General features: G+C 42.0%; 8 protein-coding genes and 7 long non-coding RNA genes across 44 annotated transcripts; 6 read left to right on the plus strand and 9 right to left on the minus strand.

Annotated features, from left to right (window-relative positions):
- The first annotated feature begins 11,355 nt into the window (after positions 1–11,355).
- Positions 11,356–14,494, plus strand: LOC310852459. 2 transcript variants are annotated; one of them, XR_014568105.1, is made up of 3 exons: positions 11,356–11,615; positions 12,896–13,018; positions 13,973–14,494. It is a non-coding gene; the product is annotated as an uncharacterized lncRNA (long non-coding RNA). The 2 variants fall into 2 exon arrangements; XR_014568106.1 differs by having other exon boundaries at positions 12,901–13,018.
- Positions 14,495–129,202: 114,708 nt separating this feature from the next.
- On the minus strand, positions 129,203–131,669 carry LOC310851307. Its single transcript, XR_014567700.1, has 2 exons — positions 131,573–131,669; positions 129,203–130,592 (listed from the first exon to the last, which is right to left on the minus strand). It is a non-coding gene; the product is annotated as an uncharacterized lncRNA (long non-coding RNA).
- Positions 131,670–171,094: 39,425 nt separating this feature from the next.
- On the plus strand, positions 171,095–172,881 carry LOC310851177. The gene is made up of 2 exons (XR_014567605.1): positions 171,095–172,332; positions 172,451–172,881. It is a non-coding gene; the product is annotated as an uncharacterized lncRNA (long non-coding RNA).
- Positions 172,882–172,908: 27 nt separating this feature from the next.
- On the minus strand, positions 172,909–200,271 carry TPCN2 (two pore segment channel 2). The gene is made up of 25 exons (XM_083750278.1): positions 199,956–200,271; positions 195,070–195,131; positions 194,564–194,640; positions 192,515–192,692; positions 192,064–192,180; positions 190,063–190,169; positions 188,951–189,023; positions 187,370–187,469; positions 186,603–186,668; positions 185,341–185,405; positions 184,572–184,669; positions 184,395–184,476; positions 184,203–184,289; positions 182,566–182,685; positions 181,757–181,816; positions 181,543–181,671; positions 181,080–181,129; positions 180,239–180,338; positions 180,050–180,121; positions 178,314–178,387; positions 178,081–178,165; positions 177,847–177,929; positions 176,755–176,836; positions 175,529–175,614; positions 172,909–174,676 (listed from the first exon to the last, which is right to left on the minus strand). Exons 1-25 carry the CDS (start codon positions 200,128–200,130, stop codon positions 174,598–174,600), a joined length of 2,307 nt encoding a protein of 768 aa, XP_083606404.1. The 5' UTR covers positions 200,131–200,271; the 3' UTR covers positions 172,909–174,597.
- Positions 200,272–209,454: 9,183 nt separating this feature from the next.
- Positions 209,455–239,386, minus strand: NADSYN1 (NAD synthetase 1). The gene is made up of 21 exons (XM_083750291.1): positions 239,089–239,386; positions 237,076–237,136; positions 236,038–236,154; positions 233,652–233,705; positions 233,285–233,374; positions 231,979–232,030; positions 230,382–230,470; positions 228,860–228,977; positions 226,906–227,037; positions 226,398–226,472; positions 226,081–226,205; positions 223,983–224,031; positions 221,848–221,950; positions 220,071–220,239; positions 218,859–218,994; positions 218,056–218,162; positions 217,126–217,257; positions 216,302–216,371; positions 215,264–215,392; positions 213,998–214,174; positions 209,455–210,495 (listed from the first exon to the last, which is right to left on the minus strand). The coding sequence occupies exons 1-21, from the start codon at positions 239,315–239,317 to the stop codon at positions 210,442–210,444; spliced, it is 2,268 nt and encodes a 755-aa protein (XP_083606417.1). The 5' UTR covers positions 239,318–239,386; the 3' UTR covers positions 209,455–210,441.
- A 2,342-nt stretch (positions 239,387–241,728) lies between these two features.
- Positions 241,729–266,693, plus strand: DHCR7 (7-dehydrocholesterol reductase). Of its 2 annotated transcripts, none has more exons than XM_083750865.1 (8): positions 241,729–241,747; positions 253,906–254,009; positions 255,627–255,849; positions 256,545–256,632; positions 261,194–261,407; positions 262,294–262,498; positions 263,089–263,220; positions 263,795–266,693. In XM_083750865.1, the coding sequence occupies exons 2-8, from the start codon at positions 253,912–253,914 to the stop codon at positions 264,257–264,259; spliced, it is 1,425 nt and encodes a 474-aa protein (XP_083606991.1). In that variant the 5' UTR covers positions 241,729–241,747; positions 253,906–253,911; the 3' UTR covers positions 264,260–266,693. The 2 variants fall into 2 exon arrangements, with proteins under 2 accessions (XP_083606991.1, XP_083606992.1); XM_083750866.1 differs by lacking the exon at positions 241,729–241,747 and adding an exon at positions 241,793–241,903.
- A 663-nt stretch (positions 266,694–267,356) lies between these two features.
- On the plus strand, positions 267,357–289,479 carry ZDHHC13 (zDHHC palmitoyltransferase 13). 2 transcript variants are annotated; one of them, XM_083750743.1, is made up of 17 exons: positions 267,357–267,819; positions 270,585–270,727; positions 271,088–271,210; positions 272,989–273,066; positions 274,592–274,736; positions 275,760–275,824; positions 276,679–276,841; positions 278,949–279,074; positions 280,128–280,261; positions 281,208–281,317; positions 282,836–282,951; positions 283,581–283,643; positions 284,406–284,499; positions 285,038–285,121; positions 285,673–285,830; positions 287,668–287,765; positions 288,842–289,479. In XM_083750743.1, the coding sequence occupies exons 1-17, from the start codon at positions 267,784–267,786 to the stop codon at positions 288,978–288,980; spliced, it is 1,875 nt and encodes a 624-aa protein (XP_083606869.1). In that variant the 5' UTR covers positions 267,357–267,783; the 3' UTR covers positions 288,981–289,479. The 2 variants fall into 2 exon arrangements, with proteins under 2 accessions (XP_083606869.1, XP_083606870.1); XM_083750744.1 differs by having other exon boundaries at positions 267,562–267,819; positions 281,208–281,308; positions 282,827–282,951.
- Positions 289,480–292,137: 2,658 nt separating this feature from the next.
- On the minus strand, positions 292,138–308,788 carry CSRP3 (cysteine and glycine rich protein 3). 2 transcript variants are annotated; one of them, XM_083752928.1, is made up of 6 exons: positions 308,632–308,788; positions 301,707–301,849; positions 297,499–297,667; positions 295,871–296,003; positions 293,424–293,517; positions 292,138–292,591 (listed from the first exon to the last, which is right to left on the minus strand). In XM_083752928.1, exons 2-6 carry the CDS (start codon positions 301,816–301,818, stop codon positions 292,521–292,523), a joined length of 579 nt encoding a protein of 192 aa, XP_083609054.1. In that variant the 5' UTR covers positions 301,819–301,849; positions 308,632–308,788; the 3' UTR covers positions 292,138–292,520. The 2 variants fall into 2 exon arrangements, with proteins under 2 accessions (XP_083609054.1, XP_083609055.1); XM_083752929.1 differs by having other exon boundaries at positions 301,707–301,832; positions 308,628–308,762.
- Positions 308,789–312,681: 3,893 nt separating this feature from the next.
- Positions 312,682–331,439, minus strand: E2F8 (E2F transcription factor 8). Of its 3 annotated transcripts, none has more exons than XM_083750106.1 (15): positions 331,256–331,439; positions 328,975–329,079; positions 327,579–327,839; positions 327,092–327,248; positions 325,605–325,910; positions 324,439–324,600; positions 322,485–322,622; positions 321,888–322,100; positions 321,217–321,295; positions 320,435–320,951; positions 316,869–317,087; positions 315,618–315,750; positions 314,375–314,742; positions 313,066–313,377; positions 312,682–313,016 (listed from the first exon to the last, which is right to left on the minus strand). In XM_083750106.1, the coding sequence occupies exons 2-14, from the start codon at positions 329,020–329,022 to the stop codon at positions 313,201–313,203; spliced, it is 2,778 nt and encodes a 925-aa protein (XP_083606232.1). In that variant the 5' UTR covers positions 329,023–329,079; positions 331,256–331,439; the 3' UTR covers positions 312,682–313,016; positions 313,066–313,200. The 3 variants fall into 3 exon arrangements, with proteins under 3 accessions (XP_083606232.1, XP_083606233.1, XP_083606231.1); XM_083750107.1 differs by lacking the exon at positions 331,256–331,439 and adding an exon at positions 330,959–331,046 and having other exon boundaries at positions 324,439–324,516; XM_083750105.1 differs by lacking the exon at positions 331,256–331,439 and adding an exon at positions 330,959–331,046.
- A 49,332-nt stretch (positions 331,440–380,771) lies between these two features.
- NAV2 (neuron navigator 2) lies at positions 380,772–936,262 on the plus strand. Of its 19 annotated transcripts, XM_083748518.1 has the most exons (39): positions 380,772–381,073; positions 387,479–388,101; positions 739,840–739,957; positions 751,427–751,479; positions 768,964–769,036; positions 772,865–773,174; positions 775,084–775,152; positions 779,650–779,804; positions 801,920–803,033; positions 805,995–806,113; positions 808,645–808,753; positions 810,975–811,364; positions 837,750–837,872; positions 870,610–870,748; positions 875,146–875,437; positions 877,129–877,831; positions 878,644–879,108; positions 881,244–881,309; positions 882,738–882,782; positions 885,483–885,643; positions 889,705–889,893; positions 893,955–894,007; positions 894,255–894,278; positions 895,720–895,794; positions 897,067–897,150; positions 898,952–899,063; positions 900,018–900,163; positions 909,375–909,547; positions 912,490–912,643; positions 914,548–914,707; positions 915,840–915,940; positions 917,897–917,992; positions 919,433–919,601; positions 921,898–922,133; positions 923,166–923,320; positions 924,222–924,490; positions 924,944–925,062; positions 928,845–929,048; positions 930,278–936,262. In XM_083748518.1, exons 2-39 carry the CDS (start codon positions 388,027–388,029, stop codon positions 930,401–930,403), a joined length of 7,224 nt encoding a protein of 2,407 aa, XP_083604644.1. In that variant the 5' UTR covers positions 380,772–381,073; positions 387,479–388,026; the 3' UTR covers positions 930,404–936,262. The 19 variants fall into 19 exon arrangements, with proteins under 19 accessions (XP_083604644.1, XP_083604646.1, XP_083604629.1 ...); XM_083748503.1 differs by lacking the exons at positions 380,772–381,073; positions 387,479–388,101 and adding an exon at positions 651,656–652,900; XM_083748519.1 differs by lacking the exons at positions 380,772–381,073; positions 387,479–388,101 and adding an exon at positions 702,208–702,502.
- LOC310839590 lies at positions 424,254–429,495 on the minus strand. 3 transcript variants are annotated; one of them, XR_014561545.1, is made up of 3 exons: positions 429,404–429,495; positions 428,874–429,097; positions 424,254–424,692 (listed from the first exon to the last, which is right to left on the minus strand). It is a non-coding gene; the product is annotated as an uncharacterized lncRNA (long non-coding RNA). The 3 variants fall into 3 exon arrangements; XR_014561546.1 differs by having other exon boundaries at positions 428,874–429,039; positions 429,404–429,479; XR_014561547.1 differs by having other exon boundaries at positions 428,874–429,152; positions 429,404–429,445.
- On the minus strand, positions 718,921–756,739 carry LOC310851156. Of its 3 annotated transcripts, none has more exons than XR_014567596.1 (4): positions 756,277–756,739; positions 746,740–746,901; positions 721,529–721,607; positions 718,921–719,180 (listed from the first exon to the last, which is right to left on the minus strand). It is a non-coding gene; the product is annotated as an uncharacterized lncRNA (long non-coding RNA). The 3 variants fall into 3 exon arrangements; XR_014567597.1 differs by having other exon boundaries at positions 756,081–756,739; XR_014567598.1 differs by having other exon boundaries at positions 755,938–756,739.
- Positions 843,536–844,906, minus strand: LOC310851359. The gene is made up of 2 exons (XR_014567724.1): positions 844,636–844,906; positions 843,536–844,543 (listed from the first exon to the last, which is right to left on the minus strand). It is a non-coding gene; the product is annotated as an uncharacterized lncRNA (long non-coding RNA).
- A 5,941-nt stretch (positions 936,263–942,203) lies between the features above and the next one.
- On the minus strand, positions 942,204–949,095 carry DBX1 (developing brain homeobox 1). Its single transcript, XM_083728780.1, has 4 exons — positions 948,510–949,095; positions 947,737–947,838; positions 945,081–945,280; positions 942,204–943,653 (listed from the first exon to the last, which is right to left on the minus strand). Exons 1-4 carry the CDS (start codon positions 948,895–948,897, stop codon positions 943,279–943,281), a joined length of 1,065 nt encoding a protein of 354 aa, XP_083584906.1. The 5' UTR covers positions 948,898–949,095; the 3' UTR covers positions 942,204–943,278.
- A 10,690-nt stretch (positions 949,096–959,785) lies between these two features.
- On the plus strand, positions 959,786–974,588 carry LOC310851113. 2 transcript variants are annotated; one of them, XR_014567572.1, is made up of 4 exons: positions 959,786–960,260; positions 960,441–960,715; positions 972,330–972,394; positions 973,544–974,588. It is a non-coding gene; the product is annotated as an uncharacterized lncRNA (long non-coding RNA). The 2 variants fall into 2 exon arrangements; XR_014567573.1 differs by lacking the exons at positions 972,330–972,394; positions 973,544–974,588 and adding an exon at positions 961,286–961,332.
- Positions 974,589–1,000,344: the final 25,756 nt, after the last annotated feature.

Here is a 1,000,344-nt window from a genome sequence, read left to right on the forward strand (position 1 = left end):
CTCAGTTCATCATATTTCAACAGTTAGGGCTTCAGTACCCAAATGTATTCAAAACTGATAAGACTTTTTTTTCAAACTAATCTAAGTTGATTAATGAAACCATGATACAGGGTGCTCCTGAGACATATGTGAAGGGCAAGACTATTCCCTATGCTGCAAATAAAAAGAATGGATGCAAGAGTGCCAAATGACTCTTAACACTATGACTATACCCATTATTTAGCTAATAAAAATATTAGTTAAATATGCACCATACAACAGCAGCAAAGTTGGCATTAACCTGCGTGAAGCAAAGTTACTGGGAGTCTAGTGGAGCAGGGAGTCTAGCAAATTGTTCACCTTCTGCCTTCAACGCAGAAAAGATAGAAAATTAATCCCAGCAATTAAAACCACATGCAATCAGCTTTGTATACCCCTAGAAGCAATTGATGAACTTAAAAACATTATTCCAAATTATATTTAAATGGGAGAGATCAAGCTATTCATTCATTCCTGGCACAAAACAACTTTCTCACAATTAGATCAATCTCAGGCAGACTTGAAGTTGAAAAAAGCAGAACTAGCAATAAAAGATATGAGTAGATGGCAAATCCCCAGGACCAGATGGTTTTCAAGCTGGTACAAGCAACACCTTGACCCACTTGCCTCTAAGCTACTTGAGTTATCTAATGAGGCCCTGGAGACAGGCACCTTTCCACTGTCACTCAAGGAAACTTACATTTCAGTGCTTCATCAAACTAGGAAGGAACCATTTTCATCTGTTAATTATTGGCCTATTTCTTTAATAAATGTAAATTTCAAAATATTGACAGTGAAGCTAGCCAAACAGCTTTATACACAAGTACTAAGGTGCTAAGGAGGATGGTGACCAAGATCATCAAGGGTCTGGAAACCAAGCCTTATGAGGAACAGTTGAAGGAGCTGGGTAAGTTTAGGATAGAAAAGAGGAGAGTGAGAGGAGATATGATAGACACCTGCAAATATCTGAAGGGCTCCCACATGAAAGAGGGAACAAGCTTGTTTTCTCCTGCTCTGGAGGGTAGGAACATGGAACAGACACCCTTTGAAGGCAGTGGACTCTCTTTCGTTGGAGGATTTTAAGCAGAAGTTGGATGTCCCCCTGTCCTTGATTATTTAGTTGAGATTCATGCATTGTAGGGGGTTGGACTAGATGACCCTTCCATCTCTACAATTCTGTGATTTTAAGTATGGAAATATTCATTCTGATGGGCATTTAATCAGAGTGAGTTATTTCCCTTGAGCACTCCCGTCACAGTGATTGGAGAGAGGGTTTTAAAATGTGGGTTGTATCCAATGTTAGTTAAACTCTGTCTAAAGTTGCTGCCATCCGTCTTGTCTCTGGAGAAAATGGAAGAGTGCACTTTGGGGGCGGAGTTAAACCGCTGAAGAATCACAGCACCTGCTGTAGCCGTAGAGACAGATATGGGTGAGACATGTTTTATTGCAGGTGGGGCAGATGAAGGCATCCTGTTTTACTACTTCAGCTGTTTGTTTCTCTCTGTGCTCCTTCCTGTTCTGGCCACAGCTGTGGATACACGACCTGTCTGTCTCGAGGCAAAGCGATCATCTGCAGGGTTAATGTTGCCAGCCTTCATATCATGTTTGCAGACATCTTTGTGATGCACAGTTGACCCCCTGAAGTGAATGGAAATAACTATATTAGGCCCATTAATTTCAGTGGGTTGACTTTGTTGGCTACATCTTTGTTTTTGTTTTTCATGGGGATCTATACCTTCCCCTATGCAAGCAATGAAGAAATATTCACTGTGCCCCCCAAAATTCAGAAGGAAGTTAGAACCACCCCCTCCACCCAGTAACAGGATCTTTTCCAGGAGGTGAAATTTTCCCTACTCCACTTTCCTCGGGACATATGCTATATTTCCACCATCCCCTTCCTCTGTTGGATCTCTCTCTCCCAGAAAGAAAAGGCTACATCCCCCAAAATTTACCAATGGGTCATGTGGGCGCTCTGAACAAATGGGGATTCAGCATTGGAAGGAGAAATCTGTTGCCTTCCATACGACAATGGATTACCAATGTGCGCTCCCTGTCCTTATTTGAACTGGCAATGTATTGACATGAGTACAAATAGAAGAAATTTAAGAACATTGGCAACACAATTATCAAGACATAATAACCCTTCTTTTTCTCTTCTTTTTTCTGTATGTTGCTTTCATTGTATTATTTAAAAAAAATGAAAAATCAGCAAAGAACAGCATAGCAATAATATTCATATAATGGACACAAAAGAAAGCAGCTAATTTTCAAAGGCTACCTGAATTTTTTTTAATTGCTCTTTTCAGAAAATTAGCATGGAAGATGTTCTATGACTCATACCATAACACTGGATCTGCTCCAAAGAAAGTCTGGCTTCTAGTAGTGGCTAACCCAGCACTCTCATTGGATAAAATCCGGAGTAACTCCGTTGAGTTTAGAACTACAAGGACTTAAAAGCATACATAAATTCCGAATCTGCATGCTGAAGTTATAATTCAAATGTTCAAATTTCAGATTAGCACTGGATGTCTAAATATATTTCTCTATCAAACTCAGTGCTCGTGTTCATTTTGGGGGTGAAATTTTAGCTTTTTTGTGAACATCAATTCTCAAATTAAGATTTCACAGCAGTTCCATTTGAAAATAAATATATCCCAAAAGGCATGCCTTTCTTATTCACTCTTGGCCAACGAAGCAATTTTCTGCTACTGTGCATTTTATTGGTAATATTGTTTGCTTGCCAGATTTCAAGCTGAGGACATGAGATGTATGAAATCATCAGGTACAGACTGCTTTTTCATTCATGTATTAAGGAAAAGTGTAGAAGATATCTGACCAACTTTAACTTTATTAATCTGGCCCACAGTATGCTTGTTCTATAATGGACAGTTTAGCCATTTCTTCAATGGCAACTAGGAATTAATTGGCGGACCATAGAGATAGCCATTTTTAGTGGACAAAGATAGTATAACGGGAGTGTATTGTACTCTCGTAGATTGTGATCTGCACACCATTCAAAGTTATTGGAATTTAGCCAGATGGATTGGAAGTGCACAATGAATTAAATGGATTGTGGATCATAGCAACTTCTTTACACTTTTTGAAACAGTAATTTCAAAACAGTGTAATGAGTTACATAAATCTAATTGCTGAGGTTTTCAGAGGTTATTGGCAGAATGATTTAAGAAAAATGTACTCACACTATTTGCTGCTGTTAATAAAAGTTCCAGTTTATCAAAAGACTGATCCAAGTTTGCAGATCAAAGTATTCAGGCTTAACTGGTTTGTTCACTAGGGTACTAATAACTTCCAACAGTTTTTCTTCAATGTTCTGTGTCTTAAGTTTATGTTAATCTTGCCTGCACGAAGTGTTTTTGGTAATAATGCTATAATATCTTCCCTGTTAATCAGCATTTCTATGCTGAAGTTTAAGTTTTATGTCATTTTTTTCAAAGAAAAATCTTGCTGAATGCAAATAGGGTTGAATTACCTTGTCTCTCTTTCACTTTTGCTATCTCAAATCTTTTTGTTTCTTGTTTGTTTACCTCTGTCAATGCCATCTGTGAAAGTACATCACACTATATCCTGCACACTGATATCTTTATACTCTCAGATAGTTCTGAGTCCCTAAGGATAAAAAGATCCACTGAATCTTTCTTCCTACTTAATAATTATTTCTCCTGGCTGGACTGTTCAAGCTTGCTGTAAAAGACACAATGGCACCACCTAAAGGAAGTACTTTGTACAATTAATGGTACTTTTGTATCTTCCAGTATTCTGTAGTGTTATAAAGATTTTTTTAAAAATAAATAAATGATGTGAACCTTGCTATATTTAGCAATATGCTTTTAAAAACGAGATCAAGCAGAGAGAGCAGTAATAATGATAATGATAATGATAATGATAATGATAATGACAATAAATTATTTATACCCCACCAATCTGGCTGGGTTTCCCCATAAAGACAATGAAGACAAATACTCTTATTACCAAGCTGGAAATGAAGACAGACAACTTCTGTGATATAAAAATAATGTGTCACTTAGTGGGGTGAGGGGAAGGGAATTATTAACCAATGAAACTGAACGAAAAGGGGATATTTTCATCATGCAGTCAGGTTTCTAAAACATAAATAAAGAAGAAAAGCTTTCAGCCAAGCATGCCAGTTTGTATTTTACACATTTAGGACTCAATTCTAATGGTGCTAATTCAGAACCTTGTGCTGGTTTGTATGTAACTTCCTACTAAAAAAAAAAAGTCCCAAAGCAATTTACAAGTAAAAATAACACAATGAGAACATATTACTAACAGATTTAACAATACAATTTCATCTCATTTGGTGCTGCTCAAGTACCCATAAAAAACGAAAAACATTTTGTTTGCTCCTTTAAGGAAAATGTAATCTCATTCAGAACAGGATGCATTCAACTCATCTGGTCAGAGGAACCACCCACTAACAGTGTTTTGGTTTTATCTAGATTGAGCTGAAGTTTGTTGGCTCTTATCCAGTCCGTTAGGCACTGAACCAGCACATTCACCGCCACACCTGCTTGAGCTGTAAAGGAAAAGCTGTACAGGACATGTGGAGTTGTGTGTCATCGGCATATTGATGTGAAAACACACTCCAAAACGCCAGGTGACCTCACACAGAAGTTTCATGTAGATGTTAAGCAATGTGGGGGATAACATCAAAATCTGTAGAACCCCTCATTGAAGCCCCCATGAGGCTGAAAGAGCATCTCCCAAGCATCACCTTCTGAAAACCATCATCCAAATGGGAGTGGAAGCACTGAAATACAGTGCTGCTTGGAGAGTCTTCCAAGATGAATGCCATAGTCAATAGTACTGAAAGCTACTAAAAGGATCAACAGGGGCACACTTCCCCTGTCCATTTCTGGATGTATGACATCATCATATAGTGCAACCTAGGTGGTCACAGTGCCAAAACCAGCCCTGAACCCAGATTGATCTATAAAACCAGTTTAGAGTGCCTGGAGTTGGTGTTACATGTAAACTGTCGGTGACATCTTATACTTATGTATCCTAAATTCATTAGATCTCGTTCTATTATATGGTGACCATTTGTTGTGGTTGGTTCACTTGGTGGAAAACATTCATGTGTTGTTGTTTACCAGGTGGATTGCCATCACTATGTATTCCATACCACGGCAAACAACTAACAGGAATATGGAGAAAAATATATAGCAGAAGGAGAAGGGGGTCATATTGGATCACTTGCCTGTAAGTTGTTTATTTTCAAATTACTGTGACTTCTTTGTATTGGGTCAGATTGTTATTATTAATGTTTGATATGTTTTTACATGTGTTAGAAACAGTGGCTGGGGCGAACCAGCCAGATGGGTGGGGCACAAATAATAAAATTATCATCGTTATGATCATCATCCATCTCTGAAGACCCATTAGTTATGGTGGAAGTTCAAGGTGTGGTGCATTGCAACCTTAAGCTGTGTAAAGGTTCCACTGAATTGTTTGGAACTTGTACCAGAGTAACTGCCACAGGATTGCAGGCTAAATATATACTTGGAAGGAAGAACACACTGCAGAGCTTCCCAGAAATCTCAGCACTAATAGCTTATCCATTTAGTTAAAAATAATTTTGACATTGTCACAGCCATGGTAAACATATATTCGTTTGATTTGACCAAATGGTAGACTATCATGGCAAGCACACTAATTATGCTATATCTAATGGTAGATAACATGGAAGTTGCTATGAGTGTTCCACATCTATTAAAATCAATGGGCAGGGATGCCAATGGTGTGGATGAGAAAGGGATTCCATCCTGTGTTTTAGTATTAGAGCATTCATTGGCCTTGGCCATGTGAACCACTGAACTGGTGAATAGACACATCTCATCTGATACTCTGAAGAAGCAAGTGTACCAATTTATGTGCATCAGAAACGAAACAGATATATCTGTTTTAATTTAAGCTTTTTGACACAGCTTGCTCTGGATAAAAAACACATCTAGTATGTGCAGTATAAAGAACTGAGACTCACCACACTATGGAATATCAATGGATTACATTTCACACAAAAGGAAAGTGAGCTGTAAGACTGAGCGACTTGTCCAAATTATTAGCCTGTATTAGAAATGCAATAGAAGCCAGGCTTCTTGATGTCTGTCTCTGTGGTTTAACCACAAGAGTGCTAGCAATAGAAGACAATCAAAGAGAGAATAATCTTTCTTCATATCAGTCTGAAGTTTTATAATCAAAGCCAGAATGAGAAATTAACATCCTATCTCTTCCTGCCCTGTGACTGAATAACCCTTGGGAATATTTTACAATACTGTTGACTGTTGGTTCCCAAATGCTGGGCTGAGGACAATTAAGAGATGGTTGGATGTTGACGTGCCAGAAGTTGAAACCAAATGATTAAGGGTGAAAGTTATTTGGTGGAGATTGGGAGTACATCGGGCCATGCATGAAAAACAGCTTGCCCTCCATCTCAGGTGCTAATAAAGACTGGAGAAGAATACCAGCGTATTCCATAGAAGCATTTTTAACAGGGAACAAAAAGCACTCAAATATCTAGTACTTTGTTCATCAGAAACAAAGCAAGATATATTTGTTGATTTGACTTGAAATGTTCCTTTTTCGTTATTCAAGAGGAATCAACTGAAAAAATAAACTTTCTGTCAAGAATGACCATCATTTCAATTAACAATCTCTAGGCATATATTGCGATCCTATCAGATATTTGTACAACATGCCACCCGTCAATTGCAAGCACGGTTCAAAGCAAAACTAAAATGATATTTGACTGGACGTGAGAGAAACTCAAGTGCCAATAGGGCTAGAAAGGTTTATATGCACAGTCCAGTTCTGCTAGAACTCAGTGGTGGTGCATTCATGGGTTGCATCCAATGGTGTCTTTGTTCTACTTGAAGATGCTTCCACTTTCCTAAGGGAGGGTGCCAGTTTTCACTGTCTCCACACCTGAACAAGCCACATTACAAGATGCCATGGCACTAGTGAGTGAGGAAGCATTGATGGAAATTGGTGTCTTTCCTTGAACAAGCAGAAGTCACCATTAGACATTGGCCATTCTAACTGGAGCTGATGATATTTGGAGTCCAATAAAATCTGGAGGATTCCCTACCCCTGGTTTCTAGCCTAGTTTAGTCTAGTCTATGTTTTGGATGGGGTAGCACTCTGTCCAATGAGCAGTATGCAATTTAGAGTATTCCTTGATCCACAATTGTCATTGGATTCCAAGAGGGCATTGATGGCAAGGAGTGCCTATTTCCAGCTACGTCTGGTTTGCCAGGTATGGCCCGCGATTGATAGCCCTAGACCAGGATAGCCTGCTCTAGTGACCTTGCATATGTATTATTGCAACATGATCTACATGGGGCTGCCCTTTGAGAGTAGATCAAAGCTGCAGCTAGTAGAGAATACAGCTGCCAGTTTATTAACTGGGGCAATGAGATGGGATCAAGTAACACCTATCCTAAAAGCTCTGCACTGGCTTCCTGTGTGCTACTGGGCTCCATTCAAGATTATCGATGGTTAAAAAAAAGTCTATACATCCCAAATATCTGTAAAAACAACTCCTTCAATGCCTACATACTTTATCCTTAAGATCAACCCACTCATACTCCCTGCCAGGATTCAAGATGAGGACATAAGTAGAGTGGCTTTCTTCATAGTGGGGTCGTAATTCTGGAGGTGTATCTATCTACCATACTGTTAGTTTTCCAATAACAATTTCAGACATCTTTCATTTGCCCAGCCCCTGTATAGTTTGATAAATAAGAGATCAGCAATGTCTGTAATTCTGTTTTAATTGATTTGAGATAGACAAAGATATAGAAATGTATATTTTAAAATAATGTCATTTTATTGTATTGTGTATATATGCTTGATGCGCAACACCCTGGGCTCTTTCTGAGGAATGGCAATTGGAAAGGAAAAGAAAGGAAAGGAAAGGAAAGGAAGAAGTCCTAACAACACAAAAAAATTCAGTAATTTACCAATAACATTTCAGTACAATGTCTAAAAGAGAAAATGCACTGAGTTTGTAAACATAAAACTGATGCATTCCTAATCATTATCTATATACACCTTCCCAGCCAGGAATGATTGATAGGATGGGAGATTTCAGAACTAATAGATTCCATGTGAATGTAAAACAAAATGGAATGACAGAGAGGCATGAGAATCACATATGAAGAAAAGAGAAATATGGGTAGAGTATAAACTTATTCTAGTGCTGGAGGGGGTCTTTAAAGGTTTATCTCTCCCCCCTAAAAAAAACCCCAACAACCTCAAAACGCCAAGCAGTAAGGTTAGGATCGACTCTAATAAATGCATGGACTTCCTTTACGAGTGTCATGAATCTATTCACCATCAATTTCCGACAGCCAAGATAAGATACATCAACAGTTTTCCCCCAGCTTTTTCACCTGCCATGTGCATTTTGAAGACCACTGGTGCAATATGTTCTTAATCCATTTGCTTGTTTGCCTGTACCAGCCTACAATAAGAATCTCAGACATAAATAATTACCTAGCACAGTGATCAACACAATGATCATGAAAGAAAATAGTGGTTTAGAGTTGCATTTCAGAGACGGATAAGGTTTCCTCTTTTGGTTCATTGGGCAAATCACTGTCGGGAAGCTACTGGCTTCTGTTTCTTTCCTGAAAAGTGTCAATTGGGTCTTGTCCATTTCAAAAACAGTTCCTGCACAGCATCACAATATCAGGGCTAAGTGCTAGCTTGAGAAAACCAATGACACATATACTACATCTCTGAACAATATCAACAGCCTCTGCTTATCTGCCCTTGTTCTTTCTTCTACCACTTTCTTCTACCATTAAAGCACTCAAAGCACTTGGAAGGATAATAATGGAAAAGTACATGTGTACAACAGGGTATCTGATGCACTCTGTCAGCTGATGGTCAGAAGCCATTGATTAGAGAAGAGTTAACTCTAAGGAATGAGTTGGTTCCAATCCAGTTATCAAATGCACTATGTATTTTATGGGTATGCACTATTTATGTCTGCAGATCATATGTAATCACTGAGATAGTTTTATGCAACCTGTAGTGTATGCCTCTAGCCCTCATGGTTTCATCTGTAAGATTTATTTATTCATATTTGTCTCTTAACTAAGGGACCACCTCGCCCTAGCAGCTGCAGTTCTCAGGTGAAGCACTGCTGAGAGTACCAGGTGCCCCAGAGATGTGCAGTGTTTATTAGAAAATGAGCTTTTAGTGTGGCAGCTCCAGTTCTCTGAAATTAATTGCCAGCTGAAACTACAGTAGACAAATGCCTAGCATTCTGATGTTTAGGCACCCACTGAAGATGTTTTTGTTCAAGAAGTCTTTCCCTTCTTAACCAGTAATTTATGGATTATTAATTGTACATCTATAGAAATAGTTCTATTGATTTAGTGTTTTCAGAATTTGTACATTTTGTATTTTATCCCCTTTCTATCTTGTTGTACATCACTTTGATGGACATTTAAGACATCGTAGTCGCTGTTCTGCCTTGTGTTATGCAGATATATATATTCTTTTTGCAATAATGCATATTTCACGAATAGGGTGACCTGAATCTTACTGCCAGGTCCAACATTTTAGGATCGCACCTTGAAGGTGTAGCACTCTTTTTTTCAGAATCCATGCAGACTAAAGTTTCTGCAAGATTAAAAGAAAAGAGGAAGGACAGGAGTAATAAACAAAGAAAGGGATTTCCTTCATTTGCACCAGGGGGATCAGAAGAAAAGGAAGGAAAAATAAGAGCCTCGTACATGAAATATTCTTGTGCCACCACGAGACTGCAGAGATGCTCAGATTATGGCCCCTTCAATTGTCTGGCTTTGGAAAGACTATTGATTCCAAGCAATGCTGGATGGCCCATTGGGCTGTACTGCTGGGTAAGGGAAAGTGGAATTAATGGTTCCCACTGGCCCCAGTGAGGCATGGAACTGGAGCTGGAGCTCAAGAAAACTCATTCCCACATGATATCAGAGAGCACACTTTGTCACTCCAGGAGCAAATGACATCAGTCCAGAAGAATATTACATGCAAAGTCCACAGTTCAATGGCAGAATATATATTTTGCATGCCAGTTCTTGAGAAAGGTTCTTAAGTGACTGCTCAGTCTGCTGTCCAGGTGTTAACTGTTGATGGGCAGCTTGAAGGCACCTGCTCTCCCTTAGGGTTCTTTATCTCTGAGTTGAATATTCCTCTGAATGGAAGATTCCTTCAAATAGAGGACTTTCCTATAACAGCTCTTCAGATAGAGGTCTGTCCCCTGCAAAATAGGACACATGACCAGCCTAGCCCCATTCTTGGACCCCTCTTACCAGTTGCCTGTTTCCTTTTCTCTGCCTCGCTACTCCCCTCCCAATCCTCTCAGGAGTCATACTATAGAGAACAAAAGGGTATATTATTACAAAGAGGGAGGGGAGAAGAGAGATTAGGGCAAGTTATCAAATGCTTGATTTAACATATACAAAGTCAAAATTCCCACCTCATAATACACCTGACTGCAGCTCAGGTAGCAAATGGAGATAATCTTTATCCCTTACCTGAGCAGGATGCGGCTGGCAACTTATATCTGGATGCTGTGGGGCACTTACTTCCAAATTTTGGATGGCCAAACAAGTCCACTCCTTTGAAGCTGCTGACCTGTCCAGACTTCTCCTCTGAGCATGGAGGTCAGGTCTTAAAGGGGGTTTCTTCCTAATGGGCTCTTTTCCCTCGGCAGTGCTCCCAACTGCTCCCAGGAGTCTTTCTCCCAAATGACCCAACAGATGTCAGCCTTCCTTGGTTTACTATTCCCAAAGGTTCATTCCCAGAGAGTCACATTGCCCTCTTTTCCCCCAGGAACATGTGAGACTTTAACTCTATTTGCCCTGTATATGCCACTCTATCATCATCATCATTATCAATTGATTAATTGGCTTCTATACAATTGCCTTGAGATAGATTCAGTTATGAGGGAAGTTCTGTTACAAGTTCAGTTATGAGGCAAGTTCTGTTCTGCCCAGCTAATGTGTGAGTAATATTGGGATAATCAGGTTTCCTGCTAACATTGAGGGAGTCCTACATGCATACATCTTCACATCGCTTCGGATTAACACTGACTGCACATTGACCAGTTTCAGAATCCCCTTCGGTACTAGAATGCATGGTTTTTATACTGGTTATTATGATTATGAGCCAATGTGGTGTGGTGGTTAGAGTGTCGGACTAGGAGGCTGGGAGGCCAGGGTTCAAATCCCCACTCAGCTATGAAACCCACTGGGTAACCTTAGGTTAGTCACTCACCCTCAGCTGAACCTACTTCACAGGGTTGTTATGAGGATAAAATGGGGAGAAGGAGAACTGTGCATTTCACCTTGAAGTCCTTGGAGGAGAGGCGAGATGTAATGATAAATAAACAACGATTGGTTAATACCAGTCCCTCATAGACCATTGCTTAGTGGTAGTGCACAGAGACGTTCCCAGAAGTTCTATCCCATGGTGTCTCCAGGCAGGTCTGGAAATGATTCATGTGTGAAACCTTGGAGAGCCACTGCAAGTCAAGACAGTGCGGCAAGACAATATTGAACTAGGTGGGTAAGGAGAGTTTCCTCTGTTCCTATTTCGTATAACTGGGAGGCCTTCATTGTGCTGACACTGACATCTTGTTTCACATGACAGCATAAATCACAAGCTTGTAATGTCAATTAAAACATATACCACATTCTTTTCACACACACACCCCATAATGTTTAATCCAGGTATGACAGGTTCGTTTCCTTTGAGGTCGGGGGTATCATCCATTCTCCACTTGCCAAGATCTAGCGTGTCTGCATGCAACAATTGTGTTTTATGAGTTTAGCATTATAATTACTGAAGTATCTGCGAGGGTGACAATCGGTTTCTTTGTTTACCGATAGGGATGTCTTTTTTAATGATATAACACAGACATTTCAAAAGGATTTTAATAATCTGCTGGGTCTGGTGCTATATAATTTAACAAAACTGCCAATGGCATTATGTCAGCAAACTTACTCATAGTGAATCTATCTTTTTACTCTGACTCAAGCAATAGTTGTGACTCGTATTTTGCAACCCCTGGCTAAAAGAAGCTCAATTACTATTTTTTAATTACAACGTATGGGGGAAACAGTATGTATCTATAGACATACAACACAGCCTACAATACCAAACTGGACACATGGCATAAATTTCCTTAGAGCCCATTTGGTGTATTTTCTTGGTGGATGGAATCTGCTGCAGCACTTCTCAATCCTTCACTGCCTGATCCATGTAGGAAGAAGCCATGATGAGACTCCTTCTCCATCTGATACAATACTGCCACAACAGTAGTATCAGAATGTAGCCTTGCTTACTTATCAGTTGGGATTAACAGATCTGTCAGTTTCAGTTCTCTCAGTTTCTCATCCCCCCCCCCCATCTTAAAGTCCATTTTTATGCAGCAATTTCTGATATATATGTTTTAATCTTCATGAAAACTCATATAGCATTTTGGTGCAATGTTGTCTAATGAACACAGTTTCGCCTATTGTGCACATTTTTTTTGCAAAGCTGTTTCCCCTTATATTGCAGTTTTATGCCTGTATTTCACCCTATTAATGTATTTTTGTAGATATTCCTTGGTTGGAGAACTTCATTACAAAATTCATAGAAGTCCAAATTGGAAAAGTGGTTGTGATTTAGTTTGTTTAAAGGCAAGTTTGCATTTAAATATTAACTGAATCAGTTTCCCCCCACCTATCCCTACTTAGCAGCTATGCAGTTTCTAAAAGAGATTATGTTTGTTTGTTTGTTTGTTTGTTTGTTTGTTTGTTTGTTTGTTTGTTCTATCCCGCCCTTCCTCCCAATGGAGCCCAGGGCAACAGCAAATCCATCTCACAGGAAGAAGAGCATGGTTTCTCCAATCTCAATAACTCTCCAACAAGGTGCGTAGACAATAGCAACTCACCAAGTGGGAGTCTCACGAAGCAAAAAGGTACTAGACAGAATTCAACACAACCCTACCTTTCATGATAAAATGTTACAATATGGCTTGGTAATGTGGAGTCCTTGCATCCAATATGAATTAGAATGAATCACAGAATACAAGCATGTGAAGTCACCTTGTACTGGGACCTTCTACATAGCTCAGTATCACCTACTCTGATTGGCAGTGAGGTCTATGAACTCTGGCAGATAACATTCTCATCCCCATTACCTGTGTTGCTTGGGGAGATAGAGCTTGTGGCTTTCTTCATGCACATCATATCTTCTAGGGACATAAGAAGCTGTCTTCTACTATGCCTGTACTCAGATGGGCTCATCACGTTAGTTTTACTAATTTTAATGCTACTGCTTCTGTCTCCATTTCTGCCATTGGTTTTACACTGGTGTATCTTGTTGTGGTATGGATCTGTGGGGATTTTTTTCACCAATATACTGCCATGTTGTGCTAAATTTTAAAAGGTAGGAAAGAACTGTCAGCACTAAACTCCCACAATTTTTCGAGTTACCATGGGTACAAACAGATTTCTTTTGGAAACATTCAATGCAGAAAGTAGTGCTAAATTTCTGCTGGTTTTCCACTAGATTTGCAGAAGTGGCTTTTGCATCGTGAGAAATATCACATAAAAAGTAAAAATGAACAAGTATGTAAGCATCATGAGGATGAAATAAAATGATGTCTAAATGCAGCCTGAGTCAAAGTACTAACCTATGTTTTTCAGTGACTCCCTGGGGTTTTAGACAGGGAAAATTTCCAGCCCTACCTAGAGATGCTTAGGTTTGGACTTTATGAGGCTAATGCCCTGCTTGTGAGCTACTGCTCTTTCTCTGTACATCAGAGGAAAAACCAAAGTGATATCAATCTTAATTATATGGTTGCCACCAAATTATACCTACTGCAAAATTTGGGTAATTGATTATTGGCATTTAACATTCTTGCTGACAGTTTGCTTCCAGAAACCGTCCAGAATGAACAAATAAATAGGTCAAAGCACTCAACACTCCTTCAGCCTCATCCTTTGACATATGAACAGAGACTGAAGCTGCAAGCAATCTGTGTCCATCAAATAGGAAAGTGGCTTTTGGTTGTACAAAGGTACCTATTAAGCTCCTCTAACCTACCTGTTTCCCTTGCAACGTCTTATCCACCCTTATGCAGAGGGAACATTGGGACCCAAGTTCCAACTGTAATAAAGTAGACGAGGTGGGCAGGGAGAATGCCAGGGCCTCCAAAATAGTGTGTGATACTATCAGCCCCACATCTTCAAAAAAGGAGATGTGTAGTGGGGAAAACTTGGGTGCAACAATAGAACAGCAAAAGAAAAACAAGGCTATATCCGATGGGGAGGAAGAATAAGCGGAGGAACCAAAAGAAATATCGCAGATGAATATAGAATTTAAGATACGCCTCCAAGCACCAAAGTAGGAGGAGGTGGAGTCCAATAAAGTAGTTTTCCACTGGAGAGCACTTAAGAGTCTCTCAGACCTGTCTCTGGCTGCGCAGTCTGGGCGTGGAATGCAGCTGTAGGCGTCAGTCTCAGTCATTCTTTGGCTACAGAACTGCTGCTGGAGGAACACTGTGTGAGGGCAGAAGGCGGTGGCTACTCTCTGTCTCTTCTGCTTGCTTCTCCGGGTGGCTCTTCTTACTACCCCCCCCCATGTAGCTTCCTCAGTCTCTCTTTCCTTCTTCAACTCTTCCCTTCCAAATGTCTGGGAGTGGGGACCCTCTGAACCTCCTCAGAACTCTTTCCCAGTCTCCTTAGGTAGAACACTTCCATGTTCTCCTCAAAAAAACATTTCCACTCCAAAAGTGCCCAAAAGGGCTGTGGTCCAGACATTCCCCAGAGGCTACTCTGCAAGGGGCTGAACTGCATAGAGCTACACCTCTCCTAGAAGGCTTAGAAGGCCACAACATGATCCAAGGTGATTTGCAGCAGCAGTACTAAAGGTAAGGGTAAAGGTACCCCTGCCCGTACGGGCCAGTCTTGACAGACTCTGGGGTTGTGCGCCCATCTCACTTAAGAGGCCAGGGGCCAGCGCTGTCCGGAGACACTTCCGGGTCACGTGGCCAGCGTGACATCGCTGCTCTGGCGAGCCAGAGCCGCACGGAAACGCCGTTTACCTTCCCGCTGGTAAGCGGTCCCTATTTATCTACTTGCACCCGAGGGTGCTTTCGAACTGCTAGGTTGGCAGGCGCTGGGACCGAGCAGCGGGAGCGCACCCCGCCGCAGGGATTCGAACCGCCGACCTTTCAATCGGCAAGTCCTAGGCGCTGAGGCTTTAACCCACAGCACCACCTGCGACCCCTGATTACATTTCTTACCTCCCACCAAACTCCGACATATGGGAGCCGAACAAAAGAACTCATAAATACAGGCAATCATGTCCCAAGGTGGACATCACAGCCCTGTTTATTTTCTTTCCAAGAAAGCATGAAAAGTTTTATGTTAAGTCTGCCTGAGAATTCCTGGTTGCATGGTAGTGTTGGGGAGGAGCGGAGTCTCCTACAAGCTTGTAATTCTGCTATGGGCCAGCAGCAAGCTGGCAAACATCCTCTCTCCCCAGTATCCAGGAGGAAGTACTTTGTCATAAGTGGCAGAGAGCATTAAATGGTCAGTTCAGCCGCCTTACATCCAATGAAGGCTACACATATGGAAACCGCCTCTTGCTTGCCATCAGGGAGCTGTTTAAATGAAACCTAGACGTAATAGTTTCCAGTCTTACATTCACGTTAATTGCTCCACCTATACTGCAGTAGCTAAAGTTTATTCATGCTGATCTTTGCTGACCCTCAGGAATTAGATGTTAGCTCTATTATTAGTCATTTCACTTGGACACATATTCAAAGGGATTCCAAGGAGTCCTCCCCATTATAACACTATCGTCTTTTGTTGCATTAACTTGGGTCCAGACTACGCACACATAGATATAAAGGTAAGATCTGCAGCTCCATCAGACAAAAAGAAGCCAATTCTGTAGGGGGGCCATCAGGGAGGGGGCAGAGGAGTGGGTGTTTAACCCTTTCTGCACCTGCTTTCTCCCTGCTCCAAATTGCTCCCAATTGGCTACCACCCTCCCAGATGATGTAACTGCAGATGGAGAAAAGATTAATAATCTTTGCCAGCTCCCTCTCCTCTTCTGATCACTCCCGCTGGAAGGGACTGTTCCTCATTTAAAGGTGTTGTCTTCTTACCATTATAGCTATGGCATGTAAAGGGTAGCTTGAGCCTTGAAGTAGATGGGAAATGAAAGCTTTAGATTAGATGAAAACTTTAGAACCTTTTTCATAAGGTCCCAGGGCAGGTTACTACAACAAATTATACAAGTATAAAACAAATAAAAGAGTTACAATCACGAAGCAAGAAAAGTGCAAAAGCAATTAAAAAACCCAGTTCATATATAAATCTCTTAAGAACAATTTCATATATAAAAACAATACTTCACACACACACACACAACCAAACAGTTAAATATAGTATAGATGCAGACGCAGACTGGGATAAAGATCTCCACTTTAAAAAGTTGTTGCAACAGAGACAGTGCCTGTGTACTATGTGTTGGGCAGGAATTCCAAAGGGTAGGTGCCACTATACCAGGCATAGGCAAACCCTGGCCCTCCAGATGTTTGGGAGTACAGTTCCCATCATCCCTAGCTAACAGGACCAGTGGTCAGGGATGATGGGAATTGTAGTCCCAAACATCTGGAGGGCCAGTTTGCCTATGCCTGCACTATACTAAAGACCTGATTCCTATATCATAAAAAGGTAAAGGTAAAGGACCCCTGACAGTCCAGACGCAAACAACTCTGGGGTTGTGGCACTCATCTCGCTTTACAGGCTGAGGGAGCCGCGTTTGTCCTCAGACAGTTTTTCCAGGTCATGTGGCCAGCGTGACTAAGCTGCTTCTGGTGCAACGGAACACCAAAATCAAAGCAGTGCACAGAAACGCCATTTACCTTCCCGCTGGAGCAGTACCTATTTATCTACTTGCACTTTGACACGCTTTCAAACTGCTAGGTTGACAGCCTTATCCTCCGTGAATTTGACCAATCCTCTCTTAAAGCCATTCAGGTTGGTGTCCATCATGGCAAATTCCAGTTTATCTATGTACTTTGTGAAGAAGCACTTTCTTTCATTTTCCTGAGACCAATGTCCACAAGTTCTAGTGTTCAGAGACAAATTACAATGATTGATTTGGGTTCACCGAAGGGTAGGCACTTCAAATAGGTTTGAAACTGAGTGAAAATATAATACACTTAATTGGAATGTTAGACATCATATTATAACTTGCTTATCGTTATAACAGGTTGCTTATTGTCTTCAGTTCATCCTATTTTGTTGTGTTTTTCCTTTATGTGGTTTCCTTGTTGGCATATTTACATATGTTAGACGACTTATCTGTTAGAATACAAAAAGAGGAAAATGAAAGCTTTGCAAACAAGAACTTTTCAAAGTCAACATCATGCCTGCCTGTCAAATCTGCTTATAAGCACATCTGCTTATAGGCAGATTTGGCTTGGTTTTGTTAGTCATCAACTGGCCATATTATGATTTTTCCAATCCTGTTACAAGCAGCAACCATTAGCCATTCAGAGCTGTTACATTGAGCAGATATTGCCTGTTCTTGAGCACCTGGGTATACAGCCTGTGGTTGTCATGCACAGTTTAAACTAGCTCAGTAATATTTCATGGCAGTTGATGGAGAGACTGATAAATGAGGTGATTTGGTACATTTCCCTAAGGGTGCTCAAGCTTGCTGAGGAAGGTACTGGAGGCAGGGATATCTGGTTCTGTCTCCAGGGTGAAAGATGTGAGTTCCCCCAAGCCACAGCCCAAGATCTTTCTATCTTCTCAGCTTTGTTACCTTTCTCACTCACACTGGTTTTGAAGAGGAATCTACATGCCGACAGACAGAAATAGAGAGCATCTATACAGGGGCGCCGACTTATAAAAAATATTGGGGGGGCCCATACCGGGGTCCTGCACCGGGAAGTTTTCTAAATTTTAGATGAAAATTAGTGAGTTTTAAAGTTTTTAAAAAGTATTTTAGAGTCATATGATCAACATTAGAACCCCGAAAACTCGACTCTCTATAACTCCACACTCCGGGAAACTCGACAAGCCTGAAACACTTTTTGGCTTTGAAAAAAGAAACAAAACATAAACACGCACGGTATTTTCGTAAAAAGCTAATTTAATTTACAGTAACAATTATGCTTATAGACTATTACAGAGCAGTGAATATATAGCTCTGAAAAGACTGAAATGATATTTAAATAAATCCTAAACTATCATTAAAAGAATAAAACATAAAATATTGCTGTCGCACAGTAATAGCACTTTGATTAATAAGTGAAATAGCTAATTTAAGCTTACTTTGAATAAGGCTGAGGGTTCATTAAATAAAAATAATATCTCAAAGTTAATGCTTTAATACAGTTAATAAAGTTAATACAGTATGCCTAATACTGTATGTAAATACTGTAATACTGTATGTAAATAACGGGCTTTAATTGGGTCTTACACCCTAAAAATATTTAAATATTTGAAAATAACTAATACAGTACTATGGTAATATAGAAATACAGTACTAAACTAGTACTAATATTTCGAAACTGAAAATTTAACATTCTGTATGTATTTAATTCTCTATTTTATAAAGATTTTTAATATCTGACAGTGAGTTTGGAGTAGCCCAATGCAAAAATCCTGAGGATCCATGTGGATCCATGCTTTGTAACCACGTTTTTGCACCACTGTGACTCTAGGCAACAGTGGGTGCGTGATTTTTTTGGTGCAAGATGTAGCCATGAACATGCTATGTGATCTGATGGTGAATTTGGGGTGACCCAATGCAAAAATCCTGAGGATCCATGTGGATCCGTGCTTTGTAACCACGTTTTTGCACCATTGTGGCCCCAGGCCACAGTGGGTGCGTGATTTTTTGGTGCAGGCTGTAGCCATGGACATGCTATGTTATCTGATGGTGAATTTGGGGTGACCCAATGCAAAAATCCTGAGGATCCATGCTTTGTAACCACAGTTTTGCACCATTGCAGCCCCAGGCAACAGTGGGTGCGTGATTTTTTTGGTACAGACTGTAGCCATGGACATGTAATGTGATCTGATGGTGAATTTGGGGTGACCCAATGCAAAAATCCTGAGGATCCATGTGGATCCGTGCTTTGTCACCACGTTTTAAATGGGGAGGGAAGGAAAAACACAGAAGGGACAAGAAGCACAAGAGGGGTGTGCGGAGAAGCAGCTGGCTAAGAATGCAGGGGAGGAGTTTAATGGGGTGGGGGGAGGAAAGGAAGGCAAAAGTCCCCGTCCCCCCAAGCCAGCCCTCTCTCTCTCTCTCTCCCACCTGCGAGTCCCTAGAGCACGGAGAGGAGGAGGTGGTGGGCTGGAGCCTGCACGCAGTGTGACTAGGAAATAATTAGAAGGAAGGACTCGATCCTTTCCTTAACCCTCTGCTTGCCAGGAGGGCAGGGGATTCCCTGCTCTTTGTTGAGTTTGAGCAAACGCAGCAACAGAAGCGGGTGGGCAGTAAGACCCTGAGGCAGAATGCAGAAAAGCAGCAGCTTCCGCCTTCCCTCCGCCCACCCGCCCGATCTTATTTTTGCCTGATTTTTGCCTATTTTTGCCGCTGCGCTCCGGTGAGTCAGCTCCAGGGACCACACATTCGCTCAATAACACGCACAGACATTTCCCCTTACTTTTTAGCAGAAAAAATATGCGTGTTATAGAGCGAAATTTACGGTAATAATTTTCTTAAATTATTGGGGGGCGGAGCCCCCCAAAACGAATTTTTGAGGGGGCTCGGGCCCCCTCAGGCCCCATGGAGTCGGCGCCTATGCATCTATACATGGGTCATTATACTGACCAAATTTACATCCTAAATAGAAATCTCACCAGTTTCTTGCAGCAGAATGAGTTGTTTAAATGACAGATTCATGGCAGCCCAAGAGGCACAATGGGGGGGATTAACCAAATATTTTATTAAAGGAAGGACCACACCCTACTTAGGAATAGTTCCCATATGAAACATAAACACTGCAAGGAGCAGAAAAGCTGCCATAAAAGCTTAGTTTACCTTCTGTTCTCTGAATACTCTGCAACTTAAAGGAAATTCACCTTGCCACAAATAGCTTAAGAGATGTGAATATGTTATTGCAGAGCTTTCTTGATGAGTTTCTACGTGTTTGAGTTGGGTCAAAGATGGAAAGACAGTGTGTGTGACATAATGGGACAGCTTTCTTTTGCCTTGTTGCCTTTTATTGCTTCAGTTAAAAACATGTTAAGCTAACCTCTGTTATGAATACAATAAAAACTGTAAAGTGGTATATACTGTACTTGATAAGTAGCTATGCCATTCTGCATCTGCTTTTTGAAATGCCAGCTTATTTCACAGTGGAGCTGATGGCATAAACCAAATATTCACCCCACCCCAATGTACTCCTGTTTCACCAAGCCAAAGCCATTCAGTCTGTACATGATTTGTAGCCCACGTAATACTTCTTGTTGAATTGTCTGAATATGTACTTTGGCATCTGGAAAGCGTACAGCATTTATGCAACTCAGGATGCCTGCTGGCATGCATACCTAGAATCTATATTACTATGTAGATTAGAGAGGCTCCTTTGTGGCTGCTGCTACTATCTATTAATATAGGTAAACATGCATTTTGGGGATACATTTGAATTTCAAAGCACATAACCATGTTTCTTCAAGGGTTCCGCTCAAGTGGATAAGCAAATGAGTTTTTTTAGGTTAGGAATACCAAGCAAATACATTACTTTTGTTTCAGATGAATTTATTTCAAATTATTTTTCAACACTCCTACCTCCTTATACAAACTTAGCTAGCCATGATGGCTATGGCTCTGCCTGCAGCATCCCTCTGAACAACAGTTTCTGGGGAACACAAGTGGGAAGTGTGTTGTTGTGACCAGGCCCTGCTTTGGGCTTCCTGTGGGCAACCGGTTGGCCACTGTGAGAACAGGATGCTGGACTAGAGGGACTATTGGCCTGATCCTGTTATATTCTTTTTTGAGCACACCCGAGAGCCAGTGTGGTGTAGTGGTTAAGAGTGGTAAACTCGTAATCTGGGGAACTGGGTTTGCATCCCCGCTCCTCCACATGCAGCTGCTGTGTGACCTTGGGCCAGTCACACTTCTCTGAAGTCTCTCAGCCTCACTCACCTCACAGAGTGTTTGTTGTGGGGGAGGAAGGGAAAGGAGAATGTTAGCCGCTTTGAGACTCCTTCGGGTAGTGATAAAGCGGGATATCAAATCCAAACTCTTCTTCTTCCATCCATTTAGAAGACTTCGTGCCCTGCCCTTCAACCTAGGAATTCCTAAAATAGCTATCAATAATAATAACCTGGGCTTTTTTTCTGCCAGAACATGCTGGAACTCAGTGCCGGAACCTCTCAGTTGGGTGCCATTGCATAAGAGAACGAGGGAGGTGTTCGTTGTGAGTTCTGGCACCTCTTTTTCTAGAAAAATAGCATTGAGAACAACAAATTAAAACATACTAAAATGTTGCATTAATAGCAGAGCAGCATAAAACATGTTAAAAGAAAGTTAAGAAAATGTCAGAGACACACCAAGAAAAAAATCAGAAGCCTAAAACAAGAATACTTAGAAGACGTAGGCATAGAGAAAGATGCTGAGGCAAGTCACTCCAGAGAGTATTCAGATACAGAGCACCATAATTGAAAAGGTCCTTTCTTGGATCACCATTGTCTCGCCACTGAAGGAAGTAGGGTCTGAAGAACAAGGACATAAGGAAAGAACTTAGTATTTGGTCAAGGACTATCTCACTGAATAATCCAATACATGTATACTCTGGAATAAGTCCCATTGAACTCAGTGAAACTTACTCCAAAGGATGTGTGTCTAGGATTGCAACCTAACTTGATTTTATAAGCAGTAAAAAGGCCTTTTTTTCCAATTCATGTACTTTAGCTTTGAATTATTGTTCTGAATGTCAGTAGTGGGATGGATGTTTTTTGTTCAATGCCTTCAGAAGTAGTATGGGAAGTGTGTGTACCTGCCAGGTACTGACACTAATTCCTCATTGTTGCAAAACCTTCTGGTGAAATTTGATGAGAGTGAAAGCAATCTCCCCCAGAGGTGGCAACATCAAAGGGTTTTGCAAATATGAACTAGTTCGCTGTCACAATCTTCCTCAGATGGAGATTCCAGGCTCAAAATTAGTACCCCCCTAATTATCCTGAGTGCAAAACAAATTCTTACTTGCGGTACACTGTCCCAAGAAATCAAACCATTTCACAATGACATCAGAAAGAATACTTGTTTTAAAGTGCCCCATATTGAAGTCTATTTGTACATGGAAATGTTACATGATAGTTGTCCTACTGAGGTGTCAATCTCACACATAAGCAAACAAATGAGAACGCGCGGGGGGGGGGGAGAGAGGCTCCCTTGTGCCCTTGGCAAGGACCTGTATTGCCCCCCCCCCCGTTCCTTGTGCCTGCCTTAAAACCCTTGAGAGCTGCTGCCAGACAGTGTAGATGAGCTACTTAGCTAGCTAGCTAGATGATCTAACTCGTTTTAAGACAGCTCCCTATATTTACAGTGGTACCTTGGGTACCACAATTCGTTCCGGAGGTCCGTTCTTAACCTGAAACTGTTCTTAACCTGAAGAACTACTTTAGCTAATGGGGCCTCCTGCTGCCGCCATGCCGCCGGAGCATGATTTCTGTTCTCATCCTGAAGCAAAGTTCTTAACCCGAGGTACTATTTCTGGGTTAGCGGAGTCTGAAGTGTATGTAACCTGAAGCGTATGTAACCCGAGGTACCACTGTACTTAATTATTTAGGGAGGGCGTTTACAGATGGGCTGAATGATGAATGAGTCTCTCTTCTTTTTCCTTTACTTTACACACACACAGTAAGAGGACATTGCCAGTTGGAGGGGAAGGCTCAATTTCTCCAGGTGTTTCAAGCAGTGCAAGAGGGCCCAGTCATGTCTATCCATCCCCGCTAGGGGCAAAGAGGAACCCAGTTTCCCCACCCTCCCCTTCATGGCTCTACCGTCCTCTCATTTCAGCGGGTCAAGTTCCCCAGATCCTGAGCAGAGCAATGCCTCCCAAGTTCTGTCTTTCTCCTCCTCCTCCTCCTCCCCTCACACCGGTGATACCGTAATGCATGTAGTATGTTACATGGCGCACACGCATGCACACACACAGATAGGGGAATGTGTCAGCAGCTGCTATTACTGCAATTGCAGTCATGCTGGAGATAAGCACATCCCCTCCTGCTGTCTGGGGTGTGGTGCTGGTGGGAGCAGTGATCCCTAGAGAAGCTTTGACTATGGTCCCCGTCTGTAGCCAAGTTTGGGGTGGAACCTGGAAGAGGGTGGATTCACACACTTATCAGTGGCAGGATTTTTGTTCCCCCCCCCACCCGGGCCTGCAGCTTGGCCGCAGCCAACTTTGCCAAAGGCTTGGTGTGCCCCTGCTGGGGGAAGGACATCTCTACTCTCTGCTAAGCCCTGCTCCCTTTACTATAAGGGTGTTTTTTTAATCATCATCATCATCAAGCAGTGTATAAATTTTATGAAATAAATAAAAGATATGTAGTTTACCCACTGGACGCGGGTGGCGCTGTGGGTAAAACCTCATCGCCTAGGGCTTGCCGATCGTATGGTCGGCGGTTCGAATCCCCGTGGTGGGGTGAGCTCCTGTCTTTCGGTCCCAGCTCCTGCCCACCTAGCAGTTCGAAAGCACCCCTAAGTGCAAGTAGATAAATAGGTACCGCTTTATAGCAGGAAGGTAAACGGCGTTTCCGTGTGCTGCGCTGGTGCTGGCTCGCCAGAGCAGCTTCGTCACGCTGGCCACGTGACCCGGAAGTGTCTCTGGACAGCGTTGGCTTCTTAAGTGAGATGGGCGCACAACCATAGAGTCGAACATGACTGGCCCGTAACGGGCAGGGGTACCTTTACCTTTACCTTTAGTTTACCCACTAGTTGGCCACTGCTTGGCACTGACTTTGTTGCATCTCAGTGGAGTTGGGAGTTTCCTGTTGCTGTTGGAGTGAGACAATAAAGTTCTTGTCTAGCTTCTTGACTGATGTTTCTATGTCAGTAATCCTCAACCTTTTCAGACCTGGGACCCACTTCAAATCAAAACATGTATTTGGGGGCTAGTTTCTTGATTTATTTCTAATATTTGTATGGTGGTAGTACTGCTGCTGGACGCGGGTGGCGCTGTGGGTAAAAGCCTCAGCGCCTAGGGCTTGCCAATCGAAAGGTCGGCGGTTCGAATCCCCGTGGCGGGGATTAGTTGTAAGGTTTGATTGACCTGCTTAGTTGTATCATGATATGGTCTTTTTGTTAGGATGGTTTTAAATTAGGTCTGAAAACCACTTATATGGTTATAGGGATGAGTCAAAATATATTCAGATGGATGGGTTGACAAGATAGTCAGTTGGCCCTTACACTTTCAGGCATATTTCTTTTATTTCACATTTATTTATTATTACATTTACATCTCATCTTTCATCCAAGGTGGTGTACACAGTTCTCCCCTCTCCATTTTATTCTCAAAGCCCTGTGAGGTAGCTTTCACTGAAAGACAGTGTCTCGCCCAAGGTCACCTGTGAGCTTCACAGTTAAGTGGGAACTGGAACCCTGGTCTCCCGAGTCCTTCCTCAGCACTCTAACCATCTGAACCAATCTGATTTAATTTGCAGTCAGATTGTGCTGGCCCCACTTTTCACCATTATCTGCTAGAGCCAACCCCTTCAAGTCCTTTAACCTCAGCCCTGGCCCTACATAGCAACTCCGATGTTGTTGTTTAGTCGTTTAGTCGTGTTCGACTCTTCGTGACCCCATGGACCAGAGAACGCCAGGCACCTCTGCCCTCCACTGCCTCCCGCAGTTTGGTCAAACTCATGCTGGTAACCTCGAAAACACTATCCAACCATCTCGTCCTCTGTCGCCCACTTCTCCGTGTGCCCTCCATCTTTCCCAACATCAGGGTCTTTTCCAGGGAGTCTTCTCTTCTCATGAGGTGGCCAAAGTACTGGAGCCTCAGCTTCATGATCTGTCCTTCCAGTGAGCACTCAGGGCTGATTTCCCTCAGAATGGAGAGGTTTGATCTTCTTGCAGTCCATGGGACTCTCAAAAGTCTCCTCCAGCACCATAACTCCTATGTAGAGCTTCCTAATTTTCACCTTTGCCATGTGGGATGCTTTGGGCAACATTTGGCAACATTAAATGAGAGAATGTGCAAATGAAAGTGACCTTCAGACAAACATGAAAAAGTCAGCTTGTGGTGAGCTTTCGATAGTTCCATTGAAATTATTTGACCTCGCTAACAAGAAAATGTGTTTCAGAGCATCACACAAGCTTTCCTTCATGTAAGGTAGCACATTCCCACCACACCTCTCCGTGGAAATGATCTGTTCTTCCTGAAATCATTAATACAGAGACTTTGTGTTTTATGTACCAACACCACACCTTTATTGTATTTGCTGCTAGGACATATTTCTCCCCAGACCAACATTCCTGGTGATAAGGAAATGCAGCAAGAGTGGCTTTATTATTAGCATGCAGCCTACACCCCATAATAATGCCCATGCCATCCAGAAGGGTTAACACTTGTCTATCCAGTGCTGCTTTGTATCATTTTCCAAAAACTCACAAGGGATTATCAACAGTGGTTTCAAATGCACAATAACATCAACAACAATTTCAAGGCACAATAAACAGATATTGCCTAGTAATGTTCTAACTAGATAATATCTATTGCACACGCACACACGCACACACGCACACACACACACACAAGCATGCATTATGCTTAACAATATCATCTCCTGGGCAGATGCTTCTGTCCTTTGAAAAATACGCTAATACAGATAAAAATCTAGAAAAATATATATGTTCCTTTACACCACTATATTCAGCTGGGAGTAAGCACCAATGAATTCAGTGGAACTTATTTTAGAATAGACATGTATAGGATTTTGATGTCCATTAGCTAGGTGCTATTCCTGTTCTGCTCAAAATTCTCTCCTTCCCCAGATTTGTTTTTTTATTTAAAAAAATACAGTAGCAGCCAGTGTGGTGGAGCCTTCCCAACACCAGCATAATTACAGGTTACTTGAAGAGAGGTAGAGCAGGGCAATAGTGAGGCAAGGGCACACAAACTGGTGGGACTCCCAGATTGGCTCCACATGTCCCCAATCTTGCCACCCCCTGCCCCATCTGGGTGAGCTGTATCGATGCAACTGTTGGGAGAGCAGTTCCACCCATTCTTGAGAAAACACCAGTCATGGCTTTGTTATACACAAAGAGCTTGGCTTGAAATTCCTCAGTATGAGTAATGGCTATGATAGATCTTAAATATTCTCCTTTCAGAGAACATCTAGGCTTCCCTCTTTCAAGGAGGTAGTGGTCTACTTTACAAATATTTTTCCAAATCTTTCTTTGTTAGATTGTTACTCAACAGGAAACGTATGGATCCTTGGAATATAATCATAGTTTGTGGTTAGGGATGGGGGAGAAATTTGTTTCAGTTCACATTTAAAGGCAAACTGACAGAATTCTCACTTTCCAAAACAATATCCAGCTACACCTTGCAATTTGCACTTCTCTGAATTTTCCAATTTACTTCTCTGGGCAAGTAACTTGTACAAAAAATTACATGCTGCAGGAAAGTGCCCATAATAATGCATATATTGGTGAAAATAACATATAGAATAGCATCATATTAGGGGAAATTGATTTGCTAAAATATTTATTTTAAGAGAATTCCACCCTAAAAAGCTGGTACATTTTGAGAACTTAAAAAAAAAAAAAAGCAAGCTGGAAAAATGAGAAACTGAGAGACACTGAAATTGTCAGATTTGCTATCCCTGTTTGTAGTATATTAATGGCATGGATTTTTAGTACATTATGGCTCACATTCCTCAGTGTTTACACTTAAAGGAATAGAAGAAGAAGGGAGGCTATCCTTGAAGCAACTTTAGAAACTGCAGCTAGCACCAATTGTGACAACTCATTTTCCACACAGGAGAAAGGAGAAGGACCTATATAAGACCAATTCTCCATCAAACAGCTGGCCAGTTCCTAGCCACAATTTAAGATGAGAAGAAGTCCATTCTTTTATTAACTCATTTTCCTATTAAGACAAAGCCCTGTTCTTGAGTCAATTTCTCCAGGAAGTCTGGTCTGTGAAGATATGGAACAGGGCCTTCTCAGCCATTTCAGCTCAGCACTGGACCTCCCTTATAAAGAAAGCTCACATTCTCCTCCAGCCAAATGTGGTGTCTGGTTTTGGAGCTGTTCCCCTGAGAACTACATGCTTGACAGCTCTCAGATTTGGCCTGGTCTTACATTGTTAGGCAAAGTATGAGCTATAGAATTTGTAGGGAATTTCCTTTTTCAGGTAGGCAGTGTACCTTTTTTGTTTGTTTTGTTTTTTAATTCCTGTGTGCTGTGTTTTATATTTCTCCTGGCATAGATACTAATGGCAAATTTCTTGCTCAGCCTCCAAGCCATTCAACAGCTGGCAGTTTTCCTAACCTGTCATGCTCCAACCATCATTGCTCTGAAGGTGCAAGCATTAACATTTACAAAAGGGAACAAGGAACTATTTCCTTAACCTTTGAAAAGCCACGGATATATATCTGCTTCATTGGGAACATGGCTTTGGCCTTCAGCTTACTTATATTGTCAAAAGTCACTGTCTTCAAACAGTGAATAGGCAAGTCCCATTGATTATTGGCTTACAGCAAGGTTGTCACAGTATATTAGAAGCCAAGAAATGTTACTGAAACCATGGTATACTCTCTGTTATCTGTGCTAATCTTGCCACTGGATCACATAATCTAGGTGATCCCAGGGTCACAGCTGTCCCCCAACACTTTTCTCCATATCAAGCAGGAAGAGGGATGTTGCCAACTTGGCAGGTTCCTCTCTACCCCCCCCCCCAACATACAAAATAGCATATTTGTGACACACACCCACAGCATATTTGTGGCACACGTGTCATGATACCTTAGCTTACAAATGGCTCAGAATGTGCATAGTGTTTATCTCCATGCAGCACCCCAAAGCATCTCCTTTCTGTCCCCACCCCCAATTGACAAGATATCTAGAGTGAAAGTTGTCCTGAACGGGCTTCACATTTTAGAAAGGGAAAGACTCTCGTTATCACTATCTCATTATTAAGGATGGAACAGTGGCATGGATGAAGGGCATTAAAATAAATTGGTCCAAAGTAATAGTGGAAGGTGCTTTAACAGAATGCTTTAACAGAAGACAAACAGAACCAGGGCCTCGTGCCTCAAGCCCCAAAGGGAAATGTTAGTCAGAGACAGCTGAAGGCAGGATACTTGGTGGAGTATCCCACATTCTGCGTCAACTCTTCATGCCATTTTCAGTGATTGATCAAGGGGAGATGAACTGGGGCAAACATACACATTGGAAGAGAACACCATCTGAAAGAAGCAGCATTAATGGGTGAAGTTCAGCTACCATGAAGTGCATGTTCATGTCACCAGCTTCCGAGGGAATAAAGCTGAGCACATGCTTAATGACACTGAGAAGTGCTGAGGTCTGGCTAAATGCACACCAGCCATCAGTTGCAATAAACTTTATGTTCCAACAGCTGAATCAAATGCACAGTAACTTCAAAAAACCTTTGACTTCAACAGAAATGGCTTTCAAGGTTGTGTGGTTAGGACATTGCTCCTTCACAGTCGTGCAACATCCCAATTCCTCTTCTTCCTCTTGTTTCCATTTCATTACCATTCACTTGATCACAAACCTTCATTCCATTTTTTTTTTAAATTTTAGTGCCTTTGAAATATTAAGAGCTTCAAATGGAATGTCTCCATTGTGAGCCGTCACATTGCGTAGTGGCATTTTTCCCAGCAGTGCATGACTGTGCAAGTGTAGTCATGCTTCTTATTCCACAGCCTGGGCAGACATTTTATAATGCATTAACTAAGGTGTGTCCCTGATATCCCATTTAAGGCCCTGCTTGAATCCATGGGGAAATAAAGAACACTGATATAGCAAATAAGGGAGCCAAACAATCGCCTGGATTGTCAAGAAATCAAGTCTCAGTCCACAGAAGAATGCATTAAAATCTCTGGGCTTTTGTATTAAAGAGATAAAGTGACTGCTAACCATTCTCCATAAACAAAGGTTTTGGCAAATGCTAGTCATGTCTTTACACTATGCTTTACATACCTTGCATTTATTGACTGGCTTCCAAAAACGAAGCTTTCCCATGGGAAGACAAAGAAACAATGGCAATTTTTTTTCTGAATGAAACACTCTTTACAGGTGAAGGGTAAACACACAGTGTGCAGCCTGAGAGTTTGCTTTTAGTTGCTGAAGTGGCCAATTACATAACTATTCCAAATAGCTTTGAAGTGAATTCCACGTGGGAAGGTGGGAGAGGAGAATACATCAAAAAGGGAAAGTGCCAGGTAGGCACATTGGCCCCCGTATAAAGAATCGCCTTTCAAAACTGAAAGTATATGGCACTGGAATCTATATGGATTGGCACATGATTGCCAAATGTGCACATGGGCAACTTTCCAGCATAGGAAGGTGATGGTGGTGATTTACACCCCACCTATCTACAGTGGTGCCTCGCAAGACGAAATTAATTCGTTCCGCAAGTTTTTTCGTCTTGCGAGTTTTTCGTCTTGCGAAGCACGGTTTCCCATAGGAATGCACTGAAAATCAATCAATGCGTTCCTATGGAAACCGCCTTCAGACCAGGTCCGGGGACAGTCTGTCCCCCAACCTCTTCTGAAGGCTGGGGGGGGGACAAGGGCTTTTCTTCCCACCCACAGCATTTTAAAAAACCCCGGGACAGCAGAGGACTTCTCCGCTGTCCGGGCCGATCTTAAAATGCTGGCGGGCGGCAGCGCTGCCGCCCACCAGCATTTTAAAAAACCCCGGGACAGCGGAGAAGTCCTCTGCTGTCCCGGGGTTTTTTAAAATGCTGGGGGTGGGAAGAAAAGCCCACCCGCCAGCATTTTAAAATCGCCCCGGGACAGCGGAGGACTTCTCCACTGTCCCGGGGCGATTTTAAAGCCCCCGGGAAGGCAGGCAGGGGGGAAGCAAAGACTTTTGCCCCCCGCCGGCCTTCAGAAGAGGTCCAGGACCTCTTCTGAAGGCCAGCGGGGGGCAAATGTTTTTGCTCCCCCCGCCTGCCTTCAAAAGCCGTCCGGGATAGCGGGAAGCACTTCCCTGCTATCCCGGACCGCTTTTAAAATGCTGGCGGTGGGGAGCAAAGCCTTTCGGCCCCCGCCGGCCTTCCTGGACCTCTTCTGAAGGCCGGGGGGGAAAGGCTTTGCTCCCCACCACCAGCATTTAAAAGAGGTCCCCGGAGATTTCCCTATGGGCTTTCTTCTTACGAAGCAAGCCCATAGGGAAATTTGTCTTGCGAAGCAACTCGCAAACGGAAAACCCTTTCGTCTTGCGGGTTTTCCGTCTTGCGAGGCATTCGTCTTGCGGGGCACCACTGTAGCTGGGTTTCCCTAGCCACTCTGGGCAGCTTCCAACAAAATATTAAAAATACCATAATGATCGCTCTCCCCATCAACTGGAGGGCACCCTTTGCGTAGCCACGCGCAGCACCCCCAATCCTCCATGGCTCCCGGCAGAATGCTCCTGGTCCACCTCCCCATATCACATTCCTTGAGGTTCCCGCCAAACCTCATTTCAGAATGAACCAATTGTGACGGGCTGAGGTGAAGCCAGGAGAGTGGACCAAGAAGGGGTAATCTTCACTCCAGTCCGCTCTTTGCATATGTAAGGGGGTGGAGCCTACCTGGGAGCCCAATCGGCTCCAGAACATCACCTGGCCTACCCTCTCTTTGTTTATGCTCTATATTGAAGGTTAACCTCTTTACAGGTATGTGGGTGTTGCTACAGTCTTTCAATGGTTGCTGTTAAAGGACCAGGAAGGAATTTTCCCTGCATTGGCAGGTTTCACCTTCCCCGTAGCAAAACATCACAACTTTGATGGTTCTAGGCCTTGGGCAGAATCCTTTAGTCTATCTTCCCTAAAGAGGGGGGGGGGGATGAAGCGGTGATACACGGCTCCGTCCGTGGTGGCGATCCCAGGGTTCCCCGTTAAAGGGGCTGTGTTGAAGGGGGTCACTGGCCATACGCTGAAAGGTTGTCAGTGCACTCTCCAATATGGTGTAGTGGTTAAGAGCGGTAGTCTCATAATCTGGGGAACCGGGTTCGTGTCTCCGCTCCTCCACATGCAGCTGCTGGGTGACCTTGGGCCAGTCACACTTCTCTGAAGTCTCTCAGCCTCACTCACCTCACAGAGTGTTTATTGTGGGGGAGGAAGGGAAAGGAGAATGTTAGCCGCTTTGAGACTCCTTAAAGGGAGTGAAAGGCGGGATATCAAATCCAAACTCTTCTTCTTCTTCTTCTTCTTCCTGTGTTGCGGCAAAATGGGGCAGCCTCTCTGCTTAAACATACATCTTCCAGAGCCAGCCCATACCCCAGACAGATCTGTTAACCCTGCTGTGCCTCAGATCCCCGGCTGGGGACTGGGAGGGATAAATGCCTAATGCCTAAGCCAAGGTCTTCCTATATCTGAAAGTTTAAATAAAGTTGCGGCCAATTTTAATCCCATAACACGCTGTCATGTGTCATTAATTTCACCCGGGTGGGTCCTGGGGTCAGGGGGTCTCCGCCTGGCCACGCAAAACATCAGACATTAAACACTTCCCTAAACAGGGCTGCCTTCAGATGTCTTCTAAAAGTCAGGTAGTTGTTTATTTCCACAGGGTGGGCGCCACTACCGAGAAGACCCTCTGCCTGGTTCCCTGTAACTTCGCTTCTCGCAGTGAGGGAACTGCCAGAAGGTCCTTGGAGCTGGACCTCAGTGTCCAGGCTGAATGATGGGGGTGAAGAGGCTCCTTCAGGTATACTGGGCTGAGGCTGTTTAGAGCTTTAAAGGTCAGCAGCAACACTTTGAATTGTGCTCGGAAACATACTGGGAGCCAATGTAGGTCTTTCAAGACTGGTCTTATGTGGTCTTGGCTGTTTGAAGATAGTGCTCGCTTCGGCAGCACATATACTAAAATTGGCTGTTTGAAGATACTTTCAATAGAGTCTTCTCTCAATTTGATCAATTGGGAAGTCTTGCAGTGTTTTAGTAGAGCCCTTGAGAACAAAGGGTTAGAAGAAAAACTCAGGAAATATTTTAGGGCAGAACTTGGGCAAATGCTAGAGCATAGAAATGGGGCAAGAGAAGATGAACCAGAAGCTAATAGGACACTAAAGCACAGCTAATATGTTCCTAATATGTTTCACTGTGCACTTTAAAATAAAGTTTTGAAATTATACAGGAATTTAAAAGAAACTCATTTCCAAGATTTAATATCAGTTGGGATTGAGTTCCATTACCTGTTTTCAAGGACAAAGTTCAGCCTTGACATATATTAAATACTTGGAAAAGAAATTATTTTAAAATCAACCATTGTTCCTCTGTTGAAAATGGCAGAATGCTTTGTGCCTTTGGCTAAAAACAAGGTACAGTGCCTACTCTAAAGGAGAATCAAATCTCTGTTTAGCATGGAACATGATTGCAAAATGAACAAGACATTCTGGATCTCACTCAGCATAGTCCTCTGGCTCCAAAAGTACCCCCCCACACACACACACACACCAGCCAACATTGGGAAGCTCACCAACAAGGCCTACTGAAGATAGATATCTTCTGTTGTTCTCCACCACAGCCCATTGCTTTATTATGTAACAAAAGTAAACTCCACTCAATACTGACAGTCATAGCTAAGATCCTGCTTAATGCCTGACATTAAAATCCAGCCTTAACAAAAAAATAAAATTTTGTTCTACATCCAGAACATGATCGGGTTCAGGTTTTGGGTAAAGGAAGTTAATGCCAAGGTTATAGGCATCCTCTCTAGGTGTTTTCATGGTGCAAGGTTGGAATACAAATTTGGTCAATCAAGAAAATGTTCTTGATCTCGAATGCTGCAATGCGAGATGAGCAGGAGGCAGGGAACAGAAGGTCCAAGAGTTTAGGATTCCCCTCATACATTTGCCTGGAGTGCTTTGTTAGTTTTTCTACAGGTTTAATAGAACAAAATCAATGCTTGAAGAATTGTGCCCATAAAGTGCTGGGATACATCCAAGTTGCTAGAACATGGATGTAACATGCTCGGTAGGTCATGGAACTATGCACCAGCTAAACTTTCCTTATGCTTGGTAGCCTGCACTCATACTCAGTCACAGTGGAGTGATTAACATTATCCTGCCAATGTATATTGACTTACAATCTAGCTATCAGGAGTGGTGCATTTGAATGGGACAAATGGCTGTGGTGTCTTTCTGGCAGTGGTGGTATCATCACCAGGACAGGGATGGGATGGGATGAGGAGAAGTGAGCCAGCAGGAAGGTCAGGAGAGCACTGGGTTAGTGGTGGTGTCCCACAGGTGCTCCACCAATGAACTCTTCCACCAATGTTGGCTTTAAAAAGCAATGTGATGGAAATTACATCATCCCTTTCTAGGCATCAGCAGATTCCATTCTGACAAAAATAATGGGAGATATTTAAATTAAGCCAGTGTGTTTTCAACCTTGGTTCCACAGCTATTGTTGGACTACAACTCCCATCATCCCCAGCCAGTTTAGCCAATAGTTGTGGATGATGGGAGATGTAGTCCAAGAACACTGGGGATCAAAGGTTGAAGAACACTGGAGTAAGCCTTCAGGTCACAGAATGTAGCATGAAGAAAGGCTTGTTCCACACTCGCTCTCTTTTCGGAAATTAAATAATGATAGATAGACAGACAGACAACAATTATGAAAGGAAACTTTCTAAGGCCTTTCCCATCTTTTTTTCAATGGATAACTTTCATTTCCTTCTGACTTTTGCAAGACCCCCAGAAGTGTTAAAGTATTTCTCAAGGTCTTCCCAATAAAACCAGCTATGACAAGGTCTTTATTATCTCTCCCACATGCCATATATGCAAATCTCTGAACTGTAGGTTAACTACCAGACATTACATATATTAAGATATGCTAATTTCAGGCCCTGGCGGGTTTATTTTTTTAAAAAAAATCTTTTGAGAGATAGATACAGTTGTCAGGCAACTTATAGCTCCAAATATGCAGCAGATCAGAGCTTTTGATAGATATTTGCCCTTTTTAGTAATGAAAGGACTTACTTATAGCATCTTGAAATGACTGTCCTTGAAGATATCAAATTGAAGGAGGGGAGTGAAGGAAGGAGGAACGGATTAAAAAGCTGCTACACAGAATATACATATTACATCCAAGAACAACTTATAACACCAGATAATTAGGAACAATGTTAACAAAATTAGCTTACTGCAGGGTTGTTTTGCATACATTACAGGATTAATAAAATAAACACTCTTCAAATGCTCTGTTCAGACCCACAGAGAAAGATCACATATGTGTGAAGCTAAAGAAGTTCTTTGTGTTTTGTTTCTCTAAATTGCAATGGTAAAGAATCAATAACAAATATTCATTAAAATAAAATAAAAACTTCTCCAGATGTTAACTGTTTGAGAAGATTAAGTCACTATCAACTATTCTTAGGTTTTTGTTTTCCAAAAGCACTCTGTTCATATTTATAGACTGGTTGGTTCTTAAGTTCGACACTGGCCAGAAATGGACTTATCCATACAATTACAGAGTGTCTTTTCTTCACATTAGTTGAAGTAACGGACTTCATACTGATTGTCCTTTATACACTACCCTCTCTTTTCTTCTTCTAGCTTCAAAGGACATCACCCTGACCAGTCCACTGCCCCAGGCACATGAGATGTTCACATGAGACACCCATTGAGGCACTTTTCATGTCTGGGGCTGTTCTTGTGGTCCTGCCTATCCTCCTTGTGTAGGGAACCTCCAACCAGGTCACCTGAGGTGAAATGTAATGTGCTGCCTCTTGGTGCTCTGGCTGCCCCACCACCACCATGCACAGGCAGACCAGTGTCACTAGTGTCAGCATACCTGCACCACAGCAAAGTGAGTTATGGGGGAAAGGGGTGGAATGGCTGCTCTCTGCAGCAGCTCCAGGCTCTGAAGTGCAAAAGCTCTTCCTTCCTCTTTGCTTTTGTTCCTGGCTTGTTCTGCTTAAGATTTCAGGCGGGGTATCTCATGGCTCTTTGGGAAAAGATCATTGAGTCTACATGGAAAATTAATGTCACTAAAAAGGCTAGACTATAATATTGTCAATGATATCTAGCTTTCTGTGTGCAAAGGAATATATACCCTTGAAGTAGTCAGTCCTTAAATATTTTCCACCTCACCTGTTTGTGAAAATGAGATGCTTTCAATCCATCCAACTGTTAAATTGGGACCTATAATGAGCGCAGGACTATTATCAGTGCTTTACCCATCGCTGGCCCTGGACATTTTACCACTACAAGCAAAGTGGAAAATGCCACGCCTGCCAGCCTCCTCTACTGCACACCTATGCACCCACTGCCAGGGTCACCAAGAGAGGGTTCAGGTCCTGATGAAAGTATTTTTTCCAACCCCCTCTTGTCAGCCCTGGAATTTGATGGTGCGGCCACTTAGCTATGACAGAAAGGCCATGCTTTGGGCAGGTACATGGGACCTCGAGACCCACTTGCCTGGGTTTTAACAATACTCACTTAGCAGGAAGTGAAGCTCACTGATGAGTAAACATGTATAGGCACTTACACTTCGGAAGGAGGGGTGGATTTCCCCCAATGGATTCAGAATTTCTGTCATTTTGCATATTTACTGAAAAACAGAAATGAGCTATATGCCAAGCAGCAGAGCACTGCATATTATATTAATCATAATTTTCTCTACCTTTACTAACTCTGTGGTTCAAAAGACCCTAACAGACTTTGCCTTCATTATTATACGCTAATAATATCATTACCTAAAACCTGTTTTAACCAGCATGATATGTAAGTTAATTGTTAACTGATTTTATGTTATACTTTCAGAAAAGAAGGTTGAGAGAGATTTTATTCCTTTCTGACATGAACACAAGAGCCTTGCTGGATCTGGCCAAAGGTCCATTTAGCCCAGCATCCTGCAATTTCCAACAGGGGCTACTCATGTGCCTATGAGAAGTTGGACATGAAGTGAAGATGCTTCCCCATCATTGCTAAACAACTGGTACTCCAAACCTCGAGGTTCCATATAGCTGCTATCATGACTAGCCATCAATGGTGTCTATTCATTTTGGTAATCCTCCTCCAAAGCTATCTACAGTAATATTGTGGCAGCAAATGCTGCAATGACCTCTGGACATACCTGCCCTTTCTAGCTGGTTAAAGCTAGCTGAGGTGGGGTGGTCTGGCAGTTCCAAAGCCTTATGATGGCTTGATGCAAAGGTGCCACCTGCCCTTAAAGAGGTGGTGGGGCACAGCCACTCCTTACAAAGCCCACCCTAGGCCAACAGCGTGTAACAGCTACCAGCTAGTTGCCAGTACCCTTTTCTTGGGGAAGACGCTGGAGAAAGTGGTGGCGACGCAACTGTAGGTGTTTTTGGATGGGCAGAGGTTATCTGGATCATCTTTGATATGGGCTTGGGCTTGGTTTGGGCACTGAAACTTGAAGGCAGCTTCTCTACTTTCTTGGTAACATCAAGGTTAGATTACTGCAATGCATTATACGTAGGGCTGCCTCTGAAGACGGTTTGGAAACTTTAGCTGGTGCAGAATTCAGCAGCCACATTGCTCACTGGAACAAGACAGTTTGAACATATTACACCGATCCTGGTCCGACTGCAGTTTCCCAATTCAAAGTGCTGGTTTGTGCCCTGTAAAGCCTTAAATGGCTCAAGACCACAATACCTCAAGGACCGCCTCTTTCCATATGAACTTAACTGAGATCATCTTCTGAGGCCTTTCTTCGTATGCCTTATCCTCGAGAGGTCCAGAGGGTGGGAACACAAATTTGGCCTTTCTGCAATGGAATGCTCTCCCCAGGGACGTTTGCCTGACACCTTCATTATACACCTTTTGGTGCCAGGCAAAAACGTTCCTTTTTAACCAGGGTTGATCTGATTGATATCCTATGCCCTTTTAAAATATGGCTCTTTGGGGGGAGGAGTCATTGGGTTTTTGTTTTTATTTTGACTATATATATATTGTGGTTTTTAATGCTGATCTTTTCTGTGAACCGCCCTGAGACCTCCGGGTATAGGGTGGTATATAAATTCAATAAAAAATAATTATATAGAGACCTTTCTCTTTAAATCAGACTCGGATCGCTTTAAAGGAGGAAACATGGCAATTACAATCTAGTTATCTATATGCTTATCTATGATTTTCTTATTTAATTACTCCACACATTGGTATTGCCACATGAATAATGCTTGTAATCAAATTCAGTTCCCTTTCTTTCCCACAAAGCATTGTTCACCTTCCAGGTTGACTTACACACCATAATAGATCCCTCCAGGGATTAAGCCATCCTAACCGAAGTGATAGTGAATTAACAAAACAAGCTGATGAACCTACATGGGCAAATGGAATCTAGAAATTACCCATGCAAATTACTGAAGCAAGATAAACAATTAAACATGTCCTCAAAAACTCTGTAATTTATTTTCCCAGTGTGTGCTGCAATTTCATCCAGAATTGGGATGCTTAAATTCCATTGTATGTGGTTGGACTTCAGAAGCCTATACATTGTTTTTATCTTTGAGAATGTTTTCTTCCTTCATTCCATCCTTTTTATCCCTTTGCCCTTTAGATTTTTTGAGCACTGGAGATGCTTGAATAAAGAATACTTTCTTTGCTAAAAGGAAATGTCCAGATGCATAATGCTAATGTTGTCCTTTTGTCGTTGATAAGACATTCCAAGCATTTCTTTTTCTTTTAAGAAATGTCAAAATATCCTACCATGACAGAATGACCAATTCTGTACAATGGTTTCTATGATAGTAATGGACACAGCAGCAAGCAGTAAAATGATAAAAAGAAAAAGAAAAATGAGAACCACAGTATATTCTTTTTCCAGCACTGCTGCTTAGCATCCTCATAACTGCTTTAAAAAGAAGTTGGCATTCTTTGGGTTCAGCATATTTTCAGATATTGGTACAACTTTGAATGCACCTTAGGCAAGCTTAATTTTTGCTAGGTTCTGAACCAACAGAAAATAATAGAAAGATACAACAAAGGAAGATCTAACCACCTCACTCAACTGGAAATTAAAGAGTATGAGGAAGGGAAAGTTTTACTATGTGGAAGTTATGCTTTGACTTAAAAAAAAAAAGAGAAAAAGCAAGAAGACGACATTTCTGAGCCTTGTGGCCATAACATCACATTGGAAAGCGAATAGCCAAAGACTGGTAAGATATAAACATCAGTAAAACCAGTGCTTTTTTTTTCTGAGGGGACACAGGGGTACTCATACCCCTAAACATTTTGTGAATCCAAGTTTGACCTCATTGAGGGGCAGTATTTCAATATAAGTAGGAAAATGAGAGTGCCCCTAAACATTTTTTAAGGAAAAGCACTGATTGTTGTCAAGGAAGGATGGACTAAAAAGTATTCTCAAATAAATAATTAATATTTGTATGAAGTCCTGTGATGTCATCACTTTACTTAATGTCTTCCAAATATCTCAAGTCTTTATCCATCTGCCACTGAGCAATTGTTTTGTATGTTTACTACTATAGTGGCTATATTAAGAAATGCAGAGTTTAAGAGTTCAATGCACATTGGGGAATCTGTCCTTGCTGGATCAGACCAAAGCATCCTGTATGGGGAACCTACAAGCAAGGCCAGAGTGTAACCACACTTTCTCCAGTTGTGCTCCCCAGCAACTGGTATCCAGAGACATACCACCTTTGATTCTGGAGGCAGAACACAGCCATCATGGGTAGTAGCCAGTGAAAGCCATATCTTCCAGAAAAGGGTGTGCAATCACATTTGTAATGAAAGAAACATTTGAATGGGGCCCATTTGTTTCACTCCATGCTATTAAAAACAACAACAGCATTTTAAGTTATCATTTGTTATGGTAGGGAGCAGATTGTAAGTCATATAATTGTTCAGAACTGATGCTGAGCCATTTCAGCTGCTGTCTTCTACTAGCCATCAGAATAGGCAAATGGACATTTTTTAAAAAAGGTAAAGGACCCCTGGACAGGGTGCGGCGCTCATCTTGCTTTCAGTGTTTGTCCACAGACAGTTTTCCAGGTCATGTGGCCAGCATGACCTAATTGCTTCTGGCACAATGGGACACCGTGATGGAAGCCAGAGTGCACGGAAACACCGTTTACCTTCCCCGCCACAGCAGTACCTATTTATCTACTTGCACTGGCATGCTTTTGAACTGCTAGGTTGGCAGGAGCTGGGACAGAGGAATGAGAGCTCACCCCATTGCGGGGATTTGAACTGCCGACCTTCTGATAGGCAAGCCCAAGAGGCTCATTGGTTTAGACCACAGTGCCACCTGTGTCCAAATGGACAATGCAGAGCAAAAAAAGATAGACAGACATTGTCAAGCATGGGCAAACTCCAGATGGTGGGCCAAATTATTTCATTTCCCCCAAGCCATACCCCTATGAAATCTTGTGATGTCATATGTGTAAAGCAGATGCAGAAACAGCTGCAAAAGGAACAAACCTTAAAGTGCACTGCTGGTGGTTTCTTAACATTCAGCGCCTTTTCAATTTGGCTATGAAATCTATGGTAGCTTCCTAGATTAGAATTTAGCTTCAAATACTGAGTTCCTTGATTTATGCTGTGAAGTTCTTCCAGCAACACTGTTTGTGAAGTGCTGCTTGAGCTACCAGAATACAGATGCAAAATCATTTATTGACTGTCATAGCAGGATTTTTCATGTGCAGTGCAAATGCAGAAAATCTAGGAAGTCAGTCGGAGAAACCACATATGGATTACACATTGAATCCAGAGAACCATGCCATTTTCTAAATGAAGGCAACACTTAAAATGCCTAGATGTGCTCAAAGTTATCTCAAAATGTAGACCTCAAGGTGTTGGTTCTACAAAACATTGTATATACAGTGGAACCTCGGTTCCCGAATGCCTCCGTTGCCGTACATTTTGCTTCTTGAACACTGAAACCTCGGAAGTAAATGCTTCCATTTTTAAATTTTTTCAGAACCCAAACATGTGACGCAGCTTCCGCTGGGTGTAAGAAGCTCTTGCAACCAATAGGAAGCTGTGTCTCAGTTTTTTAACGTTTTGGAAGCTGAACGGGCTTCCGGAATGGATTTCGTTTGAGAACCAAGGTACCACTGTATATATAAAATATTCACCTATTATCCACGGAAAGAAAAATGGCAGGCTTGAACTGGTTTGAGAAAGTGTCTTTTCATGGGTGGCAAGAGGCCGGGAAATCATCTGCTGTTTGGACTCTGCATACAGGCATATTTGCATAAGGAGGTACTAGAAGGAATTCAGTAGCACTGATGCAGCCAATGAATACACCCCAGCTAGGTTGACTTTCCCTACATCTTCCTCCCTTTGTGTGCCATTGTTGTTTTTGTTCCTTGTTTTCTCTGTGTAACTTTGTGAAATGGGGGGGGGGGGGTTCACTTAAAACCAAATTAAAAGTATTACTTTTTAAAAAAAGAAATCTATTAAAAGCTGCAAAGCAATTGTGCAAGAATTGACTTGCTTTTTAAACTGGCGATTTTTTGTTTTATGGTGACTGCTTCAGGACACAGAAAACATCTACCAATGAGAAAGGGGCTCAAATATTACAAGGCATTAAAACAAAAAAATGTCAGGGGGGAAAACCTTACAAACAAATTGATGTGCACAAGAGCATAGCCATGTTGCAAGGAGATTCTTATACACCTTTATCCAAGGGTATTCTAGAAATTCTTTTATATGGCATTAAAAACCCTGGCACAGTCCTTTGTTTGCTTAAAGGCACCAGGTGTATGCATAAGCTGCTAAGAAGCAACATTAAATATTTGTATGTATCTACTGCTTCCTTTTGCTATCTTAATCTGCACACTGGTGACTCATCCATTCATAAACTTTTCTTCTTTGAAAAAGTAGGAGGTAATTGGTGCGTGTTCTACCACAGAAAACAATGTTAACAGCAGTTTTATGAATTAAATGCCACATCATTTGATAGAGCCACCCAGGTGTTCAGGGTGTTAACTACAACAAACTCATTCACTGGGCCATAAAAGAAGGCAAACTAGTATGCACATAATGGAGGAATATGACTGAAGTCCACTGCTGAATAACCTGCACACGCACAAAAAAAATTAAATATGGATGACTAAACACATTTTTCCAAGCAACTTTTAAAGACCAATTTAAATTCAAACAAAACACGGCAGATACTTTGAACTAAAGGAAGCAGATGCCTTTACTGCTGTGACATGCATTTCCACCCAGCAGTTACATGGGCTGAAATCCGGTTATATCGGGTCATTAATGAGACCAAGAGAAGCCAGCAATAATAAGACTTTCACATGGAAGTCACATGTTTCAGCTATTTCATCTTTTATTTCTCTTAAGATGTGCTGCTGAACATTACATTACTATCGGAATGCGTGCAGCCTTTTATTGTTAATTCATAAATACGGTGAATCATCTCCATCTTAACATCTTTTCTGTTGAATACCGTAGGTACACACAGCAAAAACCCTAATAACTACCTCCACTGTTGGGATGCAGCATGTCTCTTGGGAATCACAACTGGGAGAGTTTTGTTGTGTTCAGGTGCTGCCCATGGGCTTCACTTAGGCATCTGCTTGGCCCCTGTGAAAACAGGACGCTGGATTAGATGGGGCCTTGATCTGATCCATCAGGCTCTTCTAATGTTTGTTTTGTCAGACCTAGATAAATTGCGCAGTCAACCATTTCAGACTGAGCCCCTGCATCAGTTCCAAAAACCACATTTGTATTATAAGACATCAGCAAGGCCATAGCTCAGTGGCAGAGCATCTCTCGCTAGGACTGTGATTTTGTGGGTGTCCCCTGCCTGAAACCCTGGGAAGGAGCTGCCAGTCAGTGTGGGCATACTGAGCTAGATGGACCAATGGACTGATTTGGCTTCATATGTTCCTAAGGGAGTTTTCAAAACTAATGTTGAACCCATAGGGATCCTAACGGAAGTTAAAGTCATACATTTTTGGATTATGGCTTAGGATCGTAATCAATGCATAACTATAAATATCTCCATTCAAAGACCAAGGCTGCAATCCTGTACACATTTCCCTGAGCTCTGTGGCACCTACTTTTGTGCAGACAGGCACAGGATTGCACTATAAACATGTACATTTTGTCAGGGAAAGATGGCTAGTATATTGAGGAACAGTTTTAATCATAGGAAAGAGACCTGGGCAAAAGTCACTTACTTGGCAGGAAAGAGGAGCAGCCCCACTCCTAGTAGAGACAGGATGCAGGGTCTAGCTGACATTTAAATGTCCACAGTGTAGTATCATTCATGCCATTGTCACAAATTAAAATGACAATACCTAGCGGTCAGTGGAGGTGCATGCCAGCATGCTGTGGTCTAGGCAGCTGCTCAAGGATGCTAGGTTTTGAGTAGCCCTGCTACCGCCACTGATTTGCCAATGTTCACCCACTATTTTAGCCACTGCTGTCTAAGGTGCACAATGTGAAACAGGACATGCTACTCATAAAGATGCTTAATTAAGATATTGCCATGCAATTTGGTGGCGCCCATCAGTTTAGATTAGGCAAATTCCAGGAGGATAGGTCAACCAGCAGCTATAGGTAAAAGGAATTCCTTGAAAAGATGCAACACCATCCTTAAGTCATACAGTAGGTGAGAGACCTGTGGCTCAACATGTGTTACTGAATGACAACTCCCATCATCCTTGACCACTGGCAGTCCTGGCTGAGACTACTGGGACAGCTGCAAGTCCACCCACCCATGATTCAGGGATAGTCAACATGGCACCTTCCAGACATTGTTGGACTACAAGCACCATCATCTCAGATTATTGGCTGTGCTGATAGAGGTCAATGAGATTTGTAGTCCAACAACATCTGGAAGGCACCATTGGCTATGCCTATACTGGATACTAGGGACAAGCAAAAGAGGGTTGCCATCTTAATCTCGTGGCATGTGAGATCCTCAAGACATCTGACTTGCTACAATTGGAGACACAATGCTGGACATGGTGTGATCTGGCAAGGCAATTCTTCTTTTCTCCTGTTTTTAATTGCAATGACAAATACATTCTCCTGTTCCTTAATCTTGGAATAATCATATCTCACTGTTCTGAGCACTTACATTAGGACTGCATACTGCAAAGTAAGGTTGGCTTTTGCTCTGTGGTGATATTCAGCAAACAGTAGTCCTTTATTAAGGAAACTTTAAGGAGGAAATGAAAGGCACATTCAATGAAATTTAATGTGATATAGAGAGAAGGGAGATTAAGAACACCACACATTGGAATCCCTTGTTACTTAATTTGCATGTAAGCTCTGGTTTCATAACCAAGGTCTAAAGGAAGGAAAAGCCCACTACATAATTTTATTTTTCTTAAGAACTGGATAGGTCAAGATAGTGGGCTAGGATTAATTAATATTTGCAAAGAGGCCTTAAACCAAAAGCCACAATAAATCAATCTCTCTGGATTTATAAATCTCTCAAATTATTCTGCCTCTATCCAAACATCTTCAGCAAATGGGTCCTTTAAAAGGACCTTTTCAGCCTTTTCTTGACTTTTACAATATACTCAGTGTTGCTGCAATCAATTAGGGCTTAATTTATGAGCAAGAAGCCACATTTGTTGCTCCTGTGGATCTATCAAACCAGAAAGATTAAAGTTTATTAATGCAAACGCAGACACACAACAATGTCACAGGGGTTCATGGTCAGGGTTAAGACAACTGTGGGGTTGCCACTAATTCTGAGGTACAGAGCTAGCTGGAGCTAATGCACAAGGGCCTCTAGCCAAAAGGAATCAGAGCACATTAAGACTGAATTTCCATAAACAGGCCTACAGTCTCCTTCCTGAATCAAAATAAGGAAGGCCAACTCCAAGATGGAAAATACGTGGGATGGAGCGCCAAAAGGAGAAACATTTTAAAAATGTAAAACCCACCAGGATTTTGCAGGAGGTATCCATAAGCAGGGATGTAAGAATGCATAGATTTCCATCCCATCTTCTTGCACACAGCACTGTTTCCCTGCCACTGCAGCTTAGTTTCTGACAAAAACATTATTTGCCTCACTATGGTGAAATTTCACCTTACTAATTATGTTATTCCACATCAAATCATCACAAAGCAAAGGAAACTCAACGCAAATTGGGAGGAGTCATCAATTATGTATTCTTACATAATATTTGCAGACTGAAAACAAGCTGCCCACTCTAGCAAGGTAGAGTTGGATTGGTCTGCCACTTGAGTAAGCTTGTTTAGGGTTGAACAGTTATATTCTTATAAAACTTATCCAATGTATCTGTTGCAAAGACTAGAGTTGGTAACAGGCAACTTTATACGGAGAGGAGATTTTTTTAAAAGTTTAGAAGCTATCAAAGCATGGACACTTCCACTTAACAATTCAATGAAGGCTACTGCCTTACGATGTTTGCATTTTGGATAGAGTGAAGATTTTGAAAATCAAGAATAACAATCCTACCACTGTTCACAAAAATTGAATGTCTGAATTCCGATCTCACCCATCAGTTTTTAAAACTGCTCCTCCTCGCTTCCCCGCCCCAAAAAGTCACCCTGGCAACATATAAGTTGACCATTAATGTTTATTGGTCATTTATCTCATTTCCTATAACTATATTTGCACTCACATTTTAAACACGGAAGGGTGTATGCCTTTTTCCAATCTTATCAGTTAACTATACTGAAGTGCGAACCAGTTGGTAGGTGTATAAAAGCAATGACAAAGTAGTACATAATTAGAAATAGCTCTGCTTTGTTACCTAAAATGACTCCCCCTAAAAAAATGAAATATGATAAAGAAAACTAAGCATCAATTGAAGATTGTTTTCTACTAATACGAAACAGATTCCACAAATGTGATTTTTACCAATTCAGTGGAGTCCATGCTTACATAACGTGTTGAGGATCAGGACTTCACTTCCGTAACAATGAGTGCAATGCAAGCTAAGTAAAATGCATTTAAGTTCCATGTGGATTAATGGGAAACATGCAGGACTTTCGCTTGGCATTTTAAACAGAGGCAGTGATCTTGCCCAAGTTCTTGAAGTTCTGTTCATTTCAATGAGAAAGATTTGAGCACATTTTAATTCTTTCATTGAAATTAAGGGCAGCAAACTCCTTGGAGGCAGAAGAAACATATAGAGCAAAGCACTAATGAGGAGGAACAGGCACAGGTAAAAAGAGAACTCTTGTCTATCCTTGTACTTAAGGATAACTATGGTTGAGTTCAGAGAAGAGCCAGAGTACATACTTAGGAGCCACACTTCTCTTTAAAAACATTACCAGCATCCAGATAATGAAGGGCGCAGAAAATGCCAGTTATAATCACTAATAGCAGGCTGAGTTGTTTCTCCTTTGCAAGGCTGACTCCCTTTCCCAACCTCACAATGCAATTGGTGGTGTGCCTTTGCCACCTCTTTTGAATTAGCCAATGAAGGGGGTTCAGTCTCTGCAGGACTATATAAGCCAAATCTGCTTCCTCTCCTACTTTCTGACTATGGACCCGCCATCCTTCCCTTGTAGTCCAGAAGGCTAATGCTGGTCACTGTTGGGGGACTAAGTAGGATTCCAATACACACACATATTTTGGATATTAGAGGGGGGCTACTGTACACCACATAATAATATTAATCAGCTGAGAAGGATAGAATTTTCTTTATGTATGCTACAACAGCAGCAAGAATACTTATTGCAAAGTACTGGAAGACACAAGATCTACCCACCCGGGAAGAATGGCAGATGAAGGTGATGGACTATATGGAACTGGTGGAAATGACTGGCAGAATCCGAGACCAGGGAGAAGAGTCGGTGGAGGAAGATTGGAAGAAATTTAAAGACTATTTACAGAAACATTGTAAAATTAATGAATGTTAGAAGGATGTGGGAATTAACTTATGTGGTTTTAGCAGAAATGCAATAAAGGATTAGAAAAAAAACAGACTGTTAATTGGTGAAAGGAGGGAAAGTAAAGTTACATTAGATCAAGATAAATTACAGGACAAAAATTGGAAAAGATGGAAAGGATTTGCTGAAATAGTTATCCGAACTAGAATACAAAAAAGGGAGGTGTGAGGAGGTCAAGGAAACAAGCAAATGAAAGATAAGTTATGGGAAGATTCGCCGTGTTTTTTTAATGGATTTTATTTTTCTGTTTTCTTCTTTTTCTTTTTCCTTATTGTGATGTGTTGTTTTGCATTTGTTTAATATGGTGTTTTTACTTTTTCTTTTTGTAACCTTTAAAACCTTAATAAATATTATTTTTTAAAAAATAATAATATTAATCAGCTGAAGTTAATTGTAAATGCCTTGGGGCCAGTTACCCTACCGAGACCTTAAGATCATGTTCAGAGTCCCTCTCCAGTGGTGCAGTGGTGGCTACTAGGAAGCGAGGTTCCTGGCTTTGGAATATTCTCCCCAGTGAGACTCACCTACCCTGAACTCTGGTCTTTTCAGTACCATGCAAATACTCCCCCCGCCCAGCTAAGGTTTCTTAGCCTTTTCCATGTTGACATATTTTATAACAAATTCTGGAAGTTTTTAGATCCACAAGAACTGCAGTGGGGCTGTCAATTTTCATTACATTGACTTGGTTTCCCCTAAAGAATAATGGAAACCGTAATTTGTTTAAGGGTGCTGAGAGTTGTTAAGAGACCCCTTGCAGAGCTGCAATTCCCAGCATCCTTAACAAGTTACAGTTCCCAGGATTCTTTGGGGGAGGCCATGACAGTTAAATCGGTATAAGAATGCTATAAATGGATAGTGTGGATGTAACCATAGGCTGCAAAACCTCCCCACCCCAAATTCAGCCAGAAAAGTTGTGCCTCTCTGATTCCCCAATATTTGAATTTCCTCTACAAATTGTCCACGCACAATGACCAACATAATATTTGAATGAAGAGAACCAGTTCCAGTTTACTAGGTGTTTGCTTTATTCGGCATGCATTCCCTTGTTCTCTGAAACCAATCATCTTAGCCTGGTACAAAAAGAGAGAAGCACATTGCATATTGGGAGTTGCCCATGAGTAAAGACGTCTTGAGGAAAAACTTGTACCTCCAGCATTGGAAAAATCCTTGCAGGAGTTTCGTCATGTTGAATGCCAGATATAAAAGAAAAGATATACTCATTAAACAATAGATAAAGTCAGCTCCTTGCATCATCACAATTGAGCGGATGCCTTTGAAGCAGCCCTGCTTTGATCCAAACAGGTGATAAATGTATCCCGATTTAAATGGGTCATATACATCATGTTAAACTCCCTGACAGGTTTGAGCCAGTGAGGTCCCAGGGTGACAAACAGCAGTCAAGTGGAAGGTTCAGATTTATTCCATCCTGTGCAAAGGAGAACAAGACTGTCTGGAGATTTCTGTGTTAATAGCTGGAGAGAGAGAGAATGTGCCTAGCAAAGCTGACAGATTAGGCTTTTGAAAAAGCACCGTGAGCCTTCAGTCTTGTTGGGAATGAAATATGCAGTTCTAAAGTAAATATACTGAAGTAAAATCACTGAAAATATGACCCAAATGTCAAGTTGTAGAAGGAAGTCTGGTATGTGGCAGACTCAAAATAGTCCCTGGAAGAAGGCAAGGGGAGATTTCCTGCATAGTGGATGATTAGAGATGAATGAATCTGTCAATGTTGGTTTTTCCCATGTTCCTCAATTTTCCAAACTTAAATTCAGTTTACCCCATTTTTTGCAACAGTTTGCAAGAGAGGAAGAAAACACACAAGCATTTTTATGACCATTTCTCCTTTTCACCATTTTTGTATGCAATTTCCCCTAATATATGCATTTTGCAAGCTATTTTACTTAATATCATGCATTTTTGTATGCTGTTTTCACTAATATACATCCTAATATACTTTCCCCCCTAATATACTATTTTCTTTTCTTTTCTTTTCGGTATGCAGTATACGTGCAAATGTGTATGTGAATCCGGTCTTGGGTGTTTGATTTTCGTTGTTGTGTATACTGTGTATATATGGACAATGACAATAAATTTATCTATCTATCTATCTATCTATCTATCTATCTATCATCTATCTATCTATCTATCTTTGTTTGGAGAACTATATCACCAAAGGATAGCAGCATTTCAGTTCGTTTATTGGTTCAGAATGTTGAAATTAAGATGGGGGTGCAATAAAATGTGAACCAAACTAATTTCACAAGCCAGCCCTAGTGGAGAAAGCATCTGTTTGCTGTTTTTGTGCTGTTATCTGTTTTTGTGCTGTTATCTGCACTGGTCCTATAACAACAGAGGAACATAAAAAGCGTGTTGCATCTGACAAAAACATTATTTCCAACTAGTACAGAATTCTATTCTCACAGTGGCCAATCAGATGCCTGTGAGAAGCTAGAGTACAAGCTCCCCCAGCAACTGGTATTCAGAAGCACACATATTCCAACCATCTATGGACCTATCTGTGCTATATATTAAAAGTGGGATTTTACCACTTTAATAGTCATAGCTTCCTAAGCCTGACCAGGGGATTTTGCCCCATCACTACTAGCCCCCTGCCTGACTCCCAATAGTGGAGATGCCAACAGCAGGACCTCAGCTGAGGATCTCTAGTTCTGAGTGAAAACTGAACCTGAGCCCCAAACTGTTCCCACAACAATGCAGGACCATCCACAAACCACTTCCCACCATCAACCCCGTCAGCCCTTTTAATTCCAGACAACAGTGTGCTATAGTCAGAGAGCTTGTGCCTTGGAGAAAGGTGCCAGTAAGACAAATGACCCAAGCGAGTTAGCTATGCATGGCAGGGGTGAAAAGGTCGCTAGAAAGGCGATTCATATACATCTTCAGGAAAATAGCATTGTAGTGGCATGACTGTGAGATTACAGTGTAAGTGAGTGAGTCAGTGTTTTTATCGGCCTTTGCAGACCATTGAAGAGTCCGGCTGCTTAACGGGCATGGTATAATGATTTTGCTTCTCTTTGCAGGGAGAGAGAGTTTTCAGGCATGAAAAAGCAAATGCAAAATGCTCTGTCTTTTTACTGTCTTCTTCACCGCAAAGTGGTACGTTGCTGAGAAACCACAATCTAACAGACAATCACAAACTAATCTACTTTCAGTTTTGTGTTACTGCTTTTATATGGCACATTCTGGTAGCTTATGCCCTAGTAAATATGACTCTCCCCCCCTTTTATCTCCTACACCTACCAATCAAAGGGCCGACTCTGTGAACTGTTTCATAGTGCAAGTACAATCTCAGTAACATTCTCCACACCCTACAAAGGGCAAGTAGGCTGTAAAGGAGTGAGAATGGACATTCCTGAATATGAAAAAGCTTCTTGCAGTTACAGTCTAAAGTCACATGGGTGTTCCAAGAAGCACCCAAGAACAAAAGACGGGACATTGATTATTGCTAGGCTAATGAACAACGTCATGTGCAGAGAACTATGGGAATGTGAACTTTGGTAATCTGATGCTGAAGTGCATGCCTAGACACTAAGGGTGTGTTCATACAAATGTAAGAAAACAATATTAGGTATCTTTATTAAGATTTAGTGAGGAAGCAAAGGGAAGATAGTACAGAAGATTAAAGAAATTTGTTATTTAAAGGTATCTTACCAATGCCAGGATGCCTGTATTATCAGCAACTGTTTTCTGTGAATGACCACTATTAATATAATTAACTATATTATATTAATATAATTAATTAAAATATAAAATATTAATTAGACATTTGATTTTAATATAATAAAATATAAAGCATTATTTATAACAATATAATTATATATCAATATTAAAATTAATTAAAATTATATATTATAATGAATATTAATTATCCTTGCCTTCATTGTTTCTGCAGGTCATTTTCCACTGACCTCGCTGTTTATAATTCCCTTCCCAACCACATGTATATATGCCTGCATTTCAGGATAACACTTCACATACCTGATGAAGTGAACACCTGGTGAGGTGAGGTGAGGTGAGCATGCATCTCATGTAGTCCAAAAATGTTTGTGCCATATTTTGTACAGCTTTAACACACTACAAGACTCTTTTGTTGTTTTTGCTGCAACAGACTAAGATGGCTACATAAGAAGAGCCTGCTGGATCAGGCCACCGGCCCATCTAGTCCCAGCATCTTGTGTTCACAGTGCCCAACCAGATGCCTATAGGATGCCAAGCAGGATTCAAGCACAAGAGCTATCTTCCCTCCTGTGGTTTCCAGCAATGGTTATTCAGAAGCATTCCTGCATCTGATCATCGAGGCAGAGAATAGCCATCATGGTGATTACCCATTGATAGCCTTATCCTCCATAAAGCTGCCTAATCCTCTTTGAAAGCCTTCCAAGTTCATGGCTCCTGTGGGAGTGAGTTCCACACTTTAACTATGTGCAGTGTGAAGAAGTGCTTTCTTTTGTCTGTCCTGAGTCTTCAGCTTCATCGGTTTTCCATGAGTTCTAGTGTTATAAAAGCGGGAGAAAAACTTTGCTCTATCCGTTTTCTCCAGAAATTGTTACCTGGGTACTGTTCACCACACTTTTTAAGAACAGGGAAACATGTTGTTTTCCTCTTAGGAGGGCATCCTGGAATTCTTCTTGGCCTTGATTCCTTTAGCGCAAGCAGCCATGCTGTCTTTGGGGTACAGAGCTATCCCGAGAAGGCAGGGTGTGTCTTACAGCACAATCATATACATGCATTGAGTGGCAAGGTCCTGAACCCTCCGCCATTGTAGAATAAAGACACTTGACAATAGAATTTAGGTTAATGGGTTGAAAAAGGCCACAACTTTATTGATTACAGAATGTGAGTGGTATTGGCTTAGGCATTGGAACCAATTACTATATCTGACTCCTGCCCGCCTGCCAGGAGTCTAGTAAGGGTTAACCACCGATAGGGGGAGCCCTGTTGATGCACATCAACTAGAAATTCCCCCAGGGTCACCGATAGGGGTCTTGCTATGGCCTTGGCCCCTGTCTGGGCTTTGGACACACACCCTAGATTCCTTTAATGGAATACCCTTGAAATAGGAGGGGTAGGTGATGGCCGTCACATCCCCTCACCTCCAACTGAATACTCCCAATGCCTAACCGCCAAACCTTACAAAGTTGTGATGATTTGCTACGAGGTAGGCAAGAAACCAGGGACGCAGGTGGCGCTGTGGGTTAAAGCCTCAGCACCTAGGACTTGCCGATCGAAAGGTCGGCGGTTCGAATCCCTGCGGTGGGGTGCGCTCCCGCTGCTCGGTCCCAGCGCCTGCCAACCTAGCAGTTCGAAAGCACCTCCGGGTGCAAGTAGATAAATAGGGACCGCTTACCAGCGGGAAGGTAAACGGCGTTTCCGTGTGCAGCTCTGGCTCGCCAGATGCAGCTTTGTCACGCTGGCCACGTGACCCGGAAGTGTCTCCGGACAGCGCTGGCCCCCGGCCTCTTAAGTGAGATGGGCGCACAACCCCAGAGTCTGTCAAGACTGGCCCGTACGGGCAGGGGTACCTTTACCTTTACCTTTAGGCAAGAAACCAAGTGGCTGGTGCCAATTTGCCAAGTGGAAAAAAATCCTACCAGGCGCCCTGGACAACCAAGGTGACCAACCGAAGTCCATAGCAAGGTCAAAGGATAAGGACCTAACCTTAGGGAGGGAGGGAGAACTGTGCAAGTAGGAGCAAGGTAAAAGAGGGTGAGAGCCTGGCCACGGCTTATTTAAATGGGCTAAGCCACACCCCCTTTGGCCAATCAGATTGGCCGATATGAAAAGACGTAGCCAAGAACTCCCTGTGAAACAGAGCTACCTAAGCTCATGATCTGCCCCCAAGGTCGATTCCCTGTGAGGGAAATTGACTTCCTCAGACATAAACCACACTAAGTTCAGTGGGACTTACTCTGAGGACTGCATGTACAGGATTGCATCTATAAGAGTTGCATGAACACATGCTTCAGGAATTAGGATCTTCTTTGAAAAAAGAACCCAGACACCATGAAAGTTTAATTTTCTCTAATGTTGCTTTTCTCAGTGTCTGGCAGTCAAACAGCTTTACAAGTGGAACCTGTTGGAAACTGAAAACCAAATTCAGCTGAAATGACTTGTCTTTTCTTTTCCCACAGCAGATAGGCTTGGTAGACTGTGCCTAAACGGATCTATAAATATTACTCCTTATGGCGTTGTATTGCTGGATTGATTTCTTTCCAAGCTCTGCAGAGCTAGTAAGAAAGGATAAAATAGAGTTCAATCATATTACAGCCACAGCTGTTCAAGCAAAGATGGTGAATCAAGTGCATCTCTGGGAAATGAGGAGGAAGCTGGAAAAGATTATATATTATATTAATATGTAGCTATTTGTTGTTACAAACCATGGTCAGCTCTTTGATCTTCGGCAGCAAGAGGAACACAGTAATCACTGCGTGGTTCACGGCTTTAAGCCAATTAATGAAATATTCTCTTCTTGTGTATCCAGAATAGTATGTAAGAGATGAAACACAAAGTGATCTTCTTCCACTGTCATAAGGCATCTGTGTTTTGCTTGCAAGAGCTTTACTCCAAGCCTAAGGCAGCTCATATGGTTTCCTGATTGTATAATGCAATTATGACTATACTTGTAGCACTTCTTTGTCCCCCTGCCCTGCACTGTAGTAAAAATGCTCTCCCTGGTCATCACCTGCCTAGCCTAGAAGGCAGGGACACCTGGGCAAGGGCATCCAGAGAGGATCGTAATGGAGGTTCAGGGTTATATCGCCCAGTCTCAAATCTGCCATTCTTGGGCAAGGTGATTGAGCGGGTGGTTGCTGAACAACTCCAAGCACACCTGGAGGAAACGGACCATTTGGATCCCTTCCAATCGGGATTCAGGCCTCACCATGGGACTGAAACTGCCTTGGTTGCGCTGGTTGATGATCTCTGGCGGGCTAGGGACAAAGGTGAGAGCTGTTTCCTAGTTCTGCTGGATCTCTCAGCGGCCTTTGACACCATCGACCATAACATCCTTCTGGACCGTCTAGAGGGGCTGGGAGCTGGGGGCACTGTTATACAGTGGTTCCGCTCCTTCCTCCTGGGCCGTGTCCAGAAAGTGGTGTGGGGGGTGAGTGTTCAGACCCCTGGGCTCTCGCTTGTGGGGTGCTTCAGGGTTCTGTCCTCTCCCCCATGCTTTTTAATATCTATATGAAGCCGCTGGGAGAGATCATCAGGGGGTTTTGACTGGGTGTTCATCAGTATGCAGATGACACCCAGCTCTACCTCTCCTTTAAATCAGAACCAGTGAAGGCGGTGAAGGTCCTGTGTGAGTGCCTGGAGGCGGTTGGAGGTTGGATAGCAGCTAACAGATTGAGGTTGAATCCTGACAAGACAGAAGTACTGTTTTTGGGGGACAGGAGGCAGGCAGGTGTGGAGGATTCCCTGGTCCTGAATGGGGTAACTGTGCCCCTGAAGGACCAGGTGCGCAGCCTGGGAGTCATTTTGGACTCACAGCTGTCCATGGAGGCGCAGGTTAACTCTGTGTCCAGGGCAGCTGTCTACCAGCTCCACCTGGTACGCAGGCTAAGACCCTACCTCCCCGCGGACTGTCTCGCCAGAGTGGTGCATGCTCTAGTTATCTCACGCTTAGACTACTGCAACGCGCTCTACGTGGGGCTACCTTTGAAGGTGACCTGGAAACTGCAATTAATCCAGAATGCGGCAGCTAGACTGGTGACTGGGAGTGGCCGCCGGGACCACATAACACCGGTTCTGAGAGATCTGCATTGGCTCCCAGTACGTTTCCGAGCACGATTCAAAGTGTTGGTGCTGACCTTTAAAGCCCTAAACGGCCTCGGTCCTGTATACCTGAAGGAGCATCTCCACCCCCATCGTTCAGCCCGGACACTGAGATCTAGCGCCGAGGGCCTTCTGGTGGTTCCCTCATTGCGAGAAGTGAGGCTACAGGGAACCAGGCAGAGGGCCTTCTCGGTAGTGGCACCCGCCCTGTGGAACGCCCTCCCATCAGAATGTCAGGTAATAAAGAATTACCTGACATTCAGAAGACATCTTAAGGCAGCCCTGTTCAGGGAAGTTTTTAATATGTAATGCTGTACTGTATTTAACACTGATTGGGAGCCGCCCAGAGTGGCTGGGGAAACTCAGCCAGATGGGCGGGGTATAAATAATAAATTATTATTATTATATCTAACCAATGTCCCTCAATGGGCCACAGGAGCAGTGCAAACTGGGGCTGTTACTGGTTGCCACTTAAAATAGACCCTTGCCTCCCTGTTCACTGCTACATTGAGACTGCTCAATCCACAGCTACTTACAGTAAAAGGTCATGCAGCTCACTGTGGTCAGATGAATTCACCTCCACGCAAGTGCGCATAGGATTGCAGCAGCAGCCCCATATCATTTCTACCCTGCCACAGTGAAAAAGACAACTGGAATGCTAGGAATGATTAAGGAAAAGGATCTCAAATAAAACAGCAAGTGCCATTAGACTGGTGTTTGATGTGTCCACGTCGCTGGCATAATGAGCTTAGTTCTATGCAGGCCACTTCGAAACACTGGGGAAGGTAAAAATAGTGGCAATTAAAGTGGTCCGGGGAGTATATCGCTTCAAGTAAAACACTGGACTTTGGTAGGTAGGTGGTATTTTTTTAAATACCTGGAGTTGAAGAGATGATTTTGAGTAGAATTGCACTCCCCTAAAGGTCCAGTTACAAATAGGTAGCTGTGTTGGTCTGCCATAGTCAAAACAAAAAAAATTCCTTCCAGTAGCACCTTAAAGACCAACTAAGTTAGTTCTTGGTATGAGCTTTCGTGTGCATGCACGAATCTGAAGAAGTGTGCATGCACACGAAAGCTCATACCAAGAACTAACTTAGTTGGTCTTTAAGGTGCTACTGGAAGGATATTTTTTTTTGTTTTGACTCCCCTAAAGGAACAGGCTAATTGTTTCTTTAGCCTGTGGAAATCACTGATGATCTAATTTGCTGCTAGATTCTTTCTGAATTCTGTTTTTTTATTTTCTGTTTTATATATTTTGTTGGTTTCGTGATATTTGTGTTGCAGATATTTTACTATTTTTATGCCCTGCCTTTGGAAACTTTGGCTCCAAGGGCAGGATACAAATTAATAATAAATAAATAAATGGTTAAAGAACTAAGGCTGCAATCCTTGACACAATCTGGGAGCAAATAGTGAATTCAACAGAACTGAGTAGACATATGCAGGACTGCGTTGCAAATTACATTTCAAAATACATCTTCTGAACTAGAATTTAAGAGATGAATGACCTCGTGCTGGAGTGGTACCACAAGAGGAGCACTCCTTTCTTAACCCAAATTCAAAGAATACAAGAGGTTTTTAATTTTTAAAAAAATTACAGTCAACAGAGTGTGTGACTGGACACATGAGAAGCTGCTTTGTGAATGTGCTCTTTCAACTAAAAAAAGAATGCCAAAATGAAGAGAGAGAAATCTTGCACCAGCATAGGCTCCTATTTGGGGGTAGAAGTGCCTATGGGCATCCATGCGTATGCACAGAGGAGTGTTGAAAAATTGCAAAGGGAAAGGTATAGAGTGAACTCAATCAATGAATTTGTGCAATCCATCCAGAATGCCTGAAATGGGCTCTAGTTGCAAAAACAAAGTGGTCAGGGCTGTTAAGGTGCTCCAAACAAGCTCAAAAGAAAGAGACGTTTGGGAACTCTTGAGAAACATGTCACCCCCCTTCCTTTCCCCTCCCAGCCCCTTTTTGTGATAATAATAATAAAAAGGTTTGGCTGAACATGCAGTACAGCCCCAGTTAGTACAAGCCGCTAAACACGTCCATTATTTAACATATAGACAATATAGGCAACAAAGTTTAAATTTTCCGGCTAGGGAAGGTGACAGGTTATACTAACAATTCCCTATTGAAAATAAGCAGAGAGCTTTGCAGAATCTCCTTGAAGACTCTAACCCACGACGGACATTCTTAAATCTTCCTTTCTTGGAAAGGTATTCACTAAAGTAGTTGTAGCACTAGAATATACGCACTGTGGAGATAAATGAATTGGTTCCTGGGAACTTTGATTCACATGGTCTCTGAATGGCTTATAGGGAGAAAATGCATCTGAGGCCTCTATATACCTATTTTAGATGACCTTCTGCTTATGTCAGGAACTGGGGACCAAATTCAACTCAGCTGTTGTGCCAGTAGAAGCTATTAGAATGAGTCCCCCTAGTGGAATGGGACTTTTCCCCCACTCCCCCTGCGTTCTCCTCAGATCTGCTTGGAAGGGTCAGGAAAGCCCCCAGAACAGCAAGCAAGGGGAGCAGAGGTGAGATGGTTCTGTCTGTCAAGCAAAGATACCTGCACTGATGGAACGATCCCCAGAGTCACGGTGGTTCATGCGTAGAGTACCAAAGAACCCAAAATTCAACACACCTTCAAAACTATCATAGGAACATAGGTAGCTGAGTCAGATCCTTGGTCCATGTCACTCAATATTATCAACACCAGTGTTTCCCAAACTTGGGCCTCCAGCTGTTTTTGGATTACAACTCCCATCATCCCTAGTTAGCAAGACCAGTGGTCAGGGATGATGGTAACTGTAGTCCAAAAACACCTGGAGACCCAAGTTTCGGAAACACTGGTCTGTATGGTGTGGCAGTGCCTGGTTCTCCAGGGTTTCAGGCAGAAACTCTAGACTGAGATACCAGAGATGAAATGTAGGATCTTCTGCATGCAAGGCATATGCTCTCCTTCTGAAAGGTGCTTATACAAGGCGTCTTCACATCATTATATATTGAATGGCTTGCAGTGGCTCATCGCTATCATCACAAGAGAGGACTTCAACTGCTGGGGACCGGATTTCTATGAACACCTGTGACCTAAATCTGGACTTATTCAGGTTTCTGATGAATTTCTCACCTCTGCTTACCTAGAAAGGAATTTAATAAAAACAGCTTTTAGTCACACTTGCAAGCAGTGCTGGAAATGGAGAGTTCTCTAGCATCCATAACCAGCTTCACACTAGGCAAAACCATGAGCACCTTTAGAGCAGGTGCCTGGCGGGGGGAAGACATAAAGGGTTTAGTGAATGCAGTAGTTGTCACATGACAACTGCTGCATTTGCTGATCTCAGCCAGGACCAGAAGAACTACACAGAATTGTGGCTGCTACAGCAGAGATTCTTCAATCGATCCAGTTGGTGTGTTTTGTTGATATTCCTGATGACTAGAGATATGGGCAGTGGGCAAATGAATACAAGAATGACACATGGGATCAGATGTAATGATTTCAGTCTGATAAAACATGCTTTATTGGACTAATAAGGTGCATTGCACCTATACTCTGCTTCTTTCCCTTCTCTCCTGCTTTCCCTCTGTGCCTGAATTAAATTCTTCAGAGGTTTCCGAAACCACAGACTGCAACCCATGGTTCATCAGACCAAGGTCACTATGGCCTAGTTCATATGTAACACTAAGCCAAGTTATGGTTCAGCATGTTGTCTCAACTCAGGCTCATGGTTTGTGTTGCTCCAGACAAACTACGAACTGTAGCCAAGGTTTGTTCCATGGTACTCATGGTTTGCCTGGAGGAGATGAACCTCAAGCCTGCATTCAGATGACACGCTAAGAGAAACCACTCAGACTAGCTAACAGTGGCATAGTGGCAACACGAATCAAAGAGGAGCTCAAACAGTCAAACATTCACGGCAAGCCATGGTTTAGCATATTGTTACAAGTGAACTGGGCCAGTGTCTGAACCATGCTATTGATTTCATTTTGCAAGTAGCAAGTTTTACCACTGTGGCATTTAGTACCTTGTGCCTTTTGCAATGCATTTTTGTCAGACTCGCTTCAGAGGAGTGGAGCAAACTGGTCCAAAAATATTAGAAGAGGGGCGATGAGCAGACAGTAAACCACAGAAAATGATGTAAGAATAGGTAAAGATTGGACGGCGTCATTAATAATGGTCTCTCTTGGGAAAGAAGTGGGGAGGGAAAGGTTGTGCCCTCCTGCCTTCTAGCTGTGCTTGTATAACTCCGCTATGTTCATTCAGCATGAGCAAAGTAGCACTAACCTAGGCAGTTTTTTTGTTTTTTAAAAAGGAGAAGGAAATCCTGCTGGGCTTTTGAGTTGTGATTAATAGTAGATCTCCAGACACAGGCCAACTCTGCTGTTTGACAGCTTTCCCTTCAAAAACGCTGAAAAGTAATTGGCCATCTCACTTTGTGAAATTTGGGTTTAAACTCTGCAATAATCTCTCTTGCACACATGCTCATTCCCCTTACTTCCTGCCCCCTGCCCCCCTCCCATCTCCGCGGGATGCCCTCCTAGTTCAAAACCATCAAGGAGGTTTTGTATGAAGATGCCATTATATAACCTACATTCTTTTACTATCTCTAGCAAATATTTGGACCACAATTACATAATTTGGACTAGTAAGTCTCCTAGACACAGTACACATTTTTCCCCACTACAGTAGCTGCTTGGTATAAATAAGGCAGACATTTGCTTGTTATTTTCCTTTTGGATTCCCCCTTTGCACGATGCTTGCTAAATGGATTTACAACCAACATTTATGTATGTTTACGCAAAAACACTATTCAGTTATTTACATCCAAGAAAGTGTACATCGAATTAGACCCGTAATGTGTTTAGGTTTTCAGATCTGGCCTTGGAAGATTTGGCACAAATACATGATTCATTTCCGATCTTGAAGATTTTGAAAAGATTAACACTTTCCCTATGACTCACACAGCACACAAAACAATAAAACAGAGCCCTTTTCTGAAGACGTTGTTTGACACAGATGAAGAGCCTATTAATAATATATATAGATCTATATTAATGTTGCTCTTTAACAATGTTATTCCTATTATTAGCTACAAAGAGTTGGTGTTTCCATCCTTTCGAAAGGAAATCAGTGAGGTTGCTGTTCCAATGAAGCAAACACCAAAAATAACGAGAACACTGTAGACTATATATAGGATGAGGAGCTGGCTCAGAACTATGAGAACATATGTGAATTATATAGCTAAATTAGAGCAGGGGAACAACTGACCCGGCTTTTCAGCACAAAGCAAGAACAGGCCTGTGGCGACTGTGATCTGTCAAGTCAAATACAACACACCATCCCTGTATAGCAGACAAGGTTAGGCTGTCTAGTTCAGGGCAGAGATGGGAGAAGCACAGAGTCTCCAAAGATTGTAAGCTAACCCAGGCTAGCCTAAAGGCTCACCATTCTTGAGAAAGGTGCCTAGAAAGCTGAAAGCTGCATATGGCATGGATTTCTGCATTTTGCTGCTAACATCAAACTCAGAGGTGGGGTAGCCAGAACCATGAGTGCCCTGTACCCCCTACACTAGTCTGCTGCCCTCAAATGCAGTGAAAGACACTATATTTTTACCAGTGTTGCAGTAAGAATGAACTACCAGTCCAATTGGTTTATGTGCTTTGGGGCAGGACGCCATCTTGCCTTCACCTCAGGCAGCAAAATGTATTGAGCCAACCCTGCAAACACATTTGGTTCAGACCATTGATTACATTTTTAGGTATGTATTTAAATCATTGTATCTGTTTATGTACAAAGGGATTTGGGCCAGAAATACTGAGTTGGACCCTAATTTGGCCTTTGTTGGCTGTGCCTGGTATGATTATAAGTGAAATTTCATTCACTGAATGTCTAGGAAGGCACCATTTTGGGTTTCTGATTCAGTGGGAAGCACCATGCACTGAAACTCCAGTTCCACCTTCTCAAGTGATTCCCTAGCAAACATGATTCTGGTGGTTAACCTGGCAGGTTTTCAACATCAGTGTTTGCCTGTCCTTTCATAAAATGTCACATGCAATTAAAACAACAGATTTTTATTCTGGATATAAATTGAAAAAATAAATAAAAACAAAGATAGCTGGATGTTCATTTATTATTTACTCTTCTTCCTTTGAAGGTGTTTGTTGAGGCCTTGTCTAGGAATCATAAATTGGCCAGCAGTGGCGGTAGTGGTGCTCAGTGGAAAGCTGAAGAACACCCCCCCTCAAATGCACGCAGGGCACTGAACAGCCAGCCACCACATGGCATCAGCCGTGGCTGCCTCATACAGTAATGAAAAGATCCACGCCCCATTTATTCGTCCTCTCCAAATAGCCCAGCCTCTCCAAGCTGTTGCTTGTTTTCCAGCTTTTGTCCAGTGTTCAATGAATTTTGCAAGCAGTACATAATGGTGTTTCTCGTGACAGATGAAGGATTCTTAAGTGACTTTACCCAATTTCTGTGAATTGTTTCATAAGCCATCTGTTTTTAAATTGTGCCTATTTTTTTCTTTCTGCCAAGGAGAAAAGAGACTATGAGGCTTTGTCCTTATGCAAATAATGAGCTCAGCAGCCTGTTGGTATTTGCATCGCGGAGCTCGCTTTTCACTTTTATCGGTGTTTCTTAAAACTCAGCACGGAAAATTGAGCTGGTGCTGTCCGGCCAAGTTTTAGCACCCTTCTGTCAGAAAGAGTTGGAAAAGCCGGAAACGCTTCTCAGGGTGAAGTTTGTTCTTTCTATTTAACATTGAACTTTGGTGCTCATAAAAAAAAAGCACACGGCTGATAAGCAGCAGCTGAAGCTGGCCAGGTGTCATGGCAGCAGGTGCTGTTACCCAGGCTTTCCCCAGGCAGCTTTTGCAAGGTGGAAAAGGCAAGGCTTTTGGCATGACTTCGGGTTGTCAGGTGCAGGGAAGGAAAGCAATATAAGTACACTACAATGGCTGTGGACACACCTAGGATGAACTCTGGCAACTCCATTTCCATTCATAAAAGAGCTAAAAATTAATGTAGCAATGCAGCTCTCCCTGCTTCCCATTCCATTTGGTCTATACGCTTCTCCTACTGAGCCCCTTCCCCAGCCAGTCCCTGGCATGTACACATATGGACACCTTATGTCTTCAGCACCATATCTGTGCAAGAAAGGCAGCCTATATCATCACTCCCCTCTCTCCCCCCCCCCTTTGCTGACTGTTCATGTCACTAGCAAGAAGCTTAGAAGGGACTCAAATGTTGAGTTGAGATTCCAGCATTGCAGGGGGTTGGACTTGTTGACCCCTGGGGTCCCTTCCAGGTCTACAATTCTATGATTCTATTACGGGTTTTGTTTTATTGTTGTTTTATTGTACCCAGTGCTTTTTTCTGGGGGATGCAGGGATACGCATACCCCTAAACATTTTGTGAATCTAAGTTTGGCCTCATTGAGGGGCAGTATTTCAACATGAGTAGGATAATGAGAGTACCCCTAAACATTTTTTTAGGTAAAGAAAAGCATTGATTGTACCCCACCATAGGCTTGTTGTCAAGGAGGGATGGACTAAAAAGTATTCTCAAATAGATAATTAATATTTGTATGAAGTCCTGTGATGTCATCACTTAACGTCTTCCAAATATCTCAACTCTTTATCCATCCGTCACTGTTTTGTATGTTTACTACTATAGTGGCTATATTCAGAAATGCAGAGTTTAAGAGAACAATGCACATTGGGGAATCTGTCCATTTTGGTTTCTCTCAGCTTCTCATGTCCTCAAATTTAATCTTGTTTCTTCACATCAGTTTGTGATTTAAGTCCCTATGATAATTCACCTACCTTTCAGTGCAAATTTCTCCTTAAAAACACATTTATGTATGCATTTTTTCATATTATGCACATTTTTGCAAGCAAATTTCCCTATTATAACACATTTTTGTACGTTATCAATACATGCATTTCTAATGCTCATTTCAGCCTAGGGACTACAGTTATGTACACATACTCGGCATGATAACTGTACTGCAAAATTCGGGAAACAATGAATTTTGAAGGACGACTATGTTTCAGTTCACATCTTGTTCCAGGAAAGGCATATGGCATATGCTCACCTTTAAACCCCCTAATGAACCAGATTCCTCCCCCAGTCCTACATCTATGGAACCAATGGTTTCACTATTTCCAAAATGAGTTTCTTCAAGATAAATTTACACAAAGGGTTTAATTCACACCCCTGTGCAATCCTAAACTTCTGCATTTCAGTTTGCCTATCTAACCAGCTCTAGGTCTCCCCTATCATCAGCATGACCCTTGTGTTTTGTTTTTCTCCTGCGGGTTGCCTGACAAACCTGGATGCTGCAGTCACTGGCAACATGCCTCCCTCTTACTTGTTAAATGCACACACCCTTTCTGGATACTTGAGTAACTAGACCCACATTCTCAATCCTTGCAGCTGGACCTCTTGCCCTCCCTTCCCTTTCTCTGCTCACTTTCTTCCTCATCCATCTTAGAAATCCACAGTTACACCTCTCCTCCCACACAGCTGCCAGGCCTTTGTCCATTTCTTCTGAGAAGCTAATGACTTTCATATGCCATGCTTTTGTTTTCTTTCTGCAGACACTTTCCTCCTGGGCTCTTTATAGCTAGATTTACTGGATAGATTACAGGAATAGCCTACTGGACGTCAGTGGGTCCGATGTGGCAGTTTTAGTCAGGGTGCAGTAAAGATGTTGGAAATGATCCAGTCAAAAAGTTTACATCTAAGGGTTGCATTCCACTAACTTTTACTCAGGGTAGATGCATTGAAACTAATGGTCATGACTAATTTAGGATCATTAATTTCAGTGGGTCTACTTTAAGTAAGTTGGTGGAATGCAACCCTAAGTTTCACTGAGATCCACTGATTTCACTTGGGGAGATTTTAGCATGGCCTTATATCTCCATGGCATTATTTCTTTTATAACATTAGTCTAGCATCCTGTTCAAACATGGGCCAACCAGATGCATGTGGGAAGCCCACAAGCAGAATCTGAATGCAACAGCACTTTCCCCTACTGGTGCTTCCAGCAACCGGCATTTGGAGGCATACGACTTGTGACAGCCGAGTTAGGACACAGCCATCAGGGTTAGAAGCCATTGCTGATCTTTTTTTTAAAGCCATCCAAGTTAGTGGCCATCACTGCCTCTCGAGGGAGCAAATTCCAAAGTTTACGGTAATCATCTTCCAACAAAGTTTACGGTAATCATCTTCTGAAGAAGTGTGCATGCACACGAAAGCTCATACCAAGAACTAACTTAATTGGTCTTTTAGGTGCTACTGGAAGGAATTTTTTTTTGTTTCATCTTCCAACAGGTTTTTAATTGCTCTTGATAGCTAATGGAACACATATGTGTGTTTTAACTACTGTTGTGACTTTTACTGTACCTCATTGGACGAGTGCCTTATCCTTTTCACGTCTGTCTCCTTGTGAGGGCTTTGCTCTAAATGGCAATCTAGAAACAATAAATTAAACTGCTCACCATCACAGAACCAAAGTGACAAGAGAACTTGCAACTTGAAGTTTTCATTTAAAACGTAAGAATAAAAAACAATGGGATCATTAACACACACTGGCTGACTCCAAGCATGGTCATCCTTAGAGAACATTCGTTGACATCAATAGGAATTAAGGCGGTCATGATACCAAGATCCATTGATGTGTATGGGTCTACTCTAAGCATGATGGAAGTCTGGATCCACTTTCAACATCTGAGTTCTCTGGGCATCTTTGGCCTGCAAATATTTCTTCCCACCCAGAGATACTTTGCAAACAAAGAAAGGTGGAAACCATTCTGAAATGAGTTCCTAATTTGATTGTGTTGTCCAAGTGCGTTTGTTAATGTTCCGCAGTCTCTGCTTCTTGTCAGAGAAAGGGGAGGGGTGAAGAAAAGGAAAGGCAAATTTCCCTTGATTCCTGGATGTCTGTTGTACTTGAAGCAAGAAACAGGATAGCTGTAGCAGTGGAATGCAGGAAATGTTGTGATGTATTTTCACTGCAGCCACTTGAAAGCTGACTCAGTTGATTCAGTGGGGAGGGGGAGATGAGAAGCCAGAAATTCTCGGCCAACAGGGATACTAAGCTGCGTCTGCTCTCAACACTGATGTAATGTAGAGTTGAGCCACATATTACTCTGAATATAAAGCACAAAAGTTCAATATAAGATAACCCACTTTTGCTGAAATTTTGGATTGACTCAGTAAAGGGGGAGGCAGCATCACCACTAGACAGAAGCTGATAGATGAACTACACATTGTTCTGCATGTTCTCAGAAGTGCATCACATTGGCTCAGGGCCTAAGTTCCTGTGGGCAGAAGTCTGCTCATGGGATACTCTCACTGGTGGAAGTGGGAGGAGGTGAACCCCTTGCAGCCCAGACTTCTGAGAAAATTTTCTCTGGAGAGTTATGAAGGCCTCCAGAACAGTATTAAGTGATATTGGGGTCTGCAGAGTGAATGCAAAACTCTGTTTTCCCTCCTTTTTGACAGACGAAAGCTCCACTGGATCAGAGGAGTCCTCGTCCCTCACATTCACCAAAGAGGGCTACTCAGGATCCAAGCCACTGAGTTCAGTTGTGCTTACTGCCAGGTAACTGTGTATATAGATACAGCCCAAGGACTGGGACCATGGAACCATGTAAATCCACAAGGTTTAGGTGACAAGGAGTCAGTTTTGAATTCTCTCCATTCCACATTTTTCCAATCTTAAATTCAGAATTGCACAATTCGACATCAGATTTCCTACTCCCCTAAAAGTCTCAGTGAATATTCAACAACATTTTTGTGTGGATTTATCCTAATATATACTGTCTTGCAAAGCAATTTTTCATAATATAGCGCATTGTTGTACGTTATTTCCATACATTTGCAGACACACTTTACCCTATTACTTCCTTTTTGTACAAATTACTTGGCTGGAGAAATGCACTGAAAAATTCAGAAGGATGGCTTGTGTTTCTGTTCGTGAAATGTTTGGGAAAGGGTAAGTGACATAGTTTGCCTTTAAATGTGAACTGAATTAAAATTCTCCCTAATGCCTAGTGACAAAGAATACATCACTTCCCTTGCCGATAAAAAGTTGGTAGCAGGGACCATCTTGTTAGTTCAGGGTGAATATAACCCCTTAGTCCAGAAGTTTGCTTCCAGGTTTGGAAACAGCTCAGTTTACCTGGTCTCCATTTGTTCCCCCTTCCTCTGTCCATATCACATTTTAATTGTGATCTCCACAGGGCAGAGATCTGTTCTCTTTTACTTCATGCATGCATGTCCAAAACACCATGCATGCTGATGGTGCAACAAAAATAAATATGGTTACAGCTGTGCCCTGTTGTTTATCCACAGTGTCCAATACTCAGAGGTACACTGTAGTTGAACATGGAGGTTCTGTTTAGATATTGTGGCAAAAAGCATAGAACAGGCCTATCTTCCATGTACAGGCTGCTAACGGAGAAGTCACCAATTTGCTGCAAAGATGAAAGGGAGGACAGTAAAGCAGATTTCTAAAAGCCAAAAAATGTGAATGTGATGATTCCTTAACTTGAATCAGATTTCCATTTTCAAAATGGAAGATATAGCAGAGTGGTCATCTCTGGACCCCGTTTTAACAATTTCCTGGCTTGTTGAGAATGGAAAGAAAATAGTGACAAAGGCAAAGGAACAAAGACTTGTGATTAAATGCAGACTAGCCACACATATAAGAGTGAGGGAGCAGAAGAGTGAGAAACAAGTGAAGAAAGGGAGAAGTGTCTCAAGGCCAGATGGAATCAGTGTGACTTATTGGTATTTCTCCATCTGTAATTTCCATGATTCGATGGAAAACAGAAAAAAACATGAGTATATAGGGGCAAGCATTAACAGATGTAACTTTAAAATTAGGGAAATTGGGAACACAAAGTGAGTTTAGACAGAGCAGCTTGACACAGAGGATATCCAACATGTGGAGTAAGTTACTAAGAGGAAATACTGCAATAAAGAGTATCCGTGAGCTCAAGAGAAGAGAATATTGTGCATTTCTAATCTAAGAGAGGATCGGGGAGACACCACCCAAAAAAAATTAATGAAAACCAAATACCAAGAAGCGAAGGATAATGCTTCCAAGGTCTTACATTTTTCCTAGAGATTCTTGGTGATTCATGTGCTGCATCTGAAAAAGAAAGAAAAAAGGAGGGAGGCACTTTTCGTGGTTGTAAATCTCTCTTCGTTCCTTCATCCTGCTGCTACCATTAACTCATATACAGTACTTACCCTCCAGTGCAGAATAACATATCCAAGGCTGAAATCCTTACAGAAGTCCCACTGAAATCAATAGGATTTATGCAAACACAACAATGTGCTGGAATTGCAACCCTGATAATAAGACCTATGAAAAGAGCATGGGGCACTCTGGACTTCTGCATATGATCATTGGGCTCCGCTAAATAAATATCATAACTTGCACTCTTTGTTTGCACAACTGGCTAGTTAATCGAAATCTCAAAATGGATGGAAGAAAAGAAATGAGTCCCTGAATAAATTGGGACTGTTTACACCTGTGTTTTTTTTTCTGCAGGGGACTCAGGGAGACCCCTAAACATTTTGTGAATCTAAGTTTGACCTCATTAAGGGGCGGTATTTCAATATGAGCAGGAAAATGAGAGTACCCCTAAACATTTTATTTAGAAAAAAGCACTGGTTTATACCAATTCTACATTAAATATATCAGTCATCAATTTGTTGCCAGCCACAGTTTAAAGTGTAGATGTGAAGTCCAAAGTGACCTAGGACAAGGGCAACCAGGACCATTGCCCACATGAACTTGCCTGAGCCTTAAGATTATATCAGTGGCACTGGTTTTCTGCTCGTTGTAATGAAACATTCATAGGAAGGGAGGGCGGTCCTGGAACATTGCCTTTTCAGTGGTGGCACAATAGCTGTAAAAAAAGCTGAAAACCTTATATCCTCTTATTTTTAAGAAATGCAAGGGGTAAAAAAATAATTATGGAATCAATTTCTGCTTGTTGCTTGAATAAATTGTTTCTGGGGTGGAGCTGGACTAGATTACCCATTGGGTCCCCTCCAGCTCTACAATCCTATGACTTGATGTTGCTATGGTTTATATTATATATCTGTTAGCAATTTTAAAAGCAGGAACATTAATCTCCTTTTTGTCATTCTCTTGCATTCCTTCTGAAGAGGAAAAGGAGGTCTGGATTATATGGGGGATGTGCAAGTTTAGTTTGGGCCCCAATTTGGAGATCCTGATTGGGCCCCCATTCAGTCTGGATCACTCTGGACCCCCAACTGAATTGGGGGACTTGCACAGCCCTAGGGTCAGGCGGTAAAGAGAGGGGAAGAAGGAGATGATGCAAGGAAGAGTCTTGCCTGCATCATCTCCTTTTCTCTCCTCGCCCATCTCCTTGCCACCCGCATGTTTTAATATCTTCCTTCCTCCATTGACAGCCCCAGATCACTCTGGGTGGTCCTGACTTGAACCAGGGCAGTTTTTCCCAACCTGGTTTCCTCCAGATGTTGCTGGACTCCCGTCTCCCACCAACCTTAGACAGCACGGCCAATGGTCAGGATGATGGGAATTGTAGTCCCAAATACCTGGAGGGCACCAAGTCGGGAAAGGCTGCCAGTCTCTTCTCTAAGCAACTTTCCTTTAGCAGGAGAATCTCTGTTCATAGAAGTAACTAGGATGGAAAGAAGCATGTAGGTTTTCCAGGCACTGAAACAAGAACTCCTTCTGGTGAGTATGGCTGATGCTCTTAATAGCATGCATTAAGGTTAGCATGGCTTACCTTTGCTAAACCTTCTATAATTTCTATTTCCCATTTCAGCAATGTGAAAAAACAATGGGGAAGATTTCAGTGTTTGACCAAAATGTGCTCCACTTTGTCTAGAGCAAACATTGACTCCAAACTTCACTCTGGGCACTGAAAACGGGCCATAATTCTTGAGCTGTCAGGCACAATTAATTCTGGGAATGCTTACGCACAATACCCATACCTGTAACCTTTCCCCAGCTCCTATGTGAATTAAAACCCACCTAATATTGTTCTTCACCTATAGTATTACTCATGGTTCAAGAACCATATTGGATAAGGGGGCAGGAAATCCTACAAGAGCAGACCTACACGTTAACACTTTATGTTTCTATAAATGAATACATGTATGCTATATGGCCAGTTCCAGACTGAAATGGCAAAAAGGGAAAGTTGCATACTGTTTGCTAGTTGTTTGACAATGGCAACATTTTATTTGCAGACACACACAGTCTGTTAATTTCTGTTTTCTGTTAGCAGTTGTAGGACAGCCTTTGGACTAAGCAGAGAATTTTCATTCCTTTCACATGATCATTCTTGAACCTTAAAGATGTAGAACATTGGAGAAATAAACTAAATTCTGTCCAATGACATCTATCTCCAAATACCATTTTTAATCAAACCATTTGTAAAATAAAAATAAATACACACTTACACTTTCTATATCCTAAAGACCTTATTTTCTATTGCCTGCCCATTCCCGGAATCCCACTTTAGTAACTGTAGAAACAATGTACTTGCAAGAATCAAGTTTATTGGGGATATCCTTTGAAGCATTTTACAATGCCACCCTGCATATCCTTGAGTTGATTTCTTATCTAAGCGATAAACAGTTTACTGGGACCAAGTTCCGTAACTTCAAAGAAAAGCATGGCAAAAGTTTATGGAAAATCATTTTTTATAACAGTAGATACACATTTAATGGCCGAGATTTCAGAGCAAGGTTCTTCAGTATCTGCTATGGGTGGTTCATAAAAGAACAATCACTTATATACATGGTTAGTTTCTGACTTAAAAGTGGGATGACTAAATATTGTGTGGGGTCAGGCTCTTCTTTGTTCCTGAAATGGGGTGCAAATTGTACACTCTGCTTTTCACATACCCTAAAATATTAAAAGCATAATTACAGAAGCCTGTAATATGGTGTTGTGAAGAAGCCTGGAGTTCATTCTCCTGTGTTTCCAGAGTTTGTAATGGAGGTTAAAACCAAGATGGTGTAGCCTGTTTATGAGGGTCCAGAGCACAAATATAGTCTAGTCAAGATGCTGCAAAGCTTACCCTGAGATATGTCAGATGCTGTATATCTGCTCAACTTGAGGTATGATGTCCAGGTGTTTTGTGGATCTTCTTTTGACTTCTATTTTGAATTGCATTTAGCAGGATATGCCCTGATGAATGGATCCCAGGGATGATGCATGTCAATCTCTTTTCCAGAATATTTCAACCTATGTCCAGCTCACAAGAAGTCCTCAGAATGTTGGACTATCCACAGCAATAGGAACAAATGCACAGCAAAAAAGTCACCGTCCTAATGACCTAACATATGACTGTGTGAATCCAACTTCAAAATAAATTGGACAGGTAGAATTTTCTTGACTCATATGACTATTAAAGCAAAGATGGCTTATATCTGGAAATTGTATACATATCTGACGTGCCGTTAAAAAAATGAGGTGATCTACCAAGAATAAAACAAGTCTGAATTTGTCTTTTTTCTATGTACTTTCTCCCTTTGTACAGCACACTTGCAGGGATTTGAGGCCACATACAGTGAGGTAACTGAGCAAAAAGGATACATGAGGGGCAAAGTGCAGTAAGGCCACAATCCCCAACCCACTTATGCTGAAGTTGTTATTTGTATTACATACGAAAAAAGAAGTGTGACTTGTCCATTGGTTATTACAGAATTAGAACATATGATCGCTGTTATGTTGGCACCCAAATCCCAGAAAAAAGAGGCTAGATATGTGTGATGGGTAAACTAAGGTCCACAGCCTAAGAGCCTTTTCTGTGATGGCTCCTCCATTTTGGAATGCCCGTCCCCCGGGAGGCCTGCCTAGAGGCATCATTACTATCATTTAGGTGACAGGCAAAAACACTGCTGTTTCCCCAGACTTTAAAGAACTGTTTGATGACCATCTATATGCATTGGTTTTCACTGTTTTAGTATGCTGTTTTAATGGGTGCACGATTTGAACTCTTGTTGCTTACTACTCTATTTGCCACTCTGGCAACATAAATCTATGTCAAAGTTGCAGGATAGAAACTGCAAATAAATACAATTATGTGCAGGCTACTGTGAACACAGGAGTAGCCTTGCTACTCTCTCCTTACCTGTGTCTTAAAGGTAAGCTTAACCCTGTACTGAGCTCAAGCAGGATATGGTCCTGGCCTGCCACCTCTTGGCTGAGGGAAACCCTTCTGACATGCAATTTCTTCAAGCCACACCTTAGGTACATGCTCTGGGTGAGTCCCAGAGGAGGTCCAATCCTCCATCCCTGAGCTCCCCATCCCTTTAGCATAAGGTTACCAGACGTCCCCATTTCCCGGGGACAGTCCCCGGATTTACAAATCAGTCCCCATACAAAATCCATTGAAGTTGAAAAGTGTCCCTGGATTCATTGGTAACTTTAGCATAAAATAATAGGAATCCCTCTATCACCATAAAGGTTCTTCCTTTTTTTCTTTCCCCCAAATCAAATCACCGCCATGTGATCAACCTTTTTAACCTGGCTCCCTCTCAATCAAGCTCAGTCAGGCTAACTAGGGGAGGCAGGATTTCTACTCAGCCCCAGAGAGCCAAGTAACACCTACAATGCCTCTTCCAGAATGGGAGCCACAAAGACCTGGCAGAAGTCTGACATGAAGATCTGCCCTAAGACCAGCTGGTGTACACACACAACTTCAGCCATGCTCACTTCATTCTGGGAGTGACCCAATGATTATTCCCCCACCCTATTCCTTCAGTCAGGCTTGGGGAATGGGAGCTCTCATAGTACTAAGCCTATACTGGAGAGATATTGGTGGACATTCCTTATCTCCCATAAACATGAGTGTTATTGGGTAAGTCATTGCGTGCTGGCCTCACTTCACTGATTACAAGATGAGACTATTAGGTGTGTAACTACAGTTGAATCTGATGGTGTGTATGCTTTGCGTACAGAAGATCCCAGGTTCAAACCCTGACATCCTCAGATAGGGCTGGGAAGGATCCTAGAGAGCCACTGTCACTCAGTGCAGACAATACTGAGGGCTCATCTACACTTCCACATGTCTCGCTGCTTTCTCTCAGGGGGAAAATGCTCTTTAGTGCTAAATCGGCGCAAACAGCAATTCCGGTTTTCTCCAGATTGCCATTTGCTTCGTTTAGCACTTAAGGAGCAGGTTTTCTCTGGGAAAGGAATGGGGCAGGAGAAAAATCACTCAGACCTGTGCCAAGGAAGTGTGGGTCAAGCAGGAAACTGCTCAGACCCATGCTTTCTAGGTGCAGAACAAGCTCTGAACTAGATGATCTGACTCACCATAAGACACCATAAGAACAACTCTGCTGGGTCAGGACAGTAGCCCATCTAGTCTCGCATCCTGTTCTCACCGTGGACAACCAGATGTCCATTGGAAACAGGACCTGAGCACAATAACACTCCTGTCCTGCAACTGGTATTCAGAAGCACATTGCCTCCATCCATGGAAGTAGAGCAGAGCCATTGTGGCCAGTAGTTTCCTAATATGAAAAGCTTGGTGTGGTTTTGGACAACCTGCCCCTCTGTCTGCAGTCCTGTCCCATATCCAGCGCTGTTCACAAAGACCTTCTGACTCCCATGAGTAAATTTGGAGGGAACATAAAAGGATGAAGGGGAAGAGAAGGAAAGCCCCATTCCATGAAAATGGAAGGAAAGCTGGGGTCCATACCACATCTCAGGGTTTGTTTGTTTGTTGTTGTTGTTCTATACCACCCTATACCCACAGGTCTCAGGGAGGTTCACATGATACAATTACAATGTAAAAACACAAAATTCATAATCAAATAAAAAACCCAATAACCCCCCCCCCCAATAATCAGAGAGCAAAACCAGAATTTAAAGCACACAATATTTGTAATAAAACATATGAAAATAAGCTCCCATCAGGTATTGTCAAGGAGTAGATTAAAATACCAATTTAACTGTCTTTCAAATCAAAACATGTTAGCCATTGGGTCCCCGGCCCCCAATTGCAAACATTCATAGAAGCTCTTTGATCCAGTGGAGGCTTCCATGAAGGGACACTGGGAGGCATTTTTCTATTTATTCCCCTTCCTTCTGCAGCCCTTACCCCATCCCCAAATCTGGGACAGCATCTGTTGGGAGCAAGGGAGGTAACATTGAGGGCTGCACCATGTGCCCTGCTCTTTCCAAGCAGAGGTCTGTGGTTTAATGCTCAGTGTTTGAGCGCTGTTGTTCTTTGCCCTGAGCTTTCCTTGCGGAAACCCGCTCTTTAAAGCTGAATCGGAGAAAACATCCATTTGGGTTTTCCATGGATTTATGTTTCCTCCTATTGAATTTTAAAGAGCGGGTTTTCACAGGGAAAGCTGTGGAGCAAAAAAGGGGGGGGGCACTCAGACATGGAGCTATAAATCTCAGACCATGCCTGGATAAGCCCTCAGGGGGGATTTTTGTGAGAACTACTGACTATGATAAAGTTACTGTGTTATTATTGCTATAATACTTGTTAATGTGCAACATGTGCTGCAATGTACACGTTGTATATTAACAAGTATTATAGCAATAATAAGGCTTGATTGCTTTTATACACTTGTTATCTTAAGAGGGTGTAGGGCAATGGACCCTCTTGAGGAAGCCTTCTACATTTCAGGTCCAGCACTATGCCTGGCTCTCGCATGGATTCTCAAGCCCAAATCTCTATGCAGTTTATGGAGTCCATACTTTTTTCACTTCCATAAAGCTATTTCACATTAACAATAACAACAACAAAATATAAAAATGCAGTTGAAAAAAGTGCTGAAAGGATCTGTCCGATATGTAATTGAAGGGAGTTTCAAAGGGTAGGTGTCCCCAAACTAAAAAGTTGTTTCCTATGTCCAAAGAGCAGAGCTCCTGATGTGATAGTATCTGCAGGAGACCCCCTCTTTCAAAGTGCACTGACTGATTGGGTGTATAATAGGTGAGACAATTCTATGTCAATGGCAGTCAGTAGCTACCAGTCATGGTGGCCGTGTTTTGCCTCCACAGTTCTGAATACCAGTTGCTGGAAACCCTGGGAGCAGATATTGCTCTGGTGCTCAAATCCTGCTTGTGGGTTTCCCGCAGGCTGGCCACTGTGAGAATAGAATGCTGGACTTGATGGGCCATTGGCCAAATTGAGCAGGCTTTCCTTGTGCTCTTAAGTTTTGTTGCACCTTCATTGTTGAGGCTATATGCCTTTGGACACCAGTTGATAGAGATGGCAGGTGAGGAGAAGGTTTCTGCACTTAGGTTCTGCTTAGGACCTTCTATGGGCATCTGCTTGACCACTGTGAGAACAGAATGCTGGACTAGATGGGCCTTTGCAGATATTTTCTTATGTTCTTAGGTATGCTGTCAACAAGCTGTGTAAGGTTTCATACACCTGTACCAGGCCCTTAATCACAGTCTGGTGGTTTACATCTCAGATAGTTCCCTCCAAGGAGCTCAAGGCAACATACTTGCTTCTCCAACCCTGGTGTCCTCACAGAATCCCTGTTGGGCTAAACCAAGGTTAGATGGAGAGTGTGTGTGACTGCCCATGGTCACCCAGTGATCTTCGGTGGTGGGAAGGGATTTCAGCTAGTCTTTCTAAGCCTACTCTGCCGTTCTAGCTGGCCCTGCACTGGTTCTTTCTAAAACCTTCTCTCCTTTCTGGGGGTGTTTTGGAGCTTCCTTAATGAATGTGGTTCAAGTGTGCTGTGAGATCATCTAGTGATCTACAGAATTCCAAAGTCTGATTATTTTCCCAAAAGGAGTATTCTTAATTAGTTGGGTGTGTGTGTGTGGTTCTTTGAATTGAATAACGGGCTGCAGTTTTCTGTGGAACAGATTATCTGTTCCTTGGCTATGAACAATGTGAAGTTAGGCCCCTTTCTTCCCACATTTCAAGTCATTGAATTTTCTTGAAAAGGGGGGGGGAGGGCGGGTTTGAAATCCCTACAATCGTAGGAACTCCCCATTTTGAAGGACCCACAGGCTAGAGAGGAATTTGCATTAAAACTTACTCCAGATGAAAACATACTGCACGAATTCATCAAACAAGAAATCTCCCCCTGAGAATAATGCCATGATTAGAGAATGAATAATGGGAGAGGCAGGCCTATAAGCCTTTCAAGACAATGTACGTGACCCTGGAAGCAACTCTCAAACCATCCGCCCAGGGGCTGAAGTGATTATACAGTCATCCATATCTTTCATGAGCTTCACATGTATGGCATGCTCTGCATTTTTCTGAGGAGGCTCTAGGATGGGAGGGGGAGGCGGGCAAAGACCCACAAATGGTTTCTTCATTCAAAATTAAAAGCATTTCCTCGCCTACTTTAACAAGAGAGGAACCTCGCAGCCCTTGGAAGTTCCATTTGGATAAGACTCTATGAACATCACATCTTCTAAGCAAAGACCACCTGGCTCTGGACAATTAGGATGGAAATCTCATGACAACGGGGAGCTGAGGGAAGGAGGGCATATCCAAGGATTTGCTATTCTAAAACCAGAATAATAAGCTTTTTCAGACTTAAAGTGTTAAATTAATGCTATAGAAACATATGAAAGAAATCAAGTATGTATTCACTTCTGTATTAAAGGAAATTATCAAACCCCAGAGCAGACTGTGGCTCCCCCCCCCCCCAACAATTTCTTAGGGCTTTTCATATTTGTGTGATTATTGCTTGATTTCTCTACATTTGATTACTCAGCACTTGAGCCTGTGAAGGAAATAGAAGGGGATTATACTTCCAACGCCATCAAACTGTAAAGGTTTGGAGAATCTTTACACAGCTCCCCAAATGTGTCTAACTTGCTAATTTTTCTGCAAAATATGCATAAATTCTGCAGCAAGAAAAGCTGAAGTCACGTGCATTGGAGGATATGTTCTTCTTATAGGCAGAATGTAGCATTGTAAGGAGAAATGTAATATACCACATTTTTCGCTCCATAAGACGCACCTGATCATAAGACGCACCTAGTTTTTAGAGGGGGAATGCAAGGGGGAAAAAATTCTTTAAAGGGAATGCTGAGCAGAGCCTGTATGCATCCCAGGCTCTGCTCAGCGCTCCCTTTCACGAGCCGCGTGGAGCGTGTATGCGGCTCTTGGGGGCTTTCCCCCAAGGAGGGAGAAGGGCAGCCCGTCATAAGATGCACACACATTTCTCCTTACTTTTTAGGAGGGGAAAAGTGTGTCATATAGAGCGAAAAATATGGTACTTGGTTTGCAATTGCCAACTTATCACTTGAAATTCTCCTCTCTCACACACACACATACACACACAGACACATAGAGGGATGGAAATTTGTACACTTTAAAAAATGAAAGCTGAGCTTCTCCAGATACTGAGTGCTGTGCCTAGCACCAAGTTTCTCAGCACTAAATCATGAAATCCAGGAACACCTTTGGACAATTTAAAGGGCAAGATCAGCCCAGAGACTTGTGAGCAGTGTGTGAGCCATTCAACAGTAAACAAATTTTTAAACAAACAGTAAACAAAAAAAGTCACTCAAAATTTAGGACATGATCTATTGTGACCTGCTGTGGGCCCCATCAGCCTTAGAAAACCCCACATATAATTGGGGTCAAGATACCGTATGACCCACAGGCCATGCAGCAACACCTGACACCACTGTGACCAATGGCAAAGGTCACCATATTGAATGGCCAAATGCCTGAAGCTCCAGGTTGCTCCATACCTGGCACGGAGCATTTGCTAATGGTCCAGCCAATCACATCAGTTCCGCCACTTGTTGCTAATTGCAGAGAGATGGGGCAAACAGAGGGGTGGATCAACTGCTTTGGTGGGTAGCATCAGTGCAGTGGCATTTTAAGGATCCCACCCTTTGACATCAGGAACCCACCCAGCCTCCCACCCCGAGTATTTCAGAGTACTGACAAAAATGTTTTGTGTGTGTGAAGAACGAAAATAAAAAATATGTACATATAACTGAGCGCTTCTGTATAATCTTTCCAAAGGGCAAGTAGAGGGGTGGAGACTGCAATTGTACTCTGAACACCTGTCCCTAAGGATTTCAAAGATCTTTTAGCATATCTTCCATTGGGATTGAACCATAGCCCTCCAGATGGGGCCCAACCAATACCACATTGAGTAATAATATATCTTTCTTTTGGCTGTTATTCTATCCCTCTGCTTATGCCGTTTAAGTTGCTTCTTTAGGGCTTAGCCATTCACTAGACAGGAGGTTTGCAAAGATAAAAGACCTGTGAAATGCCTTATACACATAAATATAGATTTACTTCATCACACATCTTTTCTAGTTGTGATGTTGTTTTAAAAAGCTGAGCAAAACTATCTAGGAACAGGGAGAAATACAAAACAAATCGAAGTTCAACAAGTGTGATTTTTTTATATCCCTTAAAAAAAAACCTTCCTACTTAAAAATTATGGCCTCAGATTTCAGCACAGCAGCAGAAAATAAGAGGTTTCAGGCTTTCAGCCTATGATATTAAATACCAAGCAATGCAGACGGCTGACAAAGCCTGTAAATGCATCTGTGAATCAGAGCCCTAATGGAAATGCACTAATGAATGATCAGTAACACAAGTAATTTGTAGGAAAGGTTGTGTAGGCTTCTGTTTTTTTCAAAGCAGAATATGATTTGCAAAATGAAATAAAAACTTTACCACTGATATACAGTGGTACCTTGGGTTAAGTACTTAATTTGTTCCAGAGGTCCGTTCTTAACCTGAAACTGTTCTTAACCTGAAGCACCACTTTAGCTAATGGGGCCTCCTGCTGCTGCCGGGCTGCCGGAGCATGATTTCTGTTCTCATCCTGAAGCAAAGTTCTTAACCCGAGGTACTATTTCTGGGTTAGCGGAGTCTGAAGTGTATGTAACCTGAAGAGTGGAGTCTGTACCCTGAAGCGTATGTAACCCGAGGTACCACTGTATGTTTCAATGGGCTATTTCAATGGGCGAGAGTTGAACAGACACTTAATTTTCCCTTTTGAAATCAATGGGACATCAGTTTGGCGGGATCTTGTCAGTCGTTGGCACTGTATTAAATACACATTTCCAACTTATTTCATTTGAGGGGAAAGTGTGGTATTTTATTTACTTACAGCACATGAACAACAATACCAGCGGAGCAACAAAAAGGATATACATACTATGTTATGTATTGTGGAAAATCTGTTTTGCGTGCATTTCATCAAAACAAATTATCAAAGCTTTCCTGTCCATGATTATTACTGCAGCTACTATTGCTGTTTTCTGTGATCCAAAATGAATACACAGAAACAAAATTGGCAAAAATAAATTGAGGGGTTGTAAGCTTATTAGATTACATCCTAAAACTGAAATATCCTCACAGACACCAGGTTCCGCCATTAGGCTTTGTGAACACAAACTGGAGATTTCTTATTGTAACCACACAAAACGTGGGCTTGGGTTCACCATCATTTGAAAATGTTGGGTGATAACACCGAGGCCAGAGTTTCCCCACTAACACAGCATCGCCCGGGATTCATCCCTCCGGTCTCCCGCCACACTGATGTGACCCATATCCAAGGACATGAGCACACGACTAGCAGAGTCCAAACAGACGCTTAGCCTTGAGGTGTAACATCTCAGCCTAATTTATTGCAAATTAAATCAAACGTGACAGAACAAAGAAAAACATGGCTTCTCTCTCTGTCTTTCTTCCTCAGAGAGAGAACTGTAAAAGCAATAGCTATACAGAGCGGAAACAGCGTATCTCCCTTTCCGCTCACAAGACTCCAACAATCAGTGCTGGAATGTAAACAGACATGTGGCATGTAACAATCCCACACATCTGCAGCACGGGAGGGATAGAATTCCCAACAAAAAAATTGGCCATTTGCACATACAAATTCACATGGACCTACCCTAATATTTGGGGGTTAAGGGGGAATGGAAAAGAAATCTGTTTTAGCCACACATCTGACGCTGCACAGCAGCCTAAGATCAAATTGTCATTGTCAGCTTCTTAGTCTAACATCCTTTGAGTACAACTTGGCTCAATTAATTAATCAATTTGACCCTATCAATTCATTGACAGACCTTTCTCTTTATATGTGTGTGTCTTCCTTTGGCTTTCCAATGCACTGCAATATGAAGTGATAAATCAGAATATCTGATAATTATCACTAAATGGAATTCAGAAAGGAGGTGAGCAAACTTGCACCCACCTTCCCTTTCTGCATTTCACTGCTTGAAGGCATTTTCCCTCAGTTGCCTCACTTCTGGGATTGGAACTGGACTAGAGGGGAAGTACCAGTTTTGCCTTCATAACCAACCATGTTCTCCATTTGGTGGTAACAGCAAAACCCTCCACCTCACCTTATAAACAAGAAATTATAGGATGATGGGAGATGTAGTTCAGCAACATCAGGAGAGCTAAAGGTTTCCTACACCTGATGTAAAATAACCAAACACACACATCTGGTTTGGCCATTAGTCAGTCATTTAAGGCAACTTCTAATCATTAGTGCACATAATAAAATTTACTTTTATTCTAATAATAACTTGTTAATAATGTTTATATTAATTTGCAAACCTCAAAAGGGTAACTATATTAACAGAATAATTGCTTGATTTTAAGAGGCAACATTTAATCAGCTGAAAATTCTTTTATCAGTTGACACATTTTTACCAAAGTTTAGGTGAAACTATGGCCAAAATTGCCCAGGTTTTAAAGTAAGCTTTTACTCCCGAGACTGAAGAATTTTACCTAAAGTTTGTCATGATACTAAATGTGACCTTGCAATTGTTTCAAAGAAAAGTGAAACCAGCATCACAGGATATGAAGGAGATTAGGATCATATTGTGGTGAGTAGAGCACCTTGAAATTCCAGCTATAATTAAGCATTATAAACTGATCACTGCCAGCATATCTCAGAGGGTTTGGGGATAGCTTTCTTATTGGCCGATATATTCCTTCAAGCTAAGCTTTATCCAAGTGATAATGAATGAATGGATATGAAAGTAAAAGTCAATGCTAAAATGCAGACATATTAAAAAAAATTAAAAAATAGAAATGAAGCAAAATGTTTCTGTTAGGATTTATTCTGAAATTTGTAGAAATAATCAGGATGTTTTGAATCTTGTTAACTACAGATTCATTTTGCTCCCAAACTCAGCTGCCACAATTCAACACACATTCCAGCAATCTTAAGCCTGCTGATTTCAATGGCAGCAAAAAATATTCCTCTCATGCACTATACACAGAAATTGTCCATGAGGAATCTTTATTAATAGGATAATTTGGTCTTTTTAGATTGCCTGCACCTGCCTGATCCATTACCTGAACCACCTCACGGCTCTGCTCCCCCTTTAGTGAAACTGACAAGATGACTATGGCGGGGGCATTGCCAATTTCACCATCTTTTTTAAAAAAATTAATCATTACTGTGTGCTCCAACATTGATGTGCATGTATATTCTTGTGCACGAGAGAGAAAAGAACCTCATGGAGCAGCAACAACGGTGGGCAGGGGAATGGTACAGACAGCTGCCGGGGCAGGGGGAAGGTGGACCACCCAAAAAGTGGACCACCCAACCCTTCCTTTCTTCAAACTGGGTCATCGATAGGATTGCCTGCCAGATATCTCTCCCCCACCACCACCATCACCCTTCCCTAAACTCATTCACTGCAGCAACTGTCCCAGCCGCCACCTCTTACCCCATGCCACTCAGCAAAGGAGACCATAGAAGTAACTTGTCAAGCAAGCTATAAGAATGGTTAGAGCACATGAGCATGACCATTCACTCTTTGATATATGGTGGAGAGAAAGACTGAATTCAGGTAGGTAGCCTTGTTGGTCTGACGCAGTCAAAATATATACTAAATAAATAAATAAATAAATAGTCCTGTAGCACCTTAGAGACCAACTAAGTTTGTTCTTGGTATAAGCTTTTGTGTGCCTGCACACTTCTTCAGATACACTGAAACAGAAGTCACCCGACCCTTATATATAGTGGGAGGGTGGCGTGGGGTTTTTCTTAGAAGGGTAGAAGTCTCCCTTGAACCTGCTTTTAAGGCTTCTCTCCTGCCCTTCCATGAAGTGTTGCAGAACCTATAACCAAATGACAAGGAAGGAAGGAAGGAAGGAAGGAAGGAAGGAAGGAAGGAAGGAAGGAACTGTCATTAAAGGTACCCCTGACCGTTAGGTCCAGTTGCAGACGACTCTGGGGCTGCCGCGCTCATCTCGCTCTATAGGCCAAGGGAGCCGGTGTTTATCTGCAGACAGCTTCCAGGCCAGCATGTGGCCAGCATGACTGATCGGCAAGCCCTAGGCTCTGTGGTTTAGACCACAGTGCCACCCGTGCCATTAGTATAGCACTAATACAAAGTTATGGACACAGGTGGTGCTGTGGTCTAAACCACTGAGCCTAGGGCTTGCCAATTGGAAGGTCGGTGGTTTGAATCCCCAGAACGAGATGAGCTCCCAGCTCCTGCCAACCTAGCAGTTTGAAAGCACGTCAAAATGCAAGTAGATAAATAGGTACTGCTCAGGCAGGAAAGTAAACAGTGTTTCTGTGTGCTGCTCTGGTTTCGCCAGAAGCAGCTAGGTCATGCTGGCCACGTGACCCGGAAAAACTGTGGACAAACGTTGGCTCCCTCGGCCAGTAAAGCGAGATGAGTGCTGCAACCCCAGAGTCGTTTGCTTAATTGTCAGGGGTCCTTTACCTTTTTAATACAAAGTTAACCAAAATAAAAACAAAAAAAAATTCCTTCCAGTAGCACCTTAAAGACCAACTAAGTTAGTTCTTGGTATGAGCTTTCGTGTGCATGCACACGTCTTCAGATACACATCTGAAGAAGTGTGCATGCACACGAAAGCTCATACCAAGAACTAACTTAGTTGGTCTTTAAGGTGCTACTGGAAGGAATTTTTTTTGTTTTGACTATGGCAGACCAACACGGCTACCTATCTGTAACTTAACCAAAATAATTATTCTTGTTGTTACTGGCTGAAAGCATCGCCCCCCCCCCTCTCTCATACACACACACAGAGAGAGAGAATTCTAAAGACCTCCTATTGAAGGAAGAGTGTTCTAGGAACTGCACAAATTAATAAATAAATATGCATGATTTTTACTAGTTCAGTTATGTTTGTTTTTTCTCTTGGGATTTGCATTTCCGATCCCACTCTTCCTCCCCGCTGTTTGTTGAAGGGGAACACATTGTAATGTTTTGTCTAAGTAAATAAATCTACATGAACTTTTAGTCCTCTGAATTGTCTTTTTAAAGGGGAGAGGTGGCTGGCTGGGTGCAGCATGCAAAGCTTATGCAAAGTTCTATATCCTTCGCATTCCTCTGTGGAACATGAGTCATCACAAGGTTGATTGCAGAGAGCCTTTAAGGACTAGTTCATACTGCCATCTAGTTTCCAGTTCTTTGTTTCTAACCACCTAGACGGTGCCGTTTCCCCAACTCCAGGAAGATATATTGCTATAGCTAGGAGAAGCTAATTTTAGCCACATACCATATACATTCTGTAACATGTATAAACAGAACAAGCATGTGCCATCATAAGCCCTTTTAAAGGATAATGCTTGACATAATAAAGCAGCTATAGGACATAGCTAACTTGGGAGCCAACTGGGGGAAGCGCAACTGAGTGCAGCTTTTACACAAAAGAGAGGCAAAATGAACATCAGAGATCTGGAAATTCTAATTATTTGGGACAATCCAGATCCAGCTTGTAAACTGGCAGATCTTCAGAACCTTTGCATTCTCATGTTTTGTTTCCACAGGCATGGCTGGTAGTCTGAGAGGCAGTAGGTAGCAATGTTAGGAAGCTGCATAGCTTTAAGCTGATCAGCAGGCTGTGAGCATCTCAGGTCAAGGAGCTGCTCAGAGTCAAGAGCCATGGAGGACCAAGTGGAATATCATTGGCCTATCCTATGGCTGGACCCCTGCAAAAATAGTGGCAATACCATCCTCTGCTGGGCCCCAGTGGTGGTATTTAAACTGATAACATGTCAGCAGGTCCTTCCTCTGGTGAGCCCTACAGTGGCTTGGTCATCATCCAAACCGGCTTCCATTACTGCATCTATCGACTTCCTTGCGCACGCTTTTGCAAACATTCCTCATTCATTTCAAAAGCAAGGTCAAAGCAACAAAGGAATTGCACCCCAGTGTAATTTCAGTGAAATTTTCTCTCTGCTTTGATCATTTTCAGATGCAATTTCTTTTCTCATCTATTGATGGAGAATAATAATAATAATTATTATTAATTTATTATTTATACCCTGCCCATCTGGCTGGGTTTCCCCAGAAACTCTGGGCTGCTCCCAACAGAATAAAAAAGCATACACACACACACACACACACACACACACACACACACACACACTGGGTGGGTGTGGGTGGGTGGGTGGGTGTGTTTGTGGGGGATGTAACTTCCCTAAACAGGGCTTCCTTCAGATGTCTTCTAAATGTCAGAAAGTTGTTTATTTCTTTGACATCTGATGGGAAGGCGTTCCACAGGGTGGGTGCCACTACCAAGAAAGTCCTTTGCCTGGTTCCCTGTAACCTCACTTCTCGCAATGAGGGAACCGCCAGAAGGCCCTCAGCGCTGGACCTCAGTGTCCGGGCTGAACTATGGGGGTGAAGACGCTCCTTCAGGTATACTGAGTAGAATGGTTAACACACACACAGGATAACCTTTCTGGCATGGCAAGCTATGTGTGCAAAGCTCAGAGTTCCTCAAAGGAAGGATGGGAGACAAGTGTTCTGCCTGCCAAAATGAATTGGTGGAGAGGCTACAGGACCAAGAACTTGTTCTCAAAACACCTTTAGTAACAAACATCAAAATGCTGACCAGTTATAATGACTGTTTTTAAAAAATAAAAAAGCAAAATGATGATGTGAGCTGGTCTTATGACTAGAAACATGAGAAATGGAAATCAGTGGAATTGCCCATCCCTGTTCTGAGCTGCTCAGGTGCTTCATGCAAAAAGTGAGAGCCGACCGCACTGTTGGGGAATTGGGGACAGTACAGCACGAAGGCAAGTGGGGCTGATGGGCTTCAACTGCCATTGACATCTTCACCAGCAGTCAGTCTACTGAGCAGGATTGCCGTAACCATCCCTGCAGTTTATATATGTGTGTGTATATATATATATATATATTAGTGAGCTTTTGGAAAAAATGGGGAGGGAGCGGGGGAAGCTCATGAGCTAAAAAGGTCAATTGGGGCACAAACCAGAAATAAGTGGATAAATTAAACCCAAAATGAAACAGCCCGCATTGTGGCAGGTTGATGGGTCACAGATGGTCTGCAACATTTCTCCTCTCCACCCCCCCAGCCACCGCTTCCCCCTTGCTTTTGTTTTAATTGTTACTGAAAGACGAGATTCCATTTGAGCTCCAGTGCTAGGCCCCTGAGCTTAAAAAACATATTGTGCGCCCCCCACAGTGCCCAGGTTAAGTTCATTCAAACTGTGCTATGTTGCGACTGTAAGGATCAAAACTTTGCTCCCCCCGCCCCCATCCTCCCCAACAGGTTTGTTTCTGGTCATAAATTCTTAATCAGTGAGCAATCTAGGTTGTACAAGTTAGTAAATGGTGTACTTAAAACATGTTTGAAGCCAGAAGAAAAAAGGGCCTTACAATGGAGCGTTGTCGTTTTTTGCAGCTCTGAAGTGCACCTTCTTTGATTCCCTAACCTTGCTGCACTTTCGTATGAAATTGCCCCTTTTCTGTACACCGGGCCTGCATTTAAAGTGCTTCATTAGCATCTCTTGCAGTATCGGCAGCGATTCGGCAAACCCCGACATTCATTTTAGTCAAGCCACCGTGCTTTTCTCTCTGTGTTTAACATCTAAACCTTCTTGACAAAGTCCTTTCTCAAAATTTACTTCTTTTGTTTCGCCTCGATTTCTCTAAAAAGCTCTTTAAACTTCGATGTACTCCAGGATGACTCCTGAACAAAAATCATGTCTGGCTCAGCTAGTAAATCTAGTCCCCATTCAATGGGATTAAATAAGTGCTTCACGTCTATTGTAAAAGGCTCTTAAAAGATCCTGCATCTTTAAGAGTTTCCTACAATAAATTAAATGCATCTCACCCATTGTGAAACAAAACAAAAATCTAGCATAGGAGAGCTGGTGTAGGTCTATAGAAGAAGCACTGTGCTTCTAATTCCATAAAGGACTCAGTGATAAGGGAGCCTATGTTAATCACAATCAAAGGGCACAGGAATTTAATTCCGTTCACTAGACCATCCACAAGGATTTGCATATGCTTTGACTGGCACTGATTGCAAGTCAACAGTTGGGTGTAGGTCAGCATTTCCTAATCTGCAATTTTTCCACCTTGAGATTTTTAAAATTTTATGTTTGCTTCTTTGTTTAACTGCTGAATTTATATCCCATACCTACAGATCCTAGATCACTCAGGATAGAAAACTATATATACATGGTATTTTAACAGCAAAACATACTTTAAAAAACCTAACCAAGGGAGCATGTCATCTCAGAAGTAAGTTCTATTATGTTCAATGGGGCTTACTCCTAAGTAAGTGTTAATGGGATTGAAGCAGTGCAGAGTGCACTGCAATGGTTCGCATGCTTTTTCCAAAAATCAAATCAAATCTGAGGTTACTAAAAGATTCATTGACACTTCAACTAGACCTAAAAGTAGTGTTGAAGAGGGGTGCTTGTATCTCAAAATACAAAGAAAAAGAATAGTACCTTCCATAGTACTATGAAAGGTACACACATTCCAGCTTGTCAATATCCCTCTTAAACTGTGGCACCCAGAACTGGATACAGTACTCCAAGCATTGTCTGACCAAGGCAGAACAGAGAAGTACTATTACTTCCCTTGTAAGCTGCTTACGCAGTCACACTGGTTTCTTTATATGTCTCCGACGTTTTCTTCCTGTTGGAATTGTCTGCATTTGTCGCCTTGAGGAATCTCCCTTCCACCTTGGACTCTCTTCTTTTTAAGTACAGTGGTACCTTGGCTTTAAAAACTTAATTCATTCTGGAGGTCTGTTCTTAACCTGACGTACCATTTTAGCTAATGGGGCCTCCTATTTCTGGGTTAGCAGAGTCTGTAACCTGAAGCATCTGTAATCTGAGATACCACTGTATTTCTGACCATGGGATCTCACCCACTAGCTCCTTAAGCTTTTTGAAATCGGCCTTCTTTAAGTCAAGAGTGCATGTCCAACTACACTCACCTTCCCTTGCCTCTGTATGATGAAACCCAAGAGGACATGATCACTTCCTCCCAAGGTCCTCAGTACTTCCTGTTCATCAATTGGTTCTACTCTCTTGGTGAGGACCAGGTCTCAGATAGATCATCCCCAAGCTGAACGAATGGGCCTTTCCTTTTAGCTATGAAATCATTTCAGATGGTTTAAGCCCTCCTCATGCATTGCTCAAGCATGAAGGGGAAGTGTGTTGAAGGGGGCTTTGGCTCTGGGATTTAGTCCCACCTGCAAAGTCACATTTGGTCCTCCTAACTCTATTGCTGTGGAATAACGTCTGCAGTGGGGAACCTTCTTTATACATGAAGGCTCTCTCTATGATTAAAGCACAGGTTGCCCAGGATTCTAAAAGGCTCATTTTGCACCTCCCTGCATAAAAAGGCTCCCTACTGAATGTGTTATTCTCAGCCCAACAACCACAGTGGGGTCAAGAGGACCAGCACGACTTTTGGAATAGGGCTACATAATTTGATTTGACTCTGCAGATCAGTAACATACAAAAAGGGATTTGTTGAGGTGTACAAGTACTTTTACTCTAGGCTATGACAACTGCAGCGGCAAGATTTTCTATTTCTGTAAATTTAGTAGTTGCTTCCAAGCAACAAACAGCCTTTCCAAATTTCCAAATACGTAAGAACTCTAAAACGGCAGGAAATAACTAGCCAGATGAGGAAGAATTGTGGAAATCTAAAAACTAAGGAGTGTTTTTCCCCAACACACTTATTCTTGTTTTTAATCCACTGTGCATCTATGGATTTGAGACGCAGCCGAGTACTGCACTTATAGCCTAATATTCTTCAGTGGTGTTTCCACCCTAGTGACTGCTTCCTGAGAGTGCCAAATGTAAATATAAACTCAGTCCCCCAGATACCTTTCGGATTTTCCATGGTGTCATTGTTTTGTTCTGCTCTGTTAAATGCATGGCCCCAAATTAGCAATTTATCATGCTGACCGGGGTGGCGGCGGGGGGTGTTAATGTGACTATACAATGAGAGGGCTCCACTGCTCTTGCCAAATTGTTTATATCTGAAATAATGTTTTTGGTCTATGTATAGGTGTGCGTGTAGAGCTTTGCAGAATCTGAAAGCTACAAGGGAATATCAAAAGCTGATATCCAAATGCTTCTGTTTTTTGCTATGATTTTTTATTCTGCTATTCATGGCTTTCTTTCTTTATTAGAACTATTTCTATACCACTAATTCATAAAGAAAATATCAATGCAGTTCAAAACAACCATACATAAAATCATACAATTAAAATTTGATAACTATTATGAAGACATAGGTTCTTAATTGCATGCATGGGCCTGGTGAAATAGAAAAGTTTTAAGTCGACGTTTGAAAGTTGAAACAGAAGGAGCCTGCTAGATCTCTGTTGGTAGAGTATTCCACAGGATGAGGCCAATGAAACAAAATACTCTGGACTCAACTACATTAGTAAAGAAAAAGTGCTTTGCAGTGGACCCTCAGGTTACATTACCTTTGGGTAACATAACTTTTGGGTTGCGAATGCGGCAAACCTGGAAGTGTATACTTCCGGGTTTCACTGCGCATATGCACAGAAGCGCTCTGTGCACCGCCCGCATGCGCAGAAGCGCTCTATCACGTTGCACACGTGCGCAGAAGCTGCGCCTCATGTTGCGGACTTTTTGGGGTACATATGGACCCCCGGAACGAATTTAGTTCATATCCGGAGGGTCCACTGTGACACCAGATGGTGCTGTGGAGTCCCATCTTTTGCCAACATGATTTCCCTGTATGAAGTTTACAGTGTGTTTTCCTGAAACACTTTTTTGATGTGTCTAGAGCCAGCCTTGGTTTTTTGTTGTTGAGCCCTGCCAACTCGGGGAATGACCAACGACACTCCTGTAGGTGATCTCAGTGATCGAGTTGTAATATATGGGTTCCGACAGTACCAAGGACCTAATTTGTTCAAAGCTTTGTAAATTAATACAAGGACTTTGAACCTAGCTCAGTAGTAGATGGGCAGCCAGTGCAGCTGCTTTAACAATGGTGTCACATGCGTGAGCCAGATTCCCCCATCAGCAATCTGGACACTGCATCTAGCACTTGCTGGAGTTTCTGAACCAGACCCAAGGGCAGCCCCACACAGAGCACATTACAGTAATCTAGCCTTGAGGTTACCAGTGCACAAACTACAGTGGCTTCCTGTTATACTATGTGGACCTCTCCAAGCTGTTTACTGTTAGTTTGGATTTCTGAGCTGGATTCTACCACAAGCGACCTTTCTGTTTTGGAAATTTATTTGTTCAATTATTTTTTCATATAATTTTTATGCTGCATTCTCTGATGTGTGCACAGGCAGCACTCAGAGTAGTATACAACATAGTACAGTCATACCTTGGAAGTTGAACACCTTGTAAGTCAAACATTTTGGTTCCCAAATGCCACAAACGTGGAAGTGAGTGTCCCAGTTTGCGAACGTTCTTTGGAACCTGAACATCCGACGCGGGTTCCACGGATTCCAATTGGCTGCAGGAGCTTCCTGCAGCCATTCAGAAGTCACGCCTTGGTTTCCAAATGTTTTGGAAGTCGAACGAACTTCCAGATCAGTTCCATTCAACTTCTGAGGTATGACTGTAGAAGCATAGAGCCAACAGCAGAATATGACAAAAGTAGAGTAACTGGTGATCAAGGCGTTTTTGACCAGGGACAGGGCCAATGCATTTTCCATCCAGCTGGGATCAGAAAGATCATCTCTAAGACTGCATTTTCCTGTTTCCTTTCCTGATAATTGTCATGTTTTATGTGATCTTTTTCACAACATAAAAGCCGCTTTTGTAAATCTAGCAGGATCTAGTGGACATTTGGTGCTTATATCCATGCTAATTGCTTCCAGGAAAAAAAAATCCATTTGCAACCCCTTTAACCCATAAAATTATGGGATGAAAGTTTGGGTGATGTGGCAGCATACTATTCTTTCCCGATGTTTTCAGGGGGAAATAATGGGAGAAGAGAAGCACACATGCACATGAGGAGCGGAGAGATGTCTGATGACATCTGCTGGTGTGTCACATCATCCCCACTGGTGTGAATGGAATGTAGCGCGACATGGCAGTATATTGGTCAAAAAGCCACAGTTCCACAGTGCAACTGGTAATGCAGTACAGTGCTACCTCGGGTTAAGTACTTAATTCATTCCAGAGGTCTGTTCTTAACCTGAAACTGTTCTTAACCTGAAGCACCACTTTAGCTAATGGGGCCTCCTGCTGCCGCCGCGCCCCCGGAGCACGATTTCTGTTCTCATCCTGAAGCAAAGTTCTTAACCCGAGGTACTATTTCCGGTTTAGCGGAGTCTGTAACCTGAAGCGTATGTAACCCGAGGTACCACTGTATAAAAGAATGTTAGAAAGCAGGACAAAAGTATTAGCGTCATTATAGAAAATTATTACAGGAAAATAATGCAATAATCCTCATGTCTAAGTGCACCCTAAGTGTTGCCAGAAGATAACAGAGCACTTACTCTAACCCACCATTGTGAAGCTAAGATGACTCTGTACATAATGGGCTAGAGCAGAACCACTGAGCCTTAAGACAGTCATGCTTTTCTGTAGGTCTACTCTAAGCATTACTAACTGTGGGTCCACTCCTAGTCTGGGCCCAACCCATCATTTGATGCTACCCAATTCTGTGATCAGGGACGTGGGTGGCGCTGTGGGTTAAACAACAGAGCCTAGGGCTTGCCAATCAGAAGGTTGTTGGTTTGAATCCCCGCAACAGGGTGAGCTCCCGTTGTTCAGTCCCTGCTCCTGCCAACCTAGCAGTTTGAAAACACATCGAAGTGCAAGTAGATAAATAGGTACCGCTCCAACAGGAAGGTAAACAGCGTTTCTGTGCACTGCTCTGGTTCGCCAGAAGCAGCTTAATCATGCTGGCCACATGACCCAGAAGCTGTACGCCGGCTCCCTCGGCCAATAAAGCAAGATGAGCGCAGTAACCCCACAGTCGGCCACGACTGGACCTAGTGGTCAGAGGTCCCTTTACCTTTAATTCTGTGATCAGGGTTTAGATGAGAAAGCCCTTGAGATGTTTGGTGTGAAGCAACAAGCTTCCTCTCGTATCTGTGGTGTTTGAAAGAACCCCAATCTGTGACATTCTGTTCTGCATCATTCTGATTTGATTTGTTATTCAGGTCCAAATCTTTTCTGTTAAATCTGAAGCTCTGTTTTGTTCCTGTTGTTTGTAATGGCGAGTTTAAACACTGCTATCATATTTGCCCCTCTTTTCACATAAGTGGATGTGAGGTGCCTCCTCCAGAGTGGACTAAAACTCCCAAAGGGGGGGGTATTGTTTCGCTTAATTATTTACTTGTGTTTTATCGTGCATTTCATTCCATGAACCACCCTGAGATCTTTTGATGAAGGGTGCTGTATAAATTAAATAAATTAACAAATAAATAAATGTCAGGAAGATTCATCTAATGGTTCAAAGTACATTTATTTGATTGTTTTTTAAAAAGAAAATGTCTCTAACATCTTTGTTTTCTGCCAGAACTGGGTGTAAATTGTGGGCATGGTTGACCCTTTCAGAAAGTACAGCATTTTTCGCTCTATAAGCTGCACCAGACCATAAGACGCACCTAGTTTTTGGAGGAGGAAAACAAGAAGAAATAAAATCTGAATCCCAGAAACCAAAACAGCAATAGGGATCGCTGGGCAGTGAAAGCAGCAATCCCCCTTGCTGTTCTGGCTTCTGGGATAGCTGCACAGCCTGCATTCGCTCCATAAGATGCACACACATTTCCCCTTACTTTTTAGGACGGAAAAAGTGAGTCTTACAGAGCAAAAAATACAGTAAATGGCCTGTGCTATTTTTCTAGAAAAAGAGATGTCAGAACTCACCATGAAGACCTCCCTCATTTTCTTAGAATGGCATTGGCACCCAGCTGAGAGGTGCTGGAACTGAGTTCCAGTGCGTTCCTGCTGAAAAAAGGCCAGGATATAGCCAAAATTCAGAAATACAGATGCAGCAGTTCTCTCACAAGGGCAGATATTACTGTCTTCATTCATGGTGTGATTGAATTTGGTAATGTAAGATAATGACCCAAATCCCCCCTATTTCATAGAATCATTGCATTTTGGAGTTGGAAGGGCCCAACCCTGTGCAATGCAGGAATCACAGCTATTTGTCTTGTTAGATGGGGTACACACCAAGCCACAGGACACCCTTAATATATGCTTCTGTCCAAACATACACAGCCTATGGTAAATTAAAGGGCATTCCTATATCACCTAGAAGCAATTTGTGCCACTGCTGAAACATCTGGTGAGCTGTGATGGGGAACAAAACTCTGGATTGAACGAACTTTGGCCTGGTTGCACAAGACAATCCTTCTGGACTGGACCTTAAGTTGCTCCTCCATTCAAATAAGGAGGAAACAATTTCCTTCCATCTGTGGCCTCCCAAACACATTATATCCCACAATACTCACAAAGATCCCCCAGCCCCCAGGAGCAGCACATTTGGTGGGTGCAAGGCGTTGCAAAGGAAACGGGGAGGCAGGAAAGATGTCCATAAATGCAAAGTCCATTTTTCTGTTCCTCTGCACACTTCCCTAGTTGCCCACCAGCAGCCCAGTCGAACATTTATTTTAAAGCTTAAAGATAACAAGGTTGAAATGAAGGCTATTGGTCAGTTAAGCAAACGTGCATCAAGTTTGGTCCTTGCCTATTGTGGCTGCAACAAGATTTATTAAAGCCCAGCATGTGTTCACTTCTTCGCATCCAAAAATAGACAGAAAAACAGGTTACATATGTCCCAGCAAGAGAAAGAAAAGTTTGCTCATTTGGCAAACGCCTTTTAAAATCTGTTTCTTCCAAAAGTTTGTTTGCCACTGCCATTTGTTTGCTGTTTTGTTTGTTTGTCCTTTAGCTGTTCCCCAATTTCCCCATCTGTTGATTTCACTTTATCACCTGATTCTCCATTTACTTTGCCAAAAATAAATAAATGTATACAGCTAGGGGGGTCTGCTCCAATTTGTCTGTGACTTACAAAGTTCTCTTGTAATTCAAAAGATGCTTCTGTTCCATTTGTTCATCCATATAGACTTTAAAGCAACTACTCTATTCTGAACTTAAAAATGGAAAACGCAATGCTGGTGATCAACAAAAGAGGCTTATAGACTCTCTCAAGGCAAATCTAAAAAAATGTAGTATAAACACTGACAACTGGGAAACACTGGCCTGCAAGCACTCCAGTTGGAGAACAGTCTTCACCAAAGGTGTCGTGGGTTTTGAAAATGCTCAAACTCAGGATGAAAAGGAGAAATGTGCTAAGAGAAAAGCATGCTTGGCAAACCCTCACCATGATCAACTACCGCCTGGAAACCTACAGTATTTTTAACTCTATAAGACGCACTTTTCTCCTCCTAAAAAGTAAGGGGGGATGTGTGTGCATCTTATGGAGCGAATGCAGGCTCCATGGCTTCATGTTGCTTTCGCTGAAGCCAGGAAAGCGAGAGGGGTCGGTGCACACCAATCCCTCTTGCTCTCCTGGCTTTGCTTTGCTGGAGAGGCACCGCGCAGCTCCTTCTCTAAAACTAGGTGCGTCCTATGGTCTGGTGCATCTTATAGAGCGAAAAATACGGTATGAAAAATACACTGTGGAAGGACGTGTGGATCCAGAATTGGCCTCCACAGTCACTTATGGACTCACTGTTAAAACCAGTTTATGGAACACAATCTTACTTGGCTACAAGTGAGCGCCACAGAAGAAGAAAAAGACACTGCAGAGTAGCAAATTTTGTGTGGAAACAATAAATGGGCTTTATTTAAGAAGTTTGTTGAAAGCCAGTGTGGTGTAGTGGTTAAAGTGTTGGGCTAGGACTTGGGAGAGCAAGGTTCAAACCCCCACTCAGCCCTAAAGCTCACTGCCAGTCACTATTTCACAGCCTAACCTATCTCACAAGGTTAATGTGGGGATTAAGTGAGGAGGGGGAGAACCATGTACACCACCTGCAGCTCCTTGGAGAAGAAGGTGGAATATAAATGCAATTCACAAATAAATGATACGTGAAAAGCCAGAAGGACACTAGAAGTCCAGAAGTCCTTTTGCAAAACAGCATCCTATTAACAATATGACAGAGTAACGTTTTCCTTCTCATCTCAAAGGAAGACACAAGACCCCATGGCTGGCTGTGCTGAGACACATGTAGCAGGACTCCAATGAGTGTACTGCAACCACTGTTGCAATTCCCACAATGCCCTATAGTGATGCTACATTGATCAAGACCACTTGGGCAATTACAATGACATCTGCCTCCTCCTCCCCCTCCTGCATTTGGCCCTGCCCACACACCCTTCATGTCTAGCAACAATAAATATAAGTGGGCAGTAGCAGCCAGCATGGCAGGGCAGCGATGCTCGCCTGACCTCAAGTCAGTCAATTGCACTGCTGCAGCTTACCAGGAGGTAGGGAATGAGGCATGGTGCAAACATGAGGAGAGCTAATCCAGTGCTCCCAGTGATGTGTTTGCACCACGCGACCTAGGCACCTCCTTGCCCCATCCATTCTATCTCCCATAAAGGTAAAGTAAAGGTAAATGACCCCTGGGCAGATTAAGACCAGTCAAAGGTGTCTATGAGGTGTGGTGCTCATCTCTCTTCAGGCCGAGGGAGCCTGCATTTGTCCACAGACAGCTTTCTGGGTCATGTGGCCAGTGTGACTACACTGCTTCTTGCACAATGGAACACCATGACGAAAGCCAGAGTGCATGGAAACACCATTTGCCTTCCCGACACAGCGGTACCTATTTATCTACTTGCACTGGTGTGCTTTCAAATTGCTAAGTTGTCAGAAGCTGGGACAGAGCAATGGGAGCTCACCTTGTTGCATGGATTCGAACTGCCAATCTTCCGATCGGCAAACCCAAGAGTCTCAGTGGTTTAGACCAAGTGGCGTAGCGTAGGTTGTCAGCACCCGGGGCAAGGCAAGTAATTTGCGCCCCCTAACCCATGGATTTTAGCACTCGAGCCAGGTAGGGGCAGAGAGCTGTGAGTGCAAGCGCGCGCCCCCATGTTGCGCCCGGTGCGGCCGGCCCCCCTGCACCCCCCACGCTACGCCACTGTTTAGACCACAGCGCCACCTGCTTCCTTACCTCCCATAAAGCAGCAGCATAACCAAACAAAGGTCAAGTGAGTGTCGCTGCCGCCCTGTCATGCTGTCTATGCGCTTAGGTAGACAAAACAACACCACAAACACACACGTGTCTGCAGGCTTGAGGTAACACCAAGGATTCTCAGAAGTACGAAATAAAACTTTAGGGGGTGGGAATCCAAAGGAGAAAGAAAACCAGAACAGCTCAAGGAGGACTGAGAATACTCACTGGTCACAGAATGCTGATAGACTGAGGGCCAGGCAAGAAAAGATGGGGTGGACAATAGAATGTTGCAACTGGAAACCTGAATGAGAGCACTCCATGCTGCAACATTTTGTTGCAGATCTCATGTGTTAAACAATGATCAGCTATATCATTTGCCCTTGTAAAAGTAGCAACACTGTTTTCAGTATATTAACATTAAATATGCCGGAGAGTTACAAGCCCTTCTCCTACCACTGGACGATAACATCCCAAGACTGTTTATAACCTGTTCTAGAAGTTAAGGATTAGGTTGTGCCAGCCTAATGAATAAATGATAATAAAATAATGGCCTGCCATGAATATAATGAGGTCACTGACGCAATCACCCAGGGTGAACCACCCCACAGGGAAGTTAAGACGCTTCACATTAGTGGCACCCAGAGAGTCGTTAAGGCAGTTGAGTGGATTGATGACCTTTTGTTATTCACTTATAGCTCTGAAACGCTTTTGTGTTGCAAAGATGGAGGAGGACCAAACGACAGGGGTGAACAGGTGGCCGCAGAGGAGTAGTCTTGGACTAGAGAAGAGGCACAAGGACAAAAAAAAAAAAGCTGGCAAAAAGCTGCTCTGTGTTTAGCTGAGTGTTTGGTTTTGCATCAGGTATGATTGTTACAGGGAAGGAGAAAGTGAGTATTATCCATCCGCATGTCATAGCTCCACAGCCCCCAAATAGCATCATAGATACAGTTCACATGCAATGGATGGGGAGATGGGTTTCTTAGAGGTGTGTCAGCTATACAGGTTTTTGTCTCATTTGCAGGGAGGGAGCCGGTGTAGATGGGCTCTCCAGCACTACGGAGGGAAAGGGATTAGCTTTCAAAGAAATAAATTAAATACAAACAAAGGCAACGTTCATGAGAATGTGATGCACTATGAAAGGTGACGAAGTTTGTCACTATATGAGCATTCTCTCTCATTCGCTCTCTCTCTATGTTCATTTTGTTACTCGGTTAATCATTTCATTATTTTTAAAGACCTGTTCATTTCATCGCTCTTTCTTCAATTGCCATCTGTTTAATTCCTCATGTTCCTTTTTTCTTCTTCTTTCTTTTGTAATGGGGGAATAGGGAAAAGAAAAGTGTGGGGGGGGGCGATTAATGGCTTTTCCTCCCCTTGGAATGCCCCCAAACAATGCAATATTCAAGGCGCTATGGAAGAGGGGAGGAAATGAAAGCCACCATATCAGCTTACAAAGATGAATACTAAGAAGACATTCCCTGCCCTCAGGCTCTGAAAGACACAACACAAAAGGAAAAGGGGTTGGGAGGGAGGAGGAAAAGACCAACACAGGGAATAGTTCTTAGCTACCAAGTGTGGAAGCTAAGCAATGAATATAAATGTTGCCTTTGTTCATTTGGTTAGTTTTCTACACACACCCCTCTCTGCCCTTCATCCAGGCAAGCAAGAGTCATTATCAGAGTTCAAGGGCCCATTCCAGCCAGGCAAGGACACTCAAGCAGATGTGAAACAAGGCAACAAGAGATATGGCCCGGGCAAAGAGCATCTGACTGGAGATGGGGTGTGGCTTAGGGAGAGTCCCAGGCATCAGGCAGAAAGGTGTACAGGGCAACATTTGGCCCCTAGGACTGACGTTCCCAACCTCTTGTTTTACTGGAAGGAAGGATGAGAGGAAAATTTGTATGCAGTTCTAAGAGGATTTGTTAAACCACAGTGGTCAGGAATGATGGGAATTGTAGTTCAGCAATACGTGAAAAAGGGACACAGGTGGCGCTGTGGGTTAAACCACAGAGCCTAGGACTTGCCGACCAAAAGGTCAGCGGTTCAAATCCCCGAGACAGGGTGAGCTCCCGTTATTCGGTCCCTGCTCCTGCCAACCTAGCAGTTCGAAAGCATGTCAAAGTGCAAGAAGATGAATAGGTACCACTCCGGTGGGAAAGTAAACGGCATTTCCATGCGCTGCTCTGGTTCGCCAGAAGCGGCTTAGTCATGCTGGCCACATGACCCGGAAGCTGTACGCCGGCTCCCTCAGCCAATAAAGCAAGATTAGCGCCATAACCCCAGAGTCGGCTGGACCTAATGGTCAGGGGCCCCTTTACCTTTACAATGCCAGCTCCAGGTTTGGGAGAGCCCTTAAGAACATAAGGTCCATGCAGCCCAGCACTCTGTTCTCATGCTGGGCAACCAGAGACCCATGGGAAATTCACAAAAAGAATATGAGCACAACAGAACTTTCTCTTCCTGTGTTTCCCAGCCACTGCTTCTGATAGTGGAGGCAGAACCTATTGTTGTTGCAAGCAGCCACGGATAGCCTTATTCTCCATGATTTTGTCTGACCCTCTTTTAAAGCCGTCACCCAAGAGGGTGGCCATCACTGCCTCTTGAGGGAGCCAGTTCTGTAGATCAGCTATGCACTGTCTGAAGAAGTGCTTTATTTTGTCTGTCCTGAAACTTCCAACATTCAGCTTCATTGGACGTTCCCGAGTTTGTCTGTCATAAGCTCCTATTGTTGATCTAAAAAAAGTAATTGTTCCCAGCTATTTCAAAAAGACATCAAACATGCTCAAAGCAACATCTGTGTTTTCTGATTTTATTAAATCGTTTTATCGTCGCTGCGCAGAAATCACAAAGGTGCCCGTCCCTTCCCATCAGCATTCATGAGCCTCCCTTTTTATACAATACCCTCTGAAAGAAAAAATTCCCTTGGGGGAGAAAAAAAAATACTTTCTTCATAGATATTTAGAGACAGAGATAGATAGATATAAAAACAGATTGTGAGACAGATGATTGCATTGTTTCATCCAATTTCCATCTGAAAACTCTTCTCTTCGCTGTAGATTTGGCTCGGCCCCTGAGACACGAGCTCAGAAAGGCACGTGGAAGCCGAGAGCAGAAACCCCTCCATGTTATTATCTCCCCTGAGCTCTGCAATTGGCACATGAAAAAGAAACTGGGGGACAAAAGTACTAGACATAAATTAAGCCCCTGCTTTTTAAAAAGTTCAAACTGAATTTTCTTTATTTTTCTACAGCTGTCAGATCAGCAGAGGGGAGCCACCAATGCATGTTTAATGTGCAAAAACTCATAATGTTCAGTAGTACGACCTCCTTTGGAGATATTAGTTCAGGCCAGTGAACTCGGAGCAAGCCAAGTGTGGAAATGTGGAACTGGGCCAGTGACCCCCACCAGTGCCTGTCATATCTGCTGAAAGCAAACTTGTCAAATATAGATGGGGCAGAAGGAGGACAAGAGTATCCTTAAACTGGGGAGCAGCAACAAAGCAACGATGCCCACCATTTATTCACTTTTGTCTGTTGTTCAGTAATGGTCCCGGTTGTTTCAGGAACAAAAAGTCTAGTTATGGGCAACCTTTTCACCCTGTCCAGTCTGTGGTTCTTCTCGTTTATGAAATTCCTCTCCCATCCCCAAAATTAGCAAGCATCTAGTGTTTCTAAACCCATTTTGAAATTTTGCTTTGAAAGGATGATAACCTTTTCATATGATCTTCTCTGTTTTCATTTCATGCCTTTTCACTATCTAGAATATACTATACAGTGGTACCTCAGGTTAAGTACTTAATTCGTTCCGGAGGTCCATACTTAACCTGAAACTGTTCTTAACCTGAAGCACCACTTTAGCTAATGGGGCCTCCTGCTGCTGCTGTGCTGCCGGAGCCCGATTTCTGTTCTCATCCTGAAACAAAGTTCTTAACCTGAAGCACTATTTCTGGGTTAGCGGAGTCTGTAACCTGAAGCGTATGTAACCTGAAGCGTATGTAACCTGAGGTACCACTGTGTGTGTGTTTGTGTGTGTGTGTATCCTCAATGTGATAATGTGTCAAGACCAGAGCATTTAAAATATTGAGCATTGCCAGGATTATGTACCATATTTACTAGCCAACACTTAATATTCATAGATTTCACTCTACTGGTGAAATGAACTGGTACGTTTCATCTGTTGGCAGCATGATCAATCCAGCCAAACCACCCATCAAGCTAGATTTTAGTGTCATTGGCTTCCCAAGCCAACTTCATGCATTCAGCCGCAAGCCACATGGGTGGGCACTGGGCATGGGTTCACATATGCATCCCTTGATTTATGCCCAGAGGGAATTTGTAGAAACCCAAGGATAATGTGATTTTTAAACGGGCAGTGTGATTTGTTTGTTTCATATTTTGGTCTGGCATTTTGATTCAGAATTGTACCTCATGAAACTTCTAGTGATGGAACCTGTGAGAGGTAGTGGTGCCCATGCCAAAATATTGATGAAGTCATGACAAAGTCCCATTTAGATCTGCCACATTGTATTAAAATGATGGCCAGTGTCCAAACGTCAGCAATGACCCCAGCTCAGAAAACCGTATGCCAAGGTTGGTGATGATATCTTGAGAGGAAGCTAAACCTATGGAGAACAGAAAGACAAAATAGACAAACAAACCACTTTCCATCATATATAGTTGATTTTTATTGTACACAGATATTTCAACAGTTTTATGGCTATTAAGCAGCACTAGAAGCCATGGATGCAGTGGGGATTTGAAAATGTTATTGACTGGACTTACAGAAATTGATAAGATGGCTTCTCTGTGCTCCAGATTTCTAAGAATCATCTAGTTTTCAGCATTTGAATAATCATAAAGTGGAGAAAGTGAAATTCTCAAGATGAGATCCTACTGAAATATAACAATATGTCGAGAAGATATTTAGATATTTAGCATATCTTTGGTTAATCCCAGTGTTTCAGATGAAGAACATTTGCACTGCATGCAGAAGATCTCCAGTCCTAGCTTTAGGTAGGCAAGAACTCTCTGAAACCTTGAAGAGTCACTGCCATTCAGTGTAGACCAGGGGTCAGCAAACTTTTTCAGCAGGGGGCCAGTCCACTGTCCCTCAGACCTTGGGGGAGCAGACTATAATGAACGAATTCCTATGCCCCACAAATAACCCAGAGATACATTTTAAATAAAAGGACACATTCTACTCCTGTAAAAACATGCTCATTCCCAGACCGTCCACAGGCTGGATTTAGAAGGCAGTTGGGCCGGATCCAGCCCCTGGGCCTTAGTTTACCTACCCATGGTGTAGACAGTATTGAACTAGATGAATTGATTGTCTAGATCAGTATAAGGCAGCTGTACCTATATTCCTTCCTATGAAAACTATGATAGTACAGAATAAAAGCTACATCACCATTATCATTTAAACTTACTGGTCTTTAGAGACAAAATTAAAACATCCCACCCACAGATAATTAAAAGTCAATGGCCTGGCGGAAAATAAATGTTTTGACTGGTGCCTAAAGATATAGAATGACTTTACAGCTGACATATACAGTTGTAGTGTTGCTAATAAGCTAATATATATAGTCCAGGTTGGTCAACTGTCCTCATCATGAATATGTCCAGGAAAGAACAGGCATGGGCTATCTAGCCATAGCACTCCTAGAAAGCAGTTACCCTCAACTTTCAGTCCCTCAGCTTTCCATCCCAACTTTATTCCCCCTGTTCCTCTTACCTCTTGACGCTCTTCCACACTGGCTTTCAGCATAGTAGGTAATGGATCGATACAACTTGCCTCCCTTCCTTTCCTCCAGTATGTCAGATTCCTAGTGGACCCCATTAACGTGCTGAGAACTGGAACAACCAGATTAGCGGCATTTCATTCCCATCTATAAAAAGAAGGTCATGGCTGGAAGTCTGCTCTTTGGATAAGGTCAGATGCCCACAATCACAGATGTTCAGATCCTGTAGCTCACAAAGCACCACCATGGCCTTTGCCTTTGTGGTCCATTTTGGACTCTCTGGATGGGTCAGAGCCCTACCAGGTGCTCATAGACTTATTTCTCAAATTGAGCAATTCAAGCATATTTCCATGTGTATGGGATTAAAACAACCCTTAACCATGTACCTTAATTGTCCACTTATTGGGTGAGGGTGATTGCCATTGAATTTCTCTCTATTTTTTGATGTGACAGGTACTAATTACCCAAGTATATATTATAATTAAATGCATTGGAAACATGGACTTTAAAAAAATCCACCCAAACTCTCTTTACAGTTCATTGGCAATGGCTAATACTTCTGTATCTCCAATTACAGATGATACCGTTTTTCGGCACTGATGTAAGAGCATTCTCCTATGCAATTATTGTAATTTTGGAGGAAAAGAAGAAGAAGAAGAAGAAAAACCTCCTCGGTTGCATTTGTCAAATCCAGCTGCATTTGGAAGACTTTAATAGTCATTAAACTATAATACCCCTTAATCAGTTTTCAGTCTCTCCTCTTCTTTAATCTTCTTATATGTTTCAGATATTTGGGGATTTTCCTCCCTTTTCTAAAGCCCAGTTCCCTCGATCCCCATAGCTGCAGCAACAGAAAAGTTGGCTTGCGCTATCACAGCTACAGTGGCAATTTATGTCTGCCAAGCAAGACAAAGCCAACTGACTCAACCTCCTGCCAATGCAAATACACACAACCTCCAAAACATTCTATCGGAAAAGCTGGGCACCAAATCACAACTGTTTAACCTGCCTTTGCTGTGCCTGACATGTCCTTCTATGAATGCTGCACAAAGAGACATGGTTGATGCTTCGAGATGTAGCGATGGCCAGCGACTTGGATGGCTTTGAAAGAGGATTAGGCAAATTCACGGAGGAGAGAGCTATCAGCCACAACGCTATGTTCTGCCTCCTCCTCTGAATAGCAATTGCTGGAAATCACAAGTGGTGGTAATGCTGTTATGTTCAAGTCCCACTTGCAGGCTTCCAGTGGTTGACCAGTTACAGAAAGCATCAGTGAAAACAGCTATGCATCTGATCCAGCACATGGCTTTAATGCTTCCACGACTCCAAAGACTGGGCCACAAGGCTGCAGTTCTGAGCACACTGCATGGATCAGGGACTCTGGCACACAAGCAGTTTCCCCATCCACTTCTGCCAGGAAGGTTACATTGGCAGGAACTGTGATGTATGCATGGGAGTATGGCTTGAGCTGTGTCCCTATCATTCAGCTATTATAATCATTACATTGCTGCTGCCATGATAATGATCTGCATTTAGTCCCTGTGGTGCAACGGGTGAGTATGTCTGGCTATTAACAAGAAGGTTGGTGGTTCATGCCGACCAAGGAATGGCTGTGGGCCGGATTCCTGCATTGCAGGGGGTTAGACCAGATGACCCTTAAGGTCTTTTCCAACTCTACAGTTCTATGATTCTATACTACCAATTTAACCTACTTTGATTAAAATTGTCATGGGTCCTGAACAAAGAATCCTACAAACTGTAATACTATGATGGGGCTAGGGAACCCTGATTTGCACACACACACACACACACACACACACACACACACACACACTGCTTCCAACTAGTAATACAGATGTGTTCTAAGACACAACTTTCCTTGAAGAAGTACGGTGGTACCTCGGGTTACATACGCTTCAGGTTACAGATGCTTCAGGTTACAGACTCCGCTAACCCAGAAATGGTACCTCGGTTAAGAACTTTACCTCAGGATGAGAACAGAAATCATACACTGGCGGCATGACGGCAGCGGGAGGCCCCATTAGCTAAAGTGGTACCTCAAGTTAAGAACAGTTTCAGGTTAAGAATGGACCTCCAGAACGAATTAAGTTCTTAACCCGAGGTACCACTGTACAGTTTAAATAGTAATCATCTTTCAATGATTTTCATTTTCATTGGATTACATTCCCTTTTGTGCTGAAAATGGCCAGTGTCCATATGAAAGCGCAGTTTAAATTCCTCATGGTGTATTGACTGCACAAAACAAAATGATTGTTTACCAAAGAGGATTCTTGGTTTTGTTCAGAGGAAGGCAAGTGTCTACAGAATGAAAAGTGGAACAAAACAATGAGTAAAACAGAAGCAGATGTATTATGGCATGACCTTATTCGCTCCCATAACAGAAGCAGCACTGGGTAAAGCCAGTACATTAACAAATAGTGTTCACTGGGCTTGAATTGTTTTTTCAAACAAAATCTTTCATGTTATTTTGACAATACTGATTTTTATTTTTATTTTTATTTTTTACAATAAAGGGCTGTAGCAAAACTTGTTGGAGTTGCTGTATTCAGAAAGAGCTCTCTGCTCAAAAGCAATAATCCCTAGTGGTGTTGTTGTTTTAAAAAAAATGTTAGTGAAATTAATTAATAAGCATTATATCAATGAACTCAAGTAGGTTTTTGAATGGCATTTTAAAGGCGTAATGTCGGGATCACTGGCGGCTGTCAAGCCCATATTAGCAGAGTAAACATTAAGTTATTATGTTCCCTTCAGAAAGTACAAAAGTTACTTTAGCTTGGAGCCATATGGCTTAGCAGAACATTGACATATCTTAGTAATAGAGGCAGGGGGAGTGTTATGTTACAGAAGAGGCTATGCTGCGGATATCAGAAAGGCTAGGCTGGACACTTGACCAGTGTCACATCACAGAACCATGCAGAAAGAATCTGAATGAAACGACATCAACTCATCTGTGACCACTGTCTATGAGCGGGGGCGGATTTTAACAATGGGAGCACCTGCCAGAGCGCCGTCCTGTTCCTCAGTAAGAGCCACCAACAGCCCTCCCTGTCCTGTCATGTGTCTGGCACAAGGCCCCTATTGTTATGATCCACTCTCACTCCAATAATTTCTCCTCAAAATGACACTGCAACATCACAGGTCAATTCAAGGGGACTGGAAAAGAAAGATTGGTTTTTTGCACCAAAGAGAAAGAGGAGGAGGGAGGGAGGAAAGGGGTGGGGTGGGGGCTGGCAAAACCCTTGGGTAGCTGGCAAATGGTAACCACAAAACGTCTCTATTGTTTGCGCCTGAACAAACAAGCACCCTGCATGAGAGTTCGTATTGTCTTCAAGGCAATCTGCCACCAGTGCTCCTCTTCGCTCATATGCTACAAAGCAGGTGGAGTGGGAGGGGGGGGCAGGCAACCTACCACAATGATGATAGTTAGGAAACATTAGTGGGAGTTTAATGACCTGCTACTCACTAATGGATGGCAAGGAGCATATGGCACCGCATGTGCCCTTCACATATCGATTAAAATCACCCGCAATGTAAAGGTAAGTTTGTTTAAAAAAAAGGTCACTTTCAAAATGCCTCTTTCTGCACTTGTGGGGGAGAGCCTTTAATTTAACACACACACACACGGGAAAAGGGATTCCAAAATCATTCTCATGTTATATTTGTTAGCCTGTGGCATCATTTCAAAATTAATGTATACCAATTTTGAAGCTTCTTTCATAACTTGATAAGTTTTATCTGCTACATGTAATTTTGGGGCACTTCCATTTTTTTTTTTGAAAAAATTATAATAATAAACAAATAAAAATAAAAATGTGCACCCCACCACTGAGACCATTCCATTGTAACTAACTTCCAAAATTTCAACACCTCTTGCGATGGTTTGACTTATTTTTATTTTTAACAACAACAACTTAATAAGAATAAGAATAAGAATAAACAAATAAGAATAAAAATGGCTTCCGTATTTTAGATTGTAACTATTGTAAATAATATTGGTGGCTCAACATCAATGAAACGTACAACAGAATAAGGATTTGCAGAATCATACTTGTATGTTCCCAGAGAAAGTTGTCCTTGGATCCATTGCCTTGAAAGAAATTCAGACCAGTTTCCACTCTTTCTGATTTAGGTAAGTTGTTGGAGTGGGTCACGGTGTCACAAACAAAGGAGTTCTTGGATTATAATTATTTAGAGAGTTTTCAGTCTGCCTTCATATCTGGTTTGGGGATGGAAAATGCTTTAGCTGTTCTGGTAGATGACCTGATTCTGTCCTGAGCTGTCGACCAGGGCTACCTTCTAGAATCTAGACCACCTTGAAATTATTGGGTGTTGTTTTGTAGTGGTTCAAATTCACCACAGAGGGCAAATTCTGAAAGGCAGATCACGTTTGCAACCCGAGCATCCACTGTATTCAACATGGCACTATGCTTATTATGATGAAATTTGTTTCCTTGTGAATTTCTTTCTTTTTTTAACCAAATGGTGAAATATGAGCATTTTAATTAATCCATTTATAAGAGAGAAATCCCTTGGAAGGTAGCTGTTCTAGATCTTGATCTCTTTCAATAGTAGAAAAGGAAGATGATCAATGGATAGAGGTCATCGCAGACATGGAAAGCTCCACTGTCATTGCTGCCCACCACTCCTCACAGTGTTCTGAGGGTGGTGGGGTCCAAAATGGAGCAATTCAGGGACATGTCAGGGGCAGCTTTATATCTGTCTAATCTAAAGCCCTCCTGATTCCTTGGTCATGTTCCCAGAAGATGAAATCAATGGGAGAGGAAGTGAAGAAAAAGAAAAAGCAACAAAAAGGAGGGAAGGAAGGAAGGAAGGAAGGAAGGAAGGAAGGAAGGAAGGAAGGAAGGAAGAAGGCAGGCCACACACCTTCTGCCCTGATCAGAGCAAGCCCAGAAGGGCTTTGGAAATGGCAACTTCTCTGCCATGTTCTCTCTCTACTCCCACCCCCAAGCCAGGATTGCTCTGCCCAGGAAGCATAGGCGCCGACTCCATGGGGCCTGAGGGGGCCCGAGCCCTCTCAAAAATTCGTTTGGGGGGGCTCTGCCCCCCCAATAATTTAAGAAAATTATTACCGTAAATTTCGCTCTATAACACGCAGATTTTTTCTCCTAAAAAGTAAGGGGAAATGTCTGTGCGTGTTATTGAGCGAATGTGTGGTCCCTGGAGCTGACTCGCCGGAGTGCAGGGGCAAAAATAGGCAAAAATCAGGCAAAAATCAGATTGGGCGGTCGGGCGGAGGGAAGGCGGAAGCTGCTGCTTTCCTGCATTCTGCCTCAGGGTCTTACTGCCCACCCGCTTCTGTTGCTGCGTTTGCTCAAACTCAACAAAGAGCAGGGAATCCCCTGCCCTCCTGGCAAGCAGAGGGTTAAGGAAAGGATCGAGTCCTTCCTTCTAATTCTTTCCTAGTCACACTACACCTCCTCCTCTCCGTGCTCTAGGGACTCGCAGGCAGCCGAAAAACAGGTGGGAGAGAGAGAGAGGGCTGGCTTGGGGGGGGACTTTTGCCTTCCTTTCCTCCCCCCCACCCCGTTAAACTCCTCCCCTGCATTCTTAGCCAGCTGCTTCTCCGCACACCCCTCTTGTGCTTCTTGTCCCTTCTGTGTTTTTCCTTCCCTCCCCATTTAAAACGTGGTGACAAAGCACGGATCCACATGGATCCTCAGGATTTTTGCATTGGGTCACCCCAAATTCACCATCAGATCACATTACATGTCCATGGCTACAGTCTGTACCAAAAAAATCACGCACCCACTGTTGCCTGGGGCTGCAGTGGTGCAAAAACATGGTTACAAAGCATGGATCCATAGGATCTTTGCACTGGGTCACCCCAAATTCACCATCAGATCACATAGCATGTCCATGGCTACAGCCTGCACCAAAAAAATCATGCACCCACTGTGGCCTGTGGCCACAATGGTGCAAAAACATGGTTACAAAGCACGGATCCACATGGATCCTCAGGATTTTTGCATTGGGTCACCCCAAATTCACCATCAGATCACATAGCATGTCCATGGCTACATATTGCACCAAAAAAATCACGCACCCACTGTTGCCTAGGGTCACAGTGGTGCAAAAACGTGGTTACAAAGCACGGATCCACATGGATCCTCAGGATCTTTGCATTGGGTCACCCCAAATTCACCATCACATCACATAGCATGTCCATGGCTACATCTTGCACCCAAAAAATCACGCACCCACTGTTGCCTAGGGTCACAGTGGTGCAAAAACGTGGTTACAAAGCACGGATCCACATGGATCCTCAGGATCTTTGCATTGGGTCACCCCAAATTCACCATCAGATCACATAGCATGTCCATGGCTACATCTTGCACCAAAAAAATCACGCACCCACTGTTGCCTAGGGTCACAGTGGTGCAAAAACGTGGTTACAAAGCATGGATCCACATGGATCCTCAGGATTTTTGCATTGGGCTACTCCAAACTCACTGTCAGATATTAAAAATCTTTATAAAATAGAGAATTAAATACATACAGAATGTTAATTTTTCAGTTTTGAAATATTAGTACTAGTTTAGTACTGTATTTCTATATTACTATAGTACTGTATTAGTTATTTTCAAATACTTAAATATTTTTAGGGTGTAAGACCCAATTAAAGCCCGTTATTTACATACAGTATTACAGTATTTACATACAGTATTAGGCATACTGTATTAACTTTATTAACTGTATTAAAGCATTAACTTTGAGATATTATTTTTATTTAATGAACCCTCAGCCTTATTCAAAGTAAGCTTAAATTAGCTATTTCACTTATTAATCAAAGTGCTATTACTGTGCGACAGCAATATTTTATGTTTTATTCTTTTAATGATAGTTTAGGATTTATTTAAATATCATTTCAGTCTTTTCAGAGCTATATATTCACTGCTCTGTAATAGTCTATAAGCATAATTGTTACTGTAAATTAAATTAGCTTTTTACGAAAATACCGTGCGTGTTTATGTTTTGTTTCTTTTTTCAAAGCCAAAAAGTGTTTCAGGCTTGTCGAGTTTCCCGGAGTGTGGAGTTATAGAGAGTCGAGTTTTCGGGGTTCTAATGTTGATCATATGACTCTAAAATACTTTTAAAAAACTTTAAAACTCACTAATTTTCATCTAAAATTTAGAAAACTTCCCGGGGCAGGACCCCGGTATGGGCCCCCCCAATATTTTTTATAAGTCGGCGCCCCTGCCAGGAAGCACCTAGTCTACTCTCAACTTGCCAAAACCATCCCCTATTCTTAATGCATCCCCTTTTAGCAGCTTAATTCATATTGGCCATTTGTGCAATTGAGACAATCCTTTTGATGGAATTGCTTTAGCTGAGTATAATTGTGTTATTTGTTTTCTCCTTTTAGCAACAACAAGCAGATCCACTGCAGGGGGCATTGTGGTGGTGGGAATATAAAACAGCAGAGAACTGCAGGCCTCGTGTCTGGAAAGACTTACATAGGCAGTGGCACAAGCAAACATGCTAACAGACACAAACCAATCATGGATATGTGGTTTCTCCCACCCTCTCCCTGGTTCTTCTTCCTTGGAATGCAAAACTGAAGGGAGTCAAGACCACAATCTGAAAGTCTGGCTCAAAAGTGAGATTTGGAATACAAAATGAGATGTGTGCCCTGGAAAGCCAGGAAACTGGTGAGAGTATGTTGCGGCCTTTGTGGGCAAGACACTTTCCCTTAGAAGTCTCTCTTCTTCTCTAGTTTAGATGGCAGAGTATTTGGCTGTCTTCCAAGAACAGCCTTTCGTACACCAAAAACCAAAAAGACACAAGGAATCCTGTACACTCAAATTAATGGGTGTGGCTAATTTAGGACTATTAATTCCAATGGTTCTACTCTGAACCATTCTATTTTTTAATTTATTTTTTATTTGTTAAATTTCTTCATCCAAGGATCACAGGGTGGTTTCAGTATAAAAACACAAAAATACTTAACATAGTAACAAACAGTTGCATACACCCAAACATTTATCCCATGAAAATAAGAATGTCCTGGTCAATAATAATAATAATAATAAATTTTATTATTTATACCCAGCACATCTCACTGGGTTACGCCAGCCACTCTGGGTGGCTTCCAACATAGTTAAAACTATACAGGGCTGCCTTCAGATGTCTTCTAAAGGTTGTATAGTTGCTTATCTCCTTGGCTTGGGGGTTACATAACTCCATACCCTCCAACATTTCTCTGATAATAATAAGGACGTCCTAAGGAAAAGTGGGACATTCCAGGATCAAATCAGAAGCTGGGACGGCTTCTGTGAATCCAGGATTATCCCTGGAAAATAGGAACACTTGAGGGTCTGCAGTTGGAGGCAACCCTCTACATTTGCATGGTCAGTAAGAAAAATCTCCTTGCACCTCTGCAGAATGTGTGGGCATGTTCATATGAAGTCTGTGCTCTATACTAAGCCTAATGGCTTTTTCACATGCGTAGAACAATCAATTCAGGGATATCACACATCAAAATGATGGGTGCTCATGCTTGAGCAACGTCTGTGCTCATAGGCTAGGGTCAAACTGAAGCTTCTCTGCAGCATCCTCTGCGATCCTTGCAACCTCCATTGAAGGCATCTGGGCACCACTTTGGGTCCAAATGGGCCACTCTGCAAAAACAGTGTAAGTCAGGAAAGAGTTACTTTCATCTTTCATCTCCAAAATAATAAATAAATGTATGTGGACTGAAATCCCATGAATCAAACCTCACATTTGGCCCTTGGCCCTTCTCTGCAACTCTCCTGGGTCAGCCTCATCCCAGGAGAGGCCCAAGACAACAATATTCATGGACATAAGGAAGGAAGAAAAAATGAGCAGAGGACAGGCAGTACAATTGAAATGGGCTCTTAGCAAAGCACTGTGTACCAAAAAAGACACAAACCAGCCCAGGGATTTCCTGTAATGCAAATATGCCCTTGCTATAACCTCATTGCATCAGTGCATTTTATCTGAGAAAGAATTTCCACAAGAGAAACATTCCTGCAAAAGGCACAATCGCTTGGGAATACTTTGCTGCATTTGACTTCCATCTATCTTTTTCTCGATGCTCCCCTACTTTATTAGGCCTAGTCAGACAAATTAGCCTGGGAACAGAATATGCTTTTCAGAAATTTCCCACAGATGACAAGCAGGTGGCTCTTGCTCTCTCTCGGTCTCTCTCAGTCATTCCCTCGCTGTGGAAAGCTGATTTGTCGAGCTTACCATCATAGCAACCGTGCCAAGCACCATGGGAAATGCAGGCCTAGGCGAATAAATTGCAGCAGCGAATGACACTCTCTCACTGAAGCCTGGCATTCTCCCATTATGACAGGGGCTTTCTCACACAACATGTCATGGAATGTTTCGTTCTTCATGCGTTGTGAGGAAAAGAGATACCATATATGAAGCTGTAGACTCCAGAGTAGGGAGACATAACCTCCAGGGGTCCTGATTTTCCAGTGACAGTCTCAGAATTACAAAAGCCATTCTGGCTTCTGATTTGATCCCGGAATGCCCTGTTTCCCCTGCCAGTGCTGCCACCACTGAGCTCGGATAAGAGAATGAGCTAGCATTTGTCCCTAGCAGTGGTGGCAGCAAAGGAGCATCCTGTTGCCTCTCTGGGGCTGCTGCTGCTGCTGCTGCCAGCCTCCTCCCTTGGGCTGCTGGGGAGTATGAGGAACAGAGGCTGCCGCCGCTGAAGTCCAGCCCCAGATGACGCATCGGCTCTGAGGAGCATGCAGACGGCAGGGCCACCCTGGATGGAAGAACGGGGGAGCACAGCAGCGTGCAAGGTGTCTTGGCTTCAAAAATAATAATACCGTATTTTTTGCCCTATAGGGCGCACCGGCCCATAGGATGCACCTAGTTTTTTTGGGGGGGGGAATAAAGAAAAAAAATTATTTCCCCCCCAGAACAGGCTGCTATCCGCAAGCCTTGGGAGCCCGGCGGGAACTCCCACCGGTCTCCCCAGGCTTGCGGAGAGCTGCCCAAAGCCCGGGGTGCACTCCGCTGCACTCCCCAGGTTTCGGGCTGCAGGCTGCTGTCTGCAAGCCTTGGGAGCCCGGCGGGAACTCTCGCCGGGCTCCCAAGGCTTGCGGATAGCTTCCTGAAGCCTGGAGAGCGAGAGGGGTCAGTGCGCATCGACCCCTCTCGCTCTCCAGGCTTCAGCGAAAGCCTGCATTCGCCCCATAGGACACACACACATTTCCCCTACATTTTTGGAGAGGAAAAAGTGTGTCCTATAGGGCGAAAAATACGGTACTTTGTGCATCCACATCTAATCTTGCCCCTTTCTAAAATTTATTTATTGGTGTGTGTTTTTCTTTTTATAAATCTACCAAAGAATAAGATAACGTCCCTATTTTCGTCTGAGATATGTTGGAGGGTATGGGGAGGGCACCCTCCCAGCTGCCACCACTAAATGGTACTGCTTTTTGTACTGTACCAGCCAAATGTTCATGAATTCAGACAGGCTTTCTCCCATCCCAGGGGCCAAAATGTATATCACTGTGAATGAGGGGCTTTCAGTGTCTTGCAGGACAGCCCTCACTTGGCCCAGGGAGAGCTGATCATCTCACACCGCCCTCTGCCATATCTAAAAGTTCTTCTTTCAGGGATCCCTTACGGTCATGAAAGGCCTTTTTCATCCTCCGCTTTTATGGGATGTCAAGTGCTGGGCTGTTGACCTGAACTTTGCTATCTCTCCTGGTGATCTGATTAACATATGGACACACTCTGCCTCGCTCAAAACAGGAAATCAATTTGAAAGGCAAGACAAATATTATTTGCTCCCTTCCCATCTGCTGTGATATGGGAACACGCCTGCTTTCAGCAGCGATAGAGCCTTATTGATTGAGGGTATTTATAGAGCAGTCACCACTATCAGCAGAGCTATCAGAGGACCAAAGGAAGCAGCGTTTGACCCTACGGGCTGTTTAAATGTGTCGCTGCTTCCAAAAATGTTGGCTTTTCTCATTCAAGGTGACAGCCGTACTATTTCATGTTGCGCCTAAAGATACATTTCCTGTTTGTCATCTACTTAGGGGCTGATTGCTGCTAAATTAAGTGTAATTCTAAGAGGTCTCTCCTGCCTGCACAGTGACCCCGGTCTACTTCCGAGCTACTGCTTTGACCTTCCGTGTCCACAGGCAGCTTTTATCAATAACAGGGCCAGATCACAAGAGGGGATATTGCCTCTCTCAAGGCTTCTGCTCATTACGGGATTTTACCGCCTGGCCTTACTTTCTAAAAGCAAAAGGTGCAGGGGCTCAGCCCTTCCACGAGTGTCATGCTCTCTGCCCTGAAAGACTGCCCTCTAAGCAAAGATGTGGAGGGGGTGAGCGTCACACAGGAGAGGAGGGATCTATGAGTCATTGAAAGTGAGAAACCATACAACCCTAACAATGCCTACTCAGAAGTAAGTCCTATTGAATTCAGTGGCTTTTGTGCCTAAGTATGTGGGCTCCACATTGCAGCCTGGCTCCAACAAATGATTCCCCCCCTCTCCCCCCAAAAATGTTCCTTTGTTCACCCAATTTAATCTTAAATATATCTCAGGGCCGGACTTTTTATTTCTTCCAATGACGCAAAGAGAAAAACTTTGTGCGTTCTTATCCACTCCTTTTCATGATAAGGCTCCCCATCTTCTCAGTAAATAAAATAAACAAGGTTCTCCCACCACTCGACCCTGAAATGGTGCTGCTGTTATCTTAAGGACAAGATTTAAGGGTGAGTCTAGGCAAGAGAGCTTGGAGATGCTCTGTGGTAAGGACATAAGAAGAGCTTGCTGACTCCCATCTAGTCCAGCATCCTGTTCTCACAGTGGCCAACCAGATGCCTGTGGAAACCAGCAAGCAGGATTCAAGCACAACACCCCTCTCCCCTCCTGTGGTTTCAGAAGCATTGCTGGAGGCAGAGCACAGCCATCATAGCCAATTGCCATTTATCTAAACCTCTTTTAAAACTCTCCAAGTTGGTGGCCATCACTGCCACTTTTGGGAGAAAATTCCATAGATTAACTATGCACTGCATGCAGAAGTACTTTCTTTCATCTGTCCTAACAATCAGGTCTCTGTCGCTATTTTAAAAGGGTGACTTCAACCTGCAGGGAACTTTGATTGAGATGAAGGCACCTGGGGCACCAGGTGAATAAAGTTGTTGTTTCCCCCCAAATTCTCCTGTACCTTTTGGAAAATGGGTTTTCATGCTTTCTAGATCTGCTGTATTGCTGTTTCCTCTGCCACTGGGTCATATTCCCTTTTACATTGTGCTATTTTGCTGTTTCAGAATTCATGTGCATGTATTATCATATAATCTTGTTTGTTTGTTTTTATCACAACTTCAGTTATTGGGCCACACAGAAATGAAAGAAAAAGTGGTAAATCGTTTCCCCGGATGCCAACTTTCCAATTCAAATTTCACACACACACATCCCCCCCAAAAAAACACATAACCCAGCTTTATGTGTCCCATAGAAAAATATCAATGGAATCTGGGCCAGTCACTGTCTTTCAGCCCAACCTACCTCCCAGTGGTGTTGTGATGATAAAATGGGGAGGGGAGAACCATGTAGACTGACTGGAGGAAAAGGTGACGTTTGTGTGTGTGTGTGTGTGTGTGTGTGTAAATAAATAAATAAATAATGTTGGGCGCACACAAAATTTGAAACAGCGGGGCTAAGAGGGATGTGGCAGACTCAAGCAGACAACAGTGTTTGCTGTTGAATCCTTATGGGATGCAGGGGTTAGAGTGTTGGACCAGCACGGATGAGTCCTGGGTTCAGATCCCCAGTCAGTCAGACCAGTCACCAATTCTCTGCATAACTTACCTCAGAGAGTTATCGTGAAAATAAAATGGAGGGAGGACACTGTTAGCCACCATGATCTCCTCAGAAGAAAGGCAGGATATAAATGTAACATAATAAATAAATAAATTGGCAGGCAGGAGTAAGACACTGACCATAATTTCCTTGTCCATAATTTCTTTCCTATAAACTTTTGATGAAGAGGGGTGCATAATGGCACCCAAAGGCAAAAAGCTGCTTTTTAAGGCAGCTCAAGGTGGGAAAACACAGACTTGTGAGTGTGGGAAGTATTATACCCCTCTGCCCTGTCTTGCTTTGCTTTAACTTCCACCCTTGGCCACTCACTTTATAGGCAATTGGCTGGTCCTGCTGCTGTCCTGTCTAGTTGCACCCTCACAAGACTTTGGATGGGTGCAGAGCAAAAGATCTGGGTGTTTCTTGGCTTCATTTTTAAAAGCATCCAGGGCTATGGGAAGCCTCTCCTTCCTCCTTCCCCCACATATACAGAGAACAGGAATTAGGCCGTAATTGGAAATCCTAACATCTGGAAGAGTGAGCATCTGGAAATCATCACTCCGGCTGAAATGCTTGCAAGTTGACTAAAGGTCCTTATCAGACTTCCGTTCTCCAGATTCCTTTCAACTGCCTCGTTTTATGACCCCCATCTTTACAAGGTGTGTCCACCTCTACTCTATTTTATACTCCGTAGCAACAGGCATTACAAGTCACTTTTGCCCAGTGAAATTTTACAGTCGTCTTTGGAAACCGTGTTGAAGCGAGCATGACTGACCGGGTTGTTGGTACACAACAGGGCCCTGTATCAGCAATAAACTTTGGGAAGCTAAACCTGAAATCATAAATATATAAAGCTGCCTTATGCTGAGTCATATCATTGGCCTTTCATCCTGGTAATTGTCTATGTGGTTCCAGGTTACAGTCTGGACGCACATGAGGGCACCAACTTGCTGAAGCTAAGCAGGTCTGGCTCTGCCTGGGATATGTAGCTGCTTCCTAAAACCATTTTCAAGTTGTTCATAAAGTGATCAGCACTCTGTCACAAGACAGCAAGCAGCAATAATCGAAAACCAAGTAAGTCTTCTGCAGGACCATTATTGAACATCTCCAGAGTTGATAGGGCTCATCTGTTACCATCAAAAAGCTGAGCCTTTGGTGTCATTGGCCCAAGCACCTTCTGTTTTAACCCTTACATGTCTGCTGTAAACTTTTTGATACTGCCAAATTTATGCAGGCAATTAAGAAAATATCAGTACAGTGGTACCTCAGGTTAAGAACTTAATTCGTTCTGGAGGTCTGTTCTTAACCTGAAACTGTTCTTAACCTGAAGCACCACTTTAGCTAATGGGGCATCCTGCTGCCGCTGCGCCGCCGGAGCACAATTTCTGTTCCTATCGTGAAGCAAAGTTCTTAACCTGAGGTACTATTTCTGGGTTAGCGGAGTCTGTAACCTGAAGCGTATGTAACCTGAAGCGTATGTAACCCAAGGTACCACTGTAATAGTGGATGACTTTAAATCTTATGTGGTTTTTATTGTGTAGATGTATGGTTGTAAACCACTTTGATTTATTTATTTTTAGTAGAGGTATCAAAAACAATTAATAAACACATAAGAGTAACTTTTAACGTCTTTCTCTTTTTGAACATCTCTCCCAGCTAGTGAGCAATTCCTTTCCTTCACTCCATCAAAATATTTGCCATAGAGATGAGAAAAGGCCGTGGCTCAGTGATAGAGCATTTGCATTGCATTTGAGAGGTTCCTGGTTCAATCTCTAGCATCTTCAGTTAGAGTTGGGGATGTTCCCAGTCTAAAATTCTGGATTGCTGCTGCCAGTCAGTGTAGAGAATATTAAGCTCGATAGACCAATGGCCTGGTTTGGTATGAGTCAGCTTCATATATTCTTCTTCACTCTCATACTCTGAGGATTGTAAGCTGAGCAAGTTCAGAGAAAAGAAGGTATGGAATACAGAGGTGAACTGTGCGGGTTTCTTTTAAGCTTTTTGATCCACTGCTGCCAAAAGGATTGTAATAATGATCTCAGTATAATTATACAACATTGATTGGTGCAATCAGCCCTGGACTTGTGACTCTGTAATCCCATGTAATTCTCTCCACAAATTACCTTTTGAGCATCAGAGCCTTGAAGTTCCAAGAAATGCCAGGCATGCTTTCCTTAGCTCAATGTGTGTTCCTTGTTCAGACAGAGAGCATTTCACAGGAGTCAGTGGAACAGAAATATAAACAAACCTCTGTGCCCTGAGTAGGCCTCTGGAATGCCAAATACCTCCCCCTGCTCCCTGTCACTGATACCTGCAGCCCCATGGGCCACCACTGGTGGCTGCAGTTTTGAAAAATTGCACGCTGGGTTTCTCTCCGGTGATTTATCACCCTTTAATAGTTTTTCTGTTGAGGATTCCCAGTTAGCTGCTTAACCTTCCTAGTGAAATGCAGCCCTGGGAGAAAAGCAAAAGGGAAAATTTCAGCCATGTGGAAAGCAAAAAGAGGAATTAATGCCGTCTGAAGAAAAATATCTGTCATTGACAAGAGTTTTTCAGCAAATAATTAGTGGGACCATAAATGTCTGAAGGGATTATTAAAGGGTTGGAAAGTTCAAATATTTGAAGACCGGTCTAATATTCTGAACAGTGAACCCTTTTAGCTATCATTTTCTGCACAGGGCATTTAAAAAAACAACACAGAGTGACTCAGTACATTCTATCTTAGAGTGCGTCCCACTAAGGTGCCATTTTGAGGGAAGCGTCAAGTTACTTCTGGGCAATGCAATGGATTTTCTTTCCAGTTAGTAGAGAGGAGCTCTTTTTCCAAGGGCAAGTTTGGTCTCCTTAAGACAACATGAAAGAACCCTTTGACAGTGATTTCAGTGGGGCCAGGATTTTACACATGATAAAGCAAACTTACTGAAGACACACACTTTCCTTCACCTTAACATTCTTCAGTAGTAAAAATTGTTATCCCTAATTTTTCCACAGGGAAATGTGGGGAATTATTTGCTTACTGCCACACTATTAAATATCAACTGTTGTTTCAGCGTATGTCCTGCAATTGCACCTAAAGCGAACATCAGATTGCTACAAAATGTGCACATTTTTGGACACTGTTTCCCAAGCTGGACGAAAATATGCACAGAATTAGCTGGGGCAGGAGAATAATTTTTGCACTCACTGAATCCTGTTGTTATAAGTGCCTAGTGGTCAATGATACAGGACCATCCATAGGTGAAATGCTATGAAGGCAGCTCCTGTCCAAAGTGATTCTTGATACTAGGCTAATGTACATTCTACCATGATGAACCATTTGAACAAAAAGCCAACCTGGCTCTGAGCATTTCATTGAATTTTGTTTCCAGTTAGTGAAAAGGAGCTTTCACTTATCTTGCTCCCCACTGCTGTCTGCACAACAGAATAGTGTTTTTACCCAACCAGCTGTCTGCAGTTCATCACCCAACCAGAAAGCTATAATGGTGCCAGGTTTAGAATCAAGAGGCCTTGGCCCACATTTTAATGTTCAGAGCCATTTCTTTACATATATAATGCTTCTGTTTACAAACAACAAAGAGGAGATACATGTTCTGGTGGATGAGGGGTGCTTTTCTTGGCTGCTTCGTATCCTCACCCCACCGCTATCTGCTCAGTTTCTCTTGGCTAAAGAGGGAGCAGAGCTATCAGAATAACAACTAGTACTCAGTTCAAACTGATGCAGAAGACCATTTGTCTAAGTTAGCTTTTGCCTTCTCCATCAATTACTATAAAATCAGAGGTGGCCTTTAGAACAGCTCGCAGACCACACCAGTTCAAAATGTCAGTGGTAGAGATGACTTCATACAGGAAAACCAGGTGAACTATTGCTAGCCTATGATGTGTGATAGGTTGTCTATTACACATTTCTTTCATCTTTGTTAATGCCGAACAACAGCTAGCAGGCTCAGCAGCAATTCTTGGTGAAGCTACTAGAGATTTTTTTAACTAGAAGAACAGACATGTAAGGCATGACAGATAATAATAATAATAATAATAATAATAATAATAATAGAATAATTACAATACTATCTACCCCTTCCTTCCAAAGGGGGGGGGGAATTGAACCCATCAGTGATAAAATAATAGGGGGGGGGGGAATTAAAACATCTTAAAACACGCAATCCTATGCATATTGCTGCTGCTGCTGCTACTACTATTACTACTGAATTTCAGCCAAAAAGAGTTGCAAGACCCAGAATGTATTTGGGAATAAATCCTCTAGAACTGAATAAGACTCGGACATGGGATTTATTGCCTTAATGTTACTGTGTATAATGCTAATGCTTCTGTCCTAATTTCTAATCTTCCTTTTAGACTGCAGTCCTGCTGCATCATGGAGCGGTGGCTTTTTGACCAATATACCCGCCATGTCACTCTAAATTCTAAACAGCAGCAAAGAACTGCACACCAGGACATTACAGCAGATTGTGTCAAGTGAGCGGCAGCGGCATGGTCATGAAAACCGTGTGGAAATCGCAACACAAAACTCCTGCGATTTTCTGAGTTCATGGTGTTGCAAGTGGATTTGTTTTCTGGGGAAATTTAGCATGGAAATGAGAGCTAAACTTCTTCTAGATTTCCAGAAGCAGCTTTTACATCATGTGAAAGATTGCATAAAATGTGGAAATGATCAGGTAAGGAAAAATCAGGAAGATGGAATAAAGTCTGAATGGAGCCTAAAAGTCAACGGGCTATTGTTGTTGTTTTTTAAAAAGCCAATGCAAATAAATGAAAATCCTCAACCAAAATGTGTTGGGCCAATATATGATGCAATCTGTGGGCAAGAGACCTGGAGGGAAGAGGAATGAAGACCAAGTTGCCCATGGAACAGCATGATTCAGCTCTACCCAAAGATGCATGGGAAACCTTTTCAATATGGTATTTAGTCAAAGCTGTAAAGCTTTAACCAAGCCACAATTAGAATGCAGGAATTCTTGGTTCATAGCCTTATGTTCGGTGTTACTATTTCACACATGTAATCAATCAGCAAGTCTCCAAACGTAATAATCATGGCTTAGATGTGCATATATTATCAGCGATATTTCAGGGTTAAGGCCTCACACAGTAACAGGTGCTGAATGAATGCAGCCTATGCATAAGGGTGCAGCCTGATCCTGACAAAGCGAATGGGCATATTCTTTGCAGATTTACTGCTCTCCCTAGGATGAGATGGAAGTGCTAAAAGCTTAAGCTGATACACAGGAGGCTTGTTTATTGCATTGTACAGACCAGAGAGGAATTTCCTGCACATAGTGCCAAAGACAGAGCGCACAAAAATGCCTCTGAAGTCTGTGGATAGCATTGAACAGGCTCCCTTCTGTATTAGCTTTACTCCTCATATATCTGGGTTTCAAATTTTAACACAGCTGTATAGGAGGGGCAACCCTAATGCCAGTCTACAGCCTGGCCAATTGCGAGCCAGAGTTTGAGAAAGAAGGGAATCGATTGGACAGCAAAATGGCTGGAGCGGGGGGAGCTCGTCTACTGCGGGTCTGTAATGACATCATTCCCTGCGCTGTCTCCATCACAATTTTCTAGAACAGGATTAAAGTGCTGACAGATTCCATTCCAAAACTCCCAGGCAGCTCTTTACATAGCTGTTAGCAGAACAAAAGCATTACACGAGATTTCCTCTCTCCCTCCAACAGCATTTGATGCTCTCTAATCCTCACCTTGGGAAAAAGCACGGGAGAGCCAACTGCACTTGCTGACATCACACAGGATGTGTTGTCTCTCCGCTGGAATAAATGGATTGGGGGAGCCATGGGGGGTGCAGAAAAGGGAGGCTGTGTCTTCCAATCAACCGCTTTGGGTCCAAGGGGGAAGGTCATGTCCACAATCCAAGAGCTAATGTCTGCAGTTAGTAGATTCTGTTTGGCAGACCACACATGCAACTTTTACAGGAGCTCTGCACAGAGCGAATAAAAATAATGGCCACATCATGTGTTTTCCCTCCAACAGCTGGACAAAGTGAAAGGAGCATGCTCATTAAAACAGCACCACTGCAATTAACACCAAATTGGGCATGATACAATCCTCTTTCTTTCCATACTTCCCCACTGCTGTTTCTTCTGCAGGGCACAAGCCTGACCGTTGACGTTTTGAGTAAGCATCACTGAATGCAACGGGATAAGTCATCGTGTATAGGATGTGTCATTAGTCTATCTGTGACACATCAGGGCTTCTGTGACATGCTGGTGGCATATCTGGACTTGCTAAAAAGGAATCCCTGCATGTGGAAAAATTGGCTTGAAAATGAACAGAAGTACACCGGTGCTCTTCTCATTATTGAACAATTCAAAGTGTTGGTGCTGACCTTTAAAGCCCTAAACAGCCTCAGTCCTATATACCTGAAGGAGCGTCTCCACCCCCATCGTTCAGCCTGGACACTGAGATCCAGCGCCGAGGGCCTTCTGGCGGCTCCCTCATTGCGAGATGTGAGGTTACAGCGAACCAGGCAGAGGGCCTTCTCAGTAGTGGTGCCGGCTCTGTGGAACGCCCTTCCATCAAATGTCAAAGAAATAAACAACTATCTGACATTTAGAAGACATTTGAAGGCAGTTTTGAATGACTTTAATCTTGTTGGAAGCCACCCAGAGTGCCTGGGGAAACCAATCCAGATCGGCGGGGTATAAATAAATTATTATTATTATGATTATTATGATTATTATTATGGATGCAACACTTTGGCATTAAAAAATTAGCCATTTAAAAAATGGCTTGAAAAAATAAATTACAAGCTATCTGCCATGAATGATCGCATTCAAAATAAAGCTTTTGTGGACTCTTCCCTTGATGGACCATAATGAACATTATGGCAACAAATGAACCTGTGGTTTCATTTCAGGCACCAAGGGAATAATGGACTGGAAGCGGCAAAGAAACAGAGGGAAGAATGGAGAGATCTAATGAATGTTTTCCCCTCTTTGAAAACTGATCTCTGTAGCTGAGATTTAGACTTGCCACACAGCTAATGGCTGTTACAAATGGTTGTAGATAAGATAGATAGCATCAAGATTGATGGTTTGCTGTTGTTGGGCCTAGCGCTTTAAGCTGTGCTCTTGCTGGAATGCAGAGTTCCCAGCAACAACCCAATTATAAGAGGATATAAAGAAGAGAGAGAGAGAGCACTGTGGTATTTGCCTATTTTTCAGACATCCCAGGAAGGGATGGCTTGCAGTCACATGGCAATTTGTGATCCCCTTGCCCCATTTATTTATCGTTTAGATGCACAGTGTCTTGGAAGTAACATGTTTCCTCACCCTGAAGAGGATTCTCCAATACATTGTTTTCCTCTCTCATTGATCCTGTAAAGTTAGGGACTTCATTATTTTCAAGCACTCTGCTCCCACTAGGTAGGAGAGAGAAATTCAATGCAGTTCACATTCAAAGGCAAACCTACCTAATTCACACTTTCTGAAACTATACAGGAACTAGAACACAGCCATCCTTTGAAATGTGCATGTCTCTGAGTTTTACCATGCAGTTCTCCAGCCAAATGAGGTGTACAACATGCATATGCAGGCAGAAAGTGTGCATTACAATTCATATATTTGTCAAAGTAAAGTACAAAAATGCATTATTTGAAGGGAAATGGCTCTCCAAATATGTGTATATGAGGCAAAATGTCATACAAAGTGTGTACATTAGGAGAAAGTCACAGTAAAATGCTGATGGATTTTCATGTGGGCTTTTAAAAAATAAAATTACAAATGCAAATTATGTGGAAATGTGGAGAAGTGAACCTAAAATTGGAAAAATTGTAAACGAGGGAGAAACCAAAACTGACAATCCCTTGTATCACTCAAACACACAACAGTTGAATGTACAGGAGAGTTTATCTTCCCCACATAAGATAAACAGGAAGTCCAGCTGGTCTACAGAGGCCCAGCAGAACACTATATCTGCTTCATTACTTAGCTATATATAGAAATTTATATTATTTAGCCTATTGCATCCTATTAAAGCACAGCAAGGGCTGGGAAGGGATTATTGGTTTGTTTAGCTTTTGTTTTATTATGTATTTTGTGTTTTCATTTTGTATTTTTATGTTGTGAACTGCCCTGTGAACTTTGGGTGAAGGACAGTATACAAATTTAATTAACAACAACAACAACAACACCCAAACTTGTTTGTCTGTTACTAAGGTGATGACACTAGTAGTTTAGGATTCTGTGGTTATTGTGTATCCCTGTTTAATAACTTCACCCCTCTGTTGGTACTCCAGTTTCAGAAATTGGGTCTCTTGCATCACTGGAGAAAAACCCTTCTTTATTAAACGTTTCTTTCATGTCTTTATAAATGAAATCGGGGATCATCCCGACATCCTTACATAAGGAAAACCCATTAGCAAATATAGAAGCAGTACTGAGAACTCTTCACGGTCCGTTGGATTTTACCACATTCCTCTGTAACCCCCTTCATCCATAGCTAGCCAGATGATAAACAGAGAGCTCTCTAAGAAGCTTTTGAGAAAAAATGAGGTTCAGAATGTTACACTAGTCCTAGCGATTCCACAGGTGATTGTTAAAGAATACAGAGTTCGTGCTTTAAAAATAAAAAATTAAAAAGAGTCCATAGAAGAAGAAGAAAAGATATGTGAATGTAGGGCAGGCTAGTACCGTATTTTTCGCTCTATAAGACGCACCAGACCACAAGACGGACCTAGTTTTTGGAGGAGGAAAACAAGAAAAAAAATATTCTGAATCTCAGAAGCCAGAACAGCAGCAATCCCTCTTGCTGTTCTGGCTTCTGGGATAGCTGCGCAGCCTGCATTCGCTCCATAAGACGCACACACATTTCCCCTTACTTTTTAGGAGGGAAAAAGTGGGTCTTATAGAGCAAAAAATACTGTACTTTTCAATTATTCAGATATTTTAATGATTATTTTGTGTCATTTTTATAGTATTTTATGTTTTCTTGTACCTGCATGTGAGGTAGAACCTAGTCACTTTGGCTAGTTGCCAGTGATACCCTTATCCTAGCAGTTTGTCTAATCCTCTTTTAATGCTATCAGAACTGGTGGCCACTACTACCTCTTGCGGAAGCAAATGTCATAGTTTATGCACTGTGTGAAGAAGTGCTTCATTTTGTCGGTCCTGAAGCTTCCAACATTCAGTTTCATTCGATAACCCTGAGTTCTAGGTTTGCAGGAGAATAAAATATTTTCTCTATTGACTTTTTCCATGTGAAACCTTACGCATTTCTATTGTGTCCCTCCTTAGTAAGTCCTTGCTGACCTTTTCCTTCTAAACTAACAGTCTCCTGATGTTGTAACCTTTGCTTGGGGGAATTGCTCAAGCCCCATGATCATTTTGGTTACCATATTCTGAAACCTTTTCAGCTCTACCGTATCATTTTTGGAGTGAGGCAGCCAGAACTGGACACAGTGTTCCAAGTGCAGTCGCTCCATTGAGTTGTGTAATAGACTCATGGTATTTGAGATTTTATGTTCAATCCTTTCCCTAATGATCCCTTATCTGGAATTCACCTTTTTGAATGCTTCTGCATGTCTTCCGGAGAGTGAGTTCATTCATTTATGTGCTTCCAAAGTTCACAATACGTTTGGTCATAATCCACAGTAATTTTTGTTGTTGTTACTTGCATTATAAATTGAGATTTTACTGGGAAAAGTGGCTACTGTGAACCATAAAGCAATTGCCTCAATCAAAAGCATTTTTGCACATTATGTGTAAGCACTGAAAGGATCGAATTGTTGCATTTATGCTTTTCGCACATTACCGTGCATTAAACCTGGGATGCCTGATTTGTAGTACCTCACTCAATGTTGTTGGACTACATATCCCATCATCCTTGCCAAATTGCCATGCTGACTGGGGCTAATGGGAGATGTAGTCCATCAACATATGGAGGTTACAGTCTTGGCTACATCTGCCTACGTAAGCCTATTGAAATCAATGCACTAAAGATGGAAAATAGCACTTTTAAATATTTTGAAAAAGAACGAATTGTATTCCCCATTAAGTGCATGTTACTAGATATTTTATCCCATAAGGAACTAATAACAAATCCGCTTCAGAGAATGTGGATCTAGACTGGCCTCAGAGACGACATGCATCCAAAAAGATCCCAATGCCTTCACAACTGCTGGAGAATTGGAATAAAGTAAGAACACATTCCTTAAAATATAAAGTGTGTGCATGTGTGCGTGAGAGAGAGAGAACAATTTTATGTCTCTATATTAAAAGTATTAGATATAAAAAATATTAAAGAAGAAGAAACATTGCAGACAATGGTCTTTCATTGGTTGGGTAACAGCATCTACTTCTCTGCTCCAAGTTTCTGAGACAATATCTGAATTAAAAGCACTTCTCATATATGTTAGCAGCTCTTGTCAGTTACAGCATTTCCCCTTAAGCTCTCATTTGTGACGGGGAGTTTATTGTATGCAGTTGGCAGACAAGACACTAGGCCCCCAGCTGTTCAGATTCCTTCTATGAGTCAACATAATTGCACCCCCCACTCTAATATCTTCAGCCTCTCTTTGCTGTTGGTTGGTTGTAATGGACATACCTAAAGTAATTGAGCCACCTGTTGCATCGCCAGTTCTGTTTATGGAAGCCCCGCTGAACACTCGGTAACTTGGTTTGACACTAATTGTTTAAGAGCATGCCATTGTGATGGCATTGTAAATAAAGTTGTAGATTTCTTTTAATCAATAATAACAACTTGCTCACTAGAGTATAAGTTCATGGCTTTGTTACCCTTTACCTTAGGCGCTTAATGCCAATTTTAAGCCCATTATAAAATCTGTGCATTTGAAAATAAGTTTATTTTTACAATAATGTACTCTTCCAGCTCGCATTTTTCAGAGTCTTAGAGCAAATGTCAAAATAGAAATATCTACAATGAAATTCATATTTCTACATGGTTTGAGCTATCTGTTTGCTGTTCATTAGGGGGTATATGGAAAGTTAAATGATATCAGCACAATCCTTAGTAGGGAAGAGTAAATAGTGAATCATAGAATAGAATCATAGAAGAGTTGGAAGAGACCACAAGGGACATCGAGTCCAACCCCCTGCCAAGCAGGAAACACCATCAGAGCACTCCTGACATATGGTTGTCAAGCCTCTGCTTAAAGACCTCCAAAGAAGGAGACTCCACCACACTCCTTGGCAGCAAATTCCACTGTCGAACAGCTCTTACTGTCAGGAAGTTCTTCCTAATGTTTAGGTGGAATCTTCTTTTTTGTAGTTTGGATCCATTGCTCCGTGTCCGCTTCTCTGGAGCAGCAGAAAACAACCTTTCTCCCTCCTCTTTGTGACATCCTTTTATATATTTGAACATGGCTATCATATCACCCCTTAACCTCCTCTTCTCCAGGCTAAACATGCCCAGCTCCCTTAGCCGTTCCTCATAAGGCATCGTTTCCAGGCCTTTGACCATTTTGGTTGCCCTCCTCTGGACACGTTCCAGGTTGTCAGTGTCCTTCTTGAACTGTGGTGCCCAGAACTGGACACAGTACTCCAGGTGAGGTCTGACCAGAGCAGAATACAGTGGCACTATTACTTCCCTTGATCTAGATGCTATACTCCTATTGATGCAGCCCAGAATTGCATTGGCTTTTTTAGCTGCCGCGTCACACTGTTGGCTCATGTCAAGTTTGTGGTCAACCAAGACTCCTAGATCCTTTTCACATGTACTGCTCTCAAGCCAGGTGTCACCCATCTTGTATTTGTGCCTCTCATTTTTTTTTTGCCCAAGTGCAATACTTTACATTTCTCCCTGTTAAAATTCATCTTGTTTGTTTTGGCCCAGTTCTCTAATCTGTCAAGGTCGTTTTGAAGTGTGATCCTGTCCTCTGGGGTGTTAGCCACCCCTCCCAGTTTGGTGTCATCTGCAAATTTGATCAGGATGCCCTTGAGTCCATCATCCAAGTCGTTGATAAAGATGTTGAATAAGACCGGGCCCAAGACAGAACCCTGTGGCACCCCACTAGTCACTCTTCTCCAGGATGAAGAGGAACCATTGATGAGCACCCTTTGGGTTCGGTCAGTCAGCCAGTTACAAATCCACTGAGTGGTAGCATAGTCAAGACAGCATTTTACCAGCATCTTTACAAGAATATCATGGGGCACCTTGTCAAATGCCTTGCTGAAATCAAGGTAGGCTACATCCACTGGATTCCCTTCATCTACCAGGGTTGTAATTCTGTCAAAAAACGAGATCAGGTTAGTCTGACATGACTTATTTTTCAGAAATCCATGCTGACTATTGGTGATCACAGCATTCCTTTCTAGGTGCTCACAGACTGTTTGCTTAATGATCTGCTCCAGAATCTTACCTGGTATTGATGTCAGACTGACTGGGCGGTAATTATTTGGGTCCTCTCTTTTCCCCTTTTTGAAAATAGGGACAACATTTGCCCTCCTCCAGTCTGCCGGGACTTCGTCTATTCTCCAGGAATTCTCAAAGGGATGGGAGGATACAAAGATTATGTCTAGGTTCACCACGGCTGCCATTGGGTCATCATCCAGAGGTTGACCAGATGCACAATTCCATCTCATCCAGGGAAGGGAATGCTACCAGTTGATGGAAACCACAGGAGGGGAAAGTGCTCTTGTGCTCGAATCCTGCTAGCTGATTTCTCATAGGCAACTGTTCTGCCATTGTGAGAACAGGATGCTGGACTAGATGGGCCATTGGCCTGATCCAGCAGGCTCTTGTTATGCTCTTAAATAGTTATTTAGATTATGGTATGTCTGCACTGACGGCACGGGTAAATGACCTTACACCAACCATAACATACCATGGAGACAATGGTTCTAATCTGTTTGCAAACATGCCATTTCCATTATCTTCTAGCCAGCCAATCCATAAAAGCCGAAGCATCTAGAACTGTCACTGGATTCAAGGTTTTCTTCCTAAATCAATGGAAGGGGCTGGTGTCAGCTCCCAAAGGTAAACTTTTGGAGGTTTTCACAGGGCCTTTATTAGGCCTTTAAAGTGTTTGGGAAATGGATATACAGTGGTACCTCGGGTTAAGAAGTTAATTCGTTCTGGAGGTCCGTTCTTAATCTGAAACTGTTCTTAACCTGAGGTACCACTTTAGTTAAGGGGGCCTCTCGCTGCTGCTGTGCTACCGCCACGCAATTTCTGTTCTCATCCTGAAGCAAAGTTCTTAACCCGAGGTACTGTTAGCGGAGTCTGTAACCTGAAACATCCGTAACCTGAAGCACCTGTAACCTAAGGTACCACTGTACAGATGAATATAACTGAAAAGAGGTGGCATAAACTATGGTTATCTAGACTGTATTGGTCAGCTTCAGCATACAGAAGGGAGAGTACATTCAAAGTCACCCACAGGAGCACTGCACAGTGGTGCAACTTTCCTGAATGACATCAGGGACTCTCACCAAATTGCTGGTGCTGATGTAGAGGTAAAGGTACATTCCACCATTTATGGTGGGAATGCCCAAATGTTGGTCTGATATCTATAAGGAAATATCTAATGTCTGTAAAACTGATTGCTGTGTTGTATTTATGGGATGGGCTTGTGGGTACTCCATTCACAAAGGATTTAGTAACATAGATGCTGACAGAAACTCATATTTCAATTGCATGAAAATGGAAAGGCATAAAGGATTAGCAAATCATGCTCTGGTATAAGAATGTGTGGGCAACTGTAATTAAATATATATATATATATATACACAAATCATTTAAAAGTTTCCACTGGCACAGACAACCCAGAACACTTTTAAGCCATTTGGTGGGACTTCATGCACAAACTGGACCCAGTGCACAAACTTACCTGTCTGCATCAATGGGGGAAATTTGGCATATCAAAGGTTGTTATCCGCACTGCTCCTGTAATTGTCAGCTTTGTATATACAGTGTTAGCTTCTTATTAGTGCTAATGTGTCTCAGTTCTGCTCAGAGTGGCTCCATTGAAATTAATGGATCCAAGTTAGTCATATCTGTTTCAGTGTGTTTACTCTGGATGGAGCTAGCATTGAATACAATTTATTGAGCTCAATGGGACTTAGATTTTTTTTTATTTTTTTTAAAAAAAGTAGATAACTAAATCCTGGGGCCATTTGTCACACAAACTGCATTCCATGAGATTTATGGTATATCAAATATTTGTTTTGCCAATGTGGGAATTTGCTGCCATGGCTCAGGATGAGTCTTGCATGCCTTGCTACTCTGTTATGTAACACCATAGTCTGCGATTAGGAAATTTCATGGAGCTCTATTGTTCATTTTCTTATCTGAATGGTATTTTTTAATGCAAGTACATATGCTTCACTGCCAGAAAATCAAGGTCAGACAGAGACAACAGCTACAAATCAGACAGAGTATCTTCTGTGCCAGACATTGGGAAAGGGATTCTAAGCAAGGTTTGGATATCAAACCATTCATGGATGACTATCGAAACCAAAATATGTGACATTATAAGTTTCTCAACCTGAACTGGCTTGCAATTCATTTCTGGGTCCAATTCATGGTCCTGGTCTTGACCTATAAAGTCCTATCTCAGTACCGAATGGTACCTAACCATACCCCAAGATCATAATCAGAGACTATTCTCCAAGTGCCCCCTAAATCACTGTATTTTCAATGCCAAGCAACTACTTCTTCTTTTTTGTGCCTTTCAATATTTTTAAAATCATTTTAACATCTTTTTTGTCTCTGACAAATTGATGGAGCAAGGAAGATCTGCTGTTGCTGCTCTCTTTAATTGTTTGTTGCTTCTTTTAATTATTATATATAGTATTTTATTTTATTTTATTTTTATTATTTTATTTTTTGGTAGGGAGCCACCCTGAAGATATTTTTTGATGGGCACAACTCACTTGTGAGGCAGATGTGTGGTTGTCTTTTTTTCTGAATCAAGGGGGAAATGATAGAACTCTCTAGGGTACCGTATTTTTCGCCCCATAAGACGCACTTTTTCCCCTCCAAAAATGAAGGGGAAATCTGGGTGCGTCCTATGGGGCGAATGCAGGCTTTCGCTGAAGCTTGGAGAGCGAGAGGGCTGGGTGCGCACCGACCCCTCTCGCTCTCCAGGCTTCAGGAAGACATCCGCAGCCTGGGCAGCCCTGCAGGAGGTCAGGAAGGGATGTCTAAGCTGCGGATAGCAGCCTGCTTCCTGGAGCGTCGGGCGCCCTGAAAGCAGAGCGCCCGGCGCTTCGGGAGCGCATCTGCAGCCTGGGCAGCCCTGCAGGAGGTACAGCAGGGCTGTCTAGGCTGCGGATAGCAGCCTGCTTCCTGGAGCGTCAGGTGCCCTGAAAGCAGAGCATCCGGCGCTTCGGGAGCGCATCTGCAGCCTGGGCAGCCCTGCAGGAGGTCCGGCAGGGCTGTCTAGGCTGCGGATAGCAGCCTGCTTCCTGGAGCGTCGGGCGCCCTGAAAGCAGAGCGCCCGGCGCTTCAGGAGCACATCCGCAGCCCGGGCAGCCCTGCAGGAGGTCCGGCAGGGATGTCTAGGCTGCAGATAGCAGCCTGCCACCCGGCGGGCGGGGCGCCCTGAAGCAGAGCGCCCCGCGCGCCGGACAGACATCCGCAGCGTGGGGACTCCTGCAGGGCTTCCCCGCAGGGTTCCCCACGCTGCGGATGTCTGTCCGGCGCGCGGGGCGCCCTGAAGCAGAGCGTCCCGCCCGCCGGACAGACATCCGCAGCGTGGGGAGCCCTGCAGGGGTTCCCCGCAGGGCTCCCCACGCTGCGGATTGCAGCCTGCCGCCGGGCGGGCGGAGCGCCCTGAAGCAGAGCGCCCCGCCCGCCGGACAGACATCCGCAGCGTGGGGAGTCCTGCAGGGGTTCCCCGCAGGGCTCCCCACGCTGCGGATTGCAGCCTGCCGCGGGCGGGCGGAGCGCCCTGAAGCAGAGCGCCCCGCACGCCGGACAGACATCCGCAGCGTGGGGAGCCCTGCAGGGGTTCCCCGCAGGGCTCCCCACGCTGCGGATAGCAGCCTGCCACCCGGCGGGTGGGGCGCCCTGAAGCAGAGCGCCCCGCGCGCCGGACAGACATCCGCAGCGTGGGGAGCCCTGCAGGGGTTCCCCGCAGGGCTCCCCACGCTGCGGATTGCAGCCTGCCGCCTGAGGCAGACATCGGCCAGCCCCACAAGCTCAGGGATGTGCAGCGCCCTTCCTCGACCTGGTTTGGTTTCCCCGACCTGCTTTTGGGGGGGAAATAAAGGAAAAAATTTTTTCCTTTATTTCCCCCCCAAAAAACTAGGTGCGTCCTATGGGACGGAGCGTCCTATGGGACGAAAAATACGGTAATTCTAACCTAGAGAAAGAAATGCCCTTGGGGAATAAGGGAAGGAGAGTATCAGACAGCTCTGAGTGAGCCCTGAGAAACAGGCAAAAGTAGGAGCCGCCTTGAGTCTCTGTCAGGGAAAAGGCAGAGAATAAGAATAAGAATAACAGGAGTAGGGCCAATTCAAAAACTGTAACTAGGGCAGAGAATCTTAGAAGATGAAGAACCATTTAGCACAGCAGTTAAATCATCTGCTTTGCATGCAAAAGTTGCAGGTTCAGTCTCCACCATCTGCAGGTAGAACTAAAATATACCCTCACCTGAAACCCAGTACAGCCACTGCCAGCTGAGCTAGATGAACCTATGGTGTAACTCCGTATAAGACAGCTTCCTATCTTTTCCTCTTAGGCCAGGCATGGGCAAACTTGGCCCTCCAGATGTTTTGAGACAATTCCCATCATCCCTAAATACTGGTCCTGTTAGCTAGGGATGATGGGAGTTGTAGTCCCAAAACACCTGGAGGGCCGAGTTTGCCTATGCCTGTCTTAGGCAGTCAATGACCAGAACCTTATTCATGAGTTACTCATGTGTAGGGCCTTGCTATGTTGACAGAGAAACAGGGCTGCAATTTTAGGCCCCCCAATATGTCACTACACCTTTCTGTAAGAAATGGATGTTGCTTTTGGTGGTCTGCAAAGAATATCCAGCAGGCTCTGCATCATGGCAGCATCCATGCAGTGGACATCTGTGGATGCATACTGGCAACATCTATCAAATATATAGGTGATAAAGCTCTGCATGCAGAAAATCCCAGATCTTAGCACCGGCATATCAAAGGATCTTACAGCACAATCCTAACCATGTCTACTCAGAAAGGAGCCTTGTTGAATTCAATGTATCAGATTTCCAGAGATTGATATTTTAGTTTTAGTTAGCAGAACTGGGCAAGACCTTTGCCCTAAAGACTTGGGGAGCCATTGCAGGTCAGAATAAGCAGTCCTGGGCGGGATGGACCAATGGTTTAACTCAGACCAAGATCACTTCATTGGTATTGTACCACTTAGTCAACTTCTGAATCCCTGCAAATGAGGAAGGAAAAGAAGTATATACAGCAAGCCAAGCCATTTATTCACAGTCACTATTGAGGTTCATTTTAATTAAACAGTTTTCGAGTGGCATGTCTTCAAAGCCCAGATCCATTTAGAATGTTGAGATCTAAACAATCACTTCCAAACATGTCCATCTTGTTTTTTTAGAAGCAACTATTTACATCAGAGCTTCAGAGGGATGCTGATCTTCCTGATTCAAGTTGGTATGGGTGAGTCTTTGCATATAGGCAGCTGTTGTAGACTCAGGCAGCAGGTCAGCAACTTGTACAACAGGAAGGAAGTCATCTCACTTTGTCAAGACAGTGGAATTGTCCAACTGGCTGCCTGGATTCAATAAGATTGCATTCAGCCTATCCAAATACTTAGGTAGCAAATGGCTACAGGTCTGTTCCAGCAACAACTTCATGAACACCAGTTGACTGGACTACTTTGCAATTCGCTGCTTATTATAATCTAGGCCTATTTAAACAAATGGACCCTAAACTCAGTTGACCCTATGAAGAAAAGAATCATTAACTAGCCCCTTTGAAAAGTTTTTTTTTTAAAAAAAAAAGAGTGTCCTGTTCTATGACATTGTCCAGTAAGGCACCATTTGTTCATTGAAAATGCATATGAGCTCTTTCAAGAGTCCTTCCTCTTTTCAGGAAACCTACGGGACAGTTTGTAATCTAAATAAGCGCTGAAACAGGACCATAAAATGAATCGCGTTAATATAATTACAACCACTAAAATCATCAAAGGGCCTGATCCCATATTTAAGCTACAATAATGAGGTAACGGGGTAGGGGGGGATACTAATCCTACTACTATCACTGCTCTGGGAGATCTAATTATATAATGTCGTATTCAGGGCTGTGTGGCGGATGGAGCCATTCCTGTAACATTCCAATCAAAGTGATCTCACTAGCATGTGAAGGAAGAGTCCAGCTGACAGATTTGGGACATGTACTATTTAGTCAAGAGGCCCCATGTACTATTCATAAAGAATTAACAACTCTTATATTGACAATGACATTATTGTCAGAAGATCTTTGGAAGGGGAAGGGGGGGGAGCCTCCATAAACTCTCTCTCTCTCACACCCTGTGAAGTTAGACTCTCTCTCTCTCTCTCTCTCTCTCTCTCTCTCTCTCTCTCTCTCTCCAGCCTCTTTTTTCCCAATGCTGATGTAATCTCCAAACATCTCCAACAGCAGCTGCTTAGCGAAACCGGGCACCTTCTCCCTAGTCCTTTTCAGAAGCACACGCGGCACTTTCCAGTCCCCTCAAGACAATTGGGGCCTTTCTTTTGCCAATTAGCTATCACTTCAAGAGCCCCCGCGCTGTCCAACGGGCTCTTAAGAACAGTCTTTGCAGGAAACAACACTGGAGGGGCTTTTTCTTTTCCTTTCCTAGACAAATTAAAAAGGGAAAAGGAGGGAGGGAGAAGAAGGGGGAAAGCAAATCAGAGCACAGAAACTTCCCAAAATGCATTGCTCATCAATTAGTCCAGGGCCCCATGCAAAAGCACCCATGAGAGTCAATCTCATAGCGAGGAAGAAGGCGGCCGGTGGTGGTGGCGGTGGGGAGGGAAATGCTCACTTTCTCTTTGGGAGACTGTTTCGGTCAGTATGTTAAGCAGATGTGACAGAAAAGACTGTTTGTTATAGCAAAGCTCAGAGTTACAAAAACTGTACAAGAAAAGGAGTTCTTGGAAGGCTGGTCTTTGCTTCTCTGTGTTAGGGGCATTGTTATTTGTAGCAAAGTGAAATAGGAAAACGAAGCTTTGTGGGGCTTGATTTTGCTAACTATTGGTGGAGATAAATAGGAGGGGGACTTTGCAAAAGCCCTACTGTAGACCAGTGCAAATGAGACTCAGCTACTGTGCTTTCAAGAAAATAAAACAGGTTGGGTTCATGGGAAACTAGATATTGAGGCAGAGGCAAATTGAACCGTAGTTATTGCCTCAGTTGGTCTGCCATGGTAGGGTATGATACAGCTACTTGGCCCATTGAAGTTTCAATTCCTTGAAAGCAATGGAGCTGAGGGATACGGCTTTGGTTTATTGTAGTACTTTACTCCAAACAAGGTGCCTTTTGGTCCCTGTCAGGACCAAAGGTCACTAGTTACCTAACTCTGATTTATTATATATATATATATATATATATATATATATATATATATATATGCAGGTTTTGGTGTCCTCGGGTGTCTTCCCGTGTAAAAGGACCCGAGGACACCAAAACCTGCATTCCTGTACCCGTGAAAATCTACGAAAGCATATATATATATATATATATATATATATATAAAATAAATCAGAGTTAGGTAACTAGTGACCTTTGGTCCTGACAGGTCACAATATATATATTCTTATAAAAATCGCCCTTACATCAGGGATGGAGAACCTCCAGAAGTTGCAGGAGTGCAATTGTTGTCAGCTTTGATCATTGGCCATGCTGACTGGAGACTCTGCTCGCTGGGACTGAATCTTTTCTTCACATATTGACCAAACTCACAAACTGAGGTCAAGTCGGCTGGGCCTGTTGTTTACACTGTCATTTTGACAGGTTCAGATATCATCAGCTAAAGACTGAGCATTTTAACTGGAGCCCCAAGCCATGAAACCTCCCAGGCCCGTGTAGAGCTTGTCTGAGGACCAGTACAGGGGTCTTGTTTTAATAAAGTTATAAACGCAAACAAAAAAGCAGAGGGTCTCTGATGGGACCCCCTGGCCAGCTTAGCCCTCCAAGGCCTGGGGCAAGTGTACCCAGCAGCCCATCCCGTCCCATTCCCGCCCCCCACACAGGCCTGGAGCTTCTCAAGAGGTAAGGAAGATTCATCTCCACTGCCCTTTCACATGGGTTGTAAATCCTCTCAGTTTCATCAAGGTTTCCAAAGAAGTTGTATTCATTTTGGTGTTTCGTTTCATATGCAATATGTACTGGTTTCAAATAATGTTTTGGTCTTGGCAATTTTGGGTGGTTGTAACTGCTTTGAGTTTAAGAAGCATGGGATCAAATTATAAATAAATCATATTTATTTACATATACAATTTTATTACGATAAAGTTTCAGAATGATGTAACATACAAGAAAAAAAGTCAATACATACTACAATTTTATGGAAGTACAATAATCTATAGCCACCAGTCCAGTACTAGTCACACTTTAGCAGTACTTAGAAAACTCATTTATAAAAGGTTCTAGTTCATCCTGTCCCAAAAGGAACTAGTTCAAGTTAAAGCTCGTACTTTTATAAAACAAACTAGTTTGGTTAAGTTCATCCAAATGGACTTTTTAGTTCATGAAAGACTAATTCTTTGGAGGTGGGAAATCAGCATTCAGAATATGATAAACTGAAGTATAGGGTCCAAAAGTAAATCAGGGGCTACACACAAGTAATGAGATGTCTAAAAGACAGAATTGTCTTTCCCCATAATTCTATTTCTATCTAGGAAAAGGCTTACCTGTTTAATTTCTGCCTGCCACACAGCAGGCACAAGACAGCATTCACTTTGTTATTTTACCTGTACTTCACACTGCAAGCTTCCCGTTGGAAGAAAATGAATCTCTTCAGCAGAGAAGATACTGGAAATGCCTCATATTCCTTCTTTCTTTGCTTAGCAACAGTGATTTTGGTGACTGAGTGACCATAGCAACAGCAATACCTCCATATCTGCCTAATAAGACACATAATGTTGTCTCCATGTTTTGTTTTCTAACTTTCAACTGACACTTTAAAAAATATATATGAAAGCTTCCAAGCCTCCTACTGGAGGCAAGGGGTGGAACAGGGGAATGAACATGAAGATTAACTAGAAACCATTCAAAGTTCCACCCCAAAATAACCTTAATTCACCTTTAACTCATCCAGCAATAATGGGAACTATTTTCAGGTGTAGTTCAGAGATTTTTGAACTAGTTCAGTGAACTTCATTAAACCAAACAGGTTTATTCCAACCGCTGCACTTTAGTCTATATCTAACCCAGAATGACGGTACTTAAGCCAACAGAGTTATGCAAACTTAATTCTGGGTTCGATTTAAGCCTCTGTTTTGTGTGGCTAGTCGCCCAGTTGAGGGGAAGGGGATCCCTAGATGCAATAAACACAACAAACGCATTGTGCTTAATGGGGATCAGATGAGAATTGTATTAGTTCTCTATTTCTGTGTCAGGATAAATTCTTCTTATAACATATCAGTGTTGACCTCATTATTCACAATTATCCTGGGGGACGGATTATAACAGGCAGCGTTTTACAGTAATGGATCAAGTTACTTTTCGGGGGGGGTATATTCTATGGCTTTTGCACCACAGCATGTCTACTCAGAAGAAAATCTCATTAAGTACAATGAATTTCCACCCAAGTGTATAGGGTTGCAACCTTAATGTCCAGCATTGACTTTTGCCTCACACCTCCCTCTTCTGGAATTGAAGATCCTTCCTCTGCTTCACCATAAGAAAGAAATATTCCCAATATACTATGGTAATTTTAGCTCCATGTATGAGATGGGAAATGCACACACTGGGAGATTCATGGGATGGGAAGCCCCATGCTGTACATCTTTGTCCAGATCCAGTAAGGCAGATCCGCGTGCACAGCTGATTTGAATGTGTATCTTCATCTGGATGGACTGTGAACATTATTATGCTTATCCTATCGAACTGGCTGAGTGCATCTTTTGATGCAAATGGGGCTGCATGTCGCCCCCATTCCAGACCACCAGTTGTTATGTATAACTAGTTCTCCTTGACTACAATGGGACTGTGGTCAATGTATGTCGTATACACCTCTGTGAAAAATGGTGATATACTCATAACTAATATATTGTCATAGTATCTTGATTATATGCTTTTTAAAAAAAAAAACAACCAGATTCAGTATTTTTGATCTTCATGACCTTGCAATCAGGAGGAAGATACTTGAACAACTAATCAGAAAAATAATAATTACATTTTAGGTGGCCTCCAATTTGCAAACAAAAATGACTGACATTCAATATCAACAGTAAACAAGGATTATGTTCGGTATCAACTGCAATGGGTTCTAGTCCATAAAATTGTGTGTGTGCTACAATTTTTCCCCCCTTCTTTGTATTGAAATATTTACATTCTGCCTTTCCGCCTCATTTAAATTACCTTCAGGGTGCTTACAGCTCATAAGAAAATGACAATTAAAACATCCTAACCATCACCACAAGCTAACCCCTATAGGAAATAAATAACGTATGAAGATGGTGAAAATTATATCTTAACACAAAATTAAAAGAATAAGGAAATAGGATACTTAACTTACTCTTATTAGTCACATATTCAGAGAGGGTGGAAAAGGCAGCAACACAAACCTAGCAAGGGCCTTTTGACTAATACAGAGGTCTCGAAGTTTTCTTTTAAAGATTTTTAAAATTAAAAAAACCCAGAGATCGCCAGTGCTTATCCCTTAGCATCACAGGTTTCCTACATTTATCAGACTGGAAAGGTAAAGGCATCTCTTTTCAATGTATTTACCTAAGGTCCCACAATTCCCTGTACAATGAAGTGAAAACAATACAGCCTTTTAGAGGAGTCCTGTTAAAAGCCAAATCAAGGAGTTTTATCTTTAAAGGGCAAAATCTGAAATGTTGACAAAGTAAACAACTGTTTCAAGACCTTGTGATTATATGCATGCTCCAAGTTCTTTCAATGTTACATTGTGCCGAGAAGGACACAAACCACATGCCTCTTACTTACTCGTCGGCAACGAAAAATGTCACAAAAGTACTGAGAGAACAGGCAAGCATTGATAGAAACTAGAGGAGAAACTATGCAAGAGTAGCTTCCCCCTCAACCTCAGATTTAAAAAAAAGAGTTCATTTTAATATCGTCCTTGCATTTTAATCAAATTTGCATCATATTGTGTGGGATGCTGATCAAACCTGTGACATCAATTCTGAGCTGGTGTGGTGGCAAGGACTGTTCAATTGCTTCAGGAGTGCATCAGCCTTCATTCCATTTATTTCTGTGAAGGAAGGGGATGCTGTCAAGATGGCTGGGATTAAAGTCCCCCAGTGAGGGAGGCTGAGGACTGAGAGGTGGTCCCGGGATGTAGCATAGCTAAGGGACAGGAAACCTAGAATTAAGGAGGTTGAAGGGAGATTACAGAGCAGGCAAAGGACTTAGAGGGACATGAAGGAATAGTAGCTTGCTTGAGAGAAAAGACAGCAAGGAATGGAAATGAAAAATGGGACTAATCAGAGAAGGAGTCACAGCATTCAGTTTCAAAGCATTTAAGGTTGAGGGAGCTATATGCTTTGATGAGAAAAGAAAGGCATACTAGGAAGGCTGGTCAAGATATAGAGTGACTAATTGCTACATCCAGACTATGCCAAGGGATTCTTCTTGTTGTGGGTTGGCCAGTATAACTGTCAAAAAGCAGGGGGGCGGGGAGGCAAATATTATTTGAACTAATCAGCCAATTATCTCACAGTAGATGTCTAGCACTTACTTGACTATGGAATAAAACATTTTGATAGAATGCCCAGATGCCATGTACTAGAATTCCAAAAACTAATTTGGAACCGGTTCTGAGTTTGAAGAGGTATTTTACTAGGCCTCAGACCCAGAGTTGGTTTTCAACATGACAGGCACCAGAAGGTAGTCCACCTGGCTGTTGGCCCATAAAGGTAGGAGCGGTGACAGAGAAGAAGAGACCTCAGATGCAGCTCTTTGCCCTCATACCTACAGGGTGAAAAGGGGAGTATTGAAAGGGGGAGGAGGAAGGGAAAACAATTTTGGGAAGGGAACAATTTGGGAGTCAAAATGGGAAAAGGTTGCATTCTTCAGTAGCTGCAACTTCCAAAACCAATGTAAGGGGAGCCCCACATAGATCACATTGCAATGATCCACGTTACAAGGTGACCTGGGCATGGGGCACTGTAGCAAAGTTATCTCTATCCAGCAACAGTCAGAGCTGGCATACCAGCCAAAGCCGATAAAAACCAATCCAGTGGCAATGATAGATGAAGGCATACTCACAGCCTATATACTTGTTTCTTCAGAGGAGTGCAGCCCCATCCAGTGTGGGAGATTTTAGTCAAATCCAACATTGCATTTTCTTGCTTTTTAGTATGTTTTGGTGCTGATGACCACAGAGCTGTATTGCTGTTGGCAGAGACTCAGACCATAGAAATGTAATTGATAGAGAGGGTTCTATGTGATATCATTCATAGGCGCCGACTCCATGGGGCCTGAGGGGGCCCGAGCCCCCTCAAAAATTCGTTTGGGGGGGCTCCGCCTCCCCAATAATTTAAGAAAATTATTAATTATATTATGCTTTGTAAAATCACAAAATTATGTTGGTATTTTTTATTTTCCTTGTTTGACGATAGTTACCTTTTAAAATACATTCAGTAATGAGTTAAAACAAAGCCACTCCCGATCTAGAGAGGGGGTGGGGTTGCGGGCTCTCGACCCATCAACAATCTCGCGGGGCTGGCGTCAGCCCCGCGAGAAGCAGGGATTCCCCCTAGCTCATTAATATTCACCGCCCCCGGCGGCAGCCAATCGGCTGCCGCAAAGGGCGGGCCCTCACAGGTTCACTTAAGGTCGGGGCAGCCCGGGGCTTGCCCCTTTCGTTCCCCCAGCAGCAGCGGTTTGGAGGTCTTGGGTCCCCCCAATATTTTTTATAAGTTGGTATGGGCCCCCGCCCCCCCCATATTTTTTATAAGTCGGCGCCCCTGATATCATTTCCCCGTGTCTCTTGAGTAGGAAGAATCAAAGAAGTATTTCCTCCCTCTCTCTCTCTTTCTCCCTCCGACCAGAAATGGGGACAGACATGCCCTCTGCTTGGTTCATCTCAGGCTCATGCCTGAGACTGTTTTGACTGTAAAGTAGATTTCAATTGATCCAAAATACAGCCGCCAAATTACTGGCTGGAGCTCCATTTAGATCACATCTAACCCCCGTTTTAAAACAGCTGCATTGGTTGATAGTTCATTTCCAAGCCCAGTTCAAGGTATTTAAAGTCCTAAATACATGAAAGACAACCTATTGGGAGTTGAAATCAGTCGTGTTGGTAGTTCCACCACCCTCAGAAGTTTGCGGGTGGGGTGTGAGAGGCTGTTCTCTGTGACAACCCCTAAGTTGTGAAACACCTCCCCTGTATATTTTCAGGACCTACCCTATTTCTTGTAATTGCTTTTTTCTGTAATTGTAAGTTTTTAAAAACTGCTTTTAATGTTGTGGTTTAAATTGTTGTAACCTGCCCTGGGACCTTAGTGTGAAGGTTGGGGGTAATAATAATAATAATAATAACAATATCCTTTAGGGAATTAATGCACCACCCATTTCTGATCTTTTATTTAGTATTAATGGTCTATCTAGATTATGTTTACGATCTCTTTGAACATGGAAAGGAGGGCAGAGAGGAAGGAAAGAAAGTCCATTTCAGCAAGCTCCACTGAAAGCTGATATGTAACTTTGTTCTGGCTGATCAAGCTGTTAACCAGGAATGCTGTCAGGAAGCAGGAAGCATGTTCTGTTGCGTTTTTTGGAAAAACAGTATACCTGAATGATTTTTCCTCATTCCCTTTGAGAACATACAAAATCAGTCAAGGAGGTGAAAAGTAACTGTATCGCCTTACAGACAAAAGCAACTTTCTGATTGCAGCTATTTCAGATACTTGGCAGTCTAAGGAAAGAAAGAAAGAAAGAAAGAAAGAAAGAAAGAAAGAAAGAAAGAAAGAAAGAAAGAAAGAAAGAAAGAAATCAGACTGCATTCACAGGTTTACAATGTGACAAACACACTTTTGTAAAAATTAAGAAGGCAAGGTTTGTACTAGCCATAGCTTATGAATAAGACTACCTTAAACTGATTAGAAGTCTGAAGAGAAGCGTTTACAGAAGGATGATGTATTTGGATTGTAAAGAGGCCAAAATAAGCATTTTGAAAATAATCTCTGACTATGGGACATTTTATTTTTCATAAGAAGGAAAGAGCTGTTGCTGCAAGAGGAAGAAAAGAATTACTCTTTTATTTAAGCATTTTCTTTTCTTTTTTTTAAAAAAGACAATTTTGTAAAGGAAGGAAGTGATCATTAGGCCACAATCTTAACAAAAAAAATGCCCGCATGCTGAAACACCATACAAAACAAGGATTCTACAGAGAAAATGAGGAGATGACCTAATGATTCAGAGAGACAGAGAAAACACTGATCAAAGATATAACCAGCTCTCTACAGTTCCTCCTCACTCTGTTTTAAGTGAGAGAAGTGAAGCAAGATTCAAGAGAAGGTATTATGGGAGGAGGAAAGGATGTGATCACACAGATCCAGTTACAAATACCCCACTCCTCCCTTAATTCAGTCTTTAGTATTGACAAGTTTAATATTATTGTGACAAGCCAATAAATAAATAAATGAAAGAAGACAATACTGAAATTCTTTGTGTGTGTGCGTGTGCGTGTGCGTGCGCGCACGCGCACACACACACACACACGATACCTGAAGGATATCCATTCTAGAGAAGCACAAAAATTATCCTCTTAACATTCCTCTCTCTAGGGTTAAATATATTGTGCACATTGCATGAATTTCACACTGCAAAAGAACAAGAGTCTCCTTATATTGCTTTCTATTACATGTCTAATTTTGAAACCAAACAGCCACATGCAACATTTTCTTTCACTTAATTATCAGAGCATTGCCCATAGCCGATTAGGTATTTAGGTCCAACTCTTCTGAAGATTCATTAGGGAAGACTTGCCTGTGGGGAGAATGAAATCATTTCCTTCCCCTTCCTCTCTTATCTCCCTTGTGCATATGTCTAGATTGTAAGCCCTTTGGGGCAGGGAGCAGTCTTTCACTCATGGAAAAGTGCCAGGTCATGTACATGGGACTATATAAGTAATAAATAATGACAATATGAAGGAAGTGAGGCTTGGCTACAATAGTAGTCAGGACTGTCAATGACCAAACCTCTGGATGGCCCAGCAAGTATCCAGCCTGATGTTTTAAGAAGCTGGTAACAGAGGTGGCCAAAAATAACAAAGTTACTGCAGCATAGGTAAAGGTAAGCCTTTTTACCATTTACCTTGGAGTAAGAGCCACTGAAATCAATGGGACTTGTTTCTAAGTCAATGTGCATAGGGTTGTGTTGTAATATGTCTCCTTGGAAGCAAACCCCATTGTGTTAAATGGAACTTACTCACAGGTAGGCGTGAACAGAATTGCAGCCTAATGGCAAAAACGGGATAAAGCTTTGAGGACTGTAGATGTATCCTGATGGCCCAGCAGCCCACAACCATGGTGTATTAGGTACCGTAAGTTGTAGCATCACAACTCACTGCTTTCCAGAAACACCTAGTTCTACTCTGAGGGCACTTGCAGCACAATCCTAAGCATGTCATAAGTAGAACCTATTGAATCCTGTAGGGCTTATTCATAGAATCATAGAATTGTAGAAGGGACACCAAGGGTCATCTAGTCCAACCCCCTGCAATGCAGGAATCTCAGCTACAGCATGCATGACAGACCAAATTCCAGGTAACTGGGATTGGGATTGCCACCTAATTCTCACTGAGTTCAGTACAGAATGCTCACAACAAATTTTGGTTGAACTAGAAAGAGGGGGGCAGTAATACAGTAATTAAAACTGCTTACAGCCTTAAGCAGGATGCGGGTGGCACTGTGGGTTAAACCACAGAGCCTAGGGCTTGCCGATCAGAAGGACGGTGGTTCGAATCCCCGCGACAGGGTGAGCTCCTGTTGCTCGGTCCCTGCTCCCGCCAACCTAGCAGTTTGAAAGCACCTCAAAGTGCAAGTAGATAAATAGGTACTGCTCCGGCGGGAAGGTAAACGGCGTTTCCATGCGCTGCTCTGGTTTGCCAGAAGCAGCTTAGTCATGCTGGCCACATGACCCAGAAGCTGTACACCGGCTCCCTCGGCCAATAAAGCGAGATGAGTGCCGCAACCCCAGAGTCGTCCGTGACTGGACCTAACGGTCAGGGGTACCTTTACCTTTACAGCCTTAAGCATGCATAATGTTGTAATACCACACGTCTAAACAGTCAGACAAATGCTCATGAAAATGACAAACACTATGAAGAAAGAACTCTTCATGTTTGAAGCACTATAACACAGTGTGATTCTAGAGAGTCTCCCTCTACCCTGAAAGAAAGAGCAAACAGAGTGGCCGAACCTCCAGCATCCTAGAAAGAACATAAAGCCACAAATGCAATCAGCACTATATTGAGAAATTAGGTCCTCTGCATGTTTTGAGTTTTGTTCTGTATCAGCAATAAAATAGGCAAGGTTTATTGCATAATTTTCAATGATTTTTTTAAACAGACTTTAGAAATGGGTACTGTATAATTTACATTGTTTCTGTTACTAAATGTGGAGCCCTTCCTTTGCAATTGGTCATTTTACCCAGAATATATTCCATGGGTTGGGTTTAGTCTAAGTTAGTCACGAGTTAGTCCCATGTGGATCACTGGATCCAGTTAGTAATGTCGAAGTGCAGTCCCATTGCTTTTAACGGAACCCCAGTGTGACTAGTCTGGACCCAACCCCAATGAATGCAATTTGGATTGTTTATGTTTTGCAAATCTATGATTAGAACCAGAGAAACAGTGTGATATAGTGGTTAGAGTGTTGGACTAGGAGCTGGGAGACCAGGGTTCAAATCCCTACTTGGCCATGAAGCTCACCCTGGGCCAGTCATGGCCTTTCAGCCCAACCTACCTGATGAGGTTGCTGTGGGGATTAAATAAGGAGGCAGAGAACCCCATACATCTCCTTTTATTCCTCCTGAAGAGCCTGCTGGATCAGGCCAATGGTCCATTTAGTCCAGCATTCTGCTATCCCAGTGGCCAAACAGGTGCCTGTGGGAAACCAGGGAACAGAATTCAAGCACAATAGCACTCTCCTCTCCTGTCGCTTCCAGCAACTGCTATTCAGAAGCTTGACTGACTTTGACTGGGGAAGTAGATAGAGCCCAGCCACTGTGGCTAGCAGCTGTTGGAAGCCCTCTAAATCCATTCAACTGCCTCCTGTGGGTGCAAGTTTCATAATTTAACTACGTGCTACATGGAGGAGAAGAAGAAGAAGAAGAAGAAGAAGAAGAAGAAGAAGAAGAAGAGGAGGAGGAGGAGGAGGAGAAGGAGGAGGAGGAGGAGGAGGAGGAGGAGTTTGGATTTGATATCCCGCCTTTCACTCCCCTTCAGGAGTCTCAAAGCGGCTAACAATCTCCTTTCCCTTCCTCCCCCACAACAAACACTCTGTGAGGTGAGTGGGGCTGAGAGACTTCAGAGAAGTGTGACTGGCCCAAGGTCACCCAGCAGCTGCATGTGGAGGAGCGGAGACACGAACCCGGTTCACCAGATTACGAGACTACCGCTCTTAACCACTACACCACACTGGTGTAGTGATTCTCCTGAATCTTCAAACATTCAGCTTCATTGGATTTCTATGAGTTCTGTCTTATGTGAGAGAGAAACTTTCCTGCATCCTAGTAGCCCGCCCTGTGGAACACCCTCCCACCAGATGTCAAAGGAAAAAACAACTACCAGACTTTTAGGAGACATCTGAAGGCAGCCCTGTTTAGGGAAGCTTTTAATATCTGAAGGACTATTGTATTTTAATATTTTGTTGGAAGCTGCGCCAGAGTGGCTGGGGAAACCCAGCCAGATGGGTGGGGTAAAAATTATTATTATTATTATTATTATTATTATTATTATTATTATTATTATTCATATAACTGCGATAAAGATATAAGGTTACCTTAATTGTTAAGCCTATTCGGAAAAGGGGGGTGTTCCAGGTTTCAAGCTTTTAAAGTGAGGTTTCATCAGCCTTTTTGAGACATAGGCTGCATCGCTAGACGCAAGAAAGAAGCATTTCAGTTAAACACGTTAAACTTTGTATGAAAAATGGCATTGGCAAAAATAGAACTCCACAGCTCCACACCATCTGATGTCACAGGGTTATAATGTATATACAACGCATGTAAAACACTTTTTCTTTACCAACCTAGCTGAGTCCCCAGTGGTACAACCCAGACAAACTGGGGTTTGAATATGGGAAATCAGGTTCAGCTTCAAATAATTATGCACCTATATGTTTACTGATCTCGGGCAGCCAAACCTACCTCATAGGGTTGTTGTGACAGGAAACTGCCTCTGTCAGCGAAAATGGAAGGAGAAAGGGATGCAGATGGGTGTTTTTGATGCTATGATGTCTATACACAACAACAATCCCCTTCCATCTTCATGTGGGGATGTGGCCATCACGTGAAAAGGACCACCACATTTTAAAGAGTCAAAAGTGACTGTTGCTGAGTAAAACTTCCTTAAAAATTAACACGCTGACTTCCCTACATCGGATGAAAAGAAATGTGTGAATCAGATACAAGTCACTTAAATTACGAACGATGCAGCCTGTTAATCAACTCGGACATGTGGTCCGATTAATGTTTGCGCCAGTTTCCTGTAGGGATGTCTTGCTGTTAGTTATTGCATCTGTCAGTACAGCTTATCTTCATCCTTGGCCCAAAAACTCCATAAAGTCCAGAGAACAGCAGCCTTCCTTGAGGGAAATGAAAAGACAATCACATAATTAACTTATATGGGTAAAATATGAAATAGGCAGAGGGAATCCTTTAGGAATGTTTATTTCCTTCCCTTGGAAGAGCGAGAAATTTGCTTCTACTACGTGCAAGCTGTGAGGAAGGGGCAGGGAGGTGGGGGGCGGGGAGGGGGATAAAAAAAGAGAGAAGAATTTGGACTTCTCCAAGTTGTGGATCACAGCCCTGAGTTAGCAGCGAGTCTAAACAAGGCCGACGTTAGCATTCAGAGCACACGTTGCCGCAGAGTATGGGAAAAGGACAGAACAGCCCAAAGAGCTGGCGCCACTAACTGACGAGCAGAGCGCAAGTGATCAAGATTTACTGCAAGAGAGGAGGAAACAGTCCGCTGGCCCGATTAGAGCTGTGAATACCGAGTTGTTCAGGGAGGATTTTGCAGCTGACTGATCACAGGCTGGCGGAGCAGGCCTCGGACAACAGCTGCAAGGCTTGCTGGGCTGCGAAAACAAAGAGCGCCTAGCACAGCGCAAAGAAAGAGCTGACAGGTTGTTGTTAGCAGTGGCAAATGTGTGAGGTATGGCGCTGTGTGTGAGACACGGTGGGTTGCTGTAAAGGAAGGAAGGAAGGAAGGAAGGAAGGAAGGAAGGAAGGAAGGAAGGGGAAAACAGAGAGCAGGCAGACCTCAGGGAACAGGGACAGGAAGCAGAAGAAGGCAGGGAAAGGGAGAGAAGGTCAAACATGCTCCTAAAACCAGGCCAATGTTTATATGGGGGGCAGTTGCAAGGCCCATTTGCTGCTGCTTCTGAGATGAATTAGCCCATCATCGTCTCATTGATAAGAAAGAAATCCAGTGGCACCCACTGCACAAGTATCTACTTAGTCATTTAAAGAGACCAATTACAGCCCATTTGAATTAAGGCACAGTTTTTCTCCTTTGGCAAGCAGAACTGTAGGGGCCTAGTTGCAGGCAACTTTCCATTTTCATTGCTGAGGGCAGAAGGACGAACTAACCTGTGGAAGTACTGCTCTTGCTGGCTGATTGCTTTTAGGGGGTTGTTCTCCAGCCTAAGCCTGGTCCCACTTCTCCAGCATTAAAAGTGAGCTCTCCCTCCTCCCTCCCTCTCTTTTAGGTGTTTACACACACACACAGTTTTTCCTGCAGACCAACAGATAATGCGCTAGGAAAAGCTTCATCTGCTTAATTGCTTCATGTAGCCTGCTTTAGTTTTTCTTTTTAAGTTTAACAGTTTAAGTTGAACTCCCTCCACACAGTTACTTACTTTAGCTACTTGAATTGCATCCCACAACAGACAGTCCTGAAGCAATTTGCAAAAACAACATGCGACAACGGTAGAAAATATATAGGCATGTTCAAATCAGCATTGTCTCCAACCAAGTCTTGTTCATGAAGTTGCACAATGGAACTTCCCCTCTCTATCCACAGACACACAAACCTATTCTGGGGGTTCCTCAACCCTCTGGAGCAGGTGGGGGGCACAAGGAGACAAGAGAGAGGGGGGTGCCATTGCATCCTGGAACAAACAGGATGACTTCATTAGATACAACCCATAATCAGAGTAAAAACAACCAAGCATTGGTGCTGCCCAAATGCCCGAGAAAACAAAAAAAAAAAGTGTTTACCTAGTGTCAAAACTCTGATAAAGTTGGCATCAGGTGGCCTTCCCTGGGGAGAACCTTCCATAGAAAAGGCCTGCTCTCTCTCTCAACCTCCCTCAGAGGTGACATGCAGAGAAGAGTTTCAAATTATGACATTGAGGTCCCTGTTTAGACAAAACACAACCACAGTGTTCTTGAAATGATAGAAATGACATGTTTAAATGAAGGTTGTGGCCCTTGTGTACTGCTCACTCAGTGGCTTTGCATGTTACACCTAAGTAGCAATCATTTCAGCTAAACTGTGTCGCCCATCTCTTCTGCCTCCGGCGTAACATCCAGAGAGGGTCCCTGAACATTTGACACCAAGGCAAGAAAACCATGAGCTACCTAAGCCTTTGAAACTGATGCAGAACACTGCAAGAGAGCTATCCTAGGCATGTGAAAAGCTGATGTGTAGAAGTGCACCTCAGTGTTCAGTGTCATGTTGCAATATAGCAAAGCTGAAAAGACATTCTCGTGTCTTTCTGACTTCTTTCAACATGTTGTGGTGAGGAGCACGGATGGATAAGGGTCAAAGAAGCCTGTGTTAAGATTGCAGGGCAGCGATTTGGGAGGTTAGCAAGGGCTAGGATATGGAGAAGGAGGATGAAGCTAGAGTTCTTCATCACTTGACCATTCCATCTATCTATCTATGAGAATGAATAAGGGCTTGATTGTCTGGACTGCAATATGAACTTTCCTATTTACTTCTCTATCTGATGACAAAGAAAACAGCCTCTAAAAAGTGACAGCCTCCTGTTGGAATGTAAATAAGAGATATTATGATGCAGTGGAATAACAAAATCCAGCTCTCCTCCATGAAGGATTGTTTTAATTCAGAAATATCAGCATTATGCCGCGTAAGCAATAAACAGCAATCATTTCATGGGGTATGTTGCTTACCAAATAATGGAACTAGATTGATCAAGCAGTTCAGCTCAGATAAAAGCTGTACTTTCTTTTTTCCAAGGTTTTTTTTTATGAATAATTCTAAAATAAGAGGAGTTTCAGACAAGAAACATCACAAGGCTTCTAAACACATTGCTGTCTATGTTCTCCCAAAATGTCAAAAATTCCAATGTGCAGATTACTCCATCTAGGGGCAGAAATTTCATCTTCTTCCCCCTTCCCACCCCAAGCCTTGCTTTGAGTTGTGGCACAGTTTTAGGAAGCCAGACGAGACATCTCTAGGCTCACAATTTTCCTTAATATCAGCTAAGTTAAGGCAATATACAGTGTTACATTCCACCCCCAGCACTATGCTTTCTGTGCATAAACTTGCTCTTCTTCGGTTCACACGAACACCTAACCATGGATATGTTTCATTCATGTTAATTTTTCCAGTAGTGAATATCCATGCCTGGTACCTATGCTGCATCCTTCTCAGAAATTCACCCAGCTGTTTTTCTTAAAGGATTTTTCCATCTCAGTTTTTATGTCTCCTTTTTTTATTTGGTCATCTTTACAAAAAAAAAAAAATCTGTATTGCAATGTTGTTTTTTTCATTCATTCCATTTGTAAAATGCCCTGGAAACTGTTGTTGAAGAGCAATATAGAACTAAATAAATCTGGGGGGGGGGCGAGGGGTTGGAATCCATGTTGTCATATGCTAAAAGAAAACCAACAATTGCACTTGACTGTCATCCCAAGCTGCTTTCCCAGAGACAACTGAGGGTTGGAGGGAGGGAAAGAGAAACGCAGGAAGACATCTGAAGAAATGATGCCTCTATCATGCCAACTTCAGGTGGCACAGTTCAGGTTGGGAGACGTTCGCAACCCCCTGTCTTTCGAGCCAACCACAACTTCAGTACCTTGGGCATAATTCCATGACATAATCATCTGCATATAATATTGGCATCTCATACCTATTTGCATTTTCTCCCTTTTGAGGAGGCGAATAGGCCAACGGCATTAAAGCCTCTCTCTCTCTCGTTATTTTTCTTCTTTTTTAAAAAAAGCTTGCCATGTTTGCATTGCTGGACCATGGCAGTGTGGAAGCCAGTTAATTCCTCATGCAAGCAGTAAGATCACAGCTTTCCGGCATACTGTATTTTGGTCCTTTGTCTCACACATCTGCCAGCATAGTCAAGTGGATTCAGAAGCGGCATTATAATATTCTGGAAGGTAACCAAATGACTTCTTTTTAAAATGCCCCTCTTCTCCATCCTCCTCCGAGGAGTCGGGCGTCGCGCACAGCTTATTTTCTGCCTACTCTGCCATTTCAACTGCAAAAACTTTTTTTTTTTTACACAAAACGCAAAAGGCTCCAGAGACCGTGTTAATTTTTCAAATAGCAATCCAATTACTGAGCAAATTGGCACAGGTGCCTAGTTACATAGTGACTTGGCACTGGCTTCGTTCTCTCTCTCTCTCCTGGCAGTGATGAATGAGCTCGCCTTCGCCCTCCTCCTCTGTCTGCTCTTGCCTCGGAGCCAACATCAGTGACCACATAAGGAGAGTGCCTGGCAGCTGCAAGTCCTGGGTGCCAAGAGGCAGATTGTATTCGGTGGCAGCAGGATCAGGCACTGCGACTGGCTTCCTGGCTAGCCTTTTGTCAAGGCCCTCTCTCCCCCGAGCCTCTTTGCTGGCTCCAAAGTATAAAATGCCAGAGCGGGGCCAGTACGGAAGCAGAGGATTTGCTTTCCAAAAATGAGAGGGGTTTTAAGTTGGCACACACACACACTTTTCAACAACTACTGGGCTCAGGGTCCATGACAGCAGTACCACCAAACACATCACTGTCCTTTGAGGCTAGAGTTGGGCGGTCATTTTTGAGAGACCTGTGCGCTGCCCACAGTGTCCGCACGTGTTTCTTTTGTCCTGTGGGCACCTCTGATCCAACAGATTATGTAGGCTTTTGAAACACTACAAAACCCTGCAAAACCTAATTAACCCGTGGTGAAATTGGGCTAAGTGTGCTCACCAAAAGCAGCCAGCGTTCATTCAAATGGCTGTCAGCTCTCTCATTACCTGCCTCCAGCCTTTGCATCAGTCGCTCTCCACTTGCTTGGGGGTACATTTCTGGTTCCTGAAGGGTACAATAGAACTGAGGTGATAGAAAGAGCAGCTGCCCTTCAGTAAGGAATGTGTTAGAGTGGAATTACCTGTGTTTCTTTGAGTTGCCTGCATATACAGCATTGCATGTTTGAAGCTGCTCAAGTTGTGCCGAGTACTGGCCTTAGGCATGCAGCTCCCATTGAAGCACAGGAGAAGAGAGCAGGGAAATGGGATTTTAGGATTGTCATGAAGGGGGGGAAGGGACTTCCCAAGAATAAAACTGTCCGGGCCATCATGCGCATAACAAGGATCACACAGGTGACTTCATTTGCTTCTTCATTCATTGATTTATTCATTTACATACCATTTTCTTTAGCCAGAAAAATTCACAGAGTGACTTGCAAATCAATAAAAATATCACTGTCTCTACTTCCGGGCTTACATTCTAAAAAGACATGATACCAAGGGATAAGGGGATGGGGGAAGAGGAAAACAAGCAAAATCAGGCACCAAATGTTTAACACTATGAAGTTGTTGCTGTTGTTTTTTAAATAACCACCTTGGATGGAAATGATCCACTTTCACAAAGCATTTCACAAAGCAGGACTTGGTAGCTCCTAAAAAAAATAGCCTAACAGACATATCTACACACATATGCACTCTGTGACATCAAAATATATAAGATGTAATGTTAATTTTTAAGTCACTCTCATTTTTGGCTTAGAGATGTCTTGTGAGCCCGGCCTATTAAAAAAAAAAGAGGGGTGGACTGGGTCAGTCCTTTTTCAGAAACACGCTCCTGGCATACCTAGAAGCCACTGAAGAGAATCCTAGTCATCTGACTGGCTGCTCTCAGCTGTGGACGTCAATCTTGAAAACATCTGACTGGACTCTGAACTGCACATGCTAGGATATTAATGCACAAGTCACTTGCTTGGACTTTACCTGCAAATCCAGCTGTTACCAGCGGAATTTTGCATAAAGTTCTTGACCGATAAGGAGGTAGCTCACAAACAGGTGGGGGTGGGGAAAATTCTGATTGGAGCCATGGCAGCAGTAAAGGGTTAAAGCATCCCTCCCCACCACAAAATCGTCTGAATCAGGCTCAATTCCTCCTTTTGCCAGCTATCTTTTCTTTTTTTAATGAACAGTTCACAGTCCTTCCTTTCAGAATTTTTTAGATAGGGTGCAATAGGACCTGTTGAAATCAATGAACTTAAAGCAGACATGACTGGTATCAATGTATTTTGAATATTGGATGGATCTACTGTATTGCTTAGTTGGATACAATCCTCTTCATTGATGGTTTTTCTTTTTCTTTCTTTTTTTTTCTTACTTAAGGTGCATTCTAACTTCTACCCAGCTAAGAGTAATGAGGCCATCACTGCATTCGCAGCCCTACTGCTCACAGCAGCCCTGGTGGAAGAATCACCGGGCCCAATCTGGACCCGATCACTGCATCACCTCCAGGGTGGTGCAGTGATCAAGGCCAAATCGGGCATTTTGCTGTCATGCGATGGTTGTGAGACTGGCTCAGGATCCAGTGGATCCTGGGCTGTCTCAGCCTGCTTTCCCTCCACTCTCTCACAGAACTGTAGAGTTGGAAGGACCCCAAGGGCCATCTAGTCTAACCCCCTGCCAAGCAGGAATCACAGTTTAAGAATCCCTGACAGGCAGCCATCCAACCTCTGTTTAAAACCTCCACTGAAGGACAGTTCACCACCTTCGGAGGTTGTCCATTCCACTGTTGAACATCTCTTACCATCAGAAAGCTCTGTCTCATGTTTAGTCAGAATCTCCTTGCTTGTGATTTGAATCTAATGGTTTGGGTCCTACCCTCTGGAGCATCAGAAAACAAGTTTTCTCCATCATCCAGGTGACAGACCTTCCGATATCTAAACCTCATTTGGGGGACCTTCCACTGGTTTCCACCGGTAAGAAACCTACTGCCAGCATAATGTAGTGGTTAAGAGCAGTGGACACGTAATCTGGTGAACCGGGTTCGCTTCCCTGCTCCTCCACATGCAGCTGCTGTGGGCTAGTCACACTTCTCTGAAGTCTTTCAGCCTCACTCACCTCACAGACTGTTTGTTGTGGGGAGGAAGGGAAAGGAGAATGTTAGCCGCTTTGAGACTCCTTAAGAAGAGTGAAAGTCCAAGTTCTTCTTCTTCTTCTTCTTCTTCTTCTTCTTCTTCTTCTTCTTCTTCCAGATTTCCTCATCCACACCCACCCATTTTGCTCGCAGGAGGACTGCTGCTAAGCCAGGAAAGCTGAGTAGAAGGACACATCCTTTTAATTCAACCCCGGCCCCAACCCAGGATAACAAGGGTTTGGATTGCTCTGCCCCTCATTTATTTTAAGTGAGCTTTAAATGTTTTCTTTTAAACATCTCTGTAATGCCCATTAAGCATCTCTTTAATTATCACCCAAATTTGAGATTCGAAGTTATCTGGTGGTATTGTTGTTTCAGTTGGCAACTGTAATTGTTCTGTTTAGGCAATGCAAACTAACTGAGTATGAGCACTGTGGTAGGTGGTACCTATTTCAATGAATTTCATAAGCAATTTGTGTCCTGTTTTAGGCTAAATGGCTATGCTCATTGTCTACTCAACCAAATTAACTCATGCACATGAAATTTTGGATAAAGAATTAAGACTGAAGTGCATGATATACTGAGCCATAAGATGGCCAACCTTTTTAAATGATGATCTGGATTCCTTTTTTATGTAAGGTAACTTTTATTTTTTATGATGTATTGTCCTCTAATTAGCTGGTACATGCAATATTTTGCCCCTTAGGTTATTTCAATCCTTAATTTTCAAAGCAACTCAATCAATTGACTATATAAAGTTTAATGAAAATCTGGCAGCAGCATTCATCTTTATCATTACATCTTGGGCTTGGTACCTTCACATGTTTTCTTTGGGTTTACACATTCATGCTTAATGATATCTGTCAGAAACAATTTAATCAAGAACTTCTTTTCTCTTTGGGGATTGAATTGTTGCTAACAGGTATAATGAACAAACAATTAACAAACATGAGAGCCTTGTAGAAATGCTTTGGAAGTTCTTAGTAGTCTTTTCCAATCTTGTGACAAACAGAAGAGTAGTGGATTCCACAAGTAACTGAATTAGAGTTGACTCAAAATGGCAACAATCATTACAAAACCATTTCACTGACTATGAAATGGGTTATTCTAAATTACCTTTTTTATTGTTGGTGGTCAAATGGTGAATTTTTTTTTTTAGAACAGGTGTGCTGAACCTCCAGCCCACAGGTCAGACTTGGCCTATCTGAGGGTTCAAAATGGCCCATGAGGCCATTTTACTGGTAGGAGGGCAGGGTTCAATTTGCTCTTCAATCATCTTTGCAATCAGAGGCTCATTCCACTGCAGCTTCTCCTGCTGTCCCATCACACATCAGCATACAGTATGAATGCAGAATAAACCACAGGGCCTTTCAATATTGCAAACAGCTTTCCTAGAGGAGAGAAGGTTTTTTTTTTTTTTAAGGCTTGCTGTGAATCTGTGCATTTGCTGAGACAACATCTTCCAAAAGGTAGATAGTAGGACCCACTGGGAGCTGCCCAGGGTCCTGATTTGTCTGGTCAACATCCTTGTTTTCATCACAGCCTCACTGCAGGTCTCTGCAGAACAGAATAGAGGCTAGAGAACTGCTGAGGGAGCAGGAGGCAGGCAGGCAGGCAGGCAGGCAGGCAGGCTGGTTCTTGCCTGCTCAGTTTCTAGCTCACAAACAAATATGGCAATGCCAAAACCCATGAGTTGCAATCCAGTTGTCATGGAAGATTTAGAGGCCACACCAGTCAGGAAGTAAGATAAGAACTTTATTGTCTCCCTCCAAAAAGAACAGAACAGAAAACTCCTGACTATGCACAGATTCAACTAGATCTAGTGATCTCGTAACATCACAGATCACTTGGAACCTCCCAGCCATACAGATACAACTATCCTAGCACTGGCTTAATTTGAACCAGGGAGGACAGCTTTGGAATCTCTTCTGAGTGCCCCACAATAGGTGAATTCATTAAAGATTGCATTTGAAAGACCACCTCAGGTGTTAAGATGGCAAAAGGGGTCCTCTTGGTAGTTCAACCACCCTAAGAAGTTTGGGGCAGTGGCCCAGAAGTGGGTAGTCTCTGTGGCAGTCTATAAACCATGGAATTCCTGTCCCACAGAGGTGTGTCTGGCAACTTCATTATGTAGCTTTAAGAACATAAGAACAGCCCTCCTGGGTCACACAAAGGGCCCATCTAATCCAGCATCCTCTTTTCACAGTGACCAACCAGCTGCCTCTGATTACTAGCAACTGGTATTCAGAGATATACTGCTGTAGAGGTAGAACATAGCCACCATCAGAGGCTAGTAGTCATTGATAGCCTTATTCTCCATGAATTCGTATAATAATAATAATAATAATAATAATAATAATAATAATAATAATAATAATAATAGAATTCCCGGAGTTCCCTGAGAAGAGGGATTTACTATTAAACCATTCTTGCAATTGAAGCTCTGGGAGGGGAATAGGGGTCTCCTAATAACTCTCAGCACTCTTAAAAAACTACAGCTCCCAGAATTCTTTGGAGGAAGCCACGACTGTTTGAAGTAGTATCATGCTTTAAAGGTATGGTGTGCATGTGGACTATATGCCTTCCCCCAAACAGGGCGCAAATTATGAAGGGAATGTTAGGGGACTTTAATAAAATCCACAGCCCCCAACTCTTCATTCCCCCAAATTTTGGCTAAATCATGGTCTTCTTATAGACTTCTAAAACTAGAAGGGGGGTGGGCAGCACAAAACATAGGGACCTAGTCCCCTCCCCAGCTCCCTGTATTTCCAACGTTCCAAAGATTCGTTTGTATTGTTCCCTTACAACAGCTTTGGTATAGTGGCATAGATTAGGGAACATCGGAAGCTGCTTTCGTCCATCTAGCTCAGAATTGTCTACACTGACTGGAAGCAGCTGTCCTGGTTTTCAGGAAGTGTTCTCTCTCAGCCCTAACCTGCTGGTGCCAGGAACTGAACCCAGGATCTTCTGAGCTACAACCCCTCCTCTAGAAAAACAACAAGTGGGTGTGGTTAAAGCCCGCTCCTTCAGCCATGCTGCTCTGATCACATTCAGTGCTCCCAAAGCCAGGAGAAGAATGAAAGACACCAGGAGACCCAGTCACTGATCGCCTCTGGAAAATGCCCTCAGGTTTCACAGTGCAGTCATAGGTTTAGCGCCTCATCTGCTGTTTGTGAGGGCTAGGCCAGAGGCACATGAGCAGTTTACTGCAGTGGGGTGTCTCTCCCCAGCCCACAGCACAGCCACTGCAAATCCATTGCAAATGCCAACTTGCAAAATGCCTAACTTGGCATTTTAAATTCCCCATGTAAATCATCATCTTGCTTGAGGAGACGCATTAAGGCAGCACGCTTGTTTTTCCATTCCTGCTAGCGTGTAAAAGCAGCCCTCTGCCAGGCAGCAATCACATGGCTTCGAGGTGCTAAGCTGGCAGAGAGGTTCACCTGGTATTTGGCATCTCACCTTCTTGGCAACCAGCTCGGCAGTTGCGCAGTTGCCTGTGGATCTGTCAGGCAGTCAGATTCCCCTGATAGCCTATCAGACGCTGTGTCCTTGGGACACAGTTTTCACTGGAATTATCTTCCAAGGAAGAAAGGAAGCAAGGAAGAAGGTGATTGTTGCAAGAGCAGAGTGTCCCACAAATGTTTAAAATGTTAAAATATGTGTTCCATTCATTAACATTGCATTAGGAGAGCAAGCTCCATACCCCACCTTTAAAAGAAGGAAGGAAGGAAGGAAGGAAGGAAGGAAGGAAGGAAGGAAGGAAGGAAGGAAGGAAGAAAGAAAGAAAGAAAGAAAGAAAGAAAGAAAGAAAGAAAGAAAGAAAGAAAGAAAGAAAGAAAGAAGCCACCACTGAATTCATCCATAAATTCAGTCGATTCATCCTGATCTAGGGAAAAGCCAAGGAGAGCAATAATCAGGTGAATTATTAGCTCTAGCCTAAGACATTCTTGTATTCTTGAAGAACATCTCAAGCTGTGACTCCCCAAACTAAAGCCAGCATGTTATTAAAGAAGGCAAGCAGTCCTGTCTTTTGCTTGCACAAAGAGCATTCTTTCATTCAGATGCTTTGGGGAAACTTGCTAAAAATAATATTTCCATGAGATCTTTTGAGTGGGCAAAACTGATAAGCATTTGTGCCTTTTTGATGTTACGGCATCTCTAGGAGAAATTCAGTGAAATGGTCCTTCCAATTCCTCTGTTTGCAAATAGAGTGGAAAATTTGGAGAAGCCATTTGCACAGAGCCCTAATGTGAGTGATACCGAGCTAGATGGACCAATCAGCATACGACAGATTCCCACTTTACATCTGTGCCAAATTATAAAAAGAGAGTTATACTACCAGAGCTTAATTTAAAAATGGGAGAAAATGCATTTAAGAACATGAATATTTTTTAAAGCAACTATTTATGCTTTTGAATAGGAGTACTCTTCAGATTTAAAAGCCAGAAACTGACTTTTTTTAATCCTGTGACATCACACTGCTTAAAACACTGTGTGTGTTTTGTACTGAGCTTAAGACTGAGAAGTCAATAGAGTCCCCAGCATTTTACATTGCCTATTTCAATATTCACACAGAGCAATGACAGGATAAGAGGTTGCTGAAGCTAATAAACATCCCCCATTAATTAGAAATAAAAAAATAAAAAAACAGCAATTGTGCCATAATGCAGAACTAAAATGATGTTTTGGAAGGCAGCTACCTCTGGCCCATTCATATGTTGGTTTTTGAACTGCTTCTTCCTACAATCAGGTAAGGAGCTGAGGAATGTTCCAAAGGTCTGGATCCAACTCATTATTAACAGATTTGTTAGATCTGCATTAGTACTAGCTACTGGTTTTAACACCATGTGACCTTTACTCCCTGCACCACAATAAATTGATTTTACTTCTGTGTTTTCTAGCTCACTTGAGAATATGTAAATGGTTTGGCTTATGAGACCTGCTCCTGACATTCTTTTATATTTTAGTAAAATTAAATGGTATACTTAGGGAATCTATCACTGAGACATTTCCAAGGCAGGCAATTCTGGCTAATTTGGAAGAAGAAACAGCAAAGGTCATAATATATGTTAAGTTAAAGTCTCCCTTGAAATTTCCCATTCGGTGAAGGGGTTAAGCTACATCAGCTTGAGTAACCCTCAGGGCACTGTGTGTGACTTGGTGCATATGGCCTCCACACATTTTTGCACACTGCATGTGCCAGAAACCGAAATTTCTGGCTTTCAAGAATGTAAGCACTTGGCCATGTGTCTCTAACACATCTATTCCTTGATTTGAACCATCAGAATGTTCACATTGCCTTGGGTTAGTTTGAGGTTGGTCCATTCCAGTACATATACATTCTTGGATGAACCAGATTATCTATCTGGGACCATTTCAAGCCATCTTCAAACAGATTTTCAGGATTGAGACAGCTCTGGCTTCCTTGGGAAATGATCTCCACAAGGAACTAGACATGGGGGGTATGTCCTTGTTGGTTCTGCTGAACCTCTCAGCAATGTTCATTCCAATCAATGTCTGGACATTTTGACAGGAATAGTCTTGAGGGTTGGTTCCAGCAGGTGGCATTGGAAGATTCCTGCTCAGAACATTGGCCATTGGTTTGCGGCACTCCACCACATTCAGTGTTGTCCCCCATGGAACTGCTGGGAGAGATCATCTGGGGACTGGGCACACTTTGCCACCAATGTATAGATGACATATATTATCTTTTTCCATCTAATACCAAGGAAGCTTGGTGTTTTGAATTGGTTTCTGCAGAACACAATGGGTTTGTTGTGGGCTAGCAAATGGAGGCTTAATCCTAAGGAGCTCCTGCATGGGAAGGAGAGGGTCTTTGGAGTGGGGATTTGAGCTGTTGCGGATGGGTGGGTGCTTCCCTTGAAGTATCAGGTTTGCAGGTCATGTTCAGTGGGGCCAAGCAATTGCCATTGCCACTTGCCATTGCCACTTTCTAGAGCTATCCAGTGGAGCAGTGTCTCCAACACCCAGCCCTCAAAAGCACTCCTGGGGACACCATGGTCAATGCTATCGAATGCTGCTGAGAGGTGAAAGAGAATTAACAGGGTTGCATTCCTCCTATCTCTTTCCCAGCAGAAGTCATCAATCAGGGAAATCAAGGCAGGTTGCATTTCCCAAACTAATACGCAGATGAAAATGTAGTTAGTCTTCAGCTTTCACACTTCTCTGAATTTTGTACTACAGTTCGCAGCTAAACAAAAAAATACTAAAATATGTATATAAATGCACATTCTTTGCACTGGAGGCAAATTCATAAATAATGGAAATTTTCATGACGTATAAGGAAGGAAGGAAGGAAGGAAGGGAGGGAGGGAGGGGACATAACAGACATCACAACAGACTTGTGGACTTAAGCAAAACTGACACAGGCCAGAAATCATCCATCCATCCATCCCTATAGACTGGGATATTTATCAATACTCAACTGGGCCCAAAATAAAAAGTTTGGGGAATTTAAGAAGACTTACAACAACATTTACATGAACACATGCGTATGGAGAAAATACGAACTAATGAGGGCTTACCAGGAAGGGTCTATGTGATGACCTTGGCTAATGATGAAGCAAAGTATGAGCTTTCGGCCTACATGTGGTTTATGGCGAAATGTTTCAGAATCCATATAGCCCCAAATCTAGTTGAAATAATGTAATACTTCTACTAGCTTTTCTCTGCAGGTACTTTTGTTACATGGGGTGTTTCTTGTGGGGATTACGTAATGAAAAGCAGAGGCAAGCATCTCCAAAGCTGTGACAGACACATTCTAGGGAACCCCAACCTTTGCTGCTTCCTGGGTGCATGCCTACTGTCTGTTCCCAAATGTTTAGAGATACACAAGTGCCCTTTATGAGAAACACTGGTGTAAAGAGAGAGGTTGTATCTAGTGTTAGTCAACCTCAGTGTAGACCCATTGAAATTAATGGACATGGCCAGTTTAGGTCAATTAATTTAATTGGTCTACTCTTGAGTAAACCTGGGTTGGCTGCAACTCAGTGTGCATTACCTTATATTGTGTTGGACAAAGCAGCATTTGGCAGTAAGATCTGGGCAACAGCTAAAATCACAAGCGAGTCAGGAACACGCCTTCCTATGCGTTAGATACTTCAGTCAAATGAATCCTGATAATGATCTATGATGGTAAGTAGGCAGCCAGATGATGGAAAACCTCCAAACATTACCTCCACACTGCAGAAATGAAGAGGATATGTGCAAATGCAATGCTTGGCAAGGAAAGGCATATTGTTTTTAGTGCTGTGGGAAAAAATACTTAATGCTCAAACATTTCCTTAAAATGAGATTATAATGAAACATTAGAGGCAACGTTATTAAAGTTAATCAACTCTGCTGGCTAGATGAAAAAAAAAGAACGTCATTCTAAGCCTATGTCCTGTCCTCAGCCTACAAAATAAATCCAGTGTTTCCTACCATCATGTTTTATCTGAATGCTAGACAGGAGACATTTACCTAGAGAATGAGCTCTTGTGTGCCTTGACTCTTGAAATTCAAGCATGTTCCTGAATTACCTGAGGTTTCCAAATGAATGAAGAAGTGATTAGCTAAACCGTGAAAGGGTCTGGCTATGTAACACCAGTAATCTAACCTTACTTTGGCTGAGCTGATCCTGTTTATAAAAATTTCTCCAGAAAATTTGCATTTATAAACAGAAGAGCCCTGCCATCTCAGCTCCCTCACATGCACATGTGGGCACCCATACACCCCTGGGTTGAGGGCACCCTGTAGCTCAGTACCAGTGGAGTATCATTTCACAGTCCATATTTACTGGTGGCTTTTCAGCATCAATTACTGCAGGCAAGAAGTGAGTACTGAGTCAAGTAAATAGCATGTTGGCCAAATTCTAGGAGCTACCCATCCTTTTGAGGTCCATTATTCAGTTGAAGTTATATTCTGACCTGAAGGAGTGTCTCCACCCACATCATTCGGCCTAGACACTGAGGTTCAGCTCCGAGGGCCTTCTGGTGGTTCCCTCCTTGCAAGAGGTGAGGTTACAGGGAATCAGGAAGAAGGCCTTCTCAGTAGTGGCACCCGCCCTGTGGAATGCCCTCCCAGCAGATGTCAAGGAAATAAACAACTTAGAAGACATCTGAAGGCAACCCTGCTTAGGGAAGTCTTTAATGTTTGATGTTTTATCATGTTTTTAATATTCTGTTGGGAGTCGCCCAGAGGGGCTGGGGAAACCCAGTCAGATGGGTGAAGTATAAATAAATAAATTATCAGCAGCAGCATTATCATTATTATGTCAAACATCAGAAAATACCAGTCTACTTTAGAACTTTGGGTTATTTCGTGGCTGAAAAAGAGAAATCCACTAAAAAGGCCACTGATCAGTAAATAGTCTGAGCGTATGATATTTTGCTCCTTGGGAGTCTGGCCAATTGGAATATGGGGAGAGAAAGATCACAATTTTATGCCATTTTATGCATGGAATAATCTTTCCCCCCACACACTGCCAGGCTGTGCCTTAGTTAATACTACCCCTTCAATCAAAGAGCTGCCTAGAAAGAAGAACTTTCACAGATGAAGCTGTGGAAATTTCCGCCAGCTTCCCTTTGCCAAAGCCCAAACCAGGGGCATTCAGTGCCAAATTGCAATAGCCAATTTGTTTTTCATAGCTTTCTCTGAGCAAGCAGGTAAGATTTTTAAGTTGCTAGATGGGTTGACACCCTCCTATGTGGCAGAATCAAGCATTTATTGTTCATAGCATTTTGAATACCTATTTTAATTACAATAGTTGTCAGGGAATAGGCACATACTTGTTCGGGATTACGGCTTAAACATATACAGAAATGAAATAATGCTCATATCCTTCCTTATCTAAACTGTTCCATGTTTAATCTTGCTCTTTTTCATTTGTAAGCTCCTCAGGGCAGGGTTTGCCTATGTCTCTGCTTGCAAGCAAATGCACAGCATTATATAATGTTGAGAAATGGGCCTGTTAATATGCTGTGCTGTGTTTTTAGTCACCTGTAAAATCTTTTTCCTCTGAGAGCTCTTCTTGTCCCATCTCTTTTTATGCCATTGGCGAACCTGCTCTGATGTCACAGCAAGCCAAGGCAAACAAAGGATTCACTTCCTGCCTCTGACTCCTGTTGGATTAGATGCTTTTAATATCACACAAGTCCTGAGTGTACTAAAGCCAAACAGCAGAGACCTTAGAATTTAAACGCTACAGGGTCATGGAAAATTTTGGTAAATTAAAATTGCCCTTTTGCAGCATTTGCAATTGGGAACACCTTGTAGATTTCAATCATTTGAATAGTTTTAAAGCCTCTTGAAAAGCTCAATCAATGCTTGACATTTACAGGTATACAAGTGATGCCTCATTTGTACACAGAATTGCAGGTGTGGTTTTGGGTTTCTCTGGCTATTCCTTTTATCTGTTGCCTGGCATGCCTGACTGGGTGAATAAGAGTGAGCAGTGCCAACCACATTGTTCCTTACTAATCTACTCCACAGATTTCAATTTATCCGTTGGCCAATTTATCTGGTGGGAGTCTTGTAAGTGACACACAGAAATTAAACGGGCTGGGCAGCCCTGACAGCTACTGGAAGTACAGTAACCTTCTTTGGTGACGGAGGCAGCGATTTTCGAAGATAGAGGACCCTAAATAGTTGGCTAACAGAGGCTTATTATGACAGTGCTTGAGAACGGCTCATTCAAAATCTTTCTGTTGTATGTCAGAGTTTTGAGCCAGCTTAGGAGTTTGGGTCCACAGTCTCCAGCTCGCTGACTGAGAGTCGCTGGAACGTCACCATGTGGCACTTGGATGTGCCAGGTGTTTATGTGTCAAATGCTTTGCTGCCATCCAATGACGTTTCTTGGTATTGCCCCATCTCTGAAGCCTCCCACACACTGGTCAGGTGGAAATCTATCCAGTTTAATTAAAAGATAGCACTCACAGCTGGAAGGACTTTGCATACCTGGCAGTGGCTTGGACTACAGCCTTGCCTCACCTGTATGCAAATACTCTGTTCTTTTCATCCGCTTGCCAAGAGAAGCAGAGCTTTATCTGAATTCCTAAGTCACAAAAACAGCATTGTGCTCTGGCAGTTAATTTTTACCGGTTTACAATGTACTTTCCTTTGCAAAAAGAGATAATGCCAGGTAACCACCACAAACCTTCTCAACACAGCTGTTATTCTTTATAGCTGATCAAAGCATTGATTTTTTTCCACCCCCTTTTCTTTTTTGCAGGTTGTGTCTATGCCAGACACAGATATTCCCTCATTGCTTTCATTTCAGAATGGTTCTGTTTTCTCACAAAGGCCAACCTGTTTGTGGTACCTCAGTGAAGCTGGCAGTGGTATATTTAAGTACAAGTAACATCTTGTAGGCTGAAATGACAAAAGGGCATTCCGAAAAGAAAGTGACAACAGGGGAAACAATTCCAGCTCTGAACCCACCAACCACAACGATAAAGTGGGCGAGATGTTGCTGCTGGATCTGGTGTCTTGAGCTTCGGGATCTCAGACCCACTGGGGGTCAAAACTACCCATGACTTCAGAGATGTGGGGATGCATTCCCCCCCCTTGGTAGCTGGTGTTTGTGTCTGTGTGTGTTTACACACATGCACACAATTTGCATCATGCTGTGGCACATGAAAAGGAGTGGGCTATCCTTTCCCCAGCACATTGCCAAACTGCACATTGGAAACATACAGGCTGAATAATGTCAACTCCATGGGATGGGTGACATGGGTCACAGATGCAACATGGGGAGAAAAGATCAACCTTCCATCATGCCACATCCCCAAATTGGAAGGCAAGCTAAAGAATTTGAAAGATGGGGAGCTGCCCTACACCAAATCAGTGCACAGGTCCAAAGTGCTAAGCATTATCCATACTGGTTAGCATCAGCTGTCCAGAGTTTCAGATAGGAGACTTTCTGGAAATGCTGGAGATTGAACTTGTGACCTTATGTACGGTATATAAAGTATGTCCTCTACTACTGCAGCCCTTCCACCAGTGGGAAGCTGTATTTCTACCACCACCACCACCTGGACCAGTGTTTTATCACAGGGGTGTTCTGCAACACATTCATGACATAATAATAGTGCATCAGTGGTGTATTGCATAGAATCATAGCATTGTAGAGTTGGAAGGGATCCCGAGGATCATTTAGTCCAAACCCCTCCAATGCAGAAATCTCAGCTACAGCATCCATGACAGATGGCTCTGTTTAAAAGACTCCAAGGATAGAGAGTCCACAACCTCCTGAAGGAGGCCATTCCACTGTCAAACAGCTCTTTCCGTCAGAAAGTTATTCCTGATTTTTAGTCAGAACCTCCTTTCTTGAATCCATTGGTTTGAGTCCTACACTCCAGAGCAGGAGAAAACAAGCCTGCTCCATTTTCCATGTGGCAGCCTTTAGATATTTGAAGATGTCTATCAGATCTCACACTCTCCTCTCATCCAGGCTAAACATGCCCACCTCCCTCAACTGTTCCTCATAAGGCTTGGTTTCCAGACCTTTGATCATCTTGGTCGCCCTCCTCAACACACCTTTGAGCTTGTCAACATCCTTCTTAAATTGTGGTGCCCAGAACTGTTGACTCCTGTTAAGCTTGTGGTCTACTAAGACTCCTAGATCCTTTTCACATGTACTACTGGCAAGCCATCTTATATTTATGCAGCTGGTTGTCACTGCCTAACTGTAGAACCTGGCATTTGTTCCTATTGAAATCCATTCTGTTTATTTGGGCCCACTTCTCCAATCAGTTAAAGCCATCCTGAATCCTAATTCTGTCTTCTGCAGCATTAGCTACCCCTCCCAGTTTGGTGTAATCTGCAAATCTGATGAGCACCCCCTCAATTCCTTTGGCCAAATCATATATAAAGATGTCGAACAACAATGGGCCCAGGACAGAACCCTGTGGCAGAACCCACACGTCACTTTTTTCCAGGCTGATGAGGAACCATTAGTGATCACTCTTTGGGTTCAGGCAGTCAACCAGCTACAAATCCACCTAACAGTTACCTCTTCCAGCACACATTTCACCAGCTTCTTCACAAGAATATCATAGGGAGCTTTGTGAAAAGCCTTACTGAAATCAAGATGGACTACATCCACAGCATTCCCCTACTGTTCTGTGATGCTTGCCCAATTCTACCAGATTACTGCTGTCCAGAGAGTCTATAGTGCAACAGACTAAAACAAAGTAGAACCTTACTGGGTTTCAGCAACAAATTTCGAGATATCCACTGATCGGAAATGAATCCTTTTCTGACATTTAGATATCTGGGAACAACTGTAGCATATCAGTACAATCCATAAGTCCAAGAGAATGTCCAGGCAATTAGCTTTTCCAGGGGCAGTTCTCATGTCTGTAGCTGCATGCTATAGTTTCCAACAAGAAGCACAGGTAAGTAACCAAACTGATTTTGCTTTCAGAAATAAGTAGAACATGTAGAGAATCAATCAAGTGAGTGCACAATTGCATGATAGAATTTAAACTGCCGTGCTTCCAAAATGGATGTGCCAACTCCGTGAAAATGTCCTAGATAAGAGGCCCAAAGGATTGCACCATGGAAAGTTCCAAGAAAACAATTTGTGTCAACAATTTCTAAATTCAAAACACATTTAAAGTCCATGGCATCTTCAACAAACCCTGGGAACTGTAGTTTGTTAAAGACGCTGGTAATTGTAAACTGTGATTCCCAGGATTCTGCGGGGGAAGGGCAGGAGTCATTTTTGCTGCCCATACATTTTCTCAGGGAGTGCAGGCTTGGAAGGTATGGACTCTGGAGGTTCCTATTCAGGGTTCTCTGCATCCAGCCCCCCCCCATCCCAATCTGCTGATCAGCTTCAGATCTGGATCTCATGGTGATGAGTTCTGAGTCAAAGCCCGGACTGCTGCTCAGGTTGGGGGACCCAACAGACAGAGGCAATTCCATATCTACAGATCTTTGGTTATGTGGCCAGCCAACCCCCAAAATTGGTTTGGCACCAAACACAACTCCACCCTCTTTACTACTCAGCGAGCACTCAGGATAAGTGAAAATGCTTTGATGTAAAGAACAGCACAAGCCCTTCATGGCGGCAATGCAGAAAGCCAATTACATGAATCAAACCCACATTTCTCAATATTCTTTCTGGTAAATGCCCCGTGGGCAGAAATACTTGAGTTGCAAAGGCGTTTTTATTTTGTTGCATGGAAGCACCGCAATTACTTTTTGATTTGCACAGCACTTTAAATGTATTTAAAAGAGATAGTAATTAGGGATCTGTCTGTGCCAACAACATACTGGCATTCCGCAGAATCTTGGCTAAAGACAGAACCAACTTTAAGGCGACATCTCCCAAACTGCATGTGACCCTTTCACTGCAGTGGCACTTTTGGATCACAGGAAGGCAGCACCTGCTATGTCATATGATTGGCGATAAATAATATGAACCAGGTGACCCTAAAGAAATATTCAGGGTATCTTCTGTAACACGGAGCGCTTTCTGATAATTGTATTTGCACAGTAACATTATGGCAACCATTCAAAACAGAGGGGAAAATAATAACCCCATGCGGCAAAGTACAAAGCAAGTGGCAGGGAAAACTCTGGCTTCCAGAAACCTAACTCAGCAGAGCCTCAGGCCTACAAATCTAGACATATGATGTTCTTCCCTAGATATGAAGTACCTGACCTTAAAACCAGAATAAAGGTGGTAGTTAAGAGAGTGAGGTCTGAGCCAAGATATTCCCTGGTTCAACTGAGTTGAACCGATGGGTGGAGTTAAATAAACCACAGTATTTCCACCTTACCCTGTTCCTTGCAGTGGCACCACAAGGGCCAGTCTGTGAGACCTTGGTCTGGGGCCCTGCAGTCGAGAGGACCCCAAACTACAGGACCCCAATGGCAGCAGTCGCCACAACATCTTTCCTTTATTTTCTTTGTTTTGCTTTTTACAGAGCAAGCGCCTTACTCCAGGCTGAGGGTCTATACAGTTGTGGCTGCCACCATCATTTTCCCAGAGGCACAGAAGCAACTTCTGTAAAACGTAGAAAAAAGAGAAGATGATGTTCCACACATTTCTGCCACTGCCCTGGTGGGGTGAGAAGGGATGGGCCAAGGGCCAGGAAAGTAGCAAAAGGGTCTCTTTCTCTTTCTTCAAAACTTTTTACAGAGGATGTCAAGCACACTAGAGTCAGCACATTCACTGGACATCCTCTGTAAAAAGATTTGGAAAAGGGGACCAGATCCTTCCCTTCCTGCCTGGTATGCAAGAGACAGGAGAAGAAAGGAACCCTTTTTCTATCTTTTTGAAAAAGGGAACCCTTTGTGTCCATCCCCCTTATCAGGCAGTGGGGTGAAACAAATGGGTACTTTTCCCCCGTTGCCTGATAAGTGGGTTGTCAAATAAGTGGTGCCCTCCATGCATGCCAGATTCCAGGGTGTGATCTCAAGGCCCATGAGGCCACCACTTTGTGGATGCTAAGCAGTTCTGGGTCTGGTCAGTTCCTCAGATGAGTGAGTGTGCCTAGAAACCACATTCATGCTAATTTGGGTGTGAAATGAATGTCAGGAAGATAAAATAAATGGCATCCAATGTGTGGAGAGGTGAGCGAGTTTCGTGGCGAGTCCCACTTCAAAATGTTTGAAAAACACAGGTCTAAGGCCTTCCTTGCATGCCAGCATTCAGGAGCCTTCTTCATGTAATCCTTATGGCATGCAAGATCAACAAACTGCCCCAGCATCAAGGCAGCTACCGTGAGCATGAGCCATCAAGTTCTTGTCCCATTCATGCAAAGACTTGTGCTTGCACAATCAAATTTCTCCTCCTTCTCCTCCCCCAGAATAGATTGGGGGAGTGCACGGGGAGAGGAAAAGAGAGGAAGTTCAACTGAACAAGCAGAAGTCCCTGCTCAAACAGGATGACTCTGCAGGATATAAGCATAAAGATTTATTTTTGTGCCGAGAGTTTCAGCAGATTAAAAGCCTCGGCAGATTTATTGTCACATAAGCTTCCATGGACTGAACTCCACTTCATCAGATGCAGGAAGGTATTATCTTTGCTTGGCTATATATACACATCATGGATACAGCAGTGTGTGAGAGAGAGAGGCTGCAGGGGGGTACTAAATGGCAATGAAATGGGGGGGGGATAAGTAAGTGAATATATCTATCTGCCAACTGACAGTGTGCAAGTACCAGAAGGGTGGAATTGACATTTTATATAAAATAAATAAATCTGCTGGTCGAGCTCTTCATGAATATGTGACCCAACATGAGCTCCAACTAAATTATGCCAAGACCAAAATAATGGTCTTTGCCGCTCGACCGAAACCTAATTTATGGTCAATTAATGGTATTCCTTTAGAGCAGGTCAGTTGCTTCAAATACCTGGGTCAGGTTGTTAGATCAAATAGGTCCTTCTTGGCGCACAGAGAATACATAGCCTCGAACGCATCGAAAGCAGCCTTGGTGATTAGAACCCTGTACTCTAAGAAACAGGCACAAACTGTCAAAGTTGCCTTGCGACTCTTTAAAATGAAAGTCCTCCCTCTTCTACTGGTGGGCATTGCCTTGGGCTCACGTAGGGACTTTGAAAAATTGGAATCTATCCAAACCCAATTCCTCAGGGCCATACTCAGGATCCCCCCCTCCGTGGCAGGTGCGATCATGAGACTGGAAACCAGTTGCCAAGCCTTTAGGTATGTGGCCCTGAAAGCGAAGTTATGGCTTTGGCTTAAGCTTTGTTTCAGACCGGTAGGTTTGGCCCCCTTGATTCTGAGGGATAACTTTAAATCTCCATGGGAAGGGGAGATAGTGGAGGAAGTGCAGAAGTGCGGGTTGTCCTCCCTTTATATAGAGTCCATGACGTATAGCCACGCAAAGGCGGTGATCGCCCAAAGATTAAGGGATATTGCGAGACAGGAGGACATAGCCCGTGTGAAACCAGGGCTGTTTCTGGGGGAACAGATGTACCGAGCTGCTCCAGCTCACTACCTGGCGGATATCCACTACGTGGAATACCACAGACTATTTACCGCGGCTAGGCTGAATGTTCTTGACTCGGCGGTTCTGAAGGGAAGATATGGCGGAGTCCCATATGACCAGAGATTATGTCATTGTGTGTTGGGTGAGGTAGAATCCACAGAGCACATTTTACTGAGCTGTCCCTTCTACAACGATTTAAGACAGTATCTTATAACCCCATACTTACCCTAGCTTAGTCCTCGACAAAGAGGAAAGCAGACAGCATATCTGCTAAATAAGTCTTCTAGGAAAACAACTTTGTCAGTGGCTAAATTCCTTTTCCTGGCACTCAAGCGTCGGAAACGTACAATTGAATGCCTTGATGTGGGTTATCTGTGAGAGGTTTAGTGCTGTGGCCCTACCTTATTCATGTACCCCTATGATGTTTTAGTTCATAATTCTGTATTGTGTTTTATTTCTGTGTTTTATTTCTGACTATCGGTCGAATAACCCCCCCCAAAAAAAAAAAAATCTGCTGGTCTGCAAAGGAAGGCAGTTTATCTGTGTCTTCAGGAGACTGGAGAATAGTTAGAAAAGATGCACAGTTTCTGAAATTTCAGAAAGCATCAGCCATACCTTTAAACATGCCTTTAAAAGATAGGTATCTGCTTCTTATTTAAAATGAAAACTTTGACTCTCAGGAAGCTGAATTCTGAGTTACCGTATTTCTGTACTTCCCCTGCATTGCAGCATATGTATATGGCCTATAGAGGCACTTCCTTCTTGGTGGGACCTATGCTGGGTTAGGGAATAAATGAATAAGTCTCTTTCCAGTTCGTGTTAGCTTTGGATGTGTTCAGTCATTATCGATTCCATCCCTTTTTTAAAAAATTGCAGAAAATTTGCATTTTTATTGTAGTCACTTCCCCTAAACTTGACCAATAATATGCATTCTTGTATAATTTCCTCCTAAACCATGCATTTCCCTATAAGTTTCTTTGAGCTGAGAACTACATGACACAATCTGAAGAATAACTGTATTCCAGTCAGCATAATAGATCAGGATGTTTTAATTAGTTGGTTTGCTCTGAATGAGGGATTCCACCTTCCATATTTAGCAATGAGGTAAGAATTGTATCCAATAACTATTGCTAAAGAGTCTGATAAAATATTCAGGCTTTCTCCAGCCAATTTAAGAACATTTGCCTGGCATCGAATCACCCAAACCTCAGTAGCTGTAGTCAAGAAGTTCTCGTAGATAAAGCTGTGCCCTACAGAGCAGCCATCATGCTTGAAATACACTGAATAGGGACAGTGACAATTGCATAAATGACAGACCAACAGAAGCATTTATGGAAGCAAAAAGGATTTCCACCAGCAGTCTTTGTATTAGAGATGAGCCTATCAATGAAGTAATAATAATGTGGGGGCGGGGCATTGTGTGTGCATTTTAAAATATCTGTTCTGTTTTCTTGCAGGCAGTCCTCAAATATCATTTTGCTGACCTGGTCAAATGCATGACAGGATCTGAACTAATAGGGGTAGTATTCGATTGTCAGCTGCGATAGCTCAGTCAATACAGCATGAGACTATAAAGCGCAATATCATGGGTTCGAGCCCCACACTGGGCAAAAGATTCCTGCATTGCAGGGGGTTGGACTAGATTACCCTTGTGGTCCCTTCCAACAGTTCTATGAGTCTATGAGTTAGGTCCATTAATTTCAGTGGGTCTACTAGGAGTAAAATTAAGTTGACTGTCACCCGATGGTTGTGTGAGCATGGTTACAGGCTGTTCCCTCAGGCCCTGATTGTAGAAGGCAGAATCTAGCAACCAGGCCCAAAACAAAATGAGACTTGTATTGGAGAATATTCTCCATCCATATGATAGATCATGCCCAGAATAATTCCAGTTTGTGAACAGACATTTCAGCCTTCTATTTTCCCCCCATGTGACCAAGTTTATGGCCATACAAAAAAAAAGCCATTATCAACATTTATGGTCTTGTGCTATTCAACTCTCCTGCAGCCGACACAGCTGGAAGGATGAACGTCCTTCACAGCATAGTTACAGAATCCAAAACCTGCCTAATATGAACTGGGTTAACAGCACACTTAGGCAACAGGTGTTGTTGCTGCCCCCGCAAGCTGGGGTAGTGGATTAGCCAACCCCCATCAGGCCAGGAGGGTCTGCAGCCCAAAATCTAAAGCAAACAAAGCAGGTGCTCTCCTTGTCGATCCAGCCAGCGGCCCGATTGAATTACCTTTCGAAAGAATGGCTTTGCCTCTTTCATGAAATTCAATTACAAAAAGAGAGAGGTGGCACCTTCTGTGATGTGATGGAGTCGAAAGGACAATCTGCTCTTCTTGTGGCCTCCTTCTGTTGGCTACTTTGATCTGAGTTTTATTGTCTGGGTTTAACACCTTCACCTTTAATTCCAAACAGAGAAGGTCTTTAGAGCCGTTTTTCTATAGCAAGGATTGTTCAGGTCTTTTTAATAGGAACCCTCAATTATCCAGGAAGCCAGAAACTAAATACACATAGGTTTGGTGAAATATAAGATTATTCTCACCAGTATTAAAACAGGTAGGAGAGGCCACATTAAAGACTCGGGTTTTACTTTCTAAGACCATTGCTTAATAAAAAGCGCACTGGCAACAGCTCAGCAGCACATTAGGGCTGGAACCGGTTCAACCCAAAATGCAGAAAGGAGATGTAACTGAGTAAAATAATACAGGTTAGACAGGCTCTCCTGCTCACCTCAATGAGATCTTTATTGTAAAGAGCTACCACCATATTGACATGACCCAAGGCCGTGGCAGTTCAACACTATAGTGTTACAGATTTGCATCACAAATCTCCGTGGAACAAAACCACACTCCTCTGCTGGATAGAAATGCAACCCAAGCTGCCAGGACCCAATCCTGCACTACGGTTCTCACGTACATTTCAGGACCAGAAAGAGAACGGCCATCTAGCCAAGCTTCCATGCTGACAAAGGGAAAAAGAGGGGGCGATTCCACTTGTTTATTCTTTCACTAGACAAAATATGTCTCTTTTAGGAAGTCAACTTGTCTGTCTTCTAGACTGTAACAATTTAACATATTTCCCTTCTTTCTTATGTCAACTTTCAGCTGACATAGCCTCTTAAGGTTTCATGAATAAGATTGTCATCATCCCCCATATGTTTTCTAGCCGTTTCTGTTTTAGCTGTAAGCAGCCATGAGTTCCTGTCAGGGGAAAAGGCAGGATATAAATAAATAAATAACATTCCTAGGTTCCTTTCTTTGGCCATACCTGATTGCTGGTTCACTAGTTTCCTATTTTCTAGTAGTTGGGAGTCCAAGATGATGAAAGAGAAAATGGAAATTGTGATTAACAGGTCTACTTTTGCAGAATTATAGATATCGGTCTTGCAGTCAATTTCAGATGTGGAGTCATCTTGGGAAATGCACAGATGACTGCATGACTGCTATGAATTGGGACCTTTGGTATAATAAGAAAAACAGAAAATGCAGAAACACTACACACCCCTGGCATGTCAACCTGACATACACACAAGTTGGGAGAGGTCATCTTTTGCACTAGATTCTATCCCCATGGTTGAACTTGTTCTGTTCTATCAGATGACAATGGGGTAGACAGTGAAAAGAGCAATGTTGATACAAGATGATACCTATGCACATTTACTTCCGAGTCAGCATAACTGAGCTTAATGACCCTTGTTTCTGAGTAGATGAGGAGTCAAATAAAATAAAATATTTTTTTTATTACGGTCATAGACCAGCATAAGTAGATGGGGAGATTATGGTAAAAACTGATAATGATTTTCAAGCTATTTCTACAGGGCATGAGGATGGATCTGTTGGGAGATTCCATTCCACTTTTTGTTGCAGATATGTGGGATTGTTACATGTCACATGTCTGTTTACATTCCAGCACAAACTGCTGGGTCCCGTGAGCGGAACTTCCGCTCTGTGTATTGCTTTTGTTTTTAGTCTCTCTCCGAGAAGACGGCAAGGACAGACGACATGTTTCTTTGTTCTGATTTATGTAAAATAAATCCGTAGTTTTAGTATGTATCTACAGCCTCAAGCCTCTTCTGTTGTGCAGTTTACTGTGCTAAGTAAAGTGTGCTCAAGTCAACAAGCTTGAGTCACTGATTTACGTCAGAGCCAGAGGTCGATGAATCTCTGCAGCGCGAAGGCTGAGAGGGAGACGATCCAGCTGGAGCCAATCAGATGCCCCCAGATGCCAACAGGATCATGTTGAATAAACAAGGTGAGAAGTGTCTACGCTGGGGGGGCTCACAACATTAACACCCCAGAAGGCCTTGTTTCTCCCATAGCCACAGCCGGATTCAAACAGAAATCAAATCTCTCTCTCTCTCTCTCTCTCTCTCTCTCTGGCTTGCTGCTTTTCTTCATTCGTTTCAATGGGTCTACTTTGTGACTACGACTTATAACACCTGCATGCAGATTGCATACAAAACTATAAAACCATCTTGTTTCCCTAGGCAGCAATATTGTACCCATTACAACAAAGGAGACATACTTTCAAGTATACATGGCTGACAAAGGCAGGGGGTTCTCTTTGAATATGACATTTTGTTTTGCTATCTGCAAATCTAACATTAACATGAATCTTTTCAAGGCCTTGAACTGTCATTTATTGTACAGTTCATCAGTTCCCTTCTGGTAAAAGTAACACAACACTTATCCTCATTGGGCTCTGTTGTGTTGAGTAGTTTTCTGTTCATTAGATATACAGTGGTACCTCGGGTTAAGAACTTAATTCTTCTGGAGGTCCGTTCTTAACCTGAAACTGTTCTTAACCTGAGGTACCACTTTAGCTAATGGGGCCTCCCGCTGCTGCTGCACAATTTCTGTTCTCATCCTGAAGCAAAGTTCTTAACCTGAGGTACTATTTCTGGGTTAGCAGAGTCTGTAACCTGAAGCATCTGTAACCCAAGGTATCACTGCACAGTAAATAACTGCACTGGTCTGACATTATCAAAGTCATTCCCCAATGAGAGCCCATGCGATGTAGACTAGGACACAGGAAGCTGCCTTATACCAAGTCAGCGTATTGGTCCATCTACCTCAGTACGGTCTGTACTCATTGGCTATGGCTTTCCAGGGTTTCAGGTAGCACACATTTTCAACTCTGACTAGACGCATTGAACCTGGGACCTTTCAGATGCAACGCAGGAGCTCAGCCATTGAGCTATGCTCTTCACCACACTGGGAAAGCCTTGCTTCCATTCCCTGATGAGCGATAAAACTCACTGAGTGACTCTCAGCCTAGCTTACCTCAAAGGATGTTTTAAGGATATAGTTGATTTGGCAAGCAGGGGGGGAGATGGTACCCTGATTTCCATGGAGGAAACACGGGATAAAAAAATGAATGAGCAAATATTACTCTGTTGCTCACTTGTGTAATCCGACTCATAAGGCAAGAATTTAAGCAAAAATATGGCAACACCAACTGAGCTAAACAATGCACGAATAAGAGGTTGACAGTAACCCACCTCAGACAAAACTGCCCCCGAAAATCTAGATGCTCAAAATGTTCAGAAAACCAGAGGACAGCTTAAGATTTCAGACAGCCCAATTTCAAACAAGCAGTCACACAAAATAAATGGGAGGATTCCAGTTGTTTCAAAAATATTTTACTATATTAACAATTACATTCAAATTTTTGTGCTCTCAGTAATGGACTTGCATTGATACACTTAATTTTTAATGCATTTTTAAAAATGACAAAATACACAATCCTAGTTTTTTTTCTATAAAACATCCCAGAGCATAAAAGGTATGTTGCATTGATATATTGGGAATATTGTACTGGTCAAATGGCACTATTTTATCTTATTGAAAGTTGCATAAGAGGAACTTTTTGGGAGCCCCAACTGGTGTTAAGAGTATAGAAAATTTTACTCATTTTACTTGTAATTTGAAAAGGCAAAAAATTACAGAGACATACTGTTCACAACTAAAGGTGAAACTAAGTTAAGACATGCCCTAGCCATTATTAGATGGAGGAACATAAAAAACAGTCCCAAAGTTCCCATGAGTTTATTATAAATGAAGAACCGGGTAAATTAATCTGGCATGTCACAGAGACAGCTATGGTATGTTCATTATTCCCAATGCGCTAGCCTTGCACACACAGGCATATTTTTATTTGATTTTTGTATGAGGGGAGCATTCAGAACTGCAATCCTTTATGTGCAGTCTGAAGTGGTTCAGTGCTGGATGTACGTATAAGCTAAACAAGCTATAGCTTAGGGGCCCACTATCTTGGGGGCCCCAAAAAAATGTAAAGGGAAAATGTACTTGATGTACTGGATCAAAAACTTTGATAAAATACATATTTTGTTATGTGCAAATGGCTTTAGATACCTATTATGTCCATAAATTACCATATAGCATATATTCAAAACAAAAAACAGTGGAAATTTGTTGTTGACAAAGGACAGCTGGACATATAATGGGCCCCATTACCTTCAGTAGCTTAGGGCCTCATCAAACCTAAATCCAGCCCTGGTTGGAAGTATTCTACCATATGACTGTACTGAACGCGTATGTTGCCCTGAAAGGGCTCTACTGATGCTAAAACAGGAATAATCCCAGGGCTGGTATAATGGAGCATACATGTGAAATTGCTACAAATGGATCACTACTCATTGCTTCTTTTTTACAATTCCATTTATCTTTGCTCGTCAACTGCAAAGATTGGAACTGTTTTCCTGAGGAATGAACTTGGTATGCCAGTTTCTCTAATTTGTGCGGCAGGTTACTCAACACATTCTGATGTCCCTGTTCAATTCTCTGTACACTCCCCCCCCCACACACCTGTTGTCATTTGGGGGACAAGTGGCACCTCTCAGGGGTCTGGCACGGGACCTCCAAGTTACTAAACCCTCAAAGCTATGCACAGCATGTCTAAAGAGGAAAAAGGATCCCAACAGACAGTTTAAAGAAATTAAAAATTCAGGATTGCAATGGCCAAGAGGTTACTTGGTTTAGAACTGCTTATGAATCTAGAATCTACTTGCTAAGACTGTAGATGAAGTTCACAGGGAGAATGGGGAAAAGGGGGCAGAGGATGCCTTATGATGAAAATAACAGAAAGGGGCTATTTAATAGCTGTTGCTGACTAAATGAATCACAGGAATGGATATCAGAAGCAATGTGTCACAACACAGAACTCCTTAACCGGCAGGGATAGTCTCCATAATATCTGCTGTCTGTATCATGGTGTAATGAACTACTTTTATTTCTAAAACTGTATTTTTAGGACTCTTTCAAGGACTCACATCCCAAGGTATTGCACACATGCTGTGATGGAACCACAGCTCATTCCTGCACAAGAGAATTTTGTCTAAATGCCCAAGACAAATATTTAGACTACTACTACTACTACAATTAAAAGTACTGAGATTTTCCTACTGTAATTCTCTTGTTTTAAAAAAAAATGATGGCACAACAGCCTTGAATTCTCATTTTACTAATATAAAATGGATGTTTGTTTCACCGTTGTCTAATGGGATTCAACAGCAATGCAATAGTCCAAATACCAAAGGCTGTCTAGAAAGTTTTATTTCACACTGCCAATAACTTCAGAGTCTACACTTGAAACATGGCTTTAAGCACCAGTCTTTGTAAGCATGGCAATGTACGGAAGCTACAGCTCCATGCAACCTCAAGATCCCATATGTAACGTTCTAGCAAAATACCAAAGCCCTGAGAAACAAAAGGATGATAATGGGAATAGCCAGAACTATGGAAGGGTAGTACAATTAGGAATGAAACATGCGCTCGGCAGTCTAACAATTTTATGAATGTGTAGAAGCCAAACCCCTAAGAGCAAAGGGGTGCTCCCTCGCATCTTCTACTTGCCATATAAAAACCATAGTGGTGCTAATCCAGAAGCAGTCATGTTCCACAAGGCATTGTGCATGATCAGATAGCGGCCTAAGATAGCAAATGAGGCTGTGTGTTCTCCTCCACGCTGCAAGAAAGAGGTGGCTCCTCCTAGAAATCTGGTGAGCATCAAATTTGCCCACAGGTTTCCCAAACCAAGACATGGCACATGTGCACAGAAGCCTGCTTCAATGCACATGTCTCCCTTATTGCAACAAGGCATATAAATATACATATATCTGTATATCAATAACAAGAAGGAGGCACAATCCATCACGCTCAACTATTGTGAAACTGCCAATCCATTTAATAAGGCATGTGTGGGAATTTAAAATAGGGAGAGCAGGTCTGCGGTTCTCAAACCGCTTCAGTGTAAACCCAGCAACAGGAACAACTGAGTGCAATTGCTATGAAGATGCTGTACTGGCACTGCATTATTCTTCATTCTAACCTAGGCTGCATATACACTTTACCGTTAAAGCACATTCAAAGCATATTTTCCTCTCAAAGAATTCTGGGCACTATAGTTCATTCATCGATGATAGGAAACGAAGTTCTCTAAGGGGTAAACTACAGCACCTAGAATTTTGGAGAAGACTGTGTTTTTGATGTGCATATAGAGTCATAGATTTACCACTTTGGAGCAGGTGATATTGGAAAAGAATTCCCAGGATAATGGCATCTTGTTTCAATCCTCATGCTTTTGCATTAAATATTTACTTTTTAAAAAGAAAAAAGATGCTATTTTCCAAGAACTTCCCCATTATCAAGGCATTGTCCGTGGCACATCACACGCACAAAAATAACAGAAAAAGTTAAGTCAAACTATCTACAGAGTTTATGTTTTCAAATGCTAGCAGCAAGCCAGCATAGTAGTTCTACATCTTCCACAGTTTCCATTCTAAAGTGCAGTGTCATTAATGCATTTCCCTTCTTTAAAAGACTTAATTGCTCTGTCACATTATTTCCCAGATTTTTAAAGTTCTGTATTTTTAATGTGACAGTGCCATAAGCTTATAAAAGTCAACTTAAAATAAAGTCAAATTAGGATTTTTTTTAAAAAAAATTAAATGAACTATTTAAAACAAACCTTTAAAGACCATGTACTACAGGCACCATTCAAAAATAAAATCAAAGATATAGAGTACTTCTTTCAGAAAGATTCCCGATATCTTTCCTTCTGCTACAAAACCTGCATGCAGGCATGACTAGGAGAAACTGCTGCTTCCACCTGTGTCATCTACATAGATGCATATGTGGGTGCTGGTGAAGTTTTTCAATTAGCTCTTCTTCTGTAGGTTCTTCCAAAACATCCCTAGAAGGACAAAACAGGAGCCATTAGAAGTCAACAGAGCTAATGTCTCAGCGCAGATTTTGCACACATTTATGTACTCTTGATATGAGGGACGCAGGTGGCACTGTGGTCTAAACCACAGAGCCTAGGACTTGCCGATCAAAAGGTTGGTGGTTCGAATCCCCGCAACGGGGTGAGCTCCTGTTGCTCAGTCCCTGCTCCTGCTAACCTAGCAGTTCGAAAGCACGTCAAAGTGCAAGTAGATAAATAGGTACCGCTCCGGTGGGAAGGTAAACGGTGTTTCCATGCGCTGCTCTGGTTCGCCAGAAGCGGCTTAGTCATGCTAGCCACATGACCCGGAAGCTGTACACTGGCTCCCTTAGCCTATAGAGTGAGATGAGCGCCGCAACCCCAAAGTCGTCCACAACTGGACCTAACTGTCAGGGGTCCCTTTACCTTTACATATTCTAGATGCAACTTCTACAGTTGCTTGAACATCAATAACCTCTGTGGTGGCACACACTTTCTAAGTTGGTCTTCAAGGTACAGTTCACCCACAAAATGTTTTACAGTTATCCCATATGCCCTTGCAGAGAATATAAAAGAATCCAACATCAAAAGGGGATTCACTCTCTTTCAATCAGGGAAAATAATACATCTTTCTAAAATCTGGTACCACACTGTGTCTTGACCATACTGTGTTTATAAGGTTGGTCCCTATTGAATATTCTGATCTTTAATAGAATTAAGAAACAATCACTTGTGGAACACAAACTTTGTAGCCCTTAGGGAAATTCTAGTGTCAACAGCCATTCAACTAGTCCTTAAAAAGTGTTTTAAATCAGGAAATAAGATTAAGCACTCCATACTCACCGGAACATGAGTTCCATTGTCATCTGGTATTCAACTTCTGAGAGAGATGGTCGATGGCAGAGACGGTCCCATTTATGGATAAAATTCTGCCAGTCAAGAGAAAGAATGGAAAGAGGCCTATTTCAGGTGGTCTTTCTGAGAGGTGCTCCTCTCCACACCCACCAGGCAAGCATGACTCTACTCATGGAAGCAACCATTCACGGAAGCCTCAGCTGAAGGCCCCAGAAAAGTGAGGTGCACCAGGAGCAGTGGAAATCTGCTCTCCCAGATTTCATGGAAATTGGTGGTGAAACTTCCATGACTTACCTGCCCCTAATCACCATAGCAGCCTTTCTGCCAGCACAGAAGACAGACAATTTGAACTGGCTCTAAGTCTCAGGATTTAAGGTGGCCCAGGCAAGGACAAGGCTTTTGAAATCAGTCTAAATATTGTTTGGGAGAGGTACTGTAGGGCTAGACAGATGTGTCTAAATGGCTATCAGAAAAATAAAATAAAAAAAATGTTTTCATTGTATTTGGGTGTCAAGTCATTTAAGGCTTTGTACACTGGTTCTAACACTTTGGGCCTAGTAGTTCATGTGAAGGCAATGCAGTTCCCTGAGGAAGGGGGCGGTATATCTCTTGCCATATCATACAGCAAGTGGGCAACAGTGTTCTGCACTAACTGCAGATTCCGGGCCATCTTCAAAAGTAGTCCCATGTAGAGGGAATGGCAGTAATCCATCCAGGAACATGGGTCACTGAGGCCCACGGAGGCCTCTTGGTCTAGGAATAACCACAGCCAGTAAACCAGCTTTATCTGGGTATATGTGACATTCCTTGCCTCCAACAACTGCTTAGAATTGAGTAGCCCCAAGCTACATATATGCTTTCTCAGGTGATTTGCTACCCTGTCCAGAACCAGCTGACAGCCCTGTACCTGGACCTGAGCCCTAAGGACCAACAGGGCATCCTTCTTGTCAGGCTCCAGTTTCAGTTTACTGACCCTCATCCAGCCTGTTGCTGCCTTTGGACACCAGTTCAGCAACTGACAGCCCTTTCTGATTCCTTTCAGATGGAATGGAGAGAAAGAGCTGGGCGTCATCCGCATACTGACAACATTGTGTTCCAAATACTGCCTGTACGATAGCATAGCTTGCCTATTCCATTTATCCATCAGAGGGTTTGCTACTTCAAGAAGAACAAAAAGTGAATTCTCTTGGAATAATTAAGCCCATCGGCATTACCTCCAGAAGCAAAGCAATGAACAGATTGACCCAGATGACAGAGGAAATCAGCCACCAGGAGACAAAGTATAATTTTGACCATCTAGGGAGGGAAACAGATACATATATTTAAAGATAATCAAACAGCACCTATTATTCCAAATGAATGGGTTGGATCCAGACTTAATCATGCTTAGGCTAAGCGCGTTGAAATAAATGGGATTTAAGTTAGTCAGGCATGATCAACTCTAGATTCAAGCCAATGTGGGCTGCTCATGCAGGTGGACAGGCGGCCCACACATACTGGCAGACCTTCAGAGGAGGTCATTCAAAAAACACCGCATTGCAAGTTCCACAATCAGGGCATATTCCAATCCCAGCTCTCCCCAGTCATGAAAGATGAAGCACAGCATTCCAAGAATTCTTTCTTCCAATACGTATGTCTGTGTGAATAGGCATGAGCTTCAAAACATACAGACCAGCCCTGGTAAGTGACATGAAGCAGATTCAAGTTCTTTTTTGTCTAGCAGACTAGTCACCTTTAAGACTATCCCATTTCTCTTTATTTTTGTTCTGGACTTCACAAAGGATCCATGTGTTCTACTGGGGATAAGTCTCCTGGCTTACACATTTTCAAAAAATGAAATAATAGCCATGGTCCCCATAACCCTGGGTGCAGCCTGATCTCCATTAGGGGGTTATCCTACACTGCTTCTTAAAACTGCAGATTTTAGAGCTTTCCTATCATGCCCTGATATGTGCCTCTTTCACCCACCCCACTCGCCCGCCCACCAAACAGTACAATTTGTCTCATTCTGCTGTTTCATTTATCATCCATAAAAGTATTTATTTTTTAGAGAACAAAATGTTCTAGAGAACTTTAAGAAACCTCACTCGCTTGGTTGGTTCTGATAAAGGGACTATCTGCTGGTTGCTTTAGGGTTATTTCCAAAGGGCCTACAAAATGCATCTCTCTGTGCTGAGTTTCTGAAGCAGCAGCACATGGCACTCTCCATACTGCAGAAGCAGAGCAAACCTCTTCCCCCCAAAATGCAAAGATCTTTTTTGCTTTGGAGACATCTGCCAAATGTACAGCTTCTGCCCATTACTTACGGAGATGAGTATCTGGAATATGCATCCAAGAAAACCTGCCAGTTGTTCACAACCATCACATCCCACAAAGTCACCAGGGATGCCTGATGGACAAGAATGAAAAAATGAGCCGTAATGGAGATTATTCTAATTTGAGATTTAGAAGCAACAGCAAAGAGAGGAAACTGGTAGGCCTCAAACAAGCCAACGGGTAAATGTTGAAAATGACAAGCAATCCCTAATGAAAACACTCACCGCAAAGTCATCAAAGTTGTTTGGCCAATACTGCAGCTGTTCAAAGGTGCCACACTGCAAAGTGGCATTTGTTGCATTGACACCGCTATAAACGGAAAATAAGTGTAAAGTTGTTTCATTATTGTGCACAATGCATCGCAGGACCAGATTAGATGCTGCTCTGCAGCTGGCTATGTTTGCACATGGAAATTACAACAAATTCTGCCTTAAAGCCACATTTAAGTGAGACTTACCTGGTGCTTCCCGTGGGAGTAATGGCACCCCTAAACAGCTCCATCCCTACTATTGCAAATGCATAGAAAACCACCTGGAGAAGAACGAATTGGGCATCAGTTATTTTCTATTGCTAAGCTACCAGTGCAAAGTCACTGGCAAGACGGTAGTCATTTTATAGGTAAGCTCAACATTTTCCAGAGCACGCTAATCTTTGATCACTTTTGAATTTTAATATAAGCAGTTTGGAAAAGAAGCGAAGACAGCAAAACCTCAAAGCACCTGCTCTGTAGTTATCTCACTGAAGCAAAATACAAGCCCTAGGAGCAGATTCATACACGGATGGGTGGCTCGCGCCAGGATCTTGGTGCATCCTCCTTCATGTGCCTTATTCATGTGGCTTATTCAGATGACAGCATCATGTGCCCTTTCTGAATGCCTGCCTTGCTTTTCTAATACAGCACAACAAACCCCTGTGTTGCAAACTTAACACAACAAACAACACAAGCAACACAAAGACCAGTATACTAGATAGCACTGTAGTTCTTACTGCATAATATACATGATTTAGTACAACAAAAACAAAATGTGTACACTTATAAATTCTCTAATATATTTGAAAACAGATGAACACACGTCTGTCAATCTTTGAAAATCCGTAAAAGTATAATAAGTCTATGGTTGAAACAAAGTTATAGATGCTATCCTGTGGGCTGAGCGGTGTTGTTTGTTGCCTTGCTTTTCTGGCTTTGAGGATCGTGGTCAAACTTTCTAAAAGCCCTAATTACACCCACTGGCACATACAGATACAGACACATAAAGAGGAAACTTGTGCTTGTCTGCAGCACATAGCTTATGGTTCATGGAACAATCATTGGCCACATTATGATTCTCAGTGTCCTGACACCCACTATTGCTTTGCTCAATTTTAAGTAAATAAATAAATCATAGGAACATTTCCAACAGCTATCTGTGTTCAGATCAGAGACAACAGGCCCCTTTCCTAAGCGATTTGCCATCTAAAATAGGCACATTGAAACAAGAAAGGAAGATAGGAAACAGGCAGTTGGAGAAAAGTGGCTATTTAAAACAAAAACAACAAACTTTTGCTTCTGGCCTTACTGGGATAGCTATCTGTTCCTACGCTTCCGTGATAGAAAACTCCCACAAAGCTATTTGAGAGATTTATCTTCACCTTGCAATTCCTAAATATGTCAACAGATGGCACTTCACCCTTTAGGACAGAGCTTTCCAAACTGTGTGTAGCAACACATTAGTGTGTTGGCTGCAGCATGTAAGTGCTCCTCCCGGGGCTGGAAAGGGGTTAGTTTAACCTCCAGTTTGTTAGTAAAACTGAGTTGCTGTGTCGTGAAATGATGCATGTCTAAAAAGTGTGCCATCAAGGTGAAAAGTTTGGAAAGCTCTGCTTTACGACAACTCTTATTTGTAGCCAATTAAGTTTTACTCTGATTACCCAATGGGTTTGATCACTTCAGTGGATTTACTATGAGTAAAATTTAGCTGACTACGACCCTTTACTTTTATATAAGCATCCTGTATATTAAAAAAAACAACAACCATAAATGATGCCACACATTATTATAGATAATGCTGTGATAATGGTGACCATACTGATCCCACTAGGGTGGCCAGAGTTTGCTTGCATATATTCCATTGCCAAATAATTGTTTTATAAATCTATTTCATTAAGATGAAACATAGAAGGAGAAATGAATCTTTCTTGGCTTTCACTTACCACTAAGATCCCTGCAAAAGATCTTATGTTTTTCACAAGGTCCAACAGTGTACTGGCAACTAAGGACATGAACTGGAAAAAGAGATGGAATCATTAGGATTTTTTTAATTTTAAGAATAGTTCGTATACCTATGAGAACAGAGACTATAACCAAATTCAGATAAAAGCAACACAGTGAAGCAGAAGTACCTTTATGTTAGGGATGATCCGCAGAAATCGGAACACAATCAGCATGTTTGCCAGGCGAACCATGTCCCACAGAGAGAGCAAGCCCAACATTTCAGGTCTCCTAGAATTAAGATACAAACAAAACAAAACAAAAACCTGGGAGAACAAACCAACACTATAAACTACGACTGCTTTTCTAAGCCAACTAAAAGTGTGAACTTACTCAAGCAAGATGTTCATGCCAGTACTAGAAAAAGGAACACAATGCCACACCTTTGCCTTAAGAGTTATAAGCTGATAATGGCACGGTCATTTCCCCATCCTTAGATCACTGGGATCACACTCATCGTGACTATTTCAAGTATTAATATGGCAGTGGGGAGGGTGCAGCGAGGAAAATCATGCCTATTTCTTATCAATGTTCCAACTGGCCTGCAACCCTCTTATCAAACTCCATTTTAAAGGGGCTTGAGACTGAAGAGAAATACAACATTTTGGCTATGATCATACAAAGCCCCATGGCTCTAAGCCTGCTCTTTGCTCTAAAAGGATTTTCCACTGTCCATTGCAGATACTTTCAGATCCCCATGTAATACAGATTATAAACCAGTATGTCCCTCCTTACAGTGCTACATCATCATAATCATCAATATATTCCTACAAATAAAGATATCAGAATCAACCACTATCAGGAAAAACAACAGTTGATTTTAGAGCTGGATGTGAGGCAGCTCCTGGTCACGAGTTTCCAGCCCCACTTTTCCCCAGCAAGAATTCTAGCAAGAAGCAAAGTGGATGTTGGTTAAAGCATCAAAAGTTGCTGGTTTCTGGATAGCTGAAATTGCTTACAAAGAGCACATACCAGCCTCGATGAGGAAATCCATAGACAGCAAATGTCGACACCTCCAAAACCTTTGAGAAGAAGGAACAGAGCAAAGCTATAGGAATTTCAATTGTTATTCAGTAACTGAAATTTAAGTAGTAGAAAATATCTGTTGGAAATAAATGTCCTATTAACATGCCGGGGAGGGATCTTTATTACAAGCAAGGTCCTAAAAGTTTTGTTTCTTTCCTCTGCATCCAACAAAGTAGTTTTCAACCATGAAGGAAATATAACCAACACAGTCATACTTTTAAACTCTTACAAACAGGAAGTTATTTTCTGATTTGACTGTGCAAAACACACACACACGGCCTGGGTGAAGTCACATGTACATTCTCTTTTCCTATCCTATCCTGCAGCCAACAATTTGTGGTCAGCGGTCATCTTTACAGTAAAAAAAAACCAAAAACAAACAGAATGGAACTTGTGTAGCAATACTCACCATCAGAACTACAGTCAGAAGGCCATCAAATATGTTGCTTGGATAAGATATGTATCTTTTTAATCCCAGTGCTAGAATTTTCAGTGACATTTCCAGGAGGTAGTAGAAAATGAAGACACAGTTTATAACCTTGAAAATTTAGAATTGAGATGCACATTAAGAATTGAGCATTTGGAAGAGCAACTACAGATAAATCCAGAGAAAGTGGCCTTACCCCTAAAAAAAAGTCATCCCGTGCAGCAGGTTGCTTATCTGCATCTAGTACCATGACCACCTTAAGGGGAAGAGAAACAGATACTGTTCAGTTGGCACCAGACTTTTAAACTACAACATTATGAAGTGTCCAGAGCAAAGTTGTTCAGAATTGATGCCTAGCACATAAAGCAAGATAGAAAAAGGACCAGACCGTAATTATGTTATAAAGACTGCATTCTCGCCCACTGACCATGGCAGCAGTCAAATATTTTGAGAATCTTCAACAGTTAGGACATACCTAACAGTATATCCATGCATCTCTCATTTCCTTCCTGCAATAGATTCAGGCATCCCCCAATAGGAAGACAAGAAATCTTTAGCTGTAGAAGCCACTGCGCTTCAAGGGCCAGCAAGAACAGCAGCTATCTGTTTTGTTTTGTTTTGTTTTGTTTTGTTTTGTTGTAATTTGTTGTAATTTACACAGAGATACTGTTGGACTCCCCTCAACCTCAGCCAGCATGGCCAATGGTCAAGGCTGATGGAAGTTGCAGTGTGACAACATCTGGAGGGCCACTGGTTCCCCACCACAACATTATCAGTTACTGGGGAGAAACAACAGGAAAGGGCTATCGCTGTGCTTCCTAAGAATATCTGCCTGGCTGCAAGTGGAATCAGGATGCTTCCTGGAGTCTTGGTCTGATTCAGCAGGGCTTTTCTTATGAGAACAATTGCATCACAGAAAATGACAAGAGAACTGGGCTACTAAACTGCCCTGCTAAAACTTGCCTTAATGTAAAATCACTACTATTTGACACATGTTATACTTACGCACACAGACAAAACGTTTGCTACAGCAACTGCATTCCCTAAATAGCCAAAGTAACGGTGACCAAAGACAATTTGGATTCTCTGTAGAAAAGGTGACTGATAATCTGGCCTGGGAGGACGCTGAAAGAAAAGGATATGAAAGTCTTGTCAACATGACCTGCTGTTTCTTCAATAACGGCCTTGAAGAGGCATCTCTTTGACTTAGGATACGTATCCCTAAGGCCTGCTGCAACCACACTGTGACAGCTCCACACCTGCATGCAGAGACCAAGAAGAAAAGGATGACAGGGAAACTGTCCCCACCCAGAAATCTCTGAGTGCAACAAGATTAATTCCCTGGCCCAACACAATACCCGCTGGCCCAGTTAATCATTTATTTGCTTAAAATGTCAAAAAAACACCCCAAAATGCAACAAAGGTCCAGTTATCAGCACTGATCATCAATCAAAGGGGTACAGTTAGTAGAAGATGATCTCGCTCAAATGATAGACTGTACAAATCTCTTGCATCAGTTATGGAATATTTGTTCCAATCAGTAAACAAAAAACCACTCTTACCACATTAAGCCAGCTCAACATTACTACTAATTGGAATCTTTAGAAGTCTTTCTCTGGGAACCTTATATAACTGGTGGAAAGGTGTATTCTGAACAGTTTTCATATGCATAGGGCATCTTTGTCTGATATCTTCATTTTGTATTTTCTGCACACTTTTTGGAGCAGTGAGACCCTATTCAGAAAGCAGGGATTCATATCTCACTGACCAGCTATAATATATTATGTTCAGCTTTGCTTTCTTTTATTGGTAGGGGAGCAGCGATTTTCCAAATATGCTTTGAGATTTAGGATACACAGAAGCCCTATGCATTTGTGAGCCATATGTAGAACACTCCTGTGGGACCACACATCTATTCCCATTGCTGGTGTTATGGCCTTGCCATTAAACTGTTCTCAACCTTCACATATTGAGCACAGAGGTCTGAAAAGGGAACCCTCTGTAGAAGAGCAGCCCACACACAGAGGCTCTACACAAGCAGAGAGCCATTGGGTGTCCCAGTTGCATGGAGCTTAGATGTGTGAGCAGCTGCTTGCCTGAAGGGCCCATTGAGGCAGACACAGTGATGCCCCATCAAAGGCGGGGCTTGAAGTGCAGCCCCACTCTAACTGAGGTATGGGAGTGCCCTACACTCAAGTAGACACATCATTAGAGCTAAGAGGAAACAAAAATTGAAAGGCTACTGTTCTGCAGAGAAGCAAATGCACCAAAAAACAAACAAACCTCTATTCGCAACTATTCCCATTAACTTTATCCAAGCAATTCTTTATTAGAACAACTCAGTATTAACTGCAGCTCCTTCAAGAGTTCTCAGACTCAACAAAGCTAGAAAATGTGAATATTGAAATTCTACATTTTAAGCCAGCTAAAGGGAGAAAAGTTACATGCATGATTCAGACGCAACCTTCATGACTAACACATAGCACGACTCTCAGTGAACTTGTACACCAACCCCAAATGTATAATCAGCATTTGCCAGGCTGGTACCCTGCAGATATTTTGGGCCACAGCTCCTATCTGCCTCAGTCACCACACCTGGAGAGAACCTGGAAAGCTGGCATAAATGAAAGCCAAGTCCATACCTCTTTAACTTTGTGTTTGTCCAGTTCATCAAAGAGTAACTGAAACTGAGCAGAGGTCAGACCTCCTGGGGGACACAACTCAAGGTTCTGCATATACAAGAGAAACTGGAAGTTAACACACCAATGTTGTTGTTCAAGAACATTTTTTGAATGAAATCCACCTTCTCATTAAGTTAAAAAGGTGATTCCTACCCTAAAGATTGCTTCCTTGCAGTCAGGATCCATTTTTACTCTAAGAAGAACTTGAGCTAGAGTCTCTGCCGGGACACGCAAGCTACATAAACAAAGTTACAATGTGTGAGAAGGAATCATTAACCTTCTGTTCCTTGTCTCTACCCACCCTATGTGTGCTTGACGCCTTTCACTCACATGTTCTTATTGAGAGAAGTCTCCTTCAGAGAACAAAGAACTTCAAAAGCAGCCCGGATTCCTAAGCGCCTTCGGAAAAGTGAGGATTGAACCGATTTCTGAAATGGGAAGAAAAAATATATCTGCCAACACATAGGAGAAAGTTACAGGCATGAAAAACACGAAGAACTAGAGAAGAATCTCTCTGTTTTGAAAGTGTCACATGAAGCAGAACACAAATCAAAGGCGCAAGTCCAAGACAAAAAGTCACTGGGAAAAAGTCCATCATGACCTCCTGGCCTTCAGAACATCTTCATTGGCTGAACTGATTTTCTCACTCCTGCAGGTGAGGTGGCCAGATAAGCATCTCCTTGGGAAATGTTTGCTCACAATTTTGGTTTATGAAACGTTAAAGAATACGATTCTACCTCCATCACACAAGACAGCTGCAATGTGTACGTAAAAATCACAACCATGTATATGTGGAAGGGAGCGAATCGTGTGGATATTCCTCACTCTGCCATCTCCCTCCTAAGTGGCAATCACATGGGAAAGACCCTAACCACCCACTCATGTGCTTGAAGCAGCAGCCACACATAAAACACAAGCACATGAGAGCCAACTGTGCCGCAGCTGTATTCGTCCATGCCATAGCCAAAATCTTCTACCAAAGACTCCCTAAAACCCAGATTCCTGAAGGCTGTTGAAATACCCCAACAGCAGGAACTTCCTGCGCAGTAGCCCGTGCTAGGTTTCATCATTTCAACAATGTCATTTAGGCTCTACGTACCAGAAGATAGCCACGAAACTGATTGTATATTATTGCTGTCAGCAAGTTCATCAGAAATAAGTTCCCTTAAGAAAAGAAACAAATATTTACTTTAAGAAATATAGAAGCTGTGCTGTGTTTGTTCAACTGTAAACTGAACAGAGACCCATATGAATGCCCTAGGAATTTGCATCAAAACTGCAAAAATAAGCAGAATTCCCAAGGTAAGCTGGTAAAATGAGAATTTGCTAGAATCAGTTTATCACACGTATGAATGCCACATTTTAAAACCTGTTCGTGCTAGTGCACTCTTTCCAAAGGAAGGAAGGAAGAAGGTACCTTGTTTTTTTAAAGACTGGCTTAGATAACTTTACGATGTATGAAAGTATAATGAATTTTAATCAGGTGTATTTTAAGTGTCACTAGCGTATGGGAGGTAATTTCTTCTGTCCCTAAATGTTATTTTATTTTCCCAGAGAAAGCCACAACTTCGGTAGAATACAGGGGAGGATGGGGCGTATAGTTAGGGTGCTTTCAAACAGAGGCTTAATTTGCAAGCTGGTTGTGTTTGTGTGTGTGTGTGTGTGTGTGAGAGAGAGAGAGAGAGAGAGAGAGAGAGAGAGAGAGAGATTTCTCCCCCACTGGTCAAAAAATTAAAATCTGAGTTGAAATGGGGAGAGGGAAACAAGACAATGACAATAACAATAACCCACCAACAGCATACAAATCAATATGGCTAACCTGATCCAAAACACCCACCCCACTTACACACAAAAACAAAGATCACCACAGCCAATCACAAACAAACAACCACACCCTAGGCCAACCCCAACCTCTCTCACCACCAAAGGAACACAAGTGAACAGCACAAGAAACGCTGACACCAAACCCTACATACATTAAGCATAACAGAAATATTGCCGCCCGACCCCACCCCCACCCATCTTCCCTCCTTCCACCCCTTCTCTCTCTCTTTTTTTTCCTCCCCCTAATGTCTCAACAAATGAAACAGATTTGTAAAAATGTTACATGGAAAAAATATGAGAGATATTACACTTACTTCTGTAAAACAAGAAAATCTTTAATAAAAAAATTATTTTAAAAAATGGGGAGTGGGATATTTTAATGCCAATGATGTCCTGTGGATGCTGAGGGGAAAATGCATGAATGAGGAATACCAATCTCACAGAAGTCTGGAAACACCCTTATATAGAGACAAATAAAACAAAGGTCACACTGAATGACTTGCAAAGGGATCTTATTCAAATGAAGCGGCAGCTTACCTATTACAGTGAAGAATATGAAGAAGATGGAATATGCTCGATTCTTAGAGTAGGCAGGAATCATCACTGTACAGCAATTTTTAAGAAGGTTAGAAAGTAATAATGAATATATAAAATGCTGAAAAAGAGAAGCACACACACTGCTTTTGTTGGGCCAATGAAGAAGTGCGCTCATTAAAACATGTATACAATTATTTTTCAGATAAAGCTCAGGGTGAACCTCTACTTATGAGGGGGGGTTTGCTAGAAGCCAGATTTGCATAATACTAAATGGCCAGCCCTTATGCCAGTCACAAAGCCAACTTCTTCTTCTCTCCAAACGGTGTTTAAAAAATCAAGGCAAACACCAAGGAACACCTATCAGGGAAACATGCTAGGTGTCTGAAGAGACAAAAGAAGCAGTTAGTCGGCATGAAACATGGGGAAGAGAGGCAAACTGAAAAAGGCAATCAGAATTCAATTTATACTGGGGTAGATAAGAGCTTACTTTACAGGTCAAAACCCATTATGAACTCCAATCCGTAAGTAAATAAGTTTAAAGGAAAACTAGAGTGGGGGGAGGGGGGGTCTTCTGTATTTCTATGGTAGTCAAATCAGGCCTGAGACACAGTGAAAATGAATTAATTTGCACTCATACTCCTAGCTATATGTCTCAAAGTTTGCACCACCATGAAAAACATGAATTTGCTCAAATCTTAATTCTCTTAACAGTAGAAAGTAAGAGGGGGGGGGGGAGAGAGAGAATACATTTAGAAAGTTATGCTTACCATCTGGATTATTTGCAGTTGTCAGTAGTACCAGCAGGGAAGTTAATGAATCTGGCAAGTTGTGAAAATATCCTTGCCATTCCTTGTCCTGCTGGGCATCCTAGTCACAGAGAGCCAAGCCATTAGCAAAGCAATGCCAAGAGTCTGCCACAACCATTTAAGAAGCATGCACAAGTCCTGGGATCACAGTGTCTGACCCAAGTGCATGATGTGATGCCATACACACACACACACACACACACACACACACACACAACTAGCTTATCAGGCAGAATAGGACTGTGGAAGATTGGGGCCACACATCACAATGTTACAATCAAACCAGTTACTTCTGACTTCAGATAGACAGGTGAGTACTTCAGAAAAATATAATGTAAAACATGATATTCGTTAAATTTCCACAAGACATACAACTAGTCTCAGGTGGCACTTTTTCTACTCTACTTGCACATAACAACATCATATATGAGCATCTTCCCAAAGTGGTTTTGTCTGAACTGGTGTATGAATACTAAGATGACTAGAATTAAGCTAGAATCTCAAAAAAAGAGAAAGAATATTATTGATATAATATTGCATTTTAATATCTATATAATTCTTCAACATTTTATCATTTTTGTATCATTATCATAAACTGGCAGATTTGCAAACTATAACCCAAGAAAACCACTGGACTTTTATTTTTTCCAATGTTGTATTTAGAAAGCAAACACATTTTTAAAAACCTGAGGGAAGGAAGGCAGCTGGGGGGGCACCTAGAATAGAAAATATTCAAGCAGCAAAATGGTTAAGTATCCGCTTCTGCTTGAGAACTGGAGCGGTGTTGCAGAGATTTGTTCCTTACAAGCAGTCAGCTTCTAAGTGAATATGCTGGAAGAGAATTGGTACCAAACATATATTGGTACTATATACATGGGCTTGTGTGTGTTCGCACATACACACACATATACCCACAGGAATAAGACTTCTATATTTAAATGCACAAGGGGGAAAGCACAGCAAAGTTCAGAGTGCAAAGATTCAAGAAAGACACAGTGAAATGAAGACATCCGTCTTCTACACAGGCATTTATTTTGGAGTTTGTGGTGGTTTGCATGTGGTAACTATCACCTCAGTTTTTCTTAGAGGGAACAGTTTGTGGGGAAAGCTATCATGCTGGAGCGTTTCATATATGTAATTTCTCTTATATGATTGGTCATGATATGGCAAGGGGGATTACCACTTTCTCCCGTGGAAAGTGCAAAGAGCTGAGGGAGGGAACTGAAAAGGGGAAGCTGGAGGAGTGATACTCTTTCCCACTTTTTTCAGCTCTATCCGCTTTTCAGGCTAATTCTGCTGGATCCAACTTTTACAAAGATCCTCTGGGAAAGCAAAGTGTGTACACAAAAGCTTTATTTCCTTCTGATAAAGGAGGGAAATAATCCAGACCTATCATAACACTATGTCTGAAACACAGAAAAGATAGCAGACATTTCAGAAAGGGGCAATACTTTTTTCCCCAAAAACTTATTACATTTGCCAACATTTCTGACAATGCTTTCAAGACAACCAAACCCTACATGAATCGTTCACGTTAGTTACCTTTGTTCGAGCAAACAGCAGCATGCCAAACATGGTAAAGAGAAACAGGTGAACAGCTAATAGCAGCATAACACTATTAGGGAGAAAGCACAAATGCCAAAATTAGTTATTTCATTAAAATATAAGAAGGGTGCAAATGGAGAGATGTCAGACTACAACATTCAAATAAACCAGAATACAGCATTTTTGAGGAGGAGGAGGAGGAGGAGGAGGAGGAGGAGGAGGAGGAGGAGGAGGAGAAGAAGAAGAAGAAGAAGAAGAAGAAGAAGAAGAAGAAGAAGAAGAAGAAGAAGAAGAAGAAGTTGCCCTCTATTCAGGAAATAATTTCTTTGGCTGAGGCATTTAAGTTATAGCAAATTTAGTCAAATTTATTCAGAATGAGGACATAGTACTAGAATAAGAACATAGTACTTTCGTACATCTTCCTATGGTAATGTAGAACTTTTCCTTGATAGATCCCTCTCAACAGGTTTCCACTATACACCAAAGACCCCAAAATTCACCCTCAACTTGCAAATGTTGTGCCAGAAGATTATCATCAAGATGGTTTTCCTGGCTTCTCCCCACTTCCAACTGATTCCCAACCAGTCATTCCTTCAGGCATTTCCCAATTTCTACCCTTAGTTATGGTAGTGTGGTGACCCAAGTCATACTTTATGGTAAATCATAATTAACAGTTTACTGCCATCCAGATGTTGCATGGCCTATGGCCAAGGATGATGAGAGGTGTAGTCAAACAACATCTGGAGGGCCACAGGCTCCCCACCGCAGGTTTACCATGAACACAATAATCTGGGTTGTTTTCTCACTTCCCACTGGTTCATAGAAGACAAAACCATCTTCTGTCCCTGGCTTAGTGTTATGTCTGAAGTGGGGACCATGGTTTGTTTTGCTCATACAAACCATAATCATCATTCCAAAAACAAATCGGACATGAAACGTGGATTGTTTTATCCACACACTATGGGCAGGAGCAAAACATCCCAGATTGACATGTCATGGTAAACAACTGTGGTGTGCAAACTGGGCCACTATGGGGAAGTAAAGCCTACAGTATTTATTGATTTCTTATCTGCAGGCTGGAATATAGTTGCTCTATTACTCCTTATTACCTTGTAATTTCTGGCAATGTCCTCTTGATGCTTTTTAGTGTCTTTTTCATCATTGAAGAGTTCTGAAGGAGGAAGAAAGGACGGAGGATTCGCCGTATTCTCAGACTCTAAGATTGAAGGGGATAAATTTTGCACTTGTTAATGACAAAAAAGCCAGCATCCAAACCAGAGAATGAATTTGCTTTTTAATGCAATGTCCACATGGGCTGCTCAAGCTGAACAGTAAAATTTAGTTTTGCAAAATATAATGCAAGCACAAAAGGGAATAATTTCTTTATTTTTTTAACTGGAAGGCTGGTAACGAGACAAACAGGCAACATTTGATCACCCACATGATGTGATGACTACCAATGTATAAATGGATGACAAGAAAGAAAAACAAGGTTTGAACAAATTAACTGGGGGCGGGGAAAACATTAACGATTAACCAAGGTGAATGCTCATTTTGGGGCCATCTCAGTGATTGTGTTCCTTGTGGAATTCCCCCGTCAGAGATATCCAACAGGTGGCAACAATGCTATCATTTAAGGGCCATGCAGAAAACTTTTGTGTTCTTTCAGGTGTTTTAATGTATTTCCTTTTTTTAACAGATTGCTGCAGAGAGGGGAATTGGTTTTGGGGTATCTTGGTTTTGGGGGGTTTTATGTAAACTGCCCTGGAAGTTCTACTGAACTGTGGCATAAAAATGTTTTCAATAAATAAGTAAATAGACACTTTCCAACTTAAGACTTCATACATTAGCTCAATGCCACTAGAAAACTCTTTGTTGCTGTTATTGCTAGAACAGGTTAACCTGAGAATTCTTCAGAATGCTTTGAAGTTTGACAGAAGGAAAAGATGGTTTGCTTCAGCTGCACCTGTTTTCACTGATATTGACAGTGGCATACTGAACCCTCACACAGCTAGCCAAGGAGAGAAGGACCTCAGGCCTTCTCCAAGCGATCAGCTCATCAGATGCAAAGTTTATATCTTTTGCAATCGTTGAAATAATAACCTTGGCACAAAATTCTGCAGATGGAGCAAAGCACAAAACTCTTCCTCTTTAGTTCCTCATACCTTTACATAATGTTAACATTTGGTTATCTTCATTTCCGGTGTGGGAGTTCTTTCTAGTCAGCATACGTTCCAGGAAGAAAGTACAGGTACCAGAAGGGATGTTCCAAAATCATTTTTAAAAATGCAGCAAGTAGAAACACCACTGAAATGAACATACTTCCCAAAGAAAGCAAACTTCAAACACTCATACCTGGCTCAGCTGTTATATAACTGGGTGTTAACCGCATATTAGTGATGCCTTGTTCCAACCTGGAATCTTCTGCATGCAAAGCGGAAACTCTGTCACTGAGCTATGGCCACTCCTTGTGGGGTTTACAGGCTAGTAATTCACAGCTTGGTTATAATGTATTATTGTTTACAGTGGTTTGAATGACATTGTGTTGCTATTATGGGCATTTTGTTGTACTGTGTTTATATATTGTGAACTGCTCCAGCATCATGTCAATGAAAAGTAGTATAGAGATATTTTAAATATAATAAAATTAAAAAGTTAAACATTACAAAGTTACCCAGTGTGCTTCAGGACTGAATGGAGATTTGAACTTTCAGTTGAGATGCCAATATGGTATGAAGGCTAGAGTGTTAAAATGAAATGAGGGAGACCCAGATTCAAGTTCCCACTTAGATAGGAAGTGCAGTGGGTGACTCTGGGCCTAACCAACCTCACAAGGTTGTCATGAGGATAACATGGTGGAGGAAGAGGTTAGGAGGAGGACAGGATAAAAAGGCCAATGACAACAACTTCACAGCAGAGTGGGACTTTGAGCTGTGCTTGCTCCAAGTTGTAAGTATATAAGCAGAGGATGCTCTCAGACTACAAACTCAAAAGTTTTGCAAAAGTAAAAATGTTTTTGTTGCTGCTCAACTGCAAAGTGCTACTTGCTCAATCTGACCCTCCTTCTCTGTAGCCCCTACCTCAGTGACAAAAACACATATAATCCTTACCTCACCACAGGAAGAGCTCAGTGAAACAGTCCAGTCTGCAAGGGAGACTACTAGCACCAGGATATAGGCCATCAACCACTTGGTTTTCCGAAACTCTTCCCATCCTATTAAGTAACTCTGATGAAGCAATACAATACATGTTTAAACAATCACTAGATCACTGTAACATTTTCTTTCACAGAAAGATCTACAAAACTAAAGTGCGACTAATTTTGATATACTCTTTCTAAAAACAGCTGGACCAGTCATCGTGAAAATGAAGCCTTCACCGATGGGGAGGCTTTTCAAAAGAACCATTTCCTAATTTTCCCGTTTCTGAAGCACAGAGCCCAGAATCATGTTGGAATTCATTGGTTATTCCATATATTCCACATAGGGAAGTGTGGGCAGTTCAAATGCACCTCATGAACATGGAGATTTTCCAAGTGGCATTAAATGTGTCATCGCTCACCTTTACAGAGACATCTGCTATAAAGACAAGGAAGCAAAGCAGTTCAATGCTCTCCGTCAAGCCACAAGGAGGCTCCCAGGGCTCCAAGCGGTAGCGTATGTCCGACGTGACAGTAAATGAAGAAGGCGTTTCGATGAAAGCAAGAGCCAGGATTAGTGTAATGGTGGCAATCAAAATCCTTTAAGAGCAAAGGAAGATCAATGTGAATACTGAATGAAAAACATATCCTCCTAAATGTTACTTGGCCAAAAGGAATATACAGTCATACAATCGCTTAATATCAGGAGCAGTCAAAACGCATAGTATACGGGATTGAGCCTTACTGGACAACTGAAAGCCTTTTTATAGCATGATGATGTGCAATAGTTACCTCCTCACTTTCAAGCCATGAGGATTTAAATTATCACCAACACGTTTTGGCATTCTTGCCATTTGCAACTAAGCTTGTGATAGTGAAGATCTGGAAATGTGACATTTCCCTAGCTTAGGAGATGAAGGTTGACAAAGTCGGGAACTGGTGCTGAACTATGACAGGTTCCTTTCAGTAGCAACCCATGACCTATGGAACGCCCTTGGGGGGGTGTCATTGGCCTATTTTATTAATGTTTAGGCAGGATTTTAAAACATTCCTGTTCGCTCACGCATTTGGTGGCTGAAAAATACATTCGGGCAGCTTTCAAATGATTGTGAGGATATTTGGCTTGTTTCTAAACAAGTAAATTTGTTTTGTTGTTTGCCACTCTGGAGTACTTTGGGAAGAAGGGCAGGAATAAAGGATGATTAATAACATGGAATGTATCACAACTTAAAACAGGGTAGAGGGTATCTGCATTTATTTTTGTAATCCTGGGAATTTTTCTTAAGGATTTCTTTTTTAAAATGAATTGACAATATGACAACACTCGCAACCTGTGAACAGAATGCTTACAGATACAGACTTTGCTTGGATAAATATGATAATATTTGGAAGGACTTTATGCAAAATGTAGTAGGCTATTAACATTTACATACTGTAAGTATTAAGGATAATAACACAATACCAATTTATATAAGAATGTATGGAAATATAATATATTCATTTTTGCATATCTGTCTATCTATCTATTCTTTTCATATGTGTCTTTGTTGTTATTTCCCCCTTACTTTCCCTTCTTTTTTCTGTTTCACTTTATTTCTTTTAATTGAAATAACTTCCAAAAAAATATAAATAACCAAAAAAAGAAAAAGAAAGAAGAAATGTAGGTGGTATTCACTTAAACAGGATTAACACCACCACAAAGGGATTGCCCCCTCCTCCCCACGCTATCCCCAAAGCTGCTCTGGAGGGTTGGGGGATCCCCCAGAACAGATGCAGGGGGGCACAGAGGAGGAGCACATTCTGCTTAACATTATGTTGAATTCAACTCATGGGTTGAAATCCTATGTATACTTTCCCAGGAGTAAATTCTTTTGAACGCAGTGGGTTGTATTTCTGAGTAGACATTCATAGGATTGTGCTATTCAACCATTTCTGGTTTCTCATACCTCTGCTTTCATCCAGTGGGGTGTTATGCTATCACAAGAGCAGGCAAAAGTGCAAATTCTGTTTCATCTTATAAACATCATTTTAAATAAAGATTTAAATTGTGCCTGAAATACTCTAATAAGGCCTCTGACTAAAGGTTGGTGGGGAACAGCAGCTGTGGAGTGCTGCTGCACTCACATTCTGCTTGTGAGTTTTCCACAGGCATTTGGTTGAACAGGGGTGATTTCATATCTGTGATGACCAGCAATATTTGTAGCAATGTCACATTGTTTAGCAAAAGGTCTCTTTCTCCAGCCTACCAACTTGGGAATGCTGGAGAGAGGCTTCATGGTTATTGCTGCAAAATGAAAGTGGCCAACGTAGCTGCTGAATTGTGGCAGCCAGATAGGAAATCCCAAGAGGGATAGTTAGGAAAATACAAAAATGCCTTGGATTGACAGAGGAACCAAGGATTTGTGGAGTCAGAGAGTGACAGAGGCTCTAAGCATCAGAGATAAGCAAGAGAAAAGAGCCTAGTTTCTCACCATTGGCAAACTTCTGAGTAATACCGCCTATAAAGCCACAAGGAGTAAGAATCCACACGGTGATTTATGGAACGATACTAGAGAGATGAAAGGCAAGATTGATCACTCAGGCATCCCAATTGCTCTGTTATTCAAAGTCAAGCCATATCAATTTATACAGGCATGCACTATTCAAGGCAACATCCACTAACCTTTAAACAAGCTGATTTCCCAACACGGAATGGCTCTTACAAGTGTCATGAGCAATAATTATGCAATCCCGGTTGTCCAAAGAGATGAAAACAAAAATATGCAGAAATCAAGCTTCCCTAAAATTATTTAGGGCAGTCTCTTACTGCACAGCTGGTAAGACCGGACTGCTGAGCCTAACATTAATTTAACTGTGTGCCATAAACTGGCAGCTCACCAGGAAAACAGAATACTCAAGTCCTATGCAATAGTTTATTTTGCTGGGCACTAATCAGTTATCTCCACTTTGGCCATAGCCTGGCAGATGAGACATTTACCTGAATTGCATCTTCAATGAACACTACTGCTTGGTTCAAGTAGGGATTTTGGTCATCGGCAACTGCAAAGATACAACAGTCATTTCTGTGATCCCAACAAAGCTAATAGATAGTTTCATTAGTCATGAAGATCCCACACAAAGTGTTGGTATTGCTTAATTTAGCCTTTTGGCTGCTGAGGATGTCAGACTATGTGTCATTACATCTCAAGCATCTTTTCTGTGAATACAATAGGAGAAGGAAGGAGGAAAGGAAGCTGAGAGCCCTTCTACTGACCGACCATCAGGATTAAGGCAAGGCTCTGTGAATTAATCCAAGCACTGAATTTTAGGTTATCTAAACCAATATAACAGCAGTAATGACGTGAACATTCATGGGTTAGCCTTATACCTATCTCTGCTGTGCTGAGCTTGCATATATTAGGAAGGAAGACTGAAGATGCCACCAGTGCCAAATTTGTGCTAAAACAAACAAACAAAAATCAATTGAGGAGAAATCTGTACAGTAATGTTCCCCTTAAAGCAGAGATGGAGAACCTTCAGCCTTTGGGCAAATCATGGTCCAGCAGGGGTTCCAATATGGCACATGAGACCATTTTTCTGAAATCATGGCCACCTGACAATTTGTTAACATTATCCTAATGGGTGGGTGACATCGCCTTAACGGCAGGACACCATACTGCTTCGTTAGTTTCCTTTAGAAATGGTCCAGAGTTTATTGCTAATGTGCCCAAATAGTCCTCTTTTTCTAAAGAGCCAGAATCCTATATAGTCATATTTCAGGAACTTTGGCATCAAGAAAAAAAGTATTTTTGAATTACAGTGGTACCTCGGGTTACATACGCTTCAGGTTACAGACTCCGCAAACCCAGAAATAGTGCTTCAAGTTAAGAACTTTGCTTCAGGATGAGAACAGAAATTGTACTCCGGCGGTGCAGCAGCAGCAGGAGGCCCCCATTAGCTAAAATGGTACTTCAGGTTAAGAACAGTTTCAGGTTAAGTACGGACCTCCGGAATGAATTAAGTACTTAACCCGAGGTACCAATGTACTGGCTAATCTTCAGCTTTTTTTGTGTGGCTGAACCTTCAAAAACTAATGTTAATTGAGTGGTCCGGAAGGAATATGAGGGGCCATTCACAATTACCCTTTTGATCATGATTTCAGTCATTTTGGACAGTTTCCTGGTTAACAGGATGCGACAAGAATGTTCTGGCTCCCACCTATTTCCTTTCTGATTTCCAGCTGCGATCACATCTACATGCTAAAGCATGTCCAATGCGAAATTTCACGTGCAGCGCAATGCTCTGCATATTTGCTCTGAAGTAATTCTCACTGTGCTCCTCAGAGCTTCCTCCCTAATATGTCTTCTCAGGCTTGCAACCTAAGACACTCTTGATTTACTTCAAAACTGCCTCATACATGAGGTAATTTTCACATTGTTTACCACTTCCCTCGTTTAAGATGAAAGGGTTTAAGTCAAGGAAACAGCAGCAATTGTAAATAGAGGGTTGCAGCAGATTACCCCTCATTTGGTGCTGTCCTTACTTTCACTCTCCTCCACCAAGGGCATGCAGGCAAGTAAATTAGCAGAGGGAGTACTGACAAATCAGCATGGTGAAACCAATTACAGGAAAGCAGCAACAAACCATTCCTGTAACAAGCAAGTCTGAGACTTTTGGATACAAAGTTGCACCCAAAATAGGCAGTGAGCCAACAAGCAAGATCACATATCAGGCTCTATGCGATAAGAAGCTCTAGAAGCAAACATGCATGTTAAGAGAACAGCTGTGCTCTTGCATCACTCCCATCCATTGTAATGAAGCTTGTGAAGAAGTTTGTGGTGGACTGGGGTCCAAATCCTAAAAGTAGACACCAGGGAATACAACAGAAGCACTCAAGAGACAAGTGTATGCATTGCCCTTCTAAAGCTGGAATAGCTCAGAAGGAACCTGCATCCCAGACATAGCCAACATGGTACCCTTCAGATGTTTTGGACTGCAAATTGCATCATCAATGGTTAGGTATAATGGAATTTGTGATCCACATCTGCAAGGCGCATTGACTTCCCATGTTCTAGCTCCTTGTCTGCAGGAGATAAAATTTTGGAACATACTGCAAAGCTCACAGCAGGCTGCCCAGCTCAGATACCCAGTGAGCTTCCCTTCCTTCCAGTTTTGCAACTGAAGTGACAGCTGTATATACCAAGAAACAAATGCCAATGCTGCCATGATGGGTCTTGTCCCTATGCTGCTTTGAACAGGCTGTCTGATATTTCAAAAAGCACCATTTGCAAGTTAATCTATTCAATTAATATTTTTTAAAGGAAATGTTTTAAAGTGCAAAATTGCCCTGAAGATGGAAAAAGAGGAAATTGGGAGATAGACTATGGCCATCAGTCAATCAGTCTTGTGCAAACAAACTTCTGCTGCAAACTTGCAGAACTACTCCCACCACCACACAAGTTCCACATTAGAAGGAATGGTGCATCTGAACTGAACACTTCAGTGTCGAAGGTGGTATGCCTCCAGTGTTAGAAACTGGGTTAGAAAAGCTAGGAGCCAAATGACTCCTGGGACCTGAGTTGTGGGTGCCAAAACAGAATGTCTAGTCATGGGGGGTGGGGGGGAGTTGGCAACACTTTTTATTTATTACTTTGATAATATGCAATTCACATAAGTAACACATTGTTAATACTACATTTTTAACATAAATTGTTAATACATGTTTAATTTGGTGTTTACATTAAAAAATATTGGTACCATACTTCTGTTTTCAAAACACTCTACTCTTTATTGTTAAACTCCTTAACATATTGTCTATCCTTAACATATACTACGAAGCTTCAAAGAACGTATATTTCAGTAATCCTTGAGTGTCAGCCAGGTGCAAAAAATGGCACCCAGGCTTTTGGAGGTGCTCGTAAATGGAGAATCTTTAGGTGCAAAATGCACCTGACACCCTGCTAATTTCGAACCCTGTATGCCTCTGAATACTAGTCACTGGGGATGCATATAGGGAGAGTGCTGCTGCACTCATGCCCTTCTAGCAGATTTCCTGTAGACATTTGGTTGGCCACTGATGCTAGACTAGATGGACCTTTGGCATGATCCAGCAAGGGCTCTCTGTATGTTCTTAGATGCTTCAAACGCAGCCCCCCTGTTCTAAAAATGTTGTGCCCTTCTCTTAAGCCAAGTATTCACGTTGTCCAGGAAAGTATGAACAAATGATTTCCAAATGTTATTGTGGGTGGAACTTGGGTGTGCCCTAGAGCAGTGTTTCCCAACCTTGTGCCTCCAGATGTTTTTGGCCTACAACTCCCATCATCCCTAGCTAGCAAGACCAGTGGTCAGGGATGATGGGAGTTGTAGGCCAAAAACATCTGGAGGCACAAGGTTGGGAAACACTGCCCTAGAGATTATAGGGAGAGTGACTACTCAAGATGTGGAACTGAATGACTAATCCCCAACACAGATGAATCGTCTCAGTTAAAAACTTGGATGTAAATGGTGCCAGTCACTATGCTGACATTTACCATAGCACTGTGCATCTACAGTACTTTATAGAGTTCAAATAATTCAGGGGAAAGGCACAAAACTCTGAGCTAGACTTAGCTATTGCAAATGCAAATGACTGATGGGAGTGCATGGAATCTTTGCTGAAACAATATGTAAACATGTTCTATGAAAATTGATTGCTTTCCTACTGTTATGTGAACTGTGGAGTTCCTGTTCTGTATTTATTGGGAGGGTATCCCTGGGGATGTGGCACTGGACCTGCAACATTCCAGGCCATGGAATTGTTTGTACGATTTAATATGGATGGATTAGTAAATGGCTCTGTAATCCAGAAATGCAGACAGTCAATTAGCAGATATGTTGTACCACTTCCATCACAGAAGCTGACACAAGGCACAAGAAGTATGTATCCAATGTTGATGTTTCATTGTACCATCTAAAGTACAGGCTCTATAGGTATTGTCCTACATGCTGTAAATGTAATTTTTTCTCTCTCTCTGCTCTTTCTTGCAACTCCAGCTTACCCAACAATATTTAAGCAGGCAAAGAAGTAAAACAGAAGGAATGCTGCCACACCTACCCAGCAGAGACCGTCATAAACAGGAGGCTAAGGTTACAGCACAGCAAATGGTGGGGCAAAAGCCTGTAACAGCGATTAATTTCTAATCCTGAGAAAGTTGCATTTGCTGCTCTGAAAATGCCTCACGAGGTCTCTTGAGGTGCTGGTAGCGGACCTTGAGTCCTCCTGTCTGCACATGTTCAGGGGCACTTTAGAACCCATGCAGGCCTTACTGACCAAGGGCGCCCATTTTCAGTGCAAGGGCTCCCTGAGCAGGAACAAACTCCTCTGTTGTGAAAGCTACGCGATCCCACACCTGCGATCCCACACCTACTTACCGGGGAGAGGAAACCCTATTGAGAGAAAGCATACAGAGATGGATGTAATAATGGAATGATGAATGGTTTAGTTTTTGTAAAAGATGCAGGGATTTATGGTATACAAAATGAGCCATGGAAAGAGAAGAAGGAAAGTCACTGGTATTTTAAGGATGTTTAAATGAGTATTTAAAATGGTAAAACAGAAAATTGAATAAAAATGAGAGAGAGAGCGCGCGCATGCGGAGGCTTGTGCTGCAGGCGCCTCACCCCCCCCCCCTCCAATCAGCCCCCTGCAGGTGAGGATGAAGGGACGGCTCTTGGGCATCACAGGATGCAACTTCGAGGTTGGCTCAAGCCTGGGCACCTCCAGGGTCAGAACTCGAGCCCTGCAGTGGACTCGCTCTTGCCCCACCAGCCCTGCCCTTCCCGCGTCCCTGGCTTCAGGATCCAGCAGTCGATTCCCCACCGACGTCGACGCCCCCCTGGGCTCACCGTTCCCGCCCGGGGGAGACCGGGAGGCCTCGGTGCCGCCGCCGTATCCTCCGTCGCCCGAGGCGGCGCTGTCCCCGCCCGAGTAGAGGCGCCCCAGCCCTCGGGGGCCGCCGGGAGCCGCCGCCGTCGGCGGCGCGAGCAGAGGCTCTCTTTCGGGGTTGCCTGCCTCCTCCATGACGAGCGGAAGCGGCTCCCGAAGCTGGAGGAGGCGGAGGCAGCCGGGCGAGCCGAGGGGGCGGGACTCTGGCGCGGAGCCCGGGGCGCTCCGTCCGCGCCGCGCGGGGGGAGGAGCCGCTTTCCCCACAGGGTGGGCTGTCGCCTCAGTGCCGCTCCGGCTGTGGCGCCCAATAGTCAGGAGCGGGGCGGGGCTTCCTCCGCGGGGGGGGGGGAGAAGGGAGCAGTTCGCGCGGTTGGGGTTCGCCCGTTTCGCAGCGCTGCTGAGCCGCGGGCGCTCCTCTTCTGCGCGGCCGTCGAACTCCCGTGCGATTCTGGTCTTGCTGAGAGCGGGGCTAAAGGGACAGACCCGCGGGAGCTTCCCTGATCCGAAGAATCTTCGGTCGATAGAGCATGTGGCTCTTAATCTCAAGGTTGCGGGTTCAAGCCCCACGTTGGGCAAATAAAGAGCCCTGCATTGCAGGGGGTTGGACTAGATGACCCTCGCGGTCCCTTCCAACTCTACCGTTCTATTCTGCGATTCAAAGAGAGGAGCTCCGGAGCTCAGGCCTGTGTTAAAAAGCGGATGCAACTTCCCAGATGATTCCAGGCGGGCTGTGCTCGGAGGTGCTTTCTGTTCATGCTCAGAGGAACTCTCGTCGTGTGACCAAAGGCAGAAAGCTGTAGTCCCGCACAGCTGTATACCCCACCCAGTCAGTGGCGAATTCCACGGGGGGTGTTAACCTCCGTATAAGTATCTGCTCCATCCTATAATGCAGGTACCCACCCACTCATCCGCCGACCGACTTAATTCAATAGGGTAGATATCATTGCCGCAGCGATGTGCTGCCCCAGCCACGCATTAACAGCAGTTCCAAACATCCAAATCCCACTGTGTTCTTTGGGACTTACCCCTTTGTGCATGTGTCTGGGATTGCAGTTCTAGGAGCGCTTTCTTGGGAGTAAGTAAGCCCCACTGAACACTCTAGGACTTACTACTCTGAGCAAGCATGCATAGGATTGCGCTGCTAGAGGAGCAACTGTATGGGAGTAACTAACTGTAGAGGAGCAACTAAATGGGAGTGAATAGAGACGAGTTATGTGCTCATTAAAGATCGTTGTTTCTGAGCAAGTCTGCACCATGCATTTCAAGCACATGACTTCCCCCGAAGACCCCTGAGAACTGGTTGGTTTAGGGGGTGTTGGAAATGGTAGCTCTGGGAGGGTTCTTCAGAGAAAGATGCGCTCTAAACACGAACTGGATGTCATTTATGTGTGTGTAACTGGAGAAGTTTGCTGCTGATTTATTACTGAAGGTCATGTCAGTAATTTTTCCATTAATTTAATTTTAGCAACAATGTATTTCATTTTCACACATGTCACCCTTAGTGGGCATTAAATTGTGGTGGTTTCCCAGAAGGAAACTTTACCAAACTCTCTAAGGCTATGGCAGAATGAATTACCGGTACTTTAAATTCCACACATTATCCCTTTTACTGCTGTTTTCTTGAGAATGCTCAGCCCAGTATATTTCTGTTGAAATTTCCTGTCAAAGGTATGGGAGCCCTGGCAATCATTTCTCACTGATCACACTTGTCCTTGCATGCAAAGTGGTTTTGTTCATTTACAGTATCTTATGTCCACAGATACAATTCTATATGCCAGCCTTTTTTGTTGTTGCTGTTGCTTATGCTGAGCAACATTGTAAAGCATTACTATGCAGTTACCTCCTACAAGGGTATCTAGCCAGCATAAGTAGAACACATTCTCCAAGGCATAGAAGTCAGCAACAAAAAGATAACTTTGAAAAGAACAGAACTGTAATATTAAATAATTTAAAAGGAATTGGAAAAACAACTTTTGCAATAAGAAAAATGAATAGCTTCATTATAAAATTAGTATTAAGCACCTGGTTGGAGCAGAGTGGATGAGCTCTTTGCCTCTTATCCATCTAGAAAATTGGAAACATGATCCATTCTGCAGGGGTCTTTTGAAAATTAGTGGAACAAAAATGGCAAAGCACATGTTACCACAAATTTTAAATAATAATGCTCCCAAGAGGTAGGGTAATTGTGAGTGGCTAAACAATCTGGTAATATATCTTAATTCCTATATTGCCAAAGTAAAAAAAAACAAAAAACCTCTGCCTTTCAGAACTTCACTAAGATCTTGTGTGACCTTTAGCTAACAATATTTTAATATCAAACTAGGAAAGCCTCATTTTGCTTTCTAGACATCTGTTATCATTGAGATCCAAATTAGTTTAAGTAACTATAAATGATTTTTCTTATTTAAATCTGATCTAACAGAAAAGCAAAATGGACCCATTCACTGGAACAAATAAGGACCATTAATTTCAAATGTGTCAGGCTAGTATTTCTTACCACTGTAATAAAATTTGAGTAAGTTTAAGCCTGTACATGGTGAGAAACTCTTAGGTTTTCCTTTCTGGCATTTTAAATTCATTTTTTTCTTATATAATAGCCAAAATCCCATTAGTAATTAGGCCTATAGTGATTTTATTTCATGCAATAATCATAGTTTGGCTATTGGTTTATAAATGATGACATCATTGTTCCCATGATAACTTACACAATAATTAGGAGTTTAAAAAAAAGTTTACTGCTGGACACGGGTTATATTGTGGGAGTTAGTAGTGGAGTTTTCTTCGTTCATTATGAAATAAGTTATAATGAGAAGTTACTGAGGAAGAGTTCAGCTACAGGTCAGATTAGGTAATGATTTTTATTTTTTTTAACCCACACAAGAGTAAAAATACTCTTACACTGGTGGCCTGATAACCAGTCAAGATTTCATCAATGAAAAATGGTTCTCTTGATAGTTGGGGATCTCTGCCCAGTGTTTAGAATCTAATCTGACTTTGAAAGGTAACAATGTTCAGTTACTGAGAGGGGACAGAGTACGGTTTTGAAGCAATCACAAGAGGTAAAGAGAGCTTGGAGTTTGGTGAAGTTCAGAATCTTATACAAGATTTAGCGGCTGTGCTGTCAGCTGCTGGAGTAACTGTTTGCTTCAAATATGTGCAGCTTGTACATTTTAAAATAAATATTACAAAGACACTACCAAGTAGTGTCAACCCTGAAACTTCTTATAACTTTGGGGAACGCAGGTTATTTAATATTTAATATTTGATATTTTAAGAAACAGCTTTTCTGATGTAAACTAGATCTTGGCTTTTTTTTACATTTTGGTAACCAGATAATCTGCAGGAAGTTTGGTGTTTAATTCAAGTACGGCACCATTCTGAAAACACCATTTGTGGGGCTTTTCTCACACTCATTGTAGCCTAATACCATTGTAGTCTAATGCCACACAACCACCCTATTTGTAACTCAGGAGATGTTATTGAATAGAGAAATGAAAGGAAGGGAGCAAAAGTCTCACTTGGGCTTTGTTTTGCACACACCATTACAGTGGTAGCTTGGTTTTAGAACAGCTTAGTTTATGAACAACTTGGAAATAGAAGGCTGCAAACCCGGAAGTACTGTAGGTGTTCTGGTTTGTGAAGTTTGCCTTGGAAGCGGAACATGTTCCGCTTCCTGTTGAGTGTGTTCCGTTTGTAAATTGAGTTCCCCACTGCTAATCAGAGGCTTCCTGTTGAGTCTGTTGGCTGCTGAGTCTTGAGCACCCACGCAACACAGAGGTGATATTTGGAAATTTTGTTTTTGCTATTATTATTATTTTGCATTTTTGTTTGTGCGGCTTTTTCGGTTTTTGGACTGTGACTTGTTCTTCGTTTTATGGGACTGACTTCTGACTGTGGCTTGTGACTCCATTTTTGTGACAGTGTGGAACCCAGTTCAGCTAATGATTGATTGATTGATTGATTGATTGATTGTGCAACTGCGGAAATGGATAAAAGCCCTCCATCCAAACAATGACTATCATCAGTGCACGTAAGAAAATAAATAAATTTTAATTTCTACCATCTACAATACTGTCTTTTTTTATAGTACAGTACATTGATTATTGCTTTAATTTTATGGATGAATGGTCTTGTTAGATAGTAAAATTCATGTTAAATTGCTGTTTTAGGGGTTGTTTTTAAAAGTCTGGAACGGATTAATCCATTTTGCATTACTTCCTATGGGAAAGCGTGCCTTGGGTTTGGAACACTTTAGTTTTGGAGCAGACTTCCGGAATGGATTAAGTTTGGGAATCAAGGTACCACTGAATAATTTGTGATGCATGTATGAGAGCCATTATGTAAATTCAGCTTCTCTGCCTCCACCTTTATAAAAGTCTACTATCTCAAGAAGTAAATATGTATATATATGTGCTAGAAACAGGCTAATATTAGCCCTGAAAGGAGGAGGAATAAAAGAAATGGGATGAGGCATTATTACATATGCATTTTTAAGTCAACATGGGCTTAAAGAGACCGGCATTATATTTGATGATTTGGCATGTGTAAGGTGACATTAATTTTCAGCAAAGTGGGATTTCTAACACTGCTTGGGTGTGGTTGACAGAAGCAGGTGTTGGGAGGTTTGTGAAAAACCATGTCGTTTAAAAGTGATTGTGCATATCTCCCAGCAGGGCAGCCAAGTTACGGTAATCTGCTGCAGCAAAGCCAACAAAGTCTTGTGGTATTTTAAAGACTTAACAGCTTTACATGTATCTTTATTGGGCCATCCTCATAAAATACATTTGTTGACTGAAAAAAAGCACCTTTGTTAAACAATTATTGCCTCATCTGAGACCAGGAGAACAGACCAGGTATCGCCTTAGCTGATAGGAAGGATAAACTGCTCTCTAGTACAAAAGCAGTAGCAAGCAACTAATTGGACTGCCCAAAAATAGATTATCATGAGAACTTTATGTTCCTTCTTTATCTTGAAGACACACAGTGAGGACATTAACAAAACACTAAACTTCTGTCTCTGAATTCTTCTTCTTTGCAAGAGAACAAAAAAGGGAGACGCACACAGAGAGACTATCTAAGTCAGGTGGGGAACCTGTGGCCCTGTGTTGTTGAACTCCAATTCCCATCTCCTCCAGCCAGCATGGTCAGGGATGATGGGAGTTGCAGTTTAGCAACTTCTGGAGGGCCACAGGTTTGCCAGCCCCAAGACTGGCACAAGACTTCAGGTGTTCCTTGGTATGGCACTTCCCATAAAATGACTGGACCATACTTCAGGGAAAGCCTTCTTTAGTAGCAGGTAACCTTAAGCCCCATTGCTTTTTCACTTTTGCAAGCCTCTAGTTACATGAAGCAGCTGCAGGATCATTAAAAAAAAAAAAGATCAGGTTCAGAGGCTGGTTCTTAATTGCTGACCCTTCAAAGGGGATAAGTAAAATCTTATTTACTCATTCCTAATCCTTTGTGTCTGAAAACAATTAGAATTAAAGTAAGAGCCAAGTGCACATAAGGACTCACCACATGGATATTGTTGCCCTCCCGCAGCTCAGCCACTCTTTCCACACAGCAAGCCATTCAGGGGATGGATTAGGCAGGAGATTTTGCCTACACCACCAAAAGAAACTCTCTTTCACTTATGGTCTGGGACAGAATCCTTCCATCTACACTGCAAACTGCTGCATGCAAATAGGCTACTGCTGCTGCAAAGAACCAGACACTAGTGGGAGTGATTTAAAATGTATTGTGTGGCCTATACTGTACACATTTACCCGAGTCAAGTCTATGGCACTTTTGAGGAGAAACGCACAGGATTTCATTGATAGTGGTCATTTTATGTGACCACTAGATCTGTGGATAACAGTATCACAGCTATGGGTACCTGCAAGATATAAATTCCGGTACGAATTGCTCTGGCCTTCATTAGACAATTCCTCACACAGCGCATAGTTAAACTATGGAACTCCCTCCCACAGGAGGCACTGGATGGCTTTAAAAGAGGATTATACAAATTCATGGAGGTCAGGGCTATAAATGGCTACCACCCATGATGGCTATGCAGTGCTTCTGAATACCAGTTGCTGGAAACCACAATCTGGTTTCCCACAGGCATCTGGTCAACCACTGTGAGGACAGAATGCCATACCCGCCAACATTTCTCTGATGAAAATAGGGATGTCCCATTCCAAAATACTAATTTTACTATATATACCCCACACGTCTTACTGGGTTGCCACAGCCACTCTAGGCAGTTTCCAACACATATAAAAACATAACAAAACATTAAACATTTTTTTAAAACCTCCTGATACAGAATTGCCTTCAGACAGCTTAGGGGTTGGATAACTCCATACCCTCCAACATTTCTCCAATGAAAATAGGGACATCCTAAGGAAAAGTGGGATATTCCCGGTTCTTATCTTTTTCTTCTAGAAGGCATAAGATTATTCTTAAGATGTTTATCATAGAATACATTTTTTAAGCCTCTCGGGATCTCTCACTATTTCTGTTCAGCAACCATATCTCTCAAACACATTGCCCCCGCCCCCAAAACTGTGGTTTGCCATATCATGAGGGCTTTGAACTCTTATAATCTAGCACTGCAGCATACATCACCCTAATCTAAAATACACAATCACTTGAAGTGAGACTGCCTCAGCTATTACATGAAGATGGAACAGTGTGGTGTTCACACCAGATCATGACTAGCACAGGTGCCACATTAAGGGGAAATGTGTTTGTTTCAGTGTTCACTAGCTGATAAATTAAGGCCTAGAACCAGCCCCTCTCCAAATTCTCTCTCTCACCCTCTGCATAGCTCCTACCTAATCCCATGCCCCCATTATGTACACCAGCCACTTCCTCCAAAGCAGAGACAAAGGCAGAAGGCACTTAAATCCTTTCTCCGGCCACTGCAGGAACAGATAAAAGCATCTCTTTACCCAAAAGGCTATTTTTCCAGTCAACAAACTTATGAGATGAGCAAACCAAAACAGCCTTCCAAGTTGCCACAAGGCTTATTGTTTTTAGTTCAGCCAAAAACACTTTTGCTCATGCCAAGACATAAGAAAATGGCAGTGAGGCACTGAAGTAAACAAAGCCAGTGCCTCTGTTTCTGTTCACAATGGGGGGGGGGGGAAAGAGGGTTAATGAGCTTTTTGCCTATGTCTCAGCTCATACAAATGGGCCAACGTTGCTGGCTATTCTACCCTTATTCAGCTAAAAAATATAGCCCTCATTAAAAATTAGCTGGCCTCCAGGCCCCTAAAAAAAATCAAGAGAGACTATTTCATTCCCCTTTTCCTATAATTTTGGCCACACACTTGCAAGACACAGATGACACTGTGAACCTTAGCACAAGTAAGCTAAAAACAGTGAGCGAGAGCCAAGAGGAGAGACTTATAGAACTTTCAAAAGAATCTAGCTTTATATGAATCATAAATGTCTCAGAATGCAACATATTTTTTAAAAATGTAATGAGGTCAATTCCAGGAAGACAGCATAGCCAAACAATGGTGTCATATGACCACCTTATGACTTACAGTCTGTGTAAGTGACTGTGGAAATTTTGGTGAGAACACTTGGTCACAGTCTCCTGAAGCAAACATTTCACACATCTGGGCTATTCTTAAACATAAAAGACCCATTTCATTTTTTTCCCCTTCATAGTTCTGGCACATCACCTCTTAAACATTTTTGACAAGTTTTTTATTTGATGAAGACCAAAAAGCAAATGAATATGAATGACTGCTTCCATATCCCAGCTCTCTAGGCATTAAATATGGAAGAAGCAGAGACAAAAGTCCTTGCCAGGTATGTGTGCCAATTGCATGAGGTACCTGCAGGTCCCACATACAAGGGTGCCTGGCTGACTGCAGAGGTGTCAGTGTAAACGCAATCAACATGGGGATGTAGACATGAGGAGTAGGTGTGCAGGTGAAAAGCAAGGACCAATCTGAGCATTACAGGCTGTGCACAGCGGTTGCTAAAATCTGCTTCTGGCATTTAAAGCCCTGTTACACCTCTGTAACATCAGCCCCCAAGAATTTGAAAATGCCCTTCTCATGTGTTGGCCTAATACATGCATGGACCAGTGTCACTCACAACATTAAGTGTGACCCTGGGGAGAAGCTGTTTGGAAGCCATCCCAATAAGGCCTGCAGCATTTCAATGGGCCAACTTATGAGTGTTCATATGTGGAGTTACTTGAGAGGGAGAGTATTATGGGTACAGAAACCGCAAAGCTTTTCAGACATTCCAAACCTGTCTCCTCCTGTCAAAGTAACTCCACTGTCTTTTTTTTTAAAAAAAAGTGTGGCAAATAGGCAAGTATGGAGCGTGATGGTTTAGAAGCCACAGATTAGTTTCTACACAATTTTACAAGGGACAAGAAGACCATTCAGGCCGAGAATGGGCAACCCTGAAAAGCCGGAGTTTAGTTTAAATGAGCTTTGTTATTCATCATCTCTTTCCTGTTTATGTACATATTATGAACAAACAGACAAACTCTATACCATGATCTCTCAGTGGGTTTTGAAATGCTTTTCGAGTCTCCAAGCTCCCCACTCCTACTGTGAGAACTTGGCTCTTTTCTAAATCTTCAGTTGTTCCACACTCTTGCCCCGTTTCCTGTGTGTGGGGAGACTTGCACAACCATATTCTGCCAACACAGTAGTTTACTTAAGCACAAAGACTCTTACCGGATCCCCCCGCCCAAGCCTATTGGTAAGCAAAACCTTCTACATAAATTCTCTGGAAAAGTCCAGTAACAAATTGTTTTTCTTCAGAATCTGGTTGTCCAGTCTACAGTCCCTGGTGTTCATTCACAAATAAGGCCATGAACCGAATTCATACCCACTGTGGAGAGACTTTCCTTTTGTCTCCAAAGCATATTATGTTTTCTTGCACGCTATATGGTGTTCTAAAGCCTAGAGGTGAGTCTGAGCTGAACCAATTTTTAGTGGAAATGAAAAGCTAAGGGACAGAATAGGGTAGGCAGATGGTTAGAGTAGGTGGGGAAGAGAGATGTGGCTATGCTGGTAGCCAGAGATGAAGCACCTGGGGGCCAAATCAAGCCACCAGACCTGTAACTAAAAGGCAATAACTTATATGCTAGCCTTTAACTACTATGTAAAATTCATCAGAGATAAGCACTGTAACATAAAAATGGAGGCAGATGGGAACTACCCTAGGTAGCAATGCAAAAATGCAATGCAAGGGCAAGCTCTCAAGGGTTTTAATGTTTAACTAAATTATTAAATATCAAAAGTGCCAAGCAAAGAACCCAGAAGTCCCAGTTTAGGCCATTCTGACGTCAGCAGGATTATATCCGTGTTTAAAGTTAATCACATACTCCACTACCAGGCTTAATCAGGGCCTCTATTTGCTGTCCTAGCCACCAGACCAGAGCAGTTAAACCTATGTAAATAACAAAAAATATGAAAAATAAAAACAGAGCCAATTAGATTCATTAAAATGTGAATTTATTGCACAGTAAAATGAAAAAAAAAATCATTTTTCACGTCCACATGTGCCAGTGACTGTAAAATTTTATGATTTCAGTTCAACAAGTTAAAAGAGAAAAATCATATGCAGACTGTTCATTAGAGGAGCAAATATTTTCCCAAACTAAAGATTGAGTTGCTATGACTGGTGTTGGTCATATTAATTATTTCCATATATTCCGATGGTTTCCAAGTATTGAACATTTTATGTTTCATCCAAAACCTCTGACACAGCTACTACTCGTGTTCTAAAAGTTGCCACCCCAGCCAGAACACTGCAATAAATCCAGGCAACTTAAATGGCCAAATCATATTATATGACCCGTAAGTAACCAAAGTTTTGGAACAGTCATCCAAGATGTTGATCCATCTTAAATCTGTAATGTATACAAAAAGTGCAACTGAATTATTACTTTGTTGGTCTTAATTCTGCACATGTTACTGATTATAGTGAAGAGTCTGACCAACTTTAGAATTCGTAAACTTGGCGCTTCTATAATCTCACAGGTTCATGACAGCAAGAGCAATTTCTTAGAAAATAGACTGATTCAATTCAATCCTGCAATTGTATTCTGCATCAGTGCTTTTTCTTCTTTTCTGTTTAAACATTTAGTTTAATTTATTATTCGTGATTGTTGATTTTTCTAAAAAAAAATAAAAGCTATTGATTTTAAAAAAACAGCTGAGACTGTCTCATGTCAAACTGTGGAGAGGGATGATTCAAAACAAGGACTAAAATGTCCTTAATAAAGAGACAATCAGAAACCAAGAAAACATACTAAACTATGTAACTGGAACAATTTTATAATCATAATCATACTTTATGTGTTCAGTTTGAATTGTTTACTACTGTTGATATTACAGTAACATAAATCAGTAACATAATCAAAATAATTCAGGGAACCTGCAGAACTTCTGATCTTCAAGATATCAACAAGAGTGAGAGGAATCAAGCCACTTCTTCAAGCTTGGAGTTCGCTTCCTTGGATTCTACTTTTGAAACCTGCAAATCAGAAGTTCAAGCAACCATTTAACCTTTCATCAAGATCCAGGCAGGACAAAACTCCAATTAAGAGCTGAACTATACGTTATGCACAAATAACTGCATCAACTCCCCAACCCTTGTGGCTTTTTCTTCCAAGAAAAAGTGGAACAGAATCAGCAGGTGGGGTTCTTAGCCCTTCCAGCCCATGACTTCTCTACATTGTCTCCTGAAAGCTTGTCACCTAACACACTTTGCTTGGAAGACAAACATATCTCAACCTTCAGTTTAAAGCAAGGAGCCTGGAATATCTCCCAACAAACAGATCTGCTTGTGGGTAAAATATCACAACCAGTATTCCAAGCAGCAGGGAAACAAACTGAGAAGCACAGAAATGATTTTGTGAGTCAATGGACCCAATATGCTGTTCCAAATGGCAGACTGGGGTGCTTCCTTGTGAGCAGAACTACTGGTAGAGAAGGCAAACAAGCACCCCAGGCTGTTTGCCATAGCAGGCTGTGGCAATTCCTCTTGTGTGAAAATAGCTTAACTCATATCACACAAGTTCTGCCCTGTCTGTTCTCACCAATGGCCACTAAAAAACCATAGAACACTGGTCCTGAAAGACCTACATTGGCTCCCAGTATGCTTCTGAGCACAATTCAAAGTGTTGGTGCTGACCTTTAAAGCCCTAAACGGCCTTGGCCCTGTATACCTGAAGGAGCATCTTCACACCCATCGTTCAGCCCGGCCACTGAGGTCCATCTCTGAGGGCCTTCTGGTGGTTCCCTCCCTGCAAGAAGTTAGGTTACAGGGAACCAGGCAGAAGGCCTTCTTGGTAGTGGCACCCAACCTGTGGAACGCCCTCCCAGCAGATGTCGAGACAATCTTACTTTTAAAAGACATCTGAAGGCAGCCCTGTTTAGGGAAGTTTTTAATGTTTGATATTTTATGGTGTCTTTAATATTCTATTGGGAGCCGCCCAGAGTGGCTGGGGAAAAGCAGCCAGGTGGGCAGGGTATTATTATTATTATTAATAATAATAATTATAATTAGAAAACACCTTTCTCCTCTCCAACTCCCATAATGGTCACTATACATGCCCCCTCATCATGATGAGCATGTTCCCAATGAGCCACAGTTTCCACACTAAATGGGTACTTCCTTTCAACATTTCATAGCGCTGTCGTGGCGACCCATAACTGGAGCTCATACACTAGTGGTAGGAAATAGACTAGTATTCAGGATCTGAGCAGCTGCAATTGAAATTGCTGTACCAGGGTGTCTCCCTCTCTCCTACCCAGCAGTTACATCCCTTAAAGTCACTCCATGGCTCTGATAGGAAGAGAGCAGAGCAGTCCTTCTACGGCATCCCAAGGACCACGAGAGAGGCCTAGAAATGGTTTCATGTGAAAACGTGCACCTCGCTCACACCAACAATTCAACTCCATGCCAGTTGTGGCCTTCAAAGGGACACGGGCAGGGAAGTAGCCAGGAGTGAAAAGGGAAATACCAAGAGTTGCAGGGGTCTGCAAACGCATGGAATGTGGCTTTAGCTTGAGCCCCAGAAACTAGTTGAGTGAGTGAGTGGGGCAGGGAATAGGAAGAGGAACACTGGGCCTGCAACACAAATCATTCTGGTGTTCTGTCATGGATGCTTTAGCTGAGATTTTTGCATTGCAGGGGGCCGGGCTAGATGACCCTTGGGATTCCTTCCTACTCTACAATTCTAGCCTCCTGAATACATGAGGTATTAGGAATGTCATCCTTCCTGACAATTCAAACTGCTTAAGTTGAGCAATCCAGCTGCCAGCATAACACTTGTGTGCAGTCCAAGCTCCACATAAGGCTGCAAGACCTGGCAATATTGCCTAGGCATCTGGCAAAGGCTAATGACTACACCAATATACCGGGTAATTAGATACTTAAGCCCCGATTAATCATGCCCATAAATTATTACAGGCACAGAAAGATTTTAAAAATATGACCCAGCAATAACATCCAAACGAGCTCTCACTGAAGCAAGTAAGGTCCCCCCCCCCCTTTTGACTTCAATAAGACTGGGTCAGGTCTACGTTGTGGAAAAAATGATGGAAAAACAATACAACGCTTAAAAGAAAGAAAGAAAAGAAGCAGGGACCACATGGCATCTTTTATCTTGCGTTTCCAGGAAGTCAGATACTATTACAGCATGTCTGGCATTTCAGGGAGGTGGGAATTAGCATTTTATTGCATGCATAAACATACTATTAAAGGCAACCAAGGTGTAAAAATCTTTGGCAGGGAAAATGTGAAGGTGTTAACATTCCTCTGTCCAGCAAAAGAAAATACATTAAAATAATGTTACGGCTGTGACTGAAGACCACAAGCAAGTCATAATTATGATGCCTGCTTGATCTTTTCCATACCTTCCAGTACCTTGTCTTGGAACAGAACCATATCCAGGTCTAAAACTCCACTGACCAGGCTGAATGCTGCTGCAAAGAAGGACTTCAGCTACGAACCTAATGAACCTTGCTTTGGGCAAGAAAGCCAGTTCAAGCCCCACAAACGCTTATTATTATTATTATTATTATTATTATTATTATTATTATTATTTAAATCAAGGCCTTGGCTGGGGTAAGCTCACATTTATCCAGGTGTGAGAAATAGTATTGCAAAAGACAGAGGCAAAGAGGGAGCATGGCCATGAATGCCCACCACATTCATTACAGGTAAATTCAGGAGGGAGCCTAAGCTTTGCAAGACACATGTCTTCTCCCCACTCATGTACCCAAAATTGAAGGCTACATAAAGCTATCCATTCTGCCTGTACTGGAGGGGATGGACAATGGCTCAGAAGCTTCCTCACCCAATGGTCCCCACAAAAAAAGCAAGTTAGGAAATGGGTTTGGGACCCCTTAAAAGAGGTAGTTTTGACATCCACAGACATCAACCTTTGCTCCGAAAGCTAGATGATTGTAAACAAATGCCATTACTAGTGTAGGCTTGAACAGTGAGGAATCTGGACTACAGACCCCATCCCCCCTTTTTTTATCCCTGGCCATGCTGTCTGGAGCTGATGGGAGCTGGAGGGCCACAGGTTTTCCACCTCTGGGCTAAACTGTTGTGCAAGAAACCCAGATTCCAATCCCTGCTTGGCTATGAAATTTGATGGTAATGTCTGCCATGCTGACCAGCCTCAAGAGAAAGGGTGCCTATAAGATGCACAAAAGAATAGCTCATACATTAAATGAACTTCTGCTTGCTTATAAGGGTCTCCATAACACTTAACTACTTCAATATTTTGACATCCATTTCTATAGAATATTTTAGCTCCTTGTAATGGCCATTGTTTTCCCTCTACTGGAGATGTACATTACAGTGGTACCTCGGGTTAAGTACTAAATTCATTCTGGAGGTCTGTTCTTAACCTGAAACTGTTCTTAACCTGAAGCACCACTTTAGTTCAGCAACATCTGGAGGGTCAAATGTTCCCCGCACTTGGGCTCTGACATTAAATAAAGAACCGGCTCCCACTTACCTGTTCATCTATGCACCTGAATTGCCATGACCAGGCGGTATTATAAAGAAAGGGCCTTAGATCAAATCGGTTGTCATCAGGGCTATAGTCTGCAGCATGGTAGGATGGGGTGAGAATTGTCATTTTGTGTCGATTGATAGAATACATTCGGAAGAAATGCTTAACCTTGGACGCCACCTGGTGTACAACACACAAAATTTCAAGAATAAAACAACCTGAAGGTGCTTCACAACTGCAATCAGAATCCCAGATGAGAAAAGGGCTCTTAAAAGACGGATCTTTTTAGTATAGCATACTAGATTCAGCAAGAGAATGAGAATACATATCAGAGTATGTATCAGAACATACTGATTCCAAGCTTCCTCAATCGTGACTTGGCAAGATGTCTGAATTATGCCACTGCATCTCTCAGGGTTGAATTGATTTCACCTTATATATTCTTGGTCAAATTTTAACAATCTATAAAGTTCTTAAGCCTCAGTATCTGTGCTGAAGGACCTGCCAATGACATGTGCATAAAAAATGGACTCTGTCCAAAATGGTGGCCAAATTCTGTCTGACACACACAGAAAAAGAGAAAGTCTCCAACTCACTCCCAAATTCCCATAATACATCAATCTTGGGCCAATTCATTGATAAAATTGTCTTCCTCCAAATACTCATCAACCTCCTTTCTTCTGAATATATATAGCACTCAATAGGAATGGACACATCAGTCCATTTCCAGCCTGTGTCAATTTCACATATATATTTATAAATCAATTCTATTCTGTTTCCATGATAATTTGCTATTTTTAAAATATGTTTTTACAAATAATGTATTTAAATATGCAATAAAATGCAACTTTAAATATGTATTTTATCTCAACATACACATTTTAAAATACATTTCATCATAAAATATGCATTTTTAAATGAATTGTGGTATGTTTGATCTTAGAACAATTTGGAGAAATACAACATCTGAAAGATAATTATACTCTAATCAATGTATTAGTCTGGGAGTTGAGAATTAGGTCCTGCATTTGCTTAAAAATGCAGACCAAATGGAATTCTCTTCCTCCTCTACACTCAAAAGAAAACAAAACGACAACCTCAAGTCCTTCTGCCATTAAGCTTTTCCTGCAGCTGACAATTTCATTGCTGCAGCCTTTGAACACCATGCCCAACATTAGCACCCTGCCTGCAAAATATCATGCCACTCATCTCCGCAGCATCCCAACTCCCAAATCTCACCTCCCAACATGGGACAAGGGTTCTCATTACCTCTCTTGGAGTACAAATATCTTTCCACATTGTGATTAGCTTGCAAAACATAGTGTATGGTCCAGACTTGGCTATTTTCCTTAGTTTGCCATATACAGAGAGTTCAGCATACGTCATCCCCATGTCTTCCTGAAATCACACGGATTAAGATAAAAACCGTGAATTCCTAAGGAATTCAACCGAATCAGACCCATGATACATGTAGCCCAGTTATCATCTGTTCTGAGGTTGTCCGGGGACTTGGAAAAGAGACTTTTCTTTATACATGGCAGAATAAAAAGCAATTTGAATGCTCTTTCACGTATAGACCCAACTCTTTTCAATAAAAAAACACTAGCAAAGCAGAAAGAATGATTCCCATCCAACCATCATTTGGCTTCAATGGATGTCGACAAGTTTCTGAGGGGAAAAAACATCTTCTCTAGCCACTTTCTCCATAGCATGCATAATTTTCTTATCATGTCACCTCTTGCTCACCTTTTCTCTAACTAAAAATTCTCCAATTCTGCAACTTCCCTTCATAGGGGAGACGCTCTATCCATTTGATCATTTTGGTTGCCTTTTCCCGAACCTTTTCCAACCCTACAATATCCTTTTTGAGGTGAGGCGACCAGAATTGTACATTGTATTCCTGAAGGAGTTGTGGTGTAAATTTGCATGATGACACTGTGATGTTGGCCGTTTTCTTTTCAACTCCTTTCCTATTGATCCAGAGCATGGAATTTCCCTTTTTCACAGCTGCCACAAACTAACTCAGAGCTGTCAGACCAAGCCTTCTCGGCTGCGCAGAAGCTTCTCTCACTGACATCATGTCCAATACAAGATATTATAATTGAAATGCCTTATTGGTTTGAAGAAATAATTGAAGGAAAAGATGTGATGTTTGCACATTTGCATTGATTTGTTTGTGCTGCCTGAGTCACAAAACCAACACATAATGTAGAGTAATCAGGAACATTAATCAATCAAACAAACAAACAAACAAACAGCAGCTACACATCAGGCTTCCAAGGGGTTTTTGTAGTTGCTGTCCTTTACCTCATCTAATTGAGTGACCTCTCCTTTTATCAGGGGCTCCAACTCTGCTGTTGGTGGTGCAGACACAACACTGAAAAAGAAAAAGAATCCAGTCGGATTAGTTTTTTGGTATCCTTTGAAGAATTAGCTCTTCTTGCAAGGGGGAAGCTTACTTACATCAAGGACTCACTGTGTTTCCCTTTCCCCAGAACAATTATCAAGAGGGAGATATGACTTTCCAAGGACAGGTTTAAGTGTGAAGTCAAGGAAGGCCTTAAATCTTCTGTAAAGACTGTTGGTTTGAAACAAAGTGCTGTGCCGTTCAAAGGTAACCACTAAGCTATAACTCCCCTTCAAGTGTAAACAAATAAAGTTCTAGTTTTGTTGTAAAGGTGCCTCAATCTTACTTAGGTCCTCTGAGTTACATGAAAATGTCTGCTGTGGGAATACACAGAGGGTTTTTTCCAATAAAACATATTACCCAGCACCTATTTTAAGTGCGGGTGTCTGTCACATGCAGTTCCCACTATTATCTCCTTTGTGGTTTTGTTACTACTGAATGACAAGCATACATAAATTGTCAATCAATGTCAAAATGATGGAATACAGTTGGCCTCAGGAAACTATTTCCCATTGGTCAAGTAAGCTCTCAAATACAATCGTTCTTTAGGGTAAGCAATACTGTTTCTTGCTGGCATTCAAAAACAGATTGAAATTTAGTCAAAAGTTCTAATTGGGGTCAGACTTCAATCATACTAACATGCAACCATCATGGGAGAGTTTGTGGTGTCAAGAGTGTAGTCCAGTTTAAAGGAAAGTCTAAGCTTCATCACTGCATGTCTTACCTTCTGAGCGACGTTAGGTGAAAATTATTGATGCAATACTGGATAAAGCTGATCAAGTCTGTCTTCCTAATTCCACCAATAGGGTTGATGTCAGCACTGGAACAGTCATACTTTGTGAAATATCCACGAAGGCTGACAGACAGAACACAAGTATTTTTACTTTGATTTAATCCAGAAAGGAAATGAGAGAAAAAGGTCCAGATTCTTACACATTGTCATGCAACAGTATAAACATTTTAGTGGTTGTGTTCAACTAATGTTTATCCAGAGTAGACTCACTGAAATTCACGACCATGACTGTCTGAACAACTCCTTTCTTTGAAATTTCCACAGAAGGAGAATCTATTAGTTGCTTCAGACAAAACATGAGAAACCTTAGTATTCCTGGAATGACCCACTTCCCACTTTTGGTCAGCCCTGAACAGCTGGATGTTGTGCCATCATGGTGAGTAATAGTTGACAGATATTACATAACTGAATTAATGGACTCTACTTGATCAGTACAGTTTGCCATCCATTTTTAATCAGACATATCAAGCAAACATATTGAGAAAGTAAAAGGTGTGTACTACACGCACAACTTTCTCAATCCACTTCCTATATCCAATTAAATGGTTATGTATATGTTTTCAGTAACTGTTTAACTGATGTTAACAAAAGTGGAACAAAAGATAATGAGAAAGCAGAAACAAAACCCACAAGCTGATTGTAGAAAACCAAAATGCAGAGCAGGTAAACTAAATGATTGCTGAGGCACCAAACTGGAATATAGAAGAAAACTGGACAAGTTTTTGTTGTTGTTTTTTGAGATTAGCACTATGTTTTGTAACAAAACCCAAACCCATCAATGATATTTTTGTCTCTACCAGCATTTTAGATATCTACTGAAGTTATTTAGAGAGCTTCATTCCTAACCCCTAAGATGCATACCTTTCATCCACATTAGATGTTCCAAGCACTAGCAATCCACCTGGCATTCCGCGACTCCATAGGCACAGCTGTGCAAACAGGTAGGCAAGTACCATTCTTATCCTGGCCTAGAAGTCAAATATAGACAACCAGGTTTTAAGGAAGAAGGAATTCTCAAGTGGCAGGTTGTGGCAGGTCGAACAGTCTCAGCAAGAGGATATTAAGAACAGTATGAATTACATAAAGCCTGCGGGCCACATTTCCTTCTGGGGAACCTTCTGGGGGCCACATGCCTGTGGGGGGCAGAGGCCAAAGTGGGTAGGGCAATGAATGTCAGTAGGCTGGTGCTTACGCATAAATTCATTCACCCCTTTCTATCCTCCATCCAAGCAAGCAAGAGGCACTATCAGAGTTCAAGGACACATTCCAGCCAGGCAAAAACTCACAAGGACATGCCTAAGGAGGATGTGTGGCCGGGGAGAGTCTCAAGGAACAGACACAGAGGCCTGAAAGGCCATATTCAGCTCCCAGGCATGAGGTTCCTGACATAACAAAGTAAGTGGGAGCAAGGTCAGTTATTGGAATGTTTAGTAGATTACTCTGTATTGTAAGAAGTGCAAAAGAGCCAACTCCTCTTCCTAAGGACAGTAGGTAATAGATGTTGCTAGCGAAGAAAGAGAACTAAAATTGCGAGAAAGAGAAATTATATGATGTCAGTCTAAAGCGAGAGAAATCTGACTTCAGCAGCTAAGTCTACCATAGTCAGAAGAATCACCAAGTCTCCAGTAAATCAGTAGGAAAAAAATAAATATAGATAAAATCACCTGCACATTTTGTAGGGCCATATTTTCCGTGGCACTTCCTCCATGTACTTTATACTGGGGCAATCGTCCTGTTACGGCATTGAAAATGCTCCAAACAGCCTTCACAGCTCCATCTATGTTTATGTTTATATGATAACTGAGAGAAGAAACAAATACTTACCACCAAAGAAAACCTCATCAAGACAAAATTCATAAGTTTGCTTTAACATACTTTACTGTCTAACAAGAATTAAAGGCTTGGAGCCAAATATAAGTTAACCTAAGGAAGTTCATAGAAGGAAAGCTTCCTGTCTCCTCATCTAACCTGCAGAGGCCCCTGAGAATCACGAAAAGCCTGGCGAACAATGTTCCCCCCAGAGGCTTCTGGGGGAAGAGATTCCTGTGCAAAACTAGTCATGGTCCCCAGATGGCTTATTGAAGTTCACAGAATGAACACTTTCCATCCCCACCTCCCATAACAGTACCTCCTTCTACAATCTTCAAGACAACCCCCCCCAAAAAAAACCTCCAGAGAGATTTTAGGGGGCTCAGGCAACAGCTGTAGGGGAGAAGGCAACAATAAACTTTCATTTCATGAACTTCCTTAAATTCACTTAGCTCAGGAACCAAGCCAAAGTTTGTCAGGTGTTTAACTCACTGAAGATAGACAAGTTAGAACTGAATGTCACAGAAGACACTTTAGATTTCTGATTAAACTACCAAGTTCTCTAGCCTTGCTGACCTTTACAAAAGTTAATGTGCTTCCCCCCCGTCCTGCCCAGTTCTTACTATTTACACTTACTAAGTATTTGAGGCAGTCTAGTAACCAACCTTGAATTTCTAAAATACACCGATAAAATAAAATACTGAAAAACCAACAATACATAAAAAATACAAGCCAGAAGATGAAAATAAAAGCCAGAAATAATCTAGCAACATCTCTGACTTTACATCAACGATTTGCGGAGGTCTGAAGAAACAAATGTATCTTGACTGATGCCTGGAGACAGCTAACGTAGGGGCAACTATCTCCATGTGGAGAAAATCCCATACCCATACAAGGGTTGGCTCTTCCCTCCTGCGATTTCCAGCAACTGTTGCATACGCAACATGGCTAGTAGCTACTGCAGATACGTATCTGAACATAATGCCCCTGTCTAATGGTACTGCTAGATCTGTATCAAGGTTTTTAATCACAACCTACAGTTTATCATACATTTATCATTCATATACCTGCCTATCTCTTCAGCCAAACATTTGGCTCTGTTGCATGTTTCCTGAGAGGAGTTTTCACTAGCCATGTAGCAAGTTGTTAAGACACGTCCACAAAGTTCCTGAGGCTCCTTTGGTGTGTAGGCCTCATCATTTACTATTTTGCGCACATCGTCCAGCACACTCTGATCTGAAAACGGTAAGAAAGGAGGGAGGCGGGAAATGAGAGATGAACTGAGTGTATCAGAACTAAAAGCAGTTGCATCATTTCATAAAGTAACATAATTCTGTGTTGGTAAGTATTCTGAATACAGTTTATTGATGCTGGTAAGCTTACTTTAAACTGAAGGGCAAATATTTAATTTAAAGATGAAAATGCATACTTTGGGGGAAGTTATTTGAAGTAAGCATTTCTCCCTTTTTTGGAAAAGTTTGGACTCTTTACCACTCCTTGGTAGCAGAATAGAACTTCTTAAATGTGATTACATTTGTTCCAAACAATGTAAGTGATATGAAATTAAACCTGAGGGTGACAAGGCTGAAAATCAGATGGAGGTATTACTGTATATGCAGCTAATTAAGATGTACAAAGAAATGTCATGGGATACTGGGTAGGGAATCCAAAAGAATTATTGAACAAGAATGTAAAATGATAAGAGCGTATAACTGAAAATCTATAAATAAAATAAAGAAATTAAACTGAGAGAAATCAGGTAAACAGCCTTGGTTCAATAAAGGAGATCAATTTGCTTTTGGTTCTAACACACCAACAACACAATCCTATGCATGTTTAGTTGGATATAAATCCCACTGTGTTCAACAAGACCTACTTCCTTAGTTGAGTATGTTTTAAGATTGCAGTCTTAAGCAATTTGGGAGTATGATTCTAAGATGTGCTGATTACAGCCTAACACAATGTGTGACTCAAAAGATCAAAAAGAATTGTTTCCATTATTTTGAACACTACAAAGGGGCTAGGCCAAATTAAAATATTGACTCACTCTTGTTCCAGAGTCTTGGAATCTGGTTCCCGCTCTGTAAAAACAGATCCCCCCTTTATCTAAAGATTAGACTCTAAGTGCAAGACATACTTTGAAAGACATTTTCAAAACTGTTTTGCTTAGAACGCTGAGGTTTCTTGAAAGCTCCTCAGGAGCATCTCAGTAAGAAGACCACTAATGCGGGACTACCTTCTCTGAAAGACAACATGCTCAGACTACTGAACTTCCTCTGCAACATACAACTTCAGGGGAATGTTAAGAGTACACTCTCAGTGCTTGCCATATGCTCTAAATGAGCGGTGTGTGCGACCTAAGATAAGCCACATGATCCTCTGTAACATGCACAGGTTCTGGGCCAGCTGCTCAGAAAGGTTGCAGCTCAATAGTAAAGCACATGATTTGCATGCAGAGGATTCTTAGCATCCTCTGAGGAAAGTCCTCTCTTTGCCCAAGACTCTGAATGTTGGCTGTCTGTCAGTGTTGACAATACTACTGACCTAGACAGACGAGTGGTCTGACTCAATCTAAGTCAGCTTCATACATTCAACCAACGGATCGGAACTGGAAAGAGTTCCTGGAAAGTTTGAAAACAAATTATTTGTAAAAACATCCCCAGCATCTACAGCAGGGATGGGGAAGCTGTGGCCCTCCAGATGTTGGTGGACTACAACTCCCATCATCCCTCACTAGCCATGCTGGCTAGGGCTCATGGATGCTGGAGTCTAACAACATCCAGAGGATCACATCTCTGATCTATAGCTAACCTCTGGTCATCACAGCTATTCAAGTGCACTTACTTCCATTCTGTACTGCATAACAAACCTGAAGACACATGGAGTACACAACGCAGGCTGCAGAAGAACTGTCCACGCCACCACTAAGTGGCAAAAGAAATCCTCCCTTAACGAATTGCAACAGAGTGGGGGAAAGAAAGAAAACAGAACATTGTTGGCAACCAGGTATCTGACTATTCAGCCCACTGCTGCACAAACTATATATCCACCCTAATCTTATTCACTTCTGGCCAGCTGTGGTCCCAAGTCTCCCTTCTCAGATCAGAATTAAAATGCATAGCTTTTCTCATATGATTTTGGAAAGTGCAAGGGGAGAGGTGACAGAACAAGGCCCCTTCCGTCATTTGGCTGAGAACAACTCCCATTTGACTCTACCCTTCTCAGAATTTATTTCTCCTGTGCTCCTTCCGGATAATAATATTGTTACGTAATGACTATCATCATCATCATCATAATCAATTTATCATTCACCTTCTAAGCAACCACCTCAAGGTGATGTACACAGAAGATAACAAAAACATCCAATATGTTTGTGAACGGCATGAAACAGTTGGTACCGGAATGCCTTCCTCATTCCTTTCTCCTTATGCATCACGTCTCTTATACTGTAAGGCTGCGATCCTAACCCTAATAAAACTTACTTCTAAGTAAATATGGGTAGAATAGCACTGTAGGCCTTTTGTCTTGTTTCTGGCTGATTTACTTGGAAGCAGCCATATTACCAGAGTGTACTGAACATGTGGTTCTGAAGTAGGGGTGGGAAACTGGCACAATGATTTCCACCCATAGACTCCATATTTATTATCAGGCAATTCAAGGTGCTAGTGCTTTCCTTTAAAAACTCATACCAACTCAGGCCCCAAGTATCAGAAGAGGCACCTCCTCCCACACCAAGTTGTCTATGCACTATGATAGTCCAAGGTGGTCCTTCTCTGTATTCCATCTTTAGGAAAAGTACATCATATATATGAAAGAGAGGTGGCTTTGTCTATGGTGGCAACACAACTATGTACAGTGGTGCCTCGCAAGACGAAAAGAATCCGTTCTGCAAGTCTCTTCGTCTAGCGGTTTTTTCGTCTTGTGAAGCAAGCCCATTGACGGATTAGCGGATTAGCGCTATTAGCGGCTATTAGCGGCTAATCAGATAAGCGGATAAGCGGCTTAGCGGCTTAGAAAAAGGGGGGGAGGGAAAAAAACCCGCAGGAACTCGCAATACATTTTAGTCTTGCGAAGCAAGCCCATAGGAAATTCGTTTTGCGAAGCACCTCCAAAACGGAAAACTCTTTCGTCTAGCGAGTTTTCCGTCTTGCGAGGCATTCGTCTTGTGGGGCACCACTGTAATGCCTTCCTGAGGCAGATATGCATGGCATCAACAATGTATTCTTTCCGGCACCGGATTAAAACATTTTTACTTACCCAGACATTAAAATTTTTATTTTTGTCCGGTTAAGTGGTTTTATTCCTCTTAAATTTTGTTGTTGGTTTTTTTTTTTTTTATAATTGGGTGCTTTTTTAAAAAGTGTGCACTGCCTTGTAATGCATTTTTGGACAAAGGGCACTTCATTGATTTTTAAGATAGAGTAATTATATAATAAAGCTGCCTGCATATGAATATACCGGTAATTTTAAAAAATAAAAGAAGTGTGTCAGCACAGCAAATCCCTATTCATGGCAAGCAAAACTGTGTCCTGCTTCCAAGGCAATTCACCAAGTTTATCTTTACTGATTTCCCCCAGCTGTCTCCTTAACTTTAAGACATTAGGGGCTGTGGAATACTATGAATGGGGGGAAATCAAGCAGATCAAATTAAGTCAAAACATCTTTAAACAGTAAAGAACACTCCATAAATACCAGTTTTGCTACCTATTTCAGAAAGAAACAAGAATGGGCAACCTGCAATTCTAAGCTAAAAGTATCTTCATCTCAAAATCCATGCAGACTCTCCATTAAACTTCTTTAAATAAAAAAATCAGCCTTCCCCAACCCGGTGCCCCCGAGATATTTTGAACTCTGACCTCTGATCAGTTCATGTCAGCACAGCTAATAGTCAGGGATGATGAGTTGTAGTCCAATTTTTTTTGAAGGGCATAAGATTGGGGAAGGCTAATTTAGTTGAATGAGGGAGTAGAAGTCTTTACCTGTTTACTGCGCCGCAAATAGTCCCAAAGCCAACATGCAGGGCCAAGGCTGAAAGCAAAAGAGCACCTGTTTCAAGATGACTGAGGAAAGAAGGCACATTCTCACAAAATCATTGGAGCTTCCCCTGGGATTGCACCTTGGCAGCACCTATATTCTATTTTGAATTTCATGGTCTCTATTTACATTACACACACACACACACACACACACACACACACACACACACGACAGCACAATCCTATGCATATTTACTCAGAAATAAGCTCCAATGAAATAAATGAGACTTATTTCCAGGTTCCAGGTAGGTGTCACAAGGTTACATAGCAAGTTACTTAAACCGGGTCAATGCTATCAAGAACCATGAAGAGGACTAGGAGAATGAGCACGGTCACACTCCATCAACAAATGTCTTCAACCTGGGTGACCAAGGCAGTATAGTGTCGTGACAGGGACATGAATTCAGACTGAAATGGATCCAGGCATTTCATATCAGTTATGAAGGGCACATTTAGATATAAACCACAGCTTTGCTCTTTCAACAGATATACCAACAGTGAGATGGGCTGGGGGAACTGTTCCTTTTCCAGAGCTGAGCAATGATTGCATCCTATCCATACCCTAGTGCTAAAATCATGGAAAAAGAGGCCTGCAAGATGCTTATTTTATTTTATTTATATCCTACTAAAGGAGCTCAGGGAAACATACATGGTTCTCTCACACACGTGTGTACACAAATAAACAATTTTGTCCTCACAGAGTAGATTATGCTGGGTCAAGGTCACCCACTGACCTCCATGGTTGAGTAGGGATTTGAACCTGGACTTCCCAGTCTTAGTCTGATATGATAATTAATAATAATAAAAATAAATAAATAAATAAATAAATAAATATAATAATAATAATACCCCACCCAACTAGCTGGGTTTTCCCAGCCACTCTGGGCAGCTTACAGCATATATTAAAAATTGTAAAACATCAGACATTAAAAATTTCCTGCTACAGGGATGCCTTCACATATCTTCTAAAAGTCAGATAGTTGTTTATTTCCTTAACATCTGAAGGGAGGGTGTTCCACAGGGCAGGCACCACTACCAAGAAGGCCCTCTGCCTGGTTCCCCGTAAGCTCACTTCTCGCAGTGAGGGAACTGCCAGAAGACCCTCAGAGGAGGACTTCAGGGTTTAATGATGGAGGTATACCCACTATATTCCCAATTATTCAACCAAATCCTTAATCTATGCTACAGAACGACCTTACACTGTTACATCAGACATGTGCTCTTCAGAACTAGGTTCAGATCACAGTCCTGCATATGCTTGCTTAGAATTAGCACAAATGAGCAGAAGCTCCTGGTAGCAAGGGTCTGAAATGTCCAAGCAACGGATACTTCACGTGTGGCTTCTATCTGTATTTTATTTCAGGAAGTCAATTCCTCTGAAATAAATTCCATTTAAATGTGTCTAGTATTGATGTGCCTGTTCATTTTCATTTTTAGAACTTTTGAACACAATGGGAAAGGGTGAGGGAAGGCTATAATGTAGTACATAATTTTCACTTTCCATAAGAATACTTAAGGCATTAAAAATAATAATAGAAAAATGGAATTAGAAGGTAGACTGTACAAAAATGAAGGTTGGAAAAAAGTCTGTAAGAAGGATTCTGTCATTGTTCATCACATTTCACCACAGAGAATCAATGTGCACTTAGCAGAAGGCTGAGGCTCAACAGTGTTCAGTTATGGAGAATGAAAATGTTGCTTGCTATTAAGTTCCAAACTGCTCCAAATCTGTTTACTAAGCTATCAACCTTGGAGGGAAGCTTGCAGAAATATCAGCCTTGAAAATGAGCACACTTTGTAGAACACTTTGTTCAGAAGTTCAATATCTCGTTTTTAAATCTCCAATAAGGATTTCTTTCCCTGCTCTAAAGACACATGGCTGACCTAGTAAAGGGGGTTGGGGAGCCCAGGAGTACAAACTAAGGCTTTTGGGACTGATCATGGAGGGGAAAAGTGGAGTGGTGTGGTCCAACTCTGCTCTGTTTGCATCAGACAGGGAGATGTTATACAAGGAGACAGGCTTCTTCCTAATTTTGCCTACCTGATCTCTTCCTCAGGACTATGATACCTCCACTGGATTGGCTCGCTCACAGGTGTACATACGTCATCAAAACATGACAGGGCAAAATTTACTTTTATTCTATGGTAAGGAGTCACTCTGCTTCCCTGCTCAATTAAAATGGAAAAAGAGAAGGTTCAGAAAACGAGAGGCATTTTACCTGTAGAAAAGCAGGCTGTTTTCTTATGCTCTGGAATACAGTATCTGTCTGGGTGCTTCAGTTTTAGCTCACATTGGCTGTAGTTTCTAACCTAACAAACACCTTGTGGGGAGGGGAATCACATATAAGAAATTCTTACTGCTAAGTTTCGAGAGGATATTTCCGCCCTGTAACTTCTGACATCTTCCAAGTCCAGTGTGGCAGTCAACACTTCCTAAAAAATGACAGTGATATCAACCTGTAATAAGGTACTGAGTTTACAGAACCTATTTTGATGTGTTTTCTTATTTATACTAAAGGCATAAGAATTTCTAACATACTATGTAGTAAATAAAGCTCCCATTATGCACTCACACTAACACACAGGTGTGTCCTTTTAAAAATATTTTGCAGCACTCTCAAGCACAATTCCTAGAAGTGGGCACCTTCTGTGCCAGCATTTAAACACCTACTGAAAACTTTTGTAGTCCACCAGGCCTATGCAGGCAATTAAGAGTACAGTACATCTTCCACAACTGAAGTTTGTTATTAACTTGTTTCTTTATGGTTTTATTGTTTTGTTTTGTTTTATACTGATGAAAACCACTGTGAGATATTTGTATGATACATTAGCACTTTAAAATTTAATGAATAAATGAATGCATTACCACATCATCCAGAGAAAACTGAAGTCCTTGAGCAACAGTGTCTCCATTCATAGAAATCATAGCACAGCCATCATAATACAGACGATCTCCATCACAGCCTTTCTGGTTAGCCATGACATATATCCCACCATTCTAAAAAAAAAGCATGCACACACATATTATTAAAAAGACAATTCAGCCTATATGTCACTAACTGCCACAATAACATTAACCTTTTAAATAACGTAGCAAAAAAAATGCTTTCCATTCTACTTTTAGATAGCTGCTGTGAGCAACTTATGGGAAGAATGCTTCATCAACAAGTGCCCTCAAAGTAATTTCTATAACAGCAAACAAAGCCATATTCTTAAAAATTCACAGAACACAATTAAAACATCAACATTAAAGCATCAATAACAGGCATAGGCAAACTCCGGCCCTCCAGATGTTTGGGACTACAATTCTCATCATCTCTGACCACTGGTCCTGTTAGCCAGGGATGATGGGAATTGTAGTCCCAAACATCTGGAGGGCCAGAGTTTGCCTATGCCTGATCAATAACAAAGCCCCCCCACACACACACCAGTGGTATAATACCAGGCAGACTCAAGGCATGCTCAAAACAATCTAACCACAACTCCAGAAGCTAGAGAAGACAAGCAAGTCTTCACCAAGTTTTACAATCTCTATCAGTGTTGTGGCCACCTATGCCTCCAGGGCAGGGAGCTCTGCAGCTGGCACACTACTACAAAGAACGGCCTACTCTAAGATCCCTGCACAGCAAGCTAAATGTACTGGTGAGACCACAAGCAGGAGTCCCTGTACCATATCTCGGAGCTTGGGCTGGCTGATATGGGGAGAAGTGCTCTGTCAAATACCTAGGCCTGGAGTCATTCAAAGCTCTATGCATTAAGAGTTATCACCCTGAACTGGGCCTGGTAACACAGAGGCAGCCAGCGCATATTGCACAAAGTAGATGTTCTATGAAATTGCATACAAGTACCTGTCAGTACTCTGGTGGCTGCATTCTACACTAGCATCTTCAGACTGTCTTTAAGGGAGTCCTGCCTTGTCTAGTAGTCTAGCTCCAATATGTTTAATAGGAGCATCAGTGTCAAGGCAAGGCAGTTCTCAACAAGTCCTTACAAACAACTGGGGCCGCCCATGCCAACCCAAGTTAACAAGCAGTGGGAAGTTCTTTCACAATACCAGCTCTGCAAATATGAAAGCGAAAAGGCCTAGTATTTTGCTTTCACCCACACAACTCAGCCACTTACTTCTTCCCACACAATCTGCTCCTGGTTACAGAATTATGTAAAGAAGTTGGGGAGGTTGTGGGAGCCAGACATCAAATACAGATACTTTTCAAAGAACCATAGCTCATTTCCATGATCAAGAGGGAAACTTTGCCAAATTGCTGCGATCAGAAAAATAACTTCTGGCCACTGCAGAGTATCTCAGTTTACAAGAGAATCCATACTGAAGGAAGATATTAAGTAATCAGTTTTTTTGTGGAAATTTATCCTGTGTTTCCTTGTCAGGGTTCCATAAACTGATCATCTGCTTAAAGCAGTGATGGCCAAACTTGGCCCTCTAGCTGTATTGGGACTACAATTCCCATCATCCCTGACCACTGGTCCTAGGGATGATGGGAGCTGTAGTCCCAAAACAGCTGGAGGGCCAAGTTTGGCCATCGCTGGCTTAAAGGTAACTACCATGGCCAGGGTTTCTTTCTTTTCACAAGCACTAAAATCAAGTCCCAGGTTATAAAGGATAATTCAACATGTCTACGCTTTACAGATTATGATCTGAAGACAGATGATGAAGCAGCCTTGTGGCCCCAAGGAAGTCTGACTCGGAACAGAGACTTTTGGGCAACACTACATTTGCCACCTTTAATTATATTGATTAGATATCAATGTCACACACACCGTTTAATAAAAAATCAGGTAAAATGTGGGGATATTTGACCTACCTTAGATGTTGCAAAATTTACCAATTCCACTCGGGTATTAGCTTTTCGCAATACATGGTGACTCGCTGAAGAATTTGTGAAGATCTCCACTCCATCAATTCCCATTTCAATGTGAGGACTATGAAATTGAGGAACCACAAATTAAGTGAAAAGATTGCAGCTGTGTGTCATCCAAAATTTGCATTGTGCTACTGGATCAAAATTTAGCGCAGCAACAGCTTGCTGTTTGACTGCATGGAAAATGCAGTTTCGCTGCCGCCAAAGTGCTCTTCTAGGGAAGAGATGTTCAGGTACAACTAATATACCCATACAGAAAATGCCACTTACACCATTACTGCATGAGTAGAGTACGCAGCAAGACGAATGAAGTCTTCATTTGGAAACCCTCATCTATGTGAGTGTTGCCCACTCTTTGGTAAGAGTGCCTCTCGACAAGTCCAATGTATGAGATAGTGCCACCAATCCAGAGTGCTGCAGCCGGTGTGCAACGTCCCACATGCCTTGTAGCTTTACACCAGGTTTAAGCAAACTCCGGCCCTCCAGATGTTTGGGACTACAATTCCCATCATCCCTAGCTAACAGGACCAGTGGTCAGGGATGATGGGAATTGTAGTCCCAAACATCTGGAGGGCAGGAGTTTGCCTATGCCTGCTTTACACTGAATCAAATGTTTATGGATGACTGAGCTCCATATATTGACTTTAGAAAAGTCAATTTACGAATGCCAAGCCCATGCTTACATTATAAAGTAATTAAGAAAAACTATTGTGCAAAAATGGAATGTAAACTGAAGCTCTGGTAATAACATGGGTATAGCCTATGAGCACCTCAAGCTACAGGAATCATAGATACCCTCTGATTTAATGATTTGCTGATGCTTGTTATCAGATTTCTTTTTATGCATACAGAGTTATCGTTACTACCATCATTCTTTCTATGATTATGGTTTAGGTTTGGTATTTATGATCAGTGACTTTGGATATGAACATATATTTCCTCAAATTAGAAAAGCTCAACCGCCCCACCCACCCCCACGCAATTACTAAATACAGTGGTACATCGGTTTAAGAACAGCCCTGTTTACGAACTCCGCAAAACCAGAGGTAGTGTCCCAGTTTGCAAACTTTACCTCAGTCTAAGAACGGAATCCGAACAGTGGAAGGGCACCGGCGGCGGGAGGCCTCGTTAGGGAAAGCGTGCCTTGGTTTAAGAACAGCTTCGGTTTAAGAACGGACTGGAACGGATTAAGTTCAAAAACCGAGGTACCACTGTATTCAGTGTATAAAACCAGCAATAAACAATTTAAGGACATTTGTGGATACAGAAATATCTACAATGAAAGTTCTCCATATTGCCATCTTACTGATTAACCTGACTTGTTCTCTAGAATGTTCCACAGAGAGAGAGGGGGAGAGAGAGAGAGGATGAAGGGGTCTTCAATGTTAACTGCAAAATTGTTTTGGATTTTATTTATTTTAGCAGTTTTGGGAATCCTCTCCAAACCTTAATTCACCTCTCTTACCTGACTGGTGTCCACAGTTCTTCACAGATTTCACTTCCTATGCAGGTATCTAAAGTTGCCAGAACTGCATCACCAAATGGGACACTTTCCTAAGACAAGCAAGGAGTGAGGATGGGCCATTGGAATAGGAAAAAATAATCCACGACCCAGTGATTGACCAACATACAAAATTATCCATCTAAAGCTGTGTTAAGTGCATTTATCGTATGCAATTTGACTCACAACACCCTAATAAAAACACCTCTCAAAAAGGTTATGAAACTAGTGTTTACATCATTTGTATTTTTTTAGTTGGAACATACTGTACCATAACACAGGGATGGCCAATTATAATCCAAGTCACAAGATGTAATATTGGGCACAGTAGCTCTCAGCTACAAAACATGTCAGGAAATTAAGCTCTGGAAACTGTGCTTCTGAAAGGCATGTTTCTGATCCTTTAACGAAGGTAAAGGGTATCACAAGTAGGCTATGGGGTTTCACAATTCCTCCTCACTGGGTTTCCTGCCCTTCTCTCCAATCAGTCCAGTGTTAACTTTTAATGTTAAGCAAGGTTTTAGTTTAAATCAGATAATTTAAACTTGCTTCACACCCTGGTTTGGAAGTGAATCCGGATGAGCAATACCGATGGTTAAGGGCTATGCTAACATAACCGTTGTTTTAAGGCTAATGGAATTAAATGAGAGTTGCCAACATGACAACCACAGAGGCCTTCGCTGTTACCCTCAGGGTCCCCTCTTCCTGCAGAATCTAGCCAGAATAGAATATGGTGTGGTACCCACAACAATTCACCTGATTTGCAAACGTGCCCATGGTCCCCAAAAGGTCCTATGGCTTGTTTTAGATGATCCTTAATTTTAAATTTGTACACTGCAGAAACTGCCTTTTTGGCAAGAGAATACAGTGTAGAAATACTGAGGTAACGTTTATTCAGGAAAATCTGAAGTGCAAGGCTATGCATGTCCCATTAACAGTAATAATACATGAGTTTTCAATCAACTTTAGTTTTTGAATTTATTTATATTCCAAATATAAGAACATAGAAAGGAGAACAAAAATCACCAGTTAGCACCTGTAACATCAAACCGCTAGTATCTAAACCTTGGGACTCGGCAACATTTGTAAAGATAAAGCGCTTTATATGCATTATAACACCAGATGGCGCTGTGGAGTCCCATTTTTCGCCAACAGAACTTCCCTGTATGAAGTTTAAAGGTAAAGGTAAAGGTACCCCTGCCCGTACGGGCCAGTCTTGACAGACTCTGGGGTTGTGCGCCCATCTCACTTAAGAGGCCAGGGGCCAGCGCTGTCCGGAGACACTTCCGGGTCACGTGGCCAGCGTGACATCGCTGCTCTGGCGAGCCAGAGCCGCACACGGAAACGCCGTTTACCTTCCCGCTGGTAAGCGGTCCCTATTTATCTACTTGCACCCGGAGGTGCTTTCGAACTGCTAGGTTGGCAGGCGGTATGAAGTTTACAATGCGTTTAATTGAATCGCTTCTTTGACATGACTAGATCCAGCCATGGTCGACAGTCAAAGGTGGTGGATTTTATTATTATTATACTGCTATCCCCCATATGTATCAAAGCATTGTACCTGAACTGTTATCTTTTGTATCATCCTGGGAGGAAAATACTCTTCCACGTGCCTAAAGGAAGGGTATGGGGGGAAATTATGCGACAAATAAGCACTTAAACACACTTTTCAATATACTAAATTTTAACACACTGCCAAACCTCTTCAGCTAAAACTCTGCGACCAAGAGGGATTAAAAAAAAAAAAATCAAGTTAAAGCAGAAGCTTTTTATAAACGAGGCCTGCACAACTTGCAACCTACCAAGCCTGAGATCTATGGGTATAGGGTGGTATGCAAATTCAACAAAGTCAAATGAAACTTTAATAATAATAATATTATATTAATAATAAATTTTTATTTGTATCCCGCCCTCCCCAGCTGAGGCTGAGCTCAGAGTGGCTAACATCATAAAAACAACACAAGCATAAAAACAGAAATCAATTAATTAAAATCCATCTTAAAATTAATTCAGACAAGTTAAAATCTGGGCAGGTGGCAAATATCAGGGTGGAATTGAGAGTGGTTAATACTTGCCAGGACCAACTGTTTCCACTGATCATACAAGGACCTGTGAATGGGTAGGGGGCCTCCTTCCGGCTTGTTTTAGACAAAGGAAGGGAGTCAGGCTGCGCCCTGCCCAAAGGTCTGGCGGAACAGCTCCACCTTGCAGGCCCTGCGGAAAGATGTCAAATCCTGCAGGGCTCTGGTCTCTTGTCGGAGAGTGTTCCACCAGGCCAAGGCCCTGGCTCTAGTCGAGGCCAGTCTAATTTCCCTGGGGCCTGGGATCTTCAAGGTGTTGTTGTTAGCAGACCATAAGGTCCTCCATGGGGCATACCAGAAGAGGCAGTGCTGTAGGAATGAGGGTCCTAGGCCGTATAGGGCTTTAAAGGTTAAAACCAGCACCTTAAACTTGATCCTGTACTCCACTGGGAGCCAGTGCAGCTGGTATAGCACTGGGTGAATGTGATACCGCAGCGGGGACCCCATAAGGAGTTTCGCTGCAGCATTCTGCACCCGCAGGAGTTTCTAGGTCAGTTTCAGGGGCAGCCCCAAGGGCAGCTTTACAGCCTGAGAGGACAACCCTCCTGGCTTTGCAGTCCCATGCAAAGGACAAACACAGCCTTGGCGGACTGCCATGCATGGCTAGCATGCCACATGGTGCTCATGACAAAGTATTATACCAGAATGCAATGTCAGCATGGGTGCAATTCTGGCAATGATTTAAAAAAAATATGTTTAAGACAAGCCACACAACAAAGCCTGATATACGTCAAGGAGCAACCCAATTCTCTAGAATGCCTATCACAATGAAGTATAGGAACTTGCCGTGATCTACTCCAAGGAGTGAACCATCGCATCTCCCGGTAGTTTCCTGTATTTGCCAGTGCCATCTTTGGTCGTATCAGAAGTATTTTCCTTGAATAAAACAAATAAAGCTACCATGAGGACATGCAGCGCAACAAAATGAAAACAAGGCCCTTGAGAAATGTTCTTTTACTGCAACCCAGCCAAAGTTAAGGTATTTTGAAATCTGTTTATTTCAACAGAGAACAATCAAACATATACTTAGGCATTAGTTTTTCCACTTTAAAAATGGGGATTAAATCTACACCTAAACACAAGCACACAGAGTATCCCAGAGAGGCACATTCTGAAAAAGAGAGGAAGAGTACTTTGGAAAACAGTCACGTACTTATTTAAGAAGATCACTCTGCAATTGTAGCGAACATTTCGGTGCATAACAGGCCTGCAGAAATAATAAAAATCAGTGTAATCAAGAGATGACATTCACACACATATATATATGTATATGAGAGGATCTGAACAAAATAATGGAATTTTGAGTATCTTTCACACACATAGTCTCTGATGCACTCAAAACATCTCAGTTCTAGCACGCACCAGAAATATTTCTCACTGTTGTCACGCTTCCTATTATAACCCCACCTTGCCAGAAACAGCCAATTCAGTGCTGCATGCCCATCATCTAGGCAAGGCAAAACTAGATTCTAGCCTTCTGCAGATACCACTTCATTTATATATGACTGAGCTTGTACAAATGTGCTCAGTACTGGAGAAGAGGAATCTCTGTTAATCATTTTACATATATATATATATATATACCTTTTAAAAAACCCAAATGGCTTCACCTTTTCTCATAAGGGAGTTGCTCCAGCCCCTTCATCATTTTGGCTATCCTGTTCTGTACCGTTTCCAGCTCTACAACATCTCTGCTGAAGTATACTGACCAGAAGTGTACACAATGGGCCATATTTAACTAACTACACTAGGGGAAGCCAGCACAAGGATTCCTACCAACATGGTGGGAATTCCCCCTCCCCCTCCCTAAATCCACTCTGAAGGGTTGGGGGAACCGCTGGAACAGATTTAGAGGATGTGCGGCAAGAGGAGAGGGGAAGGTTCAGCCACGGAAGGAAAATCCTTGCATTGACAGAACCATACCCTCAGCACTACATTGAATACAACCCAGTACTTCAAATGAGGGTCATATTGTTATGAAACAAACGTATGAAATAATGGAATGAAATACGACACAGATGGGTGAACATGTATTTTTTCCCCTTTAACAAGGCTAAAGGGGTTAGAAGTCTAGTACTACCAAAAACTGCTGGAGTTGCCAAAAAACCAACCGGAACAGGAAGACCAGGAGATAAGAACAGTGTGTACTTTGAAGGAAACAGCTGCAAAAAGAGAATGGAATGTGGAAACAAGGTCATGAAAAATAAAAAAGTCTAAAGAGCTATGAGAAGCCTACATCCAGTGAAGAACAGAACCAAGTTAAAGAAGATGAAGTATATTGCCAGGACTTCCCGCTTTTAATCAAGACTAGTCATGCAAGGGCTGCCCCCTCCATGTGCTTGCAAAAGTATGAATGAAATGAAAATAGCATCATGTACTGCTACGTTGTTAAGAGTTAATAATAAGTCAAAATTGTCCTTAGCTTCCTTCTTTACAAGACCCATACACTTTCAAGGCAATGATTTCATCACTCACTGGGATAAAATTGGCCACAATATCATACTTTCATATAAAAGCATAATCAAGTTGCTGGTTTCAGTCCCAATCCCTTTGCTAGTGATGCCTACCACATAATTTGTTTGTCCCCCCCCCCCCACAGGGGCAGCAAACCAGGTCAACATTTTCACTGAGCTATCTACCACAGCCCCAATATTTTGCTTCTGCAATGTTACCAACCCGTTAGGGCATGTGTGAAGTCAGAACAATTGAGGGTTGTTGTTCTTTAGCCCCCACGTGCATCCTTTGCTTACAATGAACCACATTTGACATTTTAACACCCATTCACAGAGTTTGGAGAGATCTTTGTACAGCTCCACACAACCCCTTTTTACTCTATCTTTACCCTAAAGAATCTGGTATTATCAGCAAACCTGGTCATTTCACTGCTCACCCCTAACTCCAGACCAGTTATGAAGAAGTTCTGCTCCCAATATATTATTACTTCTTTTTCTGTTCACAGAATAGCATGGAGGAAATGAGGTCACAGAAAATAATTGAGAGGTGGTGCTGCATAGCAAAACAGGACATGCATGTGGCTAGGAATGCTACACATAGAGTACACATTTGTGACGAGCAGAGCATATGCTCAGCTTTGGCTGGGTCACTAGCTACAGCCATTCCTGGACCAGGGCAGCCTGACCTCAGTTGTCCACGTTCTAGTGTTCTGCTTGGACTACTGTAATGGGGCTGCATTTGAAGATGGTGCAGAGGCTGCAACTAGTACAAAATGTGGCTGGTATTTGAGGCAGCCCAATGGGAACATCTGTCACCGATCCTGAAAACACTCCACTGGCTGCAGGTGAGCTACCAGGCCCAATTCAAAGGGTTAGTACTAGCATATTGTAACTGTTTTTAGGTATTTTTAACTGAAACTGTTGTTAGAATGTTTTTCCTGTTTTAGAATCCTTTTTTAAAAACAAATGTGGATGTGTTTGCTACCCTGGGCTCCTTCGGAGGAAAGATGGGGTATAAAGCCAATAAATAATCAAACCATGGATCTCAAGCTAATGTACGTACATTGTAATTGCAAGGTAACTTACATTCCAACATCACAGATTATGTCTTGAGTAACAGGAGATTCCAAAAGTTTGGCCAGAACTTGAAATGAATGTAGAAGTGTATCAGACTCATAGTAATGATCAGAGCAGCCATATCCACTGCATGAAAACAAGAATCATATCAACAAACACATATTTTCATACCAAGAAGGAAATTATGAGCTTTCGCAAGAGAAATTACCGGTACCTAACGCAGAACCCCTTCTTTATAGGCAATTGTACATTAATTGTACCAATTAATGTGAAGCAACCACTTGAACGAAGAGTATATTATTAACTACATTTATATTACTCCAGTGGTAATTGACATTAAAGATATAAGTATGTAGGATACAGAATTATTTCCTTTTTGTATTAAAATCTCTATTCCATCCTTCTGCTGTCCACGATCAAATCTGCTACTGGTTATGCTATTGGCATGAATGAGATGGCTCTCTTTCCCCTCCAACTACAACCCCCCCCCCTTTGCTCCACAAATGGACAGAAACAAGTTTACACATTATTTCAGAAGGTAGAAGAGAAGTGTTGAGGACAATTAATCTTTTAAGGATAAATGTTTCAAACATTACATACCCCAACTAAAAAACCAGTAAGCATGGCAGTGTGTGTTAACACTGTCACCTTTAAAAGTGCTGATCACCTGTCTGAAGAGGTGAGCAGATGAAAACTGGCTTTCCCTTCTCCCATCTAAAGACAGGAACAAGAGGGTAGAGTGTGATTCTGGTGACTAGTCGACTGCTCTGGATGCCACCCCTGCTAAGTTTGCACAGCACTGTATCTGAACAATTTTCAGAAGCAATGCAAAATAATATTTTACTTAAGTATGATTACAATAGCTATAGCTATGTACAGAAACATTTCAGTTACATTTACTTTGACATATTTCTAAGATACTTGATATCCTTACTCCCCAAGGTTATGGAGGATTAGGAAAATCATATTTCTCTTTTTCCCTGCAAAAGGACTACATGTCTTTTCAGCAGGGTAATAAAATATATGAAATGGTTAAGCAATTCTCACCAAATTTCAAGTTCTGGCCCAAGCCGGTATCTTGCTCCCTTCTGTTTAGCAATTTCAATACCTAGAATATCAAATTATAATTATTAATCTTTGGCAATCTCATGGAAGGGAAGAATCCTACATCTTCAAGTATAGCAACATGAATGATACAACTCAGTAGAGCACAAAAAATGGCAGCATGTGATGCCTCAATACAGCCGCATCAGAATCTCGGGTTTTTTAAAGCAAATTCCCAGCCCTTATGGGAGCACTCCATACGTGAGCACTCCATTTTGAAATCTCAAAAACCAGAGACTATCAAGGATTCAATAACTGAGAGGACGTGCTACATGCAAATTGTCATCAGCATCAGTTTTTCTTGGTACAGAATATTTTCTTTTTCCAATGGGGTACTTACTGCCCTATGTACAACTCAGATTCACAGAACAGTTTTAACTGCAATCAGTGGAGAACACAGGTGCATGAAATGGCTATCACAGAGCAATAACTATGCACAGAGCTCTCTTACAGCTTACACAGAACATACAAGCTTTACAAATTATAAGAAATGTCCTTCTGGATCAGACCGAAGGATTAGCTAGTCCAGCATCCTGTTCCCCAGTCACCAACCAAATGCCTGCAAGAAGCCTACAAACAGAACTTGACCACAACAGCCTTTTCCTGCTGTTGCTTTTCAGCAACATTATCCTTAGAACCAGGGCTTTTTTCAGCCAGAACTCGCTGGAACTCAGTTGCAGCACCTCTCAGGTGGGTGCCATTGCTGTTATAAGAGAACAAGGGAGGCGTCCATGGTGAGTTCCGGCATCTCTTTTTCTAGAAAAACAGAACTGCTTAGAATTGCCACTTGAACCAGTCTGTGCTGGGCTAGCCAGCTGGAGATCACAGTAGTCCTGCCTCTGTGGTCCACCTGATGTCAGTGTCACCCTCCACCTTGGGGGGGAACAAACGCTAACCAATTCTGCCATAACTGGAGTTTGCAAACAAAAAACAACAGTGTTTCAATTAAAAAATAATAATCCAGCTGAGCCAATCAAATATGCAGGGCCCAATTCGACAACATGATGAAGAATCATCACTAGGTATCCCATTTCTCTGGCATTTAAAGAGACAGAAAATTGAATCACGGATCTTAATCTCAGCTATTGGAGACTCATACCAGCTTCATGCCTTACAGAGCCACTGTAAGAGGTGCAACAAAGAAGCCTGGTAAGTCTTGAGCAGGATTTGAGTTATGAACAACGGAAGTTAATTCATTATAATATTGTGATTATGATTTAATAGATAGAAGATAGGGTGCAGAAGAAGGGGAGAAACAACAACTCCATGGAAAACGGGGTGGGAGAAAAGATGAAAATGTGTTTTGATTGTATATACTAAAAATGTTGAAACTTAATAAAATATAATTGAAAAAAGAGAAAAGAAACAGAATCCTGGAAGGGGGAAATCTGCATGGCACCCTGAACAAGAGCACCTGTGTCTGAAACATCTCATTGCATAATTTTTCCCCCCATTGCATTTGTTATTTCATCTCATTGCATAATATATTATAATTTATTACCACTTGCATAATTTATTGCTATGCTGCTGTGGGGCACAGGGCAAGCTAACTCCACCACAACCACAGAGTAAAGAGAAGAGCCGGCCTTTCATAGAGTTAGGTATTCACTGCAGAGTTGGAAGGTATTCATTGCAGAGTTACATCTTTGGTAAAGGCTGTTCTCCAATTGGAGCGCTCGCAAGCTAGTGTTTCCCAATTGTTGGTGTTTATACTACATTGTTTAAAATTTGCCTTGAGACAGTGAGTCTTTGAACCTCTTTTGTTGACCACCAGCATTACGCTTTCCATTTTTAAGTTTGGAATAGAGTTGCTTTGGAAGACGATAATCAGGCATCCGCACATGACCAGTCCAATGAAGTTGAAGAATCACTGCATGCATATATATGAATACACGTGCGCGTGCACATGCCCCCCCCCCCACCCAAGAAACACCAGCGCTCTTTGCTTTGCCTTACTTCTCAATATCCTTTCCAGGTTGCCATCAAAATCCAGCGCCCATTGATTCAAGGCACAAGTGGCCACAGTCACCTTCCTGCCCATGGTGCTTCGGTGCCTGAGGCTTCGCTTCTCCCAGGAGCCCTTTGGCGACAGTAGGTCGGCTGTAAACAACACACAGCGACAGCCCGAGCCCAGAGCAAAAGCGGACCCTTTCGCTTCCGGGGGGGGGGGCGAGAATCCACACATAAGCCCCGCGGGGCACTTCCGGGATAAATCATAGAGGTAGGAAGGGATTCGAAAATGGAACTAAACCTCCCACTCTCGTTATCCCAGCGCCAAGCATAGGGCTTTCACCACAGAGATGAGAGAGGATAGAGCGACGCGACGCCATTAGTAACGCGTTCGTGCGCCCCCCGGCTTCCTTTGGTATTTCAGTTCTCTCCCCGCACGGCCAGAAATGGTTGACAACTGTAATGCGGTTCCCATGTAAATAAATGAACGGAGTCTTTATGTTCAGTTGAACTCGCGTCTGTATCCTGTAGAGCGCTAGATTGGTGGGTCGGGGTGGAGAGAAGGTTTACGGGGTTGATGGAGGGGGCCATTTAAACCAGATTGGCATTTTTGCTGCGATTTTAGGTCTAGGGTTTGTTTTGGCTCACCCCCCCCCCCGGTCTCCTTCAGCATCTGTACCGTTTTAAGCATGATTGTGCGAGATTTCGGTTCAATTAAATGCACTTAGAAAAATGAGTGTGCTTGAAATATATGCATATCCTATGATGTAGTTGTTTCAGTAGTGTCTATGTTGCATCATGGTTGGTTGGCGTTCGTCTGTCTTGGTCTCGTAAAACAATTTCACCAATCAAAAGTGAACAAGTCACAGTTACAAAGCCATTATTATAAAGTTGTAAGGCGTTTAACAACCACAGCCTGTATCTGAAATAAAGAAAACATAATATAACATAGCTGCATTGCCCTGGAGGGCTGTTATTATTCTAAATTACCTGCTCTTCATCCTAAGGTCCCAAGGCAGGTTTACAGCACTAAAACACAATATTAAAACAGTGCAATCCTACTTTTACATGGAAGTAATTACAACTGTGTCCACTGAGGCTTGCTCCTTGTGCAACTTCTTCTCCTGCATGGATGTTCCTTGGTAGTTCTTAAAAGGAGACAAATCTGTCTAAAAGCAGTGTTTTTTCTAATTTATATGTTCTGGGGCTGCTGTGATAGTGCAAAAAGAGTCACATATGTTCTCCTTTACTAAGAATCCCCCATTTTATGTGGCCTTTTTTTCTTGTAACTGACAGCAGTTTTGGGATGACCATGACTCAAGTTAACCTTAACCCAAATCCCCCAGACTGCTATGCTCATGTCCCCCATATTTTCTTCTATAGATGTAGAACAGCTGCTTCCAGAGCTGGAGTTATGCCGTCTCACACGGAAAAACAAGGAAAGAGCAAAAATTAACCTGTTGAATTTATGTTTGTGATGTAGAAGTTATAACTATAGAGCCCATGTAAGGGGAAAAGATCCAGTTAACATGCAAGTCAAGACATGAGCTCAGCAGTCCAACTTATGAATCACATCAATTATACTGCCTCTCATGGGTGTAGTCAGGATTTTTGTTAGTGGGGTGTAGGCCTTTTTTGGGGAGGAGAACCTCAGTTAGCTATGTATTTTTATTGACATTGATTTGGGGAGGCAACTGCCCCTCCCTGTCCCCCATGGCTACACCCATGCTGCCTCTCATCTTGGAAGTAAAATACAGCCATTGTTCTCCCCATGAATTTGTCTAACTTACTTAGAAAGCCATTTGAGCTGATAGCCACCACATATTGTGGGAGAGAATTCTGAGGTTTAGCTGTGCATTGCATGAAGATGTGCTTTGTCTGGGAAGGAGTTTATTAGCTTGTTGGTGGGGGTGGTATGTACAGTAAGGTTACCAGATGTCCCCGTTTCCTGGGGACTGTCCTTGGATTTACAAATCAGTCCCCACACAAAATCCTATCATTCCTACTGAAGTTGAAAAGTGTCCCCGGATTCATTGAAAAAAATCTGATAACCTTAATGTACAGTAATTTGTGTCCTCATGTTGGTCATTTATGTTGTGAACTGCCCTGTGATCTTCAAACAAATAATACTTTATTTGGTCTTCCCTGAATCGTCCAACATTCAGCTTCATCAGACGTTCTCGTGTCCTAATATTTTCAAAGAAGCCTGTTCACCTTTCGTGTCCTGTCTTATTTGTTTCCGGCGCCCTACTTTTCCTTTAAGCGCCAGATACTGTGCCAGATACCTTTTTTTGCTCCTATGGGAATTTCTCCTGTCCCTTGACCATTTCAGCTGCCCCTTTCCTGAAACTTTTCGGGATTGTAAGCCTTTTTCTCATTCCTAGAAAATGCCACACCAAGAAGCATGTTTTTCTTAGTGATTTGCAACACGTGCAAGGAGGCTTCCGTTGGATTTCCCACATTCCTTTTTATGAATACCACGGCCAAGCCGCTCGCTCGCTCGTGCGCGCGCGCGCTCTTTATCAACAAAGCGTTTCTTCCTCCGCTTCGCAATATTCATCAGGCGGCTGCTGCCATGGTGACTGGCATCGGCTCAGCTGATGGCTTGAGGCAGATGCACCAATCCAGCGGTGAAGCACGGGATGATGCTGAACAAACCCGGCAGGTGATTGGGCGATGGGTGCAGGGTGCTATTTTAAGGGGGCGTGGCAAAAATCGGAGGGTGAAGGAGGCGGGAGGGGAAGAGTGAAGCTCGAGCCCTCGGCGCTGGAGCGAACAAAAGCGTCCGTTGTTCGCGGGCGGCTGCACAGCAGCGGCGCAGGTAAGTGGGGGGAATCGGTTTCTGGAACCCGAAGCGAAATGGGATATTGGAGTGAATCGAGGTCTCGGTAGCGAAGCAAGCAGAAAATAAATAGCTTTTCATGCTATTAATAAAGCGGCGCCCGCCTTGGGTGGTTTTCCGGCGATGAGAAGGTTGCACGTCGCGGTTGTTGGGAGTTAAAAAGAGCGGACAACAGGTTTCATAAGCTTTAGTTATAAAAGAAAACGGAAATTGAATATATTTACTATAACGTCCCTCCGTTTTAACACTGGCACTAGGCATGAAGGGGGTCATTTTAGGCTCCTGTTAACGGTGGCCAGTTTTATCTCTAGGCTGCAATGGCTTAAATTCCATTTTATTTTCTTAACTTTGCATCCTACCAATGTAGTGTTGTTGAGGGGGTGGGGGGAGGATTGTATAGCTGAAGCAATAATGCCGACTGCTCTTTAAAGAAAAGAAAGACCTTGTATGTTTGCCAAGCCAGAGTACATAACAGATTGGTATAACTAAACAGAGCTCCCTTTTTTCTACCTTCTTTGGAACGGAGTTCAAAGTGTTCAGCATCTGACTGGTTGACGACCTGTGCACCGAGATAAGCCTGCATATCGTGCAGATTGTTTAACGTCCTTGTGGATGAAACAGACCTCTAACATGTTCACCATTGTAGCCCTGGGAGGGGAGGCAGGGCGACATTCTGCTTGAGGGGCAGCTTCTGAGGCAGGCGAAAAAAGCTATTGTTATACTTGCATCTACATAGCTTTCACTCCATGCGGTTTAAAATTATGAACTGCTGTGGTGGCGGTGAGGCTTACTCTCAAGCAAGTTTTGGACCATGACTCTGGTTCAAGAATCCACCCTGTAGTTAAATTTCACCAAGCATCCTTGGGCTCGTCGTGCTCCCAGGGTTGCTGTACAGATAAAGGTGAATTCGGTAAATGTACTAAACTCTTTGGAAGAAGTGTGGGAACGAAATCCTCCCATTATGCAACAGTAATTCCCTCAAGGTGTATTGAAAGAAAACTAGCTAAATGGAAACTTACTCTCTTCTCCCCTCCCAATAAGTGAACAAGATTTCCTTGAGATAGGTAGAGTGTTTGGGGATATATATATATTAGTGGGACTTTTCTCTGCGAGTCCCTGGTCTGCAACTTACTGGATTTGGGGCATGTTTTAAAGTAGAATGTCAGTAGCATTGACTCTTACCTATTCATTTACATCAGTACCAGTAAAAGTTCCCAAGGAGGAAGTGGCTCTTTCTTAATCTCGGATGCTCCTTGTGGAGGAGAAGGGGAGAGAATGGGTAATTTTAGGGCAGGGGTAGGCAACCTAAGACCCTGGGGCCGGATGCGGCCCAATCGCCTTCTCAGTCTGGCCCGCGGACGGTCTGGGAATCAGCGTGTTTTTACATGAGTGGAATGTGTGCTTTTATTTAAAATGCATCTCTGGGTTATTTGTGGGGCATGGGAATTTGTTCTTTTTTAATTTTTTTTCAAAATCTAGTCCTGTCCACCATATGGTCTGAGGGACGGTGGACCGGCCCACGGCTGAAAAAGGTTTCTGACTCCTGTTTTAGGTACCATTTTTGTCTTGGGAGTGACCTAGGAGCATAACAGTAGGAAAGGTCACACTCGTGCTGCTCACTCTAAGGAGAAGGAATTGTAAAAGCCAATAAAAAGTACTTGAGTGTGTAATAAATGTGTGTCCTTGAGAAGATATCTGTGCTGGAAGCCCTGAGGCTCAGATAAAACTCCAAGGTTGGCATTCTCCACTGTATGTTAAAGATGGGACAAAAAGAAAATGAGATGTTCCTAACAATTGTACATTGGAGGTAGGCAGTCTTATAATTTGTTTTTCAATGATGGCAGATCACTGGCCACTGTTCCTATATTATTCTATATAATAATGCTACCTAGAGCTTAGCAATAAATTACTTTTTTACACTACTGGTGGTATTGTGTACTGTATTCATGCTTGGACAAGATTAGATTTCTTTAAAATATTTTTTGCCATGTGCATTAATACTTGCTCCATTAAGTAACAATACGGTTAAGTAACAATGCTCCAGTTAAGTAACAATACATTGGTTTATGCAGTAGGGTGTTTCCTTTTCTTTACACTCAGGGCTGGTCTGAGCTCACCTTTTGAACTGTTCAAACCACACAAGTAAAACATAATCTTCATCTGTTAAAACAACCTACTTTTGATATAGCTGTACTAAGTTGCCAGATTCTTTCTTCTATGGTACCTGAGCTTTTAGGAATTAAGCAGTAGTCAAGCATTCAGCAGACACTCAGATCTAGAGAAGAAAATATTGTGCCTGTGGATTTTCTGCCTATCATAGACACAAGATTTCCTTGGTTTAATTCTGGTGCAAGTGAATTAGATCAGATAGCAATATAAAAATCTAGTTTAGTTTTGTCCACACATGGTGTGTGTGCAGGGTCCCAGATGCTTGCTGATACAGCAGATGGAATTGGTTGTTGGACAGAAGTAGAGATGGGTCATCAGTTTTCTTTTTTACTATCTATATGAGGATAAAGATGATTTGGGAGAGGAGCAACAGGTAATCTGCTTTATCCAGGGAGATTGCTTGTGTATTGGATTGTACACTACAAATCAGGAGCATTCATTGGTAGCTGCCACTTAGAAAGGTTTTGCCTCCTCCTGAGGCAAGCATTGGCTTAAGAGAGAGTACAGAAAGATGTTGAAATGGAAGTAGTTAGGTACTTCTTGTTGGGATTAGGAAAGCAGGAGGCTATTGATTGCTGCAGTATTGGTGACTCTGTCAACTTGTAGTTGTATCCATCTATCTACAGGTCACTTGGGCTAAGGACTAAGTAGTTCTCAATTTGAAGATTATAAGCCCTAAGCTTATCTTGGCACTTTTGTGTCCAGCCCTCTATCCTTAGTTGCTCTAACCAGCAGAGTTTAGTAAGGGTATGATCCTCGAAGGCATTTAGTCTATGCCAGCATCTCAGATAGGCTAGATCAATTCTGGCTGCTAGTGAGGGAAGGCCCAACTCATTTCTGTGGTGGGTCTCCCGATGTTCTGCCAGGAAGTCCCAAAAATCAACCTCATAAATTTATTTTGTAGGACCTCTATTTCAGATCTAACACCAATTCCCAAAATCTCAGCCCGGTAGAGCATTTGAGCAATGATTTTAGAGACAGTGATCTTAATAGCTAGGTTTACTAACTGGCCACCCTTTGAATGGAAGAACCTATATAGCTGCCCAGTAGTGACCAAATATTAGCTTAATTGCTTCCAGATGGTGTTTCCATTATGACTTTCCATCAATAAGTAATCCTAGATATTTAAATCTGGGTACTTGCTCAAGCGTGCAACAATCTAGAGTCCACCTGGACTTGGTAGTCCTCTTGCCAAATGCAGTGACCTTGGTTTTATCATAGTTAATTTTTAGGTGTTCTTTTTTACACAGCTGTCCAATTTAACCAGCACCCTCCTAACTCCAATTTTATTCTGAGATAACAAAACTAAATAATTGGTGTAGAGCAGAATTGACAATTTACGATTCGCAAGGGTGGGGGCAGAAAAGGAGGGGGATTCCATATCAGGGATTAAATTATTTATATAGTAATTAAATAGGAAGGCTGCCAGTATACATCTTTGCTTGACACCTCTGTTAATTGTGATTCTTCTTCTTTGGTGATCACTTGTAGTTGAGTAAGATTGTCTTCCCTAAACACAGTTTTAACAATGAGTCCTTAGGTGACTGTGGAGGCCAATTCTGGATCCACATGTCCTTCCACAGTGGGGACATAGGTTTCTGGGCAGGAGTTGATCATGGTAAGGGTTTGCCAAGTGTGCCTTCCTCTTAGCGCGTTTCTCCCTTTCGTTCTGAGTTTGAGCATCTTCAAAGCCCATGACACCTTTGGTAAAGGCTGTTCTTCAATTGGAGCGCTCACAGGCCAGTGTTTCCCAATTGTCGGTGTTTATACTACATTTTTTAATATTTGCCTTGAGAGAGTCTTTAAGCCTCTTTTGTTGACCACCAGCATTATGCTTTCCATTTTTAAATTTGGAATAGAGTAGTTGCTTTGGAAGACAATAATCAGGCATCTGCACAATATGACCAATCCAATGAAGCTGGTGTTGAAGAATCATTGCTTCGACACTGGTGATCTTTCCAGTACACTGGCATTAGTTTGCCTGTATTCCCAAGTGATATGTAAAAAATTTCAAAGACACCGTTGATGGAATCTTTCAAGGAGTTGGAGATGGCGTTTATAAATGGTCCACATTTCACATGCATACAGTAAGGTTGGTAGTACAATAGCTTTGTAAAAAAGCATTTTGGTTTCCCTGCGAATGTCCTGGTCCTCAAACACTCTGCACATCGGGAGAAAGCTGCACTCACAGAGCTCAGGCGATGCTGGATTTTGGCATCAGTGTTGACCCTCATGGAAAGATTACTGCCCAGGCAGGAAAAGTGATCAACATTTTCCAACGTTACACCATTGAGTTGGATTTGTGGTGCTGCAGAGGGGTTGTTTTGTGCTTTTTGGTGCAGCACTTTGGTTCTTTGGATGTTGAGTGATAGGCCAAACTTTTCGTAAGTTGGGAGGTCATCTTCTGAGTGTGCACACACTACGTTGTCATCAGCATACTAAAGCTCTAGGATGAAAGGTACAGTAACCTTACTCTTTGCTTTCAGCCTGCTCAGATAAAAGAGCTTTCCATCTGTTTAATATATGTTTTCTACTCCCAAGGGGAGTTTCCCTTTGACAAGGTGTAGGATCATGGCAATGAAAATAATGAATAGAGTTGGGGCAATAATGCAACCCTGTTTAACACCTGATCTCAATGTGAATGGTTCATTTTGAGAGCCATTGTTATCTGCGATTGTGGCCATCATATTATCATGGAGGAGCCGAAGCATGTTCACAAATTTATCTGGCACTGTGTCATTCCACAGGGCATTACGATTTACAGTTTCGAAGGTCTTAGGTCAATAAAAGCCATATAAAAAGGCTGGTTTTGCTCTCTGCATTTTTCTTGAAGATATTGAGAGGTGAAAATCATGTCCACTGTCCCCCTAGAGGGTCAAAAACCATTTTGGGATTTAGGAAGGGTCACCTCAGATATTGTTAAGAGACGGTTTGCTAAGATCCTTACAAAAATTTTGTCAGCTGCAGCTAATAAAGAGATGCCTTGACAGTTTGCGCAATCTGTTCTGTCACCTTTTTTTTAAGAGATTGATTATTTTGGCATCCCTTAAGTCTGCTGGGATCTCCTCTCCCAGATTTTTTTCATGAGCTTGTGAAGTTGTGCAAGTTCATTTCCACCCACTTTGAAGACTTCAGGCAGGTATCCCATCAGGTGCGGTGGCTTTGTTGTTTTTCATTTGATTAACAGCTGTACACAACTTACCCAGATTTGGAGATACTGCAAGCTCATCTCTAATTTGTTTTTGTGGAATTTGTGAGAGGACCTCAGCAGCTGTGGGGGAGTTGCAGTTAAGGAGATGCTGGTAATGTTCTTTCCAGCACAGTGCAACAGCTTCTTTATCTTTACAGTGGTACCTCGGGTTAAGAACTTAATTCGTTCTGGAGGTCCGTTCTTAACCTGAAACTGTTCTTAACCTGAAACACCACTTTAGCTAAGGGGGCCTCCCGCTGCCGCCGCGCCACTGCTGCACAATTTCTGTTCTCATCCTGAAGCAAAGTTCTTAACCCGAGGTACTATTTCTGGGTTAGTGGAGTCTGTAACCTGAAACGTCTGTAACCTGAAGCCTGTGTAACCTGAGGCACTGCTGTATTTATATAGTAATTAAATAGGAAGGGTGCCAGTATACATCCTTGCTTAACACCCTCTATTACAGAAGTACCTTGTTTTGCAACCAGGATTTGCTCCGAAGCCCCGGCAGAAAAGGACGCTGGACAAAGCGCCGCGTCTGAGCACGCGTGCTAAATCCGGAAGTAACCCATTCCGGTACTTCCGGGTTTGCCACAGACATTTGATGGAATGGGCACTTGACGAGGCGGACGCTAGACGATATGGAATTAGCAGGGAGTTCAATCCTGCTGCTTTGCCTTGTGCCCCTGGTGGGAAGATTGCAGGAATATGCAGCCAATGCAGGATTTCACTCCTGCCCACCAATCAGCATCAGGAGTGATGTCAGTGACTGAACATGGTTTGAAGGAAATTGCCTCACACCCAGATTGAACCCCCTCTGCTCTAGAGCATGGACAAGTACCTGTATCTGAAGTGATACAGAATTCAACCAAAATTCTAATACTTTCTTCTGTAAAATGTGTAGAATGACTCCAGAGCAAGACTAGAGGAAGCTGACATTGAAAATGTGTGCAAATATTGTTGAAGCAGACCTCAAACTAGTAGCAGTCAGCTGTGAGCCAGAAAGTCCCTGTATTTGCCATAGCAATGAATTATTTGGGGTAGTTTCATGCAAGTCACTCTCTCTTGACTTCAAACACAGCTAAACACTATGTAGAGGCTAAATATTTATTAGTCATAAGTTTTTATATTTCACAACTTCTTTGCTGACTAATAATTAGTTTGGCAGTTTACAAAACATAACTATCTGGACAGGGTTGTTTCTACTCTGTAAATAATGTACTGTCAGGGAACTGCCATCGGAGGGACAGGTGGTGGAGAGGCTCCAGGAGAATAGGAGAGACTCTACAGCAGAAGAAGGAACCAGTAGGGGGAGAGCAGGAGTTCCAGCGGAAAGGGAATCGGGGGAGAGGCTCTGGGATACTTCTAGTGAGAACAGTGAGGAGGTAACAAGACCCCCTTTAGCAACCCCCACCCCTCGCCGGAAGCTGTCATGCAGAGAGTCCAGGAGGCGCATGTACCAAACGGAAACATGCATTTCCATGTTTGATCTTATATCATTTGTTTTGTAACCTTAAAAATTTGACAAAGAAGGAGGAAGTGAAGAGCACGCACTGTTGCTTATATTTTTAGACTTGTTTAAATGGGTCACACTAGATAGCTCAGTTGGTTAGGGTGTGGTGCTGCTAAACATTAAGGTTGCAGGTTCAGTCCAGCTGCATATTCTGCAATGCAGAAGGTTGGACTAGATGATTCTCAGGGTTCTTTTTAACTCTGATTCTATGAAATGGAGAACTTTTTGTTTTTACAGTCAAGCAGTGTATAAATTTTATTAAATACATGCATAAGGCACCCGTTATGGGACACGGGTGGCGCTGTGGGTAAAAGCCTCAGCGCCTAGGGCTTGCCGATCAAAAGGTTGGTAGTTCGAATCCCCGTGGTGGGGTGCGCTCCCGTTACTCGGTCCCAGCGCCTGCCAACCTAGCAGTTCGAAAGCACCCCCGGGTGCAAGTAGATAAATAGGGACCGCTTACTTGCGGGAAGGTAAACGCCGTTTCCGTGTGCTGCGCTGGCTCGCCAGATGCAGCTTTGTCACGCTGGCCATGTGACCCGGAAGTGTCTCTGTACAGCGCTGGCCCCCGGCCTCTTAAGTGAGATGGGCGCACAACCCTAGAGTTTGTCAAGACTGGCCCGTACGGGCAGGGGTACCTTTACCTTTACCTTTTAAGGCACCTGTTGCCCTTGCATTTCAGAACAGCTACTGCAGAGAGAAAGAAACAAAGTACAATGGAACCTCCGTTGTCAAGCATCTCGTCTGCCAAATATTTCGGAAGCTGAACGCCGAAAACCTGGAAGTGAATGCTTCTGTTTTCGAACATGCCTCAGAAGTCAAATGGCTTCCGAGGCACATTTCTCCATTTTCTCCATTCACCTTGCTGACAGCCCTTTGATCTTCAGTTTTTGAACATTTCGGAAGTTGGAACAGACTTCTGGAACAGATTCCGGAACAGAAAACTGAGGTCCCACTGTACAGTGGTACCTCGGGTTACATGCGCTTCAGGTTACAGACTCCGCTAACCCAGAAATAGTACCTCAGGTTAAGAACTTTGCTTCAGGATGAGAACAGAAATCGTGCTCCGGCGGCGCGGCGGCAGTGGGAGGCCCCCTTAGCTAAAGTGGTGCTTCAGGTTAAGAACAGTTTCAGGTTAAGAATGGACGTCCAGAACGAATTAAGTTCTTAACCCGAGGTACTGGAAACCACAGGAGGAGAGAGGGTTCTTGTGCTCCAAACCTGCTTGCTGGTTTCCTATAGGCCACTGTTCAGCCACTGTAAGAACCGGATGCTAGACTAGATGGGATGTTGGCCTTCTCAAACAAAAATGGAGGGGAAATAATGTTAGTTAATTATCACACTGAAGTGCCCCATCCCTTTCAATAATGAAGTGTCCCATCCCTTTCAATAATGAGATTTTTTGAGATAATTCATATATTTATTTAAGAATATTAGATTGGTTTTGTATTAAGATACAGTAGGAATCTTGAAAGGTTTCTATAACAGGATGTGTTACATTGTGTGATATTCTTTGCTAATATTTGTATTATCATTTGGAGTTCATATAGCACATGTAATGTTTATATTAATTGGATAATATATTTAATTAATAAATAAAAACAACCAGACACTTTTTGAGGGTGTTATGGAAGAGGGCCATTTTAAAAATTTTGCCTCACGTCCTTCCCTTGGGCTGGAACGTACATAACCCTGTATATAATATAACCTTATATATTGATCTTATATATCCCAGTTATAATGAAGATTCCCTGACACTTTCTGGGACAGCCCAGTCAGATGGGAAGCATGTAAATAATAAATTATTATTCTATTAGCTCTCGCAACTGAAAGTTTTATAGTAGGCATGGGAACCTTTTTCAGCCTGAGGCTTGTGTCAGATGAATCCAGAGATGAAACAGAGCAAGAGCAACAGATGTGTCTCCTACTTTTTACAGTGACTCATTCCAGCTGTACATAAACTGGCACGTCTACACATTCACAAACAGGTATTTCTTCATCCAGGCAAGCAAGAAGGATTATTGTTGTTGAAGAGCACATTCCAGTCAGGCAAAATCATTCTGTGTTCCTGAGTAAGGTCTGAAATTGCTAGATTGACTTGGAGGTTTCCTACCTGTTAGACAGCTTTCAGAGCCAGGTTTTGACAGATCTTCGTGGGAAGAGCATACTGAATGCCTTGCTGTTCAAAACATGCAACAGAGATGATATTAAGAACACAGTTTATGATGATGCTGGATGTTTCAGAATAAAGGGTGTGGTTTTAGAGGTGTGTTGATTCTTAATTTTGAAGAGTTTTGTAGATTAAAACCCAATGCCTTAATCTTCCCTGTAAACAATTGGGAGCCAGTGCAGATTTTGGAGCTCTGGTTTAACACACTGTGTACCATCCCAGCAAGGTAATGTTGTGCCTGTGCTAACTGAAGCTTTGGAACCTGGGAAGACTAGCACCACATCACCTATCCTATATTATTTAAAAAATGACCAGGCTGGGTTCATTTTGCTCGGAGACCACCTGATCTCAAAACAGTAGTTTAGAGTGAAGCTGATCACCTCAATGACGTCGCAAGTAATATATGCACAGGAGTCCAATCAATGAGATCCAAAATAATTGTGAAAAGGTGGCCTTTGGGAGAGAAGCTCATTGTTCGCCAATAAAGGGGGTAATAAAGTTACCCTCTTGAAGTTAGCAGTCCTAGATAATTTAAGATACTAAAGTCTAAACTCTTCATACACGAGGAAAAAAACATGAGAGAAGGTTGAATTCAGTATTTAAAAATTCACCTGAAAACAGTTTGTTATAAGATGGAGGTTTTAAGGGCTTTTTTTTTCTTTTCATTTTTATGCACCTTTCAGGAAGCTTTTTTTGTACCACTCGTTATTAACTGCATCCAGTTTTGGCATTAAGACCTCTTTTTGTAAGGATGTTTTTGGCCAGTTGGGTCAACTTTTAATTCATAAGCTGTTGTCTTGCTTTGGCTTAAGGAATACGAAAAGAATAGAAGAAGTAAGGACAAAAAGTGTCTACAAACCTGTGTGCACCATTATTTTCTTTGAAATTTTTCTTTAACTACTATCAGCTGTAGCCAACAAGCCACAGATGGAGGAAGTCTGATTTGAAGTTGGAAGCCTATTATGTGTGCATAATCCATTTTGGTTTGTAGCAATTGGCCTAGTGGGAAACTGTAGGGTAGTCTTATTTCCTTGGAGCTTGCTTGGGTAAATTTATTGTTATTCTTTGCATACATATCCCATCTTTTCCTCCAAGATAGTCAAGGTGGTGTACATGGTCCCCCCCCCCCCTTTTATTCACCACAATCCTGTGAGGCTGAGAGGCGGTGACTTGCTCAAGATCACCCAATGAGTGTCTTGGCTGAGTGGAGATTCGAACCCTGGTCTCCCAGGTCATAGTCCGACACTCCAATCACTGTATCACACTGGTGGAAACCTAGTATTTTCACTTTCATATGTGGAAGTCTTTTTTAAGAGCAAAGACTGCACAGAATTGTTCATGGTGAGTTCCAGCATCTCTTTTTGTAGAAAAATAGCACTGCTCGGAACTATATTGTGTTGGGCAGGTTAAGGTTTGTTTAGCAATGACAGCCTCAATAAACCATTAAATGTCAGGCTTGGAAATATGTAGTATACAATGGTACAGTGTAGTACAAGCTTGGGCTTGTTTATCTGTACTTTAGAGCTTTGTTTTCTGCATTTGTATGCGAGGACCTTTTTGTTAAAAGGTCACTGATTTTGTTAAAGGCAAAGGGAGCCTTGCATTTTGTAGCTGTCAAAACTGTGTGATGCAGCAGTGAGCCAGAACAATGCAAACATAGTGGCCTAATCCTGAGTATTGTAAAAGCTGTTTGGAATGACAGCAGTGGATGTAGTCGTCGTCGTCTTTGGCGATCACTCATAGCCGGGTAAGATTGTCTTCCATAAACACGGTTTTAACAATGAGTCTGTAAGTGACTGTGGAGGCCAATTCTGGATCCACACGTCCTTCCACAGTGGGGACATTGGTTTCTGGGAGGGAGTTGATCACGGTGTGGATTTGCCAAGCGTGCCTTCCTCTTAGCACGTTTCTCCCTTGCATCCTGAGTTCGAGTGTCTTTAAAGCCCATGACACCTTTGGTAAAGGCTGTTCTCCAACTGGAGTGGATATAGTAGGCCTCTGCAAAACAGCTGTGGGCTAGGCCCAGGGCTTCCAAAACGATTAGTGGCAGAAGTACTGCAGGGACTCTACAGGCTGCTGCTTGGGTCTGACCCTATCCATTTTGGTTCCACGTTTATGATCTCTAGCACACATACAAATGCAGGAAGCTGTAATCTCTTGGTAATGCTGTTCCACAGTGCCTCGTCTGAGAGATCCCCTGCAGCTTGCTGCTGTGTTCTTCTGGTCTCTTTCATGTTGGCCAAATTTTGCCAGTTCCTCTCCCCCACCCTCCACAGCTCTCCACATCCCCTCCTGCACGATGTTTGAGATTTTCAGGGAGTTCTGAGGGCTTCAGTATGTGGGGAAGGCCTGTCGTGCAGGTAGAACTCTACTCAGCCTTCTCTGAATCCTAAACATGTGTGTGTAGGATATTCTCATAGATGTGTCTCTTAAGAAATTCCATATGGGCATGAGGAGAGCCTAGCCCAGGGGTGCAGAAGTTGTTAGGCTCCATGGACCAGATCCTGATCAGGGGGCCCCCCACTTGTCAAAATCCCTTTCACTCTGGAGTGAGATCCGTCGGAAGGGGGAGAGAAGTCTTAAGCCCGAACTTGCTGTGATTTTAAAGAAGGAGCAGGAGACTTGCAAAGGACTTTGGGAGACCCACCCCACCCCAGCTTTAAGATTGCCAGCACCTAATGTTGTGGGAAGTGCCCGAAGAAGGCCTGCAAAAAAATCCAATGCTTGGGAACTCTGGTGGCTTATTTATGTTGTATTGATATAACACGAAATTCATGCTTTGTATACAAATGCAAACTATTATTTCCCCCTGCAAATAAGATAGCAAACTCTGATTTGCCATAGTCAAGCATAAGACGTTAGTGCAAGTCACAGAATTTCAGGCAGGGGTGTGTTATTGTTTTGAACTCAACAGTTTATGAATTTCCTATCGTCTCTCCCTGTAGGTTCCAATGGCTGCCTGTCGGCAAACACAGTTTTCTGAAGGAGGAAAAAGTAAATCCGTAATGAATGGAACTGGAACCTCTCAAGGACAATGGGGGAGGGCCTGGTAAGAGAATACCGCCCTAACATAGTTTTAGGTGCTAGATAAAAATTGCTTCCAGTACTGCAACATGAAGAAGTGTCAGATCATAAGGCTGGAAGGCTATGCTTTAGAGGTGATGTAGGTCCAACCCATTCTCCAGAGCAAATTATAGCTCCACTTCAGATTAATGTCTTCATTTCCTTTTAGTTATCTGTGTACCAAAGAAAGCAAAAAATCGACTCAAACGCCTCTTTTGGAAACCTGCCGGGAGACATCGTCTCTAACTGGTATAGTTTGAGATAGTCTGGAAGCTGAGAATACAATTAAAATTTTCAGAAGTTGCCACACTTGAGGCAGTGTTGGATTTTTATGTATCAATGCAATCCTCATGATTAAGGCAATCAACAGATTATTGATCTTCCTGTCCTGGAAGTTTTTAGAACATGGATGGGCAACCTTTTTGTATGCGGGGGACACATTCCCTCAGGGATAATTGCTCGGGGGGGGTGTGTTAATATGCCAGGGCCAGAATGGGAGGGCAGAGCAGGGACACCCCCATCTCTCTTTCTCCTCATGCAGGAGGATTGTGGGGAGAGAAGCAAATTCCTATTTCCAGAGGCCTGAACTCATTGCTTGCAGAGGGCTTTTGGACCTTACACTGAGGGCTGCATGTGGCCTTAGGCCTGTGTTAGAGGGGTTATCTATTATATAACTGTGTTAGAGGGGTTATCTATTATATGAGTTGGATCCCGAGCGGGAAGGTGAGGGAGGTGTCTTGTGCTAAGTTACGTTCATTGATTACATGGGTTAATTGTTGGGATGCAGCCAAGGAATCGGGGGCAATTGGCAGGCCCCCAGCTGGCCCCAGCCCACCAGCCAGTGTGCCGGGTGATCTCCAGACCTTGGATCAGCATGAAACTGCGACCCTAGCTTCAAAAGCCTTCAGAAGCTGGGCACACACACTCAGCAGAGTAAAACGCTGCGCAACAGAAGTGGCATGGAGAGGCTGTGTTGAGCATATTTACAAGCAGTTTTTCCAGCATACATCAGGACGAAAGGAAAGAATATCTTCTCCCCTTCATGTCCAAAGCAAGACAGCAAAACAAAAGCTATACACAAACAGAAGTTCCCAGCAAGCTGTGCTGGACTGTAAACAGACATGTGACACACAACAGTCTCATGCCTGTCCCTTAAGGTGGAACAGAATATTCTAACAGTAATATGCAGATGTTTATGAACAAGAAACAGAAAGGTACCCCTAGTAGGTTTATTTGGAGTCGCAGATCTGGGATCAATGCCAAAATAAATACAGTGGCAGCAGGCCCATTTCTAGAAGTAAAGAGAAAATAGATTCGGGATGCTGAACCTTCCCCCAAAGATGTCACTTACCTCCGTGAAATTTGTCCCTTGCTATGGCTTTTCAGAGGATGCAAATGCTGGAAGTGAGCCTAGGTGAAATAAGTTGATATAGCAGGAAGAAGGGTGTGTGTAGGTTGGTTGGTTTTGCAAAGTCTACTGTCATCCTTGAGACCCCGTGCACTGCACAATAAACAAATTATTTATCTCTGTGTCTAAATCGGGCCATAATCAAAGCAGCAGCATCTTGCAACTATTCGGTTTCTTGTGTCTCTTACGTTTCAGGAAAGTCGACGGGTATTCCTTGGCGTGTGTCAGCTTTCTACTCCTATTTGCACCCTTCATTGTATATTATTTCATAATGGCATGCGATCAGTACAGTTGTTCCCTAACTAAGCCAGCCATTGACTTGGTCACGGGGAAAGCCAGTCTCTTGGATATCTGGCACAAGACACCACCATTGACTTGGAAAGCTGCGACCCTCTATGCTTCTTGGGTCATCTTCCAGGTATGTGCCTTGAGGCTTCTCTGTTGGAATCCAGTAGGGCATAAGTAAGGCAGTCTCAGGTATGTGATCAAAACTGAGCTTTTCTGATTACAAAACAGTATTTTATTGGTAGAATCAAAGCTCACACATGAAACTGGGGAATATAGACTGTCCATTATTATCCTGTGAATGCTATTGGCAGCAACCCAAGACTCTGGGATTCAGCATTCTGTCACCACCCGATTTGCATCAGCTGTTAAGACCCCTGGCTTTCTGGACCCGTGTGTGATATTTCTACTGCTGACTCTTTTTCATTTGTATTGCTGTTTCCAGTACTCTGTCCTCCCACTCATGTTCTACATACATACACACACCAAATACAATTACTGAGTCATTAGAAAGACTGTAGGTACATAAGAATTTATACAGGGAGAAGAAATGTAGATAATGTAGAATAATGCCTGAAACTGCAGGGAGTAGAATTATCAAGACGGGATTTGGAAGGAAAAAAACAACTGTCAGAAATAAGAGCATTGAGAACACAAGCCAAAATTACCCATCCTTCATAACTCCCTGACAGTTCAGAAATCATTTAACGTTTTTATAACAAAGATTCCTGCATTGTAGGGGGGTTGACTAGATGACCCTCAGGGTCCCTTCTGACTCTACAATTCTTCGAGTCTAAGATGCTTCTCACAAATTAATTTTTGTTACAGGTATTTTTGTACATGCTTCCTGACTTTTGTCACAAATTTCTTCCTTATTTTCGAGGAGGAGTGCAAGAAGGGGCTGTCACACCCGCTGGTAAGCTCATTTTTGCCAATACTTTTTCTTCACAAGGCTTTTTAGCATCACCAAGAAATCCATGTGCAGAGACCTAAAAAGGCAAACTCAAGCCTATAAGCGTGTTGCTTTTGTGATGCAGGAGAAAAGGCACTGTTTACAACTACACCCCAAAGGAATTCTTAGAATGTGGGATCTGTGTCTTTCAGATGCTTAGATTTTGCCCCTTGGAGGGTTGTATGAAGTCAGTATGGGGTAGTGGTTAGAGGAGTTGTAAGGATAAAGGAGGGAGGCAAAGAACCATGTCTATCACCTTGAGCTCCTTGCAGGAAAGTTGGGATATGAATGCAATAAATAAATAAATAAAATTCTACAGTGTAGTGTATACATGCTTAGGCATGCTGCATTGTACTGTAGAAACCATTTTGACTCTGCAAAAGTGATTCACATGCAACATGCCTCCAGCTCAATGCCAACTGATCCCAGGAAGTTTAACTACGAAAAACTACGAAGTGCTAAAGCAGAGGCAGGGAGCCCAAGGTCTACCTTTTTTTTTTTTAATAATTCCAGTTAGTTAGTTAATTTTATTTACGGCCATAGGCCCATACAGGTAAAAACAACACATAAATAACAACTTGTGCACGTGGGGAAAACAGCCGCTAAAACACCACTATAACAATGAAATACTATAAGATAGAATGGCATACTACGCCTTAGTTAGCTTGTAGTGCTCCTTGGCATCGCTTTTGGGTAAGGACAGCGACCAGGAACCTTGCCACTTTCAGGGTCGTATGAGTATCCTTATCCTGCAAGATTTGGGCAAGGTGGAATTTTGGTGGGGTACCCTCTAGTTTCTGTATGATTGATCCCAACAAATTTGCCCGTGGCACATTAAACAGGGGGCAAGTGAACATAATGTGCTGGAGCGACTCCGGTGTCTCCTTATCACATTCGCACATGGCGGGGGCTTGGCCCTTTGAGAATCTATGTCTCAGGACGTTGGAGGGAAAAACGTTGAACCTCGCTTTGGTGAAGGCCAGTCTATGGGCAACAGTCGAAAGGGAGGAGAGGTATGATGGAACGCAGTAAGTTAAAGTGATACCAATGTTCTGGGGCGAACAAACACCTCCCCCCAGCATATAATTTCGCTGTAGATCGATGTCATCCAGTCTTTGGCGGATCAGTCTTTGAGCAGTAATTTGGTCTAGTTTTAGGGAATCTGAAGGAGAGATTCCATAACTCAGGAGTTTGGCATGAATTCTACTAGTCCAAAGGCTAGAGAATTCATCTCGCCATAAGCATTGGACAAGGTAGTTGTTTGGTAATCTATGCCACAATGATAACCAATAATTGAAGACTTTCTTCCACAGGCAAGTTTCTAAGGATGCGATCTTCAATTCTAGTCGCATGGCTGCGTTGCTTACGCACAGGGGGAGCATTAGGAGCCGACGTAGGAATTGATTTTGCAGTGCCTCGAGAGGAGCAAGATCTGTCATCACAGCCCAAAGCGGGGCAGCATAAGCAAGCACGGCAACCACTTTTGCCTTGAACACCTTTAGGGCCGAGGGAACGTGCAAAGCTCCATCCGAAAAAAAGAATCGGAGGAGCGCATATGACAGAGTTTTGGCCTTGTTAAGTAGGTGTTGAATTTGAGCTTTCCACCCCAAATTGTATTGAAAAATAACTCCTAGGTATTGAAATTTTAGAACTTGCTCTATTTTTGCTCCACCAAGCTTCCATTCGTATAATCTCCGGCTTCTGGAGAAAATCAGAATCTTGGATTTAACATGGTTGATGGTTGAGTTGACAATACGTGGCAAAGATATTCAAAGCTCTGGTTAGTCCAACACGTGTATAAGATAGAATTACCGCGTCGTCCGCATATAAAAGGAGTGGGCAGCGGTAGTCCGCTAGTCTAGGCGCGTGTGTACTTAGAGAAGAGTTAACTAGGGGTGCTCGCATGTCGCTGATGAATAGGTTGAAAAGACAGGGAGCCAATATACATCCTTGGCGCACTCCCTTGTTTATTGGTATCGAATTTGTGAGGTTGCCCGCAGGAGTAAGTCTCACTCTGGCAAGGGTATCTTCGTGGAGCTGACTTATAAGCCATAAGAGTCTTCTATCAATGCCCTGTTTCGCAAGTTTCTCCCATAGGATATTTCTAGGAACGCTGTCGAAGGCTGCCTTTAGGTCTAAGAAGGCAGCACAGAGGTAGCCCCGGGGAGGAGAGGAGTACTTCCGTGCAAAATGATAAAGAACTATCGCATGATCGGTTGTAGAGCGTTTAGTTCTGAACCCTGCTTGTTCGTGGCCAATCTGATTAGTCTCATCTACCCATCGCAATAGTTTAGTCAGCAAAAAGCTGGCATAAATTTTCCCTATGATCGAGAGGAGGCTGATGTTACGGTAGTTTTCCGGCTCCGTTGGAGAACCTTTTTTATGAATTGGTACTATAATGGCCTCCTTCCATATTTTGGGGATGAGGCCAGAAGCGTTGATTGCATCGAAGGTTTTGGCCAAGATGCCAGCCCACCATTTTGGGTGTAGTTTAATGGCTTCGGCAGGAATCAGATCGGGCCCTGGGGCTTTACCCGGTTTCAGCTGAGCTATTAGCTTGGTTATTTCGTCAGGATCGGTGGGAGGCCAAATAGGTAAGTGGGTAAACAGATGCGTCAGGTGGTCAGAGGGAGCATCCGCCTGTGAGAAGCATTTCTTCAGGAACAATTCCCATGTCGGTGCAGGGATGACTGCCCTTGGGTATTTCCTCACCCTTCTGTTGATCAAAGACCAGAATTCCCTGGATCTGTGTGATTTTGAAGCAGTAATCAAAGCCTGCCAGCGATTGTGTTGCCACTCACGTTTGGCAATTTTCTGTGTTCGTTTGTAAACTAGCTTGGCTTGTGCATAACTAGCTGGCAGAGTAGATGCACCGGAGGTCTTATATACATTATATATAGCACGAAGGCACTGTCTTGCTTGTTTGCACTGAGAGTTATACCAGGGGGCACCGTAAGTATATTCATTTCTATTTAATATTTTGGGTGGTAACCTGAAGAAGGACGTAAGATCAGTCGTAAGATGGTGGAAGCATTTCAACACTATGCTATGCTCGTCTGAGGCAGAGCCTATGTTGGGATGGGGCCCAAGGATTTCTTTTTGAAAGAATTCCTGATACCTTTGAGCCTGGGTCTCCGACCATTTGATTCCTCTTACTTGGAGAGATTCGTTGGTTACCATCTGGGTCGCATGTCTATGAGGCTCCGACTGCCAGTTCAGGGAAAGCTTGGCTATAAGGGGAAGATGATCACTAGATTATACGTTCTCGATCTTAAAGGTGGAAATACACTTAAGTAGATCCCTGGAAACCAACAGGTAATCGAGGACGCTGTTTGATTTAACGCTCAGGTGGGTAAAATCCCCAGGAATATCAGGGAGGCATGTGCCATTTAAGGGGACCAGATTTAAACGGATGGCCATTTGATGGCCAAGGTCTACATTACCTCAAGGGCAACCTTCAAGAGGCCACATGCCAGCGATGGGTAGGGCCAGAAGCAAAACGTGGGTGGGGTCCTAGGCAAAATGTGGTTGGAGCAATAGGTGTTGCTTACCTTTGTGCAGAAGGCTACATTCCAACCACACAAAAATGTGATGTTGCTACACAAACACACCCTCTGTTTGCATACATCCTACATCCAGGCAAGCAAGAGGCAGTATCATAGTTCAAAGACATGCTCCAGACAGGAAGGATTGTGGTCTAGGGTGTCCCAAGGGGCAGGCGCAGAGACCAGAGGACCACATTCAGCCTGTGGGTTTGAGGTCTGTGTTGAAAGCTCAATTACAAGGTCCCTGGTAAAAATGCAAGTAGCATTCCACAAAGCTAACAAGACATCCATCACTTGGGAAACGTTTTCTCTTCATCAAGGTCATCCTAATATTGGCTGAATTTCCGAGAGCATCCTAATGTCAGATTAAAGATTGAGAACTAAACCAATGCATAACACAGACAAGGAATGTAACCTAAGAACATCTCTGCTGGCTATATCCAATCCAGCATCCTGTTTGCAAAAACAGCCAGGTACATGCTTCCAGGAAGTTCACAAGCAGGACATGAGAACCACAGGATTCCTGTTTCTTTATGTGTTTGTTAAACATGGAGGTTCCATTTGGCTATCCTGGCTAACAGTAGTTGATACTCAATTTTACAGAAAATAGGTTTTATGGCTAATGCTTTATTTAGCGTTATATTGTCAAGCGTTCACCATTCTGAGAACTCTTGCGAAAGGACAGTCTACAAATACATCTGGGTACACAGTTGCCCATGTTGTACTATTGGAATGGGTTGGGATAGTGGGTGATTTTTAAAATGTTCCACTACATTCAAAGCAAATACAAACAAGTAGACTGGGTAGGATGAGCTGGTTCCTCTCCACTCCAAAACTCTACGCTATGAAGACTTGCATCACTTTATGAAAACGGGGTACAGAACTGCAAAGTTCACAACCACTGGATATCACACTGACTACCCTACCTCTTTGTCAAGTGCTATCACTAAACTGGACCATGCAACTCTCTTCCCTTTCAGGCGCAGTACTCAAATATGAGGTCAATGGACTTCAAGCCTGGCTTATCACGCACATACTCTGGTTTGCAAACACTTACCACTTCCACTGGTTCTCGCCCACCATCATTTTTGACAACTGGATTCCTCTCTTGTGGTGTGCAAATATCCTGGGCTATGCCGTTTCCATATTTGTAATGATAAAAGCCTACTATTTCCCCACTAATGCAGAAGATCGGTATGTTGGCATTGCATATATTACTACATCTATGGTGTTTGCACATTTGATGAGCATTTTTCATTCTGATAAATAAAACAAATCAATCCAGTAGCGCCCTACGTTTGCTTTCCCACTTGACATCCTAGATGCAGGAATCTAATATTTGTCTGTTATAGCATACAACCATGTAAACTCATTAGACTAGTCAGTAAGTACAGTGGTACCTCGGGTTACATACGCTTCAGGTTACAGGCTCCGCTAAGCCAGAAATAGTACCTCAGGTTAAGAACTTTGCTTCAGGATGAGAACAGAAATCGTGCTCTGGCGGCAGCGGGAGGCCCCATTAGCTAAAGTAGTGCTTCAGGTTAAGAACAGTTTCAGGTTAAGAATGGACCTCCGGAACGAATTAAGTACTTAACGTGAGGTACCATTGTAATTAAGGGACACAGGTGGCCCTGTGGCTTGAACCACAGAGCCTAGGACTTGCCGATCAGAAGGTCGCGGTTCGAATCCGCGTGATGGGGTGAGCTCCTGTTGCTCAGTCCCTGCTCCTGCCAACATAGCAGTTCGAAAGCACATCAAAATGCAAGTAGATAAATAGGTACCGCTCCGGCGGGAAGGTAAACGGCGTTTCCGTGCACTGCTCTGGTTTGCCAGAAGCTGCTTAGTCACGCTGGCCACATGACTCAGAAGCTGTACACCAGCTCCCTCGGCCAATAAAGCGAGATGAGTGCCGCAACCCCAGAGTCGGTTATGACTGGACCTGATGGTCAGGGGCCCCTTTACCTTTACCTTTTACCACTGTAATTATGTGCCTTTTAAAAGAATTTTCTCAATATCATGTTTTGAAATTGATTTTAGATTAATCTTTTCAATTTTTTGTTTTTGTTTTAAACAATTTTAGCAAATTCACTGGTAACTTCTTCTATGACTTCATGATGGGAATTGAATTTAATCCTCGTTTAGGAAAGTGGTTTGATTTCAAACTGTTCTTCAATGGCCGCCCAGGCATTGTAGCATGGACTCTGATCAACCTCTCTTATGCAGCGAAACAACAAGAATTATATGGACAAGTAACTAACTCAATGATACTTGTCAATGTCCTCCAGGTAAGCCAAGACCTTGTTAAATGCCAAGTGAATCTTAATGCTCTGAATATATAAACTGATGGAATTTAGGATCTAATAGGTGCTCCATATATCTAGCTTCATCCCCTTGCTCCTGCTTACATTTATATCCCAACTTTCTTCCATCATGGAACTCAAGGTAGCGTACATGTGATTCCCAGTCACTCATACAGGTGCTGAACAGAACAAGATCTGCTTTACTTCAGCAAAGTGCCTTCAGGCTAAAACTTGTAGCCCATAATCAGTATAAGTTAGTGAGTTCTGATCTTAGTGTGGTAAAGAATTATGGCTCACATAAGTGTGCATGTGTGTGCCCATCAAGTTTAGGGGCTAGCTATACTTTCAAATATTGGAAGTTTGATTCTCTGAAGTGTAGAGTGCCTAGAACTGCATTTTTGTCAAAAACTTTTATCCCATCTCAAATAAGAAAATTTGTAAGATGAGGCTTAGCAGAAGCAATCAAAAGAAGCCTGATGTGACTATACTGCCAAAATCTAGCGATTTAAGCATTTAAATTTTCAAGTTGTCCATCTATGGCTAGCCCTAGCGATCTCTGTTGTGTTCTTTTTCAGGGTATATATGTTTTGGATTTTTTCTGGAATGAAGCCTGGTATTTGAAAACAATGGACATCTGTCACGATCATTTTGGATGGTACCTGGGCTGGGGAGACACTGTTTGGCTTCCTTATCTCTATACACTGCAGGTATTTTCATATGTTCATGATGTGAAATTCATTAATCCCTAGAAACAGTAGTAACAACAGTGGCATTATTAGCTGCTACAGTAAAGGTCCTGTTCAATTTTATTGACTGCTTTGGACACATGCTGTGGCTCCTGACATCCCAAACCAAATACCTTTATATCCTGCCCCATTTTCCCCCCTAAGAAGCAGGATACAAGTGGTCTCCTTCCACCCCATTTTATCCTTGCAGCAGCCCTGTGAGGAAGATTTTGCTGAGAGGTAGTGATTGATCCAAACTCACCCAGGGAGTTGATGACTGAGCGAAGATTTGAACCCAGATCTCCCCAGTCCTCATCCAGCAGTCTGAACACTACACCATATTGGCTCTCATTATGACAAAGCGAGTGACTGCAGGGTCATCTGTGGCTTATCTATCTGTGTTATAGAGTATTTATCATAAGAGCAATTTCCCCGCCCCCACCCCCTGGCAGGCAACAGCTTCATTCTCTAGTATGGGCTCCTCTAATGAAAGCAGACAGCTACCAATTCTGTATAAACGTTTGCTTATGGGGTATGTTTCTCTCTCCTTCTTTAGGGATTATACTTGGTCTACCACCCTGTCCATCTGGCTACAAGCAGTGCAGTTGGGATTCTACTATTTGGTTTAGTGGGCTACTATATCTTTAGAATGACCAATCATCAGAAAGATCTCTTTCGTCGTACAGATGGCAACTGTAAAATCTGGGGCAGAAAGCCCAAGTACATTGAATGCTCCTATACGTCAACAGATGGGATCAAACACCACAGCAAGTTGTTGACATCCGGCTTCTGGGGAGTGGCACGCCATTTTAACTATACAGGCGACTTGATGGGCTCCCTGGCATACTGTCTATGTTGTGGTTTTGAACACATTCTGCCTTACTTCTACATAATTCATATGACCATTCTTCTGGTTCATCGTTGCATCCGGGATGAACACCGATGCTCCAGCAAGTATGGCAACGATTGGAAGAAGTATACTGACGCAGTACCTTACCGGCTAATTCCTGGGCTCTTTTAAATGCTCGATTTCTCGACTTCAAAAGGTTTATGAACAGTTATCTTTTCAGTGCAGCAAGTTTTGAGGATCTAAAAAGCAGCACCTTTTTGGCGCACCTGATGAGACACGATTCTAATATCTGTTAAGGTCATTGTGCCACTAAAATGATCTTTTTTAAAGGTGTGGATTTTGTTTTGTTTTTTAAAAGTTCCCTGTCCTTGATCAACAAAGCTTCAGATTAAAAAGTTGAATTTTGAGGCACATTCAGATTGACACCTTGGACACACAGAGATTCCAAAGTGTGTACAGGGACAGGAATACACACACAAGCCCTGCCACCAGTGTCCTCATGGATCGTTCCCCTCCCGGTCCTACCTGTCCTCATGTTGTCTGAGGAAGGTCTTGCATCTGCTTGAAAGTGCCTAACTGCACATGATGGAAGATGTTTCTTCTCAACTTCACATGTTCAACTTCACAGAAGTAGAAGCCGCCTGCAGACTTCCATTGGGCAACACAAGGGAGGTCCGGAATGGGGTGGTGGGCAAGATGCTCGTGAGAACTTTGGGGACAAGGTTTCCTTGTGTGCTGGCCACAAGGATGCTAGGGGGAGGGATTGAATGCGCATCCCTGCTTCCATCTACACTTGGAACATTTGCGTGTGAACATGCCTCTGGTTGTAACTGAATCTACAATGTCACTTCACTCTGGGGCACAACCCACAGGCAAATGACTGGCCCTTTAAAACTATTCTTTCCCCTGTGGTTTGAACAGTGGTGATTCTTGATAGCTTCAATCTGAGTTTGATTGTTCAGGTCAGCTATAAATGAGCAGAGCTCCAGTTACATTATGATCTGATATTTGGCCTTCGGATAGGTTTATTGTAACTACATCAGAGATTCTGGAGCAGTAGTTAAGCTCTAAATGCATACTGGATAACAAAGGGACATGATTCTAAAACATGACAGCTGGGTTGGTAGAAGGTCTCTTATCAGTTCTGTTAATTGTGATAAAAATCATTCTAGAAATGTGTTGAAATACTGCCCTCACTAATTATCATAGATGTTTTCTGCATACAAGTTCACCCTCTTTTATGGGAATGCATATACGTATTTTAAGTGGGAATAGCAACACTTCTGCCTACATTTTTCAAAATTGCATACTAGATGCAGATAGTTTACCACTTTGAGAACTAAGTTCCTGTTTGACAAGGAACCACCTAGCCTAAACTTCTTATGCAGTCTTTCCAGTGACACCTCTTGAGTATACAGCTTAATGTTAGGGTGAGGAAGACTAGCTGGTGATGGACATCCAGGCTTTACCCTATAGTTAAATGCAAAACTCCCTTGCCTGGCCCTAGATGGCTTTGAAGCTTTCTATTTACTGTGAAAACAGTGCTGGAATAGTGTCTTCACAAAATCAAATTCAAAGGTGAAGAAAGAAGGCAGAGTATTCTTCCCATTCATGCATTAAGTGACATAATGTAAAAATAAAGTGGAGTGTTTTCTTCTGTCTTCTTAAATCTGCTCCCACCCAGATATAGTGCCACAGAATTAAAGTTGCTTTATTTGCTTGCTTACCACATTTTTCACATGCAAGAATATATTTTTCGTAATTAGGAAAGCATAATTTTCACGGATGTACACAGCATAACAAAAGTGGCTCACCAAGTCCACTGACAGATGAACAGATGGGAAACTATCGGTCTGCTATGTAGAAATCAAGCATGTTTTTAATAAAAGGATCACCTTGATCTTCCAAAATGTTATCTTTTCCAGAATAGAATATCTTTATTATTATAAATACAATACACCCCTGTGATTCATGAATAGTCTAAGCCCCAAGCACATTCAACTGATTTGTGTTGGGATATTGGGTTGGATGCCACAAGCATAAGGCCTCTTCCCTGTACGCATGGACTTTTCTGAATTTAGTGCCAGTAAGTTTATGTAAGCACAGAGAATGCAAATCCAACAGTTTGCTTGTATAGGTAGAAGCAAGGCATTGTGCTATATCTTACACAAGGTCTTACATGGTGAATGCTTTTTATGAAATGAAAGAAGGAATGATGTGGAAACCAGATTTTTCATGCTGCATGCTTTGAAGCACACAAATCTACCATGCGTTCTTCACAGTATTGCAGGTGCAGCCAGTGGCGCTCACTAGATGTTGTCATACTACAACACCCATCATCCATAACTGGTAGCTGGGGCTGATGAGAGTTGTAGTCCATTAATTGGAGGGCATCAGGTTCGCTATTCCTACTATTGGTGGTGGTGCTAAGAAAATATCACCTTAAGAAATTGTAATGAAAAAATTATGGATCACCATCATTACTGGTTTGTTTTCCTTTGTTTATTATGTATTTTATGTTTCCATTTGTATTTTTATGTTGTGACCTGCCCTATGATCTTTGGAGGGTGATATACAAATTTAATAAATAATGATAATAATGTGATCAACTTAATTTTCTAAAACTACAATGTGACGAGGTGCATCTTCCCCACCTTTTGAATACTTGCTCTGTTTTATCTTGATCTGAACAACATCTGCAAACATCTTTATAGCTCAGTTCCATACCTAAAGAAGCCAGAGGGGCTTCAGTCATTAAGACTGTTGAATTTTGATCGGGAAGACCTGAGTTCTAATGCTCATTCAGTTTCTTTCTCGGCTCATCAACCTCACAGGATTGTTGTGAAGAGAAAATTATGTATGCTGATGTGACCTTCTTATATACATGATTACTAAGAAGGCAGGGTACAGTATTCCCATTGCGCCCTGCAGGGTTAGGCACAGGATTGCAGCCTTAGCAGCTAGGTTTTAAGATTTCCCTTTCAGCTCTACAGCAGAAATGAAAAGAGCAAATTAGTCAAAACGGAAGCCCCCCATTGCTTTCAGTGGAACTTTCAGACCAATTAGTTTTGTCTTGTTTTACTCAGGGAGTAAGAGCTGCCCCACGATAAGCTCTTCCTTCTCAGCTAAAAGACAGACTCAGGCTGGGGAAACACAGCCGGATTTTTTTTTGGGGGGGGGGGTATAAGTATATTGTTATTTTCAGGGGGCTTTCTCCTCCCAAAGACGGCGTGCAGCGTTGCAGCCTTTGAGCTGCGTTAGCCAGGAGCAAATGAGAACAGGAATAAGAGGACATGTAACTGCATGAGCTGTGTCCTCCGTGTCTATATGTGCACACACCGACCCACCCACCCCTGGCCCCCTTACCCACACAACACAACCGTATGCACAGGGTGAAGACCCGTGTACCATGGGGCCTCCTCTCAGGTAAGCGCGACGTGGCGGCTTTAACTCGCGTGCGATACAACTGGGGAGCGGAGGCAGAGGCGCCTTTTCCCCTCGGGAGCCTTGCAGGCTGCCTCCCCGCCGCCAGGGGCCGGGGCAGCCAGGGAGGCCCGCCGCTCTTCCGTCTCCTGCAGCAGCTCCTCCTCCTGGGCCAGAGCGGCGGGCAAGGTGCGCGTCGGTAACCAGGAAGCGGCGCCAAGAAGCGGCTCTAGTCAGGCGAGCGGGGCTGGGCCTGGTCTTGGCGGCCTGGCATGGAGGGCGGCAGCGGAGGCTGCGGAGGGCGTGAGGTGAGCACGGGGGTCGCGAAAGGGGGGGGCGGGCAGAAGTGGAGGCCTCTAGCCGGGGGGGGGAAGCTGGAGGGGTTGCTAAGCGAGGGCCGGGGAGGGAGAGGCCTAGAAGCGAAGCAGTAAGGCCGGAAGAAAGCGAGGAGGAGGAGGAGGAGATGGCGTCCCTTGGCCCTACTCCCCCCCCCCCGCCGCCTTGTGCCCTTCCAAAAAAGAAGAAAGGAAAGCACGGGGCGTGGGGAGTTGTTTCCCGAGGGGGCGGATCCTGCTGCTTCCCACCGCCCAACGATCAGAAGCAAAACCCCAAGGGGAAGGCATGATCGCATCTGATCCCATGGAGAGGTTGGTCGGGGGCAGAGGCAGCAGCCGTGTGTGTGTGTGTGTGTGTGTGTGTGTTAGTTAGGCCGGGGGAGTGCAGGTAAGCCCCGCCCCCATGATCGATCACAATATGTGGCACTACTTGAATGGCAATGCCCATCAACTTTGAAGGGGCAGCCCCTCAAGTGTTTTAGGGGGGGGGGCTGAAGGGATCTTGGCTGGTATGGCAGTATTGGGCTGATGGGAAGAGGATCCCAGTTTCCTCACTCTCCTCTGCTCAACTATGGGTGGACCTGACTCAGCCTCCTTTTGGTAACAAGAGCTGAAATCACCCTCCTCCATGAAAGGTGTTGCATTTACAGACATTTCCCCCCATCCTCAAATAAAGAGTGTTCAGCTTAACTGATCTGTGTGTGGACAATACAAAACTAGGAGCAGGGCTTACGTGGATGCAAGATTCAGACAACAGAGAACGATGGAGAGAACTTGGATGAGGCATATAACCAGAAATGAATGTGAGATGCCATATAAAGGAAGATGATGATCTGTTGTTAATTGATCCTGATCAAAGATTCTTATTGATATGGGGAGAGGTGCTCTGCTGAGACACACCAGCCCTACTCAGTAGAAAAGCTCATAAGTGGAAAAGGTGCATGAGCGGAGCTGCACCGATTAGCAGCTACCCCAACATCCTTACACCCCTTGCAGAGTGCTCACTTAGCAACTTCAGGGAGGAAGCTTTCGCAAATACTGCTATTCTCCTTGGTGTATCCCTGTTGTTCTAGGAACCTGTATGGCAATGCTCTAGATTGCTTGGATGTTTATGCATTGACTAATTTTGGGAAAGTTCCCTCCAGCAAGCATCTTACACTGATGTCAATGTACATTCCTTGGGAAACATCTCCATCTTTTTTGATCTGAATTCTGATTGGCCAGAGACTCTTTGTCACCTGCAAGTTTCTGGAGGGAAATTGTATTGTAATCCTTGCTTTTATTTCCTGTCATTAAATGGCTCATCCATCCATCTCTGTCGTCAATGAGATCACCCTTTATTTTAGAGCCCACGCCTTCCAGTGACTTTCCTATTACTTTTAAAAGAAGACTTTTAAGTGTGTGTGTACATATACATATAACATTCCTAAATATATTGTAGTGAAAGTACTAATATTTATATGTAATGATTAATATTCACATTCTATGAATCTGTCATTATGGTATGAAGTTAACATTCAAAATATCATCTGAAACTGATTATGATACATTCCTTAATTAATAGTGCAGAGATTTCCATAAATATTCATACTAGGGAGCAATGTTTTTTCCAGCCTATCTAAATTCCTTATTGCCTCCTTTCCCCATCTTGGTTTTCAGTCATATTTGTTTCTTCAGCTTAATTAGGAAGCAGAAGCCAGTGCTAATCCAAAAGGAAGCTTTAAAAAAATACTAAGAAGGTGAAATCAGCCTTTGGCTCAGAGGCTCTCTGCAAAGGCTTGCCTACCTTTGGTCACCCTGCCCCTTTTTTAATTGCTGTCAGAAACTGTTCTCAGCTGTGACTGTACACGTGTGACTGAACTTGTTTCTCTGTTGTCTTCCTTCCTTGGGACACTCATTAATAGTGTTTCATTCATCCAAGACAGAAGGGATGCCAACCAACCAATTCCTATTTCATTTCTTTAGGCCCTTTTCAGTTCCTTAGTCCAGTTGTCTCTCACTCCTTGTGTTAGTTCAAACCTCAGTCATTTGCATTCAAGCCCCCCCCCCCCCCCCCGCATTTTAAGCCTGCACTGCGTTCTGCCTGATTCACTAGTGGCCACCTTCATTCCATATAAGACAAGCTCTGCTTAGCTCTGTGTAATAGGAAGAGACACAGGATAATAGTATAAGACACAGGTTCATGTGTACTTTTGTATACAGTGGTACCTCGGGTTACATACGCTTCAGGTTACATATGCTTAAGGTTACAGACTCTGCTAACCCAGAAATAGTACCTCGGGTTAAGAACTTTGCTTCAGGATGAGAACAGAAATCGTGCTCTGGTGGTGCAGCGGCACCGGAAGGCCCCATAAGCTAAAGTGGTGCTTCAGGTTAAGAACAGTTTCAGGTTAAGAACAGACCTCCGGAACGAATTAAGTACTTAACACGAGGTACCACTGTAGATCCATAAGTTGATATGTTTGACCATGAACTGGGATGTGGGATTATGTGCTCACTCATTGTTGTTTATTTATTTTTGCCCTAATTCCCATCACGTTCACACATGGGTAGGAATGCAAATTACTCAGAGGCTTGGATTAAATGCTCCCATTACTTTTTTTGTTTTTTTGTATATGGCAGATGGTTTATAACAGGAATACATATTGTAGATTGCAAGTAAGCAACAGGCTCTCTTAAGAATACAATGTTTTCGGGTAAAATATTTCTTATGAAATATGTTAATTGTTCATTAACAGTGTAAAAATCATAGCCACGGTCCCCTTGGCCATCATGGACATAGCTGGTCTAACATGTATGAAGAAAAAGATCTACCAAAAGAACAAGATATGCTTCCTTTTGCAGAGGACTACAGTAATTTTGATATTGTCAAAGCAACTCAGTAAGTTTCTTGAATAATTCACGTGTTATAAAGTAATGCATTGAATTTCAGCTACAGTATGTTGTATAAGTGAGCAGGGTACTAGTAACCAGCATTTAAATATGTAGTGTGTGTGTGTGTGTGTGTGTTAGCCTAGCTATTTCTCTCCCTGTTGCTCAAAAATGATTTGTTTCTCATAGGAAAGTCTTCCCCTCCCCTGCTAGATTGCTTTCCTGGAATAAAAGTTGCATTCCAGAGACTCCGTGTTGGTGCGTGTAATATATTGTATTGTCCACTCTTACTGTCAGATTTAGACATAATGATGACTTAGAGTAAAGCTATAACTCTTTGGCATTCAAATTTATCTTACTCTGATTTCAGATATGGCCTGTTGGATCGGTGTCAGGAATTGGTGGAAGCAGGGTATGATGTAAGACAGCCAGACAAAGAAAATGTTACTCTTCTTCACTGGGCAGCAATCAATAATCGGCTTGATCTTGTAAAGTAAGTTTTGTCAGTGATTGCATGTGTAAGGACTTTGGACTGTATATAAATGAAACAGATAAAAAAATTGTTTGGTTTTTTCTTTGTAATGTGTTAAATTATCTAATTGAATATTATATTAGAATGCTAATAAATTCTAATGATTAAGTGGCCTACAAACACCTTAAATAAATAAAATATGTTGCTTAGTTTTAGAAATATTTTAGAAATATTGTGCATTAGTTATGCCTGTAAAACTTCATTTTATTACTATTCACATTTGTTAGTGTGACCTTTGTGAGGCTTCTGAGTCTTAAGATCAAATATAATTGATATAATGGTTACAGATAATATAAAAAATGTTAGTTTTCAGTAACTGCAGTTTTGTTATTTGCCTTACTTTGAATTGTGGGTGGAATCCAAATAGCCATTTGCATGAGTCAGATATTTAAGTTGATATTCTGCACAAGGCAAGAATCTGACTGCTAGGAGAAACTTTCATAATCAAGACACTGTTTCTTATACTTTAACACAACCCCTGATATATTGTGACACTGCACTGCAGAAAGCCACCTGTAAACTCTTGTGTAAGGGCTAGTGCATTATTCAGTTATTTTTCTTCCACTGATTATTCTTGGATCAAGCCTATGTGTTCTGCCTTCCACTAAACTACTTCATAGAAAATATGGCTCTTTAAAATTTTCAAAACTTTTTGCGAAATGCTTTGTGATGGAGGTTATCAGTTAGCATCATTTTGAACGTTCAGAGCAGTCCCAGTTCAGTCAGGGCAAAGACAACATACTATTATATTTTAAGACCAGCGAACCAGTAAAAGCAGTGCAAAATCTTTTGGCCTGCCTGACTGGTGTTTCTTCTTCCAGATACCGCCTTTGAGTACGCAGAATGCCAAACAATACCATGATATTTGTAAATTAGCCACATGTCTTTTTACAAGCGTATGTTTTTGTTTTTATACGTTTGTACTTTGCTGTGTCATATAATAATGGAAACTCGGCATAAACTAACTCTAATAACAACCAACCAAAACAGATTAAGAATCAAACGATCAAAATACATTGACAAAAGGACCCAAAGGCCTATTGTAATAAAAATGCCTATCTAAAGATGAGCCCATGCTGACCTTTCTTGGGAGGCTATTTCTGACTCTTACTGCCATTACAGGAAATCTCCTGACCCTTTTCCCTGTCTGCTGCATCTTTGACGGTCAAAGTACATGGAATAGGGACTCTGATAGCAACTTAGTGTTTGTGCCGGTTCATTTGGGAGAACAACCTTGCAATTACGGCCAGGAAAGGATTTTGCCACTCCTTCCAAGTTTAAGGAGACCAGTGGCTTAATCTAGTCAAACCTTCTTTGCCAGAATGTCCAGCCAGGTCCTATGGGAAGCCCCCAAGCAGGTCTTAAGAGCAACAGCGCTCTCTGCTGTTGTTCCCCAACAACAGCAGAGAGTGCCATTTATGTTAGTATCTCAGATGTGTATTAAGATATTTGCAAGAACTTGTTCCTTCTCAGACCTGAAGTGGTATACTTCTAGCTATTAAAACTGCCATGATAACCATTGAATGGTTATTTTTCAAAATGCATTTTGGGTGACTGAAGAAAAAGACATCATTTTGACAGTGTTTAAATTTCTGGTTTTTTATAAGACCTTATTGCTAATTCTTGAATAAATTTATTTCTAAAATCTACTGTGGGCAGATGTTCAGTGAACGATCCACTTTTAGAACAAGCATTCCGTTTTATTTATGCCTTGTCGTTTTGTTTGTTTGTTACCACAGGTTCTTTATTTCCAAAGGTGCAGTGGTGGATCAACTAGGAGGTGATTTAAATTCCACTCCACTTCACTGGGCTGTTAGGTATGAAATTAATGAAGAGCCAATCATGCTTTAGACTTCTTGAGTGTATGCATGTTACATGTGATGCAAGAGGGAAACATAGTTTTGCTTTTGTGAAAATTATGTTGCTAGAAAGGTGTAGTTTTCACTCTCTTGTTATCTCCCCTGACCCATACATAACTACTAATTTTATAACTACTAATTTGTTTCTCTCTCATCTCATTTGTTTCTCTATTCTTTTCTTTCACCTCAGTTGTTGGCAAAAAGTCAGCTGACCATAAAAATAAGAAACACAAACAAAAGGCAAAGTTCTTGTCCAGGTTTAATGGTTCATTCAATTTCAGGATTTTAATACAGTTTTCTAAATAAGCACAATATTTATTTATTGCATTATTTATTTATTTTTAATGCCAGTCTTTGTCTGAAGATCACAGCACAACATAAAAATACACAATGAAAACACAAAATCTGTTAGAAGAAAAACACCAATAGTTCCCCCCCCCCCAAAAAAACGCCATAGAAAGTTAATCACCAAAGGTCTGATTGAAGAGAAACATTTTCACCTGACACCTAAAGATATGTAATGAAGGCGCCAGGGAAGCCTTCCTGGGAAGAGTATTCCACAAACAAGGAGCCACCTCAGAAAAGGTCCATTCTCATGTTGGCACCCTCCAAATCTCCAGGTTGGTTCATATGGGGAGAGGCAGTCCTTCAGGTATTGTGGTCCCGAGCCATTTAAGGTTTTATAAGTCAAAAACAGCACTTTGCATAGGGCCCGGGAACTAATTGGCAGCCAGTGCAATTGGGCCCTATTAGGTTAGGCTGTGAGCTGGTGATTGGCCCAAGGTAAGCTACATGAATAAATGTGAATTTGCACCTGGTTTACTATGTACTAGTCAAACACTTCTACACCACTCAATATATATGCACCTAGAAAAAAAGGAAAATAGCCAAGCTCACAGAATTGGCATTCTCATTTGAAGCCAAATTATTGCTAATATGTCCATTCAAAAATTCCATAAATAAATAAAGTCTGTGAGTAGAATTCAACATAGCACAACCATTCCATCTGGGAACTGCAGTGCTTGCCAGATGAAACCATTCCTGCTTTCCTACCCCAGGGGCATGTTGTTCTTCTGGGGGCTCTCCTGATGCCTCCAAGCCAGTTTCCGGGGGCACAGGACAGGGTGAAAAAGTCACATTGTATAAGTGGAAATCCTTTTGCAGGGCTCCTGCTGATGGGGCTGGTTAGGTGAATACAGCCCAATTTTCCATCTTTGTTTCTTATTCTAATCCGATCAGTGCTTCATCAGTTACTGTCCCTCATACAGTCACTTAGCAATAGGAATATCTCTATTCTTCCATTTGCTAGTGTCTAATAGTGTGGCTGCTATCAATAGTTTTTGTGCTAATAATGTAATTCCAAACTACAGTTTTAAAGCCGGCAGTTGGCAGTATCAGCATTTCTCTTTTCCATAAGAAATAATGCATTATATTTTCTATATCAGGTAGTGTTCTAAAACTAAACACTTCTGTCTCTTTCCAGACAAGGGCATTTGTCTATGGTCATACTGTTGTTAAAATGTGGAGCAGACCCAACTCTAATTGATGGTGAAGGATATAGCAGCTTGCATTTAGCTGTGCTTTTTCAGCACATGCCCGTCATAGCTTACCTCATATCAAAGGGTCAGGTATGTTCTTAGTATGATAAACTTAATATTACACTGGGCACTTCCTTTGTGTGGATGCTATTATGAGATGAAACCTTACTGATGACTTGGATCCTAATAGTGGTACTGTTATGAAATCCCATTTCATAGCTGCACAAATAAAAGTAAATCACTACATCCTGCCACAGATGTTTACTTCCTTTTACAACAGCCTTTCGGATGAGTCTATTTAATTTTCCAGTTTCATTTAGAGATCCAACTGCACAAACTGCTGTTATTCTAGCTTGATAACCAGAGGAGTCCGGTACTGCTTCTCAACCTCTTGGCCTTTGTTTCAGTGCTTAACATGTCAATTTGAAGATTTCTTTATCTGTCAGCCCAATTCATACTATCATACTTAGTTGGTTTAAAAACTGCATTAAAATGCATGTTTTTTTCCTCAGATCCCATACATATCAGTTTCTTCCCATTTTCATCACTGATAACATTGCAAAATGCAGCTGCTGAAGTAGGATCTTGAACCACTGATGAATTTGTTTTAAAGAATTGCCAGCTTGGGGCAGGCCTGAAAAATCCTCCTAGTAATATTAGTGGTTTTTTAGATGCACCAACCTGCTTCTGCCTAGCACATCTTATTTTCATTTAATATAATTTATTATTTAATACTTCATGCTGTAATACTTAATAGTCTAACCAAAAATGACAGTTGAAGGTAAGCCATTCAGATATATCACTTTTTCCTATTAACGCCTCTGATTTGGTGTGTATATTTATAGAAAATAAAGTTGCCAGAGTGTGCTGTGCTGCTTTTTAGTGGTACCAGTTCTAGAACTCCCAGTTCATGAGAACAATTGATACATATCATATATACCAGAGTAAGAAAGGCAGGGCCTGTGGGCCATACAAAAATGTTATTCAGCTGTAAATGTTCAATGAAATAAGTAGCTTAATTTAATTTGATGCAGGATTGTCAATTTATGGCTCTGTTTGTACATCTGGCTTAGGCTTTCATTTCCTGAAGTGGTAATATCTTTTCATTTTTAGAGTGTAGATACAACTGATCATAATGGACAAACACCTCTTATGCTGTCAGCACACAAAGTAATTGGGTAAGTAATGATTATAATTAAGGTGCTGTATAATCGTAAAATGTTTATTTTGAAGTGAGTTGCACAGATTTCACTGAGACCTCTCCTGAATAAGTATGCATAGGATTGCAGCATTTAACCTGTATTATTTCAAAACAGCTCAAATATTTCATGAAGAAATACCAAGTGACATATTCATTACCAAAGCAATTTTTCAGAGTTTATTTTATAATGGAAAATATGATGAGTTCCCATAAGTGTAACTGTCATGAAATCAATACATCCATGTTGAACACTTATTTCTCTACTGCAGGCGAAACCTTTTTGACAGATAATATCATAATCCTAAGTATTTCTGCCTCTTCTCCTTTCTGTAATTTTTCTATTTCTCGTAAGCTGCTTATAACCTTCTACCATGCACAAATTCTTCTTTAAATAGGCAAACATGTATATCTATTCACTATGCATCCTGTCCAGCTCAACGATACCCCTTCTCTGCTCTTGAAATGCTTTTCTTTGCCCGTCAAAAACACAGAAAAATGATTGCCGTCATGAATCTTCTATGTCCTGCCCTGAATATTTTACTTCAGGTGCTTAGATGTCCTTATTCCAAAGTGACTCAAAAAAGAGTCCTGTGGTACTTTAAAGATGAACAGATTGATTATGCCAAATTTATTAAGACTTTTTAAATCTTAAATGTACCACATTCTTCTGTTTGCAGTAACAAGTTAACATGAGTACGCCTCTAGAATTTATTCCTGAGTAACAGCATACCAGAGTTACTATTAATAAAATAAATTATTAAAATACATACCGGTACATTTTAAAGGTGATGTGTGTTTTCTCTTTGCTGACTTGTATATATTTTCATCTAGGACGGAACCTACTCGTTTTCTGTTAAAGTTTAATCCTTCCCTCAAAGCTGTAGACAACATAGAGAAAAACACTGCATTGCACTGGGCTGTTGTATCAGGAAATGTTAGTGCTGTAGATGTGTTGCTAGAAGCTGGGTCGAGTCTGGACATCAAAAATATCAAGGTATGAGTTTGTTTTCATCAATAAAGAGCCTCCTGGCTATTAAAATCACAATACAGTTTTCAAAGCACAGCTTCAGGGCTACAGTCTTTTTCCATCAAAAGCAAAAATATCTTTATTTCTTTCTGTTTCAAAGCAAAGAGCAATGCTAGCCACAAGAGTTTTGCTGTTCTGTTCTGCTCCATTCTGTTTCCTGAAATCACAGATAATATTACTCCCCATGGTGGTCAGAAGTTCTATATATGTGCATCTAGATGCCTCACCTGTACATAAGCATGGTTAGCACCGTTCTTGTTGTAATAATAATAATAATAATAATAATAATAATAATAATAATATTTATTATTTATACTCCGCCCATCTGGCTGAGTTTCCCCAGCCACTCTGGGCGGCTTCCAATCGAATGTTAAACACAACTTTGTTGCTAACTGTATTTATATAAGCCATCCAACACCATCGGTTACCTGGGCAGCTCACAAGAAATAAAATAAAAAGAATCATGTTGAACTATTTATTTGCTATGGTATTGTGGCTTGGAGTGTGAATCAGGAAGTCCCTGGTTCATCTTAAACTCACAAAATGGCTTTCTCTCCCTGCTTCAGTGCCCATCTACAGTATGGGGATAATAAAAACTTTACATTACAGGGTTGTAAAGATTACTGCAATCATGTATTGTAAAGTACTTTGTAGTGTTTAGAATGCAGAAAAAATGTTGGGTGAGATCCAAAGGACTCCATGGCTGTGCACCCAAGAGGGCTTGGGGCTTGTGTTTCTTCACTCTCCATGCCATGTGGATAACCACTTTTGAATCTGTTGGTGCCTTCAAAAGTAGGTTGTGATATGGCATGGTAGTCTGTGATATGGCATGAAAATGTCAATTCCATGGATCATGCCCAAGCCCTTGTGCACATCTCTCTGGTTGTATTCAACACTACACCAGCAGGATTCCATGGGCACAGTGGGACTTCCATTTCTTCTCCTTCTCCCATGCCCCCCTCCTGCTCCAGAGGGTCCCCCAACCCTTAGGAGCTTATTTTGAGGGCGTGTGGAAAACAAGCGGAAAGGAGAGGCAGTTCAGTGGCATGCAGGGAAGTCCTTTGCATGAGTGGAGCTGCTGTGTTGGATATGGTCCTTTGGATACCAGCTGTTAATATTACTATTATTACTTTACTTTAATAAATACTTGTAGAGGAAAACACCACAGTCATCTGTTCAAAAAAATGGAGTAGTGTAGCTTCATAATTATTTGTGAGGGAAATCAATTTGAGGAAACTTTTGTAAATAGGATAAGTGGTCATCTTTTGTGGAGTGCGGGGAGAGAAATAGCTTATTATTAGAACAGGTAACACCTGGTCTCTGAAAACACCTGTTCTCTTTATGGCAGCCTTTGACAACCTGGAGCCCTCCAGATGTTTTTGTACTACAAACCCCATTTCCCTAGCCAGCACAGTTGTATGTGAATTGTGGTTTTAAATAGGGTAGCTGAATAAATACGAGATTTTGACAGTAATTCAACCATACACATAAACCTAAGTCTAATATGGTAGATCTCAAGGCAATTGAGTGTAGCATTACAATACATGATAAGGCATTTAATCTGTGCTCCTATTGTTTTGCAGAATACTTAAAAGCATTATCCCGTTTGAGTATCCTGGTATATCTCTTGGGATTTTAGCACTACTTAATTTTAACTTTGTTTGGAGCTAGGACTGCATGACATATAGAGAGGACTGCTAATAAAAAAAAAATCTATTTGTAGTGCTGGTGTTACAATAGTTCACTTATTTCTCATAATTGGATTCATTTGCACAAAGCTAATATATCCGTTAATCTCCTTGCACCCTTTAACTTTTAAACATTTCTGTAAGTTTCTATTCTTACAAGGTAAACTTAAGGGTTTGTTTTGTCAAGCTTCTTTAGAACTAAGGTTGTCAACATGGGTGCCCCGAGCTCACGTATGGCCAGAGAGGCATTCCCTGAACCTGCAGGGTTGCTAACAATTAGGCCTGAAATAAGAAGATGTTGTGCTATGTTCTTGCTTGCATAACCTTTTTGAGCTTTTCTTCCTCTTACTTGGTTTTTAAATAACTTTAAAACTTTTTATTTGAAGGGCGAGAGGCCGCTTGACCTTGCTCATCAAACTAAAAATCGCTTACTTGTTCATCTGCTTTGTGAAGAAGAGAAACTGAGAGCCAGAAAAAATTCTAGGTTTCTGAGGATTCTGGGAAAGTATGAGGTATTGTATAGTGATACACATCTTGGCATGCAGCAGTGCACTTTTAAAGAAAACCCATTTGAGTTAGGAATGCTTGCAGATTCCCACTTACCGCTTAGGCTGGAGCTGAACCAGGACTTGATAGAATTTGCTGGCTGAGTCAACCTCAAAGAATGAGTGGTGGAGGCAAAAGGTTTATGAAAGCAAAGAGAACATGTAGCTGGGAGAGAAACCTCGTGATGGGTTTAGGAAAAGTAAGATCTTGTGTATTGTTGGTAGAAAAAAAATTGACAATCAGCAGACTCAAGGATTTCAGGGTTGTTGGTTCAGACCATTGGATGCTTCCTTTAAATTTAAAGGAAGAGAAAATTGCTCCTGATATGCTTTTCTAACACAGTTGCTCTGTCATGGAGAAAGTCAAATAAGGCAAAGTCTCCCATTCTTTGACAGCCACAAGAGTCCTCTTAGGAACCTTGAAACTGTAAGTGAGTATTAAGGTCAAAGAGACAAACGAGGTAGTGGGCGTACAATCACATACTTATTTAAACACTCGCTTGTGCCAAATACTTGGCTATGGTTCTCTAATTGGGGTTTTTTTTAATGCATCTCTTGAGCTTCAATATTTTGCACAATTAAAAAAAAAACTTTAAATGATTGTTATCTGGCTGGGGAAGAGGGAAATTGTACTTCTGGGATCTTGCTCCTGATCGAGAGGCAGAAGTCAAGTGAAAAGATGTACACAGTGCTTTTCCCCCTAGAAAAATAGGTGATGGTACTCACCATGAAGTTGTTACAGCAAGTGCCACACTTGCAACAACATACAGAGGTGTTGGTACTGAGTACCCCTGAGTACCCCCTGGGAAGAATTGGGTGTACCTGAGTGATGCCAGATAGGCTCTACTTTCTAGCTGATAAGCAAGGCAACTTCAAGCATTTCTGAGTTGTGAGATACGATTTTTCTCTCCCCTTCCCATTCTTCAGCATCAGTTTCTTCTGATCTGTTTTCCAACTTTCACATGTGGTTCCCTCCATACCATGTTATTATGAAACTGATACTATTTCTTTTTATTGTAGTTCTTACTCTTGCTAATATCATCGTTGGCGTTGATATGGGCTATAGGATATGTAGCGGACTTAAATTCAGATTCGTGGCTGTTGAAAGGAAGCTTGCTAGTCTTCATATTTGTTATCATGTCCCTGATTGCAAGGTAGGTGCCCCTAGCTTCCTTGTGGTTATTTCTACATTGCAAAGAGTTGTGCTTTGTGTTCCTAGAAGATCAACAAGGAACTCGTTTTAAGTTAAAGGGAAAACACATGGCCTGGTTAAGATGCTCACCTCCTAAACTATGAGCCACAACAAGCATTGCCCTCTTTCATCAATAAGATGGTAGTCTTTCAATAATATTAATTGTGGCACTTGGAGTATTGGATGGAGAGATGGCACTGAATAGAATCCAAAGGAAAAAAGTTCTGCTGGACACATTATGGCTTTCTTACATAGAAATTACTTCCATAGTGAAAAATGTGTCATTGATTGGCTACATGCAGCAGTAATTGACTGCAACTTCCCACAATGTGTGCACCGGGTGGATGTGCAAGGCGTGTCATGTCTGTAGGACTGCTTACAAGTGATTACATATGTTTTGAAAGCTTCTATTGTGTAGAAAAAAATAGTAATGTGTGAAGCAGCCTTGGAACATAATTCAAATCTACATCAGCGTAAACAGTGTATTTTAAGTCTCTCTCTCTCTCTCTCTCTCTCTCTCTCTCTCTCTGTGTGTGTGTGTGTGTGTGTGTGTGTGTGTGTCTTTCTTTGTTTTGGGGTGGGGGATTTAGGAAGGCTCAGTTGAGACATCACAGGAAACCATGGTTTCCCACCTTGTAGATAAGCATGCATGAGCTTTGGGACTCTCCATCCCCTGCCTTCATGGAAGAAGGAAATATTGAAAGCTTCTAATTCATTTTAGAACAAACTGCAGTTCTATGTTACATATAAACATTGTTGTAACCCTTTCAAACACACAAAAATTTTTTTATGCATAACCTGAAAAATAAATTTGCTGAAGTTTTTTTGAATGTTTGTATGTCAGATGTTATTTTGAATGTTTAAATGTTGTATACTTCATGGAAATGTTTTTCAAATTTCCTTTTCAGGCAGTTTGTAGGAGTCTACAAACTACAATATTTCCCATTAGCATTCTTGCTTGGTTCCGTCTTCTGGATATCTTGGACCTGTTTCATCTTGTTCCTGCCTGATATCCTTTGTGTTTTATTGAATAAAAGAAACACTGGTCTTGTTCTTTCAGATATTAAAATGCTTTCATTCTGTAGAAATCTTAAGAAATTCTGACTTTTAACATTTTATAGGAAGCTGCTATAAGACATTTCTTGAGGTGGAAACATAAAATACAGTTTTCAATGTACTGACAGCTTGGGGCAATAGGTGGGCTTTTTCTTATCAAGGAAGAGTCATGTTTCTGCAACATGTAACACTGCCCATCTGTCAGGACTCTTGGCCTCTGACAACACTGATGTCTTGCTATGCTGTCAAAGGAAAGGAAAGCAGATACTGGCAATAAATCCAGTAGTTTTCCCTTGTCTTTAACTGGAATGCAGTCTGGATCACCTCCTCAGCAGCATCCTTTCCCCCTATATGTAGGGTAGATAAAATACAAGTAATTTATTCCTACTGGGTTTGGGTGAATACCAACAAAGCATTACCAAAACTCAGTGAGAGAATAGTGCAAGCGGCCTGATGTGTTGATATACTGTGCTAAGGGTACAAAAGATTAGCCATGTTTTGGTAGACAACAGCTAGGTAGCAGCATAACAAACATCTCTGTCTCCACATTGCCTTTAAGTTTGTCCTAGTACAACAGTATGTTCTTGCTCGCAGCTGCTGTATTTTGCATAGAATTGCTAATTCACATGGCTGCATTGTGCGAGTGACATGATTCTGATATTCAAATATTGTATTTTCAGCCCTCTGTTTTGCTTAGCTTCTGCACATGGGGCTTTATTTTTTTATGAAAAGGATAACAGAGATTCAGCAGCAACAATAATTACTGTTTTAAGCCATCTTTAATCTGTTCTAGTACTAGATAGCATTTCAATGTTAATTACTTCATCTCTCAAGTGGTATTTTCTTTTTGCATGGTTTCTAATGAGATCTCATTAATACAATTATCTGGATTAATTCCTGTGAACTGCTTGGGCATGTTCCAGCTAAAATGCATGCATATATTTGCTTGGCTTCTAATAAAGATACTTTATAGTACTGGCGCTACTGCTGCTTCAGTGTTATGATGTTGTGGTTTATTTACAACAATTTTGTAAATATTGTTATTGTAGCATGCTTTGCAGGCATTAAGGCATCCATTCAACTTTGAAGCGTAGCTTGGGCTGGATCTAGGCACATCAAAGAAGCGTTTCAGTTTAAAGCATTGTAAATTTAAACGGAAAACAAGTAGAGAAAAATGGGACTCCACATCGCCATCTGGTGGCATAATGTTATATTGCTTATGATGTTGTTGTCGTTTAGTCGTGTCCGACTCTTCGTGACCCCATGGACCAGAGCACGCCAGGCACTTATATTGCTTATACAATGCATATAAATGGCTTTTTCTTTACCAGTCTAGCTGAGTCCTTGGAGAGGGATGCTTAATATGCAGCAATACATGAATATGGGAAGCATAAAAAGAGCCTTCTTAGGTCACAACAAAGGCTCATCTAATCCAGCACCTTCTTAGACATATTCCTTAACTGGAGCTTACATTTTTCAGGCACGATTTCTCGGCTTCCCTTCTTTCTTGGTATCGTGGGTCTTTTCTATTATTTATACAAAACTATCAGAACTGATCCTGGATTCATTAAGACTACAGAAGAAGAGAATAAAAAGGTATTTTTTGCTTGCATCAAATGTATGCCATGATTTCCTATAATACATTATATTTTTTATACATTTGTCACCTGAGAACAATGCATTTTGGAGATACTTTACTTAGCACTTTCCTCGTAATGTAAATATTCACCACCAGTGATAGCAACTTGGGGAAATTGTGAGACTATAGCAAGGAAACCTGTCAGCACTTCAAGAAAATAGGAACTTGTGTCAGATATACAAGGACAAGTAAAAGGACTCTCCAGGGCCATAATAATGTAGGGAATACCTCCCAGTTTCAGAAACACTGCTCCAGCATCATACTTCTTTGCCAGGAACATCCTTCCACTCTTTTGTTACACACACACAGCACTAAGATACTGTAAACTTTTAAGGCTCTGGTCATTTAAAGCTGAAAGAATCCAGGAAGGGGTGTGGAGAAGCTTCTGATACTAATCAGGCAGAGATAAACTGCTTTAGATTGGGATGTCATGGCTGCCTTGAAAGGAATGAAAATCCTACTCCCAGCACCCAAAATGGGCTTACAGAAGTATATAAAGGTGAATGTAGGATCTCTCAATGATGATGCCATTATGAGGATTCACAAAAACGATAGATAAAATGATTGAAAAATATCTGTCTTTCAGAATATTATTAATCTTGGAGAATCTGGCTCCTTGGATTTCAGAACCTTTTGCACATCGTGTCTTGTAAGTCATGCTTTGTTCTAGTATTGATTTATTTATTTTTAATTCCACAGATATATCTTTAATTTGGTATACAGTGGTACCTCGGGTTAAGCACTTTATTCGTTCCGGTAGTCCGTTCTTAACCTGAAACTGTTCTTAACCTGAAGCACCACTTTAGCTAATGGGGCCTCCTGCCGCCGCCACACCACCGGAACACAATTTCTTTTCTCATCCTGAAGCAAAGTTCTTAACCCAAGGTACTGTTTCTGGGTTAGCGGAGTCTGTAACCTGAAGTGTCTGTAACCCGAGGTACCACTGTATATAATAAGTGATATTTTTTGCAGCCCAATCCTGCAAGCTGCTCTGCTGTCTTAACAGCTCATGAATTAGGGGTTACAAGACCTGATAGGAGTGCCAATAAAAGTGGTCCATCAGTGGCAACAAACAGCTCTTGCAGCCTGCTTGTTGGCCTTGGCCTGCATTCAGATTTAAAACCCTTTCCCCAAAGGTAGTGGGTGTCTTCAGAATGGTATCCTTTATGTTACATGAATGGGAACTTCCTTCCTTCCTGCCTCCCATTCATACGTGGAAGCACTTTGCATGTGCACACAGGCTTCTCTGAATCCAACCAAGCCATGATCTTGGCCACCCAAAGTGGTGGCTCATATTGTTGGGTTTTGTGTGGTTTTGTAAGTAAGGGTGAAGATTTAAAGCTAATCAGGACATCTGTGAATATATTTTCTGAATCATGAGTTAATTACTTTCCCCTGCATTCTTCCCAAGGTGAAAAAACCGTTGAGATCCATGCATTGCCACACTTGCAACTCATGTGTAGCTAGATATGACCAGCATTGCATTTGGATTGGACGATGCATAGGTGAGCTTATTTTAGCAGAACTAGAAGTCCGTTGTTAGTGCCAGGAATGTTTTTGGAGACTTCAAAGCAGAGCCCTTAATACATCATGTAGAGAAACTTTAGTAGTTGAGTGCTATGTGATGGGATGTTGACAAGCTGCACAGGGAACCGCAACCAGTTAGAATGTAAGAGTAGTTTCATATGCACATTGCACAGTTTGGGTATTGTTAAAAAGCTTGGCTTGTAGTACTTAAAATACATTTTATGTAATTTTGGGCTGAAATCCTATACATATAAAAGTCAGCCTTCCTGAGCTTTTCAGAGTAAACATGCACATTTCTGTTCGGTTAACGCTGCCATGATTTGGGTGGGATATCAAATGGCCAACTCCTGAATTCTTATAGCAGAAAACATGTAGAACTTTAGCTATTAATTTCCCTCAACTAGTTTTGTTTCCATGGATTACTTGGGTGCATTTTTTGATGACTGGGGATATGGTGTGGAAGAATTGCCTTGTGACTGTGGTATAAACAAATCCTTACCAACTTTTCTAATCTAGGTGTTGGCAACCATTCTTATTTTGTCCTGTTTCTCGTTTTCCTGACAATGGTGAATATCTGGGCACTATACGGAACAATTCTGTGTATGTATTCCCTACACTTATTTCACTAATTAGTTTGCCACAAACTGCTATATATTGATACCTTGCCTTCTATTGAGTAACATTTTAGAAAATTCCACTGTTTCATGTTCCAGCAAAAAATGTTTTGTTTTTGTTTTTTAAACTTTTCATAATCTGGAATATGAAAAGTTGAGATCAGGAGAAATTGCCATGTGAACAATTCTGCTTGCTAAATGCACAGCTTCTGGCACACACACACAAAATATCACGTAAATGGCAATGGAACAAATGGAGGTTATGTTTTGTTAGGGAAGCTTGTGCATGTTGAGCAATATCTCTCCGTAAAGCTTTAATTTTCAATTCATAAGAGTTCTGCTACAAATAGATCTTTGACCCTGGCCACACTGAGAGAACGGTACTCCCTATTTACATTCAGCTATTCCTGTGGCTTGTTAAATATGTGAACAATACTTTTGTAGTAAATGTACAGATTGGATCTTCTGGGTAGATCACCATCATCTGTTCTCAAGCAACCTTTTTTAAAAACTGAAAATAAAAATTCCTTGTCCTAGATTGGTCAGAACACTGCACAACAACATACTGGGAAGATGGAGCATGGACTTCCTTCACGCAGATTGTGTCTTGTTCTCCATGGGTGTTGTACATTTTCACACTCATATCTTTTCACACGTCGTGGGCTATGTTGTTGCTAATCCTTCAGCTCTATCAGGTACTGTTTGATTTTATATAAGGTTTATTCCTAAAGGTTTTTCAGTTGTAATACTTCTTCAGCAACCGACCCTTGCATCCCTATAATTAATATCTCAATACTGAACCTCAGTTTTGTGTGTAGATCTAACCATATCTCAAGCTAGTAGGTGCCAATCAAGAGTGTTTCTGTGAATCAGTACACCTGCAACAAAATGTTAGTGTGGAGTGCTTCTGTTCTGTTAGTCATCCACACCTCCCTTCATGATATTTCACTCTGGTTTCCCTCCCAAAACAATTCTGTGGCTACTGAAATTCTCATTGGGCTGTTTTGGAGGACTCTGTTCCCTGTCCATTTCTTCCCCAAAAAAGACTTTTTGTACTTCTCCAGGCCTTGGAGTTCCTCCAGGCCTCCTGATACCCTTCTTGTGTGTTTTGGCTACATAAAGATCCACACTCACCTCTGAAGTTTGGATATAGATGGAATGATGATCCAGTAATTATGGAAATGCAGCAGCTCAGAGGTTTGAATAGTAGCTTCAGCACTGGCATAAGGGACAAACTGGTGTCCCAGTGCCAGAGATGGGACTGGTTCCAACTCTAATGCCAGCACACCAGCAGCCAATATTGCACAAGTCCTCCACTTAATGTGACTGTACAACAGAGTTGCTCTCATTTTCAGTCTCCCTGGGCAGCTTATGAAAGGGTTGAAGCCTCACATTCCCTGCCCTGGTGTGTAGCATGCCCAGTTTGCTCTTAATTGCCTTACTTCCAGATTTGGGATCTTGCTCTAGCTGCAGGATCACAAACTGCAGCAAGTAAACTAGACCTTTGAAGTTGGGCTGTTAGTTTAAGGTTCACGTGCGGCAAATGCTTGTTGAGAATGTTATGTTCAGATGGAAGGACTTGAGAGAAAAATAGTCCTGTTGCCAGTTTCTAAAAATATGGTATGAATAATTGATCCTGCCCAGTGGAGTGGCTAGTGCTGAACTGAAAACTGTCGGGCAGCTCAGCTGTGCATCATTGTTCCATGCTAAACCCTTTATGACCTTTGAAGATAGCTGTCTGGGAGCATTAAGTCACCTTTTCCTCTTCTTTATTTTTGTGTCATTACAAATCAAGGATGCCAGCTTGGCTGCATAAGTAGCCACTTGTGCGCTCATTTTCAGCCAAGGAACGAGCATGGAAAAGTGTATTAGCAACAAATACGTATACTGGTCATCTTAGCTCATTTTCCCTAAGCTGTGATCAAGCGGAATGTGCTGAACTTCATGAGCACGTTCAACCTAAGGAGGAGAGGATTCTGTAGCCCCCGCCTCCCACTGGCAGTTATTTCTGGCATCAGTCTGAGATCTACCCATCTCTTCTCCTGATTTTGACTATTTTGAACTGTGCATATGGGGCAATGATTGGAAATGTGTTTCTAGTTGAGCTATTAAAACTGCACAGGGAAAAAAATACATGATTTTAAGTAAGAATGCCTGCTTGCAGAATTTAGTTAAGATTGATACTGTTCTTGACTTGGTATCTTGTGCCCAATAATAAGTTGCTGAATAATTAATAGCATTACACAGAAAGTGATTCAAGCACACAGTTCTAACAGCTTTATATTGAGACCTCTGTCAATAGTTGGGATGGTGAACCCAGCATTAATTGTTAGTAGCACCTCTCTCACAGTTTTTCCACTGTTAACATGCTTTTAACTCAAAGGGGCCCTGTTTTTTATAGCTTCATTAAAATGCAATAAAATACTATCTTTTGGGTACCTCTGACATTTCATGTAGAGCTTCATTTCTTTCCGTATTCTTCCTGAATTGCATGTAATAGGCAATTTCCATTTTTTGTTTGTTTCTTTCAAGATTACCTTTCTTGGATTGACCTCACATGAGAGGAGTGCCCTCTGGAAGCAGAGTAAGCGTTCAAAGCATCCTGTTTCACTCAGGAAAACTCCATATAAGTAAGTAACTTTTGGCCCCATCATCCCAAGCCAATATGCCTTCAACTTCTAGAGACCACAAGATTAGGGAAGACTTGCGGGGAGAGTTTCTGTTTCATGTCTGCATCACTCGCATGTTATAGAGGGGACCTCCACCTAACCTTGGTGCATAAGAACCATGTTGCTTTGCAGCATTCTCAGTGACCTTGAGAAAGAAAGCTGTTATTCATTCCCTCCACCACCACCCCTCAAACTGGGATGTTAAAGGATGTACAGCCTTTACCAAAGGTGTCATGGACTTTGAAGACACTCAAACTCAGGACCAAAGGGAGAAACGTGCTAAGAGGAAGGCACGTTTGGTAAACCCTCACCATGATCAACTCCTGCCTGGAAACCTATGTCCCTACTGTGGAAGGAAGTGTGGATCCAGAATTGGCCTTCACAGTCACTTATGGACTCACTGTTAAGACGTGTTCATGGAAGACAATATTACTCGGCTATGAGCGATCACCAAAGAAGAAGAGACATCTCAGTCTTGAGCTGGATCCCTTCATCCATGGCAAGGACTTGCAGACTGAAATAGACCACAAGCCTTTCATTCCTTTGCTGGATACAGTTGATAGCTCTTCTAATATCTGTTTTCATGGATACCCACAAGAGCCCAATGCCTTTATTAGAACCTACCAAGATGTCCCAAAACTTGTCAGAAACCTTTTACAGATGGGGGATGCTGTTTAGTTTTAATGTTGTTTCTGCGTTGTAAAAGTTTGTTACATATAGCTAAATCTGATTGATTTCTTTTAGCATATAAATACATTACTTATGTCCATTTTGAGTACCTTGGAAGTATGTAAAGGCCTGTGTGGAAGTGCCATATATACAAACCAGTATCTCTGTATGGGGCATATATGACTATAGCCGCATGTTGAGAAACTAGTTCTCACAAACAGCCCTTTCACAGGAGTGCTGCTCGGCAGTCCCCTTCTCCTCCCAGAACATTTCCCTGGGGCCATATAAATGTTTCAAGCACTTTGTTTATTAGCAAAACAAGGGAAAATATTTCCACTCTCATCATGTTGTTTTCTTCCCCTTCTTAGCTATGGCTGCCTTCAGAACCTAGCAGACTTCTTCCAGTGTAAATGCTTTGGAATGTTCAAGCCCAACATCATTGACTGGACTAAGCAGTACACGCTAACGTTTCATTCATTGAAGGATAGAAATGTTCATGCTGTGTGAAGATAACCTACATCCAGTCCTTGGGATTCAGCTGGAAGCTGAAATAAATATGGATATTTGGTATACACTTTACAGTTTGCAACTTATTTCGGAATTTCCTTTGCTATATTTGTATCACTGTTATTTTGGGAAAGGTTGTTTTACATGAACAAACTGCAGCAAAGTGGATAATGCAATGGGACAACTGTAGTTCATATATGAAATCTTCCAATAGGTTGGAAGTAAGTACAACTGTGAAATGTCACTTTTCAAATTGTTTATGAAAGGCCTTTTTTATAAAGCAGCCTGGAAATCCTAGCCATTGTTGTTCTTATGTGTCCATTAAAATTTGCACTTGATAATTAAGGGTGGGGAGAGATGCTTTGAATTTCAAAATATTTTAGTATATGAAAACTGATTTGTAACTTGAACTGTCTCTTTGATCTGTAAATCTGTATATAAGGGCTGTTTAGATTTAATATATTCATGCTCACATTTATTAAATTAGAACATTTTTGTATTTACAAGTGTAATTACTGGCTTTTCAACTAATCAAGGGAAAACATTTATGAATGAAATAATAACCAAGGCTAAGGCCCTAATACACTGAATAATGATGAATAATGGCTGAAATACTTCTCTCAGTTGTGCTAATGCATTTAGAAGCAGGTAGCAGCAGCTTCAATACAAGTTCGCAAAATTATCATGGCATTTGAAGAGCTTGTTTCAGACTACAGGTTTGTGGTTCACCTTTCTTAAAGTTTAAGAGGGGTGTGCAGTTCTTAAATACTACAAATCATACGTCTCAGTGGACTTGACACACAGCAAGGGTCCTGTGTATCTTGAGTTTCATACTGTATTTAAAAAATTCACACTGAAGAATAGCAGGTTAAATCAGTAAACATATATTGTTTAAGATTATAGAATTAGTCCAAGCTTGTTGGTCTTGAAGTACAATTTTTGCTTTGGATATGAGGCTTAGTTTCCATACAAGCACAACATTTGAGGGCTGGGTGAAAAATGAGATCTTGTATAGAATAGCAGTTAAAATGTCAGAACTGATGTGACCTGGACTTACCTCTGACACTCAGTCACAATGGGTGGCTTTTGGCCCTTCACTGTCTCTGTCTTATCTACCTCCAGGGTTGTTGTTGTTGTTTAAAAAAAAACACTGTTTTTTTCATTGAAAGTTTTCAAAACAGAATACAGTAAAAACCAATCTAATATAACTCCAGTGGTTGTTGAAGTTGAAATAGGGTAGGAAGAACCAGCTACACGTTCTTGAGCTTGGAGGAGAGGCAGAATATAAATGTAATAGTAGAAATAATGAAATTACAGTGATAGACTTGCTTGTAGCTGAGTTCTACATAGTAAAGTAATGGACTTATTTGCACTAGTACACAATGTATCATTTTAGAAGACACCATGGCATTAAAAGCAGCATGTGGTGTATTACAACTTAAGGAAGATACACTGAAACAGAAGTCACCAGACCTTTCTATATAGTGAGAAGGTGGGGAGGGGTATTACTCAGAAGGGTGGTGGGAATGGGTGATTGGCAGATAGCTGTGATGAGCCTGTTGACGACTCTTAACGACTGCAATAGGTCTTACAGGAAAAAGCAAGGGGTGAGAAGGTGAAAAATGGCTTTGTCATGTATAATGAGATAAGAATCCAATGTCTCTGTTCAGACCAGGTCTCTCCATGGTTTTAAGTTTGGTGATAAGCTGCAATTCAGCAGCTTCTCTTTCCAGTCTATTTCTGAAATTCCTTTGTAATAGAACAGCTACTTTGAGATCTTGTATAGAATGTCCTGGGAGATTGAAGTGTTCTCCTACTGGTTTTTCTGTCTTGTGGTTCCTGATGTCGGATTTATGTCCGTTTATTCTTTGGCGTGAGGTTTGGCCTGTTTGTCCAATATAGAGAGCTGAAGGACACTGTTGGCATTTGATGGCATACACAATGTTAGACGATGAGCAATTAAATAGTCCCGAGATGGTATGTGTGATGTTGTTGGGGCCAGTAATGGTGTTGTCCGGGTGTATGTGGCAGCAAAGTTGGCATCTGGGTTTATTGCAGGCTCTGGTGCCAGTGTCCGTGTTAAGTCTGGTTATAGTATTATTGTGGGTTAGGAGTTGTTTAAGATTGGGTGGCTGTCTGTAAGCAATGAAAGGTCTTCCTCCCAGAGCTTGAGAAAGAGAACTGTCATTGTCCAGGAGAGGTTATAGATCTCTGATGATGTGTTGTACTGTTTTAACTTGGGAGCTGTATGTGATGACTAGAGGTGTTCTGTTATTTTCTTTTTTGGGTCTGTCTTGCAGACAGAACACTAGAGGTGTTCTGTTATTTTCTTTTTTGGGTCTGTCTTGCAGACTCTCACCTAAGAGATCTACAGCAAACCTTTTTAGAACTAAAATACCCAGCAGATGAAGTTAGACAACAGATCAACAGAGCCAGACATACCCAGAGAGAACTTGCTCATCACAGCTATCTGCCAATCACCCATTCCCACCACCCTTCTGAGTAATACCCCTCCCCACCTTCTCACTATATAGAAAGGTCTGGTGACTTCTGTTTCAGTGTATCTGAAGAAGTGTGCATGCACACGAAAGCTCATACCTAGAAGAACTTAGTTGGTCTTTAAGGTGCTACTGGAAGGAATTTTTTTATTTTGTTTTGACTATGGCAAACCAACACGGCTACCTATCTGTAACTGGAACTTAAGGAAGCATTACCATGATTTGATTTTAATACTGTTTCCACACTTATTCCTGTCAAGTTTTTTTCTTGATGAAAGACAGTGGTATTAAACTGGGCTTCTGTTGCTAAAATTACAAGTGCTGTCCATTTTTAGAAAGGTTATAGAGTTCAGAGTCAGGATTGTGGAATTACGTTACAGGCTCTGTTAGACACTCAGAAGAATTTGAGAAATGATCAGTTGTAATCCAAGAGGTAAATATAACATATATATTTTTTCAGCACCTGCACTTGTAAGGCATATTTTTATTTCAGATCAGGCTGCCAATATGCAAGTGGTTCTACATTCAGTGCTGTCCTTGTAATATATGTTTGGAGATGAGATAATACCATCCCATGTTTTTCTCAAGGCGAGAGCATGGTTTTGAACTTGGTAGTAACTGGAACAGTGCTTTTTAAAAAACATTATTATTGTGGCTGCTTACAGTCCAATATCTTTATTTCATGACATACCAACAACACATATTCAAAAGTGCTGTTTTGGCACTTATAAGCAACAGAATGTAAAATAGGAATCAGGTTCTGTTTATTTAACATTGATGTAAAAACAGTAATCTTTATAGTGGTATCCTAGGTGCTCCTGTTATTTAAAATAGGTAGCAATTCTGAAATTATTTGTGAACAGTCCAGAAATTAAGATATTAAACAGTAGCTGTTAAGAAAGTAAATGTTTTCCTACACTACCTCTCACAACAAGCTTTCCTGCACCATTCTACAAAACTTGTGGAAGAAAGGAGAGTACTTCTTCAGATGAAAAAAGTATTCTTAATACGTTCTTGTTCATGTGTTACTATTTGGACAAGCCTAAGCCTGTTCAACTTGAGTGAGGCCACCAAATCCAATTCCTTTAGGACCAAAATTCTTTGCATAGCAAACTGGAAAAGAAAGAAAGGCATAATGTTTGAGCTGTTTTCATGTGGCACTCAACACAAAACATATCCCATACTTCCTTCAAGGCCGTCCCTGAAACTCAGCTTCTCCCAAAAAAGCTTTTGGAACAACCAGTTGTAACTAAGCCAAAGTATGTGTAATTTAAATGGGATTGTGAGGAATTCTGTATAGCACTACAACAACTGTTCCATCAGTGCAAGCTTTTCCACTTGCCAGATGGAATGATCCCCCTTCCCTCTGCCTGTGTACTGTTCTGGGGGTTCTGAGCCTGAAGAGCCAATTGAGGTGGGGGCAAAACCCCATTGTACTAACAGATCAATGGCCCTTTGCCTAGTTTCACATGGGTGAGAAGGAGAGGAAAGATGCCAGGGGAAGAGGGTATCCTGCATTTCCTTGCCTCAGCATCACTGGCAGGTTGGGGTGGGAAGATTCAGAATAGTGTGGTGTCAAGACATGGGGGTATCTCATACTTGAGGGAGGAGCTCGATATGTTTTCTCACATGTTTAGTTAGCCCAGCCCTGAGAAGACAATTTGATCCTGCGAAAATTTGCACCTAAAATTCATAAAGCTAGCATTCCCATCCTGACGCCCTCCCCTTTGGTTTAATAATATTTCCAGTTTCTGGTAGAAACCCAGTGCTATTGCAGCCCAAATGTGAGCAGTAGAGGCAGCCTCTTTCTTTAAGGACCTTTAAGAAAACCAAGTGGCAGCGGAGTTTCACTCTGAAGAAAAGATTTTTTGGTAACTCCACAAGTCTTCAAGGGAGGCACCTTAATTTGTCTGAATTAGGTATGAGGCATGACAACTACACTTGCCTTTACAGTAAATCTCTCCATCTTTATCTGTGACGTTTGTAGACTCTAGACTCTTCCCACAGAAAGCACATCGGAAGCATGTCTTGTGCCACGGCTGAAACAAAGCAAAAGAATATTAGCCGCCCTGTTGTTAGCCGCCCTGAGCCCGGCTTCGGCTGGGGAGGGCGGGATAGAAATAAAAAAATATTATTATTATTATTATTATTATTATTATTATTATTATTATTATTATTTTATTATTATTGAAATCAAAGACATTGCAGGTTTACCTTTCCAAGATTTATGCATTGGTAAATAAAGAGATTAACTCCCTTTGCACAGACACCCACACACCTCTCCCCAGATTTAACATTTTCAACAGCTCAGGTGGAAATCTATTACCAGACTGACTGGAAGAGATGGAATCAATTATTCTCCTGTAGGGAGGGAATGTGATCCTTGATACGGGTTGTCTCTGCCTATCTCACCACTGGCAGAAAGTTAACCTTTTGAGGAAGACATCAGAGGCAGGACCACCCCCTAACTCCCAATCTACTCCCTGCCTTTGCCACTTGAGGAAGGCTCCCTGCTCTGATCTAGGCACAGCAAAAGAAAAAGGTGGGAACGCCATCTTGGAAAGGATTTCAATAATATAATGAATTGCTTTGCTTATTGGATGTTAGCTTTATTTACAAGATGGGGTTGGTGGAGACCCAAATAAATGATGCCCCATTCTCTGAAAGGGACTGTTACCTCAGTGCTCTACTGGGTTGCTTTCCTCTCTTGTACATTTGTCATGCAGCCACTTGGCAATCCCAACACACATTCCAAGATTGACTCATCTTCCTCAGATGGAAGGAAGGTTCTCCAGAGGGTAGCCTAGCTGTTTGTCAGACAAAGTCTTCCTGGATTTATATGGACACGGCTTTATTATATTCTACTCAAAGAATGGCCTCCAACCCCAACTGGTATAAATGGAAAGCGAATTTCTATTTTCAAATAAGTGTTGGAGGACATTCTGCCCACCTCTCCTTCCTCTTGAGACCACCTCTGGTGTGGGCTGGGTTTTAGGGCTTCTGCCTGCATCATACATATCATGTTGAGTGCTTGTGTTTGTTTTGTTCCATCCAATTGTTGATCTACTTTCTAAGTTTCCATGTTTTATATGGTTCCTCTGCATTTTTGTTTTGTGGGGGTTGAGGAATAATAGGACTGGGGAGTTGTAAGGATCCCAAGAGACATCTCGTCCAAACCCCTGCAATGCTGGAATTTCAACACATGAGTTGTTCCTCCTTTGACAGTTTGGACTGGAGGGCAAGGCAATTCCTCTCCCTGGAAGAGGAAGCAAAAGAGTTGGAAGGGCCTGCCTATCCTGATTAGAGGGAGACAACAAGTTCCATCTGTAAATAGAAATTCACACCAAGTACCAATTTCCATTTCCTGATATTGGAGAACACTATACAGAACATAGGAGGAATTTGGCATCATGCTTTTACAAACATGCTGTTAGTACAGGCAGTTCTGCTTGCCTGACAGAATGATCTCGCCTCTTCTCCCCCCACTCACCATTCTGGGGGTTCTCAGAGAACCCCGCCCCATAGCAAATAGGAGGCATGTGGCAGGTGCGGGGAGACTGGAAAGCCCCATTGCACTGGTGTCCTTCCGTGGGGCAGCAGAAATATTGGGGAGAGGAATAAACATTAAGCTTTCTATTACAAGAAGCTAATCGGTATTTGACTGGGAAGTTAGTGTCTTCTGCAATCAAGCCCTCCAGCCTCAGGAAAATACATTTAGAATCCATTTCAAGCAACTATGGTAGAAATCGTGAGTTTTAAGGATATAAACTCAATTACCAGCTGAAATTAGACAAGAGCATTCGTGTCATGATGTTTGCATACCTACTGAAGACATTTTTGTTTAATACATTTTTCCCTGGGGTTTGACCCAGTCATTTGTGGAATATTAATTGTGTTTTTTAAAAAGAATTTGTGAAGATGGCTATAGAGTTTGATGTTTTTAGAGCTGTATTTTAGTCTATTTTTATCTTGTACCTCCCACCTTCAATGGCTTCAGATTAGAATGGTTTTTACATTTGTTAAATAATATTTTTAGTTGCCTTAATAAAAGCAAAGCTGTTGCAGTAAAATTAGTAAAATTATGTTGTATATGATTTTATGTGAAGTCTTAAAACATTTTATTTCTATGTGGAATTTAAATGCAGCTTATTTTGTTTTCTTTTAATCTGGTCTATGGGTTTAGCTATTCCAACGGGGAAGTTGGTTGTTTGAATTAAATGTAGAACAGAAACATGCCTTTACAAGTCAACCCTAAATGTGTCTTTTCAGAAGCAACACCAAGCAGTTAGCACTCTCATGCGCTTTCCATTCTCTTTGATTAAAATTTCAATTTTGGCAGCTGCCCCTCTGCTATAATGCAATGGCACTTTACCTGCTTAGCTCGTTTCTTACCTTTCCTCCTCCCATTATCTTCTCTGCAGCATACACTGACTTCCCACAACGAGGGCATTTATCAACATCGCCAAATTTTTTGGCAAACTTTGAAGGGTTGGTAGGAGTGGAAGGACGAGCTGGCTTTGGTGAGCTGATGACAAGAATGTTCAGTGCACATTAAGCTTTTTATCTTGGAGCAGCTAAATTAAGCACTACAAGCAGAAGATGTGTCGTGGCATCCGTAACAAAACAATAATCACTTTTGGTTGAAGAATACAAATACTTTATACAAAAAGAGGGGGCATTCTGTGGAGGCAGAAAGTAGCCACCATGCCTAAGGTAAAGGTAAAGGGACCCCTGACCATTAGGTCCAGTTGTGACCGACTCTGGGGTTGTGGCGCTCATCTCGCTTTATTGGCCGAGGGAGCCGGCGTACAGCTTCCAGGTCATGTGGTCAGCATGACTAAGCCGCTTCTGGCGAACCAGAGCAGCGCATGGAAACGCCGTTTACCTTCCCGCCGGAGCGGTACCTATTTATCTACTTGCACTTTGACGTGCTTTCAAACTCCTAGGTTGGCAGGAGCAGGGACCGAGCAACGGGAGCTCACCCCATCGCGGGGATTCGAACTTCAGACCTTTTGATCGGCAAGTCCTAGGCTCTGTGGTTTAACCCACAGTGCCACCGCCGTCCTGCCGCCATTCCTACTACCCTTCAATAACCCTCTCCTCCATGAGATGTAACGTGCAGTGGTACCTCGGTTTTCAAACGTAATCCATTCCCAAAGAGTTCTGAAACATTTGAAAACTGAAAACTCAAAAGCTGATAGCTAGGCCTCAGGATCTTGCACTCAGCGGAAGCTGCATGGCATGTTCGACTTCCAAGGCATGTTCAAAAACCAAAGCATTTACCGGTACTTCCAGGTTTACGGCATTCGAAAACCAAAATGTTCGTCAACCAAGACATTAAAAAACCGAGGTACCACTGTACTTGGAAGTAAGTCCTATCAATTTTCAAATAAGTTTCCTTAAGGTTACAGCTTTGGGAAATAATAATAATCTGATTCTACAAGTGATGAAAATCTTTATGGAATTAACGTATTCATGCCACCACACATCTTGCAATGCTCCTTTTCTTATTCTTACTGTGTTGCAATTGTAACCTTTCATTCCATGTCTTTATGAACATAGAATTCTCCAAATGAAACAGTCCCCGCCCCCCAATATAAAATACCCACAGTCATTTTTCTGCCCGCCTTCCTTAGACAATACAGATTGCATTGTGGCTATTCAAGTATTAATAACATCTCAGTACAATGCAGAAAAATAATTTCATCATTGTACTAAGAACCCATCCCTTTGATTGTACTGCACTTAATGAGTCACAATTGCGGTGAATAGTAAAGACTGTGACAATATGTAAAGCACGGGCTCTTTCTGTAGCATAATTGCCCACTGGCATAGGAAATCTTTTTCAAGTAATATTCTGCAGGGACAGAACATCATTAAAATGGATAAAAATTATTAGATCTATTGAAGAAAAGTCTGTGCTACAGCTTCCCCTGCGTGTTGTTATGGAAACTAATGAAGTGACTTGATGCAACAGAGGCCATAATTATTATTTTTAAAAAACCGAGGATTCCACTCACTGCTGTAGATCCAGCCCAAGATGCTCTCCAGTGTCTGTGCTGAGGCAGCCTGCACCTTGTCCAAAGCCAATCCCTTTTGGGCCATATTTTCTCCCATAACAAGTTTTGCAGTAGATTTCAGATTCGTGGGCTGCCACTGTCGTACTGTCCAGAGCTTTTCGGCAGGCCACTGGAAAGGAAGCAAATGCACTGAAACATAGGCACCTGCAGTTTGCTATAGGTTTCAGGGAGTTGGACAGAAGAGGGTTCCTGGAGCCAAAGGTCTACTAAAAGCTACTTAATAATCAGTGGCAAAGTATGCTACTCACATCTGGGGTGTTAGTAAAATTACAGGTAAATGGCCTGGAAACGTTAGGAGAGCAAATACTAAATGGTAGAGGTCTTTGTTTCAAATCTCTCCTCAGCCACAAACTCTTTAAGTTGTTTCAGGCAAACCACATACAGTCCTGCCCTCTCCACAACAGGAGTAACAGGACTGGCCTTCCTTACAGGGCTGTTGTAAAGATTACTAAGATCTATGTGAAGTGCTTTGGAGATTCATAAATGCTGCATATATTTTTTAAGCTCCGGTCTTATTAAGCCTTGCTTGTGTCTCATAAATGTGTATTACATCTAAGCCACCATTTTGGGAAGTAATTGCTTTCTGATTCTAAAAGTGATTATTACCTCTACACATATTAACAGAACTTTGTAAAGCCATCACCAGAATTGTAACCTGCTCCAATTCTTATTCATACTTTGCTTCAGTTGTGGAAAATGCCATATTCTCTTCAGACATAAAACATCCTGATATAATGAGTGGTATAAAATGGAAGAAATGTCACTGGAGATATTTAATTTTATATCACTGGATTTTGGATCCAGTCCTAAATAGTGAAGAAATAGGAGAATAGGGGAAAGAGAAAAACCAAAATTCCTACAGAGTTCAATGAGATTTACTCTTAGATGATGATGATGATGATGATAATCATAATCCTAATTTATTATTTATACTCCGCCCATCTGGCTGAGTTTCCCCAGCCACTCTGGGCAGCTCCCAATCGAGTGTTAAAAACAATACAGCATTAAATATTAAAAACTTCCCTAAACAGGCCTGCTTTCAGATGTCTTTTAAAAATAGGATAGCTGCTTATTTCCTTGACATCTGACGGGAGGGTGTTCCACAGGGTGGGCGCTACTACCAAGAAGGCCATCTGTCTTGTTCCCTGTAACCTCACTTCTTGCAATGAGGGAACCGCCAGAAGGCTCTCGGCGCTGGATCTCAGTGTCCGGGCTGAATGATGGGGGTGGAGACGCTCCTTCAGGTATACAGGACTGAGGCTGTTTAGGGCTTTAAAGGTCAGCACCGACACTTTGAATTGTGCTCAGAAACGTCACTCATCCAAGCAGCCTGTCCACATCCTCAGAGGTAACAGATTGGAATTGATCCCATGTAACAGGACTCTAAGGGACGCGGGTGGTGCTGTGGGTAAAACCTCAGCGCCTAGGACTTGCCGATCGCATGGTCGGCGGTTCGAATCCCCGCGGCGGAGTGCGCTCCCGTCGTTCGGTCCCAGCGTCTGCCAACCTAGTAGTTCGAAAGCACCTCCAGGTGCAAGTAGATAAATAGGGACCGCTTACCAGCGGGAAGGTAAATGGCGTTCCGTGTGCTGTGCTGGCTTGCCAGATGCAGCTTGTCATGCTGGCCACGTGACCCGGAAGTGTCAGCGGACAGCACTGGCTCCCGGCCTATAGAGTGAGATGAGCGCACAACCCTAGAGTCTGGCAAGACTGGCCTGAACGGGCAGGGGTACCTTTACCTTTACCTAACAGGACTCTAGCACTCTCACCCCGGCCCTGCTTCCAAGGCGAAGTCTACCGCCTTCCGAATCTGAGTGACTTTATGTGCAAAAAACTTTGCAAAAGCATTGCAGGAGATCTTGGGATCCCTACTAGGCCCCAGAGATGAAGGTGGTTCTGATAGATTGCGAACCACCTGAAAGAGTCTCCTGCTGCTGTTTTCTGCAGATTTAATAGAGGCAATGAAGAAGGTTCTCTTCACTGTCGCCATTGCCACTTGGTAGGCTCAACATTGAGCTCTAACCCGTGTCCAGTCCAGTCCAATTCAGAGTGAGTTTTCCGCCACCAGCGTTCTACCTGTCTCAACAATTGTTTCATTGCCCTCAGCTTTGGGGATTACATTGTTGTCCTAAAATTAAGACCAGTAAAGCAAGACATTTCTGGCACTATATGAAGCTGATCTGTCCCTTTTCTGCATTCTTCTCTGTGAAAAAATGATTTTGTGTGTCTGTGTGTGTAAGGGGAGTGATGTAGATAAAGTGCTTCTATTTCTGGCCCCTCTGGGACAGAGTATCTGTTTGCTGCAACAGATGGAGTCAAAGCCCTTGAAGTGCTATTGTTGAATCAGCTCCGAGATATTCGTCAATCTGCTGGCAGAGGCAGCACAGCCGCCATGAATTAGTTTTAGGCTTACAAATTGTGATCATGCCACATGTCCACCACAGATGTGCTTTAAGTAAAAGTCAGCTGGGAAGCAAAGTAAGTAAATAGCAAGCAACACATGAAAGAGTATCTTTCAAGTCAGTCACAGGGCTGCAGATAATAAGTGGGCATTTAATTTTTTTTTAAATGGAAGAAGGGGACTTTTTTGCCTGCATTATACTATAGAAATAGGAAGAGGATGGTGATATTGTGCATTTGATGGCACATTATGAGCTGCTTTTACCTCTCTAGTTTTTGATGATTTTTTTATTTAATCTCTGATTGAATTATGGCTGTAGCTGATTTTGTTACTTTTATGGACTGGTGTGGTTTTAGTGTTTTACCAGGCGAATCGAGATTCTTGTTGCTTTGCTTTAAGTTATTATTATTGCTATCATAATCAATATATTAATTTATTAATTATGCCCCTGTATTTGAATAATGTACCCAGCATATTGTACAGCATGAGCGTACGGTCATATACATATACAGTGGAATCTTGGTTTTCAAATGTAATCCATTCTAGAAGACCGAGAAAATAGAAAAGCAATGGTGATTGGCAAGTTCAATGGGGAAAATGGAAAAACTTTATCTGATGCTCGTATTGTTTGATTTGAAACATCTGCTTTTATTGTTTTTTAATATTTTGTTGGGAGTCAGCCAGAGTAGTTGGAGCAGCCCTGTCAGATGTAAAGTGTAAAGGGACCCCTGACCATTAGGTCCAGTTGTGACCGACTCTGGGGTTGCGGCACTCATCTCGCTTTACTGGCCGAGGGAGCCAGCGTACAGCTTCCGGGTCATGTGGCCAGCATGACTAAGCTGCTTCTGGCGAACCAGAACAGCGCACGGAAACGCTGTTTACCTTCCTGCTGGAGCGGTACCTATTTATCTCCTTGCACTTTGACGTGCTTTTGAACTGCTAGGTTGGCAGGAGCAGGGACCGAGCAACGGAAGCTCACCCTGTTGTGGAGATTCAAACCGCTGACCTTCTGATCGGCAAGTCCTAGGCTCTGTCGTTTAACCCACAGCGCCACCCATATAAATAATAAAGGTGTTGTTGAGTTAAACTGAGTGTAATTTCTTCCCTATTCTTCACTGAAGATCATAACTTGTCGGCATTCGTCTGTCCCAAGAGACAGTGGTGTGTGCCTCCAGTCAAACCACTGTGTTAGCAGCACCAGCGTGACCTCCCCAGGGCACAAGCCTGGGCAGGGTGTATGGAGGTTCTGGGCTGCCCAGGCAACAAGACCCCACGCTCGACCTAGCTGATGTGGTCCCAAGGAAACAGAGCAATATGTTGGGCACAGCTTGGCTGCAGGTGTTGCTGGAAGGAAGCATGCAAGATGTCATCCAACCATCTTTGGGGCTCCACCCTGAATTTGTGCAGCAGAAGGTTAGGATTAGATTTTTCCTTCTCCTAGATAGGCTACCTTCCCAGGTTGACAACCTCCTCTACCCCTCAGATAATAACTATTCCACCATAAACCTCCATTTCCCATATATTCCTTTCAGTTTAGACGAGTAGGATTAGTGCCACAATCAACTGTAGTATAAGGTTACCAGATGTCCCCATTTCCCAGGGACAGTCCCTGGATTTACAAATCAGTCCCCATACAAAATCCATTGAAGTTGAAAAGTGTTCCCGTATTCATTGAAAAAAATCTGGTAACCTTACTGTAGTACATTGTGGATTCGCTGGTGAAATAAAATAGCAGAGATCCACTTACTGCAATGGAAGCACGTCTTATGAAAACTACGGCCATTACACTGGATTTCTTCAGCATGGTAGACAGTCTTGTCACACGCACCACATTTGGCTCCACCTCCCCAGTTTGGCATCTTGAAACTTTCAACTGGTTTGCAATGACACCTTTAAACCAAAATACAAATGAGTCAGAATGAGAACATATTAGTAACCTAGTTTGCTCTCTCATACCTCTCTCTTTAGTAGTGGTCAGCGTTCCGGCAGCCCTTCAGAATGCACCCTAGAAGGATTATTCTAGAGCATTCTGGGGGAAGCAATGGTGGGCTCCTAGAGGGTGACCACTCAGAGGAGCTCCACCACCTCTAGTGGCAGCGGCAGAAAAGAAAGGCAAGCAGAGGTTGCTACCGCTACTGTGAAACTGATATGCCTTCCTGAGACTTTGGGGACTTCCAGATGGGTGTTTATTCAGTGTTCCTCTTGCATTAAATCTCCTTCTGGCATCAAAAGGCCAGACCATATCCCCCACCCCCCAATCTGAATTTTACCTTTCTGTCGGAAAATCTAACAACAACAATCTTCTTCTTCTTTGGCAATCATTTGTAGCCAAGTAAGATTGTTTCCCATAAACATGGTTTTAACAATGAGGCTGTAAGTGACTGTGGAGGCCAATTCTGGATCCACATGTCCTTCCACAGTGGGGACATAGGCTTCTGGGTGGGAGTTGATCATGGTGAGGGTTTGCCAAGCGTGCCTTCCTCTTAGCACGTTTCTCCCTTTCGTCCTGAGTTTGAGCATCTTCAAAGCCCATGACACCTTTGGTAAAGACTGTTCTCCAATTGGAGCACTCACAGGCCAGTGTTCCCCAATTGTTGATGTTTATACTACATTTTTTAAGATTTGCCTTGAGAGAGTCTTTAAGCCTCTTTTGTTGACCACCAGCATTATGCTTTCCATTTCTAAGTTCAGAATAGAGTAGTTGCTTTGGAAGACAATAATCAGGCATCTGTACAACATGACCGGTCCAATGAAGCTGATGTTGAAGAATCATTGCTTCAACCCTGGTGATCTTTCCAGTACACTGGCATTAGTTTGCCTGTATTCCCAAGTGATGTGTATTCCCAACTTTTGAAGATACTGTTGATTTAATCTTTCAAGGAGTTGGAGTAGACATTTATAAATGGCCCACGTTTCACAAGCATACAATAAGGTTGGTCGTACAATAGCTTTGTAAACAAGCATTTTGGTTTCCCTGCAAATGTCCCAGTCCTCAAACACACTGCACTTCAATCTGGAGAAAGCTGAACTCGCAGAGGCCAGGTGATGCTGGATTTTGGCAACAATGTCGGCCCTTGAGGAAAATCTAACAACAACAATACCCCACTGCCAACAATCTCAGGGACCTGCTGTAAACTTCATATAGGATAGGGGCTTAATTTGCAAAGCTCCCCAAATTTTCCTGCCAATTTTGCACAGACGTTTTAAGCTGAATTTAACTTTCAGCTCTGCCTTTTTTAAAAAAAGATGCACTCCAAGAAATGTTGCCTTCTGTGCAGCTATTAATGGTACAGAAATCCCCTCCAGTTCTGAACCGGGTACACAGCTGACATCTCTTGCTGCTCCAATTACCGTTTCATCAAAGCCTGTGATGTGTTCACACCTGCCTTCTCAAACTGCAGCTTGTTCTTTCCAAGTATTTCTCTTTTACTCCACTTGCATGCAATTGCCTCAGAGATTAAGGCGCTGCTGAACTTTTTGGATTCATCTCCACATTGAGAATAAAGTAATGGCTCTGCCACATTATAGTGGGAATATGCTGTGCCTATTAAGGGGACATGAAGGATTCTGCCTTTGAAAAGGAAATGTTGCCTAACTACACGTACTCAGCCCAGGAGGAGTGAGAGGAGATAGAGTTGTATTCCTAAAACATTTGAACTGACTCTTGCAATGATACATTGGGGGTACTCCTGACCATGTTTATTCATCAGGAATAAGGGTATACCTGGCAGTCCAGTCCCTAGTAAACTGCTAGGAGAAATATGCCGTTGTAATGGTATAGGATAACTCTATCAATTTAAAACAGGGGTGGGGAAACTTTCAGGCTGGGGGCTGAGTTCTCTTCTGGACCACCTGGCAGTGGTGGGTGGGGTCAGAGGCAAAAGTGAGTGTAATAACAAATACAATTTTTATCTTTTCTATCCTCCATCCAGGCAAGCAAGAGGCATTATCAGAGGTTGAGGACAAAGTCCAGCCAGGCAAAAACACTTGGGGTGGGAAGCAAAACCAGTAATTGGTGTGGTCTGGGCCTGACAAAGAGGTCTGGAGAGCTACATTTGGACCCGAGTGTGGCTGTGCGTCATATTTTAAAGATTTTTCAAGATTAAAAATAAGAGAGTGAAGGGACCTTGAATCTGCCCATCAACAGCACTTGGACAGCAGAGTGAGCAGCCACGCAGCTCAGCTGGTACAGCAGTATCCTCTTTTGCCTACCCTATCTAGTAGGCAGCTATATTCTCTTCCACCTTATGTTTCTAGCTGAGCTCCTTTCCTTTCTTTAGCTCAGTCTTCTCACTTATTCCCCCCTGAGCAGATGCTATTTTATCACAGCTTGCTATGTGGTGTTGCTCAGCGACGGAAGTTAAAAGGAATTCTTTCCCGCAGGCATCGTGTCTCTGATATGATACGGTTGGTTATGAAGGCAGACTGCAGAATGAATTCCCACATGCTGGATTTTACAGCACAGCGATGCACACGTCTGCGCAGAGCATTTGAAAGTGTATCGGCTCAAAAAGGATATTGTAGGATTGGAAAAGAAGTAGAAAAGGAAAAGCCCAAATTATCAAGTAGCTGGAGCAAATGCCCTATGAGGAGAGGTTAAAACATTTAGGGGTTTATCGTTTAGGGAAAAAATGGGGAGGAAAGACACATTACAGAGGTTTATTGGATTATGCATGGTGTGGAGAAAATAAACAGAGAAGAGTTGTCCTCTCCTTTGCATAATCCTAGAGCCCAGGGCCAGTCTCACTGCCTGTTCAGTTGTCCTCTCTGAGCAGGTAAGCAGTGAAAACAGTAAGATAATGGAGCAGTTTCCTCCTGTTGTGTCTCTTTGAGGTTTGTCCAACAATGAAATCTCTCTCAATAGTGAGTTGTCATACATCCGGAATTTCCCGGACACAGCTGGGATTCATCCGTAAAAAAGAGTATCCGAGAGGAATGGCAGCCCATATCAGCAGTGCTGATTTTTTGGCAAGTTTTCCCCCAAATAGGCAAAAACTTCATGGGGGGGGGGGAGAGATTTTTCAATAAAAAAGCAAACAACTCCCCCCCCCCCATTCTCAACAACTTTTGTGCCCAGATTTTCACTTTTTGAAATATGGCAACCCTATTTTAACCTCTTATTCCTGTGCCACAGGAGTGGCTAACCTGTGGCCCTCCAAATCTTATTTGACTCCACCTCCCATCAGCCCCAGCCAGCATGGCTAATGATGAAGGGAGAGCCACAGGGTAGCCTGTTGCAATAGTCCTGAAATTGTCAGCTCCTTCTTCACCCCCTGGTCTACTTCCTGGCTTCCATTTTCTTCTTCTAACTCTTACAGAAAAGTTCCAGTTTCTCTCCTGGAAACTACGGTCCTGCAGGAGTATTCATAAATAATTATTCATAAATAAACAACAACTATACTACATTTCCCCTTTCCCTCTTTTTTTTTTAGATTAAAACAAACAATAATAGATTTGAGTGACACTTCTAACATTAGAAAGCTTACCACAGACTTACACACGCTTTCTAAAATGCGTACTTATATAAATGCACTAGACATAAACATGTCTTTGGATAGCTTGATCACTCCTAATAGTCTTCTTTTGAGTAGGTTCAACAGCCACTATCTCTACCATGGGCATAGCAAAGGGGGTGGGGGCACCTGCTCCCCCAAATCAATACAAATCTGAGGTTCTGACCCCCCCATAACAAAAGCCTGCTTCCCCCTAACAAAAATCATGGCTACGCCCATGATTTCTACTGTGCCATTACTGCTGTTATTACCAGATTCTTCAACATGTTGCAGTCATGAGGTGTCTCTGCATCACTGTACTCAAGCTGTGGCAGGACCTTTAACAGATGTTTGACATTCTTAATTACAGTTATCTAATTATCAGTGCTAACAAGCTCAAAATAAGTAGCTCGCTTCGGCAGCACATATACTAAAATATACTAAAATAAGTAGCTGATCTGCTCCAAAGAATTACATAGCATGCATGCTTATCTATTGGCCGATGCTGATCACCTGTGCTATTGCTAGCAACACAGGCCAAATCTCCAACTCTGAAGTGTTGTTTTGCAGCACTGGCACATTCAGAACCTAAGAAGGCCTTGCTGGGCCAGGCATCCTGTTTTCACAGTAGCCAACCTATGAGAAGCTCACAAGCAGGGCATGAGCATATCTGCACTCTCCCCACTTGTGATGCCCAGGAGCTGGTATTCAAAGGCATGCTGCCTCCCACACTGTTGTTTCACCTTCTCACAGTTGGTGAATGTCTTTGAGGCCCTATCTGCAGTATACATTTAAAGCAGTACGATACCTCTTTAAACAGTCATGACTTCCCGCAAAGAACTATGAGAGCTGCAGTTTGTTAAGTGTGCTGAGAGTCGATTGGAAACCTCGATTCCCCTCACAGAGCTGCAATTCTCAGTGTGGCTTAACGATCAATCCCTGTTTCCAGAGAACTCTGGAAATTGTAGCTCTGTGAGGGAAGTACAGGCCTCCTAATAACTCTCAGCTCTTACTAACTGTAGTTCCCAGGATTTTTTGGGAGATGCCGAATGTCTGAATGTTTAAGCTGATGTGATGCTGCTTTAATTGTATGGTGCAAGCAAGGCCTAATAGAAAGATCATTTGCCTCACCTTGGTTGTAGGGCCCAGGCGCGAATTTCACATAGCAAAAGCAATCTAGCAGGTGTCTCTGTTAAAGTTCTGAGCAGAGGAACTTTGCTCCGTAGGAGATTGGTGAAAGTATCTTGTATAGAGAGGCTCCTTGAAACCTGGACCTGGCAGTGTGTTTAGTTATGCTAACCTTTGTATTTAAGAAGTCAAAATGAAATTAATCCAGAACCACACATCATGCTGCATGCTTTTACAGTACCAATCACCTCTTAGGTTTGGTAATGGCTGGAAGAGAGAAAAGGGGTCTAGACCAGGGGTTGTCAATCTGGTCCCTACTGCCCACTAGGGGGCGTTTCAGGATTCTAGATGGGTGGTAGGGGGTTCTACCGCACAAGCTGAATCCTCCTTCCATTGAGCACTGGTGGCTGGTAAGGAAATTTTACCATCAAGAAAGATGCATTAGTGGGTGGTAGGTATAAAAAGGTTGACTACCCCTGGTCTAGAGACTTCCTTCATCTTAGGTGACTGGCATTGTCATTAAGCTCAGAGAGAAAAGGGAAAATGAATACTTTGGCCATATTCTGTGAGCATGGAGAGGTGATATGATCACAGCTGCTTGGCTGGTGGCAAAAAAGTAAGCACAATGTCCTCTTCATTGACTCATGTTTCAGATTTACTGCAGAATCTAGTAGGTGGGTATCTGCTTTGCTCATGGCGCTTTCTTGATGTCTCTGAGTCATATTTTCTTGGATGATCAAATGCTAACTTGACATTAGAACATCACATCAACATTTGTCAAGTTGTTCTTGACCCAGTCCTTGCCAGGAGAGTTGTTTTCTTACTATAGCAACCTCACCCCCAAAATAAAAGTTGTGTTGAGTTTCTCTCAGTGGTGCTAGACAAAACCACAAATGAGGTATTCTTAACTGAGTCAAAGGATTTCAAATAGCGAAAGATTTATCAAGTTCTATCCTTCCTTCATAAAAATGACCCTCTAAATGTCAAAAAGAATATGGAGCAGATTTTGTGTTGATATATTACCAAAAGGAGTTGCTTTGATTCTTTCTCACTTAAAGCATAAAAAACCACCCCAAAATAATCTGAGCTGATATGAGTTATAAAGAAAACATAATACTGGGAAACCTATAGAAGAACTGCTGTGGACTATCAATACTGCCATTTCTAAGAGCATTACACTAAACCTGTTCTCTCACATAAATGTTGAATGCATTTGATGATACCGGATACTGAAGATTTCAAGTTTAAGGAATATTGACTTAGGAACACTACTGTCATAGAGTCTTTTAAATAACAAATAGTCTTCAATAAACTTCTATTTTCTTTATTTCTTTATGAAGAAAAACACAGAAATATAACTTCACTCTTAAACGATTTCGGCTAGAGCAAAATAACCGAATTACTATTTATTGTGACATAAGATGGTTAAGATAATTAGATGCCTAATGCACCCACAGTTCTCTATCAGGAAACTTAAGGCCTGATTCCAGTTTAAAACAACACCATATAATAATGAAAACTGAAGATCTGGCTGTTGTAAATTATAATTGTTTCCAAATTACTACTACTAGTAGTAAATTATAATTGTTTCCAAATTACTACTAGTGCTAGTATCAGGAGCAGCAAACGTTTCATTCAGTATCAGAGGTCTGACACTGCACAGCACATAATGTTCATCTTTCTAAGAGTATTTTAAAAATCTATAATTGAGAATTTTTGGATATCAAGATGCCAACCGCCACTTCTTAACATAATTTTTGCCAGCATTACATTTTTTAGTTGTGCTGTACTAAATAGATTTTCATTTATTGGAAGAAAAATTCAGAGAACCACAACACATTTGGAAGTAGCCAAAAAAAGATGTTAATAATCAACATGTCGGAAATCTTCACATAAAGCATCATGCCCCTGCAAACTTAAAATACAGAGCACTACCTTGGCTTGTAAATTAAATGAGATATAGGAAAAACATTATCTCAGTGAAAAGGAAAATGCTCAACGTGCTCATTAAACATAATTAGAGCCTTTTGACACTTTATCATCATGACTTACCAGGATGAGTTGTATCCCCTTGTCTTCTGTGTCTTTTTGAAGAGCTTAAGCTAGGATCTGGAAGTCTTTAAATACTTCCAAGTAGTTACAAGCTTTGGCTAGGAAAGGGTGAGGGGAGTAGTGTGTGTGTGTGTGTGTGTAGGGGCACAGGAGAAAGAGTACGTGAGCAATGCTACTGCTATCAGGTGGCTTAAAATAACTTGTGACAAAGCCTTGGATTGAGCACCAATTATGAGCAAGTTGCAGAACAATGCAGGGCCCTCCGATTACACCCAGATGCCCTTTCCAAGTGCAGCTGCCTAGATATAAAGAAATTTAATAAATCAATGTGTCACACAGGGCATGTGCTAGGTGAGAGGTCAATTATGATTGAATCTTTAAAAATAAAATTAAAGGCAGAAACACTGATCAACAATATAGGCAGCAATATGACGGTGTCCTCAGCCACGATGAATGGTCATTAGGGAAATACCTTACAGTACATGAATACTAATTTGCGTAAAGAAAATAATATGAGAATTGTGTTGCTACAACCTAAAGCCAATAAGTCGAGCCAGTTGGTCAGGTATCAACCATGGAGCTGGCACTCATTGCTACTTTGTCAAGCCGCAGCTCTTCTGACAAAGCCTTACAGAATGCTCTGTTCACTTTTTGTGAAGAAACAGGGCTTTCAGACATTTTGTTCTGGGTTTTTACTTGGTTTCAATGGTTGCTTTTTTGCTTCAAGGGCACCTCCTGCTTAGGAGAGTCCAAAGTTCAGAGAAAGTTGTTCACAGAAGAGTAAGAAATCTAAGAGGTGATGGTTTGCTTACAACATTTTGCACAGGGAGGGTCAAAGTTTCATTCTAGACATCTGAAAATGAAGAGAAAATAGAAAATTAACCCAGACTTTCCTTTCCTCCTGTTTGGGTAAAAGGGGGGTGGGTTAGTAAAAACAACTGTATATAGGTCATGTTTAACAATAGATCAATTAGTCAGATGGTTGTGAAGTCAGAAATGTGAAGGCTTGAAACTGCAAGAGAGAAAAAGGGAATGAAACAGTTTCAGAGAGCTGGAACCCTGGAAGATGTTAGGCATTGCAAGAGTAAGGAACCAGGAGAGGACTGTGAAGAAGCTTAGAAGTGGAATGAAACCTTCACAGTCCTTTAAATCTAGTTCAACATTACAAGAAGAATAAAGTATAACAGTGGCTTGTGCTTACAAGAGTCCAGACTAATTCAAAGAAAATAACAATCATGGCTGAGAGACAAGAAGATACTGTAGTAGAGGAGGCAGACATAAAGGGATTGAGCTAGAATGAAGACATTTTGCTCCGGCAGGCATCCAGGGGTTGGAGAAGGCTTGAAGAGAAATGTAGAGTGGCCAAGTGAGTGTTAAACCTGTAAGGCTAAACTGTTTGGGAATCTGAACTACTTAGTACAGTAATAGGAAATACATTTCCTGAAGGGTTTTAGCTCTAGTTAAGAGAAAGGGACATTAATTGCTAGTTAATGCATGTATGGAATGGTTATGAGGGATATCATTGTAGGTTTCCTGCCACAAAGAGGCAGGGAGGTCACAAGGGACATTTGGCCAATTAGAATTCAGAGTCAGGTGACCAAAGTGCCCCTCGTGGAGAAATGTGGTGATGTTTCTCCAAAAATACAGATTTAGATTTAGTCCAATTACCAATGGAGGATTCTTTTACTGACCTCAGGGTCAGTAAGAGTATATACTTGCTTTAGATATAGCAAAATTGCCAGGGGCTAAGCTTGTAATTGTTTACAATTTTGCCACTCTAGCAAATGTGTATATACAGCAATAACTCAGGATACGAGCACATGGAAGCTATAATATTTTTTTTAGTCTTCAAAGGAAGCACAAGTGTCTCTTTTTGTCCATAGATTCTATTTATTTCAATCTAAGTGTAAATGCAGGTTTGTTTTTGATCAAATGAATCACAGCAGCTGCTTCAATTTTTATTTCAATCACTCGAAGTGCAAGATGCAGTTATTTGGACAGACGGAATATGTGCAGAGTCTACAAACACCTTTCAAATGTTTGAAAGCTGCACATCAAGAATATGAAGTCAGACCCAAGATCAAAGAGAGCTTCCCAAGGCAGGCAAGTGAATGAGGTAATCAGGTCATACTGTATTTTAAGTCAGGCTGGCGGAAAAGCACAGCAAGTCTGATAAGCAGATCACTGATGGTATTAAGAAATACAAATAGGAAAGAAATAACAGAAAGGTTGTCATGTTGTAAACGTGAACCAGAGAACCTCCAAGAAATTAAAAAGAAGAAACAAAAGAGCAGGTTTTAGAGAAGTTGTTATTATTTCAGAAGCAGAGCCAGGAAGCCTTGATCTTGCAGTGGCTCAATAGCAAACAGAAGAGTACATATTTTTTCCCTATACAAAACATAAATTGGTGTACAGTAGTTCATTCTTCTAAGTCATTCCTTCATATAAAAATGTATCAAAAGAGAACCCGCAGGAGTTAAGAAGTGAGTAGAGGGCAAGATAAAAATGCAGTTTTCAAATGAATAAAACAATGGAGATTCTGTAGACAATATATTTGACAGACTAATGATCTATAGCGTGGAAGGCAATAAGGTTAGATGGCTAATTTGGTTGGCATAATTATTGCCTCCTCCTCCTCATTAATTCAATTTCTTACCTACTTTTAAGGTCCCAGGACCTTAGAACTAAGTATAAACCAGAGTAGGCTTGAGATTGCTTTTAGCCTGAGATCATTCTTTCATTCTGAAACAATGGTGAGGTTTTTCAACTATCAGCGGCAGAAACTGCAAAAATATAAACTGATAAGCCAATTTTTTTATTGAACACTGAGTGTACAGGGTGATAAAGTACAGGAAGATGATGATTTTGTCCCAGGCCTTTGTCACCTCGACTCACTATTTTGTTCAGATATTACTTATTCTTTTCAAAATCTAGCTTGTTTTTTTCTGGTTTAATGTTATAAATACTGAAAAATGATAATAAATGTGATTTGATACAAGGCCCGTTGTAGTACTTCCATTCATATTTTTGTAGTGCTTTATATCAACTCTGACGCAATGCCCCTAAACAAACTTATTTACAAATAGCAATACAGCTTCTTTTTCTAGATAACTAACTTTAGGATTGGGGTGTAAGATGCTCACACTATTAATAGTATGCATAAAATTATAGTAAAAAGTACTTAGGTCAAAGTGATTTCAAACATGACATCTTTCTATACAGAAAAATCTCAGCTGTTGGGGTGAAGAGATTTCAGTTTCTTGCATCTGTGCCATAGATTCCATTTGCTTTTATTAGATGCAATCTATTACTCAATTTATATATTAAGACAACATTCAACAGATGGGGGGAAAGGGCATGAGCTATGTGCTCGAGAAGCTAGTAAAAACCAAGTTGTTTTGGCTACAACCCAAACAGACAGGTGGCAGCAAGTCTTTGCAGCCATTTCCAAATGGCATCCACATACCAGGTTGCATGATTTTGAACCTTGGCAAGGTTTTAGTTAGATTTAGGGGCACAATCTTAAGCTTTTACACACACACACACACACACACACACACACACACACACACACACTTTGCTGCATCTACAGCCATGACAGAAAGTAGGGGACAAACGATCGGGCTTCATCACTGTGACAACTCCAGGCTAGGGCAGTAATTGGATCCAATGCCATCATATGAAAACTGAGGGCAGTTTGAGATCCAGTGGGTCCTGGCCTGGTTCAGTCCTACCCTCCGAACACCATTTTGGGGTTTTCTGCTGACCCCTGTAAGCATGGATACAACCATGTTTAGCAGGTGAAAGGATTGGTTGGCGACACTTTTGTGACTCCATTAACAGCACCTGTTGGGAGGCCACCTCAGTTGGAGAGCTTGGAGAAATGGACCCTTTGGTCTAATCCTCACGCACTCCAGTCCATTTTAAGGCATTATGCAGCATTTTATCCTTATCCATACTTTTCCTGATATACATATTGCACATTTTTCTGCACGCTCTTTCTGTGCATGTTCATTTTGTTTCAATGTCAAGAAACAACCCACAAGTATAAAAGTTAGAAAACTGACACAAAATTTAATTTGAAGAAATTGATTAATCCCTTAAATAAACCTTAAAATTTACACAGACGTGATTAAGATTTTAAAACTTTGCAACAGTATTAAAGAACACACAAAATTAAAATGTTATGTAAACTTAAGTAACAAGAGCCTCCTTAATAGTTTTTTTTAAAAATACAATATATTACATGTTTGGTACTTGCAATGTGCCAGTACATATTTAGTATGTTTCTATACAAATAACGAACAAGAGCTTTCTTATTCCACACAACTATGAAGTCAGACATTTAAGTGGTGTTTTTACAGACAATAGTGTGTGTCCTTACTCTCTCTCTCTCTCTATATATATATATAGTTGATCAAGTAGAACTGTAACTAAAAAGATATTCAAGCACGAAGAAGTCATCATTATGATCAAATATTATTTCCAGAGTACACATTTATAACACCAGAAATAAGTGTTTCAATCATATCTGTTTGGGGGAAGAGTTCAACAATATTTTATACCAACTCAAAATTTATCTTCTGTTGAAACACCATGTTCTCTTTGTGGAATTGCCAGTGTTGCTTGAGATATTCTATCTGATTCATGAAAGGATGAACAAAACTCAGGAACTACAGCGGACTCGCATGATGCTTGGAAGTCATGGCAATTATCCAGAATGCTGGACGTAACAGGAACAGTGGCCTGAATGGAAGAGAAAACTAAATTATTTGCAAGTGATGAGACTGAAACAACTAAAATGTATTTTGGAACCCTGTTTGGGGCTTTCTAATACTGTAACTAAGCAGAAGAAACAGGAACAACAGAGAAGGAAACAAGAAGCAGGTGAAAAGGACACTGTTGGTAAGTCTTACTACAGTGGTGCCCCGCAAGACGAACGCCTCGCAAGATGAAAAACCCGCTAGACAAAAGGGTTTTCCGTTTTGGAGGCGCTTCGCAAAACGAATTTCCCTATGGGGTTCCTTCGCAAGACGAAAAAAATCTTGCATCCCCCCGCGGGTTTTTTCCGCTTTTTCCGCCCTTTTCTTAAGCCGCTAAGCCGCTTATCAGCTGTTCCGCTGATAAGCCGCTTAACAGCTGATCGCTGGAAGCCGCTTGACAGCTGTAGCGCTAATCCGCTAAGCTGTCAATGGGCTTGCTTCGCAAGACGAAAAAACCGCTAGACTAAGAGAATCGCAGAACGAATTCTTTTTGTCTAGCGAGGCACCACTGTAATTATCCTCTCTCAGCATGCTCTATTAATGCTTTTGGTCCACTGGTAAATATTTGTAAATATGGAGAGGGTTGCCAATATAACAGCCAATTTCACAATGTTGTATTAGGCATCCCTTCTGTAATTTTCTAGCCCTTTCATACAATGGTACTGCTCTTTTAGCAGAGTCTGCATTTTTAACAGTTTCAACCAAGTAAATTTATACAAGCACTGGTATGCAATGATACTGCTACTGAAAACCCACTTTTCCGACATCTGTATCCAAAGCTGTTCATGTCTTGCAGATCCTGTTGTTGCTAATAAAGTTAACTCCAAATTGCTGGGTGTGGTTTCCTGCTGGCTTGCTCCTATTACCAAATCATGTAAAATGCCCCATTGCTTATGAGCAACTGTACACTCTGGCAAGAATATGTGTTAGTAACCCATCAATCTTATTTGAAACAGACTATTATTTAAAAGCTCTCTTACCTGCTGTAAAGAAGCTGCTGAAACTGATTTACCATTTAACTCATCACCGTACGGTGGTAAAACATTCTGTATTGCTTTCTCCTGTTTGAAGCCTACATGTTCTGCTCCTTGACAAACTGGGCCAGATCTAAGTACTTGATTTGCAGACATTTGTAGATTGGCTGGAATCAGTCCCAAGTGTTGTAGTGTAAAGTTCATAACTGAAGCGCTTGGGGCTTGGATCAAGTCAGCCTGGTCTGAAGGCATAGCAGTGCCATTCACCACGGGGACAGTAGCTACAGAAGATGCAGGTAGCTTTAGGTTCACAGGTGCTATATGAAAAGCAGGGAAATTAACAGCAGTAAATTCAGACGTCACTGGAATACCACCTATGAGAAGGAGAAAGAAAGAAAAAACTGTCACAAATGAAAATACTTCTGCGTCAAGGAGCACAAGCCAATGTTTGGCAGGCGTGAACACCAAGTCCAGCCAAACACCAGAAGCTTGGTCACAGCAGGCTTCAGATGAATGCAATTAAGCCTTGGCATAGAAAATTAATGCACAAACGATCACATTATAAGAAACTCAGAAAAGGTCCTGCAACAACAAAATGACTCACCTAGAACATTGGTTTAAATACATTCAATAACTGAAAAAACAACCACCCCTCAAGGTCAGAACATGGAACATGTGTAGAATGTGGGTGTTTGTTTTAATTGGGTTTTTCCTTTATTGTTGATTGTATGTTTCGAATGATTTACTGCGTTCTTTTTAAGGATTGTTTAAGGACTGTTACTGATGATTTTATTGTTTTATTCGCTTCGTAAATCGCTTTGAGGTTGTTGTTTTTAAACAAAAACAATCCAGCGGCCTATCAATTTTATGAAACAAACAAACAAAGAGAAGTGCTTGAAGGAAATGAGAATTATACGAGGCAATAAGAACATTTATTTAATGAATTGTTAAATGGATAACAAAAAATGTTAGCTTTTATTTGTAGTTTTGTAAGCCCTCTGTAAATGAGTTCAGAACTGTTAATACATATTGTATTGAACCGATTAAATCCATCTTCTTCAGATCACAGAAAGTGGAACCATGTGGGAGAAGCCACCATTGCAAAAGCTGAATGAGGAGGGCACAGGCCTCAGGCATGCAATAGCTGTAGTTAAATTTCCCACCTAAGGTCCTTCATCATTAGCTGACAGGAGCCATCATATATAAACAAGTCTGGAATACTTTAGAGGCACAGTTAATGAATACACACCAGCAATAGGAGAACTATAAGACTTCTGTTCTGCTGCACACATCTCAGCTTTCTCCTTGTTAGAAAAAATGGTCTCATTACCAAGCTTGGTACAGTGAGGAAGAGGTATAAGGTATCCTGAAGGAAACCAAGTCTAAAGAACAAGGGGAAATGTGCTGTTTATATTGACAACAATAATCAACACAAATTTCATAGATTTAGCCCAGGTACTGCACTGTTCCTAAACAAGAAAGGGCCAAAATAGATATGACATGGCAGAACAATGACTGGATCTCTTGATGTCTTAACAATTAAAGAAGCCACTGGGACTGAAGGAAAACATTAAGAGAACTTAGCCCTGCCATTTCTAAGATGGAAAACCACCCCTCACCACAAAGCAACTGTTACCCATGGGTGGGTGGGTGGTTCTCCAACATTGGATCTCCAAATGATGAGGTTGGACTACAATTCCCATCATCCTGGGCTATTTGCTGGCTAAGATGGGAGTAGTAGCCCAATATTTGGAACCCCAAGTTTGATATTGCACTTATCCAATATTGCAATGGATAACAACTTTATAGGAGGGAGAATATCGTAAACAACCACCACCCCGATGCAATTTTGGACCACCTCACGCTCAATTCATGCCATAGTTCTGTTTTCCTTCTTCCTCTTTTTCCATGCCACATTAAAAATGAAGACCTTGTGTATATGAAGCAAAAGGCATCCATGAATGATGATGAAAATGAAACATATTTGGGGTGGGTGGAGATAAATACAACATTCAACTTTTAAGAAAAATGCAACTGTATTTGTGCTCTACAAGCACGCAAAATGCGTGATTCTTTTTCATTCTGATCTCTTAAATTTTTTTTAAATGATAAAATATTTTAAAAGACCATTACTTTTCATCCTGGGGTCTTATAAAGGATAATTTTAATATGTTGCTGGATAGTATGACATGTCCATTATTGCATTCTACAATTCTGCCCACGGATCACACAAAACATGTGCTTTGTCCAAATAGCGAGGGTCTGTATGAAATGCAATACAGTAAATTCCAGAAGCAGTCCTTAAATGAAATATAAAAGGAAAGAGGGGAAAATGTCCATGGGCTGAAGCTACCTATCAGATACTACATTGGTCCTGAATGTGATCTAATTTTCTTTCTTTTTTTGTAAAGTTGGAGCATAAAATGCCTACTTTACGACATTCAGTGCTTCTTTCAGAAGAGCAAAGATATAGGGCAAATGTGCTTAAGGGGAAGTATACCTTGTGTGTAGCGATTGCAAATGTTGTGGGCATCTCCTGCATTGTGGTGACGCTGTCAGGTTCCAAAAATTCCCCTTGCCTCTGCTGCTTAGGTTGACCCTCCAAGTGTTGATCTGTTTTTTCAGATTTACTTTGTTTCACAGCTGATGAAGTTAAGGTTTCCTGGTCAAGACGTGAAGCTATGGGACATCGGGATTTTTTGCTCTCAACAGATGCTCTCTGGGGTGGGGGGGAATGCAAAATAACCAAAGGCTAATTTAGAGGGGGATACACACACACACACACACACGGATATTATTTATTTATTTCAACAATCTATATACTGCTTAATTACAATAGTCTCTAAGCAGTTTACAAGTAACTCAGTACAGCAACAACAAACCAGTTAAAAGTATAATATCAGTATTCAGTTAAAATGCCTTTTGGAATAAACAGAAATTTCAGTAGGTGATGGAAGTTCAACCAAAGGGCCGGCACTGTTTGACCTCAACTGGAAGGGAGTCCCATACAGTTGGGCCCACAATGCTGAATGTGCAACTCCTGGTGGATACAAGTCATGGGAGACCACTAACAGTGACTGGGCAGGGGATCACCTCAGTGATTGGGCAAGGATATAATTAATCAGGTGGTCCGTGAGAGCCAAGTTGTTAAGGGCCTTGCAAGTTAAAACAAGAATCTGGAGCCTGGCCTCGGAGCATGCAGGCAGCCAGTGCTACTGGAGTTATGTGCTGGTGATAGTCTCTCCCCAACGGCACTACAGTCAGAGTGTTCTGTAACAGGTGAAGCCTGCAGACTAGGCCCAAGTGCAGCCCTACATAAACCACATTGCAATAACTGAGTCTTGAGGCTACTAAGGCGTGTTTCACTATGGCAAGACTATTCCTGTCCAAGAATCACTGTCATTGGCATATTGGCTGTACATGGTAATCGGTACCCCTTCCCAAATGAGGCTACCTAAGCTTCCAGTGACAAAGTTGGATTGGGGAGCAGCCCCAAATTTATTCTTTCAGAGTGAGTGAAACCCCATCCAGAATAGGCAGTCAGGCAGAGGCAGAGGCAGAGGCAGAGGCAGACACACACACACACACACACACACACACAGAGAGAGAGAGAGAGAGAGAGAGAGAGAGAGAGAAAGCATATCTCTGAATGGGTAATATTAAAGGTGCCTTCTCCCTTCTTGTTCTCCTTCTTCTCCCGCATTCTGCATGTCAACTCCATCCTCCAACACAATTCCTATTTTTCCCTTCTCCCAAGTTGAGGCTGGACTTTCCCCACCCTCTATTGCACTCCTGGAAAAGCAGCTCAAAGCAGAACCGAGAGATATCCAGTTCCCAGAATTTAGTATCTATATCAAACCAGATTCTTTGAAACAAGCAACTGGCTGTCATCACTCAGAAAAACAGGAATACAGTACAGAGTAAAAAATAAATAAATGGGGAAACATGGTGCCTTGAAAACATAACTATAAAAAGCAACTGGTTGGGGCTATTGAAATTCCCAGATCTCTACACACACGAGACACTAGTCAGATTCAAGATATTCTTTACCTTAGCAAAGCTGGTGAAATGTACCTCTCCAAATGGTGTCATCCTTATGTAACCCTTCCTAACAGAGGTCTATTTCATCTTTCTTTAGTCATGTTGTCACTTATTTGTTACTAAGGAGTCTTCTACCCCCTCACATTACTTGCCAATCCTGTCCACAGCAACCCCCTGTTCTACACCTCACCAACACCCCGCCCACAAAATTAGTATAAAAATCCTGGCTACTGCCACCAAGCACCAATAATACAGAAGAATCCCAAGCTTAAAATCAGTAAAAGTAACAAGACAGAGGGAAAGTAAAAATAAGTTATGAAATTTAATCAATAGCAGAAAAGGCAGGACTAGCTTGGTCCAAGAGACTCAAGGAGGAGTGGAAAAAGGAATAGGGAATAGCTGATGAACCTGACTAAAGCGCAAAAGGAAAAGAAAGAAGTACAAGCATACTCTAGTACAGTACTTTGCTTTATCATCAAAGTGCACACAGTAAATACATTTGATATTGTTTCCAGAACATTTGATCAGGGCTAGGAAAATAGGAAACAACCCTAATGCAGCAGCTGGTTCTGTGGGCAGATGCCCCAATTTTAAAAAAGGATTTCCTCCACTCTTAATGCCTTCTGCATTCATTCAACTGAGGAATGTAATCTACTTGTGTACTGCTTTGTGCTCACTGATGTTCCATCTGAATGACTGAAGACTTCTGTACACACACCTTTGGATCAACTTCTTATTAAAAAAGAGCAACTCAATATATGGGTCACATGAGCTCTGCATTTAGCAAGCCAGCCGCTAAGGAGGGCAGTTTTTGCAACAACTGATAATCTGCAATTACTGATTTGTCAGGTAGAAAATAATAGGCTTGCTCCAAAACTTAGTGTACTCTGTAATATGTGTCCCACTGTTCTGCAGAATCTAGGGCACAAATTCCCAAAGCATACTTTAGCCCATTATCCGTAAAGGGTGAAAGAAGTATGAATTACCTCTCCACATGCCCTCCCCCAGCAGGAGAAGATGCCACATCATGTTAGTGTGTGTGGCAGCAGTTCTGAATATACCTGCCAGTTGGAAGGAGGCAGGCCCAGAGCCAGTGCTCTTTTTCTAGAAAAAGAGCTCACCACAAACGTCTCCCTTGTTCTCTTAGAATGGCAATGGCACCCACCTGAGAGGTTCTGGAACTGAGTTCTGGTGAGTTCCTGCTGAAAAGAAGCCCTGCCCAGAGCTGTAACTCATCCAAAAACACAAGACAGCTTCTTCTGAGGCTGGGTAACTGCTGTCCTTCTATATGGGAGTAACTGGATGCTCCAATACCACAAAAGCAAGGCTACCTGGAAGTTAAAAGGGAGCCTGAGCAGATGGCCTCCTCCATAAGGTTAGGGTTGCCATATTTCAAAAAGTGAAAATCCGGACACAAAAGTTGTTGGGCCAAAGTTGTTGAGTTTTTCCTTAGCTTTGCCAAGGTTAAGCTTTTTTCGGCAAAAGTGCAAAAAAGGAGTTTTTGAGCTATTTTGAAGGGAAATCACCAAAAACAACACTGGCAACATGGGTTGCCATATGTCTGGACACAGCTTCTGACTGCAGTATTCCAGGTATGTCTGGATGTATGGCAACCCTACATTAGGCTTGCAATACGGATGAATGGGGAGGAGGAAATGAATTTGGCACTTTGGGAGTTGGCAAGAACTTTTTCAGCTGTTGTTGTTTTAAAAAGTAATACTACTATATTTCTTAAGCTATTTTCTTTCTCTGCTCCTAAAGCTTTATGTAGAAAGAGAGTGGAGGTCAGGCAGTCAGAAGGGGAGCTCTACTGATAGTGTGGCTACCTGTGGCACAGATGAGATTTGAAAAAGCTGCCACTGCCACTGCTAAAGGTAGGCCCTGTGCATGAACATGACTCACAGGAACCCTTAACTATTGAATTGATTTTCCACAGCAACCAATTAGAGAGCCCTATCACATGCATTTCATGCCTCAGCCACCCATTTAGTATTTGGAAAGAGTGTGCACTTTAATACAGCTTACCAATAGCACATCATGCAGCGCTGCTTCTTCACTCGCACATTTTTTCATTGGACTGCCCTCCATTCTACGTCTCTTAAAATGTCTCTCAGGCACCACGTCATCCTTTGTACCTTCTTGCTCCTTCGCCAGCCAGAGGTCCTGGCCTTTAGCACAGGAAGCACTTCCTTCTCCATTGCTGCCACTGTCTTCAATAAATATTTTACCGGGGGCTACTTGGAAACTGGGCTCCGTGGGAGACTTACTTCCAGCCACATTAGCACAGTGGACAGGCCGCACCGTGAAACTTGGATTGTATGCTGTCACTAGCTGTGTTTGGGAAGGATGCAGATATAATGCATAGGGCACATTGGGATGGAGAGGTAGTATTGCTGGAGGTACCGAGTTGTGGATCAGAGGTAGGATCTCAGCCTGAGAAGGTAACAAGAATGGTTTAGGCTTCAAACGAGTTTTGGGTGGCAGACCTAGAGGGGATGGCAAAGTAGAATGTTCCAATTTCATTTTTCTCTTCTTGAAATCCCTAAGAAAAGAAATCCACAGCATTAAAATCCTTGCATCCAAAATGGCTCCGCCAAAGCAATACAGTAGAATTGGCTCCTCTTATTTAGAAAAGAAAGCATTGCCAAACATTAAGTCATGCTCTTCTTACACCAAATATGTTAATTTTAGTCCTGTTGTTGAGGAGTTGTGTTAGTTGGTGTGATATGCTGCTGGAGGATTCACCTAGGCTGGGAAATTTTGCTTTCAATAGGCAGGCTTTGTATGCATCTCTTTTACGAACATACCTTGACTGTTCATCCAGCTGCTGTTTGCATATTGTTGCAAGTTGAGCCATCTTGCTTGGAAAGCTTGGTGGAATTTGACCTTTGGGAAAAGAGATAAATAAAGAGATTTCACTAAAACCGTACTGTTTGCATAGCTTGAGGATGAGCAATTCATGCCCTTCCAGAATCCGTCACTAGAAGGACACCTTATGGTACTGCTCATAAGGTGTTGTATACAGTTAGTCTTGTGGCCTGGATTTGGCCACCCACACAGCCATTGCCACAGTGGGACAAGTCCATAGGATTACATGAAGCTGTCATATTAAGAGCATTTTGATCCGACACAGCATCTGCAAGGACTCAAGGTTTTTCAGCGCCTTGCTACTCAAAGTCATCAGCTGGAAATGCCATGGATGTAGCCTACTATACTTCAAAGCTTCAAAATGGAACCTGTGACTGCACCTAACACCATTACCCATTAGTCTTTCCAACCTGAGTATAGCACATAGCTTCCACTTTGTATAAGTCTAGCCAAACTTAGTAAGGCTGCTCAGGAGCAGACAACTCAAGAGATTGCAAGATATACTGGGGTTTGTTTGGTTTTCTGCGCTAAGGCATTAAGCAGAACCATTTAACATTTCAACAGCATCTCCAGAATGACACTGAATAGAGTTTACATTTCAGCTACGTACTTGCATTTTTCTTGACGGGGCTGCTTGGAGCAGATCTAATTTTCCTCTGATTGCTTTGCGCACCCTTTGCCAATTTCATTAAAGATGGGTGCCGTATGAAGCCTTGCTTGCTTCTCGTAGGAAAGAGGTTCTTGGAACAATGCTCTTTGGAAGACTTCCCTTCCGCAGGATGAGATGAAGCAGTCACAGTAGGTGTAGATACAGGCTGTACAGCTATAAATCAATTGTGCACAAAATTGTTATTAAGCCTTTGTTTTGGCAGAACTATTGGGAAATGATCACATCTACATATAAGTGAAAAATGCCTTTCACAAAAAGCCTTCTTTGGTTGATAGCAGCAAGGAGCAGTGGATAAGAAAGCTTCACCATTACAGTGACAGGTGGCGACCATTTTAGGTGAGTCCAATTGACATGCAACCACTGACATGTAACCACCAACATGCGGGTCCTTTTGGACCCCGGAAGAGGGAGGAATAGTGGCATAACGGGGCACATTTACACACATTCTGTCAATGCATGCTTTGACCTGGAACAAAACCCCTGCGGAAATGGGGAATTGCCTGCAATTCTAGAGTACAGAAGTAATAGTCCACCTACCCAGAATCTCTGAAAAAACATCTGGTCCTGTCCATTTAAATGCTGGTTTGCGACCCTTCTCTTCTGTAACGTGAACCTTCCGGATGAGCTCAAGGCTACTGAGAACATTTGCAATATCATACAGCCTTCGAATTTTAGCTGAAATAAGTTTAAAAGACTAATGAAAATGCAGTACTACTACATCACCATTAAGCAGAGGCTCAGTACAGTGGTGCCCCGCAAGACGAACGCCTCGCAAGACGGAAAACCCGCTAGACGAAAGGGTTTTCCGTTTTGGAGGCGCTTCGCAAAACGAATTTCCCTATGGGCTTGCTTCGCAAGACGAAAATGTCTTGCGAGTTCCTGCGGGTTTTTCCCCCTTCCCCCCTTTTTCTAAGCAGCTAAGCTGCTTCTCAGCTGATCCGCTAAGCTGATAAGCCGCTAAAAGCCGCTAATAGCGCTAATCCGCTAAGCTGTCAATGGGCTTGCTTCGCAAGACGAAAAAACCACTATACGAAGAGCCTCACGGAACGGATTAATTTCGTCTTGCGAGGCACCACTGTACTATGAAAACATCACCCTACTTCTCCTATTAGTCCAAATGGTGCTTTAAACACACAAAACAAAAGCAACAGGGTCATTTATGTTCCAAGGATCCACAGGAGTACACAAATAGGTTTGTTAAATTTTGGTCCCTTGGTCAAGCCATATGCTCAATATTTTTAAATGAGCTTCTGTGTGAATGACAAAAGGTTGGGGTTTAGGAAACTGGAAAATTAAATTTGGTAGGAGTCCAAAGAACTGTGTCCCCACCGAAGAACATTCTCAACAGACACCTTGCTTTGTTAAATGGAGGCTGGATGAGAAAACAGTAATCTTTCCCACATCCACAAGCTTTAACTTAGCTGCAGCTTGCTGTCTCATCTGAACACAGAACTGTAGCTATGGCTAAACCGCTGCAGGCCATTGGCTTGTTTCAAACAAGAGATGAGGAACCTGCGGCCCTCTGGTGTTGGACAACTCTTTATCCCTGACCATTTGCCAATGTTACACATTCCTATTTCAAACTAACCATAGTTGATATAAGGCACCGCTTATCAGCTTGTATAACACAACAAGCTGCAGTTAACCGAGTAGAAGTGAAGGCTCCCAAATTCTTCCTGGCTGTGCAGGAGGATAGGAGCAGGTAGAGGAGGCTGGATTCATTCATGACTTGCTTAGCCAGTTAAGAAATGACAGCCTGTCCATGAATTATGAGGAGGCCAACATCATATACTGGCCTGGTTCAGGAGTCACTATCTAGGTCCAATCAGCCAGTTTACTGAACCGAAAGGTGTGTGCTTGTGCATTTAATCCTACTTTTGTGTGCCTGGCTTGTTAGATACCCTAGTTCTTAAACCACAGTCTCCCAGTATGGACATCATAGGAAACTGTGATTTAAGAAATCATGATATCTTCAAAGATGGGAGGGAACATGGGGACACATATTTGAGTTTATTCTAGTAAAACAGTTTCATGGGCCAACACTGGGCCAAACCTGGCCATTAAGAGCTAACATCTAACCCACCTGGGAATACTTGGACTAAGGGCATGCTAAGTTGCAAAACACCTACATTCTCAGTATGCTATCTTAATTTTTTCATATTTTTAGTCTTGTACAGTGGTACCTCGGGTTAAGTATTTAATTCGTTCTGGAGGTCTGTTCTTAACCTGAAACTGTTCTTAACCTGAAGCACCACTTTAGCTAATGGGGCCTCCTGCTGCTGCCGCACAGCCGGAGCACAATTTCTGTTCTCATTCTGAAGCAAAGTTCTTAACCCGAGGTAATATTTCTGGGTTAGCGGAGTCTGTAACCTGAAGTGTATGTAACCTGAGGTACCACTGTATTGATGGGCTACAGGAAAAAGTGTTTAAATATGAAAAAATTAAGACGCAGTATAGAGAAGATATGGAAATAGCCATTTCTGCCACTTACTTTTAAACTTGCTTTTATCCAAATACTCAACATGGTCTTCGCCAATCAATATTTTAGCAGCGACTTCAAGATTCACAACTTGGGGGGTTGAAACAAGAAACAGCATCACAAATTTCTGACTCATCACCCGTAAAGACTTGTCTTTACGACTGTTTACTGAAGCTGTACGGAGAGATAACCATGGCAGAATATAATCCAAGTCATGAGAGCTTTGAAATCATTGTTCCTAACTCGCCTAGGCTTCGGGTTCACCCCCTCCCCCCAATAAATGTTTCCATGCAGATTCAATTTGTTTATTTAAAGGATTTATATGCTGTCTTTCTAAAGAAAAAATGATTTGCTGCCCAGCCAGGTTACTATACAAGCCAATCATAAGGAGAGTTAAAAACAAATTAATCCAACTACCGTATTTTTCGCTCTATAGGACGCACCGGACCACAAGACGCACCTAGTTTTTAGAGGTGGGAATCAAGAAAAATGTATTATTCCCACCCCAAAGAGCAGCGGACAGGCTGTGTGCAGCCTGTCCGCTTCTCCCAGAGCTTCTCGGGGTTGCGGGGGAAGCCCGGGTTTCCTCCCCAGCCCCAAAGAGCAAAGAAGCCAAGACAGCAAGCGGGATCCATCCCGCTGGCTGTCTTGGCTTCTGCCATAGCCGTGCAACCTCTCCAGCCGGGAGCTAAACCTCTCCAGCGCGGCTAAAGAAGCGTGGCTAAAGAAGCCAAGGCAGCGAGTGCAATCCATCCCGCTTGCTGCCTTGGCTTCCTCTTTAGCCTTGCGCAGCCTCTCCCGGGTGGAGAGGCTATGTAAGGCTATGGCAATTCCCCCACCCTTTAAGGAGCGCACGGCTCCTGTGGGCTTTTCTACGAGGAGGGAGAAGCAACTAACTGGCCACGTCAGGCCCTTCTCCCTCCTGGGGAAAAGCCTGCAAGAGCCGTGCGAAGCTTGTGTGCGCCTCTTGGGGGCTTTTCCTGCCTGCCTCCCCCCTGCACTCGCTCCATAGGACGCACAGACTTTCCCCCTTAGTTTTTAAGAGGGGAAAAGTGCGTCCTATGGAGCGAAAAATACAGTAATTAATTAAACATTGCCCCAGATGCAAGCATTTGGAACCAACCAAATTCAAATCGTAGAAGATACTGGCATGCCAAAACTAGAAAGCAAAGATGTACCTGCTCGAAACTTCATCCCAGGAAGTTCCACAAAGCAGATGTCTGTATGGTCATTTGGCCTAACGTGCTTTGCCATCAACTGAATTTTCTGGTCACCCCCTTCAGGCTCTTCTTCATATTGTCTTCTTTTAATCAGCTCAACTTGCTGACTATAGTTGTTCTCCTCAGCCACTTTTTTCAAAATCTGTAGTGTTTTCTTAAGATTATGGCGCCCATGCCAAGAATACCTGTTTTTGGCAAGTCGGCTCACCATATGAAGACTTTCTAGTACATTCATTATGTCGTAGATGCGCCTGCGTTCAACATCTGTAAGAAGGGCAATTTTTTAAAAAAAAAATCCACCTGCTTTTTAATCCTGTCACATTCTGGAAGGTGGGTAGACCCTCATGATTATATCTTCATTCCCCGTGAAGACTGGAAAACTGAAGACTATGCTCTTTCCACATAGTCTACCTCGCTATAACATGCCCCTGTTCCAAATTCCTGGTTGCTGTAAGGACCTGTATGCTGACCTTCAGCTGGCAGCCCAGCTGCCTCAATATCTGGGCAGGGATAGCCGAATTTCTGTTTTCTATGCCCTTGTAACCTCTATGTTAGATTACTGCAATACATGGGGCTGCCTCCGAAGACTGTTCGGAAACTTCAGTTAAGTGCAGAATTCAATGGCCAGTGAGGCAAGATGGTTTGAGCATGTAGCATCAGCCCTGGACTGACTGCCAATTACTTTCCAGGCCCAATTCAAAGTGTTGGTTTTGATCTGTAACTTTCCAGGCCCAATTGTTGGTTTTGACCTATAATGGCTCAGGACCGCAATACCTCAAGGACCGCCTTTCTCCATATGAACCAACCCAGACCCTGCACTCATCATCCGAGGCCCTTCTCCGTATGCCCTCTCCATGAGAGGTCCAGAGGGAAGCAACACAAGAATGGGCCTTTTCTGCAGTGGCTCCCCAGTTGTGGAATCTTTTCCCCAGGAAGGCTCGCCTGGCACCTTCGTTACATATCTTTAGGCGCCAGGCAAAAACATTTTCCTTCTCCCAGGCCTTGGGCTGCTTAAACAATCTGTGGCTTTTAAAATGTGATGGGGGTATTTGGGCTGGGTGGGGAGGGTATCATGTTATGTGTCTTGTCAAAATACAGTATAAAATCCTCTCTTTGATCTTTGGATGAAGGACAGTATATAAATTTAGTAAATAAATAAAAATGGTCGCTATTAATGTAATAACCTATTAGTATCAGCTACAGTGAGGGTATAAGGATCATAGCTATCAACTTTTCCCTTTTCTTGCGAGGAATCCTATTTGGAATAAGGGAATTTCGCTTAAAAAAAGGAAAAAATTGACAGCTATGATAAGGATACTGAACCACATTATAAAGTTCTTTATAAGAATTACCAAGACTCTAAACAATCGCTTATCATTTTGAACAGTGTGAAGTGAGTTTTGCTTTTTCCAGTAATAAACACTGGATCTTAGTCCCAAACTTACTAAGCTCTTCTGCTACTTCATCAAGGCAAATTTCATTGTTCTTAGAGATGTCGGGATAACTAGGATAGCGTGCTAAAAATTTGTGACACAGCAACCCTAGACTTTTCTCTTTACGGCTGGGTTGAGATTTTTCATATTCGTCTCCTGACAAATGGTCCTGCAGAAAGAAAACAATTCAGAAACACCAATTGGTAACGCCTTACACGAAAAATATTAAGATTTGACAGATTTAGTAACAGCATTTCTGGCCAATGTGCAATGCCAAGTGCCTTCTTGGTGACAGCTGGTGAGCCTCAAAATAATAGAGTTACCCTGAAGCGTCTGCTATGCACACACTATAATCTCTAAAAATAACTAACACTCCAGATTTGAGGTCTAGCACAAAATACTGAAACAAACCAATGCTGAGCTACTTTTAAAGTGCATACTTAAGCTTTGAGTACAGTGCTCAATAATATTTATAGCGATAAGAAGACAAATGTTTTACCTCAGGGATTTCATTTCTGCTGTCTGACAATCTTTTTTCCTGTTCTCGATTTCTAATCTCGGGACTAGCTGCGCTGATTAGCATTTTCAGGTTAGCTGTCGGTGTCCATGGGTCTCCAGGAGAGATTTCATTAGGCTTGGGTGGCGTTGTCAGATGGCCAGAAGCAGGAGGCGGCTTCTCTGCCAAAAGCCAGTTGGAGGTCGCTGCCTGTTTCAGAGGAGTTTTCAATGTGCTTTCATGTGGTTCAAAAGACCAATTTTCCTGAGCCAAAAAGAAATGAAACTGTGTGACTTGAGATCAGCAATGCCAGGCATAAAAGCAATATGAAAACAAAGCTGTTTTTAATCAGTAAACCAACCAATGTCATGTTGAAATCAATCAAGTGCCTGTTGTCAAAACAGTAGTCTGCAATGTTTTCAGGGACCCACCTTTAGCCCAAAGGACACATTCCTTTACATTTTGCCATGTATTTTTATGGTGGTAGTTGTGACCCATCTTCGATCAGGCTGCAGTATACTACCAGTTGAAAACCAGTGTGTCAAAACTTTCACCTGTTTAGTTCCTAGGGGATTTTATCAGACTTCCTATGTATTTCGGTCAGTCTTGATTGTTTTGCTTTAGGGCAGAAATACATGCTGCAGTAAAAGAAGGCTGCAGCCAAACTCTTACCTCGCATAATGTGTACAATTTACTTGTGTTTTAATATACAACATCATGCATTTCTACATGACTGAACGTTGGGGACAAAAAAATGGATGGCGTCAAAACACAATTAAGTTTAGTTGTCTATTTTATTTTGCTAACAAAGCAAAAAGTGTAAACAAGTTCCTGATAAAGGGAGAAAAAATAGCTGAAGAATATAAACAGCAGGCCTGTGGATAAAATCAAGCGCCTATCTAAACCAGCATTCTCTTCTCACAGTGGCTTTTTCTAGGAGACTCATTTAACTAGTGAACATGAAAATTATATGAAGAAAACTTCAGTTAGGAATAACATTTTTGGCCAGCTAATTTCAAAGTCAAAGGAGTGGCCATTTTTTATGCTGATAAAATATAATGAGTTAAATTGATGGGGTTTTGTTTCTACCCATTGCTGGGTCCAGAACTTCCTTTGATAATAGCTTCACAAGTGACTTGTTTCCGTACAGATGTAGAGAACAAAATGACTGAATGTTAGTGAAGGTAACTATTCTTCAGGTCCAGTTCTTTATCAAGACTGAAGCAAAACCAGATTGTTAAACCAAACAACAAACAGAAGATGCCAAGCGTAGTGATGGCTGCTCATATGTAATTTGCAATTCTTAACTTTATTTTAGAGCTTTGTCAGCCACAGTCCAATGAGCAGCAACCTCTAGCCAATACTTGCTATGCGGTAGATAAAGTGAGAGATAGGTTACCTTGTCTTCAGCATTCATTTTGCCACTGCAAGCTTTTCTCTTATTCATATTCGTTTGAATTAAATAGAATAAGGGCTTTGTTGGTTGGGCAACCTTTACAGCATTCTTTGAGAAGAATAAAAAAGGAAAATTAGTTTATGTATATGCACATAACAAAACAAAAAACAGAATACCGGTAGATGGAAGTCTGTGATGGTACAGTGACCAGTGTTGGACTTAGGATTTAGAAAACAGAGTTCAAGTCCACACTGAGCCAGTTAGCTTTCTAGGTGACCTTAGGACACTCTCTAAGCCTAGCCTACCTCACAGGTTGTTGTGGCGAAAAAATGGGGAGGGGGCGAGCCATGTATGTCACCTTAATCTCCATGGAGGAAAGGTGGGGTGTTGATGACATCATTTTACCAGAGATGCTGAAACAAATTGGATGTGGGAATACTGGTGCAAGACCTCTACAATGAGAACTCTGGCCATTCATTCAGATGACAAATGTGCCACACAGCAGTAAGCACCTGTATTCAGAAGGCCAACTGAGTTTAGGTGGACTTACTCCACAGGCAACATGCTTAGGATTGCAGGGTTATAAAAAGATTTCCCAACTCCATTGTTAAGAATGTGTCTACATGAGTCTTATTCTCACAGATTGCTAAATTTGTCTTCCTATGGTCACATGTCTTTACACGAAGGAGACTGGTGCAATTTGGTGAAGTATGTGTCTAGCTTAGCACTAGTTTTGTTTAATCCTGTTTCAGGTTTCTTGCTTCAGTCAAGTTGGTGATTGTGAAGTTGCCAAATCAGCATTATAACATAAAAACAATAAAGAAAAATAATAAAGGCTGATGATCAGAAACTGCGACATGAGATTTCTGTCCAAACTGGTTGTAGGAAGGTCTGTACCAGCCTTCGCAAATCTGGTGCACCCTAGATGTTTTGGACTACAACTTCCAGCAGCCCCCGCTGTCATTCAGGCAGGAACAGATAGGCGTTGTAACCCAAAACATCTAGGGTGCACCAGACTGGCAAACGCTGGTCAATATCTGTTTAACAAGGTGCAGCAGGCTGTTCCCACCATTTACTGGCAGAATGGATAACCACAGATTACACAACATGGTAGGCAGCACATCACCACCTTCTTGCAGCCACAGCAGATTGACTCCAAGGCTGCCAGTCTGCACATATCTTTAGTGTTTTGATGACTGCAGTGTATGTCATCCAGAATACAACCCACCCCCTAATCCCGTTCAAAGGTTAGCCTTCCTTCTCTGGAAAACATATCAAGGACTGCCACTAGTTTATCAAGCTGAGTAGCTTTCTTTTCCCTGTCCCAGCAGTTCCCAGACATTTTTTTAAAGTACTGTGGAGCAAAGGTATGTTTTGTGGGGCACCTGTGTTGTGAAATACATAATTATGTATATTTTTAAAACTTGCAGGCCTGTGATATTATGAAATAAAGCAACAGTACTTTAAAAGAAACAGCATTGGATAGTTGTGTCTGTTGAAAGGGAAAACGGCACCATTTCACTTTCTCTGAAATATATTTACACATACATATATATATTTATGTAGCAATGATATTCTCCCCAGTGGTACAGCAGCTATCATAGTTGTTGGAGGAACTGAATCTGGCAAGTGTGCCCTGTGCTACCTCCAAGGTCCAATTCATTGCTATTTGTTACAAATCACAGAAGCAGAAGCCAGTTGTAGCAAAAACGAAGCAAAGAGCCCCAAGAAACCATAAAAATGTACAAAGCTTATCACACTTTCACAGGATAGAGGCTCCTTAATCAGATGCCACCAAAGAATGGTGCATCTGTCAAAGTACAAGGCAATCAGATTTGAGTTTAATATCGTCAAGGTTACTGACTTCAGCAAGCACGGTTTAACCATTACGCAGCACTTTTTAAAATAAATAAATAAAAAAGATCCCGCTGGTACAACCCAAACCTTATTGTCAACACCCCCCAAAACGCCCACCATTTAATATCACCTTTTTGCGAGCTACTTTCTCAAGCACGCCCCCCAGGTCTCCTCTGCCTTCTGCTACAGCTCCTCCTCTGCAAGTCACTCACCCCCCCACTTCCTCCTCCACTTCAACCTTCCCCTCCTTCCAGCACCGGGATTCCACCCGCGCTCCTTCGTTCGGGATAAGCTCCTCCCACCCTTCGGGCGCATGACGCCTCTGATTGGCTCTTGATGGGAGCGGGGCGGAGACCTGCCCTGATCCAGTTTAAATCGTTTGGCGCCACCAACCCCGCGAGCTGAATAATCCCCGCCCCGCCCTCACCTACCTTTTTTTTGTGTGTGTGTGAGTTCCCCCCCTCACTTTCGTCCTCGCTTAGGGGGAATCTCGGGCGCGGCGGGGCGGTCGCCGTTCAGACGAAACGCGCACCATCCCCTCCCTCGCTAGGCTGAAAGCTGCTGGTCCGCCCGTGTCAGCGATTTGAATTTGGCCCGCGGAGGGCGGAGAGGGTGGGCGTGGAAAGGAGCGCGGAGGAGGCGAGCCCCCTCAGCCAATTGGAGCGCGGAGGCTCTTGCGCCCCAGCCAATCGGCGATGTTCCTCGGTTAAGGAAAGCGGGTGGGGTGGGCGCGCGGGCGAGGGGGGGGTGAAGTTGGGCGCTCACTCGGAGGAGTTTGGCGCGAGAAGTGGGGGAGCCGGAGGCTGGGGGGGCGGGAGCGGCGCCGAGCGCGGCTTTCTCTGGCTTAGTGCTCAGGGTCCCCTGGAGACCCCTAAATTTAGGGAGGTTGAGGGTTCAGTCCTGAGGTCTGTGAATGAATGTCATTGTCTCTGAGCATGTGCAGAGTACCACCTTTCCCCTCATCTTTAGGATGAAGGAGCTGGTCTTTCCGCAGCACGGCTCTCGGCATCTCCTTTTCACAGGGTTGCTAGGGTTTGCCTTGGCGCGGCCTCTGGGGCGGGAACGCCTCAGTTTAATTTCAGGCAGATGCTCAGCAGGTCAAGCTTTCCCTTTTGTCCTCGCTGTATTTCCAAAGCGGGTAAGCTGCATTGGTTTAATATAAGGTTGGTGCAATTATTCGTGCAGCTTTGGAAGGTACAGAAGCTTTGCAAGTGAAGAGAAACAAGAGATGGCAACTACTGCAGAGAGATCTCTGAACAAAGTATGCAAACTAATCAGCCTTGTGTCCTTTCAGGCCTCTGTTTACACAGTAGTTGAGCAGAATGTCTGGCTCAGACAATGGACACTTACACTTTGTTTTGAAGCCCTAACCTTGGGCTAATCATCACGTTCTATAAACCTATCTCAGCTTTGTTAGGGGGAGAAAATGAGTTAACCATCTTGTACTCTGGCCTCATCTCTGGAGGAGGATACACAGAGGTGGAGAGGAACAGGGTGTATAGTGGGTGGGTGGCTGCCTGCCTATCAACTCAAACTTTTTCTGGTCCCATATCTTGCATGGTGGAGTCACTTTGATTTAAAACAAAAACTGTCCATATTGTCTGGGAAATCTTGTAATAAATGCACTGTGTTTATTGGGGAAAAATCAAAACAGCAGCAAAATTTGTGCAGATACTGTAGTAGACAGAAAACTCATTTCATAACACGAAACCACATAAATATTAATATAAAGTGATAAATTTGTATTGTGATGGCTTCATTTCTCTCTCTCTTGCAAACAATGAGAAAGGTATTGGAATACAGTCTTCCTTTTTTCACAGATTTGAAAAACAAGTTGGGCCACAGTCATAACTTTCAAATTGTTGTGATGCTGACCTCTGTGAGAGTGAAATAGAGAACTACCCTACCCATAAAGTTTTAGCAGCCAGGAATAAACTGCAAAGCTTTAGGAGATTACAGTGTACTATCTGGTTCCAGATGTACAACCGAGTCACTCTGAATCCTTGCGTGCTGCAGATTTCCAAACATTCTTGAATTTTTAAAAAACCCACAAACCAAAAATCTTAAATTTGTAGGCAGGATCAGCCCAATACGTTTTGCTGTCTGAGACAGAGGACAAGATAGCACCCCCAGCCATTTTATGTACAGAAACCAGCCGGACTGGTAGCTGCTTCATAGTTCAACACTGCTGATGGGACATCACTGCTCCCTCAGCATTTACTGCCTGAGGCAGCTACCTCACACTGCCCAATTGTACAGCTGATGCAGCTATCAGGATTTCCTGCTATACCTAATAGTATGAACTGGCATTCATCATTTTGGAGAAAACGGCATTGACTATAGACATGACATCAATTTAAGTTGTGTTTCTTGGAAATTAATGCTCACTGTAAGACAATTTGGATTTCTGTGCAGAAGAGTCTAGGTTCAATCTCTGATATTCCCACATATAGGACCGGACAAAATTCCTGTCTGGAACCATGAGAAAGACTGCCAGTAAATGTGCATAGAGTTGCAGCCTAACTGCCCCATTGTGTTCAATAGAGCTTATTACCACACTGTAGATACAATGACTGAATAGTTGCAGTCTTCAGTTTCTGAAGTACTCCCAGTTTTGGGGGCAGCTATCTTGGGAATCACAAGTGGTCAAACAAATCTTGCAAACACGTTTAGTATTTCCACAGAGTTTGCTGCCAAGCTTTGTATCAGCCTTGATATTTGTGTCTCATTCCTAAAGATACATGTAGGTAAAAATACCTTTCCTCTGAAAAGATTTCCTTCCTGAAACAGGTTGGCTTACCCATAGGCAAAACAGTTGCTGGGAATTTTCACCAAGAAACCTGTTCATCTTGAATAAACTGATCTGGTTTTTAAGGTGGACTCGGCCAAGATAGACATTTTACCTCTCCCTTGCAGGCTCTCATTGCCCATTGGAAAGTTTTTAGCATTTTACCAACTGGGTGCTTTTATTGTCAAAGTGTGGCAATAATTCTTTACTTAAAATTTTGTGCTTTTTTTTTTGGCGATAATTATTGTTTTGTGTGGAGATAGATTGATTATGTACAATTAAGAAACTGGACATTTCTGCAATACTTTAAACTTAATAAAACTTCTGTTGTAGTATAAAAATACAACATACCATGCAATTTGCTACCCTTGAGTTTAGATTGTGACAATCTGTGTGGTGTGTAGTGTGAACCTGTTAATTGTAGCCTTAAAGACAGAGAGGTGTGGTAGGAGCAGACTTTTAAATTGACAGTTCTAGCTTTTAGAAAATTGTTCGTGTATTTAGTGGAAAAGGCCAATATTAAGATTGCCATTACACCATTAGACAGTACTCAGATATATGAATTATGTACAGGAGTGGACATTTGATGCATCTGTTTTGATTTGATCTACTGCCAGGGCAGTGGATCAACATTGCTATGCAGGGTTCAGCTTGGATTGTGAGCTCGCTTTAATTCCAGCCTGTGAACTGAGAAAAGGGCTCCCCTGTTGGTGTTACAGTGTGTGTTATTGTGTGCATCTGTGTTTAATGTATTACGTTTCTGGTGTGTGTCTGTGTGAAGTCTGGCCTCACCTGCTACTGATATGCAGCCCCCAATCCAGATAATCAGGCTCTCAGACTCATAAAAGTTCCCTGCTCCTGCATTATGGGAAGAGAAGGCATGACAGGTGCAGGCTTGGGGAGTGACTCACTATGTGTCAGTTTATAAGATGCTGAGATATCACTGAGTCATCTGGTTTGTTGCAAACCAACACACCTTATGTTTGGTATTAAACAGACTTGTTTGTACCTCACATGTTGCATTATAGGACAGATCTTTCCTACTCGCCTAGAACAGGATATCTTTTCCCTTTTAGGGCACCTCCCCCTTTAAAAAATGGTCTCCCTTCCCCCCTCTCCACAGGTTTTTGTTCAGTGTGTCTCTTGGCGATGGATCTTTTTTTTAATGCTGCTACAGGGCCATCTGAATAATTTTGTATGGGTGACACCATTTTTACAAGGGTCTAAGGCAGGCATAGGCAAAACTCAGCCCTCCAGATGTTTTGGGACTATAACTCCCATCATCCCTAGCTAACAGGACCAGTGGTCAGGGAGATGGGAATGGTAGTCTCAAAACATCTGGAGGGCCGAGTTTGCCTATGCTTGATCTAAGGCAAAGTTTTTTGTTGGACTACAGTTCCCATTATCCCTGACCATTGGCCAATGGCCATATTGGCAGGAGTTGATGGGAGTTGGAGTTGAACAACATTTGGAGTGTCACAGGTTCCCCATCCCTGAACTGTTGTACTTTGTCACTTATTATTATTAAACCAATAAATACATTTCATATGAACTCCTCCTTCAGCTAAAAGTTTGACCTCAGTAACTACAGGAATTGTTGCTGCAACCTTCATTTATCTCTGAATGCTTCATGCTTTCCCCAGCACTATATTATCGACACTCATTGTTTCATCTCAGCTCAGATTATAAAGTTTGCAGTTTAGAGAGTCTTGTTTTAGCTCCTTATCCTGGGAAAACTAGTTCTAACATGCTTCAAGGTACTTCAGTAATGATAAGTAAATAGTGATTAATGGCTCTGAACATCTCAAAGGGTAGATAAGTACAAAAGCAAACACTGGAGAAATTAGCAGCCAGCAGGCGGCGCTGTATGATGCACAAGGCAACTTGCTTCATTCAGTCAAAGGTTGGGGAAGAATCTCATGTTTTATTCACTAGCATGAATAAAATTAAATCAGAAGTATTGTCGAAAGAGCGGATTTCAATTTCCTTTTAATTTCATTTATTTGCTTTAATTGTTACATGATCCTGTAAGGGGAGAAAAGAAACCCCAGTCAAATCAATTTGTCTCAGAGCTTTGCGTATGCAAGAAGGGTGGAGGTATAGAGGAGGGAGAGATAGATCCTGGCAATCCTGATTCCTAAACAAATTAACACCTCCAGTGGTTAATAATAGGATTCTTGCTTTGTTTGAGGGAATGCTAATTAAAAGTTAATGCATACAGCTGGAAAGACGCTGAGAGAATGCTAAGAAGGCGGCACAAACAAAAGCGAGAAGATGTGTACTAAACAGCCACTTCCGTACTGCAGTCTGTACCATGTATATTTCCACATTATTTGACTGGACAGGGAAATGGAAGTGACTGAACTGGTCTGACTGGGATCAGACGACAATAGCTAGAGTTATAGTGTATCTTTTGTCACCAGGGTGCCATGAAATTTAATATTTTCAGTATCTGAAGCTCTATAAGCCCTGAAGATTGAGAGATCACCTTTTCTTATAGTGATCTGAATTATTTCTTTTGTGTTGCTTTGTGTGGCTTATTCCTTGAATTAAAAGGGAAAGAATATTGGAGACTTTGGATTTTTGTATTGGTTTGTTTACAAATACACAGGCTCAGCTGCTGAGGAGAAAAAGGCACTTAAGTAGTGCTAGTCCTAAAGCAGCATCATTCCTCCAAAAGAAAAGAAAAGAAAAGAAAAGAAAAGAAAAGAAAAGAAAAGAAAAGAAAAGAAAAACACCTCAAAAAGCAAAAGCAGCACTCCTGAACTCTGCATGCACCAGAAGGGAAGGTTATAAAGCATTTTCACAAATGTGAAACATTGTGTTTTGTGTACTCAGAAAATTCAATATTTCTAAGAACTGAGAGAAAATATGAGCATTGGGCACAGAAAAAATAGAATCAAGTTTACATTTATAGCACAATATACAGAACTCTGCAAAAAGCTTCTAAGAGTTGTGCTATGGAATTGCCCCCTTTGTTTCTTTAGTTATTTATAACTTGCTTTTCAAGGCAAAATGTCTCCACAAAGAGGCTTCCAATATAGCTGAGCTAGTTCAAATTTTAGCTGTCCCAAATATCTTGTCTCACTTCTTCAGGACTAGTTGTTCCCCATGAAAGTCTGGGAAAGTCACCCACATTTGGGTGCCTGGTGGCAAAAAAGGGGATGCCTCCTGGCCGTTTTGAAAAGATGAAGCCCATCAAGGGTCCTAATGTGGTCCATAGAACGATTATCCCCAAGCAACTCCCACACCTTACCTGGAACACGCAATCCTTTCACAAGTGTGGTCTGCGGTCAGTGTTGATCGGACTGCAAGCTTCTCTTTCTGCAGGAATCTTTCTTTGCAGCCTGGTTTGAACCCAAGCCGGTTAAGAAAGGAAGGAAGAAAATAATGGATAGTGAGCTTAATAGTGTGCTCCCAATTATTTTCTTTGAAGATGGATTGCTTGATGTCATGGTGACATCAGGTAAGTGGCAGGTGGGCAAAGCTGGCAGCCTTCAAAGTGGCCCGTGGGGGAACTGAGGATCCAGCCTGCTGGTAGGATCATCTCCACCAGAGCATTCTGCCCATTTTTCATTTTTACTCCCCAAAAAGTTTTGCCTGCACTTCAAGTGGTAGGAGAGCTGCAAACGGGCCGTTTGCTTTTCTATTAGACTAAAAGTGAAAGAAGGATTCTATCCTCCCCCACCCCCCATTTTGGTACCATTATATGGCTCCCACACCTTTTCTGGACAATTCAGTTTCTGCTGGCCCAATGCTTATCTCAGTTTCTGCTGGGGGTTTGGAGAAAGGTGGCTGCTGGTGCTTGTATGTTCATGGATTTGTACATTCATCTCCTTCAAATGTGCTATGAGGATTACACCCAAAGTAGCAGAATCAGAAAAAAGAACAATGTCTTTAAGTGGAATCTAATCTGGAAGCTTTTGTGCAGGCTGTCAGGCTGGCCAATAAAGCCTTAAGAATGTGCAATCCTCTTCTTTGCATCTGTAACAGACTCATCCATATTTTAATAACCACTTCTAACACAAGCTACCCTAGACTAATAATTGTGGGAAAAGTCACTGCTGGCATTAGAAGCATGATTACAAAACCTCAATTGTTATAAACGGATTAACAAAACAAGTGCCTAAGAACTGAGGTGAACACGACTGAGGATTTTTAAAAATATCATTATTCTCTGAACTTGGAATTTGTTAGCAATATTAATGGCTGAGGTCCAGATTGGATTCATCCTTCTCTTGATTTATAGTGAATAATGCTGCTTGCTGCCATGCAAATGACCATTTAATCCTTCATGTAACTCATCTGGTGTTTGAGGAATTGCACCACCAAATTATGAATACAGGAAATGCATTTTTCTAGAAGGCATTTCTTATGGCACAAATCTATACATGTCTCTTTCGATGTAAGTCCCAATGAGCTCAGCGAGAGTTACCCTACATGCATATAGGATTGCAGCCTTGGTGTGCAATTACAATAGTGATAAAATACCGGTACTATCAGATTATTTTCTTCTGGCTTTGCTCTCTCTTACCACTTGTTATTTTTGAAAAGCTGTCTTTTTTTTTGCTTTGTTCTTAGCATCTCATGCTTTATACATTTTGACCAGATTCTCCTTTTTATCTATTTAACTGTCCTTTCATCTTCTGTATCTGTTCTGTTTCCTCCTCCCCGAGTTCTTTTCTCCCTAATGTCTGACAATTCATTTGTTTCACACACATTCTTTTAAAGCCTATTCTCAAAATACTCTCATGAGTGACTTCTTTCTTTTATAGAGGTGCATGCGTAGAATTAGAACAAGACCCTCAGTAATAGGTTCAGGTTTGCAGCCCACTTTGTAAGTAAGAGAAACTGGGGTTGCTGGGTTCATATTCAGGGTCTGTACAAATTGAGTTACTTAGTAAAGACCTGTCATTACATAATGGAGGAAATTGTGTGTTATTTTGTAGGATCTTCCAATGTTAGAAACTGAGATATGAAAGCTAGGAGCTAAATGGCACTTTAAACCTAGGTTATGGGTGCAACAACAGAATTTCTAGTGCGCTTTTTAAATAACAAGAATACAAAGCTGAAAATGAATGAACTGCAGATAAAATATTATATTCATTTTTCACATGGTCTAGTCCTTCTCCTGCCCACCCTCCTAATATTCTTAAGAGGGTCTCTTCTCCAGTCTTCAGAGAGTAGCAAGAAGTGGGGAGGCAGAAAAAGGCCCTCCTTTCCTTCCTCTGTGCAGTTTTAATTATTGGCAATTGCACTGTCTTCCTGCCAAGGGTGAGAAGAATGTTGTGTGCTGCAACAGACTTCAATTTGGATCTAAATTCATGGCTGGATGCTCCATTCAGAAAGTTTTGGGTGAGAAATTTGCTATTTGATCCTATTTTTTACAGTGCCCAGTATAAATACACTTCAAACACCTAAAAAAATGCAAGACTTCAGCATAATTACTACTGTTCATCGCTGAGGCATATCCTGGAAAGGATGCTCTGGTTCAAAGGGTGGGATTGTTGTGTGCATGGAACGAAGGCTGCTCATGCCACAGAACCTCCCCCTGCACCCCCTAAATCTGCTCTGGAGAGTTGGGGGAACCCCAGAACATGTTTAGGGGGCACGTGGGTGAAAGGGGGGGTGAAGCCATATTGTGTGAACAGACCTATTTTCCCACATGCATGCTTCACTTAGTGCTATGTTGAATTATACTCTATGTCTCAGGAGCATAATCAATAGCTCCATCATACCCTGTGAACTTTGATGTATCACATTGCAGAGAAGCTAGTAAGCTTGCCACCTGGGAACCATGCCTTTGAGGAATAATAAGAATAATTAATAATACTTTTATTTGTACACGACCCATCTGACTGAGTTGCCACACACATAAGAAATGTGTGGGAAATGTCTTGTTCTGGTCCAGCAGTATGGCAGCAAGGCAGGTAGGTTGTCACAGCACCACGGAGAGTTTCAAGTGAGCAACTTGCTCCTACAAGGGTTAGAAGTGAACTGAGGGTTGAGCCTCTGCGTCTAGTCTACCTCTTCAAGGACCCTCAAGGGAGCTTTGGAGAATTAAAATCATTTAAGAGGCCAACCCTGAAGATTGGTACCTCTTCATCCCATGGCCTTCTGCCTGGAGCTTTCCTTGTGCTGTTGGACTGGTTAGGTACTGTGGGAGGCATTTGGTGGCTCAAGAGAAGGTGCCCTTAAAGGTCCTGGCTCCGGTTCTATGGGGCCCAGTGCTTTGGGATGAATGGGTTCCCAATCGGCAGTATTAGGCTCAGATCAAGAAAACCATTATGGCATCTTATCCAAGGCTCTTGGCAAGGTGTCCTGATCACTGCTGAACTTTGCGGTTGTGACAGCAAGCCCAGGAGCTGGGGATTATTAAGGGATGCCTCTGACAGATGGAGGAACAAAACACCTGTGCAGAAGGTATCCTTCCCAAACTGTAGACTGTGGTATCAATATGTAGGTTAAAGTGGCTGGTCCTTGAGTGATGGTCTTGGTGGAACAATGTTCAAGTTTGAAGGGTACCCAAGGAAGAAATCTGTACAGTCTTCATTTCAGCCGTCTTCAGAGTACAGCTTGATCCACTGGCAGATTGAATTCCATATAGAGATAACACATTTCACCACAGCCCCTCCCCCTTGAGATTGAGAAAGAACCAGAGCTTTTATAATTAAGCTGCTGCAGTTCCCAGGGAAGAACGGTTTGCTTATACAACCCTGCGAGAAGGATGCTACACACTGGGTAGCATCACGGTCCAGGATGTAGCCTTTAACCACTGCCTGCATAATAAGTGGGAATATGTAATAGACTGCATACATGAACCATGTTATGACGCATGCCATGAGGCACTGATCTTCAAACTCAGTTTATTATTGCAAGCAACAGAGCTAACTTGCAGAGTTAAGAAAGAGCTCTTCTGTTCCCAAGACTGAGTAAACAAGACTGAAGCCAGCCTACCTTGTAGGAGTCTTAAGCAAAGCCCAGTTGTTAGTTCTGAATCCTTCATTGTTTTCATCTATGTTCCTATGAGCAAGTTTGGCAGTTTCAGTTTACAACATCAAACACGTCCTGACCAAGCTACATTCTTACCTCTGTCTCCTACCCATATGTCAGTGCTGCCACCTATTGCCATCTTCGGTCTGTAACTATAGGTTTTGCCAACTCCCCCTTAACGTCAACCAATGAAAAGATCAAGCTTGAAATTATGCCTTGTAGCATATCTGCAGTGTGGAATGTGTTGGTTCCAGGAAAAATAATATATAGAAGGAGTATTTCCTGCATGCCAAGATCCAGGCTGAGAGCAAGTACTCTTTGGTGAGAACCCCAGCACAGATTTAAAAGAAAGCAAAGCAAAGCGTGGAAATATAGGCTGTTAGACCTTTAAAATTTGCTCTTCCAAGTTCCTTCCAAAGTTTTCCTCTTCCTCCAGCACAGAAAAAAACCACATGTTTGGCAAGTTAAAAATGGTTTACTTACAAACTCTTCAAAAGTCAGAGTCACATGCTTCAAAAAGTTGGACAGGAGGTGAAACTTTGCTAAGTTACAAAGTGCTAAAAGTTCCTAGATTATTGGTATACCGTAGACACTCAAGAGAGGCTTGTGATAGCCATGTGGCAACCCCAAGCTATTTAGGGCTTTACAAGTAAGAAATGACACCTTGATTTTGACCTGAAATTCATTGGGAGGCAGTGCAACTAATAAATATGCCTATATGATGAGGCTGTTGTCATCAGCCTTAATGCCACATTTTGTACTACAGTGGTACCTCAGGTTACATAAGCTTCAGGTTACAGACTCTGCTAACCCAGAAATAGTGCTTCAGGTTAAGAACTTTGCTTCGGATTGAGAACTAAAATCGGGCTCTGCCGGCGCGGTGGCAGTGGGAGGCCCCATTAGCTAAAGTGGTGTTTCAGGTTAAGAACAGTTTCAGGTTAAGAACGGACCTCCGGAACAAATTAAGTACTTAACCCGAGGTACCACTGTAATTACAATTCCTGGGCACTCTTCAAGGGTTGCCCCACACAGAATGCTAAAGATAGTGTAGCTATGAAACATTTTTCCAGGAACCCATTCATGTGGTAGAGGTACCTCTTCCCGTAATGTCCTGCTTTTGAGAGGATGCTTGCATTTGTCTCTGCACTGTCAGAGAACAATGATGATGCTACTCACAGTGATTATATACGAGCCCATCAAGATGAACTGCTTTGTGTTTATAACTAGAGTAGTTTTGCCCAAGAACAATAGATTTCTTGAGGATATTGTCATGCTGCAACACAATAAAAAAGGAGATAAATGTTTCTGTAGTATCTATTTCCTTGCCATCCAAAATCACCTTTCTTTGTAGAGTCATATTTGCAGAGTAAAAATCTGCAGTTACTGAAGATTATGGTTGTATGTCTTGCTTTCAGATATGAATTTATTTCTAGCTCCCAACCTCACGAATCCCTCCCTGTCAGTCAGGTGCACATCATTCGGAAAAGATTGCTGCAGTTCCCCCTAAAGGCACTGACATTTGTTTAGCCACAATAGAGAGTTGTCCATTAAAATGACAGGGGGTGGAGAGACACTCGGCATACCAGGCTCACAATATGAGGTATAATAGATAGTGCTAACAATCATCCTGGCACCTTTTCAAGGGCCATTTGTTCTGAGAACAGCTCACTGTGTCCTTTCAAGTAAAAAGCAGCTTTTCATTGTGAAGCTAAAAAACCGGAATGTATCACCTCCATGTATTGCCATATCTAAAGGAAAGGGTCGGGGTGTAAATCTTCAATCACTGTCAGAACATAGAGTGGTTGAATTTGATATTGGTGTGCCAGTTTAAAGTTGGATTGGGCAGTAATTCATTACGTTTTCCACTATACACACAAGATTAGTTTTGTACTCTGTGGGCTGGTTCACACATGAAGGTCCATCACAGCAGTGACTTACTTATTATTTTCTGGAATGAGGCCACTGTGTGTAGCCAAGGATGCAGTGCTTCCAAATCTCCATCCATATTATTGCACTGATGGCTACATGAGTGCTTTCAGACAGGTGCTTATTGTGGAATTGGTGCTCCTCATCCATACAAGTTGTGGGGTTTTTTTTGCAGTATCCACAAGGTTTTTGCATTGACAGAGCATCAGCCCATAGTCTGCACACAACCATTTAACCATTCCAAGTAAAAACACAACACCCTGTCCCTTGCAACCTGTTTGTAGTTTGTATCTCAATGACCCACTTGCAAAGTAAGCCTCCATCTGAAGAATGTAACTATAAAGTGTGCTTTGTTTGTTAGTTTATATTTTTGTCTCACTCGCCATCAAAAAAGGGGGAAGAAGAGCAAAAGGCCCTACTTACCAATTCAAAGACAAGGCACACAAGACAAGGGGGTGGAGGAAGATGAGTTTAGCAATGCCAGAACTAAGTGGTGAGATGTTAACTGGCATTTATATTCAGTTGGAACCAGGCTGATACTCCTTACCTGCTGGTGATCTTTCTGGGATAGAGGTACTGTAAGTGACCCAGCAGCTCTTGTTCCCTAGGCCAATGGCAGACGCAAAAGCGTCAAACTGACTGGGTAAGGAAAGGAAGGTGTTCTCCGCTGGAAACATGGAGTATAGCTCCAGCAGAGAACACCTTCCTTTCCTTTGACCTCTGCTACATGCTTTTCTACTCTACTAAGATCCTTGGTTTTTTCCTCCTTCCCTTTTGTTGTAATTACAGACTCCTGTACACAGCGGAAGGATGAGCAGTACATGCCACATGCTTAACTTTACTTTATTTACACTTCAATGCTGAGAGATTACAAGCATGCATCTTGCTTCTGCGAGAGCAGAGAAGCAACTCCCTTTCTCCTCGGAAACAAAGAACACCGAGAGGATAGTGAAAAACAGGAAACCAGTGTACGTCACATCCAGTCTCCCATTCCCGTGGGAAACCCAACAGTACTTTGACTGTGGAATGCAAAACATTGTCCCGTGACAAGCACTTCGCTGCACAGTGAAGGAAGCAGAAACCAACATCCTCCCCCTTTCTGTGAACATCACTGGGCAGCGTGTTCGTACAATATCAGTACAAACCCAACTTCTGCACATAGGCATAGTGTTGATCCCTTGATACAATCTTGGACAATACATCAGCAGGAATTTCATTACCTGGCATATAGGACACCGTTACGAGTCCCTTCTGAATACATTCCCTAGCATGTTGCAATTTCAACTGCAAGTGCTTCGTGCTTTGCTTACAACCTTCAGAATTCAGCAAAGCCAAACATGCTTTGTTGTCCTGGTAAACCTGGATTGGACATTTGACAGGAATTTTCATGTCTTTGCACAATTGTAACAACCATTCACAATCCTTAAGCTAATTGTTGTTTGCTTCTTGCATGACCAATCAAATAGACCCTGATTGTACATGTAGCAAACTCCAGACGTACTTTTCCTGTCTGTAGTATCACTTCCAAAACTTGCATCTGCAAATATCTCAAGACCACCAGACTTCTGATTGTTAAATCTCAGTCTGTAATGCATAGTGCCTTTCAAATAGCACGCTATGCGTTTCAGAGCTTTCCAATCCTTAACACTAGGATTGTTGACTTGTCTGCTTAGCAAATTACAGCTAACAGCAATGTCAGGTCTTGAACATCTGGCAATGAAGTTTAGCTTGCCTAGCACACTTCTGTACAGTGTAGTATCAGAAAATGCTTCTTCAGTGTCTTCTACCTGATAACCTGTTGTCATCGGTGTGTCTACAGGGTTAGCATCCATCAGGTTTAGTTTGCTTAACACATCAGCAATTTTCCGTGACTGGTGTACTAAAATGTTACCATTTTGATCTCTCTCTATTTCCAGAGATAGGTAGTTGTTTACCTCACCAAGATCTTTCATGTCAAAGTGCTCTTTCAGTTGAGCTAGGGCGTTATTGTACATTGTGACATCTTTCCAAAAGAATAATATATCATCAACATAAAACAAACAATACAGCTTCTTTTGCCCCTCCTCTTTGACAAATACACATGGATCAGCTTTCCCTTGCTGAAAACCTAGAGAAAACAATACTTCAGTGAGTTTTGTGTGCCAACACCGTGCACTTTGTTTGAGACCATAAAGGGACTTCTTCAGAGCACAAACAAATCCCTGTTTTACCTGTACGCCATCAGATGGAAGCATATAATGTGATTCACCTAGAGATCCGTACAAAAACGCTGTATTCACATCGTGGTGACTAACGTATAGATTTTCCTCTGCAGCTAACTTGAGCATAAGCCTAATGCTCTCATACCTCACTGTGGGTGAGTAGGTCTCGTGATAATCTTCACCTGGTACCTGTGCAAAACCTCTGGCTACCAATCTGGCTTTGTGTCTGACTATATTGCCATTTTGATCAGTCTTCACTTTGAAGACCCATTTGCTTCCAAGCAGTTTCATTCCTGGAACTACTGGAACTAGCTCCCATGTTTTGTTCCTTTCTAAGGAATCAAGCTCAGCCTTCATGGCATTTAACCATGGCTCAGCTTCCTTTGAATCCAAATCCTGCATTTCTTGGAAACTTGAAGGTTCAAATACCTTCTTGGAGCTTTTAACAGCTGCTACTGCTGTCTTAGCAAATTCATTAGCAAATCTCTTTGGAGGTCTGCCTTTTGTGGCTCTTTGTGACCTGCGAATTAGCCTTAAGTCCTCAACACAATGGTTCTTCCAATTCTTGATCAGAGCTTTCAGAGGGTCGCATAGAGGCTTTCGCACTCTTGAAATCCCCTGAATCATCTGATTCAGTTTCAGACTCAGAATCAGAACCTTCATCAGTGGGTGTGGGTTGTTGCGGCTGCTTTTGCTGTTGCCTATCCTCAGTCTCATCACTGTCATCAGGATAACATTGGAAAATTCCCACATTCTCCCCCCACTTTGCATTGTACTCAACACTTCTTGTGAGCTTAATTGTCTTAGAGTTAGTCATCATTATTCTGTAAGAACCTTTCTGATAACCTAGAAAGATACCATGCAATCCACGCTTGCCTAACTTGGAGCTTTGTGGTGTATGAACCCACATGTCAGAACCAAAAATTCTCATGTGTTTGATGTATGGTTTCTTGCCAAACATCTTCTCATAGGGGGTACAACCAATCACTGAAGATAACCTGCGATTATAACTGTAAACAAAACACGAGAGAGATTCGGCCCAATAACTCTCTGGAAGGTTGGCATCATGCAGCAAGGTTTTTAACCCTTGAAGCAATGTTTGATTTGCCCTCTCGCAAAGTCCATTCTGCCATGGCGAGCGAGGACTAGACAAATCGTGTTGAATTCCTTTCTCAGTCAGAAAAGCTTCAAACTGCTGAGAAGTGAATTCCCCCCCGCGATCAGTGAAAATAGTCTTTATCTTCTTACCATGCACATTTTCCATCCAAGCACAGAATTCCTTGAACCTTGGAAAAGCCTCTGATTTCTGCTTGAGATTGTACACATAAATATACCTGGAAAATGCATCAATGAGAACCATGAAGTACCTATTTCCACCCAAAGAGGGCGATAGTGGACCAACCAAATCAGCATGAACAACCTCGTATGGTTCTGTAGCTTGCCTACTAGACACCTTACCTTTCGCAGCCATTTTCACCTTGTTTGCTGTGCATGCCTTGCACTTCATGTGGTACTTGCAGGGTTTAATAGTCATACCTTCAACCAAGGCAGGCATTTTAGATACTGCCTCAAAATGCAAATGGCCAAATTTCCGGTGAAAATCATGAATACATTCTGCATGCAAACCTTTGTTAGAACCTGCAATGCAACAAGTTTCATCCTGCACAACATCATCATAATACAAAACAAACAAACGATCAACATATTCAGCATGCAATACATAATCGTTTTTCTTTGTGATGGTGCATTTCTTGTTCTTGAAGGAAACGTCAATTTTCCGTTCATTCAGCTGCGCAACACTGAGTAGATTGTGTGTGGCATCCGGTACGTAAAGTACATCTTGTATCGATAAGTCCAAACTGTGAAGAACAACAGTTCCATAGCCTTGACTGGGGATAGTGTGGTCATCCGCCTGGTGAATCGCACCTTCCTGCGGTGTAAAAGACACGAACAGTCGCTTATCGTTGCACATGTGGTGGGTCGCTGCTGAATCAACAACGAAGAAAGATCTAGACGTCTTCTGGACCTTTGCAACCTTTGGAGTGAAGCGTGAGACCATTGCCTTGTGCTGCGTTGCCCTGGACACCGGACCTTTGCCTTTGCTGTGGCCTTTTCCACGCGATGAGCTTTCGCTGTGCTGCTCTGTCTTGGCCCTGGGATATCTGCATTCCCTCTTCATATGGCCTAGACGTCCACACGAGTAGCATTTCACTGCCTTCAAAGCTTTGGCGCCATCTGGTGGTTCCACTGCACTCTGGGATGACGTCTGTGAAGACTCCCCCTTACCCATGCAGCTAGCACCCCGGCGGTCTGCTTCATTCAGAATCACGGCAGTAACATAGTCTACTGTGAGCTGAGCAGTTGGCTGAATAGCAATCTGAGTGGCAACAGACTCCCAACTTGGACCCAAAGAATGTAGTATCATGAAGGAATACACAGCCTCTGGAAAGGTGAGTCCTCTCTGTTGCAGCTCATGTCTCAGATTCTGCATCTCCATCAGATGTGCACGCACATCTCCACCTTCAGCAAGAGCCATACCATGCAGCCTGGTATAGTAGAACATAGTGGACCCAGCTTCTGTAACTGGAGCTGGGGGGTTGTCTGTAATAACTTTAAACAGACCCTCTTTCCGCAGAATTGCCTCTGCATACAGAACCCAGTCCGTATAGTTTTTCTTATTGAGCTTAGGAATCCCAAAAGCATCAGCCAGCCTTGCATTTGCCATTTCTGCTGCTTTAAATCAAGCTGCGTCTTTGTTCTGCAGCTGCTTCATTCCAAAAGCACTTTTAAAAGGTACTTTCGGTTTTCCAGCCTCCCCCAAGCCTTTGAAGCCTTTGCCTGGTCGCAGCAAATGGCTGTAAAAGTTCAAAGTCCGGCCATAAAGCCATCAACTAGAAGCTGGCAGGCTGCCCGGAGCATGAGCACATACCTCTCATCAATCATCTTGACGCAGAGAAGATAACATCCGATCCGTTTCTCTGTTGACTCGACTTCTGGAGTCCATCCGTCAGTTTGACTGCGTTTTTCTGGGCCCATAACCAAAATGTTGTAATTGCAGACTCCTGTACACAGCGGAAGGATGAGCAGTACATGCCACATGCTTAACTTTACTTTATTTACACTTCAATGCTGAGAGATTACAAGCATGCATCTTCCTTCTGCAAGAGCAGAGAAGCAACTCCCTTTCTCCTCGGAAACAAAGAACACCGAGAGGACAGTGAAAAACAGGAAACCAGTGTACATCACATCCAGTCTCCCATTCCCGTGGGAAACCCAACAGTACTTTGACTGTGGAATGCAAAACATTGTCCCGTGACAAGCACTTCACTGCACAGTGAAGGAAGCAGAAACTAACACCTTTAACATGGAAATGCACATCAGAGGAACTGCCATCAGGATAGTAGTACTACACATTACTAGGAAGTGGGTTGGTAGAGAAATTGACACAGACCAGACATATTTGGCAGTAGCTCTGTTTTTTATGTGTAGTTTTGTCCTGAATTAGTTTTGGAGACCTTTGCACCACTATTATGTTCTTCATTAAATAAGGGAGGAGAGAGGGTTTCCAAATTTTAGTCAAGAGTCCTACATTGCTATATCTGCCACTGGTGCTGATTTCTGGGGATAAGTATTGTTAAGTTTAGTTACCTGGGAATATTCTTCCCCAGCCCAGTCCCGGTGTCAATTCTTATACAGTGGTACTTCGGGTTACTTACGCTTCAGGTTACAGACTCCACTAACCCAGAAATATTACCTTGGGTTAAGAACTTTGCTTCAGGATGAGAACAGAAATCGTGCAGCAGTGGCACAACGGCAGCAGGAGGCCCCATTAGCTAAAGTGGTGCTTCAGGTTAGAACAGTTTCAGGTTAAGAACAGACCTCCAGAACCAATTAAGTTCTTAACCCGAGGTACCACTGTACAAGAAAAAGTACTGTGTATGTTTAGATTTAAAGAACAGGCCCCATTGGGAAAAGAATGGAATAGTTAAGTTTTATTGCCTCAGGTATGGATAAAAGTGGGACGTGGGTGGCGCTGTGGGTTAAACCACAGAGCCTAGGACTTGCCGGTCAGAAGGTTAGCAGTTTGAATCCCCGCGACAGGGTGAGCTCCCGTTGCTTGGTCCCTGCTCCTGCCAACCTAGCAGTTTGAAAGCACATCAAAGTGCAAGTAGATAAATAGGTACTGCTCTGGCAGGAAGGTAAACGGCGTTTCTGTGTGCTGCTCTGGTTCGCCAGAAGCGGCTTAGTCATGCTGGCCACATGACCCAGAAGCTGTACGGCGGCTCCCTCGGCCAATAAAGCGAGATGAGCATCGCAACCCCAGAATCAGCCATGACTGGACCTAATGCTCAGAGGTCCCTTTACCTTTACCTTTATGAATAAAAGATGCTGAAAAAAACTGGATTAGATATGTTTGCATGTTCTGGCTAGCTCTTTTTCAAGAGATAGATATTAAACGTATCCCTGAAATCCAGATCTGGAATGTAGCAGCTTTTTCTAGCACATATAATATCTGGCCTGGTCTTATCCTTATAAATAACTCATTTGTTTTACAAACCTGCCCAACAGATCTTGTATGAGCATGAAATGACTTCAAACAATATGTTAATCACTGAGCTTCTCACTGTCCCAACCACCCTTGGGAAATTTGAGAGCATGTCCCACTAATATGCTTAGTTGTCATGACTGTCAGTTGCCTATGTCTACTCAAATTATTGTCTTGAACTTGAGAGAAGCAAAACCAGGATGGGTGGTTTTTTATGCCTTGTTAATCAAAATCTAGGCTGATCTGAGAGCTTTTTTCTTTTTGTCACTAGCTTGCTAAAATCAGGGAATGGAAAAGGGGAAAACACAAATCCTTTATGTTTCAAGCTTAACCGTTCTTAATAGGTAACATTTTACCATGCACTCATTTCTGTGGTAACCCAGGACACTATTTTAGCAACTCATTGCAGTTTGATTTCATGCCAGGGTCATCTGCACAGCTTTCAAAAGCTTTTTGAACAGCAGGACAAGCTACCAAATCCTGAATACAGGGGGTTCAGACCACATATCACCCAAAGGGGAAAAACAGAAGACAAAAAAAGGAAGTTATTTCACACTATGCCTTTACATTCTCATCAAGTTTGCTGGCAAGTTTTATGATAGGGTACAATAACTCTATTAAATGCTGGATTATTGAATCAACACCTGCTTTTCCCTGGGAGCTCTCCCCAGTCCTGAAACTTGAGTCTGTCATTTCTTTCATTAGCCAGCTCCAGTTATTAGCCTTTATTTCTGAACTTGTTACCTGGAATAGGGAGAGCCCTCTTCCAAGTAACTTTGACATAGCACATCACCTATGCAACTCCCTTCCAGGTGAAACCAGGTTGTTACCCACTCTAACTATCCCTTTTGCAACTATTAGGAGCTAGAGAAGTGGGAGAGTGATTTGGCTTGGGGTCGTGGCATGGAAGCAAAGATTTAAAATTCACTTTCTTCTGACACTGTGGTTCCAAACCAAATAGCCCCTACTGCACAGCTACGGTTTCAGAAAGAAAATGATGTGGGCAGCTCTAAAATGCAGCACCACATCACAACTAGTTTGACTATGTAATTCATTAGTACATAAGCATTTGCAAGGGAGTACTGACAATCTTAGATTAGTTTTTTGGTAAATGTCTGACAGTTTAGAAATACACTGGTGAATGTTGACAGTCACCTAATTGTGATTGTCAGTACAGTGGTACCTTGGGTTAAGAACTTAATTTGTTCTGGAGGTCTGTTCTTAACCTGAGGTACTACTTTAGCTAATGGGGCCTTCTGCTGCCGCTGCGCTGTTCTCATCCTGAAGCAAAGTTCTTAACCCAAGGTATTATTTCTGGGTTAGCGGAGTTTGTAACCTGAAGTGTCTGTAACCTGAAGCATCTGTAATCCGAGGTACCACTGTATTCACTGAATACTGAGAGGGAAATAAGTGTGTGTGTGTGTGTGTGTGTGTGTGTGTGTGTGTGTTTATCCACCCACCCACAGCTTCAGGCATTCACAAAATTAATTTAGAATTGTCACCTCACATATTAATGGTCATGGTTTCACCTAATTTCTGGCATCCACTACAGGATTTTGCTTGCCTCTAAATTGAAACTCAAACAACAGGATCGTGCCCATCTTATTGGGAGGGAGGGAGTACTTATTTCAACAGGATAGACCAAAGTGTTGCAATTAATGAATTAATATTAGAAAGTCAACATAGTTAAGAATGAGCAAAGATTTGTGAATATGTTTAAATGAGACAAAGGTGGTTTTCATGAAGATCAGATATGTTTGAAAGGACTTCTGTCCTTTTCTTTCTGCATTATTGAGGCTGCAGACAAAGCTGAAGGGAAGAAATGTGATCATAAATTAAAACTGGGCTGTTTCACTAGATGATTGGCAGCCTATCAGTTAGGAGATAATCACTGCTTGTGCAATGTTTACAGAGAGTCCTCATGCTCTTTCGAAATCATTTAGTCTAGTAATCAGTGAGCCATGGAGCAAGATAAACACTTGTACAGAGTCAATAATAACCCTAATTCTTACTTCTATAATTAAAGAGGAAGAACCACCTGATTTTCTACATGGCATCAGTAATATAATTTCAACAGCAAAAGAAGCAAAGTATAGGGCCACTTTTTCAATTAATTAGAATTTTGTTGCCAAGGAATTAATCTGTTTTCCTGTCTCTTCGAGAGAGAAAAAATCCTGCTTTCAAAATGAGTTTCTCAGCAGGATTAATTATAGAAAATGTAGAGTGAATTTCATTGGCCTGGAAATACATTCAGCATTTTGCTTTCCTTTCCTTTGGATTAAGGTGCATGTGTGTGCGTGAAAGAAAGAGAGAGAGAGAGAGAGAAATGGGGAAGAAAATGACTGAATTCTTAGCATAAGCAAACGTAGGTAGACAAAGAATATATAACCTCCTGGCCTGCAATTATGATCCATCCTGAGTGAAATGGAGAAAGCTGTTCCTCCAGATTGTAGGTAACCATGTTTGAGTCAGTAATGGGTGGCTTCAGGTCTGAATTTCTTTGCAATTTTCTGCTGCTATAATACTGATGGGTTACCGCTACCAGTGCAGACAGGGCTGCATTTGCTTTTATTATTCCTTTGGTTTGCTCATATTATAAAAAATTACTCTGGCTGAATTTACAGATTGAAGAGGTAAAATGGTTTGATAAAACACAACCCAGTGTCTTCTGTGCTGAACAGCCATATGTAGCTTACAAGTGAAGAACCATGAGATGTTGAAGAAATACTGGGGAGAGGGTGTCCCTGGCAAGAGCTAGAGAGCTTCTTGTTGGGGAGTCCAGTGATCCACCATTGGCTGCATTCTCTTTCCTTCTGTCTGACAGTGTCACAGTTCTGTTCCAACTGCTTCTGCTAGGAAATAATGTGAGTTTGGGCAAGGAGGTACGGCACAAATACCAGCCTCATCACTTTCAGGATGGTGGGTGTGTCACACAGATGGTTGGGTTTAAATATTACTGAAGTCACCCTGTCTGCTTTGAGAGCTGCTGAGAATCAAGGGTGGTTCTTTGCTATTCATGGATCATTTCTATACTGTATTATAATTTAGGTAGATAATATCAGGGGGTTTGGGCTGGGTGTTCATCAGTATGCGGATGATACCCAGCTCTACCTCTCTTTCAAATCAGAACCAGTGAAGGTTCTGTGTGAATGTCTGGAGGCGGTTGGAGGATGGATGGCGGTTAACAGATTGAGGTTGAATCCTGACAAGACAGAAGTACTGTTTTGAGGGGAAAGGGTGGGCAGGTGTGGAGGACTCCCTGGTCCTGAATGGGACAACTGTGTCCCTGAAGGAGCAGATGCGCAGCCTGGGAATCATTTTGGACTTACAGCTGTCCATGGAGGTGCAGGTCAATTCGGTGTCCAGGGCAGCTGTTTATCAGCTCCATCTGGTACGTAGGCTGAGACCCTACCTGCCCACGTATTGGTGCGTGCTCTAGTTATCTCTTGCTTTGACTACTGCAATGTGCTCTATGTGGGGCTGCCTTTGAAGGTAACCCAGAAACTACAACTAATCCAGAATGCAGCAGCTAGACTGGTGACTGGGAGTGGCCACCGAGTCCACATAACACCGGTCTTGAAAGACCTACATTGGCTTCCAGTATGTTTCCAAGCACAATTCAAAGTGTTGGTGCTGACCTAAACGGCCTCGGTCCAGGATACCTGAAGGAGCGTCTCCACCCCCATCATTCTGCCTGGACACTGAGGTCCAGCGCCGAGGGCCTTCTGGCGGTTCCTTCATTGTGAGAAGTGAGGTTACAGGGAACCAGACAGAGGGCCTTCTCGGTCGTGACACCCGCCCTGTGGAAACCCTCCCACTAGATGTCAAAGAGAAAAACAACTACCAGACTTTTAGAAGACATCTGAAGGCAGCCCTGTTTAGGGAAGCTTTTAATGTTTAATATATTATTGTATTTTAATATTTTGTTGGAGGCTACCCAGATGTGTGGGGTATAAATAATAAATTTATTATTATTATTATTATTATTATTATTATTATTATTATTATTATTATTATTATTTATTGTATTCCAAAAACATCTGGAGGACTACAGGTTTATGATCCTTGGCTTAGATGAACAGTCTTGGGCACTTTATTTATGGCATATGGCTTCTGATGCTATGAAAGCCTTCTCCAAATGATTGGGATCTAAGTCTCAGCATAGCAGGCAAGCACAGCTCTTAGCCGTTTCCCAATTAGTGGTGTTATTTCCCATGCCAGAGTATGTCTTCACTGGGAGATGAAGCTGCAGTTGTGTTCAAGTGTCAATAGGTAATCAGCGCAGAACTAAATTTTGGAATCGGAGGAATGGTACAGCTCGTATCTGAAAGTCAACAAGGATGATGAAAGCCAATGACTGTTATGGGCTTAGATGACTGAGTAAAAGTCTGGTCCACATTTGTGATTATGAATATAAAACCAAAGGTGGTAGTTATTCCATGTAAATTAAGCCAAAATTCTATGTAGACTTAAGAAGGGCAAGGGCAATAGTAGTCACAGAGTTCTGTGATCAGAGCTCTCAGAAACTGAAGGCAGTGGAGTAAGTACTGAGTAATGGATTATGGATAGCTGCTCTAATATGAGTACTATAAATGGACTTTAAGAGACACATAATTAACTTGTACATAAAAGTCAGCAGTCTGATGAAAGGGGGAGGCAGAACCAACACTGCATGCAGCTTTATATATTTATGCAGAATTAGAAGTCATGAATTGGCAGGAGCCTTTCAGACAAATAAAACAATTCCTCCCAAGCAGTAATTAATTCCAAACCCATGGTTCTCTCACAATGGGCTGAAGATCTCTTTACAATGCAAATCATTGTCCATAAAGGTACAAGCTTCTCCCTAGTTCCTCCCAGCACAATGTTTGTGCAGAAATAGGGAGCAGCATGCTAACCATCCCTCCATCTCTATTAGCCAATACAACATGACTGATTATGTGAGTGGTTGTTGCCTTTGGGCTAATTGACGCTACTTTGGGTGAGTGGACTATATTTCTTTTTTCATTAGACTTCCACAAGACTCTTGAATCCTACTACTGCCTTTTTCCTTAATTTGCCTTATGCCAGATAAGGATGGTTGGTTGACTAGATGAGCGATGGAAGCCATGTTGAGTCTTGGCATGCTACTAGGCCAGGCTGGGCTCAATATTCTATCATTTAATAGGGCTTTCCCCATCTACTGGCAAAATAAGATGGCTGTTTCAGGTGGCTGGTTTTTGAGTGTCATGAAAAGGCAGCAGATAGTTTCTTAAATATATTCACCCATTTTTTTAATCAAGGGAGTGGGAGAGGTGCCAGTGGGATTTTCTGCTTTGGGTGGCAAAATAATTTCTCAGGCATTGGGTACTATGTTTTTTGTGTGCATGTGGATGCTCTTCTTCAGATAGCAACATGGCTTGGGCTGGCCTTGGGTCCAAGGAGCCAAAATGCTGAAGGCTAACTCTGGCGAGAATTACCAGCCACATTGTCTGTTCTAAGAAGACTCAAGGAACTAGGTGTCCTCAAATAGTAAACTTTCTATAACACAGTTTGAGGCAGCCAGATACTAAACTAAAGGAGCTGAAACACAAGCGACCAGTACTTTCTCAATAATTGTCATTGTAGGACCTCCATCTAACCTTCCTTTATGGCACCGAAACTGCCATTTCTGATGGGAAAAGGCACTCCTAGTCTATTAGCAAGAGTGTGAAAGTGAGATTTCATTTCACAGTCCATCTCCTTAAAAGGCTGTCAAAGCAGCAATAAATGGAGGATCAGTTGAAATCAGTGACAAAAACTTCCATTGTTTGTTACACTACTACATATCATAAGATGAGCAATTTCCACTCCAGTGAAGATTCTTGCATTACACCTTCCCACCTGACACTTAGCACTTCAATAATAGTCAGAACACAGGAAAAAAGAAGATTATAGCTTTATGTTAGTGACACTGGAGTTATGTATGAAGAGGCACTTCTGTTCAAATTATCTGTTTCATGCACTTACAGCTATCTGAATATATTAACCTTTGGATTCATTTTTGTACTTGTTTTTTGTGTTTTATATTTAAAGTTCCATACTCACACACTTTTAAGCTACTGACATTTTGAAGTTATTTGACCATATACAGATTGTTGGAAATGTCCAGATTTTTAAGCACATAGTCTGCATTTGAATTAAAACTTTCTTTAGAAAATGTGCTATTTATTTGATTTGATTTACTGTATATATTTAAAAACCACCGACCATTTCACAATACCAGAGTGGTATACAAGGTTAAAGCCATAAAACGAAGATAAACCTTACTTGTAACAACCATTGTTAGCACTAACTCTACATTCTGTACTACTGTGGGGATGATAGCTTAAACATTGAATACTCAGTGTAGTCATGTAGCAGAAGAGTTTATTCGCCTCTTACTGTAATTTCATGTTGCTCTTCTGCATGTACGGTATATGTCCCAAAATAAACACTATGCCTTTCCTGAAGCTGGATTCAGCTGCACCTATATAGATAACTCTGTAGGAATTTGGCATAGGTTTCCTACCCAACTGCCCCTTATTTTGGAACTTCCTCATATGTTAAATTTACACATGAGAAGAGAGAGCATGAATGGGTGCATTGAGCATCATAACCCTATTGCCCTCCAATTCACAGGGTGAAGTTGGGAATCTGGGAGCCTGCTCTATCCACATAGCTTCCTCATACAATATAGAACCCCAAATATGTAGGGTCCTAAATCTCACAGGGAGCCTCCCTGCTTTGGGTCTTCACCCTCCATGAATTCGAACTCAGTGAGGATGGCAACAGAGCCCGTACCCTGGCTATGCTTTGCTCCCGTGCATGTAAGTTTGATGCACAAGCAGAATGAGGTTGAAATACACCCTGGGGTCACATTTCACTGCAGAACTGACACTAATGTAGCCCTTCTAGGATGTAGTCCATGCACAATTGTTGAAAACAAAGTCCCTAAATTTTCATCCATTTCCAATTTGTGTTCTGTAAGCAAAAGACACCAGGGCAAAACACGTCTCATGACATCTCATGAGCTCTTGGTATCTTGCTCCACATATTGGGGTAAAAGAAAGATCCCATGCAGTTTTTCAAGTGGAAGCTGATCCAGAAACGATTAGTGTTCTTGTGACATACCACACATAGCTTTATTTCTGGGAAGCATGACCAATCTGACACACGTTTGAGTTTGGCTAGGGGTGGAGAAAAAAACCTCCTCAACCAGTTTATGCCCGTTTCTGAGTTTCTCTTCAAGACTTAAAGTACTGGGGAGGGGGAATGTTCCATATGGTTTTCAAACAAATGCTGATTCCTGGAAGCAGATTAAAGCACTCTTCTCTTGCTTCGGTATGTGTGGCCTTGTCTGAGACATTCGACAACCTGAAGATAAATTGGAAGTCACCTTGAGGTAGAAAACTACTCCATAAAATTATCTGTGTTCATTTTGGGAAGGGTTATACCTTGCCTGGGACGCGGGTGGCGCTGTGGGTAAAACCTCAGCGCCTAGGACTTGCCGATCGCACGGTCGGCGGTTCAAATCCCCGCGGCGGGGTGAGCTTCCGTCGTTCGGTCCCAGCTCCTGCCCACCTAGCAGTTCGAAAGCATCCTTAAGTGTAAGTAGATAAATAGGGACCGCTTTCTAGCGGGAAGGTAAACGGTGTTTCCGTGTGCTGCTTTGGTGCCGGTTTGCCAGAGCAGCATCGTCACGCTGGCCACGTGACCCGGAAGTGTCTTCGGACAGCGCTGGCTCCCGGCCTCTAGAGTGAGATGAGCGCACAACCCTAGAGTCTGTCAAGACTGGCCCGTACGGGCAGGGGTACCTGTCAGGGTTTCAGGGACAGAGAGCGAGGGGGAGGGGTCCCAGGGCGACGAGGAAGAGGACGACGATGACCCGAGGTTGTCAGTGAGTCCGTCAAGTGAATCCGAGGATTCCCAAAAGGGAGCCCCCCTGGTCAGGCCAAGGGGCAGTAGAGAGGGAAGCAGTCAGAAGCAGGGGAACGAAGAGGGAATCCCCAGTGGGGGTTGGAGATCGGGACCGGCCTCTCCGTCGGAACGGAGTGAAGGGGGTGGAGCTGCCAGTGTGTCAGAAAGAGCAGAACAGGGAGCAGAGAGGGGAAGGAGTTCGGAGCAGAACGTCCTGCCGGAAGGGGAGGAGTGTAGTACCGAGAGTAGTGTAAAGGTCGAAAGGAAGGTCAGAGGCAACGTACGCGCGCCAAGTTCAAATGTGGAGGCGCGCGGAAATGAGGAGAGCCCTGAGGAGGAGCCTGGTCCCAAAGCACGAAGGAGGGGGGAGCAGGCGTCAGAAGACTCAGCCTCGGGGGAGTCCCGAAGGGAGGGAGCACAGGGGGGCAGGAAGACCCTGCGGAAAAGGAAGGAGAGGAAAAGGTGGAGCAGTACAAGCCTCTTAAGCTGGTGCAGGGGCGGGACTGACTCAGAGGGGACTTCAAACATCTAAGGGTAACAGATGCTGAGCCACGGAGCTTGGATGTAACGACAACAATGTTCTTCAATAAAACCTTTTGTATATAACTTGGACTGGATTTTGGTCTCTTGTGAGCTGGGACCTCGGGTGGCTCTGACAGTAAGTCCCCTCCCAAAGAACGCAAAATTATTTTTTTTTTTGCAAAGCTCACAAACGGTGACAGCCATGAGTGCGGAGGACCAGCTGACAGCACTGCGAACTACAGTTTCCGAACTCACCGCTGCAGTCCTTGCGTCTCAGAAGAAGCATGACGAAATGGAAAAGCGCTGCCAGGACCTGCAAACAAGGTGGGAGCGTGCAAACAGGGAAGGGTTCCCAGGGTCCAGATCAGAGGGCATTGGACTTGGAAGGCGGGGGGGCAGCCTAGTCACCCACTTCGATGGGAACCTGAAGCACTACCCCAGTTTCAGAGCAGACGTTTTGTATGCATTACACTTGCTTCGTCATGACTTTAAAGATGAGGAGGAGAAAGTGGGGTTTATTGTTTCTCACTTGCATGGGCCGGCCAGAGACTGGTTGCGCAATTTGTGGCGTGAAGATGGCCCTGCCCGCCGCGATTCTGATGAATTCATTAAAGCGATGGATGCCTGCTTCCAGTCAACCGTAGATTTGGATCTTGCACGCAGGGAGATATTTGGACTGCGGCAAGGCAAAGCCACTGTGCGTCAGTACCATTCCAGATTTTTTGCTTTACTGACTGCGTTACGCTGGGAGAAAGACTGCACACCTGTGAGGGATTTGTTCTGGGAGGGTCTCAGCGGTCCCATAAAGGACGAACTTGCCAGGGGAGACAGACCTCAGACCCTGGAGGAGGTGGTGCAGAGGGCTCTGGCGATTGGGATACGTCACGAGGGACGTCCTTGACACAATGAGGAAGAACGTCAGGTGCGTCCATCAGCGAGGACGTCTTCTTTCATCCCCAGGGAGTTCAGTCAGTCACATCCCTCGCCGCTGGGGAGGCAGGGGGAGGAGCCGATGGAACTTGGTGGTGCTAAGGCTCAAGCAACAGCCAGAGCCCCAGTTTCCGGTGCAGTAAAGGCGAAGCCTCCTAGAGGGACCAGGAAGTGTTACATCTGCGACAGTGCACTGCACATGGCGAAAGAGTGCCCCCAGAGGCTCCAGAAACACACTGCAGCTTTAGCGACGGTAGCTGCAGAAGTGATCCAGGAAGAGGAACCTCAGGGAAACGACAATGCCTGGCTGCAACCCACAGACCCTTTACCACCCAAGCCAGCGGTGCAGCTCACTGCAACACTTCAGTTGCCAAATGGGACCACCCTAGAAGTGCCCCTCACGATCGATTCGGGGAGCAACGCCGATTTCGTGGGGATGCAATTCGTCAAGCAGCATCGCATAGCGCTTCTGCCCACCACAACGCCTCTGAACGTAGTCACGGTGGATGGCAGGAAATTGCTAGGAGGGCAAGTTGTGCAACAGACACCTCCCATGGTGATGCGGATAGGAGATCACCGAGAAGTCATTAGCTTCAATGTCACCCAACTGTCTGACACGCCTATAGTATTAGGCATGAGTTGGCTGGAGAGACACAGTCCTGCTGTAGCGTGGTACCAACGCCAAATCACCTTTTGCTCATCGTACTGTGCTCAAAATTGCATCCAGTCCTGCCAGGAGGAGGGGGCTGAGCACCAGCTGCGACTTGGCATGGTGCAGGCAGTACCTAGCAAGTACGAAGGGTTCCTGGAGGTTTTCTGCGAGAAGGAAGCTGACCAGTTGCCGCCCCACAGACCTTATGATTGTGCCATCGACCTGGTGCCGGGGGCGCAGTTGCCGACTGCAAAACTGTATTCCATGTCTGAGGACGAGATGCAAGAGCTCAGGGAGTTCATAGAGCACAATTTGAAGCGTGGATTCATCCGGGAATCGAAAGCAGTGGGGGGCAGTCCTGTGTTCTTTGTAAAGAAGAAGGACACGCCCCCAAAAAGACTCATTGTGGATTATAGGTTCATAAACAGTATGACCAAGCCCAAGGCCTTCCCCATGCCCAAGATAGATGATCTCCTAGCAACCGTGAGGAAGGGGAAGATCTTCACCAAATTGGATCTGCGTGGAGCGTATAACCTCATACGCATCCGGGAGGGCGATGAGTGGAAAACGGCCATGTTCACGCCTCTGGGCACGTATGAATACAGAGTTATGCCGTTTGGTCTCCAAAATGGATCTCACGTATTCCAAGCCTTTATGCATCACGTGCTAGCGGGACTCCTCTACAAGAAATGTGTGTGTTTCCTCGACGACATCCTGATCTTTTCGGAGACGGAAGAGGCCCACGAGAGGGACGTAAAGGAAGTCCTGCAAAGACTACGGGAGAACAGGCTCTACGCCAAGTTAGAGAAGTGCCAGTTTGATGTGACGGAGGTGGATTTCCTGGGCTACAAGCTGTCCGACAAGGGGCTGGCCATGGACAGCGTCAAGGTCCGCGCGGTGTTGGACTGGAAGAGCCCACGCAATCGGAAGGAAGTCCAGAGATTCGTCGGCTTCGCCAACTTCTACCGCAAATTCATCAGAGGTTTTGCAAAGGAGACAGCAGCGATCACGGACACTCTGAGTTCCAAGAAGAAGAGGTTCGTGTGGACGGAACAGGCGGAGCGCTCTTTTCGGAAGCTTAAAAGCCTTTTCGCCTCCGAGGAGCAGCTGCTGCACGTGGATCCAGGCAGGCCCATGCGAGTAGAGACCGACGCGTCAGACAGGGCGGTTGGAGCCGTACTCCTGCAAGAAGATCCACATGGGAACTGGAGACCCGGTGCCTTTTACTCCCGAAAGCTCAGCAAGGCGGAGCAAAACTACACCATATGGGACAGAGAGCTGTTGGCCATTCACGCAGCGTTCAAAGCGTGGCGACACTTCCTCATAGGAGCCAAGCACACAGTACAGGTCCGCACGGATCACAAGAACCTAGAGTATTGGCGCACGGCGAAGCTCCAAAGCCAGAGACACATGCGCTGGGCGGAATTCTTCGCGGATTTCGACTTTCGGATAGAGTACATCTCAGGAGATTCCAACGTTATAGCCGATGCGCTATCCAGGAAACCGCAATATCTCGATGAAGCGACACCAGTAGCAGCCAGGCACATTTTCGCACCGCAGGCATGGTCGTGCGCTGCCATCACAGTAGATCTGGACGCGGTGCGACGCGCGTTGCAAGTGGATCAGTTCGCACAGTCCAAAATGGAGGAGTTGCGCAGAGGTGTGCAGAGTGGCGAAGATTTCCAACTACGCGACGGGCTGCTAACTCGCAAAGGTGCCCTCTACGTGCCAAGCGACGAGCTTCGCGCAAAGGTTCTGCAGCAGTTGCACGACGCCCCCAGTGCGGGCCACTTCGGCAAGGAGAAGACAATAGAACTGGTGGCAAGGGACTTTTGGTGGCCTCGGATGCGTGGAGAGGTAGCGGATTACGTCGCCAGGTGTGGCACTTGTCAAAGGTCCAAGCCAGTACACCAGAAGCCAGCGGGGCTGTTGGAACCGCTGGAAACGCCACAGCAACCGTGGGAGAGGGTAGCCCTGGACTTCGTCACTGACCTACCCAGCTCCAGAGGGAAGATGGCGGTACTGGTGGTTGTGGACCTGTTCACCAAGATGGCGCACTTCATTCCGTGCGCAAAGGTGGCGACGGCGGAACAGACTGCCAAACTCTTCATTGATCACGTGTTCAAGGTGCATGGGCTGCCGCAGTCCATCCTGTCCGACAGGGGGCGCCAGTTTGTTTCCAATTTTTGGCAGAAGCTTTTAGGTATCCTGAACGTCAAGATCAACCTTACGTCGGCGAGACACCCACAGACCAACGGCCAAGCTGAGAGGGTCAACGCGATCATGCAGCAGTACCTGAGATGTTACGCCAATCAGCGACCCGCAGCTTGGGTGGACTACCTGCCGATGGCAGAGTTTGCCTATAACAACACGAAGCACGCGTCCACGGGGGTGACGCCGTTCTTCGCGAACAACGGTCGTCATCCCAGAACCTTCCCGGGGTTCGGGGCACCGAGAGAGGGGGTGCCGCAAGAAGCCGACCAGTTTGCAGCGGAGCTGCAGGAGGTGCACAAAGAGTTGCGGAGACATTTGGAGCTGGCCAAGCAAGCATATAAGGTGCAGGCAGACAAAAACAGGAGAGCGGGGGAGGAGATCCAGGTGGGGGACTGGGTGTGGTTAGCGGCCCAAGCGATGCCAGCCAAGTCGTTGGCCAAGAAGAAGCTAGGGCACAGGCAGTTAGGGCCGTACCAGGTGGAGGCTAAGATCAACCCTGTAGCCTTTCGACTAGCCCTCCCCGAAGGTTCCAGAGTGCATCCGGTATTTCACAGGTCGGTGCTCACCCCCTACAAGGCACCGCACAGGTTTCAGGAGTCTGAAACAGTCCCGCAACTACACACTAAGTCACAGGAGAGGGAGAGGGCGCCTAGGGCCGAACCACTCAACGAGGTCACAGAAATCCTGGACTCGAGATGGGGGAAAGAGGGGGTAGAATACTTTCTAGCCACAGAGGGCACTCCAGCCAGTGCCAACGGTTGGGTGCCGGGCTACGCTTTAGACGAACCTCTTCTAAAAGACGAGTTCCATGCCCTTTTCCCGCATAGACCCATGCCAGCCGAGTACTTTGATGACTGGCTCTTTACGCCCACACACTCAGACAGTACTTTCCGGGGTTTTTCTTCAGCCGAGGAGAGAACGCCAGAATCTAGCCCGCCCAGGGGATCGTGCTCAGGGGTGGACACAGAACCCTCTTATTGGTGGGACGAGCAACCAGAGGAGGACTGGCGCAGGAAATGGCTGACGGGACCTTGGCCGGCAGCACCAGACGAGGTACCAATGGAAGAGGGAGAAGAGAACACTTTGGGTCAAGAACCCGAATTCGAACACTCATACACCGAACTGCAAGCAGAGGAAATGGAGGTACACAACCTGTATCCTGCATCCACCTCCGAAGAGCTGCAGCTCCTACAACCTGCACCCGATGGGCGGGAGGGGGGAAGGGGGGGCTTCGAGGGGGGGATGGATGTCAGGGTTTCAGGGACAGAGAGCGAGGGGGAGGGGTCCCAGGGCGACGAGGAAGAGGACGACGATGACCCGAGGTTGTCAGTGAGTCCGTCAAGTGAATCCAAGGATTCCCAAAAGGGAGCCCCCCTGGTCAGGCCAAGGGGCAGTAGAGAGGGAAGCAGTCAGAAGCAGGGGAACGAAGAGGGAATCCCCAGTGGGGGTTGGAGATCGGGACCGGCCTCTCCGTCGGAACGGAGTGAAGGGGGTGGAGCTGCCAGTGTGTCAGAAAGAGCAGAACAGGGAGCAGAGAGGGGAAGGAGTTCGGAGCAGAACGTCCTGCCGGAAGGGGAGGAGTGTAGTACCGAGAGTAGCGTAACGGTCGAAAGGAAGGTCAGAGGCAACGTACGCGCGCCAAGTTCAAATGTGGAGGCGCGCGGAAATGAGGAGAGCCCTGAGGAGGAGCCTGGTCCCAAAGCACGAAGGAGGGGGGAGCAGGCGTCAGAAGACTCAGCCTCGGGGGAGTCCCGAAGGGAGGGAGCACAGGGGGGCAGGAAGACCCTGCGGAAAAGGAAGGAGAGGAAAAGGTGGAGCAGTACAAGCCTCTTAAGCTGGTGCAGGGGCGGGACTGACTCAGAGGGGACTTCAAACATCTAAGGGTAACAGATGCTGAGCCACGGAGCTTGGATGTAACGACAACAATGTTCTTCAATAAAACCTTTTGTATATAACTTGGACTGGATTTTGGTCTCTTGTGAGCTGGGACCTCGGGTGGCTCTGACAGTACCTTTACCTTTTATACCTTGCCTACATAGCAGGAACAAGTGTTCTTGCTGTATCATGGCGGGCTAAGAATGCTCTGCTCTTAGGTAGTCAAATAGTTCAACTTGTAGAGCCTGGGAAGGGTGTGTGTGCACGTGCGACACTCACATATACGAATGCCTTTTTCAGGATAACTGTTTCTTACCAGCAGAAATAGTGTAAAAAAGGAAAAGATCAGAGGAATTATTAATGTTAGCATTAAAGGAAAGCTCTGCCTTGTTTTTTCCTTACCTCCCCTCCACACCTTCCTTTAAACACACACACACACACACACACACACACACACACACTCTCTCTCTCTTAGTCAACAGCGTTTTCTTGCTCTATTGATTTTAAAAAGGATTCTCTGCTCCCTGCTGTTAGATTATTTCCAGGAGACTGTCTCAGGTCAATAGGCACAATAGTCTTCCTCAGCTAACTCACTCATCATACTCTTGCACATTCTCTCATACACGACGCAGCAGGCAAAAGGGTGCAGCCTATCAATCTAAACTAAAGTGAAAGCAATGAATCTCATGCCTTTTGCTTTATTGTACACGTTATACCATTTTAGGTATTAAGTGACTTCTCTGGGGGTTTTCGGCCAGGACTCCCTAGGGCTATGTCCAGGAATCTGTTACAAATGCCAGGGCTCTGTTGCAGTAGATGTAGAATAATAACAGGCTCTCCCTGAACATATTTGGAGTGCATTTCCCTCACCAATGACTAAACATATCTGGGATTATAGACTAGAAAGATTTCAGAATAGAAATCGTGATTTCCAGAAGATTGTGGTTTCTGCTTTTGTTATAGCCATGGCTTTGTTATGCTTTGTTTTGGAATAAAATTCACAAGGGAGAGGGGAGGGAAAACAAAATTCAGATTTCAGTTATTTCTAAATCAGAATTTGTAACTCAAGTGCTATGCTGCCTGCTTAAACATATGAGCATATGATTTACTGTTTTTGGAGAAAAAATACACAACGGCCAGATTTCCAATAAAATAATCAAAAGGTTGATTTTCCATCTTGATCAAGCTTTAATATCAGATCAGTGTTCTATGAAGGGCATTATAACCATGCAGACCCAGCCTAATGTTTTAATATTTTGTGAAGTTAAAATCATTCACAAGATTTTGGGATATAACTGCTTGCTGAGGGCCACATGCAGATGTTTCAAAGTGATAAGAGATATATTTAAAATGAATATATACTTATTTAAAAATCAACTGCATAGATGATAACTGGATTATTTTAATTATAGGTCTTGTATTAGCAGAAACAAAAATCATTCTGCAGTTCAGCTGATTCATTATTTCCCAGTGCAAAATCCAGTGTAATTCAATAAACATTGTTTCCATGGACTTGGATAGCAAATTTGCAGGATGTTGCCCTACAGTTGCAACAGCATTCAGGAATGGAAAAGGTCACAGAGGCTAATTTGAAAACAGCACGGATTGATGGAAGCTGTTAGGTGAATACAATGTTTGTCAGGTCATGGTGGCTTGAGTTTTGGGAATAAATATTTTATTGTGTTTTCCATTTTGATGTTGCAAACCCAGTCAAAACCCAGTCAAAACATTCTTAAGCATGTTGACTTCAGGTCTCTGGTGCCTTGGCTCCCAAATCACTTACGAGGAAACATTTTCTGATGCACATGGGTGAAATTGAGAATCTGGGGGACTGGTCCATTTCAGAGGACCAGAAAACCAGGAGATTTTCCATGCATGCTCTGTAAAGCTTTTGTTCTTAGACTATACTGTAGTATAAGAATGTGGTTGAGTCAATTGTACTGATGTGCTGCCACATGAGGACATAAGAAGAAACTGTGGCCAACCAGATGCTTGTGGGAAACCCACAAACAGGATTTGTGGTTTCCAGAAACTGGTATTCGGAAGCATTGCTGCTTTCAACTGTGGATGCAGAGCACAGCCATCATGGCTAGTAGCTACTGATAGCCTTATCCTCCCTGAAATTGTCTAATCCTCTTTTAAAGCCCTCTGTGGGTTCTATAGTTTAACTCTGTGCTGCATGAAGAAGTAGTTTATTTTGTCTGTCTTGAGTCTTTCAACGTTCATATGACCAAATATAATGACTTCAACTTGGTCAAAAGGAGGCAACTTGTGTCCTTGGCCCAGTGTTTTGGGCCGAGCCATCTCTGCCATTATTAGTGCAGTGGCTGTCACAGTTACCCCAGCATTCCAAACCAGAAGCAGAATTTGGATTTGATATCCTGCTTTATCACTACCCTAAGGAGTCTCAAAGCGGCTAACCATCTCCTTTCCCTTCCTTCCCCACAACAAACATTCTGTGAGGTGAGTGAAGCTGAGAGACTTCAGAGAGAAGTATGACTAGCCCAAGGTCACCCAGCAGCTGCATGTGGAGGAGCGGGGATGCGAACCCAGTTCACCAGATTATGAGTCCACCCCTCTTAACCACTACACCACACTGGCTCATTTTCATGATGGAAAATAGAGCTGGATAGGAGTGGAAAGGGAGGCAGAACTGCCACCAAAAAGCCACATCTCTTTGGATCAGCTGCATGGGTCCCATTATACCCCTGACATTTGCTTCTGCAAAGACTGAACAGGGATTGTGCTGCTGTGATGGCTATATATCTATATTTCACAAGAAGACCAACACACCTTGAGAAAACTTTTTTAAAATGTCAGCTGTGGTGAGATAAAAATTCCAAAATGCAGAAAAATATATGCTTATGAAATCCATAAGAAATAACAGTGTTAAGTATTATCCATTCCATGGATGCATGTACACAACCTTTGTCCAATCACAGGGAGGACAATGGGGGAAGGAACAAAGCAGAAAGGGACAAATTGAATGGTGGGTTCAGATGTTTCTCATCTCTCTGTTTCAGGGCACATGCAGGCTGTTGCTATTTTGGGGTGGGATTCAATCACATCCTGGCAAATTCAGGTTGTGCAACAAAGCTAAAAGATCAGACTTTCTAGAGTTTCAAGGAAAGTGATGAGCAAATGTACAGGTAAGTGTGGGGTAATGATTCATTTGATGCCACATCATCTAACCGCCCTGCAAACAAATCAGAATAAATGCTAAATAAAGAAGCCAACAGGAAACACCCTCAGTCAGGGTGGGCAATAATGGATAAACCAAGAAAGAGATGAAATATATCCTAGCCTCCCTCTTAAAGGAACCTCAAACAAGGAGTCTTTAATGTTTCCCATTTCAATTTTATAGACCTGGGTCTTTGAAAAAACTGGATTTTCAGCTTAGCCCTTCCTTTATTCTCCTAGATCTAAGTAACCAAAATAGCTCACTTGTTCCAGGCATGATAGACTGCCTTGCATTATCTGAAGTGTCAGAAAACATCCATGAATACAAAGCCACGAAGGCCAAAAGCCCTAATAGCAAAATATATGTCAGATACTGGAAGTGTTGACAACAATTTCCTACAGCAGGATACAATATTTGACAATCAATGTATCAGCTAAATGGCAGTATGGCGATAAAGGACCTTGACTATAATTGTGTGTTCAAAACTAAGAAAGACACCATCAAGCCCACAAGCTTAATTTCTTTGAGCCTAATGTGATAAATTGTGCCAATTTAGGGAATTGCACTTTTGAACTTTAAATATCAGTGGAATAACTCACTCCAAGCCTTTTTTTCAACATGCAAATAATTAAAGTATTTTCTCCTTTATCTGAATTCCTGGGCCACATTATCATGGATTGATCAGTCCTACTCCCTTGCCACAGGTGACATTAGTGGGAGTTGTTGTCTGGCAACAGCTTTCAAGGGAAGTCTACTTTATGATGGACTGGGGCGGCTAAATTAAACTTTAATTTATCATTTAGGAAGTTTAAAGCAACTCCTGTTTCTGAGCTGAGTACTTTGTGGATTGTTTTGTATTTCCAGACGCTAACAGAGCAATCCACCCCCTGCTCATGCTAGGCTTGGGTAGAGGTGGATTTAGTGGAGATGTCCTTCCTTCTAGCTTTCCTGGCTAAGCTGCCTTCCTTCTGGCTGCTTGGGGGCAACAGGCAGGATCCCCACTGGTGGCACAAGGAGAAAGCTCCAAAATGGGGCATTCCAAGAGTAGGGAGGAGCTTAGCCAGCCCGGGGTCAATGGGTTTCACTGCATTCATGCAATGGCATTGGGCCTGATCTGAACCTGATCTCTGAGCCAATTTGCCTGACCCCCACCTTCTGCCCCATCTGCCATGCAGTCACTACATTCAGCCCTTCTGTGTGTGTGAGAGAGGAAGATGGTAGGGTTGAATTGTGCCCTAAATCTACTTCCAAAGCTGGGTTTTGGTGTCATTTCCCCCCAATATGTGAGGTTATTGCAACATCTAATGTAGTCTTTTAGTTCTCTCTTCCACCCCTCCCCCAGGTCTATTATGTTTTATCTACTATAAGAGGTTTATTCCAACTCAAAATGTATTCTCAAGAATGTTCAGGACTATATTTGCAATAAGAATTAATCTGTTGTTGCAGAAAAGCCATTTGGCAGTGAATGGTCTTACTACCTTAACTGTGCCCGTCAAGTTATTCTGCAATGGGCATTTATTTGAAGAATAATAATAATAATCTCAAGATAACTTGTTATTATTACATTGTGTCTCAGAAGCGAGGCAAGTTGCTTCATATCTGGGGTCAGAAAAATGCAGCAGTAAAACAGGTACAAGCCAAGCTCCTCTTTCTTTTTTCCTTGACGGTTAGCAGCATGAACATTTTCTTTGAAGTTCCATTTGTCACAGATTCACTCTCTCCTCCATGCATGTTTGTACTTTCCTGTGAAATTCAGAACTGAGACAGAAGCTGCTCTTGTATCTCAGATGGGCCATGTACATGGTGCCCATGTAATGAGGCCTCTCTTGAAGTGCAGTTTTTGTTCAATAGCTGAGTCCAAATGCATGTAAAGTGCATGTAATTCCTTTGCTCTGAGGCTTCTGCTGTTCCCCCTTTCCCAAACCAAACGGCAAAATTATATTTTAATCAATTATTCATAAACTCAGAGCTAGTGAAACCAGACCCAATGGAATTACAAGTACTAAGCTGTTTCTGAAGTTCCTTCAGGTTGCCCACCAAAGAGATGCATAGCTATTCCCATCTAAGAATCCAGAGATGCTGTCACCAAGTTGCAAGTTAATTGTTATGTCCAGATCACAAAATAGGAGCACAACTGTTTTCGGTACAAATACAAAAGTCCACAGCAGTGAAGGTGCCTTCCATAATGAAAGCTGAGAAAGGAGGAAATGATACTGGGCAGTGGGCTTTTAGATGCACTTCCTGAGTTCCACCTTGACCCCCCATGCTATTTCACATATTGATGAAGCTGCTGGAGGAGGTCAGCTCAGGATTTGGAGTTAGGTGTCACCAGCATCCTGATGGCAGCCAGCTTTATTTCTCCATGGTGGGTTTGTAGAAAATCAGGTGCAGTTGTAGAAAATTTGGAACATTGTCTGAGCTTGATAAAGGGCTGGGTGAGGGTCAGTAAACTGAAGCAGATGTACTATTGGTGAATGGCTCTCCAGTCTTGGAAGGGGAAAGGAATTCATCCTTTGTGGGATGGGACTGAACCCTGTCTGAAAGATCAGGTTTGCCACCTGGGAATACTTCTTGATCTGGTTTTTTTGATTGAGGTTTAGGTGTCTTCAGTGGCACAGGGTGCTTTCTACCAGCTTAGACTGGGATTCCAACTGGGACATCTACTAGACAGGGATAGTTTGGCAACAGTCTGGTGACAGCCCTTTTAGACTACTGCAATGTGTTAGACATTGCGCTTCCCTTGAAGACAGTTCAGAAGTTTAAAATACTGCAATTTGCCTGAGACTGTTTGCTGGTGTCATGTGCCCTAGTCTTGACTTACACTGAAGCACAAAGGAGGACATGCATAGAGTTGAATCAGCAGATGAATCATTATTGTCCTCTGCTCCAAGTTCTTCCAGAACAGAGGAAGTTGCTTTTGAAGTCCCAGGGTATCCCCTGCCACTTCCACGAAGCAGGAGCCAACTCCCCTAGAGCAAGGCAGTGATAAGGGCACAGACCTCAAGAGGGTGGGAATGAACAGTGGGAATAAACTGGATAACCTTCAGAAGGTTTCCAAGGGCCTGTGCACCTTACTGATGCAACAACTCTTCTTCCATGTGTGAAAATACTCTGGCCCCTTTCTTACAATGCTCTGTCCAAGGTCCTGACTACTGATGCCTTGCCCAAAACAGACTCAGCCTTACCTTCCTTGACCTGACCTTACCAGATGTAACTCTGCCTGGCCTGACCCTATTGGAAATGAGTCTGTCTTACTTGCTATTATGCTGCCCCACCAGTAGATTGTGTTGTTGCAGTCTACTTTGCCTGGAAGCTGAGAGTCTGGCCAGAATAGGACAGCTGGGAACACATCATGACAGTTTTGAGATATTTACAATTATTGTTGGTTTATTTAGATGGATGGTGGCTAACCGATTGAGGTTGAATCCTGACAAGACAGAAGTACTGTTTTGGGGGGACAGGGGGTGGGTGGGGGTGGGGGACTCCCTGGTCCTGAATGGGACAACTGTGCCCCTGAAGGACCAGGTGCACAGCCTGGGAGTCATTTTGGACTCACTGCTGTCCATGGAGGTACAGGTCAATTCTGTGTCTAGGGCATCTGTCTACCAGCTCCATCTGGTACGCAGGCTGAGACCCTACCTGCCTGCAGACTGTCTTGCCAGAGTGGTGCATGCTCTAGTTACCCCTGCTTGGACTACTGCAATGCACTCTACGTGGGGCTACCTTTGAAGGTGACCCTGAAACTGCAACTAATCCAGAATGTGGCAGCTAGACTGGTGACTGGGGGCGGCCGCCGAGACCACATAACACTGGTCCTGAAAGACCTGCACCGGCTCCTAGTACATTTCCAAGCACAATTCAAAGTGTTGGTGCTGACCTAAATGGCCTCAGTCCTGTATACCTGAAGGAGTGTCTCCACCCCCATCGTTCAGCCTGGACACTGAGGTCCAATGCTGAGGGCCTTCTGGCAGTTGCGAGAAGTGAGGTTACAGGGAACCAGACAAAGGGCCTTCTTGGTAGTGGCGGCTGCCCTGTGGAACACCCTCCCATCAGATAAAGGGAAATAAGGAAATAAACAACGATCCGACTTTTAGAAGACATCTGAAGGCAGCCCAGTTTAGGGAAGTTTTTAATGTTTAAAGTTTTATTCTATTTTTAATGTTCTATTGAAAGCTGCCCAGAGTGGCTGGGGAAACCCAGCCAAATGGGCAGGGTAGAAATAATAAATTATTATTATTATTATATTGTAATTATATCCAATGCCAATTCAAAGTGTTGGTTTGACCTTTAAAGCCATCACACCTTGAGACAGACATACCACAAGGGCTGCCTTCTCCCTACCTAAGCATGAATGCCCTTCTCAGTAGGTGCTGCTACCACCACCAGAGAGCTGGTGTATGACAACATAGAGGGCTTTATTTTCTATGATGCCCTAGTTGTGCAATGCCCTCCCTAAGGAGACTTGCCTGGCATCTGCCTTGCTATCACTAAGGCATTAGGTAAATACATTTTATTATCTCGGGTATTTTTTTTATCCATTAAAATAGCATAGGGAGGATGCTATATTATAAAACACTGGATTTTAAAAAAATGTTGCTTTTTAACATTCAAATTCACAGGTGTGTATTGTGCTAGTGATTGTTTTATTACCTCCAACTTATGGATTGTAGGTGTTGCTGCTTTGTTTTAACAACATTGTTAATAAGCCTGAGACATGAAGGCTAGCAACATCAACCCCGCTGTGTAGGAATCCCTTGCAGACGACCGTAGTGCCTGGAGACATACAGGTTGTGCATCCATAGTGGTGACCAGAGGAGGAATGACCATTGGGAGGAGAGCAGAGAGAAGAAACGCCATGGTGCACCTGCAGCAGCACAAGTGGACCCCTTCATCTTCTCCAGCTGCAACAAAACATGTCTCTCCTGTATCGGTCTCCACAGACGCTGTGACTTTGCAACAGTTTGACTTCACCCACAAAGGCACACTCCTCCATTGTCTCCTGAGACAGACAGATGCCAACAACATATAAGCCCAGGATCAATATTAAGAAGAGTTTTATACAGTTCAGAGCAATCCTACTGAGCAGGGGAGAGAGGCGTAGTGGTGGATAAATGGCAAAATCCAAGGCCTTGGTAGGTCTTTTTTTTTTTAATCACCGTCATTGAGAGGGTGCCTCAGGGGCGATGGACTATCTCTCCTCCTCCAAGGGCATGCCAAATGAATTAGGATGGTGGCATTCAGGGTCCATCCTTACCCAGTTTGCCCCAGCCACAAACCCCAGGGCACCCTTCTTTGCCCCATGACTGTTGACCTTCACTGTAGAAGCAGCAAGCAGACTTTTCCTCTGCTGCTGCAAAGACGATTTCTTGATCAGACCTTCCTTTCCAAGGGTTGGGCTTCCCTATCCATCAGAAAATAAAGAGTTTCACGCCATCCTTTTTAAGGGTAGGACTGCAACTTTGATAACAAAAGAAGAAACAAAATTAGCTGAGCAAGCCGCTAAGAGATGAAAGCTTTTTGGATACCATCATTTCTTTTTCTTTCAGCAAGATGAGGCTGGCCAAGCAAAAACTTCCAAGCATTCTTCTAGTGTTGACTGTCTGGAGGGCGCCTTCAGAGTTCTCAAGAATCGGAGCCTGGCTACTTTACAACTTGTAGTCAGGCCTTTAATCAAAGGCCAAGCAATACAAAGAGTGCTAAAGTGCTTTCTAATACACATCTCATACTAGCTGAGCCTGGAAATCATAACCTTTTGATCTAACACAATTTTAGTAGGCATTATGGAAACTCTGCCAAAACGGTCAGAGTCTGGCTAATGCAATAATATATATGTGTCTGTATCCTTGTCACATTCTTTTACTTCATAACGTTTGTACATTGCATGGCCTTAGTAAGAGATCATTTCCCCCAGACATATCTAGGAAACAATGAACCCTCAGATTGACCTGAAAGTCTCTGCAAACCCCTCAGGAAATGCTGGCTTGCAGGATCTGAGGATCAAAGCAGAAAATGTCCAATGTTAAATGATTAACATTCTTTGGATGATGGATTGCATGGGGTTCCTAAATGATTTTTGTTTTCTAATTAAGGCTTTTGTTTAATGCTTGGTCTTATATTAAATAACAACAATACCCTTAACACTAGCCATGCAGTTGCTGCTAACACCACGTTAATTAGATTTTGATTTATATGCTAATTTTATCTACATATATCAGGCTTTACATGCAAACGGTCAGGTTCTGATTTAGTAAGAATGATAGTCGCTCCACCAAACTGTTTGCATGACAAAGAAATCCCTCAACTGTATGTACACAGCCTAGGTAAAACACAGTCTTTTAAGCACCCCCAACTTTCTCTGGTTATTGTGTAGTGGCAGTTTGGCGCGGGGGGGGGGGGGGCGGGGAGAAAATAAAACTTATCATGGTCTATTGGCTTGCTTTGTTTTTATTCTTATGTATTTTGTGCTTTTATATTGTATTTTTATGCTGTGAACTGCCCTGAGATCTTCGGATGAAGGGCGATATACAAATTTAATGAACAATAATAATTATGATTGCAACAACTTGATAAGAGAGACATCATTAACCCCATTATGACCATAGGGGTGTGTGTGTGTGTGTGTGTGTGTGTGAGTGAGAGAGAGAGAGAGAGAGAGAGAGAGAGAGAGAGAGAGAGACTTGCTTAAGGCCATCCACTTAGCACACTGCAGAAATAAGATTTGGAACAACAGATTTCCTGGTCCATATCTGTAATTTACAGCCAAGTGTGGCTTACTCCAGCGTAAGAGGGCTATATTCCTAGGTATGCTCACCTGGCAGTAAGCCCCACTGAACACAGCACGATTCACTTCCAAGTAAACATGCCCAGGATAGTTCTGTCTGGAACACTATATTAGCATATCTTTTTGATGGAACACTAAACTCGTAGTCAAGCAAGTCAAGCAAGTTGATATCTCAATACCGTTATGAGCTCTTGTTTGATTAGACGAGAGAGATTATACTTCATAAATTAAACCTAATTCAATAATTACTTCAATTCAAGATAATTGGGATTCATTAAAGAATTGATTAAATCCTCCGGGGTCACCATTAATTCCAATTTTCTATAATAAAATGTTCTATCCATGATACAGTCTACAAGTATTGCACTTGCAGTCTAAAGATTCAAGGATTGTATTGTTCTTGGAGATTATGGTAATAATTATTTAATTTTTACACAAATGTTCTGTGAAAAATGGGTGGAAAGTATGTTTGGATTTCTGTTTTAAACCTTAGGGAGCTGCTGCAATAATGAGCTGGATAAACCAATGGTTTGATTTGCTATAAGGCACCTTCCTGTGTTGCTATGTAGGTAGATCACATCTGCATCTGCACTTGCACAGAAATGCAAGAAGACAGGAACATCTCCAGTCCTACCTGGAGAGGCCAGGTATTGGAAGCTTTAACATGCAAAATATCCTCTATCACTGAGCTATGATCCTTCTCCAAAGGGCCCATTCAGTATGGCTGTGCATCAGCTTTGAACCTTGTCCTCCCAGGTCCTTGTCTAGCACTCTAACCACTACACCTATGCTCTGCTTCCTGTTCCTTAACTAGTTACTGATCCATAAAAGGACCTGATTTATCCTATGTCTGCTAAGCTAAATTTGCTTGGGTTTTTTTTGCTCTGTGTCTTTTTTAAGGGACTGTGGGCAAAATAGGGAATCTGGGATGTTATTCTCAGTGCTGATTCATGTCCATTGGCTATAGGAAAACATTGCAAGAAAGGAGAAGGGTCTGTCTAAATCCCCAAAATCTCAAATACCCACTTTTGTCCCCCCAAATTTTGAACCCCCTCAATTTGTAGGTCACACACTGCTGAGCTGTATAATAGCAATCAAGAATCATCAAACTGATCTTCTATCTTCTGGGCTCAGTCTAGAGAACCTTTCTTATGCTCTCATTCATTTGAAATTACTAACACGTCCGCGACTGGACCTAACGGTCAGGCGTCCCTTTACCTTTAAATATGTACCTAACTCCCATTGTCTCAGATCAGTGTATTTCTAACTTACGTCTGTTTCAAATTCTGCTTGTGTTTGCTGCTAGATACTGCCTTTATTAATTAACACTATGCGTAGCTTTTGCACATTAAAACCACTAAAGGGATGATTCACAGATCACTTAGGACTGGAACAGTCCCACAGAAGACAATGGGACTACATCAAAGTAAGTGGTCTGTAAATCGCACCGTAAGCATCATTATTGTTTTAACAGATGCTCATACAAATGCCCATGATTGTTCTCATGATTTACATTTACCAATAAAGCACTATAAAAGCCTCTTAGAATAGTGTACTTGAGAAAAGCTAAGTACAGTTGCTTTGCAGGCAGTGCGATTGGATGCTCAATCCTCAGTGTTGTTTTCTTTTATTTAAGACACTGAGGAATATCTATGAATCTTCAGACATTGCTGCATGTGTGAGACATGTGTATGGATGCAGCTTGCTTTTGTGCACAGGCACCAAAGAGGAATTTTATTTAAGATGTGTGGGGGATCTGTCTACACATTTCAGGGGAATATATGTAATTGTGAACAACGACCCACCAGTCCCAACCCAAGCTACATATCATACATGATATCAGGAATGGGGCAGTTAAGGTGCAGTGAAGCCAAAAGGAATTAGCAGGCACTATTGCAAGCACTTTCATGCTGCACTTATTTAATAGTGTTTGCTTGTGGAATGTTCTTCTTTTAGATTACTATGTGATAGGTTGTGATTGTTACATGAACTAAGGAACTGATCATGAAGGAACCTGAACCAATGTACTACCAGGAACTTTGTGCAAATATTTCCCAAGGGGGAAATTACCGTATTTTTACGTCTATAAGATGCCCCCATGTATAAGATGACCCCTGTTTTTGGAGCCCAAAATTAAGAAATAAATATTTTAAACATCAAACTGTGAGTCAAGCTGTGTAATGGTGGCTGCTCCTCTCAGCCCACCCTGGGTGCCATCACTGAGATCTGCAGGGCCTCCAGAGTCTGCCTGCCCCCTCCCACTCAGCCGCTCTACAGTGGGGGGGGGGGAGACAGTGGAGAGCCAGCGTGTGCACAAGGGGCGGAGTGCAGTTCACTCCCCTGGATGTTTGAGAGTGTAGCAGAAAAAAATCAATTTGACTTCTGCCATTCCCAGCCGTCGGGGACACACTCTCATTCACGCTCTCACGTTCAGCTGTCCAGCTCCGTGCCAGCTCTGCCACCACTCCAGTTGGCCAGTTGTTTAGCTTTGGGGGGGCGGCGAATTCTAAAAAAGTAAAAAAAGTTTTTGAGCTATTTTTAATGAAATTACACTTCTGACATGGGCTGCCATATGTCTAGATTTTCCTGGACATTTCAGCAATTTCTGCCCTGACCTTGTTTACAAAGGCTGAATACCAGCTATGTCCGGCAAATTCTGGACATATGGCAACCCTATTACTGGGCATATGCCGTCTTCCTACAGTGAACCCAATTTAGGGCTTTTATTTGCAGAGCCTGGTTCTATTTTATATTGTATGATTTTATATATAATAGGATTTGAAATATTTTTCATTGTTGTAAGCCACACTGAGTAAAGTGAATGCATTGGAAGGGTAAGATAGAAATCTTTGAATATGCATTCCTTCTGCCGCTTATTTCCACTCCATTCTGACACTAAGGCACGAGTTGCACAGTGAGGTTACAGATGAGAAAAGCCTCTCCATTAAGCCTGGTTAGTCTTAAGGTAATAAGAAGATAATTTCTAATTGAAAAATGCTGTCCAACTCAGCCTTACAAGTTTTTTGTGCATTGTGCAATTTCCAGTCAAGATATAAGACCTGCCCCTCATGAACAACTGAATAAAAACATTTTTCTTCTAAACATGACAAAGATAAATCTATTTAATGCTAAGAAATACATCAATTTGCCCATCAAAACTAGGTGACAGTATATTAATAATAGGGTGGCCCTACAGACCCAATCAGATTTCCCCATGGTGCTGTTAGTAAGGGCAAGTGAAGCTTGTTGCCCGTTACACACACACACACACACACACACACACACACACCCCACCTTGCATCTGTGCACTGCTATTATGATGTGCAGTAATGTGCAGAAATGCCTGCACTGTAAACAAACAAAACGTTTTGGAACGTAAGTTTTGTGTACCACCCCAAAAATTTTATTAAGGCTTTTCCACAATACAATAAAAAAAACTCATCCAAATGGAAAAAATGCAAAGTCATCTCTCAAAAGTAGATCTTAATCCTTGTCTCACACAAAGGGTTGGACCCTTGCAACACTCACCTGGGAGCTTCCCTTTCTTTTCCCAGCCTCCCACCTAGGGAGATCTTCCCTTCCCTGTCTCTCACGGGGTTGTGCACCTTTTTGAATGCCTCCCACTAACAAAGGCATTTTTTTTTGTGTGCTCTTCCTCCAAGAAGCTCATTGTACCATATAAGGTGTTGCCACTTCTATTTTGTCCTTTTAACTATCCTTGGAGGTAGGATAGGCTGCAAATTAGACAGTAGCTGATGGCATGAAGTGGCTGTGCCCACTTGATCTCCTGACGGATGAGTTGCTGCTGCTAACTGGGAAGGGAAGGGATGAGGCAGTGGGGAGACGGCTGCCTTCCCAGTAAGCAGCAGTGACTCAGCTGTTGGGAGGTCAGGTGAGCACTGATGCTGCACCACATAGTTTGCTATTGGGATTAGGAATTGACCCAAGATTGACATAGGCCTATTAGGGTCCCACTTCTAGTCCAGCACTCTACTCTAACTACGAATGGCGGCAGCCCATTTCAAGGAGCACAGAAATGTTCAACATCCCAGTTCAGCACTGCACTAATTTTCAGCTGCTATCAATGCTGCTGCTGTGGCTATTATGGGATTTTAAATCAAATTTTGCAGGATTTTTAGAAGGCCATTTTAATAGATTTTGCATGAGCCACTTTGTACCTTCGAAATCAGATGGCAATATAGGGATGGCAGGGACAGAGTATAGAGCAGAAATGGAGATAAAGCGAGAAGCTCTACTGCTCTGACAGTGGGAGGAGGGGGGAAGCAGAGTCAAAAAAAGTACATACATAGAAGACATTGAAGTGATGCACCTGTTGGAAATTATACAAATTAGGTATGCTAATGTATTGCAACTGATATGTATAATTAGCAGTTTGATTGGCATCATATGCAAATTGTTACTTGGCTTTGGGAGCCTGGAATATGCCAATATTAGCTACTAGAGAATTCAGAATAAAATTCTTCCAGACTGAGGACCCTGGAGGACTTCCCTCCTCCCTCGCAGTGGGATCTTTTAAGCACAGGCATATACACTGTGGACCTGTCCCCCGGAGGTGGGAAATGACTGCATCTCCTTCTCTATGTGGGTAAAAGAAAATAATGTCGTTTTTTGGTTGAGCCCCAAATCGCATTAACTGTGTTATCATCATCAAGATTATTAAAGTATTACTTGCCCTTTGTCAGCAGGTCCCAAGGCAGATGACAACTTAAAATTCAGTATTAAAAACAGTTAAATTATAGTCACAGGAATAGGCTGGGTGCTGAAAGCAGACATCTCAGGTGACAATGACCAGGATAAAGAGGTGTGTCTTCAGCTTTCGCCAAATCTGCAGAGTGTATAGGGCACTTCTGTGATGTTTGGGGCCTAAGTTATTTAAACACTAGTGCAAGCACCTTAGACTGGGCCCAGAAGCTAACTGACAGCTACTTGGGGTTGTTTCAATTCTAAAGGCAACCCAAGTTTGGATTCTGACGGCTGCACTTTGGTCCAGTTAAAGTTTCTGAGTCGTCTTCAAGGGCCCCACATAGAGTGCATAGCAATAAGCCAATCTGGAATACTGTGGCCAAGTCATCTCTGTCTAAATAGGGCTGTAGCTGGTGGGCCAGCCAGTGCTGGAAGCAGGTACTCCTAATTCTAGTCACTGTGGCTACCTGGGCGTCGAGTAACAATACTGGATCCAGGAGTACCCACAAGCTACGAACCCACTTCATCCAAGAAAGTGCAACCCCATTCAGAATGGGCAATCTTCTCATCTCCTAGAAGACTCAATAACCTGGAAAACACAACAGCTCTGTCTTTCCATGATTCAACTTCAATTTGTTGGACCACATCCAGCCCACCTCTGCCTTCAAACACCTATCTAGCACCTCAGCCATGTCTCCTGCTTCAGAAGAAACAGAGATAGAGCTGTGTGTCATTTGAATATTGTGGACACTTCACTCCAAGACTCCTGGTGACAGCATGGAGTTGTTTTACAGCATACCCCTCACCAAAAAGAACCCTGGAGGACAGGAAAGTTTCCATAGCACTGAACCCCTTGCTCAATAACTACTTTCTGGAAATGACTGGAACCACTGAAGTACAGTGCCCCCAACCTCACCTCCTGAAGCCACTCCAGAAAAATACTGTGTTCAGTGGTATCTGGACAACTACTATCATCCCTGAGCTTTGGCTATGTTGGCTGGGCTGATGTGAGCTGGAGTCCAACCAATTTGTGCACACAACCCCATCAACAGAATCCTTTCTGATGTCTCTCTGTGTCCTTCCATATCAAACTATTTGGCTAGACCTCATACCTACTGAAGAAAACTTAGCAACTCTCCCTCCCGGAAGCATTCATAGGTTCATTCAGTGGGACACAGCTTGTATGTATTCAAGCGAAAGACAGGCAAGCCCAGCCAAACAATTACTCCAAGGCCAAGGGCAACAACCAGAAATTAGGAGAGGGAAGCTGTGGTTGCATTGCCCACTTAAGCCCACAGAAGGGCGCTGTAGCCTCGCGTGGCTCGCCATTGGCAGGCAATGATCTTTGATCTGGAGCTGCCCCCCAGGTTTCCCCTTAAATTAAAATCAGAATAAGCTTTCTGTCCCTCCCCAGTCTGTGCTGGTTCGAAAGAGTGACTCCTGCCAAGTAAGAGGCTGCCCCGTAGTTGCTTTGATCGGGTGCGTAAAAACTCATTACTTCTTTTCCTTATACCTCGATCGGTACACCTTTCCGACGCCTACGCGCTGCTCCTCCTCAGTCCCCAAGCAAAAATAAGCTACCAATAAAATTACAGTAAAAGAAAAACAAATCCTTCTTTAATTTGGTTGCCGCACCCGGCAGCCACCCCCTCCTCGATTTCCCCGCGCGTATTTACTGAGGGAAGCAAGTTACGCAGAGTTCGGCGGGACTTACTCCTGAGGATACCCGCCTTTAGCTGAGAGTAACTTATTTCCTCCCTTGGAGAAAGCAACCTCTTTCCCTATATGCGCCTTCCCTTCACCCATCGCAGCCCCGCAGCAGCGCCCTCGACACCCTTCCATCCTTCGCCGGCACGCGCGTTTCCCAGATCCTCCTCCTCTGACTTGAAAGTGGCTCTTCAATTACCGGAGTGCGCCCCGCTCCCTCGCCATTGGCCGCCGTGCGCGCACGTGCGCACCCAGAGGGTTGGGCTGGTTGGCTAGCTGGTTGCTAAGGTAACCGGGAAGAGTAAGGAGCGACCCCCCCGCCCCACCGGCAGCCTCGGCTCTAAAAGAGCGCCCCCGCTCCCCGCGGAAGGATAGTGGCCCTCGTCACCCCGGGGGTTATGGAGGCTCCAGGGGCGCAGCGGCGGGGCAAAGAGAGGGTGACTGAGGGAACATCTCTGGAGGAACGCGAGCCCGGAGACGCAGGTAAGGCTCGGCTTCTAGTCCCCGGAGAGGCTCTCTTTGCCGGCTCTTGCGGAAGAATGCGAAAGTTTTAAGCCGTGGCTTGAGGGAAAGCGGTGGGTGGGTCGCTTCCCAGCAGGGGCTGCGAGCGAGACGGGCAGCCCTCGCGCGCGGTTTGTTGGCGGTCTCTGGCAAAGCAACCTGCTGTCAGTCCCATCTGCTGCCTGCTGCCCCGCTTCCCAGATGAGGGATACTACTACTACTACTACTACTACTACTACTACTACTACTACTACTGTTAGTATTATTCCTATTATTAATAAAATACTAAGTACCCCTCCCCGAGCAGCGCAGGAAACTAGGCTCCGGCTGCGCTCGTGAGCTCCCGTGGAAGTGGCGGGGCAGCCTCCCCAAGTGCCCAGAAGCGCCGTCCTCGGCCGCTCCCCGTCAGGCGCGAAGAGGAGGTGGCGGGAAGAAGAGGAGGCGGGGCGCAGGGACAGGCGCAGCTCCTGGCTGCCGGCGTTTCCTCAGCTGGGGCTGCTGCTCCCTGCGTGAAAAGGGCAACAACAGCCGCCGCCTCGCCGGGGAGAAGGAGCTGAGCGGGGCTTCCGAAGGAGCCAGCCAGGCAGCCGAGCAGTCGTCAGCGCCAGCGAGGTAGATGGTGCGCGCGGTAGCTCGGGAGGCGCCGGGTGCTTGGAGCAGCAGCTCCTCCTCGGCTTGTATCATCTCCATTCCTGCCCGCCGCGGAGCTGGTGGCGCTTCTTTGCCTCCCTCTGCCTGTCTTCGCCTTGCAGGCAAAGGTGAGGGGAGAACTGGTACCCTTTTGCCTTCCTCCCTTGGCACAAGAAGGTAAATGAGTGTTAACGGGAAGGCTGGTTCATCGATGTTTCTGGAGCTCGGTAGCTCCTGTATGCCAGTCCTGGTTTCTTTTACCCAGGTTGGCTATTAGTTTTGTGTATTTGTGAAAAGAGCATCCAGCCAATTAAGCATGGTCTCTGAATCCTATAAGGCGTGTGTTTATTTGTTTTTATAACGTTAGTCAAGAGAGAAGGCCTGGATAATTTTTTCCTAGATACCTTCTACTAAGTATTGTTTAGCAGGCAAGATTGCTATGTCAAGGTTTGGCAGGAGGTGAATTGTGGTGGTTCTTTGGTACACCACTGGACTATTTCTGCTGGACCAGCTAGTGCCTGCTGGTTGTTGGGATTCTTGTAAAGAATGCTGGACTAATGCAAGAGCACATTCTCAAGTTCACCTAACACAGGTTCGTATAAGCATCCTGTCTGAACTCTTGCTTTGCACATAAAGGCATATTACTGAATGATGGGGACTAGGCGGGGAGGGAGGGAGGGAGAATGCACTGCCCATAGTTGGCTCCTGTTTGAGGCATCTATACAAAAACAGGCTCATTTTTAACCTAAAGGAAGATGATTTATCTTGGTTTTTGTCTCTTTGTTGTATTTAATGTTATACTGATTCTTGATTCTACAGCATTTTAAGAAGGTTTATGATAGAAGGGCATACTAGTACATTTCCTCTTTTTCTAGTTGCTAATCATCCGAACATTATATTTTTAGGCTGAAATCTCTTGAAAGGTTATTCTAACTTGAAATAGACAAGGTTACTGTATTTTTCGCTCCATAAGACGCACCAGACCACAAGACGCACCTAGTTTTTGGAGGAGGAAAACAAGAAAAAAAATATTCTGAATCTCAGAAGCCAGAACAGCAAGAGGGATCGCTGCACCGTGAAAGCAGCAATCCCTCTTCTTGTTCTGGCTTCTGGGATAGCTGCGCAGCCTGCATTCGCTCCATAAGACGCACACACATTTCCCCTTTCTTTTTAGGAGGGAAAAAGTGAGTCTTATAGAGCAAAAAATACGGTATTTTTAATTCTTTTTTGCTTCAGGGGGTAGACTGTATTGTTTGACTGTTAGGATTCTAGGCCAAAGAGAATGAGAGAGAGAGAGAGAGAGAGAGAGAGAGAGAGAGAGCTCACGTGGTCCTCTGTGTACTTGGAAAGTTCATGAATGTACCGGGTAGCCTCTGCCAATGTGGTTGTTGATTCCTGACCCTGTAGCACTCTATTAGTGTATGGTACAACAACTGTCTGTGTTCCTGGAGTAGTATGCTGTCAGCCAAAAAGAAATTTGGGAGCTTTCTAAGGGAAACGGCCAGGACGTGGGTGGCGCTGTGGGTTAAACCACAGAGCGTAGGACTTGCTGATCAGAAGGTCAGCGGTTCAAATCCCTGTGACAGGGTGAGCTCCCGTTGCTTGGTCCCTGCTCCTGCCAACCTAGCAGTTTGAAAGCACGTCGAAGTGCAAGTAGATAAATAGGTACCGCTCCGGCGGGAAGGTAAACAGCGTTTCCGTGCGCCAGAAGCGGCTTAGTCATGCTGGCCACATGACCCGGAAGCTGTACGCCGGCTCCCTCAGCCAATAAAGTGAGAAGAGCCCTGCAACCTCAGAGTAAGCCACAACTGGACCTAATGGTCAGGGGTCCCTTTACCTTTAAAGGATATGCCTTTTATCCCTGGCAAGCTACAGCTTTCTACCACCTGTATGGAGTCTGCAGTGACCAGTTGCTATGTACTAGCAGGGTTTGAATGACCTGGTATTGATGGCTGGTGGGAATCAGAAGTGTGCTATGATTTGCACCCAACCTCTGAAATGCAGATATATTCTAAGTATAGCTTTTAATTGGGAACCAGAAAAGTTCCTATACGGATCAATCTTGCTCAACTTGTAGAGCATCTGGTGCTTCACTTGAACACATTTGCAGGTTTTTATTATCTATCCTCAATATATTTTTGTGCGATACCCAACATTTCAGATTTGTATTTAGGGCTAATGTGACATAGTGGATAGATTTCTTGACTAGGGAAACCTAAGTTCAACTAGTTGTTCTTGGGTCAGTCAGTTTTTCAGCTTAACATATGAGATAGGGATAAAATGGAGGAAAACTCCTTTGACCATCACAAATGAGAGGCTCTAGTAAGTTGATGACATAAAAATATAGGGGTGATGTGACATCAAATTGTTGCTTTTGATGGAGATAGAAAGGCGGTCTTACTTGAAATAGTCAAAATTTTGTTTGAAGTGCCATTCATTTCTCTTTGATTTTCCTCTTCACCAATCTTTAGCACGCCAAACTAACCTCTTACAGCATTAACAAAGCAAACTTTGTTTCCTGGGGAGATAAAACAAATCACTGTGTATATTGCAAATATTTGGGGTCTTTTAAAATCATTTAGCTATGGATCCCTCTCCCCAGTCCCAGTTTGTAGTAAAAGTTTTTTTAAAAAAGTTTTTCAACTCCATAGATTTATTTTTTGTACAAAGGGCTGTGAGCATCACCCTAAGGCTTTCCTGCAAAGTCCAATTTCTACTCATGCATGTCCTGGGATTAATCTGAAGGGTGTAGAAGTAATAAAAAAAATTCTGGAAATTTTAATACAAAGGGACATTGAGGGAGAGATTGCACTTTTTCTGCTTCAGAGGATCGTTCACACTGTCCTTACTTGCACTGGTTATGTCATGCTATTGCAGCATGGTATAACGTGATGTGACTGATGCAGTCTCGTGTGCCACATCATGGTGAAATCACTGAAGGGCGAAAAAAAGTTTTTCTCCATTGTTTTAGTAATTTTTCCACAAAGTAAGCTTGTGCCTGTAATAATGCAGTTAAGATAAAACAATACGCTGCCATCTTGCTACATGTATATATCGCTGCCAGAAAACCTTGCTATGGGAAATGTTGATTTTGCACCACCACTTTTTTTTTTAAAAAAGAAAGCATGTAGTGTGCAAATAAAATATGTGTGCATATGTCTGTGTAGACACATCTGAGGAAATGGGGGCAGCCACTTACACATTTATTTCCATGCATGATGCATTGGCTGTAGTAGACACTGGCGTGGTGCCACTGGCGGAGGAACGGGGGGAGCGCACCACCCCCGGCACCACTGGGGAGGGGGTACCATTGCGGCCACCCCCCCGACATGTGCTGTACACCCCCCAATGCGCCAGATGCCAGGCCCCCAGGACGCACACCATGCCCCCGTGGGCAACGTGCCACACCCCCGCCTGCTCTCTGCCTCCAGTGCTGGAGCATGCAGCTTCATCACTGTGTGGTGCTGGTATTTCCCACAGCGATCCTAACGTATAGCTCCTTTCCAGATAGGGTGACAAATGGGGTTGTGTCCAATGTTTGCCTTGTACTAGTGGGAAGTCCTTGCAACCTCAGAAGGCAAGATACCTGATATTCACCAGTCCTCCCTGCTTCAGTCTTCAATACCATAGTGATACTGTTCCAGAGGGTCATCTAACTTTCAGGGGCAGCTTTCAATAGCCATGGGGAGCCGCCATGATTAGGAAGTCATTGGCAAAAACTGGGTGCCCTGCTTCGCATGAGTGGAGGTTCAGAGTCACAACTGGATGAAGCCCACTTCCATAACATTTGCTAGTTGTGTAGAAGGGGTTTCATTAGGTTTGGTGAGTGGAGCAAATCCTACCACTCAATCTGATGTGCTGTGGAAGGGAGCTGAATGAGGAGGAGAGGTTTACATCCACTCAGCTCCACCAGGCTCTGACAGTGGGAGGTCTGCCACCATGCAGGTCACAACTAGGCTCACCAAAAGCACAAGTGGAAGCTACTACCATCAGTTTACTCGGCAGCAGTAACTGGCACAAACCTTTGAAGTGTGGTCTTTCGGGGCATAGCTGGGCTGCCCATAGGTTTTACCAGTGATGGTTCCAATCCAGGCCTTTCCACTGTGCCAGCCTGAAGCTAGTGCAGCCAAAGCCCAGCAGTTTCATTGATCCCCAGTCAGTGCGGTTGATGGGCAGGGTGTATGGCAGGGCTTCAGATTTATCGGTGCATCTGCTGGTTCATTCAGTCCTGCTGCTCCTGGTCAGCAATAAGCCAGCATGCAATAGTGCTTCTGGGAGCAAAAAGCTGCACATGCCAACATTTGCCATTCTTTTTTTTACATTTGAGTTTTAGTGGTTTTTGAAAAACTTTTTTAAAAACTTTACCATGGAAACCTGTTTTCCCCATGATAACAGACAAACGAAATATTCAAAGTTGCAATTGCACAAGCATGTCACTTATCCTGTAGGTCATGAATAGAAGCAATAGTTGCGATAATTAAAATAAAGAGGAGGTGAAATACACTAACAGTGTATCAGTGGTGTGATATTTAATCATAAATAGAAATTTGTCTCACCAACAGTATTTTGGCGCTAGAACTATCTCCGTATTAAATGCTGATTTATATAACATGCTCTTACCATTCCAGTGTTTAATAAAAAGGCCCTGTAAATATGTCCTATAGTTTCAAACACCAATAATCTGAAGACAGTGGGTTATTTCTAACATAACTTCTAAAGCATGGAAACCTTTAAAAGTTATGTTAGAAGTCAGAAGGGGTTCTATTCCTGTTGCACCTAACCATTGTTGACACATCACTCTGGGTAAGCTGATTGCACCCAATGGAAGGAGGGGGCAGTATGGGAGCAGAATTCTGTGCATTGAGCCGCTCAGTGTAAATACAAATGAATTCTCTGCATGCAGGATCAAGGAACCTGAAAAGCAGGGTCCAGATCCACAAGGACAAGCTTACAAGCTTGCTGTTTTTGGAAACACATTTGGTCTGTTTATATGAGCAACAATGTGCATGGGACAGAATCTTTCTGCCACATTCTCTTTTCAGCTGAGTGTATTCAGTCAGATGGCATGAACAGTGCTGTAGTAGTCTATATATGGTAGTTGCTTGCTAGAACTAGATACATTCAACAAATGACAGGCCTATGGGAAGAATTCATAATGCTTAGGCAAGGTTACCCATGTTGTTCTGTGGCCTTCATTATGTGTTTCGCTAACCCTGCCTCAAATAACTGATTAGTAGTGAATAGTGAGTAGTGAGGATGGGGAAACAATATAAGTGTGACCAGCAATATAGGGATTAGTTGTAGCCCTGTGTTATGTAGATTGAGAAAGAGTGAATGAACTATACAGAATAAATCAGTGACTCATAAAGAGCAGTTCCTTCAGAGTAAATACAGACAACCTGTATGTGTATCCAAGAGCTGCGGAGAATTTTACTAGATTACTGCTTCCTTGGAGATTTCTGAAGAGATGTAGAAGACTGGTAAAATTATGACAACCACTTGGTAGAAAAGGGGTGGGGAACTGAATCTGTCAGGGGGGCTGGAGCCATATTTCCCCTGCAGGCAAAGTTTGACAGGTGGACAGTGACAGTAGAGTTGAATTGTAATTGTATGGCAAAGAAAGAGACTGTTGTTCTAGTTCCTTTGTTGCTCTTTATCTAGACTTCTTTGTAAATAATTCCTTATGGGAGCCATTTTCATTTTTGTGTTTAGCTAAAGAACCAATTAGACACCAAGGCACCCCACCTAAATAAATATTACAATTTGGCCTTTCAGATTTTCCTTCAAGGTGACACATTATTATATACTGCAGGGTCTCAACTAATCATTTTTTAAAATTAGAGTAGGGAATGAGTTGTTTAAAAATACAGTTTTTAGATGATGGTAACTTTGTTTTTATTTCACTGAGTAACAATAGTTCATTTGGCTTATGGGTAATGTGTTTGTGTCTTTCTTGGACTTCTTTGTTGCAGAGGTAGAGCCAGGAACTGTAAAGTCTTGAACATTAACTTACCTGGTGATTATTATACAAAATATGTTATTGCTTTCCATGTGCCTTTCACAGATGGCTGAAACAGAGAAAGAAATTTAGATGACAGTAAAAGTATATAGAAAGAATGTTGGAGCACATTAAACTACTCTTGTAAAGCAACATTGATTTCATTTCTGTTAAATTAAATGCCAAAATAAGGAGGACCTACATATTGGGAGACATCCAGTTGTATATATATGTGAGGAGAATTGACTTTCACTCATGCAGTGGGACTTCCTCTTCCTCTCTTTCCCCCTGCAGTCCCCTATGTACCCCCCAAAAAAAAACTGCTTCTGAGAGTTGGGCACACTTTGGAGCAGATTTTAGAGGGGAATTCAGGGGAGAGGAGAGGAAAGGGATGCCCTGTTGCACAAGTCAGCACATCTGATACTACATTTTACCCATTATTTTAGCAACAGTGTGTTCTTAGCCATGTGCATAAGAAGTATTATATGTGCAAAGCTCTGATTTTATCACACATTTTAGCTGCTAATGTAATAAAGATCCTTTCATTTGTCAAACAGATAAAATATGTGTTTTCCCCCTTTTAGGCCTTTGCTTGTGTGGAAGAAGACGATGACGACGACACCGTTGCATGGATGATTTTATGTAATTTACACTTGCTAGATTTGCAAAAGGCAATTATCATTGTGAAGTGTTTACACTGATTTATGGGAGGAAGGTGGCCTAGGAGAGGGATGCTGATAATATCAACACAGTGGATTAAATGCACATTTACACCTTTATTGACACATATATTATCCATGCCAAGAATGCTGGTGGAGCAACAAGGAAGATGCTGGTGAAGCAATGATGTGGCACAGACTGTTAAATATGGATTCAGCTCTGCCAACTCCCTATAACGCACATCAATGGATTTCTACATCTGAGCTAAAATAGGGAATAAAGGGCTTACAGTGCTTGTCTGTTAAAATAATTAGCAGAGATGGCAAACCAGAGATCTGAAAGGATTATAAAAAACAAGGAAGAGATTTGAAGGTTCTCTCTATTTTTCGTTTCACATTAATGTTTTCTTATTCATACTGTGGATTTTGAGGAAAAAGCTTCAGGAGACACGCGGGATATTTGTTACTGGGAAATGGAATCTGGATCAGAGTCTAGCCAGCATCAGAAAAGAAAGCCTGTGACACATGGACTGGAAGATCAAAAAAGAGTAAGTGACAAGACTTCACCACTGGCATTTTGTGCTTAAATTGCTGAGCATGATTCAGGGAGTTCAAATGCCACTTACAATTTTTGTATTCAGCGCAGATTTTCAGTGTTGTAGCTGGTGGTGGATGAGCTTTCTTAGGTTGAACATAGATCTAGTTTAATTGGCTGGCACTGAGTGGTAAGGGAGCAGCAAAGAACTGGGAAGCATCTAGCTGTTTTTGAAAGAGCAATAGGAAAATAAGAAGCAGGAAGAAGGATACGTTATTATAATGAGTCTGCTGTCACGTGGCGACACTAGTGAGGAAGATGAAGCTAACTTACTATTTCATTTGTTGGTGGGTGCTGGGTTTTTTTAAAAAAATAAAAATGCATAAAGGTCTGTTTTCTATGTAAGATCTTAAATGAATAGTCATGTAGCGCAATCCTATGCACATTTACATAGGAGTAAGTTCTTCCATCTTCAGTAGGATTTACTCCCAGGTAAGTGAGTGTTGGATTGCAACCTTAATGGAATATTTGGTACCCGTGGATTTGCAAGATGGTCTCTATATGTTTCCTGGTGTGTCATGTGTTTGAGAAAAGTGACAGTATACTTATATAATTGTATGCTTTTCATTGGCCAGCAAGAGTTTGATGAAAACTATGCCTTGGGATATTCATTGACATGTGACTCTATATCCAATATCGTGTTGTCATTCATTAGTAGTAATTGAAAGTAGTGAGCAACTGAATTTTAAACTTATTTTACTGGTTCAAATTGTGATGTGTTGTTGCTACATAAGTCCACAGGGATTAGTTGGTGGTGCACTAATGTATTCTGGTTCCTCTGGAGATCCCTTTTTTTCATTGTGACTTAAATGCATCGCTTTGAGAAAATTGTTGAAATATGCCTGAGCTGTAAACTGAGCGTCAAGCTTTACTTCTCCTTTTCAGTAATGCCAGCAATACAGTGAAACAAGAAGGATTATGTGTCTTGATTTTCTTTTGCTGAGTCTGTTGAAGAATAAAACTTACTTTCCACTGGAAATAAAACCAGCTTGGATAGCTCTCTCTCTCTCTCCCTCTCTCTCTCTCAACAAGATGAAAATGCAGTTGTTTGCTTAGGGAGCCTTCCCCAAAGAATCTCTCTCCCTCCCTCTCTCCTGTTTGCTATATCAGCTGAAGGCGACAAGGACCCTTCATTCTCCCATTTTCACAACCCCATTCGGAGGTGGAAATAACAATCAATAGACACTGAAAGAAAATTCCCCTTATCGACTTGATTTCTAGAGGCCTTTAATATATTTTAAAGCCCTGCTGTATACAAAGCTTGCGCTCTATGAGACAAACATTTGGTGTTCTTGACACTAAGATACTGTAGAGCTGGTTTACTAATATTAATATGCGGTTTTGACTGAAACTCTGATAAGTATGGAGGCCTACATCTTCCATCTGCTCTTGGCTCTGGGTGTTTGGTGCACATGTAAAATGGGGCCTCTGAAAGTATAATATAACCCCAAGTGAGGCTCGGTGGCAGCTGGGATAACATCAATTGGTCATGCTTAGCTGACATTCATTTTAACTTGAACTCTAGCCGTCATGGAGATTATTAAATTTATAATGATATATGTAAGATCTATTTTAATGACTCTTCACGCTTGGGTGATCTCTCTCTTACTTGTGTTTGCAAAACAACACAAGGAATTGGGTATTATTACATTTCCTTCCTGGCTGAATTTTCCAGGGAAAAGGATGTGGGTCAGAAACTTCAGTGAAACATATTTAGGATTATAGAAAGAAGCACTTTGGACCACAATCCTTGGGCTGAATGTGTGCTACCTGCCTGCCTCTTTGCAAGATACTCATCCAGAGATGTTGTGTATTTGACGGCTGTCTAACATTAATAATTAATTATTGGAACAGATTTGTTCATTGGAAATAAATTGGTCTCCTACATGAATAAATAAGAAAGAAATGGTGTTAAATTAGCACATGCTCCTGTTTTCTGTCTGTAAGAAAACTGTGCTAGGAGACTGCAAAGGTTTAGCCACCTTTATAGAGGGAAAGAAAATAATGTGCCCATGTTCTTTGTGGTTTCTTTTCTGTAACATACATTGCCTGTGCAAATTGGAATGGAAAGAGGAACACTACCCCATGAATATGTTTGAGACTCAGCCCTTAATATGCTTTTTTTCATAACCACATTCTGTGGGTGTTGAATTTAATTAGTATTCTTAGCCCTGATCTCCAGCTTGATCTCATCTAGCTTTGTTGTTATAGATTGGCCTTCAGAAAGCTGTAGAAAATTGGGGTCTGCTCCTGCCCCCCCACCCCTGAGTTGTAGTGGTAGAAGGGAAGCTTTTCATTGATTTATTAGTTTCCAGACAGAATTAAAATGGGATTGACACTAATCATGTTCACAGTTGAACTGGATTTAGCCATACAATTTTTAATGGCTTTGGTATGAATTACATGCCTAAATCCTGGTTAACTTTCCATTTGAAAGTTAAAAATTAATAACCATTTGAATAGATCTGCTGGAATCAGTAGAATTATTCTTATGGGCAAAAAAATAAGTTTTTGCTACTGATAGCATTACATAATTTTTGGGGCCTGTAGGTTACTGGTTTCAGGGAGGAGCCATAAATTAACTGTGCAATCCTATGCATGTTAATAAAAAGTAAGTTCCACTACAGTCAATAGGGGTTTTCTTCCCAGTAAGCATGTTTAGGGTTGCTGCATCATAGTTGTTGTTTTTAACTGAGAAAAACTTCCTGGAAGCCACAATAAACCACATAAAAATTGCTGGAAGAACAAGCAGCATTGTTTGGTTCAGTAAGAATCTATTTAACCAGTGTAGATGCAAGACGTCAATTTTCTGTGACACAATAGTATAGATTTCTCTTGGATTGATTCCTTTCCTTGTTAAGTTTCTTATTCAGAATTTCATAGACGTGCATTGATTTGAAAAGAGTGCCAGGGGGTGGGGTATTGTCAAAATGTTTCTTTTTGTTATTAATAAATGTTACTTGGTTCGCATTTTGAGGTGAACTGTTGTTTGTTTTAAACTTAAGCATAAATTTGCCCAGTAGTTTTGATATGCCTGGTTATGCCATTAGTTTCATTGAGTTAGTGCACAATCACTTAAGGCAGAACTGATTTAAGAGTGTATTCTTTTAAAAGCAGCTCCAGGCTAGGGATGTCAGAGATGTCTGACTGAAATGGTAGCAGAAATTGCTGGTGTACACTTAATTCATCCCATGTCTGGAGAGGAAATCAATCCAGCGACTGGTACATATGACTGGTCTTCGCTGTTGTTTTCAGTTTGCAAATGATAAATACCGTAATTCATGTTCCCTTCCCCCAATTTGCATTGTTTCCTTTGCACTGAAATTAATGGTATTTGTTTTCAAATGAATGTAATAATAGCTTAATTACATAAAATTCAGCCACAGTGAACAGCAAGCACAATAATGTAGTGCTTGTTAGAAGCTGAACTGCAGCAGAATGGAAACAGTGCTGCATGCTGCATTGGTTGGAGCAGAAATTGATGGCTTCTTACTCCAGATTGTTTTTTTGCAGAATTCCCTTGACCTCTCCACCTTCTTCCTTTCTCATAGCTGTCAATGTTTCCCTTTTTTAAAGGGAATTTCCCTTATTCCGAATAGGATTCCTCGCAAGAAAAGGGAAAAGTTTACAGCTATGTCCTTTCTCCAGATTTCCACTGAATTTGAGCATAAGCGAAACAAACATTTAATTAAACTAATTAAATGTGCATTAAAAGGCATTTTAAAGTTTTTTCATGATTTAATCTAATTGATGCATAGGGACTTTTCTTCTTTCCTAGTAACACCATTGATTTGTGTGTGTGTGTGATTTTTGGGTACCCATTCTTTGCGTAGTTACTTCTGTATCATCAAGTAGATTGGAGGTACCTTACCACTTCCTCACCATCAATCAAAGCAAATTTCATAGATTAAGTGGTCCAAGAAGTACTAACTAGAATGTTTAGTTCTCATGTTTCTTAAGGTATGATTAGATTGGCTGAATTAATGTTGTAAGAGTAGCACATGATTAGACACAATAAATTATGGGGTTCTTATCTCATAAGAAAAGCCCTGCTGGATGAGACCAAAGGCCTATGGAGTCTAGCATTCCTTTTTCACAGTGGCCAACCAGGTGTCTATGAGAGTCCCACAAGCATGACATGACTGCAATAGCACATTGAGTTTTACATATCCGTGCCTATTTTAACAGTGCAACAGAAATATCTTTTCGATTATTTCTCCCATAGCACGAGCTGTTTGCATGTAGTTTGTGTGGCCAGTGAGGTACTCTGGTCAGTTTGCCTCTTCAATGAATTTTAGATTAAGGACAGTGGCCAGGAACATACTATGTTAGAATAGATGGAGCATAGTTCAGTCTTACTGTCTCCTGCGCAGACTCTGTCCATATTGACTGAGTCATTTCTGCAGCATAGTAATGCAATGCATGACTAGGCTGTGGGACTTAAACACTCTTCTAAATTCAAATCTGCCCCTAACATGCAAAGAATAAGCTAGCAATTATGAAGCATGTATGCTACAGGCCTGCTGTGAGCAGAAAACTCTTGTTGTGAGTCATTCTAATACTCGGCTATCAAACTCTTGTAGTGCTCGAGTGATTTAAATGTGTTGAAATAATGGGTCTTGCTTAAGGCTTGTGTAAATCAACATGACATTGATGAAGCCTTGCAGGTTTACTCCTGATCTTGTCCTATTCAGTGTGTGTGTGTGTGTGTGTGTGTGTGTGTGAGAGAGAGAGAGAGAGAGAGAGAGAGAGAGAGAGAGATGATCATTGACTGGGTTAAATTCAAATAGAATTCTGACAGTTTAATAGTGCCCTTTTGTAGTAATTACCTATATCATTGGAAGAGCTCAGCTTTTATATTTGAGATTTCTCTTTTTCTTCTTTCCAGGTTTTGGATTTACCATCTTGCTGTAAAATTAATAAGCTGCTTGTACATATTTTAAAGGTTGTTTAAATGTGTTAAGGTGAAAGCTTAATATTCAGGTTTTTATGAGCAAAATGCTTGTGCCTCTCACTGTAAGGAACTCATTATCTTCACATTATTTTCTTTTTCAAGAGCCAACAACCATACAATGGCTTGCGGATAATAATCAGCATTTTAGTTGCACAATGTGCTTGGAAACACAAAAAACGAATAGGTTGTTTTCGATTGCTGCTTGGAGTCTTCTATCCTTCTGGTTTCTTGTCTCCTTTCCTTATTTCTTTTGTTACAAAATGTTATACTTAATCTCCAAGTTCGCTCCCATGGCTGCCACAGTTTCAAGCATACATTATTTGTATTGCTGCAACACTGTGATGAAGAACTTCAGATTACTTGGAATTACGCCTTATGAAGAAGGCTTAATTTTGTTAGTCCCTGAGCAGAGCTGTATCACCAGTGTTCAGTTTGCAAGTTTAGACATACCTCAATGTTTGTTTCTCTGGACTTTTGCCAGTTTGCCTTTTGAGCTGCATGCAGAACCTGCTGTTACTTTGGCTGATGCCTCAAGATGGATTGTAGTTATAAGAAACTCAAGAATCTGCTTGGAAAGCAGGGACAACGTTCTCCTGTAACCTGTCTTGGACTTTTTCATTTTTATTGCTATAACCTGCATTTTATGCTGCAACCCTTGCTTGCAGTTGCTAGAAGAGATGGTGAAAGTGCATACCGTTTCTTAACATTGCAATAAGTTGATCTGTTTGAATGTTGTAAAAGTGGGGGTGGGGAAAGAGTTAAATGTGATTTTGCTCATTCCGTTCATACACTCGCTATCTGCAGGCCCTTAATTAAGATCCACATTGAGTCTCTCCTGAGAGGCTCCATATGGGGGAGCAGGGAATGGAATGGAGACTAAACAATTTCCACTTATGCCACACTGAAAATAATTTTTAAAAATGAAATCTACTGAATTTTTGCTCAAGCTATAATGAAAACAAATATTGGAACTGGGACAAAACAATTTTTGCATATGTGGCAACCAAAATAATTTTTTATGGGAACCAACGTTAAAAATAAAAAGCACTTGTCCAAAATGTAACCTTGGGTGTTAATGTGAATGGGCTGAGCAACCCAATGAAAAGGAGAAGAGTATGAAATGAGTTAAAATGGAAATCCCTTATTGTCTTGCCAGTAACCCATTTGGAAAAGCAATTAGAGTCAAACCCACCAATCAGCATGTCCAAAGGGACTTGGCACTCAGCTGCTGGTAACGCCAAAGCTAGCGGGGTCAGCATCTGGCATGGGTATGGGTTCTCCTCAACTTTGGGAGTGCTCAGTGTGTGTGCATGTCATGTGCACGACATGCACATATGACGTCACACGGCCAGAGGAAGCTGCGAGGCCCGCCACAACTGCTTCAGCCTTTGCCCACATCATATTAAGTACTTGGGAATACAAAATCTTGGACACAACTTTACAATTTTTGTCACTAATAAGAATATCAAAACTTGGTGTAAGGCATTTTTGTCATGGATGGGTAGAGTTGCATCAGCTAAGAATATGGTACTTTCAAAGTTTTTATTTCTGTTTCAGAATTTACCTATATGTATTTCAGTGGAAACCCTTAAGAAATGGCAAGAAATTGCAAAAATCGCAAAAGCAAAATTAAAGATTTGACAAATTTAGACCCCCAAATTAGCTCTATCTATATATCACCATTAATATCTTTGGATAGCACCCTTCCTTCTACATGCCTGACAGAAATCGAATTGGCAAGAAATAGAAAGAAAAAAGTCTTATATATATTAGCTAATTTTTATGAAAACGACAGCACCCTCACAGCAGAACAAATTATAGAAAATATGAGAGGATGCAATGTGAATTGGCTACTTATCCATCAAATTGTACATTTTATTTCAAGCTCAACACTTAAGTCTCAGGCCCTTTGGCCATTGACGCCCTTTGAAAATTTAATTTTGAATACGAATGAACATTCTAAAAAGATCCTGTCAATTTTGTACAAAATCTTTAGTGACCTTACTGCTGGACAATGTTCAGCAACCAAACAATTATGGGGAAATAGACCTAGATATCAAAACAGAAGAGGCTGACTGGAACAATTTATGAGCAAAAAACCCTTTAAGACCCTTGTCAACCTACATAAGATTATTCTTTTAAGTTAATTTATAGATGGCATTCAGATACAGTTACATAAACAAAGTATCTTAAGCAATGTATTGGAGAGGATGTAAGACAGTTCGTATGACATTCCATATGTGGCAGTCATATGAACTTGTGCAGCCATTCTTCGAAAGAGTATTTGTGGAAATAAGCAATGTTACAAATCTTCATGCATAATGTAATCTAACTCTCTGTTGAGTAACAATATTTAAAGATGATCAGCTCAATTTACTTTATAAGGAACTCATCACTTTTTCCTGGTGGTGGCATGACACTATGACCATTTCTCTATGCTGAGCCTTGTCTAAAAGTGACATATGCTCCTCTCTGATATTCTGGTAGTAAAAGTGGGGGAGGGCAGGGAAACACTATGAAAAATTTCAGTCTGGGCTCCTCTGATCATGGAACTGTGATCTTGTTCTTTTTCTTTCCTTTTGGAGATTAACACTATGTTGATAAGATTTGACAGAGCAGATGAGACCAGTGGTCCATCTGCTTTGGTATCCTGCCTGTGGCAGAGATCAATATCTTATGCTTTAGAGAAAAAAGTGCACATCAACCCCTACATTAATATGCCAAGTCAATCATGCAGTGCTGAATATGGGAAAGGAATACTGTAGCTTCCTTCCTTTCTTTACACCCTGGAGATGAGATGATTATTCTTATTTTAGTTTGCATAGTTCAGTATAATAATGGTCATAACATTATCTGTTCATCATATTTCACATTAATATATGCTTTTTGTAATACTAAGGCTAAAAATTCCACACTTGTTCTGTGTTGTGCAAGGAGTTTTGCTTCTTCTTGGTTTTTCCCATTTGTTGTTCAAAAGTTAACTTCAGCAATAATGTGAAAGGGCTTTGATTAGAATGTGAGGTGTATTGCATTTGCTGCCACTGGTTTCTCTAATTCATTTTTTATTAGGATGCTCACAGACATAAGGCAAAGACACTGTACAAGAGCTTTGCAATTTTAAAAAGATTTTATCAGAATAATAACAAAAAGCAAACATTTACGAACCAGCTCTGTAATTCCACCTGCCTCCATTGTGCAGGTGCAGTTTTTCAGCTCTTGCTAAATTCTGAGACACTTGGTTCCTGTGTTTGCTGAAAGCTCAAGAGTATGCTGCTTTGCATAAAAATAGCACCATGGACAGAACTGGCACCTGCATTCAGTAAAACATCTCTTAAATGTCCTTTTCTCCTTGCAGCTATTTAGATTAATTTGGATTAGTCAGTGTATTGTGTGAGGACACTATCAATTTAAATGGGTTGTGCTTTAGTGAATCAGATGAGCCTCCGGGTAGGAAGTGATTCAGAAATAGAGAAACTATGGCTTCCTTTAACAGAGACTCCTTGTTCTGTAAATAGTTAATAAAGTTTATCTTATGGTTATGGACATCCTGGATTCTGCAAGTCATTAATATGAGAACAACACAAATTGCTCCCATATTCTTGTTACAGACCTAAGCAGATTCCTTTACTGGGATCCATAGAGCTTTGAATGCGCCTAAGACATTTCCTTGCATGCATAATTTCTCTTTCCAGATCAGTGTTGTGTCACACTGAATACTGCTCCAGAGGCCTCAATCCTCAGTAATGGCTAAATGGAAGGTGTGTGTTGATGATAGGAACCAACACAGATATCTCTGGCATGGTTTTTTAGTTGCTGTTGATTTTATTTACATGTGAATAACAACAACAACAACAACAACAACAACAACATCATAATAATAAATATTTATACCCTGTCCATCTGGCTGCTTATTTGATTTCATAAGTTTTAAACATTTTAGTGTTGTGATTTTATTCTGTAGACTGCTTTGGGGTCCTTGGATATAGAAAGCAGTCCATAAATTTTAATAATAGCAACAGTAACACAAACAGTATCGCTGTGGTTATGTGGAGCCTCATGTATGACTTGTTTGGATTCTGGTGTTAACTTTGGAGATATACTTACAGAAATAATTCTGCTGATTTTCTGCTGTTGCTCTTAAAGTTTGCCTGGGGCAGTTTAGAGCAAGACAGTTGCGCGGCAAGTTTCCTCCCCCATATGAAATGAAGACTCAGACACATTGTTTAAGGTTAATAGGCATAAAAGGCCACAACTTTATTGATTACGGAATTGAAGGTATTGGCCTTAGGCATTGGCTTCTATCGACTACCCGGCATGGTGACCGGGAAGGGTTGAACACAAACCGCGGGAGTCCTGTTGAAGTACGCCAACTAGGATCCCCCGGGTGTCACCGCTCGGGGGCGTGCCGGAGGCCCTACCTCTCCAGGCTTCGGACAAGCCCACGCCCCCCCTGGGAGTCCTCTACCGGACTACCCCTTCTCCTTGGGGGAAGGTGATGGCGCTTCCTTCCCCTCCTCCATTTGCATAACAATTGCCCCATGCCAATGCCTAACCGCCACACGAGCAAAGCTCGCCGCCAATATCTTCAAGCCCGTAACCAAGCCCTAATCCCTGCTATGATGTCCCCCAACCAAATGTCATTTCCTGCATCTGACAGATGCACGCCATCCCATCTGTAGAGGGCCTCATTGCTGTACTGGATGCCTGGGTGACCTATGACGCACCTGCCCAGATCCGCCACTCTACGCTCCACAGCCCGCTCCAAAGCCTTTCTTGCTTTATTGATTCCCACCGGGCTCAAACAATCCCTCCATGTCCTCCTCTCAAGCAGCGAGGACCACAAGATGGTAATGTTTGGATAAACTGCCATCAAATCCGTCAAATCGTCAAAAATGCTCCATCTCAAATCGATAGCTTTGCGGTACGCCAAATCATTTCCCCCTAACTGAATTATTAATGCATCGGGCGGCCCGGCGGCGGCAGCTCTCGCCATCACCACTGGTTGGAATTCGCTCCAGCGCATCCCTCTACGCGCAATCCAAGCCAGCTCAACATTCGAAGGCAGGTTCAAATTATGCCCCATTCCGGAACTCATAGCACGGTTCTTGGCCCAATACACTATGCTGTGGCCCACCAACCAGATGCGCACCTTCTTGGATTCTGAAAGGAAAATAAACGGAAAAACCAAGGTCAGGATTACCGCTGCGATTCATAGGTTCTTTCTGATGTAAGCTCTGTACGCATTAGATTTCCACCTCCCAAGATCCTTGATCCTCTCAGTGGAGAGCCCTAAGTGCACTGCGGTGGTAGCGGCCCCGATCCGAAAGGAGTGGGCTGCAAATTCCGCAGCGGGAAATCCGCAAGCTGCTAGTGCAGTGCGCAGCACGCGCGTGAACTGGTGTCTGGCCAAGAGTGACCCGTCCGCATGTATAAGAAATGGGTCGGGGCCATTGGGTCTCAAATAGAGGAAACGCCTCGTATCTCTTACGGGACAGGGTCCACTACCCTGTACGGCCGATAACCGTAGAAGAGCACCCTTACCGAGCTGGTCTGTCTTAGAGCTCCGCACCTGGACAATTAGCTCGGACTCGGACAGGGACAGATCACTTAATAGTATGCCTCTCTGAGAGTGAGCCGTCCCGCGTTCGCAGACTACCTCCCCAATGTGCAGAGCGCCAAAGAATGTGATGGAATAGGCGGCCGAAAAAAGGGGTGCTTCATATTTTGACCAACATATCGCACGTAACATCCTTCCGCTGGACGTTGTGCCTGCGCCGAATCCGCCGCTACGGACCAGGTAAGCTCCTTTTTTTTTTTTTAGACCCCTGTGCTTCCTCGCCCTGGCCGCCGGCACCATGCTGCGGCACAGCGATTTTGGGTAAACTGCACGGGCGGCTGGCCAACAGGGAGCGAAAACAATGCGGGTCCTCGCCTCGCTATGTTGCAAACAGTCACGCTAGGAATAAAACTGCTCGGCAAAAATAAAACAAAAAAAAATCTTCAGCTGTAAAAACCAAAACCGCTCAGCTGCTGGGCGAGGGGGAAAAGAGGGTGGTCCCTAGGCGTGCCTGGCCTTAAGTAGCCTAGGCCGTGCCTCCCCCGCCCGCCAATTGGCGGGCTGGGTTGCAGGCACGCCCAGGGATTCCCCAACTCTCGCGGGGGAAAGGGAAGCTCCCGCGAATGTGGGAGGGGCCTGCCCGCAACACCCTCTCCTCTGCAGGCTCGGAAAGGGCTTTCCCTGCCATTCACCTCCTATATTCTCCAACATTTGCCGTATTGGAGGGTGGAAGGTGTGAAGTTTTATGAAAGGTTGATGCGTGTAGCACAGGAATCCTAAGGAGAGAGAGCTCACGTTTTAAAATCTGATTTGAAAACTGGGTTTGAAATTTGGGGATGCGTGACTGAATGAATTCTGTGAATAATAAATAAATTCTGAGGGGTATGTGAATGAGTCTCTGCCGTTAGAGCTGTAATGAGGTGCAGTAAGATAGGGTGCTGGACCCAGACTTGGGCAGCTGTTCTCGTTTAAAGTTGTCATCGCTGAGACTAATTTTATGAATAGAGATAGCACTATTGGAGCAAATATGTATGCACTGGCTGTTTTTCTTTTTCTTACTAGCATTTTTATTCTGTCCCCATTTTAGAGTCTGCCTAACTAGGCATCTGATATAAAGATTTCTTTCTTTGTGTAGCCTGGTTGTACTTCTTAGACGTCATACAGCAAAATTCACCAGTTTGTTGGCTTCCCGTAGCATTTTCAAGGGAATAGGTCAGTACCATGCAAATAGGTGCTACATAGCTCCAAGCAAACTTTACATATGGTGTAACCTAACAGACCACAATATTACATCCTAGGATGTGTATGGCTCTAGAGCTCTATAGTAACTGTTCCCTGAAATCTGTGGGAAACTGAAGATGCCCTATACCTGTTTTGATAATCATACTGTGAGGTCAGAGAAAAGTCACTCAGCTGTTAAGACACCCTGTGTGGCTCATCTTCCTTTAGGGCTTTGTTGGAACTAGGGGACAAAAGAGACTAGTGTGTGGAGGTTATACATGTCTGCTTGATACATATTTAATTTTTTAGGGTCTTGCTTCTTGGTGATTTCTGAGCTATTCTTATTGCTTAATTCAGGTTGCTGCATTTCTTCTTGCTTTTATTCTTAAGTTCCCTGCTTAAATATTTGGCAGTTTTAGCATGTGGTACATTTTACAGTAATGCACGGTGTCCATTGCTGCTGCTGAGTCAGAAAGCAGGAGAGTTAATAGTAGGCAGAGCCAGGGGGTAATGACTAGCAAATCTAGGACAGGTAGAAATGATTTAGTTCTTAAGGTATCATTTTTATTACCTTAGCTTGTTTTTAGAGCCAGGTGCTTAGCTTAGAAAGAAGCATCTGGTATGAATAATATGGAAGAGACTGGTTCAGCCACAGCACATGTGCAGAATGCAGATTCCACACAAACACACCTAGGGAGTTTCCTCATGCCTGTATTTGTTGTGTCTAAAGGCTTGTGACTTAACACAAAAAGGCTGCAATCCTATGCACCTGTATAACCACAACATTAATGAAAGGCATTCTTTCATAGTAAAATCCCTATAGAGCTTTCCTCTGATGGGATATGGAATACAGCCTAATGCCCTGCTCCTCAAATTCATTATCATTCACTACTACTAGTTTTAGATGGGAAGCTGCTTCTATGCTAATAACAAGAGACATAAGGCTGCAATCCTGTGTGGACTTATCTGGGAGGTACATTTCGCTGAATGCACAGTTATGCACAGGATTGCACTGTGTGTCCTTTAGACTTTAAATATAGGAGATCTGGCAGATTTTTAGGATTTCCCGTACCAGTCTAGAATTAGATTGTCACAAGGACAATCCTCACTCTCGTAATACAATAGTGCTTTATTCCCCAAGCTGCTTCCTATACATATGAATCTTGGAAAGCATAATCTGGCCCAGACAATAGCCTGAAATGATGACATTAAAATGTCATTGTTCTGGAGCCTAGGGATTTTTTGTGTGTGTCTTTTTTTTGAGTTGATACCTGAATGTTAACTACTCCTTTGTCGGCTGAGCTTAGGCTGATTGTGATAACTATGCATTATGATTTGTATGGCTTAGAATTTTTTCAGCATTTCCCCGTTAAAGCAAGGAGAAAGCCTCCTTCTGAAGTATCAGAGAATAATAGATAGCAGAGTGTTTGACATGCCTAAGAAATGTATTCATTTTACATTTTGCATGCATAGGCACAGCGTGGAAAAAGTGTTGCAAGCATTTACTTTGTTCTAGGTTCATCTGAATATACCCTGTGATGACAATGGGGGTAGTCAGAACTTTAATAAAGGGTGTGCATGCCTTAGGGAAGCATTGCAGTCTCATGTTTCTCACTTGAGAATTTGAATAGAGTTGCTCCCTTTCTCTTCTATTATTATTATTATTAAAAAGCTGTAAGGCTAAAATCTTTTGTGACTTTCTGAGGTTTACACTTTACGAGGAATGCTCAAACCATCAGGGGAATAGTGATAACTATTTGCTTTGCTTAGCTTTAGCTAAGTATCTGAGGGTTTATTATTATTATTATTATCTCAAGGGAAGGATCTAAATACTTACCAGTAACTCTAGGAGCAGTTTCTGATTCCCTAACACTAGTGACACTCCCCATCATTGGCATATTTTAAGATAACTTTTGGTGAAAAATGGGTTAGGTGATGAAAAGTTGTATTTAATGGGTAGGCTTTTGTCTTACCCTATCCTAAGGATTCACTGTTTTGAAAAGTAAGATGTACAGCAGCAATTCTAGTTAAAAACCAGAAAATTTTGAAAAGATTTAAAATTAAAAATACTCAATATTGGCTTGATATTAGGGGCTGAAACTCAGCTGAGTTCAAGGCCATATCACATGCTTCTCATCAGGCTTTCAGGGACTCTGTCCCATGGAGCACATGAAAAGGAAACTCCTTAATAAGGGACCAGCATGATCAATATCTGCATCTGTGTTCATATTTGGCACACAGTGGGAAGAGGAAGCTCTTGTCTGAATGTAGAGGTTGAAGTTTGTTAGGTGAGATGGGCACAAGTTTCCTAAGGGCTTCACAATGCAGTAGTACCACTTCGAAATGTTCACAGACAAAGCACCAAAGCATGTGCTCCCAGTGGCGGATCTCAACTAGGAAGCAGGCTACCTTCATCTATAGCAGCTGTGTAGAACTTTAAACTGTGCTTTTACAGTCCACTGTGTCTAACCACATCTTTAGATGCAGCAGGTTAAGTGCTATTTGTTTCAGACCATTAGTTTTCTGAATTCCAAACGAAATGCAAGGCATCCAAACGCCTGTGGCCTCTGGTGTGATGCTCAGGTTCAATATGTACCCATGACATGTGATGAGGGCTGTAGTGGAGAATAGATAGTTAGCCCCCATGCTAACCTATTTTGTTCTTTTTGTCCTTGAGTGATATTGGGGAAAGCTGCATAGCTGTAGAAAGCCTAGGAGACCCATCTGTGCAATTTCCCAGCCCCATCTTTCCTAGAAGCGGGTAAGAAGGGATGTATCCATTTGCTTTTCTCTGTATCACTGTTGGTTCAATAAATGTTTTAATTCATCTCAATTTCCCAGAATAATTTATAATACTGTACTAGCAATGCAGAGATGGGTGCTGGCTTTTGGACAAAGCTTGGCTGTGATGGGCACTGAGACACAGAAGCAGGTGCCTGGTGAAAGGACTGCCGCATGTGCTCATTGTGTACCCCAAGGTTCCCAAGGAACTAGTTCTAAAATAAATAAATGAGTGAACAAGATACGCTGGGAAGAGGGAAGCTTGCTCCATTGCCCAGAACTCAGTCCTCACAGCTTATAAAGGGTGCAGACGCCACCACATCATCATGGCTAGTGGAGCAGTGTATTTGTCTGTCTCTTGGTTCATTCAAATACTTAGTGTCAGATCAACAAATTTTGCTGTATGGGGCAAAAGCCTGCACTTCTGTTCCCTCTCCTGCAGGTTTGTGCCATCATAATCTGTGCCAGGATTCCTTCTCTTGGGTACAGCAACACCAGCAAGGGCAGGGGGCAAAACGTCTTTCTGCCCTTTGTGTCCCATGCAGGCTTCCTTCTCTTGGTGGCAGTGGAGCAGCGACAAAGGGAGAAAGTATTTCTCCCATTCGCCTTCCGTGCTACTGCCACCACCAAAAGAAGGAAGTCTGCAAACTCATGCCCTGTCTTCCAGCTTCATGCCTTCCTCTTCTTGCTGGAGTGGGCAAGGAGCAGGCAGAACTTTCTATTGCCACCCATCTCTGCTTTTTAAAATAGTGGAAGCCAGCGGGAACATCTAGGAGGAAGAGTCAGGCCCTGATGACAAGATGGCATGGGAAAGTTGGGAGAGGCACGGCACAGTTACAGCATACTTTCAGTGACTCCTTACATTCCAGATGGGTTGAGCTTCCTTCTAGAAGAGATGGGTGGATGACCCCCCACCTCTTCTAATATGTGGAACTTGGCCGGAATGTAAAGAGTCACTAAGTGTGTGCTGCAGTGCTCCTATCTCCTACGCTGCCATTTTGCCACTCCCTTACCTGCCTCCTGGGACATGTGCCCTCTTTTGCCCTCCTCAGTCTGGGCCTGTGCTTAGAGACAGAATAATAAAAGGGTGCTGAGGAATGTCATGTTATGCTTGAAGATCACAGACTGCTTCTTGAACCTTGGGGGCCACTGCTACTTGATAAAGCTGCTTAAGGGCCAGGCTCTTCTTATATTGTCAGGGAAAAGACGCTCAGTTTTCTCAGCCATTGCTTCATATGAATCATCAATAGCAGGCACACAGTAATTCTCTTCCGCAAACTTTGAAAAATAAACCATATCATAGTGTCATTAGCATTCATCTATAGAGTGCCAGGTGTGATAAATTTGTCTAAAGTCCTGGGCTATATGAGAAATCATCAGATAATCTGACAGCTTAATAAGATGAAGTTAAAATAATGCTGCAACAATATTTTTATACACTGATATAAGTATGAGCCACACCAATTTTTTTTGTTTATTACTTTGAAGTTGCTGTATTGGGTTTGGAGAACTAGGTTGTAGCAAGGTATTGGCTATTGTAGTCAATAAGCATGGATATGCCTATTTAAAAGAGGCAACACAAAGGCTGCTGCTTAGAGTCCTTGGAGGTTACAATAGGATGCAATTAGATTTCTTTCAAAAAGCTTACATATGAACCCACCCCCTCCCACCGTTTGCAAATCTATCAGAGGCCTGAATGTTCAGGCTGTATTCTTCCATGAGTCTGCAATGTCTAATTTTCCTCTGTAAGATTATAGCCCATTTAAATTGCCCATCGCAAATCAATTCCTACAGTGCAATTTAATGAAACCTTTTGCTGGCAATTAAGATTACAAATCTAGAAATGCTTTCTACATAACTGTCACTGTTAAGCTGGGTTACCTTGTTATCTTTAGAAGGGGGGAAGTGCAATGCATATTCCAATGGTGTGCTTTAAAAAACTTTAATCCAATTTTAATGTTTAATCTAGGAAAATGTTTGCTATAAAGTATTTATTTTGTTTTTTAAAAATTAATTGAAACACATTTTCCAATATTAATATTAAAATTAAACAGCTTTGAAAACCTTTCATGTAGAAATTCTGAAGGGAAAGGCTCAATTCCAGAGATCCTTTTTATACAAAAGTGAGATGGGTGCTGTCCTCAGTGACGATGTGGATCACATATTTGGGAAGTGAGAGTTAGAGTGTCTGAATTAATCCCATCTCCCAGTAGTTAACATTTAATGAGAGAGATCCTAGAGCACATCTCATTCCGTATGAGGACTTCTTGGTACCTGCCAATTCTACCCTCCCCTCAGCTTTGCCCCAACACACTTTTGTACTTATATGACCTGATCCAGAAGGAAAATTCAGGTTTCTGCCATGCAGATTGTCTCTGTTGGATACAGATAATTTGGTTATTTTCCATTTAAAGCTCATGAAAGCTTTAGCTCATTATCATTAGCCCCCCCCACACACACCTTCACCAGCAGTTATATGTGCAGTTGTTGGGGGGGCATATGTGTGTTTCCCTTCTGGATCAGGTCATACATCCTCAGAATAGCTTTTCATGGTGGGACAGTCCAGGGCATTAGAAATATTGGGAACTGCTTTTATTTATTTATTTTTGTTGGAATCACGTGTTTTTAATTAGCACATGCATTTCAAAAGTAAAATGATCAGACAGAACTTTCCCTTTTGTCATCTCTGTCCTGTTCTTCCACAAGTTTGATAACTGCTTGCATGCTGGCCTTGTGAGACTTAACAGGCATGAGAAGTTGGACTTATCTCTCCGCCCAGATTTGGTAATTTGTTCAGCCATGGCAATCTGACAGCTCACATGCCTCGAAGCCAATGACAACGGTTGGGATGTTTCCCACATTGACAGAGTTTCTGAATCATTTCCCATTAGATACTTAGAAGCATCTCTCAGCTAGAGATTTCCTGTGCATTAGGCTTTGACAAACTAAGTGACAGTTTGCTTTTGAAGTGGTGGCTGTTTGTGAGCTCTGACTGAAGTGGCCTCTGGTTTAGATGCCCAGCTGTCCTCTTGGGGCTGGGCACACACTTTTTCCTGAGTGTTGGATTCCTTGTTTTCAGTGGCACTTTGCTGTTGCTGCCTTGCATGTTCCCCATCCCCCTTTTATTTTGGCTCCAGAGGATTGTTTGACCACAAGACAAGAATCTTCGGTCAGAGGTTGTGATCTCTTTACAGGAGACGACTCCTCACACAATATGAAAGTCAAAGTAATAGCCTCTATTGGAGGCAGACCTTTTTGTTTATGCACATCTGCACTATGCCCCTCATTAGCATTGATTACTACTGTATTGGTAACAGGCCTTTGACTAAAGCAATATATAGTTCCTTGAGAGAAGCACCCTAGATACTGGCAGGTGAGCCAGCCCAAGATCTAGTAATATGACAAGGAGAGGCATTCTCTACATTATGCTGATGGTCTGTTTTTGGTGCTGGAGATTATGGGGAATCTGTTAAGAAGATGAATCAGCACCCACCCCCTTTGGCAACTTGCTGAATATTCAGGGTTCACCATCTTCCACATGGCTTCCTCCATGCACAGAAATGCTGCACTTCATAGGAGTCAACTTCTAGGGGTCAAATTCCCCATAGCCCATGCAATAAAACATTTGAGCCTCTCACTCCCAGTTGATAGGCATTGCCATTCAAGTAACATGTACACACTGCATCTTGTGATTGATTGGGCAGGGCAGGGCTTACCTGCCTCCTGCAATATTTTATTCAAGTTGGCACCCTTGCTGCACTCTCCACACACTTTCTCCAGTGCAAAATGTAAATTCAGAGCAAGCCGGATTTCCCCCTCCTGCTTTGAGATATCTGACTTTCAGAATTCATCTTCTCCAGTAGATCTCATGGGAAGTCAGAAGTTCTAACCATCAAAGCCACCCCCCCTTTTAAGTAAATGAAAGCTTTTATGAAGCAGAAGTAATAGTGTGTCAAATGTTTTCACTGTTGAACTTTGCTAGCCAAGAAACTATTCATAATGTCTGATAATAATTTAATATCCATTGATCCTTTGTTTCTCTTTTGCTGGCTGGCTGCCCAGATTCTGTAACGATGAGTAGCTGTCTATGTGACCTTTTTCATTATTGAATGCATGGTAATGTGCCATGCACGTTCTTCCCATTGCATCAAACACCAATCTTTAGGTAATGGGGAAAAGAATATCTAATTAGGGAAGCACCTTAACTTATTCTACAGCCCTGGAGATTTTAGCTGGGTTTCTTTTGTATGAGGTTTTGAAACTGTGCCTTGATTCTAAACTAACTTCTTGCTGGGGTGGGGAAGCAATTATTTCTGTTAACGTACAGATGATATCCATTGCATAGCATAAATTTTCACATTCAAGAATCACGCAAATGTTGTAAAACAGAGCTTCATGATTGCAAAATTATAGGTGGGTATTATGTGGGTGTAATTTATGCAAAATGATCTGCAATGATAAGTAGCCTTCAGGCTCAGGTACAACATGTTTATATTTCCCCCCAGGTTTATGTGAAAATAAAGAGACTTCTTGGAGCCATCAGAATTAAAAATTCAGCTGATCAGTTCCCATCAACTGATGAGTTCCCATGACCTAATGTCCGTGCAGGGGCAGGACGGGACATGCTTTATTTGCCATCTGATACACTTTACTGCTTTTGACGGGATGTCTGCAAATACAAACTGAGGTTGGGATCCAAAGATCAGGCACATAGGTATGGGAGAGAAGCATACCTATAACTGGAGCTTTGTTTGCTGCTATGATTGATTTATTGCATTTCTGTGCCACTTTCCACCCAAGTGAATCCCAATGCGGCTTGCAAACAATAAAGAACAATAATATCACAAGCACAGGCTTTTGCAACAGCAGTTGCTCTCTTTAAGAGACTTGCAGTTGTTGAGTTTGAAAAGCACCGTGTCTCTCTGGCAATGAGAAATCCTGCATCAGACAATAGCAAACAAATGTTATGTGCTATGTAGAGACATGTGGCACTGAAGTTGGTGCAGATTTGCTATTTTCATACCCCCCTGCATTTCTATGTGCCTCTTTCCCCCCAAAAAAAGAAAAAAAAGGATGACAGCTGCATTTACTTTTGCTTCAGTTGCCAAAATGTTCATGGCTACCCCTGGTGCCCTATATTGGGCCAGCTGACAGCCTGTGAGGCATGGAGCAATACTTGAATGGAGCCCAGAATTGGAAGATGTCATCCAGCAACTGCCTGCCAGTAGATATTTGATGATAGCTAATCTGTTTCCAGAGACAGATGGACGCGGGTGGTGCTGTGGTCTAAACCACTGAGCCTCATGGGTTTGCCGATCAGAAGATTGATGGTTCGAATCCCTGTGATTGGGTGAGCTCCTGTTGCTTGGTCCCAGCTCCTGCCAACCTAGCAGTTCGAAAGCACGCCAAACTGCAAGTAGATAAATAGGTTCCGCTCCAGCGGGAAGGTAAACGGCATTTCAGTGCGCTGCTCTGGTTTTGCCTGAAGCGGCTTAGTCATGCTGGCCACATGACCCGGAAAAACTGTCTGTGAACAAACGCCATCTCCCTCAGCCTGTAAAGCGAGATGAGTGCTGCAACCCCAGAGTCGTCTGCGACTGGACTTAACTGTCAGGGTCCTTTACTTTTGCCTTTAATCTGTTTCCAGAGCACAAGGCAAGGTTGAGTTCTGTAGGACATAGAGAACTCTTGAGTAACATCACCATGGCAAGACTGGACCTTGCTTTGTAGTCAATTGAGAAACTAAATTGCACAGCATTTCTATTGACTGCAAATCCCCACAGCATGATACCTTGGCACTGGGAAATTAGGAGTTCCTCAGCTTTTCTTCTTTGCTAAGAGCTTACAAGGGTGAATGGGTTTTTTTTACTGGTAGAACTGTGGGTTCCTGTTCCTCACTTAAGGAGGCTTATCCCCAAACCTTGTGGCAGAGTAAGGCATTAATACTTTTTGCTGTGGGGGGCATGCAGATTGGCTTTGCCTTGAATTGCCCACCAGGGGGTTTGAAGGAACACGGACAAGCTGTTGCATTGTAATCCATGTATGCTGGCTGTCTAAGGCAGGGTTCAGCAACCTTTTTCAGCCATGGGCTGGTCCACCGTCCCTCAGACCATGTTGTGAGAAGTCGTTCGTGGAAACAAACAGACAAAGGACTTCAATATAAGGTTAACCCTTTTATTAGTCGCGTTTGCAAAGGCGGACCCTCCGTACCCGTGGATACGAAGAGCCCCGTTCAGGCGTAGGCGCAGCAGTTTTATCCCTACAGCTGCCGCCCCTCTCTCAGAGGCTTGGCTTACAATCTACTTATCAGAGTTCAACACATTTCTAATACATTGTCCACTCTACACTAACCACTTCATCTATTATCAGATATGGGCCTACGCCCCTTGGATTTCTTTATCCTGTGTACGCAGCTCATGGGGACTTTCCAGACTGAGTTTGAGGCACACCCTCGCTTGTAATTTTTCCTTTATTTCTTAATCTCACAATCCCCCCTCTCTTTGATACCTTGCCTCAAACTCACATAGCTGCTCCCAGTGATTTCTCTCCTCCTCATCTGTCGGTATGGGTTCGTATCTCATTGCCATTAGTTGAGTGGTTACATGCCGCTGGGCTATTAGGGAGAGTGAGTTGTTAATAGTCTTAACGAAAATGGGCAATACACAGGGGATTAGTACGCATCCAGCGGCTATTAACCCAATTAAAGCTACAATGGCTTGTAATCCAGGTAATTTTGGAAACCATGAGCTGAATAATTCCTTGAAGTTAAGGCCTTCCCATGTTTGCACAGGAACATGCGCTAACTTTATCATTCGGTCAGCTATATCTTTTACTACCCTTCCGCTATCATCTATTTCAATACAGCAATTTGTTAGATTAAATTTTCCACAAACCCCGCCTTCTTTCGCTAATAAATAATCGAGCGCTAATCTGTTTTGCATAATATAGGTACGGCTTTTTGCACTTTCCTTAGCGAGTTTTGTTAAAGCGGCAGCGGTTTCATTAGTTATAATTTCTACTACAGCTTGTAAGCGAATAATACGATTTAATAGATAAATTGGGTCCCTCCCAAAAGATCCCGCTGTTCCATCATTAGCCCAAGTTGCGGGACCATAATATTGAATTATTCTTTCGGGGGGCCACTCATTATCCTGCCATGTCCCTATGTGAATCGCCCTCTTTCTCCTGGGCCCAATTTCTTCATATACAGGCATACCCAGCTTAGCTTTCGTCTCTAAGGGGAGTAAGAAGAAGCTGGGTCGAAGGGTGGTCAATACACAGGACCCTACCCAATTTAGAGGCAGCCTGTTATATGCATACCCCCCACATGCCCAATAAAATCCATCTGGGGTTGTCCATTCCTTCGAGGTGTTTTGGGGGTCCTGGAGAAAGGTCATGTTAATCATGTTAGCTAATGCAGGTGGCCATTCTCTGGTAATGTTATCTGAACTCCACCATTGCTTATCATTCCACTGTCCCACACAAGGGGTATCTCCCACCTTGGTGCTCCCCTCTCTTTTGGGCCAAGACCCCTACAGCAGTCTGGGAACCAATCGTTACATACAAGTGGAACGGTTGCTGAAGATTGGGCAGTGCTAAGACCGGGGCCCCGATCAGTGTCCTTTTTATTTCTTCCCATTTTAATCCATCCTCCTGTTCCCATGTTACCTTTTCGTCCCCAATGAGTTTTTGATTTAAAAATTGAACCAATTTTGCATATTGGTCTATCCACAATCTACAGTATCCCAGTAGTCCTAACATCCTCCTCACGTCTGTTTTATTTCTTGGGGGTTGCAATTCCAAAATTCCCTTAACTCTCTCTGGGTCTAGTTTTCTTGTTCCTCCCTCCAACAGATGCCCTAAATATTTTACTCTCTTTTGCACGAACTGCAGTTTTTCCTTTGACACTTTTACTCCTAATTTTCCCAACCAGTTCAATAATCTTATAGAATCCTGCCTCACTTCTTTTTCTTTTTCTCCTATCAATAACAGATCATCCACATATTGCAACAGACGGTTATGGCTAGTGGGAACGAAGTCAGCCAGCTTCTCTCCTATTGCCTGTCCAAAGAGAAGTGGACTCTCCGTATACCCCTGGGGCAAGACTGTCCATCTGTACTGCTGTTTTCTGCCTGTCTTTGTATCTTCCCATTCAAAAGCAAACAAATCCCGACTCTCAATGTCCAAAGGACATGCCCAGAATGCATCCTTTAGATCTATTACTGTATACCATCGAGTGGAGGGGGGGGATACGGCTAAGGAGAGTATACGGGTTGGGTACCACTGGAAAACGGAACTACTATATTGTTTACATTTCTCAGATCTTCAACCATCCGATATTTTCCGTCCTTTTTCTGTACCGCTAGGATGGGGGAATTAAAAGGTGACATGGTAGGTTCCAATAGTCCTTGTTTTAATAACCCATCCACCACTGGCTGCAGTCCCATTCTTCCCTTCCGGGTCATAGGGTACTGAGGGGTCCATGACTGGGTGATTCCTGGTTTTACTATGATCTTAATGGGGGCTATATCTAGTTTTCCCACCGTTCCACCACCTGTCCATACTATTGAATCTATTTGTCCTTCATCTTCCTCTCGTAAAAGATACATGGGGGTCCCTAAATCTAAGTCCATTAGTCGGAACCCCAATTCTACCATCAGATCTCTTCCCAACAAATTTATCCCTGATTCGGGTATAAACAATAATGACCCTTTCACTGATCGGTCTCCTCTTGTTATAGTGGTTTCCTCTAACTGTATAACTTCTTTCGCCTTACCGCTTACTCCCACCACTTTCAAATTTGACGTTGTCTTGCGTACCCCAGAAATGGGTGTACAAACGGAAGACCGAGTTGCTCCTGAGTCTACCAGAAAGACCAATGATTTTCTAGAGGGCCCCACACATAAATTCACCAGTGGCTCATTCCGGGCCCTCCGGACTGAGCCGGAGGTTTCCTATTCGTATAAACTAAACAACTCTGCCACTCCAGTGTCCTCCTCCGTCTCCGGTTGTCTTTTCGTCTGACTCCCCCTTCCTACATTGTTTTTCTCCTGAATTTGAGTCCTCGGAGTCCGGCATTCTCGGGCAAAATGGCCAGGTTTGTTACACCTATAGCAAATAACACCGGGGCCCTGAGAATAGTTCCCCCGTCCTCTTCCCCTTCCTCGATACCCTATATATCCCTGCCCTCTGGTGGACTCTTCTTTAAATTGTTTTGGATTTTCCCACGCTTTCTGCAACGTGGCTGCCATCATTTGACATTTCTGCTTGTTTTTGACTGCCTCTCGGTTTACATAAACCTGTTGGGCAGTTCTCACTAGTTCTATGATGGCAGCATCCTGCCAATTCATTTTTTGAAGTTTCTTTTGAATATCTGGCCACGCCTTTGTGACAAACTGCATTTTTAAAAGATTATCAAATGCCGCCGAATCCGGCGCCACCCCCGAATATTTAGTCAAGTGGTCTCTGATTCTCTGTATAAAATCGCCAGGCGATTCCTCTTTCTGTTGGTTGACCTCAAACGCTTTAGTTAGGTTCGTGCTTTGAGGTACAGCTCTTTTAATTCCTTCTAAGATCATTTCTTTCAAGTCCTTCATGTGGGTCTGATGGGTGTCATCATTAATATCCCAATTAGGGTCGGCTATTGGATACTTTACATCCGCCGCGACCGCTCCCTGTTGTGCCTGTTGTCGGGTGTCCCAATAGTTCATAGCCGCCCTCCTGATCATGGCTTTTTCCTCCGGGGTAAACAAATGTCCCAGAATGTACATCAGTTCTGTGTATGTATATAGGTGTGGCCCCATCCACATTTGCAGGAGGTTAGCGACCTCCTGACTATTCTCATGTAATTTTGGCAGAGTCTGTTTTAGTTCTCTAAGTTCTGATGGCTTAATGGGACTGACCACATATACCATGACTGGCTGTCCGTTAGCATTGATACCTCCTGGTGTTTCTCTAAGTGGATAACTCTGGACCGGAGAATCACTATTGACTCCAAATCTAGCGGGACTAAATGGTAAGTTTTCTACGTCCCTCTTTAGTTGGACTAGTTCTCTTTGTAGCCTAGGATAGGGAGGCGGAGCGGATGGGGTACTGAACTCGCCTGTTGATCCTCCCTCCCCTTCCCTACCTAAAACTTTGGTCTCTATTTCTCTCCCTTGTCCCTGACTTCTAACCGGTGCATCTAATGGTATGTAGGGGAGGAGCATCGGTGTGCCAGGTGTTACTGAGGGAGGTTGAACCAAAGGGAGGGGGATCCGTGTGCTCGGTACGACCGGGGGAGGTTGAACCGAGGGAACCGGTTTCTGTTCATTCTCCGACTCGTCCTCCTTAGTCCTCACAGGGAGTTGCTTAAGAGGTGGGGGGGTCCGGTCCAAAAAACCAGACGTGAAACCACACTTCCAAATAAGGCTTCTCCCTGTTCCTCTTATTTTCTATAAGGTACTTTTTCAATTGTGTCATCCAATACCTTTCAGTCTCCCCCTCAGGGTTCCAGTTGTACATTTTGTCCGACCCTATAGGGTATTTTAGCCAAATCACCCTACAGAAGTTAATCATAGTCACTTTTGACAAACCAACTGTATATTGTCTCATATAATCCTCATTCCATTGTATTAATACTTGTCCTAATGGACTATTAGGGTCTATAGGACCCTTCACATTTATCTCCTTCTGTCTCTTACTTTGACCCTTACCCATGGTTTACAATGTCTCCAATTTCACTCTCTATCACAATCACACGGAATCGCCTGGCCGCTTCCCTCGCGGGATAGACGGAACCGCAAGCTAATCCTCTCGTCAGGGCAGAGCCCTGATCCACACTCACGGGTCCGTATGGAACCTCTCTTTCACTCAAGAGACGAGTCTCTCACCCCCTCCCCGTAACACAGTCTACAAAATTCTCATGTCTACTCACCCAATACAGTCCAGCGCCGCTTCTCGTGACTAGTGAACAGGCGGGCGTCCCCGCTGGGCTCTCGCGGTCCCTGACCGCTAATAATCGAGACTGTCTCTCCCACCTATATTGAGTCCTGTCTTAGCCCTTGTGGATCACTATGAACAAATCCCGGCCCCGAGCCACTCCGAAAAGATGGAGGGGCGCCTGCCCGGGGTCTGAGTATCGCTCAAGCCACCCGTCAAGGGCCCCACGTTGGGCGCCAGAATTGTGAGAAGTCGTTCGTGGAAACAAACAGACAAAGGACTTCAATATAAGGTTAACCCTTTTATTAGTCGCGTTTGCAAAGGCGGACCCTCCGTACCCGTGGATACGAAGAGCCCCGTTCAGGCGTAGGCGCAGCAGTTTTATCCCTACAGCTGCCGCCCCTCTCTCAGAGGCTTGGCTTACAATCTACTTATCAAAGTTCAACACATTTCTAATACATTGTCCACTCTACACTAACCACTTCATCTATTATCAGATATGGGCCTACGCCCCTTGGATTTCTTTATCCTGTGTACGCAGCTCATGGGGACTTTCCAGACTGAGTTTGAGGCACACCCTCGCTTGTAATTTTTCCTTTATTTCTTAATCTCACAATGTGGTGGGCTGGACTATATTTTGGAAAAAAATAATGAACGAATTCCTATGCCCCACAAATAACCCAGAGATGCATTTTAAGTAAAAGCACACATTCTGCTCATGTAAAAACACCAGGCAGGCCCCACAAATAACCCAGAGATGCAATTTAAATAAAAGGACACATTCTGCTCATGTAAAAATATGCTGATTCCTGGACCATCCACAAACTGGATTGAGAAGGTGATTGGGCCGCATCCGGCCCCCGGGCCTTACGTTGCCTACCCCTGGTCTAGGGGATCACAGTCTTTACTGTTTATGCAATCCCAGGGAGCTAGCAGAAAATGGAGGCAGCCAACACTGGACCACCATAAATGGATAATGAGTAAATCAGAATGAACAAGGATGAGTGTTGTGTGTTTTGTTACCTTTTGATAGATAGCCAAACAAACTAAGGGTGATTTTTCAGAGTCAAATAAGAGATTTTCATTGTTCTTTGTATAAAAAAATGAAAAAGCAGAAGCATTTTTTGTTTTGTGTTCAGATTTTTTTAATTGCAGTATTCGTCTTAAAAAAAAAATGTCATCCCTATTCGTACTGCAGTTGAAACTACCATTTCAATTCCATTTATATACTGTGGACAGATAATAATCAACACAGTATGCTTCCAATTACACATAAATGAATAGAAACTGTGGTTCTTGTTGTGACAGAAATGATATTCTTGCATAATATCTTGTATGATATTCACAGAGGTGAATTGTTTGCAGGAATGCTCATAATTTCAGCATGGAAATAATACTATCGTACCCATTTTTTGTGGAGGGGGCTTGCCTTGATAAGTAATCTTCCTCTGTTCTCCTGGGCACTCCTCTGGAATAAAAATAGGCCAGGGATTTTATAGTTCTTATCCACGTATCTTAGTCTAGTTGAATTGTGACCCTCTCTTATGCCTATTTAGACCTCTGGCTACATTTATTCTTCCCCTGCTGCTTCCTATTAAATAAGTTAAAACAAATACTCATCAGATTGACTAGCACAATGTTAAAATATTTTTGTTTCTATATAACCTTACTTATTTGGACTCCCCATGATCTTAGATCTCATGTATTACTGTCAAACCAGGTGTCACCCATCCTTTATTTGTGAATCTGTTTTCCCCAACCTAAAGGCAGAGCCCACCACTAGTGAATGGCTGAGAAATTATATCTTGATCATGGATGCTTTTTTATATCCCCAAAGGTATTTGCTGCTGCTTTTATTTCTTTGTTCAAGTCTTGTATGCAGGTGTTAAACTGTAGTGGGCCCAGGACAGAACCCCATAGCTAAGAAACTAGGATGTGCAAGGAGGTTCAGAGCTAAGTAGGAATTTGCATCTGAGGTCCCTACACCCAGAGCCAGCAGTGTATGTGTGTAGTTCCAGAGTGGAATAGTATGTGTGAGGCATGAACAGTTGAGGCAAAACCTAGCTCCATATTTTAATTTTAACAGATAACCATCCTAGATAAGTATTGTACTGAGAGATGCTTTGTTTCTTCACTGTTTCTTGATCTGTTTGCCATTTCTTTTGAATGCTGATCATACTTGAAAATGATACCCATTTTGTATTACAGAGGTACCTCTGGTTATGTACTTAATTTGTTCCAGAGGTCCGTCCTTAGCCTGAAACTGTTCTTAACCTGAAGCACAACTTTAGCTAATGGGGCCTGCCCATAGCTGTCAACTTACAGATTTGAAAATAAGGAACCAACAGCCTTGAAAATAAGGGACCAGCAGCCAAAATAAGGGATTTTAGTCAACCAGCAGCCAAATGAAGCCTCAAGCGGTGGTTCCCACAGCCTAGCAACCCGGCAAAGGGGGTGCAGCAAGGAAAACCACCTTCACCTCTCCACTGGGAAGCACTGAGTAAAGGCAAGTCCCCAGGCAACGCAGCTGATTTGATCGGCACAAGGCATGCAAGCTCCACCCCCCAGTCGTTCTTAGACTCCTTATTTGGTGAGCAACGCAGCCAAGCAACACAGCTGGAGCCTCCCTCCTCCCTGGCCGTCAGGCAGGGAGGGAAAGGAGCTGCTTCCTTTGAAACCCAGGAAATTTAAGGGACATCATCAATCCGGGACAGCAGCAGGAAATGGCGCTGGGAAAAGGGAGTTTCCTGCCAAATAAGGGACGGTTGACAGCTATGGGCCTGCTGCGCCACCACCACGTGATTTCTGTTCTCATCCTGAAGCAAAGTTCTTAACCTGAGGTACTATTTCTGGGTTAGCGGAGTCTGTAACCTGAAGCGTATGTAACCTGAAGCGTATGTAACCCGAGGTACCACTGTATGTTGTCAGATCATAACCAGGATAGGCAATGGCAAGGCATGTGAGAAGAATTAAGATGAGCTTCTTGCTACTGATGAGAGTGTGAAGAGGAACAAAACCAATCAGGTTATGATCTGTGGAAAAGATAGAGCTTGCAGCATTTTAATAAGACTGTAATTGCCCAGGATTCTTAGATTTCACCATGGACGTTTCACTTGCTGACCAACATTTATTTTATAGTTCATCTGTTCTGGGCAATTTGGTTTTCATTTTTAGAATTGCAAAAGTTAACATTTTTGTGTCCCTGAATATGTGGAATGCAACATCAAACTTCTAATGCCTATATGTTAAATTGAAATAAATGAGGCTTACCTTCAGATAATGAGTTTAGGATAAATATGCTGAAGTTGGTCTCAGTCCAGGGCCCATCTTCTCTTTCCTTAAAAACAACAACTTGATATGGCGGTTTTCCAAGATACTTTCTCTATCTTTGAAGGGATTTTTCTGCCTGCTTTGTCAGTTTTGGGGCTGCCTTTCATTTTCCCCATAGTTATTAGTCATGCCATTTTAGATGGCTTAGTAAGCAACTCTCATAACATAAAATGTTTTAGACTTGTATCAGGATAATGCTATAGAAACTGCTAAATATTCTGTTCCTGTCCAAAAATGTTCCCATGAGTTATTGCCAGTGAAACATGCGGCTCCTACAAAGCAATTGTTTGGTTGTTTTCCTACTTTGTTGCTTGTCAAAATAGGGCTGTATATGTCTTATCAGTTCAGCCACAGACATATGGCAACAACAAGGTGTGAAAGCCATGAATTTTTTGATACGCATTGCAAGCACGATGTGTTTGCTAAAGCAATAGAAAATCCAGCGTTTCTATTTGCTGTGATGCTGGCATAGTGATAAGAGAGCTTCATTAAGATTTGATTATTTGCAACAGCAGTGGTATAGCCATCCTCTGCCTTGCTAATCCTCCAAGTTCTACTTGAGGGATCCCTTCATTTGGCATGGATTTATTTTGGGGGGCGGGGGCGGGGAGCAACCTATGAAATTGGTTTCTGATTTAGAGCCCCATTTATGCCCTTCTCATGATTTTGATTCTGTTATAATTATTTCATTGACTTTGACTGTAAAAATCAAAAGGTTAGTCAGAAACATACATCTGTTGTCTCCTAAATTTTCATTGCATACTTCAAATACTGTTCTTTTGAGCACCAGTGGATTTATGCTGATAGTGCCAAGTTAGGTAAATGTTCCTGGTCTTTTCCAGTCACAAATATATATTGTTATATTTTGACAATACTGAATTATAGCAGTGAACCTTTTATTATTTAATGGCTTTTAATTTTTCCTGGACATTTGGCTTAATACATAGGCTTGAATCTTAACTAGTTATCCTTGAATGGAAAACCATGTTATTTCATGGAGGAAACTGGGAATTGATGGGGCTTCTGCAGGAGTACAAGGGTGGGACAACTCTTTGTCCCAATCTCCCCTTCTCCCTGCAGCTGCTTGCTCTGTTTCTCATCCTTCTCTGGAGGATCCCCCAACCCTTTCTCACTTCCATTGTTGGGAATGTCATGTGTGAGGAACCCCACAGATGTTTCTAACTTAGTTAAGAGCTTAGCACCAGAACTAAAGGTTTCCAATTGCCTCATGAACCGTGTCAAAAGCCCTCTGCATAGGAAAAAAGAAAACTTTCCCGTCTTTCAACTTAAATTTGTCATCAGTTGCTAAATGGATGAAGAACAGGGAGAGATATGAAGGACAACAAAACCCTTTATGCTGTGGACAGCGCTAAAAATTCACCAGGTGCTAGGCACATTTTGCACTTGGTTATTGGCCACTTGTGACCAAGTGAAGGTGCCAGGATGGCACCTGACATCTCCACCATCTGAAGGTACGTGCCTGGGGATCCTTGGGTCTTGCCTGTTTTCACACACTAACATATTCTCACACACTGACACATCCTGTTGAATTCTATCTGTGATATTTTATCTGCACAATCAGAATGAATTTCAGGAACCAAAAATTTTGGGCTGTTTGGCCCAAAAAGGGCAACTAGGCATTTCATTTTGGCAACACTAGTTTAATAAGCCATTTGGCGTCTAGCTTGAATATCTGAATTTCTAGCACTGGCTGTGGAGAATACCTATTTTGTGAGAAATATTAAAATAAGCAAAACATGGAAACAACAAATACTTTCTCATATTGTCAACTCTATTGTACTTTTGGTGTTCATTATTAGGCATCATTCATTTTTTAAAAATAATTTTATTTATAGTTTTCATTTGTATGAATTTCATTTAAAAAAAATTTACAACATTTCAAACAATTTGACTACCTGATCACTCTTTTTTATATTTAAAAGAAGAAAGAGTGAAATGTAACAAGGTTTGCCATATGTAAGCTATATAAAATTGTGGGTGATAAATGTCTATAGTGCTGCTATATAGTGGACATTTAGTCCTGGAGGCCATCTGGCTGAAGATATTTCTACCTCTCAAACCATTCTTAAACCCATGAAAAATCATTGTATTGTCATGTGCTAGATAAGCTGACACATGCTTCTGGTGCTATGCTGGTTTTTAAAGCACAGTGGTCATTCTAAAAGTAAGTGCCTAAAGGTTATATGTGTTGATAACAGACAGAACAGAATCTGAGAGGAGGAGCAGGAAATCTTAATTTTTCCTGATGAATAAAGCCTGAAAAAAACCCTAAGGATGTAGCTTAGTTCACAGTTCATGTCTTTCCCCCATTACTAGAATCAACATTGAAAGAGAATTAGGGGTGGGTAGAGGCATGTAAGTCGAGATCAATATAAAATTTCCCAGCCATTCAGTAGGGGGCGGGGTGTGGTGGTCTTGGTGCAACAACAGGAAGTGTGTATCCTAGAGCTCTGATATCAAGGGGTATGTAAATTTACTATGTCTGTTGGACCCGGCTCCTGTAAAGTCAGGGAACCAAAGCAGGAAACAGCAGCAAGCTAAGTCTTTTCGTTGCTTGGTGCAAAAGTGCAAATCTGACTCATTTAGAGTTTATCATACTGCATGTTCTGCCTGGCCCATTGATGATCAAGAGGTGATTTTGCCGTTCCGGTTACTTATTGTTAGTGATGTTGCTGGAATTTATAATTACTTGGTGTATGAATTTGTGCAGCTCTTCATGCTCAGCTGCCTCATGAATTTGGCATCATTTCCTCCAAGTTCTGCTTTAGCTCAAAATGTAAATAAGATTCTGATCAGGAAACAAGAAAAAGAAAGTCAGCTGGTGCATATAGTATGTATACTGTGTATGTTGAAGTTATTTATTATTAACCCTTTGTTCTCAAGGAGTGTGATGTTGATTGTTGTGAAAACACATGAATCAGCATCCTAAATATTCTATATTATATTCTCTAGTTACAGGATCTACATGTGGATTATATACTTGCAGGGAGAGAGTGAGCGGAGAATGATAAAAAGCTTTCTCTATATTTTTAAAAATGTTTGCCTAAGCTTACCGTTTTGACTTAAGGTTTCTAATATACTATAGAAAATAAATTCTTAGCCCTTGGCAGAGCTTGCCAGGTTATTACTTTTGCCAGCTGTTCTCGGAACCACGGTAAACTATCAGGTTTAAAGGCAAGAATTGCAGCTTGCTACTTCCCTTTCATGTGTCAGTAGAGAGTAACAATCTGAAGATTTCCCCCCTCCCCATAGTTATCTGGCTACTTTTTTAAAAACAGGATTTAATTGTAGAAATAATGAAATACATTTATCAGCTCATATCTGCTGAGTTAAATGCAAACACTGCCTTTTGTTTTCTTGGGGGGAAATGCAAATAATGCCACTGATAATTTAAATTTTCCATAAAAGCAGCAAGATTGAACTTTAAACTAAACTAAAACTAAACTAAAACACCCCATTCTCAACAAAATGAATCTGTAGAAAATCAGTATCAACTGCTTGCCAAGAATTCAACACTACAGAATTTTTTATTTATTTATATGTTTATTGAATTTATATACTGCTTTATACCTGGAGGGCTCAGGGCCGTTGAGAGGTACTGAGGTGCAGCCCTTTGTCATAATTGTATATATGTTCAGTAACTGAGACTTCTAAACACACCAGTTTGACAGAGAAATAGAGGCCCTTATCTCTGGTTTAGTATCAGAGTTTCCTTCTCCTAGATGGGCTACCTTCGCAGGTTGGTGAGCTCCCATCTTTCCCCTATTGCATGTTGACAGCTTCTAGGAGCCACAGTTGAGAGCTGAGTGCAGGGTGGGAACCAAAGGTGGGCAAACTATCCCAGGAGGTGCATGACATATCCCCCAGCAGAGGTACTACCCCTCCCCTAACACCCCATGCACCCCACTAATGATGTCTTTTATATTTAAAACAAGATTAAAATCAATTTAAAATTGGCCATTACCCATTTACAATTGAGTAAAGGTTGCTTATGGATTTTAATTGCTTGGAATGCAAACTTTGTGATTGATTCAGTTCCATAAGAATGCCACTTACTGTACCACTCTACAGACCTTTGTGGGAAGGGGCAAAGGACAAAGGGCAAAGGGGTGTGAGAGGAGAGGGGAGAAGAGGGGCAAGAAGGGGAGGGCTTGGCCCTGACACTTTTTCCTAGCTTCATAAACCGTAATATTCTGAACCAGGGTAGTCTGTCTCTGTATGTGGGAGATTCCGTTTAGTCTATAATTACTGAACTGCTCCCCTGAATAGATGATATTGTGTTAAATGATGCAAGATTTTGCTTGGGTAACAGACACTTTCTCACTTTTCTTTCTTTTTGATTGGAATGAGGATACTTTTAGTCAGATTTTTTTTAAAAATACTGAAACTTCTTGTCCCAAGTGGATTTCCAAATTGATGTGACAATGAGTTCAAAACAATGGATCTTTTGTCTTTTATTATAATTGGTACATGAAAATTTTATGGGTGAAGCAATTCATATAAGAACAGTAGCAGTGATTTTACAAACTATGTTGTCAACAGCATATTGCAATTTTCTTTTTTAAAAAATTGTCAGAATATTATAATGAAATGTATTTATTATGAATTATGTAAACATTTCTTTTAGATTCCAGTATTTCTTTCATTTGTCAAAAGTGTCCCTTAGGAGAAGTGTACCTTGAAATGTGCGCAGATGCTGGATCTTTAAACTCTGACAAATTTATAAAGTTGGGTTTTTATAGCCATTCACTGGTTCCCTGCCCCCTTTCTGCAATCTTTCTTAAAGCCATCTTGCCGCCTCACATTCTGAGCATGTTACGATTCTGATTCCGGCACGCCACTTATTAACACACATTCTGCTTGCTGGTAGATGGCCTCACTGCCAAATGCTGAAATCCCTGGGTGAGAGGGACCAGGATTTCACCCTGAAATAGCACGTGACAACTGAAAGATCCAGAAAGCATTCTTTGTTCATGATATACACCCCTTTGCAATAACGAAGGCAGTGTTGTACTCCGAGGTACCTAAAACACAAATTGAAGAGGCTTCTTTAGCTCCAGCATCACAAACAAGCTTAATAGGGTCCCACCCTTCAAAGCTGTCAAAAACCAAAATACCAAGCATGTAGGGACTTACCCCATTGCTGAAGGGCTGCTGTTCAAATGCACGTCTGGGAGTAGTGGTGCAGCAGTATCGATGGCTGCTTCTGTATCGGGGCTGGGACTAGAATGAAATGCATGCATCTTTCTGATGTTTCCTCAGATAAGTTGTGTCTTAATTGTTCTTAGCACTCCAAACCATGTTTAGTGTGGCAGGTGAATACAGCACAAAGGATTTGCCAACCATTTTGTAAGCTCAACTTTCTCTAGTACTCCTATACTCCTATACTACGGATGCTTGAGCAGTGGTTCTGGGAAGCTGCTGATCTAGAAGGAAACTTCCCTTGTCCTGGACAAGTGGCTTAAGAAGTACTTGTGCTTGATTGTATGAGGTGGTCTGCTGCCGAAGCTCTCAGTGGCTCAGCCCATGAAACTGAAATGTCTGTCTTTTTCTTCAGGGAATGGTGTATTAGGCTAACTGCTTGATCCTGCATAATCTTTCTCAGAGTTATTCCTTGATAAATATTTCATGAACAAGTTTTTTTCAACTTTTCTCAGTTAACAGATACACACAGTACTCTTTTCCAGAGGAATTTCATTTCAATTGAGCTTATTTTAAAACATTAATGCTCACAGCTGAAGAGTTTTCTGTGGCATATGGAAGTCTTAATATGCATACACCTAAAATATACGTAACCTTTTTTTATTGTTAGGTCAGCTTGTCCCTTATTTACTCCAGTTGATGCCAGACTATTTTGTACTGGTTTAATGCTTGCTGTGAGCTCTTCTGGCAGTATTTGTCCAATGATATTTTTCTTTGATGTTTAGAGCTTTTAGCTAAGCATATAATGGAATGGGTAAAAGGTGATTATTCAGTTCTAGAAAGTAGGCTGTGTTTTATATGATGGGTTTTGCTGCCTGCAACTTGTTTTTAAAGTGAAAGTATAAGATTCAAAATTGCAGACTTGAGGTTTCTAAATTGGAAGAAGCTCAGGAAATTAGCATTTACAAGGTATCCTCTGAAACCGCCTGTGTATTTTGGGCATGTTTATTTATAAATATCATTTCACTAATGCAACATTTTTGCCAGGTAATTTTATTCAAAAATTTAATTGTCTCCTTCTTTGCTGCACATATTCATCATTCCTAAACGCAGTAGCGATTCAGTTTGTAGGATGCTTGAGAACCCTGTAGAATGCCTCAGAAACTTTTCATACTTGTGAAACTTTGCATGATATGTGTGTATAGGCCTCATCCCCAGCCACCTTGAGTCCTGGGATGCCTGGAGAAGGGAGATTTGAACACAAATCTGGTCCTTCCTCACTTAAGAACCTGCTGCCACCAGATAAAGTGGATTATTTTTTTTTAAAGCTGCCCTTTATCAATCCTCCTAAAATCTTTCCTAGCACCTCCCTGAACCCTCTTAAAAAGGTAAAGGTAAAGGACCCCTGACAGTTAAGTCCAGTTGCGAACGACTCTGGGGTTGCGGCACTCATTTTGCTTTACTGGCCAAGGGAACCAGCGTTTGTCCGCAGACAGTTTTTCCGGGTCATGTGGCCAGCTGCTTCTGGTGAAACCAGAGCAGCTCATGGAAACGCCATTTACCTTCCTGCCAGAGCGGTACCTATTTATCTACTTGCACTTTTTGGCGTGCTTTCGAACTGCTAGGTTGGCAGGAGCTGGTACCGAGCAACGGGCGCTCACCCTGTCACAGGGATTTGAACTGCCGACCTTCCAGTCGGCAAGCCCTACACTCAGTGGTTTAGACCACAGTGCCACACGCATCCCCTTGAAGTCTCTTAAGGTAGCATAATTTATGGTTTCTAGGGGTGTTCTAAATAAGATGAGTCCATCACTGGCTTAGGAAACAAAAAGTTTACTAAAACAAAATAAGAGTTTTAGGAAAAGGATATTTGATGGAAAAGATTCAGAAACCAGCATATTCCACAGCAAAACAAAAGGTTACACTCTTCAGGGGGTGGGTTGTACTTCATATGTCCTCCATATGTTATCCTTGCTGATTCTGAAAAACAGTGGTGTCCAAACTTTTTTCAAAGAGGGCCAGAAATGAAGGGCTGTGAGGGCCGACCAAAGTTGTTGACATTTTTTTAAAGATTGAATTTGTTGAGCTTTTTTTAGGATTTTACCACAGGGGCTGACCCGTGAGCCGGATTAGGTCCCTGAAATGGATTTTGGACATGCCTGCTGTAAAACCTTTGATGCCTTCAGGGTCCTGTCTTGGACTGCTTGCCCCAAAGCCAGTCTTCTTAGAATTGGCCTCTTCTTACCAGCTCCTTCCACATCATGAGCTGTGCCCAGCAGGTTACAGGCAGCAGGATGTTTTACTTTGGACAAGAAAAGTGCTGCATCTAACTTCTTCAGTAAATTCTCTCAGTTTCTCATTAAAATAGAAATATTGGTCCTCTGTTGGTGATTATCACAAAACCAATTGCATTCTGGTTAGGGATGCACAAGTATCTTTATTTGTGCGTGTTCCAAGAGAGCTCTTAAACACACCCATGAGGTTTCCACCATGCTTTCCGTCTTCCACTACCTGAAGGGAATGGTTACAATCTAATAGATGAAGAGAAAGGCAGAGGCACCACTGAGTGTTCACAGCCTTCAGCAGAGTGTCTTTCCCACCAAAGGTGGAGGCTGGACCTATAAAGAGGAAAGTGAAAGTGTATGCATTCTGTTAAGTTGTGGGTGAACATATCAGACAACACAGCGATTCTTCAGACAGCTCTTGTTTATTCACAGGCCAGAACAGAACTGAACTGAAGGGTTCAGCCAGCCTGCTTATATAGAGCTCCACTACAATGCAACAGTAACAACTTTCTGAAACTATCCAATTAGTGAATGTCACTTTCAATTCTTTATTTACATATGTGAACCTGAGTGAAAACTATCTACAGTATTCCCCTGCTGGCCCAGGGTGGGAACTTCAGTACATAACATGTTCCACCCAGTCTTCAGCTGGAAAAGACCATTTTTTCCTGTGACCTGAGAGCATCTTCACTATGGCCTTTCACAACTTTATTTTCTAATGTTCACCTTCAAACAGTGGAAAGGTGGAAACTGGTTGCAGGACTGAGCACCAACCTTCCTTGTGAGTGTTTGAAGACAGGTCTTCAGCTTTATAAGCACCTGCCCTCAAATGCTTGTATTGTCTCTCATTTTGCTATCTGCAGTGTGCTTAGAACATATAATGTTGGAAGAAGTGGTAGAAAATGTGGGAAGAACTTGTATATAGGAAATGGCCATAGCAAAGTGAGTGGGTGCCAGAGAATGTTGGAAGCTGCTCAGAGTGGCTGGGGCAACCCAGTCAGATGGGTGGGGTGAAAATAACAAAATTATTGTTGTTGTTATGTCATAGGGAGGGTGTGTTGTTCCGGCAGCCAAGCACATCAAATGAAACTGCCTTTCCAGTTCTATCAAGAAAGAACAACAATGTGTGATTAAGATCCAATTCTTTGTTCTATTGATATGTAAGTGTGACTAAGTAATTCCAAAACATTAAGTAGGTTGCTAGTAACAGAAAACTCATAACTGTAATTAGTGAATATGGGAGCATGCCAACAGTAATCTGGCTTTCGCTCACTTAGTGGCAGAAATGAAATCTTGGTTGGCCACAACAAAACATCTTTAGCAGTTAATATGGATTGGATAGCAGCATGATTATACATGCATCAGGCAAAGGCTATAAAGCAAATTTCATATGTCTGTTGGATTCATGGAGCCAAGGGAATTGGGAGCACAGCTGTCATCATTTGACTTTTCTGCTGCTGATGGTGGTTGCTTCCAACTCGTATGCAATTAATACATATGGCAGCCAACTGGCTATACTGAAGCATAGTTCCAATTTCTTAGACAGCCCTGAGGCTCTATTATCTGTCTATTCCATGGAAGCAATTTTTTTAAAAATAAAAAAAAATGCCTTAAGGATTTATTTTTTTGAGCTGCCATTCATTTGCCTCTACTCTAAGGATTATTCAGTGTTTCTTTCCCCTGGGTTTTTGCATTTCCCATTCAGAACCTTGGCATTCTTAGAAATCCATGTGTCCTGCATTGATGGAGAGAAACCCTGTGAGCAATGTGGAAATAGCCCCCTGAAAAAGAGGGCTGGAAATTCTACCTACTCTAGAATTTGAGCAATCAGTTCAAAAGATGGCAGCAGAAATGACTCGTGGCATTTTTTATGAACTGTAATCCAGTGGGCATATTGAGCCAGATATCTGTCTGTCTGTCTGTCTGCCTGCCTCTATTCCCCAAATGTTTATAAATCACTTGGATTTGCTGCTCTTTATACAGTCTCGCACCAGCTTCCAAAAACGCTACTGCTCTGAACAGAAGGCTGCCTCCCTACTTGCATTCAGTGCAGTGAAATAATTCACTAAACACCTCAAATTTACATCTGTTATTCAATAGAAATTCAAATAGCAAGACAGTCTGGCTGCACTGGAATCTTGCCTTCCCTCCTCCTCCTCCTCCTCCTCCTCCTCCTCCTCCTCCTCCGCAGTATCATAAACATTCCCTTTGTCCACTTTACCTGGCATGGTGTCCTTTGGTTCAAGAGAAATGCCTGAACCACCATTCCAGTTACATCAACTACTTCTTCATATACCACAAATGTGATTCTCTTTGTTCCCTTTCTTTTCATTTCTTTCCAGCTGATTAGTTGGCCCCACAGTTGCCGAGATCCGGCTTCTGATAACATCTATTAAATCTGTCTAAAGAGTTAGCTGCCTGAATTAATAGACCATTTAAGATTGTAATTTTATGGCTTTGTATTATAGCTCTACCTACATCTGATTGGAAAATGCCATGTATTGTGAATACTGCCCCCCCCCAACAGTTGCCCTTTCATCAGGTGCAGCAAAATGCCATGTCCTTTCCCGCCTCTGACTGCCTACAAGGAGATGAAATGAAAGACCCTGGTTTGAGCTTAGATGCTTCTACAAATTGAACAGAATTCGAGGAGTTAATTCCTTTGACAGTTTAATGCTGCGGTGAGCATAGGAGGGCTTGCTCCCTCTGCAAGACCTTCACCATCTGGCCTACGGAGAGGGGGGCAGGCCCTCACACTCCCAGCTATAAAGACTCCTGCTGCAGTGAAGGGTGGACCATCAGCTGTGGTGAGGACTGCAGGGCCTGCTCCCTTTGCAAGGCCGTTACCAGCAGGCCTGGGGGGCAGACTCACTGGAATGAACTCTTGGGGCAGTGCTGGGTGGGGTGTTCTGCTATTGTTTCATTGCTCAAAGTGTCTAATGTTTTTTTAAAAAAATTAAGCAGCTTTTAATCTGTGGTGTTTCAAATTTTACCCGTCCCTCTTCTTAGTTAGGTTGGGGTTGTTTTCAATGCTTAGATGGAGGTGGCGGTTATTTTAATTGTGCCTGTAGTAGAAAATTGTGTTTCGAGTTTCTTTAAATTTTCTATTGGTTTACTGGTTTGTTTTGTTGTTGCCTTAAGAGAACTTGTTTTTAAGGCAGGGGTTAGCAAACTTTTCCAGCAGGGGACTGGTCCACTGTCCCTCAGACCTTGTGGGGGGCCGGACTATATTTGGGAGAGGGGGGAAATGAACGAATTCCTATGCCCCACAAATAACCCAGAGATGCATTTTAAATAAAAGGACACATTCTACTCATATAAAAACACGCTGATTCCCAGACCTTCTCTGGGCTGGATTTAGAAGGCGATTGGGCTGGATCTGGCCCCCGGGCCTTAGTTTGCCTACCCATGTTTTAAGGGATAGGTTCAGGGCTGCCCTGGGAGTAGGCCCTAGCCAATAGCATGGCTGGGGCAGGTTCCACTGGGGGGGGGGATGCATTGGGACACCTGATCTCAGTGATCATGGGTAGGAGGAGGAATTACACTAGGACCAGACCATGTCATTACTGAGGAGGCAGGTTTAGTCATTGTTAGAAGACTATCCCTGCCTCCATGTTGGGTCCTGACCATTTTATAGTTCAAATTGGGAAAAATAAATACAGTAAATGGACAAAAATACAAAGATTCACAAAATGTGTCCCCCCAGAAAAAAGCACTGAGTATCCCACATGACCTTAAGGTGCTGCTGTGAAATGCCAGGTCAATGGTTCACAAGACCGCTGCCATCCATTAAACGTGGATGGAGGAATTAACCTGGCATGTGTAATGGAGACTTGCTTGGATGAGGCAGATGGACCTGTTCTTGCCGCTGCCTGTCCACCAGGTTCCTCTTACGCACAGCAACCCAGGTCATGTGGGCGGGGAGAGGGTTTTTTAGTGATTATTAGGAAGGGAGAACCTTACATTTGTCCCTACTGAAATTCATTTTATTAAGGTCTTCTGGAATTCTTATTCTGTTTTCAGTGGTATTGACTACCCCTTAGTATCTTCATCCAAGTTATTTATAAAGATGTTGAACAATAATGGGCCCAGGACAGAACCCTGCAGCACACAAGTTGCCACTATTTTCCAAGGTGACAAGGAACCATTATTGAGCACTGTTTGGGTTTGGGCTGTCAACCAGCTACAAATGCAGACATTCCCAGAACATTCATTCCCTAGGCCCCTGCTTCCTGCAGTACACTTCTGTTATGTATTGGTGCTTATATAATAACACTTGGAGATAAATGGTAATGGTGCAATCATTTCTGCTAACTGGAAAACCTGGTTCCAGATATCCAGTTGATTTATAATTTTTGTAAAATGTCTCTCTTTTGTTTTTTTCTCATTTAACAACTAACATTCAAACTATCCTAAGCTTTTTAGTGTCACCTTCTACCTCTGTTATGTAAAAAATGGATTCCAAAACATAGTGATTTTCTCTAAAGAAGGTAGGACCTTCAGGCTATTTTTACCTAGAATCTTTGGCAAATGTAGAATCTCCCGTGTCTGACCTTTCCCATACGGCCTCTTCCAACGTACTGTATTTTCTCTTTTAGTTTTAGAGTTTCAGATTTCCTTCTGTTCTCATCTGAAACATTCTGATGACAGGTTGAATAACTCGGTAGGCTTCTCAGGAGACTGGAGGAAAAAAGAACCTCATTTCTTTGAGCTGCAAAGGTCACTTTCCAGTCCTAACCTGTGGAGGGTTCATTGCAAGCAAAGTGTCCAGTAAGAACTGAATCTTTACCTTTCTGCACAAGGAAGAAAAACGTGATAATGGAAGAAAAAACAATTGACCCTGCAAAGCAAGGGTTTTTTTTTGTGGGTTGGGTTGGGACAGAAGTTATAGTCCGAATGTCACAGCATTCAAACCCCTTGAGTTGCTATAGGTGCTTGAAATAATAAAAGAGCCAGATTTAATACAGCCAAACAGGGGATTTGGACATACATTTCTGACTTAACTTCTCTTAAGATACTTTATAATATGTTCTAATTATCTTACATGGGAAATGGGGAAAACAGCACTTCTAAGGCTACTCCTGTCCTTTTAAGTGTTGCACATGCATTTCCTTCTCTTCCACTCTTTGTTCATCTTAATGACATCATAACCACCTCACAATCTGGACTACACATCCCTAGTGATTATGGCCCATGAATTTGATGGGTGGAGTTGCAGGAGCTCTAGCTTTATCCTTTGCAGGCTGATTCCTTTCCCAGGACTCTTCCGTTTTCCTTTCCTCACACCTGCAATTCTGCTTCTCCCCCCTCTTGTCCTGTGAGTGCCTACCGAGATCCTTTCCTCCTATGCCAAGTCTTTTTCCTTACAGAATTTAACGCACTGCAAGAGGCAGTGTACAGAGCATCCCTCTCAACAATGCAGTGGTATTTGAAGCAGCAGCAGCAGCTTATTTTTTGTATCTGTTATGAATATTTAGGTTGAACTATTCATAAAGGTTTTATGAATCGGTGTACTATGGATCACTTTTTTGAAACTAGATTTATGATTAGAAGTATCTGTTTCAGTCCAGTTCATGGAAGTTGTTATAGTGATCCCCTTTTCTGCCCTCTCAAGCAATTCTGAGTATTATTTTGCCGCCTACAATAAATAAATTAGATTGAGCAGCCACCTTCGAATAATGAGACATTTGTGAAACAAACAAATGGATCACATAAGTGGGTTAGTATTTCATTATCAGCTATTAAGACATTGTTTTCATCTTGTTCAACAGTAAAAACAACACAGTTCTGGCTTCTTCAGCATTCCAAACCTCAGTTGCACTAAATGAGCACAACAAATGCAATAGAATGAAAGCATTATTACTGTCTGCCTGGCAATTCTCATGTCAGCTTTTAAGAGAGGCTTCTTTGGCGCATTTCTCTGTAGGTTGCATTTCTCCTCCCTTCTCTTTTCTGGAATGCAGCGCTCATTACAGTTTCTAGTATGACAGTTCTGAAATCCTCTAACAGGCTTCAGAGGTGAAGGCTTTATCATGCTGCTTCCTAAATATTGGCTGTTAAGTGCTCTGTGTGAGTCAGAATGGCTGAACTCTCTTTTTCCAGGACAAGTGTGCTACTTAGATGACAAAAATTGCATTGCCCTGTGCTGGTACCGGCTGAGGCAGGTGGCACTTGAGGTGAGGCCCAAGCAATGGTGTCAGAACAAGAAGCGCACAGTACAAAGATAAGAATATTGATGGGCCCCAGCCACTGTGGCCAATAGTTAGGGATGACAGGCGTTATGATGGCCATGGATTCCAAATCTCTGACGTAGCAGGTAACAAAAGCTGTCAATAAGTACCAGGCTGATGTTGGGTCTGCAGGACCTAGGATAGCACCCAGGTTGTAAAGAGTCCATACCCTACCACTTGACTGCAAACTAGGAGATTCTTTAAGGGAACGAGTCCTTGCAATTTGGTTTTGGAGCAATACTTTTTAGCTAGTACATGCATCTGCAGAAAATGACAAAGATATCTCTCCCCACCCCCACCAGTATTCTATCCTCAACTGAACTCTTTTCCCACAAAGTGATTTTGAGCATTTTTTAGACCCTTGCAATGTGATAATTGCAGTTTCCAGTAGGCAAGCATCTTGTTGTTTTTGAGTGAATAATGTTATGGCCGCAACTCAAAGTAAAATAAACAAAAGTATTTCATACCACTGATTTAAGTGGGAGATGTTTAACTCTTAAGTCTCCCATGGAAATCAATGAGACTTCAAAGTGCTGAATTTTGGTTGGACTGCACCGCATATATATTAAAACCTTTAATTACACTTTCAAAGTCACTGGTGAAATTTAATCTTTCAGACTAACAGATTGTGATCTTTGACATAGGTTGGGTTCTTTTAGAAGATAAATTATGAGCAAAAGCAGCTATTTTCCCTTGTGCATATATAGATAATTTGTGATAATTCAGGAAAGCTGCACCCTGCATGAGATCACATAATTTGCTTTGAAGTGCTGAGTTCACTTTTATTTTATTTTTTAAAAAATGATTCAATGGGGTACTCTTTTTCCAAGGTCTTCCTTTTGTTATATTTTTAAAGATCATTGTTAAATGTGTAGCCTCGTAGAATAATAACCAGGTGATCCTTTCCCTGATTTTAGGGTTTTGAAGTGTGTGTCATCAATCACTCTGTAAATGTGTTTGGAACATGTATTGTGTTATGATAAATGATGCTGTTCTAGGGGAACAGAAGATCAAGGAAGGCTTGTAACCTGGTTTCTATTTTGTTAAATTGCAAACAAAAAGGATAGGGTGACTATCCTGTTTTCTAGGCTTGCAAGCACACCACTTGCTTTATATTATATGCTTTAGCAGAATCACGAAGTACTTAGTGTGGTGTTGTCCCAAAAATGTGAGTGAAAATACACCAGCGTAAGCAATCTGTGAATCATCATTTGAATTCCCTTAGTTGATTGGGGTGTGATAATTAAACTGTTTTATTGATTTTCGCTTATGGTGCTTCACGGCCCATCCTATTTACATCTAACCATAAATAGACCTAACATATACATACATTTTGCCTCATTCCTGCATTGCTTTTTTCCACTCTGCCATAATAATACATTAAGTTAAAAGCAGCAACCTTAATCTTTATTTCTGAAAATGCATTTAAATAGCTCCCAAGAGAGAAATAGCAATCTCTCTATCTTCAACATTTCTAGGGAATTTACATCTAAACTTTAGAGCATGATTTTGAGGCTGACTAAAATGAAGTTCTGAATGTGTTTACTAGGCACCTGAGATGGCTTATGAGACCAAATCTTCCATGATTTCATGCTACACTTTTATTTTCCTGTTGCTAGTTTTTTTTTCTTTGTAGGGCAATTTTTGTTAAAGTTATGCATCTGTTGCACTTATAACAAACCACTAAGAGTTCTTCCAGATACATATTTTTAACAACAGTACTGTTATCATTGCATCACCTCAGAAAATAGAGCAGGAAGTATCACAAAAGCAGAGCTTCAGAGCAGGAGTTGTGGGCTGGATCTTTGCTTCCCCCACTTTTCCTATAGGCTAATTTTAACAGGTGGGTGGCTCTGACCACCTGTCAGTCACTTGATGTCATTATGTAGTCAGATGATAACTAACCATTTGTATTTACATAAACTTTTACATTCACAGATGAGGCTGAGTGATTAAACTGTTCAGGAGGACTGGGCAATATGCTCATACTGTACTCTTAATTGTTTTTCATTTCTGGGTTACTGTGAATGGTATGTTTCACAAGGGTTTATAGAACCAGTCATGAAGATCGGGTTGGCTCTGTTAGTATTACCATTAATACTAATAATACTACAGGATGATCAGTGAATTACATTCTGTATTAATGAATATTCATGTATTACCTTGTAATTTATTGTAGTTTCAGGAGTTTCCACCCCTGATGATAGTTTTCTAATTTTTGCCTTGTATTTTCTCTTAAACATGGGTACTTTTGATGTCTTTTGGTACTTTTGATGTCTTTTGGAAGCATAGGGGTGGTTCCTGTTTGATTGGTATTTGTCTTAGTGTTTTCTTGTTCTGCCTGCCCTAGGTTTTTTCAATCTATATTTGGGCAGGGGAGCACCAATTGATAAGCCAGGAAGCCTATTTTTGCTGCCTTATTTTATTCTGTTGCCTGAAGTCTAGTAGTCTTAAGTCTTGTACTAGTTTCCCCCTTGTCCCAGGAAAAGGCAACAGTATTAGCCTGTGTTGATAATACTACCCTCCTCTCCCTTGAGCAGGTGGTTTGTGAACCATAGAGTGGAGACTCCTGGGACATGGAAGGCCAAAAAGGGATGAGCATCTCTTCTGTGACTGGCAGTATATGCCTCTTAATAAACTGGATCCCTTGATTTGCAGTGGCTGGATGGGCGTTAAAGATGTAGAGCAAAGGAGAAAGAAGAATAAAAGATAAAACCAAGGCTCTTTTTTTACATGTGAGCTTCCGTCATGAAAATTGTGATAATTAGATTTTATTAAATTGGAACCAACAGCATCCAAAATAACATAAAAATGCTCTTCCTGAGCCCCCCTGCTGACTGTCTCCAGCTATTTTAGATCAACGTAACCTCTAATGGATATAGGAAGTAATCAATACTCTTTTAAAGACATTTAGATTAGAGCACATAAAATATTTATTCCCTGCATTTGTCACTTTAAATATATATATATTATATTCTTTATGCATTATTGAAAGGTGCTTATCTTATTAAATTAGTTAAGATGTTGATTTTTATATTACTCTGAGATAAAACTTAAAATTAATTTGTCCAAATATTGTTGTGTAATATTGTTGTTGTAATATGAAAGAGGAAACCTGATCCATTAAGTCTGAAGTTCTAGCAAGCTAATGACCTACTGAGTGTTTCATACAGTAACTTATTTTATACAGAACTGCCAGCCAGTTTCAGGAGGGAAGTGCTGTTTATAAGCATGCTTACAAATTAGCCAAACGTTAGCAGATTTGAAAGTCCATTGCTTGTCTCTAGCATTGAGCATGATCTACCAAAGCGGGTTTGTGGCAAGAGTGACGGTCTGGTATTTTTAAAAAGTCTCCCCCAACCCTCTGCAGTAGATTTTGTGATGGCATCTGGGACGGACGTTGGGGTGGAGAGGAGGGAGAAGTCCTATAATGTAAGCAAAAGTCTGTTCTGCTAGTGGATGGGCACAATTGGATGGCACTATTCTTCAGTGACACTGGAGGGGGAGCACTCCAAACAAACTTATGCTTTCTTAAAATTCCCATAGAAGGTGCAGAAGTAGGTAAAAAGGTGTCCTCCAGATGTTTCCGAACTCCGACTTCAGTCAGCCCCAGCAGGCATGGTGCATAGCCAAGGATGATGGGAATTGGAGTCCGATAGCACCTGAAGGATATCGTGTTGGCAACCCCTGACACAGGGGATTTAGTTTTCAGTCTCAGGCAAAAAAATTATTTAGATGTGAATCCCGGTGAAATTTAATGTCATCAGTCAGCATTTACCACAGTAGTTACGACAGAGAAATTATTTTCTAACCTCTGTGCCTAGTGGAGATTCACTATACTAAATGTTGCAAATACAGACATTTGCATGGAAGATGAATAATGATTTGGTTTAAAAATAAAATTCAATATATAAAGACACACTTGTGTTGAAATTCATGAAGCTTTTCATATTTATTGTGTTATACTGCAGCATGCATTGTTACACTGCAGCAAACATGAAGAGAAAGTGGACAGATTATCTGAACAAAGCAGATATGCAGAATAGTTGATCCAGAATGAGTAAGCATTGCAATAACACAAAACTGACTTCTAAAACAATTACACATATTTCAAGAGCTTCTAAAATTTTGTTTCTTACCCCTATTGTCATGAGAATAATGTTTCGGTGCAATTGTCTGTCCCCCATGCAGAATCTCAGCTATCTGCCTCCAGCTTCTGATACCATTATGCAAGCATTAATGCTACTGGCAAGATAGTGGCACTCATGGAGATTCAGAATCCCATTAAGGGGCTGCATACCATGAACCATGAAATATCAGGACAGAGGTTGAGAAAATCTGTTCACCTTCACTCTTTTTATTTATTTTTTAGCTAAAGATTACCCTGCTGGTTAAATACATGGAGGAAAGTGGCCTTTATGAAGTTCAGGATGAAAATAACTCAAATTCTATAAAATTCCAGGTCTTTTCTAGTATTTTTCTGTAATTATTATTATTATTTGGGGGGCGGGTGGGGGGAGAGAATCAGAATCAGAATAGCTTTCATTCTGTGTTAGTGTCATCTCATCCCAAGCTACGGAGACCTATGCATGCATAATTGGAGCTTGAACTGCAAATATAAATTAGAATGCTATTCCTGCATTGCTTTCAATGGGGTGTGCAATGAAGCACATGTTTTAACTATACATCCCTGTCCACATTTTGGGGTAATTAATAATCATGCTTACATTACCTTTAAAAAGTTAAACTAGAGCTGGATCAAGCATCTGCTTTTATTTTCTCTCTCTCTTTTCATTCTCTTAGTCAATTATCTCTGTCATTCCTGATTCAATTAGCAGATGCTGTTTGCCTTTAGCTGTGATAAGAAACTGCAACAACTTGTAATTGTTGGGAATACTATACAGTGGTACCTCGGGTTAAGAACTTAATTCGTTCCAGAGGTCCGTTCTTAACCTGAAACTGTTCTTAACCTTAAGCACCACTTTAGCTAATGGGGCCTCCTGCCGCCGCCGTGCAATTTCTGTTCTCATCCTGAGGTAAAGTTCTTAACCCCAGGTACTATTTCTGGGTTAGCAGAGTCTGTAACCGGAAGCGTCTGTAACCTGAAGCGTCTGTTACCCGAGGTACCACTGTATCTCCATTCAGTGCTTTCTTGGGAGCTTCTGGGCTGCCAGTTCCTCCTAGGAACAGAATTTTGTCTGTTTCCTCTTAAAGTGTTATGTGCTTTCAAAAGTCATTTTCCTTTCGTTACAACTGAATATATATTTGCTGAGGAATATCACAGTACTCCTAGGGTTTAGGTTAATTGACCTCTCTATCTTTTGTGAAATTTACTACCAGTTCTCTGCAGTTTGGTGTATTTCAGATTCATTTCTCTTTCCTCACCTCCTGCCCACCCCAGCTCCCCACCCCACCGTATACTTTTCCTGTGAACATACTCAGCCAGTTGCTTGTCTGTCAGTTTTCTCTCTCATCTGCATGAGAAACTGCAGGCAGAATCTTCCTCCAGGATCAATCTCTGCTTTCATGAATAAGCCTTGACGTAAATCTTGTCACAGAGAAAATAATGAAAAAGTGATAGAAGCCTTCAGACTGGTTGCCAGAAAGCCTTAGCATTTCCCCCGCTAGCCAAGGCAGTAATTTTTCCACATTAGTTTGAATGTAAGGAGAAAACCAGAGTTAAGGATGGATTTGAAAATAAGGAACACAAGTTACCAAGTGCCTTAATGTTAGTATTTCAATAAGAACTTAAGAGGAGCCTTATGGATCTAGCCAGTGGTCCACCTAGTTCAATATTCTGTCCTTACAGTGGCCAAACTGTAGGAAGCCTGCAAGTGGGACCTGAGCATAAGAGCTCTCTCCCCACCCCATGATTTCTAGCAACTGGTGTCCAGAAGTATTACTCTCAATTACCCTCCAACTGTGAAGTCAGAGCATGGCTGTCTTGGCCAATACCCATTGATTGTCTTTTCCTCTGTGAATATATCCAATCCTCTTTTAAAGCCATCTAAATTGGTGGCCATCACTGCCTTCTGTAGGAGCAAGTTCCATAGTTTAATCATGGTACACAGCAGTACATGATGTTGCTAATAAGCCTACTTATTATAAAATGTATGTTAAATTACTAGTTGAATTACCATATTATCTTGACTTTCAGAAGACCAGTGAACAACTAAATAATAATATATTTTTTTAAAAAAAATTATTTATACCCCACCCTAGCCACTCTGGGTGGCTTACAGCATATATAAAACATAGTAAAATATGCTGCAAAAACATGACCTGCCAGCCCAAATGGTAGTGTGCTTAGTGCTTTTGGTGCTAATGCCTGGTCTGTGGGCTCCTTTGCTGGGTTCTGACTCAATTAGTGATAACAGCAGGCAGCATGAACTCTGCCACCTCTTAAAATTTCTCACAGTGCTCCAGAGCAACACTGTTGGTGCATTGTGGGTAGTTAAAATTGCAGCTGGCTGACAGCATTCCTGTGCTGCTTCCAACTGCTACTGGTAATTTTGTCAAGGGGCACTGATGTCAAAAGGGATGTACCTGATGGCATTTTGTCAGGGCCCATTTCACTGTCCTTGTGTTTCCTCATGCTCTGCTCCTTATCACTGGCTGCTGTGGGTGGGAATGCTGAAACGGACCACATAATGACATCTGCACACGGAGCATGTTGCATAACATATATTGGAGGAGAACAGTGGAACTTCAGCAAAGGGTTGCTGTTTGTGGTGATAGCCCATGTTTTTTATGTTTTATTCATTTGACAGTTTTATGTCTTGCTCATCCTCAAACCACACAACTTCAATAAAGCCACAAAACTGCAATAAACAACAGTGATGAAAGTTTCTAAAACCACAACACCAAACCAACAAGCCTTAGCTTGGGGATGTCAGCTATGGGGAAGACCAAATGTCACCTAGGTAGGAGTTCCATAGACCAGGGACTGAGAATGCTCTGTGTCGTGTCACCATTCTTCTTGCTTCTGATGCGGGTGAGATAATGAGTAGGGCATCTTCTGCCATTTGTAATTTCTTGGTCGTTGGAAGTGGAGAGGACTACTTGTTGAACCCAAGTTGTTTACGGCAGGGATGTGAAACCATTAGCCCTCCAGATGATGTTGGACTCCAACTCCCATCAGTCCCATTCAGTATAGTCAGTGGTGACAGATAATGGGAGTTGCAATCCAGCAACTTCCGGTGGGCCAGAGGTTCTCCATCCCTGGTTTATGGCCTTTGTGCTAATAGCACCCTCAGTTTCTGTTTAGCCAGTGGGCCAAACTTTTCTTAAAATGCCAATATAGAGTTGGCAACAGAAGCTACTGCTGTTTGGCACTTATACAGATTTCTGATGTATAATGATGTACTTTCTAGCTTTCAGGAAGCATAATTTGAAGCCAACACTTGACAAAAATCTCTGGAGGTACAGCTAACAGACTCCTTGGAAACAAGACTTCTTGCTTCATTTCCTCTCTGCTACAAATTGAATAGAACACAAGTGCAGGATGCCATTTTTGTCTGTCATGTTGGAGAACATTTCTTCCACTGTCTGATTTTGTTTTTATTCCTCCTGCCTAAAATTGTTTCATGGGAAGGGAAAACAAGTTTCTGCTCTTAAATGTCAAAAGCCACCCTGACAGAAAGGTTAAACTTAGGAATTAGAGAAAGTGAAAGAGACGTGATGTTTCTTTTTTATTTCTTCATTGATTTTGCTTTGTAGACACAGACAAAGGCTTAGGGTGCATAACAACATGCTAAAGCCATAAAAGTCATTGCAATTATTAAGCATTTTCCTCCATTTTCAGACTTAAAACACCATTTAAATTATAACCTCTTAGCTTTGGGGGGATTCTCAGGCACAGATGAAGAAGGCAATTGCTGAGAGCCTATTTCAGTCTTAACACTATACCAAGAGTAGTCTTGAGAGTGTTGCCAGTTGATCACAGAGGTCATGATGGACCTTCAAGGTGGATGCAACTGCTTCTTCTGAGCCTGCTTATTCATAAAGCAATTGTCCACCTCCCCACCTTAATTTTTGGAAGTAGAGGAGGACTGTGTTTGTGTTTTTCCTCCACTTAGTCTGTTGCCTCCACAAGGGAGCTGTAGATTGCTCTATCTCAGGGAAGGGAACCTGCAGCCTTTCAGATGTTGCTGGACTCCAACTCCCATCAGCCCCCAGCCAGCCTAGCCAGTAGTAAGGTTAATGGAGCCATAGTTATATATATGGATGACTTTAGGTTCCTTATCTCTGCTCCATCTGCTCAATAGTCTGGATATAGTAGCATTAAAGTAGTATACTGCCCACCTGAACATCACAGGGTGGTTCACAACATAAAAATACAAAATGAGAACACAAAACAGACAATAAAACAAAAACAAACCAATACCACCCCCACTTTCCACAAAAACATTAAAAAAGCCATAGAGTCTGCTTATAGGAAAATGTTTTTACCTGGCACCTAAAGATATGTAATGGATGTGTCAGGTGAGCCTCTGATGACGTGCAGCTCTATTTCTCCATAACATCTGAATCAGGAGATGTTGTGAAAGTTCTGGATCAAGATCTGAATGAAGTGGTGGACTGAATGAGGGCTGACTGAATTCTGGGAAGATGGAGATATTTGCAATGGAATGAAAGGGTGTGGGTCTTACATAGTAAATATTAATTGCTTAAAGGAAAGCACTGGGTGTTTTAATGCTTCAAACTCACAAATCTGATCTAAGAAAGTAAAAAAAAAGGGGGACAGGACAAAATATGTGGTCTAAGGTTTCCATTTTGCTACTGCTAGTGAGAAGCTGAAGGTTTTCTTGGTTTCTCTGCATTCTTTGTGTATTTTAACTAGAAGAAATATGGTTTTCTAGATTTAAGCTCTACAACATTCAAAGGAGGCGATAACTTAAAAATTAACCCAGGTTCAGATGACACACTAAGCCAAACCTTGGTTTAATCCAGTGCAGTATGGGAGCAAAACAGGCCAGGGAGGAGAAAAGTGGCTGCCAGCTGCTCTCTGGAAGACCCCACATTTGTATGGTCCTGGTAAGCAATGCTTGGTTTATCATTTTGTGTGAGCCCAGGGCCATTGTAAACTTTGATTAGTCCTTTAAAAAAGTATTATTTCACTGACTTGTACAATTTTTATTTTTATCCAGACACTTTCTTCAGGCATAGAATGAAGTTGTCTTTGCAAGGGATATTTGCAGCCTGTCACTTCTTCATTCTACTTGGCACATAAGCTGAAATGAACACTAGCTGACAGGCAACTGATCTGCGCTGGAAAGTGAAAATGACAAAGGCAGCAATCCTCTGCCCAGTTAGCACTTCCCTGTTCCTTTCGAAGTCAGTAGGACAGAGCAAATAATGTTGGGTGAACCAATATGCTATCCTATTTCAATATATATTATATATGGATTTATTTTTCTCATAGCAGATTTTATCTTGGGAAGAATTCACAAGAATCATGTTTTAGGTACATTCATTTGCTCTTATCGTGTTGGGAATTAAAACATGTAAGGATTTCAAAGATCATGGCAACATTTTCTAAGAGTCTTGGTGGATGTGGATCAAGTCTTTTGAGACAGACGTTTGGCAAACTGGTGGCTTTCACAACTTAGTTAAATCTTCCTCTGTTTTTCTCCATCAGACAGGCTTTGATGTCTACTTAATGCCATGTTTTATCACACTTAATTTAACCCTTATACATTTATTTGCAGCAACAGCCTCTGCCCTTGTACATCTTTTATTGTGGGGGAGGAATTCAGAGGGTGTGTGTGTTATGGGTATTACACCATGGGTATTGTCAGTGACACCATAATATTCCACAATAAACAGTATGCATCACATTTTGGCAAGCTAATTTTGGCTTTCCACGGCTACTGTTTGAAGCATTGCAAGGACAGTTTGCCCTGAGACCATCACAGCAGAACAGGAAAAAGTGAAAATGTGTACAATGACAGTAGTAAAAGACTGCTTCAAGGTCCCTGAGAAGTTAATGTGTGCACACCTCATCTGAAGTCCATTTTGAATTAGCCTTAACTTTGTTCCAGGTTATGCCCACACTTTATAATGCAAAGGCTATATTAATATAACACTTTAAAAATAAAAATAAAATAAAACCCTGAAAAACGTTGAGGCTGCAACTATGTGTCCAGTTCCTTTTCACTTAGGAACATATCACTGGCTGCAGAACTGCAACTTTGGGGTGCAGTTCAATAAGATTCCATCTACATCACAAAATAATGTTAAACCACCGTAAGACCCATGAACTCCAAGATGGAAATCTGGGAATGGTGGAGGTATTGGCAGTTCTGATTGAGACCCTTTTCTACTTTTGCTCTAGAATTGGGGAACCCTTCAGTGTACATTTCTGGGGTTGTGTGGTGGGGGCTTCAGAAATGGAAGCTGAACTATGCATGTGGAACATTGTATGCAACCCTCCATCTCTGTCTCCTCAGTTTGGAGAAATTTAAAACTTACGCTTTGTGTTATCTTACCAAATTAATCCCTGCCATTCTATTAAGTTACAAATGTATGAATAATGCCATTGCTAAAAAGCTTTATGAATTCAGTTTTTCTAGTTCCCCAATAGTTTAGCCTCTATTATTGTTAAGTGGGTGAACATATCAGACGACACAGCGATTCTTCAAACAGCTCTTGTTTATTCACAGGCCAGAACAGTACTGAACTGAAGGGTTCAGTCAGCCTGCTTATATAGAGCTCCAGTACAACGTAACTGTAACAATTTTTACTGGGCTGTCCTTGTTTTGATTATGTATTCTGTGTTTTTATATTGTGATTTTATCTTGTGAACTGCCCCGAGACCTGTGAGTATAGGGCAGTATACAAATAATACAATACAATACAATACAATACAATACAATACAATACAATACAATACAATACAATACAATACAATACAATAATATAAGCTTTACTACTTACTGATCAAGTCTCCCATGCATAGTGAATCAGACTGTGCCCCTACCCACCTCTCCTCCACTTCCCAGGAAAGCAGCAGTAGCAGGTTCATAATTTGGACAATGCATATGTCTATTATGCATAGTGTGGCCCCTAGGTGGCTTGATCGGCCCCTTGATGCTGCTGCCTTTCAGGGCTACAGCCACAGGGGGTTGTAAGGCTCCTGGCAGGCCACAATTGCATAATGTGTTCAGCTTCATGGATCACAAGTGGCACAGGCCTGGTCTAGCATTTTCTTAATGATTTCTTTCAGTACTCTCTTAATAGCTTTGCCGTTGACCTCTGGAAAGCCTTCTGTGTTGTATGTGGCTTTTTGGCTTAAGTTTTCCTGCCATCGTAAGAGGGGCGGTCATTTGTGGTTCTGCTGCATGCTAACTGATAGTTTTCGATGAAGAGTGGGCTGAGATCATCAGGGCTGTCTTGTTCCAGGCAGATGTGTCTCTTCATATCCCCCAGGGGATAACAGGCTAATGGTTTGCCCATAAAGCCATGCAGCTTTTAATAGTCCTCTCTAAAAATGAACAGAGCAGCAGTAGAATCATATTCTGCATTGTGATAACATAATGCTCTTACAAAGCTATTCATTATACAAGCCGCTTTGGTGGACAAATTAGACATGCGGAATTTTCAGGTTTTTCCTTATTCAGAGTTTAATTAATTTAGTGTAATAAGCTGTAAGCGCATTAATATCAACAAAATACTTTGTACTGTTATCTGTAATACTCAGATGAAAAGCCATAGGCATTGTTGTTTCTTTTTAAAATAAGAAAGGCTTAGTAGTGTTTATAAATAACGTCTTCTAATTTATTGCAATTTATGCATGGAAGGGAGGAAAATATGTTCTTTTCTGTGGATGGCAAACCAATGTGGCAATGCAGATCTTTACAAGGAAATCTTTATTAGTGCTTTTAAAACTCTTATTCATTTGCATGCATAGCTGATCTTGAGATTTGAGAAAGCAATGTTTCTGCTCATGTGCATTAAGACATTGTAACTTTTCCAGTTACTATATTTGCAACTGCTTATATCTGACCATACAGAGCAGGATAGTAAGGTGATTCTAACTATGGCTGTTGCAAAATGTGTATTTGCAATGAGAATTATAGTGTTGGAACACAGAAATCAAATGTACATTATTCAAATCATCTACTGCATGGGTAGGGAAACTAAGGCCTGCAGGCCGGATCAGGCCCAATTGCCTTCTGGATCCGGCCCGCGGATGGTCTGGGAATCGCTGTGTGGATCGCCAGCGTACACGTTCTTTCCCTCTCCCTCCCTCTTATAGCGGCGTGGGTGCCTCCTCCTTCCTGGCTTCTCCCTGCCCTGCCTAGAGGAGGAAGGGGGCTAGGCTTTGTTGGTGCCAGCAGCAGCAGCAGCAGTGCTTGAGCAGCCGCCATTTTAAGCAGCCCCTCTCCAGAGCCCTTTCACGCGCCGCTCATCGTCCCTCCGCTGCTACCACCGCCACCAGCCCCTGCCGCTCACAAATCACAGGTAAGCAGCCACCGGGGCTTGTGGTGCTCTTGGATCATTTCCCCCACCCAAATACAGTCTAGCCCCCCACAAGGTCTGAGGGACAGTGGACTGGTCCCCTGCTGAAAAAGTTTGTTGACTGTCTGAAACAGGGACAGCTGCATGCCTGATCTCCATGGATAAACTTGTATAATCCAGACCATAGTGATCACAAGCAGAGAGCAGTCAGATTTCAGGCAGGTGTCTATTGCCATGGATGAAGTGTAGGTGGTGGTCAGCGGGAAGTCCAGCACTAGGAGCCAGGAGCCAGGTGGAGCTTCTTGGCAAATTCAAAGCAAATAGCTTCATATAACTCATATAGCACAGTGTTGTTAATTGCTTAACACAAAGGTTGTGTCATCAGAAAACATGACAGCATGGAATGGTGAGGGTTTGGGGTCATCCTAATGGGTTCCCGTGACTTGTCGATAGCTTCCAAGAACCACTTTATTATTTTAGCCATTTTTACGTTATGTCCTAGTTTGCATGAAACACCAAAACAAACCATGACTTAGTGCCGATGAGCAAATATGCAGGTTTTTTGAACAAAGACTGTGGCTGCTGCACTTCTCCCCCAGCCCTGCTACAGTTGGACTACTTGGGCTAAGCTGTGGTTTAGCTTAGCATTATATCCAAACCTGGACTTGTGGGTTGCCTCACTCCAGACAAATCACTAGCAGTAACTAAGGTTTTGTTCTTGGTTCAGTCTTGTCGTTTGTCCTGGAGAAACAGCCCATGAACCTGGACATAAAGCTAAGCTAAGCATGACCTAGCCCTTGGCAATCCAGCAGCAGGAGGCCATGGGAAGAGTCAAATGGCCATAGTCTTTACTGTGCGAAATATTGATTGTGCTAAGCCATGGTTTGGTTTAGTGTTATCTGCAAACTGGGGCAATGAACATATGCATGAGGGGGTGGGGTGGGGGTGGGAGCAAGATTGCAGCAGTAGGTCTGGTCTCTGAATTACGCACGTTCATTTGAAGGTCAGGACATGGCCTCTATCTCTACAATTGCACAGGTTCAGGGATCTCTCCATGCTTTTTCTGTTTTCCATTGTATGGAGAGAGGCCTGTGTTCCAACCTTCAAATGAATTCACGACAAGAGGACAGCATGCAATGTGCCAACCCAATCCCATTACCCTCTCCCTCTCCCAGATGCATTCATTTGTCATCTGAAAGGGGCTTTGGCCTTTCACCTTTCTCTTTTCTTGTATAGAGAATCTCAGTACAGTTCCTTACACTTTGCAGAAATTCTGCCTTTCAAGTTGAAATTATGCTTCTCTTAATTCTGTCTTACACTTATTGTACAGGCTGTGGAAAAGACCAATTAGTATGTCATCTCTGGAGAAATGTCTTCAGAATATATAACACCAGGAATGCACTTTCTTTCTAGTGGAGACTTAAATTGCATTGATCCATCAGAATATGTGTGGAATGCAAAGCGGTTTTTATTTATTTTAACTAATTAGCCAGCCGTAAAAGTTCACACTGTGTTCTGAGAGTCAAGCTGGGATCTTTCATCTCACAAAAACCATCCATTCTTACAGTGATTCTTTAGGAAAAACTTCTTAAATGCTCTCCATGCAATCAGATTATCTTCAAATTATATCCAGAGTGACAATATATGACTTGTACAAAGGTCACTGTAAAGGAGTAAATCAAAAACCAGGCAACTTGTGCCCTGTATGTTTTTCTCTTTAGAAAATATATCCAAGTGATGTAGCAACTCTTGGTGAATAGTGACTGGTTTTCAATCTATGTCAAAGGACAGGCACTCTACTGAATCTATACCAAGGTAGAAATTAACTGCCTTTAGCATCCTTCCACTTAGAATCTTAGATCATATCACTGAAGCAGTGCAATTTGCTTAAGGGCAAGCCTGGCTTGGTTAAAGAAACCCTTTGTCCAGAATGTAATTTTTTTGTGTTTTTCCCCCTCCCTCTCTTTGTGATGCTCAGCAATCAGTGTAGCTTCACAATATTTATAAACAGATAATTGGAGCACGTTGTTCAGCTCTGCTGCCCTTCAGCTGGGCATTATATGCTGTTAAACCAGGCACACGACCAATATAATTTTTCATCTCTCCCATTGATCTTGTACAACATAATATATATCTTTGCAAGGTTGTTGCAGATCAGCTGTCAAAAACTTAAATAGGCTGGTGTCTAAAGTATACAGAATTGAAAGAGAAAATAGTCCGGCTGCTGTCCCTTCTTTCCATTGTTGATGATCCTTGCAGTTAATAATGGCTTATTGTGAACAGGGTGCTGTTTGTATATATCCTGGGTTATCTTCCCAATCATTTCTGGATATCAGGATTGTTTCATATGATTCTGCATGAATGAATGAAGAGGGGTGTACACCACAGTAACATATTTCAAACATGCTATCTATTTATCTATTATCTAACATGTTATCTATTTAATTCATGTGGCATATGGGAGCAATTTACAATGCTTACCACACTAAAAGAAAAATGAAACAGATAACATGTTGTAATAGTTCTCTCAAAGAGTTCATGAGGAATTTGATTTTTGTGAATTCAAATGTGACCTTATATGATTCTTAAAAAATACTATAAAGATCACAATCAATTATTCTTGTTATTTTGCACATTTTCAAATTTTATGGTAAGTTCTTGGCTGAAAAAAGAAAGATATGAAAATGCATTAAAAAGGCACATTTTAGGATAGGATGCACTTACTAGCTTATATGTAGAGATAAAATTTATATTTAAATACGTATTTTGTGACAGAATACGTATTTAAATATGAACGTTAGTGTAGATTTTATAAAACCTTCAGATTAATGAAGAAATAGAATGGAACAGGCTAATAAATAAGCACATGTGGAATTGACTTTGACCCAGTCCATCCCTGGTTGTCTTGGAAGAGGCAACTCTCTGGAGCAACTAACAAAACAAACACACACACACACACACACACACACACACACACACACACCACACCCTTTCCCCTTTATATCCAGCAGCTTTTAGAGTTCTGACTACATGGACTAATCAAGTAAAAAAAATCTAATGTTTAATTTTATCATACACTGTCGTGAAGACAGGAAAACGACCAGACCCCTCACCTTGCATTTTAGAAAATTATTAATAGTGGTCTACATTGTAGACTGCAAGAAGATCAAACCTATCCATTCTTAAGGAAATCAGCCCTGAGTGCTCACTGGAAGGACAGATCGTGAAGCTGAGGCTCCAATACTTTGGCCAGCTCATGAGAAGAGAAGACTCCCTGGAAAAGACCCTGATGTTGGGAAAGATTGAGGGCACAAGGAGAAGGGGATGACAGAGGACCAGATGGTTGGATAGTGTTCTCAAAGCTACCAGCATGAGTTTGACCAAACTGCGGGAGGCAGTGGAAGACAGAAGTGCCTGACGTGCTCTGGTCCATGTGGTCACAAAGAGTTGGACACAACTAAACGACTATAAACAACAACACATTGTAGGAACATGGTGCACTTTTTACTTTGTCAGCAATGTCTGCAACCTGCAATATGAGGAGAATGGACTATGATAGCATTGCCTGGGTAATTTTTAATTGTCTACTAATGTGGCTACTAGGATCTTTGTGTGGCTGACACAAATGTTAGTGTGCAGGGGGCATGTCTAGCAATGTAATGCTGCTGCCCCATCTTCTGTTCATTATCCACATGTACTGGATGTGTGAATAGTTGTGATAATTAGATTCATTAACTTGCACCAACCCATGAACCAGTTACTGAACCTTTATTGTCCTGAATTGGAACTGAACCAGATTACCATCAGTCACAACTGAACCCAAACAAAAGCCACAAAACCAGAACGTTTAGTATTTTGATTATCTGGATCTAATAAATGTGGCTTTAGGTGGGGTGGCGGAGGATTTATTTACCATGTTGAGTGAACTTAAGAGATGCCTTTCCTGTGGAACCCTAACAGCCATGAAGCCTTACCAGGTTATGCATTTGTTACTTCACTGTTTGATAGAATGATCTAATGGTGAAAGAACACTTTGTAGCAAAAAGAGTACATATTTGTTCTCTTTGCAGAGTTTTTGAATCTTTCCCCTCACTTTGCTTGTAGTATGTTGTGCTAATTCAGTTTTGGTTCAGCTGCACCAGTTTTTATAAACACACAATTTGTTTTCTTGTCTTGATGCCAGGCATTGTTTTTCAAGCTTCCAGACCATGACCAGAACTCTGAATACAAACTACACATTTATTTTTTGCTTGGTTGAAGAGCACTGCCTAGGAGCAGAAGGTGCTTTTGACAGCTATATTAATGAGACAAGATGAACATAAAATGTCTATTTGGTACAAACCCATTGTGTACAGAAAGCATTTTTTATTAAGCCTTTAAAGTATTGTGTATTTTAGGAAAGATATTTAAATAAGAATAAAAAACAATCCAACTCTTTTAACAGCTGACTTATTAGTTGAATTGAGATGAACTAGAGCAGTCACTAAAGGAATTTCTAAGGGCTGTGTGTGTATGTGTGTGTGTGAGAGAGAGAGATAAACTCAAGAAAATTCCTATAACTTTTCAAGGCACTTGCATATGCCTTCCTATTACCACAGTTCCTGGGCTTCTTTTATGCCAAATTATATTGAGCTACAATGCTGTTGTTGCTATTTATTATTAATATTACCTACCATTCACCAGAAGGTTCCAGGACAAGTTACAGCAATATAAAATATGGTGTAAGGCTAAATATTAATAATTGAAATGGATATGAACACTTCTGATCCTCACACAGCAGTGCTAGGAGAGGTGAGGGAAATGCAAGAGTCTGAGTCTTGCTGTAGCTCATGCCCATAATGATAAACCAAAGTTCATTGTTATGTCCAAATGGAACCAAAGCCAAGTTCAAGGTGGCTAAGTCATTATACTGGTAATATTTCTGTTACCAGATACAGTATTCACAACATACAAGATTGCTACATGGCGTTCTTTTCATTTTTCTCAAATGCTGTGAGAATAAAAATGCTGCCGAACTTTTTTCTTATCTCATCTGTTACACTATTAATGAGTTCTTTTAAATTAATTGTTTTTCCAGTTCTGTGATATGCCAGCGTGCTCTTTTGGTGGTAAAAGTCATGGTAATCTTAATATGTTGCAAATTACTTAGTGGATGAAATGAAAATTCTTCATCTACATGGCGCTTGATTTTTCTATTTAAATGCTTTGAAATGTTAAATTGAGAATTACGTTGCTGTGCCCATGTACCTCTCTTATCTGAAATGAGATTAATAGGAACATAGAACCGGACTGTTCCTTTGGCACTCACATTTCAGAATACCCATCTCTTGGCAAATCTCTCAATTGTGCTGGACCCGGGGGAAAGGTACCGTGAGCGTAGTCTGAGTCCACACGAAGAGGGGCGAGGTCCGAGGCGGAGAGCCGGGCGGGGAACAGGAACGCTGGAACAGGAGGCCGAGCAGGGAACAGGAACACCGGATGGTCAGGAACAGGAGGCCGAGCAGGGATCAGGAACACAGGCAGGTCCAAAGCCAACAACGACGTTGCTCCCGCAACCTGGGACCGGGCTGACTGGGCTTTTATCCTCTTCTAAGGCCAGGGGCGGTCCCGGCCCCCAGGAGCCCCGCCTCCTCTGGCCTTAAGACGAGCACTCCTCCTGGGAGCAACCAGTTCCCTTCGCCTCTCTGCCCTAAGCCTCTGCAGATCAGGAGAGGCCGAAGGGTTACTGGGCCCTGGAGGAGGCTCACCTGTAGCCACTGAGTCCTCAAGCCCCTCTGGGGCCAGAAGGGTTTCACCTGGGGCCAGCTCCTGGTGCTCTGCCACAGGTGCAGGCTCTTCAGCATCTAGGCCTTGCCCCAGTTCAGCCGGCCCTGGAGGCGGGGACTCCTGTGCAGGCTGGGATTCCTCTGGTTCATCCTCTGAATCGGAATCCCAGGCCATCACATCAATAAATATTTCCGTCTCCCCTTCTCCTTATTTTGTTGCTTTCTACTATATTGTTTGCTTGTTGTTCTTATTGTATTTGGGTCACCTTAAGAGATATCTTGGGATGTTTCTCGTTTTCACAAGAGGAAGGCAAATCATCATGTTGCCAGTGTTCAAATCCAGTGTTCTATAGACCAAAACATGCGTCCCTTCCATGCATAGGGCTAATGTGTGGAGGCTGGAACACGGCCATACCTGCGGGCCACTCACCCTCCATCTTCTTACACATGAGCAGCTGCTCATGAATTGGTACTCTGGGTACACATAACTTACTGTTGCTTCTGATCATCCCAAAGCTGATAAGGACTCCACTTCCCACACAGAGGTTAATCCTTGGATTAATAGAATTGCATTTCATACAAGCCTATTCACTAATTGGGGTCAAGACGGTGGGCACCACTGTCTGTGCCATCTATATGACACATTCAAACAGCTGCAAATAGAGGTCAAGCCTCTATCCAATAGCCCCCACACTGTAGAACCTCCTTCCAGAATGTGTCTGGAAAGCTTTGTCAATGGTCTTTGGCAAGGTTTATAAAACTTGTGTATTCCATCAAGCTTTTTGAGTAAAACTATTTTTGTTAGGTGTCTTTAACAATGGTTTAAATATTATTCAATTTTTGTTTCAGCTGTACACCACTTCAGTGGCATCAACATATTGTAATAAACTTCATCAATGAAGAAATTGATTTATGGGATTGTTTTATTCATTTAAAGCATTTTCTATTCTTCTCTTGTTGTTTTAAGGATTTGTAGAAACTGAGAGATAAGGAAGGCCCAGTTAAATCTGCTTCCCACAGTTGTTTTAGAAGGAAGGCTCAGAAATGTGTCACATTCTGAATACATCTGACTTTATGCAAAGACTTTGTACATATTATTACATATTGTTCCTTATATGAAGGAGATGTCTGACCATGGGGTTGTAATTTATTTATTTACACGGCCATCAAGATAAGTATTCAACTTCCTAATATATCTTCATTGAACTGTTGATTATGGATCCAATATGTCATTCCTGTCCAGTTATCACCAGTGAAGATCCCATGAGTGTACATGTGAAGTTAAGATTTTTTGCATGGAAGTGTATAACTTCTTCATATTGAATTGCAATTGTCATTTTACTGCCTGTTCATTCAGTTTGGAGATATCCTTTTGACACATAAGTTCTGAAAAACAAATTAAATTATGCAGCCTTCTCCAAAATGGTGCCCTCCAGATGTTTTGGACTACAACTCCCATCATCCCCATCCAGCATTGTTAACAATTAGGGATGATGGGAGTTGCAGTCCAAAAAGTCTGGAAAGCAAAAGGTTGGGGAAGGCTGACCTCAGCTCATGATGTGCAGTCCTAAAGTCGTGTGCACTATTGAGCTCAATAAGTTTTACGTCCTAGTATGTTTAGGATTAAAAAGGTAAAGGGACCCCTGACCATTAGGTCCAGTCGTGACCGACTGTGGGGTTGCGGTGCTCATCTCGCTTTATTGGCCAAGGGAGCTGGCGTACAGCTTCCAGGTCATGTGGCCAGCATGACTAAGCCGCTTCTGGCGAACCAGAGCAGCACACGGAAATGCCGTTTACCTTCCTGCCGGAGCGGTACCTATTTATCTACTTGAACTTTGACGTGCTTTCGAACTGCTAGGTTGGCAGGAGCAGGGACCGAGCAACAGGAGCTCACCCCGTTGCGGGGATTCGAACCGCCAACCTTCTGATCAGCAAGTCCTAGGCTCTGTGGTTTAACCCACAGCGCCACCCGCGTCCCATGTTTAGGATTACAGTTTACCTATTTTCACTTCTCTTTTCCTAGCTTCATAGTGTGCAGTATGACCATCTAGCTGAGATCCTACTTTAACTTAATTAAGATTGAATTCATTTATGAATGAACTGGAAGAACTCCAAGGAATGGATTCCTTGAGGCACATGAGAAAATAGTCTGCTTCAAGAAGGCATGGCAGGATTAGCATTTTTTCAGCTATAGCTTGAGGGGATTAAATAATAGGGGGAAGTATTATATTTGTGAGGAAATCTTCTAACTTGGTAGACATTAGCAACCAGTTGAAGCAGTGATGGTTTCATAATGTGCATTTATCTTGGAGCATGAGATGAATAACTACTAGACTCCCTGTTTTATAGAATCAAAAGGTATCTCTGTCTCTGAAGCAAGACGAAAATAATTTCAGAAAATTATGGTTGTTTGTGGTTAGAAACATATGGCAGTAAGCTGGGGGGTGGTTCAAAAACTAAAACATGAAACAGGTGATCAGTTTTAAGCTAACATCTTGAATCCGTCCTGGGAATGCGAGGAAAACAATTATTTCGGTTCATTTGTATCTTTTGTGCTTGTCAGAAGTGGAAATTATTTTATCTGTAATAACTTTGGAATAAGAAATAAAAGAGCATTGCCCCAAATATCTCTTATGAAGAAGCTGACTCTGATCCCAAGGCAGCAGCAGATGTTATCCATGTGTACTGGTGGGGTATTTTTTACCGCTGTTTCTCTGAACTAAAACAGTTAATAGGCTTGCTTATTCATTGATCCAAAACAGTTAACAAGCCCATACTATATAAGTCAGGAGTGGACAGACTTCTGATTCCTTGGATTCAGCGCACCCCGGGCTTCGAGCTTCGCGCAGCTCTCCGCAAGCCATGGGAGCCTGGCGCGACTTCTCGCTGGGCTCCCACGGCTTGCGGAGAGCTGCCTGTTCTGGGGGCTGGGGTCGGGGGAAGGTCGGGCTTCCCCCGCCCCAGCCCCGCGCCTGGGAAAAAATAATAATTCCCCCCCTTTATTCCCCCCCCAAAAACTAGGTGTGCCCTAAGGGCTGGTGCGCCCTATGGGGCGAGAAATACGGTACTTTGTATTTTTTCTAGAACCTCAAGGTCAGAGCTAAGTGCAAAAGATAGTTACAATTCATATAAAATAACAGGGTGGCTCCAAGCACATTCCCTGAACCTTCGGGATTTGTTTGCAGTACACATAACTGAATTGAAATCACAGTTGCTTTACATGAAACTTCAATTTTGATTAGCTTTCTTAATTTCAACAGTGTGATTTAGTTTAAAAAATGTTACAGTTGGGAATCAGAAATCCACACCATTGGGAATCTGAAACCGACACCAATCTCCTGCAGATCAGCCATAGATTTACCAGTAGATCCCAATCTGCCTTCTACCTACCAGTGCAATAAGCTGTATAGTAGACTTGCAAAGGCCGAGAAATGTCAGGTTATCCACAGACTCACTGCATGGCTTCTGGCACATTTTTAGTAGGATTAACTTCTCAGTACGGCGTGTGAAATTGAATACAAACAAAAAGCACATCCATCCCAAAATAGCATAATAATATTAGCTGGTGATGAGAGATGGAGAGTTAACTGGTTAAACTATTCTAACAGCAATGCTTGAGCGGAAGCTGTTCTGTGGTGCCAGAATAATATATTAGGTATTGCACAGAAGATAAATGGCATAAATTACAGCACAAATGTTATGTTGGGACAATCAATATGGTGCTGATGTTCCTGTGGTTGTGTGCTGCTGTGATGTTTATCAGAAATCTTTATAGAAATGGCTTAGCAGAAAGGTATATATTTGTCCTGGCGCAGTGATGATTGTGAAAAAGAGACTGCATACAAGAAGTGTCATGGGTCTCTGATGAAATGATAGCGGTCTGCAAGATTAATAGTCTCTTGCAATTCACTTGCCTCCATATGCGGGTAATGCTTAGGGCGTTTGCTGCCACAAGGTGTCCACTGGCTTAGAGGACTTTAAAAGAGCTTATGGAAATTCAGAGGTTCTTTGTCCATCAGTGCTTATTTGAGCCCTGGTAGTTCCATATTGGGATGCAGTATGTCTCTAGCAATGGGTGACTTTGTCAACTTTGGTTTCTCTTAGTTGCTCAATTTTTCTAATCTTAAATTCAGTTTACCCCATTTCTACATCAGTCGTGGCTTTTGTTTTTTGTTTTTTTTTTAAATGCATGTGAATTTGTATGCATTTCTGGTGCATTTCTCATAACGTTCACATGTTTGCGTGCAATTTTACTTAATATACACATTTTTACAAGCAATTTCTCCTTATGCAGTGTTTTTTTTCCTATACTTACTTTCAATAATATGCTATGCACTTTTTTGTTTGCAGGATTCACTTGGAGAACTACATCACAAAATTCAGCGATATTCAAAGAACAGCTGTGTTTTGGTTTGTGTATTGTTTCAAAAAGTGCAGCTTAGTTGGGCATGCATTAAAATGTGAACCAAACAAATGTCTATCTCTGCATCCCTATCTCTGCATATTCGAAGCTGTAATATTAAGGCTGTGATTATTATTATTATTATTTACTGTTGTGGTCAATTTGGCATTTACTTTGCTTGCTGATAGCACAAAATTTCATGCAGCAATTTGTTTTGGGTTATTGTATTTTATATAATTGTATTTTAATCTTTTATGTTTTACGGACTCAAAAACATTGCATTTGGCTGGCTTACGTAAATAAAAATAATTAATGGTGCTATTAGGAAGCACAAGTGTATACTGTAAGAGTGGGTAAAAATCCAGATCCCATCTTAAACTCTATTTAGAAGTCCATCTTTGGGGTTTGGGGGCTAATGAGGGCACTGGAGCAGCAAGTGAGCAGGTCGGAAAGTAAGCTTGCCAAAGGGTCCCCTCAGAGTTGACAGTGCCTCTGTGAGGCTTTTGGAATTTATTTTTCTATCCCCTCTGCAAACATTGAGAAGCAGGGGGAAAGGAGCCTGGTATACAGTGGCAATGCAGCAATGGATTTTGAAATATACTCAGAGTCGCAAAGTGATTTCATGCTCTTTATTCAGCTCATAGTGGTGAGGAGGAATTAATGAATGTCCCCTCAAAGTATCTGCTTTATATACATTATTTACACAATGGGCTGCACATGATTGGCTAATTCTGGAATTCTACTGTAAGCCAATCAGGTTGTGGATTCACTTATATCTGGAGCATGATTGGGTGGTTCCTGCCAACCAATCATATTGCTGCATTGTTCTAGGACCAATCAGACTGCTGCATTCTGAATCCTATTGTTCTAGGACCAATCAGACTGCTGCAATTTGGATCCTATTGTTCTAGGACCAATCAGACTGCTGCAGTTTGGATCCTATTCAACTCAGTACATAACACCCCTCCCCTCTAAGTTCCAGTCCTGCCCGGGAGGTCGCATTCATAGTCCTCGAGGTACGCCGGCGGCCTACGTGTGCGTTGTGGCCTGGGGTGTTCCCTGGTCCGGGGTTCAGGTTCTGGCTCGTGTTCCAAGGATGCTGGCTGTGATGGGCCTGTTTGGTCTGGCGCAACCGGCTCGCTCAGTCGTGGTTCTGGCTCCGGTGTCCTTTTGGCCTCGCAGGTCCTCTCTGTATTTACTGATTCTGCCTCTCCTGCTGCCCCCTCCTGCTCTATGGGCCCCGCTGTTCCCTTGGGACTCCTCTGACCTTTCCTCCTCCTGGTTTTCTCCCGGGAATCGTCGCCGTATCTGGTCGCAGTGGCGGCGCCAGCATTGCCCCCCATCCGTTAGCACCTCGTATGACACGGGGCCAGTGACCCTGGTGACTGTGGCAGGTACCCATGCTGGGCCTGCCCCAAAATTCTTTGCGTACACTAGGTCCTGGGCCTTGAAGGTCCAGGGGTTCCTGCCTTCCCCCACCACTACCTCATCCTGAGCTCTATCAGGGTGAAGGCGGTCCAATCTGATTGCAAGGCGGCGACCCATTAGTAGTTCAGCGGGGCTCCGGCCAGTTGTTGAGCTGGGGGTGCTGTGCTGTGCTAGGAGGAATGTGGCAAGGCGGTACTCCCAATCCCCTTGCGTCATGCGGCGAAGGGTGTCCTTGGTGGTCCGCACCATGCGTTCTGCTTGGCCATTGGTGGCAGGGTGGAATGGCGCTGAACGGATGTGGCGGATGGCGTTCTGCGCTGTGAAGGTTTGGAATTCTCCTGACGTAAATGCAGTCCCATTGTCTGAGACGAGAGTGTCAGGGAGCCCGTGGGTTGCAAAGAGCCTGCGTAGTACCTGGATGGCTGTGGATGTAGAAGTGGACGGTACCAGTGCAACTTCCAGCCATTTGGTGTAGGAGTCCACCACTATGAAGAATGTTTTCCCCTGAAAGGGGCCAGCGAAGTCCACATGCAGGCGTGACCATGGTGCTCGGGTGGACTCCCAGGACTGGACTGGGGCCCTTGGGGGATCTGGGCGGGATTCTTGGCAGGCCTGGCAGTGTTTGACCCAGGCCTCTATCTCTCCATCGATCCCTGGCCACCACACATAACTCCTGGCCAGGGCCTTCATTCTTACTACCCCTAGGTGTGTCTCGTGTAGGGCTGTGAAGACCCTTTTGCGGAGGGGCTGGGGAACAACGACCCTGCTTCCCCATAACAGGCACCCCTTGTGGGCCGACAGTTCATGTTTGCGGGTTGTGTAGCCAGCGAATTCTGGCCCAGGACTGCTGCTGGGCCATCCCCTCCACACCCAGTCCAGGACCCGGGAGATGACCCTATCTTTCTTGGAATGGTGTGCAACTTCTTGTGCCTGAATGGGGCGGTCAGGAAGCAGCTCCAGGCTCATAACCTCTTGTGCAGGTGCTGGGTCGGGGCCTGTTTCTGGTAGTGGTAGCCTGCTGAGGGCGTCCGCATGGCCCATCGCTTTCCCCGGGCGGTGAATCAGTGCATACTGGTAGCTGGCAAGGAAAATTGACCACCTGAGGACACGAGGAGACAGCACTTGGGGGGGTCTGCTTTTCGGGAGCAAACAAGCCAAGCAACGGCTTGTGGTCAGTCACCACGGTGAAGGGCCGCCCGTACAAGAAATCATGGAATTTTTTTACTCCCTTCACAATTGCGAGCCCCTCCTTGTCTATTTGCGAGTAGTTCCGCTCGGTTGCGTTGAGTGTCTGGGAAAAGTATGCTACCGGTACCTCTCTCCCATCCGGGAGTTGGTGTCCCAGGACAGCGCCAATGCCATAGGGCGAGGCGTCGCATGCTAGCACCACCGGCAGCCTCTCGTTGAAGTGTGCCAAGACCGAGTTTGAGACAAGCAGGTCCTTGACTGCCTGGAATGCAGCCTCCTGGCGCTGGCCCCACACCCAAGGGGCCCGCTTGTCCAGGAGTCTGTGTAGGGGCTCTGCTACCGCCGCTTTGTGGGGAAGGAAGGAATGGTAAAAGTTCAATAGTCCCAAGAAGGCCTGAAGTTCAGTCTTGCTCTTGGGTGCTGGGGCATCACAAATGGCCCGTACCTTGTCCCCAGTTGGGTGGACCCCTTCTGCGTCCACCATAAATCCCAGAAAGTCCACCTGAGGCACTCCTAGTAGACATTTTTCCCGCTTCACCTTGAGACCCGCCATCTGGAAACGGTGCAGAACGGTGTGGAGGCGGTCCTCAAACTCCTCTGGTGTGGGCCCGGCAATCAACACATCATCGAAGAAGGGGGTGACGCCAGGAATCCCTTTAAGGAGCAAGTCCATTAGATTCTGGAATATGCCTGGTGCCACACTGACACCGAATTGCAGCCGCTTTACCCTGAATGCTCCTCTGTGCATCACAATTGTCTGTGCCTCTGCTGTGGCCTCATCTACTGGAAGCTGTTGATATGCTTGGGCCAAGTCCAGCTTGCCAAAAATTTTCGACCCAGCCAGGGTGGCAAGGACATGGCTGACCACTGGCACTGGGTATGCATGGGCCGTGAGGGCCTTGTTTATGGTACATTTGTAGTCTGCGCAGATGCGGACTGAACCATTAGGCTTGACGGGTGTGACGATTGGGGTTTCCCAGGGGGCATTAGGCACCGGCTCCAGCACTCCTTGCTCCACAAGCCGGTCCAATTCCTCGTCTATACGGGGTTTCAGGGCGAACGGGACCCGGCGGGCCTTTAGCCTGACCGGTCGTACTGCGGGGTCAAGCTGTAGAGCAATGGGGGGGCCCGTATACTGTCCCAATTTCCCATCGAAAACCTCTGGAAATTCCTTGCATATGGCATCCACGTCCACTTGTAAGGTAGTGTGGTTCACCCCGGTGATGGCTAGCCCCAGTGGTCCAAACCATGCCAATCCCAGTAAGCTAATGTAGGGGCCCTTGACCACAAGCAAGTCCAGCTGCCGCGTCCGCCCTCGGTATTGCACCCTGAAGGTCCCCACCCCCATTGTGGGGACCTTACGTTTCTGGAAGTCCCGGAGGGTGAATGGGGCCGGCCTGAGTTTGGGACCCCCAGTAGGACACAGTTTCCTTAACGTCCTTGCCGAGATTATGGATAGATTTGAACCCGTGTCAAGCTCCATGCGGCATGGGGCCCCCTCTATCCGTACCTCTACATAAATTTTCTCTATGTTGGGGTAGGGCAACTGGTATACCTGGACGTCCGTGAGCTCCGTCGAGTTGCCTTGGTGCGTTGGGCCCCGGGACCTGGGGCTCTTGGATTGGTCATCTGATGCCTGGCGTCGGGTGGGCCGAGCCCGACACACCCGGGCGATGTGTCCCAATTTTCTGCACTGCCTGCACTCTACGTTGCGGAAACGGCAGGTCCTCCTCTCGTGACTTTCCCCGCAGCTTGTGCAGTTCCCTCCTTCTCGTCGAGGCAGCTGTGGTATGTGGGCTGCTTGAGTGTGCTGCTGTACTCGGTGCACTTCCTCCCTGTCAGATCCTGAGTCGTCGGTGAGGTCTTCGTGGTGAACCCTCGGTTGGGCTGGCAGGCTCGGCCGTGCCTCTTGTGTCGACCTCTTGGCAGCTTCCGTTGCCAGGGCCTCCTCCAGAGCGACCTGGAACGTTAGGTCCTTCTTAGCGTAGAGGCGTCGTTGCAGCTTCTCATCCTTCATGCCACCGACGAGGCGGTCCCGAAGCATGTTCTCCAGCTCTGAAAAGTTGCAGAACTGGGCGGCTTGGCGGAGAGAGGTCACAAACCCAGTTATGGTTTCCCCAGGGGCTTGCCGCTTTGCGTAGAAGGCATTTCGACGAGCCACCACTGAGGGCTGTGGCGAAAAGTGCCACTTAAGCTATTCCATTATTCTTTTGTATGGAACAGTAGCGACGTCTTCAGGCGCAAGGAGAGCCCGGGCGATTTCAAATGTCTCCTCTCCGCAGACGCTGAAGAATATCGCCCTCTTCTTGGCGTCTTCTTCATCGGTGACCCCTTTGGCTTCTAGGAGGAAGGTAAAATGGGAGGCGTACGCTTCCCAGTCTCCCGTTGCTGGGTTGAACGGCGAGAAGCTGCTGTCGGTTGCCATTCTGAGTTCCTTGTGTCCCGGAGCTGAAGCCTGGATACACGGTGCGAGGCAGCGGTGCGGCAGGTGGCGGTGCTGCGGTGCTGTGTGTGGCAGTCAGCTCAGCGGGATCCCATCCTCGTCGCCAGTGAAATATACTCAGAGTCGCAAAGTGATTTCATGCTCTTTATTCAGCTCATAGTGGTGAGGAGGAATGAATGTCCCCTCAAAGTATCTGCTTTATATACATTATTTACACAATGGGCTGCACATGATTGGCTAATTCTGGAATTCTACTGTAAGCCAATCAGGTTGTGGATTCACTTATATCTGGAGCATGATTGGGTGGTTCCTGCCAACCAATCATATTGCTGCATTGTTCTAGGACCAATCAGACTGCTGCATTCTGAATCCTATTGTTCTAGGACCAATCAGACTGCTGCAATTTGGATCCTATTGTTCTAGGACCAATCAGACTGCTGCAGTTTGGATCCTATTCAACTCAGTACATAACAGATTTGGAGGCTTGGTGTCATCTATATGCAGTTTCTGTTCTTGTCCCCATCTAATCCAGCACTCTGCTTTCAACACAGTGCCCAGTCAAAAATGCCTGTGTCTCCTACAGTTAGTACTCAGTGATGTACTACAACAGTACATAGTATGAGGCCTGGGTGCCCTATCCTGGCTAATAGGAGTGGTTGCCATGGATGGAACTGGAATGAGGCAGGTGGGAGGAAACTTTGGATGGGTAGAGCTGTGAGAAGTGTCTTGCCCAAATGCCCAGTGCAGAGAGAAATTAAGCTCCTCACTGCAAGGGTTGTTTGTATCCAGTGCTAATCTGATAGCATAGCAGATTTTTGCTTATGCAACAGAAATTTTGCCTCCTTCTCCTCTCCTCCGTAGCAGCTTGTGCATTCTCAAAATATGCTTCAGAGGGTTGGAGGACCATTCTGAGGACACATGAGGAAAGGGAAAGGAAAGGAAAGGAAGATCCTGCTGCATTCATTGAAGTCTATGTGCACAGTGTTGAATACAAGCTTAAATGAACAAGTTGGTCATGACGGCATGATTTTATGCAAGGCTTGGGACAGAACTAGGTTACAAGCCAGTCTGCATTTGTTCATAGATGACTAGTAGCCTTTGCTTCTTTATTTTGGAATTGTCAGGGAACTGCCATCGGAAGAACAGGTGGTAGAAAGGCTCCAGGAGAATAGGAGAGACTCTGCAGCAGAAGAGGGAACCAGTAGGGGGAGAGCAGGAGCTCAAAGGGAAAGGGAGTCGGAGGGGAGGCTCTGGGATACTTCCAGTGAGAACAGTGAGGAGGTAACAAGACCCCCTTTAGGAACCCCCACCCCTCGCCGGAAGCTGTCACGCAGAGAGTCCAGGAGGCGCATGTCCGTCAAACAGCTTTTATGTTGGAGTAAGTTCCGTAGACGCCCACTGTCGGATACTACCAGCGACTGACGGAGTCATGCTTTGGGGGCTCCGTTAGAGACTCAGGTTGGCTGACCAGCCAAAACCCGGAGGGATCAAGCTTTACGCACAAGCAGCTCATTATCCCATCACAGGAATCTTATCAACAGATATCCAAAACAGCTGGGGGGGGGAACTTGTTCAGCCTGCAATTTCTATTTTGGAACTGGGTCTAAAAGGTATCTTTTGTTTTTTCTTCTTCTTCACACCCCTCACTTTCCATAGTATCTTGTCTGATGTAGAGTTCCAAAGAACTCAAAAGCTTGTCACACACTTCTAACATCTTGGTTGGTTCCATAAATGTATTGCCCAACTGTGGATTATTGATTTCAGCGGGATCTAAGTTCAGCTAACTACTGAGTTCAACCCACAATCTGTAACAGTCACGTACAAAAAGCCTGTCATAGAGCACTAAGCTACATTGAACGATGTTGGGATCAAAGCCTTAGTTTTCATCCTGTTATATAATCCATGTGCTTGAATCCAAGCCAGTTTTCTGATTTCTTTTTTGCTCTTCCATTTAGAAGGAAAGAAGAGATACCACTCTTTATTGAACCCAAACTTATTTATTGCATCAGTTGTGTTTCTATCATCAGTGAATATTTTTATGATTATATCAAAGCATTGACGTTCGGCATATCTGTGTCTGGAGCTTCAGTAATCCAGGCTTTATTCTGTGTAAGAAACCGAGAAACCTAGGGAGCTAGTTTGTCTTCTGACCACTTTTCTTATTCATCTGTCAAAGTTGGCTGGATCACAAACCTTCTTTTGGCTGGGATTCATCTTCTTGTATAGCCATTTGGAGCTGGGCTAATTGTTTGTTCTTGTTTTTTAATGCTTTGCTTGGCTTAGCACTGTCAAATTATTATACTCTGTACAAGCAACTTTGAAATTTCTCCATGCCTGTTAACTTGCTCAGGAAGCACTGCATGCCAGGCATCTATTGGATCACGGCTGAACCTTTGATTGCTGCCTTACACATTTTCAGTCAAACAACAGTCATTGTTAAAGTGGTTGTTTTGAGATTTGTTCTTCTGGATGCACATTCTCTTATTCAGGAACATCTGTACAAATGGTAGATACAGTATTGGACAACCCCCCTGCTTTTGCAAGCAGATGGTAAAGCAACAACAAGAGGTCTGTTGAGCTGCTTGTTGCCATTCATGACTGTCAGGCCATGTTCAGCTTGCTGTGTTATAAGTTGTTTAGCCTGTGTTGAAGTAATAATAATATAATAATAATTTATTATTTATACCCCGTCCATCTGGCTGGGTTTCCAACACTAAAATACAATAACCTAGTAAACATTAAAAGCTTCCCTAAACAGGACTGCCTTCAGATGTATCCACAAGTAAGTTTCTCTATCCTCTTTGGATCCAGCATTTTTGTGGGGGTGTCTTCTTCCATATGTTTTAGACTTTTTTGCTTGCCTAGCCCGAGTCTGCCATTCAACACAGACTGGGAATATTGCCATGGTTCTGCCTTGCTCCATGCCCTTTGGGTTGTCTGGCTTTGCTGGCAGCTTTCACACCCATCTTGTGTTTACAAGCAGAAGCACACTCAGCTTGTTCTCACGCCTATTTTCTTTCTGCTGTACCTTTGGAAATTTCCCAAAGTCTGTCCTGATTTGTCTATTTAGAACTAATCTGTATGAAACCTTATTATCTCTTCAAGAGCTGCTTCCTGTGGAGTGCAATTTCAGTTCAGATATATTTTTAATCTCCCCTTATTTCTCCTAATTAATAGTGGAAACAGAATCCCTCTATGTGGCATCAGGTGGGTGAGCACATTTAGTTTCCTTGTGGCTGCAATCCTGTATTCACTTACCTGAGAGTAGGCATCATGTAAACCAGTGGGATTTACCTCAAAGTAGACATGTGGTAGGTTTGCACTGTAAGAATCTATATTTACAGTGGAATCTTGGGCATGTATGCTTGAAAGGGTCCCACAGAATTCAATGAGGCTCTCTCTTTAGAAAGTGGAAATATCCCTGTGTGAATAATGTGCTTAGTTCTTTATCTGACATTTCAAAATAGCCTGGAGTTGGCAGGTTGTTGCCATGGGTCTCTGTACAGCCCTCGCTCTGTAATTGCTTCAGCTGCTGTTTACAATCAAGATGATTTTGTCTCAGATTTAAGGAGTGTTTGATGTTGGAAACAAGTGAAATGAATCTTACAGGATTTTTTTCTGTCAGAACAGTTGGCATCTAAAAAACAATGTCCAAAAAACATATTTGTAATGAACTCTGTATGTAAAATTTACAAGGTTAATCTGATTGCATAGTTTTTTTTAAGGGTAGTGCAGTGCTGGAGATTTATGAGGCAGTAGACATAGTGGCTGGCTACACATGACTCTCTTAACCTTTGTGTTGCTTCAGGAATAGCATTGATACATTTCCTGCCTGGGCTGCTGCAGTTCTTCAGGAGCAGCCTAATGGATTTCTATCACTATGCCTCAGTTAGGGATGCAAAGCACTGAGTATAGTTGCTGGGAAACAGAAATCTTCATTCCAGAAAGTGTGACGATCATGCATGTTGGGGATGGCAGTTAAGTTTGTATCAGTAGTGCCTACTGAATGTGTCAGGGCTTGGTAACCAACAATTGTTTCTAGCAGCCAGCAGGAATATAGTAAAAGCACCCCTGAGCCACATACAGAGTGTCTTTCCGTTTCCACTGAGCAAGTTTGCAACCTGCTGCTCCTGCAGCTGTGCTATCCTATGAATAATTAGGCACACTCTGCTTGGGGCTAGACTTTAAGCCATCACAACACACAGTCGTCTTGTCTTTTTACCAGGATGGGGAAAAAAACCCTGTTGGTGAGTGGCAGCACCCTTGACATTACTGTAGGATCATCACAAGGCCTTCTCCTTGTACGTCCAGTTTCAAAACATTTTATATAAATGTTATCTTTAAAGCCATCTTTTTTCATGCAGTATACATCTACAGCTGTGCAAAAAAGGGGGAAACTTGTCTTCCTCCTTCCCTGAAAGCAAGGTTAGGCTTCTCACATTCTGTTAAAGCAGGGATGGGGAACCCATGACTCTCTTGTTGTTGTCGGACTTCATCTTCCATTCTCCCCAGTCGGCATGGCTGATAGCCAGGGACAGTATGAGTTTGTTTATTTCATAAAGTTTATACACTGCTTGATTGTAAAAAGCCTTAAAAAGAGATTTACAAAAGATAAAGCAATAATGTCAAGAAACAATCCCAGTCCTACTTCAAGACATACAGAAGTTAAAATACTAAAACAGATTACAGCTACCTCAGGGTAGGCTTGTCTAAACATGATTTTTTAAAGCAGGCGCCAAAAAGGGTACAGTGAATTCGCTTCCTTGATCTCAATAAGGCAGAAAGTTCTAAGTGTAGGTGCTGGCACACTAAGCATGTATTATGTGGCACCTGTAGTAGTGCCAATTCCGCCAGTTGACATGGTCGAGTACAAATTGGCAACTAGTACAGAACTCTGACCACAGGTGTTATATGCTGACAAGGCCTCACTCCCCTCAGCAATCGTGCTGCAGCATTCTGCACTTACTGAAGTGCATTGGATTTGGGTGCCAGACTATATACAGTGGTACCTCGGGTTACATACGCTTCAGGTTACATATGCTTCAGGTTACAGACTTTGCTAACCCAGAAATAGTACCTCGGGTTAAGAACTTTGCTTCTGGATGAGAACAGAAATAGTGCAGTGGCAGCAGCAGGAGGCCCCATTAGCTAAAGGGGTGCTTCAGGTTAAGAACAATTTCAGGTTAAGAACGGCCCTCCGGAACAAATTAAGTACTTAACCCGAGGTACCACTGTACATGACATTATTCATTTCAATAGCCTTTGCATTTTTTAAATTCCCCTCTACATGCACCTTTGTGCCTTTCTTACCAGATAGATAGATAAAAGTCAGTGCCAAATGACATCTAGTTTGACCCTCTCATTACATTTCTTAGCTGTAAGAAGAGTTGAGCATAACTATGAATTGCTCAGAAAAGTTAAGGAATTTCTTCCATTTGAGATGATAAAAGATGGGATAACATAATTTTTTGTTCCATGGCCCACAGGTCTAGATGTAAATGTAGTCCAGTAACATAACATTCAAGATGTCCCTCACCCCTGAATTAAAATTTTAAATGTTGAAGGAAATATCTTCTCATGTTTGAATATTCCTGAAAATTAAAATGCAGTTTGGAAGCTACCGCAACATGTCACTTACTAGAAATGGTGCATTATCTATGTGTGGCATTTGTCTTATAGAAGGTCCACCTGTGTGAAGCTTGCCAAATCCATTCTATTGACTTCAATTTTGCTAGATCTTCTGAATTTTATGTGTCTGATTTTGTGATCTCTCCTATTTAGTCCTTTGCTTTTTATGTCTGCTGTTTATTATAGTTGATTTTTTTCTTTTTTAAGCTGTGAGGATGACAAGAACAAAAATTGGCATTGCCAATTGTGGAACTTGGCCATTAGAAACTACAGCTATCTATGCTGTCTATGCCACCTCCCATGCTGTTTCAAAGGATAACCCAACATTATGGAGCAGATTTGGGGGGATTCCTGTTTTGCTGATCAAATGAGCCTTCCATCTGTGGAGGGATGCCATTTGGAAACAACCCATTATCTCTGTGAAACATTTCAATGAGTAAAGTATGTTACAGTTCTCCAATGTTAGAAACTGAGATATGAAAGCTAGGGTCTAAATGGCACCTTAAACCTAGGTTATGGGTGCAACAATGGAATGTCTGGGCATGCTATTTTTATAACAAGAATACAAAACTGAAAATGAATGAACTGCACCTAAAATATTATGTTCATATTTCAAATGGTCTAGTCCTTCCCCTGCCAACCCCCCTAATATTCTTAAGCGGGACTCTTCTCCAGTCTTCAGAGAATAGCTGGAAGTGGGGAGGCAGCAAAAGGTCCTCCTTTCCTTCCACTCTGCAGCTTTAATTTGAAATCTGAGGCGCAGTACTGTGCCCAGAGCTCAGAAACTACTCACGCCAATGAAATTCCCTGTCGCAAAATGCACCTAGAACGATAGGAGCTTCGAACACTGCAGTTCTCATCTAAATCAATCAATCAATCAATCAATCAATCAATCTAAAAAACAACACTTGCTCAACTCCACTGTTTTAGCCTCCTGGCTGGATGAGGATTTCAGCTGGAATCTCTCACTCCCAGTTCCCCACTCTCGCCACTGTTTTCCAGTGTATTTTTATATTGCAGTTGCCTTAGCTCCATGATTTCAGCCATAAAACAGTGTCTCTAAGAACTGTGAATTTTTCTCTTTGCCTTCCCATGTTGCCCGACAGCTATAGCAGGATCTGATTTTCAAGATGCGGGAGATGAAATCCTTAATATTTTACAGCACAATATTTGCAGTAGAAGTAATACACATCTCAGCATGGGAATGGTTTGGGAGGAAATCTCACTTTAGCAAAGCATTTAATGATACTAAATTGATCCAAGTTGTTATAATTTGTATCTTCCCTTTGGGAACTGTGCAGAGTAGTAGAAACTGTAAATGGATAGATGTGCGAGATTAAATGAAATATCCTCTTTCCTGTAATGGACTTAGATCTACGCAGCCATGACCCATGCTTTCCAGAAGGCAGTGGAAATGTTCCCATAATGCCAGTGGACTCAGGCCCCATCTCATACACAAAAAGGGAGCTCCTCTTACTCAGTGATATCCCAGATGACTGCTGTGGGGGGCGGGGAGGAAATACTGCAGAAATGCAAGTGGGTCTTTACTACATGCCTGACACTTTTCCAAAGAGTGGCAAAGACTAACATGATCAGCCCAACCAATGTGGCTTTTGGCATTCATGTACACATCACTCTCTAGTTACAGATAGGTAGCCGTGTTGGTCTGCCATAGTCGAAACAAAACAAAAAAAATTCCTTCCAGTAGCACCTTAAAGACCAACTAAGTCAGTTCTTGGTATGAGCTTTCGTGTATCTGAAGAAGTGTGCATGCACACGAAAGCTCATACCAAGAACTGACATCACTCTCTAGAAACACTCTCTCAGCATCTGGAAGTAGCTCCCATGCTGTTCAGTGTACACTTGAAGGAGGACTTGGAACAAGCCAGAACGAGGGTAAACCTGCCCAACATTAAATGAAGTGCAGGCATGAAATGTATTATGCACGACTACTTGGGATTCTTCACTAGCTAATATTCCTCTATAGCACCAGGGTGATTGGCTTGCTTATCAGAGAGTCCTTTGCAATCAGAACTCAAGAATGCCTCATAGTCAGCGGTTCAGCAGTACCTTCCATACTCTCAATCCTCCTAGCAGAAACCCATCCTTTTCTTTAGATTTTTCTCTTGTTATCTTCCTCTTGCAGGAGAAGTTATTTAATACGAAAGAGCTCTTTAGCTTAGTGGACAATTCTCTAGCGGCTGGAAGTTTGCACTTTGATGAGCTGAAACTGGCAGTAGAGCACATAACATTTCAACAGTGAGGAAAAGTCACCTATCAAGGCTCAATCAATGAAGCTGTCAAGTTTTCTCTGTTACTCAGAACAATTAAATCAGAATTAGTTCCTGGCCTCTTGTTCCATATTGGAAGTTGTGGTTTGTGCTATGCACGAGATCTGACTTGATTCCCTTAAAGTTCCTTTTTAAATTTCAAATAGATTAATCATCAGTTTCCCCAATCCAGTAGAGAAAAGCTTTTATTACAATAGCTTGCCTTGCATTTCTTTTTTAAAGAAGTTTTTTAAAAATAAAAGTCTCTCTGCAGTAAGGAGGAATAAAACATTTAAGTACAGCACTAACAACTGTCTGTATAACATGTTGGTATCATACAGTGATTTGTAGGGATGGGTGACTCACTTTCGGTTTCAGTTTTTCCTTTTTCCACTTGTAAGTTCACCTTTCCACATTTCCATATCAGTGGGATACCAGGTCACAATTTATCTTGTTATTAATTACAAATGGAGCTAGAATTATAGGGTGAAAGTTCCTGACTCATAGTAAAAACAAGTACTACATGCAGTGAAAAGTCACAATGCAAACCTATAAATGACATCCACATCACCAAAAACATATCAATTTGAGAATCTAGAAATAGGTTTTGAGTTTCTTAATAGGGGGCTATAGCAACTTTAAAGGGACGCGGGTGGCGCTGTGGGTAAGACCTCAGCGCCTAGGACTTGCCGATTGCATGGTTGGCGGTTCGAATCCCCGCGGCGGGGTGAGCTCCCGTCGTTCGGTCCCAGCTCCTGCCCACCTAGCAGTTCGAAAGCACCCTTAAGTGCAAGTAGATAAATAGGTACCGCTTTATAGCGGGAAGGTAAACGGCGTTTCCGTGCGCTGTGCTGGTGCTGGCTCGCCAGAGCAGCTTCGTCACGCTGGCCACGTGACCCTTAAGTGTCTCCAGACAGCGCTGGCCCCCGGCCTCTTAAGTGAGATGGGCGCACAACCCTAGAGTCGGACACGACTGGCCCGTACGGGTAGGGGTACCTTTACCTTTACCTTTTTATAGCAACTTTAGTACAGTGGTACCTCTAGTTATGAACTTAATTCGTTCCAGAGGTCTGTTCTTAACCTGACACTATTCCTAACTAGAGGCATTCTTTCGCTAATGGGGCCTCTTGCTGCTGCTGTGCCGCCGGCACACAATTTCTGTTCTCATCCTGGGGCAAAGTTCTCAACTCGAGGTAACTCTTCCAGGTTAGCGGAGTTTGTAACCTGAAGCATTTGTAATGTGAGGCATTTGTAACTCGAGGTACCACTGTACTACAGCCTGAACTCAGCAGATCCAGTGTTTATGGATTTCATTTACATTTGGAGTTAAGAAATGATCTATGACGGGGGTTCCAAACTATGGTCTGTGGACCACCAGTGGTTCATGAGCTTCATTCAAAATATAGCTATGTTAATTTGTTTAATTAGTTTTTGTAACAATTTCTGCTGGCTATTACTGCTTTTAAATAGTTAATGCTGCTGCTTTCATTTTAGATCAGTGCTTCTAAGGCTTTCTGATTTGGTGTACCAGCAAATCCTGCCCCCACAACAGGCCAGGGACCTCTGTTAAATGGCCTTTGTAGTAATTATGAGAAATGTGATCCATAGGGGGCAGATGATAATGCCCCCTGCAGATTACCTGGAAATTGTCATTACACCCAAAGGAATAATGTAGTGAGTTTCCCCCTCCCCTTTGTTTGAAGAAAATGTTCTATTTACCAGAGATATTTATTTGACTCCTGAATCCTCTTAATATGCGTGTAGGATTATTTTTTGCCCCCCCCAAGCCCGGGTTAACCTTTCCTGATGCAGAAACACCCCACCTCAATCTATTAGTTTATTCTTTATCCCCTCCACACCTTCTTCAATCAGGTAACAACGCTGACATTTTCCTAGTATGCACAGCAGCTACCATAAGCTTTTCCTCTGAATCTCATTATTCAAGTTCACAGAGCAGAAGAGCAACACAGCTCATCCATCTTGCTGGCTCGTTGCCCAGGGCTGGTGTCCAAAGATGGGCTTCATTATTTGAGAACACATGGAACAAGAACGCTTTTTCCCTTTAGCCTCACACAGGAGTGCCAGCAGTGTGAGTAACAGCCAGCGTCACTGGCAGAGACCAGAGTACCAGTTACAGGCACGGACTGGAATAGTGTCTTGAGATACTAGATCAAGAGTGGTTTATATCACTATCATCTACATACTCTGGTCTAATGATTTTCAAGTGGACAAAATGGCAAGAATGCCCCTAGGTGAGAGAAGCTATATTTGCCTTTATCCTTACAGGCATACACGTCGGTTGTGAAAGAGAAAAGCAGAGCCAAGCAACTGTGCCAAAAAAATTCATCTCGGTGGCACTACATGGCCTTATATAGAAATCAGTGGGCTGATCTGTAATGCAAAGAACAGGAATTTCTTCATGTATTGACTGAGGCAGTGTCTGCCTCCTAATGCCCCTGGCAGTTCAAAAGATCTGGTTCTGGTCCTAGCAGATTCTCTGTTTGCATGTGCAATCTCAGCCAAGTTACTTAGGGTCGGATTCTTCCTAGTCTTTTGTAGCATAGAAGTAATGGGGAGGCTGAGCTAATACTTTGTGATAATGCTGACACAGCTGCTTCCAGCTGACACTTAATGATAGGTTTTGAAAGAGGTGGTGGGGGTGAAATAGCATGTTTTTTCTTTCAGATCTCAAACTGTTCAATACAGTCCTTCCAATGTAGATGCTTTTTAAAAAGCCATCCTGCAATTGTTTATTATTGAGGCATATCTTCTCTGGGGAATTATTGTAAAAAATACACATATGAGGCAGATAGAGGGATTTACGTGAAAATTTTGACCAACTTTGTAGCATTATTCCCCATTGGAAATGTTCAGTGAAAGGAACACTTGGATCTGAACCACTTTAGCCAGTCATTTGAAAAAGAACAAAACAGTGGGCATGATCCAGTCGACGGCCTATTTGCTAGCTTAGGAGAAAGGAGTGAAGCTTATGCTTCATTCTTGGGCTGAAATTAATGATAGAATCATGGAATTGCAGACTTGCAATGAGTCATCAGATACTCCAGTTTGGCTGGCCCATGCCCAATGTTTGTAGCCGCTTCTGAAAATGTAAATTGATTCTATAGACCGGTGTAATGATGCACACCAAAACCTGCACGTAGCTGATAGCAAAAACTACCCCATTTATTTCTGTCTTCATCAGTGCTGTTTCTCTTTATCCTCATCCTTTTTTTATGCCTGGACACACCCACAGTTGAGCAGTGCATAGTATATATTGCAATGCTGTATTTCTGTAGTGAGCAAACTGATCATCAACATGGAAGGACTGAATGGTTGTGGAATGGGCATTATAAATATGTTTCCCTAAGGGAACCATTCAAAAGTGGGTCATACATTCCCCATGACAAAATTGGTCTCTCTCTCTCTCTCTCTCTCTCTGAAACATTGTATGACAATTGTGAAAACACTATGTCATACCTTCTAACTGTCAGTATTTAACCGTGGCATTTCCAGAAATAGAGAAGCCATTGAGGCTTCTGATTTGCTCCAGGAATGTCTTAGAAATGGAGCAGGCCCAGGCTGCCTGGGTAGAGGTGGGGTTGCAGGGAGGATCCTAGAGTCCTCCTGTCTAGGGTTGCCATGTTTCAAAAAGTGGCTGAGCTTTTTCTGCAAAATCTTTTTTTAAAAATAATGAGCTATTTTTTGCCAAAATTTAGACTTCTGACATTGGTTGCCATGTGTCTGGATTTTCCTAGACATTTGAGCCATTTCCATCTGGGCACTGTTTCTGATCTCCATATTCTGGCTATGTTTGAGAAATTCTGGGCATATGGCAGCCCTACTCCTCTCTCCTTCCCAAAGCTAGTAAGCACTTAGAGGGCTTTGAGAAGGAGGGCTCTTGGACCCTGCCAGAGCATCACGCCTTCTTCCCAAAGCCAGACAAGGGCTTACTGGACTCTGGGAATGAGGTGGAAGAGTCTGCTTTTCCCTATTTTCATCTGCTCCAATTTTCATCTTGCAAATGTTGGACGGTATGCTAATTTTATTTCATTTATTGCTGTTTGATGAAAAATATCTACCGTAAATAAATACTGTCTCATACTAAAGAATCAAAGCAAGTATATTTTTTCAAGATTAATTGCAGTGACTTACAACCCTACATAAGGCCTGCCCTCCTGGGTCTTTAGCCCAGTCGATAATCCAATTTCATTAAAAATTAATAATTTTGAATTTAGGATGGCTTAGGTTTTTAGTTTGCTTAATTTCACCTCCAAATTCACATCGAAGCCTTTAGGCAAAATCTGGTGACAACTCTTGCCCTAGCTTTCACCAACTTTGCCAATAGCATGCAGTGGCCTGGACTCCCAGCAGGACATGCATTGCTGATGGACATCCACAGCATGGCTTGACCAATAGCCTGGCATCACATCTTGCATGTGCAGGCTTAAAACTCATGGAAAGGCCATAGCTCAGTTGTAAAGCACATGTTCTGCATCCAGGTTCAGTCCTTGGTTGTTCCAGCTAAAAGAGTAACAAGTGATTTAAAATGCCTCTTGAGACTGGAGAGCTGCTGGCAGTCAACATACACAGTGCTGAGCTAGAAAAACCAGCGGTCTGGCTCAATATAAGGCAGCTTCCTACATCCCCCTGAGCATTTCTCAGATATTTTATGCAGGCATGACCATCCAAAGCCTTCAGCACTCCCTTCAGTGTTTTCTTTTAACATCAAGCCTCTTATACCTTTTAATCCGTGGAAGTTTGGCACATTTTAATCAGAGGCAGGACATGTTGCACAGCATTATCTTGATTTTCAAAATATTATATGGAAGTAAAATGTCAGGACAAAGAAAGGCTGGCAAGTTAATTACTGCACTGTTGATCATCCCACTCTTCCCAAATGATATTGGCTGTGTCAGTTGTCAACTCATGCAGAGAATTAAGAGCTGGTGTTATTAGCTTTTGTATTGTTCTGTATGACAGTAATCTGGGTCCCTCAGGATAAACTGCAAGGGTGGATTATTGTCAAAGAAAAACAAACACCAGACGCTACTATTGCTAACTTTGTTTTTCTGCAGGTTATTGAAATTGCCAGTGAAATTATGCCTTGCGCTGGTTGGAGGTAAAGAAAAGCTGAGGGCAAGGATGTGTGCTTGTTTCAACCTTGCTTGCATTAGATAACAGTGACCTCCATAGTTATCCCTTACATATTTAATGTGTTACTCTACCTGAGTAGAGCATTGGCATATGGGTACAATGAAATGAATTAAAGAAATCAACTGTGCTAACTCCTGGACATCTAAAAGCAAATGAAGATAAAAGGAGCAATGAAGTTAAGGGGAGTGAGGGAATATGCATTTGCCATATTAGTATTTTATCAAGTTTATCAATATTTCTTATTTTTGTTTAATATTTTGTTTAAATATAGTTATTTTGGTTGAGCATGTACACTTACCGGTAATTTGTTTTGTTTTTTCCTGCATACATTTTCCCTCCTTGTTAAATTGGTTTATTGTACAGGATAGTTCATTATTTTGTTTGGGTGAAATGTGAAAGCTCACATTAAATAGCAGGGCATGGGGGGGGGGGCGATGAGAGGACTGTTCTGGCCCATTTTTTTCTAGAAAGAAAACTGCTGACTACAACCCTCGTGAGCAGCAGCTAGCATGACCAATGAGACATTCCTTTATTCCTTTCTGCTCTCTGCCCAATGGCACTCCTGACGAGTTGATGGGAACTGTAGTCTGCAACACCAGGAGGGCATGAGGTAGGGGTAGGGCTAACCTTGTGATCCATTGGGAAGGTTACCAGAGCATAGAGCCAACCACTAAACTGTGATGAAGCCAAATTTTGAAGTGAGTTTTGAGGATTCTGCTCTGGTATATTTGGAATTTGGAGAGAGGTTGAAGAAGATTGATGGGGGAATTCCTGTAAAATAGTTTAGAAGATAATTCTATATGTGCTGTACATGACATCTTTAGCCTGAGGGCCGTATTCGGTGAGATATTTGTTATGCAGTTTGTCCTAGCATGTCTGATTTAAAAGTAAACAAATAATGAGCAAGGGGTAGTGGTGCTGAGCTGGAATAAGATTATGGCACAGGAATATTCATCCCGCCTCAACTGCTATTTGCAAGACGAGGAAAGCTCACACTGATCATTAGTGAACCGTTAGTCTCTAGTTCTGTGATTCTATGAATTTCCTGAGTTCATTACTGCAAAGTGAGTAAATGGAAATGTCTGCTTACATTCTTGAGGAGCACATCCACCATACTGATATTTTCAGCATTCTTTGTATAAAGGTAAAGGGACCCCTGACCATTAGGTCCAGTCGTGACCGACTCTGGGGTTGCGGCACTCATCTCGCTTTATTGGCCGAGGGAGCCAGTGTACAGCTTCTGGGTCATGTGGCCAGCATGACAAAGCCACTTCTGGCGAACCAGAGCAGCGCACGGAAATGCCGTTTACCTTCCCACCGGAGCGGTACCTACTTGCACTTTGACATGCTTTCGAACTGCTAGGTTGGCAGGAGCAGGGACCGAGCAACGGGAGCTCACCCCATCGCGGGGATTTGAACCACCAACCTTCTGATCGGCAAGTCCTAGGCTCTATGGTTTAACCCACAGTGCCACCCGTGTCCCATTCTTTGTATAGCTTTGTATAAATGGATGTTTCTAAATTGCTGTTGGTAGTTCAATTTCTTTTTAATATAATGTCACTGTTTTATATGGTGCTTTACTGAATAATTTAAGGGGAAAAACAGGTCCTCTGTGTGATTGCTTTTTGAAGAGTCAGATTAGCTTTCTATAATAATAGCTTTACAGGACAACAAAAGTATCCCAAGAACTGTACTTTTAGTACTATGGATTGCTGATAACTGGCTTTTATGCAGTCAATTGGATTAAGACCTCTTACAAAATATGTGAAAAAGTACAGTGTCAGATTCCTGTTACATGGTTCCTTTCCATGGTGATAAAATAGCAAAGGAGTCTGTTGGAACTTAATCTTAAAACAAAGCCCTTTTCTGTGTGTGTGTGTGTGTCTTTTAAACCAAATACACAGGTAACTTTTTATGCTGTGATCTCACTGCCAAAAATCCATTCTCTGCTGTGAGTAATCCCTTGTTTCCTCTGTGCCAAATGGCACTGTTGTGCGTGTCAGAAGGCAGCTAATGCCAGTTAAACACACTGAAACAGTGAAGTGCTTTATCACAGCTATCATTTCAAGCTTAGCAGCTTGCAATGTTATCTGTTTCAAGAGCACAGGGTTGCCATTTTTTCCCCCTTCCAAAAAGGGACTTTTGATAATACAGATATAAAGGTAAGGTTCTGTGGAGGTGCCGTGGCCAGTTTCATGCCAAGAGCAGATGGCCCCTTTCTTGGAGACGGTCCCATAAGATGGATTACTCCTCTGATGCAGAATGATACACCGGAAAATTGCAGATCCACCATGACCACACTTTTAACTTCCTAACTTCCTTAATGCTTTTATTCTCCCCCTACTTTTCTTTCCGGCATACACACACACACACACACACACACACACACACACACACACACACTGTTCTTTGTGCTGCTTGGAAAGCCTTTGATAGACAGAGTACAAGCTAGCACAGCAGGACAGATTTATCATTAAACATACAAACACATATACACACTGCAATGTCTCTGAAAGGGAAGGGGGAGGACTCAAGTATCATTTGTTGGGTTAGTACCACAATATGTTTAGTTTTCCATTCAGGAGAAGCCAGTGAAGTATTGATTTCTGAGTAAGGGCAAGGATTTCCAAATGTCTGCAATCAGGTGACAGAATGTAATGGAAGGTGTTGGTTTTTTAAAATTCTTCTGTGGATGGAATTATTTCCTGGAGAGACAACCACAAAATTGGTTGTGTTTTGTCTTGAAAATTCACCCATGGCTCATTTATAAAGCCATAAATTAAATTCTAAGCCTTGTGGGAATGAAACAAGGAAACATAATTATGGGCTTGGAAGGGTAGTGCTGATAGTTTATTTCCTCTTGCCCATCACTTTGACTTGCACCTTCTGTTATCTGTATCCCCTCACCCCAGTATCTCTCTGAGAAGAGTATGTATTCAGCAATTGGTTTCAAGCAGGCTCCTAGATATAAAGTTTCTTTTGCCAGCTGCTTGCAGGTATAAACCAGAGCAATCCAGAGTCATAGTTGGCCCATGGAAATATTGCATTCTGGATGATTTCAGCCTCCACTGCCTCAAGGGAGCAGGGATCCTGACATAAGCCGGGTCTTTGTGCTGCTAATGAAGCTGTACGGCCAGAGGTGGAAAAGGTGCCTTTCCCCCTGGAACTCCAGACTTTACTGTTATTCTGATTACATCACTGAGGCCACAGACATCTGCTGTTTAAAGGCCCTCTGTGACACGGGTCTGTCATCCAGCCATAGCAAAGGGCAGCAAGGATGGCATGAAAGCGAGCCAGCATCACTGAACTGAAATGTTTGTTTTGTGTCGGAGCTGAAATACCTGCAGGTTAGGCTTTAGACAGATGCAGAATTTGTATTATAGTGTGCAAAGGAGCAAGGGTACTGTTTAAGGCTGCTGGACCATTGACTAAAAGGCAGTAGAACAAAGAAAACAGTTGCTGAGCCTTATCCTTGAGGGAGTGGGGCAGGGAGCCATTACTGATGTCAGCATTGTACTGCCATAGAACTGTAGTTTATCATTGTAGGTATAACTTTCACTTCAAAGGTCTTTCTGTGATTTCTGAGCTGACATGTGGCCACCATATGAGTAGGGTAGATTAGAAGTAGGGTTTGTCATGCCTTTTGGGCCAAATAAACAGTTCCCATGGAACTGTTGCTAATGCCACTCCTCCCCACCCTGGCTTTCATCTTTGCCCCAGCTTCTTCTATCACATTTTCAAAGGCACGTGAAAGATCCAGCTCAAGCTGCCTTCTTACATTGTTCATTGAGGATTCTAAACTTTGCTGCTCTTGCTTCCCTTGAGATAGCTGTTCGTTCATTTTATAAATGATAGCATTTTACCTGTTTAATTCTGATCCACAAGACATGGGGTGTTTCAGCTAGCTCGCAGTGAAGGAAGAGGTCATGTAAGTATTGACACACTCATATATGTTGTATCTACACCTGATTGCAGGTATAAAGCAGAGGAATCCAGAGTCACAGCTGGCCCATGGAACTTTTTCTTCTGGGTGATTTCAGCCTCCACTGCCTCAGGAGAGCAGCTGTATCATTCACATTCACACAAGTTTTGAATTTTGCTGTGTATTTTATTACAGAGAAGCATTGACACTAATAAGGTCACAATGACACTTGGTTTCCAACCATCATCCTCAAGGTAAACAGGGTCTTTCCTCAAGGGTCACAAACTGCATGCAGGAGTGCTAGCAAAAACAGCAACTATCTTTGACTTACTCCCATTATTATTTTCCTGTTTTTATGCCACAATATTGCATTATGTAGGAAGTATTTGCCAAGTGCTTTGCGATTGTGACATGATTTGGCTCTTTCTGTGCCCAAATGTCCAGCATTTTCAATTCACAGGCTTGTGTTAAGCATTATCTTGAAAAATAAATATGCAAGTAACAGGGAAGCTTCGGTCAAGAAAATGTAAAACTCAGCAGACCAGAAAGACTATTGAAAGTGTGAAATGTAAATACCAAGATGCCTCAATCTATTTATAAACTAGGCTGCTGAATTAAATTATCATGTTCTGTAACTAAATATAAAGGTTCCAAATTTGCAAGCAAGAGGTTGAGAGATTTTGGGCACCAGAAATAATAACCACAGCAGTATATTTTTGGGATTATAGTCATCTCAAAAATCACATTAGCTCAAACCTTGCAATATTTATCAAGAAACTCCATTGTTTGTAGTACCGTTTGCAAAGGTTTATTTCCCTGGGGAACTATCGAGAGGAAATCAGTAAAGCAAAACCTTCTTTTCTCTCAACTAGGCAATGCATTGACTGCTTGATATATAAACTGTTCAATGCCTAGCTACATTGACACAAGCTTTGTGCATGTCCTTGGATTTCTTATCTCCCCTTGCTTAAACCCCAAAGATCCCCCCCCCTTTCATGCTAGACTGAAAGAGCTTGTGAGAGGAGCCACAGCACAGTTTGTAAAGAAAAATGTAATAGGACGTATAATCATAGAATTGTAGAGTTGGATAACCCTCAATCCTTCACATGAGGAATGATTGCCATTTTCCCTTACACTCTGGTTGGTACAGATATAATGTGGCTACCACCTCTTTGTGACTGCAGCTCCTTCACTTCACCATTCGATCTGCTTTTGTCAGGTTGAGTGTAGTTTGCCTTGTGGGAGCATCGCTGCCTTCTCTTGCACAGGGAAGGTAGGGTTGTCTTACATACAGAATTTCCTGGACATACCCAGAAGACTGCGGACAGAAGCAGTGTCCGAGCGGAAATTGGGCAAATGTCCAAGAAAATCTGGGCGTATGGCAACCCATGTCAGCAGTGTTTTTTTTTGCTGATTTTCCATAAAAATAGTTCAAAAACATCAAGCTTAGTGTGCAGGCCATCCATCTCTCCCCCCCCCCCAACTCCTCTCCCCCTACCATGTCCTCTGCTTCCTCATAGGGCTTCTCCTGCCTGTAACACAGCTAGCGGGGCTGATGCTGCTGCCACCAGTGGTGATGGTTCACTCCCCGCAGGGGAGTCAACAGCCCAGCCTTCATGCTCAGCAACTGAGAAGGCGTCGCTGAGAGCCCAAAGAGACTGAGGTTTGGTCAGCCGCAGAGGCAGATTCAGATCCAGGTTTCAGCTTAACAACCACCTCCTCTCTTTGGGGGAATGTGAAAGGCTGGATAAGAGGGAGGAAGAGAGGAAGGGAAGAAGGGAAAGGAGGCGCTTGGTGAAAGGGGTGCACGGAGCTCCTCACGATGGCTTCCTGTCTGTACCTGAGGTGCTGCAAGGGAGGGTGTCAGCCTTAAGTAGGCAGGAGGGAGAGAAAAGGTGCTATTTTAAAATGAGGGATTTCAGACTAGGGTTGTCATGTGTCAAACAACAACAACACTAAAAAAAACTTTGTGTCCGGATTTTCCCTTTTTGAAATATGGCAACCCTAAGGGAAGAGGCATGCTGTATCTCTCAGCTACCAACCTATTAAATGTAACATCAGAAAGCACTCTTGGCAGCTACAGATGTTTATTATAGCAGTGTTGTTGCTAGGATTCTGAACTGCTCTGGCATCTACGTTAAGCACATTTGTAGTAGTACCTGCGTAGTTTGTGCCATTTTTTTACTCTGCTAAGAACACCACATTGCTCACTATAATCCCTGTCATGCTGAAAAATTCACTGATTCCTGTGAGGATCTATTTAAGGCTGCTAACAAAGGGCTGATAATGGAAATGTGGGAATCAAATGTTTTAAATGAAGTAAAACATTGCAAAATCTACTGTGAAGCACTAACATGGTAATTGTGTCACCAGGATATTATCTGAGTTAGCCCACAAGTTTGTTTCGGAGTGTATCAAGCGGTAGTGTATGGTAGGTGGAATTGCATATGAACAGACATGTGGAAACTTGCTTTATTCTTATATGAAATTTATACGTCACTTTATCGTCCAGCAGGACAGCTTACAATGTGTAATAAAATACAATAAAATACATCAAAACCACAATTAATTATGATACCTAAAAGATTCCTGCACAGCACTGGATATCTCTCCAAGAATAGCAGGAGTAGAATAAATGATCTAAAATAAGCAAAACATATACAGAGTTACTTAATTTGCATCTGTAACACAGGTAGTAGAATTTAGTTACCCTTGGTACAGATTTTAAGAAGCAAAAAACCATTAAAGCACACAGCCCAGGATATGACATGGGTATTGGAAGGAATTCATGTTCCAGAGTTCATGACCCTACTACTACTAATAGCTGTTGTTGTTTAGCTGTTTAGTCGTGTCCGACTCTTCGTGATCCCAACTAGTAGTAGTAGTTTATTTCTTACACCCTGACTGGGTTGCCCCAGTAACTATGGATGGCTTCCAACACTAATATTGCATCAAACATTAAAAGCTTCCTGAAACAAGGCTGCCTTCAGACATCTACAGAAGGTTGTATAACTGTTTATCTCTTTGACATATGACAGAGCGGGCACCACTACTGAGAAGGTCCTCTGTCCGTTTCCCTGTATTTTCACTTCAGTTCAGTGAGGGAATTGCCAGAAGGACCTCAGAACTGGACCTCAGTGTCTGGGCTGAACAATGGGGTGCAGATGCTCCATCAGGTATACAGGGCCAAAGCTGTGTAGTCCTTATGCAGTTATTTGAAAGGAGGCTCCGTGCTCCCAGGATCCATGCCACCATAAACACGTGTGGGTACAGAGAGTTGGTGGACAAAGACAAGAGACAGACAGGCCCACACTGCAAATTCTTTGTGCACCATCAATATCAGAGGAATGACGCCTATGCTAGGATTATTGTTTCATTTGTTTAAAACACTTTTACTCCACCCTTCATTAAAAATCCCAAGATGGTTTGCAACATATAAATACCAATCAAAATCCAATATGTACAGTACAGTAAATACAACTACTATGGTAGCCAGACAATTCTCAGTGGCTTTGTATCAACGACTGCATTCAGTAAAAGCAGTGAAGAGATCAGTCATCTTACCCAACACTGCAGTGCCTATACTGCAACTGTAGCATGGTATTATATAACTATGAGTGCCATTCCAACAAGGAGAGAAGTTGATGTTAGAGAGTTCATTCTCAGGACTGCTAGGAATCTTTAGCAAGTTCTGATGCCTAAAACTATTCCGATATGCGTATCTTCACACCTAAGCATCATAGCAGGCACTTGCTCTTTTTCCAGGCACAGCTGCACACAAAATGATTCCCAACAGCTTCCTGGCCCCCAGTCCCTAGAGACAGCATTATCAGCACATTACCAGGCACGAAGGTGAAAACAAGGGAATGGAACTAGTCTGAGGAGGGAAGGGGAAAGGGGGGAAACTAAATGAAAAATACACAGCAGCTGGTCAGTGAGACTTGATTTTCAACTCTAATCTCAGCTTGCACAGTCAATGGGGGAGAAATACCACAATTTGCATGACAAGAGCCAAGTGAATTGAATGGTAGCAAATCAATTCTGCAGGAGGAGATAAAGCCAGAATATAGCTAATGTATTAGCAGAAAGGTAGAAATTCAATTCCCATAATGTCAGATGATATTGATTAAAACTGACACTTTTTTTTTATTCTCCTGCCACTTAGGCTCCTGGAACAAGTTAGACTTATAAAGACACAGTTGTCCTACATGTATGTAAATACACTTTGGTGTTAAGGAGAATAATGTAAACTCCACCTTTTGAAAAATACAGTACTTGGGGCTTAGAAAGGTTGATTCAACTAATCACTTATAAAAGAAGAAGGGGCAGGAGTTAGGGACAGGATACCATCTATCAGTAAGAGTGTGTAAAGACAAAAATACAACCTTGGAGGTATGATGGACTTTTATAGTTGCACCCTTCCAAAATCTGCAATCATCACAGGCAAGACAAAGCCCAAATTGTGTTCCTAATCATGCAACAGTCCACTGATTGCAACCATAAGCCATTTCACTCCGATCATTAGTAATGCAAAGGGTCATCCATGGTTATATTTTACTGCCTCCTCATAACTACTTTTGACCTCCAGCCTCTGACTATTTAGTATTGTAATGGAATGATGTGCATTTAAAGAACAGCTCTATTCTGTTCTCCATCCATCCTTAAGTTTCTTTATGTTTGGGCTCTGCTTCAATACTGCTTCTGAATTTAATAAGCTCCACCATCAGCACTGAATTTAATAAGCCATAAGATATTCTAAAAATGTGCACCTGTTTTCTGTAATTAAAAGCAATCCTTTTCATCTCACTATTCTACCTCCCCCAATTTAATTATCTCATTAAATGGCAAGTCAGGTTTTTCTTAATGGAAGATATTACATCCATATCAGATTTGCTGATTTGACAAAGTAGGCTTGTTCGGGGTTTTTAAAAAAGCTTCAATTGATAGGGCAGCTTACAAAGAAGGAAGAGAGAAGAAAAAAGACAAACTGGTCATGCCTGCACAATAATGGAAGATTTGCAAAGCTGAGACTTCCAATAAAGATTCTGAAATAAAATTTGTATCTGGAAAATAATCCATTTTGATATTTTAACTATGTAACTATGATGGGCAGGATTCGTGTGTGAAATCCTGAACACTGTGGATTGGTTTGGGGAAGATGCATGTTGGCTCCTTTCATGGGTTGCCTCTAGTCCTACTTGTGGGTTTCTCACAGACATATGATTGGCCACTGTGAGAACAGCATGGTGGACAGGATCCAGCAAGGACCTTCTTATGCCCCCACCACAAATACATCACATTTTCCAAAAGTATATGACTACCAGCGGTTCATTTACATAGGGGATACCTTGCTTTTATTTAGGCGTGAGGAGCCTTTGGCCCTCCAGATATTGCCAGACTGCATCTCTCATCACCTCTGGCCATTGGCCTTTCTTGGTAGAGCTTATGGGAACTGTAGTCCTGCAACCTCTGGAGGACCAAAGGATCTCCACACTTGTCTTAATTCCTTCTGTTCTTACTAAGAGGTGAGTGTACAACCGTGCCTCCCGGGTCATCATTTGTCTGGAGTCTAAACGTGCCTCTATTGATCCACAAATCTGGAGAAAGAAGCAAGTGTCCCCCTCCTCGTCTGTTATGGCCTACCGTATGTTGCAGGCCATTGTGTCCCAGTGAGAGTCATTGAGAACTGGGCTGACCCTGTTCTCCATTGTGCTGGTGGTTTATCTAAACGTTTATACCTATATTCAGCCTCACCCTCTTGCCACCCCATTCTTGCTTTTATCATCTAAACCTTTCTAACCTATCTGGATGCACATCAGATGTATCTGGACTCGGTTCATATTTTATAAATAAACAGAAAAAAATCAATTCAGCAGGAACATTTGGGAGGCTGGATTACAGAATCTAGATCTCTGAACAGAATATGTTTGTGTGTGTGTGTATATATAGTTAGTTTATGTATTATTATTTTTTAAAGCACCCTGAAAAGTTATTCTCAGAGGTGTATTTTCTTCATCGGGATAGTTTGGATCTTGGTGCTACTAATATTTTCTTCAGTATTAATCTGCCAATATGGCAGAGATATAAACTGGCTGGTTTGTCATTTATTTTTTTTTTGTCCCGTAGTTTAACTGCTATAATGAAATTACAGGTGTATAATTTACCCACATTTCCAAACATTGTACAATAAGGATACAAGAGAGAATTCAAAAGGGGATTCAGCATAAACTCAGTTAAAATTAACCATAAAAATCAGAAAACCTTGCCTAAAATGCCTACTGAAATGGAAAGAAGTTTTCAACAAGCAAAGCCCGGTGTTAATTGTATTTTATTTATGTTAACAAGGCACCCCAAATTTCACTTCTCTGGGTCTCAATGTGGTTTTATAATTATATCCATTACACCACTTGCATTATTCCAAGTTTTCTCCCCAAACTTTCTTGATTAGAGAAGTCTAATTTAGAAAGAAAAAACAACTTTTAAGCTGTTTCTATTGTTAGAAAACTGACAGTCAGGAACCCTTGCAGATCTACTGCAGTTCATCCTGAGAGCTACCAGTAGTTCCCTATTTTCTATTTGTCAAGCCCTGTGCTATAGCATTTATATCCTTTGACTTATTTTTGCTCCTCTCCACAGCTATACAGTGAGGACAGTTAGAATGGAGCGCAGTCTCTTCCAAAGGCTATCCTACCAACCTTAATAAGCTGTTTGCATTTGGATCTCCACCATCTGAATTCTTATCACTATCCAACACTGGCAAGGAGAATGCCTCACTGCAGGCTCCTTGTATGGAAGTGAGTCCTTTGATTAGGCAAGATGTCTTCTTTTGCTATAGAAACAAGTCAATCCTTGGTTTAACATTCTGTATTACGGGATCAGAAGGATTTGCATATTTGGCTTTAAATCTGTTGTTGTTGTTTTTGGCCCAGTACCCCTGAGGAAGAGCGAAGACCCTCCTGCAAGTGGCAGAAGGAGAGCAGCTGGCAACAAGCCTGTATCCTAGTTGTGGTTCGGGGTTACTGAATCAACAGGCCTGAAGTTCCATCTTGCGAGATGATAATCAGGTTTCTAGGCAACCAAGCCTATTTTCACTTCCCTCCCATTGAGAGAAATGCCTCTCTGCGCAGTAAGGCAAGAAAGAGTGACAGATTTCGGCAGCGTCTAATTTGAGCTGAAAATAAAACTTAGCCCCTGAAATCTGAGGGCAAGGCAGTGTAAAAATGCAGCACTGGGAGCAATAAGAAGTAAATTGTTCCCACTAATTAAACGAAGCTACATCGGAGCCATGCTGATGGAAGCCTATCTCAGGTGTGCGCAGAAACATGCTCTTCTCCATTGCATCTATCACCCCTGCTGCGTGCTCAGTCATGCCTTACTCCAATTATCAAGGCAACATTTCAAGTGTGGTGTGGGGGGCCAGTTTGCAATTTTTAATGTCCAGAGTTAATTTAGTGCACAATCTATCAAGAGTGTTTCCTATGTAAGGAATAACGAGTGTTCAAGAGCACTGTGCTGTAATGCACACCGCCATTCATTGGTGGGGCCTGTATAATGTAGAAATTATGCTTCTGCTTAAATATATTGTTTTCTCTTTTATTCTTGTTCATTTTGTTTTCCCTTGATTGCTTCGGGCCCAGCTCTATTCAGGCTTGTGCCTGTCCATTCCTTGTGCTGCTCTTACTAGGCTAAGGTAGGCTAAATTAGTTTAAGGCAGACTTCCTTAACTCTGAAAATGTTATGGCCCTGCTAAACTTTGCTGATCCCTTCTCTGTTCCTCATACAACCACAGCTGTGACAGTTACAACATTTCAGGTGGAAAACAGCAGAGGAAGGGAAATGGTGGTACAGTGGCACTACAAAGTGAAGAGCAAAGGGGGCAGCTCCAATGGTAGCAGAAGGGCATGGGCAACAGTGTGGGGAGATGATATTGGCCAGACCATGCCAATGGTTCCCTGATGTCTGGCACCTAAACATATAGTCCATAGACCATTGGCCACATTCATTTCATCAAAGTTTTTCCTGTGGAAAACTGATCTCCCCATAAGCTTTTAGTGGTTCAGGAGACCTTTGCAATACAATTATACAGCAGTATAATTGAATGTATTTCCTTTGTTACATTCTGGGCAGAAACATCTTCAGCTTCCTCTCCTCCTCACTGCAGCCTCCCATGTGCTCCCCTCGCCTGCTCCAGAAAGTCACTCAACTCTCTGAAACAGATTTTGAGGGTGTGCGGTGGGGCTGAGAGGAAGGTAAACTCCTGTTGTGCAAGTGGAGGTTCATTCTACTTATGCATGAACAGCGCTGGATACAACACTCTGTCCTCTGATCAAAATTTAACTGCGTGTCCATTCTTAATTGTGTACATGCCTTATAAATCTCAATTTTTCTTTCTAAAGCAGCTGGGAAATGTCTGGGAACAAATTATTTTAAAGGGGGAAAGTTGTGAATTTTTGTTTGTGTACATCCTTCACTGATGCTATGTGCATGGATCTTCCACTTGGATATTGGTGTTTGAGTACAAAATATAGCACAAAAAGCCACTTTAAGATTTAATTCTAAGTTAACAGCAGCTTCCCAGCTTCCGCTGGCCATGGTCTTTAACCAAAATATGGAGGAAAATCTATTAAGATTCTTGTTATGAAACTTTATTCATTTTTTTAATGCACCGGTACTTGTTCCACTTAAGTGTGATTCAGGGAGTTCAGTAGGAAGGAGACATACGGCATGTGAGAAAATTAAAAACTGGTACAGGCAGACTCTTGTAAATATTAAATAAATAAAGGGAGCTTTAAAAAAACCAGTAGCTGCAAATATTTAGTTAGCACTCTGCATATTTTGTAAATCCCTCTTAACAGGGAATTATATTGTTCATGCCAAGTGGTGTACAATACAGCTGCGGTGATGACAGATATTGGCTTGGTGCTAGCAGACCAATTTTTAAAGAGCAGTGACCTGCCGGGCCACTATATACAGGAAGCAGATGAGCAGGCTGCCGCAGGTGCTTGAGTGTTCTCACTGATTTAACTCTTTACAGGCCGATTTAGCCTGCAAAGGCAGTAATTTCCATTCTTTAGAGTCCCCTTGTATGATCCAAGAAGCAAATCAGCACTATTACTAGGGGAAAGGTTTTGTCATTAAATTTGCCTTTGTGATTATCCTAGTTTATTGACTTATTGGCATTCATTTAATGTCTTATAGGCTCTAAATTGAGGGCAGGAGGTTAAACGTTATCACAGATTGTTACTGTGTTCCAGAATTCATCACCTTACAGGCATTCCCCACACCCCATCCTACTCAAGGGATTTTGTGTTTTTATTTACTGATAATTCTTTATCAGAATATTTGTGTCTTATTTTATACTTGCTTTCTTTTATTTGTTATCTGAGCAGTTGCCGAATGTTAAGTATTAATTTTCTATAGGCAGGGAACAAAAATTGGCTGTGACTTGTAAAAAAATGGTCTGTGATTTGTATTGCCACAATTTTATTTTTAATAAAAATGTATCTTAGTGAATCTAAGACTGAAAAGTTGCAGCTTCCATCTTTATATGTATCTATAGCTAAATGGCCCAATTCAATCATATATCAAACATTTCCACATTTTCTTATTGACTAGGGATTTTTTTTGGCTCAAATAAGCAAAGCCTTGAGATACCCAACATCTTTCACATCTTTTTCTGACTTTAATTGAGGGCTGGCTGACACATTTCCCCTGACACAAGTAAGATAATTTGATGAAAGTCACCTCCTTTTTGGGAAACTGGCCAGTTGCCTGTTTCTGCTGATGCCTTGCTTACAAATATGAAGCATTAAGAATGCATTACAACAGAAATGTCTGTAATACACATGCTTTTGCAAAAGATGATAGCCAGCTAGCTAGACCTGTAGAAAACTCCAGTTGGATTCTCAAACAAGAAAGAAAGGAAAACATCGTAATGGGAAGCAGAGTCTATCTTTCAATAATTATCAGTGAAGTACCGTATTTTTTGCTCTATAAGACTCTGTTTTTCCCTCCTAAAAAGTAAGGGGAAATGTGTGTGCGTCTTATGGATCGAATGCAGGCTGCGCAGCTATCCCAGAAGCCAGAACAGCAAGAGGGATCGCTGCTTTCACTGCGCAGCGATCCTTCTTGCTGTTCTGGCTTCTGAGATTCAGAATATTTTTTTTCTTGTTTTCCTCCTCCAAAAACTAGGTGCATCTTATGGTCTGGTGCATCTTATAAAGCGAAAAATACGGTATATATGTTACATATTCTCTAAAACCACAGATGATGTGGAGTCACTTGCAATTTTTATGTGTTCTCTATATTCCCAAGTGACAAGAGGTTCTAGGGACAGCACGTACATGAGATTGGTTACCTCTGGGAGGAGAGATAACCAGAGGAAACTTAAGGTGTTTCTCTAAAATTTGAGTTCAGCTGCAAATATGTAAGTAGAGGACATGTGGGGCTGCCCCCATATCAGATCTCCAAAGACAACCCAGCATCCCAAGATGATACTTGTTTTCCCTCTGAGGTCAACCCTATCTTCTCTGTCTCCCTCTGATTCAAAGTGCAGTTGCTCCAGTACCCATGTACACCACCATGTTTTGTCCAGGAGAAGAAAAAATTGTCCCCTGGCCAATGATTTTCCCTATTCAGAACACTCAAGGATGATCCCGCATTTTACTGGTTATTGGCTCCCATTAAGAGACATTTAGCAGGTCACTAAATCATCTCCCTAAACTAAAGAAGGCATGAGCTGACTTGACTGGTAGATTTGACCACCATTCATATCATCATATTGAAAGAGAATAACTTCTGCTATTCTGTTGTTTTTTTTCCAGTCTTCTACCATAACAGCTCCAGGAGAACATTTTGTAGTTACTGAGTGTACTGAGTGGGATGACCCATTAAGCCTAAGAAGGATACACGACATTCTGGGCAGCCAAGCTATCACTCCAAGCAAAACAGTCATGTGGATTATTTCATTGACCCCTGCAGTTTGTAGCACTAGGGACATTCAGCTTGTAGGGTGGGTTACTTTGGTAAATGCACATTGGTAAAAACATAGCCTGTTCTACTGTGATCACATGTGCAAAGCCATTCTAAGACTTAACTATGGTTAAGTGTATGCAAGCCTTCTGTGATGGAATGTAGGACATGCTCTAGTTGCAGGGAAATGTATTGCCTGAACATAATTTATATGGCTTTTTTAAAAAAAGTATGCGCAAATGCCGTGGCAGTGTGCATGAGTTTAGCCACTATTTATGAACTCTGGATTGTTTTGTTTTCAGTTGGCAGGCTGTGTTTGTAATTTGCTTAAAAATTGGAAAATTAATGTGCTGGAACAGTTTCTGAAAGGCTCATAAATAAAGAATTGAGGACCAAAAGCTTGAAATGTATCTGAGGTTCTGTTAATTATGATTAATTGCTACTCCTAAAGGTTTTTTATAGAAGCCTCTTAGCAACCATGAACCATAATTATTGCCCATCAATGAAGGCACAAGAGACTGGCTCCATTCAGCATTTCTTCCACAGGATGATGATGTTTTCCTTCATCCTTATGCCTTAAACGTATTGGCAATAATACAAATGAAACGTGAAGGTCCAATCTTAGGGGAAAGTGGAGATTATGTTTCCTTTAAAACTACTGATGCCTTCTGGCTCAAAAGCTAGCAAAGTTGTTTTAATGTTTCTTCCTTGTCACCAGTTATATGAAAGACAGTAAGGTGACTGGATGTACTTCATGATTGGCTCCCTGCTTGTGGAATAATCCTCTTGATATTCACATCTCAGGTAGCTTCTAGGGCACCAGCACAAAGTGCAGCATCTTGTTTCAAGATGTTTCATGTATTTTTCCTCATTATGCAGTTTTAGTCACCAGCCAAGTAAATTAGCCAGAGGCTGAGACTGATAGCATTTTAAAATTGTTCATAATTTAACACTATCAAAAGATTATAATTGTATCATTTTTACAGACAAGCATACAGACATTGGTTCTGGATTGCTAATACATTTTGAAGTCACTTTATTTGATTTTGTCAGATTGCTGTAATTACAGCTTCTATACCACACAAAATGACTTGAAGGCCTTTTAAACATGACCAGGGATGTACAAAGAAAGCTTTATTGTAACTAAGAATCCAGCCCTAAGCTTTTGTATTTGGACAAACTAAGCTGCAATTCTGGGTTCTGTTCCCTGAACATGTTTCATTTAGTAAAACAAAGGCTGTTGTCAGTTATGGCAAACAAGAGATGCTTATTTTGCTGCAACAATTTAAAACCATTTGCACAGTTGAATGAGATTATGCATGAACAGATACTTTCACTTGAGTACTTCCCCCTCCCCATTCATGTAAAAATCACTTTTTGATAGCTGCAGAGAATTCCATTTCAAACCAGCAACAACAGATGAGCTCAGAGCATTATCTATGTACAGATCACTTACTCACCTCTCTTTGCTTTAAGCAGCAAAATACTCTAGGAAATATAGGTTTATATGATGGCTGAGAGAGGTAGGGGGAAAATTGCTTAATGCAAATGAAGACAGAAAATGTGACTTCATGAATAAGAAATAAGCAAAATCTGAAACTTCCCATAGGCAGTATTGTGTGCTTTGAAATTAATTGCACAAAGCACTGCAGTAAGCATGCCTCTTTCTTAGAAATACCATGCATAAATATACAAATTTTTCCTAGCTCATTTAGGGTGGATGAGAATAAGAAAAAAGTCTCATTTTGGGGGGTAAATGCTACATTTTAAAAAGTAAAAAATATGTGTATTTAAATCTCAGCTTTACATGCAAACATTTTGTATTCTTCAGGGTGCAAAGACATAGTATTAAGATTACTGAGTCTGCATACAAAGCTGGAGAAAAATGCAGAAAAATAAAAATAGATTAACAGTAGCAAGGCGATATGGAAATTATAATACAAAGACCATTCATTTATCATATCTAATCTAAGCTATGGAACAGAAGTTGACACCTTTGTACTTCTTGGAATTATACAGTAACTTTAAGATGTATGCAAGCACAAGCCATTTACCATCTCCATTCCTCAAATTCTCACCTGGAAATAAATGAATGTATACAGATGACCAATAGTCACAGTGGACTTGCAACCACTTTTTTACATAGTGGACTTGCAACCACTTATCTATTGGTTGTTGCATTGTCTTACCAATTTTGCAGGAAGTTTTACTGTTTCGCATTTGGTTACATGCACGCTGTGGTGAGTTGCCAGTGGGCAAATAGTCATGTATTTATCCACTGTTAGCTTGAGCCTTTTTTTTGTGCTTACCAGAGAATGCACCTGCTCAGTTACTATTGTACAGACCTTACTGAAGCTAGAATCCTGGCACCCTTACTGAAGAGCAGGCCCAACTGAACCCGAACTTACTTACGGTCATTAAACAAATGCTATGAGTAGGTTAACAGCATTATCATTTTGCTACTGCTTTTGTCAGTTTATTCTGCTTCGCATTCTGATTCATAGAAGCCCAAGATTTTATGGAAAATATTATATACCTTTCCAGGTGGTGGCAAATGGTTTTTTTCCACTTGCATTTTCCCTCATGCATTAATAAGGTAAATCCAAAATTTTAGCTTGGTTTTTACTCATAATTACTCTTATGAGTTGGTGAGTATTAAAGTTGACACATCTCACAATGAGTACATCATTCCTGGAGGTGTTCTAGCTTGTGGGGAATGTGTTGCAAGTGTGGTGTAGTGGTTAGAATGATGAACAAGAGCGTGGAAACAGGAGTTTGAATTACCATTCTGTCATGCTGAACGGCTCAGGACCCCAATACCTCAAGGACTGCCTCTTTCTATATGAATCTACCCAGACTCGGAGATCATCTTCTGAGGTCCTTCCTCATGTGCCTCCATGCTCTCCCCAGGGAACTTTGTCTGGTGCCTTCATTATACAGTGGAACCTCGGGTTGCGAACGTGATCCATGCGGGAGGCATGTTCACAACCCGCAGTGCCACATTTGTGCACGCACATGATGCGATTTAGCATTTCTGCGCATGTGCAAGCACTGAAACCCAGAAGTAACCAGTTCCAGTACTTCCGGGTTCGATGCAGTCCATAACCCCCAAACACTCAACCTGCAGCATTTGCAACCTGAGGTATGACTGTACACCTTTAGGCGCCAGGCAAAAATGTTCATTTTTAACCAGGCTTTTGATTAATTTGATTTACACCCTATGCCCTTTTAAATTGGGGGGGCGGTTTGGGGGGTTATTGGGTTATTGTTTTTATTTTGATTATGTAGTTTGTGGTTTTAGATTTTGATTTTATTCTGTGAACCGCCCCAAGACCTCCAGGTATAGGGCGGTATATAAATTCTAATAATAATAATGTCACAGAGATCACTGGGTAACCTTAGACAGTCACAGTCTCTCAGCCTAGCCTACCTCACAGGGTTGTTGCAAAGATAAAATGGGGAGGAGAACTATGTTTGCCACCTTGAGCTGCTTGGAGGAAAGGTGGGGTATAATTGCAAAGGATATAAAATGGCTCATTTGGTATTCTTGGCTCTTTGGAATTAATAACTGCACTAGCAGTACTACTATGTGTTTGGCAGTTGTACTATTACCTGCCCCCAAATGCCTTGTGCTATATTGTCAGAATCTAATGGGAAAGAAAGTGGGAAGACATATTTTGACAGAAGATGGAGAGAGTGAGAGCAGAATTTCTGTGCTAACAGAATTTCCTTTGCTAACTTATAGCAGATTGCACTGTGCTTTGGTGTACAGAGATTATTTGATTTTTCCATAGCAACATCACTCACTGCACTTCCAGGCTATACTAGGCTTGAAGACATTAGTTTGAACAGAAACAGGAAAGGAGTTGGAAAGGTGAGGGGGGTGGAGGAGCAGACAGGAGATATGGTGGCCTGAATAAAAACCCCTTACACTGTGTTGCAAATCTACTATAAGCAGCTTGCGTGTGTATGTTTCCTTGCTGACCAAATCCAGTGTGGTTACAGAAGTGTTGCTATGGTGACTGTAAGTGACAGCTGTTATGTTGTGCTCCCCAGAGTAATGTATGGTAATGATGGTCAACCTTCTCATGGGAACAGCTGGCATTAAAAGTTTAAAATAAATGAACAGGTGATGTGTTTTTAGAAAATCATTATCATGTGCAGTAATCAACGACATCTCCTGTATTCCAAAATTGAGTTTATTGCAGAAGTACTGTTTAACCAAGTGGCTGTTTTAACATGGTGGAGAATATGCACTTTTATTCCATAGGTCTACGTGAGACATGAAAGCAAGAGTGTTGAGCTGCAACTCTTTGGCTTTACGTGATCAAGCCTTTCTCAGCTTTTAGTAAAATAGCTGAAGAATTTTGTTTGTTTATGTTTTAAATGTAGACGTTATGCTAAATACTTGAGTTTGCTACTTACAGATTTGAGTGTGTAACATAAACTTTGCTGCTTATATGAATCTGAAGCTTCTGGTAAACTTTAAAGTAACCAAATCCCTCTTCTCAGGCTCCCATCCACATGCTTAATCAGCGTTCAGAGAGGAGTGGGATTGCAACTACTAGCTGCACCCTTAAATTATACGCAGCCACTGGCCCCATTGTCTAGCTTCCTGCATTGGGCAAAACATAAAAACAGGCTCTAAAGGTTTACATGTTCACATGTAAGGTATATACATGTAAGGTATATGTACATGTTCAGAAAAAACAGCTGCAACAGAATTTGAGGCTGCAAATGCAGCCACTATGCATGGAGTATCTGCATGGGGTGAGCATTGTTATGTTACATTCAATCAGTGGAAGTCGGGGGCAGAGCTATCCATCATGATTTCACTTTCCCTACATTAGTTGACTGAACTCTGATCTCTGAGGGGGGTCATGAGCAGTGGGGTTAGAGAAGCATATCTCATTATGAATTCTGAACCATGGAACAGGAGTCAATATAATTTTTCTGATAAGAAGCTTATGACAGACTAAGGACCAAACAAGACATGATGTCATTCGTGTAATTAAGAATTGCATGAATGACTTTTTTAAAAAGTAAATTGCAGGCACAGGCAGGGTGGGGGGGGGCTCCCTACCCCTCATGCTAGAGTCCTGATCTGGCTCTGGATCAAGTTCTCTTGCACTTAACCCTTAAAAAGCCATTCATGCTAACTGTCTGCATGGCAACTTTTCCAGGTTGGCCCTAACATGTGTGTCCTTTTATGAGGCTTTCCTTAGGGATAGGGAACTGGCTATAATGACTCTCATTAAACCCCGCAATCCTGCAGATTGTTCTCTGACTAAGGATGGACAAATCTGTCAATTTGGGTTTCTCTCTATTTCTCCCCACCCCCCATCTTGAATTATGTTCTCCACATTTCTGCATCAGTTAGCAATTTTTAAAAGGCATCTTGGAAATTCAACCATGTTTTACTGCAAATCTCTTCCAATATACACATTTGCATATACCAAAACAATTTCCCCTAATACAATGCATTTTGTATGTTATTTTCACTTCTGTTCACATTTGTATGCACACTTTACCACAGTATATGGTTTTCTGTGTACACATTACAGTACTTTACTGGAGAACTGCCTTGCAAAATTCAAGGGAAGGGTGAATTTTAAATGACAGCTGTGCTCCGTTTCAGGCATTGTTTTGGATAGTGCAAATTAGATAGGTTCACCTTTAAATGTGCACTGACTTGAATTTCTCAGACATCTGTAGTTCTTACTGAGATGCATGATAAGGTAAAGGTTCTGCAGAGGCTTTTGTTGTTGATCACACCTGAAAAGAAGGGGTTTAAGAGCCTTACTGAACGTGTTTTTAACACAGTCCTTTAGAGAATCCATAAACCTAGTCACAGACAGGCTGTTCCATCAAAGGACTTTGGTGCCTCCTCTTGGAGTTTCTTTCCTGAAAAGGGCATGCCAGAGCTCAGTTCCATATGCTGTGACTCCATTGGGGTTCAAATGCTGTCCCTCCATCATTGAGACACAAGGTTGGCAATAATTTCAGGACATCTGCTTATAGACTCCTTACTGCTCTCTGGCATCTATTTTTCCTTCTGGCCCTTTTGTTCCACATCATGGATTGCCAATTTCACTGGGTTTGTGATGTGGTGCCCTTTGTTTGGACAGTTATGGAAAATCTCTTAAATGCATTCCTTTTCTTCCAGAGGCAAAATTAAAAGGAGTGCTGTCTTTCTTTAGTTCTCATGGAGTCTGTTTACAGAGTGTTCTTTATTGGGGTATATTTTTTTCTTCAATTTGTTTTTGCGAAAGGAGTGAGAAGAATGGATCATATCAACTGTAGTAGAGAACTTTCATAAATAGTTCCCACATTTGTTCAAGTACCATTGTCTTTTTGTGAACCCTGGGTGTCCAAACATGGAATTTATAAGCCCTCTTCTCAAGCAGTTTACAGAGGGCATCTGCCTCTCCTACAAGCTCCATGTGTTCTGAGATATCAGTGTTTCAGGCATAAAATAAGTGCAGCCATCGTACCCCCTTGTGTGTACAAGAGAAGATCATAGCTGATTTGCTCCTCCTTGGACATAACCTTGGTTTGGCCTAGCATGTTATCTGAACCCAAGCCCTTGGTTTACTCTTTCAAAACAAACCATGAGCTGTAACCAAAATCTGTCCTATGGTTTACAATTTGTGGTTTGTCTGGGAGAGGTAAGCCATGACTCTGACTTTAGATGACACGTTAAGACAAATATTGGCTTAGCACAACACAGCAATCAAAGGACTGGGGAGAAGCAAAGTAGCTGCAATCTCCTCTCTGAATTTGCACTAAACGATTATTGGGCTTAGCATGATGAGCAAACAAGGGCACTGCCTTCTACTTTACTCTGCAGCTTGCTCCATGTATTTCATAATGTACTTAGCAAATTTATGTTACTTTCCTAAGTTCACTGACCTCTGACCTAGTGACATTAAATCCAAGGAAGTCACTCTGTATATTTCTCATTTTTCCATTGTTGGCCACTTTCAGTGTCTCTCTCAACCATATGTATCTTCTTCTATTTTCCTGCCAAACAGTTATCATTTTTCATTAGTGGTTACTGAAGCCTGCATTGTGAATTTCCACGTTTTAAGAAACTGCTGGTGATGATTTAATTACCTGGAAAGCATGTTGCCAAGTGCTCTTGGGTATAATTCCAAGCCAAGTGGGAATTACGTAAAGAGGTGCAAAGTGTACAGTAATCATAAGTGACGACAACTAAAGGATATGATTACTGAGAATGGCTGATGACTAGATAATGGTTCAGCTTGACAACAATCAAACTACTACTGTAAACATAAAAAAGACACCAAGAAGCCAGGATAGTAACCTAATGGCCTTCATTATTTCAAACCATTGTTTCACCTCCTAGTTTCTGGGAAATTTTCAAGAGCCATTTTAGAGATTCAGACTAGCTGATAACCAAAGCCTTAGTAAGGTACTTACATATATGTACTTAGGACAATGGGCAGTGTGATGTTGTGAAGACACTTACCTGACCTCCTGACAGGTGAATCACTGCTGCTTACCAAGACTGAGAGGCAGAGGGGAAAGACAGTAGAGAAAGAAGAGTGGTACCAATGCCCTGGCAGGAGCTCCAGACTGGGCTGGTATTTGCACCATGCCAGCCTTGTCATTACCTTGTCCCTCCCCTTCTCAGTAACTAGAGACTCACCCCACCATGTTATCCATTATTTTGTAGGATCTCAGACCTTCTAAAGAGTTATTTGTCCTATTAAAGAGTGCTCAGATCATAAGTGCTTTAATACTGCATCTCCCTGTGGCCCTGATTATGCATTACATCTTTCTTAAATGAATTGGATTGAATACAAAGTTTCCATTTCTTTGACAGAAAGAGTCTTCCATCAAATGGATACTTATTCTGTTGAAGGAAGAGAACCTTTGGATATAACCCACTTATTCTCTGTTGTTGTGCCAGAAATTCAGAACTGAAATCTAGTAGAGATCAATCAAGCACTAAAATAGATTGATGAACCAATGTGCGGTACACATTCTATGTAATATATATAAACAGCAAATGAAACCCCTCCCATCCTGCAAACACCCATATGCCACAAACAGCAGTAGTCACAGGACTTCCAAGAACAGAATCACAGGACAAGGAACAACATTTTGCCATGTTATACTTTAATCAGCTACAGATATATTTAAAGTTTAAAAGAAATTGACCAGTAGAACTCAGCAGAAGGCCGAGGGACTGAGGGCATGGAATAATTAATGATCCATATAACTCTAGCAGCCGGGGTGTTGACTGGCTGGAGAATCAAGGCTACTACAGTCTGTCACTACTGTTTCATCACTCATCTGCTAATTGTGGTAAATAGCACTTTTATGGATCCCATGGTGCTCGTTTCTGTGTAGCACCAGCACCACAAGGAAAAATTAAAGTCCCCCATCCTCCTTTTGTACTAGTGATTAGGTTAAAAAGCAAAAAGAAAAAAGAAAAAGGTTTCTATTGGGATTAATTGGAGGAAAGGAGAGTAAGTAAAAATATATATTTTTCTGTTTCATTAAATGAGGAAAAAAACACCCTATGTCCATAAATAAATAAATAACAAAACAAGTGTCTTGCTTGTGATTGCAGATATTGCCCATGGGCAACACAACAATTAAATAACAGCACAATCCTTTGCATGTTTACTCTTAAGTTAATCCCATTGTGTTAATGGGGCTTGATCCCAGGTAATTGCATCTTATGTCAGGTTGCAATTCAAAGACCACAAGGCATTTTTAATTTTGCTGCTCTAAATTCAAAGAATAATTTTGGTAGCCTGGAGATTACTGGATTTTTTAAAAGGATCATTCTGATAGCACATTACATATGTTCTGAAAGTGCGAGCACTGCTCTACATCATTCCTTTTTCACAAAAAGAAAACCCTGAGAGTTGCTGTGTATCTAACAAAGCATGATGGGCAGAAAGAAAGTGCAACTTCTCCTGGCATAGTGATGGGGAAGACTCCACCTGTTAAATTTTAATCCATCATGCAGCTGTGGGGTATACGGGGTGTTGCATTCAGCTCACACCTGTGGCTCCTAGGGGCTGACAACATGCAACGGCACACACCGCTTAGGAAATCGCTTCAACTGGCCTGCTAAACCAGGTAAAAGGAGCCGATGGGTCTCAAACTCTTGGTGAATCAGGGATTTCCCCTCCTTGTGAAGGCAGGCTCTGGCAGATTGAGTGGGTCCAATAGTGGGTCCAATGGTCAAGAATACAGCTTCTGCATGTGCTGTAGAGGGAAGTGTGGGGCAGATGGAGCCTGTCAACCTGGGAAGGTAGCCCATCTATGAGAAGGGAAGCTTTAATCCTAAACCTCCACTGCCATGTGGGATATCTTTGGAAGAAGGAAAGGGTAAAGAGTAAGTAAACCCTACATGAATCAGGAGTGGAGTCCCTAAGACGGCACCTTGTACACCAATTTCCGGTAACTCCTGAAGCCAAACTGGTACCAAACATATTGCTCTCCTTTCCTTTGGACCACATCAGTGAAGCTGAGAGGGGGGTCTTGCCGTCTGGGCAGCCCAGGAGACAGGACCTCCATACACACTGCCCATGGTTGCATCCTGGTGAGGTCATTTTGGTACTGCTGATGCAGTGGTTTGACTTCACCCCCGAGGGCACACTCCATTGTCTCTTGATACAGACAGATGCCAACAACAACATGTAGCTGTTAAAGGCTACTAGGTTATAGTATTGTGTAACCAAGCATAAGGGGTGAAGGAGACAGTGGGTGGGATTCACCTAATGAACCCTGTCAGCAGAAGTGCTGCCCAGGGGGTTCCACAAACACAGCTGAGCTTTCCCTCTGCACCTTACAAAATTGCCCTTGGGTAGTCAGAAGAAACCCCAGAACAGTGCTTGGAGGGAGAAGGGTGATCATTCTATATGGCAAGCTGAAGCCGAAATGTTTGCCATAGCACAACCTTGAATTCAACTCAGTTTGCCTCTCTTAGACTGGGGATTCTAAGGCTGCAGTTCCATACCACTTACCTGGGAGTAAGCCCCATTGAACTAAGTGGAACTTACTTCTGAAATGCATACATAGGATTGGTCTGATAAGTTTAAATTCCTTACTGGGTGGGCCTGTCAGCCTAACCTTCTTGACAGGCTTGTTGTAAGGCTACAGTGATATTATCCCTGTGTTCTGTTAGCAGATATCCTAGAATTATTAAATAAATAGGAATTATTAAAATAAATTATACAAAATAATATGAATTGAGTTTTGTGTACCCAATACAGATGACAGAAACTAATATATGCCAGTAATTGTCAGCTTCCAGAGAAAATATTTGCATTTGTATCTTGAATGGATAATAGTATGTTTGCTTTATATCTTTATTAGAACAATTATAACAAATAAAGACATATGTGAGTTATGAAAAAAAAAAAATTCATAAAATGTTGCATTTATATTATTTCTTAATGATTACCAAAAAATACCCTGTCATGGCTAAAATGTTTTAAAATATAATTTTGTTGTCATCATATAAACTGATCATTTTCCAGGCATTTTACATCTTTGCAATTGTGATAATCTTAAAACCTGCCAAATACCGATCCATTGGTTACAGTCTAATTAATATCTCAGTTTAATGTACCAGCAGTGATTCATTTTAGGGGATATTTTGGCTTCCATTCCATGATTAAATGGATGTATTTGCTTGGTACAGATTGGCTGACAGTTATAATAGGAAACAGTTCTAGCAATTAACTGCACATAAAAAAATGCTGCTCACATCTTGCTTGAAATTCAAATTCTGTTCAAAATTGTTTGAGTATAATATGGTCATGATGGGAAAGACTATGAAGGGCCATTTTGTCTTCAAAGCACCTTACACTAAGTAATGGGGCAAAGTGGCTGATGATGCATTGCATAGAAAAAAAATAAAAGCACATATGTCAAAATTTTGATTGGGGAAAAATTGGGAAAAGAGGATACTTAAGTCTCCCCCTCCCTACTATGTCTCCATTCTGCCACTCCCAAACACCTTATGGAAAATACATGCAAATATATGAAGCTTCCCTAATATTGAACCAAACTATTGGTCCATCTAGCTCACTGTTGTCTGTACTGAGTGGCAACAACTCTGCAAGGTTCCAGACAGGGAACATTCCCAGCTCTGGAGATGCCAGTGGAGGTGCCACTGAGCCATGGCCCAAGCCACTGGTGAAAAGCTACAGGAGCAAATGCATAACAGGCAGGGGGGAAATTAAGTTCTCCATCTCTACAGTAGTTTGCTGCTCAAAGCCTTGCCCCAACCATAGTGTTAGTGCTGGAATGGGTGGTGCCCTTCCATTATAACAGGGACATATAGAGCTCAGCATATAGCATGGGTAGGCAAACTAAGGCCTGGGGGCCAGATGCGGCCCAATCGCCTTCTAAATCTGGCCCGCGGACGGTCCGGGAATCAGTGTGTTTTTACACGAGTAGAATGTGTGCTTTTTATTTAAAATGCATCACTGGGTTATTTGTGGGGCATAGAAATTTGTTCACCCCCCCCATGTAGTCTGCCCCCCCCAAGGTCTGAGGGACAGTGGAACAGCCCCCTGCTGAAAAAGTTTGCTGACCCATGGCATATAGAGTGGGAAACACTGCTGAGTAATAGTACTAGACTGAGGGAGGCAGGGAGAGTAGTCTCAAAGGACAGAAGAAAATGGGGACCAAAGGAAAGAAAGTGTGGGCAAAGCATGCTAGGAAGGGAGGTTGAAGCTTGCAGCAAACTACTCACACAGCTACCGCCACCTTTATGGCCACATGTCCTTACCCATTCCTACCATTTGGTAGACATCTTACTAGTTGTTTATATAGAACTTTGAAATATTCTGGGCACATCACAAAAATGTAACCAAAGCCAATAACTTTCAAGTACTAAAGATACAACAAAACTATCTCCACATAAAATGACTTACAGGTGAAGCGGGCAGGGAGTGAGGAAATAGATCTTTGTCACTAAGACAGCAGAAAAGTACTCCGAAACAGTTAATAAACCTGACCAGAATATAGCAAATAGGTGACAAAACAAACTTGTCAAAATACTTAGAATTAATTTCCAGTGGCTAGGATCCAACAGTGCCCAGTGTGAGCTGAATGGCATTTCCAGTCATGCGATGCTTGGGTCAGTGGTTTCTGTCAGTTTTCCCCAGCTTCATTCCCCCCCCCCCCCCAATCAAGTGCTGTTCTAGAATGCCCCTTGGTGCTCACGACCAGGGCTTTGGAATGGATGATAGCAGGAAAGCCCTGTTTTAAGAACATAAGTCTACACATGATTTGTATTAGTATTTTTATTTTATTTTATTTGGTCAGTTTATCTACCACTTATAAATAAACTCTAAGCTCTATTGTGTACTCTAAGCAGTACACAATAATTAATTAAAACATCTGAAATAAACAGCAAATACACACACACTCCATGTAATTTCTGCATTCTATAAAGCACAATTAATAACAAAGTAATACATCTTCTTTAGTATCAAAATGCAAACACCAAACATGAAAGCCAGTCATTTTTCCTCACCCAGGAATCTCTCTTAGAGGGAGCTTCTGGATAAAGCCGTCAGAAGCAGCTAGCAATTATTATGTATGGTATTTTCCTTGACAAATCCCTGATCCTCATTCAGTGTGTCTCAACAATAAACAATATTTGTCAGAAAAGCAGGATAAAAATATAGTAAAGAAATATTTTAAGAAAAGGAACTCATCACTGCCAATAAAATGCTTTAAGAATAATTTATGGTACTATTCAACTACTTTTTTCCCTCAGAACAGGCCCACTGAAATAAATGGACCTAACTTATCAGTGTTCTTTACTTTCAAAAGGTCTGCTCTTGAGTAAAGCTTAATTAAGAATGGCCACATAGATTTGTTCCCAATGTGAATTTTCTAACTGATTTAACCGCTAGCTATGTCTGCTTCACAATTTCTTGTAGTAAGTTTAATTTCCCAGCATGAAGATAAATAGTAAAACAAATTCCTTAAAGAAGCTGTGACAGATTTCAGATACAGAAATAGGAAAACGTGAATTTATGACGTGTTGTATGCAACGTTTTTATCATATTCACTGTTACATTAGCACTAAAGCCTGATTTGTATTTATTTTTTGCTAAAGGTACTATATATAAAAATATATAGTACCTTTTATATATATATAAAACGTACTATATATATATAAGAATTCTATGTTTAGATGTTACGAAATCACCTTCCATTCTCTCTAAAATAATGCAGAATATGGAATCTATCTTTTTAAATGCAGTTATGCTAATTGAAGGTGAATCCTTCACTAAGCTGGGTCAAGGGTAAGAATTACAGCTCCTCTAAACGTAGGAGCTGGGATTCTTCTTCGGCAAGAATGAAATATTATGAGGTTACAGTGTTGACAGGAAGAGCTGACATGATGCTACAGAGGTTGATTGGATTATAAAGGGATTAAGTAGTAATGGGATAGGAAGATACTCCTGGAGTGAAAAGACACCACAGATGATTGTGAAGGCTAAGTTTCTGGGGTCATTCCAGTTCAATGCTATGGTCGAAGGTTTTCGTTAAATATCAAAAGGCGGGACAAAGAGCTGGTGGTGCTCACTAGAGCACTTACAGTGCAAGTCTAGGCATGTCTACTCCGAAGCAAGTCTCACTGAGTTCAGTGGGGTTTATTGCCAGGTAAGTGTGTTTAGGATTGCACTCTCTGATTTTTTAAATTTATGATAGCCACTCATTAAAATCAACATCAGAATTGTGCCTAGCAGTTTTCCAAATGCTTTTAGTCATCACAGATTATTTTTCCTTTTGATTAAGCAAGAAAGGATCATTTGGAATCGTATCAGCAGCACCTATTTAGCCATTATTATAGGTATTGTGCTGTTGCCTAGGGCACCTTGACACCATACAAATGCCAAGCCAAGCCAAGCCAAAGTGCCTGGCACAAGATACTTTACTTAGCACTGAATGGTGGGAATATAGAACTCTATGGGAGGACAGAGTGTCATGTCTCCAAAAATGACATACCCTGCAGTGGAGGGCTATATATTTTATCTATGAATGAATATTTGCTGCTGCTTCCTTTTTTTCTTTTTTCTTTTGCAAGATTGATGCATGTTTAATGTAACCTTTAAGATGACAGCATGAATGTATAATAAGACTGGATTATTCAAACACCGTTAAATATTGGTTTCATGGTAATGATAACATGCCCTCCTGTACTCATCTTCCAGAGCCTTTTTGCTGTTTTGAACTTTAAAAATGCAACATAAAACCGAGCATATAAAGCAATTTTACACAAAATGAATTATGCATATGTTGTTGCCATTGCTTTCTTGGTGCTTACTAATTTCTTCACAGGAATGTCCCCATCTTTAGAAACATGAGAGCATTGCAGGAAAGTGCTTTGCTACCTCAAATAGTACTACCACCTGAGACTGCATAGGTGAAAAATGCATGCTGTGCAGGTGACTTGCTCACTTTCTAATATTAATTCCCCTCCCCAAAGATAGTTGCTCCTTTCAAAAAAGAAAGACCTGGCGCTGTGCTCTCCTCTGCTACCACCTGGTTCCTGTTCTATTCTACCCCACACCACTTATTATGCATTTATTTACATAATTTATTTACGTATTCGGTAAGCAATGGAAGACATTTCAAAACATTTCAAAATTATGACATTTCAAGACTTATGAGAGATACAGGTTGTGATTTCTGGTTTACCTCATTTGAATATCAGCTGTTCAAAAGGGTGGAAATATGTAACATAGCCAAAATCTTTGAATTTCCCCCCAAATTTGCAGAGGACACTAAAGTTAATAATTTTGATATATAGAACAATAGTCATCCATGCAAGAGTAGGGTATAATGAAAAGTACACTTTACCTAAGGGACGCAGGTGGCGCTGTGGGTTAAAGCCTCAGCGCCTAGGACTTGCCGATCGAAAGGTCGGCGGTTCGAATCCCTGCGGCGGGGTGCGCTCCCGCTGCTCGGTCCCAGCGCCTGCCAACCTAGCAGTTCGAAAGCACCTCCGGGTGCAAGTAGGTAAATAGGGACCACTTACCAGCGGGAAGGTAAACGGCGTTTCCGTGTGCGGCTCTGGCTCGCCAGAGCAGCGATGTCACGCTGGCCACGTGACCCGGAAGTGTCTCCGGACAGCGCTGGCCCCTGGCCTCTTGAGTGAGATGGGCGCACAACCCCAGAGTCTGGCAAGACTGGCCCCTACGGGCAGGGGTACCTTTACCTTTACCTTTACCTTTACTTACACTTTACCTAAGAAAAAGACCACCATATTGCATACAAAATAGTTTCCTGGGCAGAGCCTTCCTTAATCTGAGCCACAGGCGTCCCAGTACGATACATTGCCACTACATAATGACCAAACCATAGTGGTTGAGATCCCTTGGGGAAGAGTTATCTGATCTCTATATTGAGTCACTACACTCTGGAAAGGAAGGCTGTGGTAGTAAGCTTTGTAACTAGTGTGTCAAGGGGTCAAGTGCCCTATGAGTCAAAATATGGTGGTGGTAGTTGTGGGTCGGGGTGGGGGGTGGCAGCAGGAAGAGAGGCAAGAATGGACTAGAAGTGATGCCACTCAGACTTGGAATAGTGGGTACAAAAGGGACGAAAGTGGTATTTTGTACATTAGTTGGTTGAAGAAAAGACAAGCCCTCATTTGGAGTAGCATTGGAGGTGTTAGCGCTGACTGAGGCTTCTGAGCCAGCAAGATGGCACACAAGGTAAGTCTTGTGAGACATGACACCTGCAGCCACATCCAGTATCTTAAATTCGAAAAGACTACACAAATCCATGAAACAAAACAGACCCCTTCATGCAGTAATAACACAAAGGGACCAACATCTGATTACTAGTCTGCCTCCTGGCATTGGACATATTGCTGCCACTCTCCCAGGGAAGTTATGATTGCTTGCAAGCCAGCCTGTGCATGAGCAACTGCATTTGAGGAGGCTTTCTCTGTGTGGATAGCTCACACCAACATGTGGACATCTGGCAGACATGGCCTGGTTCCACTCCCTGTAATTGTGTGCTGCTTCCTTCATGCAATTCAAAAATATCCATAATTAATGGATATTAGGCAGGACATAGCCTCACATTCCTAAATGCTAATCTCCTCTACCCTGATACTGTTATGCTGTCTTCTAAAGCACCCAAAACTGAACCCTGCCAGGAAATACTGACATAAACAGGTAATTGGAGCACGGTAATAGGATCATATTCTGAGGTTTCTGTTAACTCATCAGAAAATTAGGCACAATCATTTAAAATTAAATGCTTCAGACTAATGGTGATTAATTTTAAGTATAGAATTGTTCCTTTGGTTGGGGAAGTTCCTCAGTACAGACTAAGACTTGCAGTTGTTGCAGCTGTTAATACTGATCAGCCATTACAGCTGCATACTTGACTTCATTTATAATGAAAACAAACCTAGCCACATTTTATTCCATATAACAACAACAACAACAACAACAACAACATTATAAATCAGACCTATAGATATTGCACAGCTAGGAGGATGTCTTTTAAAGCTTTTGCTTATGTTTCCCATTAACCACAGTTTAACATTTCACATGAACCCTAAACGGCGGCTTTTTAGTTATGTTTTATCTAAACAAGCCAACTCATAACCAATGATTTGAAGTTGGCATGTTTTAAACAAAGTTATGGTTAATCAGAGTTTTGTCAGTTCAGACAGTGTGACAAACAAAAATAGAAGTGAAAGATTTCAAACTCCTCCTCCCATGTAGATGAGGAAAAGATGGGGGGGGGAATGCATGAGCTGAGGCTTGCCTAAACTTTTTCATATCACACTTAAACTATGGATTAGTGCAGGGATTGGGAACTTGTGGCCTGCTGGATGTTATTGGACTACAACTCCCATCATATTTGATTGTTGACCACTGCTGGCTGGGGTTGATGGGAACTGGAGTCCAACAATATCTGGAGGGCCATAGGATCCCAGTGTTTAACGTGAGATATAAACATAACAATGACTTATATGGCATTTGTTTCAATAGTGATTGCACTGATATAACACTTAGAGTGCTAGGTTCTTCTATCTCCATAACAAATGGAAATATGGCCATGTGTCAAAATGTATCTATTCAATAGGTACATATCCATTTGTTAGATGTGTAGGTGTTTTCATTAGGGATTCACAAATCAGGCTTGTTGTGTCACTTTTGCATATGTTCACTGATATGTCCATTCCATCCAGTTTCCAAATGGATTAATGTGTTCCAACACCTGCATATTAGTGTAGGAGGTGTGAATCAGATCAGAGATTACCTACCAGTTTTGAGGGCAAAATAATGTTTGCCCTGCAACTATGTTTTTGGTGTGTACTTTATCTTGTATTTTATTATTTTTAGATTGATACATTTCATATATAAATTGCCGAGAAATGTATAGTTTGCAGACTTTCACAAAACTTTTGGCAAGACATACCACCAGTCTTCCATGAAGTTATTTATTCATAATTGTTTCCAAATGGCCCTAAGAATCTCAGGGTGGTGGGTTTGAGCCCCACATTGGGCAAAAGATTCCTGCACTGCAGGGGGTTGGACTAGATGACCCTAGTGGTCCTTTCCAACTCTACAGTTCTATGATTCTGTTATTCTACTTTGTTCACATACATATCAGCTAAGTATTCACTATATGTTAATTAACTAAGGGGCAGATCATTTCAGGCACCAAATAAAATAAATTTAAAACTGGGTCATATCTTCTCTGTATTTATTCCAGCGATAGATAATTCTTTGCCCGGGGGCCTATTTGCAAAATCAGCCACCCCAAAAATACCCATAATGTATTAATTTAATTCAAAGTGAGATCTGACTGCATGTTCCAGGAATAAATAAAAACTGTTTTTTTAAAGAAAATGTGAAACACGTGCATAACAATACAACAAGATCACTAATTAAGAGAAAAGTGAAACTCACTGGATTCAGTCCTTGGTATAACATGGATGGGCTTATGGGACAAATGGAGTAAAACATCCTAAGGTGAATATTGACAGAATTTGGATGTATAAATTGCGTGGCCAAGTTATAGTCTGAAAAAACTAGAACTGTAGAGTTGGAAGGGGCACTGAGGATCATCTAGTCCAACCACCTGCAATGCAGGAATGTGCTGTTGTCCTATACTGGGATCCAATCTGCGACCTTGGCATTACTCTAGTCTAATCAACTGAGCTATTGGTTGACCTACCTATGTACTTGATTTGAATTTGATCAGAAGCTTTTAAAATAGACCCCACCACAGATATCTTCTGTCAGTCTGCCTGATTTGATTTGAAATGTGTTCTTTGAGCCCCTGCCTTGTGCTTGGGGTTCATCACCTTCTCCTCAGTGCTGCAGGAAACTTAAGCTGCCCGTGAGTCGGAGGGGTAGTGAATGTGTTGTAGCTGCTGGGTGCTTCCAGTGCCAGAAACTGTTATCCTTCGAAGGCGTGTGAAGGGAAGCAAGACTGAGCTTCAAACTCTGTCCATCCTTCTCCATGCCTTGGGCTGAGCAATGTATTTCCTCTGCCTGTTCCCTCTGTTTCCTTCCATGGCCCAGCCAGGAGCAAATTTCACTGAGTTGCAGCTCCAAAGTTACAGGGGCCCTTGTGCTACCCCTTCCCTCCCTTGCACATGCGCTCTCTCTCTCTCTCTCTCTCTCTCTCTCTCTCTCTGTATGCCCTTTCCACTCTGCCCAAAGGGATGGAAGGCAAGAGTGATATGACTGTAGATCTCCTAGGGCTGTTGGCCTGGCTTGCTTTAGCTCTTCCAAGTGAGAGTCAAAGCACAGTCGTCTTCTTAAGCTCTGCACTGTGTTGTTGCCCCCTCTACTTCCTGCTCCTGGTGATAAAGACAAAAACAATAATTAGTATTTTAAAGTGTGCTGCGATTCAGATGTCCTTCCTTTTTTGTTATACAGTGGTACCTCGAGTTACAGACACTTCAGGTTACAGACTCCGCTAACTCAGAAATAGTACCTTGGGTTAAGAACTTTGCTTCAGGATGAGAACAGAAATCGGGTGGCGGCGGCACAGCAGCAGCGGGGGGCCCCATTAGCTAAAGTGGTACCTCAGGTTAAGAACAGTTTCAGGTTAAGAACGGACTTCCAGAACGAATTAAGTTCTTAACCCAAGGTACCACTGTATGCATATTTATTGATCACGTGTGGAGATTCCAGCTTCCTAGGATCTGTTTGCTGGTCCTCTTAGTTCTTCCATTATCCAGTGAGATGAACAGATGTTAAATATTGTCCTGAGCTGCACACCCAGCCCCAATGAAGACAAGCATTTGGAAGTTTAGTTCTTTATTGGCAAAGCATTTACCGTAATTATATCAGCTCCTTACATGCAAGGGATATATGCACCACTCTTGCAAATTCGCTAGCTAAGCATCTCCTTCTTCAGACTTGTGCTCTGACCCAGACAGCTGGAGTAAGAGCGCAACCATACCCCTTTCAGCACACTTAAACCCCCTCTTCTGATGTAGTGGGTTCAAGCAGCTGGTGACTTCTCCTGTGCAGCACCTCCAGCTGCTCCTGTTGCTTTAAGCCCTTCCTGGATACAGTGGTGGAGGGGACAAAGGAGATTCTAAACACCCAACTCTGGGACTGTCATCTCTGTGCCTCCCCTGCACCTCTTCCCCTGCCTCGTTTTCTCCGATCTGACTGCTCAGACTCTTCCTCTTCCCTCTGCCTTACAGGTGACACAGAACCCCACAAATCACTGGGCCCTTCCTCTCGCTTATCCTCCTGTCCCCCTTCTGTCTCTGCCCACGACTCCTGCCTGCCCATGACAAACATGCTTCATATCTTAAGAGACTGCAGTCACCCTACATTGCAAATGCACAATAGTCTGATAGGGGGAGAGAGTAGGAAAAATGAAATTCTTGCAACAAATTATTTTGCAAAAAAAAAAAAAAAACGTTTGAAAGGAAGGAAGATATTTACAATAGATGAAAACGTTTTCCGATTAGCTGAGCCACAATTAGTATTCCTTACGTGTGATCCTGAATTTAACCCCTGCCTTCAGAAATGTCTAATCTGCAATCTGAGCATTGTATTCTTAGCTCTAGCATTTAATACCTGTCTCATAGGGGGCTGGTAAGTCAAGGTTGTGGGCGGGTCAGGACTTAAAATTTTAACCATATTGAGGTTGGTTAACATGTATATGTGTTCTTAATTATAATTATAATCATCTGAACATCACTTAAAATTTTACTTTGGGAATTTCTCCAATGCAAATCCCTCTTTATAATTAGTTTATTTGCATTCTCTTTATCCCTTATTAATAAATCACATTTCAGCGGTTGCTGCCACCTCCTTTGATCACAGTGTCTGGTAATTTACAAACTTGGTTTCATTCCCTATTGACATTTAAAATGCAGTGATGCAAGCGAGCAGAGCTTACCATGGTCTGAAGAATTTAGCTTCTTCTTCTTTTTACTTATTGCAAATCAGTAATGAATTCCTCTGTTTTGCTTTCATTTGAGTCTCCATACCCACACACGAACCACATTAAGTGAGGTCACTGGTTCATCTGTCCCTTGTGACCTAACCTCAAGAAAGAGCTCTGAGAAAGTGTATATGTGCTCTATAGCTGCTGTCACCATTTATTTCAAACCAAATAAAAGAGACCTAAACCAAGAGCGATATAAACATTTCAGTGGTTTGCCGCTGGCAAGCGCAATGTTAAGCAAACACTTCTCTAATGAGGGTAAGAATAAAGAGAGAAATGGCAGATGATATAGAGGAAGTCTTTAAGGAATCTAATGCAAAGGCGGGGTGTGTGGTGGGCTTTGGCCACAACAAAAATGATATTGTATTTTTTGTTGTTGCCCAGACATTCAAAACTTGAGGCGGACCTGGTGTTTAAACCCATACCATGCTGGTCTAAGGGAGAAGGCAGACATAATATATTAAGCTGCCTTCAGCTGGGGCAGTAGGAGGTGGCAACAAGGGAGGGAGAGGTTGGGAAGGGGCAAGATTTAAAGTTTCACTGTGCTTTTGCTTTGCTAGTACCCTCACCTATCAGCTCTGGTGTGAAGGCAGACTAAGAGTATAGCCAAGAATATGACTGGAGCCCTCATTTTAAATGAGATAAGTCTTCTCCTTTGATGTGACTGGGTTTGGGAACTCAGTTTAGCAAGTGGGCTGGATTCAAAAGTTGGTAGCCTTCCACAGACCACTTTGACAGGTGGAATGGGGTGGGGGGCACCCACCTGCCAATTGTGTGGTGTTATATGTCTTCAAGAGATTTAAACTTCAAACAAGGAGCCTGGAACATACTTCCTTCAAACTTCCAAGGAAAAATTGTCAGCACCTTTCCCTGGGGCACTGGTTTCAAAAGTGATAAGGAGTTCCCAAGTGTATCTGATCACCACCAAAACCAGCATGACAGGGTAAGGAGTCAAATTCAGAGGGCAGGTAATTCAGCCTGTGGCTGCAAAGGAAAGTTCCTTTGCACCTGTGGTGTGAATTCAGTGTCATTTGAAGCCACAGTGTTACCTATCCTGTTTGGGATTTCAGCTGATAGGCAGATGGGCAGAGCTTGTCCTAATAGCCTGGTAGCCTAATGAAGCATACTGCAGGGGGTTTCCCTCTGCTGATCTAGACCTTGTTGACATTTAACATTCTACTAAATTTACCTTACTCCTTTTGATCACAGTGACAATCCTAATTACATAATTGAAAATGTGGCTTTTACAGAGGTCATGTATATATAGTTGGTGTAAAACTCCTCTATTGTTGCTCTCTGCCTGGAACTGCAAAAACAAGGGTGATCACAAGCACCTGACAGCAGTGACAAGTGGACTGTGCTGAGCTTGGTGAGTCAGAAGTTCTTCCAGGTCTAGAAGGCCTCCGAGTGGGAGCATTTTAGCTGTTCATGGGATTCTAGCTCTTATGCTCAATGGCAGGTGAGGTGACTGTACTCTTTTAAGCTACAGAACCTGCCATACTTATTTCTGTCTTTGGAGTCAGTTTCATATCACCTGCATCAGTCTTGGGTCTCATTGCTAGATGAAGAACTCAAAACTCCTAGCTCAGTTTCAGCCAAGGACTTCAATGCTTAAATCAGAGCAGATAACATGGTTATGAGGTACAGCAGGTATGCAAGAGAATTAGATACATGGCTAGGTGCAAGCTAAGGTGTTGATCCAACAAGTGACATGCCCTCTGCACTTTCATTTTGAAGGACGGTGTGGGCACAGCACTTAGTGTGACAATAAAGTGGAGTCCCGGGACTGGGTGAGCAAGCAGGCACCCCTTTGAGTTGGTTGGGCTTTTGAAGTCCATTAGTGCCAGAGCTGGTGTCTTTGTGTCCTTGGAGAGGGAGTTGGTGTCAGCAGAGTGTCTGATTTGCTGCCCGTAGCTTTCTTCTCCAGAGGAGGCTCTCCACTGACAGGAGATGCCAGGGTAGCTCTGCAGCAGGAGGGGTCTGCCTAGAAGTGTCTGGTGGCACAGGAGCAGAACACTCCTCTGACAATCTGCTTGGTCCTTCCCCTTGATTCTGCTCTACATCCTGCTATTGGCCCTTCCCTGGGCTCTGACACTTATTGGAGTCTCACAGGTTAGGACCCTGCCCTAGGAAATCCAACTATCTGAGCTGCTTTGATTCTTCCTCAGGATCTGACCTCTCCCTCCATGACACCTCTGTGGGACTCAGGGCAGCATCTAGTCATTCATTACAGATAGATAATTCATGAGAAGAATTGGGTCATATAAGCAAAAAGACCAAGATGGAGTATTACTCATCATCATATTAATGACAACTCCTTGGAAATTTCCACATGATCTCATCCACCTGCTTTGAATAGAAGAAAGGACAAGATAGAATCCAGACACACCCAGCCTCCTAACCAGATGCATATACAGTATTTCAGAACTATCAATAATGTTTTAAGGGGGAGGGGGTAGTCATTGAACATTTTACAAAAACAACATGGAAAGTCATATTGAGGTGTGTTTTTTTACCAACTGAGAATATGATGTGTTTGTGTGTGCAAATCTGTTTCAGCTGAATATTTTTTTATTCAGAATAGGAGTAAAGCTACATTGTCTCCTAGATATGTTATGCATGATAATCATTAATATTTAAGTGACATGAAACTCCAGGATGGAAGATGCCTGAGAAGTATAAATTATTATTATGATTTGGGCTCTTTGTTTCTTTCTCTTTGCTGTAAGTGCTTGAGTCAAGACCCAAATGTAAAAAAACCAACCGACCATGAGGTTGTATTAAATTTTATTTGGTAAATATTCAGTTCCTTATATCCTGAATCTAAGAGAAGAAAGCTAAATAGCGCTGCATATATTGACTAGCTTGCATTTTCTAGCAAGATTGTATATTTGAACCACAAAATTCGTCAACAGATCCAGGATGGGTGTGTGTCTGTGTGAAACACTAAACCATTTATGCTGAGGTTATTCCTGCAATTACATGAGACAATCATGTAATTTGTGGGAATGGAAGTTAATGTAACATGCAACTACTGCATTTTTATTGTATTCACATTTTATTTTAAGTTTCATATCATGTGCAAAGTGACAATAATGGGGAGGAGTTTTTGTCAGGCAAATGACATAGCACATAGTCTCAGATGCTTTCACATTCAGAGCCTTTCCAGATGATTGGAGGTTTATTGCACTATAAATGAGCAGTTGTAATAGTTGTTGCTGAGAATCAAGGTACCTTTTTTTTTTTTGGCAAGTAAAACACATTTTCTCTGCAATCACAAAGCAATCTTTTGTTACTGGTAAAATGCAGATCTCTACCCAGCTATCTGCTACAATAGTTTGGAGTTGTGTGGTGCAATCAATGATGTCATTTACAATTTCATGGCTTTGAATTTAATTTAGTTTTTCTGGTGGTGAAGGTTATGACAGTTAGTGCTCTTCACTGCCCACAAAAGAACAAGAAAAAGCACATTGACAATTTCTGCAGAGTTGCAGTGCTACTCTTCTTGATAGGAAGAGGAACAAAACCAGCCTATCTCTTCTACTGCATTAGTGGGTAAGACAAACCTCAGAGGTAGTAACATGGCAAAAAGATGAAGATAGCCATAAAGGTGGAAGTCATAGGACTGAAAGGTCAGATTTGAGATAAAACCAACCAATTTCTTCCACCATCTCAAGACTTCTGGCTGGTATACTGTACCTAGATGCTTGAAGCCTTCCCTGAAACATGTCGGTTTCCTAAGTACAGTATAGAGAGCTTTTGACATGGAAGCCTTTTAAAAACAAGGGATTTGTATGGCCTGAGATGACACCCACTGTCCTTACACATTTCTGATGGCTCTAAATTTGTTACTTTGAAACATGAAAATGTTAAATTGTGGGCGAACATAGCAGACGACACAGTGATTTCTCCAGAGCACAGTGATTTCTTTATTTGTAAGCTGGACAGAACTGAACAGCAAACAGCTCAGCCGGCCTGCTTTTATAGACAGCCGGCTGTCAACATTGTAGCAACAACAACCCAGAGTTCCCCGCCTAAAATAACTGACGTGGACCTGAGTGAAAACTATCTACAGTATCCCCCTGCTGGCCCAGGGTGAGAACTTCAGTACATAACAGAAAACATAAACATAGCCTTTGAAAAATTGTGATATGCAACTGACAACTTGAAAGACTCTGCATGAATCTGAGCGTCTTTCAGTTTGCCCTCCTGGTTTTCTTTTCTTTTCTTTTTAGTCCTTTGGTAATTTTATTAACTTATTCTCTTGGTCATGTCAATGTCTGCCACCCCACAATATAGATATGTACTTCCTAGGAAACAGCATGCAGCCTACAAATGGTGTTCTGCCCACCTTTCCCCATCTATTTCCAAAAATTATAAAAGACCAGTAAAGTATCATATGAAAATAACCTATGGAGCACATAATGTTGCTAGTCAGCTACCGCAAGGGAGTGAAGAGGCTCATCCTATCCATGTGTCATGCGCTTACACATGGGGTTGTGTAGGTGCTTACCTCAGGAAAAAAATCATCCATTAAATGCACGCCTGAGATGGCATGTCTGTGGCTCTGGAAACAATCAGAAGGGCTTAGAATGCAGAACATGCCAGCAGAAGAGAGATGTCTCTGGGATTTGTACTGCCCATGGGAGCCATTTCTTCCAGTGGGTCATTTTATTTTGTTACAATTGGACACCATTATTGATCTGAGCTGCATACCACCTGGTGTCCTAGCTGCACACACTGTAGTAGAGTCTGATCTGACATAATGTTTTAGCTCACAAATGATCTCACAATAGCAAGCAAAATAACATTTGTCATCACTGTATGTATCCCCTGTGCTTAAATGCTGCTGTTTGTTTATAATGCTTCCCCGTTCTAATATGTGCATTTCTATAAAGGCACAATGCATCCTCATTCCTCAGGTTTTAAAATATATTCATGTTTTAAAGAGAAAAATGAAACAGTATGTTCCTACTAACCCTACTAATATCAGAAGCCACCGTTCTCCCCTACATGTGTGAATTTGGATTATGCCCTCACTTTCCTTGTTCTTGCAGCACATCTCTCCACCTACATTTTCATAGTCTTTTACCCCTTTACCTCCCATTCCTTCAGTGTGTGTGCGTATATATTTTAGAATGCTTGAAAAGTTATGCACTGTGCTATTTCAAACCCAGTAGAATCGGCCTGTTTCTGTAATTTCCTTTATTTACTTGTTTTTGAGAATGCAGAATGTGTGTGCTTTAGTGTTGATTTTGATGTGCCTTTTGGACCATTACCAGGACCAATGAAATGTAACAAAATCCAGATGAATATGAAAAGAAATGTAAACATCAGCTTAATTTAACACATTATATTTAATCCTTAGACCAGAACCCGTGCAGGTCATCTCGAAAGATTTCTTATGGTTGAGCTTACTACTTTTCATTCCTTTCATGTCTTCCTTCCCTGCCTGAAACTGCCAGTTTTCTGGCAATTTTTGAATTAATGGTTACGTATTAATATTCAAACCTACATATTATTTCTTATTTAATTGAAAATACGAAATGTAATTGAAATGCCAAATCCAGTACTGCTCCCTGGCTCTACATTCTCTGCCAGTAATTTAAAATGACAATCCATTTGGAGAATCACAAATCAAGAAGAAGGCTCTCTATTCAAAAGCAACTTATCTTACAGTACAGTAAGTATATAGGCAGCAGTCTAAGCAGTAACCACAACCTTTACGCCAAGCCACTGGTAAAGAAAAGATGAAATAGCCACTCCAAATCTGCAGAGAGTGATGTTCTGAAACTTTCATGTTGCACCAGTGATTTCTATGTGTACAGGTGCAAAAGTGAAATTGCAGGTTTAGTATTATTTTTAACAGCCCACAATCTGAAGAGGAAGATATAACATTTAGGAAAGTGCTGTTGATTACTGGAAGTGGATTCACCTGCATGGCGGATGAAGGCCTCTAGTCTCAGCCCTGTTTTACAGAAGAAAACAAAACCAGCCAAGCACACTTTTGTGTAGTTAAATTTCATTCAATTACAGTTACAACAGTTCATGACATTTCCTCAAGATTACTGTGCTGATTAAAAGCATCCTAGATGTACAGTAATTGCCATCCATTTAAAGACAACGATGGGGAAGAAATGAATGGCGAAGAGACGGTTTGTTTTTATTAGGCAATGCCCCTTTTATTGTCTGCTTTTGTGATGGCTGCACTTGACAGGCATGCCTTTCCTTAGGGAGCCACTGACAAACTCTTGCCAGTGTTGAGTACTGACACTGACCAATGTAAGGGTTAAACCAGCCATGTACATGGGAACAGAAACCCAGAGGACAAAAACAGGGTGGGTGGGAATAGAACTAACACTAGAAATAACTATTAACTAAACATTTCAATAAATATAAATATTTAAATAATAAAAAGTGAATAGATAGCTTTTACACCAGACTCCACCTCCAGACCTTCCCCTAAGTGCCAGGCTCTAGCTTTGTTTGGCCCCACCAAAACAGCTGGGCTCCAGACCTGCCCCCCCAAAAAAAACCTAGACTCTGCCTACACTAGCCGTGCTCTGCACAGTATCTCAAAAACCCTTCCCAGATATCAGAAGTCAAGAGTTTATAACCCTAATTACAGTGCCATGTGGAGAGCTCATTTGCAAATACAATGAAAAGAAGACCTTCTCCACTGCCACCACTATGAGAACAGCCCTTTCCAAAAGATTTAATAGGGAAGTTAGCTATGGCACAAATCGAATGCCAGATTCCCTCTAGTCAACCCCCCCACCATTTCTTGGTCTTCTGCTTACTTGCACACTTTGAGTGCATTGGTTCACTATTGATTCATCAGACAGAATACCCTTTAGATAATAAGAAGCAATGATGGCACAAATTCTAACTAGATGAAGCAGTCACTCAAATCAAACTCAAACCCAAGCACCCGAGAGGACTACCAGTTTGGTTCTGCTGGCTACGTTCAGAAGTTTCACTTAAACCTCTAGAGAAGAATGTTGGAGTATGTTTTCCTCCCAGTTTTTGCTCTGTCATCTCTGAAAGCAAACTGCAAGCTAATGTTCTCCAGGCTCATACATGCCTTTTAAAAAATTTAGAAACCAGTAAAAATAGTAATTAGAGAGCACTAATTGCTTTGAAACAGACATTATGTCAAAACAGCGTTGCAATGCAGAAGCCTGTGTGAACATCTCTTACATTTTAAATTCCAGCCATTAAAGGCATTCAGAGCAGTAAATTATATTATAGCAATTTGCTTCACAAAATAGATATTGTAAATCTAGCTTTCACTGACAGCTGTGACAATCTGTGCTCCTAAATATATGTCTGATCTAGCCTTGATTGCTAGGCTGGATTCCCTGATCTATAGCAGCAATTAAACATTTCTTATCTGTCACTAATTTTTTTATTTGATTATTCATTCTGTTTTCCTGGTCTGATTCACCCCGCAGCTTCATTGGATTCATAAATGCTGTATTCTTTCTGCTCTCGCAGCATTAGAAAAATCTTTTTAGTGCCAAGGCAGTCATATTAGGAGACTTTTCTTTGTCTGCAAAAGAAGGAAGAGAGCATGAATGGCACTGGTTCCTATGGGGTCTTGCTGGGGGTGGGGGAGAGAGATTTGTCTGTTGTATTCAGCTAGTAAATAATTAATGGAAGCTGCTAAATGGAAGCCACATGGTCAGCCAAGGCTGGAGGTGCTGCCTTTAGAAGACACCAAGGAGCCTTAGGCAGTGAGTTGATGCACAATGTTAGGTTGGGGGAGGCACTCAGATAAGCAGCTTGCAGATTTGCTGGAGTTATTTTTCTGTCACAGGTCCTTCCACCAGCAAAAACCTGGATTGCAGAGGAACACCATCATGCTACTCCCCTTCATTTCCATGGCTTGGATGAAACAAATGCCGGGTTCTCGTGCCTGTTATTTGGGGCTATCTTTTTTGCTATTACTTTTTTCCTAGTTCATAATCATCACCATCATCACCATCAAGGCAATATTTTGAATGCTAGTTTAGTTGAGTTACCATGTAGCACAAATAGGGGAGAGAAATGACTGCACATTTAATGTTCACACAGTGCTCTGTCAGTTAGGCAATTTATGACGCTGGTGCTTAATGGTCTTTTTAGGATTCATGAGGCAAAGCAGAGATAGGGCTCTTTCTACACACGATAGATACCAGGAACCTTTGGCAAAAGCCTCAATTTGCTCATTTGCTGCAAAACCCTTGAGAAAGTTTTTATATCCACTAAAAACAGCTGAAGCAAATTATGACATATTCTGTGTTTTCCTCACTTTCCTCCTTTTTTTAGAGAGCGAGAGAGAGGACGAGAGAAGAGAAATAAATGAATATGCTAACCAGATTATTCAGTGCTGAAGATCCTGCTTTTTAAAATTCATACACAATAATACCTCTTCAGGAAGAAACTAGAATTCACCAACAGTTAGAGGATTTCAATTCTTTCTTTTTTAAAAAAAGCTTAGTTCCAGCTATAAATTACCAGGATTGTAAAAATTAGCATTTAAAACACTTGTTTCTCTTGCAGTTTTCTCTGTGGTAAAAAGTAGTGCTAATTGTAAGTATATTTGTATGTATAGTAAAAAGCTGTCAGGAGGAAGTCTCAGTTCTGAAATGTTTTATAGTCCTTAATGCCACAGGATCAAATCCCAGGAGAACCGATGCAGTTCTTGGTCCTCCTGGAAACCAAGTACCTTGCCTTTCTGTTGTGAAGAGTTGTTCTACATTTCATTTGTACCTCAATATTTTGCTGACCGGTTTGATAAAAACATAAGAAGAGCCTGTTGGATCAGGCCTAGAGCCCATTTAGTCCATCATCTTGTTCTCACAGTGGTCAACCAGATAAAAGCAGATGATTTTATGATCGAGATATCTTACATTCTACACTCTGAGTAATAAAGGATACATACAAAAAAATGCAAATACCATTTTTGACATGCAGATTCATGTTCATCAAAGAAAAGATTATTGAAGCTGTTGACAGTCCCAGTCTCTCAACAGGGCCCACTACTGACTCAAAATGGCAGTTACAGTCACCTAGGCCCACCATTTCCTTCAGGGCCAGGTGGCCACCATTTCTCATTTAACTATTCTAGATTCCAGGCAGCTGAAGCCACCGTTTTAATCCCCGCACAATGCCTCATGGTCCTGACTTAGCATCAGTTCCAGTGGTGCTATGGGGAATAAATATTGCAGGTAGCAGCAAAAGCTAGTGCTTGCCATTTAAGTATTTCCTTTTTTATATAATAATTTTTATTAGTTTTCAATTACAGTCCAATATTGGCCCCATTATAACAATACATTTTTAAAATAATCATTAATATCAATCGTTCAAATACTGAATTATACAATTTAGTTAAAGTGGTCCCCCGTGTGCTAGACTTGATGATTTTCTTTATTCCTGCATTCCAAAATATTATTAGTTTCCATCACATTTCGGTCATCATAATAATCCCTTATACAACAACTGCAATATTAGTAACTTCTATTTGTGTTAACACATTAAATGATTTATAAAACTTCAAGTGAGGAACTCTATATCCTTGTTCTTCCTGTGGGTGGCAATTATTCTGTCCATGTTGTTTCTTTCTGTCCTTGTCAGATGTTATATCTTTCTTTCCCCCGATGGTTGCTATTATCTGTCATTCCTTGGGTGGAGATGATATCCCATTGCTGTTCCAGAAATTTCTCCATTGCTCCATCCCGTGCTTCCTTGTTTGCACCAAGAACTTTAACAACAGCTGCAAAAGTTGCTCTGTCCCAGTAAATAAACTGTTGTCACAATTTTCCCCCTCAGCCTGGGAAGAAGAGTGGTCTGTCAAACTGCAGATGACTCAATAAAAAACTTTGTCAGTTCCTTAGCAGCTCACAGATTCTTTTCATCCTTCCTTCCAGCTGAAGATATATGGCCAATTATCCTTCCAATTAAATTAAAATAGATTAAATTTCAAGTCTTCTTAGCATTATTCAGTTCACTTCATAGGTAATAAAGGATTGAGAAGAGTCAGCTCTTAATTTTCCAATGTAAACCTTTTGCAAAATAGAGCTTCCCTCCCTCCCCCCCCCCATTTTACAAACACACAGTTCTGTTTAATGTTATATTCCATATTTATAATCCAATTTCTTTCATCTTTACTTGTACAAATATAATTTGAACTACCATTCAGGGGAGGGTTGCCGAATCATAAATGTAGAGAAGAAAACTTTAAATAAAGGAACCATAGGCTCCCCCCCCCCGTCTTTTGCATCAAATGAAGTCTTATCTCAAATTCAAACCTTAAAGTCCTTGCAACTGGTTTGTTCCGCAGTTTGTGATCTCATCTCTTCTAGCATGCAGCTGTACTTTAGTCAAATTAAGTTCTAGTTAACAGGAGAACCTCTGCTTTTTAATAGCGATGTTGGAGAGTTTTCACCAGGTGAAGTGCTTTTGCACTCAGCACCTTCCTACACTCCGCATTCGTACTGAGACGAACTGCTAGTGAAGCCCGTTCCCCCTGTCCCTGGGTGGGGTGGGGGGGAATTTGCAAGGATGATTTACCCTTAATCACCCTTCCCCCCCCCTTAGCCTACAGTCTTCTGCTGTCATGGGGGCTGCCTCCATTAAGGCAGAGTGGAAACGGAAGCTACCATTTAAGCATTTCTTAACACTTTGTCCTCATTTTCATAGTGGCAAAAATAATAACGCTGGACTGCACACCATCAGACACCATGACCACAGGAGGGGAAGACTATGTAGTGGTTTCTGCTGAGAGCCCTGCTAAACCTGGAGGTGGTCGTGCTAAGGAGCTGAACCAAACCAAACTGAGAAAACACATTGTTCCACACACAAAATGGAGGTTCCTGGACCTGAGGGAATGTATGCCTGTCTTTATTACAGTTTCAAAGCTGGCTTCCAGCCATGGAAGACCTGGGAACTATAGATGTATTAGAAAAGGCAAGTGGTCTCTAATGCAATTTCCAGATGCCCCACAGAATTGTACCACCCAGAGATTTTTTTAACTTGTAAAGCATTGCTGACGTTTCACAGATATGGATGAATGTGATAAATTGGCCTATCAAATACATTGCCTCTAGTGAATTTTGTGGCATATGCCAGATTAAACTGCCTTTGTTTGTTGATTGGTTTGTACATTGTTTTGGGTTGAGGTGCTACCATTCTCTAACTGAATGGCTTTGTAAAGGTATTTGCATACATTGTTGGTGATGTTGTTCTGGCAACCAGATCTGATCCAACACAGTTTTATTTTTCTTCAGGTCAGGAAATTATTGTCATAAATCCCCCCCCCCATAAATTTGGAATAGATCAAATTGTCAGACAGATCCTACCTGATAAATCTTACACTGTTCCTGGCAATCCACAGTGAACTGTATTAAGCTGTATATCTGCAGGACTTACAATAGTATCTTCACTTTATCTAAGATACAAAAGAAATGAAATTGTCTAGCAAATATTTTTATTTAGAATATTATTGTTTGTTTGTTTAGCCATTTTATATACTGTCCTTTGCCAATAAAGCCTCAGAAGAGTTTACATAAATAAAAACCTAAAAACAACACATAAGCGTGCATTTCAAGTAAAATAAAAAACAGTTCCACAACTCCAACAAACATAAAAAGGCAGCATTTTACTTCCATTCTTAATGTATATCCAATGACCGGGTATATTTGTATCAGATATCAATGTTGCATGTGTTTCAAGTGCATAACTGAGACTATTTTTTACCAAAAAGGATTTGTAACTTTGTTATAAAGGTAAAGAACAGGTGTTACAAAATGTTCCCAAGATCTTGTTGGCAAGAATATCTCCATGTTGAATAACAGAACACATTATTGATAAAATAAGGGTAGATACATTTTGTTCATTAATTTCCTCATGTACTGCATATGAGATCATAAAGTGCCCTCTACTGGTTTCTTACAAGAAATGCAAACTTTGGCCAATTGAAAAAATTATAGTGATGAATAACTAGCAAACTGCAATATGATTTGCAAAACTTTTCTGATCATTTGACTGAATCTAAAGGCAACACTCTCCTGAATTTTTATATTGAGACTTCCCCCTGTTTACTTATGAAAGTGAGTACTTGCAATGTATAAGTACAGAAAGTATCAGAAAAAAACATTCAGGAGCACTAGCAAAACTTTTCCCCAGGGGCACATAGTGTTGGCACATAGCTGCTGCTACATTTATTAGAGCCTAGCAGGAGAGAGATCTTGAATATTATTATTTAGTTATTTCAGCAATTTGGCTACTGCTTAATTAATCATAGTCATCTTGAGCAGTATACAGGATTATACCCAATACAATTACTCTTGCATCACAATGAGTAACCCAAACATGGGGTAAGAAAATAAATAAATCTAAAATCTAGATTATAACACAATAGGACTGTTTCCAATAAACATACAATCTACCTTCATTGATCCTTCTGTTTGTCCCGACTCGGTTATGGTCGTTCCCTTTACCTAACTATTGATAAGAAAATGGACTGTTCTGATCCAACTTGGCCTCATTCTCACACCTAGAATTATTCCCACTTTTTTGCCAGGTGGATGGTCATATGGGTACTTCCAGACAACCTGTTTGGTGAACTTTCATCCTGATTTGCTTGCAGGAATATAAGATGGTGTTTGCTACTTAATGAGTACTGTATTCACATTGATTTGCTTGCAGGGAGGTTAGATGATGTTGTGTCAAAGCAAGTGTTATACTTAATTATACTTGCTGACTTAATTCATGGAGAGTAATGGATCTAAGCCACCTTGTCTATACCCTACCTCTGTGCTCGAAGGCAGTATCCTTCTGAATACCAGTCACTGGAAACTGCAGGAAGGGAGAGTGTTATTGTGCTCAGGTCCTGCAGCAGAATGCTGAACTAGATGGGTCATTGACCTGATCCAACATGTTCCTGTTAGGTTCATACTTTCCAGTGCCGTTTCCCATCACTTTAATTGTCACAATATAGTCTGAGCTTGAAAGGAAAGCAGGTTTGTTGCGCAAAAGTTCCAAATCTGCTGTGTGCTGCCTGAATTCACCAGTAGGTGATTGAATCCCACAATAAAATAATGATAGTCTGGAAACACCATTTCTTCCACACCTTCCTAAAAGGCACATGAAACCTCAGCAACATTTTTCGCGTTAAAGAACTAAACAGTATTGGGAAATGGACCGTTGTTCAAACCAACCTTGAAAATAGGTTCTTAAAGCTTACCAGTCAGTAACAAAAGTATTGCTAGATCTCACACCAGCATTTGCAAATGTTAGCCACTTTTGACAATACTGCATTCTTCCTGAAATATTTTTTTAACATCTATTTCTGCAAACGTTAGGGCTCTCACAAGTCTGCTGATACCTCGTGTATGTTGATGGTGGCATTTTGGCTGAATAAGGACTGGCACTGAAAAAACTGAGTTTATTTTCACTATTAGTATATGTGGCAAGCCTATATGAACATCCATCTTTTGATTACATGAATGCTGTCTCAGGCCATTTAGTAAACAAGGTTTCCCCTTATACGGAAAACATCTGTGTGATCCCTGATTATGAAAGAATTGTAATTTAAATGCAGACAAATCTATTTTGTTTAGCTTTCTTTCTGCATCTTCTGTGGTTACACAGTTGTAGCCAAAATCCATTTTCTTGTTCAGAAGATACTCTTGGCTTCCCCTCACTTACTTTAACATAATCAGCTTTTTGGGGAGGTCTTAAGAAACAGAGACAAGAGTTAGGAGAATGCCAAGCCTAGAAGTATAGTTTAATTGTTCTGAGGCAAAAAGGAATGTTTTCCTGTTGAATTATGCACATATTCATAATCCAATCTCTTTTTTATATTATTTCTTGTGTTACCAGATTTATGTATGATGTGGCCTGCAGGTGGCAGTAAATAACATCCTGCAACCTTAGAGAGTGACCTACGGGTATTCTTCTATGCTACATGTTCAGTATTGTCTACTGAGCTACAGATGTTTCCTTCGTGTGAGCCCTTTGTTTCCCCCTAGGACTATTATTTCCGGAGACTCAGTGTTCGTAATCGACATTAATTAGATGCCAGGTCTTCCCTAACCCCTCCATTAGCCAGGAGTAGAATAACTTTGACAGCACTACCAGGAGAAAGAAAGACCCACTTTTATTCACTTTGACCTCCCGGGATGAATCAGAGCATAGCAGAATTAACATGCTTGAGTTCTGCAGAATTCCGCTTGTGGTCAGGACCCCTTACATTATAATCAACAAGAGTTACATCTGCTCTGGTTGTCTCTTTTCTCACAGTTGAATTAATCAAGCATATTTTATGAAAGCTTCTTGTTATTTGTCTCTTCTGCATATGCTCATGCAGTCAGTTTAAATGGCAGTTTAGCTGCCTGTTTTATCCGATTAGGGGGAGAGGAGAGATAATGAGTTTGTCAGAAAATAACAATGATTTCTCCTTTACTCATTGGTAGCTTGTTGCAATTACTCTTGAAACTTTTTGATAAGCTTTTTTAAAAAATAAAAATGATTGGCTTATATATTTAGCAGGGCAGATGGGGCTCATCATGCTGAGAAGGTAGCTCATCTAGGAAAAGGAAAACTCTGATCCTAAACCTTCTTTGTGAGATCCTTCTTCGTGCACCACCTCAGAGGGAGGTCTGTAGGGTAGTGATAAGAGAATGTGCATTTTCCATGGTATCTCCCTGTCTAGGGAATGCTCTCCCCAAGGACGACTGCCTGATGGCAACTTTGTCATCATTTCCATGCCAGTCAAAGACTGACACCACTACCATATGTTTTTAGTCTTGTATTTCTAACATGCTTGCGTGTTGTTGTTGTTGTTGTTGTTGTTGTTGTTGTTGTTATATTCTTGCTGTAAATTGCTGTAGGACTTTTTTGTGGGGAGCAATTCATTCAGTAAACTTAAACCTAGGAGTTCTTGGTGGACTGTATGTGTCCTGCAGCACATCTGTGAAAATGCTGCAGACTGTGAATATTAATGTTCATCCTTCACCAAGCTTAGTCTTAGAGGCTAGAATATGGGTAACATATAATGGATTATTCTGGAATATAAGGAGGTGGCTGCTTCCTCCTTCTTTTTTGCAAATTCAAATATTATATAGACAGCCAAGTGTTACAAGTTGCTGTTTCTTTCTACTCCTCCAACTTGGCTGCTCGGGCAGCAACTTCTATTTATTCAAATGGTGCAACTAAATGAAAGAAGCACTGCCTGGCCTTTCACACTGGAGTGAAAACCTTAGAACAGAGACTGTTTTGTATTAGGACTTTGCATGCTTTATGCAGGGGGAGATTTTTAAGGCAACAAATAGATGGACAATCTTCCAAGAAGATTCTGGCAAGACCTTAAGGCTGAATTGCTCTTTACAAAACCTTTTGCTTTCCCCCCAGATGATCTCAGATGATCAGTGAATTGGGAGCGGCTTAATGTCTGGATGTGGTCCTCTGTATACCATTGCCCACTCTCCTAAATGCAGCTAATTGATCATGTCATTTTGAAATTTCACAGCCTTGGCAATCTTTTCACCTGTATCTTAAAACATGTCGGCCAATTGCCTTTGTTGCAAATGGGCTTCTGCATTTCTCTTGTGCACTTTTACATTATTCTTAACCTTTTTCACTTCAAGAGAGGAAAAGCATTTTCTGCATTTGAAGTCTCCTGCTGTGACTCAGCATGATCAAGACCCTTTGGGCTAAGATGTAGCTGAAATAGCCTGTTGCATTCCGTTAAATTTCGTATGCTTTTAGAGGAGGTGAATGGGAGGACCATAGCTCATTAGTAGAGTACATGCTTGCATGCATAAAGTACCCATATCGATTCCTGGCATCTCCAGGTGAAATGGGCAGTTCAAATAGCAGGTAATGTGAAAGATGCCTTGATGAGACCCAGGAGAGCCACAGACAGAGTAGACAATCTTGAGGTAGATGGACAGATAGAATGGCCTGGTATAAGGCAGCTTTTGATGCTGTGGCCTCTCAGACAGTGACCTACCATGGAGCCCTGCAGCACCCAGATCACCTGAGACAAATTTCTGAGAACAAGCTTCCGAAGACTTCTCTATGAAGGACTGATAAACCTGGGACTGATAGTTCAACCAAGTAATCCTCAAATGCAGACTATGCTCTACTTCATGCAAATGAAGGATTGTGATATGGCACTACAAATCCTCCTATGGGGGCTGCGTGATGACAGCCTTACATATAGGAAGGATTTGTTAAAATTCTTGTAATTGACTTGCAGCTTCCTAGTTATGGTTGATATCTAACTATGTTTGGATATCCATCTGCCTGTCTATTGCCGCCTTGTCAGTTTCTATATGACTGCATCCTGTGCTCACTTACCTGGGTGTAAACCACTTGAACAAAATGGGAATTATTTCTAAGTAATCATGTATAGGATTGAGCTGCATACTAAGCATGTCTTGCTCATCCACAACTGCCCAGAGGGATTCTTCGACAAAAACATTGAATGCTCCCACACTCTGCAGAGTATCATTGCTTTCAAAAAGCAAGACCTAGTTCTGTGGCTGGGACCACGGGGCTTGCTGTCATTTTCCAGTAGCTTCCTTCTTTCCCTGTGGGCATTTTTTCTCATGACTCCATGGCTGAATTATTGGTGATAACTTCTTTCTGACATTTACATTTTGCTCCCTGCTGAACCTCCTACTTTTGATTTGCTTTTATAATTGCTTTCACATTTTCCCACCCTTGGCCTTTTCAAAACCTTACAACTCTATTTTAGAGTTGTGCGTAATAAAAGAACACAGCGGGTGGGAGGGGAGAGTCTCTGCTTAATGCAGGTTCATGCAGATGGCACTCAGCATTGAAGCTGCTGGGTGCACACTGCAGCGTGCATCCATTCCAGTGGCATGAGTTTGTCTCTAAGTTATATTCCAAATAATGGACCTAATTTCCCCCCTCCAGTTGTTGCTGGACTACAGCTCCCATCACCCCTGACAAATGGTAATGCTGGTTGTGGCTCATGGGAGTTGGAGTCCTCCACATTGGGGAGAGGGCATAAATCAGCCACCCTTGAAATAGAGCAAACCACAAGAACATACATATAAAGTGTCGGTGAAGGTCTCCAACTGCTTTTCATTATTTCATTCTGTTATAGCTGGTGTAGCTGGCAAATATCAGTAGTTTTGGGAATGAGCGACAATACATTTTGCAGTGCTGTATTGGCTCTGTTTTGTATCCCAGGAGTGATGTTGGCACAAGGACACTACTGCATCCCACTCTGGGTACTTATTTGCCCATGCACTGTTGCATGGATTCTGGGAAATTTGTAATTGTTGAGTCTATTCGTGTAGAAATAAGGAGAAGACTGACATAGAGGTTTTTGAAAAATGAAAAACAAATATCCAATATATGGATAGAGTATGGACAAACATGTTGTTATTGGCCAGCAATATTTTGCTTTATTTTTCTTTCATTCTGCATTTTATTAACTGTTGTGCTTTAGACTAACTTGCACTGTTCAGTTTAAGGTCCACATGTGTTAGAACAGATGATTTTATGTTATTCTCATGCAATTTTTAGAATGGTGCACCACGTTGTAAGGACTCCTCTACTTTTTAGTAAACAAATACTTTCAATAAAGAGCAAATATTTTTGAAAGCGTTTTTGTAAAAGAAGAGAAAAAGCAAAATCTCCCACAAAAAACCATGTAGTAGCCTAGCATCTGAAGTGGATGAAAATAACTTGAAATGTGCTATTATAGAGCAACTGCTGTATATCTTTTCTGCCTGTTGAGTTCAACAGATGACTCCTGAACAAATTTCATTTCAGCAACTCTTTCATTGGAATCAAGTCTGTGGAGAGCTGTCATTTTAATGGCAGGTCAGCTTCCTACATTCTGCCAGTCTCCAAAATTTGAAAGGAACCAAAGCCCAATGGTAGATTGCATCCTTTGCATACAAATGTCTCAGCTTCGCTAAATACAAAGGAGCCTAGAACAGGTGATCAGTCCATTGAGAGCTGGTGCCATACAGAATAGACAATATCGGACTAGGCAAACAATCGGACCTGAAATGAAGCCTCTTCCTGTGTTTTGTCTATAATGCTCTAAATTCCACCTTGGCTTCATGTCTGACCCTTTCTATTCTTCCTGTTTGAGGTTCAACTTGGGATCTGCTGGATGTTGCTTCAACTCCCCATAACCCATCACTGGTGGGTTTTTGTTTTGTTTTTGAAAAATGTCTCATGGTCTATATTTGCCTAGACCAATGCAGCAGAAATGTACTAATACCTCAGTCCTGTGCCACTTGAAGAATAGGTGGGAGTAGGGATGGCAGGATTTCTCAAGTTTTAAATTCAGTTCTCCACATTTCTGCAACCATTTATTTATTTTTCATCCTCATGAAAATTCATCGAAATTTTACTGTGAATTTTGAAAGCCTTGCAAGCAATTCTTCCTAATATAATGCATTTTTGTTTGTTATCTTCACAAATATATTAATTTTATGCACAATTTCCCTTAACAGCTATCAAATCTGAAAGGAAAATGTATACTTTAAAGCAGTGCTTTTTTCTGGGAAGATGCAGGGGGATACATTTCCCCCGATTTGAACTATAAAATGGTGATTTTCTTGAGTCAAAATGAGAGTACCCCTAAACATTTTTTTTAGAAAAAAGCACTACTTTAAAGCCACATATGCCTCTGAAACAATGAGCAAGTGATATAATCAGTTCCTGAATCTCTATAACTTAACTTTGTTTCCTTTCCATATCAGTATTTATTTTATTTTTATTTAATACAATTTATATACTGATTAACTGCAGATAAAGCCTCCAAGCCGTTTATAAAAAGTATAACAAACATTGAAATTGTCAATAAAAAAAACTAAGTTGAAAACAGGTAATACAAAATATGAAAACATAATTAAAATCAACAGTAACCTTTTTTTTAAAAGAGAGTAAAACACTTGTTGGCTTCTACACATCTGAACAGAAATGTAATTGACAGGTGCTGAGAAGAGTACAGCAAAGGCATGCACCTGCCAATATTTTTTTATTTATTCATGTTGGTAACATTGGCTGTATGCTTCAAAATGTTTGGACATCTTTCATAGCTTAAAGGAAGTAAACGTTATAAGGAAAGCTGTGAAAATATAAAAATAGCATGCTCTTAATTAAGCCTAACTCATTTACACTTATGCTCTCATTTTGTGTGTGTGTGTGTGTGTGAGAGAGAGAGAGAGAGAGAGAATGAGAGAAGGTTAGTATAGGGAAATATGATGAGTACAGCAATCCTGTGCTTCCATGGTGATGTGTGGCTGGAGATACATTGCTGCTACATGGGTGGAACAGCCGCTATATCCAATACAAGTTATAGGATGGGAGGGTGAAACATCAGCAGGAAATATTTAAAAGCTGCCACAAGAATATTCTCCAAGATCACAAAAATATCCCCAGCAATGCCTCTGGTAACTTTGGTAAACCCACTACAGCTCATCCATCTCAATAGGTAGCAGAGGATACTCCACCAGGCAGCCCAGAAATGGAGGGGGCCAACCCAGACTGGATGCTTGACCAGGACCACGCCATGCCATCTCAATATGTGAAACACCCACAAGGACATTACAGCATGCTCAATACATGAGCCGCAATAGCACAGCTACTAAGAGACCCCAGGCATCCTTACCTAAAGGAGTCTGAGACACCAGAAGCTACACTCTGCACACAACCAGCAAAGTCAATCTCACCATGTTGGGATGGGTGGATTGCTCAATTTAATTTTGTCATTTTTTCCATTCTTATGTTCATTTCTCTGCATTTTCACAGCAGTTCGAGACTTCTTAAAAAACGCACAAATACACAAATCCTCATGAAAATTCAGCAGCTTTTTAGTGTAACTTTCTCCTAATAATCACATCTTTGGGTACAATTTTGCCTAACAAATGCCGGTACATATTTTTGCATAGCAATTTCCCCCTTTTATAAGGCACTTTTGGTATGCTATTTTCACAAACATTTGCATTTCTATTATCATGTGCATTTTGTACATAGTCCTTGGCTAGAGAACCACATTGCAGATTTTGGAGAAGTTCAAAGGACGGTTGTATTTCATTTCACATTTTATTACAGAAAGTGTGAATTAGGGAGATTTGCCTATGAATGCATACAGAATTGAATTTCTCCCCATCCCTCTGATGGCCCATGGTATCAAAACCCACTCAACCCAACTGCTTTCTGTTCACCCGCCACAATCTTATCTCTTGTAGTTCAATTCTAAGAGAGTTGAATTGACTAAAAAGCAATCCATGAAGTGTTAACTAAAACAGTGGCAGTAGCAGAAACAAATTATACTTAGTGAACTCCCACCCCCACCCTGCACGCTTTATTTTCCTGGAAGGCTACACATTCATTATCATTTCTAGTAGCATTTATTACTAGCATCTAAATAAATAATACCAGAACGGATTTGAACAAAGGGATAGATGATAGATATAGATGATAGACAGACAGAGAGACAGACAGACAGACAGACAGACAGACAGACAGATAGAAAACACGTTACAGCATTTGATATTTATGGAGGCATTTTTTGATCCTGGGTTATGTTCATCTTTATTGCTAATAGAGAATGAATTTCATGGACACCCATACACAACTGCATTTACATCAGAGGCTAATACAATCAGAAGGTGTCCTTGGTTAGGGACTGACCATGTTTTATAATGAAGGGATGATACATATATTGCATTCAGATGTGCATAATGAAGTGATCTCCTGATATGGGCCATCTTTTGTTTCAAAGGACTTATTGGTATTGATGTCACCGGGTGCCTGATGTTTGCCCATTGCTGCAGGATATAATTTGTAAATTGCTGGCAACAGGGGGCAGGCTGGGTTTAGGTTTTAAAGGGGAAGCCCTCACTGCGGGAGAAGATGCATTGATCTGTTCACGTGCATTTCCCTTTCTTTTTCTGCATGCAAAATAGAGACCGCCTTTTAGCTTCACTCTTTCTAGTCTTAAGTGCAAAGATGTAAGTGTGGAGGACTTCAATTGCTATGGCAGATCCCCTTTTCATAAAGCAGATAGATTGCAAGTTTGTATTCATCTTGGTTGACTTAAAATCTTTTTATTAACTGTTTATTTAATTTTAGCCACCCAGTATGGCTCTGGCATGCTCTCAGCATACTTTTGGCTGCCTTGCCTGTCTAAAGAGACTTTTGGCAGAGCCCTTGGTCTGGGATTTGCACGCTTTTTCCATCCTAACAAGCATGCTTGAGGCGCCTAACCATACTTAGAAAATAAAAAAGGAGCAAGCTTCACTTAACCATGAAAGGAGTAAAAAGGGATTCTGTTGCTTCGATTAATACCTTTTGTGAGCCTCGCTCTGATTTGAATTCTGATACCAAGCAAGAAAAAGAACTGCTACTCCAAATATACACAACACAGAGCAAAATATAAATCTGACTTTAAAGCCCAGAATATCTGCATTCTCGTGCTGCTGGGCTATGAAACGATATAGTCCAGGATATTCAGAGCTATGGTAGACCCCCAAGCATAAGACAGTGGCCCATGCATTGATAACGCTGAGTCTGGATTGCTGTAATGCATACTGAGTGGGGCTTCCCTTGAGGTTGGTCAGAAAGCTGCAGCTGGTACAGAATGTGGCCCCTAGCTTGACAACTGAGGGAGCATACAGTGAGCACATTTTGCATCTGTTTAGGGGACTGCACTGCATGGCAAGGAGCTGTTAGCACAGCATGCTGTTATTGATGATAAAGCCTTTAAAACCTTGGTGCCAAGTTACCTGAGAGAATGGCTTCCCCTCAAAATGCCTGTCTGTCTCTCCACTGAGATCTACAGGTAAGGGCATTCTGGTTGTTCTGCTACCTGCACAGGTACATCCGGTAGCAACGTCAAGAGATGGCCTTAGTTGAAGTTTGGTTCTTGTTGTTGTTTTGTTATGGTGCCTAGCCTCTAGAATCACAGCCGCACCCACAAGGTAAGATAGGTGCCACTATTCTGGTGTTTGTTAAAGGTCCAACTGATTTTTACTGCCAAATTTTTGGTGATGGCTTTTATTGTGGCGTATTTTTACTGTCATATGTATTTTTATTGTGATACATTTTGTACACCACTCTGAGATATTCTCTCTCTCTCTCTCTCTCTCTCTCTCTCTCTCTCTCTGTGTTTGTGTGTCACATTAAGACTTTTAATTAATATGGGCTTAATTAATAAGGCACACTTGCATGATAAAACAAAAAAAAGGAATTTTTGTTTTGTTTTGACTATGGCAGACCAACACGGCTACCTATCTGTTGCATGATAAAGTCATAGTGTGGCAAGGCTCTTACATCAATATAGCAGCAGCATTAACAAAAATAACCAAGGAGAAAGTCTATAATATTTCTTCATTTACAGCAAACAGTATGGGTAATTCATTAATTCAGGCAATTCCTGCTCTGTTTCCAAGTCCTGCAAGTTAACTAGGGTTGCTAGCTTGTGATGCTCAGGGCTGCACTGAAATGGGAGCCTTTTTGTAAACTCAGCCTCTGTAGACAGAGAGGCCTGTTTTTCAGATGGGGACTTGAAAAGTGGCTGGTAGTGTTTTCCCATTGTGAAGGGGTGGTCATTGCTCCTATGGGGATGGTTCTCAAGTGGGAGATGAAGTCACAGAACTGTGGCCCAGCAGGTGAGGAGAACTGTGGCCCCGCAGGTGAGGAAATCACCTGTAAAATCTACCTAAACAAAACTGTTGAGAAATGTATCAGTGATAAGTTAGAACCTGACATATGCTCCAAAAGCCACATAAAGTAGGCTCGGAAACACATTTTGTAATGTGCTACGTGTGATTCATTCTTCAAGCTGTCTTCAAGGGATAGTTTCCCCACAGAGTGCATTACGGTAGTCAAGTTTTGAAAAGCTGAAGGCATGAATGATGAGTCCAAGATCTGAATCTGTAAGAAGAGGTTGCCTTTTAAGTCGTTGTTTAGGCTCTGCTTCCAAATATTTCTAATCACAGTTATGGTATATATCGTTGTTTCGTTTTAACTTAAAAGCTAACAGCCTCTAGTATGGTGACATATTCTTTCTGGCTGTAAGGTGAAACTGTCTATAGAATGAGAATGAAAAAATATACACTTTATATGGAAATGTTTATTCATTCTAAACATTGGCTTACTGCTTCCACCGTTCTTCATCACACCAGAAAATAGGCACAGGCTGAGCTCCTGTGTTTGCTTATGCACACTTCAGTCCTGCTTGGAAGCATTTCTGTGCATGGGGAGTATCTCTCCTTTCAATCTCTTTCATGTTTGACTGTTGCTGATGTGGAGCAGAAAGCAAAGGAGAGGTGTCTCCTCTCTGAATGAGTGCTTTTGTCATAATAGGTTTTATGGTAAATAAGACAAAAAAGGAGAAAATTTATAAGTGTCACGTGCAAATTCTCCCTTAAGTGTATGCACTTGTAATTGGGGACAGAATTTTGGCCATATCTACTTAGAAGTAAACCCCAATGATTTCACTGGGATTTCTAAATTAGTGCGCATATGACTGAAGCTAACTGCTACAAACTCAGAAGGAATGTAAGTCATTTTTTCCCACTTTCAGGGTCATCTCTATAACAGACTCAGCATAAACTGTGATGTTTAGCTCCTGTTTATTAAAGCATTGTCATGTCATCCTTGCCAGATGGATAGGTGATCAGCAATAAATCTATAATTTACAGGTTGGACCAGATCAGCTATTGCTTTGCCATTTCCAATGAATAATTGTTGTTGTTGCTGCTGCTGCTAACACGCTAAGGTTATCAGTTGCTAATAATGGCCTGGTTCACACATCAGATTAAACCATAGTTTTTAAAAATGTGGTTTATCATGAACTAGAAGAGAGTTCCTGGTGCTGGCCAGAAATTTTTAGAAACCAAAAAATACTATGATTTTTAAATGGATAGTGTGATTTGTGAGTTTAGATCAGTTTAAATCAGCTGAGGTTATGCTGTCATGAACTGGCAGGACAGCAGGGAGGAGGAAGGGGATCCTGGCGAGGGATGTAGCTAAGGCTGGGACACACCGGGACAAGCAGGGGATGGGGGTCAGCACCTAGAAACCAGAGCAGCAGGACCCATCACCAGAGCCCAAGGAGCCTCTGTCTCCATGAACACGGCAGACTCTGAGGCATAGGGAGCAGAGGGATGGGTGCTCTAGGAGGCTGAGGCAGGCAAAGACCCATAGCTCAGCTCCTTAGCTGGGCAGGTGGGGCTCACTAGCTCTGGGAGAATGTATGTGATTCCTCAGCTGGAGTAGACTCAGAACAGAGGAGGGTCACATCAAGCCCAGATGCTGCAATCAGTATGCAAAACACAAAAGGGAAGCAGAGCTGAGGTGCTTTGTCTGCTCAACTGCCCATGTAGATGGCCCTTAACTTGGATGCACCTGGACCTCTAGGGGACTGTGTTTCGGGTTTGACTCTAGACTCTATCCTGACTGCTGGACTTCAGACTTGGCTACTTGGATTGACCCTGGACTGTGTTTCCTGGATTTTGGACTCACTTGTGTGGACTCAATTCTGGACTTTCGATTTGGCATACTGACTTCCTGCCAGTCAGTATGCCAAAGTCACATTGTGGCCCACCCTCTTTATTCAAATTGGTGCCTGGCATCCAAATATTAATGAAATCCCCCACTTCCACTCATGCTGAGTTTGGCAACAACATCTCAAGAGACGGATGAGCTTATGGGAAAAGGGGGGGGGGGACAAAGTCATGCCAAAGTCACACCTGATTCAAAATGTCCCCCAGCATCCAAACAGTAATGAAGACTGCTACCCCTACCTCAGGAATCCTTTCGCTAAGTTTGGCAACAACATTTCAAGAGGCACCAAACCTTTGTGGAAAAAGTCACATTTCAGTATGCCATCTTGATTCAAAATGGCGCCCAGCATTCCAACAGTGAAAGAAGTCCACTCCCCACCCCCACCCCCGGGAGCGCTCATGCCAAGGTTGGAGTCAATATCTAGATAGGTGGCTGAAAGGCTATGCCAAAAAAGGGCCAAGTCACATCAAAGTCACGTTTTGATCCACCATCTTGATTCAAAATGGCAGCTGGCATCCAAACATTGATGAAGAGTGCTGCTCACACCTTGGGAACCCTCGTGCAATGGGAACCCTTTGGCAATGATCTCACAGGTAAGCCACTTTCCAAAATACAAAATACATAATAGATGTGCAGCATGGAAGTGCATGCTTGCTCCACCCCCCACCCTCCTGCCATGGCTGCACTGCCAGGAAACAAGCCAGTGTTTGGCTTGTTGTTACATCTCTCCAAACAAGCCATGAATGATAACCAAAGTTTATTCTTGGCATATTGCCCGTGGTACATTTTGGATAACATTCCAAGCAGCCTGGGGAAGGAGTGAAGCGATATTTCTTCAACAGCTTGCAGCAGAACGCCACACCTTACATCAAACCACTGTCTGTTTTTAAGTGCGGTTTAATGCGATATGTGAACCAAGCCAGAGAATGACAGCCAGATACTTTTAGGGGGAAGAAACTTGCTAATGGACAGTTAGTATGCCAAGCTCACACTCTTGAATGTGTAAAATGAAGACACTCGTCTTTGAGGATGAGCAAAGCTATTTCAAGAATGATTCCCCAAGCGAGTTTGTAAACACTTCTAAAAACACCGCTGGGATATGCAACATCTGTGGTAAAACATATTTAGCAAGATGCAATGATAATGAAAGTCAGCCTTCATTGTTTTTTGAATGGGGTGTACCGTACTGGAACAAAACACCATTGGCCAAGATTTAAAGCTGCATGCAAATAGGGGCTTTGTATTATGCTTTATTGATCAGCAGCCACCCCATGCCCTGCACAGCAACCTGCTTTTAAAATTGGGCGAGGTTTAAAAGCAAGCTGTGCTGATACTGCAAACCAAATCCTACAGAGTGCACAAAAGTCCTAAATTAGACACTGGTCCATGACTTTACACACTTTGCTGCCTTGAGTTCTCAGTTGCTGGCATCTGTCTGTCTCAAGAGACAATGGAATAGTGCACCGTGGGGGGAGAGGGGATAAAGTCAAACTGTTGGAGAGTTACTGTGCCTGCTGTGGCTGTGGAGACCAATATGAGGGACACGTGTTTCATTGCAGATGAAGACGTCAGTTTTCCTGTTACATATGCAGCATGGCATTTCTTCTCTCTGTTCTTCTCCCACCAGGCATTTCTCCTCTGGTCACTAGGAGTAACTTTAAATTATATTCATTTCATTTTGGATCCAATGTTCAATTTTTCTCTGTTGGTAGTGCAACAGCCGAGATCATTCAATGTGTAATGTAAGTGTTAATCCTGTTATTGTTTAAAGTCAACTAGCCAGTAGAAGGGCAGGTGAAGATGTTGCTTAGAAACCAAGCAAAGTGGCATGGTCTTCACTGAGGAAACGTGCTCTTAGTGGCTGTGTAGTTTTGAGGGAATGTTTCCTCTGTTTGTTTGGTGGTTCTATCTCTGCTATATATAAGGCCTGACCTAAGAAAGACAAAACATTTCTGTTTCTTGCTCCTCAAATAATACTGTTTTGTTCAGTTTTCTCAGTAAAGCGTGTCAGGACTCTCCTCTTTAGACTCTGTCTGCATTATTTAAGTGGCTTTGCTAATGATCCCCACCTCTTCAGCTATGTTTCACAAATCAATAATTTCCAAGGATTTTCAGTGATATCGAGTGATAAGAAATGGAATACACTTTATATAATTGTAGAAAATTTCAGAATGAAAACTCCAAGAGATAATAGCACAGACAGTTTTGAATTTTCTGTTTATATAAAATACCTGAGGGGAGTCTTCTGCACATTGCCTATGGTCCTACTTCCAAGTATAATGGTTTGAGATAAAATCTCCATAGCAACTGCCATCTCTTGACCTTTGGACTCTAAGTATGAAACTCTCATAATCTGATTTAAGTGGCTGTCATCAGACCTGGTAGTAGAGTCCCTAATAGTACCTTTCCCATCGAATAGGTATGCAGAACACACCCTTAGCAAAGAAAGCAGAGCTACTCATGAAGCCATAGTCTATTCACCAGGAAGGCACCATAAAAACAAATGGTTGCTAGACTAGAGCATGCTAATGTGGAGTGGGCCCTATATTTTTAAAACTTCTTAAGCAGTGTGCTCAGTTACATGAAAGAAAGAAAAAAACACAATGGAGCAACTTTATTAATGCAAGCCCAGCAGAGTCTTTGTTTCACTTGAGCAGTGCTTGCTTACATAAGGGAAGGATCAATAGAAAGAGACAGAGACTTGACCTCCGCCCACCTGCTGAGATTTTCTGAATAGCACATTATACTATGAAGTGGGGCCCCTCAATAGCAGTATTCATCCCGCTACTGTTATCTGTCACTAAGTGCCAATTATAATAGAGACATATTTTGTAAAACATGATCCATCAAAGCCTCCACTGTGCGGTAATAGAAAATGTCAGGACAGTATTAAGGCATGTATATTTAACACATTAATACATTGCAAATTGTGGCATTTCAGTAGCTAAGAAAATATTCAGAAGACAAGGCAGTTAAAAGAAATGCATTTAACTAAGTATTTATCAAGTATCACTTTTGTAGCACTACTCCTCATCATTTTAATAAATAAAAATAAACATAGGATTGGTAGCATATGTGTGAAGCATTTAAACAAAAAGAACTTTAAATTAGGATGGGTTGGCTCCATGTTTAATGTGCTTTCCAATGTTATCTTCCCCTGCTAATATAAAGAGCAGTGTGTATATAGCAGGATACACACCAGGAGATGCTTAAACTGTGTCCCAGGATCTATCTGCTCCCTGGCCCGTCCCTGTTTTTCCCTCTAGTCAAGAGTCAACTGGGCAATCCAGTTAAGATGCCACATGATCTTGCACCTATGCAAGATCACAATCCTGTGCAGTCTTAACCTGGGAGGAACAATGCATGGCAAGGATTTTTCCTTATCCAGCTCTAGTCATATCTTACAATGACTAGTTGCGACAGAAAGTGGTTTGGGATATGCATTGTGAAGCACATCAAATACACAGCCATTTTATTATAGTGCAATGCAGATGGATAGAATTCAGATGCACACCTAGAAGTGGATGTCATGGGCCCATTCTGCATTTTGTTGCTTTCAGTGGAATATGCACAGGCATCCTCAATCATGTGTATTATTGGATAAGGGCCCGGGTATGTCTCAGCCATGGGGACGCTAGCTGACAAGCTGGAAATATTTCATGAAGGGATGTAAGAAATCACCAAAATCCCTGCTTTTCACAGGGAAGCAAAAGCATGTCTTTTTTGACATTGTGTGTGTATGTGGGAGTGGGAGTGGGAGTGGGAGGGAGGGAGAGAGAGAGAGAGAGAGAGAGAGAGAGAGAGAGAGAGAGGGAGGGAGGGAGGGAGGGAGAGGAATAAGCTACATTAATGTTACTGCTCATTCAGAAAGTCAATAATAGTACGTTGCCAGTTCAGCACAAAATAAGAGAAGGTGTCCACTGTTCTGAAGAAGCTGCTTTCTGGGGAACAATATTGCTCCCTGTAATATTGATTCAGGTGGTAAGTGCCAACAAGACTGAAGCCAAAATAGGGCCACTAAGAAGGAAGAGGAAAGCATTTGCCCTGAGGATAATCTGAGGGAGGTTTGCAGACATACAACTGAAAAGAAAACAACAACAAAGAGATCAGCTGCTTCCCCTAAAAGAAAAAAGCCCTGAAGTGGACTGAGCATGCTCAGTATCAATGGAATATGAAGCCTCAATTGAAAAATAAAAGTCAGAGGTGGTATTGGAATGGAGTGTCCTAGAGGAGAGTGTGGTGACTGTCTGGAAATCTGAAAAGAACACTCCTGAGGATATGCAACAATGTTTTTGCAAGTCCTGGTTCTTTCGTTTCTAGTACTGTACTGAAATTCTGGGATTCTACATCCCCTCTGAATCCAATTTAAATTAAAAAGCAGAAAGCTTGCCAGCTCATTAACAAGTATTGATCAGGGAGGGGGGAGTCCTTTACCCTTGGGGCCCAAACTCAGAAAGAAATTACATACCTTTAAAAAAAGCAATCAACATTCAGCTTTTGGATTTAAAGCCAGCTGCATGAAATATGCTTAGAAGACACACATTGAACATCTGGTCAGAAAAAGAAAACAACATAGCAAATATAAGAAGTGACTGGATGCCCAGAAATTACATAAAAATGTAAAGTTAGAAAGTCACCAGTGTAATAAATCTTGTTCCCTTCTACTAATAAAACCTAATTTTATGAAAATAATAATAAATAATAATTAGACACCCACCACATGCTTTCGGGCAGAAAAAGTGTGTTACCAATAATACGCATTCTTTAAAATCAGCAGTTCGTTGCTAAAGTGTAATTTATTGATCTAATATAAATATCAGGATTGAGGATCATTTTTATTTTATATACTACTCTTGATAAACAGGACTAGGGAGATCAAGAGGAGATTCTGAATAAATGTTAGGAAGAACTTCCTGATGGTAAAAGCTGTTTGACAGTGGAAAGGTCTCCTTCCGAAGGTGGTGGGCTCTCCTTCCTTGGAGGCTTTTAAGCAGAGGTTGGATGGCCATCTGTCATGGATGCCTTAGTTGAGATTTCTGCATTGCAGGGGATTGGACTAGATGACCCTTGGGATCCCTTCCAAATGTGATTGTGATGCAGTGCAAGCACCTGCAAACACTCACATTTAGGGCTCATCCACACATTTGTTTCCCCCGCTGTTTTCCCCCCATCACCAGAAAAATGCTCTCTTTACCCCTGAATGGGAACAACGACAATCAGGTTTTCTGCAGATTACCATTTGTTCCAATTCAGCAGTAAGGAGCATGTTTTCCAGGGGAAAGCTGTGGAACAAAAGCAAAATGTAGAAAACATGGGACAAGCAGCAGTGTGGACGAGTCCTGAATCTTCTCAAGCACCTGCTGCTACTGTCCACCTCAAGAATTCAGGAACTGAACTTGCTGCCATTTAGGATAGGGGAGGCCAGTGGCTCCCAAAAGTCTAGCTGAGCATCTTTTCCTGCATGTTAGTTTCACTGGGGATTCCAGAGTTTGCAGTTCCAGTCTCTAATGGGAAAAGGTGCTCAGCTGTTTCTGCCTTCCTGAGTTCTGAAAAATATCTGCAGGTCATCAGTTGGCTGGTTACTTATTTATCTTAGATGTAGGGCTGTCTTAAGTATATGTAGCACCGGGGTGCAAAGATCCGCCCGGTACTCGCCCCAGGTTACCCAGTCCCAGGCACGCAGGAGGGCGGAGCTGGCTGGCCGCCTCAGCATCTCGCTGGCTCGGTTGCCCCCAAACTCACGGTGCAGAGCCGCCTGCAGCAGAAGAGCCCACTGTGGTACTCTGACTGACAGACGGGCTCTTCCCCGGACTCAACTTTCGGGCCCCAGACTCTCAGCCTGGCATCCCTGAGAGCCCAGCGCCTGGGTGCCCTGCACCCCTAGCACCTATGGGTAAGACGGCCCTGCTTAGATGCACTTACATACTGCGTTTGGTCACACAGTAAGCACAATATGCACTTTCCAATATACCAAGTAAAAATATATATTGGAATATATGAAACACAATTAAAGCATTGACAATGTCACTCATAGTAAGAATAAAATAATTGCTACTGCAGTATAAAACAATCCCAAAACTCGGCTGCCAGGGTGAAGCATTCAAAAGCTCAGGAGAACAGATAAGTTTTCACCATGTGATGGAATCGCACCAGTGTTGTGGCCATCAGTTCATCTAAGGGAGGGGATTCCACTTGGTGTTATTGACCCTATCAGAGTCAAAACAGCTTTGCTGGTTTCTAGTTTGTCTCCAGGCACAATTCAATGGTGTGCTGCTTTTGATCTGTAAACAGCCTGGGATCTGGATATCTGAAGAACCAGCTCTCACAGCATAACCCTGCCCTGCATTAAGGTCAGCCAAATAAAATTGTCTCCTGGTTGCAACATTAGGTGGGTGGCCACCAGGACAGAGCCTTTCAGTTGTGGCACCCCAGATGTGGAATGCCCTCCCCACACATGCTTAGCACTTTCTTTAACCATTTACAAATATGCCCCAGGAATATCATGTAAAGACCATCGCATCTAGTGTGCATTACTGTGTTTTATGGAGGGGAATGCATATCCATAGTTGATCCTAGTGTAGGTCATTACAACTGAATATATATTTATTCACCCATTCCACTTTCTTTAGTACGTCAGTTCACAATCACAGTTGCTCTCCTGTTCGTGCCTTATGCCTCTGCCTTGGTTGCTGCCTCTGTCTCGCCTCTAGTACATAGGTTTGACAAATTACAGCATTTGGATTTTTAATTGCATTGCCATCCATTTCCCCACCCAGGGCTTCCTTCCCCTTCCCCTTGCTTCACCACAAGCATTTGGGCAGGGGATGTTCTCCTGATAAAATAATGATGAGAGACCCTTGAGAAAACAAATCAAAAAGCTCATTTTCAAAGTTCCTTGGGCACCCTGGGAAGAATGACTTTACATCTTGGGTTCTAAAATGCTACTGGTGTGTTGTGTGTGTGTGTGTTGGGGTGGGAGGTGTACAGAGTGCCCCCCCCCACTGAAGCTGTTCTCTTGAAGCAGCCACTGCTCTCTCTTCACACACAGCACACACATGTAAGGCACCTACTGTGCCACAATGTGTTTTCCCCATTCTGAACATCAGTATGCTCCAGCAGCAATGCCAGGAAACTATTCACTGAAGGAAATAACTGTGATAAGAGGCTAAAAATAGTCAGGCTGGGGGTGGGGTGGGGAGGAGAATGGAACACATTTTGTTGAAAGGTGTGTTGAAACTAAAGGAAATGAAGCTGTTAAATCGATAGCATGTGAAGCAACACACACGTAAAACATACAGAGGAAACATGTTCCCTTGGTTAGAACAGAGCTAAGGATCCTGTGGTCCTCCAGATGCGGCTGGACTGCAACTTCTATCATCCCTGGCAATTGACCACTGGAGTTGGAATCCAACAACAGTAGAGCCACAGGTTCTGTGGAAGTTGTGGTAAAATCAATGCAAGGTTTCCTGTTGAGATTTGGTCCCCCCGCCCCCCACTTAGAGGAATATTTGGGTTCAAAGCTGATGCAACAACTAAGTATGTTGGCTGAATGACAAAGAGGGGGAAGGTTACTTTTGGGGATTTTTCGTTAGAAAATGATGTTGAGACACATAGACAACATGGTACAATTTGTGCCTCAAGGTCACTGCCGCCCCTACTTTCCAGAGATTAGGAGGGGAAAGAACTATTTACAACTAAAAACATTAGATCTAGTGGACTTGTACAGATTGCTTACCTTGATTCAGTTGCTAGTTAAAATAGCCTGATCAGCAATTAAAATAAAGTCTAGATGCTTTTCTCTTAAAATTAACATTTATATTGATGGATAAAAACAAATTATTATATTAATTACACTTACATCCTGCCCTTCCTCCAAGGATATCAGAGCAGTGTACATGGTTTTTCCTTCCTGTCGTATTCTCACAACAAGCCTGTGAAGTAGGTTAAGCTAAGAGATGGTGACCAGGGGTGCCATCTCACCCTCAGGATTGTGGGTGCCTGCCACCAAAACGCAGATGTGCAATGTCACATGCACATACGTCTGCAGCAGTGACTCCTCTTCCTCTCTATCTCTGTTCTTCTGAGTCTGAGCCCCCACCCTTCCCTGGAAAAGCATACTTTGCTGGCTGGCTGCAAAGGATGGAGCTGAACTGCTTCTTTCTCAGAGGCAGCACCACTGCCCCCTGCCAGCTTTCTCATTGACTTTGTGGGTGTCTGGCTCCCACAATTATTGGATTGATCAATAAATGATCTGGGAAAGGTATGTAGCACCAATTGCTGAGGCAGCACTATCTGGGACCCAAATGCACTCAGATTTAGAGAGCACTCTTTGGCAATATCTGGCAACATCAGTGCTTTGAATACCTTCTATCATATGTATTTAGAATAAGCCCTCTAAATCATTTTTGTATGTGTGTGATGCAAGGCCTTAGTTGTGGCCAGAGGCATGACTTCTCAGAAATTGCTTTTTATCCTGTTAGCTTTTCAGTTTCAAAAGAGGTTTCTTCATCATGAGGTTGTTAGCATCTGTCTGTCTCAGGAGACAATGGAGGAGTGCGCCTCCAGTCAAACCACTGGAGAATTGCAGCGCCTGCTGTGGTTGTAGAGCCGATACGGGAGAGACGTGTTATGTTGCAGCAGGGGCAGATGAACGTGTCTAGCTGTGCTGATGCAGATGCACCATGGCATTTCTTCTCTCTCTGCTCATCATGAGGAGGTCTTCAAGAAATACAAATTCATAGCCCTGTTGGATGCACAGAACTACTTGTGTATCTCATTGGATCCGGGTCAATATCTGGCAATCAAAAAAAATCACACCACAGTCACAGATCCTATTGATCATGACACAAACTTCTTTCCTCAGGGAAACAACAGATTCACCAATCTAAAGCAAACCATATGTATTTGAGTTAAATTGCATTTTTCAGACTTGGGGAAGAAGAAGAACAAATGGAATTTGTTGTTGTTCTTCCTGCTTTATTGAATCTAGAATATGGATGACAAAACTGCACAATCTATTATGACTTTCACTCTTGCTTTGTGTTCTGGTGTGCACTGAATCAGTGCCAAATTCAGTCTTCAGTAAACAATGCTGCACTGCTAAAGCAGCATCTGCAAAGTAATTTGTGTGTGTGTGTGGCACTGCTGCAAGAAATAACCCAGAGGCAATTAACCTCTGTTGCTTCCAGAAAATCAAATAGAAAACTGACATCACATCAACATGATGGATCCAGCAAATGTAAGGAAATACACAATGAAGGCTGCTACTCAGTCCATTGTTCAGACACTTATATTTAAAAGATGCATTCTAAACACAGAACTGTCCTGTACGTATGTGCACATCACTTGAAAAGGTTGTTTTCTTGACATTCTCTTAAACTGAGAATTTTATGTCTGTTGTAGTTTTCTTATACCAGAGTCTCAATTGCAATCATCTAGGTCTTGCAAATGAACACATGGACAGGCTAGCACCAATAATGTCTTTCAGACACTCCATCCTGTATGGAGAGCACAAAGTAGAAGCAAATCTGTTCCTTTGAAACTGCATAGAAAACAGATGCTTTTTTGGCACAGTGTATCAAAAGAGAATATCATAAACTGTAATTGATGTCACTCGTGATACTAGTCCAATATGGAAGGAGATTTAAAAGACCCTACTAGGGCATTTTTGACCAATGTATCTCTCATTTATTCCGACTGAGTTTCTTACAGTCATGTGTCTTCCCCCCATGTGTTCTTCCCAATATGGAAAGTCGCTGCTAATCACATTAGGTAAAGGTAAAGGTACCCCTGCCCGTACGGGCCAGTCTTGACAGACTCTGGGGTTGTGCGCCCATCTCACTCAAGAGGCCAGGGGCCAGCGCTGTCCGGAGACACTTCCGGGTCACGTGGCCAGCGTGACATCGCTGCTCTGGTGAGCCAGAGCCGCACACGGAAACGCCGTTTACCTTCCCGCTGGTAAGCGGTCCCTATTTATCTACTTGCACCCGGAGGTGCTTTCGAACTGCTAGGTTGGCAGGCGCTGGGACCGAGCAGCGGGAGCGCACCCCGCCACAGGGATTCGAACCACCGACCTTTCGATTGGCAAGTCCTAGGCGCTGAGGCTTTAACCCACAGCGCCACCTGCGTCCCTTTAATCACATTACTTGGCATTAAAAATGGAATATATACTTCTCCCGCAATATTATGTAATCAATGAAATTAATGAAACTGCCTCATTATTTCTCCTGCAACTGTGTTCCAAGTGCCCATTCATTCTACTTAAAGTATGGTTTAAAATAGTTCAAATTTAGTAATAAAGTTTAATCGGTACAAAATCTATCATTCAGATGTGATCCTTCCTGGGGGACTTGGAGAGAGGGGGTAATAGTCTTTGATTCTCCATCCTGTAGAATTCAAAGGCAAAACCTCCCTTGTTTTGAATAACTGCAGCTTATACCAAAATAATTAGGCATGGAAACATTAATAAACAGGAAGCAACTACTTCGATCATACAGGTGAAATGATGCATCGACAGAATAACTTTCAACACTTTCATGTGCATCAGCCACGGAACCTGAGCAAAAACAATTCAACAATCTAGATTGACATTTGGAGTTTGTTTTAGTTCTCTGCTGCTTAACATCTGGAAACATCCTTTCATGAACGTGTTATTTAGCAAGCAGGGAGAATTACAGTGGTAGAAGCTTGAAGGGATTTCAGCATAACTGCTCTTACTTGTTAGGAAGCATGGTTGTGCTATTCAAGATCCCAGCAAGGGGACAAAAATACACAACCCTCTGATGTCATGGTATTCAGCTACTTTTGTCTCTATGGGACACCTGCAAAGTGGATATCCAGTGGGAAAACAGACAGATTTAAGCATTCAGTATGTAGTCATGTCACCATAAATTAGGCAGCAGCTCATCACTTCCCAAGCTAATGTGACAACACACATTTCAGCCCTACCTGCGGTATGCAAGCACAGATGTAGCAGTGCATGCTCTTAGACCAGACAAATGTAATTAGCAGCAAGCAATCTCAAACCATGGGATAATCCATTTTCAGTGTTACTCTGGCTCCATTATGATTTTTTATTTCTTTTATTGGTTCATGTAAACAGCAATCTGGGTGGTTGCCTAACTCCATGATTCTAGCTCATAACAGTCACAGCTGAGCTGTTGAGAATTATTTTCTCTTAGCAGCAATTTCTGCCTATTAATTAAATGTGTTCTGCCAGTCCATTGGAACAGAGAATACATAATGAAGAGGAATACATCTAAGAAAAAAGAAGGCAGCTAGCATCTTCCAGCAGTTTTTAATGTGCTCATTCTCAAAAACGGAGCCTTTGGGAGGAAAGGGGAAATTCCCTGCTGTTCAACAAGACAAGCTCTTTGCTTACCTAACATCTCTTTCCCCTTTTCCCTTTGCTGAGCAATTCATCAAGGGCAGACACTGAGCAAGAGCAATTCTACCCTGATAGATCATGACTGAAAAAAGGCTCTGTTGGGTTGAGAAGAGGCAGGCATTGGCAGGAAAGTGGATCCATGGTTCAAAAGTTCTCTCAGGCAACCTATATCAAACTTACCCTTTCTTATGTGTTAGTCAATGGGAACATTTGATGCAAATGTGCTCTCATTGGCCATAATGTTTTGGGATGGGAACTCTAAAGTAAGATTAGCCGCCTTTGCTCTTCCTCTTCAGAATGCTTAGAATTGTAGTGCCATATTGTTGCTGGGGTCTCTTGGCAAGAAATCCCCAGGGAATTTTCCCTGTTTAGTGCATATATGCCCTAGGTACATCCAATCAAGCATGCATTTTTCAGGTGTTGGCGCGAAATCTCAATTTGCGTTGCCGTTCTTATGTTTTCTTTTTCCTTTGTGGGAATCTTCAAGAGACAAGTGTGTCTGTGATCAATTCTTGCAGACAATGGAAATATGTAATATCACAGCTGGAGACATCAGATAATATTTACAGTGCTACATTTTGAACTTTTATTTGGACTTTTCAGTGCAATTCCCCAACACTTTCCTAATGCAAACAGTCTGTTGTTATATTTTTAAAAGTGGCTCTGTTCCACTGGAGCAACAGAGTGCTTTAATTCGCTTTAATTGCACAAACTTAATTTCTCAGTATGTACTTGACCCACTCCTGCAAAATATTTTTTTATTAATTTCCAATATAACAATACAAATTTAAAGCGAGAGAAAATGCCCTTCTACAAAATATGGATGGTCTGGAGGCATTCAAAGTTTGCAGTCATTGTGAAGCTTTTGGTCTAATATGGATTCTGCTTTTGTTTGTGTGATTAAATCCAGGTTGACCAGATGCAACAGAAGGCAGGGCTCCTGCCACTTAGCTGTGTAGATATGGGTTTTTTTGTCAAGTGTAGCTTATCACGAAAGCTACACCTGCTAAAATTCCTTCTTCTATAGTACTGTTTAAAGTGAAGGAGTTCCTGCTCTCTCTCTCTCTCTCTCTCTCTCTCTCTCTCTCTCTCGTATCTGGCCACTATAATTAAGCAGAGTAAGAACATGATTCAACCTCCGCTTTTAAGGAGCAGATCTTATGGTGCTTTCTGAGGAGGGTGTCAAGACTGGACTCTCAACTTCATCATGTTTAAAAACAATCTTCATCTCCATTGCAAATGAAATGCCTCTTGTCTAAATAACGAAATGGAGATTCACTTTGAAGACTCGTAAATCGAGATTGTTTGCGATGGAAGCCTTGGAGAAGCATAAAAATAATGTGTGATATTTAGCATAGTGAGCTTTATAGTGCTTAATCTGTGATATTAACGTTTTAAGTATTTCCCCCCTTGGCTTAATTAGCTATTACATTGTAATTAAAAGGAAAACTGCAATTAATTCTGTAAGCTGGCTGTAGAGAAAATAGTGAAGTTAATTAAAAACCAAACTGTATTTTCGAAGGATACAACTGTTTACGGTGCCCTAAATGTGAGCTAATGGTCCTATATCTGACTCTAATGATCACTTTGCCAACTTTGGAAAACATCTCATATGAAATGTGATGCTAAGGGTATCTCCAGGATACCATTTCATGCTCACATCTGTCCTTGATTGCTTGTTTACTAGGCCACTCTACTCTTCATTGGCTCATTCAGGAGGTACAAGCCTTCTTGAGTGCGTGTGGGGTTTTTTTTTTTGACCACTTCCCAGGCATTCTCCCAAACATTTATTGGAGATTCCTCCCCTCTCAATGCTTTTTGGGCAAGCTATTCCCTCAATAATGACACCAATAATTTATCATAGGGACCTTACACATTGTCACCAAGAACATAGGAAGAGGCCTGCTGGGTGAGACCAAGAGGCCAGACTAGTCCAACATGCTGTATCCTACAATGACCAAGCGGCAGAAGATACCTGTGGGAAGTCACAAGTATGGCATGAGAGCAAGGGCTCTCTGCTGTAACTGGTCTTCAGGGGGAAAATTCACTGTGATCCTGGAGGTATATAGCCATTACTTCTCTCCCCCCTTTCCCCCTTTGTTCTTACTTTGTACAATCTTATCTCATAATTGCACTCTTGTGCAATAGTGGCGCCCGCCCTGTGGAACGCCCTCCCATCAGAAGTCAAGGAAATAAGCAGCTATCCTATTTTTAAAAGACAGCCCTGTTTAGGGAAGTTTTTAATATTTAATGCTGTATTGTTTTAACACTCGATTGGGAGCCGCCCAGAGTGGCTGGGGAAACTCAGCCAGATGGGCAGGGTATAAATAAATAAATAAATAAATAAATAAATAAATATAATAATAATAATAAAGCTCTTAATTTGGTCATTCCTCACATTTATATCCTACTTCTGAACCAAAAAATGAGGTGGCTTACAATGGAAAGTTAGGGGTGTGTGTCTTGTGTGGTGGTGGGGGGGCAGACCATAGTTTAAGTCCAGATTTGTTTACACTGGGTTTCTGGACACACTGCAAAGCAGAGTGCCAGAGAGACCTCAGACACCTGCCTTCTTAACTTGCCCAGTGTCATGGGCTTCTGTCCCAAGACTTCTAAGTACTTAGTGATGCTGCTAGGTTCACTTGTCCAGCCCATCACAGATACTCTGATTGGAAATGGACCAAATATGTCAAGCCCCTATTTAGAAAATTACTCCTAATTTTTGTGAATCCAGACACTTTCTGGTCATTTCAGATTATCTGCAGTGAAAAGGATCCTGCTTTACTGGCAGGCATTCCTGCTTCCAGACTTGAAATGACAGACTTGTCATTTTCCTGCTAAATCAAGGGACTTGTAGTTTTCCCTGCCCATGAAAAAGTAAAAAGCTCCTTGCGCCCAGCAGGAAATGACAGTTCTGAGGATGCTCAGAACCATCGTTTCAAGTTCTGCTTCTGCCCAGCAAGCCTGCTTGTCTGGTACTGAGTCAGGCTCTCTCCCGCTGTGGTTATCCTCTTTCACAATGGTAAGGATTTATTTATTTTCCCTTTTGCAAATGGGGTGGGAGGAGAGCCTAGCAATATGCCATCTCAGGTTTTCATCAGCATTCTTTGCGAGTAGTCACAAAACTCCTTGAGGATTTTTGAGTGCCACAAAGGAGTACTCATAAAAGCCACAATGGTTTGTGATGTCCCTTCAGTCCCTGGGTGCATTAGTACAAATGAAGTCTAGAATTCCTGAAGAGAAAAGCTCATAAATACAAGAAGTTTGTTACATTTAATACTGAGAGAACAATGGGCAACCTGAAATGACACGAAATATACAAAGGAGGGGGGGGATTTACACCCCGTGAGTGTCTGCTGTGCTGTCAATCTTCTTACATTTATTCCATTTCACTTTTGTTTTATGCTCTTCCACAAATAATCTTTGTATGTTTGCATGTACTCTGTACATACAAGAGAACCAAATGATGCTAATGAAATTGCAAATGTGGAACAATGGCCAAAAAGAATGGGACTTGGAGATTTCTGTCCAAACATTCACTTTTTTATGTATTTATTTTTTTATGTGACAGAAACTGGAATTATCTGGAATGGGACTGATAAAAAGCAACAAAGCCTTACAAATTGTGAAATGTGCTGCAGTCTGGACAACCTCTCCACATATACTTACACGATTGTGTGGGAAACTGCTCCTGTGGTGGTATCTGATGTGAATATAAGCACAAAATTATAAGGGATTGTGCATATGAGATTTGTCATTCAGCATTCAGTTCTGCTTTGCAATTTGCTTCTTGTCTTCAGTGGTAAGATCAGAAGAAGAGGCTTTATCAATAGCTTGGGTCTCACAAATCAATACACAGTGCAGGAAGGAGGAGTTGCTTTATGGTTTTTTCTTTTTAAGCACCCCCCCCCCGTTGTGTTCTACAAGTATAAACTTTCTTATCAGGGCAATCCTAATTATATTCACTCAGAAGTAAGCCCCATAGAGCTAAATAGGACTTACTCTCAGATAAATGGGTATATATTGCAGTCTGAGAGGGGTTCACAGCCCAACACCTAGAAACAAATGCTTTAACAGTGCTTTCAGGTCTCCAGTGATGTGAAACTGATCAATGCCCATTCTCCCCCCACCCACCCCCAAAGCCTTTACCATGAATAAAATGAGTGGCATTCAAGGTAGTGCTGTTACAAACATACCATCTGCACAAGCATATCGGCTCCCCCTCCCCCATGTCCTGTTCTAGGGACTCTCCTAGGGAGAATTGCCATTGTTTTGGGGTGCTGGACATAGGGGTCACCAATATGAAGAAAATAACTTTGTCAGGGTAGCGGTAGATGTTACCAGGAAAGTGTGACTCTCTTTTCCCTGCCTCCTAGAGCAAATGTAGCAGGACGGGGACATTTGCAGGTAAAATACAGATTGGTGGTAGCCGTTGCTGAAACTCCCTCCCATGATTTTCCCCTGCAAATGTGCCCTTTGTCTTTTTCATAAGATATCCTTATCCCACCCCCAAGCTTGGCTCTGAAACCAGAATCTTAACTGGAGAAAAAGAAAGGCCTTTGGAAGGAATTGCAACAGAGAATCAGTGGAGGTGGAAAGGGTTAAGCATCAACCATCAATGTCAAGTATCCCTTGCCATGACATTCATACATTCTCACCCAACACTAACAAAATGGGACTTTTGCTTCTGAATTGAGCTGTTGTTCCACCCCACTTTGAGCCTCTGTTTCTCAGCCACCAAGCAGGACCCTCACAGTACTAGATTCTAACATATAAGCTTTGCAATATTGCAGTGGCATTGCTGTCCCACTCTCAGGGGCCCCACACCAGCAGATTGCCGAAATCCAGCCTCTGACACTCATGCAATTCTTTCCATATGATTGCAACCTTTCCCAGATGATTTCAATACCAGAATGGCATTGGGATGGAACCCCAGGCCACCCCACAGCTCCTGTAATATAAGAATTGGGCATGCATTCTATTTACATGTCAGATAGACCTTTGTGTAATTTAGTACTATATAATTAACCTAATCCAGCTGCACAAAGGACTCTCATATGCTTCTTATGCATCATCCCATTACATATGTGGGTGTTTTCTGATACTGAAGACCAAGAATCCTGTGCAGATCTCTGCATGCTTATCTCCTGTCGCCAGTAGGTTACAGACAGAGTGCTTAAAACTGGTATGAGATGAAAAGCAAACTAAGGCATCTTCAAATGTTAACTGCAAACAACAGGAAAATGACTTGTGTGGTATATGAGAATAAGTGTGAGCCTATATAATGAAACATGGCTTTCTAAATGCAGTTCTGAAAGCATTTACATCTTAAGTGGCCACAAGTACAAAGCAACCCAGTGTACTATACATGCAACAGTAAACAGTCTGGAGAAATTCACAGTTTATGTGTAAAAGTTTCATCCAATTATGACGGCTTGCACACACTATTGATTTCAGCTGGGCTGCTTCATAGCAAGAGGATTGCGGATTGTGCCTTGGAGCCTGAAGCAGAACTCCCATTGATTCCTTCGAGTGTGGCTGTAATTGTGATTTCATATAGCCAGGATTAATAAACTAAGAACCCCTAAGGAAATAAATGTGAAAAGCTGGCTTCTTCTAAGAGATGCCCTTTTCATGGTCAATACATGCAGAAAAGTTTATTCTCCTCCAAAGCTCCAGGGAGAACTTTGGTGCATTTGAAAATAATCCCAGAGCTGTCATTTGAGCTGGGCTCCTATCACTGAATAAACCAGTCTCATATGCTTAATTATATGTGTGCTTATGAAGGATTCATCAGAAGCAGACAAGTTTTAAAAAGAGTAAGTTTTCCAATAATGGCAGCTTTAGCCATTTGCTGTTGGAGTTACGATATCAAACCAACTTCATATAGATTTATTTATAGCCGAGAGCACATTTCAATTTATGAAGAATTTTTATGAAGGTATAAACTTAAGAGGAAGAGGTTTTTTAATATTTAAGGCCTCAGAGACTTATATTTTTTTGATATTGGTTTAAAATTTAGTTTCATGTTCCAAGAAAGCAACTTCCATATGTACATGAGTGCCATTGTTCTGAATTTCTGAATAACTATAATATTTGGATGGTTACCTATTTACCCACACAGAAACAAATCCCAAATCCTTTGCAGCTGGAGAGCTTAGAGCAACTGTATGTTGGAAATTACTGCTTTCTATCAAATATAATAACACTTAGCATTTAGAAATCTCTTTTTCACAATGTTTGGCATGAAATATATTAAGTCAGTAAATCCTTACAGCTATGCTGTGACCTTACAGTGGTATAATTAAGTTCCTATTTGCAGTACTTGGTCTGAGTATGTGAATGCGGGAAGAGCTGGTGTGAATTTATAGTTGTTATTATTATGTGTACTTATTAGTCTTTTTTTAAAGATAAGGAAACTCAAGGTAACTTATAATGTAGTACTGATAATTTCCATCACAGAGATCTCACGCTGCTGTCTAAAAACTCGACAGCACTCCAAAAATTCTCACAGGAAAATCCTTGGTAAGAGAAAGCAACATGCACATGAAGTCACTAGGGCTTAAACAACCAGCTAGATTCTTCTGGGTAGGTTTGGTGACCCCCTATACTCCAGCCTTGAATCAGTTGTGGATTTAGGATGGATTCAGTTGTATGCTTCTATCCTCTAAACACAAGATAGCATTGGATGCATCAAGCTCTATATCCCTAGATACAGAGGGATGTATAGCTTTCCACAATCTTATGATCTGGTGCCCTTCAGACGTTGCTGGACTACAACTCCCATTAACCTCAGCCAGCATGGCCAAGGAATGATGATGAATGCTCTCAGTTCTACAGCTTGGACTACAACTCCTTTCATCCCTAGCTAGCAGGACCAGTGGTCAGGGATGATGGGGATTGTAGTCAAAAACAGATGGAGACCCAAGTTTCAGAAACCCTTTGACTATGACTTAACCTGGGTGATGGGAAACTAATTCTTCTCTAGTCTGCCACACCCCCTTTGTGAGTTCATTTGGACACCATATTGAAGGTGTGAGGAGAGAGGGTTGAAGCAACCCATTGATTGCTCAGTCCATTTTCAACCAGAGTGGGTTTAGCTCGCTCAAAGCCCTTGCTTTTGATTAATAGTGCTCTGTTCCAAATAGTGTCTGTGGCTTCCTTTCAATCATGCTTGCAAACACCCTTGATATGTAATATGCAGAACCTGGTTCCATTTGAACCATCTCCTAAGTCACTTCCAGATGTGGCATGATACCGATATGGTTCCTTGTGTGTATGGACTAGGAAAGAGATGTTGAGTACATGAAAAGAGGGGCACTTCAGATTTTCTACTTTATGTATGGCACTTCTACACCAGAACATGCAGTTCAGAGGAAAGCAGGGAGAATATATCTCCCATTATGTTTTCCTCGTAGCCAGAAATAGATTATGAGAGCAATCCTAAACTGTGATCTGTGAATCACTCCTTGTTTTTACTAAGTCCAGAACGGGGCAGGGTGTGTGTGTATAGTAACTCAAGATCTGCTACATTCAAATAGAAATTGTAACAGTGGAAAACACTTGTGTGTGGACTCAGCTCTGCAGTTCTATTACAAGAATGTTTTGAATAATGTATGAGTGACTTAAACAGAAATCTCAAATGTGACAAATATCTTTTGGAGAACTATAAAGAAGCCCTGTATAATCTCAGACGTTAGAGCCCTAGATGTAGAATTACAGGCAGTCACTTGCTTACAAGCTAAGGATGAGAACGGTGCCAGCTACACTTTTCACCGCTGCCTGAAGGTTTCTGTTAACTGTAAGTCTCAATTTGTTTCATATTAGTTCAAAAATAATTGCAGATGCTGGTCTGTAGTATTTAGCTTTCAGTTCTGGATGTTGCAAAGATGCTTGTGGTCATACTTGACATTTTCTGCATTTCAAGTTAGCATGCGACTAAATGTTATTTTTATGGTATTTTGTGCAATATACAGTATTTGCCAGTACTGAATACGATGCCATTGTTTCTTTCTTTTTTCCTTTTTTTTCTTAAAGAAAAATGTTATTTCCATCTGTAATTTTGGAAAAAAATAAACTGGGGCAGAAAAAATATCCCCATCTAAGATCTTCCAAACAAGCAAATAATTCCACCAATTATTCTTGTATTTGGGTTTAGCTATCCAGCTAAAACTTGAGGTTAGAGATCTAACAACTTGTAATTCATGGCAGGCAACGATGGCTGGCAGCACATTGACCTAATGGTCATCTGTTAGAATAGGTTTTCTACCTTAATACAGTTGGTGCTTCTCTGGTCCATTGGAGACCATTCCTAATACTATCCCACCTGAGGCTCTAAATTTATTTTGTCTTTTCTATATTCCTAGTTCTCTTCTGCTTTAAAATCATTTTTTTTTAAAGGGGTGCTGGTTTTAAAGTCTAAGAGTTCCTATCAGGGGTCGGCAGTGCAGTATAAACACTGACAACTGGGAAACACTAGCCTGCAAGCGCTCCAATTGGAGAACAGCCTTTACCAAAAGTGTCATGGGCTTTGAAGACACTCAAACTCAGGATGAAAGAGAGAAACGAGCTAAGAGGAAGGCACGTTTGGCAAACCCTCACCATGATCAACTCCCACCAAGAAACCTATGTCCCCACTGTGGAATGATGTGAGGATCCAGAATTGGCCTCCACAGTCACTTACAGACTCACTGTTGTAGCCGGGTAAGATTGTCTTCCATAAACACGGCTTTAAGTGATCGCCAAAGAAGAAAGAAGATCATTGTGCATGTGTGTGTGAAATCATTATTGTCACAAAGACCTACATTGGTTCCCGGTACATTTCCGAGCACAATTCAAAGTGTTGGTGCTGACCTTATAAAGCACTGAACAACCTCGGCCCTGTGTACCTGAAAGAGTGTCTCCACCCCCATTGTTCAGCCTGGACACTGAGATCCAGCACCGAGGGCCTTCTGGTGGTTCCCACACTACGAGAAGTGAAGCTACAGGGAACCAAGCAGAGGGCCTTCTCGGTAGTGGTGACCACCCTGTGGAATGCCCTCCCATCAGATGTTAAGGAGATGAGTTATTATATAACATTTAGGAAACATCTGAAGGCAGCCCTGGATAGGGTAGCTTTTTAAGGTTTAATTTTTTTATGGTTTTATATATGTTGCTAGGGCAATCCAGTCAGATAGGCGGGGTAATACTACTACTACTACTACTACTACTAATTTACTATTAAAATTCTTCTTAAATGTAATACCAAAGTAACTAAGATGCTAATTCATCTTTGGAGAGTAGGAACATGGGTAGCGGTGACTGTCAAGATCTGAATCTGCTTGGCAGGGCTCATATTTCCCAGTAGCAAACACTTTCAACATGTGTATTTTTAAAGAGAATTCTGCCCATACGAGCATTTCAACAAGCTCCAAGCATGGGGTTAGGAAAGTTGACACTTTACTCAGTGGATAGAGCCTGGATTGAAAATCCGTTACCATGAGAGAAGAATTATAGCAATTATAGCAATTATAGCAATATTGAAGATCAAGCAACATCGCTGAGACAGAGATATTATACAGGAAATTTTAGAACTTGTAGTTTGAGTGACAGAAAGATGTGTAGGACACTATGTGATATGGTCTCTCAAGAACAATATGTCCCAGAGTTCCTTAATTTCTGCAAGCATTTTCTGTGCACAAACTGAGGAGGCCATTGGGGCATGCTAGGTGGGTTGGGCAAGCACCATAATATGCTAGGAGGGTTGGGGAAGCACTATCTGGATGTTAATTAATTGCATCTGTGGAAGGGATGCGGGGCTTCAACCACTCCCTCTACTTGGAGTATCCTGTGTTGAGGCATGCAGTTGGCTGAATGTAATCAGTAGTCTACCTTGCTACCAGGGTTCTTGATTCCTGGGGGGGGGGACCTAATGTGCTCCCTTCAAACCTACCTCCCTGCTCAGTGCTGGAAGCTTGGAATGCAAGGGGCAGGGCTGGTGCCCAAAGCTCATCTATTGATACTATTGAGATTTAGTAGCCTGATAATATATTTGAGCAAATGACCTGTATTTCCAGTTTCTAGAGTGCATAGAAGAGCTGATCCTGCATTTCAGGAACAGGGAACCCCATCTAATAGGCATTTCTTACCAAGGATAATTAATATACATACATGCCATTCTCAAATATCTGGCTATAAATACAGATCAGACAGCAAGGAATGTAAGGAGCTTAAACAAACAAGAAAAACTAGAAGACACTCTTTAATTTTTCAAAACAGGCAAAGCCTTTAATGGAGTGGCAAGGGGCCCATGTTATAAGTTTTTTTTTGGGGGGGGGGGAATCACAGATGGGCCCAGAGAAATGATGCTTGCATTCTGCATTCCAATATCTCATAGTTAATTGAAGGAAGCAGTTCAGAGCCCACTCTCTCAAAATCTGTTCCCACAATTGCTACCATTGAGATTCACATTGCACACTTGAGGCGAGGCTTTAGTGTTCCGGATTCATACACCAATGTGGTTCCTGCCCAAAACATGTTCCTGCATGGTTGGAGTTCTGTGCTGATACATTCTTAGCTCCAACCACATGGAAGTAAATTTTAGAGGAAAACTATGTTGCTTAGTAACACAGACATTAGACTGCAAAGACTGCTAAATAAAGACCCATTAGTTTTAAATACATAAATCAAGAGGGTGGTTAAAGCATGTTAAAAAAGGAACTGTCCACTCTTCTCAGTGTTAAATGTTTGCTTCACATTTTGTGACACCTGTATACAGTGGATGATGAGATCACACCATAGGAGTGACCCAGAAACAGGCCTTATCTCAGCAGGCTAAATAATAAGGCAGGGATGCCGTGCAGGAGATGTAGCTTTCTCATCAATCTGACGGAAGTATATGACAGTTAGTTACAAATACCAGCAAATTAAAGTAAATACGATTTCCAGGGTGTTGCAAAGGGATATGCTTTTGCTGTAAAACTATGAAGGGATAAAGCCCTTGGAATTTCTCCTGAATGTTTTCAAGCACTTTCTTTGCTTTTATCATTGCTACATGATAAGAAGCTAGATGTTAGATATTATTTCAGATTTTAATCGTTACATGGCTTAGGATTTTTACAGTAGAGAAAAAAATTGAAGCCTGGTTTTTGTGAAGGGTTAACAGACTAATTTCATAGTTGACTTGCTCTATTTCCCCCTGCTATATTTGATAAGTTGATTTCTTCTTTTAGAGACCACACACACACACACACACAATCTTATGCTGATGTCAGTGTTTCCAGCATAAGCAATTCAAAGGCCTATTTGAAAAATCAAATTAGGAGGAAACAGACCTGCAGGGAGGCAATGTTCCATTTATCATTATTACTGCCTTGATTTCTCCCCTCCCTCCAAACTATTAAAATGTTTGCATTTTCACTACAACTTGCAAATTAAAAAGAAATCTTGAAACCAAACCACGGAAATGCTTTACTTAAGAGAGTTTATTTACTCCACTTTTTCAAGAAGAATTTCCAGCCTGTTGATGTCTTGCATTGTAATAGAGTATGCTCTAAGTCATCCTGCCAACTCACCCTAATGGAGAAGCTGCTTGACTGGTGAACTGAAGCAGGAAACATACGTAATGCTTCCACATGTTCCCTTGATTGGATTTCTTTGCAATAAATGGTTGGCAGCCATCATGAATGCTCTAAATCTATTAAAGGAGACTGTGCTGATGCAGGCTTATGGTCAAATTAAATTTCACATGGAAACCAAGAAGTGGTCACTTCGTGGTGGGAGGGGGAGAGCAGGTGTTCAACTCTGTAGGTTTAAGCGCTTTGAGCAGGTGTAGAAGTAAATGGATTATACGTTATGGTTATTAGACTCATAAACTCTGACAAGCGTCACACTTCCCAAGCCACCAACCTGGCTGGGGTTAATGGACTTGTCCCAAACAGCTGGAGGGCACCAGGTTGAAGAAGGCTGCGTTCAATTCCTTTCTCTCTGTATCGACTGGCCCAGAGGACAGTTTTAATTCTTCAGATGTGCTGATAATTCTTGAAAGATGGCCCATCTGCCAGACAAATGTTATCAAGATTCAGTTTGTAACACCAAGGAAACAGCATCTCTATTCTTCTGGTTCAGCTTTTTTGCAATTAGTTTATTGAAGCTGAACACAACCTCTTATATTCCTGAATATATTTACAGCTTTCATCAAATTATAATATGCAGGAGTTGTTATGATTCTCTCGGGCTCTCTGTACACTCCATTCATCAAATTTCAGGCTGAGTGCCACTAAGAGCAGCTTTCATACTGGTTGGGAGCAGAGAACAGCTTAAAAAAAATATGCAGTAGCATCTGCCAGAAAGGAAGGTCACTTTTCTGGTAGCTGCTTAGTAAGACTCCATGAATGAGCATTTTAAGTGCTATATTTCCTACTAAAAAATGATGAACACACCCCAATCTCTTATGTGGGAGGAGATCCCAAGGGTCTAGGCAGATCTAATGGGATTGGTTTCCTTAATCCAAAACACAACTGGTTCCTGGGTTTATTGTTCACTTGTTCTTACTGATTAGTCACAGAACAATAAACCTCCAGCCAGGGAATTGAGGGAGGTTTGCTCACTTTAGGTCATCTGGGAGCATCTCAGGTGTTTAGTTTCTATGGCAATGCACCTGCACGTGGCCAACTGCATGTGGTTATGCAAAGAGATGCTTAAAGTAGATCCCATAAGTCTGAAGTCTGCCCACGTTCAACATAGGTTTCATGCCCAGTGGCTGTCTTGTCAGGGTTGTGTGGCTGGAGGCAGGCTGGTGCTCAGAAGACCTTCTGCCAGCTAGGGTGTGGGAAAGGGTGGACAATGTAGCTTTTCTGGTGGGGAATTGACCACTCTGGACCCCTTGCACTACCTGATTGTAATCAAGTATAACAACAATAACTTGTGATCATGATGGGGGCTGCAATCCTAAATAATTGTATTTGGGCAAATTCATTGAACAAGTAAACGTGTTTAGGATTGATCAGTAAGCTGGCAATTTGAATTATATATAATTGTATGCAAACTTTTTTGAAAAAAGCTGCTTCTTAGAATGCTTTCATCTTCTTTGAAGTCTTCAGAATTTTTACAGTCTGTTTCCCTTGCTAAGACAAATGTAATGGCAATGTGTTTCTTCAGAATTCCATTGGTGTTTTCCAATCAAAAGAACATTTTTATTAAATATTCATAATGTTGTTTTTGTTTTGCCAATGGCTATCTTTCACAGCAGAAACCTATTCTAGGTAAAGACAAATATCTCAATTAAGCAATTTCTTATTGCAAGGCACAAGCTATAGGGAGCATTCTCATTTGAACAATGGTTGTTTAATTAACTGTGTTAGCTGCTTGGAGTTTAATGGCACAGAATAAGGGGAGAAATGAAATGTGGAATTACTAGATTGCACACTATAAGGAAATGCTACTCTGAGTGAGTTGACATGCCATGCCTGATAGTCACACCCTTACAATCAACATGTAAGTGCTGTTAGCGACATAATTTTTCTTTTGCAATTGAGCAGAACCCAGACAAACCTGAAGCGTATGTAACCCGAGGTACCACTGTACTGATTGCAGATAATCAGTAATAAGCATGCCTGCTTAGTAGTACTTGAACTTCAAGTTAGTTCATGATCATGAATTTAGCAAACAGTATTGCTCCTTGTATATCAAGTAGCAGTTGCATTAAATTGTGGAATGGAAGGTGTGTAAGGAGCTCAAATGCAAGCCTTTGCTCAGGACCGCAGTATGTCAAGGACCACCTCTCCCCATATGAACCAACCTGAACCCAGCAATCACCATCTAAGGCCCTTCTTTGTTTGCCTCCTCCATGAGAGGTCTGGAGGGCAGCAACATGAGAACAGGCCTTTTCTGTGGTGGCTCCTCACTTGTGGAAAATGCTGTTCTCAGGGCTAGGGATGGATGGCAGCTAACAGATTGAGGTTGAATCCTGACAAGACAGAAGTACTGTTTTGGGGGGGCAGGGGGGGCAGGTGTGGAGGACTCCCTGGTACTGAATGGGGCAGCTGTGCTTCTGAAGGAGCAGATGTGCAGCCTGGGAGTCATTTTGGACTCACAGCTGTCCATGGAGGAGCAGGTCAATTCTGTGTCCATGGCAGTCTACCAGCTCCATCTGGTACGCAGGCTGAGGTCCTACCTGCCCATGGACCGTCTTGCCAGAGTGGTGCATGCTCCCGCTTAGACTACTGCAATGCACTCTATGTGGGGCTACCTTTGAATGTGACCCGGAAACTACAACTAATCCAGAATGCGGCAGCTAGACTGGTGACTGGGAGTGGCCGCCGAGATCACATAACACTGGTCCTGAAAGACTTACATTGGCTCCCAGTACGTTTCCAGGCACAATTCAATGTGTTTGTAAAAGGTAAAGGTAAAGGACCCCTGACAGTTAAGTCCAGTTGCGAATGACTCTGGAGTTGCAGCGCTCATCTCACTTTACTGGCCGAGGGAGCTGGCATTTGTCCGCAGACAGTTTTTCCAAGTCATGTGGCCAGCATGACTAAGCCGCTGCTGGCAAAACCAGAGCAGCACACGGAAACACCATTTACCTTCCACCTGGAGTGGTACCTACTTATCTACTTGCGCTTTGACGTGCTTTCAAACTGCTAGGTTGGCAGGAGCTGGGACCGAACCCCTCACAGAATTACCAGAGCAGAAGATTCAAGCAGCTCATCTGTTATTTGTGGCATGGCATACATTATGGGAAATGACACTTTGTCTGGGTGCTTCAGGTTAAGAACAGTTTCAGGTTAAGAACAGATCTCCAGAATGAATTAAGTTCTTAACCTGAAGTACCACTGTATTGGTCTTTTATTTAACATTGTGTGAAGGCTGCAACATTGTAGCCCCTGATCATTTCATTTGGAAAATGGATACAAACAGTGAAAGCTCCTTCTTGATTATTTTGGCTTTTCTTACTTTCAAGATTCTTCTTTACTTTTCATTGGTGGGGAGGTTACCATGTTTCCCCTGATTACCGGTAGTTGTTTAGACCTATTTGTTTCATTGTAGCTTGTTCTAGGGACTGAGTCCTCTGTTAATTAAACAAGTACTGTACACTCTGCATAAAATGCCTGTCCTCAGGCTAGCAAGTGTAAAAAGCAAAAAAAAAAACAATAACAATGATTGCATGTAGAAGGGTTTGTATTACAGTGATCCACTGGGCACGATTCATTAATGGGAGCGATAACCTTGTAGGTGAATACATTGTGCTATTGCAAACAAAACAGCCCAATCATTACTGGAAAACATAACAGCGCAGAATCTCATTGAGTGTAAGGGATGGAGGGAGAATTTGGTTCACTCTTCACAGCAGGCCTTCCCAATTCAATGTTTCTGAACTTGCTTGTAGATTGGAATGCAACTATTAGTTGGATAATGCACTTCTCCATGTTTTGGCATGTAGTTTTGGTTCCATATGCAAAAATAATTTCATGTACAAACTGCATATTTTAAGGGACCCCTCATCTCTCTCTTGGCAAAGGACACCCCACAAATTGACCCAGGCAGTTTTTTCCACCATCTCAAAAAAGAAAAAGAAAAAAAAGACAATGAAAGGGAAGGGAAAAGCTTTTCATGCTTAATGAAAGCATCAGCAGATGCATCTTCTCCCTTTCAGCTTAGCCCTACAAATTGCTAAACTGAGCTGTATGCGGACAAGTTAAAAATAGCACAGTAAAGTGCATGCAGTACCGCTGGTATATTGATGGAGAGGTTCCCCCCCTCCTTCTTATCACTATTGTCTTCCAAACGCCTTCCTCTTCTAACCCCTAATTATTACTTGGGATGCTGAAACTTCAATAAGAACACAGTGTATGGCAAACAATAGACTGAAACACACGTTGAAAAGCAACCAGATAGTGTAAAATGATTACAGCCTCCATAATCATAGGTTTTCAGACAAGAAAGGTTTAAATCCATGCTACTTTTTTAAAGTCAGCAAACCATTTGACATTAAAAAAAAGTTTTAGACTGCTACAAGAATATTATCCTCATACAGCAAGAGTATTTTCTTCAGATTTGAGTCTTGCCCTTCTGAATCCCACTTTAACTGAAATCTTTTTGTCGGGCGTAATCCAACACACTTTGGTGCATATGAAAGGACTTCCCATTCTCTTCCTCCATCCTGCTGCCCCCCCCCCCCCCGGCAGTATCAAGGGACAAATTTGAGCAAGCAAAAGTGGCTTGCCTAAAGCTGCAACATTGCTCTCCCAGTGACACCACATCTGCTTATCAAGAGGGGCGAGATGGTGGAGAGGTTGGAGCTGTGCAGGTGCACCAGCAGAACCAGTTCAGTGCTCCTGCCAGTGCACCCACACAGCTCTGACCTCACTGCCAGCTGGCCCCTCCCCTGCCCAGTGGGCAGCAGTCACACTGCTGCCTGGAGACTAGCATTGTGCTTCCACCCTATTGCTTCCACTTGCTTTTATGAGCAAGTGACAATTCATGAATTTGGGTTTTATTGCACTTGGAAGATTATGATTTAGCCTTTATTTCAGTTTAGCATTGGACGTTACTAAGAATGTACTAAACACGTCATCTTTCCAGTCCTAAATTCAACTCACCCCATTTCTACACCAGTTTTGCAAACTGCGACTGGACTTAGCTGTCAGCGGTCCTTTACCTTTTTACCTTTTAGTTCTTAAAAAGGAAAAAAAAAGCTAGCATAAAATTTGTACACATTTTTGTATGTTGTTTCCCCCAATATGTGAGATTTTGTATACACTTTTCCATATTGATATGTGCTTTTTTGATACACTTTTTGGGGGTGGAGAGATACATCACAAATTTGTAGAAGTGTGAATTTTGAAGGCTAGCTGTGTTTCATTGTATGCATTGGTCTGGGAAAGCAAATTAGGTAGGTTGACATTCAAAGGCCAGTTGAACAGATTTCTTCCCCATCCCTAGAGGCAGTGCCTTTTTTCTATAAAAACTCACCAAGAAGTTGTTACACCAAGTGTCACACTTTTTAACAACAACAACAACAACAAAAAGAGTTGCTGGTACTGCATACCCTTAAGTATCCCGGGGGGGGGGGCACTGCCTAGAGGTAACACCAAAACTTCCCAGAAAAAGTGCAGATGCATTTGTGTAATGGTTGAGGAAAGGGGCTGGTTCACATGTAAAAGTTTGAGACGGTTGAGTTAAAGCATATTTATGTCTGTCTACATATGTTGTGGCTGGGAAGGAAAATAAATAAACCATAAATTTGTTTGGATTTTTCATCTTCCTTTAATACCATTACTAGATAAACTTTGGGCCATCTATAGTGATGAACAAAGATACCACTGAGAGGTAACTTTGTGCCACACACCAGCTGAGTCCTTCCTGGATTTCTAGGCCTTATACAGATTCCATTGAGTGGCTAACGACAGTCCTCTGCTTTGTCCAATACTGTTGTAATTCCTGACCAGTATAAATCCCCCCTCTCTTTCTCTCTCCATACCACATGCATATATGAAAAAGTTAAGCTATGTTTTATTAATCACAGTAATAAATGTATTATTTTAGTGATTAACTGCACCCTAGCAGGGTTCAGAGCAAATTGTGCTGCATTAAGTTTTAAAAAATCATCTATATGTATTCATGTACACTCATTTCAATCTGGCTTCAAGACAGGAAACAGCCAGGGTACAGAAACTGCCTTGGTCACCCTGGTTGATGACCTTTGCCAGAAGAGGGGCAGTGGGGATACAACTTGCCCTCTCTGTGGCTTTTGCCCATGATATCCTCCTGGATTGATGGCACTATGTTCTGGTCCTCCTTCCAAGGCTGATTTCAGAGAGAAGAAATAGGGGACTATGGCTCTGCATCTTGGGAGCTAACTTGCAGGGTTTTCCAGGAGCTGCTCTTGTCCCCTGTGCTCACTTACATTTGTATTGGGGCAGGCAGCCTTTTTGGCTACACAGGTTGGATACGTATCAGGATGTAGCCTAGTGGGCCAAATTTGACAGGTGGGCAGAAAGAGATGCACATGCTCCTTAAAGCCAGCAGTACAGTGCAGTGCATTGGGGAGAGCACAGAGAAGGGTGGTGCTACTGTATTGTGTCAGGGGAAGTGTGGGTAAAATAATTTTGAGGCTAAATGTCTTCTGGAAACTTATAAAATATTTTTTTTTATTCAAACTGACATGTGATACCTAGGGAAAGCCAAACTTTATGGATGGGACAAACCAAGAGTCCAATACATACATGAAAATGAGAGTCCAAACATAAATTCTGGGTAGATGCCACAACTATATCTGGGATTTCAGTGGCAGTAGCTTTAAGGCACAGTATCTGTGTAGTTCAGGTGCTTTTAAAAAGTTTTTTTCTTCACCTTTAGGTGTCCATATGCACTTGCCCCAACTGGGTATCACCTTTCATTGCTTCCGATAATTAAATCAAGCCATTTTGTAAATTGGTTTTCGTATATAATCATAAACAGATGATTCTGTGGTCCTTACATTAAATGAGTACTTAAAGAAAATAATGTGCAGCAGAGCTCTTGTATAATTTTTGGTTTCAGTGCATCCTGTCAATCTGGTGCTGATTCCAAAATTGTCTTCCTGCAGCATCTATTCAGTTCCATATTGGATGTCCTGTTCAACTTCCTCAAGGAAAGTGATTAATTTTTTAAAAAAGACATTGTGGAGAGAACATCATGGTTTCATAATCCATGGTTCTTTCCCCTCCACTAACATTGTCATCTTTAAGAAACAGATTTTGAACCTTGTGGGCCACCCACACCAACAGTACAGGAGACTTCAAGAAGGAGATGGGAGTGTTTATTTTTCTGGCTTGGAAAATGTAATGCTCCACGAAATGCCTCACATATAAATTGACTGTGTTCATTTAAACTAGGCTCTGGTATTTACTAGCCTTCCCTCTCTTCTCAAATGAGAATTAGATTTGCCAGATGTTGCTGATCATAAAGAATATTCTTTTCTTCCCCCTGTAATGGAAATGTTCCTTGTTATTTCAGAACAGAGAAGCGGCATAGAACTCCACAGACCAAACCACAGCCCCATAATATAACTTTACCCTTATTTTTTAAATTCAGTGTTAACAGTGCCATGTGGACAACATTTTCTTTTAATGCTGTATTAGCATTCCTGCTTAGGTACATTTTTCTTGATCAAAGGCTTCGTTTTTATTAAAATGCTGACATCTTCTTTTTCATACTCTTGGAAGAGAAGAAGATGTGATGCAGTGGGTTTCCATGACTGGAAATTGCAGCTACAATCATAACACAAGCTTTACAAGTAGGCATCTTTATGCAGCAAGAGAAAGCGCAAATGGATGCATGAAATAGATCCTAATTGCATAACTCGCAATTACAGCCTTGACTGAACATTTAGAAGTGCTATTAATTGTGGTCCAAAACACTTGTTCCTTTCACAGGGATGGGAATGTTTCTTCATCACTGTTTTATCCCAGTCTCCCTCCAAGGGTGGAATTTCTCTTCACAACAATCGTATGAGCTAGGATTGCCAAACTGGCCATGATCTGCCCAGTGGCTGACTGGACATTTAAATTCAGGTCTTCCTGATCCAAGCCCAGCACACTGTCCATTATATCACATTTCATCTCATGTGGGATGTTAACAGGTTCTTCACTTGGGTTCACTTTACACTTTGCTCTACTATCAGAAGCCCTACGTGTTAGCTATATTCACATTCTGCTGTCAGGGATTGCGGAGACTAGCTCCATTTTATTTTATGTGCTAAGACATTCACAGCAGCCACGAAATTAAAAGACGCCTGCTTCTTGGGAGAAGGGCAATGACAGGCCTAGACAGCATCTTGAGAAGTAGAGACATCACCTTGCCAACAAAGGTTCGTATAGTTAAAGCTATGGTTTTCCCAGTAGTGATGTATGGAAGTGAGAGCTGGACCATAAAGAAGGCTGATCGCCGAAGAATTGATGCTTTTGAATTATGGTGCTGGAGGAGACTCTTGAGAGTCCCATGGACTGCAAGAAGATCAAACCTCTCCATACTGAAGGAAATCAACCCTGAGTGCTCACTGGAAGGACAGATTGTGAAGCTGAGGCTCCAGTACTTTGGCCACCTCATGAGAAGAGAAGACTCCCTGGAGAAGACCCTGATGTTGGGAAAGATGGAGGGCACAAGGAGAAGGGGACGGCAGAGGACGAGATGGTTGGATAGTGTTTTCGAGGTTACCAGCATGAGTTTGAGCAAACTGCGGGAGGCAGTGGAGGACAGAGGTGCCTGGCGTTCTCTGGTCCATGGGGTCACGAAGAGTCGGACACGACTAAACGACTAAACAACAACAACAAAGACATTCATAACCCACCTTTCATATAAAATAACAAGGTGGTTTACAGGATAAAAGAAATACAATAAAAGAGGAAATGCCACCAATATCCAATAGAAGTGGTGCTAAAAACAGGGTTTGGGAATGCCGTTGCAAGAAGATTAATCAGTGTTTTAATCAATTGGTGGAATATCTTTAGTGGAGATGCCTGATGTATCTGTAAGCAGGGAGTAGGCACTGCAAAGGGGTGCCCTTGAGTAGTAACCAGATTATCTCACTGAACTGGCTGTATTGTGCAAAACAAGACACTCACTTAGCCTGATCCTAAGCAGTTTAGGACCTTAAGGTAAAGGTAAAGGTACCCCTGCCCGTACGGGCCAGTCTTGACAGACTCTGGGGTTGTGCGCCCATCTCACTTAAGAGGCCGGGGGCCAGCGCTGTCCGGAGACACTTCCGGATCACGTGGCCAGCGTGACATCGCTGCTCTGGCGAGCCAGAGCCGCACACGGAAACGCCGTTTACCTTCCCGCTGGTAAGCGGTCCCTATTTATCTACTTGCACCCGGAGGTGCTTTCGAACTGCTAGGTTGGCAGGCGCTGGGACCGAGCAGCGGGAGCGCACCCCGCCGCAGGGATTCGAACCGCCGACCTTTCGATCGGCAAGTCCTAGGCGCTGAGGCTTTAACCCACAGCACCACCTGCGTCCCGTTTAGGACCTTAGAAGACCTTAAATTCACCTTGCTAGTGAACAGTCACTCAGTGCAATTCCTTTAGCACAGGTGTCATATGTGCACAGTAAGATGCACCATTGAGCACCCTAGCACATTTTGCACCAACCACAACTTCTGAAGGGCATCTTCACATAAGGCACATTCTCTCTGTTCCTTATCAACAATGCTCTGGCTGTTTGTTGTCTGGCTCCTTGCTAAAAAATTGGCCCACTCCATTCCCTGGACAAGAAATCAGTATGCAGACAAGTGATATCTGTAACAAGATGTTGCAGTTTATCCTCACCTCCTAGCAGTAATGCTTTTGTTCCAGAGTTCCAGCCAATCAGCCAGTGCTGCCCTGCTTGGGATGTTATGTTATAAGCTGTGGTGCCAGAAGAATGTCTGAGATGAAAGAGTTTATTAAAGAGTTCAGGCACATGACACAAATAACAGTGGACAAGGGTTAGGGGTGTTATATGTTAAGACCTCACAAAGACCAAAGTTGGGCTGGGGGGGTGGTAAGTTGAGGGCTCAGATCTTCAGGAGAGTCTCCCCAGCAATGTCATAGCCTTCTCTACAGCTGTTCAAGATTTCAAATATTGGTTTAGCTGAATGTCATTTTCCCCAGCAGCTGAATGTTATGGCCAGCATGATGTTGCGCTGGGGCTTTAAAACCCATTTAGTCAAAGAAACAAGACACCAGAGTAGCAGCCAAAACCACCAGAGCTGTCAAAGGCTAAATTCTCTCTCTGTTGTTTTACACCATGTAGCCAGCTCTGATGTGAATTGTGAAGACAGGTGTCATGTCACATTAATTATAGAGCAACTGGGTTGCCTTCTAAAAATACTATTGTAATGCTGAATAGACGTTCGCAGAGATTCAGGGGTGATTGTAGCAAGGGAGAATGAGGTCTGGGGTCAGTTGCAAGTTCAGTCTTTAAGCAACCCTGGCAGTTTTGTTCAGACCTTGGAGAACTGGCTGTGTGTTTTGTTTTATTTGACATTTCTTTTGCTTATTCATTTGAAAATATTTCTGTGCCACCTTTCCTCCAAAATTTCACACCAGTATCCAGTAGTAGCAGCAGCACTAACATTATGCAGAAGTGATGGGGCCTACTGATCCATCATACTTTTGTTCACCCTGAGGAGAATATAATCATTGAGTCAGATAAGCCTTTCTCTTCCTGCTTGACCCTTTAGGCCAGCTTTCAGATAGCGATCTGGCCCTTAGAGATTGATGTGCAATCTGGTTTTTATGGTTTCTAGCTGTACTACTCTTTTGTTATATCATGCCTTAATTTTCTGTAGCTGTTATTTTCAGCACCATTGAATGCCCAGGATCAATTATCTCACTTTGAAAGAGAGAAAATGAACATATGCTTTCTATTTTTCTAGCTCTCAGGAACAGAAATTAGATAAGAACTTTACAAAGTCAGGAGTAAAATATTTTATTTTATTTTTTCACCACAAGACTATGATGAGATTTTTCTGGTGCTGTTCAAATGATTCCTACAGATGCCCATTAATTTATTAGGAAACTTTCACTGGCCAGCGACATGCCTGAGGGAAGCCTACAATCAGGACATGAGCACAATGTAATTCTTCTGCCTTTCCTCAGCAACTTATATTCTGAACAACCTTGCCTTTGATTCGGGAGTGAATCTACTGCCGTCATGACTAATAGCCATGGTTTGCCTTAGCCATCATTAATTTGGTTAAGTCCCTTTTAAAGGCACCTGAGTAAGTAGCCGTCACCACATATCATGGGAAACTAGTCATTTGTCATTGCTTATGCATTGAGGAGAATTTTACCACACATCTACACCAGCGACAACAGGAGTGGTGACATTTGTACCACATGGGATGATACTTCAGATAGATAGCTTCCTACCTGGTTTGTGAGCTCCCTATATCTTTTTATTGCCGAAACATCCTGGGCATGTGCTGAATGTACATGATGCAGGCGCTTTGCTGAAGTAAAGCTCGTTTGGGCCCAAATATGGTAAACCTATTTATGTCTGTGTCTTTTGGCCTTTTGACTAATTAAACAATCTGTAGCCTTTTAAATTGAGATGAGGTAGGTATTGTTTTTGTTACTACATTTTTGTGTTTTGATACTGTATTGTAAAATGCCTGTAAGCCTTAGATAAAGGGTGGTATAGAAATAATAATAATAATGGGCAGGAGGAAAGGCAGGATATAAATGATTTTTGTATTTTTTGTCAAATTAAGACTAAAATAGTTATTAGTTATTTCACAGAAGAAGAGAGGGTCATAATCCGAACAGCCTAAGTTGCTGTTCAGTGAAACAAAGCAGTAATGTTTCCATTTCACAAGAATATTGTTTTGGAAGTATACTTCTTTTGTTAAGCCATGTGCTCAGATCACAATAAATACAGGTCTCATGGATGTGAGAAATGTGAGTGAAAGGATGGAGAGCAAAACTTTATTTAAACTGACATCGTGTCTTCAATGATGTCACATGGAATTTCAGGAGGCAACATGTTGCGTTTCCTTGGGGAGCTGTAACAATAAATTGGCAAGGGTAAAGATACCTCCACTGTGGAACAGAAACAGATTACTTTGAATCAAAGCGAAGAGAAATTGATGGATATTCCAGCGACCCAAAAGGTATATCTTACAGGCTCTTTCTATTTTTATACCATCTGGTAGGATCATTGCTGCTTGATATTAATGAAGCTTTCCCTCTGTGTTATGATAGTTCAAAGCATATACCGGTACCTCCTTGTCAATATATATCTTGCATAGCCCTGCAGAGACAGATATCAAATTTATCTGCTTCAGGAGTTTCCACTTCATAAGCAGAAAAGTTGTATGAACAGGAAGCAAACCCACTACTTTTTAAGTGTAAATTGGACTAAGAGCGGTTCAGCATATAAATGAACAGTATTGTAATTTGCCTGTGTTCTGCGATAATATATTGGGATAATAACTGTTTAAATGCAGAAACAAGTGCTTTCTATTTATTTTTTTATTTTGATAGCATTTACTAAACTGCAAAGTCATATCAGGACGCTTCAAAATAAAGTAAATCAGCCTCTAAATATTTTTAATGGAATATTGAAACCTGCATATATTCATTGATACAAATGAAGTGTATAACACCTTCTCTATCACACGTCTACTCACCCTGTTCACGACACTATACACATGTTCACACATTGCTTTATATGTCACATTCACCCCAGTCTTCTATACATGCAACATTCATGCTTGGACCTATGCTTTCTAGGCATGGGGCAAGCAGAAGTGTGGATGAGTCCTCAGTCAGAAGCTCCGAAGCATTAAAATATACAGTGGTACCTCAGTTTACAAACTTAATTTGTTCCGGAAGTCCGTTCTTAAACCAAAACCCTTTCTAAACTGAGGCACGCTTTCCCTAATCAGGCCTCCCACTACCGGTGCCCTTCCACCATTCGGATTCCATTCTTAGACTGAAGTAAAGTTCTCAAACCAAGACACTATTTCCAGTTTTGCAGAGTTTGTAAACCAAATCATTCTTAAACTGGACTGTTCTTAAACCGAGGTACCGCTGTGGTAGCCTGTGCTTACCTCAGCATTTGTTTGTTTTTAAACAGTTTTATTTTTTTAGGAGATGGGGGAGTATCAGGTCAGCACAACTGCTACTTCCCTGCGGATCTGTGTTTTAGGTTGATATCTTATTTGTCTCTCTACATACCCGGCAAGCGCCCTGAAGGCTAGGTGATATGCATTCCAGTGCATACTCAAGTTGCAAAGAAAGGACTTCCCATGTGAACTGAAACTGACTTGTTTCAAGATAATGTTTGGAGGTGCCTTTTGTCAGTTTCACTGCAATGGGATTGCAGCTTCCAAAGCCTCGAGGCAGAGACTGAATACTCCTTCCTTGGGATTTGTGCATGTGCTGAAACTGACAAATGGCTTCTCCAGAATTTGTCTCAAGACTATAGCATTCTTCATGCGCTACTATGAATGTACACAGAGGAAGCAGTGGGACTGTGTCCATTATCGTTGCAACTGAATCATAGATGTATATAACATAACTTCTGAAACAGCTATGCACGTTCAAAGTATAGGAACATGGAATATTTGCCTGCAGTTGGGAACCCTGTAATCTGTATGTTCCTAAGATCGTTCAGAATTCATATGTAGGATGTGAAAGTAAGGACAGCAGATGCAAAACCATGGTTCCCTCAATACACATTTATTGTAATGTAGAAAGAAAGTGTATGTTCACCTGAATGGACCTGCTCAAGTTAAGGCTAAAGGTCACCACCTGGCATTCACTATTGGTGGAACCTTACCCCCCCCCCAGTTCCCAGAATGATGCTATTTCTGGGAGAAATGGTGCCACTGATAGATGCTCTGCTGCTCTCACACCAGTGAATCCCATCCACTTCCTCAATTGCCAACTGTCCCTCACTTCCGTGGTTTGTTTCAGTCTGGCGTTTCAGTCTGTATGGTGATCTCCTTGTGTTCATCATCTTCAGAGGCACTCATCTGGAGAGAGGCGAGTGGTGAGAGGGGTGCTGTCTTTCTTGTTTGTGGTATGCCCCCCCCCCACCAAGAAGCTCAATTGCTTCCAACTATGATCTCTTTTCTGTGCCAGGCAATTCAGCAATGTGTTATATAGCATGTTGGTGGTGTTTGTTATGGCTTGGTGGGTTTTATGGATTTGCTGATTTTACTGGTACTTGGCTGTTGCTTTGTGATTAGTATTGATTTTATATAGTGTTTTACTGTATTGCTTTTATTGGACACGGCCCTGGGGGTCTTGGACTGAAGGCTGGCCTGTGCATTTATCAAATAAACAAATGTTTAAATGCAGAGTTTTTGCTTGGTTTTTAAAAATGTATTTATGCATTTTTCATATCTTAGTACCTCAATTATACAATTGTCATTGTTTATCTTACACTCTTCCTTCCACACACATTCATCTGTGGGGTCTTATTTAAGCTCCATCTCCTTAATTACCACCTGTCTTCTGCTTATTTTTAACTGCTGCTCATATATCTAACCCCACTTGGAAGTTTATCTGATTGTGACATTTCTTTAAATATTCGCCAAAGTATTCCTACTCTTATTTTATATCCGAGTCATCCTGATTTCTTATCTTTGCAGTCAACATTGTTAGCTCCACGTATTCTATTAGCTTCTTCTGCCAGTCTACTTTTGCAGGACCATTTTTATCCTTCCACCTTTGGGCATAAATTATTCCGGCTGCTGTTATTGCGTAAAGGAAAAGACTAAATGCTTTCTTGGGTATTTCCCCCTTTAATATACTCAATAAAAACATCTCTTGTTTCTTTAAACCCAAATGGCTGACTAAGTTTTAGGGTGGTGGTGTTTTTTAACTGAATCATTGAGAACATCTTCTTTAGGTTCATTACCACTCATGCATCACGCTGAAGAACAGGCTGAGTATTCAGCAAACACATGAGTCTGTTATTGCCCACTTTCCTTGGCTCGGTGTCAGTGATCGCTGTAAGAAAGTTTCACTGGTCCAAAGAATGTGTAAAATGGCTTGGAAAGTTGCCTGCATATATCTTTCCCTCCCTCTTCCTCTCCCCTTCACCCACCCTTCCCCCTTTTGAGGATGGCATTCAAAATTGCAAGCTTTGCTCTCTTTTTCTTAGCTCTGAAAAGCAAGGCCTTATTGCTGAGACCTTGTCTCTCACATTGTGTTCCCCTGTTAATGGTGATTTTATTAGCCCCTCTTCTTTCTTTCCATCTCTGGCAGCACACAAAATGACATAGCATCCAGGGCACCTTTCCAGGCTCTGAAGTTTTACAAGCAATACACAGTGGAAACATTTGCAAATCTTTTCCAAAGCACATACACTACATGGGAGTGGGGGCTCCGTTATTCAATACTGATAGCTGTTATTTGGATTACCGTAGCTTTTCAGTTTATTGAACTTCTAAGGTGCAGATGAAAAATTTGTGAGTCTTCATGTTTTTTTTTAAGAAATTGAAGTAACCCAGAGACGCCAACGATAGTGGAATCCGTGTACTTCAGACTCCTTAATATTAGCAAGTTAAGAGTTTTCAGTGTGATCAGATTCCTTCCATTGTTGGTTTACCCTACCTGATTGCTGAATTGTTAAAATCACTGGATCCCTTGAGTTTATGATGTTGGCTGAGATCTCAGCTTGCTTAATCTCTTAATCGTTTGCACTAGTAAATCGCAACTTTGTTGGGGAGAGCATACCCTTCATATATTCTGTGTTCAGCAAACACAGTATCCTTTTCAGACTATACACACCTGAATGGTGCCTGTAAACGAAAGTGCCAGTCTTTACCCATCTTGAAGGGCCAAGTATATGTTTCTGCTTTTTACATGTGGTTAACGTATATTAATAGCTCAAAAGGATGGTTTTATGGCTTTTTTCAGTATGGTTTTTAAAAACTGTATTTAAACTGTTGACCTGAACTTGGGCTGATCTGATTGTTTTTGTAATAGTTAAGAGTGTGGTTAGAACTGTTTTAATGTTCATATATTTTATAGTGGTGCGTTTTATGACACTAATCATAGGGTTTCCATACCTTGGAAAAGGAAATAGAAAGGATCTTATTTCTTCTTTAAATTATGGGTCAAAAAGTTTGCTGAGTCAAAAAGTTTATACCTAAAAGTATCTAATCTCTGGTTAGGAAGATTTCTGGCTTGGATATATTTTTTACGTTAATTAATTAGTTCCTGTGTACAAAATCTCTTTTTACCAGAATATTCTTAAAAAATCTGGCATTTTTGATATCTGCCCAAGTGCCAGTGACCACCATGTTATTTTTCATTCTGAGTACTATAATTAAAGACTCGTTAGAGTTCCATTTATTGAATGGCAATGCACACAGAAGAGCAACGCTCCAAAATAGCAGTCTTTTAAACAACATTTGCATAGAGCTAATATGCACCCACCGTTAATAAAGCTTCCAATGCAACATAATTTCAATCACTCTGTCTGTCTCATTGTCAGAATGTAGAAATTCAGATCAATTCAGTCTTTTGCAATAATTCGTCCTCTGCTGCTCTGCTGCAAAAGCTGTATTTTATGTCCCGAAGACAGGAGCCTTAAATTATTAGCAATATGAAGAATCTTTGACATGCATGCCATGTTAGATGTATGAATCTGTGAGGCAAAAAGGTAATGTGTGGCTGAAGTTGAGAGAGAGGGGGTCACATTCATCCTTTACCTTTCCTACCAGAATCACTAGCCAGTTGACTGTGGGAGATTGCGGCCATCCTCTTTTGTCTCCCTACTTGATCCTCCCTACTTTCCCCACTGTTCTCATCCACTGCCTGTGACCTATAAAGCCCTATAAATAAAAATAAATAAATAAAAATAGTTTAGGTCCAGGTTGTCTGAAATACTGTATTCTCCCATACAAACCTGCCCAGGCTCTGAGATATTCAGAGAAGGCAGACCCACCACCTTCACCAGCATGTTTGTTAGGGACATGGGAGAGGGCCTTCCTGGTGGCTGCTTACAGACTTTGGAACCCCCTTTCTAGAGAAACTAAGCTGGCTCCCACCTTGTTGTTCTTCAGCTATCAAGTAAAGAGTGTTTTATTCTAACAGGCATCGGGGAACTGACTGTTTGGTAAAGAAACTGCTTTTAATAGTGCTGTGCTCTTTTTACTCTCTGCATTTTAACAAATTTGTTTAAATATTATTTTAATTCTGTTACAGTTTAACTGCTTTTTAACTATAACATTTTATTTGTTTTTAGCTTTTTGTCTGTGTTTTTTTTAATTTATGTAAGCTTTCTTGAGTCCCGATCTGGCGGAAAGGCAGGATATAAATAATGATAATGATAATGATGTAGTAGTAGTAGGAATAGTATTCATGGTACTTTGTTGACATTGCAGTTTGATTCAGGGTCAGGTAAAATAACTCCAAATTAAATCTATTGCCCTGTTATTTGGGACCCAGCAGTGGAATCAAATAGGGGACACCAACCATCTGCTCATTCCCTAAGACAGTGACAATTCCATGCATTTTAACATGTAATGGCCCCAGTCTGTAGAAAGAAGGAGGTAGGGTCTGATTTTAACAGCAGAAAAAGTGCCCAAATGAGAGGATGTGAGCCCTTTCCTTTCCAGAAGCTTCTCTGTCCAAATGCTGGGATAATATAGCTTTAGAAGAGGGGTTAGCTTTGGGAGGAGGGTAGAGATGCCATCAAGCAGAGTTCAGGGCTAGAAGCCTAATGCCCAGAATCTAAAACTGCAGAACTGCACCACTTGAGGAGGGACTGTTCGATACTACATCCACACAAGCCATTTACCTTTGAAATTGGAACCCCACCTCTTTGTTCATGATTGGGGCACTTCCATGTTTAAGTACAGGGAAATAGTGGCATTGCTTCTGGTTTGACACATATAAGGACAGTGGTCAAATAGGTGGCACACATCTACAGGATACAGAGAAAGCAGACATTGTATGGAATCCCCTACCCCAATATTGACTATTGATTTGCATATGCATTTGGAGGAGGGGGATATTATGGGTTAGTACAGCTCCAAGGGAGCTGACCTATGGGAGATCATTTTAAATGCTTATCTGGATCAGCCCACCAAACAATATAATCAAATAGAAGTTCTCTGGTCTCCATTGTTCACGCAAGCCTCTACATTCTGCAAGCAGTCCAAGTGGCATTCACCAAGAAAGTAATTACCCAGTTTGGCACCCGTCTGTACATTTTGCTGCAGCAAAACGGCTTTACATGCCAAATATTTAGATGGGAAGGAAAATAAAACATGTTTAATTAAAGCTGTTATTGTATTTTGTATTCTCTGTTGTGCCTGCATTTTGGAATACACCCTTCAGTACAATTACTCAAAAGACCAATTCCCATATGTGCTGAGAGACTTTTAATTAGACAGAGTATTCCAATATGCGGCAGTTTGGCAAAATGTTTCTTATTTCCACTACATCCATCTGCAAATAAGTGCCACAAAAATCACATCTCTTCGTCACTGTATTGTGCTTGGATTGGAAGGATGGCAGCATCCTCACTTTCTTTTGCAATAAGTGCATGTACTTATTTACAAGGAAATAGCACAAAGACAGGGAAATAATTGAAACTGATGCTGCTACACAGGAAATATTTAAGCAAGTGCCTTATGAAAGCCGGGAGAGAGAGTCACTGTTGTTTTGGAAACTCAGAGTCAGATTATGCAGAGAATGAGAGATTCCTAAGACAGTCAGATATTAATCATACTCATACTTCTTCCATTATTACATGGAGCTAGGGATCACACTTTATTCTCAACACAACCCAGTAGGGTAGGCCAAGCTCAGAGACAGTGCTTTGCTCAAGGCTGCAGCTTCACAGCTAAGCAGGAATTTGAACTCTGGTTTCTCCAGTGCATAACACCACTCCTCATTATTGGGTGCCCCATTATTTAGAAACAGGTTCACATAAATTAGATGGGCAAAAGTAGACCATGCTTTGCCATTGCGGATAAATATTGTTATGCCTTGGCTGAACACTGTGCTTTTTGAACAAAGGCACACTAGGTTTTATCTGCCTAGGCTTTTTCATACAAAGTAATTTTGTTGTTTTATTACTATTGGTTTTATTGGCCCTGGTTTTTATTGTCTTTACTGCATCTCCTATTGTTTTATTTGTTTTCTGTTGTTTATTGGCTATAATGTTGTTTTTATTGTTTATTTTAATACTATGGTACACCACATTATAAATTTTAAATTGAAAGGCAGGGTAAATAAGTTTAAAAATGAATAAATAAGTGTGTCTGCTTTGTGGATTAGCAAACAACAATAAGAACAACAACAAAAGAATATTGTGAAATCTTAAAGACTGATTTAGTGGGCAAGATTTTATCATTTATCAGATGTAGATTAGGTAGCATTCAAGTGGAGAGCTCTGTAATATATATATTGTATCTGCTGATCATGTGCAAATGGAGAGTTGCCCGTATTACATGATATACTAATGTGTTCACACACTAATCAGGAACTACAAAAGCTATATATTTTTTCCTAGTTATAATGCACAGGATCCTTAGGCTGCATTCATAGTATCTTCTTCTTTCTTCTTCTTCTTCTTCTTCTTCTTCTTCTTCTTCTTCTTCTTCTTCTTCTTCTTCTTCTTCTTCTTCTGTGATCACTTGTAGCCAAGTAAGATTGTCTTCCATGAACACGGTCTTAACAGTGAGTCTGTAGGTGACTGTGGAGGCCAAATCTGGATCCACATGTCCTTCCACAGTGGGGACATAGGCTTCTGGGTGGGAGTTGATCACAGTGAGGGTTTGCCAAATGTGCATTCCTTTTAGCACATTTCTCCCTTTTGTCCTGAGTTTGAACGTCTTCAAAGTCTATGACACCTTTGGTAAAGGCTGTTCTCCAATTGCAGCGCTCACAGGCCAGTGTTTCCCAGTTGTCGGTGTTTATACTACATTTTTAAAGATTTGCCTTGAGAGCGTCTTTATTTATTTTTTATTATATAATTTTTTATTGGTTTTTTCAACACAAATTTAAAGACAAAACAAGACACCATACATAAACAAACAAAACATATAAACATGTATAAATTCAAACCTCATTTTCATAAACCTTACTTCCCAGACTTCCCCTTACCTCCCCTTTTCTGCATCCCTATTTTAAGATTTTTCAACAACTCCTTACACCAATTGTCTAATTACTTATTTTCTTTTTTTAGCTTCTTCTCATATTTAATCAATTGTAGCTATAATTAAATATTTTCTTTTCCCTTGACATTTTAGCACTCTTCAATTTTACAACAGTTCTTAAGATATACTTTAAATTTCTTCCAATCTTCTTCCACCGTCTCTTTTTCTTGGTCACGGATTCTGCCGGTCATCTCCGCAAGTCCCATATAGTCAATCACCTTCGTCTGCCATTCTTCCAATGTGGGTAGTTCTTGTGTCTTCCAATACTTTGCTAAGAGAATCCTTGCTGCTGTAGTGGCATACATAAAAAATGTCCTGTCCTTCTTAGGCACCAGTTGGCCGACAATGCCCAGGAGAAATGCCTCTGGTTTCTTATGAAAAGTGCATTTAAGCACCTTCTTAATTTCCTTATAAATCATTTCCCAGAAGAAGAAGAAGAAGAAGAGTTTGGATTTGATATCCCGCCTTTCACTCCCCTTCAGGAGTCTCAAAGCGGCTAACAATCTCCTTTCCCTTCCTCCCCCACAACAAACACTCTGTGAGGTGAGTGGGGCTAAGAGACTTCAAAGAAGTGTGACTAGCCCAAGGTCACCCAGCAGCTGCATGTGGAGGAGCGGAGACACGAACCCGGTTCCCCAGATTACGTGACTACCGCTCTTAACCACTACACCACACTGGAGGATTAAGAAGGCCTTAATCCTCGGGCAAATCCACCAAAGGTGGTAGAAGGTACCTTCAGTCTCATTACATTTCCAACATTTATTATTGGGCAGATGATAAATTTTTGCAAGCTTGACTGGGGTCATGTACCACCTGTAAATCATTTTCATAATATTTTCTCTTAAGGCATTACATGCCGTAAATTTTATACCGGTGGTCCATAACTGTTCCCAGTCAGCAAACATAATATCATGACCAATGTCTTGTGCCCACTTAATCATAGCTGGTTTAACTGTCTCATCTAGTGTATTCCATTTCAACAGCAGGTTATACATTCTTGACAAATTCTTAGTATTGGGTTCTAACAGTTCTGTTTCTAATTTTGATCTCTCCACCTGGAAGCCAATTTTCCTGTCTTGTTTAAACACTTCCATTATTTGATAGTAATGAAGCCAATCTCGTACCTTGGACTTCATTTTCTCAAAATTCTGTAATTTGATTTTTCCACTCTCTTGCTCCAATATTTCACAATATTTTGGCCATTTCGATTCCATATTAATTTTTTTCACCTCCTTAGCTTCCATTGGTGACAGCCACCTAGGGGTTTTATTTTCCAACAAATCTTTATATCGAATCCAAACATTATATAGTGCTTTCCTGACAATATGGTTTTTAAATCCTTTATGAGTTTTTACCTTGTCATACCATATATATGCATGCCAACCAAATCTATTATCAAACCCTTCCAAATCCAAATTGTCTGTATTCTCAAGAAGTAGCCAGTCTTTCAACCAGCAGAAAGCTGCCGATTCATAGTACAGTTTTAAGTCCGGCAGGGCAAACCCCCCTCTATCTTTTGCATCAGTTAATATCTTAAATTTTATTCTGGGCTTTTTGCCCTGCCAGACAAATTTAGATATATCTTTCTGCCACTTCTTGAAACAGTCCATTCTATCAAGAATCTGTAATGTTTGGAACAAGAATAACATTGTAGGCAATACATCTTAATTACAGCAATTCGGCCTAACAAGGAAAGTCTCAAACTTGACCATATTTCTAGATCTTTCTTTATCTCTGTCCAACATTTATCATAGTTATCTTTAAATAGATTCACATTCTTAGATGTCATGTTAATCCCCAAGTATTTCACTTTCTTTGCCACCATTAATCCAGTTTCACTTTGAAATCTCTCTTTTTCAGCATTTGTTAAGTTTTTCTCCAAAACTTTAGTCTTTTGCTTATTCAACTTAAATCCTGCTACATGACCAAAAGCTTGAATTAGTTCTAGAACTCTTTTCGTACTAGTGTCTGGCTGTTGTAAAGTTAAAACTAAGTCATCTGCAAAGGCCCTCAATTTGTATTGTTTAGCTCCGACCTGAATTCCTTTAACCAGCTGGTCCCCCCTGATCATATTTAACAAAACCTCCAGGACAGATATAAAAAGTAGTGGGGATATTGGGCACCCCTGATGTGTCCCTTTTTCTATAGGAAGTTCTTCAGTAACCACATTGTTCACAATTAATTTCGCTTTTTGTTCAGAATATATTGCACCTATACCATTTTCAAACCTTTGGCCTACCCCCATCCCATGGAGATTCTTCTTCATAAAATTCCAGGAAATGTTATCAAAAGCTTTCTCCGCATCCACAAATATTAATACCGCCTTCGTATTAATGCTGACTTCTAGCAATTCCATAATGTCAATTATATTTCTCACATTATCTGACAAATGTCTCCCTGGGAGAAAGCCAGCCTGGTCCTTATGAATCTCTTCCACCAACACCTTCTTTAATCTTTTTGCCAAAATGTCAGCAAATATTTTGTAATCCACATTAAGTAATGATATAGGGCGGTAGTTTTTTATCTGGTTCTTTTCAGTCTCAGTTTTTGGTATAAGTGTAATAAATGCTTCTTTCCATGATTCCGGTGCCTTTTTCCCCTCTAAAATTTCATTGCAGACCTCCTTCAACGGTTGTACTAACCATTCCTTCAAAGCCTTGTAATATCTGGAGGTCAACCCATCTGGTCCTGGAGATTTCCCTAGTTGCATATTTTGAATGGCACCCTCTATTTCTTATTCTGTTATTTTCTCATTCAAAACCATTGTAGTTTGTTGTGAAATCTTGTAAACCATATTTCTTAAGAAAATCGTCTATTTCTCCTTCATTCTCCGGCCCTCTTGCATATAATCTTCTAAAGTAACTCTGAAAACAGTTACTAATCTCATTTGGTTTATAAATGTTCTTTCCTTCCACCTCCAGACTTGTAACTGTGTTCAATTTTTGTCTCTTCTTCAATTGCCATGCTAGAAGTTTCCCATATTTGTCTGCTGATTCAAATGTCCTTTGTCTCATTTGCTTAATTTTCCATTCTATCTCTTGATTCATCAGTTCCATATACTGCATCTGATAAAACTTAATTTCTCTTAAAATCTCATGAGACTTTGGTTTTGACCTCAATTTCTTTTCTCCTTCTTTCATCTTTTCCAAGATCTTATCTTTCTTCTCATTTTGTTTCTTCCTCTTTAAAGAATTCTGTTGAATTAGGAAACCTCGCATCACGGCTTTACTTGCGTCCCAGATTATTCTTTTCTCGACATCTGTCCTCAGATTTATCTCAAAATAGTCTTTCAAAGTTTTTTGGGCCTTCTTGTAAATCTCTTCATCCCTAAAAAGGGTGTCATTCATGCCTTGAGAGCGTCTTTAAACCTCTCTTGTTGACTACCAGCATTATGCTTCCCTTTTTTTAGTTCGGAATAGAGTAGTTGCTTTGAAAGACGATAATCGGGCATCTGAACAATATGACCAGTCCAACGAAGTTGAGGTTTGAAGAATCATTGCTTCGACATTGGTGATCTTTGTTTCTTCCAGTACACTGGCATTAGTTTGCCTGTCTTCCCAAGTGATGTGTAAAAATTTTCAGAGACACCACTGATGGAATCTTTCATGGAGTTGGAGATGGCATTTATAAGTTTCACAAGCATACAGTAAGGTTGGTAGTACAATAGCTTTGTAAACAAGCATTTTGGTTTCCCTGCAAATGTCCTGGTCCTCAGACACTCTGTACTACAATTGGGAGAAAGCTGCAGTTGCAGAGCTCAGGCAATGCTGGATTTTGGCATCAATGTCAGCCTTTGTGGAAAGATAACCACCCAGGTAAGAGAAGTGATCAACACTTTCCAACATTACACTATTGAGTTGCATTTGTGGTGCTGCAGAGGCGTTTTGTGCTTGTTGGATGTTGAGCAACATTCCTAGTATACACATTTATTTGGGAGCAAGCCGCCTTGAACTCAGTGGAGCTTGCTTCTGAGTAGACATGTATAGGATTGTGCTAGAAGGGTTGTATTTGACAAAGCCCTGCTCAGACTCATTGAAATCAATGGACCCTAATTAGTAATGACTAATTTAAGTCTATTGATTTCAATGAGTCTACTCTGAGCATAACTTAGTCAGATGCAGTCTTAATTGTTGTGATTACCACTTCTTTGTTGTCCATCTTGATGATTTGTAAGAACTGTGCCCTTAAAGGTAGTCTATAAGTAAGAATACAAACTGAATTAAAAATATGTTAAATCCTTATATTTTTAAATAGGTTTTTAGTATGCAAAACCTGACAATGTACAAAGGCCTTTTTTTGGTCTACAATCCCAACCAAGCCAAAAGAGAGAGGGGGGGAGAGAGAGAGAGAGAGAGAGAGAGAGAGAGTCAGTCCAGTTTAGATTTTGCCTATTAACTTGAAGTCTGCTCTTTACCCTAAACTGCATTCTTGTTGCTGAGGTGACTGGTGACCGGAATTGATGCTAGGGGCTAATTGTCTGGCTTGTTGGATAATTCCTTTCAGGGCAGAGAAAGTAGGTCACAAGTGTTCTGAATTTAGGATTTGGGTAATTCAGGCATTTGTGGAGACTTTCTAACACATTGTGCTGCCAAAAAGCATAAGGTTTCATAGTGAAAATCAACTAAATGTCCAAATCAGCTTGCAAACTTAGTGTTTTTCTTCTTCTTCACTGCCCCATGAAAGTGATGATAATGTAAAATCAAACTGCAATGAACCAAAAAGGAACTCTCTTAAAAACTAGCCATAGCTGTGATATAATGACAATATAGTTTCCTGGCACATAATTTGCAGAAGTCCAGTCGCTTAAAACCAAGAGAAATGGTGCCTTAAGGACTTTAATCAATCAATCTTACTCTATCAGCATGACAGACTTGCACACTTTCCTTAACAAATAATGGGGAGAAAGCCCTGTAGTCGATGCATACCTTTCAAGGTACACCTCATTAAGTGTTAAGTTCACGTTAGTTGCTTGATTTTAATGCTGATGATGAATTGACTAGGACACATTATTTTAAGAATGTAGTATAAGAAAAGCTCTGCTAGATAAGATCAAACCCCATTTCAATTGAGGTTTAGGCCCAGTTTTGGCACAGAAACTGCTTTGGTCATCCTATATTATGACCTGTTGGGAGAGAGAGAGGAACTATGCTCCTGTTAATTCTCCTCGAACCTCAGCAACATTTGATACCATCAACACTGGTATCTTTCTGGAGCAGAGGAGGTATGGGTGGGTGACACTGCTTTTTAGTGGTTCTGATCCTACTTGGATGGACATTTCCAGAGGGTGATGCTTGGGGAGTGTTTTTCAGCCCTGTGGAGCCTTCAGTTCCTTAGGGTTCAGTTTTATCCTCTGTGCTGTTTAACATCTACATGAAACCACTGAGTGGGGTTATCCAGAGGTTTGGAGTATATTGTCAGCAATATGCTGATGACACACAGCTCTACTTCTTCTTTACATCTGCAGATGTGGCAGAGAATGTGCTGGACCATTGTCTGTAATGGACTGGATAAGACTCCTAGACTAGATGGATGGGAGGTGGTCTGCTTATGGTGGGGTTACAGTCACTCCCTCTGAAGGAGCGGGTATGCAGCTGGATCCATTGCTGTTGCTTGAGGCTCAGGTGGTCTGCATGGTGCAGAGTTCCTTCCATGATCATATAGACACAGGTCACCTCAACACAATCTCCCCCATCAAGGATGGAAAAAGTAGTATATTTCCATAGAAATGATCAACATTTGTGCATCTATCCCTACAAATTAACATATGCACATATTATGCAAATATGCAACTTTTGGTGATGCATCTCTTCTGACACTAGGATTACAACACTGGTTGCTTGCAAATGTAATAATAATAATGATGATGATGATGATGATGATAAATTTTATTTATACCCCGCCCTTCCCAGCCAAGGCCGGGCTCAGGGCGGCTAACAACCAATAATAAAAACCAGTTGAATGAATACAGCTTTTAAAAAAAGATTAAAATACAACATTAAAATGCAGCCTCATCACAGGAGGAGACAGGAAAAAAGAAAGAGGGGGAGGGAATCAAATTGACTCCAAGCCAAAGGCCAGGCAGAACAACTCTGTCTTACAGACCCTGTGGAAAGAAATCAGATCCTGCAGGGCCCTGGTCTCATGAGACAGAGCATTCCACCAGACCGGAGCCAGTGTTGAAAAGGCCCTGGCTCTGGTTGAGACTAATCTAACTTCCTTAGGACCCGGGACCTCTAGGGTAGCTGTGCAATGGGAATGAAATGGTTTCCTGGATCCACTACCATCTTTTGGCTACCAGTTTTTTGTTCCGTACATGCTACTCTTTCATCATCCTAGAAAAAGAACCATGTATGAATTTGTATTGTTAGGAGAAAGAAATTTCAAAAATGTAACCCTGAAAGAAACTTCCCAAAGTCCTCAGTCACTGTTTACTTGTGTGATTGGGAAAGTGATTTAATGCTAACATTTCTGCCCAAATCAATATTATCTGGAGTTTATCATATATATTTTCTTTAAATACTTCTTTTCCTCCCTCTAACACAATATGATTCTGTAATGGACAAAAATATGATGGAAGAGCAGACTATGTAGACCACTTGGGAACATTTTCTTTCTAAATATTTTTATTTTAAGTTGAAAGAATGCCATCATATAAACAAATCATAGCCATGAACTATCTTAAAATATGCATCAGAGTGGAAGAATTTTTCACATAGCATGTCCCCTACACATCTCTGATGTAATGAACTGTTTTGTTTTGTTGCCAAAGCATAATATTAATATTACAAAGCAAGATAATAAATGTTTACCACCCATTAACATACAAAATGATTAATGGCTAGAGCTTGAACTATGGTCACACAAAAGTTCCCCATAGCAGACAAAGTCAGGAACAGAGACTTAAACAGGAAAAGAAGTGAAGTATAAAGAAGTACTGGAGAAAGCAATATTAGTTTCAAGGAAGATAGGCACAGAGATAATTTTACGGGGGGGGGGGGACACTGAGAGATATTGGCATAGTCCTGTGAATGTTTACTTGGGAGTAAGTTCCATTGTGTTCATTGGAACTTACTTCCTTGTAAATGCATTTAGGACCGCAGCCAAAATGTCGTTCACACAGAACTACTCCCAAGAGAAATAAATCTACCTGACATTGAAGGCAGCATAAGAGCAGTGCTTTTCCTATAAGGACCAAAAGCTTTAACAGACAGCAAGCAAGATATATTAAACAACAAATGATTCAAAGGGATAAACTATTTATATTGAATTTCATTTTCTGAAAACTCACATAACTCTGTGGAATTATAAAAGGCATAAAATGCAGATTTGAGAGATCTCTAATCTTGAAAAAGGGCTCCGTTCAAGCTTTTTCTTGTTGCAAGTTGTTGGTTTCCCTTCTTCAATTTTTCAATTTGTGGACAACAAGACTGGGTGTCCATTGCAGGGCCGTTTTAAGGATTACTAAAAAAAAAATGTATTTGTGAATTGCTTTAGAAACCGGCTCGATTTCTTTAACAACTTCCCTTGCTAACATTAAAAACATTGGTAGAGGTATGAAATCTTAAGTTAGATTAGGAATGGGGAGCTCTCCCCCACATTGATGGAAAATAGCTCCCATCATCCTTAACCATTAGTCATGCTGGCTGTACAGTAGAAGTGGAGAATAACAGGTTCTCCATCCCTGACTTAGATGCTTTGATACTCAGTAGGAGTTATTGGTCAGTAGAAAGAAGTTGACTTTGATAGATAGAAGCTGAACATTCACAGCTGCATCTTATGTATCTATGGTCTTCTAGATTGGTAAAGAAAAAGCCATTTTTTGTGTTGTATACGCGATATAACATTGTGCCACCAGATGGCACTGTGAAGTCTCATTTTCCCCTACCGGATTTCCCTGTTTAAATTTACAATACGTTTAACTGAAACACATTTTTGATGTGTCTAGATCCAGCCTATGTAAGAGAAACTGGTAATCACTTGGTAAATTCAGAACAATTCATAAAAAACAGCAATCAGCTTATTTTGGAAGCAGTACTTTTTTTACTTTTTACTTTTTTTACAAAACATAGAAGCATTGTGCTTTAGGAAATCAACAACTTGTAAGCTTTATAGTCACAGATGCCTTATTACTGCAGTGCTACTACTTCCACTGCTAGCTTTTTTTGGCAGGGAGGGGAGGGAGAAACTCCCCTTTCACAGCAAGCTGCTGCGGCTAAGTACAGAATTCAAAAGGCCTGTCATCAATCTTGATACTCCCCATAAATAACGCCAGGATGATTTGCTTGTACGAGACCACATGAGATGAAACCTACAGCTTTCCAAATGCATGTGCAAACAAATGATGAGGGGTGACATGCCATCATCTCCCCGTGTAGATGTGTGCTGTCATTTGCTTCCTATAGTGGCAACAGCATGACTGTACAAACAAGCAATGGAGTAAAACCTATGGTGAGCTGTGTGCCTACTGGAAATCACAGGTTTGCTGTGATTATGGTTATCATTGCTAAGAAGGGGGCAAGCCTGGGATGAAGGAAGATGTGCAGTGTGAGACATATCTGCATCTATTAGAGATTATATGAAGCAAGGAGATCTTACAAGAGACACTGATTCTAACTTGTAGAATCTAAGCTGGTCAGGGTGAGGTGGTGACATGTGATTTTCCAGGTGTCGCTGTACAACATTTCCTAACTTTTGGCCATTCTGGTTGGTGTTGATGGGAGTTAGAGTCCAACTACATGTGGAAGGCCACAAGTTTCCCACCACTGATCAAAGCTATTGTCTCTTGCTATTTCTGCACTGCCAGATGTTTGTGCTGCAGCTGTCTCCAGCCACGGCATGTTGTCCCATGGTGACTTCTCAAGATGAAACTTCAAAGTTTCACATTTTACTTCATGTTCTATCACACAAGGGCAGTAACGAATGGCAACTTGATGGATGTGACCACGTGCTCCTATGGCAAATCTGTTGCAGGACTGTTTCAGGCTGCAAGTGGAGGGCTGCATGTTTAATAACATCTCGTGTTAAAAACACCTTGCACATTCAAAACTATGTATCAAGAAAACTCTTAGACTAGAACATTTTTACATTACATGTTCATGCAGGGACTTCTTTAAAAAATGTGAGGAGCCATTTATTTCTTTTATGAAATTAAATACCACTTGATTGTTAAAAAAAAAAGGCTCAGGCTGTCTTGTATTTGATATATGGGACAAGCGTAAGCACATGGCTTTCTCATAAATCCCCTTGAAAGGGAATGTAAAACACATATTTAGTCTATGTGGACTTGCTCCTACATCTCTTTTTGGCTTGAAGATAAGCATAAGCGCTTTGAGAAAGGGTACAATTTTTTGTTATCATTTGCAGTTTGGGTGGTTCAAACATATGAGAAAGCTTGGACACCTCTTTTTAATGAGTTTAATGTCTGATTGGTTTCAATCAGTAGCTCATGGATATATGTTCAGAAGACAGAACTGACTTGCACACAAGAATTTAAGAATTTTTTATTGGATTGTCTTCTCATATCGCTGAGGAATTTTGCTTCTACAAATTCCACTCCAGTAAAACCACATATTCTAGCAAAGATAATTTTCTTGTTGCATGATGTAGTAGAAAGAAATAACTAAGAGAGGGATTTATATTTATAGCACAAGTCTACCCATGTCTACTTAAAAGTAAGTGCCATGGAGTTCACTGGGGCCTACTTCACAACAATGGACATACACATACTTTATTCCCTCTGGTTATAGCTGGACGGTGTGGATAAACCAACCACAGAAAAACACATAAACACGCCAGACAACTGAGATCATAATCCAAGGTCATTCTCTGAATGCTCTGCCTTTGGATCGTCGGAAGGTGGCTAATGTGTAGAGGCACTGAGATTATGGAATCCTTTGCCCACTGAAGTTAGTCTATCACCATCTGTAGTGTGGTTTAGATGGCAGCTCAGAACTTGGTTGTTCCAGCAAGTCTTTTCTTGAAAGTTACCCATACTGTATTTCAGTGAAGTTTTCATTCATTCATTGTTTTATTCTTTTTGCAAACCTCCCCCCTAAATAAATTCACACTTGACTCAAATTTTAGCTTTGGTTTTTGGCAGAATTTAGGCCACAACTTTATTGATTACATAAGGTGAGTGATTGCATAGGTTCTGGTTCGACTAGCTCCCTGCACCCTTGCAGGCAGCGCTGACCCAGGGCACCAGCATAGGTCAGCCAAGGGTAAACACCTGGGAACAGACTATGTTCACCACCCAGATGCCCCCCAGACTTAGGCACAGGCACAACTCCCTTCTGGGGGTTGACCAAACCAGTTGAGTCCCTGGATTCCTTTAACAGAATACCCTTCACATAGGGATGGTGAGACTGCTGTTCCATCCCTATCACCTGAACCAGTGCCTATCCGCAACCTTACAAGTTGTGACAATTTGTTACGCGGCAGGTGAAACCCAAATGGCAACAGCCAATCAGCCAAGTGGGGGAATTCCTGCCATGCCCCTGTCCCAACGACAGACGAAACATGACAGCATAGCAAGGTCAAGTGCACAAAGCCCTAAAAATAGGGAGAGGTGGGCGGGTGTTCCAAATGCACAAGCCGAAAGAGGAAGCTCTGGGTCTCGTGCATGGGTATATCCAGGTCCCTAGATCCATTTAGACTGCATCCCATTGGCCAGATTGAACCCAACATTGAGGGACCTACCAATCGGGTGTTGTGGCTAACCACTCCAACCGACTCACAACACAGGTGGGTCAGTCACCAGGTCTCACTGCAACACTTGCCCTCTTTTAGGGAGGACATGATATACATGTTGTGATTTTCTTTTTTCTTTTGCTTTATTTTACAAATGTATAAACCAGTTCACAGCCTGAAGTTATCAAAGTGGTGTGTAAGATTAAAATGAGATAAAATAAAATAAGAAGAGAAGAAGAGTTTGGATTTGATATCCCACTTTATCTCTGCCCTAAGGAGTCTCAAAGTGGCTAACAATCTCCTTTCCCCCCTCCCTCACTCTGTGAGGTGAGTGAGGCTGAGAGACTTCAGAGAAGTGTGACTAGCCCAAGGTCACCCAGCAGCTGCATGTGGAGGAGCGGAGACACGAACCTGGTTCACCAGATTACGAGTCCACCACTCTTAACCACTACACCACACCAGCTCTCTAAGAACTCTTACAAGCTCTAAGAACAATTAAAATCCTTTCTACAAACCCTAAAAACTGAAACAATTTCTGTGGATGTACTCTTAGTATTCCATAAATGAGGAATACTCAGGAAAAGCCTTCTCAAGTACTGTATTTCTCTCTCTATGACACAAACATTTTTTTCTCCTAAAAAGTAAGGGGAAATGTCTGTGCGTGTTATTGAGCGAATGTGTGGTCCCTGGAGCTGACTGGCCCAAGTGCAGGGGCAAAAATCAGATCGGCGCTGCAGAGAGGAGGCTGCTGCTTTCCTTCATTCTGCCTCAGGGTCTTACTGCCCACCCTCTTCTGTTTTCGGTTGCTGTGTTTGCTCAAACGCAACAAAGAGCAGGGAAATCCCCTGTCTTCCTGGCAGGTAGAGGAGAAAGGAAAGGATCGCGTCCTTCCTTCTAATTCCTTCCTAGTCACACTGCGCGCAGGCTGCAGCCCACCCGGCTCAGGTTCCATCAGCTAGGAGCGCAGCCGACAGCCACCACCTCCTCCTCTCCGTGCTCTGGGGCTGCTGCTGCTGCGTCCAGTATTCTAGGGCCCCCCAGGCAGCCGGAAAACATGCAGGTGGGAGAGAGAGACAGAGAGAGAGAGACAGGGGGGGGGGCTGGCTTGGGTGGGTGGGGGAAAGCTTTTGCCTTCCTTTCCTCCCTCCCGTTAAACCCCTCTCCTGCATAGTTAGCCAGCTGCTTCTCCGCACACCCCTCTCGTGCTCCTTGTCCCTTCTGTGTTTTTCCTTCCCTCCCCACTTAAAATGTGGTTACAAAGCACGGATCCACATGGATCCTCAGGATCTTTGCATTGGGTCACCCCAAATTCACCATCAGATCACATAGCATGTCCATGGCTACAGCCTGCACCAAAAAAATCACGCACCCACTGTTGCCTGGGGCCACAATGTTGCAAAAACATGGTTACAAAGCACAGATCCACATGGATTCTCAGGATTTTTGCATTGGGCTACCAAAAAAATCATGCACCCACTGTTGCCTGGGGCCACAATGGTGCAAAAACGTGGTTACAAAGCACAGATCCACATGGATTCTCAGGATTTTTGCATTGGGCTACCCCAAGCTCACCGTCAAATCACATGTCTGTGGCCACAGCATGAAGCACAAAAATGATACATCCACTGTTTCATTCAGAATTTTTTTTTCTTGTTTTCCTCCTCTAAAAGCTACATGCATGTTATGGTCAGGTGCGTGTTATAGAGCGAAAAATACGGTAAATGTCTTCATCAGGCTCCTAAAATATAGGAGGCTCCTCACTAGAGAGATTGCCCTCAATGTTGGTGACAGTGCTAAAGGGATGGTCCTACAGTATTTGCTAGTCTGTGTAGGTCTCAGTTGATGGCCTAAAGCACAAACACAGAGGAGAAAGATCTCGTAACATTAAAGTTCAATTAAACATATTTTGAATTTTTCACAGTCCTGAATGACATGAAATATGCTTGTATTTTACATAATTTTGTTTTGGTCTTTTACGTAACAAGAAGCACTTTTATTAATTGTGCATAAATAATTCTTTTTTAAAAAAAACACAAGGCAGAGTTTCTAGACCAATTAAATTATTCTTTGTGAATATAATTCAGTAGAAATGAAAAGCTCCAGTCATAATCCCCCTTCTAAGGAATTTGGGTTCTGATGCATAAATTAATATTCACATATTGAAAACTGTTCAAGTGAACAAAAGCATTTTAGAAGAGCACAAGGCTGCAATCTGTGTTCCATTTGAAAAGGCAGAAGATCAATTATGGAAGGTTTTTCCCTGCAGTTTGACAATGCTCTGTAGTACAGAAAAGGCTAAGGATGACAGAACACCCACATGAGAGTATCAACATCAGCACAAAATAATGGTCTATAGTCCCAAACAACACTGAATTCAGCTCTGTTCTCTTGGCTAAGGGTTATGAAGCTAACCACAGGCAGCTCCAGGGTCTTGTGGATGAAACTGATTATATTCCTTAGCAATCTGACTTTGGAACAGATCCTCATCAGCCTGCTGCATGACTACACTGTGAGGCTATTTATTCTGACAGCCTTCATATCCTTCTGGGTTGCCAAGCTGTGAGAGAAGATGCAGGAAGGTAAAGACACCTTATTTCACTGTAACTGTCGGATAGATCCTAGAGAAGGTTGATCCTGGAGGGCTGCTTCTCTGCCCCTTTGAATACGTTCTATGAGATAAAGCACAGTTCCTTCTTGTACACAGTACACCATAATTTTTAACATCTACATGAAGCCATTGGAAGAGGTTGTCTGAAGTACAGTGACATATGTAGATGACACCCAGCTTTATTGTTCCTTTTTAAGGATTCTGGGAGATGTGGTGGAAATTATCAGTGAGTGCTGGGTATGGGGCAGCAATGAACATGAAGACCCTCAGTACAGTCAAGTCTAACTTGTCAATGCTGGGGTGGCTAATTGCTCTGAACAGTGACTCATGAGGAGAGGGTAGAAGCAGTGGTGTCCTCCCAGCAGTTGCACTGTGCTTGTTGGAAGGGCAAGGTGGTGGCAGGGTCATAGTGGCCCTGCAGGGCTGCATGCACCTATGGGACAACCATCACCAAGCCAAAGCTCCCCCAGTCTGGCCAGAGCCACCTTTCCATGTTACTTCCCAATCCCAGTGAGCATGGTGCCATCAACAGGAGGATACCATTGCTTCCATCTTCTCTCATGAACCACAACTGCCTTCTCTGGCTGAGATCAGGTTGTCAAGGACAAGGAGCAGTAACTGTCTCTTTAGTACTTCCTTCCCAGGGGAAGCACTAGACCAAACCCCTCCCCATCTGCCACATATTAGACTAGACAGTTCAGTTTTGTGAGATATTTAGACACTGAAATGGCTCTTATTTTAATCTGACTTTTTCAGGTTGGCAGTTTATGTTTTTGCTGCTTGGTTGTGTTTTATAGCTCAGCTGAGATATTTTTGGTTGATTTTTTGTAATGGGTAAGTTATCTTACTGAAGAATTTAATTAGGGCTGAGATAGTTTATTAAACGTTTTAGTTGCTATGGCTTTTATTTAGCTGCCTGAAGGAACTATTTTAAGCAGGTAGCATGGTAACACGATAGAAATGTGGAAATAAGAGAGCTTTCAATTTCTCTGTAAAATGCAGTGTTTGGTTCTGATATTTATTTGTGCTAATATTTCTATGCTGCCTTTGGTTCCAAAAGGAGCCCCATAGTTGCAAAATTATAAAAGCATGCAACCGTTCTTAAACAAAATAAAAAGTAGTATTAAATCTAACATCAGTTACTGCAAACAGCACAACTTTATGCTAAAAGGAAAGTGTGTTTGGCTCACTGATTTGTCTTTAACACTAGGTCAGAGCGGGGAAACCTGTCAACCTGCAAATATTGTTGGAATTGCAGCTCTCGTCATCCCTACCAATTGGCCATGCTGACTGAGGTTGATGGGAATTGGAAATATAGCAGCATAGAAGACTGCCTTATACCAAGTCAGACTATTGGGGTGACTGTAAATAGGTCTTTGGGCTTCTTCTGTTCCTCGAATAACAGCCCTCCTCCTCTTCTGTGATGCATAACAAACGTGTGTGTTTTTAGTCCACTGTTTGTGGATCCATCATTGCAACCAAGAGGGAATAAATTTCAGTGGTCTCACAAGCCTTTGAACACACCTCAAAAGTCCTATTGGATCATGCTAAATGTGAGTATTTTTTGAGAACAAAGGGCAATGAAGCAAGCATGCAAAACCACTGGCTTGATTTCCCTACCCCACCCCTTTCATTTAATGTTATCATGACAAGAGAGACCTACCTTTACATTTCCCCCTGCTGTTATCTCACAATAGGCAGAAAACATTAATAACTAGTTTATGGGTACTGATAACACTTTAATGATTTTGCACACTATCTCCTGTCCCAGCACTTCCAATTCTAGCTGCATGCTGCTGTCTCTCCCTTTAAATAACTAATGTAATATACTTGGCAATTCCTTCCGTCATGCCTTGGTTCAGAATATGTACACACGCAGAGAGAAATCCTGCGGGAATGTGAAAATAAAAAAGGAAACAAAGACAATGAAGCAGCCATTAAAATTATTAGTCAGTTTTGTGCTTTTTTCTCTCCTGTTGCACAGAATTAAGTGGGTCAGAACACAGCTCAAATCGCAGCAGTATGTATGGATTTCACAAATGATCTGCAGGTTTAAGTAATCACAACTCTGTGTAGTGCTTTAGACAATTAAAAAAATGAGAAATTCTCTCAGGTACATTTACAGCAGCTTTTTATTTCACAGAATTAGGAGCTGCTCAATAATTATAGGCAGGTAGTTTGTAAGAAATTCTCACAGTTCTCAGTTTCTAATGTTTTTAAAATTCACCAGGAGCAACTAGCATGGTGGGACAGGGTCAAGGAGCCACCCTCCCAACATGGGTGTTGCTGCCACTAACTGGGATGGTGGGGAGAATGGGGCTCTTGCAGATGCACCAGTGGGAACACTGGATTAGCTCCTACAGTGTGCCTATGTAGCCCCAACCTCACCACCCTGCCCTGCCCTGCCTCCACACTACCCCAGTATGTAACTGAGATAACACAATTGGGAGGGTGGTTCTGTGGCACCACCCCACTGCACCAGCCACTTGTGATCTTAGCAGAATACAGCACTGAGATAGAAGCTGAACATCAGTTTTGTTAGATTTGGCATTTGGCTAAATCTCTTCCCCTTGTTTCCAGTAGAAAACAAGATGGAATAGCAGTTGCTTTAAAGGATTAATATTTTAGGGTCAACATACATGTAATGGTTTCACTTAACTGTGTCCCCACCCTCACCCCACAAATAACAGGGCAGGGCAAATCTGGATCTAGACAAAATAACCCCCCCCCCCCACCGGTTTGGTTTCACTTGAACAAAATGCAAGAAAAACTAATATTTAACTGCCTGAATAAACACTTGTTGATCTGGAGAATCTACATTCAGGTTTTTGCATGCTTGTGCCATATGTGTGTAGTCCTGGGAGTGTTTTAATTATCTTATAAAGAATTTATGTGAAGTCATATGGCTGAAACATGCACACTTTGCTTCCTCGCAGTAGGTTGTTTGGCCCTGGAAAGTCCTGTGCCTACTGCAAATTTCACTTAAATCAAATCAGGTGTGGGCCCAAGGGAGAGGTTTCAAGGATTACAGCTTAAGGCTGTGATAGTAACCCTCTCTCACAGTAATTTGTATCAAGGGTGCAAGAGCGGTTTTCCTTATATAGGTACATTAAACACCATATCCTGCTTAGCTAAGGGATTTTAGTACTATTCTTCTTACTATTCACAATACTTACCCAGAGGTGTAGCATTTTTATTGCTTTTAGAGTGTAACATGTATCACCTGAATATCATTTGTATTTTGCTTGTGAAGACCAGATTTTTGAGGCAAACAAAACGCCTTTGGGATGCTGACGGTAGTGTGTATGTTTCAAATATATCAGAAAGGAAGAAAGAAAGAAAGAAAGAAAGAAAGAAAGAAAGAAAGAAAGAAAGAAAGAAAGAAAGAAAAAAAGAAATTATGCATACAGCTTCAATTAAGGGATTCAGTATAAGATTCCTTCAAGTGACGACTTCAGAGTGCTAACCACCTGGCACCCTGTAAAAGGGACTTTATTCAGTTTCTGCACTGTTCCTAAATGTCATGCAATTAGCAAAAACCTTTCAGCTTAGCATATTGTGTTCAAGGCTTCTCATGTTCCCTTAAGCTCCAAAATGCCACAAAATTGCAGCAATTAAGGATCACACCATTAACAGATGCATTGTTTAGGAAATGTTTATATGGTAAGGTATCCTGTAGTTAGTTCCAGCCCCACTGCTGCCTTAGAGCTGGATAGCCGTCTATGGCAGAGTAGTGGAGCTAAGTCCCAGATCTGACTGCTCAGGAGAGCAGACCCATGGAATCCATGCAACTGAAAACACCAGTCCTCATTACAAGTGCCCAGCTGGCAACCAATACCATCCATTGCCTTGGACAGAGCAGGAAGTGGGGGCTTGCCTTTTTCTCTCTCCCCCTGCCCCCTTTAGTGCAGTGGGAAGGAATTAATTACATCATCCCTATTTATTACATGCAACCATAAGGGGCTTTGTACACCGACATGGTAGCCATCCCCACCACACCCCATTTCTCATTACTCCATTAACAGAACATCATCAGAGGAAATTCTAAGCTGCTGGAGATTTCTGTTACCGTGTGGAGTCATTTCTGACAGCCTAAGTCTTGGCCTACCAGTATACAGTGGTACCTCGGGTTACAGACGCTTCAGGTTACAGATTCTGCTAACCCAGAAAAAGTACCTCAGGTTAAGAACTTTGCTTCAGGATGAGAATAGAAATCGCGTGGCGGTGGCGTGGCAGCAGCGGGAGGCCCCATTAGCTAAAGTGGTACCTCAGGTTAAGAACAGACCTCCAGAACAAATTAAGTTATTAACCTGAGGTACCACTGTATCTCCATCTCTGCCAGCAGAATATGACTTATGCCACTTCCTGTTTCCCTTCATCCAGCTTTGCAATGGGACTTGGATTGCACCTTTAGGTTGTTATCCTCTTCCCCCCTAATTCAGTCCTTTTGCTTTAACTTGGACTTTAACAATCCTGATTTCATGTGCCCTTATAGCCCCAATACAAGGCATCTCCACAGCATGTTGTTGTTGTTTAGTCGTTTAGTCATGTCCGACTCTTCGTGACCCCATGGACCAGAGAACGCCAGGCACCTCTTTCCTCCACTGCCTCCCGCAGTTTGGTCAAACTCATGCTGGTAACCTCGAAATCACTATCCAACCATCTCGTCCTCTGTCATCCCCTTCTCCTTGTGCCCTCCATCTTTCCCAACATCAGGGTCTTCTCCAGGGAGTCTTCTCATGAGGTGGCCAAAGTACTGGAGCCTCAGCTTCACAATCTGTCCTTCCAGTGAGCACTCAGGGTTGATTTCCTTCAGTATGGAGAGGTTTGATCTTCTTGCAGTCCATGGGACTCTCAAGAGTCTCCTCCAGCACCATAATTCAAAAGCATCAATACTTCGGCGATCAGCCTTCTCCACAGCACAGTGGCCACTTTGAGAACAGTTTACTGGATTGGATGGGCAGCTGGCTTGACCCAGCAGGCTGTTCTTATGTTCTTATGATGAGAAAGATCATTGACAAGAAAGAGTAGGCAATACTGACCTAATGCTGGGACAAATAGTTTGGCCTGTTTTTGATGGACTTTTGGGCTAAGAATATTATTTCACAAGCATACTTGTTTATTGGATAGCAACCCCTCTTCTATCAGTGCAGCTATCCTCCCGCCCCAAAGGAAATTTCATTTTGATGTCACACAGTAGAGTATTCAGATGAGCTGGGATTGTCCTCAAGTCTGTTTCTTTGTCCAGGACTATATTGGCTCATTTATTTGAGTCTTCCTCATACCAACCACACAGATTTATACTGCCTCAGTCCCTCAACAGTTTGCTTTTTAAGTGTTCGTTTCATTGAATATGTTGATAAAGATATTAAGGGATAACCATGGTCAGTATTTTTCACGTTATTGAATAAGCACGAGATAGATTGCATTTATATCAGTGTGCTGACAGAAGATGGGTTTTCATCCAATAAATTAGCTTTGGTCAGTAAAGACTTCAGGGCTTTTTTGGTTGTGTCAGTGTTAAATGACATACTTACCCCATATATGTCCATCAAAAACAGGACAGAGGGGTGGTAATTGACAGCATTTCAGCTAATTGAAAATCACAGTATATTAAATGGTTAATTCATATTGAGTGATAGAATCTTATAAAGTTTACATCTGACAAAGAATCTCCATAGCAACATAAGGAAATGAACCTATTTTGGTGTAATGTGTCCATAAGAAAAAGCTGACCAAGAAGCAAATAAAAGATGCATTTAGGTGCATTAACATTAACAGTTAACAGTTACCATTTGTAAGTGGAGTCACAGTCTCCTTTTTAGGGGGTCCTAATAACACAGACTTATGTCACTTGCTAATAACCACATGTGAAAATAAATCACTTTTGTTCTCTCTGTGTGGGATAATTATTAATTATCACTTGGTTGCTCCTCAGCCTCATTGAGAGGGCTGCATTTTGATGGAGTGAAGGTTCTGCCTCCCGCCTCCTTTCTGCTGCTTTAAGTGTGCGGCAAACACAACTTGTCTCCTAGCAGCAGGATTTATGTCACCGCTGTCTCTGCAGGGTTGCTTATTCAAAGAGTCATTACAAATTCTCAAATTAAACTGCTTAGCTGTTTGCCGCTTTCCTTGTGTCTCACTGCTCCTTGGAGTCTCGCTGCTTTTCCACACCAAGGAAATCAACGGCCATCTTACACAGGCTAACAGCTGAACAATAGTCATCAGTTCTGTCCCAGTTCTTAGCCATTTACACGTGCAACATACAAAGAATAAAACCAGAAAAACATTATAGATGAAAACACCATTAAAAACATCAATAAATACTGATGGGTTAAAAATAGAAAATGCATATTGCAAAGGCCTGTCTAAACAATATCATTTTTAAAAGATATCTAGAAGAAGGGAGGGGACGCGGGTGGCACTGTGGGTAAAACCTCAGTGCCTAGGACTTGCCGATCGTATGGTCGGTGGTTCGAATCCCCACGGTGGGGTGAGCTCCCGTTGTTTGGTCCTAGCTCCTGCCCACCTAGCAGTTCGAAAGCACCCCTAAGTGCAAGTAGATAAATAGGTACCACTTTATAGCAGGAAGGTAAACGGCGTTTCCGTGTGCTGCTCTGGTGCAGGCTCGCCAGAGCAGCTTCATCACGCTGGCCATGTGACCTGGAAGTGTCCTTGGACGGCGCCGGCTCCCGGCCTCTAGAGTGAAATGAGTGCACAACCCTAGAGTCGGTCACGACTGGCCTTCGGGCAGGGGTACCTTTACCTTTACCTTTTAGAAGAAGGGAGAGATGGTTCCTGCTGAACTTCTGCTGAGCAGGGCCTGCTTCACTAAATGATCTGTTTCTAGTGAAGACCAATCAAACCTCAGGAGTACAGTTGGACCATGTTCCTTTGATTTTGGTCAAAGGAAGCCATTCCAGAGCTTCCTCAGTAGATCTCCCCTCCCAAGAGAACATACAGTGGTACCTCGGGTTAAGAACTTAATTCGTTCTGGAGGTCCGTTTTTAACCTGAAACTGTTCTTAACCTGAGGTACCACATTAGCTAATGGGGCCTCCAGCTGCCAACGCGCCATCTCCACGCGATTTCTGTTCTCATCCTGAAGCAAAGTTCTTAACCCGAGGTACTATTTCTGGGTTAGCGGAGTCTGTAACCTGAAGTGTCTGTTACCTGAAGCATCTGTAACCCGAGGTACCACTATATAGCACTGTTGTTCTGTACTAAGGGAGCTATAGGCATGACCCCTAATGCCAGTGCAAGGCTGTTTATGAATAGTATGAATGAGCTTCATGCGCCTGCACACAGCTGCTTTGCTTCTGCCTTCACATGAGTAGGAAAACAAGCCAAGAAGCTTCAGTGAACTCTGTAATTCCTTTACTCCTGAAGCAAGAAACAATAGTTTGGAAGCCAGTATTAAACCATGGCTTCATATTCCTAGTTTAGATATAACAGGAATCTGTGCAGCTTCCTGGCTTGTTTCCTTATTTATGCAAAGAAAGCAGCTAAGCACCTGTGTGTGAGTGCATGAAGCTCATTCACATCTCAGCTTATTAAAGTGAGATTTGATTGTCTTAACATGGCTATAGTTTGGCCTGGCCCCAGATATTTTGCTGCCTGAGGCAAAAGAACAAGATGATGCCTCACTGAAGACAAGCAGATTCAATGATGGGGGGCGGGAATCCTCTGCTGCACCTGAGGGAAGCAGGCTATCTTGGGCGGAGGGCACATTAACCAGGCCATCCCGCATGCTTATAGCTGTGTCCTCTAGCGCTCCTCCAGTATCCACCAGCACCTGAAGCAGCTGCCTCAGAACCAGCCTGGGCCATTGTGTATGAGCAAAGATGGCCAGGAGGCAGAAACCTTTACTTTGTCAAATGCAGCCTTCTCTAGGGGACTTACCATGTGATAATTGATAATTATACCATGCAAAGGAAACAGAAGTGATTTATTGTCCACATGCGGCTGTTATTAACAAATGACACAATGCTCTGATTTTTGGTTTGTCTGAGGTATCTTTAACCGATCTCAGAAGTCTGTGAGTGGCACCATTACAAACCACACAGGGCAGACCTTGAAACAAAGAACGGCATGCAAAAATCCTCTTTTATCAAAGAGAATCAGAAGCCCTGTAGTTAAATTCCTGCTTCTATGGTAATATCGAATCGGAAGGCTCAGGCAGCTGAGTGCAGGAGGAGCCTGACTGACTGTCAGCTTTAGTTTATCATTCATAGGATATTTCTGCATTTGTGTCATAAAGGTCACAGTGTCTGGAACTTGGGGGCTTACTTTAAATCAGTCTGGGTGTTCATGACAGTTTGTTGAGGTGGGGAGAACCACGGTGGCATTTGTGAGAAGGCTTTTTCTTATCCTGCAACGTGCGCCAATCGACAAAACGAAATCACACCTAATATACCTCCAAGAAGGCTGCAGAGCCAAACGTTGTAGCATCTATTTGACAGAGAAGGTGGTCCTTGTTTGGCTTTTATTCAAAGATGTGTATTAGTAGTATTTGTGACTAAAAGGTCACTGTGTAGCTCCTGAAATAATACATTCCATCTTCCTCCCTCCCTCCCTCCCTCCCTCCAAGAGATGCAGATCTAGTAACTGATTTTTGGGAAGCCTAGGCTGGTTACCCACAGTGAGCATACCTTAGTGTCCCATCCAGCCCCTCTTGTCACTTTGGGGCCCTGATAGTGCACCTGGAAGTCTCCTTAGCACAAGCTAAGACATTCACACAAAAAGCAATGCCCACCCATGCCCCTGCACCTTCCTTTGAAAGTACAGGACAAGCACCACTACTTGTAGGGCAAGTGTCTCAAGTGCCTTTATGTAGGCTGGCCCTGCAGGCCTGTTTGCACAGGTGCTGATGCCATCAAAGTATTGGTGATGGGGGCCTGGGGGATGGAGACAGAGCCAGCTTGACATCAGACCCAATCTCAGCTGTCTCCCTAGAAGAGAGGCAGCTCCACAGCAGGAGGCATCAGACTGGGGGGGTCTCCAGATGCCCCCCCAACAGCCAGCTAGGCCCTTCACTGGGATCCAGATCTCCACCTCTCATGCTGCTCCTCAGAATCAGACACATCCAGCGGCCTGGGATCTTCTCCCACAGCCCACTTGGACCCTCTGCAGGGTTTTCTAACTCCTCAATCTCTCTCCATTCCTTCTCAGCATCCCATCATCCTCTCCATTACATCTCCACAGGATTCAAGACAGCCCCCTCCCCAAATGGCAGTAGGCACTGGGGGGCTATGGACCCCTCCAAGTGTCCCAGCGTGTTGGGTTCTGACCCCAGGCTTGAGCTTTGGGTGGTATACATGGTTCTTCCCCCCCCCCCCCATGTTATCTTTGCAACAAGGCTGAGAGATAATTAACAAACTTTCATGACCTCAGAAGCATCACTTACAGTGCAATTATATACTGTACTTGTCTACTCAAAAGCAAGGCCACTGGGGCTTCCTTTCAGGTAACTTAGTTGCACTTTTAAGTGGTATCCATTTGTTATGCTAGTTAATTCTGCATCTCTCGCACACATTGAAACATAAGAATTGCTTCTGAGCAACGTTTTACTTACAACTGACTGTTTTGCTACCCTAATCTTCCCGCATGAATACTTGTAGCTCAGATACTTGCAGCTGAAGAGATATTCATTTCACCGTGCAAAATCTGGATCTGAACCATGTAAATTCATGGCTGTCATCTAATACATTTCAGCTCTAGATATGTTCATCTGATTTCTTAGCTGTAATACAGCTTCCTGACACTTAGCTGCAAGCACAGCCTGAGCTAGAAGCTGGAAAACAATATGCAAAGAACACAACTCAGGAGAAAGTTAGATTTGATTTGCTTCGGTTGAAATAAACGAGATATAAGTTCTTAATGTGTGCTTAAACCCTTTGGATTGAAATGAGGCTTAAGCATGTCTGGCCTTCCCTGGAGTATGCTCACAATTTCAAGTGATTATTCCACACCCCCTGGAAGAAACAGCAACTTTTCCAACACTTGTTAGCTAAGATTATATATATATACTGAGTTTTGATTAATCAGTTGAAACAAATTAGTTTAATGAATTAATGCACCAACAATTAAATTAAAGGTAGGTCACAGGAATGGCCAGCATAGTGGGAGGGTCCTCCTGTGGAGCTGCCCCACCCCCAGCACCAACATTGTTGCCACTTACCAAGATAGTGAAGGGGCAGAGCATTGAGGTTGGGGCTGCACAGCAACATAAGGATGATGTAAGAGTGGCATTGTGTACAGACATTGCTTGATGGCAAGTGACTCCATAAGCACTTGGGTGAACAGGGTGGTTACCACTGGGCCTTGCAGCTCTATCACCCCGGGTGACCTTACCCCCTGTACACTCCAACCCCAGGACTCTACCCATGTTCCAGAATTTCATTTTTCAGGCGTTAGTCACCAATGCTGATATAATAATGTTGTTGCTTCAGGATGAGAACAGAAATTGTGCTCCAGCGGCACAGCGGCAGCAGGAGGCCCCATTAGCTAAAGTGGTGCTTCAGGTTAAGAACAATTTCAGGTTAAGAATGGACCTCCGGAACGAATTAAGTACTTAACCTGAGGTACCACTGTATAGAGAACCTGTTCAACTGATCAAGCCAGTCCCTTTATAAGATAATGGCCCTCGCTGGCCCAGCTAAGTACCCAGCATCTTAAAGAGTGAACCATGTTGCCATAGAGACGAATGGGTTGTCCTCCCCACCACTTCATCACTGGATGCCACACCATCCTATCTGGAAGGAAGGAAGAAAGAAACATGCTAAGAGGAAGGCACGCTTGGCAAATCCACACCGTGATCAACTCATGTCCGGAAACCAATGTCCCCACTGTGGAAGGACATGTGGATCCAGAATTGGCCTCCACAGTCACTTACGGACTCATTGTTAAAACCATGTTTATGGAAGACAATCTTACTCGGCTACGAGTGATAGCCAAAGAAGAAGCAGGAGGAGGAGGAAGAAAATGGACCAGTAGGGGCTAGTCTCTGTGTGGGTTTAGGCTGCTGGTGGAAGAGACACAAAGACATTACACACTCACAATGTGCTGAATCCAAAGCTATGGCTTGCAGTGGGCAGGGTGGGGGTGGAAATGCATGGAAACCTGATGGGGAGCCAAGATCTGTTGGAGCCTTAGTGCTGTGAGCCCTTCCATCCTCTGCTCAGGTTGTATAAAGATGTAAATGAAACCATGTGACCTAAAGACACCTTCCTTCCAAGGAAAGCAACCCTTGTGTAAGTGCTGTAAACCTTGCAGTCTCTTGCTGCTTGGAGATTGGGTTGCACACAATAATATGTAGCAGAACAGTTTCTGAATGAGGGCAAAACCCCAGGAATCCTGTAGCTCAGGGAGCAGAAATTCTCAGGAAGCTGTCATGTTTTTGACTACTTCAGTAGAGTGCTTTCTAGCCAATCTGGTTTTTGAAACGAACAGTTATTAGGGCTTGCATTTCTGGAAACAGATACAGATGTTGCTACATATCAGTCGTATGAGTTGTGTCTATTATATGATTATTAGAATCCCAGCACAGCCATTGCTGTTAGTGATTACTATCCCTCTTGTCCTTGAGGCACATTAAGCACCTCTAGGTTAAGTACCAAGAACACCTAATTGTATCTAACCCTTACACCCTCCAGAAATGATTTATTCTAAAGGCAATGTGCTTTTGGGCTCCCGTGACAATTTGAGGGATGAATTCTATTACCCAAGCTTTTCCTGAGTGCATAAGCCATATGGTATCTTCATTGGAGAATGCAACAGAGATCAAATATGTCAAATTTTGGGCAGAATTGCTCTGCGCTCCACACACACATACATCTTAAAGTGGTTTTGTTTGCTAAGGAAGCAAATGTAGAAGTTCTATATGGTAATGAAATAGGAAATTATATAAATATTGGGTATTCCCAGTGATAACCAGTGAACATATTTCAACAGATTAATCCATATTTATTTTCTTGACAGCTAAATGATAGCCTGTTTATTTGCTACTAAGAAGTTCTTGACAGGTTGCATTTAACAAATATTCTGCGTAACTTGGTGCTTGAACTGTAATTTAATTCAAACGGTAGTCAGACACTTCAATCTGAATAAATCCTTTGGAAAATAAAATGCTATCAGTTTCCCTTACAAAACCAGAGTCTTCTACTATTGTCTATATTTCATATACTGAAAAATAAAACAGTATATTAATAACCACTGATCATAATGTCAAGGGAGTCGGCTGACATGTGGACCAGCTATTCATTATTCCCTTGAAAATGTCCCTCAGAACTAATCTCTAGCAACGTCAGATGTGCTGTCATGTTACAATGTCTAGATGCACTAAAAAGATGAAGGGACACTTGATTTCTTAGCCATGGTTAAAAGATTGGGAGTGCCCCACATGCTCCTCCCTCTGTCTACTGCTTGTAAAGCCCCTTTCCCCTTCCCCTTCTCAAAGACAATCATGGTTCACTGTCGCTGATGCAATTGCTAATGAGATACTGGCAGAGTTTGCAGATAATGAGCTTGTGACACATTTTTCCACTGCTTGTAATATTTGTTTTTGTAATGAGCCTGGCACCCTTCTCCTGAAACACTGTTCATAATGAAGACAAACGGATGTCCCATTTTTGCACCTTGGTGCTCAGGCCAGACCAGAAGGGTTGATAGCTGCTGTTGGCATAGGCTAAGATCTGGATTAGCCTCTTAATCTGGTTGACAGCTCATCCACACTTCTGCTTGCCCCCATGCCTAAAAATCTTGGGTCTGAACGGCTTTCTGCTTTTCCCATGCTTTCTACGCACAGGTCAGAGCAGTTTTCTGTTTGCGCTGAACAAACAGCAAACTGCAGAAAACCTGATTGCCTTTTGTTCCAATTCAGTTTTAGTATTCCCATTTCTGGGGGAGGAAAAGTGGCCTCCCAATAGTGAAATACATTTCTCTGGGGCATATGTTCCCTATGACACCTGCATGCTGCACAATAGACTCTGGAGAACCTTCACACTATGGGCAAATATTCTTACTGCTGGCTGGTAATGATGTGTAAACTCTCTGTGCCATAGCAGCACTGCTCTAAACCCACAATCTAAGCCCACACTTACCTGCAAGAAATCCCTATTGAGCTCAACAGAGCTTACTTCTGAGTAGATAGGTATCAGAGTTCACTCTAAATTTACAGCCACCACCTAGAAACTAGAGTTGGGGTTTTCTGAAAATATCAATGTTGAGCTTCTCAATTTTTTCCCATTTCATGTCTTGCTCCTTTTTCTCACCAGTATGGTGTAGTGGTTAGAGCACTAGACCTAGGAGACCAGGATCATGAAGTTCATGGGGTGTCCCTGGGGCAAGTCACTGCCTCTTAAACTAACCTACCTCACAGTGTTATTGTGGGCATTATATGAGGTAGGGGAGAACCATGTATACCACCTTGAGCTCCTTGGAGAAAAAGGTGGGATATAAATACAAGTATTAAAATGTGATGACTTACTTTTTTCTTTCTTCCAATAAAAATACAAATAATTCTTGCAAATTATGAGTGCGCTGTGGGTTAAACCACAGAGCCTAGGACTTGCCGATCAGAAGGTCGGTGGTTCGAATCCCCATGACGGGATGAGCTCCTGTTGCTCAGTCCCTGCTCCTGCCAACCTAGCAGTTTGAAAGCACGTCAAAGTGCAAGTAGATAAATAGATACCACTCTGGTGGGAAGGTAAACGGCATTTCTGTGTGCTGCTCTGGTTTGCCAGAAGCAGCTTAGTCATGTTGGCCACATGACCCGGAAGCTGTACGCCAGCTCCCTCGGCCAGTAAAGCGAGATGAGTGCCTCAACCCCAGAGTCGGCCACGACTGGACCTAATGGTCAGGAGTCCCTTTACCTATAATAAACAGATACTTACAAGAATGCATGTAACTCTCTCTCTCTCTCTCTCTTTCTCTCTCTCTCTCTCTCTCTGTGTGTGTGTGTACAAACACAAAGAATGCTTATAAAATTATTCTGCAGAAACATAGTAACACATAAAGTATTTTTGACATAATTATGCATATAATTGGTTGGCCTTTTTAAAAAAAAATGAAACAAAACCCGCAATCCACAAGCAACTCGGACATAAGTGGGCCCATATGTGGGCACCATCAAGAGGTGGTCCAAGGTAGGCAAAGCTTGATTAGGTTAGAACCAGAAACTTCCATGTATAAACCCATTTTAAATGGATTACTCTTCCATCCCTACCAGAAACTACTGATTTCAGCATGGTGGTTGTAACATACATCCTCATTCACCTGACTAAACTGACTGAAGATGAGCCTTGTAATACTGGCTGGCCCTGTGCCATGATGAATAGTATAGTATATGATGGCCTTGGGAAAAAAATCTTTCTTTCTTTTAAAAATCATGTGTAGGTGGGCTTTTTTCTTTTCTTATTCTAACCTCTTCATCTTAGAAAGATGTTTTTAGAAGATTAGTTGTAAAATTAGATATTGATTTCTCAGAGTTAAGGATGGGGAAGGCAGCATCAATCCAGCTGCATTAACTATGAAAGTGATTGTGCTGATAAACGCATGATTCTGGTTTCCTGCTTTGCTTTATTATTTGAAGAACTTCTTCACTGATGCCATTAAGAAAATTATAGCTGTATCATGTACATCACAGGCAAAGCTCCTATTGTTAGCACTCAGCAGGGAACAAACTCCCTGTAACTAGGATAATGCAGCATCCTTAGCAGAACAAGCAATATCCATTGTCTCTGCAATCCTCCAACATTTGCAAGGGCTTTCGCCTTTCTGTCACTTGCTAAACCTGCATTCTATCTGGGAAGGGAAGTTGGACCAAACTTCATTTCTGACTTTGGTTCTCAAAAGCACAGATTAAAGATAGCCATTGTGAACAAAACAGGTATTTGAAAAGTGCTGGGTAATTAGCACCATCTGCATAATTAGCTCTATTGAAAAGCTATCTCCATGCATCAGTATTAGAGCTATGTCAAGCAAGTAGAACTAGCTGCTGATTATTTTGACAGTAATTAAAATTCAATTGCTTCTTATATATGTTATGAAGGTGGTATCTCAAGGTGGTATAGATAGAGAAGTACATGGATTAATATGCCAGGGCTGTTGCATTGTTTTGCACCAGGTAATGCTTGACTAGGTCTGTGGTGACGCCAGTTTTGTGTTCTTCTATTTGCAATTAATTGTGCCTTATGGTATGGTATGCTATTTGTGTTGATTCTGATCCGCAGTGAAGAGAGGGATAGACTGCATTATTACATCCTTAAATGTTTTAGATAAATAAAATAACCAGGTGTTGCTGGCACAGATCAATGGAATGCCATGCTCTTCAAAGAGAGGTGCACATATAATTTACATTACTGCAGGTACCTGCTCTACAACATATGTAGCATGATGGTAGATTTGCAATTTCTAACATTAGTAAAATTTAACTCCATGAGTCTGAGAAACAATCATAATTAAAACTTTGCTTGAGGGGGCAAGCCCACCTTGGAATTTATTTGAAATTATCTGAATTCCATGCAGCTCTTAACTCACCCAGCACACATCTGCAGGGTGTCTTAACATACACACCAAATAAACATGCCTGAGGCTTTGCCATGCAGTGCTTCTTCCCCAGCTGTGCAGGACTGATTCAACCAAGCAGGTAGAATAGATAGCTGCCTGGAGCCATTTAATTAAAGGAATGTTCTTCATACCAGAAGCAGGGTCCCAGCTGAGGTTCCATGCTGCATTTAGCATAGCTGGCTACCCTTGCAAAGTGAGTGCATTCCAGAATGTCGAATGTGATCCCAATTTTTGTGTGGAGGCCCTTGGGTGGTATTGGAGATGGGCAGCCTTTATATCAGGCACCGTGCTGTTTGCATGGAAGTGCTCTAGGGAAGAATCACTTGCCTTTTTCCATCTTTGCCTGGGTAGCTGCCATGGATGCATGCCCTACTGCCATCCTGTTAAAATTTAGTAGTATTGCTGTGGATTAAGCAGCCGTCTTATTTTTTCAACATCCAAAGAGAAAGATCACTCCCTCCAATAGCAAACTTAAGTAGTGAGTGCTAACAGGATCACAACCAAAATGGGGCCATTTGAAAAACCTCAATGCTTGGGAAGAGCCTGAAGGTTGCAGACAAGCAACAGCAATAATATTTTCTAAAAACTTTAAGAGAGAGACTCCTGCAACAGCTTGATGCAGTGAGCATGTTCAGTAGTCATTGCATGCTGGAAAAAGGAAACTGAAAAAGGGGCAGCGGAATGCCCTGCTTGAGCTCCTGACAACATAACCTGGAGGAGGGCATGGTGGTTGGCTGGAACCCTAAATGGAAGCACTCCTGCTAGTGTTGGAAGCAGTGGGGTGCAATTCAGCTTGTACTGAAGACTGGTGTGTCTGTATGGGAAAGAGTAGATAGAAGAAGCTCCAAGTTTCATAGACTGTCCTTTCTGACCTAACCTCAACTTCTGCTGAGTAGTTTAATTCCAAATACCAATAGCTAGGAGGTGAGGTTACAGGGTAATATTTGGCTGCAGATCTCTCTTGTACTCATCAATCCATATCTTTATTGAAGAGTGGTGAGCTGTTGTAATACTTGGAAAGTACAAGATAGGGAAAAGTAGAGATGTGAGGTGGAAAAGGTGTGGTGTGGACCTAAATCTTTCATCAGAATACCTGCTGAGCCTTCAGAATCCCAAGCACCATTTTAACTTTTGAACATCCTGGATTTATATGCAGCATCCACAAGTAAGTGAGAGAAGAGGGATGCTGATAACCTTTCTCCAGTACAGGAGACTTTGCTGGCCATGTGCAACAGCCCCACTGTATCAATGAAGTCTCCAGAATGAGGGTGAAATTGCACCATATTCCAGTAGGTTTCCAGCCAGAACCATAGATTTCTTTCCAAATTATGCATGTAGCATCTCTAATCAAAACTCATAGTAAAAGCAGAGCAGTTTGCTGCTCCTTATTAATACCAGATAATGCCTTTTCACTGACAACATTTAGAGTTGTTTATAACTATTTCTTAATAAGCAGTCTCATAAGGCATAACCTAGTTTTCAGTGAGCAATTGCCTTTATTATTTGACAGGTTAATTTTCTGCTGCTGCCTTAAAAGAGCATTCCTTCTATTGCACCACCTTTTGATCTCTGCTACAGTAAATAGAAGAGGCACATACATAATTGAGCAACAGCAACCACCACTATTTGGGAGTTTCTGCTTCATCCCTGTGTACTGTGTGAAGGGGGGAGCTATTAAATTAGAGTCACCGCTGGTGGTACCTCAGATCCCAGCACCAGGCAACTGTATTTGGTAGAGCTGCAAGAGCCCTCTCTTCCTGCCCCACCCCTTGTGCAAGATTCTGTGGTGAGTTGTGAAAGCAGATCAGCAACATCCTCCGCTGAAAGTACGTGATTTGAGGTGCATGACCTGTGGCTTTGGGCTACATGTGGCATGCATCCTAATTTCATGTGGCTCTAGGGAGCGGGTGGGAGTGAATATCATACACACACTCAAACACACACTACCCCACACTATTTCTCCCTCTCCCTTCTTGCATATGGGGTAGCTCTGATCCCTCCCAATGCTAGCATGTGCTCCAGAGAGATTAGTTCCAAGGGACTGCAGCCCTCAATGTGAGGGTGGGGAAAAAGATGTCCACCCCTGTGATACAGAGATTCTGAGAAGTGTTCTGGCTAGTTTTGCTCTGCTTACCAAGAAATCTTTACTGAGATAACATGTGAAAGTCCCTCCTTGTATGTCTTTCTTTCTAGGTTTCATGTCATGTAGAGGAGAATAATAAGCAGAGCATCACTTCATTTATTTTCTTCCTTTTTCCTTTGTATGTTGACATAGACCTAAGAAGACCATTAACCGGTTCTGAGGATGCCTTCTGTCTGAGCATGTGTGGGATTCAGCAGAGTTTGTGGTTTCTGTCCATTGTATAAATGTCCCAAGATACCTCAGCCAAACATTACAGATGATCATTATTTCAAGCCGGTGGCCTATTTCCATACAGCCCTGCTCCTTTTATAAAACATGAAGTGCGCTGCTCTTGACCTGAGTCAAGAAGGATTCCCAGGGAACAGCTCAGTATACACAAAGCAGTGTTACAGGTTTAAAGTAGCAGTGTGCCAGTGAACACGCTGAATGGAAGGTTTTCAATTTTTAATAGCCCAAGTTCAAATTATGCCTGCAGCCATAACAACAAGGGGCTTTGTTCTTGTCAGATCTAGCAAGTTGAAGAGAATCAAGTTGGCTTAGTGGGTGAATCAGAAATCTCAAAGAAACATTCAGGTTGCAGAACAAGTGACATGCGTCATTTGATGGGTGCCACTCTTTCCTTTTGAGCCCAGTCAGTGCCACCACACTTGTTCACAGCCAAGGGGTTCCTTGTTGCTAAAGCTGCTGAATGAATGAATGAATGAATGAATGAATGAATGAATAAGGGGTTTGCATTGTTGTTAAAGACTTAGTATCATTCCAGAGAACAATTCAGAGCTGCACGCAAATACATAAAAATAAAAACCTGACTGCCACTTCCTGTGCCATAGAGAAAAGCAGGTTTAGGAAGGGACAATTAAAAGTGGGAGAGTGGCAGGGAAGTGTTAGTGCCTCACCTGTGTTTGCTTGTCCATATTGCTTCCTTCCCCTTTAGGCTTCAGATCCATGTCTGCAAGTATAAACACAGAGCTTCATGCTCATAGAGAAGTGTGTGTGTGTGTGTGTGTGTGTGTGTGTTTTCAGCAAAAAAAGCAGTGGAGGGAGGTTGAGCACCATTTCTCTTTACCACTGCTCTGCTTCTAACTGTGCTTCCAGACATGGCTTTTCCCTTTAAAAACAAAAACAAAAAACAGCTGTTACAGTTTTGTTACATGCATTCATGGGTAATAGGTAGCATCAACCTAAGAATATCTTGGCTGGACTCCAAATGTAATAGATGCACTCTAATATATTTTTATTCTGCCTAACTTCAAATCTCTTTCTGCTTTGATTATTCATTACCCATCCCTATAGGCTTTTGAACAGTTGCATACTCTTATATGCAAGATTTCCCTCCCCCCCCAAAAAATGTAGTGGTCAATCTGCATTTAAAGTAAAGAAATCTCTATCATCCATCTCATTTATTTCTTCCACCTTTCCACCTACCTAGGACCCTCAGAATAGAAAACCTTAAAGAATACCATTACTATGATACCAGGTACTTACTTAACCATCACAATACCAAAGGCTATTTCCTGGGCTATATTTGGATGAAAATAAATTTAAAAATTCATGTAAATATGGTAGAATTTAGATTAGGAGTTCAGCCAGTTTTTTCTAGCACTTTTAAAGAAAGTGGTTCTTGAGCTGGGTTTGCAAGAAGAGACCGTTCAGCCACTGGACAGAAAGCTTAAATAATATATAAACAGATCCAAGATCTGCATTTATTATGCCCCTTCCCCAATCCCAACACACAGTAGATTTTTCTGAAGATGTATCTATTAAGATGAAGGGAAAGGAATCAATTTCTTCCTAAGGCTAAAAAAAATCAGGTCAACAGTACGCTGACTTGCCATGGCGATCTGTCAAGGTCTTGCTGTTTCCTCACCTATAACCCAAGGCTACAGACAGTGAGTTGTAAGCTTTCTTCTGCTCCAAGACAGATGTCTCACTTGTCCATCAAGCAGATTTCCTGAAAATGTGAATAAAGACAGACTGTCATTAGGATACAGGTCAGTAAATCAGCGAGCAGTTTGCTGGAATAGACAACAGAGGCATGGCAGGAAAGGAGGACTGTCAGGCAAATTTTTGTTAGTCTGCAGTTTATTTGTTCCAAAGCAGGAAAGAGATTAGGACACATTCCCTAGACATTTATTTTCTTTTATTTACAGCTTTTGCCAAATACAGCCTAAGAATGAAACAGCAGAAGTAGACATAATTATACAAATGCTGCACAGCATGCCCTGAACCTCTGTGGGTGTGTGGTTCATAGGGTCTATGTGCAATGGGGGATCAGGGGTTTCTGCTTAAATCATTGAGGCTGGGAGTAGGCTGGATCCATGGAACTAGCTGGATTGGAAAAGACCTCTCTACCTGAGACTCTGGGGAACAACCGCTAGGCAGACTAAATAATAATGCTGACCTATAAAGATCAGTGGTCTTATCCAGTACATGGCAACTTCATATGGAAGTCCCAGTTCCATCCTACTTTACAGAGGGGAGTCCACGTTTGAAGGGCACTCAGGGGAAAGCCCTCTTTTGAAGATGTTCTCTATTTAAAGACTGCCTGGCTTTAGTTTGATTTAAAACATAGAAATTGACATGTTGCACATTTCTTACAGAACTTTGTCCTCAGTTCTGGTGATGTGGTTCCTCTTTTTTTGGCAATGCATAACCGACCACTATACTCCTAGTTTCAGGACTGAAGTTTTTTGTCCCATTCAAATGCCAGGTGGCCTTTTGTCAGCATTTCAGTGTTTCTCAGATTAGGATGATTAGTGGGTGTAAATTTTGGTTACATGGTCTTAATCTGGGCAGGTGATCACAGACACGTGAGTCACATATGAGCCACTTTTGCCTACTAGGCAACAGTGACACATGAAATATGCTGGTGAAAACTGTTCAAATGCCTGAAGTGTTTTTGTAAAACACGGTAGCTTAAGTCAGTCTGCCATTTTTTTGTGAGGAACTGCTGGGTTTTCTAGACTGGATTTCACATGTGGCTCATTGAGCTAGTAATAATCTACATATGGTAGTTAGAAGCAAAGGACCCAGCAGGCTATCTTTGCTGAGAGGGACGACAGCAGAGAATCCACATGGCTGGAGCAGTTATTGGAGTGTGCTATGGTTGTAAATATATACTCTACACCCTGCAGATCTACAGGAGACTAATTTGGGATAGCCACAACTGCCTCTTCCCAGAAGGGAAACACATTGCCATCTATCACTCTGCAAGTCTGTGATTCTGTATGCACTAACGTCCTTCTAAGTGGGTACTAGTAGATCCAGCTTTGTCACTGGAGACCCAGATAGCCTCTATGGCCTTACATTAGCTTAGGCTAGTATGCTACCTGCAGCCTGTCCTGTTCTTCCTCCACTTTCCTCAAAGCTGAATTGTTCCAACCCCTTAATTATCTGGGTTGCCCTTTTCTGATTCTACCGCAGGGGATTGAGCCAATGCTATCTGAGGTACTTTGCTCAATAGACCATGTGCCTATATTACCTATAGAAGAGTGCTCTCCTCAACTCCTTTAGAAGTTGATGGTTTATTAGAACTACGTCAGCTGAAATGTTTCCTGATCTGGCAGCCTTACAGTCCAGGCACTGCTGCAGAAAGGAGAAACAGGGATATATATCCCAGCCAGCCATCACAAGCCTTCATGTGCATTCTTATTGGGAAAGAATGTTAATATTTTTATTGTAACATTATTGTGTAAGTCTGTTTGAGGAAATGGCTCTGGGTTGTTTACATCTCAGTGACTACTACTCACAGCCAATATCCCATCCACTAAAAAAAGGGGGGGATTCTACAGATTAATTGCAGTTGTTTTCTGATTTGACAACAGAATTTTGGATATGACTACCAAGACTTTACTGAGAATTTATAGGTTTCTGGCTGCTAAATGCATTGAAAGCAATTGTGTTGAAGTATGAGCAAAATCCATTATAAAATATAGAGCAAAAAATAAATAAAAATGAACTTGTAGCAACAAGTTTCACACACATAGTTATACTGTATTTTGTGTCGTTGGCCCTTTGAGACATCTGCTGTCAACACTGGCAGTTAATAGATGCAACATTAATGATGTGACCATAATTTCAGCGCATTTTGTTAAGGACTCTATGTAAGTCAGTCATGGGGAACCAGATGTTGTTGGACCACAGCTCCCATCTTTCTTAAATATTGGCCATGCTGGAAGTAGGGCTGACATCAGTTGGTTATAAAACAATTCCTCTAGAGCAGGGGTGTCAAACTCAAATTCATCGGGGGCCACATCAGCAGTTTGGTCACCCTCAAAGGGCCGGTTGTATCTGTAGGACTATGTGTCCACTCTTTATTATCATAAATTATTGTTACTGCATTCAATTGTTACTGTTTTTTGTAATAATGTAAGTAATAACTAGCTCTGAAAGCAGAAACATAGAATAATGGCAAGTTTCCTGTGTAGAACGGCCGGCACCGCTAGAGGGCAGACGTTCTCTGGCTTGTAGGCTGCCGCGCATGCGCTGAAGAGGCTGCTTTCTTGTGTCAAAAAAAAAAAGCGAGAATAAAAGGTGAAGGCTGGTGGCCGGCGGCGGCTACACGGGCCACATGACCAGGTCTGGTGGGCCGCATTCGGCCCGCGGGCCTTGTGTTTGACACCTGTGCTCTAGAGCCACAGGTTTCTTGTGCCTGACATACAACAAGCAAGAGATAGCTTTGCCAGGATTATTCAGTAGTGATGTTTTCTTCCTCTGGTCATTTATGTATTTCATTCAGTTTCCCCCCAAATAGCAAAACTAATATGCAGAAGAAAGAAGTATGGTGCATTCCCTCTAAAGGCCTACAGCTCCAGCAGCATATTCTTATAGTGCTCCACTACAGAGCATACTCCACTAGCTGAGTTTACTTTCCTTAACTTTCCCATTCAGCTTCCCACCTCAACCCCTCCTCTGAGATCCAGTGTAATATAGCTGTTTGTTGAACATTGACCGGAGAGTCCCAGGTTGAAAACCTCTCAGCCAAAGCCTTGAGGGGGTCGGGGGTTAAGGATTGCAGTTATTCCTCATGAATGAGGATTGCCCACTAATTGCTGGTTACATTTGTATAGCATGGTGCAGCACCTTTATTAGAAGAAATGCTGCAATTGACAGGTACTACATACCTACATACATGCACAGCAGGTGGTGCTGTGCTCTAAACCACAGAACCTAGGGCTTGCCGATCAGAAGGTCGATGGTTCGAATCCCTGTGATGGGGTGAGCTCCCGTTGCTCTGTCCCTGCTCCTGCTAACCTAGCAGTTCGAAAGTGTGTCAAAGTGCAAGTAGATAAATAGGTACCACTCTGGTGGGAAGGTAAACGGTGTTTCTGTGCGCTGCTCTGGTTTGCCAGAAGCAGCTTAGTCGTGCTGGCCACGTGACCCAGAAGCTGTCTGTGGACAAAAACCAGCTCCCTTGGCCAGTAAAGCGAGATGAGCACCGCAACCCCAAAGTCGTCTGCGACTGGACTTAATGGTCAGGGGTCCCTTTAAAAGGTAAAGGTACCCCTGCCCGTACGGGCCAGTCTTGACAGACTCTGGGGTTGTGCGCCCATCTCACTCAAGAGGCCAGGGGCCAGCGCTGTCCGGAGACACTTCTGGGTCACGTGGCCAGCGTGACATCGCTGCTCTGGCGAGCCAGAGCCGCACACAGAAACGCCGTTTACCTTCCCGCTGGTAAGCGGTCCCTATTTATCTACTTGCACCCGGAGGTGCTTTCGAACTGCTAGGTTGGCAGGCGCTGGGACCGAGCAGCGGGAGCGCACCCCGCTGCAGGGATTCGAACCGCCGACCTTTCGATCGGCAAGTCCTAGGCGCTGAGGCTTTAACCCACAGCGCCACCTGCGTCCCTTCAGGGGTCCCTTTACCTTTACATAAATAAAGACCCAGTTAAAAATATTTATTTATAAATGTATGGCTCACCTCCACAGTGTACAAGAAGACAGCACAATACCATACCTGCAATACTGTGAGCCACCAAGGTCTGCTTGCTATAGTCCAAAGTTGCTATGTTTCTCTGTCTCTCTCTTTGGACATTCTTAGAGTAGAGCTGGCCCCTTTTGTCTGACATAGTTAATCCTGAAAAATTTTGTTGATTTCAAGTATGACTGCTGGCAAAATATGCTAAATCACTGCCTGGGCCAACTCTCTTTACTCAAGAGAGTTATAACATCTAACTTTAATAAGGGACATCTTAATAATAGAAAAGTGCACAGTCCTAGAGCCATGATTCACAAGTGAGAACTGGGCATTGCCCAATTGTTTTCACATGAGGTGATGGAAGGTCTGGTCCCACCATTTCTGGATCCATTTATTAGCTGAGTCACCCACGTCTCTCCATCGCCAAATGTACGTATAATTTATAGCAATGCAGTCTGGAGAAAACTTGTCTGGCTTATAAAACATCATCACAGATCACTGCAGTGAACAGTAGCAGCTAATGCTGAAGATCAGGGCCTCTTTATTGTCAATGAGGTTTACATATCTATTATTATTATTATTATTATTATTATTATTATTATTACCCTGCCCATCTGGCTGGGTTTCCCCAGCCACTCTGGGCAGCTTACAGCACATAAAAAAATGTAAAATATTAGAAATTAAAAACTTCCCTAAACAGGGCTGCCTTCAGATGTCTTCTAAACATCAGATAGTTGTTTATTTCTTTGACATCTGATGGGAGGGTGTTCCACAGGGTGGGCACCACTACCGAGAAGGCCCTCTGCCTGGTTCCCTGTAACTTCGCTTCTTGCAGTGAGGGCCGCCAGAAGGCCCTTGGCGCTGGACCTCAGTGTCCGGGTTGAACAATGGGGGTGGATGTGCTCCTTCACATATACTGGGCTGAGGCTATTAGGGCAGCAGAGAATCAACCTGCATCAGCTTGCCTTGAGAGAAGTTATGTTCTCTAGGGTTGTTGTTGTTTTTTGTTTAGTCATTTAGTTGTGTCCGACTCTTCATGATCCCATGGACCAGAGCACGCCAGGCACTCCTGTCTTCCACTGCCTCCTGCAGTTTGGTCAAACTCATGTTTGTAGCTTCAAGAACACTGTCCAACCATCTCATCCTCTGTCGTCCCCTTCTCCTTGTAACCTCAATCTTTCCCAACATCAGGGTCTTTTCCAGGGAGTCTTCTCTTCTCATGAGGTGGCCAAAGTATTGGAGCCTCAGCTTCAGGATCTGTCCTTCCAGGGAGCACTCAGGGCTGATTTCCTTCAGAATGGATAGGTTTGATCTTCTTGCAGTCCATGGGACTCTCAAGAGTCTCCTCCAGCACCATAATTCAAAAGCATCAATTCTTCGGCGATCACCCTTCTTTATGGTCCCGCTCTCACTTCCATACATCACTACTGGGAAAACCATAGCTTTAACTATACGGACCTTTGTTGGTAAGGTGATGTCTCTGCTTTTTAAGATGCTGTCTGGGTTTGTCATCACTTTTCTCCCAAGAAACAGGCCATGTTTCTAGGGTGGCCATGGCTAATTTCTGGCCTTCCAGACAAAGACCTGTGTACTCATCAACAATTAGCACAGGGAATGACTTAGGTTTTGAGCTTTGTTTGGTCATTGCTTTTACTTCTGGATGATACAGCCGGTCATTTCCTTGATTACTGCTGCCTTATCTCTTTCCTGGATTCTACCTAGACTCTTGCTTTCTTTCCTGATCTTGTGACTCCAGTTTTGCACTAACCAATCATTCCAGTCTTAATCTTTGCAGAACCACAACCTACCCTGACCTCTTTTGGTTTTGACACTCTTAGAGCAGAATACATTCCATGTTCTCCTCCTGCCCCCTTTTGCTTGGGCTTAACATATTCTGATTTTCTTGCCCGGACTGTCACTTGGAATTAGTGTGTGAACGTGTACATATTGGCTACCATGTATAGTTCCCATAAAGGTTGGTGCAGGCTGACCACATCCTGATTCTTTGCCATCAGTGGTTAAGAGTGTAAACAGCCATAGCACAGTGATAGCACATGCTTTCTAGGCAGAAGGTTCCAGAGTCAGTCCCTGTCACATTTAGTTAAAGGGTCAGAAGCAGCTGATCCAAAACACCCACCCACCCACCCCACTCACACACAAAACAAAGATCACCACAGCCAATCACAAACAAACAATCACACCCTAGGCCAACCCCAAACTCTCTCACCACCAAAGGAACACAAGTGAACAACACAAACAACGCTGACACCAAACTCTACATACATTAAGCATAATAGAAGCACCACACCTGACCCCACCCCCATCCATCCTCCCTCCCTCCACCCCCTTTCTTTTTCCTTTTTTTTTCTTCTCCCCCTAATGCCTCAACAAATGAAACGGATTTGTAAAAATGTTACATGGGGGGGGAAAAATACGAGGCATTACACTTCTGTAAAACAAGAAAATCCTAAATAAAATATTTTTTAAAAAAGGGTCAGAAGCAGTAGGTCTAGTATAGACCTCAGCCTCAGATCCTGAATAAAGGAATAGGGTCGCCAAGTGTACTGTTTTGTATAGAAGTCAGTCTTCTGTATGAAGAGCTTTCTGTCCAAGGCCAGTTTAAAGATAAGCAAAAATAGGAAGGAAAATGAAAGATCTTGAAGTTGGTCATCAGTGGTTAGCACCTGGAAAGCACACTGAGCTGGAACACAGGTCCCGTGGTCACAATCTTCCCTACCATGGGAATATATATTATTTCTGTTTAGAAAGGAACAGCTTGGGGCAGAGTTGCAGCAGTAGCTTATCAGAAAGGGAGTCACTGTGATGTATCAGGAGGAGCAAGGCAGCAGTGAGGTCAGGGCTACATGGGCACACATTTGGAGTCAGTCTAGCACTCTCGTTGGTGATCCTGTGCAACCCTAACTTTCCTGCCACCTTGCCTTCCCCTCCTAGTATGCAACAGTGACACCGCTGCCAGGAAGCTGTTACTGCAGTTCTGATTCCTCACTGGGCAAGACACATTTATCACCTATAAATTAACATACACAAATTTGATCATGCAAATCAGTGCCCTTTTTAAAAAATCTATTCTTACGTTGATCCATTTCCTCTTTTTAAGCAATGAGTGACCATGCTATAGAGCAGGAGTGGGGAACTGGATTCAGCTGGTGAGCTGAAACTTTTATCTCCCCCTTCCTCTATGGTCCAAACCCACACACTTGTTGGTCACCTGTCAATTACACCAGGTAACTCATTTTTGCCTGCACAATTTGAATTAAATTGCAAGCCCTGGCAATCAATTCATTGTTGGTGCTTCTAAGTGCTTTGTAGGGCTCTGTGCAAGCACCAATGACCAGTCGATCGGTCCTTGGTGCTTTAATAGAGCACTGCAGGACATTTTAAAGCCCCAACAATCAGCTGATAGTGTAGCACAGAGCAATTAATGGTCTGACTCAATATAAGGCAGTTTCATTGATACATTTATATGATCTCCCTTAGCTTCGACTGGTATGTTGACAAAGTTTTATCAGTCTGCAAATGAACATTTCTTAATACAAATCCTTGCTGTTTATCCTTGTGGATAATTTAGCTGCCTGCATAATGTTTGCATAACTCTTGTCCTCCCACCCACAGAGAAGCTCTGCCTAAGAGGAAGTAGCTAGATGGGCATATGCCACAACGGCTGCTTGGGAAAGCTGGAATCGCTTCAGCTGAGACAAGCGGAAAGATGACAAGGTGCTTACTGAATGCAGCCTTTCCGGAATCACCACAGCCTAATCTCTTGTGCACCGTCTGCTATCAGTTAATCCTTCCTTACCTTATGTGCTCACTTTATGTTTTCTCCATCTGACATGGGTTGTAAGTGTTCTCATCAGAATAAGCCATGTCTTCAACATGTTGTAGAGCAGACTTCCCTCACCAGATGTTTGCAACTTACACCGTCACTGACTATTGGCCATGCCAGCAGGAGCTGATGGGAGTCTTAGTCCAAAACATCTGGAGGTTGGTAGGTTGAGGAAAGCTATTGCAGAGCATACAACTGCATGCCTTTGAGTCTACATTAATGGTGTGTTGCTACGGCTGTAGTAACTGCAGCAGATTGCTATAGATCATTGATGTACAATCTGTAGCATGCATGCTAAAAGTGTCACAAATGGTAGGTGTTGGTGGCAGCATTGCATTAAGACTACACATATCTGCTTCTCCTACACTGTGCAGCTGCTCAATGAACAGAGGCAAAACCACACAAAGATACAGAGGGGGAAGTAGATGTACACTCAAGTGACTTTATCTCAGCTGTAAACTTGACTTGTTGCCCATTTTTCAGCACTCTGTGCTGAAAGTAAAAGTGGTGCCTTCCTGATGTTGGACTACAACTGTCATCAGCCCTGGTCAGCACAGCCATTGCTTAGGTGTGATGGGAGCTATAGTCCAACCATACCTGGAGAATATCACCATCAGCTACCCCTATCCTAGACCACTGGCAACCCTGGCTCATTACAGAGTGTCTTGAATGATTTTTTAGTGAATTTGTCAGTGTCACATTCACACTTCATTTTATTTTTTTAAAAAACCAAGATAGAAATGTAATATGTGAATCATATAATCAAAGAATTGTAGAGTTGGAAGGGACTCCAAGGGTCATATAGTCCAACCCCCTGCAGTGCAGGAATTTCAAGTAAATCATGCAAGCCAGATGGCCATCCAACCTCTGCTTAAAAACATCCAAGGAAGGAGAGTCTAACCACCACCTCTTGTGGGAGTCTGTTCCACTGCTGAACAGCTCTTACTGTCAGAAAGTTCTTCCTGGTGTTTAGTCGGAATCACCTTTCTTATAACTTGAAGCCACTGGTTCATGTCCTACCCTCTACAGCAGGAGAAAACAAGCTTGCTCCATCCTCCAGGTGACAGCCCTTTAGATATTTGAAGATGGCTATCATATCTCCTTTTGGTCTCCTCTTTACCAGGCTAAACATACCCAGTTCCCTCAACTGTTCCTTACAAGGCTTGGTTTCCTGACCCTTGATCATCTTGGTCACCCTGCTCTGCACATCTTCCATCCTGTCAGTATCCTTAAATTGTAGCTCCCAGAACTGGACACAGTACTGGACCACAGGTGTGGTCAGACCAAGGCAGAATAGAGCGGCACACTCTACTTCTGTTCATGCAGCCTAGAATAGGATTAGGGTTTTTTTGTTTTTGTTTTTTGCTGCTGCTGCTGCAGCAAATGTACCAGGTGCCCCCCATCTTCTATATGTGCAGCTTGTTATTCTTGCCTAAGTGTAGAGCCTTACATTTGTCCTGATTGAATTTAATTCTGTTTGTTTGGGTCCAGTTCTCCAATATGTTAAGGTCTTCTTGAATCCTGATTCTGTCTTCAGCAGCATGGCTACCCCTTCCAGTTTGGTTTCATTTGTACATTTGATGAGCATCTCTTCAATAACTTTCACCCATCATTTATAAAGATGCTGAAGAACAACTGGCCCAGGAAAGAACCCTGCAGCCCCCCACTTGTCACTTTTTTTCCTGGATGAGGAAAAAGGGACCCTCAGCTGTCAACTTCCAGAAAGACTTCTGAACGTGCAGCAGGAAACCCTGCATCTGAATAGATACCCTTTCATCATTGGAGCCAGAATTAGATCCTTGGAGGGGTAAAGTCATCACTTTCATGATGGTTATTCCATTTCCCAGAATGGGAAGGGTTCTCATTAGCTCAGACTTGGGGACAACCCAGAATTACCCTTGAAGTGTTACTAAATATTACTGTTATTACTGTACTTGTCAGATCTGGCTGCTAGTCACATCAGCCTTAATTCCTTTGAACATCAAACATTGGATCATTTTCCCTAATGCAGTATTACCAATTTTTTGCATTTCATAAAAGATAAAAATTAAAGAATCCTTTGCCCAGCAGTGCAGTGACTCATCTGAAAGTCAGAGGATTTACAGTTTAAACTGACTAATGTTAAGTGCCTGTTTTCTCAGATGTTTCTGGCATACTTTAGCTTAAGCAGCCTTCCTGGATATTTTGTTTTTATTCAAATTATAGAAATGTCAGAAAATATATTGTAGCCTCCCAAAAGTAATTGAGGGTAGTAGAGTCATTGGGCACAAACCAACCATATGTAATATGATTACACTTTGAAGCCACTTCTGTGGTCTTATTTTTTCCATGTTATTTATGGCTGTGTAGCATTATTATTAATATTTAATTACTAAGCTTGGTGCTTTAGAAATGTGCTGAACTTAACAGTTCCAGAGACTGAAGGAATAAGTGTAGCTGTGGACACATGCAAACATGGTTGTGAAGGTGGAGCAACATTGAGTTCCAAAACCCATGGTGGTTACATAACATAATGTGGGGAATTGTGAAAGATAATTACATGAGGGAAATGCTTAATTATTCTCCTACTCATTAATTCTCCTGCTGAAATCACCCCACCCCTGAGTAAGGCCCTGAGTAAGGTGAAGGGAAGGCCTGAGGTGAGAACTGTATCTACAGGAAAGGGTTTCCACTCCCACTTACCAATTCTACTCTGTAAAAAAATATTTTTATTTTTACAAAATGAGCAGCTTGGGAAATTTATTCTCAGCGTGCAGTTCTGTCCTGAGCATCCATCTGTCATGTTGTTGCTCTCAGCATTCTTTGGACTTTCCAAACCCAGAAAACACCTTTTAATCCCAACATGTAACAAGAGGTGGTGGTGGTGGTGGTGGTTGTTGTTGTTGTTGTTGTTGTTGTTGTTGTTGTTGTATACCTCACCCATCCAGCTGGGTTTCCCCAGCCACTCTGGGCGGCTTACAGCACATAAAAAAATTGTAAAACATTAGACATTAAAAACTTCCCTCAACAGTGCTGCTTTCAGATGTCTTCTTAAAGTCAGATAGTTGTTTATTTGCTTGACATATGATGGGAGGGCATTCCACAGGGTGGGCGCCACTACCGAGAAGGGACTCTGCCTGGTTCCCTGTAAGTTCACTTATTGCAGTGAAGGAACCGCCCAAAGGCCCTCGGAGCTGGACCTATGTAGTGGTTACATAGTGGAGGAATCACACTTTCTAACCCGACTGCTATGCCACAGATGTTATGTATGCTCCTAGGATTCAGTCCTCCATCCCTCCATGAATTGAACAAAACTGGGTGGAGAGCTGTTGAGGTGCTCAGTCTTGCCACCCCACTGCAACTGTGCCCAGCAGCACACTCCCTGCTGTCTGCATATTAGGAGCAATCAAGATGGACCCAACTGATTACGATTTCTCTTTTGTATGGAAAAATCCTATGTGCATGTATTGTATTCTCAAATATGCCAAATGTGCAGACTGTGGGATTTATTGCCCCCAGCTGTGTTGGTTGTGGGCAGGGCAAACCCCTACAGCACCACAGCCTGCATCCTGCATTCTTTCATGAAACCAGGAGTGGTGGTGGTGGGATTGTGCCCCAGTGGCCCACCCTCCATTGACTATGCAGTGACGTTCAGGACTTTGTTGGGATAGAAGCCTAGTTTTCACAAATAGCAAATAAGATAGTAAATCTGTGCCTGGTCTGTGCCACTTCATAGAGCTCAGTTCCCCTCATACAAAAATTACTTCCACATAGGAAATCATAGATGTCAGGAAGATACCTCTTGTCTGGTCTTATCCCTGAGAGTTTTGCATGTTCACATAGATATTCTCCACTCACATACCTTTTTATAATTTCATAGTTGTTCCTAATCAAAAATGTTTCCTAATCTTTAACATGAGCTTGTTTGACGTTGTGGGGGGGAGGGAATTGCAGGCGTTGTGAACTCCACTTCTTAACAGATGTCTTTCTCTCAGTATAATGCCAGATTTCCAACCATCTGCAGCTCTCTATTGAAGGCAGGATGGATTCCAGTTTTCTTGGCCTTTTCTTGTTTGCATCAAATACTAACAATGGGAATGTAGGGAATGCAGGTATACTTCCCAACTGGAATAGAAATGTGTTGCTTCTTTTCTTTCCAGAGACCAACATTCATCCTAAAGATACCAAATGTATGCCTTTTTAAGATTCTGCATGTTACATCATACCTTTAGTTTCACATAGCGCATAATATTTAGAATATAGGTGTTTGGATATATGGCATAGAAAAGTATTGCTCTAAAGGTTTACTTTAAGTTTAACAATTCAGGGTGGGATTCCATTGTTCATTGAACTCAGGTTAATAACATTTGCAGAACTGCCATTTAAAGAGAAAGCTTGCTTTTAAACCACCTTTCAGTATAGGTGGCCTATAGTGGTTTGTGTGAAAATATAAATTTATGGTGAATTGGCACAAGCTATTCTCCTTGGATCTGAGTTTATGGGATTTCTTTTGGCCTCTATAGATTTTTTATTTTTTTGCATATGTGCATTCTCAGTTTTTTGATCATGGACTGAAAGTCCAGGACCATATTATTAAAGTAGCATTATTCATCAAATGATATCTGCCCTATTGCATGCATAGGTAAAAAAGGTAAAAGACCCATGGATGGTTAAATCCAGTTGAATTCGACTATGGGGTGTGGAGCTCATCTCTGCTTTCAGGCCAAGGGAGCCGGCGTTTGTCCACAGACAGCTTTCCAGGTCATGTGACCAGCATGACGAAACTGCTTCTGGTGCAATGGGAAATTGTGATGGAAGCCAAAGTGCACAGAAACACCATCTACCTTCCCACCTATTTATCTACTTGCACTGGTGTGCTTTTGAAGTGTTAGGTTGGCAGGAGCTGGGACAGAGCAGCTCCTTTGTGGAGCTCAGCCCATTGTGTGATTTCAAACTGCCATCCTTGCGATTGGCAAGCCCAAGAGGCTTGGTGGTTTAGGCCACAGCGCCACTTGTGTTCCACATGCATAACATATTTAGCAATAGAGGAGCAAATAAGTAACAACAAATGCTATTTTCACAATCCAAGAGCAGTGGAGTAATGATAAATTCTGAAGTGCACGGTGGCTCTATAGCCACAGCCCCAATGGGTGTCCAAACATACAGACAACTGTGTTTGTTGGCCAATGCATACACACCCCACTCCTCAAAGAGCAGCAGTACACCACATAATGCTCAATTTTAAAGGATTAGCTGGTAGTCATGGAATAATGAGCTGGCAAAGGGTGACAAAGTGAAATCCTATGGATAGTGATCTGACAATAAGCTTCATTGAATTCAGTGGTGCTTACCTTTTGACTACATATATTCAACTTTTAAAACACATGGAGCTTTAACAAAAGGTCTTCAGCCAGCTGAAATGCAACCTAATTAGATCAGCAAACAATCTTTCATGGAAGCATTTACTCTTTAAAATGCTAGTCTGAACTGGGAACCCTACCAAGAGAAGCACCCAGCATTTGTTTTATTAGTTCACACATTTTTCAACTTTCTGTGTGCTAATCTGTCACAGACAGTGGTAAAACCTGAAAGCCTTGTTATCACCCCATTCACTTAGCAGAGTGAAGAGTACAGTAAGACTTTCCTGGTGCTCCTGCTGATCACATCATTGTGCAAAAAGGTCCTGGAGCTGCCCTTCCGCTGCATTCTTGCTCCATACACATTGCAATGTTGGAATTACACACATTAAGAAGAAACAAAATTGCACAACTGGCACAGCCCCCAAATGAGCCTGTAATGTTCAACAACAACAATAGCAACAACATGTAACATGTCTACGTGCATTGCCATACAAGTGTCTCTGGAGCTGAAGTCCTCACCTGTAAAGGCTACTGCTTTAGTATCTCTAGATTCACCAGCACTGCCTTTTGCCATCTGATAGAAACTGGTAGAGGGAATCTCTGGACCCATTTTCCCTCAGAAGGGGACTGCCATAATTTCTGTCTTAGGGTTAAAAGTCAAGTCTTGGTAGGATGATTTCTTTGGATACAACCATTGTACGAGGTACAATAATCTTGTAGCCTTCCTTTTAAAATAGAATGTCCGAGAATGATTTTTCAGTTTTCTTTCTGAAATATTTTTCCTGTGCTTTGTAGGATTTACTGCTACTATCTTCAGGCTCATCCTCTCTTTCCATTATGTATGCAGTATTTTAGCAGTGGTGCTCAATTACGCAGCAGGGCGTATTTAATGGCACAGGCTATTTTAAAGAATTTACAGCTGGACTGGCTGCTGCTTGCAAAGCACCGAGGAAGAGTTTAGGCTAATACAAGCTTTAGAGGCAGCCATTTGTGGGCAAATTGCCTAGATAGTTTGAATATAAAACTAAAAATATTTGTTATAGCCCATCCATATGTGATCGTATAAAGCAATTATACAGTTAATAAAAAATCTTTTGGAATTGGTATGACTGTCTTGCCAAAATACTAACTGATAGCAGGTTTTATTTTAAGATAGCCCATTTCATTTTGGCTAACTAATCTTCTAACAGGCAGACATATACACTTATCTTTAGCCAGTGTGTTCAGAATGTTGGACTAGGACCTAGGAGACCAGGGTCCAAATCCCTCCTTGGCCATGAAGCTTACAGGGTGACCTTGGGCCAGTCACTCCCTTTCAGCCGAACCTACCTCATAATATTGCTTTGGGGATTAGATGAGGAAGGGGGAAACCAGGTAGCTTCTGGGAGGAAAGCTGGTATATAAATGTAATCTATCAATCAGCTATAATTTATAGACTTCTAAAGAAAAGCAGGCACGTTCTGAGAAAGAGGTTGAAAAACGACAGTTTCTTTCACAGGGGAAGAAAACTTCTGAGCAATTTGAAGGGCAGATTTAATCACAGCACTGCTTAAAAGAGTTTTAACCCAATTACATCTTCTCCCTCTTCCTATGCACCATATTAAGATAAAGACCAATGCAGGCTTAACAGGTTGGATCCAAACTAACTCAGTAATGCTTTAGTTCCATTGATATCAACAAGCCATGTTAGTCATGACTAACAAGTCCCCTTTATTTAAGTGAGGTTAAAGTATGACTAACCCATCTGGGTCTAACTATGGCTTTTACACCAGCTTAACTACCTACCGCTCGTTGCATCTAGCCTGATAAAAAGTTCTGGAGAATTCAGAAACTTGTTCACCATTCTGTAACTGTTTCTGACAATATTGCCCTACTGTGGGTTTTGGTTCAAGGTGCAAAGGAGCCATATGAGAAAAGTTGTTGAAGCCCCTTCAGGGAACTATGTCCAATATTGTAAGTTGCTTTGATGTGTCAAGATAAAACCATTTTGATAACAGAAAACTGGTATAATTTAGGTGAAAGTGCTGATGCTATTTAATATTGTCCTCGCTGAAACCTATCTTAACATCTACTTCTGATATCAGTTAAGTGGGAATTTTGGGGCAGTGTTAGGATTTTAGTGTTTAATAAAATCTTTCCATCCAGTGAATTGCAGTAAAATTTAGCTCCCGTGCTCAATTGCAGGTTTATGCTTTAATATTTGGACTATAGTGCATATGAGGAAATATTACAAAAAGAGTTGTCCATGAAAATGAAGCTCTACCCTTCAAATGAAGAACATATGTTAGTAAGAGCTGAGATTTAACTTTGTCTTTTTTGTGCTTGGGTTGCTTTAATAAAGCTTGAGTGCTTCAAGTCATTATTTCATTTTGAAAATTAATCTGGGAAAAGAAAGGTGATTTAGATACATATTGTCCTTGCTTTTCATGTTTTCATGGTCCAATTATCACTGCTATTTATATGCCGCTTCTTAGGATAACACCATTTCCCTTTTTTCCTTTATGCATAACCTTGAAAACCAAGGATGCTGCAGGCCAGAACATTATTATCAGCTAGTATTAGTGGTTGTTGTTTTAATCAGAAAAGATTAGTGGTCCCTGGTGTCCTCAATGAACAAAAGGTGTGGCCCCTTTCTGTCCAGAGAAGGCATACAGGCAGCAAATGATGTGGGTGAACCATTGCATGTTGACCTGTCCTGGAGAGATCAATGGTTATACATGGATACTCCTTATAATACCAAAACTATAGGGCAGGAGGGAATAATATTTCAAGGAGCCATCTTATGATCAATACTCTCAGGTCAGTGAAGTTGGGTTACCTTGAGGCTTTTATACACCTTCCTATCCTTGTCTCTGATCTCCTGAACCACTGTCAAATCAGAGACGAGGAAGCAAAATAGTAGTGGAAATAAATAGGCCAATGTTACCATCCCACCCTCCAAATTCCTTTATTGACACCTTGTCACCTGCTAGTGCAGCACATTCTCCTCTGTTTAGCTAAATTTGCTTGACAGCAAATCCAGGTGGAGAGAGCTTCAGTTTTAAATCTGATGTCATTACTTTCCAGGAGAAATTAACATGTGAGAGAGACTTGAGACAACATTATTTAAAACTCTTTGTTTTGAATTCATTTTAAGGAGGCATTTAAATATACCTTTTGGCCTACAAACAAAACTACTTACAGTTCTTGATGCATTGCATGACTAGTCATTGCCAAAGAGCTGCTAAGGAGTGGGTTGCATCTTGCAGAAAGATTAGGATGTGTGATGTAACTAATGCATTTTCCACAGATTCTCCTCCGTTGGCGTAGATACATATAATCTGAGCAGATCTGCACTTAAATTGTTTTGGGAAACACTTTGAAATTATGAAAGGGCTGTGGCAGAACATTTAAACCATGCTCTGTGCAAATGTGCATAAATTCTTGGTCGCAGCCAAACTAATCAGGAACAGCAACATTCCTTTCAATGAAGAGAAATAGGTAATTATTTTATGTTAAGGCAGAGGTTGTCTACCCTTCTGGACCAGTGGGCACATTCTGAATTTTGAGAAATTGCTGTAAGCACCCATCACAGAATGACGGCTTTAGGGGCATGGCAGAACACAAAACTAGATAAAGTACAGTCATTGTCAGCTATGTCCTGCTGGTCCTGATTGTGAAGTTCACACAATATTGATTCTGCTAGACATACACAAAACTTGATGCTATTACAACCTAATGACATCAGGAAGCATTCTCCAGTACCAGTTAAAATATAAAAGGTGGCTTTACTGCACACACACTCTCTTGCACTGGCAGCACAAAAACACATTCGCCACACACATAGAGGCCACAGACATACATGCATCTCTCCCACTCCCAGATTCTCATATGCATCATGTATACACAGCCACACACACATCTCTTCCTCTCACCCAGACCACACACACACACACACACAGAGAGAGAGAGAGAGAGAGAGAGAGAGAGAGAGACACCACACATTCATTCATCCTTTGCTCCTCTGTCTATCTCAAACACACTACATGTAAATACATGTGTGAATTTTGTACATTAATATGAATTTTGAACACCATATCCTAAAATGCATAGACTTTCCAAAATGCTTGAAAAATTGTGAAGTCTAGTGAAGTCTGATCAGTAACATCCTGCCTGATGAACAGATGTGTATGTCTGGTAAGCTTCAATATAGTTGCACATCTGGTAGTCACTAGCAAACTGCATATCAAGTTAGGAAATACTGTACTGTATACAGCTTTCAAGTTACTGAAGTGCAGCTGCTAGGAAGGGCAAGACAGAGACAGTTCATGAGCTTTCAGTGGTATGGTAGAAATGCCTGTTCTTACACTATGTGAGAGTTTCTTACATTCTATGTCTATTGCTGCATTATCTTCAGTGGTTCTTGCATTACATATTAAATATATATATTTAATGGTTTTGACCTTTAAAGCCTTATGCAGCTCAGGATCCCAATACCTCAAGGGCCACCTCTCCCCATATGAATGAACCCAGACCCTGCAATTGTCATCTGGCACCCTTCTTTGTGTGCCCCCTCCTCAGGAGATTTGGCGGATGGCAACACAAGAATTGGCCTTTTCAGTGGTGGCTCCCTGCTTGTGGAATGGTCTCCCTGGAGAGCCTCATCTGGCACCATCATTGCATAGGTTTTAGGCAGAAACATTTCTTTTTTGCCAGGCCTTTGGCTTTTAACTTATCTGTGGCATCCTTGAGTGGATGGGATGTTTTGATCCTGCCTTTTAAAAACAGGGTTGCTTTGTTTTCTTTTATGCTGATTTTAAAGTAAGTGTGTGTGTGTGTGTGGTAAAAAAACCCCAGTCAATAAATCAATCAATCAACCAACCTATGATATGGTTGTCATTATTATTTAATTACATTTCTATCTCACCTTTCCTCGCAAACAGCAAAACAGCAAAAGGAACTCACACACACACACAAAATGTTACTCTTCATAAAAGATGGCCAAGGAAGGGTGGGGATGCTGTCCTCCTACAGTGACATTGCTGCCACTTATCAGGATGGTACCCACACAGCATAGGGTCAGAGTAGCAGTGCAGTTGAGGCTGAGTGGGTGCACCAGTGGAACCAATCTGCTCCTCCCACCGGTGCACCCATGCAGCCCTGACGTAACCCTTTCCAGCACTGTCTTGGTACCATGCAGTAGCAACACCACTGGCAGAAAAGTGGTAACACAGAACCATCTTACTGCACGAGCTGCTCCTGCTCCCCACCCCATCATCATGAATGGGCAGGGCTGCAGCACACTGAATTATTATTATATGCCCATCATGGTCTCACATTTGAAGTATTACTGTAGTGATGTGCAACACAACCATTCCAGAAAAGCACCACCCTACTCAAACATTCTAAGATTGGGCCATTTTGGAGCTTGCAACAGAAGAGCAAGCTATAAGGCTGATAAAAATTACAGGTTATGCACAAGTGTGTGAAATAGTACCAAAACAGGAAATGCCACTTAATGAAATGTGACAAGGACAGAGAAATGAAAGAGGGAGAAGAGAAGGTCCTTACCCTTTCCAAACTATCTTCTTCTGAAGCAGTTTTCTTTATATTTGAGTGTTGCTCTTGAGTTACTATAAAATGTGTTGCATGGAGTTTGACCCTGATGATTATAGAGCTTCTTGTCTCTAAGACTAGGCTCAGGAAGAAATGTGTTATTGTTAGTGTCTTATGTTTTAGTCAGTAGGTGGCACTGGACTTAGTTATAGCTTAGTTATAGAATTAGGAGTTTCCTCTTTGTGCTTTATTATTGTGCCAAGAAAATAAAATTCTTGCCTGGCTACTTGGTTTGTGTGTTCTTATGGCTGAGTGAGCTGCATGAAGCTAGAATAACAGTATGAGAAACAGCGCTGTGGATTAGTGATGAATGCTATGGAGAGAGGGACTGTTGGGGAGAAAGTGGTGGAAAAGATCTGCTGTTCTTGGTCATGTCAAGATTTTGTTATATTGCTTTTTTTTTTTTTTTTTTTGCTCATGAGCATTATCCATACTTGCTTTCTTTTGGATACCTGAGCTGTGCTTTTGATGCAGGAACTTTTATTATCCTTCCTCCAACATAATCTTTGGATGGTATTAAATGGTTGCTTAAGATCTCAAAGAAGATATTCAATTACCCTTGCTTTATTCTGGTGATTGATACTTATGCAGTATTAATTATCTAGTTAAAAGTTCAAGCCAAAGCTCATTAACTAGGAAATAAGTTCCACTGAACGCATTTGAACTTAGGAGTTGACACAAATGTACTTCTGTTTTTCAGTTTAGCCATCAGTTCAATCTTGTGCGTGCAAACAAGAATCATCATTGTTAAGCCATTGTTAATCCTATTTAAACCACAAGATATCACTAGTATCTGTGTAATTATCCAGATTCATTTCCATATCCTTTGCCACTTCAAAACAGCACTTACTTGCTGCAGAGAGGAATTTGGAATAAGATACTGATGATGTTGGTTGGAGGGAAGAATCTTCAGATTTAATATGTGTACATTTAACTTGCATAAAACTCCACATGTTTTACTGAGACCAATTAGTTCAACTTTATCCATTCTCAAATCCTTGTGATCCCTTTTAAGATACTTATATACACAAGAAGATCTCCCCCGTAGCGTCTTCATCTTCATACTGTATAGTCTTAAGATCATTATTGTGGTTCCCATTAACACAGCAAAGTCCTTCTACATGCCGGTTCAATCCTGAAGCTCTTCCCATTTCCTCCTCTTAAGCTTGTGCTGCGAAGGTAAGAGCCTCAAAGTGGACTCGAAATGCCAGTTAAGTCCTTCAAGTTGGCTTTTTACCATGACATAATCATTCCTTCCGTCTTGTTCTTAAAATGTAGCTTTGACTGCACTGCTGGAAGGCAGTCGATTTCTCTTGGCATGGCAGCCATGTGCTCTGAACCCTTTACCTTTGGCAAGAATTCTGGCAAATAAACTCCATCTGCATTGCAGTCAGAGTGCAGGCATTTGAGACCCATAAAAACTGGTTCAGCCCACTTGCAGTGTAAAATCCAACAGCAATTGCAGCTACATTAGGCTAAGTAAGTAAAAGAGCTGCTTGAATTTAAAAAAAATAATAATGTAAGGCTCTGATTGATTGACTGATTTTTGAAAAGACTAGCAGGATTTCAGTAAAAACTCAATTGGAAATGTAAGGTTGTACAGTACTTGGAGCATTTTGATATAGTCATGACCTAGTGGCATCAATTGTACATGCTAAACACTGTGTCTCAAGCTCTATGTCGCTTTCACATTGTGGACTACAGTAAGCCATAACTGTGATATTTGTATATTTAACTCAACAGAGAGGGGAGAGAGAACCCAGATGGGTATATTTTATATTAACTGTTATTCTTCAAAGGTTGGTGAAAGCCATTACTTTGTTGATGCCCCTCCCAGCTTCAGTCCATAGAACTATGCTTTAAAACTATTGTCAGATCATCAACAATAATCTAGTTTCAGCTGGCAAGAGCTTCAAAGGTACTTCATGACACTGAAACTAAACCTTTTGCATCAATAATTCCAGTATGCATCGTCCTAGCTTTTTCTACTTAGTCAGCTGTTCTACTTATGTCCTGCCTGGCAGCCAGAGTCAGGTCTTTATTTTAAGTTTCTTGCTCCTCTGATGCCCTCCAGTTAGAATAGCTTAAAATTTGGCTCCTACTGGATCTCCACAGTAATGAGATTCATGATTTCCAGGTGACATCTGTTGAGATCTATGAGGTCCATTTCAACACCTTACTTCAAACGCACTGGGCACTCATGCTTCTGGAAACTATACAAAGGAAGTAATGTATGAACCACCTATAAGTCATCTTAAATGGACAAAGAAGTAAATGTTAACGCGGAATGGAAAAGGCCCTGAAATTCTTCAAAGAGCATCTTCAGATGTTGCATTCCTGTGCAGGAACACCATGGCAATTTTTCACACTTTCTGTTCCTCCACAACAATGTCACATCTGAAATATAGTCTTGCATATCCCAAGGAAATCTGCAGGCACTCTCACAGGTATGGGAGAAGCAAAGGCTCTGTTGTATTGGAAGAACAGGAAGCATGGGGAACTGTTCAACCAATTTCTATACAGCAGGGACGAGGAAACTGTAGCCCTCCAGATGTTGCTGTCCTCCAACTACTCCCACCAATCCCAGACACCTTAGCCAATAGTCAGGGATGGTAGTAACTATGGATCGAGAACATCTGGAGTTCCCCACCCCTACTATATAGCAAAGTATCATTTGAAGCTACTCTTAACATTCAGTACTTTAAAAGGGAATGAGTGAGAAACAGAGATCTTTTGGGGTCATCTGTCTGGAAACAACATACAGCAGTCTAGAAGACTTTCCCTTAATCCTTGATGAGTGATGACACAGAGTGTGGCAAATGAACTCTGAACATTTTGGGGGCACTTTTATCTATTCTTTATGAATTCCAGAAATAAGTTCCTGGAATTAGATAGCTGGAGTTAGCAAGAGCCATTGCTTACATTACATTTATTCAAAATAAATCATGCTTCCCTATGTGTAGAGTTATGTGGGGACAAATGCATGTTCACTAGAATGGGTGTGCTTTTAGCATGCCGGGGGTGGAGTCAGCCCTTTCCATTCTTATCAACTCTCTTTTTCTTATCCAAATGGTCCCCAGAGTTCCTTCTTTCTCACCTGCCTACTGAGTTGCTGCTCCTCCATCTGTGAAGAGGAACAGAGAGCAAATCCTCCTCCAGCATCTGTATAACAGCACACCAGGTACTGGAGGAGGGAGAGGCAAAGAGGCCTTCTTGATAATAGCTGGCAGAAGTATGGGATGAAGTTGGATGTTCATGGATAGGTTGGTGGTAGGGTAGAGTCATCCCATCCATGTTTATTTTCCCCTTGTTTTCTTGGAGAATGTTTGACCAATGCCCATGTTTGTTCTGGAGATATTCTGAGAAAGCTCTGGAGAACTTTGTGCTTTCTAAGATGATCTGGAGGAGTGCTTGCCTAGCATTGACCCTTTCCATGCTAAAGGTAATCAATACCTTTTCAATCAATGAGAATCAATAAGGTGGATCCTTGTCAAAGCATCTCTCTCTCCTCCTCAAAATATGACCAGCTGGAAGAATCTGGATATATTTATTGGCATTACTTTGAAATAGCTGACTGCCCCAGAACAAAAATCATAGTGCATATAGAAATAATAATTATTAAATGCTAAAGTGGCTGGAACCTTTTAAGGCTTAACTACTACTGCTGCTCAACACGAATATTTGAGGAGGAGTGTTAGGAGTCCTGGGTGGGGTTTCAAGGCACGCTTACTCTGAACCCCAACTCCAACGCTGATGTTTCAGTACATCTCTGACAAAACATATAAATCCTTTGAACTTTTCTTCTTTGTCCCTATAAAACTGAGGGACTGCTTTGTTTCATACAGTGATGAGAGCTTGGGGTATTTTTTTAAATTATGCTTTGAAGTGAAAGGTCTTTACAATTACACATTCAATATATATAACACTACACACACCCAGCATTTTGATAATAAAATCCTCTCGTCAACTGAAAATATCCTGTCTGGAGTATAATAACAGTGATTAGGAAATGGCTGTGTTAGAGCCTTTGAATTTTCATTCTTAATTTATAGCACTTACAGCTGATGTGGTAACCCCATGCTTGGCACTCAGCTGTTTCTAGGAACTTACAGATATTATTCTTTCATTTCTACACTTGTTGTAGGATATTTAAGAGCCAGCCTGAGATGTAAGCATTTAATGGAGACTTAGCTTACTGAAGTCCCTTTGCCTCACAAGTCCATTGTCACTTCTTTTCCAGTTATACATTATCCTCATATGAATTCTGTGCTGTCAGCTTTTCTGATGCTCTCAGACTGGGGAACTCAATTGTTCATATGCTGGAGTTTGGTTAACTAATTATAAGAACATTCTGCCAAGAGCTCCTGATTCAATCGGACAAAATTTGCTCAGAGTTGCTTGCCCTAGGCTATGAAGCAGAACTGTACATAGTTAGATGTACTTGCCTATGTAACAATGATGCAGGATATGTGTGGACCAAGTAGGGTGGTGGGCAATCCATATACACATAGAAATGTCCCCAATAATTGAAATATTTGTCCATACTAGAGCTGTCTAATACTGTGTACCATTGCATGCTATCTATTCAATGCTGATAGATACTATATAGACCAGTGCATGTCACTGTGAAACAATGTTGCATAGAATACCTAGTATCACACTTGGCCTGGGACACTTCAGTTCAACAATAAGCTTAGTTGTGAAACTCACTGGTGACCTTCAGCAGTCACTTTCTCTCAGCCTTACCTACCTCAGAAAGCTGTTGTGAGGATATGATTAAAACACCTGATATTTTATTCATTCAGCCATATTGTAATTGGTTGTAGCCAATAGTAGTTACAAAATACCCAGTATACCCTGAGCTCTTTGAAGTAACAACAAATTTGCCAGATAGAAATCAGACGAACACAATTGCATGTATTCCATTGAATTAAAACTATTCCATTGCATGATTCTGTGGTTTTGTGAAGTTTTAGGATGCAAATAATAATAATAATAATAATAATAATAATAATAATAATAATAATAATAATATATTATTATTTATTATTTATACCCCATCCATCTGGCTGAGTTTCCTCAGCCACTCTGGGCAGCTCCCAATCGAGTGTTAAAAACAATACAGCATTAAATATTAAAAACTTCCCTAAACAGGGCTGTCTTCAGATGTCTTTTAAAAATAGGATAGCTGCTTATTTCCCTGACATCTGATGGGAGGGCTTTCCATAGGGCGGGCGCCACTACCGAGAAGGCCCTCTGTCTGGTTCCCTGTAACCTCACTTCTGATACACCCACCAGAAAGGTGTGCTTAGGTTTTTGCTTTCAATCACTTACTAAATGATCCTGTTCATGTTTACTCAGAAGAAAGTCTCACTGTATTCAGTGGTGTTTGCTCCCAGGCACTCTCCGTGCATAGGACTGCAGCCTTAATGCTGTAAAAACTCTTTTGAGATCCATTGATGAAAGGTATAGTGCAAGAACAAAGTATTATTCCTGCAGTGATCATATTCACTACTGGCTCTGGACTCTTGATGCCCATTTTATCTGTTCATGTATTGACAGGGGAAGCTGACTGGCGTCCTAAATAATTGCCTCTAATCTTCTTTTTGTGTATTTATAGTATACAACACTTTTCCTCAAGTGGTCCCTCTTGCTAGTGTCTCTCTGCCCACAGTGGAATGACTGTTTTGCAGTGGCAACTTTATGAAGCCTGTACTCTTATCACACTTGCTTTGGGAGGTGTTGCCATCCCCAAACTAGGTTTGTATTAAGTTGCTCATCAGGTTGGGTCTCGGAGCTCTCTTGGTTACATTTTAATCAAACGCTATGGAGTCTTGTTTGTACCCTTGAGAACATAGAGCATCACAAACTCTACATCGTGTTGGAAATCAAAGCAGAATGCCTCTCTGGGATACTGTGCAATGCTTAATATGGGCCTTCCTGGAGCTGGCTTCCCTGTGCTCATTGTTCTGTTACTTAGCTTCTGCTAGCAGGAAAGATAGCTTTGACGCCTGGTGGAATCCTTGTTTCCCGGGGCTGGTTTTTCACTAATCAGCCATTGCCCTTTGCTGCCACATTTGCCTTCTTGCTCATTATAGTCCCAGATTAATTTTTTTGTTTCCTTCAGTTATCTGCTCCTGCACACAGCTCTATGACACATGCAGCTTCAGACATCATTTGAAAGGGCTGTCCTCAGTTTGACTGATACCTGTTGGTGTGTTGAGAGAGGAGAAGAGGGAGAGGGAAGGGAGAGCATATATTCATTAAACCTTGTTTTGAAGCAGGCGACTGGGTGGATTGCCTGATGACATTTCAAACTTGACCTTTCCTATTGCCCTGTTTTTTGAGGCAGGGACTGAAAATACAAAGGGGTTAAAGGAAAAACAAACAACAATTTCCATTTGTTTTTCGTGGCCTCACAAGTGCTACTTTTATGATGTTTTCTCGTTTTTTTTTCATTCCCCCACCCCCACCCCCGTTTGCCTGTGACTCCTTTAAACATAAAGCACCCCATCAAGGCATATTTCCACATGAAAAGAGGCAGCTGTTAAAGCTGTTTTATATAGCTTTTATACATTTGTTTTTACTTTTTATTGGCTATAGCACCCTCTCAGAAGCTGGGCCATATTTTTTCTCCCTAATGACTTCGGTCTCTTTCCACTTGGCAGGCTTCAGTTCTCCACCCCCTTTTTCCTGCTCTCTGTTTGTGTGGATTAGATATATTAATAGGGTTGTTTGCATAACTGCCACCACCTCGTTTTGCATAGCAGCCTTTGGGGGTATCCAGTTGCCTTTGTTTATACACCAGCTCTGAGGATTTATCAGGAGCAAAGCACGAGCCTCTCTGCTGATACACAGATTTGTGGCGATCATATACAAATATTACTTTATTTGGTTCCAGTATTGTTATTTTTTTTTTACTCCAGAATGCTTTCAAGTGAGAGCACACCATGCAGAATCTGATATGACACAAGCTGCATAGAATATCCCTGGCTTCCCTTAGTATATAGGAAGGGACTGTAGTTTGCTGATAGAGAACATGCTTTTAAAGCAGAAGATCCAGGCAGAGGTTTGGAAAACTCCTGCCTGAAACCCTGCAGATTTGATGCCAATCTCTGTTGTAGACAACACTAAGTGAGATAGATGAGTGTTCTGACTTGGCATAAGGTGGCTGCATTTGAATAATCCGTTGGCAGACCAAAATAACGCGCAGTCTGCATGACCCATGTGCTATTTGAAAATCAACAGCAATACCTGGGACTCAATTTTGGAGACAGTAGCTCACTAGGATCGGCTGGCCTTAGATTCTGCCCCCATTTGCATTGTACATTTAAAGGAATATCAAATCACTTTAAACAGTCATAGCTTCCCCCAAAGAATCCTGGGAACTGAAGTTTGATAAAGTTTTGAGAGTTAAGAGCTCTCCCCCACAGACCTACAGTTCCCATAGTGGTTTAACAAACAATTGCTCTTCCCAGGGAATTCTGTGAATTGTAGCTTTATGAGGAGAATAGGGGCATCCTTTGTGTTTCTTACTCTGTAGAGAAATGGCACTCTGAATAGCTGCACCCCTGGATAAATGCACCCCAATTCTTGAATTCTCTCCCCCTTAATGCATGGATGGCTACATATTTCATGGGTTTCTATCACCTTCTATCACCTGCTTAAAACATATATATTGTCCCAGGCTTTTGAGGGATCTGGCTAAGTCTGCTCTGGAGGTCAGGAGTGTTTGTATTCGGCTGCTGCTGTCTATTGATTTTACTTGGATTCTGGTTTTTAAAATTGTTGTGCTGGTTTTATGGTGTTGGAAACCACATTATGGAGAAAAGTAGCTTATAAATTGCCTAAAGGCATTCAATTAATAAAAACAAACCTTTTCCCGGACTATGCTATTTAAATGCTGCCCATGTTACAATATGTGTTCATGCTAAAAACTAGCATGAGAGGAAGAAGTGTTTAGCCTAGCCTCAAAGGTCCAAGGCCTGCTTTATATCCCAGCTTTTGTGTGACGGATAAAACAAAATCCGGGTTAAAACTAGAAAATGCTTAGAAAACATAGCTCTTCTTTGCAGAAACACACATAATTAATTTTTGAAATGCCACCATTCCTAAAGCTATAGTGGGGTTATTTTTAGGATGCTATACTGAGGATTAGCTCCAGAGCCCTTGGAGCAGCTTGAACAACTTTGTTGTTTGTATCATCTTGAGCTCATGAAGATGAAAATTACTGCACAGGGCATGACCAGAGAAGTGTGACATCCCTCTGACCCTTCCTTGCCTGCCAGACATCCTTAAGTAAAGGGATTCCCTCCTTACTGGCCACGCAGGTCAGCATGGCATGGGGGGATTAGTGTCAGTTTGAAGAAAATGAGCTCAAGCCTTTAACTATGTTGATATTTGTCCCTTAAAAAAAAGGAAGAAAAAGCCTCCAGTGATCTGGAACTACATTCTAGGACGTTGATTTGACAGCTGTTAAAAGAAAGGCTTAGTGCTTTTGCTGCTTTGATAAACTGCCTAGCTAGATGAATATCCTTTGTCAACCTGAGATTTTTTGGGAGGGGGAGTGGAGGTGGGGAGGAAACAGGACAAGCAGGTTCTTGTAGGAGGAACTACCAGTTACTATAAAAGGTAGATGCAGGGCGAGGCGTATTTTTCTTTCTTTCTTTGGGCTAATAACAAACGCTGACTTCAGGAAGCGTTTATACTTATTTGCTTTAAGTGCGCGATGCTATGCCCATACACTGAAATGCCCTCATGCTGCTACTTTTTGTTCCATAAGCTGGTATAGCAACAATTCCCTGGTCAACTCCACTTTCTGTTTCCATACCTTTCCATACCTGTTTTCCATACCTTTCCAAACCTTTCGTTGTCCCCGAGAGGGGGCAATGACAATAAAGATGATATTATTATTATTATTATTATTATTATTATTATTATTATTATTACCTGTCTATCTACCTATCCCTGTTCCCATTTAAAATATATTGAGCATGCCCAGCATTCTTCTACAAGATGTTAACCAAACAATAAATTAGTAAAACAGCTAAAACAGGTTCTTAGCTGTCTTTGATTTTTTTTAAACTGAAATGATTTATTTGGTGGGGGGGCAGGCTAACCTCAGTTAAATATTTTGTATTGATTTACTTGATTTGGTGGGGGCAGCTGCCCCTCCTTGCCCTCTGGCTATGCCTGTGTGTGTGTGTGTGTTTGTATGCACCCTGATGGGCTGGTGACTCCCATGAAAGATTGCAAAGAGAAGCAATAGCAGACACATGCTGGAGAGAAAGACAGGATGAAATAGTCAGCATTTGCTCAGATGTTTGTAATTATTGTCACTGTACAACCCCCTCCCTGGCCAATATTTAACAGTGAATGCAAGGGAGAAAGGCCTGTGACTCGAATGACACGGAAGGATCCTTGTCAGTAACATAACCAGAACTCACATTACAGTACTTAGTACAAGATAAAACCTAGCTATACAATGTAAGGGTTTCAAAAAAGTGATTTTGATGGGTTGGGCAAGGGCATATCAAAACAGCTGTTAATCTGGCTTTCCCCAAAACTTCTCAGGTAGTGGTTGTGCCACCAGGAATCACATGCTGTTGTGTGCTATCTTCCAAGTACAGTACTGCTTCATACTCACTCTCCAATTCCCCAAAACATTCTGTGAAGATGATTAGATATCTGAGCCCTCTCAGATCAGTGAGGAACTTGGAGCTGCAAGGCTTGGTCTACTGTACTCCCCACTCCAAGTTAATCCAGCTTTTCAAGAAAGATCACCTCTTCATATCTAAGTCCCAGATTTCCATGGTCACCCCAGAGTCTGGCTCAGAAGAAATGACAACAGAGCTGAGGTAGAGTTCCTTTCCCAGAGATGAAGTACCTTCTTGACCTAACAGGATCTGACCGTTGTTGCATCCATGAAGACAAGATGAACATCTACACATCAGATCAACCCGAAAGGGAACAAAGAAAGTCTGGGCTGGTAGATTTCCCTGAAGTATAAGTAGGTTTAGTTAGTATGGCCAGAAAGTATTTTGCTGGTGCAAAAGTTCCATTGTCAAGCTCCCACGTGTCCAATACCCTTGCCTTCAGGATGTGCTTTTCAGGACTCCACCAGAGTTTGCAACGTGGTTTTGTAGATGCCACACAAAATTCGCTCCCTCAGTTCCCAATATAATAGAACAGCAAGTGGGCTTAAAGTCCTGTTTTCACATTGATCTTTACTAATGCAAGGTTAAAGCTTTGGTATTTGCCAGTGCTCTGATTTTTCTACAGAATGTTAATTACTCTTTTGATTTGGAAATGCTTGCTCAGCACAGTAAAAGAGAAAGCTGAAGTGACATTGTGATGGCTGTGCCCAGTGCGTTGCCTCCAACCTTTCCCCCTTTATTGCTGTTCTCGTTTTCTTAGCCATAACTGTGTTTTAAAGGGAATACAAATGCGAGAAGGCAGACGTACAACTCTACACATTTACCATTTCACTCTTAACTGTATAATAATAATAATAATAATAATAATAATAATAATAATAATAATAATAATAAATTTTATTTATATCCCGCCCTCCCCAGACGAAGCTGGGCTCAGGGTGGCTAACTGTGTTGTGTTTGAGGTAGGCAGTTTGTCAATTGGAAACATTTTTATCACTTGCTTGTGAGAGATAACTTTTCAGTATAAACTAAAGGTGTAGTCAGATGAACTGCTTATCTGCTGATGAGCTTGTGGAGAGAATTACCACAAGGAGATTAAAATGGCCATGTGTTAATGTTATAATTGACTAGGTAAAGGTAAAGGGACCCCTGACCATTAGGTCCAGTCGTGGCCGACTCTGGGGTTGTGGCGCTCATCTCACTTTATTGGCTGATGGAGCCAGCGTACAGCTTCCGGGTCATGTTGCCAGCATGACTAAGCCGCTTCTGGCGAACCAGAGCAGTGCACGGAAACACCGTTTACCTTCCCGCTGTAGCGGTACCTATTTATCTACTTGCACTTTGACGTGCTTTCGAACTGCTAGGTTGGCAGGAGCAGGGACCGAGCAATGGGAGCTCACCCCATCACAGGGATTTGAACCACCGACCTTCTGATCAGCAAGTCCTAGGCTCTGTGGTTTAACCCACAGAGCCACCCCCATCCCCTATAATTAACTACATAGTGAAAAATAAGCATCCATTCTTATATGGATAGAAAGAAGCCAAAACTCCTCCTTCATTATCTTCCAAAAACCCTTTATGTGCAGTCATCAATGTTGCTCCTGTTCATGGTGCACTTTAACATTAACAGAGCTGAAATTTCTCAGAATGCAATTTTCTGACAATTTCTCCTCTGCTTTTTTGTCCCCAGCTGCCTTCCCCTCTACGAATATTTGACAAAATACCCTTTCCAATTTTACTTCCTGCATCTAGGGTAGAGGGTTTGGGGAAGCTGTTTTCACTTACCCTAAATCCAGGATAGAGAGTCTCAGGCATGGGAACCAAATGGATCTCTCCAGGCCTATCTGGTCCATGGAAGGTGGGAGATGAAAGGTGGGAGTCCTGTCTGAATCCTACATTCATTCTAGTGAGCCCGAGCCCAACTCCCTCCCAAGCTGAGATTAGGCACTCAAGCACCACCTTGCTGAACTTCAGGGGCATGAACTGGACCATTGCTATCAGGTCTTCTCTGAAGCACCAAACCAAGGGAGAAGCTGAGAAAATCCAGAAAAAGAATGATGGAGAATGATGATGCTTATGCCACCACCTTCCTGAGTAGCATTAGGCAAAGCACTACACTTCAGCCTCAGTCCCCCATCTCAGCGAGATCTCTGGGAGTAGAAGCAGAAGCAGAACTTTAATCTGTCAGAGTTGACCTTATCCTGAGGGTTTCCAGGGCTCTAGCACTTGGCTCATTATCATAGTCGCTTGGGGTCTCCAGTGTTTTCTAAATGTTTTCTAAATGTTCCCTGTTTAGGGAAGTTTTCAATGTTTGATGTTTTATCGTGTTTTTAATATTCTGTTGGAAGCCGCCCAGAGTGGCTGTGGAAACCCAGCCAAATAGGCGGGGTATAAATAAATTATTATTACTATTGTTGATGTTGTTGTTGTTGTTATTAGGTTTTCCAGAGAATTCAGCAATGGGCAAATCCATGTAAAATGCTAAATACAATGTAAACTAAGCCTGCAAGTGTGGCACTTGGCAACACTATGGTCTATGATGCAGATTATATTAATGGCTAAGTTTGCTCCCCTTTAGAAATGAATGCTTGCTTTAAAAAAAAAGAAGAATAGTGAAATGCCACTCTGCCCCCCCCCCCAATGCTACTCTGCAGGGTATACAGTATTCTGTATAGTGGGTAGTCTGGTTTACTGAAGGAACTTTGCAAGCCATTTGGAGTGTCAGTGCCACTGTTTCCTTAAGGACAACTCATCACCAAGGGTTACTAGTATTGTGCTAGTAACCTATTTCATCTCAAGAATACCCTGCTGGATAAGTGGCCAGGTGCTGAGCAATATTTTAGTCTATTCAACCTTGGGAATGTCATTTCTTTATTTCTCTTTATCCAGGCCATGTGTAGTATAGGTATCACTGGTTTGGTACAGATGCAACAGACAGTGGGGTAGAACCTTTTGCAGTCTGAGGGCTGAATTCTGCTCTGAGAGCCGCATGCCAGTGGTGGGCAGGACCAGGGGCAAATGTGAGTAGAGCAAGGAATGTTAATTGTACCTTTGTAGAGTAGGCTGTTTTCTGCGGATACTCTCACACTCCTCTCTAACCTCCATCCCTGCAAACAAGAAGCATTATCAGAGTTCCAGGACATATTCCAGCGAGGCACAAACACTTGGAGTGTAGCCTGGGGGTCATTCAGAGAAGTGGACAGAAAGACCTGGAGGGCCACATTTGGTCCCTGGGCTGAGATTTCTCACCTCTGTTCTAAGAAAATTAAGCTTTAAGAAGTATTGTGTGTCCCCCACAACCCACTTGTCATTTCCTGGTTCAATATATTTAAGAAGCCCTTCAAGATTCCCAGTCACATTCAGACCTTCTCACCCAACCCATGAAGTTCAGGAATGGTACATTCCCTGCACAAGTAGAATTTAATAATACCTGACCTGAATAGGTCCATAGCTTGCCATCACATCCAAACCAGCAAACTATACTTTGCACTTTCCCCACAAACTAAGCACAGAAAGCAGGATCAGACAGTTATTTATAGTCCTGGTTTTCAGGACCAACACAGACAAAGTGGCAAACTATAGTTTGCCTCTAATGAGGAAAGCTTGGAGGGAAGAGGAAATATGCAAGCCTCAGGATCCTTGCAGGATGTTTCTCACAGTGCCAGTAGATAGTTGAGGAGACCTCTGCTCAAATAAAATCTTAGCCAGAGTTGCTGAGTGGCATTATGCCAGGCACTATCTTTCAGCCTTGGTTTGCCATCTGCTGAAGAAATAGAAATCATTCTGAAATATCTCATTAGAAGCTGTGAGAATGAGAGGACATAAAGAACCTGGTACACAGTCCTGCATAACTCATTGGCAGCATGATTACAAAACACCCTCAAAACAAGAAATGAGTGAAATATCAGAAATTGCCCTCTAGATTTACCTCATTTTACCCACTAGGAGACTAACGCCATATGCTAGTAAAAGGCCTGGAGGTCTGACAGGGATTCTGGACAAGTGCAGATGGGCACCACTCTCAAGCCAGCTGGCAGGAACCATTCTGGGTTGGCTTCCAGGAAGACAAGGCAGTGGATCTTTTCCAGATGTACCAGAATGTAGGTAAAAGGTCAATCTACTCCTAATTGTAAAATGGGGGTGGTTTTCTTTTATATATAAAAAAACACCCTCACATGCCTCCGTACATTGTGTGCTTTTTATTAGTCAGACTTTGATTGTTTTCCCTTCCTTGTGTTTTGAATGGAGCTGAAATCAACACAGCTGTTTCTGTTTAATAACTTCCTATTAAAGAGCATCTTGTGCCTAAAACAAGCTGTCACCAGCCTCACTGATTGCTCTCCACACGGTTCTGGGAATGGCTCGTCTCAGATAACCAGCGGTGCACACAAAACAGAGGTACCAGCAATAACTTCATTATGGTTTCTGCGAATGTTCTGACTCCATTGAGAAAAATGAATGCAGTTTGTGTACAGTTTGGAAAGGGATGAACCTCAGTGCTTGGGCATCTTCCTTGCCTGCAAAAGGTCCCAGGTTCAATATCTGATGTCTCAAGGTGGGGCTGGGAAAGACCCCTGCCTGAGACCCTGGAGAGCTGTTTCTAGTCTATATTGACAATAACAAGCTGGATGGACCCAACTTGGCATAAGGCAGCTTCCTATTTTGAACATGCTTGGCTTGACCTTTGCAAATCCCACATCCTGTAGTAGTGCTAAGTAAGTGGCTCTTCCACTGCTTGAAAACAGCAGTCATGAGATTGCTTCTGAAAAAAAGGTTGCCTTGGATCATTCCAACTATTGGCCCATTGCAATAGTTATACCCCTTTTTGGCAATCAGCTTAAGCAGCTGGTTGTTATATAGCTCCATGCACTCTTAGGTAATACTGTTTAAATCAGGGATAGCCAATACAGTGCTCTGCAGGTGTTGCTGTACTCCATCAGCCCCAGCCACCATGGCTCATGGTCAGGGATTATAGGAGCTGTAGTCCAACAACATCAGGAGGACATAACATTGGTTTCCTCGATATAAATCCATTTCATTTTGGTTTTTGACTTGGCTTTGGCACAGGAACTGCTTTGCTTGTACTAGATGGATGGCATTTGCCAGGAGAAGGAGAGGAGGAATCGTAGAAATATAAAATTGTAGAGTTGGGAGGGAATTGTAGAGTTGGGAGGGACCCCAAGGGTCCTTTAGTCCAACCCTCTGCAGTACAGGAATCGCAGCTAAAGCATCCATGACAGATGGCCATCCGACCTCTGCTTAAAAATCTCCAAAGAAGGAGAGTCCCCAGCCTCCCGAGGGAGACTGTTCCACTGTCGAATAGCTCTTACTGAGTGTCATCCTGCTAATTCTATTGGAACTCCCAGCAGTTTTCAGTGCCATCAGCTATGGTATCCTTTCAGAGTGGCTTTTCAAAGGGGTAACTGGGAGCACTTTGCTCCATTAGTTCTGCTCCTGCTTGGACGGCTGTTTCCAGAAAGTGGTGTTGGAACACAGCCGCCCTAATCCATGGCAGTGCGGTCCATGGCAATGGCAATGGGCCCTACTCTGTTCTCCATGCTTCTCAGAACCTATGGCAAACTGCTGAGTGATGTCACTTAGGCTGTTGATTCCAATGACACCCAACTGTCTTTCTCCTTTTCATGTAATTCAGGCAAAGCAAGGGATGTGTTAAACCAGTGTCTGGAGTTGTTAATGGACATGATGAGGACAAATGAAACTAAAACCTGCTAAGTTGAAGATGTGGTTGATAAATGGTCTGTCTGTGCTGGGAGGTGTGTTTCGCTTGTCAGGAAAGGATTTTACTTCCCTAAAAGAATCCATTTTGGAGAACGAACCTAGTAACTTTAGCAGCATGAAGCACCTTTCACCAGCCTGGCCACAGTCATTTATGCTCAGGTTACATCCCAGTTGTCTTTCTGCAGTGTACTATATGCCAGGCTTTCTTTGACGAACATTTCAAAAGTGGAGGTAGCACAGAATGCAACAGCTACATTACTGGACATAACAACACTTTTACTGGATCCTGGTTTATTTCCAGGCTAAATCCAGGGTGCTTGTTTTAAAATTTACGCTATTTAAAATTCAGCCATTTCTGAAGATGAGCCAAAATGAGACTCAACATGAACAAGAGTCTAGCATCTATTTGGATTTCTGCTCTAGTTTCAGAGTGAATTGGGAAGACACCCCCCCCAAAAGAATTTCTTCTGCTTTAATTTCATCAGTCATAAGGAATGCAGGTTGATTAGTGCTGTGTGCTTTTTTAAAAAAACAACAACAAAAAAACCTACAGAGAGGTGTGCGCATCATTCCTTTTTGATAAGTGCTGCAGCTCAGATTACATATTCCATGCTTATTAATTATGCTATCGCAGAGGCTCTCTGTTCATGCTCAATAGACTCATTTTCATTATTACTTTGCATGCTAAAAGAAGTTTGTGTATTCACAGCTGGTGAGCCCTGGTACAGATTAATAACTCATTCCTAGGCATGTCTACCCAAGAGTAAGCCCAACTGAGTTCAATGGGACTAATATCCAGGCTACATGTGTTCAGGACTATAGCTTTAAGCATCATTTAGGCAAACTAGTGGTGTGGGCAGTGTGAATTGTACAGTATGTGCTTTTGAAGGTTTTAGTAATGGCACTTCATTTAATCTAACAGTCCAGATCTAGAACTGCAGTGCTTTTTAATTAGGTTTCTGCTTTGTGGTCACAATAGGTGTCCTTTGCATGTATTGTTCCATGCATATGACTTGGAGGCTTGACATTGCAATGTGAACTAGACCAGTATACAGTTATGCCATTGTGGCAATGACAAAGTGACTATTTTTAGGCAGCAAGAATTTGCAGAAAAATGGAGCAAGATAGATCAAATATTGATGGCAGCTTAGAAACCAGGGGCAGCCAGGGTGGTGGTGGAGGTGGGGGGGGGGGAGCAAAGTAAAGCTACTCTTATTATTAACCAAAGTGTTGAAAGCAGATTTGCCATCACAATGTCCTTTCTCCTTGACAAATAGCAGCAGCCACCGACTCTGGTAATAAAATAAAGTAAGCAAAACCACTTAACTTAAAGTAGTTATGTACCACGTCTGCTGTAAGAGGTGAAGCTAATTATTAAAGCTTAAACTACCAGCGAAATGCTATGCTGGATCCTTTTAAAAGGAATTTAATCTTCTCTCATCCTATAAAAAGGAAACACATGGGGAGACAAGGAGAGTGTGCAGACTACAAGTGTCTGGTGAAACCAATTCCCTTTGGGAAGTCTGGGATACAGAGGCACTTGACCATGTTGTCTCTTTGCAAGTACGAAAGCAGAAGGGCAGGGGAGGGGACTAAGGGTATATGGCAGTTTTCTCCAGTAACTGAATGGTCAGCAAGAATCGTGGCTTATATTAGCTTCCATTTGGACTCCCAAGACATAGTTTTTCTCTCATTAAGTTCAGAAGAAAAGCAACACATGTTAATGGTCAGACTGCTGCCTTTGGCTGCAAGGAGGTGTGTATCTGTTCTATTCCTGGGGGCTTTCTGGAATTCCTCCTGGGAAACTGTTTCAAAGGATACTACTGCTCTTGATTGCCTTCCTGATATATTCAGCTCTAGCTAGCCTGAATTTTTCAGGAGGGCGTATTTTTCTATTTCAAGACTCCTCTGAAGTGTTGGAAAGTTTCAGCCCACCCATCTCTGGAGAATATTCAGCAATATTTCACCACCTACAAATAGGACATAGAATTTCAGACATAACTATGGAGATATATTTTGAAATCATTACTGAAGGAAGCAACGAGTTCACCCTGTACTCCTCTCAGTCTTCCTCTCTGAGTATGTGGCTCCCTTCATGAGAGACACCAGCCTGTGAGGGTGATTGGGGGAGCCACCATCATGTGCATGATGTCCTTCAATGGCCAGAGGTTCCTCCTTTTCCTGGCACTACCATCAGGGTGGGGGGAGGCTGCTTCAACCCCTTTGCCGCAGAGGAGGAGGAGCTGGCCGCTGGAGCCGCACTGTGCTTCACCTCCATGCTTTTTGGACATTGGGAAGGCCCAGCCCCCACCCCAAACATATTGGGGCATGGAAAGGGCTCGGTCCCCAGGATCTGGTGCCCTTCACTAACCAGTCTCAACAACAAAGTTGTTTCATTTCAGCTACATATTACTGCCTTAAAACAGAGCAAGGTCGTTTCCTCCCAGTGTGTTTCAAGTCGCTGTGCACACCAGAGAGGGGGCAAGGGACAAAAATTCACTTGATGTGTACTGCCTGATTTCCTTCCCTTTGCCTGCAACCCCTGGAGCCCCTATTCAATGAAGCTGTTGTCTGCACACGCACATGCATCTGTGCATAGGCAAGAGCTGTCTCAAATGTACACACCTCATCTTAACTGTGGCTTAAGTTTTCAAATTAGCTGGTTTGAGGGAAAACACATCAAGCAGATATGTGTTTGTGGCTTCAAACACCAATGGTAGGGGTGCACTGGGAAATTTTCTTCCCCCAGCAAGAATATTTGATGAAATGATTCTCTTCCAAGTTTTCCACCTGCGAATAGATTTGAGTATTTTAGGATACTATTTTCACTCAGCCCTAATTTTTTGGCACAACAATGGATAGCAGAAAGTGGGCCATTTTCTTGTGTTTTGCCCTCACCATCGTCTAACAATGCTTTCAAGAAATGAGCCTAGGAGGGGATAATTTTAACTTTTCGTGAAATATTGATACATATGGCTTATGGATCTTGCCCATGGGTTTCCCACAGGCAGTTGGTTGGCCACTGTAAGAACAGGATGCTGGGTGGGATGGGCCATTGGCCTGATCCAAAAGGCTCTTCTTCTGTTCATTATAGGAATTAAATACTAAGCTGACCCAACCAAAAATCGCTGGTTCAATCTTAAGAATCTGATCCGCAGTGAAGCAGAAAGACCACGTGTCAGAAGTTTTTAGAGATGCAACTTTTAATGCTGTGTTATACTGAACGCAGGAGGGCATTATGACAATTTAAAATAGACCCCCTTGGATGGGGTTTGCGTGTGGTGGTCTTCCTGTAACAAACAGACTTTTCCCTAGGAATGAGGGTTAGTAATCTGCCTCATCAGAAGAAAGTGCCTACAATAGCTCACTTGTTTCCGAAAGAAGTTACACAGACAAGGCTGCAACATCAATTTATGTGGAGAGATTTCATTTTACTGGAGGAGTTTATAGTAATCTAAGCCTAAGGTTCCAACAGCAGTAGCACAACTTAGACACAGGTTTGCAACCCCAATGATAACTATGTTAATGTCATTAGGTGTCCCCCACCCTTTGAGGTAAACTGTAGAGCAGGGGTCAGCAAATTTTTTCAGCAGGGGGCTGGTCCGCTGTCCCTCAGACCTTGTGGGGGGCCAGACTATATTGGGGGGGGGGAATGAACAAATTCCGAAGCCCCACAAATAACCCAGAGATGCATTTTAAATAAAAGCACACATTCTACTCATGTAAAAACACGCTGGTTCCCGGACCATCTGCAGGCCAGATTTAGAAGACGTTTGGGCTTTGGTTTGCTTACCCATGCTGTAGAGGCTCACTTGCATGTGGGACAGAGCCTTCTCTGTAGTGGTGACAACACTGTGTCCCAGGATTTGCATCTGGTTCCTGCTTCACTCTCTTTTTGCCACTTTATTAAGACCCATTCGTCTAGGCAGGCTGATTTTTCTATAATTTTAAAGTTGTTTTATTTGCTGTCTTCGTCTCATCCTTAATGCTTGTGCTTTGGTCATGTGATGCTGCCTTAGGTTGTTTGGGCGGTTTTAATTTGTTTGGGTAGCTTTAATTTGTTCTGTATCCCAACCCATTTTCTGATTGTGATCCCGCATTGATTTGGAGTTTTCAGGTTGTGCAAGAGGAAGAAAACAATCACTCAGGTTCTTCCATCCCTTCCAAGAGCTATGCTCTCACTCTTAAGCAGCAGAAACTTTGTACTGGCTGTCACGTGGGCAATATGTACTTTAGCTTCAATTCTCACTCATTAGCAACGGTTTCCACTGTTTACATTATCATATCATTACTTTGTCTCCTTTATGTGACGATCACCAAACCATCCTATAATTTCACACTAGAATTAGCACAAATGTCATCAGACACTTATTCCTACAGATACGGAGTCCCTTGAATTTGCAAAATTATGTAAACCAAGTGTCAGTAAATTGACAGCTGTGGGATTAAAAACTAGCCTTGCATTGGAATCGTGTATTCTGTAGATCCCTATGGTGTTTTCTTTTTTAAAATCAATGTTTTAAAAAAAGTATCGGAACAAATGGGAATAGTGAAGTAACTCTTAACACATGTCTCGGTTCCCACCACCACCTCTTTTCATCTGGCAAAATCTGACACTGGCTTGTCAGGTTTATTAAAGCTTTGAAATCTTTGTTCACAATCATTTTCAGCTCAAAGCTGTGCTTCACGCTGTGGCAAAAGAGAAAACATTGGAAGGTTTGCTTGAATGAGATGGAAGAACAGAGATGAGCGCTTTGTAATCTGAGATTAGTGGACAAAGGAGACTAGAGGAAAAACACATTTCCTGTTTAAAAAATTACCCACTTAGCGTTAATGCAAGGCAACCCACTGAGTGAGCATGGAAACTGAGATTAGAAACCAGGGGCATGTCAAATGAACAGAAAGTATAAGTCTTGTCTCTCAAGAACCTTCAGGTGTTTTTCGCAGGTTTTCTTGAGATGGACAGTGGAAAGCTGAAAATGGTATGATAGAAGCACAGTTTTCCCTTGTAAACACCTTTATTACTTTTGTCCTGCTAAAACAGGTTTTGTAGGCTTTTCAGATGCGTATAAAGACCACCAACAATGCTACGACAACCCCTTCATAAAACATACCATAAAATAACACCTGCCATATAAAAAAGCAATGTCCATATAAAGGGAAAACTATGTAAGTCATTCTGTAACTAAGGACTATTTTCAGAATTTCTATTGGTAGTTGAATGTGTACTCTGTGTTGCAGGCCAGGCCTGTCAATCTACTATAATTCCCTATGGAAATATATAAGATAAGCAGCAAGTTCCCTGATCACAGAGATCATTTACAACCCTCGAGAGATCATGTACAGGTGTTGGTTGAATTTGTGAGGGCCCAATGCCTGAAGAGGTATAATATATCATTAAGTGTTATCAGTATGCTCATTAAACCCAGTTCTATTTCTCCATTACATATGACTAAGGAAAGACTATGTGAGGCCTGGACCAGTGCGTGGATGCAGTGTTGGGCTGGATGTGTGCCAGCAAATTGAGCTGGAATCCTAGAAAGATGAAGGCATGGGTGCATGTCCAGAAGATAGGCCAATTGCCTGTTATGGATGGGGTTGCACTCCCTCTGAAGGAGCAGGTTCATGGCTTGGGGGTACTATTTGATTCATCTTTGTCAGTAGAGGCCCCAGTGACATCTATTGCTAGAAATGCCTTCTACCAGCCTCTGCCAGCTGCAACCATTCCTGGACTAGGATAGTCTGACCATGGTGGTCCATGCATTGGTAACCTCTGGACTTTATGTGGGACATCCCTTGTATTTGGTCCAGAAGTTACTGCTAGTACAGAATGGAGTGGCCAGCCTTCTCACAGAAGCAGGCTTCTGGCAACATGTTACTCTGCTGCTGAAAGAGCTGCACAGGTTCCCAATTTGCATGGAGGCGTACAAGGTGCCATCCAACCATCTTGGGGACTTCACTCTGGATTTGTGTAGTGTTTACTCCTTAAATACTCCTTTGGGATACCTCCTGAAGATAACCTGAGAAGCATCAGAGGTTTAGCACCAGAGTTTTCCTTCTCCTAGATGGGCTACCTTTTCAGGTTGACAAGCCCCATCTGCCCCTCACTTTCCTCTACAGCACGTGCAGAAACTGCCTTCCTGACCGTTGGACCCACTGTTGATCTCATCAATTCAATCCACCAGAGCCTGTCTGTCTTCACATCCATGGGGAAGACCTTAACTTGCTAAGGGTTTGAGACCCATCAGCTACCCTCACCTGGTTTAGCTGGCCAGTTGAAGACGTTTTGCGGGGTGTAGCCGCTGTAGCATGCTGACAGCTTTTGGGAGCCACAGGTGAGAATTGCGTGCAGGGTGGGGACCAAAGGTGGACGAACTACCCCAGAAGCAACATAATGTGTCCCCTCCCAAAACGTACTACCCCTCTCCTAACACCCCATACAGGTTGCATACCGTCTTGTGATATTTCATATGAAAGGGTGGTCTATAAATACTTCAGTTATAAAAAATCAACACCCACCTGACAGGGAGAATCAATGCAGCCCTGGTTTCTCCTGGCCTTCTTTGCCCTCAATCTCTTTATCCTCCCTACTCACTTGCTGAAGAAAGTGGAATCCCATTCCACAGCAAATGGGAGAGAAGGAGCATGGGAAGACTGATTGGGAGAAATCACAGGCAGTAGTGCTTCTGAATACCAGTTGCTGGAAACCACAAGAGGGGAGAGTGCTCTTGTGCTTGAATCCTGCTTGTGGGTTTCCCATAGGCATCTGGGTGACCACTGTGAGAAAAGGATGCTGGATCTTGTGGGCCATTGGCCTAATCCAGTGGGATCTGCTTGCATCCATTGCTTTTCCCACTCTTGCCTCTGTGCCCACCCACCACTGGCATGCAGCCCCTGGAAAGCAAGGGGACATTCTCTGCAGGCTGGAAAAGTATCCCCAACCCTGTTTTAAATAATGAAAAAGCCACAGCAATTCTGAAATGTGTATGCGGGGGTTTGGGGGAGAAGGGGAGGAGGCTGTACCATTCATTGGCGTGCACATTTATCTTGATTATTTTTAATGCTGCTTTATACTTTTATTGCTGTTTGCTTAGTGCAGTGGTTCTCAAACTTTCTTCTCTGGGCCACACTTTCGTAATTAAAATTTGCTTGCGCCACACCAATTTTTTTGTTGACAAGAAATACATTGAAAACAAAAAGAAACAGCTCCTAGCAGTGCTTGATTTATAACACACAACACAACTACTTTATAATGTGATCATGAGACATCCAGAAAGTATAAAACAACGCAGCTACATAGGATCACGAATTACTCCCCAAATATAATTATATACGAGTCTTCTCCAACATGCTGTTTGAACACCAATTCTAGATCACAACTAGGATTGTTCTAGTTGATGCTCTTGCTCTCATTTTGAAAAGATATCTATCCATATTCTGTAAATAAAAAGAAATATTTTGACACGGTACTACACTACACTATGCTACGCCACACCACGCCACGCTATGCTACACTACACTGAAATGTTTAAATGTTAATTTGATTGTCCTTGAATGTTCCTGCCGCATTTGCCATTCCCTTCTGCCACACCAGTGTGGCATGCCACACCACTGGCTTAGTGTGTGTGTGTGTGTGTGTGTGCGCGCACACACACACACACACACACACACATATATATATATATATATATATAGTGGTACCTCGGGTTACATACGCTTCAGCTTACATACGCTTCAGCTTACAGACTCCGCTAACCCAGAAATATTACCTCAGGGTAAGAACTTTGCTTCAGGATGAGAACAGAAATCGTGCTGCAGCGGCCCAGCAGCAGCGGGAGGCCCCATTAGCTAAAGTGGTGCTTCAGGTTAAGAACAGTTTCAGGTTAAGAACAGACCTCCAGAACGAATTAAGTTCTTAACCTGAGGTACCACTGTGTGTGTGTGTGTGTGTGTGTGTATGCGTGTATATATATATATATATATATATATATATGCTTTCGTAGATTTTCACGGGTACAGGAATGCAGGTTTTGGTGTCCTCGGGTGTCTTCCCGTGTAAAAGTTGGGGTGTCTAGGCGACGTTTCAACGAGGTCTCACTCGTCATCTTCAGGCTGGTGCTTTCGGCTTCTTGTTACTGGAACAGAGCGGGATCTCAATGTTTGAGTTCCTATAAATACTGTAGAGGGGGTGTGGTGTCTAGCCTCCAATGTTCTGGGCAGAGAGGAAGTTCCCAGGCTAGTGTGCCTTTTCTTCTTTTGTTCCTTAATTACTTGAGAGATACCTTGAGTGATTTCTTGAGTGATATCCTGAGTACCACTTAGGTGGGTCATTAGGTGTGGATTAGTTGCTAAAGTCTTTGTGTCTTGACCTCTTGAACTTAGCCCTCCCCACAAAAACTGACACCAGATCCAGAGGCACACAGAACGCCAACACCAATCAACCACACCAGACCCAAACCCAGACCCTCTCCACAGATGAATTACTGACACCATCCAGTAGCCAGTCCATGGTGGCACCTCCGGATGCTGCACCCCCCTGCAATCCCTACACAGATCTGGCTGACACAAGCCACAAAACCACAGCTCGCCCCTATACACGAAGCCAAGCCAAAGCACAACTAAGTGCAATACAGCCATCTTCTCAGGAAAACTCTTCACAAAGTTCAAGAGGTCAAGACACAAAGACTTTAGCAACTAATCCACACCTAATGACCCACCTAAGTGGTACTCAGGATATCACTCAAGAAATCACTCAAGGTATCTCTCAAGTAATTAAGGAACAAAAGAAGAAAAGGCACACTAGCCTGGGAACTTCCTCTCTGCCCAGAACATTGGAGGCTAGACACCACACCCCCTCTACAGTATTTATAGGAACTCAAACATTGAGATCCCGCTCTGTTCCAGTAACAAGAAGCCGAAAGCACCAGCCTGAAGATGACGAGTGAGACCTCGTCGAAACGTCGCCTAGACACCCCAACTTTTACACGGGAAGACACCCGAGGACACCAAAACCTGCATATATATATATATATATAGTTTCCCATCCTAAGAAGTCTGTTATACGATAGCCGGTAAAAACTGTTAGGTAATAAGGAAATAAACAAATGAATACTTTCCGCTGATCTCTATTTCACCCTGGGATAAGTAGATCACAAAAATAACAGCAGGGCGACTATGCCTCATGGTGTTCCAAAAATTAACCCATGAGAGCCAACAGGGGAGTGTCGTGTGTTTTAAAAACAAACAAACATTGTTATCACAAAACTAGTCCAGAACATTATTTGGAAATTGTCTTTAAGTGACCCCATTGGTTTTCACTCCTTTCTGCAGCTGCCAGGTGAGCTTTGGCATTAAAGTCGTTTAGGTCACATATTAAGAGGGTCAAAAATGCTTATTGGGTCAGACCGAAGTCCAGCTACGCTAATGTAATGTTTTCAGCAACAATAAGTTTGCATGAGGTTGGCAGCTACCTTCCTTCTGCAGCAACTGGCATCCTGCCTTTGTTGCTATATAGCTATTCCTCATTAATTGGTCTAACCCTGCACACATTGCACAGCTGTGTGCAGGTGAGCTGTGCCCAATCCTTGCCCCCAGAAGATGTAGCTGTAAAGCACATGCAGTTTTGCTGATGTGTTTGTTACGTGTGTAATTATTATGCAGCTAAGCACATGTGTGTGGAATGTTATAGAGCCACACATCAGAAGCGTAATGTGCAAATAAGCTTTTTGCTCACGAGGAATACTGGCTTCTCTGGGGAGAAGGGGGAGGGGAGAGAGAGATAGATCAGGTTAGATGGTCTACAACCACCTGTGCAAAGCCCCTGCGCATTTCCAGCTCCGACTTGATTGGGTTAAATAACTCAGCCTTTATTCACCCACATTTTTGTTGGCATTTTCAGTGGGAGTTTCCCTGAATGAGTAGTCAGTAAAAACGGAATTGTGATTCACCCTCATGTGTTTTTCTTTGAAAGGGCCTTCCATTTAAAAAACACACACAAAACACAAAACAGCAGCCTAGATGGTTAGGAATTTTCGCCTCGCCTCGCCCCCCCCCCCCCGCCTTCCCCACTCCTCCTGTACATCCTTTACATTTAGCCCAGAGACCCACCGTGTTGCCGCAGAGCTGCTACAGAATGTGCTTTGTACTAGAGCGGAGGGGAAAGAGTTTCCTGCCAGTCACTTGAGTTGAAGCCACTCCTCTTTTGCAGAGATATTTTGTTTCTGATTTGAGTTGGGAGAACCAATCAGGAGGCTCGCACTGTTTTTACTGTACTGTCAGATTGCAACCTTCTCCCGCTCTTGCTAATCTGGGTAGCCTTCTTTGGCGTAGTCTACAGCAGGCTGCCTTTACTCACACACATCCGCTCTCGCTCTCTCTCGCTCGCTCGCTCGCTCTCACTCTTTCACACCATAGCTCAGCCTCTTATTAGCCATTCAGCTCTGAAACCTGTTTCACTGCTGAGGTTTAAAAATGAGGTGGAAGCTGCTTTTCCCGCAGCTTTGACAGGGGAAATTCTCCTTCTAGGCTTGCAGCAGCGGCACTGAGAAATCGTTTTGCCACCAGCCGTCTTATGATTTAAATGTCATCCATGGACGTTTCTCCCTCTGCTCCGGCATCGTTGGTCCTGTTCACAGATATTAAGATTAAAGAGCTTGGATTCTCTAAGGCTCGTATCCAAGGGCATCGGCTGTTAACATACTGAACTACATCTGCTTCTTGGCTAAGACTGAAGAAAGACATCTTAAGCCTGGAAATCCTTCCTGTGCTTGTTCTCTAGCGTGGTCACACACACACACACACACACACACACACACACACACACACACGGCAGGCAGCCCAAGAAGCATATGCTGCAGCAGGTTTTTTCTTTCTTTCTTTAATTCCAAAAGACTGCTTCACTTTCCCGTTTCCAGTGAAAAGCTAATGAAATAAGAGCCTCTCGTCTCCAAGAAAGAAAATTACAGGAATCAGCTACCGAGGAGGAATCAGCAAGTTAAACACCAGCAGAAGAGGACAAGGCGGAAGGAGGACACTGGTTGAGAATAAAGACCAACAGCAAAAAGGAAAAAGAGGAAACAGGTGGAAGGCTGAGACACCTGTCAGAGCTAGTTCGGGCTTTAAAGTGGGGAACCCCCCCCCTTTATCTCCCCCACTCTCTGCACATTTTGTATGTGTGTGTGTGATTCAGCATCACCAGCTTGCAAAATCTGCCTCTAACCTCGTTCCCTGGCTGCTGCTTGTTGCTGGTCCTGTTGCTGTTACTGACAGAAACAAAGCCGAAAGAGAAAAAATGCCAGCCATCCTGGTAGCCTCCAAAATGAAATCCGGACTACCTAAACCTGTCCACAGTGCTACTCCTATTGTTCATGTTCCAGCAGCAAGGACCATCCCACAACCCTGCTACCTGAAGTTTGGGAGCAAGGTGGAGGTGAACAAGTCATCCTATTCCAGCCAGATCCCTCTCAAGTCACACAATGGTCATGAGAATGCAGGAGATGGCTTCCTACCCAAGAAGAGCAGCTCCATGGAAAATGGCTTTGACACACAGGTCAGCAAAAATGGTGTTAGCGTGGTAACAGCATGGGTGTGTGTACTGTGTTTTATGGAAATCTGTTGAGCAGATTGTGTTGCAATGCTGATGGGATGTATGTGTATTATATTCCTGGTGGTTGCATATATTGGCGAGGAAATTGTATTTTTGCAGATATATTATAGTGAAAGGGGGAAATGGATGTTCATAGATATTCTTATAATGTTTCTTAGTTGTGGTGGGTAGCTTCTTACTTGTGGTGTCCTGAATATTTCACTAAAGCAGGGCTGTCAGTAGTGGAGCGTGTGCTTTCTTTGTGATGCCAATATATACGATTCCAGTTTGTTGTGGTACAGGTTGCAGTGGGTGTGTTTGTGCATCATACTGGTAACACAAGGGTTTGCTGCTTGCAGAGGTTTCCTGTTGTGTTTGCACTGCTGTGTGTAGCTGAGCATCATTCTGCTTTATGTAGCTGAGCTTGTGGGAGTGGTGTGTGTGTGTGTGTGTGTGTGTGTGTAGCAGTCATATGTAAAATGATGGTGAAGCATGATCTATATTATGGTATGCTGATGTTTAAACATACCGTACATTTAGATTCAGTGAGTGTGTGTGAAATAGAGTAACATTGTCCATGCCTTGGATGCCTGGGGAAAAAATAGGCTAATTGGAATTTCCTCTCCACTATATTTTCCTGTCATCCTGGATATAGCCATCTTCAAATGTGGCTTGAATCCATTTTTAGATGCCTCTTTAAATGCTGCTGCTTTATATGGCGAGAGTCTGCAACTGTCTGTGTAATTCTGACTTGCTTTATTTTTGTGAGTGTGTTAGTATTTTCAGCATGGATCAGATTGCTTCTGCACCACCAGTGCCTTAATATGCTCAATAACAGCATAAGCAGATAGTAAACGCTCACACACTACTGAGTGAGCAAAGCAGATGGTCTGCTGCCACAAATGGGACTAATTAACATTAGCTAGATAGAGATTGCCGTGTGGCCAGATCATGAATTCTCAAAACGGCTTTGCATGCTGCAAGCCTCTTCTGCAGACGTTTGTGCCTGGTAGCAAATGGTGCAGCCATGTTGGGGTGGGAAGTTAGCTGCTTTAGAAAGAATGCTATTGGTTTGTTTCCCCACCACTGGGGAATACTAGGTCACCCCTGCAAATCTAGGTTTTGCAGTCTGTGGCCTCGTAACCTATTCTGCTAAGGAATAGCGTGGCTGCTGACAGAGCTTGGCCTCCTGCCCTGCATTTTAGGGGATGCTGCACTCTCTTGTCCTGGCAGGCAGAGTGACATATCCGGCACAACTCATGCAACACTACCAGTTCCTGGGGGCTTGAGAACGAGAAGGGAGACATGATAGTACTGATGTCAGGGTAGTGGCAGCAGACAGACTGACCTTTGCATCACATCACACTCCAGAGAGAGCCACAAATGTTCTTTCGATTTTCTATATTTCATTTTCAAAGCACTGGCAAAACCTCAACTTTTACAGACCCCCCCCAAAAAAGGGGGGAAAGAGGGGGGATAATCTGGGGCTTGAAAGAGTGATTGATAAGAATATGATATGATATGGGTGATGGAGTGGGTGAGTTGATTTTATAACTCTTAAGAGGGCTGTAGAAGTCTAGTATGCACCTATCCGTGGTACATTAAATGCTGAGAACTGAATCACTAAATGGTGTATGTGTTAGGAACTCGAAATTGAATCAATTGGTGCTAATTGGGTTTTGCTTTGGGGGAAGAATGATAACTCACATGCCCAATCTATAGCTCAAAGCCCGAGGAAGTGTTTCACATTTGCAAATCTCAATAGTTGTAATAGAACACAAGGCTCAGTGAGAGTTCAGCATGTAGCTTTACTACTCTGAACGTAGCCTCAATGATGGTAATAATGGTCATTTGGTTATAGCATTTATGCCTAGTATACTGCTTGGTTTCTGTTTGTTTTCCATTCCTACCCATCTTCAGCAGATTGTTCTCAAGACAATCACAGCCTCACCTGTTTTAGGATGCTTCCAGTTAATCTTTCCTTGTGCTCTTCATCTCAAAATATCTGCTCCTCCATTGTGTTAAATCAAGAGCAAGGCTTCTGGGAAGCTGCTGTATAACCTATGTGTTCTGTTGGCACCAAATAAATGCTCAAGAGTTCTAGTATTGTCATGGGTCTGGTAATATCCATTGAAACTCATGGGGGGGGGGGGAGATTTTGCCTGCCAAAACAGTCACACTGTGCATATAGTTGTGATTTTTCAACCAGTTACTTAATTTACTTTTTGCTGCTAGCAGAGGATCACATTGTGACAGACCAGAGTTCTCCATTGTGGTGTCCTCCAGATCCTTCAGCTGTAACCAGCATGGCCAGTGGTCAGGGATGATGGGAACTGTAGTCCAATAATATCTGGTGGGCACCAGGCTGGAGATGGCTGTGCTAGTTTGACCCTCAAACCATGGCAGTTCTGCATCTGGTATTCTTCTTCTTCTCTGGCAATCACTCGTAGCCGAGTAAGAGTGTCTTCCATAAACATGGTTTTAACAATGAGTCTGTAAGTGAGCAGGAACCCAAAACTATATGACAGCACTAGCCTATCTGGGGCCCTGCAGATGTTGTTGGACTCCCATCATTAACAATTGACCATGCTGGTTGGGGCTGATGAGAGTTGGAGTCCAATGACATCTGGAGGCTGTCCATGCTTAAAGCTCCCTCTTGTCCTCTGGGGTGTACTTTGAAGAATACAGATCCCCAAGTCAGAGTTCAGCTCTGGATTGTAAGAGCTTTGGGAGAGGGGTATGAGTGTTAGCCAGCAGGCTATGGGGTGATGTTAGGACTCTGCTTAGCCTAGGGAACAAATGTTTAGGCCAAATGACAAGTAAGTTATTGGCAAGGATAATGTTCTTTTGGTGAGTCCCTTGGATACCATAAGAACAGCTTTGAGATCTTCTCCACAGCCACTTCTGAGTGTTCCAATTTAGTTTGCATTGTAGCAACTGAAGTACTTGACCGTGATAAATGGGGTAGAGATGTCCATTCCCACCACACCATGCCGTTCCCTTTCAAATAATGTATGACTCTGGCTGCACAGTGTAATGGCTCTTGGGTGAGATGAATATGGTGGGAACCTACCTGCTCAGTTTATTGTCCACACCTAGGCTTTGCTTACCAGGAAGCACCCCAAGATTCGGGTACCTCCACAAAACATGAAACATGAAAAACACAAAACATGAAGAGGTACTACCTTCTGAGGAGTCACATGACACATTATCTCAGCAGCTCCAAGACCTGCACTGAGAGACAGAAAAGGTGACTGAACAAGTGAGACTCTTCCCAGGTTCCCATGAGGAAAGAGAAACTAAAACTTGTAGGTGCTCTTAAAAGCCATTTACACATTCTATACATTACAATTAGAATCAACCCACCCATGGCACAAAGTGAGAAAAGCGCCCCAGGAGGCAGGATCCACAGGGGCATCAGATCCAGCCTCCAAGGAGTGCACGCCTTGGAGACCAGACCTGTTCCCTCCTTGGCAGCACCCCCCCCCCCATGCCACCTCTACAACAGCCTCTTGGTGAATAGGAGGCTCTGCTAGTCTCCTCAAACCCTAGGGAGGAAATGGTGGGAGCTGCCCTCTGGGGTCTGCACCTGCCAAAAGTGATTCAGAGCGGGTCCCCTCCACCATGATGGCCTTTAATTCCCACATTAACCATTGGGTAAAGCTGTTTAGTTCCTCCCCATGTTCTTGATGTAGATCTTCACTCACCCCTTCTTCCTTGAAGGGAGGCTTGTCTTTTTGTGATTTGCCATAGGTGCCAAAATGTCTTGAGCCAGCCCCGATTGCAGTTATGATGGTGGGGCTGCCTACTTAGCCAGCAGGTCTTTATGTTGTAGGTATGTTTCTAGTGACATTGCTAAAGAAGTCTTACTAGTTCTGGGATCCGTCAGTTGCAAGGGGACACATAGGAAGGTGTTTTTATACCAGGTCAGATTATTCATCCATCTAGCCCATTATTGTCTCCTGTAACTAACTGTGGTTTCTAGAGTCACCAATGAGGATCTTTTCAAGCACCTGCTATCTAACCCTTTGAATAATAATAATAATAATAATAATAATAATAATAATAATAATCTATCCCGCCCATCTGGTTGAGTTTCCCCAGCCACTCTAGGCGGCATTCAACAGAACATTTAAAACAGAATAAAATGTCAAACATTAAAAACTTCCCTAAATAGGGCTGCCTTCAGATGTCTTCTAAAATTTGGATAGTTGTTTATTTCCTTGACATCTGATGGGAGGGCGTAACACAGAATGAGCACCACTATTGAGAAGGCCCTCTGCTTGGTTCCCTGTAACCTCACTTCTCACAGTGAGGGAACTGCCAGAAGGCCCTCAGCGCTGGACCTCAGTGTCTGGGCTGAATGATGGGGGTGGAGACGCTCCTTCAGGTAAGGCTATTTAGGGATTTAAAGGTCAACACCAACACATTGAACAAAAGATGTCATGGATTGAATTTTGGGTTTTCTGCATGTGTTAGGAATGGGGTAGAAATTTGTTCAGTTTGCATTTTAATGTGAATGTATATAAATTTGCCATTTCAGAACAGATAAGAGAACCAAAACACAGTAGCCTTTGAAGGTTATACTTCTTCACATTTGCACAAAACATGCACAAAAATGTATATATTGGTGAAAATAATGTACAATGCAACATTGCTTTGATTGAAAAATGCACTTAGTTGGCAAAAATGTGTATATTAGGAGAAATACAAGAGAAAATGCATACAGCTTTTCATGTAGACTTTTAAAATAAGATAAACCACAAACAGAAATCATGTGAGCTTAACTTAAGGTTGGGGAAATAAGAAGCAGAAAAACTGAAATTGACAGATTCACCCATCCCAACACTGAGCTTCAGTCCCCCTCGTGATCAGTCAGCTCAGTGAGACCCTTAAAACATTACTAAAAGCCCTCCACTAGACTTTCCATGAATAGAATAGAATAGACTTTATTTGCATAGCCGACAGGCCATAGCATCACAGGACAAACACCAACAAAAATAAAACTTGGCAGAGGTAATAAAATAATAATAATAAAACGTAGTAATAATAATAATAATAATAAGATCCTAGGGGAGAAATCCGGGTAACGACACTGATGTCATTCAGATAGCAGCTCTCAGTCTCATTGCTCTCTCGATAAATTTGGCAACCTTCTCTGTTGTCAAGCTGTTCTGGTCGGCTAGGAGTGAGAACAATTTGGCTTCACAAGAGCGGCCCGGGATGGCAGATAGGAGCGGCGTAATGGTCTCGTCCCTGAGATCTTTATATAGGGAGCAAGACAAGAGAACGTGTGACACAGTCTCTACGTAGCCAGCTCCACAGGGGCAGAGCCGGTTCTCGAATGCTATTTTTTAATATCTACCTTCAAGAACAGCTTAGGGTAACATATTTTGTCTGGCCAGTGTAAAGGCCCGTCTGAGTTTTGGAATGGTTAAGGTAGACAAATATGGTGCCCGAAAATCAAAGTGGGAGGGGGGCAGATAGGCGTACCAAGCACTAAATTTCTTAATATAGGCCAGGTTATTCTGCTGCTCAATATCCTTCATGCGCTGGTCAATAAAGATTTTTGCCTTGGGGAGACCCATTTTCAGGAGATGCTGTGCTTGGAGGCCACATGTAAGTAGTTTTTGATGCACTACTTTGGACCACCGACTTCTATGAGCATCTCGTAGTGCTAGAGGTAGTAGTCCGGATGGGTTTAAATTTAAGCGAAGCCAATAGTTGAATGTTCTTAACCAGGTCCGGGTTTCGACGGAGAGGAGGCCAGTCTCCAGCCGTAGGGCCGCATTTGGTGCGCATGGTGGAACGGCTAGAATCTGTCTTAAAAATTTAGACTGGACCGTTTCAAGTGTGCGGCAATTATTTCCTGTCCAGATTTGGGCCCTGTAGAGTAATTGCGCCAAGGGTTTTGCTTGAAAGACCTCCAGAGCTGCTGGGATATGTCTGCCCCCCTTCGTAAAGTAAAAGCGAGACAGTATTTTGGCGCTTTGAGATGCTTTTTCCCTAGCATATTTATGATGGGCCTCCCAGGCCCCTGTTGACTGGAAAACTACTCCGAGGTATTTGAAGATTTTGACCTGTTCTATTGGCTGATTGTCCATCTCCCATCTGTGATGTCTATGTCTCCTAGCGAAGACCATGACTTTGGTTTTTTGGTGATTAACCACCAGTTGATCTCTCCTGCAGTAGGCTGAGAATTCTCTTAGTAACCTTTTGAGGCCTACTTTAGTTCGTGATAAGAGAACCGCGTCGTCAGCATAGAGGAGCACTGAAATTGATTTTTCGGCCAATTTGGGGGCATGAAACTCCGGGGATGTTAGGTATTTGACCATGTCATTTATATATAAGTTGAATAAGGCCAGGGCTAAAATACAGCCCTGCTTGACGCCTTTGGTGGCTGGTACAGGGCCAATTAGTTGCCCATTTACTGAGGTTCTTACATATAACTTGGAGTCTTTATATAGGCTTTTTATCAAGAATAGTAATCTTTTGTCAATGTTGGTAGCATTGAGTTTAGCCCAAAGTTTGACTCGTGAGATCGAGTCAAAGGCCGCCTTCAGGTCAATAAATGCTGCGTATAGAGTCCCACGTGTTTTATTGACGTATTTGTCAATGAGGTGTGCTAATACGAAGCAATGGTGTATTGTTGTTCTGCCCTGTCTGAAGCCGGCTTGTTCCTCTGCCAAAACTGCCTCAATTTCCATCCAGTCAATTAGCTTGATGTGGAGGTGTTTGGCATACAGTTTGCTGGGGATAGTAAGGAGGCTAATGGGTCTATAGCTCGCTGGATCTGCCATAGGACCCTTTTTATAGATTGGAATAATTACTGCCTCTGTCCAGCAACCAGGTATTATGCCTGTTGAATCGATGTATGTAAATATTGACGCCATTATAGGAGTCCACCAGCTGATATTGTTCTTCATGAGCTCTGCTGGAATGTGGTCTATGCCCGGGGCTTTGTTGTTTTTCAGTTGGGCAATTAGTTTCCCCACCTCCTCTATGGAGACAGGAGGCCAATGTGGTAAGTTCTCGGAGTAGGAACTTAGCTCATTGTGCTGAGCTTTGTCGTCATAGAAGAGGGTTTGAAAATATTTCATCCACTCCTGGGGTTCTACAGTACATATGGGACCAATCCGCTCCTGGCCCAGGAGGCCCATAATGGTACGCCAGAAGGAGGTTGAGTCTTTCTCATTCGAAGCCTTCACTAAATTTCACCAGGCCAATCTCTCAGCTTTTTGTTTTTTTACCTTTAATAGCTGTTTGTAGTTTCGTCTTGAATAGATGTAAACCATAAATAGCGAGGGAGCTCCGGTGTTTCTGTAATTCCGATAGGTTGATCTCAGGCGTTTCCTTGCTTGTCTACACTCCAAATCAAACCATCTCTCTTGATCCTTTGCCCGCTTTGTAACAGAATTAAGTATCTCAGTTGTTAAGAAGGTCTTTAGTCTTGCTAATAACTCGTTGAACGAGTCCATGGCCTTTTCCCCGGTATTAGCTGATACAATAGCTGAGTAGATGGTCTTCACGTCTTCCGAATGGAGAAGATAAGTTAGCTCTGTATTGAGCATGGGGGTCCATTTAATTCTTCTGGGGGCCAGTGATCCCATATTAACAATGGGGGTGTAGTAAAGGTTAGCCGTGGGTTTGTTAAACGATGGGCCATTGAGCGCTAAAATTAGTGGGAGGTGGTCGCTTTCGGTGTTATGTCCCACTTGAAACTTTGACACAGAGTTATAGGCGAATCTTGATATCAGAATATAGTCTATCACACTTCCTCCCATCTTTGAAAAATGGGTATACTCCCCTGGGCGATCCTCTTCCTTACTACCGTTTAATATCATCAGCTCCCTTCTTTTTGTGACCTGGGCTAGACATAGCCCCGAGAAGTTGCATTTATTATCTTTAGAAAGTCGTGAAACGCCTGCTTCGCTTGGACTTTCAGGGTCCTGAATCTGATTATATTGGCTGTAAAGATTGTTATCATCAATTCCCATACGGGCGTTGAAGTCCCCCCCCCCCCCCGATTATAATCGGTGTAGAAGGGTGGGAAGATTCTATGGACTCTAGGAATGCCTCTAATTCTGCCCAGTTAGCTTTCACTATAGATTTTTTTTGGCAGGGGGGCAGATAGACATTGACCACTACCAGTGCATCTCTCTTAAATTTGAGTAGGACTGCTGTGGCTAGTGAATTGCAGTTTGGGAGGGCTTTTAATGAATGTTCAAGCTCTGTGGAGATAAGGCTAGCTAAACCTCCACTAGGCCTACCTCCCCTCACAGATGGAGTAGCAAATAGGGAATGACAAGAATACCCATTGAACAGAATGGGGTGGCTGTGCCAGGTCTCCTGCAAGAGGATGATATCGAATCGCTTAAGAAACATTGCAAGTTGTTGATTGTTTTTCTTAGCGTGCCATCCTGCAATGTTCCAGGACAGCAGCTTTAATTCTTTGTCCCTCCATGGTGTAGATTTGTTGGGTCTACGGTGTCCAGTGACCCCTTTACATCTAAAAAAACACTCCCATTAAGTTTGTCAATAGGCATCTGCTGCATAAGGGAATGATTATCCATGACTCTTGGGGACTTAAGGGGGTGGTTTTGACTTGGGGGAGTAGCTATTTCATTTGGGGAGAGTTTTAGATAGTTGAACCAGGTACTTGGAGATGTGACAGTCTGTTTTAGTTTTGCCTTACCATACACCAGCGGGGCTGCGATTGGTCTTCCGAATCTACACATTTAAAGGCGCCTCCCACCGTCCTCTTGTCCACTAGGCACTTGGGGGATATAGGCTGTGTGTGAGAGCCTTCCATAGTCTCAACATGGGCCTCCTTTTTGATCAGTCTGCTTCTCAGGGTGTCCAGTCTAACCAAGATTTCCTTTTGGGCTGGGACTTTCCATGTATTTCCCCCTCCTTTATAACAGTAAGCTATAGACCGTTATATGTTGAATTCCACAATGGCCATGTTTGGCCACTGCTGTAGTTGTTTTGACAAAAAATAAAGGTAAATCTTGCATCATTAGCCACTGTATCTTATTTCATTGGGTGTGGGGCTGCGACAGTGAGGAAACAAAGTAAGGATTTATGTGATGGAGGTCACATTGGTAGTGAGGCTTACTTAGGCTTGAGGATGGTCTGCTATTGATAAACCTGTCAGGTTCTCTTATTCAGCATGGACTTGTAGTCTAGACTTTTTTATTAGCATCAAAACCAGTATTTCCAAAACCAGTACAGTATTTTGGCCTTTACTCTTCTCTTATTGTATCTATAAATGGATGTGATAACTGCAGTGTAGTACAGTACTGACACTTTTTAAAGCAATAAATAATGTTTGAAAGGGTTGAGACTGCAGGTTGCCGTCTAGTGTGAATGTGGCATAAAAAAAACTGTAAGCTGAGGAAACATAGATGTAGCATACCTTTGTTTTAGAAAGTATATGACTCATCATGCCAACAGTAGAGAGGCAATTTGCAGAGCAATCCTATACTTGTGTTCTGAGAAGTAAGACTCATTGAGTTTAATGAACCTTACTCCCAGGTAAGTGACTATGGGATTACAGCCTTAAATAAGTAGATAAAAATACAGTGCTGAATTCCTGCTGCACCCATACTTACCTCCAAACTGTCCCCCGAACAACTGTCTCAGTAGATTTTCCTTCCAGTCTTTTGTCCCAGCCATATGAAAAGCAGCTAGAGGAACAGCTTTCAGAGAAAAGTGCAGGAGATGAAGGATCCTTACTCTCCCCTCCTCCTCCACATGAAGTTGCCAACCGCTCCATTATATTTGTTCAGTTGTAACCATTATAAAACACAGGCTATTACCCTGTCCAGTTATAGTAACGTGTGCCTGCCTTTCATGACTCACAATAGCTTCCTCCTCGTTAACTGATTTGTTGATGTTTAAATGGTCAGTTTTACAAACATACGGAAATAAATTATACTGTGATATGGACAGAATTGTTTTGGAAATATTTAACTCGTTTCCACAGAAACCTCCATTCAGTAGATTGCAAAGCAGGGATCTGAATACGCAGGTTGGGATTCACTAGTTATTTTTTTGTTAGTTCTTTCACGAATCACTGATTTTGATTTTGTTCTCCAGGTGTTCCTGGAGCATGGTTTATAATCAAAAATTGGAAGCAAATAACTCCAGGACTACAATCTGTCACAATGTTATGCTGCTGTGTTAAATAGCAAGATAATGTTTTGGAAGTGAGTTCAACAGGAATGGAAGCTTTAGGGGAGTTTCTGAGTGTTGTAAACATCAGTGGCTACTAGATGGCTACATGCTTCCTCCTGTATCAGAGGCAACCTGTCACTGTAGAAGAGGGCCATTGCTCATATGTATGACCTTCATATTGGCTTCTGGTTGGACTAGATGGGCATTGGTCTGGACTAGAAAGATGGATGATATGGGTCTTGGGTTTCATCCAGCAGGGCTCCTCTCATGTTCTCAACTCTTGGAATACATAAATCCAGTATCTGGGCAGAGCCCCAAGGAAAGGACTGTTGATAAAAAGAGTAGAGCTCAGCATTAATCTTATGGCCCCATATGGTATTGTTGGAGCTAGTAAACTTTGGTGTCTAATGGAATATTAAAGGACTTGCAGAGACAAAACTGAAAGGTCAGTTGAAAAATACTGAAGTTGCGGCAGGACTAGCAGTGGGAGGTAGACTTGAATCTTAGACCTTCCAGGATCAGAGCTAGTATCTGGTCTCTGGTGGCTAAGTTCCATTGCTGGCCTTAATGAAATTCAGAGACCGGAAGATCCTACTTTTCCATCAGGCCCATGCCTTTCCCTATATCAGCTTCCTATTTGTGGGAATTCCTTGTCTGTGTGACAAGCCTTGGTATGCAGCTTATAAAATGCTGTTTATCCTTCCTGCACTTACCTGCTTTCGCTTCTCTTCTTGTCCCTGCCACAGAAGGACCATAGCCGAGTGGTAGAGCACATGCTTCATAGGTCTTAGGTTCAGCCAAAACTCATGTTAATTATGGGCAACTTCTATACCATTTAGTTTGCAGTACACCTCTATTGCAGGGCCAGCCTTGCCCTGCAACAGGGTAAAGCAACCTGCTATAGGAGAAGCAACGTGGTGAGGGATTGGCATCTGATGATGCAGTTTAACCTTTTTGGCCTAGCACCATTTGGTCTCTGCTTCAGGCAGCAAAAGGTCTTGGACTGGTCCTGGCACTCCCTGGAAGTAGACTGGGAAAAGCCTGGAGGGTAAGCAATAAAATCATGTGTGTGTGTGCATGCGCGCACGCACACACAGACAGTCTCAGTTCTTAGATTATACAACATGTTTAAAACGATGAACCCTGTCAAGTAGCGCTGACCTGATTCTTTTTAATTTCTATTTCTGCAAGCTGAATGTGTTAAGCTACGTTCTGCTTTGTGACCTTTGTCAACCCCGCATCAGTACTGAATAACATCAGTAATGCGGATTTCCCAGGGAAATGCCACTAATTCAGCTCATTCAGTGACATTGATGGAGTTAGTGTCAGCAGCACTGAGCTGTAAGTAGCCAAGCATGTGGGAGCTGAAATGAAAGACCTGATAGTTTTAGGACCAGAGATGAATGGGAAGATGGGGCAGGTGCACAAGGAGGGTCAGTGCACAGAAAGGAGAGGGAAGCAAGCAGGTAGGCACACCCAGAGCAAGCATAGGGAAACACACAAATGAGGCAACAAACCATGCCTGACCCAAAGCATTAATGCAAAGGAACCAACATAGTCTACGTATGCTAGGAACTGAGGCATCAATGTTGTCCCCTTTTTCTCTTCTCTAGACTTTGCCAAATTGGTGCCTTCCTGATGTTTTGGATTACTACTCCCATCAATCCTAGATGACATGGCCATGCTGGCTGAGACTGATGGGAGTTTTACTCCAAGGCATCTGATTGGTGGAGGCTGATCTACTCTGCAGTCTCAAGACACTTACCACTAGAGGAAACACAGCATAGACCAGGAAATTCTCTAATTGAGTCCTGGCTGTATCTCTGTGCAAAACACCGCCTTTCAAATTCCACTCTGTGAGCTGAACCATAGAAGAAACCAGTCTAACTCAGACTTATTTACCTTGCTAAAAATATACAGGTTTCAGTTTTAAAAATAAAAAATAAAAGAAACATTTATATATCAAGCTTATAAATTGCCAGTGTCAGTGTGTATTATTAGGCATGGGCTGTTGGTACATTTTGTAACAGGAAGCTGCTGGTTTTCCATTCACCAAGAACTGGAACATAGTCAAACACTTGTCACTTCACTGGCAAGCTTCTAATATTATCTGGAAATTCATTCCTTCAGAATAAGTTTGTGCACTTTAGATTATTTGGGACAGGAATATCAAACTGAACCTAGGCTCTGTTTTCCTGTATTGTGCAGCACCCGTTGCCATATCATCGCAGCAGCATTTATTAAGAGTAATTTATTATTGTGAACTATAAGGTCCATGACTTGTTTTTGAGAAACCAATGCTGGGGCTCAGTAATCACACCATCCTTTTCTAAGTGCTCACAGACCAACTGTTTAATTACCTCTTCTAGGACCTTTCCTGGTATTGATGTCAGGCTGAAAAGTTGGTAGTTCCTGGTGTCTTTCGTATTATTATTATTATTCGTATTATTCCTGGATCGGCCAATATCCTACATCTCATTTTAAGACAAGTTCTCTAGCAGTATAAATGTATTGCTATTGTCCTCTATTAGAACATGCAAGGCTTAATTTCAACAATTTCCATTATGGCATTGTCAAGAAATATGTGATATAGCACGCCTAAGAGAATTTGTTTTTTAGGAAATCAGTCCACATTTAATTCAGTGGAACATAAGTGTCCATATAACTGTGTGAGTACTGAATTTTAGCCTAGAAAAGCAACTTGAGAATTTTAAAACTGATTTAGTACAAACAGTTCTATTAAATTCAGTAACGATCATCTTGTATGCTATTCCTGTACTGAAAGACCAGGGGAGTAATTGTCTCAGAGACTCTGTCTTTCATCAGTATAAATTAAAAGTTACTCTTACATGTTTTATTGCTTCTTCTAATTCTCATTAATCATCGTAATGTCTCCAGTTAAGTCAGTGTTGATTTAATATTAATCTACATTGTTTATCACCAGGACCCATTCCAGAGGGTGGCAAAGCCTGGGTGTTTGCCAGGGCCCCAAGTCTAGCAAAGGGTCCAGTGTATTATTAGTACTAGCATTTCCACATTCCTAGAAGAATGCTCAGTTTACCTGTCCTGCCACTTCCAGTTTAGGGAGCTCCGCTGAAGGTGCCATACCATAAAAAGTGAGCCACATTTCCTAATATGGTACCAGCTAAATTTGGGGTTCTTTTAAGACACTCAAAGGCCCATGAAAACTCTCCAGCAGACTCAGGGAACATAGAATGGAGAGAGAGAGAGAGAGAGAGAGAGAGAGAGAGAGAGAGAGATTATTAATAAACACATACAGTATAAAACAGCATTCCAGATAAATAGAGTACGTGCACGGCTCAGTGAGTTAGATCTGGAGGACCCTGAAGATGGGCCCAGCTGAGTGGGGGGTAGTAGATTCGAAACTCCAATTGTCTGATCCCAGTAGGCTATAGGGTGAATATCCATGTACTCCCCCCTCCTCAAGGGCTCAGACAAACTGGTGCCTCCTCTTACTGCCCATCCTTAACTTCTCTAGCTGAGGAGCCACCTCCAGCACTTCCCCTTGCTACACAGGAGCTTTTCCTTTCAGGGAAAGTGGCTGAGAGTCAATCTGGTACCTAGCTGGCATCCACTTCACCCTTGTTGCCTAGGACACAGGTGCCAGCACATACAAACCTCCCCTATCCATCCCTCTAGAAGGAGATACTAGGACACTGAGAGAAGCTGGTGTTTTATCAGGTGACCCTGCTTTGCTTCCTGATCGTCCTGGGAATGACCTGACTAACTTTACACGATCCATGTGTTTCTTGTTTGTGTTTTCCTCACATTATTGTCAGCAGCACTGCCAGAGGACCATAGCCATCCTAGGCTCTGTGGCACAGCCCTCTGGAGATCCCTTGCCAATCCTCACAGATGAGAAGGAGAAACTCCCAACTCAATATGTGGCTTTTGGAGATGTGTTCTGCAAGAAGGAGGCAGGACAGTTAGCACCTCGATATTCCTACAATTGTACCATTGAGCTGATCCTAGGAGCCCCGATCCCCTTTACTCCCTGCTCCCTGTCAGAACTGAAGTTGGCTGTGCTGCAGGAATTCATTGACACAAACCTCAAAAGAAGTTTTATTCTGTTTATAAAGAAGAAATCTGGCAAACAAGATCCTGCACAGTAGTCAGGGTCTTGTTCTTTAGAAATCACAAAACTACACTAAGGGCCCCCCAAATCCTAGAGCTAGCACTGCATATCCCAGAAGTGAGAAACATTATAAAATCATTTTATCTTATGACATTTCATCAGACTTCCTACATGTGCTTCGGGAAGCAAGCATAGTCCTAGTAACATTAAACATTAAAAATACTTACCTATGTTATCTGTATCTTTTCCTTTCCTGTGTCTGCCTGCATTAACATTGAAGATGTCAGTAGTAAGGAAATCATATTTAATCTAACTCGCTTTGGAAAAAATATCCAGGCCAGAGAAGTCATAATAATTCTCATATCCCATCTGTCAAAATTGCAGATTCCTGCAATGCAGATGATATGGACAAAAGATATTTTTCCTACAGAAGCTTCATTACTTGTTTAGATTTAAAGATGCCTATCCAATGTTAAGAAGGCTGGGGACAGGCTTATGAGATTTATTTGTAAATTTGGATGAGTTCCCAGTTCATTATTAAGTGAAAGTAAAATCTGATGATGCTGTAAACTACTTATTGATGTGATTCATGTAAACTTCAATTATGAGTTCTGAAACTAAAGGATTCCAAAGTTTTGTGGTTTTTTTTTAAAAAAAACCTTATTAGGCAACATAAAGAATGCAGCATTAACAAACACAAAGATATCTTCATTTTACTCTGCATATCAAGCAATTACTTCTACATATGTTTTCTTCTAAATCTGAATTTCAGTGTTGAGATGATGAGAAATTGACATGGAGGTCCCATTGTGGCCCGTTTGATATGTAGCTCTACCTTCACATTGTCATCCCCATGACCACCACTGGGGTGTTCCAACTTTCCTAACACTTGATAGACAATTTTTAAAAGCAGCTTCATCTCCAGTGTAATATATAGTTCTAACTTGATGCACAATGTGTTGGAAGTTCACATCCCCTTCTCCTTTTAGCACTTTTAGAGCATCTTGCAATCCCAACAGAAAGAAGCACCTATTGACATGACACTCGCAAAGAGCAGAAGAGAGACAAAACATAGCAAAGCAAAACATGAAGCACTTCCGCAGAGGGACACTGGTGCAGACATAACCAAAGCAACCAATGTGGCCATATGCTTCCACTTAGAGCGACCAGAATTGACTACTATTAGAGGCAAGACACTAGATTGTTGACATGACCCTGTGAAGTTGTTTTTACTAACAATGAACAGGCCTAATTAGATTCAAAGCCAGGAGTCATTTCTTACAGTCCTTACTTTGTCTTGTTAGTTTGGTGCATTTTGACGCCCATTCTTAGGTCTGCTCCTTCCACCAGTACACCTCCCATGAAGCAATGGGAATAGCTTAGTTTGGAATATAATGGAAAAGCCCAAAGGATACAGGAAACTCAGCATTTTTATCTAGGGTGACCAGGTGCAATAAGGACAGTGCTCCTGTGCCCTTAGTAGCAGTTTACTCACAAGGGGATTTTGATGGGGAGAGCTTATCATTTCTAGGTTGCAGAAATACTCTGGTTTCCCTGCACAACTATGAAAGCCAAAGGAAGACTCTCCTGCTGTGAATGGGACACATTCCCATAGAGACACCACACATAGGCATTTTGGTGAATAGGAGGAGTCCAGTTTGTTCCTGTGTAGATAGAAGATCAGGGCATGCTATTCAGATTTTGCCGTTACAGAATGAAGCACCCACTATCTGTAAACCTGGAAAGATTCTAAGGCTTGCTTGCCAAAGATAATGCTTCCATGGCAGCTTTAATTCTGGCTCATGACCAAGAGCACTTGGCAAGCTGCAATGTGCTTAGTCATTTCTTTTTAGGGGAGAGGAGTGGGATGAGATGTGCAAGCAGTTTTACTTTTTAGCACCCTCTGCTGGTCTGTGTATGTGCCTGCGGTACTGCAATTCCAAATCTCTCTTGAGAAAATGTGGTGGGATTTTATATCTTAAAACCACAAGGGGAAAGGTCAGTCTTGTCAACAATTTACATTCTAGAAAACCCTATTTGCCTGGTGAAGTAGTTCGTGTTGATGCCTCTGGCATCTTGCTGGTGTTACAGTAAATGCAGACTTAGGAAAAATTGCTTCCATTATCCTTGAAGACCTGTGTGTTCAGTGAGCAGTATTGTACCTTTGGCTCCACGAACATGCTAACATAACATAGGGCTGCCATATGTCTGGGATTCCAAAAGCAGAAGTGACATTCAGGGGGAAATTTCCAGAAGAAGTTTGGGGGTGATTTTGGGTTTTCCAAGAGAGAGAGAGAGAGAGAGAGAGAGAGAGAGAGAGAGAGAGAGAGAGAGAGAAGAAGCTCAACAAGTTTGGGGGTGTCCAAACTCCTTAGTTTGACAAGAGCTTTTTGTGTGGGTGAGCGGACTAGCATAATGCTGCTGCCACAGCCATCTGTTGATTAGTACCTGGGAAGGTAACTTGCTACAACTTATTCCCTGCATCAAGGATATCCCCCTCCCTGTTGAAATGTTGCAGGAATGAAGAGTTAACGGGTCAAAGAATTTGCTTTCTGCCCCAGATAATTAGCACAAACTCCTCAGTGACAGGATAGTGGGAGTATAATCTTTTAATACCTACCTTCTTATAAACTCACCATATTACAAGAAGGCAGTGCTTCTTGAGGAGGCAGCTGTAACCAGTGTGTCATATGGGAAGCCCCACAGAATGTTTGTTGGTACTCGTGGGTGCACGCCTGCTTGCCCTGCTCACCAATCTCTCTGCCATTTCCCCCCACATTAACCCCCTAGAACTAACCCTTCCCATCCCATTCCTTTTCGCCTACCCAGCCCCATTTCTGAAGCCACTTCTCTTTTCTTTGCACCCCCATTTTCACTTTCACCCCATGTCTGTGCCTCCCCCTCCTTTTGTGCAACCCCCTTTGCACACAAAGCCCACCCCCCCATGGTAACCTCCTGCATCTTCCTTCTCCTATGCATTGCAACTACTAAGCACCCTTTTCAAATAATAATAATAATAATAATAATAATAATAATAATAATAATAATTTTTTATTTATACCCCGCCCTCCCCAGCCAAGGCCGGGCTCAGAGCGGCTTACAAGCAATAATAAAAACAAGATGAATGATTGCAACTTAAAAACAAAAATAAAATACAACATTAAAATAATGGAACATTAAAATATTAAAATGTAGCCTCATCGCAGGAGAAGGAAAAGAAAGAAAGAGGAAAAGAAAAAGAGAGAGAGAGAGAGAGGGAGGGAGGGAGGGAGGGAGGGAGGGAGGGAATCAAATTGGCTCCAAGCCAAAGGCCAGGCGGAACAACTCTGTCTTACAGGCCCTGCGGAAAGAAATCAGATCCTGCAGGGCCCTGGTCTCATGAGGCAGAGCGTTCCACCAGGCCGGAGCCAGAGTTGAAAAGGCCCTGGCTCTGGTTGAAGCCAATCTAACTTCCTTAGGGCCTGGGACCACTAGGGTGTTGCTATTTATGGACCTTGAGGCTCTCCGTGGGGCATACCGGGAGAGGCGGTCCCGTAGGTACGAGGGTCTAAGGCCGTGAAGGGCTTTAAAGGTCAAAAGCAGCACCTTAAATCTGACCCTGTACTCCACCGGGAGCCAGTGCAGCTTGAAAAGCACTGGGTGAATATGCTCCCATGGCAGAGACCCCGTGAGGAGCCTCGCTGCAGCATTCTGTACCCGCTGGAGTTTCTGGGACAGCTTCAAGGGCAGCCCCGCATAGAGCGAATTACAGTAGTCAAGCCTGGAGATGACTGTCGCATGGATCACTGTGGCCAGGTCGGGGCGGGAAAGGTAAGGGACCAACTGCTTGATGCGGCCATGAGGCCACCACCTGCTCCTGTTCTTCAGACCCTTTCATGTCCCTGCTTTCATCTTTAAACCCATTCTGATGCCTTCCACTACCTCCTTTTTTGCAACCTTCTTTTCACCCCGCCTTCAATCTCTTCCTTCCTTCACCTACCCCTCTAGTGCTCCAATCTGCTTTTTTTTTAAAAAAGAGAGCAGGATATCTTAACATGGCCCTTTTCACTTATTTGTCCAATAAATAAAGGGCAGTCTGAATCTAACCAGGACATCCAAACTATTGTCATTATTGTTGGAAGGAGTATGTGCAGATTTGTTCATACTTTCACCTTTGGTGGGAGTTCTGGAACATGGCTGCGGATTACTGCCAGGAATTCCTCCACATTAGACCGCGGGTGGCTACTGAATCAGCAGTGGGGAATCTTTGTTTCCAGATGCCACTGAACTCCCATTAGCCCTAGCAATTGTGCCCAGTGGCCAGGGATGATAGGATTTGTAGTTCAGTGACACCTAAGAAGTCTAAAGTTCCCTACATCTGTCCTAAATCTATGTTTCTTCATCATTTGGAACCTCATGATTGCTTCACAGAGACCGTCTTAAGCAATTGGCAGAATTGGGTACAACACAATTAGAATCATTGAATCATAGATTTGTAGAGTTGGAAGGGACCACAAAGTCATCTAGTCCAACCCCAGCAATGCAGGGAACTGTCTCCCAATGTGGGGCTCAAGTCCATGACCCTGAGATTAAGAGTCTCAGCAGTAGTCTGATAAAATTTGGGAAACCCTGATTTTGTATACACTACCTTAGCAAGGGAACAATCCTCTTGTTTCTTATTCTCAAAAAATGTTGTTATGGTCCCATGGTTTCTATTTGTCTTCTATGTGAAATGCTTTCCTATCACAACATAAAGTGGTATAGAAATGAAATGAATAAAAATAATAACATTACAAATACAACCTGCCATTTCAACCAGTTTTCTGGGAACCTCGGTGGTCCTGATAAAATAATTATTTTTTATAGCATGTTTTTAATGTTGAAATTGTACTAACCATGTTCCTACTCAATGTGAATTATTTTTTGCAAAGTCTGGCAACTGGGTGCTGATCCTGAGAGTAAAACTTCTAAAGAGATTATGGAGGGGGATTCCGTTGTGAGTGGCACTAAGATAAATTGACCTTCATGGATGAGACAGACTGTCATTTAAATCTTACCTTGCCCATGCATGAATAAATTACCTCGTGGAGTTATTAGTGTTCACACCCATGGCAGGTCTGCATTTAATGAAACTAATGTCTATTGCCAAATGATTAAATTATTTAGAGTTAAGGGGAAACCAGGTGCAAAATAACTCAATTAAAGTTGTATAGATTTCCTGGTTTGTATCATGTCCTTTCTTATTTGCCTCATTCCAAAGCTGAGTGCCATATCATACATGGAAGATGAGGACATTGTTAGCTGTGTAGATGACACCTTTATCCTTCAGGCTGCTTCAGTCTGAGGTTGGTACATCTTCTAATGAGAGAGGAAAGGAGGGGCTTTCCGTTCTATTACCATTTCACACTAACAGTCCATGAGAACAAAATGTGTTGCAAAGTTGCCAATTCTTCTGAAAAGGAAATGCAAAGACTTAAAAAAAACCCTCACCTTTACTTAAAGTAATTTATGGATTCTAATCAACCGTACCTGTTTCATTTCAGAGTCCATTTGTCAGGGACCGTACTGAGGAGGGTTGCACTGAGGAGGAATGGTGGGTGCCACCCCCTCCCCCTGCTCCTGATCCAGATCCTGAATCTTCCCAGGAGCAGGACAGTATAGATTTGGAGCAGTGGTTTGCAGAGGGACATAGTTCAGAAGGCAGAAGCTGGGAAATACTGGATGGGGAACAGCTAGGAGAAGAAACACTGGGAGATAACAGATTCACTGTCTCTAGAAAGCATTCCTACGCTCTCCCCAAGGTCAAGAAGAGCTCAGAAAGTAGCAGAACAGAAAGCACACAAATCACAGATGGTACAAGCTCAGATTACAAGACATAGAAGTGACAGAGATATAGGGATGTAAGGGGGTGGGGATCTTAATTGGGAGCACCGCCATTTCTAGGAGATGGGTTCCTTGTTCTCTCACTGTGATTTATTAAACTTTCTAACTGATAAGACTCCTTTTCCTTTGTTCTGCATATCTACTGCCACAGGGATAGGAATCTGATTCCCTGAATCATGACACCAATTCAAGGAGCTGCTTATATAAGAAGTGAGACCAGGATAACTGAAGAACTGCCTCCTCCATATGAATCTGCCCATCAGTTGTAGTCATGACTGCAGACATTGTGCATTACCAGGAGAGCTGCAATTGAAGGGGGATACATGGGAACATGGGGAGATACTGAGTCAGACCATTGGTCCACCTAGCTCAGTATTGTCTATCCAAACTGCAGGGGCTCTCCAGGGTTTCAGGCAGAGGCCTTTGTGAGAGCCAGTGTGGTGTAGTGGTTAAGAGAGGTAGACTCATAATCTGGTGAACCGGGTTCGCATCCCCGCTCCTCCACATGCAGCTGCTGGGTGACCTTGGGCTAGTCACACTTCTCTGAAGTCTCTCAGCCCCACTCACCTCGCAGAGTGTTTGTTGTGGGGGAGGAAGGGAAAGGAGAACGTTAGCCACTTTGAGACTCCTTCAGGTAGTGATAAAGCGGGATCTCAAATCCAAACTCTTCTTTCCCAGCCCTACCTGGAGATGCCCATGCTTTCTGCATGACAAGCAGATGCTGTACTACTGAGCTATGGCCCTTCCCAGGACAAGCAAGGCCTTTATCACACCAACACCCCAATTGTGGAATTCCTTCCTAAGAAAAAGTAGGTTTGCCCTTTCATTGGTATCATTGCGGTGGATGACGAAGACTTTTTATTCAACAAAAGTATATTAATATTGCAGGCTATGAGTTTGGTTTTTCTGTTGATTTATTCTGGCTTTAATATTATCCCAGGGAGGTGGGTTCTTTGCATTTAGGGATGGGTTTGTGTGTGTGTGTTTTGGTGTGTGTATGTAACTGCCATCAGGTTTATTTTCAGGGCTCAAAGGCAGGATATACATGTAATGGTTTTTGTAAAAACCTACCTACTTCAAGTCACTTAATCTGCTGAAAGGGAAGGTTTTTGCACACGACTAGAAACAACAAGGCATTGTTATTTTGGTCCCGCTTGCGGAAAAGCAGCACCGCATGCATCTTTTAATTCTAAAAATATTATAAAGAAAGATAAGAATCAAAATGTCCTGTGCACAGAATCTGAAACAGTAACGAGAAGCTTGTGGGCTGCGGGTTACCATCTGTACTGCACTTTGATGCCATCTGCCCACAAGCAGAATATCACCATAGGGGAAAATAGCAGGATGTCCTGCAATTATCAAGTCACATAACCACCGGTTAGACATGAAGACTTTTCGGGATTTGTAGTGAAATCCAAATCTTTGATACTATCTCTCTGCAAAAAGGGAGGGAGGGGCATTGGAGGGGGGCGATCTTTGAAATTATTCTGTGGTAGATGAAGGTTAGGTTCCAGAAACTGCCAGATGAATTCCTTGGTTGGCCACATGAAAGGAAGGGAAAGTGCATGTTGCCGACCATTAATTCATACCATATCATGCTGTAAACCGAAAACTGTTAGTGAAGGCTGAAATTATGGTAATTTTATGCAGTTCCCACTGCTGCAAGTGTTTAAAAATAGCTTCCTTCCTAGCAAAGTGGCAGTGCTACCGCACATATCTGTACTCTGCAGGTTGTGTAGCTTTTGAAAATGCTAAACGTAAGTGAGCACTAAATAAAGCCCCAATTATGTGAGCCTTCTTACATACAGGGCCAACCAGATAGTGTGGGGCTGCACAGGTTTTCCACTCAAGAGGCTGAAGGAATACGGTGGCCACGCAGCACACAGGCCTGCTCCTGGTTCCAGAGCCCAGTCATGCAGGTTCAAGGAGGACTATTGGCTAGGTTAAGAGAGAATAAGGAGAATGGGCTTTTCCTAGGTTCAGATTCAGTTTTATAGCGTTAGAAGAAATCATAGAATTGTAGAGTTGGAAAAGGACCGTGAGGATCATCTAGACCAACCCCCTTGCAATGGAATATGTAGCTGTCCCATATGGGGATAGAACCTGCAACCTTGGTGTTATCAGCACCATGCTCTAACCAACTGAGCTCTCTCATGCCCTTAATGGACATTTGACATATCTTTGGCCACATCGACACAATCATTATTATAGCTCTGGTTGGAGGTATGTAGATGGGAAAGGAACATGTAATTCATCAAAATAAAATTTAGCTTTTTTCTGCTATTTTATTAGAATATTTATAAACTGCCAACTAGGTAGTGGTGTGTGTGTGTGTGTGTGTGTGTGTGTGTGTGTGTGTGTGTAGTGGTTGTATACTATGAAACCAGGGACATTACTCCTTATTGTAATGAGACATTCACTATGGTCTGAACCAACACAGTCAAACCTCTCTGACTGGTTTTAATCAGTCAGGATGGGCAAGGGTTGAGAGCACATTCGCATGAATGCATACTAGGAAGCACCTTGCCCACATCCTCTGGCTCCATCAGCTGAAACTGATCCCCCCCCCAATTGATTAAATGGAATATTGGGGCCTCATCAGCCCATGCTATAGTAACAGCATCAAGGTCATTGTGAAATTGAGCCATTTTACCCTCAAAATGTATTGCACGGAGGTCACGAGCCACATAAAACACCTCAATCCACCTAGAATGATCTGCACACAGAAGTAAACTTCCATGTTTGAAATCCCTCAAAACACAGCAACTATGGGTGTAGTTTATTTTGCTGGACCAGGATGATGTGCAGAGCTCTGAGCAGTAGTGGTCAGCAGGGCAGGAGCAACTTACCTGATCTCCCACAACTGCAGCTATGAGGTCAGTGTGGAGCAAATGTACTGGCAGAAGATAAGATTGGCTCTGCTAGTACATTTGCACCGCCTCCTTGTCCCTCTTCCCTCTCACTTAGCTGCAGCAACACTGGTGATGGGATGTCAGGTAAGTGCTGCCAACCCACCAACCTCTACTAGTGCCAAGAAGACAGTTGCCAAATTTAACCCTGTTTGAGTGACAAACAAGCTAGGTTTCTTTTTTCCTGCTTCAACAGGTGAGCAGCACTGTCAAAGCTGACACTGCTGATTATTCAAGGAGTGTGTTCCTGCAGATCTCTGAATCTGGCCATCCCATGAACCTAGACATTGTATTTATGGCACAAGTACAGTTGGAAGTCATACTAAAAACACCAATGTGGCAAAGGATTGTCAGTCCCATTGCCCCTTTGCCACAATCCAGTTACATTGGCACAGAACAGGATGTGGATGAACATTCAGAAGTGGGCAAAATCAGGCTGGGATGTGCATCTCACTGGAGGTATAGCTATTAAGATGACTTAATAGCATCTGGATATACAGGATGTATGTCACAATGCATGTGTCACCCATCTGCAGTGAATTACTTTCTCCCTTTTTTGTGCTTTTGTTATAATGCATTCTCATCAGAACAGGAAAAGGAAAATAATCTACTACAAAGAAGATGGCTAAAGATTGTCATTATGTTTCTAATTCTAATCAAGAACAAATGAAAACAGTTTTCCATACATCGGTTTGTTGTTGTCCTCTCATAGCTATGCATTATTTTCAATGGGATGCACAACTGAATGGTCATCCTCATTTACATTCTTTCTCAGTTGGTCATGATGTGAAAATAGCTGCTGGGTCTGGGTAGCAGTCTTACATCTCTCCCACCCCTCTCTCTTCCATTGACAGCAGCCGGTGGGAGAACAAGAGTTACATGTGAGTGTGGAAAATGTGCAAAAGAGGGTAGTTTTCATGTACAGTTTTGCATACACACATGCAGATCAGCACTTTAGATGAAAATTGAACCTCACAAAAATTGAGCATTGAACACAGAGGGCTGCTTCTTGCAAACCTTTGCTGTAGGATCTCTGCACTAAATCCTCTGGGGCTTTATTAGATGTAAAAGCAAATCTGCCCAGTGTGGCCTGCCTGCTTCCGACACTTACCTGATCAGCAGCAAGACAGCAGCAGTCACTGATTTTTTAAAAATTATTTATTTATTGCATTTATACCCCACATTTTTCTCCAAGAAGCTCCAGGTGGTGTGCATAGTCGCCCCTCCACCCCTCTTTTAATCCTCACAACAACCCTGTGCAGTAGGTTAGGCTGAGAAGCAGTGAGTGAACCAGGGTCACCCAGTGAGGGGCCAAGTGGGGATTTGAACCCTAGTCTCCCAGGTCCTAGTCCAACACACTAACCACTACACTGCGCTGAGTGGTGGTCATGCACCTCTCCCCTTCGCTATGCAAACAAAATAGCGTGTGCTACGGGTGCTTCACACAGAAGCACTTACGTGTCAAAGCTTCAATACATGATTTTCCTGCTCCTCTTCAAGAGGGAAGAATTGCTTCTCCATCATGTGAAGACTGTTGCCTACATGTAAGTGTCCAAAACTTGTTAAAGTGCCCTGTCGTCCAGTTAACAGCTGAAATACATCCAGATGTTGCACAGTAACAGCTGTTGCACAGCTTGTTGCTGCAGCCAAATAATACTCCTGTGGGGTATGTGGAAGTTCTTGTTACCAACAGGGTCAAGAATACTGATTGGCTCTAGGCAGGATGTGAATACATGGATGGGCATCATAAAGCAAGTCCTAGAATCAGTCCAGATCTCTTGTGCCTAAATGCCTTCTAAGCGGATGAGCCTTCCTGAAGGTGGAGTGCAGAACTCAAAGCATTCGGTCAAAATGATGTAGGCCTTAGCTAATCTTCTCTCCAGACTTCCATTCATTCAAGTCTTATCAAGAACTATCATCCTTTGAATAGAGGATAAAATGGGTTCTACTGGAGATAAGCTTATTAGTATAGTCTAGCTTTTTTATGCAGTATATAGGCTGGCATGCAAATTGCATTTTGCATACATTTTATGAATGTGGTGCTTCATTGAATTTGTCAGCTGCTCTCTATTTTTCTAGGTATGTAATAAAAAAGTGCCACCTACAGGCACAGAAATATAGGTGGCAGCACACTGTTTTCATATTATGCTCAATAATATACGTTTGCTGTGACAATTCCTGCGGGCAGTTCCTAAATTGCATTCTTATCAAATGTTGTGGTTTCTTTATAGCACTGTAGAAGCATAATTTTGTTAAATTAGATCCTTTCCTAAATTCTTGAGAACCTCAGCTGCCAGAGTAGCTTTATGTTTCTATCCTTCATTAGCAAATGTTCACTGACTGATGGATATGGATATGGTTTAAAGTATAGAATTTAATTTTAGAAATCCAATTACTTGATGGGCATGGGATTATTTTTTTAAAAATTATTATTATTATTGCATCTTGGAAACTGGCAGCATTGCTGTTTGGCTGGATTTAGTGCCCCTGCAAATTAGAGCCAAAGTCACACGTGAAAGAAGCCAAATATCATGTTAATGTGCATGTCAGAAAACAGCCAACACAATTGCCTTTTCTCCCCTTTTAAAAACCCAGGGCACTGAGAGGTGTTCCTAGTCCTGGACCTGGTCCAAGGTACATAATTATTTTTCAAACTGGGCACTGTATTTCAAAGATAATTGCATTCGGAGAGGATGTATTTGCTGTTCCTCAACATCGCTGGAATCCCAAGTGCTGAGAAAACCGCCATATGGTTTCCTTTTTTACACATGATTAGGCTGACAGGGAATTTAACTGCTAGAAAATTAAACTGAGCCTTATCCTGTGTATTTAGGAAGATAAAGGATAAGGATGGGAGTTCCCTGGTTAATTTGGTTGCTACCGCCACCTGGTGGGATTAGGGGGGAAATGAAGGCACTAATCTGCAACGTTTCTTTTCGAGTGGATTTGACACTTCTTGCAAAGATTGTAGAATAATGTTTCGTTCCTGAGCACACACCTGGTCATCATTATATATTCTGAAATAAAATCTGTCTCTGCATGAAGCTCCAGCCTCTGCTGTCATTCCCAAAGCTGTCTGCGATCCATGGACCTTTGTCGCCTTCTACGTTCTCCTGTAAGACAATAATTGGAATACTTAGCGTGCACTTGCCCATTTGTTTTTCATAATGGTGGGTGTTTATTTGCTGTGCAATTTGTACTTATTTGCCATGGGTTTGTTTATGGAAGTGGCTGGGGAAACCATTATTATTATTATTATTATTATTATTATTATTATTATTATGAAGGACAAGCAGGAGAAATGCACTCTGTTTTGGGAGGGGGGAAAAACATAGAATGTCATAGTTGGAAGGAACTTTGGAGGTTATCAAGGCCAACTTGCATTGCACCAATACAGGATGCAACTGCAGCATCCCTCCGGGAAAAGAGCCCAGAGGAGCTGCATCTCTAAAATGGAGAGAGAGAGAGAGAGAGAGTACAGGGCAGAGGGAGGAGACCTTCAGCCCACAGACCTAATCAGGCCCACCGGGCCTCCTCATTTGGCTCCTGAGGCCATTTTCACCAGGCCACACCCACCCCTGCCCTACACCTGACATGTATATGACATCATCTGATCAGCTATGGCTGCAACGTGCTGTGCACAGAGCTTTGTATCTATGCCTAAAGATACAGTGGTACCTTGGGTTACATATGCTTCAGGTTACATACGCTTCATGTTACAGACTCTGCTAACCCAGAAATAGTGCTTCAGGTTAAGAACTTTGCTTCAGAATGAGAACAGAAATCGTGCTCCGGCAGCACGGCAGCAGCAGGAGGCCCCATTAGCTAAAGTGGTGCTTCAGGTTAAGAACAGTTTCAGGTTAAGTACGGACCTCCAGAACAAATTAAGTACTTAACCCGAATTACCACTGTATTTACAAAATTCCCAGGAAGGGGATTTGCAATACTGTGTGATGAAAAAATGTCACCCAATGACATTATGGTGTTAGGTGTTTGACAGGTCGATGGTCCTGCCCACCTGTCAAACCTGGCCCTTGTGCATAGCTGACAACGTTTCCCTTATTTAAAGGGAAATTCCCTTATTCCGAATAGGATTCGTCACAAGAAAAGGGAAAAGTTGACAACTATGCCCTTGCAGGGTGGGGGAGATAATGATCTGGCCTGCTGTTCAAATCAAATTCCTTACCCCCTGTTGTAGGTAAAGACAGGGAAAATAAGGAGTGAGACTCTAGAAAGGAGCAATATGGGATGGCTAAGTAATGCCCTTGACCTCACTTACTGAAGCTTCCCACCTCAACATCCCCAAGGTTTTTTAATAGAAAGCTCCCATATGTTTAACTTTTTATTACATCTTTTTTTGAAGATACAGCCCTTGTTCTTCAGGGGTAAAGAAAAACGCCCTGAAAGGAAGGTTTTTTTAAAAAAAGATTCCTATAAAGCTTTCAGATGTTGTGCTATATCAGACCACCCACATTTCTGTTTCCCCCATGTGTATTCAAGACTCACACCTGGAAAGCTTTCTGGGTGGAGAGGTTTAAAATCAGAGCAAAAGCTAGAAAATGCTAGGGAGAGTATAAAAGTTGAATTTCAGTTAAGCGTTAACAAAACAACAACACAGCGGCATTTCAACAATTTTAGTAATGGGGGTGAATACTTGCCTGGACTGGAAATAAGCTCTTCTCCGCCCCTCCATGAACTGGAACTGCCTCAGTCAAGAGCCTTTATATAATGTTGTGATCAAGTGCTGGATTTGGGCCAAGAAGATCATGATCCATGTCCCCATTAGGGCATGAACTACTGTGTGGCCCTGGAGGAGTCACTGTCTCTCATCTTAAGTTAGCCCTAGGTCTCTGGGAAGGTAAAAAAAAGATCTGTTGTATCCAATCAACCAAATTCAAGGGCACAACCCACTTTTGCTAGGTTCCCAAAATGAACCCAAATTTTAATCCTTGCCCAAAGCTTCCCAGTACAGGGAACAGCTATATTGTGCACAACCAAAACACACACAACTGCCAAGGCACACACCGCTTTTGGCTCTGGAAGGTGGCAGGATGGGGTGGAATGGGCTTACACACGGCCACTGACACCATGGCTGAAAAAGTGCTTTTTTGAAGGGGGGCTGAGGCATGTTGACCCCTTGCCTTTCATTGACCAAAGGTATTTGGTGAGCAATTAGATATGTCCATACATCCTCAGGAGTCGTCCCCCCCCCCCCATCTTTGAATTTGGGATCTAGAATAGCAATTATAATAAAAACCCCTCTCACTGCAAAAAATACTTGCAATTCTCAGTCATCCACACAAGTCCTTGTGTTTGATTTGGTTCCATCTTGTGCTGCCAATCATGATTCCCAAAGATAGATCCAGCAGCCTTCATCTCTGCCCCACTGACCTATAGATGGAAGAACTGTAGCTAATGAACCTCTGCCCTCTGGGGCCAGGACAAGAAACACTGACTACTGAAAAACCATTCATTTCATTTCATTTATTTGCTTGCTGACTGCTTTTGTACTTCTACCACCTTCTTTGCATGGCTGCTCCCCCTCCTTCTTCCCTTTTGATAAACCAGGAGAAGCCCCTGAAATATCTCCAAAAGGAGCAACTGCTACTGGATTACCCGTTTCCATGAATATTTTTTTGCTATAAGCCTTCTCTCATTGCCAAAACTAGCAATTGTACTATGGGGTGTTTTCTTTTTTTAACCCAAGAGACTATTTTGACCAGACAGTATATAGTCATTTCAGGCCTTGTGGTTACTAATAGCTTATCGGAACGAAGCGCATGGTCATACCAGCAGGAAAGAGAGCAGCCAGGTGTGTGCAAGTGCCACTTGAATTAGTAATATTTCCTGAAATGAAAGCCAGCAGTATTTTCTCCTCTCTGACCCTCCTCCCTTCCTTCCAGCTTCACTTTGTTTGTTCACTGCAGCACTTGAAAATTAATGGAACGGCAGTAGTACAAGCCAGTCTCACGTAACAGTGTACATTTTAGAGCGGACCAAAACAAACATGCTGGACTCAATACCCGTTTATCTCAGCAGAAGGCTGTGGTTTGGGATGAATGTTCCCTTCTCTTTTATGGGGCACAGCAAGTTCAGTGCAAGTGACAAGAGGAGTTGGCAAGGGGGCTGAAGGAACTGCAAAAGGTTACGTTTCTCAGAGCCTCGTTCTGTGTACCAATTGTGCAAACTTGCCACGGTCAGAGCAACTCTTCTTGCAGACAAATGGCTACTGTCATGATCAAAGGCTTCTTATGTGAATAAATGTTCACTTGGTAGCAGCCGAAGATGTGAAATGTTGTCACAGTAACAATTGCTCATCTTAAATCCAGGAAACCTAATGAGCGGCCTCATTTAACCCTAAGCCTTCTCTCTCTCTCTCTCTCTCTCTCTCTCTCTCTCTCTCTCTCTCTCTCACACACACACACACACACACACACACACACACACTTACACACCCCTACCCCTCTTATTCAGTCCATGGACTATCTCCTCCTAGGATATAATAGTTGGAAGGTGGAGCTATAGCCATTATGCCATCCCCAGTGGGCAGCGAAGCTGCTCCTTAGATTAACCAGATGCCAGCTTAGAACAGTATTGGGGGCCACAAGCTATTCAGGAGGGAGAACTGCACAAGTGACATTCTCATCACTGAGGTTGAAAGCCTGAAATGAAGTACTTAGCTGAGCTATCTGCATGTCACAGGTAAAAGTAGACTTTAATGAACTTAATATAAGCATATCTTCTATTCTACCTGCTCCTTGGCTTTCAAGCTGCTGGATGTAATCATCTTAAGAGAACAATGTCTGACCTGAATGTTTCAGATGCAGACTGTGGTTAGCTTGTTGGCAAGCATGCATCTTATCACTTGCACAGCGTGTTACAAACTTTTAAACAAAGTGAGACAGAACTTTGTGCTGAAATTCTAAAGTAAGAATAGCACTTATGCTAATCATACAAGCACTATTTCCAATCATTTTGTGTTATACTTGTTCCTTCATCCTCATTCCAAGCTGTTAATTTTTCTAAATCACACACACACACACACACACACACACACACACACACACGTCTGCAAAATCTTTTCATGTGTTATGGTGCTGTTTGAAGGAACGTTTTTATGTAGCCGTGGCTTTGAGGGAATCATGTTATATCCTGTCAGAGATGTTCTCTGTGAATTGCTGAAGCAATAATAAGCCAGCAGAGATATATTTATCAAGGACTATATAACTTTAGGATAAATTAAGTTGGGCTGGGAGGCAGTGAAGGTCCTTTGTGAGTGCCTGGAGGCAGGTGGAGGATGGATGGTGGCTAACAGATTGAGGTTGAATTATGACAAGACAGAAGTACTGTTTTTGGGGGACAGAGGGTGGGCGAGGGTGGGGGACTCCCTGGTCCTGAATGGGGCAACTGTGCCCCTGAAGGAGCAGGTGCACAGCCTGGGAGTCATTTTGGATTCACAGCTGTCCATGAAGGCGCAGGTCAATTCTGTGTGCAGGGCAGTTGTCTACCAGCTCCAACTGGTATGCAGGCTGAGACCCTACCTGCCCACAGACTGTCTCGCTAAAGTGGTGCATGCTCTGATTATCTCCCGCTTGGACTACTGCAACGTGCTCTATGTGAGGATACCTTTGAAGCTGACCCAGAAATTGCAACTAATCAAGAATGTGGCAGCTAGACTGGTGACTCGGAGTGGCCGCCGAGACCTTATAACACTGGTTCTGAAAGACCTACATTGGCTCCCAGTATATTTCCGAGTACAATTCAAAGTGTTAATGTTGACCTTTAACGCCCTAAACGACCTCGGTCCTGTATACCTGAAGGAGCATCTCCACCCCCATTGTTCAGCTCGGACACTGAAGTCCAGCACCGAGGGCCTTCTGGCAGTTCCCACACTGCGAGAAGTGAGGTTACAGGGAACCAGGCAGAGGGCCTTCTCGGTCGTGGCGCACGCCCTGTGGAATGCCCTCCTATCAGATGTCAAGGAAATAAACAATTATCCAACCTTTAGAAAACATCTGAAGGCAGCCTTGTTTAGGGAAGTTTTAAATGTTTGAAGTTTTAGTCTGTTTTTAGTGTTCTGTTGAAAGCCCCCCCAGAGCCACCCAGATGGGCGGGGTAGAAATTAATAATAATAATAATAATAATAATAATAATAATAATAATTATTATTATTAATTAATTAATTTATTTACTTGTCAAATATTATTACCGTGGTCCCATACAGTATTCACATGCATACTGTCAGCAACTACCTGACCAGCTTTCCCCAACCTGGTGCCCTCCAGATGTTGTTGGAATACAACTCCCATCATCCCCAAGCTTGATCTACACCCTGATTATCCAGGGTTTACTTTTTCTTAATTTTAATAAGGCATACAAGTTGTTGAAGCTCTCTTTTCCTGATAAAGTATTTAGGTTATCATGACAGGGAGTTTTGATTTGGTTTATTTCAGTATAGAGTAAGTACAGTCCTTTGTATGATACGATACAGGATAGTGACTGGGTGGTGGGTTGCCTGTGGTTAAAAAACCCCCCTCATGTGCACATAATCAGTAAGCTATAATGTTTTGCATTTATTGCACACACAGAAACATAAATGTATGGTAGATCTCTAAAGGAATCTGAGAATTCTAACAAGGTTCATAAGCATGGAGTTCCCAGGATTCTCTGAGCGAAACAGTGATTGTTAGTCCAAATCCTCCATCTTTTTTTTGCTATGTGATTGGCCTTTTTGGAGGAGTTTCTGTGTGATGAGGTTTTTTTATAAATAAATAAATAAATAAATACAGGTTGCTATAGTTCATATCCTAATAGCTTTGGACTTCCATTTAAGCCTGAACACCTACTTTGAGTTAAAGTTAGCTAGTTAGTTAGATAGTAAACATTTATGTATATGCCTCTTTTGGGGCATACGCATACATAAAACAGAAAGACAAATGATTGCAATCAAACTGCGATATGCAAATTGGTAACATAACAGCTGGTGGGACAAAATTGAGAGGCACAGCAACATTCTGAAATGAATAGAAAAAAAGGGAAGCTCTCTGAATTAAAGGCTGAATGCAGTCCATAAGAAGTAAAATCCTGTGCCCCAATTATAGACACCATGTAGTTGCTAGTTCTGCCCAGTTTTGGGATTAATACAGGATTGGGGACCTTGTGGCCCTTCAGATGTTGTTGGACTGCAACTCTCATCAAACACTGGTAGTGTATCCAGTGGGCAAAGATAATGAGACTTGTAGTCCAACAACATCTGGAAGGCCAAATGTTCCCCTTCCCTTGCTTAAGACATACTTAGTGAATACTTAACATATGAATATGGAAAGCCACATTGCAGTTCTGCACAAAGTTAGGTTGTTCCAATCCCATAGAAATCATTAGGAAACTAAGAAGTCTAACTATGCAAGGGATTGCAACTTTAGTCAAATTAGCACTGCATTCAGGTAGCTAAAGCACATTGTTCCTTTTCCACCTCCCTCTGCATTAGACCACCCAGGATTCACTGCCATTATTTCCAATAAGGCCCTCTTGCAGACAAAGACATCATTACTTCTGCTATATAACACTTGAATTGGCAGAAGTCTTTCCACCACCAGTTTTAGAAGCCTTTGTCCACAATAGAAACAAGTGGTTGAAATACAAGGAAATACCACCAGAACCTGCAAAATCCAGTAGGTATCGACTGAAAATTGAATAGAAACCATTATTCCCCCCCCCCCCGAGCTTTTCCTATTGGACCACAATTATGCCTCATGAGACCATAATCTTACTTTTTGCTGAATAGAAATATATTCCCTTGTATGGCGCAACAAGAGGTGACAGCTGGGGAGGGTCATCACTGCATGTTGTGATGCTGAGATACCTTTTAGGTGGCATTTTGTGCTGAAGGTAACCCTTTTTGTATTAAAGGTGTTGTGCTTCAGTACTTTCTGGTATTAATAGATAAGCTTCTGAATTATGTACAGTGGACCCTCTAGTTACGTACTGCTCTGGATACGTAACTTTCGGGTTATGAACGCGGCAAACCCGGAAGTGTATACTTCTGGGTTTCACCTCATGCGCATGTGCAGAAGCGGCGCCTCTGCCTACGGACATTTTGGGTTGCAGATGGACCCCCGGAATGAATTTAATTTGTATCCGGAGGGTCCACTGTAATGGCAATATATGGCATAATAACAGAATGCAGGGTTGAGCCCAGTGCTGGCTGAGAAAAGTACAAATATTGTTAGAATGAAGTTTTCTCTCTCTTCAAGTTCGCAGAGCTAGACAACACACACCGGGTGGTGCTCTAGTGCTGCCCCCCCCATCCTTCAGGTGAGTGCCATATTAGTCCCATATTCATGTTTGAAGTTGTGTTTTATTTTTAACTTTCCTCTTCTTGATAGTTCCAGAAAATATTTATTAACACAATGTGTTTGCCTAAACACCAGACGTTATAGGTAAATTCTTTCTTCAACCTTGATGGAACTCCCAAAATGAATCTAAAACCCTAGCTGTGTGGGTTTTGTGCAGGATTCTACAAAACTGATTTCATTTAATTGATTTGTTTTCTGCCAAGCAGATTTATCTATCTCATATACCTGCAATTCTGTCTTATACATTCAAGATTAGCTGGGGATGGGGCCTTCGTTTTTCCTCATTGCAATTTAAATTAGAAGTTTATGCCTGCTTTGTAATGGAAAAAAGACACTGATAATAGGGCAAATTAATCCTTTCCAGCTGGAAAGCTTAGGAAAGGGAGAAAAATCCAGTGTGTTGCTACAATACATCAGTCAGATACACATTTGTTTTGAAGCTCAGGGCACCAAAATTCATAGGCTTGCTTTAGCAACAAACCACTGTGGCCTTTTGACTTTGATGCTTCGCCAGATTGTTAAACTGACCCATAAGTTAACTAATTTTGAAAAAGATGGTTTTTCCAGTGTAAACCTTTGCAGACATGATTTTAGACAAAGGCCAAGCCTATAATATGATAATTCTAGGGTTTTCATCTTTAAGGTCTTTATTAAAATCTTTAGAAAAAGTTAAAACTATGATGACAAACTACAGCAAATGCCTAGGTTAATAAAAGCAGGGTCTGAGCCTCTTTACTGATGACTGATTGGCAAATGAGTGTTTTAAATAATTTACTGAGATACCAAGAATTATCCGTATACTATATCTGAGATTCCTGTATCTGTTAAAGTGGATCTTTTTAATGAAGTGTTGCTCTCCTTCTGAGCTGCCATCCTAGGGAACAGCCTGTATGTTGCCTGTTGTCCCTTAACTGGCTGCATATGAATGTACCAATAAACTATGTTTTATCATTACATGAACAAGACTTGGGTATATCAGCTCCCAGCTCCTTTCTCCTCTAGCCCAGCCATGAGCCATTTGATGTTTATGCTTGTAAGTTTAACTAATTGCAGTTTAGCATTATTATCCAGAAAATATGTGGTTAGCCTTAAACCATGGTTTACTGAAACAAACTAGTTTCAAACCATGGCTTATGAAATTGGCATGTTTCAATAAACCGTACCACAGGTTAAGGCAGTGTTGGGGATATGTAGTCCTCAGAATGGTCTTGAATGCCAACTCCCACAAGATGGCACTCCCATTAGCCAGCATGACCAATGGCTAGAGAGATGATGTGAACTCTTGCTCAGCCACACCTGGAGGGCCACAGACTCCCCTTTCCTGGTTTAAAGTTGGTACATAACAATGAACTTACTGTTTTTTAATTCAATAATTTAATTATATTTAAGGCATTTGTAGCTCAGTTCATTAAAAAATAATGAAAAGTGGGTTTTATACTCATTCTGTTTCTCCACCACCTCCGAGCTGCCGGAGGATCGTCAGAGTGCCAATATATTTCAGAATTTACTGGTAGGGGCCATCACTATAAGAGTGCAGGCTCCCTTTTTATCACAGGACTCCCCTAGCCTTGTCCTTTAGCCTGCTTTCAACCCCTGCTTTCCTTATATTCTCCCAATCTTTTTGTCCCAGACCCTGTCTCCAATATCTCAATTGCTTGTTGCCTTCTTATTTGTTGTGCCCTCCAAATCCCATTTCTCTGTACATCTTTCCTGGGGTGCTGCTTTAAAGGGCTCCGCCTCCTCCTGTCAGCTCCCACAAACTGCTGGCTCTGCAAGCGGGATGGAAGAATCCTCTCTCCTTCTGCCCACTCCCCTGCTTCACTCTTTCTGATTCCTCATCAAGCTGGTCCCTCCCCTTCAGCATTTTTTGCTTCATCTCTGCACACTGAGAAGAGAGATCTGACCTTCAGCCTAATCCAATTTATTGCTGGAGGTGGGGGCTTCCCACAAATATTTATACAGGCACAGCAAAATATAACCAAAAATAAGCCAATATATATAAACCAATCATAACATTAAAACTCAGCAGCAAATATAATGAATTGAGAAGTCCAATGAGGAGATGTTGTCCCCCCTCCACAACCTATTTAACCCATCAGAGTTGATGCCCATCAAATTGGTGAGAGGGAGGCATTCCACAGTCAGAGTGTCACAACTGAGAACACTCTCTGGTCTCTTCCTTCTAGCTTCTGATCTCCTTGCAGCCACTTCGAAGGAAGAGATGGGAAGGGAAAGAGCCTGAGCCTGAGGCTCAGGAATAATAAAACCAATCGTTCATCATTGCATCCAAATGCAGTCACTCAACAAGGTTGTGTAGGCATGTGCAATACAAGCCTATGCTTGTTGTTTACTCAGAAGTAAGTCCTGCTGCGTTCAGTGGGGCTTGTTCCCTATCCAAGTGTTCTGGGTTGCAGTCTCAAAAGCACTATTATGGATTTATTAAAAAGAACGTTTACTCATTTCTTTTTGCTGAGTTGCTTTTATCACGATCATCAAGGATACAGTCATTTCCTCCCAATTTGTAATTTGGATGAAAAAATGAGTGGTTGCAGGCTCTACTTTTTTTGTGACTGAAGCAAAAAGAGCTGCATATGCTTCCAGCCAAACCTTGTAAAAGCCATTTATCTCAATTTTGTATCTTTGTTGAAATTTCTTGTTTTATTACAAGGAATGCACCACCTTGCAATCTTTGCTCTACCAGGACGTACCTCCTGGGGCTCTTAAACCATCTTTTGACCTTCTGTGTGCCTTTTCTTTTATATTCCAGGGCAGCCTGAAATAGCCCTTTCCCTTCCTAACAGATGTTTGCGTCTAGTTTATATTTCAGCAACCCTTGAGCTTTAAACATTGTGATCCATGGGTCTTTCCACAAGCAAAATCCAGGGTGCACCAGGTTAATGGAGGGGTGGGGAACTCAACAAGATTTTATTTGCGACAGAGAAATTTTAGAGATGGAAAAAGAAGGGGGGAAAGTTCTGCTCATGCATAATTGGAATTAGAACAGTTATTAAAATGTGTTAGGAGTACATTCGATATTATAAGAAACACATCTATTGTAGCAATTGCAAAACAAATATTTGCAGTAGAGGTTGCTGACAGATGTTATAGTCAAAGTAATATGGGGATCAAATGTTGTAACATTTAATAGTAGTAGTAGAAGTAGTAGTAGTAGTAGTAGTAGTAGTAGTAGTTTCCCCAGCCACTCTGGGCAACTTACAGCATATATAAAGAATTGTAACACATCGGACTTTAAATATTTCCTGATACATGGCTGCCTTCAGGTCTCTTCTAAAAGTGGTTTATTTCCTTGACATCTGATGGGAGGACGTTTCACAGGGGAGGCACCACGTCCAAGAAGGCCCTCTACCTGGTTCCCTGTAACCTCACTTCTCGCAGTGAGGGAACTGCCAGAAGGCCTCAGAGCTGGACCTCAGTGTGCGGGCTGAGCGATGGGGGTGGAGACTCCCATCAAGCATCTGAATTCATTGACATTCTCAAGTATCAGTGAATAGCTCCCCCACCACCTACACTTAATTAAAGTCCCTAGATCATGACTTGTAGAGTATTGTAGTACATACCTTTAAGAACTGCAGGAAAATTTTCCCCACTCTGTCATTTACTACCAGAATGCTGCTTTGGGAATTTTTGCAAGGAATTTTCTTTTTGGTGCAGTCTTTAGAGCTACGCTCTCCCATGCTGGAACTACCTTGTATAAACTTACCTTAACCAATGGCAGGGATCCCAAGTGTTCTCTTTCTACACCCAGGCAGTTTTGTGTGCGCAACAGAGAATACCCAACATCCTAGTCAAAGTGGAGCTACTTCACATAAAGTCCCCTATAGGTTCTCAACTAACTCTTCATGCAGCAAGGGGATGTTGCAATCAGAAGAGAACCCCCAAAGTCCTGCTGTAATGTATTCCCAGAAGAAAAGGGAATGTTCTTAAAGATCAGTTAGATGAAAAGATGTGCCTGCCAAAATTCTCCACCCTAAAGCAAGCATTAAAAGCACATAGGAAATCTAGCCTGCATGTACCAGCTTTATGTAATCCTTTCTTGGGCTACTACTTTAGACTACTAAATATTAAAAGTTAAAATATGTTCAAGACTAGATATGCAGACAGTGTGCAGTGTGCCCTTTCTATAAAAGATAAGCTATTTCGGTTTTGCTTGTTGTTTTTGGATGGAAAACATGCCATGCTTCAGTCTTCATCCTGCAACTTATGTCTCCAGTGCAATGATCTTTGAGCAGGTCTGTGTTGGCTGCCCTGCTTGACCACACCTCACTTTGCCCGCTGAAAACATTCCTGTCATTTTTCCTGTTAGTTTCATTCTAAATCATTATTTCAGAGGTAGGCTTCAATGTGTAAAGTTTCTTCTCGGAAGGTCATGGGCAGCTTATACAGTTTGAAACTGCTTTAACACTGTAACCTAAAACCTCTCCAGTCTTGCCAGGACTTAATTGCTTCACCATGCCAGAATATAATCAAAGTAAAGGAAAATGAAGAGGAGGTGTAATTGAACAAATTGTTTCAGAAAGGGGAAAGTGATATTGCTTTCAAGACTATTTTAACTCAAGGTTGTTGGGTTTTTGGTTTTTTAAAATCAGGCTAATGAGGTTGCAACCAGTTTTCAGAATTAAATGGTCTAACCTGAGCAGAAATGGGAATAAGCAGAGTTCATTGCACCGACTCTCTCTCCATAGAGGTCTGTCAGTGAAACGTGGAGATAATTCATGGAAGGCATCTCTGAAAGCTCTGTAGCCAACAAAGTAATATTTCATTTCATCAAATGTGAGCAGAAAGTTGCAATGCTGACTTCTGAAAGAATCCTGATAATCCTGTGCATAAATAAAGCGAACCCCCCCAACAGGTAAATCATAATAATCCTTTCTAGAACTATCTAGATCATAATAAGGAAAAGAGAGAGAGATGATTTTGCTTAATTACTTTGGCTCGAATTCATCAAGAAACAGGTGAATTCCTGGCCCTGCATCTTCATGTGCCCAAACTGAAAAGCAGCTCCTGGTACTCAGGACACCGTCCAGAATGGTGTGGGAAGTAGCACACAGAGAGGGACTCCCACTAGACAAGAAAATCAGTGGAATCAGTAACTCACCATTATACAAGCAGGAAGTGTTTTCCACTCATGCAGGAAACTCTTTGGATCAGAGCCATAGAATACAAAACTTTCTTTTTCTTTTAAAGCATTTTTAACTTTGTTAACTATATCAAGGGCTTTATGCAATAAGATCCAACTCCAGAGAGAGATAGTTGCACTTAAATCACATTGTAATAAATGAGGCTATAAATCATGAAATAATTGTCAAAAAGATATGAATGACCTGGCCTCCACCCAACATGCACAGTCAGAGACTTTTACCTCTAAATAAGAGAGAGATATTATTTCAGACAGGTAACAATACAGACTTAGCAGCAGACACAGTGCACAGGAGTCACAGTTCAGAAGTTCAGGAGTAGGGCAAGAAGTTCATAACTGGATAGAGGTAGTGAAGATGTCCCAGTGAATTTCTCCATCCATCCAATCAAGCTTTTAAAGACAAGGCATGGCATACTCCTTCATAAGACTCTCTCATTTTCTAGGAACATGGGCATAGCCAGGATTTTTGAAGGGGGTAGCCAAAGGTTTCTGCTAGAGGGACAGAACCGCAGTTATTTGAGTACTTTCAATGCTTTTCAATAATTTTTGTGGATTGTGGGGAGCTGCTCCCCCAGCTACACCCATGTGTAGGAATATTGAGATTGCAAGCACGTTCCTTGTTGGGTTGGGTGGATGCTGTTCTAAGTGACAAGACTGTACCCTCCTGCTCAGTCACTGCCATCTCCTGCTCAGCCTCCTCCTTAGCTGATCAAATCGCTCCCCAGCCTCCATTGAGGTTCTCCTATCTGCAGGAAGATCAAAGGGGATAGCTGGCATCCCTGTTTCCCCTTCCGTATGAAGTTGAGATGGAAAGGGGAGGCCCCACCCTCCTCCAACCCAGGTTCCCACAATTCAGCCCTCTTCTGCTTCTTCTACCTCCTCCTCCAGCAGAGCTTGCTGACCCAAACCAGATCCTGACAGTGCCCCAAAGCTGCAAGACAATCAGTTGATATGCCACCTGCCCCCCACTCTTCAGTTTGGCACTTAAAATTCTCATGCGCCAACTGAAATCTCAGCCCCAGAATTTATATTCTCCAGACACCCAAGTATTTTGAGGCAGCTGCTTTATTAGAATGTGCATAGATTAAATCTCTCCAAACCAGAACTTTGTGTGCTCCTCTTGGAGTCTTAGCCTCATTATGATTTGGGATGGGGAAAATATGAAGCTCCATGAAGAGCTGCTCCAAACTATAGAGAAAACTATGTGAATAATACAATAATTTAGCAGCTACTCTGAGTAATCTCTCTGAGCATGGGAGGTGGTGGGAGAAGAGCAAGGGAGAAAATCTTTGAAGTGAGTGGAACTGTCCAGCTTTGGGGATGCTGATGTCATCCCAGGGATCATTGAATGATAAGCCTCAGTAAATCTGGTGAGTCACTGCTGCATAATAAGAAGGGCAGGGAAACCCTGAATGCTTTCAAAGATAATGCTGCAATAAACAGCCAAAAATAAATGGATAGGGCTGTAAATCCATCAAAGCAACACAATCTGATGCAGTCATGATGGAACATAAAAGCAAATGTGGAATACTGTTGGCTCATTAGAAGTGGCCTTTGGTTTTCAAGGGCTGATGAAGCAGCCACAGAAGCTTTGTCAATATACAAGGGCATCCATTTCCACAGCTGCTTTCTTGTCACTGCTTATGTTCACTACAACATTTGCACTCAAACTTGCCAAGATTTCAGACAATCTCATCTCTTACTTAGTTATACAAGGGATGTATGTTAGATTCTTGGCCTGTAAAAAAAAAATGAGTTGGACTTTCATTTCATTTTATCCACCCTACTTCTTGCTTCAAAACACCCTGCAAATTAATATTCATTGTTACAGTTTAAAATGTTGTTCAAAGACATTTCCTAATGCTTCTGCAAATGATAAATTAATTTGATAAATAATTTATTTGCATTGATCTCAATTTTATTGCATGTAAAATCCATCCTCAGATGTGTTCCTGTGTGTCCCTCTAAAGCAGGTGGCAAGTCTTACTTACCCACCCCTCAAAATCAACATGATCAATTATATCTTCTTCAGTCATTGCTTCTGGGTGTATTGATCCAGGAAGCACTATTAGGGGAAACCAAGAGAGATTTTTCAACTTCCTGAAAAGGATTAGCAAGCACCACTTGTCCTCTTCTGCAAGAGAAATAGAGAATGCATGTCATCAGTTAAGCTTTTTTCTCTGTCATACAGATTTTGTTGGGGGTCATGTGCTGTGTTGTTTTATTTTATTTCTAGACTGCCTTTTCTGCCCTGGGAACTTAGGCTGGTATACAGCACAATCACATAAAATGCAAGCAGTTAACGAAAATCAAAACATGTAAAAACTAAATATCATATATATCAGTCCAAAGCATTTCCATCATGCAATCTGAGGGTCTTTATCATTTTTATCACCCCAAAACCTGAGTAAACAGGTATGTCTTAAGTTGATGCCAGAAAGTCGTTGGAGAGACCAAGTGTAGTTTCATAGGGAGGGAATTTCATTTTCACAATGGGACTTCCCCCCTCCTCACCCTTCATCCCCTGCACTCCCTAAATCTGCTTGGAAGAAACCCCATTACAGATTTAGGGGGTGTACAGGGTGATGAGAAGGAGGAATACAAAGTCACATGAGCAGACCTTGTTCCATGTATGCATACTCCACTCAGGACTACATTGAATTCTGCCCATTGTTGTTATTGTTATTAGCTTGAAGAAATACCAAGATGTTTCACAAACAACAAATAGCAACCAACAGAAAAATAACAAGAAAAAAATTGGCCCATTGGCTTAATATGCACAGCAGGTGGCACTGTGGGTTAAACCACAGAGCCTAGGACTTGCTGATCAGAAGGTCGGCGGTTCGAAATCCCGCGACGGGGTGAGCTCCCGTTGCTCGTCCCTGCTCCTGCCAACCTAGCAGTTCGAAAGCACGTCAAAGTGCAAGTAGATAAATAGGTACCGCTCTGACGGGAAGGCAAACGGCGTTTCCGTGCGCTGCTCTGGTTCGCCAGAAGCGGCTTAGTCATGCTGGCCACATGACCCGGAAGCTGTATGCTGGCTCCCTTGGCCAATAAAGAGAGATGAGCGCAGCAACCCCAGAGTCGGTCACAACTGGACCTAATGGTCAGGGGTCCCTTTACCTTTACCAGTGCATTAAAATACAAATATTAATATCTTAAGCACTGCATCTGTAAAAACTCAGTGGTTTAGTGTGGTAGCACTGATACTTTGGAACTCCTTGCCTATTGATCTCAGGTGGGCACCCTCACTGTATTCTTTTTGGCGGAGGCTGAAAACCTTATTTAGACAAGTCTAACCAGGTATTTGTATGAAGTTTAATTTGTTTCAGCTAATTCTCTTGCAGTTTTAACTTTCCTATGTTTTAAATTGTGGTTGTAAATTTCTTAGTGATCATTTTATTGTTTTATCTTTTTTTGTAAACTGCTTTGAAGTTTTCCCCTTACAGTCAAGCAACATTTTTTTAAAAAATGAAATAAATAAATAAATAGATTTGTATCTTCTCTCTAAGGGGTATGGATCAATGGGAGGTCCAAAGGGTGGCCACCTGTAAACAGGCATGTTCTGCGGTGGCTCCCCATTTGTGGAACGCTCTCTCTCCAGGGAGGCTTTCCTGTTGCCATTGTTTAATATCTTCAGCTGCCAGGCAAAAACTTCCCTCTATAACTAGGCCTGTGGCCTTTAACTCTCTGTGGCCTTTTGGAAGTAGGTAGGAAACGGCAGGAGGCAGTGGAAGATAGGTGTGCCTGGCATGCTCTGGTCCATGGGGTCACGAAGAGTCGGACATGACTAAACGACAACATACAGGTTCTAATGTGAAGGGTTTTGTCTGTCTGTTTAATTGGTTGTAAGTTGATTTAGGCTGCCCTGGGCAGGATAAAGCAACTAACAAGTTCTAGGAATAGATAAAATAAAAACACAATTCAGCAGATGCAGTAAATTGGAAATCCTGATGGAAACATCTTTATTTTGAAAAGATTCAGCCATAGATTCTGCTGTAGAGGGAAGAGTTTTATATTTTCAATCGCATCAATAATTGTCACTGTGATCTTATTCATTATTCTCCAGAAAACTTCCATCAGAAAATCCCATTCAAAAACATTTTGCTTTATAGGCAGTAGCTTTCATAACCTGGCATTTATCTGCATCTGATGACACAGGCTCTTGTCTACAAAGGCTCATACCACAATAAAATTGCAGTGACAAGACTCAGAAAACATGTGTGAAGTCACTCCAGAACGAAGTCCAGATGTGTAGCTGTTGCAGTAAAAACACTTTAAACACTAACAAACGGGGGGGGGGGGGGGAGAGATTACCAGGGCTTATTTCTGAGTTGGCTTGGTTAGGCCTGATGTTATAACAGCATTAACTCAAGTAAACAGCAAATGTAAATGGCAAAGTGTTCTATTAGTAGGCTTCATGCATTAATTAATGAATAGTTGTAACTGAGTTAGAGAACTCAGAAATAAAAAGCCAAAGTAATTGTAATGAATCTAATATGACGGAGAAGCTTAAATGCTAGCTAGCCAGTTGTTGTTATGCATATTTTTCATGGCAACACAATGGGTAAGTAGTTAATGGGTTTTTCTTTCCCTCTAGTAACTGATGTATTGACAATGTTTATGTGTTCTGAATTCATTCATAATTTCCCCAACATCTGTTTCCTCTTGTTTTCCCAACAGTATCCTTTGTGTCCTGGGAGTTAGAATTATATTCATTAGGGGGCTGAATGCAGGACTCATACCTGTTTTCTGTGTCATTGAAGAATCATCAATGAATAACAAGAGCGTTATTTTGCACATTAATTGGGATGCTTAAGTGCCCATTAACATCCCATTAGGGCTGCTAACAAGCTTTTTAGTCTGACATGCATTTCATGTACTGGTAAAAAGCTCCTTGGCCACCCCCACCTCTATCCTTCTTTGCTAAGTGTCAGTAGTTTCAAGAAAAGGGTTTGTGAAATCCTGATAAATGCTATTTTTAAAAGGAATTGTATGTATTTGCCCTTGCCATCCTACCCTTTTAAATTAAGGCAGAATGTGTGAGCAGCATGTCTCTGTGGAGTCAAACACACAGCACTGGAGGATGAGCTGTCTAAAGGTTGCTTGTGGGAGGAGGGAAAAGGTCATAGCAAGGATTTTTCCAACTCCACTTCCAATCTTATCTCTTCCATTTTCCTTATTAGGGAAGTTCTGCAAGAGGATGAAAGAAACTCCAAAGCCTTACTGCTTTTTTATTTTTATTTTTTTAAAAGAAATAAACAAGTGTCAATTACACCTGGCAATGCTATCAGGATTTCTTCTGGAGGCAAAATACATCTTGAGTTCAAAAACGCTCAGTTAAATGAATGTGTCCAAAATGGGCTGTATTTTAGAAAATGATGGGAACAAAATAGGATTTCTGGTTTATTTTTTTTTTCTAGTAACACTGCATTCTGTTGTGTTTCTAAGCTGATGAAAGTCCCTGTGTTTTCTATCATACTCAGGAAGTTCTAGCATACTTTGTATATCTTGTATGCTTTGTATATTGTACAGCATAATAGTCACAATCTGTTACTGTAGGAGCATTCTTAGAGTTTGCCATGTAGAAGTTATGGGATGGTTCATCCATGCATGAAGAGATTACCCAACATTTGGTGACTTGTAGCTGAATTTGTGAATTGAATCTCTGGAAAATCATTGTAGAAAAAGTTCTGCTTTGAAGGAATGGTGAAAATGATTGTGGAAGTGATAAAGCAGTTAATCTACCATGGGCCCCAATAACTTTTTGGCCTTTTGCATATTCATTTAATTGTTTACTCTATTTATATCTCACCTTTCGTTATGGAGTTCAAAACAGTGTATACAGTTATCCCTCACCCTCCATTTTATGGTCTCAACAGCCCTGCAAGGTAGGTTAGGCTGAGAGATAGTGTCTGGCCCAAGGTCACCCAGTGAAAGGAGGAGGAGGAGGAGGAGGAGGAGGAGTAAAGGACCCAGTGAACTTCATAGCTGAATGGGGATTTGAACAGGTTCCAAGAGATTCAAGTTGATATAGCAAACAAAATCACCAGAAGTAGAAAATGCTGCAAAGGTAGTTGACAAAGATTTTATGTTAGGACTGTCTGAGGTTGTGGGGCGGGCTGGCATCAGGTCTCCATAACAGGCCTCTGTAATAATGTCAAGTGGGTAGACTTCAAGAAACTGTGATGCTAAGTAATAACACTGTTAAGAGAGGCAGGGGCGGCAGCACAATCATTGCAAAGGAAGGAGTGACAGGGGTCAGAGAGGACAGAGGACAAATTCGTGGAGGCTAAGGTTGTTGATGACTACAAGCCATGATGGCTACGCTCTGCCTCCACAGCTGGGCACAGTAATGCCTCTGAATACCAGTTGCTGGAAACCACAAGAAGGGAGAGTGTGCTCTTGTGCTCAGGTCCTGCTTGCAGGCTTCCCTTTAGCAGGCATGGCCAAACTTGGCCCTCCAGCTGTTTGGGGACTACAATTCCCATCATCTCTGACCACTGGTCCTGTTAGCTAGGGATGATGGGAATTGTAGTCCCAAAACAGCTGGTGGGCTGAGTTTGGCCAAGCCTGCTTTAGGGCATGGTGGATCACTGTGAGAACGGGATGCTGGACTAGATGGGCCACTAGCCTGGTCCAACAATCTCTTACTATGTTCCTATGTTCTAAAGGCTGTGGAGGGGGAACAGCAGTCATTGCAGTAGTTTGGGGGAAAAGAGTATTGGGGCTATCAGAAGTAGGGGGCAGTAAGGAAAACAAAATAAGACAGGAGGGAGGTGTGTAAGGAATCATGTGACTGAAAACAAGAGAGCAAGCAAGCTATATGAATGAATGGTGAAATGATTGAGGAAATAAGAGCTGCTTATTGGTTCGTTGTCGATCAGCCAGCTGGGCCCTATTGGATCTTAATTGGCTTCTGTTTAGGAGGCCATTCTAATTCTTCCCTTCTAAGTCAGAGCAACCCTGGGTCACATCCACTTAGTTCAAGGAGCTGCTGAAAACCACAGGGAAGCACCGAAAATACAGATATGGCCCAGAGCCTTCTTCCATATCCTTCCCTGAGCTGCACGTTCTGGCCTGAACCTCCATGAGGCACAGTTGGGAAGCTGGGTGACAACATCCTAAGTGGCAGGCTGTGTAGTGCTTCCACTGGGTCAGCAGCAGCACGGAAGGGACAAATTAAATTTAGTTAAAAGGAAAGCTCTGAAGGGCCTGGCAGTTTGCGTGAGCACTGTGCTTAAGAAGACTTATGTAATTCCCATAGAAATCCCTTTGGCCTCACATCCAAGGTTCTCTCCCCCTCTCCTCATATTCATTTATCTTTTCATTTGTCATTGGCTCATTGTAGCTGCCTTTGACCCTACTGCAAATCGTGCATCTAATTTCCAAAGCCCGCCAACAGGCTGCGACCTTCTCCCTCAGATTTCCAACCTCCTGGAGGTGACCTTTCAGCGGGGCACTCACTCCGGCTAGTTCAGAAGGTTTTGCAGTGCAAGGTATTTTGCTGCCACAAAAGCAAATGAAGAAGAGTCCTTTATACCTTTGAGAAAGAATTAAAAGCTCTTTCTATAATGGCTAAGTGAACCTGATGAATTTAAAGGTTGATATAACTGTGCAGGTGTCTGTCCTCATCTGCTTTAAAACTGTAGCTCAGGAAAACCTTTTGACTTCTTTGTTGGTCTCTGAGGCTGGCAAAAGTTTTGCTTGCCAAGCAGATCAGAAAATCCTTTCAAAAGTACAATAGCATATTATGGGATAAGAAAGAGAATGTGCTTTGCGTGCTCCTGGATTAGTGCTAAAGCATAGAAACCTGCTAGCTGGACATATCCTTAATTTCCTTAGACTCCATTGATTGGATATCTGATGTGGTGACCTTAGACTGCATACTGCACTACCATCAGCCCAGAAGAATCTATGTTAAATATAAAAAAGAAACCCACCCCAAACTCCTCAAAACCAAGGGTAGCTCTGTTGGTCCATAAGGGAAAAAAACCCCTCTGGATTCCAAAGTTGGGCAATATCTTTATCTTTATTAGATATAGCAGCTTCTGATCAGACTCTAGTTGTGAGCAGTGGATAGTGGCCCTGAATGGGCACGAATATCCAGACAATTCACCATCAAAACGTGTACCTAGTGAATTCAGTGGAGCCCGGTTCAGTGTTGCAGTGACATTGCATATAGATATGTGCCTACCAATGGCTGCACATACACAGAAGCCAGTTGCAGATATTGGCAGATGTTTCAGCGAGTGAGTGTGGGTGGCTGTACAATACTGATTTCTGTCCTGAACCCAGCTGCCTAATCCACAAGGCAGATCTACATGTGGAAGGAGGATTCCCTTCCTGCATCTGATGTGGATGTGCATCCTCATCTGCATGGACATGCTTGGTCACAACTTATTGAACTGGCCAGAAGACTGTCTGACAAGAATGGGGATGTGTGCATCCCCCTGGGGCAGGAGTGACTGACCCATGGGCCATACATGGCCCACTGCTTATTTTCAGTGCGTATATGGGTGGGGAGGATAACAGAAGGGGAAAGGGGGGGGAGGAACAGGAAAAGCCCTAGCTGTTGGAGCAGTGAAAGGAGGAAGGAGAAAAGCCCATTGCAAGCAATTGGTTCTGGCAAGAGCAACTTGTCCATACAGCTGTAGCCTGCTGAGTGGGGTGGAAGACAGAGGGAGTTGCATGTATCAAAAAGAGAGAGAGAGAAAGGTGTTGGAAAGAAGGAATAGAGAAAGCGAGTGTCCCACCCACTGCTGGGCTTGGTTCAACCCACCACTGGCATGCAGCTGCTGGCATTTCCCCAAGGATATGTGGCCCTTAACAGATGAAAGCAGTGCATGCCGCTTGACCATTGGTTGTGGTGTAACTTTAACTGGCTCAGTGGCAGCATCCTTTAGGTTGTCTTAAACTGTTTGATCTTCTTGCAGTCCATGGGACTCTCAAGAGTCTCCTCCAGCTTTTGAATTGTGGTGCTGGAGGAGACTCTTGAGAGTCTCATGGACTGCAAGAAGATCAAACCTATCCATTCTTAAGGAAATTAGCCCTGAGTGCTCACTGGAAGGACAGATCTTGAAGCTGAGGCTCCAATACTTTGGCCACCTCATGAGAAGACTCCCTGGAAAAGACCCTGATATTGGGAAAGATGTAGGGCACAAGGAGAAGGGGACGACAGAGGATGAAATGGTTGGATAGTGTTCTTGAAGCTACCAGCATGAGTTTGACCAAACTCTGGGAGGCAGTGGAAGACAGGAGTGCCTGGCGTGCTGTGGTCCATGGGGTCACGAAGAGTTGGACACGACTAAACAACAACAACACTGTTGAAGGCAGGTGGGAAGAAACATTGCCTGAAAGAAGGAACAAGATTGGGGGCATGTATATTAAAAAGGAAGCAAATTATCTCAGAATTTCTGTCAGTACTGCAAAGTCTGCTTTGCATGTAAGACAAAACAAAACAGAGGGGTTGTGCTATCACTGTCAGGAGAACCACCAGCAATAACTCAGTCAGTAGAGCACGAGACTCTTAATTTCATGGTCATAAGTTTGAGCCCCATGTTCTGCAAAAGATTTCTGCATTACAGGGGTTGGACTAGATGACCCTCATGGTCCCTTCCAACTCTAGAATTCTATTCTTCCCATTGCAAGGACACTCCCCTGCCACCAGCAGTCCCTGGCCAGGAAACACCTATCCTCAGGCCCGTACAGAGCTTGTCTGAGGCCCAGGGTGGAAGTCTTGTTAGAATAAAGAACAAAAAAGCAGCTGGTCCCTGCTTAGCCCTCCGAGAGTTCGGGCAAGTGTACCTGGTCACCAGCCCTGCTCTGCCTGCACTTCATCCTAAAAAAAGCTCAGCCATCCCTATGGGTTGGGGTGGGCTGGCAGGCTGTTTCACGATGTGTGAACCTGCTCTGCTGCATTTAAGGGTCCTCTTGATTATCCTGCTGAGAGGGCCCAAACTTCTGCCCCAAACTGCTATCCCTGATGGCACCCCTAGAAAACCATTGCCAGAGAGAGTTTCCTGCATAGATCAATGTCTGATAGCATCCAGTAGCTTCATATGTCCCAAGGATGCTGGAACAACTGATTCCCTGCATGGGCAGAGACCTGGACTTCGAGCTCCCTTTCCACCTCTGTGAATTGATTGAGACAGGATTCCTCTTGCAGTTTTGTAAAAGAGAAAATGTCGTCCAGTGCCGCTCCCCCTGGATGTACACCTGCCCAAATTTGAAAGGAAAATAAAAGTCCTATTGCACCAGGTCACCCTAGAGCACGTGCTACCTTTCCAGCTGATGGCTTATGCCAGCCTAGTTTCTTCTTCTTCTTTAATCAAACACAAAACCTGAAGATTTGCGCTTGAAATCGGCAGCTCCGTTTGCAAAATCGGCTGAAGCAGGGAGCAAGCAATTCTGGGCGTTTTAACTCCCCGCCTGCCCTGCCTCTCATGTGGGGCCCGTTGTTCTGCGCGCTGCTCCCATTCTTCCCCGGTTCACGGATCAAACTCTCGCCCCGAAGGGGTTAAACGGGATTCTCTTCAGAAACGATGAACGGCCCATTGAACCAGGAATGCCCAATCTGCGAAGTGCTTGTGGTTGGCGGGGGGGGGGGAGCGGGGAGGGAGACTTCCTTGTCCTTCTTTCACTCCTGCAGCCCCAGCTGCCTCCTCCAGCTCATTTGAGGAGTTGTTTGATTTGGCTTGAGAGAGAGAAAGAGAAAGAGAGAGGAGTTGATGCATCATGGTCTTAGCTCAGCTCCGTGCACGACTAGAGAGCTAAGTTTGCAGAGAACACCGTCAAGATGAGAGAGGCTTTCCTTAACCCAACAGAGGAGAATGAAGCTCTCTGTAGCGGCTGGATGTTAAGGTACTGGAAGCACGCGTGAGATGGACGCGTAGCCTGGCTGGGTGCTGGCTCCCCTGGGCAGGTGCTGCTGGCTGGGTGCGCTGGCCGAGGAAAATGAGTGTGATGCTATGGCGCTGGGAACAGAACAACATGACCATGAAGTTGGTAAGGATTTCCGATTGCACGCTGGTGATAACTGTGAAGAGGAAGTCTGCTGGAGACCCTCTCGCCATGTGCCTTGGGCATTTCGTTTGGATGGCATTTTTGTGTGTGCTGTTTTCTGGGCATCATTGCTGGAGTTTGGCTCCAAGCGGCGCAGCGTTCAGAATAAAGCTGTTAAGCAAAGCAGGAGTGCAGAACTAGAGGCCGATCTCCCCACAGATCCTCCTCCTCCTCCTCCTCCTCCTTCTCTCTCTCTCTCTCTCTCTCTCTCTCTCTCTCTCTCTCTCTCTCTCTTTCTTGCAACGCATGGCTGCGCCTGTAGTTTGATCTTTCCTAGCTTAAGCTTCTTTCAAAGCAGAAAAATAGAAATCGATGGTGCTTATACTTTGTTCTTCAGCTTCTTCCTCCTCTACCTCCCCTCCCTCCCTGCTTCTCTCGATTGCCTCAGTGCCCTTTGCTATAATAAGGATTCCTCAAGCGCAGGCATTTGGGCGCTGGGTTTGCTGATCGCTTCGTGTGTTTTTTTTAAAAAAACACCTCCCCGCTAATTTCCCCAAGAGAGTTAAAAAGAAACCGCAGCTCCTTGTTTGCAAAGAGAAAGTTTGTGGGTTTCCCATTTCCCCCAGCGCAAATGAGATCAGGAAACCCAAACGTCTGCCTGTCTTTTCCAATTACTCCCCGTGCCAAGATTGGAACTGTGGGTTAAAAAACTTAGGGAGTCTGCACATTAGCGGCTTTTGGAAATCTGCTTCCAAACCTGAGCCAGCAACTGCTCTTTTTAAAGAGTGTTATTCTTTATCCATCTATTGGATTATATTAAACAATGGAAATTGCACTCCTGTGCACATTTCACTTTAAATATGTTTCCTATGAAGTTTAGAATTCAATACCAAGGGTTTGTTCCAAGTGTCAAGGGGCCCCAAACCAGTGTATGCCTGGGAAATTGGTACTGTAGTGGAGAAAGTGCTTTAAGAGCATCACTCGCATGGAGCATTAATTGAAACCCATATTTCTATGGCTGTCATTCAAAAATTACTTCCCATCTTTTTAAAAATTATTTACATTTGAAGGACTGTTTGGGCAGTCATAATCAGTTTATGGAGGATCTTACTGGATACAAAAGCCATTCTTGGTTGGGAGATCAGGATGGTTTCCGATTTGGCATGCGTGAGTGCCTCTTAGAAAATTGAATTATTATTGTTTTTGAATTGGCAGGAAAGGGTGCATGTTAAGCACAGGGTTGCCCAAGCATGGTTTGAGCTGCTGCCAGGCATGTTGAGATGAGAGGTGGCTCCTGTTCCAGCAGCCTGCCTTTTTATGCTCCGGAAATCAGGAAGCTAAGAGAATGGGCTACGCAGGTGTAGCAAAAGCCCTTTCTGCAAACATAAACATCTGAGCCACTTTGGAGTGGGCCTCCCAAACAAAGAGGAGGAACTAAATGCATGGGGAAACTGAGCCAGCTTTAAAAAGTAATGAGGGGAAAGAAGCTTTAAAAATGTAAGGTGGGGTATGCCAGCAATTTTAGCACTTGATATTTTGCCAAATAGCCAAGAACACTTGGTTCAACAAGCAGATCCGTGAGATCATATCTCATGGGGTCACAGAGGTAAAATTAAGATACAAAGTCTAGAATAACTGATAGGTTTGTATTTATGATATAAAAAGATCTAAAGCAAATTGAGACAAGCAAGAAAATTCCCACCCATTTTCGGCTCCTTTGCATTTACCAGATAGACATAAACTACTTCAGGTGATTCAGTTATTATTTTTCCTTTATGGCGGTTGCTGACTTTAAAAAAAGGGTTCTGTCAGGACAGACAGCAAGACACAGTACTGTGCTTACAAATTACCTATGAATGCTGAGGATATCTGAGAAACACTGACTGTCTCTGGCCTTTATATGGGCTTTAGAGAATCCAGTAGGTACAATGGGCTCCTCTGTGGGCTTTAGTGATAATCAGATACAACTAATGCTGTTTAATATTTATTTAGCTCAATGATGTGCTAAGCTCTGGCAGTGAAAGCTTACAGCCACACATAATAGGCTAAAGGCCCAATGCCCAGAAAGTGCAATGGAGGTAACATGGACCTGGGCAGGGTTCCATATCCCACATCAGCTCATGGTTGTGACATCTGTGCCTTTCAGAGGTCAGACCTTTATTTACTGAGCGCTGCTGCCCACCAGGCCTGTGTCATGTCCACTAGAGGGAGCTTGCTGGACTTACCTTTCTCTTTCTGTTACAGATAGGTAGCCGTGTTGGTCTGCCATAGTCAAAACAAAACAAAATTCCTTCCAGTAGCACCTTAAAGACCAACTAAGTTAGTTCTTGGTATGAGCTTTCGTGTGCGTGCACACTTCTTCTTTCTCTTTCTGTTATTGGTGAGCTGGGATCAGTCTCCACTCTTCCCTGCCTGTTGGAATTCACTACCTCTTAGCTTTTGCAGGTCCATGTCTTGAAAGAGCTTCTGTATGCATTTGCATAGAAAAGATAATTTTACATACTGTGGCTTTTTTTTTTGGTCATCATTGTGTTAGAATGAAGGGAGAACCTGTATCCGCTAGGATTTCCCCTCAAAAAGTAGGAGCCCTTCATAGGATGGATCTAGTGGCTCTTGTCCTCAAATCCCTGGCACCTACCAAGCTGCTTTTCTTCCATGGGCTAAGAGATGCAGAGGGGCTACATGGAAAGGATTAAGAGCACTCTTCCCCATCACCATTCCTCTAGTCCCGATGGAAATCTGAAATCTTATTTTAACATTCAGAAAAGGTGGAAGAAAGCTACATGCATCTGTGTGCAATGTCCAGTTTGGCTCCAAAATGACAAAGTTTGATGATGTTGTATGACGTATCAGCCCAATACGCATCACTGACAATCCTAAAGTCAGCTAGTGAGGACTGCCACTTCACTTTAGAAAGCAGCAGCAGCAGCATTGTAGTTCTGGTTCATGGATCAAATAGCGCTCAGAAGTTTCTTCTGAGTGGCTTTACAGCCACTCCTGCCTTGTGTAGGCAAATCTGCCTGCTTGTCATGGTTTTATTGGACTCTGTGAAACCTAATTGCTTCCTTCTCTCCCCTTTCATGGTGGCAGTGCTCTATATATGTCGTAAACACTTTTCTCTTGCTTTATTACAGATAGTACAGAATGTAGAAGAGCACAGAAATGCTTTCTACACTTTGTTGCACCTGGTGTGCATGTCATGGTGTTCCTCTTGGATGATTTACTATATGTCTTAAATATTTTAGTGGCTGTCCTCAGGGAATTTCTTCTCCCCCGGTATGCATTTTTTGTAGTCATTTTGTCCAGGGAATAAGGCTGAAGCTATGTGGAATGCCTCTGTTTCTGCTGCAACAGATGAGCTGCCTGCTTTATTGAAAACAAGAAGTTTGGATGTTATGTCTCAAACACGGATGACAAATCAATGGAGGCTGGTCCGTCAGGGGCAAGTGGGATGCTGCCTCACCAACCTTAGTCTTCCTGCTGTCAGCCCCCAGCTGCCTGCCTTCTTATTTATAACCAACCCAAGAGGTAGCACTGCCTATCAGCTTTCTCCTCAATCTCAGTATCGTCACTGTGGAACTCTGCAGAGGAAGATGGGGGCAAAACTACCAAGGCATGGAACCAACAAAAGGTGGAGCCAGAGTCAATGAGAGGCAGCCAAAGTAAACTATTTCTAGTTTTAGCCTCATCTTCCATTCTTGGTTCCACAAGGGCAAAACTGAGATTGAGGAAGCTGGCAGGGCAACCTTGTGGGCTAGGCAGGCAAGAGAGGGCTGGCTGAAGACAGAATGACATTGGTGAGGCAGCATTAAATTTGACTTAATGGACCAGCCTCCAGTGGAGATGGCCTAGTTCTCCTATAATGCTAAATTATGGTTTAGCATTGCATGTGCAAGCCAGAGTGCATGTGTGTTTCCCCAACCCCTCTCATTCTCTAGCATTGTTATGAGAAACAGGTGAGAAGCTTGTGCTTCTATAATAGGCTTGATTCTCTTTCATGGCCCATGCTGACCCACACTGCTATAGAGAGAAAAGCAGAGGTTAACACATTCTGAGCCAAACAGATGCTGAAATTATTTGTTGTGCTGAGGGCTGTTGTTAATTGCAAGATTCCAATTAGATGAGATCTAGTTGTCGCTTCTTTCTCCTCTAAGGGCTGTGAGGACAGGAGTTTTACAAGGTATATAAATATATGTGTAGATGATTATATCAGTCTTTCAACACCTGGAGATTGCCCATTGCAAGAAAGGTTTCCAGGTGCTAACAAGTACATCATCAACTATGACTTGATCTTTCTAAATGGCTATAGGGCTAAAAATGGAATGAGTTACTGAATCAAAATCAAGACTTGGTCGGGTTCATCACATATTCCTCCCCACTTAGCACTGATGGGGAGATAAAAACCACTGTCTCTACTCTTTCAACAGCAATCTTTGAAGCAAAGAAAGAATAGTTTTTCTCTCCATCACATCTATTTCCGATCTTCCTCTTATGTGTATGAATGTGCATGTTTATGCACCCATGTGGGTGGGTGTGCATGCATGTGATGTGTACCTGAATGTATGTCTGTTTTTGTGCAGGTGTGGAGGAGAGAGTGAGTGTATATGCGGAGAGTGTGTATGTGTGGTCTGCAAGTGTGACCTGTGTACTTCTGTGTGCACATTCATTTATTTACTTAAAATATTTATAAATGGCTTAACATTTCAAAAATAAACAATATCATTAAAACCAGACATAAAACCAGAAAAACAACAGTATAAAAGAATATATAAGTAGGAATTCATGGTGGGCAGAGAGTAGTTTTGTGGTCACAACTGTTTTGGCCATAAGAAGCACTGACTCATAGCCCTTGAAGGATTGGCCAACCCTGAAAGCATCTCTCTGGTCCTAAAGGCTAGCTGCCCTGCTCAAAGCAATAGTAAAGGGTTAGAGCATGAGCCCCTCTCACTGTCTTTGCATAGCACAGAAACCCAATACAGAAGTGGTACTGGGTATTAAAACAAAACCCCAAGAGTCCCCATGTGAGGCTCCATATGGCAAATGGCACTGTTTAAATTGTGTTGTTGACTCTGTTAGGGCACCAGTGCAATGTGCACTTATCCATGCATAAAGGTAAAGGTAAAGGTACCCCTGCCCGTACGGGCCAGTCTTGACAGACTCTGGGGTTGTGCGCCCATCTCACTTAAGAGGCCAGGGGCCAGCGCTGTCCGGAGACACTTCCGGGTCACGTGGCCAGTGTGACATCGCTGCTCTGGCGAGCCAGAACCGCACACAGAAACGCCGTTTACCTTCCCGCTGGTAAACGGTCCCTATTTATCTACTTGCACCCGGAGGTGCTTTCGAACTGCTAGGTTGGCAGGCGCTGGGACCAAGCAGCGGGAGCGCACCCCGCCGCGGGGATTCGAACCGCCGACCTTTCGATCGGCAAGTCCTAGGCACTGAGGCTTTAACCCACAGCGCCACCTGCGTCCCATGCATAGGAAACTGTATCCATGCATAGGAAACTGTAACTCAGTTTCTGAAGCATGAGGATGGCCATGTGGAACTATCCCCTTCTCCCCCTGTTTTTTTTACATGGCCTCTGCGCTACTGTCTCTCCCAGCATTGCTCCCCAGAAGCTAGTATTCAGGGGCATAATGCCTCTGAATGCAATGCTTGCATATATTGCCATCATGACTAATAGCCATTGATAGGCTTATCCTCTACGATTTTGCCTGCCCCCTTTTTAAGCTTTGTTAGCCTATCTCTCTCTTTCCCCACCTCCCACTTTCATAACTCTTATTTATTTTACATACGTGCCCTTTCTCATTCTCAGCTTGTTCTTGTGTATCATGCCTTCTTTTCTGACTCTGGCTGCTATATAAGCTGCTTGCTAGCAGCTTTAGTGATGCTGTTACTATTTCTGCTTCTGAAATATATTGTTACATATTAATATTGTAAATCTTTCTTCTTCAACCCCCTTTTTTAAAAAAATTGCAATTAAGACAAATATCAGACAATTAAAATACAGAAGTGATTAATCCAATTCCTTTATAGAGAAACCATGCTTCCTTTGAAACATTATCAAGGTTTATGTTACCATCTGCTATCAGTTTACATGTAGGAAGATAAGCCTTGCATGGAAAAAATGTTTATGTGAAATTCTAGACAAGGCAAACATAATGATCTTTTTATGCCTTTAAAAGGGGACCTGACCTTTAATCATACTGATAACCTGCTATTTTCCGAGAAAGCACCACATTTATGTTTCTCTCTGAAACGCAATTACTGCCTGCATTTGCTTCCCAACTGCTAATAGCACTGCATGCTCCACAGAGTATGATGGGAATATCTGCAAACCGACCCACTATTTTGCCATTGAAACCTCACTCTGGCAAAGATCAAGGCAGCGGCAGAAGTGAGAGACCCCCACTTTCTGTTTGTTCCCAAGACTCTGCTAGCTGTGAGCTGAAGAAAAAGCACTCTTCTTTTATTGACATGCAAATAAGCACGGCAAGCTTTCCTCTTCATGTCTAGAATCTCTTTATCCAACACTGGCATAAACCCTAGAATTCTATAGGGTTGCTGTTGGGATTTGGGAGGCAGGCAGGAACTGAACAGGTGGCTTACCTCTGAACTGTTTCTATTGCAGAAGTACCACTTCAGTGTTAACATCCCCCCTCCATCAGTTGCATACTCTGTAGCACTTTCGCTGTAGAGTTTTGCCTGCTCCCTTCCCCCTACCCCCTGCAACTGTGGGAATGTTTTGCTGTTTCTCAACAAGGGAATATTTGTTTCTGATTCCAATCCACTACTAATTCCAGCCTAGTAAGGTGCACTTTTGTAGGAATGATCAATGGTTAACAGGGCTGAATGCATCAAACATTGAATAAAACACCACAGCTATTACAATAGCAATAATAGCTTTATTTATTAACAGGTAGGTAGCCGTGTTGGTCTGCCATAGTCAAAACAAAATACACGAAAGCGCATACCAGTAACAAACTTAGTTGGTCTCTAAGGTGCTACTGGAAGGAATTTTTAATTTTATTTATTAAGTATATTTTTACCCCACCGTCATCTTACAATGTCAGAGCAGGTTACAATTGAACTGAAATATAAGCAATCCAACAAAGTAACAGAGCAGATGATAACATTCCTGAAGACAACTGCAAGATCAACCACAAAACATCCTGTGGAGGCAACACAGCACCTCATAACAACACAACGAATATTGGTGTGCATATCACATATTTGTAGGCTATTCCATGGAAATGTTTTCCATTGGTTTCAGTGGGCTTTTTACTTCAGCTTTACTGTTGATAACCACATGGTACACAGGAGTAACAACCTGTAAGCAATTGCATAGATTGAAACACACCCTTATGTTAGAAGATTGTTGAGTGGAATGTTTTTCACATTCTCAGAACCACATACCATGGAAGGCGTATGTAATAGTTCCCAGGTAGATCTTAAAGTGACAAATGCCTGGCATCTCTCAGCAAAAAGCCCAGCTGGCAAAAGTGTGGTTTGAGCATTGGAAGGTTGGTAGCCATCTGCATCTTGCGCTAATTTAGCATTGTATCTATGTGGCATGTGAATTAGTACTTTCTTTTGCCTTGAACTTTCCAACATTCTGTTTCCTTGGGTGCCCCTGAGTTCCAGAATTATGATAGAAGGAGGGCGCAGGGAGGAAGCTTTCTTAAAATCCCAACAGGAAAGTCTGTTTTCCCAAAAAGACTTATTTCTGGTTTGGAAGCTAAAGTGTAACTGGAGAAAACCCTTTTATGGATTTGTGTGGGCTCAGAACGGGTTGATTTGCATGCAACATGACTTGCGTGTGGTGTCTGTGTCTGAGATCAATGTAACAGAAAGCATCTCTGTGACTCATTCAATATTCAGAAGCCAAGTAGTACCATGGAAAGAACAAAGATGAAAGGCAAGTGAGTGTGTTAACATTAATCAAAATTAGTGGGAAAACAAGTTTGATTTGTATTTATTTATTGCCTGTTTAAAGTTCTTCAGGCTACTGTTTGGAGTGTTAGAACATTAATGTGATTTGCCCCCATCTCATTCACTTGCAGCTAGGAGAAGAATGAGGGAGGGCAGCACTGATTCAAAACTGTATGTCTGACCTTCCACTAAGAGGCCAGGATATTGTGGGGGTTTTTTGCCACAGGAATGTTCTAAGAAAAAAATGTTTGAAAGGAGGAGAAAAGGGCAGAATGACTCTGAATATACTTGTGCTTGGATGTAGTTATTTTAAGTAGTTCTCTAAGCAACAAGAGAATAATAAGTCCAATAAATAGTATCTAAAGTTTGACATGACTTATGCAATATTCCTCTCCCACCAGCACCGCTGTGCGATCTATGCTGGCAATGAACAGGTTTGCTAGATGAAGGGAAGCTGCTATTTGGCTAGGCATGAGACAAAAAGTAACATGTGGGTTGACTGGTAACTTCTTCTTATGGCAATAGATTTAGGCATTGCATACATTTGCCACAAATTTAGATTGTCACAAGCACTGAGGGGAGACGGGGTCAATTGACTGTGAGGGGAGTGGCTATGAGAATTCTTCCCTCGTCCAGGTACAGCGGGTTCTTAAAAGCAACGGTGCCTGTAGTATTTCAATAAAGGCTGTGATATGGTCTTACTTTGCAGTAAGATCCACTGAACTTAGTGGGACTTTTTCAAAAATACCCAGAGGGGTAAGCTGAAAGCATTTTAGCACTTTTTATATATTGTTATGGGCTACCCCAATCTCTGCCAAGTGGTGCACAAGATTCCAGGGGGTCTTGGCACATAACCAGGGTTTGTGTTTCCCTCAGAATTGAGGCACAATGGAGACTGTAGTGCCTTTGTGAAATATGGTTTATTTACACATATTTACACCTGAGTCCGCTGGAGTTCCCAGCATTCCTGCAGGAGTGTAGCATTGGATTCAAAGGCATCCCGAGTGCCATCTCCATGTCTCTCCTTCAACTTGCCAGCCTGCCCAAAGTTCTTCCCCAGCCCTCCATATTCAAACCTTTTTTTTTTTTTAATGCCACAATTTTTCCTCCAGCCTACATCCTCACCTACTGCCCACCTGGAACTTCCCCTCCCAGCTTATATCATCAAACACTGAAATCCTAAACCTGGCCTCTGATCACCATCCCCTCATGGGTGGAGGGGCTCACACTTTTCTGCTGCTCAGCACAGGGTAACCGTTCATGTCAATTGCCCATGGTTCTTCTCACCATGCAGTTCCTGGTCAGAAAGCTGATTCAGCCTGCCTTTTTACACTTTTTACACTTGCACCCAGGTGAAGACTTCAAGCATTTAGTAATCTCCTACATTTACTAAGTCTAGAAATTAGGGAGTTGGGAATCTGGTACCCAGGACTTTCAGGATAATTTGCCTCCCCACAAACTCGTAGTGATATTGTAAGTGCTTTGTGGATCTAGCAAAAAAGCAGAATAGAAATTCATTCATTCAAGAAACGTTGCAATGCTAATAGTGGGCATCAGCACAACTATCTGACAGTGACTTAAATGTGACCTGTGCAAACAACCTAAAAGGAAATAGAAGACGAGTGTTGCAACTGTACTTAAAAAAGGATGGTGCAATTTTTCCTGGACCTTTCCTGTTGGTAATGCTCTGCTTGCCACAATAGTCCTCTCTTCTGTGACCACCCTAAGGCTGACATTGTAATTTTTACACTCAACCACAATGCTGTTGCACAAACAGCCTGCATAATAGATTTCATTGAGATGTAATCTCTTGCTGGAGGATTGCCAGCCCAGGATTGCATTTTCATGCTCCCATTTCCCTCACAATAGCCTGTTTATGCAGGTGTCAGAACACAGACCTGACCCTAGAATGTGTGCTTGGAAGGCTGTCTTAGCACCATGGTGTAAACTCCCCAGCTCCTTACAGCTATTGAAAGTAATGCCAGCAACCTACATTTTTGACAACCCCAAATCTGACACTTCTCCCCCTCCACCAGAAACTCCACGTAGGCTGCATGTCTCTTAGCAACACCTTCTGTTTTTATCATAACCACAGCAAGGTTACTATGACCTCTTTGCTACCGCCTGCTTTGTATATTTGCAGAGAATGACGTGCTGTTCAGGTGTTGTTGTTTTTAAGGCTCTGAATGCAAGATACTGCTGCAAATAACTTTTGATCTGAATTCTCTTGACACAAGGATTTTAACACTCCTTGCGGCCAGCTTAGTACGTGTATGAAACCCGAGATCCATCCTGCTCCTTTTTAGATTAACCTTTTGCCATTACATCAGTAAAAGAATGATGACTAATGTAACTGGATATAATAGGCATCAGATAACCCTTCCTGCTTTGTTTTTCTAATCTGTTTGAATCTGCCAAGGAAAGACCAAGTGAAGAAACTGAGAACATTTCAAGAAAGAAGCAGGGCAATCCTAAACACATTTGCATAATTGTAAGCAGCATTTTCACTCAGCAACTTCTCTCAGACTCTGGACCTCCTTACGAAAGTACAAAGGTTTATCCCATTTCTGATGGCCTGCAGGCAGGCAAAGACATTTTTTATTTAGACAGTCCTTTGGCCTATAGGCTGACTTAGACACAGTTGAAAGTGTTTTTTTCAATTGGTTGTTTCTACTGTGTTATTGCTTGATTTGTTCTTAAGTTTATTATTTCAGTTTCTTACTCACCCTTTGCCACAAGGTCTCAGGGCGGGTTACAGCAATTTAAAATACAACAGTTTACAATGAATGTAATAAGATGGGTCTATACACGTGTGAGGGACGCAGGTGGCGCTGTGGGTTAAAGCCTCAGCGCCTAGGACTTGCCGATCGAAAGGTCGGCGGTTCGAATCCCTGCGGCGGGGTGCCAGCGCCAGCGCCTGCCAACCTAGCAGTTTGAAAGCACCTCCGGGTGCAAGTAGATAAATAGGGATCGTTTACCAGCGGGAAGGTAAACGGCGTTTCCGTGTGCGGCTCTGGCTCGCCAGAGCAGCGATGTCACGCTGGCCACGTGACCCGGAAGTGTCTCCGGACAGCGCTGGCCCCTGGCCTCTTAAGTGAGATGGGCGCACAACCCCAGAGTCTGTCAAGACTGGCCCGTACGGGCAGGGGTACCTTTACCTTTTTATACACGTGTGTGTGTGTGTGTGTGTGTGTGTGTGTGTGTGTGAAATAGAAAGAGAGAGAATCCAACATAAATAAGGTTGATGTTCAGTATGTGGCAGAAACTACATAATGAGGGCTCCCTGTGGGGAGGGAGTGTCACAAGTTAGGGCCTGCGACAAAGAATGCCCTCTCCAGGGTCATGACGAATCCAAGCTTTTGAGGGTGGAGAAACTACCCTCTGCTGATCTTCACACAGGGTTTGTAGGGAAGGAAGAAGTCTTTCAGATACAGTGGTACCTCAGGTTACATACACTTCAGGTTACATACACTTCAGGTTACAGACTCTGCTAACCCAGAAATATTGCCTCTGGTTAAGAACTTTGCTTCAGGATGAGAACAGAAATTGTGCTCCGGTGGCATGGCGGCAGCAGGAGGCCCCATAAGCTAAAGTGGTGCTTCAGGTTAAGAACAGTTTCAGGTTAAGAACAGACCTCCGGAACAAATTAAGTACTTAACCCGAGGTACCACTGTACTTGGAGCTTGAGCTGTTTAGGGCTTTAAACACTAATGTGAGCCCCTTGAATGGGGCCCTGGAATGAACTGGAAACCAATTGCAATTTTCATTATTGAGTAGATTTTTATTGAGTAGATGAGGCCCGTCAGCTGAAGCCTTGCACAATTATATTTGTGTTTTATTGGTATCTAACTTGAGCGTCATTTGGTGGAAAGACAGTATACAATAACATAAAGAAATAGAACTCTGGGGCCCACAACACCACCAACAACGTGGAAGCAGCTCCTTATGAGTTTGTCTCCTAGAAAGGTCATGGGAAAGGGAGACTGAGACCAAAATGAGCTAAAGGAGAAGAGAAGGCTCCCTCTGTCTGCTGATGTCCTCTTGCTTCTCCTGGAAAGAGGAGTGATAGCTGTCTTTGCCAAGAACACATCAGGCTTCCTTGAGCCCCCACATTTTAGATGGTCCGCCAATAAAAATAGTTGCCAACCAACAAGGAAATAATGTGTTTGATGTTGATGTACAGTATATTCTTTTCAAGGAAAGGTTGAAACTTGTTTAGCTGTGAACATTCTTGGCACAAAATTGGATTCTTATCATTGCAGCAAGGATATCCTTGCAAACACGGACATATTTTTAAGAACAGTTGTGAGATGAAAACATTTATGCCCTGGTCATATTTTTCTTTTGGGGATTTCTGTTTGTTTTTGTGGAAGGACTCACTCACTTCTGTCCTGTGCAAACAGAATCTCCAAGGCTGTTGACTCACAAGCTGCTGAAATACTAGCAGTAGAGAATTGAACTTTGTCTATCTTTTATTCTTTACCCCACAACTACATGGCTGGGTGAGGCTGGTGGGAGTTGCAGTCTAGAATATATGGTTGGCTAAGGCTAATTTCAGGACATAAATGGTCACAAGTATGTGTCATTACTCCCCATTCTGTCTCTAGCATGCATTACATACCTTTGTTACAAGGGACTATGTGGAACGTACAGGTGATGGTTAGCAGCAGGTTCTACTCCCCACCATCCATGTTTAGAAATACATGTCTGCAACATAGGTGTAAAGGCAGGACTCAACACAGTTGAGAACCCTGAGAAAGCAAAGCTGCAGATCCTGTGGTTCCCCACAACCATGCATATGCACCGAAGCACACTGCAAATCTACATTGCAGTGCACATATAGCAGCAGGTGGAACCTGCCACTACCACCCCAACTCAGACACTCAGAGATTAACCTTAATAGCTGAGCAGGGCCCTTACAGTGCCCGGCAGGCTGGGATGTATGTAGGTGTGAAGCAGAGTTTTGGATGTGAGTGATAACATTTTGCTGGGAGAAGCCAAGTGAGTATAATCTATTTCCCTCCCTCCCTCCCTCCCTTCCTCTGTGGCAATTCTGTATTTGTAGCAGAATGGGCCATAAAGTAAAAATGCTAGATCTGGACCTAGGAAAATTGGGTTCAAATCTCTACTCTTCTACATTTTCACCATGTGGCCTTCTGTGCTTTACTGTCTCAGTCTTGTTTACATACAGGGGTGCCAACTCAAATAAAATATTGGGGACGCCAGGTAAGCCCTGCTCCACATAATCAATCACTAGACGTGTGCATGCACACCATTTGAATGGCAATGCCCATCAACTTTGCAACCCCCAACCCCCTCAAAAATTTTAATTCGGGTTCAAAGGAACCTCAGCCCCTAGGAGCTGGCTCCTATGTATACTTATCTGTAACGGGAATCCAGATAGATAACTATAGAATGAAACATATCATTACTTTTAAGTGATAAAATGCCATTAGACATGACTGGCACATTGTAATGTAGTGATAGCCAATCATTGTTTGTGGAAAATGTATGGACATTGTGGTGAGACCCATAACGCACAGCAATCCCCCCCTCCCCATGGTTCTTTCTCTCATAAAAATACATACATACATATATACATACTGGCACATTAGTGCCAGTAAAAACTTTCCACATCTGTTGTAAGCCTTCCAAACAAAGCTGCATACGTGAGTACTGGCAACAGGACCCAGAAAATTCCCTGAAATATTTGGACAATGAGAACCACTCATATAGCATTGACTTCCTGGCTGCAAGGGGGAGACGTGTGACTGAGGCCAACAGTTTTAGTAGAAATGTAGATGGTGCAACAATGGCAAAGAGTTTCCTTTGCCTAAAAAAAAAAAAAGCAGATAGTGCAGACTTTCCTTCTACAGCCAACCTGATGTATTTCAGTTGTAATTTCTACTTGTTCCATGTGACTAATTGGTTCTGATTTATATTCTACCAAAAGGTGATCTGTATGTCAATTTTCTGGCCTTGTGATTGTGTGTTTAGTACAGTGGTACCTCTGGTTACGTACTTAATTCATTCGGGAGGTCCGTACTTAACCTGAAACTGTTCTTAACCTGAAGCACCACTTTAGCTAATGGGGCCTCCCGCTGCTGCTACGCCACCGCCGCGCGATTTCTGTTCTCATCCTGAAGCAAAGTTCTTTTTTTAAAAAAAGAATATTTATTAAGGTTTTCAATATTAATACAATAAAAATCAAAAAGAAAAAATAACAAAAATACAAAAATGAAAATAATTAAAAACACACAAAGTTTCCATTACTTATTTTCCATTAACTTATTTCCCAGACCTCCTCGTACCTCCCTTTTTTGTATTCCAATTCAAATTGTTAGTTCAGCAAATCCTTATCAATAATTTTTAACCTATTTCTAAACCTTTTTTTTTCCATATTCTCTTAAAGCATTACAGCTGGAAACCACTTAATTTCTATCCGACATCATTCTAACATTCATTAATTTTGCAATATTTCTGTAAATAGTCTTTAAATTTCTTCCAATCTTCTTCCGCCGACTCTTCTCCCTCGTCTCGGATTCTGCCAGTCATTTCTGCCAATCCCATATAGTCCATCACTGAAGCAAAGTTCTTAACCCGATGTACTATTTCTGGGTTAGCAGAGTCTGTAACCTGAAGCGTATGTAACCCGAGGTACCACTGTAATGTGGTATTGAGAGGTGAGAGGAAGAACTGTTTAAAAAACTGGGTTACACAGCTTTGCTATGTGTTTGATTGCAGTATTTATATGCCATCCAACAAGAGAAGTTCTCTTTGTGACTTAGAATTAAAGTTGAAGACAATCAAATACTTGGATAAAACCATAACACATGAACTCTAAAACAGAATGAAACAAGTAACAGAGCAAATCTCACAGCAGTACACCCCCCTCCAAATCTTGAAACGGGGAGGGAACTAGTAAGCACTAAAAGAATGAAAAGTCTGGGGAAATAATGGGTCCTCTACCACAAACTGTGTGCAGAGAATGACTGGGAAATTAGCTTTGTAAATCCATTATGGGCTTGTTCAGACAGGCATATCCAGTACTCAATCTGCATCATCAAGAGATGACTTCCGTGAATGAGTGGGCCATTGACTATATTAACCAGCATTTCCCAACATCACCTTTAGTGGTTTTGGTGGAATCATGCCATATATTGCTCTGCCAACCATCAAATGTAGAAAAATCAAGAAAGGTAAGGGCATATATTTAATCAGTCCTGAATTGGTCACGGAATTTTGTACTGAAAAGGATCAGCATTCTTATAGTGGGATGCAGGTACAGTACATCTCATTTAAGCCTCAGGGCACTTCAACCAAGGCATTTTTGTATTCCCATAATACAAACTACAGGTGTGATGATGGGTGTGATTCCCATAATACAAAGTACAGGCCTAAAATCTAATTTTGAGATGCGCTTGTGGGTATATTTAGCTCCAGTCCAACAGCTATTTGGAAAGGATTAGACCCTCACAAATGTGTATTTCTCAAGAGTCAAGCAGCTGCAAGTGTGTGTGTGTGTGTGTGTGTGTGTGTGTAGTTCAGATTGAAGCATGCAATGTGTATTTTTTGTACCTAGAAATAACTACCCCCTCCAAAAACTTTCATTTGAACTAACCCTGAATCTCTAGACTGCCTTTTAGCTGTGAATTTTGGCTTGTGTTTCAAAAAGTTTTAAGTTCTGCTCATGTAAATTTTGAACTAATTTGGAATGCTCCCTCTGAAGAGTGCAAGAAGGTTTATATCACTGAGGCTAGGATATCTGTTCTACATGATTTCACTTTCTGCTCAAAATATGTCTTTAATGCTCTTATCACTATGTGCCTTCTGGGTTCTTGAGGAGAATTTGCCAAAGACGGAATGCTTATTTAGGGATAGTAATTACATTTGGAAATACTCTTGCATGCTGAAGTTTAAAACTGCAAGGGAGGAACTGATTCAAGAGGATAAGAGATTATGGAGTTTGGAGAATTAGGATTTGATCAACCAATTTTTCTCCAGCAGAGTCCTCCGCCTGACATACATTTGTTAGCTATTTTAACACCTATTGTATTTCACTCACACACATATGTGCAAAGTATAGCTGCAATTTTAAGAAATAATATTACAGTCTCAAAAGTTTTTCCTTTCTCTGTATGATAGAACAAAACTATTCATTAGAATCAGATTTTATTAAAACTATTTCATTAGAATAAGAAGGGCCATAGCTCTGTAGTAGAACATCCACTTTTCATGAAGAAGGTGTCACTCACGTTCAGGGCTATTTTTCTGGAACTCATTTCTGGCACCTCTCAGGTGGGCATCATTTCCATTCTAAGTGAATGAGTGAGGTGTTCGTGGTGAGTTCTGGCACCTTTTTTTCTAGAAAAATAGCAGGTTCAATCCCTGGCACCTCTAGTTTGGGTTTGGAATGTCCCGTCTGAAACCTTGGAGAGCAACTTCCAGTAAGTCAGCTAAATGGCACAATGACCTGACTAGGTAGAGTATAGCTTCCCATGCATATTATTAAACTTAATTAAATTTATATTCTACCATTTCTACAAGGAGCTCAGTATGGTGTTCGTTGTTCTCTTCCTCCGCTTTTTAAACTCACAGCAACCCTGTGAAGTAGGTTAGGCTGAGGAGATCCAGCTAGTGTCATGGTCCAACACTCACAACCCCAAACTTGTGTCAGTCAGTCGCAATATGAATCACCAACCTGTTGGAATCCCCATCCTATTGCAATGAGTTTGGGAGATGAAATCATCTGCAGGAAATAACAGAATTTTTTTCAGTTGTAGTCTCGGGATTCTGGAATCACTGTTCTCATCAGGGTACAATTTAGGCATTCAGATCAATTAAAGAGAGGTTAGGACTTTATTTTATTTTATAGTCTCTTATGAGAGGCAGAGGGCGTCATTACTGGTGTTGCAATAAGGCTTTTGGATGGAATTAAAGGCAGTGCTGAAGCCAAAGTTCCATCAGCACAAGGACAATGGAATGTTCCCCCCTTTCTCTCCCTCCGAGTCCCCTAAATCTGTTTTAGGGGTTCCCCCAATCCTCTGGATCAGATTTGGACACATCACAGAGCACACACAGGGCAAAAGGGAAGTCCCATTTGGCCTGAATTGCAAGAAGATAATTTGCTGTCTTCCATATTGTGCTACATTAATGTTGCTGCCAATGATAATAACCATAATCACCTTTGTAAATAGCTTTTTTGAGTGATTACTTCAAAACCCAAAGAAAACTGAGCTGATTTTTACAGAGACTTGTGTGGCAGTCTTGATTCTCCTTTACTGCCAAGACAAAATGGGTGCATGTCCTTGAAATATGTACAAGAGAACAGAAATGTGGCCAACAACTACAAGCTATTTTGAAAAAACTTTGTTTGCTGCTGTGCCATATAATCCTTCTGTTCATTTATTTAAAACATTTGTAGGTCACCTTTGAGAGTAAAACTCGAGATGTCCTCCGTAACTGAACACAGTAAAATGCAGTACAATATAATACAATACCACAAAAAATTCCAGACTCCAATAAAACTGGCAATGGTAAAACCAAGCAGCCCCAAACTTACCGTATTTTTTGCTCCATAAGACACACTTTCCCCCTCCTAAAATGTAAGGGGAAATGTGTGTGCGTCTTATGGAGCGAATGCAGCAGGGAGGCAGGCAGAAAAAGCCCCCGCGGCTCTTGGGGGCTTCTCCCCAGGAGGGAGAAGGGCCAGTCAGTCCCTTCTCCCTCCTCGTAGAAAAGCCCGCAGGAGCTGTGCGCTCCTTAAAGGGTGCGCGGCTCCTGTGGGCTTTTGCGGGAGATGGGGGAATTCTCTATGAAGAGAGAAACATCAGCATTCATCAATGCACAGACTTGAGGTAAGGTACTTGGGTATTTATACCCTTTACAACAGATCCACATCCAGCTCCCAATGTTGTGAAAAGTCAGCAGTCTGGCCCCTGAGTGAACATCTCTTGGCCCACCAGTTACTAATAATCTAAGGCAAAAGAAGGGATTGGAAAAAGGAAAAGGTATTGCTGGTTAGCATTTGGTGTTGGGAGGGAAGAAAGATTGGCAGGGGCACCTCTTATTTCCCAGTCCAAGTGTTCTTCAAAGAACATGAGTGAGGACCAAGGTTTTTAAAGCGAGGGCAGAGTGTCCTTCCTTGCTTTCAGTACAAATTCTTCTAAGAAAACAGAACTCTTTCCTCCCCCCCCCCCCCCCGTGAAACTGTGAATTGGTTAATCAAAGTGGAAGTCATGGCTGCTCCCAGTGTCACTTACTTTCTTTCTGAAGGCATGAGCCCTGCCTATTACATTTTTGTTAAATACACATATATAAAATATTTGCATTAATTCTGTAGATATTCTACTTATATTAATAGCCCCTTAAATCCTCGTGACAGAATGCCGCCTTTGTAGCTTTAGACCATATAAATAGTTCTAAATACTGGGCTGACTTTCACTTCTTCAGGATAATCTTATGATATCCTTAATACTGAATGGTGGCTGCAGATATTTCCACTAAGCCCTTTTAAGACCTAAATTGGGGTCACTTTGAAGGGGGGGGCACTGTGGGGGCTTGTCTCCTTGCATTTAATAGCAGTGTGAGTGAGACCATGAATTTGTGCCCATTTCTTAAATTTGTTCTTGTTCTTAAATTTGGTTAATATAACATTCACTGGAGGATGTTATGAAAGTCTCTTTCATTGCTGACAAGACATCTTGGGCAATGGGGCTGGTTGGAAAATGAGGAATTCTCAAGACGAACCCCCAAACAATTAGTGTTTTGTTCACTAAGTGTTAGGAAGAGGCTGGGCCATTTGCCACTGTGAAATTGGTGGTTGTCAGACAGCTGTCTTACCCATTTAGAAACAACGAATGCTAATTGTGCATAATCCTCTCATAAGGAATCAGTTGGCCCAACTGCCAATAAGCACTGTTTATGAAGCCTGTAAGTCATAGTTGGATGCACAGCAGTAGCAGCTTCCATTAATCTGGTCATTTATTTTCTCTCCGGAGATTGCAGAACTCAATGAAATAATTGGGTCTTTCCAAGTTTCCCATAACAGAAATGTTTAAAATATAGCCTAGAAAATAATCATTGTAGCATTTTTACCTAGCTCTTCTCTTGAAAAGCTCCCAGAGTGGCTTTCTGATTAATAAAAACAAGAGAGTCCTGTCATCAGGGTCTCAGTCTACAAGACATAAAAGGAAAAAAAGGAATGAAGAAGGAAGGGGAGAAAGGCAAATGTGGGTCTTAGTTCTTAAAGCTACAGTTCTTAAAATGATAATCCAGGATGGAAACAGTTCAGATTTGCTCTCTAAGAGCTACGAAAAAGTCCTGAAAAATCTCTGTTTTAGAGAGAAAAAGCCAAAGGAATCAGACAGTACTGGGCCAGAGGGATCAATGATCTGATTAAAATAAAAGGCAGATTTTAATCAGGCATAATGAATGGGGGGATGCGTTGAAGGTGTTGTTTTTTGAAACAGCCTTGTTCAAAAACTCAACTGTTGGGCAGAGGGACAAATCATGGTTTGATGCGGCCTTTAGTGGGCTTGTTTTACATGGAGAGTCCCCAATTAACCCCAGTGGACTTAACTGGCAGTACGTTGGGACATACATTTAAATTTCCTGCATCCAGAGAACAATGCTATATTGGGGGGGGGCAGCTTTTGGACACTGTCAGAAATGTAAATAGCATCTCTAAGCTGACCCACTGCTCAGCAGAGCACAGGAAAGGGGTGAGGTTGGTGATGGGCCCTACTGGTGCACTGGGGTCCTGGCAATTGCCCAAGGAGTGCTGAAGCCAGTTCTGGCTGGTTGGCAAAAATGAAATACCTATTCCAATATGCATGGTGGGTTAGGTTGGAGGATGGTAAAGAATACTGCAACACTTGATGTGGCTACCAGATAGTTTGCTAATTTGTATGACTTCTCCAGATGGATCTTTTGTTATGCCTAAATATTTTTCATTTTTTTCCCTGTCCAGACAAACTAGATTTTGTACCCTTTTGAGACATAAATAAATTTATTTGTCCTGTCCCTGTTTTTAATATCAAAGGCTAAATCTTGGTTACCTTCCCTGATCCCTTGGGCACAGACAAGCCTGGAGTCCACATAAATAATAACATCCAAAGTAGGCTTCGCAAAACATTTAGTAGAAATATATTTATAGAGCTTGCAAGGGGTGACTTTGCCAAAGGTTCTGCTTTTGATCTTACTGGTGTAGTCTTATCATATATACACTTCCATTTCACACAAGCAAAAAAACTTATCTTTCTTTCTAATGGCTTCTGTTAGCTTTGAAACTGGTTTCAGTTAAATATGTTATCTCAATTTTATGTGAAAATTGACCATTTAATTATATTTTGTTGGAATAATCATGGTTTTGCTGTCGTCATCCCTAACAGATTTTATCTTGGAGAAACCATCTGATATCAATCTAAAAGTTGAAAGGAGAGGTGGTTCAAAGGATTTTCAGCTTTGGTCACTGCTGTGTGCCATTCGAAAGCAACTTGCCATACCACAGGCAAGAAGACAAAGCACTTTCAGCTCCTTATGCACAACCAACACATGGTGTTCTACAGCAGTGATTGTTGCAAACCTACTAATTCTGTATATCATTTTCCCAGTTATAAAAACCTCCAGATACGTCACACATGACTTGATTTCATGTCTCTCTGTTTAATCTGACCAGGTTGCCAGATTACCTATGTTAACTAGGAGAAATTATGAACTATAGTAGTTTGGACTTCAAGACAGTATTATCTTCCTTCACCAATTTCTTGTTATTCTGTCATGCTTCCATGAGACATCTAATCACATCAAAAACCACTGCCTATCAAAAACCTTTCCTTGATTGACCTTTTTAAATAAATAAATAAATAAACTGGACACTGTGCTGATAAAACTCTTTGAATGATAAAGTGTTAATGCTGCAGGGACTAGTCCTGGTGTATTGACTGGATTCATGCTCTGCTGTGTTGAAAAGTGAAGTTCAGCACTGAACCGTAGGTTAATGTGGCTAACTAGAAATTTACATTTTGTGGGGGGACAAAACCTAGATTTTATCCAAATAAACTACCTTTTATTGTAAATTTAAAATGTTTTTTTTAAAAAAACACACTCACTCACTCACTCACTCACTCACACACAGGCTAAGTGATTATTAGTACATTGTTTTTGTAAATGATAGAGTGTGCCATACAACAACTAGGACTGCATACACACCACACACTAAAAGCATTTTCCCTGCCCCCACATAATCCTTAGAACTGTCTTTTTTAAAAAAAATTATATTTATTGAAGTTTTAACAATAAACTCAACAATTACAATAACAACTAAAACCACTGCACACTACACAGATACAAAAAAGGAAAAATACGAAGCAAAAAAGAAAGATAGACAATCAAACGCATATAAGAGAAAAAGGAAAAGAAAAACAACACATAAAATTATACTTTCCAAAATGCCCTTTCATTAACTTGTTCCTTTGACTTCCTCTTGCCTCCCTTTTTGCATTCTATTTTAATTTGTTGATTTAGCAAATCCTTCTAATTTAACATTACCTGCTTTTTCATAATAATATATTACACACAATCTTTAAAATAACTTATGCTAAAGTCAAATTGTTTAATGCCAGTCTCTTTCTAAACCTCTTTAATTTTGCCAAATTTCTGTAAATAGTCTTTAAATTTCTTCCAATCTTCTTCCACCTTCTCTTCTCCCTGGTCTCGAATTCTGCTGGCCATTTCTGCCATTTCCATGTAGTCGATCATCTTCATCTGCCAATCTTCCCGGGTGGGTAAATCTTGTGTCTTCCAATGTTTTGCAATAAGTATTCTTGCTGCTGTTGTAGCATACATAAAAAAGGTTCTATCCTTCTTTGGCACCAATTGGCCAACCATGCCCAAGAGAAAGGCCTCTGGTTTTTTCAGAAAGGTATACTTGAATACCCTTTTAATTTCATTATAGATCATTTCCCAAAAGGCCTTAATCTTTGGGCATGTCCACCAAAGGTGAAAGAATGTTCCTTCAGCCTCTTTACATTTCCAACATTTATTATCAGGCAAGTGGTAAATTTTTGCTAGCTTGACTGGTGTCATATACCATCTATAATCCTTAGAACTGTCATTCATCCCTCACATAACTATAATTCCCAGCAGCTTTAAACTACAGCTCCCAGGAAACCAATATTTATGTATGCTACACTTTTAATGAAATGTATGCAAGGCTTCATTTGAGTTCATGCACCTGTCATCTTATGAATTAAGCAGTGGAGACATGTGACACAAATAATGGAATAGGATGGGTTTCTTCATGCTTATGCCAACTGTATTACTCCATGTCTGGCTCCAAGCCATTGTTATATACCGTATGCAGTTTACTTATAACCATGTCAATCTCAAGCATCATTTAATGCACAAAGAGTCGTGTTCATTCAAAGCGAATTACACCTCAGTACAAAGTGCCAGCAAAAAGCCCTTAAGTGTTGTCATCAGTACAGGCTCTTAAATGCTTAATGGGCTGAGTGCTTGTTTTCTATACTTGTATGGGTTTCACATTCAAATGGTTCCTGCATAGCATTTTAGTTATGTGCATTTTAATTCTTGGTTCCTTATACTTTAGAACAGGAAAAGTCTTCCTCCTTCCTAAAAAAAGCTCAACAATTTTGGCCACCCCTACTTTAGAACAATTCTTCAACAGCAACAGCAATTTTAATTGCTGGAGCAATCCAAACATCATTTAGTTGTCATCTTCTCCTTCCATCTGCTTAAAAGCATTACTGGGTTGTCTGTGGCAATGGGAGTGTCAAACTAATACCTAATTTCTTTGGATGTACCTTTGGAAATCAAGAGACTTAAGCTGACCCAATTGATCATTGGCAGAGCAATTGGCTAACATGAAACCTGCTGGTCTTGCTGCCAAGGTGGATGTGTGTGTGTTGGATAACCAGTTGGAAGGAAATGCAGTATGCCACCTCCGGGGCATGTTAGGTGAATGGGAGGACTTTGGATCCAACCCCAGCATGGCCCCTTCTCTCTGCCCCTGGGGTACTGGTGACAGCCTCAGCTGAACCATGAACTCATCAGGTAGCTTTAGTCAAACCACTGCCACTTTCAGCTCCTTTCCTCATGCCTGCAATTTAGGGATAGTAATACTGTGAACAGCATCTTAAAAAGCAGAGATACCACCTTGCTCACAAAGGTCCGTATAGTTAAAGCTATGGTTTTCCCAGTAGTGATGTATGGAAGTCAGAGCTGGACCATAAAGAAGGCTGATCGCCAAAGAATTGATGCTTTTGAATTATGGTGCTGGAGGGAGACTATTGAGACAGTCCCATGGACTGCAAGAAGATCAAACCTATCCATTCTTAAGGAAATCAGCCCTGAGTGCTCACTGGAAGAACAGATCCTGAAGCTGAGGCTCCAATACTTTGGCCACCTCATGAGAAGAGAAGACTCCCTGGAAAAGACCCTGATGCTGGGAAAGATGGAGGGCACAAGGAGAAGGGGACGACAGAGGACTAGATGGTTGGACAGTGTTATAGAAGCTAGCAACATGAATTTGACAAAACTCTGGGAGGCAGTGGAAGACAGGAGTGCCTGGTGTGCTCTGGTCCATGGGGTCACAAAGAGTCAGACATGCCTGAATGACTAAACAACAACAACAACAACAACAACACTGTAAAATTAATTGTAATGCTCTGAACAGCTTTAATCACTAGGGAAGTTACCTTATTCTTTATCTACTCCTTTGTTACCTTCTCTCTCTCTCTCTCTCTCTCTCTCTCTCTCTCTCTCTCTGTCTCTGTCTCTCCCTCTTCCCCTCTCCCTCTCTCTCTCTCTTTTTCAGTATGCCTTCTAAATAATATGTTGCCAGTATGGGCTAAGCCATTAATGAATGAAATTACTGAATGAAGACAGAAGTAATTACTCTTCGAAAGCTCTTTCCCATTTCCCACTGGGCAAATTTGGAAATCTGGCAAATTTGAAAAACGTGATACCCTCCTCACCTTCCTCATGGCTCTAGTTTTGTTTTTCAGCAACAATCTAGACAGTTTAAAGAGTTTCAATTTGTAATGACAAAATGTATTTTGACCCAGAAACTTCTAAATAGAAGCTAGAGCAACCAAGCTGACAGCAGGTTCACAACAGACAATTAATTTAGAAAGTTATCAGTCAGTAGAAAATTTTTGCTTTTGTTTACATCTGTGAAACAGATGGCCAAATACAAGATTATTTGATTAGATCTTTTATGCCTGTTTGAAATTAATTCAGCACCGTATTATTTGAAAAAACTTGTGTGATGTACTTAACACAATCTAACTAAGGAGATTTATGGCAGCATCATTGTTCTTTGATGTAAAATTGGGAAACTCCCAGAACATATTAAATTATGCATCTGGTGACTGCCAAGTATATGAGGTGTGACAATACACCAGTATAAATGCTGCCATCTATTGATGTATGATAGCTACTGTTCTTTCAACCATTATCTTATTTTACTCTAATCTGTCATTACAAAGCACTTGCAACAATTACTTGCTCCTCATTGAAGTACTCTAGACCAAACTCTCCAATATAACCTCTCCGCGTGTTTCTGTTTTAAGTTGTTGAGCATCTGATTCTTATTCTGCCAAGATCTACTAGTTACTTTTCTGCTGACCACATAGGACATTTGTCTCATCCTTAAAATGCAGTCCAAAACTGAAAAGTTCTAACTGCACCTCAGTTCATGGGGTAGACCATGCACATTTTCTTGTCCCAATTTATGTTTTCCTTTAAACAATCAATTTATGGACTTCTCTGTGGGTGCATCAACAGAAAGTCTTGCACAAGCCCATTGGAACACATGAAACTTGCTCAGACACAGTTCCTGGCTCCATTTGAAACATGGAGAGAGACTCGGTGGTTTAGACCGTTATGGAGAGACACTACCTTCTTGTAACCCAAGCTTGCTTGAATTTCATACCTAAATGGTACACACATTGCAACAGTCTCTCGTCTTTGCTTTCCAAACCAAAGGATAGGAGCATGACAGTTTGACTGTTTATTTTATGAAGGAACTCAGTAACGCTTTACAGCTGTTTTAACTGCTTCATGAAAAGTAAATAAATTGATCTGCCCACATGAGTCTGAATTAATTCCCTCTTTAGAAACGTTCTAGAGGCTTTTCCCCAACTTCCTAAATGGGTGAGGAATATTTTACAAAAATATAATGCATTTTGCAGAGGACACAATATACTCTGGCTATCAGCAACTGAAGTGGCTACTTTCTTTACTCTTAAGCAGCAGCATTTTGCTGTCACTGGAAAATATCTGATTCTAAGCAAGAAAGTTCTGCTGTTCTGCTGATAGTTACAAGTATTTGAGAGGGCAGAGTAGAGTAAGGTGGTTTATATTTTGGAAAAGAGGACAAAAGCAATCTGATTATACAGTATTTACAAAATATATGAACTTCTAGAGCTAGAAGGCCCAACCAGTTCCGTTCTTCTGCACTAAAGCAAAATGATTTCTCTACAATATATGCTATTTATACCTTAAGGCTAGACCAGCTCAGCTGAAAGCACTGGCAGCAAATTTCACCAGGATCAGAACCAGTTACCAGCTCAGGGGCTTATAAATACTCAACTCCTTTTTGAGGAAATCATTAAGGAGACCCTGAATTCTTCTTTGGATTGGATTCAAATCTGAGCTGGAGAAGAATTTCTGATTTACATCCCATCTAGCCTTCCAATCCCAAATGGAGAATGAGAAGGAAGGAAGTGGGTTGGGGGGTACAACTTTCTAAAGTTGTATTGACATGTCTATTTCCAACCTGGTACATTTTCTGAGCCACTGGAACACAAATCCCAGGGGAATTTTCCCATTTTCCTTTGATACAGACCCCCCAGGACTTGAGTTGACAAATCCTGATGCCACAGGTCAGTGAGTCTTATTGGGGGATGGAGTTGAACCAGACTCACTGCCTCACTGCCTGCTAAGGTTTTATTGGCTGCAGACGTCTGCTTTAACAGGATAACATTGATTTTGAAATGCTTTTGTGCTCCCTATTCTTTGAAGCTACAGTCTAAACAGGTAGAGACAGATAGCAAGAAATGTGGTGGCTGGTTTTGTTGGACTGTCTTGAAGTACAGAGTACTAATTTCAGATTGAAACATTTCTTCAGGTACGGTATAATGTTGCCTCCCCCTTTCTTCTTCGAAACATGCATTCCTCGGGGAGCAAGGGGGCTGTGTGAGGGAGTTAGATTGTGCACCAGGCTGTGATTGCTGAGGCAGAAGGGATCTATCCTGATTAAGAGGGAATTTCCTGTCTCTTTTAAGGACAGCTATAAAGGACTTTCCCACTGAGAAGGGGAAGTAAGAGAACTATAGAAGAGAAAAATGAGGATGAAGTATTATAGAAAGGGCGGGTGAAAACAGGTGGGAGGGTAGCCGTATCAACTGACATTCTGTTGCAATACCAAATACCTCTTATTTAGCAGCAGGCATTCAGCTGGAAATATTTGATGGCAGTATGAATTTGAGTTGGTGGGATTTCAAATGCAATTCCTGTCCTCACTGTATTGCAGTGTAAGCTAGATAAATGGAGGACTACATACCCAAAACAAAGGACACCTGCTTACAAACTCTGTAGTAGAGCAATGCGAAACTAATATATGTATGCTATTTAATGGAGCTCAAAGCCATACAATCAAACTGTCTAGGGAGAAAATGAAAATTCCTATTATATTTTTAAACATTTACATTATTTAAACACTGAGAGCTGTAGAAGTTTTGTACCATTACAGGGCCTATCTTTTTCTTTTCCAAGTACAGAGTAGCCTCTGCGAATGGGTATTGCAAACTTTTGAATTTCTTTTCATATCTCAATAGTACATTCTGTAGAATTCATCTCCATTGATTTTTTTTTTAAATGATATTTATTGAAGTTTTTTAAAAAGCACATATAGACACAAAAAACAGTAAAAACATAAACAAACAAACAAACAAATAAAAAACAGGTATAAGTTCAAACCATAATTTCTAATCCTAATTTCACCGACCTCCTCACACCTCCCCCTTCTGTATTCTAATCTCATTTATCTTATCAGCAAATCCATTCCCACATTTCCCATAATTTTTATTAATTCTGTCCTTTTACCTTAAATCAATTCCCCTGTAAACCACTAATTTTTAAACCCATATCTTTTTAGCCTTCATTAATTTTATAGTATTTATTAAGATAGTCTTTAAACTTCTTCCAATCTTCTTCCACTGTCTCTTTGTCCTGATCTCGGATTCTGCCCGTCATCTCTGCCAGTCCCATATATTCCGTCATCTTCATCTGCCATTCTTCCAGAGTGGGTAGATCTGGTGTCTTCCAATACTTTGCGATAAGGATCCTTTCTGCTGTAGTGGCATACATAAAAAAAGTTCTGTCCTTCTTTGACACCACGTGGCTTACCATACCCAGGAGAAAGGCTTCTGGTTTCTTCAGGAAAGTATATTTAAATACCTTTTTCATTTCATTATATATCATTTCCCAGAAAGCCTTAATCCTTGGGCATGTCCACCAGAGGTGAAAGAATGTGCCTTCATTTTCTTTACATTTCCAACATTTGTTATCTGGTAAGTGGTAAATTTTTGCAAGCTTGACTGGGGTCATGTACCACCTATAGATCATTTTCATAATATTCTCTCTCAAGGCGTTACATGCCGTGAATTTCATGCCGGTGGTCCACAACCTTTCCCAGTCAGCAAACAAAATATTATGACCAATATCTTGAGCCCACTTAATCATAACTGATTTAACTGTTTCATCCTGCGTATTCCACTTCAACAGCAAGTTATACATTTTTGACAGATTCTTAGTATTGGGTTCTAGCAACTCTGTTTCCAGTTTTGATTTTTCCACCTGAAAGCCCATTTTCTTGTCCAGTTTATAGACCTCCAATATCTGATAATAATGAAGCCAATCTCGGACTTTGTCTTTTAGATTCTCAAAACTCTGCAACTTCCATTTATCACCCTTCTGTTCTAGGATTTCACAATATTTTGGCCAGTTAGCCTCCATATTAAGTTTTTTCAAGGCTTTTGCCTCCATTGGTGACAACCACCTTGGAGTTTTGTTCTCCAGCAAATCTTTATATTTCATCCAAACATTATATAATACTTTCCTAACAATATGGTTTTTAAAGCCTTTATGCACCTTAACCTTGTCATACCATAAATATGCATGCCACCCAAAAGAATTGTTAAATCCTTCCAAGTCCAAAATGTCTGTGTTCTCGAGAAGCAGCCAGTCTTTTAACCAGCAGAAAGCTGCTGATTCATAATAAAGTTTCAAATCCGGCAGGGCAAATCCCCCTCTTTCCTTTGCATCGGTTAAAATCTTAAATTTTATCCTGTGTTTTTTTGCCCTGCCAGATAAATTTAGAAATGTCTTGCTGCCAGCCCTTAAAACAGTCCAGAATTCATCTCCATTGAATCTTGTTTCCGTCAGTTCAGTCAAACTTGTGTTGCACAACATGATAAAATTTCCTCTGCTGTGCTCCTATTAGAATACAGTATATGAGAGACTCTGCAATGAATTGAGCTTCATTAAGTTCAGCTACAATAAAATTAATGGAAATTTTACTATTTCCTCCAGTGGAAGTTGGACAGTGTCTCTAATTGAGCACACTTGTAAAGTGCAAAAAGGGTGGCATCTAATTGTGTCTATGGGCTTTGCTCATTCAACAGGGCTTCATCTTCCACTCCTCCCTCCTGTAACCTCCACGTGCCTCCTCAATCTGTGCTCTAGAGCAGTGTTTCCCAACCTTGGGCCTCCAGCTGTTTTTGAACTACAATTCCCATCATCCCTGACCACTGGTCTTGCTAGCTAGGGATGATGGGAGTTGTAGTCCAAAAACAGCTGGAGGCCCAAGGTTGGGAAACACTGCTCTAGAGTATGGGGGACCTCCAGAACAGATTGGGAAGGAGAGGAAGAGAAAGTTCCATTGCATGAGCAGAAGTTCACCAATGTGGTGTTGAATATCATCCAAGATGTTAGAGAACAAGTTATGACTTGAAGATGGCTATATGCCATCTTTTTGGTAATACAACATAGGCACATTCCCAGATCAAAGTTCTATATACATTTCAACTTCTTTTGTCTGCTCACAGTTAGATGAACATTTCAGAAATAAGGGACTTTTGGTGTTTGGTTTTAACACTTTTGTTGTTGTCATGTTCTGAAAAAATGGCCTACTCTAGTCCATCTTCACATAATTAGTAGGATTTGTAACTTCCACTTGGGTGGGGCTAGTGAGACAGTTGTCTTAAATTGCGCAAAAGCTGAATTATTGCCTTTAAAGACACAGGTACAGTGGTGCCTCGGGTTAAGTACTTAATTTGTTCCTGAGGTCCGTTCTTAACCTGAAACTGTTCTTAACCTGAAGCACTACTTTAGCTAATGGGGCCTCCTGCTGCCACCACACCGCCGGAGCATGATTTCTGTTCTCATCCTGAAGCAAAGTTCTTAACCCGAGGCAATATTTCTGGGTTAGTGGAGTCTGTAACCTGAAGCATATGTAACCTGAAGTGTATGTAACCCAAGGTACCATTGTACTTATGTTGTTTAAATGTAAAACAATTGCGAGCTGTGCTAGTTTAATATATCTAATCTGTGCATGCCACCACCCCATTAAAATCAAAGGCAAATAACTGATCATTGGCACACTTCATATACTTCTTAGTGTAATATCTTGGGGCTGGCATGTGCTGTGCTGTTTCACAGCTATGAAATGTTTACCAGCTTGGATATATTCTCCTCAAAACAGTAGGTGTTTCATGTATTGTTTTGGTGCCTGTTGAAGACATTCTTATTTAGATAAGCCTATCCAGTGCTTAGAATGTTTGTAGAAGTTTTCATTTGTTTAGGTCTATTCTATTGCAGTTTTAGCTTTTGGATGTTTTAAATTATGGTTGTAATTTTTTTAGTGGAAATTTTATTGTTTTAGCTTTTTTGTAAAAAAAATCACTGAGGTTTTTTCCTAAAATCAAGCAGTATATAAATGTTATGAAATGATAGAATAATGATAGTTTAAAAGGTGCTCAGGATTATGCAGAAAAAGACTGAAAAGAAAAGGAGGCAGTGACAGGGTTATGGGGGCTGAGAGACATGCATGAGCTGTGTCAGGGTGGGTATACTAATGCAGCAAACATTCCTGTGTAAGAATATCTGATCAGGGTGCATTCATGACCTCCACTAAAATTAACTACCGAGGCTTCACATGCCAGCATATATTTCACCCTCCACTGTACATCCTTTGACAAAGAAGAGCAGGCTGCATTGTAAATGGATATTCTACCTTCCTTTTAAATATTATGCCAATAAGTATGAATTTCCGGGTCCCAGCTTCTGAGCGAAGTAAATTTTCCTATGATCACTATAAAAGAGTAAGCAGTTCGTAGCTTGGTTTTGTTCTCATTACTGTGGTGTTACCCTGAGGTTGATGTTGTCTGTTTGAGATTCTGAAATTCAGTTTCCATGTTTATTGTGAATTCCTGTCTGTGACCTTTTTCAGATAAGTTTTTCAGATTTGTTTGTTTTAAAGGAGTAATACCTGAGGACTCTAAAGCCAGCTTAATGCATGCAAGCTGTATTGTAAGGGAATTATGTGAGAAGAGGCTTCCAGGGCCAGCCCTACCATTAGGCAGAGTGAGGCAGCTGCTTCAGGCACCTGATTTGGGGCATTGAGAAATGTCACATATTGTTAGGTGGTGGTGATTGTATCTTTACAGCGGGAGTGGCAATTGTGGGATTTTCTGCCTCAGATGTCAAAATAACTTGGCTGGCTTTGATTATTTCCATGCACCTTGATGTAAAGGGAAGCACTATTTATTTTGCCTCTGGCTGCTAAATGTCTTGGACTGGCTCTGAAGGCAGAAAATATCCTTCAGGCAGTTAAAAGTATTGCTGCTACTCACCCAAGGCATGTGTTCCATCTATACAGACAAGTTTCTACTTCTGACACCCTTTAAAAATAAAAATAAAAGATGATTGTGTGCACATATACCCAGGAGTGCTTATTCTGATAGTGAAGGTTGCTACACATGTTTGAGTTGCACTTTTTCTATAACAAATACAACCAGCATATAGCAAGAATAAGTACATTGTTAAATATCATAAAGTTTTAAAGGAACTCAAATTCCTAGGAGGCAAAAAGGATATAATTTTTAAAAATGAGTAACATTTAAAAAGGGGTAATTGCTATTTCTTTACACTAACACCCATGCTTCAGAAGCCTGTGCAAGGAAGGCAATTGCAGAGTCAAATGAATCAATGAGGTATATGGTTTGAAATTAGTTCAGAGGTGAATCTAATACCTTCATATGTATCGGGATTTTTTGCCCAAATACCTAGAAATGTTATGCTGACTTCTGGGAGTGGCTTGGGGGTAACACAACCAGTGCAGTTTTATCATAAGTTTTTGCCAGTGTTTCTGTATGACAAAAACTTTTAGGCTGTAAATTATGCAAGCCTATATCATTTTTTGAAGCATGACAATACTGCCACTTGGCTTCTCTCCCCCCCCCCCAAGTTTAATTAAAAGCGTATTAGTTAAGTAAGTTTAAATAAATATTAAAAATTAAGAACTAATAAAAAAATTGTAGCACAGTTACTTGTTATATTGTTATTCCATCATTCCTCAGCGGTTGTCTTGTTTGCTCAAGTGGGAGAGGACACTTAGCATGGAGAAAGTCTCCTAATGGAATTTCAGAAGAAGGGGCCCATTTCTTCATTCCCCAGATGACTTCTTCTCTTTGTGAAAGGGGAACAAGCTCTGGCAGGGGCTTAAGAGGAATCCTGGATTGTGGTCCTAGCCCAGGAGAAGACAACTTTCCCTCACAGAAGGTGTCCTCTCAAGTAGAACAAACACACTCAAAAGAACAGAATTCCCATCTCTCCCCTTCCTGTTTTTCTTCACAGCAACCCTGTGAAGCAGGTTACGCTGCAAGGTCCAAGATCACACAATGATCCAATGATCACTCATTGGCCCAAGATCACTCAATGAACTTCATCATGCCTGTGTGAGAATTTGATATACCATCCAACACTGGCATACCACGTCCTAATTCAACACTTTAAGCACTACATTACTCAACTAAGAGGCCAGCTGAGAGAACATTGATGTTAAAATATGATTCAGCAGCAAGGTATTCAAAAGCAAAAGTACCAGTTGACAATAGTTTAAAATAGGAGTCAAGTAACTGGAAGTTCCTAAACCAAGTTCAGCCCCATGGGGATTATTTAGCACCAACTGAGAGTGAAAAGAGTTGAGACAAGCGTGGCATCTTGTAGCTTCAGAATTTGATGGCAACAGGGAGTGGGAGTTTAAGGCAGAGGCATCTTCTCTCGCTCCCAATTTAAAATTGCCCTTTAGGTAAATTAGGTTTTGACCAGGGCTGTGTTTTACACTTTATTTTGCACTTGGGATTGTGATAAGCAGGAAATGTGAATGTTCCTGTGAGGATCACCTCAAAGTGCTGATGCTAAGTTTAAGCATAGTGTGAATCTCAACAGTTCCTTGCGGTTTTAGATATCACCATGAGAGGCACTGCATTTTAACACATGCTTTTCTTTTCTTTTGCGGGGCTTTTTTCTGTGACTAACCTTGTCAGCCATCAAGGAGCGGAGCACACTCTTTAGTCAGTTCTAATTATGGTATTTGCTATCAAAAATACAGTGCTCAGCTGTTACTGTGGTATCTCCTTGAGTCATACTCATGAGTGTCTGATTCACACACATGTTCAGAGGGACAGCAGAAGAAAATGCATTTCATTGTTAGTAACTGGCAATGAGAAGCAAAGTCAGGAACACAGGCATTTCATTACAGAAAGTAGTTGTGTGTGACAAATAAAAATTTCCAAGGGAGCTTCCAAATGCACATTTGCTCTGCACTTATGTGTGTATAAACCATTCTTATTTGTTCTTGATTTATTTTTTTAATTAAAAATATTTATAACTCAGCCCTCATCTGTATGAACAAAGACAAAAGAATAGCTTGCTGGATGAGACCAAAGGCCCGCCTAGTTCAACATCCTGTTCTTACAGTGGTCAACTAGATGTCTGTGACAAGTTCGCAAGCAGGACCTGAGAACTCTCCCCTTCTGTGCTTTCCAGCAGCAGCTATTCAGGTGCATAATAGCCTGAAAGTGGAGGCAAAGCATAGCCATCATGACTTGTAGCAATTCATAGCTTTATCCTCCATGAGTTTGTCTAATCCTCTTTTAAAGCTACCCACACTGCTGGCCGCCATTACCTCTCATAGAAGCAGAATCCATAGTTTAACCATACACTCTGTGAAGAAATACTTTCTTGCGTCTGCTCTCAGTCTTCGAGCATTTAGCTTCACTGAATGTCCACAAGTTCTAGAAAGATGAAGAAAAGCTTCTGTCCATCCCCTTCCTCCTTACCTCCTTCCTCCTTCCTCCTTATACATTTCTGTCATCCTGCCTCTTACTCACCTTTTCTCTAAAATGAAAAGTCCCAGTGACTAGGATCCCAGTGGAGATTTACTCAAGTGAAACCATGGTTTGGTAGGTTTCTTTCCCCACCCCACCCCTTCTCTCGTCAAGTAAAGCATATTTCCTGAGCGGGCCTCTTGCTCATTTATCATGTCACTCTTTTAAGCTTTTAAGAAATTGAAGTTCAGCTCAGCGCTTGATTAATGAGTTTGTCAGCTTGATGAAACTAAGGGTAAATAAATGTGCTTAGTTTTTAATAAAATTTCCATGGGAACTTTTGTGCACATGATAGAAGAGTCTTTTGTCTACTGAATAAATCCAGTTCACCTGTCATAACCAGTTCATTGTTCTGGGCCCTCCAAAAGTTGTGGGTGGGTGACAGTCAAAGCATTTGACAAGGCCATATGTTTGACAGCCACCCTTACATATTTTCCCCAACTTGTGCCTTTAAGTTTCCGAATTTTAGAATATAGTTGTTTCCTTAGGTCTTACTCTTGTTTTTTTACAGGCAGTGTCCTGTTTATATTGACTTTATGAGGTCATCTGTCAGAACTTTGATTGCTCTGTCTTTAGTCTTTCAGCAGTGAACTGAAAAATGCTGGGTTATATTTGGAAAAACAATATTGACCTGGCACATCCCTAATTCAAACCCAGAGAATGAAAAGGGTGTGCGTGGAACTCTTTTTCACATATAGCTCTTTCATCATATATGTGTTAGAGGTAACTGTTGTGATTTAATAGTAGTTTTTGTAAAATCCATGAATACATGTTTTTAGCATCATTTGAAAAAAATCTACAGGGAATAGAAGGTCCATATTGGATGGCAGCAATCATGCAGTTCTGAACAGCCAGAATTGGAGCATAAGTAAACTATTGTCCTTCCTTGCCAATTATAGCTCCTCTCCCCAAGTACTTCTCCATCCCTACCCTCCCACCCCCGCCAGCCTAAGCCGCTTTCATTATCCGAGGAACAAGGGAAACATTGAAAGGTGCCTTTTGCTGAGCCAGACCACTAGTCTACAGAAGGCGCAGGGTACCTTTGGCTATCCATATGTTGTTGAATTACAACTCCCATCATTCCTGGTCATTGGCCATGCTTGTTGGGTGTGATGGGAGTTGTAGTTCAGCAACATCTAGCTCTCCAGGATTTCAGACAGGAGTCTACTCCAGCCTTACCTAGAAATTCCAAGGATTGAATCTGGAAAGCATGGAACAGCAAACACAGATGCTCTATCAATAAGCTACAGCCCTACCTGAAAGCTTGACTGGGATGGAGGAAAGCACTTGAGGTGGTAGACAGAAACTATGGGAAAAGTAAGCTAGAGATGGAAACTGCCACTCTCAAATCTTGCTTGTCCCTTGCTGGCAAGGCACTTGCTTTGCCTTCAGAAAGTCACATTTTTAATTTCTTGCATATCCAGTTAAAAAAATCTCTGGTAGAAGAACTGGAGAAAGTCTGGACTTGAGACTTTGGACTGCACTGCCAGTCATGAGTGGACAGTTCCAGGGTTGATGAACTCATAATTTGATTCATTATAACACTTTTTCAGAACTCTGTGCAATGCTTCAGAGTTTTTGACTAGATTCAGTTACTTAATGTCTTGTTAAAAATCGATACATAGATTGTTGTTGTTGTTATAAACAGTAATAAGCATAATATTCCCAGTTCTGTCACTGTGTCTATCTATTTGTTGATCTTTTCAGCCACTTGAACTTGTTAATTGCAATGCAGATTTTGACTGGTTTATCAATGGACAATGGGGAAATGCTGGGCATCACATAATGCTATCTCCTGCAATAACTGAGCTAGGGCTTGATTGATTAAATTCCTAGGGTTTTGCAAAACTGGAGGAAGCTGCAAACTCAAGCAATCTCTTGCCTGTATTCTGCAATGCTTCCATAATTAGCTTAATGCGTGCAAGAAGACCTTGCAATTCATGTAAAGTAAGGTGTTGCTTAAAATGAGCTGTGTCCTTGGTAATTTAGCATTCATAGAATTGTGCTGTAAAGCAAAAACACAGGCAACATCTCTTCCTTCCACTACAAATAATTCTATTAGATTCAGATATGCATATGGTTGAATAATTTTGTATTCAGTAAATGGATGATATTAATAACAATTCTCATTTTCAAATGTGTCAAGATGTAGCTTTCCCCATGTCCTTTTCTAGACTGTATCAGCTCATATCTAAACTATTTTCTTTTTGGCTAATATGCTGAGCATTCTGTATCTTCCTGAGTTTGTAACTAAATAACAAAGTTGTTCATTGTAATTCTATCAACTGCTTTATTAGCAGCAGTTTTTTTGGTATTGTGTTTAGTTAATCTTTCCAGTGCATTAAAGAACTAGGTTTCCAAGAGTGATGTAAAACTGATATGACAAGAGGATGGTTTGCATGAAGGGGGTGGGGGCAGCTTTGATTAAAAATATGAAAATCATAGCAGTGACAAAATGAAATGACCTGCTAAACATCATTCATCCTGTCTGCCTAGATCTGATGAATTACTGTTATTTGGACAGCAATGTATTCTTCAATGTCATTTTAAATGTTCCAAAGCACATTTTACCATTACTTGCAGATAGTTGCCAGTGTATCTATGCAACACTGGATTTAGGTTGGTGCTGGTGGTCCCCCCCCCCCCGGGTGCCAAGACCAGGGGGTGCAGAATGGAAGGCGAGAGGAAGGAGGGCATGAAAATAAGAAATATTGGGGGGCACCAAATTTTGCAACACTCAGGGTGCCATGTAACCACAGTCTGCCCCCTGCCACATCGTTCTTTCTGGGGTGTGAAGATGGCTGACTTCTTCTTTATAGAATTGTTCTTTGTAGAATTGTTCTTACAATATTCTTTCTTGACTAAAAGAGCTTGTTCCCTAAGAATGTTTTTGCAACATGCAATACAACTCTGCAACGATCAAATATCTTGTCTCTGGTCTATATGTGCTTTTGCATTCTTAAAAATAATGCAAGCAAATGTCTTATATTTTATGTGCAGGATAGAATTACCATACAAAGGTTATTCAGGTTATGTCACCAATTAGCGCAGTACTGTCAGCCATTTGAAAAATGGCTATATCTTTAATACATAGGATATTTTTTAAAAAATGGAATATAACTTGGATATGAATGTTATCAAAGTAGGAACTTTTCCAATTTCTTTCTGAAGTCCTTACATAGAAAAATTGCAAAGTATGTTCAGGATTAATATATAAATCTTTTAGAAACAATATTAGGCATTACCAGTGACGATATCCATAGATACATGAGGTTATTTTAGGATGATATGGGATATATGTTTCACAAATCTAATTTGGGATACCAGCTTTGGAACTGTGAGCTGGTTATGTGTAAGGAGAATGTTTCACATGTAAAGTGAATAGCAATATCATTTAGGTTTCTTGCTATCTGCATCCAAAAAGAATTTACCAGTTTAAATAAACGTAACTGATTTAAAAATACTGTGGATCATTTACAGAATTTTTTAAATGTAAAAATGTCTAACGTTTGCTGCAAAAAATATGCTTCAGCTTTTTCAGTACTAGGACATTGAATTCTTTAGCATAAATAGAGAAATTCAGCCCAGTCTCTCTTGCAGACTGTTTAGTTCCATGTCTGATAACCCATTCAGGCTTTAGCATGTTTAGAAGCTTTCTTTAGTTTCCTCCAGCTCTGATGTCAAATTTCTCTATACAAGAAAGACCTGCTATAATAAGCTGAATACTTGATTAGCACAATGCCTTGAATTTTAATGTTGCTAACTTTGTTTCAATCAGCTCAGGGAAAAAGACGAGAAACGTTATAGTCCAGGGATTGCAAACCTTGGTGGTTAGCTTTAGCTAGCTTGCTTGATAAAATTATGGTTTAAAAAGCCAATTAGACACTGTGATTAGTACGTATCTTTTAATCCCCTCTCTGCTTTTTACAGATTTATACAGACTGGGCCAATCACTATCTAGCAAAATCTGGTCATAAACGTTTGATAAAAGATCTGCAACAAGATGTGACTGATGGAGTTTTACTGGCTGAAATCATCCAGGTAGTAGGTAAGTAAGTTTGCCTTTTGTTATATCACAGCCACAATCGTCTCATCAGGAGCAGTTTTTCTGTGAAAAAGCAAATATGTTTAATGAAATATTTTTGTGCTGCTTTGCAGGGCCAAAACAGCCCTTTAAAGGCAGTGCACACATAAAATCATAGCACAATAGCTTAGAAAGTTAGATAAGCATTCATAATAATAATTATCTGAAAAAAATCTTTCTAAAAATCATATAGATATAGATAGTGCTATGGGCATGCATGCTGTTATTATTAGTTGGATTTTTAAAAGAATCATGGGAATGGTTTGTGGCAATTATTTGTTGCTGAAAAGATCTGTCAAAGCAGTATATAATGCACACAACTAAAGCCCAAAAGAAGCTGATGACAAACTTTATGATAGTCACATTGGATTTTTAAATAACTGCTACTGAGCATTCCATTTTTTTTATTCTTTCCTCTTTTCTTTTTGATTAATATTGAAATAATTGATGAGTTAGCTAGCTGTCTGCTGTAGTTTTGGCTTCAGAAGTGGGTATTAGATTGTAGTGTTTATGCACAGAGTTCTTAACATTTCTATTCTGGATTGTGAAATTGCTTTGAGATGCATCATAAGAAGCAATTCATAAATTTTATTATTATTATTATTATTATTATTATTATTATTATTATTATTATTATTTCAGTTTTACAAAAAAGAAACTTAATTCTGAGAGGTTATATTAGTCAAAGCAGAGATCTAAGTGCAAGAACTAGCAGATCCTTGAAAATACTGTAAATTTCTAATGTTACAATCCTATACAGTTGCCTGGGGATGTCCCATTGAATTCAGTGGCACAACTGAGCAGACATACATAGGATTGCACTCTTAAGTTCTGGTTCACAAATTCAAGTTCATCACTTGGTAATTACACCTTCAATCACAGAATCAATATAAGATTGAAATTTCATATCACTTCAAATACCAAGTTTTTTCCTCATAGAGTCAGGGCCAAAGTAGCTGTTATACTTGATGCTATGTTTCTTCTTTTCCATAAATTAATTGCAGCAGTGCGGATTGTTTGTTTGGTTTTGAGATTGCAGCATGCAGGGAGTGGAAGTTTATCCTTTGTCTCCTTTGCTGCCCCCCCCCAAAAAAAAGAAATCCCCCCTGTCCAGCTATGAGTTTTAGTAAAAGATGAAGAAGTAGTTCAACAGTGATGGGAACTAATGGATCATCACAGTGCTCTCTATGTTGGGCTTCCCTTGCATTTGACCCGAAAACTGGTGTTAGTGCAGAATGCTGCAGCACAGCTGTTGACAGGAGTGAGACCTTGTCAGCATATAATTCCTGCACTCAGAAATCTGCACTGTTTGCTGATTGGTCACTAGGTCAAGTTCAAGGTGCTATTGCTAGTATTTCAACTCCTTAACAGTTTGGGACTAGTTTACCTGCAAGATATTTTCAGATTCAACCACTCTGATCTGCAGATCTGGAGTGTTACAGGTACCACATAATACTCATTCTGTATTTGTAAGAAATCAGCCTTTTAGCATGGCAGCACCAAAACTTTGGAACTCTCTGCCTGTTGACGCCAGGAAGACACACCAGCTCTTTTCAGTGCCTGCCAACAACATTTTTATTTAAGCAAGTCTATGCAGACTTGGGACATGGGTGGCGCTGTGGTGTAAACCATTGAGCCTTGGGCTTGCTGATCAGAAGGTTGGCAGTTTGAATCCCCATGACAGGGTGAGCTCCTGTTGTTCATTCCCAGCTCCTGCCAACCTAGCAGTTTGAAAGCACGTCAAAGTGCAAGTAGATAAATAGGTACTCCTCCGGTGGGAAGGTAAACAGCGTTTCCGTGCGCTGCTCTAGTTTCGCCAGAAGCAGCTTAGTCATGCTGGCAACATGACCCGGAAAAACTGTCTGCGGACAAATGCCAGCTCCCTCGGCCAGAGTCGTTCGCAACTGGACTTAACTGTCAGGGGTCTGTACCTTTACCTTTTTTATGCAGACATTCAGAATGTTGACATGTTTTAATCAGTTTTTTTGGCTCATTATTATTTGTCAATATTTTTGAAGGTTTAAAATTGTTACTTTTAACAGTTTTTCTTGATAATTTCATTGTTTTATTCTTTCTGCAAACCACTTTGAGGGTTGTTTTTTTTAAACAATCAAGTGGTATATAATTTTAATGAAATAAATAAAACTTCTTTTTACTATAACCCATAGCTGTCCAGAATAGATTTTCTTGGGGAACTGGGGGGAGATAAACCTCCTCTCTGTGGATGCTGTGATCTTGATAACAATCAGGGATTCTCTACAGATGTAATTAATTTAAGAAAAGCAGGACACTTAACTGCTTGCTATGCACTCAGTATACTGTGTTGTTTTTGAGCCTCAGTTTGTACATGCAGCTTCCAGTCTGCCATATGAGGAGCACAGTGAGCAACTCTAGAGAAATCAAATGTTGTACTTGGTTGCATAAACCAGCCCTCACTTGTTTGTTAAATAGCATGGGCCTCGTTAACCTTGAAGATTATTGCAACTGAATAAGCTGGGTATATTTATTTTCTCAGTACTGTAGTGATAAAAGCTCCATATGTTGCTGGCATCATCAGCTCAGGTTGCGATCTGCAGAAACTGGGGGTGTACTGCAGCTCACAGCACTGGAGTGTTTCCTGCTCTTCTTCCACTTTTGCCAGTTTGTCAAGTTAATTATTTCCTTTAGTGATCCATCCATATGGTCTTGTCGCCCACATGGATGAAATAGCAGTGAGCTGAACACTCAAGAAGTCCATTAGCACAAATTAGAATGAACAAGAGAAGAACTTTGACATTTGACATTTTCTGCCAAAAGCACTAAAAGTGACATAGTGGGTCTTCACTAGCAAGAGGCTTCAGGTGTGGTCCATCTTTGACCTCATTCACTTCTTTTCTCTCACATTGCCTGGACATGGGTGACATATATGCAATTTCATCAACATCCATCGTACTTTAGCTAGTCTGTTCCTTTCACCAACAACTTTTTAATATATTAATATCTGATTAATTTACACATTCCTAACCCAATTTTAAAAGTTAACCCCAAAATTTAAGCACACACAAAAATACAGATACACATTGTCAAAAGAAGACTTTAAAATGAGAATCTCAGCAGTATTGTCTGGTTTTTCACTTCCTCCTAAATGATCTAGAGTTAGGGATGATCAATGAAGCCGCCAGAACCCCAAAAATGGAGGGGGGGGGAAAATCCTAACTTCACAAATAGGTTATTGGAGTCTAAACTGATGGTGACTGACCAAGAATGAGACATTGGGCTCATAGTGGATAGCTTGATGAAGATGACAACCCAGCTGTGGCAGCTGTGAAAAAGGTTAGTGATAATCCCAGGTTAGTGATAATTAGGAAAGGAACTGAAAATAAAACTGCTAAGGTCAGCAGTTCGAATCTGTGCAGCAGGGTAAGCTCCTGCCAACCTAGCAGTTTGAAGGCATACCAGCACAGTAGATAAATATGGACTGCTGCAGTGGGAAGGTAAACAGCATTTCTGTGCACTCTGGCACTCATCACAGTGTTCCCTGCACTGGCCACATGACCCGGGAAAACTGTCTGCTCCCTCAGCCTGAAAGTGAACCTAATAATCAAATTTGACTGGACTTAACCATCCAGGGGTCCTTTACTGCTGTATTACCTGCTGTTATACAAATCTATGGTGTGACTAAACATTGAACACGGTGTACAATTCTTGTTTCCTAACTTCAACAAGAATATTGCACTGCCTGCAGAGGACTCTGTTTCAGCTAATGCATCAGTTCCCAAACTCAACTAGCAGGGCCTACCAGGAGCTGCCCAGGGTCCTGATTTGCTTTGCCTTCCACCAAACCGGACCTGGAACGGAAGAGGCTCTGGTATTCATTACCATGTATCCCCAAGGGCCCCAGTCCCAGCAGAACGGGATAGAATGTAGAAGGAACTTACCACTTACTGTTAAATGAACATAAAGCAAAAGCACAGTCTTGCATGGGTTTTCATTCACCATAATTCCATAACCCCCGCACCTATCTTTCTGAAATTTTGGAAGTTACTAACCTAGGGTTACCTGTGCTGTGTATGCCATTTTCATAAAAAGTGCCCCCAGAATCACATATGGGTTAGGTATGAAAATCTACTTCCCCAAGACTTTTGCATAAAAACCCTTTTGCCTGAAATTTAGCAAGCTTCATCTTTTCATTTTTTTTCAAGAATATTTATTAAAGTTTTCAATAATAATACAATAAAAATCAATAAGTAAAAAGACAATAATAATAATAAAAATACAAAAATAAAAATAATTTTAAAACATAAAGTTTCCATTACTTATTTTTCATTACCTTATTTCCCAGACCTCCTCATACCTCCCTTTTTTGTATTCCAATTCTAATTATTAGTTCAGCAAATCCTAATTAATAAATTTTAACCTATTTCTGAATCTTTTTTCCCCATATTCTCTTAAAGCATTACAGTTGGAAACCACTTAATTTCTATCCGACATCATTCTAACATTCATTAATTTTGCAATATTTCTGTAAATAGTCTTTAAATTTCTTCCAATCATCTTCCGCCGACTCTTCTCCCTGGCAAGCTTCATCTTTTCAGAAGGGGTGGCTATGCCTGCAAATTCCATCCAATTCTTCCTTTAACTTTTCTGTTATAAGTTTCACTTTAAAAACAAACCCTCAAACTGTAAATTTTGACACCAAAAAACCTCCTACACATATTTATATGCAATTTGGCAGCCTCATTAACTCAGAAACTGTTCCTGTTCCTGAAAAGTTCACCTAGTTCTGAAAAGAAAGTAAAAAGGTTTCTCCTTGTGTATTTCTTCATGTTAGTCAATGCATATACATCTGAAACCTTTGATTTTTCTAAAGCAAGGCTTCAGACCCAAGGCAAAGCAAGTGGTACTCAAAGCTGTCTGAGGTGTTTGTGAACTGACCCATTTTCCAAAACAGAATGCAAACCAAATCTTGCCTTCCGTGCAGACCAATAGTTTTTACCCATGAAAAATATAACAAAGACAGGAAAGAAAGTTGTATATTTTCAAGAGTAGGAACACTTGACTTGATTCTCTTTTTCCATTTCTTCTTCTCATTGCTTTAATATGTTTGGGTTCAGTTGTTTAAGAACAGTGAATTGTTAATACGTAAGATTTCACCACCACCCATTTCCATTAAAAAGAAAACTCATCTTTAAGCACACCTGCTCCTATTTTAATCTCTCAATTTGACACGAAAAAATTGTAGTCATTTGTATCCCATATACTAGCTGTAGGCAAAGTGAATATCATTGTCACATCTGAGGTGATAATATGCACCTATAGTGATTGTGATCACAGTTTCAGTATAGCTAATGAAATGGAAGCTACTACATCACAACTCATCCAGAAAGATAACCCCAGAGCTCTAGATATTTTGGTCTGGATTGGAGAGATAGCAGGAGAGAGAGCTGGAGAGGAGGGTGAAATAGGCATTTAGAGGCTGCTCCCCTCTTTATGCAATTTCACTTATGCATGTCGGGGCCCAGAACATAACCCCCACCTGTATATATGAACATGACCTAAAATACCATGGGTTACTTAGTGGTGGTGGTGGTGTGTGTGTTGCCTTTTTTCTTGCTACAAACGTGGTTTGTCTGGAATTTTCTTGCTACAGACAAACATGGTTTGTCTAGAATTTGTTCAGGAGTCCTGGCGAAGGTACTTCGCAATACTTAATCCATTGTTTTAAGGCAATCTGAAGAGGGAAAATATTCTTGTTTGCTGCCAGTTTTGTGATGAATGGAAAGAAGAGTGAACAGCTTACTTCTTGTTCAAGTTTCTTGGGGAGGAGGGGGTGTTATCCTGTCTCTAGTATTGTTATTCTTTTAAAAAAGACAATCAGAACTGTTTTGTTTTTCTTGGACAATTCTACGATGACTAGAGACGTGCAAGGATTAAACTGGCAGGGGCAGCACGAACATAAACTTTCAGTATGTCTTCATATTTTCCAAGATTTTGAGAAGACTGCTATTGACTCACTACTGTATGCTCCATGTTCACCAACATCCTTAGTACTGTTGCACTTCATACCAGTCAAAATTACCACTTAGAACCTTTCCACACATGACCCTAAAGTCATATTTTAGCTCTTCTTTAAATGAATCTTGTTAATAGGCAATGGAAAGACTCAGTCCACAATAAAACCTGGATTGGAACATCTCCAGATTCTGATATACTAGAGCTTGTGGAAAACTTGAAGTGGATTTTTAATCAGTACAGAAAAGATCCACTTTCATACAAACTGCATATTGGGGGGGAAATAAGAAAAAAACTATAAAGCAAATTTACTTTTAATGTGAATGAAATGTATAATGCAGCTCTTTATGAATGAGGGCACTTTATAAAGAAGCAAAATGACCTCCAGAAGAATATAAGAAGTGTGTAGATGGATCAGAACAGCATGACAAATCTCTTGCTCAAGCTATATCTCCCAAGTCAACAGGCAGTTTATGCAAGTGTGTGCGCACGTACGTGTGCACGCGCGCGCGCACACACACACTCACTTCCAGGACTTGCCAGAGTCATAATAATTTTGGAAGAAATTCGCTGGAATGAGCATTTTTTTAAAAGACCCTAACACACCCTATTAGTGTGATTATCATTTTGAATTGTGAACACCCAAAAGACAGCTTTCAGCTGCTACCACATCTCAAAGCCATCAGCATGCGTTATCATCAAGCTTTGCTGAGACCAGCAGGGGAGCATTAATCATGGCTCATATGCAGCAGTACCTCTTGTGTGAGTTTCCAGGTCCTACACTGCACAGCTCATGGCTCATGTCCCCCCCCCCCTTTCTTTTTGTGAGAGGAGAGCCATGGTTTTGACTGCCTGGTCTTAGTGCTTTCACTACTCGTACTCCATCCTCTCACTCCTTTGGATTCCACCCCCGACTCCTACATGGGAAAGGAACAGATTGAACACGACATTAGTGTTTGAAAGCCCCTCCTTTCATGGCATATGGTTGTATTTTATGATTGAAGGGAAGTGGGGAGCATGGTAGTCTGATAAAACTTTCTGCTAACTATGGATAGACACCCTCCTACATGTACTTATCTAGTTGTGAATATGGTATGATCCATGCAAAAGCAGGACCAAGCAAGGTTCATCCTACCTACAGACAGCCTGCAAAATGCTGCTGGCAGATGTAAGGGATTTTGTTTGCTGGTGACTTATCATTTCTATATATAAGTTTGGAGAAACCAGCAGCTGCCCAGCAAAGCTATTTCAGGAATACTTCGCTATCGCTTATAGCATAGAGGAGATGTTGCCATATACATTTAATACTCTGCGTCTCCATGTAGAAGCTAGTAGTCTTGGAATGTGCCTGTCACCAACGAGTTGAAGAAAAGCACTCTTTTAGGCTGCCTTCCAGTTTTTGATCAGCTCAGTGTATGAGAAGCAAAAGTTAGGCCAGTCTGCTTTAATGTGGAGTTAAGCCATTTAATTTGCTCTTTTGACATGAAGAAGAAAGAAGCCATAATTCATCATCTGAGAATGTATGGAATGAGTACTTAAAAAGACCATTATTTTTGTTAAGGCATGTTTTCACCCAGTTGCCATATTTATGTATGTGTAGCATGTAGTATAGTGGGTGAAAACAGAAATATTGTTTGCGAATGTAGATATTTCTGCCATGCAATTATTTTGTTCTTGTTATGCTAGAGAGCTGATGCACAGAGATCTGTTTAATATCTGTATACTATGCTGCTTAAACTGATAGTTTTTTGCCCTAAAAGTAGGGGACTAGTGTGTTCTACTGGATGATATGCTGTACTTGTGTCTGAAAGACTGCAGTTAAAATCCGAAAGAAAGAGGGGGATTTGCCCTGCCAGACTTGAGGTTATATTACGAATCCGCAGCCTTCTGCTGGTTGAAAGATTGGATCTTACTGGAAAACACTGATGTCCTAGATCTGGAAGGGTTTGACAACGCCTTTGGGTGGCATGCATATTTGTGGTATGACAAGGTCAAAGTGCATAAACTGTTTAAAAACCACATTGTCAGGAGAGCAATTTTAATGGTCTGGACAAAGTATAAAGACTTATTGGAGAGTAAGACTCCGAGGTGGCTCTCACCGGTGGAGGCCAAGGCACGTAAGAGACCTAATATGGAAGCCAATTGGCCTAAATATGAGGAAATTATTGAAAAGATTGGAGACAATTGGAGGTTGCAGAGCTTGGAAAAACTAAAAAACAAGGTGCGAGATTGGTTGCATTATGCACAAATTCAAGAGGTCTTTAAAGTAGACAAGAAGGTTGGATTCCAGGTGGAAAAATCGAAACTAGAGACAGAACTGTTAGAACCAAAAAGTAAATTACTTTCGAGAATGTATAACCTGCTGCTTAAATGGAATACTCAGGATGAGACAGTCAAATCCGCCATGATAAAGTGGGCGCAGGATTTGGGGCATAACATTATGTTTGAAGACTGGGAAAGGTTATGGAACACCGGAATGAAATTTACGGCATGTAGTGCCTTGAAGGAAAACATTATGAAAATGATATACCGGTGGTACATGACCCCAGTCAAGCTTGCTAAGATATATCACCTGTCTAATAATAAATGCTGGAAATGTAAAGAGGCGGAAGGGACATTTTTTCACCTCTGGTGGACCTGCCCGAAAGTGAAGGCCTTTTGGGAAATGATTCATAATGAACTAAAAAAGGTACTTAGATTTACCTTACCTAAGAAACCAGAGGCCTTCCTCCTGGGCATGGTGGACCAGAGAGTGTTTAAGAAGGACAGAACCTTTTTTATGTATGCTACTACAGCAGCAAGGATCCTGATTGCAAAACATTGGAAGACACAAGATTTACCCACACTGGAGGAATGGCACACGCAGTTGATGGACTACATGGAACTGGCCGAAATGACTGGCAGAATCCGAGACTTGGGAGAAGAAACATTCGAGGAGGACTGGAGAAAATTTAAAGACTATTTGGAAAAACATTATAAGTTGTATGAATGTTAAAAAACGCACCTTTTAGGAAATTCTAGCTTCAGTAATGTTAAATTAAAGAAATGGAAATTAAGGTACAAGGAGTCAGAGATAGAATAATGAAACAACTTTATTGTGTTAAAATGAAAACGTACATGATTTGGGCCATAATATATTTGAAATTGGGTAACATGATAAAATGGAAGATACAATAAGTTATTGAAACAAGTTAACAAATTGCAGACGTTATGCATCACAGAGAATGCAGGGTTGGGAGGACGCGGGGAAGTCCAATAGATTTGGAAAAAAGAGTAAGAAAAATTTGTAACTTTCTTCTTCTACCTTTATAATATGCTCTTTATTCTTTTTTCTGTATTTCATAAAACTAATAAAAAATATTATAAAAAAAAATGAAAGACTGCAGTTAAAATCCAAACCTATACCTATAGTGTAAATCACTGGTCTTCAACTGGTGGATCATGTACCCTGATGCAAGGTGGGTCACAGAAGGCTACCACCATACAGCTATATGGTAAAAGATTGAGAAATGGGTCCCAAATGCATGTTTGGGTTAAATGTGGGTCCTGGGTCTGAAAAGGTTGAAGATACATGGTTTAGATGAAGTTGTTTGAGCAAGATATATCTCTCGAGCCATCTGGAATATTAAAATAATTGTCTACCACTCTTACTATTTCTTTCTCTGCTTTCTCTCCCATTTTGAAGCCATTGGCTAACCTACTGCCCTCTTTCCTTGTAACAGTAAGCCATGGCTAGAAATAACCTGTGGCTTACCACGAATGAGTGGAGTGCTGGTGCATGGTGCCGAATCATGCTTGCTTTGGTCTACCCTGACCAGAGCCAGAAAACAAATAATACAGTGGGTTAAGTACTTAATTCATTCCGGAGGTCCGTACTTAACCTGAAACTGTTCTTAACCTGAAGCACCACTTTAGCTAATGGGGCTTCCTGCTGCCGCCGTGCTGCTGGAGCCTGATTTCTGTTCTCATCCTGAAGCAAAGTTCTTAACCTGAAGCACTATTTCTGGGTTAGCGGAGTCTGTAACCTGAAGCGTATGTAACCTGAAGCGTATGTAACCTGAGGTACCACTGTACAGTGTTTGGCTTACCACTACCTGTGAACCCACACAACACGAAGCCAAGAACAAACTTTGACTTCAAGAGAAACAAGCCTCAAGTGCTGGTTCACACAGAACAGTAAGCCAGCCACTCCACAGTTTGTTTTTGAGCTGTCTCCAGAGAGGAGCAAAGTGGCCACGATTGACCAGTGTGCACATCCCACTGTGGTAAACCATAGTTTTTCTTAGACTGCGGCTTACTATGATGTGTGAATGAAGCCAATGTTTTGTCACTAATGGCCTGTGTGAAACTTGTGAGTTGAGTCACTGGATGTCCATGTGAGTGGGAGTGTGCCCACTGGCCACCCCTCCTGATTCCAGCGTGTTCTCTGGGCTCTCAGTGGCTGCACATCTGGCAGTAATGGAAGAGGGCCCTTCTGCATGTACAACGTACTAGGGGTTACAACTTTCTGGTAAACTAGATTGGCTGCACAGGCCAGAGTTATGGAGGAGCCATATGCCACACATATGCAAGGCCACTTTCTCACTAAAATCAGATATGTAGCCACCTGGAGGCATGTTCAGGTGGACATCAGCATCTGGGGTGTAGCCAGTGGGAGCATTCCTGATTTATCTTGATATGTTAACTTAACACCCCTTCAGTTACCAGCCCACAGCCTTTCAGTTCCTTATGACAATTCATAGGATCAACTGGGTAGGCCTCAGAGTCTTGGCCTCCCAACTGCCTTTAATTCATATGCTGCCACTGTCCCAACAACTATGATGGCACAAAATACTTTGAAAGAATTGGGAGAGAAAGATGATTGAGTCAAGGAATTGTGGAGTCCTGTGATTCAGAATATTGAGTATCATCAGCACCTCTGGACTAAATTGCACAGCAGCAGAATATATTTGCACCATGTGCATTTATACTTTGTAGGTTCAGGTTAGTTGCTAGATCTTGGAAATGTGTCATCAACAACAGACTTCACCCACTGCTTGTAAAGTAAATGAGAATTTTTTAAAAATGTAATTTATTTACATCTGACTTGTACATCTGCATGGCTTATTAAGCAAACCAGCCATGCACTCATGCATAAAGAGTGATGTGGCTTCCAGATTTGAAACAATCGGTCTGGCAAAGATTACCCATCACTTTAAGAATTGCTGTCAGCCCAGTTGTCTCTTTTTGAAATGGTGGTGACCTTCTCCAGCTGTCTCTAGAGGAATGGCTCAGAAGAAGAATTTCACCGGATGGCTCTGGGTGTTTCACACATTTGTTTTGATTGGGCAACCATAGCTCTAGGCTGTTTGATTTAGTTGCAACAAGTGCTCTGAGAATAACTGCACCAGGTGTCTTTACAATCGGTTTTGTTTTGAAATAATTCTGTCTGTTCATTTTTAGCAAATGAGAAAATCGAAGACATCAATGGCTGTCCAAAGAATAGATCTCAAATGGTAAGTGAAAAATTAAATGTGTTTTGTCTTCGCTGTGTTTTCCTCTAGGCATACTTAAGAGGAAGTGAGTTTCTTTGAGCTCAGTGGGACTTACTTCTGAAGAAACCTGTTTGGGTTTAGCTGCAGACATGATGGCATATTTAACATTTAATCAATCAACCAATCTTGCTTTATTGCACAGCCATGCAATATATCAAATCAGATCAAATGGAAATCATTAAATTAATTACAATAATTGCATCTTCTGTTTATTAACTTGTTATTCACACATTGTGATTGAATCTTAGCTGCAACCCCTACTGTATAGGCTTGTTTAGCAGCACAGTTTAGAATATTAATGCAAGTGTATTGGACGTAGAGTTTTTAATTCATTTTATAGAATATTTAAAAATAGTATGGGGAAAGTATGCAAACATTTAATATACATCAATGTAATGCATTTATTACATTGATATTTGTTATGTGAACCGTTCGCTTAAAAGTTATACATTTTTCCTATGCTATATGCTTGCACAATGGAGCTTTCCCCCCTCTCCTTCCCCTGTGTGCACCCCCTATTCCCTCTGAAGTAGACTCGGGGGGGGGGGGAATAACTCAAAAAAACAGCACATGACGGGAGGGAAAGGGGAATCATTCTGTCTGGCAAGCTTATATCCTTATGCAAATGGAATGCTTGTAATACTGTGATGTTGAATTCCATCCAGGGCTGGGAAGTTTTCATTGATGAACTAAAGTCACATTACTATATGACATGGTACAGCTGGCTGAGCCATCAAAAACATAACATTAATAACCTCCTTTATCTTAAAGGCTGATTCAAAAAATGCTTTATCCTATCCCTTGTATGTTCAATGAAGGCCCTGTCTTTAGTTAATGGCATTAAAGTTAAGTTGTTCTGCACCCAAAGGACATCAGTTATGTGGCAACCAGAGACTAAGATTACTCTGCAATGGCACCCTGATTATGGAATGCCGCCCCCCAGGTATATGACTGGTGCCAATCCTGAGTAGTTTCCGGTGCCATCTCTTGAGTAGTTTCAGGTGACGGTTGAACAGCAACTTATTCCAGTGGGCTTTGATGATGATGATGATGATAATAATAATAATTATTATTATTATTATTATTATTATTATTATTATTATTATTATTATTATTATTATTTATACCCCGCCCATCTGGCTGGGCCTCCCCAGCCACTCTGGGCGGCTTCCATAGAAACCAAAAATACAGTAAAATATCACACGTTAAAAACTTCACTGAACAGGGCTGCCTTAAGATGTCTTCTGAATGTCAGGTAGTTGTTTATCACTTTGACATCTGCTGGAAGGGCATTCCACAAGGCGGGCACCACTACCGAGAAGGCCCTCTGCCTGGTTCCCTGTAGCTTTGCTTCTCGCAATGAGGGAACCGCCAGAAGGCCCTCGGCACTGGACCTCAGTGTCCAGGCAGAATGATGGGGGAGGAGACGCTCCTTCAGGTATGCTGGGCCGAGGCCGTTTAGGGCTTTAAAGGTCAGCACCAACACTTTGAATTGTGCTCGGAAACGTACTGGGAGCCAGTGTAGGTCTTTCAAGACCGGTGTTATATGGTCTTGGCGGCCGCTCCCAGTCACCAGTCTAGCTGCCGCATTCTGGATTAGTTGTAGTTTCCAGATCACCTTCAAAGGTAGCCCCACGTAGAGTGCATTGCAGTAGTCCAAGTGGGAGATAACCAGAGCGAGACAGTCCGCAGGCAGCTAGGGTCTCAGCCTACGTACCAGATGGAGCTGGTAAACAGCTGCCCTGGACACAGATTTGACCTGTGCCTCCATGGACAGCTGTGAGTCCAAAATGACTCCCAGGCTGCGCACCTGGTCCTTCAGGGGCACAGTTACCCCATTCAGGACCAGGACTGATAAAATAAATTGACCAGTTTTGTTGTTGTTTGTTAACTTTTCTGCTACTGCCAATCTGGTTATGATTTTGTCTGGTCCCTTTATCTTGGTGCATGCTGATTGTATGTTTGATTTTTAAGTGATTGCACCCCATCCTATTGTCATGTATTGATAAAGGCTGGATTAAAACTATTTCAAATAAATGAACTATATGTTCAATATATGGAGCTAGGACTTTGGGGTTCATGGTTTTTATGATGGTTTTAAGTTCTGCTAATAAAATGAAAGTGGTTTTTTTAAAAAATAAAAATAATAATGATTAAGTTTTGAAAACTAACACAGCCAGAAAGCATTGGGTGTTATTCTTAACCCTAGGAAAGTGAAGCTGGTTGAGGTGGTCTCAGGCATGATGCTGAAGAACTTCAGGACCATTGTCTTGGGGAACTTCAACATTCACACTGAGACTGCCAGTTAATTATCCAGCTCAAGATTTCATGGCCTTCATGACAACCATGGGACTTTGTTGCTTGCCCTTAGTCTTTGAATCATCTGATATGAATGTGATGGTGTGGAGATAGGAGGAGGTGAGATAATCCCATTGTCATAGTCAGACAATTTCCTGGTCAACAAGGCAGTTCCTCCACTAAGTTGTGGCTCCATTAAGATGGTCCACCTCTGGAGACACATGAAATCTGTTGGATTCCTAAATACTCTAGGAATTTTTTGACAGGAATGGGATTTAAGTGGTAAATAAGTGAATAAATAATTTGTTGAGGTTCTAATGTCACCTTGGAATGGTAAAATGTGATAGGCCATTGACACAATTGTTCCCCAGTGCCCCTTCTTGTGCTTAGGACCTGTGCTACTCCTTAGTACTCTGAGGAGTTACAGGTGATAAAACAGGCCGAATGATACCTAGAGTGAAAATGATGTAAAGCTTGCTTTTAATGGTGATAGAACGTTCATTAGAGCACATAGTTTAACACTACTTCTGTATCAGGCCAGCATGAAAGATTGAACAATTGAACCAAAAGATAGGAAAGAGAGATGTAGCCAGAGGAAAGTGAAAGAAGCTGTGGAACATCCAAGAAGTAATATCAGACAGGCAGAAAGAAATGCAGCCTTGACAAAGAAACCACAAATTTATCTTATAATAAGAACAGGAAATAACTGTGGTGACTGTGTGGTGCTTGTGGTAAAGTGGTGAATCTAAATTGTGCAGAGCTGAGCCTGGATGTTCATAGAGAGGGTGCCTTTGGCTTCTCTGTGGCTGTACATTCTCACCAATTTTTGTTTCATTTAATCTCAATTTGGGATTACTGAAATATCACACCCTAAAGACTTTAAGAGGCAGTTTGAATGAATGTAGCCAGCTGTACTAACTATTACAATGAAACCCTCCCAGGAGAATTTTAAGATTGAGAATAAAATTCATCTTCCTAACACCAAGGGTTTAGTTGGCTTTGAAAACTGTTACAGGGGAATCACAGAGGGGGCAACAAAAAGTTCAAAAGCATCAGAGACTTTTTTTTTTGCCCTGCAAATTCTAGACAGGAATGTATTTAGAAGCATTAGCAATAGTACAGCTGTAGTAACCAACCACCCCCTGCCCAGAAAAAACCATCCTCAGTTAATGTCACATTATATGCTTTGGGCACTTACCCTGGGCAATATACTTAAAACTTTGTCATTTACTTCATATATATTTGCAAATATATATATATATATATATATGCATATATATATATATATATATATGCTGCCTTTCACCCCAGCATGTCCTCTCAAAGCAGTTTGTAAATATAAGAAAACAATAACAGTAACCTCAGTTTTTAAAATGAGCAACACTGCAGCATCATAAATAAAACTCTGGTTCTCAAACAGCACAAAAAAGCATGACTGAACAAGACTGCTTTGCCAATCTTCTTGATAGCTGGGAGGGGAAGTGCTAAATGAGCCGTCTGAGGAGTGAGATCTAGAGTGTAGGCACCACCACTGAGAAGCCCCTGTCCCAATGAATGCACTAAACATATCTCAGATAGGGGAAAGATGAGAGCATAGTTTCCACAGGTGGGAGAGTAATGTGGGAGAAGGTAGTCTTTCAAATATCCCAGACTGAAACTATATAGAATATTAAAAGTAACAGCCATCACTTTGAATTGAGCATACCAAAAGCCAACACAGATTAAATAGCAGTGGAGTCACATACTCCAAATGACTAGCCCCTGCCAAGAGGCTGGCAGTAGTATTCTGAACCAAGCAGCTGTTGTAAAATTGCAACCTATGCAAACTTAATTGGAAATAAGCCATATTTAACTCAATGGGACTTGCTTTAGGGGCTCCAAGTTTTTAGTATGGTCATAGCATCTTTAGCTACAGTAGGGACGTTAAAATACTCTTTGAAAGTACATCTATATACTCTTTGAAAGGAGAAGCGGCATTCTGAATATTACAAGAATATACCTTATAAGCCACCTGCGTTACACCTAGACCTGCTTCAAACATAATTCAGATGACACAGTTGCTGCTAAGTGCCTGAAGTCACATTTACACCATATTTTAAAGCACTCTTACACCACTTTCACCTCATGGAGAATCCAAGAACTGTAGCTTGTTGAGGGTGCTGGGAACCGTAGGTCTGTGATTTAATCCCTGTTTTAAAAGGCTCCATCTGACCTATACATTTAATGCAATATCATACCACTTTAAACTATCATGGTTTAACTACCAAAGAACGCTGGGAAGTGTAGTTTGTTAAGGGTACTGTTCCCCTCACAGAGTTGCGATATTCAGCACCAATCCCTCTGCCCAGGATCTTGGGAATTGCAGCTCTGCAAGAGAAACAGGGGTCTCCTAGCAACTCCTACAGCCTTAGAGGTGGGATTCCACTAAATTGTGGCATTCATGGAATGTGGTCCACTCACAGAATGAGACCTTCCTCCTCCTGTTCTCTCTTAAATCTGCTCTGGAGATTTCTGGAACAGCTACAAGGGCATTGGGGAGGGCAGTGAGGGAAGTCCCATTGTGCGAGCAGACCTTGTTCCCCATAGGTATTCCCTGTGGGAATTTGATTCTAGTTCCCATTTACAGAGCTATGCAAAAGGAAGAGACCGGGTAGTTTCACCCTTTAATTAGTTCCCTTTTCCCTCCCTAAAAAATACACAAGAAACTCTCTTTTAAAGTTCAAATAACAAATAACTTTTACTTAGTGTACTTGCACTTGTTGGATTAAAGATACAAGACAGGCAGGTGTTACTTATGCTACTAATTCATATTACATAGAGTGGTATCTAAGACAAAAACTGTTGCAGACTACTGGTAACTCTGAAGCAGACAGCAGCACAACAGAACAGACCTACTTCTCAGCTGCTCGAAAAGACCGTTAATAACTGCCATCACTGTACCAACTGCCATAACTGTCTCTGGCAGAAGGTGTATGACATCACAGAGTACTGTATTGGAATGCTATAACCCTTCACTTAGCATTTGGGATGCTTTCATCCCACATACCCCACTTAGTGCTATGTTGAATTCCATCCATTGTTTGTGTGGAAAGGAAAGTGTTAACCCTGTACACAGCATTTCTTGAGTAAAAATGTGGAGGCTACAGCTCTTTGTAATGTAGACGGATCCACAATGCTTATGCTTGCATGGTCCGAATTGCCTTTTTCTAATTCCAAATGTGTGCTCTGGTTTCTGGATTATATTAATAGAACCCTATTATTTCTATAGTCTGTTAAACAATATACAGCGAGGCAGCCTGCAATTCTTTGTGCCACATCAGAATGTGAGGGGGGGAACCTTGACAGGGATTTAATTTTATGGCAGAACTCTTTATACAACTGCTTCCACCTAGGCTGCTCTGACTATTTAAATATGCCTCTATTTATAGAGTACCTACTACTGAGGTTTTCACACCTGAAATTGGCATTCTATTGAAGGCAGAAATAATATCCTTTCTCTATCTTTCCAAACTTCTAAAGCCTCTGAATGGAAGGAGTCTTCTTATTCTACTACTACTTTGCAATTTACTTTTAACACTTTTGGCCACAATTTAGTACCATTGTTCTGTTCTGTTGCTGTGCTGAGAAATAGAGATCTCCTCAGCTTTGCAGTAAGGGTCTTTCTGCATTGATTACTTTACATATTTTTCTAGAATGTTTTGTAAAAAATTGAATGGTTCAGAATTTTACATACAGTGGTACCTCAGGTTAAGTACTTAATTCATTCCGGAGGTCCGTACTTAACCTGAAACTGTTCTTAACCTGAAGCACCACTTTAGCTAATGGGGCCTCCCGCTGCTGCCGCGCCACCAGAGCACAATTTCGCTTCTCATCCTGAAGCAAAGTTCTTAACCTGAAGCACTATTTCTGGGTTAGCAGAGTCTGTAACCTGAAGCGTATGTAACCTGAGGTACCACTGTATATCCAAGGCTGCCATCCTATGCAAACTAATGCTCCTTCTTGTTGTTTAGTTGTTTAGTCGTGTCCGACTCTTCGTGACCCCATGGACCAGAGCACGCCAGGCACTTTTGTCTTCCACTGCCTCCCGCATTTTGGTCAAATGCTCTCCTTAGAAGACCAGTAATGTACACAAGTGTAGGATTCCTCTGCATATCACAAACTTTCTGAGCTACATTCTAAATTTGAACTGCTTCACACTTTTTTTGGTATTCAAGCTACATCAAGCATTTGGACAAGTCTATCTTAGCTTGCAAAACCAAGATATGCAAAAGCAGTTTTCCTGCCCTTGTGACCCCCCTTCACATGAGCTGCAGTAAAACCAGGAAGCATCTAAATAACCATAGTTCCCCCTTTCATTCAAAACAGGAAACGATGGTTACCAGCTTCAGAACAAACCAGGATATTAAACCACAGTTTGAAGGCCTGTGTTGATATGAACTACGATAGTCTGAACTGGCTCCAAGTGTTACACTAGTGTATGTTGCAGTAAATGCCTGTGATCTGGGAGGGAAATGTGTTTGCAACCCCTTGGGAGGTGTGTGGCTCTCTTGTATGGTTGCACAAATGGTTCACATTTGTTATAACAACTCAGTGGCAGGGCACAAGCTTTGTGTGCTCTGTGTCCTGGGCGCAAACCGTTGAAAGGACCAGGCAGTGGGTGATGGGAAAAGACCTGTGCTGAGATCTTGAAGAGCTTCTTCAACTCAGAGTAGACAATTACGGACTTGAGGGTCCATGGTCTAACACAGCATAAGGCAGTTTATAGGTTCCTGTCTGTTTTAGCTTCAGACTTTGCTTTTACCTTTCAACCCCATAATTCTATGTGCTATAGCTTGTGAAGGGCTAAAGCAGGGGTCAGCAAACTTTTTCAGCAGGGGGGCTATCCACTGTCCCTCAGACCTTGTGGAAAGTCAGACTATATTTTGAAGGGGGGAAAATGAATGAATTCCTATGCCCCACAAAAAACCCAGAGATGCATTTTAAATAAAAGGGCACATTCTACTCATGTAAAAACATGCTAATTCCTGGACTGTCTGCGGGTTGGATTTAGAAGGTGATTGGGCCAGATCCGGCCCCCGGGCCTTAGTTTGCCTACCCATGGGCTAAAGAGTCAAATTTTCCTACTTTCTTGTATAAGCCTGAGTGTGTTTCCATTGTCTTTCTAACACAGCAGGTTTGTCAGTTGTGGGGCCAACAAAATCCTGTGGGGCTGTTTTAGTACAAAATCTTAGAAATGCATAGCAGGGAGTATAAAAATCAAAACTGAGACAGAGACTTCTTCCAAGTTGTAGTGGAATGGACACAGATGGGAATTGGAAGAAAAGCATACATGGGATGCATGTATCCAGCTGAAAGATCTAAGCCCAGTGATTTCAGCACATTCAGCCAGACTTTTCCATTTCCTGTTTGGTATTTTTCATATTCATTTCTAGTGATGATTCTGGTATTGCATATAAATCCAGCTCACATTTTTAAAATGTAAGATGCTGACATTCTCATTTTAAATATACTTTTAAATTGTTTCCCTACCTTTTTAAAGGATACTTTTTATTAAATATTTTCCTCATTTACAAAAGCACATGCACTGTCTCTATTTTCAGGTTATGTTTTCTACAGATCAGTTATATTTGTTGTGAGACAATAGTTTCTGTACTTTAAACAGATATGGGAAATGGATCCTGGCAGAGAGCAAAAGGGTGGCCACAAAAGGAAGTGAAGGAAGATTGCTTCTTCTCCCCAGGGTGGAGTGTATAAACACAAAATGAACTGGAATAAATCTGGCTGGGATGGATTTCAGTAACTAGTCCACCTTTCTGAGCTTTCTTCCTCTTTACTAGTTAGTAAAGAAGACATTTTATAAAGAGGGTAAGGACCTGTGCACAAACCCACTGGAACATGTAAGGGTATAGGATGAGCCTGTTGGATCAGGCCAATGGCCCACCACTTAGTCCAGCATCCAGTTCTCACGGTGGCCAACCAGATGTCTGTGAGAAGCCTGCAAGCTAGACATGGGCACAATAGCATATCTGGGGATAGCCATTCATATGCTGGGAGAAGAAGGCATGATTGTATGCCTACTCTGGCGTGCGCAGAGATAGAATTTTAGCTTTGTGTTGTAAGCTAGTCAGAATGCAGGTGCTAAGTTCAACCTGCATATATCAGGTTCCTTCACTGTATAGACCAGAAGCCTCACTGTATGGACTAACAGCAACATGTAAAGGAAAAGGTAAAGGTACCCCTGACCGTTAGGTCCAGTCGTGGACGACTCTGGGGTTGCGGTGCTCATCTATAGGCCGAGGGAGCCGGCGTTTGTCCGCAGACAGCTTCTGGGTCCCACACAGCAACATGTAGGTTAGGGCACCGAGACTACACCAGGTCTGGGGAACCTGTGGTCTTCCAGATGCTGCTGGCCTTCAACTTGCCTCAGCTGCAGCCACCTGGCCAATTTTCAGAAATAATGGGACTCAGAGGATGAAATTCAATGTTGCACACTATGTTGAGCATTCCATCAGCGCAAGCTTTTCAGCTTGTCAATTGGAAGGATTTTAATAATAATAATAATAATAATAATAATAATAATAATAATAATAATAATAATATATTATTTATACCCCACCCATCTGGCTGGGTTCCCCATGCATGCTGTTTTGGGGTTTCCTGAGCCCCAACTATGCACCTGCAAGGGGTGCATGGGGAGAAGACAGGGGGGAATGTTCAAGTGGAAGACCTTGCACAACAGGATTCATTAGGTGAATCCCTCCCATAGTCTAACAATATCTGGAGTGCTACAGGTTCACCATCTCAGTTCTTACCACCAGATTTGCCAGGAAGTATTTCATTTTTGCTATTACAGCCATTATGCTTCTCTAGACAGACATGATGGATAGAAGGAAAACTGTGGACATTATTCAGCATCAGCATCATTTATATGCCACCCATCTGACTGGAAACCACCAGGTGCTGTGCAGAAATACCTGCAAAGATTATTCCACATTACAATATGAATGTTAAAGATCATAAGAACTTTCTTTTTTGGCTGGCATTTGGTGTTAGGAGTGATGTAGAGTAGAGCTCAGAGTAGACCAAGTGAAGTCAATGGACAAGCCTCCAGGTCAAATCAGGATATTAGTTCATGCAAATAAATAGCAAAGCTCTTCAAACAATGTTGCAGAGTCTTAAGAGGAAATATAATAGCACCCAGACACCATGTTCTTGCGCTTTATCTTGAGGTATTTTGAACTCTTTACAGATGTTCATCTTCAAAGCAACATGGTTCTGGATCTGCCATTTTTCAATCTGCCCCCCTCCAATTCTCTGGTGCTGACTCTGTCCATGTGTTTAGAAAGGGAGCGTTCCAGTGCTCATCTTTACCTCTTTTTCTTTGCTGCACTATAAAGTGGCCCTCAAAATGAGGAGGAGGTGCAGGACTGTTGAAAATCAGAACTGGCTGCCAGATTTGTTCAAAGAGTAAAAGAAAACACAGAATCTCATTTTGGCAAATCAACAGACTTTGTTGTGTTTGTTTTGGATAGTGTGCAGCCTTGGCCCAGGGCAGAAAACTTAAGAAATGAAAGGTTTAAGTATAGGCCAGGGGTAGGAAACCTAAGGCCAATCGCCTTCTCAATCCGGCTTGCGGACGGTCCGGGAATCAGTAGAATATGTGCTTTTATTTAAAATGCATCTCTGGGTTATTTGTGGGGCATAGGAATTCATTTATCCCCCCCCCCCTGAAAAAAATATAGTCCGGCCCCCACATGTTCTGAGGGGCGGTGGAGCGGCCCACGGCTGAAAAAGGTTGCTGACCCCTGGTATAGGCCTTCCCAACTGGGAGCTGATTCACACATCACTCTCCACACCCCTGCCCATAGCTGTGTAACTAGAGGATTGCTTTCCACATTTGCATTTCTCCAAAAACATACAACACACGAAAATACACTCCTTTACCATGAAGTTACAAACTGCTGCAATGACATGGCTAAGAGGGTGAGCAAAGAAGCCACTGCTTGAAACTTGCTTGAGCCAGCCAGGAGGTCACTAAGGAGACTCAGAAAAGCCTCCATCACATAAGCACTGCCTACACATATAGTGGTACCTCGGGTTAAGTACTTAATTCATTCCGGAGGTCTGTTCTTAACCTGAAACTGTTCTTAACCTGAAGCACCACTTTAGCTAATGATTCCTCCTGCTGCCGCCACGCCGCCGGGGCACAATTTCTGTTCTTATCCTGAAGCACTATTTCTGGGTTAGTGGAGTGTGTAACCTGAAGCGTATGTAACCTGAAGCGTATGTAACCCGAGGTAAGGTAAAGGTAAAGGTACCCCTGCCCGTACGGGCCAGTCTTGACAGACTCTGGGGTTGTGTGCCCATCTCACTTAAGAGGCCAGGGGCCAGCGCTGTTCGGAGACACCTCCGGGTCACGTGGCCAGCGTGACATCGCTGCTCTGGCGAGCCAGAGCCGCACACGGAAACGCCGTTTACCTTCCCGCTGGTAAGCGGTCCCTATTTATCTACTTGCACCCGGAGGTGCTTTCGAACTGCTAGGTTGGCAGGCGCTGGGACCGAGCAGCGGGAGCGCACCCCGCCGCAGGGATTCGAACCGCCGACCTTTCGATTGGCAAGTCCTAGGCGCTGAGGCTTTAACCCACAGCGCCACCTGCGATCCGAGGTACCACTGTACAATAAAGCATTTGATGCAGGAGTGACTAGTCCTCTATTTGGAGGCCTGATTCAACCCCACTAAGCATTTTTTCCCCTGCAGCCACCCCCCCCCTGCCACTGTTTGACAGTGGGACGAAAATATGTGTTGTTGTTGTTTTACAAAGACATAGTGCTGGGGTGTTGGATTTATTATTATTTTATTATTATTATTTTTAATTAAATTTATATAGCACCCTTCATCAAAAGATCTCAGGGCAGTTCACAGAATAAAATACAAGATAAAACACAAGTAAATAATTAAAGTCAACAAAACAAGAACACCTCCCCTTCCCACAGAATCATTTAAAAGGCTGTGGGTTAAAAGGCCTGGTTGAAGAGGAGTGTTTTCGCCTGGCACTTAAATATATATATAATGATGGCGCCAGGCAAACTTCCCTGGGGAGAGCATTCCATAAATGGGGAGCCACTGCAGAAAAAGCCCGTTCTTGTGTTGCCATCCTCCAGATTTCACATGGAGGAGGTACATGAAGAAGGGCCTCGGATGATGAATGCAGAGTCTGGGGCAGTTTATATGGGGAGGGGCGGTCCTTGAGGTATAGCGGTATTGAGTTGTTAAAGGCTTTATAGGTCAAAACCAGCACTTTGATCTAAACTCTCTGCCCAGTTCAGTACCCTGATAGTGATGCAAGACACCTGTCACAGATTTATCAGACCAATAATTTGATGAGCAGAGAGGGGCAGTAATCCTCCCCACTCGGATGATCTGCTTGCCTATGTGTGTGTGTTGTGTGTGTGTGCATGTGCGAGTACGAGGTGGCCACACCTGCAACTGGCATGCAGCCTGTGGAGTGTTGTAGAAGGGTAAATAAGGCAAACCCTTGGTCCAAAAAGTTCATGAATGGTTCCCACACCTGTGCAAGCTGCATCCCTGCAGAGACTTTCTTGCATAGCCAAGCAACTCTTTAAGGCTGCCTAGATGTACATACAATCTTGCATGAGTACAGTTTGGAGAACTGGGCCAAAGCTATCAAAATGAATTTTGATAGGACCAAATGTAAAATTCTACATTTAGGCAGGAATAACCAGCTGCACAAACAGAAGATGGGGAATGACAAGCTTAACATGAATCAACAGTGTGATACAGCAGCAAAGAAAGCTAATGTTATTCTAGGCTGCATCAATAGAAGTTTAGTGTCCTGATAAAGGAAAGTAATAGTCCCACTCAATTCTGCCTTGATCAGACCACACCTGGAGTACTGTGTCCAATTCTGGGCACCACAATTTAGGAAGGAACTTGACAAGCTGGAATGTGTGCAGAGGAGGGCAACAAAGATGATGAAGGGTCTGGAAACTAAGCCTTATCAGGAATAGGGACCATATAGAACACACATAGGTTGAAAGGTTTGGCTTCACAAGCCTGCAAAGTTGTTAGGAACTTCAGTTCTGCTTGAATTCCTTTCACTATGGAGGCCTTTTTTCTGAGTGTCGCTGCCATGAAGTTGTGGCAGAGAATTTGGCCTACTCCATAATGGCACCTTCTCTGTAGAATCCAGTCCAAAAGGAGCTTGCCAAACCAGCTTTTACCCAGGTGTAAAACTGCATATTTGTTTCAGCAAATCTGAGTTGTGTTCTTTGTTGTACCTTAAAGTGGCACTCAGGTTTTAAAAAAGCTGTATCAACAATGTTTTAAGAAGTGATCGGTAAAGAACTGGCTAATGGACGATCTGTTTAATGCTTTTTGTTGGTTTTATTGGTAAAAAGTAAAGGTGTTCAAAGAAAACTAATATTCCAGGCACCTACACTTTAGTGCTGCTGTTATGATTTCAAGTCTTTTTATATACTTTGCATTTTCACTGTTGTACCTGAAATGCTGGATGTAGCTTGAGACAATGGTATGGCTCTCTCTCTCTCTCTCCACGTCCTATCCTGCTAGCATGGATAATTTACATGAAGTTGTCGTGTTAAGTATTCCTAGGAAAATGATACCATGACAACTGCCACAACAGATGGTATTTTTCTTGTCTCTAAGATACGGAACAAACATTCAGTGATGTCCTGCCCTTTTGTGATTTGTAAAATATTTTGGGGCTCCACTCAAATGTTATGAATCAAAACAGATTTCCTGGAAGAAACATGCTGGTGGCCGTCAGGAACTAGCATTCAAGTTGTATTAATAAAGGGGCATCAAAATAGAATTATGTAGGAGGACAATGAGTCTTGTGGGCCTTATTTAAAATTCCACTTAACATCAGTAAACTTTTAACCTCTATACTTTTGTTTTTAATAGAAATATCTGCACTGTCAAGATGCTTGCCTTAGTAAATAACCCACCTGAATTTTTAGTGCTTCATTTTGGCTTCCAGCCAAGTTGAATGATGTTTAAAGTTTAGGGTTTTGGTTTTTTTTAATGTTAAGATCTTTCATATGTATCATGGGGCAAACTCTTTCACACACATTTTAAAAGTATGATCTCCCCAATTCATCAGGCTGCATCTCTCTGGGTTCCTTTATCTCCAGTAGGATACGGTATATATTCGGGGTGTTCTTTGTTGTATTCCTGCCAAATATCTACAACTGCAAGCATGTTCCTCTTGTTGGATTGGTGAAACATGCACAGTACTGTATTCAGCAATGGTAGAGCCAATCATATATTTGAAGAGGGTAAAAGGGATGGATCCTTCCCTTTCTTCTATGGGTGCTGGCTTATTTTCTGTCTGATCTAACATCAAGTCTTTAATAAATGGCTACTGGCAGGGTTTGTGAACTAGCTCTAATTGCTTTCTGAAATGAGTACAAAAAGTTCTTTTTTTAAAAAAACTTTGGGTCAGAGGACCAACTGCACATGATGGTGTCCTGTTGGGTTAGGATCTCTCTCTCTCTCTCTCTCTCACACACACACACCCCTTTTCTTTGCATGCCGCCTTTCCATAATTCAGATCATACTTAACATGAAAAAAATCTCATAATTTGCAAATATAACAAAAATAGTCATAAAAAATAAAAACAACGCATCAAAAGGTACACAACCAAATCAACAATTTCAACACTAAATCATAATAAGATCTAAAAATAAAAATACCAAAAAAAAAAATTCAATAACAGCAACAACCCTCCTCTCAACAGAAACTCCTTAAATAATACCCCAACCCAAGTGTCTGTTCAACAGCCTCAGTTTTCGTAGCTGAAGTCAGTCAAGGTCCCCGCTGCCTCAGGCCAGGTGGAAAAGGCCTGCAAGGCAGGGAGCCAGGTCTTTCAGGACTCACACCCAAGATGGTCTACAGTGTCCTATATCATTTGTTAAGGGTATGCAACTTACTAGATTTCATGCTGGGCACTTGGAAGCCAGAGGATGGGACTTGTATATCAGCTGCATAGGATTCTGACAATGGAGGATTGCAGGATGCAGGAAGCCACTACAGAACGAACCTTTCTGGTTCCTTCATGCTTCATAGTGGATTTTGGGTCTTAATAACAATTTTGATGCCCTGAAATCAGCTGTGACTGTGCAAGGAAATAGGGCATGCCTGGTTGCATTTCCGGACTCTCACGTGGATACTTTATTTAACGCCCATTACTTGAAACATATGCAACCTTCTGCACATTCTCTCTTCCTGGTTTCTTCACTTTTCATATTTGTCAGACTTAGACAATGGTAACTGAGGTGAAAGAATAGATTGAACAGTGTATCTTAACTCTAGATGTGCTAACTGATGGCCAAGAAGAGGCTACACAAACCGTTTTTTAAGTCTTCTCTCTGCTGTGATTAGTGACATTTACCAGACATGCTTACTAAGCTAGAAAGATTTTACTACTTATGCTTTTTCCAGCTCAGATCTTTATTGGCTGCTGTTTAAGCCTACATTATGTGCACTTTGCAGCAAGGCAGGTTTGCTATTAAACGATATGTGACCAAATATAGTTTTAGTTGTAGCGCTCTCTCTCTCTCTCTCTCTCTCTCTCTCTCTCTCTCTCTCTCTCTCACACACACACACACACACACACACTCACACACAGTGTTTTTTTCTTAAATAAATGTTTAGGGGTACTCTCATTTTCCTATTCATATTGAAATACTGTCCCTCAGTGAGGCCAAACTTAGATCCACAAAATGTTTAGGGGTATGTGTACCCCTGTGGCCCCCCAGAAAAAGCACTGTGTGTGTGTGTGTGTGTACAGTAAAACATCAAGCCCTGTATAGTAAGATTGAAAGTGTGTGTTTTGGTATGAATGTGCAGAATAAATGATGGACTACAGATGTATGGTGTTTGTCATTGAAGATTTGGATGAAGACTGTCACATAGCAAGGCAAGGACTGAGTCACATTACAGGCGTAAAATGTCGCTCAGACATTCCTTTTCTTAATTTGGATCAAAGCTGGTTTTGGGGAAAATTCATTAATATGCAGTGTTTCATAAGTAAAAAACAGGATAGATATGGATTGTGGCTAATGTTGCGTGTACACTGCTTCCCAAACCAGTAGTGGTAGCATACAGGATGCAGAGTAAACTGAAGTGTGTGCATAGCCAATAACTCTTTTGTGCATTAAACAAGAACATTTACAGGAAATTTCACACTCCACCCAGATATAACTCCAGTACCACCTACTGATTAAACTTTATGATACTATCCATATTGTGGTCATATACTAAAATGTTTTATAATATTAGGGTAAACATTTTTATTGTGTGTGCTATTTTACTATACATAATGAGCTTTTTATATGGAGGATTAGTTTCAAAACCGGTTCCCTTACTTGCAGTTAGCAGTGGCAGAAGTTTCTCCTGCATAATATAGGCCTGGTTTACACACACAGCATAATGAGGTAAGAATAAGGTAGTAGAATTCTCACCTGGTAGAATGGATTATACCAACTGCAGTTAGGCAATCACATTTCTTGTGTTAAGAAAACAAAAACCTCCTGCAAAAAGAAATCCAGCACAATAGGAACAGGCTAGGTTAAAAACATTAATCATAGGGTCTTGAGTTTTGCTCTGGGGGGTTGTTGGTTTCCATGCAGGAGCATGGAAGAAGGTTTCCCCTTCTTCAGCCTGAAGTGGCATAACTCACTTTATCACCTCAGGATTCTACTATTTCCTTCTTCTGCGAGTCTTGAGTAGGCCATATAAATTAGAAAACCCAGAGATATTTTTTGCAGGGGGAGAGGAGAGAGGGATAGCTCTCCTTTAGTCTCAAAAGCAATACTTTCAGTTTTTGTTTAGATACCTGGTGGTAATTGAACTTGGAGCTGGTGTGCCTTTAAATAAGAGGACAGAGAGAAATAATTTTACATTAGGATTGCTGGGGAAGGGAATGTTACCCCCACAGTGATTTTTCTGGCCAAATGAAGTTTATAGTGATAATACTCCCATGCTCTAGTCACATTGAAAGAAATTCTGAATAAAGTGGTACCTCGGGTTAAGTACTTAATTCATTCCAGAGGTCCGTACTTAACCAGAAACTGTTCTTAACCTGAAGCACCAATTTAGCTAATGGGGCCTCCTGCTGCCGCGCCACCAGAGCACAATTTCTGTTCTCATCCTGAAGCAATATTTCTGGGTTAACGGAGTCTGTAACCTGAAGCGTATGTAACCTGAAACATATGTAACCCGAGGTACCACTGTATCTGCATAGCCCATATTGTAGTTCTCTTTATTTTAAATGAAGAAGAGACTCACCATGAGAAACAGCCGTTGCCTTCAGTAATCAGCTGCTATTCATACCATTTAGAGAATGATGTGAGTAAACATGCTCTGGATTCCAGTTGAGGTTTCTAGTTTCCATTTTTGAATTCTACTGCCTCCATGACTGAAAATTTCTGCCAGCTGTCCCACTTAGGAGTAAATGAGAAACTTTCCTCACATCAAACAAATATGGTGCCCTGTGTTTATTTTCAGCAGACAGTGACAAGAAACATTGGAAAAGTTACTCTTGGGACCCATTTGTATATTGGGCTGGTAGCGTGGCACAGCTGGGAACAAACTGGCTCTAAATCAGTTGGCAGGCATATGTGTGTCTGAGAGAGAGATCCTTATTTGGTCGAGGCAGTCTTAACCGTGTCATAAAAAGGTTCCCCCAAATAAAGATTTTGTTACCTGAACCACCCGAACCACATGTGGAACTGTGTCACACAAACCACTTCCCATGGGGCTTATTCTCCCTGTGGTATCCAATACAAGCTAAGGGCAGGTCTGCATTGTCTTTCTATTATGTGAGTGATAAGAGCATAAGGTATTGTGGTCTGCACAAACATAAGCAATTCACTATGGCCTGCTCAGAAGGTGTCATGTTGGTGTAGCTCCTTGGGAGAAAAGGAGGGTTATAATTGTAATAAATAATAACGTAAAGTATTAAGCAGAGGATTTTGACATGAACTTCTGCCTGACAAGTTAATTTCACATGAATAGTAGAATGAAGTCCAAAGGGTGCAGTAATGCATTTTCATTTATCTCTCATTCCCTCTCTCTTTCTCCCTCTTTTTCTCTTTTTAAGATTGAAAATATAGATGCGTGCCTGAGTTTTTTGGCTGCCAAAGGAATAAACATACAGGGACTGTCTGCAGAAGGTGAGTCCGTATTTGTAGTATTTATATAGCAACAAGATTAGTGGAGCTACAGGACAGTCTTATAGATTACGATGATGACAAAATAATAATAACCACCGTCAGTGTGAATAAATATTTTATATTGTAACCTGCATTCAAGTCTATTAGAGTTCAAGATAGCAGTGTATCTGTTTCACCTAATACTAGGTGTAAAGTATAAATAGAAGTTGGCTTGTTTATCATTGTAAGGATGACACAATTTTGACTTTGACTGATTTGTGTGCACTCAGTTGGCCAAACCAGATCCAGGCAATGAATTGTACTTTGTGGTTAATTTATCTATAGAGGTCATATGTCTTAAAGGTGCTGATATAAAATAATCCAATGCTCAGACTGTAATTGTTTAAACTCCTTCATGGCATAATCATGAATTAGGTATGTTTCATGCCTGCTTAATTAAAAACAAGCTGTATGTTGTCTGGCTCTTATCCAAGCTCTGTGGGCAACTCCTGATATTCACTGGGATAGACACGTTGAGCTGTTCCTGGTGTTATGAGGTCAATAGGGAAACTCTTGTTTGCATCAGAGTCATTGTGCACACAAAAGGTGATCCTTGATTGGGCTGCGTGGCGAAGCTATTTGTATGTTCATCACAGCTCTGAGTTGCTATTTTACTTTCACTTGCATGTTTGCAAGCGGAAGCAGGAGTTAGCCACTTCAGTAAATGGCAGTTAAATCTGCCGCTGAACGCTTTCTCTTACCCCTCCTCACTATTCTCAAAATTAGCAGTTGGATTTGCAAATACAGGTGAGCCTGTTTTATTCTTGGTCATTTATGTGAAAGACAGATTGTGTGAGTTTTGTATGCATTTTTACTTGCGAATAAGGTTTATCTTGACAGCAAAAGCTGCCACAATTTCCTTGAGTTCACACTGCTGCTTTGAGAGCACATTTATACATGTCAGCTGCCAGAATGCTTAAATGGAAGATCAACAGATCAACTCTCGGCTGACATGGGAAAGATTCCCTCATTCCCTGGGTAGGAGAATCCCGGTTGCCAGCAAATGGAATCTCCTGGCTCTAAACAAGAACACTGAGCATGGAGGGAATCCCAGCTGCTTATGCCAATGGGATAATTATACTTTTTCTTTCTGTCTTCCACTCTCAGGCTGAATTATATTTATGTTTAAAGTAAGAGCACTAAGTGGCAGACAAGTACTGTACATACAAAATATGACTTTCAAATCCAAAACAAGGGGAGCCCAGAAATTCAACAAGTCATTTTTTTTGTTTTTCCCTGTACAAGGACATTATAGCTTTCGAGTTTTTCAGGAAAGGGTTTCTTCCAGTTAAGGGCTGGTTCACACATGCCTTTACATCATCAAAACTTGTTGAATCACAGCTGAGTGACTCCATTAAAAAGCATTATGTTTCAAGTTGTTGATATGAAATTATATGGAAGTCCTGCCAGGAAAGCACATTTTCACATGCAAGTATGTTCCTCCATGCTGCTGCTACTTCTTCTCTTCTTCTTCTTCTTCTTCTTCTTCTTCTTCTTCTTCTTCTTCTTCTTCTTCTTCTTCTTCTTCCTCCTCCTCCTCCTCCTCCTCCTCCTCCTCCTCCTCCTCCTCCTCCTCCTTGCTTAGTACTGAGCCTCTTCAGCTAACTTTCTGTGTGGCTTCTTTTGCTCCCAATTGTGATTTGAGTGGTTTGAGTCACAAGGGGAAAAGAAGAAGAGAAATAATATAAAAAACTGAAGTAAAGGAGATCAAGGCATCCAAGACAACAGAAACCTCACAGCATGGAAGCTTCCAAACACCAGACTGAAAAAAGAAACCCTCCCTGCCCTAAAAAAACCCAGAACATCTGGCAGTATTTTGCTTTCAGTTTTTTAAAATACCCTTTTTTGTGGCCAAAATGGAAATGACTGGGCTACAGACTCACATCTACAAAACCTATGTGTATATATTTAAACAGACACACAGGACAGAAGGGAGCAGCAAGAGGAAGTAATTCAGACTGTACTAGTCGGCAAAAAACAAAGAGGTTGATGTGCCCTCTATGTGCAAAGTCCAGTGGCATAGCGCCAGGTGAATTACCTCAGTCCATCTCCTGAGATAACTTAACAGGAAATGCATCTGTAGCGATTATTTGAAACCTAGTTTATAGCTTACTTCTAAACCAGCACTCTACAAAGTCCAGTAATGTTTTCCTAATCCATTCGTTGGGCTTGGGCTTAATTTTTAGGGTGTGTTACCTGTATCACTATCAGAAGATGCATGTTACCGGGACATGAATTATATTAGAAATTAATTGGCACTCATCTAGTTATTCTGGCCACAACGTCGTAGGGTGGGTCCACATGAACTTCCTCACTGAAAGCACACAAGAGGGTTTGTGGAGTCACACCAGCTAGCTAGCCCTATGCGTGCTAAACCAATAGGATGATCTTGCCTCTCTCACCAGCCAGGTGTTTGGTGGCTATGTGAATTATACAGTCTTCCCTCATGCAAATTGGGAATCCTGATTGACCCTGTGGCAACAAAAGGCCACTTCACATGGCCAGTCGCTATATGTATAGCTGCCATGGGCACTGATAGGTCATCTGCAAGGGATTCCCACACAGCCTGATTAATGTTGTCAGCCTTCATGCCACGTTTGCAGACATCTTTGTAATGCAGAGTTAGCCTGCCAATGGGTCTGGTGCTTAAAGCCAGCTCCCTGTAGAGCATGGCCTTGGGGATCCTACCATCTTCCATTCTGTGGGCATGACCAAGACATTGCTGAGACTCAAGTACAAACATGCTGGGAATGTGGACTTGGGAGAGCACATCTTTGTGTGAGATTCTGTCCTGCCATGGGATGCCCAAATTCTTCATGATGCAGCACATATGAAAGGTATTGAGGCATCACTCCTGGCAGGTGTAAATTGCCCATGACTCTTTTCAATAAAGCAGCCTGCTCAACATGCAAGCCTGGTAGACCTTCATCCTTGGTATTGGTTATTAGCATTGCATTCTCCACTCCACTCCATTTCCACTATTGTTCTGGAAGTGACTTTTACATCATGTGAAAGCTCAAATAGAATGTGAAAATTAAGAGTTAGCAAAACGTCATGAAAATGGAATAAACTGCTGTAAGGTTCAAAAGTAATAAATATTATTTTTTAAAAAATGGAATAAACTGCCATGTGAATGCAGCCTAACAGTATATTCTTCTTGGTTTTTCTTTAATTGAGAAGTGTTTGCCATGATCCTGAATTGTGCTTTCATGGGGATTGACATGTCTTCAGAAGTAGCCAAGGAAAGTGAAATATATCTCTTACCCCTTCCTCTGCAGTAGGTCATATTGTGCTTAGAGGCCTGGGAGTCTTAGAAATAAGAACCTGGACTCAGACTATGCTTGCTAGACGAAGAGGTTTATTTCAGAATTATTTTCTTATGGATACATGCAAACTGCGATTCTTCCTTGCAGAATTCTCTGAATGTCCTGGAATGAAGTAGACTATGTTTAGCCCAGAGCATTCTGGAATCCTGGTCTGGATTAAGGAATGGATCTGCCATAGGCATGACAGGTTCCATTGTGCACTTTAGTGCTGATGGATGCCTAGCTCACTAAATCTTCTCTGCCATAGTACCAAGCTCCCTGTCTGCATTTAGTTTCTGCAGGGGAGAAATAACTAATTTTGCTCAGTGGATGATGCCCAGTTTTAATCAATTGTGACAGCAATTAGGTTTGCAGGGAGCTGTCAGTAGTACTATGAATAGTGTTAAGGCTTAAACAAGCAGCTCTACTGAATGTATAAAGTGCATTGGATGCTGATATAAATGACTTGTGATTTGTCTTGCAGAAATCAGGAATGGGAATTTAAAGGCTATCTTAGGCCTTTTCTTCAGTCTGTCACGATATAAGCAGCAGCAACAGCAGCCCCCTAAACAATATTCACAGTCCCACCCATCCCAGCAACCTCCCACATCACCCCAGCAAGTAAGGCCTCCATCCCAGTGCCAATTTGGGCTGCAAGAACAGCAAATCCAACAAGAACAGCAGCAGCAGCAGCAACCACCACAATCTGTGCCAGCATCACCCCAGTCTCAGTGCCAACAACCCCAGCAAGCACCACATCCTCAGTTAAAAGCACAACCAGAAATGCAGTCCAGGTGGGTGTTCCTTTTCAAAATCTTATTTTTGTTTTAAAATGTCAAGTGTTTCACGGATGCTAAAATAGCATCTTACTTTGAAATCTTTGCACCTGGAAATAACTGTAGCTAACATAAAGTAGCTCTATTTCTTTTTCACCTGGGTAATGGATTTAGAATGTCGGTCAATTTTTTAAAATGCATGCATCAGATAGAGGTGGAGCAAAAGAAAACATCCTAAAAATAGAAGTTAGAAAGGCCAGTGTACACTGCTGAGTGCTTTGGTGTGGATGTGGGAGCAGGCGTTGCTCAGTCGAGGCCCTGCACTCCTCCTCTTAAACAGCTGGCTGTGCAATTCCTGTTTTATTAAAGGAACTGTGTCTGCAGCAGCCCTGTGCTCACAGATTTCCTCATTCCTTGGGATACGGGTGCTGAATCCTTCTTCCAGAACCACACGACCCCCAGCTGGATTGGATTGGCTATGTGTAAATTCAGTGTGGTTGCTGGCTAATGATTGATTGTAGAGTTCATATTCTGATTCTTCAGTCTCCATTCAGCTACATGTGCTATATTGTGAAGCTTAAGGTGTACCAATGTACTTGTAGACCCAAAATACATTTGATGTGGGAGATCCATGACTGGGTCTCCTTTAAAGCGTAAAAGCAGCACAGGGGCAAATTGGCTCAAGGGAGGAGCAATTTAATCTTTCTCCTACATGCCACCTCCTACTTGAAATCCTCCTCCTGCCCTCCCCATTCCTGTTAGCTTTACTATTTAGGAGAAACAAGCGCCTGTCTTTTAATAGCATCTCTGGCAAGGTGGATCTTTGGAAAAAAAGATACTTGTCCAATCCTTCCCTTGAGCCAATTCACGCATACCCCCCCCCCAAAAAAAAGCTGCTCTTAAATAGATGCCTTCTGCTGTCTCTCTTTTGTTTTTTCTTGTGATCCAGTACAGAGATTGTGGTTAAATCAGATCCAGACCTCAGTTCTTTTGATCAACCCTAATGAATTGGAACATAATATTTTTTGGTTTATTTGAAATAGCCTCTCTGCAGAATAACCTTCCATAATACCTTCAAAGCACGTGTTCATATAGAAATATTAATATATCCCTACATGACACAGTTTGCATATTTTTCAATATAACAGTATATATGATCTCTGTCGAATTTTAAACTGAGCTATAAAACCCTTAAAATTATTTGCAGACTTAAATTCAACCCAATCATATAGCTGAATCAAAAATCAAAACTTTTTGAATAGTTACTTTTTCATTTTGTAACAAAATTGCCATCACTGAATCTTGGCTGGTTGAATTTTGTTTTCCTCAGAATTAAAACCCAGATGATAAATATTTTATATACATTTTGAATGTGGAGATCATAAATGTTGAACTATAAATGTACCATTTAAACCTGAGTCTTGCATTACTTTTTGTATCTTTTTCATGGTATTTGAAAATAAATAATTTCATCCCTTTTACAAGATGAAAGCTTTCATTGGAACACACCCTCATGTGGTGAAATATGGTATTTATCACCACAACAAAAACTAAACTAAAGGAAAGTCTGCTTGACCAAAATGTGCTCTTCGACATGGTGAACATCAGATCATACCATGGATATTTTTCAAATTCAGAAATGTGCATATAGACAGCATTTGCTTATGAAAGTTCATTCACATGACCCTGAAGTTATTTGCTTGCATGCATACTGTTGCCTCTCTTACTATTGCTGCTTTGATAAATCCAAAGGTACTACACCTGAATGTTTTATTTGGCTGAGAGGGATTGTTTTCCCCTTCTGAAACACTTGGATTAATCTCGTTCCAAAAAACCCCCACGCCTTTGCCAGCTCAGTGGGTTCATGTGCGAATGTATCTTCTTTACTCACTCACATCTTCCACTTTTTTTCTTTCTTGTTGTGCAGTGCATCACCCAGGGACTCATCTCAAAGCAAAATCATCCGATTCACTCTCGGTCAGAAAAAGGCTTCTAGGTTAGCGTTTCTTCCTCTAATGCAAAGCATGGAAAACCCTCCTTGCAAGAACCCCAGTTTGCATGTCTCAAGGCTCACCTTACCACTGCTTACCTGTTGGTTTCAAACCAAACATTTAAGAAAAAACCAAAGCAAAGAGAGCTATTTTATTCTGTATGACCCAGGGGTCGGCAACATGTGGTCCAAGGGCTGGATGTGGCCCATGAAGACTGTTTTACCAGCCGATGAGCTGCCCCTGAACTGAGCCACCCACTTGGCGAGTCCCCCGTGCGCTGTGCTAAACCGGCACATCACGGTGCGGGGACTCGCCGAGTGACGCCGGAAATTGCATCTGTGCATGTCCACAGCACTGAAAATGGCTTCTGCGCATGCTCAGATGCCCAAAACCATGCCTGTGCACAAGCAATTTTCGGCATCTGGGCATGTGCAGACACGATTTCCGGCGCCGCGGACATGCACAGACACGGTTTCCGGTGTCGCGCTGCACCAGTCCGGCCCACGTATGATCTCCATGGGAGTGATCCAGGCCATGGCCGGTAAACCTTCCCGACCCCTGATTATACCCCTCCCTGTCTTTGGGGCTGTGGATGTTGTTGGTTTTTTTGTTTTTTACAACAATGTCAACAGTATATGTCCTGAAATGACTCACAATTAAAACCTGTAATTCATATTACTAGTTTGGGGGATAGTAGCATAACAGCCCCCTTCATAGGTGAATCACATGATGAGCGCATCACATGATCTTCATTCTGTGCTGCACAGTGCTGCCCCTGTCCTTGGATGACTGAACTGACAAAGCTTGTGCATGAGCAGCTATTTGTTTGGAGGCTTCCATGTGATCTGAGTGCTGAACACCAGGAAGCTAATTCATGAGCACTGGCAGTTCAGTTGTCCATGCCGTACATTGACATCTTAGGTTGGGGCAACAATGTAATGTGTTCCGTGGTTAACTGCATTATATTCCCTTCCGGCAATTCACGTGTGAAGGGGACTCAATTCCTGTGAATTTTCCATCTTGAAAAAATAAATACATGAATGTGTTTGGACACTCTCCCCTTACCTTTGCTCTAACTTCCTTGTTAATTTCTGTTTATAGATTACGCTTGTAAGGTTCAACTTATTTTCTCATGGGTGAAAAAGAGTAATGAGTATGACTACTGTCAGATAATATAACACAGCAGCGTAGATAGGTGTGTTGTCTCTATTCTGGATTCCTCTATGTCCTGTACTGGGGAACATCTAATCCCTCTGAGAATGAATAATAGGTGTTTCAGCCCATTTGTTTTCCTCTAAGCCACAGCTTGACATGCATTCTGACTCCTACGAGCATCTCACTGCACCACTTCAAAAATGCAGCTCTAATCTTTATTAATACCTGTGATATTCATCATAGGTTTTCTTGAGATGAATGCTACTTTTACCATGCTGTGCTGCATTAGAAATACCCCTAACATCTCTCTCTGTATAAGGCATCACAGTTTATCCTGTTTTGTGCACAAACTATACTATATTATTTTTACTTTGTGATTTAGATTCCTTTATTCTAAATCATTCTTTGTTCCGTCATTTTTCTTTGGTACTAGTATAGGATCCCCTCTCCTCACTGATTTTTAATCTTCCTTCATCTCAATTATTTACCAATTCATGCCTTTTCACCTGTTTCAGTATTTCAATCAACAACTTCTTTCAAAGTTTTAGAGAGAAACTGGACAAGACATGAGTCCTTGCAGGAGTAACCTGCTGACTTATTTTAAGACTGAGATAGAGAAGCAGAAGTGATGGGAGGCAAATTTTACTGATGTTGTGCACTTAACTCCTTGTGCAGTCTATTTTTTCCCCAATCAAATTGACCTCTCCAAGCTTTTTTCTCCTTGCAAATTATCTTTTACTGATAATTTTATTTTATTGAGAATTCACAGGGATATATCTGCAACTTCCTATAGTCCCTCCACTTTAAAACATTGAATGATGGGGTACTTAGAGAGATGTCACAAAAAGCGAGATGTTCAAAAAGCAAAACAAAACTATCATTACCAGGTGAATATTTGAGAATTGTCAACACTTCCACTCTGCTTTGATTGACATCTCAGTTCTCCATCATTGCTGTAGTCAAATGTTATCTCTTCTTTTGCTTGTAATTCCTACACATTTACCAAGTTTGACCACATACTTAATACTTACTTAATACTTAATTGCCTATCTGCACATAGCCAGACAGACATCAGAGACTGTCCATGACTGGGTTCTCCTAGTGGGAGAACACTTTATGTGCTTGTTTAGAAAGACAAACAAATATCCTAAAGACTAGGGGGAAATGTCCTTTCTGTGTGAAAAGATTATGCTTCAACACTTTTTCTCTTTACCTTTCAACCAGCATGAGCTCTGCATGAATGTCATTGCCATGTCAGTGTCAAATCTTACACAAAAGCATGGAAAGTGAAAAAGAACCTTATTTTTCCCTAGCCTTTCACCCTGGGTTCCTCTGTGCCTTCCTCTGTAGCCTTTCTGTGGGCTGTTTCTGTACCCAGGGTTGGTTGTGTCTTTGTGACAACTGCTATGTGAAACTTTCTAGCATTCCTCTTGCTTTGGTTTCCTAGGTTTATTTCACATGCACTTGAAAGCAGAAGAGTCTGCCTTTGGGAAAGCAAGGAAGCAAACTTTACACAGTTCTATGTTTTAGTGGTCTGTGGTGATGTGGAACTAAATGGGTTGCGTGCACACTTGCCAGCTTTAAGCTTTGAAAGCATGTGCATGCATTTGCTGAGACTTATGTGCTTCTTTTCTTCTCCCCATCTATCCTCCTTCTGATCAATCTTATGAATTTGTTGGGAAGAAATCACTAATCCTCTTTTATTCCCAGCTCTAAAAGTGCCATTCAACTACCAAAGGTTTGTAATGTTGCTAATCAGATGGGAATTCTGCCTTCAGGAAACTGTATACGAATCAATGCTGCAATTGGTTTTAGCCTATTGGTTTTATCGTTTACTTCAAGCATTTTTTAAGTTCTGTATTGAGCAAGTAAAAGGAAAAAAGTAAGCTATTAAATAATATTATAATTCATGAAAACAATGGGGTAAATAATTTGCTACTATAAATTAAAGCAATTGGCCACTGGGAACTCCTGCACAAGCCATTGTGATAACAACCTGTATGATGGGCTGGTGCAGGGTGGGGGGAAATCTAGGCAGATTGTACCAAAGTGAGCTATTTTTATTTTTTAAGCCTTAGAATAAAAAGGACCACCACACAGTATTATGTTCAAAAAATTCTGCAACATTCCATCTAGTGCACTGTTTTGCATTTTGAGTTTTACTGCACTGTATAGATTTGATCAAATGACCGCTTCAAAAATAAGGCAGAAATTCTAAGCATACTGATTTCTGAATTAAGAGGTTTTGGATTATGTTGCATGGCTACAATCTGGGGCCCAGCATGGAAACTCTGTGCTCTGGACCTTTGGAATGGAATGCATATTGCTAGCTAAAAGAGCCTTGATAGCTCGTGTTTCATGCGCATACTTGTCAATGGGCTTATGCAAGGATTTGATTCTCTGAATTGTAGGCTAGGGCTGTAATCCAGCTCATATAGTAGCTATACCTGGTAGAAATCAATGGGTTATATCCAGTGTTGTACAAGCTAGTTTCCCTTTCCTCTTCTTCCTGCAGCCTCCACATTTCTCCAAATATGGCCCAGAGGATCTCCTAACCCTCTCAAACAGAATTGGTGGGTGCAGAGTCAGAGAGACTTTTGGGGATAGGATAGGAAGGGACATCACACTGCATGAGCAAAAGTCTGCTCCACTAGTAATGGGCACAACTGGATATCACCCAGTGTGATTTAAGGCAATGCAACCATGTGCAATGTTACAACCAGTGTATCCAGACCCATACAGGCTAACGGTTTATTTTGACATCTCAGAGTTTGTGAAATTCAGCTAAGAAAAAATGTTTCCCAACTAATGTATCAAGCGTTTTCATAAGTAGATGACCTCTGCAACATTCAGTTAGGCACACTTTCTAGGTTCCAACTGGGAAACAGCAAGTCTAAGATGATGACCTTTTGGGGGCATTAAAATCAACTAGGCAGTGGGCATAAAGATCAACTGGAAATTGACTGGCACCTGAATCCATTGAGGCAATCTTATAGCATAACTTTTCAAAAATTATTTGCAGTTAGTCAAGCTTCCAAAATGACATAGATTGCATACCTAGTCATTCTGGGCTACATTTTAGTGGAAGCTCCAATACTCAAGAGCTCAAGTTCCATTGACTCAATACTCAAGTTCCATGGACAGATTATTTGCATGCACAGAACTGCTCTGTCCACTAAAGTAACCAGGAAAGTCCTTTCATTGGAGCTCCATGTAAACAAAAGGGCACACACGGAGCTCTTAACCGGGCAAGTTGTCTTGCCCAATTTGACTGTGTTTAACTTGAATTCATTCATGGGCTTTAGGGAAACATTTGCTTATTCTTCTTTTTTTTACCTCGAAAACAGACTTCCAGGTCCTACGAGAGTTTCAGCTGCAGGCAGCGAAGCAAAAACTCGTGGTTCAGTTAATGCCAACAACCGGCGCAGCCAGAGCTTTAACAACTACGACAAATCCAAACCCACAAGCCCACCATCCCTTCTATCAAATAGCAATGAGAAAGGTATGTGAAGTATATGTTATTCTGATCTGTATTGTACTCTCAAAAGTAGAATATCTATCTAGCTTTTAAAAACAGTTGGAAATACAGGGAGTGATGTATTCAAAAGTAAGCATTTAAAACATGTGCATTTGTCTTATTGAAATCAAATCAACTTCAAATGCGCTTTACTTTGACTGGAGTGTTCTCACAGACTCTCCCATAATACAGTTCGTAGTCTAATGAATCTCCACAGAAATAACATGGAGTTTATTTTAACTTTTGTATGTGTTTCTGGATCTAGCAGAGTTCAGATGGTTTTCTGGTCTCATTTGTTTCCTGCTTAGAAAATTTGATAAATTTTCATATGTAAGCAAATGACACAAAATAACACTATGCATAACATTTAGGAAGTGAGCTTGGACTGAATATTTGACACTGATATTTTTATGTTTGTTGCCATGTGGTGGGAGGGAACAGTTATGTCTCCACAAATACTTGGAGATCAGGAAAAGAGTGTCTTCAATAAACAGGAAATCTTGGCCCCAAAATCAGAGGAAGTTGATGGTTGGATTTGGCTATCTACTCAAGTTGTTTGTTGTATCAGAGACTGGCAAGGAATTTCAGCTTAGTTGTCCTCCCTTCCCCTCTTGTCATCTATTTTGTGGGCACTTTGAAACAGTGCGCTATGCTTGTGTCTGCTTTCTGCTTGTGATCCATTAGAGCACTTCTCCGCTCCAAATAATTTCTTCCAAGAACTTCCCAACACCACAGCAGATTTCCAAAGGAACATTTGCAGGGATAAATACATGATTCTTGGGGCCTCAGAAGGAAATGCAGTTCCAGCATGAATATAGAACAGAAACATGCTGGTTGGGGAAAGCATTAAGCACACCCTCACCCACCCACTGCTGCTTTTCTGTTTCATATTGCCCTTTGTCAGGGAACTGCCATCGGAAAGGCAGGAGGTGGAGGGGCTCTCAGAAGCCAGAAGAGACTCAGCAGCGGAGGAAGGCACCAGCAGGGGGAGAGTGGGAGATCAGAGAGAGAGGGAGGCGAAGGAATGGCTCAGGGAGTCTTCTAGCGATAACAGCGGAGAAGTCTCAGGACCTCCCATAGGTACACCCACTCCTCGCCGGAAACTGTCGCGCCGAGAATCCAGACGACACGTTTCCGTCAAGGAGCTTTTATGCTGGAGTAGATTCCGTAAACGCTCACTGTCAGATTCTGCCAGCGACTGAGGGAGCCATGCTTAAGGGGCTTCGCTATAGACAGAGCTTTGCTAATCTGGGCAAACTCTGAGGGACTACGCTTTAACGCACAAGCAGCTCATCATCCCATCACAGCTATCCGACAGTGCTGAAAGCCGCTTGTGCAAGGAGGCATCATGAGCAACCCAACCGGAGCCGGAGACGCAGGAGGAGCTGGAGCGGGTCCAAGCCTGGAAGAAAGGTACAGGGTTTTGGAAGTCCAGCTAGCGCTGCAAACGGCGAGGCTCGAGGAGAGGAGGGCTCAGGATGCAGAAAAGGGAAAAACCACCCCACTCACAAGGAAGGTGCCAGGATTGGGGCAGAAGTTTGGGGGTGATCCCAGGAACTATCAAGCCTTTAGGACAGAGATGCAATATGCTCTCAATCTGCAGTTTGATGACTTTCCCGATGAGGAATCGAGGGTAGCGTTTGTGATTGGCCATCTTGAAGGGGGGGCAAAAGACTGGGTGAGGCCCCTGATGGCAGCTAATAATGACGCCCTAAAGGACTCGAGGAAGTTTTTTCGCGCCATGGATCTGATGTTTTCCAGCGAGATTGAGCAGGGAGTGGTGCGCAGACAGTTAATGGCGTGTAAACAGGGGAGCCGATCTGTCCGTGAGTACTGGACTGAGTTCACCATGTTGATCCATAAATTGGGATGGGACTTGTCGGCGGAACCGATTCAAATGCTGTTCGAAGAAGGGCTATCTTCGGCGGTGAAGGATGACCTTCCCGGGCGCCCAGGGCGGAGTCTATGGACCAGCTGACTAAATCCGTGCTGGCCATAGGAGCACGCCAGGAGGCGAGAGCTTTGGAGAAGCGGGAAGGGAAGGGAGAACGTTGGAGGAATTTCCGCATTCCAGAGATTCCCGAGCAGCATTCCCCGCCAGTAGAGCCGATGGAAATTGGAACAGCGTGCGCGCGCGCAGTTTCAAACCCCAATGAAGGGAGGAAGAAAGAGGGAAAGAGCGCCAAGAAATGTTTTCTCTGCCAACAGCCAGGTCACTTTGCCAGAGTCTGCCCGCAAAAAAAGGAATGGCAAGGGATGGCGGGAGCTGTTGGGGGGAGGAGGAGGGAGTTAAGGAGCAAGTAAAAGCCAACGCCTGGCTGCCACCATCGGGGCACAGCAGCCAGGCCAAAGAGCAGTGAATGTGCCCACGCCGGAACCCCCAAGACACGTGCTTGTAATAGAGGTGTCGCTAGAGCTGCCAAACGGACACCCACTAAAGATAAAGGTGCTATTGGACTCAGGCAGCTCCTGTAATTTTATGAGTAAGGAGTTTGCAGCCGAACACCAGATACAGACTATCCCTTTAAGTAACCCTTTGCAGGTGACCACGATTGATGGGAGGGCGCTGTTGGGAGGAGAAATTAACCAACAGACTGTCCCAATGATAATGAGGGTGGCAAGACACACAGAACTGATAGCGTTTAATGTGGCCACCTTGGGAGGAGCGCCCATTATTTTGGGGATGAGCTGGCTAGCGCTGCATGATCCGCTAGTGGGATGGCACCAGAGAGTAGTCTCATTTGGGTCAGCGCATTGCCTGGCACACTGCAAGGAAGGGGAAGCCCAGGTAGGAACCCAGGCTACGCTAGCAGGGATGGAAATAACAGATAAAGGGGAAGGTACCACGACAATACGCCGACCTGGTTAACGTCTTCAGCGAAAGAGAAGCAGATAAACTGCCCCCGCACAGACCTTTTGACTGTCAAATTAACTTACTCCCAGGAGCACAATTGCCAGTGGGCAAGCTGTATGCAATGTCAGACAGGGAGATGCAGGAGTTAAAGGAGTTCATTGACAAGAATCTCAAGCGAGGTTTCATCAGAGAGTCACGAGCGGTGGGGGGCAGCCCAGTGTTCTTTGTGGACAAAAAAAACACTAATAAACCCAGATTGGTCGTGGACTTCCGGGCCCTAAATGCAGTGTCAGAACCAGTGACTTTCCCCATGCCCAGAATCGATGACATTTTGACCCGGGTGAGGAAAGGAAAATTTTTTACCATGCTGGACCTAAGGGGGGCGTATAACCTGATACGTATGAGAAAGGGAGACGAGTGGAAAACCACTATGTTCACCCCCTTGGGGGCCTTTGAGTACCTCGTTATGCCCTTCGGTCTACAGGCGGGCTTGGCCTGTTTTCAATCGTTCATGAATCACGTCCTGGGACCATTGCTTTACAAGAACTGTGTAGCGTTCTTAGATGACGTCTTGGTGTACTCAGAGAATGAGGAGCAGCATGTGCGAGATGTAAGAGAGGTACTGAGCAGACTGCAAGAAAACCAGCTGTGGGTGAAACTGGAGAAGTGTCAGTTTCATACCAGAGAGGTGGAATTCCTGGGGTACCGGTTGTCAGACAAGGGATTGGCCATGGATCCCAGCAAGGTTCAAGCGGTACTGGAATGGAAGACACCGAAAACTAAGAAGGACGTGCAAAGGTTCCTGGGCTTCGGAAACTTCTATCGGAAGTTCATCAAGAACTTTGCCCACTTAACGGCGCCCATCACTGATTGTCTCAGCAGCAAGAAGAAATTTGTCTGGACGGAAGAGGCGCAGCGAGCGTTCGAGAGATTAAAGAAGGCGTTTGCGTCGGAAGAACAACTTTTGCACGTGGATCTACAGCAACCAATGAGAGTGGAGACTGACGCATCAGACCGAGCGGTGGGGGCCGTGCTTCTACAGCCGGGAAAAGATACGTCGGAATGGAGACCGTGTGCCTTCTTCTCGCGGAAGTTGAACAAATCCAAGAGGAACTACACCGTATACGACCGAGAACTACTCGCCATTCATGAAGCGTTCCGGAGATGGCGACACTTGCTGATTGGGGCGCAGCACAAGGTCCAAGTGAGGACCGACCACAAAAATCTAGAATACTGGAGAACTGCCCGAGTACTGAACCAGAGACAAGTGAGATGGGCCCAGGAGTTCTCCAAATTCCATTTTGAAATTCGTTACGTACCAGGACCAGAGAACGTCAGGGCGGATGCTCTCTCTCGAAAACCTGAGTATTTAGAGGGGGAGGGAGCGCCTGAGGAAAGGCATATCATCCCCGAGGACCACTGGGTGTGTGGGGCGGCATTGGTGGGGCAAAGAGAACTGGTAGAGGGTACCGAGAACGATGAATATGCCCAAGAGAAACTCAGAGAACTCAGGGGGACAGGAGAGAACACAGGGGGGTTTGAGGAAAAGAACGGGGCGTTGTATTACAAAGGGGCACTGTACATACCGAATGGGGAACTGAGGGGCAGAGTGCTCAAGCAGTTACACGACAGCCCCACAGCGGGGCACTTCGGGCAGCACAAAACCATGTGGTTGGTTACCAGGGAGTTTTGGTGGCCCAAGGTGAGGGAAGACGTACGGGAATATGTTAGGGGGTGCGACCGGTGCCAGCAAGCAAAAGGGGAGAGGCTGGCACCAGCGGGGCTATTGGAACCCTTACCCACACCAGAAAGGCCATGGGAGGCAGTATCCATAGATTTTATGACGGATCTGCCAAAATCCAAAGGGAAAACAGCTGTCATGGTGGTGGCAGACCTATTAACTAAGATGTGCCATTTTATAGCCTGTTCACACGCGGTCACAGCGGAAGAAACCACCAAGTTGTTTGTAAAGCATATTTTCAGGTTGCATGGCGTCCCCTTGAGGGTGGTCTCAGACAGAGGGAAACAATTTACTTCCAGGTTCTGGAGGAAGCTCATGAGCTTACTGCACGTAGAAGTCAATTTTTCGACTGCCCGGCACCCAGAAACAAATGGGCAGGCGGAAAGGGCAAACTGGATTTTACAACAATACCTGAGATGTTATGTAAATGACAGAGAAAATGATTGGGTAGATAAGTTGGCCCTGGCAGAATTTGCCTACAACAACGCGGAGAATGTGTCCACAGGGATAAGTCCCTTCCTGGCTAATTATGGGTATCATCCCAGGGCATTTCCAGGAGAAGGAGGGGAGAGATGGAGTGTCCCGGCTGCGGAACACTTTGTTGAAGAGATGGAAGCGATCCACCGGCAACTCCAACTTAACTTAGAGAGGGCCAAGGAAGAATACAAGAAGCAAGCAGACAGAAGCAGAAGGGAAGGTGAAACCATAAGGGTGGGGGACCGGGTGTGGCTATCCACCCAAGGACTGCTGTTCAAGGGAGGGTGTAAGAAATTGAGACCCAAACGGCTGGGACCCTTTGAGGTCATACAACAGGTCAACCCGGTAGCATTCAAACTCAGGTTGCCCAACCACATGAAACTGCACCCAGTATTTCACAGGTCCTTACTGTCGCCGTACCGAGAGGGGCGAGAGTGGGGGAGACGTGAGAGGGAGGTTACTCAAACACCAGTCATAGAAGAAAGGGAACGCAACATGCATGTGGCAGAAATCATTGATTCCAGGTGGAAAGGGAATCAGGTGGAGTATTTGGTAGAATGGGAAGGGGAAGCGGAGTCAGAAAACACATGGGTACCGGCAGAGGAGGTCAATGACGAGGTTTTAATAGAAACGTTTCATCAACGGTTCCCAAGGAAACCTCAGCCCGTGGCATGGTTCAGGATGGAACACTTCGGCACCACCGATGAGGAAGAGGAGTTTGAAGGGTTCCCAGAATCAGGGCTGGAAGAGGGAATAGACTCCGACGAGGAGGAGGACTCAGGGAGAAGAGACGGGAGGCAGTGGAGAGAAGTGTTTGAATCCTCTGACGATGAGGAGTGTTCTTTCTGGGGTTTTCCATCCTCACCGCCAGTAGGGGAGGGGGCGGGAGGGGGTGAAGGGGGCCCTGGAGGGGAGGTGGATGTCAGGGAACTGCCATCGGAAAGGCAGGAGGTGGAGGGGCTCTCAGAAGCCAGAAGAGACTCAGCAGCGGAGGAAGGCACCAGCAGGGGGAGAGTGGGAGATCAGAGAGAGAGGGAGGCGAAGGAATGGCTCAGGGAGTCTTCTAGCGATAACAGCGGAGAAGTCTCAGGACCTCCCATAGGTACACCCACTCCTCGCTGGAAACTGTCGCGCCGAGAATCCAGACGACGTGTTTCCGTCAAGGAGCTTTTATGCTGGAGTAGATTCCGTAAACGCCCACTGTCGGATTCTGCCAGGGACTGAGGGAGCCATGATTAAGGGGCTCCGCTATAGACAGAGCTTTGCTAATCTGGGCAAACTCTGAGGGACTACGCTTTAACGCACAAGCAGCTCATCATCCCATCACACCCTTCTGCTATCAGAAAACAGAGCCATGCTGCATGCATTTATGCTTAATCTCTAGTCCTTGTGCTGAAAGGAGGAGGAAGGTCACTCTTCAATTATTAGAAAGTTCTTTGTAGATGACATTCAAACACCTGCAAATGAATTTCTCCTACTCTTACTCCTGCTGACTATCTGAACCCTGTTCTTAGCTGCTAGAGAAAAAGATAAATTGAATGGTATGTGTATAGCATTTACCATTTAAAACCAGCTAGAGACTGCAGCCACAAAGTGTGTATATTTGTGGTTCAGCATAATTGAAGTAAATCTCCTTATTGTTAAACAACCTTCCTCATCAGCATATATGTGCCCGCAAATCCTGCCAATGAATCCTATTGCCCTGTGATTTTTACTTTAAAAGTGGAGGCAAATGGGAACTAAAAAATAAATATACATATATAGATATATTTGATTAACAGGAATTGAAAAATAACCAGTGGAGACATCCTCAGACTTTTTCTATGACAAATAAGCCTGTTGCCTCCCACCCTCTCCTCTCCTCCATTTTCTACAGCAAGGGTAAAAAGTATCAAATATACATGATTTAAATTTAATTTCAAGGATCATTGGATACAGGCTAGATAGCTGAAGATGTGCTATAGCTTTATAAATGTTACAGAGAAATGAGGCAGCTCATCATGAATGCCAAATACAGTGTTTTCCTAAGAGAATATGGTCGCCTCCGCCGCAAATGGTTGTTTCACCAAACTTAAATAACTTGATAAGATATTCGGAACCTGAACTGGTGTATCACAGTACAGCACTAGCCCTCAATCTGGGGGTTTATGAACAGAAAAAGGTGTTCCTTTGGCCCTGTGGAGGCTTTCTCTGCTCTTAGTGAAAGCCAGGCAGCCTGGAGCAAGTGCAGTAATAAAGATAAAGTAACCTCCTCCTAAGGGACGCGGGTGGCGCTGTGGGTTAAAGCCTCAGCGCCTAGGGCTTGCCGATCGAAAGGTCGGTGGTTCGAATCCCCGCTGCGGGGTGCGCTCCCGTTGCTCGGTCCCAGCGCCTGCCAACCTAGCAGTTCGAAAGCACCCCTGGGTGCAAGTAGATAAATAGGGACCGCTTACTGGCGGGAAGGTAAACGGCGTTTCCGTGTGCAGCTCTGGCTCGCCAGAGCAGCGATGTCACGCTGGCCACGTGACCCGGAAGTGTCTTCGGACAGCGCTGGCCCCTGGCCTCTTGAGTGAGATGGGCGCACAACCCCAGAGTCTGTCAAGACTGGCCCGTACGGGCAGGGGTACCTTTACCTTTACCTTTAACCTCCTCCTCCTCCTCCTCCCACCATCTGCCTGGCTGTTACCTGGTTTCAAATGAATCTCATTCGGCAGTGAATCTGCCCCCCCCATTCCACCCAATGGCTCCTGGCTGGGGCTTTGGATTGCTGCGCCTAGGTCTGTAGTATAATAGTATTTTAAAAGTGCACCAGAAGTGTGTGGTTGTCTTAATTTGCAATATTCATAGGCCACCAAATAAAAAAAAATTCTGAGGTCCACTTACACAAAAAGGGCAAACAGGTAAACAACAGTAAAAGAATAGTATAATAAATGTGATGCAGCATAATTAAAACAAGCTCCAAACTAAGGTCAGGTAAAACTAAGAATGGAAAATAAAGCAGAAGAGCTAAACATATTTTAAAAAACCTTCAGCAAGAGTTGAAGGATATGTAAAAACTTGTTTGTTCCACACAAAGCTGGGATGTCTCTATTCATAACTTCACTCTGCTTGAATGTTATCAGGGCCAGCTTTTCTTTCCCATTTGACAATTACAGTCGTACAATTATCTGGCTGTTTGTATTTAGGATGCTGCTTCTTTGTCTTGCAATCCTTGGAGGAGCTTCTAATCACCAGCAGCACATGAGTACAGTGGTACCTTGGGTTAAGAACTTAATTCGTTCTGGAGGTCTGTTCTTAACCTGAAACCTGAAGCACCACTTTAGCTAATGGGGCCTCGCGCTGCCGCTGCACGATTTCTGTTCTCATCCTGAAGCAAAGTTCTTAACCTGAGGTACTATTTCTGGGTTAGCGGAGTCTGTAACCTGAAGCGTATGTAACCTGAGGTACCACTGTACCAGTGAGATATGGTGGGCAGAGTATCTGACATACATGGACGTAGCCAAGGGGGGAGGCAGGGGGACAGCTGCCCCCAATCAATAAACATCAATACAAATCAATACAAATCTGAGGTCTGCCCACCCCTAGCAAAAGCTTGCCTCCCCCACAAAAATCCTGGCTATACCCATGCTGCATTCCTACTGAATTCAGTGGGACCAACTCACATAGGGTTATAGCATTAGAACAATGCCTGCTCAGCCATGAAACTCCCCTGGTGACTTTGGCCTAATCATGATCTGGAAGCTTAATTTACATCCTAGCCATGTTGTGAAGATAAAAATCCCCATGTGAACTGCTGTGAGCAATTTGGAAAACTATGATGTGACTGGCTGGCAGGCAAATGTCTCTTTCATCTCCTCATGTACTTTTTTAAAAAAGTGGTTAGATAAAGAGTTGTTGACTGCTCTTCTGTCACTGGATGCTTAGCAAAAATCAGCTACTGCCTGCATCTGGTGGCCATATGTAGAAAAGATGGTGTAGAAGTAAGTGAGAGAACATACCTGTTTGAAATGTTGCTGCCCCCTAGTGAGAGAGACTGATATAACTTCTCCAGGGCCTAAAATACAGATTTGATACTTTAGCTCACGAATGGGGACGCCGAGACTCTCCAAACATTTGTTGGACTGTAAGTCCCATCATCCTTGACCATTGGCCATGATAGCTAGGGCTGATGGAAGTTGGAGTTGAACAACACTTGGAGGGCCACAGGTTACCCATCCTTTTGGTATGCCAATACTGTGTATGTAACATGGTTGGTTTTATTTATGACACAGATGCAGTTTTTGTGTACTTGCATATCATAAGTAACTTTTACCATATAGTGTGTTTTCTCTCTGTACATCATTATATTTTCAAAATGTTTACCAGAGCCTGTATTTTCAAGCAACTTCACAGAATGAGGCTGCACATTCACATAGGATCAGCAAAAGCTTGTTAGTCGTACTTGATGAAGTCTATCAATATTTGTGCATTCAAAAATACTGGGAAGCGCATGATTAGATTCTGTCCAATTTTGTTACCTTTTACCGTTCTTCCTTTTTAAAAAATGTTACTGACTTTTAACAACAAAGAGAAACAGTAAACAAACAGTACATGTCTGCAGTTTTTTGGCTGCAGAAAAAGCAGGTAAGGAGTGATATAGTCCATAACAGGTTAGCACTAACAGAAATTTATCCCATGAGCGAATCCATCCAAAAATACACCTGATAGGCTGGGGGCCAAGACAAATTGCCACTGAAGTGAACGTACACAGTAAACGGAAACCATATTTCAGAAAATGTGTCCTCTTCACCTCTAGCCATCCTACAGCTCCAAGTTAGGTTCTCTGCCAAAGCCACATACCATATTCAGTAATACCTCCTTTACACAGAGAAGCCTTCTTCTTGTTTTCTAGAAGTGGTCAATTTCAGGTCATATGAGCCCTTACAAATATACTGCACAACATTTTCAAGACGCTGATAAAAGTGTAACAATCACAAATATAGCTGTGGGAAGTAGCCAACTTCCTCCAAGTCTTTCCATCCCCCCCCCCCCATGTTAGGATTCTTGCTCTGTGCTTGCAGTCATGGGATTGTTTTATGTCACATGACGGTGTATGTTTTCATTCCACATAGTGGGAAGTGACGGAGACAGGATGTTTGTGTTTACTGTGCTTCTGTGTTGCTGTGCTGCTGAGTTTGTTATGCAAACCGCTAATACTCTGCAGGTTCCGTAAGTGTGCTGATGCCTTTTGGTATCAGTCGCTGTGATGTTCAGGCTGGAGAAAGCTTTTGAAGCTCCCGAATGACTGACCAGGAGGGAGAGAACATGCCAGTCGGGCATGTGTCTCTGCCAGGGTCCTACTCGCGAGTAGGACAATCCTGACACCCCACACACAGTGGGGAAATTACCGTATTTCATAAGAAGTAATTTAGTAATGATAAGATAAAAGTTATAAATACTAGGAAATTGGAGAAGAAATATAGCACAAACTAAGAACTCCACTACACTCTGAATATATATATAAGGTGCATGTAATCAATGGAAGTTGATCCACTAAGACTATTGGGGCACAGCATAGAGAATGGCAAGCATAGGCTGAATGCTCCATCAGCCCAAGCATTTTTTTAAAGGTACAAATGACCTAAAATTGTGCAAGTAAATTGAAAAGACTATACTGTATCTCAAGCCCCTTTACGATACAGACATCTATTTAAACATGGTAATACCAATGATCTTGATAACACCACATTGCTAACATTGAAATCCACCTAGAAAAAAGCTCCACTGGTGTCCTGTGTGCTCCACATGTTATTTCATAATTCCTTGTGTTAATTCATAATTCCTTGTGTTAAAGCACAAGGAATGTCCTTGTGTTAAAGCACAAGGAATGAATAGAAAGTGAAAGTGAAAATTCCTTACACAGCATAATTATGCCATAACCTTCCTTAGTTTAATTTTTTTGTTCATTTTCACTGTGCTCAATAGCATTTTAATTAGCAATCCAGAGTTTAGACACTGCATTTTGATGTGAATTGTTGCACTACTTGGCCTGGTGAAGGGTTGGGTTTGTTTGTTTTTTAATGGTCAAGCAGCTGAGCAGAGCTGTAATTATAACTTAGGGTTACAAAGAAAGTGATGAAGCATTCAAGGTTGTGATTTCTGATGTCACCCACTCGCTTCTGTGTAATTAAAACCTTGTAATCCACATCTGAATTGTCACTGTCGCTTACCCATTTCTTATCCAAATGTACCCCCTGTCTGGTTTTTCTCTTTTACAAGACAGACTGTGATTAAACCACAGCATAAGAAACATATACCCTCTGGACAAGGTCATTGTTGGATTCTTCTTAATTACTTGAGACATTTCTGTGCAGTCTAAACAAACACGCACTACATGCAAGCCTTTTCATTCATCAGTCTGCGCTTTGTCCCTTGAGGTACATATATTTCTGAGTCACTTTGCATTTCATATCTCTATAGACATTTCTCATTATATATTGTCATTTAAATAACAGTACAGTTGTTCCAATCCATGTTCAGTATCCAGAGGTATATTCCCATTAAAAATGGATTTTTTTATAGTTTGAATTGTAAGAAACAGCTAAGAAAAACAGCAGTGCGCATATGTCTTGTTCATATGAACTAGCAAACTTCAGTGCTATGAGCTTGTTCTGACTGGTCAATGCGCTTGCTTAACTGCATTGTTTGTTGTCTTGGTTGTGCCCCAACCTTTGTTGGACCACGAAGCTATGCTCTGTAAATCTGTCTTAGCAAGCCTGTGCAGTGCTCTGTAACAAAAGAACACTATTTTCTTTGAAATGCTTCACTTTGTTATAAAATACTGACTTGAAAATAATCCTGCAGGTGGCAGCAGAAATGCAGATGAAACCAAAAATCATTTTCATTTCAGTGAGAATTAAATGTTAATATAGGATGTGTGGTATATTTAATAAAAACAGAGGTGACCATTACTCTGTTACGTACTAAAAATGTTCTCTCTATTATGAGTATTAATTAAATGTCAGTAAAAAAGAAGTAATTGTTTCTGTGAGGTTCTATTAAAAGTACATTTGAATATTGGATAGAATACCTGGGTTTCCTGGTATCTCTGTGGAACACCCTCCCATCAGATGTCAAGGAAATAAACAACTATCTGACTTTTAGAAGACACCTGAAGGCAGCCCTGTTTAGGGAAGTTTTTAATGTTTGATGATTTATTGTATTTTTAATATTTTGTTGGAAGCTGCCCAGAGAGATTGGGGAGACCCAGCCAGATGGGCGGAGTATAAATAATAAAAATAATAAAAATTATTATCATTATTATTATTATTAACAACAACAACAACAACAACAACAATAATAATAATAATAATAATAAATTTGACAATCTTCTGGATGTATTTATTTTAAGTTTCTTTAATGAAAACAGCAGACCACCATCGGTTCACATTGGAGATACAGTGTTATTATTAGTACTTTTTGTATATTATTATTATTATATGGAGGGGCTTCTCATCTGTCTCTTCCTTAATTTTAATTATTTTCTTCTTTTTTCCTCATTAAATTTGTGAATAAAAACTTTGCTTTTATTTGTTTCATCAATATTTATTAGCTAATCTATATATTCATTGGAGAAAGTACAATTAATCAGCTTCATTATATCCAGAAAGGATTTTTGGTGTTCTTTACCACTATAAATATATTTGCATCTGATATATGAAAGAAAAGTATAACTTTGGAAACAGATATCTGTACTGGTCTCTCTTGTGAACTGTACACATTATTGTCATATGCCAATGAGAACTCTAAGATACTTTAATTGATCTTGAAAAGCCAGTGACCCTTTCTGGACAACTGCCAGATCATCAGTGAAATTGATTTTGGACTGTGCCAAATTCCCTGTAGCATTCAATCCAAGTGTGTTAGCTGGACAAGGGAGGAGGGGTGAGAGGGGAATGATGATAAATTTTCAGAAACTGAATGGGATTAACAGCAGTTTGCTCAGCTGTCAAAACTAAGTAGAGGTTTTTAGGTAGAGATCGTTTTAGTTGTTGGTGAATGCTGCATTAGCGCATGCAGAGGGAAACTAGCTGCAGCAATTATAGAGTGAAATAGTTTGGCTCAAACACTCCAAAGCAGTAAGTTAAATATGTTTAGCTTCCTTCATGATAAAAGGATGAATGCTTTACTATTTCATACACTTGGAAAACGGGCGATTTACTTTGAGATTTCTCAGTGTTTACTTCTTAAAGTGCTGTGGTAAGTTTTTCATCTTATTATAAAAATTTCATCATGCTTTCTGTTTTTAATGGGATTCTGCTTCCTAAGTGCTTGCTTTTAGCATTAATATTTTTGTATTTTATTTATAAGGGTTTGTAGCCACAGAAATGCATGTTTAGTATCACAAAGCACTAAAAGCTCAAGCTGAAAAATAATGACAGCTAAACTGAAGCTGAAAACCTCTCCTGCATTTTCAGTCAAAAACATCGAGTTTGAAACTATGGTGCACCATTGAGTCCAGTGCTGGGTTTCTGTCTAGTAAAACTGTGCAGCAGCCCCAGTGTGCATATCAGAGCTGCAGACTTGCTTTTATGTGTCCATGTGCCATATAACTGTCTAAAGTGCTATATCCCAGTTGGGTGCTAAGCAAGCATTACATTATCATACTTAGAAGTCGATATCACTGCAGCCCAATCACTGCAGAAGCTCCTGCTCTAAAAAAGTGAACAGTATAGCAAATACAGCATAGTGAATAGGTCATAGCAATTTATAGAAAAATGGCAAAGGCAACATATTTATAAACTAGTGCGTTCAGTTCCTCTCCTCATTATGAAGCACACATTGGGATTCTTTTCTGTAATCATTACATTCCCAGTTTCTGTACCATTCAGCCCACCTGAGCATTAAACACAGGCTGCAGAACAATTGCAGTAAGATAAATTCTGTTTGGGAAACTACAACAAGCCCCTCTTATAGAATCATACAATTGTAGAGTTGGAAGGGTTCCCAAGGGTCATCTAGCCCAACCCCCATTGTGCGGGAATCTCAGCTAAATAATACATGACAGATGACCATCCAACCTCCACTTAAAAACCTCCGAGGAAGGAGAATCCACCACCTTTGAAGGGAGCCTGGTCCACCGTTGAACAGCTCTTACCACCAGAAAGTTCTTACTGATGTTTAGTCGGAATCTTCTTTCTTGTAACCTGAGGCCACTGGTTCGCGTCCTAGCCTCCAAAGCAGGAGAACACAAGCTTGTTCCATCTTCCATGTCACAGACCTTTAGATATTTGAAGATGGCTGCCTTGTGACTAGTCTTTTGGATGCTGCCCTTCAATAGCTAGTCTCAGTAAGGACACCTAGTGTTTAAGATGGTGTTTAGCTGGGAGGGTGGGAAGTCTTTGAAAAACTGTGGTGAAATTGATGTTCGATGCTTTAGCTGAGATTCCTGCATTGCAGGGGGGTTGGACTAGATGACCCTTTGGGTCCCTTCCAACTCTACAATTCTGTAAAATATTTATTAGATAGGAGCGGCTGGCTAATGTTCTCCTTCCTCCATTATAGTCACTAGAATTAAGCAGTTGAGACAGGAATGTGAATCTTGCCCTTTTTTGTTCAGTTGTTTCTATTGATACTTCAGTTTTCTTACAGCCGTTATACTATTATTATTTGATGTGACTTATTAACATTATCTTAAGAATACAACTGGCTTGTCTGAGTCAGTCTTGACAGCTTGTTTATATTGGAAACGTGCCATGGGGCACAGTAAATCCAAGGCCCAATGCAGTTAGAGGACAAGATACAAGCAGGCCGTAAATCATGCTGTTTAATCTTATGTCTCTTTTAACAGGCTAAATTTGGCCCTTTTTTGGCATTTTGAAACATACCCAGTTCTTTTACTTAAACATAAAGAGGCTGAAGTTCCAATAGCAGCTGAAATAGTGAAAGCTTTGCCATACTTGGTATAAACTTGTTGAAATATTAGAGTAAAATAAAACTATATTTAAATACACTTCTACGAACTGACAAGAGCCAAGGAATATAGTTGATGCAGGTTGCTTAACTCCCACCCTTTTTAAAAGGCCACAAAACAGATTTAAAACTAAACCTTCATAATGGGACCCCACCTATGGGCTTTTTTAAAGGTCTAAGAACATAAGGAGAATTATGCTGAATCAGGAGCCCATCTAGTCCATTATTCTGTTCTGACAGTGGCCAACCAGATGCCTGCAGAAACCTCACAAGCACGACCTGAGTGCAACAGCCCTCTCACCATTTGTGATCCCTGACAGCTAGTATTCAGAAGCTGCTTCTGACATACTGCTTCAAACAATCAAGATAGCATATAGCCATTATGGCTTGTAGGCATTTGCAGCCTCCACAAATTTGTCTAATTCTTGTTTAAAGCTATCCAAATTAGTGAAAAGCATGGTGGAATCCATGTAGGAAGCCTTGAAGAGTTCTGTATGGTGGCATCTTTACAGAGGGGCAGGAAATGACCACCACTTTATTGTTCCCTGGAGTATTTAATCTCTAGCAATCCAATCCTGAAGTGACCAACTGGTGTGGAATAGGGATCTGGTCAGTGTTCTCCAGGAAAGGGTAGCAGAAGGCAAGTCAGTCATACTATCACGTCCAGATCAGTAGTGGTCAGGTGACCCAAGGAACTATGAAGCTGCTGACTCTCTATGACTCTATGAAGCAGCAATGGCACTCAAAGCCTTATGTCCTACAGTGTGAGATACTTTGGTATTGAGCTATGAAAGAAGGTATGTTTGCATCCATGAGGGCAGAGAGGGAAGAAGAAGCTAGCTGAAGAATACTAAAAATAGAGGCCAACACAGATGAATGTGGTTGGAGGGATGTAAGAAGGATGTGTGTGGTTGAACACAGCAAAGAATGCAGGTGTAAGAAAAGCAAAGTGTGGGTATTTGCTGGGTTGGTTGTATCTAGGAATAAAAGCTTTGTTAAACCCCTGCTGTTTTTAATATTTCAATGCCATTTGAAGCAAACATTTTGATTACTCTTTTCTCTTTTTGCGTCTGGATTATTGTAGCATGCTTTCGTTTCCTGGTTATTCTTCAGTGACAAAAATGTTGTCTAACTTGATGCCCATGACTGACAGGTTCCCATGATTGTTTCAAGTCTTTCTAGTGCCTCATAGATTGTATGCCAGACCTCTCTCTGTGGAGTTTCATTAAAACATTCAGTCAGGGTCCAAGGAGAATCAGCCTCCCAAGGGCTCTTTGGAGGGCTCTGTCATCTCAAACCTGTCAGTGTTTGTTATTACAAATGACTTCAATCCTGAAAGACTACATGGAGGGGCAAGTCTTGCTCAGTTTTAAAAGCACCTCACATCTTCTATTGTTGCATAATGGGATGATAGGAGTGCCTCTAGCATTTCAAGTACTTATACAGTGTTTAAACAAAGACAATAAGAAATTGTAGTCACTTAAGGCCAGACAAGGAAATAAATATGCCTGTATTGTAGCATTGTGGGGTTCCCTCCTCACCTTTCAAAGTTAGTTCTCAAAGCCAGAAGCCCCTTTCTTCTCTGTGTAATCACAGTTCCATTTTATTTATTGCATTTAGATTCCCCCACCCTGCCCATCCTCTTGGAAGCTCAGGGCTGCATCCTCCCCTCATTTTATTTTGTCGACATTATTGTGAGGAAGCTTCAGCTATCACTGTGAGGCACTGAGTGGCCCAAGGTCCCTGCAGAGCAGGGAGTTGACATCCGCACTCCATGGTTCAAGTCCCATCTTCAGCACTACACTGTCTCTTAAGGGTATAGACAATATCGTAGGACTAAAAACTCTGTTTCTACACAAGGTCTTAAACAAGCGAACTACAGTAAGAGAGCACAGGTTCAAGAGGGGCTGGGAAATATATTCTGTACAGTGGCAGTTCACATTTTTTCAGTTTGGCAGATCTCCCCAGCCATGGTGGTTCTTCTTGGAAGAACCATGGGGTGAACATATTTACTAATACACAATATGAGGTTTCTGCCTGTGATAATATATAGAGGGCAAGAATTATGTGTAGAAACAAGATGCTTTTCAACGGTGGAAACAGCCTGGTGGAACAACGAAACATTAATGAAATAATTTAGCAAACAGTTAAAGCTTGCTTATTTATCTGTCAATTTAAAGTGTTTTTACCCTGCTTTTCAGCCAAAAGAATTTCCAAAGTGAATAAAATGAATGAATAAAAACAAGGGAGTCTCTCTTTTTTTTACAGGCTTGCAGTGGAAAAGAAATCGCAGAGAAGCAAAAAAAAAAAAAAAAAAAAGTGGGGGGGGGGATGAGGAGGAAAGAGGAAAACAAGTAGGCCCAAGGACCAATTCTTAACATATTACTTCTTGATTCTCAGCTGGAATGGAAACGGTTGAGGGACAAAAGGAGCCAAATTAAGCTGGTCTCTCAGCAGAGCTGATGGAACAGCCTTGTTTCACATTGTTCCCTGATGGAATGTCGACTATAAAGGGTTAGTTAGTTTGGTGTAGTTCTGCTTTAGATCCAAGAAGGAAATGTGCTTCTTTATAGGTATTTTTGACTGACACACTTTGGGTTTCATTTTCAGAACTGAACTATCAAAATAAATTAGGTCATAGATCCTTGAATAAATGTGTCCATCATTTACTGCCTTTTAAAAGTCTGTTTTGTCATTTAAATCTGTGATTCTGATTGTCATTTTTGCTGTATTTTTGTTTAATTATTGTGCATTGTTTTTGCTTCTTATTGTAAGCCAATCAACCGCCTTGAGCAATGGGACAAAAGCCAGGGTGGAAATGTTGGGTAGCTATCCTTCCATCTACCTATCCAAATGTCCTTCAGTAAGTTGGAACCTCATGATTGATCCAGCTGACTGAATATTCCCTTCTGCAGTGGCATTCGAAGTATGACTTTGACGTAGTGGCTACAGGGAGATCCTGAGGGAAGGTGGTGTTCATGCATCTCATTATGGTTCATCTAGGATCTCCATATTAAACTCTGGAGCCAAGTCCAGGGGGTGTGGGTGCTTTTGCGCCCACAAAACTATATATGTGGGGGCTCCCCCCCGAAAAATCAATGGGCAAAGTTGATGCCCTTCCCCGCTGTCCCCATCTCTTCAACGTGAGAGAGGAGGGGCTGCTGTGTCTGGCTCTGCCAGCTACTCCTCCTCCTCCTCCTGATCAGTGAGGGAGGAGGAAGAAGAGGAGGCGCCACTGCTGGTTGGTCGGTGTGTGTGACATCACACGTACTACATGCAGGATGTGTGTGTGACATCACACATCAGCGTTATGTTGCAGGCACCCACAATCTTCAGTGCAAGATGGCACCTATGTTATTAAACGTTACTGCAGATGTAGCTAATCAGAAGCATGAATCAGTCATGCTTCTATTTCCCCCTGGCTCACCCAGATCTCTGTTGAAATACTCTGCTTTTTTCCTCTGAATTAGTAACATGACTACTGTATTTCCATCTCTGGGTATATTTATTTTTGTAGACTAAAATGTAAAGTTGTTGCTGAAGATTCCCTTTATGTGTTTTAACTAAGACCTGAACTGTTTCATATGGTGTCTGGCTTCACACAATCTGCTGTGTGTGAATGAAATTGGCCCAGGTTACTTTATGTGCACAACCCAGCATGCTCTGAGTGGTGTTTGGCGAATAGACCAGATAGTCGTATGCATTAAAGAATTGTTAAACTGATCTAATTTTATTCTCTGCTGTATTTTCTTTCGTTTGTGCTTTCTTGTGTTGATAAATTCCAGACACCATTTAACTATATTTGCTTTGTGAAAATCTCCTATATTTATGTTTCTTTTTGGGTACTCACTGTGAGTCTGCCTAGAACTATATTTGGTAATATTTAGAGGCATTTTTGGTTACTTCTAGCAAAGTTACACAGATAGTGAGAGAGCAGCTTGTGTTTGACAAATGATGGGAAATTGAATGTATTTTCTGTGGCATTTATTATAGTGCACGCTATCTAGCATTTCACAGAACAATTCAAACCATATGCATCTTCTCATTGCAAATGGTTAGGCTTGCGTTTGCAGTCAAGACATTACAGGAGCGGATGAAATCCAACCTAGCTGTACTGCAGTGTATATTGGCATTCAAACAAGACCACCATCATCTGTGTAACAGAAACACTTGGAATTAAATAAACTCTAGGCACAGCACTTGTCTATGAAAGAGGCATAGTGAGTGGTTATTCAGCCTAGCTGTATTTTGAATTTGAAGACATTTCATTTGCTGTCGATAAAAGTCAGCAATGGTTCTTGCAAAAAGAAATAAGACAAATGGGATTTTAACTCATAAAATCAGTTGAGCGTTCAGCAGAACAAAGTCAGAGCTAATTGAAATGAAAATTTCTTTAGGAAGTGAAGTTTTTTATGATGTATTGTTGAGATAGGGCCAAAACAATTTACCACACTGAGCAGCAAATTTTTGTAAGTAAAAACTGATCAAGAGATGGAGGCAGGCATGTGGTAAAGTCCTCAGGCAAGTGCATCTTCTTCCAGAAAATCCATATTGGGAGCTGATGATGAGCAAGACTGAGTTACTTCTAAAGTTACACAGTCTATCCATAACAAAGTTGTGGCTTAAATTTCCCATATTCAGCTCTCTGACCACTAGAAGTTTCTTCAGAGAATAAAACATAATGTATACATAAAAGCAATCCCCATTAGAAGGTTTTATGATGAGGTGATACAATCTTCATCATACAGATACAGATATAACAGGATTAAGGATGAGGACATTGTTTATTTTTAATTGAGAAGGCAATGTGTGATGGCTGCAGTTTATAGTTGTGAGGAAAAGGAAGACTAGAGAGATAAAATAAGAGTGGGAGATGGGAGAAGAGGATAAGAATTGAGAGTAAGCAGTGAGAGAGAAAATGAGGATCAGGGAATGGTACAGGAGACAACAAGTTGTGGGTGGGATGGATGAAGAATTGCTTTGCACAGTTCAGAGCTACTTAATAAATTACAAAAAAGTTTCCAAAACCCTCTCCTTTAAACACCACAGCAGCTTTTGCAAATAAATTTAACAAATTTACAAGTGAACAGGAACTTTTACTAGCCTGCTGCTCATTCATTGCTAGATGTTGAGAGGACCGAAAAGCATATAACCCTACCTGGATTTGATTCTTCCTTATCAGAGGCAACTAGACTAGTGCCTATACTCAGTCCTGCATTGCAGAAACACATGAAAAACATAGTAAGAATGCATCTTTTACTGAAACATATCAATAAATCCCTAGTGGCTTAAAGTCTTAATTGACACTTCGGCATTAAGACAAATCGGAGGTCTCTGCACATACTACGTTGGTTTACAGTCAATGGTACCCTTGAGCTCTGCCTTTTTAGGTGCATTTAGCATAAATTGTGAAAGAGCCCATATGGGTTGACGATGCACCAATTAAATGTGTGTGCTAATTAATCCACGAAAGGCTGTTCTCCCTGCATCTGGGTCTGTTAATAAAATTTCTCCTGCACCATGCCTTTCTATGGCTCTTGGCATAACACTTTCTGAGGAGGAAACTGCAGCAGAGACCGTCCAGTTTTAACGGGTTGTGGTTAATAATCCAACACACTGGAAATCTTCCCACATCCTAGCAATGCCTTCTTTCTATAAAATAAGCATACACATCTGCTCTTCAAGTTAGGATGTAACAGTGTGAAATGACCGTTGGCTTATTACAAGAGGGTTCTCCTGGAAATTCACATCCCTGCTACGCAAGGAAGATGGGTGTGCTTGGAAATGTGAGGTGGTCTGGTATGGATCATGCGAGGGAGGTTAACAGAGCTTTATCTTCAGTGAGCAGCCAAAAGTGAAGCAAAACAGCCTCTGTGTGGCTGCAGCAGTTAGTGATTCACAGAACAGCACTCACAGTTTTCCCCCCACAAACTGCTGCAAACATTCGCTCTCAGACGTTGTTTATTTTTAAGTTCAAATTTTTTCTTTTTTTCTTTTTATAAAAAAAGCAGCTTGAGAAGCTCTAAATGCCGTTTATTGCTAGAGGATCTGGGACGGCAGGTAAAAGCCGTTAATCCCCAGCAAGCTCCTGGGCAGACTAACAGTCAGAGATGACAAAAGTTAATTGGAAACATGAGCAGCATAACAGAAGACATATTTGCAGTAATTGGGATGTAATGTCTCCAGAAGAGAGAGTTTGCAAAGAGTAACTTTAGAAAAGAAGTGGCTCTCAAGAGGTGGGTAAGCAAGTGTGGTTCTTATGCTCTCGTATTCATTGAATGAGACGCTTTCAAACAGACAGAATCAATAAGAGATTTGGACTTGCCAAGGAAGCATTTTCAGCTAGCTCTTTTTACTCCAGCTGGTTTCAATTATGAGATAAAGATGTATCGTTTATTGTTTCTGCGTGAATAAGGATATGATGAGTTTCGGTTTTGTAGATTTGGGTTTGATTCAGTGTTTTACTGGACTAGAAACTGAGCTTGCAGTTATCAGAAGGATCTTCTGATAGAGTGTACATGTGTGTGTTGTGCTGTTTGATCCATGTTACAGTTGGATTTTTGCCAAGTAGCAAACTTCAGCAGAACTAATTCTGCTCAGTATAAAGCAGACAGCTTGGGTTATAAAGTTGTTATATTTTTTAATTTTCTAATAGTACGCTGTTAGTGTCTGAGCAGGATACTCTGACACACACTGACCATGTGCATTTATTTGAATGTAGTTGCTGTTAGGTAACATCTAAAATACATTATTCTCTATTATTTGGTAAGCAACTAAAAGTAGACAAGGTAATTCATAGCAATAAGAAACAGAAGGTCCCTGCTAGAAGGCTTTTTTAAAAAAACTTAACAATTTTAATTGTTGATGATTTGATCGTGCTATTATTTTACTGCCCCCCCCCCACCAGAACAAAAATAAAACAGATTTTGTTTTGAATGACATAGATAGTGTTGTGTTCAGGTCATATAAAATGTTACCTTAGTATTTCGTAGCTGCTGTTAGATGTTGGCATTTTGTGAAAGCAAGCTGTGTTCACCTGAAGACTTTCCAAAAACCAAGGCATCATGATTTTCTTTTCTTTTTGTTCTCTGTCTCCAGAGCCAGCAGACAATTTAGCCTCTCAGCCCACAGGAATGAATGAAAATGCACCACCTTCAACCCAAAGCAGCAGTAGCAACAACATTGCCGGTTGCAATAACTCCTCAGCCATCCCCCAGCCCAACTCTGCCGTTAAACCCTGGCGCAGCAAGTCACTCAGTGCCAAGCACACAGCTACGTCTTCCATATTATCAGTAAAACAGCAAGTCCAGGAACCTCCAAAATCCTCTCCAGAGATGGTCAAACCAACTCCCAACAGTCAGAAATCCATGCTGGAAAAGCTGAAGCTTTTTAATACAAAAGGAGGCTCCAAAGCAGGAGGGTCATCCCTTGAATGTCCGGGGTCTCGGGACACTAGTTGTGAAAGGTTAGAGGCCCTCCCTAGCTTTGAGGAAAGTGAAGAGATTGAAGCTGCGAATCGGAACACAAACAACCCCCCATCAAACAGTCCCAAAATTGCACTCAAGGGAATTGCACAAAGAACGTTCAGTCGGGCACTGACCAATAAGAAGAGTTCCCCAAAGGGCAATGAGAAAGAAAAAGAGAAGCAGAAGGATAAAGAAAAGGAAAAGGGCAAAGACGTTGCCAAGAGAATATCCGTAACCGAGAAAGCAGACGTGAAAGAGGAGCCGAAAGAAGAACAGATCCCTCCAGCTACAACCGAGATGCCAAAAAAATCCTCCAAGATCGCAAGCTTTATCCCTAAAGGAGGAAAGCTAAACAGTGCCAAGAAGGAGGCACCTGCCCCTTCGCACAGTGGAATACCAAAACCAGGGTTGAAAACCGCCACAGGGAAATCCTCAAGTGCCCCAAGCTGTTCGGCAAAGGATGGCGAGAGAAGCCGCAGTGGGAAGCCTGCCTCAGGCCTCTCTCATCAGAAGCCCCAGCTGGACGGCAGGAATTCCAGTTCCACGTCAAGTTTGGCCTCCTCTGAAGGGAGAGGCATTGGAGGGGTGCCTGCTTTGAGTACTAGTAGCAGTACCCAGGCTGTCAATGGGCCCACAGGCAGTACCACACAGACCACAGGAAGCAATACTGTGAGTGTTCAGCTACCTCATCCACAACAGCAATACAGCCACCCGAATACTGCCACAGTAGCACCATTCATGTACAGGTAGGAGTAACTTTTTAAGCAGGGCGTGTCAAGTCTGACTCACTTAGCGTAGTCTGCTTCTTCTGTGGTATGCTTTCTCTAGAAGTAGGAAAAAACCTACAATAACAACTTGAGTTTGGTTTCCACCCCAAACGAGCGTTCCAGATCCTAATAAGCAGCAGACTTGTGGTGTGCATAGGACAGAGCTTCTTTTTATTTGTGTCTCAAGTTAACTGCGAAAGTGACACAAAAGACGAAATACAACTGTATGTTTCTAGGCTACAAATAATAATAATAATAATAATAATAATAATAATAATAATAATAATGGTAAGATTATGGTTTGGTTACATTTTGTGCCAAACCTTAATAACATGGGGCTGCTCAAGGTACAAAATGAAAAATCCCTTGCCACAACTATATAGCGATTATAGAGATGTTTGGAAATTGGCAGAAATGTTTAAAGCAGATTGCTGAATCTAGATAAGACAGAGATGCTGTTAGTGGTAGGTTTCTCAGCCTAAATGAGTAGATTACATCCTGTTCTGGATGGAATGACACTCCCTTTGAAGGAGCAGCTGTGTAACTTGATACTCTTGGATCTGGCATTGTCATTGGAGGCAAAAGTGGTCTCAGTGGTATGAAGCGCCTTCTACTAGCTTTGGCTGGAAGCCCAGCTGGCTTTGGTTGCCTATGTTCTGGTAACCTCCAAGTTAAGCTAGTGCAGTGCATTGTACATGGGGCTGTCTTTGAAGTTGGTTTGGAAACTACAATTAGTGCAAAACTATGGCAGCTCAGTTGTTAACTGGTAGAAAAAGGCATTACCATATAAAGCTGGTTCTAACCCAATTGTGCTGGCTGCTAATTTGTTTCTGAGCCAAATTCAAAGTGCAGGTTTTCACCTTTAATGTCATATACAAAATCAGGACTCCTATGCCTAAAGGACTGCATTTCCCCATATAAATCTGTCCAGAACCTGAGGTCATCATGTGAGACCTTTCTCTGTGTGCCACCTTCAGGGGAGGTTTGGAGAGTGACAATGAAAGAGCAGGCCTTTCCTGTAGGAGCTCCTCATCTAGGGAATACTCTCCCCAGGACAGCCTGATGTCAACTTGGCATTGTTTTGGTACCAGACAAAGAATTTTTTCCCTGGGCGTTTTCTCTTATTATATTTTCAATAGGTTTATATATTTTCTATTGTATTGCTGTAGCAATTCATAAAGTTAATCAACTGACTCTGGCTGAAATGTTTTTTTAAAATACATAAACATTTAATTCAAGGTTAACAGACTAATTAGTTAATGGCTACATTCCAATATCATGATAAACTGCACATGTAGTTTCCCCCAGGCTTGTACACTCCCCTGCCCCTCTCCACAGTTGGAGGCAGCAATGCTGCAGTTGAGGGAAACCATAGGAGAGGGTTGTGCTCTTGGGTTTGGGTCGTGCTTGTGGGTTTCCCACAGGCATCTGGTTGGACACTGTTGTCACAGTGTGCTGGACTAGATGGTCATTGGCCTGATCCAGCAGGTTCTTCCAATGCAACTGTGATGAGGCTCTCGGAAGCTTTCACTGAATCTTATCAGGTTGTCTGAACCCACCAAACTGTGATTTGTTTAAAACAAGCCAATTTCAAACTGTGTTTTATGAAGCTAGCTTGCTTCAATAACCTATAGTTAAGATTAACTACAGTTTTGTGTTTGGACATAAGCTAAACCGTGGTTAGCTGCAATCAGAAGTGAAAGCTTCCCAACTCCTCCTTGTGGCTTCACTGGAGGAGGAGAGCAGACTAAGGAGTGCACAAGCTTAAGGGAAATTAGCTGGTTGCTGTCATGAGAAAACGTAGTTTCTTTTGATGTCTGGACGTTGCTGATGACTTTAAATTTCTTCTTGCAGTATTGGGACTCTCACAAAGTGTGTAATGTACTTAGAGGGTCATGAATGAAGCAATATCTAGATTGGATTTTCTGATACTTTGCGTTCATTTGAGAACATAAGATCTATTAAATCCTTCTAAAAATAAGAATAAATAGGGATGCTCATAATAAGAATACTCCTTCCCAGCATATGTCATTCTGTAGTTAATGAGCCCATGGAAATAAGCCATCTGCTTAACTTTGCATCAAAAGGATTCCTATCTGTTTTGGCATCTCTCACATGGCAGTGGGATATGTAAAGAAAGGCACCTTCTGTATAGTTCCAACATGAAAGTCAGCATAGATTGACATGCGCTGACTGTTAGTCAAGAGTAAACTATTCACACATTGTGGCTCATACCCAACCCAGCGATTTCTTCTTCTATACCAACCTTGCACAGGCATTAAGAAAATCATCCAAACCACATGCTGAGCCACTTCACACAAAGAGTGAACCATATTATAGCTGTCATGTGGTCACCATCACAAGTAAACCAGCCCCTAAATTCTAGAATAAAAATTAACAAAGATTTTTTAAAAAACACTAGGAAGTTATATGCTGCTTTAATATGATAGATCTAAAACACTATGCCTCTTGGAGGAAAGGTGGTATACAAATGGAACAAATACTGTAAATAAAAAAAGAAACTGACACAAACAGCCTGCATCACATTGCCTAAAGTAGTCTCTGTTGTCATCAATGATGGCTGGATCATAAAACAGCAATAAAGGTTGTTGACCAGGCTGAACGCTTAATTTAAAAATATGAAGGTATTTGTATAGCCAGTCTGTGGGCCTGCAAAGCCTGTATTTGACAGTGAATATTTCATATATTTTTTACAGTTGAGTGCTTGTTTCCATTTCTAGGACATAGCTCAACATGGGACTAATGAATTATGTAAAGTCAGTCTGCTAGTATATCCTGGGGAGAGGACACAATGCGAGATGGCAAGTGTACTTGTATTGGTGCTGGAATTCCTTTTTGCCATATGAATGACTACATTTCTCTCTCTCTCTCTCTCTCTCTCTCTCTCTCTCTCTCTCTCTCTCATATTTTGAACTTAAGATCCCAGACAGACAATGAAGGGAATGTAACGGCTGAGCCCAGCACCGGAGGGATGAGCACGAGCATGGATTCTGCTCCTTACACTAAAACTACACAGCCTATTTTAGAAGATCTTTCTGGTAAGACTTACATGTGTTGACTTTGTTAATACAGAGGAATAAAGGATGGGGCTAAATGACATCATTAGTTACCACTATCTCCCTTCTGTGATGGGAAGGAGATTAGTGTGCATTTTTATTCTGATTCTGGGTGAAAAGGCCCTGCCTAACCTTCCCAGTCCTGTTCTTTGGCTGCAAATGTGGGGACCACTTTTCCAGGATGGGCTGGATAAATCCTTAAAATTTAGGGGCTGGGAGATTCACATTGCATGACCAGTAGAGAACATTCTCTGTCTTCATTAAATTTATTATTTTATTACTCCTTTTTGCCACCATGGCAAACAGTGGGAGTCCTGTTTATTTATTCAATATATTTGTTAGTTGATGTAAAAATAAATCTCTATATGGTTTACATAAAATATAACCATGAAGGTATCAGTATAAAAGTAGAATAACAATATTCGAATAAGACTTTTTGAAAGCGAAATACAAGCAGAGCAATACTATATACCATATATAAAACTTAGCAGTGCGTAGAGCCCTGGAAACTTGAGTAAACATACATAACTTAAAGAGGTGATTAAGGCTAGTTACTTTACTCTGCTGCTTGAACTAACCGAAGGGCATTCCAAAGGGTGGATCTATCACCAAGAAAGTCCACTTCTGTGCTGCAACCAAGTGATAGTATGTTGGTTGAGAAATTGCTAGCAGAGCTTCAGCAGAAGATTTCGAGGCTCATCTTGGTCTATGCTGGAGTAGGTAGTCTGCTGATATTATTTATTATTTTATATACCACTTACTTGCCAATATGGCTTCTAAGCAATTGTTCAGGATCTTAAATATCAACAACAAAGCATTGAACCTGGCTCTGTAGCCAGGATCTTTCAACACCAGTGCAATTGTGCAAAGCTGGATGTCCTACTTTGTACTAGATTATGCTGGTGAACTAGGCAGAAGGGTAGCTCCAAATCCTACACATTACAGTAGTCTAGACAGGGTTACAAGTGTATGGCCAACTGTGGCGAGGCTGTTCTTGTCTGGGAGTGATCATAGCTGTTGAACCAACTGAAATGACAATGGGCAAGCCAAGCAACTGTAGCCATCTGGGCCTCTAGTGAGAGATTGGCTACCTAAGGTATATAGAAACACATATCAGCATAACCAGTAAGGAAAGATATTTGTTCCCCATGTAGTGGTGCCTCGGGAAATCTTCCAGACCTGAGTTACACATCTACAAAAAGCAAATAATAGCTAGCTCGTATTGGTCCTTTGTCATCAAAACTGGAAATGTTTTATTTTAGCACACTGTAACTTTTGATCAAGCACCATGAGAAGTGGGACAACAGTTTCACAAAGACAGATGGTTAGTGCCATTCAGCAGATAGTCTTATAAATTGTAGGCTGCTTGCAAAATAAATTACGGTGAGGAAGAAGCAGTATGGAGATGAAGAATGAATGAGCTTCTGAATCTGTATAGTTAATAAAAACCACTTTAGGACAAGCTTTCTCATCTCTTCCTAGGGTGCCCTCATCAGATCAAATAAGTTATGTATTAAAAACTCAGGTTTCACTTAGGTTAATGAACACATGAAAATGATTTTTCACTTTGAATCTGTGATTCATTCCATCAATTAACAGAGTTCTCCTTTCTGTTTTGCAAGACAAGTATTTGCTGTACAAAAGATCATTGTTAAAAATTCCTCAAATATTATGCAACTTCCACATTTTCCTACAAAATTCAAAATGTGAGGAAAGTATGCCAAGAAGATGTCTACTTTAATTTCTTGCACAAGAAATCGTATTATAAAAGAGAATAACAGTTTTGCAAGACTGAGGAGTCCTTGTAGTGTCTTTAACACACACACCCCAAAAAACCTGGATCGCTAAAACTTACAGGATTGCAAAAGCTACTCTGTAGTTCATTTTTAAAATCAACACTCATAAAAGTAGATTTTTGGAATATGATCCTTTGTTACAGTCCTCATACTGGGGAGGGTTTAGTTGTTTCCCTCTCAGTCAGCCAGTATGATAACTGATATGATGCAAGGATGTGTTGAGGAGAAAATTCCTAATTTTTCAAGCTAAAGAACTGTTTGGTCAACTAAGTCTGTTCAGGCTCCTATAAGCAGCATTTCTTAATTTTTTTAAAAAAGGTAAGCATCTTATGTTCAAAAGTGACTGAAGTATTCCAGTTATCTGTGCTTTCAAACTAAAGCCTTTATCGTGCCATAGTATATTCTTCTGAAATGCACTGAGTATTTGCTTTAACAATTAAGTGATCAATAATATGGCTTAGGAAAAAGACCTTGTCAGTAGCAAGAGTAATATTTTAGTATATTTGATTCTGGTCGTTGTGGAAGGGATCCTCCTAATGTCATTAATGTGCTATTGTACATCAACAGTAGGTACCCATTCCATAAAAAACTGGTGCCAGTGTGCATTAACTGTAAAAGAAGGAAACTACATTTGGTTTGGAGCCATAAAAAGATGGCAATTTCTGTTGGTAATAAAATCTAGTTGTTTTCCCCTCTAATAATTATATTTTTTCATAGGGGAAGATCCAGAAGCTCGACGATTGCGAACCGTCAAGAATATCGCTGATCTTCGACAAAACTTGGAGGAGACCATGTCAAGCTTACGAGGGACCCAGGTTTCTCACAGGTGGGAGGCATGAATTGCTTCTCTGTTCAAATAGAAGAAGAACTGTGGGGGCCTGTTTTTCCTGTCCTTGACTCAGTTTTTGGCCCGAGAAACGATTTAAGACTGGTAATGACAAGCATTGACTGAACTAAGCATGCATTGTGCTTTATTCTTTTTTAAAACTAAAAGCCCAGGTTCTAAACTGTCTAAAGATGATGGAGTAAATTTTGGTAGTGGAGAAAACCAGACTGTATATAGAAGCCTAACCCTGAATAAATGCTTGTTACATACTTTAGGTGATGTTTGAATAAAAATGTGCAAAGGTTACTACATAAAATGTTAGTTACAAGAGACTTCAATGCATTTTTACCAGATTTACAATATTGTGTTTAAACAAGCAGCTGAACTTTACGTGACCTGTTTGATAAGGTGCATAGCTTGAATTCCTACCTGCTCTTTGGTCAAACAAAGCCTTATAATTTTTTTAAGTGATGCAAATATATATGATTTTTAAGAGAAAAGCAACTTTTAGAACTCCCCAGTAACATTTCAGAGATAAAACAAAATGTCTGTTGTTAAGCTAATACTCAGTTAGATTGCCAACTTAAGTTTTTAACAAAAGGTTTTGGAAGGAATATGACGTGCAAAGACATTCAAGAGCTAGTTTAATTTGACTGTTAAGCGCATGGATACCTCTTAGCATAAGATCTCAAATGAATTCAGCATTTGAAAGTTTGCCTGGAAAATTCAATTAATTTAGTTCCTGCACTTAGGAACTTCCAGCACATCAGTTTTCCTTTTGAAGTTTAAATTAATACAGTGGCTCAGTGTGATTAATGACAATTACTATGGAGTCATTAGACTTGCTCAGAACCCTGTAGAATACTTATTGTTCTGGCAGATAGTCAGAATGGAGGCATTTTGCATGTTTCAGTGCCCGTTCTTATAGTACACGTTATGTAACCAGGAAATAAAATCAGCCACAAAAGAAATAATGAAGACCCATATAGTTCAGTGGTAGAGCAAATGCTTTGCATGCAAAATGTGCCTCAGTATCTCTAGGTAGTGCTGGGAAAGACTCCTGCCTGAAATCCTGGACAGCTGGCACCATTCGATGACATGGAGTTTGATGGATCAATGGTTTGACATGGTATAACTCAGATTCCCATGTTCCTCTTTTCAAGCAGTAACTGTAGAAAAAGATTAAAGAATAGTGTACAATGTTTCTTGTTAATCAAAGAAAGGCTGCTCCCAGCAGACATGTACAAACAAATATAAAATCTGGAAGAATAATTGGATCTTACTGCAAGAAATCTTAAAACACTGGCTTGGGACCAGAGTGGTCCTTCCATTTTCAAAAGGGCTTGCAATATAGTGAAGGCAATTTCCTCCCATCCTTTCTCTGCATCTTCCAGGATCACCTACCACAAAGGTCTGGAGGGTGCTTCAATATTCCAGAGCAGATTTTCAGGGGACATAGGGCACTGCAGATGGGAAAATGAAATCAAACATAAAATTCATTCACAATATCATTGAATCCAGGCCATTGTATACACTTAATCCAATTTTTTGATGATCAAATTATCATTTCAGCTAACTGTTAAAGGAAGCTAATAAAACCACAAGAATGTGACATTCTGTGATTTGCAGCTGTTAAATCACCTAGCACACCATATTATAACATTAGGAATCCAAGCTCCCTTTTCGACCTCCAAGGAAAAAATGCAATAGCCTAAATTGTATTTTAAAAGTATTTCTTGTCTTGAGAGGTGTAAAGCTTTCACTTAGTCACAGTGATGAAGCATGTGTTGCTCAAATATGTTCCCTGTAGGATTCTTTCAGCAAGGATGAAGATTTTTAATTAAGTGCCTACCTTCATATTCACAGTACATGCAAATATATTTCTGTTCTTTCAGTGCTGTAGGTCATAGAGGTCTTAACACAAAGCAAGGCTGCAGGTTAAAATTGGATTGAGGGAGACCAGAATAGTGAATATTAACTTAACCCTTAAGTTTTGTTTTTGTTTTTTAAGAGTTAGGCTAGAGTTCAATGTATCTAAGCATAATTTCAGCAGAAGAGGTTTGAAATGAATCCAGTATTTCTGGAGTCCTGACTATCAGCTGATAGGGTCTTCAGAGTGTAGCACAAGACTCATTGCAAGTACAAACAATCAGCTGTATTTGTAACAAAGAGTTTCCCAGTTTTAATTTCTTTCATAATTTTGATTTCTTATTCTTTCAAGCACCTTGGAGACCACCTTTGATACCAATGTCACCACTGAAATAAGCGGACGCAGTATTCTCAGTATGACGGGAAGGCCGACACCCTTATCATGGAGACTTGGGCAGTCTAGTCCCCGCCTTCAGGCAGGTGATGCTCCATCAGTGGGCAATGGATATCCTCCAAGAGCCAATGCCAGCCGGTTCATCAATGCAGAATCAGGGCGTTATATGTATTCAGCTCCCTTAAGAAGACAGCTAGCATCGCGGGGCAGTAATGTTTGTCATGTGGATATCACCGACAAAGGAGGTGATGAAATAGATCTTGAAGGAATCAACATGGATGCCACGGGTTACATGAGTGACGGAGATGTTCTGGGAAAAAATATAAGGACTGATGATATTACAAGTGGGTGAGTACATTCAAGTTTACTGATATAATAATAATAATAATAATAATAATAATAATAATAATAATAGTATAATCTTCCTTTGAACCAGAATTGGCTCCCAGAGCATTTATAACCATTACAATACTTTATGAAAATACGTAGTATTAAAGATACATGGGCGTGTGTGCTTATGGTAGCTTCAACTAGTTCCATGAAGCTGATGACCCAAGTCTAGATTTTAGGCTCTTCCCTACAGGAGAAGGGAGGAGCAAGAAGAGCCTCAGGTGGCCATAAAGGCCATGTGTCAGGACTAATAAATTATCAGATGTACTTTGTTTGCTTGACACAGGATACAGATATTCAAGCACTTCCATAAGAATGTAGATTTTGTTCCTGTTATGCATGCTTGATACAGACACTTTTATAGTGAAATGTCTCCTAAGAACAAGGATCTGTAAAGCAGTTGGTTGAGTTATTTGGTTTTTTCAAGGTAATGGGACACCCCACAGCAAACATGCCACTCCTCCCTAATGTATTGTGGCATAGTAGGACACTGAAGCAGCATGTTGAATTATTGACTACTATAAAGTTTCAAATTCTTGGGGGGATATGTTTTCCTGCCATCATCCTTCAGAAAATTTGTACAAATAGTCTGCATTTTAGAAACATTTTAGAATGCTCACAGCCTATAGCGATAGAATTAAATTTAACACCTCTGCCTTAACTATACAGTCAAACATTTGTTGTCAAATGTAATCCATTCTGGAAGCCTGTTTGGCTTCCAAAATGTTTGACAACTGAGGTGCGGTTCCGATTGGTTGCAAAAGCTTCCTGCACTCAAGCAGATTATACTGAAGGGGTGTGTTGCGTTTTAGTGGGTGTCTAAAAGAGAATTGCTGCACCATTCCCTGTCACCACAAGGGGGTGCATATTTCTACTCTTGGTTCAACAAGAGCTTTTTCAGAATTATTTTAAAAATCTAGATGCTGTCAAGTTAATACAGGAGATTAAATGTTACGTGGAAAATTATGTTTGTTATGCAACATATACTGCTTGTAGGTGAAGATTTTGAGTACACTTGATGGGCCTTCAGTGAAATGATTTATCAAAAAACATTAATAATGTGGAAGTATTCCTACAGAAAAGGAAGGAAGGAAGGAAGGAAACATTGATCAGAAAATGATCACTTTTAGTATTGTATACATGGTATACAAATCCATTTTCTGAACACTAAATAATGTTATTTATTTAAATACACATCTTTATAGGAAAATAATTACTACAAGAAAACAGAATTAAAAAGGCTGGTGCTTTTTTAAAAGGTATGTCGGACCAGGAGAACCTCTAAAAAACTTCAGTTACAAAATCTGGGCTCTCCACACATTGAACATTATGGACCCCATCCTCATTGTCTCTCCTTCCTTGCCCTCCTAAATACAGATGAACCTATCGCAATCTGATGTCATTAAGTAGAGAGCAGGTGCAAAGGGAATGCGTGCTTGGTTCAAGAAATGGTTTATAACAGTTTTGATGGATCAAATTAATCGGCCAAGATAAAAAGAAGAAGTAAAGATTCCTTAGGATCTCTTGCCAGATTTAAGGGACATAAAATTCCCGCTGAGTACCACCTGTTTAGGACGCAGGTGGCGCTGTGGGTTAAAGCCTCAGCGCCTAGGACTTGCCGATCGAAAGGTCAGCGGTTCGAATCCCTGCGGCGGGGTGCGCTCCCGCTGCTCAGTCCCAGCGCCTGCCAACCTAGCAGTTCGAAAGCACCTCCGGGTGCAAGTAGATAAATAGGGACCGCTTACCAGCGGGAAGGTAAACGGTGTTTCCGTGTGCGGCTCTGGCTCGCCAGAGCAGCGATGTCACGCTGGCCACGTGACCCGGAAGTGTCTCCGGACAGCGCTGGCCCCAGGCCTCTTAAGTGAGATGGGCGCACAACCCCAGAGTCTGTCAAGACTGGCCCGTACGGGCAGGGGTACCTTTACCTTTTACCACTTGTTTGCCAGTTGGCTATTCTCAGTATATGGTACAAACCACATACACTAGGATCACAACTTGGCTGGTGCCTACATGGAAGTGACTTTTGTGTTGGAATTACTGTCTTGTCCATGGGTTTTATGTGTGTCAGTCCCATATAAATGTAAACTGTTGCAGGTACGCCAAGGTAAACAGTGGAGGGGAATGGATTCAGTCCCCTGGTCCAGCACTGGCTCCCTGTTCAAATCATCCCTCTGACTGTTTTGAACTAAAAACAACTTCAAATCCATCTCGTCTAGTTTGGTCCTCACCTGAAATATCTTGAATTTGAGGCTGCTGACTTTTACTCTGACAGTTTCTGGCAGTTCCCTGACAGTTTCAAAAGCACATTGTAAAAAAAACCGCACACACACACACAAATAAAAATTCTGTCCTGCAAAAGGTTTAGGAAATAATTATCAAAAGAACCCTTTAGCAACCAGTGGTCTAGCAAACACACGGCTTGCCCATCCCATGTTTCTGCAAATAAAGTAGTGCAAGACTTTGCTTTTCAATGTTTCTTGTGCTAATATTTGCAAAGCAAATGACCTTTACCTGAAACTGCATTTGGAATGCATTTTATTTCCAAGAGAGTTTATTTTATATGATTGTGAATCCTTTCATCAAAGGAATGTCTTCGGTCAATAAAATATATGCATATGCACATTCAATTGAATTGGGGATGAACTGGGGGAAATTATAGGCTTCCTATAGATGGTTGTCTGATTTGTTAGGGTAGCTTTGCACATGCACTTGCAGAGACAGATGTCTGTGCTTTGTACAAGTTTTGCTTTTTTTGTTTGTTTGTAGCTCCATCTAGTGGTGGATGATTTCGTTAATATATTTGCATATGCCTGTGAAACTCAAGTGTTGTATGGCAAACCTGTTACTGTCAGGTAGCATTGCAGTTTCCTATTCTTGAACCTGGAACCCTCAGGAACAAAAATAGATGAAAAATTCAGCATCACTGTTTATACCACAGACTGTTTTCATAACTTGTGGCTTGCCTGCAGAGCATAATTATAACTAGTAAATCCAACATAGCAAATGCTGACTGCAATTACTGAACTGTAGCTACTACCACTTAAAATGTTTGCATTTTTCTACTGTTTGTTTCATATATTGTAGCTCTTATTAGCAATTTTAATTGCTGTAAGCTGCTGTGAATGCAGTAACAGGACAGAATATAAATCTCTGAGTAAATAAACAGAAGTATCTAGCGTGAACAATGTGTTATGCACTTTATTGGACACAAATAAAACCAACATAGTGTGAATAAATGGAAAGGCAGTCAGCCGATCTTGGTTTTTCCAAGCAGTGCCCATAAGCATCTGTTTGACACTCTAGCTAATAATACTACTCTATATGTGCATCCTTACTTATGTGACTGAAATAACACATATTATTTCAGTGTGTGGGCTTTGTTTTTGTAAACAATTCCAGTGTTAAGTAGACGGTATATGTTTCAGCAATTATCTTGGTGGTCATGAAAGAGTTTCTGGGTTAAACATTAACAAACGCAGAGAAATAACTATACTCCACAATTGCATTGGTTTCCTGGATTGGGCCAAAGGTCTGTATAGTCCAATACTCCTTCTCTACCAGCAGCCAGCCAAGCTAGACTCCCTCTCTCTGGCTCTGTGCCTAATAAAATGACAGATTGATAGTTACTCATATCCATTGGCAAGCCCCTTGGACTGTTAGATTAATGACTGAATATGAGCTTGTTGGTGTTTGGGGGATAAGCAAATGCCATATTTGCTTAGAAGCAATTGAAATCAAGATATTGTAGCAGTGGGGCAGGGAAACTCAATCCCAGCAGTGTTGATTTTGGACTTTTTAATTTGATATATAAGCTCATATTCATGTTTGCCTCAGAGGAAGGCAGCATTCCAGTACTGTGTTGCAATGACGCAATTGGATAACATCTCAAAAACTGTTATGGGACATAAACTCTTCCGCCTCTAGGGGAAGGGTGTTACCTTAGCGAACAATGCAGGCACCTAATACTGCTGGAAGAGGGTTGTCTGCAGTGCAAACAGATGTTTCTGTAGCATCAGTTTCATGAGACATGGCTTTTGGACATCTGCAACACACGACAAGAGAAAACGAGGAAGCCATATTTCTCAGTGCGAGAGAAATAATATCGCTGTGCACATCTGCACAATTAGATGTGCCCCAGGAAACAATCCTGGGTGTTTCACTCAGGTGTATTTTCAACGTACCCATCATGTGGCTTGCAGGGGGAAAGCATGCAGTAGCAGCTGGTGTGGTTGGGTAGCATCACTGCATAGCATCACTGCAGCTTGGACAGTGCTGGGGTGGAACAGGGTGGCAGCAAGGTCAGGGCTGTAACTGTATAGATGTACGGACAGGTGGGAGTGCCTCCAGGTTGGTTCCGCTGGCATATCCGCCACCCTACTCCACCCCAGCACTGTCTGGGTAAGCTGCAAGAATACTGGTGTAAAGAGGACAGTTCCATAGCTCTGCCCTATCACACAACCATGCCAGGTAGCTTTGGTTTTCATATGTTGAAAACAGCATGTCTCAGAGTACCAGATGATGGGGACAATTTGTTTCATGCCCTCTTTGAGAGTACCCAGAAGAGATGGCTGGCTACTGAGGAAAACGTAGGCCACATTCACACCCTACACTGAAAGCACCACTATACAAATTGAACAGTCATACCTCCCCCCCAAGAATTCTGGGAATTGTGGTTCGTTAAGGTTGCTGAGAGTTGTTAAAAAGGTAAAGGTAAAGGTACCCCTGCCCGTACGGGCCAGTCTTGACAGACTCTGGGGTTGTGCGCCCATCTCACTTAAGAGGCCAGGGGCCAGCGCTGTCCGGAGACACTTCTGGGTCACGTGGCCAGCGTGACATTGCTGCTCTGGCGAGCCAGAGCCGCACACGGAAACGCCGTTTACCTTCCCGCTGGTAAGCGGTCCCTATTTATCTACTTGCACCCGGAGGTGCTTTCGAACTGCTAGGTTGGCAGGCGCTGGGACCGAGCAGCGGGAGCGCACCCCGCCGCAGGGATTCGAACCGCCGACCTTTCGATCGGCAAGTCCTAGGCGCTGAGGCTTTAACCCACAGCGCCACCTGTGTCCCTGAGAGTTGAGTTGTTAGGAGACTCCTATTCCCCTTATAGAACTACAGTTTACAGAGTGGTTTAACAATCAACCCTTCTCCACAAAGAACTCTGAGAATTGTTGCTCTGCAAGGAAGGAGTCTGCTAACAACTCTCAGCAAATTTAACGATTACAGATAGGTAGCCGTGTTGGTCAAAACAAAACAAAATTCCTTCCAGTAGCACCTTAAAGACCAACTAAGTCAGTTCTTGGTATGAGCTTTCGTGTGCATGCACACTTCTTCAGATACTGTTCCCAGAATTCAGGGGTGGGGGTATGATGGTTTAAAGTGGTATCATAGCACTTTAAATGTATGGTGTGAATGTGGCTATACAGTGGTACCTCGGGTTACATACACTTCAGGTTACATACGCTTCAGGTTACAGACTCCCCTAACCCAGAAATATTACCTCAGGTTAAGAACTTTGCTTCAGGATGAGAACAGAAATCGTGCTCCGGCGGCACGGTGGCAGCAGGAGGCCCCATTAGCTAAAGTGGTCTTCAGGTTAAGAACAGTTTCATGTTAAGAACGGACCTCCAGAATAAATTAAGTACTTAACCTGAGGTACCACTGTAATTCTAAACTAAGGAGACTTTTGTTTATTGGGCTAGGTATTTTCAATAGTGGTTCCTAAAGTAAGTCAGTTGCACATCTCTCATTTGTTTCCAGGTATATACCCCACTTCTGAGCATCGCTTATGGTGTCTATGCTGAAAGTGCCTCTACTCCACAAAATGTGGAGCAGCACTTCTTTGAAAAAAAGCAATGATGAGGCTTGCCATTAATTCCTTGATACAAATGTTGTAACACCCTCATTCTACTCATGTAACCCCTATAACAGTCTATTCTTGCTTGGCTGCTGCTCACTTTCTGAAATGGGAGAAAAATTGTGGTTGTCTTTTGCAAGAAATCTTGTGAAACGAGAGGGTGGAGCAAAAACCACTGATAAATCAGGCAGACAGAAGGAGTTGCACACTAGCCTTGGTTAATTGGCAGAAGCATGTTGCCCTGATTTAAACTGAGGAGCAAAGAACAGTTGCTTCCAGGATTAATTAAGTAGGTTTCAAAAAAGGTTTCTTCCTCCCCACAAGGGCACTTAAAAGTGAGAAGAGGTGCTAGTATGAAAACAGCTTGAGAGAAGCAGCAGAACAAATGTGTACAAATTCTTTGCTGTGTCTTGGTGCACAGATAATAACAGGAGGCTTGAAAAAAAATTACAGTACGAATGCCCTTTTGTCAGCTGGCATGTGCTCTACTGTCATTCTCAGAATGGTAAGTATCTGTGTTTTTACTGGCAACTAGATAGGAAAGAGAGCCAAAATATTTGTTACAGCCAAAACAAACCCAGTGGCCAAGATAAACCATTGCAGCCACATGTTCTCAGATCCCTCACTGATCTATCTTGGGCCATGGGAAATTTTGTGAGGCCTCACAAGCAAAGTTCTGGCAGGCAGCAGTTTTTGTATCCTGAGGTTAGAAGGAATTGAATTCCTCTTGGTTTGTAAATATCTGAATATATCTATGACCTTGTATGCCACTGCAAACCTTAGGAGGCCACAGGTGCTTGTTCTGAAACTGATTGACCCACCCAGGGGAGTTGCCTTGCCATAGATACCAGAAATCAACACAGCCAAGCAACGTAGAGAGGGGATATAAACAAGATCATTGTGTATCTCCATCTTCTCTTTAGAATATGCCAAATCCAGCCCTACTCATGTGTACCACAAGCTGTAAATGTGCAACTAGTGATGCATTTTAAAAAAAGTGGATTGGGATGTAAGTTTGAATGCACATCAGAAAGCACATCCCATTGGCACAGTGCAGTTCAGACTACATCTTCTCTTGGATGTGCAATGTCTGATTGTAGTTCTTAAGCCCAGCACGTGATAACATGCATGTGAAACTTGCACAGGGTACATATGGGCCACCCAACTTTTCACAGCAGTGCTAATTTCTGTTTTATACAAATGTAATTACATCAATTTTACAACCAGTTCAACTCTGTCTCCACCTAAGTATGTGTGTGAACACCTGATGATTCACAGGACATTGGAAAATATGTATGAGGTCCTTAATTACACCCTGGGCCAGAGGGTACAGGTTTCTGAATGTAAACACTAGGAGGTGCTTCCCAATTGCTTGCATCTGCAAGAGAACTTTAAAGGAGCAAGAGTCACCCAGCTATCAGTTGACGTCCCTTCCCCCTTAAAAATTCAAGGATTTGTGAGCAAGGCCAACCATATAATGAGGTGTGCGTCCTGGCAAATTGCACTTTCCATCTGCTGTCTGCGAAGCTGCCTGTTGTTGTCACCAGCATGGTTGGCTGGCAGCCTACTTTTCTGCCTACTGTGATTAATGTTGCGGTGGCAGCAGTGGTGGCAGCAACTGTGACTCGCCCTCATTCACCCTGGAGTCTTTCTACTGTTAATGGAAAGCAGCTGGCAGTTGTGCTCTTCAGACCACCACAACTGGGGCCCCCTCCTCAGAATAAGGCATTCCAGGTAAGCTGGCCCCAGAGAATGCCTGCTGCATTGCATAAATGGTGGTAAATGCTATTTCTGTGACCGCTCCTTCCCTCATCCGCACGCCTGATCTCCAGTTTCAAACATCGTGATATGCAATGTTTAGCTGCTGGTATATCATGATGCTGAAAACCAGATTTCACTCAGCGCTAGTCTGTTTTTTAGTATACCTAAAATCCATTGCTTATTAGGGGCTACCGCGCATTTTGTTTTTTAAATAAATGCTTTGCAGAGGTAACTACCATAGAGTTATATAAAAAAAAATCAAAAGTAGGGGGTCTGTGACTTCACTTTTGAAAAATAGGGGGTCCTCAGTAATTAGCTAATTGGGAACCACTGATCTAGAGGATGAAAGCCCATACTGAATATATGGTTGTTGAAGTAGGTCACAAGTTGAGTTTGAATATGTTAGATTTGCTTGGGTGGAGATAAGAGTGTAGCAGTGCTTGTGAAGTAAGATAGAGCGTGGATTTGCTTGAGTGTTGAGTAACATGAGCAAGATTCTGATGTGTGTCTGGTGCCCCTTGTGATGGATGCTTCATATCAGTCTCATTGTTCATGTCAATATTGTCTGGAAAGCATCAGTCGTACATTTCCTACCTGCCACTTTAGATTGAGAGTTTATTTAATCTTTGCTTAGGGTGAATGCCTTTTATATTCATCTCTATTTTTTTTTTAATAAATTTTTTATTAGGGGTTTTCACAAAATAAAGTACAAAGATAAACAACCTTTCTTTTATCTCAACAGAGTTTCATAACTTCTTTGGACTTCCTCACATCTCCCGCTGCCATTTTCATCATCATAGATTTTTTCCATGCAATTTATCATCTAATTTGCAAATTTTATAACCACTTATTTAAATATAATCCTCTGTAAATTAATTTCTCTTAATCTCACTTTACATCCCATTCCGATCCGATTTTGTGGTGGCCAATTATTTATGATCAAACATCCTACTTAACTTTCCACCAAATCACAATATTTTTGTAAATAAGTCTTAAATTTCCTCCAATCTTCTTCAACCCTCTCTTCTCCCAGGTCTCGAATTCTGCCAGTCATCTCAGCCAGTTGCATATAGTCCATCAGCTGCATCTGCCATTCTTCCAGAGTGGGTAGATCTTGAGTTTTCCACTTCTTGGCGATAAGTATCCTTGCTGCTGCTGTTGCGTACAAAAAGAATGTTCGGTCCTTCTTTGGCACCATCTGGCCGACAATGCCCAGGAGGAAGGCCTCTGGTTTCTTAAGGAAGGTATACTTAAATACCTTTTTCAGCTCATTATATATCATTTCCCAGAAGACCTTCACCCTGGGACAAGTCCACCAGAGGTGAAAGAATGTTCCTTCATTTTCCTTACATTTCCAACATTTATTGTCTGGCACATGGCATATTTTGGCTAGTTTAACTGGGGTCATGTACCACCTATATATCATTTTCATTACATTTTCCTTCAGAGCATTACATGCCGTGAAGTTCATCCCCGTGGTCCACAACCTTTCCCAATCCTCAAACATAATATTATGCCCAATATCCTGTGCCCACTTTATCATGGCCGACTTAACCATTTCATCTTGTGTATTCCATTTCAACAGCAAGTTATACATTCTTGAGAGTACTTTAGTCTTAGGTTCTAACAAATCTGTTTCCAACTTCGATTTCTCCACCTGGAATCCTAACTTTTTATCCTTTTTAAAAATTTCTTGAATCTGAGCGTAATGTAACCAGTCTCGCACTTTGTCTTTCATTTTTTCCAAACTCTGCAATTTCCAATTATTGCCCTCTTTCTCTATTATTTCCCAATATTTCGGCCATTTGGCCTCCATATTGGGTCTTTTTCGGGCCTTAGCCTCCAGAGGTGATAGCCATCTTGGAGTTTTATTTTCCAATAGGTCTTTGTATTTTGTCCAGACATTAAACACTGCTTTCCTGACAATATGGTTCTTAAAGGCCTTATTGATCTTAACTTTGTCATACCATAAGTATGCATGCCAACCAAATGCATTGTTAAAACCTTCTAAATCTAACACATCAGTGTCCTCTAGAAGTAGCCAGTCTTTTAGCCAGCAGAAAGCTGCGGCTTCGTAGTACAACCTTAAGTCTGGCAGGGCAAAGCCCCCTCTTTCTTTCGCATCAGTTAATATCTTAAACTTAATTCTGGGCTTTTTGCCCTGCCAGACAAATTTAGAAATATCTCTCTGCCACTTCCTGAAGCACTCCGTCTTATCCACAATTTGCAATGTTTGAAACAAAAACAACATCTTAGGCAATACATTCATCTTAATAGCAGCAATTCGGCCTAACAAAGAAAGCTTCAATTTTGACCAACTGTCCAAGTCTCTCTTAATTTCAGACCAACATTTTTCATAATTGTCCTTAAATAGACTCAGATTTTTTGCTGTTATGTTTACCCCTAGGTACTTTACTTTTTTAACCACAGTTAGTTCTGTTTCTCTCTGAAACCGTTCTGACTCTGCATCTGTCAAGTTTTTTCCCAACACCTTAGTTTTCTGTTTGTTTAGTTTAAAGCCCGCTACCCGACCAAAGTCCTGAATCAATTGTAACACTCTTTTTGTGCTAGATTCTGGCTCTTGCAATGTCAAAACAAGGTCATCTGCAAAAGCTTTAAGTTTATATTGTTTCGCTCCGATCTGAATCCCTTGCACCAACCGGTCCCCTCTAATCAAGTTCAAGAGCACCTCCAGGACAGAAATAAACAGCAAGGGGGAAATCGGGCAGCCTTGTCGTGTCCCTTTTTCAATCTTAAACTCTTCTGTAACCACATTGTTGACTATCAGTTTTGCCTTTTGTTCTGAGTAAATCGCGTCAATCCCATTTTCAAAACCCCGCCCCACTCCCATTTCTTTTAAATTCCCCTTCATAAATTTCCAAGAAATGTTATCGAAGGCCTTCTCCGCGTCTATAAAAATTAGAACTGCTTTAGTGTTAATATTTGTTTGCAAAAGTTCCAAAATGTCAATAATGTTCCTTGTATTAGCAAACAAATGTCTTCCTGGGAGAAAGCCTGCCTGGTCTTTATGAATTGTCTCATTTAAAACTCTTTTGAGTCTTCCTGCCAAAACGTCAGCAAATATTTTGTAATCCACATTTAAAAGGGAAATGGGACGGTAGTTCTTAAGTTGTGTCTTTTCAGTTTCTGATTTTGGTATCAATGTGATGAAAGCTTCCTTCCACGATTCAGGCGCCTTCTTTCCCTCCATAATTTCATTGCTGACCTCCATCAGTGGTTGAATCAAATAGTCACTTAATATCTTATAGTACTTGGAGGTCAAGCCATCTGGCCCTGGAGACTTGCCCAACTTCATATTCTGAATGGCCTGTTCTATCTCTAATCGTGTTATTTTACTATTCAGGAGTGATCTATTTTCTTGTGATAGTTTTTTAAGTCCATTTTTCTCCAAAAATTTTGCAATCTCTTCCTCCTTTTGTGGCCCTTGAGTGTATAATTTCTTAAAATATTTCTGGAAACATTTTCTAATTTCCACCGGGTTCTGAATATTCCTTCCTTCTATTTCCAAATTTGTTACTATGTTCAGCTTTTGTCTCTTCTTCAACTGCCAAGCCAGCAGTTTCCCACATTTATTAGCCGATTCAAATGTTTTTTGTTTCATTGATTTAATCTTCCATTCTATTTCCTGATTTATCAGTTTGGAATATTGTGCCTGATGAAGTTTAATTTCTCTCAAGATCGGCTGTGACTTCGGGTTTACTCTTAGTTTCTTCTCTAACTCTTTAATTTTCCCCAAAATCTTATCCTTTTTCTCATTTTGTAGTCTTTTCTTTATGGCGTTCTGTTGTATCAAGAACCCTCTCATCACAGCTTTGCTTGCGTCCCAGATTGTTCTTTTTTCCACAGCAGTGTTCAAATTTATCTCAAAATAGTCCTTTATTGTTTTTTTGGCCTTCTTGATAATCTCCTGATCTCTAAACAAGTTGTCATTCATCTTCCATCTAAAGGAGCCGGTTGGTAATAATGTCATGTCCATTTTCAACGCGTTATGATCGGAGCAGGTCTTTGGGCAGATTTCCACTTTCTTCACCTTAGGAGCCAGACCTCTAGAAATCCATATTTGGTCAATTCTTGTCCAAGTCAGTTGGGCTTCAGAGAAAAATGTTCCTTCTTTCCCCAAGGGGTTCTTTGTCCTCCATATATCAATCCAGTCCATGTTGTCTGTCATTTCAAAAAAGGTCTTTGGTAGTCTGCCATCTTTAGTAACCTTTTGGCTTTGTGACCTATCCATGTTCGTTGAAACGATCCCATTCATATCTCCCATCATGATGATGTTATCATAGTCCAGATAATCCAGCATAATCTCATGCAACTTCTTGTAGAATTCTGATTTCCCTTCATTTGGAGCATAAATTCCTAATATCAAAATTTTCTCTCCTTGGTGCTGTATTTCAATTGCCAAAATTCTTCCATGTTCATCTTTAAATAGAAATTTTGGTGAGAGGCTCTCCTTTGCATATATCACCACTCCTCTCTTCTTAACTGAGTCCGAAGATATAAATTCTTGGCCTAACCTTTTATTTACCAATATTTTTCTGTGGAGCCTAATCACATGTGTTTCTTGTAAACAAGTAATGTCTAGTTGCTCCTTTTTTAATATGTGAAAGATTTTCTTCCTTTTTTCCGGGCTGTTGCAGCCATTTATATTCCAACTTAAAAGTTGCAGAGACATCCTGGATGGATCTGTTTAGTTTCCTTGGGATGGTATTTTGTTCTGTGAGTCTTCAGGGTTCTGAGGTACAGGCACCTGTGGTGGTTCAGGCCCTGAGGGTAGTTCAAGTCCTTTATGAAGGTCCTCTCCGTAAGCAGTCAAAAACTTATCCCTATCTTCCAAAGTTCTAATTTTAATCTTCTTCCCTCTAAAGGTAAAAGATAATCCTTGGGGAAAGTCCCACCTAAAGATGATTGAGTTGCTTCTCAGCAGTTTTACTAAGTCCAAATATTCAGATCTAAGATCCAACAGCTGTTTAGGAATGTCCTTAAAAATCTCAATTCTTTTGTCCGAAATGTTCAGGGAGCTTCCGTAGTGCAGGCCCAAAATCTTGTCCCTTTCCTCCTTTGATCTCAACGTAATCAAACAGTCTCTGGGCTTTTCTCTCTTTGTGAGTCTTCCAAGTCTGAAGGCTGACACAATTTTAAAATCTTCCTCCTCTAGACCCCAGAACTTGGAGAATTCTTTGGTCAGAAACTCAGCTAGATTACCTTCTTCCACTTCTGGTATCGATCTTATCCTTAAATTAATCTCCCTGTTCCGAAGTTCCAACATGGAGAGGTAGGTCTGGTGTTCCCCAACCTGCTTACTGAGCGGCCTTACTTCTTTTTCCAACTCTCCCACTCTTTGGCTGGTCTCTTCGGCCAGTTTCTGATTTTCACCTGCAGCCTCCTTCAGTTGTCCGATTGCTTGTGCATTCTGTGCAACTTGCCCAGATAATTTGTTTAAAGTTTCTGTATTAAGGTCAATTTTCGCAGTTTGTTGGTCAACTTTCCTGTCCAAAGACTCCAATTTCTCAAGAATTCTCTCTAATACAGAACCAGATCCTCCTGAGGCCATCTCTTCTAGTTGTAAATCCTCAGTTTCTTCCTCCCCTGCCTGTGACAGGGAGGTAGCTTTTTCCTCCGAGGGCAAAGTGGGCACAGATGATCTGCGTGCTTGTGAGGCTGCAGTTACGGTTGTCAGAGTTGTTTGTCTGGTTCTTAATCCCTTTCTTTTTGCGCCACTCATTCCAAAGTTATCTAGCAGTCAAGGTCAAGCTGAGTTGTTCCCATGGGAAAGCTACGGCCCAGGTGGTAGCAATCAAACAGAGGGCCGGGAAATAGAAAGTAAAACAATGTTTTTGTTATAAATCCTCAATCCTCTAGGGGGAGCATAAAATGTCCTAGGAAGAAGAGTCCATTCCACATACGAAATCTGAACCAATACTTAGGGATCTTCACAAAAGTAGTTTTAGCAGAGTTGGTTTTAGGTTTGCCACAATATTTCAAGTTGTGCTTACTGGAGTTCCATAATGCAAGAACGTAACCATCCTGAACTCCCTCAGACTGTCTCAAAGTTTAAATAGAATGTATCCAAATTTGCAGTCTGACAGTTCTACTGCTCAGGCAGTTCTGACACCTGGGCTTCTTAAATAGAATTGTAATCCACAAAGAAGAGAGTATATAAGTCCTAATAAAAGTCCAAAAATCAATTGCTTACAGTCTTTAAAGGGATTAAAAGTAATTTCTGCGGGTGCTCAATCTGAGCTGTCAAAAGTTCTCTCTATGCCTCCACTCCTCCTGCTCTTTGCTTTAAAAGTCAATGGCTGCGGAAGACGGACTTCCTTTTCCTCGTCTCTCCGCTTTCAGCTTATTTTCAATATTTTTAGTCCCGAAATTTAGTAAAGTCCTCAATTACTCACGGGTTGTTGCGTTTTAGAGTCTTGTGTTGAAGGAAGAAAGGTCGGCGCTCACCGGCAACGGCAGCGCGGCTTCGCTCCGCTGAATGCGCATAGACCCACAGCGCCGCTACCCCCTCTGCGATCCGGAGCCCCTTACGGGGTTCCCTCAGCGTTTCGGGGGTAGCTCCTGGCGCCCGCCGGGTCCCGAGACCGCAGGCTTCCGCTGCCTGCGGTTTTCCAGAATGGGTCTCCGCTTCGCCGTAGCGGACGACCCTTTTCCAGCGTAGCTTCCCTCTCCCGGTTAGGAAAGGGCAGCCATTACCGTTCGCGCCGCCTCCGGAAGTCCCTTATATTCATCTCTATACATTGACTCATAATGCTCTTTCCCTCCCTTTTCCCCTTGTACATTGACTCATCATGCTGTAAATGTTGGGTAGCTGAAGTTTAGGGGTTTTTAAAAGGCGAGGAATATAAATAATAATGATACCATACCACCTACCTGTTCATGAATGTGTATGGCATTCTATAGAGTTTAGTAAGCCAAAAAATAAGTGCCTAACCTAATGGTATTTAACAACTACAACCTGATCACATATACGCCACCCCCCCCCCTTTCAGGCAAGATACTCAAAAAGCCATGGCGATGCAGCCGCAGACATTCCTGAATGAAAATGATTATATAGGCCCATTCCACTCTGGGCTCAGGAGTGAATCTGACTTGCTTGCCCTGATGAATGAACTGTTATCAGAAGAGGGATGTGGGGAGTGTGATCCTGTTGCTCTTGCTAGACATTTCTTTGGTCTTTGTTACCGTCTACTATGGCTCCAAAAGGTTGCATTGGCTGAGATTTTCTCAGCCTCCTCCCTCTGAGCTAACCTTCTTCTTCTTGTTGTTGTTTAGTCGTTTAGTCGTGTCCGACTCTTCATGACCCCATGGACCAGAGCACCCCAGGCACTCCTGTCTTCCACTGCCTCCCGCAGTTTGGCCAGACTCATGTTTGTAGCTTTGAGAACACTGTCCAATCATCTCGTCCTCTGTCGTCTCCTTCTCCTTCTGCCCTCAATCTTTCCCAACATCAGGGTCTTTTCCAGGGAGTCTTCTCTTCTCATGAGGTGGCCAAAGTATTGGAGCCTCAGCTTCACGATCTGTCCTTCCTTCTCAGGGCTGATTTCCTTAAGAATGGATACGTTTGATCTTCATGCAGTCCATGGGACTCTCAAGAGTCTCCTCCAGCACTATAATTCAAAAGCATCAATTCTTCAGCAATCAGCCTTTTTTATGGTCCAATATTAGAGCTAACCTTCTAATATTGGCTTTAAAGGAGGATTAAACAGCTTCATAGAGGAGACAGCTATCAATGGTTATTAACCATGATGACTATGCTTTGCCCCCACATTTGGAGGCAGAAATGCCTCTGGATACAGTGCTGGAAACCACAGCAGGGGAGAGCGCTCCGGTGCTTGAATACTGCTTGCTGGTTTCCCACAGTGAGAACAGGATGCTGGACTAGATGGGCCATTGGCCTGAGCCAGCAGGCTCTCTTTATCTTCTTACAGGGTGTCACACAGCACTACTGTTTCAAGCGCTATTTAACATCTGCATGGAGCTGTTTTGGGTGGTCATATGGAGTGAGGTATCATTGGTATACCAATGATACCCAACTCTATTTCTGTGTAACAGCTGAACTGGGAATAGCAGAGAAGGCTCAGGTCTGGGTACAGCGGTAGGCTGGATGAGGGCTAATAAGCTGAATCCTGGCAAGATGGAGCCTTTGTGGGTGAGTGGTTTCCAGGTTTAGGAGGTAGTTAACTTGCCTGCCCTGGATGGGGTCACACTCTCAATGAAGGTGCGAGTGTGTTGTTTGGGGGTGCTCCTGGATTCAGATCTGTCATTGGACGCACAGGTGTCTTGTTCTCAACATCAGTTGGGAAGAAAGCTGCGACCAGGATAGTTTGACCTCAATTGCCATGCATTGGTAACCCCAAGAATGGATTACTGCAATGTGTTCTATATGTGGGGCTACCATTGAGGATGACCAGAGACTGCAGCTGGTGTAGAACAGATTACAGTATTTGTAGTGGCAAACTACCACTGGCATTGAACACCTTGCTTGTAGGATTTGTACTGATTGCCAATCTGCTATGGGCCAAATTCAAGGTTTGGCACCAATATTTAAGGTACTATGTCACTGAGGACCAGGTTACTTGAGAGACTGCCGTATCCCTTATATATCCAGTAGGTCACTGTGGTCTGCAGGAGAGCTTCTCCTGCAAGTTCCAAAGATCTCTGCACTTTCTGTAATCAAGTGAAGATATATTTGTTCTGACGAGCTTTCTGAGCTGGATGAATAGGTCTCTGCCACGGGTGTCTACTTGGTACTGCTTTTACATTTTATCTGCTGTTTTCTGTGGGTTTGTTTTATTGCATTTTGTCTGTTGCCTTGAGACGTGTGAGGAAGATTTTCAGGGTCCAAAACTCTGAAGCAATTGGCTTAGATCCTAATGCTAACAAATCTCACTTGGTGAAGGCTGAACTGCAGTGTAATCAAACTCAAGTGCAATTTGAACTTTGTAACCTTTCCAGCATTTCATACAGGGGCCCCTCAACAGTGTTAAAAATAAATTAGCACGACTTGGTCAGTTCAAAAGGCACAGTAACATTAAACAGCTTGGCTTAGAGGAACAGGACTTGATCTCGCTGACTAATGAAGAGAGCTGAAAACTCTACTTATATACCGTATATGGCTGTATGATTTCAACATGATTAATAATAATTACAATGTCATTTACGTTATCTTTTCTGAATGTGGTGTTTGTTTGAATTGCTTTCTGTTGTAGCAGGCTTTCTGCTGATTTTGTTAAATACCGAAGCATTGCAAGTAAATACACAGTGGGACAGAAAGGCTGGCTTTGGGGGTTTCTGCTAACTTGTCTCCAGAATGTCAGTGCACATACTTCCCTTTTCACCTCCATACACTCCATTACATTGCGTCAGCTCTGAGGGTTAGGGTTTGAGACAGCTCTCAAGATACTGGTGCTGTTGCAATATCAGAGCTAGATCCGTATTTGTGATAAGCAGGAGATTGTTCTCAATGCTACACATAAATAGTCCGGGGAGGGGGTATGTCTCCTTGTGTAATGAAAAGTGAGATACAGTGGTACCTCGGGTTACATACGCTTCAGGTTACAGACTCCGCTAACCCAGAAATCTTACCTCAGGTTAAGAACTTTGCTTCAGTATGAGGACAGAAATTGTGTTCTGGCGGCGCAGCATTAGCTAAAGTGGTGCTTCAGGTTAAGAACAGTTTCAGGTTAAGAACGGACCTCTGGAACGAATTAAGTACTTAACCCGAGGTACCACTGTAAATATATAGGCAATAAATTAATGAGCCCATGCTGCTGCCATTTCAGTAAAAGGCTTGCTGCATGCTACAATACTTTACATTGGATCTGTCCACTAGAGGGAAATGTGATCAAGAACAGCAAGCCAGTGGAATTCAACGGACTGCATATTTTATTTGAGATTTTCCATTGTTTGATTCCTCAAGGTAGTAAAATCAATATTGTCTCTTCAGTACTTGTTTTCTGGCTAAGCCTGAAAAGGGATAACAGAAAAACAGGCCGGTTATTTCATTTTTAGCATACCTGTGCTTTCAATTTTAATTCAAATCTCTCCCCACCGTGAGGTCATTGGAAGTTTATTTGCCCCTAGCCATACAGAAAAATGGGTGCGTGCAGTTTCATCTCTGTTCATTTCAAACAAGCTGGGAGATACTAGGCCTGAAAACCGACTCTAGGAAGGTTAACTTCCTCAGCTGAATATTTTTTTAAAGGGGGGGGGTGCAGGTGGGCAACACATTATAACCTCATTATTATGGAGATAAATTTTGAAGCTCTGTTTGACCTAAGATACGTCTTATTCAATCCCAATGGCATCTATCGTTATGCAATCCAGTGAACATATATTTTAACAAGCACCAAGTTCTTAAAGTTTGTTGTTTTGATATCCTTTGTATTGAAATTCCTATCTAGAAACCACCAGCCAACATAGCATTAATGGATAATAGGTATCGTGTGGTTTTAGGACCCTGGGTTCTATTTTTAATTAGGTTTTTTAGGTATATACATACACAAACACGCACATTGTAGATGTATTATTTTTTACAGTAACAGTAATAACTTTTGTATGGCATTCATTTATTGGGGGGGGGGCATGTATACCACCACCTTGAGCTCCTTGGAGAAAAGGTGTAATAGAAATCTTATAAACAAATAAAATGAAAGTGGCATTATACTTCGTTATGTTTTGTACTCACTATCCCATTTCCTATTCCAGCAATGTGAAAGAACATGGGTTCTTTCAGCCCAGTTGTCACCATCAATCTTAGCAGGATGCTGACTGGGTGGGATAAACCCCACCATCATGATTGTTAATATTCACACACTTTCTCCACCTGTGGGGGGGGGGGTCTTGTCACAGTGAAACAGCTCCCAAACAGCTGGGTGTGCTTGTAAAGTGGAGCTCAAAGAGCAATGGAGGACTGGGACATGAATGTCTCAATGTTCCTCCAAAGAGATATCCTTCATTCATGTTCTAGGCATGTGATGGTGCCTCCTGAAGATTTGTGACTCAGTGATCTTTTCTGTGGTGGCTCTGCCAGGACAAGGGACTGTTGCACATCCCTGTCATAATATTCAGTCTCAGTTGTTTTCCTCATAGGTCTTCCCTCCCTATAAGCTTATTTTTCAGACTATGCCGCTTACAAAACAATTTCTTATGCAGTTTGAAGCTCATCTAAGATACCACATAGCAAGGCTAGACTGTACTATTAGATTAAAAGCTAATGCTTAGAGTGTGTTGAGTGGATATGTACTCAAAGAAGGTCTTTGGGGTTGACTAAACACTGTGGCCTTGTGACAACAAAGCCATGGACAAGTTCATGACCAAACTACACTCTGCCTGACTTCATTCATCAGTTCAAGTTTTGTAGTCTGAAACTTGAATTGACCCTAGCCATCTGGCTATATATTTCTTAGTTTTCACATTGACAAAACTTGTGGGCAGACTTCACATACTACTCTTTGTCCAGAAAGATCAAGTTGAAAGGAGATGGTGGTCAGTTAAAACTGATGGGTTGACAGACTAAGGGAATAAAATATGGTTTGGCACAGAAATTTAGCCAAGAAAAAAAGAAAGAAAAACAAAACTATTCTGAACTGACGTGTCAGGTTTCCAGTAGTTCTAGAGAAATTATGGGGCTTTGCTCTCTCATTTTTTGAGTGCTGCTGCCCATCTTTTAACACAGCAATCCTTGTGGGCCAGTATTGGTTCTTACTTTAAAGTTACCACATGGACTTCCAGATCCAACTCCTGGTGCGTTCCAGTTGGGAAGCCAATTGTGATTAAATGGATAACCCACCCAAAACCACAGCATATTAAATAAGCATCCCTGCTTGCAAAGGAACAATTAGGAGCTCACTCTAAGCTCCTAGTTTTTCCATTGTAGCTGTGTTTGTACCTCACCTCACCTGACAGCAGGTGGGCGTCATCAGGACTTTGGTCTTTCAAATTTCAGTGGCACCCTGTAGGAGGCCAAATATCAAAGGAGGGCATTAGAGAAAGGGGAATATTTTCTGTATTTTTGTGTGGACTCCCCTGACCTCCTCCAAACTTTGGCCCAAATCAGAGTTTTCCTATTAGTATTTAAAGCCCATACCAGCTTGGAACCAGTTTGTCTGAAGAATTGCCTTGCTCCATACTTGCCTACTTGACCACTTCAAGCTGTGGAACTTGCACTTCTACAAGTTCCATATAATGTTCATTCCACAGTTAGAAGTCGTATCTTTTCATGTGGTGGGCACCCTTCCTATACTGTGTTAAGAAAAAATATTATTTCAGCAATCCTACTCAGATATATAATTTAGTTACATATACTTGTTTTTAAAAATTTGCTGATTTTATCTGTGGTGTCGTTATTTTATATACGCTGCTTAGCTTTTCTTTTTTTAAAAAAAAAAGAGAGAGCAGTATATAAATTTTGCTGAGTAAAAAATCCATGTGACAAATATCCTAGGTTTGGAGGACCCTCCACAACAGCATGAAAGGTAGCACTGCAGAGGGAAGATGAATTCACGGAAAACCACCTCTCATTTTTTATGTCAACCGACGTCTGTGCTGGATCAAAAGCCATTCTTCAAGCAGCATGTTAGCACTGGATTTAACCCAGGCAGACTAGAACAAAGTAAACATGGGTTCAAACATTCAACTTTCTTTGTTCACCTTAATAGGAATTATATTTATAAATAGAAGAAAATAACTTAAAACACAAGTCAAACATAAAACCACCAGAGGAGGAGGGGACAGGAGAGAAGTGATGACAAAATAGTAATAAAAACGTAGGCTGTGTACACATTGCCAGTTATTCCGGCTCCAGCACACTCCCAGTGTTGGTGTTTGAAGCTGTGTACACATGACCTTAGCCACAATCTGTATCTATCCTGCAGTTATTTGGAGAAATACTGCTGTTTGATGCACTTTCCCTCAAACTATCTTCCATCCCACCTGAAAGCGTAAGCCATCATTTATATACCTCCCCCAAAAGCCCATCCCAGAATGTTGGCTCCATAACAGAGAAGGTCTAGTCAATTCCTCCAGCTGTTGTTATCTTTTTGTAAAATGTTTTCAACAGGTTTGATTCTGCATTAGATAATGGCAGGTGCTCCTGTAAATTGGCAACTGAAAAATAGGCAAGATTTAGATTGCTAAAGTGAAACCTACTGTACCTGATCTCTTTCAGTGAATGCAAGTAACAGTGAAAAGTGTTACTTAAGGCATATTTTTAAAAAACAAAAACAAACTATGACTTGGAATGAGTTTGCTGTACCAAACAAAATGTTTGAGGTGCAAGCAGCTGGCAAAAGGAGAGAAAAGTTCAAGAGTTTAAGTTGCCAAGGGAACTCAGAAGCAGTTGGTTTATGCCAGTAAATTGGGAACAGAGGAGGGGGGAAGCATCCCCCCCCTTTTTGCCTAGAAAAGCATATATATATGTATGAGGTTGAATTTCCATTTGCGGTAAGTCCTTTTAATGCTCTATTAATAACAGTTGGATAAATAAAGGTTGTACACTGAATGCGACTGTAGAAAATGAATTTTATGGCCCATTACTAGTTGTAGAATAGCACTGTCATTGAGAAAAATCCTGAGATAATCAGGAAAATGAATCAGAGAATACTTTTGGTAGTTTATGCTTAATTCATTAATTAATATCTGTCATCCACATCTGCCATTTTAAAGCTATGCTAAATTATACCCTTTAGATGTTTTGAGAAAGTGCTGAAATTTAATAGAAATCACAAAAGTTTAAGGGCTTCTCTGGGTTAGCTCCCCAAATGCAATAAAACCAAAATGCCTCAGTGTTTCTTTTGCACTTTCCATTATTCAAATGGGTTTAGGCAGTGTGTGTGAGTTACTTTAAAAACACAAAAGCCATCAGATCAAAGGTCCATCTAGCCCATCATCCTGTTATTACAGCAGTCAATCAGATGCCTATGGAAACCCTGCAAGCAGGATCTTAGTACAACAGCACTCTTCCCCACTTGTATCTGCCAGCGAATGGTATGCAGAGACATATTGCTTCTGACTCTGGAAGTAGAATATAGCCATCATGCTTTATCTTCAGAGGAACCCTGTGAGGTAGGTTAGGTTGAGTAGCCTAAATTCACCCACTGAGCTTGACAGCTGAGCAGGATTTTAATCCATACTTCTCCAGTCCAATCCTAAAGCTATCAACGTTTCAATCTACATTGGCCTAATTTGCACTTTATGCTAAGGCAAACCATGGCTTGGCCTAAATGAGCACATGGGCTCTGGAAGAGGAGATTGCAGCCACTTTGCACCTCTGCTGCTGTACGGTGCTGAGGTAAGCCATGGTTTGGCTTAATGTGCTCTCTGAACCCTGGCTCATGGTTCAGTTCTCTCCAGAGTCTGACCACAAACTGTAACCCGAGATTTGTCCTGTAGAGTTTACAGTTTGGGCTTGTCTGGAAGAGCTAAGCCATGACACTGTGCTCAGTGTAGCAGCAAAGTGACTGGAAAGGAACAAAGTGAATTGGCTTAGCATGACTGTGGGAACCAGGCCTCTGTAGACATTATTTTAACTGCAGCTTCTTATGTAACCATCCACACGTGATAATCTTTTTCTACATTTGGTTAAAAGAAGGTACCTATTCCTGCATGCTGCTGCTGTTAAAGACACAGTTACTGAGGCTGACTGAAAAACTGGCGCATTTTGTTCATTATATCACACTGGTTCTCTAAGGTTCTCTACCTCTTTCTTGCAATTGTTTTATGAAATGGTAATATTATGTGTTATAAAAAAACCATATTGGTGTTTTTGCACTAGAATAGTGAGATTTAAAAAATAAAATAAAAAAATAAATAGACTAGATAACCAGGTAGCAATAATTAAATATGCCCATAATCTATTTTCATCTACTGGTGGTTTGTATTCATGATTGTATGAGGATTCCACAGATGAGTTCAATAAATATCCCAGTGAAATACATTTTGAATAACCAATCATTCAAATCTATGTTTATATCTCCAATACATGTTGCAACTTGTTGTTGTGCTAGAGGGTCACAGAATTTGTCGTAACCTGCCTGCCAAAGTTAAGTAAACTTCCCCCTCAAAAGCTGTGCTTCTGTGGAGCAAGAATTTACAATTCCTCTGGCACGCTGGCCCTAACCCCAGATCAATAGCTTCTTCACTTATGACAATCTTAAGAAGGAGAGCTTTATTGGGTATGAGAAGTCCATTTGCTCTGTTTTCCCAATAGTTTTGCTAATTGCAAAATCTAAGATGCCTACACACAAATACACACAATGTATCTTGGTGCGGGGGGTGTTATTGTTGCAGGAAGCAGAACAGCACATTATTCATAGCTATTCACACTGTTATTTTTAATCAAATATTTGGGTACAAAATATGTCCTGATAGTGAAGAATGGTGGCTACTGCTGCTTTCGGACAAGCAGAAAGATTAGACCATAAACATGCATACATTTGGAAAGCCACTTTTCTTATTCATGTGCTCTGTCTGCATAGGTCTGCCAAAAGAGGCACAAGTGTTTCACTTAAAATAATGAAAACTAAAAAAATGGTCTCTCTCTCTCTCTCTCTCTCTCTCTCTCTCTCTCTCTCTCACACACACACACACACACACACACATACACACACACACACACACACACACACACACACACACACACACACATGCAGCTATTCCACTGATTTGAACCTCCTTAAGCTACACTCATGAGGTTCTGTTTCCTTTCCTGTTCCAACATGTATGTCCAGAAAGGTGGTGATAAATAGGCACCAACTACCCAAAGGGGGGTTGGGGATGGAATGCCCTGTCATTGTGACACGTGGGAAAGTCAAAGTTCATTCAGTGTTTCTTTTTTTTTCAATGCAATGTTGCTGGTGCAAGAAAAGAGGGTTGTGGTTATATTAGTGTTTTTAAATGGTTGTAAGTGAATAGGAACTGGAAGGATAAGATGGAAATGTCTATAAACAAGAAAGGATCTGCCTATTAGGCAGGAGAAGCTAACTCTGTTGAGGGGAGAGGTAAGCAGCAGCTAGAATAACAGAGATGGAGTTCACTCATGCTTTTGTTTATTTCTAAAATGTATATTAACTGATTGGACAAAGTCTAGCCTCATAGATTGTTGGCCAAAATCCGATTGATCTCAGTGGACAGATTTAAGCATGTGCTTGCCTGCCCCACTGAAATCAGCAGGATTTCAGTGTTCTCAAATTTGATTGACTTGTCTAGTACACATTTTGTATGTGCACCTGAGATTTTCAAGATTTTAAAACTGTATACATCTAAATACATTAAGTTTGAACGCAACAAAAAGGTGTTTTAATGTGCATGGAAAGAAGACATTGGTCGGACCTTTAGTATGGCTGCAGTATTCTGTTAAATACTGCCTTGGTGACAAACCTGTTAGTTACTGTGGAATATATGTGTGTATTTGTTTATATTTGTGTATATGTTCTCTGTGGCACTTATTCCATGTTGAATGAAATGTCCTTAAATACTAGCACTTTTAACTCGGTCTGTTACATAACTGCTGAGTTTTCTTCTTCCACTTTTAAGGTTGATTTTTGTAAGCTCCTGACAAATAAATGAATGGAGGACTAGTGGCAAGCTAGCTTCTATTAGTGCCATTGAAACTGGACTCCTTGTTTATGCAGTTGAGAGAAAGTATTGTGTCTTGTCCCCATGGACAAAGCAGAACTGAGAATAGCCCTGTCCCTAGTTTAACTAGCTTAGCAACCTCTTTGTGAAACCCCGGAGGGGCAATTGTCTATTGTTCTTGAACCCAGTAGAGACTCACAAAGCTAACTTACATCCATTGGACTTTTTTTCTTGCCTTCCTGTTGCATGAGAAGTTTAATAATTGAGTTAGGCAGCACAGTCAGGTTTTGTCTCTTAATGTTGACAGTATAACACTAGGGTTTCAAAAAATGGGTTAGTGCTTCTGTGGACTAAGGGTTGTTTTCTGTTAGTCATTGCAAGATTATCAACTTTAACAGCATTTGGACTGGCCGTGTGATGGGGGAAGGCTTCTTTTTCTCTTTCTCACGGGCAAAGATAAGGCTCTAGAAGAAAAATCAGTGAGTGGCAATGAACTTTGCAAAACTAAAGGACGTCTTCAGCCTCTTCAGATAATTTGGTCACTGTTTCCAGAACTGCATTGGAAGAAAGTAGCTCTTCAGGTTACAGTTTAGTCAAGTATGTTATTTTATTGAAAGTTTGTTTTCTTCTTGTTTATTTGATGTACATTTGGATCGAATTGCCAATTTGGAAACAATCTAGAAGAAGGGGAAAGGTGCACATATACCATGCATTTAGATTTTTTTCTCCAGTGTTCATAAGCTTATTCATTGTTTGCAAAAAACAACAATATACATGCTTCAGGGCATGCATCAATCTCTATCTTATAGTCAAGCATATTTTTCATGTGTATGTGTTTGGATGAATTATTTGCATTTATTTTACTTTTAATATATTCAGCTTAATAGATATATTTTAATTTCAGCTGGACTGGTTTGATATGGATATTTATCCTTTAGGGGTAAAGGATGGCAATAACACTTACTTTATCATTTTAAACCATTTTAAAGCATTTTTAATGTTGTTTGTCAGAGATGCTCCTTTTATTTCAATGCCAGTGTTTTATTTTATCCTGTCTTTTCCAAAGAGTTAAACTACATTCATAACTTGTTTTAAGTTCTTAAGTGTGACAAATTTACACTCTATTAAACTCCATGAAATGAACATAGTGATGCTATAGCCAGCTAATAGACTGAAGAGTTCATGTGTGAGTGTGATTGCACACTGCAGACATGGAAGTGGGTGTTTTAATGACAGAAAATATGCAGTAGTAATTCCAACATTTTCAAGCAAGAGCCTCTCAATTCCAAAATGTTACGCAAGCTGTATGACACCCAGTGGCCATGAGAGGTCTATTGCTGATATTACCAGCCCCTGCTACCACTGGAAGAATTTCCTTTTTACCCTGTATCCTCAATTATATGAAGATACTGGAAGGATAATCCTGCCTGAAAAATAAGTTTTCTTACCCATTTATTTATGAAGATAACCTCACAAGATAACCTAGTTGGAAGACATTATTACTCAAGCAATTAATTACATTTATATCCTATCCCTCCTTCCAAAGGAGCCCAGGGCAGCAAACAAGAAGTGTCCATACAATAAAAACAACTTAAAAGCAATTCCAGTACACATGCAAACTGAGAACAATATGGGAAAGTCTACAGTAGGCACAAAAAAGACAGCAGACATGTCACCTAATATTCAAAGGAAGGGAATTCCGAAGGGTAGATGTTAAAATACTATATGCTTGGTTCGTATATTGTGCAGAATGGACCTCCTGATAAGATGGTATTTGCAAGAGGCCCTCACCTGCAGAGCTCAGTTCATCAAGGTAGCAAGACCTTTGCCATGCTTCTAACATGCCACATTCCCCCCTAAAACTGACTTTTAACAGAATTCATGGTAAATGTAATGTGTAAAAAAGCTCTTGTGTTTTATTCCTTGCCAAAATTTAGTTTCAAGTAAATGTGATCCAACTTTACATCTCTCGGTGTTGAATTTAGTGATTATATGATGTGCCTGCATTTTTCAATCATATTGTTACCCTTTGACTTTTTTGGTGAAGGATAATATAAAAATGAATATCTAGCTAGCCAGGTTGACTGATCTGGTAAACCTGCAACACAAATGTATTTCTGGTGTTTTCAAAGGTACATGACAGATGGTGGATTGGGTCTTTACACTCGAAGGCTAAACAGACTTCCGGATGGGATGGCTGCTGTACGGGAAACTCTGCAACGCAACACCTCACTGGGCCTGGGCGATGCAGACAGGTAGGCCTGCACCTGGCATTCTTTATTTTTACATTCTGTATTTTTACACTCTTATGAACTGTGTTCCACTGCAAGCACAAAGGAAAACTTGTGCCTTTTGAATAGCCTGTGAATATATTGCAAGGAAGTGGAATTTGGCCGTTGTGATTTTGAGTGGGATCTTCTGAGGATACTTGAGTTAAGACATTTATGTGGAGTGGAAATTAGGCACATTTTCTATGACAGTACATCTGAACTGTTATTTCGATGCTTAATTGGTAATAGAATAAAACTGAGAGACAGTAGCTTGTTGAAGACCACCTGGTGAGTTTGTGGCAGAGGTGAGATTTTATCTACCCTGTTTCCCCTGCACTGCATGACCTTAGAATGCAATAAATAAATAAATAAATAAATAAATAAATAAATAAATAAATAAATGGTGTCTGCAGTGTAGAGACGTTGACTGAAAACAAAGCCATATGGCTGAACCAATTGAAGAAGGCCATGCAGGTTCTCACCCTGCCCCAGAGTCTTCAGTCAAACTGTGGGAACGTATTTTTTCTGACCTCATGCTAGTCCATAAGACCTGGAGACTAAAAAGCAAACTTTTTTCCCCAAGCCACACCAAGAGATAACTTGCTTATTATTCAAATTCAGCTCTATCCTTCCCAATACCCAAAGTCAACCTATGATAGGGTTGCCATACGTCTGGAATTTCCTGGACATAGCCGGGATTTGGCCATCAGAAAAAGTGCCTGGGCGGAAACAGCTTAAATGTCTGGGAAAATCAGGACATGTGGCAATCCCTGTCAGAAGTGTAGATTTTGGCTCAACTACTTTTGTGTCCGGATCGATTTTCACTTGAGATGTCAACAGATTTTTAAAGCGTGGAAAAAGCAACCCTTACTCTGTCTGCCACCATATTCTCCCCGATCTCAACCCCTCTAATTATAATGCTAGTGGTGTTATGCTGGTTTACTCTGTAAGGCATTTGAGAGAAAAATGGTGGCAACTGGCCACATCACAGTAGTGGCAAGTAGCACTTTTGCTAGACTTTCAAACGTAAAGGGTGGAGGAGGGTAGCAGTAGACAGCATATTCAGCATTACTGTTAAAAATATGAGGGATGGGGAAAGGAAACAGCACCCCCTGCAAAATAATTTGTAATACTTAATTCCAACCCCGAAAACTGCCAAAATTGCCATTCCAGTTCACATAATTTGTGAACAGGGCTGGCAAATTTGTTGGAGAGGCATTTCTACTCAGCCCTAACTATAATTAAAACATTATTAAGCTGCTCTTAAGCATGATTCATGAAAGAATATTCTAGAGACTGGATTTATATCCCCTTGAAACTGTATAAAGCTGAATGTCCCAAGACTGAGCCAATCCAACACTGGACTTGAATGTCACAGTAAAATGGCTTATTGCTAAGATATCCACAGTGGAGCTCTTTCATTTCCAGCTGCTCAGCTTACTTGTGCTATCTCATTAGTTGTAGATAGAATGAAGATTTCTCCATATTAACTGTATTAGCATCAAACATGGCCCTTACAAGATACATTTCGCCCTGCAGCAGACCAGCAGATCTGGATGTGGAAAATTAATTTAATGCCTGATTGCTAGGTTAATGGGGATTACCTTAATAACAGCTGAGCTTACCAGTTTATTTGTATTTTTGTGTGCACAGCCATACACGCCACTCAAATGAATAGCATCTGAAAGCCCCCTTTAATTTAGATTTGTTTTGTTTATTTTTAAAGGATGTAAAACAGACAAAAATAGTTTCATCTTTTCTTTATTTACTGTGTTGGGTTTACCCACCTGGTTGTGGGAGTTATTAATTAATTTCAACATCTGTGCAAGCCAAAGACTTCTCTCTCTTTTTACGTCACAGAATGGTAAAAGAGACTAGACATACCAGGTCCGGCCCTTCAAAGAGGTAGAGTGAAGCCACTGCCTCAGGCGACGGCAACCCACCCCATCACTACTGGAGAAATAGCAGCAGCAGCAGCGCCAATATCTGGCAAAACCTCACCAGAAATTGGTGATATTTGGCCAGAAACCAGCGCTGGCCGCCAGAGGCAGTGGAGCAGGGCAGCGCTTCCCCCTTTTGCCTCAAGTGGCAAACCGGGATACATCACCCCTGAGACACAGGTGTAGGTACTGTACAGAGTTCTAGGAATTACAGTGGTGCCTCGCAAGACGAAAAGAATCCATTCTGCGAGTCTCTTCATCTAGCGTTTTTTTCGTCTTGCGAAGCAAGCCCATTGGCGGATTAGCGGATTAGCACTATTAGCGCTATTAGCGGCTTTTAGCGGCTTATCGGCTTAGCGGATAAACGGCTTAGCGGCTTAGAAAAGGGGGGGGGGGAATGCAGGAACTCGCAAGACATTTTCGTCTTGCGAAGCAAGCCCATAGGAAATTCGTTTTGCGAACCACCTCCAAAACGGAAAACTCTTTCGTCTAGCGAGTTTTCTGTCTTGCGAGGCATTCGTCTTGAGGGCACCACTGTAAAGTCTGTTTTCCAAATCTAGATCACAAAAGTGAATGTGCAAGAAGGTTGGAAAAATACCAGCTGCCAGATAGAACTGCACATCTCCCAAGTGCCACCCTTTAACAGGGAAAGGTTGTCAGGATAGGAAGAAATTCCGAATCTTTGCTGTTTTCTTTCTTATTCTTCTGTCTTCTTCTGGTGGAATTTTCTGCCCACTGAGGATCTCCAGGCCTCATCTCTTTCTTCTTTTAGGAGGCTAGTAAAACATTCTTATTTTAAAAGGCCTTTTTTTTTTTTTTTTGGGGGGGGGGGGGGTTTATAGCTGCATTGTTGTTGTTAAACCTTCTTCAATAAGAACCCAGCCCCACACATATATACGGTCACACGAATTGATTGTGCGTAAGAGGGGGGCAGGGGGGATGCCTGTACAAAATTTTGATAAAATACTTTTCTGAAATGTAGTTGAAATAGGCAGGAGGAAAGGCCTGTAGCCAGTTAGACAGAGGAACGCATGCAGGACATCATGCACTAGAGCAGGACAAATGAGTTCTGCCTAGCAGCAGTTTAAAATAGTATTTACATTGCAAAAACATGAGGCCAGGCAGAGGACAATCCACAACCTGAATCCCTGCAGGTGACAACAGGATTCAGACAAAGGAATGGAACATACTGCGTTCAAACTGGTCAGACTAACTGCTTTGCTAGCATTGTTAACTTCTACAGTAGAGTTTCCACTTTTTTGTAAAATGGAAGCTGGCCAGACCTGAGAAACCATGGCAATTATAGGCCTATATCATGACAGGGAGTGTTTATAATTCATTATGCTAACTGTTGGGCTATAATTTAATTTAACCTTTAAAGTTGTCCATGCTTTTATAAGCTTAGAGGATACATGGGCAGCTGCTTTCAAAGTCAATGTGTGGGAAAATTTATTTTAGTAGTATATCTTTAACTCTAAATATATGTGTGGCATGTAGGGTCCACCTACACAACTCTCATTCATGCCCCCATATTTTAATCCACCATCTCTTAACACATGTTTCTGAATATTCTTGTGAAAAGTAGTATTTCTTGTAGCTGACAAATCATGTGATATCTTTTTATATTTTGTAAGTGCACATAAAGAAATCAAGCATTGTTTCCTGCAACGTACAAACAAGGCAATCAGTTGATGGAACTAGTGGATATATCTTGCAGAAAAACATCTGATATATAACTAATAGGACTGTTCTTTATGGTTCCTTCTAGGGCATGATACCCAATCTTTTTATATCCCAAACACTCTCATAAAAGACTTGTGGCTCCTTTAAAAGTAACACGAGTTTAGATCTGAGCTAGGGGGAAGGTGGCTTTCATTTCACAAACGAAGCCATTGTGGTTTGAGTGCCAAACTAGGACCAAATAAGACACAAATTCAACTCTCCGCTCTGTATGAGCCAGCTATTCCATCGTTCTTTCAGCCTAACCTACTTCACAGGGATGTTGTGATGGTAAAATGAGACCAGAGGAGGACCATGTCCATTGACCTGAGCTATTTTGGTGAAGGGTACAGTGGTACCTCGGGTTAAGTACTTAATTCGTTCCGGAGGTCCATTCTTAACCTGAAACTCTTCTTAACCTGAAGCACCACTTTAACCAATGGGGCCTCCTGCTGCCGCTGCGCCGCTGCACAATTTCTGTTCTCATCCTGAAGCAAAGTTCTTAACCCGAAGTAATATTTCTGGGTTAGCGGAGTCTGTAACCTGAAGCGTATGTAACCCGAGGGATCGCTGTATTATCAAATGTAATAAAAAACATTTTTGTTCAGGTGCATGATCTTAAGGAAAGTGATGCAGTCTCTTGCTAAAGCTAAGTGGGTCATGGTATGATCAGTGCCTGGATGGGAGACTGCCAGGGAACATTACTTATGCTGCCTTGAGTTTCATGATGAAGGAATACAGGATGTAAATCAGAAATGGGGAACCTGTGCTCCTCCAGATAGTGTTGTACCAAAACACCCATCATCTCTGACCAGGATGGCTGGGGCTGATGGGAATTGAACTCCAACAATACCTGGAAGGACACAGGTGTCCCATCACTGATTCATTACTGATACAAGTATACTGAACACATCAAATAAGCAGCCACAAAGTTAAGCCAGAACATGCTGGCATATAAACTTTTAGTTGTGTGTTTAGCTCACTGAATTCAGCAAGACTGAAGGATATTGGCTTATGTCTGAGCTCAAAAGAACACAAAAGCCAGACAGGTAAAACTAGTCGTTTTACAGTAGATCGTAGCCTGTTTCAGCTGCTGCATTATGAGACAGCAAGGCAGAACACTCTTTGTATTTTTGCTACTACAGAGCGGCATCACTACTCTTCTCTGGTTTTCATCTCTGGGTATTTGTTGACACCCTGGCCCTTGGAAGTGATCATGTATCCCAGTTTAGCCACCTAAACTGTAATATATGAATATTTATAGCTCCTGTAACAGAGAAATCAAAGGACCACTTAAACCTTCAACCCAGAAAACCCCACTCCTCATGTAGCTGTCTGGTTTGGTTTTTATCAGCTGGCTCAAAACAACTCGGCTCTCAAAGTAAAGTTATACTTGAGTGCATGGAGAGATAATCTCCCTCTGCCTTAGAAAGACAACTTTTATCTTGTAAATCAGATGTGAAAAGAACAAAGGGAATTCCCATCAAAAGTTCTTTTGAACTCTTGCATTCTAGAAAGATGATTGTCTGGTTACAATAGCTAGCAATAACAATAGAAAAGGCCTTCATTTTATAGGTGAGAATTTTGTGTGCCTTAACTCAGTATGCCCACCCCAGAGTTACCCTTTGATGAGCATGAAGAACCCCAGCATCCCTCCCAAACCCAGAACTACAGAAGGGGTCGGGGATCATCCTCACAACTGGACAGTGATTCCCTGACCCCCTTCAACTTCAAGATTTGGAGGAAGAGCTGTTTGGATGCTGTGGTGCTCCAAGCTCCCCGCCAACCTTTTCTGGTTCTAAACTGGTGAAGGGCTAGAATCCTGACAACCACAATGTTTGGATTAGCTGCCAAAATTATAGACCCGTGTTCCCTCCTTTAGAGCCCAACAAGGTGGAAAGGATAGCACTATTCTGTTGAGCATAAAGGTTTAAGTGCAGCCTTGTCAAAAGTGTTAACCATTGTGTCAAAAGATATGGACAGGGCACAATATTTGAATACTATCTTTTTTTGTAAGGAGCATTGAAATTAGGCTTGTAGTAAAGACATTCCTAGCACAGTACAACTATATCTGCCTTCCATCCAACTATGGCCATCCTCTTCTATGTATCCTACTTGTGATTCCATCTGACTGTCCCTTAAAATGCTGGCAGTCGCATTCTACACTAATTAAAGCCTATGAGTCATTTTCAAGGACAGCACCATATACAATGCATTATAGTAATCTAGTCAGGAAGTTACCAGATCACTGCAAATATTAACATATAGTGGCTTTTCAAACTCAGCAGAGCAAGTGGGCAAAGTAGGTTTGCTATCCAAAATTAAGCACAGTAGGCTGGTCCTTTGCGCTTTGCAAGACAAGCTGAAGGATGTAAAAAGTTTTTTTGACACAGAGCAGAAACTGTTATTTGGCTTTTCACATCTAATGGCAACAGCATCAACAAAAGTCTCCAGACAGCTGCTTCAGTAACCTCTGATCCTGGGATTTCCCTGTTGTTGAGGTTATCTGTTCAGCTTCCAAAGTGCAAACACTGTTTTCATACATTTGGAGCTTTCATTCAGACTTGGGTATCTTGTGAGGCAATAAGGTCAAATGTAAAGGCAATCAAACAACAAGCAAGTGCACTTTTGAGCATTCAAGCAAATATATAATAAATCACTGGGGAAGGGTGTGCCTAATTTTCAACCCTTATGAACTCTACTTTTGTGGATGAAGGCATGCAATATAATTAGTTGTCAGTGAATTGTGCGCTCTCAAGTAACAGTGATAAGCTAAGGCTGCATAACTACACTTGGCTGGAAGTTAAGGTGCAGTAGATATAGTAAGAATTATTATGTAGCACCAGTGGGACTTCCAAATAAGCATGTATTGGACTAATCTGTACAGCCTCACCCCAAGGACTGTCCTTACGTCAGTTTTTCATGTTGTTTTGACAATATGCATCATTGTTGACCTCGGCGGGTGATGTGCTGAGTTCTTGGATCCACTGATAGAAACTGCAAGAAAAGCAAGTATGGTGATGTTTTTGAAAGGGATATCACTTCTCATGTGACTGATGTACGTGCTTTGGGAACTAAGACTTACTGACCTTCTGGAAATTATCACATTGCTGAAGGCTGCACTGATGTATATCAGGATTTGAACAGTCAATGAATAGCTTGAAATGGTGACAAGTGAGCACTTGAGTATATCTGAGTAAAGATTTAAGCTTTAAATTATTTTGGTCAACACTTTAAAAATCTCTAATGGATCAGGTGGGGCATTCAGGTCAATGTGTTGTCACTTCACACTGTTGTCTACCTTTTGTTTTCTTAGTCTAACTATTCAAGCATACATCATTTTATTTCCATAGTTCACCAATGCTCAAGCCCACTTGCAACATGAAAAAAATACAACAAAAGTAGTCATAAACAATAAATAAAACTTTTAAAAATGCACAACCAAATGAAACAATTTCCACATAAATCATAGCAAGATCTAAAATAAAGATTAGTATCAATAACAGCAGCAACAACCCCAAACAAAAAGTCCTAAACAATACTCCAGCCCAAGAGTCTGTTCGGCAGCCTCAGGTTTTGTAGCCATAGTTAACCAGTCATCAGTCAGGGCCTCGACTCCCCAGGCCAGGTGGGAAAAGGCATGCAAGGCAGGGAGCAGGTCTTCCAGGACTCACAGCCCAGATGATCTCTGGCCTCTTCAGCAGCCTCAGCTTTTGTAGCTGGAGTCAGTTTTATCTTCTTTAATAATGCTAGGTTCTGAATTATTTTCTGTTCAGCTAGTTAGCGGTACTTTGGATGGAGACAGTGGAAGGAGTACCGTATTTTTTGCCCCATAGGACACACTTTCCCCCCTCCAAAAATGAAGGGGAAATGTGTGTGCGTCCTATGGGGCGAATGCAGGCTTTCGCTGAAGCCTGGAGAGCGAGAGGGGTCGGTGCGCACCAACCCCTCTCGCTTTTCAGGCTTCGCGCAAATCTCCACAAGCTGTGGGAGCCCTGCGCTGGGCTCCCGTGGCTTGCGGAGAGTTGCCTGCATGCCAAAGGCTGGGCGCGCTGAGCTCAGCACGCCCAGACTTCCCGCAGCTCTCCGCAAGGCGCGGGAGCCCGGCGCCGGGCTCCCACGGCTTGCGGAGAATTGTCTGTTCTGGGGGCTGGTGTCGGGGGAAGCTCGAGCTTCCCCCGCCTCAGCCCCACGCCTGGGGGGGAAATAAAATTTCCCCCCTTTATTTCTCTCCCAAAAAACTAGGTGCACCTTATGGGACGGTGCGTCCTATAGGGCGAAAAATACGGTAAGCCGGGTCTAGCTTCTGTACATGTTTTCCTTTATGCTTGATCTCCCCCCCAATACATTTATAACTGATATATTCATGTTATGATATTTAACTGTTTTCATAAAATTAGATCCAGACTTACTTTGCGTTCTATGAATGGAACTGCTTTCCCCACACAACATGGAAATAATGCTTTTTCCACCCAGCTGGTGGAGGCGAGAGACATCTTTCTCCAATTCTCCAGTTCCCCTGTGCCCCACACCCCGTATCACCCCTCCCAACATGTGGAAAGCAATGAAGCTGGCAACAGTGGAACAATGGAGGGCATAAGGCAATGAGTTGTTCCTTCTCTCTCCTTGGTCACTTGAGACCTGAATGCCTCCTAAATACATATAGCATATAAAATGTACCAACCCATGTCAATATCTTGAGTGTTAATAATTAAGAGCAAGGCCCATTAAAGCTTTCAGGAGCAGTTTATGTCTGTTAAGGCTCAGGCAAGAGAAATGTACCTCCCCTTAATCCCATAGAGGGAGCAGTGTTGGAAACAGTTCGTTACAGGAAATGGCAGGCCCAGGAGCACAGGAAAGGTAGGAACCTTATTGGAATAATCCTGGGTCTATTACAGAGCCACAAATTTGAATGATACCAGAATCTAACATAGGTACAGTGTCATGTATAATGTGATATTTCTAAAGATTCCAATTTTGCAAGACTACCATCCATCAGATACACAAGTCTGGCCTGCCTATGATTTCCACTAAAGCAGGTAGCTGCTATTAGGGAGTCTGTAATAATCTCTCCTCTTTGCCCTGGTTATTTACCATAATGCTGCCAATAGCAGGGTTATTAGGCTTTTGTAGAAGCACTGCAACTTCCTCACTTGTGTGAAGAATCATGGCCAGCTCATAGCAGGCAAGCAAAAGAGTTGGCATAGCTGGAATTCCTGTTTTAGAGGCCTTATTACAACTACTTTATTCAGTACAAAGGAAGGTGCAGTCGAAACTGCCCTTTTCACACTAAAAACATGTAATCTCCCACTGAACCTCAGAGTTGCCTTACTGAATCATTACTATATCAAATAGCTATCTAGCGTTTGAGATGTCTCCAGAATATAACACACAAAGTTATGTTCATGGTTGTTCTTCTATAGTATCTGGTATTCCAAGGTATACTACCTTAGAAGATGGAGCTAATAGTCATTTTTAGGTCTTGATTTATTTCTATGTTACCTTGTCTGCTTAAATATTTACTGGAGTTTTCATTCCCAGATAGTATCTTTCTTCCAATGACTAAGCTGGTGACACTCATTAAAAGCTTGAGTGAACAATTTTAATGAGGGGTAAAAGGAAGAGTTTCTTACAGACGGACATGTGTCTTATGGCGATCCAAAGTAAATATTTAACTCCATTTATAAGGTACATAATGGAGATATTTACTTTATAGGCAGCTAAAAGAAAATAGTTTTGCAGATCATTGTCAGATGACATTACATGAATCACGTTAACAAATCTAGATCTCTGATCAGATGCTGGTGAAGTGATCTTGTAAATATATAAAAAAAAGTGAATAAGCAGAACTGTTAAATACACAAAGCCAAAAGTATTAGTTGGGCCAAAACAATTATAGTTCATGTTACCAACAAACTAGTAGCTTTTCTTCTTACAGTGTTTCTGCTACCTATAACCATGCAGTCTTTAGTAAAGAAAATATCACCACCTTAATACAGTCATATCTTGGGTTAAAGTAGCTTCGGGTTGAGCGTTTTCAGGTTATGCTCCGTGGCAACCCAGAAGTAACAGAACACGTTACTTCCGGGTTTCGCCACATGCGCAGATGCTCAAAATGCCGTCACGTGCGGAAGCGGCGAAACGCAACATGCACATGCGCAGTCGCGTGCTACGCTCTACTCAGGATGTGAATGGGGCTCTGGAACGGATCCCGTTCACATCCAGAGGTACCACTGTAACTGTATTTGTTGAACCCTTTTCTCCATATCGAGCCAGAGCTGTCAGTCTGATAATAATGACATGAGATGCACTCTTTCTATTGCCAGGGAGCACTCATGGTAAAGTTTTCATCTCCTGAAGCAACTCTAGATCTGCATTACCACTCAGTGAGATTGGCAGGTAAATTGGCCATGATTAAGTTACTTTGCACCACAGAAGTCATTGATGTGCTTGAGTGCAAGAAATTTTACATACAGTACTGAGCTTTGTTACACAGATAGTGTATTGCATTGAGACTGGAAGGCAACTGTCACTGCACATCCAGAATACACTGGAAGCTCCCTGAAAAGCTTCTGAATCCATTGTATGAATTTTCTAGTACCAGTGTACCAGCTAAAATCTTACTTAGCGATAAGCCCTCTTCAGTTCAGTAAACACACAAGGAGGCCTCAGGGATGAGCTCTCTAGCTCTGCTTGCCATATTTGTAAGAGGGCAGCCATCTGAGGTGGAGGGCTTCCTATACTCCTGGCGATTACACGTATGTTTTATAAACAGAGTTCTAAAATGTACAGGGAGCCTCTAGAGGTTCAAGAGTCTCTCTACTTCAGTGAACCTATTACTCTGAAAGGTAGAGTTACTACACTTGTCTCTGCTTTCCCGCACCCCCTCACATATTTACTAAACACCTTAACATAATACCTGAAGAGTACTGAAGTCACTTGCAGAAAGGCAAACAGCACAAAAAATAGGAATAGAAAAATAGAACCAGTAGGAATTTAATGGTATTGAGTCGAGCGATACCGTACTTTGCACACTTAAAAGTTCTAGAAGGCTGACAATCTCAGAAAATGTTTATGTTTTACATGGAAAACGGGATGATTTGGAAAAATGAAAGCCTTATGGGTAGCTTTTGCATAATTTACCATTAGGTAGCATTCCCCCCATTATATGTACAGGAACCATACCAGTTTGGGCGCCAAAAGGGGGCTTGTCAAGAATTGAGAGGAGGCATTAATTCTCGGTGTAAAGCTATCAATAAAGAGCTTACTGACCGTGAAGTGAAAATTTGAGCCATTTGATCCTTGCATTTTTTGTGGGCTGTGGTTTCTTTCCAATAAAACTCATTGAAGCTGATACGCTTAGTCATACCTTGCCTTGTAAGACTGTTAATATTCTCAAATAACAGAAAGGGCTTGACCAGATATTTTATTACACAATAGTTCTCTGTAACAGTTCGTTAATGTGTAAGTGGTCGTGTAAGGCTGAATAGATTTCATTTAGGGCATATTTCAATTCAGCGGCTTGAATTCTTGCGGAATTTTCAAAGCTCTACTTAGTTTAGGAAGCTTAGGAAGCTCTTCCTGCTTCATTATAAGGATGTATATCATCTAGATGGGGACAGGCATGGAATTGTTATATTCGTTAATAAAAACATACAAATAGTGTACTGGATCAGAGCAATGGCCTGTCTAGTCCTGCTTCCTGTTTTCACAACCTATGAGAAGCCCGTAAGCAGGACCTGAATGCAACAGCACTCTCCCCACTAGTGGTTCTTAGTAGCTGGCATCTAGGGGCATGGAGGAAGAAGAAAGCCTTTGCATCTAGTAGCCGCTGATAAGCTTACCCTTCATGAATTTGTTTAATCCTCTTAAAGTCATCCAAGTTGGTGAGCATCACCATCTCTTGTGGAAGTGAATTCCATAGTTTTAACTATGCTCTGTGTGAAGAAGTACGTACTTTCTTTTGTCTCTCCTGAATCTTCTAACGTTCAGATTCATTGGATGTCCCCGAGTTCTAGTGTTATGAGCTAAAGCTCCAACAATGACAGTCTGAAAGGGGGTTTCCTTTTCAAATGTGTTCACTACTGTTGGGAAGAAATAATGCTTGTCAGATTTCTGATAAGCTATTCTTTCACTGAGAATGAGAGGAAAACATCAAGCTCGTGTACGGGCATGATGGAATTTTGCAAGACAGAGGAAATGAAGTTGTCTGAAGTATTAAGTAACGTATGTATTGAAGTTCCATTGCATAGAATCATAGAATTGGAAGGGACCCTGAAGGCCAACTAGTCTGTTGTAGGTATGAAACCTGTTGCATGGAAAGACTTAAAGGGGGAATAATATACAAACTCCCAAGATAGTTTGAAATCAGCCCCCTTGCGTGAAGAAAAATTCCTGCCTGAGATTTATATGTGAATAGAAAATGATTCCATTGTTAAATATCATGTGTTACAAGAAAGTGTGAGGGGGTTGCAGGATCATGCTCACATGATTTCATGTCATGACAATATGCACTGTCGAGAACTCCCATCAGGTGGTCATTTGGCAGCCATTTGAATGAACTCTGCATGTATACCAAAGTCTGCGTATGTCACTGCACCGCACAATGGACTGCACAAACATTGGCAGCGGTGGGCAGGGCTATTATGCAGCCTAACCCCACAATCTCCTTGGTGCTGTGGTCTAAACCACTGAGCATCTTGGGCTTGCCAATCAGAAGTTTGGCAGTTTGAATCCCTGCGTTAGGGTGAGCTCCCGTTGCTCGGTCCCAGCTCCTGCCAACCTAGCAGTTCGAAGGTACCACTGCAGCGGAAAGGTAAACGGTGTTTCTGTGCACTCTGGTTTCTGTCACTGTGTTCCATTGAGCCATAAGTGATTTAGTCATGCTGGCCACATGATCCGGAAAACTGTCTGTGGACAAACGCTGACTCCCTCGGGTTGAAAGTGAGATGAGCGCCACAACCCCATAGTCACCTTTGACTGGACTTAACCGTCCAGGGGTCCTTTATTTTTACCTTTTTATAATCTATTATTTGAGCCCATGAAGGGATATAAATCAATAAAAAAACACCTTGGAGAGACAGAAAAGAAACCAGGAATCATGTCATGTCCAGGTAGGACCTTTGGCAGATTCAGTAATAAATGGTGCACTGATACTTCATGCAGTATGGCTTGAATATTTGAACCCCTGTTTGATCTGTCATTATTTCCTTCTGTCATGCACATATACATGTATAAGAAATGACAGTGGATATTGTTCATGGCTTGGCTGCTAAATAGGAACATGGAAAGCTGCCTTATAGTGAGTCTGACCATTGGTCCATCTAGCTCAGTACTGTCTGCATTGACTGACAGCTGGGTTTCAGACAAGAGTCTGTCTCAGCCTAATCTGGAGATATCAGGAATTGATCCTGTAACTGTAGCCACAAGGCCTTTTCCTGTTGTGATTGGATGCACTGAGGACTGTCCAATTCTTAAAAAGAGGACTGTCCAATTCTAAAAGAAAGCCCTGGATAGAAGCACCCATTGACATTGACTCCAACACGTCTTGTTGAATAGTGATAGGCTCAGAAATACTTTAGGACTGTTCTCTAGCCAATTTCTTTTGTAATTCAGAGCTTTAATTAACCAGACTGAATCCCAAACACTAACAATCACAATTGTTTACTCAGATTCAGGTGGATTGTTTATTTAAATACTATTCTACATAATCTACCATATTGATCATAGTTCCTCATACTTTTCCACTATTGAAACTAGGGCAGTAGGGAGGGGGAGATAATTCAGTTGTTTTGATAACCCTTTTTGTAGTCCAGAGGACCTAGTCAAATATTAACAGCTGCAAAAGACAAGGGGGTATTGTAGGATAAGAAAGCAAAGTAATATTCTGGTCTGCTGCATTAACCTAAAAGAATGGAATTTTCTTCTTCAACCAAGGAAATTAATCTGGAAGGTTATCCTTCACAGTTTACATTGTGTAATGCTATAGAAATTGAATTTAGGTTAAAATCAAAGTTAGATGGAAAAATCCATTTTAGGTGGACAAATTACAATAAAAGACATAATTTGGAAAGAGAGGGCATAATTCTCTCTCAACCTAACCTTTATGTAGTTGTTCTGAGGATGAAATGGTGGAAGGGGAAGAACCTTGAGCTCTTTGGAGAAAAGGTGAGATATGAATGTAATAAATGAAAATAAATAATAAAATAAATAAATATTTAAAGTACTTGTGTGCTTCCCTTCAGTGTAAAGCCTCCCCAAGGTGGCTTACACATGGTAACTAAAACAATTATTTTTAAAACCAAATAAACATATTTTAAAAGGTCACCTATGTGAGGAGAGAGACGGGGGGAACGTGTCCATGCTAATTCTCCTCAACCTCAGCAGCATTTGATACTGTCAACATTGGTATCATTCTGGAGCAGCTGTCCAAATTAAGGCATGGTGGCACTGCTTTGCAGTGGTTTCAGATCTGCTTGGATGTCATTTCCAAAGGGGTGATGCTTGTGGCACGCTCTTCAGCCCTGTGGAGCTATCAGTGTGTGGTTCTTTAGGATTCAGTCTTATTCCACATGCTGTTTAACATCTATATGAAACTGCTGAATGGGGTCATCTGGAGTTTTGGAGTATAATGTCAGCAATATGCTGACACACAGCTCTACTTCTCCTTTACATCTGCAGGTGAGGCAGTGGATGTGCTGGGCCAGTGTTTTGCCTCGGTAATGGACTGGATGAGAGCCAGTAAACTGAGGCTCAATCCGGATAAGACAGAGGCACTGTTAGTGGGCCGTTCCCTAGACGGGATGGATGGGAAGTGTCCTGCTCTTGATGGCGTTACACTCTCTCTGAAGTTGCGGGTATGCAGCTTTCGGGGACTTCTGGATTCATTACTGTCACTTGAGGCTCAAATGGCTGTGGCCATGCAGAGTGTCTTCTATCAGCTTTGGCTGGTGGTCCTGCTTGCACAGGGATAGCCTAACTTCAGTCATCAAATGTTCCTCTTCTCCCAAGCCTCTGGCTAATTAAACAATCTATGGCCTTTTAAACTGGGAGTGGGGTTATTGTTTTTGTTAATAACTATTTTATGCATTTTTGTGTAAGTAAAGGAACCATATGTGAGTAACCACAATAAAATAAAACGAGCCTGAGAACAGCAGCAACTTAATCATGTCCCAGTAAGAAGCCTTCACCTTACATATTAATAAAAGCTTTAGAGGAGGGACAAGATTTTAAAGACTTTTTCAAAAAGTGAGAGTTCCATAAACTACACATGAAACTATCCAGTAACAAAAGCTAAAAACTGAACTCACTACACTTTTAACAGAATCCAGGCTGAAGCAAATACCGTAAGTTATTGAGGTCTGCCCAAAAAAACTAAGAAAGATTAGGTCATATGTATTGCTTGGATTATGGGGCCACAACTAAAAAGCTTTTCTGTCTGATGGATCCTGAAAGTGTGGCTGTGAGCAGAGACTTGAACTTGAGGGTGCAGGGAGTCCTTGAAATAACCTAGTTCCAAAGGGTGATATTCAACTATGTTTTACTCAGAGTAGACCCATTGAAATAAATGGGCCTAAATCAGTCATGTGCAGCTGGTATTGACTGATATTACATGATCTGGATACTTATTCCCACAAGCATCCTAACAGCTGTATTCTTTACTATGTGAAGTTTCTGAACCCTATTTAAAGGCAGACCCATTTGGAGCTTGTTACAGTAGTTTATTTTGGATGTAGCCAGGGTGTGATGGGAGGCAAAACCTGCTTTTTCTAGAAAGGGTCGCAAGTGGCAGCAGCGGAGGAAGCTGCTCGGGCACCTGGGGTGGCGCACCCAGGGGTGGGGCGAGCTGCCCAGAAGGGCAGGGTGCACCGTGGGGCCTCCAAAGTCTGCCTGCCTCTTCCACTCAGCTGCCCCACAGCTGGTGGGGAGGCAGCAGGCGGACTATTTGGGCAGCACGGAGCCTGCGCGCGCCCAAGCCACAGCGTCTCTCCCAAGAGAGACATGTAGCTCAGGCGTGCTGCAGGCCCCACGGTGTGTGACACCCGACATTTTGTCACCCCCCTCAGTGGTGACACCTGGGGTGGTCCACACCCACCGCACCCCCTTCCTCTGCCCCAACAAGTGGTAAAGGAGAATGAGCTGGGAAAAGGAATGCCAATCACCTATTTTAAGATGAATTAACCTGTATATATGATGCTATGTCTAAAAACACCACATATACTTTTAACTGTTTTCTTAATTTTCTCTATGTGCTTTATAGAAAAAACCCCTCAACAAATACATTTTTAAATAAATTTAATGATACTTAGTAGGGTCATGTTCTGAATTAGTCCAAAGGAATGATAAAGTCAAGCTGGATAATTTGAAACAAGTTATGGCAGGAAGTATATTTAACAAATTTAAAATAAATGTGTGTTAAGTCTCTCTCTTGCTCTCTGAGGAATGATTTCCAACTTCATGTGGGTCCAATATGGACACCAAACTTTGCACTTCAAGACAGGAAATAAAAGTATTAAGTTGACTTTTTACATTACTGTGGTAATGTGCCGCTATCCCCTTTCAGTGCAGGCTGGATCCAGTTCCCATTAATTTATAAAGGAGCTGAACACATGCTTAGGCAGGAGGCTTAAACCCTAAACCAGTGATTCTTTGGCTTATTTGTCTGTGGTTTCATTACACTGGGCATGTATGACACAATGCAATGTGTTTTCTAACAGCTGCTCTTTAGGTAAATTAATACCTGGGGCCTCTTTACTTCTATCCACAATTTTAACTACTGGAACAGACCTTTAATGTAAAACTTATCTCACCGGATTGCTATTTGGATTTTTTTTATAATTATAATTTTCAAACACACTTGTTATAAACCAAATCCTTATAAACTGAATCACAACTAATCTCACACAGGTTATTAAGTAAAATAAATACATGTTCATTCTCCATTCACTGAATAAATGCAGCAAATTCATCTGACTTCAGAGGAGCTCAAGAAAATTAAAACTCATTGAAGCTCACAGGCTATGCGTGTGTTTCAGGACTTCATGGACTGGGACAAATCAGGCAGTGCAGTTATTTTTATTAAGTAAGATGCTGTTTTTAGTTTGCCTTGTCATTGGAAGGAGCCAATAAGTTTCCAGTTGTAGAGACTGCACTATAGTTAGAACATGCTATTATTGATACTGTGATTCAGTGTATATGGAATATGAGTGGACAGTTTTGACCAGTCTCAACTTTTTTTTTGAATAATAAAAATAAAAAATCAAGATAAAAAAATTCTAGCTCTCAGAGGTTTGAGACTTTTCATGTCGTAATCCAGGATTTCAAAGTACAGTTGTACCTTGGAAGTCAAACGGAATCCATTCCGGAAGTCTGTTCGACTTCCAAAACGTTCGGAAACTAAAACATGGCTTCTGATTGGCTGTAGGAGCTTCCTGCAGCCAATCGGAAGCTGTGGGAGCCCCGTCAGACATTTCAGGTTCCAAAGGACGTTCACAAACTGGAACGCTCACTTCTGAGTTTACGGCGTTTGGGAGCCAAAACGTACAAGTACCAAGGCGTTTGGGATCCAAGGTTCGACTGTACCTCTGTACATAAACTGATTAATATTTTGGAATTTCCTTAATGAAGTCCATCCTCAGCGACTGTGGGTTCAGCTTTGAAGAGGCAGTGAAGAATGGTGGACCAAAGCTCCCCCCACCCACAGCCAGCACTCCTCCTTTCACAGATTTCTCTTGCATCTAGTTTGGTAGCTGGACAGAGAGGGAAGCAGATGTCATCCCTCAGCAAGCAGGAATTGGCCCTGGACTTCATTTGCTAGCATGTCACTGTCAAAACATGGTTGTTGTTATTTTGTTTTTTGTTTTACTTTGCTGCCGGAGGTATACTGATCAGGCAACCAACGTATGCAGTGGCTGCCCAGTTTGTATAATCTGGGGAGAAAAAAATTCTAGTGTCACACATCAGAGGTTACATCAAACATTATTTTTCTTGTACAGAGAGATCAATCTCGGTGGTAGAAGCTCCCTTGTATGAAGGAGCAGCTATTTCATTCAGTTCACAGTCTGCCTTTGATATCTACTCATCTAGCATCCACCCAGCTAAGACAGTCTCTAGCTCTGTCATTATACAAATATGTGGCGAGAGACTAGAGCGCTCCTGTCTTTTTATATTCATAGCTAATCTAGTTTAATGCGATAATGGTCCAGCTGCAGGAAGGAATTTCATTAACACTCTTTCTTTTCATCCTAAAAACACAATCATCTGGCTTTTTTAAATTAGGCTTTTCTGAACGGCTGTGATTTTTTTTTGTTTATTTAAAAATAGCAAATTGTCACATGCAACCTCTAAATAAGCAGTCTTTCATGTTGCCATAGTGACACAATAGCCACTAAACCATAGACTGAGGAAAGAAGAAGCAAGTGCAGGCTTATATATTGAATTAGTTTTGCAGTTCTTTGTTTCCTGAAGTCGGTATTTTTATAACTCTTTGGAGAACATACAGTTTTAACCCATTAACACAGTGAAAGTCTCTAGGATTCATTAGGTTGTATGTTTTACATCATGGCAAACTACATAGCCTGGAAACAATTAACCTTTTAGGTGTGATTTAAGTGCATGGCACACATTACACAGAGGTGAACTTGATAAGTGTATAATCAACTGGAAACGACAACTGCCACCGTGATACCATTATTATTATTATTATTATTATTATTATTATTATTATTATATTGCGGGGGTGTATGGGAGCAGCCAGTGCCCCTGGGAATTGCTTTACATCATGATGCAGTGTCATTCCCATTGACACAATCTGGTTTTTTTAATTAGGAAGGCTACTATCAGCATTGTCAGTGGCAGCAAATTGTGTGTGTGTGTGTGTAAAAAAAAAGAAAAGAAAAAAACTGTCAGGCACCTCATCCACATTGTCTCTCCAGTAAGAATTCAAATGCAACATTCCTCCTGAATTATTAGAATGCACCATTATTTGCCCAAAGCTGCCAAATCCCCCCATCCTTTTTTGCAGGGGATGGGGAATTCTTGCTCCTGTGCTAGCAAGTAAGCTAATGACACTATTGAAACTTGTATTTGGCTCGGAAATATTAAGCTTGCAAGCTTGTACTGCATTCCTCAGATATGAGGTAATCATTACGACCCTCTGCATTATTGTACAGGTTTGATTTTAATCTAAATTTTCCCTTTTCAACTTAAACCACCCCACCCCCAAGGCCCTATTGTCTTCCTTACCCCACTTATTTTCGGACAGCAGAAGGAAAGGGAGGGAGATCTGTCCCCCTTTCACACGTGACAATACAGGTACCTGGGGGAAACTATATTTTCCAGAGGCTGTTTGCACCTGTGGTATTAAATAACAGATGCCAGAGGGGGGAGATGGCTTCTTTTCCTCCTGCTTGTCGCTTCTTGCCACTGCAAAGTAAGTGGAGTCAGAGGAAAGGTGGAAGAAGTTTGGAGAACTGGTCGATGGAGGGGGTAGAAGTTGCGAGGGTGGGCAAAAACACAATTCAGATCACTTGGGGAATAAACCAAGCTATTTCTCAGTCTTAGGAGAAATAGTTCTGAGCCAAGCAAACCTAGGAAAATAACCAGCCATCACTGCCTAAGTATGGAAATAAAAATTAGAATTGTGAAGTACTTTTCATGACCTGGGTTCTCTATTTTTTGTTTTCTAAAGGTTACGGGTTTTGATTTATTCTCCACCAGTTTTCACTTGGAAACCAAATGTTACAAAAAAAGGATGCAAAACACTCCAAAATCTGTGTATTAATAAGCTTGGCATACCTCAGGTGTATTCATCTCAGGTTCAAGGTGTTGGCTAAGTCAGGCCTTGCAACCTGACAAGCCAAACAAAACTCACCAATTGCATATGGCAGCCACAGGGAGGTTTTCAAGCACCTCAACACCATAATTACAAGTCTGGTTGGCTGCAGTCAGGCTGCTGTGTCACGGGTGATTCAGGCCTGCTTTGGGCTATTTGTAAAAAGGAATTAATGGTGATTCTGATGAACAGCACAGTGTTCAACAATCCACACTTCAAATGCCTTAATTATGATTATGATAAAGAACTTTGTCATGAATGTGCTCACTTGACTTTCATCCCCGTGTCTCAGTTTTCAAGGAAAATTGTTAAATGTGTTGCAGTCAATAACAGAAGAGTTCAAATCAATACTCTCATGCAATGGTCACACTTCCTCCACTTATTGGGTGACCATGAAAGAGATGTGTATTGAGTTCCTTCATGTAAGGAAGGATCCTCTACACCAGTCAGGACAATTCTAGAGAACTTCTTATTGCAGCCATACCTGTGGCTAGCGGGGTCTGTGGCCCACAAAAGAAATGTCAAGCAGAATGTCAAACTAGCAAATTAAACCAGGGACCTCGCTTCGGATCAAACCAATACTTCAGCCTGATGCTGTACCACCTTGTGGTTTTTCCAGTACGGTTTATATCGCTTACTCAAATTATAGCAATCAAGTATGTATCCTGTGTGCGTTGTGTCCATAAAAGGCCAGATGTATGGTATTGTGCAAGGCAACTGGGCAACATATCAGTTATGTTCTAACAAACGAAAATATTAAAGGAATTTAGTGTATTCAAATGCAAGTGTTTGTACAGTGATTTCAGTGTTTGAGAGGGCCAGTTCTGATTGTATTGTTTGCCCTTCACAGAAGTTCCAAGAAGGCAAGAATCTCTGCTTTCAAGACCTTTTCTTCAAAATCCAAAATAATGTTTCTCTACAGCCTTTTCTCTACGGAGAAAAAAAAGAAACGTTACATTGGGCACAACCTGATAAAATCCATTGGAAATGTTGAGAAGTGTATCAGACCTGTTTTAAATCAGACTAGGTTAGGATTATGTGGTCTGGTTTGTTTGTTCTCTGCAGACTGAGGTCTGCTAGCTGTGATCAGATTGTGCTGCCCACATGAGGGTAACAGAGTTACTGTATCTGATCTGAAGGCTTTGCACAACCTTGTCTGCCTCTTGAAAGCCAGGCGTGTCGAAACTCTTCCGCAGCCGACCTAGTCCTGGGGAAATGGCTCGGTCTCATTCTCCCCCAGCATTTCAGAGGTTAATTTCACAGAGGGATCAGATTACTTTCTAGGGCCGTTTATAGTGTTCACCTTCTAGCTAGCTTGCTTCTTTCCCAGCCTCGTGCGGAGCCGCTGTGTGTGCTGTTGAGAGAAGCAGCCTTGTTTTCTCCTGTGTGTCACCGGGCATCCCAAGATCGTAAACTCTTTTTTTTTTTTACCCCTTCCTGCTGGAGTGTTTTGATGGCAGCCAAATGAAGGTGTCAACCTGTAAAATAAATCTGGCCCCTTTCTCTAGAGTTCTTCATGGGCAGCAAAGTGGAGAAATGCTTTGGCCTAGGGACCTGGCAAGGTAGGAATATTCTTCTTCTTTTTTGCACTTCGAATAAGGATGTGGTGGCTAAAGGGAGAGTAGCAAAGGAGGAATGTTGAGATTTTTATTTGAGTAGGTGACTGAATCTTTGCAGCACTGGCGTAAGAATTCTCCTTGCTGAAATGCCGTAAGCTACGGCACCGAATTGAAGTTGGAACAATGAATGAAAATCTGACTTTTATTACTTTGATTTTCAATGTAATAAACACATTTTAGGGGGTGGATGTGTGCAGTTGACAGATGGCAACCTTGGGGTCCTTAGGAAGAATGGCAGTATATAAATGAAAAAAATAATCTAAATACACAATTAAAATTGCTCTCTACTGTGGAAGTAGAGAGTGAGAATGTTTTTTTAAAAATGCTTTTCTTGTGCAACTTACTACAATTATATTCACTTATTAGTCAAAACATCTAACAATAAGGATATTTGGAACGTAGTCAGGTTTTTAAAACATCCCCCCCTATGTATGTGTGTGTAACAACAGAGTTATTGTTCAATGACTGTAAATTGGGACTAGTTTCAAACCCACATTGCTGTGTGTAGCAAGTATTGCGTACAAAAACGGGAACAGTAACTATCTCAGAGGGATTGTTGTGATGGCAAACACAGCAAAGACTTCTCAAGTCAAAGAATAATGTTCCAGCAATTCCAGACTTCTTTTGCTTGATGTTCCAAGTGCTTTCCCTTCCCTATCCTGCAGGTGGAGACTTTGAAGTCTCTCTGCCCATGCTCCTGTTCCATGGGATAAAAACCTGCGGTCCCCTCTACAGCTTTGTCTACCTGGCTGAAATCTGCTCAGATTCTCCAGTTTCCCATAGTAAATACAACCACATTGTGTCCCAGTTGCTTGAAACTGGACTTGTGATGATTTTAGGCTGCTAGGCACATCAGTCTTGTATCCATACTGGTATCCCCTCTATGAGGACAGGCCACCAGGAAAGCCTGACATTGTAAAATTAGCAATGTACCTTATTCCTGTATGTAAATCTAGATGGAAATGTGCCCTAGTGGAGACTGGCTATTGTGGCATGTTTGTTTGTTACATTTCTATTCTCCCTTTCCTCCCAAAGAAGCCAGGGAGGCAGACCACAAAACATTCTGAAAAGCTTTTAAAATTGTTGTATACTTGGAATCCCCAAGTATGTTTTATTCTTGCTTGCTTTTATTTGCTTGTGAAACACCTTGGCATTCTCAAAATAAAAGGCAGTATCTAAATTCTTTTATTAAAAATTGTGGTAATGATGATGACACCTCACAAAATGGGTATCCTGTTGTTAGGCGGCTTTCTGCTGGACTCTGTGCCTGACTTGTACCCAATCTACAGGTGAAGCACATTGCCTTTTGTTTTGCTTGTTGCTGTTTTGAGTGCAAGAGTCGAGTTACCTTTCAGTGGGAGCAGGTCTGGTAAATTTGATGGAAGAAAGACACCATCCCAACATATGATAGACCAGTTAAACTGCATTGTTTCATTCATAGTAGACTCTTGGCCACGTAAGCAAACTTGAGCTAAACCAGACTCAGATGAATATATAAACTAGTATAAGTTTTCAGGTGGTCAGAAAACAACCTACAGGTGCCACATTATACCCACTCCACATTTGTAAGAACTCAATTGTTTACTGTGGCAGCAGCTGCACACTGGAACTCCCTGCCTATTGAGATCAAGCAAGCACCTTCACTGTACTCCTTTTGCTAAAATCATTTGTGTTTAGACAAGCCTACCCAGATGTTTAGAAAGTTGAGGTAATTTTAATCCATTTTTGTATTTAAACTTTTGTACATCTTTAAAGTATTATTGTGGTTTCCCCACCCCCCTTGATTTCCTTCTTTTGCCGCTTTGAGGTTTTTTACAATCAAGTGGTATAGAAATGTTATTAAATGAATAAATAACCTGGGTGGCCCAGCCGGTGGTGGACAACGTGAGCAGCCATGCTACAAAAATCTGGAGCAGTGTCCCCTACCTGTTTGTTCCCTTTCTCATCTTGATGTAACTCTTACCTTGCTTGATGGACAGTCACTGAGTTTCTGCATACTGTTTCAGGGTATACTCAGATAGGCCTAACTGACTGAGACCAATTTGATCGCAATGTATGGGATTTGGATCCCAGCTGCTGCCCACTAGCAGCTTCATAATGACTCCTGGCTCTCACTCTGTCACAGCTGCGACACTTCAGTCTTCCATATAAATTATGTGTGTATTTGGTGTTGGTCTCTATGTGGCTGTTAACAAACTGGGTGGTACTGTATAATGCAGGTTCAGTGCATTTTAAAAGAAAACTCTGCAATAAGTGCAAGAGGCAGTGGCAGGCATCTGCTGTGTACTGGCTACACATCTAGGAACAGCTGGGTGGGGGAATTGTGCAGCAGTCCCTTTCCCAAACCAAACATTTGCTTCCAAGCAACCCCAGGAGAACGATTTCAGCTGTGTGTTTGCATTGCTTTGGGTGTGCTTGTTATCATGTAGAGAAATGTGTGAGACAGTCACTACTTTGATATAGCCAGCAAAAAGCTCTGAAATCGGGTGGCAGTTGTTAGTTCTTGTACAGTTGTTTTGTTTGGAGATTTTTTTTAAAGAACAACAAGCAACATCAAGACAAAAGAAGAAGTAATGTAATGTAATTATTAGCAGATGATGATGATGCTATGTTTAACATTTTTTTCCTCTTCAAAAGTAGGTAGCCATAAACTTAAGATCCATTGGCAACATGATAGTTTTCTGTATACTTCATCATAATATTGCAGTTTTATAGAATTTAGAATCATAGAGAGTTGGAAGGGATCCCAAGGGCCATCTAGCCCAGCCCCCTGCAATGAGGAATCTCAGCTAAAGCATCCGTGACAGATGGCCATCCAACCTCTGCTTAAATACCTCCAAGGAAAGAGAGTCCACCACCTCTCACGGGAGTCTGTTCCACTGCTGAACAGCTCCAACTGTCATAAAGTTTTTCCAAATGTTTAGTCAGAATCTCCTTTCTTGCAGCTTGAGGCCATTGGAGTCCCACCCACAAGAGCAGGAGAAAACAAGCATGCTCTCCTCCATGTAAAAGTCCTTAAGAATTTTGAAGATAGCTATCATATCTTTTTTCAGTCTCTCTTTTTCCAGGCTAAACATACCCAGCTCCTTCAAGCGCTCCTCATAAGGCTTAGTTTCCAGACCCTTGATCATCTTGGTGGCCCTCCTGCACACGTTCCAGCTTGTCAACAGCTTTCTGAAATTGTGGTGCCCAGATTTGGACACAGTATTCCAAGTGCGGTCTAAGGCAAAATAGAGTGGTACTATTATTTCCCTTGATCTGGACACTATACTTCTATTGATGCAGCCTAGAATAGCATTAGCCTTTTTTTTTTTTTTTTTTTTTTTTTTGCTGCTGCATCACATTTTTTACTCATGTTCAGCTTGTGGTCCACCAAGACCCCTAGATTCTTTTCACATGTACTGCTGGTAAGCCAGGTGTCTCCCATCTTATATTTGTGCATCTGGTTCTTCCTGACTAAGTGCAGACCCTTACATTTGTCCCTATTGAAGTTCATTTTGTTAGCTTGTGCCCAGTTCTCCAATGTGTTAATGTCATTTTGAATTCTGCTTGTCTTCTGCAGCATTAGCTACCCGCTCCCCCAGTTTGGTGTCACTTGCAAATTTGATGAGCATCCCCTCAATTCCTTTATCCAAGTCATTTGTAAAGATGTTAAACAACAATGGACCGAGGACAGAACCCTGCAGCATCCCACTTGTCACTTTTTCCAGGATGACGAGGAACCATTAATGAGTACTCTTGGGGTTTGGTCAGTCAACCAGCTACAAATCCACCTAACAGTTATGTCGTTCAACCCACATTTTACCAGCTTCCTCACCAGAATATCATGGCGGACAAGTTTGTAATTCCATCAAAAAAGAGATTGGTCTGGCATGACTTATTTTTGAGAAACTCATGCTGGGTCTTTGTAATCACAGCATCCTTTTCTAAATGCTCACAGACGGACTGTTGAATGATCTGTTCTAGGACCTTTCCTGGTATCAATGTCAAACTCACCTGGGTCTCCCCCCCCCCTTTTGAAGATGGGGACAGCATTTGCCCATCTCCAGTCTGTAGGGACTTCACCTGTTCTCCAAGAATTCTCAAAGATAATTATCAAAGGCTCTGAAATAACATGCACAAGCTCCTTTAGTACCCTTGGATGCAGCTCATCAGGCCCTGAAGATTTGAATGCATTTAAAGTAGCTAGGTATTTCCTTACTACAGTGGTGCCCAGCAAGACGAATGCCTCGCAAGACGAAAAACCCGCAAGACGAAAGGGTTTTCCGTTTTTTGAGGCACTTCGCAAGACGAATTTCCCTATGGGCTTGCTTCGCAAGAAGAAAGCCCATAGGAAAATCTCCGGGGACCTCTTTTAAATGCTGGCGGTGGGGAGCAAAGCCTTCCCCCCCCCTCCGGCCTTCAGAAGAGGTCCAGGAAGGCCGGCGGGGGCCGAAAGGCTTTGCTCCCCACCGCCAGCATTTTAAAAGCAGTCCGGGATAGCAGGGAAGCGCTTCCCGCTATCCTGGACGGCTTTTGAAGGCAGGCGGGGGGAGCAAAGACTTTTGCTCCCCCGCCGGCCTTCAGAAGAGGTCCAGGACCTCTTCTGAAGGCTGGCAGGGGGTGAAAGTCTTTGCTCCCCCCTGCCTGCCTTCCCGGGAGAGTGGAGAAACGCAGCGTGTTTCTCCGCTGTCCCGGACAGCTTTAAGAAGTAATTGTTAAGAAGTAATTGTGCACTTGAGCCCAGAGTTACAAATGATGCCTTAAGGCAAATCTGGTACCCTTTCTCTGTGTGGGGGGAAGAACTGACTATGGAAATAAGATATTAAAGGTCTGCTATGAGGAGAAGCATCATTGGAGGCTTGGTGGAATGGAAATAGGGTATAGCCTGATAAAACACTTCACTATGCCATTTATTTTAAGCAGACAATTGAGGATGTCATCCTTTGTCTCCTAGGAGGCTGTGGGCCAGTGTATAAATTAATAAGTTTTGTGTGCTCTTTTACTTAGTTATTTTATTTTAATGTTGGAGTCATCATTCATGACACATTCGAAGCATAGGGCTGGTTCGAGATGGTCTGTTCCATGGATGGAAAGTCCTCTTCCATTTACACAGAGATCCAGGAGAGGAAGCACATTTGAGAAAGGGAACGGGAATCAATCTTTGCCAAGTCCCCTTTCAGCCCGTATGCACTGCCTCTCAGCAACCACCTCAGGGTAGAGTGGGAACTGCAAACATGGATATACGTGTGTGTGTGTGTGTGTGTACACACCACTTAATTCTAAAAATATAAGCATGTTGCATATCATATGATAAACTAAAATAGCAATAAAACCAGACCTTTAAAACAGTAGGCATAATACATCTATCACAATAATTGACAATACATATATTAACTAAAAAATAAGTGACTAAAAGCCACCACTGCAGTGATTTTGCATGGCAAAAATGAACATGAGAACTGGACCTCATATAAGGGGGAGGGAGGTGATTTTGGGAAGAGAAAATCTAAAAAGGCCAGGCCACTGAAAAGAATGTGCAGTCCCCTGCTGTATATAGTATAAAATGGGAGCAGTCTTGGCAGTAATAAACTGAGCTATTTATGTCCCATACTTCTGTACAACTTTAAAATTGTTCAGTCTGTAGCAGCAAGACTTTCAGTTGACTGTGATGCTCAGCACTTTCTGCCCTGAGATATAGGAATACACCAGATGTACATAGTCTTGAACCAGCTGAATCGTAAGCACTTTTAAATCTCAACAGTTTTGGTGAGACCCTTTGTCATAAGAGAATCAGCAGTGAATCTTTGATGCTCATTCCAGTCAGGAGACTCACACAAATATTTAGAATTAAAACATGAATTCAACACAGCTACCCATGAGAGTAATATGTCTGAATGAAATCTTTGCATAGTATTCTGATCTCTTTTCTGTAGGTTAGTGTTAATCCTACCTTTGGGTTTGACATTTTACTACTTCCTGATTTATCTCCTGTCCCTTAAGGCATTTCAGAAAGCTTTGTGTTGAATGATTCCCAGAAAACAAGTTCCACTAGTTACGAATTATTCTCCAAGCATAAGTGCAAGCTGAAGGGAAAAAGCTTATCCTATTACACTGAGTTTTCATTTTCAATTTGAGAAATATCCCAATCTCTCTAAAAATGCACTTCTAATATTCTCTACTGTGATCTTTGGATAGTGGAGTTTATAACTTAAATCAGCTGATAGTAATGTTGGTGGCTAACAGCATAGTGAAGATTGAAAAGAGCAGAAGAGAGAGGAGGGGCAGTGTATTTAAGAACCAATAAATGAGCTGTGATAAGGGAGACAGAGAGACTGTTTCTCCTCAGCATTTTCAGTTCTTGAGCAATGCCTTCGCCTAAAAAAAAAAATCTTATCATTGCCAAATCTTCTTTTAACATGTATTTTAATTTCTTTGAAGCATTCTGTTATGCTGGTAGTTGCTTAGTGAATTCTTAATCAAATCTGTACACTGTTGGTCTTGGAATAATATCAGTATTAGATTTTAGTAGCAAAAAAGATTACACAATTCAGTACAGAAGCATCCTTAACCCAGCTGAAACTAACTTTAGGCTGATGCTGCATGTGAAAACTCGTGCCACAATCAACTGAAGTATCTTTTTCATCACATGCTTAGGAAGACTGAGAAAGCAGTAGGTATGAAAGTATTTAGACTGAAAACCATATGGATGTTGCAGACTCTGAATGCAACATTCTCTCCACCCGCCCCTCCCAGTGTGTACCTCTGCATACCTGATAGTGTGTATAGGAGAGGAACTGGTGCTGACTCACATGTCAGCAAGATGAGAATGGGCAGAGCTGTCTGAATGGGCCAGGGACAACTGAAACAGCAGAGCCACTGTATGCAACCCCCCCCCCCAGCTACTGTCAATCAGGAAAGAAAAGGGTGCATGTGCCCATTTTTGTTGCATCAAATCAAGGGTTGTTGCAGATTAGGAACCGACGATTGGGTCCCTTGGGGGAATCCTACCCCAACACTGCCCCAAAATGACTCACTTTGGGGTTTCTTGCTATATTCTGCCAGTGGGAAGGCTGCTTACGGCTAGCTTGGGCAGAGGTTGTACCTACACTGCAGCAAATCCCCAACCCCCCTGCTAACTGAGAGAAGCCCCTCACCCTTTTTTGAACACCCTTGTGGAGTGTTCCCTCAGCGTCCTCTCTTCTCCTCTCTCCTTGGGAGTGCTCTGGCCAGCCACAGCTGCCTCCCCTGGTCTCTGAGCTGCCCCCCTGCCCCAAAGAGAGGTGCCCCCTCCCACTGCCCCACAGGGGCCTGGGAAGCACCCCCTGGCCAGCACCAGAGACGCCATTCGCCTGGGGAGCTTGTAGCCAGGGCTGCGGCTACATTCATTCTGTGCAACTGTTTTGGAGCTGAAATCATGCCATCATTTATTCTTCAGACTGAAGATTCAACATTTTGATATAAGCCCCATGCAGTCATTGTTATCGTTCCTAGAATTCCTCGTGCCGTGATGTCAGCATCTGATGGGTGTCCCAAAGAAAAACAATGGAAACAGCTATTCTCACTTTGTTTTATAGTACAGTTTAAGACGCTTTGCGGTTTGTCTTTTCTCAGAAGAATTTCTCTTTTAGGCTGTGATGTCTTGTATCTGTCATTGAACAAATTAATAGCTAATGTTTTAGGAAGAATCACCAAGTTTCCAGTTGAAATGTTGCATGCTGCCCATGTAGTGTAAAATAGCCTTCTTTTGGTACTAATGGGAGAGTTCCATATTAAACTTGGACTATTAATATCTGACTTAGTTGGTGATACACGTGTAAATATGTTACACCTTTCTCCAGGTCAGTAAACATCCAAAAAGCACCTGTATATTGCTCTTACTCCTCTTGCTTGAAATAGAAGAGACATGGAGGATTTCTGTTTGTGGGAGACAAAATACACCTTCATGTTTCCAGTAGACAAGCCATGCAAACAAACAAAAGGTAGTAATTATGCATCCTGGTAAAATGATGATGGACTGTACCATATTAAACTTACCTTTTTTCAGTTGTGTGTACACATGTGGTTTTGGTATTTGCAGAGCTTTGGATAGTTTGTCTGTTGGGAATCAGGTTTGTTTCTTCCACCAACTGGTATTTAAAAGGATCCGATTTGTTATATTCCTTTTCTGAAGAGGCTGGATTCCTGTGGTTGGCTGCAGTGAGCATGCAAAATCTAGCAAAGTTTGTAAACAGAAAATTCGGCATGGGAGGAATATGATAGTATGAGCAGAATACAGTGGTGCACTTGCCAACACTACACAAGAACCTTTAACCGAGGTCAGATTTTCAGTTGAGCGTTACTTCTGAGCATGTCACCAAAAATATGCAATTTGCATATGGTACTTTTTTATGGCAAATGCGATGGACTTCAACCATTGCGTATGCGACATTGCCCTATGTATAGCCAATGAAGAGCTACTCTTTGCTGTAAATTGAAACTTGGGAAAAGTAAAAGCTAATGGCTCAGAGCCTCAGAGAAGCTACCACCTCTACAGATTTAAGTTTTCTGGTTGTAGTGTTTACAGTGTTGAGTTTGACTGGGGAATCCTACTTTCAAAACCTCAGTGACTGGATAGCTTTTGGAAATCACAGTTTTTCAGGTACACCTAATTTACAGGATTTCAGTGACGATAAATGACTCAATCTACTATTGAAAGAAGTATGGGCTTGAGACTTGATTAATACACAAATGTAAAGAATCAGTTATGATGTTGGAGACCCAAATAATTCTAAGTGTCTTAGAGGTAAGGCAGCCAGAAGACTAACTTGGCTAAAGGCTTCTGGTTAACGATGTACAAGCCAGTGATAGTGCTTTTAACCTTTAATTGCTATACTAATCTGCATGTTTAAACATGTCTTTTATCCTTCTGGTAATGTTCTTCCCATTTTTTGTGGCTGCGTGTTGTGTATTAGGAATCTGGCAGTGAAATGTTTGTTAAGGACCAGTTGAGATTGTTTTGGGGGGGCTCCCAAAGTTCACAGGAAACTAGTATTTTGGCTGAAACAGAACAGATTCTTGGTTAATATTTGAGGTCTTAAAGAGTTTTGGTTAAAATTTGGATATTTAGAAAAATCTCCCCTCCCTTCTGGGATTGAGCCTGTGCTATTTGTCAGAATCCTTCATTCTTCACTTGGCACCTGCAATTTTTATTTAATTGTAGGCTGGAGTAGGGAAGATTTGTGTTCTTAAACAAGTTCAGTCCTCTATGAGGACTTACCTCAGTCATCATATGAGGCTTCATTTCTTCTATTTCAAATTGTAATGTCTTACCTGTCTGATTGAATTTCAGCTTTATTTTCAGTTTTAAAATGGCTTTCCACAACAGGAAGGAAAATGACTATGTCTCTCAGCACTCAAATAATTTTCCAGCATTGAAAGTAGATTTCATTTGATTGATCAAGTGACTAAAAGGAAATAAGATAGGGTCTCAAGTTATGGCTGAGTGGACTTTTGTTGGCATCAGAAGTTATTGATTGCCCCAGCTAAATTACAAAGATCTTATCATTGTTCACGGAGCATAGAGTGCTGTAATTAGGAGGGCTGTTACATTTCCCTTCCTTTCCATTTGCGTTTGAATGCAACCACTGAGAAACTGAAGCAAGGGCAACATTTTAAAACAATATGTGTAATGAAGTGGTTTAAAATTGGTATAAAGCTACATTCTGGAGTTGGTTTCTACAGAGGAGAAGAGTGCTTGCGTGCATTCTTAGATCTATCAAACATTTTGCTGTCCATAATTTTCATGAGCTTGCTCTTCTATTGGTTAGATTATATTCTGTTTGCAGTTCATTAGGAAGACTATGTTTGCTGGAAGGAAAGGAATATTAATGGTGTAATAACACAGAAATATTATGAAGCAACTACTGTGTACTATGTTTATACCTTTCTCCAGTTCTGCAGCAGCTAATATGTTAATTGGCTGCTATCTAAGTAAAAAGTAAAGAACACTGCCAGTTCTTTCACCATGATTAAGGATGGGAACCATGGAAGTAGAGTCCTTTTCCTCCAGTCTTTTCCCCCTTTGCATGCAGAATTCACTGATGGTTTTAACTATGGTTAGTTGTTAAGCTCTCTCCCTCTCCAAATTGTGTGTCTGTGTCAGAAGATAGTGATCCTATTATTTATTGCTGACTGACACAGTTTAGCTCAGTGCAAGGTTAATAACAAAAATAAACACGATTGAGGCTAATCAGGGGCCCAGTTTTTGCGTTCACTGTGAACCAGAACTGAAATAACATGTTGGAAGAGTGGCTAAAGCAAACTGGAAGGTAGGGGGGCATTTTTCTGAGAGCAATGAGGAGTCTGCAAGACAGCAGCTCACGCCCCATTTCAAAGCTATGATTTGGAGATAAAAGATACAGTATCAGAACCAGACCTTAGTCTGGAACAACCTCCATTGAAATTGGTGAAACTTAATCCCGGGGGATGTGTGCCTATCCCAGCTGTCCTTTACGCAATATGTCCCAAAACATATTGCAAACAGCTGGGCCACTGCCTAATAATTCTCTAGGGCCTTTTCTGACCTTTAAAAATATTATATTCCTGTTTACAAATCTCTCCACTAGTAGTTCATATTTAAATCAGTTCATGTGTTATCAGTTACAACTTTTGCATATGTGCTTTTATTCTATGTTGCATTCCATGCTCAGAGGATTTAAAAAACACACTATTGCCTCTTGCTTGAAGAGGCAAGTCTTACATAGTAAGTCTTTGTTTTTGCGCATGGTGTAACTTTAGAAACTGAATCCAGCTGGCAGCTCCTGAATGAATTTCTGCTTCATCTCCACCTTCCCCCCGCCAACCCCAACTGAGTTTAGAAGTGATACTGCATATCTAGCTCTTGAGAGGTTGATGAAAGGGCATATCATCCTGTCAGGTACACTTAATAAGAGCACCCGGTGGCTTGCACAGAGAGGCCTTCTGTATGAGATCACATTTGTCTTTGAACCGGTAAAGATTTGCTTCATGTGTTACTCTTTCCAGAAGCTCTTCCTGAGGGCTATATAGGCCGTGGCCTCACACAGAGTCAGGCCATTGGTCCACCTCAGTTGTGTGGTCAGGAGCAAGCCCCTAGCTCTTTGCCCCTTCTGTAACTTGTAACTAGTAATCGTCTGCCTCACAACATTCCCAACAGACAAACCACTGTAAATCACTCTTAAAAATGATAAAATAAGTGGTAGGTAATAGAAATAAGTCTATGCCAGAACATTGTAGAGAAATACCAAGCTCCAAGTGGTTCATTTCACTTTAGCAAAAATCTAGAATGAAGTTCATTGCCCACCTTCCTCCAAATTGCCACCTTTTCTCTCACTTTCTGCGTAAAAATCTGATAGCATGATTTTGTGTTGTGTAAAAGTAAGAAAGCTACAACAGCAATAACGTCAGCGTTCTTTTAAAAAAAGCACTTAGGGAAGTTGCCTGAATTAACATTTGATTCTGTTTGAAGCTGTTTCTAGAGGCCTAAATCAATAATTGCTGTGTGACCCTGAGATGTTTTAAAGCTCCCTTGTGTGTCACCTGGCTTCTTGGTGTAGCTGTGGCTATTGTTTGTTTGAGTTATGAAGTTTTTGTGGCTTTTTTCCTCCCCTCAGCTGGGATGACAGCAGTTCTGTCAGCAGTGGGATCAGTGACACCATAGATAACCTCAGCACCGATGACATTAACACAAGCTCCTCCATCAGCTCCTATGCCAACACACCTGCATCCTCTCGTAAGAATATAGATTCCCAGGTAAGGTTTCCTTTCTATAGCAGACATGTTTTAATAGTGTTGGAGGTATTCACTGCCTCATGAGCCTGTGTATATTGTTGCTTTACCAAAAGAGAATTAAGGACTTATTTCATTTGAAGCTTCTGGATTTCAAGGCTGCCGTCCTAAAGAGTATACCTCATTCCATACAGTGGGATCTGCTTCTAAGAAAACATAGATCGGTTTCCAGATTCTGATGTTTCCTGACTGCTCCTAGAGATCAGAGCAGAGACACGACCAGGCTAGAATAATGAATTGTTGATGTCCCTATATGTTTTGGTGATTGTCATGTGCTTTTTAAAATTGATACACTATTTTATATGTTTGCTTATTTTACATGTTGCCCATGTTGCGCTACAGTAGGTGGCTTTCAGTGGGGCTGCCCTTGAGACTGACCCAGAAACTCCAGTGGGTGCAGAATGCTGCAGCGAGACTCCTTACGGGGTCTTCGCTGCGAGATCACATTCACCCGGTGCTATACCAGCTGCACTGGCTCCCGGTGGAGTACAGGATCAGGTTTAAGGTGCTGGTTTTAACCTTTAAAGCCCTATACGGCCTAGGACCCTCGTACCTACGGGACTGCCTCTCCTGGTATGTCCCACAGAGAAACTTACGGTCTTCAAATAAAAACATCTTGAAGGTCCCAGGCCACAGAGAAGTTAGGCTAGCCTCAACTAGAGCCAGGGCTTTTTCGGCTGTGGCTCCGACCTGGTGGAACATTCTGTCACAAGAGACTAGGGCCCTGCGGGACTTGACATCTTTCCGCAGGGCCAGCAAGACAGAGCTGTTCCGCCAGGCCTTTGGCCAGGGCGCAGCCTGACTCCCTCCCTTGGCAACCTACGCGGAGCTCTGGCCCAATGGTGGCCAGTGGCTTGAATTTAATTAATTTTATAATGAATGATTTTAGAGTGTTGTTGTACTGTACTTTTGTACTGTTTTATTGTTGTTAGCCGCCCTGAGCCCGGCTTCGGCTGGGGAGGGCGGGATATAAATAATTTTTTAAAAATTATTATTATTATTATTATTATTATTATTATTATTATTATTATTTGGTATGCAGATTCTTCCTTTCTCTGAATGATCTTACATTGGTCTGGATGAATGAAAGAATTGCCTTAAACTGTGTGGTCAAGAGAGTATTGATTGTTGACCAAACATATGGGGGGGGCGGAGTAATACTAGACCATTCTGCCTACCTCTGCCCCCCAGACCCATGTGTTATCTACACATATACAACTGAACATGCCAAAGGTCCATATTCAAGATTAGAAACTTTTCTTTTCATGGAGACTTCACTCATACATACCAAGTGTGAAATATACACAGACATCCTTTTCTCACATTGTCACAAACGGAGGTTACATACAAGGCCAACTATTTTTAAATAAAAACACACTTCACCTATTGCAGTCTGTCTCAAGGCAGTGTCCCAGCACTGAGAGTTGAAAGACACAGCAACCTTTGTCTGTGCTGAGGATTGGTGGCTTTTCAGCTTCCATAGAAATGTAACAATTAGGTGCTGAACTTGAAAAAAGAGTAAGACCACACACATCTAACAAATAGTTCTTTTTCTTTCTTTGACACTGAAACTGTATAATCTACTATTAATTAAGGAATAGATTTTTAATTTAGTTCAAATAAAAGTGTAAAGATGATTACACTTTCAGCGGAAATGTAAACCTGTCTACTTAATGAAATGCACTATTATTTTCCAAGGTTGCATGTTGTTACTAGCTATCCAGTCTTTTGGCAGCTTTTCACAAGAAATTTATATTTAATGTCTGTAGGTGGCATTCTAGGAGCTTCCAGTGTTCCTAGCCAACAGATCCAAAAACAGTAAAGAATTTTGCATCAGTATGCAATTTGGAAGTTTTCTGTCCCCAAGATAAGCTGTAAGAATTTGCATTCTCTTTTGCTTTCCAAAGTGGATACAACCTGATTACATCTAAAAGTTCTTTGAAGCATGCAATAATTTAGGGGTTTTCACAAGTCAAAGGCAATTTGTCCATGCTTTCTAACCGTTGCTGTTTCGTAAATATTTCTGTGCAACTATTATTTCACTTCTTTCTTTTCTTTTCTTTTAATTGAAACATGAAAATATTTTAATAGCAGTTTTTAATATAACAGTGCAGTTGCCATGAAGTGTTACTCTTTGTTCTCTTGCCATGAAGTGCATAGCTGTGGCTGCGTTAAAGAGTTTTGCCTCTAGTTGTGCATCAAGAGTTTTCATGTGTGTTTTAAATTGGTGGTACCTAGTTGCCCCCACACCCCAGAAGTATTGATACACGGCAAGTTGAGGAAATGTAACAATAAGAAGAGGAGTCCCAGATGCCAATCAGGGGCTCCCCACAAAATTCCTATGCAGTTCCTCAAGAAAAGCAGCTAGCACAAGCCCAGGCTGTGAAAAAGAGGGCAGGAGGCTCTCTTCCTAGGTGAGGGGTGGGTGGGCCAAACCCATGCCTGCTAAAGGCAGAAGCACCATTGCCCCCACACCCCAAAAGAGGAAACAAGCCACAGCATGTCAGGGCAAGGTCATGTTTATTAAAATACAACAGTTTGAAGACCTGCAGAATAAAAACCAATCCAACGGAGTAAAGGGTTGCTGAAGTAAGCTAAGTTTCTGGAGGGAAGCCTCTCGCCTCACCTCGGGGCATGTGCACCTTCACTCAGTTTGCCGAATTTGTATGATTACACTGTGAGGTTTGGCATCAGTGGGACTGTGGGTTGCATCTAGCATTTTCATTATACAGTGGTACCTTGGGTTAAGTACTTAATTTGTTCCGGAGGTCAGTTCTTAACCTGAAACTGTTCTTAACCTGAAGCACCACTTTAGCTAATGGGGCCTTCTGCTGCTGCCTTGCCGCCGCTGCACGATTTCTGTTCTCATCCTGAAGCAAAGTTCTTAACCTGAGGTACTATTTCCGGGTTAGCGGAGTCTGTAACCTGAAGCATATGTAACCCGAGGTACCACTGTATTTTCAAGAATTGCACTCAACTGAACGAGTCCTTCTGTGAGTGCAGCTTCTCTTCCTTGAATGGAAATGGCTGCTGTTCATTGGGCAAAAGAGGGTCACCTTGAATATTTCCCCTCACCAGTGCACTCAGAACAATTATACACCATGATGTCATGTTTTCAGGTGATACATTACAGGGATGCTCCTCACAGGCTGTTTGGAGGAGTGTAGCTGTTGTGGCAGAATTATTTTTTAAAAATGTTTTATTTAAAAAAGGAAAATAGAAGCCTCTGTCATTCCACCCCTCTGAAAATGTGGCAGTTGCTCTTCTTCCACATCTGAAAATGGCCGAAAATGCCCTCCTACCCATGAAACATGAGCCCAGGTCACCTTTAGTTTGTAAGATCATGCCTCATGTCTGAAGAAAAATGTTGCCTATTTTGCATTTTGAAATGTTTTATTTATGTAAACAGGGCAGGAAATAAAAGGACCCACTCAGCAGGATAAGGAATAAATAGAGTGCCCTAAGACACAGGTTCCCCCAGCGCCTGCAATTTTGGGTTCCCATATGTGTAGCAGGTTCACAGCTTTTTCAGCTATTTTGGCATTTGTGGATGTCAGTCTCCATGTGTGGGATTTGAATTGCAAATCATTTCGGGTGGATGGTGAAGCCGATGAAGCCAGTGCAAGTGAAACAAAAGAGTGCAGATAAAGAATACATCCCAGAACAGGGTCCCTTCCCTTGGTCATCATACGAAGAAAAAATAATAATATTGTACTTGAAGGGTCCTAGCTTGTAGCATACGTTTGGAGGAAAAGGGGAGAAAATTAATTGTGCGGAATAAATAAACCGGGCTTTTAGGAGATTCTAGGTAATCACAAATTTAAATTTAGTCATCAGGTGTGAAGCATTGCCACTTCTGAAAATTTCTCACCTCAGTTGATGATAAAGTTAGAGTGAGGCTGTGGGTGTGCAGGAAGCACACATTTCAGTCTTGCGAAAAGCTGCTTCTTCATACTCCACAGATCACATTGCCAGTAAGGAGATAGGAAAGCAGAACAAAGGAAGAAGCTCACAACACAGATTTGAAGTGGGTTCCTGTCTTGCAGTAAAAGATATTGTGAGGAAGCTCAGGATGAATCAGTTGATTTCTCACCTTTATAAATCTTATTTTTATGTCTTTTATTTAGTGACTTTTTTGCTTAAATGCATTAGAAATGAATTTACAGAAAATGTGATTTAGCTTAATTATTGTTTGTATTTAGAATTGATTTTTAAAAAAAATATTGTAAAGGAGACAAAAATAGCTAAGTAAAAAGTCCTTAGTGAGGTCTTTAAATAATTAGTGAAGTTTTCAAGGGTTAGATTTTTGATGCTGGGGGAAGAAAAAGTTTACAAGTTTATGATTTCCTTTTTCTCTTCAGACTGATGCTGAAAAGCATTCCCAAGTGGAGCGGAATTCCTTGTGGTCTGGCGACGAAATCAAGAAATCCGATGGTGGCTCAGACAGTGGTGTGAAGATGGAGCCTGGGTCTAAATGGAGAAGGAATCCCTCTGATGTTTCTGATGAATCTGATAAAAGCAATTCGGGGAGGAAGAACACAGTCATTTCTCAGACGGGTTCCTGGAGACGGGGCATGTCAGCTCAGGTTGGCATTACCACACCAAGGACAAAAACGGCAGCCACTTCAGGAACTTTGAAGACACCTGGAACAGGTGAGGAATGCACAGCCAACAGACAAACAATGCAGGCCAAGAATTTGTGCAGTTAGAAGAAAATTTCCTCTGTCAGGATTTCAACTGCATTTTGATCTATGCTTGTCTTTGATGGAGAACTGTGCAATAAATCTCTGCCCTTGTGTACCAGTGCCAAACTGAAGAGGTCCTGCCAACAATGATGTCGACTCAATAGTGTCTTGTAACTGGGGTGAAATTTGCCTCTTGAATGGATGATGTATGTGCTAAGCAGTAGAACACGTGTGTTTTCTTGAAAGTGTAAATAAATCTGAAGGCACCTTTGAATGCTTAGTTAAGACCAGCTTGTTCTTTTTTAAAATAACAATCTACTTAATTAGAAAATGTGTAAGTTGCATATGCAACCTATCGCCTTGCAAGCATCATATCCAGCTGTGATAACTAATTGTCCCTGCACGTTTCTTAACACTGCATGCCATTCCAAATGAAATATAGCAGGAGAAACTGAGTGTGTAGGCACCTTTAGCCTGGTGTATAGGTACCCTTAATTTTAAAGTAACTTTGAGGTTCTAAACCAGGAGTCGGCAAACTTTTCCGCCGGCGGGCCGGATCGCCCGTGCATGGGAGTGTGCACACCCGTGCAAATGTGTGCCCGCCCACTGCTCTTTCCCCGCGGGCTTTCGGAGCCATGACGAGGGAGGAAGTGGCGTCTGCGGCTTCCTATTGGCTGCAGAAGCTTCCTGCAGCCAATAGGAAGCCGTGGCTGTGTCCTGGAAGTAAGTCCCCACGTGGAGCTAAACTGGCACACCGCGCTGGTTTAGCTCCAAGCGGGAACTGACCGAGCAGGCGGCAAGGGCCGGGGGCCAGTTTAACGACCCCCCGCAGGCCGTAGTTTGCTGACCCCTGTTCTAAACTAAGTGCAAACAAATATTTTCCAACCTCCACTGTGAAACAGCAGCAGCACAAGCCCTCTGTGGCCCACATCACCCAGAATGCCTTGCACTTAGGATGTACCCCCTCTTCAGAGCAAGGGAGAGTGAGAGTACCAGGGCTGCTGGCAAGTCAATATGGACAAAACAACTTTAAACAAGGAGATATGGGGGTGAGGAAAGGAGAGGCGAGGAGAGGAGGGGTGTGGCTGGTGGGGACCACTGTGGTTGATGCACTGCCTTGCCTCATTCTTGCACAACCACCTCCAATTGCCCCAATATTTCATACCCTAGTGCAGGGCTTTTTTTCACCTGGAACTCAGTGGTACTCAGTTCTGGCACCTCTCAGTTGGAGGTATTCATGGTTAATTCCGGCACCTCATTTTCTAGAAAAATAGCACTGCCCTTGGGTAAGTGTGGGGAACCTTTGGACTACCGTTCCTATCATCCCTGGCCATTGGCTGTACTTGCTGGGTCCAATGGGAGTTGTAGTTCAGCAACACCTGAGAGCCAAAGTTTTGCCACATCTGCCCTAAGGATACCATGCTCAATTGGTTTGAATCATTGGACCCACATGCTCAAATTTCACTTTTAAACACAGTAGTTATATTATCCTGTCATTCCTGTGCATAGTGCTATTGATTTCTAGAAATTAAAAAAATTAGAATGCTTCCACATACTCTTGTTTTTCAGGTGTTTTAAGCTTTTTCATCACTTCTTTATACTAATGTGCACAGTGTTTGATACCATGCAATATTTGAACTTACTTTCCTTTTTTCCTAGGAAAAACTGATGATGCCAAGGTATCGGAAAAGGGTAGAATTTCTCCCAAATCCGGACACATTAAACGTTCCCCATCAGATGCAGGACGGAGCAGTGGTGATGAATCAAAGAAACCTTCTGCAAATAACTCTAGAACAGCTGCTGCTAACACAAATGCATTTGGATTTAAAAAACAGAGTGGGTCAGCTGTAGGCATGACCATAATAACAGCTAGTGGGGCAACTATCACTAGTAGATCAGCTACCCTGGGCAAAATCCCCAAGTCATCTGGACTTATGGGAAGGTCAACTGGTCGGAAGACTAGTGTTGATGGCTCACAGAATCAGGATGATGGTTACTTAGCCATTAGTACTCGAAGCAATCTTCAGTACCGGAGTTTACCTAGGCCCAGCAAATCCAGCAGCAGAAGTGGAGCTGGCAATAGATCTAGCACCAGCAGCATAGATTCCAACATAAGTAGCAAGTCAGCAGGCTTGCCTGTTCCTAAAATGAGAGAGCCAGCCAAAGTTGCCCTTGGGAGCTCTCTGCCAGGTTTAGTCAACCAAACGGATAAAGAGAAAGGGATCTCATCGGACAACGAAAGTGTAATCTCTTGTAATTCTGTTAAAATGAACCCAGCATCTCAGCCGGTTTCAAGTGCATCCCAGAGTGCTCACCAGCAAGGAGTCAAGTACCCAGATGTAGCCTCCCCTACCTTGCGCAGGTATGTAGAGCTTGTTCAATTGTGCAGTGCCTGAAAGGAGTTCAGAAGCTTTGGGGGGTTATATTCTGACTTTGACATTCTTTAAACAGAAATGATGATGATGATGATGATGATAATGTATAGACAGCTTCATGGCATAAAGCCATAAAAACAGTGTATAAAGTAAAAACAGAGTGAAACACTGAATGAAATAGTCTCTGGGAACGACTTTAGCCACAATAAATCCTCTGTTACACTGCCATTCTGGATGAAATCCAAAAGATCACCTCTTCTGAAAATGAAATTTTCCTTTCCTTTTGTAAGAAGAATACACGTTTTGCATGCCAGATTTGCTAAAATACCATCATTGCAGACCTGTTCATAGCTAGAAACAGTCATTCTGGTGATCCTAGCCAAGATTGCATATACTTTATATGTGTGCTTGGTGCCCATGTCCTCCCCCTTAACCCCCCCCATGGGCAGAGGGAAATCCTAGAATGACCTTATTTGATCCAGCATTTAGAGACAGAGGTGAACATAGAGGAAAGGGGGAAGCTATCACACTTCATTCAAATCCAAGTCAGCATTAGTATGCTTCACTCATTGGTGCACTGACACCAATTTGCCTATTCTGAGTGCAGGTTATACTCTGTGGATGTCCATCTGCACACAGTATAGATCGGAACGAAATAATCTCTAATGTATCCAGTTAATCTGACAAATAAGGATTTCTCTCAAATGTGTTTGAGCCAAGTAAAATATGAAAAAAAAGTTTAAACTCAAAGATTCTCAGTATGTTTCCTGACTTTCTTTCCTTTTCTTCCCTTCTTCAGACTTTTTGGTGGAAAGCCAAGTAAACAAGCTCCCATCACAACTGCAGAAAGCATGAAAAATTCAGTGGTTATCTCCAACCCACATGCAACCATGAACCAACAGGGGAACCTGGATTCTCCTGGCAGTGGCATACTGAGCAGTGGTGGTAGTAGTCCCCTTTATAGCAAGAATGCAGACATGAACCAGTCTCCATTAGCTTCTAGTCCCAGTTCAGCTCATTCGGCTCCTTCCAACAGCTTAACCTGGGGCACTAATGCCAGTAGTTCTTCTGCTGTTAGCAAGGATGGGATTGGATACCAGTCTGTTAGCAGCCTGCACACCAGTTGTGAATCCATAGATATTTCACTCAGCAGTGGAGGCGGCCTGAGCCACAACTCGTCCAGTGGCTTGATTGCAGCTTCTAAAGATGACTCGCTGACTCCCTTTGTTAGAACCAACAGTGTAAAGACAACATTGTCAGAGAGGTGAGATTTCCCCCCCCCCCCCCGAAGACCTTTGTGTTACATACTGTGGTTTATGTAATTGGTAGCTTAATCATGACATGTTTCACTGTGAATTATTCCCACTGAGTTCAAGTGTCATTCAGGATAACTTATTTTTGTTCAGTTTGACATTCCTATGAGGTAAATAAGAATTGATGGAGAAATTGTTGTGCAAGCATGAATTAATCTAGGGAGTTCAACAGATGGCTGTGATCACTGTGCCTGTCATCCTTTAAAAAATCTCTGTTAACTGTGGGCTCCCAAACATGTATGATGGAAAGTGCCTAGATTTTCAGACGGGTAATAACAAACCACCTCATATATGAACTGGATCATCACAAGTCAGATTTCACCAGTGAGAACTACAGCCATGAATAAGAGGCTTGGCATACACCTTGACATAATGTGGCAACTATGAAGAACATGCTTTATTTCCTGTCAAACCATACTTGAAAAGAGCAGCATGCTTTGTCATGTCCATCCATTCGATGGGCATCCTGTTCTGCCATTTAGATCTCAGCACATTACTTTTCAGTACTGTATTAGGCCAATAAATTAGTGTAGGTTATAATTTCATAGATCAAGGCATAAGAACTCAACATAAAGCATAGTGCCCGAGACATAGGGAGAGATGTGAGTTGGGAAGGATTTAGTTCAAATCTCACCTCAGCCACAAATTTGTTAGATAATCTTAGGCAAGCTATTATCAATCCGCTTCATTCTTCCCTTTTTAACATGTGGACAGCAATACTGGCCTATTGGTAATTAATGAGATAATGAATGTTAAGTACTTTGAAATACTAGGGGCCAAACGACATATGACATTTAATGTGCCATTAAAATAAAAGCAAATTGCAGTATCTGGTTTAAGTAACAAATAATTAACTGGAACAGGACAGACCAGGGAAGCCCTGGGAAGAATCCTTCCTGTGATGCTGGTATTTGATGTGGAGGAAACTATTCCACTAATGCCCATGGAGCTTTCCCCCAAAGCAAATAGCAACTTCAGAAGAGAGATTTTCTTTAGGATTGCAGAAGATGAAAGACTTAAATTCCCTCTTCATATCTACTCTGTTCCCATTAATTATCAATATGGTGTAATTTGTATTTTTAGAAACCTGCACATTAGCTGCAAAGATGCATTTAATGATGTTCTTAACCTCACATGTAGTTTGGCCCTAAGGTTTAGTATCTGCTGTTCCCTTTTGGACATATCCATCACAGTTATGATAACTTAAATAATCCAGTTTAATTTTGTCACCCTATATTTATTTTGATTGCAAAAGTGAGCTATTTTCATTGATCTTACTTACTACCACAATTTTGATCTGATGAGTAAGAGCAAGTTAGAAGGTAGGCTCCAGAAGCTAAACTAAGACAAAATGGATATGTCACTTTTTCTGGTATAATTGATGATAGTTTGAGCTTTTTGTGCTATACTACTGCTGCTGTAGCTATATTACTACATTTACCTTTTCTTGGAAAAGATGTGCTGAGCCTTCTACAGAACGTAGGAATGATACAATTCCTACCCATCTTGGGCTATGGCAGCTGGGGAGGTTTGTTCTAAATAAAAGCATTTTCACCAGAATGCTCTCAGTTATTCTCTGCCCTCCATATCCACCCCAGAAATAGGAATACCCCAGTATTTAGATCTTTCCCAGATCCATTTCAATGGTTGGTTCACCACTCAAAGCAAAACTTGGGTTCTAGTATCTGCAGTTCCTCAGATTGTTTTGGTTTGGAAATGGCACCTATCAACTTGGTTTTATGGTCATGGATCTGCAACGGCATTCCAACTTACCCATTTGTTCAAGATCCTTGTCAGTTTGCATTCCTATGGAAAATGGTGCTCATGCAACCACTGTGTGGATAAGAAACCACAAAATAAAGAAGTTGGAACTGACGTTAAATGTTTCTCCAGTGAAAACCACAGGAGTTGAAAGAAATTTTGAAGCTTATCTAACCCCGTTGTAGAACTTTTTTCCACTTAGAACATTCTAATTTGCTGTGGCATCGTAACATACAAAAGCTCTTTCCCTTTCTTCCTTTTGTGCTAATATTCCTCTCTCTTTTTGTTGTTTTTGTTTTTGTCTTGTTGGACTTTATTCTTCTAGCCCTCTCTCTTCCCCTGCTGCTAGTCCCAAATTCTGCAGAAATACTTTACCCAGGAGGCAGGACAGGTAATGCTGTCTCAGGGCAGTAGAATGCACAAACAGCCGAGAAGGTTCATTTTCACACTTGAGAAGCCAAAAGTGTATTGTGCAAGACTGTGCTCAGTGAAGAGTGTGTGTGTTTCACTGGGATATGTAAACCGTCACTCAAAAGACATGCCAGTGAGAGACCGTTTTACAGCGCTGTGTCCCAGTTTATTCTGGGGAGAGGCATGTGGAAAAGCTGGGGAGTGTAGCAGTTTTTCCAAGAACAAAATGAACAATCTCTTTAAAGTTCCATAATTTTATCTGCCAGCGTAAACTCTCACTAGCATTTCGGCATTCTGGTGGCATGCTGCTTTCCCTCACGTTTCAGGCCGTATCACCTTTTTGTCTTGATCCCTCTATCCCCCACCCTTCCAGCGTGGCTGAAATATATTTTCTGTTACAAGTTGCTCACCCATTTTGGCTTGTGGGGTGGGAGAGGGAGGATTGTAGGGGTATCTGTGTGTCCTTGTAAAAACGAAAGCAAGGAAGCAAGATATGTCAGAAGTGCTGTTGCTGTCATCTGTGCTTTGTTCATCTGACACCAGTAACTGATAGAGAATTAATTCTAACGCTTCTATGTCTCCTGCACGGGTACCATTTCAGATTTCAGTAGGTGGGGAAACCTTTTCAGCTAGATTGAATGTCTTGCCATTGGAGAATCCAATATTATTATTATTAGTTTGTTTAAAGCAGTATATTTTAAAAGCATTTGTTGCAACTGCTTTTTAAATGTCTCATACTGTGGCATTATCAACACACCTGTCACACCTTATTTAAAGCAAATGTGTTTGTGGCTAATGGTGGCCCTTGTGGGAATTTATAACAGTAGCCATTCCTACTGTGTATAGGATGCCAGGAACAATCACATGTGATCTGGACCACAGTAGTACCCTGGTCTCCTGAAAGTGGAAACCCAGATCCCTGTTGGTTGGTCATTTGCCTAGTCGCCATTTTCAGTGGTGTGCATTTGTTAGAGATAGAGACAGAAAACAAGATTGTGGCCATCTGTGTCCTAAATGCATTCATCTGAGGCATGCACACTTCATATTAAAAGCTAGCTTCTTCCAGCCACATTTGTGGAAGAGAAACAGGAAGGTCACTGTGTGATCCCTATCTTCAAATGACCATGAAAAGTCACATAAAAGTAAAATGCTGCTTACATGCAGTTCAGTGGTTTGAGGGTCCAAAGTCTTCATTTTGCATGGTCCCTTGTGCATGTTCTGTATATAACACAACCCACACGTGGTAAGAAGGTTTTTTGCATGTCGGCTTGGCAGGGGCTCTCGTTATCTTTTCCAGTACCATGGTGCAGCTGTTTTAATAGTGAATTCTCCTCTCTTTCAAGCTGATCTTTAATTCTCCTCTTTCGTTCTTTTCTTCTGAAGTTCTTTTCTTTTAACTTTTCTACAGCGACCCTCATCTTGATAGGAACACTTTGCCTAAGAAAGGACTCAGGTATTGGTGTTTCCACATAGCATAAGCAGTTTTCCATGTGGTTTTTGGAGCTTTGCTTTGTGTGTCCCTTGTGGCCGTCAGTAGTGCTGGTGGTGGTGGTGGTCTCAGCTTTTGCAGTACCTGGCTGCAATCTCTTCCTCCTTCTTCCCTCAGCCTCTTTGAAGCAGGTCATTGCCCCCTTTCCTTTACCCTACATGCTTCTTTCCATCTGGTAACATCTCAGCTTGAGCAGGGACTGCAACAGTAGCTGGCTGGCTCTTCGAAAAGCGCATCTCACAAACCATCACTGAGCTTGATTTGCAATAATTTGCAGCTTTTACGACCAAAGTAGTAACTAGTTGATGTTATTCTCACAGTGTAACTTCTGAAATGCAGATCAAGAGGAATTTAGAGGTCATTAAAAATGCACATTTTACAATCCAACAGTTGGAGCTATACTAGTACTTTAAATACAAAAAAGTATCAAACCAATCAGGTGCTCCATAAATGTCTGCTTCCAAAACATATAATACATATGATTTGACATTAAGAGTAATTACATAGAAGAATATGTTTCTTTTGTAAAGAAAGTAGACTTTAAACATGTTTACTAGGTTTACTAGGTTCATTAACTTGAATACAATAAAATGAAAGCACTGAACTCACTCAGTGGAAAGTATCTGGCAAAACAGTTCAATTTCAGACTGTATTATAAATACTTTTTTAGATAACGGAAATGATGGCTTTACATTAGAGCTGCAATTTATTCTGCACTACAAAGACATTGTTCTTTGCAGCAGCTTTGATTGTCACACTGAGCTAGGTGCTAAAAGCATTTTGCTAATTTGTGGGGTGAGGGTGGGGAGAGATTGGTCGGTCTGAATTGTTTTCTGTGCCTGTCAAATGTCTCCAGCTAAATAATGAATGACATCTTTTAAGTTTAAAGTATTTGAATGTCAAAGAGGTAGGTATTTACACTTTTGTTCTTTAGCATATTGTGCTAAACTTTGTGTGTCTGTTTATGGTTCCAATCCCTGAAAGATCTATACACATGAATGACTTATCTTCAGTATCTGAAACCAATACTCAAAATTCAAGGCTGATGGCAGAAAGACAGTGGTGTTGCCAGTACCCTCTTAGAAGTTGTGCATTCTCATTTACTTCAAAGACTAAAAAATAACTGAGGATGTGATGATCACTGTGATCCAGAACCTGCCATGCACAAAATTTATATTTGCATATAAATGGGCTTTACCTGGGTTCCTCCTCACCATTTTTTGTTTTTTGTTCCTTTTTGGTTTGTAAGGACCAGTAATCCCAGTCTTGCAAATACCAGTAGACCTCTGTTGTGTGTTTTAAAATTTATTAGCTCTATATCCTATTCTCCCTGAATGGGGAGGTTGTTACCCCGCCACCCTCACTCAAGCCCCACATTGCCTATACAACTATCATGTGAGGTTAGCTAGGCTGACCACTGACTCTCATGATTAAGTGGGAATTTTAATCTAGTCTTTCCGTTCCTGGTCCTATACTAGGGTTGGCATATTTCAAAAAGTGAAAATCCGGACACACAAAAAGCTGTTGAGCTTCCTTTTTTTTTTTTTTTTTCAAAATCTTATAATCTTTGCCATCATCTAGACCTCCAACATGGGTTGCCATACATCCGGACATTTCAGTGATTTCTGCCTAGACATTGCTTCCGGCTGCCGTATTCTAGCTATGTCTGGGAAATTCTGGATGAATGCAACCCTATCCTATACTCTAACCAGCAGCCTGAAAAGCAGGGAAGAGCTAACATCTTTGCCCAGTTGTCTGGAGACAGTTTGTACTTTTATGTGCACCTTATGTAAGTGCCTATTTACAAGCTTGGTGTAGCTTTCTTAGGGATGCATCTACACCCCTGATAGGGTTTATGATTAGGTGAAGGTGTCCTTCTGACCAATTCTGCCAGGTTTTGTAGTCAAGGAGGCTTCGCCGCCACAGGAAATGCTGGCTGTTTGGGAGCTGCTGCCAGAAATCTTACCATCAGCAGAAGCCAACACAAGGCCTTTCAACAAGGTCTTTCAAAGTGAAGCAGAGCAGCGCAGGCTAAAGATCTGCTGGGACCTGAGCCAGCCCATTGAGAGGGAACTGGACTCCTCTGAGATATTTCCTCTGCCACACCAGTCTGAAGCTTTGGATGCAGTTGTGATTTCTCCACTCCAATTATCCCTGTGGCTGGACGGCCCCAGGAAATGATTGCTTTGTTAATCTCTAGCCATGTGAAAGCTTCCTCTCAGTTCACACTATTTCTTTTCATGGATGCTTATATGCATCTCATTTTGCTTCACTATGTCCTCTTTCTACAGATCCTTCACACACCTTTCCAACAACATGTTTGTCCTGTGCTGAAAAGTAGCATTTCACATGAGTTTGGATACTCAGCCAACATTTGTAAAATGAAATTAAAACATTTTGTCTTGGAAGTGAAATTCTGATCATTTACATGGCTTGAATATAAGAAAAGCCATTTTTAAGACTCCCAAAGTCTCCCCCACCCACCCCATTTAACTTCCTTCTATTGGCACAATCCAGTGTAGAAAAGAAAAGAAAAGAAAAGGCCTCTGGTAGGCAGGAGACTTCTTTCAGGCTCGCTGCCTGTTTTCCTGTCCACGTGCTTATGGATTTTCGGTAAACGAAACATTTTTTGAGCAAATGCTAAAGCTTATTTTTTCTGCACAGGTATACTCCTTCATCACAACTTCGCAGTCAAGAAGAAGCAAAAGAATGGCTGCGTTCACACTCTGCAGGAGGACTTCAGGATACAGTTGTCAGTTCTCCATTTTCCTCTGGCTCCAGCATCACATCACCTTCTGGAACTAGATTTAACTTCTCCCAACTGGGTGAGTGAACTATTTGCTTTGCATAATTGGAACATGTTTAGCATGCTTACCTTTGCAAAGTAACAGATAGCGCATTGATTTTTTCACTCACCACAAACGAAAGTGGGATCTCTGCCTGCACAACTGTATGGTGATAGTACTCGGAATCAAATATTTTCTAAAAATAATTTTATTTAAATTCAGTCGTTCCCCTCCTCCACATCATTGTAACGTTTTATATATCATTTCATCACCCAGAATGGAATGCTTAGCAACTCTCTAGGCCTTTCAGTATGGCAGCTACATTATGAGGTATACCGTAATCAGAGGGAAAAGGTCGAGCTAGGAAGTCCGTAGGCAAGTACAGAGAGATAGGCATGGGAGAAGCCAAACCCAAAGATTTTAAGATCCAGGACAGATGTATCTGCAAAGGAGGCCTTAGGAAGACCAGCAGTAACTGGCCTAGCAATCTAAGAGAGGAGAGTGCCAGGGGAAAAATAGGCAGTTTTGTCATGTCCTTAAGGGTATATTAGTGTGGGATGTTTCCCGGGGTGGGGAACAAGGGCCAAAGTTCCTTCTGGACAGCCATCTGAGGGCCACACAATGGTGGTCAGTAAGGCAAGAGGCAAAAGTTGACGCTGCAGCACTATCATCTCAAACACAGAGACTATAATTTAGATAAACATGGCAGAAAGGGCCTGAATAGCAATGGCCATTCCTGCTTTAGAGCTTGGGAAGGGAAGTAGCTGCCATCTCTTGTGGGTGATATTCAGTTCATGCCCTTCTCTTCTGTGAGCAAAGGATTCTGCTACACAACAGTCCTAATCACACTAAATTGCAATTTATCCATGGTCCATGACCAAGATCTTCGCACTGATGGTACTCCATATATGGCATTAATTGCTCTTGCCTGATGACATCTAATGCTAGCAAAAGATACTACTGCCATGTTTGTGTAGTCATGTTACAACAGTGTTATTTGGTCCAGGGACCAAGTAACTGAGATGCTAAGAAGATTTGCTGTCAAGGTTGCCAAGTAAATCACTAAAAAAAGAGTGAAGTACAATACCAGTTGTCAGGAAATTCCAGGAGAAGAAAAGTAGGAAGGGTAGTTAAATTAGGCATTTTTTCCTATGGATGTGTATGGCATTGCTGCTGATATAAAAAATAGAGGTTATTTAATGCATATATAGATACTTAATATTCAACAGTTTATTAAGATTTTTTATGATCTGCCACAATAAGTAACAATAGAAGTGAAGCATTATAAAAGGGAGCATTATAGCTAAACTTAGAACAAAACCTGAAGGTTTCTTTCAAAATAAGTAATCTTGAATGGCCCTCTATGCAGTGGCTGCAATAAAAAAAGAGAAAAAAATCGCTATAAGTTGTTTTGGAGATTTGGAGGTATAATCTGAAATCAAGATAGATTTGAGGTTGTCGGTGTCTATGATATCTTCCCTGTCTTTCATCATGGAAGTTGGCTTATTTTGTGGATGTATGTTCTGTATTATTGTATTAGCACTATTTCTATAAGTTTGTCATGACATTTGGTTAGAACAGTAAACTTATGAACTTGAATATTAAAAAAGTGTTATTTGACAAACCAGTAAGGAACCTCCCCTATCAGTGTGTGGCTTAACAGTCATATCATTCGCATTCAGGATTCTCAAACCCCATACTCTTCCTGTCCTTTAAAGCTCACTTGGATTATAGCCTGAGCTCCAGCTATATTAACACAGTCTTCATCCTGGGAACCCAGTCCTGTAAATGCCTTACCTCAAGAAGGAAAATTCCATACATATATACCCGTCTTAATTCCAGATACTAATTATGAAATATTGTACATTTCTATTTTTGATATCTCCCTAAAAACAAACCCTGGAGTACTTTGCTCTTGTTTGACTGTTATGTTTAAATACATTCACCAGTTTACAAGAATGACTATATATGAAAAAGCTAAGTGTATACCCGTGGGGCATTGCTTTGTGACTTGCAGAAACCTGTGGCCTATCCTTGTAATTTTACTGATTTCTGCATTGAAGTAGTTCCATCTTCAAGGAGCTTTTTAAAAAAGTGTATTTCAAGGAATCCTGTTAATAAAGTGTCAAAGTTCTTGATTAAGATTATATATTTACCATATAATTTATTTCTTTGTTAAATTTGTACCCCACCTTTCCATCAACCAGTGCCTAACATAGCTACCAACAGTAATGACATACAATAAAATGCCAAGACACTGCAATAAAATCTGATTAAAACACATGTTGTAAGAGATGCAAGCCTATATTGCCTGTTCCTGCAGCTTTTACTGCTTGCTTAGAACTTGTGCTTTCTTGAAGGATAGAAGAAATAAGCCAGACCACACCTGCAGTGAACAACTTGGGATTCATGCCTTTTGCAGGGATTGCTTTTTGTTTCTCTCGTCCCATCAGCTTTGCTAGTATGATGGGAAAACTTGAGTCCATTTTATTCTAAGCTAATGCTAACTCTATATGAAATGGGAAGTGGAGCTTTAATTTTGGAACTAGAATGAATAACAAGCAGCACTCATTCTCTGTACAAATCATCATTTTTGTTACTTTGGGTGATGGATTATGTCTGATAGAAAATTATTCCACTGATGATTACAGAATTGATGTATTATGAGGAGACATTTGTTTGATGTAGCTTACCAATGAAGACCAGTGTAGGTATAATGCCATCCAGTCTTCTAACTGTACTTGAGTGCCCCATGGACTTGCACTCTTTTCTCTGCCCTGCTCTTGCATGTAAAATTCCCTTCTTTAAAGTTTTTGGAGCTAACCATAATTAGTATTATGCTTTCACCAGTATTTTCACTGATCAGTATTTTAGCTCCAAGCCAGAGTGTGCAGCTGTAGGTAGAATAGGGTTTCAGTGGGTGGTAGGAAACAGACATGGTGTTAGGAAGTAAAAGGGATGGCAACTATTAATCAGTCAGAATGTGTAGGGACAGCAGTACCATGGACAGCTCCAAGCAAGACACCTTGCTCGAACAAAACCCACATATGTCATTAGTAAGGTAAAAGGTAAAGGAGCCCTGGATGGTTAAGTTCAGTCAAAGGCAACTATGGAGTGCAGCAGTCATCTCGTTTCAGGCCGAGGGAGCTAGCATTTGTTCACAGACAGCTTTCTAGGTCATGTGGCTAGCATGACTAAACCGCTTCTGGCACAACGGAACACTGTGACGGAAACCAGAGTGCATAGAAATGCTGTTTACCTTCCCGCCACAGTGGTACTTATTTATCTACTCGCACTGGTATGCTTTTGAACTGCTAGGTTGACAGGAACTGGGACAGAGCAATGGGAGCTGACCCCGTTGCACAGATTCAAAACGCCAACCTTCTGATTGGCAGACCCAAGAGGCTCAGTGGTTTAGACCACAGCGCCACCCACTCCCTGTATGTCATTAGTATCTAAAAATGTTTAAAGCAGTGTCCTTGCACTCTTTTGCTGCTCAGTTATATATGCCCAGGTACATTATATTCTTTGCCAGGTGGCAGACTGAATATAGAGAGGCTCTTAGTGATGACAGTAGTGGTTCTTTTAAAGGTGTTCTGACCCAGGAGTGTTGTTCTAGGGGTTTTGACTCAGAAGGACCCATCTCAGGTGAGGTCTGGAGTTGTGTTGGGGCCTGTGCCTAGGCATCTGCAATCCTTGTCTCTGCACCCCAGAGTTCTTGGGGACCTTTGCTTGCCTTCCCTCTGCCTTGATCACTACTCAAAGCTAGTGCTATAGCAACATTTTAACAAATCATAATTAGTCTTGATGCTGATGCAGGAGTAACCAAGCTAACTCCAAAATTCAAGGGGACATAGGAATGAGGGGAGGGGGAAACATGAAAGCCTGTGTGGAATATGAATGTCTGTGATTAGAAGATTGCTCAATGAGCTCAGTGTCATGTGTTGAAATCAACTTTGTACCATTGTTGGCTTTGTATAGCTTTTCAGTTAATTAGATGTAGACAGAGACTGATATCTTTTTGTAGTGATAGAGTTGCTGCTTTTGGTAGTTGCATGTGCATAGATTTTTGAACTTTCTGTGTCTGCCTTGCTTTCTAGCAAGCCCCACCACAGCAGCCCAGATGAGCTTGTCAAACCCAACCATGCTACGGACGCACAGTCTTTCTAATGCGGATGGCCCTTATGATCCTTACAGTGACACCCGGTTCCGGAACAGCTCAATGTCACTGGATGAAAAGAGCAGGACAATGAGCCGTTCGGGGTCATTCCGGGATGGCTTTGAAGAGGGTAAGTGAGCTGAAAATCTTTTTCAAAAGTTGGATCAAGTTTCCAATTGAAATTTGCTGGGGGAAAAAACTGAATCAAACATTATTAAAGTTTCTCAAGTGTTTAACCATAATGTTGATTAACATTGACTTGTTTATATTTAAGTAAAATTGCAAATATAAAATATAGGTTGTTTTTTTAAAAAAAAAAGTTAATTGAGGTAAACAGAGGTGATGGGAATGTTTTACTTGAGTCCTGATGTGATACTAATTTGCCTAAGACCACTAAAACATTTAACCATTGCTTTCAGATGTCAACACATTCTGTCAAATACCTCGTAAAATCCTAATGGTTCTTACTGAAGAATATCCTTGCATAAATATTTGTGTCCTTGCATTTTAAGATGCACAGCATTTCATAATCAACTGCTTATTGTTTCCCTCTGTATATAAATGTGAATGGTGCCATTTTCTGTACCTTTTAAGAGCCTCTAAAATTCATTTCCTTTACCTTTCAGTTCAAGATGTTCCAAGTAGCAATTTTCCAACTTGAACAGAGTAGATCTTTGTCTTCCATAGTTCAGGCTTCTTTCTCATACTGTCTGTCAGATGTGGATTGTGAGTGTCTGTCCTTGTGGATAATGATTTCATCTGGGAAAGTTCAGTTATGGCACATGCAACATCATATTTTCAGGATTTTCCTTTGAAGTTGCAATGTTGCCTAGAAACCAGCTATTTTTCAAAAGCCGAAGTGCTGGTTTGGATTCATAACTTGTTCACGTAGTTTAAGCATTGTCTTTCTGAGAGAGATCAATCAGTTGGCTATTTCGTGCTGCAGTTCTAGGCCCTAATAGGTGGCAGTCGGGTGGAGGTGGATTGTTCAAGGAACTGCTGGTTTCTGGCTCTCAAAGAGCTCTCTAATCATCTTTGCTGCATCAGCCTGGAATTGGTGCAGTGAAAAAATTAAAAATAGTGCCCCCTCCTCCTTACTTGGTCAGCATTAGTGTCAGGGCTTCGAATATGGTGGTGGCTCTACCGCTCCATTTCACACTGCCAAATTTCCCAGCCAAAGTTAGAATTTGCTGTGTCCTTGTATGTATTGCAATACATGTTATAAAATTATTATGAATGCCATGGAAGAAAGCAAAACAAATAGTTGTTTTAATGGCATAAGTTAAGACAAAAAAATTCCTTTGCTTCTTGACTTTCATGTCAAACTATTAAATCATTAATAGGCCAATATGATTTTCTGATTTGCCCTTTTCCACAAATTATGTGGACAATGCAACAGTGGCAATGAATGTATTTTTAGTTTAATTCATAATAGCATTTAAAACTATTTTCATTCCTTTGGCTATGGCACACTATGAGAATTATAACCTTTAATGAAGGAGAAATTGAGAGCATACTGAATGAAATATGCAAAATGCTTGGCATGCCAAGATTAATATAAGTCCAAAAGTAGAGTAATTTAATATACAGTTCTGAAGCAACAGAAAATCATAATCAGTATTCAGATTTTCAAATATATTTATACACACACTCACACACACACACATTTAGGTCTACTAAGAAGTTACCAAAATATTAGTTTTATTTGATTAATGTAAAATTAAATTACTTAAGACAGAATCATTTTCTTACTTGGGGATTATGAGCACACCATAGAATTTATTTTCCTGGAAAGGTCCCCTTACAAATAGTTGGAAATGTCTAACACAATCTTATTTCAAAGTTTACAAGAAAAAAATCCAAAAAAGCCAGACATAGCAGAATGGAGCTGCTACTGAAAGTAAAAACTTAATGGTATATGTTTATTGGGCTTGTGAAATGTAATATTACTGTAACCCGAATCAGGTACTCTCTACAGTGGTACCTTGGGTTACAGACGCTTTGGGTTACAGACGCTTCGGGTTACGAACTCCGCTAACCAGGAAGTGGTTGCTCCAGGTTAAGAACTTTGCCCCAGGATAAGAACAGAAATTGTGTGCCAACGATGCAGCGGCAGCGGGAGGCCCCATTAATGAAAGCATGCCTCAGGTTAAGAACTGTTTCAGGTTAAGAACAGACCTCTGGAACGAATTCAGTTCTTAACCTGAGGTACCACTGTATTGAGAACACACAGGCTAGCTGTGCCCCTTTGACACTGAGACATATGCCAGCCACACATCCAGATGACATGTGGTCAGCATCATTCTGAAGGACAGCAGAGGTATGGATGCACACAGGCTCCTTCAGCAAGGACGGCAATTGGGATTTTGATTCCCATCCATGTAGAATGACCATACAACCAAGCCTACTTCACTTTAAAGTTGATCATGTTTCTGCAGGTAGAGCTAGCCTGCATATTTTCAATAGTCCCACGGGGACTAAGTGAACACTGCTAAATTTGGATCATGCGCATAGAACCACTTCCAGTTTAAAGTTCAATTGTTTTAGTTTGTGTACTCTAAACTTGATTCAACCTATGATGTAAAGTGCATATTAAACAAACTTCTTTCTCTGTCATTGTGGAAATCATTTTTAATAATACAGATTGGTTCTTGGGGGTTTCCCCCCTTTTGTTTGTTGTTTGTTTATTGGCACTTCCAGATTTTTATTTATTTATTTTCTTTAGTGCAATAAACACACAGTTGTTAAGTCTTGCCTCAGGGAAGCTCTTTTTAGTTTGCTATTTTACTATTTTGCTTATTAAATTTCTATACTGTCCTTCATCCGAGGATCACAGGGCAGTTCACAATATAAAAAGCACAAAAATACATAACAAAAACAATACTTTATGGTTTAAAAGGCCATAAATTGTTTAATTAGCCCGAGGCCTGTGGGGGTGGGGGTGTTTTAATGTTCTACTGCAGGGATGCGGAACTTGTGGCCCTCCAGATGGTGTTGGACTACAACTTCCATCATCCTTGAACACTGGTTGTGCTCTTTGGAGTTATGTGAGTTCAGCGGTCTCTTTAGTAGCACAGGTTATTAATGTGTTTTATAAGAAAAGCAACATGGTGGGACCTGGGTTTGAAATGTCTTTTCTGGTACAGAGCCGGCATGGCAGGAGGGAGTGAGGTTAAAGGGATCCTGTGTAAAAGAAACAGGATCTATAGGTTCTGTCCTGTTGCGAGGGAGAGAAGTGGGATGGCCAATAATGAAGCAGCTTGTCTCGTTGCCTCTGTACTACTTATTGCTGATGGCAGATTTCCAGCCACATACTAGACATGCTTAAGGCAATTGCGATTTGCATAACACAGCTTTATTGCGTACTCATAGCATTAGAAGAAACTTACTGTTTCTAAGCCAGTTGAATTTGTTTATTTTGCAATAGCATATTTTTTGTATTTCCCCCACTTTTATCCCCCTTGAAAAGACTTCCCCAACTTGGTGCCCTCCAGATGTTAATAGACTACTACTGTTGTGTCCCTAGAATCATAGAATTGTAGAGTTGGAAGGGACCCCAAGGGACAACTAGTTCAACCCCCTGCAATGCAGGAATCTCGGCTAAGCTTCATCTGGAAGGCACCAGAATGGGGAAACCCGCACTAGAGAAAATGTCAAAATATATTCATTTTTTCCTCTTTGCTGTCTTAATATGAGTCTTTACCTATATTAACACCTAAATATTCAGCCTTCTTTATTTATAAAACCTTTTAACTCCCTTTTGCTGTTTATGCTTCAGGCCAACCATATGGTGAAACTGGACTGGTCAGTTTAACCTTTACTTTGTCTGCTTCTCATCATCTTCTGTTTCATTTTTCATGCACTATCATAACTTTGTAATGTATGAAACATAAGAGGCAGGCAAATGTTTACATCCCAATAATGATTTTTTAAATTTAAAAAAAGTTTTATTTTGAGATCATTTTTGGGTATGCTCTGTATAATGCTTCCATTTATTTCAGCTTACTTCTTGACACTTCTGCAAAGATTTTTTTGAGTAAATATGTTTATGACTGGTGATGCAATTTTTTAATAGGCTGCTGATGAAATGTTAAAGCTGCTAGCAGCATCCACAGTGAATTATCTGCTGTCATTTACTGTGTTGTGCACAAGGAATCAGTTGAGCAATTTGCTTTTTTATGTTTCCTTTAGTGCATGGATCCTCTCTCTCTTTGGTTTCAAGCACATCATCTATTTACTCAACGGTGAGTGTCATAAAACGGAAATGACTATCTTAATGCTCAGAACTGGGCACACAAAATGTTAAACATACTTAAATTGCACCAAAAGAATTTCTGTGCTTAGCAGTGCCCTTACATCCTCTTGCTTTCTATGATACCTAAGCATGTGAAATCATCCAATTTCCTCCCTTTGTTTTTGGACAATATTATCTGGTATCAAATAAATAATCAATATGACTTTCACACAATCATTTTTAATTCTTTTTTCCAGCCTGAAGAGAAATGCCAGTCAGAGGTAAGGAAGAGGTCCTTTTCTTTCATATTAGTAACCTTTCCATCTTCAGTGGCAGGCACACTTAAAACAAAAGTCTGGCATTCACAGTGGCAATAGTCTCAGCTTTTATAAAATCGATGACCCTAAGAACAGTGTCTTGCAATATCCTGCCCTTCTGCACATGCTTTTCCCACATGAGTAAATCTCTTCTTGCCAACCCTGTCAGGCTCCTTCCTATATGCAGAACTGTGCATGTAAGAGGGCTGTATGTACCCAGTGTCATAAATGGTGCGCAGACTGGCTCATACAAAAAAAAAAGGTTCTTGCATATTTGTATTTCTTGGCATTGAGAGTTACATTAAGTTCGTAGACTAAGAAAAGGCTATTGTACTTATTGATGTCCGCAGTTCATCGCTGGTCTTAGATGTTTCCAGACTCAGTTTGGCACCCATTATTTTGTGTCTCCTTTTCCAAGTTGCAGGCTGTTCATTTTCCAGACCAAAACTAGACTAGACACACTGGAATTGAAGGCACTGAACAGCCTGGCCAGGCTACTGTCCAGTAATATTACTCCCCATCTTCAAGTGTAAACTTTTGTTTCCGTGGCAAGAGCTGGGAAAAGACTAGAAAAATGATGGAGTTCAAACCATCACTTGGAGTTTAAGCAATCCATCAGTGATGGTCAAAGAACATGCAAAGAACTGGGCATGGGATCTATACTCACCAGTTCCTGCTGGAGAGAGAAAACCCACCAGTGTGTATGTTTTGCAGTATTCTTCACACTGTTAAGTGTGTGTTGTTTGAATTTCCTTGTTGGGTTTCTTTTTTAGTGCTTATCTCAGTTTTCTACATACCTTATCATCTAATTTGCATCGTGTGGGTATAGCTGCTGCCTTTGTGTTTTAAAAAACAGTGTGGAGGCCCAAGTGTTCTTTTGCAGCAGTGGTGTGCCATTTTCAGTTTGGCACCAAATTCAAGCTACACTTCTGTCAGGTGGGATTGATTGTGCTCAAGAGCTCCCAGTCACATTTCCCAAATGAATCTGATCCCTGCCAAAATCAGCACATCTTCCATTTGGCACCAGATTTTAAAAGCACTGAATGCAAGGCATGGCTGCAAAGGAACAATCAAAAGCGCACTCATAAGCCGCACAAGCCCAGTTGTTCATTTGCATTTGGCTCACATTAATTGCTGTTTAAATTTGGAGCCAAATGCAAATCCAGCTGCTTTTGTGGAGGGTTGGGCACTATTTGATCCAGCCCTCTGCCCAAAAGTCATTCCCAACCTCTGCTTACTAGTTTATGAATATTGTCATTTCAAGTTTGGTCTGGATATGGATTCCTGTTTACATTTTCTCTCTCATCTTTTCCAAAAGCAGGTAGATACGTTTTCTCATTTTGTGTAACTTAATTTTGAAAAGTGTTTTGTCAAACAAAATATTCCTTTGAAATATAATACTTAGATTCGCAAGCTAAGGAGGGAGTTGGATGCATCCCAAGAGAAAGTCTCGGCTCTGACAACACAGTTGACTGCCAATGTGAGTACAATAGAGATAGCTAGATAGCTAGACAGAAGCAGTCTGGTGATAAACAGTGAGCCGGTTTATAAGAATTTCAGATGTAGTTTGGTATTTAAAAATAAAATGAAAATACATTAACTTTTAAACGTAATACATTTTTGACTAACTGTGGGTGGTATCCAAATAATGTGTCCCATTACTGTGAGTATTTACGCTTGTACAGTAGAGTCTCTCCCCCCTCCTCTCCCTGTGTCCCCCTAAAACTGTTCTAGGGGCTCCCCAAACCCTCTGGAGTAGATCTGGCGAGGGCACAGGGTGGGGAGGTTGTGCTGATCAATTAATTCATACAATACTAATTAACACCCACTAAGATATTACCCTTGGAACAATTGTCAAATAGCAACATCTTTTGATCCTTTCGGCTGGTTTCACATCAACTATCCAAATCTAACAGAGAGATCACCTTAATCAGCACTATGGAATGTACTAACTGTTCCCCCTTTAAATGCCTCTTTTCCTACTAATATTTGAATTGAGACTCTTCGCTCGTTCTTTGAATAGTTGGCAGACCTTTTCAAGCGGGAATTACTCGCTCCAGTATTTTTTAAGTAAACATTTTAGCTTCATAACACATGTAGTCAATGCTAAGCTTGTTTTATTTTCTCCCATGTTTTCTCACTTGTTCAGCCAGGCTTGTTTTTATAGGGGCCAGAGGGAGCAAGAGCCACATATCCCAGTGTTATCATACTCTTCATGGTTGTTTTCACGGTGAATGTGAGAACAGTTAGTTAGGTTAAGGCAACTATGTGCTGATGATGAACAATGCTGGAATGACTGCACAAGACTTTACTGTACCACATTGATACGGGATAAATATTTGTCATGGCTTTTCCTTAGCTTGGAGGAAGTGGTTATAAAGTTGCCATCCTAAGCAGATTCACCATGTATAAACATACCTGAGGCCAGAAGACTTCACAGGCCAGGTTATGACACTTTGCTATGACTTATTGGAGCAGTTATCACAGCTCCAAGCCAGGAACTGCTAGCTCATGGCAGGTGACACTTAGACCCAGATGCAGAAGCATCAGTGGTTATTGTGTGGCCATTTAGTTTGATGGTTTTGTCATCTCAGGAATGTTAGGTTTGCCAGGTTTCAATTGTCTGTGCTGTTCTTTCTGGACTAGCTGGTTGTGGATTACTTTCTGCATGCCGTAATGTTATCTTCTGCATTATTCTGCAAACAGTCTACAAAGGTACAGTCTTGATTGTGTAATGCAATTCAACTTACAGGCTCACCTCGTGGCAGCATTTGAACAGAGCTTAGGAAATATGACCATTAGACTACAAAGCCTTACCATGACAGCAGAACAGAAGGCAAGTCTGAAGCTCCCTTGTACATTTTTCATGAGCCTAGATTCCATAGTAGAACTTTTAAAATTGGGTTCGCAGTAAAGTGATGTCTTTGGGTTTGGGCTGCAGAGTAAAGCAAAACTTCTCAGGCATCTATGTGCTGCTGACGTTCCAGTGACAACTGAGTATAAACTTTCTCTCTGGGGTTAGTGGTGGGGTGAAAATGAGGTATTAGACCATTTGCACTAGCAACTAAATGTTATCTGGTGACACTAGTTCCTATTCCCTGCGCTTTCTTGAGTCCATGTTTTAAACCTGACATTCTGTCTCTCATCGTTTCCACAAAATGAGCATGTCAGTGCCTGTACATTAGAGGGGTCGCAGAGACCAATTATACAATGACTGGAAGCAATAAATACTTATTTCAGTTGTATCCTGTTTTTCTTCCAAAGAGCCCTAAGCAGCTTCCCTCTGGTTCCCAGGTGGTCTTTCATTCTCAAGAGAGTTTACAGGACCAGACCTGCTTAGTTCCAGCAGTAGAAACCAACTGATGTCTTCAGGCCGTATTCTGGGCTACTATTACACTCCCTTAGTATTTTATTACTATTAACCTAGCTTTTTTGCATGTGTTTGTAATATATATGCAAACTGCAAATAATGCATTTTCTATGAATTTTATCTAGTATAGTCCTACCTTGGGTTACGAATGCTGCGGGTTTGCATTTTTGGGTTGTGGACTCCGCTGAACCTGGAAATACCAGAACAGGTTACCGTATTTTTCGTCCCATAGGATGCTCCGTCCCATAGGACGCACCTAGTTTTTTGGGGGGGGAAATAAAGGAAAAAAAAAAATTCCTTTATTCCCCCCCCCCAAAGCAGGTCGCGGAAACCGAACCAGGTCGAGGAAAAGCGGGATGGCGGCGCTGCGCCTCCCTGCTGTCCCCCGAGCTTGTGGGGCTGGCCGATGTATGCCCGGCACGAGGGATGCTCTGCTTCAGGGTGCCCTGCGCGCCGGGCAGCAGGCTGCTATCCGCAGCGTGGGGAGCCCTGGCGGGAACTCCTGCAGGGCTCCCCACGCTGCGGATGTCTGTCCGGCACGCGAGGCACTCTGCTTCAGGGCGCCCCGCCCACCGGGCAGCAGGCTGCTATCCGCAGCGTGGGGAGCCCTGCCGGGAACTCCAGCAGGACTCCCCATGCTGCGGATGTGTTCCCGAAGTGCCGGGCGCTCTGCTTTCAGGGTGCCCGACGCTCCGGGAAGCAGGCTACTATCCGCAGCCTAGACAGCCCTGCGGGAACTCTCGCAGGGCTGCCTAGGTTGCGGATGTCTTCCTAAAGCCTGGGGAGCGAGAGGGGTCGGTGCGCACCGACCCCTCTCGCTCTCCACGCTTCAGCGAAAGCCTGCATTCGCCCCATAGGACGCACCCAGATTTCCGCTTCATTTTTGGAGGGGGGAAAGTGTGTCTTATAGGGCGAAAAATACGGTACTTCCGGGTTTCAGCGCATGTGCAGAAGCACAAAATGACCTTATACCCTTACATCATGTGCTCAGCACCACCGATATTCTTCTCTACTTGTAGCCATCTTTGATCAGTTAGACAAACATACAAACAGGTGAAATCCATAAAATCTTCCTAAGTCTCCATAGCTGACCACTGCTCAGGTACCAGATTCAGACTCACCTTAGAGTCCCCGTTAAACACCCATCCAGCTTGACTGCATGGTCTCAACTTTTAGTGCTGTACAGGCTGCTTGACCACTCTTTGGAGAAAATCCAGAGGCAACATTCATTCATTAGTTTGTTTGTTTGTTTTTGTGTGTGTTGCAGGATTCAGAACTGAATGAGTTAAGAAAAACTATTGAACTACTGAAAAAACAAAACGCTGCTGCTCAGGCTGCCATAAATGGTGTAATTAACACACCTGAGCTCGCCTGCAAAGGTAAAGGAAAGATTTCAGCCTTCCCTTTCAATAACAGTGTAACGCTCTGAGGGCATTCATCCCCTTGGTAATAGCTGATGCAAAGTTTTGCAGACTTCTTTTTCCAGAGATGTGTTTAATCATCAAACTGAACTTTATTTCTTGCAGTGGTAGGCCTGTTGTTACTAATACTGTTTATAGACATGTAGCTTAGGAATCCCCACAATACTACAGTAGGGTCCCTTGCTGCAACCCACATCTCTCTAGCAGTTTTTTTTCCAGTGCCACAGTCTCCATACCCAGTAGTCAGCATTGCTCTGCCTCTTCCATCTAACATAACCACAGCTGCTCTGTTGTTTCAGCAGTCAAGATTCACTTCCTGCTCCATCACCCACATAGTGATGTTATTCTGCCATGCTAGGATAGTCTTCTTTCTTCTTCTTTGGCAATCAATCGTGGCCAAGTAAGATTGTCTTCCATGAACACTGTCTTAATGGTGTTTCCGTAAGTGACTATGGAAGCCAATTCTGGATCCATGCTAGGATATAGTATGGCAGGAAGAACAGATATTCAGTGATTAAACTCTCCAGATATTTTGGCTACAACTACCGTATTTTTCCGTCTATAAGACGCCCCCATGTATAAGACGTCCCCTATTTGGGGGGACTCGGATTTAAGAAAGTGGGGGGGGGATGTATTCGTCTATAAGACGCCTCCTAATTTTGACATTATTTTTTAGGGGGGGGGAACCTAGTCTTATATTAGTCTTATACACGAAAAAATACAGTACCATGTGCCCCAGCCAGTACCAGCACAGGACTATTATAGTTCTCTGGGCTGGCTATGAAGAAGGTGGGTCAGGCAATTTTGATTGCATGTGATAGCAAGGGGCAGCAAGGGAGAATGTACATGTATAGGAAGAAAAAGGAAGATGCCATTTCTGAATGCATTTAACTAGGTTTAATTACCATGTAGGAAGTGGGACTGCACAAACCACTGATTTGCGGATCCGGAGGCAGCACTCCTCAGACAGTGTCTCTAGCATTAACAGTGCAACCAGCCATTCCAGTGTGGGAAGCAACATAGAATGTGACTCCAAGAAAAAGAAAAGAAAGAACTGGGTACGTATGCTTCAACAGAGCAGATCAAATGAACTGAAGTGTGTGTGACTTATCAGCTTTCCAGAAAATACAGTACATGAGCCAAGTAAATGCACTGCCTTGAACTAAAATGAGTATGATGGACACCCAGTGAATAAATGTTAACTTATGCCCATTCTTAGGACTTGACAAAGTTTTAGCTGGAAGTGGGTGACATCCAAACAACATGTTTTACCACAGGATATCTGTGAATGGATCTCCCACTTTTTTTCTCCTCCCTGAAATGCATCTACAAGGTTTCTAATTTCAGAGCAGCTGAAGTGGTGGTTTAACCCCTTCCACTGTGCTGTTCAGTGAAGTATGGACTGTCTCAGCTTATTGTCACCAAAATTGGTGTATTTTTAATATAATGGGGCCAACAGCAGCCTAGAAGGGGAAACAATTCTGACTGGAAAAATGATATGCAAGGGAAGAATTAGTTTCTCTCTCTCTCTCTCTCTCTCTCTCTCTCTCTCTCTCACACACACACACACACACACACACACACACACACACTGCTCCTCCAGATGAATTTTCCATGCCATAGGTGTGGAAATGTGAATTTCAGTACAATACTTGTTAAGAATTCACACCAAAAAGTAATCACCAGCCTTTTGGCTAAGATCAAGTATAGCATAAAGTAATTATATGACTCAGTGTTATGCTGTTCATCTGCACAGAGAGTTGGAAGTGGTGGATTTTACTTTAAATAGATGGTGATAAAATCTAGCAGTCAAATAATAATTAGTATTTGTGTCCATGATAAATGTGTGTGTAAGCTATCTGCATAAGGAAAAGCTCCGCTCTCTTGAGTAGTCTGGTTTCACCCTTAGGAAAAGTATTAATTATGTTCATTATACCTTGGGCCCTCTTTTGACTACAGTGATACCTCTGGTTACGTACTTAATTCGTTCCGGAGGTCCATTCTTAACCTGAAACTGTTCTTAACCTGAAGCACCACTTTAGCTAATGGGGCCTCCTGCTGCTTCTGCGCTGCGCGATTTCTCTTCTCATCCTGAAACAAAGTTCTTAACCCAAGGTACGATTTCTGTAACCCGAGGTACCACTGTATTGTCATGGCAAAACAAAAATACACACAGGTCCTGTGATCGGAACATTTGTTATCCAAAATCTCAGTTTTCCAAATGCAAAGAATTGTACCCAAACCTTGCTATACAAATGACTGATTCAGATATCCAAACAGCCAGAGTTTGTCCAACCCGTACTTGTTTTTTTGCTGGTCGGTGGCAACCATTACAGGCAGAGGGAGAGAGTTTGGTACAATCAGGGAGCAGGAGTGATTGGACGAATCAGCTTTTCCTTTGTTTGGCTTTTGCTGATTGGTTGCTGCAGTTTCAGGCAGAAAGCATGGCCGGAGAAAGCATTGAATAGAAGTGTTCCCATAGGAAACAACTCGCTGTGCAGACCTAATGAATGATTTCCTGGGAATGCATTGTGTTCGGAAAGTGAGACCTATGTGTATCGGTCTTTAAACTTAATTTGTGGTAGAAGCCTTCAAAATAACCATTTTCACTTCCCATTTCTTCATTGCTTGCCGCTTATTGTATGCAAGGTCCCATGTGCTGGAGGAAAGGTATCTGATATCGAATCCTGTTTTTGTGATACTACCTCTGCCATCGTGACGTTGCTTTTATCGTAGTTTGAACAGATGAACTTAGTTCCTGTAGTCCCTTTGCGTCTTTGGATTTTGTGTGTTGTAAGCAAATAAACGGATGCTGCCTCCTCTCCCTATAAAAAGGGTTAGCTAACATAAGACTTGTAGATCCTATTCAGCCCACTAAGGCTTTTTCCTTGGAAAAGGTTGACTTCCCCACCCCTGCAACAATGAAACTGCAGGTGAGTTGCCAACATTAATATTCTCCAGTATCTGGGCTTCTGCACTTCCTCCCCTTCTGGATCTTGACTTATGCTTGTTTGAAAATGGGCCCTCCCTTACCCTCAATAAACTTCTTTCTCTAGTATTTTCATTATCCTTTCAAGAGTTTCACAATGCAAATTCTGTCATGGGACAGAAATAACTTTCTGTCAATAATGGAAAAGAGCATGTCAGCCTGAGGCCTGCTCCTCTTTTTGCTGAATATTATGGGAGGCCAGTAATTTACAGAGTCTAAGCACTGTTCTCACCTCCTGCATTCTTTTAATCAGCACATGGAGAGGAATTGTCTCCCCTTGAGGCTCCCTGACCTCTGCACCTCAGACCAAGAGTGGAAAGGGTCTTTACACATGTACAGTTTTATACATGCAGGGCATGTGTTCAGGATTGGGGACCTGGTTGTGTGCAGGAGGTTCTACAAATGTATAGTTGACAAAACATGTGCTTGAAAAAATGAGAATAGGGTTATTATGGTCAGTAACTTTGATGGATTGTGTACAGGATTGTGTACAGGGCTTTTGTGCACAGTGATTTTGAGAGATTATGGTCATGTGTACAGGCCCTACAAATGAATCCTTGCCAGAATGTGTGGCAGAGAATATGAGTATAGAGTTTTTGTGTACAGTAATTCTGAGGGATTATGTTCGGATCCGAGAAATGTTCACTTGACCAAATGTATGGTGGAGAAGTTGAGAATGGGGCTTTTGTGCAAAGTTATTTTGAAGGGACGCAGGTGGCGCAAAGGGACGCAGGTGGCGCTGTGGGTTAAAGCCTCAGCCCCTAGGACTTGCCGATCGAAAGGTCGTGTCCCATTAAACTTTAATTAGTTTAATGTAAATGCCCAGTGCGCTTCCATCGTCACAAGTCCCACTACAGCAGAGTATTTCGCACAGCAGTTGAAGAGCAGGAGAGGCAGTATCTTTTCAAAGAGGAGTCTTGGAGCATGCGGTTTGTAACTCAAAGATAAGGTTTATTTACAAAACAAAAAACAACCCTGGCGAAGAACCACACATCTCAGCAAACACGCCCAAAAAGGGGAGAAGGGAGGGAAGAACAAACACACAGGAGACTATTTATACAAACTCATGTTCCTGGAAGCCTAATGACCTCCAGCTGCTCAGTGATTAGAGCGTTTCTGCTACCCTTTAACCCTTTGATAGCAACACCCCCTCTCGCTCGTAACACTGAGCTGTACCAACCTTAATTCAAATTTAAACCTGAACAGAAACATTTATGAGATTGCGGACCCAAAGCTTTCGTAAAACCGTCTGCAAGGTTTTCTTGGCTTGGACAATACTTTAGTTCAATTAAACCTTGTTTTACACTTTGGCATACATTTTGATAACGGATATCCAAGTGTTTTGTGTGTGCCTTGAATTGACCCGATTTAGCTAGTTTAATACAAGGTTGATTGTCTTCCCACACTCTGATAGGTAGGGAACATTCTCCAAACAATTCTTGTACCAGTTGCTTATAAAATTCCAGTTCTCTACATACATCTGATAATGCATTGAACTCAGATTCAGTTGAACTTAAAGCTATAAGTGATTGCTTTCTTGATCTCCAACCAATTAGTGCATTTCCAAATTTTATCGCCATTCCTGACACTGATTTTCTATCTGGTCCAGCATCTGCCCAACTGCTGTCGGCCCAACATTCAAGTTGTGTGCTGCCCTCTGCTGATAGTTTTAAGCGAAACCTTTTGGTAGTTTGGAGATACCTTAAAACTCTTTTTACTCCTTGCCAAGCATGCATTGATGGTTTTTCAGCTTGTCTACACAGCATGTTGACAGCATATGTTATATCGGGCCGAGTCCACTGTGCAATGTGGAGTAGACTGCCTATCGCTGACTGGTAAACCCCGGGATTACTGAACTCTGTCTGTTGCTCGGCTTGAGCATCCTTTATGTAACTTAGCTCCATTGGGGTTCTAACACCAGCACAGTTGTCCATTTTAAACCTTTCCAGCAACTGCTGGATCTTAGCTTCTTGGCTGAGCCAATAGTTTCCATTTTCATCTTGCTGAATTTTAACTCCTAGATAAACAGATACATTGCCTAGTGATTTTATCTGAAACCTTTCTCCAAGCTTTGTGGCAAATTGTTGTGCAAGTTTATCATCCTTTCCACTGTATAATAAATCGTCAACAAATATCAAAACTGCTTCTTGTTCACATCCCGAGCCTTTTAGATAAAGACACGCATCTGCTGCGCTCTTTCTGAACCCCATGCTCTCTAGAGCATCGTTTAAGCAGGAATTCCAATTACGGGCAGACTGTTTCAACCCATAAATGGATTTGTGTAGGCGCCAGACCTGGTTTGGCTTGTCTCCTTCAAAACCTGGTGGTGGTGTCATATAGACTTCCTCCTGTAAGTCTGCATTTAAATAAGCCACATTGACATCAAAATGAAACAGCTTATTTCCCTTCTTAGCTGAAGAGGCTAAAAGCATTCTTAATGACTCCGATCTTGAAGTTGGGGCATAGATTTGAGAATAGTGAACACCTTTGCGCTGCGAAAACCCTTTTGCAACTAGTCGGGCTTTATATTGCAACTCCTCAGTAGTTGTGGGCTTTAAACGATATACCCATCGACAACCTACAGCTTGTTGCCCTTTCGGAAGCTCTGTACTTGTAAACACACCGAGAGACTTCATTGAAGCCATCTCTTTTTCCATTGCTTCCTGCCACTTTACGGCTTCTGAGCTTGGAAGCTGTTGTACTTCCATATAGCTACCTGGCTCACACTGTGCCATATTTACGTATACACTTGTCACCTTAAACCGCTCTGGCGGCTTGCTCTTTGTGGCACGATTTGACCTGCGCAATTGTTCCTCTTGTGCCCCCTCTGACCGTTGGCTGTCAGAATTTGTCTCAGACTTTATACCTGGATGTGCCTCTAGGGATAAAGACCTCCGTTTAGATACCTCCCTTGGGCTTGGTGTTGCAGGCGACCTGCTTCGCTTTTGCTGTCTGCTAGGCCTACTGACTGGCGATGTTGGAACACTCCTAGATTCTGGCTTTTCTACCTTAGGAGAAGAACCTTGTGCCTGGTCAGAATCTGCATCTGAACCATGTGCACCATCCTCTTCTGGCTCACTACTCTCTGGACTTTCATTCTCAGCATAAATGCCTAAATCATCTCTCAAAATGTCAGGGTTACCGTGTAAGTGAGTCCATCCAGACTGCTCACAAAATTCAGCGCTCCTACTGAGGACCACTCTTGTAGTATCCCCATTTGGGTTCACGAACCTCCAAGATTTGGCGTGTGGTTCGTACCCACAAAAGATGAGTTTCCTAGCCCTTGGACCTCCCTTTTTCCTTAACGCTTTTGGGATAAGTACATAGGCTGGACATCCAAACACCCGAAAGTAATTAATTTTGGGCTTCTTCCCATATAAAGCAAAATAAGGGGTAGTGCCAATTACAGAATTATATACTCGGTTCAGAATATGAGTAGCCGCCTGCCAGGCTTCCGCCCAGTAACTTTGAGGGAGTTTAGCATCAAACAACATAGAGTTTGCCAACTCTTGCAGAACCCTGTTTTTACGTTCGGCCACGCCTCCTTCTTGGGGGGAATAAGGTGTAGACAGACGATGCTTAATTCCCTTTTTCTTAAAGAAATTCTGCAACACAGACCCGGTAAATTCTGACCCTCTGTCTGTCTGAAAAGCAAGTACTCTAGTACCGAATTCAAGTTCCACTGCATGAACCCAATTTTTAACTGTTTCTGCAGTATCTGCTTTTGTTTTGAGAGGAAAAAACCATGTAACCTTTGTTTTGTCATCCGAGAGACACAGTGCATACCTCGAACCTCCCATGCTAGCAACAGGCATTGGGCCACATAGGTCCATATGCACAAGTTGGAATACTTTGTCAGATTTCCTATCTGAACTGGGATAGCTGCATCTATGAACCTTCGCCCTTTTGCATGCAGTACAATCCAAATACTTAGTACAGTTGTTCATTTTGCACCCTTCTGATAATTCAGGTTGCCTTTTAACATACTGAAAATTAATATGTCCCAGACGGCGGTGCCATAAATGGACACAAGAATTATGGGTAGGCGTGTTCACACAACCAGCATGAACCTGTTCAACTTCATCTGGACTTGTCTCAAAATAATATAACCCATCTCTGCATTCCACCTGCAAAAGAGATACGTTATTCTTTGAAATAGTGCAAACCCCATTTTCAAACGCAGTTTTAAACCCATTTCTATCAAGTTCTGACACAGACAAAATACACCCCTTCAATCCCTTTAGGACGTAGGCATCAATTTCTGTTTGCAAACATTTCAAGAACACTGTGCCTACGGTCTCTAAGGAACGTTTAGTTGAATCTGCCATTGTCACAACTTTAAGGGTTTGCAAATGTCTGCAATTCTGCAAACGGACACTAGATGGCGCCACCAGGTGGTGAGATGCACCACTGTCGATCAACCAGCGTAGATTGCTGCCTTGGCCACGCCCTTGCATCAACGCCATTACTGAAGCCATGTGCTGTGTGCTGTGGGAGTAGCCACGACCTCCTCCTCTTCTTCGACGTCCCCTGGAACTCCTTGTCTGGTAACTAGGGGTAACGGCCTTGGTGCTGTCTTGACCAGGTTCACGTGTGCAATTCCTAATTAAATGGGAAGGGGAACCACAGCGAAAACAGTGTCTAGCTGCAAAAGCATTTACTGTGTGCTCAAACTCAGCATCAACACTCTTAGGCACAGCATAACTCCCCTTTAAAGACAAACCTCTTTCTCTTTGCCTCTTATCCTGTTCATCTGCAAGCCGAGATGAAATGTATTCAAGGGTTAATTCAGTTGAAGGCATAGCTTCCAAAGTTAGAGCTAGAGTCTCATAGCTTTTATCAAGAGAAGACAACAATATGTATGACTGCTGCTCCATAGAGAAAGGAATGCCCAGCTGTCTTAGTTGATTAAAGGCAGACACCATTTTGGCAATATGTTCTTTTACACACGCTCCCGGTTGGAGACGTAAATCAAACAAACATCTTGTAGCATGGATCTTGGCCCCTGCAGTGTTTCTGGAATTTAGCCGCTGCAGAACCGTCCAGACCTCATGCGTGTTCTTTAACTCAGAAACATAAGGCATTTGCTCTGGTCCCACTGCCAAAACTAGTAGACCTTGGGCTTTCCTGTCACGTTTCTGTGAAGCTGCTGCTGTTGCTTTGTCTTCTGCAGACGCGTCTGCAGCTGCCTGTAAAGGCGGTGCTTCAGTACAATTCCACAACTCTTTTGCTTGCAACCAAACCCTCACTCTAGCCTTCCAATCTTGCCAATTTTTCCCATTGAGTCGCGTAAACGGGACAGTAAAACTTTCCTGGGACTCTGCCATCCTCCCTGGGGCTTAGGAACGATACTCACACACCTGTAGACCGTCTCCCAGCTGCTGAGGTGGCTCCTTGAAGAATAAGACGTCTTCCAGCGAGTACAAACTGCTCAGTGCCTGTTTAAAACTTTTCTAGGCACATTGCAGGACTCAAGCTGCTTTGAAGGCTTTCGTTGTCGGCAACTGCTTCTGACTTCGCTCCAGTCCTTGCATAAATCACTCTGAACTGCACTCCTTAGCTCCTTCTTGACGTACAAACATCCATAACCTGTCCCATTAAACTTTAATTAGTTTAATGTAAATGCCCAGTGCGCTTCCATCGTCACTAGTCCCACTACAGCAGAGTATTTCGCACAGCAGTTGAAGAGCAGGAGAGGCAGTATCTTTTCAAAGAGGAGTCTTGGAGCATGCGGTTTGTAACTCAAAGATAAGGTTTATTTACAAAACAAAAAACAACCCTGGCGAAGAACCACACATCTCAGCAAACACGCCCAAAAAGGGGAGAAGGGAGGGAAGAACAAACACACAGGAGACTATTTATACAAACTCATGTTCCTGGAAGCCTAATGACCTCCAGCTGCTCAGTGATTAGAGCGTTTCTGCTACCCTTTAACCCTTTGATAGCAACAGGTCGGCGGTTCGAATCCCTGCCTCGGGGTGCGCTCCCGCTGCTCGGTCCCAGCGCCTGCCAACCTAGCAGTTCGAAAGCACCTCCGGGTGCAAGTAGATAAATAGGGACCGCTTACCAGCGGGAAGGTAAACGGCGTTTCCGTGTGCGGCTCTGGCTCTGGCTCTGGCCAGAGCAGCGATGTCACGCTGGCCACGTGACCCGGAAGTGTCTCCGGACAGCGCTGGCCCCCGGCCTCTTGAGTGAGATGGGCGCACCAACCCCAGAGTCTGGCAAGACTGGCCCGTACGGGCAGGGGTACCTTTACCTTTACCTTTACCTTATTTTGAAGGATTATGTGATATCCTTTGTTGGGCTGATAGGAGATAATTTGGGTGACTTGCAAAATATAATGGGTGGAATTCATCATAATGCTCTTCTAATCATTCTGTCTGTACAAGCGTTGCAGCTTCCCTGACGGAACAATCCCCCCTCTTCTCCACCACATGCTGTCCTGGGGGTTACCTTGACCCCAGCCAAGCCAATTTCAGGTGGGGCACAGAGAGGCAGAGCCCAATTGTGCAAGCAGAACTCTTACACAGGGCTTCTGCTGACAGGACTGGCTAGGTGAATCTCATCCAATGTGAATTTATATTGAACTGTACATCATACTTTCAGCTCTGTGAAATGTCCCAGGCCTATTCTGAGCATAAGATGACATGCTTTACAATATTATTTTCCATGGTAAAATTATTTGTTTTTTGTGTGTGTGCTTTTGTGGATGGGTGGGGTTCATGTTTGTCTGAGAAATCCAGCGCTTTCCCTGTCACAGGCTTTATCTGTTAAAACTTGTCTTTTTTTCCTTCCCGCTTCCCTTTTTGCTTGTACTTCCTCTGGCAGGTCAACGAGGTAAGAAAGATGTATTTTAAATTTTAAAATACAAAGCTAACTAATCCATTTACATGATTAACTCTGTCAGCATCAATAACCTCATCTGAGCCATGTCATTTCATAACTGCAACCTGTGATAACACCGTAATAAAATTGTCCTTGAGCCAAAAAGAATTTGCAATGTCTCAGAGTGGAAAGGTGTGCTCCAGAATAAGGGCTTGTCAACAGCCAGCACTTTTGCAGTGTCTCAGACAATGTCCTTCTTAAACACAGTGTAAAGATTTCCAGAACAGAAAGGTAGCAATCTGTACTTCCATTGTCAATTTGTACTGCCCAAAATGGACTTTTGTAACCATTTTTTAAAGTGTTGCATGCTAACTATTTTCTCCTGTTCCTTACTTATCGTCATAAAGCAGTTTGTTTTATGTATAATCTTTCTTGTTCTGCTCTTTTTCTTTCAGCTGCGTAGTTCCTTCAAACAAGCATTTGGTAAAAAGAAGTCCCCCAAGTCAGCTTCCTCTCATTCAGATATTGAGGAGATGACGGATTGTTCCCTGCCTTCATCGCCAAAACTGCATCACAATGGCTCAGTTATCTCTACGCCATTACTGAGAACGTCCCATTCTAATTCACTGTGAGTTGAGTTTGCATGTCCAGGAGAGTTCCTGTTGACATGTTGCTGTTGTTTTATGCTGGGGTTGGAGTCCGTTTTTCTGTGGACTCTATAAAAGAACAAGACACTAAGGATTAAGTAGATTTTCTTCAGCTGAGGTTTATTTAGTCAGGTACTTGAAGCCAGTGCCAACTATAATGTGGGTATTTGCTTTATCTTTTTTCTTTCTTGCTTTTGGCTGTTCATTTATACAGTGATGCTTACTCATCCACCATATACCTTAAATTGCTAGATCAGACCCAGAAGCCATCAAAGTGATGGTGAGAGGACATTTTTGAAATGTCCACTCTAGATTGTAGCTTTGAGGAAGACTCTAAGGCTCAGGAGAAGCTGTCAAAAGTTATTGAAGGGGTTCAGGAAATGGTGAATGTAAACAGTATTGCAATGCTTGAATATTCTTCTTCCATGCAACCTCCATAGTTAAGATGATTTTCCACTGCCCCTTATAGCCAACTGCGTGTGATGGTAAGATACAGAATTTAGTAGAGATTAGAAAACAGGGAATCCTTGAGATAATCAGGCATCACTAAAATTTGCATTCCTGAAATTAAAAGCCCTGTAGATTAAGATATCATAGAATCATGTATTTTTATTTCAAAATTCTCACTTATCTTCAACTATGTTATCTCATTTTCATCACTCTGAAACTAGCCTATCCTATCCCTGTGGTACTGAATGGTGAGCAAAAGCTTAAAGCCATGTAATCCATCATGTATTTTATGATGGTGCCTGTCATCAGTCAAAGTATGCATGTGACGAGTCTTGACAAGTACCAAGTACCTGAGGAATAAACAGGCCTACAGAATTAAGGAGGAGAAAAGCAGAGCACTAGGCTGCCTAGGGCTTCAGCACTGATTTATTTGGCTTCTGAGTGTAGCCTTTATTAGAAAGCAGAAGAGCACTATGAATAGATATACGTAGTGTTAATGTTTCCTAGATTCAGCCTACATAATATTTTCAGCCTGACAGTCATGTAAGCAAAGACTGTATTTTATCAAGATGTATTGTATCAATGCTTGAAATCCAAAGTTTCTTTATATAGTTGAATTTCTTGAGTTGTTTGCACTTTGCTGATATTATTTAGTCCTTGGCACTTTAGGTTTCTGTCGTCAGTTTTGTCAGTCTTAACAAAACCAAAGGTTTGCAAGTACTCCATTGTGAACACGGAATTCACAAACTAAGGGATATTTTAAAGTATTCATTGGACTGGAAAGTGGTTAGAAGCAATATTTTCCATAGTGCTCCATGGTCTTACCCATGGTCTTACCACTGTTACCCAGAAAGTCTAGGAGACTGAAAGAGAGGGGAGGGAATCATCCTCCTCTTGCCCTCACCATGCACCATTGCTGCTGCTGCTACTACTGCAGCAGCTTCAAGGCAGGAAAATGATGGGGGGATATGGTTTGAAGGATGGCAGCAGACAAGGATGATATTTGGAGAAGGGGAAGGCTAGCAGAAACAGCCAAGGAGAAGCTAGGAATTCTCCAGCTTGAACAACTTTGGAACAAAAGAACCCCAAGCTTTAAAAAATCCTTGCATTTGAGGCAGGCCCTCAAAGTTAGTTTCTTAGCCTGAACTGAGAGAACATTGGAAGCATCCCTAACATGGCAGTATCTAAACAGCACATGGGTCATGGGGCACAGAGGGAGCCTGCTGTGGCACCGGCTCAGGGGCACACTCGTGCACCCCAGTCCAGGAGAGTGGGTGGCAACATAGCCACCCACTCTTTTCACTCTACTGGAGCTGGCAGCAAGGAAGCAGGAGCTTCCTTGCACACCACAGCATCTCTCTGCCCCGGTTCAGGCCACTCTCCGCCCCCAGGTCAACCTTGACTCAGGGAAGGAGGAGCCTCGGCTGGGCGTGCCATGGCCACTCTCCAGAGTTGTGGCCAGGCACTGCAGCTGCTCTCCGTCCCTGGGTTAGGACTGACCCTGGGAAGGGGGAGCTGTGGCTCAACATGCCAGGCGGGAATGAGACACAGAGAGGGCGATCTTCACCCTCCGTGCTCTCCAGCCCCTGGCGCCGGCAGGGTGCAAGGGGGTTCTCTGCAGGGGGGCACCTGGTTCACACCCCCACAGATTGTGCACCCGGAGCCATGGCCCCCTCATGCTATGCCACTGCATGGATGGTAAAGCACCATTTTTCTTCATAGCTCTCCCCTTCTTTCCTTTCTTGTTTCTTGACTGCAGTACCATATAATTGGTTTTTGATACTGCTGAGGACAGGGGGAAGCCAAGCTGGGGGAAAAAAGATTTATTCACAGGATACATGTGATATGAAAAATTGCCAGAAAATGGCAAGGGTGCTGCTTGTCTTTTATGCGTTAGGGAGTAATTTAACTCTGTTCAATTTGAGTAGGTGGGAGGGTGGAGAAAGCTGGTGCCAGGAGAATAAAACTACTTCTTTCTTTCTTTTTTAAAAAAAGCCTGAACAGTGCAGAGTAAGCTGAAAAGGTATAGGATTCCAAAGCCCTCCAGAGTCATACAGGGGCGCCCAGCTGTACACTACACCTGCTGAGTACTAAATCTTTCTTTGAGGCCATCAATCTCCAAATGACTGCTGCTACTATGCCTCCTTAATTTACCTGGGATTTTCAGGCTGAATAGATTTCCCAATGAACAACTGTACGTTTAACAGCAGCTTAACAAACTCTGTATAGGTCACAACCAAAATGGTAGTTTCTCTGCCCTTATTCCGCTGGCTGTCATACTTTTTTTTCCTTGGGCAGGCTGAGACCATTCCTAATGATAGGGTCCCCTTCATCTCACCATTTTTGCCAAGTCCCCCCAAACAAACAAAAATCTGGTTGAAAGCAGAGCAATGACACTTTTGATTTTTGCTAACGTTCAGAATTTTTGCTTCTCAAGCTCTTCGGTGAACGGCTCGTTATTATCTTTTCCCAGGATTTCAGAATGTATCGATAGTGAAGCGGAAACAGTCATGCAGTTGCGAAATGAGCTGAGAGACAAAGAGATGAAGCTAACTGATATCCGTTTGGAGGCCCTCAGCTCCGCCCACCAACTTGACCAACTTCGGGAAGCTATGAACAGAATGCAGGTAGGAAGGAACTGCAGCAGCACACATGCAAACTTTAGAAAAACCCTGCTAGGCTTGCTTAGCCCAGCATCCTCACAAACAGGGGCAAACAGATGCCTGTGGGAACCCCCAAGCAGGACCTGAGTGCAACATCACTCTCCCTGCTTGTGATTCTCAGCAGATGGCGTTCTGAGGCATACTGACCCCCAAAGCATTATTTTGTCCCTCCTGAACTGTCCTTCATTGCTCTGCTTTTATGAGAGAGGGAGAAAAACATTTCTGTATCCACTTTCTCCACACCTTGCATCATATTACAAACCTCTATCAAGTCTTCCTTTTTTAAAGGTGGTATCAGAAGTTTTATTTTCAGTCCCTTTCCTAATAATTCCCTAGCATGGCATTTGCCTTTTTCACAGCAGCAGCACGCTGGGCCATCGCCTTCATTGAGCTGTGCACTACAACCCCAAAGCCTCTTCATTGGTCAGTCACTGTCAGTTCAGATCCCATGAGCAAATATGTGAAATTTAGTTTAGGGGTCGTCCCCCCACCACATCACTCTACACTTGCTTACATTTAAATGTATTTGCCATTTTCCTCTCCGCTTACCTAGTTAGGAGAGATCCTTTCCAAGCATCTCACTCCCCCTGTTTGTTTTTACCACCCTGAACAGTTAGGTATCACCAACAGAACTTGGTTACCTCACTGCTCTCTCCTAACTCCATATAATCTATGGAAAGTTAAAAAGCACAGTTCCCAATACCGAACCTCAGGGAACTACACTTCCTATATTTATCTCCATTGGGAAAACTGTCTGTTTATTTTTACTCTGTGATTCCTATTTTTTATTCAGTTGTTACTGATCTATATCAACACACACATCTACACGCTAAACCTAAAATTAGAGCTTCTCTGTAAAGATTTTACGTAACACTATATTTTTCATTCCAGAGCAAATGCCAAGGCAAGACGCTTGAGCCATGCTCATTAAAGTTGCCACTAATTGTCACCAATGTGTGTGGATGGGCCATAGGGCGAGGCAAGGTGGTCACTCTTTGTTACATTCTGCCATGAATATATAGATATTATACATCCCCACGTGTCTGTCATTTCCGCTTCATAAATCTGGCTCTTCGATCCCACCGTTTTAATTATAATTCATTTATTTTACTTGCAGAGTTTATGGCTTTGTTATTTATTCAACATGGGTGTTCAAAGTGACATCCAAACATATATTAAAACCTAGAAAATGTTCTGAAAACAATAATACCAATAAACCAAATAAGCAGCAGAATAGAACCACACCCATCGTCAGAAAGCCTATTTAAAGCAAGACTTGAAAAATGTGTTTCTCTGAAGTTAGCTTCTCTTTTGGTGCATCTCTGTTGTGCTTTTGGGCCCTGTTACATGGAAATGTGAGAGCCAGTGTGGTGTAGTGGTTAGAGTGCTGGCCTAGAACCTGGGAGGCCAGAGTTCAAATCCCCATTCAGCCTTGGAAGTTCAGTGGCTACTTGAGAGAGAGAGTGCACAACAGCCACCACATCATTCAGAAAGAAAAAACAGTACTGCTGCAAAAAGTGCAGAGATCCCTGCAGGTCTCATTACAACTCAAAGAAGATTGCCATGAAAACTTTATCAGCTCTCATGTGTAATTCTGCCTAATTGGGGGAAGATTGACTGTGGGAAGGCCAAGGCGAGGGGATGGATAAAGTGGGGAAGCCTGGTCTACCAGCAAAGCTTGAAAAGGAAACGACTTTGATTGAAAGCTGTTGGGGATAGTGAGAGACAGTGGACCAGCTGGTAAGCTGTATCTCATGTTTGTGTGTGTTTGTGTCTAAGAGATTTTTATCTCTCTTTGTGTATAAAAAAAGCTGAAAGGGCATGCACCTTCCATTCCCTTTACTGGCTGTTTTCTTGTTCTAATCTAGAGTGAGATCGAGAAACTAAAAGCAGAAAATGACCGGCTGAAGTCGGAAAATCAAGGCAGCTGCAGCAGGGCCCAATCTCAGGTTTCCATTTCATCCTCTCCAAGGCAGTCCATGGGTCTTTCCCAGCACAGCCTGAACCTCACAGAGTCAGCGAGTCTTGGTGAGTAGGGCAGCCGACAGGTTTTATCCTGTAGCCGTAAATAAATAATAGCTGTAAATAATTGCTGGTGGCTAAGGTGTGAAGGTGGAAGGGCTGGGACAAACCCTTCCATTACAATATCATTGGCAGCTCTGTTTCACTTTGAAGCGTAGCATTCCAGCTATGACTTCAGCTGTGCAAAATCATGTTGGGAGTCAGTTTAATTGCACCCATTTGCCAAAGTAAAATTTCTTTCGAGAGAAAACGCTGTTAATTTTTCTGTGGTCTTCCCTCATTTCTTCCATGTCTGTTCCAGATTGCGAGAGGAATGTCTTTCCATTATTTCAGGTCTTACGTACATTCCAAGAAGTGTGCGCTTCCCAATTTCGAAAGCACCAAACCTGGCAGTGTTCACAGAATCAAGCAATTAAAAATCTAATTATCCAAAGCAAGCAACTGTTTGAAAGTTTGTGTAACATAGAAACGTGCACATACACTTTTCTTGGTGCATAATTTTCATCTGTAAGGGCTGGAGTAAACACAGCCTTGCATATATTCACAAAAAGAGTAATACTGTAGGGTATTTTTTATTTTATTTTTGTAGCAGGGTAAATCAAGACTATGAACCTGCCCTTTAAGTTCACAAATTAATATCTGCTTCAGAAGTCCTGCTATTTGTCTCACCACTAGGAGAGGTTAGGTTGACTTCATCTTTCTTTAGTTGTGGGTGGGTCCTTAAAACTTATTTGTTCCACACAAAGATTTTGAATGTCACTCATTTTACACTCTCTCTTCAAAGGTGATTCTCGCCCCCACCTTTGTTCTCAATCTGTTTGTCATTGTCTTGGGTTGTATCCAATGTTCAGAGAAGACCCACTGAAATTAATAGACATGTTCAGAGAAGACCCACTGAAATTAATAGACATAATTAACTGTCTTATTAATTTCAGTGGGTCCACTCTTAGTAGAATTAGATAGGGTTGTATGTTTAAAAAAAAGTTACAAATTTAAAACCTTTAAGTAGCTCGGGGACCCTTTTTGAGCTGAAAGCCAACTCGTAAATTATTTTATAAATGAAATAAATAACCATATGAGCGTATTTTCCCAGCTCACCATTTGTAACTAAAAAATAATTTGTGTTTCCTGTCCACAGACATGCTGCTGGATGACCCCAGCGATGGTTCTTCTCGAAAAGAAGGTGGCAGGCATGTTAAAATAGTTGTCAGTTTTCAGGATGAAGTTAAATGGAGAGAAGTGAGTTATGTGTGGAGTTTGCTTTTCACCTTTTTCCATTACACGTTATCAGAGACTAGGTCTGTTGGCATGCTACGTAGACTGAAGTTTTTGCGAGGAAACCCACATCGTTCACTATTTTAAGTATTTTTGTCACTTGAAGTCCTATCTGTAGTCTGAAGCAATGCAGTCAAGACTCAGGTTTTGTCCCTAGTTTGCTTCTTGGTAAAGGTACCCCTGCCCGTTATGGGCCAGTCGTGTCCGACTCTAGGGTTGTGCGCTCATCTCACTCTAGAGGCTGGGAGCCAGCGCTGTCCACAGACACTTCCGGGTCACGTGGCCAACGTGACGAAGCTGCTCTGGTGAGCCAGAGCCGCACACGGAAACGCCGTTTACCTTCCTGCTAGTAAGCGGTACCTATTTATCTACTTGCACCCGGGGGTGCTTTCGAACTGCTAGGTTGGCAGGCGCTGGGACCGAGCAGCTGAGGTTTTATCCACAGCGCCACCCGCGTCCCTAGAAGTTTGCTTCTAGGAAATGACTAATGACCCAATGGCTGATCATAAGAATAATGTTATGCTTAAATGAATGGAAGGTTAAAGAAACTGCTTGAAGCATACAAAAAAGGGTTTAATGCAGGAACAAAAATGAGGATCTGGCCAGTGGACCAGATCCTGAACTCCTCCAGGCCTCCCCTGGAGACCAATTTTGGCTGACCACCTGTTACTCACCTGATTTCAGGTGAAACAACTTCAAAGTCAATCCCTTCAGGGCTTTGCTGTAATCCTTTGATCAGCTGCATGAAAAAGTTCCCCTTGTGGGGAGAGCAGAACTACGGAATACTCCAGTGGAAAATCTACAGAAATAAGTTGTATGCAATATTAGTCATACTCTGAGTAATCCCATTGAAATGAATGGACATGATTAACCTAGGTCAATTCATTTCAGTGGGTCTGCTCTGTTGAAACTTTATTTTAGTGGGTTGCATCCAACTATTTCCTTAGTTTTCAAAGACTAAGAAAAAAAGGACTCTCCAACCCCGCCCTCAGAAGTACTTCCATTCTCAAAAGATCAGCTTTGGCCTGGTTCCCACTAGGACCTTTCCTTTATCACGGCTTCTAATGGGATGAATATGCTTGGAGTTCTAGTCTAGACACAGTGCCAGCAGCCATGGATGTTGTGAAGTCCAGACCTGCTAGTACCCTAGGAACTTGGCATGAATAAAAGAGAAATTGAACCAAACATGCTTAGCTTGGAGGAAGTTTTCAAGATCTGTCTTGTATAAGCTGAAACATGCCCTTTCTCCTGTTCACTGGTTTTAAATTAACTTTTAAAATAAACATTACTAGTGACGAGTGATCCAAGACCTAGATCAGGTGCAGGGTAATGAGAGAGGCACCTGTTTATCTGCAGAACTCGCCTGCTAGGTTTAGAAGGCTTGTAATGTCACATGGGAGCACATTTTTTGACTTCTAAAGGGATCTGTTGTAAGCTTCATGGTAACAATGATTTGCAGAAGTCAGCACAGGTTTGACACAAATGGTTCCTTCCAGACTAATCCTACCTGTGTTTTTAGATTGGATTCCTAAATTAGTGGATTATGGAAATGCTCTGGATATAATTTAATTCTGGTCATAATTCAATAAATCATTTCACAACCCCCCCCCTATATTTCAGTTAGCAAAGTGGTTAAATTGACTGCACTAGTGTTTAGGAACTTGGCACATAACTTGACAAGGTGCCAGTGAGCATACAGAATTCTTTGTGTCTATGTTCTGCCCTATTTGCGTGAGAAATCCCCAGTGTACATGCTTTCCTAGTTAAAGAATAGATCAGGTCTGCAATGGCACACATGTAGGGGTTATGTCTCGGCCCAGGGATGTACACCAAAGTAGCTTGGATGATGGTGAAATAATTTATATAGTGCTGCAACAGCACCATATTTGCCTTTCTTTTAACATATTTCTATGCCTTTAGGATTCCAGGCCTCGCCTCTTCCTTATCGGCTGCATAGGCGTCAGTGGAAAGACCAAATGGGATGTTCTCGATGGCGTTGTTAGAAGGCTGTTTAAGGTGAACATTGTTATTTTTGTTACTTCTAACAACTTGGATAGCTTTGAAAGCTATTATTTTTTATTTAGGCAGAAAACTCTTCTGACAGGTTCCTTTGCTTCATCAGTTTAAAGTGAGGCTTCTCCAAGGCCTGATGTACTGCAGCCTGCAAAACATACTAACTGGAGCATCGTATTTCTCTTTATGTTGTATACATTAATATTTTTTACACCGTATATAATTTAGGCTTCTGAAAAGTCATTAAGTACTGGCTGCAGTGTGTGCTAAATAATCTTACTTTATTTCAACATTCCTATCTTTAAAACAAAAAAAGTCAAAAGAGAAGACCAAATACACAATGTATATCTGGTCAAATGGTACATCCTTCTTGACCACTGCAGCCTCCCAGCTCCAGAGGTTCAAATAAATGCCAACTGAGGATATTCAAGACCTGTACAGTGGTACCTCGGGTTACATACACTTCAGGTTACATACGCTTCAGGTTACAGACTCTGCTAACCCAGAAATATTACCTCGGGTTAAGAACTTTGCTTCAGGATGAGAACAGAAATCATGCTCCAGCGGCGGGGCAGCAGTGGAAGGCCCCATTAGCTAAAGTGGTGCTTCAGGTTAAGAACAGTTTCAGGTTAAGAACGGACTTCCAGAACGAATTAAGTACTTAACCCGAGGTACCACTGTACTTCCATTGTAATATGCAGTGTGGCAACTGACACTTTTCCTCTGATACTTGTGATCTCACTGAAGGAAGAGGTTTCATGCATTATGCCATAGCCTGAAATGGAGGACTGTAAGAAATACCTTGCTGGGTGAGGTCAAAATTCCACCTAATTCATTCTTTCCCACCTGTGGGTCCACATATGTTGTTGAACCACTCCTCCCATCATCTCTAAAGCTTTTGCTGGCTGGAGCTGATAGGAGCTGGGAGTCCAAGAACATTTAAGGACTCAACATCCGGGAAACACCTTGTCCAAAAGTAGCCTGCCAGATGCCTCTGAAAGTTCACAACCAGTGTAGGGAGATGACAACACCCCCTGTTGCTGTTTTTGTCCAGCACCTGGCCTCTTTTCATAATGTATACAGGGCTTCATATGTGTCTGCACCTCTTAATTTAAATATACAGTGCATATACAATACATTTCACATAGACAGAAAAGTCCTATATTTACTCTCTTACGTGGAAACTGAGTGTGATGGTGCAACAAGTACTGAAATCTCTAGTGAGTCTGCTGATAAGCTGTGTGGTTTTTGCATATATCTGTAACCTTTCCCTCTCTTTACTCTTTGATTAAAATAGACTTTGGGTTTGCCTTTCTTCATTGCACAAATTAGTTCATTTTCAAAATGAAAAATGCAGTTGTGAAATTTCAATATTAGGGAACCAAGACCCTTGAAGATAAGGTTGATGTATTGTTATTATTCTTTTCTACTTCCCTTTCACAGGAATACATCATTCATGTTGATCCTGCGAGTCAGCTAGGGTTGAACTCAGACAGTGTCCTGGGATACAGCATTGGGGAAATTGTTCGCACAAATAGCATGGAGACACCTGAGCTGCTTCCCTGTGGCTATCTGGTTGGTGAAAACAATACCATATCGGTGACTATCAAAGGTAAATTATAGGTGATCCATTTGTTACTGTTCTTTGTAATTACAGGTCTTGCCAGGCGTTGGAGAAACCTCAGAGGAGCAAGAGACATTTTCATGAGTTTCTTTCTTCTTCCTATCCTTTTCATGTCTTTCTTTGAGTGAAAAGTTCCAAGTGAAGAAGCATTCATGTTCACTGACATTAGGGTGGTTGCATAAAAAAAGGGAACAGGGATCTTACACCTTGGAACTGCTGTATAGAAGATGGAATTTCAGCCAGTATTTTTGCTTGTTTGTAATTGTTGACTATCAGGCAAGCTTCAACTGTTGAAGTTTATTTATGTATATTTCAAGTTATTTATTTAGGCATTTCAAGAACTACGCTAATGCTGGATTTTAAGAGTCAGGTTATAGTACACATATTTTTATACGATCAAAGTGCTTTTTAAGTCGTTTCATGGTAACATTTCTACCTTCCAGATATACAGCTGTTCATACAAATGTTTAAGCTTGATAATTTTTAGCAGGTGATAAACATTCCATCCCTATGTATTCTCCCAGCTGAAGTTCCATCTGTGGGATTCTAAGAATTGCTGACCTTTTTCACAGTCAATTTTCCCTGCTGACATTGCTTGTATTCTCTCCCCCCACCCCCCGGTGGAAGTTTTTCTGCCAGAAAACATAACATTCCCTCTAATATTAAACTTTGGCAGCGAGTGCCAACAGCTATGTAGTCAAAACACAGCCACCAAGAAACAGAAGGGAAGTATCAATATGCTCAGAAGAATGCCTTGGTTTACAGAAATATGTGTGCAAATACATTTCTAAACAAAAAAATATGGAGGAAGAATTTTTTTTTAAAGCTAAGAGAGAACCACCACAACCCTGGGGTAACCATGAAATATTGAATATCAGTTGGAGGGAGGGGGAACCCACAAAAAAGGGGCAAGGGGCAATGGAACAAATTGTCGTGGCTAATGAGAACCCTGCCATGGCTAGCTGGCTAGTTGGAATTCTGAACAGGAATAATCCACATTGCAATGTTTCATTGTAGTCTCCCTCGTTTATCCCATAATGTACAAAACAAGATTCAACATATCACTTGGTTTTTCAGGGGAAAGAGAAGTATTTTGAATTCAGAGGAAGTTTTTATGAATTCAGAGGCGGTAATGCTGTTTTAAAGTGAGCAAAGTGTGGCATATTTACATGACAATCATCGTAAATGTGTAGAATCTGGAAGCATGAATCTACCCTCTTGAGCCTTGGCTTCTTAGAGCTAGTCTAAGGGGAGTGACTACTGTGTGGGTCCAGGAAGTGATCAGTGCTTCATTGGAAGTACCATCCACCTTGATGGAGGCACTGGTGTGTTCTCTCCTGTAAACCTAGAAGTACATAACAATTATCTAGAAGCATAGACAAGGGTCATCTGGTCCAACCCCCAATGCAGGAATCTCAGTTAAGCAGCCATGACAGATGGCCGTCCAACCTCTGCTTAAAGACTTCCAAAGAAGGAGAGTGCATTAGCTTCCAATGGAGTTTGTTCCACTGTTCAGCAACTCTTACCGTCAGAATGTTCTTCCTGATGTTTAGATGGAATCTCCCTTCTTGTAATTTGAAGCCATTGCTTTGGGTACTAGCCTTTGGAGCAGGAGAAAACAAGCTTGCTCTATCTTCCATGCGAGAGTCCTTTAGATCAGGCATAGGCAAACTTGGCCCTCCAGATGTTTTGGGACTACAGCTCCCATCATCCCTAGCTGGTCAGGAATGATGGGAATTGTAGTCTCAAAACATCTGGAGAGCCGAGTTTGCCTATGCCTGCTTTAGATATTTGAAGATGGCTATCGGATCTCCTCTCCTCTTAACCATGCTAAACTCCCTCAACCATTCCTCATAAGCTTGATTTCCAGCCCCTTGATAATCACAAGTGTGGTCTGGCCATGGCGGAATAGATTGAAGCTGAATCCTTATCAGGCAGGTGTATTAAGTATCCTCAGTTCTGAGAGGTGGGAAGGCAGCTGATTCTGGACAGAGTTGCCCTGCCACCCGGCTCGTCGGACGAAGTCCGCAGGTCCTAGCGGAAGAAAATGAAGTGAGCTAGTTTAGGAAAGCCTATCCAGACACATAGATGCCGAAGTGTTTTAATCTATTTTATGGTTGGTTTTAATTATATTTAAATGGTTATTCTTATAATTTAAATAGTTGTTGTAAACCACGTAGAGATTGTGCTACAATAAAGTGGTCTATAAATTTTGTTAAATAAAATCTTCTGGTGATAACTTTTAGTTCTTAAGTTTTGAATGCCATGTCTTCTGTTGTTACAGGGATTGCAGAGAATAGTTTGGACTGCCTGGTGTTTGAGTCCCTGATCCCCAAGCCTATTCTGCAGCGCTATGTGTCACTCCTGATGGAGCACAGGAGAATCATCTTATCTGGCCCAAGCGGCACAGGAAAGACCTACCTAGCCAATCGTCTGTCAGAGTACATGGTCCTTAGAGAGGGCAGGGAGCTGGCTGATGGTGCTATTGCAACATTTAATGTAGATCACAAGTCCAGTAAGGTGAGTATTCATATAATTGACTCCCCCCCCCCCAAAAAAAAAGGTTTACCATTTACAAATCAAAATAATTTGTTCCTGAGCAGCAGATTGGTGCGATAAAGGCCCTGATGCATTTGCCTGCCTTGGCAAGCATGCAGGTGACCCTCTTCTTGTAGGGTGAGCTGATGTTTCTTTCAGTCAGTCATTTTATTTGTATGCTGCCTTTCCAACTTTAAGACCATGTTCAAGGCGGTTTACAAAGTATAAAAAGTTACATAACTACAAACATAACAAATGTAGCCAGATTTCCACCTAAATCACAAAATCCGAAATAAAGATGCAAAAAATAACAGCAGCAACAACCACACCCCAACAAAAAGCCTCAACAATACCTCAGCCTAAGATTCTGTTCAGCAGCCTTAGCTTTTGTAGCTGGAGTCAGTCAGGGCCCTGCCCTCCCAGGCCATGTGGAAAAAGGTCTGCAAGAGGACCACTTTTTTTGTCTAGTGAAGAATAGTATTCAGTTACTAATTAATGTCCTCCTAGGAGTCCTCCATTTTGTAATGCTGAGCCTGTGTCCTGTGCAATGACATTCTTGGACCTGGTAGCTTTCTGCAGAAGGCTTTGTGCAGAAAACTAGTTGATACCTTGGTGACTTTACCTAGCCAAACCTGGCAGCCCCAATTTTGTTACCCTCATCCTGACATGCAGCGCATGCTTTTCATCATCCTGGCTCCACCCTGTCCCCAGACACCACCTCTCGTTACATGATCACTTCAAGAGAGATCTGTTAATGCCTACAGAAGCAATCTCAATTCTTTGGGAGTATCAGGAGACATCTTGGCCCAGAATGAAAGAGGACCACCTTTTCCTGTCTCGTGTGAAATGGTGTTTAGTTGGATCATAGTCAGCTTTTCAATTAAGATTCTAAGCAAGATGTCAAATTTGTCCGAGCTATGTTTTACCACTGAATCCAGCCACTTTCATTTTTTTTTCAAGATCTTCAAAAGAAATGTCTGAAAGCCAATTTTCTCTTTTGCATCTGCGTCACAGGAACTCCGCCAATACCTCTCCAACCTTGCCGACCAATGCAATAGTGAAAACAATGCTGTGGAGATGCCTCTTGTGATCATCCTGGACAACTTGCACCATGTCAGCTCCCTGGGAGAGATCTTCAATGGGCTCTTGAACTGCAAGTACCACAAATGGTAACAGCATGTTCTGCCTCAAACTCATGAAAGGAAAGTGTGTTTGCTCCAGGAGCATTCCTTGAGACTTGACCTGGCTGGATCCAAGAATTAGTTGCTCGTGCTTAGTTCCCATTGAAATCAGTGGGATTTAACTGAAGTGACCTATTTTAGGGCATAATCCAAACTCCCCAATATGACCATCAGTGTGGTTTTGCAGAGCAGCAAGGCCACTGTATCATCCTCAGCCCTGTCAGTCATGGCAGCAGAAGGTGAAGGGGCCAGGATAATTCGAGGCCATGCTGTTTTCAATGACATTAAGATTTGCTCAAGATCCAGTGGTTCCTGCGCTTTCTCAACCTCACCCTTGGAACACCCAGTTCTGAGGCTTTCTGCCTGCAAAGACCGCAGCAATGGGGCCACCTGCATGTTCAGCAGGAGCCTGGTTGAGCCAGGAAAGCTTGGTGGAGAGACATCTCTGCCTAATCCAAACCACCACCCTGACATGGGGGTTGAATTTTTCTGCCCATCTTGGTCCAGCCCAGAATAAATAAAATGTATAGGACCTGCAACCAAAGATTTAGTAGGCTGATCATTTAGTTGATATTAAAATGTGGAATTTAGCCACCCTGTGCAGTATTCCCCCCCCCCCCATTATTCATTCACGGATTCTGTACCTTCTGTTTCTTAAGCAGATGAAATATTCTGAAATGTTCTGTAAAATCACAGATACTCTCAGCCAATACTTTGAGAGAGATGGAGAGGTCTGATCAATGTTGTTTAGGCTCAGATAGTTTTCCTTCACATGCCAGTGGTAGTAGCAAAAAAGTAGATAATGTGATTACTTAAAGTTTTTTTTTGTTTTTGTTTTTTACATACTGTGTTTTCTAGACGTTAATACTGACTGATCTGTTTTCCACAGTCCCTACATTATTGGAACTATGAACCAGGCAACTTCCTCTACACCAAACCTTCAGCTCCACCACAACTTCAGATGGGTGCTGTGTGCCAACCACACTGAGCCAGTCAAGGGCTTTCTTGGCCGTTTCTTGAGAAGAAAGCTCATTGAAACGGAGATTGGTGGCCGTATGAGAAATGTGGAACTAATTAAAATTATAGACTGGATTCCCAAAGTCTGGCAGCATCTCAACAAGTTCTTAGAGGCCCACAGCTCTTCAGATGTTACTATTGGTGAGAACTCAGAATTATCTGTTAGAGCTCTTGACACATTTCTAAACACTTGGTCGAGAACATAGATTTCATTTACTCTACATAAGATAATAATTTACTTTTTCCTTAGTGTCCTAATTACATTAAAAATGAGAGATATATGAGGCATGGAATCAGATACATTACACTTTTTGTTATAATGTGAACCCAGTAAAAATAGGTTGTGCCCAACTATTGAGGGAGCTTGATTTTAAATGCCTGCTCACTAAAGATGCCATAGCAAATGTTCAACTTGTAGTTAAATCCTAATCTATCATTATGGATTAATTGGCTCCTTTGTTGGTGCAGTGCTTTATCCTAAGTGTACATTTCTTTCTCCTCTCTTGTCATTTTTTAGTTGATGTTATGGCTGTAATTCAATCCATATTCACCAAAGATGCTTGGCATATGTAACCTTCTCCTTTTTTCTCACAGGTCCAAGACTCTTCCTCTCCTGCCCTATAGATGTCGACGGTTCTAGAGTTTGGTTTACTGACCTGTGGAACTACTCTATTGTTCCGTATCTTCTTGAGGCTGTCAGAGAAGGGCTACAGGTAAGGAGCTTGCATATGAACTACACCTACTCAAAGAGTGTGGGCATGGGGGAATAACAGATACAGCACAACCTAGGTCTTCACGTCTCATTTATTTGTTTTGTTTTACTCTCTTTATACCCCACCTTTCCTTCAAGGAGCTCAAGGTGGTGTAGATGGTTCTCTTCCTCCCTGTTTTATCCTCACAACAACCCTGAGAGGTAGCTTAGGCTGAGAGGCCATGACCATCCCAAGATCCGTGCCCCCCCCCCCCGGGTGTGTTTTATTTGCCGGGATTTGAACCCTGGTCTCCCAGGTACCAGCCCAATCCTCTAACCACTACACCACACTGTCTCTCCTTCAAGCCAGTCACAGCCCACCAACCATTTAGTAGCCTGACAGGAGCTTGGCAAACCCAAGTATGCCTCAGAAGCTTGTGAGGGAACTCTCGCTATGAGAGCATTAATGTTGGGCAAACTCTCTCAGCAACAAGTCCCCGACAGGCATTGAAAACAAGAGTATTTCCTTCCCCCACTTTTGACATTGTTTGGCTTTTGGAGTCACGAGTTATGCAGACTTGCATTAATGCTTTCTTTAGCTTGGAAAGGAATTGCACCAATATCCGGTGGGTTAGACCTAGACTTGCTGGGAACCAACTCCGTCAACGGGACTCAACTACTGGAGGGAAGCGATTTTCACCAATTCCTCCTGCAGCCCTCTCTGTGCTCTGTTGGGCGACACTCGGGGCAGTGTCGGAGCCTCCACTGGATCAGAGTCCCTTCTGCTAACTAAATTAGCTTTTCTTTTCATGCAAGCACATGTCTGGAGCTATCTCACTACATTTATTACTATCTTTTTAAGAACACAGTATTCTTTTCATTGGAGTAAGATGTGGGGAAAGGGCACTTCTCTCCTGCAATTCAAGTAGTTTAGTTTGTGTTCTTATCATTCAGAAGAACAAAGCAGAAGCAATGTAATTAAACTAGTTGTAACATTTTTGTAGAGGTTTTTTTTTTTAAAAAAAGAAATATATATTAAATTCCTTTATGGTGCTTTAGGAGTCATTAAAGTGATTTAGGAGTCTTTTAGGACTGATTGAACTGATAGTGCTTAGTATCTTATTACAAGTTCTAATTGTTCAGCAGCTTCAAGCAGCTCAGACAACACTGCTATTGTTATCTCAGCCAGCATATCTGTGAAACAAACATGATAACTGCTGGTGACTCTGCATCTTAATCTATTTTGTGTTTCATGTTCCCATCCTCAACAAGTCGGTAACCATCTCAGTCTTGTAAGAAAGGACACCATTTGCTGCTGATTGTTTCTCATAAGAATGTATGAAGATGCCTGTGGTTTTTCAGTGCCATAACTTGCTGGATGCACAGTGATCTGAAAGCATATTTCAGACACTTAAATGGCCTTGAATAAAGAAGAAAAAAGGGAAAATAGTGTGCTAAGTCTATAACCTTAACTTTAAGATTTAAGATATTATTCCACATTTTTAGGAAAGGAGACTTGAAAGTAGAACTGGAATTTTATAAGCATCCATTTGCCAGGTTGAATCTATGTCTTTGGAGTAGAAATCCTCTTCTTCTGACATACCATTTCGTTGAGTGAGAGTCCCTGATTTTGGATTACATGGCACCACCTAGTGGACAAATTTGCTCAGTAACCATTTGGTGTGCTCTCAGAATAAAGCATGAATTCTGTTAATTGTTTACTTAATAAATACACACCCTGCTTTCTGAGAAATCTCTACAAAGCATATTTCACTGTATATAGAATTGTTTTATTTCATACATATTGTAATGTTTCTAAAACAATTCTGGATAGAGAAAAAATATACTTTGTAGCAACACCATGCTACAAAGATTTGACAAATGTTGTCAAATTGGATATGTCCTACAGAAGCTTCACTGTCAGAATCCAAAGGTAGCAAAATACGTAGACAGAGATTCCATCTACCTCAAGTGTATGGTTCAATATTTTCTCCTCTTGTGTTTCTAAATGCCTTGGTCAAGAGAATGTTCACCATAAGAGAGAGAGAGAGAGAGAGAGAGAGAGAGAGAGAGAGAGAGAGACTGTAATGGCCAAATGAATAAATGTTTTTTGTTTTAACTAATTGATTGGTTCAAAGGAAGACTGTTGAGAGCTCCCCAGTATTTTCTTTTAAAACTTAAGTTAAAATTTAACACGGTTATAAAAGAGATGAATAGGAATAGGAGCATTTATGTTCGTCATGTAACCCACTGCAGTCATGGGTTGCTCTTGAAATCTTTATGCCTAGAACGCTAATGACTTTCTGATGTTCTCATAATGCATCTTTGCTCCCCGTGGGGTGGGCCTGCTTAATGTTCCACCATGTAAGCTGTCAGAACAGAGAAGTATAGCAAGTGAAAAACAATCCCCCAAAGGGCAGCCACCTTAAACTCTGTATTACAAGCATGGAAACATGAACATTCATTTTCCTCTAGAAACACTTTCTGTAACTTCAGCTTTCATCTTACTCAAATGGTTTTGGCTGGCCCAAGACGCTGCGTGTAAATACATTCACAAAAAGCCATGGCTCCACAGAGCAGGGTTTGTGGTGTATTTTTGCAAGCTACAGTCAAATCAAACCGCCTCTTCAAAGTGGCGAGGTCATGCGTGTTTGAAGTCAAAGACTAAAATGTGTGGAATCACCTGTTCCTTGGGAGATTTTTGGCACCAAAGCAGGGGAAGCTTGCCAAGCACTGAACTGTAGTTCTTTGATGACTTTGAAGCCAAACATTCAAGCAAACAGTTTGGCAAAGGCACTTCTGAAGCTTTAACCACATTTGGTCTAAAAGGACAGGAGATCAGAGAAGCTTCATACCTCTTTTGTTGTTTACAAATTCTCAGAGGAGACGGTTGTCTATCCCTGAGTGCTTCCAGACAACCTGTTTATTGAGCATTCATCTTGATTTGTTTTCAGGGAGATTAGGCAACACAGGCTATTTAAAGAGCATTCATTATGAATTGAGGGGTTGTTGGGGGGCGCTGATGACATGTGAAACCAAGTGTTATCCTGCACTTTCCTGTGCATTCTCCTTTTGCTTGCCTCGTTGCACATGCTCAGTTCTCATGAGCTGGCCAGCCCCATTAGTCCTTACTTTCAATTCACATGTACTAAGAGTTCATCCTAGGTACCTGCAACGCATAAAGATCCCATGGTTGTGTGTGATATATGATATCAATGTGCGGTAGGGGCACTTTGGTCCCACCATTCTCCTTGAGGAAACCCTCATAAACGTCTGAGGAATCCCAGGCTTTCCCAGAACACAGAAAACCATTGCTGTGATGGTTGTGACCTATGAGAAATCCAGATGCTCGGACACCTCCAAATGCTTGGGAATCATCATTCCACATCACTTGCAATGAACAGGCAACCCAGGAACAGTTAGAGCTTGGTGCTTAAAGGAAGAAGCATGCAGAGCTCTGGCTGTTCTTGGCTCGGACATTTTTACACAATGGGAGATTCCTCTTGTGAAATGTCATGACAAACCAAGAGGCTATACCTTAAAGGCCTATATATCCCCACCCCACTCACCATCCTCCACCCCTCCCCATCTTTTCTTCCCAACTTTATACTGTATGCAGCACTAATGCCTCGCAACAAATAAAACTGATCTGTAGAAAACACAACTTGAAAAAAAGACAATGCGCATATTTTTGAAAACTAGGAAATCTTTAATAGGAATTTGTTTTTGTTTTTTTAAAAAAGGGCCTATATATTGAAAAATCTAATCTTTTAATGAGGGTCGATGTCTTGTTCTCGCTTGCAGTTGTATGGAAGAAGAGCACCATGGGAAGACCCTGCCAAATGGGTAATGGACACTTACCCATGGGCAGCCACCCCACAACACCATGAATGGCCTCCCTTGCTGCAACTGCGGCCAGAAGATGTTGGATTTGATGGGTACTCCATGCCTCGGGAAGGTTCAACCAGCAAGCAAGTTCCACCTAGTGATGCCGAAGGAGATCCTCTGGTGAGATTTCTCAGCTGGTCAGCAGCACAAATTTTATTGTGTTGAATGTTGTATCATTTGGAAGCATTGAGACTTGGTCCAGGAAGGCACAGGTGGTCTGTATGACCCCAGTCTAGCCCCATGTGTGGTTTGTGGCTCATCCTAGAAGTTTAGAATTGTGTTGCAGATGTGATGGTATCTACTTGGCTTGCAATGTCTGTGTGATTGCTTTGTGTATGCTGTGCTAACCTTACAATATGTTCTATGAGAAGCATCTCTTAAGTTTTGGAAGGAGTAAAACAGTGATTACAAACCGCCTTGGAAACTTATCTCAAGGCCATGCCTTCTGCAAATTCTTTCACTGAGCAGATTATGGTAATGGTGCCCTTTTCATGTTACAACAGCACCACAGAAGCTGCTTTTTCCATGGATTCATAGGATGGCACTGTTATGTGAGTGGTCTTGCCCATTACAAACAAATGGGGGACCCAAAATCTCTTATACTCTCAACTGGCTGCAAAAAACCCCACTTCAGCATCAATGACATTACATGTGACTTGCAAAAGGGACTTAGATAAGGGGTGGGGAATCTAATCCCCTGAGACTGCATTCATCCCTAACTTGATGCAAGTCTGAGGAGCCAATAGAGAGGAGATGGGTGGGGGGAGGGGGGCGCACCCAGGAGAACATCAAAATGAACAGAGTGATGGAAGGAGGGCGTTTGCAAGCAGTCGGTTCACACTTCCAGCAAGAGCAATCATACCCTCCCCTGGCAGCCCACTGAGAGGGGAGAGAAAGGGGTGGGCCCTTGACAAACACTGTTTTTCGCCCTGCCCAACCTTGGCATGTGAGCCGCAACAGATCCAAGTGTTCCCTGACCCTGCATTGCATGATGCGTTGGAGATGGGTAACTTATAACCTCCAGAGAAAGGTTGAAATGTTTGGCATGATCTGCTACTAGGATAGAAGGATTTTTCTAGCTTGTCCAGCAAGCTAGTTCCACTCCACCCAGCCTAACTCCAGTTCCTGTTTCCACCACGTAGCTACTGCCAGTAGTCCATAAACACCAAGGAAGAATTGGTTGCCCAGTCTACCCTGCTTGTGTAGGTGCTAGATTTCTTGTGGCATTGAATGCTAATTGAGGGTCTTATGCAGCAAGCAGAGCAAGTGCTTAAACAGGCCAATAAATAAAAGTGGAAATGGAGTAACATTCAAGTAACACCGCTTGTCCTCTTGTGATATTTCCTCAGATGAACATGCTGATGAGATTGCAGGAGGCAGCTAACTATTCAAGCCCACAGAGTTACGACAGTGACTCCAACAGCAATAGCCATCATGATGACATCCTCGATTCATCTCTGGAATCAACATTATGATGCGAAAATAGCAGAAGTGGGTTATTTCCCATGGTCCATCTCCTGCCTTGCTTAGAAGACATAATCACCAAACCATGAAATCACTGGTCTTTAGTCCAGCTGGACATCTCAGTATTAGAGCTGCAAGAACAATAGAGACACTATTCCGCCCCTTCTGTTTCTTCCCCAACCACCCCCTTTTCAGTCTCAAATATGGGTGCAGGCAACCCAGTTGATGTTTTTGAATTGTGTTTTTATTTTCCTTAATAATTAGAACTGCACTACTTTGTTTTTGTTTTTTTTTACATTGCTGTGAGCTCACATGCCTAAGACACTGAATACATGTTTTTCCCCCATACCAACAATTACATTAGTCATAGTAATTTGTGGTGGGCGTGAGGGAAGAAGGAACAAAAAATGTTCACCTACAAAGCTATGAAGCAAAAGAGCTTTGTGCCATGTACTGTCCAGAAAGGGAGAAAAGGGAGTGGATCTTGCCTCTGCTGCTTCTGACCAAACTCATTCAGAATTTGCTGAACTTAAACATCATCTTTCAGTCTAACCTCATCTACAGATAGTTCTGGTGCTATAAAATATTTGCTTGCCTTGATAATGTTCCACAAAAGGCAAAGAGCTGAGAAACAGGGAAAACACGCACACACACACATGTACACACACACACACACTTATGGGTGTTCTCTAGTTAGAGATCTGGCTTTTTATGTTTATGTATTTAGTTTTCTTTATATAGGTGCAGATGTAAGGCTTAATCCACCCCAAACACAGATGTTGCACATCATTTGCTACTTTTCAATGGAGCCACGAACCTTTGAGCCACAGCAGCATGTTGTGGACTATGACCATTTTTGCCAGGATTCAAAGTAATGCGTAGGAAAACAAACATACCCACAGCCTGTGTTTTACTTCCACTTTTTGCTTTAGCAGTTGTCACCGCTGAAGAGGCAAGTGGCTTTTAAAACTAGATTGCAGCTTGTCTCTTCAGGAATAGGATCTGCATCAGGGAAGACTGGAAGCAAAACTCCAGTGTGGATTTCATAACCCATGGATGCACATCTGTTCTTTGCATAGCTGCCCATACCGGAAGGGTGAAAGCACGCTTAATGAACACTTCCGGTTTTAGTTACACTGTTACTTAACCCAAACATTTACCAAAAGTTTGAGGCAGCAATTGTTTAGCCTTCACACTGCCCAAGTACAATTTTTTAACACTTCATCCTCATGCCTCAAAATAAACTATTTTTGAAATGCCCTCATTTTCAAAAGCCACTTGTCATGAGGAATGAGAATTCACTGTTGTTCAATACAAAAACACTAAAGCCTATTTGGACTCCTAGAACTTGTTAAATCGTTTTTATTAAGCCAGGTCTTGCGTAAAGGAGAACTGTGTCTTTAAATATTTTATTTGTTTCTTTGAAGGGTCGTGTTTTTGAACCTATCTGGTTCTTAGATTCTCCTTTTCCTCCTTGCCCAAACGCACAGAGTAAAGATTCGTGTTTTTTAATATTTTTTTTTAAAAAAAAATCTTGGTGCTTCTGCTGGGGAACAAGAACACCTCACAAAGAATTGCACTCTGGTTTGTGTTTTTCTGTTTGAAATATACAACTAGTCAGCTATCTCAGGCTGTACCACAGCTAGAGCCACAGTCAAAACACACACCTACACACACGCCTTTTCAGCTATCTTTGGGTGCTGATTTTTTTTAAAGTGATGCCTTACCTACTTTCTACTAATTGTGTTTGAATTCCATTAGTGCTGCATATGATGGGGGTTTTTTATTTAAACAAAACAGGGCTATAGGAGTCATCTCTTGGAGTACAATTATGTGAGTTGCTGTGAATACTGTTTGTAATAAGCTAATTGAGATTTCTTCTGTTTTTTTAAAAAAAGTGACAATAACTAAAAGAGTGGAAAAAAATAAGAGGGAGAGGGCTTTTCAGAATGTCCATATCAACTTACAGCTAACAGTTTATTGGACAAATGTTTATCTAATAGAGGCAGAAACAAATATTCTAGGATGCTGTACAGCATCACTGCTAGAATCTTTTGTTTTAGAACATGCAGGTTAGATGTTTGTCACCATTTTGAAAAGAAAGTGTTAAATCTTTGTAGGGTTAATATGATGCAACAGACACAAGCCCTCTTCAGACATTATAAATGTCAAAGCGTATAGGACAGTCCTCAGCAACCTTGCGCCCTCCAGAAGTTTTAGAGGGCACCAGGTTGACAAAGGGCACCGTAAGAGCTCTCGCCCCACTTCCAATCACGTTGTGTTGAGCAGCAAGGTATATAGGGGGCTTGTAAACGGGTACCCCTGAGTATATTTACAAGCCTCTTTGCAATCAGGAACCCCAGTTGTGCAGAGGTTTGTCAGCATGTTCATGGGAGCAAACTTACAATCCCACTTCAATCCTTACCATTCAACACAGCAAAGTCGGGGGGAGGGGGGAGCAGGACTGCTACACAGTGTTCCCTGCCTCCCAGACATCCAGAACCTGGTGGTGCAGCAATGAAACCGCTCGCACATTTGCAAAGCTAAGCAGGATCTTCTATGATTTCAAATTGGATGGAAGACCATGTGTTGAGATTCCTGCAATGAAGAGGGTCAGACTAGATGACATTCAGAGTCCCTTCCATCTCTACAATTCTATGATTCTAATTACCACCTGTGATTCTAACTTTGTAATGCCTGAAGAGGACTATGGTTATGCTACCATGCCTCATGAAAGAGTAAGGGTTTTTTATTATACCTCATAACTTTCTGCTCTTGGTGACGTGTGAATTTAATCTGTTGTGTTTTGGAGTTTTTTGTGAACTTGCTCCCATTATGTTTTTCTAGAACTAATGGCCTGTTGAACTGTTGAACCAGAATTGCTTGAGTGTTTCATCATAACAAGATAGAAGGAGGGTACTTAGCTGACCTTCTTGATTCTCACCTGGTTGCTGATAATGGGCCACAGTGATCCACAGCCCTAAGCAGATCCGTCTAACATGCTGGAGAGAGCTAGTTTTTTAGCTCCCTGCTTCTTAGGACCTCTTGCGGGACAGATTTGAAAGGTTCTCCCAGGTCAAAAATTCCCTTCATATGGAAATCGTCATCCTAGAAAATGATTCTTTCTTTGCCTTCTCCCTGAAGTGCTATCTTTACACTTGCAGGTTTTTTTAAAAAACAAACAAGCCAAGAACCAGCATTAAAACAGGAGATCCATGTACATTTTGAATGGTATAGTCCCAGGAAATTTGTACTGCATGCCTTTTATAAATGTTTGAATAGATTCATCATACCCAACATTGAACACAGTCTGGACTTCTTTCAGCATAGCACTTTCCTTCATAGGAATATGTGGGGTTCTCCGTTGAAATAATTTTGAAGGAAAAAGAAGTTTAGAGGAAGACCACCTGCATTGGGAAAGACCCATCTGTGTCCCATTGGAGTTTGGTTTCTACATTGCATGTTTTTAAAGCAGTTTCTGTTTCGCACCCCATGGATGTTGTAGTTGGCGACCCATACTTCTGGAGTCTTGCAGAGTTCCTAAAGTCATACCCTGATGATTCAGTAGCAACCACACACTCTACCTGGAACCCAGAGCTTGCCTAGAAGGAAGTGCACATCATACGGGCAATATATTTTGTTGTATATGTGAGGCTTTCCCCCAAGTCCGGGATTTTCAAACTAGGGGAAGATTCACCTAAGTTGCTGTGTACAATGAATGAGGTCTGCTCATGCAATGGGACCTTCTTCCCTCTGCAGCCCATAAATCTGTTATGGAGGGTTGAGGGAGACCATAGAACAGGTTTGGGGGGTACAGGGGAGAGAAGAAGCAAACTCATTGTGCAAGCAGACCTTGTTCGCTGTGTGTGTACCCCAGTTATCGCAGTGTTGAAGTCCACCCCAAGTGATGATATAGTGCAGGTTGGAGTCAGGCATTGTACCTGTATGGCAAGATCTACTTGGAACTGTGTAGCATGAGTGATTCCCAGCTGCCATGCCTTTAACATGCAACATTAAAATGTCTTGCTGAAAGCATCATTGCCCCATAGTTAATAGTGCTAAGAAAAGTATGCCCTGGAAAGGTTCCCACCATCTCCTGCCTTTTCTCTGCTAAAAACAGAGGGATCCTGTTTAAAGTAAACCAACCAATGAGAGGGTTTTTCCCGAGCCAGTGGGGACTTTTTTCCTAAGGGAACTGTGGAATCGGGTTCTTGAAGTGTGTATGCATAGGCTCATAAGAAACATTCAAGGATTCTGCTCACCCTACCCAATATAGTAAACAATGTTTATTACAGTTGTGCCCCAGTGGCTAAATTATACAATTTGATTCCCAACCACCACCTCCCCTTGTATCTGTTTGGAATTGACAATTAGAGTTTGCTATTTGTCATTTCCAGTCAAGTCTCCTCCTCTGCAAAGTGGTTTCTGTGACGGTACATTAACAACTTTACCCTGTTGCGCAAGTCCAGAAACTTCTTATAAAAGTGCCGCAAATTTATCCTGATGCAGTGATTCCATGCATGCTTCTGCTGTCTGGTCCATTTCAAAGCAAAGAGCAACTCTTCATATGTAGAAAGCAAAAACCACGTATGGAGATGATCTCTCCAGTGAAATGTGTGGAGAAATTTTATTTAGCCGAAGGCTTTGTTGTCCAGCCAGACTGAATTGGGAGCACAGAGATTTCACAAACATCAAGACATACAAGAATTATTTACAGGAATGATATGGCTGGGGAAAGCAGTATGTGGGATCTTGACTGACATCAGATATATAGCCTATTTTACTCCCTTTACAAAATCTCTATGCTGGGTATTCAGGTTTTTTCCCTCTCCTGCATATCCTGTTGCCATGAACAGGAAATGAATTCTATCTTTTTATTACCATAGTTTGTGTCACTTAAAAATAATTTACATTGAGCAACTTCATCCTTTGGGATGATCAGACAACTTCAGTATCCTTTCTGAAACTTCGGGATTCAGGGTTACCTGTTGTGCACATTTCTTACCTAGCTCTTCTTTGCAACATTGATAAATAAAAATTCCTTCCCTTTTTAGAATGATGAAATACTTCATCTGAGTTGCTTCCAGTTTTGCCTTCCCTCAACCTGCCCCACAAATTGGAATTACTTCTTGGTTTTTAGTGCAAGACTCTATGCAACAGTCATGTTTTGTTATAAATTGGAAGCATGCAAAATATTTCTTTCCTTCATAACTGTCAAGAATTGTACAAGTCATATATTGGATTTCTTTTTTTTTTTTTAGGGTGATGGTGCAGAAACAGGGAGGGGTTGGTTAGTTCCTCCTCCTTTTTGGTATATTTTGGAGAGACAAATAAACCCCTTACAATATTGCATTGGTGATGCTGACATTTTTTATATTCTGTGTCTTGAAACTTGTCTAAATGTGACAATTCCCTTTTAAGGAAAAGGAGAGAGCGAGGGGGAAAAAACACATGGAAAAAAATTGTGGAGATTAAATGGAAGGTTGCTGTTTTGATCTAGTTGTTTCCAGTGGAACCATTTATGAGAAAAGTTCTCTTTTAAGATGTACATTTTTTTTCATTGTAACATAGAACTGTAAATATTTGATTACAAGTGCTGCATTTTGATGAATTTTTTCTAGCCATTTTTAAAGAGAAAAACTAGGAATTGAGTATTTTGTGTACAGTATGATGTTTACCTCCGCCCTACCATCCCTATTTAATTTTCTGTTACCATTTAGGATTGGAATCTGCCGTTGGTCTGTTTTGGACCATTCCTCCCTCTGGCCTGCCCTTCTCACCCCTGTCCTGTGTCATGGAGAATAAAGCTAATGATTGTACCAGTCTTAAATTATTCATGATTCAATAAATTTGATGATTATTTATTCAGATTGGTTGGTCTTACTGCCGTTTTTACTGCTGTAAGGGTTGGAGCAAAATTCCGCATAGTTCATATGCCATATAAACTATAATAGCAGCAGTAGTTGGGTGATGTGCCGCATTCACCAGTCCAATTATCTGTGTGTTTTGGATTCAGATCCTTTCATCTTTATTATTAAAGTCACGTTGCCGTACTCTCAGCAACAACAATCTGCACATGCTGCCGAAGAGAATGTTCAAGGCTCATTTCAAGTCCACAGAACTTTAAGAACAGATACTTGATGAATCAGAGTGTTTTAACTGTGCAGACAGTCACAAGACAAGGGATGCACACCCTAAACGAGGTTTTCATTGTCCTCTCAGGTGGACAATGCATGGGTCTCCCAGTTGCCCACATGGGATCTGCAAGTATACAAACATTACTAGTGTTCCTGTAAGCTTTAAAAAAAGTGAAAAGGGGAGTGTGTAATGCATGGGATGAAGAAAGTGGGTCGTGAGAAGTTTCTCCCTCATAAGAACTAGAACCCTGTGTAATCCAATAAAGCTGAATGGTGTTTTTTAAAAAAAAAATGGTAAAGGATCCCTGGATGGTTAAGTCCAGTTAAAGGTGACTATGGGCTTGCGGCGCTCATCTTGCTTTTGGCGTTTGTCCACAGACAGCTTTCCGGGTCATGTGGCAAGCATGACTAAACCACTACTGGTGCAACAGAACACTGTGATGGAAGCCAGAGTGCACAGAAATGCCATTTACCTTCCCACTGCAGTGGTACCTATTTATCGACTTGCACTGGTGTGCTTTCAAACTGCTAGGTTGGCAGGAGCTGGGACTGAGCAACGTGAGCTCATCCCATCATGGGGATTCGAACTGTCGACCTTCCAATCGTCAAGCCCAAGAGGCCCAGTGGTTTAGACCACAGTGCCACCCTAGTTGAATGGTGGGAAACAGTGGATACAAAGAAAAAAGGAAGTACTGCTTCACACATAGAGCAAGTTCCAAATTTGCTGCCAAAAGAGTCAAATTCATGGAGAAACATGTCTACTAGTCATGGTGTCTACATTACCTCTAGTATCAGGCAATATGGTACTGACTACCAGTTACTGGAAAACACTGTGCTATTGCTGTCATGCTCTGCTTGTGGGCTTCCCATAGGCATCTGGTTGACCACTCTGCAGATGCTGGACTAGATGAGTCTTATATCTGAACCAGCAAGATTCTTATGTTGTTAAGGCAGCCTCTTTGAGTTCAATGGGACTTTTCTTCCTGGAAACTGGGTACATGATTGCACCCTAAATGATCAAACATGTTTTTCTGTCATAACTGTCCTCGAGAAACAACTAGTGGAGAAAGATGAGGTTGTTGTCGTTTAGTCATGTCCAACTCTTCGTGACTCCATGGACCAGAGCATGCCAGGCACTTCTGTCTTCCACTGCCTCCTGCAGTTTGGTCAAACTCATGTTTGTATCTTCGAGAACACTGTCCAACCATCTCGTCCTCTGTTGTCCCCTTCTCCTTGTGCCCTCAATCTTTCCCAACATCAGGGTCTTTTCCAGGGAGTCTTCTCTTCTCATGAGGTGACCAAAGTATTGGAGCCTCAGCTTCACAATCTGTCCTTCCAGTGAGCACTCAGGGCTATTTCCTTAAGAATGGATAGGTTGGATCTTCTTGCAGTCCATGGGACTTTCAAGAGTCTCCTCCAGCACCATAATTCAAATCCATCAATTCTTCGGCGAGCAGTATATTACTATGTAAAAATAAATTATTTCCTTAAGAATGGATAGGTTTGATCTTCTTGCAGTCCATGGGACTCTCAAGAGTCTCCTCCAGCACCATAATTCAAAAGCATCAATTCTTCGGCGATCAGCCTTCTTTATGGTCCAACTCTCACTTCCATACATCACTGGAAGGTGAGGTAGAGGCGTTCAAATGTTCGTAGGCAGCATTTTATCGGCAAACCTAGAGATAGCATAGTATCCAGTCATTTACAATGTGAATGAGACGTGTGATCCAGAAAATAAGCTGCCTTAAATCTCATTGGTGTAAGATATAGTGATTTAAGCATTAATGAATAGGATTATCAAATTGCTTAGCCTTGTCTGGTTTGATGCCAAAATTATTTAGTATTGTTATGTACACCGTCCCTGTCTCTGAGTGGTGAGAGAATCCAGGGGTTCCAGTGTTTGCCCAGGGTTTGGAGTCTTTGGAATGAAGGTTAGTAAGACTGGGAATTCTATAGGCTATATGGTTTATTCAGTGGCGTAGCGTGGGTTGTCAGCACCCGGGGCAAGGCAAGTAATTTGCACCCCCTAACCCGTGAATTTGCGCCCCCTAACCCTAACCCCCAGATGTTGCGCCCGGTGTGGCCGGCCCTCCCTGCACCCCCACGCTACGCCACTGGGTTTATTTACACATATATACAAGCTACACATATGATAAAGGGATTCACAGCATTAACATCCCCAACGATCTTTCTTCTCCATTAATCACAGCTTTGGATCCAGTACAGAGCAAACATGTTCCTGTGTCTTTCAGTCTGCTTCCAGCTCAACTTAGCCACTCTGGCTATGCTTTTCCTACCTGACAGCTAGTTTGGGGTGGTGATAAAGCCTATCCATTTGTTCCATGGCACAGAGCAACATCTCCGGTTCTGCTAATTGTTGTGACTTTACTAGCTAGCCTAAATCATTACCTCAACAAAGGAACTGGTTTATTGCAGGACAGCAGCCAGACTGACACCCTCCAAAACACACACATTAGGATATGAAGATCTCTCAGGAAAGTTTTTGTAATTATCTCAACCTGACCACGAGATGGCAGCAAACTCAAGCTAACTGAAATTGGGCTTTGCTTGGTTGCTTAAGTGACCAAATCTTCATATAAACTCAAGCTCGCTCTTGCTCCCTCCCTCCCTCCTTTCTCCCAGTGCAGGTCCCTGTGTGGCTCACAACAAGAATGGAAACAAACACAACTAAAAATACACAAGCAGTGTAAAAAAAAAAAGTAACTCTATTTAAAACTGCATTGAAAACACGAAAGCATTTAGAAGTGCACAAAAAAAGAAAATGTACACTCCCAGCACTTGCATTTAAAAGTTTCAAAATAAGAGATTGGGGGGGGGGGACAACTTGTATACTTTTAGAACATGGGAAGATGCCTTACACAGGCTGACCATAATTTATTTTTACATAGTAATATACTACTCGCCGAAGAATTGATGCTTTTGAATTATGGTGCTGGAGGAGACTCTTGAAAGTCCCATGGACTGCAAGAAGATCCAACCTATCCATTCTTAAGGAAATAGCCCTGAGTGCTCACTGGAAGGACAGATTGTGAAGCTGAGGCTCCAATACTTTGGCCACCTCATGAGAAGAGAAGACTCCCTGGAAAAGACCTGATGTTGGGAAAGATTGAGGGCACAAGGAGAAGGGGACGACAGAGGACGAGATGGTTGGACAGTGTTCTCGAAGATACAAACATGAGTTTGACCAAACTCCGGGAGGCAGTGAAAGACAGGAGTGTTGGGAAAGATGTTGGGAAAGATGGAGGGCACAAGGAGAAGGGGAGAACAGAGGACAAGATGGTTGGACAGTGTTCTTGAAGCTACCAGGATGAGTTTGACCAAACTGCGGGAGGCAGTGGAAGACAGGAGTGCCTGGTGTGCTCTGGTCCATGGGGTCACGAAGAGTCGGACACGACTAAACGACAACAAATATACTTAAGGCAGTCTCTCTAAGTAATTTACAAAATAACAAGTACATCATAACAATTAAACTGAGAAACTACAATAAAACTACAGTATGGGCTCCTCTGAGATGAAGGGAAGAATAATAATAACAATAATAAATGCAATGCTCTACTAAAACGCTGCTCAAGATTGCTTTGGCTACACGTCTATTGCATGGCTGGAATGAGTTCAAGAAATCACTGAGGCCCTGCCTGCACTACACATTTAAAGCAATATTTAAAGCACTTTAAACAGCCATGGCTTCACCCCCAAAATTACCATGCTGCAAACTACATAGTTTATCATCTCAGTCCTTTAATATTTTTGTGGAGAAGCATTCATGCCATTTGGTGGTTGTTAGCTCCCCCACACTTCTTTCTTTCTTTCTTTCTTTCTTTCTTTCTTTCTTTCTTTCTTTCTTTCTTTCTTCCTTCCTTCCTTCCTTCCTTCCTTCCTTCCTTCCTTCCTTCCTTCCTTCCTTCCTTCCTTCCTTCTTCCTTCCTTCCTACCTTGATGGCACTAAATAGCAACTCTGTTCCCACTTCTTACTACCCTGCTTTTCATCAGTCTCTTATCAGCTTCTTGGCACTTTCTCACTCACAGATTGAGTGACAGTAGCAATGAAGACTGAAATGTAGGACCTTATTTTTAGCTGCATGTAATTGTTCTCTCTGATTTATATGCATTATAAAATGAAATTTATTTATTTACAGATGAGAAGTGTGTGTTATGGCACAATTATACATTTTTAATTGTGCTTATTTTATGTACTCTTTTCTGATTCATTCGCTTTTCAGACCAAATTCATAATTTATCTAGGGACCATTTCCCCCCACAGTGGTTGTTAATTCAGTATTACAACACAGTTGGGTAGCAAGGGCTTGTCTGAAGATTTGTTTCTTGCATTGCTTTTTCCATCACAGGATGGATGTTTCTTGCATTGCTTTTTCCATCACAGGATGTGAGAATTGGTTATGAGTCACACCTGACATTTACCTGCACTTCTGCAGACACTCTCTCTCTCACACACACACACTAAATTTACACTAGTGCAAGCTATAATGAGACAAATGGGCAGGGAGGAAAAACCCTCCTGAATTTCGTTTTGTTTTTAATACACCTTGGAATTTTATGTTTTATATTTGTCATGTGGGTATTTAATTGCTTCCTTTGTTTGCAAGTAATACTGTAGATCTCACACGTTCCTCCTGAAGATATCTGAAGATTGCAGGCTGCAAGAGCAATCTGCATCTGAATTTGTAACCCTGCATGCAGGATCTTTTTTTTTTTTTTTTGTATGGAGCATCATCCCTGGTGGAAATAGTGGGCCGGGAGATTAGCAGGATCAGTGCAGGTGAGGCATTTCAAACAAGGGATTGTTGTTAAAACTACAAACAACCTTTAAAGCTGATGCAGCTCCCAAGTCAGTGTGAAGCAGCTGTCAGCAAGCCCTGTTAACTTGTGACCCTTCCACTCCAAATTCTTCTTGCTGGCACAGACTCCCCCATAGGAAAGGAAGAACTATTTTCAGTGGTGCTATCAGGGCAAGACTTTGAAACAGACACCCAGGGCCCCAAATGGAGTAAGGCTTGGAGGGGAGGGAGGGGTTTTTTTGGTGGGGGGGGGAATCAAGTGATATATAAATGTCCTGAATAAATAAATGTTCAAGTAAGTGTAGTAATATACATGACCATCCAAAGCAGGAGGAGTGCCTTTCAAGACCATAAAGTCCAGAGTCTAAAATTCCCTACCAGCACTGCTGATCATTGAACATCTTTATCTGCTGTGGAAGGACATTTGTCCATGTGTGCAAAATGCAGCTGCATCTTAGGAATTACTACAGCCAAGTGGAACATGCATGTACACTCCTCTTCTTCTGGGACATAATAATTGCTCATCTTCATTTTTCGCTGCCTCCAAAGGTCCATGTCCTATGATCCTGTGCTGTTTCCAGATGGCTTAGCACCACTAATCCAGCTATTTGCACATGCATAGGAAAGCCACTGGGGCAGCATCAACATGAAGGAGTTCCACCGACAGGAGGCTTTTAAGCACATCTGATATCAACAGAAGTTACTTCTACATAAAGTGTGTTCCGAATCAAAACCCACTTCAGCTTAGAATATGCACCACTCTAGCCAGGCTATGGTTGTTAATGCATGACTAGGAATGCATGAAATGTAATCCCCAAACTTCAGAAATGATAGGCCTTGCACACCTTTTTTTAATTTGGCATTTGCTTCATTTGTTATATATACATATTTAAAATATGTACAAAGTAAAAATACAAAATAGACAATTTTTTTTATAAGTTACACAGTTAGAAGCTAAGCTTCTCTTTGAGTTAACCCCCCCAAAAAATCACACCAAAAAAACAAAAAACAAAAAAGACAACCCAGACAAAATATAATATTCTTCCATCTGCATACTTGCAATTGCCTTGGTATAAAATATCCATACAGTGTAAGAGTACAAAATAGTGTACAGATCATAGAAGCTGTGCAAAGACAGCAAAGTTCAGTCAACAATCAAAGAGGCAGGTCCAGTTCCCTGCATCCACACATTGCACCTGCAGCAGTCACAAAACAAGGAGATGGCCAAAGAGCTGGGGACAAATGTGGAAATGGTATGAAGCAGACAGATGCATAAATTAACACAGAAATGTTCAACACTGGAACCAAGCCAGGGGCCATGGTTCTTGTGGGTGCAAGTGAATGATTTCAGGGGCAGCTCCAGTTCACATGCCCACACTCAGTAAGTGTCTCTCTGGAATAGCAACCACCAGCACCACCACCCCAATTCACACTGGCTGCATTTTAGAGCTCAGCATGCGAGCTCTAATCATTAACCACCACTTGGATTTTGCAGCATCACATCAGCATCGCAACAGATTAGGGTTTATGGGGAAAAGATTGCTGATATTTTTAGAGAAATCAACACATCCTGGTATTAGCTAAGTGAATCACAACTGAATTAGGCTAATTATTCTGCTTCTAAATCAACATGATCTTAATACCAAAGGGGTGTGTATGTTTTAATGGCTTTCTAGTCTATAGTTTTCAATTGAAAAGTGCAAGACTGGCTGATTAGTCAGTGATCACAACAGGAGGATATTGAGGCAAGGAGTTCCTAATCAGGGTAGTTCTGGAATATGTCATACAGAAACCCCAAGGTTGCATGATGATCAGTACATTGTCTGTTTGAACCATGTGGGTGTGGAAGGACACCACCTCTTCAATTAGATAGCCCTTAGTTTATTTACATCTTTGCAATGTCCCCTTTCATGATAGCAAGAAGAAGAGTCTCTATGAGACCGTGATCTCTTCTTCCTCCTCCTCCCCCTCTTCGTCCTCTTCCTCAGAGTCTGAGAAGTCTGACGGTTTGCTGGGGCTGCTGGAATGGGTGGGGGAAGGGAGCATGTGGGAGTCCAACCTGTCTCTCAGGCGTGGGTCATCTGTGGACTGGTGATATGTTAAGGAATGCCTGGGGCTGGCTGGGCACCGGGGTGAGACTGCTTCTTCCTCCTCCTCTCCAGAGCCTTTCTTGCCTACGTCACTGAGATCTGGGTGAGGGTTGAACTTCGTGGGTAAAGTCTGCTCCCGGCAGCCGCCAGATGACAGGAGCTCTCTCTCTTTGGAGTTTCTCCACTTCATCCTCCTGTTCTGAAACCAGATCTTCACCTAGAGTTTTCAAGGGTATGCAAATTACTTGGGTTGTCCAAAAACATAATGGGTTATAGCCTGACCTAATGTGGTGGCAGTAGAAGAAGCATACATTTGCACAATGGGACTTTCCTTCCCTCCTCCCTGCTGCCCCTTGTGCACCCTCAAAATCTGCTCTAAAGGTTGGGGGCCTCCAAAGCAGATTTGGGGGGCATAGTGTGGGGATGCAAGGAGGTGAAGAGAAGGGAAAGTCAAGTTTCATGAGATAAACTAGACTTACCCAATGTTGAATACAACCCCATGCCTCGTTGTTGCAAGAAGGTGGGAGTTTTTGCATCTCTTTTTTTAAGTATGCATAATGGAAACAACCATTCTAAGGTGCTCCAGGTCTGCATTCAGGGCAGCAACTCACAGGAAAGCTCATATATCTGATGGCAGCCAGCACTTCCAAATTTTACCAATTTTCTGGTTTTCTCTTTGGCGAAGATCTTATCCCCCACCCTTGTCCCAGAATTGCAAGTAAATATGTTGGACTAGCCCGAGGAGACCTCATGAAATTCTCAATGGGGGCTGTGAAAATAAACCTGAGGGTGATGCGCATTGGGCTGCAATAAGCATTTCTATTCTGTCAAGCAGCTTTGAGACCATTTTCTGCAAGAAATGCAATAAAGGATAATATAGTGTTTTTTGTTTGTTTATTTGTTTTCAGCGACTAATTGTGTGACACCTAACAGTCTACTTGCAGAATAACCTTTCATTCACACAATGAGATTTCCCGTTCCTCTCCCCAAACACAAGCCAGGGATCAACTTGAGGAATTAGTCACATTGATTTGAATGAGACTAACCTATTCATGCAAAACTCTCCATGGCCCCATTTAAGAAATAATAACACTTAGAGGTAGCCATGCATGCATACTCAAAACTAAGTCCCGTTTATTTCAGTGGTGCTTACTTGCAGGCAAACAGTATAGTGCTATGCCAGGCATAGGCAAATTCGGCCCTCCAGATGTTTTGGGACTACAACTCCCATCATCCCTAGCTAACAGGACCAGTGGTCAAGGATGGTGGGAGCTGTAGTCCCAAAACATTTGGAAGGCCGAGTTTGGAGATGCCTGATGGAACCATAATAAATTTGTTCATTTTCAAAAGTGCGAGTAATCAAAAGACTGTCATGCTTACATCTCACTGAAATCAATGGTAGTATAATACCACAGTGAGCAACTTTCAGATTGTCAGGTCCTCAGTGCTGCCAATATTATCTGGATGGAGTCTTTGGCTCCAGTTCAGAAAGTCTCCTTATACTCACACTTCTCTTTGAGGAGGAGAGGTCTTGATTTTGAGAAGTGAAAGTTAAATGTCTACCGCCACCACCACCAGCCTCTTTCCAACCTGTGGCTTCACATTCTCTGTGATTGTCTAGGGGGAGAAAGAAGATGAGTTTACCTGGGAGTCCTTCAAGCCCAGCTTGGCTGCCAGTTTCTTCCTGTCTGGTTTGCTGATATACTTCTGCTTTTGGAACATTTTCTCCAGGGCTTTGCGCTGCACATCTGAGAAGACAGCCCTACGGAGCATACCTCTGCGTGGTTTCCCCCGGGCAGCCAGAGGCCAAGAGAAAGTGCCAGGAATAGGCACCACAGATGAAGCTGTGAGAAAAAGAAAAAATAAAGCACTGAAACAGGCTGGATTTTTTAAAAGAAAGACAAGCTTGGTTCCAAAAGTCCTGCTCCAAAAGATGGAGTCCCCATCCCACTGAAGTCAAGGAGCAAATCTCCCTTTTATTTGCATGCCCATAGATTTCTCTCTTCGCCTTTCTCTTTCTTGCCACCTCTTTTTTCCTTTCTGTACTCTCAGCTGAATTAAGCAGATCAGCACCTATGAACCTGGTTTTGTGAAAGGGAGTTTACGCTTAACTTAACTGTCCTTTTCAGCCAATGGTAACCAGATTTGATTAGATACACCAAGTGAATGTATCTATAGTTGGCTTGTTTTGTTACCAGATTCAAAGATCTTAACTTTCAAAAGAAAAGGCCGGGAAGATAGAGGTATAATTTTAAAAGGGGGGGAGGGAAGGGGATAAGAACTCCCCCCCTCTTGTCTGAGTATTTAAATGTTCAGAAGTCCCATTCCCCCCCCCCCAATTGCAGGAACTTTATTTTACCCCAGATTAAAATAAGGGACTTTTCTTATAGGAACAAAAAAGTCCTTTTAAGTGGCAAGTTTTGATCAATCAGTATTCATCTTTTTAATATATGAATCTTTCCTCCCCTGCCCCCACCTCTTCCTTACAAAACTTGCAGAATTCACTCTGGAGACATGAAAAGTAACAGCTAATTAGCACATTGACTGGTTCCCAATGGAATTGGTATGATAAAAAGGGCAGAGTTTCGCCTTTAAGCGGAAAGAAAAACTCCCAAAGAGAAACAGAGATTCTAATGAAGCGTGAATGGTAATTGTGTAGTAATGAACTAACAGAAAAAGACTGAGGACAAGCAGCTAAAGCCATATATTATTGGAACAAAAGAGATTTACACTTTCAAACTAAACACAACTGCATGCCAAGCTCCTTGGAGAGAATACTGATGACACAGCCTTCTCTTTCCCCAAATCATTTTCATTAAATGGACATGAAAAGCTATATATAAGGCTCAAGTTGTTTTTGTTGGGCCATTCAAATGCTGGAGAAAGGAAGCAAATTCCATTATCAGGAGAGTGAATGAAGGAGCTCTTGGCTTTTGGTACAAAGTATATTAGCAGCTTGTTGGTAGAGTGATATTTTTGAGCGTCGTTCTTCTTAACCGTCACTTTTCTCAGCTTCAAAATTAAGATTTGAAGTTAACTTGCCTAGGCATTCCTAACTTGAAAATGTTTAAAAGAATATGCTTCAAATAATCAGTTGAACACCAACAGCGGATTAGAGTAGATCTGTGTGTGATAATTTGGAGCATATTCTTCTAAACATATTTAATTTCAGTTCAACACTAGTTGAGGATTATAGATGTGTAATGTGAGAGGTACCCTCTGTGTATGATTCTACACACCCCATAGAAAAAATTGAAAACCCAAACTGGCAGTGGAACATAACTTCAGTATGGAAAAGTGGTATCTATAGGTGTTTCTTTTGTGCCTCTCTTTCTTTTGAAAACTTGAGGGAGCTTACCTGGGGGAAAGGCTCTATTGATCTCCTTTCCAAACCACCTGCCTAACTGTAGCAATGCTGTAGCACCAGGTGATCCCCAGCTCACGCCAGGCGCTATATGTTGAGTTTTAATACTTTGGGTGGCAGAGGTTGCAATGGTCAAGTAACATCAAGTAGCAGGAAAGTTGGCAATCATCAGGGTAGTAGGGTGTGAATTGGTCCTGGCCTCCCAGCCTGATTCTGCAGAGCCTGGGACCCACCTGCTTCTGAGGTCCCTTTGAGATGGAGGTAGGTAATAACTTTGTCAGAGCAAAAGATTTGGAGGTGGGGGGTTTGGCTTCGGCCACACCGAATTCCCAAACAAGGGAGCGCTCCATGTGGCCTTGTGAAAACGTTGGCAAAGCGAATGACCTTTAAAGGGAAATTAGCCCATGGCTGGTAAATGTCTATCAGCAGCACGGCGGAGTCAGCGCTTGGTCTGTGTGTGGTTGCCCGGAGGGAGCTGACCAAATTGGTCATGGTGCTGAAACTTTTGTTGCCGATCACCGGCTCTGTGGGAAAACCGCCGCCCTGAAGAGGAGGCCGGACAGCATCTCTGTGTCAGAATTGAACCGCCTCGCATTCGGACCGTGACAATCCCAGCTAATTTGTCGAGCAGGGGAGGGGCGTGGGGGGGGGGGAGAGAGAGAGAAATTGGGAACGAAAATGTCAAGCAGCCACCGCGCTTGTGCTAAATAGGGCATCAAATTGGCGCGACGGATTCTTGAATGTTGTACCCCGTCCAACCTCTGAACTGGAGGACGAGCAACGGCCTCCCCCCTCCCCCAACCACCACCCATCCACCGCCACCTCCCGGACCCTCCGAAAGATATAATTCGCTTTTGATGCCTGCAACAATGAGGGAGCAGTGGGTGGCTGGAGGGGGGGGAGAGGGGCGAGCGCAGAGGAGGACCCCAGACCTACCTGGAAAATAAGAAGACCTGATGAAAGGTTGGAAGGATCCTTCGAAATACGGGAAAGTGAAAGTCTTGGGAGGGACGTTCTGCATCAGCGCGTGGGAGGTTTCTGGGGAGAGCAGAGAAAATGCACATCAGTAAGGACGGGATGAAGATGAGGAGGGGCTGCGGCTTAGTGGTTAGAGCGCAGGCACTAAAATGCTAAGGGTTCCCGATGGTTCAGTCCTTGTCATCTCCAGGTAGCAGGATCGGAAGAGACGCCTCTCCCCTCCCAAGCCTGAAATCCCGGAGAGACAATGTCAGGATGCTGGGACAGTGGTCCTCCTCCACCTAGCTTCCTGTGCAACTAATGAATCACACTGACAAACCATTACTAGAACTGACATCTCTCTCTTTTTTGTCACGTCCGTGGTGCAACCGCAGTCTCTCTCCCACCCCCCCACCCCCCGGAATAGTGTCTACTGATTTACCTACCACAGTTGGGAAGGATATCTAATTACTCCCCCCTTTTAACTCTCCCCACACCTGGTTTGTGACGCGATCCTCCCTACTGCTATAAGAGTATGTGTCCCCCCAGCTCCTTCTCTCCTGAATGGGTGCGCAAAGGAGGAAGCTCCTGCCCATCTCGTCAAGTCTCTCTCTTACACACACACACACACACACACACACAGGCACACCTGGCACCTCCCCGCTCCTCCCATTGGCAAGGCCTCCTTCCCTGAGCCAACCCGAGCGGAGGCTCCCTCCCTCAGCTCCCCCCCGACGGCGCAGCGCGCTCACCTGTCCGGGGCGCCGACGACAGGATGGCGTGCACGCCGAACTTGAGGAAGGGCGCGTCGCTGGCGGGCGAGGCGGAGGCGGGCGCCGAGCAGCCCCGCCGCGCAGCGCCGTCGGAGTTGGCCGGCTCGGCCGACAAGGGTCCTGGCGGGCCCGTCCTGGCGGGGCTGGCGCCTGACAGAGGCGGTGGGGACAGGCTGGCCGGCGGCGGGGCGCCGCCACCGCGAGGCAGGTAAGCGGCGGGCCGGCTGATGCGGATGAGGTCTTCCACCAGGAAGCTGGAGTGGCCGGAGAAGGCGGACTGCAACGACTGCGGCAGCGTGAGGGTCGGCGTGGGCCGCAGGAGACTCGGGTAGACGGCGGGAGGCGCGATCAGGCTGGGGAACATCATGGCAGGAGACGGGGAGGGAGGCAGAGGAAGCGCCCGCCTGGCCAAGGGTCCAAGCCTCAACTTGGAAGGGCTGGCTGTGGCTTTTCCAAAGCAGTCTTCGCCCCGCTTCCTTTTTCCTCCCCCCTCCCGCTTTTTTTTATTTTTTTAAACAAATGGTCTTGTTCTGTCTCCTTTTCTCTCGAGATCCACCTAAGCGAGACTGGCAGGCTTCTTCTCCTCGGCCTTTCTCTGGCGCAATGGGGTTTTATAGGGGTCCGGGCCGCTCAGGCGCTTCCCGAAGTGACAGCTCCCACAATGGGGTTCTCCCCTTGAGTTTCATTCATCGGGCACTCGGGGCTCCCTGATTGGTCCGGGGGCGCAATTTAGGATTGGATTAGGCTTCATCAGCAAGCCCCGCACAATGGGCCCGCCACAAAGAAGGGGCAGGCATCAATTTTGCATATTGACCGCCTCTTGGGGGAAAGGCGTCGCTCCGAGGGCGACCAGCGGGGTTTTGTTCCGAAGCAAGGCGCGCGCACACGGGACGGATAGTTAAATGCGTATTTCTTATTTATTTATATATTTACAAAAAGTTTCCAGGGACATTTTCTCCCCCACCCTCCTCAGGGAAAAAAGGGGGGGAATTATTTCAAGAAAAGCATTAAATTTATTTGCACTCTTTCTCTCTCTCTGTCCCTCCCCCGCTGGCTCTCAGGAAATAAAGCAATAAATATTCATATAAACTTATCTCGGAGCTTTCTGCAGAATAGAAAATACAAATGAGGCAACGTGAAGTGAAATCTTTGCCGCAGATGAAAAGGGTTTTTTTTGATATATGATCCGCTGTGCCTTTTGGGGGGGCTTTGTTTGGGGGGGGGTTAGTTGCTAAACTTAAATTGGGCTGCTCCCCAGAGTGTCGGAACAAGTTTCCAGTTGCTAAGGTTTAAACGGGCTCCCGCGATTGCTGCGGTTAAAGACCTAGTAATAAATCAGCGTTCTGGGATGGAGTGTTTTGGTGTGGTTTTTTTAAAAAAACTCATCCAAAGCAAAACTATATATAGGTCTGTATATAATGGAAATTAGAACTACATCTTCGTCGTAACCACCGCATGTCTGGCTTTGACACATCCTGGAAAGCAAAAATATAGCTTTCTTTGTTAAAAACCATTTGCTGAAGACACAATATTACCCATTTTGGGAAACAGCCTTACATCGCATACAATTACTAATTCATATTATGTACCGATTTTTAAATTTAATGTTTTGTTTTGGACAATAAAATAAACCATCGCTTTATAATAAAAAAAAAGACTTTAGCCGATTTGCGCTCCGATCCTAAATATGTTCCTGGGAAACAAAACCATTTATTTGCTGTTATGGAAGATAAGTTCCTATTTCGACTCACGTCGAAGTTCCATTGCTTGATTTCAAGCGGATTCGCCTCAAATCGGCGTCAGCCGCAAGGGCTGCTGCCATCGTACTGGGTTGTGCATCTCAACGGCGCTTTCTTTTCAAACAGACCCACGCTGCAAGGCACACCAAGGTAAGCCCCAGGCGTATGCCCGATATGTAATGCTATGGGACTGGGCTTCCGAGGAACAGTGAAGAAGACTGCACTGCCACTGTCGCTCCCTGTACAGGCTGATCGCATAATTATTTGCTTGATGTTTCAGCCCTCTAGTCTCTAAGCGGCTTTTTAGCAGACTTTCTGAAAACACCTCTCTGGAGGAGCAGTAGGGCTAGACTTGGAGCGAGACCTAAGAGTCCTGAAGACTGACACATTTATTATGGCAGAAATTCCGCGTGCTGCAGCGCACTTCCTCAAGATGCATCGTTATGCTGAATTGCAGGTGTCTGGGAAAGAGGCAAGACTGCGATCAGGGAAGTCTGCCCTGGCTTTCGAATGGGAAATTTAGCACAAAGCCCCAACTCCAACCTCACTGAAAAAAAGCGATATTCTGGTATTCAAGAAAAATCGTTGGTGGGTGAATGCATAAAAGAAAAACCAACGCAAACGTGCTGGGCAGTCGAAAATTGAGGGCAGTTAACACTGCAAAGAGGTCGTTGCAAAGGCTTTCTTTCCCTTTTCTTTTCTCTTTTTGAACCTCTCCGTTGCAGAATCTCTAACAGATGTGTTAAATCGTCGTATGTTTTAAAAGCACCCTATTCAGCCTTTTGGTGCTGAACTTTTAGCCGGCAGAAGCGTGCAGCCCGAGGCAGGCAGCCCTGATCCTATTAAGCATGAACTAACTGTCACCTTCAGCTGTTTCAACACCCCTCTTTTTTTTAACTTGGGGACACAAAGCTTTCTCCCTTCCAAAAAAATCTTATTAACCAGCTTTACTTTCTTTCCGTGGTTTTCCTTTGGGGTCTGGGGCTTCGTCTTTTCCTTTCTTTCTTGGGGGTGTGCGTGCGTGCGCTCATGATCTCCATGTCTCCATGCTTTAACCATTCGGAGGGGGGGGGGAGAAAGTGCATCTGTGATTTATATCACATTAGCGAAGAAAGAAGGTCTGTTCAATCTCTCCCTCGATTCAAATCAAAAAGTTATTTGAGGGAAGGCGAAGGGGATTAGTCTACGAAATAATATGGTGGCGTTAGAAGCCCCTCCTGCTCCCACCGAGGTCTCCCCACCCACAAATACCCCTACCCAACTGGGAGTAAGTAAGCACTGGCCCGAGCTGACAGCAAATGGAGTGGCTTGATATTTAAGGCGCGATTTCCACGCATTACTATGTATTTTGGAGAAAACAAAGAAAAAAACCTAAGAAATGGTACAGAGGGACAACGGATATCTCTTGCAAAAAGAGCAGAGTTTGGGCTCTGAATATAAATAATCCTCACTTTCCAATGCTCGCGGTGGGCTGACTCTCGCTGTCCCTCCGCAGCTCTTTTTTGCTCCTGCGGCAGGAAGTTCCACTGCTCCATCTACTATTCTAAGTAGCAGCTTGATCGTAAACCGCAAAGGGGGGGGGGGAGGGAGCAAATGCTCTTCGAAGCTTCAAGAGCAGTGACTTCGAAATAAGTCCCATAGCGCGGATGCCAAGGGGACATATTTGGAAAGCTGCACTGATGGGCGGGGAGAAGTTCTCTTTGGGTGGGTCCAACGTTGGCCATACTCAGTAAAGACCCACTAAATCAATGGACCTAAATTAGAGTAGACCCACTGAAATCAATGGACAGGACTAAGTATGGCTAATTGACGGGGTGGGGATGGGGTGGTGTACAAGTTCATCCCATTGAATCCAGTGGCGCGTATTTCCAAGTAGTAACGGACCCGGCTAGCTCCTGGCACCCGCTGACTCCGGAGCAATTCTAAATGAGAAGTCAAAAGCTGCTGCTTAATAGCATTCGGATTTGTTTCTAGTGTGGTTCCTTTTTTTGCAACAATTGTGCAGAGACCGATTCAATGTAAGTAAATGAGAGAGGACACCGAAGACCACTAGAACCATTCACCCCTTGACTTTTAAAACTTAATAAATCTTGGAAGTCATTGGAGGTTAGCATTTGGAAGCTGCAGAAGGTTTATTCGATCTTTTGCATCCAGTCGCGCTTCTGGAGACTGGAAAGTTATTCGTGTTTGTGCTGAGGACATTTGCTTAGCAGTACGTCCTATTAAGTCATGAAAAGGTACAGGCTGCACACAGCGGCTGCTATTCAGGTGTAATAATTAAGACGGATCTAAAGGATATGAGGTTATCTTTGTTGGAAGAGAAAGGGCTGCTCAGAATTAGGCTGAACCTAACTAAATGATCCTTCCTCAAGTTCAGACATGAAGCAACTGATCAGAAACAAATACTCCGGCTTTGTACTTCCTGATACGAATGAGAAATCACCAGGTCATTCATAAGCACAAGAAGGGAGGGGATCCTAACCATCCTTTATGAACGCGTAATGAATAAGACAAAGCTGGTTAAATGAGCTTGAGGAGTCACTAGTGCGCATGGGCGGAGCCATGATTTTTGTTGGGGGGGGAACAGGACTTTTGTTAGGGGGGGCAGATGTGATTGGTCAGTTACTTAAGTATTTCTATTGTTTTACTTGATGGGGGGCAGATGCCCCCCTTGACTACGCCCATGCTGTAGTGCGTAACTACTAGCCTCTGCAAAAGCCCCCCTTTCAGGGCATGTTCACTTTCAGGTTGCGCTTATTTTATTTCTAGCACTGGAAAGAAGGAAGAGCATTTGTGGTTCCTCACTCTGGGCTACTAAAGTTTTGCCATTATTTAATTCCATACCTCGAGGAAATGGAGAAGGGGCGGGGGGGGGGGATACGGTTTACGATATTTCTGCTATTTCAACTCATGTCAAGAAATCAAGCCAGTGAGAACAGACGTTCTTGGGATAAAGCTCAATGGGTAGCGACAGCATTTTGAATTTGCTCGCTAAGGAATGGGTTCGGATTTGGGACGCCGACCCAATAGGCTTCAGTCCGACTTAGGCCCCCGACCTTCTTGAAGCGAGCAGACTTCTAAGCGCAAGTTTCAGAAAACCCTAACCCCTTGGCCATTCGTGTTTTACATACCCTCCAACATTTCTCCGATGAAAAGAGGGACGTCCCATTCCATAATGATAATTTTACTGTTTATACCCCACATATCTTATTGGGTTGCCCCAGCAAATCTGGGCAACTTCCAACATATATAAAAACATAATAAAACATTTAGAAAAACCCTCCTATACTGGGTTGCCTTCAGACAACTGGGGGTCGGATAACTCCATACCCTCCAACATTTCTCCAATGAAAACAGGGCCATCCTAAGGAAAAGTGGGACATTCCGGGATCAAATCAGAAAACTGGACGGCTTCTCTAAATCAAGGATGTCCCTGAAAAATAGGGACATTTGGAGGATCTGGTTGCCGCTAGTAGGATACAGATTGCCACAACCCATTGTTTCGGGTGGGAAGGTGATTAAAATGGAAAAGTATTTACGCGCTGTTATCCTTAGAAACCTTTCTGTTTATAATTCGCTTTGGTCATAACGTGTGTAAACGCAGTGAGCGAGCAGGCGCCACATCCCAAGAATCGGAGCGCAATCCACAGTCCCACCGACGCTGTGGTACCTGGAGGCAACAGGTGACTGGCATAACTTTCTGAGACAGGTCTGGTGTGTCTGCCAGCCCCATTCACAACCCCGAAAATATGTGACGTTCAAGGCTGCAGTCCGACGGAAAGACCCCAGGGAGAAGGACGGGCTTCCGAATCAGAGCGGATCCGGTGACGCGCCACAGCAGCTCCAGCGACTTGTCTGGCTTCAGGGGACCGGAGGCGAAAGGCGGAATTGCGGCCCAGGCAGGCAGGCAGGCAGGCAGGCAGTCGCTTGCCCTTTCGTGGCAGCTCCCGTGGCCCCGTCGGGCTGCCGGGAGGCGAACCTTTGCATTGCCTCTCATCTGGGTCCGCCGCCCGCAAAGGCGCCCACGTGGCCCCGGGCTCTGTTTCGGGGGCGCGCAGGAGAATTCTCTTAAGCAGCGCGGCGAAAGGGGCCCAAGGAGCTATTGAGAAGGGAAGGCCGCCGCCCAAGAAGCCCAGAAATCGGAGGGAAGGGATCTTCCTTTTCAGCGATTCCTTTGGAAGTGTCTTTTCAAAGGCGCTGGGGGTGGAAGGGAAGGGACTTCTCCCTCTAAAACCTGTGACGAATGCCGCTTGACCTGGGATCGGCGGCGCGGGGAGAGGGCGGGGTGCTGCGTCCTACCATTCATTTCCATGTCCTGATCTCCCAACTTTCTTCCTTAACTGTCACTCGGCGGCTTTGTTGCCGTTGTCCGCCTCTCCTTCCCCTTTATGGCTAAAAAAATTTATCAAATTGGGGGGTGTTGCTGGTGGAACTTGGAGCATGCACAGAGGGATGGAGGGATCCAGGCAGGGCCCGGCCCCAAAGACATCTTGTTGCCTGGGACTAAGCATCTTTCACCCCTCCCATTAAGGCTCCAGGCCCCCAAAGCCCAAAATCACCTCTTCCCCTTCCAGGCAGTGAACAGCCAGTTACAACAGATGGGTGCCACCAACCAATGCTGCGACAGTCTGGTGGGACACCAGATGGGCTCTGTCGGTGCTCTGCTGCTACCCCAACCTCACCGAGGCTCTGATCTTGCCTGTACCCTCCACGCAGTAAAGCTGCTGCTCGGAGCCCATCTGAGAGTTGCTGGACCCAATGTCAGTTATACACAGCATAGACCTGTGGAAATAATGGACTAGAACAACTTCACGTTTTTCAATTTCAATGGATCTACTTGATGTTGGTAGGGCCAGCTGTTATGCAAGGTTGATGAAAGCTACTAACCAAAGGGGCACTGTGGGTGGTAGCTGTTCCTGACCCAAAATGCCAAGTTAGTTGTCCTAGTCCAGGGACAACCAACTCCCAAGAGACTGCAATCTACTCACAGAATAAAAAAACTGGCAGTGATTTACTCTTTTTTGGAGGGGTTCAGGTCAAAGTTGTTGAGCTTTTTTAAGGGAGAAATGTCCTGGGTTTCTTGGGTTCAGCTAAGGAAACTATCTGCATCTTCCGTTCCAGCGATCATGCAAAAATGAAGGACGGGGTGAGGAGGCGGGACCAGATGCTCTTATGCCACCGCAAGGAAAAGGAGCTAACAATCGATCAGAACCTCCCAGGGATCGACCAGTCAATCACGATCGACCTGTTGGACATCCCTGGTAGCACATTTGCTAGCATGTACTAGTCAGTTTCTTAGAATTTGCCTAGTTCCACGGTTCTTCTGGAACCAGTCTCCTCACAGTTCTTTATTACCACATTCATTTTCTGAGTTTCACCTCCATTACTATATCCATCTTCTGCAGTATGGTGTTTCTTCAACTTCTCAAAGTTAGCATCACCCTGTGAGGAGGAACTCTTGAACATTACATGAAAGAGTCCAGCTGATGAGGAAATGGTCCTTTTTTCACAGGTTGCCTAAACAATCTACAACAATAAACAAATTCACAGGACCATGGGGTTTATTTTGGACATAGGCTTGGGTCCTAACTTTCCATTAGAGTTCACATCCACAGAATGCCTGCGCCCCCACCTCTGTCCTGTTGCCTCCTGCACCTCCTGAAAATCTGCTCCTGGGTCTTGGGGACTATGGTATGGGATACGTGCAGGGCTCTGCAAATTAAATGGGAGAAGTTTGCTATCAACTTGCACAAAGTCAACAAAGTTCTGTTGCCTAAACTGCACCATCCATGGATGCAAGGGCGAAGCATCAGCTGGCAAAAGAATTGCCAAGTACAAATAAATATTTAAGAGGAAAACTTCAATGAAGGGTAGAATGAACATGCTCAATGTTTGTGTAATAATGAGTGACTTGGTGGTCAGCAGCCAGCAGCAGTTTCACTTAGCTGATTGCAGCCTCTGGGAGCTTGTGACCAGGACTTGTTAAAAAGGAGTGTTTGTCAGGGATTTGGTGAAGGAGGAGAATGAGCTTGTGTCATTTGGATTAAGGCTGGTTGTTTGAGCTGTTTGGAGGTTTGATTGTGAGTTTGTGTGTATGTGGCCTCTGCTAGAGCACAGGGTCTAAGAGAAGAGAAGGTACAGCAACTTGAGGCTCATTTATCCACACTTTGAGCTACTAGGTAAGATGATGAATTTCTTGATAGAGCAGAGTGGACTGTTCTTGAACAGTGAGGCAGGTGGTTTGCCCCTAGAGAGAAGGAAGATCATCTACTGCAGGAGATGAAACCCTGGAGGAGCGTGACACATAGAAGCAGGACATTCAGGATCCATGCTGTTTCACTGGTTTAGCAAAATATAGGAAGAACTTCTGGCAAGAAATGGGTTGCACCTCACAGTCATTGGCAAGAATCTGTTTGCTTAGAGTCTTGTGAACCTGATCAGGAGATTTTCAAACTAAATGCTGAGGGGGAAGGAGACAATATTACAGATTGCAGGGGAACACTTGGTACTAGGTATAATAGCTTCATTGATGCACAGGAAACTGAGGTAGTGCTACAGAAACATGCTAAAGGGCAGGAAACTATACTCTATACTAATGCACAGAGTATGGGAAACAAGCAAGACAAATTTGAGCTCTTAATGCAAGATGGTAAATATTACCTAATGGGCATTACTGGAATGCAGAAACTGAGGGATATAACCTGTTCAAAAGGAATAGATCATACAGGAAGTGAGGAGTAGCAGCATTATATATAAAGGATGTATGCACTTGTAAAGAGATCCATGAGCATGGAAGGCAGATTGAGAGTATATGGGTAGAAATGTAGGAGAGGGAAACAACAGAGACATTAATTTGGGTGTCTGCTATAGACCACCATGCCAGACTGAAGACTTGGATGAAGCCTTCCTACAGCAGAATACCAAACATTAAAAAAGGAGAAATATAGCAGTCATGGGAGACTTCTACCCTGATATCTCTTGGAACTCAAACTCTGCCAGTAATGTAATATGCAACAATTTTTTCAATTTCAATAGGGACGAATGTAAGGTTTTACACTTAGGTAGGAAGAACCAGCTGCACAAATATAAGATGGGAGACACCTGGATTGCCAGCAGTACATGTGAAAAGTATATTGGGGTCTTGGTGGACCACAAGCTTAGCATGTCAACAGTGTGATGCCGCCGCAAAAAGAGCAGATGCTATTCTAGGCTGCATTTACAGATGTATAGTGTCCTGATCAAGGGAAGTAATAGTACCACTCTATTCTGTCTTTGTCAAACCTCACCTGGAATACAGTTCTGGGCACCACAATTTAAGAGGGATATTGACAAGCTGAAATGTGTACAGAGGAGGTGACTAAGATGGTCAAGGCTCTGGAAACCAAACCTCATGAGGAATAGTTGAAGGAGTTGGGTATGTTTAGCCTGGATGAGAGGAGACCGAGAGGAGATATAATAGCCATCTCCAAATAGCTCAAGGGCTGTCACATGGAAGATGGAGCAGGCTTGTTTTCTCCTGTTCTAGAGGGTAGGACCTGAACCGACAGATTCAAGTTACGAGAAAGGAGATTCTGACTAAACATTTGGAAGAGCTTTCTGATGGTAAGATATGCTTGACAGTAGAACAGACTCTCTCAGAGAGTGGTGGGCTCTCCTTCCTTGGAGGTCTTCAAGCAGAAGTTGGATGCCCATCTATCATGGATGCTTTAGTTGGGTTGGACTTTATGACCTTCGGGATCCCTTCCAGCTCTACAATTCTATGATTCTATGTCCTGTTGGGGGGGGGGAGACTGAGAGGCAGCTTAGTTTGGGCTTTGTAAGCATCTTAGGGTGCTGAGTGTCCCTAGAGCAGGCATGGCCAAATTTGGCCCACCAGCTGTTTTGGGACTACAACTCCCATCATCCCTGACCACTGGTCCTGCTAGCTAGGGATGATGGGAGTTGTAGTCCCAAAACAGCAGGGGTTTGGAGTAGATGATCCTCAGGGTTCCTTCCACTTCTACAGTCCTATTTCTATAATTCTATGATTTATGGTGGGGCAGAAAACTGGAGGCTGGGTAAACAAAATGGAATGGAATATGTGCAGGAGGGCATGGCTGGTTGGCTGAAACATTGAAAAGGCTCGCTTGTAAATAATAATTCATCGATGAAAATAGATACGATACATTTACTGCTACAGAACTAAGTTTTGGATTGTAGTCTATCATCCTATTGTAAACTGGCATGGAAAGATTTATGCATAATTTTAATGGAAGTACATCCCATTATTTATCTTTTCTTTGCTTACATTATAGAGAATTCAAATTGAGCCTCACTACATGGACATACGGGCATATGAAGGCTGCTGGAAGTTCCCTTGCAATTGCTGCACATAACTTTTCCTAGAGAGCCAGTGTTGTGCATGCATCCCCATCAAAACTGGGTACCTAGAAGCCCTACTGCTAACAATTTGTTTTAAAAGGCACTAAGCAATTGTGGGTTGACAGTGGTTTGACACAAGCCCAGTCCTGTGAATGGTTACACTTGTGCAGGGTCAATCCAAACAATGCCTGGTCCCTCAGCATGCGAGAGCAGTAAAAACATCAACAATTACCCGTCTGCTATATGACATTCACTATATGCAGAAATAGCTGTGAATGGGCTCACCTTGGCAGCTTAGCACAGACCACTATGGGAACTCATTTATGCAGCGATTCCAGTAGGCTGATGTGTGTCGTTTAATTTATGTTTAGGTTGGGCAGGTAAGGGAGCTTAGAACCCAAGTCCAAATCAGGAAGCATCATCCATTTAAATAGGAATGCTCTTGATGGCAAGCCTTTTGCAATGTATATAGTTTAGGGGCAAGGGAAGAAATGACTGCTTGCCACATTTTGCTTGTTTTGCCTTCCTGCGATAACTCATATTCCAAACATGTTAGCATCTGATGGAACAAGAGAGGCTAGGAAATCATTTGGGCCTGAATGCATTTCCTGCTGGTGGCCAGGCTTCTCCACCTGGGCGCCTTTGGCTAATGCCCCTCTCACTCAAATCTAGGCTATCTAAAACACACAGAGAGATTTCTCTATTTTTGATTCTTTCTAGAGGGGGGCGGGTAAAGATGAAGGTTCTCTGCGTGGAGTTTTAATACCTTTCTAGGTGCCCTTATTGATGCTCATCGACCTTGCTGAATGCCTGAATGGGACATGCTGTATTAAGACACCTAAGACGTTCACCTTTAGAATTCAGCACAAGGAACAGTAACTGTTGGGTCCTTCAAAGCTTTGCTGGTCTTTCCCCCACCTCCTCCCTCCTCCCTCCCTCCCTGTTTTTTTCTTCTTCTTGAAAATCCCTCTATTGTGCCAATCAAGCAGATGGTTTGCAGGAAATATAGCTTGGCCCCAATGACCGAAACTAATTTTAACTAGCTTTCCAAACCTGGCACGTTTGTTTTGCTCTTTCAAACCAGCTCCAAAAACAGCTGGCAAGGGTGAATTAAACCCATTAAAGACACATTTATAAGAAATTATATTCACATAGGTTGTCTGAATCTACCCCCCTCCTCCCTCTATTCCCCCAAAGCGGGGGGAGAGATGAGTGCATTGAAATGAAAATGGCTTGCATACACTACCCTCCTTAACATCGCCTGAAAGTCTCAAAACATTTTACTAAATAGATTAACTTGACTATTGTTTTGCATCACATTTATCAGCTTCATTAAGTGAATAGCTGAACAAATATATTACGCATGCATGAAAAGCTCTTTTGGGGGCTGTCTTATTGTGTCCTCAGCCCTGACAGGTGGTTAACTGTGTGGTGTTTCCCCCCCTTTTTCTCTTCTTTTTCTCTCCCTGCCCCAAAGAAAGAAGGGATCTTGGATAAAACAGCAGAGACGAGACTTGGCAAAGGAACCTGGAGGCGAGAGTTACATGCTTCCACCCCTTCCATTCAGACTGGCCAACCCTGAACGACCATGTTCTCAAATACACAGACGAAGGATGTGATCAGGTCAAAAGTAATTCACTGGAGTTTTGTCCCTGTTTCTTTGCCAGGCCAACTGTGAGGCTAGTTAATTTGTCCCTTCTCTTCTTAATGTGTTTCTCTTGTCTACTTTGAATTTTATTTTCCCATTTGTCATGTGTCTGGTTATTGTTGGTATTAATTCAATCTCTATCTCTACATATATTTTCCTCAGCTTTTAAGCCACGCAAAGCAATCAAGCAGAGATTAAGCATCGTCCAAGCCTTCCCCCTGCAAACAGCTGAGCAGTCATGACTGTGGTCCACAAGTAGACGGAGCATAGGGCTTCAAGCTCATCAGCTTCATTGGGAGTCCGTCACCTAGTCCTGCTCTTCCAGCTTCAGTTTCTCAGATGAGCACATCAACAGCCTATGCTAGCCTTCCCCAACCTGATGCTCTCTAGATGTTTAGGACTACAGCTCCGTCAGCACTGAAGAACTTGATCACACAGTAAGTTACACAGAAGTAAGAAGCAAGATTTAATCCTTCTGTATGATACATATTGACACAAGAACAAGCATAGTCCTGAATGCTAAATTTTAGGAAGCTCTTGCAATCCTTGCTGTAATTTCCTGCACCACATTTACAAGGTCAATCAATGATTACAGTGACTGAAGTCTGGACTATAAGAACATAATAAATGCTTGCCAAAGGATCATCTAGTCCAGCACTCAATGTGACCCTTACCTTTGTTGCACAGCATTGACACACTTCACTCTAATACCAGTTGAGACCCAGTATATGTCAGGTATAGCTATCATCTCTGGATACTGGTTAAATCCTAATGAGAGTGAAACTGTTCTAGGGTGGACAATCTACACATGGAATTCTGTTAATGCTGAGACTGTAAATGTTATTAAAACATTCATAAGCTACTTCGTACTATCTAAGCCATGCTGAGAACATACTGTTGAAAAGTGGCATACAAATATTCTATAAATATATAAATAAATAATTTCTTAAGCTTTTCTTCGTAATAATGGTGCTTCAACCCAGCTGATCACTAATCACCATTTTCAGTTTCCCTTCATTCAACAATATCCTAGACAACCAATTCAGAAGGTCCGTATAGTTAAAGCCATGGTTTTCCCAGTAGTGATGTATGGAAGTGAGAGCTGGACCATAAAGAAGGCAGATCGCCAAAGAAGATCAAACACATCCATTCTTAAGGAAATCAGCCCTGAGTGCTCACTGGAAGGACAGATCCTGAAGCTGAGGCTCCAATACTTTGGTCACCTCATGAGAAGAGAAGACTCCCTGGAAAAGACCCTGATGTTGGGAAAGATGGAGGGCACAAGGAGAAGGGGATGACAGAGGACGAGATGATTGGACAGTGTTCTCAAAGATACCAGCATGAGTTTGACCAAACTGCGGGAGGCAGCGGAAGACAGGAGTGCCTGGCATGCTCTGGTCCATGGGGTCACGAAGATTCGGACACGACTAAACGACTAAACAACAACAACAATGGCTGTGCTCTAGATAGATATTATGTAAGCTTTATGCAAGTGAGTAATATTAAAACACTTGGTTTTTTAAATTTTCAATTCCTCAATTTCACTGAGTTTTCAGCTCTGGTTTATTTTTGGTGGGTTGAATCCAACTTATACCCCCTTAACATATATGACTGAAAAATGTCAGCAGCATTGAATATAGTGTGGATAAATCCTTTTGGAATGATTCACAGTCTGCTTGAAATTTCACAGTCCCAAGTATTTTGGTGCTCACTGCAACCTCGCCTACCTCTTTGCATAGTACCACGCACAAAGATGACCTCTTTTCACCACAAATGGTAGCATAAGGCCAACTTTAAGAGAGCTTTGAATAGCTGTGTTTAACCTTCCCTATGTAATGTGCACCCTAAAGGCTGAACTACAAATCATATGATATGTTTAGAACATGCCTTGTAAAATAATCCCTAGCGACCCATGCTTTTCAAGTACAGTAAATGGAAGTCTTGTTTTCTTTTTCTTCTCCATACTTCCTTCCAACTTATTTAAAAACAGGTTTTTAACTGGAGCTTTTGAGAAGCTTAGTTATCAGCTATGCACAATGAACCGTACAGCAGAGAAAATGTTTTGATAAGAGTTTCAAAGCTGGCCTGATAATCTAATTAGAGAGTGTAAGTTCTCTGCCAGAGAGCTGCCTACAGAGGGTGGCGGGGGGAGGCTTTTCTCACACCTGGTGGATTGTTTGGTCAATCTTTTTAAATGCCTGTGGCTTTACAGGGGAAAAACTTTTTTTCCTTAAAACATACACCCCCATACAAGTTCCTGTGCAATGCAATTGAAAGAATGTGGTGGTTGTCAACATGAGTTTGGTATAAGGGTGCGGTACAAAATGTGGGTTCACTTTACGTTGACCTTTACTCACAGTTATCAAAAAATGGCATATAAAGGAAGGTGTGGGAAGACTTTAAAAGACCATAATAAATTTGGATAACTGTTAAAATTAAGAGCTGAGCACCCATGTGGATTTTTGGTTTGTTAGGACTCAAAATAGTTAGCAGCTGTGAGTGAGAAGTTCTGAATTGTAGCCACACCAACAGAACTTTTTTTATAATTTAAAAAAAGCACAAAAAACACCCTGTTTAGTCCTTGATTCCTACAAACAAAATAAAGTACCTTGTCGAATAGGGCCCATTGAGCAGGAATTATGGGTTAAGAGAGGGGGTACGAGATGGCAGCGTGGGTGCTTGTTTATCAGGCAGGAGTTGTCAGTTGTTAGCAAAGCCAATGAAAGGAAGGACGCCAGAGTCTGATGGCTGGGATAGCATTGATGTGAGGTAACGGAGTAATCGGATTGAAAGTTAGCCATAGTATTTATGTCAGTTCACGTTTCGTCAAATGAATAATATGGGGTTGCTACCTAGCCCAGGCCTTGGCCTAAGGGTTCAATTATAAAGCGTCTAGGGCTCATTTGATTCAAATATAAATTAATTCTCACTGAAGCATTGGCTGATTAATCTATTTGCATAATAGTACGAGGGGAACTGCACCATGGTTATTTTGCAGGGATTCTGAAAAGCTTTAAATTCATTTAAAAGAATATTGTGTGAGAAGTCAAAGAAGCTGAAATACCTCTATAGGGCTTCTGAAGCCATTTTTAGAAAGAGGCTGATGGGCTAAATTCTAAGAGGGCGTCTGAATTTGGTTGCACCAAAAAAGGGCTGCATTTTTGTCTCCTTTATGTCTGTTGTGTGTCCTTTGCTTTCAAAAGTGTGCTCCATTCCCACCATTTTTCTTTCTTTCATGGACCATATACTAAGATAGGCTGAAGGAACATTGGGCCATTTACCACAGCAAAGCTTTTGATGCAATAATACATGTCCAGATAGGTCACCCCTCTTCAGGATGATTGGCGTTATAAGCACATGATTAATGGATAAAGAAGAATTAGGAATTATCACTAGTGGTACTAGTGCAAGTATACATTAAATAGTGATACTAGTGCAAGTATACATTAAATAGTGATTCCTACATAAAAGTAAGGAATGGGTCGTGTGTGTTTTTTGTTGCTTCAGTTTTTTTGTCAGCCAGTTTAAATGGGTCATTGTTCTACTCCACACCCACAGATGCTTACAAGACAAGCATCTGATGCAATAGCTCATTCCAAAATACAGTACAAGAATTATAGAGCAATCCTTTGGGGTAGGAATAGGAGGAATCTAAGGCAGAGGAAGCTTCAAATCCAAACCCAAGGTGGCTACCTTCTGGGAAATAAATGATGCTATTCCCCAATTCCATGAGTGTTTGGGGGAAACAGGAGAGCTTTGGATCCACAGCTTCTCCCAGAATGCCTTATTTTTGCCCTTTCTGGAGTCCAAGATCTGATGTTGGTAGAGCAACAACTATCTCCAGGGACCTCTTTCTCCATTCTTGGAGAGAGAGATGCAAAATAGTCTAACAGCTTCTGGGGTGCTCTCAGAGAGACCAGAGGACTTCAACCTTAGACTGTGCACACACTATACCTCTAAAGGACATTTGAAGCACATTTTGACCCCTCAAATAATTCTGAGCACTGTAGTTTGTTAAGGCTTGCCAGGAATTGTAATTCTGTGAGAGGTAAACTACAATGCCCAGAATACTTTGAGGGAAAGAATATGGTTTGAATGTGCTTTAAAGGTATTGTATGTAAGCAGCCTTTGTTTTTTAGGTGACACTGCTGTTATATTTTACAGACTGGAGAGTCATGCTTCCACAGAAGCAGATGTTGCCTCCTGCTACATATGCATACATTATATTTTACTTTCCCTATAGTCTATGATTTGAATATAGGGATTTGCTTTTATCTTCTGGAATCAACTAGTCTGCATAACATTTGTTGATTTCTGTTTCTGTCATTGGTAAAGACTGGAATGTGACCTTCCTCCTGTTCCTTAAAATATATAGAATTTACTGTATAGAATTTGGGAGGGGAAAAAATTAAAGGAGAAGCATTTGCTTTGGCTTCTAGTATCCTTTGCAGTGACATTATTCTGGAGAGAGAATTCATGAAGGAAGGAAGGAGGGAAAGACAAAATTGCAACTCCAGAGCAATTTAATATGATTTATCAAACCTGATTGCCTCAGAATAATGTACAGTATAATCTCATTAAGCTAAATGGGCCTGAAGTTATTAAATAGTTGTGGGTCATCAGAAGATTAGCTAAATGGGGTGCTATTTACATTGGATTATACTGCGTACCAGAAAATGAATACATGCCTAATTTCTTCTCTGAATATTTATTCATTCTTAACTTTTACATGGCTGCTACCAATTTTCATGTGTTGGTTAGACAAGGAAAGGTATTGGTCACTGACAGAAAGAATATACTACACACAAGGGCCAATATGGTGAAAAGTTTCTTCTCACAGCTGGAGAGCTACTATCCTTTAACTCTTACCCTCTGCCCTTGACTCTTACTCACCTTACAAACGGGACAATAGGCTGGTTCCTTTAAATTTCCCAAAACAAAATGAAAGCAGACAGTTTCTTCTTCTTGCTCTTTCCCTTATCAGTTGTAGTATCTGCCTCCATTTCCTCCTTTGCTCTATGGCACAAGGAATCCTTGTGACTGGTGGGAGGGATGGCAGATAAGGAAGGGAATAAACACAAGGAGCAAGAGCTGCTTTCTCTCCAGATGCAAAAGTCAGTGTGGTGGAGTGGTTAGTCGTTAGTGTGTCAGACTGGGAGTCTAGGGTTTAAATCCCCACTCAGGCATGAAGCTCACTGGGTGAATATGGGCGAGTTGCTGCCTCTCAGCCTAATCCAACCCCACAGGATTGCTGTGGCGATTAAATGAGGAGGGGGAGGACCATCTATGCCACCTTGAGCTCCTTGGAGAAAAAGGTGGGATATAAATGCAGTAGGTAGATAGATAGATAAAATCCGGGCCTGGATTCTTACAAGAGACGAGGCCATGGACCGGGCACAGTCCACCGCAGCTTGCCTCTCCATGTGGCTCCCTAAAATGAAAGTGGTAAGATCACTTGCCAACTACTTGATAGACCTGACGGGGGTGGGGGGAGAGATCTCTTCAGGGCCGGACTTGATGACACTTAAGGCTCTGGCTACCAGGTGTGGTCCCTCCAATTCACTGCCTCATAACAGTGCTTATAGAACAGCTGCCTTTTGACTGTATACTTAAAAGTTAGAATGGCATGCCTAATTAATAGAACATTGTCACAGGATAATGGTGGCCCTGCTGATTTGCTGTGGTGTTTGCCATCAGCAAACAATACTGAGGCAAACACTAAGACATCTGCTTCCCAAACAGAAGCCCATCTTCTTCCTGTGACAACTTTCTAGCCCAATTAGCCAGTTACTTTTATACCAAAAATGATTGATTTTGGCTCGCTTGGTTTTTCCTGGAATTATAGCAGTCCAGCTTTAACTGATTTAGGAAGGTGACCCAACCATTAGTATTAACCACCAATAAGTATCCTGTAGAAGAAAGAGTTATTGAGGCACCCAGGCCAGCTATAAAAGGATCTCAGGAAAGTTGAGACATAGTCTGATACCTTAGAGAACTGCTACCTGCCAAACTAGAAAGTGCTTGACTAGAATGCTCAATGGACCATTAGTAACAGTAGTTATTATTATTATTATTATTATTATTATTATTATTATTATTATGCTTCCATCTTACTCCCATCATTCCCCGCCCCACCCCCCAATCCAGTTTCAGGTCCTGTTCCACTTCTTCCTTCAATGTTCCACTGATTGACAGATAAATCTATTTTCTTAAGTGCTGTTCACTGGTGAAGAGAGGAAAAAAACAGCAAAAGAACAATAGCACATTTAGTTCTTTTAGGTGAATCATTGAGAGAAATGCTCTTTTACTCAGAGTTGCAGGAAGCTGAATGACTGGCATAACTAAATAGCCATTCTACAATGGGATATGTTCAGCAATATTTATGTGAGCTTTGTAGGCTAAGATACACTTGGGTGGCAATGAATTGTCAGTTCCTATATCAATCTGCCAAGTATGAATAGGCCTTAGTGAGCCTGAACATTAAGTTCAGGAATCCGTAAAGCTGATAGAGATCATGCATGATATCGATATGACCTTAATCTCAGAGGATATAAATTAATCCATTTTAAGCAAGCAAGCCACCTTATTCTGCAAAGTTGCATCTCAGATTTTGCACAGGACATTTTATAAAGAAGCAAATAGCTAATTAATGTGATAACTGAAGTGGCAGCTATTGTGATATGTTTACCACTGTGCTGGCTTCCATTGGTATCCCCCGAATTAGTGCTATAAAGAAACCTTGTCTGTGATAACTAAATCTGTGTTAAGATATTTAGGATCAACATTTGAGGTCCATCCACTATTCCTCCAGCCACCGTAACATAAATTTCCCTCCCAACTTGTCATAAGCTCCCTGGAGTATTGTTGTTTGATTTCAGGGCTATATATCTACCACCCATGACTTAATCATGAGTAAGGGAACTGACATACTGTGTATTACTGAGATGTGGGTGTGTAAGCTGGGAGAAACTGATTTCTCACAAGCGGTGTTTGCCTAAGGTCAGCTGAGTTTCCCTATAACACTAATATATGCATGAGAATTGGTTGGTGAGAGATCATTATAGCCTATAGTAGCCTTCCTTAAACTAGTGTACTCCAAATGTTTTGGACAACAATTCCCATCCACCCCAGCCGGCATGGCCAATAGTCATGGATGATGGGAGTTGTAGGACAACACCTGGTTGCAGAAGGATTTGTATATCTTCTCTCTCTCCTCACTGCCCTCAGAATGCCTGTTGAAGTCCTGGTTCCTCTCTGGAATAGCAGTGGTAGTCACCATCACTCCCAAGTGCTTCTCCCACTTTGCAGAGCTCAGTCTTCTCCTTGGCTTTCTGAGGAGCTCCAAGCAGTGAAGCGTTCTAAGAGATGAGTACAATATTAATGGTGAAAGTCTCAAAGTGAATTTAACTGAAGCCAGAAAAGAGCTCATTACTGAGCCTACTGAGTGACAGTGATGGTGACAAAGCCATTTTAAGTCCTTTGCTGCTTGAGGCAATGAAAAATATAGTGTCTCACCCAGTCCATGTATGATGGCTAATAAAGCTAGCAGCTTAATCTTCCTTCAACACTGGTGACCCAATAGCATCTTCCATAGTATCTGAGAGCAGCAGACTAGCTTAAGGAGCAGAAGACAGATTATGGAGCAGAAATGCCACCTAAGGCAGCTGGCCCTGGATTGCAGTGAAAAAGCATGACTTGTCAAGCCACCATTGCATCCTCAGGGTGCCATCCCGTGGAGCTTTTCCAAGTTGTTCAGGGCCTACTTCAACTTGGGCAAATTGGTAGCATTAGAGAAACTTTGGAGAGTCACTAAGATAAGTTTGCTAAGTACTTTGAAAATAAAGGCCTTTGCATTTACCTTGACCTGGACTTGTTCAGAAGTTCAGACAGTGGATGTATCTATGGCACCATTAAGTTATGGGGTTATGGGATGCATTTTTGTTTTTGCAGCTTTGGGCTGTGAAGAAGGGGCTTGAATGAGTGTGGCCTGCTATATGTCTTCTTGACCATTGTCCTTCTTGTCTAGCAAAAGTGGGTTGACCAGCTGAATCTAGAAGATAACAAACATCTCTTTATGAAAGGCAAAAAATTCAACTGTCATTAATAATTTGGTGGTGAGGCTGCTCATGAAGAACCCCTTCTTCATGTCCAGAAACATTATGCCAAACTGGGCAACATTATTCTCAGAGATGTCCAAATCACTGCGGTTTGGAACAGTTCAGTCTGCCACCTTGATTCGAAAAGGCATCCAATAGTATCTAAACAATAAACCAAAGCCTGTACCTTAATCTCAGGAACCATCACATCCAATTGGAATGATGATGTCTTCAGAGCGTTCTAAACTGGCAGAGTTTGGAACCATCATGCCAAATTGGGTTATGTGACGCCAAATTGGGCCATGATGTTTTCAGAAGCATCCAAATTGGCATAGTTCAGAACAGTCATCTCTTTGGAATGGTTCAGTCCACCACCTGGAGTCAACAGTATTCAAGTCCAGACCAAAACTCACTCCTCACTCTTCGGAACTGTCACTCCAAATTGGGTGATCATATCTTCAGAGGCATCCAGGCTGGTGCGATTAGGAACCATCACAGCAAAGTGGGCCATGATATCTACTACTTGCAACCAGAAGTTTCAATAGAAGGCAGAATTAGTTACGGTGCATACAGTGACCTGGAGGAGTATCACACAGTTTGTTCTCATGTCAACTGAACCACCTCAACTATTCCATGGAGGCCTGTTTGTTGTGATCTTCCATTTTTCTCCAGTGTCACATGTCATATGGCCCTGGAAAACTGGTCACAGTTCCAACTGGCCACAATCCCCCCTTATTTTCCTATATAGCAATGCCATTTTTCAAAATATGGAATACATTATGTATTATATGTCTATCAAATAATTTACCCTTATTAGAAACAAAGGAAGATACCTTATACCAAATCCAACGTTATAACTTGGTGTTGCCTATACCAGTTGGGTACCCCCACACCAAAAAACAAATAATGTTGCAGAGGGCAGCTCCCTCTATGACCACTGGCCATGCTGGCTGGAGCAGATGGGATTTGCAGTCTAAGATATCTAGAGGTCACCGTGTTGGCTACTCCTGGACTACACTGACTGACGGTGGTTCTCCAGGGTTTCAGACAAGAGTATTTCCCATTCCTACTTGAAGAAGCCAGGGATTGAACCTGGGACCTTCTGCCTGCAAGTCATGTGATCAACCACTGAGCCATGTTCCTTTCCCATAGTGATATTTGAGGCAGAGGTTAGAATGTACATCTGTTGTTTGCTGCATCCAGAAGTCCATTTCTCTCCAGCATGCATCATAGTCATTATTATTTTAGTAAAAGCAGAACTGATAGTTCAGACACACAGTTCCACCATATAGAAATGGCAGAAATATATTCTATGGCATGTGGAAAACTCATTACTACTACTACTACTACTACTACTACTACTACTACTACTACTACTACTACTATTTCCTTATTGGTAGAATTATACTGAAAGATGAAGAGTTCATAAAACTACAAACTGGTGGTGACCCGACAATCCAACATATGGAAGAAGCCAAAATAAATCCCATGAAGCTGACAGATGAAAGAGAAGCCAGAGTGCAAACTAGCTTACAAAAATGGTCAAATATTGTCAAGTGATCTGATGGTAGGTTGTCTTATATACCGACTGCATTGTGAAAAGTAAAAAACAAGCAATATGTCTTGCCAGGAAAAACTAGCTTGAAAATGAAAGCGGGGAGACAGGGAGATGAGCAGAAGAAGAGAAAGGATTGTTGTCTTTTTAATGGACTTTTAAGAAGTGAACAGCCACAGTGTTTCTAGGGAATGTGATCCTGGTCAGTAACACACAGACCTCGGGGCAGAGAGGTCCTTAACATTCCGTTAGGACCTTTTGAACTCTGTTCATGCTACAAAAACTTCCTTTGAAAGGAACTGATTCACTGGCCTGTCAGAATTAAGGGGGGAGTGATGCTAAATTAATGCCCTCCCCCCGCATCTTGTTTGACTAAGAATCTGGCTGGGGAAGTATTAATTCCAATTGCTGCTGGATTAACAGTAGGCCCTATATTCAAACCCTTATTAGCCCTTTAATATGAAAGAAAAGCCACACATGGCTATTAATTACGTAAACAGCATTACTTTTTCATCGTGCATTAAAAAAGAAAGAAAGGAAAAGACCAGCCATTTCCCCATAATGGTGGGGGACTTCAGGAGTATAATTTAATTACAAACCCAAATGATCGAGGCAGACCAAACACTACAACATTTTCCTTTCCCCCTTTTTTATTTTAATACAATCATTCTCTCATTAATTGCTCGGATCTGTGAAGGGAAGGCCTCCAAGCCCGGGCTTTGCACAAAACTCATCCAAGAGTGAAGAGGGCAAGCTGAACACTTTAGTCCGTCCAGCTGCCTTTAAGTGAATGGTTTTCTGAAGGGTATGAATGCTTTCTGTCTCTCCTCATACAATGTAGGTGTTACTGCTCTGAGGGAAAGAAACAAAACAATAATCACTTGAAGGGAGCTCAGTCCTGCGGAGGGGAGGGCAGCGTTCTCACTCACTCATAAAATCATGCCTCCTTCATATCAGTAAGAGGGACATGGTACAAAAGGTGACTTCGAATGGTACTTTCAGGGGGTCGGGAGAGCTCTTTGAAAGCACCGAGCTATTCTAAATGAGATTGGAATAGCATCTGCCTTGGTTTTGTGAGTCAATCGGTGGGCATTTTACAGTGAAATAACCCTCAAAAAGACCAAGTAGCACTTCTAAAGATGCACAGAGGAGATGCATTTTAATACAAAGACCCCTTCCACTACGCCTGCCTGCCTGCGTGGATATCCACCATTAACATCTCTACAAATGCCTTTTAAAATAACGAATGTGGGCTATGGGATTTCTCTCTCTCTCTCTCTCTCTCTCTCTCACACACACACACACACACACACACACACACACAGACTTCTCTGTCATAATAATGCAAACACTGGGGTCTTATGATATATAGTAGGTGCTTCTTTTATAACAGGACATGTTGGCACAGATAAATGTTGTTTGCCATAAATGTGAGCAAAGTGGTTCTTGTTAAACATACGTGACATATATAAGCAGTGGCCTATAGCTATTTTTTTTAAAAAAAAATAGTTAAAATGAGAGTGTGCTGCATGTAGAATGAGGCACATTTCTGCCCTGTCCCCCCCAATAATAATGTTATTAATGTGAATCTGAACCTATTCAAGATTTTTCACATTATTTGTTAATATTCCATTCCATAGATTGGGCAGAAGAGGTTGTTCTCAATCCTGAATAAGGATTAATAAGTGAAGTTGGATGTTTTGGTTAACCCATAATTTTTTAATTATGCTATTTTCTGTATCTAGATGCTGAACTTAAGGGAAAATTTGTTTAAAATAAGTCACTCAGTGTCAAAAGGATGCAATTCAAGCTAGGGGCATTTTTGTAAGCTTTCTTTTCTTTTTCTTCTCTCTTATATACAGTGTTCCCTCAGGTTACATACGCTTCAGGTTACATACGCTTCAGGTTACAGACTCCACTAACCCAGAAATAGTACCTCAGGTTAAGAACTTTGCTTCAGGATAAGAACAGAAATTGGGCTTCGGCGGCGCGGCGGCAGCAGGAGGCCCCATTAGCTAAAGTGGTCCTTCAGGTTAAGAACAGTTTCAGGTTAAGAACGAACCTTCAGAACGAATTAAGTATGTAACCAGAGGTACCACTGTAATGTAAACATTATATAGCTAAGATAACTTGCAGTATGTAAAGAAAAGCTAAAATGCAATAAACTTGACTTCTTGTGATGTGGAAAGGTGAAATTAACCATTAGTAAATTTGATATCGGAATGGCTTTGGTCATGCTCTGTGTAGCTCTGATAATAATTAAATTAGGTTTACTATTTACAGATTTGCCTCTTCTGCAGAGGGGCTGCAGGCTTCAGACTTGCATTCTGTGGAGAGTTTTACTGCTGTCCATTTCCCCCCAACTATTTTTTCCATCAAGGTCTCTCACTCTTTACACAGGAATTCCTATCCAGCACGTTGGCTGCTAATATATTGATGGGAGAAAGGTGGAAAGGCACAAATAGGTAAGTTTACTGAAATCAGGTGCCTCTTTCTTGGGGTGTGTGTGTGTTTTAAAAAACCATTCTGGCCATGTTCAGTCTGCATTTAAGCCCTTTTGCGTTAGTTACTTTTGGTCTGAGGAGACCTTTACTCTGATTCCAGCATAAAAGGGTGAGGTGCAGTGCTTTCTATAGCAAAAGCCCTTGCTGGGTCAGAGTAAAAACCTCTCCCCCCACGCACCAAAGCGGACCAACACAAAAGGTTTAAGGAGGAAAATTGTTAAAAGGGAAACCCTTTTCTCTTTGGGATGAATGCATTGGGGAGATTAAAACTTTCATTTGAGATTTTGCTGTATTCATAGTAGTGAGGCTATGAATAGAGCTAAGTCAGAGCCCGCAGTCGTGGTGGTGTGCCCTTTTATACTCTGGCACATCTTCAGACACAGGTTGTTTTGCACTTGAAAGAAGGGGAATGTGGGATTTTGACAGCTGATATTGGCCTCTGAGCTCTTGATGGGGATTTTCTAATTAACCCCAAGAGCCCATCAGGTGGTCAAACTGGAATGATTTCTGTCAGAGAGGGCAAAAAGTTGGGTTTCCCTATTCCTCCTTTCTATCGAGTTCACTGGGGAAGTCTTTTAACATCACCTATTAAATGAAACCAATTTTGCTTCTCTTTAAAGGGGTTTGGAAACTGAAAGGGCAATGTAACCCAGGCAAGCTGGAGGTTTCACAAAGGACTTTTGAACAGGTTAAAAAACTGTGTCGATAGCCAAAATGACAATGCCATTAAAATCTCTTAACGATTACATTGTCAGTGTTTTGGCCCCAGAGATAGATAGATAGATGATATAGATAGATATAGATGATAGATAGATAGATAGATAGATAGATAGATGATAGATAGATAGATAGATTAGATAGATAGATGATAGATAGATAGATAGATAGATGATAGATATTCTGTTTAATTTTGAAAATGTCAAGTTGAATTCTTTTTCAGATGAACTAGATGAGCATTTACATTCTTGTGTATATCCTGAACGTGAATGATGAAGTGCTCTGAATCTGAAATAACTTTTCCTGACTGCACAGAACATTTTCCTACTATGTGGCACCTATCAAGTGCTCACCTTTTGTGAATTGAACTCACTACATAATTCGTTTCCACAGTCCTGGAAAGATTTGTGGCTACCAGGTCTCCTCCTGTGAGCATACAACACACATTACAGAATTGTCCTAGCAAAATATGGATGTTTGTTTTTTCAGTTTCCTTGCCATAATTAGTGCAACACGATATATGTAGATTAGACTCTTTATACTGACTCAGGTTAGTTGGGAGAGGACCAGCATGATCTGACGCACACTGCACATCTTGAAAGCATGCATTTGAATCTGAAGTGATGCAACAGAACTCTCAATCTATGATGTCAGAGTGATCAGATTTACTAGCTGGGAAGCATACATTTACATCATGTTTAGAAATGTGCACCAAAGCTGAGCTCCATGTGGAACAGCCCTGAAGGCAAAATCTAAATCTAATTCTATGAAAACTGCAACTGCAGAGAAGGAACATTTGTGCTCAACACAGGAGACAAAATCCACCTGTCTATTTCTTGACTGGGTCTTGTAGGTTTAAGCTGCAAGGAGCCACAGATGAAGTTTCAGCATAAGTGATGCTGTCTATATCATGCTTTCTCCGCATAAATCAAAACCATGCATTCACTCCCTGACAAATGGAAGCGGACACCGTAAGGAAGAGGGTGTGAAGCATGTAGGTTTAGAACAGCTAGTAGAAAGACATGATTATTTGTATTACTGCAGCACTGAGAGGCAACAAGCGAGATCATGGGGGCCATTGTGTTAGACATGGCATATATTTATAGAAAAGGACAGCTTTGGTTCCAAAGAGCTTACAACTTACACCGAAAAGAAAGAAAGAAAGGGTTGAAAAGGAAATAGAGGCAAAGAAGAAAAGTGACTTGTTCACAATTTCAGCTTTCCCTTCTGTCAGTGTGTGGGAGTGATCTACAGGCTTTGAAGAACAGAAGCAAAAAAGGAGGAGGGATGGAATAAGAATTCCAGTGAGCTTGCATATTGTAAGACTGTTTGCTACATTATAATTGGTTTTGCCTATTGAAAGTTGGCTAAAATATTTGCTTTCCCCCCTCCATGCATCACCAAGACCAAGAGTGTATTCTAAAGCCTCATAAAATGATTCTGCTGTGTTGAAGATTAGAGATATAAAAGCCTTTTTTATGATCTCTATTTTGCCATGTGCATTTGCAGTGAACTGCAACCTCCTACCCCCTAGCGGTATAATTAGTTCAATCAAGCCACATTCAAGGTTGGGTCCGATACTGAAGAGTACACAGACAAGCTTTGACTTGAGTGTTATTCCTTGTTTCATTGGGTGAAAGAGCAGGAAGGTAAGAATGTTCCATTCCCTGGTCATTCCATGGTGGGAAGAACTAGGGAAGAACTGCACCAATCCTTAAGTGCTACTCATCCAGGCCTGAAAAGCCATGGGCTACTTGGTGTGCATAGGTTGTTTGGTGTCCTTCTCCTGGCCTGTCATATTGAGGTAGTCTGCTTCTATAGAATGCTGGAATAACTCAAGCTGGAAGTGTTATTATGCAGCGAATATAATGCTACCATGTAAAATAACATGAGGCAATCACAATATTTTATACAACGCTGTCAGTGTGCATAGAGCATAAGATAATATAGAATATGACAGGCCCCTGCCAGAAGGAGCCTTAATGTAAAATTCAGCACAGGAAGAACACATAGCTATCAACTTTTCCCTTTTTTAAGGGGAAATTCCCATATTCCGAATAGGATTCTTTGCAAGAAAAGGGAAAAGTTGACAGCTATGGAAGAACAGAAGATGAGGGAGGTAAGTGGAGGTAGGGATCAGTAGGATGTTGTCCATGGTCTATTTGTGACAATAGTGCTATATAACATTTTGTCATTTTCTTTCTGTGTAGCAGTAATTACATCAATTGCTGGAAAGAAGGAGATTTTCGATGCCCATAAAAGCAAGATTAAACCTAGTTATGCACTTTAAGCCCAACTATTTTCAGAACATGAACCTCCTTTGCACACAGCAAATCCTAGAGGTTCCGCATAGCTTTGAGTAGCTCCACAGAAATACATGCACACTCTTCACATTGAAGCAGCTGCTGCCCCACCATACCATTTGCCACTAAGTGCTATGCCATATTTTAATCAGTTTTACAAAATAAGCCACCTATCCTGGTGAATGGTGGCTTGACTGGGAAAGTTACATTGGTGAATGGTGGCTTGACTGGGAAAGTTACAGATAGGTAGCTGGGAAAGGTTACTCTTAAGGACTGCATGGGTTAAATTTGTAACTAAAGCAGATTATAAAATTACATTCATTCATTCATTCATTCATTTATCATAATGTATATAATACTTGATTGTAAACAGAACCTATAAACAATGTGCAAAAAACAAACAAACACAAAAAACACAAAACATTAAAACTGTCAGTGAAAAATTCCAAAAGTAATAATAATGAAAATCTACAAAAAGCTAAAAACAGATTCAAACACATTTTGACTTCTGCATGTCTGGATAGGCTTGCCTGAACAAAAATGCTTTTGGTCACCTCCTGCCTGATGTGAATAAGGAAGGGAGTTCTAGAGTGTAGGTGTTGCCATGCTAAATGATTGATTTCTTACAAATGCAGAACATAAGTATTTATGATGACCTCAGCTTGCATTTATTTTTATTTTCTTTTACAATCAGTCGCAGCTGATCAGCTTCCAAATATGAATGACCCATGGGCATTGTATGATGTATATCTAGACCAAACAATAAAAATGAACAGGATGAGATTAGCCGCAATCAAGGAGAGAGGTGGCTTGATACATACCATATTTTTTGCACCATAACACTCACTTTTTTCCTCCTAGAAAGTAAGGGGAAATGTCTGTGCGTGTTATGGAGCGAATGCCTGCGGGTGGCGGGGGGGGGGGATCTGCTGCAGTCGTGAGCAGAGGATCCATGGTTCCCCTTCCTTCCCTCCTCCGTGATTACAAAGCATGGATCAACATGGATCCTCAGGATTTTTGCATTGGGCTACTCCAAACTCACTGTCAGATCACATGTCTGTGGCCACAGCATGAACCACAAAAATCATATATCTACTATTTCGTTTAGAATATTTTTTTTTCTTGTTTTCCTCCTCTAAAAACTATGTGCATGTTATGGTCTGGTGCGTGTTATAGAGCGAAAAATACGGTATTTTGGCAAACTGCACATTGTCTTACTAATCATTGGCAAGATGATAACAATTTTAAATAAATGTATTCCTCCAGTTCTGCTCAGCGCTGCCATATATTATATCAAGTAGCATTAATCTTCCGGTCACAATTTGTCTGAGCTGTTGCTGTTACAGATTGTCTCATTGTAGAAGTGCAGCTGAAGCAGGGCTTGATTATCTATTATGTTAAGTATTCTTAAGAGTCAGGCCACAGCCAAGGGGATGCCCCAGACATCATCTAATTGTTTAGATTCTGCTCTCTGTTCTGAATTTCAGACTGTTGAGTGGAAGGGGGGGGGGGAATCCAGATCAGAACCATGGGCTGGGGGAGGGAAGGAAATGTAACCCTTGCCTTCAGCATGGTCCCAGTATTGTTCACCCCCCCCCCCCCGATGCTATTTGCATAGAAGGGAAAAGACTCATTGATGCCAATATGAACTTTCCTCCCAATGCAAGTAACAGCCATAGGAGTATACAATATTCATAGAGAGGATTTGGGCTCCCCCCCCCCCACACACAGCTGAAGCTCATTGGAGCTCAGCTCTGGCACCTCTCAGGTGGGCACCATTGTCATTCAAAAAAAACAAGGGAAAAGTTCATGTTAAGCTCTGGCCCTTCTTTTTCTAGAAAAATAGCACTAGAAAGAATTCCACTGCAAAATGCTCCATTTCCCTCTCCCCCTTTTGTTCTTACTGTATATGGTGCACTAATTTGACCACAACTTACTACACTAGTCTTTCAACAAGGACAATAAAAATAAAAATAAAATAACTAACAAAAACTCACCTTATTTTCTGGTTATTTATATACCTGTACCATGGACATGCCACCAATTTACATTTTTCACTGTTTTATATATTACTGATAATGGTGGTGTGATTCAAGTTACTGCCATAGCCAAACTAAAAAGTTGTTCCCACTCTTTCCCACAACCAGGGGAAGTAGCCAGCAACTAAGGGAGAGCAGGAGGGTAGGACTTGAACCAATGGCTTCAAGTTACAAGCAAGAAGATTCCATAAACATATGGAAGAACTTTCTGACAGTAAGAGCTGATCAACAGTGGAACGGTCTCCCTTGGGAAGAGGTGGACTCTCCTTCCTTGGAGGTTTTTAAGCAGAGGTTGGATGGCCATCTGTCATGGATGCTTTAGCTGAGATTCCTGCATTGCAGGGGGTTGGACTAGATGACTCTTGGGTCCCTTCCAACTCTATGATTCTAAGTAAGATAACCATTAGGAGAAGAGTATAACCATAAATGACAAATTTGCTAGACCCTGGTGTCCCCAAGATACCATACCTCCATCACTTCAGCTATCTGCTTTTCTATTTCTATGTCCATTAGCTTTTCATTTGATGACAGGCATATGCTAAGGGTATTATCTTGGGTCCAAAGGGCATCTCTAAAAGAATATTGTGGAGTTGGAATAGTTTTTATCAATGGGCTGGAACAACTACCCAATGATAAAAGATTACAACATATGGGGCTATTTCATTTAGAGAAAAAGACAAGGGTGGAGGGGACACATGATCTATAATGCATTCCTATGTAATGTTTTCTTTTAGGATGGTAGTGGCTTACTTGATGCACCTGAAATAGACTGAACTACATCAAATGTTTAGTCTGGTACAGCTCAATGTGACTGGCAGAGTCAGCCTACAGCAGAATGGATACTGTTCCTACAATTTCACTCACACCACAGATAGGTCCATGACAGTTTCACGCACTCACATACCACTCAACAACTGTTTTAGCACAGATTGCCCTAATAAAATAGGAGGCGGACATTTTTCAAGCAATAAAATATTGCAGCTTGATGGAAGGGAAACTGGTACCTTTACAGCAGAGACTCTGCCCTCAGGAAAAATGACTGAATCACCTGTAATAAATAATAGCTGTGAATTTGTTTTAGAATAAAGTGATACTGCTGAAACCCCCAGGTATAGTTCAGAGCTATCAATCAAAGAAATACTACACTCGGAACTACCCAAATGCAGCCTCCAGCAACTTAATTATTTGAAGAATTTGAAGAAGTATCTGAAGAAGTGTGCATGCACACGAAAGCTCATACCAAGAACTGACTTAGTTGGTCTTTAAGGTGCTACTGGAAGGAATTTTTTTTGTTTTGACTATGGCAGACCAACACGGCTACCTATCTGTAACTTAATTATTTGTGTGTCTTTCAGTTTGACCTTTGTTCAGCACATTCATAAACCTATTTAAAGAGTTGCCACCAGGATACTGGCACAAATGGAGAGTTCTTTCTGATTGCTGCTTTATTTCCCTGAGAAGACAAAAGTTTCATAGATTTTTTCCCCTGCTTTTGGGTGTGAATGCTTCACATTACCATATCTAGACTAGCGGGGGGGGGGGGGAACCAAAACCAAAACAAAAAAATCAGTGACTTAATTTTTCACTAGAAGAGTAAGGAGCACAAAAGTCTACCCCAAAGTATGGAGCAGATTTCATATTTCCCTTCTTAATAAGCAAGGGTACCAGATGCAAATCCTCAGCCTTTTTCCTTTTCCTTTTCCTTATGCAGATTTTGGCAGCCTGTAGAACCCTCATAGAATTTTTGTGCCATTAAAAAAAATCATATTCTATTTATGCTTTACACCTACAGTAAATAATTGCAACCACTGTATGATGAAGCTTTGGCATTTGAAAAGAAACCATTCTTGCTGGTTTAAACTGTTTTGATATCCCCTTGATTTAATTTGCTATCGGTTAAAGATTTGATCATACACATTCCTTGGTGTCAGTATGCTTTAATGCAGAATGTGAATTGTTTCCATAAACTATGCTGTCATGCATAAAAATTACCTACTTAGGAAGTGTTGTATAGTTCATCACTAAGAAATTAGACCTCTGCTTTGGATGCCCAAAATCTCCAGTGCAAATGAATTCCTGGCTATCTTCAGTGTAGAGTCCTGAAGGTAGTATATAGCCATCGTGAGTAGTAGCCATTGATAGCCACATTGACTCTCTCAAGGCAAATCTTAAAAAAATTAATATAAACACTGACACTTGGGAAACACAGGCTTGCGGGCACTCCAATTGGAGAACAGTCTTTACCAAAGGTGTCATGGGCTTTGAAGATGCTTGAACTCAGGACAAAAGGGAGAAACATGCTAAGAAGGCATGCTTGGCAAACCCTCATCATGATCAACTTCCACCTGGAAACCTATGTCCGCACTGTGGAAGGACTCCAGAAGGACGTGTGAATCCAGAATTGGCCTCCAAAGGACGTTTGACTCCAGAATTGGCCTCCACAGTCACTTACAGACTCATTATTAAGACCGTGTTCTTGGAAGACAATTTTACTTGGCTTCAAGTGATTGCCAAAGAAGAAGAAAGAGAAGATAGCCACATCATGAATTTGACAGCATTAGTGGCCATCACCATATTTTGTGAAAGTGAGTTCAGTAGTTCACGAGATGGATTCCTTTTGTCTAACCTGAAGATCCTTACCTTCAGCTTCATTGGTTGACCTGGTTTCTAGTACTATGAGAAACACATTCTCCACATCATGCATGTCTATCGTGGCCCCCTTACTTACCTTTCTTTTCTAAACTAAATAGCCCCAAATATCATTGCCTTTCCTAGCAGGAGACCTGCTCTAGCCTCCTGAGATTGAAGGGTACTTTGTTGGCATTCGTCTGTCTAAAGTGACATTGAAAGTCAAACTGTTGGAGAGTCTCAGCGCCTGGTGTGGCTGTGCTGTGACCAATACGGGAGTTGTTGTTGTTTAGTTGTTTAGTCGTGTCCGACTCTTCGTGACCCCATGGACCAGAGCACGCCAGGCACTTCTGTCTTCCACTGCCTCCCGCAGTTTGGTCAGACTCATGTTTGTAGCTTCGAAGACACTATCCAACCATCTCGTCCTCTGTTGTCCCCTTTTCCTTGTGCCCTCCATCTTTCCCAACATCAGGGTATTTTGCAGGGAGTCTTCTCTTCTCATGAGGTGGCCAAAGTATTGGAGCCTCAGCTTCACAATCTGTCCTTCCAGTGAGAACTCAGGGCTGATTTCCTTCAGAATGGAGAGGTTTGATCTTCTTGCAGTCCATGGGACTCTCAAGAGTCTCCTCCAGCACCATAATTCAAAAGCATCAATTCCTTCATGGATCACTGCCTTGCCATGGCGAAGGGGCTTGAAGAACTCAGAGAAGCTATGAACTATGCCGAGCAGGGCACCCAAGATGAACAGGTCATAGTGGAGAGTTTTGACCAAACGTGATCCACCTGGAGGAGGAACCGGCAAGCCACTCTAGTATCCCTACCAAGAAAACTCCATGGACAAAGACAAAAGGCATATAAATACGGGAGAGGCATGCTTTATTGCAGCAGGGGCAGCTGAAGGTGTCCGGTTGTGCTGATACAGATGCACCATGGTGTATCTTCTCTCTGCACTCCTCCCAGCACTCATTTCTCCTCTGGTCACTAATGTGAAATTTTTACAATATTTCTTACCTTATTCCTCACAGAACTTCTTGTAAACCTACAAACGTCGTCTGGTCATCACAAATACTTTTCAAAAAATCCGTAAATTTACTCCAGTCTTCGGTGAATTTCTGGTCCCGCCAGTTTCGAATCCTTCCTGTTAGTTTGTTGAGTTCCGCATAGTCCATTAATTTCATCCTCCATTCTTCCTTCGTTGGTAATTCTTCTTGCTTCCATTTTTGGGCCAATAATATTCTCGCTGCTGTTACTGCATATAGAAAAAGCGGGTTACAGACTCCGCTAACCTAGAAGTAGGCCCTCAGGTTGAGAACTTTGCCCCAGGATGAGAACGGAAATGACGCAGCGGCGGGAGGCCCTATTAGCAAAAGCGCACCTCAGGTTAAGAACAGTTTCAAGTTAAGATCGGACCTCCGGAACAAATTAAGTTCATAACCCGAAGTACCCCTGTATATGGATATATGTGTTCTGCACATCTAAACTATTCCGCTGACATATGAGTCCCATGAGATCATGGCCAATAGATATGAAGAGCTGTGGCTCAATGGTTGGGCAGCTGCCTAGCATGCAGATGGTCACAGGTTCAATCCCCAGCAAAGGGCTAGGAATGATTTCCGGCCTGAAATCCTGGAGAGCCACTGCCAGTCAGTGCAGACAATACTGAGCTGCATGGACCAATGGGCTGACTCAGTATTAGGCAGCTTCCTGTGTCTGGCTTCCTTTGTATTTGGAGCCATCTGCAGGGCAAAGAAGTGAGCACTGATTATGCTTGCAGCATTTACATGCATCTGCTCCCACCAGACTCTTTTAAGATCTGTTTATTATATTCCTGGAGCAAGAATATGTGTGATTCAAAGGGTAATCATTCTGAATCAATGGTCTTTACTTCTTTAGACAAAAAGAGAATCACACTCCTCCCCTGCTTGATGTCTTGGTTGATGTGCTCTCCGTGACACTTAAAGGAGTCTACCTGAGGAAAGGACATTATTAATTATTCTTGAGGTGAAAACAAAGGCAGGGAAAGAGCAAATGATGGTGCCGAGAGCATCCCTTTTTGTTATCTGCTTGTTTGGTAAGAGGTTATCAGGATATACGATCAAGTCAACAAGATCCTGGTATTGCCATCTGGTGACAGAGGCAAGGAGGTCTTGTATGGCTAAATCAGACTAAGGCTGCAATCTTATTTCCACTTACCTGGGAGTAAGCACCACTGAAACCTGTAGAACTTAACCTGTTTTTAATAGCAGCCAACGAAGGCCTCAGTATGGTCACAAAAAGGGGGTTTTCCTGCTGTTGCTCCTTAGAATTTAGTATTTGGAGGCTTGCATTTAGCTAATAGTTGTTGACAGAGCCATATTCCATGAATTTATCCAGTTCCCTAAAGAATACCCTAAACTTATGACTGCACATTTCATATGTACGCTGGGATGATCAATTTCCTGTTATAACTCCTGAACTAACTGGCATTCAGCTTCACATTCAATACACAGGGGCAAGAGGACACAAAAGAAAATTTCCACGTGTGTATTAGTTCCTTTGAGCAGGGATTCAAACTGAACTTGAGCCTGAGACAAAATAAATAATGGAACAGAACCTGAATCTGAACTGGAACAAAATACAAAAAGATGCACAAATGCACACACTCATGATCAACTAGTGCAATGGAAGAAACAGTTATCAACTCCAAGTAAAATAAAGTATGAACATGTGGAGAGTGCGATCAAAATAATTAAATGTTTAAGCTTCAGTCCTCTTGACAAACTGAAAAGCAGCAGGAATGAGAAGGCTTAAAAAATTAAGGTTGCAACCTGCTGTAACTAAATATTACACCTGAACAAAACTTGCTATACGTTTGCTTTTATATATTCACACTTGCTTCTTCTTTCTTATGAATTATGGTTGGCATTTAGTTGTTTATGAATTAGGCCCATTTATTTACTCTTACCGTACTTTGCAAACCTGTACAGTGGTACCTTGGGTTACATACGCTACAGGTTACAGACTCTGCTAACCCAGAACTAGTACCTCGGGTTAAGAACTTTGCTTCAGGATGAGAACAGAAATTGAGTGGTGGCGGTGCGGCAACAGCAGGAGGCCCCATGAGCTAAAGTGGTACCTCAGGTTAAGAACAGTTTCAGGTTAAGAACAGACCTCCAGAATGAATTAGGTTCTTAACCCGAGGTAGCACTGTAATGATATTGTCATACTCATCCCACTGAGATGAGAAGTTCCAGGATTGCAGCAGTAACTTGGGTTTGGTTCTGTTTTGGAAGGAAGTTGTTGGAGGCTTATTGCCATTTTGCAATATTGATATTTCTTTATAGATATACAGGTTGAGCAAAAGTGGAAACACGCAGCTTGAACACTTCATAGATGACCAGAATCACTGCTCAAACATATCAGATCTCTAGGGAAAGTCAGCACCCTAAGATGCTTACAAACCCCAAACTAAGCTCCCTGTCAATCTCTCCCTCCAACAGCACATACAATCATAGAATTGTAGAGTTGGAAGAGACCCTGAAGATCATCTAGTCCCTAGTCGAACTCCCTGTGATGCAAGGGAGTCTGTTCCACTGTCAAACAGATCTTACCGTCAGAAAATTCTTCCTGTTTAGTCGGAATCTCCTTGCTTGTAACTTGAATCCACTTAAAAGTAATTAATTAAATATGGTAATGGTGTTAACATTGGTATTAACATTCTTGGTGATCAGAGAGAATTAATAACTCTTCAATAAGTTGGATTGAACTGCTTATCAGCACTGATATTTTTACCTAACTACTAAATTTTATCTGTTTCAGAACTCCAAAGAAGCCAGTTAACTTCCTTCAATGTATATAATTCAATGTGTTAAAAAATAATGATTTAGAAATGCTGTGATCCTTCTAAAAGCCCTACTTACATGCTGAAATTAGCCAACCATTTTTAACATTACGTGAGCTCCCTTCTATTACACAATCAACATTGCTGTTAATATCCCTCCTTATGGAAAAAAATAAACTGGTCACTTCTGAATACCAGTTACCACAAATGCGCTTTTCATAGCTCAGTGCTGCTTCTTGTTATACTCTCAAGGCTGCTGAACTTGCTGGCCCTGATCCAACAGGAGAAAATGTACACACAAACAGCTATGTGCTCACATTTCCCAGGGATTGGACATTTGATTGAGGAGTCAGGATTGCACATGCAGAGCTAGCTCTGATCAGGTTGTATGCAAAAGTCACAAATCATCTGCTAGGGAGAAAGAATGGGAATTAGAAGGCAAAATTCAGAGAGCTCGGAGTTAAGTACAGGGTGCCAATTACATTGTAATAATTTAGAAATATTTTATTATTGCCTACTTCTATTTCCCTCCTTATTTGTTTTGCTCTGGACTATATTTCATGGTTTGATCCTATAACCCAAATAAAGTCAATGCACATATTCATGGCTCTCAAAACTCCTGTTAACAGTTTGCACATCCTGGCTTTTATTTAAAGTTCCTCAGACATTTCTATCTATTTTTGGTACAATCCAAAGATTCTATCAGTCTCTGCGACAGGCATATCTTTTGTAATTATATTTTATGTCACCAGTGTGACACATTAATGAAATGTGTCACTACACCTAGTGTTAGGATACATTTCATTAATGCAAAGCACTTTTGTTCTATGCTTTACATTTGGAAACAGATTTAAGTATTAAGTGGCTAATGTCTGCAGCCAGGGAATCCTTTCCGAATTTGTAACACTGACCAGAACAGACCGCATTACACTCTCCAAATGGTGCATTTTTGCATTTGAATGTCTGAATTATCCTGGTTTCTTAGAGACGACCACAACACCAACATCTTAAATCCCCAAAATATTGTCCGCTTCATTGAATGCTCGTGATCTAAGCATATGTGTAATTATTCTGTAATTCTCCCCAAAATGTGATTCCTTGGAAATGCATACTAGATTTCCCCTATTGTAACTGCAATGACTATTTCTTTGTGTCCGTTTCTTTAAATACGGTCACAAGGAAGTTTGTATGCCTTGGTGCACCGCATGGATAATGATGATTCCCCCCCTCCCAATGTCCATCAGGGGGAAAAAAATCCTGCTCATTTGTTGGAGGGTACAGACCAAGGTCACAAAAAGACCATTTAAGATAGTATACATACAACAGTGGCCTTTATTACAAGAAACAAGCCTAATGTCAGAGCCAATGGAATCATAACTAGGCATGTATACATATTAATAATTTGCAATCTATTCATACGTATACTCCAGCAGGGAAGCAAGAAAGTTGTGTAAGCTCACATATAAAATATTGTTCGAGTGTATTTTGGTGGCAGTTGCTCTGGCTCTCTATAAAAGATAAAATTTAATCCAAGGTTAATAATTACGGTCGGTTTAATATTAATTCTCTGGTTTCAATTTTGTGTACATAAAACAGTCTGTGAAAATAGCGCCTTTCAGCTTTGTTTTATTTATTTTTTCAAATTTAAAAGCAAGGTTATTGTATTTGCATGAAGCAAGCATTTTATTTTAGGTGCAAGGTTTGTATCCAAGCATTGTATTGTTAGTAGAACTTTAAGTTAACAGATTTTGAAACGTTTGAAAACAAAGCCCTGAAGAAGTTCTCCGTTTTAGCATGGGACATTGTTTGTCTTTAATATTCTAAATTTATTAATAATTTTATATTGTACCACTGCTGAAAACCCATCCAGTTTTAACTCATTCAAAATATGTCATATATTTCCAGCTCATTTATGAACAAAAATGGGGTTGGAGAGTATAATAGGCTTTGAATGAGCAATAATCCAATTGCTCTTAAAAGCAGGAGAATTAGTTATTTTGTTTTAAAAGAGAAGCTGATTGAAATAGTGCCAAATAGTACTCAATGCTAAAATCAATTATAAAAAAAGATATTCTGGTTAAATTTAAAAGGGCTATTCAAGGCACAAGTATTTCACGGGTATTAAAAAACCCCACACAGAAATAACTTATAAAGTCTGTGTTAATGCTAAGGGAAACCATTTTCTTTTTAAAACATTTCATTTATGGATGGAAATTAGCCTTTTGTTAAATATATGAAGTAACAGGTTTTACAAATCAAAAGAAAATCCAATTTGTCCTAAACAGGGTTTGAAAAGCATGAATTAATAGGAAAGGATGAAACGAAACAAGAAAAAGGTCTCTAGATTTCCCAGGAATGGATCTACAATCTGCGCTGAATAAACTTTGGGCTTTACATGAATATAAAAATAAAAAGATAAAAATTGTAAAATAAACACATGTGCGATATTCTTTCTCTACACCTATAACTTGTAAATTGCTTGACACATGTGAAGAAGGCAAATAATAAATTAAAACAATAAAAAATAAATGATTCTAAATAAAATAAATGAGTGTATATTTTCTATTCTATTCATTTCTATTCAGAAGTCACATTAAATTTTAAATATTAAATATTTATTGCTAATTTCTAGGTACAAAAGAAACCAAACTCATTGGGAACTGAGTTATTATTTTTATATAAGTTACTTGTGCACATTTTCTTGGGAATAAGCCCCAGTGAACACACTGGTACTTACTTCTGAGTAAGCATGCATTAGATTGCAGAGTAAGATATCTTCCTATTTTCTGCACATAGCTTTTGTGGCAGGTTACAAACAGAAATTAAGAACAATAATACAATAATACACCCTCCATGTGTTCTTATTTTCCAGGGACGTCCCTGATTTAGAGATGTTGTCCCGGTTTCTGATTTGATCCCAGAATGTCCCACTTTTCCTTAGGACAGCCTAAGGGTATGCAAATAGAATAAAAAAAATAACAATTTAAAATCACTTAACAGCTAAAAATCAAAATTACAGCACCATGGCAATAAAACCCAAGAGATGACAATTAAATATAGCACTGCAAAGGTTGGAAGAATAACAAGACAGTATTTCACATGTCTACTCTTAAGTAAGTATGCAAACAGAATAACAGCCCAAAACAGTTTCCACCATTTAGACGCCTAAATGATAATAAAGTAAGCCCACTCCTCATACTACTCACATGAAGGAGCAATATGGATACAAAGCAGGTGCAGGGCCAATTAAGTCCTGCCCCCAAGGTCACATGGCTCTGTCCAGGCCTTCATATGTTTAGAGCAAACTTCTGAAATAAAGTTCTTTTTCACTCTAACATACAGTATGTGCGTATGAAGAGTGCTTAGGTCACAAGTAACAATTCTGGGGGAAATTCCATGACTGGGTGCCATGACAGATTCTGTCCTTACTTAACCTCTGAGGGTAGGAGTACCAGAGTGAGTCCTCCATGGACAATCTCAAGCACAGATAGTTTATATTATACCACTAAGGGCTTCGAAACATCACGTGTGACTGAAAAGAGGCCCCCAAGCTTCCTCTGTGAAGCCCAGTACTGATTATCTTGAAAATTTAAGACATGCAAAGTATTAATTAGTATTAGCCAGCTAAATCTTTATGACTTGATCCAGTTGATATGATTCGTGCTTTTCGGGAAGCACTGTAGCTCAGTGATGGAGAACATGCTTAGCACCCAGAAGGACCCAGGTTCAATCTCTGGTAGAGTCTCTAGGTGCGGCTGGTAAAGACTCCAGCCTGAAACCCTGGAGAGCCATTGTCAATCAGAAGTAATGATGCTGAGCCCCTTGGACTAATGGTATAAGGCAGCTCTTTCCCCATCCCAAAGAGCTGATCAGCATGATCACTTATTTTCTAACGCACTTCAGCATCCACGGCACAGGTAGCTGAATTGGAGAGACAAGCTGCATATAGCAGCCATTTGTGTGCCTGGTTCCTCACCCATGATCCATGGGAATACAGATATCACTTGCTGGAAATATGGTAACCCTATTTTTAAGATAATAAAGGTAAAGGTACCCCTGGCCATTAGGTCCAGTCGCAGACGACTCGGGTTGTGGCACTCGTCTCGCTCTATATGCTGAGGGAGCCGGCGTTTGTCCGCAGACAGTTTTTCCGGGTCATGTGGCCAGCATGACTAAGCCACTTCTGGTGAAACCAGAGCAGTGCACAGAAACGCTGTTTATCTTCCCTCTGGAGCTGTACCTATTTATCTACTTGCACTTGATGTGCTTTTGAACTGCTAGGTGGGCAAGAGCTGGGACCAAACAACAGGATCTCACCCCGTCACGGGGATTCGAACCGCCAACCTTCTGAACGGCATCCCTAGGCTCTGTGCTATAGATCACAGCGCCACCTGCATCCCTACTTCAAGATAATACAGTATAACAAAACACGGAAAGAAGCTCTACTATTCCATTACTAAGCAAACTGTTTTCTGGTAAACGGTTTGTGATTATTTCTTAGTTCAACAATAATTCTTCAATAGCACATTTCTTAAATCTGTGCCTATCTTTTCTGAAGGCTTCAGTCCTACACGTCTTCTCAGAAGAAATAGGTCTCATTAAGCTCACTGGGGTTTCCTTCTAGGTAAGTGTGTATATGTAAGTCTGTATGTTTGTTAATCTTGTTAAGATCCTTCTTAACTGAAGACAACATTCAGCTATGATTTTGATTTTGATTCTGAAGAAGTGTGCATGCGCACGAAAGCTCATACCAAGAACTAACTTAGTTGGTCTTTAAGGTGCTACTGGAAGAAAAAAAAAATTGTTTTGATTTTTGGTTTAATGTTTATTTGAAGGAAATATACAATACATTTTTTAATTTAAAAAAACACAGAAAAAGGGAAGATCAAATAGAAAACATTTTCCTCCAGTATATTTACATTTCAGTTATATGTTTTTATTGATGCCAGCCAGCAGCTTTCTTTTCTCCCTCCTTCCCTCCCTCCTTAGAACGAGTTGATTGTATACCAGCAAAATGGGTTGCGCATTGTATGCTCCAACTTGGCAACAGCTTGTTGAGAGTAAATCCTGTCATGGAAGGTTTTGCTAATCTGAATAAATTCAATTTCAAAATCCTTCCTTGATCTAAGCTTGCTTAAGCTCTCGCTGAGGCCTAGAGATCCTGAGGGTCAATTCCAATAACAAAAGATAAGAAAAACCTGCCCTTTCTCATATCTCTTTGCAAGACGCTATAAGCTGTTACCTCACTGCAAAAAAATAAAATAAATAAAATCATTAAGTTTAATAAAGTTGCCTTTTGATACTTCTTAATGGATGAAGTTCAATGTTTCCCACTCTAATGCTTATCTGCTTGGCATGTCACCCAGAAGTGATGTCATAAGGACCAGAGCTGTTTGACAGTGGAATTTGCTGCCTAGGAGTGTGGTGGAGTCTCCTTCTTTGGAGGTCTTTAAGCAGAGGCTTGACGACCATATGTCAGGAGTGCTCTGATGGTGTTTCCTGCTTGGCAGGGGGTTGGACTCGATGGCCCTTGTGGTCTCTTCCAACTCTATGATTCTATGATTCTACATAGACATATTTCCTGGGATCAGGGCTAGAAAATTAGAGACTTTAAGGCCCTGAAGAGCCTTTGCAGCACAGTAAGATGTTTTACAGCGTAGGCAGCTGATATTCGTTTAGTGTTGTTGCAGTCATGTTCTCAAATAATGAAGAAAGGCAAAATAGACAAAACCTTTCATAGACTCCATGTCCACTGATGAGAGGAAGTGCAAATGCTCTCAGACTTGATCAAAAATACTGACTTAGGGAGGCAGCAGAGCAACAGCTGAAGGAGTGAAAAGACATTTCTAGTCTTCCTCAAAACAGAAAAATCATCTCAAAATGAAGTTTCACTCGTACTTTTTATTCAGCATAGGCCCTGCCAGGGGACGGGGAGTGGGATACAAACACACGTTTTCATTCAACAGCTCAGTCGACTTGCCTTATGTTTGGCTGTGCTACCTTTTACATTGGTTTTCACATAACAACTGTAGTTGCTGAAAAAGCTGTTAACGGAATTACACATAATGATTTTGAAATAATGGTGTACATTTCTGGTTGCTGTAGAAACGTCAATACCCTTTTGACATTGTTATTAGCACTAAATCTTTTCACCTTCATTGAGTATCTTTGCTAATAATATGCAGTTCTTATTATGAAAATTCATCACCCCCTTTCATAAATCATATGATTGTAAGAAGAAAAAGACTAGGAGGGCACATGAGCTCCTTTTAGACATAGATATGAATGCATGGATGTTGGATTTGCAGTCACTGTTTTCCATTCCACGATTTATATCATGTAGGAAAGGGGCTATTAAGTGGGTCGTCATCTCCATAGTTCCATGAGAAACCTAAATGTTCATTTTCATCTAAATTTAACCATCCAAATGCAATAGATATCACCCAAGCTACTTAGATAAGACAGGTAATAGGTAAATGACCCCTACATGGTTAAGTCCAGTCACAGACGACTCTGGGGTTGTGGTGCTCATCTTGCTTTCAGGCTGAGGGAGCCAGCGTTTGTCCACAGACAGCTTTCCGGGTCATATGGCCAGCATGATTAAACTGCTTTTGGTGCAATGGAACACTGTGACAGAAGCCAGAGTGCAGTATCTAATAATATATATGTGAATTAGTGAGGGTAAGCATGCTTATGATCTATTTTAGGATTAAATCCGAGTTAATTTTGGCTTCAAAATCAAGACAAATTTTCAGAGAAATATAATGATACATAATAAATCATTTGTTTTAAAATATCTCTTACTTATCCCATGATTTTAGACCAGGTTATACCAATGACCTTGGCAGTGGAAGTTAAACAAAAGGGAACAACTCCTTTCTCCCCTTTAAAATTGGGGTGAATCAGCGTCTATATTTCCAACTGGGGTGCCTTCTGCTTCAGAATTCTATTCTTGACTCATAATGTAATCAATTGACATTTAGGGTAATGTGAATCAGCAAGCCAACCTAAATGACTGTTGGTGTGGATTGCACCACTCTATGCAATGGCATGAAAATGACAAATGCTGTTGTTTTGTAAACCTAATTTAAAGCTTTTATACTGAACCTTTCCAATGGGCAGGCCAATTATTTCTCTATTCCATTGAGCATGCACTTTTAATGTCTTCATTTTCATGCCATGAAGCTATTTTATGTCGTACACAGACACAAATAAACTGCAGTTATTAGTGTGAAGCTATCAGATTCTACACCGTGACATTGGTACCGTGATATTTGCTTTCCAGTTCCGGCTTGCAAGGGGACTAATTGGATAGAATATTTCTTTGAGTCTTGCTGTTCAACATCTCACCAAATCCAGAAGCTGATTTTTCTTTAACACAAGATATTCCCCATATAAAATTGGTTAAATTATTCAGTGTGTGGATGAATTATCAGGTTAATCAATCCTTTTTCAGTTTTCAAATGATTCATTAGTTGATCTGATTTCTGCCCAGAGCAAAGCAATAATCAGTTAATTGGTTTGATTAACTGATTACGACTTGATCACAGATTAAGAAGAGGCAGCCATCTGGGCTACCTCCCGGTTGCTGCCAAATCCTCTTGACATACTCTTGGCGTGCCTCTGATTCCATCAGGGACTCAGCGGTTCATGGCCCTCCTAGGGACAAAGTCAAGCAGAGAAGCCAACAAGGAGGCAAACAGTGACAAAGACCAAGGATAAACTGCAATATCGAACCTAACATTTAAGGAGTTGGCCAACAGTCATTAGGCAAAAAGAACTCATTGAAAGTTGCCTGAGTTATGTGTATCAAGCCCTTAACTTCTTAATAGTGTGTATGAATGCACATGAGTGGTGCCCACCCATGTGGGTTCAGACATATATTTTGTAAACAATAGTTGCATAAGTACATGTCTGTTTCAGGGAACCAGAAATCGGTACAGTATTTGAGTTTGAAAGCATTTGTTTACATTTATTGTAAATGTTTGTTGATATGTTTGGAAGCATTTGTTTTCATTAAGGCATATTAATAATGACAATAATGATATTAATGGCTGAATAAACAATCTGTGGCCTTTTAAATGTGTTTGTGGGAGGGTGGTTATTTGTAGTTGCAGTTGTTGTTGTTGTTGTTGTGATAGGAATTCTGTTTTTCATTTTGTATTTTATGCTGTAAACTGTCCTCCCACAATAATAATAACAACAACAGGCATAAATCACAAATATACAAATACATCAAAATAATGTTGCCTTAGCTAGAGTGCTTTTTAATGTCCTAATTTTTTACTTGTGGCTTGCAGTACATTCAGCTACGATGTTGCTCATTTGGGTGTGAAGTGGTGGGTTAAAGAAGAGCTCGTGACCTAGATGAAGATGCATTTTCATAGCAAATGCAAATCTTCAAAGCTCTCATCTGCTTTGGTAGTTATTAGCGGATCTGAATGGGTGGTCAAATATGGATTTTTTGCTAGTATGTAGACTTGAATGTTTGCATTTTAATAACATATTTTCATTATCTAAGAAGGTCACTGGAACAGATCATTGGGCGAGAATAGAAGAGCTGGAATGAAATGGGATTGTGGAAAGCAGGTTGATGCTCCCATCTCCTGCCTTCCTGCGCCCTCCCTCCCCAAAGACCATATAAACATGATAACTCCATTAGCAGTCCCAGAACAGGGATGCCCAGGAAAATTCATTTCTAAAATTGGAAAAACATCAATCCAGAATAGTTTGCAGACACTATAAAGCCACAGACCTTGATACTACATGCTTTTTTAAAAATTGCATTAGAAAAGAGACCTTTGCTACTGAGTGGATTCTTACAATCTAAGAACTCAGAGGATTGTAGCTGCGTGAAGGGAATAGGAGTCCCCTAACAAATCTCAGTAGTGCCCCTTTAACAAACTCCAGTTCCCATGATTCTTTGAGAAAAACCATGGCTGTTTAAAATGGTAAAACGGTGTTTTAAAAGTATATAGAGCAGATGGCCCCTCAGTATTTCATGGCCAGTGGCCCTGAGCACACTCACTCGTAATTCGGCTATTTTCCAAGTCCCTACAAAACGTTAGTGGGGGGGCGGTTCTTTTTGGTAAATATTGTTTTGGGTGTTTTTTGGTCCTTCAGAAACCCTTGGTTTACCCAAACATGTTGGCACCTTCTTCTTGTGCATGGATGGTACCATTTTGGCTACATAAGAAATGAAACTCATAGCCTAAATACAGGAAGAGAGTAAATAATTTATTTTAACAGTACAAATGCTTTTTTCCTGGTCCAATGATTTGTTGGTTTCCTGATGCACAGAAGAGGACTGTGCAGGTGTTACTTAGGAATACTTATTTACAAAATATCTAGACCACCCTTAATCACAAAGAGTGACCAAGGGCGGTTTCCAACAATATCATAAAACAATATCATACCCCATAAAAACAACAGCAAAATACAGTAATTAAAACTAATCTACAATAAAAGCATAGCAGTGCAGATTAAAACATGAGACCTTATACAGCTAAAGGACCCAATTTTCACCAGAGGTCAAGGAGAACAGATAAGGTTGAACTTGACAGAAGCATTGCAACAAAATTGTCATCATTCATGCCTTGGTCAGGACACAGTTGTAGAGAAAGCCCTGTCCTGTAAGGTCAGGGGTGGTTGATAAAGGAGGAGTCACTCAGACAAATAACTGGGTCCCAGGTTATTTAGAGCTGTAAAAGTCGACACTAAATACCTTAAATTGGCAGCCAGTGCAGTTCTCACAATGCATCCGTCAATACAACAGATCTCTAGATCATATCTGAAGGAGGCCAAATGGAGAGCACATTGCAGTAGTCTAGATGTGAGGTTACAAAAACATGCACCACAGTGGCCAGGTTATCTAATCTAGGAATGGTTGTAGCTGGGGCGCCAGACAGAACAGGTAGGCACTTCTCACCCATGAAGTCACCTAGGCCTCAAGTTCCAGCACTGATCCAGGGGCACTGCTGACCACACCCCAAGACTACAGACATGCTCCTTTAGGGGAAGGACAGCCCCTTCAAGAACAGGCCCCACACCTAATTCCTGGACATGGGACCCTCTCACCAGCAGGGCCCTCATTTTGCCAGAATTCAGCTTCATTTTGTCTGCCCTCATTCAACTCACTACTGCCTCCAGGCACTAGTTCATCATCAACACAGCCTCATTTGATTCAGGTGAAATGACAGGGGGGGCGGGGACCAGGTGTTATCTGCATATTGGTGACGCAGAACCAACCAGAGTGACCCAAGCTATCTTAGTGCTGAAACAATATTGAAATGTATCAAGAAATTCTGCTTCATCTGCACATGCCGGAAGTTGCCTAGCCAACAACCCTCTCAAGAACTTTCACCATAAACAGAATATTTGTTATTGGTTGGTAGGCGCTACAAAAACCTCGGTGTCCAGAGAGAGAATCGCCATCTCTTCTTAGGTGGAAGGAACATCACATGCACACTGGAGTGTGACACTCACTACTTCCTAGACCCACATAATCAACCCCTTTGACTACTTTTTAAAAGTCAAGGGTCAAGAGAACAAGTAGTAGGCCAGACTCCATCTAAACCCTTGTCCAAATCCCCAGGCCACAGTAACTGAAACCAATCCCAAGCAACTTAAGTTCTGGATGGCTCACCAGAAACTACCAAATGTGACCTCAAGATTAGAACAAATATGAGTGCATTTATTTCTGAAATGCCTTGCAAATGTGTTTACACTTTGAACACACATATACTGGGCTGTCATTATACTGAACACTCATAGCAGAAGGGTGGAGCCAGATTATTGTGTTATAAATTCAATCTATGCGTAAGCAACACATGCACAGTTCTAAGAAGTTCCAACATGAGATCACTTCCCTACCCACTTTGGTGGTAAAGAAACTCTATCCAGGCAAGGGTTCCTGCACAATTCTGCTCTCACCCCCATCACTGCAATAAACACAGAAGCACTTTATATGTACTGGTACCTTACGAAAAGAGCGATTGAATCAAGCTAAGTATTATTTTCTGTTCCTGCATGTTGTTGTTTTTAATCCAGGATATTTCCCTTTCCTGAAAGGGAAGACTTTTCTTTAGGATGATAATGATTTTGCTGGCTTGCCCAGACAAAATCAGAAGAGTTGGCTTCCCAACAAATGCCATGACTGGAGAGCAGCTCTTAGTGGCCTCTAAGGATTGCAATAAGACATAAGGGAGAAGGCAGTTTCTGAGGTCTGCAACACCCAAGCTGTTTACTGCTTTTATGAAAGCAATGCTTAGACATGTAAATTAGCACTGAGACAAAGCTTTATTGTAAATGCTGAATTAAACAATTTGTTTGCATTCACATAATGCAAATTCAAATGTTCATCAAATGAAATGAATATTCAACCTCAAGTCTGTGAATTTGAAACCTGCTCTTCAAAATCATATGATCAGCTTCAGTAAGTTGAAGCAGAAAACTACCTAGCGATCTATGATGTAAACTTCTATAATATAAGAGATTAAATAACTATTAAAAACCAGAGCGACACAGATTTAAAACAGCAGAAATTTATATCTGTTTACATCTTTAAAAAGTTAAAGGCTTGCATATGTATCTCAAAATACATCTGTTTTAAGGACTGATAACTAGGAAACTGGTTGAGTCATGAACACAATTAAATAAAAATTGACCCGATATGAAGTGGATTCAAGTGAACAGTTTTTTTCATTAATTCGTAAACTAAATGTTTACATAGATACCATAAATGAGACTTTTATGGAGGAAAAAAAAATCCCTTGCATTGCTGACAGCCCAACTTTGCATATGTGTGTTAACAGGAGAATGCACTATGTTTAGGATGAATGGTAAAGCGGGTCTAAATGACTTTCAGATTAGCTGGAACAGATGGAAGGGTCACAGTTGAACAACTTTACACAGCAACATAAAGGCAATGTTCAAGTGGAGTTCATTGCCTCTGACAGATACTGTCAATCAAGCAAGGGACTTCTCAGTTAACCAGCAGCCTGTCCTTTTAAAGATTAATAATAATAAAAAGGAATTGTGAGGTGATGACTAGAGTTTATCTAGTCTATGCTTGGCATAAGTGCCACCCCAAATGACTAGGTTTTTCACAAGAAGCAAAATAGCTTGCTAAAATTTTCGAGGCAACCTTGCACCAAGTAAAGAGACACTGCTTGTGTGTCATTGCCACATATATTCACTATGCTTGTATCCATAGCACCGAAGTGATTATAAGATTTCATTTGTTATGCTTTAATGCTACTACGTAGCCTGGAAACACTGCAAATTTAAACAGAGCAGTGTGTAGAGCTACTTTAAGAAAACTATGATTTCATTTCAAAGGTACAAAAACCAGTGGAAAAAAATATATGTATGGACATTGTATTCAAGAAATGCCATTTGGTTAGACTGCTAAACTACATTTCAGGATATTAGCATTTCTGTTTCTGATTGACCATAATCTTTGTGTTATAATGTCCATACATAATACAGAGTTTTCCTAACTGAGTGTATATGTGAAGATTAACTACATTAGAGTTCAGGCATAATGCTAAGCCACACCATGGCTTAGTTTGGGGTAGTGTGGCAGCAGCAAGACTAGGGAAGAAGCAAAGCAGCTAAGATTTTTGTTCTGAGTACCTGCATGCTGGCTCATTCATGCTTAGACATAGTTTGGCTTAATGCTCTGTGTAAACAAGGTCTACAAGAGCAGTGCCACTTTTTTTGCCTTCATCACTGTGTGACTTTTAGAAAAACAATTTGTGGTCCATAGTAAGGTGTCTCGCTAGGGACAGTTACAGATAGGTAGCCGTGTTGGTCTGCCATAGTCAAAACAAAAAAAATTCCTTCCAGTAGCACCTTAAAGACCAACTAAGTTAGTTCTTGGTATGAGCTTTCGTGTGCATGCACACTTCTTCAGATACACTGAAACTGAAGTTACCAGACCCTTCTATATAGTGAGAAGGTGGGGAGGGGTATTACTCAGAAGGGTGGTAGGAATGGGTGATTGGCAGACAGCTGTGATGAGCCTGTTGACGACTCTTAACGACTGCAATAGGTCTTACAGGAAAAAGCAAGGGGTGAGAAGGTGAAAAGTGGCTTTGTCATGTATAATGAGATAAGAATCCAATGTCTTTGTTCAGACCAGGTCTATGGTTTTAAGTTTGGTGATAAGTTGCAATTCAGCAGCTTCCATGGAGAGACCTGGTCTGAACAAAGACATTGGATTCTTATCTCATTATACATGACAAAGCCATTTTTCACCTTCTCACCCCTTGCTTTTTCCTGTAAGACCTATTGCAGTCATTAAGAGTCGTCAACAGGCTCATCACAGCTATCTGCCAATGTTAAAAGCAAGCAAGCAAACAAGCAAACAAACTTGATGCTTGTCACAGTTTAGCACACTAAACAGATGCCAAAAACCCACAACAAACCCTTCAGAGGAATGAAGCAAAAGCTTCCTTGTCCCACCACTCTGCCACTGTACAAGGCAAGCTTCTGCCTAGCTAGCATACTGGCTAAAGATAAATAATGCAGCACACAACTTTTGTTCACGAAGAACACAACCCTGTGAAAACAGCTCTAAAAAAAATTAATCAGAAAAGCTTTACAAGCAAGCCACAATACATATCATCTATTTGCTTCACTGGGTGGGGTCTGCAAAGGAGTGAACATGTGGAAGGCTTTTTCCACTGAAGTGAAAAGGGAATCTTATGTACATGAGGGCTTTGCAGGAGTATCTGGAGGGGAGAAGCCTGGTGTCCCAAAAATAGTATATTCTGATCTTATTCTTTTTTTAAAAAAAAAGTTTATATATACAACCCAAGGCTAAAATCCTGTGCATGTTTATTTGATTTCAGTAGAATTTACTTCAGGATAAATATTCATGGGGTCAGGCTCCATACCTTCAGGCTCCTCTCACATCTCTTCAGGATAAAATAAGGCAGAATGAAGAAGCTAGCTCTGCAAGATGAAACAATTATGTAGGTATCCTGGAAATCCTTAGCTTCTATAAATCAAAACCCATCTCTAAGAATCTCCCAATATCAAATATTCAGAAAACAAGCAGCATGCGTAGCATATATTTACTATACATTTATTCTTAGGCTGGTACAATCACTGATATGCCATTAGATCCAAAATATTTCTGTATCACTAGTTTCTGTTATTGACTCAAAATCATCTTTTGCACATTATCCAACAGTTCAGTCAATGTGATACTTTTTGTAAACTGCTTTGAAGGTTTTGTTGTTTTTGTTATAGCAGTCAAGCAGTGTATACATTTAATGAAATCAATAAATCAATCACTGACACTATGCCAGCTATGAACATGATTTTATGTGCTTGAATAGTAGCAGTAGTAGTTGTATTGTGGCATGAAACATCTTTTGTACTTTGTGTGTTACTTGTAAAACAAGCGCCAAATTCACTGTTTTAAAGCAATGTATGCTTTAAAACATACATGCTGGTGCTGCCATGTACCAAGTCAGACCTTTGGTACTTCCATCTCAGTATTGTCTATATTGATCAGGGTTTCAGGCAGGAGTATTTATTTCCCCAGCCCTACCTGCAGATGCCCAGGGATTAAACCTAGGGCTGGCTGCATGCAAAGCATGAACGCTGCCACTGAGCTGCATTCCCTCCTCAAACCTGTGCCGTAACACTGATTCTTTTCACAAATTTCCAAAAGGCCGACTTAAAAGGCTCTGCGGCCTCAAACATCTGCCACCAGGCATCAGATGTGGCACGGATTCTATCAGTCACACCCATGCTACAGCAGCAAAAGTGAACAAGCGAAAGAGACAGGCATTTGTTCCGATGAACACCCACATGCTAGTGTTGTTCATTGCGGTTGATCACCCAAAACACTAGAATTGCAAAGCATCTTTCCGTCCAGACACTTCTGGAAGGATACGCTGCAGAAAGTAAATTTGCAAATATTCAAGTGCCGAGCAGAAGAGTGCAAAAACAAAAGTTACAGAGGCTCTGCCTTCACCTGCAGAAGAAAGCAAATTCCTCCAGAAGGATGGCCCCATTTCTTCTCTTGCTTTTATAAAGAGGCTGGGGTTGTCAAACTTTGATTCAGAACAGGAGTGCATTCAGCAGCATCCTCAGGCTTGGCTGGGAGCTGCTCACATCCCCGGAAAATTCAGTGGGAGAAAAAGTTTATGGAAGCGAGTAGGAGTTTATTCAACAGTGTCTGAGGCTTTTCAGAATCATGAGTGAGTGTCTATAAGGGGGCAATCAAGCATAGGCTGGGAATTATCTCTGTTGGTTGCCTACCTGTGACAGGCCCTCAAGTGCGGCTAAGAGGCTCATTCAGTGACGGAGAAACAATAGCTGAAGGGGAACAAACAATTCAGAGGAGTCTATCATTCTGTATGGTGTTATCTTTAGCACTGAATAAAACCGGAGTTCCCCTTTTCTGCCTCATAGTCAGCACTATTTTTAGGAGCCAGTGGTACTTTTCAACTCTCTTTCACTACTTTTCAACAGGTTCATAAGGGCACGAAGTGCAGTATATAAAAAAAGGATAATAACTTTACCCGAGTGCAGGAAAAGGCCCAATGAACAGAGCAGCCAAGCTTGCAGGACTGGAGCTGATGAAAGATGTTTTCAGAAACGCCAAGAACTAATGTCATTGTCTATATTTTAAAATGTTCTTTTTGCACACAGTGGATTCTGGAGAGAAATGCTAAAATTGTTTCTCTCCACTATTAAAAAAAAAAATCTTAACTTTCAGACTTCATTTAATTTCTAAACAAATATGTGCACCCCAAGAGCTCAGTGTCCCCAGTTCCTGTTTTTTGTTTGGTGCGCACAACATGTTTAGCCATTTGTTTTTTGAAAAACAAATAATACTAGAGTGATCGGGAGGAAAGGGAATTCAGACACCCTTAAACATTATACAATGCTAAAAGGGCCTGTGACTGCTAGCATACTAAAGCATTGGCTTGAAGATTCAAGGTTGTTGTTTTTTTGAAGTGCTGGAACTGAGGTCTTGAATTGCAGGAACGAGGAGGGAAATCTTTACTCATCTGTGAAAGCATTCCCTGGAAGATGTCTTGGACACATTCTTAGGAGTAAGCAGAACTAACCACTGTGACCTATCATTAAAGCCTTAGAAGACACACCAATCAGGAAGCTAGACATGAACTTTATTGTCTCTTTCAAACAAGAACAGGAAACTCCTGACTCCATCAAGAGATAACTAAGTCCAGTGCCACCTAGTGACTAAACTCTATAACGACACTATCCACTCATATCTTTCCTTTTGTTAAACAATTGAACCAATCAGCGCTATTTAAATATTTGGTAGTCCAAGTAATCAATCCATCATCTCTGAATCTCATAGATTTCCAGACAACTTGACTGGAGCAAGTGACCCTCTGAGCAGTCCTATTATTG

Source organism: Podarcis gaigeae, assembly GCF_964106915.1.
Source record: "Podarcis gaigeae genome assembly, chromosome: 1".
Taxonomy (NCBI): Eukaryota; Metazoa; Chordata; class Lepidosauria; order Squamata; family Lacertidae; genus Podarcis; species Podarcis gaigeae.

What these genes read in the sequence shown, in the direction of transcription:
- TPCN2 (XM_083750278.1), bottom strand. Translation starts at nt 200,130, where the DNA reads ATGGAGGAGGCAGGCAACCCCGAAAGAGAGCCTCTGCTCGCGCCGCCG. An exon ending in TTCTGACTGTAGTTCTGATG is followed by an intron (nt 181,130 to 181,542) that starts GTGAGTATTGCT and finishes TTCTTCTCAAAG; the next exon opens with GTTTTGGAGGTGTCGACATT. An exon ending in TATTCCAGATACTCATCTCC is followed by an intron (nt 176,837 to 177,846) that starts GTAAGTAATGGG and finishes TTCCCTCCCTAG; the next exon opens with ATGGTCAAAATTATACTTTG.
- ZDHHC13 (XM_083750743.1), top strand. Translation starts at nt 267,784, where the DNA reads ATGGAGGGCGGCAGCGGAGGCTGCGGAGGGCGTGAG. An exon ending in AATCGGCTTGATCTTGTAAA is followed by an intron (nt 271,211 to 272,988) that starts GTAAGTTTTGTC and finishes TTGTTACCACAG; the next exon opens with GTTCTTTATTTCCAAAGGTG. An exon ending in TAATCCTTCAGCTCTATCAG is followed by an intron (nt 285,831 to 287,667) that starts GTACTGTTTGAT and finishes GTTTCTTTCAAG; the next exon opens with ATTACCTTTCTTGGATTGAC.
- NADSYN1 (XM_083750291.1), bottom strand. Translation starts at nt 239,317, where the DNA reads ATGTGTGGATTCTCGCCCCCCCCCCCGGAAGCGAAAGGGTCCGCTTTT. An exon ending in GGGCCAGAACTTGAAATTTG is followed by an intron (nt 236,155 to 237,075) that starts GTGAGAATTGCT and finishes GTTTTCATGCAG; the next exon opens with TGGATATGGCTGCTCTGATC. An exon ending in ACATCTAATGTGGATGAAAG is followed by an intron (nt 217,258 to 218,055) that starts GTATGCATCTTA and finishes TCTGTCTGTCAG; the next exon opens with CCTTCGTGGATATTTCACAA.
- E2F8 (XM_083750106.1), bottom strand. Translation starts at nt 329,022, where the DNA reads ATGAATAAGAGAAAAGCTTGCAGTGGCAAAATGAATGCTGAAGACAAG. An exon ending in GCAGAAATGAAATCCCTGAG is followed by an intron (nt 327,249 to 327,578) that starts GTAAAACATTTG and finishes TTCTTTCTGCAG; the next exon opens with GACCATTTGTCAGGAGACGA. An exon ending in CCCCGTCAAGAAAAATGCAA is followed by an intron (nt 321,296 to 321,887) that starts GTACGTAGCTGA and finishes CTTTTCCCAAAG; the next exon opens with GTCAAATTCCACCAAGCTTT.
- DBX1 (XM_083728780.1), bottom strand. Translation starts at nt 948,897, where the DNA reads ATGATGTTCCCCAGCCTGATCGCGCCTCCCGCCGTCTACCCGAGTCTC. An exon ending in CAGGTCTTCTTATTTTCCAG is followed by an intron (nt 945,281 to 947,736) that starts GTAGGTCTGGGG and finishes TTTTTCTCACAG; the next exon opens with CTTCATCTGTGGTGCCTATT. An exon ending in TGGGCTTGAAGGACTCCCAG is followed by an intron (nt 943,654 to 945,080) that starts GTAAACTCATCT and finishes TGAAAACTCTAG; the next exon opens with GTGAAGATCTGGTTTCAGAA.
- DHCR7 (XM_083750865.1), top strand. Translation starts at nt 253,912, where the DNA reads ATGGCTGCCTGTCGGCAAACACAGTTTTCTGAAGGAGGAAAAAGTAAA. An exon ending in CTTCTTGGGTCATCTTCCAG is followed by an intron (nt 255,850 to 256,544) that starts GTATGTGCCTTG and finishes TTTTTGTTACAG; the next exon opens with GTATTTTTGTACATGCTTCC. An exon ending in CCCACTAATGCAGAAGATCG is followed by an intron (nt 261,408 to 262,293) that starts GTATGTTGGCAT and finishes AAACAATTTTAG; the next exon opens with CAAATTCACTGGTAACTTCT.
- CSRP3 (XM_083752928.1), bottom strand. Translation starts at nt 301,818, where the DNA reads ATGCCAAACTGGGGAGGTGGAGCCAAATGTGGTGCGTGTGACAAGACT. An exon ending in TAAGACGTGCTTCCATTGCA is followed by an intron (nt 297,668 to 301,706) that starts GTAAGTGGATCT and finishes CTTCCTTTCCAG; the next exon opens with TGGCCTGCCGAAAAGCTCTG. An exon ending in TGGAGAGATTTACTGTAAAG is followed by an intron (nt 292,592 to 293,423) that starts GCAAGTGTAGTT and finishes TTTCTTTTCCAG; the next exon opens with TTTGCTATGCAAAGAATTTT.
- NAV2 (XM_083748503.1), top strand. Translation starts at nt 652,643, where the DNA reads ATGCCAGCCATCCTGGTAGCCTCCAAAATGAAATCCGGACTACCTAAA. An exon ending in CAACCAGAAATGCAGTCCAG is followed by an intron (nt 773,175 to 775,083) that starts GTGGGTGTTCCT and finishes CTTGTTGTGCAG; the next exon opens with TGCATCACCCAGGGACTCAT. An exon ending in ATTTAACTTCTCCCAACTGG is followed by an intron (nt 885,644 to 889,704) that starts GTGAGTGAACTA and finishes CTTGCTTTCTAG; the next exon opens with CAAGCCCCACCACAGCAGCC.